Source organism: Oryzias latipes, chromosome 19 (genome assembly GCF_002234675.1).
Source record: "Oryzias latipes chromosome 19, ASM223467v1".
NCBI classification, from domain to species: Eukaryota; Metazoa; Chordata; class Actinopteri; order Beloniformes; family Adrianichthyidae; genus Oryzias; species Oryzias latipes.
The window spans coordinates 9560111-10443894 of record NC_019877.2 but is presented as its reverse complement, the minus strand read 5'-3'; the positions used below and the strand labels follow the sequence as shown (position 1 = coordinate 10443894).

Below are 883784 nucleotides of genomic sequence, written 5' to 3'. Positions count from 1 at the left end.
GGAGCGTTTGAGATTTTTAACCACTGCTGCCGTTAAATTTCTGACATTCTTTACGAGCTGGGCTTCTTTTATTCAGCTAGCATCACAAACCGGGAATCCGTTTGATTCAAATTGGTCTCACACTCTTTATTTCCTGTTTACTGCAGGGGATGCTTCAGCCATTTATAAACCAAATCTCCCACACAGACTCTGGCATTATGGCTTTGCCATATGCTGACCATATGTTGGAAGACGCGCCTCTGCTGCTGCTGTTTGACACAGAACACATCATAACACTCCAGAAAATAAAGAGCTGTTTGAGAGTATGAATTCCATTTTAATGTAATTGGCTTTAGAATTATTTATGACATTAATTGCCACATTATCGACTGCCTGTCAGCTCCTCGAGCTTGCGGTCCATTCTTTTTTTTTTCTTCCCACAAAGAGCACCAGCTCAGCCTAAAGTAGACTGACAAGCTAATTATACCATCCTCCCTCTCAATGATAAATGCCACTAATGTGAATGTGGCCTGGAAATAATACTCCCTTAAACAGTCTTCCACTCTAGCCAAGACCTTCAAATTGTGGGGAAACTTCATTTCCTCCTAAATCTAGTTCTTCTAATAAATTTAAGCCACAAACGTGTCGTTTTTAGATAAAAAAGAAAAGCCAAAACATCTGGTGGCTACATGTTGAATCTTTTCCCTCAGTCTTTCAGCATCACTGGAGCATTTTTGATCTCTGCAGGGGTCAAAAGAAGCAGACCAAGTAAAACTTTCCACATGACTCTGCTTGCAAATTTATAAGGCCGCTGCAATTCTTGTTGATGCATTTTGCGTTTGTACGATGCTAACATCAAAAAACATCCTCCTGCCACTCAACCCACAACATCTCATGCGACTCCCCTTTTTAATGGCACTGTTAATGTATTCCAGCTTCACGTTTGAATGTATCCTGACAACAATGAGAACTGACACATACCAAACTTGGTATGTCCCAGAGCCATCTTCAGTGGCTGGGATGCTGTCAGCTCCTCCTACATCAGTGGTGGTGTCTCAGTGGTAGTGCGACACATGTCAGAAACTTTTACATGTCTGCTCTTTTCTGCACGATGCCTCTGCACCCCAGAGAAGGCGTTTTAGTTGTAGTTATGTTTGTACGGTGAAAGAATAAGTTGGAAAAAGCTTTGAGTGCTCAGTCAGAATATTCTCAATAAACCTCCCTTTTTTCAAAACACATTTGGTCAATTTAAAGTATTAAACGATTTAAATAACCGCCCATTCAATTAGGTTCAACAGTTATCAGTGAAAGGTAATCAGCCTATTGGTTAGATTTATGTTTCAGCAGCAAAAGCCATCTCTGGTGATTGCACACATCCAGTGGAGCCAGACACACATCTGAACTTTCACCTTCTTTGATCAGCAGTTTTGGCAAGGCAATCCATCATGGTGCTCTTACTGTCAGAAGAGGTGCCTGGCTGCAGCTGTGTGTCACTGGCTAAGAGGGGCTGCTTAAAGGCAATCATGTCAACCTCCACGCGACTGCTCAGACTCCCAGATTGAAGGACGACTTGACAGGGCCAGAAGAGTCAGCTGAAGACACTGCAGGGCTCTGTCTGACTGCTCTGGAGCCGTGCAGTGATGGGTGATCTTATCCTCTGTGAACAACTGATGGAAGAAACTCAGTAATAAGGTATTGAAAGTAGTGATGTAAGAGACTTTTTTCCCCTCTTTTTGTTTTAAGGACAATAACTTCCTGATTACTAGTAAAATGTTTTAAGCTTTAGGGCTAGAAACTCCAAGATTACTTTTAAAAGTGTATTTTTAGTATTTTAACATGTTCTTGAAGCATTTTTCTCATAATGGAGGACAAATATCAAGAAAATTAAGATAAAAACTGCATTTCTGAGTTCTTCATTTAAATTGGAGTGAATCAGGAGCAGATGAATAAAAATACATTTTTAAAAAGCTTTTAGTTGTTTTATACAGTCTACAATCGACAGGGCCATAACTCCCTGCTCCACTCCATAGATCCTTGTATACCTTTGTTTTTCTCGTCTGAGCTGGCATCTGGCTCATAGCTGGACGGCTGGATAGCCCCAATATCACTCACTAGTTTTGTTGCACCGCTAATGTTAGCTTGGGGTTGTGAAGGGTCGTAAGATAGCGGGAGAGAGTGCAAAAAAGGGATGAGGAGAAATGAAGGCAGGCTTGCTCTGTGGCAACAGTCCTGCATACAACTCAGAGGCGAATTTCTGATGAACTCCTGCCGGACGGCAGAAACTATGTACTAGAAAAAAACACAGTTTTTATTTTTTTTTATTTTTTTTTAATTTTCGCTAAAAATGGCATAACACTTCTAAAATGCATCAAAAGATGATTGGAGTGGGACTTTAAAAGAAAAAGGGGGGGGGGGGGGGGGGGATTCAAAATTTGAGTCCAAAAAATTATTGCTAGAAGAGGCATAACATCTTTTCTGGAATAGAGACTATTTATACTGAAAGATAGTTTAAAAGGACATTTTGGTGAAAAAAGTGTGAGTGAAGCAAAGCAGAATATTCACGATCTGCTAGTTATTTAAAATCAAGATGGCACTCAGAGTATTAGCAGCAAAAAAAAAAAAAAAAAGGAAAAAGAAAAAAAGGGCCAGACTTTTAAACAAAGACGCTGAGTGACGGCTTGCTGACTGCAGCTCCGGGTGTGCAATAACGTGATGTGAAAGGACATTGTCAGGAGCTGAGGAGACGCGCAGAGATTGCACATAGTGACAGAAAACAGAGATGAGGACAGAGATACTGGTGCCATATTAGTGGCCAGCATATTCAAACACCACCCTTGAGTCTGAGCGAACTTGACATCACCTCCAATGGCTTCAAAGTGCCCCCCTCCCATCTCTTCTAAGTACAGCTAGCCTTCCTCTCTGATGTGCCTCCGCTCTGTGCTCTCTCTTCTGCAGAGAGTAACCAGCAGGCCCTCTCTGACAGGACGAGAGGATAGGGCCGCTGCGGCCTGCGGATACCCTCAGTCAATCTACATTTGGTCACAGTGGTGGGAAGTGTGCTCATTTTTTTCGATATATATATGAGCTACTTGAGGTGATCTGAACACTGAAGTGTGAGGAGCTGTCACCTCGCATAAAAGTCTGCACCAGCAGCTCCTGATATGCTTTGAGGGAGGGAGGTGATGGAGATCTCGCCGCCCTGATAGGATGCAGCGACCCTGGAGATTGTGTGACAGAAAGATGGGGAAGAATTCCACTGTTTTCTTAAGCACGAGAGATCTGTGGGGAGAAACTCATCACCAGGCACCCCGCTTTGTCCAAGTGATTTATTTCACTCAACATGCCAATGAGGGGCTATCAGAGAGATGCTAACAGCCTGGAAATTGTTGAAAAATGAAAGCAGTTCATATCAAACTGTCTTAATGTAGACATTTATTTAAGTTGGATGGTGTTTCTAGGTGTTTCGTCGTAGCATAATGTGCTGAGCACCGGTGTTTGAACTCCACAAGCCATTAACAGTTCACCCTGGCTTCTCCAGCGGGGCAGCAGCTGGAGGGAGAGAGAGGCATGCAGAGGTGGTGCAGGACACACACACAAACACAAAAAGTGTTGCCCAAGGCATGCAAGGCTGAAATACGCTCAGAGTAAAGTTGGCAGCTGTGCAGCTGTGTGTATTAAAGTGTAGCTCAGCGTAAACACATTCTGGGGCTCCCTGCACAGCTGGTGACCATAGGTTGCATTTCTGAAAGATGGAGCACTGGGAAGATGGATGAAAGAATGGCAGATCACACATTAATACACAGTGCACATTAACGGGCACTGATGAATAAAAATGAATAAAAAAAATAAAACATTGTAGATTGTGCTGGAGATACATAAGTGGAACTTTACATGAATTCTAAGGGACACAACAATTATCATTCAGACCCATTCAGATGCAATGTTTTTCTACTAAAAAAAGAAATACTCTTTATCTTTTGATAGCTGAGGAAAACATTTTGCGGTTTCGGTCATTTCACTTTCTATAAGTAAATTCAGTAAGTAAAGCTACACGAGTTTTACATTTGTCAACGTCGAAAGGTCGACTGTGGTGTTTAACAGCTTATGGAATTTTTTGACCTTACAAGCCTTTATGATGCTTAACTACACCTTGACACCAATTCTGGGCTTAATACTAATTCACCTAAATGACTTTAACAACTAAAGACATTTTCTTTTACTGTAATTGATATACGTCGAAGGCACATGCAATTATAACATGCATTAGTGTTAAATTAATAAAAGGTTAAAACATCACTTCTTTGGTATATTTTCTATTTATAATTTTTAATTTTCCAAATAAAATTGTTTATCATGCATAACAACTTTCATAGAAAAATACAAATAAGGAAAACAAAAAGTAACATGCAGGATAAGGCAGACTGAGATCTGAAGCAAACTCCTGACAGGTACAGGTTGGTCAGGTGCTTAAATTGGCCGCTGATTGATTAAATATGAGGGTAGCAGCATTCAAAGCAAGCCAACAATAACAAAAGAATATTTTTTTTAAATCTAGTACTAGGGTTGAGGATTGGCAGCGATGTTATTTAAACAATTAAATAAATAAAAAATCCTGTTTATTTTGTTACGGCTGTGGCCGTATTTGGTTTTGGTTTGTTCTGTTTGTTCTGTGTTTTGTGTATTATTTCTTTATTAGAGTGGGACTTCTGTGTTTTGTGTGGATCTTTGGGTTTGTATGTCTTTGTTTGTGATTATTTTCAGGTGTGGTGGAAAGGGCGTGGCCTCCCAATCGGACCAGCTGGTGGAGGCAGCCTTTAAAGCCACCATCTGGACATCCAGTCCGTGGGAAGGGAGCCTTGCTGCAACAGTCTCCACTGCAGCTTGGCCCTCTTCTCCATTTTGGTTTTGATTTCACCTCTTTTTTAGTTGTGTGTTGCACTTTAGTATTTTGTATTCATAGTTCTTCGTAGTTTGTATTTTTGTGCCCACTCGGATTAGTCTTCTGGTTTATAGTTATTTAAGTGAAGCTGTAGGGGTGAACCGCCATTTTGTTTAGTACATGTTTTCTCCTGTTTTTGTTAGGTTAGGGAAGTTAGAGTTTTGTCATTTATTTCCCTTTCCTTTCATTTACAGGTAAGATTACATGTTTCAGTTAGTTGGGGTTTTGTTTGTTATTTTGGCCTTGGTTCACCCTGAAGCCTTTTAGCTTGACTTTTAGTTATTGTTGGATTGTTTGTTTATTTGTAAATAAATTTGGTTATTTTATGGAGACATTTGTTTGGTGCTTTTTTGTTGCAGTTCATTTATTAGCCAAAACTTTACTTTTTTATGTTATGCCCCCCCTAGCACCCCTAGACACAAAGGGGGCATGACAATTTCATCAACACATTTTTCATTAAAATATTTCAAAGGCAAATAGAAGGACTTTCCAAAAATCCTGTAATCAATGCTGTAAAAATCTAAACCAAATTGAAGAGACATAGTCAGGATTAAACATTATGTGGTGTATTTAATGGTTCATTATACAAATTGAAAAACTAAACTATGGGTTTGTAACCCTTGTGCTATCCTAGGCACTATAACGTTGGGAATTGGGTCATCTAGACCCACTAGACAGTGCGCTGAACCTTTTTTCTTCAATGATTTGTGATCTTCACTGGTGTCCATTGATTACATGAAATCTTTCCACCTTTTCATGGTAGGGAGAACACGTCAATGCAAGGGTGGGGTCATCTAAGATAGCACAAGGGTTAAGGTGGCTATAGATATGTTAAAATGCATATTTTAACAATTCGTTTATGTTATTAACCACTATCCAGTTCTGTGTCACTCTTACATGTTTGACTTGAAACCACATCGTTAACCCCTTGACACCTGGATTTATTACCATTTAAAAAAAAAAAACTTTACTCGTGCTTTTGCTTTCATGTAGATTCTAAATTGAGGTAAGCAGAAGTGGTCGGATGCATATTTTTATCAACAGAGGTCAAGGGGTTTTGGTCATGAACACCTAAAGAATGTAACTGACTCTGTCTTGCATTTTACACACAGACCACATCTTTTGACTTTTATTTTGAAATGCCTATATTTTCCTTTTAGTTGAGACAACAAATCACTTCCACCATTTTTACAGTCTTCAGATCCGTGTGGAGACATGAATCTGCATATGTTTATGTTGCAGGTAATTTACCCTGACTGTGTCACAATGATTTATAGGAAGCTGCACTCTGCATTCTGTTCATTGTGACTAAACAAGTACACCGTCTGCCTGCTTTCAACTTCAAAATAATTTAATGAAGGATTTTAGAAATTATGCAAATTACCCAGGGGCTAAACAGAGATGGATTGACTTTTATTTTTAGATTATTAACAATGTAGACTTAGGAAGTAGAAGGATTTTTACACCAAAACCAGAAGATTTCTGGAGTAAAATTGTCACTATACAGTCATGTTAAAAAATGAGGGCACCCAAAACGAAAGCCTGTATATTTCCCCACAAGTTTGGATACATACACATGTAGTAAGTTTTTGAAGTTATATCAAAGGGATACAACTTTTCATTACATTTCTATGAAATGTAACGTCAAAAGAATATAATTTCTGGTTATGGTTAAGTTTAAAGACTTCACACTTAAGACACATTTCAGGGACTGGATGCCACAAAAAAGTGTCTAAATGATGGGATTTCAGCCATAGGAGCAAAAATAGCTAAAAGCTAATGACTTCAACCCCAGTTAAAATATGGTTTTTTGTTTAGATCTTTTTTTTATGAATAGAAAAATAGTAATTTTTTTGTTTGATTTTTAGTAAATCACTTTCTTTTATATACATTTTTCAAATTTATATTTTTTAAGACAGAGTTTTATTTCTAATGAGAGTGTCCAAATTTTTTCACGTGACTTGTTAAGTGAGAAATTTAACATAAAAAGTTTGAAGCGCACATTTAATTGGCTTACCAATGTCAAATAGGTTTGTTAAACTGATTTAAAACAGCATTATCAAAGGAAACACATTTTACGTTTATTAACCACATGCAGCAAGAAAACATCCAATGTTTTCTGTAAAGCATGAGACAAGAATGTTAGCAGCTATATAATCAAAAATTTTACAGTCTCATTTTAGTGTAAGCAAAAAGTGGTCTTGTGGTGTCTGCCCTGTAACTGGAAGGTCGTGGTCTCAACCCCAGGCTGAGTCATACCAAAGACCTTAAAAATGGGACCCAATGCCTCCTGCTTGACATTCAGCATTACGGGGTTGGATTGGGGGGTTAAGCTATCAAATGGTTCCTGTGTCTGCAGCTCATCGCTACCCCAGGGGATGGGTCAAATGCGGAGAACAAATTTTGCACACCTAGGTGTGTGACAGATAGTGGGACTTTAACTTTAATAAATCTACAGTAAAACATGAACCCAGAAACAGCATTGACAGAAAATGTATCATAAATGAAGGCAAACACTCTCGCACTCTCTGGCATTGAAGACATCTGGAAACTATTTGTTAACCATAGCGTTGCTGTCATTTTTTTCTGTGTGTACTTTTCTAACTATAGTGTGTTTGTTTCATCTCATTTTGCTACACCAGCAGATAAATTATTTTATATTTTAGTTGACAATCATTTAAAAAACAATTCTAAAAGTGTTTAAAGAAGTTCCACAAGGTATAAAACGGTTAATTAATAAGAAGCAGAAAACAAAATTATGCTTTTTGATTGGCTGTGTATAAGATATTATATTGTGTGTGTGTGTGTGCGCGTGTGTGTATACATATATATATATATATATATATATATATATATATATATATATATATATATATATATATATATATATATATATTAGTGAAAAGCCTGCAACAATGACATAATATATTGATTGATTTAAGGTCAGTCAGTAAAGCAGAAGATCAGATGTAAGAGGCATAGTGGTACAAACAATACTTCACTCTGAGTGATGCTCAGTATACAGTGCTAAGGTGTGCTTTGAGTGATTGCAGACGAGAGTCAGGTGTGTGGCATCCAGGAACTATGCGATGGGGTTGCTGGGAGATGTAGTGTGTTTAGATGGTTCCCACCGATAACCAGAGAGGGAAACAGAGCCCTGACTTCTGACGCTGAATTTGGCCCTTTTTTTCTTTTTAGTTGCACTGTATCATTTTTCTCTTATAATTTCATTTCTTTATCTAAAACAAATTTCTATTGTGGTTTAACAGAAACATTACGAAAAAACCTTCAACTTAAAGTATGATTTGAATCGTTTGGACTTTACACAGAAATGAAGTGATGCTCTTTGTAGATGCTTAAGTTTTTCTAATAAAAATGGTAAAAAGTGCGTTTCTATGATGACAATTTAAAGATCTTGCCATGAAACACTAAGACATACATACTTCACATACAGTTGAAGTGAGAACTAACAGGAAACATGACTGCAAACAAGAAAAACCATCTTACAATCTCTCAATCCTCTCAAGAAAGATGGTTTACAAAATATTCTGCCTGACTTCATCAGCTTCGGCTATGCCATGTCTCAAATGACTCTCATCTCATAGTGAAAGAGCTACATCAAGTTATGGACAGACTTCGTCAAGATAGAATGGGTGTCACTGAAATTAATATAATCTTTCCTAAATTATCTTCAGACTATGATCTCTCCAAACCAAAATTGATATCCCGGAGAATTCAATTTCCTCCACAATGTGATATGCTTTTATCAGTTAGGGACTATTCACAGGCGGATAGTAATGAGAGCTCTCGCGGAAAGAGTAAAGCCTGATCCACTTTGATGAGGACTGTTGTCCACGTCAACTAGAGATTATGCAGAAAAGATCATGGAAAGTTCCTCTACTTAACCTTCAGAACCAGTGCTGATCAGCAATGGATCACTAGAATCCAAGACAAATTTTGATTCAAGTGTAAATCCAATTGGTGATGACTTTGACATGGTTAGAAGAGGGTTGCAATGGTATAAAACAATTTCAATGATGGTTAAGTTAATTAACGGATGAGGCAGATTAAGTTTTTGTGGTTAAATATAATCAAAATTGCTCGGCAGATAAAATACATGTTTATTAATGTCTATCACTTTTATTAAGGTGCATTTTTTTACAAAGTAGAAAGACTTAAATAATAAAAGCAAGGAATCATTGCTCCCTGCCTGAAAAAGGTTATCATGATTATTGTTTTTTTCTTTTCTTTTCTTTAGTTGCAATCTTAGTTGGATTTTAACGACCAAAAAGGGAATATTGTTGATGAAACACTTTTAGAAAGCTAAAACAAGAGTGCAGGAGTAAACTGTAATAGCACTTTCAGTGTCAATGGATCAAAATATAACAACACAGTGAAAAGGAGACTGGCCTAAATAAATTTAAATGGGTTTTACTATGGCAGAGACATTCATTTTAAGGACATGAAAGCCTAGACAATACTGGCAAATATAGATATTATCCATTCAGCAAGGTTTCTGCAATTCTGAAAGAAAAGAGCTGTAACACTCTGCTAGTTAATTTAAATGTCTATTTTAGTTGTGAGGTGACAAGTCTGTTTTCCTAAATTCAAGGTTATGTGTGACACAGAGACAAGAGCCAAGATCCCATAGTTTATTTTTCCACTACATAATATAGAATGGCTGAAACTTTTTTTGTTTGTTGTTTGTTTTTGTTTTTTTCATTTTTGTTTTTTGGGGTAATGGTGTGAAGTTTGGAGAAAATGTATGACATTAGCACATTAGATCAGAATTCTTCATCAGTATAAACTGTGGCAGAATGCAGTTACTGTTGGTATAAAAAGTTAGTATTGTCTTTTATTTTTCGCAACTACACAAGGTAGGAAAAACTGCTGTGTCCCCAGGTCTTTGGGCTACAAAGCAAACTTGTAGCAAAAATGCTACATTCTTTTTTTTTATTCAATAATGGACAAAATACTATATCCATCCATGAAACATCACTACCATCATCACTAGTTATTTTTAAAATAACTATTGCCAACTACACTACTACACTAATTCATTTTGTATTCACAAGTTCACAAGTTAAGACAATGTGTCAAATTTCTAGTACGAAATCAATGTAATAAAAAGCTGTGTAACCCTTGTGCTATCCAAGGCACTATGACGTTGGGAGTTGGGTCATCTAGACCTAATTGACAGTGCGCTGAACCTTTTTTCTTCAATGATTTGTGATCTTCACTGGTGTCCATTGATTACATGAAATCTTTCCACCTTTATCCACCTTTTCATGGTAGGGAGAACACGTCAATGCAAGGGTGGGGTCATCTAAGATAGCACAAGGGTTAATACTTCTTTCCCTGCCTTCTCTAGCCTTCTCTAGAGGAAGGCTTGCTTCCTCCAACTAACCCTTTCTTCTGCATCCATAAACCTCCAATTTAGTCTTCTTTTTGACCTCTTGCCTGGCAGATCTAGACTCAGCATCCTTCAACCAATATGTTCCAAAAGCCGTTTACACTAATATGAAAAAATATAAAATAGTAATCTCAAAAGAATAAAATTAAAAATTACATTAATTAGCAAAATATTTGACTTTTTGTGAAAAAACAATATTTTCCAAAAAATAGTTTTATTCTTAGTTTAATGAAAAAGTAAATTTTTTTATTTGGTCTTGGTATCTTTTTTTCTAAATTCAGTTTCAATTCCAAAAGGCATTTAACTTATTGTAAATCTGTCAGACGATGTCCTTTTTGGCCCATTTTAGGTGAAATGAAGGTTGCAGACTCCTAAACAAAAGGCTGTTGGACACTATGTTTTCAAATGGTTAACAATTGAGGTTTTATCAAAAGATAACTTGCATGTTGTCACCTGTTCTCAATCAGACTTTGATGATATCTAGATAAATTAAAAATGAATCTTTAACGCTGACTTCTCTTTTATTCCCCTGCTGTATGATTGTGAAACCTCTTCTAAACTGTGTCAAGAGTTTCAAGATAAAATGACACTTCCTGCCTCAGATGTTAGCTGCCCACCCGGCTCTCGTGTCCCCATTATTACTTTCATCTCGTCTCAGTCCCGATGCTTAATAAACTACTACCTGAGGCTCCTGTCTTGTTTCCAAACTCTCACTTGATGTGGCAAGAAGGCAGAAAACAAGCAAGAGGGCGTACAGAAATAAAAGAACAAGGGATCAAAAATAAGTGCGCCTGCCTGGCGAAGTGGAGTGGGGCCTATCAACACCGATAACCGTTAGCTGTGAACACGTGTGTCACAGCAAGACAAGTGTCATATCACTCAGCCCACTGTTTCATTTGACTGGAGCACATCAATCACTCAGTGAAATGTGCACTGACGTGCTGAGATGGGCTTCACCTCTGGCTCCCTCATTACACTGCGTCAGTGTTAGTGAAACCCCGGCCTGTCAGGAATTCAGCGTCATCTTCCTTAAAAGAAGCAGCCTCTCATGTTCAGTTGTTTCCATCATCCAGAGGGTGAAAGCAGTGAGATGTATAGGAATATATAGGAATCCTACAACTATTTGTTGATACGTTTGTGTTTCAGGTGCTGTTCCTGACGAAAAACAGCAGCGTGGATCTCATCTTGTACCGCTCCATACAGAAATAACCCAAAAGTTGTAAATAAATCAAGTTTTATTTACATATTTGTATTATTTTAATCAGTGTTTATCATAATGAGAAGTTTTTAATGCTATTAATTTCCTCAAACACGTCTAAACCAGGAGTCGTATTTTAATTTAGCTTCTAGGGGATCAGCTTTTTTTCCACAATTACAGGTTGACACCGTAACCTACAATGACAATAGTGTCATGCTTTGGGTTAAAAACTGTAATTATGAAATCTTTACAGCTGATATTTAGAAGTGAAATTATTATTATTTTTTAAATCCTGCAGTTTTTTCAAATGTGATGGATACAATTCATGATGGGCAACTTGAACATTTGAACTACAAACTAAATGCATGGTTTGAAATAATTACAGTTTTTCAAATATGAACAGGACAAATAATATAAAATAGATTTTTTTAAAGTCTTTAGAACAAGTATTTTATTTACTTGGCTCACACAAAGACTACTAGTCTAGAAATGTATGAATCACAAGTTTTGCTTGTTCTCACTGACTTTGAATTGATATTTTATAGTAAATGATGCAAAAAATCTGCCCAAATGTTTTTGTACAACTTTGGTAAACGACAAAGCAACATTGCTTGATGGATTGTTGAAGCCATATGGCTACTCTAATCTGGAGCCTTGTGGATTTGTATGTTTTGTGCTTCAACACAATGACCTGAAAAAGCAAGAGTATTGTTTTGTAATTAATGTGTTACACCTGACAAATACTGAGACTCGTTGTGAATAAAGTTAACTTGGCTGTTGTTTCACTCTCTTATACTACTTATTGCAGATATACAGGCAAACACCAAAGGCTAGAAAATCTACAGAACTTCCAATTAAACTCCTCTTACCAAGCTCTTGCTACCTTTTTACCCCTCTAGGCATTCTGGGTAGTGTAGTCATAACAGACTGTAATTGTTTTGTTTCGCTAGGTTTGGCTTATGGCCCCAAAAATATGGTATATTGATAGACTATACCAATGCAAACCTAAACTAACAAGCGAAACTTTAAATCAGTTACTGTCACATTGGCAATGTCACTTTAAACACTGCTTCATAAGTTATTTTACTGGGAAGTGGGGATTGTTATAATTAGTTAGGATTTTCGTGTTGCACATCTACGGTGGCCCAGAAGGGTCACAACACAACACATTAACTTTATACACAACACACTAACTTTACACACAACACATTAACTTTACACACAACACATTAACTTTATACACAACACACTAACTTTACACACAACACACTAACTTTACACACAACACATTAACTTTACACACAACACATTAACTTAACACACAACACATTAACTCACAACACAACACAATAGCTCACAACACAACACATTAACTCACAACACAACACATTAACTCACAACACAACACATTAACTCACAACACAACACAATAACTCACAACACAACACAACACATTAACTCATGGCCCAGAAGGGTCACAACACAACACATTAACTTACCTCACAACACATTAACTCACAACGGAAGTAAAGCAGCAATTGAAGTGCTTTTATTCTGAAATTTCTACTGGGCTGAGCAGCTAACTACCTAACAGAAAGTAATGTCACAGTGAGCTGTGGAGGGAGCATGTTATTGCTACAAGAGAAGCTAGCAGCAGTGTTACCAGAAACTTTGTCTTTACTACGGTTCTCCTTCCTCTAAACACACACAATATGAACACACACTCCTCCCTCTGCTCTGACACCCCCCTCTGGCGCTGCACGCGCGCTCCTCTCCTCCCCTTTTTTCCGCTCCGTCCTGTGTGTGCGTGTGTGTTGGGGACTGCACGTGCCTGTGTGAGAGGACAGAACGGAAAAAAGGAGAGGAGAGGAGCGCCCGTGCAGCTCCCTCCACAGCTCACTGTGACATTACTTTCTGTTAGGTAGTTAGCTGCTCAGCCCAGTAGAAATTTCAGAATAAAAGCACTTCAATTGCTGCTTTACTTCCGTTATGAGTTAATGTGTTGTGTTGTGAGTTAATGTGTTGTGTTGTGAGTTATTGTGTTGTGTTGTGAGTTAATGTGTTGTGTTGTGAGTTATTGTGTTGTGTTGTGAGTTATTGTGTTCTGTTGTGAGTTAATGTGTTGTGTGTTAAGTTAATGTGTTGTGTGTAAAGTTAATGTGTTGTGTGTAAAGTTAGTGTGTTGTGTATAAAGTTAATGTGTTGTGTTGTGACCCTTCTGGGCCACCGCACACATCACTGTTTTCACTTTCAACATAAGTCTGAATTTTTGTTTTGATATAAGCAGATTAGGCCAACTTCTGCTCCAGTTTGCTTGACCTACTGTTGCTGCAGCACATTTTGTATTTTGTAAGATGAGACACATTCAGAGACTTTTCCAACACTTTCACCGTGACTAAAGTGAAAAGCTGCATTGTGAAAAAACAAATGCAAGTTTAATCAATTCACTAATATTTTCCAAATTCACCTGAAACAATTAAAGTAAACTGTTTATCGCATATGTTTATCACATATTGTTTTGTAAGCTTCAACAGAAAAAAACCCAAAACATTTCAGTCAACATAAAATCCTAAGTTACTTTAGTAATGTGTCGACATTTGAAGCAATTGAAAAAAAGTAAACGTATTTTTTTCCCATCTAGGAAGTAGAAACTTGTAATTTTTCTATATTTATCTATAAACAAAATTTTAGCATTTTTTTACTCTCACTAAAATTTATTGGACTAATAAAATATTGTTATAAAATGTTAAAATCCATATTTCAGTGTTCAGAAACATGTTAAGTAGTGGGTTCTGATGAAGGCATCTCAAAAACTAGCTTTCTCCATGGCCTCCATGCTGCACTCAGTTGTGCAAACATCGACAGGTACAATAATAAAGGTTTACGCATCAGTGTACCTGAGAACCCAATCATCCAAGGCTTCCCAAGCCACTCTATTACATTATTGACACACAATCTTCAAAAGGGGGAAAAATATCGCACGTGTAAGGTCACTTGGTTATGAAGACATATTATCATATTATCTGCATGAGGGTTGTAGGGCTCAGGCCTGACAAAGCTAATTATAATTGGACATGATACAGAGCTCAGAGCATATTACGTGCTTGGCTGCATGACAAAGTCACAGCTGAGAAATGGGAGAGAAATGGGGAGAGGGAAGCGGAACACGAGCTGCAACTCAATGAGAGGCCGTACAATAACAGCAGTGGCGCTCTCCCTGATGATAATTTATGGATACATCCAATAAAAACCGCCAGCCAGACCAGTTTCAGCCTGTTCAGGAGAGCAAGGTTGCAAGAGTCAGTTGTTCAGATCCAATTTTTCCATGTATGCTGACTTTAAACAGATCAAATACGCTATTGTCAGGTTTTGTTAGTTACTGAAATAAGCCTCTTATCCTCACTCCAAGGTTATTTTAGTACCACCAAAGAACCGCTTCTGTACTAAATACGTGTACAGCCTACCTCTGAGCAGGCATTTACCTGCATACAGTGAGAGTTTATTGCTAAAGGCTGTTTACTCAAACCCGGACTAGTAATTGAAAAATTCAATTAACCTATTAGGAAAAGAAACAGTCAAGGAAATCTGGATTTTTTTTCTCCTGCCGTGATGCAGCTTTTATGCCACAATCTTTAGGTGGATTTTCAGTTTGCAGGCCTAGAGGTCAGCCGATAGAGTTTAACAGTGTCATGCACAAAGACAATTTCCCCTTCTTGTTCAGCCTAATTCATTGCTTCGGGACAATTACTATTATATGCATTTACTTATTCCCATGCAAATTATATTTTTTCTCTGAAACTTCTCTTCTGTTTCTGATATTATTAAACTTTGAATATTAAAATTGTGACCTCTCCTATTAAAAAAATTGATACAGTATTTCAAAAATTATGACTTATAAAAATGAAGATCTCTGGGAATCATTTGGTTATCAAAAAGTCCAACTTTTACTAAAGGTTATTTAAGCTTTAAAACAAAACAACTCTCTCTCTCTATACACAGACATATTTCCTAAGATGACTTTCTAAAGTTTGCTTTTTATAATATATTTGTTACAAAGTAAATAAAGTAATAAATGTACTTTTTGGGAAGGGACAAAACAGATAAGAGGGCTTATTTGCACTCCTATCACACAACATCCTTTTGGTTGGGAGAAGTACATTTCAATGGACAGGTGTGGCAGCAATCCACCAACGTGATATATTCATACATTGAGTTTTAGTATACTGAGCTTTAAAACACATCATTGTTTGATTTATTAAAATTTTGGGAATGAAAGTGTTCTACGCTTTCATATTGAATGGATGGAATGACATTGTTCATAAAGGTGGTACATCAAGCGTACATTGAGCCTATATGGACAGATCCTAGCCTGTGTTGATTATTGTACATTTCTGTATCATTTCTTTTAAACGCTAATGTGTTCTTTTTTTGTTTGGACTGATTTTATGTTAATCAACACATTTTTGATCAATAAAGTTTATCTTGTCTTATAATAAGTGCTTTAGTCACCTAGACTTTAGCAACCTTTATTATAATGTAGCCCTTAAGCAACATTCACACTGCCCTCGGCAACAATTTTCCAATAAAATGATTTATGTAAATGTGCGTTTCAGTCTTTCATGTTCAAAACTATTGTGTTGTAACTACACAAGTGTCTACGACCGTATTCAGGCTCAGTGTACAAAATGCTCAACTATTTAAAGCTTAAAGTGTGTTTGAAGTTAAACCAAGTCAAACTTTGACCAGTCAGGGACTTGGATTTGGCAGTGACATATGGATGGCGTCCCTTTTTATTCGCAGAAGTCCCAACTATTTGAAAATTTATCATTAAGGAGAAATTCAGAATTGGGATTTATACCTGGACAGAATTCTATGACACCAAGTCTTTTATAAATTGGAATACAGCTGTGAAAGAAAAATTCTGGAGCAAAATTTTAAAGATTTGCACCACTTGGATATTTTTCCCCAAGGCCCTTCAAATTGTAGGTGGTGGAGATGCCCTTGTAAACAGTAGAAAAAGACAAAGAAGAAGCCCCTCCCTTCTTGTCCAGTGTTAACACTGTGGGCTAAAAGCATGTTCAAGAACCTGTGTTTAGCCCATTCTTGAATGCATGTCACATGTCTGGTGTTTCCGAAGCTTTGGTGTTTGTTTATGTGACATGCATCAGTGAGTTGTGCATTACCAAAACTGAAATCTCTATGAAGTAACATAGACAGGGACTAAACTAGTAAAGAGTTACCCAAAAGACCAACTACTGTTAGGGTCCACATCCGTATGTGTTCTTGCTTGTAGGCTAAAAGCCAATATCTAACCTAAATGATCAATTTAATCTCTGACATAGATTAACTTTTTTTTTAGATTGCCTGGATGAAGTGACCACCGTGTTGTATGCAGTCAAGGTCCAACCAGAAGGTTTTTGATCTTTATTTTGACTTTAAAGGAGTTCTTCTGAAAACTTGGGAAATAGTTACAGGATTTAGTTAGGACAAAAACACAATATTAACAATAGGACATTTAAATCAAATCAACTATTTGACCTTAAGAAAATATTTATGGCTCTTTTGTGGTATTACTTTTCAAACACCCACTTTTGAGGGAAAAGATGCTCTAAACCATCTGGAATTCATAAAGCTTATAAATTTTACTGATATACGATGGTGCGCCAGAAATCAGTGAAAAGTATGAAGTTGAGCAATATGTTGGCAAGACTAAAAATATACTTGAAACAGAACTCAAAAAGAGACCACAAATCACAAAAGTTCAGCGTATTAGGAATTCATTTTAAAGCACAATGAGCCATGCTCACACTCTAACAATATCTGTAACTGTATATCTTTACAGACAGTGAAGAATGATCCAGAAAGTGTGTGCAATGTTGCAACACACCATTTTCCTTTCTTCTGTTATTTTGTCATTAACTGGCAGAGACTCTATACATTGATTTTTCCCTCATCAAGTGCACAAACAGAGAAAGAAATTAAGCTGTAGATCATGTTCCTGTCTGCAGATTAGTCAATATGTCTGCAGTTAAGCAAGAACAAACAGTTCACAGCCATCTGCCTTTCACTGGCCAAACGTTCTAGCCAGGCTATTTAAGCATTCGGATTTGACTTTGAACAATTACTTTTAATTAACAACAATTAAGCCCAGTGTTTATGCCTCCCTCAGCCATCCAGCCATGTCATCTACTTTCAGAAACTGTCCATGACAGGCCATTTTTCATCATTTCTCCTTCATTGGAAAAACACCAGTACTTTAATTAAGAGGCCCGGACGTCCAGATGCTTACCTATTTTTTTAATGATTACTGATGAGAAAACCACAAGCAAAGCAGCCAGACATCAATGAAGGCAAGCTGCTAACGAAGTGAGAATTCTCTTGTGGGCAGTGAAAATGGACATTTAGGCCGTTTGAAGCTGTGGCCACGCTGTCCGCAGCATTGTTTATGCCGTTTTATCTTTCCCAGCTCACAACACGAAGAAAAGTCAGATACCTGATAAAGATTGAATGCTTTCTTGTTTTCAGGAATAAGAGAACTTCTGCCTAACACAAACACAGGCCTTAGCAAATCCGGTTCTCACCGAACACTGACAAAAATGGTCAATGGTTGGAGTTTGTAGTGCTGTGCATAAAAAATCCAACAGGTGGTGTGATAATCTTGCCGTACTACCTCAGCTACTATTTTTCTTAATTGCCCATACATCAAACATGACCTTAAATTGATTTAAATAGCATTGATGTCAGATGAAAAAGTACTGTATCATCTTCAAGCCTCATTAACACGTTCGTGTCTTCCTCTCTGTTTTTCGTTGCTTTGCTTATCCACCCTAAAGTTTAACTGCAATAGCCTCTCAAGAATGTCAACAATTTTCTGGCTGCTTATTTCAATATCCTCTTTGCACGGACCTTTCATTTCCTTAGGTACGCAGTTAAAAGGCAGGCCCAGACTGCCCTGACTAATTTCCTCTCAGCCTCACAGATCACAGGCCTTTCCCACCCAGTGCTCCCTTTGCTCCCACAAAGACCCTCGTAATCCTGCTGCTTGTCCACAATTAATCTTCCCAGTTGCCACATTATTAACACAACCACCCACGGGCAACGGATGCAAATGCAGAACCAGGAACAGGCTTCTCTGCATGTACACTCTCCCCTGCTTGGCCCACAGTGGAACAGCAAAAGTGTCAATCACTCTGGGGGGTTGAAACCTCTGCCCACAGTCAGTAACGAGAGGTTTTCAAGCTCCTCTTATCCCTCTGATCAAACAACACAAACCCTCCCATCAAAGCCCTGCTTCACCCTTTCTTTCCCCATCTGGCTTCCTCTGCTTGATGCCCCGTTTTTGTTTTTCCTGAAACGTTTCATTAACATTTGGGCTTGAAAAAGAATACTTTTGATTTGCAAAGGACTCCAACCCCTTTGGACTGAAAAGTGCATAAATGTATGGAACCACAGTAGAGTCATAATTTGAATAACTTTTTTTTTTTTTCACTAAGATATTAAGAAAAAGTTTGGTGATTTTAAAATGTTAATATTTATAGTGTTGACACAAATTAATCATTTTGAACATAACTTTAAAACATACAAAGTAACTTTTTACTACTATCCTTTTTTTTACTTTCATTTAAAATATTTTGTGCGATTTTATTTCTTTGCCAAATATTCTTTTAAAATACTTTGTACAACATTTCAATGAGAATAAAAATAATTTTGTTTCCTTTGTTCTTGAGTAACAAAAATCTGAAACATTACACCTGAGAGAGATTGTACCAGCACGAAATTAACCTTTGAGTGGTAATATAGAGATGAAAGTCATGGCATCGCATCAAAGTGAAAACCAGTGCGTCAACAAAAACACATCTCCATAAAAACTGCTGTTAAATTGGGCTCTGAATGTAGCTTTTAGCCCTGCAGTGATGTTTACAGGAAAGCACAAAACAGTGACGACTAAAAATTGTTGCTTCACAGATTTCCACAGCTCCACCAGTCAAGTCTTCGCCATTAGGCTACACTCTACAAAACACAGAGATGATCAAAGCTGCTGCTGTGTGAAAAGCCTGGCATCACTTTAAAAGAATATGAAATAATGTCCCAATCCTGCAATTCAAAGAGACCAGAGGAGAGAAAACAGAGAGCGCTGAATGTGTGGAGGCTTTTTTTTTTTTTTTTTTGCGGAGTTGGTCACTATTGCCGTCAGTGTCACTTGACATGAAAGTAATGCAACTTCTATGGAGATCCAAGCTGCTCCCTTGTGGTTGAAATGCTATTGTGTGTCAGACAAAGGGCATGGTTTTGTGGCACCCCCTTGTTTGCACGCATGACCAGCACTTTCAAATAAAGCCTTCAGATCCAAATCTCAGATTCCACTCCACACAGAAGACAGCAGGCGGCTTTGTTAGCGGTGAAAAATCGCTGGGGATGTCCAAACCAGAACCTAGGCATTCACATCCTCAAACAAGAGCTTTGATGAGCTCAACGTCGTAGCCTCACAGCCAATGCTTGGAGTGCTGAGGTTTTTGTTTACAAAAGCACTGAAAGATGGAGGTTAAGCATGAAATAAACAAACATGTCTCAAACAGAGCTAAAACTTAGTGGGTGGGGTAAAAACTTTATAAAAATAAATATCTTTGTATTAACAATCTCAATCTACCAATTTATTCTAGACACAAACGTCTTTGAATCTTTGAAAAAAAAATTGTTTTCTGTCTTAAAAAAATCCATACAAAACCTTCAAGGACACAAGAAAATACAATTTCCCTTCAGCTTTGAGACTTAAAAAAACACCTCCAACATAAAGCATTATTTCGATCTATTCCCACAGCTTCTTCTTTATCTCACTTTTTGTTTTTTTTATAACACAAACACTTTTTATGCACACAGATTTTACACAGAAAATCAAGAAGCCAGGCGGAATTCAATGCGAGCGATCTAAGTTATTATCAGATGGAATAAAAAATAATTTTTTTTCAGCAGAGATACAAATTCTCAGTTATATACGACCGCTCTGGATTTCTGGAAGGAAAGCCTGTCAGTAAAGTATGTGACAGAGCTTTAAATTTGAAGGACCTCCAGGGAGCGCAGGAAGACAATGTGTATGACAAATGTACATAATTATTTGCAACCGTGATGACCTCAACCAAAAACTGCACCTCTGAGATAAAAGCAATAAAAGGCCCAGTCAAGATTTACAATTGTTTTGTGTAGACATGAGCAGAGGCAAATATTTTGCCAGTTCTCTGTGTGCTGCAGATGCTTTAAGCTTACTGACAAAAAAAAGTTGGCCTTTTTTTCCTCCAAACATGCTTAAAACATTAAACGTGGACTGGAATTGGAGAAGAATTACTTGTCAAAACCAATAAAGTTCTTTATTTCTTTTGAGTCTACACTGCAGTAGATTTTTTTTTAACAAAAATGACTTAATGTTGCACAACCCGGACATGCGTCAGTTTGAAGCAAATTTACCTGTAGTGTTTTGTGGCGTAATGAGACAGCCAGCTGCAGTGTCTGTTGAAACACAATAGATTTTCTTTGTTATCGGTGATTAGTGCTGACAGAACTTCCCTCACCGGATATTACTTAACTTCCCACTGTGAAAAATGAATCAGCTTTATCCAAACTGAAATCTTTTCAGTCTTGCATGTACAGGAATTCTGCGGTTTCTGAGAAAAGTTTTCAAAAACAATAAAGAAACTGGGGAAGAAAGTCTGAATTATGGCTATTTTGGGCCAAAAAGCAGCCGATACCTCAATCACTTGGTGTCATAGAATTCTGTCCGGGTACACATCACAATTATGAATTTCTCCTTTATGATCAATTTTCAAATAGTTGGGACTTCTGCGAATGAAAAGGGACGCTAACTGCCAAATCCAAGTCCCTGACTGGTCAACGTTTGACCTGGTTTAACTTCAAACACACTTTAAGCTTTAAATGGTTGTGCATTTTGTACAGTTCCCAGAAGTATGAAATAATTCTGGGAACATTATAGGTTTTAAATAAACATGCAAGAGCAAAAGCCACATTTAGGATGAAAGGTGTCACATTATCGCGTTAATTGCAATAAATGATTGGAAACATGTTAGCATGCTATTTCAAAATAATGAAGTTAATCTCATTAATGTAAGTGATAATGCCCCACAAGGCGTCCGTCATCAGAAATTAATGGATGAGGCAAAGGGCCTGTTTGTGTTGGACAAAAAACGTCAATAAATTTTGACAATTCACACCATGACGTGCATTATCCTACTTTTACCATGGTTACCCTTTAAAGGAAGAAATATTAATTTATGGATACAAAACACTAATATTAGTGTGGTGAGAACGCTGGTGACAAGAGGGGGAGACAGGGTTCCGACTCCTGACACCATGCAACACGTTGTGATGTTAACGGCTACAAGCCTACCCCAACCTCGCTCTGCAGCAGCAGAGGAAAGTGGTTTATATGCTATGATAAGTTAAAAAAAGCGTCAATTCAGAGGGATAGTTCACCTCTTTCTGCTTCTTTTTTTCTTCAAAATGATGAAGCGGTTTCAAATAAATAAAGTCCAAGGTTTAATAATTGTTCAATTCTTCCTTCGTCACCTTCTCATGTCTCAGCTCCTCCTTTTTATTTTCTATTCTCTCTTTCTCATTTGCTGCATCCTAGTCATGAAAATGATCAAATTCACTAAACACCTTAAAAGAAACTGTAAAACCACTCATGGCTTGTGATAAAGTGTGGAATAAGTTATCTCAGCATGTATGTTATTGCATTAGGAAAATGTTCCTACTTGATTTGATGTTTCAATTTAAATTCACACACTAAATTCACACTTAGGACCTAACGTTTTTTTTTCTTAACCCTTGTGCTATCTTGGATGACCCCACCCTTACATTGACGTGTTCTCCCTACCATGACAAAGGTGGATAAAGGTGGAAAGATTTCATGTAATCCATGGACACCAGTGAAGATGACAAATCATTGAAGAAAAAAGGTTCAGAGCACTGTTTAGTGGGTCTAGATGACCCAACTCCCAACGTAAAAGTTCTGTATCTAGTTCTGCCTAGGATAGCGCAAGGGTTATTTGTTTGAGATAAAAAAAAGACCTTGGGGGTGTAAAAGTAAAGGTTGGAAGTCTTGTAATAAAAAACAAACTTGATAAAACTTTTTAAATTCAATTTTCATCTTTTGCTGTGCCACAATGTCACAAATCTAAGTGAAAATACCTCAAAATGAGGCTTTTCAAAGCACTTATTAGGCTAGATTTAAAATAGATTAATTAGGAAGGTCATAATTAACTGAAAAAAAAAACTGTAAAAAAATTCTCACATGACAGCCCTAAGAAAAGTATCAACTTTTGGTGTGGGGGGAGTTTTGACATGCATGAAGCCAAAGCTAAAAAGTGTGTAATCAATAAAAGCCTGGATGTTTGAAACTTTCTGGTTCTTTGGGGACAGAAAAATAAAAAAATCCCGATGTACTTCTGAGTACGTCTCCTCCACAGATGTCAAAACCTAACAGATGGGGCTGTCAGACAAACAAAAAGATGACTGATTTTCCAGCCATGTGATAAAAACAAACAAAGAGCTTTTCAGGTTGTGGTGGACGGGCAAACATGAAGGGTTCGTTGCAGAGCTATAGTGGAGTACCTGTACATACAAATGTCAGACAGCAATAGTAAAAGACAAGCAAAGGATTAGTATGGATGAAAAACATAGAGTACACAAGAAATAATGTGCAAAGCCATTATTCACTTCGTAACCTGAATGTTGGGATTGATTCAGATGGGGAAAAAAATCATTTTTCTGTGCAACCAGCAAGACAATTTTCTTGTTGTAGATAAAAGAGCTGACATTTTTCTCTTCCCCTCTCAACAACAGCAGCAAAAAACACTCAACACCTTCTCTGTTTTTGAAGCTTCTATGAACAACAGACCTAAGAATCGCTTCATCACTTTCACATCAGCTGGTGAAATCACGTATCTCTGACCATCCTCCCCACATGATTCAACAAAATGGATGTCAAATTTTTTTGGGAAGTCACCAAAATTCATTTAGAACAACAAAAAAGCCATCATTCATCCCTTAATATATAAAAAAAGGAAAGGCATTGTGTTAAAGGAAATAAATGCACCTTGATGGCCACATCAAAGGGTGCACTGAGGGGCTTACAGCTGCTTAAGGCACAGGAATGTTGTTGCTAAGCATCAGTGGAAAACCCTTTCAGCTCCTTAAGGATCTCACTGTTGCTAAGAGGGGGCTGAGCTGGTTCCTCAAGGCTAGAAAAGTCACTCTCAACTTGACCTGAAAACTCTGATTGTTCAACAATGTCCGGTCAGACAGTCCTTTTGGCCGACTTTCTCTGCCATTTTTAAAGTGGGCATCACTGTGTTTGAATTCATGCAACCCATGAAAAATATGACAGGGGGCAAACTGCCACCTCTATGTGAATAAATTCATTTTCCTTATCTTGTAGTGATGTGGAGCTAAATCACAGGCTGCTTTTGGGAGCAGTGGGATGTCACTAGACGGCCGGGTAGCCAGGCTCTTATAATTCTGTCCATCAACCTAATTCGTTATTTCAGCAGCTGCTGATTTCTGTTATGAATTAGAGAAACTGACAGGTTTGAGCTGAGTTCAAAGGAGAAGGCTTTCAAGTCAGACTTTGGAGTAGCATGTCTACGGCACACTGTCATTCACCACCTCGACAAGCCATGCGTTTTCTTGTTGAGGCAAGAAAATGAAGTGAAGCACAACTGAAGTCTCACTTCTAAATGTGAAAGCAATAGGTGACCTCTCTGTAACTTGTAATCCACACAGTATTAGTCATAACAACACCGGATAAAGCTTTTGACAGAGCTGAGCTGCCTAAGCGCGGCATGGCGCTGGCTGACCAACAAATCGGCTGTTTGTGTCGTTGTTAAGATGAAAGAGAACCGCTGCCACGGATTACAGAGAACAATCACGTATTATTAGCAGTTAAGAATGGAAAAAAATAGAAGAAAGGTATTGGCTTTGTCAGTTGCCAGGATTTATTATACAAAAATTACCTGTTAGTTCTGACAGTTTAAAAAAAACATATTTTCAACATCGTCAGAAGCAAAACATTTGCCAAAATATTTGTCTTTAAAGTGGAATTCCTATTATTATTGATTATAAGTCTAAAGTGACTGAGACTTCCACCTACCAGATCAAACCAAGTGCACATAGACTAAACTGGCATTTTCACATCAACCAAGGTTGCAGATTTACAGTGTTAGTTCTGTTTTTCTCCCTTGATTTTAGCCCCCACTTTACCCCAAGTAATTTCATACATAATAAGCAAAAATTATTTATGATTTGTCAATGTCCTGACAAAAACACAAACCTGATACAGAAGTCCTCGTTTACCAGGGCAGACTGGTGAAATTCTTTTAGAGGTATAGCAAAAGAAAAGACAAGCACTGTGAAAAATGTAGCTGAGATGGCAGAACATACCTGCTCTAAACGAGACTGTCGTTCAGGCACAACTGTACTGCTGGCTTGCTGAATGTGGGCACACACTGATGTGGGACTCTTTTTTTGTGACAGGTAGCTTTTGCTGTGAAGTATTGGATTTAAGTTCTGTTTCATTTAAAGTCCATTTTATTTTATCAGGTTTTTGTGGCGTATTTCAGATTTCCATTCCTGTTTCTTTGGCACACCTGGTTGTCAATGATCACAGATGCTTCTGTTTCAGTTAATTAGCCACCTTCAGAGTATTAGGTCTAGGATTTAATTTGCCTTGTTGTCAGATACTGTGTCCTATCATGTTTACTTCCTCCTCAGTTCCTGAACATTTATCAACTCATCAATAGTGACCGTTTCTGTCAAAATGCTGCAGTCCTCTGGATTTGGGACCTCTGCCAGTTCATTTTTATGCTGTCCTTCAAGCTGTCTATACTACATAATGAATAGCTCGTTGCTGAAAAGCTTTGTAAAATAGGGAAGATTAAATGAAAAAATAATAAAACAATAAAACTTTTGTAACTACATACTAACTAAAATGTAATATTTGGAATAATACATTTTTCATAAAAGAGCCTTGTACACTAGGATGCTGGCTAGGAGATAGATCAAAAGTTAGCTGGGAAAGAGCAGCCATCAATTTTCAAAATATTTTTAAATATTTTTTAACACATTTACATTTGTCTTGGCGACAACTTTCGAAAGATTTAAGATACGAGGTCCATGAATTGACTTCCAGAATAAAGCTCAATTAAAAACAAAAGTAGCTCACAGAGTAACCACTGGGGACAAGTTCTGGCGGCAAAAAAATTCCCATCTACGCCCATGAAAAATGGTGCAATTGTGGGTTTATTTTAAGATCAAGGTGACGTGAAGATAAAAACCAGGGTGTTTGAATTTGTTAAACATATTGCTTGCATGCTATTTTCATTGGTGAGGAATTTTTCTTTGGCGTATAAGACCCTTTTTGAAAAAACTGGTGATGGTTTGAATTTAATAGATGCTTTTCTTAATGATTGCGTTTGAAACATCACAAAACAAAGTGACATTTTAATGTGGAATGCCTCTTACCGCAAAGAAGAAAAAACAGTCAAGACCCAATGAGAATCACATGCAAATATCGTTTACACATGTTTGTCTTTAAAAACATTTACTTTGTTTGATTTGATTGATTGTTATTTGATTGCGGTGTTTTTTTGTTGGATAGGGTTAAAGGGAAAAATGCAAAAGCAGTAAATTTGATAGCTGAAAAGGTTGTGATAACCACTAGAATGATGCATTATTAAACAAATGCAAAAACATTTGTAATCAACAAATATTTTTGCTTTTGAGTCTGTGGTTTGCCTATATTTACCACCTCCACCAACCCTTTTGTGGCATGCACTGGGTGGAACCCCTCCTCCCGGTAAAATAATCAGCTTTCATTTCAGCCCTTTTGATCCTTCATTTTCCTTTATGTGACACACCTCATCACCTTTATTTTCTTCCATAATTGCATGGGAAAGATCTCTCCTTTTATACTGTCTGCATGCCAAATCACGATCAGGGAAAAAGTGTCGAAAAGTGCCATGTGCACTGTCTGCTGGGAGAAAAAAAAAGAGTGCATACACCTGTGGAAGACAAACAGGGTTTTCACAGATATGACATGTCTATCATCTTGGCACAGGATATGAACAGTTCTGTCATCTGAATGGTGAAGGAGGCTTTGCATAGTGGAACAGTAAGTGCTGAGAGACATGTGTTGCACTGTCTGGCAGCTGGTATTCCCAGGTCTGGAATGCCCCCCAACCTTCCTAAAGCCCTAATAACCTGCCCCCACCCTGTTTTATCTGTTGGCTCAGATCTACAGACACAGCCCTGTCCTGTAGGCTCATCATTGGGCTGTTGAGAGGAGCTGAGCCGGATCCTCTGACCTCCTTCTCATCCTCTTTGCTATCACTGCAATGTCAACACCCAAAGTCAAGTATGGAGGTTCAGTATTTTCTGTCTATAAAAAAAAAAATAGAGAAATTAATAGGACTTAAATGAAAATTAAATTCTTTCTAATGACTGGTGTGTTTATATACATACACGCCGGGAATGTGTGTTGCAGTCAAGAACGAGCTGAATGTGGGTTCTTGAACAAGCTTTTAGTATATAGTGTTCACACTGGACTGTTGCTAACTGATACTGGTGCACATGCTCAAAGTAGGAAGAGGCTTAGCGGGAAATGTCGAAGCGATAAAAATCTTGTGAATCTTGCTTCAGGCTTTTTTCTTTCACAGCTCTATTCTGATATATGAAGACTTGGCATCATATAATTCCATCCTGGACCAAAATAGTTTTGTGAACTGAAAACAACACTCCCCAAGACTATCAAATCCGAGTGCATGATTAGTCAAAGTTCAACTGGTTTAACTTTAAGCATGTGTTCATTAGCTTTGCGTTTTGTACACAGAGCCCAAAAACAGACTTAAGGACTTGGGTAGCAAGACGTGTAGCCCAAAATGCACATTTATGCGCGTTTACACAGATTTTTCATTGGAAGTGGTATCTTGAACATGCATTTCCGAGTCCAGTGGGATTGTAGCAAATCAGTGCCATACAAGTTTCAAGTTCAAGTCCTACTGTTTAGGGACATTTTTTTCAAACATACACTTTGAATTAGGTTGCAAGAGCGGCCTGCATGCCATCTAGTCACAAAGAGAGTCAGCCGCTGCCTGACATCACAGGAGTAAGATAAGCATGGTGGATTTTACTGAGAGAATCTGTTATCAAGGATAGTGCTATGCTCTGACATTAGGGATAATAATATCTATCAGCACAGTGCCAAACATCCCCAAGTGAGCTTGGCGAAGAACAAAGGCTGCTTCGTCTCTGGAAGCTAAGGTTACAGGCAGATGGTGTACTTGTCATTGCGGCGCAAATGATCCACTGCCCAGTCAGCCCAGAGTGAGCAAACAGGATCCATGCAAAGATACAGATGTAATCTGAACAGTTTAAGATATCTGCCCATTTCTCAGCCTGAATGTTACAGATGACCTGCTTTTCTACAGATTCGAACCAGGCAACCGGAAAACAAGTACCTTCACCAGATAAAATCCAATCACGACATGTAGAAATGAAATATGAACATTTTATTATAGCTTAAGCAGACATGAGTGATCAGGTTAAAGCTTTTGAACTACTGTTCATGTTCTTTTTACAGGAAAAATTAAGTATCCCCTAGGCTCTGTTGCTGTTCACATTTAGATGAAAACAAGGGAAGCAAGCATAGTTTGTTGGGCAATTAAAGTATGTCCTCAAATGTAGAACATTGAGGTATTTTTACTTTACCGGGCTTTATAGTGCTGACCACAGTTTGTTTGTGTGTACAGGTTTTTTTTTTTTGGCTCTTCTAGAATTTTGATCTTCTTCTTTCTCTTTCGGCTTTTCCCATCAGGGGTCGCCACAGCGAATCATCGTCCTCCACCTCACTCTATCATGGACATCTTCTACCCTAACATTAGCCAACTTCATGTCCTCTGTTAAGACATCCATATATCTCCTCTTTGGCCGTCCTCTTGCCCTCCGGCCAGGCAGCTCCATCTCCAACATCCTTCTACCAATATATCCACTATCCCTCCTCTGAACATGTCCAAACCATCTCAGTCTGGCTTCTCTGACTTTGTCGCTAACACAGGCAACATGAGCCGTCCCTCTGATGTACTCGTTCCTTATCCTGTCTAACCTGGTCACTCCTAAGGAGAACCTCAACATCTTCATCTCCGCTACCTCCATCTCAGCCTCTTGTCTGTGTCTCACTGCTACCGTCTCTAACCCATAGAGCAGAGCTGGTCTCACCACTGTCTTGTACACCTTTCCTTTGAGTCTTGCTGGCACTCTTCTGTCACACAACACTCCTGACACTTTCCTCCACCCGCTCCAACCTGCCTGCACTCGCCTCTTCACCTCTTTTCCACAATCCCCATCACACTGAACTGTTGACCCCAAGTACTTAAACTCCTGCACCTTCTTCACCTCAGCCCCCTGTAACCTAACGCTTCTACCTTGATCCCTCTCGTTCAGACACATGTATTCTGTCTTACTACGACTGACCTTCATGCCTCTTCTTTCCAGAGCAAACCTCCACCTCTCTAGCTGTTCCTCCACCTGCTCTCTACTCTCACTGCAAATTACAATGTCATCCGCAAACATCATTGTCCAGGGAGATTCCTGTCTTACCTCGTCTGTCAGCCTGTCCATCAGCATAGCAAACAAAAAAGGACTCAAAGCTGATCCTTGGTGTAGTCCCACCTCCACCTTGAACTCCTCTGTCTGACCTACAGCACATCTCACTACCGTCATACTTCTCTCATACATGTCCTGAACTACTCTGACATACTTCTCTGCCACTCCAGACGACCTCATACAGTACCACAGCTCCTCCCTCGGCACCCTGTCATACGCCTTCTCTAAATCTACGAACACACAATGCAGCTCCTTCTGACCTTCTCTGTACTTTTCCATCAACATTCTCAAAGCAAAAATGGCATCAGTGGTGCTCTTACGGGGCATGAAACCATACTGCTGCTCACAAATCTCCACCTTCTTCCTAAGCCTGGCTTCCACTACTCTTTCCCACAGCTTCATTGTGTGGCTCATCAACTTTATTCCTCTATAGTTGCTGCAGTTCTGCATGTCACCCTTGTTCTTAAAGATCGGGACCAGAACGCTTCTCCTCCATTCCTCAGGCATATTCTCACTCTCTAAAATCCTATTGAACAACCTCGTTAGAAATTCCACTGCTGTCTCTCCTAGGCACTTCCATACCTCCACAGGTACGTCATCAGGACCAACGGCCTTTCCGCTCTTCATCCTTTTCAGAGCCTTCCTAACCTCATCCTTTCCAATCTCTGCTACTTCCTGCTCCACAACAACCACATCTTCCTCCCTTCTTTCCCTGTCATTTTCCTCGTTCATCAGCTCCTCAAAATACTCCTTCCATCTTTTCTGTACACTCTCTTGGGTTGTTAGCACCTTTCCATCTCTGTCCTTAATCACCCTTATCTGTTGCACGTCCTTCCCATCTCTGTCTCTCTGTCTGGCTAGCCTGTACAAGTCCTTCTCTCCTTCCTTTGTGTCTAACCTGTCATATAGCTCATCGTAAGCTTTCTGTTTGGCCTTTGCCACCTCTCTTTTCACTCTACGCTGCGCTTCCTTGTACTCCTGTCTACCTTCCTCAGTCCTTTCTACATCCCACTTCCTTTTAGCCAACCTCTTCCTCTGGACGCATTCCTGTACTTCCTCATTCCACCACCAAGTCTCTTTACCGTCTTTCCTCTTTCCAGATGACACACCTAGCACCTTCCTACCTGTTTCCCTGATAATCTCTGCTGTAGTTTCCCAGTCCTCTGGAAGCTCATCCTGACCACCCAGGACCTGTCTCAACTTCTGCCTAAATTCCTCACAAGATTCTTCATTCTGTAGCTTCCACCACTTGGTCTTCTTTTCTGTTTTCCCTCTCTTCTTCTTCCTGACCTCCAGAGTCATCTTACACACCACCATGCGGTGCTGTCTGGCTACACTCTCTCCTACCACCACTTTGCAGTCATTAACCTCTCTCAAATGACCTCGTCTACATAGGATGTAGTCCACCTGAGTACTCCTACCTCCACTTCTGTATGTCACTCTATGTTCCTCTCTCTTCTGGAAGTAAGTGTTGACTACAGCCATTTCCATCATCTTCGCAAAGTCCACCACCATCTGTCCCTCCAGATTCCTTTCCTTCACACCAAACCTGCCCATCACCTCCTCATCACCTCTGTTGCCCTCACCAACATGCCCATTAAAGTCTGCTCCAATAACAACTCTCTCTCCTCTGGGGATACTCTCTATGACCTCATCCAACTCACTCCAGAATCTCTCCTTCACTTCTAACTCACAGCCAACCTGTGGCGCATACCCACTGACTACATTCACCATCACCCCTTCAATTTCTAACTTTAGGCTCTTCTAGAATTTTGATCTGGTCTGAAAAAGCCAACTTTGGTTCAGGTCAGTTTGGTGCAGTTTACAGCAGTATGACAACAAATGAAGTTTCTAACAGTCCAAAGATCAGTAAACAACAGAGTAACAGACATTACATGGAAACTGTTCATCTTGTCTGAGTTTTTGCAAAACAAAAAAACTGCTTGTTCCTGTTGGTAGATACTAATACTATAAACACAGATACTTGTTCTAGTTACCTTAGTTGGATAAATAGGCCATCCATTATTTTTTGACCAGAACTACTCGATTCAAAACAAAGGGAACAGACATACAACAAGGACACAACAAAACATGTTAAGCAATCACATTCGACTTGCAACATGCGACTATGGGGGTGGATTGGCTGGTATGAGTAATTCCAAAGTGACAGAAGTCCTGTGCTTTTCTATTATGAAAAACAGCCAACATGTGAAGAAGTGCAATTGTAAATAAATAATACACTGTTGTGTTGGTATATATGAGTAGGTATGGAAATTAAAGCTCCTTTAAAAATTATATTCGGTGGATTTGCCACTGTTCTAACCACATGGCCTGTAAGGACAGTTCATTTAATGTAAAAACAAAACAAACGACATGAAAGGTTAACATTTCCCTGACTTCTACACCTCTTTAGACCAAGTATGTTACATTATGGAGTCCTGTCAAGGGCCACACACACTGTCTGTGTGTGATGTATGTAAAAACACTTGCAAACATGATTTCTTTTGACAACACACTGGCCTCACTGCCCTTACTACCAACTGTTGATGTTGCACTGTCTTAATTTCCCACAATTTTGTTTTTTACGTAAACATTTTGTCAACTGTATCATTATTTTTCACACTGCATACTGTATGTGTAATAGTTTTGTCACCTGATCAACTTGGTGAACTCAATATTTAAATAGTTGCTAGACACATTTAGCATTACTAGTTACCCTTTTCCTAAAATGAAAACTAGTGGTACTCAGAGACTCTGTCCCTCCCACAGACCGTTTTTTAAGGCTTTCTTTAAAGGTATACTCACATGCAGCTGTATGGTGATTGACCTCTACAGTTGCTGCAGGTTTTTGGGTTGTCTGGGCCCGTGGATGGTTGTGGAGAAGAGGGACCAATTCAAGGCTCATCTTAAGGGGAGCAAAGGTGTGTCTTGCAATTCCCTTGTGACTCGTTGTAAATGGAATGTACAATTGTTGAGCTTGTGGTAATTGTATTGTGAAGTATTTGTAAGGCTGATGTAAGTTGCACGCAACTATGACGAGTAGGCAACAGTGTCTTTACGCTAAAGTCTAGTCGTGAACGGCACTTAGTGGCCCCATGCGTAGTCTGGATTTGGATCTGGAGAGAGGGGCAAAAAAGCAAAAAATGTATACGACACACACCTCACCTACTTCACCCTGAATTTACTTTTATGTATTGTATTAATTTTTGCTACGACCTGTCACTTGAAGCATGCTCGCAGAAAAAAAAACCCATGCATGAATATTTCAACTCTACAGGCTCACCGAGCAGTCTGTGAACTTGCTTTCTTCTTGCAGGCTGCCTGTGTGCCCCATACAGGTTTGCCTTCTTTTCACCCTCTGACAGCCCGTTTCTACCCGAAAGGGCAATTGCAAAAAAGTTATAAACTTGATATTTATAACCCTTTTCCTATTTCTTTAAAAGAACAATTAGTGGCAGCTAGAGACCCCTCCCACAGCACAACTTCTGGCATTCTGTCTCTTGGTGGACTTTCCTTAGAAGTGCTGTAAAAGCAATAAGCATTATGGACTATTTTTTTAGACATATAAAAGTAAAACAGTGGATTGGGTGGACTCTGTGGGACATGAAAATCCGAGCCAAAACAAAGTTGGGTGAGGCCAGTTTTGGCAGCTGCATTAGCTGTCACATGCAGGAGCGAGTCCCAAGTTTTGTTCAAAGCTGTGAGAAAAGCAAAACAAAGTGAATTGGCAGAACAATTTGAATCTGACAAAGTGGTGGAGGATGAGTCAGTGAATGGATCACTCACTCGCAGTATCACAGACCAAAGCAGAGCGTTTGAAAAGGATTCCAGCCCTCGCAGGGAAGTCTCCAGTGTCAGTGTTAAACTATCCATCTTTACAGCGTCCACATGGTTCACATCAACATCTCATTCATTATCATGTGCTGAATTCCACCACAGGTACCACTGATTGCACATACACAGCTATTTTCTTGAGCCAAATCACAAAAAGGGGCCCAAAGCAAAGTAAATCTGTTCTGTGTACTTATTCTAGGTTAGGGTTTTATGTTTTGCTTGAGAGGTAAACAGCTGTTCTTTTTAAGCAAACTTCTGTTTCATGTTGTTGTCACCTGCCAGTTGAAGATGGACGTCAGACTACAGCAACCTGACATGACCCCTGAGGTCACAGCCATTGTACACACACACAAGGTGTGAGTACACAAAGCTGGAGCGAAGTACTCGAAGCCAAACAAGGCAGCTCGTCTTGCTCGCACGGAGTAACAGCTATCGGTTTGATCAGGCCACTTCACTCCACATGCTAGAGTCTAAACAAGTCTCTGTTTTCATTTCCATACAGCCACGTTCTGTCTTTTGTTCTGACGCAGATAAGATGTATAAATTATGAGCAGCTGACAAAGTATACCAGGGCGCCTCGGGCAGCTCATCAGTCATGCTCGGCCTGTCAGCAGGTAACTGATGGGGGCCCTACAGGCACAAAGCCCCCTTTTAAGCAAAAGGAGAGGGAGGCAGAGGAATTAGAGCTGTTGTTAGAGGTTCGAGCACAACAGCTGACTCATATTTAACAGTCTCTTTAAGGGAATGAAGCAGATGCCCAAAGCTGCAGGCTTCAGAGTGTTTTGCGGCTTTCTCCTCAGAAGCTAGGTCTGGTTGCTGTGCTTTGTCTGCATTACACAATGACAGTCAAGCTAGATGTTGATACAGCAGTCATACGAGGGACCACCCAAGAAGATGGGGAGAGGGGTCTCCTGTAAGGACATTGTAGATCTGTGAAATTGTAAGCTCAATCAAAACGAGGAATTGGAAATAATCCAGTCTATTTGGAGGGAAATCCCTAAACTCCTTGACTTTGTAGCTCATTTTCATGATGGATCCCTGTTTCATCACAGTAGCAAGCGTGCTAAGGAAAGGGTCTGATTTACTGTGGATTTTAATGTACTCTGTGTGTTTGAGAGATAATCATAATGAGACAATGTAGTGCAGCACGTATGATCGGTGAGAACTGATGTCTCCGCCTGCAGCCATGTGGGTGGGAATGACTGGGCTGTGTTTCTGTCGGCACCACGGTGCTCATCTTAATCTGTCAATGTCGCTTTTTGTCTTATGGGCTCTAAGATAGCGATGTGCCAAAGTGAAATTGGTGTTCAGCACAGTGCCAGTTCTGACCACAAAAATGAGGTGTGTGTCTGGTAAAGACTAGTGGCTGTTGAAGCTGTAGCTTTCTGAAATGCCTTCTGCAATATGTGCTGATAAACACAGTATACATAAAAGCTTTGCAGCACCAGATATGAAATAACACGTTTGAAAGCTTGATTTCCCACACTGCCATATTTTCAGGATTCACTACTGCACTATATGTCTTTAAACATGACCCTGGATGACCTTGCTGAGCAGAATTAAGTTTCTAGGCCAATGAGTTCTGGTTTGTGCCTTTATTTCTGGCCTCTCAAGTGAAATTACACGGACAAAGGAAAAGACTTGATGGACATGAACATAATGATAAAGGTGGACACACTACTTAGTCTAACTTCACCCGTCCATCCGTGACAAAATACATTTCTCAGGCACATGAGGGCACAAACACGGTTATCCAATAACTGCAAGTTCTTCATTTCACAATGTCTTTCATTCTTTGTAGACCATGACATGAGGCACACAACAGTGCAACTGTTTTATGACCAGCAGTGAGTGGTGCCATAGACCCCTCCCATATCACAATCTAGCCACACCTCATCCATCTTGTGTGAAGTCACAAACTCCAATCCTGTTCTAGATCAAAGCAACATTTATGGAACACAAACTTTGCTTAAATTCAGACAATAAGAAAAGAGATTTCATAAAGCAGAAAGCTGATAATAAAAGTAGCACAAAACACGCCAATATTTCTGCCTCTTTGTTTACAAAAGACAGGTTTATCTTGAAATCTGTCAATCATACTATCATATCTCCAACTAAAAGCCTAACATCACTTCAAGTAGATGATTTTGGTCTATAATATATGGGAAGTCTCACAGGTGGACCAGTCCTCCCTGCTTCAGGCAAAGTAGAAAATCTTTGGCCCTCCAATTTACTAGTCCTAACAACTTATTTGAACTCATAGCATTACACACCATTATAGTTACAATTGCAGTGTTTTTTTTAAAGTAACCAATTTTTGCAGACTGGCTTTGCAGCATATGTGTTGTGAGCCTCACATGATGCACCGTAGAGCTTCTGTTATGTGTGTTTGCTATCATCTTTCACTATAAATGCAACTATATGGAAGACAAAGCTATTTCTTCAAGACAAGGGTGGAGTGTTCAACTGCTTTACGACCCCTCATATTTTGGGAAAGCAAACTCCACAGCTGCTTCACATCTGGAAGGATATAAAGTACAGACAGGTTCATCGCAGCATCAAATGATTGAGTGCCTGAAATTCTCTGAACAGCACATCAAAACCAGCAAATAAAAAATCCCACGGCCACACAGGATGCATGAAATAATGCAGATCAGATATGAGGAGAGGGTGAAAAGAACAAGAAATGTAACTGTTTCAACAAGGCTTTCTTACTGCAGAAGATACCACCAGGAATCCCTACAATGGTGGGATATTCATTTTATTCATGGATATCCTCAGTGTTGAGTAAATTACTTCTAAAAAGTAAGTGATTACTTTACTTAGTTACTGGATCAAAATTCTAATTAAATTACTTTACTCATTACCTATTTAAAAAGTAATTTTACTACTCATTACTTTACTTTTTTAGCTCTAATATACAGATTCTGAAAGGGAAAAGAGCACAATTAAGCCACTATTTAATCCATCATGTTCATTCTTGCTGACTTTAGGTGTGCCATTACAATGAGTTGCACCTTTCGTTCTCCTTACGTCTGTTGTTTATGCAAAATTCTGCACTGCTGCTAGTCTATTGCATTACCCCCCCTCTGCGGAGCGCGTTGATTGCAAACTCATATCAACCAGAGACGCAGTCACGTGCACCAGAGAAAAATAGAGTAAGAAAGGGTGAAGTATAATAGAAAAAAGGACTCCCAGTAAGGAGTCTTTCACACGAAAGAGCCGGGTTTGCAGTTATCTCATTCGCCTCCGACACATCAGTACATTGGGCGGGACTCTGCTCTGCTGCTCACCTGCTGTTCCTCAGAGATGAGAAGACTCTTGCAGCATGTGTTTTCTGCTTATGTTTGAGCCAGTTTGGAAAGCAAAGTGACTGCAGCAAGGAGGGCATGTCTGTACTTTGACCAATCCCTAAATCTCTGCGCATCTGTGTGCGCACATGCGCCACTAACTCCGTTTGATTTTAAAATTATCCTCCATTTCATTTCGTTTCACTGAGAGAAAATGTCCAAGCCTACAAAATGAAGGAATTAAGGAATGAAGTAACAAGGTTGTCTATAGTCAAGTAATTGAAATTAATTACCAAAATTTGAACTGTAATTTGTTACGTTCCTCCATTACTGACATAAGTATTTAAATTCCAGTAATTTATTACTTTGTAATACATTACTCCAAAAACTGTATATAATTTTACCAGATTGTTTAAGCAAATCATTGTTTCAAAACAGCAACTCATTTATTTATGAATTACTATTCTATAGCAAGAAGTGAGAGTGCACTTTACACTAAAAAGAAACCTTTCTGTGGCTAAAAACCTTCCTAATAGGAACACAGGTAGGATAATGTGACATCTTAATTCTTATTGAACATGCAAAAAAAATAATAATTACGCAACACGAGCAACCTTCAGTGTTTTCAAAGTTTTGCAGAAAAGAGCCCTGCGTGTATTTAACAATGAAAAGCCTAACTCCAACCCTGATATCAATACTAAGAACAAGAAGCCCACCTCAAATCTGACTTCCAAGCAAAGGTACGCATAACTCTTGCTTTCTTTAGACCAAGGACAATTAAGTTTGAAGGTTTGGATTTTAGCTAGTTATTGTTTTATGCTAAATTCAATTTTCCACCTAAAAGTTAACCAATGCTGCACTGCAAAAACAGACTCACTAAAAATAAGTCAAAAAGACTTGAGAAAGACTGCATTTAAAGAATACAGGTCAGTTTATGATGGAAGTTTTTTTTGGAATTACTTTCTTTAATTAAGTGATAGTTACATAGTATTATCTAATTATTGTTTGGATTGTTTGCTAAAATTGATGTTTAGTAAAAGAACAGCTGTCAACTTCAAACAGAAATGTTTTTTTGTCCACTAACTTAAAACAGATATATCATTGCATATATTTAATTTAATCAAAACCATTGTGGATGAGGGTTTTAATAGTGCTTTTTTCAAAGGTGGACAATCCAAGCAGATGAGCTGTTGTGTTTATTTATCTGTCATTTAAGCCAAGCAAACGTGATTTTCGATGTGATGTGGTCTAAAATATTAAAGAGGAGAGTGTGGTGGGTCATCCTGGTACAACATGTGCGGCCGGCTTTCCTGCGAGTTTTAAGCCAACAACTTCTTCATCGCCCGTGGTGATGTCCTTTTGATTCATTTGTTCATCCCGCTGTAATTATCCAGCCTTGCTTCAAAAGATCCTCTTTAAAGCGCATGAAATATTAAACCCTGAAAGAAATTTCCCATGAGGTTGTGTCCTTCTCTCTTTCTACCACAAAGTCACCGTCTCGTGTGGGTCTGTCAAAGAACTCGCTAACCATTCTGAATTTCACACTGTCATGAAGTATAATATCATTTCCACACAAAATCCCACAATTTTAAGCTCATTGCCCACCCATTGTGTGCACATGTGTGGAGTGTTTGTGTAAAGAAGGAGGGAGTGAACAAAGGACCGAGTGGAACTGCTCTGGGAACAAAAAAGGGAAAGCAAACAACCTTGTGTGAATCGTAGCAGAGCACCCACCCCTCACAGATCCACCCGAATAAAGTTGTCTCGGTAACAGCAATAGTGGGTAACATGATCTTTCATTATGCATTGTGTAAACAGTGTAACCCATCAGAGCTGCCAATCACAATGATTGATTGTGCCCTGTCACACAAGGAGAGTGACGTGTCGGGGAAAAAAGAAAAGTTTTTCCGAACAAAGCGCTGCACATTCACGCTGCCACAAAAAGTGGTGATTAATGTGTTCTTGCTGGGTAATCCCACACCCCTGGCTAATGAAGGAGGAATCTATCATCTGTGCTACAAATGTCATGAGGACAGCACGGCAAGTGCATGGGAACTATTTTCTCTCAGTTCTGTAATTGTTGATGAAATGTGAGACAAGTTTGGAAGAAAAACACTGAAGTCTGCAGTATCTAGTGGCAGAAACAAGAAATCTGTGCTTCAGTATCCATTCATACCCATTAAAATACAACTCTGTATACAAAGGAAAACAATGACACAAACAAAACAGGTGATTTTTTTTTTTTTGCCATGGATAAAAGGCTGCTTCAATCAACTTGATTCATAAACCTGTCTCCAAAGTTGTGAAGAAGTGCAAAAAGGTCATAAACAAGTCATCAAGACAGCAAACCTTACAAATTAGGTAACAATTAGAGAAAAAAGGATGGAAGTCAAGGGATTACCATTCAAATCCCTGAAGAAAATCTCTTCAAAAGCAGTCAGCCCAAAGAAAACAACCTTGAATTTCATGTTGTTTTTCTATTGGACATTTTGCCTTCATAATTTCAAACTATTTGTCTTTTTATTGGAATCATTAAAAATAATGCTAAGGAAAAAGGATCGTAAGAACATCTTTTCTGTTGGGGAGCACAACTGCTAATTAACACGAAAGAAAAGCAGCAAATTCCAAATGTGCCGCAGCTGTCTGTCCTCACATCATTTAATATAATCTGGTTTCATGCCTGTTCACATTACAGGCTTGATAAAACAGCAACACTCTCAAACATCTGCTTGCTCTGAGAGCCTGTTGATTATTCATTTAGCTGGAGGTCAGATGGCACTCGGCTCGCACAGCTTCAAAACTGAGCTAATAAATCAATTTTTGGAGCAATTATGAGTCATCACGTGTTCTTTATAGTTTTTACAGTCCGCTTTATGAGGTGCAGCTTTGCATGAATTATGCAGACAAGTTGAGTCATTGGACTAATGGTGCTTGGTTTTGTGAACAGTGACCCAGCTGTGACCTCTTCACATACAGTGCTTCTCTTGCCGTGTCACTTTAGATTACGCACAGGGGTGCTGTGGTACTCAAGGGTGCTGTGAAAATCTGAAATTTCACATGCCCACCAAAGTGGAATCACTTAATCAGGTGTATTTCATTGCAAATGTATCATATAATATCATTACATAATCCTAACAGGTGGACATTATATTGTTATACAGATTAAAACTGTTTATAGGACATTCTAATGATCGTTTTCCATAAAAATTATAATTTTTAAGAGCTTAGGAACAATAAACTCGACTCAATTTTGATATAGAATTAGAAAGAGTTCATCAATAAGATATATTTTAGGCTTAAAGATAAATGTTGTCAAATTACAAGAGAAAAAGAGAGCCTTAACATACTCAAATCACAGCACAGTTAATCACAGGCATGTTAAAAGCATGCTGACTGAAATCAAACACTTCCTTGATCTCAACAAAACTCTGTCAGGTAAGCACTTATCACTGCGAAACCCCAAAACTCTGACATGGGTCTTGGATTCTTTTGCAAAGTAAGAACAGCAGGAGGTCAAAAACCTGCTTCACACAGCCAAAACATAAACGCCCGGAGGGTTGTAGATGAGAATTGGAAATTCAAGACTCCAAGCTGCAAACATGCAGAAAAAACTGTGTTGTCAATTTTTTGGATCTGGGAAAGTACATCATCCTTTTTCATGAGCATTACCCACTAAAGGAGGTTTTTAGGCTATAAAAAGTGGACTGAAATGCAGCATACACTTACCAAATATATTATTTTTACTTTACTATGGTCAAAATGCAAAAGCGCGTATCATCTGGATTTCGCGTACCTGCAAATCATCGGTTTTGTTCATGATCTGTCAATCACAGCCATCCAGAAACAACTTTTTGTCATACATCAGTGTTGTTTAATTTCTTTGTCTCTTAAACATTACAAAACCAAGACTAGCTGAAGATCCTAAAGCGTAACTTTGCTTCGTCTGGTGTCTCAAATCACTTCACAAGGGGGCCTTCTGTGAGTCTAAGGTTATGATGGAACTTAAACTGCGACAAAATAGGCTTTATAAGGCTCACAACCTCGCTAATCGTTGACTGTCTTCTAAAAGTTTTTGTTGAATAAAGTCTTAAAAATTATCCTAAATTTCCATGAAAATAATCCCATCATGCCCTGAAAATTCTGCAAAGTAAACCCCTTACAGAGTCTTATTTATTATGAAAATTAAAGTTTAAATTAAATAATCCGATCCCTGTAATTTTTACAAGTACAGGGATCTTAATTAATGAAGCATTGTCTTTAACATGGGAAATATGCTCCAATTTATGGCAACGTTGATGATAAAGTACAGCTTACTAAATCAGTGAAGTAAATGTTTTTCAGTAAGAATGTTGTCTGATTTACACTTTCTTTAAGGAAATGTTAAAAGAAATTATGCTGAGTGTAAAGCCTGATTCTAATTAAGCAATCAAAAGCTCCATGTGCTTTGTTGCTCCATTGCAAAGATGTCAGGTAGAAAATTGCTGGACAAACATTGTCGGCTTTGATGCAGGCTTATGTACTGCACATGAAATTATGTCAGATATTGGTCATTAAAAAGAACTTCTTTTTAGTGGAGATCGCGCCACGAAAGGCAATTTCTTCAAAGGGATTTGATTTAGGAGATTTGTAGGGGATTATGACAGGAAGGCATGTATAAACAAAGCAATGTGAGAAGAAACGGAAAATGGGTCAGATAATGCCCTCTGTCACAGTTATTACACTTCTCAATTACTCAGTGCAAGAAAAAAGCTAGAAGTTGCAAGGATCATTTGCCAGAGCAAGAACACAGAGCCGGTTGTACAGCCGGTCTGCACTCCCATGTCATTTTGTATTTGTTCACATGCATTTGTACTTTGTTCTCTTTTTCACTTTTCCTGGAGTCTCTTTATTTTTAAGATACATGACAACTGTCTTCAGTTTGGTGAAGAAGACATTTCACTTTGTGTATTATTACATCTTAACTCAAATCCTAATTTTCTTTTATATTTTAGGCCACCTGAGCATGAGCCCAGGATTTGCTTCTCCCAACTTTTTCAGAGTTGCGTTATTCAGCATAGTTTATCTGCGACTTATAGTGAGGTGCGACTTATGTGTTTTTAAACAATGAATAGGTTCATGGGTTTGTCAGTGTCCCTTCTAACAACAACTAGAGGGCGCTGTAGGTGTGTATATTAGTAGCAACTTAGAAGAAGAAAATTTAGAAAATTTAGTTTACCTGTTAGTATGTTCTTTATGCTATAGTTATCTGAATAATTGTTCAATTGTTACGCTAATAAACTAGATACTTGTTCAATTTCTCGTCAATCTCACAAAGCTAAATACGGTTACGGTAGTGAAACGTGCATATATTCAGTCAATTATTGTTGATTTACCTTTCAAGATGAAATGGCAGTTCTTGTTCCCATATTTTAATGAATTCATTTTTCCCAAAAGTGTGTCTTGCACTCCAGTGCAACTTATAGGATTGAAAGATAGGAGTCTTGCAGATGAACACTGACTACTCTAGGTGATAGCATGGCATAAATTATTGTTAGATAGGCTCTAAATTTTTGTTGTTTTAAGTATTCTTAAAAAAAGTCAATGGATAAGAAATAATGCCTCAGGGAAAATGTTTGAAAACAGTATAATTATTAAAAAGCATAAGCAGAAGCATTTTAGAGCACCATTCACACCAGACGTGTTTCGCGCACCTAATTCGTATCTGACGCATCTCTTTTGACGCTGATCAAATGTGCTACTCGACCGCTGGCTAGCAGCACGTTTAGAAAATGAATAAAAGTTCAACACAAAAGCGCACACTTGAATTTTTTTTTCTCCCCACTGATCGAGTCACTGAAATCATCTTGTGCCCAAAGCTTAGTAATCAGGGAACCAGCTTTGTTTGGCCGAATGCCGGTGCCCAAATTGCACCGCAGCACCTCAGCAACTCAGATCGCATCTGTACATTGATTGAAACTTGACGCCCCTGACTCTGGTGTGAATGTAGCTTTAACTTGACTCCGCACCAGCATTACCAGCTTCTGAGCACAGAACAACAGCCCATTTTTGGATAAATGTGACAGTTGAAAAATATGGCAGCAGAGAACACATGATGCTGTCATTCAGACAATACATTTCAAACACACTGAAATGATTCCTTTAAGGTAAACCTGTATGGTAATTGATTCATGGTGCCTGCATTGTTGAAAACAGCACTTTTTTTGGGGGGGGGGGGGGGGGGGGGGTCTGTTTAAAGTACATATTAGTCATGGTGCAAAAGCTTGCAGCTTTATATGAGTCTGTCTTAAAGCAAAGCGATGCCCAGACTTGTTAATGGATACAAAGAACTCAGGAGTGTTTCACTTTGAATAGATTTGTCCTGGCAACCTTCAGACACTTTGAAAGCTCGATGAAAGGAGCAATGTTAGTCATGCCATAGGATATTTCATTTCTTGTACTAACAAATTACAGCCTTATTTTTTATTGATGTGCATGAGGGAGAGGACATATACAATAAGTCATTTAAAAGGTATAGATATTTAGTGCTTATTATCTTAAGAAGCAAAAGGTTGGGTTTTTTGTTACTTCAACATTATTTTGAACAGTAAATCTATACATCTGCAAACGGAAAGAGGAAGTACATGTTTGAAGAATGACTTCATCTGGACAGTTTCATGAAGTTGATTGCTTTTGTTAGTGTTGTTGAAAATGAAGCTGTTTGCAATTACATCAGCCTTAGCCGTAATGCAATTTGTTGTCCTAGAGGAGTTGGAGTGTTGGTGTAAAGTTGAACAATTGGCACATACTGTACAACTAATTCTTTGTCACTCAGTTCTCTCCGCTTCTGCAGTAGTCGAGGCGGAGGCAAATACAAAGCACAGAGAACTGTTTTGTATGTGATACCTTCCTCCCCAAGCTGAGGTTCTGTAAGTCTGAAACATTAGTGTGTTGACAAAGTGATGGATGGACCACGGTGAAGTGGTTAGCAATTTTAAAGGCTCCGAAAATGTCTTCTAAAGCACAAACAAATGACTGCTTCACATTGTATCCATCACTTAGACGTTTCTCATTGGACAATGTGAGCGGTGCCGTATGGGCAGACCCAAAGATGCAACTAAAAAGAATGAAACGTTATTAAAACAACAAAATTTATAATAAGTCTCTCCTATGGAGTCCAAAGAGACTATTACTACAATATTAAATGTAAAATACCTGGTAAGTAACATATCAAATAAACTTCTCTAACATGGCAGTTATTTGTAAAGAGTGTGCAGTCGGCTTGACCCACTTTCCAAATTCAGGCCAATGATGGCTCATTTTATCTTTACTTTCTCAAGTCACATAAAATCTGACTTAAAGTTCCACGCCAGTCATCTTATAATCTATTTTAAAGTGTTCCCAAATGTGATTATGCTGTTTTTAGCCAAAATCAAAAAACCTGTGTTGTTTCCTAGGACATAGTTTCTGCAGAGTGGCAGTATTTCATTAGAAACTCAACTCTGAGTTGTGGGCAGGGCCATTGGTGCGGTGTAAGCCCCCCACACTCCCCATCATCCCTTTGTTTCTCCCACTAGCTTACAGCGCCTAGCTAACCTAATACTACAAGTGCAACAAAAATAGGGAGCAATGTTGAAGCTATCCAGCCATACATTTTTGAGCCACATGCCAGTTCAGATGAGGAAAACAAAGACCTTAACCCTTGTGCTCTCCTATGACCCCATCCTTACATTGACGTGTTATCCCTACCATGACAAAGCTTCAGCGCACAGCGTCTTGTGGGGTCTAGATGACCCAACTCCCAATGTTAAAGTGCCTAGGATAGCACAAGGGTTAAAGTTCTTTCTAGGTTTAGGTACATTTTTCACCACGATTCTTCCTCAGAGGTATCATTTTATCTATGCAAGTTTAAAACAATGAACAAAATCTCAATATGTAGCTACTTTTATGAGGCCTTAATGCTAAATCAATTTAGCTCTTTTGGGGGGGGGAAAGGATGAACAATATAACAGGATTTGAGTTTTAGCATTGTTCACTGAATTAGTTTTTACTTCCCAGTTGAGAGTCTCTTAACTGCAGCTTAATTATATTCATGCTGTGCCTTTTCTGCAGTCAGGCAGTCTACTGTCCAGAACTGGTCCAAAACTTCAGTGGGCTCATCCAGTTTCCACTAGAGGTCAGTGTGGCTCACCCCTTATCGCTATATCATATCTCCATAAAGTTAAATGTACACACAAGCTCCTATTTCCTCGACCATACACAAAAAAGATGAAGTGCATTTGCAAACACATATCCTTTACAATGACAGCTGATACCATAAAGTGCACTTCAAATTGAACCAGACAAGACAAAACAAACTGATTGCATAAATAGGCTATTTTTCTTTTGCTCACTGTAACTTTGAGAACTTCAATTAACCCAGTGACCCAGAATCTAACACTTCCTGAAAACCCCAAACAAACACAGACGAATGAACAGCCAGGTTCAATCGTGGTAGGATGTCTGCAGCGTGGTGCAACATTCTTCACTCTCTGGCAGCATGAGCGATGTGGGTCACTTAGCGAGTGGCCAGGATTCAAAACAAAGAAAAGGTCCAAGCAATGGGGTCCACTGGATAAATTTGTCAATGTCTTGTGCCTTAAGGCACCCAGCCTTGCCTGACCCCAACCTCCATAGTCAAGATAAATACCTCTGTCACCATTCACCTTCAGTCCCTGGACACAAATTTAACTTGTCATCCATCATCCTTGTGCTGAGGTATAATTGTCCGCTTCTGCAGTAATGAGTTTAAAACCTCTGAACAGGCTAGGCATGGAAGCTCACCACTGAGCATGACAAGGCTTTGGGGGCGTTTTTATGCCTTTTTTAAAAATATTTTATTTATATAAAATCACTGTCTCCACTGGAAAGCCTTACGAAGCACACAAATGATTGACTGTGGCATTTGTGGGTCCATGCAAAGTTCAAGCCACGGAAGGTGTAATGCACCGCATATTTGTTTCTCTCAAATGGCCCCTGCCGACAACCTTGTATGATAATGTCCCTGCTGTACATCAACTTAATTGACACTTAAATCTGTCAGTCGCCTTACAAACGCCGACCTTCTTTGAGGAACAAATCCTTTTTAATGTGCAGCCATTGTGAGTGACCCAGCATGGTGGGGGTTTGAAATGGAGAAAAAAATAAATAAAAGAAAAGGTAATATTTCCAACTAAACAATAGCACCCTTGTGGATAAAGCAAACAACCTCTTTAATAACTGTTAAGTACATATTAAGTTAATTTTTTGTGATTTTTAAAATAAAAGGCTTCCCTGAGTTAAAAATCAAATTGCCTCCAAATCCCCTTTCACCTGTCTGATTAGGATATTGTTTATTCTCCGTAATGTTATTAGCAAGCCTGGTTAAAATGGAGCCGCTGTGCGCCGGGGGTTGGCTTATTAATTGTTGTTTTCGTGTCACTGCTGCTGTGTGCACCCTGTGATTTAATCAACTAAATTCACTGCCATGGGAATCTGTGTCTGGAGCCAGGTTCAGCGTTATAGGTGTAATAACAATGTATTGCCAATGAATCTGTCATTACATCTCATTTCTGAGGATAATTTACACACATGTGTGCTGAATATCACTAATTGATTAAATGGGATGGAGTCTCCTCAATGCTGCCATTTCATTAAATCCATCCTTCACTTTCTCCTCATAGCCCTTGATTATCTGCTCATCATGAGAGATCACTCTGACTGGTTGACAGGTCATGGTAAAACAGAAACCTTGTTATCACTCGGACATTGATGAGCGCTGAGTCGTGCGTGTTTTCTACTCCCTATAAGGCCGTAATGACCTGGGGCCAGTGGCATCCATCTCCCTCACAGGTACCATCTTGTTTTCTTCAATCCCCCTCAGACCTTTGTGTCCTCGGAGACCTGATTGTGCTTCTTTATCCTCACCTCTGTCACCTACCTGGCTCTTCCTCTAATCATGAGCCATCTCACTGCTGTAGAGCTGCACGTTATCAGAGGGGACATGGCCTTTGGTACCGGCTCCAATTAACCCGGGGCCTTGTTAACCGCGCACTCAGTACAGCAAGTCAGTCTCCACGGGCAAATACTGCACACAAGGCCTTGCTACTTTGCATTCATTAATGATGGTAAACGGGGATAACAACGTGTGAAGATTACACACCTCAGCAAAGCTGTGAAGGGTTGAAGTAAGAGGCTAAAACCCTGTGTGAATGAAGAAATTAGGATGTTTTTTTGCAAGTTTTTTGTTTTTGTTTTTTTTGCTGTGATCCCACAAAGTTGCACTAAATTCTTTTCAGTGACTTGGAGAGACTTCAAATTCCGCCTGCTGTAGCTATCTCTCTTCACAGCCAGCCCTCAGAATGACAGCCGACAGCCACAGTGATGCAGAGAGGGGAGGACAGAGATGGATGGATCGATAGATGACTGCATATGTGGACGTGCCTATTGATAAACTCCTGCTGACAACGGACGAACACTTTGGGCTCATCGGTGGAAATGTCAGTCAGACTGGCCATTAGTTTGCATGCATTTCAGGTTGAATGTCCTCAACCCATGACCATGGGGTACTAAGGCCAGCCCACAAGGCCCGCAACATGCCAAAACACTTTTTTATCACTTGTCAAGTTGCGTTCCACTTGGTGTCAGTCCAAGCTTCTCTACTACTGTTTGTGACAAGGACTGAAGCAGCTTTGATATATGACAGTGACGAAAAGACAGCGCTTTGTGATGAACCGAATGTGTCTGATGTCGTCTCTGCATGGCGTCAGTGTGGGACAAAATATGGTTTATATACTGACCCTTTCCCAAAAACTTAGAAAATCATAGAAAAATGTAATAACTTCCATAATTTAAAAAAATAAATAAAAATAAACTTGACAGAATATAGAGTCAGAACCAACTATATAATTGATTTGAAGTATTTATTTATTTTTTACATAAATTGAGGTCCAGCTCATAAAACCCACTATAACAGAATTTCCAAAAATTTGAAAATATGGAAAAGTGCTCCACTTTTGAACTTTTAAAGTCATTCGATCTTGAAAACATCTGATTCCAAGCAAATATTGATTTCTTTTTTTTTACTTAACTATGTTGCTGTGACGACCCCTGAAGGGAAAAGCCAAAAGGAAAAGAGGAAGAAGGAGAAGAATAAGTATTTCTAAGCAGAATTTTTGTTTGTGAATGGTCTAAAGAAACAGACTTGCTTATTTTAGGGAACCTTAACCATTTTATTGACTCCTAGCACAGTACAAATGTATTTAACAACCACAGGAAATAAGTTTATAAGTTAACATACTATTTTTAAAAAAATGCATCTTTATGTGTTTTTCTAGTCTTACTTTTAAGATGATTGTGGTTTAGAAACAAGGTAAGTTTGACTGTAGTCATAAAAAAATATATACTTGGGGCGTAAAGTGTACTTTAAAGATACAAAACTATTTTGGAGCAAAACACGCAGGAATAAAACAAACAGATAAAGACTTTAAATCAATTAAACAGTGTCTTCTGAATCTAATATCTATTTTAAAAAGTGTAATTATTTGAATGGAATCATGGAAATAATCACACTTTTCATTGATAATTTTTTGGAAAGGGTCTGTATTCTATCTGACTTTTATGTTTTTGAGTTTGCCTGTCTCCTTTGCTGTGGGTCACCTTGTTTGATTGAAGACTCTTGGTAGAATGCGGTTGTGAGGAAAAAATAAACAGACCAAAATGTTCAAGTTTTAATAACCCGAGGGGAAAAGTGTTCTGAATTTCAACACTCATTTTAATCCAGTTTCTGGATTAACTGTATCCTACTGACAGATTGAGCCTATCTTAACTGTCATCTGCTGAAAGCCAAGGAAAACAATGAGCCATTACCTAGATTTTAAGTAGAAGTTTGCCGCAACTCTTGCCAACTTTTATTTCTTTTATGATATACAGCTTTACAGATACATATCACTCACACTAACTAAAATAAACAGTAGAATTCATGGATGATAGTATGATTGTAAATATTGTTAGTAAAATTGAACAGTTCTGTGATAAAACCTGAGGTGTCCTAATCTACTATATTTTATCCCATTTTTAAATGTGTGGGTGGAATGCTAAGTTCACAGTACCATGCTGTGTTGGGTAACAGTATAAAAAAAAGGATATACGGTAACAATATTCTGAGAGAGAATAATTTACCATTACAATTTTTTTTCCAAGTCAAATCTTTTTCTTAGGTCAAGACTTTTATGAGTACGTTTTTCTATCATAATGGAGAAAAATAAATTAAAAAGATCTTCTGGCAAGTTTGACAACACTTTTTTTGGAAAATGTCCTTCAGAATTTTTTGCTATTTATATCATTTACCTAAAAAAAGACATAAATACGGCTGTGTATTTTAGTGCAAAATAACAGTAGAATTTGGGGAGGACATTCTGCACTAATGTCAACACATGCCAACTCCTGAAAAGGAGAAATCTACTACCAGAACACTTGGACTGCAAGGCCAAGTTATTAATACAGATTCATTTTTTTACCAATTCAAGATAAACTAGACGCTCATGGGTCAGGCCAAAAAATTTGGAGAACACTGCGCTGACTTTGCTGCAGCAATACTGTCAGTTTGTTAGAGTTTATTTTTGGTTCAGCCTAAAATATAATGACTGTACTTCTAGTCAGCTTTTTTGTACCACTTGACAGCTTTATCTTTTTGTTAATAATGGTGACTGTAAAAGTTCCTGGCAAGGTGCTCACCAATGAAGCCATGTCTGTATTCTAACAAGGCCATTCCTTACATAAAATGGCAGTAAACTTCTGCTAATGGAGAGCAGGAGATGGGCTGGATGAATTCATTGACACTATAGGTGGAGGTATTGAAGCTTGGTATGTATAATGGACTGGATGCATCTTCAGAGAAGCTACCTGTTGAGATAGGAAAAAAAAATAATTTATTGCTTTCAAGAACATAGTGTCAAATCAGTACTTCCTCTGTAATTGTATATGTTTAATTTTTGTTTTTGTAATACAAATGCAACAGAATTAAAATACTAAATTTGAATTTTGAATTAATCCAAATTATGATAATCTAATTCAGTGTTGGTCCAAATAGAATTGTGGTTACATTTTAAAAATGGCCTAAGGGAAAGTAACAGACTAAGAAGACGAAGGCTTTAGTCACATGCGCCCGTACAGGAGTTGACCCATGGGATTTTGGGCTCTCTATGCCCATGTAGGGTCATAGAGAGAAGTGGCTTCATCTCAAGGGAAACACAGGTGTGCCTTGTAGTTCCCCTTGATGCTTGTACAGCTACCTCAAAGGACGTCATGAAAACAGAACGTACCATTGTTGTGCGTGTGGTAAGTGTATCGTGAAGGATAATGTAAGCTAGATACACTTTTCACATATAGTACCCTAATGTGACACTTTTGTGGTTAACAAAGTGAGCATACTGGTCACTAACTGACCTCAAGCAAATGCTCCACACATGGGTTGTGCCTGTGATTATTGGCTATAGCAGCCCAGTTACCTCTAAAAGGATACAGCAGGGACTGAAGATGGATGGATGGATGGATGGATGGATGAGAGTTCAATCAACAAGTTTACAACTGATATTTAAATGCCTATAGGACGCTTGTAGGATGCCTACATACACTACACTGATTGTCTAACATTTTTGCTCTTCGGGCTCTCTGAGCAATCTGCAACATTTTTTGAGATTCACCTGTGTTCCTTGTACAGGTTTGTCAATTTCTCGCCCGCAGACAGCTTGAATCTACCCAAAAAGCAAAAAGGCAGTTGCTACTAAAGCATAAAGTCTGGGCGACCGTATACCAGGACTGTTTGAGATACCAGAGGAAGCTTTGAAGTGACAAGCTGGACAATACGGGTTTTGATCTTCTCATCATTTGCTTGGGATTGTAAATGCACGTTACACTCAAAATCTGCTTAAATACTCACAATGGCATTGATTATGTCCACTCACCTAAATATATTACCAAATGTCCTATCTCACATATTTGTCTTGTGGTTTAAAAAACATTTGTTCTGCACTACTTTGTACATTACCTGTCTCTTTCTGAACAGCCCATGATGATGTACTTTAAAACCATACAAACCAAAATACTTGGATAAATATGGAAGCAAACTACTTCAAAGCAGATGTGGATGCAGTTTGATGGAAAAAAAAGAGTTTGAGTAAAACCCTGGATGAATAATAGACTGCTTCCCAAGCAGAAGCACTCTTGGTGGTAGCAGGTTAATATTCTCACATGTCATTAGGTCCACTGGCTCGACTGATGGCTCATTGAATCAGGCAGCAAATGATTTCCTCATGCTGCAGAGGACAGAGCACTTCAAAGGGAAAGGGCTGAGGTCAGGACAGCACTCCGCTTTGATTAATGACCGGGGCTCAGCAGAGGTTGCCTGTAGGTAAGAATGTGACGGTGAATTGGATGTGAAGGGGACTGACTTTTGAGCTAGATTTGACCCAACCTCAGGAAAAAAAAAAAAAATGCAGATACCATCTCGCAGGTTGGCTTTTTAACTGAAAGGCTTACTGACCCTCTGGCGCATGCAGTCATAAAAACAAAACCTATTTGACAGCGCAGTTGTGTTAAATCGTCTTCGTAATGATCACAAATTCAATTTTCAACTCATTCAGTGGACGGACTTTGAAATAAGGCTATTCTAAATTTGATCCTTCAAGTTATACATTACCTCATGTTTTAGTAGATTCAGAATCACCACCCGCACCCCGATGGGCTGTCATTCTTCTGGTGCCATTTTCACCTTCCTTATTCGTTTTTGACTCAGCAGAACAAAACGTGACCGCCTCAATCTTTGATCTCTCACACGCTGACACAAATCCTTTCAAGCCTCCTGACGTTCCTCTGCTAAGGTAATTAGCACTAATTAAAAGGTTTCCAGCTGCCTTGTGTGCATTTTTTTGTTCCTTCACAGCACATTGTCCTCACAGGTGCATTTACTCTGTTTGCTGCGAGCGTATCAATCACATTCCTCCCTGCTTGTTCACAGTGCATGATCAAGGAGATGAAAACTATTGTTTGCAGAAAATAAATGTGTCAAAAAGAAAACTTAATGCTGAAAATGGAAAAAATAAAACAAAATCAAACGAGAGTCATGGTGACTCAGTAAAACAAATACTTTTAGGAATATCATCCAATTGTGTTTGCGAATGTTAAATAAAGTGTTCCTGAATGTAGAAAGACTTCCAGTTCCCTGGAGGGGGGTGGAAAAGAGGGACAATACATGAATTGCACTGCACCAAACAGAGTCATGGAGAACTTAATCATAAATAAATCATCAAGAATAGATTATTTATTTTTTCTGACCCAATACTTTTGGGTTAAGGTGAGTTGTATAGTTTCCACTTTCACTCAAATGTAGGGCCATTATAGAAATACTGAATGCAGTTCCTTGACAGACCTGTGGACTGATATCCCACCTTTTTAAAATTGGGCAGTGTAAACTCAAAATTTACAGGGGAAGTTTCAGTTTCTATAATTTTAGCAGCACTTTCAATCAGGTTTTGACTTTCAGGGGGAAAAAAAGCAAATGATAAATCTTTTTTAGAAAATATCTGCTACATTATTTCTCGTTATCTCTTCACAGAAAGCCACCTAGCCAACATGACTGCCACACTTTTAAAGTCACTTGCCAGCGCAGGAGCTCATAAACATCATTAACCATCATTTCCCAGCTCACTTTAGTTACATGTGAAGTGTTCTTTATTGTGTAATGAGCCAAGAATCTGAAAAGATTGCCACTTCAAAGCTACTCTTGAAAGCCGTCGCCAATGCAGCCTGCTGACATGTCAAGCTGGGATTAAACGTCCCCCCCACAATCATTTCTTTGTGTTCAAATAAGCCCATTGTTTATCTGCACCTTGGGTGACAGCCATCAAGGACGTGCAGCACCACAGTTGCTCTAAAAGTGGCAAATGTATACATTGTGTGACTGGAGAAGATTATCCAATGATCAAGTTCTTTTTCTAATTTATGTCTTGCTAACCTGACCTAGATTGAGTTGATGTGAAGGCATCTTGCCACACTATAAGATTTGCAAGGATTTAGCAGAATGACATAGTGATATTTGCATAGTTTTGGTCAGACAGGACTTTTGTAATTAATTAGCACAATCCCAGTTTATGATGATGAGTAGCCGTCGAGTGGATGACACTTCGTCCACTTGGTTTCAGGAAGACAGGTCTTTGTCCGAGAGCAGCGGTGCGTCATCAGCCCTCGGCCTCCTGAGAGCTGAAAACATCGAGTCCTGGTGAGAGCAGTGGGAGGACACTTCTCAGGGCGCCTAGGATTACAGTAAATCTTCTAACAATTTATCCAAACAAAGGCTCCGGTGTAGAGATGGGAAAAAAAGACACAGGAAACAGTTGAATAAGCAACATCAATTACCAGGCCCTGACCTTGCGAGCCGTGCACTTATCTCACACCATATGACTGCAGATTGGCCCTGGCAGGCCCAGAGTAGCAGGGAAGGGAGGGTACTCACAAGGTTGCCCACCATGCATTTCTTGCAAGCTAAGGATGGTCAGGACTGAATGGATCAGGTTTCAGAGAAGGTTAGAGGTAAAAAGTTTACACGAAACATCACAGTAGTTTTATTTTGTTATTTTTTAAGCAACTGTTAAATGTCAACCAGTGAGACAGCTGAGTGGGAGAGACCTGCAGAGAAAATACTGACCTCAAAATTTGGTAAAATGTCCTTGTTTATACTTATTTGGATTAGCAACATCAATACAATTCTAAGCAAAGACGTAAATGTATAACAAAGAAGGTTACAAATCTGAAAGAATACCAATAGGAGGCCAACACCTTTTGGTCATAATTAGAGGCAGAGTTGCATTGTCAGCATTTTCAAGGTCATCACCTGATGCTGTTTGTATGAAAAATATGTCGGTCTCCTACCTTTGCCAATCTAATCAATTTTAAGTTGCTGATGAAGCTTGGGTGCTTTGCAAACTACAAATGGAGTTGGATCAAAAAGAGGGGCACTTTCCCACAGTTTTACATGGTCAGTAGCCGCGGTTACTTGGGCAAAATATCTTGATCGGATCAATGGTCGGGTTAAAATTCAACCGTGCACATGGGCACAGAAAACCTTTTTCCGATTAGAACAAACGTTTACATGGTCACACTTTCAGTCGGAATAAATCATTCGCACATTTGATGTCTGTCCTTCATTTTATTTATTTTTATGTTGAAATACTTCCAAGTTAAAGGTGACAAGTCTGACTTTTTCCAGGAGAACTAGATAACAAGAACCAACAGATTAGCAGTTTTTACTGTGATGTGCATTTTTGATTTATTGATTGCTCTTAAGCAATAATACAATTCAGTAAATTGTATATAAAATGCAATAATCCTACAGCAAAATCTAAAACAATTAAGGTTATTGCTCCCTGAGAGTATATCTGAGGCCCTGATTGAATTACTCTGCCTTTTAATTACTAAGCAGTCATCATTACTGACTTTGGATTTCACAGTTTTTTTCATCTGGGATGCCAACATTCATGGCAAGGCACAGAATTAATAACCCACCTGTGTCTGCACTGGTTGTAACAACAGTAACAAACACCGCAGACTTTCTGCTGCCGAAGGGAACCAAATTGCAAGGCATTACTCACAATAATGCACATGCAATAATCACAAAGAACTTACTTAAAATTCAATCCACTTTGGCATCATTATCATGTATCAACATAATGAATGACTCCTTCAGAGTATGGTAATTATAATTTGATAAATCATCAGCAGAAAATTAACTAGATGTCAAAACATTCATTGGGAGGGGTGATGAATCGAGGATGATTGTGGTGATGAATGGTGTTAATCTGCGCAGTATGTATCCAGTGAAATGGCTAAACAGCCAAAGATGGATGAAGCACAAAAGCTGCAAGGTCAGACCATGGAGCTGGAGGAAGAGGGAATTAAATGAGCACACTGTGCCTAAAATCTCTTGGAGGAGCGGGGTAAAATTGATGGAAAAATGACAATGACTTGTCGATCAATGGAAGAAACATCAATCTATATTGTATAACAATAATTTGTTAACCAAAGTTTTGATCTGTCCACCTTAATTTTCCTGTCAAACCTAGTTTTGTTCCTTTGCATTTGCATTACACCACAATACATATTTCCTAAACTTGACATTATTTCATGAAATGGCCAACCTCACCAATCTCTGCCCGAGTTTTTTGATCTTTCATGAGATCAGTAGTTTTATGAGACCATTAAAAGGTAAATCTGAACACTAATGAAAACACTTCATTGTATAAAACAGAGACACACAAAGCTCGCTATTTGTTCTCCTGCCTGTGTGTCTTCAGGTTATCTGCATGTCAACTTCGTCCACTGTGGTGGTCGGAAATATGCATCGATTGACTTGTTTTGTTATGAGAGTGTCCTAATTGTTTGGGACAGAGTCAAGCACTCCTGCAAACTTAAAAAAATCAGAATTGGAAACTTCATGCCTCAGCCTCAAAAACATGGTCCTATTGTGTTAAATTGATTCAGGTTGAACCTAGCAATGCACCTGTCCAAAACTATACTGTAGCCATTACAAATAAAACTGATGAAAGCTGATAACATTTTCATAAAATTGGGCTTTTGCTAAAATCTTAGTTATTTAAATGTTAAGAACTTCATCCAAAGCCCTTTTTGAACTATCAATACTGTTGTTCAATATTGTACTTCTGTTTGTGATGCTTATTTCGTCTTTCTAATATGAAAAAAAAAAAAAAAAAAAAAAAACATTGTTGTCTCGTAGACCTTAACTAATGGCTATCTTTTTGCTGTTTTCCATTATTTCCTGTGCTCTCTAAATGTTAACCTTAATAGGTAATTTACTATATATAGCCAGTAATAAATGGAAAACTTTCAAAAATGTACAAAAAGTCTGTTTTTCTTTTACAAATATAGAATCAAGGGCAAGAACGTACATACAGTTTACTTTTGAGGAACAGGGATTACAGCCAAAGGATTCTAATTTGAATGGCTCCCTGACATGAATACAGCATACAGTATAAGATACCAAGTAACAGATCCAACTAATAAATGTGAGTTCTCAAGGCCAATCTAAGTAATTCAGTCAATTTTAACCACTTTGTCACTGTTGATGGTCAGTGTCTTTTCTTGAACTTTTCTCTACAGAATGAAAAAACACTGGCCGGTCCAGCCCCCCACCCCAACCACAATCCCTCTTGGATATCCCTGATGTGAAAGATGTTGCCTCTAAGTGGGAGAGGTCAAACATGAACACAGATATTTATTACATGTGCTGAAACCAGATGGAGGCAAAGCATTTGTCACAGAGCATGTCACCGAAGTAACACCCGCTCCACATGAAAAGCCGGCCTCTCCTCCCAGCGTGAGCCCTGGCCTCTGCCGGTGTTTACAGCAGCCGGGTCTGCCTGCGTTAAAGCAGCCCGCCGCCTTAATGATCCCCACCTCGCCCCGCCTGGCTGTCACCGATCAGGGTTATTTCTCGAAACTTTTGCTTTTATCAATATTTCTGCTCGGTGGTTGTGGTGATATTAAAGTCGCAGCAGGGCGAAGAAGGGCGTTTCTGACACTTGCTCCCTCATTTATCAGTCTCTTTCATAGGCCCTGTCAGTGACAATGAAAAGATTTCACAACACTGCGGGCAGAAACTCATTCCTCCAGTCATCCATCACGTTCAGCACTGCAGCCTGACCTAATCGGTAATGCGTGGCTGCATGCAGGAGACTTCTCGAAGCACCCCTTCATTACCCTAGTTAGGAGGAGGTGAGTTATTGGGCTGAGGCCTGCTCCTGGGTGGCACCAACACGCTCTGCAGTCTCCTCCTATTTTAAAGTCCCACTCCGATCATCTTTTGATCAATTTTAAAAGCGTTCGCAGTGGTCTTTTAATTATGATTGTGCCTTTTTTAGCCAAAATCAAAAAAATTGTTTCTGCTCAGCGGTAGAAGTTGATTCGAAATTTGCCTCAGAGTTGTGGGTGGGACATCCCTTTATCCATCTGTCTTCACGCTTTCCCTCTAGCTTACAGCCACTCACATCTCCAACCTAACATTAGCGGTGAAACAGTAATGGTTAGCAATATTGGAGCTTTCCAGCCGTACAGTTTTGAGCCAGATGCCAGTTCAGACAAGGAAAACATTGACGTACATGGATCTATTTGTCAACAAGTGGATACAGACTGTGTCATCTACGCCACAGCTACAAGCTTCTTCCAACAGCATTTTTTTCTTCTGCTCCTGATTCATAACAATTTGAATAAAGAAATATTCAGAAATGCAATTTTAAGCCTGATTTTCTTTATTTATTTCCTCCATCATCAGAAAAATGCCACAAGAACATGCTAAAAACACAATTTTCATTAGAGTGGGTCTGTAAAGGCTTAGGCCATAGCTTTGTTTCTAAATCCCAACAGATGCTGAAGAATCTCTATAAAAGCAAAACAAATTTTCGTTCATCAAAAAATACACATTCAAACTGTTAAATATCCAAACAAAAGCACATAAACACCACCAGTTGAAATGTCATCAAAAAATATTCCGAACAAACTTAAAAGACGTGATTTATGCTTCCTTTCCTAGACAGATTTTTAGCTCTGCTGATCTGAGAACCTCCTCAGGAGGTCCCACCCAACCCCAACTGTTGGGGAGGTTGGAGAGCTGGGAAATTCGGTTCCATCTTTGTGGCTTTGAAAGCTTGGAGTTCAGGCAGCCCTCTGACGAGTGTTAGTTAACAGACAGAGGTAAAACAGAGGGTGTGGGGACGGGGGTGTCAGGATAGCTCTCTGAACTATTGCTGGCCTTTATAGAACAAGATCATTCCCTAAACCCTACAGCTGACATTTCTGGCACATCTCTCTTATCTGCACAGTTCCTTTTGCTGCTCCATCGATTACAGCTGCCTAATGTGACCTGCCTCTTTTTTAAGTCACTCAAGGATAATTGGGTTTTCATTTTGCCAACATTTGGCTCTTATTAAGCTTGAACAAAGATCTTTATCATCCTATAGTAGAAGAAGCTGTATAACATAAAACACCCATCCTCCCAATGTGGCTCCTGAACTAGCAGCTGCATGCAGAGCTGCTGTTGGATGTTGCTTGACAAAGATTGGATCCATTGGTGATACCCAACTACCTTCATTGTGAGAGATGTGAGGAGACACAGTCCCAACAAATTTATCTAAATAGCTATGCATTTTGTTGGCAATAACAAAAAACTGTAAATTCGATATGATATTTAACAATTCTAAATCTGTCCAATTTTATACTTACATCTTGATAAGAAGTATTTAATCCTTAAAGTGAGAATTTATCCACTGCAGTGAGTGAGGGATATTCTTTAAACCTTGTGGGGCTAGTAATGCACATAGCCTATTATTCTGCTAACTATCAGCAATTATCTCCCTGTCAAAGCTCCAGGTGACAAATTCTCCCCATATCCCGCCTGGCAGTATCATCAACCGGACATGAGCTTTATGAGATGGAAACTAAATCACTGGCTCTGCTCGCAGCTCTGACAGACAAATGGTGTGCCTAGGAAAACCCAGGCCCATCACTCTGAGCTGCAGGAGGAAGAAAAAAAAGTCTCTCCCTCCCATTTGACCTTTTTTTTATTTGCTGAGAGAGAAGATTAAATACCGCAGGTTCTGTCTGTACGATCTGTTTCCAAAATATGAGAATTATTAATGGCTTTTTCTGAGAGCTCTTTAATCTTCTGCCAAGTTGTAGTCATCATTTTTACCTTGGGCTGATTTCTCTTACAGATGTTCCCAGAAAAACAGGAAGTGTACTTTATATTTTCTGCTAAGGCAAAGGAAGTGTGTGGGCAGCGTCTGCACGGTAACACTGTGACAGAACAATCATCCCTCCCCAAGGCAACGTAGCACTTTGACGCTAACAGAAATTGAAAGAAAAAATTGACCTATGCGCGCAAACATCATATGAACCTGACAAGGATGACGACCGCTATTCAACAAATGAGCAGCAGAGGATGCTTAATTACTTCACACCTTTGCCAAGGTTTCTTCTCTTTGCTTCAGAAAGATTTTCACCGGTAAAAGATTCATTTTCCGTGTTATCAGGAGGGTGTTAGTTTGGACCAGAGATGCGAGAAAGCGCACCTCCCCTGAAGTGTGCATACCTGCAGCCACATGCCACTTTTCACAAAGAGGCCACAAATCAAGTCCCGAAACCAGAATGACGACTCAGTCACATAAGGACGACACAACTAGTAGATTTCTGTGTGGCTTTTTGACCCCATGGCCCATTGAACCTTAGATAACCCCCCAGATTAATCAGAGAAGGCAAAGGGTGCATTTGCAGCTCAATTACTTTGTTAGCATCACACTCAGCCATGTCAGCAACTTCTTACATTTTATTCTGTTATAGTGGGGCATGATGTCATTGCAGGCAATGCTCAGACTTAATGGACAGCAGCATCTAAATGTATCCAGGCCGGATCATTTAGTGTTGTTTTCCTAAAAAAATGTAAATCTGAAGTTACAAAGAGTAAAAAATCGCAGAGAAACAACCAAATTCAATATGTTTTCTTCTTTCATGAAGATTCATTTTCCCTTTCAGGGCAGATGTTTGCGTTTTCCTTTGTGAGGGTTTATAGATTTATATAGGGCTTAGTTGGTGTCACACAACTTGTAAAAGGACTTAAGCGGTGTGTGTTAAAGCAGCGTTCCTATTTTAGTGAAGTTAGTTCAGCTGCTAGACACAAGGGTGTTCTTCATCGATCCATTTAGAATTTCTAATTGTCATCTACAAATTATACAGATATTTTGAGAGGGGACAGTACTGAAGAAACAAAAGCAAATTACTAGGTAAAATTAGCTTGTATTGAGCGAAATTATGGTTTATTTGTCTGATTTATTTATATATATTTTTTCTTTAGGTGAATGCCTGCCACATTTGTGTCCTGTGCTACTGGGTATGCTTATTTTTTGGTGTTGGGGTTGGATGTTGATAATCATCAATACAGCATTTTGGTTTCAAATCCACATCATGACTAATAATGTAGCCACACATTTGATCCACACATTTGGATATTTGATATGATCTCACATGCCAATTAAAATAAAATGCTATACACATTTTCCCTTTACCCATAGGCTAACTGTTAAAGGAGAGGCTAAAAGAAAAACAGACGCCAACTTCAGCCTTGTGCGAATTTTAGGGTATATTTAGACTGGACACTCTTGGTCCACTTAAAGTGAACCAGAGTTTGTTTTCTGGAACAACTTTTCAGTCTAATTACCCAACCGGATCCTGGTTCAGGACCAGGAACCGCTCTCTGACCCGTCTTTCGAGGAGGTCTTGGTTAATTTCCAACCAGACTGAGCTTCGTTTCGTTTGAATACAATACGTCCTCGGAGCAGAGCAACTGAACCAAAACGGCCATCGTAGCTGAGATAAATAGAGTAGGAATGTAGTAAAAGATGTGCCGCGGACAAATATAAAGCAACAATTGTTGTGTTATTAAACAGAAAAAAAGGATCCAACTGTTTATTTGTTAGATATTTTATTTTAACACTGCTGAAAATGCTTCTTACATGCTTCTCTGTGTCTTATTACGCTGCACACACTGCTGTGATGTCATCCTTAAAGCCACCTTCTAGTTCATTAAGAAGTCTTTTAAAATAATGCCGTAATGTGATTAGATGAATTCTGACTGATCGAAACAATTTCTAAAGTGATTAACGTGACAAACATAGCTTCTCAATGTTTTCCCGACAAACTGTATGTTATTAACATTTATTTGTGTACCTTCTTAGTTGTCTTCTTGCCAGTAACCCCCCTGCAGCATGACCCCACTGGACTATAAAAGAAAGTAATATAAAACTTTGAATGAACTTTGATGAACTTTCATAATTTCTGCCTCTAGTTGTTTTTCCCCACCCTCATAATTCCTGACCAATGACTGGAGATATCTTTAGCCACATGGTTTTGTTTACAAGCTTTAGTCTGGAACAGGAAAGTCCCCTTAACAGCAGTTGGAATACAGCCCAAACGCAAGGTTCAGGACTGGATCAGGACCACATTAAGCGGACTGGGACTGGAGAAACAAACAGATTTTTGTCTGAATATACACTTATGGTGCAACAAATACATACAAAATAAAGTCACTAAAACAGGTGTTTCTGATATCAGATAATAAAAGCGAATCCAACATTTGAGCAACTTTTCTGCTCAATGAAAATGTCAAAATACGTTTATTTTTTGATACTTTGATAGCTTGGGGTTTTGAATTTAGTGGTCGGCACAGCCCCTATAAGAAAGTAGCGGATATATTTTTGAAACGTGACCGAGCGACTTAGATGATGGTTAGATGTGGTGTGGAGAATCCATTGACTGGAGTCGCTCTGGTTTAATCGTATCCATGGCAAAAACTGTCGCCATTGCCATAAGTATGATGAGAATCCAGTAGTTTTCCAAAACGAAGTTTCCCTCAAAATAAGATTATAAATAAAACCAAAAAATGTAGTTGTGTTTTTTTTCTCTGCGGACCAATACCAACCGTTCTACAGACCACTACCGGTCCATGGCCCGGGGATTGGGGACAACTGCACTACACAAGACGTTGTACACTGTAAATAAAACGCTATTCAGGGACCAGATACTGCACCTCGTCACACATCAGTCTGATGTCTCAAGAATCAAACACATCCTTCCAGCATGTGCTTATTTGACGCTGAACCATGAAAAGGATGCTACAAGTACCTGTCACTTCTTTAGACTTCCTTAGAAAAGTAAATGTGTTATAGATACATTAAATCCACCAGCTCCCTTGTGAAGGATCAAAGCCACCAGATGTTGTCTGTTACATAATGTTCTCTGTGCCCTTGGCATTCAGTGGACTCTTGAAAGAATTCCTACTGAGGGACATTCATGTCTCAGCGGGACCCGAAACTTAATTAGTAACCTCTACATTTCTTGAAAGACTGCTTCTCCCATCCTTGCCAATAAATCACCAGGCAGTGTCCACTCTCCCAGACAACTTCAGTAGCCTTTTCTCTCTGACCTTGGCATTTCTTCCCAGGCGCTGATTATTGATAATTTTCTGGCTGTGGTGCCTCTCCTCATTTGTCATGATTATTGCAGAATTTTTAAGCTGTCATCTGTAGGCACGGATCAATGGTTGTCGACTTCCCCTTTGTCATATTGGCAGCACGGGCAGCCTTTCCTCTCTAAATGAGGCTCTTCTTGCTTTTTTATCTATTAGCTGTCTGTCTTACTGTCTACCTGGTTACTTGATCTTTTGTTAGGTCAGTCTATATCATTATTTAAATTAAAGCTTGAGAGCTCCCACATGGTGAAGGATCAGAATTTTATAAGATACATGTACTATGTATAGCATAAAGCCTGAAATTATTCATACCCCTCCCACATTTCAACTTATCCTCCTGAGACCTGGGTTTTCCTTTGGAATCCGTTTTATATACGCTAGTTGTCCCCATATGTGCACACAAGGTCTCAGGAGGTTAAAGATATTTTATTTAATTAACAAAGTATTATGACCAAAAATAATGTAAAACAGGAATTGGTGTTAAATTTGCATCCATACTTTTTGTGAGCTGTAGTGGGAAAATCCAAAGCTGTATATCATTCCCAATAGTCCAAATGGTCCTCCGAATCCTCTAATTACTCCTGGTTAGACAGGTGTTCCAAAGACAGCTTGGCCTTTACAGATACTTATCTGGAAAAAGAAGTAGACTTCTGGTCTACTTTATGGTCTGATGAAATAAATGTTGTTTTTGGCAAAAAAGATGTCTCTTTTTGAACCAAAAGAGAATTCTTCAACCCTAAATGTCCTGAAAACAGCCTCCCCACATGGTTAAAACAGTTCCAAAAGTAATAGCTGTTAAAATTGTTCTAGCTGTAAAGGGTAGGGGAAAAAAATCACTGTGCAACATTATGAGCTATGATGTTAAAGTGCCGCTAGTCGTCACAAATTTGCTCTCTGCATTTGACCCATCCACTAGGGGAGTGGTGAGCTGCAGACACAGCCATGTTCAGAAATCCTTTAGTAATTTAACCTCACCATCTCTTAGTGCTGAGACTGAGGGTCAAGGAGTGAGTCTTTAGAACAATTTTACCGCAGAGTTAAACTCACAACCTTCCAGTCTCAGGGCACACATTCTACCACAAGGCCACAAAGCCAGAAAAGGTTCTTCAAAACTTGATCTTTTGAGGTTTTCTGGCAATGGATATTAGTTGACCTGAACAAATACATTTTTTTGATAATGTAGTATATATTAATATTTATTTTTGGGTGAATTAATCTTAATCCCTAAAAGGAAATGTGCAGATATGTGCAGGGAGTTCGATAATTACTCATGAATAAACTGCATTTTGATTCTTCCTGTTTGGGTGATTTATAGACAATGTGATGTTTTCAAAGGAGTTATAAACATGTTTGACTTCAGTGCTAAGGAGTGAGCTAGACTGTGATATTACTGCCAAACCACCTCCTTTCCCTGAAATCCTGGATTTCTGATAGATATTATAACTGGGGGGAGTTGCTTCATTTAGACTAACATAGTAAACCTGTTGGAGCCAAGTTTCTGTTAAGGCTAGTAGACTAAGTTTGTCATCATTAATTAACTTATTGACTGAGGGGACCTTGGAGGAAATTGATTTAATGTTTAATAAACCACATTTAATTAAATCATAATTCTGCTTGTTGTAATTGAGAGTACTATTATCTATTACTTTTAGGTTTCTGTGACTCACTCCTTTCACTTGCCTTTAGGCACATAAGCTAAAGCTAGAAACTGCTTGACTTTTCCTGCATGGGGTTTGCACCAGTGCTAGAAGAGGCTCAGAGGAGAGTAGTAAACTACTGCTTTGTGCCCGGGTCTCATCTCTGGGTTGTCAGGTTGCACGACCAAGGCTAGCAGAATGTTCCCAGAAAGAAGAGCGACTCTGTCCAAAACGGGATGGATGGCATCTCTCCGCATGAGACTGGGCATTCCCCAAAAAGCGCTCCAATTGTAAACAAAGCCAACGCCGTTTTCTGGGCACCATCTAGCTAACCCGCGGTTGAAGGATGAAAAGTGGCTTCATCACTGACTTGGTTCGACAGGGGACCGCTGAAAGTTGCTGTGTCTGATATCGACTTAGCAAGTTTACTAAACTGTATTTCTAAGAAGACGTGACCCAATATAATTGGAATTTTATAGATGTACACATTTATGTATAAATGTTTGTCAAGGTCAGTTCAGCAAAATGAACCTTTGGAGTTACCGGCAGCCACTGAAAACTGTTGATCCACCTTACCAGACTTCAGGGTTTATACCTGTAGCTGGCTTAGCAAGCGTAGCTTACCTTCGCCCATCTCGACCATGTCTACACCTATTCCGCCATAGTCCCTCTTCCTCCCTTGACTGACTGAACAGGTCTGACAGCCGGATTCCTTTTCTTTTCAATGTATTAAAGGCACTTTCCTGCTCTGACAGCCTGCTCTGTTCTGCCACCTCCTAGCTGGGGCTTCACACTATTCTGAGCAGCCACTGTGTCTTGACAGACCACTGTCACTTCCCATCATTCTCTTTGTAGATCCTCCTCTCCCCCCTTCGCACATGCAGACCCACTTTCCAACCAGTGCAATTATTTTTTTTGACAAGCCATCCATCAGCTTTAACTTTAAAGCACTTTCCACTGATACCCATTGTTACAGTTCTGTGCCTTTTTACACAGGCAGCAGGGGAGAATATGATACCAGATATTAGGACTACCCAACCATGCTTTGTTCCCTTTCTCATTTCTAATTTTCTGTTTTTTTTGGCCAAAATGATGCATATTTGTTGTGCATAATATGCCCTTGTCAAATCCAATTAACATGTTCTTGCAACACAGTGAGAGAGGGTTATAATTGTTTATTACAAGAGAGGCAGGAGCGTTAGTCAGACCTAACAACACCACTAAAATCCTGCTATAAGTCAGGGAACAGGCTTTAAACAGAAGCTTTGGACCAAAACTGTGACCAAGCTGTGTTGTTATTCATGTAGGCCTCTTATGTGCTCTAACCAGGCACTCACAAGATAATGTAACATGACAGATGAGTCAAATTTTAATCGCAATCTCAACATGCTTAGTTGCAACATAAAATACAAAACATTACACTTATTTTTTTAGTTCATTATGTTGAGGCAGAGTACATATCACTCAACAATGCTCATGACTACAGTAGCCATAATGCTCCAACAATCCATCAAGTGGTATAGCTTTTTTGTTTACCATACTAAAACATAACTAAAACATTTTGACAGATTTTTGAGTGCCGTGTACAGCAGAAAATTCATACAACCAGAATTCATACAAAAGACACATTGTCAATTTATGAGAAAATTAAAAGATTTTAGAATCAGTCCCTGAGTTTAAGTTTGTTAGAGCATTGTGCCTTCATTAAATCCCCTTTTTATCTCAGAAGAACACGTATTTTCCGTGATTGCTTGTGTCAATGAAGTGGAAGAAGAAACTGGATCTTACTACCACCACTGTAATGAATCTCCCCATCATCCCATTCAAAGTGGCAGGTTTTTATCCACAAATATAAGGAGTTTTGCATAGGAAATCCAAGCAAGGCCCAATTGCAGTTCCTTTGATGAAAAAAAAATAACATTTTCAATGTTACCTTTTGTGGTTGCATCTGCAGCAACCTTTTGCAACCAACTATCTGCTTGTTATGTTGATATTTCCGGTATGAACTTCTTTATGCACCCATATTCACGTGGCCACTGAACTAACAGCAACATTCTCCGGATCCTCCTCAACAGCAACAAAGCATGAACATATGGCTTTGAATGACCCAGATGGTTGTAGCACCCTAAAGACAACTAACTTTTCCCCTCAATCATGACGTCTGTAAGATGTTGCACAATTAGGCAGATGTTGATGAGACATAATGAGAAAATCCACATTCAGCCTCAACTCTACAGTTTGCTGTTTTATTGGCTATTATGAGCATTAATCTTACTCTACAGACGCTTCGGCATTCACTCTGTGTCTCTGCATAATCACCTGAGGAGTTAGTAATGCACAGGTTGTCACAGCTGTTGGAGACAGAGAGACAAGCTGCCCTTGGTGACAATATGTCAGTGATTGTCTAGCTAGCAGATGAAACGGTGGGTATTAATAAATCAAACTGACCCCTACCTTAAGGCAAGCAGATGCAACACCTGGACATTTAAATTCTTGCATAATGAATGCCATAAATTTCAATTTAGAAGATCCCAGATTCAATAACAATGCAGATTACTGAAAGTAAGATTGTAATCTGGTTTAAACTAAAACAGTTTGCAACACAAAATATATTTATAGAGTAGGGTGCTAAAATACAACTCTAACATTTGTCTTTGTTTATTTAGTGATCGCAAATGGTTCAAATAAACATACATACATTTGCAGTTAGACACCTGAGGTGAGTAGTGTGTTTGTGAGGAGTCGCTGGATAGCATCATGGGTTAACCTCCTGGCTGCTGTCAGTGTATTAATCACCACTGATGTGTGTTGTGAAAAGGATTGCTGCAGGAAATAAAGACACCAAGGTGTCCGCTGCAGTGCCCTGATGTGACTCCATCAGACAAGAAGATGCTTATTGACAGGGTGAGAAGGGAGAGCAGACAGAGGTAGCGATCACTCCTCAGTCACCTTGGCGCAGACACAATGTCAGCAGAGTCCACACCATTCTTCTTCAACCCCACAGGAAGATTATTTCACCTCAAACCTGTGGCTGAATGTCAGCAAAAACCTGTCACCACAAAACCACTAATACTTTGGCGCGTATTATTATAAATTTGTGCAAAAATGCAAACAAGAGGCTTTTTAAAAAATCGTGATTATTTAAATGGCTTGCGGATATTAAAGTAGATACCAAGACAAATTTGACTTGCGTTTTCAAATACCTTTTTCTGTGATGGGCTATTGTAAGGGTTCTAAAATTCAAGAAAACAAGCAAAAAACAGAAAAATAAGACAAGGTCAACAGAGAAACAACAAAAACCTAAGTCACATGCACCTGTGTGTGTGTGGGGGGGGTTTCACCCATATGAGTGCTATCGGTTTTAGGGTTGACCCGTGGAGGGTCATAGAGAAGAGCGGCTGCATCCTAAAGGGAGCGGAGGTGTGTCTTGCAGTTCCCTTGAGGCAAGCACAACCACCTTAAGGGGTGTCATAAAAATAGAACGTACCATTGTTGTGCATGTTGTAAATGTATTGTTCAGTATTTGTAAGGCTAATGTAAGTTGCACGTACTTATGATGCACAAGTGATGCTGTCATACGGTGTCCTAATGCCCCACCCAATGCGCGTACTGGCCCCTTACTGACTGCACAGGAATGCTGGATGCACAGGATGTTCAATGGATTTCCTATGCAAGAAGGGGTATGCTTAACACATGAATAGCACAGTAGACATTTAGGGCCCCTTGGTGGGGAGGGTGATTGGACATCACTGTGAGTAATCAGGAGATGTCCTCTCAATACCCTACCCGCCAATTTTAACTGCATCCCCTTCGTACACACACCCTTTACCCCTCAAAATATACACTCCAATACAAACACACATACATGCACACACACACACATGCATTTTGCAAGGAAGGTGGGACCTCAGACCATCTGTCCCCATACCATCCTTGGTAGGGGGTACTGGGCCCTTGGCAACGGCGGCTGTTTTCCCTGGGTGCTGGCTTCCTGGGCCCGGCAGGCTTCTCTCCATGCAGGGAGAGGGATCCCTTAGCGTTCTGGCAAGGCCAAGAGCCAGGGATCACAACACATCTGAGCCGGGGGGTGTCCAAGTCCCTGTGGTGTGGGTTCTGGTCCTTGCCCCTGAGCGCTGGGCCTCGCCAAATTTCCAACTATGAGCGAGCCTGGTCACGCCATGTTTACAACACCTCTTGTGGCCCCATTTTCCCCTGGGCGTCCTCCTCCTGGGCAGGGACGGCTGACCCCTGCCTTGCTCCTTCCTGGACCAACCGTGGGCCGGGTGGGTGGCTGCCTGGAGCTCGGGGCAGTTCTCCCTTTGGGGGTCCTGGCCAGTACCTGGCAGTGACGTGCAGTCAGGAGAGGCAGGTGAGGCTGCCTCATACCTACTTCACCCTTACTCTCGCAGGTTGTATAAGTGTCCTCTATGACATGTTGCTCAAAGCATGCACATAGAAAAAAAAATAGCATTTTCCTTCTACTGGCTCACCGAGCAGTCTATGAGTTTGATATTCCATGCGGGCCACCTGCATGCCTCCTACAGGTTTGCCCATTTTTCCCCCTCAGACAGTCCGTAACCACACATAAAGGCAGCATATTCTAAGGCTTTAGATTGTGGTAGGACTTCATGGATGAGAAATAACCTCCTTTGTCTCTCATGGCATCTCTGACGCGCCCATTTCTATGGGTTAAAAAAAGAAATTAGGCAAGACAAAGTAAAAAGTGCATTTTATTGAATTAACCCACCTGCAAATATAGCATACACATCCAAATGATGCAAAATTTGAAGAATATTAAAATCAATACAGTGAAAATTGTTTTCTTTTTAAAGCCACCCTCTATTGGTAATTTGAGTAACCACAGCATTTTGTATTCAATTCAATTCAGTTTTATTTATGCAGCCCAATATAACAACAATCTCAATAGGCTTCATACCGGAAAAGTTTTAATAAATACAGAAATCATGAGGATCATGAAGTCATAGAATTCAATAGGTAAACTCTAAACTGAACAAACTAAACAGACTAAACTAAACTGGGCATCCCTGCCCTTTGTTTGGTACTCAGCATCAAATTTAGGAAGGGACTAGAGGAAAGATGTTATTGGCACATTTCTTTGGCATCTTTTTTACAAACCACCGCATGTTTGCAAAAATAACCTACAAAAGGAGCTTTATTTATCATAGAAAATGATGACTGTGGAACAAGCCAATGAAACCGAGAAACTAAAATAGATATCTGGATGTTCAAGGTGGCACCCAAAAGCATGGTAAAGCAATAAAGAACACATTCCACCCCAAAAAGGCAATATCTGTTCTGTTTTTTTCTTTTATCTTTTTCCTGATTTTTTTCAGCTGAAAGTAAAGGGGCAGCAAAAAAGGAAAACAAGCTACAAGTACAACAATTAAAAATTTGGTAATACTCATTACAAATGACATAATAAAAAAAAAAAAAGAACAAAGACTGATCCATAGTACATCAACCGTGCAGCGTCCACATGTGAATGTTGAAATGCTCCGGTACTTTCATCATTAAGAACTACGCCCCTGGGTGGCACTACTATGTACATTATCCTCATGATCTCGGAGTCTGAATATTTTATAGTAAATCTGAAAAGAAAAATCAATAATGACAACATTCAATATCAGCCATGCTACATACACTCCTCCACTTCTGAACTGCCAGTACATCAAAGCACTGACAACAGGCATGGAGCTCTACACTGACATTGCATGACCGCTAGCATTTTCAGGTTGCACACACAATTTAACTTAACTGCTTATTCCTTCTAAGTACCCTGGAAACTCTATATTTCATGCTACACAATATCCCCCTGCTCAGCAAGTACAAATAAACCTCCTGGGCCAAATGCAGGGAGAGTTTTATAGCTGTGCTTTAATGAGCAATAGCTCATGACTACCTCAGTTTTCCCATTAATTACAGGCTCCTCAGAGGTCTGATCATTATTACATGCCCCAAAAGTTTGTGTGATTTAATTTGATCCGTTTGGTTTCATTTGAATATTTATTACACAGGAATTATGCAGAGAAATTGTGCGAGGGTGAGTCATATAAAAGCAGAATTGGCATATGCTTAAAAAGAACATGAGAACAACGAAAGAGGGAATTAAAAAACAAGAAAAGAGGAATTTCATTGAAATGTTTGCCTAGTAAACTGTCAAAAGTTCTGAGCTTAAATCAACAGATGCCTGGGATGAGGGGGGAACATTTAAACGTCCCTTTCTCACACATGCAGAATTATAATACTGTTCTTTATCTAAAGGTTTTCCATCACAAATGTCACAAAATCAAATGAGTAAGTCAGCGTTGAGAAACAGGGGTGCTGACTTACTTGACCCTTCTTGGTAGAGTGGCTTTCCCCCCTGTCTCAAAAAAAGGTGGGTTATTTAAGAAACAATTAGGAGCATACACAAAGCAATTTGCAGGCAGTGGAACTCCTCAGGCTCAGCCAGTGAAGGGCCTTTCACCGCTGATTTATCACGCTGTCGCCTTCACAAGGCAACATAATTAATAGGAGCGTGGACTTCTAATTCCACCCGCTTCCATGGCCACTAGATTCCACTTGATTTATGATGGCTGAGGACTTTGCATTTTATCAGTTCATTCGCTCGTTATTTATGCTGATGACCAATTTCGGTGGGCCGCCATCATCCAACTCACTACTAATCAAAGAGAATTAGGGTTCACTGCATTATTTAGAAACAGCTAATTTATCCTGGGAACAAGTAGGAGAATTGGTGACTCTGTTTTTAAAATAATAAAAATCGTGTGTGTTTGCATAGATTTAATGGCTAATTTAAAATAAACATGGGATAAAAAGGTATTTAAGAAACTGTTGGTGTTTTAAGTCTGGATTCATAGGCAGAAGAAGACTCCTAAAATATCAAAAACGACAATAAAAACCAAAGAATTCATAATCTCAAGAGGCAATTTCACTCTCCATAACATATAACGGCTCATAAAGGCTATAGAGCCTAACTCACATGGATTACATACAATCTTTTCCCCCTGCATGCTGGAGTACTAAAGCAAAACTGCACTGAAAACATTTCTCTCAACAGCATGACTAAACAATGAGTATGAATTATTGCCCTGCTGAAATAATGGGTCATGAAAGGCCCGCAGATTAATACACTACAAGAAACACAGATAAATAAGGTGACATTGCAGCTGTGTTTGTTAGAAAAATTACACCTGCTCCAAGTGTTATGAACCTGCAAATGCTATTCTGAAGGTTAAATTGCGTATTACTATAAAACAAATTGAGACGGAGAAAGCGCTTGGCAGCGGGACATTATTTAATGTCCTTGCAGCCACTGCAACAAAAGAGTGGGATTAAGATGCAATAAACCTTGCAGAGTCAAAGAAAAATAGCCCTTGTAAACAATGCAGTATAGAAACGAGTTGCTTCACAGCACAATGTATAAGCTTAAGGTCTCACATAAGTCATTTTAATACCACAGCAAACTTTCCAGACAGGAATATTAGATTAAAAAAAAAGCCAGTTTTAGATTAAGACTTGACCTTCCGAGGTGCATTGCAGCGCTGGATAACTCCCTCTGTAGTTATTCTGATTTCACTGCATGGATGTTCTTTCAGACAACTGTTCTCATCCTGTCAGCCTTATTAGGTTTAATTATTCACCGCAGTGGCTGATAAGGTGTTTTCTGACAAAACGGATCAAACTGTGACACCAGCCACAATTGGAGATGTTTAGAGGCTGCCATTCGCTAAGCTCCAGCCTCCATGTTCACAAGGTGTATCATTTACCCAGCAGGGTAATAAGATGCAGAATTTACACAGGCCTGTCAATAGGCATGCCGATAGAAAGACACTTAGCATCTATCATCCGGAGAATCGATGCCATTTTTCAGCCATGAATCCCAGGAAATGATAGCTTTCAAATAAATGGTGCAAAGAGAAACACGACGCTCCTTGGGGAGAGATAGATGCAGTGTGGCTCAATTTTCTTGCTCTTGCTCTCCCTCACAGTTTCTGCCCAGCTATCTGGTGTAATGCAAAAGGTCAGAGACATTAAAAGGAGTTGCTCCTAAAACAGGACAAAGGATCTCCGGAGGATGCGGGAAACAAGAGCAGGGCACAAGCAGGGACTGGCAATCACATCAATTGCTCAGTCAAATTTAATTAAAGACCAAGAGATTTTGTACAAATAGGTACATTAAAATCTCTCAAATCTCATCCTTTACTCCCGTTTTGAGAGTCATACTTTGTTAAATAAATACTTTTTAATACAACATAATTGCCATAAAAATGATATTGCAAGATAATTTTTCAATTTTTAAATCCTGTTAAAGCTGTTTGGCCTGACTTAGATTATTTTTGGTTCCTTGTTTACTTTATTAAAAGTGCCTTGAAACAAGCACAGATTTAGCCAGCCCCACTATTTACTATATACAGGTAGAATATCTGTAGTGTGCTAATATTGGGGTGTCTTATCCACCAGAGCCACTAAAATGCATAGAAAACTATGCTATCCTCGTATTGGTTCATCTATACATATATTTATCTTCTCCTTTGATCTGTTTGATTTGCCTTATTGGTTTTACATTAAATACACTGTGGACACTACACTGCCCGTTTACCGGGCTTGGGACCAGTACAAGCTGGGTGGGCTTGGGACCACTGGGTCGTGCCCTGTTGAGGAAGCATTTGTCTTTTTTTTTAAGGTCTGACTGTATATTTGCCCATTTTCTGTCACTCCACCCTTAGAATTTGTTTGTTTTTTTATTTACATTTTTTTTCTTTTTTTTTAGGTAATTGTGGATTTTTGTGGGCAATAACATTTGGGGGGCCTGCATTTAGGGGGCATTGCCCCCCTTACGTATGTCTACATATGGCCTTGCCTTGAAATAAAATAGGTTGAGCTAAACTGAGTTTAAATCAAACCCTTTTGCGATCTTATCATTCTGTTTACTCCCCTTGTCCTACGGGTCAATATTTTTATGGTAGTAGGACATTATTTTTTACCCACAAGATATCACAAGGGTTGAGATTATCACCTGCAATCCAAATTATTTTAATGAAAATACTCAAGAAGAACTTTAGGGAATTACCTAACAAAAAGGCTAATCTAATCCAAAAACACCAATGTTAATGTGAAATACCAGATGCTTTCTCCTCAGACTGTACTGCACCAAAAAAGTCAATTTTACTAATACAGGCATTACATTAGCAGGAAGCCCCGGGAGGCTCAGAGGGTGATTGTCATCCCGCTAAATCAACATCAGAACTACATGACACCAATGACATGATGACACAACAAATTTTACCCTTTGGATCATCAGTCTAGACATGGTTTGAACTCGTGCTCCTCTCAGTGACAGTTGGGAACATTGTGGCAGCTCATTAATCACAAAGAAAGCCTGGAGGAGCTCTGCTTAATCCCATGATGAAATCCTCAGCGACCTGCACCAGTGGTGATGCTCATAAAAGATTTGGCGGGAGCAAAAAAGAAAATGATTTACACCGATCAATCATTCAGTGCTAGCGCTCATTGGCTGGAACACTGGCAGCCTGTCGGTACAGCTCCATTGTAAAGGCCACCTGCTGACAACCACGCTTGATTAAAGGCTATGGCTCCCCTACCCTTTCTTGGTAAAAAAAAAAACATCATCACAGAGAGTTGCTAACTCCCCCCCCCCCCCCCCCCCCTCTCCAGATCAGTTCAAGGCAAGAGTATTGGCATTTAAATTTGTAGCTGCTACTGTGAGCAGATGTCACCTCTGGCGTGTCAGGGTAATGGCACCAGCAGGCCCACTCCGACTCCTGGGGCTGAACAACAAACTACCACATGGCGTCAGCGGAGCGGGAGGGAAAGCTTCAACAAGTGAAAACTCTGCAAATCTGCTCTCCACACTCCTCTTCCCTTCTCTGCAATTATCGTCAAAGAACATCTGTTTGCTGTTCCTCTTGCTCAAACGAGTGTCCTAGCCTCACCTTGACCCATACTTTCAATCGGAGTGGATGTTATGACTAAAAATAAACAGTGTGAAGGAGTGAGGCTACCCCTTTGTCTGAGCAGGGCGTTCTCACTCGCTGCTGCAGTGAAGAAGGAAATCCCCCGACGAAGGCAGCCACTTCCTCCTTTGGCTAACAGCTCTCGATAGGTACGACCAGAACATCTGCCTGGATCGGATGCAGCGTGTACACTAAATTTGTTTCCAGGTTCTCAAGTCAAGCCCAGTGTCATTATGCTTCTGTCACAGTCTGACTGAAATGTCAAAAAAATTCTTAGCAAGTTACCTAATCCACACAAAGACTGCCATTCATCCTGTTTGCTCTTTAGCTCCAATCTATAACAGAATACCACTTATGTCAAAGCCATTTGTAAAGCCCAATTAATTCAACGTCTGAATATGTCAATTTTTGTTCCAAAATATAAACATTTTACTCTAATAAATCATTTTACATAAATGTCTATGGTTTTTTTCATTGTCAATGATGCTAAGTTATAATTAGGATTTGAAAAATCACCGTGTTTTTTGGACTATAAGTCGCAGCAGCCAAAACGAAGCATGATAAAGAAGACAAAAAATAATATGGTAGTTGTTACGGAACAATTAACATCCAGGTTAATACACAATTGTCGGAACATTGTTCTTATTAACTGACATGCAAATCATTTGATGCTTTTGACATCAATATTTAAAAAACACAGTAACTAAACTATCTATTATGTATTGTTTCCGTCTCCTAGATAAAAAGCCAACTGATTTGTGCATTGTGCTGTCTTAATAGCATTAACTGGTAATTCACAGCAAGAAAGACTTGTATTATGGCTTGTAAGTCCTTATTCTCATCAAAAATGGCATATTTTCATTCCTAATGCTGAGGCTTAGGAGCCCAACACAATATTTGCATGCATTACCCCGCTGCAACACCCAAAGGGGGTTTAATCATTTCAAAATACTCTTTGTAATGAGAGAAGATAACAGAAGAGTGTCCTGAGGGAAACCACCAGCTGTGATTCTCACAAATCATCGACAACCTGCATGGCAGATGTGACGACTCTGCTCTTGCAGTTAAGCTGGGAAATCACCAAATGATAACATGTACCTCTGTGATTATCTTTCGACCGTTCAAATCCCTGTCAAACAGTTTGCACCCCATCACCTGTGGTGCATATGCTTATGCATTACTGTCACTGACGTCAATACTCCTGAGACAATTGTGGCGCTCATGTTGGCGCACGGACTGAACTCTAAAGGTACTGTTGTTTGCTCGAGCGGTCGACAGTTAAATCCTAAGTTGTGCTGGTTGCTGCTCTGTGTTAAAAATTAACCAGCTGTTATTATTCTAGCCACATGGCATGAGATTGATGCATGTGTCAGGCAGCCTAAATGCAGAGTTAGTCATGCACTTCCATCAGTGTCACTCACTAAGCTCCTGTGGGCGGAGTCACCAGCATTTGTCAAAAAAAGTTGGGGATATTCTTTAAAACAAAAAAGGACAATGCAAGAGTCTGAATGTTTCACATGTGAAAAAAAAAATCAAGATGAAGGAATGATGTGGGAGTGATAGCTCACAATATAAGATGGTCAGCCTGTTCGTATGTGGTCCGTGATGTCCCATAAATCTTCCTCTATCACCTCAGCACTGATGGCAGAAAAGGATGAGGCGCTCACCAGCCCCCTCCATCTCATTCACGTGTCTATCTGCCTGTTATCCATGCCCTTGAGCAAAGATTACTGATGCTCTGCCTTTGATATATGACACATCATGTGCCACAACATTTCATCCAGTGAATTAACCTGCAGAGGACAAAAAAAACCTGGCTGCCATCAGTGCCCCGAATCACTCACAAGTCCTTCCTTTGTGTGGTGGTGCTTGATGATATTGTGACCATGAACACGCCCAGTTCACCTGCAGAGTGTTATCTGACCTTTGCAGGACTTCACATTTCTTTACCTGGAAGTCAACTCACATGTCAAAACACAGTAAAGCGTGCAGATGTAGCCCTCTAATGTATAATGTACTTTTTACTTTCAAAGTCCTTAACACTCACAATATATTATTTTTGTCAAGTTAATGAAACTCAGTTTATCTGGTTTTAGACAGCTTTCTCTCAATTTTATAGCTGAAATAGGTCAATGGACTTCTTAAAAGACGTAATCATGCTTTTCTCTGTCCTACTCAGGATAGTTATTGTTTAAAGTCTGCCTTTCCATCCCACAAATAAAAACCTTTAGGATTTGTTTTATTTTTAGGCAAAACAATACATTGTAAAGCTTTCTAAAGATTGAATTAAAATTCTTAAGATTCCTTTAAAACCAGGCACTTTGCAGTAGTAAAGTGCTAATGCATTTAATGTAAATCAACTGTTTGGCATGGAGAAAAGCAGCTTTGCCACTTGTGTTAGAAAAAAGTTGCACATCGATGCAAATCGGAAATGTAAAACAGCTTTTCTTTTTGGCAAAATCAGCTGATTAACGTTGATTGCATAACTGGTCAAAGTGTTTTAGTATGTCAAAGAGCGTGTGCTATTTAGGTGTTAAAGGGTTAAGTTTAGTTGAAAAAGGAAATCATGAGTTCCATTGTTTTTACAAATTTTACAGCAGCATTATTTGTTGCTGTTCAAATTTATGTATTTTTGGTATAACAATTTAAATCATCAGCATTTGTAATTCTATTACAATAACTATATTATACAAACACTATATGTGTGCTTAAAATAAGTCAATCCTAAAATACCTTGGTAAGTTTTTCTAATCATTTACCAATTGCCTGAAATGATATCAAGTCGGCTTTTCTAAAAAACAATGCAAATATATACATTTATGTAGGTGTTTTATTTTAACTAATAAATGATTCAAAACTAATACTCTGACACAAATATTTAAAAAAATATTAAAAATAAAAACTGTGTTATTCAAGTGATACTGCAATGGGGTTTGTTGCTCTAATTGCTGCTCTAAATAGAAAAAAGTAGCAAATCTGGGGGATCAATATGAAAAACTTGGAATTTTGTGGTGCAAAATAAATCTGTTAAATAAAACAAACTGCTTTGCATACTTTGCATTCATTCTATATTTTACATAATAGGAGACAGCTCAAAATTTTCCAAAATGACAATCAGGACATTACTATTAGAAACAAAGCCTGAATTAGAGAAAAGTAGCAGATTAAAAATTGGAAAGTGGTTTCCATTGTGTGGCTTCGTTGCCTTCTTTCTAGATTCCACAGCAGGTTGGCAGCTGCTCCTCTTGTTGACCCATTCAGGCAGTAATTGAAGCCACCCTCATGGCGCGAATGTACTTTGCAGAACATCGAGTAGAGGAAGAGTGGCATTATTCTGAAAAGAAAAAAGAAAAAAAATCACTTAAACAGAACACTTTCAGAACTCCCTGCAATATTTCTTTCTGGACTGACTCACAGAAACATGTTTTTTTTGTCTGCAAGAATCTTTTTGCAAATATCAATAAAACATGCGTAGTTTGCTGGTTCAATAAAGGTGTCAAAAATGAACAGCTTAAAAAAAAGGAGAGAATATTAGTATGTTGGTATGAAAGTGACAATATGTAAATGGACAACAGAAAGAGTTGAACAGCAGTAAAATACTGAAAGAGTTTAAGTAAGAGGTTCGTAAAAGGGCATATTGTCTGGAAGAATGTAATATAAACAACATATAGAAGATTTGCTACAACTTTTTTTTTTAAATTGGAAAAAAAATCCTGTTTTCTTTTGTATTTTTGCTGTTTTGCATTTGTTGAAAAACTCTTTAAAGTAGAAGAAAAAGTAGAAAACTGCTAATCGTTGCCAAATTAAAGTAGTTTAAGTATTTCAAGTTTTACAGTATTTGAACTTAAACAGATAAAAATAAAAAATATGATAGTAAACTATAGACACATTCTCTTTACACAGTCAAAAGTGTGCGTAAAAACACAACTCCTGTCACAGAGGGGAATAAAGCATCCCATGTGGTGCACAGAGCTTCATCATAAATCGTGACAAAGTGCCAATGCAGGAAAAATATGGTGAACCCCGACGCATGTGGAGTGTGGCAGTAAAGTGCTTCTCACCACCACAAATCTTGTAAAAGTCTCTAAAAACAGTTTGTATCCCTCAGAGTTATTCTTACACTGGAGTCACCTGCCTGATACCCTTCAGCCATTTTCCTCCAAAGCTGTCACACTCGCCAGCTATAATGTATTGCTTCACCAATGAGAACAGCTGTAGCCAATCTCCATGCTCTCTCTCCTGCAGCCTCCTACCTGTCCAGCATAAAATAATAAATCAGGATTAATTGATTTCCTGTCGGTCTCATGGAAAGGAAAATAAATTTTCATGTAGCGTGCTTCCCGCAGCATTATAATTTGGTACATGGCACCTAATTTAGGTCTTTTAATTATGCATGAGAGTGAAAAAGTGTGACAAAGTGTGCTGTCACCTGGCCCAAGGCCACAACTCTGGCCTCCATATGAGCTCAGACAACAATAGTATTAAGTTGAACACACATAAAAATCCATATATTCGGAGGCGACGCCTCTCGTAAAGAGTCCTAAGGTCAAGGGCTGAACCTATGTCTAAGGTAATGAGTGATCAGTCAAGCTTTCTCTCTGATGCCAAAATAAAAAAAAAGTCCAGATCACGCTGACTCCCTGCCTGTGACAGGAAAACAGATAAGGTGTTAGCAAAGCTGTAAAACTCAATAATCTGTTCTGTTGGAGTACAGCAGCCAGAGACTCAGAAAATATTTCCAAATGTTTTTTGTGTGTGTGTATGTGATAAAAGCTCCAGCCTCATAAAGCTGCAGGATAAAAAAAAAAAAAAAAAAGTGAAAGCGCAACATTAAAGATTTACACAGAACAGCGTTTGCACTCAGCTACTGTCATTGTTCACTGGATTAATAAACAGTGGAGAGAATAAAAGAGCGTTTCCCTCAGTTCAGTTAAACTAAAGCTAAAGATGGGAAGAAAGCAGGGTCATCACTGGGACAGGGCCTTAAATCAACCCAAAGGGCCTGCCCTTCTTAAAGCCCACAACCATAGTGGAGGGGGTCTCCCCCCACTATAGTTTTCTTTAGGAGTTTTTTGTTAATAAATAACCAGTATGCAGCTGGACAGAAAGCAGCTGTTTAAAAATAGCCTATGGGTTATAATTGTTATTACATTTTAAGTAAACAGTTTTTTAAGCAAAAGCAGCAATTTACCCGATGGCTCTTGTTTTCTTACCTTATCAGCTGCTTCACATCAACAAAAGAGACTCTTGGCTGAATATTATATGATTTATGTCATCACGAAAGACATTAATGCATAGATTTTTCAGCATAAACAATTACAGCCTGTTGACCCTTTTCATGTTACATCTGAAAGCATTTTAACCAAATCCAACAAGCATAAAAATACAAGAATAATAAGTCCATCAATCTTCAGAACCCACTGAAACCATTCCGGGGTCATAGGGCTGCTGGAGCTAATCCAGCTACAGATGGGTGAAGGCAAAATACATCCTGAACAGGTTGCCAGTCCGTTACACGGCCACACACTTTCACCTTAAAGCAGTTTAGAAATGCCAGATAAACCATGAAACATGTTTTGGACTATGGGAGGATGTCTGCGTACCCAGAGAAAACATGAAAACTCCTCACAGAAAGGGCTCAGTCGGGATTCGAACCAGGGGCTTCTCACTGTGAGGCGAAAGCGCCAACACCAATATGCAGCCCAGGTCAAAAGTCAAATTATTTTTTCAGGTGTTAGGCATCACCCCCAACTGGATTAAGCTCTTTATCACCATTCTAGGCAGTCCAATTTGAGTAAGTCCCCATCCTGCCTTTAGGGATTCATTCACAGGAAGCCTCTGTATAGCATCGTTCTGCATCAGCAGAGCATCGACTCACTATATGAACTCATATGAGTGAATAGCTTCCATTTTGGCTTCTGTTGACACGTGTGTGTGAATGGGTGCAATCACTTTTAATTGTTTCTCTAAGCTCACTCAGATCTGCCTTCCAGGAACATGAGGCCGAAATAACTGAAGTTCAAAGTGAGATTGCTTGAACAAGCTGTTCTACAGGACAAATCTTTCAGGAACAAAGGGATCCAGCTTCTACCAGAATGAAAAATGGGACGTGGGACGTTGTAAGAAACAAAACTTCTTCACTAAATATCCAATCTCTCTGGATTTTAGCTCACATCTTTGTTTTAACTTGTGTGTCCAGTAGCTGAGCAATCACATAGGAGCTGAAGGCCTCTTGTGTTGGACATATTTTACTGTTACAACAGGAGGTCATGAATCTTCTGACACACAAGGTGTATATAGCCCTTTTGTAATTTTGGCTAAATTTGTTTTATTTTTATATTGGTAATCGATTTTTGCTGGACCGGACGGAAGAGAAAAGGAAGGAATAATCATAAAGCAACAAGCAATGAGTTGCTGGAAGTGTATCATCATTATTGTCAGTTGTAAATGTTAGCCTATAAGGGGCGGGGCCTGTCCACACGCGCTCATTTAATGCTTGTTTAAATTCTTGACTTTATTCTCATCTCAATTTAATTATTGCTGAAATTTGATCTTTTTTTTTTTTTTTACTTGTCCTGTCCAACAGCTAGGCAAACAGATGAGAGCTGAGGGCCTCTTGTGTTGGACATATTTTATTTTAACAAGAGGGGTTATTCATCTTCAGACAAACCAAAGGTATGTCTGAATAAACCCCTTTTGTAATTGAGGCCAAACTTTATTAATTTCAATCATGTTTGAAAATCTTTGGTGTTGGACCGGACGGAAAAGGAAAGAGGGGAAGAAGAGAGAGGGACGTTAGAGAGAGGGGGGGGTAGGAGGGTGATAATAGGAGGGGAAGGGGGGTAAGACCATGAAGCAGCAGAGAGCAGACAGGTTTACTGGTTGTTTATCGTTACGGTACGGTTCAAATGTAGTACAAAAAGGGCGGGGCCTGTTCACACACACTCAAATATTATCAACACACCTGCTAGCCGCAAAAATGTCCACATGTCAACATGCACACAAAACAGATAGTGTTCACGAACGCATACCTATGCCTTTAAACCAACTAGTGTGAAATCTTTCATTCATTCAATCATGCAAACTATTAGTGCAAAGGTGAGCTAACACCTGTGCTCAGGTGAGTGTATATGTTCTTCTAAAATGGATGGTGGAATGTGAAAAGAAGGAGGAGGAGCGCCCAGCCACCCCCACACCCATACCCCCGCCGCAGCAGCAGCGGCAGCCGGAATTCCCCCAACGCCACACGGGAACAGGCAGGGAACAACCGCCCCCCGGGCGACCAAGACCGCCACCCAGGCCAGGGCCAGCAGGACCGCCGCGAGGCCCCCAGAGCCAGAGAGCAGGGAGGCGCAGAGGGAAAGAGAGCGCCGCCCCAGCCCAGCCAGGAAAGCAGCCCCCCGCCGCGCCGGAAGAGCCCAACGCAGGGCCCCACCGGAGAGGGACGCCCACAGCCCCAGACGAGCACCCCACCACCACCCAGGAGTTCCGGGCATCCCCCCGCCCCGACCCCAGGTACGAGCCAGGACCCCCCAAGGGAGACCCGCTCCGCACTCCAGGCAGCCACCCACCCGGCCCACGGTTGGTCCAGGTAGGAGCAAGGCAGGGGCCCGCCGCCCCCGCCCAGGAGGGGGAACCCCGGGGAAAAAAGGGCGGCCCACAAGGGATGTTATAAATATGGCCCGACCAGGCTCGGCCATGTTGGAAGTTTGGCGGGGCCCAGCGCCCAGGGGCAAGGACCAGGACCCACCCCCCAGGGACACGAACACCCCCGGCTCAGGTGTAATATGAACCCCCCCACCATGCGGAGAGAGCACCGCCGGGCCCAGGGAGCCGGCACCCAAGGGACACGGCCGCCATCGCCAAGGGGCCCGCACCCCCCACCAGGGAAGGGGTAGGGGACAGATGGACCCAGGTCCCACCTTCCTTGTAAAATGTGTGTGCGTGTATGGGTGTTTGAGAGGGTGTTTGTGTGCATGTGTGTGTGTTTATGTTTGAATGTATATATTGAAGGGGGAGGGGTGTGTGTACTAAGGGGGGTGCAGTTAAAATTGGCGAGTAGGGCACTAAGGGGACATCTCCTGATTACTCACAGTGATGTCCCCTCACCCTCCACACCAAGGGGCCCTAAATGTCTAAGGTGCGGTTAAAATTGGCAGGTAGGGTGCCAGGAGGACATCTGCTGCTTGCTTGCAGTGATGTCCAAGCACCCCCCCTACCAAGGACCCTACATGTCTAAGGTGCAAATAAAACCGAAAGAGGGGGGGCCCACTCCATACGGCAACCATAGGAGGGGGGCCACTCCCAAGTAGCCCCCCCCCCCAAGAGCATCGCAGGCTAGACCCCCCACCCCCTCACCCTAATATGAGGTTATATAAGGAAGGGGGTAAGTTGGGGACAGCTGGTAGACTGTCCCCCGGTGGTCAAACAGCCGTCCCCCAGCCCACCCCCAGCAAAGGGGCCAGGGCCACCCAGCCCAGGGGCCCACCCCCGGAGGCGCCGACACCCCAGGCCCGGCACCACCCACCCCACACAGAGAGAGAGGAGCCAGAAAGCGTCGCCCCCCCCGGAGCAAGCCCAGGCCCCCACCCCCAGACGCCGGCCCTAGAAGAGCTCTGGTCAGGCTTCGACGGGACCGAGGAGGCCAACCGGCCGAGTCAACCACTGATTGCCTCAGCGGAGACCCCGACCCGCTAGCCCCCCCGACCCGTACTAATAATGGGCCCCCCCTCCCCCCCAGAACGCCCCCCCACAGGACAGGGCCGACAAGCCCCCCACCCCACCCCACCCCAGACCCCGCAGCCGAAGCGGGTGACACCCAGAGCGACCGGGGGCCCCGAGAGGGTTGTCCCGTCCCGTCCCAGAGCCAGGGAAGGGCCGATCCCAGCCCCAGGTGCAGATGGGCAGCCCATCCGGCGCCGCTGGGCCCCCCCCACCCGAGCAGGGCCCCCCGCCAACCCCCCCAGCACAGGCAAAGGGACCACCCCCCCAAGCCAAGCCAGACCACCACCCCACCCCCCCACCACGCACCCCCGCACCCAAGCCCAGAGGACCACGCAGCGCCCCAGCCCGCCCCACCCAGGCACCGGACCCGAAATTTGAAATTTGATCTTTATTCCAATCATTTTGACCTTAGATGCTAGATTTCAAACTAGTCAGTTTGATCTATGTGTATGACTTAATTTGACATATATTTATTTTATTTTTTTATTTTCCTATATAATTTTGACTTGAAAAAAAAAAGTAAATTTTATTGTTTTAAATATTGCAATTTATTGCAAAACACTGTTTTTTTAAAATGTACTTTATTGACAGACTTTTTTCAAAGTTTTGATTATTGCCCCCCACTGCCCTTTATTTAACAAAACTAACAAAACTACTTTATGATATCTTGCACCAAGAAATTATATTGTTTCTACAAATCATTTTTAATATAAAAATATGTGTCTTTACAAATGTGTTTTTGCAGAAAGATTTTTAATGTTTTAAAGTCCCACTCTGATCATCTTTTGATCTATTTTAAAAGAGTTCAGTTATCTTTTATTTATGCAGATGCCACTTTTTATCTAAAAAAAAACTGTGTTGTTTTCCAGAACATAGTTTCTGCAGAGCGGCAGTAGTTCACCAGAAATTCACCTCTCAGTTGTAGTCAGGACTGTCAGCTGAGAGTAAGCCTACCCTCATTTCCCATCTCCTTTGTTTTTCAGTCTTTCAGGCTAGCTTACAGCCCCTCCCAACCCCGAGCTCACATTAGCGGTACAACAAAAATGGCAAACAATATTGGAGCTATCCAGCCGTACAGTTTGGAGTCAGATGCTAGCTCAGACGAGGAAAACAAAAACGTACATGAATCTAGTCGTCTACAAGTGGCTACAAGCATTTTTTTGTCTGCTCCTGATTCACCACCATTTGAATAAGGAAATACTCAGAAGTGCAACGTTAAGCTAAATTTTCTATATAAAAGTCCTCCATCATGAGATAAATGCCACAAAAACATGTTAAAAACACTATTTTCATCAGAGTGGGTCTTAAACAGTTTAATTCTAAACAAAAACATTTTCTGTGAACACAGAAAAAAAAAGCATTTTGTTTACAAATTAAGTGCAATTACATGACATAAAAACCAAGGATCCAAATGAGAGTGACGAGATGTTGGTGTTGTATTTGCACATTTCCTCTCCCTTCATTGGACATCAGTTTATATAAAGGCACGAATAATCTGATTTACCAGACGTACAGTTCAAGTGAGAATGATGTAAACGCTGCTGGATGGTTTATTAGTGTACACTCTGCTCCAGTTTCTTGCAAAATTTGAAAAACAATCTGTGTGCAGTGCAGCACAATGCTGAGACATTAATCACTAAAGGCATCAATTTATTCCACACAGCCATGAGCCTGTGGCAACAGCTGCTAAGCATTCAGGTAAAGCAAATGATTCATGGCCGTGTAACAATAATGACGAAAAAGAGTCATTACCATATCGACAGCCTCACAGATGGATTATCTTCATTGATTACTTCATGGCTTGTTGATAAGTATTTGTGTGAGAGGCAAATGGGGGAAGAAAAATGTGCTCGCGTGGAAGAAACGCGCCACCGAAAATGTCTCTGAGCAAACTATTGTGGTCATTTTCAGGCGTTTATACTCAGACACGAAGGCAGCCAAATCAAAGGAGGTGAGAAATGAATAGTCTTGATGATATGCAACGGCAAAAGGAGAATTCATGTGCAAGATTTCACAGCTAATCACAGGCCACTGTGATTCATTGCACATCTCATTCGGCTAGCCCGTTTATCACATGATGCATGCTTTCCCTCCTTTCCGCTGCCTGGGCTTCCCACTCTGCAACCTTGCCAAGGTCAGCCAGAGGAAATGATACCACTACACCACAAGATTTATACGAGATTCACTCCCGTTTGCCTCCCTGTGTACAAAACACATAGACTCCCAGCAAGGTGCTGTTTCCTTCCCTAAAGGTTTACAAAGCAGAAGTCCACCTATTGGGTGCCACGGAGAGCGTGAGGCTGGCAGCTTGTCTTGCGTGACAGGTGCTAATTGAGAAGCGAACGGAGGGTGTATCCACTTTAAACTTTAAAGCTCACCTTGGCCCTTGCAGCAAACCCAAATGAATGACCTTGGGTTTGATGCAATACAAAGAATTTTCAGTTGTAGGCTGTGAAAATAAGACGAATACAAGAGGATTTTCTGACAACCTTCCCAAAACAAGACATTAATATCTTTCAGGCAATATGTATGTTGTTGTTTCTCTTTCGGCTTTTCCCATCAGGGGTCGCCACAGCGAACCAGTAGCATTGGTAAAGTTGGCAATGTTTTACGCCGGATGCCCTTCCTGACGCAACCCTCTCAAAGCAACCAGGCTTGGGACCGGCACAGAAGTAGAGAAGGGAACAGGGAGCAGCCCGGATTTGGACCTGGGTTTCACGGATGGAAGGTGCCGCAAACCAGCACGAGCTAAACCGGCTCCCTCAGGCAATATGTATGTAATCTTTCATTATTTGTTGGATCACAGCAATAATATAATAAATTAACATACAAATATTAACAAATTGAACCATCAAGTTTGTGTGTATTTTTCTAATCACATCGTTATGAAGCTACTAAAAATCAATATACAACAGGGCACATTTTTGATATATGATTATTAAGGGTTAATTTCCTCAGTGTTATGGAATCCTCCATTATTTTGTTATTAATATTAGCTTTTAGAGGTTTACATGGTCCATCGATTCATGTCATATCAAGTCTCAAAGCTGTTTATGAGAATTCAGCAATGATGCACTTACATCAACATAAAGATTAAATATTTTTAAAAGTCTTAATCTTCAAGTCTTAATCTCAAGGGACTCATAATTCAAACTTTGCATCCTCCATGTCATACCTTTGTCCAAAAATGTCCAAGCAAAAACTGTAAGTGGCAGTATTTGTCACCAAATTACACTATAAGAAGAAAGGTAAACAATCACACAACAAAACAACAACAAACAATTTAAAAAACTGTTTTTTGCACATCTCTTTTGAGTCCAAGTGACAAAAGTGCTTTGATATAGAACATTTGCAAATGTCTTCTATGCTAGCTAAAGAGAATATAGGAATATTATCTATTGTTAAATATTTCAGAATTATAAAAAAATGTGAAAGACTTTTATGAGAAAAATTGACACAATGTAATAGTTTTTTGCACTGAAGTAGCAGATGAGGACTCTAGAAACGTCTTGTGATCCAATTACCGGTTCAACTACTTATCTGACCTTGTAACCCTTGTGATGGTTGCAGGAAGAAAAAAGAAAAAAAAATACACAATATTAAAGTACATTTTCAGTTTTAATGCATCAGTCAAAATGCTTAAGTTTGGGAGTGGAGGGGTCTTTCAGTAGACTTTGGTCAATGGACAAAGCAATGGAATTTGGGTTGCTGATCCAAAGCATTTACTGTGATCATTTGAAAAAGTTTTGTAATTTGTATCATAGTTGTATTTCTAACCTGTGCCAAAGTAAACCAACTGTATACCATTTATCCACGAAAAGGTAGGAAACATTAAAAAAAGAAATTATCTTTGAGCGATTATGACAATACTAATCTAATCTCACACACTTTGGAAAGAATTTTGGGATCGATAAATTCTTTCCGGTGTTTCCAACTGGAGCCTTCATGCATCTGGAAACAAGATCTGCATTTGTTGGCTCCATTTGAAATGATGTTCTAATTAGAACAGGACGAAATATGAAGCAATTATTTTCAAAATACCGACTCTGAAAGCCCCTAAATTTAAATAAATCTTAGGTCCCAATGTAGTTTCAAAAAGTGTATATATGGATGAGCTTTTACTACCCAAATCTGAAGATCTGCTGTTAGGTTAAAGAAGATAATCAGTGATTAGTCTAATTAGGAGTGAGGATATAGGGGTGATCAGCCTTCACGTGCCCTTGGTATCATAATAAAGGGATGGTAAATGGGTGCGAGTGCATCGTCCCTTGTCAGTGTCAGGGGGCTGCCCTGCCCCATGCTCGGAGAGGACCAGGGCTCTAAATTGCTTCCACCTCTGTGACTCTGATTAATGAGAATAGTTCTAATCGGAGTTCCTGAGGCCAGAAGCATTAGTCTTAATCTTAGGAGCCCCATCCAGCAGCAACACTGACATTTAATGTAGTGCTAGTGCAATGGTAATGAGAATTCATTCCCTAACATGGAAGCAAACTATCCTACCCCCACACACACAGGTCTTGGACTTAAGAAAGTTATTGGCCATGAGTTTCGGGGTTTATTAGTTTTCTTCAAGCCATAAGTAACCCAAACTATCTTGTTTCAGTCGGGAAAAATTAGAATGCGTTTGAGTACACAGATTAGCCCGTATGTTCTGCTCAGATATGTCTTGACTTTTGACTAAATGAACATACCAACAACTGTTTTTTTAGTTTATTTATTTAGTTAAAATGTTAAATAATTGATTTATCTACCTCAAAGAAACATTTTAGCTTCTACAAATAGATAAGGCTTGGTTGTTCTTTTTCTCCAGTGATGCAGTTACTTACAGATTTATAATTTTACTTTTGTCGCAAAAAGACCAAAAACATAATTGCTAAATTGACAAGGGTCAGATTTAAGGTCAAGCATCTCCTGAGAATGATTTAATCTGTATTCAGCTGGATGATGACACGACAGCTTATTTCTAATGTGCATAAATTTGCTTGAAATGTGAAAGCAAGCAATCATAAAACAATAGTGTAAAAACATGCGTTCTTGTTATTGACTCCACTTGAACCAATGCAAACGGTCCTCCTGTGCACACTTAGCAGTAGGTAAATTGCTGTGGGATTTGTATTGCCAGAATGTTTTAGTAGGTAATTCCTCTGTCTTTCAATTTGTTTGTCTGCGTTAAGTTGCCACTCCGGCCCCATCCATTCTCACATCCAGTTCCCGGCTTTGTCCATCCATCAATGGGGCGCACTTTGTCAGTCCTGACTTCATCTTGGCTGCTGCAATCACATCCGAGCAGGGCTCGACTGCCACTGGGGAGCTTTTTCACCTCCCATCTGCATCTACCCGATCTGCTGACGGGGCCCCTGACGTGCAGTGTTTTCTATTGCACAGGCAAGCAAAAAACACACTAATGCTACACCTCATTTCTCTGGACCACTCTTGGCCTAACATAGCAGGATGAGGGGAAAAAAAAAACGGCTTGGGAAGGGGTGATGTGTGGGAGGGGGGTGGTTGACGTTAGATTGAGAGAGACGGGAGGCAAAGAGGGGGAACCAGTTTCACAAGGGATTGGCTCTCTGGTCAGCAACAGCTCAATTTGTCTTTTCTTCTCAGATATATCGATAGACATCAAGGTTAGAAAATGTATCACTAAGTAAGACTTGATAAGCTGCAAGTCAACTGTTTTTCAAAAGGGGGCAAAGAAGACACAGGGAGGAAGGAAGACCAAAATTATTCTGTAAACTCCTTTGTGCAGCTACAGTATGTGTGATGTATGGTTGTGGGAGAACTGACAGGTAATTGAAATCCAAATGACAACAATTTTGATGAAATTTTGTCACAAAAATGCAGTTTTTTTCGAAAAAATGTGTAGAGATTACTCTATTTAACTTTCAAGTCTTACTGTTTTTGTTGTTGGCAAACCTACACCTTGCCCAGGTACTATGGTGGAAAATGAGTTTTGCAGCTAACACGGGCAAATTTACAGACATGATCATTAATTTGCACTGTCCCAGTTTAAATAAATATTGAATCAAATACAAACATTCTAACATAGAGTCAATGACAACTGGTTCCTTTCTCAAACCTGCCACCACTGGTCATTCAAGAAACTGCAAAATGTAGTACTTCCAGTTTGGCCTCAAATTTGGGAACATGTTGAAGGTTCTTGAGAGTCACAAACTGGTTTGCATAGAACTAATTTGAAGCCACTTTTCTACTTCTGGCATTTTTCCATCTTGGTTGGCTGAGTTACCAATCTATTGATAAAATGGTCAAAAAGCAATGACACAAAGACGACTAGAACCAGTGAGGTAGTTTTACATCTAAGGGTTTGATTGTTACCTGTTAGTAAAAGGATCATCTTGAAGTCTATAAAGATGCCAGTAGTATAACTGTAATGTACATAAAGCTTTAGAAGTTTTAGATCCAGACTATGTCTTTTGGTTGATGTTAGAATAGGAATGGCTCACTTCCTTTGAGGTAGTATTGTTTAGCATTGTTGGCCCCACAGCTCTAGTTAAAACAAATTCATTCTCAGAAATGCTAACAGAAAAAGCTTAGTCATGGCAAATCATTTCTTTTTGAGGCTTCAGCTTGTGCTTCTTGAAAACCAGAACAAAATAAAGTTAATTTGACGTGCACCAGAAAATCAAAAATTACCATTTCTATCAGCAGGAAACACGATTACTACTGTGCAGTTTGTCAAAAAACTACTTGGCAGAGTAAAACCTTTATTAATGAAAAATAAATCTACAAAAACTAAAAATGTCTATGGCAACAAAGGCTTTAAATGATATATCATTGGATTTATGCACTGCTCTTTAATTGATTATTTGTGGCTTGATGCACAGGGAACCACCATTTACACTGCATTTGTTGTTGTGGTAAACTTGATTAACCTAAAAGCATCATAACAGAAGAAGATACTTTCATACATAGGGCAAAAAAAGTACTTGATCGGAAGGAGAGAGCATATTGAAAAATATAATTACATATTACATGTGTTTTGTGTGGCTTAAACCACCTTAGCATAAATACTGATTTAGTAAGAGTTTTTTTTCCTTAAGCAAAAAAATCTTGAATTAAATTGGTAAACAAGGAGATTTGAGAAGCTAAATAAAATTGCAGAAAAGCACTGTAAACTGTAGCTTTAAAAAATGAAATGTGTCACGGTTCCGCCGTCAGCTGCCTCCCTCCTCCCTGCTCCTCATTGGAACCAGCTGCACCTCATCACCTCATCACCAGCAGACCTTCTTAAGGAGATCCATCCCAGCATACTACGCCAGTCCGTTACACTCTCTCCGGTGCCTACGCCTGGTCTCTAGTTAAGTCCAGTTTTGCCAAGTTAAGCCACGTACTTACCTTGCCTTATTCTACGCCTTCAGGTCCGCTCCTCCACGGGTGCCGCTGGTTCTTCCTCGTCACCGGCTGTCTACGCCGTCCTCGGCGCCTCCACTCGCTCCAAGCTGTGCTCGCCGTCCTCGGCGCTCCACCTCGTCACAGGCTGTCTACGTTGTCCCTGACATTCCTCCTCGTCCACGACTCGCATCACCCTCAGATTAAATCTTCTGACTCTGCCTCGTCTCCTGAGTTTCTTCCGGGTTCCAGCAACTGGGTCTCCATAGTGTTTGACCATGACAGAAATGTTTGATATTTTTTAACAAATTAAAAGTTGAGTATTTGACATTTGTTGGACTAAAGGTTTTAAGATGACACAAACTAGAAGAAAAAAAAATGTTATTTTTAGATACTAAATAAATATTTTTACATTTTTAAATAACACTTTCTCCTACTTCATCACTTATAGTCAGATGTTTAGCTCGATAAATAAATAATAAACTTGAAAAGCAATAAAAATCTTTAGTTAAGCAAATTAAAAATGCAACACAGTGATCTTTAGGGCAGAAATTCATAAGCGTTCTGCTTCACACTCATTTACATTAGTGAACACATTGCAGTGCAATGTTATTAATACTCTGGACCTTCCAAAAGGATCTTGTTATAAATGGACCCTGTCTATACTTTCCTCAACCTCTAAATGAGTATTCTCACTTCATTGCCCGCATCCAGAGCATCAGCACAATGAGAGAATAACAAATGATTGCTATTAACTGTATTGTCTGTAGTGATGCCCGCGAACAAACATAAGTCCATAAATAACAATTTGCGGGGATAAAATAAGCTTTAAATGAGACAGATACGAAGGTGAGTTGTTGCAAATGACATTTGAGGGCCTGGAGAAAATGAAAAGGCTGCTGTTAGTGAGAGGAAGAAAAAGGAGCAGTGTCAGATAAAGCCTGACACTGAAAGAAAATTCGACCTCCATGACCTGCCCAGGGTTTTATGTCCCAAACTGTAATGTTATTGGTGGATTATAGCTTTCTCCACACTTGGAAAAACAACATCCCAGCAAACACTCAACTGAATGGGCTTAAACAACAAAGCAGCTCCTGCTCAAGTCGTTTATCTGGACACAAAGGCAATTCCTCATATTAATTAAGCCCTGTCATTGCCGTGCTCTCTCCCCCTCGCCAAGCTCATGTCCACAGCCCTGATATGTGGGCTAAGTGTTTTCCCTGACGCCTGCTTTCCACATAAAACCTCTGGTGGGAGCTGCTGTTTACTGAATCAGTTCCAGTTACCAAAATCCCCCTGCCATGTAAACAATGTCTGCAGCAACTAAACACAGCGCTGTGCTGGGTGTCTGCAACATGAAAAGTGTTTATCCAATTAAGTGGCGTTTCAATAACATAATCCCAAAACCATGAAGGCTTTTAATAAGATTACATGACCAGCAGAGACATTGGCGTCACTCGTTCTGTGACGTGTGGCTCAATAACATTAAAAGTAGCAGAACATGATCACATTCATTGGAGTGTCTTGTCCTTTTTTTATTTTTGCCTCATACCACTGCTGCATCGAAGCCAGGGCAGACTCAAAAATGACATCTGGATTGTCTGGCATGTCCAGATGTTTTCCTTTTTCCTTTTGGACAGGTTGGTCAGGTTGAGTTACCTGGTTTGCTCCTGCAAAGCCATCATTCCAAAGGATTTCCTTGTGGCGTGAACAGTGCAACGATGCACGATAAGAAAAGCAGCTTTTCTCTACGTCAGAATCAGCTGATTTACGTTGATTGTTTAAGCGTTTGAGGAGTTATAGTATGTCAAAAAGCGTGTTTTTTTTTTGGTGTCGGCAGTGACAGCTCCAGTGTTAAAGGGTTAAAGGTTTATACTCTTATATTCTGGGTAAAATTCCTTCCATGCATCTTCTTCTGCGTATCCGGGACTGGGTGGCGGGGGTAGAAGTCTAAGCAAAGATGCCCAGACTTCCCTTGCCCTGTCCACTTCCTCCAGCTCCTCTAGGGAGACACCCCGCCACCCCCCCACCCCGAGACGTTCCTGGGGGTCCCCCTGGGTAAAACTGTGAAAAGAAAAATCTAGAAATATCTTAAGAAATGAAAAGTTTTATTTTTATTTTCAAAAAAACAAACAAAAGAGTGAAGATTGTCACACCATGGTTTTCCCAACAGCATTAATGTTGTCTGTCAATATTCGCATCTTCTCATGAATCTTCTCATCACTGCAAAGGCTAGATTTTTTTAAAATAAAAAACCTACATTCACTTTTTAGAACCAAAAAGTACATATCAAATTGGAATACAGTATTTTCTACACAGTGTGCCTTATAATCCAGAGCGCCTTATATGTGATTCATTCTGGTTGTGCTTAGTGATGTCAAAGCAATTTTGAGAAGAACAGGGCTGTCGATCAAAATGTCAAACTGTATTTTTTCAGAGAGAGTGATTAGTCTGATACAGTGTGTGTAGTGAGCATAGTCACAGTAATTTTTGTTTTAGCGGTATCTGTTTTTTATGCGTTGAAAACAAGGTTGAGTATAGGGGCGGAGCTACAGGGGAGAAAGGGAGGGGCAGTAGCCCGCCCAGCAAAAAGCTTGGCCCCCCACTTCCCCCCAATTTTTGAATCATAATTTGTAACATTATTGACAAAGATTTAAATAAAAACCATCAATACAATCTTCTTTAAAATAAGAAAGATGGGTTGCTCTAAATTAAGGAGATGGGACAGATTTTAATCTCTCTATGACGGTTCATCTTTAACAGTAACCCACACTGAATACAGCTTTGGCCAAGGTGTCAAAATAATAGCATTCATTAAAACTACAGCCGGGTGTTTCACAGAAAACAAATATGGAGAAGGAATATAACAAAAGATTGTTTATATGTTGTGGCATAAAATAGGAGGGTGCATGAGCGAGGCAGCGGCGGGAAGAGGTGATGTTGACGGATGGACAGAAGTGACAGTGCTGTATTCATCCTGCACGCTAGAGCGCACGTCCTGCTAGTGGCGGTCGACAGAGCAATAAATCACAGGCCCTCCATCCTGTATCTACAGCTTATTACATCCACCATGACAAATAAATAATAATCCCTGTCAGCACAGCCCTTTGCTCAAGGATTGAGTCTGAAAGCGTTTGCTCATCACTCCTACTCCTGAGTGGAAACACCAAGACAGAAGAATTGAATGGAATGCTTTACCAGTACTCTGAAAGGCGCCTGAAAACATTAACAACGGCAACAAAAATAGGAAGGTCAAAAAAATAACATCAGTCTAATTCATTCATTTTTTTTTTCTATTATTTTTTATTTATTTATTTTGCAGTGGGCTCTTCAGTTCAGAGTAAAAACACACACTGCCCCATAAATGTTAAGATTTGTATGGGACAGCAGCGGTAGCTTAATGTATGCTTTTATTTTGATGTCTAAGGTTCTTTGTGATGCTACACCTCCCAACTGAAAGGAATTCAACATGTGACAAAATTCAGATAATCTCTTATTGCCAAGCAGGTCTTTTTATTAAAAAACAAAAAAACAAACTTAGAAGTCTTTGGGATTAAACTGAACAACGTCAAATTCAGTTACATGACTTGAATTTATATGATTTAAGATGTGTTAAATTGAGACCAAATCAAATAAATTGATTTACTGAGAAGAATTTGATTTAACTGAACTCAACTAAACTTTTTTAACTAAATGACACTGAACCGAAGCGAAATGGACAGAGCCAGGGTAGCTTGAATTGACATAAATTCACCTAAATTTTATTCAATGAGCTACACTAAACAAGTATAAAATGACTTTATGATGTTTGCATATGTAGAAAATTACTGAAGACTGACTTCAATTGTCTTTTAATTTATTTTAAAACCATTCCCAGTAGTCTTTTATGTATGATTATGCATATTTTTTACCCAAATAAAAAAAACCTGTGTTGGTTTCTAGGACATAGTTTCTGCAGGGCAGCTATAGTTCATTAGAAATTCGCCTCAGAGCTGTTGGTGGGACTGTGGGCACAGAACAACCCCGGCCCCTCTCCCCCTCCCCGTTGCAGAGCGGAGCAGGACACTCGTTGCCGCTCAGCTTCTATGTGTAAGATCTTTTTCAAACTGCAATTTTTCATCTGCTCCTGATTCACAATAATCTGAAAAAATTAATTCACAGAAATGCAATTTTAAGCAAAATTGTCTTTATGTATGTCCTCCATTATGAGAAAAATGCCAAAAGATAATGTTAAAAAAAAACAATTATTTAGCTGAGTGGGTCTTCATGGTTTCGGTATTGTGTTGCATCTTAAGCACAAATAGTCCAGTTATTTAACCCTTTAACAGTGGCGCTTCAGATTCAGTGTTGTCATTCCTTCGACTACTGTACCACTTCAACTGTTGATGCAATTGTTGTAATTCCAGTGGATTCTGGAACAGAGAAAAGCAGCCTTGCTCTGACATGCAACACTTCACTGTAGCAAAGTGTTTACGCAGTCAATGTAAATAAGCTGATTCTGTCATGGAGAAAAGCTGCTTTGTGCCATTATGTAACACTTAACAATTATTGGTATCAAGCTGATACTAAAAGATGCTTTTTACAACGTCCGAATCAGCGCATTCCCTTTGATCGCATAAACGATCAAAGAGTTATAGTCTGTCAAAGAGCGTGTGTTATTTAGATGTTGCCAGCGACATATCTGGTGTTTAAAGGTTACGGCAAAAATGGTTTTACAGCAGATACACCACAAGTGAAAAGGTTTCAACATTTCAGCTGGTTCTTTCTCCAATCCTAAGAAGTCTTGCATCTTAGCACAGTCACCAAACAAAGTAGATCCAAAAAGATTCACGTTCTTCTTAGGACGCAACCGTTAAGAGACTTAATTTCTCAAAACACCAAAATCTACACTTTGATTTCTAAGTTTTGGATTGCTAAAAAGCTGTTCTTAGCTTTTAATAACATTAACACAACAATAAACAAAAACACTTAAGCTTTTTCATCTGTTTGACAAAACCATCTTGCTAACTCTATGAATGGAAAATACCTTTTTAAATCAGTCTAATTTCCAAGGACACTAATGTATGAACATATATAACTGTCAGGTTTTAGCTTCATCAAATATAATTTCCTATTTAGATAGATTCAGCAGTTATCTAATTGCTTAATCAATGAATGAGCAGAGCTGCTGGCTGTATTGTTTGGATCAATACAAATTCATTTACATGTGTCTGCAGAGAAACACATCCTCCTGCTCCTCTCGCTCTTGCATTATTTAGAGGACATGTGCTGTAAAGCTCATTTAAAGCCTTTGTCCCTCATGCCCCTATGTTACTGTAAATTATACAAGAGCATTTAATCATCCTTAGATGAGGAACCATTTACTTTGCAATCCCTCAATAAAAATTAAAAGCCCTCATAAAAACTGGAATGAGAGTGAGACGCCCTCGTCTAAATCAAAGTGAGAAGTCCTTTCAGACTACAAGCCCGAACACTGCTCTGCCCGCTTTTATTTTGACATTTGTGGATGACTTCAGGTGTTAAAACAAAATAAAATGCAGATGAGAGCAGGCTGTCATAAAGGTTAGCGAACTGTAAATGGTGCTCTCCATCTTCCCTGGGTAATTGGTGCAAAACTGTAAACATGCTGAGAGATGTGAGTGTGTCCTGCCGCTCCCTTAGTTACAGCATAAACATTAATCATGGCATCACTGGCCCATGATTAATCATGAGTAATTGATCACACCGATCTGTGGGAGAAAATAAAGAGCTTGTTATTGCTGTCTCATAGCAGTGACTGTTGCTGTAAAATGCAGCTGTGTGCTTAGAATTGCAAAGACAGTGACTTGCCACCCGATCATTCCTGACCGCAACTATGTTTCTTTTAGGAAAGGTGAAAGATGGGACAAAAGTTTAATGTGTTTATGATTAAGTAAACTCAAAATGTGCAGCGCCAACTTTTACTGCCTTCCATTATCTAAATTAGTGCTGAAACAACTTCCCCATTAGTGGACTGACAAAAAATAAATGATGTCATTTGCAAGCAAAATCCGGTTTGCTTTAACACAGCCGAGGTTTGAGCTAAATGCCAATGTCAAAAATTAGCATGCATAGTTATAGGTAACTATGCAGATGCAGTGGTTACCCCAGCACCCATCTTCCTTTTTAACAATATTTTATATATACAGTACAGACCAAAGGTTTGGACAAATCTTCTCATTCAAAGCGTTTTCTTTATTTTCATGACTATGAAAATTGTAGATTCACACTGAAGGCATCAAAACTATGAATTAACACGTGTGGAATTATTTACATAACAAAAAAGTGTGAAACAACTGAAAACATGTCATATTGTAGGTTCTTCATAGTAGCCACCTTTTTATTTGATTACTGCTTTGCACACTCTTGGCATTCTCTTGATGAGCTTCAAGAGGTAGTCACCTGAAATGTTTTTCACTTCACAGGTGTGCGCTGTCAGGTTTAATAAGTGTGTTTTCTTGCCTTATAAATGAGGTTGGGACCATCAGTTGTGTTGTGCAGATGTCAGGTGGATACACAGCTGATAGTCCTACTGAGAAAACTGTTAGAATTTGTATTATGGCAAGAAAAAAGCAGCTAAGTACAGAAAAACGAGTGGCCATCATTACTTTAAAACACATGTGTCAAACTCAAGGCCTGGGGCCAAATGTGGCCCACCATGTTCTTTTATGTGGCCCGCGTGAACATAAACGTTTTAATTTCTTAAAATAAAATGTTTCTTTAGTTGATTACATATTATTTATGTGTAGCTGCTGTTTTCATTATTCAATGTTTGCAGGTCTTATGTGTGTATGCAGACAAATTGTTGTCATCAAACCACCAGTTGGATGCAAAGCTGTGTGCAGCCTTTTTTTTGTAAAATGTAACACGTGTAATACATGCTCTTACTAGCTCAGTTTTATGCTATTTTTCTTTATTCATTTGGACAGTATGAACCTTCATTGATGGAGTTATGTGGGTTTTAATAAATGGACAAAATTTAAAAGGATTTATGCTAGAGTAACAAGCAAACATCTGTTTCTCTATGCAACTGTAATTGTTACTTTAAAAAGTTATAATGAATAAATAATGAGTTTTTTAAAATTAAGGAGTACTTAGATTTATTTTTCATCACATTTAGTTACATGTATACGTTTTATCTGGCCCTTTGAGGACAGCCACTATGCTGATGTGGCCCTCGGTGAAAATGAGTTCGACACCCCTGCTTTAAGAAATGAAGATAAGTCAGTCCGATATATGTGTACGTATGTATGAGAGACAATGAAACACATCATGCCCGGCCATCGTCGCCCGGCCAAACAAGGTCTGCATCAGGTGCTGGGGGACTAGCGCAACCTAAAGGAAAGTGGGCTACTGGAACAAGACGGAAATGGACTTGATGGGAGAACAAGGTTCTGTTAGAATGCTTCTGTGCAAGCAATCCCACCCAGAGGGGTTACATTCAGAGAATGTGGAATGAATGGATGCTTCGAAACCCACAATCAACGCTGAACAACAGGTCAGAAAGGAGGCTATACCATACTCCCACTCTGAGCTTGGTTACACAGCCCCAACAACCACAGATACACTAAGCGAAGCAGCAACTGACCTGAAAGACAAGATCAAGTCTAGAATGAACACTAGGCAACCCCGACACCAGCTACAATGGTTAAGTGATGTACCTGTGATGCCCTGACATGATACATGCCTACTGGCTAAAGAAGCTCAATGCACGAGCGCCTGGCAGCACAAATGAACCAGCTGCTAAGAGATGGGACTCACCCCGAATGGCTAACAAAAGGGTGAACGATCCTGATCCAAAAGGATCCCTCAAAGGGTGCAGTCCTATCCCACTACCTGCCAATAACCTGTCTCTCCACAACATGGAAGCTCATGTCCGGCATCATTGCAACCAAGATAAATAGGCACATGGATCAATACATGAGCAACACACAGAAAGGCATTGGTAGAGACTCCAGAGGAGCCAAACACCAACTCCTGGTCAACAGAACAGTCGCCCAAGACTGCAAGTCTCGACACACCAACCTGTGCACAGCCTTTATTGACTACAAGAAAGCCTATGACTCAATGCCACATGTGGATCACTGAATGATTGGAGCTGTACAACATCAACAGGACTCTAAAAGCCTTCATAGGAAATTCGATGAAGCTGTGGAAAACCACCCTTGAAGCCAATGGGAAGCCACTTGCACAAGTCTCTATCAAATGTGGGATATACCAAGGTGACGCTCTCTCCCCACTGCTGTTCTGCATAGGTCTGAATCCCTTCAGCCAAATAATCAACAAGACTGGCTATGGATACCGACTCAGAAATGGGGCATACATCAGTCATCTCCTTTACATGGATGACATCAAGCTATATGCTAAGAGCGAGTGTGACATTGACTCCCTGATCCACACCACCAGGATCTGCAGTACTGACATTGGGATGTCATTCAGGCTTGAGAAATGTAGCCGGATGGTGACAAAGAGAGGCAAGGTAGTCCAAACAGGAGGGGTCTCACTCCCAGAAGGAACAATGATAGACATTAAGGACAGTTACAAGTACCTTGGAATTCCACAAGCAAATGGCAACCTGGAACAGACAACAAGGAAAGCTGCAACAATGGGTAAGGCAAGTCCTGATAAGCCAGCACAATGGCAAGAATAAGACCCGGGCAATAAACAGCTATGCACTGCCAGTAATCAGATACCCTGCAGGAATAATAAGATGGCCAAAGGAAGAGAAACAGACCACGGATGTTAAGACATAAAAGCTCCTCACCGTGCATGGAGGGTTCCATCTCAAATCCAGCACCCTAAGACTGTATGCTAGCTGCAAGGAAGGAGACCAAGGACTAGTGAGCGTGGAAGCCACTATCCAGGATGAAACATCCAAGATGCATGAATATATCAAGCTCAAGGCCCCAAATGACAGTGTGCTCAGTGAATGTCTCAGGCAATGGAGAGCAGAGGATGCAGTGCTGAAGGACAGATCCTCATGGGAGGACAAACCCCAGCATGGGATGTACCACCGGACTGTAACTGAAGTGGCTGATATCGAGAAGTCCTACCAATGGCTAGAAAGGGCTGGTCTACAGGATGGCACTGAAGCACTCATCCTGGCAGCTCAGAAACAAGCCCTGAGCACCATAGCGATAGTGGCTCAGATCTACCACACCAGACAAGACCCAAGGTGTAGGCTGTGCAAAGAGGCGCCTGAAACAATCCAGTACATAACAGCAGGGTGTAAGATGCTGGCAGGGAAAGCATACATGGAGCGCCACAATCAAGTGGCTGGAATAATATACAGGAACATGTGTGCAGAATATGGCAGTGGTGCCTGTGGTAATTGGAGCACTCGGGGCAGTAACCCCCAAGCTGGAGGAGTGGCTACAACAGGTCCCTGGAAAGACCTCAGACCTCTCAGTCCAGAAAAGCACAGTGCTAGGAACTTAGTTACTTTTTTTTAACAAAATACGGGGACATGAACAGACATTTTATCTTGAAAGGCAAATCATAATAAGGAAATAGATAACAATAATAGACTGAAAATCTATTGATTGAACTATTTTGCTTCAAAAAACGTTGGAGGAATCTAGTTTACAGCATAGCGCAACTTATGAACAATTATTCAGGTAACAACAAAAGAATGTTGAGAGGTCAACTAAACTCTTTATATCCGTTTAAATCACTAAAACCATTGAATCATTCATCGTCTGTGTTGCTTTTGAACAATTCTGCCAAGCCGGGCATAAGACTGAGCGGCACTTCTTCTTGTACGTTGTTGTCAGGTGCAAAAACTTATACACACAGGTACAGTGCCCTCTAGTAGTGATTAGTTGGAAAATAACGGACACATTAGCCTATTTAATGCATTAAAAAAAAATCACATATAAGTCACACCTGAGTATTAGTCGTACTCCCAGCCAAACTATGCAAAAAGCTGCAACTTATACTACGAAAAAGCTTTTGGCACTGAGTTAATAAAACTAAATGCTTTCTCCAGGAAAAGCACAAAAATTCTGCCAGCTTGAAAGACCTGGATAAGAATGGTTAAATACAGCACCAGGACTTAGGACAATAAAATTTTAATTAATTTGAGCGGAAAAAGAGCTCACAAATGAACTCATATTTTTGACAAATATGTTGGATATTATATTTTGATCAGTGACCCAACTATCTTGCCAGAATTAAAATAGTGAGAGATCTGGCTGCTAAGATGGAAAGCTAATTCATTTGATAATTATAAACAGTTGACAGCAGGAGAGATATACCATTTACCAACAGACATACATCTTGGATACGTGATGCATGGTTTTTGTACTTCCTCTGACCCGCCTGGATTCAAATCTACGAATTTGTAACAACTAGCTCCACCCGTCAGCTTTAGTTTATTGTTAAAATAAGGCAAAACTTGTATCAAGTGTGTGTTAAAGACCTGCTGACCTGTGACAATATGAGTTAAACAGCATATTGCCCAGAAAGAGGCAAAAACCAATTAACATTATTTTGGGAAACAGTAAATCTTGCCATGGCAAACTCTGTACCTGAACTCACGGGAATGGCCCAAATTCCACACCATTAGAGAGAGTAGACGTCGACCCGTGAACCACGTGTCGGGTCAAAAAACCTGACAGACACGAGTCAGCTGCTGTCAATCTGGGTTTCGCTAATTACATTCGTCATGGGTTTATGATTCACCGTAATCAGATTTTGCAGGTAATTTACCATATTAGCAAGAATTTCAATTATTTCTGCATCATGTGGCGGCCAAACAGAGGCCTGCTGAGAGTTTTCCACCTCTCCTTATGTTACATTAAACAGGTCAGAAGTTCACGCCCTTATTTTCAACTCCTCAGGCTGAGCTTTGAACTCCTGACCTTTTGGAAGGGGGTTGTGTGGGACGTTTCATGCACAGTAGCTCCTTTTACAAATGTATGCTGACGCCATGCTATTAAAGCAAACTCTAGAACATACAGATACATCTAGCCTTAGAAGGAGCTCTGCCCGCTCTTTGTATTTATGGACGAGTCTCATAGTTAACCTCCAACCATAAATCATGTTAATTGGTTTACTGATAAAAATGTCTTTCAAGTTCTGTTCACATGGTGCTGTGGCACCCCCCGGTTACTGTTTAATCTTTCTCCTGCAATGGTTCATCTGTTTAACTGACTTGAGGTTAGGAGGAGTGGAAAAGGGAGTTCTTCATATCACGGCACAGTGTGATGCTAATTTAAAGCCTCTCAATTGAAATAATTGACAATGCCAGTTAATATGTTAGCAAATTAACTGTTCAGGTCAACAGTTTAGATTTCTATTTTCATTCACTTTTTGAAAACCTAATAACTACTCTTATTTATTACGCTTGGTGCGGTGACTGAGGGTGGATTTCAAGGTGGCAATATCTTATTTGTCCAACTGGTGTGGATAAATGAAATGTCTGGTGCGAGTCTTCCCAGAAAATTGTATCGACTTTCTGGCAAGGACACTGAAGCCCATAGGACTAAATTGTCCCTCATCAAGCAAAGACCACACACAGACGTTCATTTACCTGTCAGATTAACATTAGTGGAGAATCAGCTCTAGGCTACATGGTTTAAAGACCCACTCCAATGACAATAGTTTTTTTGGTGTTTTTAACATTTTTCTGATGATGGAGGACATATATATTTAAAAAGGTTAAGCAGATAAATTGCCATTCTGCATGTATTTTTCTTCAAATCATAGTGATTTAGGAACAGATGTGCAATTTGAATAAGCTTGTAGCTGTTTTGTAGAAACTGCTATCAGTGGGCCACAAGCTCCCTGTTCGACTCCTGATGCATCCACAACTAGATCAACATGTCGTTTTCTTCCTTTGAGTTTTTTGCGTAAACCAAGGGATCGTGGAAAATTAAGGCAGGAGGAAAAACAAGACCAGAACATGACAAGAAAATGTGCAGCTGAAAATGGCAGCAGTCTTTAAAACTTTTAAAGTGGCGCTTGCTTACTTTTAGTGCAAATCGGAGGAAAAGAAAAAACAGCTTTGCCAATGTTTTTTTTATGCAATTAAAAGCCCCCCCAAGTTAACTGAGCATCTTTGTTTGAGACCAAAGTACTGCAATGCTATCTACCCTCATGCAGCTCTTGTTGATCTTTTTATGATTAATGGCTCAAAAGGATCTCGAAAAAAGGTCAAGCACAGAGTTAGGGATGGAGCAGCTATGCGGGGTAATTAAGACAAACATGATTAATAACCCCAAGCTGCCACTGTGTTCTGTAAACAAGATTCTGCCAGATGGGATGCATTTTTGAATATCATGCATTAGTCTCACAAAGCATAAGGGCACACAGATAATAAACACGTTCTTAAAAAAGCTTGCTGTTAATGTTGTTAAACACCCTGTATTGGTTTCTGATGTATGATGAGTGCATGAATGCACAAATGTTGCAGATTTCATAACCTCATTGAGGTTGTGCCTTCCATCTACACAGTAAACAAAAACATATATCAGTAACTATGGTAATAGAAAATTGATTGCTCTTAATTGCTCCACTTTTTCCCCTGATAATAAGAGCTTTTAATGAGTAAAGTGAAGTAAAGTCTAATAGTTCTATCATGGTGACTTTAATAAAGTATGATTACAGGCATGGATGAAAGGAGAAATCACTCAATCTTGCTTACTCTGTCCAAGAGTATGACCTGGCATTAAAAGTGCTGGTCCAAAAAAAGTGGGAATATCAGGATTCACCTGTGGCAAACTCTCATTTCATCTACTCTGCTGCTCTTTTTCCAAATCAAAAACTCTTAGTGTACTTTGAAGATAAATTAATAAAATAAAATAAGGTTAATCCTTTATTGATGATGATTAAATTGATTGATTTTTAATTATTACTTCACTTGCTCAAAAATGGATTCATGATTTTTCCTAATATAACAGAATTTGCACATATTAAAATATTTGTAGCAAAAATTGATCAAGTAACAAAGGTCTTGCTATGAAGATTTATGAAACAGTGTTATGTCTATTTTACTGATATAGAATGATTTTTTAATCATAAGCATGATTTTTATAAATAACATAATCTGCATATATCTTAGATAACTGATCTGCATTTGCCATGTTGATTTCTAAAATAGCTGTTTTTTACATAATATTTTAAGTAATTCATCTTTGTCATGTGCTTTATTGATACCTAAGGATTCTTAATTCTGTCTGATAAAGTTATGAACCGGATAATGATAAATCATGTAATAAAATGGTTACAGTAGAACAGGGGGGGATTATATAAATTCGCCTCCTTCCACTCCCTTTCAAGCAATAATTGATTTTATGTCTAATTGTCCCAAGTTTTATACGTCATTGCATGAATGTATAACTGATGATTGTAATGTTTTTGTGTACTATTCTTATTTGATTCCTTGAAATAAACCATTTAAAAAAAAAAGAACACCACTATAAGGGAGCTGTCTCATAGTTACAACAATCCGATAACTCTGAGAAATCCGATGTCTGTTTCTGGTAATGCGACAACAAGAAAATCCTTGGCATTAGTGCTATATCTGATTTATTCTGGAAAATGCACATATTAATAGAAGTGCCAAACTTCCTGTTATTTTTAAAACTTCTGGTCTTTACTTGGTAAACGTGGAACCAAGGTGTAAAAGACCCATTTTAATTGTTTTCTTATTATTGTTTAACATTTCCTTTTATTGAAGATGCCTTTAATTTCAAAAGAAATATGTTGAAGATGTAAAAGCAAATGATAAAAAACAGTGTAAATGTTTGTGAAGTGTATTTTGTTTGGAAGACTTTTATTGTGAAGGTTCCACTTCCGCTTTTTCTGTGAAGCGTGTCAGTTCAACAGAAACAAAAAAACGGTTAACAGCTGATGCTACGGCAACAAAGGAAACAGACAAAAAAGACGGACAGATAACTGTGTAAAGCTGTAATTTGTTTTTGGCATCTAGCTGGAAGGCGAACAGGTACGATTTTTGGTTATGTTTACTGTATACATTTTGTGATTATTTTCAATTTGTTTCATGTAAAATAACAAAATATGTTTCTGTTTGAAGTTATTCAACAATCTAACGCTACTAGCTGAGGTAAAGAATGAATGTATATCAAAAAGGAATTATTGTAAGTTTGTCTTTATGCTTTTCTTCAGCTCTTACGGTGTGACTATGACTGTGGAGTAAATAAATGGGTTGGAATACCCCATCATAGTCCATCAGTTACTATCATTGAGTCCATCGTCTGAATCAAGTCCGGCTGGAATGCTACAGTAAGAGCTGACACCTACATCATCCCACGGTCACGCTGCACCACGGAGTCATGAGGACAAGCAAGGGGCTGTGCTGCTAATCGTTTGGCGTTGAAGATCACACTTCATCAGGCAACTCAGCACCATTCTACGGGTCCACAAGACAATCATCTCGCAGCTGACTTAACAGTTGATGTGACGGTCAGACAAGGTATGGAACATTTTATTGAACTTGAGAAAGAAAAGGCCAAGCTTCATCAGGAAAAGTGACTGCTCCAATCAGAACTGGTTAAAGAAGGAAACAACATCAACTTTAAAGAACATTTGTCTCACTAAATGAACAACAAAGATTACATTTGAGCAACGGACTGTTATTTAATTTATTTAAAAAAAAAAAAAAATTGTTGTTGTTCAGTTTGATGTGTGAACAGTTTATATCGTATATTGATTTTGTTTAAAAAAAAAAAAAAAAACGACTTATGTTCAAAGTCTGTGATTTAAAAAGGCAGTTCATGTTGACTGAATTATATATTTTACTGTGAGCTACATTCAAGTTATTTGTGTTATCTATGCATATATTCTAAACAATAACTTATTTCCATTTGGGTAGTCTAAGAGCAATACTGAAACAACTTTTATTTAGTATAGTTTAATATGGAGGACACAGAAAATCACAATTTACAAATAGAGTTACAGAAACAAATAGATAACCTACACTGCAAAATTGAAAGGCTGAAATTTGCTCTTGAAGACACCTCAGAGACAACTGAGAGAGAACATTTAGAAAAGGAAATTCAAAGCAAGGAAGAAATAGTAAATAGCGTACAAAGCTAACTTAAAGAAAGTGTCCGACGCTCAACCCGACAAAAGACCCTAACTCCAAAAATGCTTGAACTGCAAAAGGAGGAGGCAAGAAAGAAGGAAAGAAAACTGATTTCATCATACGAAAAATGGAAGGCTCAAGCCCGCAGGTCAAGAGAGCAGCTGAAGCTGAACATCAGTGAAAGTGAGCTGGCGGATCTGATGGATTCTTTGGAAAGGGAAAAAGAAGACGTATTAAACGCTTACATCGAACTACGGAAATCCATCACACCAGCACCAGAACTAAGACGCCACGTTGATAGTTGTGAAGCAGTTACAGCAGATATTTTGAAAGTCAGCTACGAGAGAATGACAGGCATCTACGGAGATTATGATGCACAGCAAGTGCAACAACGTCTTAAGGAACTACTGAAAAGCAGATATGCACGTTCCATATATGGATCCACTGTCTCCAGAGTGACAAGGTCAGTTCACAGTCAAGAAGGGACCACCTTAATGGTTAAACAGGTGGACGCTGCTGCAGAGCTCGCAGCAAGGGAAGCTGAGTTTGAAGTGCTCATGGAGGAAGAGAAACAAAGAGAAATAATAGAAGAGCAACACAGACAAATACAAGTAGAAAAGCGCAGACTAGAACGTATCCAAGCAGAAAAGGATCTGAAGGCTGCTCGAGCTAGGCTGCATGTCTACAACCAAAGTGTTTCGCAGGAAGGTAGCATACATTCATATAACAATTCTGAACGAAATAAACACAGCCTCCCTGTCACTGGCAATCAGAATCCTGTTGTAAATATACCATCACCTGATATGAATGTATTATCCCTCGCACAAGCCTTACAGGACAGCATGGCACTAAATAGACTTCCAGTCCCAGAGCCATCTGTTTTTAATGGTGACCCTATCAGGTTCATTGAGTGGAAAACTTCATTTATGTCCCTCATTGATTCAAAGCCCATCTCTTCAGCGGACAAGCTGTTTTATCTAAGAAAGTATGTTGGTGGCCCGGCCCGTAAAACACTAGAAGGAACTTTCTATAGAAATGACAACGAGGCTTACAGGGATGCATGGAACAAGCTGAATGACAGATATGGACAACCCTTCACCACACAGAGAGCCTTCAGAGACAAGCTAGCAGATTGGCCCAAAATCCTACCACGAGATGCATTAGCCCTAAGAGAATTTTCAGATTTCTTAAACGCCTGTCAAGATGCAATGTCGCATGTAAAGAGCCTCGAAATTTTGAACGATTGTGAAGAGAATAGAAGGCTAATTCAGAAACTACCAGAATGGACAGCAACTCAGTGGAACAGGAAAGCCACAGAACACATGAAAAGGACCAAAGAGTTTCCCAGCTTCAAAGATTTTGCCGCATTTGTTGCAATGGAGGCAGAAATTGCTTGCAATCCGATCACCTCAGCATTTGCCCTCCACAGCACAGAATCTAATGCTGCAAAACAAAACAAAAGAGAAACTAAAACAAACAGGGCAAATGTTATGAGTATTCAATCTGAGGCTGACATTGAAAGGCAGAGGACAGCTAAAGGAAAGGAAAAGGTTCCTTGTAGTTTCTGTCAAGATCTACAGCACAGACTACATGGATGTCCCAAATTCATTGAAAAAACCCTGGATGAGCGAAGAGGATTCATTAAAGAACATAAACTCTGCTATGGCTGTACCAAACCTGGTCATAATGCAAAAGACTGTCGACACAGACATTCATGTGACATTTGTAAGGGTAAACATCCTACGTGTTTGCATGATGAAAACTATGTGAGGAAGGAGAGGGTAGCAACTCCAGAAGATGCTACCCCAACAACTACTGTTCAAACAGAAACTGCTGCAACTTCAATGTCAGTAGCAACAGGACAGTCCAGCAATACATCAATGATTGTGCCTGTATGGGTGTCAACGATTGATGGAGAAACTGAGAAACTGGTTTATGCTCTACTGGACACACAAAGCGACACAACATTTGTCGACCAGGATGTAAGCAACGCTTTAAAGGCAAAGTCCTGTCCAGTAAAGCTGAGATTAACAACTATGGTTGGACGCGACATGACGGTGAAAAGTCAAAGGGTCTCAGGACTTCGTGTGCGAGGCTACTTCTCCTCTTCCTATATCAACCTCCCTCATGTGTATACCAAAGATTGTATACCAGTGAATCGTGCCCATATTCCAACAAATGAAACAGCCAGCAAATGGAATCATCTTTCTAAAATTGTGGATGAAATTCCGCCACTGCAGGATTGTGAAGTTGGTCTTCTAATAGGATACAACTGCGCAAGAGCAATGGCACCAAGAGATGTTATACCAGGAGGAAATGAAGAGCCATATGCGGTTCAAACTGACCTAGGATGGAGCATAGTGGGATGCTCTTCACCCTGCCTCGACACTCCAAATACAGGAAGACATTGTTTTAAAATTATTGTCAAGGAGCTCCCACCAGTCACTCCTGCAGATGCTATTCGAATTCTGGAATCTGACTTCAGAGATGGCAAGGAAGATGAAAAAACAGTGTCCCAGGAAGATATTCTGTTTCTGGATAAACTCAAGAACTCCATTTATAAAAACAACCAAGGTCATTACGAGATGTCGCTTCCCTTTAAGGAGAGACCAATCTTACCAGATAATAAACAGCTTGCTGTCATACGTCTCAGCCATCTCAAGAGGAAGCTGTCAAGAGACGAAAGGTACAAGGAACAGTATGTCAATTTTATGGAAGAGGTCATCAGAAAGGGTGATGCAGTGGAAGTCCCAGATGAAGGAGAGAAGGGAGAAAAATGGTACATCCCTCATCATGGAGTGTATCATGCCAAGAAACCGGACAAACTGCGTGTAGTGTTTGACTGCTCAGCCAAGTACAAGGGAACTTGTTTAAATGATCATCTGCTCACTGGACCTGACTTGATGAACAATCTAAATGGCATCCTTCTTCGTTTCAGGCTACACTCTACCGCACTGATGTGCGACGTAGAAAAGATGTTTCACCAATTTCATGTGACAGAGTCAGACCAAGACTACCTGCGCTTTCTTTGGTGGAGAAAAGGAGATCTTAGCACTCAACCCCAAGAGTATCGTATGAGGGTGCATATATTCGGTGCAAGCTCATCCCCTGGTTGCGCAAACTACGGCTTGAAACATCTGGCCATGCAGAACAAAAATTTATACCCTTTAGGTTCACAATTTGTAATGAGAGATTTTTATGTTGATGATGGAGTAGCAAGTGTAGAAACTACAAAAGAGGCCATTCAGCTCGCTCGAGAAGCCACAGAACTTTGTGCCCTAGGTGGTCTCAGGCTTCATAAATTCGTGTCTAACAATAGAGCTGTTTTAGAAAGCATACCACCCCTCGAACGTGCGTCAGACACTGAAAATATCAACCTAGCATCAGATGACTTACCATCAGGAAGAGCACTGGGTATCCAATGGCATGTCAACACAGACTGCCTGAAGTTCAGTGTCAATCTCCAGGACCAACCAGCAACACGCCGAGGTGTACTTTCTGTGGTCGCCTCCTTGTATGACCCCTTAGGTTTTGTTGCCCCATTCTTGCTTGTGGGAAAGAGGGTGCTGCAAGAGATGTGCCGACATGGAACAGGTTGGGATGATGCCTTGACTGACGAACTTCGTCCACGGTGGGAGAGATGGAAAAGGGATCTCATCAATATGGAGAAGCTAAGCATACCCCGGAGTTATGCCACGGCAGACTTTGGTAAGGTCACAAAACAAGAGTTGCACCACTTCTCTGATGCAAGCACAACTGGCTACGGACAGTGTTCTTATTTGAGGATGATAAATGAAGAACAAGAAATCCACTGTGCCCTAGTCATGGCCAAATCACGTGTTGCTCCAACAAAAGTCACTACCATTCCAAGGTTGGAGTTAACGGCTGCCGTAATTTCAGTCAAGACCAGCAATGTTCTGAGGGAGGAGCTTGGATACACTGACATTGAGGAGTATTTCTGGACAGACTCCAAGGTTGTTTTAGGATACCTTAACAACGAGGCAAGGCGATTCCACACATTTGTGGCTAATCGTATTCAGAAAATTCATCTTCACACAAATAAAGAACAATGGAGATATGTTCCTACTGACCAAAATCCGGCAGATTATGCCTCTAGAGGCTTGTCCATCAATGAGCTGATGTCATCAGACTGGTTTACCGGCCCCAGCTTTTTATGGAGGAAGAAAATCAGAATCTTTGAAGAGGTGATCTCTGATTTACCACTTGGAGACCCAGAAGTGAAAGTAGCTCAGGCTTTAAGCACAGAAACCACAGAGCCTGATTGTCTCATAGATCGGCTTTCAAGGATCTCATGTTGGTCTCGCGCCGTGTGCGCAGTGGCACGTATCCTTCGACGGATAAATAAAGACAAGTCCATTGGTCTCTCAACTGTGAAAGAAAGAGAACATGCAGAGCGTCTCATAATCAAAGACCTACAGAGACAAACATATTCTGAGGAACTGAAGCTACTGAAGAAAGGCTCTCAGCTACCACTTCATAACAAACTACACCGTCTCAATGCCTTCTTGGACAGTGATGGTGTAATTAAGGTGGGAGGACGACTCAGAGAAGCTAATCTTCCTCATGAGGTCAAACACCCTGCAATCATTCCTAAAGGACATCATATCACTAGGATGATTATCTCACAAGCACATGAAAGGGTCAAACATCAAGGTAAAGGCATGACCATTAATGCAATTAGGACAAAGGGTTACTGGATATCAGGAATTGGTCGGGTTGTGGCTTCATATCTTCGTCAATGTGTGACATGTCGCAAACTCCGTGGAAGCACAGAAGAACAAAGGATGGCTGATCTTCCTTTGGAGCGGGTTTCTGTATCTCCACCCTTCACATACTGTGGAATGGACTGCTTCGGACCCTTCTACACAAAACAAGGACGGAACACAAGGAAAAGATATGGCCTTCTCTTCACTTGCTTCTCCTCAAGAGCCATTCACATTGAAATGCTGGAGGATCTGTCAACAGATTGCTTCATAAATGGACTGCGTTGCTTTATTGCCATACGTGGGATGGTGCGTCAAATCACATCTGATCAAGGCAGTAACTTCTTGGGAGCCAGAAATGAGTTGAAGGAAGCTCTCAAAGAAATTGATGGAGACAAACTAACAACCTTTCTAGCTGAAAATCAGTGTGACTTTCTTATGAATGCTCCAGGTTCAAGCCATGCCGGCGGAGTATGGGAACGTCAGATTAGAACGGTTAGGAGTATCCTCAACTCGACTCTCTCTCTCTCTCCTGGAAATCTCAATGACGCTTCACTTCGAACATTCCTTTATGAGGCAATGTCAATAGTTAACAGTCGTCCTCTCACTGTTGAGAACCTCAATGATCCAAACAGTCTGGAGCCACTCACCCCTAACCACATACTTACCTTGAAGTCTACTCCAGCTCTTCCTCCCCCCGGCAAGTTTGTCAAAGAAGACATTTACGCTAGAAAGAGATGGCGTCATGTACAGTACCTAGCAGAACAGTTCTGGAGTCGTTGGCGCAAGGAATATTTGTCCAATATCGCCATCAGACAATGCTGGCACACTCCAAAAAGAAATCTGCAGATCAGAGATATAGTGATGATAAAAGATGATGACCTGCCTAGAACTGAGTGGAGGTTGGGTAGAGTTTTAGAAACCACAACAGATAAAGATCGGTGTGTTAGAAGAGTAAAGATATGTTTGGGTGACAGAAAACTTAGCAAGAAGGGTGAACGTATTAACAAGCAGTTAGTGCTTGAACGCCCTGTTCAGAAACTGGTTTTATTGCTTGAAAGTGACTAAATTGCTACAAGGTACACTTTCTTTACAGTTCTTAAGCGTACTTTAAGTAACATGTTTCTGGTCATTGGTCATTTTGTTTGGAAATCATTTGTGTTTGTTCCCTCTATGGTTATCAACCTGTTATTAAAAAAAAAGGGAAAAAACAACACCAAATGATTTGGTGGGAGTGTAAAAGACCCATTTTAATTGTTTTCTTATTATTGTTTAACATTTCCTTTTATTGAAGATGCCTTTAATTTCAAAAGAAATATGTTGAAGATGTAAAAGCAAATGATAAAAAACAGTGTAAATGTTTGTGAAGTGTATTTTGTTTGGAAGACTTTTATTGTGAAGGTTCCACTTCCGCTTTTTCTGTGAAGCGTGTCAGTTCAACAGAAACAAAAAAACGGTTAACAGCTGATGCTACGGCAACAAAGGAAACAGACAAAAAAGACGGACAGATAACTGTGTAAAGCTGTAATTTGTTTTTGGCATCTAGCTGGAAGGCGAACAGGTACGATTTTTGGTTATGTTTACTGTATACATTTTGTGATTATTTTCAATTTGTTTCATGTAAAATAACAAAATATGTTTCTGTTTGAAGTTATTCAACAATCTAACGCTACTAGCTGAGGTAAAGAATGAATGTATATCAAAAAGGAATTATTGTAAGTTTGTCTTTATGCTTTTCTTCAGCTCTTACGGTGTGACTATGACTGTGGAGTAAATAAATGGGTTGGAATACCCCATCATAGTCCATCAGTTACTATCATTGAGTCCATCGTCTGAATCAAGTCCGGCTGGAATGCTACACAAGGGTTGTATGAGCTTTTCTACTGTCACACACTGTGTTTGAACTTAATGAGGGGTATTTGACAGTTATCTTAAGTACACAACTATGTAACTTCCTGTGCATTTAAAAGACATATCTAAAGACGTAAAATAAACTGGATAAGCTTGGAAACATGTTAATCTTTATCTGCCTTTCTGATGAAAACCCAAATATGTGAATCAATATCTAATGGTACCCTGCAACATACTGGCGACCTGTCCAGGGTGCCCCCTGCCTTTGCCCACAAGTGGTCGGGATAGGCACTGGCAGCCCCCTGATGACTTATCAGATTTGTTTTAGTGCCAAAATGAAACACAAAAAAGATCAAAAAGAAGATAGTAAAGTACGAGTATGCGTTATTTTCCATTAAGATGGGTATTCATTTGCAACAAGTCCAGTTAAAAAAATATCAGTGATGATTTGATATGTTTTTAATTTTATTTATTTTCCTTACAGGTACTTTTTTTTCTTGCAAGTGGTATCTTTATTTGTTTATGCACCTTCTTTCAAGTCTTACAAGACACTGGAAGTGTCATGGTCAGCTGACCTGGCTTCATTCATCTTTGTTTACAAACCAGTTGCCCTTTGGGTAAAACCAATTGATTTTGAAGAGCCATTTTATTGAAAACATTCATGATGTTTTCTTTTGCTTGGATTTAAATATAAAAAGACAAATATAAATTTGATTGTAAATGTGACAAGACGATACTCATGGGCGCTTGTGAACAAACTACATTTTTTGCAAAATCTTTCCATCTCCCATTTTGGCAGATAGGTAACTAGTCACTGGCGATAAGTGTCTTGTGTTAAGTTTTTTATGAGGAAAAATGTCTTCCTTTTTGCCATTAATATTGCTATTTTGATGCCACAGACACCAGTGCAACCTAAAATTAAGCCTTTCGTTTTGGTAAATTCATCCACAATCAAAGCCTTAGGGAACAGAGTCAATGCAAGCACCTTCATGAATAACAAAATAGGGTTAATTAAACTATTAATACCGGAAGGATTGCTTTTTTACTTCAAAAGGAAATTGCCCTGAGTAGCAGGAGAAAGATATGTATGCCTCAAAGAAAGTGGGATGGACAAAGCACACACTAATGGATTGAAATAATAGCTGACAAAGATTCTCAGCATTTGTACAGTAATGCTCAGTGGCACCAAAAGCGGCGCCATTACCAGAGACTCCAGTTTAATTTGTGCTGATAGGCCAGGGACTCTTTGCCGGCCAAGGAGACCCACTGATGCGGGCGGCAGTCAGCCCTAATGCCCCAGTTTGATGGGAGATGACTGGGAGGGGGTTGAGAGGGATCACAACCAATGGGCGCTCGCTCAAGTGGGACCACAGTGACAGTAAGCAGCTGTGGGAACTTTCATTCTCACTCAGCAGGAGTCAGCACAGAGCAAGAGCGTTTGAGAGCTTTGGCAGGAGGGTGCTGCAGTGCTGTGATTACACGGCACCCATGTGCCAACGGCTTCAAACAGCTAAAGGTGGACAAAAGGGTCAGAGCTGGCACCAGTAAGAGTGATGTCGCTTATGGGCTACTTTGATCAACAACAACCACTCAGGTTTGGATCCAGCAAATAAAATGTTTGTTTGTGTGATTGGAGAAGATGACTTGTACAAAAAAAAACATACGTTTAAAGCTTTAAACTATGGATTCATTAGCTTGTATATAACTGACTGAGTGTATTTAGTCAATTGCTTAAATTAATTTACTTCCACCCCCCTTTTTGTTCATAGGATTGACAGTTTAGCTTGTGTGGGACAGATGTTGGGAAGGTGGGAAAGTAGAGACTGATGGACAGAAAGCGTGGTCATGTGACCCATTGGATTGTATTGGGTCAGATTTAGAACCAGCTTTAAGAACGCAGGGTCATCATCATCCTGGTGGAACATGAAATCAACAAACCCCACCTGCCTTTCTGTAAGTGGGAATTGACCAGCGATGTTGCTCTAGAGCTGAAAATTTAACAGACCGCCAAATATCATCTACCCATCTGTGCACAATTTAACTGACAATTTAGTGCAATTTTATACTAGGGATGCACCGAATGTATTCGGCCGAATATTGCTAAAAACATTGTTTATAGGGAATGAGGCTGAATAGTGGCGCGTAAAGCAAACAATGTATATCAGCGATCTAGCACCTACTTTAAAATGTCGGCTGTGTGGAAATATTTCAAAGTGCTTGACAGCGATAAAATTGTCACGAGGGGGTTCATCGGCCAAAACCTTCACCACATCTGCGTTGGTCAGGCATTTAAAAGATAAACACCCAGAACAGCATGAGGAATATTAGAAAGAGACGGCTGCGGGGGCTAAAAGTAAGCCTAGCGAACCACCTTCCATGTTCAACGTGTTTGAAAAAATGAAAAAATCCACAGGGGATAGCGCCAAAGCGAACGCAACATGGCTTAAGACAACCGACTTGGCTTTCAGAGGCTTTTGGAGTACATCGAACATTGTTACATATTACCAAGCAAGCGGTATTTCTCTGATGTGATTTTGCAAGAAATGTATGCAAGTGTCGTTCTCGCATCCACGAGCTGTTAGTCAATAACAGTGATTCAGTATTTGGTTAAGTATTTATTGCGATTATTATTTGGCTTTGGCCAAAAATATTCAATATGGTGCATCCTTAATTTATACATGATAAATATTTAAAATCTCACCCGGATGATCTTCTGATCTGTTTTAAAAGTATTTCCAGAGGTCTTTGGATAATTATTATTATTGCAGTTTTTAGCCAAAATCACAAGAGCCTGTGCTCTTTTGTAGGACAGTTTCCTGTCGTTCATCAGAAATTTGCCTTTTATGGGCAGGACCTTTTGCATGGAGTAAGCCTGCACTCATTTCTCACCAGCCCCTTTGTTTATACTTTCTCCCACTAGCTTACAGCCCCTCACAAACCCAAGGAAAAATCATGGTGCAACAAAAATGGCGAGCATTATTGAAGTTATCCAGCCGTACAGTTTTTAGCTGGATGCCAGCTCGGACAAGGAAAAGAAAGATGTTAATGGGTCTATCTGTCTAAAAGTGGATGCATTGGAGTGGAGCGGAGCAGAGACAGTAGCTTCTACGTTACTCCTACAAGCTTTTTTAAATGACATTTTATCAGTCGCTCCTAATTCACTGGGATTTGACTAAAGAAATACCCAGAAATGTAGTTTTAATAATAATTTTCTTTACACGTGTTATCCATCATGAAAAAAATACCACGAGAATGTGTTAAAAACACCAAAAACACAATTTTCAACAGAGTGGGTCTTTAACTGTTCTTGAAATTCCAATGAAATTCTTTGCGGTTGTAAAAACGATTTTATTGTTTGAAGGTGAAATGTTACAGTACATTCGGTACCTCTCCAAGTCAAGAAGAGAAATATTATCAAAGTTTATTTATCACAACTTACATGGCATCACACATTCATAGAAAGCAGTCCAGCTCATCCAGTGAAAAAAATGACAAAAAGATCCACAATTCCCTGAGTGTAGTGGCCTCACTTTCAGGGTCAGTAGACTTTCCAAAGTAACAAGGCGAGCATATGCCACAGTGGTTCCCCCTATGTCCCAAGAAAGATCCAATTAATTCATCAATCTGCACACCTCTGTCACTACCTTGTGCATTTTAGCCCCTTGCCAGCAGAGCTCCATCCATTACCGCCCAGGTTGTTCAGCCCTCCTCTCAGCCAGCCTGCCAAACAGTGAATCAGGGGTTCTGCTGGTTATTTGCAAACTGCCTCTACAGCGCATATGATCATTTTCCTAACAGTATATTACTTCATTAGGGTTCTTCAATGTGCCGTATTTTTTAAAATGAAATTTTTTCACCAACTCAGTCCATATCCGACTCGTCCGAATATCATAACAGTCATTAATAACTGTCAGTCGGCGGCATCAGTTCAGCACATGGGCTGCCTCATTAGCATAGCCCAGCATTTGTTCTGTGGTAAGACTGATTATTTTCTACAACAGGCCAGGCCAATTACCTTGGTGAAGTGGTATCACATAAATCAAAACTTAACAAGGTGGCAAATTTGAAGTTATCAGATTCAAAGAGACACTGTAACTAATATGTCATTGTCACAAGAGCTCTCTCTCCAGGTATGCCTTTGCCATATCAAATATGTTATCCTGCAGGATCTCTGAGGAAATTACCATATTCGCGAAAGTCGGAGCACAAGTGGTATGAAAATATAAAGGGAAGAGTTCAAGCAGGCTGGCTTGGACGGCGGCAAGTATGAAATAGATCAAAAATGATTGATCCCACTGTAATGTCTTTTCATTCTGGACGATATAACATGTAGGCTTTCTCTTGGAGCTCAGACGTCTCCTTTTACTGTTCGCATGATGATATTCATCCATCACATCATGACAGCTACATCAAACCAACAGCAAACATGCAAACCCAGCAGTCTGAAAATATGCTGACACAATGTGCAGACACATAAATACAGGAACACTTCAGCTTTACTTGGCTGTGGCTCCTTTTTTGCCTGTTCAAAGTAGATTTTCAATCAACTGGAAAATCCCCACAAAGCAGGGTGTGTGATAAAGTGCACCTCTGTCTGTTAGCCACTGAAATGACAATGATCACAGACGCTTTGGAGATGGTTTTCTGTTTGTGTGCCCGTGCTTCTACTCCATCCACTCACAAAGGTATGTGCCGCACGGTGGCTCACTGCTAGCTAAAGAGCTATCACTTCTACCTCATTTGGAAGATGTTCCTTCTATTTTTCCCCCCTCCATGTCTGCAGCCATTTTTCTGCTCGTTTAATATTTTTCATGAATTGAGTACGAATGGATGCAAATTCAAAGTTTCTGATCTTTAGGAGAAGTTATGGAGGGTTATCTTTGGCTGTATATCTCTGCTCTGCCAGCGCTCCCTTGGTGATGAAGGATTAACCACAGCAGCTGTCTCTTCCCCAGGATGATGCAGTGCCCTGCTCCCCGACACGACAGCATCACTTAATCTTAATGTCCGCCTCTACAGAGTGGCCGCACAGGACAAAGCCAATCAGCATCACATGCCATGGGGATGGACCTACAGCTTGGCCCTGGAGTTTCTCACCCTTGCAGGCCTATTCATCAACTTCAGCCACACCAATCCCAGAGTTCTACCCTTGCAAACCACAGCTGAGCCGGCCAATGATCTATGGGACAATGAAGAAGGTTGGGGGGTGGGGGGTGTTCTGGCGTGTGCGAGAGAACACTTATCAGATTGCACATTATGCACTGCTTTGTGTTCAGTAGAAGAAAAAAAACTATGGTGGGGAAGTAATGAATGTACTCAGCCCTACTTGAGTTCAGACCACCTATTTGCCGCGTTTAAAGAGATATCTGCTCAATACTTCTACAGCACCCAGAATACGATAGATCTGGAATAATGATCACTGCTCATTTAGATAAATTGCACTCAGGGAATCCATTTGTAAAGATCTGAATTCAGCTGGAAGCAAAGACAATGGAGATGCTTCTTCATCCAGCTACCTCCCCATCGGTTGTGGGAGTTTGGCTCTTCAGGGAATGGGGTAATCCCAAACTCCAGAGACGTGTTAGAAGACACTTAAAAGCAAGTATCAAGATTTTTAATATGTGACTTCAGCAGGAAAACTGAGACACAGAATGCACCATCCAGCTCGTCCTTCAAAGTCCTTGAGTTTGATACAGACACAATAAAACACCTCTTTTCTGTGACCCAGATGTAAAATGATGTTTAACAATCTCACCATTTGCTCTCCTAAAGCATTGCCAGCACTTTGCCAACACCAGCCATCGGCCCCCATTGAGAACCTGATAATAAAGAGATGACACTTTTATGATACCATAATTAACAGTGCTCCAGGATGAAATTAAATCAATATGCTCATCTAATATAATTTTCCCTAGTTATGCAAATCAAACATTCAAAGCCCTTGGAAAGTGATATGAATTGCTTTCACATTTCAGTTCACACATATTATCATATCAGACCTCTTGGGTTTGATGACATGGAGGTTGGGAGGTGGATGGTGGCGGGGGGGCTTAATGATGTGAAGACCGTAGTGGAGAAAAGGAAGACGTTCTGACTGCTGATTAGCTTCCAGTGACAACATGACGATAATGTGGGCACTGATATTAAAACCATTCCTCTCCATTTCAAGATAAAACAGCAAATCTCTCCGTATGGGAACGGGGAGATCTGTAGAGACCTCCAAACTGAACCCTTGCTGTAGCAAAACATTGGTCACGCCATAATGAAATAAATTACAACATTTAATACCTCAGGATACATCCAAGCACCCTTTTTAGCAACCCTATATCTCTGCAGCGGGATGCAAGGTGAAAATATAAAGCCTTTGCCTTTATGGGTATGAGACAAAAGGGAGGCTGTGATGGCTTGGTGCAGACAACGCACGCAACGGAGGGGGAGCCTAATGGCCGTGATTAATGACAATGGGCCAGAGGAGAGCTGGGACACAGGCGCTACATATATCATCCCTTCTCATCAGTCTGTGCACCTCTGTGGCCTCCTCTCTGCAAACCAGCAAAAAAACCTCCTCCTCTTCTGCCTCCATTCAGCATACCACCAAGACGCTTTTCTGCGGTTCTTTATGGCCAACGCAGACGATAGCTAAGCAGGGAAATGACATGTAGAATAAGACATAATGAGTAAAGCACTGCGTGTGCCATCACTCATGTTTTCCATGAACTGAATTCTTCCTGTGCTCAAGTCATATTTCCAAGGTCTAATCTTCCATATGGAGAGAGATGAGTTATTGGCTATTTATGAATAGAGGTGATGATGAATAGTGCTGCATTTATCTGCATAAGTAACTCCAAGGGCTGGCACAGAGGTTCAGGCAGCTATAATAAACATAGTTTGCACTCAGGGGCAGCTCTTTATTTATGAGGCTGCGGTAATAGATATTATGTGGTCATCGTCAGTTCCTTCCCCCTAAAGAGAGGAAAGGAAATGGCTCCAATACATGCAATGGTTTTTGCACTCCTCTGATCAGGCTCACTGCCATCGCTGTAATCAGCTCCACTCAGAGTTTAGTTATGACCAATTAATGAACTACATTCTTTTGGGAATTATAACACACTCAGGGACCCGCGGTTTTAATTAGGAGGCACCTTGTTGGATCCAAGTTAATGCCTTCGACGTACTGAAAACATGGCAAATTAATCCCCAATTAATACTACAGGCAGATTTAGTCATTATAAAACTGCTTTCCACATAAATGGATGAAAATATCCCATATGTTCTCGGTCTAATCTTGTTTTTGTGATGAGGAAAACCTCTACAGCTTTTGCTCATTTTGCTAAAGGAAAAAGCAGAAACAATAGAAGAGGCATTATTACCGATAATCTGTTGTTCATGTTCTTACAAATCTGCACACAAAGAAACTATTTCATGGTGATGGAAAGTAGCAAAAGATACAGTAGCTTTTGTGCAAGTAAAACCATTTCTCTAAAGGTTCCGGATCTTAAACCAAACTTCTCCACAGCCAAACCAAATGTTTAACATTTATACAGGCCCACCGTGCAAAACGATACCAGTAGTTCCCAATTTGTTTTATTTTGTGGGGCAGAAATGATTGGCGTGCAACCAGAGAAATGAAAATCTTTAGCGTTTCTAAACTACATTTAAACAATGTGGGATTGCTTTGTTTTAAAATACATTTTTTAATCTGAATAACATCAATTCAATTTATTAAAGAAGTTAAACTAACACCTAAAAGTCGAGGAAATTTGGAAAGAAATTCCTTTTTTTCTGCAATAACAGCAGAAAACCCCAGTTCCTTGGCTGATAGCTCTGAATCTAACCAGACTTTTAGCCTGGGCTTTACGGACTGCATTGACCTTGAAAAAAAGGTATTAAAGTATAAAAATCTTACAATAAGATATACTTTAATGTTAAAATGTTATTCCTTACAGTCTATTTGATGTTTTTTTTTTTGCAGTTTGTTCACTTTCTAATGTTTCAGTATGCAACAATTATTCTAAAATACCTAAAGTCTGATTTAAAAGGTTATATTCCACTTAGATTTCCAGCCAAAATTGACTAAATTTATTAAAATAATCAGTTTTTTAGGACATTCTCAACATACAAGTGAAAATTTATTGTGTTTAGAATAAGTAATAATACAAAAGATCTGTGTGTTTTGTTTGTACATTTAAAAAAATCCCGGCTTTTCAAAAAAAGGTTAAGATTACAACTTTGCCAACTGAGAAAAAAAGGCAAAACAGGATTCTATGAAAAGCATTAGCAAACACCTGAGAGTACAGGTGTACAGGAAATAACAAAAAAGATTATAAATAACATAAAATACAAATAATATGTTGAAATGCTGCCTTTTATCAAACAACCGCAGTAGTTCAAGCATTTGTAAATTCATTTTTGCTTTAAGGTCACAGACTTCATGTTTGTAGCCTTCTAAAGGTATTAGAGCTTCTTTTTTTATAATCTTATGTTTCTTTTGTTTGTTTTTTTGCTAGAAAAAGATACTATTTTGTGATTGTTTCTTGTCACATTTTTACGGAAACCAAAACCTGGTGGTTCCAAACCCCAGAATTGCATCAAAGGCACACTGACTTTAAAAGGCACACACTTTGAGTGTCTTTTAATGTTGTAAATTAACATCTTACAAAACTTTAGTGTTCTGTGGATGAACAAATGAGCTGCTGTAGATGTTTATAAAAAAAAACACTTGCAGCAATATTTTACTAACTTAACTGAAGTTTTCCAGTTTTTATATTTTAAGCCTTATGCAATTATAAAAAATATATTTCCTGTCATCTAAAACAGTGAATTTGTTGGCATAAAGCAGCAGTTTGTGCTTTTTCAAGTAGTTTAGCTTCTGTTTAGTTTCTCTTCATTTGTAGTACAACTATGTTGTGTTGCTGGAAAGGTTAAACTGCAGAATTTCAGACCAAAATATTCTGTTTACTTTTGAATTTCTTCTCTTTCCTTCCCCCGATGCATAATAGTTGTCAAGGAAAATATTGCATGAGAAAATGGGAAAGGGGAATAGCTGTTACAATCTTAAAAAAGAAATCCACTTTATAAAAAATCCAGTCAGATCTTTTGCCTTGTTTTCATTTTTTCCCCTCATTTTGGGATTTGTTTTGTCAAGTTTAAAGTCTGTAATGTTCATTATTTTATGTTAAATTTTAGTTAATCTAAGCTGTTGTTAAAGTGTCTTGTCAGGAAAGTATCCAGACACATATTATACACAGTTATACTAACATGTTTAAAAGAAACCTATTTAGATTTTGTTTAATTAATTAAATATATCAACTCAAGTATTTCATCTTAACAGCAATTAAACCTGTAAAACATAATTCAGAAATTCTCAAAAAAAGAAGAAGCAAAATATGTTGGTGATAACTGTCAAACATCAGTTTCTACTTCAAAAGAAATGAAGCAATTTTAATTTCACCCTAAATATTACTTTAGAAAGTGCTGACTGAACTATTTTAATAAATAATTCTAACAAATAAATGCTTGTTTAGTTCTGTTTGTTGTTGAACTCCTTACAAGTGACAAGAGAAAGAATCTGCAGCTTTTCTAATTTTCTTTCTGCTGCTTTTGGTTATTGAATCTATAAACAAAGTATTTGGGGATATAATAATGCATCTTTTGTCTTCATAACTGTTTGCACTCATTTTCCTGGGTGTTGTGTATAATTAATATCTCTACGGTGCCAGAGGTTGTCATTTTTCAAATGGCTTCTCTGGAAATGTTTTACACCTCTTAATGGCTCTGCTAATGCCGTAGCTGTCATGTCTTGGACAGCTGCACTTTTACAAGACCAACTCGGCTGCGCCACAGGCTTCTCCGCGGACTCACTGGCTGGATTTGGGGCGGAACAGCCAGCTGGTGGGGTGTCTACACATATTACGAGCAATCTTTATAAACATGAGCGGGAAGTCACCTACCAACAATGTTCCATTTGAACTTGTATTCTTATTTATTTTATTTTGGACAAGAAAAACTAAAACCCGATGGATTCTTTTCGGCTTGTTGAGGCAAAGAACGGAGATTTTGAGAAATTGTATTCCTGTTAGTTAAAAGGGCCTTTGGAAATGTTTTTTTCACAACAGCGTGTCCCAAACTCCACACCCTGCAAGCAATCACAGGATTAATGGAGATGTCACAAGATAATCAGGATAGGGGGTGAAAAGGACTGCTTTTTTTAAATACTGTGTAAACTTTTTAAAAGCAAGGAAGGATGACAGGAAAAAGATCAGTACCTTTTGGGAAATTATTTTTATACTATAACATCTAAAAAAAATGTGCCTGAATATTGTAGTTTTATTAATAGAACCTGTTGCATGACACGAATAAACGAATAAAGAAGGTGGAAAACATGTTTTGAATAAAATTGGCTCCATAATTTAAAAAAAAATCATTGTATCAATGGCTGTAAAATATCATCAGCCATAGATCTCATAAAAATCAGCGTGCATTCAAGATATATGTACAAGGATACTGTTGTTCTCTCTTCCCATTTGTCTCCTCTTTACCATGTTTGGCCTTTTCACCCTAAAATGCCTGAAACCTCAACAGCCCTCCATTGCAATGCGGGAAAAACAAAAGGTCTTCAGAAGTCAAGCTGGATAAGCAAAATCACCATCATGTTTGATATAAGTGGGGAAGTAAAAGTGCTGCTGTTCTCATCCTTTTTCAAACACTATCTGTCTATTCTCCTGAAAGCAGATATTGTCGGCTGTGAGATTGTTATCACCGTTCATGCAGTGCAGCGCGAGTTCAGGGCGCACACTTTGTGTAAGTGCTGCTTCCTAATAAAATGACACGTGACATTAAAAGCGTCGATGAGGACCTCATGAGGACAGCGGGTGTATGATCAGAGGATGGATCAAAGTGAAGAGTTCTTTGTAATACTCGAGTCTTACTGCACATTAAAGATGGACATATTATTCAATGTGGTCATAAAATATAAAATTCCAAAAGACAAAGTTTGGGAGTGGGGCACAGACTAAAATAAAATGTTGAGGTTGGAAGCCACAGTCCAGAGTTGGTTTACATCTCCATCTTGAAAACGCCGCATGACGATGGCCCCTCAACCCCCATTTTCCACAAGCTTAGACCTGGTTGTTTGATGAGGGCTTATCCCTCAGCTGACATATTATCATTGGACAGGCCTCTGGCTGTGAAAAAAAAACGAGCTACGCAGAGGATTAGCCTCCACACTCGTGCTAATGCAGTCAAACTGTCAGAGAGATCAAAGCAACTCACCCCAGATTAGGACCAATTAAAGCAGGTGGCCCTGTACAAATTAATAGCTGGAGCACTCACCCATTTGAAAGACGGAAAACAGTGAGGAGTTTGGTGAAGTGCCGTGCTTTGCTACTGTCAGTCAGTTAAGGGGTTATGGCAGGCTGTCAGCAAACAAAATCAGTTGTTTCAGGAAGGTTTTTTTAACCTTCAGTTCCGCCCACAAGAAGTCAAATCAGCAGACATGTGCATCTATGTGCTGATGCAAGCATGACAGTTGTGACAGCTGTGTTTAATGGAGCAATTTAAAATAAGTGGCACTTCATTTGAAGGTCGCCTCATTACTAGACTCTGATCTAGTTTCTGCTGGATGAAAAGCCGCAACATTTGTGCATTTTGACTTAGCCATGATGAGAACTTTATTAGGAGTTAAAAGAGGGTTACATACAAAAAAGATTAAGTGGAGCTATGTTTCCCCTGCCCTCGACAACACACATTCAAGCAACCATTTCCAACGAACACATTTTTAAGACCATTTTCAGGCTCTTCATACAAAACGTGTAGCACCGCATGTTGAAATGCAAAACTTTGACGAGTCAGGGACTCCGATTTGGTAGCGACGTATAGATGGTGTTTCCTTTTCACTCACAGAAGTGCCAACTGTTCAAAAATTCTCCAAATTTGGATGTTACAAAACCGCTTAATGACATCATCAATAGTCACTGGTGAGCTATGTTAGCGCGTAGCTACCAGGGCTCGGAAAATACACAACAACACTGGTTTTATAACTTTATAAAGTCATGCAAAAACAAAAACCCAACACTTACATTTAAGTATTACCTTCTGTGCAACAGAGCACACCAACGTGAAAGAATACATTTTTCCTCCGCCCACAGGCATGACGGGGGTCACCCTACTGTCGGAGGGAAAGCCAGCCCCAAGTGGCTGCGGCTCCTCCTTACTTTTGGACACTAAAGCTTCAAATGCCCTTTTAATTGGGGGAATAGTGAGGAGACAGAGGGGTAGTGAAGCAATTGGGATATGAACCAAGTCTTTAACATAAAAAGCCTGGAGCAAGAGTCATGAGATTTGTAATACTTCAACATTTCTCACCAAGTCTCTTCCCACTGAAGGTGGCGGATAGGTCAGTAGCAAAAGAACAAGAAGAAGCCCCTCCCTGCTTGTCCAGTGTGAACACTGTGGCATGTGCGGTTAGCACGTTCAAGAACGCGCGTGACATGCCTGGTGGGAATATAGCATGAGTGGCGCCGAGAACTAAAATGAAGCTTTCCAAATATTCGTTTTCTCTTCAAAAAACTGTGCATGTCAAACACAGAACACCTGTCAAAAATATTTATAAAAAACGAATTGATTAATGTTTATTCCAAGTCCTAAAAGCTTGCCCTGCCAGTGGGAAATGATTATAAAATTATGTAAGGAGTTAATAGAGATTTTTTTGGAGCAGACGTGAACATCTGAGACACCTGAACCACAGCTGGTCAGATAGGCTCCAGGTCATTCGAGGGCCAGCGGAGGCCGAGCTGATCAAGGCCTCCGCTCTCGACAGGGGGATGAATGATGACCGCAGAGTAAATGCCAAAACTATAAATTTCATTTCACACCGAGCCAAAGCTCCTCCAGAGTTTATTTACATTTTGACATAGCATCTCCTCTCGAATGTCAATGTCAAAATATCTCAGGGCAGGATAATTTATATATTCCAGTGCACACCGTGAAGAAAGTTTCCTCCACTCTGACGTGTCCGTTGTGCGCCACTGCAGAGCAGACTGAAAGGATCTTTCATTAACTTGTCCCTTCTCGTTACTCCTCCTGCATTTTGTTTTTCGGTTGATCCAGCAGAACTGAGTGGGACCGTAAGGACTGTCAGAACAGCTTTATACATGGAGCTTTGCCCTTTCGATTATGAGCGCAAATGAGAAGATTTGACAGTTAAGCAAACTTAAAAAAAAAAAAAAGTAATAATAAAAAAAAAAAGCTGAGGTCAGACACATTTTAAAGCAGTAAAATAAATAAATATACCCAGCACTCTGATGGTAAACTTTCAATGGGCTGCATGGAGAGCCCTGTTTGATGTGGACGCCTGGAGTCAACTGTGTTTGGAAAGTCATGAGGTGGAGCTGCCAGGCTTTTAACTGCTCCAGAGAACACATCCCACCACAGAGCAGCACACAGGAGTCCCTCTGTCCTGAGGCTGGACACAAACGATCAACTGAGAGAATGAGAGTGCAAACCACAGTGGGATTTACTCCTGCACCCGTCTGCAGGCTTCTAAAACACCTTGAAGACATTTACAGACCTGTTCTGTGAGAGGGTCTCATGAAATCAAACCACAAAGATTAAAAAGAAGAAAAAATAATAAATCAATATTCCATCTTTTATTTAAAATATTTGATTTCCTAACATTTGTCAAAAGCCAGAAATAAGATCTGGCCAATAATAACAGAGTTTGAAAACATAATGAAACTCACATCTGCCACAGCAGGGAAAGATATATCCTAAATATATATTCATAGGAGATGGAAAAAAGTAATTGTTCCTGTTATGTGGCGTGGGACACATAGGATATTTAATTTAGGAGAACAAATGTGCTTAAGTTGTTACTGCAGGAAGGCTTTCTATCTCAGGAAGGTCGTTTTGGCATGTTGCATACCACTGCTGAGATCACAGAGGCTGACTCTGCTTGCAATTACCACCGAAGGACCTTGGATTCGGGCAGGCGGCCGTTATTCCAGCTTCTGGCCCTGAACACTGTGACATGTCAAAATTCCCACCGTCCTCAGTGCCACAGCCCCGGGCAAAACATGCATCAATGCAGCCAAACCACACTTGTGGAGAAATGGACACCATCATCAATATAATGAGCTGCCTTCCAGTCAGCAGTATGAGTTACTTTGTTCTGTACTGTATGGATTTTTAAAAAGAAAGGTGATGAAAGTATTTAATAGGAAGTTGGTTAAGTTTAACACAAAAATGCAGAAAAGTTGGGTGAACATCAACAGTTTCTTGAATGATCACAGCATCAAACCAAAAGTAATAGATTACTGAGCAAAAAGTCAAATTTCTGTTCTGGGAAACAAAACTCTTAAAAAGATTGATTTCGATCTGCTGTCCACCTAAATTACAATTTACTTTTAGGCTGTCTGCTGTTCACATTGTTTGTCATGGATTACCTCACAAGAGATTGTTATCTCTTAATGTTAAAGTGCAAATATCTTAATTTCTATTTACTTAAAGATAATAACATTTTATCAAATTTACTGGTCAAAATGTGTTAGGAAAGCTTGGATAAAGCAGTTTTGTGGCCTAGCTCAACTTACTTTTTTTTTTTTCTTCACTTTTTGTTTAAAGTTTTTTTACAGACTACACAATCCCAAAACTTTTTGGGGTAATAAAAGATAGATTTCATATGGATTTTATAGCATTATTTTAAAAAGGTAAATAAATTTGTATTACTTGAACAAGTAAAAGTTAAGGAACTATCCTTTTAAGGATTTTGCTCTTGTTTTGTTTTTACTGAAATGGCAGAAGCAAACAAAAAAAAATGACTTTTCAATCTATGTATTGATTTTTTGTGAATAATTTTCCTGCAAAAGCTTTAGCATCTCTGTAAAGCAGTTAGAACTGTCAAGGTGCTACACAAACAAACAAATCAAATTTAAACTGTCTGTTTTTGCTAAAAGGAAAATGATGTATGGGTTTTACTTATGGACTACTCCTATGATTACAGAGTTAAAAAATAAACATGCATTTAATGAATGTGAAGAAAAAAAGACACACAACGTAACTCATGGAAATAACACAATCCAAAGTTTAAAAATATGCTTCCTGTAGTAATTACACATTTTTTAGCAGAAACTGCTTCTTTGTTCAACCCAATGACATGATAAAACTGTCTTGTTTGCAACATAAATGATGCATAAAGTTGCTACAAATCCCCTAAAAGGAAACAGGAATCCAATGACGAGATTCCGCACCGTCTCCAACCACACCCACCCATCCTCCACCGCCACATTGCTGTGATCAGGTCATGTGGAGAGACGCTTCATCCCCATCTTAAGAATCCTAAAGCAGAGCATGATGCGTGGAGTAATTTGAGTGTAAGACGACACTTGAATTTCCTTAACCCTCTGATAGGATTAAAGAAAAAAGAGGAATAACGGTCTCCATCAGAGAAAGATGCTGGCAGCACCTTAAGCAGTGAATGAATTAAAGCCAAACAATTTAAACAAGTTAGATGATCTGAAGGGGATGAATAAATTTGGACTAAAGCAAAAAATAAGTTCAAACTAAAATAAAATAAAATGTCAATTGAAAAGAAAAGTTACATCTAACTGTGGGGAAAAAAAGAAAATTCTGACATGTCAGAATCTGACTGACATTCCATGAAGTGTGGCATTCACCAGTTTGTCACGCCTCCAAATATCTGCAAAGCATGTCATGGTTGGCCCGAGCATCTGTGCACAATCTGAAAAAGTAGCATGACTCCTGTGCAGATGGTCACAGGATGTGACCACCTCATGTTGCCTGTTCCCATCCATCCACAACTAAATAGCTCCTTTGACACCCTGCATTTGCAGTTCGTCTGAGATGCTCACATGATCACCTCAATGTTTTTTTTCTTTGAATGTAAAAAGATCAGAACATGTGCACAACACATCTCCGAGCAGGCTCAGTCATGAGTTATCCCTCTTCATATCATTCTTTGAAATCTGAATGTCCATCTGCCCTTTTTCATAACCCCCCCTCCACTCAACAGCAAAATCTAATTTATAACTACTGTCAAAGGCAGGTTTGACAGATAGATTAATCTTCCACTCAAGTTTACATCTTGGGCATCTGGACTGCTGATCTTGCTCTAACAAGCACAGAGGTCTCGGCCGGCTGTCTTATAACGGTGATGTGTTCATGGCTTCAGATGAACAGCTCTGTGACTGAAATCTATTTATGCGACAGCAGCAGCATCGGATCCAGAACGCTTTCCTGAGACCAGCACCAGTGTTACAGGAAGTAGGCTAGTGAACGGGTTCTTTACCTTGTCAAGCTTTGAATACAAAGAGTTTTTGATAGTAATGCTTCATTATCAGGGGAAAAAAAATAAAACAAGTTAAATCCTTTAAAGTCCCACTCTGATCCCCTTTTAATCTATTTTAGAAGCGTTCTCAGTGGTCTTTAAATAAAGATCATCCCGGTTTTAGCCAAAATTTAAAAAGTCATTTTCTAGGACATCATTTCTGAAGGTGTTTATTAGAAATTCACCTCTGAGTTGTGGGTGGGACTGTTGGCACGGGGCAAGCCCGCCCCACTTCCCGACAACCATCCATTTACACTCTCTCCTGCTTGCTTACAGCCCCTCAGACCCCCATCCTAACATTATAGGTCCAACAAAAATGCGACCAATATTGGAGCTATGCAGTTGAACAGTTTTGATCCAGATGCCAGCTCGGACTAGGAAAACAAAGATGAACATAAATCTGTTTGTCTGCAAGTGGATGCATCCGAATGGAGCAGGGAACTTGTGGACTGCCGACTGTGAGGCACTTACGTCACTGCTACAAGCTTCTTCAAACTGCATTTTTTGTCTCCTCCTGATTCACCACCATTTGAATAAAAAGATACTCAGAAACACAATTCTAAGCTTAAATTTTAATATTTATGTGTCCTCAATCATGGGAAAAATGCTACAAGAACATGTCGAAACACAGTTTTCACCAGAGTGAGTCTTTAAGGATTTCTTTCCAAGGAAAAACATGTTTTCACAAAGTACCCCTCTGTCATTGAGAAATGTTTTTTTTTTTTTTTTTTTTTGCAATAATTTAACCCTAAAAAATGTCAAAAATGTTTATTTGAGTGATTATGATTATTTTTTCATTTGCTAAAGTACAAAAATGACAGAGTATTAGACAAAAAAGTTAATTCTAATTCAGCAATGAAGGCAGGTGAGGGTCCAGTCATTTCAATGTATATTTCTCTTGGATAAAATGTGTTTTTTTTACCTATAAAATATGCCATTGTCTGATCATAGAGGCTTATTTTTACCATCAACATTGCATTACTAATGGACAGCACAAACATCTCATACATTATAACATATTTTCTCTTTATTCATTTTAAATTAGAAATGCAGGTTTTGGATGTTCTAGTATCACAAGTACTTCATAATCCCCCAAATTTTAAAAATATGTCTTTTATAGATGTGGTGTAGTAAAGAGATTTCTCCATTTATAATTTTGTCAATCCTTTCTACATTTTTGATCACACCGGTCACTATGAGCAGTTTTCATACCCACAGTACACGATCTTTTCAGATGACTTGTCTCTTTAGGAAAGCTGAAGGAAAGCTGATTTCTTTCAGCTTTCCTTAGATATTCAAACTGAGTCTGTGGGACTTTTCCAGAACGAACCCATAGAAAGATGTTTGTCCAATGCAGTCCTTCTCGTGCATCATTTGCAACGCTCTGTAGTCCCATAAGTCTCTGAGTGACCCTGTGATGGGCTGATAACCTGTCAAGAGTAGCTTGACCTGCCTACCATCAGAAGACAACCTCAGTCTTCATGACCCTGAACAGGGTGGCTTGTTTAGAGAAAATGTAACTGATGTACAGAAAGTTCCTTCTATCCTGTTGAAGTGTCTTACCTTCAGTAATCAGCATCTTTTGTTCGTTCAGTTATTTAGACAAGGTAATTTAATTTGCATGGCATCTAGGGGGTTCAGAGTGCCGTCCAGAAATGCAAACAGCATAAAACAGGGGGACTGCAATAAAAAATAAATAAATAAATAAAGATAAAATGCATTTAAATCCTGTATACCAGCAACAGATCTGACGGGCATTTGAAATTCATCCATCCACCCCATCACAGAGCAACACAGAGATAAAGTCATGGCCATACTTTTTAAGAATTACATAAACATTGGAAGTTGAAAAAGCTACTTAAGTTTTTATAATAGCAATTTGCATATACTCCAGAATGTTATGAAGAGTGATCAGATCCATTGCATAGTCCTTCTTTGCCATGAAAATTAACTTTATCCAGAAAAAAACTTTCCACTGCATTTCATTGCTGTCACTAAAGGACCTGCTGAGATCATTTCAGTAATCGTCTTGTTAACTAAGGTGAGAATGTTGACGAGCACAAGGCTGGAGATCATCATGTCAGGCTGACTGGGTTAGAATGGCAGACTTGACATGTTAAAAGGATGCTTGAAAACCTTGTTCTTCCATTGTTAACCATGATGACCTGCAAAGAAACGCACGCAGCCAGCATTGCGTTGCATGAAAATTGTTTCACAGGTAAGGATATTGTGACTACTAAAATTACACCTAAATCAACAATTTATAGGATCATCAAAAACTTCAAGGAAAGAGGTTCAATTCTTGTTAAGAAGGCTTCAAGACATCCAAGAAATTCTAGCAAGCACCAGGATCGTCTCCTAAAGAGGATTCAGCTCGAGGATCAGAGTGCCACCAGTGCACGCACAGTGAGGCGAAGACTTTTGGAAGATGGCCTGGTGTCAAGAATGGCAGCAAAGAAGCCACTTCTCTCCAAAAATAACATCAGGGACAGATTGATCTTCTGCAAAAAGTATGTTGAAAGGACTGCTGAGGACTGGGGCAAAGTCATATTCTCCTATGGAGCATCTTTCCAATTGTTTGGGGCATCTGGAAAAGGCTAGTCGGCAGAAGAAAAGGTGAGCGAATGTGATTCTTGATTTGTGAGGGGCGCGTTATAGTAATTGTCTGATAACATGTCACTGAAAATGTAGCTGTAACACATGTTCAGGTTCTCCTAACCTTCTACAAAGGACCACAGAAGAGAGTTTCTTATCATTATAATTTGTCTTTTCCTTCAACTCTTTGTTCTGATGCGAATACTCATGGCTGCTCCTGGCAGTTCAGAGTTTGTAGCACTAGGCTAGGCTAGCAAATAACGGATGTACTATTTGAGCTACAGATACAAATTGCAAAAAGCTTCATCGCACATTTTTAGCAGTGTGGAAAAAGGGCAGTAGAAAGACACAACCAGCAGGATAACAACTCTGGAAAAATGTCATTGATAGCCCTCAAGCTCTTACCTCACCTTTTTTTTCACCTTTTACCAAATCACACAAATCCCGATCTCCACCCTCCACTGCCTCTTCAACAAAAGATGCTTTGAGGTCCTCTTTGTGCCCGGTGCAGATCAGGAGCGGAGCCACCTGAGACGAAGACGGCTTTAAATCCAGCTCACAATGGAAGCACGTCCATCCTAAAAAGAAACACAAACCGTGAATGACTGACAAAGTTTTACTATTTGTGGTTATTGTTTTACTTAATTTTCATTTTTTTTTTTATTTCACCCTCCTCATCAATTTTTGGCTGATGGTAATGCGCCCTGAGCTTTAAGCTTCACCTTTTTATATTCATCGCCCCGAGAGCCCTCCGTGGGGGCTTAAAACTTCAAACAGTTCCTCATGAAAAAGTCAGAAGGTGTGAGACATGTGTTCCCCCTCTTTGCCCCCTACCCTGCTGTCTTGCCAACACCAAAGGCCTGCATTGATTTTCTGTGAAGCAGGGCCGACTCCACCCCCATCAGGGATCACCTGGCTTACCAAAGCCTGCGTCTCTTACACAGCGCTGCAATTAAGGAAAAAGAGAACATATTGAGATGACCCTACAAGTTTTATTTTGTGATAAAATCTTCAAATAATCTTTAAATTCAAAGTCTGTTTTGTATAATGCACTTAAAAAAAAAAAGTTGAACTGTCAAGGTTGATTTCTTTACTCTGAGTCCATGTGGATAGTTCCTGCATATGAGTTAATAAAGTGCGGTTTATGGATGATCCTGGACAGACTGCACAATGTTAAAGAAATGTCCTGCAACTCAGAAAGATTTAAAACTGTCCCAGCTGTAAATTTAAAAAAAATGCAGCAGGAAAGGTTATACAAGAGCCAGCAGAGATAAAAGTCTGAGGTGGCTTTCCTGGACAATGATCCATTGACGATCCTCTTTAAATTAAACATTCCCTTCTGTTTGTCTACGCTAACTCCCTCCGGCAGGCAGAGTCAGGGGGATTTCTGCACAAACTTTTCTTAAAAGTCATGGTTCCTGTCCTTTAGCTCCTAAACCTTAACAATGCAAATCTAGCCAAATATTAAAAAAATTGTAATTATTTGATCAGTCAATCCTTTGACATTTAAATTTTTTATTAATTAGATTTATGTAGAGAACTGCAACATTTAACCTGAGCAGAAAACTGACAAGTGCTACTTTCTTTCTATGTATGCTCATAAATATTGAAACGGGTAAATCAGAGTCTCTGTTAACACAGAAATTCTTCCAACACAATCAACGTGTCTGCATTTTTTGTATTAACTGATTTGTAAACTTAGAATAGAATGTTATAATAGGATAGCAAAATAGCAAAAACACCTACATTTGGTTTATGGTAGTCTGCTTTCACACTGGACTTTTTGGACAGCAAAACATCATTATCTTCATTCAGTTATTAAAGCTTCTTGTTTGGAGGCATTAAAGCACAACAAAAAATGGAATTCCAAAAAAAGACTGAAAAAGGATGGAAAAAATAAAAGCCAATACCTATTTGTATGATCATCACAAGCACAGTCACCTCCCAATTACTCCTATATCACCATAAGACATTTCTAACTTTGAGATTCACTCCCCTTTTTGTTATCTTATCTAAAACATCAGATAGGTCGATTTTTCTTTGTGGTTTACGTCCTTTCTTTGGATTTGGAGGTCCATCTGCAGTACCAGAAGTGCTACCTGTGATACTTTGTATCCAGAGTTCATGTCATCAAAACATGTTGGGAATTAGAGCAAATGAACTGGTCTGGACCAAACATACTTGATGTGAATGCACCCAAAGAAGCCATATTATCCTTTACCTCAAAGTTGTTGGGTCAAATATGAGATTCAAGTGGAAAAGGTAATAAACTAATAAAGCTATGGATATTGTCAACAGGAAAGCAAGTAACCAATAATAGTTCTATAATATCTAGTCAGCACTTTCACCAATGGGATGCACACTCTTGGTTAGTTTTACGCACATGCTTTCACTGTCGTTCAACCTTCAGAACCTGCAGGAGCTGTATTGTATGCTCAAATCACATCAACTGATCAACTGAATGCAGACATGTAGATGTAACTGAACTCCATCCTACAATATTTGTCTGACAAATGACGCTTTTCTGATGTGTAAACGTAGTAAGTTTAAAGATCCTTTCTGATCTCAATGATTCAATGATTGTCCTCTCCTCTCTGCCTCCTATAGATAATCTGTACCATTTCATTCATCACCTGTGTGCATTTCCTGATAAGCGGAGAGCAGTCCTTTAGAACAGATAAAAACTGATTATTGAATAAATTTAACAGCTGGTTTTCCTTCTGTTTTACTAGCAATAAACATGTCCAATATTTGTTTTGCTTTTTGAGCACATTAAATAAAAGGAAAAATACAGACTTATGGTGTTAAATAGAAGGTAGCAAACAATAAAGAGTTTTTACAGAAAGCCCCAAATAAATTGATTAACCTGTATTTTATATTTAAAAGGATTTATCCCAATAACATCACTAATGCAGAGAACAGTAATGCATTTGTGAGAAACTCACAACGTTGTGCTAAAAGGACGCCACCCACCTCATAAACACGTTGACAAGAAAAAAAAAAAAAATCAGTTAAATATTAAATCCTAATGGAAACATTAACAGCGTGTTGAAGTGCTAAAGCAGCCGTTTATGGACAAAAATTACTCACTAATAAAGGTGCTTAATGCAGGTGATTTCACACGTTAAATGTTATGAATGTATGATGGTAATGGATTTGACAGACTTTTACTTCCCTGCCATCGACAGCAGACGTCTTTTTATTTTATTTTTTAAATGACATAATAAAAAGCACCAATTAAGGAGAATCGAAGCAAACCAACGTTGGCCGGGAAATGAGCAGCAAAGAATGTGCTTTGGAAACGACTTAAAAGAGCTTGGCGTCGACATGTGAGACACAACTTCCTTGGCTACTTCAAGCCCTGGTCTGATGTCAGCCTCTCTTTCTAATGGACAGCCACAAAGCTGACAGGCCGTAAATCAGAGGAAGTATAGAAAGCCATTAGTCCAGGGATACACAATAAAAAGCGGTAATGGTCTCATAAAGCCTGCAACACCACAGCAGACATTCTGATTCTGTCTATTAAGGGCTGCACAGAGCCTCGGATGAGTGAAAATATAGGAACCATTTTTCTTTTGTGCATTGTTGCCTGGGGTCCTGTGCTGATGATCAATGTACAATAAGATGCACTGCCCTGAGAGGTATTTATTTACGCCGCACTCCACCTGACTGAATATTAGAGAAGAACGTTGTGATTATGAAGTGCTCCTATTGAGCTTCATGTTACAGAAGCTTTATTGATTTACTGGGAGCTGGTTGTAGATGCTTTGTGAGCCATGGGTGCTGGTTATTGTAAGAACAATAGATTGCACAACTTTTTATGATGGATACAAACAAATATTTTTTTCTTTGGTGGTTAGCTGCTCTCATGGATTGTTTTTCGTTCTTTTTGTTCACATGTGAAGTTTTTCTGAATAGTTTTGTCTTTTTTTTATTACAACAAGAAAGTATTTGTCAATGTGTACATGACTCAGCTTTGTGACAGTCTGATATGAATTAAAGGCTGTCCATGATTCTGTGTGTACATTTAAAATGTGGGAAATGGATGAACATGAACACAGGGGAAGAAAATTCTAAAATAATAGGAAATAATTGCTTGTTGGAAGGTTTTTGGTACTCTGTCTTCTAAATAAAATCTGTTAGAAATTTTTTTGTTGAACCATTATTAGTAGCAAGAAAAAAACATGAACTTAAAAGTATACTCCGACATTAAATCTCTCACCTAAAAGCATTTTATTTCACCAACAATGCTCAATTCAAAGCCACCTCATGTTAATGCAGTTAAAACACACATCCGCACTCTCACTGAACTGCTGCACTTGAACTTTTTCTCTTCCTGACATTGTTCTATCAGTAACGAGTATAAGTCATTTTACCTGCAGAAGACTTCAACCCACTTTCAGTTGCTATATAGACGATGCCATACTTGACTCTAGACTTCTTTGGTGCAATAATTGCATTGAGGTTCTGTTTACGTGCAAAAAGGAAAGCAAAAACGCCTAATGCATCATACTTCCACCACCATGCTTCCAGAACATTCTAAATATAAGCGAAGGTATAATATTAAAGAATATTAAGGACGCATCTGCGCCATTCCTTCTGTTAGCTTCATACATTTCTGCACCAGCCAGTTATTTAAACTGAAACTAAGAAAATAATACGGTTTAGGATGACACTTGGGACAATATAAATAGCTCCATTTTTACGAAAGAATTTTTGATAACATTTTTAGCCAAACAAGAGTGAAGCATTGCCAGGTTCAAATTTAGAACCTTTGATTTGTTTGAGCTTTTTTGTCAATTCAGGCTTTGACCTGGCACAAGCAGGACACTGGTTTGCATTTTTCTTTTTTTCTCTTTATATCTGTCTGTCTATATGTTTGTCCTCCCTTATATTTTTTTGTTTCATTTTACTACATTTTTGTGTATTTTTTTTTCATTGGGATTTTAGTTTTTTGTTTGTTTGTTGTTGTTTTTTTGTTTGTTTGTTTTTTGTTACATGTAATTTTTAATTACTTTACTTTTTCAATGCTTCAAAACTTCTAGGGCATAATGCTTCAGGTCACATAGACCCTGACCAAAGGTTGCAATTCTGTCCATACTCTGTTTTTATGTTTTTCTCAAAAAAACAAAAATATTAATAAATTGTATCCATATAGACTGTAGAACTTGGAAGGGACTGGTTTGTTGTGATAGATGAAGATTATCATGACACAAGGGAAGGTTAGGGTTAGTATATATTGCTAAACCGTTTGTTAGGGTGACAGTTTTGTGAAATGATTTTGAAATTGATCAAATGTAAGCTATAAACTTGTAATTAAATATTGTAAAGAAAAGACGGACTCATACTTCTATGTAGAATTTTTATTCAAATATTTAATCAAAACTATACAGTTGCCCCAACTTTAGAGCAGAGACCAACTTTGTGCTGTACGTTTTATGGTGAAGGCCATAGGTTGGGTCATGATTTTTTTTGTCTTTTTTTCAGTTTTCGACATAACAAATTTAATTTACCAAAATGATTCATCTTGAAATGATGCCAGTGACTCGACAACCAGATGCCAAATTTCCAAATAATTTCCTCAAATCAACCCAAATCTCGTTCCACTCTAGAAAATAAGAAGCTCCACAGAGTGACACACCAACAGGCCGTTCCAAAACTTCCAGCTAGACTGAACCCGCCTGTAGACGATGACAAGCCCCTCTCTGTCTGATGTCACTTCCCATTTGCAGGCCGACTGCTATCTGCTACCGGCTTCTGCCAATAATAGCTCATCAAAACAACACAACCCTTCTTGGCACCAAAATAAAGGCTGCGGTCCATGTCTGTGCCACTCAGTTGTCAATTAAGACTCCTCTCCACACTGACACTTGTGACTTAAAAGAAACAGTGGAGAATGTGATGAATCTGAGCCGACAGTTGAGAAGGCAGTACGCTGTGTTGCAGTACCATAATGTGCTCAAGATATGGATAACAACTGACACCTCTGGCAGGTCTTATGAAGTTTGATTTCATTTGTCAGGCCTCTTCTATTTTGTCTTTTCAGCTCACTTGCTCTCCCGCTTTTCAATCATCATGGTAATAGCTCATTGTGATAGCCTGAAGACACTCGCACTCTCTTTCATTTAAAATGCAAGGACATAAATAAAGCAGGTGCTGTTGTGGGCAACATATCAAGATGGCATTTGCCATATCCCAGGGTGTTCTGATATAAAATTCATAGCATTTTTAAAAAAAATAGAAAAACACACAATATTTTGCTATAGACAGACCACAGACATCTCAGAAATAATCACTGGCTTCAGTATTTGATCTCAGTCAAATGGAGCAGTAAGTGTCCAAGCTTGTCTCTGCGAATGCCTTTCATGCTTGTCTCCAGCCAGCCGCGTGACGCTAATTCCTGACTGAAGCGCTCCTCCCGCGCATCCTTAATCCTCCCTTTGAAATGTGACAAGATCATTCTTTAGGCCCACTTTAATCTGAATAATCTGCCCATCACAGACGTTCATCCCGACCCGCACTGCGCCTCCAGCATCATAACACGCTACCTGTACATTTCCCCCACCGACTTAGGCTCCAGAAATTAAATCTAGGCAACTAAGTAAGACGGATCAACATCTTCTGCTAAAGGTTTGCCAAATAACAATGTTAGGTCATGAGAACGTATAAAAACTATCTGATTTAAAGAGTTATACATTTATGAAGTGTTAATTGAGAGGCAAACTTTGTCCAACATGTGACGTGTTTCACTTTTTAAACTTTTCGTCAGTTAACATAAAAAAAAACAAAAAACAAGTTTTTGATGTTTAATGAGTCAAATCAACTGAAGAGTCAAACTTTGATGCCGAAAACATGAAAATGCTAGTTGCCAAGCTAATGAAGAGTCCATTGGGTCTAACATGAGCTTCTTGAAGTTTCCACAAAGTTCCAAACCAGTAATGCGGCAGCTGTCAGATCAAATTCAGCAACTGGTTCCAACGCTAACAGGGAGGCAACATGAAGTTAACTCCTCTCTACAGCATGACTACAACTTGCCAGGATCTTCACCCACCTGATGGCAAGTAGAGGACAGCACATCATCTCCACAGGCTTTACTTTCTACTCCTGACCAGCTTTAACTAATTGAGGAGACAAAGTGAATAAGACCCTTCAACGCTGCGATCTTGGCTGCACCTCAACTTTTCTAACTCTCGCCGTCATGCTGAGCTCCTGCCGTCTGACTTCCGGCAAGATAATGTAACTTCTCCACGTCAGCTTGATCTCCTGCAAAAGAAGTCAGGTCTATTTGACACAGATGGGGAAGGCGGGGGGGGAGAAAAAATACCTTGGGTACAGTGAATGAGAGTAAGTATGACTTCTTAGTATCTGAAATGTCCTGTCATGAACAAGTAATATCTGTAATACTTCTTGACACATTCGCCTATAACCTCTTATTCTTTGCCAGCTTCTGTGGGGCCGCTCTCCTCTCTCCAGGCAAAGAAGAAAAGCAGTCTATTTTCTTGTCATATTTGGTTGAAAGGGGACTATCAAGTCGGAGTCTAATTTCCTCCACTTTAAAGACAGTCCACATGCAAGGTGCATTACCATGCTATCAAGGTGATGGGAGCAATTTCAAGCTGTCAGTCAGTCATGGAAATATCAGAAGGACTTAATGTCTAGTCCGGCTGTCAAAGGCACCGGTGAAGTCGCGGTGAGCTTAATCTGACTTCAATTCTCCAACTTACTTTCCAGAGTTTGCTCTGTTTTACTGTACATTGATACATGCACCTCCGCAGATATATAAATGACAATGTTTAGCTGGAGAAGACAGATTATATAGAAGTCAAGAAAATGAGACTTTAAAGAAATTCATTAAACGCTCTAGCTACATTCACACCAAGCTCGGCAACGCGCTATCAATTTCCAATAAAGTTGTGTAAATACGTAATTCAGACTACTTCATTCAAAACTCTTGGCAGACGTGCGATAGTAAACAGTTGAAAAAGAAGAAGCCCCTCCCTGCTTGTCCAGTGTGAACACCATGGGCCTAATGCGTTTTCAAGAACGTGCGTTTAGTGCGTTCTTGAAAACGCGTCACATGCCCAGTGTGTCTGTAGCTTTAGACTTTTAGCTTATGTGTACAACTGCATCCTATCCTGCATTTTGACGCAGCATCTAGTTAAAGCTGTTCATTTCCAGATAGACACACCAACTGTGGGTGACACACCAGGCCTGTACTAAACCATTATTAATGTGACAGAACTCGGTGCAAAGCAAATCAATTAAACAAGAGCAATATCCATAGTCTGGATAACAACCTTTTAAGACTGCTTTCATGTGACAAAGAGATCATGAACCAGACTTTTACACCAGGACCTGACAGGTCAAGAAAGCCGCATGAAACAATAGCACTTTCTAACCATAATCTCGCCTTTTTACCTGTCAGATCCAGTCTGCCTGTCGGGCTCCTGACATGGCCGTGCCTTGCATCAGCTGCCACGGGGTACATTTTAATGTCACATTGCGAGAATTTCTTATTGCATTTGAGTGACATTTTAATGCTGCATTTACAGGCTGTTTCATTTCAGGGGTGAGCTTCGTGAACAGTTTTTACAATAGTTTTTCTACTGTCCTGATAGTTTCAGTTATAGGTCATTTTAGGATTATTTGTTTTTCCATGAATCAGGAAACCAGAATATGCAGACTAGAACCAGTACCTGGTATAAACAAATCCCACTAATCCACACAGATATACTTCTGCAACAACAAAAAGAAACTTTCGCTTGTTATGTTTTTTTAACATAATTATTTTTTGTTTTGTTTTACACCACGGGCAAAAAGTGGCATTCAAAACAGATCTTTAGATTTCATTTGAAAATGTCAGAAAACAGAAATACTAATTTTATAGAAACATATAAATGTGAATAAATTGTTATTTTACCTCTTTAAAACTTGATATGTGTTGTATACTTCTATAATATAAATAATTTGACACCCAGTCCTAGTAAAATGTTTTATGTGCACCAACTGGATGATTTCTGTTAAAATTGATATTTCCTTGGTAAAACTAATGAATTTCTGCATAGTAAGTTAAAAAATGTCAGTCGTTTAGAGATAAAGCTGGGAGTTTGGTGTCTGCTGCAGCGCTCCATCCATCACGTCCACAATAAAGGAGTTTCTGCCTGACGGTCGAAATTTATGGTCGCCCTTCTCTGCCCTCATAACTCACAGAGCTGTGACAGAGGCTGACAGCTGCCGCCGAAAACGACACCTTTGTTATCAATCACAAACAAACAAAAAACACTTGCATATGCTTAACTTTTGCCAGATCAGCAAACCGTTCATGAGTTACTGAGTAATAGGACTGGAGGGGGTCTTTTGATGGGATGAACAGCTTGATTAATGATGCCCACAAAAGGGTTTACACACTGAGATGGAGGGCAATTTTTTATTGCTTTTATTAAAAATGTTTCGTAAATGTATACTGAAAACAACGGAATGTCTTAATCTGGGAAGTTGATTTAAAAAACAGACCAGTTTGTGATGGATGCGTGAGGGAAGGGAAACAGCAGTTCTTCTCTTGTGTGTTGAAGGAACCTCAATCTGAATCTGACTGAAAAAGAATCCAGAGACAGCTGACAGACAGCTAGTCAGCTGTCAGTTCCAGGTCTGCACGCCAACTCGGATTCAGAAGACAAACTAGGAGCTCCGCGCTGGATATACACGGGGCACGTTTTGTATTTCTAATTGCAGATTAAAATATCTCCTCAACAGTGACTGACAATGTGAAGACTGCTCCTGTATTCTTGTACCAAAAACTTAGACAAATTGCGCACTGATGAAAACGTGGAGAGGAAACGTTGTTCACAAAGTTATCCGATCTGGTGCAAATGTGTCTATGAAATTGTGTTTGTTTGGGTTTGGGTGATGTGTAACCGTCCCTGAGCTTCAGTCTCCCTGATCCACACACGCTGGACAGTGGAGCAGCGCATGCGTTCCTGTGCCAATTACGCAAAGACGCAGAAACATCTTAAAATTAAGGGCGCTCATCGTGGGTGAAAAATGAAACAGACACCAGCGTGGAGAGACAACTTTTTTTTTTTAGCGTGGAGAGACAACGTTACTTTACTTTGACTCTTCATTACGTCAGGATCTCCTCTTTGATTGGGAGGCTGCAGAGGCAGCAACCTGCAGTGTGATTCCGATTCCGCTGGAGAGAAGGAGGCGGGGTGATCTCTCCTGCCCGAGAGACCCACGTAAACCGAGCTCTCTTTCGGACCAGCAGCCCCACTGTTAGAGCGACGGCACGGACGGAGCAGCGCAGACGCAGAGTCAGAGTGCACGGATTCGGCTCACTCTCTCCGCGTCTGGTTTGAGGATACTACTGCGTCTTTTTGTTTGTTTTTCCTGGAAAAGCTTTTAGTCAGACGCTCCTACTGTTGGCTTCGAGCATCTTCCTCATGTATTTTTCAACCATTTGCACGAGACTTGGGTCATGATCACATCGCCCACGGTCTCTTTTCTGAGAAATAGCACAAATCCAGCGTGGGAGAGCGGCTCCACGGGGGAGAAGGGAGAAGGAAAGATCCGCCAAGTATTTTGTTTCAACTCGGTCTCTCCTGCAGACCCTTCTCGCCAAGCCAGTCGTCTCCCCATAAAGGTTTTGAAAATGCTGACAGCGCGGTCAGGACACATTTTACACCCGGAGTACCTTCAGCCTTTACCGTCCACTCCCATCAGTCCCATCGAGGTAAGAACGTGGTTTGGGTGAAACGTTTGCGCACAACTGTGGGACTTACGTCCTGAAATCCACGGACTCTTGCTTGCTTGGAAGCTTGCGGGGGGCGGGGGGGGGGGGTGAGGAGTTGAAAAGTGAAGTCATTGTAATTGTAAATGTAAATTTGTTCTTGTGGAAAATCGTTTTCCATTTCATCTTCACACAAGTTTGTGCGCAGTGCGTAAAATACGCGCAACACACGCCTGGAAACATATATTGGAAAACTTAAAAAAACGTGGATGTCTTTATTCATTTGTTTGTTTGCTATTTACTTTATTTATTGTCTGTTTTTTTACTCCCAGCTGGATGCCAAGAAAAGCCCGCTGGCCCTGTTGGCCCAAACATGCTCGCAGATCGGCAAACCGGACCCGCCGTCGTCCTCCAAGCTGTCCTCTGTCACCTCGAATGGATCTAGTGAGAAGGAGAGCAAATCTGGGCCGCTGAAAATGAGTGACATCGGAGCCGACGACAAATCTAGCTTCAAACCTTATTCCAAATCATCAGAGAAGAAAGACTCGAGCAGCGGTGGCAGCCTCAGTGGGGATAAAACTAGTTTCCGAGTGCCTAGCGCCACCTGCCAGCCGTTCACCCCCAGGACAGGCAGCCCCAGCTCCTGCACCTCCGTTTCTCCCCTGCCGTCTGATGGCAAAGCGGGGGATAAGGACGAAAAGAAGGAGTCTGACAGCAATAAAAGCAGCACAACAGAAAATAGTGGTAGCCAAAGGATAAACGGAATTACCTCTGAAGGCAGCCAACACCAAGAAAACACATCTGGATCCAAAAGCGGTACATCAGACTCTACATCCGTGACCTCCTCCTCCTCTGTTCTCGGCTCTGGACTGGTGGCCCCCGTTTCCCCCTACAAGCCCGGTCATACCGTTTTCCCCTTGCAGTCTGCTGGTATTTCATATCCAGGAAGTCTAGCAGGTGCTTACGCGGGTTACCCGCAGCACTTTCTCCCTCCCGGAATGACCCTTGACCCCACCAAATCCAGCAGCCAGCTTTTGAGCGCACAGTTTGCTGCTGCCAGTTCACTCGGATGCAGTAAAGCAGGAAGCAGCCCTCTTGCTGGAGCCTCCCCGCCGTCTCTGATGTCAGCGAGTCTCTGTCGAGACCCCTACTGCCTCAGCTACCATTGCACAAGCCATTTGTCCGGCGCGTCCAGCGGCAACTGCGCGCATGACTCGGCGGCTGCAGCTGCGGCAGCCAGCGCGCTCAAGTCCGGATATCCGCTCATGTACCCCACGCACCCGCTGCACAGCATGCACTCTTCCACTCCGTCTTTTACCGGACATCCTTTATATCCCTATGGCTTTATGTTGCCCAACGACCCCCACCCGCACGTGTGCAACTGGGTGTCTGCAAACGGACCTTGCGACAAGCGCTTTTCCTCCTCGGAGGAGCTCCTCAGCCACCTGCGGACTCACACGGCCTTCGCCGGCACAGACAAGCTGATATCGGGTTATCCGGGCTCAGCATCTCTCGCTAACGCAGCTGCTGCCATGGCTTGTCACATGCACATCCCGCCTAACGGCAGCCCCGGGAGCGCGCTGGCCCTCCGGGGCCCCCATCACCCCCTCGGACTCAGCGGCCGCTATCACCCCTACTCAAAGAGCCCTCTACCCACTCCGGGGGCTCCAGTGCCGGTGCCAGCCGCCACCGGGCCATATTATTCCCCATACGCTTTTTATGGACAGAGACTCACAACTGCTTCGGCCTTAGGATACCAATAGAGACAGAATAACAGGTTTATACGGAGATTGAGGCCCAGTGAGTTTTCTATTGTAATTCATGCAGGGACTGGATCCACATGAGGATCTCTGTATTTATTTGCGATAGCTTCAAGCGTGACTAAAATAATAAAACAAGAAAAGTCTAATACATACATTTCAAAAGCCTCGTTATTTTTGAAGGGATTTTTACAGTGTTCAAATTTGGAAATATTCAATCTTAAATCATGTTTAGTTTGTGCAAAACTTTTTAATCATGTATCATTTAAATTTTTGAGGAAATCAGAATACTGAATTAATTTAAACTTATTGATCAAAACTAAAACCATTAACTGTTTTCATTATTGATTGATGGTTGAAAATGCATTATTATAATTATTTTTTTAAAATATTGCTTTCATAAGTATTCTCATTTAAATTAATTTATTTGTGCTGAAGTTTTTGTTAAAGCTAAAATACAGACATAAAAGCTTTTGCATCTCTACAAGACCAAATATATAAATTTTGTGTGACTAAAATGATGATTGGAACTTGAAACTGCTCAGAAGCACCTAATGCAGCACTCAAAGTCTTTTTCCCAGGCCAAAACAGGCTTTAGAGCTTTAAAATGCAAGGATAGGATCAATCCATATATGATCTTTGCTCCATGATTTTATAAATATATCTTTGTGAGTGTTCAAATGAAACACAGTGCCAATTTAAAATGCTTACTAGTTTAATCAATCCATGTAAACAAGTAAGATAACTCCCACCGACAGCTTTCTCACCCATCCTGAGTAAATCATAGGGTTTCTTAGCAATTAAACAACCACAACAGTCAAACATCATAATCATTAAGTTTGCCCATTTTTCATGTAGATGAGGCCCAAACTCATGTGATGAAGGGAAATTAAGCAACAATTCAGCAGTGCAGTCAGTCAGCCATGGAGCCAGCATGCGTCTATGTGAGGCATTCATTCTTTTTTATGAACAGCACATAATTAACAGGCTGTGAACAAACAAGACTGAGATCTTTTTGGATGTGGAGCCGACGTGTGGTTCACCCTTTGCACATAAGAAGTCAGTAAATCATTCTTACAAAGCCAATTAGAATGGACCTGCAGGTGAATGATACAATTTTAATTCTGCAGCAATGAAAAAGTATTTATTTGGATTAAATTTGGGATGGTTAATTTTTTAAAATGAGATTATAAAGCAAGAGGTTATATGTTTGAGCTTAACAGAAAGTGCCAGGAGCTGTTCTTTAACAGAAACTTAAAAATTACTATATGCAAAATTTAAGATAAAGCTTAAAAACTACATTTTTCTTTCATCTTTTGAGGTCAACATAAAAAATATTTAACGAACAAACTCAACTATTCCAACTAATGATCTTAAATCCAGTTCTCATATAGGAACTTATCTTGTGTTCTTGATAAACACAGAACAAGCTTTTAAGTTTAAATGTGGTATTTTAACAAAAAATAACAAAGTTGCAAATAATTTTTTCCTCTTTTAATCTTTATTAGCAGCTAAATTACAACTTCATGAGCAAAATAGCAAAGTTGAATCTGAAGTCATGTGTTCTGTTAAAGTTGAGTTCGATGATGTTGCTTCATTGGTTTGTAAGGCTTTGTTTGCTCTTTTGTGATAGAGTTAAAGAGTTTGAACATAAACTAAAAAATAGCAGAGATTTTATTAGTAATTTATTTTTGGGTACTTTTTAGAGCTCAAAACGTTTAAGGAAAGTTTTCTTTCCAATAAAAAGGAGAATTGAGAAATTTGTTTGCAAGTATGTTCATCTTCACCTGAAATTATGGTCTCCTTCATTAGGTGTAATCTGCATTTGATACATCATCTTGATCAAATGCTTCTCTGATATGTTCAGGGTCATCCATCTTTTTCTTACGTGACGGAGGGTCTTTTCCCTGTTTGAATGTCTTTTCCTTAGACTGTCCAGCTGTGTGTCTCCATGTTGAATCCCAGAGACGGCCCCACCTGCTCTGCTTTGAACTCCGACGTGAGCTGGGCTCATGGCCTCACACATGAGCAGAAACAGATCAGCCTGCTGTAGACACTTGTTTGTGTTAAAAAGAAAAAAAGAAAAAGCGTCCACTTCTACACAGCTGCACGCCATGTGCCGCGGCGTTGTCCGGGGCCCGTTCTGGTTGAAGGCCGCGGACATCAGCGCTGCTACGCTGGATTCACGTTCATTCGTGAAGCGCCCACAGCCATGTGTGAAAGCACAGCTTTCCATATGCAAGGAACACATCCATCAAGCAACTTTCAAACACTTGTCAAAAATGTTACAGTCACATAATGGATTTAACACCCTTTTGTCAGCTATATTAATGATCCAATCAAGGGATTTCCCATAGTTACACAAACATTAAACGCTTTGAATAAACCATCGACCGTGATTACGCTCTTTAGAAAACCAAGCAGATTTCTGCTTAAGGACACAAAGGAAAAACTGATGACATTTTGCATGTTCAGTCAGCTGAAAAGCGTGTCTTCCATCATCCACAGAAACATGGAGGTTTATTTTTGCTGGAGAAAGGCTTTGGCTTCTCCAAACACATCCCATATTCATCATCGCTCCATCATTTCCTCCCTCGGACACGGAAAGTAAGAATACAGTTAAAGCTGGCTTTTACTCAGCCGCTGACCTTTGGAGCTTGTCTTCTTGTGTTAGTGCAGCATCAGAAAAATGGAGGAACTGTTGTCAGGACGCTGACAATTACCTTAATGCAGAGAAGCCGAGGTGTCCCTATTTTGTGTTTTCACAGCGGTGCATCTTTTATAAGCTTCTAGCCAGCCGATGCCATGCAGAGGAAAGGGGAATTTTCTTTTGAAGACAGTCTGTCAACACACAAAGCGAAAGAAGGAGCAGCAGTGAGTTAAACAGTGGGCCCTTGTCTTTCAGCACTCAACATGCCCTATAATTTACAAACTACTGACAGGGGGCATTTTGAAGTCTGTCAAAGGCGGCAAACTTTTTGTCTCCAAATGTCTTGCTCACAGTGGGCCGACTTCTGCCTCAGCTTGGGTGATTAATGACTTATGGCCTTATTGTGTGGAGGTGGCTAATTAACTACAGACTGACTGAGGAAATGCACTGTAAAAACTTGCCTCCAATAACCCCAATTTTTCCCTCTCCTCATCTTGGCATGTGGAAGCGCTTACTGACAAATTTACAAAAAAGCAGAGCAGCTTTGAGCAAGATGAATAGCCTCTGTAAGCAGTAAACAGCCTTTAATTTAACCGTGTTTAAATGGATGACACACTGGCATCGTGCTTCCGCGCCGTTCGTGCTCTCTGGTTGTGAATCGCAGCCAAAGCTCCCCCTCGCCGTTGGGTTAAAATTAGGCTTGGCATATTCATGGGGAGGGTTTCTCTGTGGTTAGGCTGGCAAACATGTGCTTGTTGCCTCTGAGTTTCCAGTGGTTCGTTTAGACTGACTTGCTAAGACAAAGACAATCAGTTTCTTTTGCAAAACACACAGAAGAAGAAGCCACAAAGGAACAGACCAGATGTTTTTTTTATGGAGCAAGCAGGAGGACAAAGGAGGACTGTAGGTGCCACTCCTGTCACCTTCTGTTATTAGGTTTGTTGCTGTTTTTGCAGTGATGTCGACAAGAAAACTCAATCAACTTACAATCAAACTTGCGTGCTTTGGTCACATTTTTTGCCCTGGCCTGTTGGATGAATTGAAACATTTTGGCAAAAAAAAAAAAAAAAAAAGTCAAAAGGGGCGAAGACAAACAGTGATGGAGTACGCAAAATGTTACTTCAATAATGTTGCATATGAGAAATGCCAAGTGGACCCCAAGTGGTGCACGATGCATCATGCCAGCTGGTCGACCATTTCAGGTGATGGACTTTACACTTACCTAAGTCAACTATAACAGAACGCTGGTCATTAATTCACAGAAGGACCTGCGGAATCGAGCCATCTGGCTAAATCGACAAAGTAATCTACAGCTCGTAATTATAGCTGAGGAGCAGAATTTCTCTTTAATCTTTCCCAGCTTTCAGGACGGAAGAAAAGAGAAGAAAAAAACTCCATCTGCGCCATGTAGCACATAATTTTTCTTTAAGACAAATGGTTTGTTTTCGTATGATCCAAAATTAGATCAGCACAAAACAATCAATCTCATACAGAGCCTGGGAAAAGAATCAGGATTCTGGATTTTGTTTTTCCTCCTTTTCTTCAGCTCCTCACCTTTCATTTTTCTTTAATGGATGGTTTTACAGCGGTCAGCATTCCTTCCGTGATGCTTTTTTAGTTATCACACGACATATACTAGACTCCAGAAAAATTATAAATATGAAAAAGCAACTTAATATAGTGATTCCTCTTTTTTTTTTACTCAGACCTGCAAGAGTGGAACCAAAATCAGTGTTAATGTAGAACTAAAGCGAGCAAAACACTTCATGTTATCCTGTCTCCAAATTAGGAAGACGATACAACTGTCAGGTGCCCCCCCCCCCCATTACAGGAGCAATGATGCTTTCACTGCACGACAAAAGGGAAATGGGTGCATGTTTTTTTATAAGAGACCTGTCTGTCAGCAGGCTCTCAAGTCATAACAAATCACCAGCACTCAGCTGAGGCTGAACATTCAGGGCGTCAGGAGGAAGACGGATGACCTGCAGGCTTTTGAAGTGCTCTGGCAGTTCAGATGGCTGAGCGGCGCTGACAGAGAAATATACACAACAGAGCAACCAATAATGAGAACATTAAACATTCCAGCCACCTGACAGGCTGACAAAAACAGCCTGACCGGACATCAATCATCCTGAGTCATAACCTTGACAATCAGTCCCTTCTGAAACCGTCCCTTTACCTCAAGGCCTGCCCTGCAGAGCGTCGCCACCTAAAAAGGTAAAAAAAATAAAAATAAAATAAATATCTGAAGTCTAATTCTTTAATTCTGATAGATAAAGACAGGCAGTCCCAGAAACCACAATGCATTGCTTCAGCAAATGATGGATTCAGAGAGAACTGGCAACATCTTTGTAAAATAAAACTCTCCAAAGATCGATTGGAGAAAAAATGTTGTCAAACTATTTTCCTGAAAGGATGTCTTGGTTAGGAACACAAAAATGCATCCAGCATATGTTTATGGACTTGGCTGCATAAATCTGTGTATTAATGACACCCTACAGGCATTTGGAAGCTATATAAATACTTGCAACGGAGCCAGCGTGTTTCGATAGAACTGCAGGCGTTAATCAGCAGCGTAGAGGCTCTTGAATGTGCTCTTAACAAGGTCATGCTTGAAGCCAGAGAGAAATGTACTAAATGTCAAGTATTAAAACTCTTATTTTTGCAAATGAAGGCCCTTGATCCATTTATTATGGGAATATGGGAAAGCTAGTTAGTCACTAGCCCAAGTCAGTAAAAATAGAAAAAGAAAAAGTGTGTTGATATCACTCGTTTAAAATTTGATGAAAGAACCTTTCAAAATAATACTTCCTGTTTTTCCATTTCACCTATAGAAAAACAAGCAGTAAACTACGTCAAAGCAGAACTGAAAGGAGAGCTTTAAAACCAACGTCGCCTTTTCGTTAAGCGAAAAACAAGAAGCAGGGCGGATGACCATTTCCAAACAGTACCTGAGAGGGAGCTGCACAATTCTAGGCCCTGAGGATGATAAATGACTTTGCTAACTCTGCGGGACTGCAGACTCAAATGAGGATGGAGCTAATTGCCGTGCGAAACTCTTTGGCATGAATGGAAAGAAAATGCAGGCACGCCATAGTTAGAAAAAAAAAAGTAGGCCCAGTTGCAGCTCTGAACTCCTTGCGGGCTTTTGCTTACAGGAGTTCACTTGGTGTCCATAAATCATTGACTGTTTACAGCTGAAACCACCCTTAGTCATCAACATGCAATACACTGAGTGACAGATTCCATCCTGACTACATTAGCCTGAAGTTCAAACAAGGTTCTTTTTTTTAAATCTCCAACCATTATGAACTCACAGGAAATGAAAGCCAGCTGGGTGAGGATTGCAGCATAAAACATAAAAATGAATTTTCATGAAGGAAAAAGACACTCTAAACATCAGAAGAAAAGCATTTACATTGATAAAGGAAATAACAGGTCAGTTTAAGGTATATTGAGACTTTAATTTCCTGTAAGCACTTTGTAACATCCATAGGCTTTCATTAGCGTAACATAGTGAGTTTTTGGGTTAAAATATTGTTGTCCTTATAAACTCCGACTTTGATCTGCACAGTGGCCAAAAATGAAAATAAAATACACTCGTTAAGCATAAATAATAGTTTTGTACTGCATCAGTACATGACCATAATCATAAAATAGGATGACAATTAGTTGCATGTGCCTTTTTTTCTTTTATCCATGCAAATACAGAAAAAAAGAGATTATAGCAAAGTTTAGTGAAGAAAAAAAAAAGTTAGGATGTTATGTTGAAGCTCTGCTGATTTACAAAGGGAACAAATGATGTGACCCAAATAAATGACCTTAACTAAAACAAAAGAATGTGGACCTCATTTTGAGTTAGCATGCCTCACATATATGTTTCTGTAACACAATCAATGCAGAAAGTCACACAAAAAACAAGATTTTCTTTTCCTGTGGTCAAGTTTTATGGCTGAAGTTTACATGTATACATCGTTTCCGCAATTATCGTGGGAAATACCTTCCATAAATAACACACAATAGGAAAACTCTGCAAAGGAGGATTGCAGTTGTTTTCAGCATACTACATATGCCGCAGAAAGGCATAAAGATTTTCACTTTTTTTGTTTAAACTCTCAAAGTTCAAACCTTCTTAGAAAAATAAGTTCAGTATTATCGAATGAAAAAGATCTATTCAGAATCTAAATCAAATGTGAACCGGGATATTGCAAGGGAAAACTGTAATCAAATTATGACATATATACCAAAGGCTTCCAGATTCTAAATTTCTCAAAGAAGTGAGGGAAAACAATAGAGAATTAAACCAAAAAGGGTTGAAAATAGCTTGAACAGAGAAACATGCTTTAGCAGCAGCTGCCATCTTGACTTTAGGATTTTACACTTGGACAAGAGACAATAGGTTCATGGATGTTTGCCTGTGTAATTTCAGTGCGGCTTCACTCAAGATTGTTCCAAGTATTTGACTCAAATTGACTGCAATGGCTGACGTTTTTACAACCTCATTTGGTTCGTTTTGCTTTAACATTCGAGAAGATCAAACTGTCCCCAACAGGTCATACAATGGTAGAAGCTCTTTATTTGAGGCCAGTTTTACAAACGGCATCCAAAATGAAAAGAAAAAAGGGAGACTAAATGGCTTTCTTTTTTGTTGTTTTTGCTCATGAGAACTGGAGAGCAAATTATTTTACCCATAGAAAATCATTTACTTCCAGTTCCAACAGAATGAAGTCAATGCAGTTCATGTTATGGAAGTTATGTTGGAACCAGATGATGTAGGTAAGCAGTGATTGGTCCGAGTCGGTCTGAGTCATCATTGCTATGGCAACCACTCTCACCGATCAGGAGTGAGCTTGTTGGAAGTCCACATCCTTTCCACTTGAAAGCGGCTCCGCAAATCTGTCAAACGTTTCAATATTTCGACATAAGACCACTTATCTTTATTAAGGCATCCAATTGGTCAGTGTATGACTTGAATAACTTGCACTACAGAAAAAAGTGAATGGAACAAAAAAATGGGATGAACAAGAACATGTTAAAAAAAAGGTAGCAGAGCAAGAATGGTTATTCTGACAAAAAGGATTACTGAGTAATAGCTTTTGATTTCTCAATAGAAGTTTATGGCATTTCACCTTTTTAGAATCAGTGGGAACTTCCTGTTTGTGGGGTGAAGGGGTCAGTCGCTCTAATTCTCATATACAGTCTATGGTTTGAACACATACTTTGACATTTTGGTCTGCAGGGTGTTCTTTCTGCATTCCCACTGTAGGTGAACCACATCAGGGTTCACTTGCAAGAGGACAAAGACCTCTGCATTTAGGTGGATCAGAGTTCAGATAAGCTTTCATAGTATCCAAGGAAATTACTTCTAGTAAAAACAAGCCATTGGCTTGTGGAATGCAACAGACCTACCCTAAAAGTACGAATTGTTCTAAAGTTCTAAAAAGTGTAAAAATCCTAAACAGATGCAAGTCTGTGATTTCAACCCCAACATTTATTCAGAAATAATTATTTTTCAATAATTGATGCTTTAAATAATAATGTCTGACCTGGAGGACATTACTACTCTGAAGCTTTGTTTTGTGGAAATCAGGACTCCACCCTGACACAATTCAGACGAACCAGGTCAGTCCCTCCATGATGATGGGGCCTCCAGCCTGAACATATTACAAAAGAGCATTTAAAGCGAGCCATCATTTCAGTTTTATGCCAAATTTCCATCAGTACTAAAACAATAAAAGCAGCTAAACAAATGAATATAACTATTATTATACTAATCTTATAGAATTAGTTTGAGTATTTTACAGACAGACTATATAATGATCAAATTATTTTCTCAAAGAGGGAAATTATGTGACCTCCAGTTCAGGGCCAAATAGAGCATAACCCATCTAACAGTACTTATTTATTCTGTGTGCTGCAGTTTCTTTGATCAAACTCAGACCCCCCTGAGGATTCTGTCAAGAATTGTGTAATTGCAGTCCTTTTAAAAGAGTACAGATTTTAGCTCTAAACACTAGTTTAATGTTTGCTCATGATTAGCCTTTAAGAGTGTTCCATTTGTAATCCATGATAGAGGACTTTATGCTCCTGTGGTTAAGCAAACATCAAAAAGACACTACAAAGAACCTCACATGGAAATGAAAGGCTTCTCTACTGAAACAAATGGTTTCAATATCCCCTTTTTTCATAACAGTGATTTATATACAGAATATTTATCGCAGGAATCTTTATTTCACAATAAATTCCTAATGCAGCCTGCAGTAATATTTTGTTTTCCTGCTGACATCAAAGGACACCAGTGAAATATTCCCACCTGCTCTTTTACAATTTGTGTTTTCATTATATGAGAAAAGCAGGTTGTGAGCCATGTGATTCGAGCTGGAATCTAGCTTTTCTGACTTCTCCAGCTGACACACCTGTCCTGTTTTTACAATAAATATTTGAGTGAAGGTTAAGGCCTGAGTAGGTGTTGTGGGTCAGCAGGAGGTTTGAGGCTGACAAACGCGTTGGACTGAATCCAAAGGTGATATCACAATTTGTCCCCCTTTTTATGCAAGAAGAGGCCAGATCATGCTGAAGATCTGTAACATGTGTTACAGATCAAGGAAAAAGTTGTTTGGTTTTATTTTTGTTAACCTTTTACAGTTTACAGAGAGAAAACTTAAAGCACTGGAATCATGTTCACGTTTGCTTTACAATCAGTTCAGATCAAAGCTCACGCTTGGAGCCTCCATGTAAGCGCAACATCTCCTCCCTTCTCTTCACAGCTTCCATGCATTCAGTCATCCCACAACAAGGAAAGAAGTCCTAAATTACCATCCATCACGCTAACCCTTTTATGGTTCATCAAAGGACAACGAGCTGCCAGAGTGAAAGAAGCGTGAAGCGACAGCAAACACCGCAGACACAAGTTAAACAGTGAATGCAAAAAAATGCAGGTAGCTTGTTTAATTTGTGATGGTTTTATGAAGCTGAAATATAAAAATAGGTTTTTGACACTTTATAGATATCACTTTACCTTGATTCTAAAGAGTAGCCACTTTCTTACATATGGAGAATGCTTGTACGACACTCTTTCAAACAGAAGACTTCCAGCACACGCTGCCAAACAGCTCATTGTGTCTTTTCTCTGTGGAATATTGCTCTCTAACAATCAGCCATTGTGACTATGGCAGTATGAGCTGTTGTGCTGCAGAAGTGTTCAGCAGAGACCCAGAGAAATGAGACACCAGCATGATTATACTGTATCCTGTCTGCAACTGATTTATTGTGACAGCACTAACTCCCTGCAGAACCATGTTGTCAGGTGCTAGGACTGCTGTTGTGCAAGATACTTGATATGCTTCAGTCTTTTAGTAAAGACCTTGTGAGAAAGTCTCAAGGCGCTGCTGAGAACCCTCAAATCTTCATTACTAAATATACAATCCCTTGTCCGCTTACACTGAACAGAACCCAGCCGCTCGTGTTTGTCTTGTGAAGTAACAGCTGCTGCTTTGTTTTAATTGAACCCAAAGTGCTTGAATGAGGTCTCATCCTTGTGGCTGTATTGTTGTCACACAGTAAGTTTAAAAATAATCGAAAAGCTGAAATCTGCTATATTTTAAAAAACAATAGAATGTGTCCATTTCATAAATGTCATGGTCTAAAATCCAGATGTGATCATATTTCAACCTAAATGCAGAATTGTTGGGTTCCTAAACAATAAAATACTGAAAAAAAATTGTAATCACACAATATTCAATGATGTATATAATGTATTCTTTTCCATATGTCTGCAAAACTAAAAAAAAAAAAGCTTCTGAATATCAATAAGAGATGCAAAATTGGAATAAATTTGGGGAAAATTTAAAACAATGAAGAAGTGTAACAGAGTTTAAATATAAAAACAAAGCGGTCCTAAAATTGAGATAAAGGTATAAAAAGTTTGGAAAAGTGCATATTTTACTGAGATTTGGGGGATTGGATGTATGATTTAAAAAAATCAGAATTGGCTCTGCAGAATGTCAGAGTATTCTGTGTCAGGTTAACTGCAACATCAACTGAGGAAGAAGATAAAGGAATACTTCTTCCTCCTATTAAATATTTAAATTGTTTCAGATGTTTTTTGTTTGTTTTTCTTGGGTTATATGGCTAAATTGTGCTGCTATGTTCTCATATTGTTACCAGTTTCTTTGTTAACCTTGCACTACCTTATTTTACTGGAATTGTTGCCATGCTTAAAAAAAATTGTCAATCAAACCAGCTTATACACATTATAATAATAATTAAATTACTTCAATAATTTAGCAAAGCTATTTACTACTTTCATATCAGTCTTCTGGTTGCTCCAAGTAAAAAAAATAAAAATAAAAAAGGATGCATCTCATGCAGGATGCTGCTGCCATTTTCAACCAGAACTAAAAAATGACCACATCGTTCCTGTCCCCAAGTCCTTACACTTATCAGGGAGACTGAGATGGAGGGAACATGGTGTGTAATCTGGAAGACGAAAGCAGATAAAAGAGTATGTGGTAAAATAAGAAGTTCAGGAGTGTTTTAGGAGGAAAAAAAATGTTAAAAAATGTGGAACAGAGAGAACTGGAGACAGCAGACAGGGAGATACAGCATGCAGCATACAGCAATGTAAATGGGGGTGGGGCGGAGTTACAAAGACCAAACAAAGGTTGTATGAGAACTTTTATGACAGGTTAGATACAAAGGAGGTAGAAGATGATCTTTACAGTCTGGCAAAGCAGATGGGAGGATGTGCAGCAGGTTAGAGTGATCAAGAACAGAGATGAAAAAGTGTGGACAAGTTTCACAAGTGTGATGGACAGATGGAAGCAGAATTTGAAGAGCAGATAAAGGACATAAAATGTTAGAGAGCACAGAGGACAAGAGGTGGCTGTTGTACAGCGGGAAGTAACAATGATCACTGAAGATGAAGTGAGGAAGACAGAAGAAAATGAAGAGTGGAAAGGGAATTTGTCCTGATAACACACTGTGGAGGGATGGAAGTGTTTAGGAGAGGTAGCAGTAGAGGTTTGGACTCAGAGGATTGAGTGTCTGTCTGAGGATGACAGAGAAATGAGGGAGAAGCATTCTGGTTCTCATTTTTTGGAAAAAAGATGTGAAGAGTTATGTAAACTACAGATGAATAAGCTGATTAATAACTCAATGAAGTTTTGGGGAAAAGTACTGGAAGCCAGGTTGAAGACAGAAGTGAACATTTGTGAGCAGCAGTAGGGTTGAACCACAGATCCAAAATTTGCTTTGATGATGCTGGAAAGGACAGAAAACCCCAGAAAGAGCTGCATTGTGTCTTTATAGAACCAGAGAATGTAAGACAGGATACAGAGAGGAGAGCTGTGGTTTGGATGAGCAAGTCTGGAGTAGCAGAGAAGTAGATTAGAGTTGTTGAGGACATGTATGGGAGCTGGAAGATAGTGGTGAGATGTTATGTAGGTGTGACTGAGGATTTTAAGGTGGAGATGGGACTGCACCAAAGATCGACTTTGAGCTTCTTTTTGCTGTGGTAATAGACAGACTGACAGATGAGTTTAGATAAAAATATGAGAACAATGATGTATGCAAATGATATTGTGATCTGCAATGACAGCGGTAAGCAGGGGAAGGAACATATCGAGGGGTGGAGGGTTGATCTGGAAAGGAGAGGAATAAAGGCCAGCTGCAGCAAGACAGAGCCTGTTTAAATGAGAGGAATTCAAAGGGAGTGGTGAGGTTACAGGAAGCAGAGGTGAAGAAGGTGGAGGACTTTAAGTACTTCCCATCAACAGTCCAGAGTAATGGAAAATGTGGGAAAGAGATTTAACATGTACATGCAGGTTGTGTGACAAGAGTGTCCTCAAAAAAAAAAATGAAATAACTATTGAGAAAAGCCATGTTGTTGGTTTAGAAGTTCTGAGAAAAAGACAGGAGGCAGAGCTGGAGGTAGCAGAGATAAATATGCTGAAGTTCTCTTTAGGAGTTCTGAGGACGGATAGAATCAGGGATGAATCTATTAGAGGAATAGCTCATGTTGGATGTTTTGGTGAATTATGCAAGAAAGCAGATCGAGATGATTTGGACTCGTCTAGTGGAGGGACAGTAAAGATGTTGGCAAAAGGATGCTGAGGTCGGAGGGACCAACAAAGATGCCTAAAGGAAGATCAAAGTTAACATTAAACACTAATCCAGAAAAAAAGAGAAATCAAGACAGCATCCATATGTTAACTATACAGAAACTGAATTTGTGGCTAAATGTAAAGTCCAATTTTTTTAATGGAAAGTATAGAGGAGGAAGATGTCTTTAGAACTCAGAGGCATTATGTAGCCACTGATCAACAAGAGTGAAGAAAACACAAAACATTAAAAATGACTGATTTCAATTGGTGTAAGGTTAATCCAGGCATGTCCCAAGTCCGGCACATGACCAAATTTCCACAAGCCTGCAAGACTCCTTTCATAAAATCAACTTGTGGGCCCCCTTTTTTCCCCGGGGTTCCCCCTCCTGGGCGGGGGCTGCGGGCCCCTGCCTTGCTCCTCCCTGGACCAACCGTGGGCCGGGCGGATGGCTGCCTGGAGTGCGGAGCGGGTCTCCCTTGCGGGGTCCTGGCTCGTACCTGGGGTGGGGGCAGGGGGATGCCCGGAACTCCTGGGTGGTGGTGGGGTGCTCGTCTGGGGCTGTGGGCGTCCTTCTCCGGTGGGGCCCTGCGTTGGGCGCTCCCAGCGCGGCGGGGGGGCTGCTCTCCTGGTTGGGCTGGGGCGGCGCTCTCTTTCCCTCCGTGCCTCCCTGCTCTCTGGCTCTGGGGGCCTTGCGGCGGTCCTGCTGGCCCTGGCCTGGGTGGCGGGCTTGGTCGCCCGGGCGGCGGTTGTTCCCTGCCGGTTCCCGTGTGGCGTTGGGGGGATTTCGGCTGCCGCTGCTGCTGCGGTGGGGGTCTTGGGTGGGGATGGCTGGGCACTCTCCCTCCTTCTTGTCACGTTCCACCATCCATTTTAGAAGAACATAAACACTCACCTGAGCACAGGTGTTAGCTCACCTTTGCACTAACAGTTTGCATGATTGAATGACTGAAATATTTCACACTAGTTGGTTTTAAGGCATAAGTATGCGTGTGAACACTATCTGTTTTGTGTACATGTCGACAGGTGGACATTTTTGCAGCTAGCAGGTGTGTTTATAACATTTGAGTGTGTGTGTGGATAGGCCCCGCCCTTTTTGTACTACATTTGAACCTTACCATAATGATTAACAACCAGTAAACTTGTTGCTTTATGCTGCTTCATGGTCTTACCCCCCTTCCCCTCCTATTATCACCCTCCTACCCCCCCCCTCTCTCTAACGTCCCTCTCTCTTCTTCCCCTCTTTCCTTTTCCGTCCGGTCCAACACCAAAGATTTTCAAACATGATTGAAATTTATAAAGTTTGGCCTCAATTACAAAAGGGGTTTATTCAGACATACCTTTGGTTTGTCTGAAGATTAATAACTAATAACCCCTCTTGTTAAAGTAAAATATGTCCAACACAAGAGGCCCTCAGCTCTCATCTGTCTGCCTAGCTGTTGGACAGGACAAGTTAAGAAGAAAAAAATAAATAAATAAAAAAATAAAATAAAATCAATAGGGGGCCCCCACAACATTTTCTAAATTTTGTGTGCATGATTTCTTGATTGTGGTTTGCTAAATTACATTTAAATCCATTGTGAACTTTTAGCAACACTATTGTACGACCCTTCTATAACGCCTTCTAGCTCATTTAAAAAAAATTCAAGTGTATATAAAAAAGGAAAGTTGACAGTATTAAATTCAATTCAATTTTATTTATATAGCCCAATACTTACAACAATAGTCATCTCAATGGGATTCATGCCGACAGTAATGGCCATCTCCTTTTTTCACTGGGGAAAAAAAGCCAAACAACTGTCTGCCTAAAATGCAGTGGAGTTCAATATTAAGAGGTACTACCAGACGAGACATGCCAACAACCACAAGGTAACTGGGAAATTAACTGTGGGAAAAATTGACAAATTTAACAATTTTTTGGTAAAAACTTATTTATATGCATTTGTTTTCTAAGTGATGAAATTGAAAGTTAAAAGTTTTATTTGCATTTAATAATATTAAGAATTTCAGGCCCAATGATTGGCCCTCAAACATGTTCACCTCACAGAATCTTTCCCTCTACAAAAGGTTTGGACACCCTTGGGATAACGATCCATCACTAAAGATAAACTGTAAAATGTTGTAGAAAGTGTTTTATTTTTTCTCGTTGCTTTTAATCTTAACACAATGTTTAGCTTTTAATATTATTGCTGCAAAAGAAAAGGTAGAAATCTAAACGAACATTATCTGGAAGTAGCAATAACGCCGTTTCCCACCAACAACTCTTTCTGCCAAATGAAAAACACTTGCTTGACCCCACTTTTCACCTCAAATATCCAGATAAAGCTTTTCTCCTTACAAAATGTGAGACAAGTTAGTGATGTCGGCTAAAAGGGCTATTGTGGAAACAGGGTTGAGACCGGGCGAGTGGAAGTCCTGGAAAACAGAAGCGAACTGGAATACAATGGACTAATTGGAACACTTCACTCCAAAGGAGTGTGACACATGCAGTTTCATTGTTTGCTCCATATCATCGCTATCTTAACCTTTATTTAACCCAGAAAAACAATATCCTATTGAGATCAAAAGGCTCTTCTGTGGAAACATCCTGGCTGAGCAGTTGGAGCATGAGTCACACATTATGGCAAAGCTAAACCCTGCCTTTCACCTTTTCCAAGTCAGTACTTTAGTCTCCGTTTTAAAATATGTCATATATAAGATCCAATTATGTGTGTAAAATCTGAAAAAGAAAAATAGCTGCAAAAATTGCCTTCCTGATTATATCTTAAAAGTCTTGTCAGTGCAAAAAAGAAAAAAAAAATAGATGAACTATTGACCGACCCACTTCAGGAGTCTGAACTGAAGGATTATGTTCCACCACGACTGCCTGCAGCTCTGCTTTGGGTTACTCTGGAACATCTTAATCACTCTGTTGTCACATCACATGAAGTTACCCATAACCATGTTATCCCTTTCAGGGACACAATGAGCAGATGTTTTTCAAAAGAAGTTCACTCATTCAGGGCAGTAACAAAAAAAGGAAATAAATTATTGCTAATTATATGTTCAAATAATTCAAATTAACATTTCTTTTAAAAGGTTGAATAAAGTGCTGTTGTTCCTCGTTGTAGCCTGTCTGCACACTTTGTGCTTTGTCTTGAGGGCAGAGGCTGGGCCCATAAATATATGCAGTTCACGCAGCATCACCTGAACGCAGCACTTTCAGCATGAAGGGTGGCATTATTCAGAATAAATGGATTATCAGGGAAACCAGCACAAATGACTCAATAAAACTGTAAAGCAGCCAGGCAGTAGTGGCCAAAATGATTAATGGCTGGCATTCAGGGGACTGGATTTATTTTGTATTCTATTTTTCCTTTAATGACTGCCTGTGAATGCCTCTTGCCCGTGCTTCTAGATTACCGGTGACTAATGAGGATTCCAAACTGGCTGTTATCCACTTGAATGTCTTTTTATTTAAAAAGTCAATACTGCCCATGTGTGCGTTGAGGGCATGTTTGTGAGAGTGGCTCGGGGTGATAAGTTATAAGCTTCCCAATTAAAAAGGATTTAGGAAAGCATTAAAGTACACTGGCATTCATAGCAGCACTTATCTTGATATATTTATTTAAATAATCTTGACTCTCCATTTACAAGTAAATTTACTCGTCCTCCACTTGCATCTGAATTATTCAGAGGCTTAGTCGTCACCCTTCGTCTTAGCAGAGGATCAATGTTTTGCATCTGTGGGATAAATTGCAAAATACTTTACATGTTGTTTTTAAAGCCTCCTGAAGAAAATGGAGGATCTAGAGGCACTAGTAGTGAGCTGAGGGACTTCACATAAATGAAAGAGTGCAGCTGTATAATTAGCAGTTTGGTTTATTTATGACAGAAATCAAACTGACGTATGTACCTACATGGTCAGAAAGACTATTAAATTTAAGAGTTTGATGCAAGTAGGATATATTTAAGATACAAGTGATGCAAATCAAGCAGAAAACTTTTTGACTTCCAAATTGAAGGTCAATGGAAAATACCTTTAAGGTGTTTAGTTTACCAGGTAACCAACCACTAAGACTTGCTGCACAAACACGTCCATCCCTATTTACTGCAACGATCCAGTTTTAACTCTGAGTTGGAGATCAGTGACATTTTATGTTCAAGATGATTGTTCAAGATAAAGATTTGTTTTATGTTTAGGAATAAACTCCTTTTTTTTTAACTGACAGGAGTCTTCTAAATCCTTACTGGTCCCAGCTGTGAAGTACATTTAAATTGATGACAACTTTGAAGCTTAAAAACAAACTTTAAATAAACAAAATAAAACTGTGGTCCCTTGTTTATCGCAGGAATTATGTTCTATAAAGAAATTGCAAAGTAGTCAGTTTTATTTTTTACAATCATAAATGTTTTAAAGTCCCACTCCGATCATCTTTTCCTCTATTTTAAAAGCCTTCTTGGTGTTTTTCTTAAATTATAATTGTGTTGTTTTTAGACCCAAAAAAAAAAACAACGTTTCTTTTAGGTCATTGTTTCTGCAGAGTGGCAGAAGTTCATTAGAAATTCACCTTTGAGTTGTGGGCAGGACTGTTAGGACCCCTACTTCCCATCACCCATCTGTGTACACTTTCCCACTAGCTCACAGTCCCTTACACCCCCAACTTAACTTAAGCAGTGCAACAAAAATGGCGAGGAATATTGGAGCTATCCAGCTTTAAACTCTCAAAGTTTAAACCTTTTTAATAAGGATTTACCTGCGCTTTTCCAGATGCTCAAAGCACGTTGTAGAAAAAAAGTCCAGCAGATCCAGCGAGCCTTCAGACTATGAAGCATTGTTCAATAAACATGGCAGTGTGAATGAACCTTTAATTTTATAATTAAAGGTTGATATAAAATTTAGAAATGGGAGATTTTAATTCAGGAAAGTAGGAAATTGCAAATTATCTAAGTTTGTGAAATTACATTAGGCATTAGACATTTTAGCCCAATAGTGTGAAAAATATGTTAGCTATCTAGATAAAACGAGACTTCAACCCATAACAACTCATGCTGACGTCAGTCTAACAGAATAATATCAGAAATGGATTCTGTGATCCACTTGCTTTGTCTTAAAATACAAATTTTATTTTTAAGAAAAAATGGGTTCTTATGGGTCAAGAATATGATTTAAAAACAGTTCATTACTATTATTATTATTCATGCATTTTACTTATAACACCACAGTCTTAAAAAACAAACTATTGGGTTTGTAGTAAGTTTATACATAAACCCAGAAAACCATATCAGACTTCCTTCACCACGTTCAACTTTTCTAAGTACATTGAAGTAAATGGCAGAGAACAACACAAGGAAACCAATTTTTCTTGATGAAAGAGGAGGGAGACATTGCTAATATTATTAAATAATGCTTTTATAGGCTCCTCTACATGTCTGCAGTTTATTCCTGAGAGGAAAAAAATGCTCTGAGGGGAAATGATTAAGAATAAAACAGAAAGCACTGCTGGCCTACATGTGTACACAGATAAGCTCTGTAAGACAGCATTTAAGGTTGCATTTCAGCGTTTCCAGTCAATAAGATTATAGCTTGGCGGTTGGTATGTCTCGTTAGCGAGACATTGTTGCGCTTGACATTTATCATAGCTCTAGGGTCATGAACTTAAAGCTAAACGGCAACCAAATCATTAAATTTGAACGGCTGCAGCTTTGCCATCTTGAAGGCACTTACTCGAAGTGTTTTCATGCCCAAAATTAGAGAGTAAATTCCGCTAAGCTAAGCATGTCTTTGTTCAAACTGGGACATTATGCGCTTAAAGGGACATAAACTCTGGTTTTGATGACACAATGGATGCTTTAACACGGAAATCATTTGGTGTATTTGATGTTAATTCAATTGGCTTCCATGGATTTATGCCTTCTTGTTTATCCAGTCATGTGGTCTGTTATTAGAGGCAATAAGGATCTCTAATAAAAATAACACAAGTAGCTGAAGCAAAGAATTAAAGAAACAAGACATAACTGTTATAATCTGTTGTAAGAAACTGTTCAATTTGACTTATGAAGTTTCGCTCACATAGGGCTCGGGAAGGTGTCTTCAAGCCACCACTTCCAATTAAAGTATGTAAATGTGCGTGTATGCAGGTTTCAGACTTCTGCGTTCAAATTCTCGCATTCACCGGTCGCACATTGAAAGTTAAACCAGAATGATTTGGTAGTTTTTCTGTAGGGGTCCCTGTTCATTCACAAAAGTGCATTAGTTTGAAATTTGATCATTGAGGAGAAATTAATCATTTACATTTGTGCCCGGCCTGAATGATATGACACCAAGTCTGTCATACATCGGAATAGAGCTGTGAAAGAAAAATATTTGCAAGATTTGTACAGCTTTGACATTTTGCACCAAGCCTCATCCAACTGTAGGTGGCAGACATACACTAGTATGGGGTAGCCACAGTCCAGAGTGAACACCATGCCCTAAATGTCCATTCAAGAATATATGTTAAGCGTGTTCTTAAACATGTGTCACGTGTCCTGTGTGAATGTAGCATAAGAGCATTTAAACATTAAATAGGTCATTAAAACAACAAAAATCACCAAGTTTAACATTTTGAAAAAAACGTTTGCTTCATTTGTCATTTTTGCAAGTCCTCCTTTTGTTCTTTTATCCATATTATTTATCAGACAAGGATATTGTTAAAGAATTGTAAATCTTTATCTTGTGCCTTCCTGGATGGTTTAGGCGGTTTCATTCAGCACAAAGCACACACACATACCCACACACTTTCTGTCACAGACACACAAGTTGTAGCTTTATTAGTCCTAGTCTAAAAGAACATTGAAACATAATTGAAAGGAGGAGATAGCAGCAAGTGGGAGGGCATTCAGGAAGTGAGCATCATTACAGCTATATCACCACGACAGCTTTATTGCCGTTTTTAGAGGATTTTTTTTCTTCAACAGAACAGAGGAGATTCAATTTTCTGATTCATCTGCAAACAGCGCAGACTTGAGTTTAGCATTCTGGATTTAAAGCTGGCCATCATGAGCTTAGAGGTCACCAGGAGGGCTCACAGAGTTGATGTCATGAGTTTGCGCCCACACTGTCACAGGCCTACTCATATTATTGCCCTCAGTGACAACGAGGGTATTGTTCCGCCTGATAAGGCTTCAGTGTGCGCTGTAATAAGAATTAGGGAGGGCATAAGTCACAGAGAAATTGGGTGACAGCAGATCAATAGATAATGGTGAAGCCTGGGGGACCATTAGTGAAGAGGAACCCTTTGTTTGTGCAGAGTTAAGAGATGGTTTATAGATCTTTGGTTCTGAATTAACAGTTTAGAGTAAAAATACAGTGACCTTCCACAGAGGGGTAAAAAGTGGATGTGGAATTTACAAGCTTTTCATTATTCCTGCATGTAGAGATGCAGCTTAAAAGTAAAGCTTTCACCTGAAATTAGCACAAAATGTAAACATATAATGTAACAAAAACTCATGAATAAATTACTTCTTACAAATTACATTCAAACTTGATTCATTTCACCCACTTGTTGACTTCTTTGACCCCTATTTGTCTGAGTAGACCCACCTCTGCAGCTTCCAGCTCCTCACCCTCATTCCTGCCTGTGGAACTGGGTCTCTGACCTGTGTTGTGTCCTCCAATCCCGCACGTGTTGCTCATCAAACAATCAGTAAATCAATGAGTAGTTCAAAGGCGCTCCGATTTTCAAGCGTCGGATGCAACTCAATACAAAGTTAATGCATGACTGTGACGTGTTTTGCTGTTTTATAAATAGTGTAAAGTGTCCAAACTTTTTGCAATAAGGGCCAGATTTTGTGAGATAAAAAACTCTTATAACAACATTAAATGTGAATGAAATTATTTTTGCAATGTCACTGTTCATTTCTTCCAATTAAACAGAAATATGTCTAAATACATTTTACCACAATTAGTGTAATTTTGAAGACTAGAAATGAACTAATGAAAAAGTCTGTCTGGGAAAAAACTTTTGTCAGCATTAAAAATAGGTTTATGTGAAATGTTACAAACTATTTACGAATAAATGCTCACTGTAGACTTCTAAATGTAAATCATGTAAACAGGAAAATAATAAAAACGTATTTTTCAGAAACAAACTACCGTGGTTTTGATCACAGTAACAAACACGTCTTCTTCTTTTTTTGTCCTAAAGGCTTTGAAGATCAAGTAGCCACAGGTTTACAACAGCTAATACTGGAATTTAGCCAATCACAATCAATAAATTATTGAATTAGCTCTTAGAGGTTGCTGGGGGGGGGGCATATTGTTAATTTTCTGACAGAAACCTGCAGGCCGGTGGAAATTTTAACATTGGCTACTTGTGGCCCCTGGGCCGGACTTTGGACATGTGGGGCATCTCTAATAAAATGTTGTCATATCGTACTGAGTATATGTTCAGTAACTCAATTATTTTAGAGTAACTGCCAAAATATGGCATTGTTTATGAGACGTAAAAAAGTAGGGAAAATAATCTTTTATTCATGTTTTTATTTGTCAGGTTGTTGTTTTTTTGTAGACTTCCTGAAGAACACAGCCTTAGGTTCTTTGTTTTGTCTGTTTATTATTAGATTTGATGTCCTTTTTTTATTATCATGGACCAAAGCGAATTAAGCTGAGAGTTTGTGTTTCTTTTCCTTAAAAAACAATGGATTATTCTAATTGTTACAACATATGTCCTTTTAACTAAATATGAAATACTTTGAAGTTTCTTATTACTTTAGACCTTTACACTCCATTTCTGCAATAGCAAAAAAAGTAACTTAAAAGTATAGGAATCAAATAACTGAGACAGTAATATTGTATGTATGTATTTCATTGCCAGTTGTAATTGATGCTGCTGTTTAAAAAAAATCTTAATTTTCAATTTTAAAATTTTCTTTATATCTCTTTTTAATTCTAAAGAATTCAAGTTTAATTCATTCAATCATTCAGACAGCAATAGGTCATCTGTAGGTTAGTGCACTTTGAATCAATGAAGCAATTGCCACTGGTGTAAAAAATGACCAATGGTGGGTCATTTAATGCTAAATATTTATATTAATATTACTTTACTTGCAAAAGGTTGAAGTAAGGCTGCAAAAAAAATATATCAATTAATTTAAATGCCTGAACTGGCGACTTTGTTACATAGAGCGGCAGGTTCTGCAGGCACAGCTGAAACAAAACTAGGTCATAAGGTTTGCATAGAATCCTTAAAAACGATATATTTATTTCTGATTAACAACAGCAAATACTTAACATGCAGAGTCTTTTTCATTGTTCTCTTGTCCACATGGGTTGTGGCATAGAGTCTTATTAACAGCGTGCAGCAAAACCCTGCAGCCCTTTAGAGGAGCTGGGGGATGAAAATGGGTAACCGTGTTCTGAATGATTCGGCAGAACATGTGACAACTCCGATGAAGATGATTCCATTATTGAGTTCTCAAGGCAAATGCATATTGTGGCCATCACTGCAGGACATTCCCAATTAACTGCACAGATTATTTCTTGTTGCAACGTTTTATCCGTACCCCATAACCAGACTCCAACCAAGTGAGCAATGAAAGCTGAAGATACCAATTATTATATTACAACTATGGCACATGCACTTTCACCACTAATAAATTCCAAGTCATTGGGTTGAGATTTAATTATAAATTATGTAAATGGTTGCCATGAATCATTTAGATTTGTGCTTTTTATTAGCTAAGTGGGAGCAGAATTCAATGATGGGTATTTACCCTGTTAAGTGATGACAGCGCAAGTGCAAGAGATTCAGTGAACAGATCACAACTTCGTACAGTTTAGGCTCCTGCAAATAGAGCAAAATCGACGTTAAGACACTGAATAATTGATTAATAGTCGTTAAAAAAATCTTGGTGGGTCTAAAGTGGTAAAGAATTGGTGTGTTAATTAAATATCATTCATATTAATAATCTAATTCTGTTATTTATAATACTTATTATGAGAAACACAAAGATGTTTCAATAAAGTTGTGTGCAGAACAACATTTTAATTTTTTGCTAATGTTCTGGTTTGCATGTTTTCCCTTCAAACCAGTTGGACTACAGAGTACAAATGGTTTTATTACTATTGTTTTTTCATCTTTTAAGCTTGCATTGATGATTTCCAAATCTTTGTCGATAAAGACATTAATATTGTCGGAAAATGGGGGGGCAAAGTTTTTGCTGCCCCCCCTCCCCGCATAGCTCTGCCCCTGAAATTGTATAAAAAAATATTGTACACCTTTGTGGAAAAATTTACTTGAGGATCTGACAGTTTTGGCATCTGTGGAGATTTTTCAAATGTAAATTAAATACACATCTTTTTAACTTAGCTTCTTTTATTAAACTCATTTGATCAAGTTATTTGTTTCTTTGGCTTTTAAATAATTTATTGATTTAATGGTTTATCCGGTAAATATTTTTATCTGTTCTGTCTTTTAATCTATGCAGTGCCTCCTCAAAGTTTTTGCTACAAGTTTTTTTTTCCATTTTATGTTCATCTGTTGTTGTTGTTGTTTTCATTTTATTCTGTTTCATGACTTTTTATTGTTTTAATATGTTTTTATATATTTTATGTCAAACACCTTATGTCCTACATCATGATGATGAAATGTGCTCATAAATGACTTGACTGACTGACTGACTGACTGACTGACTGACTGACTGACTGACTGACTGACTGACTGACTGACTGACTGACTGACTGACTGACTGACTGACTGACTGACTGACTGACTGACTGACTGACTGACTGGGTTGGTTGGTTGGTTGGTTGGTTGGTTGGTTGGTTGGTTGGTTGGTTGGTTGGTTGGTTTGGTGGATGGATGGATGGATGGATGGATGGATTGATTGATTGAAAGTTTCAAAATGTTGGTTTAGATAAACTTGCAATGTATAAATTTACATTATCACAAATTTTAACTGTTAAAGGATTAAAGCCTTTGACTAACTGCATCCCTCTTTTTTTCTTATTTTGAAATCTAATCCGACTTATAGATAGTGAATCCATATTTTTGCTGCCATTTCCCCTCATGTCAGGTTGATGCAGAGCCAGAAACAAGGAGTATATTTGGTCTGAAGAGGCCTGTCAAATCAAACTGTCAAGCTTCAATTTTTGAAGGAGTTGTATCGCTTGCTCATCTGTCAGTCAAAGAGAAGGACTGCTGGCAAAGTCAAACTTGAAAGTTGGGTGAAGTGGACTCTCATGACATTTCATTGTCTGGCGAAGAGAAAAATCTGAGTTTGTGAGGCATGTTTGCCAAGAAATAAAGTGTAGCAGCCAGTAACAAGGAGGACAGTTAATGCAGCATGTCACTGGAATGTGCTCTGAAGTGCAATGTAGAGAAAAATCATCAACTCAACATTTCCCCACGAAGTGGTGATAAAACCACAATGTAATTGGATTACATTGACGTGGAAGGGCTACATTCCAGGGCATGTCGTTCATCATAAATCTTTTTACACACTACGAAGCAAGACCAGCTCATAGGAAGAAAAATCCAATGGCAAAATCTATATTGAAAGACATCGTTCCAGCAGATGAGAGTTAGCATCAATTGTGATGCTTTTTAAACGGTGTCCCTGCCTCCATAATTCTTCTCTGTGAGGATCAGAAAAGGATGGCGAGGGCCAGAAACCCCAGTCAGAGACACTCATATAGCAGGTAATCCATCAGGCAACACAAGGTCATGCATATTTGATTTAGAACAACACAATAGATCTGTATCCACATCCAGATTTCTGAGAAACAGAAGTCAGAAGAACATTCTTTGTTATTATACTCCCTAAAAATAGAGTATTTAAAGGGTGACAAGTTTAGATAGCTGGAACTTGTCAAAAATTACTAAAATACTAATGTGGGATAATAAGAAAACTCAAAGTGTTTAGACATAGCAACTTTCAGCCCAAATCTAATATTTGAACTAAACCTTGATCAAATAATCTTAAATAGTAGAAGATTATTAAATTTTATTACAAATAATGTGGAAAATCCACCAGATAAGTTGCACTGAATTCACGTTGTGTATTCTAGTTCCAGGAGATTTTTCTAGAACTGGGGCGTCCAACCTAAAGGTCAACAAGGGGCCAACTGTGACCCCAGATTTAATGGCTCCTCAGCAAATCCAAATTGAAAGCGGCACACAAGATTTCGTTTGACCTCGGTGTAGTTTTTAGTTGTGACAGTAGGTGGAGCTGAGGCACTGTTCTCTCTCAAACACTGGTAATCCAAAAAAGGAAATAACAGATCTTTGTCAGAGATGACATGAAACTACTCTGACATAGAGAAAGATTAGATTCTAAATGAGACCAAATAAGCATCCGCAATCAAAATAGTTCTGTTATTCGCACAATTTTGCACTTTGATTTTGACCAACATTTGCAACTTTTCTACTAACTTGACCAAAAATCGATCAAAACTTTGTTGCAGTCAAGCAAAAAAAGGAGGGCCAAAGAAGAACCAAAAAATGTAGCAGATAAGATTCTGATCCAAACCATGTTGAATTAAACTGAGTTGAGTTCTGGAGGCATAAAAGGGTTTCAAAAAGTGGAACCAAAGGTTGGACAAATACCAGAGTGAAACAGTGTTTTGTTCTTAGCCACTAGATCAAAATAAAAGTTGCATATTTTTGAAAAGATGATGACTTATTGGGAATGTTACCAGTGTCATAGGATAGGAAAGATGAATGAAAGAGTGTACTGTACACAAATCAGCTTCATAGGCAGAACAATGCTGCCCTTCTGTGTGCAAACATCTGCATTACATCTTCACATCTGATCTTCCTGCACTAAATGTTACTGAATCACAGGTGGACACATAAGTAAACAGATTTAAAGATAAAATATTTGCATTTTTGAAATTGTCTTTCGAAGGTTGATTTTAACATTGCTTGGAATACTTTGAAAGGTTCCACCACTCATCCAAATGGCTTCGTCAGTCCTCTGCCAGTCCCTCTGCAGTTGTACATATCTCTGTAAAACAGCTACTATGAGAGAAGGCTAAAATAAAAGGTCATTGGGTTCCAGAGCAGCATGGCAGAAGAATGTGTGTGTAGCTGAACATGAATTTTAAACAGAACATCTGTTTTATGTCTAATGGTGAATTTGAGGAAACTCGTTTGCTCACATGACACAAATATTTTTTAACACAGTATTGGGAAGTTGCCCTTTAAATTTTTGTTATTATGTTGTTCTTTATTGCAGTTAACAACTGTTTTATTATTGAAAGCAACTTATCTTCATTTTGATGTCTTTGAACCATTTTTCAGCTCATTAAAAAATAATGGTATAAATCAGATGAAGCACCCCCAGATTGCATATCTTAGCTGCCACTTTGAAAACTGTTTCTGTTCATTTGCATTGTTTTCATTCCTTTATGTCATCCAAAAAGCACCATAGAAAACTGTTGCCACCCCCCCCCCCCCCCCCCTTTATTTTAAAGCCCATCTAAACTTATTGCACTGGGATAAATGACACAAAAAATGTCTTTTTTTGTTTGTTTTTTGTCGGGCTCAACTTCTGCATTCCACACAAAAAATACATGATTATTTGAGAAATAGAAGCCAACTATTTTTTTCAAACCTCAGACTTGTCTTAAATAAATTAATCAAATCCCAAATTTGCTTAAGAAATTTGTATAAACCTTGCAAGAATGATAAAAAAAAACGTACTTAAGTTCACTGTGGCATGTTTTATTTTACTCTGCATGAACCTCTAGTTGCAACTGTGAAGCAAGGCCATAAAATACATATAATAGAAAGAAAACGTCCCGTATAAGCCAAAGGTTTTTTTTGTTTTTTTTTGTTTTTAAACTAGTGATCATTTTAATCGAGTTGTTTTAGTTTGGCTACTAATTCTATGATTTTTTTTAAAACTCCATCAGGGTATAACCATAAAGATAAAAAGTTGAATTATTGTTTTATTTATGCAGTTTAGTGATTTTTTCTGAATTCATTAGTCTTGTGTTCCACAGTGTCAGTTCAGGGGGTGGCCAGCAGAGCGCACACAGAGTTAGATACAAAGTTTACCCGTTTGCACCCCGTTTTTGTTGAAAAATGAGGGGAGAAAATTTATAATTTACTGCCTGTTATATTAAATTTAGATTTGAAATAATGGTAAAATAACGATCACAACCCGTATCATTTACAAAACAAAAGTAAGCACACATTTCTCCACAGAAAAGTCTATTTGCCTCAAAACTATTGATCAAATGGGTTTAAAGGTCCAAAGATTTGTAGTAGAGCCCTGCGCGGGACTATTTTCTTCATCCCGCTTCCGCCCGCGCCCGCTGAATTTCTGACCAATCCCGCCCGCTCCCGCAAGGTATGCGTTACACTCCCGCCCGCTCCCGCAATATGTATGTCCAATCCCGCCCGCACCCGCAAAACTCAGAGAATTTAGTCCCGCACAGTAATAGAGATGCATTGATTTTGTATCGTCTCCCGTCCCGCAGGAAAAAACACGTATTTTGTATTGATGATATTAAAGAGATTCGTGTCCCTCCTCCAGCCTCATATTTTCATGCATTCCTCTTTTTTGAAATTTGCAACTTAATTATTGAATATATTTTTACAAATCCTGTTCGGTTAAAAGTGTGCGTGTGTGCGCGCGCAGACAGACGGCCTGAAGCGCGCTGAACCAGCCGGTAAAGATGCAGGTCAAAGTCATTTGAATTTATGGAGGAAAAAAACATTAATGGTTCAACAGAGCTGAAAATCTATGAATTACTTTTTTCCTGACAGAAAAATACTTTTAGCTTCAGCCTTTTCCAGTTTTGCTGATTCGCAGATCTGAGAACCATGCCTGACTCACGATGAACCTCGATTGTGGTTCTTTTCTGCTTCATCCATTGACATCATGTCACTGCCAGGTAACCTGCTCCATCCTTATCCGCGCAGTGTTGCCGGATAGATTGACAGCTCTTTCATCCGTGTGCTGCGCTAGAGCGCCCTGACTATCGTGTTAACCTATGATGACTGTATTTTGCGCTCTCTGTGTAGAACAGACTGGGAGCGCGGGGAAAAACAACTGTCAGCTACAGAGTATATGAACAGGTGAACAGGTAGAGAGGAAAAGCAGGTATAGAGGCAGGGGAGGGGCTTTGGCTTCAAACTCTGTCAGAGAGATGGAAACACGGGCGTCAGATTAAGATGCAGCTTTTACTGCGGGAGTTGAAGCAGACTTTCGCTGGGATGATTTTATAAACCCAAACATGGAAACATGATTTCCAAGTAGAACACTTCAAAATTATAAACCTGATCTCTCCACATTCTTCGTGTCTATCATGCATTTATGCACACATCGCTCCATTTAGCGATCCACCATAACCTCTAGCTGGTAGCTCCGCCTACACGTGACCGCGGTATCAGGCTTTAAGGAACACACTAAGAGGCGGGGCGGGGCGTTGCACACCCCCAACAACAGGTTAGATGACAGAGGCCATTGGGCGTCTCTGCCTGGTGCCTTCACGGAGCTTCAGTACATAAGAATCCAACAGCCGCACAGCCTAACGTAGTCCGCTAATATATATTCATGACATATTCATGGCAGCACTGATCCCGCAGGTTTTTTTTTTCGCCGCCCGCTCCCGCCCGCAGCACAATTGAAACCGCCCAATCCCGCGAGATTTGGGTTGGGTCCCGCGGGACCCGGCGGGACCCAATCCCAATGCAGCCCTCTAATTTGTAGCCTATTGTTTCTGACAGTTACAGGGTTAAAAGGGGGCGTTTGTCGCTAAATCGCAGTGGGTCACATGACCTTCATGACGCATCTCTTATTTCTTCTCTGATACGACTTCATACAGACGCTCTCCGGAGCCAAACATCTGTTCTACAACGCAGCAGAGGTGAGTTCTCGTCCTCGGTGCGTTTCCATCAGCCAGCATTCATGAAAGCTGTCTTTAAAGTATGACGTAGAATTCTGCGTTCCGTGGGAACCTGAAAGCATCAGAGCCGCTCCTTGAAGGCTCGTTGCAGGCGCGCGCTTACTCTATACGTTACGTCAGCAGCTCTTTCACGCGGAAGGCGGAAGAAGTGAGCCTTAATCTGTCCGCTGCCATGCCTGATCTGAACCTATATAAAAAGGTTCTGTTCGGTTCTGTCACAGTCGGAGTGGTTTTTGTCACAGGTTATCTATTTGGTAAGAACCCTGGCGTTAAAAAACTCCAATGTTCTTTAATGTAAAGGTTAGTTTATTAAAGGTCAGTGCAGGAGCTCACATACTATAGCTGTAGGACACGGGGCCTATCACTGGACTGGACAATACTGTTTATCTATTTTCTTTTTTTTTCTAACCGGAAATTAGAGTTATCACTAATATGTCGTTTTGCCAAAACTTTCAAAGTTGTGCAGACGTTTTTAATGCATTCTGTTTAAACCCAATAGAGGGTTAGTTTTACATTAATTTATACTTACGGTATAATAAAAAGATCAAAGGTATTACTCAATTCAGAGCTTAAATTGACTGGTCGAGATTACGTAATTATATTTGCTTTAACTATGCTAAATTTACAGAGCGGCTTTGAGTAAACATTTCATAAGATCTGCACTTTATCCCATTTTTCCTTCTGCAATTTCCTGTTCTTATTTATTTATTTATCAGGACCTCATCCACAGGATGAGGTCATTCTGTTTCATTTGTTTAAATCATTCAAACGAGATCTAATCTGAATTCAATTTAATCTGCAAGTCACTTGGATGGCCCTCGCCACTCGCTGCCTTCTGGCCCTGATCTGCACATACATGCAGTAAACGTCAGTCCTTTGTGCTCCACATATCTGTCCCTCTTCCTTAATGTTCCCACTTGCTATTTATTTATTCTAGATTGAACTTCATCCCTGCAGCTCTATAGACTGTTTGAACTCAAACTATCAAGGAGCACCACCACAGTAGCTCCGCCCACGCATCCATTCTTCACACGAGGCCATTAGGCAATAAGAGAGTTACTACAGAAATCCTCTGTAGTATAGAATAATCCTTGATCTGTCCAATGAACACAATGGTGGGCACATTAAAGGTGACAGCCCATGGCAACAATGATATGTTTTGGTTGCCTGAGGCTAAGGAGCATGTGTGTCAAACTTCATACTGATGTGCAAAACTAAATTTTAAATTTCCTTAGCAACCAGGCCTTTTAGAAGCCCAGTTTGCATCATTGAGAAAGTCGGAGGACATGAGATTTCCCTCCGCTCAAGTCACAGCTTGTGGGAGATTTAGTCTAAACGTACCCTTGGTGAAGCTGCCATGACCACGCCCCCACTCGCTTATTGGAAACAAACAAGGATAACCTTTAAAGTCAACTGAACAACAATGAAACTTGGAAAGGGCCAAACGCCTCCTTGACAATGGTTAGTAATGTAAATCCTAAATTTTTTAATGAGTGCAACTTATTCAAGTTAGACAATCAGGTGCCGTAATAAATGTATGTGGTTCCCACTTGCCCCCACACCGAACCTTCAAAACCTTTGACAGATTTTGTGGAGTGGAAGGGGTGTGGATTTCCAACAAGCTCACTCCTGATTGGTGAGAGTGGTTGACATAGACTAAGACTGACTCGTACCAATCACTGCTTACCAACACCGTCTAACTCCAACATGGCAGAGTTCATGTCGTGCAAACAATGGCGACTGAACTGAAAACCTGTGATGTCACACATTGTTGCTAAATAGCTCCGCCCTTGTAGGTCATAGGTCAACTCCACAGGAATAGTTAGTTATTCCTCGTTACGATATGCCTGACATGAAATATAATCAAACAGGATGGTTTGAGTCACTTTGGTGAAATTTCAGTGACAAAAACAGTGTAAATATGAATATTTTATGTTGATCATAGTTTAGTTCTTAATCCTTGATGTGTGCCCAGCCCTTAATAATAACTGGGATTCATGATACCATCTATCTGTATGATCTAATGACATCCCTGTGTTTTTCAGATCCGTATAATGACTTCATTTTTGTCCTTAGGAAAAAAGAAACTACCCAGAATGAGCATCTCCAAAAGTCACACGGCGGGGAGAAACGACCCACTGATGCAGTATGTGCTCAATCACTCCTTAAGGGAGCATCCAGTTCTCAAGAAGCTCCGACTGGTGAGTAAGTGCCGTCTCTGCGTTCCGTCACAGAGATGGAAAATCAGATTTCAGAACAACATTTGACAAATGTATGGAGCCCACTTCCGCTTATGGGTTTCAGAGAACGATGGAAGACCCTCGAAACATCATGATGGTTGCCTGTGAGCAGTCGCAGTTCATGGCCAATCTGGCAAAACTCATTCAGGCCAAGAAGGCAATAGAGATTGGTAAGTGAGGAAGATGAGACCTCACTTTTAAGTGTGGTTTTCTGTCCAAATTAAACATTTTATTTGAGGATTTCTTTTTAAATAAAATGTATTTGTTGCAAAGATTTATAATTGCGTTTGTTTAAGGAGTTTTTAAGTATATTCCTCAATTTATTATGTCTGTTTTTTGTTGATAAAATATTTTTGAAATTACTATGGAGAGACACTTTACAATCTAGTTACTTTGTAAACTAAAACAAAACATAATTTCCCTGCCCCTAAACTACAATTCTACCCCAGCCTTTCTGCCGGCAAAAAGCTGATTTAAAAACTGAATCTGCTGCCAGAAAAATCAACTTTCTGCAGCAAAATGAGGTCATAGGTTGCTGTATGAGTAAATAATGTCATTATAGCTATAGGTCTTAGTTAGCATTCACTGTAAACCCAGAATGACATTAGTTCTGGTTTCTGCTGTCATCACACACGGTTGTTCTTCTGCAGGGGTCTACACGGGCTACAACACACTGAGCGTGGCGCTGGCCCTGCCCGAGGACGGCGTCGTGGTAGCATGTGACATCAGTGAGGAATTCACAAACATCGCCAAACCCTTCTGGAAAGAGGTGCAGCACGCAGGAAATCCAGTTTTTAAAAATGTGAAATACTAAAATATAGATGGGCGGTCAAAGAGTGGGAACACGGTGTCATTTCCATCCCAGTGAAAGAAAAGGAATTGTGTTGCAGCAGAGATGCAATCACACACTGATCACAGCTAAAAACAAAAACCAATTATTTGCTCGGCAAGAGCTGAGACTGGTTTTAAACATTCCAGAAAAAAAGACATTGTAGTTTCAGAAAATGAATATTTTTGCATGTAAAATAAATGCACATTTTTTTCTTTTGAAAGTTTTCTATCTGCTTAAAGTGGCATTTACAATATACAATCCATTTCCTTTTTTTATTTTAAAGTTTTGTTTTTGTCCTATTGTCAGGCTGGTGTTGAAAAAAAAATTGATTTACGCATTCAGCCAGCAGTGAAAACCCTCGGTATGTAACATGATTTTTTATGTTTTAAGTAAACCTTACGGGCATTATGTATTTTTTCTAATTTGAACCACTTTAAGATTTCTTTCAGGGATTTTTATATGCTTTCATAATGGGCCTTAATGCATTCCAGATTGTGATTTGTGGTATTTATCAGCCAATATCTGCTCTAAATAACAGAAGGAATTGTTCAGCTGATTAAATCACTTTTTAATACTTAAGCATGTTTTGTTTTTAAATTTGCATTAGAACCTAGAAGGAACTGAATTTATATGGACAATTGTTTTACATAATCTGTTTTTTGTGCAAATTCTTGATTGTTTAGACAAATGTTTACAAGTTCATACCAAGTTCACGAACGTAGGTTTAAAGAATGGGGCAAATTTAGTTTATTTTTTTTGGTCACTAAAATACATTTTTATCTTCTCGTTTAGATGATCTCCTGTCTTCTGGTCAGGCGGAAACGTTTGACTTTGTGTTCATCGACGCCGACAAAACCAACTACGACAACTATTACGAAAAATCCCTTCAGCTGCTAAGAAAAGGAGGCATCATCGCAATCGATAACGTAAGAACAACCATACCAAACGCCACGAGCATTACAGACGGCGGCGTTTCTCTACAGACTCGTTTGTGCTGCTGCAGGTGCTGTGGGGCGGACAGGTGCTCAATCCGTCTCCTGGAGACGCAGACACCGTGGCGATCGACAAGCTGAACAAGAAGCTGCACAGAGACTTCCGGGTCACACTGAGCATGCTCACAGTGGGAGACGGGCTCACTCTGGCCGTCAAACTGTGAAGTCAGGAATGTGCGGCAACGTAGTCCATCTGTAGGAAGCTGGGAACGTTGTCTCCTTAGTGGAGAAACTGGAACAACTGATGTTTACTAACCAAAACAAGGAATCTATGTAGGAATCTAACAACAGCCTTTACTTTTTAGGCTTCTCGTTAGGTCCTGTGATTATTGTCAATTATTTTGTATGAACCTTTTCAATGTTGTCTCCTAATCAAATAAAAATGCACTTTTTAATTTAGTTACAGAATTGTTGTTTTTTTTCCCAAACAATAAATGTTGCTTTATTTAGAATAATAAAGTCTAAAGATTTATGAGGGTCACATTAAAGAAAATGGCGACTGTAGACATTTATTGTTCATGAGAGGCAAATATGATATGGACCAAGTAGTTTATAAAGGCTAAAAAGAAGCGCTACAAAACTTCAAACAATATAAGTGTTTCTTCGTGTCTGTCTTTGGCAATATTTTAAAACATAAAATGTGTTACATTTTAAAATATATTTTAAAACAAATAATAATGGCAGTTGCAGAAAAAAATGGTCCATGTAGGACATAAATTCCAATTTTGTTTAACTTTAAGATGTGAAAAAACTGCATGAAAGTTTAGCTTCTAATCTCACACTTTTTTTTTTTTTTTCTGTCTCCATCAGACTTAATGTTTCTCTCCCCAAAGGTCAACCAAAGTGACAAATGTGTTCAACAATTACTACAAAGGTGTCTTTTACTTTGAAGGAGGAACTCATAATTCATTCTGCAGACACTTCATCAGGTGACCACATGCTGGAGTGGAGTAAATGTGAGATTGCAGATAAGGAGATTGCATTGAAACAGTTCTGCGTTTTGGACCATTAAACACAGAAGCAACAGGAAATTGTTAGTGCATAGCAAGTCTTTCAAAACTTTCTATGGATCACATTTACTTCTTTCTGCAATGTAGACAATAAAACAAAAAAAAAGGAAACGGCTAGAAGAAATCTGAAAGTGATCCCCGCAAATGAAAGGATCTGCACAATGAGGGAAGAGCAGCTTTATTCTTTAAAAGCATAGACATTGTTGGAGAAACCTGGTAGGCAACACAACACTACCAACATACCAATAGGTTGTCCACATATTAGTGTATAGTAAAGGTAAGTTATTGTGCAAATAAACATCTTGGGACACATTTCTAGATCTTCACACTTCAACAGAACAAGGTTTTGGTTTTGTTACGTTTAGATTGTCATTCGAGGAACTTTCATCATATAGTGTGAGTTTTGTTTTCTTTCATAATTACAGAGGATTAAACAGAAAACTAGTGGATTCTTACATAATAAAAGCATGAAGCGGATACATGGTTACATGGAGTTAGCACAATGACAGAGGGTTGGTAAAAATATTTCTATATCTTTAGCTTTTTACAGAAAAAGAAATTGTGGATTTAAACTTTTTGGCCATATTGATAAAACATCTATCATTGACCACTCACGACCTATGAGAGCCAACGTTCTTCCTCTTCTTTTCAAATGTTAAAGAACATCCTCATGCCTCCAGCTCCAGGCCTAGACCTAGCTTGTGACCACCAGCATTTATATTTTTTCCATCCACCATTGCAGAGAGGGTGAGTTTCATTCCTGTAACGTTTTTATTAGATTAGAAAAGGAGAAAACATTTTGAGTCGGTTTATAAAACAAGTTCTAGAAATGGGTCTCACCAGGCCGCAGAGTCTGAGTGTATCCAATTCCAACCAAGCTGGCGTTATTCACCTTTGCCTGTATTAAATGTAAATTGTTTGAGTCAGAAATAAGTTTTGTTTGTTTTTTAGCAAACCTCCTGTTTTCAATCTGACACTTACAGATATGGAAGCACTGGGGTCCAGCTGGTATTTTGCAGCGATGCCAAACAGAGTACCATTGCTCCCAACCGTCCAGGCAAGATTTACAGCTGTCTCCAGTTTGTCATTCACTTTCTGATAAATGGATCCGCCAAACTCTGCACCATCGTTTCTGTAGGAAACAAGAAAGTAAACCTGCTTCTTAAAATAGTCTACAATGGAAAAAAAGGTTATATTTGATGACTAAAGGCCAATTGTGTTGTAACTGCTTTTAGGACTTACACATTGGTGTGGAGCTGAAAGTCGCCGGTCGTGTAACCGACAGCAAAGTTGCTGCGGGTCATCCTAGACTTGGCAGAGTCAAAGGTCATCTGGTAACCTGCCAGCCACCCCTCATAACCACCTACTGCTGCTGCGTGGATAGTAGGACCAGCAAAATCTAAATCTACGTCAACGCCGGCATTGACGTGTTCCTTTTTATAGGCTGCCTTGATTTTGCCACTCTTCTTGCTGTAAAATTAAATAAACAGATTAAATTGACCGTATAATGAAACCTGAATTTATGATTAAAGTTCCAACTTACCCAGTGTTGGGTGAAAACGTAGTATCAAAGTTAAGTTTCAGCCCTTTGGTGATCTAAATCAAAAAAAGAAAAAAGGAATTTATGTTGTTTTTTTTTAAATGGATATTAAAGACTTCTTTCTTTTTTTTGTTACCTGGTCCTCAACACAAACTTCCGTCCCCAGTGTGTTTTCTGTACTCCATTTCTCTGTAAAGGTCAACCCATACTCAGGCAATTTGTACTTGGTTTCCAAAGTACCAGTGACCTTGCTGGTGTCCGTGTTTGAGGAGCCAGACGTTTTAAACTCCTGAAGGGAAAAATTTAAAAAAGGGGAAATGGGGTCAGAGAAAATATTTTTTAAACTGCTTTCTTTTAAAACATCTGCAATTTTCATAACGATCAAATGTATAGCAGCTGCCAGTATTTGTTTTTTTTCATAGACAGAATATGGGGGGGTAAAAAACTAACACCGGTAAATATTTTTCTAAAATTAGCAAGGAAATATCAAATCACATATGCAACAATTAAAGAGAGTACTGTTAAAATGATTTTAGCAGCCATGCACGTGTATCTAAGGTGACTATTGCATGACCAAAGTATTCATGTTGACAAAAGAAAAACAAAGGGCTGATCGTGTTTTACAGGAGCTATTGAACTCACCACTCCACTTGAAGATTTGGTCTTCACATCAAGCTTGACCAGACCGAACCCTGAAATAACAGAAACATCATTTGGTTTCTAACCTGTGCTCTGCAGATCACAATATAGATAAGTATAGCTGCTATTTACCATATCCTTTGCTGAAAATGTCTTTTGCTGATTTTCCCAAGTCTGCATAGGCTGGAGGAACTGTCATTATGACTGTAAACAGTGATTTAAAATATCAATGGAAAAGGTGACTTTAAAAAAAATATAGAGGGACCATCCTTTAATAAAGAGCAAAAGGAATAAAAAGCCTTTTTTATGTATTTCCACTAAAGATGCTTGAACATTTATTTACACACAAACTACTAAAAAGGTAAAAACCACGAGAACAAATCTAATGCAACACTGTTATGCCTGAAAACAGCAGTAATTTAAGCAGATGGATTTGTTGATGGATGTGTGAATCGTTTCCATTGATTCACGGTGAGCCAGTCAAGGTTAAACTTGAGAAATGAACATCTATCATGCTGTCACTAATATTATGAAGAAAGAATATTTATGTTAACTCGGTTTGATTCTCCTGAATTAGCTGCTACTCAACTTCTTCTTGCACCCCCCCCCCCCTTTTTTTTAAACAAATTTTGACATTGAGAATTATCCAACTAACATGTAGTAGTTGTAATATATAAAATACTGGAAATCATAATTAACTTCAAAGAGCACTAAAGCAAACATTTTGAAATTCGCAGAAATGACGTCCTCGCTGTTCTTCAGAAGAGTTGGAACTCATCATCGAGGGGCGTTTTCGAGCGAGCAAATAGGAAGTCTTATAACCACTTTTGTAAAATATACGGAAAAAAAATAAAATACATGCGATTAACAAACGTATAAACTTCGAAACCTACCAAAAATTACAGTTGTTCAGAGTGTCCTGGTTAACTTTGGCGGTAGAAAAGGGCCAGAAATGTGCTCAAACCGGTGTAGGACGATATGGAGGAGACACCGCATTAAAACCCCTGTTGACCTCCTGGTCGTAGGACCACATACTAGGGCTCGGCGTTTTTTGCCTGAATAAAATGGCAGCAGATTTGCAATGTTCTTAAAATGTTTTTATACATAATGAATTATACTATTAGTTGTTAACAGCAGGAAAAATAGTTTTTACATTTTGAAATAAAAGAAGATTTTATGATAAATGTGTTTGTTTCAAAAGCACAGGCAAGTCAAGGACGTCTAAATCTCCATAGTAACCGCTACTCTCAATATAATGCATATATTAGCTCGTCTAAATTTGTTCAGGGGTGAAAAAGACAAATTAAATGTTCGATTAAAGCAAAGATATTTATTTTTCATATTATTACCGCATAGGGGCCACAACCCAGTTGGGGTCCCTATGCAGTAATTTGATAAGGGGGAAATAATAAAATAATTATGAAATAAAAACATTGAATTACTCAAAAAAGGAACTATTAAATTAGCATGAACGCATTTGTAAAACCCAAGTATTTGATTGAAAAGTATGTTGATGTAAAATTGTATAGATCTAATTAAAAAACCTCATAATTCAAAATGTTTAATCTCCACTGTTTGGATGACAGCAGAATAGACTAGAAATGATCGCACATACTATTTATCTTCTTATGTACTGCTGTGGATAAAAGGGCAACTTAAAATGGCTACAGTTCTAACATTTTACTAATACTATACTAGCAATTTATAATAATTTTAAAAAATTATATATACACACACACACGTTTCTTCTTTAACCCTTGTGCTATCTTAGATGACCCCCACCCTTACATTAACGTGTTATTCCTACCATGACAAAGGTGGATAAAGGTGGAAAGATTTCATGTAATCCATGGACACCAGTGAAGATCACAAATCATTGAAGAAAAAAGGTTTAGCGCACTGTCTAGTGGGTCTAGATGACCCAACTCCCAATGTTAAAGTGCCTAGGATAGCACAAGGGTTAACAAATAAAAAAAAATTCACTAAAATTGTGAAAGTGACCTCTTGCTCAGTCTCACTTTCCTTACTGGTTATTTCAAAAGATGAGCAAAAAAGTCAGAAAAAGAGATCCGTCTGGGAAGAGTTAAAATGTCTGATTTTAAGGGATTCCAACAATTGTATTTGCTCCACAAACCTGAGCTGGTGGAAAACCTTTCCAGAAGGGCTGCTATGAGATAAGAACGTTCCTAATGTTTAGTTTTTTAACAGTATTGATATACACCCTCATTGTAGTCAAAGTGAAAAACTTAACCTAACCTCTCACCTTTTCCCAACACTTTTGTACCAGGATTGTGCAGACATTGGGGGGGAAACATGAGCTTTTTCAGCTTTTTAATGATGAAAATGTTGGACAAGAAACAAGAACGTGTGGCATAAAACACCTCCTGTGTTAAAAGAAAAACAGCAGCCTGTCAATTTCATTTGGAAATGAAGAGCCCTCCCAAATGCCACAACGGCCAAACTGACGCTTCATTTCACAATGTCACCCACTGAAATAAACATCAAAATAGCACATCACAGTATTTTGCAAATACATAGTTTAGAGCAACTGTAAACATTTTTTTTCTCCATGTGCATGTTGCCATAACTCTGTATAGGGGAATACAAAAATAACTGTTGATATATATAAAAGAAAATAAATACAAACAAAGTACATTTAGAGATCAGCTTAGTGCAGATTTATGTCACAAAATTAGAATAAGGGAAAGCTCCTTTTTGTTCTATTTCTGATCATTCACAAAGGAGGAAATCATCTCTTTTACTTAAAAATAAAAATACACACATCCAACATGGGAAAAAAAACTGAAGAGTCGATCATCCGAAGACTGAGTTATTGGCAAATGGAATTTAAGACAGATGGAAAAGTATTTTGGCTAAAACTGAACTCATCCTGAAAGCATTTTTCTAGACCATAATCATAACGATCTGCACACGACCCCGACGGTTTGCTCTTCCTCCAACTAAACATTAAAAAAATCCTTTGCGCTATGTCATTTTAAACGCAGAAAACCATTTATTAAATGGCTTGATGCACATTTATAGTTGAAAATGTGGCTTTTTTTTAAAGGAAATTATTTTAGAGCAAAAGGAGGAAAGACAACTTTACTGTCCATCCAAATGATGAACTAAAAGCTGAAAACTTTAGGCAACGATGAAGAGCAGGTCAGAAGGTACTACAACAACGCTATCTGTGCTAAAATAAACAATATCCCTTTGAAGTAACAAAAAACTGATCGGAACATGATGACTTTTGTAGAAGAGTTTTGCAGATAAAATTTAAAAAAAGGTGACAGATGTCTGCTGTCTGTGTCGATAAAGATTCTAGTTGTCAACTTGAAAAAAGCTGAAAAAAAACTGTCCGCTACCCTATGAGCCTCCTCATCATAGCAGGTCTGGAGAAGGGCCAGCAGTACTCGTTAGGCACGGGTCCGTTAACGTTGCACTCAAAGAAGGAGAACATGGGGAACCAGATGCGGGCTCGCCGACTCTGCTGGTAGGCGCGGGTGTTGGCCAGAGTGTGGTAGTATAGAAAGAGTCTGGTAGTGATGTAGAAGGCTATGAACACGTCAATGGAGTAGTGTTCGTGTGCGGCCAAGATGAAGAAAATACCAAAGAGGTTGAGGACCCAGGACAGGGTGTGAATGAAGTTCCAGCTCCGGGGAGTGTCTGCAGAGGAAACCAAAACTCTGAAACCACAGCCAGGAGACAAGAGAAGCAGAACTTTGTCCTGTCCGGTCACTTTTACACACAGAGGCTGATCCTGAACATTTACACTAGCCCATAATACGTCAACAATATTTGAATACAGACAAAACACAGAAACCAAACACCTTTAGAGCTCACGCCTTTGATTGTTTTGCCTTTTTGTTATAATCCGGCTTAAGGAGATCAAACAAAAAAAATGAACACTATAATTTACTTTAGTCAGTTATTTGGAGTGAAGGATCATGATCTTAAACACTCGCTCTACTTCTTGTTTCCACATTTGAATAAATGCGATACAGAGATGGGCCAATAAAAAAATAATCTACAAAAGGATCTAGAACTGCTAGCTTGTTTGCATAGTTTAATTTTTACTTTTTTGTTCCGATTCCTATCCCAAAATCATATTTTTTACTTCTTCATTCCTGACTTTATTTCCAATTATGTGAAATAAATATTCTTCGATGTTTCTTTGGTTAAAGATGATGCTAAATTCAGTGCAGTCTTGGATTTAATGGTTAATGGTATCTTGCGAATTAGCGACCTATAGCATAACGGGGTTTAAACTAATAATATATATCTTTAAATGTTTTACTTTGATTTTTTCTGAATTTATTTCCAGCTATGAAAAAAAAAATAATGACACTCTTGTTTTTGCCTTCAAGTAGATGCTAAATGAAGGTCATTTCAGAGCTACATCAATAGGCGTCAAGGGGTTTAAGGATTTCATTTCCCTTCTTTATGTTTTTATGTCTGGCAACTTACATTCTGTCACAAAAAAGTTAAGCATGGTGAGAACGACAGTGTGGCCGCTGAACATGTAGTCGCCACACGTGTGCACTCCGGTCAGAGTCATCCCAAAGCCACTCCAGATGGCCACAGCCCGCTGCAGTTTGGCCCACAGGTCCCCATACATCTAAAGGAAAAAAGAACGTTTATTAATATGTCTTTAATTGTAGTTTAAGATATCCATGCATCATTTTACCTTCCCAGAACACTGCAGGTGCTGTCCCGGCACTGACAGCGAGGTGACAAACATGGTGATGCAACGCAGCATAAACACGGTGCCCATCAGGCTGCACAAGCGCCGCAAAAGGATGGACCTGCGTGGCGGGAACACAGACGGAACGCAGGTTCAGATTTAGAGGGAACACTCGACGCCCAAAGAACACAACTGAGGGAAGGGACGACAACAAACTGCTGAAAGCCTGTCAGAACTCCCACCTGTGTTTATGCAGCAGCAGAACCAGCAGCCAGATGTTACAGAGGATCACCCCACACGCCTCAGCCATGGCAAAAGCCCAGGGGATTCGGGGAACGCTGATCAATCAAAGACAAAAGGATAAGTCAAAACTGTAACAGAAGTTTACAACAAAATATCATCATTTCAATATTTTAGTCAAATTAATGATCAAACTGTGAAAAAATAAGCTATGTTCAAATAAATCTTGAAACATATGAATTTATTTTGTCTTAAAAAGGAATCAAATGATTAATTATTGTTTTTACAAGTTCTAAATATTTTTTTTTCTTAAAATATATGGAAAATCTAACAAGCTTTGATTCTTTTTTAAGGTCTAAATGCACAGAGGCGCAGATTCCCTGAACTCCGCTCTCGTTGATCTGAGACTTTCCTTTAAAGGCTCTGAGCTGCTCACAAACAATGTGCCACACTTAGAAGTAGGTCACTTCAAAAAACTCAGTAATCTCTTTGACCCCTTCAGGAGAACATGGGGACAATAATAGAACCTGTGCATTGAGGAAATAGGCCGTGAAGTTTGACATTAATTAGTCTGTGCCATTTCCGTCTTTTCTTGCCTTACTTGCTTGACCCCCTGAGAAATATTGGAAAATAAGTTGCAACTCCTAACTTACCTGTCGAGAAAAATATCTGGCAGTGGAGGGTATGTGCGCATGTCAGGCACGCGTTCGTGCACTATGACCATGACGAAGGATGTGAACCCGAACACAAACACCACGTACACCGAGCTGAGCACCGTTTTCCAGTACTCAGGATCCAGGCGCCTCATCTGCTGCTTGTATTTGCCGTTGGTGTACTGCTGGTACTCCTCTCCCACCGGAGCCGTGTCGGTGCCGTCAGAGTCCCTGCTTGAGTCTCCGTTGCACAACCAGTCCAAGGTGCCCCCAGAACCTGACGGAGAAAGCCCCTCGAAGGGAACGCCGAGCTCATCCAGCAGGTCCAGGTTCTGTTTCTGCAACTTGCGGATGGACACCATCAGCCTTTTGATGTCTCCCAGCACCTTGAGCTCCAGCGGCGGCGAGCGGAGGTCGTACTCGCTGAGGGCCAGCAGGCTGGATCCGTCCAAGCGGTGCTTGTAGCACAGTAGATCCACATAGTCGCAGAACCCTTCGTCTCTCAACCACTTAGCAACGTGCTTTGGCGTCCAGCGGCGGACACTCAGCTGGGTCATTTCCCCTCTCCTCACTTAGAGGGTGGAGAAGACGAGCTAAATTAGCTTCAAAAACTTCACTCCATCTTGGGTTAGTTTTTAAACATTAATAATGGATTGGATTTATCTGTGCTTTTCCAGACGCTCAAAGCGCTTACAGTGTGTCCATTATTCATTCACTTCTTATTCATTATCAAAATTTTGGCACAAAATGCAAAGATTGAACTCATGTATTTATATTAAAATTACAATAATTTTTGATGATTGCAAGTGAGCTCATTCACAAAAAATAAAAATCATATCACTGATGCAATTATAATATAATGTACACATTTCCTATCCAAAGGTGCAGGATTGATACTGTTTTATTTAATTTCACTATACTAGTAGTTGAAGCCTTCCATTCATCTCTATCTAAAACTCATTTAAAACAAATACGATATAGTCACTTCAAAATAATTGTCATTTTAACACAAGCTAAAACACAGACCATGAAAAACTAGAAAACCTTGCCTGACTCAAGTTAAGCTAGTCAACAACATTCATTTACAATCGCTGTAAAAACACCATATTTTGTAATTGTATTTGAAAAGTATTTTACATATTGAAATTAGCACCCATGAACATAAAATAAAGATTAACCTGAGGCACAGCATCTCCCAGCATCAGTATTCCAGAGTGACTCAGTCTGGTTTACATGAGCTAGTTAGCTTCTGCTAGCTTAATCAAAACGTGACGCCTTACTCACCCGGCTTAGATCAAACAGACGACTTGGTCTTTTAGTTATTCAGTTTATTAACGTAAAGCCATCTCGGCAGGGTTACACGGAATTGTGTCTACGGTGTGTGCTGCAAAAACTCCACCGTGAGGAAAAGCATTTCGCCTGAGGTTCGTGGTGCCTAGCATTCATGTTATCAATCTAAAGCGGTAATGTCGACTGTAGCGGCGCAGGAAAAAAATAAAAGAAAACGCCGCGTGCTTTAGTAAGGATGGTCAATGCTGACATCTAGTGGTGAGAAATAGATACTACATATTAAACGTTCAAAAATTCTAACAACAACAACAATAATAAAAATAATAATAATAATAACATAGAAAAATGTTTTTACTAGTGCTGGTAGTCGAGAAACATATTTTATTTTTTTTTTCTGAGTTATAGGATCAATTGGATAAGGAAAAGCGCAGTTTCAGGACTTCTAGACAACAATGAGAAATTTTGACTCCATGAGAGATGTGTTTTTGAACAAAAAAGCTTTACCACTGAGAGAAAAATATGCATTGAGATAAAAATTCCACATAAAAAGAAGACAGCTAGGATTCTAATCTGGGCCTTCAGTGCTGTTAGGTACCAGTGATGACCACCAAACAAAATAATTCATTCATTCATCTTCTTCTTCCCCACCACTTATGGGCAATGGCAGGGGACACCCTGGAGAGGTTGCCAGTCTGTCATGGGGCCAAACATGTCACACACCCAGCAATACTCACATTCACACCTATGGACAATTTGGAGTGACCAATTAACCTATGAAGCATGTTTTTGGACGGTGGGATGAAGCTGTCATCCCTGGAGAGAACCCATGCATGCAGAGAACATGCAAACTCCACACAGAAAGGTCCCTGATTGTTGTTCTGTCTCAGGTCCCCAAGCTGGGACTTGAACCAGGGGCATTCTTGCTGTGAGGCAAGAGCGCTAACCACTGCGCCACCATGCAGACCCCAAACTAAATCAAACAACTGTTATTGGATCGACTGATGGGCACACATTGTGCATTTTAGGATGATATAAATTAATCCAATTTGAGCAACATAAAGATTTTTTGTAATTATAAATTAAAAAGAACCAGGTGAAAGCATAATGGCTAAATTAACATCACATCAGTCAACACTTCTTCATAAGTCTACATCCGTTTTTGATTTAAATTTAAAACAACACAAATTCAGTTGGTTATTTGTTTTTATTATTAAAATGTCTTTATAATTAACATATTTTGAAAGTATTCTAACCATACTTGTTTGGTGTACTTTTTACATTCTAAAGTACTGTCTTCTCCTAATTTTAGGTATTCACAGACAGCTAGAGAGATGGATAGAAGTGCTCTTGAAAATCCTCAAAAAATGATCATGTGTGCATATAAGTGGAAAAAAATGTCTTAAAGATTTAGAGGTGTAAAGTTGGCCAGCATTGTGAATTTAGGTCACTGTTTTATTTTTAGAGCGGAGGCACCTGTCCTTGTCAGTGGCAGCTCGGCTGCTATCTTCTTTCTCTTTCGGCTTTTCCCATCAGGGGTCGCCACAGCGAATCATCCTTTTCCACCTCACTCTATCATGGACATCTTCTACCCTAACATTAGCCAACTTCATGTCCTCTGTTAAGACATCCATGTATCTCCTCTTTGGCCGTCCTCTTGCCCTCCTGCCAGGCAGCTCCATCTCCAACATCCTTCTACCAATATATCCACTATCCCTCCTCTGAACATGTCCAAACCATCTCAGTCTGGCTTCTCTGACTTTGTCGCTGACACAGGCAACATGAGCCGTCCCTCTGATGTACTCGTTCCTTATCCTGTCTAACCTGGTCACTCCTAAGGAGAACCTCAACATCTTCATCTCCGCTACCTCCATCTCAGCCTCTTGTCTCTGTCTCACTGCTACCGTCTCTAACCCATAGAGCAGAGCTGGTCTCACCACTGTCTTGTACACCTTTCCTTTGAGTCTTGCTGGCACTCTTCTGTCACACAACACTCCTGACAGAAGAGTGCAGCTCGGCTGCTATGATGCCTCCATTTAGTATCCAAATAAATGCTTGTGGAATAAATCCTCCAAATGTAGGAGTTTGTGTGCAGTTAAACATTAACAACATGCAAGTAAACAGTGCCGTTCGGCCTTTTACTCAGTCTGTGAAAGAGCTGGAGAAGATTTTATATGGAGGGAGAAGATCTGGAAACCATCTGGATGAAGTTTGGCCAAACGTCTTTATTGGGGATATGTGAGTCCGTTGAAATAAAATCTAGATTTATCTATGAAGTAGACCTTTTGTGTGATTTCTTTTTTTGTCTCAGGTCGGTAGCTAATGATCGCTACAGCCTGTGGAAGCTTAGAATCACTCATGTTGTGAATGCAGCTCATGGGAAGATGCACTCTCAGGGGAGTCATGACTTCTATGGACCCACAGTGAATTATTATGGGATCCCAGCAGACGATTCTCCATCATTTAACCTGTCTTGCTATTTCTTTCCTTCGGCTGAGTACATTCAGAAAGCTCTTAACACAAATGACGGTAATGTTGCTTCTCTCTCAATGTTCAAAAAATAAAAACATTATCTCCTAATTAATCACAAATTCTTCCTGTTTTTCCAGCTAGAGTTTTAGTCCACTGTGCGGTTGGAGTGAGCCGGTCAGCCTCCATTGTTCTGGCCTTCCTGATGATCCAGCATCATTACAGCGTGGTGGAGGCCATCAGTAAGGTCAAAGAGCACAGATGGATTTTCCCGAACAGAGGCTTCCTCAGACAACTTTGTGCTTTGGATAAACAACTTAAAAAATGACTTCTACTCAACAAAACCTTCTGTTGTATGTCAGAAAATGACCTTACTGTTGAGACGTTTCAGGAATGCATAATACTGTTTACAAGATGATATAAATGGATGAAAGAAAAGAAAAGAGACAAATTACTTTAATCACTTTTGTTGCTCAAGTATACTTCTTTAACTTCGTTTTTTTTTTGTATTTTTTGTTAGTTGAATGGGTCTTATAGGCTTTAATAAGCTGCAGCGTCTGCCTACGTCCTTTCTCATGTTATTTCTCTTAAGTTCTATCAAATTGAGACTTTTTTCCCCTTAAATAAAAAGGATTGAATGAGTGAATGAATGATTATTGTTATCACTTTTTATGTGTTTAAAATAACTAAACTAAACTAAAAATGATTAGATTTAATTAAAAAAACACATGTTTGAAGCACACTTAAGAAACATTGGCACATCAAAAACAATTCATGATCAATATTCCCCTTTATAAGGAAAAGCTAACCTGTTTGGTATTAGCTTAGCAAGCCTTTTTACTTTATATAGAAAACAACAGTTTTTTTTTCTAATTGATTACTTACTTGGTTTTGACAAGACAGCAAATGAAGTAGAAAAGATAATATATCTTAAGACTTAAACTTAAAGAATAATGAATTACTGTAAAAGGAAACCTGCAGAGTAACATAATCCCTTAATGCCTGAATTTATTTATTTCCAGCTTTGAAAAAACATTTCACTCATGGTTTTTCTTTCCTGTCTTCCCTTAATGAAGGTCGAATTTGGTTTAACTGCAGAGAGTGATCATATTTGGGCGTCAAGCAACTAAATTAAAAGATCAAATGTATCCATCCATCCATCCATCCTCTGAACCCAGTGAATCCCATTTGAGGCTATGGGGTTGCAGGAGTCTATTAACATAAAAAAATGTTATGAGTAAAATGTTTACAAGTCAATTATAAAAATAATTATATGTTTTGTAAAGGTGCTTTTTTTACTGTTGTTTTGATTACTGAATGAGTATGAGGATGCTTTTAATGCTAGGGACACTTCTTATAAATTTTACTTCTTTGTTTTTTTGTTCTTATGTTTTATCATAATTTGATGTATTTGCATTCTCTTGAACAAATAAAATACATTTGAAAAAAAAAAGAGCCAAACTTCATAGTTTTCAGTTCACATGTATCCAATAGGTTAACAAAAAATACTCTGCCTTTTATGGGACAATTTCACCTCAAATTTTTCACATATTTCTGAAAATGTTTTTTAAATAAACTATTTCTTTTCTAGATTAAACCGTTTCTGAATTTTAGAATTTAATTAATCACTAAGCCCACTACAGCCAGTAATTTCATCCAAATGGTTCTTAGATTGCTCCCTATAATTATTGTTATATTAAGGACATTTCCACAAATGTCACTTTAAGTATGCTATCAGCATGATTTCATGACTTCCTGAATGTCCTGTAATTTGTGGTTTTATGTTTCGATGAGTCTCCATGCGGCGCCATTATCAGGTCAAGTTTCCTTCTAACTTCCCCTATATTTAATATGATTTATGTTTTGTGGCTTTACTGTAATGAAAACTTCCAAATGATTCCTTGAGAGACGTTAATTTATTTATTTATCACATAGTTGCAGGTATCCCATTTTGAACCTCAACAGTTTTGACACATTTTTGCCTGATAAATTCTGTGAAAGTCATTAATATTTATCTGTTTCAAGGAAAAGCTGTGCTAAAAAAAGTCATTTGGTTTTCACAGAAATAAGAGCACATTTTTATATCACGCGTTCAGGCTGCTGACAGTTCTTTAACCTGCAGTTCTGCAGATTTCTTACTTTTATTGTATATGGGGTTTGTTTGTAAATGGAAGCTATAGGTCAATAGGTTAGAAATGACCTGCAGGCATTTATTGACATGTTTTATAATGCAGTATCAGATCTCAGATTGTGCACATTTAAATGACTGAATAAAAAAATCAGTTTTGCCTGATGATGCAAAAATAAGATACTTTTTTAGTCTTTCTAGAGGCTAAAATGTGTGAAATTGACCTGCAACATGTGAGTTTTCAAAAACAATTTCTGTATCTTTTTAATGGCATTTAACCAACAGCAAAGATGAATTTTCTTCATTTTTCAGGTAATTTGCCTTCGCTTGAGTGTTCATTTAAAGCTCCAAACAAGCTGCATTCATCTGTTTGAGCATTTCTGTTTAAAAAAAAACTGAATTATGTTTACGATAAGCTGCATGGATAACACTTTCCCCCCCCACAAAAATGACAGCAATTATCAGAGTGTAATGGAAATAGTCTTCTCACTTTAAAGTGAAGTAAAGCGGCGTCTCACAGCAGTGTGGAGAGCAGAGCCCTTCGCTGCACCATTTGTTGTTCTGCCCTCTGCTTGAGTAAGACTACACGCTAGGTTAAGCACTAAATTGGGTAACTGTTCAGTGACAGCACCTGCCGGCACTGATCATCTGGAGCTGGAGGAAGACTGGAACAACTTTTTTTTACAACAAACTTTTTTTTTAAATATATAAATAAATCCAAGTATTTGGAATTAAAACCATGAAGGACAAGAAGAAAGAATATCTGACTGTGAAGGACCTGCAGAGAGTTCTGGACTCATGCAAGCTACAGCTGAATCAAATTGATGAAGTGTGGCCGAATATATACATAGGAAATGTGTAAGTATTTCATAGTTCTGAGTTTTCCTTGCAACTATAGGGGACATCAAATAACGTCTGACTTTTTTTTTAACAATTTCTTACAAGTCTGGTGTCTCTTTTTCCTTGCTAGGGCAGTTGCCCACAACAAGGCGGCCTTGCTGAGGTTAGGTATAACTCATGTTTTAAACGCGGCTCACTCCAAGAGGGGGAGCATAGGGAATCAACGATTTTATGGCAACGACTTTGTGTATTTTGGCATTCCAGCAGACGACTCAACGCACTTTGATCTGGATGTTTATTTCCAGCCGGCAGCTGATTTCATTCACAATGCCTTGAAGTCACCGGGTGGTAAGATTCCCCACCAATTATTCTACAAAACACCAATTACACATTTGCAAGTTTTGCATGCCACTCTGAAAACCCCCTAATAGAGTAAAATCACCCACCATCATGCTGCCATTTCAATGTCACCGGTTATTAAAGTGCAGCACTCCTATGTAAACACATTTTCAGGCAGCAGTAATAGCCGCCTGACCTTGCCGAATTTAAATTTATAATATTACTGTGGCTCCTTTCAAAGAAGCTATCAAGCAGAAGACAAGTTGGGATTAAAGAATAAGTCGACCCCGTCGTCGAAGAGACCTTAAATGAACAAAGACATTGAATTGTGGTTTTTATTTTTAGCTCACAGCAGAGAAAAAGAAAAAGGCAGTTTGAGGCAGTCATGTATGATATTAATAAGACTGAGACTCTTCGCTAATCCTTTCTTTGCACCGGTCCCCTGCTCCCTGTCCCCTCATCCTTTTCTTTAGGGAAGGTCCTGGTGCACTGCATCATGGGAATGAGTCGCTCGTCAACCCTGGTGCTGGCGTACCTGATGATCTACCATCACCTCTCCCTCAGAAAGGCTTTGGAAAAAGTGGTGAAAAAAAGAGCCATCTACCCAAACAGGAACTTTCTGGCGCTGTTGCTGGATCTTGACCTTCAGCTTACAAAAAAGAAGAAAACATGTCAAATTCTGTAGTTGGATGGCATTTATACTTTTTACACTTTGGCTGATAATGCATCTTGTCCAGAAAAAAAAAAAAAAGATTTGTTACATCAATAGATTTGGGTCAACAAGTATCTTGATCTCTGTGAGGTTAACATTTGATTTGTATTTTTCTGAGCTGCAACAGCTTGTAGTATTTTTGTAAAGAAGACTGCAAAATGTCTCAAGATTTATGATTTGGCAACAATTATGCAACTTTTGTACAAACACCAAGTGTTACAGCCTTAAATTCTACAGAATTCATGAAACACAACTCATCCATCCTTTGGACCCTTTTCTTTAAGGATAAGTTTGCGAGCACACACTTAAGGGGGTTTTATGACATTAAAGACCCACTCCTATCATCTTTAAAGCTATTTTCAAAGTGTTCCCAGTGGTAAGCCCGCCCCTGCTTCCCGACATCCTTCTGTTTACACGGTCTCCTGCTAGCTTGCAGCGTTGAATCTAACATTCGCGATGCATCAAAAATGGCGAGCTGTATTGGAGCCATCCAGCCATACAGTTCTGAACAAGAGACCAGCTCAAACGAGGAAAATAAAGACCAACATGGATCTTCTAGTTGTCTGCAAGTGGATGCATCAAAATACAGCGGAGCAGGGCGTTGCGGCCCAGCAAATGTAGTGCACATGCTCTTTTTCCAACAGCACTTTTTTTCATCTACTACTGATTCCCAAGGATTTGAAAAAAAGAAACACTCAGAAATGCAATTTGAAGCTTAATTTTCTTTATATTTGGCCTTTATCATAAGAAAAATGCAACAATAACAAGCTAAAACACCAAAAACACTATTTTCATTGGAGTGGGTCTTTAATGCGCATTCAGTGACCAATTACTATACAGTATTGTCTTCTGTTTAGTTTAGTTTGTCATTGTAAATGTGATGGGAAAAATTTTTACACAAAAATAAATCTTCAAAGTAAGTATTTAGGCTCCTAATTTGTTTCATCCATTTTATTTTAGCCGTTTCGACCAATTTTCTTTGTCAGCTCTGTTAGGGTTTCCTGAAAACATAAAGTGTTTTATCCTTCCTTGTTAAAAAAAAAAGCTATGAAATGTAAATAAACCTGTTTTATTTATTTGTTGTATGAGGAAAGAGATTGTGATTTTAAGATATTTCTTTTGTGAAATAAATTTTCTTTACTTTGTGGTCGACCAAATGTATGATGAAATGCTTTTTTTTCAATTTCGACTGCAAGAATTCTGAGCTTAATCAAAATGGTTTTTTTTTCAACTAACTGTGAAATCAACAAATCTACATAACATTTTCATGACAATAAATTGTAACGGCAACGATTTTTACAAGTTATTGAAATTTTTATTCTGAAAGCTTGGTATATATATCAGATTCAAAAGATTATCATTTTAATTCATTTGTATTCTTGGATGTTTTAATTTAATTACAATTCAGTGGTTGATTTAAAAATCTTTTTTTAAAGAACAGAAGGTTTGGGGAAAAAAACTTGCAGCACTGTCCTACTTGTAATTTGACCTTAAAATCGTTATATTACCAATATTTTTCTTATGCTTTCCAATGAATCACAACTATAATTATTAGATATTTCACATGATGTAGAAATGACTTGCTCCAACAGATAAAAGAACGACAAGAAAGGAATGCTTCATTTTGATCTTATTCGGGAAAAATTAAAAAGCAGTGTCCTCTGCACCCTCTTGTGCTTGCAGCTCAGGCAGCCTGTAAGGAATGCAGAAGATGATGCCAGAATTATTTTGGGCATTGATTCAGATGTTAAAATAGCAAAAAGGGTTGCAGGGCAGATTACCAAAGAGAACACACACAGTTGTGCTGTCAACCTACATGGAGATCTTCACAGAGACCATTGAAAGCGAATCCAGTCAAGGCAAGTGTTTTTTCTAACAATTACTTTTTAACCCCTGTGCTATCCTAGGTCATCTAGACCCACTAGACAGTGCGCTGAAACTTTTTTCTTCTATGATTTGTGATCTTCACTGGTGTCCATGGATTACATGAAATCTTTCCACCTTTATTCACCTTTGTCACTGTAGGGAGAACACGTCAATGTAAGGGTGGGGTCATCTAAGATAGCACAAGGGTTAAAAGAAACATGCAAAAATATATACTTTATTGTATTAAAAAGTAATGCAGCTATGCAGGTTAAAAAAAATATGAATATTTACCTTGCCTGATGACTTATTATTTTAGTTTTTTGTTGTTGTTGTTGTTAGTTTGCCTAAAATTCAGTTGAACCAAACCTGACAAGTGGGAGAAAGAGGAAAAGGTCAAAGAACAGAGAATTGAACCAGTGAAGGTAAAAAAAACAAAATCACTCATTTTTCTTCCATTTTAACCGCAGGCATTTTCCCATACATAGCATCTTTAATTACACAAAAGTGGAGCAGGAAGGACAGGTTAGCCTAAGGGTGGAAGCTGTGCAAGCAGTGCTGCAGATCAACATGTGCACCAGGGAAATCTCTTTTCTTGCCCTCACTGTGGGAGGGAGGAAAGGGTTGTACTTATAGATCAATGAGGAGAAAGAGGAGCCTCCAGTTATTCCAGTTGTGCAAAGATACACCTCGACTTTGACTAGGTCATGTTCTTTTCTTGCAAGGAATTGGAAAACACAGCACTTGCATGCAGGGAAATATAGAGTCATCACAATGTTTGAATGCACTTCCATATGCCGCGACAGCTTAACAAAAGGTCACAGAAACAGATTTGGCCTCAATGGCTTAAATCCCCGTGGAGAAAAACTCTCCCAGGATAAATGCAAATAGGAAGCCGAGCTGCCCACAGTTTCTTCACCGGCAGGAACATCACTTGTACATCCTCATCCTGAAGCACAGTCCTTCACCTGACAAATTGATGCTAATGTATACAGTGTGAGTCTCTCCAAAGCCTGGTGTATAAATTGTAAATGTGAAAGTTAAAGTTGCCGACAGGAGAGGAAAATATATTTATTGGGCCAAAAAGCCAATTTTCTGTATAAATAAACTGCTGAACTGTATGTGAAAAACTGAGAGCATTGTGAGGTCAGCCTATAATTATGTAGACTTGTGGTCCTGTGCTTGTGTGGAGTGCATTTATTAACATAATTGCAATCTATATTTAAAGGGTACACTCCCTTGACATTGGATGTTTGAGTATTACATTTTCTTACAATAAAACCCACATTAAGTTTTCTGTTAGAGTTAAAAATGTCTTTTGATAAGGGATATGGTAATCCCATTATTTTGTTTGCATTCTTAGGTAAAAGGCGTGCCGTCTATTGCACAAGCTAAGGTGTCAGATCAATTGTGCACATTTCTTTTGTTTCCAAAATACATGTATTACGCATCAGTAAAGACCAAATTAAAAGCAAACTTATAGAGAAAATTCAGAGAAATGATTAAAAATTCTCTATATTATTCCCCCGTAGAGGTTTCAGTAGACCTAATGTCCCATTCATCCTTTTTGACTCTCTATTTACAAGTGTTCTATCTATATAAGTGTTACCAGTGCTCTATTAATTAATTGGAAATAATTACTACTACTGTTAATTACTGTGTTGTACTTTTGAACATAAACAAAAGGTCAACATAGTGTCTTGATGCCATCACCATCTGTTCAATTCGACGTTAAGTTGATTTTTGGCAGGAAATCTCTGTTTTTTTCTTTCTAAGTGATCTTTAATAATTTATGGTTTATATTCATCCATGATAGGGTCAAATAAAAAATAAAAAAATTTCTGAAACAAAACCAGATTCTTTTCTAGTTCTTTTCATTGTGGAAGATGTCCAAAAAGTTATCCAGCCTTAATGCTGCCAATATGTTTATATCAACCAACTGGAACATTGAACAAACACAAATGTCAAATATCTAAGATAACTAAGTTTCAGTGGGAAAAATCATTGAGGAAATGATAAATATTTGTCACACTGCTTCCTTTCTGCTAAATCTCTTGCTCCTAACCCACAGGGTTGTGATCGACACATCGGATATTATCCAGTATGATGCACGGTCAGTTATAAAATCTCGTCTTAATGTGAGAACTTCATTCTTGGATATAACTTTTTTTTCTTTCAAGCTGATCGAGCATGAATTATGTAAAGCTCAAAATCACAACCTTCTCAAAGTTCTGAAGCCTGGCACTTGTATCCTCTCACTTCCTCCTCCATCTCTTTTATTTCTATTTCAACCGCCCCACCCTTTTTTCTCCTTTTCACACTTTTCCCCTTCTCTCTTCCCTCTGTAAAAAATGCATAAATAATGTATATATATATATATATATATATATATATATATATATATATATATATAATATATATATAATCTTCTGCAATCTTCTGATGCACAAAGGGTATAATGGTGTAAAACCCTTTTCGTTTTTCATTTTATATATATATATATATATTATATATATATATATATATATATAATATATATATATATATATATATATATATATATATATATATATATATATATATATATATATATATATATATATATATAATATATATATATATATATATATATATATATATATATATATATATATATATATATATATATATAATATATATATATATATAAAATGAAAAACGAAAAGGGTTTTACACCATTATACCCTTTGTGCATCAGAAGATTCGCAATCTCTATTGTAACAGTAATTTCTGTCCAACACAAGAGGCTTTCAGCTCTTATCTGTTTGCTCAGCTGCTGGACAGGACAAGTTGAAGAATGAAAGAAGAAAAAAAGAAAATATGGGAAGAAAAAGAAAAAAAGAAAATAAAAGAAAAATGAAACGATAACCATTTATGATGGGGATGAGCTTACCCGTCCACTTGCATCTAATTGGTAGCAGTTGGTTGAAAAGGAGATTTTTTTCTTTCAGTTCAGCTCCAGACTGATCTGAATCCACCTGTCACATCTCAGTCTTTTACCCTGACATCTAAATGAAACCCCCTAAAAACATAAACTCTCCAGTCCAACAATGGCAGAATGTTTAAAGTCATTTCCAGAGATCAGGCCTTTGCTGACTTCCTGACCCCCACCCCCCAGGCCTGTGTGCTTCAGGCATTATCAACAGTTTCTGTCTGTGCTTCCCAGCAGGCACAGTTGTCCAAACTTCATAAAAGTAAAAAGAGCAGCTCTTCGTTGTGAAAGCAGAAGTGGAGCATCCAGACATGCCTAAAGGCTTTACCTGCCTGGCGAGCCCTGAGGGGGGAGACGACAGGTATGAGACCCCTCCAGCATCTGAGCTTCACAGGCTAATGTGGACAAAGAAAGGGACCAGCAACCATCTGGATGAGGTTTTCCCAAGAATATACATCGGAGACATGTGAGCATCAATGTTAGAAAGTCATTTTAAATATGATGGTGTATGGTGGCGTCAGATTTTTTTTGTTTCATTTAGGCACGCGGCCAAAGACAAGAGGAGCCTCCAGGCTCACCTAGTCACCCATGTGCTCAACGCCGCTGATGGGAAGTTCAACGTAAACACGGGACCCAGCTTCTACCGGGACACCAAAATCACTTATTATGGTGTGGAAGCTTTCGACATGCCATCCTTTAACTTGAGCCCCTTCTTTCACCCTGCAGCAAATTTCATAAGAACTGCTTTGAGCTCGCCAACAGGTGAGGGGCTCCCAAAGACCTCAAGATCTCTTCTGCCTTTCACACATTAGCTTAGGAAGGACAAGGCCGGGTGCAGACACGGTTGTCCATCACAACAACCCCCCTAGATGTATTGTTCATTAACATGCAAATCAAATACTAAACACAATATCAAGCTAATATCTTTCCCCACACAGTAATCTTCTCGTGGGCTCAAACCTTTGTCAGGAAAATTAGTTTTAAATGGATTGCTCTGGTAATTTGTAAGTAACACTTTTATTGGACATGGAAATTACACAATTATGTTTGTGCTCCGTGCCTGCATGCCCTGTTATGCAAAGTGAAGCCAGTATCTGACATGACAGTAATAAGATGAGGCCTCCTCCTTCACATGTTGGCTGATCGAGGGCTCCAGTGTGTGGCGGGGGCCACAGTAATCCCCGGCTGCAATACATCGAGGCCAAGACAGTTCAATTACGCGCTCCTCTGCGCTCTAATCCCCAGTTCTGATAAGGAACCAGGGATTACTATGCTAGAAACATTTGTTGCAGCAATGTTAAAACTTTTAGTCTAGAGTTGGAAATACTCCACAACATGCATGGATTTTACTCCAACGGACAAAATTGAATGTCCAAAAATCAGTAAATAGTTACTTGATTGTTTAGAAATTGAGCCTTTTGTGGGTGAAATTCTACCAAGAAAAAAATCTGAAAGGACTGTTTCTGTTTCTGATGACTGGCAGGGAAGGTGTTCGTCCATTGCGCTATGGGGCTCAGCCGCTCATCCACCTTGGTTCTGGCCTACCTGATGATTCATGAACGCATGACACTAGTGGATGCCATCAAAGCCGTCAGCACCAACAGGAACATTTCACCCAATGAGGGTTTCTTGGAGCAGCTCAGAGAGCTGGACAAAAAGCTCCACTGCCATGGAATGTCAAGAAGCTGAAGCACAGTGACTGGATTCCTCCTGGTGTATAGAGAGAACCCAAACAGATGCAGTTGTTCTCACGATGCTCTGCCATGGACAGTTATAAATATTATATATTTAGCTTCTGACTTCCAGATTGAATCACATCTTAAAATGAATGCTATGACTGCTAACTGAGTCTATTATGAAATAATTGCTTGTGAATAATTGCTTGTTAATATTGGAATCTACCATTGACTGTGTATGAGAACGGGACTGAGTGACCCCTACCCCCCTGGGCGTTCCAAACAGGAAGTACCTGCTCGCCCCAAGACTTCTATAGAGAAATAAAAAGCTATTATTCGGTTAATATATTAGTCAGAATAATCATTCTTGTTCTGATACCCTTTTTTTTTAAAGATGTTCTTGCTAATCCTCATTTTTTTTAACACCTTACTTTTTTCATTGCAAGTTTCTCAAGTTATAAACTGGCCATTCAGACCCCTTAGTAAAAGTTTGGGGTCTCACGTAAAACATTCAAGACATTTAACTGACAGATTCTCCAGAACAAGCTTTAAGTAGTAGGGATGTGGACAATCAACAAGCTCAATCCTGATTGGCGAGAGTGGTTGCTATAGAGACTTAACAGAAACATAGACCGACCCCTACCAACCAACGCTTACAAAATGGCGTCAGTATCACAAAAAAATGGCAACTAAATTGACTTAATTCCGTTGGAGCAAGAGGTAAACCATTTTCTGTGGGTGACATCACAGTTTATCTGTCCAGTTGTCTCATGCAGTCAGTGGTGTCTACTTCAATATTCAAAACTTCTAAATTTTTGGGTTCTATTTTTATTCATTTTGAAAAGAAAGTAGAGGTGTTGATTTCATATGCTAATGGCTATCAACTCCTAAGCAACACAGCCTTACCAAGTGTGTTGCAAATACAAACACAACTTCTCATTTGGTCTGTTCGCATATTTAAAAAAATGTACTGGTGTGTCATCCAGCCAATGTGTCAACCATACATTTCTGTTCAGATCAACTTTGACAAAAGCTTTAAAAAAAAACTAAATAAATTAAGTGCAAAGTCTAGAGTCCAACCAAGACTTTAGATTTTGTGATAGGAAGCTAAAATTTAATTCAAACATTTGCCTATTTTGTGGATGTGGGTGAAGGTTGTCATTCAAGGTGGCGTTGTCTTGAAGTTGAGTCATAGCAACTGGACTTAAAACCTTCGTCCTTGAAACAGTTCTCAGCTCTTTATCAGTCTAAGTGGTGCATGATTACGTCCATATTTGGATCCTCCAGGTGGATTTCCCCCTCATTTCTGCAAATAGAAGCAGTGTAGTTTATACAGTCCGGTGCAGGGAAAATTGCTCATTGGAGAAACAAAAAATCAGCTTAAGACCAGTTTCTGTCATTTTCATCTAAGAGACAAAATTATAATAACCATTGGATTTATCTGCACTTTTCCAGATGCTCAAAGCGCTTCCATTGTGTGCATTATTCATTCACTCCTCATTCATACTTGGTGATGGTAAGCTACTGGGGCAGACTGACGGAGGCGTGGCTGCCAGTTCGCGCCTACAGCTGGGATCATTCATGTTAACGCAGTAGTGTTAAGGGCCTTGCCCAATTATGGGGCCTCATTGAGTGATGTTAACTGCTCGCTGATATGGTAATTGCCCCATTACCATTGTTCACCTTACCAACCGAGCTACCAAGCCGCCACAAAAGACACTCATTTGATGATCAAAAGGTACAGATTCTTGACAGAGAAGACAAATTGAAAGAGGAGTCAGAGAAGCAACGTACATGTTAATAACCCTTCCCCCTATTGACCATACTGCCCTTTCATTAGTTCCAAAGAACACTAAGATTGTGTTGGAATTCTTTCGCTACTCACTACTTAGTGCAATGTATAGTGTGTTTCCCAGAAGTCTCTGTGAAAAACCAGCGATGCATTGACAATGCATTGACTTGAAATGATTAATAATATGGGAAATCAAGTATTTTAATCTATTTTTATAAACCATCCAGATTTTCATCTTTAGAACACAGTTTTTCTTTAAATAGTTTTTTCTAAAATGTTCATATTTATTTGGTTTTTACTTAGGGAAATTGGTGATGTCATGATGACGTCAAGACTACTTTTTGGATGTTTTAAAGCCTTTTTTAAAATTAATTAATTAATTAATTCAGAGAAGATGGGGATAAAATATATGATTTTTTTCCCCAACCTCTTAGTTCTCCCTATAATGTGCGTGTAAACACATTGTCTGAGTCAAAATTGCACAATAAGAAACATATGGCTAAAATATCTCATGGAATACCCAGCACCAAGTAAAATTATACTGTAAAACTGTATTTTTTCGTACTTCATGAATTATTGTATAAAGCTGTGAATCCATTGTGTTTAAAAGTCTGTTTAGATGACTTGTTCATGCAACAAAGAGTTAGTTTAGATGTAGATCTAAGTGTTGATATTGTGCTTTTTACAAAATGCAGCATTACAATTTGAATTTAAGCTGTGTGATGCAGTTTGTCACAACACAAGTGTTCTGGTCTGTCACAGTGATCTAAAGAATAAATAGTTCTCAGGGCGTTTGCCCAGCACTCTGGTATGTTCAGCTGTCTCATTCCAGTGGGGTGACACTGATATGCGGCTCACATGGTAAACAGCTACAGTGAGGGCCTAATGCAGCAGGATAGAAACAGCAAAATCCCAGGTTAGCAAAGTTTTCTGAGTGTCGAGTTGAATCTAATTTGTGATGATTATACAAGGACACTGACTAGAGAGGTGTAGATATGAGCTCAGAGGAGGAGTCAAAGTATCAGACACCACCCACCTGCGATCTGCTCAGCCTTCTGCTGAAGAACAGACGTCCCACTGGAGCTGTCAATGAAGTTTGGCCCAACCTCTTCATCGGGGATGCGTAAGTGACATTCTCACTTCGGGGCCCCGCTGCAATGTGGTGATCCGATTGTGAAAGTGTTGCTGCAAACAAGTCGTGCATTCAGCCAACTGCTGGGATGAGTAGGAAATCTGTACATTTGAGTCACCAGTGATGCATTTTGTCAGCATATGTTACATAGATGGTCACAGGCAACAGGAAAAAACTGAAGAACCCAACACTCTTAGGCTCTTTTTGTCATGTCTGTCTTTTCCAGGGCATCAGCTCAGGATAAAACCCTGTTATCCAGTCTTGAAATAACACATGTGGTGAATGCTGCAGATGGCCGAGGGCACATTGACACCGGGCCATGCTTCTACAAAGACACCAACATAATGTATCATGGAATAGAAGCACCCGATTGCAGAGCTTTTGACTTGAGCCCATTCTTCACAGAGACAGCTGACTTCATTCACACAGCTCTGAGTGGGAAAGGTGAGCGTTCAAAACAGAACTGTATGGTGAAAATGTATTATGGAGCAGGAAAGGCGGATTATATCAAACATATGCAAAGGTCGGACTGAAAAAATTGAAATTTCTCTCTTTTTTTTGTTGCCAACATCTGAACAGTTTTAACTGTGAAATGGTTCTGTCAAAGCCTTTTCCCTATGTATAAATTTGTGATTTAGTCTTTTTGTGGCATAAAATGAGCTTACGGCAGCCTAACAGCTAAATACTGAGCTATGTTGTGCTTTTTTCCTGTTATGCAAATAAAAACCTTGACGGAAACTTGATTATCCTTAAAGTCCCACTCCAATCACCTTCTGATTAACTCTAAAAGTGCTCCCAGTGGTCTTTTAATCATGATCATGCCATTTTTAGCTAAATTAGTTTTTAAACTGTTGTTTTCTAAGATGTAGTTTCTGCAGAGCAGCAGGAGTTCATTTGAAATTCCCCTCTGAGTTGTGTGTGGGACTGTTGGCGCCTACTTCCCGATATCCATCTGTTTAGGGACTCACTCGCTAGCTTACAGCCCCTCACAACCCCAACCTAGCACTACCACCACAACAAGCAATGTTGGAACTATCCTATTGTGAGCCAGATGCCAGCTCTGACAAGGAAAAGAAAAATGTCTGCTCCTCTACAGGTGGATGCATCAGAATGGAGCAGAGCAGGGAGCTTGTGGCTTGGTATTGTCTACGTCACATCTACAAACTTATTCCAACAGCATTTTTGCTCCTAAATCACAACGATTTGATTAAAAAAAATACTCAGATATGTAAACTTACGCTTAATATTCTTTATACATGTCCTGCGTCGTGAGAAAAATGCCACTAGAAAATCTTTTTTTTAAAACAAAACATGATTTTTATCGGAGTGGGTCTTTACAAAATACTTTTTACACAAGAGGCAATTGCTCATCATAGAAATTAACCCAAAAACTAACATGTTGCTTCTGCTTAATCACAAATAATCTATTTGAGTATTTGTGTGTGTGTGTGCAGGAAAGGTGCTAGTCCATTGTGCACGAGGAATCAGCCGCTCAGCCACTTTTGTTCTGGCCTTCCTCATGATCAAAGAAAGGCTCACCATCGTGGAGGCGGTGAAGGCGGTTTGCAAAAGCAGAAACATCCTTCCCAATGTTGGCTTTCTTCACCAGCTTTGTTACCTGGACTTAACTTTGTCCCTGCAGAGGAGGAAGCCCTAATATGTGGAGGTGGAGAGGTGCTGCAGGAATGTTGGAGAGTTAAATTGGCTTTCAGCGCGCTGTGCGCTTCAGGCTGTGTGGGGTTGTGTTGCAGCCATTTAAAAATCAGCTTTAAAAATAGCAGTAAAAATAATCTAGTCACTTATTATGCTGTCACTGTGCAGTTTCATGACAGCAACAGAGCTGCAGCCGTAATGCTTTGACAGAATAAAGGAGGAAAATGTGGCCACCTAAGGATTTGTCACGACTTAACACTTGACAGTTCCTGAAATTTCCTCCCCAAACGGGACCTTTTTAGAGCTCTGGAATATGCTCTGAAATAAACCAGTTTTGTGTAAAATCAGCACATTTCAAAATAAAAGATTTTACTCTGTTATACGTCAAATAAAAAAATTAACCAAATATCAGTGTAAAAAGGTTTGTTTGGGAACAAATTTTGGGGATCTTTGTCTTAACATCAAATTGTTACTTTCATAGTTTCTGTCTAATTTTTTTTATTCTATATTCAGTATGTTAAATTTCTGTCAAGATATATTTTTTTTTAACTTGTCCTGTCCAGCAGCTGGGCAAACAGATGAGAGCTGAAGGCCTCTTGTGTTGGACATATTTTACTTTAACAACAGGGGTTATGAATCTTCTGACAAACCAGAGGTGTGTCTGAATAAACCCCTTTTGTAATCGAGGCCAAACTTTGTTCATTTTAATCATATTTGAAAACCTTTTTGTGTTTTACCGGACGGAAAAGGAAAGGAGGGAATAAGAGAGAGGGATGTTAGAACGGGGGAGATAGGAGGGTGATAATAGAAGGGGGTAAAACCATGAAGCAGCATAAAGCAACAAGTTTCTGGATGGTTAAACTCCTTAGAGTGAGTTTCAGATTTAATACAAGTCTATAAGGGCGGGGCCTGTCCACACACATACTCAGATATTATGAACAAACCTGCTGGCTCCAAAAATGTTCACATGTCAACATGTACACAATACAAATATTGTTTTACACATGCATACCTATGCCTTCAAACCAACAAGTGTGAAATATTTCATTCAAACACACAAAATTTTAGTGCAGGTGAGCTAACACCTGTGCTAGAGTGAGTGTTCATGTTCCTCTAAAATGGATGATGGAATGTAAAAAGAAGGAGGGAGAGTGCCCAGTCATCCCCACACCAAGACTCCCGCCGCAGCAGCAGCGGCAGCTAGAACCCCCCAATGCCCGCACGATAGCAGATAGAGAACAACCGCCCCCTGGGCGATCACATCCACCAGCCAGGCCAGGGCCAGCAGGACCGCCACGGGGGCCCCCAGAGCCAGAGAGCAGGGAGGCATGGGGGGACAGAGGGTGCAGCCCCGGCCCAACCAAAAGAGTTGCCCCCCCGCCGCGCCAGGAGGGCCCAACGCAGGGCTCTGCCCCAGAAGAGCGCCCACAGCCCCAGACGAGCACCCAGGAGTTCTGGGCATCCCCCCAGGTACGAGCCAGGACCCCACCAAGGGAGACCCACCCCGCGCTCCAGGGAGCCACGCACCCAGCCTCCTGGGCAGGGGCCAGCCGTCCCTGCCCAGGAGGACACCCAGATAGATTTGCTGTTCAGCAGAACATCTAATGTTCTCTATCTTTTTTTCTCGTTCCTTGTGCCCCTCAGAGTATAAAGTTTTTGGCCAGCAAAACCGAAGCAGATGTCACTTTCTGATTCTGGGAGCAAAGTTTTACTTTGCCATGCAATCGACTGGCCATCTGTCCAGGGGGTACCCTGTCCTTACTCAGAAATAGCTGGGATAGGCTCCAGCAACCCTGTAACCCTGAAAGGGATTAAGAAAATTGATGTAAATTTTTATTTAAATTTGTATTTTTACCACCAGATTTGAGGATTCCTTTGATGAAAACAGCAGCAAAGCAGTATCACAGCATTAAGTTCACAATTTTCTATTGCATGTAATCACACAGCAGCTGAAAAAAAACAAAAAAAACTCCAGATGATCAAATTTACAGAAGTTCCTCCACAGTAGGAAAGCAAATTTGGTTCAAGGTTTTGAGGAACAAAATGTGTAACATCTCTCATGCCTGTCCCTAATCAACTCATTCCATTCGAATGCCATGTTTGATCCAGTTTTAAATTTATTCTACACAATGAAATATTTAGAAAATCAGAATTTCAACCACTTTAATTACAACTTTAGTATTTTTTCTCACATTTAGTTTTATTAGAAAAAGTTCTATTAAAAAAAGTTCTATTAAAAAGTTTTATTAGAAAAAGTTCTTTTTTGCTCAATAAATACGGACATTGCTTAAAACTCTGTGCTATATTCAATAACACTGTTAAGAAAATAAACCCCTCCCCTTTGACAACAGCATTTTGATTTTCAACGTCCTCAAACAAATGTGTTTGTTATTAAGGTTTAAAAAAGAAAATTGTTTTGGTGGCAGCAAATAACAGCAGCCCAAAAAAAAAAATAACAACAATAACAAAAATACAAGAAATGTAAAAGCAAAAACAAACAAACAAAAAACAGAGGCCAAATTTGGCCCCGTGGGTTCTGCATTTTCATTTTTTATGCCCACATTCATGAATAAAATGTGTTATTTGTTCTATTCCTTTATTGCAAAGTTATTTAATGTGCTTGTAAAAAATAAATTTAAATTCTACTATTATTTTGAAAATCCACAAAACTAAAATGTTGTTTTTCAAGCACTGAATGGGCTCCCTGTGATCCTTTCTTCCTTTCTGGAGTACAAATGTATTGTTTTTACCAGATATTTTTACTGCTCAATGAAACATCTGGAAAGCATCTGTGAATCTTCAAATATTGCTGCAGGAGATAAAAGACAAAATGTATGAAAATAGCAAGAACATGCAGTTTTGATTGGAAAATAGTCAACCAAACAATACAATTTTTACCCAAATGTTGGTTTCTATAGAGGTCTTTCAAGTCTGACAAATATTGAAATATCACTACTTGCTGCTCAGACCCCTGATGCACCTCAACAAGACAAACAACACAAAGACATGTCTATAAATAAGCAATGCTCCACTTATTTATTCAGATTCCTCAAAACGCTGCGTCTTAACTGCTGCAATCTGGTGACGCACAGTTAAAACTGCGATGTGTCTAAAAAAGCTCGATACAAAATGACAAAAATATGCCAACATGGTCGTGAGCGTGTTTACAGATTCAGGTCAGACTTTGAAAGGAGATGAAACACTGAAGCCATCTTAATAAGAAATGCTCTCCAGAGTTCGCTGGGAGAAAGATGCCGTCAAAATAAAGGGAATTGGATATCACAGGTTTAATGATTTCACTGTCAGAATGAATGATGGCAGAGGATGAAGATAAGACGGAAAAATAAAGGAGTCTGATGGTGTGAAAACTCAGCCTGACATGTTAGCGGTTTCTGCAATACAGCCATCATCCTGCTCTCACGTTTTGGAGCTCGCATTTAGATCTCTGAATGGACCGTGTTTGCCATATAATGGGGAATCAAAGACATGTGCCATCCTGTAAAAAAAGAAAAAAAAAAACTCATCTGCCTGACAGTCTGACACATTTCACTTCTGCTCGGGCCCCTGAGGGCTTAAGAAGAAGCATCCCTAACAGGAGTTGTGAAGCTGCGCTTACATGCTTTCTCCCAGCCTCTGAAGATATGCAGAAAGGCTAAGAGAGGCTGACACAATTTCAAGAAGTCGCAGCTGAGCAAAAGCTCACTGCTCACCCCAGTGAATATGGGCATCCGTTGGCAAGCGCAAAGTTTGGATAACCACAGCTTGCAGCCGGCAGCAGAGATTAAAGCTGTGTGTTTAGATGTGGATGGCAGGGACTGGCCGGGTTGAAGTTTTCCCTACAGGCACAGAACGTGGCAGCTAAGGTCAGGGGCCTGCCACATCACAGCACTAAAAATATCCTCTGCATTTGAAGCTTGTCACAGAGGCGGTTATACAATCTGTGTCCTGACTCAAGGCTGCCAGTACTAGGAAACTTACCATGTTCTGCTTCACAACAAGCTGCCAGAATGCAGAAAAATCAAACTCTTGAGTAAAAAAAAAGAAATAGCCACGCTGAAATGGTGAGTTTTAACAAAGCGTGTGACGAACAGATGTCTTAGTTTGTGACTGTCGAAGGGCATTTCCGTTTCCTCTTCAAACTGAAGCTAAAGAGAGTCAAAGAATGGCTTCCCAAGAGAGGGAGAAAAACGATACGAAAGCAGGAGAGGAATCCATTCCAACTGATGACTATATCACACCTGGGGGCTACGAGCTGGAGAAAATCCTGAACCGTGGGAGTGTGGCTTACACTCATGTCAATGAAGTCTGGCCTAGTGTCTATATTGGGGATGAGTAAGTGCAACAAATGACTGTTCGGCAAAAAATAGCAAGGAATTTGGATGTTTTTACCAAAATGTTGCTTCCTACAGGGAGACAGCAAAAGACAAGGTCAAGCTGAGGAGTTTGGGGGTCACGCACGTCCTGAATGCAGCAGAGGGGACGTGGAACAGCGTGGACACCGGGCCTGCTTACTACACTGACATGAACATTGTTTACTATGGAGTGGTAGCAGAGGACGTGCAGACGTTCGATCTCAGCCAGTATTTCTTCTCAGCGGCTCAGTTTATCCACGAGACACTGAGCGACGCTCAGAGTAAGACATCTGCAGTGAAGTTCCAAACTTCCGATCTCAATGTCTGGAAAACTAAAATCTGATTTCTACTCTCAGATAAACTGCTGGTGCACTGTGTGATGGGAAGGAGTCGCTCCGCCACGCTTTTTCTTGCCTATCTCATGATCTACGAGAACATGACGGTGGTGGACGCCATCGAGCACGTAAAGAAACGCAGACGGATCATCCCCAACTGGGGCTTTCTGAAGCAGCTGAGAGAGTTGGACCAGCAGCTCCAGCAGGAAAGAAGCAGCTCTTGATAGCAGAACATTTTCAGACATTAAGAATCTGAATTTACACTCAGCTAAGAGCTGTGAGACATTTGAGAGATCCATTCTGAAAGTTAATCAAAATAAGGACTAACTTTGAAGACCTATTGATGCAGATCTTGTGGGTATGTAAAATCAGGTATAAACTGGGGACATTTGTTAGTTACACTTTAAGTTGATAAAGAATATGGTTGTAATGATTCATTTTAACAATTTGATTCATATATTTTTGCTGCGCAATACAAGTCATTGGTTCATTTTGAACGATCTGATTCACTGACCTAGAATTGATCCAGGACATCTGTAGCCAAAAATTCAACCATTGTGATTCAGAGATAAATACCTGGGTGTTGAACAGCACAGCTGAAGTTTTCCAGATTCTTTGCATTTCTTGCAAGATAATCAAGCGTAAATTAAATATGTGTACAGACAAGTAAACAAAAATGAATGACTAATTCATTTATACTACAGTTTACTAAAGTTCAGTCCACTGTTGTTTTTCCTCATCAAAATAATCGTCGTTATATATATATATATATATATATATATATATATATATATATATATATATATATATATATATTAATATTAATATATAGCCGTTTTTGTCTTATAAATAAACCTACCATGTCTCAATCCAAATGGTATTTTCCAATATCGATATAATCGATATGATAATAGTAAAGGTCGCTTTGATTTATAACTTGACTCAGACGGATTGATCTACTTGGACTGTAGAATCAATTCATCGATTACCGTACTTACCCCCCCCAATAAAGACCTTTTCATTGAAATTAAGATGCATAGATTAGAAACTACATTTTAGTCACATTAATCCAAATGCAGAGTGACAGATATTCATTTATATGAACTGGAAGCTGCTGCTACTCAGCTATTTTAACTTTGCTGAGATTTTGATGTATTTAAAGGTAGGAATCATTGACCGCCCAAATGAAAAATCACCAAGAACCCAAATCAGATGTTTTGAAGATTAAATATTAAATGTAGACAACATTGACCGGAGTGAGTGTCACATCATCCATAGAAAAGAGTTTCCCTCTGGCCCCAAGTGAGTAAAGTCAATTCAGTTGCCTTTCTTTTTTTTTAAGATAAGGATGCTGCCATGTTGGAGCCAGACGCCGTCAGTAAGTAGCGATTGGTTTCTACGGCAACCACACACTCACCAATCAGGAGTGAACTTGTTGGAAGTCCATCCTCTGCCAATTGAAAGTCTGCTTGGAAGAATCTAAAATGTTCTGAATGTGAGACCACCTATTTTTGAGGGATCTGAAAGGTCAGTTTATAACTAAACTAAAGAAATAACAATGGGATAAAAGGATTCGCAAGAACATGTTTTAAAAAAGGTAGAGAAGCGAGAATGGTTATGCTGACAGAATAATAGCTTCTTTCTTTCTCTAGAGATCTATGGGATTTTGGCTTCTTGGAGCCAGCAGGTACAAATGTATGAGGAGAAAAATGGTTTAGATGGTCAATCATAATTTATTTTTATGCTAAAATGTACAGCATTTTAAATGACTGACAAAAGGAGAAAAGTCATAAATACAAGAATGTCGTTCTCTCTGATTTGTGTGCACATCCCCAGGTATTTTCCTCCTGTTCAATCCAGCGACTCTGTACAGGTACAAAGGCTACAAAAGAGCAATATTAACAAAAACACAAATACAAGTTGCGTTTTACATGCAATCCATTAGCTTAGTTTGGTCTATTCACAGGCTCTATTCTTCTACACTTCGGTAAAATATAAATTCGACATTTTATAAAGATAGAAAACAAATCTACAGATGGAATGAAAACGTAGCTTTAAAGGCATTATGTAAAATATTGACTTTGGACTAAATTTATATCTTCTTTATTGTTATTCCTTTTTATAATCATTTAGTTTCTTTAAATTCTGCCACATTTCTTGACATCCTGAAATGTTTTAGAATCAACAGGGTACAAACACTGAGATATGCTTTGTTATTATGACAGAAATCAGTCTGCTTTATTAAACAGAAAGCTGCCTCGAGGAGATCTGTTACAAAAAGACTTCAGAATTATACATACATCGCAATAAAACCTCTCAAACCAAACAGAAAACAGGACTAAGTTTACATATTTTTTTTTTTACATTATTAGATTTAACAAAATATAGTTTCATCTTTCTCCCCGTGGAGGGAAAACCTAATAAAAGGCAAGATATTTTTAAAATGGCTTGCCATTAAGCACAACACTTGTACAGTACTACTCAATGCACTGTCACTAACAGAGACTGAAGCATGCTTGGTGTCACTTTACAAAATAAGTACAATAATTTAAATATGCAAAGGCAAAGAGTATAGTACAAACTAATTGTCAGCACTGTTAGACAGGTACACTGAACAGGTTCAAACAGCCACTATGTCCACTTGTAGCAGGCACATTAAATGGCTTCATCTGAGGCTGCTACACGACTGCAAGAGCACTGATAAAATCTATGTCTGAGCTCAGAACCCGACACGTCGGACACTAACACTACTTAAATATATTTTCATCGTAACGATGTAAGGCTTCCCATCTGAACGAACAAAAATACTCTTTAAAGTTTACTCGCGGAAACTTTTTGCATTCTTTCCAAGTGCTGCTGCTGGTTTTTAAGTAATAAAACGGAAAAGGAAAGACACGCACGCACACGCGCACACACACGCACAAAAAGAAAAGGCCAGATCAGTGCATCTTTAAAAAAAAAAAAAACACAGCTAAATGCACGCGAGAAGAACGAGCGTAGTCCTGCGGGGTGGGGGGTTACTGCCTGACGTAAGGCCCTTTCAGGGACTGCTTGGACATGCCCGTGTTCATGTAACCATGGTGACCAGCAGGAGGATACACCATGTTGCCATGTGGTGGAGCCTGCATGGGCTGCTGGGGGTATGGCTGTGTTCCCATCAAGCCCATCTGCATAGAGTACTGTGTTGACTGGTTCATGTAGGCATGGTTGCCATGGTAGCCGCTGTTCATCATGGGCTGGCTCATGCTGTAGCCATTCATGGCGTTCAGAGAGGGCATGTTCATGGAGTTGACATTGTAGCCCGGCGCCGGCATGATGTTCACGCTCATGTTCATGCGCGGCATGGCGGCCAGCGTCCTGGACGGGGCCTGCATGGCCACGGTCTGCGGCGGTCGGGCGTACATCTGCTGCTGGTGGTGGTGCGACAGCGGAGTGGACTTGGAGCGTGCCGACATGTGACTCTTCGATGTCATTTGGGGCTGGATCCGCTGTGAGGGCGGGATGCCCATGTTGCGCTGCAGCATCATGTGGGGGGGTGAGCTCAGATTGGGGGGGGGGGTCATGGTGGCCTGCACCTGGGGGTTAGGGACTCGATGCGGGGTCTGGGACAAAGACACAATACTGGAGTGCTGTGACGGGGTGTTTGCATAAGATGTGATGGGGTGTGAGGCGGAGTGGTTGAAAGGCAGAGAGTGAGGATGGTCGATGAAGGTGTTGGTGAACTGCTGCAGTTTGGCCAGACTCAAACCGGACGACTGAGGATAGTGGCCGCCGCCGTACTCCCCCTGGTGGTTAATCCTCTCATACAGGCTGAAGTTGGGGTTCCCAGACTCGGGGATATCTGCCAGCTGCATGGTGGTGGTGAAGTTGGTGGGTATGGCGCACTGCTGCTGGCCGTGCTGACTGTGTTGATTGTGAAGGCTATGCTGAACATGCTGATTGTGCTGGCTGAGCTGATTGTGCTGCAGGTGATGATTGTGGTGGTGGCTATGCTGGTTGTGGGGGTTTTGTTGGGCGTGCGGCGCTAGCTGATTGTGTGGACCGTGCTGATTGTGTTGGCTAAGTTGATTGTGAGGGCCATGCCTGCTTTGGGTGCTGTGTTGACTGTGCTGGCTGTTGCTGGGGGGCCTCTCCACCACCACGCAGCCCTGGGGCGACTTGACGCTGCAGTGTGGGGGCGAGCTCAGACTGTTCTGCTGAATCATCCCACAGCTGCCGGGATTAACGGCGGCCATTTGTTGGCTGACGGCGCAGCTGCTTTGGGGCAGGCCACTGGTGGGGATGCTGCCATACGAGCAGCTGTTCTGGGAAGGGCCGGCCCCGCAGATGCTACCCCCGATGGCGGAGTCGTAGCTACTGGGGTTCTCGTAGTTCTCCGCGTTACTTTCAATGCTGCCCAGATCACTGAAGCCGCTGTCCACCACCTGCTGGGAGTGATCCGACACTGACGGCACGTCCATCATGGGACTGGTCTCCATGTTGTGGAGGGACGGCACAGAGATGGCGCTGTGGTCGGGACTGATCTGAGTGTAGCCGCTCTCTAGGATGGAGACGGCAGGACTGTTAACGGAGCGCACCGACTGGCTCGGGTGGGACTGTGCAGAAGACAGAGGGCTGCTGTGGTCCGAATGGGGGCAATCGTCCAGTGAGGTGAGCTGGGGGCTTTGAGCCACGTGAGCATAGGTCTGCAGGCGCCTGCAGGGCTCCTGGCTCTCCACGCAGTCCTGGAAAATATTCTCCGCCTCGGTTTCTTGTGTCAGAGACTGAACAGCTTGGACGGTCTCTGAGTCAATCTCTGTGCAAACTGGGGGATCCTCTCTCAGGACAGGGCTGAGCGTCGACCTCACTGCAGACGGCAGAGGCGGCCGGTCTGGAGCGGAACTCGGCGTGCATTCCTCCTCTGACTCAGAGTCTGCAGGATTATCAGAGTCCACAGCTGCTATCGTAGCGACTGCCACAGCCTCAGGTGTCTGCTTTGCAGCTGTCGTTTCAGCCACTGCCTCCTGCAGGTGTTCTGCAGAAGAAGCTGGTTCCTCTGCGCTCACAACTTTAGATACATCCGGACTCGACTCAGAGCCATTGTTATCTTTTGGATTTAAAAAGGGCTGGGCACATTTTGGGGTCTCCTTTGGAAGATTTTCAAAGTCTTCCGCGCAGCTGTTGGGTCCTGCTGCCTTGCTGTGGCTTTCATCATCTGCATCCTGAAGCTCCACCTCCTCAACACTGTTGGTCTTCAGGGAGACGGCCCCCTCAGGGCTCTGATCCAAATCTTTGGCTGATGAGTCTTGCTCACGTCCACTTCCCTGTTGGTCCTCCTCAGCTGGCTCCGTGGAGTCCCCTCTTTCCACGGCTGCAGGAGAAACCGCATCGACAGAGCCAGCAGGAGAACACACCGGAGACGTCTCCAGGGACCTTTCAGGGGAGCTTAGATGTTGGGATAGATGTTGAGGAGGACTCGAGGGTGGACAGTGGACCTCCTCTTGCATCATGACTGGACTAGAAAAACCTCTCCCTTCTTTGCTGCCTTCATCTGCACTTCCAAAGTCCTGGTCTGGATCCTGTTTTGCCTCCTCGTGCTGCTGCTCTGCCTCCATTGGTGTCTCAGGAGGAGTGTAGAGGTTCAGCTTGAAGCCCATCTTTCGTTCATTCTTTAACCTCCATTTAGGAGGGCCACGCTTCACTCCTTTGGGCCAGCCCTTCTTCCGCTTCACTGGACGAGGTTTGCTTGTTCTCTTAGACAGAAGGCAATCTACGGATCAAAGGCAGAACAACAGATCTTCAGAGTCTTACCACGGAGAAACATCCTGTAAAATAAAAACGCGCTCAAATACCTTCACTCCAGAACTCGCGATTGCTCGTCAGCTTGTTTTTCTCCAGCCTTGGGCGACCTCTCCGCCGCTTCATAGGCACAGTTACAGTCTTCAGCTTTCGGGTCTCCTCCTCCTCATCGTCGTCATCTTCCATCTCGTCCCCTCTTGAGCTGCGCTTTAGCCGGGGCATGGGGTGTTCGTCGTCGGAGTTATCGAACGGCTCATTCAAGACCTCCGTGGTCTCAGAGATGGTTTCTGTCGTCACGCTGCTGTTTATCTGCTTCCTTTTACGGCCTCTCTTCTTGAGAATGGCGGTTCTCTGAAACACAGAGCAAAGAGGGGTTTATAAACGCCTCCTGCACAGCAGAGCCGCTCTTTTGGTTAGGCCACTAGGTGTAGAAACAAGCGAGAATAGAAGATATTCAGTCTGTGCAAAATGTTTAAACCACACAGAAAGACTAAATGTTTAAGCAATGGAGCTCGCTGTGCAAAACCACAAATGAGAAAGGCAGAGTAAGCAGAGACCACGGTCTAGCTTTTTTATTCTCCGCTTGTTTCCTTCCAGCTGCCTGCAACTCAGCCACTTTCTGCTGTAAAGTCCTTCACAAGGAAAATGTGAAATCAATACTGTAATGCACTAAATAAGCTCCAAAAGCCGGTGTCATTCTTTTCGGGCTTCTATGCCTCTCTTGTTGAAAAGGTCTCCTGACATGGCGCAGCCGGCAGTGTTATTATCTCCAGCACAAGGGGGCAGTGCCTTATAGACAGAACAGATGTGAGGCGCAGGGAAGAGGGCGGTAAATTAACCATGACCACTGACAATGGTACAAGGTTTAGCCTGCACAGGCTCAACACCGGCAGTGAAAACACAATCTATTATCTGCTGCTGCAGGCACACGGGGAGGCTGCAGATGACAGGAGGAAGCCACTGAACCCTAAACTAAATTTATGAATATTTATCAAACCTTTCCATCTCACTCAAGTAACCACTGTGCTCCTTAATGAAAGATAATATCCAAATGTCATGCAATTCCACTTTATCACAGACTACAACTGCAGACCAGTGATGCCCTGCATCTGTCACACAAACACCAAAAGGCACCTTTCTCTTGGCGGCCAGTATCGCGTGAGCTTTTTTCAGGACGGGCGGCGAGGCATCGGAGTCCTCATCGGTTTCGTCGTCGCTTACTGCCTCCGGCTGCTGGATTCGCCTGGTCCAGGTGGGAGTGGGCCGCCGCTGATAGGTCCGGAAGGGGATCTTGCAGTGGACCTTGGTGAGAGGCTGCCTGTGTCCGTGAGTCACGGTGTAGCCCTCCCTCTCCTCCTTCTCCCAGCAACTGGCCCGCTCCTTCAGCCGCTCAGCCTGGTAATTAAACAGACAAGACGCATTATCTCTGGGAAAGGAGCACGCAGGGATGGAATATCTGAGCAACGAGGCTAATGGGAAAACAAGTGATTCGAATTAACATCATGACAAATGAATCAATACACGTTTTTCCACTTAATATGAGCAGCTCCTTGATTGGATGTCTGCAGGTCGTGATGGAAACATTTCTGTTAAGCAACCATTAAAAGATTGCTTTTCATGGAATATTCAGTACTATCAATTATGTGGTGACACAGAGATTGCCTTTCCATTACTGGCCTTATTTTACCCCCTTAAAGACCCACTCCGATGAAAATGGAACTTTTCTCATAATGGAGGACTTGTATAAAGGAAAATTAAGATAAAAATTGCATTTCTGATGATTTCTTTATCCAAATTCTTCTCAATTTGGATAAAGCAGAGGGAAAAAAATCCAGTCTGAAAAAGATCGTAACTGTGTCGCAGAATATCCACTGGGCAAGCCCCAAGCTCCTCGCTTCACTTCATTCTGATGCATCCACTTGTAGACAAACAGATCCATGTACGTCTTTGTTTTCCTCATCCGAGCTGGTATCCGGTTCAAAACTGTACAGCTGGAACGTTCCGATATTGCTAGCTACTTTTTATTTCTGCACCGGTAATGTTAGGTTGGGGGCTGTAAGCTAGAGGGAGAGCGTGTAAAACGAGGGATGATGGGAAATGAAGGCATAGACTCCTTGTCAAAACTCAGGGGTAAAATTCTAATTAACTACTGCCACTTTGCAGAAACTATCTCCTAGAAAACGACACAGGTTTTTTAAATTTTGGCTAAAAACAACAAACTCCGAATTAAAAGAACACTGGGAACGCTTTTAGAATAGAAAAGATGATCAGAGTGGGACTTTGACCAAAATGAAACCGTTTTAGTTTCGCTTTTTTGTTCCTTCTGAGGGAAACGAAGCGCGTTCAAACACTCTGTTGTGCTTTCCTGTGACTGAACCAGTACTGTCCGTTTAACACATTCATTTCAACATGGATCTGCAGCAGCAACATAAATGGATAAACACACACAGCGGCTACGAGTTAATGGGACAATTAACCAGCTGTTTGGATGATTCAAGCAGATAACAAAGCGCTCCTCAATCTCCCTCTCTGTTGTTTTATTACAATACTTGACTGCACAACCAAGGCCTTTTCTTTCATTTGTGTTGGGATAGATGTGTAAATGATTTCCAATCTTTTTTGGGGGTGATATATAAAAGACATATTTCAACTGCTTCCATCCACCTTTGTTTTGTATTCCATCCCCTCCTTTTTGAGAGAATATTGGTGAGAAAACTGCGATAGCGCTTTCACAGTCGATGAGAGTGATCAAATGTATCAGATGCCTGAAAATGGCTAAATAAACATCATTTTAGGAGAGCATGAACAGAAAAAAAACCCAAACGTGGTTCTGGAACAAAAAAACCTACATCCATCTCCACCTCCCTCTCCTCCTCAGACAGGACGGGGTTGAGAGTGGAGGAAGGAGTCCACCGTAAGGCCTTTGGATCCACTTCTCTCTGGCGTGGGCAGGCTCTCAGCCTCTCCATGTGCTCCTGGATCAGTCGCTCTCTTCTGACTAACACAGTCCTATGACACACAGATTCAAACATTTTAAAAAAGCATGAATTAACGGCACAGAGGTAAAGTGCCGCGTGGTTAAATACAGACACGACGACGAGCTCTTTGGGACCGCAGGTGCCAAGTATCCTTTGGGGTTCTTAACCTGACTTACTTCTGTCAATATTCAGCTGCAATAATGGATATGCTGTTAAAAATACTTGCTGACCTGGTTAAGTCAGACGGCGTGCAGCAGCAGAAGCGCGGGCTAAAGGAGACTGAGGCTCGGAAACTGACCTGCCATCTCGTCTGTCAATCATGCCGAGCTGCTGGAGAGTGGCGGCGATGTCGTGCGGACACATCCCAGTGGCTCTGCTTATTCCTTTAATACTGATGTGTTTATCTGGGGGCATATAAAGGTGCTCCAGTATGACACTTCTCCAATATGCCAGGTAGGATAAGCGACCCAGATCTGACAGCGGCTTCTCCGGGGAGCCAACTTGTCCTTCTTGCCTGGTGAGGAGGTAACCTAAAAAGACACGGTTCAAACACAAACAAAAAAGACTTTTTACAGGCTGCTTCTGCATCATATTTAGCTTTGAAGCTAAAATTAGAGATTTTTATGGCACAATGAAACACATGGATAGCTGAGAAAACTGTAAACCAAGGGTAGCAAAGGTTGTCGGAGTAGAAGGAAGCATCTGGACGGCAGTGCTGCACTTAAATAGAGATATAAAAAACGAGGGGAAATTAACCTAAGTACAAATATATGAATGAGAGCCTAATTAATTTGATGAGCGTCCTGTCATGGGTCATCCTTTACCAGCAGAAAAACCAATGAATCCCATTGAATGTGCACCCAACACTCAACCAAACATCTAATGGGATGATTTTAAGAAATGAAGCTTCGCTAACAAACAATAACAAAGTGAAAGCACATTTTTGATAGATTGAAACAAAAGCATGAATGTCATACGTGTAATTATGACTTCAAAGAAGCGTTTTCCCACCTGCGTTCTCTGAGAAAACAGCTGTGAAGCTCAAACAAGCACAGCAGAAACTCTTTAATCTAAATAACTTCCAGCTCCAGAGCTACATTTTCCAATAAAGCCTTCAAAGGGCTCCAAACTCAGCCGTGCTTGTTCCCCCTTTATCCCTGCCTTTGTTATCAGCGCACTCTCAATATCACAGATGCTCTTGCATCTCTGTGTCTCAATGGCTCCCAAAGTGAACAGGAAATCAAATGCTCCATTACTGCCTCCCCGCGCTCCCGCGTCTCAGAGACAACTTTAGAAAATAATAAAAGTGTCTATAATGACTAAAAACCGCCTGCCTAAACACAGAAATCCACTCAAGGCAGCAACTGTTTTCTCAAGTGGACCGCAAACCATAAATACTGCATGTGCTGCATTTACTGCACGTAGGAGCAGCGTATACTCCTCATTAGAGGTCAGGGGGAGAAAATGGGGGGATTTTGAGCTCTTAGGGCGACCCTGAAAGCCATCAAATAATTCTAAGCTGCCAGAGCGCCGTTTCTCACCTTTAATCACCTGTGATTGCTTAAGAACTGTACATGAATGCTCCTGATTGGGCCCTTTCAAAGCCTTAACGAAATAACAGCACCTTGCCACGAGCTACAAATCCACCGTTTAATTTGAAATTGTTTGTGAAGACCGATGGAGGAAGAAGAAAAAGAAAAGATTTTAGAGCTATAAAAGGCAATAAAGAACTTACTGAAATCAATAAGGAACCTTCCAAATCCTTGCCTTTGGTACTGAGGCATGATCATTATGCAGGAGACATTGTACTTCTGCTGGCAAAGCTTTTCCTGAGGGAAGGAGAAACAGATCAAGTATGTCAGAGCTCTGCTGAAACTGGCAATTTACTGCACCTGCCATTGTCCTTGTTTTAAGCTGTGCATAAACACACTAAGGACTTTCCCTTTAGAAGTATTTATGTAAAATCACATGATAAACTATCTGCTTTGTGGACAATTTGAATATTTTGACATTTGCATCCAAAGGAAAAAAAACTTCTCAAATTAAAAGATTTTGTGATGTTTCTTGAGTTTTTTTATGAACAAAAACAAATACAAATGTTGCAAATACATCTTCTGTATTAGTATAATTGCTCAAAATAACGAGTGGTGTTTATCATTTCCCATCAAATCCGTACCTTAGAGAAGTAGCCCACAAGATGACAGCCTTTCTCATCGTTCTTTGTAAGTATGTAGAAGAGGAAAGGCTCCACATCATAATACAAGGTTTTGTGATCCAGGAAAAGCTTGGCTAACAGGCAGAGGTTTTGGCAGAATAGTTTGCTGACATTTCCATCAACCTAGACACGGAATAAAAAGAGCAAGGGGACACTGTTCAAACAGTTCCCATTTTCCCCTCCTTCTCCTTCTCCTCCTCCTCCTCCCACAGCCCCATTCAGTGGTGAAAGCTCATGCAGCATACAGTTATTGCTTTATTGCTGTAAAGGAAAGCTGACCTCAAATACGGAAAGGTTGTCCTTTCTGTAGATTTCATTGGCTGGTGGATGGAACCAGCCGCACTTCTTTGTGTGCCTCTGGAGAATGTTTTTGCTTCTCATGTACTTCAGGCAGAACTCGCACAGATAAAGCTTTTGTAATCTGGAGGAGACAAAACACCGGGTTATGGCTTCTTTATCCCTTCAATGTGAGGCCTTATCATAGTAACTAGAGATCAATGCAGCTGCAGGAAGAAGAGAAGAGACATGTTTGTTGGACAGGAACCCTACTTTGAATATTCAGGGGGGTACGGTGAGGAGTACCACGTCTGGATCTCATAACTCCCGAACTCAATGACAGACGGGCATCGACTCGAATCCGTGCACGTCAGTGATCCCGTTTTCTGTGGAAAGACGTTGAAAATGAAGTTTACGCAGAGATGTGATTTAGCACAAATGCACTTTGTGGGTCCCAAGTATCCTGGGAAAATACACTAAATCTACCTTTAATCCTTTTTAAAATAATAGTCTGTGAGAGGAATGCTGAAAAGTTTTTCATTTCATCTACTAAATTATTTCCAACATCTCTGTAATGGTTTGAACCAAAATGAAAAAATGTCTGGATTTTGTTGCTGTTTAAAAAAATAGCAGGTTGGATCTGTCTAGATCTGTCTAGAAGGCCAAACAAGAAACCAAACAAACAGATGTTGACTCAAATAATTTGTCTGCATGTGTTACCATAAGAGATGTTAAACGACAAACACTGCAGGAAGGGAATTGATGAGGTAAAATACACAATTTGAAGCTGCATGAGCAAACCGTTCTTTAAACATTGGTTTGAACGTCAACCTATCAGTGACTTCGTTTTGGTTTGAGACGTGTTGACGTGATCAGCGAGTGGAGTCCAAATCCATCATGCAGAGAATCCGATCGCTCTCCTCCTGAATTTAGATATTTTTCTTATTTACATTGAGAGAATAATAAAAAGGTCCTCTAATTTTAAATCCCATTTTTATGTTTCCCTCCTCGAACTAAATGTGGGACAGCAAGTTGTCAAACTGGGTCAGTAGCGCTGAAAGCAGCCGTCATTCAGACGCAGCTCCTGCAGTAGATGGTGAACCTCACCGTATTGGGAGAATCTCTCTCATGACCCCAGACATGTGAACCTATGCTTTTGTAAAACTCTTCTAAATACATAAACCTGTACTCTCAGCATCCTCTGTGTTCTCCATATCTTTGATCACAGTCAGATTTTTGTTTTGATTCTATAATACTGGAATTATTTTTCAACTTTGAGAGTTTTAACATAAGAGAAAAGTGTGAGAATGTTAATGTCTATCTGAGAAAAGCATGTGTGTAGTGAAGGGTTTACAACCTAGAAACATTGCTAAATTTCACCTACAGTGGGTTACTTTTAGAACGTAAAGCCCACAATAAACGAGGGAACACAGTACAGGAATCCAGTCAGTGCCTCCATGTAGCCATGAGGCTGAAAACCTTTCTCACACGTGCCAGAAAGTTTATGAAGACATTTTGGGACAAGTATCCAAAATCTGGGAGTTTGACATACATTTAAAGAGAGTCGGTGGATTTGACGCTTGAATCATGTTTGGTGTGAACGCAACATTAAAAAATACCAACTGAAATCAGATAAATCTTAAAGGCGAACAATACATCCGATTTTTGCTTTTATAATCAAGAAAAAAGTTAAACTGAAACAAAAACGAATGCTTTGTGCACTCAATGACTTGAGCATGAACAAATGTCTTGAGAATCCCAGATTGTATCTGTTTCTTCGTGACTCCTGACCTGAGCTGCGAGTTCCTGCACTCGTGCGAAGGTTTCCGCATCCTCTTCAGTGACGTGGTCACCGGACATGGCCACATAGTGGGCTTGGACTCTCTGCTTGGCGTGCAGCACAGCACTGTGATCCGCTACAGGCACAGGAACACACTGTTGTCAATCCATCAGGCGACATATCAACAGCAGGCTGTTGGAAACAGCTGAATAACCTCATAAATGAATTCTATGCAAATGTGCTTATACTGTGAGAACTGCTCCTGAGTCTGGGTCTCTGAGGAATTTCATAATGTATCATCTTTGCATGTTTATATGAAAATCCCTAATGTAATGAAGTGAAACTAAATCACTATAATTGCGTAACCGCTTTCATGTGCTTAGTCATCCACCAAGAGAGTTTCCCATAAATTAAGCAGCAGATGCAGTGAAGGGAACAAGTAAAAAGGAAACTGATGTTGGAATGCATTCAGGAATTTCATGATAGACATCAATATCCAGAGCTCAAAAAAAGAAAAAAGTGAAAGTGATATGTTATTGGTGCATTACAGATACGTGGTGTGCGACCTTGTTTAAAGCTGCTGGAAAGATGAAAGCCGTCTAAAGTGCAGCGGTGAAATGTGAGGGTTAGTGCACTTATGGGTGTAATCAGCATGTCAGCTCTGAGTCAACTTGTGTGGGTGAATCACTGCGTCTAATGAACTCTGGAAGTGGGGTTGACAGGAGACAGTGATTTCAGGGGTGAGGGGTGGGATGAAGAAGAGCACGGCGTGGCTACGGTTTCTAGGATGCGTAAATCACGATGCGCAGACTTGGGCAGAGGGTCAAGGACAGAGCAAGGAGCAACATGAGGAAGTTAGTGGGCCATGCACAATGACAAAAAGCCAACGGGCGAGAGGATGGAAGCCACGGAAACTTCGCAGCCAAGTCAAAACGCAACGAAATTGTTAATAAAGTAAAAAATAAAAATAAAAAAAGGAAGAGGATTAGTAATCTGTTAGAATGTTGAGAGTAATGCTCTCACAAAAGAATATATATAGAGATTAGCTGTTGGGGGGGGGGAAGCGAGATTCAAGCTAAGAAAAAAGCAGCTTAAAGGTGAGGAGACGCAGTTCTTGACTGAAATTTTTAACCTTGCTTACCATGAATATTCTCAGGCTTAATTCTTCCGTCTGAGTCTCCCTTTCCTGGCGAGGGGGCTCCCTTCTGAGGGCTCACTTTATACCTGAGCCTGCCTAGCGTCCTGTGCTTTTTAAGGAAAGGGTTACGTTTGAAATGACCGAGCATCTTAAAAGCGTGTCCTCTGGGTCGGCCGGGCCCGGCAGACGTAGAGTGTAACCTACTTTTGCTAAACTCGCCTTTTCCAAGGCACTGGGACCCTGTTTTGGAGAAATCCTGCTTAAGGGGCATGCGCTTAGGCGGCGCGTAGCAAGGTGGTCTCTTTTTCCGCGACTGTCCCTGAGTGGTATAAATGTGAGAAAGTCCATCAAAAAGTCCCTTCAGTTGGCTGCTACTGCAGAGACTGCTCAGGGAGGGAACACTAGACTGGCTGGAAGAGCTCTGAGGCGAGTTAGCAGAGGTGGAGCTGCTGGACACCTGTAAGGGGGGGCTAGGTCCTGGTAAAGTGGAAGCGGGAGGAAGTGCAGAGGATGAAGGGGTTATTTTTTGAGCGGCATCAGCAGCGAAGGCAAACGGCTCTGGAGGCTTGGCCGGCTCGGGCGGACCCTCGTCCCTACAGTACAACAGGCTGGGCGACTCTACGGCTAAAGCTCGCGAGCGACGGCCCACTGGGGAAGGAGTGAAGAATTTGGAAAGCCCGTCAATAAGCCCTTTGGTTTTCTTGTTAATAGTGAGTGTGGCTGGAGTGGAGGTGGGCGTGTGGGAGGTGGGGGTGGTGGTGGGAGGGGAGGTGGAGGTGGTGAATTGGGAGGCGTTGACCACACAACAAGGCTCTGCAACAGCCAATCTGTCTCTGGCGTCCTTCACAGATGCAGCATGACCAGATGAAGGTGAGGAACAGACGGTAATCTTTTGACCCCTACCAGGTGACCCCCTTCCTCCAAGTGCTACCATGGAGCCATCAACACTGGTTACACACCTGTGGGAGGAGGAAAAAAATGTATTTTTAGGTAAACAGTGTCAAGGTTTGTACGTTTTGAAGCCTTTTGCATCCACCGGTACTGAGACAGATCACATGAGGTTTGATTTATCGTAACTAAAGCTACGTAAACACCATGAAAAGAATTTCATTGGGAGTGGTCACTTGAACGCGGCGGCATTGTCGAGGGTGGTGTGAATGTGGCTCGACAGTGCAGAAAAATAAAAAAATGCTGCAAAATAAATCTTAAAATTCAAATTTAAATTTATTTATGGAGCGCTTTTCATGCTACAGAGCATGTCAAAGTGCTTCCCAGAAATAAGAATAAGATAACAAATATAGTAGTTAAAATAATAAACATAGTAAAAATAATACGAATAATAATACAAATAAATTAATTAAAAAATACACATAACCCAACACATACACATCCCACCATTACAATCAAAACAGATCTAATTGGTTGTTAAAATTTTATCAAATCAAAAACTATGTAAAAGCTTTACTAAAAAGAAGTTTTATGTTTTTTCTTAAAAACCTCCACAGTGGCTGAAGCCCTCACGTCCTCAGGCAGGCGAGGCCCACACTGCTGAAATGAGGCCTCGCCGTGGGTCTTAGTTCTGACCTTTGGGACCACCAGCAGACCTGCACCTGTGGACCTGAGGGCTCTAGGAGGGTCATAAACTAAAAGTAAATCTGATAAAAATGAGGGTCAAGTTTCATTTAGACTTTTATAAACGAATAAAAGAACCTTAACATCGATCCTTAAGCTGACTGGAAGCCAGTGCAAAGATTCAAAATTGGTCATTCTTTCTGGTTCTAGTTAAAAGGATTTAAGAAATGTAGGTAGATGGAAGCAGGTGAGTTCTCCACTCACATTCTTTGTTTGAGCTTATTTCTGGGCCTTCCCATTGGCTTTGCATATCGACGTTTGATCTGATCGGCCTTCTTGTGCAGTAGTTTCTTCTCGTTCTCCTTGGGCCTGCAGACTTGGCAGATCCAGGTTCCTGGAGAGTGTCCAAGGGGGGAGGGGATGAAAAAAAAAGCGTTTGGGAGGGTTCATCAATTCGGAAGATGGAGAATTCATTTATTCAAAACATTTTCTTTGACTTAAAGTGCTGGTAGGAATCCCGCCAGCTCACAATGACAATCAATTACTCAGCACAAAGCTAAAATCCATAAGGAAAACACAGGGTCACTTCACTACCCAAAGAAATAGACTTCATGTCAGCTTATTGAGCTAACTATGTGACTGGTATGAATTGCCTGCCAAGTATCTTATGTGCGCCACCATTAAAACCTCAATGTGGGGTCAGGACTGTACAGATAGCAAATGTCCCTGAGGATGGCGGTATAATGTGATGTGCATGCAAAGCTCTAACAAGTCCCTGCTTCTCTGTGTGCCGAGTGACAGCCTCCAACAGCCTGTGAAGAAAAGGCTTTGAATTGACAGCAGAAAGGGGGAAACAGAGAAGGCAGACAGTGTAAACACCTTACCTTTTGGCATTCTTGAAAGCGGTGGATCGCAGCACTCCATGTGAAAGCCCCGATCACATGAATCGCAGAACAGCATCTCCTCCTGGAAAGGGAGCAGTGGGCATGTTTGCCAGATGTCCCAGTTGCATTGCATGTAACACCCGCTTGTCATTTAAAGTCTTTTTGCAGGAATAATCTCGATTGTGCTCGAGAGGCTTTACAAATCTCCGCAAATCCTCAGGGGGGGTGGGCGGGATGAGATCTACCTTCCGAGCCAAAACGACACTATGGGATGTACTCACTGCGTTTTTGCCCTGGATCCGGCAGGAGCTGCAAGTTTTGCATTCGATGCACTGCCATCGTAGTTTTTTCACGTTTGAGGTCAAGTCAGGGGAAAACTTCAGACATGATGGATGCCCTTCAGAAGCAATAAAAGATACAAACACACACAGGCCTTGCTTATACTGAGTCGACTGAGTAAACAAGCTCTAGATAATGCTTCCCATCTATTTGCACGGCAAAGTTAAATATTAACGTGTTACAGCATGAAAAACAAAGGCGGGCCTGTGTGTCCACAACCTCCCCCCTCCCGTTCCACAACTTGTGTCTAAAAACAGTATGATCAAACATCTGAGCCGCTAATTACAGATAATTTGATCTTAATGAGGCAGAAACAGTAGCAGCACTCTTTCTAATGGAAGCCGATCCATGAAAATCATGTAAAAGCTTGCCTTCCCCCTCACCCGGCTCCCTCTCATGGTTGTAAAACAGCTGTTTTACAGTGAGAGCACAATTTGTGTACACTACAAGTGGTTAATGAAAACCACCTCTGCACTACTTAGTCAAATTTGAGCTATAAAAATGTCACCGGGAGAACAATTCCTTATGGCATTTAAAATAATTGTTCAAATATAAATGGCTCCTCGGTAGAGGTGTGTTGTTTTATATAAATATATATATATATATTTTATGGGCAGGTCTGCCCAGAACAAAAAGAACACAGAGGCAAATGCCAACAATCTAAAGAGAGGAAAAGCTTGATCTTTGCACGCCTGGAACTTCTCTCTTCCAGAATATGAAATAAGTGAAAATGACTTCCAGATTCTAACAGCTCCTTAGTGCATTTGTCCCTCTAAAGGTTGCAGCCACACAGTCAGATTGCTCCTATGATCCTTTCTTTACATAAGTTTAAGAAACTGAGGATTATCCACAGCATCAGTAACAAGTTTGAATAGAGTCTGTGTTTTGGCTTTAACAAATATGCAAGTAATTATGTTTTTTAGTCATGTGACAGTTATCGTTTATAGAAAAAGCAATAAATAATTCAGAACAGTAGAATTAAAGTCCATGTGCAGACAATAATTAGGTCATGTCTGTACACAAAGGTTGGCGATGCGGCAGCCATCATCTGACTCGATCCATTACAGCCTAAAGAGCACACTAAACATGAGAACAAACAGCCTGTCAACAGCCTCAAAACGGTTTACTCAGGTAGGAGGGCTGTGTGCCCAGTACTGACAAAAGAGGCTCTCTTTGCTTCCCAGAGCCTAAGTGTTTGTCTATTAGGACACATTTCATTACATTATAAATACCTTTAAGGATTATAATAAAGAATTTCAACTGGAGTCATAATAAATTGACTATAATAGAAGATCTAGTGGAAAAGTCTGTGCAGAAATAACAGTTACATTTTAATAAAGTTAAGGGGGGAAAAAGGTTTTTTTTTCTCTTTTGTAAAGAATAAAATCCTCCTTTTTGACATGATCAGTTTTTATGGTAGGTTTTGCATGAGGAGAGCCTCCATCCAGAGTGATGCTACTTACCACTGCTTCCACAGTCTGCACAGGACAGCAGTTCCTCTGCTCGCTTGTCTCGATTGGACTCCTTTGTTCCGAGACAGAAACTGCATATTGGGATGGGGTCGACCCGGAGCTGAGTGGGAAGGCAGACATTAAAGAGCATTAATGTAAAGCCGTTTCTTAGACGTCTCACTTTTCCTGGCACTTCTAAAGTCACTGGAGTATAGTGTCCCTGGTTTGGGGCACAAAAAGATAAAACTAGTTTGAGGATTTAATGAAGAGGCTGCAAATATATCAACTGGAAGTAGAAGCTCGGAGAATAAAAAGAAAAGGAAAAAAAGAGCTGAGTCTTCACAGACTAGAAATGAATAATAAATTAATCTCATCCTCAGAGATATGCTGCGTTTGAGATCCACCTCCTTTATCCGCTCCATCTGAATGTGTAAGTGATCTTGGGTAATCGTAGTTTAAGGGCTTAATCCAATTCTTAAAGCTTGCACTCCAGCATGAAAGGATTAACTAGCATGTAATCAAATTACCTCAATAATATAACATACACTCATTGTTGCTGCCATGATCCACTGTAAATGTTGTGGACAAACACTCATTTAAGGGCTTATGGACCAGTTCAGAGGTTTAGGAGGACTCCCACATAGACCAGGGGGTGGAGGGGGCAGAGCCAAGCCATAGCTTTATACAGTTACCAGTAAAGACTGATCTCAGGGGGACGCTTTTACTTCCTATTGTTGACTTTACATGCGGTATCCCTTTCAAAAGCCCCAGGGAGTGCAAGAAGAGCAGGCTGGTGAAAGTTCTGAACAGAAAAACAACACTTGACTGGGTGTGACCATAAATAACCCACCTCCTCATTAGTTTACACACTCGGGCCCTCCCAGTTGACTGCAGCCTTAAACTGTACTCCAGGGATGGGCATAATTAGTTCCTGTTTTCTGTGACGCAGGTCACCAACCAAATTTGCATCTTCCAAATCACCATTGGTGTTGACCTGCAGATGGCCTTTTGCTGAAATCAGGAGAGATCTTTCATTCTCCCCTTTTTTTTTCCTCCTCTCATTTGTCGACAAACACAAGGCACGAGTGCACTTTCAATCTGTCCCAACATCCAAATGAACCCCAAGGGGGGGTGCTGAAGTGATGCAGCAGCAATTTGGTCATTGTTCCTGGTTGTTTTAATTAGTCGTGCGGGTGAGAGGAGGTGGTTTGCTGCCACATCCAGGATTACTTCATTTCCCAATCTGCCAGGTCAATATTTGAATGTGTCTTTGAGTTGGAGTCATTACAAAGCTAAAGTCCCAAATGTGGCCGGAAAGAAATCCGAACCAGCCTAATGTTGTGGATTATATTAATAAAAATAAAAAATATATACATTCACATCGCCCGTTCAAGCAATCACTTTCAATAAAAGTCTATGTAAGCTCAAGTAAATGCGCATTTCGGACTTCTACCAACTCTCGTGTTCATGTGTACCTACTAGGCCTGCACAATGTACCGCAAATTTATTGTTATCGCGAAATCCAGCTCTGCAATATGCATATCGCAAAAGACGGCAAATATCGCAATAAATCGTAAGCCTTAAATGTGCTAAAAGAATCTTATGTCAGCTTGAACCATTTAACGAATCAAATAAATCCCTTTATGCATTTGACCAATCGGATGGAGGCCTATTATGTTAGATGTTTGTCACCTATGTCGACGAGTGACATTTGGAGTATAATTTTTAAACTGTTGCAATGTAATGGGAATGGTTATTTGGTTATTTTGCTATTTGTTTACATATCGCAAATTATATCATGATCGCAATTTTAATCTCTAATATCGCATATCGCGAGTTTTCCTCATATCGTGCAGCCCTAGTACCTACGCACATTTTTTAGCCCATTTTCGCGCTCTACATACAGCGTGGCCACTGAACGGACACTGAAAGTTAAACCAGGTCCAATTTTAACCAATCAGGAACTTGGATTTGGTAGTGAAGAATGGATGGCGTCCCTTTTGATAAACAGAAGTGCCAACCGTATGAAGATTGATCATGGAAGAGACGTTTATAATAATGGTTTGTGCCCAGATGGAACATTACGACTCCAAGTCTTTCATTTATTGGAACAGAGCTCAGAAAGGAAGAGCCTGAAGAAAGGGTCACGAAATTTACACCGCTTTGACATTTTGCACCAAGCCTCTTCCAACAGTAGGTGGCGGACATGAGCTAGTAAACAGGAGAAAAACAGAAAGATAAGGAAGCCCCTCCCTGCTAGTCCAGTGTGAGTACCACGCGCTAAATGCGTGTTCAAAAATGTGCCATTAGTGAATTTTTGAACGAGCTTCATATTTTTGGTGTGTTCGTAGCTCAAAAGCTGACTGAAGACATTCGGGCTGCACGCGCCTAGAATCAAATTTTTGTCATTCTCTATACAGTTTTGTGATTTTTTTTTTTACCCTAAATATAAGGTTTTAACATTTTATGGTGGTCTATCTGCAAAGAAAGTATAAATGTCTGTTAGTTGAGGGATCGTTAAAGGTCAAACGGCGCAAGCCTGATTCCTTGACAGCAGATTTCTGTTATCACACTTTAGTGCGTTTGAGCTGATAGCCTCTGCTATTACTGGAAAGCTTTCACTTCCAGTCAAGATGCTAAACAAACAGACGCGCATCAACAAGTCTGGAAATATTTACCTTTTGATCATATATGCTGGTGATGAATGGAGAACTTTTGAAAGCTCTCAGTAGAAGTTATCTACAACTTCCCCCAGTGATGGAAGTGTTTTTTTTTCTTCTAAAGAACGCATCTTAATGCGGTTTCCCAACACACTGTCTGCAGTCAGAGCAATGAAGTCTGTTCCTGGAAGTGGATTAATTTCCATTAGGAATATTTTTAGGTCTGGTGATAAAAATCAATACCAATTTAGAATCGGTGCGAGGCCAAAAAAGAAACGAGAAAAACAGCGAGACAAACGGCGGCTGAAGAGATGCTGATGATTTACTTGGGGATTCTAAATTAAGTACATTACAGGAAATTATGCTGCTTCAAAAGAGCAGGCTGTCCTGAGTGAGGGGGTGGGGTCCTATTAGAACATTGCTGGTAGAAAGAGAGCAAGCTGAAGTGGTTGCATAACACAGCAGGGGGGGAAAAAAAAAAAAAAAAAACCTCCCATTCCTCGCTTTTGTTCCTGCCAGAGTCTTTTCAAAATCTAATAAACTCTAAACCAAGACTGCTCTTCTTTGCCTTTAAACCTCAAAGTATCTCTTATTCTCAGCACACACACTATTTTGGTGCCTTCACAACTAAACGTCCTTTGAAGTCAATGTTAAACCTGAAGTGTTTGGAGGGGGTGATGTCATCAGGCTGGGAGCAATAGGTTGAAATGTTCCAAATGGAAAACAGCGCGCCTTTCCTCAACTATGAGAGTCAGTGGAGGACGCTATGTCTCTAAACAGTTCTCGGTTTCACTTTTGGCCTGACCACAGATGCAGTCACAGTTGTGGGTGCTGTATCAAGGTGTCGCTTCCTGATTATTCACTGTGAAACTGCTGAAGAGCAGGGCCACATTGATGCAGCTGCAGAACTGATGCATAACACCTTAAAAAAAATTACTCAAAGTTGTTTTTTTTTAAGTTTTTAAAGCAGTTTGCACCAACATTTTTTTTTTTTTTAAATCAAACACCATTTGGTGCTAAGCATGATGGAAAAGTATGAGTCAGCGGTGCAGAGACAGAGAAACAATTGAACCTGTGAGTTTGTTTACATGGTTCCATTTCCTCTCCGGGGCGGCTCGACTTGCACAAGGGTCAGGACCTGAACTCCAGTCTGAGAATAATCTGCCTTCCCTTTTCACAATTGCACAAGTTTCCAATAAAATATTCAGATTCTCCTCGCAGATGCTATAGAACTGGCAAGACAAGTGGCCACATCCTCTAAGGTCATTAGGCTAGAGTTACATAACCTGTGGGAAGCCTACAGCAGACTGCCTACCACACACTGTCAGCATTACTTTCAGAATATCTAAGCCCTCTTATTTTGGAGACCAATTTTGGGGAGACAGCTCCACTAGGTGATTTTTTTTAAAAACTTTATTTTGAAAGTTTAACAATCCATGTGCCCAACTAATTCGATTGAGATGTCAAGTTTCGTTCTTGTGACATGGCGTGCTTTTGTTAAACACGTCTGCTTCAAATATAGCATGAATGGGGTGAGTTTACCTGGTCTCGTTCGTGTGGGAGGAGCGTCACCAATGACAGGAGCAAGGGGGAAGCACTTGGACACCTGGAGCTCCTTCCCTCCACGCCACCATGGCTGAACTTATACCTCGGACCGTTCTTCAACAATCTGCCGTTATTGACGGACCGCTTTGCTGCCAGTCGCAACCTCTGCCGGAAAGCAGGGTTATCAACAACGTTTGACAGGTCGTCCTGATTCCTCAGATAGCGCTCGATGTTCTTTAGAGAGGAGCCGTGGGTATCATCCAGACCATCGATGGCCCTCCTAAGTATTTTATTCCAATCGATGTGGCGCAGATCGCTCGATTCCCATATAGAATCCTTTGATGGCACAGATGTGTTCGCAGGCAAAACCGATCCGAGTCTTCCCAGGTTCCCGGGGTCCTTGTAGGAGGTGCTCCCCTTATTTGTAACCTTGAGGATAGAGCCATCAAGAACGCTTAATTCCAACTGTTCAAGGATGGTCTTCTTGTCCAGTCCATGCAACGTGGCCACCGCATGGCAAATTCTTTCCTCCGAGGGCCTTTGCTTCTGCCTTTTGATTTTCTGTATTGCTTCAAGAATCCACTCCGTGTACAGAGGATTTGCAAGTTTTACCATGATTGAGCAATTCACTTCAAAAATGTGCGATCCATAAAGGTTCCCCCTTTCTGCAGGTGAAAACTGGGTACATCCACATCCTCAAGGAGGTCAAGAGGTTATGCTCCATGGAAGCATCCACACACTTGTTGTCCCGTCTCAATCCCAAGTTAACTTGAGCAAAAAGTTGTAAAAAAAAAAAAAAAAAAAAAAAAGTAAAATCCACACTGGTAGGAATCAGCTGATCAGGAACTTTATTTATTAATAAAATCCCAGATTAAATCTGAAAAAGAAGGGGGGAGGAAAGCATTTTAATCACATTAACATATGTAGCTTTTTTTTTATATATATATATTGGGTGAAAAGGCTAAGCCATAGGAATGCAGGACTTCTTAAGATGTGCCAAAACATGAGAAACAGATGGATAAAAACAGATGCAGGCGCTGTCATGGCCGCTAAAGAAACCGGAGTGACTTAATCCATAGTCTGACACCCTAATCCACACAGTAAAACAGATGTCCGATTTCAAAGAGACTATTTTTTTTTCCAAGAACGGCGAGTTTTTAAACGCCATGACAGGCAACTAGAAACTTCCACGGACTTCAAGAAAAAGTAGTGTGTTCCCGTCGACAGATACGCATTTTTTTTGTTTGTTTGTTTGCTCCGTTTAAGGTTTGTCAAACCTAGCAAGTTTAAAATTACATTCCCGAAACATTAACGTAAAAAATATTCCCTAAAAAAAGGATAAGAATTTCCAATAAAAGCCGTGAGTTTAACCGTAGTTCTTGTCCGAACGCCACTTTTGACAGCTCGACGTCCGACAAACTGCTTTTTAATGACACAAGAATAATCAACGCTCACTCCTTGACAGCTGCTGCCGGACGCCGGAGGCACGTCTGCAAAGCCCACGCAGCCGTTCAGCGACGAAAGGAACCGGCGAGAACTACGTAACAAGCCCCGGAGTTGGTGTTCCGCGGAGTTGAACCTCTAAATCACAGTGTTGCCAGCATAACTGATGTCACCTAAACAGTCGCCATTTTGTTACAATGTTGTAGTTTACATGAATCCGACATGACGCTGATTACAATCCAATGGAGTCTCATTAAACCTTACCTACACTAATGTGCCCTCCCTAGCAACTTCAATATTGGCTGTAAAGACAAGATCTGATTTCTGGTTTGATAAAGGACATGTCAATCTTTATGTATGAGCTCGGTCTAGGCGGCACGCCACTGGCTGTATGATCTGTCACTTCACTCAATTGACCCGCCTCTTAAGGTGCCCCCAAGTGATGAATCGATACCGCTCTGCCCCAAACACGGGTAAAACAGGATCCTACGGACCAAACCGAGCCAGTGGGTCGTTATTACGTGAAAAATACACGAACAGACGCAAAACACGCCAAGTGGCAACAACAGTAGATGAATAACAACGCGGAGTTTTACGCCATCAAACACCAGCCCACCTTTACTCACATTCCTCCTTGAAACAGTTGGTTACACTTGAGAGTGATTTGAATCATTTTGGACTTTAATTGGCTGTTTGTTAAATCTATCATTTGTTTCCACAAACCGATTAAAGTCGCATTTTAATTTAAAGGGGAAAGTTACAAAAAATAAAATAAACACAAGTGTTCAGTACTAAATATATTTTAAAAAATGTTCCGAAGCTTCCTCTGTTTTTCATTATTCCCCCTAAGTGGAGCTCTAATTCTCCTGGTATAACATTTAAACTGAAATTTATGAGACATTAAATGCACATTTTTCAGCCCAGGAAAAGAAGAAGAATGCGTGCGGAATTATTAACGTCCCGTGCAAATGTTGGTATGACCTCTTTATCACCATCAACTATCAAATATCAGGACAAATAGTGTGCCCTGGAGGAAAAAGAGATATCCAGCGGGGAATACAAGTTACCACCGCGGCTCTTTCATCACAGCTTCTCAATTATGTATCGCTAGTTATGACCGAGCTTCCATTTCTCAGCTTCATCTTCTTCCTCTCATTTTCCAGATTATCCGCGGAAATGCTACGCAGCCTCCATTGGAGCATTTTCTCGCGTGCGCCGAGCGCGCGCGTCAAAAAACAATAAATTAACGCCAAGTTTCGTTGCAGCGACGACATCAAAACTGAAGAAACCCGCAAAAAAATATATCCGCTGGTAGTTTTTTTTTTTTTTTTTTTACCTCTTCAAGTTTTTCCCCCCTTCGGATACTCCTCCTTATTATCACGTCGAAGAATAAACGTGAGGCGACATATCCGAGCGAATTTGCGGGATTTGGTGTCTTAGAGCGATGGCTGGAAAGCTTGCGACGAGACATGGAGAGGACCTGATAACAACTAATTGAAAGGTTAATCTACATAGCAGCCTGTGACAAAGTGGGACCCTCCCCCTTCTTCTTCTTCCACTGTAGACATCCCTACTTCAGTGTAGTGGAGCGGACCGTCGCCCCTTTAGTGCGCTCCTGCAAAGATGTTGTCAATTTCCCCCCCTAAAGCCAATCCTCACGTCCACTGATGAGCCATGAGGGACGCGTTCACACTTTAGGTTTGTAGAGGATCAGCTTCTGCAGGCTGCAGAACATTTTTACATAACATGACACAAACAGCCAATGGGCATTTTAAACTTCCTCTCATTTAAAAACCAACTCTGAAGCAAATTTTGTTTTTATATGTTCTGGTGCCATTTTTCTAATGATGCAGGACACATATGAAGAAAATTAAACTCAAAATTGCATTTCTGGTTATTTCTTTATTCAAATCTTTGTGAATCGGGAAAGATGAAAAATAGAAAAATCTTGTAGTTGTGATGTAGAAGCTACAATGGGCGGGCCACAAGCTCCCTGCTTAAGGGGCCACCTTGCCCTGACATCATCGGCCATAAGCGAATATTACACAATTTACCCTTACCCTAAACATAAATGTGGGAAAGAAAAACTTTTTTAGCGTTTGTTTTGGTTCATTAGTCTCTACGAGTCTTTTGAGAGTGATATGGGGGGCCTTCCGGTTCTGATTGCAGACAGATGATTCTGGAAATTGATGGCTGCAGCCAGGTCCTTTTGCCCTGCTCCACTCCATTCTGTTGAATCCACTTCATTAGCATTTTTGCCATTTTCGTTGCACTGGTAACGTTTGGTTCTATGGGGCTGTCAGCTAGTGGGAGAGTGCGTAAACAGATGGGTGGGTGATGGGGAGAGGGGGTGGGCCAACTGTCCCATTTTTACTGTGTTTTATTGTGTTTAACTATGAACCACTTTGTGATTTTTATCTTGAAAGGTGCTACACAAATAAAGTTTATTATTATTATAATGCACAACTCATAGCCAAATTTCTAATGAGCTACCGCTTCTCTGCAGAAACTATGTCATAGAAAACACGTTTTGTGATAATTAAAAGACGGCTGGAAACGCTTTTAAAATGGCTCAACAGATGATGGGAGTGGGACTTGTATGTGACTGACAAACACAAAAAACACACTTTTATTATTATTATTATAACTTACAAGGAATTTTTCATTTTAGGTTTTGTTGTTTGGACTTTCTCCCCCATCAAATTGACCTTTTTTTATTATGACTTAAAATGAAAAGTCACACCCCTATAATATTTAAAGATTTCCTGTTATGCATGCCTTGACCTTTTGTTTATTTACTTAAATTCATTAATTGAAATAACCCTGAAGATTAAGTAGAAAAACCACATATATTGGAGTTCCTATTTAAAACAGGTTAAATAAAAGGCACCCAGACTTGATGCCTTTAGGACCAGTGTTAATGGAGGCCCTGACCAGAAACCTGCCTGTGTCTGGATATAATGAATGCCACCCTGGGCCCCAGCAGGTCCTCCATTGCTGCATGGGTCCAGGGATAATTTGAATTGGAGCATGTGCCATAGCAATCTGCCCATCCCCCAAATTCAATCCCTGCCAACTGCCACACTGGTGTTCACAAACACTGCTGCCCATCTGCGGGGCAAAACACTGGCCAAAGCCCCAGTTTACTAGTTTTTTTGTCTATATGATAAATAAAAATAGTCATAAATTCACCTAAAAAATCCTATTCTCAGTTGATGAGTTCTTAAAAGTTTCTTTTAGCAATATGATGAAATTTCAATCATAGGTAAGTTAAGTTAATATCCATATTAGTCAAAAACACAAATGAACAGATAACAACACACATTATTGTTGATATCATGTTTGTTTTTCTTTTGTTTTTTTTGTTTTTGTTGTTTTTTGCATTAACTGGGCAAATAATAAATAAAAGTTTATTGGGGAATGTGAGAGGAAGAAGTTTCCCTATTATGGCATTCATTCTCATTACTTAATCATGGCTCTCCTTTTTTGTGTTTTGCCATCTGTCATCTTGAGAAGCAAATGAACCAGCTGCCATGGAGTGTGATCCTGCCCAATCAGAAATGTGGTCCTTTTCAAAGCGCATCTGTGTGAACCTCTTTGCAAAAAAAAAAGAAAAATAAAACGCAACCAAAAAAAAAAGCATCTTAAAAGTCGGGAATAACATTTTTGGATGGTCAATGTTTTTACTTAAACGGTCCTTCTTAGCATATATGCATAAACTTTGCCTTTTTCAGAGTAAAATAGATTTGGAGGAGTGTTATTCCTTTTTACAATAAAAATAAAAAGAAAAAAGATAAAACTTTTTTTTTTTTACATCACAGTTCTTCGTAAAACAGACGAGAGCTGATTTACTTCTAACATAACCCTTGAGACACTGGACAACGCGAGTGGAACTGGAGGAGGGAAAGGGGCCTCCCTCTGATGCCTCGTCTCCAACCCCCAGCGACAGCACAGCTGGGTTGCAAAGGATCAGCCTAATTTTCGGGTCCCTTTAATGGTTGTGACGAAGACCAATCACTAATCCTTTAAACTGGGGAAAAATGATCCCGCAGCCCTGCAGCGCCGCCACAACTCCACGAGTCCAATAAGAACATGGAAGGGGGGAGGGACTTGGACAGAAGCAGGACACTTTGTCCATGATAGACAACCTTCAAATTTCAAAAAGAGATAAACCGGAGATTAGATGTTTAATGAAATTAGGATAAAAATGTGTTTTCTTTTTACTCAAGACGAGTCATACAAACATTTGTATTAGGTGGTGGGTAATGAGACAAAATTATTTCTAATCTAAAAAATATAAAAAAAAGAACCTATTTTGAGTTCTGAAAAATACAACTCAAATTATACCAAATTATTGATGTTTTAAAGCCAAAAATCTAACAAAACTTGAGTATCTTGAAGCCAATACACTGGATTATTAATCTCTTAACATGGTGAAACGTTTTTAATTTATTTTCCAAATAAAGCACAAGACATACAACCCTTAAAACCTTTCAGAGTGAAAAAAAAAACATCATCAGTTTCAACCTGCGAGTAACTATTTTCCATCACCTCATCAGGGTGGCAGGTGGTCTAATTTAGATTCTAAAAGAATTCAGAAATGTGTTGCAATAGGTTGCTCTTTGCTCAGTGACTCTAAATTCAAAAATGTACATAAAATTCAGAATAATATATATGTACAAAAAACATCTTGGGTAAAGGACAGGAGATTTGATACATTAGTGAAAGTTTGGCTTTTCTGGGAAGGTGCATCCAACCCTCTTGATTATGACGTTTGCCGCGTAGTGACCCGCCCTGATGCACTCCTCTAGCGGCTGCTCTTGGACCAGTGCAGACAGGAATCCTGGGTAGACAGAAGAAAATGGGAAGTCTGGAACAAACACCTTAAACTTATACAGTCATTAAAAGTTATCTTATTCAACCTAGAAGCATTGTCACAATATATATTGGGCTGGTTTGTACAGATCAAGTGGGAAAGTACACAGAAACATGTGGTGAGACATCCCTCCGTACCTCCAACAAAGGCGTCTCCAGCTCCATTAGTGTCCACAATGTCATTCTGGTCAATGTCCACAACAGGAAACATGGTCACTTGGTCATCTGTGGACAATAGAAAGACTGTTATTTTCTTGATTTTATCATTTTTCACAGTGTTTGGAAAGATATTTGTGTGATTTTTACATTATATATATTCATATAAATAAATATAAATATAAAATTCATATTCAACATTTAAACATTGTGTCTTTGACATTAATACGCCATTCAAACAAAAAAGGTTTGTTATTGTGTTTTTTGGAGGGAAATCATATATTTTCTTAAAATAACAGGCAGGGAAGCAAAATTCTTTTCATATATTGTTGCACATGATTAAAGAAACGTCTTTTCAACCCTAAAACAAGCAGGTCACTTATGCCTGCTGCCTATATTGCAATAGTTTTGCCCAATTCAATCGGTTTGTTCAAAAGAGGCCCAAGTCCACAATGTTTCAAAATAGAGACTTTATATGCTCTATGGTCTTCAAGGGAAGAGTTTCTAATTGTGTGCAAAAAAAGTCTGTTGTAATGTATTGACTATGCCAGACATTTAAAATGCATTAAGTGCAAAAATCCTGCACTTGGGCCTCTTTTGCATGGGTTTTGCTTTATTCCATAGATGGCAGTACTAGTTATCCAATATGGCAGCGCCCCTGTTTAATTCAAGAAGGGCCCAAGTCCAGAGACTTTAGTTTGCTAGTTCTCTGAAATTATAAAAGTGAGGTGCTTCATATAATAGCAATTGTAAGCTATGAACTGGTGCTAAATCAGGGTAAAGTATTAATCATTTGGTGTAGCCTCCCTTTAAGCTTTGCAATTACGGTAAAATAATTTCCTGGAAAAACAAAAACTCTTGGACTTGGGCCCTTTTTGAACCAACCGATTCAATTGTTTACGGTCTTTAGGATTTAAAACTAGTCAAATTCTGTCAATTTAGTTTTTTGATTTTCTGATGTTTCATGTGAAAAATGTCTTGTAGTTTTTGGATTTATTTTTCTAAATTTCAGTTATGGTATTTTCAGTTTGAGTCCTTTCAAAGTTAAAAGCCAGATACTGAAAACATTTGGAAGAAAAACCAGATGTGTCTCATGAAGGCTATTTATTATTTTTATTGTATTGTATTTAACCAAATTTTTTTTTCTACACAAAAAATGGCAGAAAGCGATCATTGTATTGATTGTATAAGCAATGGACTTTTTTTTTGTTTCATTTAGGGTCTATTCAGACTGTGAAAATCCTTTGTTACGGGTCAAGTCTGCTCAATTTGTTCTGAATCAAGTCCCGAATCTTGTGTTTGGTCTGTATTCAGCGGACTGTTCTGTTACGGACAAAAGGTTATAAACAAAACCACATGACTAAAGATCTCTTTAGTCATTGGTAAGGACAAGGAGGGCTGGTCAAAACGACAAAATAAAGACAGGCGTGCTGCGCTTTACAGTCCTTAATGGGACAGTTAACTTATTAAAACTATATTTTGATTACCAGTCTTGAACGTCGGGAACAACCCTTTTTACTTGTTACTTTGGTACTGCTTAGGCGTGCTGCAAAGCGGTTGCTGGCAAGGAGACGTACTGTGTGTGCTTTAACTCAGAGGATGCTAGCATCTGCAGTGATGAGGAGACGTATGAAGGTACGCTGATAGGTGTTTATGACATATAGATTGTCGGGAAAACAGGAAAAAGCAATAAAAGTTGTTTAATTAAGGCTGTATTCATCTGACCATATTTTTATGTGTTGCTGTGTCTCATTGTTGTGTTGTCATGGCATTGTTTTTAAAAGAATTCTGTTAAGGAAACTACCATGTAGCTTTTAGGGTGACATCATAGCAGCGCCGTGGGTGTCCCGCATAACGCTACAGAAAAGCATGTAATAAGCGTTTTCAGCAGTGTTAAAAAAAAGTTATAATGAATAAAAAGTTGAACTCTTTTTTTCCTTTTGATAACAAGAGAAACGTTGCTTGACATTTGTCCTTGATCTGTTGCTGAAGCAACAGATGAGTTCCTACTCTGTTTATGTCGGCTACGATGGTGGTTTTGGTTCAGTTGTTCCACTCAGAGGACGGATTGTAGTCAGACTAAGGAATCTCAGAGCGAACCGAAGCTCGGTAGGATTGGAAATGAACTGAGACCACTTCGAAAGATGGGTCCAAGAGTAGTTTCTGGTCCTGGACTTAGAAAATGTGTTTCAGATCATTGGGATAAACAAACTCTGGTTCACTTAAAGCAAACCAAATGTGTCCACTCTAAATCCACCCTGAAATTCATCTATTGAGTAGCATTTAAACTTTTTAAGAAAAGTGGAAGTTGTTCCATTCCTGGCTATCGCAAGCACTGGATCCACGACAGCCTCGGTGAGCAGATCAGCCAGTTCTATGTGCACCTTTGTACGCAGAGAGGTACGTGCAACATTGACAAGTATCTCTCTGTCCATTCTTTGCCTATAATTAAATTATTGTATAATAAAGCCAGGTTATTACTACAGCTGCTCTCATTTTTGTGTACGATCAGAACAAGTTTAAAATAGCTTTTTAAAGATATTAAGACAACTTTCCTTTCTGAAACTGCTGTCATTTTATCCAAACTGATTGCTTTTATAAGAATAAAGAATGGGGTTCCACAACCACATCTCAATAGTGAAGGCATCCACATTCCAAACGGTCAATGGTATTACTTCTTACCCAGGATTTAAGATTAATTTCTTTGTTGTAAGTGTGTAGGAGGTTTTTGCTCTCAGAAGTCTATTAAGTAAGGTTCAAATGAGGATTTTGGCCAGGTTGTGCCTCTGTGGATGGGCTTTTTTGATCAGTGTTACAAGTGACGGAATGTTACAACCTTTGTCTCAAACTGTAAAAACAAAACAAAAAAACAAGCCTCTAAGCTTGCCACAAGTGTCAGCGGGTGGCAAGGGTGGGTAGGCAAATAAATAAAGAAATGCCAAGCTGGCAGCACAATGAGTGCCAGTCTTCTGTTTTAGCACCATGACCTCATCTCTAGTAAATCTGATTATTTGCTTCATGAGAAACCATGTCTTGTGTAAGAAAAGAAGAAAAAGAACGATCCGAGACTTGTGATTAGTGTATGATAGTTGAGAACCCTGAGATCACCGTTTCATTGACTTTTTACATTGGATGATACAAAAAAATGGAAAGTTAAAAGAAAAGAAATCCACCCAATAAATCTGTTTCCCTCTTGATTTTTTGTGTTTTGCTTGGATTTAGCTGAACATTTAGTGTTTGGGAAACTAGATGGTTACAAATATAACCAAAATCCCCAGAAATCTAAAACTGTGACATTAACTAAGCAATCAGGGAGGGCAGCTTTACAGAGCTGGTTAGTTACATCTATAGAATGGGATGTTTCCTTTTCAGACATTTTAGTTCAATGGTTTGGATTCAGTGTATTGTGAATATTGCTCCCGTGTTGGTACACACTGGCATGCATTTATGCCACCTTTAATCTTTGATACACAGCAGCATTAAATTGACTACTTTCACTGACCATTGTTAAATTTTCCTGTGAATTATTTTGTGAAGTCTTTGTTATCTTTAGATATTGACACAGCAAGCCACCAAAGTTCAGTGACCAAAGTTAACTGTCATTTAATGTGAATTGCGTTTTTGCAGAGTAATAATAAATCAGTCAATTAAACTTTGTCTGTATGGAACATAGCCGAGTCTTCATGAAGTACATTTTGTTGTATAAAATTTAAATTATAGGAGAAAAAAAAGAAGAAAACTATTGGACTCCTTGACAGTATTAAGATCCAAGGAACATCGTTAAATGATCGTTTTTTACAAAACACAACAAAATTCTAATGAAAGCATTATACTTGTGTGGGTCCTCTTTATTGTTTGTACTATAATAAAAAAGACAGTTTATGTATTAAAAAGAAAAAAAAATATGACTAAATGAAGAATTTTATTGGTAAACTTATCTGTACAATAAATTTATTTAAAAAACAATTAAGAAAAAATAATAATGGGAGTGTTAATAGGCTTCTACACACCCAAACATTTTTGTTAGGTAATGTTCTTTGTAATGCAATTGTAAGAGCATACAGGAAAAAAAAGTCTTCGGTCTATTGTGTCTGGGATGTGGGAGGGGCAGAGTCACTGGCTGCAGCACCATTTGGGTAAACAATATACATGCTACCCAATAAAGTTTTCCCAAATCTCCAATTACAATGATATAAATAAGTTGGAGAAAAATGCAATGAAACGAGAACTTTTTGTTAAAATATCATATAATGTCCAGAAAGTTGATACTTTGAGAAGTGTCTTATTAAATAGTACAAACCTGATATAAAGGAACCTTTTGGCAATGTAAAAAAGAGACTTTCCACTTTGTTAACAAAATAATTGACTTTTAAGTGTAATGATCAAGACCGTAAACACAGCTTGTGTGAGTAGTTTCAGTTTCTAACGGAAGACACCAAATGGGAACCATCAAATCATTGTTGATGGATGATCCTGGATGAATTATGGCAGCATGTGATCTCCAAAGACTTTCCCAGTTTAAAAGGAGGAACAGACAGCTTATCAGATGACAGAGTCTTACGGTTTAGAGCGACACTGAATCAGCAAAGAGTGTCAGAACAATGTAAACCCCACACACACACACGTGTTCAAACACTCTAAGAACTCTGACGACGCAAGCCTTCAAAAACCTGCAATAGACAAGAGACGGATGTTGATAAAAGATGAATGCCTCTTAGTGAGGAAAGACGCTGAGAGTTTAAGCAGAACTTGGGAAAAAGTATTTGTTTAATGAGACCCCCTGCCCCAGTAGGTGCTCACTGATATGAAGATATAAGAAATTCCACCGTAGCATTTTTGATTTCATTTATTTATAAAATAGATGAAGGACAGAGTATGAGCTGAACCCCTCACATCATAATCATAATCCACCAACTGCTTTCTGCCTTTTGTGGTATCAAACAAAAATTTAAAGAATGAATGTGCAGTAGGTCGAGTGGATCGATGGATCAGATTAAAATATGTATTGTGTTTTTACAACAGCACTAATTCCTTTAAAGAGAAACAGCTACATAACAATAAATCAAAAAAAGAATACAAAAATTCCTTTCAGGATCAGCTAATTAGCAGCATAACGACTCCGCTTAATTAATGCCACAGATGAGGCTTGAAAACCCTCTTCCCTCTTGAAATGATTAACTGCACATAAAAAGTGTGCTAATAATAAATTACATTTTGTCAGTTGCTCTGCATTTAGGAAACTCGAGTCGTTAGATGTGGTCGCGCTAATGCATTGCATTTTGCGGCTATAAAACCGGATGCTTCAAAGGCCGCTGCACTTGTTCGTCTGCAGAGTCTGGCGTTCATTAGATCTCGGAAACCAAACAGAGATAAGTGTGAGTAAATATGTCTGCTGTGGCTAAAGCAAATGATCAGGGCAGTGCACAAGGAGTCAGATCTTATTAGAAAAGGACGCCAAGTAACCTTTAACACAAACTCGTTCTAATCTTCTCTGACTTAAGCTTCGGGACTCGTGAACAGTGTTCATTTGTTTGCTCTCATTTTCACCGCATCACTGTCAGATCAAACAAAAAAAAAGTCTCTGATGTTTTTGCTGTTCTATTTGTAGAAATTTAGTGACATCAACCGCCAATCAAGCGTCTGCACTTGTTTTAAAGTTGCATTAGAGAAAGGTGAGAAAATTTAAGCAATAATTGTTGTTTTAAGACCTATAAAATGAACTGAGTTTGCAGCTAAAGACTTGAGACCTGACTTGCAAACAGAAACTTGGTTTACCATGAAATCACTTAAATTTTCAAAAGTATTGTTCCATAAAAAGCTCAATTTGTACTGTTATTACTGAACAGGAAAACCTTTTTATACTTAAGAAACTTTTTTCTCATAGATAGAGAGGATTCAAGGATCTTAAAATGAGGTGCATTTTATCAATTTATCTGCAGTCTGTAACAATATAAGTGTTCAAAGATATAAAATAAAAATGTTTTTCTGATGTTCAGATGCATGGAGACGATCAATGTTGTCACGACATCTTTACATTTTTGATAAAGTACACAATTTCATATATTATATTTTAAAAATCATTTTATGGATAATTATAGCAGGAAAAAATGAGAAGTGAGTGAAACTGAATAGAGTAGCTATCTGAAATCTTTCTCTCTGATATTACTCCTGCTCCATGCTGTGGTGTGAATCATGACTCATGAGGAATCCAAATACCTCTCTGCACCCATGACCAATCTCTATATCCTGCTCTTGGGAGGGAAAGCTCAGACAACCTCACTGGTGCAAATAATTCAAACAGACTGACATGTTAACCCAAGCTCCAGCCCAGTTTTCCACTCTAACTAAGTTGTTATTGGCAAAAAAAAACTCTCACGGAGATGGCAAGAACCTGGAGTGGTCAAAACTGCCAGACTGTTGTTCCTGGCCTGCACAGTGTATCTGAAAAGATCCCTTTCCTGAATTCCACCTAATGAGACCAGCAACATTATTTTCAATCAATAACACTCTGCTACATGTTTTACTGATTCAATTTCTTTCCAGGGTGAAATAGCAGGCTGGATGGAGCCGGGGATGTGGGAGTGCTCTAAAGCTCTTCTTCAACAGGTAATATGCACAAATGAGGGGAAAAAAAACATTTTTTTAAAGGAATTTGAGTAATTCCGTCTAGTGTGGTGCTGTGCAATTGTGGGCTTTTGTTGATACGCTCTACAGAATTCCCTCGTTAAAGCTCATGAATAGTCGACATTAAAAGAAGTTCTTTCTAACAGGCGTCTCTTTGAAATGAGTATCAAGACCTTTATTACTGGCTATTCTTTTTGACTATAAAACGCAAAGCCCAACAGTGTCTGGAAAAAAAAACCTCTTCCATAAAAAAAGAAAAAGTTGTTGCTGAACTAAGACAACTTAAGCTTCAGTGAAAGCTGATCATAAGAAGCCATGTTTTTTTTTTTTTAATTACTACAAGCTTTGCTGTGGATTTTCCAGCGCTCCGTGTTTTTCCTTTGACAAGCAGGCTGGAAAGCTAGCCGATCATTAAAATTAACTTTGGTCCCGCTGCCCTTTATCATCTACACAAGTGAAACAATTAAAACATTGCTTTAAATTCAAGTACTGCAGGCACAGCTGAGTATCGACCTAAAATTCATGAGCTTGAGTTAAAGTCAAACATCTTCATGTGAAAAACGCTCCGTCCTCTCAGCCAGAATCCGAGCCTCAGAGAGGAAGGCTGCATTACCGCTTTCTTGGCAAACATGACAGGCTTGAAGTGAGCTGACATTCAATCCCTTTCCTAACCATAACCAGCATCGCAACTCTGAAAAAAAGGACGAGCGGATGTATGTAAATAATAAAGCTGGATGAAAAAGACCTGCAGGGCAGATCATTAGTTGAGTATATACTTGAAATAACCGTTTTTTATGTTTAATTATCATATCAACGTAAGGTGAAAACCTCCCTGCTTAAACAAAATAAAAGCCTTAAGTAAACACCCTTTTGCTTCAAATCCACTATTAACATCTTTGTCTCATGTGATTAACACATATAGATGAGCATCAAAGTTGAGATCAGTCTGCTTAGCCCCTTTGAGAGCACTAAAACTCTCAGAGGAGCTGAGTCAAGCTTTATCAAGCCCCTTATCAGCAATTAAGCGGCAACCTCTGGTGAATGTTCGTTTATTAGATCTCCTCAGTTAGGGTTCGGGGCACAGTGATCTTAATTACTGCTGTAATGGGCGTATAAGCAAAAGTTCCAGGATCAGCGGTGTCAGAGGTGGCTAAATAAAAGGCTGCTCCTCACTTTTTAAAAGGCATCTTTGAAGTGACAGTGTGACTAAAGTCCCCAAATGAGCCGCAGCGAAAAGAACAATAAGAAAGTGACATCTCTTTTTGGAGAATGATACTACTGGGGAAGGCGTTCTTCCATCCTTAATCACTATAAAATGGTTTAACATGACACACAGAGGCTGGCAAATGATCAAATCCTGACAGGAGGACAAATTGCAAACAAAATGAGAGATCAAGTTTATTAGAGTGGCGCCTCTGGGAAATGAAAATCTTTAATTCTCTTTTTACATTGACATTTATTTGGCTGGCATAAATAGCGATGTTCACAGGCAAACACGCACCACTTCACAACTACTGTAACCGCTCCACTGAAATGATGGCACACTTAATGACATTTATCATGTTTGCCTTTGTAGATTACATCTGAAACACATTGTCTTTCATCCAGCCAACATTCATTATGTATTTCATATAAAGTTCACAGTGGCGCACGGCTGTGCCTTCATGCAGGGGCAATGAGAGGAGCTGGCGGGAATTATCCATCACCTCCAGCACAATGGATGGATTCTCCGGCTTTTTAACAGCCAGACATTTCTTTAAAGATTTCTTTTCAAACTCTCATGAGAGAAAATTCACCTCTATGAGTTCTACTTTGATCACAGATATTGGAAATGGACTTGCTCAATTATGGTACATGGTTTTTTATTGGTCAAAATCTCTGTGTCGTCCTTTATCGACTTAAAGGGGAAGCAGAGCGGCAAAACCCTGTTACATCTCAAAGAGCTGTGATTAAAGCAATCCAGTGATGCCTCTGAAGTCTTCAAACTAAGCTTTAAAAAATGAAGGAGATAATAAAACCTGTTTGCAGAAATATCAATTGTATTGTATCGCACGGATAAATCTTTCAGATGTTTCGCATGTTTACCTTTGTGGGTTTGATCCATTCAATAAACAAGTTGGTAATAAATAAGTTAGAAATCTGTAAAAGAAAAAAAAAGGTGGTAGTTTATATCAAATATGACTTCCTTTTATAATAAAAATGATCAATATTCCTGCTTCCATAAGATGGTAAAAGTGCACAGGAATGCTTAGGTAGGTATTTATCAGGAAGCTCCACCTTTGAAATAATGTGTAAAACATAATTTTCTTTAATTAATAATTAGCACTAATTTGTTAACTTGTTTTTGGTTACAGTAACTCATTAAAGGAAATGACAAATGCATAATGCCAGCAAAGTAACAGCTAGAAAACTTATAATAACACTTTCACTAAGAAATTATGCCACAAAGGTAGATGTGAGCAATGTAAAAACAGACACTATTATCAAATATATTGTATCTGACAAATGTTTGAAAGTTTGTTTTAGTCCACGTGGCTGGTGTAAAAGCTCACCCGAACCCTGATATGAACAAAATCAGATAACTCGTCACTTGGACCTAATCCCTGCTGTGTTTCACTACAATGTGAATGCAGATGGACCATCCAGTAAAGCGGCTCGTTTCCAGGATGTTTGGTCAAAACCAAAATATCTCAAAGTGTGGTGTGTAAAAGCAAACCAAATCCAGGTTTGAGGAAACAAATCCACTGGGACTATTACTGGGCAAATGTGAAAGCTCTTTTTGCTTTTGGGACCTTTTTATTCCTATGATAATTAATCTTAAATAAAAGTTATGCAGCAAATTTATAGTAGGAAAGTTAGATTCCTCCTGTGATGGTTTGGAAGTTAAAGCATAACAAAACCAGATGGACAAAAGTTTAAAACTCGTAAAAGGAAACTGAAAGCAAACAACTCCTAAAACTAAGTAAACACTGGAGATTTGACACAAGTTCAAAACCCACGTTTATAGTAAGTTCAAAAATGCGCGTTTAGCCCATGATGCTCACACTGGACAAGCAGGGAGGGGCTTCTTCTTTCTACTGTTTAACTAGTACATGTCCGCCATGGGATTTTAAATGTATGAATCTATTTATGAATGTGTTCTAATGATGAAAACTTAGACAGTTTAGATAAAATAACATTTTTCACATAAATAAAATCATTCAAATACAATGAATTGTGGTCTATATTCACATATCTAGTGAACACTGATCTATTTTCAAACAGTTGGCACTTCCGTGAATTAAAAGAGGACGCCATCCATACGCCACTACCCCACTTCAGTCCCTGATTGGTTCAAAATTAGATCAGGTCAACTTGCAACGACCATTCAATGGTCATGGGCGTTGTAAAAACGTGTGACTCTACGTGTCAATGTGTGAGCCCGTAGCCCGAAACGTCTGTTTACATAGACTTTTCATTGGAAGATGTTGCTTGAACGACCGTTGATGCGGGCGGTGTGAACGGTTAATAATCAAGCAAAGTGATGATAGGTCAACTGTTGTAAAAATGAATACTATCGTTGAACTTTTTGCTAATAAAAGGATAACAAAAGAATATATTTTTTAGGTGTTTTAAAGTACACACTGTGCTAAATATCAGTGGAAGGTGTCAGCAGTATGAAACTGATGACAGTGGCACTAAAAGTCTTGTTGTACAGCCTCCCCGCAGCTCCCACTGATGAGTGATATGTTGGAGCCTTCACCTGAGGCCATCTCTTCCTGTGCTCCACTCGTCTGAGCTGAACTGCAAAGTCAATGAGGAGAGACACCCCGTGGGCCCAAACAAAGGCAAAGGCTCCCAGCAGTAATCTGAGACGTATTGTCTCCCCTCACACTGCTTAAACCTTCAACCCCTCCTCAGCTGTGATGACACTGCCTTTTAATGTCCCACTCGCAAAAACGCCCCGATCAAAGAAAATGGGGATGATTTGAGAGGGCCTGCTCTGTCAACTTCTCCCCAAGGTCACTCTGCCAGCGTTTTGCAAAGAAAAAAAAAACAAGGAAGGCAGGATGTCAGGATGTTGGGACTTAAGTATTAAATATTGCTGAGGACCGGTCTGGAGTCTGTCCAAGTCAAACTCAGAAGTACTTCACAAATCAATGGCTGCTCTCTGCATCCCCCGCACTTCTTTTATGCTCTAAAATAACAGAATGTAGTGCAAGCATTTTTTTTTTAACATCTGGTGTCAATATCGCAGCTTAACTTCAAAGAAATTACTGATAGCATTCTGCTCTTCTCGGTCTAGTGATCTATTCAAGACTGCATTCTGCAGTTACCAGATATGAGGTTTAAGTGAAGGTTGGAGATGTCTAAAGGGGGCCAGAAGCAGGGGTGGCTTCCAGGGGTTGGGGAGATAATCAGAATGAAACCAAAATGAGAAAAGCCATACCAACAGTTGCAACAGTGTCGTCCTTGCCCTGGGTGAAAACCACCACCCGCTGCCTCCTTGTGTTCTCCTTGGGGAGGTTTTGCGTCTTCCTTGCGATCTCTGCAATGTCATCCGTCTGCAAAAAAAAAAAACACAGTTGGTGTTGGTGTGAAGACACAATGAAAACATCACAAAAAGCGGTTGGGAGGTTCGATTTTTCCCCCCAGTTGGAACTAGACAGGGAATCTGGAACGGGCCAAAATGGATCAACAGGAGTGCGGAAGGGCTGGCAAAATATTAGAATTTCAATTCTCTTTCTTCGATGAAAAATGAAGTGTGTAAAGATATGCTGTTGTTAGATAAAGCTACTTGTGATAAAGCTGAAGAGATAGGTGGTGCTTGTGCTGTATCATTCTCCTTACTGGAACAGGCCATCTCTCCTCAGCATCTGCACAGAATGGATATTCTCGCCTGGAGACGACAGAGCTCTCCTGAGTGCTTGCCTTTGATCATAAGAGGGATAAAAAAAACCTCACCTGTCAGAGCTACTTTATTATTAACTCATCATGATGTTCTATGAACAGGTAAAATGTCTTTATTGTCATCTTGCAGTGGAGTGCACTGCTTTTCCTGTAAAACAGCACTATGAGGAGTTTGCATTAGGGATCGTGGATGCCTCCAGCATCTGTATCAAAGCTAACACTTGAGCACCTTCATGGTGAGCAAATACTGTGATTATGGGAGTAATCAGAGAGATAGGCTCTGGCCCAATACTCCCAACCACTCTGGCTCACTCAAACCAATGAGCTTTTACACCTCTAAATGCCTCCCAAACGTCCTTTAATCAGCCCTGAGAGGTCCGGAGAGACCCAGGGCTGAGGAAAAATGGGTGTAACACTCTAAGTAAGTGCTAATGGTGAGGTTAATACAGAGGCTGTTAGCAGGTGATGGTGAAAAAAGAGCAATTTGTCACTGCGACTGGATGTAACCACAAGCACTCCTTCAGATACTGAATGCACAACCACACAAGGCTTCGGCACATTGTCACCCTCAGGTTTTATGTTCGCCGACATAAAAAAGCCGCTCTACTCAGGTTTAGAAAGCTGAAAGGTTTCGAGGGCCAGAGGTGGCAGATTGAGCATCATGGCGGTTGAGCACCGCGAGACACCATCTTAGCCTGTCAGAAACACTTACCTGCAAACTTCCTGTGGGGTAAAACGGCGCAGGGAAACTGGATTTGAAGCAAGCCCAAAACAATTGGATTGACAAATGATATGGTCAATTTGGTTTACAACAGCCAAATGGCAATATTTACGACCGTGAGGCAACTGATCAGACATAAATCAACAAGGCGTGAAATATGAAAGCTTTACAAGGGTGTTAAATTGTGTTTCTGTGTTGAAGCCAGTGAGAAACTGATAATCTCCGCTGCAGGCTGCTTGAAAAACACTGCAAGGGAGAGATTCAATTAGAGCTGTGATGCAGAGAGTTCTTTGAGCCTTTAAAGGAAACAGATCACAATCAGGCAACTGTGTTCAGATCTGCTGATTGCTGTGTTGGAGAGGCCAAGCTCTTTATCTTGTATTTATACGGGAGAACTGCTGTCATTTTTTGTTAGTCAACCATAATGTGACGATTATAGCGCTTTGGGAAATATTAAAAGCACATTATGTTGTGGTTTCAGATTGGCTACCGTCAATATATCATCATGGTTGCTTTAGAAATCTGATGCTGGACTCAAGATAACCTCTTTTAGTTGACTACAGCTGATAAAGGACTTCCAGTACTGGAAGAGATGAATGAATATCTTTGACAGTCCATATCTAAAGAGCTAATGGTCCCAATTGTAAATCTGTTTTTTTTGGGGGGGGGGGGGTTTGTCTAGTTGCAGAAGATCGAAAAATGTGGAATATTGTTACAGTTGATGAAGTATTTCTCACTATTTATACATGGCCTTGACGGTAAAGTGTACCTGGCTGTCATAGTCAGCTTGGTTAGTTGTCTAATTACTTTCTGTTGGGGAGTTGTTATGAAGGAAATGGGGCGTTCCCTTCTGGCCTCCCAGTATTCTAGGGTCCAGCCCCCAATTAAAAAAAAAAAAATCCTCTTCTATCACTAGATGCATTTTTGTGACTGTGGTGTCACTATGGGCCGACCTCTGATCAGAAGATTGTGGGTTTGGTTCCTGCCGTGCCTGCCCTTGGGTCAAAGCATCCTTTGGCTAGACAGTGAACTTCACTTTGCTCCTGGTTGTTACAGGTTGGTGCCAGTCTTAGGCAGCAAAGCTGCAATCAGTGTGTGAATATGTGTGTCTGGATGGGTGAATGGGAGCGTGACTGAAAACGTACGTTTAAGCCACCACTTTCAATTAAAAGTCTATGGTAATGCTCATATATGCTTATTTTAGGCTTTCGCATTCAATACTATCGTGTTCACGCGTTACTACCCAAGTTTCTACAACTAACTAGGTTGAACTTTAACCAATCAGGGGACTGAATTTGGTAGTGATGTATACATGGTATCCTTTCTAATTCACAGAAGTGCCAACCATTTGTAAATTCATCATGGAGAAGAAATAAACATGACTCTAAAGGCCTGTTCACACCGGGACGAATTTCGCCGGCGATTTTCGCCGACGTTTAACGCCTCGTGACTAAAACAAAGGGCACCAATGAGAGTGTGCACACGCGAAAAAACGCCACGCGACAAAGCGTCAAAAAAAAAAAACGCCTCGGGTTCGTTTTTTTTTTTCGACGCATCGCGTCGAAATCTATTCGACCAATGAGAATGGCGCTTTTGCACACGTGTCTGGAGTTTCTGAAGTTACAGTAAAACACAACTTGGGGGCGCTCAAACACAAAACTGCCTTGCTGAGCACACATACCAGCGAAGAAGATAGACGCCAAGTAGCGTCAACACTGCCGCAAAGAAATAATGACGGACATTCTTAAATATCCCCTTACCAAGTACCAGTTGGAGCTACTGATGCTTGAAATATTCATGTTTTCTTTGTATTATTCTGACAAGCGCGTAAATACTTGCTATCTTCTTCTGAGTGAAAAGCGACTTTAAGAAGCGTAAAGTTGCGCAGCGCCACCTTGTGTACAGGAGTATTTCTGTTTACATTAAGCGCCATCTAAGGTCAGGGAATGAAATTGCATGTTCGCTCGGCTCACCGTCAGCGAAAATCGCCTGGGTGTGAACACAAAAAACGTGGCGAAAAACGCTGGCGAATAACGCCTGGCGAATATTCGTCCCGGTGTGTACGGGCCTTAAGTCTTTTTTATTTGAGAACTGAGTTGAGAAGGAAAAAGCCGGGAGCAAGACTCACAAGATTTGCATCACTTCAATTTTTCACACCAACCCTCTTCCAATTGTAGGAGGTTGACACGCAATAGTATCAGGTAGCTACAGTTCAGTGGGAACACTATATGCTAAACGCACGTTATTGAACACATATCACAGCAGGTCCAGTGTGAACGTAGCATCAAGTTCTTTGGGTCTTCCAGGAAAGTCGAAAAGCATTATATAAGGAAATGCCATTTCCCATTTATGCTATGGTATTTATCTGGAAAATCTAAAAGACTAAAAGTTTTAACAGATTCAAATAATCAAGTCAATAAAAAAAAAAAACTTTCAATGTATTACAGCAACTGTAAAAAAAAGTTTTGGCTTAAAAGACTTAATATAATATAAAAATGTATTCTTATAATTTCAAAATAAAAAAGTTGAATAATCTTTTTTTAATGTTAGCCATTTTTAGAATAACATATTTTTGTCAATTTTATGACATATGTACAACATATATTTGCATATATGTTTATGTTGTTTTTGTATTTTTTTTGCTTTGATTGCTTGAAATAAACAATTTCCAATTCCAAATCTAAAGTCAAGATAATTTTATGGAAATCTTTGTTACAGTAATTTAGGTTTTAGACACTGACATAGTTTGCCCTAAAACTGGAAAAATACTTACATTTATATTTAATAATCTGATTAGGAGTTTTTCTGCTTAAATTATGTCTTTGAAAGCTAAAACTTGGCAGTCAAGGGGTCAGATCACGAAAAGAAAGCAAAAAATCAGAAAGTGACGAGAAGAACTGTGAAGAAAACATCTCAGAATTATGACCACCTAGAAGAGAAGCAAGTACAGTACACACCACTGGTGTTATCTGAGAAATCACATTCATCCAACGCAATTTCGCAGAGTGTTCTGCCAAATCAGGTTGACACAGAAAATGTCAAAGAATTGTAACTACAAGCAGAGGCTTCACTTTGCCCTTTGTGCTTTTTTTTCTCTTTATGTGAGGCCCCCTCTATTACCACAAGCAACACCCCCCCCCCCCCCCTGTCTTCCCCCCACCCCTCCTCCTGTCTTCAGCCCTTCTCTCTTAAACCTGTCACTGCCATCAGGATTGCATTTCTATTCTAGTCACGTTGATCACACCGTTAGTGATTCTGGATGACAATTATTCACACAGAGCGGAGCCATATTTAAGGGACTGCTGCTCCTGAAACAGAGATGCTACTTAAAATACCTGAGCTTCAAAAAATAAAGGTGGCTATTTGTGTTTTATTAAACAGAGATGCAGAAAATATGCAAAAGAAGAAAACAGAGCAGAGGGGAAATGAATTGCACATTTAAGAGGGAGTCTGCCTTTAAAACACACATTATAAGCGATACCAGGGAATGCAATCTTCATTTCCATAATGTAAAACCACAGGTGCCTTTCATTTGGTTATTAAAACACTACAGAGGGGTTCCAGTGTGGTGTAATGTTGTAGCAGCGAAGAGAAGGCATACAGTAACATCCCCGAACGCAAAGAAGATAATGAGGAGGCTTTTTAACCAGGCAACCTGATGAGCCGCACGCCTGCAGAGAAAAGCTTGAAACCATGCCCAACTTCTCAGCTTCCCAAGAGGCTTTTCAAAATTCAATAAATAACATCTGTAGGCGATGTTGGGTGCAGACCTAGCAGAGTGCGTCATAACAGAGAGCTGGCTGAACAAAGAAACCATGACGACTGCCAGGTTTCCATAGCAACTGCTGCAAGGCCTGGAGAGTATAATAGCACATCAATCACTGTCCAAAAGAACTTCATTATCAGCAAAAATAAACCTTTAGGATCTTTTCACTGTGCAATATCTGGTCAACTCACCTCAAAGCCCTGCTCTTTGGCAAATGTGGCCGCCTCCTGGAAAAGAGAAAAACATGCACACTCACAATTAAGGAGTTAATTACAGAGACAAACACGAAACAATGTCAAACTACAGGCATTAAGTAAAGACATTTCACTTGCCTCTGTCTCTCATGTCACAGTAAAATTGCTCATTTAAGCTAATATTAGGACTGCAACCCGACTGTTTAAACTATTACCAGACATGATGTTATCAGAGATAGCAGTGCATCAGTCGTAGCAATGAATATGTGCAGGTATGTGAGGATTCCCTGATGCTGAGGTTCTTAAGTGCTGATTAGACTGTAGATTTTTAACCTCCTGATAGGAGCACTTTACCTAACCATGCATTTGCTTTGAGTTAAATGTCACAGCTAATAACTCCGAATGGATGCAGAACCTTGCATTTTCCGACTTCTTTACGTTCAGTTGGTCAGTGGTGGTCCTCCCACAGAAAAAGGGAAGTTATATGTCTGGCAAAGGGGTTTATGTTTTTTATCCAATTGCTAACAAGACCAGCAGGCAACTATGCACCATTTATTCAGGGTATTATTGCTAACCATTTAGAAAACAGAAAAGATCAGTTAAAGTACATTTGAATCTGCAATCTTCTTCAAACTTTTTTAAACTGTGGGATTTGTGGAATTCTTCTCATGATGGAAATAAAGCATTTCAGTCAGACAACTCATACAGTAAAGATGATTTATTCCACATTTCTTTTAGTTTAGCAGAAGATTTACTCCATATTTCTTTTAGTTTGCCATGAGGCTCCGTTCAGATACATAAAACAAAGATCCTCATAGAAAACTTTGGGTATTAAACTACCCCTAACGGAGCTCACAGGTGGAAGCAGAGCTTGCGGAAATGGAAGAAGAGGATTGGACTGGACTTAAGTAGGATGCTGAACAGGTGAGTTGATTTGACTGAACCGCCCGCAGGGAGAAGTAACCAGGTAAACGCACTGCTCGAGTTGTCTGCCCGAAATACTCCCAGGGTTGTTCACTTTTGGATATCTGTTTATTCAAATCGTCATGAATCAGGAGCAGATGCAAAAGCGCAGTCTGAATAAGCTTGTAGGTGTGACGTATAATCTACTACAGCAAGCCACATGCTCCCTGCTCCACTTCATTCTGATGCATCGACTTGTAAACGACTAGATCCATTTACTTCTTTGTTTTACTGGTCTGGCTCGAAACTGTACAGCTGGAGGGCTCCAATATTGCTCGCCATTTTAGTTGCACCGGTAATGTTTGGTTGGGGTTGTGGGGGGTTGTAAGCTAGCAGGAGAGAGTGTAAACAGATGGATGTCGGGAAGTAGGGTGGGCTTAATGAGCAGGAGTGGTCTCGCCCATTTCTCAGAGGCAAATTTCTTTATTTTCTCCACACGTGCTTTTTATCCAATATCCCAGTTATCATAATTATTTTGTTAGAAACGAAACCTCACAAAATCTACAGAAAAAATCTGATCACAGAAATATTTGTGACATGTACAGTCCAGTCAAAGATAAATGACATTAGTTAAAAGAAAGTTTGTGTTGTGAAAACGTTTCTCTGTTTCATTTAGCAAAAAAACACAGCTAAAATATATATTAAAACCATATCCTCCTCGTTAATCAATTACTTAAGAAAATGTCTAAATGGTTTTGCCTCCATATGATATGTTTTGAGCAAATTGTGACGATTGGTTTAGTTTTTGTCAGTAATGTTATGGTTTTGGTCATGTTCTATTTTAAATTTCAGTTCATTCCCCTCATTGTATTTAAGTGTCGGCTTTTCAGAACTTCCTGCTCAGGTTTTTGTTCCAGTTTTTGTTCCAGTTCCTGACTGAAATAGTGTTACATTGCTGATGGATTAAATACAACACTGTGCTGCACATTAACATAACTTGTCACATGCTACATGTGAATGTATTTACATGCAATAAAAAAGTCTAAAACAAACTTTTACCACATAATTTGAAAAACATTACAGACATTTAAAAGTAGCTGGTTAAGTAAGGAAAACCAAATATAATAAAAATGTAAAAGTGTTTAGTCAGAAGAAATTATGATTTAATTACAAAAGACACTCAGTCTACTGGGTCAATTGAACTTTTTTAAATTAAAAATTATTTACAGCAACAACATAAAAAAACAAGGTTTATCTTCAAAAATATCAGCAGTGATCTTTTATTTAGCCCATGACAGAAGCTGTTGTTCGTCAGCTCAAAAAGATGCCGCAAATCAGGACAGACAACCTTGTGAACCAAATTCACTTCTGACCCGGGACAGGGCAATAAGTTGAAGCTATGATTCTAAATGATCCAATTATCTGCAAAAGGGGGGGCGAGTGTTTGTGTGACCTTGGGGAGAAGTTGACAACCTGGTCCTCAAACAGAATGGGAGGAGATGACATGGAACAATGAGGTTACTGGTCCCTGGAGGGGAGCCTCATGGCTCTCTGCTTTGGATCAACTTCCCGGCACCGGGAATATGTCAATTTATCACCCTACACACACACACACACACACCCACCCACACACACCCACACACACACACACACACATACACTAGACATTTAGTTGCTGCAGTCAAAAAGTGGTTTGATAATCATTAAAGGTAGAGCCGTCTTCTCCTTTTACCTCCCTTTGCCTTTTCAATCTATTGAGGGCTCAGGTCTCATATTTGTTTTCCTTTATTTATGACCACATATTGACTTTTCTCCTCAGGAACGTTCAATCATCGACAAGCAAGAGGCATCTCGCAGAGACAAGAGCGGCTTGAAAAGGGCCTTGTCAAAACAGTGATATTTCATATCAAAGCATTTAAAAGAGACGTATAAATATGAGCAAAGACAGCGGCGGCGCTGATTAGCGGCACACAGCTCCACTTCATCCCCGGTCTCCCTCTAGTTAGCAGCTATAATATTTGTGAAAAAGAAGCCTTTCGGAGGAGTGTGGGTGTAAGAAGAAAAGATAATTGAAGCAGTGTCTATGAGACACATGTGAACACTTTAATCCTTTCAGGGATTTTATTAATTTCTTTGAGTTGGCATGAATCAATAATATTTGTAATATAAGCCAAGCTAAACCCAGTACATTGGCATGATAAATATTCTATGGCATAAATATGCAATTACCTACATAGGCAATAAAATGACAGAGACAAGCAATTAAAGCCGCCATTTCTTAAAGAGCTTATGGCATTACTAATAAAAAATGTTGGGTTTTAGGCTGTGAATGCCTCACATTTGACATGTGCTGTTTTGGTATGTTGTGGAAGACGGTTTCCAAATGAAGTCCCATGTGCCTCTACAGCTGCCGCAACAATGACAAGTGCTTGGAGTGACATCTGGACAAATCCTCTCGCGCTCAAAAAGGCATCTTGTTTATTCAGAGATCGCATGCTTGCTTCTGAGGATCTGCTGCCGAGTCTCATTTCAAAAGGGAGAGGACGGTTGCAGAATCCGCCTTTTCTCCTCTTTGGGCAAACAAGGTAAGAGATAACAAGGGAGGCTGAGCGCGTGAGCCCTCTGCAGCCATGGTTAATATAAAGTTATCTGAATGTGTGAGATGTTGTTGCTGTCAGAGGCTTAAACAGTCAAAGGGATATTTTTAGAGAGCTTAAGCTAATAATCCAGAGCCCAGTCAGGGGGGTGGGAGTCTATGTTTTCATTTTGCCAACTAGCCAAAATGAAAACAGAAATAGACGCCTCAACCAAAGAGCCATTTGTAAATCTACACACTTTGGTTGCCTTGACAATTTAAATGAGGATTGCTAGGTTTAGAAAAAAATATGAAAACATGTTTTTATGTAGCTGCTAAATATTAACCACTACTTTTAAACAAAAATGGTTAAGAAAAAAGACAAAAATCCTTATAGGAGAGTGCTTATATAGAACTAAATCTACAAATAATTATACATTTGAGAATAAAAGTCTTAAGCTATGGACATATCAAGCATGTGACATGTGATGTACAGTACAAGTGCTCACACTGGACAAGCAGGGAGGGGCTTCTTATTTATTTTGTTACTGTGTACTAGCATATGTCTGTCACCTGAAGTTCGAAGAGGCTTGGTGTGAAATGTTGAAGCGGTACAAATCTCACAAATCTTGCTCCCGGCTTTTTATTTTATAGCTCTATTAAATAGATTAAAGTCTTGCTGTCATATAATTCCAGCAGGTCACCAATCGGAATTATTCATTTGTCCTTGACTCATTTCTCCATAATCGATTTTCTAAACGGTTGACACTTTGGTCAATTAAGGCCATGCATTTGTCACTACCAAATCCAAGTACCTGATTAGTTTGACCTAGTTTACCTTGCAACACATATTTATTGGCCAAGGGTTTGACACGTACAACCCTGCAAACAGCCCAAAAAATGTGTGTAGCTACACATGAACGGGAAAGTTTTCAATGCGGAAACATGAAATGTTCACTGAAGTGCGTTTACATTGACTTTCATTGAAACAGGCCACTTGGACGCGGGTTGCTGTAACATTATAAGGTGCACACCCTCATGGCGTACAGTGATGCCATCGTACGGAGCCTTTACAACACATTTCAGTTAACCTTACAGACCTTGAACAAATGCTGCATGCACAGGACGTGCAGGTGATATGCAAGTGTCCCTAGGATGCCTATAGGATGCTCAAATAATCTGTGCACTGATTGTATAATTTAATAATTTTTAACAGTTATGCTGTGCACAAGGGGTGCGCACTTATCACTTGAATAGCCCCAACGTGCCACTTGCGCAGTAGCATGATTTGGGAGCTAGAGTAATCTGTAGGACACGCCAGCATCTCACCTCCTTCACCCTTACTTCTCCTTAAGTGTTGTACAAAGTGGTCACTACGATCTGTTGCTCACAGCATTAAAAAAACATCAACATTTCCGTCTAGCAGGATCACTGAGGTCAACCACTTTGATATTTTGAGCAAGCGACCTGTGTGCCCTGTACAGGTTTGCCCATTTTTTGCCCATAGACAACCTGTAAAGGCAGTTGTAACATAAGTTAAGTATTTAGATTCATAATAATTGGGGTTGTTCAACAGATGCATCTGGTCCACAACCTTACAAAGCATAGCAATAAAGGAAAATATAATTCCAAAAGGACTTTAAACCAAAAAAAGGCCAAAAGAAAGCAACTTTTTTACTGAATGTCAATGAGAGTTAGTCCCTAAGGGGACACAACAATCAGCAAAACTACACAAACCTTTGGCTTTCAAGATAATATATTCCAAGTAACAAGCATTTAAGCATTTCCCCCCTCTGTGTAACAAGTTGTTCAGCATATGTCACAGCTGTACTGATTCAGGGGGGAAAAAAAATCCAATTTCAGCGTTTCCCAAAGAATCTGAATCAAAGAGCAAGCCTGAGTGCTAAGGTTAATAAATGTTGATAAGCTGAAAAGCGGAACTCCCCCAGGCCATTCAGAAAATAAGCATTTGTTTGACAGTGTTAGCCCAAGCTGAGGCAGAGGCAGAAATTGAATTGTATTTGACATGATGTGCGTATGATGGTGGTGGTGGTTGATGGGGGCGGGCGGACAACAGTGAGGAGGGTAAAACCCTGACAAGCTATTTACAACAAACCTTTTTCTTCTTCCTGTCTGTGCCTTTCAAAGACTTCAAAGTGTTAAAGAACTATATTTTGTTGCTACTAAAAGCGAGTCGTTTCAGCCAAAAATTCAAAAAGTTAGAAAATGAGATAAACAAAGTAGAGTCAAATAATCACGCCACATATATATATATATATATATATATATATATATATATATATATATATATATATATATATATATATATATATATATATATATATAAATCTACCACACCAGACAAGACCCAAGGAAGGTGTAGGCTGTGCAAAGAGGCACCTGAAACAATCCAGCACATAACTGCAGGATGTAAGATACTGGCAGGGAAAGCATACATGGAGCGCCACAATCAAGTTGCTGGAATAATATACAGGAACAAGTGTGCAGAATATGGACTGGAAACCCCAAGGTCAAAATGGGAAACACCTCCGAAGGTGGTTGAGAATGAGAGGGCAAAGATCCTGTGGGACTTCCAGATCCAGACTGATAGGATGGTAATGGCGAAACAACCAGACATTGTAGTGGTGGACAAAGAACAGAGGAAAGCCGTTGTGGTGGATGTGGCAGTGCAAAGCGATGGGAACATCAGGAAGAAGGAACATGAGAAACTGGAGAAATACCAGGGACTCAGAGAAGAACTGGAGAAAGCATGGAAAGTGAAGGTGACAGTGGTGCCTGTGGTAATTGGAGCACTCGGGGCAGTAACCCCCAATCTGGAGGAGTGACAACAGATACCTGGAAAGACCTCAGACCTCTCAGTCCAGAAAAGCGCAGTGCTAGGAACAGCTAAGATACTGCGCAGGACCCTCAAGCTCCCAGGCCTCTGGTAGAGGACCCGAGCTTGGAGGAGAAACCACCCGCGGAGGGTGGTTTGGGGCGTTTTTTTTATTTTTATATATATATATATTTAAGAACAGCATATTTTTCTAATTTACTGCTTGTAAGCCATCAGCGAGGTGAGTCAGACGGCTTTCAAATGCCCAGTAAACTGACATCTGGCTTTTAAATCAAGTGTTTCCAACCAGAATACTTACAGCAAACATTAAAAGCTGGGGGAGGAGATTAGGTAACTTATCAAGATAATGGAACCATGGAGGATTTTGGCCTCTAACACATGTCCTTCTGAACGTTGGGGCATCTCCGTCCAGGTGCTTGCTAACAGAAACCTGCCACCCCACAGATATGTGAGCTGATAAAGAAATGCAGGTAATTATTAATAAATTCACACAGGCTGATAGGGATGCACAGGGCGGAAAGAAGGCGGCTTGCTTGCGACTCTGCAGGAGAGATAAGGGGGAATAAATCACCTGTGCCGAGCCCTCCCAAAGCTCCCAGGAGAATGCAGCGATCCCGCTCAAGCATGACACACGACAAACACCGGGGTAAACACACGCAGGAACAACACACTCCAGAGGCAGCAGTCGCTTTTTACTGCCTTTGGGAATTTACTCGGCAACAGCTGATGGGATTTCAATCAGCTTTTACCGAGCCACTAAGTAGCAAATTCCTTCTTACGATTCCTCATTTAGACGCGACTACGTATTGTTTGCAGTTGTTGGCTTTTATTTGTAGATTTGAATCTGTTACTTTCATCAAGGCATGCATATTTTTACACTAAATGTGAGATAATCTTTCATTTTTCATGATATCCAGAGGCAACACGAGAAACATAAATAAGAAAAAAACAAACCCATGTTTTTTAAATGTCAATTTGTCCTTTTCAAAACATAACTAACAATTGATTTCCTGTCTAATGCTACACTCACGCCTACTGTGTGTTATTTTTAGCATATGATGTTCACAATGGACAAGGAGGGAGGGGCTTCTTTTTCTTGTTCTTTTTCTCTGTTATTTGTTTATGTCCGCCACCTACAGTTGGAAGAGGCTTGGTGCAAAATGTCAAAGCGGTGAAAATCTTGCGAATCTTCCTCCACACTTTTTTTTTTCAACAGCTGGATTCTGATAAACAAAAGACTTGATGTCATAATTCCCGCCAGGCACAAACGGCGATTAGTCATGTCTCTACCATGATCAATTTTCAAATGGAAGGCATTTATGTGAATTAAAAGAGACATCCAAATGTCACTACCAAATCCAAGTCCCGATTGGTTAAAGTTCAACCTGGTTTAATCTTTAGCATGGATTCAGTGACCATGCGTGCTGAGGGCGGTGTGAACGTAGCTTCACTTTTACATTAGTCTCTAAAGGGGATTAAAGTATTAACCTTTTACTTGTATCAAAAGTTTTTGGCAGCCTTTAAGCTAGAATAAATATGTGTTGCATGATTATCTAATGTAAGCTGTCAGCACTTTGATTATAAATAAGTATTTTACAGAAAAAAGATTACTGCAATATCAATTTACAATAAAAATGAGTATTTTCTTAATACTATAACTGGGTAGTAAACCTGCATTTAAACTAAATATATTAACAGATGAATAGCTCTGTGTTATAAAAGCTTGAGAAAAACTAAAGGATTTCAAGGTGACAATATCAAAACATCTAAAGCGAGTTATTAAAGCTCATGTTTTTGAATATAGTGTTTAAATGTGTACTTTCACTCTTGTGGTTTTTTTTTTTTTTAATAATCCAGAATGTTTTTTTTTTCTTCTTTTATGTTCAATGTCAAATGGTTTTACTTGTTCTCTCTGCAGAAGACAGCATAATTAGTCCCATTCTCCCTGGCTGGCTTGCAACATAAACAATCAGGATTTGCACACGGCTTAGCAAAACTCCGTCCATGAGGAAGTTCATAAAGCCTATGACAACTTCTGAAAGTGACAAAGCTCAGGGCTGCAAAAACGAACCACAAAACAAAATCTGTCTTAAATACCTAAACCCCATGAATGACAGATTATACTTAGAGTAGAATGGATAATCTGACATTCTAACCATGTTCATAAGGACATGCAAATGTATTTTCTTTTTCACTAAACAAAACTGATCTAGTGAGTTATTTAGTATTTTCTGGTGATTCTGTTAAAGCTTCTAACATTTAAACGATAAACTCTAATTTCTTGTTGGATGCAATTTAGGATATTTATATAATTTTGGGAAAAAGAAAATCCCACTAAAAATAGGCGTTAATGAGCAAGCACAGATAGCTGCTTTCAAATGCCCAGAGACATGGCACAAACTCTGCAGAGCACTGGCTTACAGGCAGCAATAACTTAGTATCAAAAAAAAGGAAAGAAACTTTCCAGGAAAAATAATATTTTCATAGTTACTGGGAGTAAAGATGACACACCTGTTACTGACCGTCCCCTTTTGACCACAGAGTGCTCCGTGTTGCTTTGACAATAAAAAAAGGATGCAAATAGTGGAGTTTATTATTGCCTAATGTTAGCTTAGGGTGTTTGTTTAATCAAATACTGGACCATCCATCCACTGTTTCTCTGTTCATCTCTTTTAAATCAACCCAAACTAGTCGAAACAGATGAGTTTTTTTTCAGTATTTCCTTCAGTTAAACAGTCTTTCCTCAACACTTCCGCTGCCTACATGCTGAATATGAAAATTGTGTTAAATGTTTCTTCGTGTAACCTATACCACCACTGTATCAGACAAAATTTTAAAAATCAGAGCTAAGTAGGGTGTTTTAGTGTAAAAATGAAGTTAGTTGTGGATTGAAGCTGCATAAATAAAATGCACTGTTAAGAGGGGTTGACCCGTACGGGTGCTGGCGGTTCTTGGGTTGTCTGGGTCCTTGGAGGGTCATTGAGGGTTGCGTCTTAAGGTCAGCATAGCTGTGTCTTGTAGTTCCCTTGAGGCTTGTGCGACCACCTTAGAAAACGCCATGAAAATGGAACGTACAATGTTGTGCATGTGGTAAGTGTATTTTAAATAATTTGTAAGGATAGTGCAAGTTAAATACACTGATGGCGTAGGGGTGATGTTGTGGTACTTTAGTCATTAGTAAGGTGTGCACATCGGCTCCTTACTGATTGGGTGCAAATGCTTCACACACTGGGTGTGCAGGTGATACATAGGCGACTACAGGATGTCCACGCTACATTCTCCACAAACTACACTCTCTCTAATTCCCTAATTTGTAACCGGCAGGCTGTATGCAAGGGGCGTATCTTTCACTCTAACACCACTAACAAGCCCCTTGCACAGAGCGCAGGATTTGGGGAGGTTGAAAAAATTAGCAATCTATACAGCGTGCCGTCGTCTCACCTACTTCCCCTTACTTCCCCTTAAGTGTTGTTTATATGTTTTCGCTACGACCTGTCGCTAGCAGCATGCCTGTAGAAAAAAATGTGCAAGAACATTTTTGCTTTACGGGCTTACTGAGTGGCTTATGATCTAAAGGTTTTGTGAAAGCCACCTCTAAGCCTCATATAGGTTTGCCTATTTTTTGTCTGCAGACAGCCTGTATCCACCTGTAAAGACAGTGACTAAGGCATTAAACAGGATAAATAGATGATACATTTTATACCTTCCAAGTAAAAAAAAACTAACTCTGAAATTGTAAAATAATAAACTTGAATGATGATTAAAGATAAAGTTAGATGCAAAAGTTTGTGGGTTTTATATTCCCAGCTTTTAACAATGCTCTTTCCGCCCAGTCCATTATACACTTAAATGAATAGCCTTTGCTCCTTTCTGTCACAGTGGGTCTACAAGGGCAGGAGAAAGTCTCCATGGTAATCCCACGGGGAGAACAGCAGCACCCCCAGCACAGGTCCAAAGGTTAAACAATCGGAAACATGTGCAGTACATAAATATCTCCACCGATAGCATCTCAGGGTAGGGAGGCAGGGTTTGCATATCTGCTTCAGAACAGTGGATGTAACCCCAGATAGAGCCAGAATCAGCAAATCTTTGGGGGGGCAAACAGAAGCTGTGGAAGTACTGGATGGTTGGGGGAACTAGTTATGAACCATAGGCTCTTATCGGCACTAAAGGCTTTTATCACATATCTCACCTCTGGGTTCTAACAAGGGGTCAACACACAATGCCTCCCGACTACAAACCGGTGATCTCTATTGGACGTGGTTAAGAGATTAACAGTGGGAACAGAGTTCAGAGCAGAAGCTTTTTGAGTGGCTGCTTTACTTTCCATTTCTTTTTACCATTAAAGTCCTACTCCAATCATTGTTTGGTCTATTTCAAAAGTGTTCCCAGTCATCTTTTAATCATGATTATGGTGTTTTTAACCATCAATCAAAAAATCTGTGTCTTTTTGTAGGACATTTCCGCAGAGCAACAGTAGTTCATTAGAAATTCAACTCTGAAGTTGAATTTACACCAACCGGTGTGCCATGAGATGTGGTCAGGTGTGCCGTGGGAAATTACCCATTTTCACTGATCTAAAAACATTTACCTTCTCCAGGATATCAGCTGTGGGTTCATCAAAACAGGCCCTGATAAAACACTGAGTAGTCAGGAATATGAAAGATCATAAAATTCTTTTTTATTTCTGTTTATTTGATTCTATTAAAGACACTTTGATGAGAATGACAGCACCGCGATTTAGCCGGAGCTTCAGCTCTGTTTTCGGAAAAGTGCCACCCCTTCAGCTGTCTCCACCAATCATTCTTGGACCCCTAATCATACGTCATCAGTCTGACCAATCAGTAGTGGTAAAAGTCTTCACTTCCTTGTTCCGATTTAGCTCCTAAAGTCTCTCAGTTCCAGCAAAAATAACAGCTAAAGCTCTTCTTTAGCGGTGTAGCTTTCCACGGGATCCAGTATCAGACCGTGGAACAAGTGATCAAAATAATAAAGCTCAGAGACGCATATTGCACTACATCTCCCAGGATGACTTGTGTTAAAGTGACAGCATCTCTGCGCTATAATGAGTCTTCCCTGATAAACGTCTTGAAACCACAACGAATACACATAAAACAGTTTTTAAATCTTCTTTATGAAATCAGAAATCAGTTTAGTTCTCCTTCAAGGTTTGTGTTTATTAACAGCCAAATATCCCAGAGTTTGGTCCAAGTCATCTTTTTAACTGAAAAACTTTTCTAAAAATGTCTGGATTGAAGGACAAATTCGCTGTCAGACTTTACTCACTTTTGAAAAATGAAAAGTTAAGCTTAAACAGAAGTAATAACAACATTCAAGAAACAGGATTAAGGTGAAGTTACCAACAGACACAATTAAACTAAATTGAAACAATTTAATAATCTATAAAGAAATAAAACTTTTAGTTAAAGTTTTCAAAGACTTGATTTTTGATTAAGACAAAAAAACCAATAAAACTTCAACATGTTCACTTTTTGTCTAGCTACAGAAAACATAAATATAATGTTAGTTTTTTTGTATAACATTTATCAAACATATTGTTATCATATTGTTCAAAAATTACAGTTGCCTTTGCACCAACATTTAAAAAAATATTTAAAAAACTAAATCACTATTTAGAAAGAATATATTTGTTTTTTTGTGAGGTTACATCAAATTGCATGTTAATAAACTGGAGGAAAAAACAACTACCAGGGTAAAATTTCAAATAATCTAGTTGAAAATTATTACTGAAAACTAACTTAACTTTTATTACAACTTTAAGAAAAAACAGCTGCAACTTCCAGCTTTTTCTGACCAAAGTTATCACAAAAATGCATGTGAGATTGTGGAGGGACTGTACATCAATACAGACTTTGAGTTTCTCCTTTTTTAATTTTTGGATGCTGATGTGGATTTTTGTCAAGGATAAAGTGTGCCGAGGCTCAAAAAGGTTAAAAAACACTGGTTTGTGTTAGCTCCTGTTACACCTGTTAGCTAACAGCCCCTCACAAGCCCAACCTAACATCAATGGTCTAATAAATATGCATGCACTATTGAAGCTGTTCAGCCGTACAGTTTAAAGCTAGATGCCAACACAGATGATTGAAACAAAGACAAACATGGATCTATTTGTCTGCAAGTGGATGCATCCGAATAGAGCGGAGCAGTGAGTTTGTGGACCGCCGACTGTAACACCTACGTCTGCTACGAGCTTTTTCCAACAGCGTTTTTTCCTCTGCTCCTGGTTCACAATATTTTTTTTTTTGCCACATTCTTTTTATTACATTTTCAATGCAAGAAAAAAAACAAAAACAGATTTTACATTCCACTAGATTCAGCCATTATAAAAATGGCAACTTTCTTCAACAGTATTTAGGTAATTCTTTCTCTTACTCACAGTCTTATTTTAACACACCACACCCCACCCCAAGAACAATGGTGCCTCTCCTTAGACTTTGACAAAATGATGAATATAAACTGAACAAACTTCAAAGTAAAAAAGTAAAAACCAGAGGTCTGTTGTACCATCCGAAAAATGATGAACATTGGGTTATGCTTGGACTGTAAGTGTTTTTAGAGCGTTTGGCAACACACATTTTTGCGTGATTCAAGCTGAGATTTCCAAACTCCCTCTCACCTTTGTTGTAGTTATGTATTTTTGGAAATTTACCTAATAAAAAGTGGGATCTGCTTTAAAGTCATTTTCTCTATTGTGACTTTCCCGTCTTCCCAAAATGTTTGTAAACCTTTGCATTCCCAAGTACAGTGGAAGTATGTTCCTTTAGTTTCTGGTTCACAACAATTTGAATAAAGAAATACTCAGAAATGCTATTTTAAGCATAATTGTCTTTATAAATGTCCTCCATAATGAGAATAGTGCCACAAGAACATATTCAAATCACCAAAAGCAGGCTTTTCATTGGAGTGGATCTTTAAATAACTTTGTGCTAAGCTATCAGACCCTCACAGATCCCACTCTCTGACGGTCGGCCCCTCGTTCCAGATGTTTTGGATCTCAATTTTCCATCATTTCAAACACCTTGTTTTGCTTTGCGTTGTTCTCTTTGGTGTGTTCATCTCTAGTCCGTGTTTGTTTCCTTCTTAGCGATTTAGTACACAGTGTGTGAATGTTGTGACTGCCTCACATCTGGTTAAGTTCCAGTAAACAATATTTCAAACCATAATACAGCAAACAACTGCGCCATGTGAAGGCTCAGCGATGCATTTGTGGTCCCAGCGGTGCTGGGCCTCTTTTCTCTCTGCTTGTCTTGTGTTTGAAAGATCTTAAATCATTACCGTCTCTACACAGAACAGCGTGTGCATCCATCACGCATGCACAATATGCAACTTTTTCTCACATTATTGAAACATTTCTAAACTCATCAAACACAAATTTTAGACCGTTTCTTCAATATGTTTGTAAAAAGTTAAATTGCCCTGTAATGTGAGCAGACTTTCATGAAAAAACAAGTATTTCGCTCAGTTTTTGGGTGTTTGTACCACTAAACTGTTAAATGAAAACAAATAAAAGGAGCAACACAACTGTTTTGGTAATGGATGAGGAATTCTCCTAGGGTCAAAGTTATGAAACTGAATCATATTGATGAAAAAAAAGGTATATTATGCATGCAGCAGAGACCGCACAGCTCTGTGCAGTTGTGTTACTGGAGTCAGTTGACTGACAGGTGCATCATTTAGATGAAGGCTGTATTTGGGGGGTGTTAAAGAATAACAGAAGTGGGGTGAAAAATATAACATCACTGCACAATATAGCAATTTCCACAACAGAGCACAAAAAAACCCAAACAAAGTGGGGGGTTACGGAAACACAGAAAACCAAGTCAAGTGACTGAGGCGTCGGTTCAAGCTCTCCGCTGTGTTGGAACACCCAGCAGTTTCTCTAAGGCCGCAGAGGACATGTTTAATAAAGGTTTTTATCACTACAGGTCTCAAAAGCTGAGTTTTTTTCCCTTTCAAGCCTCAAAACAACACTGGTAAATATATAAATACAACATCTATGTTTTTTTTTACCCAAATTATCCACAAAAGAAATGCTTTATTTTTGTGTAGATACTTTTAATTTTAGTTAAAACCAATTATATCTTAATTAGTAATGGCTGAATTGCTCAGCTGAGGATGAAAAAAAGATACTTGAACAATTCATTTTGAGTTTTCTCAAATATTTATTAATTATTAAGAATATTTGATCAAGGTCATTTAAAGAGAATGGAAAGTTTTCCAGGAAATAATTACTCTTTCTTACTCATTCATATGCAAACAAAAGACTTCAATCATTGAGGCACTCTTTCAGGGTTGGTGCAGCAATTTACATTTCAATTTCACTGACAAAATACACGTTTTATGTCAGCAGGTCCAGAATTCATTCAGTTTATGATGCTTAGATGCCTACTCTATTACAGAAGCATAACAAGACAAATTTTAGAAGATTACTGGTTTTGTGGTAAAGCCTAAAGTCTATTTTTAAAAAGGATTTTATGATGTTTTTTTGTTCTATTATACAGAAATCCAAACAGAACAATCAAAAGAAGCTGTTGCATGTCTGTTTATTTTATATAAATAAACTTTGTATGATTTTAGACATTTTTCTGGTAAGATTTGCAGCTTTTGTTGAGACCAAAACCATTAAATTCTCCTTTCTTTAATTGTTTTTATTCTTAACAGTTTATTTCAGACACATTTATCATCCTCGTGTGGTTTACTGCTGTTTTATTTTGTCAGTTTCACAGGCTTTGTATTTCTCCCTAAACTTCAGTCGTTGGATGATGATCACATTTTCATTTTTCACCCTGACAATCATCGGTTTTGTCGAATCCTTTGTTTTCGCCAAACGCTTTGATAAGTTTGAACCCAACTGTTTCCTTCAGCCCACAAAAAGCTCAAGGCAACCGACGCTTGATTGAAGATGCAGACAGAGGTCAAGAAAGCAAACAGCTTTTTTTTTCTGCTGAGAACTGTTGAGAACAGTGACCATACCCTCCTGCGTGTCATAAACATGCGAGCGTTTGGCCTGCTCTATTTACTTCCTAATGAGAAACAAAGATCTGCTCTGGAGAGAGTTGCATGCCTTAGATTATGAAAAACCAAGGCTGGAAAAAAGAAAAAAAAGTAAAAAGCCTTCAGAATAATTCAAACCATTTGTGTGCTCAAGGGGCCTGAAAGCTCTGAGTGGGTAAATCGACCGTACAAAAAAAAAAACAAGATATGACACTCTGTGTTATCAGTTTATGTGGCATTAGATGTCCATTTGCCAGACAAAAAAACAAAATCTGCATGGAGGGTAGATTTAGTATAAAAGCATGTTTTCTTTATGTTTACACACATAAAAAAGGAAAAAATAGCAATGAGCTAAATAGCACAAAAGCGCATACTGAAGCTCAATAAATTAGCAAAAAGCATAGCATCATTTAGCTGAAATATGAGCAGACCAAGAAGCTTATTCAATGAATGAGGCTCAAAAAAAATCTATTTGCTATTATGGGATGACACACAATGTTTGCAGATTGTGTTTTTATTCAGAATAAATGTTCCCTTCTCCAGAATTTTCTAACCATGAGGAGAAAAGAAGAGTCCTCTGAATGACAGTGGGAAACATGTCTGTGTAGAATGGACTGTGGGAATACAATTGTGCGTAGACAAAGGCCAGTCCTCCTGCCAACTCTGTGGATAAGAGGATTGGAGATGGGAGAAAAGGACCCAGCCAAACACCAAGCAACAGCGATTTGGGAGCGGGACGGGCCTCAAGACTGTAAGGGTATCTGGGAAACCCGCCAGTGTTTAAAACTTCTGCAAGTCTCACCAGCAACAAGCTGATATCCTTCATTCTGTCCCACGGTGACAGAAATATACTGATCTAAACGCAAGCAGAACGTAGGAACTATTGATCTGCTCCCACTGCAATATCTCCTCTTACATCCATAATTATTCTCCTTCAGCGGGCTTTACCACATGCTCCCGCTGCCCGACTGGCTGGCTTTCTGTGTGCCTGCTTGTTAAAGATGCTCTATGGTCTCACATTTCATGCTGCACTGCCAACGACCCCCTTCTCTTAACCCTGGCATTTTCACATATTTCATGGTTCAGTCCTGGGCTGGGGAAGGCACGGCGCAATTACAGCGGTTAGCCGGACTCCTCTGGCAGAACCATGCTGGCTCCCAAAGTACCATGACTCGCAAACAGACAGCCAGGAAAAACAAAAGGGTGTCAGAGAGACCGTTTTTTTTTTTTTTTTCCACCGCGCTGAATCAACTCTCTGTCTATAGGCACAGAGCAAGATTGACGGGTTAATTGTAGCAACACTTCACACATTGAGGAAAGGAGCTTTCTGTCTTTTTTTTCTCAGCCGCCAACACCTTTAGACAGAAGAAAAACAGGATCTTTCTGTCACATTTGAAAAGTAAATCCAACCACATTTGGCCGAATTTAAGATGGTTTTGGCTTAAAACTGCAACTTAAAGTACTTCTAAGTAGACACGTTATGACTTTACATCCTTTTTCATTAGAAACTATTACGACACAAGAAACAAGCTTATCTGTTAAGCTGTTTTTTATATCCTGATGGGATAATTTGGTGTCTGCTAATTTCTAATTAAAGAGGAGCTGATTAAAAGTCATCTGCTGTTCTGATTCCATAACACATTTCTAATAATAATAATCATCATAATTTTAGACAATTTAAATATTTTCAGGTGTGAAATACTTAAAGACCCACTGTGAGGAAAATAGCGTTTTTAACATGTTCCTGTGACATTTTTCTGATGATTAAGGACATATATGAAGAAAATTAAGCTTTTTGAGCTTTTTTTTTATTCAATCCTTGTAGATCAGGAGCAGATGTTTGAAAAAGAGCTTCTTTGTGACGTAGAACATCACACGCTCTCTTCTCTGCTCCATTCCGATGCATCAACTTGTTGATGACTGGATTTTATGTACTTCTCTTTTTTCCTTATCTGAGCTGGTATCTGGCTCAAAACTGTACGCCTGGATTGCTCTGATATTGCTCGTTATTTTTGTTGCATTGATAACGTTAAAAGTAGAAGAGTGTGTAAACAGAGAGGGGGTCCGGTTGCTCCACGTCAGCGGTCCCACCCACAACTCTGAGTGAACTCCTGCCAATCTGCAGAAACTATTTTCCAGAAAACAACACAGATGCTTTTGTCTTGGCTAAAAATAACATAATTATAATTAAAAGATCACTGGGAACACTTTGACAATACATCAAAAGATGATCGAAGTGGGACTTTAAGATCCCTGCTGGAGCCATGCTTGTATTCAAAATAACTATTAAATTAAAATCACAAGGTTGATTCTTTTAATTTGCTGATGAGCAAAAGGATGAAAGTTTAGGCACTGAGACCAAACCAATGGGAAAACACTAACTAAGGCAAAGCATCACCACTGATGCACAGATTGTTCGCCCTGTGATCTCCATTAGTCAGTTTTTTGCTTGATCATCTTGGCAGATCACGTTCTAAGAAATCCGACTTCTGAGCCGCTGATCCGAATCAAGTCGAGGCGTTGTGCCCACAGTGGCTCCACCACACAGACTGGCAGTGACATATCATGTCTTTGGCATGAGAGTTTCCACTCAGCTTGAGAAATCAAAAGCTACGAGTTTGTGCTATCAGCAATATCACATTCAAAGTGTGGGTTGCTCAACGGTGTAGTGGTTAGCACTCTTGTCTCCCAGAAAGAAGGTTCAAAACCCAGCTGAGTTCTTTCTGTGAGGAGTTTGCATGTTCTCCTTGTGCATGCAGGGGCGTCCTCTGAGCACTCCGGGCACTCTCCCTCAGTCTAAAAGAATGCTTTATAGGTTAATTGGTGTCTCTACATAGCCCCTAGGTGTGCATGTGAGTGTGTGGCCCTGCAACAGTATCTGTGTTGGGTCCAGCAGCCCTGTGACCCCTAAACGAGTTCAGAGACATTATAACTGCAACTAAAGAAGCTACAAAAGCAAAATGCCCTAGGATCTAACCATCTGACTAACTTTGGGTTGCACGGTGGCGCAGTGGTTAGCGCTCCTGCATCACAGCAAGAAGGCCCCAATTCAAGTCCCGGCTGGGGGACCTGAAACAGAATCACCAACGGTTTTCTCAGGGGACGCCAACTTCCGTCTACCGTCCAAAAATGTATTGGTTACTCTTTAAATGTGATGTGTCCCTGTGTCAGACTGCGACCTGTCCAGGGTGTACCCTGCCTTCACCAAAAAGCGGCAGGGATAGGCTCCAGCAGCCCTGTGACCCCAAAAGGGACAAAAACGGGTTTAGAAAATGAATGAATGAAATAACTTTGCTATCTTTAGATTATTCACTTGGGAGCCAAAAATAGCAGTTGGATAGCTCAGTTGGTTAAGTGCAGGATGGGGATATCAGGGTTTGATTCCCAGGGGCGCAAAACAAAAACACCTGTGCGAATCAGTCTCCCTGATGTTCCCTACATGAACAAAAGTGCTGTAAAATGATTATAAATTCCCTTTCTCTTTCCGCTTCAAACAAGCCAGTCCTTTAAATTTATTTTAATCTTAAGTAAATATAACTAAAACTAATGTCCACTTTTTTAATGTAATTATTTTAAGATCAGCATGTTTAAAATAACACCAAAGTTACATAAATACTTAAAGAAATGTTTAAGGCTTTCTGCACTTCATTGAAGTCCCACTCAGATCATCTTTTGATCTATTGTGAAAGCTTTCCCAGTGGTATTTTATATGTGATTTTGCCATTTTTTTAGACAAATAAAAAAAAATTGTGTTGTTTTCTAAGACATAGTTTCTGTAGAGCAGCAGTAGTTCATAAAAAATTTGCCTCTGACTATTAGCGCAGAGTAACCCGCCCCAATCTCATCATCCATCTGTTTATGTGTTCTCCTGCTAGCTGACAGCCATGCACAACTTCAGGCTAACATTAGTAGTGTAACAGAAATGGTTAGCAATATTGGAGCTATCCAGCCGGACAGTTTTGAAGCAGACACGGGCTCGGACAAGAAAAACAGAGACGTGCACGGATCTGTTTGTCGATGGATGCAGTGGATGCATCGGAATGGAGCGGCTGTAGCTTGCAATAAGTAACTTGGACATCACACTTACAATCTTTTCCTGACCCTATTTTTTGTCTGCTTCTGACTCACAATAATTTGAATAAAGAAATACTCTGAAATGCAATTCTGAGATTCATTTTCTTCAAATATATCGTTAGAAAAATGCCACAAGAACATGTTAAAAACACTAAAAACGCAAATTTTAAGTATTTCATGCTTAGATCCCAAAAGGTAGGAACATGAGTTTAGATTTTTTTTTATTTTATTTGCGTGTTTAAAACCAAAAGCTAAATCTTTGAGCCAAAACATGTCACCATATCATAAAAGGGTGCAGAAATACAATTTAAAAATGACTATTAATATTTTTCCTCCATTTGAAACGAGGGGAATCTTTGAAAGCTGTTCACCCTAAGACCTCAACATTAATATTTATAAATAAAACTTACATTTGAATAACTTAACTGGTCCTGAAAAAGAACAAAAAACTTTGGAGATCTTAAGTTCACATGAAGTGAAGTTCAGACGACAGCCAGCAGGAAACTGGCAGGTTGGGTTGTTGGGTCAACAAAAGGCAGACAAAGATAAGTTGTGGGTCATTGTAAGATCCAAAAATCTCACCCACCCTCTGTCCATCATGAGAGGACTGGAGAAGAGGTCCCGGGGACTAAAACAGTAAACACCATCATAAATGAAGCTCTTGGAGAGTGACAATTAAATAGGAAAACAGCTGGGACACGAGCCAGCATGCTAGGGGTTATTTTTACTCTTGGCAATATATTTATAGCACTTGCACATCCTTGCACACTGACTCCTGCATCCCTTCCCCCAGCAACCAGCGTCAGGCTGTAGAGACCAGAAGCTGGCACATGCCCCAAGAGTGTCTGACAGCATCGTTACTTATGTCCACTTAAGTCATAGCGTTAGCTTAGTTTAGAACAGATTGTGACAAACGACATCTTAAATTCCAGGAATATTTCGTCTGAGTCTTTGTCCCAAAAAAAATCTGAGTAAATAAAGGAACTGGTCATAGGTAATGCGGGCTGTGACTCATTACACAAGTCACAGAGTGTAATGCCGCGCTGAAGGTCAGTGTACCCCTCCGGCTCTGTACGGGAGGCATGTGACTTATCCCAGGAATAGCTAATTCAATTGAAATTCGGCACAAAATACACAGAAGGAGAACAACATCTAATATTTCATGTCTTTTCTTCCAATGACACTCTGATTGTTCTGCTTCACTAGCTTCAGAGATGTTTCCTCGCTCCCAGTTGGTCGATGCATTCTCGTGAATAACCACGCAGAGGTTAATGTCTCGTGTCCTCCCTGTTCTCTGCAGGCTGCTCCATCAGGATGAGAGGAAAGAAGATCCTAAACTATTTAGGTAACTTGCTAATCTTGTTGTCATATCTCTTTGTCTTAGGCGAGGGAGATGGGATATTTTCCTTGAGCTACCGTTAAGGACTTCGTCTTGAGACCACTGTGGGTGAGCTGTTGGGAGGGGAAATTCTTCCACAGATTGTTTTTCTTTTTCGAGAGCACCCCTTATGCCCTGAGGGGTCTTTAGTGAACTTGCCATCACCCACACATACTGACAAGCAAAGAGCACGCACTTCCACCGCCCTGCACACGTCACTGAGGCAATAAACAGCCACAGGCCTCGGCACGGAGATAAGGCTTCCAAGCAGTCGATCAAACAAACACAGCCAGATGACGAATCCGGAAAGATGTGAAGAAATGATGCCGTACTGCCCGCATATCTTTTCTTCCTGCAGCTTTTTTAACCTAACTACATAAACACACTCGTGCTGTACAGTATATACACTTGTACACCCACTTCAGCCTGTCTGGAAAAACCATTAGAGCACCCGCTTCACACATATAAATACACACACACATTGCATGCAGATGGAGAAAACTGGAGCTCAGAGCCAGGAGGCCTGAGGGGCTTTTCATGACAATAACCTTCTGTAGAACTGCTAGGATCCATCCACCTAGACTGTGGGGAGGTGCTGAGGGATGGGTGGAAAAATAAGCAGCACAGCCATAAAAAATATTAGACAAGGAAAGGTTCATACAAAGTAGAGACGAGGAAGAAATCCATGTCATTTTGCTCTCATGGCCTGGAGAGATGCAAGGCTAAATGCTTTTTTAAAAACAGCTTGAGCACTGAAATGATGATGACTCTTTTTGCCACAGTAAAGCACATTAATACGTCGCTGAATGCCATTCCCTCTTTTGCTAAATGGCTCACCTATTGAGTATTCAATTAAAATGACTGCCTCTCGTTTGGAAGACGGGGCTGGGACCCATATAAATACCCACCCTCTGAGTGTGAAGCTGCAGAATGCTTTGGACAGCAATGGAAGGCATGTGGAGCTCCTGGTATGGGGATGACGTTCGGCGTTAATGGAGGAGGAATGAGGAAATTGTTGGCTAATGGCTCGGAGGCAAAAGTTGCTCCTGAGCACCACTTTTTCAAACCATTAGCACATTTTATGCTTTAAAGGATTAAAATAAGTGTCACGGAAAAGAAAAAAACCCTAACGAAACCTTCAAATTGAAACGTCAAATGATTTGTCTCAAATTTTAGACGTAGATCTATCAACAATTATACAGTTATTCTCCTGCCTCCGTTTAATGGTTTATTTCAAACGTTTAAACAGCAAATTTGTGGCTAATTTCATGTAAGGATCCACCGGCGTGTGGTTTTTCCGGCAGTAATGATTCCCTCATCCGGCCTTAATTAACTGCGGCCTTTAAACTGAGGGAAATGTAATGCCCTGGGTTCCATGTCAGGTAGTCAGAGGAGGACGGCACAGGAGGACTCAATTAGGCCACTGCTGTTCCCAGGTTATCACACGACATGTTTGCCAATTAAGCAAAATGATGTCTCTGATGTCTGTATGCCTCTGTCGGCACAATCTCAGAGGCCCTTACGATGGAGAAACGGTTTCTCCACCTCCACCCCCCCAACAGGGAAGGAACAGACACCACACTATGCCCCAAAAAGGCAGTAATTACAGGACGGATGAGAGACTGTTATATAAGCAAAAAGGCTGCTGATAGGCCAGGCAGACCAAGCCCTATGCCAGGTTTTAAACAAGTGCCAGCAGGATGGAGTTATAGTAGAATTTACCAGGGTACACTCAGTGAGAAACACAGACACATTTCCACTTCAGAAGCGGTAAAGGCTATTGACATTTTTCCAAGTCTGCAGTCTGTGGTGCTGCATGACTCTTGGAGTTTGAAAGGATCAAAAGCAGAAAAGAAAAAAGGATAACCTGGAATGAAACCCACTTCTTGACAAATGATGCAGCACTCGTCTTAACAAACTCTTTTGTTCAAATGAAACAGTCGCTCTGAAAAGCTGCAGCTCTATCATTGCCTTACCCCCCCCCCCCCCCCCCCCCCAGCGAGGGTAGCTCTGTGTCGTGACTCACAGAATGTGGGAGAAGAAGGCAGAGACAGACAGACACATTAGCCTTCCCTTATGGCACATTCTGCAAGGCAAGAGGAGTCAGACTGCATGATGCTGACTGTCACCCACTTGTTATGAAAGCATTACGGGGCTGTGGCTTATCCACCGCATTGGGGGGTGGAAGTTAGGGTTAAGGGAAGGCCTGGCAGGCTGCAGGGGGGTGCGGGTAGGCGAGGCAGCCCTCTTGCCTGTCACTCATCATGCACCACTGCATGACCAGCAACCCTGTCTGGCTTCAGCACAATGGGAGGTCTGGGTTTAACTATATGAGCAGTCATTCTCCTACTCCCTACTCCCAGCAGCCCATGTGGGGGTGGGGGGAGAAGGAGTGTGAGGGGCCAAAAGGAGTCAAAACACACCGGACAAGCATTAGTCTTACACTGAGACTTGCAGAGCTCACTGCTTGAGGCAGCCTGGCTTTGAATATCAACTCTGTTCCTGCTGAAACTCCGGATTTTAGCATTCTTACCTCAAAGCAAGCCCTGGCAGAACCTCCAGAAGATAATCTCCTTTAGCAAACATACATTACAATTATCCAGAATCATTAAATGGTAATGACTGGAGGTGTGAGCAAACTTTTTAAGCAGTTACAGTACCACCCACGAGAAAATGCATAATGTTTACAAAATGCACGGCATGGTTTAGGAAACAGAACGGTTCCTCGTTGCAATTAGAGTAAAGGAAGAGACGGATGTGCATAAGAGCGGCTGGGGGGAAAAAAAAGCAGAAAAAGAGTGAAAAAAAAGCTGAAGTCAGCAGCAGCAATAAATCCTGAAAAGCTGAGCAGTTTCTTCCAGCTCTGTCCTGGTCCAAGACTCCGTCTGTAACCTAAAAACGGAGCTCTGATTAGTAGCTTTAGCAGACCAGTGAGCACCCACTCCCTTTCCCTCGCCCCCCCCAAAGGTGCAGTTTGCACAGGTGGTGCTTCAGTCAAGTTCATCCGGCTCATTGGAGAGCACTTCCCAGCAGCGCCACAGTCGGTGACCACTGCCCGACCTCGGAGCCAGCTCGCTTCCATAAAAGCAGAGAAAAATCAATAGATCAACCTGCATGAAACGGCGGCGAGATTGAGATGAATGATGGCTGAGCTAATTCTATTAATCTCTTTATGAGGTGGTAATAAACGCGCAACGTAATGAAGGCTGAGCGGAACAATTAGTGGAATCAAACAGTGGGTAGAGAACTTTGATTTAGCTTTAAATGATAGGAGCGGACATAGTGTTAACTGAATGTGTAAAGCATTGAGAGAACCTTCTGAAAAACTCTTCAGAACTCATGCTCGGTGCAGCGAACTTGAAAAAGCTTCAATCAAAGAGACTCTCGTGGCTTTATTAGCATGCTGTGCAGAGGCTGTACAAAGCCTTTAAGTCACTTTCTGCATACACTGCTTCATGGTGGACCAGTCACCTCAGTTTTCTTTTCTAGTTCTGCACATATGGAAGATCTTGCAGGCAAAGTGAAAGTAAATATCTTCAAAAATTTGATCTGTTTTGTTCTTTTAGTCCATCAGCTAAAGACGATTTCTGCAGATGACATATTTTAAGCAATTTCTAAAATAAAACATAGATCTAGGAAAATAGGAAAATGCTTGCAGCATTATCACCTGCTCAGACACCAACTCTTTTATCCAAACTAAATGTGATAGGTCATTAATAGTTGATGAGGTCGCGCAGGCTTCCACCTGTGTTTTTTTTTCTTAAGCTTTTCATAATTGCATGAATCTCTCCCAATCTCTCCAGAAGTTTCATAATGTTATATGTGTGGAAACCTGCTCTTAAAAGCTCAATGGATGTGGGATAAAGTCAGGATGAAACTGAAATGTTCTCCCGACTCATTGTAATTTATATGAAAGATGTAGTAGAACTCTGTAGAACTCTTCAAAAGCCGCCCAAGGAATCAGAACCGCTGAGTCACTGTTCAGTAGTTCCACCTTCAAGTGAAACCTATTCACTTTGTCAACAGTGATTTGATTGGAAGTCAATCAAAATGCTTTTCTCTTTCCGATTCGTTCCAACAAACAGGTTATATTTGATTATTGATTGGATTTTTCCCATTCGGTATCACTCAAAGAATTCTTTAACTTAAGATCAATCGGACCCCTTTCCAGAAGACTTTAGCTGGGGCTTTGCGTAGCTTATTTTGGGAGGGGGTTATTACATATTTTCTTATTTATTTTTTGTATATATATATATATATATATATATATATATATATATATATATATATATATATATATATATATATATATATATATATATATATATATATATATATATATATATATATTTATATATTTATTATATTTTTGAACGCTTTTATTTAGACTCTCACAATAGAAACTCAACACCTGCCCAGGCCATAAATATAACCAAAACATCAAAATTTGAATTAACCATGCATCACTGATATTAAATCAAATTGTGAAAACATTATGGGAAACAGCATCACTTTTTACTGAATATTCTGATCAGGAACTGTTTTGGTGCCATGAATTGGAGAAACTGTGTTTATTTCCACGGAAATATTGCGCCGGATAATCTCAAAGGGTTCATAAGGTCAGCAGTAAACACCCCAAAACATCAGAGTAGAGAGGCGGAGCTGATGTGCTCGTCGCCGCGGCACTTGGCTGCACTTTCCATGCTGATCCTAAAGTAGTTTCATTACTGCTCGAGTAATATGTGCTGTCTTTTTTTTAGCCAAGTTCTAATGTCTATTTGTAGTAATTTTAGAGTACAACAAAACAGAGTGTGAAACTGTAACAATTCAGCAGCGCAGTGCCTTTCTTATGAAGCAGGCAAAGCCATGTCTTCTTGGAGGTTAAAATAACAGTGTCTCTCAATTTAAATGTGAAAAACAATATGGTAATCACACAGAGAGATACACAATCTGTCACCGAGCATTTGCTTTTAAGATACATTCTTCTATATCCACATGGCGTCAGTCTGCTTTTACCAACTCCCAGCATACAGGGATTTCTTTTTTAATTGAGTTTTTGGAAAGACGTGTTCAACAGGTTGAGCTGACAGATTTGATGAGTGTTTCTAGGATATGCTCTAGCAAGAGAAGTCTAATGATTCAAAGGATAGCATCACTAAATTAACGATTTATGGATTTTTACAGTGAGGGTTAGTCATGTGAACAGTAGCACTTAGTTGAGACCAAGTGCAGTGGTGTGAACAGCCAAATTGTGGTGCTTTTTCTGACAAATTATTGTTATTTTCATTGTGCAAAAGGTCATACTGACACAGAAAAATAAGAAAAGAGGGGGATTTCAATTTACAACTCGTTTATTTTAGGGTTTATTGGAAGTAAAAGCTAAATGTTGAAATAAGATATTATTAGAAAGCATCAGTCTTGAAAAGCTCATGTTTGGAGTCACTCACCGTCTCATTGCCAAACAGGATGTCAACATATGGCATAACTTTCATCAGGGGCTCTTTAAAGAACTGGCTGATGAAAGGTGCAGAGAGGTTCATGCAGAAGATCTTGTTGTTTTCTGAAGCGTGCTTCGCCACTTTAAGGATGGACTCTGGTGACACGGTCAGGAAAAAGCCCTGAAAATGAACAAAAGCCAACATTTTATGATGTTGTTTGCAGCTTTAGAATAGAATGCCTTTATTGTCGCTGTCCACTTGGACAATGAAATTGGAGTAGTCTCCATTTCAGTGCAAAAGGAACTCTAACAAAGTATAATATAAAACATGTCAATATGTACAAAGGAATTAGCAAATATAAAAAATGTCCGTAGTAATGTGCAGAGTGTGATGTAGTAATATGTGACACAAATTAAATCAGTACGTTAGCAAGAGGCAGACCATCCGTCTCTGTGTTTTTGAAAGGGAGAAACAGACGTGTGACTGATGAAGTGAAACCCCCTAAACTGATCATTTGTGGCTTTTTAAGTCTTATTTGGATGATATAATGTCATCTTTCTGACATAACACAGAAATGCAGTGTAGAAACACTTATCTGAAATGTGTTTTAGAACATGCACAAAGAAAGAAAAAAGAGCAGGAAAAAAATTTATCCTGGACAAAGCTCATGGCTGGACTCCAAGGTTTGTACTGGAGGAAGCAACATGCACGTATTCGATGATAGAGCGAACAAAAGTCTTGTCTGGACTCTCCTTACTTGGAAACAAGAGAGGCTGGCCCACTCATTGTGTGAATGAATACAAATCAGGTAAGAAAACACCTTTGTGTTTCAGGTGGAAACCTGAAGCGAGAGTCTCTTGCAAGCCGCACAAAAACACTCCTCCTTTGATACCGATCTTCTAAACTTTGTTTTTCAGCAACAAGCTGCACGGTAAAACCACCGTGTCACAATAAGGGCAAAGGGGAAGAGGAGAGGAAAGGAAAGTTTCAGGCTCGGTGATACATTTAATCCAGCTGATTGTGAAGGACATGGCAGCTCTCATGAAAACACTATGACCTTTGCAGCCACACAGGAGCAACCGGAGTGACGGATTGTTACAGCGAAGGAATACAGAGGGTAACTGTGCAGTCAATCAAAAGTAGGAGGCATTACAATACAGCCGTGAAAGCAGGCCAATGCTTTGTTGCACCTTTGACATCCTCCTTCCTCCCAAAACCTTGCATGTTTCCTCTTTGTCTTAAAGGCCCAGGTCAAGCCTGCGGTTGCTGTGTCATAGTACCATCTGTTGGGGGCTAAAACGGTGTTTTTAAAAGGTCTGGCAGCACAAAGGACCTCATTCTGGGCCAGTGGCCCATCTCTGATCATGACATTTTTCTTTTGCTGTGTGCCAATGTGTCGGAAGAAGGGGAAATTTAACAACACGTTTGCAGCACAGTTGGACAAAACTTTCAGTAAAATATTTTTAGAGTAAAAAAAATAATGTCTTTTATCTAACAAAATAAGAACTTTTGTTCTTTTTCTGTTTAGCATCAAATGCTTCTTTATTTGAAACTATGATGAAGCATTAAACTGCATAATGAGGTGTTCTTAGAAAACTTAATTAGTTTACTAAATTTTCCGACATGTTTGCAGGTAAATAGAAAAAAAGGAAAACAAACTCCAAACTCTTCTTTATAAAAAATAAAGCCCCTAAAAAAAAAAAAAAAAAATCAAAAATCCAAATAAGAAATCAAATCAAATCACATCCTATGTGAGCACTCTAGCTTAATTAGAAATAAGCTGATAAGTGGATGAACTTAAGCTGACAACAACATAAAATAAAATACATATTTTGGCACTGCAATGTGTATTTTTGTCAACATTTCCTGGTGTGAGAAATCTTTAAACTGATTAAAATCTTTGTAAAACCTTTTTTATGAATGATTTGTAGTAAAAATAGAAAGCCAAGCTGCAAGTGAAGTTAATCTTCCATTTTTATTGAGCAAATTATTTGTAATATCTTTAGTTACATACTGTAAATACCACTCTCTCATTGGCTCTTGTTTTCCTGTGTTTAAAGACAAAGCCACACTCAAAGAATCAAGCTCATAAACATATTTACATACTTTTTCCACTATAAACTGTGACTCAGTTGTGAGAAAATAAAATCCCCAGTCTGAACCACGTGAAATTCCATTAGCCACCCGTACTCTCTGCTGTCTACGAAACAAGAGAAGTTAAGTCTTTAGTGCTGCGGTGCGGATCGTGTAGCCAGCACACAAGATCCAGTTTCTCAGATGTCACACAGTCCTGTGAAGAGGAGCGACTATCACATTTCCAGGTCAAGATGATCAAAGTGCTGGGGATACTTTGTACTATTTCTTCCCAGCCAAAGCATTCAATAAAGTATTTAGAAAAAAAGGATTTTTCCAAGCAGTCATTGATGCAGAAGGATGTCTGGCCATGTCAAGTAGTAATTTGAGGGGAGACTTGGAAAGCAGAATAGCCATTTTCAATGTTTACTCTAAAAAGAGGTGGAAACTCCACTTCACTCAAACAAAGAGAATGTCTAAATGGTACTCTGAGATGAAATTAGAGGTAATCTAACCATGAATAACCTAACAGCTCAGCGACACCATGTTATCACACCTCCCTCTGGACTTTACCAGTATTCTGCCTGGAGCTGCACAGATCTGAAAAGCCGGGTGTGATGGATGACATGGTGTCACCAGGCCTAAAATAAAAGTGGACATCTGAAGGGTGAAAATGATCTATTTTGGGAAGGGCATTTTCATTTGCTGCTGCAGCAGCAGAGGTGGTCATGAAAAAGGAAAAGCTTAAATTTTTTTTTTTCTGGTTCATTGTAACCCAGGAGGGGATCAGAGGAAGTAGAATTTCGTGGAGGTGTGTATCACTCAAGAATGACAGAGAATTTAAACCAACATGTCCACTGAAACCCCTCCAAATGAAACAAAAACCTTCAAATTTGATATATTTGTGCAACTAAAATCAACAAATTTGAATGGTTTAACCTTGTTTCATGTCAACTATACTGATTGCTCCAAAATCTACAAAAATAAAATACAATTTCTAGTTTTTAGGGAAAGATGCAAGTTTTAAGAACCTTACATCTGTGACTTTGACCGCTTTTCATTTAACCTGATTAAGTTGATAAATTGTTGGAGTGAATGCACTCGGATGCAACAGGAACCAGCAAACAAGAAATAACATTTAAGCCCAGGCAAGTCCTGAGTCTTACTAAGCTACGTTTTTTTCAGGCTTTCATTCGTTTTTCCATGACGCAACACCATTAGACTAAAGCCTTCGTCACATGCACCCGTACAGGGGTTATCCAGGACTGATGCTGCGGGTAATTGCGTTGTACGGCCTGCGGAGGATTGTAGAGAAGCGGCTGCACCTTAAAAAGGAGCGCAGGTGTGTCTTGCAGTTTCCTTGAGGCACGTACAGCCACCCTAAGGGACGTCATGAAAATGGAACGTATTATTGTTGTGCGTGTGATCGTCTTATTTCCTCATTGTGCAGGTTTTGGGGGGTTGAAAAATGAAAAATCCATAAGACACATCTGCATCTTACCCAGTCACCCTTACCCTTGTGGATTGTGTAAGTGTGTGCGACAACCTGTCACCCACAGCATGCCCGTAGAAAAATAATGTGCACAAACATTTTCTCTCTACGGGCTCAGCGAGCGGTCAATGACATCACTATTTTGTGCTGCAGCCTGTGTACAGGTTTGCCCATTTTTCACCCGCAGACAGTCTGTATCCACACGTAAGGGCAGTTGTTGCTTGAGGCGGCAGGCCCTTTTATCTCTGCATTGGGCCTGTTTGGCTTTGAAGAGCAACGCAAAAGATTTAAATAAATAATAGTGTTTGTCGGCTAAAAATTTTTATCATATGACATGACACCAAATAAAGGGGCATTTAGAGCTTTACCTTTCCTTCAAAATGTACACATGCCAAATAGTTCACAAAAATGTAGGTAAAAGGTTTGATCTATTGTTAGAGTGGCATATTATAAGTTTAAACTCATATTCTTATCTTATGTCTAGTTGCCAAAGTTCTTAACCTATGATTTAAAGTAAATCTGCGGCAGCAGGATCTTATTTGACACGAGATTATTTTATTTTGAAAGGAACTTTTATGTGCTGCAATCAAAAGTTTAAAAAAAAAAGAAATATAACACTGTTGTAATTCAATTATTGTGAATATTCAAATGCTACATTTTATTAATTAATTGGTTAATGGCCACAAAAACATAAATATTGTTTTTTTCTAAACAGTGACTTTGCTGCTCTTGCTAGGTTTTGGTCTGTAAGAAACTGGTCCAAATCCCTTTTTTCACCATTAAAAGATGCAGACCCCTGAAATGAGGCATAAAACCTGTCTTTTTTAGCTTTGAGTGCTAACAGTAAAAACTTGCAGCTGACAATTTATCATCAAAAAAACGGTGTCAATGATTAACACAAGAGAAATCCCTTAAAATAATACCCCTAAAAAAGATAGTTTGTGGTTTGGAACACAATTGGAGGTTAACTAGCAACATTTTAAAGCTTTGTCATTACTATATACGCCCCCCATCATGTTGTGTGGTGCAGCAGGTTCATTACACAGAATTAGATGTCACACAGATCAGAGCGAGCGTGATGCCACACACTGCTCCCCTCCTCAGTTATCTCTGTGAAGCACTGTTGTGAGCTGGATCGATAGCTGAGGTTTGGAGCTTCATTAGCTCAGTATGACTCCATCTCCATCAAGACACCTCTGGCATGCTACACCGGTGTTGCGAGAGATATTTTACTCCCCGATCCTGAAGGTCCCGCTGTTTCACACACAAACAGGCGGCCATTCGCACATGTCGGGTGGGCGGTGGGGTTCTGTGTTAGTTTGTGGTTCGATAAACAGGAAAGAGAAAGAGGACAAACAGAAAGATGTAAGTGATTAATGGTGTCACAAAGCGCTTTGAGTGGAGGAAAAATTACGAGGATGAAAAGAGCTCATTTAAGGCTTTTCATTTCAGAGGAAAATGAGTTGCGGGACAGAAAAAGAAAGCTATAGAGCAAGTGGGATTTTTCACAAAACTAATGATGTTTTGTTTGCATTGAAATAGGCAGTTGGTTTCATTTGGGAACAAGTTCAGTTAGACCCACAAAGAAGATAAATGTGCAACAACCTAGCAACATGATTCAGCATTCGCTGCTCTTTCACTGTGTTTGATCTGGCTCTGAGGCAATTCCAGCAAGCCGATAGCATCTGCTGCTTCTTCTTCTTCTCTCTTCCATTAGGAATCATGTTCTGGTGAAGCTTATCAGACATCTAGGAATTCATCCTCTTCTTCTGAGGGGGCTGGAAACCAGCCAGATGTACTGGAGGGATTTTAGAAAAAGCTGAAGAAAAAGAGCTGTTACGTCGGGGAGGATTTTAACAACCGTGCTGTTTTGTGTGTCTGTGTGTGTGTGTGTTTTCTTAAGACATTATTTTCAAAGCGGTTCAACATAACCTGGTTCCAAGTTGAGGCAACAATAGTCTCTTGTGCAGCACGTGAGAAACTCAGTTGCAACTTGAAGGTCATGTTCAAAAGCAAACACACCTGGAGAAAGTCATCCCACCCAGCAGACATAAAACAAGACCCGAGAGCCAAGCACAGCAGCACAGGAGGGGAAGGTGTGTCACATTACCAGTCCACAATGTGCACAGCCATCAAGGATCGTAATTACATTAACCTCTGAAGCCTCCCCTCTGAAAAAGCAATGAAGGTAACTACTTGATGTGGGGGGAAACGAGGTTTCAACCCCAACGTGAGGTTAAGGTATCACTGGCACCACAACATCGGGAGAAGCCGCCTTTCATTTAAGTGCTATCTCATTAAAAGTTACTCAAAAACAGAGTCTCTTCAAATGGCTGCCTTTCGCGCTCCTGTTAAGCTGAAACAAAAATGTGTTGGCCGGGGGAAGAGGCCGGCCTGAGCAGGGGAGCGGGATGCCAAGGAATGTACTTAAGATCTAAAACAGACAAGATTTAAAGCCAAGAGCATTTAAATGCCAATACTAATCCACAAAATAATTCACTGCTCTGAACAAACTGTTTCTCCCTTACAGATACCATATGTTACCTCTGCGAAGAGATGAAATGAATTAAAGCAAACCAGAGGAGGTGCTTTGTTCTCTTCGAAAATATCAAATCTAAGTCCAGAAAAACAAAAGCTCCCCTTAAACTCTGCAGAAAGTACATTTGTAGCCTGTTTATTTTCCAAAGATCCTGCTTCCATCATTTGGAGATTAGCCCAGAACTATTTGGTTTTATGTGGAGTTAAAAACTTGCACACACTCTTGAGTGTCCTTGTCTGCCACACAGCGTTTCATTTGCATTTTAGTGCGAGCAGTTCTCTACTTCTGAGGAGGAAACATCCCTCTGGCTTACCAAAACACCAGTACTTTCAGCTGATATCCTGCAGTTTTGTACACAATCTCAGGGCAGGATAGAGAAAGAAAAAAGGGAGAGCGGTGGGTGGAAAAAGGAAAAAAAAGGATTGAAGCCCAGCATGTGAAAACAGATGTCAAGGCTTCAGATTAGTCTTTTCTGCACTGGCTTGAAAGGACAAATTAATTTATGGGTCAGATGTAGAAAGCAGAGGTCCAGCGTCGGGGTGTACAGACCGCAGAGCCGTGTCGAGTTTCAGCAGCTTGGAGGTTGTGCGCAGAGCAAACTAAATCTCCACAGACATTCCTGCTGCTGGGAAGAGAACATTTCCAAATGTGCCGATCTGTAAATGTAAATGAATTAGCGCACTTAGCTCGAAAACTGAAATGAGGAACTGCGGAGACAATCTCGCACTGTTCCAGAGTTGCTCCAGTGAAAGTCTGTGCACCAGGTTGGAAAATTACAGGTAATTGCTGAGGCCGTTGAATCCAGTTTGGTTTTGGTTGGAAGACTAAAATAACAAAGCTCTGATTGCTGCAAAGACAAGGCCAGTGAGCTCGGAGGCCCTGTTGCAAAGAGTTAATTTGATACATATTTCTTCCCCTTGAAATGTCTGAGGTACTGGCAAGAGACGATTAAGAAAATAAAGGAGAAAAAAAATAGGAGGGAGGGTGAGACCCCTGCTCCCCTTGCAAATACTATCCATCTGCCGCATTAAATTTAAGCAGCATGAGAAGCTAAAGGAGTACCCTTGCACAATATTGTGTGAAGGCTGTCAAACTCAATGCAGCACCCACTGCTTGGAGACGCCGGCTCCTAGCCACTAAAACTCTCTGTAATACCTTCTGACTGTGGAATTTACATCAGCCAAACACAAGAACACGCAACAAGAAAAGAAAACATTCAAATATTTATACTCAAAAAAGGCATAAATGAACCCCAGTCTAGGATGATAAAAAACATTTGTACTTAAAATGTTCAATACTTGAATATTAGATCTAGTTATGTTGGAACTTCATGCACAGGGTTTGTTTTGAATTTGATAAAAGTGATTAAAATAAAAGTGAATATTACATTTGGAATAAAGTAGTTCCTTTCAGGTTTCTGCTGCCTCTTTTTTTCAAGTCAATTATGCCATAACAAGTGGAGACTTTTAAATAAAATTCATCAGTGCACCAATTTTCTACAGAACTGCTTTGAATCTGTCAACAAACTACTTAGTTAATTCTCACATTCTCTTGCAACCACTGACTGTAGATGAGAACTGAAGTGACCCCTCCCACCTGACGTTCTAACAGGAAGTACCTGCTGGCTCCAAGAAGCCAAAATCCTCTAGACTTCTATAGAGAAACAAGGAGCTATTTCTCAATCATTCTATTTGCCAGAAAAGCCTTCTTCCTCTGTTAGCTTTTTAACATATTCCTACTCATCCAAGTTTTTTTCATGATATTTTTTTTTGCAAGAAATTCAAGTTATAAACTGACCAATCAGAAGCCTCAATAAAAGTGGTCTCACATCAAATGAAGAAAACGTCTGACATATTCTTTGCGCTTCCAAGTGGTGGGAGTGTGGACTTCCAACAAGTTCACACCTGATTGACAAGAGTGGTTGCCATAGAAACGATGACACAAACCAATCACTGCTTACTGACGCTTTGTGGTTCTAACACGGGATTCTAACACGGAAACACGGGAAAAACTGGCAACAGAATTGACTTAATTTGGTTTGAACCAGAAGTAAGTCCTTTTTTTGGGGAGACGTCACACTGAGAGTTTTAATCTTCAGAAAATCCTGATTCACACGTGGAGGTTTTCATTCGATTTATCTTAGACAACAAATGTAGGTTTCAAACTTCCTGTAACTTGCAGAGCGAATTCTTGGGTTACACGTGCTGATTGTGTGACTTTTATGTGTTGCATTTAGTTTTACGCACCAAAAAACCAAAATCGTTTCAATATTGTGAATGCTGGGATAGATCAGCTTTTAAGGGAGAAATCAACACGTGGTAATTCGGATAACTGCTGTATGGGATCAAGCACGCTGGAAACTCTTGTTTAAATGGTCACTTGAAAAATCGAATAAGTAAAACAAGATATAATCAGATATTCAGTGAGCTTGTAAACAGGGTCATTGTCTGTGACCTCCTGAGACGATGCTACAAGAAAGTGACAGAGTCAAACAATCCTTCAAACAAAACTCTCGATCCTGGATGGACCAACATTTCTGAATCAGTGCTCGTCTTTGATTCAGTATCACAACTTTGGACTGAATATAAATCCAACTTTTTGAATTCATGTCATCAGTTCGTTTTTTTGCCCAAAAAACACTGCATTTACATTAAAATAATGACATTATTTCATTAAGTAGCAACAAAAAAAAGAAAAAAGAAACGTAATATAAAATGCCTCCGTCTTTCAACACCTCAAAGTGTTAAATGGGCTTTTATGTTCATTAAGTTTATAGGTTTCATTTATTAATGTCAAAACCTTTAGCTCTTGAGTGTAAACAGGTCAATTACTTTTCATTAGCTTTATACTAATAAAGCAATTTTCTGCTTTCACTAGTATGTTGTTTATTTTAAACCAAAATACCTAAAAGTGTATTCGTGGCAAACTATCTTCCGTGTGCTAAATAGCAAAGCTGGGGTGAAATGAATGCATTTCATACTGGCTTACTGATCTCTTACTAAATCATTTTCAGCTTGTAGCAGTTCTTGAGCATCTTTAGGCTCGTGTGACACAATGTGGTGTCAGTGCTCGCTGTCGGTGTTGCAACAGCTTGAAAATCAAGCTCAGGAGAAATCAATAGCCCCCAGGCGAGAAAATGTGAACTTTCTCACCCTAAGCTCAATTTCCTTGAAAGTTAAAGTTCTAAATCAAATCAAGCCGTGTCAATGGACCGTGGAATTATGCTAAAATTGACGACACAAAAATGACAACCAGCGAGAAATGCTGCCAAGGCTAGGAAACTTCAGAGCGTGTTTATTTTCTCCGCCTTCCTGATGCAGGGATGATGCCTGCAGTCAGTTTGGAGCATTGTTTTGATTAAGACCACATGTGACAAATGTTAACGTGCAAAGATAAGAGCAGAAACTCAAGCATTAAAAATGACGTCTGTAACTCCAGCAAACGCAGAAAAAAGTTATATAAAAGGCTTTTAGTGGCCCATCTTTTGGATTAGAAGGTGTTAATTCTCTTCAGAAAGTTGAAAACTACACATAGCATTGCTAAAAAACTGCTCTAAAAGGACTGAAACAGATAAAATCAAGTGTTTAATGATGCAATTAGAAGCAGGCCACTCTAAGTTTTTGTGAAATGATCTGCTTTTACAGTATATGACCTTGCATTGAAATATTAGACGTCTTGAGGACTAAGCGCCTGTCACACTTCAGAAATGTATTCCAGGTTAGGATGGTTATCCCAAAAGCCAGAAAATTAGTCCTTAAGCTTAAAACAACAACAAAGAAACTTCAGTTTAGTGCTACTGCCGGCTGCTTTGCAGAGAAAATGAAGTGACATAAAATGAAAGTAGTTCATGGGCACTCACATACCGCTTGCCTTTGAATATTCTGCCCATTCTTCTGCATGTCCTTTGCAAAATAAGATAATTAGAAAATCTGGAAGACTTGCTTTATGAGGACATAACATACAAGGTTAAACTAGTAATTCAAAGTTAGGTTTATCTGACTGTAAAAAAAACTTGATGAGGTTCAGTCTTTCAAAAAAATAGGTTTTACTGATCCCAATTTATTTTATTTATTTATTTGTTTGCAATTTTAGGCTTTAGAGTTCATGAAAGGAATTAGAAAATACCAATCTGTGAAAACGCAGCTTTGCTTCACTTCAACTTCTACATGAATGCTGGAGAAAGCCGATTTAAATCATGTAAAATGTTATTAAAGTTCAAATGTTACAGTGAAAAACGAATAAAAATAAAAGCACTAATGTCAGAAAAATAAAGTTTAGAAAACTGAAACTAGAAAAGCGGATTTTCCCGCAATAGTAATATGCTAACTTTAGCAAATAAATTACAGATAACAGTTGCAGGAATTCATTCTTTGGATATTAAACACAAAAATCAGTAAGATTGAAAAACATGAACAAAACAAGTGAGTGGATGGAAAAGTAGATTTACCTCTGCTGATCTGAGCTACAGATCTAATGTTTTCTCCTGCCACAATTTACCATCTCTCCAGCAGAGCGGACGTTCGATGGATGTTTAAGTCCTTATGGATGTCATGATTTATTCCCAGAGTCAGAATCTGTTGTGTGCTCTTGTCTTCGGCTTTCATTAATGCAGTAACCTTTCCACCAAAGTGGAAAACTTCTCTGTGGTAGTTTTTTTTTTTTTTTTTTTTAAATCCACTGCAATCATGAATGAAAATAAAGATACAACACCTTTTGAAACTTATAGCATTATCATTCAAAACATTTTCCTGTATAATATTGAGGTTCATTATCATGACCTGAAATCAACAATGGCAAAGAATAAAAAATAACTATTTTTTTTTATACAATTTAGTTAAAATTGTAAAGGTAATTCCTGGTTGGAATGTGTTTGTTCTGAAAGGTTTAATTTGCCAAAAATGTTAGTGAAATGCTAAAGGTTGAATGTTTTGAAATGCAAAATTTTTTGTCGCTGATACAAAAAACATCAGTAGTTCTCCTGGTTGGTTTATAAAGAACCTCTCTGATGGACAGAATTGTCAGACGCCGCTTCTGCAGCCAAGATTTTTAAGGATTTCTAAACATCTCAAATGAAATATTTTCCAAAGATACGTGTGAATCCTTTTTCTGGAGAATCTTTCTTTTCTCAATTTTAAAGACAAAATAAATTTGGTATCTTACACATTTGGTGGAACAGTATCCATTACCTGATATACACCCACTCTTTTTAGAGCTTATCTCCAACATGAAAAATTACCACTTAAAGGAAAAACAAACGTATAAAGCTAGTCTGAGGAGCGGGAGGTGGAAGGTTGCCTTCTAATTGCTTGAGGGGAGAGAAACTATGGTAAAGTAAACAAAGTCTGATCGATGGTGGGGATTATATCAGAAAGAGCCTTTGGCCTTTGGCCAAGATGAGCAAACACACCAGTCTCTGTCTCAGCTACAGATGAGGAGAAAAAAAACAGCCAGTTTGTGAGTTAAAAGCATTATATGTTATAGAAGTTGGGGTGGGGGGCAGGCAGAAAGTAGTACTATGCCAGAAATGACATGTAGCCAGCTATATAATGCCTCAGCCATTTGTTCCAGGCAAAAATACCAGAAGATAAGAGAGCGGTGCTGTTCGTTTGAAAGGAAGGCTGTTGCAGCTGGAGGGTTAGCTTTAGGGTGAGCTTGCACTATAAGACCTACTCCAATGAAAATAGTGTTTTTATCGTGTGTTTGTGGCATTTTTCTGATAATGGGGAAAATATATTAAGAAAATTAGGCTCAAAATTCTGTTTATGAGCATTTTGTTATGAATGGGGAGCAGATGAAAAAATTCACTTTGAAAAAGAGCGTAGTTGTTACATTAAAACCCAATGGGCAGGCCACAAAATCCCTGCTCCGCTCCATTCTGATGCATCCACTTACAAACTACTACATCCATAGGCTGTAAGCTAGTGGGAGAGTTTGTAAGCAGGCAGCTCTGAGCAAGGGGGAAAGGGTGGCGGGGTTGCTCTAGGCAAATTTCAAATGAACTTCTGTCGTTCTGCAGAAACTATGTCAGAAAAAGACAAGTTTTTTTTAAATCTTGGCATAATCATAATTAAAAGACCACATAGAATGCTTTTACGATGGATCAAAAGGGGCGTGTGTGCAAACCTCTCCCTTTGCACATACATGCTCACTTCCTTTGAGTCACTTAGGAAAATGTGAAAAAGGGGAGAAATAAAGAAAAAAAGGACAAAATGAAGCGGAAATGCGGAGGCTCATCCCACCTTCCCTTTAAGCTAAGCAGAAGAGCGTTTAAAATACGTGTAAAGACTGCAAATAAGCTAATTCTTTACCTCTGAAACATGACGGTTGAGGGTGTAATAGGAGTCGAAGGGTTTTGCCGTAGATTAAAACCAAAAGAAAGTTTTTATGTGTCAAATGTAAGCTGCTTTGTCTCAGATGCCATTCAGTGCAAAATAGAAAACTAATGGCTTTTGAATCCATTCAACAACGCACTTCAATTTGTGATGTATATTAATGGCCCGTGTACTGCCTTCCCCGCGTTCAACAGGGCTGTGTTCTACTAAATTTCCCCATAAAATTCATGTTGATAAACAGGTGACGACTTGGAGAAAGGACTGATTATATTTGCTATTCCCCAAAGAAATTAGGGGAGATTGATGAATGCGCGCATACACTCCACACAAAGCCTTGGGAGTCTCTAAAAGCTGTTACCATGGTGGTATCCCATTAGAATAACAAACATTTCCCCTGGATGTTTAACATCGCTTCCCAGTGAGCACAGCCCTCCCCGAGCCTCGCCTCCCACTCCCCTCCTTCCTCTCAAGCACCTGCCTTAACATTTTCCACTTCTAAAATTCCACCATCCGTCTGAATAATGAAAAAAAAAGAGGAGGCAGAAGATGGCTGAAATATGAAATGCATTTATGAGAAAACTTGAGTGCCAAAAAGGACTTTTCTTCAAACCTGTAATAACTTGCCTTGATTTTCTTCTGCTACCACTTTTTTTTTTTTTTTTTGAGGAGGTAGTGAATTTCCTGGAGTGATAAGGGCTTAGCCAATGTAATCCTCCGAGGACCCTTCTCTGGCATGCCAGGAATCACGAAACCTTTCCTTAAAGAAAAAAAAAAAAAGGCAGAGTGGGAGGCAACAGTAGGTTTGGGAACAAGGGAGAAAAGCAGTCAGCAACTCTCATACATGCTGGCCAATGCAAATTAGCCTGTGAGCAGCCGGACTCGCCTTAGCTGGAGACCAACAGAGGAATATTGATATGACAATGCGAGGGGCTTCCCTGAATCAGACAGCAGGGGCCGCAGAAGATGCTCTAATTGGCCCCATGCAAAGGGAAGGGTAAAGTGGTTGTGGTGGGGGGCATAAATGTTTCATGAAGATTGATTCATTATCAGTTAGCTCGACAAGCCGGGTGGGCCCTCGTAAAGATGCGCAGCCCATCGAGGGGCGTGCGAGTCAAAGGGAATGCGGGACGGAAAACATCCGCTCAACCTTTCACCTCAGATATTGAAATGAGAGCAGGAGAACGTGACTTTCTGCCGAGCAGGAACTGTGATTGTTGAGTTTTAAAATGCAGGAGGGGTGGGATAACGCATTGATCTGTGACAGAGCAAGAAAAGCATTAATAATTCACAAATCTCCTCTGTGAGGAGGCAGGCTGCAATTTTTTACGACAACATATGTCAAAACAAACTGAAGTGTGTGAGGTTTGAATATTAATTAAACACCCACTTCCAATGAAAATAGTGTTTTTGGTGTTTTTAACATGCTCTTATTGACGTTTTCAAATGATGGAGAACATATATAAAGAAGCTAGAAGTATTGCTTTATTCAAATTGTTGTGAATTAGGAGCAGATGAAAAAATGTCATTTGAAAAAGATCGTATAACTGGAATGGCCACAAGCTCCCTGCTCCGCTCCATTCTGATGCATCCACTTGCAGACAAATACGTCTCCATTTTCCTTGTGGGAGCTGGCATCTGGATCAAAACTTTACGGCTGGATAGCTCTGATGTAGCTCGCCATTTCTGTTGCTAAGTTTAGGCTTTGGGTGTGGGACTGGAAGCTAGAGGGACAGAATGTAAACAAAGGGATGATGGGAAACGAGGGCAGGTTTTCTCTGCGCCAACAGTTCCAACAACTCAGAGGCAAATTTCTAATGAAACTATGTCCTAGGAAACGACAAAGTTTTGTATTTTGGCTATAAACGGCATAATTAGGCTGCAAGTAGGCACAGTGGTAGGCGCTCTTGCCTCACAGCAAGAAGGACCCCAGTTCAAGTCCCGGCTGGGGGACCTGAAACAAAACACCAATGGGGGACCTCTCATGGTGGGGTTTGCATTATCTTCCCGTGCATATGTGGGTTTTCTCAGGGACTCCGGCTTCCTCCCACCATCCAAAAACATGCTTCACATGTTATTTGGTCACTCCAAATTGTCCCTAGGTGTGAATGTGAGAGTGCATGGGTGTGTGATATGTGGCCCTGAGACAGACTGGCGACCTGTCCAGGGTGTCTTAGTCCCACGAGAGGCCGGGGTAGGCTCCGTTAGCCCCGTGACCCCGAAAGGGATAAAACTTGTTTAGTAGATGAATAAATGAATAAATGAACAAATGAACTGTGCGATTATCATTAAAAAGACCTCTAGGAACAATTTTACAACAGATGATTAGAGTGCAATTAATAAAAAAACACTAATAAAAGTTGATTGATAATACAAACCGAGTTATTATAAAAACATACACGTGTTCGAATTGTTTGCTACACGAGAGCTCATAAACTTTTACTGCCAAACCGCTTGCTGTCTCTTTGTGTGGTTAAACGAGACGTTTCTCCTCCATGATAAATGTGCACAAATTATTCAATATCCCACAAGAACTAATCTGTCCCTTAAAAAGTAACTGCAGGCTTCAGAGGCAAAGAGAGCCGGTGAACATCACTGGCAGCCGTTTAGGAGCCATGAGAAAGGCAGCTAAGCGTCTCAGCTCCTCGCCGTGCGGTTTGTTACATGTGGGTGACACATTTGCATCTTCAAAGATGCGTACAGACAAGCTCAATATGTGTGAGATCGGCTGGGTGGCGTGTGGAAAACCCCCTGCACTTCCTATGAAGAGGTTTCCTCCCGTCTTGCTAACAACAATGAGCCGCTTCGAGGTCCTTCATCCTTCAAGCAGCTGCCTCAGCAGTTTGCTGTAAACAAGTTGCTTGAACTGGATGCACAGACAGCAGTTGCTGTGTAGAGTGCAACCCTGTCTGCTCTGCACCAGGCGCTGCAGGAAAAATGCGAATCAGGAAGCATTACGCTGCAACAAATATGACAGGAGCAGTGCTGCACATTGTTGGAGCTACAACAATAGTTCACTCAGTGTCTCTTCCAATGAACAATGCAAGCTGGGTGTGCATTGTGCGGCGGCGCAGGAGACGCTTCCTTTGAATCGGAGGGGTAAATTACAAAAGAGGCTCGTGCAAATTAGACGTGATGGCTTCATAATACGTCTGAAGTGTCAGCTTCTAGGGAAACCTATCCCCAGGCTACACTCACAGATCGACGCTTTCAACTTCCAATTATTCCTGCCAAACCGCAGCAATCACCATGCTGTAAAACACTCAGCTAACATGACAAAACACACACAAGCAACGCCGATCCAGCTGCTGGCATGCGCCAAATACCCAATAAGTGAGTAAAGCCACATAAAAATGCGGCGAGAACTTGATTTGTTTTTTTCCTGTTCTGTGAAAGCTGTTGACGTCCAAGAAAAGAAAACCCAACAAATCTCTTCAGTATTTGTTGTTGTTTTAAACCTGAGAGACCATTCGTTGCAGGAAAGAGAGCTGCATTTCAAGAGGAACCATCTCTTCACTTACATTCATTTTGCTGAAGCAACATATTCAAGTGCTCTCACCATTTTGTGAGATAACTGTAGGGAGAGGACTCATAATGATACAAAACCCCAGCAGGATCCGGCATGTGTGCAACCGCTGAGCGATTTCATATCCAACGCAACTTCTAGTATGAATCTGCTTGCAGAAAAGAAAAAAAACTACTTTTGCGATTTGTGAAACCTCCAAAGGTGCCGGTGCGTGTCATTCATCTGTAACATGTTGAAGGATTCTGCAAAACTGGAAGAAAAGGTAAACCTCTGGGGTCGAATACCTCAGATGAACCACAAAGTCTAAATTGAATAAAAGACTAAAAATAAAAGAAACCCATGGGAGAGTCAGAAATCCCAGACTTATTTACCCACAAGCGTAAACACTACAGCATTTTCTCATCCCTGATTAAGCCTGTTTATCTATCCCATTGATGGGTAACATGCAATAGCTGCGATGCATCAATACAGTCTCCTCAACTACGTCTGCTACATAATTAATACACACTGACATGACATGGATATGATATGACAAGAGTATCAGAGGCAAAGAGTTAGAAAAAGAGCTGAGCCGATGCATTTTTCATGAGCTGCAGTGTACCGCAGCCAAAGTTCTAAACATGATGTTTCAGTTTCAGGAAAACTCACATCAAGGCCAACAGGGCTGCATATGTTGCACGACAACAAACCGTCTCCGGAGCTGCACAAACGCTGATGCATCAACTATTTAGATTGCAGAACCAAAGGTTTGGCTCTTCTTGTATCTATTTTTCTGCAATCTGAGTGTAAAAAACTGATATCTTAAAGACCCACTCTGATGAAATATGTGTTTTTGCTGTTTTTGGGTTGTGATGGGCTGTAAGCTAGCGGAACAGCATATGGATGGTGGAAAGTATGGGCAGGCCTACTCTGCCCACAAAACTGCATATACATTATTCCAACACTACATAATCATAATAAAAAATCCACTGGAAACACTTTTACAATAGCGCAAAAGATGATCAGAGTGGGACTTTTAACAGCTCATGGGAGGTGGCGTAGCTGTAGATGCTGAAATGTTTTCCTTCTAGATCTTGTCAAAAAACACTAAAAACCCAACACAAGTGTGGAAAGAATTTCATTTTGGACAGGGCTGATAATGTTCAGGTTCTGGGAGGAGGCGGAGTGAGTCCAATAGGGGCCATTCCTCCTCATTCAGAGCCATTACCACCCCACTGTCACCGCCAGTCTGTCCCCTCACCCATCACCCGAGCCCGGAGTGGGCTCCACCTCAAAACTAAATCACATTCTACGCACAAACGGATGGGGCCGTGTAGCCTCTACTGTATCTAATCTAATGTGTCCATCTCCTCTGTCTCCACGCACACTCACTCACAAGATTCTGGAAAGCCAGGCCCACTTCTCAGCACCTCAATCATGTACATTTCCACCGTGTGTGGTGAAACAAGAGTGGGTAATGCAAATCAGAGAGTAGAATTTGCCTCGATAATTGGGGCTTTATCAGCTCATTAAGAGGCATGGAGGCATGGTTGAAATGAGCGTGCAGTGTTCCTATTTAAAGCACCAGTGGAGAGCACATTTAAACATATCAAGTCCTTGAAAGGAGGAGAAAGCAGCTTTGATTGATGAGGTAAGTATCTTGTCAGGTTAAAATGGATCTATAACACAAAGAGGAGGCAGCAATTTAACTTAAAAACAAAAATAAAGTGTGTGTGTTCTCAGGTGGCCCTGATGGCCACTCTCCCGCCCCTCAGAGTTATAACGGCTGGGACAAAATGGCACATTGTAATAAAAATGTGACAGATTTATTATTACAGGTGTTTAACCTCTTCATAATCAAATCATGTTAGGGGTTCAAGGAGACTCTCTCCCGCTGAATCACATTCATTTTAAATTCACACGTGGCGGCTGAATGGTGTTGCAGTGCCTTCATCCAGCCTCACTCTCTGTTTACATTCTGCAAAAGAACAGGGGGGGTTCAAAAATAATATGAATCAGACTTTTTTTTTAACTTTGAGTTCTTTGTTAAAAGAAAAAAAAAAAGAAAATGAAAAAGCACAATTGAAAACTGCTTTTCACAGCTATTATATTGTGCCTAAAGGAAATGATAGGGTACAAAGTTGGCATTCCACCCTCCCCTGGTCCACAGGAACAGCCTTTGTGGTACAAACTGTACTTCTGAAACTCGCGTCTGAATGGCAGGATATGAATTTGTCCCTATTAAAGTGAGTGGGCACAGCTATATCAAGCCCACAGCCCTGGTTTGAAAGACAGGAAGGGTGACATGTCGCCATATTGTGTTTCATGTACAGTAATTGCTGCAGCTCAGAGGTGAAAATCACTGTGGAGTACAGCAAAGTACGAAGATGAAGGAAGCATGCCATTGGGCCCACGGGGAGAGCACTGTCATTATCCACAGGACACTGATGATTGAGTAACACCCTCTTACTGCAGCAGAGGAAAAACAACTGAAAGCCTTCGGCGCAATCAATACAGTTTGAGCCGTCGGAATGCAAATTGCGACTGTTCTGGCGGCATGACATGGGATGATGCACCATTACTTATTCTGGCTCCATTCAATGTCATCATTAGCCTCTGCAGTTTCAGATCCGCTCAATAAAGGGCATTATTTCCAAAAGGATAAGAGCTGCATTAATCCTTTTATGCTGCTTTCAGCAGGATAGACTCTCCCATATCTAATATTAATGTGCCAGGTGTCAAGAGTGAGATTGCTAATCCTGATAACTGGGTATGTTTGGGCAACTTTGCAGATGGCTATCTGCCCTCCACCAGCTCTCCTAATAGGGCAGAGGGAACAGGATGTGCTTTTAATGCCGCACTTCCTCAGTGTTTTCCTCAAAAAATTGATGATTTTCAACAGAGCTTTCTGAACTATTAAGATAAGCCAGAGAACGGGGGAGGACAAAATAAAAATGATGCTTGCCTCAGAGAGGGAAAAAATAGCTTCCTGATATAGTCCTAGCTCGCTCTTTAAAGCTGACACCTAGAACATACAGTGTATCAATTATACATGAAGCCAGAATCCATCTTGCTGTTGGCAGCTTGTTTGGATCTGGCCCGAGCCCTCTGAGTGCTGAGATGTGTCTAGGAGCCCCCCCATCCCTCCTGTCGTCTTTTTTCCACTCGCAGACTGTCCTTAAATCAATCCCTTTTTAGGCCTGAATTTATTTCTCCTGTAACAAATCTGTCTTGGCAAATGATGTCACATAAGCGGGGAGAATGACAGCCTGATGTCTGTGTGAGGAACATCAACCTTGCCACGGCAGCCTCCTCCCAAGGTGAGTAATCATGCTGGGGAGCGATGCAGTGGATGCCAGCCAGAGTCCAAACAAACCCAGAGTCTGTTGCTGAAGATAAACAAACCAATTAGGGGAAAGGCATGTTATTCCTCCGTTGGTGGGATATTTGCTAGATGGAAAATAATCAATGCATTCTTATTTCCACAGAGCGAAGCTGAAAAATCCTGAGCGGAATAAAATCTAAGGAGGGAAGGAGAATGAAATTACTTTGGAAAATAAATAAATAACGGGACTAAACTAGCTACTAGTCATGTAATTAATCCATACAGGCTCGGTGGAGAGAGGCGAGCACAGAGGGGAGGATTCATCATAGCTTTTTGCCCCCTCGCTCCCAGGGATACATGCCCTTCTTGTGCAGATGAGTCAGCTTACATCTTTTGACAACTGCAAGCCAAGGGCTTTGTCTAAAGGAACCTCAGTTATTGTTTTGATTGGTCCCCCCCTTCGTCGCCGCCGCCTCCTTCTTATGTTTGGGGCGCAAAATGCCTTCAAATATGATTGCGCCACAACAGAAAATGAAGCACGCACATCGAGAGGATCAGAGAGGAAGATGTCTGTTTTTTATTTGCTCAGGACAATCATTTAGCACTTTGGCTGCTCTCTCTCTGGCCTCTTCTTGAAGCTGGAGCGAGCTGCCCTGTTAGTGATTGCAGGGAGGGGCCCTATTGGCCAGCAGAAGCATTAGACAACGAGGCTCACTGAGCATGATGTTCAAGCTGGCCAATTACAACAGACATCCTAATCAAGGGGTCTCTGGCATCCCTATGACAGAGCGTCTGGGGGGCTCTTTGCATCTGGGGTGATGTTCAGCTGCTATGACCGCATTTCCACTCTGCTCCAGCAGGAGTTGGCCAAACCAAAGGCACAAAAAAACAGACAAAAAAATAAGAATATCTATAAGGAAGCAAAAGAGCTCATGAAACATGTCTTTTTTAAACATAAGGAAGGAAAAAAACAGGAAACAAAAAGAGATTTACAGGGAAAAAGGGGGAAAGAACTGAGATTTAATGTGCAGCTGAAATTCTGACACTTGCCAGAGGTCCAAATGTTCCACCAGAGCAACGGCAACGCTGTCGGCTAAGTCTCTATAAAGCCTCCAAAAGCTGCTTACAACACACTCTTGAGAAACAATAGATAAGGTCAGAGTAGTACCCCATGTCTGAGTGGCACCATGTATGAAACATAAAGGCTTTCCCGCTGCTTGCTTTCACCCCAGGCATGGCAAATGAAACCCAGACACAATTCAAAGTGAGCCGGTGCCACAAACGCCATTAATTGATTGTTTACAAAAAGAAAGCAATCTCTCTTGCTGATTTGAGCCTTTTGAAACTCGAGAGCTTGATTTTAGGGGATTTTGTTTTCTGAAAACAAAACTGCTTGTTTGTATTACCCTAAAATACAAGACATACTGTCATGGTGCCTCTTTCAGCTCTCCTCCCCCTCCATACCCTCATCAAAGACTTCTACCGTGCCCATCCGGACCGCAAGGTGGCAGTCGTTGAGGGGGGGGTACTGTCGTAGTGCCTCTGTCAGCTCTCCTCCCCCTCGCCTCTCTGCTCTGTTCCTGACGCGACCAGCTGGTTCCACTCACCTCATCAGCTTGCAGCCTTTTAAGGAGATCCAGTTCCAGCATTCAACGCCAGTTCGTTGTTCCTCTACGGTGCATAGTCTGGTTGCCTTATGTTGTCGTTCATGCCTGCTTACCTCTCGCTAAATCTTATTCTTACGACTCATCTACAGGAAAGATCACCACGAGTGCTCCTCTGGTCGCTGTCGTCTGTCCATGCTCCTCGTCCAAACCTTGCATCCTGTTCAACCCAAGTCATCCGGTTACTGCCGCCGAACCCTCCAGCACACCTCGCCTCCGAGTCAAGATTCCAGTTCCTCATAATTCTCTTGGCCATCATAATCACTGACTGTGAATTAAATCATTTCTATTTACCTGACGCCTCTCTGACTTTTCTTCCGGGTTCCAACATTTGGGTCTGCCAAGTCTTGTGAGATCATGACACATACATATAAATGCCACTTACCTTTTATTTTAAAATGCTTTTTCTATAATTCGGTTCATTTTCTATGAACTGAGCAACTGTTAGGACAGGAACAACCAAAAAAATAGTTCCTTGAAAGACTGGTGCAAACTACATCTGTTATTAATAGGACTCTATGAAATAAGCCCAAAATTCATACCCCATTGCCAGATTTTCTTAAAATAAGTAAATAATCTTTTAAGGAAAACATTCTAGCCACTATAGGACATTTTTTCTCAATCTAAAATACTATTGCTATAGAAAAACTTTCTTGATCAGATGATTTTTCTTGAAAGACAGAAAAAAAGAGGATCTTTCTTGGGAAAAAAAGGGTCTTTTTAGTTTTATAAGATTTGGTTTTTGCAGTGAAACCCTGACAGATTCTAGGCAAATCTTGAGTTTGGATTACAGAAAATTTCAATTTTTACTTTAGTCGGGCTGTTAAATTTAAATCTACGCTAAAATTATTCTGGTTTTTTAATGTCATTTAAGTTTTCTTTGCCAAGTATGTAGTTAGTTTTTATGATATCCATTACTTTGGGTCTCAAACTCCAATTTCTCCAATACAAAGTTGTGTTAATTGGTAGTAGCATTAGTAGATACTAGTAGATCTGGATTTACACCCAGAGGAGTGTCCCATGGAATCTGAATTTGTGCGGGCAATGCAGCAATGCGCATCTTGGCTGCACATATTACGTGTGGCCAACATTTATTTCACTTTTTGTGCAGGTTACATATAAATACAGTTGAATAACGTCAAAAAATTATCATGTAAAAGTTTTTCTAATAGCAATCTTAGTTTCGGAAAACATGGTGAGACAATTTTCTTACTCCATTGGCAGATTTTTTTTTTGCTTACTTAAAGAAAAGTTTTCAAATTTTAAGAATTTTTCACTTATATTTCTAGTGGGACTGTTTTTGAAGTGACACCTTCTGTTTTTTCCGGGTGAGAAATGCTAAACACAGTAAACTAGGTTTTTAATTAAAAGGGCAAATCATCGAGTGTAAGATTCAACTGAGGCAGTAAATTCAATTAAAGCATCTTACAAGACTGTATCTCCACAGAGATTTTGTCTGACAATAGACCAACATGATTCATAAGTGTTGGGAATTTGGAGCAGAGTGAAAAAGAAACTAAAAGGTTCAAAAATCTGAATTCCATCCATTCAGTTCTTTGACCCGCTGTATACTTATACGGGGCTGCCAGAGCCTAACCTGGCTGTTGGGCGAAGGCAGGGTACACCATGGAGAGGTTTTAATTCAAATATTAAATAAAAACATTATTTTTATTTATATACATAAAATTAAAAATGTTTAAAAGTGGAACAGGAATAATGTTCACTTTCAGAAGAAAACTTTTGAGTTTGTCATATGTGATCGTTCCAAGGATTTTTCCATAAAGAATAATTTAATCAATCTTGAATTTTTGAGTAGAGAATTGAACACATTGACAAAAGTGTTTTTGAAAAAGTGGCTAAACACAAAGGGGGATAAAAGCCAAATTAGCATTAAATAAAATAATTAAACACTTCTAATAGACCTTTAGTAATAACAAAGAAATAAAACATTAAAAAATATGGTAAATTGACCACTGCTACACCGGGGTCTCTGTATGGTCCTTAGGGACAATATTCAAGTAGATTTTATTAAGTGAGGCCTTTATGTACCAGTGAGATAATGTAACACTGTCTGACACTTAACTTTAGTCACCATCTTTGCCCAGGAGAGAAGCAATCATAAAGCATGTGCAGTTCCATCATGTGAATCTTAATCAGACACTTAGCCAGTAGAGCAGGTTTTTACTGTCCCTGGTGAGAGTATCAACACATGGCTATCAGGCACAATTCTTAGTCGCAAAGTGGCTATTTATTTTCTGCTCAGCATTACTTGACAAATAATTACTCAGGCTATTCAATTAAGCTGTGAAACTCACATAATTAGCTTCCACATCCCAGCCGAGCACTGAAACATGGATCAGTGTTTTACAACTTGGTCTCATGAATAAAAAGGAACACATTTGCCAGCGGCTTTGAAGCAGGGGGAGTGCAGGGACAAGGTGACGGCGAGCAGAAATATCATTAAGTTCAAACTATTTCATCCAGCAGAAAACAGAGTTGTTGCTGGTGGAGCAGATGCACACAGTAATCTGGGGTGAAAGGACACGGTGTTTTCCCTGCTGCATAAGAAAGGCTGCTTTTACAAGGTAATGTGGGTGTAGAAGAAGAGACTCTAAAGCAACACAGGCTACAGGCTGGAAGTCTGCCAGGGTTCCAAAAATGTTCCAATTATTAATTGGAAAAAAACTAAAATAAACCTGGCTCCGTTTTGCCAATCTTGAGCATTTCTGCACAGAACTTTAATAAAAATAAGTAAATTACAGCGAAAAGCGGAAAAAAAGCTAAACCGGGATAGTTGCCATTCAGTTTAATGAGGAACCACTTTATGAAAAAAGGAAGAAAAGACAAATAATGGAGAAATAATGGAGCAATCAGCTCTGTGCTGCCTTTAAATTATATATTTAAAAAACAAACAATGTATGTATTATTTACTCTGACCTTCCATATAATACATTATTATTCCATTGTCCAACTTAATGATGTATTTTTCTTTAAAAAACATTTTAAAAATTTAGGATGGATGGATTCAAGTATAATTTCCATGAAAAAAACAATTCTCCATTATTCAAAATCACGGCTTATAAATTAAACCGTCACTTTTTGATTTAATTTAAATAAAGCAATTCTTCAAATGTACCATTGGATTGTTGTTACAAATAAAGCAGCTCTTAAACTTCCGGATTGAAACCTAATAGAAATTAAATAACAGAAGAAATGCAAGTTTAGCATTAAATACAAAAGGGATTTAGTCCCTCGCTCTATTGTGGTTTTTGCTATCTTTTCAGTGCAATTTTGCATGTTTGCTTTTTTTTTCTACAGCACAATGTGTTCTGCGTCCTGATTGGCTGTAGACCTTGTCAATCAATCTCCTCAGCCATGCCTCCTGTACAGAATATGTGCAGCTCTCCAAATTTACATAAATCTTTGATCGAAATCAGATCTTTGCTTTCATTCTATTATGCAGGATTTGTTTTTCTATGAAGGTTTGAACTTTGAGAGAAACGTGAAAATGTTCATGTCTGTCTGAGAAAAGTCAATAAAGTGTGTAGTGAGGAATTTTACAGCCGTAAAACACCTAAAATCCTGCTTTGCGGATTTTAAGATATCGTGGGTTATTCTTAGAACGACGCCCTTTTACGATAAACAAGGGAACGCTGTATATAAATACACACCACATGTATCTGAAGCTATCTGACCAACAGATGGAACAGTTACATCAGTCAAAAACAAAAAAAAACAGGTCTTACCTGTTTTTTCTGCTGCTGGAGAGGACAAATACAAATATTAAAAAATAAAATAAAAATAACGTGAACAGGGTGCAGTTCCTCTATTAACCACTAGGGATGTGCCACCCATAGTTGACAGTCCCCATCAGTTCTGATTAAAAATGCAACTTTCTTAGTTTTACAGGAAATCTTGTGTTTACAGACAGATATTTTAAAATTGCCTATTCAGCCATTTTTACAAAGATTAATGTGTGGTAAATTTATATCCAGCCAAGATAGCAATAAGCACAAAACAAAACAAAAAAACACACACTAATAAGCCATTCGTTTAGAACAATGACTATTAACGATTTATTCTTTGAGTCAACCAAAAACAGACAATACTGTGCTTTTATTTCTTATTTTTATTTAACACAACAAGTTAAAAGTTACGACATTTGGAGATTTCAAATAAACTCAGGGCTTGCATGGTTAAGTGTGTCCATTTTAACCCCCATATCTGCTTGGATGATCTCTAAGGTGGGTTTTTGGACAGATCTTTTCTAGCAAACCTCTTTTTTCTTTGAAGTTTCTTTTTCGTAAACCTCAAGGTCTTCCATTTCTTCACGGGCTTAGATCTAGACGGACTCTGAAAGTGTTGATATTTTTCAGTGATTACTATTTCCGGCCTAATCTCGTTGACCGTTCCTGATCGCCGTCGTGTTAGAGGGTTCGCTGAGGCTTTCTTCTGCAGTTCCCAGAGACCTTCCCCTGAAGTGTTGATGTAGCTCTATCATGACATTCTTTGTGATCTCATACACCAGCAAAAATGAAAAGAAAGCATTATTATATCTATCTATCTATCTATCTATCTATCTATCTATCTATCTATCTATCTATCTATCTATATATATATATAGAGAGAGAGAGAGAGAGATATCCATATATATATACATACAGTATATTCCCTTGTCTATTTAATTCTTTAATCCATTTCTACAATAGAAAAGCAAAATCTTTTGTTTTCAATCTTTTGAGACTTTGCTCTTTCATGAACTCCAAACCATCATTATAAAAAACTGAAAAATAATTATTCTGCAGAACTAAATAACAATTAAAAAAGACTTCTACAAGGAAAATTGTGTTTTTAACATGTTCTTGTGTCATTTTTCTGATGATGGAGGACCTGATGATAATTAAGAACTTGGAGGAGAAATCTAATTATTGATTTCAAATTTTTGTCAAAAACCTTTTTTTTTTTTTTAAGGAAATGTTATTGCCTTAATAAATACTGCAGCTGAGTGAAAGCCACAGCATGTGTCTGCAGCGAGCATCGTTGGCCTTTCCACCCTAATTTACCACACTCCACCCGCTCAAGCCTGTAGGGTGTGGAGGTGGCTGATGCTCCAGCAGGGCTGGGCCAACCCATACATCCCACCAGCAAAGGACACCCTGCCAAGAGCCAATCACCACACACACTCTCTCCTGACAGTTTATTACCACTCAATTAGGCAGGTGCACTTCCACACATAGGCTTCTGACAAAATGCAGCTCCCGGATGCATGTTTAACATCCAAGAGGATTATATAGTGAGAGCAAACACTAACTGCTTCACCCTTATCACTTGATTGCCTCAAGATTAAAATCCTATAATTGGTCCAAGCCAGCAGGAGAAAAATATGAAACAGCCAGAGAATATGATGAGATGTGGTCGACTTGTAATTAATCAATTATGAATTCAAAATCATGAGACATTTGCAGGCAGTTATGAAACGTTTGATTAGGCGCACTTTAAGTTGTACTCTGCTAAAGACACTGGGACGCATCAGAGCAGTTGTCCGTCCTGTGACATGACCTCCAGAGATGAGAGGCATGCTGACACGCTGGCTTGGCCGGTGAGAGACGGGACTTGGCACCCATTGCTCTTTGTCCCCCCACCCCCGAAAGTAAAAAAAGAAAAAGGGGGGGGGGGGGGGCTGGCTTTCAAATCTTAACACCAGTGGGCCCAGATTGTACACATACCAAAAACACACAGAGTCGAGAGAAAAAAAGGCAATCCCTTGAGATGGGATTCTAATAAAAATGAAATGATTTACAAATCTATTTGATAAGGCTTGCCAGAAGTCAAACTTGGCATGTAAATGTGGTGGGGATTAAATTTCATCGGCAACCAAGACTGTAACTGATCGCCTGCAGACAAAAGGGGAGCCTGCCAGTACCCCCCCCACCACCACCCCCCCACCTCTCCATCCTCCCTCCTGTTTTCTCTCCCATGCCTGCATTTCACTGCATGATCCCTTCACGACTGTTCGGAAGGACAGGGGCAGAGCAAAAGTGGTGCAGTGTTTTGGAAAAGGTGGAAAACAGAGAAGGGCTGGGGCAGAAAAGGCAGGGGGAAGACGGGATGAATGTTGGAGATAAAGAGCAGTGGGGAGACAGAGAGCAGAAGGACAGCGGGAAGAGTCTCAAGGTCAGCATCAGGACAAAGTCCCGAGTTGGACAGTCGCTGCTGCAGTTCACCTCTGTGCTAATCAGGCCTTCAGCTGGCTGATGAGGTGTCAGTAAGATGTGTTGAAATGATTTTTCCTTTGCTTTTTTGGCTGTGGGGTGGAGTAACAATGTGTGTGTCACTCTTGGGAGTAAGCAGGCTGACGTTCTCCTTGCAGTGCCAGTACTGCATTTTTTTTTCTCTTCCTGCCTTTTCTTTTTTTTTTTTTCCACTTGCATATTATGCCACAGTGGCTGAAGTTGAACTTAGTTTTCCCCTGCAGTGACGGGAAGAATGGAACTGCCAATTAATGTTATATAAAGTCCGCCAGTGTTAACAGTGAGTGTTCAACTGGCTGTGCTGCTTCAGGTCCCACTCCATTTATCTTTTGATCTACTTTAAAAGCATTACCATTGGTCTTTTATTTAGTATTATACCGTTTTTAGTGTCACAGAACCCCCAGAGTTGTGGATGGGACCGTTGGCATGAAGTGAGCCTACTCTTATTTCCCATCATCTCTTTGTTTACACTCTCTCCCGCTAGCTTACAGTCCCTCACACCTCCAACTTAACATCAGCGGTGCAACAAAACTGGACAGCATCATCAGAACTATCCAGCCATAACGTTTTGATCTAGATGTCAGCTTGGAGGACAAAAACGAAGGCGTACATGGAACTATTTGTCTGCAAAATGAAGCATCGGAAAGGAGCGGAGCAGGGAGCTTGTGGCCTGCCAATTATGGCCCCTGCGTCACTGCTACAGTTTTATCCAACTGCATTTTTCTGCAGTTGGATAAAGCTCCTGAATCAGTTGCTCCTGATTCACGATTTGAATAAGGAAATACTCGGTACTTCTTTAAATATGTTCTCCATCATTATAAAAATGCAACAAGAACATGTTCAAAACACCAAAAACATGATTTTCATCTGAGTGGGTTTTTAACAAAAAGGTGCACTAGCTAGTTTCCCCTTCAGGCACACCCAACCTCTTCCAGCCTATCGTAGGGTTGCAAGCTAACAGCTGTGATCCGATTTGTGACCTAACGGTTTTGCAGCTTGTGTCGCATTGGGCGAGTTCTGTGTAGCAGGCGGGCTGGCAGGGGCGAGCGTCTCCTCCGTCTATCCTTGGGTTATTTCTGACCATCTGTGCCCAGTCATTAACAGGACTTTTCACAGTCAATTGTCTTGTTCCTCTCCCCTCGACTCCATGCCTCTTAGTTACACTGACCATGAGATGTGCTTTTTCTTTCTCCTTGAATGTAAATGGCTTATTTGAGTAGAGGTCATTTTATTAGCAGGGGCCAAGTAGAGATATAGGTTAATTCAAAGTGGCATCATGGAAGATGCATCAAGCAGTGCAGATCAAATTACAGGGCAAAGCGCTCAGTGGTATAAAAAAACCCAACAACAAGCCAGTGGTATGCTGCAGAATGTGTATGTGCACGCTGTGTGTGTTAAACAGCAACGTATGTGTGTCTGAGAGCAGGAGAGAAGCAAAGAAGACAGCAAACGGAGAGGAGAAGCGGGAGGAAGAGGAGGAGGGAGGGGTGTCCATAGAAGGCCAAGGGGGGATGGGATGGAAGGAAAGTGGAAGCAAAAGAAAGGAGGTGCAGGGGAGGAGGAGGAGAAAGAGGCTAACTGGGCCAGCGTGCACACATCACCCCCACCAATTAGAGTCACTCATCTTCCCTCCTCACAACACATCACCCTCCGTTTCTGATGTTTACAATTTCCAGGGTAAGAACTAACTGTACACACGGCGGCGGCGATGGCATTCAGCAGGAAAAAGAGACGTGCCTGAAATGGATTTAGCCATTCCTTCTTTCCCCCCCCTCGCCTTTTGTTGTTGATCTTTGTGCGATGATTTGCCTAAGGACTCAGATTTCCTAGCAACAGCCTGCCACCAAACATTTGGCAGGAGTTCAAAACCCTCTCTCTTTGTGAAAAAACGGCAGTGCTGCCTCCCCGCTCTGCGTCTGCCACCAGCCCTGCTGCTGCCACCGCTGCCGGATGAGCCAGGCGGGCTGCAAGAGCTCTCCAATAATGCCGTTTTCATCCAATCCTGCCGCATCGCAGCGGCCACCTTGAGAGCCTCTGCCAGGGATCATCAATCAGCCCCTTGAACTCACATGCTCTGACAAACATCAACACATGTATGGGGAAAATAACATGCTAACACACACATGTGGACTTTGCGGTGACTTAATTTGCAGAACATGACCACAAAAACCACCTGGTATTAGTGGGATGGAGATCAACAAAGCATGTAAATATACAGAACTGCTCAGTGCGGTGAAAGGGGAGAAATCTACAATATGAATTTAAAGCAGTTAAATACTTCTAACTGCTCTTGACGAGGTTAATGGAAAGAGGAGGCTCCAGTCTAGACTCGTCATGCAGTACAACATGGGAATTGCCGTGGCGCTGTATCTAGACGAGTACCTTAGAAGTCTAATAAAGCGAGTGATCCCTCTGTTTTGACAAAGAGGCCCTGGAGGAACACAGAACGCCGTGTTTTTTAGATTCCAGGCACTGACAAACACCCATTTGTGGCCCTTCTATCCCCCCTCAAATCCCACGGAAGCTTTTCCCTGTGCACAAGACGGTCGGATGTGGGCAAAACCCAACTGCCAATTTGCAGAGGATGTGCCGTGTTTGCTAATGCGAAGCAGAGGCTAAAAATGAGACCACACATACGCCGACAAATCTGCTCTGTAGCGCAAGCACCGACAGCAACTCTTTGTATTTTTGTTGTTGTTTTTCCTTACTTAATTTTCGTGTTGGTCTTTATTTCTCCAACTGGGTGGCTAATTATGGAAACGCCATCATTATTGCACTACATCATCATCTTTAACTCCTGTTTAGAGGGCTTGTGGGTAACGTGGGGGAGAGCACACGGGGAATTTCACTTGGGACAATGTGCCAGGGAGTGTGTTGATGGCTGGGCTGTAATGCTGATTTATGTTGATAATGAACTGTTTAAAGATTTGGAATGTAGTGTGATTTCAGGGCTATCATTTGTGCCTGAGATGAGAGGGAAAATGGTAATCTGCTGGAATTAAATATAATCCCAAACAGTGAAACACGACCGAGGCGGGCCATCCTACTCTAGAAGCTGCATGTGAAGACATTACCTCAGCAGGGCCGCTTGTGTGTATGTGTGTGAACGTCTATAAACTACATTTGTCCTGCTCAATCTGTGCGCTGTGTTTTGTCTGTAAGGGGAAGACTGTGTAGGAGGGTTAAAGCCGAATGAACTTGCATAATCAATTTTCACACTTTGGCAGCACCTGTTGGTTTGTCCCCATGTTAAAAGAAATGAATGAATGCATTACATGTAGAGCAATTTCACACTGTGCTGCAGCTTCGTGCACAAAGACAAGAAGAAAATGGGGGAAAATGGAGCTGTATTGTGTCAATAGGTAACATAGCTCATTTCACTCAACAAAGGATGAATGGTTATATTGACAATGCAGAAGGCGTGCTGAGGCATTTCCTGAATAAAGCCTCTTAACATTTTGTCCTCTGTTGGCAATAGTTGGGGAACAATCATTTTGAATGTAGAAGGTCTCACTTACTGCAATATAATAGACTTTGGCTTTCTCCACCAGCTCCCAGTTGCTGTCCAAGTCCAGGTGTTTTTCCTTTTTGTAGCAGTTTGCCGCTGCCAGGTTAGCAACAAGGGACCTGTGGAGACAGACCCCATAAATCTTCTGCCTCGCTTGTCATCCATCTTAATTTTGTCCTTAAAAAAGAAAAAAAAACGCCCAGAAGCCCCAGAATTTTCTTTGTTCCTTGAAGATATAAAAGGATGATAACAGTTTCCTCTTCAGTGTCTGAACTCAGGTGAAATCTAGATTTATTTCCTTTAGAAAAGTAACTCTCAAAATACTACAAATAGATGTTAAAAAAGGAAACATCTAGAAGTTAGCTTATTACTTGGAGAAGTTGTAAAAAGTAGTGTATTTGCGACATAGAAAATATGCTGGGCGGGCCACAAGCTTCCCATTCTGGGCTTTAAGTAACGAAGGGGAAGAGGAAGAGGGGCCGGGGTTGCCAATGGTCCTGCCCACAACTCATAGGCAAATTTTTAATGTACTACTGCTGCTCGGCAAATGCTATATCCTAGAATTTTTTTTTGGTTTATTTAGGCTATAAACTGAATTATTATATTTAAAAGAGCACTGGGAATGCTTTTAAAATAGATCAAAGATGTTCGGAGGGGGTCTTGAACATCAAAATGACTGCAACCATCACAGCTACTTAAAGAGAGGGAGGTGAGGGGGATTCGGCCACATGACAGGAGGGAGTAGGAAGAAGTCTGTCCTTACATGGCAAAAAAAAAAAAAAATGCTGTTGGTGTCAGAGAGAAGAGTAACAGTGTGCTAAGTTGATCAGAGTGAGATGATGAAGGCTGCTATGTGACAGGAGGATTGGGACGGCGCTTGACCTGAGCTGCAGTAATCGACTCAAAGGTCGGAACAAACATGACAGGCAAAATGAGTGTCATCACTGAGGGAGTCCCGCAGACAGGAGCACCTAGAACACGATCAGGGGAGCAAACAGATCTGAGGGTAGGACACAGTTGTAGAGGTTCCCCTTCTAAATGTCTTCCAACAGCTGACAAACTTTCAAATCTACTAGATAAAAGTCCAGTTTGGTAATGGAACTAGTTTTAAAAATGTTAGTAGTAGTCGTAGTAGTCTTTTTTATTTTGGACTAGTGAAACAAATGTAAAATAACAGAATAAGACAAGAACGAGACAAAACTTACAAAAACAAGAAAAAGACAAGTAAATTATACAAAACAAAACAAAACAAAATGATATAAACACCAGTCCAAAAGGGAGTGAGAAGAAGAAAAATCTTATAAACTCTCACCCCCCTTTACCCTAAGCCCTTACTTTCCCACCATCAGAGTCCAGTGCCCTACCCAAGTGTATATGTACATATATACATGTAATTTTCATTTCCAAACAACATACAAATGAATAACAAAACGTATTGTCAAAGTATGCAGATTTATAAATGCTGACATTCTGTATTTTTTTGTATTTGCACATATTTATCCATGATCATTTTCCTGTATCTATATTTAAATTCTTTTATGTTTGGACATTGTTTCAAGCATTTACTGGTTCTGTTCCACAACTTCACTCCACAAATTGAAACACAGAATCTCTTTTTATTTGTACGTGCTTTATGTATGACAAATGTATCTTTTTCCCTAAAATTGTATTTTTCCTCTTTTGTAATAAATAACCTTTGGATATTTGTGGGTAATAAGTTGTTTTTGGCCTTGAATATTATTTGAGCGGTACAATACTCTACTAGATCGTAAAATTTGAGTAAATTTGATTCTATGAATAATTTATTTGTGTGCTCAAGGTAACTGACTTTGTGTATGATTCGTATTGCTCTCTTCTGAAGTATTGAAAGTGAATGTAACGTTGTTTTATAGTTGTTCCCCCAAACCTCTACACAATAAAAAAAATATGGTAAAACTAATGTACAGTATAACATGTGGAGTGATTTGTGGTCCAGAACCAGTTTAGCTTTATTTAAGACAGAAATACTTCTGGATAGTTTAGCATACTTCTGGATAGTTTAGCATTCATTGTATTAGTTAAAAATGTATTACCGGTAGTTCATTTCATGTTATTATTAAATGTAAAAACGCAGACATTTCTCTCCCTTTTGTTTTTGTTTTTCCACTTAACTGAATTTATACATTTAATCTGTAAACGTATGATTACTAAATGGGAGTGGTACTTATAGCAGCTAAAAAACACAATATTGGAATTTTTGAAAGCCTTTTTTGTTATTTTTTGAATAAATTGTAATGCTTTAAGAACATTTTTTGACAGACCATCTTCTTATCTCTAAAAGTGACAAATAAAAATAAAACATGAATACCTTTAAGTAAAATTTTAAGTTTTTTTTGTCAGAGATTACTTTGCAACTTTCAAAATACAAATGATCCAAATTATATGGATTTGTGTTTAAAATATGCTAAAAATATATTGGCAGAGCTTCAATTTATGATCACCTGTGCTAGTATCAGTCAAATATGACATAAAAACACATATTATTGAGCTTTTGTTCTAAAGGAGATGAAAATTATTAAGCTCCAATCACACCAACCCGACTATTCTGCAGGGATTCAATGATTCAGCTCCTAATTGCACATTTGAAAACTAGAATGTGATTACTCAACATATATTGTCCTCACAGACTGAAACTCAAGTTGTTAGATGTGAGAAAGAGGGGGAAGCCGATTTTTCTTTTCCCTTTGAAGACCTGCACTAATCAAAGCCTGAGGGCTGTGACATGTTGGTTCCCAGTCCTTCAAAGCCACTGTTGGCCCCGACGACGACCTTTCCTCTGGCCTCTTGAGCTGTCTGTTAAACACCTGTAAGAAATATTACAGAACTCGTCTCCCTGAGCACGGCACCTGACCTTTTAAGGTGTCAGAGCCCACATCAAACAAGTCCACAAAGAGCATTCAGCAGGGCTAACTCCCAGGGCAGCCGGGGCCCGCCATGACTGACTGACAACTACAGGGGCAGCAGATAAAGAGCTGCAAAGGGGGACGGGGGGGTGCTATTTAGAGAAGGTTATTGATTGACAGCTGGCCAATCACGAACTGCAGCCCCTTAGTGTTTGCGTGTGACCTCTGCTGCTTTAGCTGTGATGGTAATGATGCTAGCACGAGATCCGCCAGAGACGTGAAAGCCCCATTTACAACCAAGAAGGCTGACAAGTGAGAAGTGGGACAGCACAGACATCCCTTACACATTGCAACTGTCAGAGCATAGATGGATGAGAACCCATTGGGGTGGCAGAGACTAAGTACTGAAAAAATAAGCTCAAGTCGTTTTTCTTTTCCTCCTTTGATGTGTGAGCTTGACTGTGATTCCCAGTTATGATATCCTGCCCAGAGGATATTTGTCAAACCTGAGGTGAATGATGCTTTTACTGGTCAAGGGTGTCTAAAAAGTTGCCAACCTATTGTTTCCAGTGATACAAGCCGCACAGGTACCAGTGGGCTCCTCGTTTTGCTCATAGTAGCGGGCGTCCACGTGGGCCTCTTCGGCTTTCTTCTTCAGGATCTCGCCAAAGCGATCCGTTCCAATGCATCCGAAAAAAGTTGCCACCTTATGTGGTTTCTGGATCATCCACTAGGAAAAGGGAAAATAAAAAAATAAAAAACTGTTATAGAGAACTCAGTTTACAAATATAAGTCTGTTTGAAGGGTCAAGTTCGGCTAAGGCAGATGGCATACAAACTGTAGCTTCACAGCAAACATACTGCATGTGATATATGAGGGCTGCAGGCTGTCATAAACAACCAATTCCACTGTACACAGAGGGACTATTCTCATCCAAGCACTCCTCCTTTTTCCCTGTGTGCTAAAACAGTCTCATCTCCTTATTTACACAAACCCCATAATTCAAGGCTTCATCCTTCTTATGCAAACACGGTCTCTGTGCGGGTATGTGCCAGCGACCACAGGACACTCCCCAAATTGCTCGTTGGTCGTTTTATAGTCTGTGCAAACTTGATGTACCCAGTGACTTTTACCTGAAGAAGGGGTGCTGGTGCTGGGGGGGGGGGGTTGGCTGCACGAATTCTACAGCGGTGAGGCTTAACCTCCAAAGATTTATTGACGTTCAGTACGTGCTGGTGTTTGCTGGTTTTATTGCAGCCTCCAGTTTTGTTGCTGACAGGGGGCCCCCTGTGAATGAGATGTTGCTGCTTTTTGGGATGACCTGTATACGTGTGAAATTAATCATTTCACACAAGCAAATAGCATCTAGTGGAGTAAAAAACTGCATTTTCATCACTCGTGCTGAGATGCTGCCTCCTGTTATTTTTCACCACCCCACAATCCACCTTCAAGTCTAGTCTCCTGGTAACTAGCTCAAACAGAAAAAAAGTTGATCTATTGTAGAAGAGACTAACTGTTTAAACTGTTTAAACAGTAAGTAATCACTAGGGTGAATTTTAATGTAAATAAATGTAAAAACTTAGCTAAACAAAGAAAAAAACGGCCAGAAATTAGCATGTTTGCAAGTAGATTATGATTTTTTAGTTTTGGAATATAGATCTGTACAGAAAATTCAATTAAAACTAAAACATCATGATACTATTACTATCCCTTTTGTCCCCTAAAAACATGTTCCATTACCAAATTTACACACCTTGCATCAAATTAGATACACACCACTCTGAGACGCCAATCTCAATACGTAATCAAAACTTTTCTAGAAAAAACCCATTGTATATAACTTGGTCCATGTTTTCTGCACGATAGTGCATCATCATTACACTAGGGGCAGTAGAAGGGCTTTTACTGCTCATTTCAAAATGGTTGCTTCCATTAAATCTGAAAGATACTGATGGCGGCAAAAGGTTTTGCTAATTTTGAAAACTTTATGGTGAAAATAACTCATCTAACGTTATTCATTTTCTTAATTGACTGCAGTACTTCCTGTATTGAAACAAATGTGTGGATCAAATTTGAGACAGCACGTAGAAAAGGTGCTTTTTTTTCCTGAACACTCATATCATTATATTTTTTGGCATCTTGTGAGCAAAAACGTCTCGCAGATTTCATCAAGAATTTGAATTTTTTTTATGTAGTAGGCTTTACGGGGTTAAAGAGAGATGAGAATTTTTTATGGTCTTGTTCAGTGACAGAACTACATCCAATGCATCATTTTAAACTGTAGATATGATTTCATTAAAGTGACTCAATGATGTATCTACTATTTGCACAGGGACTATTATTGTGTCTGTCGTATCCATGACAAAAGTAATATAAAGCGTAATGGAACATAACAGCACTCTAGTGTAAAACGACTACAGTTGTATAACAATAAATGGGGAGTATAACAGCTTCAACTATCAATAATCAAAGAAAATGAAATAAAGTAAGCTCTAATATGATTGTGACAGCAAGATTAGATTTATGCAAATGATGAGAGCATTCACCTGTATGTGATTTTCTTTACTTGTGTTCTGTAAAACTGGTGCAAAAGTCCTGCTTTCTCTGTATTCTTTACTTTTATCATTATTATTCTTTATATTCTGCAAACATTTAAAGTCTTTTATATGTTGCCAAGTTTTTACATGAGCCATCATATATTAAATAAATGCCACAAACAAAAATCTTTTCAAATAAAATACTGTCAATGAACCTAGACTGAAAAAGAAAAAAATAATAATTCAAAACAGAGGTCGTTTTAGTTTACCGCCATGCTTTTAGAACATGTACAAAAAGTGGCTTGGGCATTATTACCTCACTAAAAGAAACAAGGTCTTTCAAGAAAATAACTGTGTTCTCTTAATGGCAGCATATGTTACTCCAAAACCTGTATATGTCACCCAGTATTAATGACGCATTCACAGATGTGCAGGAGAACTCTGCTACTTTCACTAAACCACCTCGAGCCATCAAGGACCCTGGCTTATGAGATGTACATTGGGAGAAAACAAAACAAAAAAACAGCCATTTTTTCAAAAAGGAAATGCGTATTTTGTGTATACACACAATCTCTCACTGGCCACTTTATTAGGCACACTTGTTCAACTGCTTGTTAATGCAAATTTCTAATCAGCCAATCACGTGGCAGCAACTCAATGTATTAAGGCATGTAGACATGGTGAAGACGACCGATCTGCTGCAGTTCAAATCATTTGGGATTTTCACACACAACTATCAAGGTTTGCAGAGAATGGTCCAAAAAAAAAAAAATCCAGTGACGGACAGTTCTGTTGGCAGAGACGCCTTGTTGATGTTTGAGGTCAGAGAAGAATGGCCATGCTAGTTCCAGCTGATACTACTGGTTACAACCAAGGTCTGCAGAAGAACATCTCTAAACACACAACACGTCCAACCTTGAGGGAGAAGAAGTAGAAGGCCACACCGGTCACTCCTCTCAGCTAAGAACATGAAACTGACGCTACAATTCACACAATATGGTGTCAAAATAGAGCCTAAAGTATTGCGCATCAAAACAGTAAAACCGCGCATCAAAACCCCAAATCTGCGAATCAAAATGCATAAATTGAGAACCAAAACCCACAATTTGCAACCAAAGGCCTTTCCCCAAAGCACAATCCTATTTCTCAGCTGCCGATTTGTTTTCTCGCCATTCTGAAATCCTGTTTTTGAGTTGCAGTTTTATTTTGAAACTGTCTTTTTGAGTTGCGCTTTTATTTTTTGAGTTGCGCTTTTATTTTTTGCGGTTTTGATTCTAAAACCTGTCGACACGTAAAAACAGCGACATGTCAGTCAAGGGGAGGGGAGGCGGGACATCCCTGATATCCAGAAGCTCATTGGCTACCGAATAAGACCGAGTCTTACGTCAACAGACCAGTTTAGAATGTGCCGGTAAGTTTCTCATGTTTTTCATATCTTTTACTATATTAAAAGATCAAAATTGTACTTTATTTAACCAGAGGGCGCCAGCACATTCAGATGAGGAGCTCCACCAGTAGCTGCTAGTGAAAAAAGATGTTAGAAAGTTAGATGTTGCATGAAAAACTACCACCATTGTTCTCCTGTGTTAGCATGCTAGCTAGCTCAATGCTAGCGGGGTATCCAGCTCTTCTCATGACTTTTGTGGATTAAACAAAGTACATTTTTTACCACAGTGTCAGGATCGGTCATGTCAACCTGGGAATAATTGCCCGTGGATTGTCACTATGGTTAATCAAATAGTTTTTTAAGAAGTACATTCATGTATATATAAGGTTTTTCAATATTTCCTTAGGGATTACACAGATGGATTGAACAACAAAGCAACATATTGCTGCAAGAAAGTGACACCTTTCCTAGTTTGGGATCAAGTTAATCCCTATTTAAAATAAATAAATAAAAGAAACACAATTTTTATTTGAAGTACCAGAGCAAATTTCCCACAGGTGGGATCAATAAAGTTTTTCTGATTCTGAACTGTATTCCAAAATAATCTTCTCAACCTTAAAGATTGCAGGTTAACACAGGAAGTTACCTTTCACAATATGCAGCTACTGAGTAGCAATTAAGGTGTGTGTGTGTGTGTGTGTATATATATATAAATATATACACACACACACTCATTTTAACTGTCTTAAATACATTTTTCTTTGTGTGCAGGATGCTGTGGACATTGGACGACAGACTAACTTAAACCAGGCAGAGCAGGAAACTGTTGGAGTTGTTGTTCCCTCTGTGGCTTGTCCTCTCTCCTCTCAGACCTGTTCAACCCTTGTGGGACATCAGAAAACCATGGCCAAGACATTAACATTTATGTACTGATCTATGCATGTCATCACAGCAGGATGTAACAAAAACTAACAATGTGAACAGATCTCATCTGCCTTACAAAATACTGCCCCCCTTAAGAAAATAAATGGCTAATAATCACCACTGGTATTTTGTAAAGCTTCATTTTTTAATGTTTGACCATTGAATGTGTTTTGTACAAAAGACTGATGGTTTTGCAAAGATCTTTGAAACACAGAGTCAAGTGCATTAGATTCTGTGAAATTCTGAACCACAATTCAGAGAAATTAAAATAACTGTTTTTAAAACTCCTTAAAAGACTTGAGGTGGAAAAGTCACTGTTTTCGTACAGGCACTAAGAAATGGGAAGCAGACAGTGTGGTCGAAATGGACAACTATTTTAAAGGCTTCTCTTTCAGTTGACAGGAGATGTCTGTGAGCCTGCTGGACAGCCTTTGCATCACACTGGGACGTCTTTGGGGCCTGCATCTGGAAAGAAACAAAAACAGCAAAGTTAATTAACCAAAAAAAGAAGAGAAAAATTAAGATTACATTTTTTTTCATTACCTTAAAGAAGATGTAGACATCCACGTCGTAGCTGCCTCAGTATTCCTGCCTTTTTTGTTATGGTATGCATAACAACGGCCCTTATAGAAAACAACAAACATTCAGCAATAGTCAATTTTAAAACCACCACCCAATTAAATATACTAATAATTCTATTGATGTCTAATACTGGAATAATTTTAAGTGGAATAAAACACGTTTTTGCTGGTCTGCTACAATTTACTCTGCTCTGGTTCACTCGAATACCGGACTTCTGCCAGTCTGCATAGTGCAGACGCATACATTTTGAATAATATGGCACAGCAATATTGTTTCTCTGTTCAATAATTCCCTCTGTCTGTAAACCCTGAAAAATATTGAGAAACCTTATAGGTTATAACATATTTGATTAACCCTAGTGACAATTCACGGACAATTATTCCCAGGTTTACATGACCGATCCTGACACTGTGGTAAAAAATGTTCTTTGTTTAATCCACAAAAGTCATGAGAAGAGCTGGATACCCCGCTAGCATTGAGCTAGCTAGCATGCTAACACAGGAGAACAATGGTGGTAGTTTTTCATGCAACATCTAACTTTCTAACATCTTTTTTCACTAGCAGCTACTGGTGGAGCTCCTCATCTGAATGTGCTGGCGCCCTCTGGTTAAATAAAGTACAATTTTGATCTTTTAATATAGTAAAAGATATGAAAAACATGAGAAACTTACCGGCACATTCTAAACTGGTCTGTTGACGTAAGACTCGGTCTTATTCGGTAGCCAATGAGCTTCTGGATATCAGGGATGTCCCGCCTCCCCTCCCCTTGACTGACATGTCGCTGTTTTTACGTGTCGACAGGTTTTAGAATCAAAACCGCAAAAAATAAAAGCGCAACTCAAAAAATAAAAGCGCAACTCAAAAAGACAGTTTCAAAATAAAACTGCAACTCAAAAACAGGATTTCAGAATGGCGAGAAAACAAATCGGCAGCTGAGAATTAGGATTGTGCTTTGGGGAAAGGCTTTTGGTTGCAAATTGTGGGTTTTGGTTCTCAATTTATGCATTTTGATTCGCAGATTTGGGGTTTTGATGCGCGGTTTTACTGTTTTGATGCGCAATACTTTAGGCTCTATTTTGACACCATACGCTACAATTCACACAACCTCACCAAAACAAAACAAAGAATTTGGTGTCAATAACGTAAAAACATGGATCCATCCTGCCTCGTATCAATGCTTCAGGCTGGTGCCCACTCCTGATTGGCAAGAGGAGTTGAGATAGCAACGATGACTCAGACCTATTCGGACCAATCACAGCTCACTGACATGAAGCCTAAGGTAAGCCGTTTGCTATGGATGACATCACACGCACCTGGTCCAGTTCTCATCAAGTCTACAGTCAAAGGAGCTGTGTAAGCAATTTTAACTGTGGAATTTACATTTCATTTTGTAAATATTACTATCTGACTGAATACATATTAATATGAATTCATCAATCATTTGGTTTAACCTCTTAAAGTCTTTTCCAGTTGCTCCCAGTTGCTTTTCCAGTTGCTCTATCTTCATTACTTTGCCAGTTTTCTTGAATTTTTTAATAAGAGTGGTTGAAAAAAGTTGTGATTGTAATTACTGAGTTGTGATGTTTTTTTCCATTATTCACAATGCCTGTGAAAAGAGCGCATATGCCCGTGCCATAGCTTGGTCGGTGAACAGCCTGTCCACGTGTCATCTTGAGTCATGATTCAGTCACTGAAGCGTGCCTCCAACCCCTCACCTGGTCGAAAGTACACAAAACACGTGAACACACACATATGCGCAAATCCCAGCTCGTCTTCCCTAACCTCTTGCTGCAGGCACCTCACACTTATCAAGGTCGCTTGCTTGGGTACACGTCAAGTCCAATCTGATTTTGCCTTTGCAGCAATGAGCTCTGAATCCAAGGTTAGGAGCTGTGGGCTGTAAATAATGACAGTGCAGCCCTTCCATTTGCAGGCCTCTCAGGTGGGAATAGAGAGGGCCACTCAGGGGCCTCAGTCCCTCTCTGATGACAGCATGGTGAATCACAGCAAGCACCAACCTCACAGACACCCCCCTGCTAGCCAGCATTTCCATCTGAACTCTCCTATATCCTCCTCTCTTTTCTTTCTCTCTAAGAAGTAGCTGTGCTCTCGCTGCCAGCTCAGCTTGTCATTTTACAGGGTCATTAACAGACCCACATACACACTAACACAATGCACCCACGCAGGAAAAAACGGCCGACTCGCACACATACAGAGAAATATTCTATAGCATCGACAATCGTAAATAAAAACAACCAAAAAATGAAATAAAAAACCTTCTCTGCTTTCTCCAGAAGCTGCTCTTACGGTTCAATAAACACAAAGCAGCAATAAATAAGAAAAATGTCTTTATTAGGGGCATGAAAAAGAAAGAATCTCACACTTCTTCTCCCTCCTCTGTGACACACCAGAGAGGGGAGTTGCATCAATTCATTTATACCCACAGCACCCTGCAGACAATCCCTCTCTATTCCCAGATTATGTGAGATAATACCTCCATTATGACAAAAGCGCTGTTCGCAGGGTCGCTGAGAGGTCAACCAACCTTGTGCCGGGTATTCATGCTTAGTCACATCCCAATTATATCGCAGTGGCAGAGGCAGAAATTGGCAAATGTACATCAAGGCGCTTCATTACTGAAGGCTGCTCTAGTGAAATTAAGAAGCAGATGAGACAGAGTGAGATTTGCCCCCAGGCGGCGTGTTAAAGAGAAGGAGAGGAGGATGGGAATAAAGAGGGAAGCTGGAGGGACAGATTTTTACTGAAGGTGCTCTCAGCTTGTTTCTTGCACGGCAGCTCGTGTATATTTAGCTTAACAAGGGGGAAGGCAGGTCCAGAATGATTAATAATTTCCCCTGGTGCATCACAGCAACATATCTCCAGGTGCTTGTTACCCAAGGAAAAGCTGACACAAATTAGTCAAATGAATCCTTAAAAAAAAATCTGTTAAAGATGTTGAGGAGTTAAAGATTTATGGTGTTGCTTCCAGTTCATCCAAATGCTTCTAACTCTCTATGTGCCAACCCAAAAGTGGCCCCCAGGCCCCCAGATAGCTATTAATTATGACATCTCATTGTTACAAGGAGCCCACTTGGGGCCTGACCCAAGCCTGCTACTCAACATCCAACAGCTGCCACTCTTCACTAGCAAGGCAGCCGCTTCGCGTGGCGGCTTCCAGGAGGGCAATTACATAGCCAGATGAAATGAGGCAGCTGAATGTTTGGGACCAGAGTGCTCAGACTGCCATAAGTACTAAAAACCATTACATTTACATTCCTGCTTATCCCCTCTTCCCATCTGCCTCCTTAACTGGCTGCTGTATATTGATAAAGTGGTAATGGGACCTCCAGTTCGATATTCCCCCTGTAAAAACATTGTCTTGCTCCTGGTCTCCCTCAGGGGTCAATGCATTCTCCTGCAGTTGCCGGGAATCATTTCTACCGTATTAATGATGCAATTCCAATGCAATCCAGATCTACTGAAGATGCAGCACACCAGGCTTTTTTTTTTTTTCCTGTGAACTTGATTGAGGACCCTGTGCGTTATACCACAGCTTGAAAACAAAGTGCCGCCTTCTTCGCATCACAGGGAATCTGGTTGGCACCCGCTCCTTTCCAGCCTCTGGCTCGGCTCACATCGCCCTTAAAGTCTCCATTCCTCCAGCTTGACTTCACCAGCTGGCTCCTCTTACGAGGACCACGGCCGTGCCTAATGATGGTCACATTAATTATAGGCTTATCAACCTAAGCTAAAATTCAATAGGGCTATTTTCGGAGGTCGAAAATTAAAAAAAAGGGTGTCGGGCCGGTCTGCTGGCCAACTTTCAGGCTCAAACCGGTGTTTCCTTTGACTGAGCGGTTAAAACAACCAGCAAACATCTGTCCATCAGGGCCTGTCATCGCAAGTGCTTTTATATAAAGCATTGGTGGAGTAGAGGGCCCTCTGCACGAACACTGACATTGATGAGGTCTGGCAGCTTCCATTAAATCACTCTTTCCCGTAAAGTGTCTAGCATCAAAGCAACCGACGGAGGATTTTTCACTCAATCAGGTGAGGAACTCCCTCGCTCCCTGCCTGTACTCTCGGGGGTTCCAACCTTCTGGTCAATAACTCCAATCAGCTCAATTTCATGCACAGTTAGTCATGTTGGGGTGCTCGGGCAGCGCTTGCATCAGAGTTGCATATGTTGTTGTCGCTGTTGGTGCTTGTATTCATGTTTCCCCCTCTTGCTCTGAGAGGTGATAAACGGCTTGGGGACCTTTGCCGTCTAAAAGCTGCATTTCTGGTCCAACACTGCAAGCTCTTTGGCAAGGCATTGAAAACATCAGCGCTGCGCTTTGGTGATGCAGCTAAACGCACGGAGGGTGGCAGAGCAGCAAATGATCAACACAATCATGAGATGAATTATTGGGTCAAAGCGCTCTCTCCGTTCAGATCAGTCACCCAGATTCTTGTCTCTGAAAGCAACACTCAGAAAGGCATCGCAGCTTGCAGCACCATGGGAAACGGGCCCAATCGCAGCTTCAAATATGCAGGTCCTCTCGTCCTCTGTTTAGTGCCTGCAAAGTCCCTTGCTGACACACCAGCATGGTGGGAAGGCTCGTGTATCAGTACTCAAGTCTGCTTTTGTAATTGATGTTTCACAGTTGTCATGTGGCTCCAGGCTCTGGCTGGAAGACAACATGCAGCTGACTGATGGTCTTCTGATGCAATCTGTGCAAGCATTTGGACACTGGCTCCTTTCATATTGTCTGAATTTAACACTGAAACATCAGATGTGAAAGAGCTTTGAAATACACCATTTTATCAGGATTTTCATGCTAAATAACACCTCAAAACAAACAATTTAAGCAATAAATATCCCTGACGGTCCAGTTTTAAACAATAAGCTTCTGTAGAGAAGGCCCTCATTGTCAAGTTTTTGAAGGTGCTCCTATTAAAGATCATTTTAATCTGCATTAAAAATGTTAAGCTTCAGTAAGGAATTTCATAGTAATGCATTAATATTGTGTTATATGCTGACATTGTGTTTTTTATGGCTCATTTCTCTCCACTCAAACAGAATTCCTTCAAACTTGTAAATGGGGTCAAATCAGGATCAGCATAATTTTTCCTTTTTTTAGTTAAGATTTAGAGTCCTTTCTAATTCAAGTTTCAATTTTACTTTTTTCAAAATTTTTAATATTTTGTTCAACTATACAATGTGTACCTTTGAGTTTGAAACTTTTTTTAAAATGTTCTGTTTTTTTAACTTGTTTTTTTATGTGGTCATCAGTAATGAAAACGCCCTTTCACAGTTTGGTGCATCAGGGGAGGGATGTTGTTTTGAAGCAAAACTGATGTCATCATAACCTGCCACCCGATGTCAATCATCTCCCAGTAGCCAATGGGCTCAAAGCCCCACGACCATGTAAAGTTATTGCAAAAAAAGCAACAGACTGAATTGAAACTGTAAATTGAGGACTAATAGAGAGGAAGGACAGAAACAAAAAAAAAAGTTGAAAATACAAAACAAAACATTCATTTGGTAATGGATAGGTTTATATTTTTCTTTTCAAATTCTTTCTTATTTACAATCTTATTTTTCTTTTTTTTTTCTTTTTTATTCAAGTTTACAATGTGTACAATCTGGTTTTTCATTTACTTAAGCCGATCCTGATTGGACGCCATTGGTGTAAATTGAAAACGTTTGCCAACATCAGCGTGCACGACCTGTGACGTGTTCCTACAACTTTACAACAACATGGATAAATATGTTTTTGGAGGACGTAAAAGTTTCAGCTTTGTGATGTCATCGGAGGGCTGTTGAGGTCTCCCAGCTTTTGGGGTAGAACATTACCAATCGTTAGAGAGCAAAATGTAAAGTCTTGGAACCTCAGGTAAAGCTGCTACCTTCAGAATGATATCTGAATGGAAAATGAAAACAGGCACTAAGTCTGATTTTGGTTCCGTATTTGTTTCCTCCATGTAATAAACTACAACAGCCTACTTCTATTTGAATTAAAAAAATCAAAGCCAGGACACTTTTCTTACTGCTGTAATATTTCCCTTGTCAAAACTGTGCTTCAGGAGGAGCTTCCTGATTAGATATTCTCCATTTTAACAATGTATAAGTGCTAATCAATTTACATTAGCTCTGCAAAGCAAATGCACCAGAGGCTAAAACATTACATAACTGATAAAAAGGGAATAAAAAAGCTGATTTTCATGTTTGACTGCATCTGTGTCATCTTAAAGCTTATAATAAAAGGATGAATGAAATGAATCACAATATTTTAAGAGGATTTCTTATCAGGAGGTGACAGCTAGATGAGTACTGTTTTGCTTGAGGTTTAAGACCCACTCCGGTCATTTTTTGCTTTTTTTTATAAAAGCCTTCCTTTTAATGATGATAATGCAGATTTGAGCTAAAATGTAATAAAAAAAAAACATAGTTTCTGCAGAGACGCAGGAGTCTATTAGAAATCCATCTGTGAGTTGTGGGTGGGACCATAAGCTTGGAGCAACCCCACCCCCCTTCCCCTCACCGATGCTGACAGCTCGTAGCAGGGAGCTTGAAGTCCACCCAGCTTATTTTCTACACTACAAAAAGGATCTCTTTGACACTAAATGACACTTTTTGTCTACACCCGATTCCCAATGACTTGAATAAAGACAGAAAAATCCGAAACATAATTTTTTTAGCTTAATTTTCCGTATATATCTACTCTATCATCAGGAAAAGGTCACAAAAACATATTAGAAATACAAAAAAAAACAATTTTCATCAAAGAGGGTCTTTAAATGAGTTGTGACAGGTGATAAAGACCAAAAAATGATTTAAAATATATAATGTTTCAGCTTCTCATTTGCAACTTTCGACTTAAAGCCCATTTTATCTCCTTTCCAGGGATTTCTTTTGAGGAATGTTTTGATACTTTTCCTCTTCTTTGCACCTACAGAAGGTACCTCTGTGCTACAGGTGTAGGAAAAACTAAGAGCATCTCACATGGGAGAGAAACGTTAGGCAACCAGACAAGAGCAACCAAGGCAGCTCATGTGTCCACTGTGTGTCTCAAAAAATAAAATAAAATAAAAAAGCATGGAAAGGGTAGCTAATCCCACAAGGATAAACATCAAACTAATGCCACGGCCACACACACCGTAGGTTATGATGTTTCATACGATAGGAATATCCACATCAGTATCTGGACCTTCTTCAAAAGGCTATCAAAGGGCGAGTTCAGTGTGCTCACAAAAAAAAAAAATACCTTTGCGCACCCCTCCCCACAGCACATAACACATCTCACTGCAGCATCTTCGCGCTGCATAGGAATCAAGATGTGTCGCCGTCTCCAGGTGCTAGGTTTTTATCTCAAAAGGAAACACCTGATTTTATTTTTCTTGGGTTCCTCTGCTACTTTGTTAAGCACACAACCTTGATTTTTTTGTGAGTGTGTTCCAAGCAAGGAGTGAATTATTTACAGAATAAACAAGGAGGTGTTGTTTCAGTCAGTCAAAACCAAACTCCCCTATCGCAGCAACAGAGAAGCAGACAGGTTTACCTGGCAGGCATGAGAAGCTGATGCAGAAGCCAGGGAGCATCTTCACCAAAGAACGCTGTACAATGATATTTATTTGCGGGTTTTAAAAAGTGTGTTATAGAAGCTTTAAAAAAGAGAACAGATTCATGGGTTGGGAGTCCCAGAATACTGGCTTTTCCATTTCATCTCCAGAGGCAGTTGTGGCTATAAAAGTACAATGTGGCTGAGGAATGGAAAAAAAAAGAAAGAAGAAAAACAGGAGTAAAGATGCTAATTGACCTTAATAAAATGGCATTTGAGTTTGCAGGGGTTAAAAGCAGTGGAAGGTTCAGGCAAAGAGAAGATGAAGGACCTTTGCAGCTAAAGCCTCTAATCCTGTCTGTGGTCAACAGACTCCAGCTGGTAGGGATGCAGCTGTGCTTGGCCCCTGCACAGGTGAGTCGGTTCTGGCCCCCTGCCTTCACAGCTCCTCCTGTACACATCACGGTGGATTTCCACGCTGCTTTGATCTCACTGGGTTGTCAGCCACTGCAACTGATCCCTGTTACCGAGGAGACTTTTTTTTTTTTCCTTTTTAAAAACATGCACTAAATGACAGCCACTGCTAAAGTCTTAATGCAGCTCCGACTTTGTTAAATTGCATTTGGCAATCCAGAAAATTCCCGTCACAACTCAACCGCAGGGAGAAAAAGCAAATGTGATGAGCATCAGCTGCGTACTTTGCCTCCTTTCATCAAGCTGATGAGTGAAAAGAATCGACAAAAGCGTTGTTATGTTGACATAACATTTATCTACACGTTGAAGTTCTATTGAAGGCATTTCAGACTGGAAGACTTCTTTGGCATCAGAAAAAAAAGTGCTTTCTTCAGACCAAGTAGACCAAACAGCCTGGAAAAGTCCCTCAATGATGAAATCAGTTTGTTTTAGGTCTGTGTACTTCTTGGTATTTCAAGTTTCATTTTAGCAACAGAAACAGACAAAATAAAATAGAAAGAAAGTTTGATTTAAATTGAATTTACAAAACAATCGTTGCAAAAATCAAACATTTCTTTATTTGTTTGTTATTTCAATCTAATTTAAAATATAGGAAACTTGGGTTTTTAAATATTTTTTGTCTTTGGGATAGAAAGAAAATTAAAAAAACCTTTAAAGAAATAAAGTTTCTTTAAATTGCAATATCGATCAAACAGTAATGAGCAAGTACGTAATTTTATCACCTGTACATTAATGACTGAATGTTGTTCCTTAGCCATGATTATGACAAAAACAAAGTACTAGGAGCCGCTGGGGTTCAGGTTGGTCACCATGGTTACAGGTAAAAATTTTAGATTCGGGCTAATTAAGTCAATTGCTTTTTTGTGTTTTGATTGCTTTCAATCTTTTTTTCCTGACATATATAATGATATAGAGAATATAAGCTGTTTTTATTTCTCTAAAATTTCTATTGTGAAATTGAAAAACAAAAAAAAGTAAATTTTTCTTTTCTTTTTTGAAAGGACACTTAAAACAACAAAACATAGACAGTTACACTCTGATAAGTAACTACACCTTCTCATCACCACGTTTTCTATTTGGTTTAATATGAGATGTTTGGTTGCTGCTTTTTACCCATGATGCACCTGGATGGTCCATTTGCATTTAAACTGTTGCTACAACACATCAGGGTTCACTTACAGACAAACTAAGAATCTTGTAAAAAGGCAGGTGAGGATGCGTTTGTGCGGTCTGCACCCCAGTTTAGGTGAGCTTTTATACCTGTCAAATTAAACAGATTACCCAAGGAAACATAATCAGATCCAACAGCTCAGTGTGAAAGCGCCATAAGTAGAAGGGGCGGAGCTACACAATCCTTTAAACATAGGGCAAAGCTGGACCCAACACTAAAGAAAGTGATTAGACAAATTTTCCATGTTCACAGAAATTCAGAAACTAGTCACATTCATTGTTTTACAAAAAGGTACGGAGGACGTTTTCTAGTTCTTGAAAACATTTCTTAAAATGTAAAAAATTGGTAAATGTTAGTGTTGCATCAAGGCTTTTTAGCATTGCAGTTGGATACGTTTACACCTCAAGCTGAGTCGTTAAGGCTCAATTTATCAAGTGAAAGACTTAACTGTAGATTAAACACATATGTGTCTGGAAATGAGGGCTTTTAAATGTCATGTTTCATTACACTACTGGCATACCTCATTATGAAAAATAAAAGAACAGTGGGGAAAATCCAAATGACAATTGGCCTGAAAAATAAAAGAATAGGAAAGACGTCAACGGTCTGGACTGGTTTCTCAGTTTTGACATTTACAACCCTAAGCCCTTCATTAAAAGACCCACTCCAATGAAAATCGTGTTTTTGGTGTTTTTAAACATGTTCTTGTGGCATTTTTAAAATGACAGAGGACGAACAGTAATAAAATTAAGTTCAAAATTGCATTTCTGAATATTTCTTTATTCGTTGTGAATTGGGAGCAGAGGAAAAAAACTACTTTTGTAAAAAAGGGTGTATCTGTCACAGAAAATATGCTGGGTGGGTCACAAGCTCACTTTTCCGAGATCACATCAAATAGGGACGAAAAGATGGGGCAGGTATGCTCTGTGCAAACAGTCCCACCCACAATTTAGAGAATTTCTGATGAACAACTGCTGCTCTGCAGAAACTATGTCCTAAAAAACAACACAGGTTTTGAGATTTTGGCTAAAAAAAATTGCATAATCATAGTTAAAAGGTCTCTAGGAGAGCTTTTATAATAGATCAAAAGATGATCGGGTCTTTAAGGACTAAATGGAAGGAAGAATTAAAAAGGTTTAACAAAGAGCTAAACCAAAGTTTTGCTTTAGAATAAAAAAAATAGTTTGCTGGATTTAAGTGGGACATCATTGGATCTAACAAAAACAGATATGCAAAAAGTAAAAAATTAGCATTTATAGAAGTGTTTTAGGAAGTGATTTTCACTCAGATTATGGAGCTTAATATCTGTTTTTATTGAGGACAATTTAAAAAAGTGCTGACGCTTTACTACTTCTAGAAATAACTGGACCTACCAATGTGCTCCAAGCTTGACCGCTGACCTAGTATGAACATATGAGGCCAACATGTTTACATAAAAATACAGTGGATCTACTTTGACAAGGACACACTGGGAGGCTGTGATTTGGCCACTGGCACAATTACGGCAAAATTCCTCATGTTTTCACGCACTGCAGCTAGATCCCACTTATCATATTACTCATGCCTTTGTGTCCTTTTCTGCAGGCGTAGAGGTTTCTCTTCATGTTACCAGCTGGAAATATCAGTGATGAGCTTCTCTGCTTACTAAGCTCACTGGTGCAAAGGCAGTTTGTGTGCAGCTTCTGTGGCCGGCTCGCTGCACAGGTAAGCAGAAAATAGCTCTTAGCTCCAGACTGACCTTGACAAGGATGCCATTCAATCAGTGAGCTCACCGCAGTAAAGGCCCTATCATTGCACTAATAGACTGGATCTTCCTCTCTGATCACCGACAGCGCATGGATGACTTCCTCCCGCCTGACAAGTTAAAGGAAAAATTTATTCAATAAATTAAATGAGGAAAGTAGGCCATGTCGAAAGAAATACTGCTGCTCGGAAGGTATAGATTGGACCTGTGTAACACTCTGCACACCTAATTTAATTTTCCATTTATAGACCTACAGAATCGGATGATGGCAATCGACGAAACAGTTAAAAATGCAAGGCTGAGCATCAGAGTGCGGTGAGTTTTTTTTACCCATCCTATGTCATTTACACAGTCTAGGATGAGCCTTTAATGACGGTGAACTTTGAGACCGTCATATTCCCTTCACATAAATCCAAAGCTTAAACAAGTAAGCGTTATTTTCATGAAGATTTAAAAAGACCAGCAGAAGAAAAAAAACAAGCTGAAGCCGTCATAACTGTTGGCTGCTGCAGAGCATCCTGACAAACAACTGAGGAAAAAGTTGGGATTTATTGCTCTGATAACCTTCCAGATTCCTTCGGCTGGTGCTGCAAACCAGACTACTCCAACAGAGTTATGCATCATTAATCCCTGTGAACACTGCCAGTGATAAATAATGCTCTGCATCCCTATGAAAAATAAGGCAGTTATTACTAAACCATGAAGACGGTATTTGTGTCATCACTTCCAGCGGATAATAACGTGAAGATACGATGTTTCAGGAACTCGACAGTGCACTAACAGTGACAGAAAGCAGTACATTTCTGCTCTCGTCAATATGCTGTTGGAGAGAAAGACTCAATAAACACTTGAGCCGAGCAATTCAAGGATCTTTATGTTTGTTTCACACTGCTTGCAAGGCCTAGAAGACACTTGAGCTATCAAATTGCATTAAGTAAATAATCCACCAATGTCAATAACAGAAATAACAAAAAACTACGTGGACTGTCAATTTGAGCTCTGTCTCCAGATTACTTTCTTAAAATGTGAATAAAAGCTCAGTTCAGCAAACCTCGAAAGCCTTTCTAAATGTATTAAGATACAGTGGTGGACAAAATTGTTGGTACCCCTCAGTTAAAGAAAGAAAGTCCACAATGTTCACTGAAATGACTTGAAATGTTCAAAAATAAATTAAAATGTACTGAAAATTAAATAATCAAAAGCAGCCATTACTTTTGAGTTTTGATTAACAGAATTAGTTTAAAAAACAAACTAATGTAATGGGCTGGACAAAAATGATGGTACCCATGACTTAATATTTTGTTGCACAACCTTTTGAGGCAATCACTGCAATAACGGTTTCTGTTTTTGTCAACGAGCCTTCTGCACCTGTCCACAGGTATTCTGGTCCACTCCTCATCAGCAAACTGCTCCAGTTGTCTCGGGTTTGACGGCTGTCTTCTCCAAATGACATGTTTCAGCTCCTTCCACAGATGTTCAATGGGATTCAGATCTGGGCTCATAGAAGGCCACTTCAGAATATTCCAACGCTTTTCTCTTAGCCATTCTTGGGGGTTTCTGGCTGTGTGTTTTAGATCGTTGTCCTGTTGGAAGACCCATGACCTGCGACTGAGACCAAGCTTTCTGACACTAGGCAGCACATTTCTATCCAGAATGCCTTGATAATCTTGAGATTTCATTTTATCTTGCACAACTTCAAGACAGCCTGTGCCAGATGCAGCAAAGCAGCCCCAAAACAGAACTGAGCCTCCTCCATGTTTCACAGTAGGGACAGTGTTCTTTTCGTTGTTATCATTGTTATTAATTCATTTTTGAGTCTACAAACATAGAGCTGATGTGCCTTACCAAAAAGATCCAGTTTTGTCTCATCTGTCCAAAGGACATTTTCCCAGAAGCTTTGTGGCTTGTCAACATGCATTTTTACAAATTCCAGTCTGGCTTTTTTATGATTTCCTTTCAACAGTGGTGTCCTCCTTGGTCATCTCCCATAAAGTCCACTCTGGCTCAAACAACGACGAATGGTGCGATCTGACACTGATGTACCTTGATCTAAGAGTTCACCTTTAATGTCTTTGGAGGTTGTTCTGGGCTCTTTGGATACAGTTTCAACTATCCGTCTCCTTAATTTGTCATCAATTTTCATCTTCCGGCCACGTCCAGGGAGGTTGGCTACTGTCCTGTGGGTCTTAATCTTCTGAATAATATGTGCCACTGCCATCACAGGAACTTCAAGCTGCTAAGAGATGGCGTTATAGCCTTTACTTGTCCTGGGCCAATTGTCTCCTTTGCTTTATGTTCAGTGTGGTCCACACCTTTTCACCAAACAGCAAAGTGACTATTTGTCTCCCTTTAAATAGGCAGACTGACTGATTATGAGTTTGAAAACAGCTGTGATGTCAATGAAAAGACATACCTGAGTTCATCATGACCCCCTGGACAATTAGTTCTCAGTCTTTTTTGGAGGTGCCATCATTTTCACCCAGCCCCATTTCATTAGTTTTTTTTTTTTTTAAATAATTCTGTTAATCAACAACTCAAAAGTAATGGCTGATTTTGATTATTTAATTTTTAATAAATTTTTATTTATTGTTACTTTTGAACGTTTCAAGTCATTTCAGTGAGCATTGTGGACTTTCTTTAACTGAGGGGTACCAACAATGTTGTCTACCACTGTATTATATTAACATGTTAACATTAAGTTCTTTATTCTATTATGCTTTCTTACTCCAGTGAGAATCGTGCCTTTGGTGTTTTTAGCATGTTCTTGTGCCATTTTTCTCATAATGGAGGACATAAATAAAGGACATTTAGCTTTACATTGTATTTGTGATTGTTGTTTTTTTTATTCAAATTGTTGTGAATCAGGAGCAGACAAAAAATTGCCAATTGGAAAAAGCTTATAGGTGTAACGTAGAACCTACTGATGTTCCGTTCCATTCTGATACAACCACTGGCAGACCTATAGATCCACGTACGTCTTTGTTTTCCTGGTTGGCTGGAGAGCTCCAATATTGTTCGCCAATTTTGTTGCACGGGTAATGTTAGGTTGGGGGTGTGAGGGGCTGCAAGCTAGCAGGAGAGAGTGTAAACAGATGGATGATGGGGATGCAGAAAGGCTTACTGCATTCCAACAGTCCCACCCACAACTAAAAGACGAATTTCTACTGAACTCCTGCCGCTCTGCAGAAATATTCTCCTAGAAATTGACATAGGTTTTTGATTTTGGCTTAAAATCGCATAACCACAATTAAAAGATCACTGGAAACGCTTTGAATATAGATCTAAAGATGATCAGAGTGGGTCTTTAGAGCCAATAAAAGGTGTCACAAAAAGTCATCTACCGGAGTGTTGCAGTATTAAACTAACATATTAAGTGTTTAAATAAATCGCTTTCTGCAGTTCTCAGAGTTAATTATTGTGGGATTCATGTTTTTGCCATAATGTTTTAGCCTTATTGCAGCTCTATTTATCTTGTCTATTTTCCCTGATACAGAAAAACCAAAAAAGGGAAAGATCTTCCACTTTTCTTACATGGTTTCAGTTGTACTCAGCTGATGAAAACAGAGACTGTGGTTTTCAGATGTTTTCCTGACACCATGCAATGATCTCTATTAACCAGACTGCACTTAATGCAAAGCCGTCGGAAAATCATGCCCACTCACTTATTAGACTGAGCGCCGCCTCCTGCATGTTGTCAGGTTTCTGTACATCCTTTGATTATGCAACACTGATCATTTTCTTCTTACAGGAAAAGGAAATTTCGCTAAAAATAGATTCAGTTAAGGCAAAAAAAAAAAAAAGAGAAAGGCCACATGAACTATTTTGAAACAAAGGTTCATTAAATTATTATGGGCCAAATATGCATAAAATGTACTTTGAAAGCCTGTATTCCTTTTTTTTAATATACTGTACTGCCAATATTATTTTTATTTTTTTCCTAACTTTTATGAAGAGTGCTGCTGGCATGAAATTAAAAGACATTTTTTTTAGTTTTGACATTTGGTCTTTGTACAAATATGTTCACCCAATTGTGATGTTTGTACATCATCTGCTTGAAACAGATGAGAGTCATTTATTGTAATCAACTGTCTATTTTATACGCTGTTAAAAGGTTTTTTTGGAAGCAGGATTGTTGACACACTTCATATTTAAATGACTTTTCCCAGAAAGGGCAGCCTATTTTAACCGCCTGATAATTTCTCATGGCTTAGACTTGAAGCCAATCCAATAAACATAGTAACACTATATCCCCTACAGGTGTAAATTCCTAGTGGCTGAGCAGAGCAAAAGGAGAAACTAGAAGGAACCCTATTTGATACAGAGATGTTTCCAGCACCAGATGCTGTGGGGCCCCCTCTTGTGAGAAGCAAGGCAAAGATCACTTACTTTCCTACTGAGAGTTGGAGCATACATTCAAACCCTGCTATAAATCAAATATAAATTTTCAGTTTCCTCTCACTTTCCTGGGAACGGCTGCAATAACAATGTCATTCAACTCTGCCTGGTTACCATAAATGCCCTGGATTCTGTCCATGCTAATGATTTGGTCCTGTATTTTACAAACTCTACAGTAAAAAAAAAAGATAGGAAATATTGCTGACCTATTTGATGTATTGCTGACTGTGTGTAGAACCCTAAACTTGTAGCAAATGTTCTTTACATATACAGTTTTTCACGAACCCTCAGATCAGATTTACTTTACCCTCTGCACGAAAACTCTCCCCTCCCCAGTACGCTTCCCTTCAGCCAAATAAAAGAGAAATTAGGTTGCCATGGGTAATTTCTCTTCAAAATAACAGATGAGTAAGAGTCCAAATCAAGTATGAGCCAATCCCACTCCCATCCCACTCACTCATAACCTGGAATGGACACAAATCACAGATTAGGTGGTTTAAAAGTAGAAATATATACAAGCTACAACCACAATCTCATTCATATATTTGCTTCACACTGTGTAAGCTGATCTTATATTTTTAAAGCTCTGTTGGAGCAAAGTTATCTGGTTAAAAATATTGTTTAAAAAAAACAAAAATCTATTTTGGAAAAAGAAACAGCTATTTGAAAATTTTTGCAAACCTGAAACAGTTTGGAAAAAAATTAAAACCAATTCCAGCATAAATGCTTAACTTTCTATAAAATAAATACAGTTATAATATTGTTTAAAAAATGACATAAATTGAAAAGAAATTGTGGACAGTTTGACATTGCAAGGGAGCCCGATCGTCTTGTTCAAGTGTCTACCTGACTAGTTTGTGTGGTCATCCTACAGGCATTTACATATCACCTGCACACCCCATGTGTTCAGCATTTGTGACTCGTCAGTAAGGAGCCAGTACTCACACTTCACTAACAACTAGAGTGCTGCGTTAGGGCACCGCACAACAGAATCATCATAAATGTGTGTATCTTAAATTAGCCTTACAAATAGTTCACAACACACTTACCACCTGCACGACAATCGTAGCCCAGATTATTATCACTCCACTGCCGTGTTGCATTTTTTGTACTTCATTTTTCTCATGGCATGTCAACATTTTTAATAATTTGTGTATGTTTTTGTTCGTGTCTTATGCATCAAACTTCAGCAGCAAACAGTTCATTGCATTTTCTTTACTACTGTGTCTTAAAAATTCCAAACACTTCGGTTAGTCTGGATCATGTATAAAGACAAGTTCCTATTTCACAGGAAAAGTCATTTCTAATGGCTGCTAATGATGGGAAAACCCCAGCAGGCTGCTTTTTAAGGTTGTCAGAGCAATGGCTAACAGCTGGCAACCACAGGAATCAAGAAATGCCAAACCAGCACTTTGTGAATGGCATAAGGAAGTTACACCCACTTTGCAATAATATGTTCCTCTCTGGTGAAGTGCCAGATGGGTTTCTGCCAATACAGACATGACATACTGATCAGATCATTCTGCACAAAAACACCAGACCAAAGAAAACTGTAGTTATTAGACGGAGATAGAGGCTGGCTCATTTTATAGCTCATAAATAGAAATGAAATGTAACTTGAAGATCAGAAATGGTTCACTTAAAATGTAATTTCCACAATAAGCTTTAATCACAGCGATAAACCCTACAACTTTTGCTATTTGCAGATCGCATTCAGACCCTGTGACAAGGTAATTATGCTTTTCACTTGACTGAGTTAAAATTCATTGCACAGTTAAAATGAACTGCATTGTATAATCTAATGAAGATCGACACAACTCTTGTTTCTATGTTAAAGAAACGAATTGGTGTTTTTTTTTAAACGTGTTTGGCGCATTCACAGCAGTCGTGCATCATCATTAACCGTATCACACCTGCTCAAATTCTCTTATGTCGTGTGGTGTCTTTTGTCGTACAGGTGTACATCGTGAATTTCCTCCTCTTTGTCATCATCCAGTGTCAATAAAGTCCCAGCTCTGATGATTTATTTGCCTTCTACAAATTAATTACTAAAACTCAGTAGGTAGCCTGAGGCAATCAGAGTAATCTATAAAGCCAGAGGTGAGGCAGATGCTTACTAGTCATGCTTGTCCTATTCATCTGACAGGGTACATGGCAGAATAATGGAACCAAAATAACTGAATTAAAATATATTATATTTAAAACAATATTCCTAAAAAAACTAAATTTGGTAAATTAATATCCATGCTGGACCATGAGTCTCACCCCTGTCTGCCCTGGAAAGCAGCTTCAGTCACAGACAGATCCATCCTCGCTGTGTGCAGGAGAGGTTTTGCAGGACTTTCTTTCCTGTTGCTCTCTTGTCTGTTTCACCCAAACATTCTCCAGAGTTCTTACCCTCCATCCATCCATCTCCAGAACCCACTGAATCCCTTTTAGGGGTCACAGGGCTGGAGGAGCCAACCCAGCTAACCCAAGTCGCCAGTCTGATGCAGGGCCACACACTCATCCACAAATGCACATTTAGAGGCAATTGAGAGATACCAATTAACTTTCGAAGCATGTTTTTGGACTGTGGCTGGACACCGGAGTGCCCAAAGAAAACGTACGCATGCATGAGTTGAACCTACAAACTCCACACAAAAATTTCCCAGCCGATATTTGAACCTTCTCGCTGTAAGCGTTAACTACTACCATGCAGCCAGAGCTCTTACTCTGATCTGTTTAAATTGTATCTACCTACATTTTTAATATTGTTTAGTCGTATAGGTTTGTATATATTTTAGCACTTACTTTATCTAAATTTTGACTTTGTATATTTCTTGTAGCTGTTTCTACAAGGCAATAAAGTTTTTCTTATCCTAATTTAAAAACTAAATGCAGCTCCAGATCGATTAGAGGTTTACTTTTAGATTCCCCTATTTCACCAAAAAGCGCATGGTAAACAAAAATAATTCAAAGCAGCTATTTTAGGCTATAGTTTACAATTAAATTATCCCTAATCATTGAGTTTCGTTTGTAATGTTAAAATGACATTTTCCTTTTAGAGAGATACGAAGAATGAAAAAAGAAAACAAAAACTGCTAAACTACATCCTCCTCACTACAAAGGAATTTTTCATACACAATCTTCTGTACTACAACAGCACCTCCTAGAAGCAGGAATCCTAATTCTCAAACGTCCACCTTTTTCTCTCCCCATCTACCCTCTCCCTGCAGCATTTTCCCTTTTCTCTTCTTTCCCAGGAGACGATGCACAACAGACAGCTCTAATAAACAGTGGCGAGAAGCCTCGCAGTGGCGGCGTATGCTGAGGTGGCCGATGTGATCAATTATCGAGTGGCCGATTCTCTTTAATTAGAGGGTTTAAGTATTGAGCCGAGCCCGGGTGGGAAGCTGAGAAGCAGCATGTAAACCAACCTCATTACACTGCAGTGATTCACCTCCCAGGAGTTGAGATTCACGCAGTGTTTACACCATACATTTGTTTCTGTGGTAACATATCGAGTGGAGGAATGGCTTGGTGACAGACCCCCCTCCCACCCCCCCAACACCCAACGTCCTCAGCTCCACTCTCTCGGTTTTCTTTATTTCACTCTCCCTCCCACTCACTGTTGAAGAGGCTGTCACACTGGTTTGCCTTTTGTTGTGCGGAGTCTGGAGAGGTAGCACAATGTGTCCTAGTTAAAGCAGTGCCCCATCTGCCCGGCGTAATTAGACAATTATGCTGGAAGGATCCGTCATTAATTCCTTTGTGGTGGCCAATTTTGCTGTACAAAGAGGTCTCAGGTTTAGTTTTTCCTTGCACATCTCTGTTCATTTACCCTGGGTCTGGTTATCGTGCTCAAGTATTGATAGTGTGGCAGCTTGGGACAGGAAAATATTCTCCTGCCAATATTGACTGGTTTGTGCTGCTGTTGTGAAAAAGGCCAAGGGGACTATTGGCTGCTGTCTCCTGCTGAATAAAAATAAACAGCTAGGAAACACCTGAATGAATACACAGGCAGTTACACAACAAACAACCATAATTAATGTACTTTGGTTAGGTACACTGATTAAAAATAAGCGCCCAGTGGAATAATTCTTGAGTTGCTTCATTGGATTTGCAGAGTGGGGAAAACCTTCATCAATTTTAAAAAAGGGCAGTTGCACCGACTAAAGACCCACCAATTCAATTTCACATTGATTCATTGCATCCAAGTCATGGAGGTAATGAAACACAAAGCAAATACTTATCCGCCACTTGCCTAAGATGTGCATCTGATTTGTAGCGGATTAAATCTCTCCCTTCTCAGCCAGCTAGCTTGGTCTTTTTAGTAATCTGACAAAAATCTAGACATGTCATCTCAATAATAAACCCAAGTTGATAATATAGGCTTTCTGTTTTTGGCAAAACAGTGCTGAGACACAAAGACAGGATCCGTGGAAGTTGTAGAGTCCCAACCATTAGCTGTAAGAAGCGGCCTGATGCTTGAACCAGTTTTCTGTCACTTGGATTAGTAAATGGCATATGCGTATTTTAAATATTTTACTGAGAATTAACAAGAGATTTATTTGATTAAAAAGCTAAAAAGAAGTGAAACGGTGTGATTTCCTGATCAACTTAAACCTGATGTCAGGAACTGGTGAGGTAGGACCCAATGAAGGAGACCAAGCTTGATGCCAGAAACTTCAACATGTAATAAACAAACATGAACATGACAAAATCCATGGAGAAACAAAAAGGTGACAAAGCAGAGAAGATGACCTCACAATAAAGAACTAAAAAAACTAAACACTCAAATACACTGAAGCTAAATGGAGAAAGCTGTGGATAAACAACCTGAACCTGGTGTGAATGACAGGAGGACTAACTCTAAACAGAACATGACAAGAACTAAGTCAATGTCTCTAAAAATGCAAACCACACATCATCCACATCATGCCATGCCACGTCAGATGGGTTGTCCTGCATCCATTTTCAAGTCAAGCCATCTGCATAGTTCTGTCTATTCCAGAGGGGGAATGCTGGGGCCACATCGCCCCTAAGGAGGGTCACCGGGAACATTTTTCTTCATGTGTTCTGTCCTAAGGAGAGTCACTCAGGCTGTTGTTCTCTTGTGTCCAGTTCCTGTCTTGTTTCTGAGGATGGTCACTGAGGTCGCTCTTCATCGTTTGTCCTGGTTCTGAGGAGGGTCGCTGGGGCCGCTCTTCTTCTTGTCCTTTTCCCATGGATGGTCGTTGGTCCTTCCCCTTTGTCGTGTTTCCCTGTCCTGAGGAGGGTTGCTGGGACTCCTCCCCTTCATGTTTCTGGTCCCAGGGGAGAGTCATCCGGACTGTTTCTCCTTCTACGTGTTCCCGAGGAAGGATTTACCATGCTAACTCCTCACCTTCATTTGGCTGCAGGAACCTAAACATTTTTCTGGTTTTACTTTTGTTCTGTTGCCTGAGTTAGGTCCCCTCCTTCCATGTGAGGTATCTTTTTAGGGCATCTGGAATCTGCCCTTTAGGGAAAGGGTACTGTGAGGATTGTGCACCTTGGTTTAGATTTTTGATTATATTTACTTCGTTCTTGTCATGTTCGGTTTTGAGATGTCCTTTGAGTTGTCATTCATAGCTTTCTTCATTTAGTTAATTATCATCAAGGTACGTGAGTGTTTAGTTTTCATTTTTTCATTTTAAGGCCATCTCCTTGGTCACCTTTTTGCATTTTCTATGAGTTTAGTTTATTTATTAAATGTTAAAGTTTCTGCCACCAGGCTCTTTCATTTTGATGTCTGCACATCCATCCTGAACCTGATTTTAGAGGCTAGCTGTGAAACACAAGAAATGTGTACATCATAAACAGAAGTATGTGATAGATGGAATTATTTTACAAAGAAATAAAAATAAAAAAATGAAATGTAGTTTTAACTGTAACAACAAGATTCAAAGTGACTGGCATGTTTCTATCTATTGCAAAAAATTCATTAAAAGAGTAGATTTTTGTTTTAAAAAGTTTAAACACGTGGCTGCTTTTTCCAGAATATATATATATATATATATATATATATATATATATATATATATATATATATATATATATATATATATATATATATATATATATATATATTTTTTATTTTTATTTTTATTTTTTATTTTTTTTTAAGTAGGATGATGCAGTCGATTGCAAAGGAGTCACACATCGGTGGACATAACAGTCCTGTTTCCTTGGTAGACACAGAAACAACATGCAACACTTTGACCAGTTGAGAACCTTTATAGTGGAACAGTGTGGCTGGAAATCTAAGCCCCTACTTGATGTGCAAGGTTTGAAATTATACTTTGGGATGCTTTTTATTGTGGTTTATAGTAAGCGAAGCATGTTTTTTCATGAAAACAAGGTTGAATCACGTCTTCGTTTTCTTGTTATGAAGCATCCTGATTGGAAATAAAAATGAATCTAAAAACTGCTTTTGAGTTACACAAAAGGAACTTGACACACATATGCGGGAAGGCATCGTACAATGTAACTCAAATCTGATTAAAGCAGTGATCTAATCAGGCAAGAATTCATCTGTAAAGACAAGCAGGCAAAGAGAAAATCACTGCAGAGAATTCTCTATAATTAACAAAAATCTCACAGCAGTGCATTAAAATTCAAATTACGACATATTATCTTAATTGCTTCGGAGATGCAAATCAAAACAAGGTTAACGCTGCTCCCTCAACGTGGAGGAGAGCGTGTGGTGGGAACTTTTCAATATTCACAGAATCAGCTTGACTTGTTCGACATGAGAGGCTGTCATTTTGTAATGCTTCCCCCTCATAGGGGTGATAATTCTCGCTGAGAGCACAAGCAGGCGCCGCCGCAACAATGACAGAACAAACAACTAATTGAGGTGCATTCATTTCCTTTTATTGTATCAAACAAAAGGCGGTGACTGCTCTTCACGAAGCAACTTGTGTCCAAAAATGATGATGAAGAATATCCAAATTTCTAAAGTAAATTGAAAAAGTAAAACATGACATTTCCATATAGCTTAAAAATGGCACATGTGTGTGTTCGATACAGGAAACGAGGGAGGAAAAAGAAGTTTTCAAGAAGCTGCAACTCCCAGGGTACACAACAAATTGCATGCCATAAATTGCATCTGACAGGTGCACACTGTAACTCTGCAGACATAAGACAGCCAGATGACAGCAGGCACAAGGGGTAACAGTGACAGGAGAGGAACATGCCATCCTTCGTGGATTTATGAGATGCCCCGACTTAGGCGATCCATCAGTAACGTAGCATCGCATCAAGAATTAGGATGAGCCTTCAGATGGGTTTTATGTTGGCAACACTGTTGCTTCCAACAAAAGGGACTTTAACTCCAGTGCAGTCTTTCAATAGGAGTACTTAAGCTCTGATAGAAAGACGCCATTTCTCTAGAGGTTATCACTTTAAGGTAATTAAAGCATGAAGCCGTTTTAACTACAATCATTTCTGAAACATCAGATTCTGACAAGTGCACCGTGTTATCGCTGAGAGCTACTTGAGTTTCTTTACCGATTGGCCTTGGGATAGTGGTTACCCACATGCTGTAAATTGAGTTTCTCTTTCTCACTTTCTTCTCACCCACGGCACAAACACTTTCACAGACACGCAGTGCTTCACTGGCTGGACAGAAATAAATGGAGACCCAAGGAGTTCCCTTTGGCCCCGGCCCTTGCAGTCTATAACAGAAACGACAGCTCTGATCGCTCCTGAGAAAGCAAAAGCTGCTCAGGGATCGCTTTACAATTCTCAGGGGCTCGAATAACCTGATCTTGAACTGATCCTGTGCACTGATCCTTTGGTATTGGGTTAGGAACGTGTGAAGGGGCCTGTTGAATGAACTCGCTGGATATCAACATCCTCAGTCTATGTTGGTCCAGCCTGGCAGATTGTTTGACTTGATTAGTCTCTGCCCAAGTGTTAGACTACCCAACGCCAAGCCCTCCAGACACCCGTATCAGCATGTCAGAGGGAAAAGTGTTCCCCCCAAGTCTTAAGGTGGAGCCCATTACTCTGAGTGAGAGCACTGTAAGTTAATAGGATTTGCTCACGTTCAAAAGGACTGAGCTATTTCCTGAGGCTGTTACAGGCCGAAGCACAAAAATAAATGTTCCTTTATTCAACACTATTAAGTGCCTCCACCTCCAAAAAAAAACCAACCAACCACCACCAACTCTGACCCCAACCGTATTTTTTCTCTCCGTGTTGGGATATCTGTTTTTACATCAGAAGGTTGTGCCCTCCCTCTATTTTTCTCCTTCATATTCCCGCCCCAAGCAGCCTGTAAAAGTAAAAGGTTGGCACTTTTTGTCTAAAGAAGTCATTTGTTCAGGTGAAAATGAAACTTGCATGGTAAGCAGAAGCAGGCCTGCAGTCAGACAGGGGCAGAGGGGATTCCAGATTAATCATAGGACTATACACCACACGGATATTCATTGAGAGGTAATTGCCAAGGGGCTTTATGTAATGTATTCTCCCCATGAGGTAAAACCTTGTAGCAGGGAGGAAGGATAATAGAGTAAGAGGATCATCTAAAAATGTTTGCTGCTTCAACCTTTCACTCTGAGCTTAACCCCGACCCAAGATAGTAATTGCCGAGTTAATTGCTAACTGATATGAGGTGGAAGCTTCATCCAGGTAGATCTTGAATGGGCTTACAAGGAACCTCAGCCTGATATGACTCCTTCTGACTCATAGGTTAACATTTACATATGTGATCTCTTTAAAAGAACTTGTACGTGCTTTGCCACTGTTTGGATTGTGTACCATAATTTTTGCACCATAAGGCGCACCGTCAATGTATTATCTATTTTCAAACTTAAGTCATATAAGGCAGCAGTCCCCAACCCCCGGGCTGCGGACCGGTACCAGTCCGTGGGTCATTTGGTACCGGGCCAAACAGAAAGAATAATTAACTTACATTACTTCCGTTTTATTTATTTTGGAATCTGAAAAATGTTTTATTTTGAAAAATTGCCCGATTCTCTGTTACATCCGTCTATGTCACTCTTGACGCAGAACAAGGCGCTCTTCTCGATCAAGTGATAGGTTACCGCTAAAATAAAACCCAGGAGCTTGCAAAATGAGCAAAAAACCAACGTCTTTGGAAAGTTTCTTTGACAAGGGGAAAACGCTCAGCCAGGAGACAGAAGAGGAGCCTTTGACTTCCAAAAAAAAGAAAGCTACATTTAAAAGACAGTACTTCGTTTTTGCACCATGAGTGTGGGAAGGGGAGAGGGTGATAACACCTGTGGGATGTACAAGGATATGCTTGTCAAAATAAAAGATCAGAGTTCGTTTTGTCATGTTTCTGTTCCTCCATCGTCGCAGCATTGCTACAATAATCATTTGCCCCATTTAAAAGACCGGACCGTGAAAGCTTTGTATGACGTCATACATGGTCCGCGTCGTTAAAAAGGTTGGGGACCACTGATATAACACACACCAAGTAATGAAGCTATAGTAAACATCGGCCTCGCCAACGCATGTTTAAGCGGCCACTTCCAAGATGTGAGAAGAAATAAAAAATTGCGGTTAATAATCCAGCTGAAATTCTATGACAGCAAGTCTTCGACATTTCACACCAAGCGTTTTCCAACTCTAAGTGGCAGACATGCGCTAGGATTGGGTAGCAACAGTCCAATCTGAACACCGTATACTAAACAGGCATTTAAGAATGTGCATTTAACGTGTTCCAGAAAGCATGTTGCATGTCCGGTGTGTTCACAGTAACTCTAGAACAGGCTTGTAACACGCTGCACGTTAGCCTGGCTGGAAGCGTTAGCCACGTTAGAGTATTCACAATACCTGCGACTCCCAACCTTGTTTGCACACGTAAAAAAACAGACTGCTACCACTAAAACAAACGCTACGATGACTATGCTAACTCCCAACCTAACCCAACACTTTAAACAAATGAAAACACTGCTACACTTTAGTCACATTACAATAACACCCAACCTTGTTTGCGACTCAATAGAGCTTTGGGTACCTTTCAAAAACAAAAAAAACATCGACATCGGTAAGCAACCAGAGCTAATCCATATAAAGGTATTCTGAATTCTAAGGCACACATTTGTTTTGTTTTTTAGTTTTTTAATTGAGGCTTTTAAGCGTACCTCTTAGGTGGATAAAATACAGTTTAAAGTTTATTCATTCAATTTCTTTTCAACTTTTTTTTGTTTGACTATGGCTCACTGGTGGTATAGGACTGCTTTCCTCAACAAATGGTGCAATCTCCATACAGATAACCTGTACTAAACATAAAGAAGGGATCCATTGGAGTAATTTTGCAAAAAAGAAAAAAAAAAGTTTAAAAGTAAAAGTGTCAGATTTACCGCACGCTTTCTATCGATTGACAATTGTGCTGTTTTCCAAATTTGCTGGAGTGACAGTCGCCCACGGAAAAACCGCAGCTAGATTTATAGGTTTAAGGGCTGCAGGACTACTAAAAGATTAAGATTAAGATTAAGTAGGCTGAGGCTAGAGGGACTGGCTTTGTGAAGGGTTTCTATGACAGGGAGGTTAAGGATCTTGTCAACACTTGCCTCATTTTTCACAGCAAAGTAACACAAACGTCAAGAAGAGACAGCAGGGATGCAGCAACAGTTTATAGTGGTTTAAATTGTATTCTATTTATATAGTAACTGTGTCAACAATATAACTGCACCAGGACAGTGCAAGTGAGACAGTTTAACAGCAACATTAACTTGGATTGTTAACCTTAGTTCCCAAAGTTTGGGTATGGTGGATAAAACACAAATCTGACCTTTTGCTTTTTTGACTGGACCAAAAGTTTTAAACTGATGCTTCAGGCCTTTTTTATGTTACTATCAGATCTTGAAGAAGTAACAAAACTGCCATTAAAACACACTATGAGCTGCCAACCATTAACATTTAAAATGATAGTAATGTTAATAGAAGTACAAGCTTAGAACATGTAGGAATAAACTATGAAGAGTCATAGCTGAAGGTTTTTCCAAACTTTACAAATCGTAGAACAGTTGCAACATAAAATTCAAATAACTTAAGACTTCAAGCGCAAACCTTTATTTACTGATCAGGCGGTGTTGCATCAAGAACTTCTAAAGATTATATACACTGTAAAATGTGTAATGTCAGTAACCGTTGCTACAGCAAGAGCAGTGAAGCGCTTCTTGCACAAACTGTATGAGCATCGTCACACAGGTGACTGTACAGCTGTCAGACTGGTTGGTAAAGTGTTGCAAAAGTAGGAGATTGAGCAGAGATTTGTGAAAACCTGATGGCAAGTAATGCTTTCTTTTTTGTTGATGCAACAGCATTAAGTCATAGACTAAGAATTCACATGCGATGATGCTAACCAACTCCTAAATTCATTACTACATCCAAAAATAGGGATTTTCTATTTAGACACTTCAGATCTACTTGATCCTATTTGACAAATTTACAAGTTTGAGGTGCAGCACTACTGCAAAATGAACTCAACATCTACAATTAGTGGATAAGAAAACCCTGCTGCTTCTTAAAGCAGACCGGCAATTGTAATTTCTATGTAATAAATTAGATCTTTAATAATGGCATTTTTTGTCAGCTCCTGATTCACAACAATTCAAATAAAGAAATACTCAGAAATGCCATTTTAAGTTAAATATTTTTATATATGTCCTCTATCACGAGAAAAGTGCCACAAGAACATTTTAAAAACACCAAAAACATGATTTACATTGGAGTGTGGAAAAAACTGTGTTTTCTTGGCTACTATCCCTTTATTCTCCGATCAATTGGATTATAGAGAACCCACTCAGTGACGTCTAACCTTCCCTCATTGATCTGTCGTCTGACACCTTATATTTTGGGTCCATGATGCAACTTTTCATTCCAGTGATGGTATCTGTCCACACAGAGAGGGCTGCTTCTTTGGATCCAATAACACACATGAACAAACATCCTTTGGTGAAGAATTATAAATCTAGGTATAGATAGTTTTTCCCTGACAATTAGCTGTCAACAGACCTTCCTAAAAGACTCTGGCTGGAGAGTGCTTGCAAAAAGTAAGATTTCACTTATCCAGCAATAAAACCACAAAAATAGAAAGACTTTTGTCCAATAACCAGAGCAGCAGTTAGAGACAAGTTAATTTATGGTCTGTGCTTCTAACACTACAATAATGTGCACATTTTTTCAGCAGTTGCTTGTGTGTTCATTAAATAATGACACAATAACACAGTTTTTACAGTGCCTGCTGCACATTTTATTGCCTAATTGTTAACAGTTCCTATTAAGTGCAGCAGTTTGTCCAAGGCATGCAATTTACAGCTTTTTATGAAGAGAGATCAAATTCATGTTTAGCTGAACTGAGTTCAGCCTTAGAGTGTGGTCTTTCGCTGAAGATTTGCACAGTCTTATCTTGATTTTAGGGGGTCTAAAAAATGTTTTTAAATAGGCGAGTTAAAGTTCTGTCTCTAATCAAACAAAATATGTTAGAAATGACCTAAAGGAGATGCTTACATAAAGAAACAATACAGAAATAAAATGTTTACTGCAAGTATTGATGCACAGCAGGGTCCTGTCACTTCCTAAATATGTAATCTTAGCTCAGTCTTCATCCTGCAGGATGAATAAATAAACAAGTGAAGTATTTGATAAAAATATGATGTCTGCAGTTAAGCAGACTTGTCTGTTTTCTGAGCTTTAGTCGATAGGCTATGAGCTGTGGTTTAGCAATCAAAAGAAAAGCTGTGAATGCAGATAAATGAATTGAGCTTCCCTGTCAGGTTGAGGAAGCCCCGTCATCTGACAGGAGTTTGAAGAAGAGCCATTCCTTTATGTCAAGAGGAGCCAGATTAGGTGTTTAAGACATCTGGTTAGTATGGTGTCACGGGAACGTCCTAGTGGCAGTCACCCTTGAGCAATCCCTGGAATCACTGAAAAGATTATAACTTCTGGCCCTGAATGTACTGCATGTACATTCTCCAAGAAGAGCTGGAGGTAATGGCCAGAAAGGAGGCCTGAACACCCCCCACGCTCTCCCAAGCCAAAACTGCACTAATGAAGGTAAGAGATGGATGAACCCAATCCGCTTCCATACTTACTTTTTCATTTCAGTGACATTTCAGGTCATATGCTTATAAAAATTAAAACAATTTGACAAATAAACTAATGATGACCTGGTTCCCAATGACATAATCTATGTAATGTACTAGATGTATGTAACTAGCTGATGTGTTACCTCCGTGCTGGGACTTTGTTGTGCTGGAAATGTTTTGTTTTTATTTTATTTTATTTTATTTATTTTCTTCTACTGTTGCTGTTTGCTTTTCTCAAAATAACAATACAAAAGTGTTAAAACTAAAAAAATCATAAGTTGTTGCACTATATGAAAGATAATTCTTTACTGTCTTTAATTATTTCTAAAATATTAAATAACTTTTTAAAACAAGATTTAAAATTTCTAAATCAATTTACCAAAACACTCCTTATATTTCCTCTTAAAAATGATTTTTAAAGACCCACTCTGATAAAAATGCTGGTTTTGGTGTTTTTAACATGTCCTTGTAGGATTGTTCTTGTTGATGGAAGACATCAAAATTGCGTTTCTGTGTCTTTCTTTTTTCAAATCATTGTGAATCAGGAGCAGACACAAAAATGCATTTTGACGAAGATTGTAGTCGTAACGTAAAATCTACAATCAGCCACAAGCTCCCAGTTCCGCTCTATTTTGATCCATCTACTTGCAGACAAATAGATCCCTCTTCGTCTTTGTTTTCCTCGTCCGAGCTGACAGCTGGTTCAAAACTGTACGGCTGGATAGCTAAAATATTGATCACCATTTTTGTTGCACCGGTAATGTTAGGTTTGAGATGTGAGGGGCTGTAAGCTAGCGGGAAAGAGAGTAAACAAATGGATGATGGGAAATGAAGGAAGACTCACTTCATGCCAATGGTCCTGCCCACAACCTAAAGTCAATTTCTAATGAATTACTGCTGCTCTGCAGAAACTATGTCCAGCATAATCATTGTTAAAAGAAAACTTCAGAAAGCTTCATCCAAATGGAGTTGGGGGGACGGCCGGGGGCGCGAGACGAGCCAGAGACAGGATCCAGGTCAAGACAAGCATGACCTGTGCGAAATGTGCAAAATTAATTTGCACAAAGCACAATGTGATGACTGATCAATCTTGTGCTGTGTAAATGTACAGACACACACACAACTTCATATTGCAATTGCTTGTTTGTTGTATTGTGATTTTGTTTTTTTCTGGTTCACAGTGCATGTATGGAAAACACAATTTCAAGGTTATGTTTCAATGTTATGTAAAACTATTGTATATTATATGGTGGTCTTTCAAAAGTAATACAGTGGTGAAAAATTTGAAAAAAGTTTGAACATGTATATTTTTAAGAAAAACAAGTGAATTATCTAATAATTCAATCATTAGCTGTTAGAGGTAAGGAACACCATTTCACTAGGTTTTTGAAAGAATAATTAGTAATGGAGTTAGTGATGATATATTCACACTGCTTGTTAGGATTTTTTGGGTTTCAGACCTCTTTTAATTAATAAAACTTTCACCGGGTCAAATTGACCCAGGAACATCATCTCTGTTCTTCACAAACGAACATAACAGGAGGGTTAAATATTTTTTGTCTTTTCCTGCATTTACAATTATCCGAAAAATAAAAGAGACTTCTTTGAATCATCCAACATGGACACCTTTTTAACAGTGAGTCAAACGGTGACAGAAACCTGCATCCTTTGATGTGCAGGACGAGTCACGTCTCAACCCCTGCCGGCTCAAATCAGAAAATAGAGCACATTAAACTGTGGAGTGAGTGATGGAGAAAAAAGGGACACTTTTCTTTTTGGATTTGTTTTAAGAGCTTAAAAGAGAAAAAGAAGTGGAATATTTCACAGCAGATCTAAGCACAGCTCTCTCAGGAAACCTGAATGTCTTCAGCGAGTCAAATAGTTAAGTTGAGCCGGTGCTGCCATGAACCCGGTGGGAGAGCCTGGAATAATCTAGGCGATGTTAATGATGCAATTTATATGTGAGGGGACCGGTGTTTGGCAGGCTCTTTCCGTCTGAGCAGGCTGCACAACCCAGCGAGCTCCCAACACCCCCTGCTAGATGGAGGGGGTGGAGTAGGAGGAGGATGTCAGAGCCCATGTGAAAAGAGGGAGCGAGCGAAGCACTGATAAGAGCCATTACTATTAGTGTCTGTCTGTCACCTGCTGTGCGTCATCCAGCCTTCTCTCTCCACATGCGCCCCCATCCCCGTTGCTCCATCCCGATACGTTTTCCTGAGGCGTATCACTTTAAATTTGCACTCACCTACACATTTTTCCATCATGTCAAAAAATATACTCAGCTGGCTTGAAAACTGAGCCAAGCTGCACTTTGAAAAACTACTGCAAGCTTTGTTTCAAAACAGTTGTGAATTAGGGGATCTGCAGACAGCTGCCAGAATTTTTTCGATAAACAAAACCGAAAGAGATGAATAACCAAATTGGCAGAAGGATATTCCAGCGTTTTTCATGTTTTTCCAGGCCAACACCGAGCCTAATTTGGCATTTCATTTATTACTTGGCGCAGATCTGCGGCTCCTTAAACTTATGAACTCAGGAGAAATGAACAGTAATTGCAGGCTGTTCTTTATTTTCTTAAAACCTTTTTAACCAAAATATTTAAAGCTGTTTTTCCTCAGTTGCTATGCAACACTTCAACCGCAAGAGTGGGAGCATGCTGAGAATGTGCCAAATAAATACTTGTGCCACAGGCATTCTGAGGGGAAATTGGAGAGAGGGGCATCATTTAATAGTCAGATGAAAATGTGGAGCAGTTCTGTAAAAAAGAAAAAAGAAAAGAAAAAGTAGACACCAAAAACCCTCGCCCTTTTATTCACTAGTTACATGACCTGTGCAAACAATTGTTCCAATAACAGTTGATTTAATAAGCTACTGTTAGACCCAATCAGAGCTGATCACATTTGTGTCTTCATATTTTGTGCATTTTAAGTGCATGCAGTGCCAAGTGACTTGTGTGCAGCACATCCTCCTGTAATTTGACGTGAGAGTGCTGCCAGTTATATAGACTACTGTCTACTTCACAAGTCTTTTCAGATTTCACTCAGACTTTGCCTGGAGCTTGGGCAGCTGTACAGCAGCCAAGGCAGAAAAAACACTAGCAAACCAATGGTGCAGGCTTTCTTCCTGAGCCTGAAACCAAGGACTTAAATCAAGGACACGTTATGCAAGATATCACATTCAATCCCAGTGCCAGTCTCTGAGGCTACATGATCCACACTGAGTCTCTGTCTCTTGAGCCCTCAATGTTAATCAACAGTCTTTTCAATGCATACTTATGAGTTACAATCTACTCTACTTGCTTTCCCCTTTAGCGACTTAATATAGCTCACCTCTGATGGTAAATTACCTCTAACGGTGATGTGTATGTTGATGTGTCACCTATATGATAAACTGTGTCAGTTCTTGTTAAAGCAACAAAGTCCCCAGTAGAGCAAGAGCAAGGGAACGGATTTGTCACTTAATGGCTATGAGGGGACTATTACCAAACTACTCAATCCAATCAACTTGATTACATTTCTATGTATTTGTCAAATTTTAATACAAATTTTGTTTGGTTACAAAAACCGTTTAGCATTATGTGGGATTTAAACTCACATCGCCTGTTATATGAATGTAAGAAAGACACAGAGCCCCTCCCACCATTACTATAGTTTTCATTTAAAATGTAATGTGAAGTCGTTAGCTTTTAACTTTTTGGCTTAAAACAATAAATCCTTGGAACTTTGTATATAGTTTGGTGGAGCTGTGTCTGTTTTTTTTTTACATTTTTCACATTGCTTTGACCCTATTGTTGTTTTGTATTTGTATTTATACCTTTTTATTTTGTCTTTACACATTTGATACTTTGTTATACATCATAAAAACAGTTTGATCTTAATTTTTGTAATGGTTGGAATTTAGGTATTTGAATAGTTCAAGGTTCATTGTACATCTATTGTGTAATATAGATAAAAAATGTGCGTAAAAACTGAAAGGAGCTAGGGTTGTACCAAAAAGACAAATGTCAAACATTGCCACAAAAAACTTAATTAACAGAGCACATTTCAATTTTTAATTTAGGTCTATTCTATAAGCGTTCTGAGTGGTCTGTTAATTAAGAGTAATTTAGACTAAATCAAAAAACTTGTGTCGTTTTCTGGGACGTAGTTTCTGCAGGAAGTTCAATAGACATTTCCCTCTGAGATGTGGGCTACACTGTTGATGCTGGGCAACCCCGCCCCCCATTCCCTTTTTCTGTTGCTTAGAGCTTGGGGTAGGGAGCTTGTGGGCCGCCCAACATATTATCTGTTTCATAAATAAGCTTTTTTTCAAACACTTTTTTTCCATCTTTTCCTGATTAATAATTTGAATAAAGAAACACTCAGAAATGCAATTTTGAGATGAATTTTCTTTAGATATGTCTGCCGTAATCTAAAAAATGTCATAACAACATGGTAAAAACTCCAAAAACACAATTTCCGTTAAAACATAAAGAAAAGCAGTTTTTGTGTCTGAAATTGCTTTGAAAGAAAACTGATTCATGGATTTGATAACCTCTGATCATATTTTAACTTGAAGAAGGCCTCCTTGCATAATGTCAGTCTAAATGAGAGTGATCACACAGCTTGAGGTTCGATAACTGCTGTGGCGCAGTGTCACAATGCTGCCGAGGCGTCAATAACACAAGCACAGACGCGTGTGCACAAGTGAGCAAGGAGGAGGTTGAATGTGGAACCAACAGATCTCCTCACTTCATCATTGAGTAAATGGCACCAAAGAGATGAACTGCAACTTCCCAGCTGCCTCATGGCGGGTGACATTGAAGAGCACGCTCGAACACATCGCTCATCAAAGCGAATGAGGCGTCCTTTTGCTTCCATTGCTTGTGACCATGAAAACAATGGTAGCCACCCTCAAGTGCACGCTCGCACACCTGGAATGTCTGGAGTGAGTGGAAATAGGAACGAGGGGGGGGGGGGGGGGGGGGGGGGGGGGGGTTCATTTGGCTTCATGCATGTCTCGCGATAAGCTTAACAGACTGTGACCTTTCACTGCTTCGTAATGGGAAGGAAACGACAAGACCCTGGTGCTATAAAAAAGCCCAGAGTGGGTGCCAGCAGTGGTTCTGCAATTAACCTGTCTTAAAACAAACAAGAGGGTTCTGCTTTAACAACAGGCACGTACTTTAGAGGCTTGATTTCTGTGGCACGAAGCTCAAAAGGCCCACCAGGGTTCGGGTTTAAATCGGTCATTAGCGTGCTCATTTCAGCACAGCTGGGCTGCGATCTATGCAAGACCAAGCTCACTTAATCTGATTAAAAACCGCAGAAACTCAAGAATAAAGCAGCATCATATGTCTCCTAACCTCCCCAGGTCTCTTTGGAGACAAAGATGATTTCTTTTAATGCTGATCGTTAAATGTTTGAAGCAGGAAGTAAAAATATGAAGTGAGACAGAAATTATAGATGCCCCTTTTTTTTTTACTTTTGGAGTTTAAAAGCACATCCTCCTAAAAATCTCACATAGTTTGAACACAAAAGCTCCACTCTTTCTGCTTAACTGTCCTCTTTTCTCTAAGTGGTACCAGACGTAGGCATTTCTTCATTTAGTCTGTTCAAATGGAGGCAAGTTCTTTATTTATTTAACAAAGCGAGCAGTAAAAGCCAAACATTAGGTCATGGAACATTTTCACCCAGAGAAATAAGTCATTGCCTTTACGGAGACATCAAAACCGTTTTAGATATTCTCCTCCAAAATATAAGCTGGGGGGGTGGGGAGGGGGGTGGAGGAACTTTCTCCAAGTCAAGTGCTGCTGTGGGATTTTTCCTGTTATTCATATATGACTTTCAACAGAGCGCTGGACATACGTTTCCAATTAGGAGCTCGGGGCCGACAGCCGAAGCGGGGCCCCACTCAGCCGTTCGGCGACTGACCGAGGAAATGTTAAACATGCATCACAACCGCCACCGAGACAGCATATTTTTCAAAACCTTTAGCTCTCTAAACAATTAAAACAGAAAAAAAATGAAGGAAGGAAGGAAGGAAAACACAATGAATTATAACTTTTTACGACACATTTACAGTTAAAACACTCAAACAAAACAGTTTGTCTGCTTGGTGAACATTTACAAAGCCTGTTTGTGGTGAAAACTAACACAAAACGTCAATGGTGTTGATTTGTGGGGGACCTAATGAGGGTGTATGGTTTACATGAAGCACTCAGGGTAGGTTCTACTTCCCTCACAGCAGCAATAACTCCCAATGAGTCTGTCTCTGCTCAGACTTCAATCTCAGGGCCCTTAGGAGCTGTTGGAGGACTTTGATGTTCTGTCTAAATGAATTGACTGTGCTTGTTGATACGGCCCTCCAGTCAACCGACTCCCCCCTCGCCTCCACCTATTCTGTCACCTGTGATAAACACTTCAAGTGCTCGGCAGTGCCAAATTTTGAATCAAATCCTCAGAAAAGCCACACACTTTCTTCAGCAACTTTGCAAATAACAAAAAAAAAGGATACATGATTGTTATTTCCTGCCATGAAGCATCTAAGCAGGAGCCTTTTGATGTGTGAGGCTGGTTTTTGTTACCTTACAGCCCTGCAACATCAAGTAAGTAAGCCTTTATGTTGGACGCTCCTTCAGGGCATGGTGTTTGTTAGAGCCAAGGCAGAGGCAACAACTTTCTTATATTATTGCGCTTTTTTTTTTTTTTTTTTCAAAAGAATCTGAGCTGGGGAGCTCTGCATACTTGCTCGCAAGTTCACCGACTTGATCCAAACAAAGATCTGAGGCTTATTCTGAAGCACCTCTGCACAGCTAGGTGAGCCAGAACGTGTTGATATATTTACTTTGAGACCTCTACCTAGTGATTTGAATATTGATAAGTGTGGAAAAAAGAAAAAAAGAAAAAGCACAGATAAGACATCACTGTGACCCACAGATGCATATCAAACACGGCTACGATCAAAGAGTGGTTGGGGGAAACTGTACTTATCCATCTAAGCTTCTTCTTGGTCAACTAAATAAACCCAATTAGGATAGATCTTAACCCTCTGATGTTCAGGTTCACCTTGATAATGTAGGATTCTTAACTTGAGCTGCTGTTTTTAACCTTTTAAATCCTTTTGTTTGTGTTTGTGAGGGGGCAGTGGTTGGGAGCTCTCCTGGCAGGAACACCAATCCTCCCACACCCTGGGTTCTTCCCAGCGCGCGTAGCGGTTCCTGTGCAAAAGCCTCTGTAATTTCTCTGCCTCCTCCAGCAGCGATGGTGCTCCTGAGTAAACCTGCCCTGGATCGAGCATCTCATTTAGTCACTGGGCCCCTTTGATGTGGATTCAGTGCTGCGGCGCATATCATTCGCGTTTGAAGGTTTAGCTTCCACAATACAGCAGAGTTTGAAGTTTCACATATTGCAGGTGCTACAATGTGATAATCTGGGAGCCGGTTATGCATTATACATTTTTCATAAAAGAATAGCATCAAGTGAAAGTGAAAATGTGGAAAAGTCAGTGCTTCAAGGCAGATATTGACAGAAACTGGTTCTGAGACTTCAGGGTGTGGGACGAAAACACTCTTGTTATCTTGAGCGCTTCAGAATCAGCTCTACATCTTTGCTCAGAAGGGGGTAAATATCCAAATAAACTGTAGAATAACATTTGACTAGGGCCTGCTTTGCCATTATGAGCCAATATTGTTGACTTTAATGTTTCTCGGAGGGCACAGAAGCCATGACGACTCTTTCTTCCAAAAAAAGGCCAGCAATGAAAACAGAGACTCCATCTGATTTCACAAGGGAGATGGTTCGCAGCTTGGGGCAGTGTCCTCTTTAATAAAACATGACAGGTTATTGTCAATGTCTTTGTTTCAGCTAGGGAGAACCAAACTGAACATGTGTCTTTACTTTAGCTAGTTAGGACATAAAATCTGTTTTTAAAAAAATGAAGCAATTGCGCTTTTTTTGATGACAGTCAAGGAGAAAGGAGAGCTCACAGCATCACCAAAAAAAAAAAAAAAAGAGAGCTGTTTCCTAAAGAATAAAATCAAACTGACAGTAAATGTCTTTGAGTGACTGTTTTATGCAAACACTTCTGATCTCGATAATTAAACAGTGTTTGCATGGAGGTGCGTAGCTCCGTGTCTCTTTTTAGAGGATGTTTACTGTCTCTGAAGCTGGGAGATGGTGGCAGCCTGAGGGCCTGTCTGCTTTCCTTTCCCTCACTTTGCATCCATCTTCTGCTAAATACACACAACACGAGTATACATACAAACCCTCTACGCTGGTACATAAAAACATAAACACAAACACCGCAGAAAACGTAGACATCAGCCTCTCAATTAGCTCCAGCACTCATTTCCCACTCCCCTAGAAGGGAATTATTTTTCAGCTGGATGCCTCGTCTTTGTTTGTCATGAGCAGACCGAAGTCTTATCATCAGCTAATTACTGCACGTCAAATGCATAAACTTATAGCACATTAAAAAAAATAAAAAAAATCATTGACTAATCATCTAAAGTTCAGATTGTCATTTTAGATTTGGGCAATCACTTATTTCTGTTATAAGCTCACATCTGTCTAACAACCGGGGAGAATTTCAGCGTTTGTTTGATGTAATTTGTTGTGACATGTTAATTGCATCTACTTGTAATTCTCTCTAATTATTGCTTGATATGTCTCAGAAAATTAGGCCAACTCGATAACAGTGAAAACAAAAAAAAAACCTCCCCATCTTTTTTTTTTTTTTTTTTTACAACAGGTTTAATTAAAAAAAGTTGGCTGAATAGCAGCTTCAATAAAAGGCTTATTATGCATTTGGTAAGGCAAAAATACACAAATGCTTTTGTGGATGCAAGTACTACAAAAAGAAGATTTAAAAAAAAAAAAAAAGAATCTAACCTGAGCAATTTTCACTGAGTTCTGGGTAGAGCCGCCAGCGTGGTACTCAACTTTATTTCTCTTGACGATTTCAGCAAACCTGAAAAAGACAGAAAAAGATTGACGTGAATGTGTGCAGATCTACAACTATGATGCTAAGTTCATACCGCCCTCTGCAACACGCATTCAAGTGACCACTTCCAATGAAAAGTCTATGTAAACCCGTGTAAACGCACATTTCGGGCTTCTGCATTCAAAACTTGTGTTCACGTGTTGCTACGAAAGTTTCTACGCAAGTTTCTACAACCATTTTCAGGCTCTACGTACAAACGTGCAGCCGTTTTGAAAGTTAAACCAGATTAACTTTGACCAATCAGGGACTCTGATTTGGTAGTGACATATGGATGCCGTCCCTTTTTTGTAGACTGAAGACCCGACTGGTTAAAAAATGGATAAGAGAGGCGATATTATTAATTACGGTTTGTGCCAGGCCAGACTTATATGTCACCAAGTCTTTCATTTATCGGAATAGAGCTGTGAAAGAGAGAGTCTGGTGCAAAATTAATGAGTTTTGGATCCTTTCTACATTTCTCACCGCGCCTCTTCTAACAAAGAGTCTCAGGTAGCAGCAGTCCTGTGTGAACATTGCATACTGCGTTCAAGAACTGGGCTTTCTATCATTTTTTAACGCGCATCAATGAAAAGTCTCTGCAAATGCACGTAAATGCGGGTTACGAGCTTCCACGATCAAAACTCTTCCGTTCACGTGCAGATTTGCACATTTTTAAGATCGTTTTTTGGGCCCGTGTGAATGTAGCATAAAGGCGGTTCATCCAGAAGTAAAGACATCAGAAATTTGTATAAGGACACCAGCAGTCTATACAATTTCCAATGCAGTTTGCGTAGATGCTGTAAAAGGCAAAAAAACAATGTTCATAAGGTAAAGAGATGAATAATGGCTAGAAAAAAAATCTGATATGGCTGAAGCTGGTCATTGACAGACACAATAAAAACATTACACCCCAGTTAATGTTTTAACAATGTACTTTTTTTCCTGTATTCTTTCATAACTAAGCCATCTGTTTCCATTTCTTTGACCTTTTCTTAGTTAGATCTCCTTTGACTGAGAAGTGGACAATTGTGTCACATAAAATGTAAGATATGTGAAATATGAAGGTGGTGTGTAAATACACGACCAAGCGATAAAAAGGAGTCAAAAGAATTTGAAATTGTTGAGAACAAAAACAAGAGTTCACAGAAAGTCTAAAGACACTGGTATGAAGAAAGAAATGCTATCAGCACTACAGAAAACTACAGCTATAGTGACATTTTTGGTCTTTTATTGCATCACGTACACCAGGTTTGTGATTTGTTTTCTCCACTTCATGAATTTGTGCAAAAAATAATAATTAAATCTTGGCCAACAAAGCATGCATAGGTGCATCAGTCAGCGCTACAAACAACCTCGTGACCTGTTTTGCACATGCCTATAGGACAATATTTAGAGCCTCTACATTCTAAAATGAGCGTGCTCAACATATGTTGGACTTTACATGGGGTCACTTAACACTGCAGAGCATTATTTTGAGACCAACACATTAACTCTTAGGTTTCAAGAAAAAACATTTCAGAAAAATATTTAGGAATATGAAACATTTGTAAGTCTTCTGCTGGTCTTTTAGTTATGATTATGCCGTTTTATAGCCAAAATGAATAAGCCCTGTCATTTACTAGGACGTAGTTTCTGCGGAGCAGCAAAAGTTCGTCAGAAATTTGCCTCTGAGTTGTTGCTTACACAGTTAGTGCTGAGTGGGCCTGCCTTCGTTTCCCATCATCTCTTTTTTTTACACTCTCTCCCACCAGCTTTACAGCCCCTCACAACCCCAAGCTCACATTACTGAGGCAACAAAAACGGCGAGCAATATTGTACATGTATGAGCCAGATGCCAGATCGGAAAAGGAAAATCAAGAAGTACATTGATCTAGTCGTCTACAACTGGATGCATCACAATGGAGCTTGTGGCCCACTGACCGTAGCACCCACGTCACTGCTACCAGTTTTGTTTTTTGTTTTTTAATTAGGACAGTGCATATTAAACAATGTTTCAGCAGCTGCTTCAACATAAATATGCCAGGGTTAGCACAGGAACTAACTTTCATCCGTTGTCCTAAGGCAGGATAAAATGTTCAACAATTACATTTACAGCACAATACAATAGCACAATATCAGTGATAAAGATATTTACAATAAATCAGGAGTCTAAAAAAATCCAAGAAAAGCTATAATATCATAAACGTCTGCAGGACCGGTTTGTTTTCAGCCATTGTTTAAGTTTTAAACTGCACTTTTTCTAAGAAATACTCAGAAACGCAGTTTCCATTTAAATTTTCTTTATATATGTCCTCCATCATGACAGAAATGTTACCAGAACATGTTAAAAACACCCAAAACATGAGTGAACAATCTCCCTGTTTAGATATTCCCTAAAATGCAGTTCAGAAGTTAAAACAAAAAGAGATTTCTGCAATGTTTGCTTGACATTTGAGCATCAACACTGCCGTGCCAGCGTTACAACCCAGCATTAAATACACAATGCAAAATAAAAGGACTTCACCTCAGAAAAGGAAATAAAATTGCCAACTTTAAAGGAATTATTTTGTTAATTGGACATCGTTTTTCTGTCATTATTTCACCAAATGTTTTTTACTAAAAAAGATGTGAGTTGTTGGCCCACAACATTAGCTACATTAGCTAAAACTTACACGAATTTAAGAACCAAGTCTTTTTATGTTGAGAAAATGTTGAAATTTTATCAAATACCTGGAACAAGTGAAATAAAATGGGAATTGGAAACAGGGCTTCCATTGGGAAACGGGAGATAAACAATTGCAGCGTTTACACATAAACCACAGAAGCACACTTGACAAATACTGAAAGCAGTTCTTTCCGTTTTTGCATTTTCCCATCATATTGTCATTTTGAACATCAATACCTTTGGCGCTTAGGCGCAACATGATGCAAAGCTGGGCTCCGCAGCAGAGGCTTTTTCCTTGGAGCCAGGAACATGAATAATGTGTATTCTCCACATTCTTCACATAAACAGTCTCCTAGTGGGCCAAGTATATAAACGTGTCCACCCTGCTAGGGTAATTGACCCAACTGCAGTGAAGATGACATGCTATATTAGGAGTTGCTTGGCTTTTTTCCCATAACTCTACATCGCAGGCTGTTCCTTTGAAGCATATTTACAACAGAGGTGCAGGGGGGGACATCACATGACATGCTAAATAGGTCAAGGTGGACCATATCATTCCCTCTGGTGCCGTGTGTAATTTCATCTTATATTTACAGAGTGGAGGTAATTGTTGTGGAAAAAGCTTGATGCTGGCTTATGTTATGTTCAAATGCATTTGGGGATTTAAAATGTATTTTATGGCTTCACTTTTAGGAGGAAAAACATATGAATTTTAATCTTTAACAGGACGTGTACAGTTTTTATAAAATCCCAGTGCCACAGACTGGATAAATCCATATGCAGAGTGCATTATGACAAACCAACATGAGTGGAAACAGGTTCAATACCTGGCATAACCTTGCTTTAACGAGGCATGGTCGAATTTTGAGTTAGTGTGAAAGTACCCACAAATTCTTCAAAGAAAGTCTACATATCGTTTCTCAAGGCAAAGGGTCTGCCCGGGGCACAATGTTCCTAATAAAGAAAAAAATACTTTCCATGCAAGTGGAAAATATGCTAAGCAAAAGAGAAAAAAAATCTTTCCTCAGACACCTGTTATGAGTCCTCGACAAAAAGGAAAAAATTTGAGCTCTGTGGATGTTTATAGCAATGAATGTAGCCGAGGGACTCTACACCCATTTCAAATGGAGGCGCAGTTTCTGAGCATTTGAACTTTTTTTTCCTCACTAGAAGTATTTGCTCCACCTTTCAGTGCAGACAGCATGGGGCCCTGCTCTTGGACGCCTTGAAAAAAAGAAAAAAAAAATCCAATCCGAAAAAGGAGCAGCTGCCCGGAGACCTTTACACCCTCAAAAATCATGTGATCCCTCAGCAGCGACACCGTAAAAGGCCCCCATGGCCATTTATGGATAGAAAATCCCTTTCCATCTACTGCAGTCGGGGCTCACCCTTTGATAGGAGTGAGCATGAGGACAGAAATTGTTTTTTGAAAAAAAAATGTCTAAAGCTACTCACCTCACCCTTTAAAACCTGTTGGTGTTGCTCAAAGGAAAAGCAATTTCAACTGTGGCGCACATTTCACCAACATATAGAGTACATGTGCTTTACAAGAGGCTGCTATTGACACCGACTGGATATCACTCTTGAAATAGTGTTTTAAATACAAACACACCAAACAACAAGTCTGCCCCAATGGTAGGGGCAGCTCACATAACTCAGAGACATTTTGGTGTTTACATTCCTGGGGATTGAACCCCCCACCGTTGTTTCCCATCAAGGGAAATATGAGAGCCTCTAAGTACTTCTCTATCCAAGAGACTCACAAGTCCCCCCTCCTCACAAATGCTTTACAAAAAAAAGGCAAGTAGACTATTTACATGAGGCAATAATTCAAGATTTGCTCTTCTAAATCTCTTACATGGAGGGCAAGGCGAGCCCATTTAACCAATCCCTCTTCATTCGCCTTTGATGTTAGCCTATCTCTATAAGACTGGATGAGTGCTCTAAAATCCCAGTCGAGTGATTTCACAGGAAGAACAAGTCTCTGTTAATCAATGGCTAGATTGGATCTGGATCCTCCAGAGTGGTCTGCCTGAAAGTCCTCCCCAAGTGTTTGAGTGCACACCGGGGTAATTCATTGTTAATGATCACCGTAGCACCCATTCTCCTACGCGCCGTTCGTTCTCATTTAATTGCCTCGTTCACATTTAAACAGCTTACAAATCACAGGGACAGGCATGAAAAACATGATCAAGCTGTCCCGATCCCTAATCAGGAGAGGATCGACGTGTCTTCGCTGTCCTCCTTTGTAGAAGGTGCGTCGGAAAAAAGCTACAGGTATATTTAAACGGATGTTTTCTGCAGAGAAATGCGGCTAAAAGGCTTCGGAAATCACAGTTTCAACATGGCCATCTGGAGTGGAGACAAGTTCCTTCATTGATTAGATTCCCCAATCAGTAAGTGCATCCAATACCAGCCTTTCGTTGGTAGTCCAGAGGCACTAGAAGGACGGATGCACAGGTAATTGTTTCCATAGGTCAGGGGGAGGAAAAACCACTCAGGGATGTGACGAAAGGGAGATGGAAAGGGTGAGGAATATTGTTGTTTTTTTCTCTCCAATTAAATTGTTTGTCAAACCCTTCACAAAGGGTTACACAGTTTATCTGTTTAGGATCAATACGCTACGTCTGGGAGTGAAAGCTTGTCCCGACACAAGACAGGCCCATTAATTATTCTGTTCTGTGTGCTATCGCTGGGCTGCTCAAGGTTGAGCCTTATCTTTTCTTATTTCAAATCAATAATTATCTTCCATGCCTGTGCAACCCACTCAGAAATAGATGTACTTTTCATTCAATACCTGTAGAGTCTGCCTCTCTCGCGCAGCAGATGAAGAATGCAGAATGAATAGGAAATTCTTATCGCTGGAACATTAAGGCGGGGTGAGAATAGATGGCAAAGAACGAGGCACATAAAAGCACTGAGCACAAATGAGTCATGATTCAAAGAGCGACTGAGGCCTTGTTCCCTGTCCTCTGACACCCTCTAATAGACTGCACTGATGGGTAAATGTTGATTTGCACAAACGCATTACAATATCGTCATTATTCAGGTACCCCCGGTTCATTTGTGTAAAAAAGAAAACACACACAACTGCGTTGCACACTGGATGCACAATTAATGACTGCACAATTACATGGTCATAATGGGTGAGTAATTGCATTAGAATGCAGAACCAACAAATGTGCATCCCTTTAATAATCGGCCGATCCAGCAGCAGCAACAGCCATTTGTTGGCATTAGCTGAAGACTACTGTTTGTACGTAATTAGGCTGCACTCAAGGATTAGGCGGTGGGGATGAAACCGGTCGAGAAGGATGAGTTCATCTTATTTCCTCAGAAATGTCACAGGTTTTTTGGCTTCGCGCTGCAGAGGGTGGCGTTTGTCACATTGTGCTGTGTGTTTGTGGGAGTGTGTGAGGATACGAGGGAGAGGGGAAGAGGAGTGGGAAAAAGGCACGCAAGGATGGGGGCTTCTGGCGTTCTCTCGAGGATTGAGATTTGAAGCTCGAGCACAAAGCCTTTGAGACGTTCCCCTTATCTTGGAGGTGGATACCGGGATCTGGGCGATTCAGAGCGCTCCATGTGAATAATTCCACCAGCGTCTTTTGCTGTGGCGACCATATGGCCCAGTTTGAACTTTAAACATGCTGGAAGTGCTGTGGCTCGCCGCTCAGCCTTCCTATCTTTACACCTGCAAAGGCTCGGCGCACAGGAACGATCATGTACATCTGCAAAAGGCTGACATCAATGGATTCCTTCCTCTGTGGCTGCTGCGAGATCAAAGATGGCTAAAAATAGCGTCTCTGAACTGAACATTGTGTATGTACCGACTGAGACGCCCACATTTTAATTATAAAAAGCTTCTCTAAAAGGGGGAGTGGGAAGGAAAGGAATCATCTTCACACAGTCACAGAAATGTAGATTGTTTGTTACACCTCCTTTCACTGGGGGATGTTTCCTTCTGGCACCACCTGCTGGCAGCTGGCGTCAACAAAAGAGAGGAGGCATCTGCAGCTCCAGTGAGGACAAGCTGTAATTATGATTGCATCAGCCACCTCTGGTGATGCAGCGAGCGCGCCCTAAATGCAGAGAAATCACCCGCACCGCTAAACGTTCACCTGTTTCGTTAATTAAACATTTCTTTTTTTTTCTTGCACGATTTATGGGACGTGGAACCTCACTACAAGTCAGATTTATGTTAGCACTGCAAGAAGTCGAATTCGTGCTTATCAATAAAACATTCAAAGAAGTGTAGCTGGCAGCTGAGCGTGTTTCTGTTGTCTCTATTAACAGCTGAGTGTCATTATTCTCCGCGCTCTCTTTTGCTTGATGAAAGTAGGGCCATGACCTTTGTCCTGAGCACCAGGGGGAAGCCCGACATGCTGACCCCACCCCCCACCCCCCAGTGGCTGACCGAGGTGAGTTTAAGTACCGTACTCGAGCACTCTGTCTTAGCGGCGGATCAGGATGGGGAAGAGGCAGGTTGTAATGTGTCTACACACTCAGTCAAGCATAAGTGCCCCCAGTGAAGTGGCACCATGCAGCCCCGGCATGCACTCCTGCATGTTAGTACACACAAACACACACGAGGGAGTGTTTCTGCACGTCACACTCCGGGATAGCTCCACTGGGGGGGGGGGGGGGGGGGGGGTTCTAGTGCTCTCGATTTGCCTCGTTATTTATTAAAAACATAAAATATGAAGAAAGAGGGGCAGAGTCAAGTGTGTTTACAGAGCAGAATCTATCACACACAAACCCAGGAGCTGGAGTGTTTAGCATGTACTCAGCGAGAGGGGCCTTTGTTGTTTTCTTCCCAGTAAGCAGATTGAGCAGCACAGCAGCAGCAGGAGTGTGTAAGATGTACACAGACAGCAGGGTGTGCGAGTGGAGAGGCACCTCCACTGATCTCCTGTGTCGTGTGATGATGTGTGTGTGTGATGTGTGTCTCAATCCAGCGCTGATCCCCCTGAGTCAGCCTCGTCAGTGATATGAGCCTCCCACCCTCCCTCGTTTCTCCCTTTCCTTCACCATCCGGAATGCTAATAACAGCAAGCCACTAATGTTGCATCCCTGAATTATTCATGCAGCAGAGGGTCACACGGCATAATGAGGAGTTTACTCTCATTCTGGATGTGATTGTGACGCTGCTAATCTGCATTTAGCACAGAGAAAAAGGGTGGCAGGGGAGGAAGGGGGAGAGTGCTGAGCGAGAGGAAAAGAGAGGATGAACACTGATGAACTTAATTGCTGTGAGCTAACAACCTCTGAAAGGAGCCACGCCATCATACAGAGATGAGAAAGTAAACAAATAATTATCACTGGACAGAAAGGGAGACGGGGAAACAAATGTTTGAACAGCGCTAATATTCAGAAGCCAGACAATTCCATCCCCTGCGAGGTGGAGACACGCTCTCTGTTACAATGACTCACTAATTTGACACACTAATAATCATTAGCTCTAATATGACATGGGGAAGAGTCCCAGGAGGGTTTGGTGCATGGCGTACTGTAAAATGCATGTAACAAGTTGTAATGCCTAGTTATCCTGAAATAAAATGTCTATTTGCTCCCATTATAATGTCAGACTGGATGGGGTTTGCCTTCATCCAGCTCAGAGGACTCTTGGGTCAAACAGCAGGCTGCTGTCGCCACCTGCTGGACGGATTAGGTACAAACCAAGAAAATGAAAAACAAATCATTGAATAAAAAAAGTTCAAAGAAGCAAGATTTTTTTTAAATGTTAGGGTTAACGTTTAAATTATTTAATACCCATTTAAATAAAAAAGGACCTGTTGAACGAATGAGAAAACAGAGAAAGTCAAAACTGTCTGGTTAGTCGTTTCCTTCCATACATCGCTTTGATGTGTCCCCTTTAAAACCAGCATCAACCCTGTGACTGCAGCTCTCAAACCACAGGAAATGTCGTCTAAATGAAAGCTAAGTCATGCAGTGGCTGCAACATGACTCATTAACCACCAGAATGTAAATCATAGACCAAGCAGCGGCTTCCATATGTTGGGGGGAACAGAGCAGAGCTGAAGCTACGTCTGAGATTCAGTTCAGCAATTGTTTGTGATTTTATTTGCAATCAGCAAATAAAATCCAGACACAAAAACTTAACAGACGTAGTTTATTATGAACAGAACAAAAGAAATAACAAGATGTTAAAAAAAAAAGAATAGATCTATTCCCCAGCCAGTACTATGGGGAAAGTGGATGGTTTGTGTTGTACAGCAGGCAATTTCTCAGCAACAACAGGATTATATGGCCTCTGCTGTGACTAGATAATTGAATTCAGGAGCGGCCACAGTGCACTGCCTCCAATGATCTTCCTCCCACCAGGGTGATGAAACGAAAAAAATGAATCGTGTTAAACTAGATTCGGTTGCAAAACAATGTTAGTTGACTGAGCTAGTAAGTCTATAGAGACCTCAGTTTGTAATAAAGATGTTTTTCACCTATACGATGCAGCTGTGAACGCATTGGATGTTGTTTTTCTTTTTATTCTGCATTGTGGAGGCTTTTTTTTGCCCAATGTCAGAGTGGGACCTCGCTGTTTTTTGTGAGTCTTTGTGCTTTTTTTTGTGTTGATTTTCAGGTGTAGTGCTGAACAGGTAATTGGACCAGAACTTTAAATCTCCATTTGGACATTAAGTCTTTGGAAAGGGGGCTATGCTGTAAACTTGTGGCACCTTCAAACAGTGTTGTGTTGTGCAGATCATTGTCAAGTAAGTCAGTGTATTTGTGGATTTGGACGTATGCCTTTTGTTCTACCTCTGCCGGTTCCAAGCCCGGTTTGAGAAGGTTGTGTCAGGAAGGGCATCCGGCGTAAAACATTGCCAAATTTACCATGCGACTCGTTCGCTGTGGCGACCCCTGATGGGAGAAGCCGAAAGTGGAAGGAAGGACGTATGCCTTTTGTTATTTCGGCCATAGTTTCACCTTTTCGATTCACCTCTAAGTTATTGTTGATTGTTTTATCATTATCGTAATAACATTTGCTGTTTTGTGATAAAGGACATTTTCCTGTTTTGGTTGTAGGTCTGGTAAAGACTACTCAATGTTATGCTCAAGCATAAAAATTTTGGGGGCTAGTCCGGGATATTTAACGATTCTAAATTTTATAAACCCCTTCATGTAGGTGTTTTGGATCCCACTGGGGTTTTTTTATCATATTTTTTGTGCTGTAAGAAAAACTTAAAAGCCTAATTTCTATTTTGTGTGCATTAAAATCTTTGAGTGTCCTATTGTGCTTACTGATTTCAAATCAATTTTAAGAGATACATGGCACTTCGGCAAAAAAAAAATTGTTTTATTTTTTTAGAGGTTGCAAACAAGGTTGGGTGTTATTGTAAATATGCCAACATGTAGCAGTGCTGAACTTTGCTTTTTTTTTTACGTGTTACTAAGAGGAGTAGGAGTTAGCGTAGTCACAGGAACATTTGTTTTAGACATGGTTTCAGTTTCCAAAAACAGGACATTCGGGAAGGAACTGTGTTTTTTTATTTTTTTATTTTTCATCATAAATGTTTAAAGGATATGATGGTGAGTTTACCGCAGTGGACAGGACATGCATTAAAATGCATTGTGCTGGGCATTAACCAACAAAACGGGATGTTAATCCTGCCCTGACCTTGCACTGAATGCGGAGAGAACCGTGTCTGTGGGACTAAAGATAACAACACAGCCTTTGTACTAAAGGAGAACGATACTGCTGATGTCGCTGCTTTGTGTTGACAACGATACAGCCCCCCAAGGTCACATGTGTCCTCTTGCAGAGTGACACCACCTGACGAGTTAGCCTTTTGTACCGCTCAGATCAGGAACTGATTTAAGTGTTTTATTATTATTGCCCTGTAGTTTTAAAAGTGAGTTACAGATCTAGGGTTTGACATAAAACCCATAAAGGTGCTCTTTTTCTAAACTAAGCATTCAAAAATATTTTTTTACTTATTTAATATGACAATAGGAACTTTTTAAGACTTTAACGTTGACTGAAAAACAAAATACTCCCTCCTTTTGTAGCTTGAGTACAGGATTAGATTAATTATATCACAATTAAACAAACAAATTTCAATAAAAAATAATTACTTTAATAATTACTTCAAAGCACACATATGCAGGCTAAGTGTGCTTATCCTAAAAGCTGTAAGGAAAATCTTAAAGTTCCCCATGACAATTTTTTTAAATAAAACATTTCTAGTGGTGTTTAAGTATGATTATGAAGTTTTTAACCCAAATCCCACACCCTAAATGTCTTAAAAGGCAATTTTTAATGTTTATCTGAAGCCTCTGTTGCCAAAATCAAAGTCAACAAGGGGGGGGGGCATAAACGACACCAACTGATAGTCTCTATTCTCAAAACTTTATCTCTAGCGATAAATAAACAGTGAAAAGTGACATATTTTTGGTTCCAAAGAGACACTTTTTGTATAATATGCAGAATGACAAAGCAAACATGTGTACCAGACCCTGCTGCTTAGTAAAAATGACACACCAAAAAGATCTTTAATAAGCACATGACAAATGATTTGAAATACATTATAATTTAGGCTACATTGCACCAGTAAGGAGCACTGGCTGTGGCTCATAACTGATGTGATGCTAGCTCGTGGAGATTGTTGAATGACCTTGCACAGCAAATGCAGAGAACACATTTGGGACTTTAAGCTTAAGATAAATGTTAAATATGGGCGGCCAACATCAAAATCCAGCCTTGGACGCACTTATATTATGTGCGAACAATGCAGCAATGTGCCATCTTCTCTTCTCTCGCACCTGAGCTTGTGCCCGCTGGATGGGGCAGATCAAGGAGCTGGTGCAACGCACATGCGTTACTGGGCCGTTGTGACATCACAATAGTTTATTCATTTAATCCAATCTTATTTGCAACAGTTTGATTGACACTGATTTAGAAGGAAAAATACTCGTGGAAGCAAAAATGACATTACTTTTTATTACATTTGTTTTCTTTCATAAGAAAATGTCATAAGCACATGTTAGAAACTTAACAAACATGATTTTCATTGGAGGAGGACTTTAAATAGGATGTTTGAGTTCAGTACAGTAATACTGATCAATAGATGCCGACACAACATCTGTAAAAAACGCTCAGCAGCTGCCAGATAAGACTAGAGTTATCAAGTTATCACCTCCGGCAGATACCAGTGGACAGCTGAGGGGCGTGAGCTCATTCAATAACAGCCTGCAATTGAGTAATGCGTTTCACTCTGGACAGAGTGGATAAAGAGGAGACATGCATTTCAGCAGCAGGTTGTGCTTCAAAATTACATCATCGTCTGATATTAAGAGAACAAATCAGAGTTAATATTGGAAACAATTATTACCGCAGGAGCAGACTAATGTATTTTCTGCACTATAAAACACACTTAAAAGCCCTCATCTTTTTTCTAAAATCAGCAGTGCGCATTATATATGGATTGATTCTGCTTGTGCTTACTGATGTCGAAGGGATTTAGAGAGGTACACACAGTGCTCTGTCAGCATGGACTGACATTCTTTCAGCTTGTTTGATTGAGTGTTATTGTGAATAGCTAAAATGAAGTGGTTAGCCTGTTTTTTTGTTGTTGTTGTTTTTATGTGCTACTAACAAGATTGGAGTTAGCGTAGTCACGAAAACGTTTGTTTTCGCAGTGTCCATCTGTTTTTTTACGTGTTGCAAACAAGGTTGGGAGTTACAGGTATTGTATAGACGCTAACGCTTCTAATGTGGCTCATGTGTAGCGTGTCACAAAACAATGCAAGAGTTACTGTGAACACGTTTAATAAACTCCGATTGACTGGACTTATCCTTGACTCTTTGTCTCACTTAATGCCCCAAATGCCCCAAACTTTCACACTGGCCATGTGTTGTGCGTTCAAAAATACGTTAAAGCTAAAAGCACATTCTTTAATCTACTTTTTGCATATGGTGTTCACACTGGACTGTCGCTACGATGCCTTTCATACATCATGACCAAATCAGAGTCCCTGATTGGTTAAAGTTCAACCAGTTTAACTTTCAACGTCCATTCAATTGACGCAAGTTTTGTACAGAGAGCATGACAACGATCTTAAAAATTTGCATAGCTACATGTGGCTGAGGCCCGGAAGTATGGCAAGCAAAAAGTTTCATAAATCACAAGCAAAAAACACCATAAACAATTGGTTTTCAGCCATCAAAAACACTGTTGTTCATGCCTGTTTTAAAAGTAACACGTAATTTAAGCTGTTGTAGTGGGACAGGCTTAGAGAGTGGTGTTTTATTGTTTTTCCTGGTGGTTTATGATATCTTTTACTTGCCATATAAGATGCATTGCACAAGTTTACACGGAAGTCGTCACCTGAACTCACGTTGCCAAAGGCTGTGTGAACATGGTAATATAGTTCTGTGGAGTAAAACTAACATTCATCCTTTTTTTAATTAAATCAACCACTAGCTAGTCAAATAACTGCCTTTTAGAAACGTATGAAGTATTGTGTAATTATCCAAACACTAGAGTATTTTATCACCTTCCTCCATCAATTTCCCTCACAGACGATGCACGTTACAGACAGCCGCTAACTATCTACACAAATCCCTACAAAGCACCCATCTGCACTAGATTAGGCAGAGGAAGTGAGTAGTGTTAGGTCAACTCAATGCTTAACTACACTTGATTTTAGGTATATTTCTTTTGTTTTTTGAGACAACTATAGTTGTGGTTAAAATGAAGGCAAAATCCAAAGCAATCAACAAATCAGAGGCTTGTAATTTCCTGCAAATTCAGTATTTAAAATTGTACTTAGAGGTCTTCGGCTCCAGTGATTTATGACTTTAGCTATTTTGAGCACTCCTAATAGAGCCAACATGGTAGTAACATGGGATGAATGGTTGGTGTTCCCCTTCCCTTTTTTTGGGATAATTTTATCCTCACACATTACACAACTGCCTGTACTGTACAGTCTCAACACGTGTGACTCACAGGGCTTTGTGCTTGTCTTCAGCAAGGATCTGGTCATTTGGCTTCAGTCCAAACCTTGTAAGGAAAGTCAGAGAAAAAAAACACAAGATCTTTAGCTAAGTTTATATCAGACGACACACACACACACACACACAAAGACAACCTAGAGCATCTGAGCATTTCAGACTTACTTGTCAAGGAAATCTTTGTCCACAACAGCAGAGATGTCAAGCAAGGGATTACCCATTCCAAAAAGTATGTTTTCACTGTGTGGAAAGAAAAACATATTGTATTATGCAGGGCTCGCACCAAACCCCTCTGCACAAACAATCCACTGAGTTACAGGAAGTCATCTGTTTGTGATTTGTTTAAGGTTAGGTACAATGCTTTTTTAATTGCTGTTATTGTTTATACAACAGTTGCTTTATCAAAGGTAAAAAAAAAAAAAAAATCATAGTTGTGTTATAAATAATCAGATACTGTTGCATCATCTCACATTCTCACACTTTTTACAAAATAATAGATGTTTGCACCAACATGAGAAATACAAAATATCCTTAAGGAAATAAATAGCATTTCCTGGAATGCTCCAACCCTCTAAAGTGATTTTTATACAAATAAAAAATAATTGTTTTTTTCTCTTTGTAAAGTTTTTATTTAAGACCTACATTTAAAGATGCACTATTTAAATGAGTTAGATCATCTCTAATGTAACAAAATTATAAACAGAATAATAAAAATTGGTCATTTTTTTACAAAACCGCCACAGAGTTGTCAGGGTTTCATTTTTCCAGGAAAATTCAACAACGTGCAGATTTTCAAGTATTTCTGTCGCACACGTCAATCACAGCAGAGCATACACCTTTCCGGATCTCACCTTGGGCTTGGCATGATGTCAGAATATTCAGTAGATGATTAAATGATCAACAGCTTCCCCTCTTGTCAAAGCAACGTGCTTTCCACTCCAGAAACTGTAGCAGCACTTCAGCCAACCCTGACACATTAGTAGAGGAAGTGGGCGGGGCTACACACGGTCCAACTTTTGTGTTGCATTCATGATCCACGGGGAAAAAGGGACCAAAAAAGGCGAATATTTCCGCTCCCTAACACCATAAGGATGTACACATTCCATTAAGTGTGTATGCGTTTGTGTTATGCAAGAATGAATAGTTTTTTCAGTTTCTTGACAATACGTTTATAAATATGCAAACATAATGCGAAGACGTTTGTCATTACGGAGTTTAATGTAAGGTAAATTAAATAAGTACGTTTGTATATTTGAGGATACGCTTGCCAAATTCTGTATTAAATTGAAATCCAGACCTTTTTATGTATTTATTTTATGCTTTTTAAAAATGGTCAAATCCCTTTTTCCATAACTGTCGTACCTAAAAGGGCGTTTTAGAGAGCTATTGTGTCTTTTTGTAGTAGTGCCACGTTTTTTTTGTGTGTGTTTTTTTTGTATGCTAATATTCTTTGATTTTTTTAGATTTCCGAGATAAATGAACGCCGCACAGCTGACTTTATGCAGCTGTTTTTTTATGTCAACAAAACATTTGGTGCCTCACGGAACAACGCTGTGCTATTTAGGTTAAACATCGTAAACTCAAAGTAACGGAATTGTTTTTTTTAAGTAATTGTTTTTCACAGATAATTTTTTTGATGCAAACAAGTTACACAACGTTAAAGACGTGAAACACAAACGAGAAAACAAATTATATAATATTAAAATAAACAAAAACATAAATTCAATAGATATATAACTAAGTTTCTGTTTTAAGGTTAATCGTTCAGTATGACATACTTTTTTAAACGTCAGTTTTTATTCCTAGCATTTTTGACGTCTGAATTAAAAAGTGGGTAAAATTTAAATTAGTAATAAAAATGTCCCGATAAAGTTGAAGTGTTACAGTCCACCACAATTTTTTTCTGCCAAACAAAAAATGAATTCAAATGTAAAACAAATACTATTTATCTTTTTTTAACTAAAAAACAACAACGCATTATTTGCATCAGCATGGTTTCATCTCCCTTTTTTTAATGATTTTTTTTTTTGTTCTAGTCACGTGACGAACAAATCGTGTCCTGGAAGCTTTGTCTGTAAACTTATGGTTTAATAAAATGTTAATGAATGTCAGCATCAATTAGTTTTGACCGTTTTCAGATTATGCAACGTTCAAATGTCTATGTGTCAAATCGCCAAACCGCCAGCTGACATTTAACACAACACCGCAGCTTCATGTCGGGGCTAGCCACCGCTGCTAGTGTTCCACTCAACAACAAACCCCCCACAAAAAATAACAAAATGTGTTACCTTATCATCATTTTCCTCCCCGTCGACGTGATTGTCTCTTTGTTGCACATGTTTTCTCCAAAATACGAGTCTGTTAATTCCGTGAAGCCTTTAAAAATCACCGTTTTGTGCCGATGATGCTAGCAGAAGGGCCGTAGCTTCCTGCCTTCCTTCCCTTTCCAATGGTAACACAGAAATCAGTCAACTGTATTAAACGTCAAGGAAAATCGGTCACTATATTCAAGCTGGTACTGCTATTAGCTTCTTTTTCTGTTCATACGAGGAGAAAAATGTGACGCCGGCAGGGTTTTTACTTTAACTGGTACATCAGGTTTCTCTTGGATTTTTTCAGCTACAGGAGACTTTAATGTGTGGAGTTCCTTGGGATGGAAGAAAAACAACCTTTTAGCATCACAGGGTTATGAATGAAAAACAAAGTTTTAGTGCCAAGTTGATTATTTTTTCTGATTATTTGTTAAATTCTGGTCAGTTCTGCACTATTCCAAACTACAAAGCATTGCATTTAAAATGGTTTCCCTTTAAAATTTCAAAGATTTGGTTTTTGTTATGGAAACTTCACATGAAGACAGACAAAACTAAAATATATATGAAGAATTTGATATTAATACAAATAAAACACAAGATTTTTTTGTTTGTTTTAACAAATCTGTACAAAAAAGACAAAAATATATTTGTTAAATTGATTTTTTTTTATATACCTTTGTGGTTATTTGACTCAATCATTTTGCTGAGTTTGTTTAGATATTTAACTACCAGCAAGAAGTTTACTTAAAATAGGATCTTTCTATAGTAGACTTAAAATGTTCCAATTTGGTCTGAAGAAGTATACTTCCTACACTACACATACATGGTCTAGTATACTTGCTATACTTATATTTGTGCTCAAGTGTACTTAATAAACCTCAAGTGTAAAATACTGTTTAATACACAAAGTCAACAAGCATAGGAGAATTTCTTGCATTTCAAAAATTTTACACCCCAAATTAAAGTATTTTTATGCATGTTTGCAAACCAAACAAATAATCAAGACACAATTTTAAGTGCTGTAAAATGCTTTAATACAAAATAGTGAATAATCTTTTAACAAACTGATGTTTAAACTCACTTTAACCCACCAAGGTTATACCATTTTAAGAAAAAAAAAAGGTTTGCATTCCTCCTAACCTCACCATAAAAGTCCTGATTTGGATTGAACTTTCAATAAGTATCCTATGCAAAAATGTATCGTAAAAAAATTCATTGCAACACAAATACAAAAACAACTTAAAGGGCAAACCGTATGAATTGCAAAAACAGTTTATTTTAAAAGGCACATCAGTTGTTAGAAGATTCTAAGGACACTTTTACAACAAAAGGTCTTCACGTTTTAGAGTATCTATTACAGTCGTCACAAAACATGGACGTTTCTGTTTAGTGTATCAAGACATGTCCAAACAAAAGAAAGAAAATCAAAAGTTCATTGCTTTGCATTATCTTATTCCGCTCTCTATTGACTACTGAGAATTGTGCAATTTACGTAACAAAAACGGACCGTGCCTTATATAAATATAAATGCTTTAAAAAAAAGTAGGTGATATCGTTTTAGCTGAATTAGCAACAGACGTGGAAGTAGTACACAGTGTGAAACAGACCTGCTACTATAGTTCATGTACAACAAATACTTTTATCAATCCATTTTTTCATTGTTTTCAATAGCCCCTAAGTTATGTTCGATTAAGAAAAGTATAAATTCAAAATATATTGCTAAAAAATCTTTGGCAGAAGGAAGAAAAAGGCCGCTACAACTGGATTAAGTGAAACTGAAAAACAGTGCTTCTATTTCCCTTGTATTGACAATACTACAGTAGATGTATTCAGTATTCTGTACTTATAGCTTCTCTTTGTACTTAACGTTTCAGGTTTGTTTGCATAAGTGAGTAAATCAGAAAATCACCAGTACAAAGACAAAAAAAATGGTCAAGAAAATATGGTTAATTAAATTTAACTTAATGTGACCTGGATCTAGAAAAGACCCTGAAATATTACCCTTACATTAAATGAAATCTAATCTCTGACCAAAATATTTATATCCCTGGGATTCATCCAAATAAGCTTAACATGTAGTTGTCTACCAAATCCCATCATTTACATTCTATCAGAACAGCAACCGTTCCAGATTAAGGAAAACGGCTTCACCCACAGCTGTGGCGTAGCACATGTCTGTCAAAAGCCTTCTGTGGACCGCTGGACACAATGAAGGAGGAGTCCAAAGGCCCTTCTCTTACTGGTACCAGGGGGTCTTCCTCACCCAGTGGAGGGTGAAGCCCGCGTCTGTCCGGATCTTAATGGAAGCGGCTTCTGCCTCCCTTACCGTCTCCTTCACAGATTGCATGAGGTTCTGAGCATTGTGGACCAACATCTCAGTCGCCTAAAGACGCACAACATAACCCTTTAAGTGTTTGAAACTCTTCGCTTTAATATTTGTCTGAAAGACTGCTCACCTGTTCCGACTCCTCCTCGCTGATGTTGGTACGACCCAACATGGTGGCTTTGACAGTAGACAGGATTTTGAGTTGGGTGCTGATGGTGGGAATGCGCTCACACACCTGGAACAAAAGGCATACGCTCAAACGCCCGTCAAAGTCCACGTCCAAACTCTCAGGTGAGGAGGGCTGCACAGACCTGGAGCAGGTTGGTCCGGATCCGTTTGTCAGTGCACTGCTTAGCGACCTCCTTGGCCATCTTGGTGACCTCATCGGAAGCCTTGGCGATGTCCTTGGCGCACTGGATGAGAGCACGCTTGTTTCCGCTACCTCCACGCACCAGGCGGGACATCTCTGCCATGAGCAGGGCCATTCGCTTGGCAGCACCAATGATGTCATTTCCCTAAAACAAATAATCGATTCAGTAAGAAGGTAAGGCTTTACATCACAACATTTTTGAAAATATTTAAAGACAATAAAGTCAAAGATTAAACCAATTTCATACATTTATCATAAAAAAAGCAGAGATCATTGTCAGAAGAAGTCATTTCTGTTAAACTGAAAACTTGAGAACTGTAAAACTATCACGTGATGTTTGGTGTCGCGACTTTGATGTGCGTTAAGTGTGACGGACGTAACAGAGAGAATCCGGTCATTTTTCAAATAAAACGTTTTTTTCGAAAAAAACAATAAAATGGAAATTATTTTTTCTTTCTGTGCGTCCCGGTGCCAAGTGTCCCGCGGCCCGGTGGTTGGGGACCACTGCTCTAAAGTACTCTAGAGTCAAACATATGTGCATCTGTTTGTCTGATGCTAAAGATTGACTACACTTGGTTTAATAATCCCAAAGACATCGCGCAAATGTGAGACAAAGCATAGATTTGAGATTTGCAAAGGGATCTCCCACAATGACTGGTATGAGGAAAAGAGGATCACCAGACTTATTATTCTGCTAAAGTTGATTTGTTACAAAATCAAAATATGACCCTGCTGTTGGTTTAACAGAATACCAAAGCAGCTGCTCATCTGAAAGACCTGATCAGATATCAATCGAACCTCTCCGCAGCTTTTAGCATCAACCTTTCTGTATGTTAGAACCAGGAGTAGAGAGCTTCCTGGGGTCCACTTACTTTGCTTGACCACTTGCGAGCTTCATCGTGAAGCTGCTTGGCGGCCACCATCATCGGCTCGTTCACCACGTCACCAGCTTTCTGTTCGGGGAACTCCTCGTCCTTTTCCTCTGGGGGAGGAGGTCGGGGGGGTGGGACTTCACCCTCTGGAAGAGGAGGCTTGGGAGGCGCTGCTTCATCGTTGAGCTAGAAGGTCGGAGACATAAAAGTTCATGTAGGCCTGCTGAACAAATGTAAAGTCTTTTAACTATGGAATAACTTACATTAAGCTGATCCAGCTCAGGAGGAGGGGGTGGGAAGTCTGGCTCTGGGGGCTGGAAGGCCTCCCTGACCTTTGCCACAGCACCGAGGATCTTAAAACCAGAGTCCAGAAAGCCTTTCTGAAGACCTGGTTTTCAAAAAACAAACGTATCTGGATGCTCCGCACAAACAAACCCTCGTCTATCTTCAGTTAGAAACAGCAACCTACTCGGATCTTGGATTTTTGCAGCCACTGCCTTGGCACTCATCACCATAGGAGAAATTGTCTGGCTCAGTTCATCGGATGCAGCCTTCACCACCTCCCTGAATTTTGGATCCTCAGAGTTCTCCACCTCTCGTTTGGCCACCAGCAGGATGCGGTTGGCTCTGCGGGCGATGCTGGTCGCACCAGCCACTAACATCTGAGGCTGGTGGTTGGTCATGGCCACGCGGCACTTATCCAAGTCGTTCTTTATGGCTTCCTCTGAGGCGTCCAGCAGAGACTTTGTGTCGATGGCTTCATCCACCAGACCTACAGATCCACAGAGGACCATAAGAATTTACACTTTGGTCTAAAAGGAGGTTTATCTATTCACGCATTGCAACATTACCTGTCATTTTCTCGACATTGTCGATCCACTGATTCTTCATGGTCTCAAAATGTTCATAAGCAGCTTGGTTGCCGGGGTTTCTCAGCAAAATCCGAGCAGCAGATACAACCTAAAATAAACAATAGCAATAAATCAAAAAGTCACCAATAATATGGGTTGGGTTAAAGCTGACCGAATCCACAAACAGAAACATACTTGTGGTGTCAAGTCTCTGGTTGACTTGACGGCAGCCTGTATTCCCTCCACTGTGCTTTTGTTAGCCGTGCCAACAGCAGCCGCCTTCTCCGCCGTGGCTCCCAGCTTATTGGCATGGTTCTCAAAGTTGGCAGCTCTTTCGTCAAAGACCTACAAAGTCAAAAAATCAGTGGAAACTATTTTTTTTTTTTGCAATTAGAGCATCATTGCTCATAAAAACTGAAGGTTACAGAGGGGAGGGCACTGACCTCATTTCTGTTAGGAGCATCCAGAGGGGCAGTAGCAGCTACTGCCAACAACTTAATGGGGGTGGTTGTGTCACTGAAAATGTCGGACACCTCCTGAGTCATTGCCTCCTGCATCTGTCCTTTGAGGTCCTGAAATCAGAAGGAAAAGGCTTTTATGACAGGTTATAACAGTACAGGTAAGACCTGCAGGGAAGAGCATTCAACAACATGATCAAGTCATCAATAAAAAACAGTTTCAAGGACCACTGTTGACAGCTTTTTTTGGTTGAATGATCAATTTATTTAAAGACAAAATAGGAATTATTTGTAGAAGCTAAACAGAAATGATCATACATTTATGAATCAAATACCTAATACTTCATTGTGATTTTTATTCTTAAGAAATACCACTTTTTTGTTTTTTTGTTTTTTGGGGGGTGGGGGGTGGGTAACATATTTTTGGTTTACAGTAAAAAGTTAATAGAAACACCACCTTCTCCAAATCAAGCCTCTGAAAAGACAACAATTTTGAATGTATTTTTAAAAAAAATCAGATTATGAGAAGTTGGGTAATAACCCACTTTCACTTTTTTGTTTCTCTAGCATCTATAAACAAATTCACCATCTAAAATGACTTTGTTGGTCTGTATTTTTAAACACACACAAATACGGCTCTAATGCTTATTTAAATGTTAATAAAATAATAAACTTAAACTGTGATTCCACTTTTCTTGTAATTTAATGCAGATTAGTTTATTTATTTTTATAAAAAGGGTCTATAAAGCCACCACTTTTACATGCTAAATCTATTTTATTTCTTAGTTTTAGCAGTTTATATGTGTGAGTTTCCATCCATGGAAGCAATAAGAGAGCAGCTGTGAATGTATTTCTCCTACTGTCCAGCAGAGGGAGCTGTGTCTCTGTCTTTATGTGTCAACTGGGACTAAAGAAAGGGGATGGTTGTGGGAGCAGTCTTACTTTTAAAGCCTCTTGGAGTTGTTGAGCCACAGCACGTGCCTGAGGGGAGTCCCCTTCCCCTCGGGCTGCCAGGTCGGCCAGCTGGGCCATGAGCTGCTCCACCCGCTCGCACTTACCCATTAGCTCCTGGCGGTATGGGCCAGGAAGAGCGTTGGCCAGCCTGCGGCCCTCTGCTGCAAGGCCACGGATAGCTGTCTGGCCTGGAAAAAAACGCACAACCATTTAAAGCCCTTTATTGGGTTAAACCTTTGCTTTAATTTTCAAACGTAACAAAACAAAAAATACAAATGTGCTTTTATACTGCTACTATACAGTTTATAGAGTAAAACCACAGATGGAGCAGTGAAAGGAATGTGAAGCTGTGTGATAAAGACAGAGAGATAGGACAGTTTGGAGGCCAGACTCACCCACGCCATTGTCATCCACGGTGGGATTGTCGATCCAGCGCTGTGCTTGCTCGATCTTTCCCTCCAAGTGCACAGCTGCCTTTGCAGGCCGGCTGTTTGTCACGATTTTGTTGGTTTTGGACTGCAGATTCTGCAGAGCTGTAGCGATCTGTTTGGCCAAAGCTCTGGCCTCAGGTGTGTCACCTTTACCCCTTTAAGGAAACGCATTTTAGGTAAAATAACAATCATATGTGACTGAAATAAAACCTGTGAGACCAAAAGTCCATGCACTACCCTATTGGCAATTTTTAGAAAGTTCATCAACACTTTTTAACAGAACTACACGTCTCCTGCTTAATTTTTAACTTGTAAGAAAACTCAACAACCAAATCAAAAGATTCAATACCCATGTGATAACATCTTGACTGTGCTGCCAAACGGAAGACCTAAAAACCACATTCCTTTGCAAGACTATATATTTTGCACACTTGGGTGATCTTAAAGTAAACCCTATTTCCTGGATGTGCATAGAGTCAAAATAAAGGTATAGAAATGGTGTAAAAAAAAAACAGCAAACAAGAAAACAAAAACTAAAAAATCCTGTTCCCCTGGTTTTATTAACTTTTACCTTCAGAGCACTAATGAACTTACATTTTTCTGAGGTCAGACAGTCTGGCGGTCAGAGTAGCGAGCTCTTTAATAGAGCGCAACGCATCTTCTCTTTCCTTGGGGTCATCACACATGTCAGCAATCTTCTTAGCTTCTGTGAGCAAAGCCTTGATGTTCTCTTCTCCCTCAGGGCCACCTTTGGGATCTGCAAGCCAGCTCTGCGGAAGAACACAACGCACATTCAAAAACAATCCAAATGCTGCATCCTCTGAGCTCTCAGCTGAGTTACAATGACCCACTTGTGCAGCATCAATCTTCTTAGCGATGGCCTGCTTAGAGTTCGTCATGGCCTCCAGTTTGCGAGCCGCATTCTCAACCTTGTTTGTCAGCACGTCGAGCCCGTGGGAAACCTGCTGGGCCTTCTGCACGGCCACTGGGGATGCTCCTTGACCTCTGTAGGGAACAAAGAAAGCACATGGATGTCATTAGATGGTTTGATAAATGGAGTTTTAGGGTTTTTTTCCCTACTAAAGGCTGGGATCCCAAATTTTTGAGTCTGCAGAACGAGAACTCCAGCTGCTCTCAATTGTTTCGACCCAAGTCCCTTCATACATTTCTTTAATCTAGAACTTTGGAAAAGAACATCTCCAAAATGAGAATTTTAACATAAATGTGTATGCACGCTACAGGGAGTGCTTAAAATACAAAAACACATACAGTACAAGAAACATTTTCCACTTTAAAAAACCATTTTCAAATATTTAGCTCACACAACCTAAACCAATGACAGACTGTGTGATTTTACATGTATAATAACATCAACAGTGGTGAATATTTCTGCATAAAAATAATGACATGACAATGAAACAAAACAAAAATGTTAATATTTATAAAACTTTAAAACTGAAAAGTCAAAAATGCTGAATTTATTTGGTTTATTTACATTAAATTTAAGGGTTTATGGTTGTTTTTTTTAATATAAATTGTTATTTGCTTCTACTTTCAATGAGAAGCATCCGTAGATATTCTGTGTTTATGACAGATTTAACACGAAACAGCTGCTTATTTGCTGTGGCTCTGTGTTTGTGATAACAGGTTTGATTTCCCTTTAACACAGGAAAGAGGCTTTTCCCTTTATAATGACTACATTTTACTCAGCAAACTAAAATCCAGTGTAAGAAAAGATTAAAATACTCAATGAAATATTTCAAGACATATACATAAGCCTGTATATTCCTCTTTTTTTGTCAGTAGAAACAGACTTTACCTGGCTCTCATTTCAGACACCTGATCTGTAATCTGGCCCAGGGTTTTTGCAGTGCCCACAATATCCCTGCGCTCCTTTCCCGTACACAATTCCCCGACTTTTCCCGCTTCGTCCAGAATCTGACGGATGGCCTGTTCCCCTGCATCTCCTGGAAATACAGCAAATGCAAACTCAGACGTACATGTTGATGCTAAAGTACCTCAATATTCATGAAAAAGTAAAGGATGTGGATATTGGTAGGATGATCATTATGTCCTGACATACCTGGTGGAGCATTTGGGTCCCTTAGCCAGTTTTTGGCATGTGCCATCTTTGAGTCAATAAGCCCCAGAGCCCTCTTCATGGATTCTGTGTCCTTTGGGTTACAAAGCAGAATAAATCAACATCTTTTATAGAATCAATGCAACCACACAACATGAACAGATCTTCCGTTCATGAAGCATTAAACCGCTTTAAGCAATATTCCACCCTGACGTTGAGTCAGCATTCCTGTAAAGTTCCTGTCCATATATGATGCACATAAATACGTTTAATGTTAAAAAAAAGGATCATTTTTCTTTACTGAATCCCATTCTCCAGGTTAGCTGAGACTCTGAGCTGCTGATTTTCATGATCGCACGAAAACCTGAACATTTATGTGCAGCATTTGCCAACATCTGTGTGGAACAGCAGTGCAAAGCACGGCATTCACTACCTTTGCTTTTGGTAAATACTGTGGGCATCATGGTGAAGCAGTCAATGATTTTATGTTGTATTTCATTCAAATTAGATGGAAATACAACAAACTGATCAGCCATGATGGGCCCAGATGAGCGAATGAAGTCCTGCAGGCAAATGGGGCGGGGCCAGACCCAGCAGAGGAGAGCTTAAATCTTCATTGATTCATAAAGTGTCAATATATGATAAAAAAAAATACTCCTTTTTGTTAAGAAATCTGATCAAAAACTGAGAGTCAGACTTTACAATAGTGTCTGTGTTAAAACAAAAGAGGGCATATTTGTGAGAACAGCTAAGTGTGTTGTAACAAAGCCAAAATAAACAGGGAAGAAGAAAAAGAGGAAGTACAAAGGTGTGACATTACATCATAGTTATGTGGGCGGGTTAGTTTATTGCTCAGACATGCTCAGTATGCAGCTGCTGTTCAGCAACCAATTTAAGGAAAAAGCCAGTTAAGGAAAATGAATGCACTTCTACCAAAAGAGGGCTGTTAAGCTTAGCGTTCTTCAAAACCTCTTTTAAAGAATAAACCACATTTAAAGGGTTAAAACAGCAAATGAGCCAGTTAGGAAAACTTTGTGTTAGCCGGACACTCATGACATGGGCTTTCAATTCTCCAAGGACAACTAACTAAAGGGGGGGTGCAAAGATGTCGATACGATGCAATGTTATGATTCAAAAGAAATAAAAATAAATAAATGAATGGCAGTAACATTGCAAAGATCCACATGTCAGCAAAACATCCTCAACGTCAAACCATTCCAACAGTAGAGCAATAACTCAACTCCTAATGGACTCTACGGATGGTCATTTCCATCTCCAAACAGAGAAGCATACGATGACACCACAAAAGCACAAACTATTTTCTTTCTTTCTTTCTTTTCCAGACATGCTGCTGCGCAAACAAGCTGCGACAGAGGAGAGGCTTACCTTCTACACGGGAGAAAAGAGGAACAAAAACAGTCAAAAGAAAAGAGAAAAACCACATAATTACAGAGATTAACTAGACAGCCTGAGGAGCAGGAAAAAGAGAAACGTGACAAAAGTAAAAGTGGAACAATACAGAAGAGGATTTTGCAGAACCAAATACACAGAGACAGCAGTACACAGTACACATAGCCTCACAGAAGCTTTAACAGAATAAAAAATATATTACTATATGGAACCAAAGGGTTCTTCATCAACAGGAACATTTTTAGTGTGAGGATGCAGAGCAGCAACTAAGGAAAAACTTTGTAGGAATACATAAAAAAAACTTGCTGGAATCTCTTCGACAGTTATGTGGGTCTATAAAACACATCTAGTGTTTTGAGATGAGTTTTGATTGAGGTTGTATTCAATCTGTAACCAGATCCAGTCTGCTTCATTTGGTCCGGATCGAGTCCTGAGCCTTGCGTTTGGGCTGTATTCAGCCATCAAGGGGACTTGACTTGACGCCCTGTTCCAGATTAAAGCTTGTAAACAAACCCATGTGACTAAAGATCTCTCCACTCACTGGTCAGGAATTACAAGGGCGGGGCAAAGCAACTACAGGCAGAAATGATGGAAGTCCTGTGCTTTAAGTACATTCAAACTTTATATTTTGCTCACAAGTTTCGAACGTCTGTATCAACGTCGGGCTCAACTCTTTACTCTTTCCTCGCTTTTTTTGGAGTCATGCTGCAGGGCGGTTACTGGCAAGAAGACAGCTAAGAAAGTATGCTGATAAAGAGTTATGACATACAGGTTGTCGGGAAAACAGTGAGAAGCTATGTGTGTCACATTAAAAACGGTTTTGATGAGTCAGAATTCATCTGATCACATTTTAGTAAGTTGCATTTCAGTTGTTGTAGTGTAGAAATTTCTAATTGCTTCTTTATTTTGCAGTGAACTATTTTTTTCAACAGTTGTATTTTTTAAATATAAGAGAATAAACTACAAGGTAGCTTTTAGGGTGACGTCACAGCACAGCGTACTGTGTAACAAGACAGAAAAGCGGTGTTGAAATCAATGTTCTAACTAATAAACAGCTGGGCCCTTTTTTCTGTTTGATAACAAGACAGTCGTTGCTTTATATTTATCCGCGGCTCATCTGTTGCTACATTCCTACTCTGTTTTTGTCGGCTACAGTGGCTGTTTTGGTTCAGTTGCTCCGCTCCGATTTTATTCAGACTGAGGAATCTCAGAGCGAACCGAAGCTCAGTCGGAAGGGAAAAGAAGTGCGAAAGCCTTAAAAGATGGGCCCCGAGAGTCAGCTGTTTAGCGATGGGTGCATTCAGAATGAAAATCTGTTCTGAAGAATCAGGGGAAACAAACTCAATGGATCAAATGTGTCCAGTCTGAACACACCCTGATAATCCTTATGTCTACAAACGGATTTCAAAGACTTCTTTAGTCAAATTAGCGGTTTTTTTTATTTTTTAAGTAATTTTAACTATTTTGGTAAATATTTATCAATAATCTGTAACTGAGCATGTGCTAACTGGATCAGAATACTTTCATCTGGTAAAAATAGAGAACATTTTAATTAGCAGGACATAATACAGCCTATGTGGGCATGGTGTAAAGATGAACAAAAAGCAAAGGTTGGTGTTTTGCAAGCACCTTGTTGGCCCAGGCGTCCTCGTCCCAGGACGTAAGCTGCAGCACCCGAATGATCTCATTGATCTCAGCGCTCATCTTCTCAAAGGTGAAGTTGCGGTTCTTCAAAGCCTCTTCCACACCTTGTCCACCTGACGTCTTGGTTGTTACAAAGATTTTGATACCTAAGAGGAAAAAAACTCAAACAATTAAAACAAAAATTGGGTTTACAAGTGACTAAAGCTGGTATCTACCTATAAGAGGGTACCCCTGGATAAAGTCTAGATATTTTGTCCTCATTTGAAAAGCTTCTGCTATACTAAAGGATCAGGAAAATCCATTTCTTTGAAAGGATAATACATTAGCTGTGGCTAAATATTGCCAACCATCATCTGTTGATGAACTGACCAAAAACAGGTGAGCAGATGATGAGAGAAACAAGAGGGGGGGGGGGGGGGGAGAACTACAGCTCAGACCTATCCTATTGAACTCATAAATGTTTATTTTCATTTCAGGATACTTCGACAAGACTGAAGATGTGTGGTATTTTCTGACAGTTGCTGTGAGAAAGCATTCCGGTGTCTAAAAAAACATGAAAGTATGACAGAAAACCTTACATCAGCAAAGCTACTGTCAAAACAATAAAGTTTCCAATCCAAACACTGGAGATCGAATTTGTTGCCTAAAAGTCTTCAAAAGTAGGCTTTGTTGTAAGAATTGTAATAGTTGTGGCTTCATTTATGTTTCTTAGATGATGGAAAGGGAAAACGTTTCTCTTACGGGACCACCATTAGAAGTTCTTTTTTGTTTTTACACATAGAAACTATAAAAACAACCAAAATCAAGTCAGCTTTATTATGGTTGTCCATAGACACACATTTGCCAAACTGACTCATCAGAACAGAAGGGCTATTGTTAACCAGGCCCAGATTTGGTTCCTCATTCTCCTCTCACAGGACACACAGAGAGAAAACAAAAAAAACAAAAAACATTTTTGAATTTTTACCGACATGTGGTCTAAACATGTCAGACGGAAGAAGCTAATAAGATGAGCAACAAAATGTCTTCTGGATCAAAGTTACAACAGAATTCCAGGAGAATGTGACCTGAACAAACTGGCGTCTGATTAGGGATGGCTACCCAAACTAATTTACGTGCAACTTCTGTAAGCTATAAGCTCCCTGCTCCGCTCCATTTTAATGCATCCGCTTATTGACAAAGAGATCCATTGACATCCTGAGTTTTCTCGTCTGAGCTGACATCTGGCTCAAAACTATACAGCTGGATGACTCCAATATTTCTCAGAATTTTTGCTGCACTGGTAATGTTAGCTTGCGGTTGAGAAGGGCTGTAAACTAGAGGGAGAGCAGTAGGACATCTGAATGATGGAAAGGGGACAGCGTTACTCTGTGCCAACAGTCCTGCCCACAACTCGGAGGTGAATTTCTAATGAACCCCTGTCGCTTTGCAGAAACTTTGTCCTAGAAAACAACACCGGTTTTTTGACTTTGCCTATAAACGGCAAAATCATAATTAAAAGACCACTGAGAAAAGACGATTGGACGGAGACTTCAAATATTTTTGGAAAAAAATGCGCTTGCTTTTTCATTTTTTAGCACCGGATGAAGCCCAAACGGTACCCATCCCTCGGTCTGATGTTCCTATGAAAGCCGTGTAGACACCTGAGATGAGGATGGGCAGCAGCTCCTTGACTGTGTTCATGGAGTTGACCAGCATCACCCGATGCTCCTGATGCGTGAGCTCCTGCTGCCGCTCATCTATCATCTTCGCCATCTTTGTCATACCTGGGCACAAAAAAACAAATAAACAGGTCAATAGTGTTGACGTTTTAAAACAACATGTTTCAGACTGTAAAGAAAATGCTTCATTTGTATATATATCCTCTTTTGACCTACATAACGCTGTTCTAAAGTATCATGCACTTATGAGCCTATACCTGGACCGAGGTTCTTTGTGTACGTGATCAAGTCCTCCATTGATTCTACCACCTCTGCCACAGTCAGATACTCCAGGATCCCTTTGCACACCCGGATGATTTTACGGACCTGAGATGAAAAAAAATTTATAAAAAAGGAAAAAACATTTCATTGCAACAGAAAAGGCTCATACCAACACATTTGGCCTGTTAATATCAACATGCCCTCTATTGACACAAGGACAGGACAACGCTGTCGCCTGCTTCTGTTCAGCTTTATTGAGGACTGCAGGAGTCACCACTTTTCTACAGTGATCCCTGAGCTGCAAAACACGATGGCACTGCTGACTGATCACTCCTGCAGACGTGTTGAGATGCCTGATATGTGCTCCAAAGTGCTGATCTGCAGCTTCTCGCTTTCCCTTAGTGTCCCAGAGCGGAAAAGATGGATGCGCTTGATGAAACCCGCGTCTGGGTAAAGATTTAGAAAGTGTGCCTAAGTGATTTATAAAGTGTTACCCCGACCTGAGCCGAATATTTATTAACTTCCTGGTCGTCTTTATCCTTCACAGGCACCAAAAACTCTTGCATTCTAACTGACATTTAATTATATTACTCTATCTAAATCTTGTTCTGACAGCAGATTTCTTCTGGGTGGGAAAAGAAAAACTATAAATACCTCAGCTTCATCAAAGGTCAGAAGCAGATCAGATGTTCCAGACAGGATGCCCCGGGAACCATCGATCAGAAAATCCCGAGCAGGAACGGCGTATGGGTCCGATTTGAGCATGGAAGCAGCCTGCACCAGCTTTGCGCATGCATTCTCCACTCTACGGAGCGAAAAAAGTGGAAAGGGAGAAGACCAAACATGTCACTCAACACTAGAGACCAAACATGGATTCTCTTTTGTTAGTTTGTCTTTTCAAACATCACCCTTACACCCACAAAAGTAATAATTGAGCAGTGTAAATATTTATTGGATAAAAAACAAATATGAAATAAAATATTCAGACTTAAATGATTTTACACCCAGAACACGAATCCTTAACTAGGTTTGACTGCCTAGAGTTTTAAAGGACTGCAAAAACTAATCGTTTCATGGAAGAAAAAGTTTTTTTTTTATGTCCTACACAAATTTTAGACCACGTGTCAATAAAACTTCAGAAATCTGGTTTGAATGAAAGGGTTGTCTTCTCTCTAACAGAACGGGAAATCAAATCTGGGCCTGGTTAACAATAGCACTGGCTGTTGTTCTGATGAATCAGTGTTGCAAATGGAAAACAAAAATAAAGCTGACTTGATTTGGAGCTTTTCTAACGTGAATATTTCTACTATTTTAGAGAAGATAACAGACTTTTTGAAGTTTTAGTTGGACTTGATTGATGTCAGCTCCCAGAACATTCAGTGATTTGCAAATTTACATAAGTCAGTTCACCCTCTTATGTGTAAAAACAAAATAATCAGATAACAGTGGTTCAATAACAGGAAGTTTTTACTCTGTCACCATCATTTAAACAAAACCAAAGTCAAAATGATCATAATTGTACGACAAGGCTTCATTTCTTTAGACGTTTGGGCATTTTCTTGTCCACAGACTTCCAGTGTTTGGATTGTAGCCTGAACTTTGACTTTAAAACATCTTTATCATTTTGACACTAGCTTTGCTGATGATACTTTTTGTACTTGTACTTTGCGTGGTTCTGCTCTTTGCATGACCCAGTTTCCCCTCTGGGTTTTGTCTTTTCTCAGAGAGTGACACATGTCTTTAAATAACTCTGATTTAAGATGAATTCATCTTGGTCTCCACAGCTCTGCTGCTGTGCCTCACACTTGGTCATGTCCGCTTCTAACCAAGCATTAAGCCAGAGTCCATAGATTATTGTTCAGTCTTCTTTAAAGCCATAATTTCCACACATTTATGTGTAGAATGTCTTTTAGTCTTTTAGTATCTATGTTTAATCATCTGCACAGCCTGTGATAATCTGTTATTTAGCTTCAACTTCAACTTTTATATCCTGATCCTAAACCTTTGGCTGCTGTTGCATTGTGGGTAAAATGTACTCTTTGACCTGCACAGCAGGAGTCCTACATTCTACCTGCACAATATTAACAGCCATTAAGCATGTGGAAACAGGCAACAAGCCAAAAACCACCACATGTTTTATTTCCCACGGTTTGCAGGCTTCCTACTTTTGCCTGCAGGGCAATTGTTGAGGTCAGAGTTTTTTAGTGGAAGATTTTCACAAAAGAACCAACCAGTAAAGAACCTTTTCAAAGTGTTTAGAAGTCCAAACTCATTTTAAGAACAAAAAGTCATATAAATGTACACATTATGCATTTTATGAGTTTTTTTCTGCAATTTGAGCGAGTAATGTCCTTCAGCCAGCACTGCAGAGAAACAGCTGTGCAACCCCCAGAACCCAGCAGACACTATATTTAGTGAAGGAGATGCATTCCAGCACATGTGCTGATGGATGACGACAGGGTGACGATTTGACTTTGAGGCGCCAAATGTGTCGGGCTCGACAACGTGTGCCTGCCGATGTGATTCATATCTGACCTTGGAGGCTGTCACGATCTGCTGCTTCTCCATTGCTCAAACAGGAAGAAGCACTTAGTGACTCATAAGACAGAAGCTTTTGGGGGGGGGGAATGATTTGGGCATTTAGTTCTCATTTTTAAGTCAGTTATTCTTTTTTTTCTTCTTTTATTGGATATCTGTTGATGCTTTTTGGTCTCACTCCTAGAAAGCAAAAGGAAGTCCCGCCAGACTAAATCATTTCATGTAAATTGCTAAAAGACTCCGAAGCATGCCATGTCTGACCTTTCCCTGAGCCCAACCGGCCATTACCTGAACAGATAAGGACAAACTGAGCCAAAGAGCGAATAGTGAGTTCCAGAATGCAGAAAAGGAGTCATTTGTTTCTAAAAAAAAATGTGTCGCTTTCTTCATTCGAATGAGTGTGGAGATCTTACTTGATAAAAGCAGGTTGCATATCCCTTTTCATAATCTGGTCTTCTGTAGTTTGAACGGTCTCCTTCCCAACCTGGAAAACATTTGCACTCATTTAGAAGACATTCCCAGCTTAAAAAAAACTAGATTTTTACACCATGAAATGACTCTTCCTTCAGAGTCATGAAGGAGAAAGGCCCTTCATGACCTAACCAAAGGTCTGCACAGCAACCATTCTGCAGGTCAGTGGTACCGAATGGCAACAGAAATGTTACGCTGCTTCAAATGAGCCCCACCCAAGTACTGAAATTAGATGTAAAGAGGCCAACAAATGGGACATATATGCCAACTTAAACACATGCTGTGTTTAAATTAATTCAAAATTGGTTGTCTTCACAATATGCAATATTTTGACATGAAAGATATAGATAGAATGATATGGAATCTTTGGTGAGTTTTTTTTAAATACATTTTGTCTTTCTATTGGAATTTAATGCAAGAATTCATCACTTTGTCAGGAAAAGTTTAAAGGGCCTATACCATGTAAAATCAATATTTTGAGCTTATATGATTATTATAATGTTAATTCCTCATGGAAAAAAACCCAGAAGTGGTATTCTGATCTGTTCATGCATTTCTGAGTATTCCTCTAAAAACCTGCGCTCTGAAGACCAGCCCCTTCCAATCCACAAAGCGAGCAGGTTTTAGCAATCTGACTTAGACCAGTGAGAACAGCCCCTTCCAGGAAGAGCCAGCTCCGCCCCCAGGCTGACACAAACGCTCTCACACCTTTTACGCTAAGCTAAACGCTTTTATTTTATGTGCACAATATGCACATCCATCTTTACAAAAGTTTGGATGGCGTTAGTTTTCGTCTGCAAAACGCAGACACGCTGCCGAGGCCGGCTCTAGGTTGACGTCACCAAATCCAGTCATCTTAATAATGAATATTTAACAGAAAATGTGTCTTTTGTGTGTCAGAAATTGAAACAAATCCATAAAATGAAATCATATTGGATGAGATAAACTTGTGAACATAAACTAAATCAATTCAGGAGTCTGGTGTTGATACTAAGTGTGTGTTTCAGTCTGCAGCAAACACCAGATGATGATGATGACGAGTTGACCATAATTTTGGCCACATGTCAGTTGCAGCTAAAAGTCCGTCTTACTGTAGGTCATTGCGTTCATTTTTTTCTTTTTAAAAGGAGTTCTTTATTTTTTTCTGTGTCCAACTCCTAGACATATGATTTGGGTAATGCAGCTTTTGGGGGGACCCGAGGACTCAGCACAATATAATGAGTAAAGAAGCCAAATGACTCATGTCCTCCAACATGACTTCAGCTCTGTGGGGAAAAACATGAACCATGTTGAGTGACAAACCATGTGCGTTTGTGATGGGGCATTTATAAACACAAAAAAAGTAATATGCGTTTTCTTTCACCTTTTATGCTAAACATGTTTAAAAAGTACAATATTCTGTATCAATGCAACACATTTGCAGCCTACTAAACTTAGTATTTTACCGTTTTGTGCCCTGAAAATAGTTTTGTGTAGTTTGTACTCGTTTTAAGCAACATCCGTCATAACAATTAATGTGGATGTTACATACCCGCTTTTTAGGCCCGGGGATCCTGTCAATAAGGTCTGAACCGCAATCCTGAACTTATCAAGAGAAGAGGAGGAAGAAACAACAGTTGCCTGTTTCTGTTTTCTTTTCCAGTTTGGATAAAACTGGAAAATTCCCAAGGCTCTTCTTGTTAACATTTCAGGAGAGTAGCAGATCCATTCCAGTCGGTTGACATGGAGGCAGCAGTGGAGCTGAGCACACATGCATTTAACACCCCGTTTTCACTGGGCCTCAAGGGACTGTGAGGAACTGCAGGGTTATAAATTAGGGTTAAAGGTTGTGTCAAACTAGAGCTTGGGCATCACTGGGGTCCTGTCTCCAGCAGAGAAATGTCAAAAGATGAACAAATGGCAATGAAAAACGAAAGTTGTCCCATCTCATTTCATTTTTCGTTTTGAGATTTTAAAATAGTTTCCCTGTTTGTACTATTTTTAAGGTTTCTCTGTTTTCAAACCTGCTTATAGGGTAGACTTGGTTGCAGTTTTTTTAAAGACTATTCGGTTATTAGATCACAAAGAAAAAAAAGCCTTTTGCCAGCATTTTCTTGGTTCTGTGCTTTTACTGAAAAAGAGAGTTGCCTTTGTTTGAGTAACCTCGGCATTGCTGAGACTTCCCTAACGTATGAAATATTTGTGTCTTCTTGAAAAAGAAAGGGTTGCAACAGTTTTTTTTGTTTGTTTTTTTGGTTTTTTCATTTTGACGTTCAACCAAGACGTTTATTTGTCTTTCCAGCTTGCGAAGACAGACAGAAATTTACACAAGATCAAGTCAAGTTTTGACATGACCTCACTGGAGCAAAAAAGGCAGGGAATCGTGCCGAGGCTAGAGGCCAAATGTGGCTGTTCAGCAAATGCTGAGTCATACTTTACCCAAAGAACCAGGCAGAAACTTTTGAAATGGAGTTCATTAAAGACTAAAGGACGTACTCATCCGCTTCTTACAGTCATCTTTTTACTGCTTTCTTACTTGGCCTAATCCTGTTGTCTGGTATTCCGCTGCAGTGCTCCAAGTAATGTTCTTTAAAAATAGACCAGTGGCCCAAGTTTAAATATATTGTTGTCGAGCAGTTTGTGATGGCTGGTCTTTTCCACTCTGAGCATGCGTCTTGAATTGGAAGTGTTGCAGCTGATATCAGCAGGTTTTTCTTAATCCAGCTGCTCACCTCCACTAACTTTTTAAAGACCCACTCCAATGAAAATGGTGTTGTTGGGGTTTTTAACATGCTCCTTTGGCATGTTTCTGATTATGGAGGACGTGTATATAAGGGGAGTATTTCTTTATTCAAACTGTTGTGAATCAGGTGCAGGTTAAAAACTACTGTTTGTTACGTAGAAAATGAGATGGGCGGGCCACAAGTTCCCCACTCTGCTCCATTCTGATGCATTCACTTGTAGACGACTAGATCCATGTATGTCTCTGTTTTTCAAAACTGTACGGCTGGATAGCTCCAATGTTGCACCGCTAATGTTAGGTTGAGGGTGTGAGGGGCTGTAATCTAGCACGACAGAGTGTAAACAAACAGCTCTCAGCAGTAGTGAGGGGAGGAGGGGTTGAGTTGCTCCATGCCAACAGGCCCCGCCCACAGTTCAGAGTCTAATTTCCAATGAACTACTGCCGCTCTGCAGGAACGACAGGTTTTTGGATTTTGGCTAAAAATGGGATAATCACCATTAAAAGAGACCACTGACAACCCTTTTAAAATAGATCAAAAGATGATCACAATCGGTCTTGCAGATTCAGAGCCTGTCAAAATACCATCCAATACTAACGACGGGAAGTTTCTGGAGTGGAAACACTGACAAGCCCGTTACCACCCGGAAACCCTTGTTTCTTGATGGAGTGTCTGATGGTTGAGAACAAGCTGGGCTTTGTTTAAAGCAAACCATCTCTCTGCCACTGGATGAAAAGCCACTCTGAAAGCAGCAGGGCTGCTGAGACAGAGCCTTCCTTTCACATACTGCTCAGAGTTGAAGCAATGCTGCAGTCGTTATAGTGACCACGATTATCTGCAATGGGACATTTTCAACAACAATGATTTCCTCACAGCAGCACATTACTGGATATATTTTGACTGCTGCAGTCAAAAACATGACTGTTCTATCTGAAGCAGAAACTTCTGCCGTCCATTTTATCAAATATCCGCTGTCTAATTATGAATCAAAGGGGAAGCAGAGGTTGCGTTGAAGGCCAGCGCCTTTATTTTGCATCTGCCAAGAGGCGTCAAACATTATTTATTCATTTGGCTCAGGATGCAGTCGCACGCGGTGAGTCCAAGGTGATGAGAGGCACACAAATCAAACGGCCTGCTTGGCCAGGGCAAAATGAAGTTTGGCAGTCAAAAGTTTTTACTCGTCAGATCTTTCTCCTGTTGCTGGAGTCTAACAGTCCATGAGGTGGGAGTGAGAAGCAGGTGGAATTATTAGCAAAGCTCTTCAAAATAGAAGCCAATAAATACAAGGTTTTTTTGGAAATGAGACTTCCCATCACCCATCTGTTAACACGCCGTCTCGCTTGGAGCAGGGAGCCTACGTCAAAAATGCAATCTTTTTCAAACGCCATCTCTTTGTCTGCTTTTGATTTACAACGATTGAATGAAGAAATACTGAGAAATGCAATTTTGAGCTTAATTATCTTTTTGTCCTCCATAATCAGAAAACGCCATGTTAAAAATACCAAAAAAATGATTTTATTTTGCATCAGAGTTGGATTCTAAACAGGCTTGGAAGCAACAAAAAAAACATTTATCTGTCAATTTCTACCATCCGAAATAGTTTTTTACTTATTGTGGTTTTAGACTGTATTTAAAAACGGATTATATTTATTGTTGTTTTTTTGACTCAGCATGATGATCTATATGTTTTACTTCAAGTTAAACTCACTAGTAAGTTATGAACTTCAGATGGATTTGAATAGCTTCCTCTTATGTTTCACCATGGCAACCACTATTACCAGAGTTTGCTCAGTGGTTCAAAATACAGTTTCTTTTTTCTTTAATGTTAATCCCTAAAAAGTTAGTACCAGTACTGCTAATATGAAAAGTACATGTTTTACATTCATAATAGTCGGCTTTCTCCTTCAAAGATTAGCTAAAAAGAGAGTTCTGATGTGGACCTTAGTCATGGTCAGCAGCCATAGACCCATAAACAGCTGGGTTTCCCAAAGCTGGCTCACATTCCTGTTTGGAGCGGGGTTGACAGCTGCCAGGTCTTCCTAGCTCCACTTCCTGTGTTTTCTTTTCAACACCCCCCTCCCCTCCTCTGCTACTCCATAAATCTAACCTGCAAACATTGTAGAAGTAAAAACTGGACTAGTACACAACATGATCTTTTCTTGTTAAAACGGGGTAACTGTTTTGGACTTGAACTGTTTCTGAGTTACCTCTGTGACTTGCTGTAGTACCCTGAAAGATTTCCCAAGGCAAATGACAGGATGCCCGAGTCTCAGATAACAGGAACCGTTTTCTTTTGTATGCCTTTAAAGCACTTGTGTTAATGGTTTCACTGGTTTCCTAACTTCAAAGCCCTTCCAGAAAAAGTATGAGTAAATCGATGTACCAATTCTTGATCTGAGTAAACACCTACAATTCAATAAAAATTCCAGCCTGCTTCCTCATTTTTCCACTTCTGTTAAACTACGGATATCCAAGAACGTAATTCTGTTTATTTTTAGCCAAAAAGATTTTCAAAGGGAAGTTAGTCCTTCCGCTTTTTAACTGAAAATGCTTTTTTTTTGGTACCAGACTTGCTTTTTAGCTGCTATGTATGCAACTCAATTCAAAGGATCAGAGGCCCCGCCTCCTGGATGACATTCTGACATGTCTGGAATTCTCTGCATTCCTTAAATTCCATGTTTAAATGAAGTTTCCTAAATTGCTTAAATTCCATATTAGCTGTAAAATTCACTATAAAAATGTACTTATGTAAATATAGTACACTTAAACATGTACTTATAGTCATTTTTCTTTTTAAATATCCACTTTATGACAGATGGACTTCGGGAGCATTGAAAAAAAATTATATTTAGTGAAAAATTAATTATTCTTTTAATATGCATTCAATAAGATATTCTAATGTGTTATTTGTGAATTATTTGGAAAAGAGTCAAATTCTGCTGCACTCCTGATCTTCCATTTGATTTATAAAGTAAATAGTGTTCAACAGAAATCCTATTAGGCAGTTTCCTCCCCTTTATTCTGACGTTCTCCATGGAGGACCATCTCCCCCATGATTTCTCGACAACAGCCTTGTTTTAATTGTCTTGCAACATTAAACTTGCAAAGGCAGAACCGTTGGTTAACAGTCTCAGCTTAGAGGAAGAAGACAGAAACCACCAATCCTTTAACAGAGCAGTTGGACTTCACACGTCTTGCAGAGCTACAAGAAGCCAAATGAAATCAGCTGCGGCACATCGTCACAGGCACAGGGTTTCCGGCTCGCGCAGGAAGACAGATCCAATTTCACCCTCACCTCAGTTCAGCACAGAGGTCTAACAGAGGTGGGAGTGTTTATCTTGAGTCATCATTGTGCAATTCATACGCCATAAACCCAAAATAAAGGAGTCAAAGCACACAATGATTAGCCTTAAGTATCCTTTATATGTAAGCCCAGCAATATGTTACTCACAAATGTGAAGCCAGACATCTTCAATGACCTCATAACGGGTTGCAATGTTGCTACGGCAACTGGAAATAATCACAGACGTGTGTGGTCATTTAGGCCATTGTTGGAGACATCTGGTAATTATTCTGAATGTCCGGAGAAGCCTGCATGAGTTCATCTCTGAATGAAGACGCACAGTCATGTGTTTGTGGTCAATCAGTCAGCCAGAATGTCCTATTTCCATATTTAAAGTTGGCCCTAAATATGGAAATATATAGTAAGCCAAGTTGCTCACATTTAGAAAAAACAATAAAACTATCAACACAAACGCAAAAAATAAAAACCCACAATGACTCGTTCCTTTTTTTAATAGCAGAGGCACTAAAAATAAATGAATATAAAGCCGCACATCAACATTTGTTCAATTCTGCATGAAGACACTTTCTGTCCAAAACAGTAAAGGAAGTGCCTTTGTCTCCCACACCCACCACAAGCCCCCTAACAGCACACCATACAGCATCTTTATCAGTGGAAAAACTATCAAATAGCTCCAAAGCCAGAATTCTTGCCTATAAGACAACACATAATCATTTAAGTTTGAAATTATACAATTTACATCATCTTCTTTTTTTTACGTTTTTTGGAAAATGTTCCTCATAACACTACAAATTCCTTAGTTTTCTCTGATTCCAAGGAAAGGAAGGAAGTCTGGGGGGAGTAGAAATAAATAATCTGATAAAAAGAGAGGAAAACCTGTTTCACAGAGGCTCCAGAGAACACACAGAAACAAGTTAAAATGCCTCAACCTAAGGGTTTAAATAGATGTAGACCATCCCTCCATCTATTACATGATTCGACTGTCACCAGAGTAACTCTCCAAATGTATTACCCAGCAACTGCCAGGCTATCTGGGAGTGCCCAGACTGACAGATTAACAGACAGTTAGTTACAGTTATGTCTGCCTTAATTTAGCCTAAATCTTTCTTTTGTGGGCTAATAACAATGTCTGCTTTAAGCCCTTCCCAGTGCTTGGTTTCTCTTCCAAAACTGCCATGTATGGGTTAAGGTTTCAGGATAAAAATGGAGGAAACGTCTTTATCATTTCCTGCCATGCAGTTGTTCTGAAGAACGGCTTTGTGGCTGGGAGAGTTTTTCCATCTAATTATACCCCAAAACTGCAGATGGTGAGGTCAAATGGACTATTGCTTAATTTAGGAGAGTTTTGCAAATTGATAATTAATGGACCAAAAGAATTTAAATTGCAGTGTTGGTAAGGAGGAAGAAAAACTTTTCAAATTAAAAGTAGTTAGATATTCAGAACTTTAAGAGGCAGTTACATTCAACAATTGGGGCAGTGTTGCTTTTTATTTCAATTTAGGTTTTTCAAACTTTAACAAGAAAAAAATGATCAATTTGGTTCAGATTAGAATTCAAGAAACATCTTTTTAAAGAATGGTTTTCTCTCTTTGACTGGGGGTCTGCTAGCTGAGGCTTTGGGGCCACAATTGGCTCTTTTACCCCTATAGTGGCCCCTCTGGCTGAAGAGAAAAGTAATTTTTAGAAGTAAGGGTTACTTAATTAGAATTGATTTAATGTAGATCAGTTTTGTTTATAAAATTTATAGCTGACGTGCTACTACAAGATAAACTATGTAAGTGAATTTACATCCTGCTGACATAATACTTTCAAAAACTTTAATAAATTGTCTGATCTTTTCTGATTGGTCAGTTTATTGTGTGCATATCCTCCTATGCTGCACAACAATGGTTGGTGGGATGTATAACAAGAGAAAATCAATTTTTTTGTCGTGTTGTTTTAAGTCCGACTCCAATCATCTTTTAAATCGTTGTAAAAGCTTTCCCTGTGGTCTTTTATTTAGTTTCTGCCGAGCAGCAGTAGCTCATCAGAAATTTGCCTCTGAGTTGTGGGCGGGACCTATTGGCAGGGAGCCTAGGCTCATTTCCCATAATCCCTTTGTTTACACTCTCTCCCACAGGCCCCCCAACCTAACATTAGCAGTGCAACAAAAGCGGCGAGCAATATCAAAGCTATTAGGCCATACAGTTACGAAGAAGATGCCATCTCGGTCGAGGAAAACAAAGACGTACATAGATCTATTTGTCTGAATCGGAATGGAACGGAGCTTATAGCCTGCCGATTGTATTATCTATGCAACAATTACAAGCTTTTTCAAATGGCATGAATGTGTCTGCTCCTGAGTCACAACAACTTGAATTGGCGTATACTTATATTGCACTTTTCTACCTACAAGGCCCAAAGCGCTTCACAGTCACACTCATTTCACACACTGATGGTGGCTCCACTGCCGAACACTGGCGCCAACCTACCACCAGAGGCAAGGTGGGGTTCAGTGTCTTGCCCAAGGACACTTCAACACATGGGTGTGCAAGGCGGGGAATCGAACCTGCAATCCTTATATTCCATTTTTAATCTTTATTCTCTTTGAATGTTTCCTCCATCAAGAGAAAAAATGACACAAGAACATGTTTAAAACACCAAAAATAAAATATTCATAGGAGCGGGTATTTTGTAGGAGTACCTGGTCCAGATAGAGGGCCTCTTATTTTGAAAAGAATATGGGCTTTTGTCAAAAGTAAAAGAGAAAAAAAAATCAAATCTTCGGAAAATCCTAGTTTCTATTTATATTTCTGTTTTATTCATGCCATACAAAAAGTAATGTAAAGAATTCAAAAGTAGTATCTGATTTGCCTATAAGGGTAAAAATATAAGCATTTGGTGCTTGATGAGTGAAAAAAGCCAAATATGGCTTAACCGGTATGATGCTGACCCCCATCTTTGATCACTAAAAAAACAATGCATTTGTAATATGTAGCAAGAAAATGTAAACTTTTTCTCTAAATTCTAGTCCTAGTTTAGTCAGCGATGGCACCCACTCAGCTACAGGAGGCAGGGCGCAGTCTCAAGGGGGGAAAAGGGCGTCACTGCACTTTATTAAGACTACTTCAAAAGAGTTTGGAATTATGTATGAAACTATGTAACTAATGGCAGAATAACATAATGCAGATACGTCTTTTTTAACAGTATAATATCGTTTCAATGCAGGAATGAGGGTGAACCCCGAGGGACAAAGCGACAGGTAGGTTCCAAGTTGAAGTACCACCAGACCAGCCACAACTATTCACGAAGAACCGACAGATGGTTTCCCATCATGGGAGGAAAAGAAGTTTACCCACCCGGACGAGGTTGCTAACGGCCGCCTGCACCGTAGCCACCGGCGCCGATAGATCTGGTATCGCCTTTCCGTCAACTTCACCTTCCTCGTGCATTATCACCAGATGGGATATTTGCTGAGCCACCGGCTCCAGGATACTTTCTATAGTCTTCGTGTGAAAAACGGGCATTTTGGCTGCTTTTTTAACGCTGTCCAAAGAAAATACCACACCACCAAGGGCAGTTTCTCTACGACTCCAACACGGATAAAACCTCAAAGCAACTTAAATAAGCCTTTCTTCTTCCCGGGACAGCGTGCAGACTTCAACTACACCGAGGAGCCATGAACTGGTGGTGGAAACTCGGACAGCGCGAGCGAGCTGTGCGTCAACGAACGTCGTAAGTCACAGCGGCCAATCAGAATGCGGCTAGGCAAGATTTGTAAAAAATGATTGGCTATTTTGAGTGCCACTCAACATTAGCACTGCCCTCTTTCCCAATGGAGCGTTTGCTCTGGATCCGAGTGCTTCCTAAATTACGTAATACACTCCTATGTCCTAAAAAGGGAAATATGCCTCCTGTTAGCGAAGCATGGGATTCCTGGGCTGTAATTTAGCTCATTACATTTGAAAGGCAATAAATGACTCTTGAGAAATTTGACTTGAAGAAGAGAAATAGTGCATTTAATAAAAAAAAAAGATTTTTTTTAAAGACAGCACTATGGCAAAACTGCCTAATTTGCTAGTTTTGTGGTTTTCATAATGTCATGCATTCAGTTTGCTAAGGAAAATGTACAACTATTGTGTGTAAATAGAAACCAGAAGGAGTTGTTTACTTTTCCTAATCCATCCCGCACCCATTATTACAAAATCCCACAGGGATAAGTGTGGTGCATTTTTTAAATTCCTTATCTGTCCAACCTCCTGAAAAAAAACTAAAAAAAACTTCTGAGGATCCAGAAACTGCCAAGCAAACTAGCAAAAGAATTTCCACAGAGTCCCAAGGCGGCCTGCACAGCACCAGTTTGTTGCCTAAAAAGGAAGAGTGCAAAAAGAAGGAATCAAGTGGGTCACATACATAAACAGAGGGTTGATATGCCATCTAGGGGAGTTTTTGTACTAAAAATGTCCAAACACATTCAGCAACAGCAACCCCACGCCAGCCACATCCAGGTATTCCCTTCACATGTTCAAATTGTCACATATTTTATGTCCCCCTAACGCTAAATATATTGACCTCCACATGTCCTCAAAGTGGGCTAAATGCAGTGTCCTGCAGACTTCAGACGAGTGAATATAGACATCAAAGATGGCCTGCTGCTTCCTCAGCTCTCCAGTTACTCCAGGCTGTCCCATGTGATCCAGTCTGGAATGTGCAGGTCTGGTCCAGATGGGTGGTCTGCACTCTCCCCTACTGTCCTACTCCCTGTTGATAAGACAACAAGGCAGTGTCCTGCTGCGGCAGGGCAGACAGGGAGCCGTCTCAAAGGTGTGCACAGTTACAAACACTTAAAAATCTGAAAATAGAGATCTCTGAATGTGGAGACATTACAGTTCAAAAGTTATGTATTTACCTTATTAGAGTATCATTGAGGATTATTATTGGTCAAACAGATATAAATATACAGTAAAAGTTTGTAGCATGGGCCAGTTGTTGGTAGTACTACAGGTTTTTTGAATCAGGTTTCCTTCTATTCTTGTGTCCACAAATATTTAGTGCCATCTTGTGGTTGAGAATAGTAACTACAACCCCTGCCACAAAATCACTGATTTTAAATCCTTTATTACTTTTGAATGTTTGGATCTAACAGTAATGTAACTTGTTTTAAATTTAAGTTTCCCTTTGAATAAAGTAGAATACAGTAGAAAAAAATGAAGTTAGTGTTATTGGTTGAAGGATGGACATGTAATTTGTTTAAACTTTTTAAAGCACGTCATTATGAGTATAACTCCATGTGAATGTAGAACTGAAAAGAAAACAAGGGTGAAAAACAAAGAAATAGGTTAGTGCCCTGATATGATAAGATATTTATTTTATAAAGTTGGTTTCATTTAGTTTTAAAGATGAGATGTTGAAAAAAAGAGTTCCCTGTGTACAAATGGAAACATGTTAACTATTGCAAAACCTGCTGATATATCTCAACTAAGCAATTGCTCACTGTCTGCTCATTTTAGTACATACCCAGATGGTGCTACCTTACCAGCTCTTGTGCATTTAGTCTAGGATCTCCTAGGGTGGCCTTGCAATGGGTTGGTCACCTGCCCAAGGTGTACCTCACCTTTGCTTAGTAGCTGGGATAGGCTCCAGCAACCCCATTACTCCAAAATGGATTTACAAGGTTTGGAAGACGGATTGATGTTGTTGAGTGCATAAAAAGTCTCTTTAAGAATCAATGTAATCTATTGCTTTTCCTGTTGACGATAATAGTATTGACACTTGCAGTCTGCATGGTTTTGTGAGCATATAAATCCAAATAGATAAAAAATAAAGTTGAAACTGTGCATCTTTAAGAAAAAAATCACAAAAAGAGTTGCATTAATAGAGCTATGATATGGCTCCCTGTGATAAACCACATGAGGGCACTAAAGTCTGCCATGGGAGGAAATTGTCGTTTCAATCTTAAAAATGTCTATAATAAGGTTTTAATTCAATGGAACAACTTTGATCATAGTGATAATCTGGCCCTTCACAATTGAAAAAAATGGATTTGATTTGTTTTTATATTAACAATTTAGCATATTAAAGAAGAAAATAACCAAGTTAATTCAAGCTTAATTTAATCTAAGAAATTGTATTTCTTAAATTAAAGCCACAAAGGTCTAGGATTTGAGGCCAGAACAGTCTCATAGAAAGACCAAGTTTTTAGTAGCTATCCTTTCTATGCAAATGAGCTTCTAGGCATCAGAATAAAGCACAGAAAATACATATACGTAACGTATCAGGCTTCCATCACTCAAATTCCTTTATTTTCTAATCTGTTGTTTAACTATATTTTTTGCTTATTACTGTTTTACATTTATGCTATGGATCTTTCCCCTATTCAATTCATTTTCTCATTACTTTGTATTTGCAATCTCAATGTCATCTCTCATTATTGATGAAGTGAAATGTACTTTAGTAAAACAGAGGATGTTACAGACTTCTCTGGTCTGGTCATCTATCTCATGCAGCACACATCCATTTGGCTCAGCATCTTGATTCTGGAACATGAGGGTCCCAGCAACAAAACCCTGCCCGTGGGATCTGACTCAGTACAATTGTCATGTCCTATAACTACAGCAGCATCAAAAATATAAGGAGGACTCACAAAGCCTCTGTCAGTTTGTACAAAAATCTTGACTCACTTTTTGATTCTAACATTTGCAGTCATGTAACCATGTGCATGCAGCTGGTGAACTGAATTGTGGGTCGTCTGTTTGTTTTGTTGTTCTCTGTGTGATTGCTGAGGATATTGTTCCTCATAACACAAGCATTAAATACCTAAAGAAGATAATGTTATGTGTATCGCATTGCAGGAAAGTAAACCCTGTTTTTGGTTGACCATCACATTATATTTATAGCATTCTGTTGAGGTGTTCCAGGTCCAGGACCTTTCCTTGTAAGTTCCGGCTCATTATCGTGGCTTGCTGGAACTCGGAGCTGCACTAAATATAATTTTATCCACAGCAACGTGTCGAGTGCCCGATGGCAAGCAAACAGAGCAGAGTTAAACCAGGGAGGTGCTGGAGGATTTAACGGCGAAAGAGACAGCATTTCCCTCAAGAGTTGGCTGATTGAAGTGGGTTAAAAGAAAAGAAAATATTGGATATGTTGCGTGTGGGTGGCAAACAACTCCAAATGAATGCTAAAACAGCTCCATGAGAACTGGACAGACACTTAAAGGTCTACCGTGCACATGACTGTAGTGATGCAAATGTGGATCCAGAAATACCTTGGATGCAGGTTTTCATTTTTAAAGAAAAAGCACTTACATTAAATATTTTTCCAAAGGTTTTTTCTTGATTAAAGACTAAACAGCAATACATTTTTTTAAAAATGTATTTATAAAACATGATATTTATTTGATGATCAGTCTGATGGGGTTTTATGATTGGTTAGCGAGTATAAGGGGAGGAAAATCAAAATGTTCAGTTAAATACATGTTGGATTTAGAATTTTCTGAGTCTTTAAATCAATTAAAAAAGCTCCAAAGCAGTTTTTAAAGAGAATAATAAGGTAAGATAAAGAAGCAAAGTTACTTATATCTTAGTATTTTTGACAATGAGCACCGGTGGCCATAGTGATAATGGCCACAATTGATGCAGAAATGATTTTAAATTACATCCATACTCTAATTTGTGTTGTTGCATTTCATTAATTTAATGACATTTTTATTCTTATTGATTATCCCGCAGTCACAGCTAACTATTCGTGTTTATTTTCGGTTTTCTCTATCATTTCGAGAAGAAACAGGATTTCTGTTCAACTTAGATCATTTTAAAAAAGGGGAAAACCAGGATGTTTATGAAAAATGCCAAACGAAAGTAAGCTTAATCTTTTCCGTATGGGAACAAATAAAAAACTTTTGAGACAACTATCTCCTCTGTGTCCAAGTCTGCCTCAGGTGGACAATACTGTGTTGGACGATGGGTTAGGTTATTTCTTTATTTGTACAGCACAAAAGTGTTTCACAAAATAAGACAGAGTAAAAGCACACAGAAAGAAAAGACATACTTGAGATTGTAATAAAATCGTAAAACAATAATTATGACAGTAAAATCATTACTCATAACTGAAAATCAGCTTAAAACAAGATTAAAATAGAAAAATGCACTGAGCTAAACAAATAGATTTTAGTCTGGATTTGTGGATAGTCAGAGTGAACAATTGTCTGACATTTTGGTACTCAACTAGGTTTGATATATATATATATATATATATATATATATATATATATATATATATATATATATATATATATATATATGTATGTGTACAGTTTTATTTATTTATTTATAAACATATAAATATCAACCGTATGTGTTTGATACATACATGAGACCTAGCTCAAGAATATAATCATGTTATATTTGTGTCATGGGATGTTTCTTTGTTTTGCTATGCAAATTTAAAATACACTGTCATTGACAAAAATAATGTTAATACGAGAACATTTAACAATATATTTGATTTTTTTAAAATGTTTTAACAACTTTCAATGTTTGTTCCCAGTTTCTGTTCCAAGTCGTGTTTTAATTATGATTCTACTGTTTTTGGCCTAAATAAAAAAACCTTTCTTGGACAGTTTCTGCAGAGGGGCAGGAGTTCAGCAGAAATTTAGCTCTGAGTTGTGGGTGAGACTATTGGTGGAGTGAGCCTGCCCTTATTTCCCATCATCCCTATGTTTAGACTTTCTCCCTCTAGCTTAAAATCCCTCACAGCCCCAACCTAAAGTTCCCGGTGCAACAAAAATGGGGAACAATATTGGAGCCATGCAGATGTGCAGTTTTGAGCCAGATTCCAGCTCAGATGAGGAAAACAAAGACACACATGGATCTATTTGTCTACAAGGAGATGCATCGGAATGGAGCTGGGAGCTTGTGGCCTGCCATCTGTAATTTCTACATACTTTTCCAGATGACATTTGTTTTTGTCTGTTCGTGTGAATAAAGAAATACTCAGAAATGCTATTTTAATCTTATTTTCCTTGAACATGTCTCCCATCATGAGAAGAATGCTACAACATGTTATCCAAACACCCAAAAACACAATTTTCAGAGTGGATCTTGAGGGAAAATAAAGATTGTGTACAAGTCATAATGCTGCCGACAGGCAGAGAGGTGAATTTCTCATGCCTATTCTGGTTGTCTTCATTAGCTCTTGTCACTTCCCCCCCACACACACTTTTTTTTTACATGTATGCACTTTGAAACATGATGCAACTTCATTTGTAAAGCTTTGATCTGAATAAATACTTATTTATCTTTTTCCAATAACATGACATGATTCGGTTGTTCTTCTCTGCTTTGTTTATTCCTTTTTCTTTCATGTTGTTTCTGGGTTGACACATCTGCCAGCAGGAAATTGCCCTCCTCAGCCCTGACTCAGACGGTTTGTTAGTGTTGCTCACTCTCTCCTCCCCTAGCTTTGCTTCTTTCCTCCCTCTCATGCCTTCTTACTCCCTCCCTCACACAACATCTTTACTTAGTCTCCTCATTCTCAGTTTCCCTCCTTCTGATCACTTTAGTCTGTTCTCCCTCACTCCTCCTTGGCTCTGTCACTCACATCAGTTCTCCCTGGACATCATCTCTTCCATCAGAGATCGTTGGATCTGCGTTTTGCCAAGTGGACGCACTCCCCCGCAGTCACCATTTCCACCCCGGAGAGTTCCACGCTGGCAGCGCAGCCTCTTCCCAGGCTGAGCATCGGGCGGAAGACCCTGGTGGCAGCTGCTGTTGGGGTCATGCTGGTCCTGGTTCTGGTGGTCATCATCCCTGTGCTAGTCAGCTCAGTTGGCACAGGCAGCACGGAAGACAGTGCCAGCCACTACGAAATGCTGGGCACCTGCCGTATGGTGTGCGACCCTTTCCCGAGCACCGGCACTGCAGGCTCAGGCGTGCACACCGGCACGGACACAGCAACCACCGGCTTTCTAGTGGACAATGGGGAAGACCTGAGTGATCACAGCATCGGCCCACCATTACCTACATACAGCGCTCACGGTGCACAAGGCAAAGTGGGACGTCCCGGAAAGCCTGGACCCCCGGGACCCCCTGGAGAACCAGGTCCACCTGGGCCAAGGGGACCACCAGGCGACAATACGGACATTGTTCGAACAGGAGTTCTTGGAGCAGTCAGCACAACCACCTACAACACCACTCCGCGGGTGGCATTCTATGCAGGACTACGAAACCCTCAAGAAGGTTATGATATACTGCATTTTGACGATGTGGTGACGAACATAGGTGGTAACTATGAGGGTACAACAGGCAAGTTTACCTGTAAGATTCCCGGCACCTACTTTTTTATCTATAATGTGCTGATGAGAGGAGGAGATGGCACCAGTATGTGGGCGGACCTGAACAAAAACGGTCAGGTGAGTGGCACTTTTAACATGCATTTATCTCAGCGTGGAATCAAAGAAGAATCCATTTTTTAACTTTAAGTGAAAGCATATGAAAATGAATTGAAATCCCTCAGTGGACCGTTATCACATCATACTGCCTGGAGGACAGTGCATACATCCTTGCAAGCTGTCCAAAGGCATTATTTATGTATGTGTGGGGATTTTAGCTGGGATTTTGTCTGTTGTCCCAGTGCAGCGTAATGACAATTCACTGTGGCACACTGCCACACTGTATATCTGTGTGTATTAGACATCCAATGATGTACACATTGACGCATATGGAAGCAGCACAGCACTATCTCTGCTCTGCACACACCAAAATACAGCCCGGGGTATTGGCTAGTTCAAAGCTGTTGCCCTTTGAAATACAACAAACTTCATAAAAATCATGATGTGCCAGCGTGCATATCAGGCTGCCCATCAGGAGAAGGCATTTCAATATTGATCCATGATGTTTTCTGTATTCACGGATCATTTTGGAATGGCCTGAAGGCTCCCGGAGGATGGAAGTGATAAAACACCTCACGTGCTGAAGCTTTTAACACTTTACTTCAAATATCCATCAACAGGCTTTACACAGAGCGGACTTAATAATACAAATCACAGTGTAAAAAACCCACCCTGTTCAAGAATGTACACTTGAATATAACAGATGGGGGAGATGTAGCACACTCAAAGATTTTGCTGTCATGTTTGATTGCATCACGTTGCAAGGTGCATCCTCAAGGAGCAAAGTACCCTTTAGAGCTGTGAAGAAACAATGGACATGCAAACCAAAATTATCCACAATTATCCGCATTTGCGTAGATCAGGATTATCCAAGGGCATGTGCTTATGTTTAAAGGGGAGAAAAAGAGAGACAAACAAGAAACATATATAGTGTAAATTAAGGGTAAGAGTACACATTTTGATTCAAGAAAAAAACACTGATTTCACAAAAATGCTGCCAAACCACTCACCCATACACAACCTGTAGGCAACTTTACTCAGATCTGTAGAGGTTTATTAGCCTCCTTCATCAGGTTTATGATGATAAATGATGACAAACACAACATTTATTGCAAATCTTTCTTTGTGTTGAGATTTAGCAATAGCATGATTGGCAGGTAATTTTGAAAGGAGCTGCATTTGATTTTTGGAGCATGGATGAACTCTAGTGTAGTTACAGTGAGGCAAAATCAGGCCATCTTCACTTAAGTTCACTAAGCTTTGTATCAGACCTCAATATATTGCCAAGAGCTGCAAAAACGTCCATATTTATCTAATAGAAACATCACTGCAGACAAAAAAACATGTGCTTTTAGCTTAAAAAAGACTCCCTTACAACTATTCTGTAGTCTTTCTCTGCAATTCCTTCATTAATGCCTATTTTGCCTTCTTATTAAGTCTCCTAAATCTGGGTAGAAGTGCAGATAAATCCAAATGTTTGGTGTGGTGAAGCTGTAACAGCTGACCTGGCAGCCAAATACACTGAATGTTAGCTTAAGCTTAAGGAGGATCTGTCCTCCAGTGGATAACTCCACATGCAGAGGGATTTGTGTGTGATTTCTCATAATAAAACACCCTCTGTAATTATCCCGCGTTGACAAAATGACACATTTTACTGAGGATAACATGACATTTTCGGGGCTTCACCCAGGAAAAGGTGGACGCTGGGGTTGAATGTGAAGGAAAGGGATAGGATGTAGTGCTGCACTTCCTCAGAGGCAGACTGAGTCAAGCTTGAGTCCTTCAGTTGAGTCATGAGGTAAAAAAACGAAATATTCACCATAGGGGACACATTCTCAAAGTCAAACTCTCTGTTCAGCCCACATCTTGCAAGATTTACCCTTTCCATCCACAGAGAAATTGATGGTCTTTTAGTAGTATGGGAAATTGGATTTATAGCATCTTAATTAGAATTTATTTATAACACTGGTTTTTCAAATGATAAGACTTTTAATGTTGTTTTTTTAACCTGTCCTCTTGCTGCACCATGTGAAATATTTCAGGTTAGGGCCAGCGCCATTGCCCAAGACCAGGACCAGAGCTATGACTACGCCAGCAACAGTGTCATTCTGCATTTAGATGCAGGCGATGAAGTTTTCATAAAGCTGGACGGGGGAAAAGCTCACGGTGGCAACAGCAACAAATACAGCACCTTCTCTGGGTTCCTCCTGTATGCTGACTGAATCCCCGAGAGGAAACAGCGGCTCGCAGGTGACAGATCTCCACCGATAGATTCTGATTTTCACTTCTTGAACTAAGGCTCATGTTGCCCACAGCCCCAGATCCACAGTTAGATTGGCTCATTGGAGATGCTTATTGCTGTGGATCTGCAGGTTTCGGTTACTTCCGCCTCCTCGTCCATTCATTACACTGTAAACTGTGTGCCTAACAGACACGCCTTGGATTGACATGAACACTCAGTTCAGTCACGCTGGGGTGCAGTGATAAATCTGACGGTGGACTCAGCCTCATCCCACTTGTGAAATGTGATCTTCAGGTTTCTGTTGACTTGTTTCATGTATGTAAGATGTTGCACAAAAATGAAAGAGGAATTTATCCAGAGAACTTGATGTATGTTGGATGAGATTGTGATGTCTGAGTGGCAAACAAGTGTGATGAAAGTGTGTCTTTTCAGCTCATCATATCTGGAAAATTGTGTGAGTATAGAATTGTATATTTGATATTCAATCTTTGTGCATAATACAGTCGAAGTAACGTCAACTTACTGTATTTTCTCTGTAACCACCAACGCTGTTGATAGGTATGGTCTTATCATGTAACGTGCTCATTGAAAAATTTGCTTATGCATGCATGCCACACTTGTTCACGTGTTCCATGTCTTCACAAATGATAAATGTTGATTCAGAAATTTGGGTTAAAAAGATCATTGTGGACTTTGGGGAGAGTTACTGTTGTTCATTTAACTTATTATTTTTAATTAAAAAATAGCTCCCAAAGCTGAACATCATTGGTTTCCTTCATCGGCTGTTCTGATCTTTCATTATCCTGTGAAACCAGCTTTTAGCCCTCCAAATGTTACAACTAAAAGAAGCCCGCCAACGCCGCGAGAGGCAATCAATGTTGGGGATATCACAGCTGTGTTAAATGCCAAATGAAGCAGGGGAAGATTGGGAGGCACAATCAAAGGAGGGACGTGTTTTTTTCCCCTTAACAGCCATGGATACGGTGGGGGGACGGGTGTTAGACCATATCATGACAAAGCTTAGATCCACCCTGCAAAGTAAACCAGGGCAAATTATGCTCTGCTGTGACTGCGACACGAGTGTTAGCGACAAGAAAAACAGCTCGCGGGCACAAACTGTTAAAACTGTCCGGTTTTCTTAAAAGCTGCTTTGACATTATGATATTCTTTCGACGCGATTCACCTCTGACACTGGTTCCCAAACTGTCTCTCACATGTAGTTGGAAGCGCAAAGTCAAAAGTTCAAAAATTTGGAGGATATCAAAATGTGAGATTCTTTACATCAGTCCGCTGAGATAAACAATACAAGTGACAGGATTAGACTAAATGGACACAATGAGCTGTGTTACAATATCCCGATGTCACTTTAACTTCTTCTTGCAGTCGAAGCCACAAAACATTCTGCTCTGAACTTACGCTTGAATTGAAATTCCTCCAGACACAATTAAGAGTGAGGTTCTGCACATAGGCAGAGGTCATCCGAGCCATGGGGCCATCGAGTACTGGAGCAGGCGCTTTTCTCCTTGCAGCATGCATGAGCAGATCGTCACATTAGAGACTTCATGTCACAATGTCAAAGACAAACGCCGGCGGTGTGGTCGCAAAGAAACGACTCTCTCTGCTGAGACCATTGCGTGTGGACATTGCCCGAGAGAATGCAGCATCTGTACTTTGTATGATATTGTCAGGGAGAAGCAGAAACTCAAATCAAAAGCTTAAAAACTAACGCTAAATGGCATTTATTCTTCGAAACACATGGCCTAAGAGGGCGTAACAGAACTATACATATTAGGCTTCTTAAGGTTGTGTATTCGTAAAAATTGGTTGTTTCATTAACTTTTGCCAATGGGTGCTTCTAACTATTATTGTGCAAAAGGAATTACCTTTGACTCACTTTTCATTAGCACAATTATTAATTTGAACTTTTCCTTTTATAAGTGAAAATAATTCTCAGTGTTACAAATAATTTAGGTGATTTTATACATTTTCAACCTGAGCTAAAAATAAGGTTGATTCAGGTCCTCCCACCCACTCCCTGTCAGGAAATTGAGATGGCTTCAGTCTGACATTTGCATGGGGCAAGTCGTTGAGGCGTTAGGCTTATCAGACCACTGCAGAGCGAGCGTGCACGCATGTGGGGCCGTGTGTGCGAGCGTTTGGGTCAGCGTGTCTGCATGTTCCTTCTGCGAGAAAGGAGAATGTCTTCACTGAAATGTCTAAAGTGACGCTAATGAGCCCCTTGCTGTTGTTATCTTGAGCATCCCCACTTAGCGCACTGGGGGACATCCAAAATCACAGATAGATGCTCTGTCAGGCTAAATTGCTCTTCATCCTCCGACACAGTCCCTCCCCATCGGAGATGCAGCCACCTGCCCCCTCCAAAAAATAAAAAAACCCATGGAGTATTGCAGGTTTTACGTCAACAACTAAATGTTTCTGTTTTAATTATTAAACGTGACGGAGTGTTAACTATTATCTGAGTTCTCATCATAAACAAAAAAGGTCAAATAGTCATGCCACATACTGACAGTTAATGTGGATTTATCCAACAAGCTGAAGCAAATGACATGAATCAAGATGAGTGTTGATCCCTCTGGCAGACAGTGACATGTTTCACGAGATAAGTGAAAAGGCCTGATCTAAGTGTGCCACAGCGTAGCTATGTTCATTTCAAACGTGCTCTCCACACTGTTATCTAAGAGGGTCGGACGCCTGCTTAACATAATGCAATAGCAGTTCACATCTTTTTCACTTGTACCCCTAACAACGACAAAATGATGATCTGTCCCTGGAGCGTCCAGTTCTGAATCAGGAAAAATGTCTAATGAATGAAGGAAGTGGGCAAATTTGTCACTGATTTGAACAACTTTGTTATCGTTTTGTCGTGTTGTGTGGATTTTATGTCGGTTTCAGGAATAGTTAATAATAGTTCTGTTTGTGCATTTATTTTTATGTATGGTAAACAAGTCCCTACCCCACCCTTCTTTGTTTAAATCCTCCACTGAGATGCTCCTCCTTGTCTTTGCTGATACAATCTAAGGTTGTGTCTGAATTCCTTCACTACTCACTACTTACTGCACTACACAGTGCATTCGCCATTTTGTCTGGGTGTCTGAATTTACAATTTACAATTTCAGTCACCTGGAAATTTCCCACAAGTCCCTGAGAAAACTTAGCGTGCATTGATGCTCACTAAATTGGCGATATAAACAGCATTGCATTGCGTTTAAACAAATTTTGATATGGAAAAAAATGCATTCAATTAGTTTTTTATAAATCTTCCAAGTTTTCATCATTAGAACATTCATAAATAGTCTTTGTTAAAATGTCATGTTTATGGGTTTTTAATTTGGCAAAAGGTTGACGTCATATTTGGCTTTAAAAAAAATGGTATTGAGAAAGTGTCTGAATTGAAGTCCAGGGATAGTCTAGCACTATATCGTCATTTTGGGGTTTTTTAGTGAGGGAAATCGGACGTAGCCTAAAGTTACGAACACACCGGACATGTGTCACATGTTCGCATGTATAGCCCATGGTTTCAAGCTGGATGAGCACGGAGGGGCTTCTAATTTTTCTGTTCACTAGTTTATGTCCACCACCTACAGTTGGAAGAGGCTTAGTGAGAAATGTCAAAGCGGAGCAAATCTCGTGAATCTTGCTCCAGCCTTTTTCTTTCACGCCTCTATGTTGACACATGAAAGACATGTCATATACTTTTGGCCAGCACAAACCGTAATTATTCATTTTTCCTCCATGATCAGTTTTCAAACAGTTGGCACCTCTGCGGATTAAAAGAGACGCCATGTCACTAGAGTCCCTGATTAGTCAAAGTTAAATTGGTTTAACTTTCAACGTGAGTTCAACAGCGTTTTGTACGTAGAGCCTGAAAAACGCGAGACTTTGAACGCGGAAGCACAAAGACTTTTCATTGGAAGTGGCCGCTTGAACGTGCGTAGCTGGGGGGATTGTGAACACAGCTGTAGTGCGACAAATGCAGAGAGCCTGAACACAAGCAACCAAAACAGAAAAACAGAGAAATACCAGACAAAAATGTGAAAAACTTGTAGACGAATTAAAAACAGGATTTGTACAAAACAAATCTGAGAAGAGCAAAAGTGTGACAAACAAATCTGGCAAAGAAAGCCTGAACTTTAACACACTGAGGGAGCAATTAGCAGAAGCAGAGACAGCTGCGGCCATTAACAATTTAAAGCAGGTGTGAACAAAACAAGGAAAAAACACAAAAATGAAACTGAATCACGCGACACTGTACTGAACTGAAAAGGATAGATCCTCACAGATACACCAAACTTTTACTAAAAGCCAATAAACCTGTTCTATTTTCATTTTAGCACTTGATTTAGAAAGAAATTATTCAAATTAGTAGTAGGACATTTCAATTATATATACTTGTTGGAAGGATTCTGGAGCTCAAATGGAAAAAATTGCTTTGCCCAAAATTTTGACTAACACTGTATTAGTGGCTCATTGCATCCTTAATGGAATCTGACATACAACCGTAATGGTTGACGAATGTAGTGACTGTAAACTTGTTATCATACGCAGTTTGATGCCATCTGTTTGAATAAAGGACAATAAACCAAGCTGCTCATTTCTACTAACAGTGCTGTGAACATTCCTTCTCTTTGCTTCCATCCTAACTGGTTATGACTGTCAGACAACCTGGCCAATCTAGAGTGGGTGCAGGTTAAGACTTATGTAACGCTGTATGTTGGATGAACTCATTCCTGGGGACATGCCATGATCGGAACGACAGATGGGGTTTTTTTGCACCTCGGAAGTAAAACCAAAAAAAAAGGAAGGATCACAAGCATGACAGGAAAACAATAATGTAATTGTTTGCATCATAAATAATAAAAATGAAAGCAGATGGAATCCCTGTTCTAAAATGCTCTGTGTTAACACAACAAGGACCTGTTTTTCCTACTGCACATTGTGTTCTTAAAATCCGAAATGAAATCGCAAAGGAAGTCTAAACAACATTCAAATAAAACATAGAAGCTAATATTATGTAGGGGTTTAAAAATTGGATTTTACTGAACTGAATAGTAAAGCAAAGAAGTGGTGGTATGATAATATGGGACTTAATTAGCAAACAAAACTCTGGTCATCATCTCTGATTTTAAAACTTTCAGAGAGTCCTTTAGAAATTCAATCCGTCTCATTAGCAGCTGGTATTTTTCTACCACCCCTCCACTCAGAGCAGTCATATTCACAGGATCCTGATGAGGCTCGGCAGCATGTTTGCAGCTGACAAGAAAGCCCTGCAGTTAGTCATAGAAACTGGCCAGAAAAATGGAAAACACACACACACACCTCTCTGTCCTGAAAGTTATTTACATCTCATGCTGCATCTTTAGGTCTTCATCTCACCTTGGCCACAAACGGTTTGAACATCTCCCTCAGGCTAAAGACACAGGCCCATCAAAGCGCACATCAAAAGCCTGGCAAACAGTTTTTCCACTCAAAGCCATCACTTTGCACTAAACACCTCACAGGCAGCATAACAAAAACCCATTTATGTATTTATTTATGTTTTGGCTTCACGGCAGCTTTTAATTTTGTCCATTAATTTATAACAACCCCGAAGAATTTTAGTGCTGCATGCAAAACTTGCTCTTTCCAGAAACAATAACATCATTTCTAATTCCTCATATAGGGCATAAAAAGATGAACATGTTTGTACCATCTTAGATCTTTAGAGAAAGAAATCAACATAAACACCTCTCATGCTAATAATTTCCTGAACATGTTGTTAGTTCAGCTAGATAAAAACCTTTTATGACCTGCAGCCACTGCTCTGTTCCCAAAAAACGTTCTCATTAAACATATTATCTCTTTAATTTTTTTAAAAATAAATAGATTACATTTTATAATCCCCAATACAGCGGAGAAGAAAATTAAATATTTTATTTTGGGTAAAATAAAAAGGATTTAAATTAAACTTCAACGTTTGGATAAAAAAATATTGAATGAAAATTGCTGAGCTAAAACATTCTTTACTCAAATGAAGGAAAGTACTTGTCATAAACAGGAAGCAGTTGTGTAAATTATTAATGGAAAGCAGGATGGACGTGTAGAAGCAAAACAAAAAATAAGCATCTAAACCAGAGAACTTGAACATTAAAAAGATAAATATGAATTAAATGTTTGGGGGGAGACATATTTTCCAAATATAGCAGAAAAAATACAAAAACTACTGTATATTTTGAAAAACATCAATGCAGGAACATTTTTACAAATTCCAATTTTTTTTTTTCATTTAAAGCTTCCCCTATAAGAAGTTTAAACAATAAAATGTAAAATCACGACTGAATGTATGAAAGAATTTCCAGCAGGACATACATCCGAATCTATAGATCCAGAAAAAGGAAGAACTGTGCTTGTCAAAAACACTGGCCAGCAAGATAACTTGTGGCATCTAGAATATTGTTCTGGCCGACTGACTTTGGGGTCACAAATGAACCATGGAAATCACAGCTTTGGACAGTGGTAGAAATGAAGCTGCACATGGTGAAACCGCACAGGGCAAAGAGGAGATGAAAAACTGAAATACGCAGAATCATCATCGTGCATTAGAGCAGACGTGCAGCACATATCCACACATGACCCCCGTGTCCTTGCACTCCTTGAGAGAAAATGACAACAAACAAGGCTCTCCCCTTCCTACTAGTTTCTATCATCATGCCTGTCCAGTATGTCAGTGACTCAATACCAACGGCCTCCTTCCCTCATGGCCGTGACTGAGCCGGGCTAACGCACAAGGACAGGTTGAGTCATGTGGCTGGAGACGCTCCGCTGGCGTCTTGCTTGTCTCTTCACCTCACCGCGTTCTCATGGATGCAGCCTGACATAAGGCTATGGAAGCGCTGCGAGTGCTCCTTCCCTCGGTGTGACACTGGACGCCAGAGTTCAAGAACACCACAGTTGTTGTAGGTTGCCAGGCCAGTTTTTTTTTTTTTTAACCCCCATACGTTGGTGTCGGCCTGCATTTGTGGCCTGTTGTTAGGGAGACTGGGATGAACCACTGACTCCTCACTTTAGATTTGTTTTCTGGTTTGGGTTTTATCTCCAACTCGTACATTTTTTCAACGGATTAACAGCGAATCCCCATTTGCAGAAATAAAATAGAAAAAAAACTCTTTAAATCAACAAATACAACTCAAAACATGCACTTAAATATTCTGAAATGTGCTATAAAGTATGTTTTTTGTATGGAAAGTTGTGGTTGGGTTGTGTCCAAGCTTTGCCTAAACTGTTTCCCTCCTTCTGCTTGCAGAGCTACTTAAAAATGTTATTTAAAAATGTCAAAATGCCAAAGGCTAATGCTGTTTAAACACGATGGCGAGACGATAGCCGCCCTCGCTCCCCGCTGTTTGAAAAGGATTTGCTCTGTTCTTGGAATAAGACCCGATGCACACAATAAAGCAGCGGGTGCACTTTTACAAAGCAAATCAAAGGGAATTTAAGACTGAAACCCACTTTATATTCAGACGAAGACTCCTCTGCCGCCCTTCGCCTGCAGCGTTCACACATGCTGGTACAGATATAGTCTTCTGTTCACGCTCCATCTTTGGCCTTTTGTCTGGGAGAGATACCACGCCAAGGTGCAATTGTCAGACAACTGGCCAGACATGTCTGATTGCAGATCTACTTCTTCGCAGCTCCAGAAACATTTGTGCATCCGCTGGTAGGTCAATTTTAATAAAGAAGGCCTTTAAGTTGGATTTTCCTTGTGTTCAAGTGTACGGCCATGCAGCCTCGACTGCCCCCGCATGCCTCAGTCCAAGTCACTTTGGATTAATGCGGCAACGCTTGATAAAAACTAAGAGCACACCAATAGATGGGTTCAGAAGATGGCAAGTCAGCTGGTGGATCTTCACTGCCAGAATGATGTAACCACACCTGCCTCAAGGCCTACATTTCCATGCTTGTGCTCCAGTGCAAAGAGGGAGGGTGATGGCATCCTTCACTAGTCTCCACTAAACGGATGGTTCCTTTTCCTGAGAACTCATCACTAACACGGTTTCCAACCACCAACCAGGAAAGGTCCTTTTCTTAAAGACAGCTGAACGGCTGACTTTCTGAGATCTGAGAGAAAACAAAAAAATATTTTGCAATGTGAGACTGCATTAATATGAATATATTAAAATTTCCTTTATATGGAAATCCTCAGATGGTTTTATGTGCAAAAATTCTCCAGATGCAATGCATTGTGGTTTATATTTGCCAATCTGGCGAGCATCGATGCACACTGGTTTTTCACAGAAACGTCTGAGAAATGTCTAGGATCTTTTTGGAATTGTAGATTGGGATAGCACTACAAAATGGAGAACGCACTAAATAGTGCACTATGTAGGGGCACGCAGCCCATGACTGAGTTGCTTGTTGTAATGTGATTGGATGATTCGAAATTTGCGTTAACGAGCAGTTAGACAGGTGTGCCTATAAAATGGCCAGTGAGTGTTTATTCTGTCTGAAGTTTTGATGATTGATAAAAAAAAAAACAAGCAAAAGTTATGGAGAAGTTAATTATTTTTAATTTCTCATAGATTTAAATGTTGGACTGCAATAGTTTGCAAACATTTGGAAAAATTAACATTTAGACACAAATTGCTTAATAAATGTGCACTTTTCTGGTACGCTCCTGCAAAATTTTCCTTTTTGTTTGTTAAATATGCACCAGACTCTTGAAGTTTACTTTCTAAATGATGAAAACTATTAAAAATGATTACAAACACCAACAGTAACTCCTTGTAGAACTCAAAGCAAACCTTTTTTGTGCCTTTGAAACACACATTTTGAGATTCTATTTTATTATTTATCTTAATCCTTTTTTAATTTCCTTTTTCTTGATTTATCTATAATTTGCCATAATAATAGACTATTAAAAGAAACACCTATTGGAGCATCAACATCTGTCCTTCTGGGATGAAGTCAGTTTGATCTCTTCTGACATGCAGACCGTTAATATCAGACTGGTTTTAGGTGAACCTCAGTCACAATTTTTACCTAAAATGTTGCAGTCAAATGTGAAATAGATTTTTTGTGACTTTTATGCATTTTAAATTTGCATCTTTAAAAACTTTCAAGCCACTACATACAAATTCAACCATTAAAAAAACTGAAAAAAAAATTTTTTTAATCAAGCTTAAAATTTTTACCTTAAATATAGAAAAAAACATTATCTGCTAACGTTTTTAATGTTAAGATTCTTTGAACAAATCTGTTTAGAACTGCAAACAACAAACCAATTTTGAAAGGTTGTAACTTTATTTAATGTATTCAAAGTCAGAAAAACAGCAACATTTTTAAGTTGATGCTTTTACCTTTTCAGTGAATAAAAATGGTTTATTCCACTTGGTTGAAATATATATATATATAAAAAAAAAAACTGTTCAGGGAAGCAAAGGATAAATCCAATATTTGAATTTCTTAGCTCCACAAAGACAAACTCAGCTACATATTTCTGGTTTTTGATTTGGTGCTAGAAAAATGTCACCAGAAAATCATGCTAAATGTTTTTATTGTTGTTCATAGGTAGATTTAAACTGTGAAACATTCATTTTTTTCAGCCTCCAAATGTGGAAAAAAAGTGCAAAATTCTTGTGTGGAACACAGACAGTGTCATCATTCCCTTCAAAAATGCGTCATTCTGTCATTTACAAATGACTGTGCAAAGAAAACAACCAAACAGGTGTTTTAAAGGCAGCTAAAGTGTGAGAAAATACAGTGAAAAAGAGGAATTGTTTGCTACTTCCTACTGTCAAAACAGACTGGTTGAATATTTTATTTTTTACATTTTTATCAAACGTTCTGAGAACATCAGTCCAGTCAAGCGCCGACATTCTGCAAATAAAAACAACTCAAAAACTGGATTTTGATTGACACCCATCCATCATAACTATCCCAATTTGACAGTTTGATTAAAATAAGTTATTCCTATAATGGTAAATGATAAAAAATAAATAAGTATTCACAGTCCAAACACCGTCTGAAGCATCAGCTACGAGTTTTTCCAGTGTTTGAACCGCTTTAGATTGTTGCAATTGTCTAAAAACAGTGATTGCACATAAAAACCTTCAGGTTAAACTGCAGCTTTAGTAAGTAATGCAGGTCGGTGTTCACTGTCACAGGAGGCCACACTGCTGGCAGTGTAGTGTTACGTGCTGTCAGGCTAATTTCACAGTTAAATTCATCTTTACTGTCATTAAGCCTGTCATTGCTCAATTCTACTGACAGCTCGCGTTTGAAAACCTTTCAGACTAAAACCCAAGTTTCCTTCATCCTGCCCCCTCTGTTAAGACATAAGTATCCTGGCTGCGTAAAGCAGTATCCCGCTCAGACCCGCCGTGGCGGCGATGGCGATTGCCCTCACTAACAGGAAGTCCATGGAGTCTTCCAGCTTTGTGTGGAGCCGCAGGACCTGCCGGTGGGTGTCTTCCCGGCTGCCCGAGTTCTCGATAACGTGGTTGGCCAAGCCGCGCTTCTCGTTGAGCGGCATCTGTGCAGCCACGCGCTGCTCCGCTTGCTCCTGGGTCAGGCCGTCCCTCTGCATGAGGCGCTGCAGCTGAGTGGCAGGATCGCTGCAGAGCAGCACACCGAAGAGGGTGATTTCCCGGCCAACATCCTTTCTCAAGTGTGAAAACCGGAACTTACCAGTAAACCACGACAGTGTGGTTCAGAAACTTAGTGAGGCGCCTGGTTTCAAAGAGGAGGGGAACATCCAGGACCACATAGCGATACCCTTTAATGAAACAACACAATCCCTTTAAAAAGTACATTCTAAAGCCCTTTTTCATTGATTCCCCAGATTAGTTTAAGTGTCCTCCCTCAATTTTAGCCTTAAAAGCGGCCAAACTGCTCCCCTACCTCTGAGGAAGTATAGCAGGATCTCTTTCAGCATTTCCTTATGAATCTCTGGGTGGGTGATGGAGTTCAGAAGCCTCCTTTTCTCCTCACTGGCAAAGATGATCTGGCCCAGTTTCTGCCTGTCGATTTCCCCGTTCTCCAGAACAATCTCTGGTCCAAAGTGGTAGACGATGCGAGAATAAGCTCGAGTGTGCGGCTCAACCACTGGAAGGCGGGAAAAGGTCATCAGATTTGGCGTTATCCATTAGGTCCTTTTTAATTAACCAACTAAATCAGGCCTTTTTAAGTTTTCTTTTAAGTACTGCAGGCCTAAAAGGTGATAAACAAAACCAATTATTGTTTTTAATTTGGGGTTGGTGAATGAAAAGGAGGAAAAAGAAGACATTTTTACAACAAAAACCATTAGCGTAATTAAATCATTTCATGCTACGTTCAGCAACCAGCTGACTCCATGGTGACCTTTTACGTTACTCGTCTTTACATTAGCATACAACTTAAACATCATCCCTGCAGTGAATAGAGACGTCTTCCGTGATTCAGCCTCTCCAAGCATTTCCTTTAACGAACCTCATTTAGCGTGGAGAGACTGCCTGAAGACAAATTCAAATACATGACAGTTTAGCAACCCAACCTTTTCTGGCCACAACATCTGCATCGATGATGGGACAGCCGAGCTCTCGCAGCATCGAAGACACGGAGCTTTTGCCCGAGGCGATGCCTCCCGTAAGGCCCACCAGGAACATTCTGCGGCACAGAAACACGCCGTCAGCAAGAGTCACAGCGAAAATGTAATTGAAAGTTTAAAGCAAAGATAGATAATTGAGTGACTGAATAACCTAAGGACCTGTGAGCAAACAGAAGGAAAGGCTGATCGAAGGTTTTTGGTGTAATTTGATAAACCTCTTTAATAAGCACATATAGTAAAAAAGGGGTTACTATTTAAGTAACAACAAATATCTGTCTGTGTGCACTTGTTGAATTTAGATGTTTTGTGTAATTAAAAAAAAAATTTTTTATGGTTGTGCTGAAAAATGCTAATATTTTTTGACTGATGTTATTAAGTGTGTCCGTTTCTTTATGTTAACCCTCGGCTATGTTTCTATTACTATATGAATTAAAAATAGGACAAATGAACCTTTTATTCTTTTATGTTTAATATATTAAATAGGCGGAGAACTTTCAAACTGATAAAATACTTTTTGTTATTTTTTTCTTTTTAGGTTTTTAATTTTAAACACAAGTCAATTCAACCCAGAACATAACAGGTGGGTTATATAACTATTTTTATTAATTTTATTTTTTTTAGTGAGTGGATGTGTCTTCACCCGTTTGGCCACCCATAAACAAATATATTTGATGGTAAGAAAGAGCAAATTTAAACAAATTAAGAATTAAAGGGAAATAGTATTTGTTAATGAATGTTTGATAAAACGTATCAATAACAAAACCAGGCGTGTTGTTGCTAATCAAAACATGTTACACGGTTTTCCCCTTTAATTTAATTTTAATGTATTTTATCATAATTTTTGGAATAAAACTAGTTCATTTAAGGACAAAAACATTTTTTTTTCAACCTTTAAGAGGAAATAATCATTATGTCACGCCCAAAACGCCATCTGCCGTGGATATTGTAAAATGTATATTTAGTTTTAAATCTGCTTATGAAAGCTAAAGTGTTCATCAGACAGCATGTTTATGGTTAAGCAAGTTAAAAATAGTTTCGAAGCTTAGGTCAGTCGGACCTATATTAACTTAAGGTCACTTTTTTTTGCACTGAAGGAATTTCTGAGACCGTGAATATGTATTTAATCTGCAAAAGTTTTCTTTACCTTTGCAGGTTTTAGATTCCTGAGGTCGATGGACGAGGCCCCCCCGCCGGAGGGAGGCTGACGGAGTAAACAGCAAGGACTGCTAGCAGTAGCTAACGAGCTAGCCTTAGCACAAGTGTCATTCGGGTTAAAACAGCCAGAAAAAATGTCGCAGCCATCATCTTCGTAGAAAAGTTGCGTTTAGAAAACTCGTAAAAAAGATTTTAAAATCTCTAAAACTGACACACGCGTGGAAATCTCTGACTTCCAATGACGGCTAGTTTACTGGCTTGTCAGCTTTTCGTGGGTTACTTAAACCTTCCCCTCATCTGTTTCTCTCAACATTAGTTCCGTCCATAAAACCCAAAAGTTACCTAAAATAAACCAGATTTAGCCATTTCAAATTATTTTTTTTTATTGATAAACAGAGTAATCAACTTTAAGCGTGAACACAAAAAGTTTGTTTAATTATTTTTCTATCCAAAATCATATTTTTTTCAAAAACTGAAAAACAAAAAAAAAAGGTCGACTCAAAACTTCAAAGCATTAATCTTCTGCTTTCTGATCCTCAGCTTGTTTAGTGATCTCTGCATGGGTAGAAGAATTGTGACAATGTTTGGGTCTTTTTCCTCTTTTTAACGTTCCCTCTCCGTTCTCCCCCTCCTCTCGCTCCAGTCTTCCTCTTTTAACAAAGTGGTTAATCCTGGACTCCAGGCTCTCGCAGCACGGACGCTCCAGCAGCGGCCGGTACTTTTTCTGCCTGCTGCCTTCAACCAGCCAGCAATGATTGGAGGACACCCCACCTGTAGATGGAGAGTGGCGACATATTTCTACAGTTCTGTTTGACCCAACTCTTTCAGTTACTTGTAGAGGAATAATTGGAAATTGCATAAAATCTTCCATTTTGTCTTCACATTTTCCTTTTTAAACCGTACATATCTGAGCAAATCTTTAAATTCTGCTGTCTTAGAAAAATATTTATTGATCTGAGATGCTCCTTCCAAACTTAGACTTATCCTTTTGAACATTGTGTGCATGTTAAATAAAACAATTTATATTTAACACTACCACAGAGCGTTAGAGGCAGTTTTTAGATGCTAACATGGTGCAATACCTGCAAGAAATCGCTCATTTAAGCCCAAAAATTCAAGGCTTGAATCGTTTTCAATATTGTAAATGTTATATTTTATGTTCAATTCTCTACAGGGAAACTCCAGTCGCGGCTGACCTCTCACCTCTGTCTTTCAGGTCTCGTATCATCTCTTGCAGAACCTGAGCTTTGACTGCACTTTGGATCCAGTGCTGCTGCAGAGAGGACATGACGTAGTTCAGCTCTTCGGTGTCCTGCTGCCAGCTCAGCCCTTCAAAGTGACAGTGATGCAACACCAGAGGGTAGTCCACCGCCATGCTGAAAAGAAAATTCACCAAAGATTAGGATTTCTATTACTCCGAGTGTTTGTAAATATTGAGTCGTCTCTTTCAAATTCGTGCTACAGCTGTAACCTGTATTGAGGCTTTCTGGGATTATTTTCAACATCAAGGAGTTGGCTAATAATCTGAGGATCTTCAAGCTTCTGCCCAATCAAAAGAAGCACTGCCATCATGCAACGCACCTGAAAAACAAAACAAACACAGGAATTTTGTTGTAGAAAATCAGCCTCAAAAAGCTACTACTATGTATTTATTTTTTACTATGTGAAAGACAGTATAAAGACAGTATGTCAAATATTTCGAAAAACGTGCCATTTTTTTTCTCACTCCAATCATCTTTAGATCTAATGTAAAATTGGTCTTTTTTTTGCTGTTTTTAGCCAAAATCCAAAACTCTTGCCTTTTTTTTAAAATAAGGATTATTAGAACTTCAGCTCAGAGTTGTGGGCGAGACCATTGTGTTGTAGAAAATAATTTTTCTTGTCCGCTCCTGACTCACAACACTTTGAATACTAAAATACTTATATAGATATATATATATATATATATATATATATATATATATATATATATATATATATATATATATATATTTCCTCCATCTTCAGAGAAATTCCACAAGAAAAACACCAAATATGAATTTCTTGAAAGGAAATAGATTGCAATCAGTAGTTTCTTAGTACCTGATGATAAAGGAAAGCCAGACCTTTGACCTCAAACACAAACAGGCTGTACTGATCCATGCTGGAGGCCTGCTGAGACCACATTGGTCTAATGGTCGCTGACAGGATGGTCCTCTCAAACTGCAGGACTCCGTTGCCCACATCCATTTTACACAAGTTGCGGAAGTCATGGGTCCCCTCATATCTGTTGGGCGAATTATCATTGTATTATTAAGCAAAGCGAGGACATCAGTGTTTCTGATCTGATGTCGTCCTCCTCACCTTTTTGCTGCATCTTCCATCAAAGCCACATCCAAAGAGCCGCGGGGGAAGTAGTAGCGGTAGGTGCGGGACTGGCAGTCGAAGCGGGCGCTGAAACCTTCCGCCACGGGGGCACAGTCCAAGATCCGAATGTCCTGTGGCAGAACTCTGTTCAGCATCTTCACATAAGGAAGCTCGGAGGAGGCGGCTTTGGATTTGATGGAAGGATCAACTTTTTCAGGGACTGTGACCCCGAGTCCACCACAAAACTGTGTGGAACGCAAATCAATAGTTATGACCTGCAACAAAAAGAGAGAAAAACACAAGAAAAGAAAACAAAGAATGAATATAGAACAAGTTCAAAGCAAACACAAAAAGTCGTCCATATTTAATGCTCTTTATTCTAAGTATTAAAAAATTAAATTCTAATATTTCAACATTTCACACAACCACAGCAATGTGGGTTTAAATTCAGACCCTTTTGACCACTGGGGGGTTGATAGAGAAAATACCTTTTCATAAGCTTTGGCCCTGAGTGAATCAATTGAAGCTTCAAGTGCGCCATGAGGCTTCATCTTTCCATCCCTGCACTGAACTTACTTGGGAAAAGGCGCTGACTCCTTTATCAGTGCGTCCACAGCGGTGGTAGTTGGAGCTCTGGCGGTCCTGGATCAGGCGGGTCTTGAGCAGAGCTTCAAAGAGTCTGGCCTCCACTGTGTTGTCAGTGTTCTCCTGGACCGCAAAGCCCTGATAAGCCCAGCCCAGGTAGGCCAGCCGCAGAGCCACATGGCGTCGAGGATGTGCAGCAAAGTCAAAGGGTCGCTCTTTCCCAGATTTCTTCCTCTCCTTCCTGGTGCAGTTCCCTTCAGAGCCTCTGTCTGTGACGTCATCAGCAGACGAGCTGGACATCATTTCTACATCACCTCCAGCCTCTCTGCTCTCCTTCAGCTGAGACTTCAGCTTCTCCAGCTCTGCCTCCAACTCTTTTATACGCCCGATAAGAGAGTCTGACATGCTGCTTAAAAGGACAAAACCAAGTTTCTGCACAGGGGAAACATTTCAAGCTCGTTTTTCTCCATACATTTGGATCACTATAATTTATTTTTTAAAAGTACTAAACAGTACTAGTAAAGTAATAAAGACAAATATATTGTTGTGTTTTGTTTAGTTTTCGAAAGCAAATAAGAAAGCTGATACATACTGCAAAGATGAAATGTGGTGGCTGAGTGAGTCGTGTTGTGTTGAAATATTAAAACAGTGATTGCTTCCTGCTCAAACGCGGACATTTTTAAAAAATAACATTAAGCCATTACCTTTAAGTTGGTTCCCTTGATAATCATTCACGTGAAAATTAGAATTTTAAAGATAAAATAATGTTTTGGCTATGTTTTAGCTGGATGTGTTAACGCATGCATCTACTTCTTCGACACGGAACCGGAAAGATTTAGCGAGCGGACCAATTTCCGCCAAACTGGGAATTGTAGTTCGCTTAGGAAGAAAGACGGGTGTGGTTAAACCCATTGACTGTGGACGGTTTTACAGTCTACGATTAGAACCAAAACATGCCGAAGGTTGAAATCTTACTTTACCGTAATAAAAAAAGCTACAGCTTTTTTAGGTTTTTGAAAAATAAAAGTGTAACATTATGCAAGCTTATGGGTTAAGTATCACATGTTTTCTATAGCTGGGCAACTAACTAACTAACCAACTAACTAGAGGCGCTCAAAAACAACATAACTACATTTTCTATTATATATTGGCCAATATATATTTTTTAAAAACTTGTGAAAATAAACTTTGTTTTGATTAGTATATCTGCATTAATCTTTGTGACTGTGGATCAGTGTTGTGCTGAGCTATGTTTATATGGTTGTTGAAAATGTGTTAAAAAGACATTTAAAAAACATTTATAGGATAAAAGAAATGAAACAAAATTAAAATAAAAAATACAGAAAGATCACGTGTCAAATAAGATTGACAGAAATGTCTTCGCTTGATGGCAAGAAAATCTGAATATTCTCCAAATTGTGAGACTAAAATAAATCCACAATCCAGTGGTTTTGTGCGGTGTGTAAATGCAGAGAACTGTGTCAGAAAGGGCATCAAACATAAAACCAGTCATGCACGTTATGAATGAAGCTTTTATACCTTAGATTGTGTGAGTAATCCTGATCCTGTCTGGTTAGGAAGCTTTCTAAAATTTGATGCAAAACTCCTTATAAAAAAAACTTGACCAGACAGCTTTATTATAATATCAATATATTGAGCAAAAGCTTTCAGAGAAAGAGTAAAATTTAGACAGCAGGTCTTTTTCAGAAGTTTCCAGTGTTATTAACCATTGGTACTTTGCAGACAAGCAGTAAAAAAGAAGCAAGGCAACCATTATGATAGGAAGCAAACAGAGGAAATAAACTAATCCTAATCTGACAACGTGTTTAAAAAGATCAGCAATTTGTGACGATGGTTGACGTAATGGGTCAGTCCAAGTTTTGATAGTTCTTTCTTTTAATGTTCAGACACAAGCAAATGCCCACCAGCACTCCAAAGACCTGCAAAAGGCAAAACAGGCAGGGTCAGAGACAGAAATTAAAAATGTCTTTTAAGCATTTTTGCAGAAAAAGCCCCTCTGTTACCGCAGTGATTCCAAGTCCAATGCAGACCGCCCCAACCCACACTATGTTCTTCAACAGAAAGAGCTTGATAGCCATGCTGCATCCCTGGAGAGAGAGCAAGAGGGGGAAGTTATTTACATAAACAAACAAAAACTGCAAAGAAATAACCATTACTGACCTTTTTGTTTATTTCCTCCTTCTGCTGTCCACAGCCAGGCTTTTTCACCACACAGCAGGAATCTGGCACGGCGTCTTGTTTGGCCCAGCCTCCACTTCTGTACCAGTCAGTGTAGGTGTCTGCGCCGCAGCAGCTGAGCTTTAAGGGGGAGTTCCCACACATCAGTAAGGCCCAAATCCTGGCATTAGTTATTGATCACCAAAAACTGTATTGTGAGAAAGTTTTAAATGACTTTTCAAACGTGGAAATATCATCTTGTAAAGGTAAAGTGGGATAATCTTCCTGTGAAAAATATTTAACCTTGAGATGTCAAAGTGCAACAAAGGATGGTTGTTTTTCAGAGTTATCATATTTATACGATCTTTCAACTTCACCAACAAATGAAACGACAAAAACTTTTTTGGGATGCACGTCTGCAAGGAAATATCAAGGATGATCCCCCCTCAATTATTGGGAAATATTGTATTGGTTTAAAAATGCACATTCATATGAGAATGCACATTGTGGAAGCTTCCTATCTGGGAATGCTTTTCTGTTAGCGGCTCTAGATATTCAAATGACTGCAAGTTACAGTGACTCTAATACCATAATCAGATGGTTCAGCAGAACTAAATTGGCAAAAAAAAGGAAGCAATTATCTGCTCAAAATGAACATTTTTACACCTTTTCTTGAATCCTGTTGACAGGATCTCTGTTCTCTGGATCGTATTTATAGATCGCCTCCCGCGTTTTTGTGTTGATATCGCTGTTCATCTTCAGAAGGGCCGTCTGCAGAAACATCAAGAAGAAAGTTTAATTGGATGTAACCTTGATTATCTCTTCAGGAGGTTCGACAACACCTTAAAAGAATCTCACCCTGCTGTGGAGGATGTAAAAGGCCCCTCCAGTGAGTAATTCCAAAAGGAGGATGACTATCAGGATGCAGATGAACTAGTTCACAGAGAAACAGAGTCTACACAGTTGTCTTCCTTATTATACTTTAGTCAAATGTGAAGAACATCATCTACAACCTAAGTTAATGCATGTGATACTCACACTGCCCAGCATAGAGGTGTTCTCCATAAACGCCCCAATGTGACCTAAGAGGGACACCAGGACGATGCTGACACCTACCACGATGAGAACTATGGAGATTTTAGACAAGCTGCTTCCTGTAAAGTTTCCAAATTGGGAGTAAGTTGAGTGTTGCAGCACTCCGATCACCATCAGAGCGATCCCTGATATCTGTAAACCAAATCAAGAATGAAGAAAAGTCAGAAACTCAAGTTATGCCATGTTAGATTGAGAGGAAATCCCAAAAGCGAGACCAATGAATAAAGTGATGAAATGAGGAACTTTACTCACCAAGAAGAGTGTATTGAAGAAAACGAACAAACATTTGAAGCTGCAGAATTTACACATTCTGATCAAAGTTGAAGCCGAACCAGAAAAGAGTTGCAGACCTGTGTGGAGCTTGATGACAGGTGAATGGCCAAACTGTGAGGGTTAATAATCCAGCATCACCTGACCATAAGTAAATGAAGCCTTGTAAGAAACTGATGTGTCAGATAATGTTTTTGCATGAAAGCATCATGTGTCAGATCGAAACAGAAAGTCTCTTCTGGGTTGTATGTCTATAAATGGAAGGATAACGACATCTGAGAATTCCAGGTGAGTTTTACAGAAAATTGTATTTTTATGCTAACCTGAATGCATTTTAATTGGCTGTTTTCATTCTGATGAGCAGAGTGAGAAGAAAAAGGACACCCAGGGATCTGACTTCAGATCCACCTCTGCTGTTGGTCCAGCAGAGGTTCTCTGTAAGCTCCAAGTGTTTAAACCTGGGGGAATCAGTCACGTCAGAAAACGGATTTGCATTTTTGTTCATTGTAACTTTTCTTGATGTGGTTTTAATCTGATTTGGTTGGGCTGGTTTGGGGGGAATCATCATCAGATGTCTGGGCAACTGTAGGAAAAATAAAGTGGATTTTGATCCATCATTTGCTCCCTTTATCTTCTGAAGCGGTTCAAGAAGTATTAATTAATCCGTTCAACTGGACAAGGTACCAACAAAAGCCAATAAAATGTGCAAAAAGAATTCAAATGACAGCAAAACAAAAATGTCAGAATAAAAAGAAAGAGAAAAAATGGATGGATTTGTTGGTAAATCATGAAGAACTGTGAATTAATTTCCAGATTTGAATTTCTTTTTGGTGGTTTTTGTTATTTTGCTTTTATTAAGTCATAAAATTCAGTATATAATGAATTACAAAGTGAACCATGATTCAATCAGAGAGCAAACAGAAAAGCAACAAGAACATTCTTAAAGAACTTTTGAAAGTTATTTCATTTTTTTTTTTCTTGTTGCAGTTGACAGTCTTAGCTCCTTTGCCAACATGTGGATCTGCAGCAGCTGCAGGAAATGGGCTGAAAGAGGACCAACGCCTGAGGTTGGAGCACAGAAGTCTCCACTGGAGGGAGCTGCAGGGATGCCAACATCTCCCCTCTTCTCCCCTCCTGCCATCTCTGAAGTTTTCAAAGTCACATACTTATTTATCTTTCCAAAAATGAAACCAAAGCGCATTAGAGTGGGAGGAACATTGCAGCCTATTTGATGCAAGAAAATAATTTTTTCTTGTGTCTTCATTGTCTGTAATATGGACATGACATCCAAAAAAATTAGAAAAGTTGTTCCCCCATATTAATTGTGGTGGCTAATTATAATTTTGTGGGCACGATTTAACACTGTTTGCGTACAACTGAGTATTTTTGAATCATTTTTTCTACTATTAACTTCTACAGTTCTAATAATTTAAATAGTAATTTAGGCTACCAAAATACTATGTGCACATAAGATAATATTTAGTGTTTCAAATGCTAATTTGTGCCCTAAAATGCTAATTTGTGTACATAAAATACTAAATTACGATTCAAATCCTAATTTATGCCCACAAAATACTAATTTGTGCACACAAAAAAAACTGATTTGTGCACACAAAATGCTAATTTGTGCACGAAATATGCTAAAAAAAAACTCATTTGTGCCCACAAAATGTTTATTTGTGCACATAAAATACTAACTTGTGTTTCAAATCCTAATTTGTGCCCGCAAAATGCTAATTTGTGTCTTTTAAATGCTAATTCGTGCCCAAAAAATACTAATTTGTTCCCACAAAATACTAATTTGTGCACACAAAATGCTAATTTGTGTTTCAAATGCGATTTGTGTCCACAAAATAGTTATTTGTTCACACAAAAAGCCTTTAGTGCCACAGAAAATGCTAATTTGTTACAATAGTTTCATTACTACAAGTTCTCTGGTTGTTAATGAAGTAAATTTGCGGACAAACTTATCTTTAGCTTCAGTTTTATTTAGTTTTATCAGAAATTGTAATTATGCAGAAGAAACAGGGGCATTTGTGAATTTGGAGGTTGCCTTTTAGTAAAAGTCATTTTCTCTCTTTCCCCATCAACTTTGTTCATCAGCCTTTACTGTCTGTCAAGAGTTTATTAAAAAAAAATTACATGTTGCCTTTCAAAAAGGACTGAATTTTGATCCATTTTGCATAGTGAAGCTTCCACCACTGGGGGGCGCAGCTCTTCTCTTTTTCAAACAGGTTGAAGCCATTAACATGCTGGCACAGGCTTGCTGCAGAAAAACCAGCCCTGCCTTTTGTCCCAGTGTGACTGAGTGATGGAGGCTGAGAGGCTTCAGGGGAGTCTGGGAACAGAATGCACACTGATTTAAGTGGCATGTCTTTGAAGGGCTCCATGAGAACAGGAAGAGAAATCATTACCATAGCTGGGGAATTCAGACACACATAGAAGACGCTGCCCTTCCCACTCTGCTATTCCTGTTTTGAATTCCACAAGACTTTGTCAAAACTTCCAACACATCTGCCTGATGACAATAATTATCTATGCGAGAGCTGGTGTTGTGAACGAGCTGTAGTAAAAACACGGACGATTGCAATCTATTACAATGTATTATAATGATGGATGTGAACGAATCCAAACAGGATTCAACCCTGAATGGGATAAATGATTCCCAGAAAAAAGGTAGTGAAGATTAAGCACCTCTGAAAAAGGAGCACAGAAGATACAAAGAGTGGATTTATTTTTCCTAATAGTCTCTGATAGCATGACGAAAACAGAGACATTAGCTTCCCCAGTTTCGGTAGCTAAATGTCGGTTCCGCTCCACCGGAGTGTGAATGTGCTGAGGTCAAAGAGCAGAAGTAAACAAAGAAAGCAGCATTTTGCCAGGTTTTTCCTCTTCCAGATCACTTCCTGTTTTAAGTAATAACGTCTCCAAAATAGCTGCTGCTGAAACTGACATTTCACACACTTTGGTGAAGAAAAACGGGGTAAATCATATTTTAACCCATAAATGAATTTTCTTTAAATATTTATTAAATATAATTATATTTACTGGATTCAAAACTTGTATTTTTCTTTTCTTTTTACAGGGTGAAAAAGAGTATTTTTCTCTTTTCAGCTTGTATTTTGTTAAAAAAAAAGATTTATTCAGCACTTTGAATTCAATTAAATTCAATTCAATTTTATTTGTATAGCCCAAATTCACAACAGTCGTCTCGATGGGCTTCGTATCGGTAATTGAAAAGTTTAAACATAAAATCAAAAGGATCGTGAATACATGGAATTCAATAGGAAAATACTAAATTGAACTAACAAACTAACTGAGATAAACTGGACATCCCTGCCCTTAGACCCTCTTTCACAGTAAGGAAAAACGCAGAAACCTCAGGGGTGTCCACGTGAAGGAGGGATCCTCCCCCAGGACGGACAGGCGATTTACCAGAACTCATAGAGAAGAATGAACTTATCTAACTCTACAACTACATATTTAAAGTCCAGCAGACAAGCTTCATCCAGACGGAGTTGGGGGGACAGTCGGGGGCGCAAGTCGGGCCGGAGACAGGATCCAAGGCCAAGTGTAGGAGCAGTAGTGGAGGTGAGCCAGAAACGAGGTACATGGTCAGGAACAGGAGCACGGATGAGCCAACTGGAATCTGGAAGCACTCCCACTCCCCAGGAGGGGAGAGGGACAGAGGGACAGTACTTGAATAGCACTGCACCAAACAGCGGGAACTAAATGATGAATAATGATCAAGAATAGATAAGAGAGGAAGGGTAGAAGTAGATGAGAAAAGAGGACAGAACCCCAGTGCACCATAGCTACCCCAGCTTCAACTTCTAGCAGCCTACTAAAAACAAATTGTTATTGTTATTAATTTTAATTTAAACACATTAACATTAAGTTAAATAATCTCTGAATACTAACTAGTCTGATAATAAGCCTGTCCAAAGAGGAATGTTTTCAGTCTAACTTTGAATATAGAAACTGAGTCGGCCTCTCTTACATAAGCTGGGAGTTTATTCCATAAAACAGGGGCTTGGTGGCTAAACACTCTATCTTCAACCTTACTTTTACCAATTCTAGGAACCACAATGAGTCCTGCATTTTGTGAGTGAAGTGTTCTGTTTGGGTGGTAAGGGACTATGAGGTCCTTAATATAGGACGGGGCCATTCCATGTAAGGCCTTCTAGGTAAGCAGGAGGATTTTGAACTTGATTCTTTGGTCTGTTTCAAGTGTACTAAAATTAAAATTGGATTAGATTGGAACTTAATCTTGAACCAATGATCTTTTAGGTAAATCTTGGGTGAGGAGGTGCAAAAAAGGGAGGTACTTGCATTGTTCCTATCTGTTCATTACAGAGGATTTTTCTGTTTCTGTTTAGAACTGTGCAGGAGAATTTGACCATTTGCCAACTCCATTAGTTGTTCTATTTAGATAAAAATAAAAAACAGTTGCTACAGGAAAGCAAAATCCTCATAAATAAAAAGTGCAGCCATGGTCATCTAAAGCGTACACACCACGGTTACAATGATATTTGCTGAAGAAGTGCAAGATTTTAACGAGGAAAATCCTAATTATTGATTCTGAAATGCGATGCAATCACAAATATCGACAGTATTTGTCCTCAGCAATGGATGCCATCTTCATGCTGTTGCATGTTGTGTTGTGTGCCAATCTTTTTCTCAAATAAAATATTTGCTCTTATTAACAGTCAGTAATATTTTGGTATTTAAGGAGATCAACTCAGTGAAACCATTAACCTTCAACCACCATGCTCAAGAGGCTGGGTTTACATCATTTCCAAAGAGCTTAAATTCAATCTGACATGTTCAAAGAAGTTTTGTGTCTTTTGTTAGATTATATTTGATTGGCTGCCATCCAAAGCACTTTTTATTTTGATTCAGTTTAGACAAATGAAGCTTTAATAAGTCAATTGTCATTAATATTCCTTTCTGAAATTTGTATAATAGCCAGAAAGATCAGTGACAGAAAGCAGTTTCAGCCATGTGTGTTTGTGTATTGTTAACTTTTAAATGCGTAATCAACAGATGTTGAACACTGGGCAATGTTTGTGAAATAAACTGTGTGCCTCCTCCACATGGCAGTACTTATACATAAAAGGCCATGAAACTTGTCCCTCATATTTTTGTCAGATTACTTTAATTTAAAACTTTTGTGTTTTGTGTTAACTTTTGTTTTGCTTATTTGAAAAGAAAAACGAAAAAAAAGGATTAACTCCTAAGAAGTAAAACATAAATCCCCTAAAAAAAAGGATTTTAAGAACACTTTTTTAACTTTATTTGTGTATAATTTATTTATCCAGGTAAATTGCAAAGTGTAACAGAAATACACATACATTACACAATTTTGAATGAGTCTGGGAGCCATAAAATCTTGCATGTTTTTCTTCAAACACACCCACACAGACAAAAAAAAGGAAAAACACCACAGCATTCCTGTGGAGTTGTTTACAGCCTTGTAATATTCCCACACAAAGAACCTGGTGTGTTTTTTCTTTGGCAAAGGAACCCAAATTGAAACTGATTCAGAAAAATTCCAGCGTATGTAATGCAATAATCCAGATTACCAATATTGACACATTATTAACTGTTAAATGAATAATCGTTTGCATAAGTTTGCCTTTCGTTGGTGCGGCATATTTCATGATGTCAACCTTGGCAGCGTGTTTGCATTTCGCCCACAAAAACAAACAAAATCTGAACTTTTGCAAAAATAGATATGCATATTGTGCATATTAAATAAAGCGAGAGCAGGTTTTTAAGGTTCAAAATACTGCTTTGGCGTTGTTCACAGTGAGGTATCAACACTATATTACACCTCAAAAAAGTTGATTTAGCATGATATAGGCCTTTTAAATTAAATTGACTGCCCCTTAAATATCATATTTTACTGTACATAGTATTTACGTATTACTTCAAAAAGATGGAAATCCTATACTTTAATCTGTATGGAAAAAAATAAAAATAACGGTGGAAATTATGAACCTCAGCCTCAGAGGCAGAGCTACAATGACTGAAGAGGGGCAGCAAAAAGCTTTGCCCTCCCACTTGCCCCTTCATTTTTGAGTCAATATTAGTATATTTATGGGCAAAGGTTAAGAAATAATAAAAAAAAATTCTTTAAACATTGCAAAAATAAAAAAGACAACATTTTAAAATGCAATCTTGAACTCTCATGTATTTTTGGAAATTCTCCACCTCAATTTATTTATAAAATGTATGGAAAATATGGAAAAACAGATTAATACAACAACAATGGAAATTATGAACCTCAGCCTGTTTTTAAAATAAATACAGGTACTAAAAATAAAAAAAAGATTGAAATCCTGCACCTGTCTTTTTATAAAATCTTCATATAAGAAAGGAAAACCAGGGAAATATTAATAAAAAAGTGTAAAAACTCTCGCACCAGTTATAAAATGGCATGAAAATTATGTATAAACCATGTAGGTATGTATAACAACATACCTGAAAATGTCAATAAAAAAGGAAGTTTTTCCACTGCATTAACCAACATGTTGGCTTGAGTAAAGCACTTTTGAGAACAGGAAACATTTTTTAGTGGTTAGCGTTTTATTATATGCACTTTCAGACCCTGCAGGCAAAAAAATAAACCTTATGTGATTTCAAAAGACGGCCACCCCTTTTTCCATCAATTGTTCTCAGCAAACATGAAGCAGAATCTTTAGTAAACAGTCGAACAGCTGGTATAATATTAGCAGCATTAAAGCCAGATGATTGAACTCAAATGTGGTTAGCTCTCACTGAAGCGGCCTCTACTGTAACTTTTTGAAGAAGCACCTGAAAGGTTGTGTTTCAGGTCAGCCAAAGTGAATGCGCATTAAAAAGCTGCTCTACTGGCTCTTCTTGATTCATGCAGTGAGTCAGGCAGTGCAACTCGCACGACGGTTTGACAGTGTTTTGCAGGAGAAATCTGTTAACAGGGGAGACTGCTGAAGCAAAAGGAGGTTTGAATTCATGGCCTATAAGGAGACAGAGTGTTCATGGAGGTAAATACGCTTCTTGTTTTTTTTTAAAGTTGACTTTTCTTTCTGCAGCTTCACCACACATTTCCTAATCTTTGCTTCTGTCCCTGTCTGTTCTCAGTTCAGAGGGCCAGTGGGGGCTGAACATGTGTGTTTTTGATTAGCCCTCTGATAAAACTGTCTGTTTCCTGTGTACTGTGGGACAGAGAGAGCGCAGTGATTTCAGCGAAAGCAGAGGCTCCTCCTGTCAGCGTTTCAGGGAATGTGTGAACAGGGCAGGACAAGCATGAAGCACACAGCGTTTACTCTGGAAATGCAACGAAATCAGTGAAAATCTGAAGCGGAAGTAGAAGCCACACAGATTTTACCTCCCCTGAAACCTATCTGCTGACAGATTCTTTCCACTCAAGGATGGACAAGGATGAGGGGAAGCCAAAGACGTATTTGTCCACCTTTCACTTTGTTCTCAAGCCCCGGGGTCAGCGCTGTGGGGGCAATCAGAGAGAAAATGGCCGGGTTACTGCCAACAAGTCATTGACAGGAAGCAGCAAAGTGGGAGTTTCATCTGCAGCAGGTAAATTCCAGATTCTCAAACTTCTGTATTCTGCAAGAAAACAGAATAATATTTATGCATATTTAACTTAATTTCTCCTATTTAACCAAATAGTTGCAAAAATAATGTCATTAAGAATATGTAGCAACAAATTAAAAGCTGGAGAATCACAGAAATGCTAAATAAATGCTTAAATAAATGAATGAAATGCAAGATAGAAGAGCAGTTTTGGACTATTACCTTTGAACCTTAAGATGAACATGGATTTAAAAAGACACAATTCTGCAAAAGAAATCAATAATGTCAGAAAAACTAGCATTATAGCATTACATTATGGTTTAAATTCTTATTTAGTTGCATCAGCCCCAGCGGGGGCCGTCACCCACCCTGCTGGCCATTCCACTAAATAAACAGTAGAGCACAAACACACAGATAATGTGGCAATCCGGCTCTTTTTTTATTATTTTAAACAGTTTACATTTGAATTGCTACATGACACGAGGAAGTGATTATCTGTCATTCTGTGGTAATATTCCCCAGTCTAATGATGGTGTCAAACTAAAAGCCTGTTTTCTCCCTAAAGACGCCAAACAGGTGGCGGATCAGAGAGTTGAGGTGCCATGCTTCACGGAAAGAGTCCGAAACTGTGCAGTCAGTGATGGAGGAAGTGTTACATTTCAGGCTATAATCGCAGGTAAACCTCTGGAGGTTTCCTGGCTACACAATGGTAAGAGGATTTCCTACCGTACTTTTGAAAATTGTATTTTCAGAAGGGGAGAAGGAAGAAGGAAATTGGCTGTAAAACAAATAACAAACTTATCAGACAGAAAAAGGTCTGACTTTTAAAAAGTTTATTTGGGTGTTTATATTCTTTCCTGAACACTTTTTGTTTTGAAGATTTTGTCAAAAAACAAGTGAGTTTTGGGATCATTTTCAGTGTCATTTGTGTATTTGTAAAAGGAATGCAACTGTTTACTTGAACATTTAGCAACAGTTAACTCTTTCATGTGTAGTAGTTACTGCACAACTACCTTTTCTAAACTTTTCTTTAACTAAATAACTTCTAGCTTCATATTGTTTTTTTTTTTGGATGCAAATAGTGTCTGTACTATCCAGACCTCTAGAGATGCACGACTACATTTTGATTTAAGATTAAAACCATTGTTTCCGCCATAAGAAAAATGCAGTTAGTCAGGAAATGATACATTAGAAACTTGTTTAACGCCAGAAAAAGGAATCTTCTGGCATAATGGGGAAATAAAACACTTAAGAAGGTTTTAATTGTTTTTAAAGAACAAGAACAGTATCTTAATGTCTTTTGTCAGGCACAGAAGTGTGAGAAAAACATGAAAATGAGTTTAGCTTTTAAGTTAAGTGTCATTTCAAAAAAGAATTCTGCTCTAACAAGAGTCCAACTCATACATTTGGGAAAATGCAACCAAAAAACGGACAATATTTTGGCAGAAAATTCAGTTATTTGTGTGTGAAGTTGATTTATATTTTGACATTTAGGTGAGGTGGTGAATTCAGCAGAGTCTTCCTTCAAAAATGGCGTCGCCAGTCTGACTTTAACATGCTGTACGCATCAAAACGCTGGCGTGTACACCTGCGTGGCGGAGAATTCTGCAGGAAGGAGGACAAGCAGTGCCGTGTTGCGAATCACAGGTGAAGACTGACATCCCTTCCAGCAAAACCTGCAGTTTTCTGAATGCTGAACTCGAAACTTTTTGCTTACAATAAAGCAGCGACAAAGGAAGTCTCCAGAACAAACAACCATGACCTGCAGAAGGAGGTTACACTCAAGCATGTGTCATGTGAAAACACTCAATTGTCTTTACCTTCCAAAGAGGAAAAGCAGCAAAAAGAAGAAGACAAAGGTAGATTAATGACTTTTCTTAAGCTTTCTTTGACCCCAAAGCTTCTAAAATCTGCACTTGGGCATAGAATTAATAAAAATATTGAGTTTTTATTTCAAAAAAGTGTTTTTTGTTCTCATTTTAGTGTCAACTGCACCAGTGGGTTCCTTCAGAGTAAAACGCAAACTTAGAGAAATGCAGTGTTCATGTGGTGTTGTGGAAAAATGACTGTCCCACTTTGAAAACACGCATAAACGTCAGAAAAACAACAAATCTTCCAAAAGCACATGATTGTAGAATAACTTTCTGCACCTAGACAAAGGTCAATTTGTTTGTATGGTAAGACGCCAGAATTATGGGGAAAATAAAATATTATTGAGGATTGTCAATATCATTTAATCCAGTTTGGAGGGCCAGATTAAATAGTTTAAGAGGCCTCCCCTGCTCTAGCAGCTACCCGTCTAGTTAGAAATAGTCATTTCATGGCTGTATATTAACTCCTGCATTTGCTCTTGCAACCACACTTGACTGCTCCCCTGTGATTGGCCAGTTGCTGATTGCATCCCCCTATCAAGGTGTGTACCTGCACGATCTCCTTTCTCTACACTTATAGGAGGAGCAAACTCTCAAATAAAAGTTTCCACTAAAAAAGGTGAGTGTTGAAGATTGTGTCAAAGTGAAATCCAAGAGCACTAAGTGCCTATTTTGGGGCTTTAAAGAAACTTTCTCCTCCTCAGAGCCTGCTGTGGAGTTTGTTGACACACCTGACAAGGTGGAGGTTTGTGTGGGGGAGAAAGCTCAGCTCAGCTGTAAGTTTAGGAGCAGCTCCCTGCCTGTGGTCTGCTGCTGGATTTTCAACAGAGTTAAGGTAAAACCGCTTTTTGTGCTTCCAGTCTCCCAAAATTCTGTTGTTTTTTTTTTATATTGTTTGTCCTCTGCTCCTCCAGGAGGTGACGGGAGGACCTCGGACATCAGTCAGGAGCACAGAGAAGCAAAGCTGTGTGGAGATCACTCAAAGTGTTCAAGAGGACGCAGGATTGTACACCCTCATAGTTCGAAACCGAGCCGGTTCTGCTCAGCACACAGTATCCTTAAGTATCATAGGTAACTTCAGCTCACTTAAACAACATTTTGTATTATTAAGTCACCAACAAGCTTGTAAGAATGTACTTTTTCTATAATATTTAAGTGAAGTTTTGCCTCTGTCTTTCTCAGACCGACCGTCTCCCCCGGCCTCCCAACCTTTTGTTTCTCGGAAGACCCCTCACTCCCTGGTTCTGTCCTGGAGCGGTCCCAGCTACGATGGGGGCACTGCTGTGTTGGGCTACATTGTAGAGATCAGTCGAGGGGATTCTGACAAAGCCTGGACAGAAATAAGCCGGTGTAAGAACACGTCCCACCACATCCGCTCAGGCCTGGAGCCTCAGGGCCGGTACCGCTTCAGGGTCAGAGCTTACAATTCAGCAGGGGTCAGTGAGCCGGGCAAAGAGTCTGAGTATGTGAAGATGGCAAACTCAAGTGAGTCTTTGATTTTAATTAGCGCTTTTTGAAAGAAACCAGTACTTTGAACATTTTCTTTTATTTTTTATATTTGTGGTTGAAGCTGAAAAGAAAGAAGAGCCAGCATCGTACGCCACCGTGACTATTGACACCCAACACGATTTTAAAGACCATTATGATGTACACGAGAAACTAGGGGTGTAAGTATACTCCCACCGCCACCAGCATGTCTTTGGACAACTTTTGGTCCAGACCAGCTGTAAATGTTCTCCTATCCTCCAGTGGGAAGTTTGGCGACGTGTTCCGGGTGACCCACAAAGAGACGGGCCAGGTGTGTGCTGGCAAATTCTACAGAGCTCGGACATTCAAGGACAAGGTGGCAGCACGCAAAGAGATCAGGATAATGAACAAGCTGCATCACCCAAAGCTTGTCCAGTGTCTGGCGGCATACGAGGCCCGCTCTGGGATTGTCATGGTCATGGAGTAGTGAGTTTTCCTGATTTTTATCCTCTTACTCTTTACAGGAAAATAATTTTGACCAGGATTTACCCATTTTAGGACAGAAGATGGCAAAGCTTAATCCTTTTTTTTTGTCCAGTATTGAAGGCGGGGAGCTCTTTGAGAGAATCGTGGATGACAACTTTGAGCACACTGAGCTGACCAGCGCTCGCTACATGCGGCAGATACTGGAGGGCATGCAGTACATGCACAAGCAGAAGATTATCCATCTGGACCTCAAACCAGAGAACATCGTCTGCGTGGACACGAACGGCACACAAATCAAGATCATCGACTTTGGCTTGGCTGCCGAACTGGGTGAGGTGCACAGCATGGATCAGCTGAAATATCAAAGAGAAGGTCTAAACTTCTCTAAAATAACTCTTTTGAACTATTTTAGACCATTTTTAGCCAGAAACCTGTGTTTCTATGACATAGTTTCTACAGAGCGGCAGTAGTTAACAGAAAATCCCCTTTAAGCTGTTGGCTTGACTGTTAGTGCGGAGCAACCCCGCCCCCTTTTTCCTTCCCCGTTGCTGACAGCTCGGAGGAGGGAGCTTTTGGTCGGCCCAACATATTTTCTACATCAAACATGCGTTCTTTTTTAAAACAGTATTTTTTAGTCTGCTCCTAATTCAAAATATTTGACTAAAGAAATACCTAAAAATGCTATTTTAAGCTTAATTTTCTTTATATATGTCCTCCATCATGAGAAGAATGCCACAAAAACATGTTAAAAACAGGATTTTCATTAACATGATTGCAGTTATTATTCCAGCTGTTTTGTGGAGGAGAAACCATCACGGTTGTGGTCTTAAGCAGTTATTTACATTGATCAACTTTGCCTAAATCTTTTTGTTTAGGGAGTGTCGAGGTCAAAAATGACCTTCCGTGCCTGAGCCCATTAAAAGCAAATGACATGTTTGTCTCTCTCATGCTGAAAAACTAACAGTGGGTGGTCTATTTAGAGATTACAGGTTAATACAAACAAGGCGCACATGTTCAGAGACACGGTTTGTAAATGCTGCTTTTGTTGCTGCTCCTCCTCAGATGAGGGCAAACCTCTGATGGTGCTGCATGGCACTCCTGAGTTTGTGGCCCCCGAGGTGATCAGCTATGAGCCGGTGGGGGTGGAGACCGACATGTGGAGCATCGGAGTCATCTGTTACATTTTGTAAGTGAAAGGCTTATGTTTGATATAAGACTGTTTTGAATGTGGGGAAACTTGACTGCATCACTGTCGGCTGCAGTAATGTCAATTGTCTCCCTGTGAGATTAATAAAGGTTAATCAAATCTAAAAAGAGTACACGGGAAATCTTCATGTTTACAAGTCAAAAGAACAGTTTTTGGTTCTTGTTACTTAAAGAGGAAGCTGTTTCTCATTTGAATTTTTTTTGAGTTAATGGAGAAACAGCACCCCCTGCTGGTGCTGATTTGCCATGACCCAAAACTTCTTCAATATGAGGTTCAAATTAAAAGAAAACAAAAAGTGTTCAGACTTATGAAGCCATTTGCATGAGAGGATAAAAATTTCAACAAAGAAGCTTTTAAGTCCAGTTGCCATGACGAGACAAATGAGAAAAATGAGTAAAAATAAGACCTTGAACTACACTAGGTCATATCCAAGTCTTATAGTGACTAGATCAGGGGCGGGCACAAAGGGCCACATTCCTGCTAGTTTTCCCAACGTGAGCTACCCTACTCTGCAGTGTTGTAAACACACCTGATCCAGGTAATCAACCACTCCTGGACAAGATCCTCAACCCCGAAGGACTCGAGACTTGACTTAAGCATAAAACTACTAGAGAAGGTCTTTTCACGTATTTTCTTCCTGTTTTTTCACTTGTGGTGCAGAAACAAAAAGATTTATTTTGTCCCCACTGGCTGTGAAATATCACAATTATGTGACAACAGAGAAACAACTTGTGTCATGATTTAAGAGTTCTTCCTCCTGTATTCTTTTAACCAGGCTGAGTGGAGAGTCCCCCTTTCAGGGGAACAGCGATGCCGAGACTTTGGCTCTGGTGACGGCTGCTCACTACGAGTTTGACCCGGAGAGTTTTGAAGACATTTCCGACGAGGCAAAAGACTTCATCAGCTCTCTGCTGAAGAAGGATAGAAGGTCGCTGTGCTTTTCTAATTTCTATGTTCACATTTTTAACTTGAACGTTTTACATTGACGGCAAACCCATCCGTACAGCGTTTAAGCAAGTTGTTCCTTTTCTGTGCAGGGCCAGGCTGTCATGTACCGAGGCCCTGTCCCACATCTGGATGGCTTCTTTCACGCCTCTGAACCGCAGAGCCACCAAGTCCCTAAATAAGGAAAAAATTAAGCGCTTCCTAGCTAAACAGAAGTGGAAGGTAGCTCAGCTGACTGATCAAAAATGTTGTCTTTAATTAGGAATAAAAAAATATTATTTTAATGAAAATAATGTGTGGTGCTACATTTTTTTTTCTTTTTTAAGAAAACTGGTCAAGCAGTTTTGGCCCTGAAGCGGATGGCTCACTTCTCCAACAGGCCAGACTCTGATGGCAGCACCTCAGACGGTAACATAACACACACTCCATCATCTTCTTTGTCCCAGATCCGAATTCTCACTAAAACAAAACCTTTGAAGTTTTCTCTTCTGTAAACCAGTGAAAAAGCACTTTTCTTGTATTTTTTCCCTCTTTTTCATGGTTCACTAAAGAGCCGATATGGAGCCAGGAAGCAGAGGAGGCCATCCAGGCGCTGGACAAGCAGCTGCAGATTGAGCCTCGCTTTCAGCAGACCCTGAGGGACACCACTGCTGCCAGTGGAGCCACGGCTGAGTTAACATGCTATGCTGAGGGTACAGAGGCACTCGCAAAAGCAGCAGACTCCTCCTGCTGCACCACATTCTTGTATTTGGTTTATTTCAAGCAATCAAAACCAAAAAAATACTAAAGCAGAAGAAAATGAATATATATCTATCCATAGATGTATCTCATTTTGTATAATTAGTCATGACTTGATTGGAAAAAAAGAAAAGCAATAAAGGATACACTTCCATATAAACATGCACATGTAAATTATGCCTTGATAATTGCACTTAATCACAAATAAACATTTATTTTTACATTTAGTACAGGACATATTGAATCAATAAAGTTTTGAAGTTTATCCAAAAAATTTGCTTGGAAAGATTTCTTAAAATAATTCTTCCATTTTTTTGTCTAAATTGATTTTTTTTTTTAAAATTTTTTATTCCTATAATTACAACTAAATTTCACTGTGGGAGTGTTGCATGTTCCCACTTTGCATACAATCTGTGTAATTAGCTTTAATTTCCTCCCTTTAAGAATAGAAAACCCTTTTTTCAACTTGAAATATTTTTTAAACATCTACAAGCATATTTGATCAAAGAATAGAAATCAACATAGAATAAAACTTCATTGATCTTGCAAAGGGGATATGACCTTGTTACCGTAATAACACCAGATTGATAATTAATAACACTAAAAATGTTTAAAAAAATCAATAATTTTTCCGATAGGACAGCAGTTTTCCAGTGTGCTTAGACAATATCAAGCAGGTCCTGCTGCAATACATTTTTTTTGGTATTCTTGAAGAAGTTCGTTTTTTTTAATTATTATTTTCAATATTTAACTGAAATTCTGCTTTTAAACCAGGTTACCCAAAGCCAGAGGTGAGGTGGTTTCATAATGAGGAGGCGGTGTGTGACTCGTCCAGAGCGAGCGCACAGCAGCATGAAGACGGACTCTGTCGTCTGCTTCTGGCCGACCTCCAACTCTCCGATTCTGGGGTTTATAAGTGCAAAGCGGTGAACAAGCTGGGAGAAGCAACGTGCTCTGCCAAACTGACTGTAGACCCATGAAAGAATGGGACTGGATGGACTGTTTTATCGGGTCAGCATATGAGCACACCTTCCACTTGGGACACAAATGTTTTAAAAGGAACACAACTGTGCACACTTTTTTTTTTGTATTTGTAACTGGCAAATGTTTCACAAATGTAAATTAAAGGTTGACTTTCACAAAGCATTACCTTGGTGAGGATAACTTTTGATCAAAAATGTGCCTAAGCAAATCTGCCTTAAAAATGATGGCTGAAAACGAGAAAACAAGCCGTTGGTAAAGAAATATTTATTGTTCTGACAATAAAGCAGTGAATGAGATGAAACTGGCTTGAAGGAAAATGTGTAAACATGGAATTTAACTTTCAGTGTTGACATTTAAATGTCACAATAGTTTTTTCTAGATTATTGCACTTAAATGATTTCAATAGACTTTTTACTAACATTTTAAAGATTGATCGTTATTCACCAGTACCCAAAATCTATTCTTTGAACTAAGCTGCTGTACTTACGTCATTTTTCTTTGTAATGAACTTTAAATTCTTTTTTTTTTAAGCCTAACACCTTCTTTTTAGTATCCACAGTCCGTGTTTTGCCTTCTATAGACTTTCTGCTCCAGAAGAATTGTGCAATATAAATAATTAAAATTCAAAGGTGGATGATTTCTGAATAACCAGAAAACAAACTGATCTTTTGAAATGACTGTTTTGGAATTAGGAAAGACTTAAAAACACTTAGACTCATTCATATTTTATACATTTCAATTATGACTTCCAAATTGAAGATTGAAAATATTTGGTTAGTCAGTTTTAAACTAGGCTAAAATCCCATTTTAAAAACAGGCACCTGGCACAGGCACTGACTGTTGAAGTGAGACAGCTGGATGGCTGTGCAGCATTGGAATACTGGCTACCCTGACCCATCAAAGGCAGCACAACTTTATGTGGCTCCGTCCTTTTTGCACACGTCCCTGGGCCTGGAAACAAGTCAGACCTGATGTGAGCCTCCAGCATCACCTTCCAGTCCTCCCAGCTTCAGCTGGATTCTCTGCTGAAGAAGGTTCCAGGCTTTCAGGACCTTTACGGAGAGAATTGAACAGCTGTCACGTTTCGCACAACAGTTGCTTTGTAGAATATATAAATGTGAGGCTCCCACGACGATAGGACGACGTGTCTGACCTGTTTGCGAGTGATCTCCTGCTCCCACAGAGAACTAAGAACAACATTGGCGTGCTCGACTTGCTTGCTGTTGGACCATTGACTCTGCAGCCTGTGCTGGGCGTCCTCCACAGTCACCCCATCCCGCTCGGTTATCCTCAACACTGCCTGAGTGGAGAGATCAAACAATGGAAGAGTCAAGTTAGGTTTTCATATTTAGTGACATGGCGACCCCTGGTGGTAGTCTCCACACAAAGCAATCAATTTTGAAAAGTGAAACCAATATTCAGATGATGCACACTCTATATTGAAGGTATATTTAGTGACTACAATTGATTAATATTTGGTTAAAAGTCTTAATACACTGAAAAAAATAAAAATCAAACTATTTGACTTTTTTGATAATCATATTTTAATTTTCTAATGTGACCTGTGTGTACTGTATGCATTACTGCAAATATGCTTATTTATGATGAGTAATTACAATGTCAAGATGGATTTCATTTGTTTGTTTTGCTTTATTTTCTTATCAATGTATTACTTAATATTGGATTTAACTGTTTTGTATTTTATTGTATTATTTCATTATTTTTAATGCTTAGAAAAATAAAATAAAACAAAATAAAATAGAATTGAGTATAATCAAATCCAAATCTCTGTCTTGTCAAAGATCTGTGTATTTGTCTGGTTTTAGCTCTGTGGGTTCATGAGCATCACCTCCTCCTCTGGGATGATGGTGAGCCAGACCTCATGCATCCAATCTGTCCAGCCAGCCTCAAGGAGAACAGCTGCGTCCACCACACAAACACGTTTACCTGAGAGAAAAAGAAAGCAATCTATTAAATTTTAGGGATAACATGAAACTTCAACTAGAAACAAATCTCCGCATTGTGTCAATTAAATTGGTTTTATTGTTTTTTATAACTTTATTTATTGAACTTTTTTTTATTAAACAGACAGAGTGTATAATGAAATGTCAAAAAAGGCAACGTGTAAAAATAAACACGAACATCTTTAGTGAGCGCACGTTTTTCTTTATATGATATTTTTGGTATTTTCATTTCAATGCAGATGTACAGATAGTAAAGAATATTATTCTAAAGTTAAACTAGTTATTAAAAGTCCATCCAATGTTTGAACAAACCTTTGATAAATAGAAAAGAGAGATGGAATAAGCATTTTATTTTAGTTGAAATTATTTAGCCTTGTTAGCCTTTCTTCTTTTATTCCAGACAACAAAAGATAAAGGAATACCTTCTTCTCGGGCTTGGTGGATTCGGCTTTGTGCTAGCTCAGCGATTTCAGGCCACACAATATCTGTCAATGCTTTTAACTGCTCCTGTTATAAACAAACAAAAACAACTGGTTTAATTTCAGTTTTTTTGCCATTATCTACAATAATGTAACTGCAAATGTATAGGAAAAGTCACTCTACCTTGTTTCCAAAGACTTTCCTCCCCAGAGCTCGCCTGTTGATACTCTGATCCTCGTTCAAAATTTCTTAAAAAGGAAAAAAAACCATAATATTTTAGTGTTTTTATGGAGACCTAAGCAGAAATGAGTTGACCAATCAGGCTTCGTATTACTAAGTGTGTACATTTTAGGGCCTAGCCAAATATTTCTGGACTGTGACATCATGTTTATTAATAAATATTTGCGCGTCTTTCCTTGTTCTCTCGATTATGTTTTGGATTTGTGTTTAGAACTAAATCAGTCTCTTCCACATAACTCATACCAAACCAAAATCTGGCCTAAAACCGAACTGTTTCCCACCTGACCCAAAGACTTCCAGTACTTTGTGATAGGCCGCGGTTCCCTTCTGGTACACTTCGTGACCTAGTTTGTCGCAGTCGATGCGAACTGCACCCAGAGCTTCCAGCTGCTTGGCAATGGAGGTCTTTCCGCTGCCGCTGCCTCCCGTCAGTCCAATCACATATGGCAGGGTGGGGAGATGGGAGGCGTCCTAGTGCAGAGAGCAAAAGAGAAGAGATTCAGGATATGCAGCAAACACAGCAGTGCTGAAACGTGAGAGAAAGAAAAGAAAGAGATCTGTGTATTGTCCTAGAACAAGACAAGCCTGTTAACAGTGAGAATATAGATCCTTTTTTAAATGGAGTTTGTGTGGAATGACATCTCATTTTCAAATATCCTCAGTGACTTTCATTCCGACTAAAGAAGACACACATCTTTAAAAATCCACTGGTGTGATTCAAATTAAATACCTTTGTTAATAACGGGTCAAATCTTGACATTATCAGACTCATCTATGGTTTAAATTTGATGCAAGCATGTCTTCTGAAATTATGTTTCCATGTTTTATTAGACCAAAAAAAGATGTGCTAAAAATACAGAAACCAACACAAATTGTTTTATTCACTTGCAAAGAACACTTTTGAGCAGAAGCTCTGGGTTTTACCTTTGGAGGAGCGAGGAGAGTACCCAACAGACGGAAGCGGAGGCTGGAGGAGCTGATCTTCTCCTCCTCTATGTCAGTGTGGTGGACATCTTTGAGTAACTGGATCTCATGAAGGACAAGTGGCTGAAGACCCTGGATTAAGACAAAAATCAAAAATCTAATTGTAGATCCTAGACAAGGTGGGTGTTTGATTTTAACATTTGACAATGTCTTGGATAGCAATTATTATTCACAATGTACTATTCTTAATGTAGATTCAAGTTTCTAAAGCTACAACTTACTCGAGACATTTTCTAACTTACGTTCTCAATTCGTTTCTGGTTAACCGCTTCGCCTCCCTTTTTAGTCTCTTCACTGACCACAATGCACTTTAGCAAGGGGTCTACTATAGACACACCGAAGGGATCGTCCAGAGGCACAATCTCCACCTGGAGTGAGGGTTTGGTGTCTTGTAGAAACTCTTTCAGTTTCTGGACCCGCAAAGAGTAAGGTTCAACCAGCTCCTTTAACACTTTTTCTAAAAGCAGGGCATAAACAAATTGCATCAGGGCAAGCACTTCATTGGTCTTGGATTGGATTTCTTCCAAAAAAGCTACTCACTTTTCAGCATCGCCTGGTTGCACACACCGATGACAAACCGTTTACTTGCCAACACGCATGAAACATTAAGTAGTGACTTGTGGGCCCCATGAAGGCGGTCAAACGTTCCCCCTACCACTACGTCGCTGTAGGTCTCCAAACACTCTAATTTTTCTCCCTGGTTTCTCAGCCTGTCTTCATTCTCCTGCAGCTGCGGGTGAAGAAGCACCGACGAAAGGCCGGGCCGACAGACGTAGCAGCAGCCGGCGTACTTTTCCAGACACTGTGTGACCTGATTGGTCTGGTGTGGGTCCTGCACCGCAAAGTCCGTGAGCACAACCTCTGGGGAGTGAGACAGCGGTTGCGGGGTGGGGAAGGGCGAGCTCGGAGTCTGGCTACCGCTGCAAGCGGTCGGATGAGCGCGGATATTGGTCAGCAAAAAACGAACGTCCAGGTGGCCGCAGACGTCGGCCGCATTGCTGTACAAGCGAGTAATGAACGTGGACAGATCCACCACAGGCGGGAGGTAAACTGGCCGAGGCGGGCTCCCACTTCCCAGGTTCAACCCAGGGTGGAGGTGGATGTACAGGGTGCGGTCCACGAGCTGGGCAGCAGAGCTGAGTACTGGAGCGATGCGTAGAGGGAGGACGTGCAGCGGAGACGTCAGCACGAGGATGCCTGTGCTGAACATAGTCGTTACTCTCTGGTGGTGCAGGGACTCAAAGTGAAGTCACTTTAAGAGGTAGACACACTGAAAAAGATGTAAAGAGAGGAGAGGACATGACAGTTAAGGCTTTATTTGGAAAAATCTATAGGAAAAAAAATCTCCTTCAATATTCTAAAGTAAAAGTTAAAGTCCCACTCTGATCATCTTTTAAGCTCTGTTAAAAGTGTTCCCAGGGGTGTGTGTGTGTGTGTGTGTGTGTGTGTGTGTACAGTCAGGACCATAAATATTTGGACAGAGACACATTCTTTCTAATTTAGTTTCTGTACATTACCACAGTGAATTTTAAATAAAACAACTCAGATGCCATTGAAGTGCAGACTTTCAGCTTTTATTCCATGGGCTGAACAAAAAGATTGCATAAAAATGTGAAAAACTAAAGCATTTTTTAAACACAATCCCTTCATTTCATGGGGTCGTAAGTAATTGGACAATTGACTTTCATGCTATTGCATGGGCAGGTGTGGGCAATTCCCTTGTTATGTCATTATGAGTGAAGCAGATAAAAGGCCTGGAGTTGATTAGAGTTGTCGTGATGATGGCTTCTAAGAATGGACAGCCCGGTTTAAATCACACCACAGATTTTCAATAATATTCAGGTCTGGGGACTGAGATGGCCATTCCAGAACATTGTACTTGTTCGTCTGCATGAATGCCTTTGTAGTAGGGATGGGAATTGAAGCCCCATGAAGCTTCTCTTGGGGTTCATGTAATTGTGCCGGAAAAATGAACCACCCATTCAGTGCTTTGAAACCACACAGAACAGCGGCATCTGGTGGCGGACTGCACGTATATCATATGCTTCAACTAAGCTCCTTGTAACACTTCAATGTGGAAATGATGAAAAAACGTAAAACAAAACAATGTTGTTAATTATTATTAAAAAGAACAACGTAAAACAACACGTGACGTTTTCTGTGAGAAGTGCATCCTCTGGATGTTACTCCCATTGACCATTCCACTGAGCTATCGCTACTGATGTCAATTTGCCTTGCCATTATAAATTTATTGAAGTATTTTTTTTTTTTATACACAACGTTCATAGTGCATCGTTTTATTAGGAGAAATCGAGTAGAAACGATCTTGAGCCACAGTATTTTTTTTACTAGGAGTCATGGTAAAGTGCAATGAACTGACGCTGATTCTGATACAGGGGAAACAATAGAACTGGTCGGGATACGTTCGGGATTCATTTAGTATTTCTAGAGAATAGCGCGCCCAACTGTTCGAAACGCAAGAGACAACTGAACCGTGGTTCGACCAAACGATGCATTTGGTGCGTCATACGTCATCAACCACGTGATCTGCGCTAGTTGAAACACGCCTCGAAACATTGTGCAGAAAAACACTCTGTTTCATGAAAGTGAAACGCGCACCGAAGCGCCGTGTCAAACGGGCCATCCCTACTTTGTAGAATTAGAGCAGTGTTTAGGGTTATTGTCTTGTTGGAGTATCCAACTTCAACTTTGTCACTGATTCTTGAACATTGTAAGAATCTGCTGATACTGGCTGGAATCCATGTGACCTTCAGCTTTGACAAGATTTCCAGTCTTGGAATGCTGTGTTCTTTGTTCGCCAAGCATACCGCCCCTTGTTATGTCCAGATAACTCCCTTTTAGTTTCATCAGTCCACAGCACTTTATTCCAAAATGAAGCTGGCTTATCCAAATGTGCTTCAGCATACTTCAAGCGACTCCGTTTGTGGCATTTGCGCAGAAAAGGCTTCTTTCGCATTACTCTTCCATACAGCATCTCCTCGTGCAAAGTGCGCTGAATGGTTGAACGATGCACAGTGACACCATCTGCAGCCAGATAACGTTGTAGGTCTTTGGAGCTGGTCTGTGGGATGAGTTTGATTGTTCTCACCATCCTTTGCCTCTGCCTATCAAGATTTTTCTGGGCCGGGCCTTTGCTTGAACTATACCTGTGGTCTTCCATTTTCTCACTATTTTCCTCACAGTGGAAATTGACAGCTGAAATCTCTTAGCAAGCTTTTTGTATCCTTCATCTAAACGATGATGTTGAACAATCTTTGTTTTAAGGTCATCTGACAGCTGTTTTGAGGTTCCCATGTTGACGTTCTTCAGAGAAGATGCAAAGAGGAGAAAACCATGCTCCTAGCCACCTTAAATACCTCTTCTCATGATTGGTTTCACATGTGTATGTAGGTCAAGGGTCAATGATCTTGTAAAACACATTTTGTGTTCCAATAATTATTGCTAAAGGTAGTCAAATCAATAAAACAACAGGGGTGCCTATTTTTGTTTAAGTAATTATTGCACAGTTTCTGCAAATCCAATAAACTTCATTTCACTTGTCAAATATCACTGTGTTCATCTGCAATATGAAATATTTTACTGAAATTGATTATCTGAACAACCAATAATTTATGAAGAAAAATCCTGAAAATTATCAGGGATGCCCAAACTTTCTCATACCACTGTGTGTGTGTGTATATATATATATATATATATATATATATATAAATTGTGATTTTTTTTTTAACAGAAGCTGCACACAAGGACGCATCATACTAACGACCTTGACATTACCTTTGGTGTCACATATAGAGCAAAAATTTTTAGACAGAAAAAAAGCTCTGCCCTTAAAAATATTAATACTATTCAAGGAAAGATTAAACGTAAAGCTAAATAACTGTTTGCTTTAATTTAAGAATCTGGAATAAACACGATGCAGGGTTAGATTGTTGCTACACATCTGTCTTGCAGGACAGCTTGTTTGCAGAGCACACACACACAGATAAACTGCTGCAGCTCATCATGCGGTGTGTTTACTGCCTCAGTCTACCTTAACTGAGAGAGAAAAAACCTTAAAAGAGTTTAATCCTTTTCCACATTTGCTTTAAAAAATGTTGTATCCCAGAAACCTCTGAGAATCTCCACCTGTCATGATTGGCTACCTGACCAAAACACAAACAAAACTTATAAGAAAAACACATGACATTTAGGGGTATTTTGAGGGAGTAAACCTGTTACTTCTAATTCAAAAATACCTTTTTGTGAAACAGAACTGAGTTATTTATTACATAACGTATAATGAAGAAGACGAGGACTGTTATGTAAAGGCAAAACAAAGTCTTTCCGATACTAAAAAATGAGCAAGTACGGACATCATAGATAGTGCACCCAAAGTAAGAATAAATTCAACTGAATGATAAAAGTAAATAAAAAAATAAAATTATAGACGCTATTTACAGCATACATAAAATGCTAAATTATTCCAATGAGGCCTGAGAACAGCAACTGAACTTTAACCACCAGGTACTTAGCATACTTGCAAGGAAACAGTAGCTTACCTCCGTCGAACGAATCTACAGAGAGGCTAAGAACAGATTCATGGTGCGGAGTTTATGCAAGGTTGTTCCTAAATTCACTAGACAGGTCGTTCATCTCAAGCTCTGCAACTTGTGTTTTGCTTTTCAAGTTTACTCGTTTCCAAAGAGCAAAGAGGAAGTCACCCTGGGTCCGTTCTTCACTGCGCCTGCGCATTGCGGGTGGGCGGAGTCTGAATGCGACCGACCAGCGAATCGGTGGGCAGGAGTAAAGAAAAAAATATATATAAATGGAAGCGATTCAGTTGCATAATGAAAAATAAAAGTCAAAACCAGAAATGCTTTTTCATTTTCAAAATTAAGCTGCATTTTTTGACTCAATAATAAAGCGATAGGAACATACATTTATTTCTTTCGTGAAATATTTTTAAGTGTCAAAGAATTTAAGTCCATTAAATCTTTTTTTTACTATTTAAGTCCATTAATTCTTTTTTTTTTAATTATTTAGGTTGGTTGGATACTTGTTTTACATTAATAAATTTGTTTCGCTGTACAAAATGACCATCAAATGAATTATAGATGGAAAAAACTTCCATATTAAACAATTTTAAAAACCTATATCAAAAAACTATTTAAAATACTGAAACTGTAATCTCAGAAGTTGTAGATAAGATAAATATATACTGATTCTGACCTTCACTAGATGACCAAAGATCATCAATCCTTTTTTTTACTTGAAAAGAATCTATCGGATGAGACCGGTTTACAAAATGAATGAACTTAGTAGTAGCTTTTTAAACTATGCATTCCAACATTTCTGTAATGATTTTGATAAATATGTGTAAATTCTTTATAGCTTTGACTATAATGCTTGAAATAAATCAATAAATTAAATCAATCAATCAATCAATATGAAAAATAAGGCCACAAAAGGAAATAAATGTGCAATGGGCATCTTGAATTTTCAGAGCAGAGGTATTATTTTCATACATGCATATGTGTGTGTATTTCTATATCTTCTTTTACTTTTTAACTTTAGTATTTTCCAAGCAATTTACTGCAAATTATTTCAAGTTTTATTTATTAATGCATAGATCTTTTTTTTTTTTTTTTTTTAGTTTTTTACATTGATTGACAGAAATAAACCAATTTCAATTAGGAAAACCAAAAGATACTCAACTGAAAAGATTATGAACAATGCTGCATTCATGCTGCAGCGTTGAGAGGATAATCTGTTCAAGCAGGTTAATTCAATTTGAAAACTGTTTAATTTGCATGGTAAGAATAATTGCTAGTGTGTGACACCAGCTTTTTATTGTGTAGCCTGGAGCTTTAGCAACAAGCACTCAAGACAATTTACGACACTTACAAAAGTCCAGACAAACAGCCACTCTTGCTGTAGATCTTTTTTTTAATTTTCAATTTATAAGTTGAGGCCAACAGCTTGTGCCTACAAAAATAATATAAACAAAGAGTGTTATCTCCATACGGTACAGAGAGTTGCATGATGAAGCCCTGGGGTTAGCCGAGCAGCGGCATTACATGAGTAAAAAAGAAAAAACACAGAGCAACAAAAGTAGAACAGATTGGAGTAAAAAGTCACAGATAATTATGAAGGTACATTGAAGCTTGTTGGCTATTGTTGATAATTAAGGCATTTTATCCTGCAAGATGAACCCAACTAGAACCCTCAGTCCCTTTAAGATATTTGACAGATAAATACTAAATAAGCCTTTCACCCAGTCTAAAAAATTAAGTTAGAACTATAATGCATGGGATTATTTAATCAAATTATGACATTACAGATTATAAGACTGCAGCATCCGGCACATCGTCACTAAAACTTAAATTTATGAACATAGACAGACATCTTGTGTTTAATTAAACCTCCTATCAGTCAAAGGAAAAGCTATCCACATGCACTAATTTACTTTCTTATCGCTGGTGCTTTCATTGGCAGCTGTGTCGTAGTGGCACTTCTCCACGCATCGCCTTGGAAACCAACCTCGGACGCGTACTCCAGCTAAACAAAGAGGAAAAACAAAGAAACTGAGAAGGTGGACAGTGAAGGATTTAAAATGGTGTTTTTGAAAACCGCCGCGTCTCAGCTAGCCAATGGCCATTTGGAGCAAAGTTAACTCAAAAAAAATTCAGGATGTGGAAATAAGTATAGCAAAAATGATTTTACCTCTCATTTCTTCCTCACTAACAATTTTATCTCCATACATCCACCACCTGAAATGATAAAATATAAACAATGATTGAGAAATTTTATTCTGGTCAACCTTTATTTGGATTAGGCGTACTTGGTTCCACGAGTTGCTAGGATGGTTTCTCCCTTGCTGAGGGGAATTCTGGGCTCCTCTGTGCAGGGAGTTCTAAAAAAGGTTCGAAAACCCTTATTCAGGGGGCAGCAAGCTCCATTGTAGTCTTCCACTGCCTGGTATTGGACCTGCTGGTCAAGCAAAACAAAAACATTGAGTTATTTTTAAGGTATTATTTCAGTTCAGGCAGCTGCAACAATGCTTTTGAAATTATTGACATTGTGAGGAGGTCAGCTATAGTAAATAGTAAATAAAAGTTTAATAACTAATGCACTGCTTTGCACATAAAAAGGAACTTTTTAGGTGGTGAAAACTGACAATAGCGGATAGTGGATATATAAATTAAAAATAACACAAAAAAACTCTTGACAGAGGCTGGAGAAGTAAAAAAAAAAGCAAGAAACTGAGTTTTATTTATGACACAAAATGTTTTTGTCTTTTTAGGTACTTACGCTTCTCACTCGTTTATCAGCTTTTTGTTTCAGCTGCTCTATCTATTTTTAAAAGAGCAAAAAAAATGTGTTTAAGTCAAACTTTACACCAAAAGTTTAACATGAAATGTTACAGCATTAAGAGAGGCTCAAATTAACAAAAAGTCATGTTAGCAAACTAGTACAAGGAAAACTAAAATGCTTGATAATGAAAAACCTACAGTTAAGGTATATTGGTGACACTTGGAATGAACAGGCCATTCAAGACCATTCCCTCTGGGTGTCCCTGACAATGTAAAAACATGCTTGAAATTCAGCCAGCGGCTTCCGAGGTCATAAGGGAAGACAAACTCCTCCCCTGTTTGGTAGTGCTGTATTCGGTCTTTGGCCTGATGGAAAGACAAAGCACAAAGTAGCACAGAGAAAATAGGGGAGCTATTATAGCACGATCCGGTTGCAGGATATAGAATTACAATAATGTGGAACTAGCTAAGGCGCTCACTGTTCCTTTAACGAAATCTATGCATCAGTGCAAAAAAAAAAAAGTTTTTTAACATGGTTACATTTGTAAAGTCACACCATTTTAGTCAGACTTACCTTAACATTTAGGAAGAGCATTTACAAAGAACAACATGCAAGTGCCTATGCTTTATGTCATGCTTGGATAACATATTTTATTATTATTATTATTTATTGAAATAATAAAAATACGAAAGGGGTTTATACAAATGTACACCTCCTGTGACAGAAGATTCATAAGCCTCTATTGTAACAGTAAAATCTGTCCCAAACAGGAGGCCTTCAGCTCTGATCTGTTTGCTCAGCTGCTGGATAGGACAAGTTGGAGGAAAAAAACATTTTATAATTTAAAAACCCTTATCCAAACATTAATGTCCGCCAAACAACATTTTCCTTTATACACTTTTAAAGATCTCTTCATAACTAGGTGTCTTTTAATTATATTTAGGCAATTTTGCTTTAAAACAGATGTAACTTAACCAGTAATTTAGATGCACAAATCGATTTTTTTTTCAATAAAATTAACACGATCACGTGTTTGTTTCCATCAGACATTATTTTTTTTATATTTCTTTTACACTCTAACTTTTACATCTTAACTCATGTTTAAGAATGTACCACAGTACGATACATGGAATTGGTTTAAGTATGTACACAAACACACAGTTTCTAAACAAATTCAGCCAAGTACAAATTAGTGCTTTAATTCAGATTTAAACAATGTGTTTCAGAAATTAGGTTATTTTAGTTATGAGCTATAGTGGTTAATTTATTGAAAATAAGTTTTATTTTGTAACCTTTGTCTTCTTACAGCCATATAAACATGGAGTAAACCCTGTATGCTAAAACAAAGAAATAAAAAAAAAGACATTTAAGAATATTTTTTTTTTTACTTTAACATCAAGAATGGTCTTATTCATTTTGTAATCAATTTATGAACCGGTATTTTTAATAGATATGTATTTTTCTTTTCCTTCTCTTGTGTTTTATAGCTGAAAACTAATAAAAAACTATGGATTACTAAAATGATCAAAATGTTGGATAAAAAAAGAACAAAAACATAAAAATGGCAATAAAAGTGTTTAATTTTCTAGATTATTTTGGGGGGAAATACCAGTTTAATTAAATTTAGTTATATACATATATATATATTCAAAGACCTTCTGACCTTTTCCTCAATCCAGGACTCGATTGAGGTCTTATTTCTCAATATGACTTTCATCTGGAAGAAGAACAAATTCAACTTAAAACTTACACTTTTATACATTTCTAGAAAAAACTGTATTCTGCTGTCACACTTATTTCAGAAAATGGTTTAAACAGCTTGAATGAACAGCGAGCTGTGAATATTATTAACAAACTTACCTGTATGAAAAAAAGCATTCCAACTGCAATAGTAGTACCCAATGCCAAACCTAAGGCAAAGAGTGTGGCAGCAAAGGCGGGAACACTGAAGGGCATGAGGGGCTGAAACTGGCGAACAGCGCTCATGTCAATCTTTACAGTACTCCACCCAAATGAAATCTGCAAAGAAGTAAGATGGAAAGGAAAAAAAAACAACCCTCAAAGAGCTTTCTAGCAAGTTAAGAGACTGGATAGTGTGGATGCTCACCCTCTCATAGAGCTGCGTGTACATGGTCATAACAAAGATGAAGGCAGCGTGGGAGCATCCCAACGGCGCCAGCAGCAGGAAGCTGGTGAAATAGGCATGGTTCAAATGGCCACAGCAGTTGTTGATCCATGGGCAGTGATGGTCCATTTTCATAACACACCTGAGGGAGGAAAGCCATATGAGGAAAGCATTTTGTTTTTATAAGACATTTAAAGAGTGACACAAAAAGCTTGAAATTTAAGGTAAATATTGCATTTTTTTAATTCATTTTTTGTGATTTTTCTCTTTTTTTTTTTTTAACAAACAATAGTTTCCATAGTTTATTTGCAGTTTACATGTTACCTGTTACACTTGCGACAGTGGTGGGATCTGGGTGCCTTGTATCCTTGGCAAATCCTGCAGTATTGTAGGAATTGGGTATCTTTTGGGTTTTCCTGTTCAGGAATGCAAATAATAGGTAAGGTGCCTGATGTACCTTTAGTGGATTCGAATGGTTTCATTGTTTTTAGTATCAATATACTGTGAACTCAAACAGTCATCAGTGAAAAGAAGCAAAACTCTTACTGGTTTCCAGCCAAGAGGAATATATCCAGGCCCAACAAACATGGCGTTGAAGTAGTTGTAAAGGATAAGAACAGTCCAGTTTAAGAGCATGAGGAAGTTAATGCTGCCTGCAGTGGTGTCTAGAGGCCAGTACCAGATGACTGAGTCTATGATTGCCATGGTTGAACATATAGCAATGACAGAGAGGGCTATGATTGGGCCCCAGTGGCACAATCTTCGAACCTCATGGAGGTTCTCGAATCGAACTAACGCTGAAAGGAAATTCATATTCGTCCCACTGGAAGCTTAAGAAAATGTTCTTTTTTTTTTTTTTTTGTTGGGGACCTGAAATGTTTGGACTCTGCCTGAGTGTGCTACTTGTTTCTTATATCTTGCAAAGTCAGCAGTGCACACATTTTTATTTTCATCTTTCAAGAATCCAACTACATCCCTGGTCTGTGGTCACCCGGCCTTTCCGTGTCCCGGTGTGTCTTGCCCTTGAAGAGCGCAGCATGCTCCCCTCTCAAATCCTGAAGCACAGGAACCTTGTGAGAGTCCGTTTACCCATCTGATGGAGAGAAAGAGAGAAAAAAAGGGGACAAGCATTTATCATAGAGTGCTAAAAGAAAAGGCTATATTTCCTCTTTATATATGCAAAATAGGTGCTATTTATCTGGAAAACAGGTAGTTGTGGGTCACATATTGACTCCTATCTTTATATAGAAATCTATATATTCTAAAGAACGACATAACTATAATGAAAACACTTTTAATGGTCAAATTAATTACGTTTTATTGTTTTTTAAAAACAGAGATATTGGAAGGGTGAAGCTTTGAATGAAAGAAGAAGAAACTCCATGCACAACTAATTAGCTTGTCAAGTCAAGCTTAGCTAGCAAATTCAAAACAACATTTTAAGCTAATTCCAACAAGTTTCTCTATGTATCAGGAATTCATACATTCATACTAACATCTTGCAAAATTGTAATTAGCTTGGCTGTTTAGATAAACATGTTTCGGCTTAAGAGTAGATGCATGCAGCAGGTAGCGAAGAAGTGAGGTTGGTTAGTTAGCTAGCTCGTTCACCATCTTCCACTACCAGCACTGACAGGAAAACCATTTCAAACTCGAAAAAAGAAAGATGAATCAAACATGACACACGAACGTAAAGCTACGTAGAAATAAACACATTGAATAGTGTTTCAGTAAATAAGCTGTCACTTTAAATTAGTTTAACCTTACCACTTGCACTTCGGATTTTTGTTTTCCTCCCCTATGTGCCCTGAGAACCTTCCTAGTTGCGTCTCGGATTGAAAATCCGTCAACTACAAACAGTCAGATCAAATTTAAAACAAAATGAAAAAATATATGTTTTGTTAAATAACACAACAAAGAGATAGGCGTGATAGTTTTCCGAAACCCTCTCTCAGTAGTAGCGCCAACAGAACACCCAGTTCCTAGCCGGACACCTTTTAGTGTGACTCAAGGAAGAAGCTTGTTATTATTTTGAGCTAACTGTCAGCCCTAGAGCTACTTTGCTACCTAAACGTACTGGTCAAAATGTCTTCAGACTTTGAATCCTACGAGCAGGACTTTGGAACGACTACAGCCGAGTTAACAAATAAAATCGGCAGAATTCCCAAACTAAGTGGAGGTAAGACTTTTACCATTTTAGCGTCAATTAATGATGAGCTGGCAGGCTAGCTAGTAGTAGCAAGAAAGCCTCAGTTCTAGTAGAAGGTGTAGCTTTAATTGTTAACTCTAACTTGTTTGAAATCGTTATAAATATATTATGTTGATACATTTACACGTTTATATTCGCCGTGTGACTCAGTTACTGTGCTCTTTCTGTAGGAACAAAAACAAGTGACCGACTACCTGTGGTTATAATAAATTAATGGTAGAGGCCAGTGTCAAATAGAAACATTATGTCAAATTTATATTATAGATTTTAAGATTATAATTTAAAACCAAAGTTGTTCTTTAGCTTTAAGCAACTGGTTTTAAAGTATTAAAATATTTAAGAAAAATACTTCTAGATTCTACAGATGGCAAGAAACTCCTAACCCATCATAGCTGCTGCCTGTTTTCTGTCAACTTACATAATAGTATTAGAACTGTGATAATCTCTATTCTCTTTTACTATTCTAACATCTTAAACACTTTTAAAATTTAACATCATCAATAATTGTGTACTTAAGCTTCATTTAATTGACTAGAAACATATGTACTTTCCTATTTAAAGTACTCAGTTTAATTTATATCCCAGGGTATTTACTCCACTAATTTGAGAATGGGTTTCAACACTACTAAAAATGTCACTAACATAACAAGAGAGCATATGTGTTCAAATGAAAACAAAAGATCCAAAGTGGAACGTGCATTTTAATAATATTTAGTGGTCTACTACCATCAAATAGTCACCATTTTAGACTTTTACATCCAATGTTTGAAAGCACTTCTATCAATTCTTCTTAAGCCTCTATTTCTTATTTATGCATTTAGTTTTTCTTTCCCAACTATTGCTTAACTTCTGTTAACTTACTGTAGTAAATGAAAACCTTTTCACGATAATTTTGAGGATTTAACTGCAAACCAATACCCTTAGCAAATCAAGTTGTTGTGATATGTCATAAGGTTTTTAATCCCAGTGGGATATGATGCAAAAAGACAATGATTATATTGTACACATGCCTCAGTTAGTTCACATAAAACAATCAAACCATATAGTGTTGGAAGTCTGAACCTAATCATATTATTTACTTAAAAAATATGAACTGCACTGTCATGGTAAGCAATAAAAGAGACACTGTACATATTTATCTCACTTTAAACACTTCTTTGTCACATATGTCCCTGCATATCCATGAAGATGAAGACATTTCTACAGCATATTTTAAATTAGTTGCACATCTTTATTATGTCAAAGCACGAGGAGGACATGTGTTGGTCACAATTTGTGTTTCACAGTAAGACCATATTGTATTTGTCACTTTATTTATGGCACTTTGCTTTGTTTGTATAAGAAAGCATTACTACGGCAGTTATATGGATCACCTCACTGAAACACTTATATTGCAGCCTATACGGAATAATATGCAGTTCATATTGTAACTGTCACAAAATAGTGTGAGCAGATTTCAGATAAGTAGCATATAGTATATTATAAGAATGATTAAGTATGAATGAAGAGTGAATGAATAATGGACAAATTGTTAGCGCTTTGAGCACCAAGAAAAAGCACAGATAAATCTAATGAATTATTATTATTATTATAAAAGACATGAATGAATACAAATTTAAGTCTTTAATTGTAAAAAATCTAACAGAACTAAAAAAAAAACTTAAAAAAATTCACCTGAACATGTGAAACAATGTACTGCTGGTTAAATGCGTAATAGCAATAGACCGGTCAGTTTATTTATATGGCGTCTTACTATGACCGTATAAAACAAGGAGCTATTCATTGAAACTCAACACATTAAAACAACAGTTTAAATGATAACACAATTTAAAAGTTAAATAGTAAAATATTTATAATATTGGAAAATAAAAACACAGTCAAAATAAAACACACCAACAGAGCAGCGTCTAATGGGCAAAAGCCTGGCAATAAAAGTTTTCAGAAGCTTTTTATAAATAGACTGTGAGGACGCTTAGCGAGGCATTCCTCACCTTTGGTGCACAGACTGAAAAAGCCCATTCCTCCTTTAACTTTCTCTTGAACTTTTGTACTCTAATCAGAACCCAGTCAGCTGCCATGAGGCACTGACTGGCATGAAGGGAGAGACAGGCTCAAAGAGGCACGGTTAATTAAAAAAAATTAAATGAAACGGAAGAATCTTAAAGTTAACGTCCAAAATGCACTGGCAGCCAGTGAAGGAAAGCTCCAATTGGGGCGACGTGGTCCCTCTTTAGTGTTCTGGACCACTTAAAGAAGCGGAAGGGACAAGAGGCTGACTCTGAAAGTTACAGTAATCCATTTTAGTTTCTGATGAAAGCATGGATTACTGTCTGAAAGTGTAGTCTTGATAAACAGCGTCACCTTCACCAGCTACCTTAAAGAAAAGAAGCTATACAAAGCGAATTTAGCTATCACGTTTAAAATCACTGTCCGTTTCTGACCTAGATTTGTCCCAGACTTTTAAATGTGAATCAGGAGAATCAGATCTACTGTGGAGGGGTCACACGACTCACTTTAAACTGTCTAAAACAAACTAGGACATAGTTAATTATTTGTTTTTCTAGAAAATCCTATAATTGATAATGACACAGATGTTCTGGTTTGGATGTGATATCTTTGAAGAGTCATGCGTATTTTGAAGAGTATTTGTATGCCTGCCGGGAACTCACTACTGGAGGTTTGGCATTGCCAGAAGCAACCTTTTGCCGGTCACCCACCACAAAAACATATGCTGCCTTTCTACAGACATGTTGGCTTCATGATGTTTAACGTGTCAAATCCAGCAGAGATTTGAAACAAACTTTTTGTATGAAGTTTGGGTTTTCTGGCAGTTTGTGCGGCCGTGGTGCAGCATGAGCAGTTTAGAACGGTCCAGTTTAGAATGGTCCAGGCAATTTAGGTGAGCTTTCCCACTCAAAGTTGGACCTGTCACAGCCTTTGCAGGGTGAGGCTAACAACATTCAGGAGCTCATTTTTCCCCCCCGGCTGGCTTTTTGTACTTTGTGGATACAAAGTATTTAATGTTGTTTGAGAGAAGATTGCGGATGGCGAAAAGGAAAACAGCTGCTTTCTTGGCTCCATCTTTTGTTAGCTCCGCCCTAACTGGTCAGTATCATTCCCATTTTACAACCGATGACGGCCTAAAAATGGTACGGTCCAGAATGCCGGAATGGACCAAACCAGAAAGTACCGTACCGTTCAGTGGAAACGAGGCTAAAGTCTCATTAAAGCATTGAACTATGAATTTTTGGTTAAAGCAATCATCTGTTATGGTCAGAATTTAATTTCACCCAGATTATTAAAAAATATGTTGATTTTACTGTTGATATCGTTTAGTCTTCCTGCTACAAAGTATTTCTTCCATAATAATAATAAAAAAAATCTTAAATTAACTGCTTTTGTTAACAATTTTTACCAAAACATGTTTTTTTGGTTTTTATGAAATGCAGGGTGTGTAGTTACAAACTAGTCTTGGTAAACAATCAGACCAGAACGTTTTGGTTGTTGTGTATTTTATAACTAACGCATGTCCAGGAAGGAGTTTCTGCAGTCTACTTAAGTTTATAAACCTCTTTACAACTTGTAGATTTAATGAGTTTCTTTGGGTAATCTGGAGAAGCACCCATGGGTTGAGTTGTGAGAACCCAATATTAGTCATTCTGAGAGGGACTCACTTCTGAAAAGTGAGTAAAGCTGACGTCCCCCCCCTTCCGCCCCCTCTATGAGGTGTCTCACAGCTCCTCAACAAAGGCGTCATAGACGCATATAACTAAAAGACATCAAATGTTGACTCATCGTGTGGAGAGAATGTGTAAATATATCTTCAAATGTGTCCGCGTGTGTGTTTGTTTTCTCCCAGTCCCCCCCCCCCCCCCATATTTTTCCCCTTTGCAGTGGGGGGAGGGGGGTGTTGGTTGGGCTCTTGTCAAGATGTGCTGTTTCTCCGTCGGCTGATCAATATGTTCCTGTTTTTTTCTCTTCCAGAGGAGAAGACGCAGCTGATTCTAAATGTCGACAAACAGCTTGAAGAAGTCAGAGAGTTGGTACGTCTTTGATCAGTAATTTTCTCCCTTTCCCATTTCCTAAATTATGAATTTGGGGGGTAGAGGGAGGGGACCATTTTCACCGGCACAAGACAACGCCACCTGTGTTATCATGGCGGCGACATGACACGCAGACACACAGGCACCCTCTCACGGCGGGGAGGAGGCTTCCTCCTCACACAATTGCTTCCCAGTAATTTGCTTTTAAGTGACACCCCTATGACACATTTCAAGCCATTATCTTGAGGAGGGAGTCTTCATCTTGCTGTTGAGAGAAAAAAATAAAAAGAGCAGTCACCTAACTGAGACAAATTGTTATTGCACTTGTCTTGCTACGGCGTAGTGATTAGTTTCCTCCAAATCTGCCAAGGTGATCTGCCAAGCGCTGCATCAAATGTGCCTATGCCTCATTCACGGTGACACTGTTGGGCTGCTTCGTGTCATTTCTGCAAAGGGGCCTTCAGATTTGGGCTGTATTTATTTACAGAACAACCTCACTCTGCTGCTACTTTCATCACAGCTGAGAGGCATGAGCAGGAGACGCTTTTATTTTCAAAGTCAAGACAAGAGCATGCTAAACTAAAAGCTGCTAAAAGTTACCTTACGCCAAGAGTTTCAAGTTGAATATTTTAGAAGGACGTACTGGTTTTTTTCTCCACCAGTGGTTGTTTTCTGGTTGATTTTAAGATTTAGGAAATCGATAAAAAATGAAAGTAAAAACCCTTACATTTGAAAATATCATTTATTTTAAAGTACATTGGAACCTTAAAGAGCCAATCTGTTGAAAATAATATTTTTGGGTGTTTTGAACATGTTCTTGTGTCATTCTTTTGATCATGGAAGACATGTATAAAGAAACTAAAATTGCATTTCTAAATATTTGTTTAGTCAAATTGTTGTGAATCAGGGGCAGACAAAAAAATGCAGTGTAAAAAACATAGGGTTACTCCTCGCCAGTGGTCCCGCCCACAACTCAGAGGCAAAATGCGAACAAAGTACTGTCGCTCTGCAAAAGCAGTGTCCCAGAAATCAACTCGGGTGTTTTGACTTTGTCTCGAAATCATAATTAAAATACCACTGGGAGCGCCTTTTTGAAAAAGATAGATCAAAATGATTGAAATGGGTCGTTTAAGTCCCACTAGGACATTTATTGCAGATTAGAGGTTTGCCTCTGACTGTTGGCACGGAGCAAGCCCGCCCTCACTTCCTTTCATCCATCTGTTTACACGTTCTCCCGCTAACTTACAGCCCCTCAAACCCTAATCTAATGTTACTAGTGCAACAAAAATGGCGAGCAGTTTTGAGCCAGATGCCAGCTCACACGAGGAAAACCAAAATGAACGCGGATCGATTTGTCTGCAAGTGGTTGCGTCAGATTGGCGCAGAGCAGGGAGGTTATGGCCAGCCAATTGGAGTTTCTGTGTCTCACCTACAATCTTTTTCAAACAGCCTTTTTCCTCTGCTCCTAGTTGACAACGATTCGAATAAAGAGATAACCAGAAATGCAGTTTTAGTCTTAATTTTCTTAATATATGTCCTCCATCACCAGAAAAAGAACATGTTAAAAACACCAAAAACTCTGTTTTCCTTGGAGTGGTTCTTTATTGGGTCAAACTTGAGAAAACGGTGTATGTCTTTGAAAAATTCCTTTGGATCTTGAAAGACTTATTTTGCCCTGAAATGAACCGGTCCGACCTTGGGTTGTAGATGGAGCAGATGGATCTGGAGGTGCGAGAGATCCCCATTCAGAGCAGAGCCATGTACAACGGCAGACTGAAGAGCTACAAGCAGGAGCTGGAGAAGCTTGAGAAAGATTTTGTAAGTACATCCCAAATGAAGTTGCTTTTACTTATTATTAAAACATTACAGTCAAGCACTGGAATATGTCTATAAATGCCATTATCGACCCATAACTCTTCTTATAACAGACAATTGGTATTTTAAAGCGAACAGTACAGACCATGTGTATGCAGCATAAATTGGTTTCCAAACGAGTGTTTGACACTAACAGACATCCAACACTCCAACTGTGGAACTCAGCGGTGCATCCACTGAGGTTAATTCACTGTTTATGTTTGAACTTGCTAGCTACGCCCATCGTGTTGTTGCTGCACACTCTGGCCTTGTTTACTAATTTATCAATGCATGTCTGGGCTTTATTGCAAGCTTCTGTTGAAGCTCAATGAACACCTCACACTACTGGGGGCTCACACTTCAAGTCCGTATTGTTGTTTACCTCTTCATTTAATCCCTGCGGTGTTGCAGATATTGATTTTAATGTTAATAAATGATCTCTGGGAGGAATTTTTAATGCCAGTTTGCATTTTAATCCTTGCATTGGAGGCGTAAATGTTTTAAGTGGTGAGTTTCTTTGCTGTTTTCCTCAGTATCTTGTGCATATTTGCTGACATCAAAACAGTGTAAATGCAGTCGATTTTTGAGCTCAAGACTGCAGCTGATCTGCTCCTATATACATTTAGAATGCGATTTGCATCCACAATATCACCACAGATACATCAAATTCATAATTTGCCAAAAGAAAACATTTATTTTGTTTACATTTACCAAACTGCTTGTCCTTCTATTAAGGATTTCATGGTGAGTTAAAACCCCAACCTTCCATTGCAACAAAATAGGATGGTAGTAGACATTATTTTGAACCCAGTAAATTTTTAAGTTTTTTAAGAAATTACAATACATTTAGTGAAATATTCTTTTGGTGTAAGTTATACTGAAGGCTGCAAACTCATAGATACAAAAAACAACCAAATAGCTCATCTTTTTCTGTTTTTGTCTACTTGGATTTAGTCTTTACCACAAACTAGATCCCCTGCTGTGGTACTTTTATTTGTATTATTTGCACTTTTGTTTCTAAATGCTGCACTCTTCTTCCTCCTATTCCTGTGTTGTCACACAAAAAAGGACAACTCTTCGTCCTTGTTGCATGTCATTTAAAATGCAAAAATGCAAATCTGATCATTTTTAAGAAGTCCGGATTTCATGACTCAAATTCGAGACATTTGAAAACGAACAAAAAAGGCCGTTTCTGAGTTCTCTCACTACTGTCTAACCCCTGGATTTGCAACGCAATTCATACACATGCTCACAACTTTTTCATTTTTTACATTTTTTTATTAAATGGCAAATATGACTTCCCTATTTGTTGACCGAATCAAAAACCTAGGTTGTGTCAGAATTACTTCACTACTTAGTGCACTATAAAGTGTGTTCACTACTTTGTAGAGCTACAATTCCAAAATCTGTCACCATGCAAAAAACCAGTGTGCATTGATACTCTCTCTAAATTGGCAAATATAGACCACAATGACTTGCATCTGAATTATCTTTTTATATGAAAAAAACGTGTCTTCATTTATTTTTTATAAGCCATCCAGGTTTTTATCATCAGAACACAGTGGATTCATGAATAGTCTTGATAATAATTCATCTTTATTAGGTTTTTACCTCGGGAAATCAGTGATTTACCATGAAAAAAAAAGGAAAGAAGAAGTAGTGGTCATGGTGTCTGAATTGCTTTTAACATCCAGTGGACTAAGTAGTCCCACACTATATCGTTTTTTCTAGAGGACGGGAATTAGGGAGGGGATTTGGACGTAGCCCTAATAAATATGAGCATTTTACAGATTATTTATGAATCCACTGCATTCTGATGATGAAAATGTGGATGACTTTTAAGTAATTCATTTACAAGTGACAAATCATTGGAATGCAGTGCATTGTGGTCCATATTCACCAATCTAGTGAGCATCAATGCACGCTAGTTTTTTGCAGAGGAAATTTTCTGAGGATTTTGTGTATTTTTGTAGTTTTAGGCACCCCGAAAAAATGGTAAACGAGATAGTAGTGAGGGATTTCAGACACAACCCTACAGTTTCTGTGGTTTCCTAGTTTTATTTGTACATTTGTTTTTGTGGGGGGTAAGGTCAGCATAACTCTGAACCATAACCATCAAACCAACACTGAAGCATCTAATCCATCTTTGTCTTTGTAATGCAAGTGTTTAGAAGAACCTGAGGCCTCTCACATTTCAAATGTCCATCTTAGCCTCTCACTTTCTGCAGACCAAGCAAGGATATGGCACCCGGCTCAAAAGAGTTCTGGTGGATTGAAAAAAGGCCCTCTCCTTTCTTTTTACTGTAAAAAGTTCCACCTTTGTTCTGCTTTTTGTGTATCAAGGCCTTTTTTTTTTTCTTTACTCTCTTACCGCCTGATCTCCGCAAACTTTCCACCTCCTGCTGCCCTCCCCTGGGCTTCCCTCTCTCTCCTCCCCCTGCTTTTTCATCCTCTTCCTCACCTGTGCTAACATTGCTGGTTTTTAAAGGTGCTGGGTTAGACAAACACCTGTTAAGAGGAGCTGGAGAGGATGTCAGCCTGAAAAGAGGGAAAAGGGGAAACAACAAAGAAATAAAAGGGGGGAAAATAAGCCAAAAAACAATCCTATTGATGAGGTCAGTTTTTTTCAAGCTAGGTGGACAAAGCTGGGGCTTTTAGTTTTGATCAAAATTGGAAATCCTAAACTAAAATTTATGAAATAAAACTGGTTGGATCAACAGAACTTTTCAAAGTACATAGTGTGGCACAGTGTGGCTAACGCCAGTACCATCTATTAACAACAGCTTGACTGCATTTTCATTTTTTCACTACTTTCATTTTGAATTATAAATGTGAGATGCCTTTTTAGATGACAACGGAATTCAAACCTTTTTCCTTTGTAAAATGGGTTCCTAGACATATCTTGAGTGTCTGTCCTTTCTTTTTCATATTTATTAAACAATTTAAATCTGTTGTCACTTAAAAAATGCAGTACAGCTTCTTAAATCTTCCGTCAAACACCTACTTTTGTTTTTTTGGGCCTCTTTCTGTTATATTTTTCGGTAAGAATTCAGAGTTTTGCTCATAACCGTTTCACCTTTGTACAGTAAATTAGTTTCTCCTACCTAATTTAACATAAAATATTAGCTCATCAACTTTTACATAAGACAAATATAATAACACAGTAACTGTACTTAAATGAAAATAACTTTTTAGGGGCTTCATCAATGAAGATGATTGTGATTTTTAAGGATTTTGAACAAGCCAGAATAACTTTTGTTTTTACTTATGCTTAATTGAAAAATATACATTTCTGTTCTTGCATGTCAGAGTTATTGCACCTTTTGTACAGCAGATGGCGGTCTTGCACTACTAATTTTCCCAACCCCCCCCCAGACTGTGGTTTTATTGCATATGTCTCCAATGTTTTTCTGATGGATGAATGCAACTGCTAAAACAAAAAGTTCAGCATTTACTGTTTTTCACTCCTCCATTATTTGCTGTTGGACCGATTTGAAAATGTTCGTATGGTTTTATATGTACGCACACGGCTTTAGGCCAAAATATAATACAAATGGGAAGGACAGTGATAAAAGTGCAATTTTATCCCTTAAAGGCCCAGGAACAGATGTCAGTCACCATCAGAGACGCTCCGTATCATCATTACCTTGAATATAAAGTCAGAAAAATCGAATAAAATGTCCAAATATGAAACAATCACATTCAGGTTTTTTTTCCAAGACCAGATTTTTTTAAATATTTCAATTAGATAGATTTGTATTTTTTGACTGAAATGTGTTATCCTGTTTCCTCCTTGGCTTATTAATTCTATTATGGGCTTTTAAGCTGAAATCACAAGACTCGGTGTCATGAGCATACAACTGTCCCTTCCCAATTTCCAGTTATCTATTGGCGATTGTTTGGAGTTTCAGTCATGGTCAAGGAGAATGTTTGGACTGCCCTTTCCTTTTAATAAAGCCCTTTAGATGGAATGCTTCTTAGTGTCTGCCCTATCCGCCCTGATTATTGCTTTTCCAAAGAGTCCGCCAGCCTTGAAATATTGAACAGTTTATTTTCTGAACGCGCTCAGGTGAATGGAATAAAAAGCTGTTTGTTCTGAATACTTTAGGTCTGTAGATCTATTTCACAAGTTACTAGGATTTAAATGGGGGGGGGGGGTGCATTAGTTGGATAATAAAACCTTTTTTATTTCTTACACTGGGCCTTCTGAGTTTGTAAAAACTGTTTAAACTGGAAATGTAATGGTATTTGTGGAGGAATAACACATTTTAACACAGCTCACTTAGTTTCTTGTTTGTATTGACATCATTCTTTCTTTAGCTGATTTTCATAAATTGCAATTTAATAAATAGCATTCTAGGTTTTTTAGAAGAATCTTTTCTTAATTTTAAATGTTTTTTTTTTATTTTACTGTTTTCTTTTTCTTGCCTGTGGCATAGATTTAACATTTAATTGAACGTTTTTCCCCTAAATGTAAATGAAGCATGATTTAAATGGACTAACTTTTCATTTTCTGATGTTATTACTAAACTTTTTTGTTTTTCAATTAGTTGTCTTTGTTATTTGAAGGTCACAAAGATGAACTCTTCTTAAGAACGGTTAAAAAACACAAACTAAGGAGAGAAAAGAAAGTTTATAAAGTCCATGAAGAAGTTGTAAATTTAATAATAATAAGGCTCCATCATGTGAAGAGTGTTTTTTTTAAATTGTGCTAATAATTCTGATGAGATTTATTGTTTAATGAGGGACAGTGTGTGTTGGAGTGGCTTTATTGTTGTAAACCGTCTTGAAAAGTTGCCGTTTCCTTGCTCCTTGTCCTCATTAGGAGGACTTTTGAAAGCAGAAACATGACAGGCCTACTTTAGTGGGGTGTTGAACACTTGAAATCGTCTTACACCGACTTGGCTTACTTACTCTTATTAGACGTAAAAGTTGACTCTTTTTATGGTTTGTTGCTCAACAACCGATCAACAAAACGTAAGTCTAATCGCTCAGAAACGGAAAATTACAAGGACGCCGCTACAATCCCACTGAATGCTGACTTAAGATGTGAGCCAATACATCTTTGGTTATGGATAGCAACTTACATTTATTGAAAGTCTTTCAGTTTTCGTCTGAAAGCCCTTTGTAGGGTTCTGACATGGGAAGCTTATTCATGTCCTGTATTTATTTTTTCTATTTTGGGTGGGGGGGTGGGGGGGGGGGGGGGGGTTGGATTTGTTTATGGATGTACTCTTTTCACTGGTGTGATGAAAAACCCTGCATCTCCTTGCTTGCTAATTGGAGTGCCACATCAGATTTAGGTTGAAGGACACCGCTACAAAAAAAAGAGAAAAAGCTGTTCATTCGTGTCATTTCTGGAAGAATGGGTGAAACTATACTGTTGGGGTTCAATTATTACAAATGTGTACAAACGATGACCTTTTTTAAGCATTAAAAAATAACTCCGGCACTCTGGTCATCTTTTTCTTCTTAAGAGATGCTGCAATTTATTGTGAATTGAGTAATATTAATAGTTTTTTTTAGCTCTTTTGAATAACTTGAGGAGAATAGCAGTGCTGTTGAATTGAAAATGCCCCTTTTATTAGGTAAAATAGACTTCGATGTTGCACAAAGATGGTTCTGAAGTGACTCCAGAGCTATTGTAAACAAGCAAGTCTGCACAGAATCTGATAAACATGAAGCATCCCTAAGATGAACACTGTCGAAGGACAATTAGATGTCTTTTTAAGTCCATGACTGAATGAGTCCCCGTCAGGAATCCACTTGCTGCAATCGCATCGCCTCACATTTGAACGCCGGAGCACATTTCCTCGTCGCCTGCGCAGAGGGCAGATCTGCATTATGCCCGAAGCGCCAGATTTGTTTGTCAGTGTGCAAATTTTGGCTGTTATCCTTCCGTGCGATCGTTTCCTTCCTCGCTTATCTCTCCTGGCCCCTCCAAAGTCACCCTACATCCACACACACTGACAGTGATCAGTATAGCTTTCAGACGCTTGTCTGGCTCAGTCTACCAAGAAGCAAAGGCCCTCCCAGGTCCCCCATACTGTCCTCAGGGCTTGTGTGATTGAGTGACTGGAGAGAGTGGGGGCCAAAGATAATAAGGGGTGGGTATGGGGGGGGGGGGGGGGTATAAAGACATGGGGTGATGATATGATAACACCCCCTTATCCCCCTTTCCTTCCCACCTCCCTTTCACGTTTCCTTCTGTTCTTCTTTCTGTCCTACCCTGATTTTCCTGTGCAGAGTCTGTCCCATGCACTGGTGTAAACCAGAAGTGACATGTGACACCCACTCCCCAGTGATGTGCTGACAAGCTGGTACTAGAATAGGTGACAATGTTTTCTTTTTTGCCTGACTGGCTTAAGTATGGTGAAGGGGGTTCATGAAGTATTTATGAAATATATTATGAATCGTTGGGTCTGTGTTTTCCCTCTGTGTTTCAGGCTGTGGTATTTGATTTTTAATAAGTACTGTGAGCCTCAGAGAAGGCAGGTCGGAGGAAAAAGGGGTAAACAGAAGAGGAACTCTTTACATTTCAAAATCTTTAGTGCTTCGGAGTCGATGGAGTGGTATAGATACACCTATATTTATCCCTTCTCGCAGCCCTTTACACAAACACATTTGAGTCGGTTATCCTTTTTTTATTGGACGATGAAGATGAGTAAAAAGAAGAAAAATGTGGTCTTGTCTTCGGCGCTTTGAAATTCTAAAGTAAAGCCAAGATCAGAATTATACCCATAAAGATCAATTCTGATTTTTAATCCTGGGAGTTTCCTACTGTGAGACTAAACTTTTTATTTCTAATCCAATCACCCTCAATCTGTTTTCCGCCGTCAAACTCTTTTTCTTTTTCAAAGGGTCAATATTTGCTTTACAATCATTGTTTTTATTTCTATTGATTCTACACTTTCATATCTTGAAAAGGGTTGTTCTAAATTGTTTGCATCAAATGTAAACAACTTAAGTGTGTTCTCCTAACGTCTAGCGTATTCCTCTGCAGAAGCCGCAGACGGCCCGGGAACTCCGAGTGTGTTGGGAAGTTCAATGGGGTTTATATTGGAAGGGCTTTGGAATGGGGCCTTACTGGTCTCATCTGCATTTGAATGAGTTCCGGCTACAAAAATAGCAAAGAATATATAAATGTATGGAGATAATGATCTGGGTAAAAGTCTTTGTGCGCTGCATTATTCTTATGCTAATAAACTAGCTATTCAGCAGCAACAATGGTCACATTCCAATAAAAGGGAAAAGCACTGAAGGAGACTGTCTTCTGCGTGTTTGTCCACTGTTGGACGCGCACGTGTGCATGCTCAGTAGGCCTGACTCCTCTCCCTTTGTGTCTACTTTTTTTTTTCTTCTTCTTTTTTTTTATCGCATTTTTCAATTTGAAGATAACACTCTAAGAATAGACATCACACAAATATGAATCATAAATCGAGGTCAGGACTGAGCCACTTTCCAAAGCAGGGAAAGGGTTAAAAGTGAAGGGAAAAAAAAAATAAAACCCAAGGAAGACCGAAAGAAGAGGAGCTCTTCCCAGCAGAAGGTTCAGTGAACCACATGTAGGTGCCCACAGGCTAATGGGCCGGTTGGTCCCTGGCTTGCCAGGTATCCAGCATGCACGTCTTACACTCCCCAGATGCACGCACACACACACCCAACCACACATTTGCCCGCTTGTCGTCCTCCAACACCCACCCCTCCCACCTTGACTCTGTGAAAATACCTCCTCCACTTTCCTCTAATCTCACCTTTTTCTCTGGTGCTGACCCGGGGAGGCCCACTTTATTCCCCACTGCACGCCAGAAGCCAGCGCTGTGATCGGAGCCTGGGCCCCTGCGCCGGTTCCCCTCTCTTCTCCTGTCTCCCTGCCCTGCCTGCTTGCCTTCCCGACGGCTCAGCTCTATTGATTTACTCCTCAAACCTATGCTGTCTGTCTCAGTTTCGCACCACTAAGCACCTAGACCCCCTCATCTGTATAACCCACCTTCTCTTTTCATTTTCTCTCACTCTCTTCTTTCTGTCTTTTCATACTTTTTATCTGTCTCCCTGTTCCATGCTACACAACTTTACACTTTGGAGGGTGAAAAAAAAGGACAAATGAAAATGAGGGCAGTGTAGGAACGGAAACACAACTTTTTTTTTGTCTCCTTAAAGCCCCTTAATTTTTAACATTTGAGTTTAATTGTTCCTTAAAGAAACACCCAGCGTCTAAATTGCTTTTTCAATCAAAGGGCCTCCTTGAATCTGATCTTTTGTTGGGAGTTCATTGGCGGTCCTTCTCTCTCCTCCCTCAGTCTCTCACTGTATGGTTACAGTCGTTAGGTTTCCTGACTGATCTCGGCGGTTGCATTAAAAACGACTGTGACAGGGAAACACGCCGCTGGTATCACAGAGGCTCAAGCATAAAAGGCCCTTTTCTGAATTGTGTAGTCTTTAACCGGCTGATGCTGAGGCATTTCCCCGGGAGATAAATCCTGTTTACATCTAGAAAGCAAAAAAAAAAAAAAAAAAAACATATTCTGTGTCACTTTAAAAATATGCACTGATGTTTGAATGTAGCATCACTATACAGTAATAAATACTATTACATAAAAGATTTCCCTTTTTACCTGCTTTTTCAATGACTCGGGCTAATTTATTGCTTTCCTGGGGTTGATCTTTCACCTTTTGTGTTTTTGACAATTGCCTCTTTAGGACTCCTTGAGGTGTTTTATTTTGGTGGGTGAACACAACCACGCGTTGCAGATTCTACCAAAGCGCCTACCTGTGAGCTAATGAGTGGCCCCATGCTGCTATCTGAGGCTGCGGTTCCTCCACCACCGCTTCTTTTCTGCTGGGGGAGAGGACACACACTGCGCCGGCGTTCTCATGTGTTGCACTCGTTCTTCCTCTAAACGGGGGATTTCTCATAATGCAAAAAAAAAAGAAAAGATCCAAAGTTGCTTGAAGCGTACAGGCGGCTGCTCTGGTACATATGTGTGTGTGTGTGTGTGTGCACGCACTCAAACCAGACATAAGTGATGGACTTTTGGGAGCTTACACCAGAAAGAAAAAAAGGGGGGGGGGGGTCACATGACCTCTTCTTTTGTGACACAAAAGCTTCCCTTTGTCACATAATTCATCAAATATTTCTCTAAAACAGCTCCTGGTTCGGCGTTCTCTAATAGTTTGCTTGCATTGAAGGAAATCAGAAGATGCAAGGCGACATCTAATGTGGACGCCTTGCTTTGTGGCGCTGTGAGAGTGCACGTGTGTGTTCAACCCCCGCCAAGCGCAGATGCATTATTTAAGATGCTGTTGTGATACTTGTGCCTGCTTAAAGGTCTCGGCTTCCTTTAAACACCACGCCACATCAGTCCACCTATGCCCCCACTTGCAGAGGAACCAGAGTGCAACCTGCTGGCGGTGGTCCACATATCAGCAGAGAAGCAAACCCCGCTGGGGAGAAAGAGAAATTGATATCCATTGATAGAGATAACCTTTGAGTTATGCATGCATTTTTCAGAGAGGAAAGATTTTCATTTTTTATTTTTCCTAGCTTATTTCTTGTTAAATCGTCTTTGTTTTTGAGTTTTCTGCTCGCCTAACGATTTAGGTAATTGCTTAGTTCCGTTCGATTCGCTCATTCTTCGAGAAACTAATGATAGAAAAATTAAAAAAAAAACAGAAAATCCAGCTTCACATTGAGATGGACATCAGACGTATTAACCATAACGCAGCCGGTTACTCCCCTACTGGTGAAGAAGCACGCGATGGAGCCCAGCATTTTAATTTTAATGCAGTTAATTATTCCTCATGCTATGCCACCAGCCATGTGTGCACAGTGAAAAAGGGAAAAGCTTTGGAAAGTAAAGGGAATAAGCGTCTGCAGAGGAACTTCAGGGCCCCTCATTACACTCTGCCCCTGGGTATTTTTTAAGCCTTTTATTTCCCATCTAATGAACTGTTTACATTTTATCTGCTTTCTAGCGCCAGATTTATTCCACTGGTCTTTGTGACATTTGTTGTACGACGCAGGAAGCAAAGAGGAGAGTTGGAGGGCATTTAAAATACAACGTATTTCCACGTTTTTATGAAAAATATCATTTTACTTTATACTAGTAAATATATTCTATGTAAATAGCCCCTTCACAATTATTCTTTAAAGTCTGGGGTTTAGTAGGAGACAAAATAAAGTAGCTATTTTTCTTTCTAAACATGCCCACAACCAAAAGTTATAATTAGATGAATGCGATTTTTTTTTTTTTTTGCAGTTTATGCTAAAGTTATTAGCATATCTGATGTGATTTTTTTTTTTTTTCCGTCATGCATATGTAATAATACCTTGACAGGCACAGATGAGTATTTTTTTTTTTTATCTGCGATCATGTCAGCAGAGGTAAAAACGTGTGTTTTTGACAGGACACCAGCACCTCCATCGCCACATTTGACAGGATGTGTAGGGTTTTAAAGGTAGGCCACTTTGCATAAAGTTAAGATGTACCTTTGTACTTCCCCTGCAGGCTTCCGGGAATAGTAGCAAGTTTTCACCCAAGATTAAAACAACAGACAAAAGACAGGCCTTTGAAAAGGATTTAAAAAGCACCTCTTTTTTTTATTGTTCATTTTCTGCGCAAGAATCTTTTTTTTTTTTTTTTTAAAGCTTTCATTCTTTTAAATTACCCAGCTTGATTAGATGTCCTCAGTTGCAGAGCTTTGTTTCCTCGTTCTGTAAATAGAAACATCCCTTTCGCAGGTTTTACTTTTTTTTCTTTCTTTTTTGGTTTAAAAAGCTTCATTTGTTAAGAAAAAACCGTCTGCTCTCCTGACCTAAAATCGAGCTTTTTGTCATTTACCTTGACATCCAAACTTGTAATCAAAATTTGCAACCACATGGAGCAGTCAGCATCACACCTGCTTACATTTGTACATCAAAAAGAAAATCTTTAATCGCTCTGGAATCTGTTGTTTTCCAGAGGGGGACTCCAAAATCTGAGTGAATACTGTAGGTACAGGGGAAGTTGCAGAGGCGCTTTTATTTCTGACATTTTCCATTCTTTGTACTCTTTATCTTCTCTCTTCTCATTGCAGAAAGCCCTCATATGTTCATCTGTAACAAACAGCTATTTAGAAACACCCTAGTAAAAAAAAAACCCGGCAACAACAAAGAACTTCCTGCACATTGTGTGAAAGCGTCGTAAACCTCGACATTCAAATCAATGCTTCTCCCAGGATTCCTTGTCTCAATTACTGGTGAAATCGTCTCCCCCTTAAGTTGCCCTGCATCTTTTAAAGATAAAACTTGACTTAAATGGAAGGAGTGGGTGTTTTTTTTCCTGGTAAAACGTGTGTTCGTCTGATGTAAATCCCTTAATCTAGTATTTAAAAAAAATTGCTGTTTAAAAAAAAAAGAAAAAGCAACCTAAAAAAGTGCAGAGACATATAAACTCCCCTTGAACAGAAGGTAGAGCTGAAAAGGTCAATATTAAAAAATAAAAGTGAAAGTTAATTAGACATCAATTGATTAAATTTATTTTATTGTACATTTAGTATTTCAGCAGTTTCAAACATAATAAAATAGCAGTCCTTTTTTGTTTTGTGGATTTTTTTGAATACCAAAATATGTTGAAGAGGATGATCTTTCAGATTTATTTTTATGTATGTTAAATTAATTAATTAAGACCTTTTTATGCCTTATTTATACATTTAAAAATCCATTTACCATTCAGCTTTTAAGTTATTTAATGTTAAAATTTAAAAAAAGAAAGAACAAATGCTTTTGCAAACTTCTGAGAAGTAAAACTCCAGATTTCAGCTTCATTTTTGTTGCGGGTTTATGAAGCTCATCTTCTCCTCTTCCTGTCAGTCGACGCTCGCCGTTTGGCTGGGGTCCCTGTGGAGAAGTGTTGTTGGGTGCGCTCTTTATCTAATGGATTTTTGTGGTCTGGGTCAATCAGGCCCTCTGCCTAGCCGGTAATTACTCCAGAGGACGGTGGTCCTCACTATCACGATAATAACATCCAAATCACATCAACCCTGACTTTCCACTCGGTGCTCCAGATTATGAGGAGAAGCAAAAAAAAAAGGCTGATGCCTGATGTGATTGGTTCAATCATAAAACTTGAAATCAAGACTTCGGAGGTTATACTATTCTTTTTTTCCCCTCTTTGAATATGTATATATACATAAAACAACTTTTTACATCTTTGACTGCTACTAGAAGGATGGTAAAAAAGAACAGCGCCTTTGTGGAAAAGCATGTTTCCACTCGGTAATTGTGCACCGATTCCCCGTGTTTGTTTTTATTTCTTCCGTTTCAATGTGTTATAAAAATAAAACGTCTGGACTTATTTTTTTTTTCCTTTCTTCTTCTTTTTCTCTCCAAGTCAATTTAAAAAAAAAAAGGCAATAAAACTAAAACCAAATTGTGTTGGGGAGAGCCGATATTTTCATTTCTCTGCTGGTGCTCGCGTTTGATTTTGCCCACCTCCTGCAGCCCTCCTAGAAACCCTGTCAAGACACTGAGAGAAAGCGAAGGAGGCTTGGTAAACACTTTCTGTGTCTGCTGCTGGTGTTTATTTAGTTTAGAGGGCATGCTAAGAGGCTGTTTTTCCATGGGTCGGGTGTCTGTAAACAAGAGGTACAACGGCAGCCCATTCTTCTAGCAACGGAGGTGGCACACTTTTGAAGTGTCTATGAAATGTGTGTCTGAGGGTTTGTCTTTTTGGGTGTTTTTTTTTCCTTTTTCTTTGTGGGACATGGTTTGATTTCATTGTAGCCTATGTGGAGGGAGTGTGTGATAGTGTTTGTGTGTGCGAGGCAGAGAAAGGGAACCCTAAATCCGATGGGCCGCCTATGGGTGATGAATTATTCCCTGTCTGAGTCACCGCATTGGTGCTATCACAGAGGCTGCCAGTGCACTGGGATGACAGCGGTGACAGACCCCCAGAAAAGATTTAGCTCTGACAAGTGATTCTTCCTCATATTACATCTCCCTGGTTCTTTTCCTCTGTCCCCTTCTCCACTGCCTCACCACGCGCACAAGATGGTGTCCCTCAACTTGTATTTGTTTAAGTGGGCAAGGTGATGGGGGCCGTCTTTTCGCCGCGTTTGAGCTGCACGGTAGACCCTGGAAGGATTCCTGGTCACAGACCTAGACATCTGCTTGTTGTCAGTACATTTCTTGTAAGAGTGCACAAACAGTAACTCGCTCACATGCGCACGCAACCTCCAAGGGTGTCACTCCGTTTGTCACCTAGTTCCATTAGGGGGCTCTCGTGCTTAAAGAATGCCTGTTGTGACTTTATTTTTCAACAGTACTAAACCATATTTTTTCTGTCTGTTTTTTTTCTCCTCTTTTTTTTTTTGTCCTTCTCCCTCATCTCCCCTTTTTGCAGAAAAGGTCACGTATTGCCTACAGTGATGAGGTGCGCCACGAGCTCCTTGGGGATGATGGCGGCTCCTCAGAGGGCCAGGTGAGGCGCTAATCAGGGGCCCAAACAACACCAGTGTGGGTGGCTGACTGGCCCCCAGGGTGAAGAAGTGGGGGCCCTCACAGGGGCCATCTTGAGCTAAAACCACACTATTGTCACCAAGTCATGTGGAAGAAACACTGTTTAATGCAAAGCTGGCTTGCCAGTGAGTGGGTTCAGGGCATATAGGACCAGTATCTGGCCAAAGCCAGATTATGGCCAACACACACACACATTTCCACACAAACATTCACATGTAAACACAATTCTATACAAATTTCAATGCGCGACCCCAGTCCCCACACTCCAACCTTCCCACAGCTGTTCTCCAGCCGAGTGTCGGATAAGACGCACAATGGGCCATCATGATCAAGGTACACATACTCAAAAATAAACACAAAAAATCCAACCGCTACATTTTTTTTCTCTGGTTGATGCCTAAAATGAAGTTTTTTATTATAAACTACTGTCTCACATTTGCTCTTTGAATACTTTGTTTTTTTACTTTTAAATTCACATATCATTTATTCTAATCCACATGTTCCTGCATTTACCATATTCTTAACATTATTTTTCTAAAAATAGGACTAGAAATACTCAAGAGCAATCAATTTATACAGAGATATCACAAAATAATTTTTTTGTCACAGATTTGAAATAGAATTGAAATAATAAAACTGTATTGATCCCACAAAGGGGAAATCACCTATATTTATTTAAAATTAAAAATATTTTTCTACTTGAAAAATATTTTAGGTGTGGTTTTTTGATAATGATTTGAATAAATGCTGAGCTGTAATAAATATTTACTCTTCACTTCTGAGTGCTCTTGTGCAAAGTTGCTGCTTGTACACCAGCAGTCCTATAATAAGGTCGTGTGACTCCAAATATATTTCCTTTAGACTTAGCTGTCAGTGTGCATGGGCTACTTTGTGTGGAAATCAGTTGAACTCCCTCACATAAAACTAAATGCTGCGAGCGCACGCCCCCCTCACACACACACACGCACACACACAAAGGACAAAAAGAAATCTTGTGTTTTTCTGGATCTCACAGTTCTTCGTGTGAGTATATTGCGATGATTCACAGCCCTACAAAGACAAATGAAACTGCTCTTTCTCCGCTTTTTTTGTCGAATATCTCTTCTATTATCATTTCAAAAGTGACCCGTCATCTGCTCATCTTAGGGACGTGTGTGTCTTCCCAGCCAAGATGGAAAAATTGCAGGATGCAGGCGGGGTAGACCCTGGACAGATCTGATATGCACATTTCAGACCAATTATGTCAGCAATAAAGTAAAATTGCATATAGATGCTAAGATTTGCTTTTAGTATGCCACATTTAATATCACGTGGATTTTCTTTTTAAAACCTCTTTTCCTGGTAAAAAATTAAAATTAAATTAAAATAGATATCCCTATTTTATTTATTCCCAAAATAATATTTAAATATGTTTGCAAATAGTATTTGCATTCATCTAAAATAAAGCAATATTTTGGGGTTTACTCAAACCTATAACATCAGAATAAAGAATTACTATCTAAAAATTTTAAGAACATTTTTAAAATTGTGCATTATTTAAAAAGGGAAAAAAAAACTATAATGTAATTATAAGAACTATTAAATAAATAACTTTGATTTAGTAGGATGTGAAAATAACACAATGTCGGATATATAAAAAATTGCTCAATTTATAATTTAGCTTTTTTTCCTCCTTTTGTAAAGTAGGATAGAATAACTAAATTATTGGAAAATGGTTATAACAGGCAATAACAATATTAATAATAATAATCATAAAATGTGATAATTAAAATTCCAGAATTCTCTCAAATATTTACTCACATATATAAACAGAAGGATTTCATGTCATGTCCACATAGAAGGTAAGTAGATGAAATATATATTTTTCAGTTTTTTTCTCAAGGTGTCAAATGTGCCTGGTTGTAATTTTTAAACTTATGGAGATAAACTTGTCTCGGTCTTGCTGTGAGTGGAGTACTCTGAACTTCAGGGTTTTGCTTTTTTTTCTGTCTCCCTTTTTTTTATTTTTTTATCTAAGACGGGAGCGATAGGAAAGGGGAAATGGTGGGGGCCGGGGCAAGTCGGTCAATTTAATTCCTGACGATCTGAAAGAGGTTAGGATCATTTCATATAGCCTTGGCTGAGCAGATCATTACCAGTCACAAATCTGTTGGTTACATGGCAAGGATTTATTGCTAAGAAAATAGGGACCCGTCATAAGTTCTAAAAATGGCGTCTTGGCCCTGCGATAATGGCTAAAGGACAATTTAATAGAGTTCGGCATTTTTTCGTTATCTGTATGCGGGCAGAGACTGAATTGGCACTATCACTCTTCTTTTTTTTTTTTTTTTTTAATAATGTGCAAGGCTACCGTTGCACATTTCTGTTTCCTCTGCATGCAGTTCACGCTCAAATGTTTCTATGCACACAAGACGCCAAGCACAAAGCAACAAATGCACACACGTTTTTAACACACGAACACTATGGAATAGTTTCGATTTCAGTCACAGCAGAAGGCTTGGCCACAAGAGATTGTGCTGGTTTGAGCCGGCACCGACCAGATTTTTCAGGCTACAAAGGAAGAAGATTACCACTTGTATCAAATTCAGAGTTGAATGAAAAAAAAAAAATCTTTTGTTTGAAAAAAAAAAAAAAAAGAATGCTGATTATCATAACAGAAAAATTGCAGCAGTGCAATTTTGAACGCTGGCTGGCGTCACAAAAACACAAGGATAGGCGCTCATGCAAGAGTAATTAGACCATTTACAATGTTCTGTATTTTCTGCAGTATATCTCTTGAGCAACATGAGCGTTGTTCGCCATATTGAAGAATACATGCCAAAGGAAAAGGAGGCAAAGCAACGAGAAGAGACGCAATAAAAGCAGCTCATATAGTTTGAACACATCCTCCACGAGGACTTACAATCAGTCAGGCAGCACAAATAAGCTAGAACAAGTTTTGTGTGGTATCCATTGACTGATGCCAGCGCTGGGGTGAGGGATCGCAGGATCTGGTGTGTTTGTTCAAGACCCGAATACCCACATCCACTGTGTCGTTTTAAACTTTGGCCTCTTCCATAATACATTCTTAGCAGGGACTTGATGCTTAACTTGGAGAGAAAAAACTGTTTCCACTCCAAAGTGCAACATCGTATTGTTGAGGAATATTTCCAGTTCTAAAGTAGTTTTTATATTTTATGTGGTTAACAAAAGGATGCTGCTATTTTTTTTTTTGTTATTGGGAATTAAGAGGAAACATAAAAAAAAAGAAAATTGAAATACTTTATATAAGGGCATTATACATTAATGATACATTATTTAAGTTTACCATTAGAAGTTCTAAAATTAGAGATCAAGATTAGAAATATAGAATAGGATGCCAAAATATTAGATATATATTAATTCAATTTTAAATCTATGACTTTGAGGATGAGAAAAATAAAAAGTTATCATTGAATAGGAACCTTTTTTTTTTACTTTTAAGCAAGGATTAGAATTTGAATTTAGCAATAAAAAAAATCTAATCAATAATAAGGTATTGCTTGTAATTTTTGCACAATCCCAAAAATTTAAAAAACAAACAAGTTTGTACTTTTTGTAATATTTTTATGTTTGGTCCGGAAACATTTAACTAAACATAAATAAATGAAAAACCAAATAATGTTGCATTCTTACCAAAGAACAATATTTCCTTTTTTTCAGTCCTAACAGTTAGACGTGCCAGTGAAGTAACCTTTTTAATTGTGATAGGCATAATTAATTTCAAATGGGATTAAAGGCCTCCCTCAAATGTCTGTTTTATTATCAGAGATGCACGCCTTTCCAGGATGGGGAATAGGAATTGCATTTTTTATTTACTTCACTTTACATTTGCAATTCTCTATCATCAAAAATGTATTACCATGCTAAGATTCATTTTTCATCATTTGTGGTTGTCCCAATACTAAGCAGCACTGTCTACAAGCGTAGCTTTACATGACTTTCTGTGTGTAACCTGAACAGCACTCCCACTCAGATTGAGAAGTTGAATGAAATATTGATATCATATCATCAGCAAATAGAGGTAAAACTATTGCAATTTAATTTGAAAGAGTAAACATCTCTTGAAATTATTTTTCATCTTCTGCATTGCTGTCTGATCTTCTGAGGTTTGACTTCCTTAACACTTTATTTTGAAATGCCTGCTGAGTGATCTGGTCTCTTGTTTAATGTGACAGCAACAGGACTTGATCTTTGTTCGAAATAGTCTATTAAAATGGCATGTTTAGTTGTGTTTAACATTTGGAAAAAGCCTCGACAAACACATTAAACATGCAAACACAAAAAATTGTCTAGGGTTAAGTCTGCTTTTATTCTGATCTACTTGCCTTTTTTTTCCTGCTTTTATCTGTCCTTCACTCTTTCTATATTTTCTCTCTTCTTTTGGCTTTCATGATGCAGTTGATAAAGTTGCGTGAAGAGGTAAGTGCTTCCCTCCTTTAACAATTTAAATTCTGCTTTCCCACTGAAATTTCCATTTGCCCTCTCCAGTCTGGTAGAAAATTTAAATCAGTTAATTTGGACACTTTGCATGTCTGATTGAACAGCTTCAAGGCCAAACCACAGATAATGAGTTCATTAAGGGCCAGTTTCCCAGCTCCATCTCCCTTACATATTACAGAGTGAAGATGAGATTTTCTTATTGATGCACCCATTTGAAGACAAATACTAGGAAACTCAGTGCGGCTTAATGTAACTTTAATTTCAGAGCCCAGCAATGATCAGAAGTCAAACTACTTCTTATTTTCAAGTGGGACTGTCAATTTTTAAAAACGTTTTTCATTTTTTTCTGAATGGGGTAGATTAATTTGTATCCTTCACTTTGTCCAAAAGAGCAATAGAGGGTTTTTTGGCTTACTATCGTGTATTAAAAAGCTATACATGATAGTGTAAGGGTGTATTTTTTTATGCAATATACCGAATTATGACATAGGATTTTGCATTGAAAATATACAGCTTCTATTTCAAATAGTAAAACCTAATTATTTTATAAAAGTGGCTTTGTGAAGATGTTGGTGTCTTACCTGACAAGATAACAGTCAGTTGGGTCCTAATTTATTGGATAAATGTAAGAAGTATTATAGCAAAAACCAAGCTAATTTCTATATTTGGAATTAAATGATCTAAAACCTAAATATTTCACATTGGTTTTGTGCTATTGCATATGTTTTTCCCTGTACTTTCTATAAAAGGTATAGATATATTTTTTACTTTTCTCTGTCCCGCTATTTCTTTATCGGACAAACAGCTGCAAAACTTAGGTTTTGCTTCAATCTCTTTAAAAACAGTTGCTTAGTAACTTTTGTTTAAAAGAAAACTAATTTGCTTTGTGATATAGCTAAATGACTCTTACAATCAATCGCTTACATTACAGCTCAAGTAACCCTTGTGCTGTCCTAGGCACTTTAACATTGGGAGTTGGGTCATCTAGACCCACCAGACAGTGCGCTGAACCTTTTTTCTTCAATGATCTGTGAACCTCACTGGTGTCCATGATTACATGAAATCTTTCCACCTTTATCCACCTTTGTCATGGTAAGGGTGGGGTCATCTAACATAGCACAAGGGTTAACTGTAATATTTGCAAAGTATTGCCTACATATTTACTATAACATTCTGGTAAATAGTTTACTTCTAAATAAGTTATAGATTGAGTGAACACAACCAATTCTATATTTTGCCATTCAATTGAAATCGACAATGGAAAAGTTACTCTTTAGTAAAAAAAAAACAGCTTTTAGCTGCAACTGATTCATTTTAATCATACGATTGTTTAAAAAAAAAAAAAAAGCTTTTTGTACTTTCCTAAAATATGGATTTACTTCAAATTTGTATTTCTCTAGAATAAGGAACATTTTTTAACTTTTACTTTTTAATCTTTTATATTTTTATCCACTTCCTGCCACCCTGGGGTTCAGAAAGGATCTCTAGTGATCTCATTGTGTGTTTTTTTCCCCTTTTTTTTGGGATTGTCCACTCCTCTCACACTGACTTGATCTAACGCCTTCATCTTTATTGCTGTTTTCCACCCTCCTGCTCCTGCATTTGAAGGAAAGGCTGGCACAGCTTATACTCACTTATGTCTTGCTTTTAAAAAACTACATTTTTTTTCCTCCTGCAGCTGAGAAACATGTTTAAATATTTAGCACCTATATTCACAGCTGTTTGACACTTGTAATTCCTCGTCTTACAAGTCCCAAACAAACGGCACAGAAGATCACACAGTCAGTCTGAATCACAGCTGTCATCATTATTCACTTTGACTCTCCCCCACCCTTATTGGAATAATAAGAAAATCATCTGAACTTTGGAAAATTGTGATAGTAACTGCCTGTGTTTGATATTGAAAAAAGGCAGGAGAATGCAAAAAGAGGAGAGAGATTTCTTTTGAGCTACAGCAGCATTGTTCTGGGGCTCCCTGTTAATAACTTACAACTGAGGAGGGTTTCTTGATGCAAAAAGCACAACAGAAAAAAAAACAACATCTTTTTGTTCCTAAGAAGATCTTTGTTCAAAATGTAGGTGTCAGATAAAAAGGCTTCCATAGGTAGAAATGGCAGTAGTGGGGTGTTCCAGTGCACTCACAGATTCACTATATTCATCACCTGAATTTAAATCCTTTTATTTTGAAACTTCACAGTCCAATCAAGTATATAATTTGATAAAATCTTTTCGTTTTTAAAGTCAAGGGCATGTTTGAAACTCAAAAATCTATTAGTTTTAAAAACACCACAGTGATTATTATAGGTGTTAATACAATTTTTACAGATTAAATGAATATTTTATGGTTTTTAACACCTCCGTGTTTAACAGAAATCTTTTCCAAAGAAAGAAAGTTTACCTTATTTCAAACGGGTTCAAGATCAGAAGCACGCAAGCCACAAAAAAGGATAAATTCCAAGAATCTAAAAGAAAAATGATGAACCATCAGTTTTGCAAAGCATTTAAATCCTTCCCAGATAAAAGAAGAATATTAACAGCATAACATTTCGTGAACATTGGAGCATTTTCCATCACTCATGAATCAAAAATAACTGGTGTATAAAATAGTAATGTTTGCAAGGGGAATAATTTATTGCCCATAGTTTTATTGACTCGACTTCACTTAAAAAGTTCATGTGTTAATGTGTGAGTTTAGTTTTACCTCATCATATGTTAGAAGAAACACTAGTTATGAGATGCTACCGATATGTCAATAACCTGTGGTGGCAGTGTTATGATATGGGGTTGGTAAAGTCGGCCAAGAAAACGTTGGACATCAGTGATGTACCAAAATAACTGACGTTCCATTTCTTTGTCTTAAAAGACCATGATTCTGGATGACTAGTGCATTCTTGATTACCAGTGACTAGTGCACTTGAGTCTGTTGGAGTCTTAATTGACAAGCATTTTGGAAATCATGAAAATAATTTTCCACTATGAAATGGCTGAAACATAGTAAAGATTTTAACCCTGCTTAGAACCTTTGGGATTTGGAGGAAAAGGGTTCTCAACCCCCTACTCTAATAACAATTATGTTTTTGGTGTTTTTAACATGTTCTTGTGGTATTTGTCTCACAATGGGGACATATATGAAGAAAATTAAGCTAAAAATTGAATTGCTGAGTATATCTTTATTCAAATCGTTGTGAATCAGGAATAGATGAAAAAATGCTGATGAAAAAAGCTTGTAGATGTGACGTAGGTGGTCCAGTTGGCAGGCCAAAAGCTCCCTGATCTACTACATTCAGATGCATCCACTTACAGACAAATAGATACATGAACGTCTTTGTTTACCTCATCCGAGCTGGCATCTAGCTCAGAACTGTACGGGTATATAGCTCCGTAGGTTGGGGTTGCGAAGGGCTGTAAGCTAGCCGGAGAGTGTTAACAAAGGGATGATGGAAAATGAGGGCAGGCATACGCCAACAACTACAAAGGGAATTTTCAATGAATTTTTGCCGTGCTGCAGAAACTGTTTTAGAAAACGAAATAGGTTTTTTTTTGTTTTGTTTTGACTAAAATGGCATAATCGTAACTAAAAGACCATTGGGGACGGCTTTTAAAATAGATCAAAGGATGATCTGAGTGGGACTTTAACTCTTGAACACGAGCTCAACTACAGTGTACAATTTGTAAATCTTAACAGTTTTTCTTGAGTCAGTTTACCAGTCTACCCTGTGGTGAAAGATGCTTAGTTTTAATTCTGGAAGCTATTTTTCATTACTTTTCATTGTGTCATCTCCTGTACACGGTCAGATTGTTCCATTATTAAGGCCATCATTGTGCCATTATCAGATTATTAGTAGCTGAACTCTCACCCTTACCTTCAGGTTCTTTCACTGCCAAACTCGTTTTACATTATTCTAATGATCCTACAGACATATACTCTGCTGCCACTATGAGCCCCCCATCTTCCCCCCAGACCCTCTCCCACCTTCCGCACACTCCCATCCTCACCCTCCCTTCCCCCTGGCCCTAAAAGAAGTCGGAACGAGAGAGAGAAGAGAGAGGGAGAAATTCAGGAGGAGAAAGCTTTGAAGTGGCTTTCCATCGTAGCAAGTCTACCGGCCGTCTCCCCGAGACGTGTCACCTTTGCCGAGAGGGAATAGGAAAATCACGTTTCGAATGGTAATGATAACATACTAATCACTTGAGCTCTTTGAAGAACCCAGGGAGTATGCTACTCTGTCAGTATCCCTGGCTGCCTGATGCTCCCAAGCACACACAAGCAGTGCAGCCATGGTCTAGGTGTATTACTTCAAGCAATGCATGTCAATACGTCTGCTCTGTCTTTACTGATCCATAGGGGCTCATTATAGGCCAAATTTGGTAACCATTTTCCCACCTACCAGCACACTGCCACTGTCTGTGTTGGGGCTGCTACATCTTCCAACCCATGTAACCCACCCTGTACAAACCTAACCAACCATTGTGCCAAAAACCCAGGATCCTTTTGCGTCCATTCCTAATCGCCATGTTCTTATCTGTTTTTGCACATTTTATCAATCTCTTTACTCACCCTCCAACCACTCAGTCCTTCCACTGCCCCATCTTTAACTATTAAGAGTGTCTGCAATTTTAAGTGACATCTGTCAGCAGCATGAAGAAAAGGAAATGAAGGATGGAAAGAAGTTCAGAGGGAGTTTTCTCCTCCCTGCTCTTTTCCCGTCCCTCTTGTTGTCAGACTTTGAAAAGTGTGTCGCTGGCTTTTTTTTCTTTCTTTCTTTTTTTTTTCTTACTTTAACATTTTTCATTTCCTCTGAGTGATTAACTGCTACATATTTTGACAGCCCAACCAAGACCTGAGATTTCAGTTCCTCCCCTGTCCTCTTCACTCATGTGATATGCTTACAACCCTGTCAGTCAGTTGGTTGGTTGTCATTCATTGGGCTGCTTTTGAGTATCAGAGTTATTACATCTAATCAGTTTTTTTAACAGGCCACTTTAGTTAGACCATCAAAACCAACAACATTTGAGTAAACATTTAACTCTTCTGTGATCTAGCTGTAGGGCGCACTCTTCTTTGGGTTCAGCATTTTGAACATTCCTACAAAGTTTGTTGAGATAGCTATGTATGCTGTGTATGTATTAGACTGTAAATGTATTTCAAATTCTTTTAAATGAATGCTATTTTGACACTAAGGGAAAACATATGTTAAAAAAATGTCCAACTTAAAAACCCAGAAACATCTTGGCCAGTTATTAAAATAAAATTAAAGAGAATAAACTTAAAAAATGTGTCAAAACCACTATGAGTCTGTGTTGCATGTTAAACAAAGTAAATACTGTATTTTATTTTATTTGTTGAAAAAAAATGTATCATGTGAACGTTATCTAAAAAACTATTTATTGTAAAACCCCAAAACTGTGGCAAAAGCAAAATCTTTTTAAATGTATACGGTATGTTTAAGGATCAGGGTGAACAGGTTATAGCTTTTTTTAAGTTTTTTTAAGGACACAGATATCTGACATTTATAGAAGAAAACAAAATACACTTTTAGTCAACAGGTTGTTTCTTTTCAGGTTTTTGTTTGCTATATTTGAGTTAATCATCTGCAAAAACAACGGCCCTATACATGGTTCCTAGGGGATTCCTAACAAACCGGGTGAAATGATGCTCTCAACATAAAATAATGACAATTTGGTACATTACTAAACTATGATTTAACTTTCAAAAGAAAAAAACGACCATCTAACTGTTATTTTAACATTTTTTACCATTCAGGTATTTTCTTAGTTTACCCAATGAAATCCATTATTAAAAAAGAAAAAAAAACTTTTTTTCTCTCTCTCACCTGGATCCATTTTTTATTATTTTGTAGCAATAGTAGCATTTTATTTTTTGATTTTTATTTGCACTGATAATACAGTTATGTTTGATAAAATAGGCAAACGTTTAAGGAAATGTACAAAATTTGAATCTTTTTTGGTCATTTAGATTCCACAGGATTTTCTTTGGATTTTTAAAATCAAAAGAAAAAGTTGCTATCATGTAATAATACTTTGTGTAACTGAGGACTTGCCTGTCAAACAGTGCAGTGAGGCAACAAGACTTCCAAGCAGTTGCTCTTTTTATGTCCAAGATGAGGCAGCAGCCTCCATTACATCGTCTGTCTGTGTGTGAATTTTCATCAGCATACAACATACCATCACCCCTTGAAGGTTATTTCCACCCTGGTTGTATTTCTGTGGCACTGGTCTCTGTTTAGGTGACAGCGTTGATGTGTTCCTTTGAAATCGGTCCCAGCCCACTCAATCAATTTTTATTTTCTGATTTTTGTTTTCTTTTGCTGCTATTTATTTACCCCCTCCATTTGTTGCAGAGAGCGCATCTGTTGGACAACACAGAGAGGCTGGAAAGGTCATCGCGGAGACTGGAGGCTGGCTACCAGATAGCAGTGGAAACTGGTGCGTATTCTGTTATGGATTGGAATAGATTGGGGTGTTGGTGGGTGGGAGTTGAGGATGTTGGCGAGGATGAGTGAGCGACAGCAAATTGTCTTGCTCATATGCGTAGTGGGAGGATTTGTGTGTGTTTATATGAGTGTGTGTTGGAGGAGGGTGTGAAGGTAAAAAAAAAAAGAAAAAAAATTTTCTTTTTCCTTGACGACTGATGACATTTTGGGGGGAACATCAAAGACGAGCCAGGGAGGTAGAGGGAGAAGTGTACAGGCGACAGATCGGGTGCTGCATCTCCTTGCTCTGCTCCTGAAAATTCAAGCATCACTATGGCGGCGTGCGATTGTTTGTGTTGTGTATGCAAGCAAATCAGGCCTTTATTTTCTTTTTTGCACAAATAAATAGAAAGTATATGAAAATAAATATTATGAGCATTTCTGCCAAAGTTCTTAATTCAGTTGTGCATAAGAAAGAGAAGAAAAGCATATCACTTTCCAAATAAACTATCTGTCTAACCTTCTTTTTTCCTCATTATCAAGGGTGGTTTAATCTTAATAGAGAAGAAAATATCATTGGGATTTTAAATAGATTGAGCCAGTTTGCATATGTTTTTTCTTTCTGTCTTCTTCCATCCCGACAGTCACCACATTATTGAGGCACAGTCTATTCCTCAGAGATATATCAAAGCTTATTCTTGAAGAACCAACCAGCTTTTCGTGGCTTCCGCTGTAGTTTTGAAAAAGGTTTGTCAATTTACACTATAATCGAGTGGTGGCTGGTACAAGCGACATTGGCAGATTTAATAATTCAAGTCAAGGAAGGTTCGCATGCGGACTTTCAGCTTTTGATGTCCTTTGTGACATGCATTTACAAATTCATAAACATGATCTGCATTCTCTGCTTAAAAACCTTAATTCTGAGGATTCTGCGACATCCAGTAGAATTTTTTTTTTTCCCCACCTCTCCTCAACCGTGTCTTTCATTGTTACTTTCTTTTCCATCATGTGCCTCACAGCTTGGTGTTTTGCTGAGAATTTTGGTCCCGGCTCAACACTGCTCAGTACATCATGGGTCCAGCAGTTTGTCCTGCTGTTGTCAGCCACATGCCCCTTGACCTCGTGACATTGCCGGCTGTCTGGTCCGCTGTGCGTGAGGCTAGCTAAGAACAATGCGCATTTATCCTGCCCCAGTCCCACACACTTGGCTTTCCTCACACCAGCTGTGGGGTGCGTTTGTGGTTTGGCGGGGAAGCTTCGTCCCGTCTTTAATCCGTGACCCCTTCTTTACTCTGCTGTCGATATCGGCCCTTCGCTTAGATGCACAACCTGAAATGCTGATGTCTTCAGGTCAAAGAAGGAATACATCTGCTTTTGGAATGCAGATACATGGGGATACGCCGCTCTATAACAGACAAACAGCAGACATTTGTAATATCCAATGGGGTCCTACACTTAGACAGTTATTTATTTGGCATCTTTTACCTAAATATAACCAACTTTATATTTCTTTTAGGAGTTTTTTAAACATTTTTTAGTAACTGTTGTGCCTTTAACTTGAAAGTTTCCTATACTTTAAGCACTGATATTTCCTGGCGGATACTTTTTAAATGATTTTATACCAGAACAAAAGCCAGTTTTATTGTGATTCTGTCTGCAATATAAACAAGAAATTGCAAATAATACGCAAAGATATATAAAAAAAAAGTTTATTTAAGTACAATATTAAAATGACATTGGAGGTAGGTAAGAGGTAAAGCGCATGCTTTCCATCTTGAGACTAATTAAAGGATTTAGTGTTTCTCCAATCAGAAATCATCTAGTTATTCTGCGGATACTTTTGTTGCAAAACTCTCCTTTTTTTATGACATCTAAGCTTTTTCCTTTGTGTAGGGAACATTTTAGTGCCATTATTTTGCAGTAATTCAAAGTTGCATTCTCCATTAGCAGTGACACAGTGACCCTTAACAAAAAGCAGTTGACCAGCTGGAAGAAGAATTTAATGGCACTTTATTTCAAAGGGACAAATTCTGAACAAAGCAATTCTGTTGAAACTCAGCCTTTTCACGTATAGATCTCTCCGTCGCCTACAATATCTTTTTTAATGAAAAGGGATTTAAAAAGCCAGGATGCTTCTGGGTCACGTTTAAGGAAGAAAAAAAAGATAAATCTTGTTTCTTAGAAGAAGAAAAGAAGAATGTTGACACAAAACCATTTTATCATAGATATTCATAGATATTTCAACATTTTTTTTCTCTCTTCTCAATGTCACCCATGTATTTGCTGAAAACAAAGACTTGCCAAAAGCAGTGAGAGCCATCTGGGGGATCTAGAGAAGACTCTTTGGACATGCAGAGCTATTTTCCCCACATTCACCCTGAAGAAGCAGAGTTCCTTGTTTGTCTCATAAATAAAGTATAGAAGTTCATTAGTGAGGAGCCCTGACTTAAAAGCCTTTGCACAGCATCCAGCAAACACGAGAGATAGCTTAGTTAAAGAGAGCAGTAAATAAAGGGGTAGGGCATGCAGTTAGCCAATTTAAAGATATTTGAGTCAAGAGCATTTGAAATGCCCAAATCTGGAGGCTTGTCAAACCTGGAGAGTGATGTTAAATCAAAGGATTGTCAAAATCTGGTCCTGCTCTTCATATTTTTAAGGAATTTGAATTATTTATGATATGTTTTAAAATGGCATATCAAACTAGAAATCACACTTGCAACAAATAGCTATTCCACCTCTTAAATCCTATTTTTATGGTTGCATGTTAACTGACGGACTGATGGTTCCTTCAAGGTCTGACTGAGTGGAAAAACCAAAGAAAACGGATTTTAATCAACTTTAAAGCAATAGCTGCAAAGTTGAAATACCCTTTTTTTATTTTCCATCGTTCATAGTATATTAATTAATCAATCCCATTATTGATACAGTACCTTAACACGATCCCATATAAACAAGGTACTGTGTATTAAAAATCTAAATATTAAAACGGCAATAAAACAGTAAAAATTTAGAACTCAATAAAATAACACATAAAAAACTAAGGTTGGAATAACATCTTATTTTTTTAACATGTATAATAACAAAGAAGTTGTTAGGTAATAATTTCAATTGCAAAAACATATCTAAGACTATATTGAATGTAGATGTAGATTTTGAGTTTTCTATAAAAAATGCAACTCTGTTACAAAATAGCATGGCAATTTAATCAAAATAAGCTTCAATGAAATTTAAACCATCTTTACACGTCATAAATATAAAAAATCAAAACTTGGAAACTCTGAGGGCTGTATGTAGTCAACCCTACAAAATAAAACAGCTTATTAGGGATTGATTTCAGCCCCATTTAGATAAGCGGAGAGGGTCAGGTTGTGGCCCCGAGGGCCCCCAGCCCAGTCCAAAGTTCACAACATGGCAGGTAGAGAGCAACACCACAGGCCATCAGCTTTATTAGGATGGAGATAATCTGATTAAAAATGGTCAATCAAAGGTACTAGGGACTCAGTCAAGGTCCTGGGGATTTGATTCTTTCTCTCCCTCCTTCTTTTTTTCCTTTTTCCACTCTCACAATCGCTCCCTCTTTTTTCTGATAAATCATTGAAGCGACCAACAAAGTGGCAACCGTCGCTGTTGAGCTAAGCAGCCCTACAGTTGTCACCAAGGCAGTCGTGCGAGGACCCTGTGATGATGTGATGACTATATTAAAGAGTACATCAATTTGTTTTAGAGCAGTTTGATTTTCAAGTGCAGTGGTATTAAAAGACAGGGGGGAGGGCAAGCATGGCAAACGGAATTCCAGCGGCAGAGCAAGGGGTACGGGGACATCAAGAAATAAATACACAAATAACAGTTACCAAAAGGGAGCAAAAAGTGTTTTTGTTAAAATAAAAAAAGCAAAAAAAAAAAAAAAAGACAAGTCTTCACGGCTTTCTTTTGAAGCCGAGTGCAGCTTTGAGTCTTGCTGAGAGTCCATGGGTGCTGGAGTGGCCCAGTAACACAGTACACGTTTGTCCCGACTCTCTATCTCTCCCCCTCCATCTTCGTTTCTTTCTCTTCTTTACTCCCGCTTGCTTTCTTTCTCCCCGCTTCCTCTAAAGATCAGACTCGAGGATTCTTTTGGTGCTGGGCCACCAAAGTGGCGCCTGCTTCTCAAATCCGTGAGAAAACACTTAACAAATGACATAATCAGCTTTATTTACAAACCTGCAGTTACACCTTTACTTGACTGTTTCATTAGCTCTCCTAGCAAAAATTTAGTTCTGTAGTATTTAATTATAAGACGGAAGTATTGGACCTTTTTAAACATAATAATTCTAATCTGTTTACATTTTAAAATGGGGAAAAATTCATGTGAATTTTTGAGATTTTTCTTTTTTTCTTAATCTGAAAGGATAATTCTAGATTGAAATGTATATTTTAAAGGTTCATTATACAATTCATTCCAGCACATAACAATACTTGTAACTTTGTTCTACAGTCACTACATAGGTAAAAATATATACAGAATATATGCAATCATTTCTATTAATATCTAGCCCAGTCTTTTGTGTGCTTTATTTTAAAGTGCAGTCTCTTTCTTGTACAAGCTTCAATATTTAAAGCATCTTTCTTTTTTTTTTTCTTAAAGGACGTTTGGTAAAGCCGATTCCTTGAGGTACAGAATAATAGATCTTTTTTTGTAGGCTGATACAATGGGTGCACTGCGTTGTGTTCAAAAAGAATATAAAGTTATTTGATAATTGTTTGATTAGCTAAGGCAAGAGCGGAGACTTAAATATTTCACAGCTTGAGTTTTCTGCTAATGAGAAAGGAGGCGCTCTAAAAATATTTTAAATGTTGGAAAAAAGGTTTTCCTGCTGCGTTTTAAAATGAAAATAAGGTTGGTAAACATTTCGAAAATTTCACGTTAAACTACATTTTCTATATATATGCTTCAACGCACAACATCTTGTTCTGAGAAAATCTAGCCGTGGGTGAGCTGTTTATCGGTAAACCCCCGATGGATGAAAGGCGCAGCAATAATGATTTTTTTTTTCTCCTAATCGGACCTTGTCAGCAAGGCGTCTTATCGTGGAGAGGAAAATGACACCGATCCTATCGAAGAGCCTGGAGTCCGAGTTGGCGGCGTGTGTCTCCCCCCCAATCATCGCCGGCCATGGCCCAGCCATATCTAGCGCCGCCACAAACGGCGAGCGTCGCTTTTTTCATGTGGACTTCAAAAACGTCGCGAGTCATTAAAATTGCACCCACGTTCGGCAGCAGGGATCAGCCGCTCTGGAGCGAAAATGGGATGTGGAAAGAGGAGACTCACTAAATGTGTTAATTCCATCCTCACATGTTTACAGCTTAATTTTAATCTGTTTGAGGGACAAGGAGGGGTGGAGGGACGATTGGAAAGGGGGGCAGGGGAGGCGGTGAGAAAGCTTCGCGCTGCAATAAATCGCCATTATCTTTGACACCCTAGGACTCAGCTGTTCCAGGGATTTAGGGGTCCACTGGCAACAGTGTATATCGTAGGGCATGAAAACACTGTTTACGCTTGAACTGCGGTAGCTAAGGTGCAATCACCAGTTTTCGGCTACTCAGACAAAAGGGCTTGCCCGCACAATGGCCAGCTAGCACACGGACCCTCAATGGAAGAGCTGAACCAACAAGACTCAAGTATGTGTTGGTGAGCGAGCTCCTGCTCCCTGGATCCGCTTGGACAAATCTAGACTTCTCCCCGTTTAGACAGAGTTCTATCGCAAGTTTCCAGTCGCTAGCTAAGACAAGACATGACTTTTTAATTTAAAACCTAGAAACACATCTGTGTACATTTAAAGAAACATTTGACTGAATATAAACTCCTGGCAAGATTTCCTACATAAAAAACAAGTTTCAATCCCCATTTCATACAAAAATACACCTTTAATCGTCTCTGTTGGGTCTCAATAGACGTCTTTTAATAAAATAATTGAAAATTCATACATTTTTATCATTTATTAGTCAAAGCCAACAGTCTGTAACTTTTTAGGGTAATGATCTGACTAGAAAGCTTAGTAGAGCTTTACAGTTAGTCCCGACAACATTCCCGTCATAAATCTTAATTTGTCCATTTTGACCCATTATACAAATGGTATTAGATAACATTAAGTTTAAATTTTAAGAAAACTGGTAAAATAAAAGAGAAGTAAAGTTTTTATTTGGGAAAATATTTTTTTTTAACTGAAAAACCTCTGCACCACCAGAGCTAACACATTTTAGGGTAAACTGTAAACCACAACAACTATGTTTCAAACAAACAATTCATATATATATATATATTTACCAATCTAAATTTCAATAATACACTGTGTCCTTGCAATTCTGAAAGGTCATTTTGTAAATTGGTCTATATTCTCGAATCAGACTCCATTCAAAGTGTTTATTGATATAATCTAATCCTTATCCTGAGATACAAAACACCCTCCAATTGTCAGATAGTGGGTATGCCACTATATCTTTAAGGACACCCTTATCCTAACCTTAAATAAGATTTTTCTTTCTCCCCCTCTTCTATTTTGAGGTTGCAGTAACTAAAAAGATGCCCCCTGCCTTGGTGCACGGAGGAGAAAAAAGTGTGGCATTGACCTCTGGCTGACAGAGAAAACTAAGTAAGAGGGGGAGATAGAGGGGAAAAAAGAGCGACGGAGGGGAGAGAGCTAAGACAACAACTGTGAAGAACCGCACAGGGTTAAAGAAAAACTGTTTCAGAAGGAAATGGGAGACAAAAGCAAGGACTCGAAGCCCCCGTGGGCACTTTAAAGAGCCAGTACATCTAAAAAGCTGAAATATTAAAAAAACGGAAAGGGAGTACCAAAAGGAGAGAAAAAATCAGAAAAAGAGAAATTTAGTAAAAGAGCGGAGGAGAGGGAGATATGTGCCACCATGTCACCTGAGGACGTCTATCCGAATATTTCATTCAGTAATGAGAATGATGTTTTGAATGACAAAAACGGATGACATTCAAAACCCTGAAAAGTAAAAAAATATATATATATAAATTGTTAAGATTAAGCTCTGCTGAAGAACAAAAGCCGTTTAAAAATGTAATTACTAGTTTTTACAGAGTCTACATTTACTAAAAATATTCAAACATGAATATACACACGCCAAAAAGCATTTGTTCAAACTGTTGTAAAGACATGCTGCAACAAAGCTGTACATCTGCAGTGAACTTAGCTGAAATGCATTGGTGGCGCTTTTTGATGCAGATTCATCTGCTATTTTGGGTAGAAAATGACCAGAATTTGTCTACATTTATATTTTTACTTTTATTTATTTATTTATGTTTATTATGTGTGTTTATTGAATTTCACAATGGCAAGATTTTTTGTGGTGCATGAACTTTTAATTTTTAATTGAGTTAGATTTTTTGTGTTTTCTTTAAAGAGATCCAAAACAGTAAAACATTTATGACTTTATAACTTTTACACTTTTTAAAAATTTTTTTTTTTTTGAGGGAAAATGTCTAAACTAAAAGCGCACTTTCTAAAATTGGAAAATTATTTTTAACTTTTATTTTTTTTTAAATAAATGAGAGTATAGTCCTATCTTAAAGCAAATTAAAAGAAATAATTCATCAAATTTGCATTACTTAGATATATATATATATATGTCTATATATGTTTGTAAAGTATACTTCAAAAAAACGTAAAAAAAACTTTGTTTCAATGTGCGACAAATTCACATTTTACGTCTACTTTTTTTTAAGTTTCAGTGATTTGACGTTTAAATGGAAGACTTGTGTAATTCAGGACTAACAGTATGTTTTAACAAGTAAATAAGCCTAACAAGTATTTTATAGCTGGCTACGGTAAATATTTTATTTAAAGAACTTTTTCACCTTTTGGGGTGTATAGCTGGTTATTTGCTACTTCAGCCTTTCACTTTTTTTTCTTTGATTTATACATTCTGAACATTTTACAGTACACTTTGATTATATAATGCAGGATTTGTTGATAAACTAAATACATAAATTTGCAGCATGAATTAATAAGAGTCTAACTGAACAGAAATATTCAATACTATGATATAATTTTAAGACAATAGTTTTATAAGCTCATTATCATTTTGTTTTCACTGTTGAACAAAATTGCTGAGCCAACCCGTCATCTCCACCCTAAAATCTGACTTTGGCTGTTTGAAACACAATGAAGCCCATTAGTCACCTCCGTTTGTCCTCGCAACTCCTCCGCTCAGTGGCAATCACACCTCCCCTCCACTGTCAAAGGAGCCTTCTCTCAGGCCGCTCCATACCCATCAGAAGGGATTGTCCGCCCGTTTAAGACACCCGGGGTACATGAAACGGAGCTGAGCCCAGATGTCAGCTGGTTGCCCCATCTGCCAGTCAGTAGGATGGTAAAGCTTTTGTCCTAGGGGGTAACCTTAGGAGTGCTGTGAGTGTGTTCCAAGTGTGTGTGCTTGTTATGAGTCAGGAAATCATATCACGGAGCAAAACTGCCAACTTGACCAAAAATAGACAAAGTTAAAAATTAAAATCTGCTTGGTTAGATCAGGTTAAAACAACTACTGTTTGGTACAATTTATTTATTTTTGAACTGGCAGTCATTTCAAGGCAAATATAAGAAGGTCCCAAGAAATTGTCCTTGACTCGATGGAAGTTAATTGGTCTCATTTCAGATCTGCTCACTCTACATAGAGCTCAGTTGGTGAGGCATTTTAGAATTTTAAATTGCCTGAAGCTTATTTTTACTCGTTTTTTTCAGTTAAATATCATAACCTTGATGGTACAAACAGTTTGACTTTCATGTAAATGAACCAAAGTGGTGACTCCGAGTGCTGGCAGAAGTACATTTTTACTGCATGCATTCTGCCTTTTGGTAGATAGGCTGCGCCCTTGAGCTTCTTTGGGAGTGGAGCTGTGGCGGCTCTTCGGTGCTGAAAGGGGGACTCTGTGCATGCTGGAGTGCTCCTGTATAATCCAGTGGACCGGTCTGTGTGAACCCAAGTGTTCCTAAAAAGAAAACATACACTCTGACAGCGCCAGCCTTTCATTCGCTGCCGACTTATCAAAGTTACGCCTGTAACAGTGGTGCGAGTACGTTAATAGGTGCCTTTGATTGATGCAACATGCATTGTTTTTTGCACCTAATTAGTTTCACAATGAGTTAAAATCAACACAAAAAAAATAAATTCAAATGTGCTTTTATTTTATTTTTTTTTTACAGATTGGGTGTCTTTGATTTGTCTTAAAAAGTCAACACAACACCCATGCTCATATCAGTCAGTCCAGCTGTAAGATGTTGGAGTCCTAAAGGGCTGATGTATGCACAGCTCTGCAAGTCCTCCCCGAGAACATCTATGATCTTGGGTTGCCCAATCATCAATCACGGCGAGCTGTACTGTCGCCCATCTTTTAAAGCACAGTTGTGAAGGACTGACTAAGGTGGCCTCAGGGACACCTTACTTGGTCTGGTCTAGTTTAGGTTTGATGTGAGAAGGTGCCTAGTTAGGACTACACACAGAACAAAGTCGACACATTGATGTAGGCTTTTTTTAAAAACTGTTTGCTGAAGTGTACATATTAGTATTTTTAAACGGCATTTTACATCGTTTTTTCTAGTTTATGTCATTAATTTATTCAGAATTTTTTATTTATTGTGCTCTTTTTAATAACCTATTAATGTTATCAAGGTGCAAAGTAACATTTGAAATTTTGGAAATGTTTATTTAAATGTTGATTTTATGTTTAATAGTTATGAAGTTTCAAATATTTGAATAAATGTTTTTAGTATTATTTAATATTTATTTAACAAAAAGTTTCTTTTCATCAGTACAGCAAAAAAAAAAAAAAAAATCATAACGATTATTTATTATTTTAAACTAAATTCGGGCTTACCTGAAGAATCTGAGAAAATGTATCATATTGTCCAAAAATTGATCTCAACACTACTAAATTATAAAGTTGGCTGCCAATTTTCTTGAGTGCTTTAAGATGAGATCAAAATACTTTATTGATCCCAACCTGGAAAATTTGACCATTGCAGCAGCAGCAGTGTGAACAGTAGGAATGCACTAAATCTACAGTAAAACAACAAATTTATCTTTAGTGGTGTTAGTTTAAGTTATTTTAATGAGGTGGGTAGTTGCAGCTTAATGAAGGTTTTTTGTTTGTTTGAATAAGCATAGACATATAGAATCAATGTAAATCTTCTACAAAAGGAATAATCTATGTCTGAGCGTAAAGTCGAGTATTGGTTTTAATTGAATTCCAGACCTTTTATTTTTATGCAAACTATAGACACGGTTAAGGAGGACTAAGCCGACAGAGTTGATGATAATTAAGATCTTAAACTCAGAAACTCTGTTGTTTCTTTAAATGTGCACATCTGTGCAGCTGAGGGATTGTTTCTTATTAATGAGTTTATTTTATTTTTTTACATTTCTGTCACTTCATTCATCTGTGACAGGTTTACCCATCTCTCCTGGGGAGGCTTTCAAACTCAATTTCTATGCAACCACTGTCGGGTGACAGCAGAAGCTCGAGCAAAGCACCTTTGGAATGGGACTGCAGTTAACTTAACAAGTCTCGATATGTGAGCTCAATCTTTGATGTAACCCGTTTAAACGATTTAAGTCTCTTTGTCGTGGAGAAGTTTATGGGAGATCTGTCAAGATGGTCCTTGGAGGGATACAGGTCATATCTGTAACATTTAAAAAAATATATATATTTTTTTTCATTAAAATTGATTTTTATTTCTTACTTTATTAAAGTCGGGAGCTCAATCATATCGTCTTGAGAATGAAAACGTATAGACTCGTCGGGTCTCAGTAGGAGATGATGTAATCCACTTCTTCCTCGTCACGCTTGTCGTGGAGTGATCATAAAGCAGAGCACAGTTTCAAGTGAAGAAGGTGCTTCTTTTACAAACAATTCATGGATTTCAGTGGGGTTGTCAGTATGCTGCACCTTTTGTGGGTTGTGATTTACTATACAAATGAGCACATTTGTTGTTGTGAGTGTGTACAGTAAATCATTTGTATTTTCTGTTCCTTTGATACTTTAACAGACTTTGTAACACCTTCGTCTGACTCAGATGTTGCGCTTACTTTGAAAATAAGTGGAAAAATGACTGCACCGATAAGAAAGAAAATCCCATCAGTTTAATATACAAAACTACACAAAGTAAGCTTGTAATCATTTTCAGAGCAGAAATCTTGCACGTTGTTGTTCACCTTAAATGACTTGATCATATGACTTACAAGGTAAGATTAAATAATTTATGGTCATCTAAACCTTAAACCATGACTTTTCACTACATCAGCGGTAGTTAGGTTAGGTTAAAGATGTGTTGAGTGACACGGGCACACGTCTTGAGCCACCTGGATTTATTTGGGCCAAACAAGAGGGCCCATGTCTGTCTGGGCCCCCTCTTCTGTCCGCTGTGGGGGCTTGGAGGCTCGAACAGAAGGTGCCTCCTCACAACTTGCACCTGAGCTCCTCCCAGCCTGGGACCAAAACTCTCTTTCTATCTCTTCCTACACCATGCCCCCTTTTTTCTCTCTTTCTATCCCCATCCTCAGCATCCTCTTTACTTCTCTCCCAGGCCACGGCCTGGCCTACTTTCTACCTCTCTCACTCTGGACCCTTTGATGTCAACTACATTGGCCTTTTCCACAGATCATGTGTATGATTGAAAATATCACATTTGCTAAATCCACAGTTTGTTTACAAATATATATTTCAAAAACAGGCTATGAAGTTATTGGTCTACGAAGACGAGAGTGCTTTCCCATGCATTAGCTCTGCCTATCACAGTATATGATGCTAAAGGTCCTCCCCCTCACATTTGATGCTCTTCTATCCTGTTGAGGTTTATTTTTTATTTTTTGTAGGATAAATAATATTTTTTATACAAATCTGTCAACACTTTTTAGAGGTTTTCCTTTTTTTGCTTTGTTACACCTAAATGCAAAAAAAAAGAATATTATAGAAAAATAATCCAAATTTTAATTTTAAAATGGCATGGTACATTATATTCATTAAAATAAAACAATGATGCCCCTATTTTAATCAGTCATCTATGAATAACCACACAGATATAATTACAAGCAGATTTATGACAAGAAGTGATTACACATTTCAAAGACATCTCAAAATGTGATACATCATGCCATATACAGATATTTAAGCACAATGAGTTACGAAGGCTTTAAAACTGTTGATTACTCTTTCTGTCAAAAATGTTACCCATGTAAGACGAAAGACCCTTTTCGGTCTTTCGTTTTACATGCGTCATAAACACATTTCACAAGTGTTTCTTGCGTTTTTCATTCATCGATGTGCACGGATGTCCGTCGAGGGTTTCTGCCTACTGGTCTTGACGTGAATTCAGTTTTGAGCTGTTCAAATGTTTTGGTTGGTAGAGAAACACGCAGTTTACGCGTATTTTATGTAGTTTATACGCAATTATTACGTAAATCTTACGCAATTGTGCGTGATTTATGTGGGATGCTTACTCAAATTTGTACATATGTCTGTAACTGACTGACTTCTCACCCATGTACCACTGATGTATATATTTATGGCGTATACGGTGCACATATCACGTTAAAATTAAGTAATTGAAACACAAATTACTAATGAGCAAAATAATCAGTCATGGTTCATGTTCTAAGTTGATTTTCATCTTCTTTGAGCAGTTTATTTGTACTTCTTCCATGGTTTTAACGTGGTTCATTTGTAATACATCTGTTAGAATTGTCCGTAAAGACCACAACTTTCCTCACTTTATCCACGTATAGTCATGTATGACCAATTTTTATCCATGCAGAATGCGCAAAATGTAAGTGTGACACGGCCTTAATGGCACACTAGGTTAGGAATTATTTTGTAGTTCTTAATATTTCATGTTGTGCAAAAAAGTTGATGTCTAAGATGCTGTAACTAAATTCAGTGTAGGCATTCTTTCCTTATGAAATATGGTAATTATAGTTTCTCCAAAAAACTAAATAATATTCCATTATTAACATGTTTTCACTACAGCTGCATACAAATTCTGTTTATTCTAATGATATATCTAAAGAGAAAAAAAGTTAAGGACTATTTCATTCTTGTGAGGGTGAAACGATAAAGTTAGAAACTATAGAGTTTAGTTAATATCTATTTCTGTTAACAGAAATGTTGGACAATTCATACATCCTGTTTTTTTCTTATACTTTTTCTGTTAACTGTTAAAGAGTGAAAAGCCATCCCTGCCCTGATTTATTTAGGAAATTTAATTGGCTTGGAGTTTTGTCAGTCGTTTGTACTTAATAATCAAAGCAACATGAGACCAAGTGGTGTTTCCAGCATCACGTGAAACCCTGCAGCTAATGAACCATGGCTGGATATCTCAGATTTAGTGGGGTTAAGTGAAAGTTTCTGCCTCACACTTAAACACCAGCATCATTTAGCCACTGCTAAGCTGTAATCATATAGGCTAAAAGAAGGATTTGAAGGATGAAACGTATATTTTCCTCTTGAGAGGATAGACTTTAAGAAATCAAGCCCTTTATTTAAACGTATGTACTGTACAGACCAAAAGTTTGGACCCCTTCTCATTCAAATTAATTTTAGATTTTAACATCTGTTTTTATTACCTCTAAATTGATAACTTCATATTTCCAAAAGCATATGAAAAAATCGCCCTAAGCTTAACAGATTTGATTTAGCTCAATGGCTTTGCTGATTTACAATATTATTTTATTCCAAACCCTTTTTTTCCCAGAAAAATCAATGACAAGACATTTAGGAAGTGTTTCCATTTTAAGTACTTAGGGTTTCAACAAGTCACTGCTAAGGTGACAAATCATATTTAATACTTGGCTCAAGTCTCTCAAAAACTAAACATTTATTTTACTCAAAGTGCATCTTTAGTGTTAAGATGAGTAATCAATGAGTTTGTCTTCTGCATTGCAGAGATTGAAGAGACTATTCAATCTCAAGTGTACTTTGGTATCTCTTGTTGCTCTGTTTGATACCCTCCATTCCTGCTTGTTGTTTCACTTTCTCAGGTTTACTAAAGTGTCACACAATTCTAGCTTTTCATTTGTTTTATCAAGTTTAATGCGATTGGTGATCACATCCCTATATTTTTAGTCTGTAAAGATATTTTAGCCCAGACAGATATAGTTTAGGTTTTCTGTTTGTGAGTAAGAGAATGGCTTTTCTCTGTCAGACAGAGATTATTCTGAAAGATTGTTCTTGAAGATGTCTGAGACAGTAATTAGAAAATTGCTTTGAGTCATACTAAGCCAGATGAGTGAGAAGGTCTTTGGGGGAGTGAAAGGAACAGTAGCATGACCCAACCTAGAGACGAAGGGAGCTGCCCATTTTGTAGTCTTGATGGAGGTTATATTTTCTGTGACAACTGGACCAGACTAATCAAAATGTGTTAATAATCCCTTCAAAGGCCCTGGCGGCACATCAGTGAAGAGCCTCATTGAATAACAATCCCCCACCAGACCTTGATTCTGGTTATCCTTATTGCACTAACCCTGCGGCTACTTTTTCTTCTGCTTTAAAGTAATAACCATTTATTAGTAGTTCTATGTTTCAGGTTCAACCATTATGTGAGTCTTAACAAATTTGTAGTGATTTTTAATCAAAAATCATGTATTCATTTACAAAACCATCTCTTGATAAGGTTGTAAACCCCTATGAGGCTCTTGAATTGAGTTTTAGTGCCTGTTTTGGCCCCCGCTGCTTGTTTCTGCCCCTTATAGTATGAAATCCAGGTCAGATGTGTGGCTTCCAATAAGTTTTATCTTTTGTTTGAGGATTAGCTCAAAGGTCAAAGTTCACAAAGCCGGCCAGATGAGGTCTCTCGTGCCAAATATCCATATCTTCCGCTCCTAAAAGAGTGTTGAGCATCAAGATCAATGGCTTCAATCGATGAGCACAGGGATGGAAGTAAAGCTTGCAAAAAGTTTGATTGCATGCATATTGATCAGAGTAAGGCTAAGAAGCTGTTAGGCAATTTACTTGATATTTGTTTTTTTGTTTTTTTTTGTCTCCTTTGTTTGAGCTCATTTCAATAATACCTACTTCAACTCGACAAAGATAGGAGCTGGCGGTTAATGGTTAAATGAAAGAAAACAAAAATGTTTAAAAAGATCTACTGAACTGCAATTATTTGATTATAAACCCAATAACTGGGTATCAAGAGAGCATATTTTATAAAAGCCTAAAATAAAATAAACATTCAAAGTGTGATATTACCTTATAATTGTATAAATTGTTTTTTTAATTTTAATGTTAAAAAATCCTTGTTGGCATTCTTTGGAAACCCCGTTTAAATTAAGTTCATTTAGCAGTCTAGTCTGAAGTTGTGAGTCAAGACAGGTTTGAGGCGTTAAAAAATGCATGCGGTCCAGGTGAGAGGTCCGAGCCCCAGTTTGCCATGGGATCAGTTTGTGTGGTGTCTCAGGAGAGCCTGTGTCCAGTCTAAGGCAGGAATGACGGCAGTGCTTAATAATAAAAACGTCGGATCAAAGGCCAAAGAGTGGTGGTGACTGAGTTGGCATACATCATGAAGAGTTCTGTGTGTCAAGTTTTTTTTTTTTTTTTTAGTATTTTTTTGTTCAAGCTTACGTGCAGGTGATTTATGTTACCATTTCTCATGTTGAGAATCTTTTTCCTTTTGCTTATAGTCATGTGTGCAGTTTGAGGCATGAATATACAGCGTATAATAAATGTAGTTTGTGCTTGCATGCTCATGGTTGCTCACCATAGGGCCTTCACTAGGTGGTGTTGCTCCCTGGGAAGGCCAGCGTAGCTGCAAGCGCTAGAGGACTCATTGACTTTATAATGATTAGTGGTCAGGCCCCCAGCCCATGCTAGTACCAGGGGTTTGGCCGAGCTACTGCTGCTAGCCCCTTGGCTACAGCCATGCACCACTATCGACTCACCCCTAGCCCCCTCTTTCTTTGGCCTGCTGGCGATATGTCAAAACCCATTAGCCCAGAATTCCACAACTATAGAGAAAAGATCATTTTAGGTTTTTATATTTTTTTTGTTTTCCTCTTACTTCTTCTGAGCCATCCCCTCTCTTTTTCCTTCTCATTTGTTCTTTTGCTGTCTCCTCATACTCCTCCGCCCTTCTAAAGTAAAGAGAGAGAAAAAAGTAGTAACCTTTGACAAGAGTAGTTCCAGTTGTGGTATGTATGGCAGTGTATTGATCTGCATTGGCTTTAGGAACTATAGAGAAGAGAGTTAGCAAGCTACTGTTGCTTTCAAGTCCCACACATTTTTTTCTGGGGAAAGACAAGGAAGTTTCAGATGCACGTTGACCTTCTCAGGTCTCATAAGCTATGGAGATTTGTTTAGAGAGTGGAGTGGGGTGTTGGAACATGTATACATGTGAAAAATAAGTTCAGGAGTGTGTGACCTAGTGTGTAATCTTCTATCATTGTAATTTTTATTGTTTGTCTGCTTTTTACATATGTGTCTGTTTTGGCCAAGAAAAGGTTCTTTTTTTTTTCTCTTTTCACTCGGTTTAAAACTGTTTTGTTGCTCTTCTTGTTTAGTTTGACCTCTTGACACGTTTGGTTGATCCTTTTAAGTTATTGACTGGTGCTGCCAATTTGCCCATGCAACTGTTTTAGAAAGTAAAACTTCTTTATTTGTGAAAAAAAAAGATGAGTTATGATTTAAATTTTCTTATGTCCACACACACACACACACACACACACCTCTTGAACACACACTCTCTTACACCCACGCACATGCGCTCTCACATGCATGCAACTCAGCGAGACATTTTTCCTGACACCCAGCACTTATTTTTCTGATAAGCTCAATCTCCCAGGAGAAAAGTGCCTGTCAAAGACTTTGTCCAAACAACAACAAACCTGTACAAAGAGAGAAGAAATACAAAAAAAATAAATGTAAAACAAAAAAAAAAACACATACTACTTTATCATTGTTCATCAATCCATCTACTTGTGACTTCATTATTTATTTAAGGATCTTTGGGGCGCGTTATTTGAATAATGCGGGGTATGACGAAGAGGGAGCTGTGTGAAAACAACAAGATGACAGCCAAAACCACTCGAGGGCACATGCCAGCACAGCACATCAGTGTCATCCTTTCCTGCTATACCCCTGTGGGCTTGCTACTCTGCAGGTAGCCTCGCAAACACACACACACACTTATATAAGCACAGTGAGGCTTACTGTATATTCCAAAACAAACATAAATATATAATCTCCTTTTCTTGCACAAGCACACTGGAAGCAATCAGTAGCTTCCTAAAAAGAAAATGGCATTGACTCCACAACTTCCTGTTTCAGACCCACAGATACACACACTTACATACATATGCACCATGCCCGTAGGCTCTGGAGATGGCAGTAGTGGCATCAGCAGTCTGATAGATGGATCCTGTCCCAATGTGATCTTCTATTGTCAGACAAGCGTCTCACAAAGCTTAAATACAAATCAAAACACGGAGTTTAAAGCACACCTGAGTTTGATAGGACCTTGTGGTTGCCTCCCTATCCATCAGCAGCTAAGATGTTTATCCATCAACTTCTAAAGAGGCTTTTAATGTCCGCCTGTCAGAGTGTTTGGGCTGCTGATGGGTTTGTTCATAGACAAATGGGCTGAAAATGTGTTTGGTTCATGCTGTGATCTTAGCTTTTGTTCTCATTGACAAACTGTCCTGGAGAGCTTTTTTAGGTTTTTGGTGGCTGAATATACAAACATACATACAACATTATGTTTCTTTTGCTTTGAGATAGATGGTACATAATTGTGATTCCTAAATTAAGAGTTTTAGTAGATCCATCCATTAACAAACATGTAAGGTTAAGTAGCTACAATGGCCACATTCAACTACAGTTGTGACACCTTTCGTTCCAGTTATGGAGCTGGTCCCGCCCTGAACAAGCACTGTTCCCAAACCTTCATAGTGTCACAGGTATACCTCACAAAAGCCCATCAGCATAGCACAGCCCACCTAAATGCCACAAAAGGAAAAAACCCAAGCTGGACCACAGCAGAATCCAGGCAGAGCTCACCTTTTGTTTACTATTCTCAAAGGTGGATCACGGACCAGGCCGGGTAAAGGATTGTGACAGAGGTGATGTCTAAATTAATCATTCATGCTCTTTTCACATGGGCTACAGTAACAGTACTAAAATATTAATGTCAGCTGCAGAATAAATTTTATTTTCTTTTTCCTCTGATTATAATCCACAGGCGTGCTCACTCACACATGTTTATTTATGCCCTGGAGATGAGGTATGGGGTCACTATCAGAAGTTTGTCTGCAGACGTAGACAAACACAATCTCCCCTTCTTTCTCCTTCTTGCTACTTGATCTGGCGTACAACCTCATTGTTTTGGAATATGAGCATATGTTTGTCTCATGTGGTGGAAGAGTGAGCTATACATTATACATTACATGCTCGTACCATCCAGGTGTGATATTCTGTATGAATACTGCACAGTTGGCATCCACATTCTTTTATTTGTTATTTTAATTAGCCAAGCCCACCACCCCAACCCATGTTTTTTTTGGGAGATAACAACCTGTGTGGAGATAACAGAGGGCAGCTTGTGTTCTAGTGTTCACGCCATCCTGGTGGAATCTGACTTGCAAACTGAGAAACGCCTCAACTCTGGTCATGCCACTCATGGATCTAGTGACGCACTTTTTTATTTACGATATTTCCAGCTTCATAGTAATAAAACAAGCTTTTGAAAATGCTTTTAATAATTGAAAGCAAAGGAGAATCCATAAAATGACTGGATGTACTTTTTGTACATCAAATGGCTCTCTCTGTGGCTGTTGCCTTGTGACATTTTTCTAGCCATACTGATGGCTGACTGTCATGGACTGCATATTATTTTTTATTATTTTTCTATATTTTTGTAGCCCACACAGTATTTCTGTGTGAGCTTAACTTACGACAGCGTAAACTGAGCTTGCTGCCGAGTTGACTTTCAGCTGTTTGTCCCAACCTGTCACTCAAGATCATCTTTTTCTGTCAGTTCCTTGTGTCCCACCTTCCCCCTGTTTGCGCCTCATTGTCTTGTGTAATGTGGGATACAGAGCAAGCGAACAGGCTATTTCTCATAGAAGCTAATACACAAACCCAAGTTTCAAAAACTTTTGTTGGCAGACTGCTTCCACAAGAGATTTCATTAAATATATATTCAGTCAAATCTTTTTCTATTGGTTTATCGTTACTGTTTAAACTCAGGGTGTCTTAATGCCTTAAAAAGGGTTTAAGGGGGGGGTGTCTAAGGAATTAACTTGCAGTGAGCCTAGAAATAGCTCAAATGAGGAAAACAAAGACAAACATGGATCTAGTTGGCTGCAAGTGAATGCATCAGAATAGAGCGGAGCAGGGAGCTTCTGGCCCGCCCATCTTATTTTTTGCATAACAGATATGATCTTTTTCTAACAGCCTTTTTTGTTTTTGTTCATTTAAATTCACAACAATTTCACAAATATTACTCATAGATGAAATTTTAATCTTAAATGTCTGAAGACGTGTCTTCCTTCATCAGAAAAAAGCCATAAGAACATACCATAACACCAAAAAGGAAATTTCCACTTCAATGTGGGTCTTTAAAGAAGAGTGGAAGAACCGTATGTGTTCCTACCAATATATCCAAGTACCGTTTTTTTATTTTATTTTACAATTTCAGGAAGTTATACTCCTAAATAAATAATTAAATAGTAATAAATGTATTTTCATAATAGATGTTTTTAATGTCTTTGTTGCACTACCTGTAGGCTATGACTCCAACATCTTCACTAATTTTCACATATTTGCATTATAAATTTTCTGTTAATTTACAGACCTATAAAATGCTTTAATTTATTGTAAAACACTTATCTGAAAAAAATATTTTTATCTAGTTTGAAAACTAATGCACGGTCCTTAAAAATAACATTAAGGCTGTGTGTAATCAAGCTGTTGTGTGTTGTGCAGTTTACTTTTTCCTCCCTCCTATATCTGGTTTGGTCGTTTTTAGCCCTGACACTCTCTGGCACATTGCGCCTGCCACTACGACATCACAGCGGCCACAACGTCATGCTCTGTTTGAGGTTTGAAAATATCTGTCAAGAGGCTCTTTTTTTCCGTGCAAACAGGCATGCACCGATTTTCTCATGTCTGATGGAATGTATTTGAGCTTTCTGTATATGAATATTTGTGCTGTGGCGTGTGTACTCATGTTTGTGTGTGTGATACTAATGATGCCTTCCTGCTGTAGTCTTTGGCTGTCAACACCGTGCTGGTGACTGTCAAACACAGTACAACGCCCTCCTTCCAAATCTTGCTGAGATGGGTCATTTTTCGTTGTCAGGACAGACGGTTTTTGGCACTGGATATATCCGACACACATTGCACTCATTACTCTGTTTGCATACGTCTTCTTCATACAGATATAAAAGTTGACATGTGCTGAAGGAATAAGCAGAAAGCCTTTGTTTCGAACAGGCTAATGCAGCTGCATTTCTGTGCACCACAAGTACAAGACAAATCCGAATGACCTGTTACCTCTATTTGGCCTGGTCTTTTGTGGAAGAGAGAATGCATTAAATACCTTTTAAAACACATTTTATCATTGATTGATTTATCTCCTTTTTGTTCTTATTCTTTTTAATAAGTTTTATTTAGTATGCTTGTGAGTTTATAACAACAATTTATATATTTTTAAACTATTTACTGTTTTTCTTTTCAGCGATTGCATCCCCTCTCTTTGGGAGTCAATCCTAAAGGCCAAATTAGTGCAAAGTTTAGAGGGCATGAGAGGCAGAGAAAGTAACTAAAGAATGGACTATAACATTCTCTATTCTAGTCTTCTCTCTTACATCTATTGTTTTTCTCCAGGATTTTAAAAGGACGTTTTATTTTGTTGTTTTCTCCTCCATCTTTTCTTTATGTTGACTAGGATTTAGACGCTACTTGCCGGCAGACTTGCCTCCTCTGTACCACCCGTCTTCTCCCTGTTTTCTGTCCATCGACCGGTCCTCCTTGTTCTCATGCTTTGTAAAGCCTTGTGTCCCATGACAATAGGCAAAGTTTTTAAACTGTTGTTTTCTTTTCAGAACTATTTTACCAATACATGCTGGATAACACTCATTATCCAGCATGTATAATGAACACTTTAATATTTTAGATGAAGCATTACAAAGCAACACATTTTGCTTACTTTACAATAATTGGGAATATTGTGATAGCTAACCAGTGTATTTTTTTTAAGATTTTCATGCCAAAACATGACCTTTTATTTGGGTGCATTTTTTTAATGCAGAAACTTTTAGTCATCATATGCGCTAAAAGACCTTAGCTGACTCCTAATAAACTCATAGAGAAAAGGACAAACAGAAGAAAAGGTTCTGTTTATAACATTTCAGGCCCTGTACATCTTTATGTCTGTGTATCTCCTCCTCTGGCATGGAACAAGTATGGCTGAGCTTTGCCCAGGTGCCGTCTGTGCCATTGGCGCCAGAGTGAGGAGAAGCTGGCACACTTTGGGCACGGCTGTGGCCTCTTCTTCCTCAAAGGCTTGCTCCATCTCCCTTCTTTCTCCTCACGGTCCCTGCTGCTCCGTAGCCCAGGGAGCTCATTAGGCCAGACTTCCTTTTTATTTAATCCATTTTTTATAGCTTAAAAAAATAGTGATCTGATCTTAAAAATCCTGGCTAATTTAAGCCTGGATGTTAGGGAAAAGAACTTGAAAAATCTAATGGAGGAAAAAAAAACTGTTCTGTGCAGATCTTTCATACTTGTGATGTCAAAACTAAATGTTTTTTATGGAGTAGTAGGATGGCCAGAGTAGGAAAACCACAACCAGCACTAATATGAACATTTCATGAAGAGTTCTGGACCCCAATAGACTGTTTCCTATACCGTTCTCTTTCTTCTAGTGTGTAGGTCTTTGGGGAGATCAGTGTGTTAACTTGGCCTAATGATAACATTGGTAATAACATGGTGCCTGTCCATGTTCTTTTAATTATGTATCTCTAACTGGATACCAGAAAGCCCCTGTTGGGTTTCTATCCCACTTGTTGTGGAAGTGAAGTTTCATTTGTAACTCCGCTCCTAGTGGGAACAATCTGCAAATACACACATTTTTCTGTTCTTCCTCTCATGCCTCCTTCTCCTTAAAGGTCCCTGACTTTCTCCTTCCCCCTACTGTTTTAAATAAGAAAAGAGACAATTTATATAAATGTTTTCGTCTTTGAGAAATACCCTCAAAGTCTTCTTGTTGATATTGATATATGCTGTTGTTATTTACTAGAAAACTATTTTAAGGAGCACGATCTTAATAAAAATGCAGCACAGCCTGCTATTTCATCTGCTTTTGCAGCTTAGATGTCAAAACTACTGACTCAAGGAAACTAAACAAACTGATAAAAAAAGGATTACTCTGCTGGGATTGGTGAGCGATAAACATAATATAGACATTTTGCGCTCTCTGAAGAATGTTCTAACTCAGCAATAGAGTTTCTACCACCCAAATCCTCTTAAGTTTGTGGGTAAAATATGGCTTGGATGAAATCACTGTATGGTCCTATTGTATCACTTGTTTTTGATTATTTAATTATTATTTTTTTGGTGTAGTCAAAGATTGAGTTCCTCTTAATCTTTACGTCACTTAAAAACGGTAAACTTTCTTGGAGTTTGGCTTCCATCACTTCTGTTGATGAGTGATTGGGCCCTTATGTGACACATATTTCACCAAGGTTTTCAGAACAAGGGGACAAGAAAAAGGATGAAAAAAAGCTTCTTGCTTACCTAGGCAACGACTATGGTAGAATTACTAAGCAGTCTCGGTTGCCCTCTCGTTACTCTCCGAGATGCCTGGTGACAGAGGTGACGCAACGAAAGTGGCTGTGGGTTGAGAGTGGAAGGGTCAGTGCCCAAAGGGTACAGTGCCATGGCCGTGCCAGGCCAGGACCCTGTGCCATTGTCTCCTGTGCCCCCACTGTCAGCTCGTCCTGTGCTCCGGGCCACTGACGAGAGGGCACGGGGGGACTGTCACGCGTCGGCCCTAATTACAATCAGGGGAAGGAGCTACGATGATTGTCCACTGTCACATGTCCCGCTGAACACCCATAATGGCTGCACGGTATCTTATTTCACATGCAGATGATGCTTGCATCAGATGTATGCATTTTTAATGTCTCCTTCTTTGGTCTCTTACAAACCCTCATAATGAAATTCTATAAGTTAGGTAAAAATCTACAAGTGTTTAAAACCAGCTTTAAATACTAAAACTGTATTTTAACATTATTCAATTGTTTTATTGAATATATTTATAAAATGTAAAAATGCAGAATTCATACACATTTAAATAAGATAGCTTACCATTGTCTTAAGTCCCTGTTTGATTTGTGATTTATTGTCAAATCAATAAATCCCTCATTCTTTAACCAATTCCCAAAGAATGTGAACAACTCATTTTAGGTCCTTTAATAGACAATCATAGGTTTGTGTCAGCTGACTTAACTATGTGTAACCTCCTACTGGTAGAAAATGTCCAGTTGTTTATCTCAAAGTTGGTACATATCTGTGAAGACTGTCATTCATCCAGGATGGTTCCAAAAGAATAAGACGTCAAATCTCAACTCAAAAAATCAAATCCAGATGACCCTTTTTTTAACTTTCAGCTCAAATTTGTTAATTATCTCTTTCTGGCTGGCACCAGGCTTAAGACTGAGTTCTCATATAGAAATATGAATGTTACTCATCAATAAAGACTTCCTGCAAAAAAAAGATTTGGGTGTTGGGTTGGCTTAGGCTTTCCTATTTCAACCCTAACTACCAGAAACCGATAGTTCTCAAAACTTTTGTCACTTGTAGCTTAGAATAGTTTGCAGCTTGTCAACGTCTTTAAGAAAATGAGCAAATATAGCCACCCACAGTATCAATGTTTTTAATGGATAACAGAATGTGCTTCTTATAAGTCAACATAGCTGTTTTTTGGCCTTCTTTGTGTTGTCTAGCAGTGTAAAATATACATTGACACAGGGTCATGAACCTTCTGATGACCACAAAGGGAAAATCATACAAATAGAGTTTAAACGAAAAACCTGGTTATGTAAAAAAAAAAAATAGACAAATCTAAAGATGTGTTTGTTGATGAGCCCCCCCCCCCCCCCCCCCCCCCCATCAGCATGCAACTACACCCACTTGGAGCCACTCTAGTCAAAGAAAGTCTCCTCTATCCTTTTGGAACATTCATCAGAAGACCTTAAAAGGCAGCAAAGAAGCCAATTATCTCCTCTATTAGTAAAAAGGACAGTACACTTAACTTTGCTGTTGAAACAAAGAAACAAACAAAGAGTGATGGGCAGGAGAGGTTGGAGGAAAAAAGGACAGTTAAAGTTGACAATAGAGTTATAATATCATGTCCTTTATGAATAGTTAATTTGATGGTGCCAAGGTTCTTTGGGAGATTGATTAAATTCGTTCTGGCATGTCTTAAAACTTAGATACGCTTCATTACTGTAGAAATTGGTGGCAGGCGTGCTGTGTTTTCACTTAAGCTTTTTATTTAATGATGAGGGGCAGGAAAAACTTGTCTGCCTGACAGTAATGCACACTGTTAAATTCAATTTATTTTGCTTATAATACAGTTTGTTAATTAATTGACAAATTCTGAAGCTCAACATGTTATTTCTTCCCTTTGCTTGACAGGTGGTCCTACTTCTCTATTCACTGATATAATATCTGCCAGTGCATGCATTGAAGGTTTTCTTAAGCTTTGTAGTAAAACTGATCATTATAAAAGCCTTGTGTGAGGTTTGAATAATTTTTCTTTGATTGCTGATTGAAAGAACGGTGTTTAAAACACAACTGGGCTATACGTTTAAAGTCCAAACCTTTTTTCAAAACCAGGCACGCTTTTGTAGAGCCGCCAGATCAAAATTCCTGAGACAAACTCACTTCCTTAGGAAAGCAGAACACACAAACCCAAAGCTAAGCATGATAGAGGTTTCAAAACTGTCGAAGCCACAACTAACTTAGCTGTTTGACTAAATTCCTCTGAAAATCAACTCTGTAGTTGAGGAATGATGTCCTTGGTGTGTATATTGATGCCTGGTATTCTTTGTCAGATATAAAACCTCCAGAAGCTGTAAAACGAGAATTCTTCAAATTCTACAGTTATACAGTTAAAAAAAAATCATTTAGACTGTTGGAGATTTTAAAATGTGACCTTTGATATCACACCGTCACTACTGACTGAGCAAGAACGAGCGGAAAAATGTATTGTAACCTATGATTCAGTAGTTATTAGACTAGGCTAAAGAAGTTTTGAAATCTTGATTCAGGAAAAGAGCTGGACAGTAATAAAAAGTAGTTTTTTTTTTTTTTTTTTTACCTTTTGTTTTTTTCAGTTCAGCATCATTGTCTAAATTAGTTTCCCATTTTCAGAGAGGCTTTGCTGTCTGACAGACGGCCACACCTTTAACTCCAGAAACCTGTCGCTTTCAGATGCAGCTCTACAGACCTAAGCCCTGTAGCCATGTCATTTCAGATAATTTAAATTTAGGTTCCAGGCTTATCCCCAGCACATAATCATTTCTTCACCAGCTTTTTTTATTTACTTATTTATTTTTGAGTTGCTGGCTGCTGATGCTGCTGTCCCAGCACATAATTGGGCTGCAGATCTGCCCTTCATGGTAACATATCTAGGATGACACCATCAGTTGATACCAAGCACATCAGAGTGTCTTTCTTTCGTTTTCCCTCTGTCTCCATGCTTGTTTGTTTGCTCATATATTTAGAAAACTGTATATTTGGACCCTGGAGACGGGTGATGCTCATGCAACCATGTCCTTTTCATACAATGCTGCATTTTTGTCTCTTTGCATTTCTTTAATTTAGACTCATTTGTGAGAAATATGTTGAATGAATATAGAGTAAAATTGAGGTAATTTCAACATTGTTATAGGCCGACTCTGTTTCGAGTTTAACAAATGTCTTTTTTAAGGGCTAACTTAAAACGTGTTTTTAAGTAACAAGTTATTTTTATATTTATCCAGTGTTTTACTTCTCAAGTACTTGCTTGTCTTGTTACATACAAGTAAAATATTCTTCCTGTTTTATATTGTTGGATAAATAAAAAAAAAACCTTTAAACTATTGAAGGAAATAGTGTGTTCCTTTCATAAAGGTCTTGGTAATCTCCTCTACCTTTTTACTTCAGTGTAGCTTTAGTCAACACATTCACTTGTCTACTAGTTCAAACTGTTTTCAATGAGATTGATTAAATCGCCACCATGCAGAGTCAGCACAAATGAACAATGTACGCTGGGTTTTTTACATCCCATCACATGTTGAGCGGTTTCACGTAAATTCACAGTGGCAGCTGGCTATAATCTGCCTTCAACTCTGTGGCCTCAATCATTGTGAAATGAGGCGCGTGATGTCTCTCTGTGGTTAGTCCTGTCTGTTTCTCGTGCCCTCGATAATAGCTGTATTGTTATATTATTATTATATGCCAGAGAGAGGAAGTGCAATGGTGTGATCCCAACAAAAACAATAACTTGGTTGTGTTCTGTCTTTTGACAACAGTTTACATCACCTGAGATCTAAAGGATATATTTCTGTCCATGCCCGTACATTTAGCTTTTCGGGTTGTCTGGGTGGGTCGCAGAGAAAGGTGGTCAGTTCAAGAAGCATCTCAGGGGGGGACAGTTGGTGTGTCTTGCTGTTCTCCCGAGGCTCATTGAAAATGGGATATACCATTGTCGTGTGTGTGTGGCAAGTGCATCGTGAAGTATTCATGAGGCTAATGTAAGTTTAAGTATTTATCACTGTCGTACTGTGCCCTTACACCAAACTATGGTTGGTAGTAAACTGACTCCAACACACAGGCTGAACTGGGCATTTTGACTAAACAAGTTTAAACCATCCACCCCAATCCACCTTTGGTTTTTTTCTTACATAGGCTTCCCCAACTCATTAGTAGTATTTTTTTTTTTTTTGATTTAGCAAAACATTATTAATTTGTTTCCTGCTGACAGATTCTGTCACTGTAACTGTTTAATCTAACTAATGCCTGCAACTTTCCTTCAGGCTAATTTTTGATGCCTCATCTTCACGTCTTTCTTTCTCTCCAACATTAAATCGTTGTGTATAGTGTTGTGACAAAGTTTGTCGATTGTTGTTTTTAAGTATGCTTGTCTTACAGGATTTATTAGATGAGAAGAGGGCAAAGGGTGGTTGCTCTCATCTGATCAAAAGACAATTTGAACATGGATCAGGTAGAAAACTGATGTTTTGCTCATAAAACAAGCCAAATCTTGAAACATTATCCAAAGAAAACTTTGGATAATGTTTGTGTGCCCACAGAAGGTACCACACCTCTATCAGTTTTTACATTAAGAATTATTGAAAAAGAAAAAAGATTAAATCTGTTTTGCGTCACTTGCTCAGGCAGCTGGGTGAGCAAATTCAGCAAAGCACATTTAGCAATCTGGTTTATTTTTTTATTAAATAAAGGCAATTACTATAACGGTGTTGACAGGTTAAAAATAAAAGCATACATTGCCTTTGTGTGGGGAAAGCATTTAACAACCTTTGTCAAAACATGTAAATTAGACTTATGGCAAGCCTAGTTTTTGGAAGATAATTAAGACATTACGATTCAGGACAAGTTAATAGGGATGATTACAGGCGTCCTTTAGGTCTTCACTAATCATAAAGACTTTAAGCCTTTGCATGTTGGCTTGTCTACCCCCCCATCTTTCGTTTTATTGGTTAATGAACTGTGGTAAATGTTAGATCTTCATTCCCAGTCTTTCACAGAGTTTGAGGAGATAGGCAGGGAAGGGCTGCCTGAGGTGTGGTGTTGTACAGATAATTAGACGGCAAAAAAATGTGTGTTTCCCTCTTTGATCTGCCCGTCAACTTTCTGATTAAAGGCGTAAAAGCTTTTAATCAACAGTAATGCGATGATTAGCGTTCTAAACTCTTGAAATTGAACTAGGGGAACATCAAGTTTTCTCTTTCTTCTTCTTCTTCTCTTTCCTCATATTTATAAATACATCTCCGTCTCTCTGCATTTCTAAGAACACGTTTCACGTGTTCAATTCAATATCGCTTTTGGTTTGATTATTTCTCTTGTTGTGGTGCGACATGAACGGCGGAAGTTCACATCAATTTGGACGATGTTTTGGTTGACATTTTTTGTTTTATAGTCTGAAGAGTCCTCATTTAGCTACCAGGTCCAGTGAAAATAAATTCAAATCCTTAACATTGTCCCTGGATTGATTATTTGGACTGACTGGCCTGTATAAATGTTCATTTATAAGTATTTGTTATACACTCATGTTAATTTTTTTCCATCTTTTAGTTCGAACCAATGCTTGCACAATTGCATGACACAAATGTCAGACTTATGAATAATGCAAAAACAAATTAGCTCATCTGGATTTGAGTTTTTAATTCTATACTTCATACATTTTATATAGTTTAGAACAAATTTAATCAACAAATACAAAACACATTTGCCTGGGCTGGAAATGGAATTTATATGTCAACTTTGTTTGAGTTTAACAATTGACCTGTTGGGATGTGAACACTGCCAAAGCAAGTGTAAATGCTGACCAGTCGCCTGTAGAAATTCCTTGTTTTTTTTTTTTTTTTAATTGAGGACCTTAGAAAGTATTGCTCCTGTTCACACATTGTTGCATGTGGAGCAATCACTGCAAGCATCCAAGTCTATTAGTTTTCATTTGGATGGTTCAGTGAGACTGGTTGATTAAGTCCAGGCAATTTGCTAGAAGGAACACTCATTCTGCTCTCACTCCTCCTGCCTCGCAGCCCTTTGCCACCAGTCGCGTTGTTGTTCAGGTTAATTTAATCTGGTTTGTTAGATTTTTCAACACAAAAGTCTTGTGGCTGTCTCTGGGCTTAAGTAGAACGTTGTTTTCCTGTAATTTCCTGCAGAACGTTGTGTCCTGTAAATGCCCAGTTAATTACACTGAAGGTAAATATTGTAATGCAATAGTTCCACCCCACAGAAAGCATTGATACATGTGAGTGGTTTTGTCAATATTTGTGTGGCTTGTCCAAAGGGATTTGTTTGTATGGGTGATTTCATAAATGTAAAAACAAGCTTTTCCCTTCCAGGGCTCATCAATTCTCATTGAATGGAGTGGGAGAGGGACTTTTCCTGTTAAAAAAATGTAAATCTGGTAATCTGAGAATTTGACTTTGAGGTTGAGGTTAAGGGAAAATAGGAGGGGGAGCTCAAGTAGAAAGAAAATGTAGCCTTCAGTTACCTCCACCCCAATACAGCTATAAACAAATTGTTCTATTACCAGCTGCTCTCATACCGGCCCAGTCATTTATACCCATTAAATCAGTGTCTTATCACCCATAAGACAGCCTTACGTCTCTCAATCCACCAATTGTCCATAATCAACCATTTAAAGCAGCAGCGGAAATTTCTTTTGTACTTTGCTTCGGTCTGACAGACAGCCAAACGAGCTGGGAGGAGGAGGGATGAGGGAGTAGAGAGGGATATTTTCTGTGGAATGATGAATAAGCCAGGTTGAGTGGCTGACTAACGGAGATCTGTCTTAATCAGAAGTGATTTGTCAGAACAGGAGCTCTGCGGGGTCAGGGCACAGGCGATGAATAAAACACAGTCTGGCAAAGTGAAGAAAGGGCCCAGAAATCCAACCTGACTGCCCACCACCACTCAAATGCATGCAGGGAAAGGGCCACTGGATGGCTTATAACGGGATAGACTGAAACTACTACAAATCCTATTGACTATAGCCTATAAATCTTGACTTTTTAAATCTTTTATTCCTGTATTTTATGGACCACAAGGCACACTTAAAATGCCTTTAATTTTCTCAAAAATTGACATTGTGCCTTTTAAGAAGGAGCCTCTTATGTCATAATTCTGGTTGTGTTAACTGACCTGGAACCGATTATCTGTAGTTCAAGGAGCTCAAAAATCTGTCTAAATGTTTTTGAAAGACTTTGGTAAACTATGGAATGTCGAAACATTGCGGCTACCAAGTGATACGTACTGTTCTTCAACATAAAAAAAATGAAAAATTGTTGTTTTGTTATGTGTTACCACTGAACAATGTTGAGTTATTGTGAATAAAGTTCGACTTTTTTGTTCTGTTGCACTCTCTGCAAGGGCTGAAGGGCAGAAGAGGCAAATATAAGCAAAAGTGTTTGCTAGAAAAACTTCCCATCAAACCTTCTGACCAATCGACTGCCTCTTGGTTCCTAGGCATTCTGGGTAGTGAGTCATACAATATTATATGACTGTTTTGTCTTGCTTAATGAGCCTTAAGATCCTGTCTGCCTTATGGTCCAATACAAAACCTTGATGTTGTGTATACTCTGTCATTTGTGTATACTCTGCCCACCTCCCAATATACATCATGTATGATTGTGACTTTATTTATTCATGGATTTTGTTATGGACTCAACATTTCTATTCTTAATTTTTTGTCCAGCAGCATAAAAGCTAAGGGCCTCTTGTGTTTGACAGATGTTATTGTTACAATAGGGGGTTATGTAGCTTTGAATACCCAAGGGGGTATATTTGTATAAACCCCTCTTGTATTTCAAACTAACTTTTTTTTAACTATATTTACATTATATTTACTATATTTGAGTGCATTTCATTTTGGACTGAACTTGGAACTCCTGATGTAGTTAGGCATATGATATAAGCTCTAGACTTCCTTAAAACATGCAAATGTATTCATTTATTAGTGAGTTTGAAATGGCAAAACTATTTGAGTCTTGGTTTCTCTTTACTTAACCTTTACCTTCCCACACGTTGAGTTGTCTTGTATGTGAGGCTTGTGTTAGACCAGCAAAAAAGTGCTCTTTACTACTAAATGAGAAGGAGCTGTGGTGATCCTTTAGGTACACCCCTGTCAGGTTATGTTCTCTTTAGGCTCCAGGGACTGAGGGAGCAGGTTAAAAAAAAAAGAGAGCCTGCCACACAGTTAACAATACAAGGCTCTCAGACGCAGTGTAACTGCAATGGAAAAGTTTGTTTAAAATAGATTGTACCACCAATTAAAATTGAAGGGTGTAGACATGTTGGTGCTCCTCAGTTGCTTTCTAAGCGCCATAATTCTGAGGAATGGAGCAGAGCTCTAATTTAATGCACAACCACTAAAATATGAAGCCTACGCTTTGTTTTGGAATAAATAAAAATAGTTAAAAATAGGTTAATGATTCTGCTCTTAAAAAAGTAAGGTAGCTAAAGTTTTTGTCACTAAAAAGCATACTACAAAAATAAAGACAGCCAATTCTTCTGGATTCCACATATTTGATTGGGAGTCTGTCCCACTATCCATCCATCTTCCTACGCTTATCTGGGACCCACTACATACTTTCCCACAACATATTGTGAACATTTTCTAAATTATGATCACAATCATTCAACTAATTGATACAGTTTCACTTGAGGATCATATATTTGCACACCAACTCACAAATCTTGAGTTTTAACTTTAGTCTAAGATTTTGATTAATTTGTGTTTAGAGATTATAATCCCTAATGAGTTTCTATTTGGTGGATATCATGAAACATAGATCTAAAGTATGACTTGGAATAAATCCACATCCAGTACAAGTAAGTAGATGTGTCCTATTTGTTAACAGAAAAGATATTTGTCCAGACACGCATTTTTCTCCTTCAGATTTCTGCATTCACTGTTTTTGTACACGTTCTTTGTATTACATTAAAAGGCCACATCAAATTAAGACCCAGTGGTGCTGATGTAAATGTAATGTAATGGAATAATGGGCTTGTTAAATAGGCGTTTGGGGATGGGAGTCTTTAACAAGAGCACGGCCTCCAGGCCAGGGTTATTTAAATTGTTAATAGCCGTTAAACAGGCGGGGAATATTTTAAACGCTAACGAGCAACAAGTCAGAAGCATTAGCAGTGAATTCTGTCTCTTTTTTCCATTTCTTTTCAGCAATTGGACAGTTTTAATTGAGTTTTTTTTTTTGCATATATTTTGAGCATAGTTTGTATGGGGATTGTACGGGCGTCCTATGGGCACTTGCATTATCACCTGCGAGCGGCATTTGAGTGCAGTCAGTTATGGGCCAGCACTTGCACCTTATTAATGACAAGAAGGTTGAGGTGGATTAACGGCATTTTATGACAGCGTAACTTACATTAGCCTTACAAATACATAACAATTCACCCATCACACACCCTATAATGGTACGTTCCTTTTTCATGGCATCCTTTGAGGTGGCCATACAAGCCTCAAGGGAACTGCATGCAAGACACACCTGCACTCCCCACACGGATATTTAAGAAAAGTGTTTATAACTAGAAGTAGACAATCATAAACCTTTAGTTTAACATGACTTCCTAATGACTTTCACTTGGGTTTTGTTTAATAGTACTTAATGTTGTACTTATACAACATATCCTGCAGTTTAACCGCAGTTTCATGTTATATACAATATATATATTTGCAGTGGCTCAGGCGATAGAACAGGTCATCCAATTGACCGAAGGGTTGGCGATTCGATCCCCGCTCCCCCCAGCCTGCTGTCGTGGTTTCCTTGGGCAAGACTTCACCCTTCCTGCCTCCAGGGCAGCTGTGGCTACGTCAGTAGCTTACCATCACCAAGAATGAATGAGGAGTGAATGAATAATGGACACATTGTAAGCGCTTTGAGCACCAAGAAATAGTGCAGATAAATCTAATCCATTATTATTATTATACTACATTTATCACAGCCACTGACAAAATGTTATTGTGGCTTCAGCCTTCAGTTAACTGAAATCCTCTTTATTGCTCAGACTACTTATGAATTCTTCACCTTTGTTGTCACCTAAACATTCATAAAATAATAATTACTAAACATAACTGCCTTTCTCCCATTACCTCATCCATCTTGTTACGCACTGCAAACCTTTCCAATAAGCCACTTGACATAAAAAACCTCTCCTCCTGCAATACTTGTCACACTCATTTATTGAACAAAAACCAACAGCCTTGACAGAGATGGATAGATGTGCTTATTTGTCTCTTTAACAGAAGATTTCCGCTTCAACTCCCTGCGTGTTTATTTCTTGTTCTCTTCCAGTCGGGATGGGGGAGGGCTTTTTTTATGGTTATTAATACCTGCACTCAGTCTTTTAATCTGCCCTATTTGTCAGATGTGACTGTCTGACTGCACTGTTTAATCTGGGTATCCTTCAATCTGTCTTTTCCCAGATTAGAAATTAATGAAGGCAGGAAGAGACACATTTGACTCACTTACAGTGTTGGAGGGATGAATGGGAAATAAATAGTGTTCTTTTTTTTTTGCTGCTTCACCCTGATCCTCTTTCTCTGTAACTTGTTCTTCATCCTTCTCTCTCTTCTCTTGTTTAGCTGCCAGATGTAGCCCATTTTTACACCCCCCCCCCCCCCCCCCCCCCACACACACACACACACACACAAAACAGGCGCTCAGCACGTGGGCCCTTTGGTGTGCGGCACCTGTGTAGCGTATTACAGTCAGCAATTGTGTTGTTTATTCTGGATTTGTTTGGTGTGCTTGAAAGCCCGCCTTTGATCGATATGAAGATTTTTCACTTATTTTCATGATTCCTTCTCCTCCCCCTCTCTCAATTTAAAACTCTTATTTTCAATTTAGACTCTTATTTACAATTTGAATAATAAAATATTCAGAAACACAATGTTAAGTTTTAAGAAGAGCATGTTAAAAAAAAAATCAAAGCCCCCTTTTTCGTTGTGAGTCTTTATATTAGTTTATTTAATTTTAAGACATAAAATTGATGTATTTATGTTGAAATTAACTCAAACGCATTTTTTTTGGATGAAGTTGCTTTGGGTAAAGAGACGACCCAAACTGTTATATTGTCACCTATATAACATTGTGGCATGACTACGAGAATTGTTAATGCTTGCCTCTCATGCTACATGTCCTTTTGCAGAACAAGTCGGACAGGAGATTCTCTCCAACCTGCACGGCGACCGTGAGAAGATACAAAAAGCCAGAGAGAGGGTGAGAACACACAGCATGTGCACACACTCAGACATCTGATCTAACAAAGATTTGCGAAACCAAGACGGCTGAAAGCCGGTTAGCAGAAATGCCATGAATTACCACTTTGGAGAATGCCAGGTAGCACACAAATGAAAATCAACACATTCAAATATGAAGAGAAGCTTTCATGGAAACCTCAAGGTAGCAGAAAAATCTAATCTGGGGCTTGTGTCCTGCTGGTTTTCCAGATCCTATCCTTACTTTTGACTACCTGAACCTTCTGTCAATAAAAAGTTCAGTTTAAAAGAAGCAGCACTGCATAACATATCAGATCTAACACCTGTTCATGTTTGCCAATCATTTAACATTATGATTGAATCAATATTTTATTTATTATATTGTGTAATTTGGCTTTAAGGGCCTTTTTTCCACTTCCGTGTTTCCTAATAGCGTAACCTCTCCTTCTAGCCTCCTTCCTCTGCCCTTCCTTTGCATTTCAGCAGCCTCTGTAGTTCAACTCCCTCCTTCAGACTGTACCTCAGAGGCTCTTAATCCTTAATGTTGCCCCTCCTAACATGCAGGCTGCCAAACAGACAGGTAGGCAGACAGAGCAAAGACCAAACATAGGAAGGGGGCCCAGCCCTGTTGGCCCACTCAGCGCTGAATGCTTAAAGATCACAACATGGCAGAGGGCCTCGTACAGACGATTTCAAAGAAAATCAAACATCTCCTTTCAAAACTGTCTATAGTGACTACTGAGAGTACCTGTGCTCCTATTTTTTTTTTTTTTTTTTTTTTTTTTTTTTTTTTTACTTTCCCTACCTCTCTCTTTCTCCACCCTCTTCCCATGGGTCTTCTTTGCTTAACCTCTCCAACAAATGCATACACACACAAACACACACAGCAGATGCTTTAGAAGAGTTTTGTCCGGAGATAGTAAAAAGTGAAAAACCAATAAAATATAAAAAATGGAAGATGAAAGTGCTAAGTAACTCCCTATATATTGATTTATACGATTATTTTTTAACTGTATGATTTCATGAAGAGCGAAAGAGACCCAAATAATAATTGAGATTTATTGAGATTGTACATGTAGGCAGTTAGTCCTTCGTCCAGAGAGAGGATGAGTTTGTTTTTGTTTGCAATATTGTCAAGTAGCTTCTTTCTGATACCCTTATTTCCAAAAATAAAAGCTGATATTTACATTTTATTTCCAGTTTTACTTTTTCAACCTCCATCTCTAATAAGCTACAGGTAAGAATTGATAAATGGAGTATACTCATATATTGCTTTACTACCTTGTAAAAGTCCCAAAGCAGTTTACGCACACTAATGGCGGCTTCGCTATCTTACACTGGCGCCGACCTATAACCACCAGAAGCTATGTGGGGTTCAGTGCCTTGCTCAAGGACACTTTGACGCATGGGATGGGCAGGAACCGAACCTGCTATCTTCCTATCAGAGGTCAACCGCTCTACCACTGCACCAATACTGCCCATGTATATCAGATTTTTTTTTATTGGGTTTGATTTGTGATCACCTAAAAATTTTAATTTTCATGGGGTTTTTTTGTATAAAAAAAATCTTAAGATGATCTATGATGCTTTTCCATTTTGTAGAAAAACTCAAAAAGTAAGTTTGAACAAACACCTTCATGCGGTTAATTTTAGACACTGAACTGCAAAAAAAAATAGTTCACTTGGTTTCCATTTCAGGTTAAGGAAGAAAGTGAAAAAATTGGCACAGCGGGTGTGAACAGGGGGAGGGACGAAAGGATGATTCAAAAGGAGAAATGTATTTTGGGAGGAAGTGTGAGGTGTCTAGGGGACAGATCTATGGGCATAGGCAGACATCAGGCAACCGCTGGACTTGTTGTCTTTGCCAGAGGGCCTAAACCCCAGGTCCCTCACCCCCTACCCTGTACCACATGGATCCTTGGCTCTGATAATCTGCATTGCACCAGCTCAGGCTGCCAGAGGGCTGGAAAGAAAGATGGAAGAAAATGAAGAACGTAGCAGGATAGGGTAGAGAAGATGGGAAGAAAAGCAGGCTAAGAAAGATGACATCAAAATAAGCAAGGACTTGCAGGAAAAGATTGGTGCTGCAATGAATGGTGGGAAAATGGGTTTACAGAGAGAACATGGGAACCCAAATAAAACGGCAAATAAAACAGCAATGACAAAAAAAAGTTAGCTAAACTTCCCACATAATAAAAATCTGCCTATTAATTGAGAAATAAATGTTGTGACTCTAAAAAATAAAAGTAATTTCATAACATAAAAAAAGAGCAGAATGAAGAGAAGCTTTCTCTGCAAAAAGATCAGCTGAAGGCCATTTAAGTGACTTGTGGTTTGCCTCGCAATTAAAAAGTTGTTTTTAGTTGGTTTCTAGTAATGTTTTATAGTGCATGAAAAACAGACTGTTTAAAAGTATATTCTGTTTTTTTCACTGGTAAATTCCATGAAGTAAATCTAAAAGAATTTTTTTTACTTTTGATATACGATTGTCTCCTGATAGCTAGATAACTACTTTAAAAGTAGATCAATAAACTCTGATTCTAATGTACAATTCATAAATCTCTTTTATAAAGAAATGCTTTTGGTGAAAAGAGGAACACCCAGTTCCATTAACCCAAAAAATGTGTTTTCTTCCGATGGGGGGGGAGATGACTGTAGTACACCCATCTGAGGATGGATTCCCAAACCTCCTTTTCCCCAGCCACCCCTGTGTTTTGTTTTGTTTTTTTAGAATACCTGCTTCAACTAAGCAGTTTAAATCTGTTTTTTTTTTTTATTCCATAGTAAAAATAGTCTGTCAGTCTTCTTCATTGTCTTCCCTTTTCTTGTGAACCTTAGATTATAGATGTAAACCCTTGGTAGCTCATAAAGCATCATTTTATCTCCAAAGTTGAATATGTGCGAAAGTTAAAGCTGTCATCATGTGTGTCGACCAAGCTAAAAACATCCACTCCTCTGGGTGTAACGGAAAATCTGTCTTTCCGAGTTATGAAAAAGAAAATCTATGACCAATGGATGACCTCCACCTGTTGGGTTTGATGCACTTCAGCAAAGAAATCACCTTAAAACAAACAAAAACAACGCCATTCCCATTTTTGACACAAAAACTGCATTTTTATTCAACCTCCACTTGTTATGTTTTAAGCAAGTCTCTGAGTGACTGCAGAGTCAGGACACCAGGAGTTCTCATGTCCGCCCATCCATCAACCCATGTATCCATCCAATCATCCATTTTTCAAACCCGCTGACATTCTTTTGGGACCAGAGGGCTGCTGGAGCCTATCCCAGCTACAGTTGAGGGGGACTAGCAATCTGCCGAGAGCATGGCCTGGAAGTAGCAACTGGCAATCAGAGTCGACTAAATTGCTAGTCTGTCGCAAGGCAAAGTTCCTATGTCCATCTCTTTTAACCCTTTAACACCGGAGATGTCGCTGGTTACTCCTAAAATAACGCTCTCTGACATACCGTATCTCTTTGACCGTTTACGCGATCAACATTTTTTAGCTGATTCTGACTTGGAGAAAAGCAGCTCTTTATAATATAATGGCTTTGCACCGATATGCACACATGACCAACGTTAAGTGTTGCATAACAGCGAAATGCCGCTTTGGTTTGTGATGGAATCAGCTGATTTATGCTGACTGCATGAGCCCTTTACTACTGTACAGTGTTGCTGCTTATCTCCGCTTCAGAAACTGCTGGAGTTACGTTAAATGCATAAACTGTTAGGGGTTACGGTAGTCAAAAGAAGGGTTAATTCAAGTTTAGCTGCCGGAGAAGTATTTATGTACAACTTGATGTGAAACATAAATTCCTTTAAAGTAATTTATTGAAAAACTTTGAAGAGGTTCAATTTTTTTGAAACACCAAATTTAGTCAATCACATTTGATACTGATCGTCCCCAATTTCTCTGCAACTATGAGGTCTATATTGTGAAATGATCTGAAACTTTCCAACAGTTTGGAAGACTATCAAACTCTGTTTATATTTGTTTTGTGTGTGCATTGCTGTGTTTCCTCGTAAACGGCGTGCCTTGGAATTGAAAATGAAAGCTGTCTTTTACTGTTCTGCCTTTGCAGCTGAGAGAAACGGACGCCAACTTGGGCAAGAGTTCCCGCATCCTCACTGGCATGCTGAGAAGGTAAGAGGCAGGTAGGGACTTCGTTTTTGTTGTATTTTTGCTACAACAGTGTTATGAATAGCATGATACGGTCTTTTTTTTTAAAACTTTTTCAAGAAAGAATTGTTTTAGATAAGTGTCGACAATCCCTCCATTTTTGTATTGATTTGTTTGGCTCAGTGACTGTCATACTGAGTTGGTCTTTCTTTTATTGACACTTATTTTTCTTTAAATCATCTGAGCTCCCCAGCTCTATCATCATAAACTGAGTACACTGAAGCTATAAGTAATTGGTTGAATTCGACAGTATTTGTACTCTGGTTGTAAAGAAATGAGCAGTGAAGCACTGAACAGAAAAAGGCTGGAGAAGACAAGTACGCTCTGCACATGTCTCCATTCTTTTCTTCACTTTTATTTTTTCACAAAGGAAAGTTGCAGGCCATATCTCATTCGCAGCCTTTGGTTTTTTTTTTGCCCACTAGTTCACAAACAAAGATTCACTCGACATAAACACAGCTCTTGAACACAAATATATCAATGGGCTTTGCATTACACCAGCCCCTAACCCACACTCAAACGGGGTGATGTATAGTCACATCTCCATTTCATGAAACGCCTGTGTGGTCACCCCTGAACCGTAACTGCACGCTTTTGTTTCTTTCTCTCTCTTGTTCCTCCCTTCCTGTGGATTTTGATTAAATGTAATATGTAAATGACACAGACTGAATGTGAAATCCTTGCGCAGGAAGGAAGTGCCAATTGAAATGGATGCTTCAGTGCCTGTAGACAATTTGCAGGGCAGCTCGCGGGGCGACCAGTAGATAGTAAGGAGGGAAGGCCTGAGAAGGGCTGTGACGCCAACTGTAACCAATATTTCTGCATATGTCTCTATTTTGTCAAGTCTGATTATGGGGGAAAGAAGGATTGAGAGGACGGGGGTCACCTCACGTGGTATGTCACCCAAAGCTGTCCAGAAATCATTCATCATTCCCTCCCCCTCCCTCCCCCCACTCCCTCTGGTGCAGAAGTAAATAACACACACTTATTTCAATATTATCATATTAGTGTTAAAGTTCAGCTGTCACCTAATGGGAAGACTTAATCAGACATAGCATTTTAAGTGGCATGCCCCCCCCCCCCCCCCCCCCTCATGTGCTCTCCAACGCACCCCCCACCCCCACTTGATGTGCTTTGGCTCCTCTGGTTAGAGCCCCTCTCAAATCAGGATTTATGAGGGCTTTCTAAAGTGTTGCCCGGCTGCAAGCCTCTTCCTATACTGCTTGCCATTCCGCTTGATGGGAGCAGAAGAACCAAACAACACCCCCCCCCCCCCCCCCCCCCCCCACACACACACACACACACCTTTGTTCCATTCTTCCTTGTTGCTAAAATACAAGAAAGTATTTTGTTTGTTCTTTTTTTTTTCTAACTTTGCACATTTGAAAAATTTGAATAAACATGAAAAACTTACAGCAAAAATGAACATAATTTTACCCTCCCTAGCTTCTTACTGATTTTTTTTTCTAATTTACACTGTTTTTAAAATCCAATTTTGTATTTTTTTCCACACTTCTCTCGTTTATCAAAGGGGAAAGGTTATAAAAATAACTGTGTGAAATCTGTGAAATCCCCTCACTACACTTTTTATACCCCTTTCTTAGAGAGACGACCATTTTCACTCTTTTCTCTCTTGTTTCAACTTCCAACTTTCAAATCTTCATAGAAAATTAAGTCCAGGATTATAGAATGAAAACAAAGATCTGCTCGTGAACTAAATGCATTCTATACAGGTGACACAGCAGGGAAAGGATTGATTGACAAGGTCAACGCCCAATCAGGATGCAGAACACAGTGTGCTGTGTTAAAATAAAAAGGCATGCAACATTGCACTGAAATAAAACAACAAGTCAGAAAGACTGCATAAGGTGAACTGCGATATGGTGAAGGAACCCTGTAAATGCAAAAGGAAGTGCATTTACAAAAGATCATCTTCCTTAGAAGTAGCCCAAAAATGGATAGAAATAATAGTAGATAGAGTAGTAATACTCTTTTCCCCTCAATTCAGTAATTTTGGAGAAATGTTTTTCATGATTAGCACAAATTTTTACATTTCTAAGCTAAATGGATAAAAAGATGAATATAGCAGCTTTCCTTTGACAAGTTATAACTGCTCTCTCTTTAATTTCAGACAAGTAGACGAAACAGGCTTGTTGCGGTTTCCTGAATCCTGTTGATGTTGTACGATTGAACCAACACCTTACACATTTCTTAGTGCTCTTAAGGCTGCCACCCCTGCTGAGAAACAATTAGACACTCATTAGGCTATCTGCTGCAGTTCAAGAAAGCTAATTAACTTTAAGAATCTGTGAATATCACTTATTGCAAGCAACCCGGGGAAACATGCACATCCCAAATAGCTGTCGCTTTGTTTTTTAAACGAAACTGTTGTTGCATTCAGACAGAAACTCATAACTTCAACGAAGGGTAATTAGTGAAAGAGATTGTTACAGTAGCTGTTAATTGGTTCTTTCATGGGCTTGCTGCTCATCTCACAAACCGATATCTTTGATGCCTTAATTCCAAATTATTTGACATTTTGATCATGTCTGATACAAATGGTAAGTTTGGCACAGGCTGTGGTGGGAGGGGTCACAGTAGTCCATGATGTGGATTATTGTCGCTGATTAAAAGGCTGTGGGATCTTTGATAAGACCCTTGTAGTGTCTGTGGAGCTTTGACTCTGTTTGACAAGTGCTATACTGAGCATCTTAAGCCTCTCGTATACATCCATGATCGGATCAGTTGGGAATGGAATGCAGCTCCAGACCCAGTTAGAACTACTGGGGCTCTTGGCAGCTTCATGGAAGGAGGGGGTACAGTGAAGAGCAATGGAGCATCGAAGGGAGGATGAAGGGGGAAGGATGTGTATTTTGAAGCAGAGGGGTTGTCTGCTCACGCTGGCAGCTGATCCCACATGCAGGTGGTCGACTCAGTCGCCAGGCAGATCAAAAAGTCAAGGCCCCGAGTGGACCTCCCTTTGAAATGGGAATGGGGTCTAGATATCAGACAGAAAACATAAGCAAGCTCTAAGCCACAGAACAGCTCCATATTCATGGCTGGGCATGGAAGTAGCAACGGGCATTCAGGATGGACAGAGCCCCGGCCTTCAGAAAAAGACTCATGCGATCTCAACACCGATTAAGAGATCAGCCTAAAAGTTGGAGCGAGGTGATGCAGAAACCTGCAGGCTGTTGCTGTTGCTGTTGCACCATTACCAGAACATTAACCTTCTGTCATGCTCCAATTCTTAAAGTGTCCCCAAGATTACTTTTGTTTTCGAGTGCGACAACCCTGTGCTGCAGCAAGCTCACAACAAGCCTCTGAGAAGTTTTTCTTTTGAAACCCTTTGGAAAAATATATTTACTTTTTAATCTTTTTTATACATAAAAGGCTTTTTGTGTTTGTTGTTTAGAGGTTTATTCTGTGTTTTTAAAAATAAAGTTCAAGCAGTAGTTGGGGTAAAAGAGGTAAGCGCAGTTGTGCACCCAGTTTTGCCTGGGGTTCCTCTGGGGAGAGTCCTACGGGTTCCACTTGCAATGTGTTTGATAGAAAGTAGGTTCAACAGAATAAGGTTTGTGGAAAAAAGGTCAGATGTTCAATACATAAAATTAAAAGTTTTTTTTCCAATTTGGCATGAGCATTTAGAAGACAGACTGAGTCTGCTCAACAGGCTTCACAACTTTACATGTAAAGTCACAAACATTAAATGTTACTTTCTGTGTACTTATTCTCTTCTCAATAACAGTTAATACCTTAAAAACACGATATAGTACCACATAAGTACTATGTAAATACCTATCCTCTTACACATGGTGAGTACCATGAAATGCACATATACTTATTAAGCACATAGAAAGTACATTTTGGGAACTTCTTTACTGTATTTCAAAGGTACTTTCTTTTTACCCACCATCTTATTTCACAAGATAAATACCATGAAACATACATTAAGTTGACAAGTAAATTCAAGGTACTTTACTTGTACTTACACTGTCATTACATGTAGTAACTACCACAAGAGACCCAATAACTCAACACGTAAGTAAATGGTAAATGGCGTATACTTGTATAGTGCTTTTCTACCTTCCTCGAAGGCCCAAAGCGCTTTATAGTAACAAACCCATTCACACACACATTCATACACTGATACTCCGCTGCCGAACACTGGCGCCTTGGTGTCTTGCTCAAGGACACTTCGGCACATGGGCAGGCAATCACGCGGGAATCGCACTGGCAATCTTCCAATCAGAGGTTGACCACCCTACCACTGCACCATGGGCGCCCTAGTGTGTACCACATGAGTATGAACCAATAAGTACCACATAGATACACAGCAAGTACCACGTAAGTACCCAGTTGGTACAACAAAATTGTCATGTAATTATTACTTAAATCCCGCATAAGTACCAAATCTGCTTAAATATCAAGGGTATTTAAGTGGTAATTACCATTTAGTGATCGCCTCAATACCCTGTATCACATAAGTATCCATTTAGTATAACAAAAGTACAATCTAATTAAATACACTGTACAAGTACCTTAGTGTAAAAGAAAGCATTACCAGTGTGGTTTTGATAGACTTTCTTTTATGTTTAGAGAGAGTTCTTTTAAATTTAAATTGAACAAAATAGAGGTCAAAAACCAAATAAGATTACTGGTATTTGGGGTACTTTTTAAAGAATTATTGCTTTGTTTTATCCACACATGCAAACGAACGTGTTTATTTTATGTACTTTTCCGTGCATTCCTTCAACACTGCAGTGCAGTTTGTTGCAATACAACTCAAGTCAACACACAACTCCTGATTTGTTTTTCTTTTTTGCCCCAAGTGGGACAGATTTCTCCCGGCGGATTATACTCTCTCTGATCTTCTCTCTGTTTTGCTGCCACAATAATTCCGTGTACTGCCCTTAAACTCATCCCCTTTGCTTTGTAATTTGTTCATCCTGGCATCATCAACACACCTCAATCTACCCTTCGCTCCCCGCCATAAAACGGCGCTACATCCCTCTGGATCAGTCACGCCCCTCCTTTTCTGTTCTCTCCGGGGAACGTTCTGTCCTGGCTGCTTTCATTTTGGAATAAGAACAAAGTGAAGTATAAATTTTCTGTGCTCTTTTGGCACGGCCTTTATAAACTTTAAAGTAAGGTGAACGCAGCTGTTGTTCGATATGTTCACAGATTTGGGGAAAGTGTATGAGTCTACACAGCAGTGAGTTTTGGAGGATTTTGTTGCTTTTACTTGGTCAAGTAAGCCCAACATTTTTTCGGTGCAAATTTTTGGCAATTTTTGCCAAACTTTAACAAACTGATATTGTATTTTAAGAAAATCCAGATATCAAGGGATAATTGGTTGAATAGAAACGAATTACGACTGTCAAAAAAAACCCTTTTTTAAGATTAAAGGGGCAAAAAAATAAAATAAGATTTTAAGGTTTCACTTCCCTCTCTTTATTCCTTCTTCTGTTAGGGTGTTATGAATGTCAGATGATTGTCTTATTTTGACATAGCTGATGCTTTTTGTTATTCCTCTGTGCCTGTCTTTGGCTACAGGCTGCTGCTGGGACAATGACAGGGAGCGCCTCGGCCTCATTACTCGCTGCTCCCGAGCCAAACAAGCGCCGCTGCCTTCACTCTGTCTTCCTGACTCTCCCTCCTCCTTTATCTCATCCTTTTTCTTTCCTCTCTTCCTACACTTTGCCTATTAGAGAGTACTGATGGGACAATTTTTGCGGGGGGAAAAAAAGTAGACACACACGAGCCCGGGTTGTAGAGGAATGGCTTGTAGACAAGGGCAAAGACCTGTTGTTGTTTTATATAAGGGATGCATTTGTGTGCTTAGGATTGACTCACTTAGCTGGCTGCCAAAGCTTCCTTTTTCTGCCTGCATACCTCCTGTTTTCTATTATTCAGCCCATAGTAGGATTCTGTTATTTGATGAGGCTGAGCTTCCCTGAAATCTGCTGGCACTGGCCTTATGAAGGAATGTTCCTTTAAATAAAAATGTGTAAAAATGCACACAAAAAAAGGAATATGTAACATTTATTAAGTACAAGATGGATTTTAAGTAAATCAAACATTAAAATATTTTGTGTAAACTCAATGATAATACAAATGGTTCACGGTCATCTTGACACAAACATCGAGGTGCTCAAGCCATCCCAACTGAAGGAACTGTTTTTTTCTCCCCATCCTGTAACTCTGACTGACTTTCATTCTGACGAGATCACCAGAGATCAGTGGTGTCCTTATCCCTTGAAGTGGCTCCAGGTGTCACTCCAAGGGTACATGCCCCGTTTGATCTGTCGTGGAGCGCCAGTCGGGCCATGGCACCCTCTGATTTCCCGTCAGGAAAGAACGAGCCTCTCAGTCCAAAAGTTCCACTTCTACTTTTGAGTGATGGGAGGTGTGAGAAACTGGCAAGTGTGACACCTCGTCCCCACAAAGAAATGAGCATGAAATGTTTTGGAAATTAACCGTTTCCACATATCTGTCTGAAGATCCTTCATGGGAATATTGTATACAGGTGATCTTGAAACAAACAAAAGAAAAATCAAATAAACCCAAAACGTCCTCAGTGATCATGCTGTGAACCTTGCCTTAAGAACAAAAAACATCCTCTAAGATGCTGTCCAAAGTAGGTCCCTCTGTTTATTGAAGAGCTGCTGAAACAAAAGGGATAGATGAAACAAAATGAAGGAACCGAGAGCGATCTATCTTTGGAGCAAATATAGATGGCAGCATCCTTCCTGTCTTTTATTCTATTATATCTCTTGTGTTTTTCCCCCACCTACTGTGCACTTCTTCAAAAATTACAGGTGAGATCTCAGTCTGTGGCAGGCCCTGCTTTTCGTCTATAGTGAACAAGGGGAAGGGTGGTGGGTGTAAAAAAATACACAAAAATAAGAAAAGACTGTAGAGGAGAGGAGAGGAAAAAGGGATTCATGCTATGCAGTATTGCTGTGTTTGTGGAACGCACTCTTCCCTTTGTGTGTCTGGAGATAACTTATTCAGCACAGGCCCGTTCATCCAGGGGTTGAGCTCAGGCGTCCGTCAAGATGGAAAATAATGAGGCGACAGCCGCGCAGAGGATAGCTCTCACCCTTTGTCTAGGTCTCCTAGCCGTTCCTCCCACCCTTCTCCATCTCCACATCCTACCCTCACATTATCAACCGATTTAAATAGATAATAGGGGGTCTTCTTTAGGACGTTTTGAAGCAATTAGAAACTGTCACATTGTTTTTGCCTTGGCACCCTTTTCCCTCAGAATAAGCTATTCTAAATACCTCTGGACATGCTTTGGAAAAATAACCTGGAATTTTGTTACGTTCTATGAAAAGAAGCCTGAAAAAAGCAGACGGCATGAAACTCTCATATCAGTCATTATGCATGATAGGAAGACCTATCAGGATGTGCACTCCTCATAAGGAGCAACAAACTCACATTCATACTGAATGAACTCAGCCAGGTGTGTTCTTTTAAATGTTTGCTATTTTTCCTTAAAGCTGCTTTTTTGGTCATGAAACCACACTTTTAATGTGTGTAGTTGCATAGTTACATCATAATACTTTAAGCTACAATTGTTTTCACTTATCATAGGTTCTGTTTTAAGTATATATATTTAAATATATATAAAGACTCAGATGAAAATGGTGTTTTTAACTCGTTCTTGTTGCATTTTTCTCATGATAGAGGACATATTCGAACAAATGCGTTTTCTGATTTTTTTTTTTTTTTTTTTCAAATCACAGTGAATTTGAAGATGAAAAAATGCAGCTTAAAAAAGCTTGTCATTTCTACGAACAAACTGCAATCGGTAGGCCACAAGCTCCATACCTTGCTCTATTCCGATACATACACTTGCAGTTAAATAGATCCGTGTACGTTTTTGTTTTCCTAGTTCGAGCTGGCATCTGGCTTAAAACTGAACAGCTGGATAGCTTTGAAATTGTAGTTGCACTGCTAATGTCATGTTGCGGGTGTGAGGGTCTGTTAGCTAGCAGGAGAGCATGTAAACAAGAGGTAATACCAACAGACCCACAACTCAGAAAACAACACAGGTGTTTTGAATCTGGCTAGAAACGGCATGATCACAATTTAAAAGCCACTGGAAATGCTTGTAAACTGATCAAAAGATGATTGGAGTGGGACTTTGTTGGTTTTTATGGTGCACAAGTAAAATTTATTTTTAAAAAATGCTCAATTTAAAGGATCTTTATAGAAATATCTGTGGGCATCAATCATTTGCTGTTTTTTTATATGAATGGCTCTGTTAACATGTTGATGACATGAGGGATATATTTTATATGATTGGATAAAAGACGATAAACAGAAAAGCGGCTTTGATTGAGTAAAACAATAAAAAACTTCAGTATTTTCTTCAGAATTACAAGCTTATAATATTGCTTTTATACCAAACAAAAAAGAAATCTATGTATATTGTATTTTATGGTTTTAAAGTCAAAAGGCTGTAGAGTGAAAAGTTAGATCCTCCACTCTCTTTTAGTTGTCCACTCTGAAGGACAAGCCACGATGTGTAAAACAGGTATTGACAAACACAAAACTTTCAAAGTATGTGATTTACCAAATCCAATTTCTAATTGTTTACAACTCTTGCAATAACATTTAATATTTTTGAATTCTTTCTATTGTCATATAAAAATTGGTGTTAGTCGCAAACTCTAGAATTTAGTCAGATAAAGGAAAAATACAACAAAAGAAATACTGAGAAAGGAAATTGAATTTTTTTTCTTTTCCCTTATTGTTTACCTAATCCTCCTCTTGTTAAACGGTTTCAACATAGCAGTGTTTTTCTACCTTATTTTTAACCCAAGGTGCTTTTTTTTTCCTTGATAAAAATCCCAAGGCACACGACCAACTGAAGAGTTGTATTAGTCTGTATTCACAATATACAGTGATTTTAGCAAAGTGTCTTAAATAAGAAAACAAATAAACAGACAGAAAAAAGTATTTTATGATCTTTCAGATTCCTGTGTATTCCTCAGTGTGAAATTTGGGCCTCTTTGGATGAACACAGAGCTGATATCCTGGCAATGGTACATGTTTTTTAGACAAATTATTCCTAATTGAATAATTACCCACGGCACACCTGACCATCTCTCATGGCACACTAGTGTACTGCAGGACGCTGGTTGTAAAACACTCACCTAGAGAGTAAATCTGTGTTTTGACATTTCTCTTATCATTAGAAATGGGGCCCTCTTGCAGAAATAGTAACTCTTAACGTTGTTGTTTCGTTGGCAGGAATAACATTTTGTCACTTAGGTTTTTGTTTTTTTTCTTAAATTCTAATATTTTTGGCACAGAAACACCTCACTGGAATTTATTTTCAAAAGGAGTTACTATATCGCAAAAGTTTTAAGTAAGTTACAAAAGTAGGAGACAGATTACCTAGATAGTAAAACTACTAAACTTAAAAATGGATGTACTTTTCTCTTATTTTTAGAAAACAAGGTATATTGCTAAATAGCTATGTTCTTTAGAAAAACTGTTTAGATTTTGCCCATCTACATTAAAGATTTAAATTTTATCAATAACTAAGTATAAACATTTATTTGTACCTGTGTATTTGTCTTGCCCACCTCTGGGTCAGACTTTATTGGAAATGGCAGGAATACAATTTTTAGGATTTAGTTATAAAATTTCACATTGATTTACTTAAAAATAAATAAATAAATAATCGACTCATTAAATGAATGAATCTTTTTTATGGGCTTTTTTTTTTTACAAGTAGCTTTTTGAATTTTCTCAGCTAAAAACAGCCTTTTTGTTTGTTTGTACTGTAAAAATTCTTAATTTTACCCTGTTTTGTTGTGTCATCACTAAACCAGATTTATTTTAGATGGACATTTTAACTGTTTTTCAATACATAATTGAAACCCAAATTGAATTCACGTTGAATCAGTTCAGTCTTGTGGCTATCATACCCAGACCTATCAAGTGCAGGACTTGCATCAGCCGTTGCCCTGGCTTTGGTTTAGCCAAACGAACCAACCATACTCCTCTGGTAATGGCAGGTTGTTGTCTGCTGTTTGTGGTCCAGTGCTCTGTTTGTTTAGACAGCGCTGCTTAGCCATTAAAGGCTACATCAGCTGTAGCGGTTGCCCCTTTGCCCCCATGGCTTTCTCTTGTTTGGGTAGGCATACTGGCATCCAAGAAGCTTTAAAAAGAGAAGTTTGAGAAGGAGAAGCGTGTGATGGAGGAGAGGAGCTGTTGGCAGAGCATGGTAGTGCTAGGCCAGGCTTGGTGCCAGCTGCAGAAAAGACTTCCATGAACACCCCACAGTCTTTTGCGTCTATGTGGCAATGGGGATGCTAGTTAGCACCTCACAGGTCAAAATTATACCAATGGGATCGGTATGAACAGCTGTACTCACAGCATTGCACTGAAAATTTTGCAGATTCTTTTTTTTTTTGTCAATACCCACTTTAGAAGCTAACACAGAGATCCTGAATACACTAAAAGACACTTTGTTCTTAATCAACACAAATTAATAGCAAGTATAGACACATTTTTATAGGTTTTAGAAAGTGATTTCAGCCCCTTTACTTTTACTTTTAGGATAATGTCCATAGCTTCAGGCAGATGTGGAAAAATTGTAACAATTGTATTTTGGGTTAACTAATGTAAAAGGTCAAAAAATGTGTGTTGCTGTTGAGTTCATCTAGAGTTTATATGGGAGTGTGCCATGTCCTGTGTGTTTGTTTTTCAAATCAAATAAGACATTTTGCTCCTTAAAATATTAACTTTAAGCTTAAGAAATTCTGATTTTGATTCCTAAATATCCTCAATACCAGTTTTTCCTGCTTATCCTTTCAATGATTTTGTTGCCATTAAATCTTTTCAAACATTTCCTTGATACTCGGACGATACCTCGTCCATCACTGAAACACTTTTTACTGTATACATGCAAGATTCCACACGGCTGTGGGCTGACTTTTGGGCCAAACTTTTTCATTGTACTTACAAGAATATTATTAGAAATGTAAAACTTTTAAGAAAAAGGCTGTTTACACATAGAGGTTGTTTGTTTCCTGTCAAACGTAAATTTTAGAATCTATTTTTTCCTCAAACACATCAGAACTACAATACGAAACGTTTTTGGCAGAAGACGGTTCTTGTGTAATTCTTCCTAAAATGTTCATCTAAGTACTGAAAGCGGCTGTATTTCAAGAACTTTAAGCCACTTTGTTTATTTTTCAAAGAGTTTACTGGGTCAGATGTGTACATCCTGTCATCCATCGTGTAAACTTGAACCCCCCCACCCGACATTCTGATGGCGCCACGGCTAACATTGCTTCACTGTTGAAGGGAAGTTATGAGGACATTGATGCCTTGGCCTTGCATCCTGGTGTCATTTTCCCAGCCTGTTTGTGGAGCCCGCCAATCCCCTCATTCTCCTCAGCTGACCTGAATGCATCACGGAGTATCACACACATGCGAGGAGCCAATCCAGCCAGCAGCAAATGTTTCCCTAACATTATTATTGTACACTGCTATGATCCTCTGTTTTGGATCATATTTAGGCTCTCTTGGGTGGATGGATGTTTTTTTCTTGGGTTTTCAGCCCAAGATTTTATTTAACAAGACGCTAATGCACACCCATCTTTTCTAAAGGTTCCCTTGTGGTATGGCATTCGAGAACAGTCTGAACATAAACCATCTCTAAACACTGGTTTCCCTCACCAATCTTTAATTACATTGTACAAAATCACAGCAAAGCGCCATGCTAGCAAACTGTGTCATAGTGAGGCTTACCACAGCCAGAGGACATTGGGTTGAGAAAAAGGGAGAAATACCATCTACAAATAAATACTGAATGAAAGATTAGGGTGGTGAGAGGGATAGAGACTTCTAAGAATGAACATTAATTGCTTCTGACCTAAAAGGGAACAGGGAGGACTTTCAGCATTTGAATATGATACGTTTTTAGGGGAAACCTCCCATCTGTGATGGCAGTGGTGCTCATTGGCTGAGAGTTTTAGTTAAAAAAAAAAATCACCGCCAGGCCTGTGTCAATTTATTGCACAAAAAGGAGGGGGGAAAAACTAAAACCAAGCTGCAATTATTTACATTTTTTTAAATCTACATAATTCAAGGCTAACAATTCTGCACACCATTATCAACAAGTCTTTGCTGTAGTGGAGTGGTGGCTTTTATTAGTGACAAACATCCCATCAGAGGGGCGTTCAGTAGTACTCCATACTGAGCAAACAAGACATTAATGACCAACGTAAAGCCTTGCAAATTATTAGAAAATAACATTTAATTTAGTAATTTCTATGACTTTTTAACATGATATAGACTTCATTCCCGGTTTAGGTGTTAATGGTTTATTTCAAGACTTATGCAGCTGTATTACAGCCCTGTTTTTATTGTAAAAGGTCACACTGCCTAACAAAGCATTAAAGAGGAAGACACAGTCAATTATCTCTAGGTATACAAACTGCCCGATTGCATTCCAATTGCATAGCGTTCAGTGCATTATGATGCTATGAAGAGGTGCATTGTTGCTCAGAAAGATGTGCAAGCCTTCCTCCAGCTCAGTGACAAAGAAAGCTGTGAGGTCATGACTGAGACCAGGACTATCAGAACTATCAGTCTAGCCAAGAGAATGACAACAATAAGCCCTGTCAAATAATGGTGTCAACTATGGGATTGTGCGAGGAGACTCTCTAGCTTTATGGTGATCACTGCCTATTGACTGAGTAGATCCCATTTTACAATTCTTTCTCTTGTTTTTCCTTATAAATAGAAAATTCTTATGCTTAAGTTAATTTTTTTCCTTTCTGTAAACTTTCAAGGAACATCCAAGGAATTGAAAAGACGATTTACTATAGAGAGTCCCGACAAAATAAAGGCTGCTGTTTTTCCCACATATTTACGTGCAGCCAAGATGCAGTTTGCGGCATTTCCTGCATGGATTTTGTGTTTTTTAAACAAGGCTAATGTTGTTAGCGTGTTAGCCCACTCCTAACCCTGGCTTCTTCTGGCTCCGTTCCACCACAAAAAAAGTACTAACCACACGGATTAAAAATAAAATGATGAGTGAACTGGTGCTTCATAATAACCATAACAATAATAAAAGATGATGATCTTGTATATTACCGAGCTGTCAGTTATCTACTGTGTGGCAGTTTGTTTACACCGGGACTCATTTACGCTTCCGGTATTTTCAAAACTACTGCGCATGCCCAAATGATTTATTCCGACCGAAAATGTGATCATGTGTATGTTTGTTCTAATCGGAAAAAAAATTTCTGGGCCCATGTACACGGTTGAATTTTAATCCGACCATTGATCCGATCAAGATATTTTGCACATGTAACCGCGGCTAGTGTTATTACTTTGAACAGCCAGTTTGTATCAGGAAACAAATAAGAGGTTTTAGTGATTTGCTTAACTCTGCTGTTGTCTTTCATGGACTTTATATATTCTTTTTGAACCGTCTCTCATTTGTTAATTATTGACCACTGTTCCCCCCACACCCCGCGATCTTGGTTTTACCTTCTTCCTTTACCTGACTTGTCGGATAAAATGATTTCTTTTAGCTTCTCTTTTCTTTTCTAGTCAGAATATTGCTTTCCTTCTCAGCCACACCACATCTTCCCCCTGTTCTCCTAACAGTAAACGTTAAGATCCAGGAGTGGATCAATGGCTGTTATCCTTTGATGTGTTGGGACACATTAGAAGAGGTGAGTTCTAATTGGGGCAGAGAGCTGAGGATCAATGTTGGCTGTAATTGCCTAACACAGAGATGGGTGTGAGACTTTATTATCATTAATATTTAGACATGATGTAGGAGGATCCAGCCAAGCTAAATGTACTACAGCTGTGCAGGCCTTTGATCTTGGGAGATAAGCAGATCGATTGGGGTTTGGTTAGGAATGGCTCAAGGAAGAGAGGTTGCAGAAACATGGCAGTGTGAATGTGAAGTGAGGATAGATATTTGTTAGATTTCTTTTGGATATTTTCTTTTAGATAATATATTCTCTCCCCATTAGTTAAAAACTTTTTTGTTATACATTTTTCCAGCAGCTGTAAAACGTCATTAAGTACCATGAGAGGGTTTGAGAAGTACACAAATAAGAACAACAGGTGTAGTTTTTCCCACAATCAGTGCAGGAAAGTTCATGAAGGTGATGGAGACGCGTCACCTTGCCCTGTACCTTTCTTTTTAGACTAGTTCTGGTTTTCTCAAGTGTATATATAGCTTTAAATTCAAAGAAATCGACCCGGTGAGGCTAAGGATATCTGATTCTGACAGGTACATTGTTTAAGGGATGTAACGGAATATGATCGAGGAGGACTCTGTGGAGCTCATTTCTGCCATCTTGGTGTCAGCAAACACAAGATGATGTTACTTAATCTTATGGGTAAAAAAAAGGGACTAGATTGGCTGATCTCCCTCTCTCACGGAATATCCAGGGGCAGCAGAGACTATTGATTCATGGAAGAGAGTTGGAGTACACGGAAACTGAGAGATTATAATGTGAACTCCCACTGCTGTCTCCTCTTTTTATGCTCACCTGACTCCCCAAGGAGTGATACCATTATCAACTGCACTTAGCAAAACAAAGATGGGTAACAAGTTGCACAATAACAAGTGTGTTAGTTTTCACATACCTGACTGGGTATCTGTTTTTGAGCTGGTGAGTGAGAAAGACTTTATGTTTCCGGGTTAATGAGGACACCGAGGCTAGGAGATTTCTTCAAAAGAAATTACCAGGACGTTTTTTTGTAAATTTAAATAACGAAAACATTTCTGGCAGCATTTTTCAACCCTTTTAAAACTATAGCGGTTACTGTTTTTCCATTTAGTTTCTTCACTTTTTATTCATATGACTATCTGTCTTTTAATGCTCTTTACTGTATTTCATTCAGAGCCGATTGAATTTTTTCAGTTGCAAATTGGCCAGATGCGGCTCCCTCCTCCTCTGCCGCAAATACAAGAAAACAATTGTTTAAGTGTTTGCTCTTTGTGTCTTTCACTCATAGCTTTCTATTCTTGTGTACACCCCTGACACATCATTGTACAGTGACTGGGATCATTGTGGAAAACACTGACTTTGCAGCAAATACCACTCTATGTAACTTTCTTACACACCATCATTGTCATAAGAAGAAGTCTATATGACTTAATAAACTCGAATTTAACTCTGCCTTGTAAAGTAAGTAGTTGTTGTAGTTAGGTTTCCAACTACAGCACATAGAGTTGATTTTGTTTGTTCTATGAAAAAAAAAAAAAGAGTGTTACGAAATTACCATTGGACCACAAACCCATTGCAAAACTTGGGATTGAAGGTTACAAATGTACAAGTCTTTACATCAGCTGACAAACTACTACCCTTAAAGTTAACTTTGTTTTATTTAAATTCATAATATTGATGTCTTCTTGACTGAATTCCTGTCGGGCTTTGACGCTGCCAGCGAGCATTTGATCAGCCGACACAGTAAAGCCCACTGGCCTGAGTTTGTGGCTGTAAAACAAGCTTGAACCAGCTCTGCCCACTGTCTAAAGGCTTCTGAATGAACGGCTTGCGCTGCTACCTTTTGGTATTAAACAACCAAGGTATGACCAAACATCTCCACGTTTCTCCCTCAGGTTATATGGTTTGTTTAAATGCAAACCTGCAAATCAAAAAAGTGCTTTCACATTTGTTTGGTGGATAGTAATCACTTTCATACCACCTGTAAGTGTTGTGTTATCTCATTTGCTAGGACTTCTGTACGTCACATTAGGAAACGACCAAATTAGGAGGTGGTCACATTTACTGATGATACAATTAGTTTATTGCATTTCAGTAAGCAACACCCAATTCTTTTCCTCAAATTTATACAGATACAAATATGAGGTCAAACATATATTAATTTTTTTTTCCGTCTCGACATTTCTTATTTTAAAAAGACAGGGAAGAGTTTAAAAACCTGCATTTTTTTAACAGATTAATGTCATGCACACAGCTTTTTAACGATACTTAACCTCAAAGTCCTCAGATATGTACATTGCTCAATACATGTATTCAGTGTGTCTACATCTTCTAACGTTTCATTAGAGCTATACCTTCAGTGGTTTACATTAAAATAAGCTCTTTCTATGCTTGTTTTCTGGTCTTGTGTTTATATATATATATATATATATATATATATATATATATATATATATATATATGAAAGAGAAGCCAGTGTTTTTGGCTTTTTTGGCTTTGTATTTGTGTATCTAAGCACACACCTGACTGTCTGTGGTTGAGGGAGATGATATAGGAAGAAGATGAAGAGCATCTTTTACTCTTAGAGGCGTCCCCATCTGTTCGTCGAAGCCTAATTGTTTCTAGGTGCGAGGACATGGAAAAAAAAAGCAGAAAAAGCAACTGTACTCATCCCTTGTCCCAGAATAATTTCCGTAACATTAAAAGACCGCCACCAGCATGCTCAAGATTATTGCCGTATAAATAATGGCACTTGGCTCGATTCCCCACTAATGAATGTCATTTACACTTTTAAACGAGGATTAATTATCGACAGAGGACCCTTCTCTCCTCCCCCTAGGAACATGTCGCAATTAGCTGCCAAAGGATGGCTGCTTACATTTCTGTTTTTAAATGCATCTATATGTGGGCACGTGTTTGTCGGTTCTTGTGACGGATATGCTCTCAATTAACTGCATTTCTTAATCCGACTTGAAACTGAGAGTCGAGAAAGGAAAGATGTATTCCAGCTTAATATTCTTGCCTGTGCATACAGGACTCTTTATTATTTTTATTTCGTTATTTATATGAAAATGATGGCGCTGGACATTGTTGTGAAACTATAGGAAAAGGACGAGTTGTGCTGCTTTGGAGTCTGCCTCCTAGTTTCAAAATAAAGCAGGAAAAACAAACACAGGCCTGAAATTAGATTTCCCAAAACATACCTCTCCCTCTCATTTTACACACCACTGCGGCCTGCAGACGAGAATAGAATAAGCCATGAAACCCGCCTCAGATGCAGAATGGCACAGTCACTGGAGCATTTGTCAACCTAGGGCATTGGAAATCTCTGAGCTGTGGGAGAAAAAAAGATCAAGATGTATATTTTTTAAGCTTTTTGGGATCATAAGTTTTAATCTTTATTTTCAATCTTTGTGCCTTTTTTGAGCTCTCCTCTTTTGTCTTTGTTTCTGCTCTCCTCAAGTGTGCTGCTTGAGTCGGTTATTTGGGTTCTGTATCCTTTCTTTGGATTTTGAGACTTCGAAATGTTGCAGATCCAAAGGGGTTAAATGGACTGTGAACAACAACCAGACTGAGCAAGTGTCTCACTTCCAGCTCCAACAAAGTTAAACCAATTTAGTCGCCATTTTTTCACAATACATACGTTGCCACGCTGGAGCCAGTTGTTGTCAGTAAGCAGCCATTGATCCGAATTGGTCTGAGTCATTGTTTCTATGGCAACCCTACCACTTGAAAAGCGAACTCAAGAGAATCTGTCAAAGGATTTGAACGTTTGACGTGAGACCACATACTTCTATTGAGGCATGTGATTGGCCAGTTTATAATTTGAATAGCTTGCAGTAAAGGAATAGCAAGAGCGTTTTAAAAAGAGCAAGAGCAAGAATAGCTATTTTGTCAAATAGAATGACTGAGTTACAGCTGTTTATTTCTCTATAGAAGTTTCTGGGATTTTGGCTTCTTGAACGCAGTAGGTACTTCCTACTTGGTACTTCCTACTTGGAACATACTTTGACTACAGTCGATGCTTGACACACGATGTCTTATTTTGAAATTTAGCTTGGTCAATTTTTGGTAAGAAGATGCTGTAAATCTACGGCAGAGTAAAGTCCTGTTGGCTTTCCCCTCCTGCCTGGTTGGATGGGTGGAATCTTTACAAATGAAAGTTATGGTTTCTATTTAACCCCCCCTCCCCACACACACACACAAACACGTACACACAGCACAGCCACACATCCACATAAGCACCACTAAGAAATCTGTTTCTGTTTGGGTGTAAGTATCAGATTTATCATCTGCTGACTGTGTCATTGGACATGTGTTCCTACACAAAGTTTTAGTGATTAGGCAAATGTTTATGTGTATAAATAACATTGGTATATAAACCTCTAAAGAGAGATAGACCTCTGGTTTGAGCATATTTACTGTAATGTTGACTCAACACTTACAATGGTGGGTAAACAGCAGAAAGGTCTGATGGATTTGGAGCTTAAAGAAAGAAGTGCAGGATTCCTGCATCACCACTTTTGCACCTTCTTTCCACTAGTTTGATTTTTCTTTCCTCACTTTCTTTCCATCTATCTACCAAGAGCAGGGGCATGCTCCAGGCTGTTGCAGGCTTAGCACATTCTGAGGAGAATAATTTGGAATCGGCTCCGTTTCATCATCTCCTGCTGTCAGAAGTTTGTTTCTGAAGCAGGAGCCTGAACATTTGCTTCCTCGGATGATGTGTCACAAGTGCCACTTTGTTGTGCAGTTGTATTTGTTTTTGTCGGGTTAACATAGAGAAAACGAATAGGAATAAACAGTCATACAGTGAGCAAAGTCTTTTTGTATTCAGAGCTTTTTTGTGCTAGGGTTTCGTTTCAGTGTTTGATTGAATATTCTTTATTTCCTTCTATATTTTTATTTGAAATTTACTGTTTTTCCTTCTTCATTTCACAGTGCTTCCCATTCATTTTTTTTTTACCTTTTTCTTAAGATTATTTGTTCTTTTTACTTTGTTATCATGGATTTGAAAGCTTGATTATTAGAGCTTTATTTTGAAAGAAATCGCATGTTCCAAACACTGCAAGTGAAAACATTTGATCCAGCTTTTTCCTCACATACCTGCGTAGCTCAAAGGAGAAGGTGTGAACGTAGATGTTAAAGCTGGAAAATGTTTCTGTGCACCCACGTGCACAAGGTGCAAGTGAACGACCGGAAAGCAGCAGCCTCTGCAGAAGGAGGGCCCTCTGGCTGTGGGCCAGACAGGTAATACCTGCAGCATAGTTTTAGTAGGGCCACAGCAAGCCAAGCCCGCCTCAGCAGTCAGACTGTCTGCACATTTCTGCCACTGATGGCATACCAGGGGCGCCATTTTCCTCCTTGAGACAGACAAGCCAGAGGATCTGATTGGCCTTGCGCCAATGCGCGCTCACAAAGACTCTTTTGACAGCAGGTCAGTCGGTTAACCAAGCAGAAGGCGGAGGGAGATGAGAATAAGCCTGAAAGAAAAAGAAAAAAACCCTTGTCTTCACCCCTAAGCTGCATGATTAAAAGGTTCCACAGACTAAAAAAAGTTCATCCTACTCGTGTCAGAAATGTAGCAGACATGTTTGGATACGCTATCAGCTCTGCAGGCCCTTAGCTTGCATTTTGAGAAGTTTGTGCTGGCCTCACAGACACGGGGATCTGCGTGTGCGTTTGCTTTCCATAAGCAAATATGACCCATGCTTGTGTGTTCTGGGTGTCAGCTCACATCTTTGGGGTCTTGTGGAGACTTTCAGACTGGCAAAAGTGTGCCAGTATGTTAAAAAGGGACTGACAATAATGTGTCATTTTTTTCCCCTGCTTGATATGGTTACCTTCTAGCAGCAGCTTTACCAAAACCTTTTCAGTGTACATTGTAAAGGAAGAATATTTGTATTCTGTGGCAGCATACTTTCAAAATTACAGAAAATTTTTCATTTGCTTCTGTCAGAAGTTGCCTGGATGGAGATTCTGATTAACAGATAGATTTTATTTTGTCTGACCCCCTATCTAATGCATTCACTTAGAAATGAATGCATTCTCGATGATTGGCTCATCTTTGTTTTGATGTTGATGCAGCCGCACATCCTATATTTTTATCATAAAGCTGTGTAGGTGCCGACAGGCTAGCGTTAAATAGCTGTTGATGTTCTCATGTGGGCTCCTGGGCTCATTATCTCTCCAGTCCAGGCCTTGCTTCCCCGCTTTCTCCTGCCTCCCGTTTCCTCCCCTGTGTATCAGCCACTTTGCATATGACTGATGTTTAAATGCTGCATTGTTAACTGACGTGGGGTAGCCCTTTGCTGACCCGGGAGGTATTTGCCCGTTTGATCACGCCGCAGCAGATTTAATGTATTGGAGCAGCGCAGCTCCGTAAAGCCCCTGGTATAGGTAGAGACAGGCCCATAAGCAAGACGCGGGGGGCTATTGGTTGCTGGCCTGACTGTAAAGATAGAATAGTGATTACTAGAATATCTATTGGTCAGCGAGGCCGGAAGGGATGCTGCTGATCCTGCATTTCCACCTGTGCAGTGATGATGATGTTTTAGTAGGAGCAGCAGGGGGTGTGGCAGGGATGGAGAGAAGGGTCTACTTGACCGTAATTCCATTCTACTGCTTTTATTTAAACAAATCTTTGAGTTTGGATTATAGTTTGAACATTTCCAAACAGTTTTTCACAAAAACTGGAGGAAAGTTGAAAAAACATCAAGTTTCAGTGAAGACCACCCTCTGGATGGAAGAATCTCATTTCAGCAGCCGACACCACAACAGAGGAAAAATGTTGAAAAGGAAAACAGTGACACAAACACTGTACGGGTTTGTCTCTGCACCTTGGGACCTGGGTATCAAGAACCTGTTTGCACTGAAGGTAACCAGGTGCTGACCCTTTAAACAAAAATATTGAACATTTTCTTCCTTTTTTTTCCCCTTTTTCCTTCCTTTTTCTGTTTCTTTTTTGTGTCTGGTTTCTTTGAGTGACATTGACCATCAGTACAAGAGGGAGAAAGAAAAAGAAAAAACAAAAGAAAAGAAAGCCTGCTTGCTGAACTACATTATTAATATTTGATGGATAGATCCCCCATGAATTTCCCATAGCATTCCATAGTGACCAGAATAAAAGGCTGCAGAGAGAGGATATTTGACTTGAAGCACAGCTCACAGTCGGCGTCTTTGACCAGTTGGACCACAAATAAAAATAGGAAAAAGTGATGTTTACAAAATACAGTTTTATGTCTTCCATCTGCAGTTAAAACAATTAAATCAAAGATACCTTTAAATTTTAGTGAAAATTACAATGTTGACATTCGTTTAATGAACTCCCAACCTTTTGGATCTAAGTCCAGCTCTGTGCCTCCTCACGATCCCTCACAACTGGATTCTGTAAATATGAATTTCCTCATATTATTTCCAGCAGTCCCAGAGCAACCCGAGTGCCCTTTGACTTTTGAACCGCGGTTCACAGGAACGCAGAGGTGAAGCAGCATCTGCATCTCTCATCCCGCTTCACGCCCACACTGTAGCTGAGATGGAAAGCGTGAGAGTGCCACAAGAGTTTACTTCTGCACGAGGAGGAAGGAATTCTAAGTCGCTCAGCTCCTGCTGTCAACATCAGCTCTTTCCCAGCGCTTTACATTTTCTCTTTTTATTATTTTTGCTCCTGCTTTTTCTGATTTTTACTGAATTGACTCCACGCTTGAATTAAAGCTGGGATTAGCAGGACTTTAGAGTTGAGTCTATTGATAGTCCCTTCAGAGCAAATGAAGCTGGAGATAATAATGCTGCTACTGCAACAATTCCAGTCACATTGGATGGGTTCCTTAAGGGCCCACTCTGATAAAAATTTTGTTTTTTGGTCATTTTTAACATTGTTCTTGTAGCATTTTTCTTATGATGGAGGATTTATACTGTATAAAGAAAATTAAGTTTAAAATTGCATTTCTGAGTATTTCTTTATTCAAATCGTTGTGAATCAGGAGGAAAAAAACAATATTGTTTGAAAAACATTGTATTTGTGATGTAGAAAATACAATGGATGGGCCACAGGCTCCATGCCCCGCTCCGTTCCGATGCTTCCATTTATAGACCAGATCTGTGAATGTCTTCATTTTCCTCTTCGTAATGTTAGATTGGGGATGTGAGGGGCTATAAGCTAATGGGAGTTCATGTAAACAGAGAGCTCTCAGGAACAGGAAGGGGAAAGGGGGTGGGGTTGCCCCTGGCCTAAAATTCGCCAGAAATTGAGTTTCTAATGAACTACTCCGGCTCCACCGAAATTAGGTCCTAGCAAAGTTTTCTGGTTTTGACCAAAACAGACAAAATCATAATAAAACAAAAAACTGGGAAACCTTGAAATACATCAAAAGATGACTGGAGTGGGTCTTTAAACTGAACCTGTTTTTCCCAAACAGTTAAAAAAAAAAAAAGGTGATGAATGTACACTTTCTATCCACATTCTTATTTTTCAATTCTAAAATATGCTTGTTGTCCTTTCAGGACACTTAAAAATAACATCTAGTTGAACAAACTGGGATTTTTTAAAAACAAGTTCTGCTTAGGTTTTGGTCTAATTTATTACTCATCCTTCCTCTCTTATCTCACATCCCATTGAATCTGTCTCTCTGAGCTGAGACTCGGAGAGTAGGGAAGCTAGTCTGCAAATTTAATGGTACAGCATGGATTATTTAGACTGACTAAAGTCTCCCTTGTAGTGTCAAATGAGGGCTTGTGGGATGACATTATACCCCAAGTTCTCCCCTTCTTCTACTCCCCTGCTTCTCTGCTCCAACTTGCTGGAGCAGAAGTGATCTGGGTTCGCAGGTTTCCACACGATAAGCTTGGTGGTTTCAATAATCTCTGACTGATCTGATTTCATGCAAGATTATGGGAAACACTCCCCAGAGCAGCTTTGCAATCTTTTAGATAAATGCATTTTCGTTTGGCACTGGTCCTCCACTAGCCTAGCAGGACAAAGCAATGAGGCCACATAAACATGGGACAAAGGCTGAACTTTTTTAGCAACTGCCCATAACAACGTGGTGTAAAATAGGACATTTTAAGAGCCACTATACAATAGTTGAATGTTTACATAGTTGTGACTTAACCATTGCAGGGTTTTGTACATTTGTGGGAGAAAGGTCCGGCCTGTGGGTTTGTGTGTGCGTGCTGGTGAACAATCTGTGGACACACAGGATGCAAAACCACACGGGACTTGATGCAAATATTTAGAGAGTTGATTTGAAATGGCAAACAAACAGTTTGGGTGGATTTTCCTTAACATTAGAAAAAGACTCAGACATAAACACCAATATCCTTGAGTTTGGCGTGAAATCCTAGATGGATCATATTTTTTTTTTCCTACTCTCTCTTCCTCAAAGAATTTGAAACGAAATTTAAAGCGGAAAATAGCTGTCAAACAAGTGGCATGAGTAAAAAATAACACGTTAAAAATGAGTTCTGATCTAATGAAACACACTTAGTCCTCAGATAACATCCATAAACATTCCTGACTAACACATTTTTTCATGTTTCAAATCTAAGCCTAAAAATATTAAGAAAAATGTTAACTTTATAATATTAACGTTATAATGTTACATTTATGGTGTATTTTCTTATTTTAGTGACAATAAAAGAAGTATATCTTGTCAGACAGTCATGTTAGGTGTTGAGCAGTAATGATTTGTGTACTTAAATGGGATTTTAGTCCTGAGGGAAACAAAATATTTTATAGGATTCATATATTTTCTTTACAGCTCCTACTTTTTTCCCCTTTTATTCTGAAGAGTGTAATCAGATCTGCAGCTGAAACTCCGCCCTCACAGAATGTAACCTAGAACAGCTTTCATTTTCTGAAATCTTTGCAAGAAGAGAAAAGGATTGCTAATTTTTTAATGTTAAGTTTAGCAAGTAATGTTATTGTTAAAGTGGTTGATTTAATTGTGTTTTAGTGCATAAACTCAAATAGTCTAACATTGTAACTACATGTTAATAAAAACAACTGCAGAAGAGCTTTTTAGAAAAGAAAACACATTTTGTGCAAAAAATATTTTTACTTAGCGTTTCTGTTATTATTATTTTTTAATAACAAGGATATTCAATTGAGATTTTGTTCACTTGTCTGCGTGCACGCCAGCATGATCAAACCCATTTAAAGCACAAAAGTGTTGACGTTTTCCTGTAGTGCAGCAGATAAACAGGAAGTGAGTCTGATTCAGTTTTAGAGTTTTCTCCAGGTTCCTCACTCAGATCCGGTCACCTGCAGTTTTGATAATCTATAGCCCTTCTTGAAATAATAATCATCATCATCTTGGGCAGACAAGGAAGTGCAACGCTACATCAGATTGACTTTACTATGTAATGTTACATCTATACAACGGTAACTTTCCTTTTTTTTTTTGCTAACAGACTGTTTTTTTATTGAGATTTAGGAAATTTGTAACAAAAATACATAATTTTATATAGTAAATACTTAAGTTGCAGTCGAAATGTAGTATTATGAAACACTACAAAACAATGTGCATCAGCTATTGACATTATACGATTAATCGCAATCAAAATTTTCAATTGATTGACACTTCTTGTTTTTAGGTATCACTGTTTATTTAATATTGCCTTTTGCCCACTTTGTACTACCAGAGTGGAGATGTTGCTGGAGCCTGTCCAAAATGAAACCACAGACAGTCTTCAGTCCGACAGTCATGCAGATGCCAGTAAGATGAGCACAACTAGACTTTAGTCTTTTAAAAATATGGAAAAGGAAAATTCAACTAATTACTTTTGTGCTTGTTTAATCAGAAGGCTAAAATACCAAATAATGCTCAAAAATATACTTGATAAAAAAGGGGGAATAATAAATGCCTTTACTTAGAAATGCCCCATTTAGTATTCAAAGCAGACACCTTTTTCTTGTCCGCCAACAGGCGATAACCATCATCTGAATGTGCAGTCGCAGTGATGGGTGTCCCTGCATTATAGAATGCACTGAGGGTTCAATCCATTTAAGATCGCTGATTTCAAACAAAGTGGAACAAAATAATCTAAATCAGAAATAACTTGTCCAGTCCTGTTTATTTTAAAAGCCACCAGTTATATGTGAAATGATTTTTCAAGATATTTAGTAAACAAATTGTTCTTTAACTGATTCATGACCAGAGTTTGAAAGAGAACCTGACAAAAATCCCAATTTTGCATTTTATCATTGAGGTGGATTGCTTTAACTTTGGCTTGAGCTTACCTAAAGTGCATTTTCATTCAAAATAGTGCAAATGATTTTCAAAGGGGGCAATAAATAACGTAAAAAAAATCATTGATTGTCTATATTCCTTTGGACTTTAGAGCACCACCTATGTGCACCGTAATAATCAAGCGATTTAGCAGCTACTGCCTGAAACTGCAGTCAGCAGGAAAAAGTTCTTTAAAGTTGTTCAAACTTTTTCTTTCATACACTTTGCATTTCCCTCTCCATCATCTCCTCTCTCCACACTTCTTATCCCATCCCTTAAAGATGTGCACACATATTCTTATCTTCCTAGTCTATATTTACTCATCTTTACCTCCCTCTATCCTCCACTTTCCCTCAATCTAACTCTGCCCTCATTCTTTGCACGCTTTTTCCGGCAGAATACTGGGCCACGGTCTAGTCTGCTACCGGCCACGGTTGTTAGCTGCCAAATAAAAAATGGATGAACCAGTCGGGCCCTGGTGCTGTTCTCCTGCATCTATTTGGTGGGAAAGGAGAGGAAAGTGAGACAATCAGGCCATGTTTTCCTGGCAACAAGACTTCCCAACGCTTTTAGGTTTTTATCAAATTTGAAGGAATTTAAAATTGCGTCAGAACAAGTCAAGAAAAAATGTCCTTAATTTTAGAGAAAAGAATATCTATCTGGTTTAAAAAAAAGTGTACTTTTCCATAAATCCACTCTACATACATCCCAATAAAAGATGGCCAGTCGAGGGCGGGAGTTTTCCCAGTTGCCACTGGGCACGATTCAGAGTAAACATCAGAATGCTTCTCTGACAGAATTTCAAACTAAATGTCTTTCAGCTAAGATTTGGATGGAACCAAAACTGGCAACACATTTGGGACAGCAGGGAATCAAAAATTGATTAGTGAAAAAAGTGGTTAGAAGACATTTTTGGAACGAAAACAAGGCTTACCTTCAAGAAATGGAAATAAACGCAGCAAAACTTACTGTGATCTGTCTTTCTGTCATAAATTTGCAAGTGTGGTGTAGTTTAGTGCCGTAGGATGAGTTCATGTCAGGATTTTTTTAATTTAAAATTACTTAATTTTAGGGGAAAGGATTAAACTAATGATTTGACCTGTAATGAACTACGATTTAACATTATATGTTTCTTGCTAGTTCTAAGTTTTTATTTACCTGTTTGTAGTTTATTTGATTACAGCAAAAAAAATTGTGTAATAAGTGGAAATGACTGATTTTAGAACAAAATGTGAACAAAAAGAGAATCTTAGTAAAAAAAAATGTAAAAGCATGTTATTTGAAAGCTTTCAAGTCTTCGTCCTAATATTTAAATGTTGCATTTTATGCTTTATTTACTTGGATAAAAGTCTAAACTCCTGCTGCATGTAATAACAATCTAATGCAATCCTGCATGGCTGAACCCCCAAACATGTGGGTTTGCTCTTAAACGCTGTTTTATTTCTAGGAATGACACGATGTTTGGGTCGTCTTTAAATAATTACAGTAAACATCTTCCAATTAAAGAGCCACTCTGAGTGTGTGTGGGCTGTGCACGTCAGGTTGGTGTGTGCACGTGCATCTCAAAAACCGTTGTTTAGCTTTAACGTCCCCTCGGGGGGGCAGTAGACTGAGGCATGCTCGGTGGTATCAGTATCCTCCAGAAAACAGGTGAAATGATGATCTTTGGATCCACTTGCCTCAGCCTCACTCTGTGAAAGTTTTTCACCGTCTGCTCAGTCGAACGGGTCCGACTTAAAGCGCTTCTCGCTTCTGCGTGTCTGCCCCCGACAACAACAGATTTGATTGTGTGCATACAAGGGAGAGCGTGCGCTGCTTAGATGAAAAATGTGTTTGAATTAGTCTGGGGTAAGAAGTTGGGGCATTACTTAGTCTTTCTCCCACCGGCGCCCCCACCTCCATGTCCATCAGTCAAACCATTTGTGAACACATTGATCCTTCCCTCCCTCCCTGTTTCTCCCCTCCTTCTCTTCCATGCTGGATATTCCCAGGGTTTGGAAGGAGGAGAGCCAGAATGGCTCAGACAGCCATTGATTTTTATTTTATTGGTCTACTTGTGGAAAAAAGAAGGATAAGGGAGGGCCTGAGAGATGTATCTCCAAAGCTAAGTTTGCTGGTAGTATTGTGTGTTGTGTGTGTGTGTGTGTGTGTGTGTGTGTGTGTGTGTGTGTGTGTGTGTGTGTGTGTGTGGGTGTGTGTGTGTGTGTGTGTGTGTGTGTGTGTGTGTGTTTGTGTGCACGTTTGAAGGTGGCTTGGGCCTGTCTGAGGTTGTTTTTGTTTTGGGGAAGGGGTGTTATCTGTCTGTCTAAAGGTGTGCATATGTGTCTGCATGTCCAGCCACCTCTGAGAGCCATCAAAGCAGCGCGAACAAGCGTCTCTGTGTGCCCAGCCGTGTGTCTTTGTGTGTAAGTGTGCTTACATGTGTGTCACTGAAGGAGCTGGGGAATCTGGGTTACTGATGGAGCTGGCACCAGGGACTTGGACCCCAACATACACACACACACACACATCTCCACACAGCTGAGGTGCATCCCGGTGCTCATTAGAGCTGGTAATAAGGCTGAAAGAGGAGGGAGAACCAGGCAAAGGAAGTGAGGGAGGGAGTAAGAGGTTGGGAAGGGAGAAAAGGGAGGGGGTGAAAAAAAAGAGAGATTTTAAATTTTAATAACACTGGTACGATTTTGTAAATCTTTCCTGACAGAAAAGTCCTCATTATTTTCATCTGTCTCTGAGGAGCCTCTCCTCCAGCTTTGCCTCCTTGGGTAAACGGACTTTTCTCTCTCCTCCTCCACCTCTCATTCCCTCTTTCTGTCCACTCAATCCATCTCTCAATTCTATTTTTTACAGTTTCTTGCTTTCCTTGTTTATGTTCAATTGGTTGTTTTATTATTTGCTCATTTCACTGCTTTTTTTTCCCCGTGTGAGTTATTCTGCCTGAACGGCTGTCCGGTGGGGTGTTAACCCACTGCCAAACTTCTCTGACGGATCCTCAGGAGCCAATAGAAAAGCCGGCGCACTTTCCTCCCGTTGGTTGACATTTTAGGTACAATGAGGAGATCCAGTGAACGCCTATGGAGCATTCAGCAGCACTACTGAAACCGAGAGTTCAAAGCAAAACAAAATTCTTAATAAGAGTTATAAAATAAAAACCCTTTACAGTTTGAAAGGTATAATTTTGTTCTTTGATTACTATTAAATATGTTTATTGGGAAAGTACTGACTTAAGGCTCATTTAAACCAAGTGTGTTTACATGAGCACTTTATTGTGAAATCTACTATTTATGTTCTACTTGTCTGTGAAAGAATAATTTAGGTGAAACCTCTCAAGACTATATTTTTCCCGTACAAATCTGCAGCTGAATTAGCATTACACCCCAACCTCATTGAAGGGACTGGAGTGAAGGTAGCAGTTGGTGTGGACGTGTCAGCACACACACATCACTTCCTGCTTTTATGTGAAGTGTCAAATCTGGAGGGTGGATCCAGTTTGACGAGTTCTGTTCAGTTTGAGTGTCGTCAGGACAGAATCAGCCGCTCTGCAAAAAATTTAAAAAAGATGATGTCCTCTAAATTTTGAGGTTTTCCTTTTCTTTTCTGACTTTAAAGACCAACTCCAACGAAAACTATTATTTTGGTGTTTTTAACATGGTCTAATGGCAGTTTTCTAATAATGGAGAACATATATAAAGAAATTTAAGTTCAAAATTTCATTTCTGAGTATTTCTTTATTCAATTCGTAAATCGGGAGCAGACGAAAAAATGCAAATTGAGAAGAATGATCCGTTCTGGTGCATTCACTTGTAGATGACCAGATCCGTGTACGTCTTTGTTTTCCCCGTCCGAGCTGGTATCTGGATCAAAACTGAACGGCCGGAGAGCTCCAATCTTGCTCAACTTTACCTTAAATGATTAAAACAAGTTATATAAGCCGTTTTACATGCTCTCTCAGATTGTTTAACGGTGAATCAGTTTACGACAAAAGAACGTTTGATGTTTTTTTTTAAAATTTGTCCTTAGAGATAAATATCTTAAAATACAGCACCATCATATTCTGTAAAGCTTTGAAGCTTTGAGTGTTTGAAGTTATTCTGTGTTTGCTGGCGAATCACACTCTTTTAATAAATGCTGTTTTATTTGCGCCCATGCTTGCAGCCAAAAAACTAAACTTTCTTTACATTTTTCCTCAGCAGTCCTCTAGTCATCTCCTCCCTTTTTTTTTCCCTCCTAGCAGAAAAATTAACAAACAACACAAAGTGAGCTGGTTAACACACACACACACACAGGAAAACACTCCTCTGGGTATTTGGATGGAATAAATAATCATCGTGAATAATGAATGTCAGTTAATTTGGAGAGATGTGGTCTTGCTAAGTACGCTCTGATTAGAGTTTCACTGGGATCTCCTCCCCAGTTTGCAGCAGCCAGACTGACTCATCTAAGCAGGATGGTGAGGATGGTCTATCCCTGCACAACTTCTACGGAGGGCTTTTCTTTCTGTGTAATCTGAAAGATAAATATCTACTGGATTATGATGCATGGATTTATTCAAGGAGAAACATCTTCTTTTAAAGCAAATCTAGTTGCAATGAGCACTTGTATTATAGAGTTTTACCGCTCAAAGTTATCCTAAAACGGCTGAAAGTTATCTGTCCTGGTTTTGGGTGGGCACAGTGGCGATGTTCCTATGACCAAACTGGCTCCTGGTATGAATGGATTTCCAAATACTTTTTCCTCACAGCAGAGCCAAGCCTTAAAATTCTTTTAGAGGTTACTTTTATATGTATTGTGTGTGTGGGGTCATGTGTCATGTGTGTTAACGGAGAAGAGTGGAAAAGGTGGGTTGGGTTTTTATTGTAATGTTAAAGCACTTCAAGTTGTGCAAGGTCTGAGAACGCTTTTTATAAATAAAGTTTGATTTCATTTAAAAATAGAAAAAGAACAGTATTTCAATGCCTTAGTCACAACTGCCTTTACAGATGGATGTGCGCTGTCTACATATGAAAAATGGGGAAACCCCGCAGGTGGTCCGCATCAAAATCTTTTTCAGTTTTCTAGCACCCTAAGTCCCTTTATGAGGTGACCTCTCCTGTCTATGACTCTCCACGTGGCTGGAAAACCCACAAAACTGCATCATATGTGTGCATGAGACTAAGGCATTGGCAAGGAAATCTCTAGAAAGTAGTCCAGTTATCTATCCATGCAGCAAGTCATTTTAAATTAACAAGAAATCCTATAAGATACAAATTTAGAAAGGAGTTCCAAGCAAGCATTCCCGTTAGAGAGAATTGCTTAAAATGGAATGCTATGCAGTCCAGTAACAGGTATGCTTCTCCATGTTAGGAATTCTGTTTAATAAAATTCATTTAGATTTTGAACATCTCTTCAATCTTTCTAAAATTGAGGTTTTTAGAGTTGTAAATCAAGTTTTTTCTTTTTTCTAGAGTAAGGAGGAAAAAGGATTTTGACTCATTTCAATCATTCCCAATTTGTTTTTAGATCCGAGCTCCTATTGAGACAAAAAAAACTCTCAACTGTGCTGATTTTGTGAAAAGCTCGAGTACAACAAAGATATGTTATGACTTGGTCAAATCTCTTGAATGTCTAAGAACAAGGTTTTAAATCCACGGTTTGCAGTGCTTTAGTTCTTCAGGATCTCTTCTGCATCTTTAGCTCTGAGGTGTTTGCCATGACAGTGAAAGAATCCTTGAAGAGGAGGAGTTTTGAAAAGTACACTCTTCCCTGACAGAAAGTCTATACGAAGAAAGCAAGATGTAATCATTAATGCTTATCACCGGGACACAACAGTGCAGAGTCGTGTTTTTCTCATCTCCTCCTCCTGCTGTGGCTTTAAACTAAGTGGCTGGTTGAGGCGGCGGCGAATCCGAGCTGTTGGACAGCACGAGGCTGTGAGCTCCACTGCTGTGTCGGCGCAGACTCCGACTTTAGAGGGTAGCGGGGTGACTGAACAACGAGCCAACCACACACACACACACACACACACTTCCACCACCTTCCACCAGTGATAAATGGCCATGGCACGGGCTATTCATCTCCTGCTTAGAGAAGTGGACAGTGCCCCCCTACCGGCCTCTCCTCCACCCCTCCACATGTCAGCAAATGTGATAATTCTCTCATTTGTCAGAAGCAGCGGAGGGTTAGGAATGTGTGTGTGTGTGTTTATCTATGAGTAGTGTTACACACACTGGGGAACTTGGGGCACAGAGGATAAGTGTCCACATAAGCACTTACTGGAACTGTCCAGCATTGTTTCCTTTCACTTTAAAAGCCCCCTTTTGTCAAGTTTACTTCGGTCAACGTTGGAAAAAGTAAATGTGCAAAAGGAAGCTTTTTTTATTTTATTTTTTACATTTTATTAAAAGATTCCACCATTAATGGAAGGATTTTATTGCCTACAGGAAACTACTGAGCCACTTTTTCCACTTTAAAGAGCAAATAAAGTTCTGTGTTTGTGCTTGTTTGGTTTGGGGGGAAAAAACTCATGCAAACAGTAAAAAAAAAAAAAAACCCTTAAAGCAAATTGTGCAATGTTGATGGTTTTTCAGATTGAATGCATGTGATAGATGCATAATTTAGGCCTAATGACAACTAATAAATGTCTCCAGCTTATAGGTGCCTTTCTAGTTTACTCATAAACAAACGATTCTTTTCCGTCCACTCATAAAAAACTATGATTTGGCTGAATCTGACCTGCTGTCTGTCTTTTCTTTTGCTTCTTCTCCTCAGGATCATCCAAAACCGCGTCCTGGTCTTCATACTGGGAGCCATCATTCTTCTCACCATCATCCTGGCCATCTATTTCAATCTGCGAGGCCACTGATCTCAGCTGTACACACATACGTACAAGCTCCCCCCTCCATCCCAAAACAAATACAAATACACACTCACCCTTGATTAATAGCGACAAACGCGTTGTTCTGCTGTAATTAGGACAAATGGTCCCAATGAATCACTGTTTCCAAAGCCTGACAGGGAGCTTTTTTTTCCTCCCCATCTCTCTGTTTCTTCCTTTTCTTTTCTGCCTTTTTTTCCTCCCTTTGTGCTTCCTTTCTCCTTCTTTCTCTCAGTTGTTTATTTCCTCTCTGTGTCAGGCTTTTTCTTACATCTCTAGGGGGATAAAAAAAAAAAAAAAAACTTGGTGAGAATTTTTTCCACCAGTTAAATCTTTCTGTGGCATCATATATAGTTTGGTGAACACAGTCCGAATCAAAGCCGATTCCCAAGTTCCCTTTCCTTTTTTTCCACAACAGAGGTGTGGCAAGCCACTTTCCAGATCTGTATGAAAAGAAAAGTCTTAAAACGATGAAAATGTAATGTTAGCTTCTGCAGCTTCATGATTCAGTAAATCTTTATAGACCCTTGCATACAAAGATACCTAAAAATACATTCACAGCACATCAAGTTGGTCGTTTACTCTGAGTTGTTATTATAGTTTGCATTTAGTAAACAAACATGGGAATATTTTAGGAGCCCAGCAACTGAGACTAATAAATATATATATATCGCTTTGCTACACTTTTAAGGGAACACTGACCGGGCCTTGTCAGGTTCAACCCATAAAACAATCCAGAGAAAAGCTTTTCCTGACTGTAAAGTATGAGCGTCAGCTTCCAGGCTCTCCCAAAGCACACATTACAACTCATTTTTATGGACTTGCGGAAATTACAAGTTTCACACTGTTGTGTACTAACATTTAAATGTCTATCTTGTGTAGTTTTTTTTTCTTCGATATGAGCAATTTTGTTTGTATTTATTTATGATTTCAAGATTCCAATTAAAATGTATGTAGTGGAACTGTACAAGAGAGAATTTTTGTTGTTGTTTCTAACATTGTTTGTGTTATTAGTAGATGAAGAACAGAAGGCAGGACAAGGTGAAGTTTGTCATCATATTCTTTCATGAATGTAGTTTGTTATATGTCTGAATTCCGTCCCTACCTTCTAACTTTAAAATAACTATATAATGCGATACTATCTAGTGCCCTGGATTTTAAAAACAATTCGGCGACCATGCTCAGTACTGTTACTTTTTTTTAATTATTAAACTGCAAATATGATGTCACAGCTTTCCCGAAATAAAAACCAACTAGATACATTTTACAAATACTATTTATGGGTTCTTAAAAAGGAAAACTTGGATAGTTTAGTTTTTTCCCCGCATTAAAAAAAAATCATTCAAAAGCAATGCATTGTGGTCTATATTCTAGTGAGCATCAACACTCACTGGTTTTTCGCAGAGACTTCTGGGAAATTTCTAAGGCTCTTGATATATATATTTTTTATATATATTCCAGAAAAATCTTGAACTTTGTGGCACGAAAACCTAATTAGGGATGGACATAGCTTAGGATCCCAGCAAAAAAATCCAAAGATGGCAGCCATACACTTGATGCAGTCTTTCAATTTTAGGGGTATTTGTAGAATACTATATGTGTTTTATGTATACTTAAAGATTACATTTTGGGATTTCTCATGGCTAACAAGTTATATACATTATATATATGTTTTTATTTATTTATTTTTTTCTAACACGCCATGTAGTGCTCTAAGTAGTGAGTAGTGAAGGAATTCAGACTACAGTGTTTGTTCTGAGTATGGAGTGACGTATTTTCACATTTTTGCTATTTAATTCTTCATAAAATCTGGGAAAATCCTCATTTAAAACCCGTTTTTATGATTTTTCTACATGTGACTTGGAGGATGGATAAGAGTGCTGTTCTAACCAGAAGTACATATGAGGGTAAAAGTGTCTCTCGTGGTCGCTGTTCCCACTGAGGACATTTGCTATTCTGTTTCAGAGCCATAGTCTTCTATTTGGTCCATGAGGGGGAGGAGGGGTTCGTCCCCCTCCACCCCATAAACACACACCAGAGTACCTCCCCAGTCACCCATCGTTTCACAGGCCCTCACCAGCCGCTGCTCCGTCGTCGGCTTCAAAGCCTCAAATTAATGGCCAACAAAATAGCATGCCTCCAAATGTCCAAATGTCCCATGCGGGGCCACCCCACCAAGAGTTATCATTAAAGTCGGGGACTAACGAAAACCGAATCAAGGAAAAAAGAAGTGAAAAAGGAAGGAAGGACATTGGCGGGGGGCGCCAAGGAGGGGGTGCGTTCCCCGGTAGTTGGGCAAACCCCGTCTGTTAATGACCCTCATAGATGGTGCCTTCACCCAGAGAAAGTGCACGGTGTGTGTCTGCCTGCATGTGCAGCCTGCCTACAGTCTGTGCTCTCTTCTCTGTCTTACCCCCCCCCCCCCTCCTTCCCCCTTTCCCTGTACCTCTCCTGCCACCTCCTCTCCTCCTCCCTGTCCTCCCCTCTCTCCCTGCCTCCCTCCATCCCAGCCTGTCAGATGAGCAGAGCGGTAGCTAGTGAGTGAGCGGTGGAAGGCAGCGTGGCGGCGGCTTCTATTTGAAGTTGTAATGGTGTCAAAAAGTCAGGGCTGACTGACAGACGTCAGTCCCACAGGGCCTCATTAAAAACAGACCCACTTGACAAGGAAATAATTGAACGCCGGCGACAACTCCAGGGCCCCTTCGTGTTTTTAGATGTTTTTATTTTCTTTTCATTATTAGCGCCGAGCTATTATGTTCATTAAGAAATGGCATTAAGACAAGTTTTAAAAGCGGGCAATGGCGGGGAGGGGCGGAGGGAAGGCGAGGATGCACTGAGGTGGGGAGACAGCGATTTGTGTAGAAACCCCTGTTTTGTTTTATTATTGAAAACGCCGTCATGTGATCGCTCGGCTCTCCCCTGTTTCCATTCTTCTTTTCATCCCCCCTTTTTTCCTCATTTATCCCCGGGCTTTCATCTTTTCCCCGCGTCTCTCTCTCTTTTTCTCCCTACCTTGCCCGTCTTTTTCGTCTTTCCGTCGCACTCTTTTTCTCGGCGAAGTGGGCGTCTCGGAATAAGACCTGGATTATTCATTAACCTCCCCTCCCCACCACCGCATCACCCCCACTCCCTCCATTTGCTGATTTAGTTTTCGACAAGCGTCTCGCAGCAGAAGAGAATGAGAACTTGTCAAAAATGGGTTATATCTTATTCCAAAGGGCAACAAAAGCAGCAGCAACAGACATCTTTTAATATTTAATCTAGATGGGTGTTAACCCTTCTTAAGTCTAAAAAGAAGAAGGGTGGGAGGTAAATAAACATGAAGAATTAATTATTGTATGTCTGTAAGGTGAGTTTGTCTCCAATAATGTGACAGCTCCATTTAAAAGCCCATTATTTTCTCATCAGTTTGCTCCTTTTGGCTGTTTTTTTCTTTTTTTTTTAGTTACACAGACAGTAGGATTAGACTTTTATTTAGTCATTTTCTAATCTATTGCTGAACTTCCACGCCTCCCATCTTCCAGCCAATCCCCTCCTCCTGCTCCCCAGCAGTTTCGCAGCATCTGTGATAAACACACAGATGTTCGTCAGAATGACTACTACCCTCGTTTTTGGCAATCTGTTCCTCTGTGTTTGTGTGGCACCTGTGGAGGGTGGGCGCCTCTTCATCTTAAAGGGTGTCCACAGCGCTGTCACACATGCACAAACATGCATGTATTTTTAAAGAGGGCCCACAACACACCCTGGAAGAGAAAAAGCAAACCACACACACACACACAATGGCTCTGTTTGAGAACTAGAATGAGCCTCCTTCTATTTGATTCATAGGACACAGCGCTGCACGTATGGTAGATGCACCCCATTAAGAGCACACACACGATCTAGTGTACGGGTCTCCGAAACGGAGCCATGTTCTCCATTTGTACACGCCACCAGCTCTAGCAGAATGGCTCCCTTTCTCTCATCTGCCCTTTATCTGCCTTTTCCTTCACCCCACGAGCGCCGTCGACCGTTTTATTGGTGTTTGTGCTCACAGTGAAATGACAATGACCCCCATTATTTCAGGAAGCCACAGGGTCTGCAGCCATACATACATTGATGTCTGTATGCTTGCACGCACATGATGCCTCCCCCTGTCGCTCAGAGAAAGAGGAGATGCCGGATTGTCTGTTATTTCCGCGTGACTCATTCTTTCCTCCGTCCAGATGGACCAATCAGAACTGGATTTGTGTGATCTTCTGTCTGTGCCTGTACTGTTTAAAGCATTTCTGATAATAAAAAAAAAAAATCAACATATTGTGCTGCGACTCTTGACTGAGTCAGACCAAATCACTCAACAGAGAAGAAAGTAACAGATTACTTTTTTAACGTTGCTGTTTTACATTTCCTGTTTTCAAAACCTAAAAGTTCAAAGGTTAACTTATATACTTAATGTATTGATTGTTTATATGCATGAATTCTCGTTCAGCAGTTATTTTTTCATCTGAGGAAGCCACAGAGTTCACCTGCATGAGGACAAAGTCTGGACCTTGATGTTTCTCCACATTTGATTGGCCGGTTCAGTCACGGTGGATCCAGTTCTAGAAGATCTCTGCCAATCAGAGCAGATCCTGTAGAGGTTTGACACGGGAGCCCTTTGTGAGCTTTCTTTACATTTACAAATATCTCCACTTTTTGTCAGCATAATTGTGAGATGCATTGTGTTCTTTGTTGACAGATGAGTGGGAACTACTTGTAGTGTTGAAGGTTAGCTTTTGAGGGAGGCAGCTGATCGTTCCGGTGAGCAGATGAGAGCAGAAAGAGACGGTTCTGTTTTTCTTACACCTCCACTGGAGTTTGTTTCCTCTGTTCGTCCACGCCTTTTGTCAGCTATGAAAGCTCATGCAAACGGAAACAAACAAGCAAATGGTGCTCTGCTGGATGATGAAGCTTCACTTGCAAGAGAACCCGAGTGCGCTGCAGCAACTAGAGATGCTGCGATTCACTTTTGCCTAAATTAAATTAAGCTTTGCGAGTATTTCTTTATTATTATTTGTTGTGAAACAGGAGCAGACCAAAAATACAGTTAGAAAAAGAGCTTTTGAGTAATGTAGGAAATGAGCAGGGCAGGCCACAAGCTCCCTGCACCATTCCGATGCATCCACTTCTAAAAGATTAAATTGTACGGCTGGATAGCTTTAATATTACTCACCATTTTTGTCTCTTTAGTAATGACAGGTTGGGGTTGTGAGGGGCTGTAAGCTAGCGGGAGAGTGTAAACAGGAAAACCTCTAAGTCCCCTTTCACCTGGATGGTGAAAGGGGACTTAGGGTTGCTACTCGTCAACGGTTTTCCCCCCATTACTCGGAGGCAAATTTATGATGTACTGCCACTCTGCAGAAACTATGTCCTAGAAAATGACACATTTTTGGATTTTAGCTAAAAACTGCATAATCATTATTAACAGACCACTGGGAAGGCTTTAAAAACAGTTCAAAAGATGATAAATGCTTGTATTTCATCCAGGGGATTAAAACAGTCCACTAAACCAATCAGAAGGCGCAAGATTTCTTATTTAGTTTGTAATGTTGATGAATCAAATCAAACCAAATTTTCTATAGCACTTTTCCAACTAATGCTACCGAAAGTGTTTAACATAAAAAAACATAATCGAATTTTAAAAACAAACAAGTCAATGCCATCACCCCCCCCCCCCACACACACACACACACACACACACACACAGACACACACCATGATAAAAAAAAATGATGACATGATGCAATGTAGACATCTGGCTTTGTACTGAGGTGGGGACATTATATTTTGGGGACATGTCCACATCAGTGACCTCCCACTTAGGTTCACAGAATACGCTACCACGGGACACACCCCCTCCTCCCCCCCAGATCTAAGTTTAAGAGCCAGAGATCCCATTGCAGTGACCCCGTTCACTGAGAAGGGTCAGTCACTGACGTGGAGGATCCCTCTGAGCAAAACACTGGAGTTACAAATACGATTTAAAAAGGACGAAAATTTGTATAAATTCAAACAGATAAATAACCAGATACGTACATAAATAAACCTTAATAGACAGATATAAAACAGCAAATGTGAATAAAATAAGAATGAATATATATATTCATTTTTATTTTAAATATAAACAGTCTCTGCATATTAACTGCGTGAAGCCTCATCGTACGTTTTAGTTCTTACTTTTGGGATAACCAAAAGACCTGTATCCGAGGACCTACGGGTTCGCTAGGGCTCATACTTTAAAATCAAATCTGATCAATATGAATGCCCTAGACCATAAAACCATTTATAAAACAATCAAAGAACTTTAAAATCAATTCTTTGCACAGGAAGCCAATGCTGCAAAAGGGTTTGAACCAAAATATTTCAAATATAGTAAATTAAAGTCCCACCCCAACTATATACTTATCTATTTTAAATAAGTTCCCAGTTGTCTTTTAAGTATGTTTATGCCGTTTTCAGCATACATTAAAAAAACGTGTCATTTTTCAAGACATTTTTTGCAGAGCAGCAGGAGTTCATTAGAAATTTGCCTCTGAATTGTGGGAGAGACTTTTGACAAAGAAGTAAGCCTCTGTTGATATCCCATCATCCCTTTGTTTACACTCTCTCCCACTAGCTTACAGTCCCTCGTAACCCCAACCTAATATTACCGGAGCAACAAAAACAGCGAGCAATATTGGCGCTTTCCATGCCAGCTCAGACGGGGAAAACAAATTTGAATGAACACATGTTCAGAAACACATTTTTCATCTTAAATTCTTTTAAATATGCCATCCATCATGAGAAAAATGCTAGAAGAACATGTTAAAAACACTAAAACCAGGATTTTCACTGGAGTGGTTCTTAAAAAAAACAGGTATTTTTTGTGGTTACTTTAGAAATGAGCTGTTATCTTTCCAGTAGCTTTACAGTCATTTTCCCTAATATTATGCTCAATGATTTTCATTTTTGGTTCCTTTTTTTTTTTCATTTTAAACACTTTCTTTAACATCGTAAATATTTAAGAAACACCATGTTGGATCAGACTTCTCAGTTTAACACCTCTAACTGTGGTACTTTACCTGTAATTGAGTATTTTAGCAGCACTGCAGAGCTTCTTCCACAGCTGTCACTCAGCAGCATATGCCCCCCCCCCATATCTCATCTCCATCGTACCTTTCCTTTCCCTCCCTGTAGTATTCTGACACACCCTTTGAACTGAAATTAACACTTTACCATTACAAAGACAAAGACTTGTAACCAGTAAATCCATTTGCATGATAATGCAGGGAGGAAGAAAATGCTGCTGTTAATGGCAGGCAACCCCCCCCCCCCCCCCCCCATCTTTCTCTTTTTGGCTCAACTCTTTATGTTACTTTATGTTCTAATATATGAGTTTTCTAAAAAGGAGACAGCTACATTTAGTTTTTTTCCGCTTTGGTTGGATGTTTTTTCTATAAAAGACAAATGGTGGATGAGAGAAGTGAAGGGGAGAAGAGTGGCCGGTATGTTTTAGAGTGGAGGCTTTAGCCGGGCTCGCCTTTGTACAGTAATTTACTTTGCATACGGTGTCTTAGCAGACACGATTCTAAATTTCCAACTGGGAGGCATCAGTGGAGGAATCACCGTCTTCAAAAGACGGCCTGCCAGTCACGCTCCTCCCGCAGCCGGAGATCTGAGCGCGCAGTGATAACCCACGACAACTTTCTAGAAAAACGGGGAGTCGATCAGCTTTGATGGAGCACATCCTCCATGACAGGCTACTGAGGAGCTCGCTAATGAACTGGGAAGGAGGGGGGTGGGCATCACTTAGGTTAAGAGGATGAGTGCGGGATAGATGGATAGATAGATAGAGGGAGGGATTTTATCCTCAGCTATTATATATGTTTAAGTTTCTCTCTCTTTAAGAAAAAGATTTGCCTGTTTTCTGTCAAACCAACCTGCAGATTGGTTGCTGTCAATCAAAAACTCATTGTGTCACTGTTTGTTTCCATGTTGGTCAAGATGCATATTTGGATACTCATAAGGAAAGTCAGGTCACAAGGCCGGTAGCCGCTATGTATTTTGCTCCTAGACTTTCAGAGGATTCATTCTTCATCCCATCTATAGATATAAACCTTACAGTATCATAAAAATTACACTAAGTAAGAATCCATAGAGCAGTGTTTTTCAACCAGTGTGCCGTGGAAGATGGTCAGGTGTGCCGTAGGAAATTGCCCTCATTAACTGATCTAAAAACATTTCCCATCTCCAGGATATCAGCTCTTTGTTCATCCAAACAGGCCCTGATAAAACAGCGAGTAGTTAGGAATATGAAAGAGCGTAAAATACTTTTTTCTTTGTGTTTATTTGATTTTATTAAAGACATTTTGATAAGAATGACGGTACCGCGATTTAGCCGTAGCGTCAGCTGTTTTCTGAAAAGTCCCGCCCCTTTAACTGTTTCCACCAATCAATCTTGGAGGCTTAATCATACGTCATCAGTCTGACCAATAAGAAGTGGTTCAAGTCTTCACTTCCTTGTTCGGATTCTGCTCATAAAGTCTCAGTTCCAACAAAAATACCAGCCGAAGCTCGTCTTTAGCGGTGTAGCTTTCCACAGAATCTGGTATCAGACCGTGGAACAAGTGACCAAAACGATGAAGCTCAGAGACACTAGTCTTTCAGCGTTCGGCAGCTGTTTGCACTACATCTCCCATGATGCATTGGGTTAAAGTGACAGCGTCTCAGCGCACAATGAGCCTTTCTTTGTTAAACGAGCCTTTCTTTGCCTCACTGGCATCTGTGTTCAAAACACTCACATTCGCACATCGCTACGCAAGTTTAAAGTCAGTTTTCATGTACAAAACCGTTGAATGTGCGTTGAAAGTTCAACCAGCTGTATTTGGACCAACAAGGGAGTTCGGATTTGGTAGCGACGTATGGATTGATCATGAAGGGAAAATAATTCATTGTATTTTGTGCCGAGCTAGAGTTCTATGACCAAGTCTTTCATATATCGGAATAGAGCTGTGAAATAAAAAGCCTGGAGCAAGATTTGCACCGCTGCTACATTTCCAGCTGCAGGTGGTGGATATGCTCTAATAGACCAAAAAAAATGAAGAAGCCCCTCCCTGCTTGTCAAATGTGAACATTATAGGCTAGACTCCCCTTTTAAGAACTCATATCACATGTCCGGTGTGTCTGCATCTTCACACCCAAAGTTTTTACTTGTGGTGCAGGAACTATATTTAACTAACAACACTAAACAACAAATTTAACTTCTGACAACAACTAAAACCCTGACAAACACAAAAAAGCCACAAAACAATGGAAATCCTAATCTCCCATAATGCACATCCCCTTGCAGTTACAATAATAAAAAGGATCTCCTTCACAACACCTTCTTTTGGAAGTACAAATTAAATAGCTGTGTTTTGTTCACTCTAGAGGCTAAAGCTCATATCCATCTTGTTTGGTTTTTTAGTATGAGTTCTGTAAATAACGGTGACCCTACAGTTTTGTAGAACTTTGAAGGCCTCAGGCAGATTTCTTGGCACCTGAATATACAAGGAAGCTGAAAGATGTTTGGATGAAAACTCTACCATAATGTGCAATACAGTCAGCAGCTGAATAAGAAGGAAAATAGTTTCAAAATTATATAAAGTCATTTTTAATGACATCTTTATAACAGTAAAATAATTAAACCTACTTTTCTAAATGTGTTCAGGGCAGCAGAGAAGGCCTTGAAGGCCTTTAATAGCAAACAGGTCTTCACAGCCTGATTTACGTCTTGTAAAAAAATATATTTTTTTGTTGATGCTTTTACTTATTAAAAACTGGACTTTTAAATCAGGTCAAAGCTTTAGAGAGCTCTGTTATTTAAAAAGATCTCATGATATTCAATCGCCCAAACGTGATTGCATCTTTCCTGAAGAAAATTCTTCAGCACATCCGAGAAATAATGAAAGCAGCCTTGCAGACAAAAATCCTAGTTTGCTCGCACTCCCTCAACAACACACACAAATACACCTTTACTGAGACGTATAGATTTAGCCACAAAATGCACAACTTTTTGTTCATCTCAAGGACTTGTTAAGGCCCAAGTGAACCGAGAGGCATTATTGATTTTCCCTCTTTTCATTCTGCGACTCTGGGATTACCCATTTTCTCATTCATTTTTAAACACAACTCGTGAGATTCTTTCTTTCCTCTTTCTCTCTGTTTATTCCTTTTTCCACCCCCACCCTCAACACCCACCCACCCCACCACCACCACCACCGCTTCCTTCACCATCAGCGCACAGTTGCAGCCACTCCTTTTCCACTATACCAAGTCCCTCCTTGACCCTGAAAATTGTAATTCAGCCGTAGATCACAGCTGCTGAATATTAGGGCTTACAAAAGCAGTTAAATAAAATATGTTGAAATCATATATTCCCAGAGGCCACAGCCGGAATTCAAATCAGGTGAAAGAAAAGGGAAGGAGTCAGGAGGCGGGGGGGTTATGGGTAAAGAGAATCATCTGGATTTGCACCACAAAAGTATGAGGCTGAGCAAAAATTCTGTGCAGTTAAATCAGAGCTGCGGATGGTTTTGGAAACATGAAGACACAAGAAAACACGTGCAGGATTTTTCTATATCTTTTAGACTATTTCAAAGCTTTTCAACCTTATAATTTCATACCTTTCCTTGTTTACAGTTGGTGCCAAAAGCAGGATTGCCCCCAGCTGAAAGTCTCTGAAGTGAGCAGCCTCCCATAACATGCAGTGTCAACCTGTAAAATAATTGAGTCTCCGGGTATTAATGCACTCATTTTATGCTAAATAAGCCAGCAACACTTTTAGCCCATAGGCCTTCCTTTGACCAGATGTAGGAGGGTGTCAAAACATATTAATTATTCTCCTGTTATGCTTTTTATGGTGAACCACAAAGGTTGACCCAACTGAGAGCAGTGCATTATCCAGCGCTATTTAAGATGATAAGACTTCTTTTATTTTTTTCTCTAAATCGCTCTAACATGAACTGCTGATGTGAGTCCAACAAAGGACTCCAAACACGATAAATGTACTTTCATGTCATGCTATGCTGGTGCGATGAGAAAACCATAAACCAAGCTCAGACCTTGTCAGGAGCGCCGTGAAAACTTCTCGCACTCAGGTTCAGCCACACGTTAAAGGTTGGACAGTCCGCAGAGAGGTGATTGATCGTGCTTCAACGCCTCAGCGGTTCTCCAAACACGGAGACGTTCACTTCAGGATCAAGATGCTGAATTCCCAAAACCCAGCGCCTGCATGGGCAGTGTGGCTTCTGCTCGCTTTTAGAACAGAAAACTTGATCAGAATCTTCCAGAGCCGCAAAGAAAATATGAAAAAGCTCTCACTTTCTTAAATGTTCTTTTTGTTTTTAGAAATAATTTCCAAACACTTCCTAATTTGTTTGAAAGTTTCTTGTCTCCTTCAAAAATGATGCAACAGAATAAAAAGCAACTCAAAAACTCGCAACATTAAGTAAAAAACAGATTAGTTGAGCGCCTTCAGCTCTTTTTCTTCCAGGTTGTGGTCAATCAGACGAGTTTAGACTTTAATAGTCAAATCAATACGACATTCAGGATTCCTGAATAATGCAGCTTTAGAGATGGTGAGTCTTGCTTACATGAATTACTTAAACTCTGTGTACAAAATAATGCTAAAAAGTACATTACTATTCTTTTGAGTTAGTTTTTCTAAGCTTTATTTAGTGAGAGCTGCTCTTTTATATGAATCCAACAGCAGCAAAGCATTCAACACAAGAGCACTTCAGTGTTTATTTTTTGAGATTTACAGTTTAAATAGATGTTGCCACTCAGAAGAAGGAAAAAAAAAACCTCTTTTGTTGCTTCGATGGGGCGAACATGTTTTTCATGCAAGCTCCTGTTTACTCCCATTGAAATCAAATGTAGTTTATTACAGCTTATGACGGCGGTTGAAGGTCAGCCGTTTGAAAAGAGAAAGATCTTATTGTTGCACATATCTTGGGCTTTTCAAAGCGCACTCACAACTGTAGTGTTCTTTCGGGGAAAATGCTTCTTTGAGTGGAGGTGCTTCACTGAAAACAAGACAACCTGAATGAAAGGTAAAGAAAACTTAAAGTGGTGTAACTCAGAGCTCTTCAATTTCCATGGATTCATGTAGGTTGAGGGAAGGTCAGCAGCAGGAGAAGCTCGTCTCTGCAGACCTGCTGCTCTGTGCGATTGTGTGGTGGCCTTCAGATTGTCCTGGGGCAGTTTCAAAGTCCTTTGCTGATTAAGTTGCACTTACAACCCTTTTGAATGCAACATTCTTGTTTTTTTTTATTTTATCTGTTACAATGCATCTCTTAGAAATCATAAAAATACTTAATGTATTCCAGCATTTTGTAACTTGGAGAATAAAAAGAAACATGTTTATCTGATAAGTAAACTTCCACAACTTCTTAAAGTTACTTATGTAGGTATTCAATGACCAGACACATGTTAATTTGCAGGGTGTGGAATTAATGTGGAATTATTCAAAAAAGGTTACATTCTTTCAAATATTTGAAAATGTTTTCAATATTTGAGGACTAGTTGGGGTCTTAATTACTGAGCTGTCATGAAATGTACCACTGCACAGTGACCGCATTGCACAAAGAGAAATAACCTGACATTGGAAAACATTGCTATGTATACAGTGGTGGACAAAATTGTTGGTAGCCCTCAGTTAAAGAAAGAAAGTCCACAATGTTCACTGAAATGACTTGAAATGTTCAAAAGTAACAATAAATTAAAATGTACTGAAAATTAAATCATCAAAATCAGCCATTACTTTTGAGTTTTGATTAACAGAATTAGTTTAAAAAACAAACTAATGTAATGGGCTGGACAAAAATGATGGTACCCATGACTTAATATTTTGTTGCACAACCTTTTGAGGCAATCACTGCAATAACGGTTTCTGTTTTTGTCAACGAGCCTTCTGCACCTGTCCACAGGTATTTTGGCCCACTCCTCATCAGCAAACTGCTCCAATTGTCTTAGGTTTGACGGCTGTCTTCTCCAAATGGCATGTTTCAGCTCCTTCCACAGATCTTCAATGGGATTCAGATCTGGGCTCATAGAAGGCCACTTCAGAATATTCCAACGCTTTCTGGGGGTTTCTGGCTGTGTGTTTTGGATCGTTGTCCTGTTGGAAGACCCATGACCTGCGACTGAGACCAAGCTTTCTGACACTAGGCAGCACATTTCTATCCAGAATGCCTTGATAATCTTTAGATTTCATTTGACCTTGCACAACTTCAAGACAGCCTGTCCCAGATGCAGCAAAGCAGCCCGAAAACAGAACTGAGCCTCCTCCATGTTTCACAGTAGGGACAGTGTTCTTTTCGTTGTATGCTTCATTTTTGAGTCTACGAACATAGAGCTGATGTGCCTTACCAAAAAGCTCCAGTGTTGTCTCATCTGCCAATAGGACCGTTTCCCAGAAGTTTTGTGGCTTGTCAACATGCATTTTTGCAAATTCCAGTCTGTATGCAAAGTAATGCATACAGACAACTCAAACAAAACAAAAGTAATGGCTGATTTTGATGATTTAATTTTCAATGAATTTTAATTTATTGTTACTTTTAAACGTTTCAAGTCATTTTAGTGAACATTGTGGACTTTCTTTCTTTAACTGAGGGGTACCAATAATTTTGTCCACCACTCTATATAACATTCATCCATCTGTCTTCCAAACCTTCGTAATCCCTTTTAGGGAGACAGGGTTGCTGGAGCCTATCCCAGCTACTGTTTGGTGAAGGCGGGGTACACCCTGGACAGATTGCCAGTGTGTTGCAGGGCCACGCTCACACCTAGTCTCCAATTACCTTTGACACATGTTTTTGGACTGTGAGTGGAAGATGGAGGGATTGGAACCAGACCCTTGTCGCTGTGAGGCAACACCACTAACCAATACACCACAGTGCAGCCCAATTTGTAAAATGTGCTTTACATTTTTAAAGAATGGACTGAATATGGATGAAGTTAAGGAAATATGTAGAAAGAACTTTGACACTAAGTCCTGAATCTAATTGACACCATTTGGAAAGTCTAAAAAATTAGATTAAATCCAATGTGATAGCTCTTGAATTACTATGTTATGAACTTGTTTGTTTTTTTCTGCACATAACTTTTTTTGTAATTGAATTAGGTTGGAAAAAAGTTCCTTTTCTCCTTACAGAGGAACAGACTTTAGGCATTTTTATGGTTGTAGAATAAACATTTTCTTTTTCTTCCCATGGTCCTAAAATGTCTCTCATTTGACCCTTCATGATTTTAAACTTCTCGGTGTATCAGGAAAAATAATTGAACAAGTTCAAGGCACCACTTGAGAAAAATGTCTTAAAGAGGCCCCTTTTAAAAGTAATACAGGTCTACTTTTAGTGTTTAAATCAAGCTAGAGGCACAGTTTATGGCGTATAATTTGACTTTTTCTACCTTCTTCAAAGGCCCAAAGCGCTTTACAGTCACATTTTAGGTGCAGTTCAATTCCACACCCTGTGTTAAATTAGATTTTTAACTTTTGGTGAGGCATCTTTACATTTGTGTTACACATGAACTCTGAAAGAAAAATTAAAGCTTGGGCTCAGAGCAATCAGATGTATGATACGTATTTAGTCGTCACGTCAACTTTTATTCTTTATTTTGACATAAAACAATTGGAAAATACTCCTAAGCTCTGGAGGATTGAGAAGTTTAAGTAAACATGTATTTACAGAAAAACGTGAAAATGTTATGTAAAAAAAAGCTTAAGAGGCTCTCTTTCTTTCATTAAAGGCTTTCTGGCAGTAAAGCACAGTTGTGCGAGTAAGCAGAGACAAAAGAACGCAGGTTTGTTTCAGCTGTCAGGATGCCTCAGTAGATGTCTGTCAGAGTTTGAACTCCACGGGTTAAACGTACAGACTGATGGATGATGGGTATCCACCAGAGAAGACCCCATCCAAGAAAGGCCAGATATGTGGAAAAAGACAGGCTGAAAATGAACTTAGAGTTCACGGCCTGGAAGGTTTTCTTCAAAGAACCACATATCAGATCTGACCTTGACGGAAAAAACAAAATAAATCCTGAGTGTGGAGTATGGCTTAAAAATTCAGATTGAAATGCAAGCGCTGTGCAATTACTTATGTAATGCATTGTAGTTGAAAGCTGCTGTATAGCATCAGTGCCATCAATGACTGTAATCGCTGGTTTGAAACCTAAATACACAATGAGATCATAAATGTACATTGGTATGCATTTCCTTTGGATTGGAGACCATGTGAAACATGCTGGACAGGTTTGTTTCAGCACCATGGACAGCTACTTAAAGCCTGACTTGGCCAATAGGACTGGCTGAAAAACAAAGGTTCATTAAGTCAAAGAAGTCTTTATCTAGAAAAGACTATATTACATAATCAAACCTGTGATTGATTTTTGAAGCAAATCCATGTCTTTTGTGTTAGTTTTGAAAGTAAGAATTCATAATTTTAGTAATAAAAATCCCATGTTTTTCGGTTTATATAGTTAGCAGTGGGAAAGCAAGTTTTCTAAACCAACCAGAATTTATATCAGAAAGAAAATGGAAAAAAAGTTATTTGACATTTTTTATTTTTGTTGTGATCTTTAGAAACAAAATTGATTTGAATTTAGTCAATATATGATTCATCTGTTAAAATTGAATATATCTAAAAACACTCTAACGTGTAGCAGATTTATTCTTCACCTGCAAGTGTCCTAAAGCCTTACGAAATGGTTCTTCTGGATTTTTGTCCCAGCTCTACCCTGTATCTATAATTTTTGTTTTTCTATTTTGTTTTCAAAAACTAGCTAGAGAAATGTGCTAGCTTTCATCAGCCTCCGTATGAGTTGTTGTTCACCTTTTGTTCTGATTTGCACAGGTGGTTTAGCAGAGATTGGAATGCCCTTCTTGACTCAATCCTGTATCTCATCCGGGCTGGGGACCGGCACAGGGAGGCACAGACTTGTGGTAACGTAATTAGGCAGTAACATGAAGAGTCTTGCCCAAGGATCCACACTGGATGAAGCTCATTGCACCCCCAGTCTCCACATTACATAAACTCATATAGAAATGTTACAATTTTATGAAGAACTGTTAGCTGAAGGTGATAAACTAGAGCCAGAGTGGAAAAAAACTTGCTTAGAGCAGTGTTTTTCAACCAGTGTGCCGCGGCACACTAGTGTGCCGTGGGAGATGGTCAAGTGTGCTGTGGAAAATTGCCCTCATTAATCATTAACTGATCTAAAAACATTAACCATCTCCAGGAAATCAGCTCTTTGTTCATCCAAACAGGTCCTGATAAAACACTGAGTAGTTAGAATATGAAAGATCATAAAATACTTATTTCTTTGTGTTTAACTGATTCTATTAAAGACATTTTGATAAGAATGACGGCACCGCGATTTACCTGCAGCTATAACTGTTTTCTGAAAAGTCCCGCAGCTTTTACTGTCTCCACGACTCCACCAATCATTCTTGAAGGCTTAATCACATGTCATCAGTCTGACCAATCAGAAGTGTTTAAAGTCTAAACTTCCTTGTTCCAATTTAGCTCATAACTCAGTCAGTTCCGACAAAACACCAGCTAAAGCTCGTCTTTAGCGGTGTAGCTTTCCACAGAATCCGGTATCAGACCGTGGAACAAGTGAACAAAACCATGAAACTCAGAGACGCAAGTGTTTCTGCCGTTTTCTCGCCGTATTCACACTACATCTCCCATGATGCATTGGCTTAAAGGGACAGCGCCTTAGCGTACAACGAGTCGTCCTTGTTACACGGATTGAAACCACAACGAACATACAGTTTGCATGTAACTTAACTTTTATTACATCTTTTAGAAAAAACATCTGCAACTTACTGCTTTTTCTGCCACAATTATCACAAAAATGCACGTCAGATTGCCGGGGGGGGGGGGGCTGTAGATCAAAACAGACTATGAGTTTCTGCTCATGGGGGTGCTGGTGTGCCGCGGGATTTTTGTCAAGGTTAAAGTGTGCCGTGGCTCAAAAAAGGTGGAAAAACACTTGCTTAGAGGTTACAAGCGAGAACTTAAAGTCAGTGTTTGTGGTTAGATGTCTTGATTTGTCCCACAAACTGTAGACAGCGGAGATTTTAATCCTTTTTTAAACAGGACAGTTTAAGGTTTCAGGTGGTGATTGAATGATCAAATTTTCATGAACTCTGAGGACACATGCCTCAAATGAGCCGTGAAAACTGTTTATTATCACGGAGAAAGCGATACAACCCCTTCTGGCCAAAGAGGTGTTTGTTGTGTTACATGTGACTCATGGTGAAGTGGCGGCCCTCCCGGATATACACCGTTTCTCTCTAAAAAACACACACACACACAAAAAAAAAAAACAATCTCCTGGTGGAGCTCTGGCTTCAAGCTGATGTGCTATAGGGAGGCGAGGTCATCGGTTCATCCGTCAGACAGACTCCTCGCTGATGGATGGCACTCAGAGCAACGCGTGCCCAATCCGTTGTAGCCCTAACCGCTGAGAAAAGGCCTTTGCAGGCAGAGAAATAAATAAATAAACAGCAACATCAAAGGGATGTTCAAAAGAAAAACAAAGCCTGCGCACATTCGTTTTGCGAACACACGCACGCCTCAGCCCTCTCGCACACATCCGGCTAGCAAAGAGGAAAAAGGGGGAGGTGGAGGGGAGTAAATACAAAGGACTGAAAACATACACGTAGTTTACTCTCCAATGACACCGAGCTTGAAGAAAACAGACAAAACAAGGCAGAGTGGCAAAAATTGAAGCGTTTGATGGTTCAATATTCACTCTGAGCAAACTCCAAGGATCAAGACAAAATGGAACCCAGTTGCCGTTTTTCCTATCTGTGATGATTGCGTTTCTCATTATTTCACCGTCTGGTTGGGAGGGGAGGATCATTTCCATTTTATTTCCTTGATGCATTTGGAGTGAGGGGCTGGTGTTGCCTTTAAAATCCGGTTTTCCTCTGACTTCCTGCACAGATTTCTATGTTCAGGAGGTTCTAAGGACAGAAGAAGTCTGGTGTTCATCCTGTCACGCATCAGCATCTAAACAACAACAACAAAAAATCTTTATCACGGTAAAACAAACAACAACTTCAGAGGTGGGTGGGAGCTGTAGGATCTCTCAAAAACTTGTCCGAATAAGTTTGAGCTCCAGAACTTTGCCCTTTTAAGCCCAAAGGAGGCAGAGGATCCTTGAAATGACTATTGGGTGCACCCCTCCATGTTTGGCTCCCCTTATTGCCCCTGCAGACATGTTGCCCCCTCTTATTTTATTATACTTTTCCATAAAGCTGAGCAGGAAGCGGCGTGCTGATCTTGGTCTGGTTTAAGTGATTCCTAAGAAAGGGCGGCTAAATGTTTTTGTTTCCGAGATGGTGGATATTGGCAGCTCGGAATGGTGAGCGCTTTGGTTGCTCGCATGGCCTTGAGTTAGTCAGCACGGACTCCATTCATGAAATATTGAGGAAGGCGGGAAAGCTCAGCCGGGGCCTCGTGTACGATGTGTGCTTTTTGAGGGGAATGCTTGATTCTCCAAACAGTGGGTGTTGTGTCAGCTCCCCCTAACCAAAACAAACTCCTATAGCCCTCTTAGTCTACTCCTAAGATCTGAAAAGTGAATTACAATATAGCACACCTTCCACTGAAAAGGCTCCCTCTCTTGTTTCTGCCCGCCAATCCTTTCTATTTCACACACATCAGCCCTCCTAGATTTAATCTCATCCGCATTCCCTTAATCTTTTGATTTCTTTACATCTCCATTTCCACATGCAAATCAATTCCTCTCATCTTTTTGATTATTCCCCTTCTCTTTCTGCCTCTTTCGGTGTTTTTTCCAATCAGCCGCGGCTGTATATGTGTGCAGAAATGCGTGTGCCAAGTCAGTCGGTGAGCTGAGCTACAGTACAGACAGTTTAGTACAGTTGAAAGAGCACATCAGACTTGTGCTCTGCTCTCTCTGAGGGCTGATAATATGGGCCCCTCTTACCTGTTAGGAGCTAGTGAGCCGCTGCTCCTCCCTTTAAATGAACTTCAGAGGGCGGATCAGATTGACAGGAACACAGAGAGGGCTGCCTCGTTTGACTGGCGGTCCTGTCAAGGTGAGCCCAAGGTGCTCTCTCAGGCCTGCGCTGCTTTCCACAACGCTGCCCTGCTGCACTGATTGGCTCTTAATGGTGCAGTAATGACCAAAATAAAGCCTTTTGCGTGCGCGCTCACCCGGCCGCAGAGCCACACGCCGTCTCAACAGATTGTAGGAAGCTGAAGCGGGCCAATTTAGCGTCGCTTGAGCTTAATCTTTGTTCCAAAGTATGTGAGGGAAATACAAAGTTGGGCGCAGAAGCAGTTTGAGGAAGCATTAGGGTTGCCAGGTCTCACCCCCCCTCCCCCCGACATATTCTGCATGGTAATAAAGCAGAGGGGGAGCCTCTTTTTAAGCCTCAGCACCTTAATAGCCCGTATGATGACACTTTATCTATAGTTTGTGCATATAATCACCAAACTAAAGGGGGCGACCTGAGGGTGTAGGTTCATCCGCTGACACTTGACATCTTTATAATTAACTGGGAAGGTCTAATCTCTGGCTTCAAATGACGCAAGGCCACATTCCATTTAATATGCTTATAAGCAGCATGTTTTATTCAAATATGCTGATGAGAGTCTGTGAGAAAACAGACTTTGTGACACAGGTTTTTCCACTCCTGTCGTGGTGCGGTGCGGGTGGGGGGTGCTAATGGACCTTCAGGGATCGGAGAGCACCAGCCCTTCCGAATTCTTCATTCCCTGTGGAAAATCGGAAGTTTACTTCCAATTTTTAGTCATATGTATTTAACCTGTATTTAATATCAAAATAAAGATATTGGTTGTGTCCGAATTCCTTCGCGACTTAGTGCACCATACAGTGTGTTGACCACTTTGTGGGGGGGGTCCGAATCTACAATTCCAAAATCGAGTGCCAAAGAAATTTCCCAGAGGTCTCTGCAAAAACTTGTGTGCAATGGTCACTAGATTGGCAAATATGGACCACAATGCATTTAGTTTGAACCATTTTTCAAGTGGAATTTTTTTTTTACTTTAAATTCTTTAAATCATCCAAGTTTTCATTATCAGACCTCGTGGATTCATAGTCTTCATTAAATGTCCATATTTATTTGTTTTCTTCCGTTAGATCTGGGACTTCTTCTTTTTTTATGGGGGGGGGGGGGGGGGTGTTTAAAAGAAAAAGAAGTACTGAGTATGATGCTTTTAAAATTCAGAGTGCTGTATAGTCCTGCATTATAAAGTATTCTGAATATTTAGGGAGGGAATTTGGACATAGCCTAAGTTTGTCGTCCATTTTTGGGGGGAATCTTCCTGAAGAGTTTTGGCAGCCATATTTAAACTGAGTGAAGCAGTGGGGGAAGAATGAGACTCTTATGTTCCCTTTTGCCTTGTGTTACTTTTGAGAGGCTGGTGGTCGGCGGGTCAGAGGCTTCAGTGAGCTGGTAACAACTACACGAAGCCCTCAGTCCTCACCGGGGCTTTTCAAGTGCAGCAGTGCTTCTCCTCCATGCTTTCAGCTGAAGCAGGGAGTCGAGTCAGACTTCTACACAGTGTGCCTTCGGTCCAGAACGCGATTCATGCTTTCGCCCTCTCCTTTTTTTTTTAATCCATATTCATGAATCACTCGCACAAAATTGCTAAATCAATAAAACACCGCAATTACAAGGAGTTGAGGTCATGCGGTCCTGTTATTTGGAAATCTAACATGCACATACCATCGAAATAAAAAATAAAAGCACCATAAAAATATTGTAATTAATTCATCAAACACCTAAATAATCACAGACAAGAATATTAATTTTTTTGCCAGATTTTTTAAAGCATTTGTCGTGTGATGTGAAACAGTTTTAGCTGTATGGTGATCAATGTACAAAAAATACCTTTTCACCTTTTCACCTAAAGTCGTTTCAAAAACTTGTTATGGATTTCCTCCTCTGTGTTTTTCATAGGTTTAACTGTTGAATAAGGAAAAACAATAATATGTACATTATTTATCATCAAGGACCACAAACGTGTGCCATACAAGCGCTCCGATTCAAGTTTTTCTGTCAATTTGCTTTTAGGATGCACCACGGCGGGGATCGAACATCAAAAATCCCCTTTTTGTCTTCCTAAAAGGATGTAAACATTTGTAAATGAGTACTTGCATGTGTTGCAGGCATATTAGGTATTCTCCCTGTCGTCCGTGGGGGTTTATTGAGTGTGCTGTTGTTGATCCTGACCACGAATCCTTCCGTGCTCTCTCCTCTGCCTGCAGCCTGCCCCCAGCCCCTCTGCAGCCTCCCACTGAGTTCCCTCCGTTTCTGGCTTCATCCGCGGCTCTCTGTCTGTCCGGCTAACCGCCGCAGCTCCTGCCTCCTACATCCTCTTCTTTTTGACTGAACTGTGGGCCTTTTTTCTTCTTGATCAGCTCAAGTCTTTGCATTTCAGTTAAGTCGTACTTCTGGTTTTGTTGATGTTTTGGTTTCATCTCGGCTCTCATATGGTGAGGTCAGAACTCCTTCATTGAACCCAAAAAATTATAGTAGGTATACATTTTGTTATACAAATTAACACTTAAAAAAAACATAAAGGCAAAGAAAAAGTGTCATTATGACATTGATTCTATGAACCTTGGGTTTTTTATTAATTCATAAAAAACAATTCTCCACAAAAAGAGCACTTTTTTGTTTTTGTCCGCTCTGGTCATTGAAAGCCTTTACACGCCAAATTATCTTATAGACCCAATCCAAGGAAAATTGTGTTTTTGGTGTTTTCAACATGTTCTTTGTGACTTTTGTTTTTGTTGACGGAGGACATACATTAAGAAAATTAACATCAAAATTGCATTTCTGCCTAAATCTTCATTCAAATTGTTGTGAATCAGGAGCAGCTGAACAAAGGCCATTGGAAAAAGATCGTATTTGTTACATAGTCGATACAATGGGCGGGCCACAAGCTCCCTGTTCTGCTCCATTCTGATGCATCCACTTGCAGACAAACAGATCCATGACTTCCTTGTCTGAGCTGAAATCTGGATGTAAACTATACGACTAATAGCTCCTTTTTGCTGCACCAGTAATGTTAGGTTTTGAGGGGCATTAAGGTAGCGGGACAGCGTGTAAACCAATGGATGATGGGAAGGCTTACTCTGCTGCAACAGTCCCCGCCCACAACTTAGAGGTGAATTTCTGATGAAAACTATGTGCTAGAGAACAACAGTTCTTAAAATATATATATATATATATATATATATATATATATATATTTGGCTGAAAACGGCATAACCACAATTAACAGACCACTAAGAACACTTTTAAAATATATCAAAAGATGGTCAAAATGGGACTTTAATCACTTTTGTGTCTCGTGCAATTGGCAAAAACCCCTATCCCCAAAGATTCTAGTCTAAAATAAAAGTTTAGAGCGTGTTTGCAGTTGGACTTTGAAACAGAAAACACTAAAAAGTCTGCAGCAACTCTGTCACTTTCATTTGCTGAGACCACGGGATGCTGTTTTCCCCTATCCCTCTAAAAACAACAAAACGAAGCAATATCTGGGTAAGCCTTTGCAGGACAAGAGTTACACTCTGCATCTGCTTTTGTGACGTTAGAGTAACAGAAATCGGAAGTCCCTGAAAAGTGCCAGACAAAAGTAATGTGCACAGATGTGTGTAGGACGCACCGTACATCTCTGTTTTAGAGTGCATGCCCATTAACAAGTCCCAGCAGATCCATCAAAAGTGAAATAATCTAACCAAAAAATAAAAATAAAAAGGGGGGGGTAGGCGGCCTTTCGGCTGCCATAGCAGCAGACAGATTTATGACTTTTCTCACATCCACCTGTTGTTTTTCATGGGGCTCAATTAGAAGCCTGCTGTGTGTGTGTCATAATGTCGCCTCGCTCATTTCGGCCTCCTGAGAATGTACGGCATAAAAACTTTGTTTAGGGAGAGCAATGTCGCAGCCTCGTGTCACTTCACAACGGCGGGATTTTAACAAGCCAAGCGGTGGTGCCCTTTGCTCCGCCTGCCTCTCACCAACCCCACAGCATCCCTCCAAGCACCAATCCTTCCTCTCCCTCTCCAGGCTGAGCAGATTGTCACTGTTATTTACCAAATATAGTCTGACAAAGAAGGAGTGGGATTTTTTTACTGATTGAAGATCAAAGTGGCAAAGTCTCCTCCTCAAAGCCCGCCCCTTCTATTAGCCGCCCTTAAGAACAGAGGAAAACATCAATTTCTCGCACATCAATGGCGGCTTCATAATCAATTGAAAAAGACACTTGTATGGGGATGCAAATCTTATCTTTGTCTTATTAGAGCTTTTAGAAGATGCATGTCGGGATTTAATGTTATGAAATAAAAGGGGGTCGCTTTTTTAATCTAAAGATGCAGAGGCGTTAGTAATGGTCGAAATCAAAGCCTGGAGACTGTGGTAATTACTGGAGGAGTTTGCCTATCCTTATTAATATTGATCAAATATTACTGTTATCTGATCTCTGGGCTTGTGATGAATTTTGAAGGTGGTTAATGAGCACAAACGGGAATGTGGCGCTCGTTTTTCCCCACGCAGACGCTCCTAGCGGATGCCAGTTTTCCTCTTCCTTTTGACCATGAATGACAGAGAAAAAGAATAATAATACAACGGGTTGGCAGTGTTGGAGGTAAATCTGCCCTTCTCCTCTTTTTGCCTCGAGTCTTACCCCGATGATGAGTCGGACGATTGGAATCAGACAGATGTGTCACAGGGAATACAAGGTTGCAGCTTTATTGACCTAATGATGATGTGCAAAGGTATCTAATGGCCCTAAATAACCCGGTGAGCTGTGGGCAAAAGGGAAGTGCGAAAAACCCTCTGATTCATCTGCCAACAATGCTGCAGATGATCACAGAATGTTAAGAGATCTTCGTTTTGAAGTGTAAATAAGGCCTGTTCAGAAGTGTTGCCGATAAGGACACAATTTCTACACAGCATGCATGCCCGTTTAGAGAGGCTTAATTTATACCTAAGTGGTGATCTGGAATATACGCCGTTTATCACATGGGATAGCAAAAAAGATGCCAAACTCGTTAATGTTTATTTCATTTGAAATTCATATATCGAAAACCTGCAGCTATGAGCACGTAAACAAAAGAGTGAGGCAGCTTTGGAGCCACCCATGTGGAAAGCATTGATTGATGCTCGCTTGAAGCCTTCAGGAGTCTATTGGACATAAAACTTTAGGCCAATTGATTTTTCTGCATTAATTTCTCAATTAGGACTTTCGAAGAGGACCACAAGGGCTGCAACCCAAACAAGGTAAAAGCAGGAGGCTTTGGGGCCTTTTTTTTTTAGGAGGGGGGGGGGATTTGTGTGTTTTGTGTGTGTTCATTTACTGTATATGTGTCCACATCTGATCTACCTAACAGAAGACTATCTCTGTGATTATGAAGGGTTTTGAAATCAATTCTCAGGAAAAGTGAACACTGGAGAGGTAATCAATATTTGAACCAAAAAATGCCCCTAAACTTCCTCCACCCGAATCCCTCCATGAGAGTCGAACACCAGAACAAAAGACCGACAGACCTTTAAGAGCAGCTGTGAGCCAAGAGTGTGTGTCATCCTGACAACAAAGAGCAGCTCAACAAAGAAATACTACACAGATGAGTACATACTCCGTTTTATTTTGTTTTCCCTCCCCTTTTTTGTGTCTAAGCGAAAAAATCAAGTTTAAAGCACTTCTGAATGTTACCATTTTGAGTCATCTTACCTGCAGAAATGACTACTTACTGATGTACACCTTAACCCTTTAATGCTACGTACTGTACATGTGATGCACAATCAAAAGGGGGGGTTAACAGAGATTTTTGAACACACTTTTAGCCTATGGTGTTAACACAGTACTACCTGAGACTAGCGCACGTGCTAGCCGTGCAAATCTCTTGCTCCAGACTTTTTCTTTCCCAGCTCTATTCTGATACATAAAAATCTTGGTGTCATAGAATTCCCTCTGGGCACAAATCGCAATTATTAATTTTTTCCTCCTTGATCAATTTTCAAATGGTTGATACTTTTGGGATTTACAAAAGATGCTACCGATAAGTCACTACCAAATCAGAGTCCCTGATTGGTCAAAGTTTAATTGGTTTAACATTAAACGCACATTCAATGGTTTTGTACACAGAGCCTGAAAACGGACGTAAAAACTTGTGCAGCGTTGCGTGAACACATATGTGCATTTATATAGACTTTTCATTGGAAGTGGTTGCTTGAACGAACGTTGCCAAGCAGATTCTGACACATTACTAACGTAAAGTATTGCATAATCACACAATCTCCAGAAAAGTATCAGCTGATTAATTGCGTTCACTATTGTAAAGTGTTCCTTATGAGCGCAAGGCTGCTTTTCTTTGCTTCAGAATATGTTAATTGCATAAACGGTTGAAGAGTTACAGTAGTTGAAATAATGTAAATGCCAATAGCAAGTTTTATTATGCCATTGTTTTATTTTTTTAATTCCCTTTTCTCTGTGGACATTTTTTTTTACTTGATAACTGAAAATTGGTTCCCGCCCATCATCTAGCTGGTGCTGCCTGAAGAAAAACAGTTCCTAAGGGAAAACGTTTGCAATCGTAACCCAAAGCAGGTCTCTGTGAAGCCATTTCGTAATGCAAAGAAGTGATGGCGTTCAAGGTGGAGACAAGTTCAAACCACAAGTTTAAAACATTTTTAGGGCGGTACCTCGCCTAACAAACCCCTAACATATCGAACGATGGGTATAGCAAACTCCACTGCTAATATGGCTCTCAGAATATACTTGCATTGTAAAGAACCGCATGTTTCCCTTGATACATCCTTTAAAAAAAAAGCATTATTCTATGGGATGATGATTGTTTTAGTTTGTACTTGCCATATTTTCTTGCATCAACAGGAAAAGATTTCCATGATTTACCATAATAAATCCCCTGCTGGGAAAAATTGCGTTATTTGAGGTACCTCTGTAAAGTATAGCTTTAAAAGAGGCCAATATGTAATTTGGATATAAAATTATCTTTAGATTAAGTTAACTATAGATGTATTATACAAAATCAACAGTGAATTCTGGCCTAATGGGGCCCCCGGTGAGTTTTTGGCCCTGGACCCATAGATACTCTAGCAGCGCCCCTGCCTCCACAACGACAGCAAACCTGAATCAATAAATGATTTGACTTTTTGTTTTCACAGAATACATTTATATCATTTAGATTTTACTTCGCTTTTTTTTTTTTTTTTTAAAAAACAACCTTGCAATGGTGTGACTTTTTAACAGAATAACTCACCTAAACTGCATCTAAAGTAGTAGGTTTCATAAAGTTCACACACTGCAGATCTTTCTAAACATCTCCAGGGAAACAAAAATGTCAAACTCCTGCCACCTTCTGCTTATTATTTACAGTTGTAGCCTCATTCTTCTGATCAGATCGGTCCATTAATTGATAAACCTGTCTCTGTGTTTACCGCTGTTTTCCTGTTTTCTTTGTAAAATAGAAATAATGACGGCAGCGTCAGACCTTCGAGATGCCAGCCTTTGCACCAGCTCTAACCTGCTTTCAATTTACCCTTGGATGATGTTTAACTTTCATTTGACTCTTATTGTACAAAGAATGTGGACTGATATCTCATTAATGGCCTCGTCTTCCGTTCTGTTAATGAAAACCCTGCCAGATGAACGCGACGTTGCACTGATTTACTCGCAGAGTCGACTCATTTGACGGAAGGTCGTGCCTGGTCGCTCGTTAATAAGCGTGCATGTTAAAAATGCTTTCCTGCTCTAAAGCTTCTATTTTTTTCAGGAACTTGTGGCACTAAAAGAAAAACTAAGTGAGAAAATGAGCAGTGAGGTGGGTTCATGTGAGCGTACTTTTGTTATTCCCCACTAAGGTTTGATTTTGGCTCAGAAAACTTTTGCCAAAAACCCACAAAGAGAGAAGCAAATCCAGCCCGCCACGATGCACACAATGACTCTTCATTCTGACCCCCGGAAAGGTCAACGTGTGCTCCGCTGTGACTTTAATTGAAGTCCCATTGTCAGGAACAAGAGGACGACACAGTTGCTTCTTTTCTTCCCTCACAATAGGGGCTCCTGCTTTCCTGGTGGAGGAAGCCCCTTCTTCCAGACGCTCCTGCTCTCTCAAGAAGAAATCGGAAAGAGTTTCTGAATGTTTGGCCCCTTTTCTGTTCTGTTTGTAACCTGAGATTCTACAAATGAAAAGGAGCTTTCAATTCCAAAAGAACGTACTGATGTAATCTTCACCGTTAAACTATGAAGTCTGTCAGGGATTTCTGGGACATCAACCTCATAATAACCTGAGTACACATAAAAAATATCTTCTCTAGCCATCAAGACATGAATCAGCGTAGAAAATTCCCTGTGGCTGCCTGACGCCTGATGCGTTTACTGTAAAGCTGTGTGAAAGCATTTCTCCAACCAGCAGCCACTGACCTTTAAGTAACATTTGGCAGCCAGCAGCAGCTTTGGCTCGTCCCTCCCTGCGAGATGCTGCGGTGACGGACAGGTGAGCGGTGTGTGCACCGGCCTGCAGATCTGCAGCAGCACGTCCGTTACCCCCGTCTCTCAGGTGGATTCCATGTTTGGAGAGTTCAGGACCTGCCTGGGCTCTTGATTAATGGCCATCGCGGCTATTTCTGAAAAACGCTTGGCTGTTTGTTTTGGAGGTGATGGGAGAAGCCTCACGGTGCCGGGCTGACACCGTTCCCACGATACCGAGCAGACGAGTTCTGGAGACGCTCTGCTTCTGGTTGCAGTGATATGAAAAGAGGTTGGGCCTCCATTAATCATGCAGAGAAAAACCCCTGACCCAGCTGCTGGGCCTTCTCACTGGAAAAACAAAACACACTTTTCATTCTGGGATTTGATCAGTTTGGTTTATTGACTCACAAACTTTTAACCAGATGAAATCCTTCTTGAGCTCTTTGCTGGAGTCTCATGAGAAATAATATTGATTTAAGATGAGTCGCAGGCTGGGGTGAATTGTTCCTCATTACACTATTATTTTCTGGGTTTGATTGTTGTTGTTGAATTGTTGATGAGGGCCGCCAACAGACAGGAAATAAATAAATACAAGGGAACCTGTTTTTACAGATTTTCTTGCTTTAAAGCCCCACTCCGATCATTCCCAGTGGTTTTTTAATTATTATAACGCTGTTTTTAGCCAAAATTTAAAAAAAAAAAAAAATCGGTGTCATTTTCCAGGACATAGCAGCAGTATTTCATTCAAAATTAGCCTCAGAGTAGTGGGTGGGACCGGCGCGACCCCGCCCCCCCTTCCCCTCCCCGTTGCTGAGAGCTCAAGCAGGGAGTTTGTGGCCCACCCAGCGTATTTTCTATGTCACAAATACAATCTTTTTCAAACAGCATCTTTTAATCTTAACGATTTGAATAAAGAAATATTCAGAAATGATACTTTGAAGATGAATTTTCTTCATTTCATCAAAAAAGGCCACAATGACTTGTAAAAAAACATGCCTCTTTAATAAAACAACCCCTTACAAAGCCCCCCAGATGAAAATCCTGGATTTAAGTTAGTCCGGAAGAATAACAACTAAATAAGTAACGCAACTATTTTCTCATCATCCCTGATGTATGGAATATAACTAAATCTTTTAAAAGATCCTTAATACGCTTTAGTGAGATGTTGGATTTAAGGACAACAGTAGGTCCACCATTTAAACCTCTAAATGCAAGAGTGCATATTTGTTATTTTATTTGCTTTCATTCTGACAAATGACATGCAGCATGAAACATGCTTTTCATAATCACTTCATTCTGTCTCTCCATTCTGCTTCCCAAAAATAATGACAAGGACCATTAGTCAATATATAATTGCAGCTAACACTATTATCTCGCTGATAGACTTTATGTGAGCAATAAATACCACGCATGTTAAACATCATGACTTTCTGCAATGTGGGGGGAGAGAAAAAAAAACAAACATTTGCACTCAACTAAACTGCAACTGAAGTGAAATGTTAAGTTTCACTTAGGGAACGTATATCTCAGCGGGGGGAACAAATGAGCGGCTGTAAAAACGAGTGCGGTTTTTGTGTGGAAAAAGGAACGAAATGTCCAGCAGTAATATGTTAATCAGGCATTGAGGGACCTTTTAGAAGCTGTGGTTGGCATCGTGGATTCACGATGGTTAATTAACTGTTTAGGAGGCTGGATAATGTGTGCTAAAGCTCCACATTCGGAAACTTCACTGATCCCACAAGCACGCTCGCACAAAATACAATTTTTTTATTTTAAAAAAAATAATATTTCATCTTACATCCATTTCTGTCCGTTTGTACAGGTTAACTATATGTTGCGTAGCAATTAAGCCTTTAGATTTTTTGGTTGCATTTCCTAGATTATGACACTAATACTGATTTTCAACAGTCTTCATGAAAGTTTTTTTTTATTTGTATTTTCTTTTTGCATTTCTGAGCAGTGTTTTGACTGCGGCTTGACTGTTTAATTATTCAGGATTTGTAAAAACCGCCAGCCCTGAGTAATCGGATACCAAAACACAAAGATAAAACTTCAGCAGAAGAAAAACGAGGCATTTAAAGTGTTTTGTAGATGCGTGCTTCAAAACAGATGTGTAGCCCCTATTTTCTGCCTCATTTAAAGCAGATATTTGGGGAAATAAACAAAAAAAACAACAATAATATAGTATTTATAAGCATATTGAGTAAAAGTGTTGTATATCAGGAAGGTTTGTGAGTTTTCCTTTGATTTGTTGGGATTTGTCACTAACAGGAAGTAGTGGTGGCTGGATGGAGGATTGTGTGATCAATCACTGCTGATGTCTCCAAGTTCCTCCAACTTTTGGCTGCAGGAGGATGGTGCAATTCCCCCCACCCCCATTTTTTTGTGTCTGTGTGTGTGTGTTGGTTTTCTTAAACAGACCTGTGGTAGAGATGAGTAACTGTAGCCAATATGGGACGTACTCCATCATCAGGAGCAGTGAAGACAGCACAGCCTATCATCATGTTATTAAAGGGTTCTGCAGATTACAATCACCAGAGGCTGGTGTCCCTGAGGCATGCACCACAGCACGCTGCTCCCCAATCCAACTCTCAGGTACCTGCTGAGGCAGTCCGGCCGTAGGAGCCCTCCTCTGCCTTTGGTCTGGTTGCCTCGTCCTCCACTGGCTGGCGAGGCACAGACGCAGCGGATGGGAACCAGAGGCGGCCGCCCCCTTCTCCCCCTCCTGCACGCTTCCCTGACAGTGCAGCCTCCAAGCCCAAACACTGCCTTCCCTTCATTCACATAAAGAGCATCAGTGATCGCAGCTGAGCGCAGTCGTCTGCTTTCATGATGGTGTCTGGTCTGCGTGTTGGTAGCACAAGCATTCACAAGAAAACATCCATTTTCATCAAAACGATCATTTTTAATCTGCTTTTTTCGGTCAAATTAGTATTCATTTATGCTTTTTTTTTCTTCCTTAGATTCATTTTTAAAGTATCTAGGAACGTTTGTCTTATATTTAAATACATGTATAGTCTTTATTATTTATAAATTCTTTAAAAGTGAATGTGTCACGCTTATTTTTAGGTTTACCTGCACTCAAATAAATTTGATGCAATTTTTTTTTTTTTGCAGTCCAGCTTGGCTGACGAAGAGAAAGAAAAACTAGAAATCTATCTATATAATAGGAGCTCAGCCTGTGCTGCCAATGAGGAATTCTGGGCGAGTCCCAGAGGACATCACACCTGTCAAGAAAACAGAATGCAACACGGCCTCCATCCCAAAAAATAGATCTAAGGAAACATTAACCAAAAATAATGAAAAATAGATCTGAGGAGCCGACAAAGCACAGAAAATAGGAAAAAACTAGATCAGAGTCATTCCACTTTGATAGGCCTGGAGTATTTAGTAAGGAGAAGAAAAAAAAAGACAAAAGTAGGTTATGGGAGGATAAATATATATATATATATATATATATATATATATTTGATTTTTTTTAAGCATTTATGTTAACTGTGGCTCAAGTGTGACAGACTGGTGGGGAATAGAGGAGTCAAACAGCCTGAGGAAGTGCCCTCTTTTCCTTTTTTTCCCATTGGGAGACCGCCCATGTGCGTTTAATCCACATTTGCAAACACTTCCCCATCTTCCTGCTATTTTACCATCACTGTCCTGCTCCCAAACTGCCTTTCCCCCCCCCTCACATGCTTTTTCACTGCAGTCGTCCGCAGACTTCCTCCAGCACTCCCTCTTTTCTTCTTCTTCTTCTTCCCCCCTCTTCCTCCTCCTCCTCCTCCTCCCTCTCTGTCCTTTTTTTTTTCCTCCTATTTATGAAAACGTCACTTCAAGTCCCTCCCTGTTTGAATCTCATTAGTTTCTTGTGTGTTTCTCCCTGTCAATAATCCCGAATCCAGACTCTCTCTATTTCCATCCCTCTCTATCTGTCAATCAGCGCCGCCTTTGAACTGAAAACCACTCCGACCAACTTCAACTCACTCAATCCGAGCGGCTCGGCTCCTTCTCCGGCTTCCCTTTTCTGCCAAGATTCCCCCTTCTTTTTTAGTTTTGTTTGGAAAACGCCGATACACAGCAGCAGCAGCAGCAGCAGCAGAAACTTCCAGCGCGGACTTGCGAGATCAACCGACATTAAAAAACTTTGGGCTTTGCCCCCCTTTTCAACCAGTTTCCCTTTTTTTTTTTTCTTCCTTTTTCTTTTTTGGTTTCCTCGGGAAAAAATGCCGCAGCTCAACGGCGGTGGAGGGGACGACCTGGGCGCAAACGATGAAATGATTTCCTTCAAAGACGAAGGGGAGCAGGAAGAGAAAATTTCGGAGAACTCCTCGGCAGAAAGGGATTTAGCAGATGTCAAATCTTCACTCGTGAACGAGTCGGAAACGAATCAAAACAGCTCGTCGGATTCGGAGGTAAGTTCAGATGAAAAGGCGGCGGAGCGGCCGCTAAGTTAGGGCCTACTTTTCTTCATGTAACGCCGACAGAGTACTGACACACAAAAAGAAGAAAGTTAACTCTCGTTTGTTAACTTTAACGCAATCCCTGTGTTTCATTGCATTTCAAGGCGGAAAGACGGCCTCCGCCTAGATCTGAAACTTTCAGAGACAAAACAAGAGAAAGTTTAGAGGAGGGTGAGTTTCTGCTTTATTGTTTTTATCCACCATGACATTCTGTGTAACCCGCGGAGGGTTACCTCCTCCGCGTTACTCCACAAGTGCGATTTATTATTATTTTCAAATGTGGGAAAACTCAACTTCACAAGGCCACCTTTATTTAAAAAAGTTTTCCTCTCTTTTCCCCCCAACCCCGCCATGTTAGCTGCGAAAAGGCAAGATGGAGGGCTGTTCAAGAGCCCACCGTACCCGGGCTATCCGTTTATAATGATCCCCGATCTCACAAGCCCCTACCTTCCCAATGGATCACTTTCTCCGACAGCACGCACAGTAAGTTCATTTATTTTACAGCTGCTTATGTGCTCACGTGCGTGCCGCTCACGGCTTCCGAGTGGGCTGCGGGAGTGTTGCCCGCAAAGTGGAAAAGGGGGGGACGAAAAAAGGGGAGAGCTAAATTTTTCCAACTCCCCCTGAAGTGTACAGTACGGCGGCATGCGTGCACTCCCGCGCGCCCTCCTCATGGACGGAGGCTAGCATGCTAAATGCTAATCAAAGGGGACTTTGCAGTTAAAAGGCAGGACTTGTTACCAAATGTCAACAAAACAACAACAACAAAAATAAAATATGATTGTGCTTATAAGGGTCTGCAGCAACACAAATAATTTAAATATCATCTGTATTTTTTTTTTTACATTTAAAGATGTTGACAGTCTCATTAATAATGCTCTTTAATTTAATTTGACACCTTTTTTTTTTTTTTTTTTTTTTTTACATAGATTCATGTAGGAGAGCTGCAGAAGCCCGCGCATGAAATCAATATGCAAATCAGCTTCTAAAAGTGATTTGCATGTGTCAAAAAAAGGATGCATTTAGGAACGCTTATTTTCCCTGTAAAACATAAAACGTTTCTCCCTCCTTGTAATATTTCTGTTTATTTAGAGACACATTTATTTATTGATGAAAGCAATTAGGAGGTGTGATTTTTTTTTTTTCCACCCTTTTTTTTTTTTAAACGAAGAGAAATTCGTAAAGTTGTATTGATATCATTTATTTACGTAGACACATTGAGCCAGCCTGTAATTATGCACACTTGCTCGCACCTCCATAATCTCACAGGGGAAGCGGCAGTTTTGGAAAAGCATCATTTTCTTAACAATGGGTGTTACTTTCTTGTATTTTTCTGTATTCTAAACGGCTGCAATAACAAGTCTGTGCTGAAGGACCTGTCATTTAGTTTTCCAAGGTGAAGGCAAAGACCAGGTATTAGGAAATTTGACCCCCACCCACTCACACACACCTCCCAATTAGTCTGCTTTGCCAATTACATTTGCCAGCATTTTTATTTTTTATTTTAAAACCAAACACACTCCTGATGTTCTCTTTTGTTTGTGACATCACTTCTTTTCTGTGAAACAATAAAGCCAAGTTGCCAGTGCGGTCACGTGTAAATCCTTTTCGGTGCGCGGCTCTCTCCGTGTGTGCCTGTTTGTTTTCGGCGCAGCACAACATTTGCCATTCTTTCTCCACTCTCAGCGAGCCAGCCTTGTTAAAGCTGCTGGCTGGTATGTGGAATTAGTCACTCGTTATTCTCATCGGCGCTGACACAAATGCACATTCACAAACAACCCACATGATTGGAGGTGAAGGACTTCCTTCTTCCAGCGGTGGAATTTTGTCGTTTTTTTTTTTTTTTTTTTTGGCGTAACAAATGCAGCGCTGCATCCTTCTGTCCGGTCGTTCTTTCACGCGGAAAGGTAACGGTTTCTGCAACACCTTTGCCCTGATATTACCCGTTACGTCCTCCTCATCAGCCACTTGTGTGACATATTTTTGTCCAAAAGTCTGTGGCGCACCTGAGCAGCAGCTCTGACAGAAGGAGCTCTTTCGGCTTCCTCATGCACTGCCTGGGCCCCCCGTGTCTGAAGCGCCCTGTGTGTCCAGCCATTAGAGCTTTGAAGTCAGCGGTGGCTGTAATATAAATCTATTAGACCCAAAACTGGCATAAATAATTCACCTGGACATTGATTAGCTGTCTTGCTCCCTAACATGTCATGTTGGGCTCTGAATATGACTGCTCGTATTATTAGAATGAGACTTTCTGTGTCTTGTCATGAAATCCTTTGATTCTCGCTGCTTTTTCTTCATCAGATTTATTCATCTCCTCTACTACGGTTTCAACGATGCTTTGATTTTTCTTCTTGAAATATTCTTTCTTTTTAATATATTCCTAAAATATATATTTTTAGCCAAACAAATAAAAAAAAATCTTTAATTTCTGCCTAATACATCTGCATATCTTGAGTTGTTTTGCTTTTTTTCTGAGGCTGCATGACCTGAAAGGTTAAAAAAATGAAAAAATATCCTGCATGTGGCCGTTAACTATAGTTTGCCTGACCCTCTGGGAGTCATAACAACTGAGGATTTGTTTTTCCTACCACCTAAGGAGGTTCACAATTTAGAATCATTTAGCAATTTGACGTGACGCTGTGGCCGGGCTTTAAAAGCCCTGCTGCTCCTGCCTCCTGCCTCCCGCCCGCCGCCTGCCTCCCTCCTCCCTGAAGCTGACACAAAGGCCCTGCTGCATCCCTGGGTGCACTTTGAATCGAGGAAGTGGCTTGGCTACTTTCCCCCTCGCTCCCCCATATTGCATCCTCTTTGGGTCGACTTTTTTTCGTTGCTTTTACCAAGCAAATTTGGGGGGGAAAAAAACCCAAAAAGTCAGCAGGTTAACTCGTGTGCTGTGGGCCAACATCACACCTCAACAGGTCCGGAGAGGCGGAGGGAGGGAGAGCGGCGGGATCTGGGCGCTCAGCCCTCTTGCATGGAGGCTGCAGGGCCGTAAATCCACCGGCTTTATTTACTGCCTCTCGGACTTATGAATGTTAAGATATTTGACGCCACCTCTGGCCCCATTATTCTCGGGGCCCGAAGACGTCGTTTGGCGGCGGTTTTAAGTTTCAGCGTTTATTTACAGGAATTTTTCTTTTTTCAAGTAGACGGTAAAGATGGTATGAAGGTGGTTTAAAGATGCAGCACTGAGCTTTGCTACCGTATTTAGAGTTGTGGGTGGTGGCGGCGCACGCAGAAGCTGCAATGATTCTACTATAAGATTATAAAAGGCTTTGTGTGGTTGAAACCTCTTTGTTTTCAGACGTCTTGTTGTTTTAGGAGCCACTTTGTTTTACTGCTATTTTCTTTTTTTTAAAGGAAAAAGAAATCCCCTTTTCACGCAGTCTCACTTCACCCCCTTTGACACAATTTTAAGAAATAATAAAAATGTATCTTTTTTTTAGTTTTTCTTGTCAAATTATTGTGTTGAAGATGCATGAGCGATGGTAGGTCGCTTCAGCTTTGTGCTCACTCAAACGACACAGACAGTATCTTCCTCCAACATGCCAGCAGCATGTGCATAACAATGGGAAATCATATGGATTATGGGTGATCAGCAGCTGTAAATGGTTTTTTTTTTTAGCTGTGACACAAGAGGAAAGATGGTTTAAATGCGGATTTAAGGGGATCGGGGTCCGCACCTTATCAAATTGGCTTTACATGTTAATCGGGCCTAATTGGTGTCCGCAGGGGGGGGGGGCGGTGTGTTCCGTGGCACGACGCGGCCCGCATCTTCTCCCTCCAGCGCCAAAACTGCACCCTAAATCTACTGGAGGGGGGCGCCCCTTTTGTCTTGCAAATCACTTTTGTTTACAAAGTCTGGCGGAAACGGCTCCCGCTCTCCATCTCCCTTCCCCGTTTCTTCCTACCCCCCACCCCCTGTGCTGCTCCTCTCATCCCATGTGAGGGGAGAGAGAAAAAGGTCCTCCGAACCCCCCCCGACCCAATAAACGGCCGTAAAAAGAAAAAAAAAAAGTACAATCTGCTTTGGATTTGAGGAGTTACATTTGAGAAGGTGAAGAATGGGTGGGGGGTGGGAAACAAAGTTTGGCACCATTAAACTGAAATTGGGGTCTGCTAGACATTAGTGGTGTGCAGCACATTCTCAGAGCTTAATTAGTCCGAACTGTAATTGTTCATGGTCTGCCAATAGGAGTAATGCTCAGGAAAAGTGAAGTCGCACTAAATCGGCCGGGGGTTTTTAAAACAATAAATCACTCGCATATTTGTGCCGTGATTCAGATGGAGGCTCGACCTCTCCCATCTCGACATGTGGTAAATTGTAAAGTCAATGAATCGCAGATGTAGAGGGTGGTGGTGGGGGGCGCGGCGGCAGTGGTGGTGGGGACTCGGGGAAGAGAGACGGAGGGAGTACAGTAAGGTTTTGTTAGCGCCTGCTGAATGAATGGAAAAGATTTGTGCAGTAAATATTTATCGAGGAGATGCATATAATTGTATTTTTTTGTGTTCTCTCTTCCTCGCAGGGTTTAATTGTCTAATGCTGGTGATGGCCGGCTGAGCCGTGTGAGAGCTTAGGTGCCTGTCGATCTGTCACTCTGCTTGAAACACCACAGAGGAGGGGAGAAATCCGTTTGTGTGGTGGTGTGTTTTTAATCAGATTTGAAACTAGTGCAAAGGGAGTAGCGGCTCCCAGGTGGCAGGCAGAGCTGGGTTTGGGTGTAGCAGCTGCAGTCAAGTCTGGTTTGGAGCTGAACCTTTTTATGAGAAGAAAATTGTGGACTTTAGGAGTTTTTTTTTTTTTTAAAGTAATGGCGGCTAATATGAGGTCAAATTATGACATCAGGATTGAGGACGACAGATTATGGCGTTCGCCATTCATTTAATCTACGATCGATATAGTTTTATAAGAAAATGCCCTTTTTATGATTTTTTTCTTTCTTTTTTTCACCCAAAATGTGAAGAATTGCAGTAATTAATCTGGTGTTTGTCACTCAATTCATGTAGACTATAATAGAGAAGATCATTAACAAAATCAGTTTACATTTTTCTTTAATTTCCTTTTTTCCTACCCCAGACAATTTGTCAGTTTCATGCCAAACATTCTCTCATTAAATGATTTTAACCATGTTTTTCAATTTGAAGTTAAATTTTAAACAGTCTTTTAATGCTTGACTGCAAAAACTGAATGCTAATCTGATTTGCTGCAAATGCAGTATATTGCCAGGTGGGGGCGATGTGGAGAACAGACGCGTGAGTTTATGAACAGCAGAAAATGCAGCGTTGCTAACAACAAACAGAATTTGAGACTGCAAAATAAGCACAACTAGAAAAGAAATTTCGATATAAGAAAAAGCTAAACGTTCTACCTTATTTAAAAACCGCGGTTTCCTCGCTTATCACGAGGATACGTTCATAAAATAACTTGCGATAGGCGAAATCTGCAAAGTAAAATTGCAAAAGTTTAAGACTTTTCTAAGACAGCCAACTCTTGTCTAAACTCAAAGTTCGAAACTTCGTAGAAAAAGAAGTCTGGTGTTATGAAATGAAAACAAAGATATGATCGCGATCAAAAATGTATATAAATTTGGAGAGCTAAGCGCTTAAAAAAAAAAAAGTTTGCATGGAAATTAACAAAACATCAAGACTTAAATATGAGCCGCGTTATAGCTACAGCCACTGTAGTTGTTATTCGGTAACAATAACTATCATCAAGTATTGTATTTGAAATAATAAAAAACAAACGTTCAAACTGACAAGTTAAAGAGCTAAAAAAAAACCTCTTATTTTACGTTTGGATACTTAGATGAGATTAGTTTTTTTTTTTTTTTTTTTTTTTTTTTTTTACAAATAAGAGATAATCAGCTAGCAGATAAGAATCGGTGTATTGCATTAATTAAAACTTTTTACATTCCATTTAGACATTAAGTCATTAGATTGATTGACAAGGTTTTCTACCAATCAGGGCAAAGAACACAGAGCGCTGTTAGTAAAAAAAAAAAAATCAAAATTGCGCTGACAAATAAAACAAAACATCAAGACCGCAGTAGATAAACCAGATTGTATCGAGGGACCACTGTAGTTCATATTTGTTCACAATAGCTACTATCAACTATCGTATTTGAAATAACAAATAAAAAACACATTGGAACTGACCACTTAAAGAACGCAAAGGAAATGTTTGTTTTGCGTTGGATTAAAAACAAAAAACAAATTAGAGATAATTGGCTTTGTCCGCTAGTGATGCTAGCAGATAAGAATCGATATTAAGCTAAAGCTTAATTATACGCTTTAGAAAGAAGTTAATCCTTTTAGAAATTAAGTCATTCCGTACACAGAAAACTTACTTAAACTTTTCTTTTTTTATTTTTTCCCCCAACGATTGGCATCAAATTAGTCTTTGTTTAAAAAAAAAAAAATATATATATATATATATATATATATTAATATCTCATATGTGATTGGCAGTTACAAATCTGTATCAAAGACAAGGATAATGTATATGAGTATTGATCACATGATTGATAGATTAAGTGTGTGGTTTGAGTCTGAAGTTCTTTACACTTTTAATCAATGTCAGCATGTACACGCTTTTCCTAAAATGTCAAACAACAAATCTTTATGTCTAAACAAGTCACACATGCAAAAGTAAATGTCTATGTGGCTGCATTTTGGTTCAGCTAGAGCCAGTGAGGGTAAAAATTCAGACGGAGAAACCTTCCTGGTGTGTGCGTTCCTTTGCTCGCCTCAAAAGGTTTCTGGAAGTTCACTCATAATGGGTCCAGAGTGCTCCAACAGCCAAATGAGTTCAGCAGCAGGAGCAGAGTGGGAGGGGGCAAGGAGAGAAGCGGGAAATATGCGCTGGGTGTGTGAGTGAAGGGGTGACGGTGGGAGGGGGGCCCGCAGGTCGGAGGCACAAAAGCCGTCTGAATAGAGCGCATAATTGCTGTTAATGCCAGGGCAATGAGAGCAGCGACAGTTCCTGGTTAGATGTCCAAACAATGGTGCCCCTGGGCTTCACATTTATCTTCAGCGTAAGAAAGAAGAAATGCGGGCTGTGGAGAGCGTGGAGCCAGAGAGTTTCGGTTTGCCGCCATGCTTGATGACCAAGCATGTGCTCACGTGTTTCGTTTTTTTTTTTGCCTCTAAAACAAGACCCCTGAGGGTCCTCCACCCCTCTTTTCTTCCCTCATCGTCATCTCAAAATTAGCCCAAAAACTCTCCGGCTGAGAGGGTCGCTGTGACGCTGGAGGAATTCCGGCAGTGTTTGGATAGCATAGGATGTTTAGGAAGGGTCAAAGTGCAGCCACTAACATGTTTCAGTTAGGACCCCCCCCCTTACCTCTGTTTTCCTGTATAAGTGAATCTGTGCGTGCGTGTGCATGCTTGTATACACCGTCAGTAGGCACCACACTGTCATCACAGCTCTTAATGATCACGTTGGACTCGATAATGACTGGCTGTGCCAGTGTGCAGTGAACACCTGTGGTACACCAGACTTTTATGAATGTGGTAAAAAGCTTTGCAGCTTCAGACGAATCGCCTCCGTGTCTATATATTCTTTAAATACCTTTTTTTTCTCCCCTGCTTCCCCATCAGGCAAAGAGTTACAGAAGATCTGGATTTCTCTCAAAAATGCTTTGACATCCTAGTGTGCGTATGCTAAAAGTAGAATGTTTTTTTTTGTTAGTCTAACGTCATATCGCGCAGTATTTTTTTTTTCAACTATAGCGCGATGCTAAATCCATCTCTGCATTTGTTTAGTTGCAATCTGAATGCAATGTAAAATACATCTGGTGTCTTCCAATCCTAAAGCAGTCGAGGGAATTTCAGCATGCAGATAATCTGTTCCGAATGCTTTGGATGGGAAAGGGGGGGGGGGGGGGGGGGCTTGCGTTTGCTAAATACATAATGGGGGGAGTTTAAGGTGATAAAACTGCATTCAATGTATTTTTAATCTGCTAATTAAACTTTTAATTGTAGCAGGATAAGCTCCAAGGAGTACATTATGTGTGGGGTTCTGGAAGAGCGGAGGGAGTCCGCTAATGAGGTGATCGTCCGCTTGTTTGTCGTTTTTAAAGGTTGTGGGCACGTAGCCGCCTGCGAAAGGTGAGGGAGGTTTTGGAGTGCCAGCAGAAATAAATTAATCTACTAATCTGCGGATTATAGATGGATTTAAGCAAAAAAAGAAACAAAAAAACAAAAAGTTAGCAACTTAGAAATGTGCAAGGCTAATAAAATACAACCCCTTTACCCAGCAGGGCTACATTCTTTTTTTCTTTTTTTCTTCTCTCGTCTAGTTGATGAACCAATTCCTGTGGAAAACAGATTAAGAGAAAATTCCCATGTGAGCTCTTTAACCAGCTGTTAGAAACCTATTTACACACAATAATAACACGCCTCTTACAAAGCGACAGCTGTCAACTTGTGCACAGCACTAGATAACATTTCATGTGAACAGCTTGTCACATCCGCACGGTCTGTACCTAAATCACACAAGCACTGAATTGCATAACGATTGTGCCAGCCATGATGGATTGAGTTTTCATTGTGCTTTAAAATCCAGCATCAAGCGCTATAATTGTTCATAGAAACGGAGAAAGGATTCGATATTTGTTCGTGTCTGACAAAAATTCAGTTGTCACCCCCCAGATGCTCTTATCATGCATTCATTCCTCTGCAGTGAGAAGACTATATATGTGTGTGTGAGACAGCTGAGCTCAGGGTCAATTCTAAAAGTGAACAAATTGACTTTTGGAAGTGAATTGTCAATTGTCTCTCCCGCAACGGGTCGCACTGAATGAAGTGTCTTGTTTGGACAACTGTCGGGAGGTGAGGCGGGTGGCCCTCCCCCGCGCGGCCCCCAGGGACAGGCCCATGTCGAGAGTCAAACAAACGGAGAGCCACCAAATGAACTGGCAGACAAACGGATAGCCCAGAGAGAACGCGTCCCGAAACAATGCAATCTAGTTACCCTGAATTTGCTGTTTGATTGCAGTAATGACCTGCAGTTCCTCACTGCTGGCAGCTCGGATTGTGTCCAGCGCTGAAGCGCAGACAGAGAGGAAGCAGTGATTGTGGACTTCCTACGATAAAACCAAGCCTGAACAACAGCTGATTTATGGGACCTCTGAGTTAAATATTAAATGCAAATTAGAGCAGCACATGTTCTCCTACTTCAGCTGGAGCACTTTGGCACTGGGTGGCTCAAGGAGGGTTTTCCTATGTGCCGCTTTCATAAGTATGAGTTCTGGCTCCAAGCGGGTTGGAATTCCTAATCCAGCAGTTTTCCCAGTGGCAGTCCTGGAATTCGTAGTTTGGAAACGATCTAACGCCCTTCAAAGTCCCAAATAGTTGTTTTTATACTGGACTTTGAAAGCTGGCATGTATTCTCTGGTGTAACGTAAAACCAAAGGTGAAGTTCAAGCATTAGCTGTCATCCTGAAAGCTGCAGTGCAGTCATAATGAAAGAAGAGATTAGAGGCCATGATGGCTAAACGAGGCCTGGCTCTCGTGTCTTGTGAAGGACGTCACTGTGCACTTTAGAATCAGGAGCCTTTTTATCTCCACTTTACTGCCTCCTTTATCTTTACGGCCTGCCACGCTTTGCATATTTCAAATATCAATAAAGATAAATTTTCAGCTTGGTCATTACAGGTAGAATTCAAGTGGGGAGGGTTTCAGTAACAGCCCTTTAGGGATGGGAGGATTTCCTGTAAATCCTGCTTCTGTTGGGAGCTCATCCTTGGAATATGTCACTGGGAAAAGTAGGAAGTTGCCAGCGCGACGCTCTGGAGGAAATCCAGTCGACAAATCCAGTTTTGCAGGTGCATAAGCAGATGACCCTTGCTTGTGAGGCCGGTACCAGTCTCTGCGCCGGCATGCTGGCCTGCAGTGAGGATGCAGCGGCAGGCGTAGGAATGCTGTGTGTTCTGTTTAAACAGTGGCTTGTCTCAGTGCGGACTTGAAGGACTGGAGGGAAGGAAGTTGCTGCATGTTTACATTGTTGAATTGTCTGTGGGATGTGCACCCCTCCCTCCAAGAAACTAATGTACTTCTGTTCAAACATCCACAAGTGTGGCCATGACCCCCACTGATGCTGGCGTTCGCATCTCAGCCTCCACCCGGCCTCTCTCTGTCTGAATGTGTCTGCGAACAATGGAGACGCCGACTCTGCTTTCCTCCCTGCTGCGGGTGTTTGCTGCTTTAACCTGGAGGCTTGGATGGTAGATAAAAAGTATTACAAGACTCTGTTCATCAAGCCAAGACACGAGAGACGGGGAAGACCTGCAAACCAACAGGCCTCGCTTTTGCCGAGGAGCCAGACGTCGACGCATGGCAGAGTTGTCAGGCTAATTGTAGTTTGAATTAGTCGTTGTGATCCAATGACAAATCTCTCACACTCTTGCCATCGGAGCGGAAAATGTATCCGGGGGATTGGCATGATCTTCATGAGTGTGTAAACCTGGCTTCAACAAGATGGATAAATGCAATTATTGGACAGACCTGGAGAGGAGAAAATCTATTTAAAGCCTGCAAAGCTAAGCAGGGGCCGTGGTTAATTCATTTGGCCAATTTACGGGTGATGTACGAGTGTCAGGGTACATTAGTCAGGCAGGGGAAAGGGGTAAGTGTGTGTTGCCTCACGAGATTGGGAGGATGTGTGTTTTTGTTTTTTAAGATAAAATGTAGGGGGGCTCTAAGTGAAGACGATCTTTGCTTGCAGAGAAGTCTCCTTGAGACCCGGTTTCTGCGCTTGGTGCCCCACTCCACGCCACTTGGTGTCTCGGCAGACAAAAACCAATGGAGCCTGCTGGGCGAAATGACAAAAAGATGCACTGCATGCGTTTAGTGGGATTGCTTTGCAAATGAGGTGCGGAAAATGTGGCTTTGCTCCGCTGGGCAGTAGAGTGAGGACCACAATGCTTCGCCATACCAAGAGCTCAATCAAGTTCTGTCAGCACACCCCCCCCCCCCCCCCCCATCCCACCACTCTCCTCCAAGTTAAATGATTGTGTTTTCCTTATGCAGCAGGTGTAGCCACACTGTGGCTACCCAAAGTCTGGTTGTTCTCAAAGCTTGTAGTAGTTTTTTTTAGCCAGAAGCTTAATTGAACAATCCTCAGAGGTGTACAACATTTCTAGATTCTCTAGGTGAGAATTGTTACATTGCAATCGAAATACCAACTGGGACTGCCATATGAGCTCCTTTTATTACATATTTGTTGGCACTCTTCAGTTTCACAACACTCAAGTTTTGTTTGCTGGTGTTCCTTGATTCTGTTGATCACCTCTTTTGTTAGCATTAGATGGCTTTACCCTGCCTTATCTGTTAAACAGTCTTTTTTTTTCTCGGTGGAGCAAAACCACTCAACGGTTACACAAGCTGAGTGGTATGCAAAAACAGTGGTTAGAGCAAAGCAGGCCGAGTGAGAGGCGTTGAGGGAAGTTTTGGTTTACAGCTTCAAGCCGCAGCCTGAATCCGGGCATGGTTTGCTGTCAGACATGGAGACGTCAGAGGTAAAGACCTCGCACAGTACCATGCAGATGTTTTAAAGTGGGCTTCTTAAGTAGCGATGATCACGCTCTAGTGGCTCTTAATTTAATAGGTTTGGATCACAATCGTCGGCGGGGAAAGCACGTGTCACCTAGTCGTTAGGCAGCCGGCCTCGAGGATCTCAGGGTCAAATTTGAATGGCTAAGATTATGGAAAACAGGTGCCAATGCTGCCCTCCATGCCTTCCACGCAGCAGCTGAAAAACGACTCTAAGACCCAAGATCAAGTTTGGGCCATTCATAAACAGGATTCATCAAGAATTATTTGTCAAACTGATTAAAAGTAAAGGTTTTCATACATTTCTGGGCCCTACTATAGCCATTTTTGGGAAACAGTGCATTTCATATACATATGTTGTTTACGTATGTTTTGGTAGGGTTGCACGATATGAGGAAAACTTGCGAAATGCGATATTGGTTATTAATATTGCGATGATGATATAACTTGCGGTAAATGAACATATAGCAAAACAATCAAAAACATAATTTCCGTTTCACTGCAACAGTTTAAAAATGACATTCCAAACGACCCACATCTACATAGGAAATGAACATCTAACTCAAAAGGGCTCCATCCGATTGGTCTATGATATAAAAGAGTCCATTCGATTGGTCAAATACATAAAGGGATTTCTTTGTTTCGTTAAATACTTTAAGCTGCCATAAGATTGTTTTAGCACATTTCAGGTAGCCATTTATCGCGATTTTCGCCGTCTTGCATATTGCACAGCTTGATATTGCGATAACAATAAATTTGTGGTATATTGTGCAGGCCTAGTTTTTGGCTTCAGAAAAGAACACTGACTGAGATTACTTGATAGATTTACATTAATGAATAGATCAAATTTAAGGATGAATGGGTTTAAAATCCATATTGCATTTAAAAATCAAGCATTACAAAGCATACAGCTGGTAGTTGGTATCAGATCTAACTTCATACTGCCACAGTAGCAATAACATGACATGTGGTCTACAAGATGCATGTCATAAGTTCTATTTAGAAATGTGAAATTCTTTCCAATTCAAAAAATCTGTATAGATTTTATTGGGTATCTGTCAGTTCTATGAAATTGGTTTTGCAGGTTCAAGAATGACGCGTACATCAGGAGAAAAACAAAACCCTTTCTCTTAGCCCCTCCCCTTCAGGGCAACATTGTTGTAGATGTGCCTGGGAGCCATTACTCAACTCAACTCAACTTTATTTATAAAGCACTTTAAACAGAACAAGGTTCACCAAAGTGCTGAACAATACAAAAATTAATAAAAGCACATGAAAATATAAAGCATAAAACACATAAAATAGGTCCGGATTCCAACTCAGTTAAAAGCCAAAGTGAAAAAATATGTTTTAAGAGCAGATTTAAAAATACTGAGTGAGTTTATCTGTCTGAGGTACAGGGGCAATTCGTTCTAGATTTTTGGTCCGAAGACTGAGAAGGCTCGGTCACCTCTCAGTTTTCTCCTGGTCTTCGAGACGACCAGCTGTGTCTGATTTGTTGACCTAAGGGAGCGGGGGGGAGTGTACACCTGAATCAGGTCAGACAGATATTTTGGGGCGAGTCCATGGAGACATTTAAAAACAAATAGGAGAATTTTAAAATCAATGCGTAAGCGAACTGGGAGCCAGTGAAGAGATGCTAAAATGGGAGTGATATGTTCTTGTTTCCGTGTACCAGTTAGAAGACGGTTGCATTAGTGCAACTTTTCTGTCTTCTAGGGTGATGCTTTCTTCTAACCCTTTTCTTTGGGATCATGTGAGTCCAGAAAACACACAGTCCTGTACTCCAAATATGCAGATATGTGAATCGTTTCTCCCAGTGTGCTTCTTCCAACTGCACCCCCCCCCCCCCCCCCCCCCCCCCATGGGAGAACAACTGCTGTCCACCATGTATAGGCCAAAGGAATGCCTTACCCTGACTCAGAATGGGGGGGGGGGGGGGGGGGATGTGAGTTTTCTTCACGCTCTCGTAGATCATTTTACTCGAGTCAACGTACCTCCCAACTTTTTCAGTTGGTGGAAAGCCCCAAATCCTCATTCCCCAATTACTCAAAAATGAAACCAACAAGATCATGCTATTGAATCATGAGTTTTAAACAAATGGCATTGTATTGTTTTAGATGTTTGCTGTTATGATGTATGCAAGTGCAAACTAGTCACATGCATTTATTTTTTAAAAGTTTTCAATTTAAGCAATGAGCTTTCAGATGTGATACACTTTCACTTTAAAGAATTTGTTCCAGAAAAATCCTTCTTTGTTTGATCTGGATAAGTCCAGTTAGAGGTCTTTAGTTGTATGTATTTAGTGCTCTGGTTATGTTAAATCATAAACAGATTGACTCAGACAAAAATACCCAGAGTCTGAGCAGAACTCCAACCTGAACATCACGGGAATCTTGTATTTTGACACCAGTTCAGTTACTGGAGTCTAATGGTTAAAGATCGAGAAGCTGTAGAAAGTTGACCTCTAATTGTTAGCAGTCATAAGGCAGGAGAACCTATGAGACATTGACAGGGAATTGGTGTGAATGTTGGGATAGGAAAAATGGGAGTTTCTCAGGAAAATTATTTATTGTAATGGGATTCTCCCCAATGTCAAACTGGAAAATGAAAGCTTTAGAAAGAGGTCATATTACATAAAAGGTCTTGCCCTGTAGTTACTTCAACTGGGGTTGGTTACTCCGTTTCCCCATGCAGAGATACGCTCTGTTTTTGTGATTTTAAGAGAGAAAAAAGTTGTTTTTATAGCATGGATCATCATTGTATTAAGGAACCAATCTTTCCAAATTGCTGACACAGTTGCAGTTTTATTCTTGATGCTTTTTTTAACCCAAGATGCCGGGCAGGTGGTGCATCTGCCCCTCTGTCCCTGCACTTCCTCAACCATCTCCCTCCTGCTTGTACCACACATCCACGTTCTCTTTTTCAGTGTGCCATTTTTTTCGCAAATAACATTAGTAATCATTCAATTGGGCATAAAGTAATTGAGAGACGGCCTGCTTGCCATCTGTCTGGTGAGATTACTTCTTTCTGTTTAATTAAACGTGTGACCTTGCGGCCATGGAGGGAGGTGCCGGTGGGAAGCTACTGCCGAAAGAGCTTATTTGAAGTTGGGGGAGGCTGCCTCCGAGTTAGTGGTGGTGGTAGTGGGGGTGTTGCACGGCTTTAAAAGTTTAGCCCAGCTGCTAAAGATAGTGCAAGCTGATGTGAGTTAAGCTTAAGTGGCGGTCTTTACATGGACGTGTCCTGTGTGTGCACTCAAACATATAGCAATGAGCCCAAGTCAAAGCCCACGCAGCCAAGCCGCGCACAATTTGGCCGTTCCAGAGGAGGCCTGTCGAAGTCGGCATGATCCCTGTGTGCACACTGTGTAGCCAAGTGCAGACTGAGTGGCAGAGGTCAAAGAGTGTGTGTTTGTTTGTGCTGGTGGGGTCATGATAGGCTGAATGGAGGCTGCTGTTTTAACTCTGATTTTATGTGTGGTTTTGTTTGGACTCTTGACGTTTGGTTTCCCCTGGACACTCTCCAGAGACTACAGGGCCTGCTTCTGCTCAGCTCTCTTGTAAGGCTGACGTGAAGGGCCCTGCAAAGCGCTCTGATTGGATTTCAGTCCTGATCTGGTGGTTTTGTGTTGTTAACAGGACATTAAAGACAGGGGTAATGGGGAGATAACAAGTCCTTCTGCCAGTGCCTTCACTGGGATCTGTGGTTTGCGTTTTTAAGTTTTATCTTCATCAGCATCCACTGAATTCGAAAGAGGAACTAACCCCCCCCCCCCCCCATGGTACGCTGATGACATACAGTTTACTCGCAACTGAAAGAAAGACATCAGTATGGATTAATCAGCGCCGCTTGGACACCATGTTGCAATACTTCCTTCCAGAGCTCTAAAAGAAACCTCAAACTTGTTTCCCAATACAAAAATAACAATTGTAATTACAATGGTTATGCGATGGTGAGGCCACAGCGTGGCACATGGGTCCTGGGTGAGGTGGCACCGGTCACATGGGATGGGGACGAGCTCTGGGCCAGCCTTTGGGGAAATTACAGGGTTGTATGAAGAGATGGGGATAGAATTCGTACTCTAACACCTCCCCTCATCCCGGTGACAGTGGGATGATGGGAAGCCATCCAGCTTGTTCTGTCATCCTTAAACACCGGGGAGTTAAAGTGAAGAGATGCTTTTATTTCTCCACAAATTTAAGCTTTAATGTTTTAAAATTGTGTGTATTCATATAATCTTTATTTATGCCTCTGTTATTCTCCAAGATATGCAGCCATCTCATGTCTTTCCTGCTTTTATTTCTGCCTCTCTTGACCCAGCAATCCTCCCCTTCTCTCTTCACCCTCTCAGTATGTGCTCTGATTACCTCTCCAAACTGGCAATAAGTTGATTGCTTTACAGAGATGATGTAAGCCCCTGCCCTAGGGTACATCAGGTTGGATTTCTCCTGCTTTATCTTGTAAAGCCTAAATTAACAGCTGGTTTGGTTGGAGTTCTCCTGGATCTGACTAAAGGATTAGGCTTGGTTCTCATGCGAGTCAATCCGGTTTGATTTATTGCAGGTCTATCAAAAAAGATCAATGGTAGTCCTTTTGAAAGTAAATCCTTAATCGCTCTTTGCACTTACGTGTCATCATTGCGAATTTTTTTCCTGCCTTCCATCTCTCCCTCGCTCCTAACATTTCTCACTGCCTAATTTCTATTCTGTCCTCACACCGCTGTCTTGTCTGTTTTTATTTTATTTTTTTTCCAGCTCCTTAGCTCCACCAAACTCTGGTAGAAATCTGCTCTTGTTAGTTATTTTTTCACTACAATTTTTATGTTCTCATTAGATTCTCACCGGCTCGAGTCGGCTATGAGCCCAACTAACATCCAAAACAATAGAAGTAAGATCCTTTAGTCTTTGGTCTAACAACAAATCTTCATTGTCTTTTACCTACACTGACTGACTATAGAACATCATGGCAGGTACAGTGTTGTCCATGCCTGCATCGACTTGCTTGGGACTTCCATGTAGTGTTTTTCTTGGCCTATGCATTGGGTTTTCTTAAAGTCACTAAAACATGGAAGCTGCTTCAGCTTTCACCTGTAGATGACATTTGCTAGTTTGAGTTTCACTTCCCTTCTCTTTGGTTCAGTTACAGCTACAGTTACAGGGGTCATTTCCTATTTGGTTTCTTATTGTCTTACTGCGTTAGTTGAACATAAACCTATTTATCTCTGTAGTTCAAGAACACTCTGACCGAAAAAATGTCACCAGTTTGACCTAAAGTAAATAAACAGGAGCCTGTTGTTGCAAAAGTGTAACAGCGATTGATGTGTAACTGGAACTGTAGCAGAGAGAAGCCTGTCATTTTTAAGCACCTGATGAGAGATGCTCCTTGTGGTGTGGTAGAGATGCCGCCGTTTCAAAGATGCTTGAGGTGACCTGTCCTTGTGTCTCCTCGTCACATTTTTTTTCTTGTCATTTGCTTCTATTTGCTATCCCTCAATCCCATGATTCAATGGGAGTTTGTATCTTGAAGCACGCAACAAACATCAGAAAAGGAGACGAGGGGAATTGACAAACATCTTTGGCGGTGTCACCGATCTGAATGCTTCTCCATCTTGACACAAACGTTCATCATAAACGTTTTGCATGTCAACTAGTGCTGAGCAATTGGTGACAGATTTAGGCGTGTCCTCCTGGCGTGCTAGGTGAACTGTTGAGTTGGGATACCAGGGGGATGGAGGTATGGGAAGGGGGGGCGGTCTGGGTGTGTGTATGTCTGTGAGAGAGGGTGAGATCGACGGGATACGTGGGAAGGAAGGGCTTGCTGTCAGCCAGCTGGACCTCTTAATCCCACTGCCTTGGGGAAAGGGTGTGCGAGTGTGTGTGGATTGTGTTTATCTCATAGAGGTTTGTCAATTTTAGCACACCTCTACTCTGCTCTTTGGCCCAGCTGAGCCCACGGTGTTTGTGTGTCTCCAGTCTAGAGAGAGACGCAACCGGAGTTACATGTGTGCTAGCTTTATTCTAGACTTCATTTTAACAGCATTCCATATTTATGTGAAGACGGCACGGTCCCTCGCCGTCTTGATGTTGAGGAGCTGGGGTTGGTACAAGAAGAGGGGGGTAGGAATTTGTGTTTGAAGGGAATCTGCAAGGGCAACAAACACTGGCACAATCCCCTGCTCCTCGTCCCATTCCCCGCCTTCACGCCCAGCCCTCCAGGAAGTGTCAAGTGTGTGTTTATCCAAAACTTGTGTGCTCACCTTCCTCACCTCTCTGCATCACTCTGCAAACAGGCCAGCTGACTGCATCAGCCTCTTGTCAGTCATTAGACCCAAAACATGCCATTTAGCTGCATTCCATGCTACTTCCCTCCTGCATCTCTCTCTCTTTTTTTTTGTCTGTATCTCTGCCTGACTCCCTCTCTTTTGGCGTAGACTTTTGCATATATAACAGGCTGGCAGGGTAAGAGCTTGGGACTTCCCCACGCCACACTCCAAGCCTTTGATCCTTTGCTTTGGAGGTAACATCAAAAGGAGAGGCATAGAAAGGCAGCTACTACTGTGAAGTTCAATGTTCAACTTGATGGCTTGGCTGAGGGCTTTTTTTTTTTCCTCTCTTCTCCTCCCCCATCCCTCACCTCCCTCTCGTTGCTCCCTCAATCCCTTCGCTGCATCCCTCAGCTGACAAATGCACACAGTTTGTAGCCAAGGGTCCCCCCCCCCCCCCTCTTTTTCTGACCTCACCTCCTGACATAAAACAAGATCTCATCCCCATAAAAATCCTAGGTGTACCGAAACCACGCACAAATTCAGACATGTCTTTTTGTTTGACGGTGAGGGAAAGTGTGCAAATCCAAGTGCCAAACCTTCCTATTTCTGTGTGGATAACAGGCAACAGACTGTGTTGCAGCTTGTTGCATCAATGCAGCTCCAAACTAGGCAGCTTGCAACAGAGGTACGTAGATAGATAAGTTAGAACAGGCAAAAGGGTGCTGTGTTTTATCATTTTTCCCCCCTCCCAGTTTGAGTAAATCCATCCTAAACAGAGAGATCACTGCCTTTTGTCCAAGTAGGATTAGGAAAAGGGATGTAGTTAACCTGATGCCCGGTTTATACTTCATAGTGATTTGTAATTGCTTAGGTCGCATTGGGCGCAAGGCCATTGAAAGAGAATCACCTCAATCGCTGTGAAACGTGACAGAAGCTGATGACATCATCCGCAATTGAAATTTTATACCTGTAGCACAATGGCGTGGATATTGGGCCATTTAACTTATACTTATTCCGAGTGATTAGAATAGGTAATGGTGGAGCAGAATCAATCAGAAAATTGCCATTTCCACGTACCGGGATTTCTAAAACAAGGCCGCTATTACTGCATTCTAAATACAAGAGGGGTTAGACATTACTTCATTCCGACTCTGTTCCAAAAAAAATTACATTAAAAAACACATTAACTCTGCATATTAACTTTCTAATGTAACTATAACTTCAGCTATGCTACATTCAATTAAGATATAGAGCAGGTGGCAAATCATTACAAATGTAAAAAATATTTAAAGTAAAGTTATTTGGTATGTTGCAGCTTTTATAATAACAAAAAAAAAACCCTGATGTACCACCTACCTTATCTAATCTGCTCCATTATTAACCCTAAACCTATTTGTATAGATGTAAGCATCTTCAGAAAAACTCAGAGGTTCGTCTCAGTTATCGTGGACAGTGGCAAGCGAAACAAGCCAACCTTGGTCTGAATTTGACCGCATGATTGCGGTAGGTTCGCAACACGATTGATGGGATGGTTATTAGCTATGAAGTAAAAACCGGGCATTTGATATAGAACAGCCTTCTGTTTGGGAGACCTAAAGAAACTTGTAGGAAAGTGAAAAATGAATGGCTAGATTATTTCAACATCCATCTCTGTATTAAGTAGCTGCAAACTCTTTTGGGTTGAATAGTATCTTACCCTTTACCACTAAAAAAGTTAAAGTTTTTAATTTTAAAAGAAATCCCCTACACTGTGGCCCTGTGGGAATAGCACAGTTGCTATTTGGTCCTGGGCACAGTCAATCATGTTGCTTTAGGAAGGGCATCCAGTAAAAAATCTTAATGTTTAACTATCCTGCAATTCAGTTTACTGTGGCAAGCCCTCAAAACGATCACCAAACAACTAATAAACGGAGAAACTCTGCTTACATTCAGATAAAGAGATTCACTTCTATTGCGATTTCTAGCTCCTTTTGTTGGCGTTTTCTATAAGTTTGCACTGGCGTGACAGTTGTTTTTAATGAACGCCTCTGTTGAGTTCTTCAAAAAAGACCTTAAGTTAAGGAAGTGTCAGATGAAGCCACGTGTTCCACGTCAAAACTGCACTTTTCTGAGGGTTATAAACTGTACCTAATGACAAAGACGATGATGTGATCTAGAAATCTTAGGTTCTCCTCTAAATGTTTTTTTTATCCTTTATGAGCTTCCCTTTCTGACTGTGCCAATTAGCAAAGGCGTGTGGCCTGTTTTTTCTTCTGCTCCTCTCTTTTTGTCCTTCCACAACTGTCTTTCTAGACAGATGCTCTCTCTATCATGCCCCCGCAGACACACACGGGTGTGCATGGCAGCAAGCACACATTTCGAGTATCATTAGCTTAGTGTGCTGGGAGGCGTGCGAGCCGGGGCTCTCTCCTGCCTTATCTCCATGTCAATCACAGCGTGTGTGTGAACATCAGTTGTAATGATCTCCATCCAGCCTGTCGGTGCGTGTTAGCGCCCGGCTTCCCTCGCCCCCGGAGCAAGCCGTTCCCTAGCTAATAGATGCAAAATTAAGCTGATCAATAGATGGCCTTGGCTCATTATTGACACGTTATCGCGGCGTGGGATTTTTGTCCTGGCATTTTCGTACAGACCTAGCCAGAGATGCAAGCAAGGGGAGGGAAAAAAGTTAGCATCTTCCCCAAATGGTATGGGCCGTTTCATTTCAGTTCTGCGATAATATTGCATTAAACTAATTTATTCCCACTCAATTTATTTCTTGTTATGTGAGTTGCTAAAGCCTCTCCTGGAACTGTAAGCATCGACTTGGTGGTAGGAAATGAAATGGAGACTTTGCAAAACGGTATATTAAAGATTTATCAATAATTGGCATGTGTGCTGATGTTTGTGTTGCAATGGAAGAGGGTGGAGGGGCTCTTATGACCAGATCACCACGTGATTGAGCTAAGTGGTAATTAACCATGAGAGATACGTGTGTGTGTGTCTGTGTGTGTGTCCTTTTTAAGCCCATGGCTGTAGCTTGGTCATGAAAATGTGTGTGTGCGCGTTTGAAGGAGGGTGGAGTTGCTAAGGATAGGGATGCAAATGCAGTCAGAGATGATTTGCCAAATTGAGAATGGATCACGCAGTCGGGTTATCTACAAAAACTGTGGAAGGGGCAAGTAGCAGAACAGTCGTACCTGACCTTCACCAGCTCTTATCACCCATCATCATCACCTATCAGCATCACCAATTTTAATGAGCTCCAATAACCAAACCCCAATTACAAATTCAACCATTAAACTCCAGAGGTATCTTGATACATAGTTTCTCTATACCTCACATACAACCTGATTAAAAATTACATTAATTGCGTTAAATTATGGTAAAGCTTGTCAAAACAATATAAATCTGTCGAGGCTGTTGAACGACTCTAGTTGGGTTGGGTTACAAACTCATTACCTGTAACTTTATTTATTCTCAAGACCTTATAACACTAGAACTCATGAATTTTAAGGTCATATTTATGTGTGTTGCATATGTGACTTGGACACAAAACAAAGTGTTGGTTTCAGGTGATTAGTTGCTTGTTAGTGTGTTTTGTTGTGCATTTCCGCGCAGTGCTTTTAGACTGATACATTTGCGTGGGTGGAATAGTGTGATCGTTTGTTGTGTTTTTTTGGAGAATATCCCAAGTCTTTTTGAAGCCTGAGAGTGCACACATTCTTTTTTTTTTCCTCCTCTAAGGCATGTTTCATCGCTTCCTCATATCCAGTCCACCATTTAACTAATTCATAGTGAACTCTTGCAGAACAAAACCAGACACCCAACATCAAGGGCAGCGCTCGGCTCTCTTCTAGCACAATACCAAATACAGCACTCTACCAGCCTAACGTGGGTGCAGCAACTGGATTGTGTTCTCCCCTTAGTGGAGCTCAGCTGCAGGTCATTGCTTTAACTTTTCATTCCATGCCATAAGATGCCTCCTGCAAACAAAGGTAAGGTTGGACTGAGTATATGGGTTGCCCAATCGCTTCTCCTTCTACTCTTTCGTGGCCTGACCTTGCGTTAAGTATTCAGACACACCTTAACCTGTACACAAACCAATTTCATAATTATGCTAGTCCACAAGTATACGGTTGCTTTCTAATTTTAGCCAGCAAGCTATGTTTTTTAACTGGTTTCCCCTGTTAGAGCTGTCTTTAAATGATTTATTTCATTGATTAGTACGTTATAATAAATTACAATTATTGGGAACTTTTAAACTGTATAGATGTAATACTTATGGAATAAAGCTAAACAAAAATAATTCTTTAAAGATAAGTTTACACTTCAGCAGAGAGTTGTACAAGCCTTTTAAGAACCAGTAACGCCAGCTTTCTTTGGCTAGTTGTTCCTAAAGATCGTATTACATACACAAGTGACAGTGCATATATCTTTTGGTAAGCTGGTGTAAAAGAACACTAAAAACAAACTTGCAAATGGAGTTCGACCTTTGGGGTTGCCAAAAGTTGCTTTAGCTTTCCTGCCCTCACTTTAAAAAGTAATCAATAACTTTTATTAAGTCAGAATCTGAAGTATAATAAAATGTAGGTGTCTTCTTTTTTAGACATTGCTGCTTCTGGCAATTCTGTGCTTTTTAGTTGCTTAGACTTTTCTTCCCCAACCCTTAAACACTCTAGATGTCCTCCATTAAACACACACTCTTTGACATACCATAACTCTTTAACCGATTGCACGATCAACATAAATTAGTTTATTCTGAAGCGGAGAGAATTAGCCGATTCCCGCTGATTATGTAAGCACTTCACTATTGTAAAGTGTTGCGTATCAGAGAAAAGTTGCTTTTCTCCATTTAAGAATCGCTGGAATTGAATTTTTTGTGTAAAGGGTCGAAGAGTTATGGTTGTCGAAAGAATGTCAACGCTGGAGCTAAAGCTCTAATGTTAAAGGGTTAATGACATTTTAGTTGGCAAGTACATAAAGTTCTACTACTTGGAACCAAAGAATACAAAGATAAACATTAGAATGTAAAAAGGTGATGAAAGACTCTTTAATTCACAATAGTGAAATGTACCCAAAGAAAATGTGCCTTGTATTGAAAAGAGCAAAAAAAGAAAAAATGCAGACATTTCAGTGAGTGGCGCTTTGTGGAACTGCAGAAACCCCCTTGGAGAAGTGGCATTCTGCTGCAGCTCTTGACGCTAAAGATGCCAGGCTTTCTGATCATTAGCAAGGCTGACAGAAGACCAGTCATCTCCTGCTGGCCCTCACCGGCTCTATTTATAGAACAGCCAGGAGAAACTTGTATTGACACGGGACAGTGGCAAAGGGAGAGTGGGTGCTAAAGTCAGATATGGAACACTGTTTACTTTCTAAGGCTAGTTTTGGAATGTGGTCATGTCAACATCACACTTTCTTTGAGAGGTTCATGTAGGTGTGCGAGTTCCTGCTAGTATCTGATAGTATCTGAAACATTATTATACAAGATTGATGAAACCTCACATCATAATGTCTTTAATTGGTCAATTTACTATTTTAATTCTTGGTTTAATGATTATAGGAGCTATCATAACCTTGTGTTTTGTCATCCTCACAATGGAACTTGTGGCTTAAAGGACTGAGTGTGCGGTCACTGGAAGCTGAGAAAACAGCTGGGTTGTTTCAAGACCACAAACTGAAATGCATTTATATCAACGCCATTAGTGAGTGTTTAACAATAAATGGAGAACATCAGTGTGGAGAACACCATTCCTGTTAAATCGGTCAGCTTGTTTCCCAGTGAAAAAAAGAAGAAAAATTTAGAAAGTGCATGCTAAGCAAGTGTGGGAACAAAGCCAGAACTGTGTCAATGCTTCAATGCTGTGGGATATATTGGTATTATTAACAGACCACAGCCTAGATTTATAGGGTTGTGTGCAGGAGCACCACAAGGTTTTGATCTCTCACCACTCTTCTTTGGTCCCTCCTACTTTTATCTTTCAAAGAGTAATGAGGGGGGGACTAAAAAGTAGTTTACCTGGGCACCAGATTGTCTTTAAACACATCAACAAAGCCATGAAAAGAGGGGAACAGGCTGTACTCCTTGATGAGGCTTGGGATCTCTATGTTTTGCGGCATGATGTCGCATATTTCTGTGGCGGAGAGCACTGTGTTCTTTGTGGTCACATTCAAGGGTAACGGCAGCATCAGAGCTATTGACTCAAAAAAACGTAACAAACTTATCAAGGGGGTTGAAAGGACGCATATGATGTGAATGGCACTACATGCAAAAGAGGAAAAGACATTATGGACAAAGTATTGAACATTTATTATGTGATAAATGTTGTTTTTCTTGTAGTTAGTTTTCTTCTTTTCTTCTGGAATGGGTGTTAAAAGAAGTCTTGACTGCGCCTTCAGAATTTCTTTGGTTAAAAACTTTGTTTAGTCTCTTTATCTTTAATTCAGTTTATTAAAAAAAATGTCAGTTTTCAATCTAGTTTGTCTCAAGGCGAGGTGGTCTTATGTCTCTTCTCCTTGTACCATGGCGATCTACTTTTTCGTTTAAAATTATTAAAAGAATAAAAGGTTCCATCTCTATAGAAATCAATTAAAAAAACATCAGTCTGTATTTATATTTTCTTAGCCTTTGCTTTAGCCAAGTTGTTGCCTGTGTATTGTGCAATCTTTCTAAACGTTTTGGTCTATCATCTGGTGTTTGAACGGCATATTTACCCACACCTACTAACTAAATAATGTCAGAGTGGAGTTTTACTTATCATATATAGGTGTGTTTCAAGAGAGCACCTTTAAGCTCAGTGTTTTTTCGAATTAACTCCTTGCAAAAGGAATAAAAAAAAAAAAGGTCACAAAAGATTGAAGCAAAAATACTTTGTTTTTCTCTACTATATTGGTTTGAAGTATCATGCTACCTTGAGTTTTTTTTACTGTTTTGTATGGTATGGTGACATGTGCCTTCACCTGCAAACTTGTTTTAAAAAGGTGATCAAAGTCTGAGTTTGTTGAAGAGGAAGGAGAGGTCATGTGCACCATCACCCAGTGGAAGGAAAAGCCTTATTTGAAAACTTTAGGTTGAGTTTTCAGGAAAAAAAAAAATCAACAGAGAAAAGGAGTTTGGGGTTGAAATGGAAATTGTTGAGAGAGGTTGGTGGTAGGTGAGGAGGGGGAAGGTTTATGATCCGGTCGGGTGCCCCCAGTGCTGTCAGGACTGGTAGATCCCCCAAGCGGTTCTGGCTTTGGAGTAAATATGGGCTCAGTGGACCCTTTCCCGCCCCAGGGCACGCAAACCCCAGGCCTTCCCACATTTCACTTTTATTTTCCTGGTTGCAAAATGCCTCTGGCTATCAGCGCAGGTGGGGTGCTTTTTTTCTTTAATATTTACTCATAAAATGTGCATTAGTAGAACCAAAGCAGCCATGATGGGCCCTCTAGTGTTGGCAAACTTTTTCTTGATATTTTTTTTTTGTTGTTGTTTTTTTATCAAGAAACTCCTGCACTGTTTCCCCCTCTCCTACAAAGATGTACAATTTGAGTTTTAAAAGCAAACTGACATTTTTGGAATTTGTTTTGAGCTTTTTCAATGATCAGTGTCTAAATTGGAGTCGATAATTTGTTAGCATACGCTTTTGCTTCTTCTCCTTCACCTGCAACCAAAAAAAAATCTGTAACGGATCAAGACAAGATGGTCCGATCTCATTTTGAAAAAGGATAAAATTGTGGTTAAACTGGATGGACTAATCCCTTAAGCTCTGTGCAGTTTACATGCCAATCTTTGAATAGAGTCCTCTTACTAGCCTTGATCATTTCCAGATTCAAATAAAGCTCTTTATAGTTGGAGTTTGATTGGGAGTAATCTGCAAGCTGTCAATCTTGTCTCTGAGCATGCTCTCCTAGGAGAGCCGATCGCCCCTAAGGAATACTGGAACATGGGTGTGCATTGCTGCTCAGGTGTGAATCAGACTGAAAGCATGTACAAGTATGTTAGAGGAGTGATGAAAGGGGTCACCGTGAATGCACTTTCATTGTCTGCATTCATGCCTGTGCAGCGCCATGCCATGTGTAGGATAGGAGGCAGACGCAGATGGCCAGAAGATCCGGCGTGTCTCTTTAGAGCAGCACCCAGCATCCATATGCTGACTGTAACCCAAAGCTGCTATCTGTCTGTCTCTCCGTGTCAGCCGGCCCCCTGTGCTCACATTGCTCACATGTCTGAAATCCTCCGCGGAGCCTCGGCGGTCCCCGCCGTTTGTCTCGCGGTTGCCCGCTGGAAGGGAGACCAGTGAATGTGAGCCATATTGGCACATAAGGAGCTCAGTTTGTTTGATTGGTCTCAAGCCCTATGCTCTTAATCCAAAACAAAACGAACAAGCCGTGCTGTGGCTGCCGCTCTGGCTGCCAGGTGGCTTGTGATAAAGACATCAGATGGGGAGAGGGGGCTTGATAGAAAAGTAACCGGTTGTTGAGTGAAATGGACAAAACAATCCAGGACTGTTCTGTCATTTACTTAAAAACACATTTGCAGGATTTGCACTTCTTTTTTTTGTCCTAGGGGCTCTACCGTGATTTTTACTGGGACCATATCTGTGGATCTAGACTTGAATTCTTCCTTTCAAATTGCCAGACTAAGCTGCGTCAGCTCTAATGATGAACAACTTAGATGAGTGTAAGCTAGGGATGCCAGAAATCTAAGTTTAAAACCAAACAATGTTTTACACCATTGAACTGAATGGTAGGGGAAGTGAATTGTTGCATCGCTATAAGCATGTTCCAACACGTGTCGTGCCAAATTTTTGAGGAATATGATTTATTGTTTAATTACATTACACCAGACTCAGCCATTGAATATATATGAAAACTGGACGTACAAAAGTATGTGATCTCACATTCTCTAAATTGATCTAAATTGATTGACAGATTCTCCTTTGACTACTTTTGGGTTATGGACTTCTGACAGGCTCACTCCTGATTGGTGAGAGTGGTTGCCTTAGAAAAATTGACTCGTACCAATCAGTGCTCACTGACGAACGATGTCTGGTTCCAACATGGCGGTGTCAGCAAAAAAAAAGACAACTGAATTGACTTCATTTTGTTGGAGCTGGGAAGTAAGCCATTTTCTATGGATGACGTCCCACGCATTCAGTCCAGTTCTCATATACAGTCAATGCTAGAAGGCATTGAAAGTTTTTGATTGTTGTTACTTGCTTATTAGCAAATGAAAAAGTATTTTTCTGAATTTTTAGTTCTTGGTTGTTGTTTTGTGATACACAAATAAAATATCAGACGAATATATACATCACAAACATGAGGTTTGAGATGAATCGTGGGGACAATGAATTGCTGCTTCGTGTAAACTTTTGTCAAAACGACGCTTTTCTGACAGAACTCAAAGACTTAACTGAAATGACTGCAGATGAAATAATCAATGTAGAAGTTCATTATAGCTTCTAAACCTTCCCTCCCCCAGTACCCACCCCCCACCCCCCTGCACTTGGGAAAGCAGTCGATGACAGGGAAATCGGGACGGGGAGGCTGAGTTCATCCCCTCTGTAAGGATTTATGGGACTCCCTTGTCTTTCACTTCATTAGAGACAATTGAGTCATTCAGCTCCCATTGTGGGGCTGCCCATGCGAGGAGGGGCGCGGGGCAGGGGAACAGAACAACTTTGGGTGGGAGGGCTGGAAGGGGGAAAAGGAGAAGCTTCGCAGCCACTGGGTGGCTCTTTTTGGGTGGGGGGCTGTGATGGGGGGCTCGGGTGATGGTGGTGGGGTGCTGGTTAGTGTTTATCTGTGGAAAAGGGGATGGGGGGGGGGGGGGGGGGGCGAGACAGAGGAGAAGAGAGAGTTATCCTGGAACTCCGGAGCAATTTGTCACTTTGGAATGGCTCTTGAGTTACATGGGGGGCCCCCTCATAGCAGGAGAGTTTTCAGGTTGCAGAGTAGGGAACGAGGAGGGGCTTGGAGCCGCGCCGAGGGGTCGGAGGTCATGGCCTTTTCGAGCCCAGGCGGTGTGTCCGTTAGCGGTGCAGACGGGCGGGTGGAGGGAAAGAGGAGGAGGAGGCCAAGAGGAGGTGGGGGGTTGGAAAGCCTGTTGCTTGCCAATGTGCCGTCTTCCTCTGCATGCCTGTAAAACCTGCGGGGGAGATTAGTGTGTGAGAACATTTGCAGAAGTGGAGCCACTTGTCAGGGCGGGCACTAAAAGGCTCCCTCTGTCCAAAGGTGTTCGGTGTCCCACTCCTCCGTTGGTACAATTGGGATGTCCCCCCCCCAACACACACACACTCATAATGTCCTCTTGTTGAAGTCCTATACTGGCTACAGCTGTGTTTGAATGCATGCATGTGTGAGCATGCGTACGCATGTCATGGCAGAGCTTTCCCATGTCTCCATTCACAATCCATCTTTCTCCTGCAATGCCCTGCCTCCCAGCCTCTCCGGCTCCGGTGGCTGTTGTCTTAAATTACCCTATAGATGACAGCAGTCCTGTCACTCTCCTCCTCTTTTACTTGTTGCAGCTCCGCCCTCCTTTCCTGCGCGTGGTAGTTAATATCTACTGTGGGTAAAGGGGTTCATAAAAACCACCAGGACCTCAACTCTTGAGCTTTTACGGCCTGTTTTTCTTTTTCCGTTCTGAAGACGTACAAACGAGCATAAACAAACTCGGCTGTAAAAGTCGTCTTTGAGTCATTAAATGAGCATTTGGGGTAAAGAAGGACCAGGCAGGAGGTTGTTTTTTTTTTTTTTTTTTTTTTAATGCAGTGAACGGGCTGTAACTGAGGACACGGAGTCAATAACTCCCTCCAGCGTCAACCACAGGCAGGCACCCCACAGTGAACTCTTCGCTAATTACGCCTGATTTAGACACCGTCTCAGGAAGGGTCGAGACACACTCACTTCTTCGACCAGCTCTGACACACACGCATACGTGTGCAGAGACCGTCAGGCATGCATGAATGCAAGGCAGGGCAGCGGTCACCTACGCCAGAAAAGGAATCCTCTGCTCTTGTCACCACGCAAGCAGCTGATAATTAAGCCTTGTTTCTGACGGACTCAACTTTGAGGGAGCTGGTAATTATTTATTAAACCGCAAACTTTTGTAAGTGCAACCATGTGATCCAGAGTTCAATAGTTATGTTGGGGTGATAACTGAAATTGCAGTCGAAACTCCTGGGGTCATTATTGCAAAGAAAAATTACACTCGGTCCTGAAACGCCTTTAAGATGATGGGAAGAGAAGAAAGACCCCTCTACTTTTTTTTTTTTTTTGATCATGTCGAAGGTTTGTATCCAAATGGCATTAGAGATGCAGCTCCAAGTTCAGGTGCACTCATCGGAGCTCTCCAGGTCTAATAAAGCCGATCGCAATATCTTGACAATTTTTAATGAGCGTCTGTGACACCAAGGTTACAACACGAGCCCGTTTTCCTTCGTTGCATTAAATATCCAAAAACCCTGTGATTGCTCCTTCATCTCGTCTCTCGAGGCAGATCTGGAAAGACTATCGACTTCCTTGTTTATTCTTTCACACATATTAAACTTCTCTTTGCATTTTGCGCATGACAGGTTTGTTTTCAGAACCCCACACATGCTTTTTACATGTTGTGAACAGTTACTGTGACCTCCTTACCCCAAACCATGTGACTGTGACACTGATAAGCAGTGTCCCCTCGACACCAGGAAGTCAGTTGAAAATAATCATTTGAATTAGTCAGTCTTAAAATATTAATTCGCTTTAATGTGTATCATATTAAGATATAAATATTAGCCAAAGGAGTTTGTTTTCTTTTTATGACGTACTGGCTTTTTTCCCCCCCAGCGTTTGTCATCAAATAACTTTACCCGGTTTATTACCCAGGCAGATGTTTTTCGTGACCCTTGTTTCTGCTTATCTGTTTCTTTTCTGTGCTTGTGTGGGTGTGTGAGTGAGAAAAGGAGGGCAGCGACAGACTGACTGACTGACTGACTTCTGATAGAGACAAAAGTCAATCATTTATGGATGCAGGCAGAGGGTTTTAACTGAGCAGGAGCGTGGTGAGGCGCCACGCTCGCCCACCTTTTCTGTTTTTATGGGGTCCAATAAAAATGTCACATTGACGACATTAAGTCACTGTAAAGCCATGAAGCACATGCCTCCCAAGAAGTGACCAAGGAATGTTTAGAAAAAAATAAGACAATTTTTCTGCTTTAAAATTAAAGAAAATAAGTTGTTTTTTCCCTTCTTTGATTTTTTGGTTTTTCAAAATAAAATGACAATTTTTTTAAAATAAAAATAAAAAGTTGTGTTCATTCTGGACTTTTGGTTGCATGTTGGAGGCTTTTCCATCCTTCCATCTGCCTCAAAAGTTCTTATTTTCGTCTCCATGTTTTAAGTTTCCACTCCTGTGCTTGTGCCAAGAAGTGTCGTCTCTCTCTCCCTCTTTGTTTTTTATTTATTTTCTGTCCTACTTTTGATTTGTTCTTTTGGTTTTTGCTTTCTGCATTGTTAACATGTTTTTTTTCTTTCCTTCCATTCTGTTTCCTTTTCCTTCATTCAGTATCTACAGATGAAATGGCCCCTGCTAGATGTTCAACCAGGAGGTCTTCAAAGTAGACAAGCACTTAAAGATGCCAGGTCCCCGTCACCGGCACACATTGTTGTAAGTAGCACTCCACTTGGTACTTTTCCTCTTTTTCCACTAGCTCTTCCTCTCCTTTTTTCCCCCTATGAAAGACCAGAACAGAACTGCTTCCTTTCTCTTGTCCGTTTTGTCGTTTGGACGCTTGATCACTAACACACAATCTTTTTTTTTTTTTTTTTTATAAATCTGCTCTCTCATATTTGCATATTGCGACCTTTGGTAGACGTGGGTTAGGTGATCAGAAGGGAAGCATTCGAAGGGTGGCAGCTGCAAAAAATAAAAAATAAAAAAATAAGATTGTTCTTTGAACAGGCTTGTCACCTGTATTCTCAGAGAAAATGATAACTCCCAGGCTAGGCTTGCACAGAGTTAGATGATTACGGAGAACTGACCTCATGCTGACAACTTTTCCATGAAAATAAACGAACGCAGGGCAGCGGAGGCAGGAAAACAGGAAGTGTAGGCGTCTTTTTGACTAAGATTACACTGGCTGTGGAGCTGTGCTTCAGTAAAAGATCTTACTGGGCAGCCATAGGGGGGATTACACACCAATAACAGAGCATCCACCTCAGGCATATCGATATGTGAGAAGTTCTTAATGTAAAGTTGCTGAAAGATGCAAGTTTACAGGAAGTCAGTGAAAAGGTTGAGAGGAAAACAAATCAGTATTAAGTTGGGAACCCATAGGGACCGGGGCCACGCAGTTCTTTCTTAAGTTTTTTGGACTTTTAAAATGCACGTTAGCTTGAGGCCTTTTTTTTTATTTTATTTTACGATTGTACATCCAGCGCATGCTCTGCTGTGATAACGCTTTGTCTGCTGCAGCAACCCAACCAAATGCCGTTAAGGCTCCGCAGCTAAAGGTAACGACCATTTGTTTATCGCCCAGATTATTCTGACAAGACGCCGTGTCCCTCTGAGTCACATCAGTTCATTGGCTTTTATGGTCTGCAGTAAACTTCCTCGCAAATCAAAAGCTCGCAAAACCTCAGCCACCTTTGAGTCGTCCCGTTCAAGTCGAGCACGTCTGAAAATAGCGGGAAGGGCTTATTTCAAACAGAAACCTTGTCAAAAGTTTAGAACAAAAGTGGCGTCTGTGTTGGTCTGAACAACACAAGCCCCCACCCCCCCCAAACCGTCAGTCCTTTATCTCCCCCAAATGATGTTTGTGTTATTTTTATACCTGAGAGTTCAGCGCACGTTCCTACTCTTATTATTTTAGGAGACGCTGAGAGAGCCTTCCAGCTCCTATGAAATCATTAAACTGCTCGTAGGCAGCAAATGCTGCAGGTAAATATTTAAGGTTTCGTCCTGATGTGAGTCATATGGCAGTAAACGCAATCTCCTGCCGTGCGCCTGAATTTAAATCACTCCGAGGAGAAGGATGTGAAGAAGGAACTTCAGCTGTAATTTTTTTTTCTGTTACGAATTTTAAGGGGCAATTTGGTTGTTCAAGTCATTTCTGTTCAATTAAATAAAAGCGCATTATAAAACTGGGTCAGGGCAATGATGAAGCTGATGTGATTCAGATGAGTTGTACAAAAAAATAAAACGGTAATTGATACGTAAAAAACACAGAAACCTGAAAGACCAAGACCAGAATACACATTTTGCTCAATAAATGTAAAACCACAACATTGGGTTTAATGGAAAGTGGTTTTCTGTGGGAGGCTTAAACTTTTCCGTCAGGTTTTTTTTTCTTCTTAAAATGAGGTGAACCGCTTTGCTTGTTGTCCGATGAAAGAAGATTTTTTTTTTTTTTGCAGACTTGGCTGTTGGATTTGTTGATTGATCACTCCGGATCTAAAATTTACACGCTTTTCTTTGGTTTATTTATTTTGCTCTCCAGGCTCTAATTTTCAGAAAGCAAATAAAAAGCAAATCAAAAGCTCACTTCAGTTATCCGAGGGTTGTTAAACCTATAATGTGCGCAACATAAATACATGTGACAAAAAAAAAGAAACCCAAAGCAAAAAAAAAGTCTATTGTAATAACTGTGGTCATGTTACTGAGTGTGATCTGTTTGAAATGGAGGCTGGTAAGATCAGAAGCGTGGCGGCGTTTCTCTCTGTTAGTGCGAGTGATGTAATTGAACGTGAAGTTCAGGTGCGTCTGCTTTTTCTGCTCCAGCATGCACCTCTGACTGGGATGGAGGTGCTCTCCGATGAGATGGACATATTTGATTTTTGGGGGAGGCTTTCGTTTCCTGCGTGGTCCTTCTTCTCCAGGAGTTTGGTTCTAAACAGTAGCGTCTTCTTGTCTACGAATGCAGAGAAACGTTTGAGCGCCTGGAGCGCCTGGAGCGCGTGCAGGCTGGTAGCGATAAGGAGCCGTTGAACGACCTGCTAGGTGACAAACATCTGAAGTGACCCAAACAGCTGAAACAATAAGAGACCACTATAGAGAGAAGGAAATGAGGGAGAAGCTGGAGGGAGAAGGGACCAACATCCAGACATGCGGTTAGCTCGGTAGATGGAGGAGGAAGTGGCTTCTCTTCAGGCTGGACTTTCTGAGGGTGAGCCGGGTGCCCTGTTGACCATGCCACCAAAGGAGGCCACGCCAGCCCTCTTTGAAGTGCCTAACCTCCCCACAGGCAGCCTGAAAACCTGCCGCTGCTGAACTTTTCTGCCACTGGCTGAAAGTTATTCAATATTTATCCAGCTATTGATGTGCACTTTTTGAGGGTGAGACTCTGAGAAACATTTAAGCTTCAAGCTGCACCTGTGAGAAAATGTAACGTTTTTTTTTTAATGTTCTAAAAACCTAAAATGGATGTAAAAATCAAAGGTTTTCATTAGGCGTGGTAAATAAAAAATACATCTCTTTATAAAGTATTCCTAGTGGTCTTTTAATTATGATTACGCCATTTTTTTAGCTAAAATAAAGAAAAAACATTCTAGGACATAGTTTCTGCAGAGCGGCAGGAGTTCATTACACCCGTTGTGGATAGGACTGTTGCCGTATGTGGAGCACGCCCGCCCCCATTTCCCGTCGCCCGTGCGTTTACACGCTCTCCCGCTAGCTTACAGCTCCTCACACCCCCAACTCAACATTACCAGTGCCACAAAAAAGCTTGTGTCCCGCCCTACAATCTTTTTCTAACCGTTTTTTTCCGTCTGCTCCAGATTCACAGTGATTTAAATAAAGAAATACTCAGAAATGCAATTTTGAGCGTAATTTTCTTTATGGTTGTCCTCCATCAAGAACATGTAACAATTTTTAATGGCGTATCAACAGTTAACAAGAGAATACGTGCAGACTAAAGGATCATTAGCCTGAGAGAAATCAAACTTTTTCTCACGATTATGTTATCCAACTTTTTACGCTTTTGGGTTTGAACCCATGATAAACTCAAGTCATTCGTACCAAATCCCATGTATTAATTTGCTCTCCTCTGTATTGGCCGGGGGGAAGGGAGCATGCCCACCCTACACACACACCGTTCTATGACGACCATGTGCGCACACACAAACACACACAGCCTCAGATTCTAGAGTTAAGCTCGGGTCAAACAATGTCTCTGTTGTTTAGTGGGCTTTCTCTGGCAGCAGGGGATGACTGGAGTGTTAACCATTTCCCAACTGCACCTCACTGTGTGTTATTGTGTGTATCAGAGGTAGTGAAGCGTGGATTGGAAGAAAGGCAGGAGGGGGTTTGTCTAACATGAATGATAATTAGCGAGGAGGAAGTGATGGAATTTGGCCATATTTACAGCCTGCAGGACCTCCCACTTGAGCCTTTACCAATACAGTAACCTGTTACGTCACGCTTAGAGCCTTCTTATGTTCGCTATTTACCATATAAAATACCAGAATTGTTTTGAAGAAGTTACTGTAGAGAACATAACACCCATCCACTTTCCCGGACCCTTTGCTTCGTCTGCCCTTAAGGAGAATGGAGAAGAGGGGGCTTCCTGAGGTCTGAATAGGCTTTGCACCTGGACTACCCAGACAATTGTGCAGGACGAAGAGAGGCCCGGCGTTCCCCGTTGTTAATGAACGACCCCGTGGTCAACAAGCGCCACCCACGCACTGTCCGCAGACTTCACCTTGGAGGCTTTCTATGTCCTGAATGCTGACCCAAAGCTGCTGCATTTTAAGCTTTTGTCCAAATAACCCCTTTTGTCTTCTTTCAGTGCATGCATCTCTGCATCCAACCTTTGCTGCAGGACAAATCTCCAGAACAGGATCGGTTCTTACACTTTCTCTTATTCTAAAGAACATTCTCAGTATGCAGGTTCAGAATAGTTGAAGCGTTTCATCCTGATAGAAGTGGGATTTGGTCATTCTGGTGTGGATTCAGCTCCTAAGATGCAGCCTGTTGCTCCTGTCTGCTTACTGTCCCTGTTTATATCAGAGGAGGGGTTTGTTCCCAGGGTCACGCTTGCATCACTGGACAGGGCCAAAAAATCTGAAGCAGTCGAGACGTAGCGTCAGGCCTGGGAACTCCTGACAATGAGAATGAAAGCACCTCAGTCATTGTATCGCTCCAGGATTCTGGATGGCAGCTCATTCGCACAGACAATCCACTCAGTGTTGTCTTAACTCGCAGCAAGACTACGAGCAAACATAATTGCACAATTTGATTTGACAAAGAACCTTTCATTGATAGTAGCTTTTAATTCCCCTGTTTTTGGTTTTGACTGTGAACTAAAGAAACCCTGAGGAGTCTGTCACTAAAATTTAAATAAATAAAAGACGGGCACATGTACTACAGTAATGGACATTTGTAGCTGTGTGTGTGAGCATTTCACCAACAACCAAACTGTCCCTGTCAAGCTTTTTATAAGCAGCTATCTTGTTGGCCTTAGGGTCAAGCATGAGAACAAATAAACCCCAGTAATCCGAGTGCTCAGTAGCTTTTAGGTACTGGGGCCCTTCAGTAATAAAAGACCCTGTTGCTTCTTTCCCGCTTTTTTTGTTCTTTTTGACTTCTTCACGTCTTTCCCTTCCTCCTAGCAAAATCAAAATGTCATTTCCTCTCACTTCCTGTCCTGTCATTCCATGATATCTGTTTAAGGTGCGACTCCTTGCTTTTAGGGACAGTGTGATTGCATTACCTTATTCTTAAAGAAACTTCGAAAGATGATGCAGATTAATCATTTCTGTGTGATGAACTGATAATTGAGAAAAAGTCTCACTAAAAGCATAAATTATGCGTTTAGAGTTGTATCCCTGCGGCATTTGAACCCAAACGTGGCAGAAGACGTCAAATGCTACATTCTGTGCTACGCTGAACTGGGTTCTTGAATGAACTACCGAATTCTAGTGCATGTACCTACAGTTAGAAGAGGCTTGGTGCGAAATGTAGACGCGGTGCAAATCTAGCAAATCTTAGTCCGGGCTTTTTCTTTCACAGCAATACTCGGTGTCATGTTATTCTGGCGAGTCGTATACCCATTCACCACTACCAAATTCAAGTCCCTGATTGGTCAAAGTTCAACTTGTTTGACTTTCAATGCACGTTCACTGGCTGCACATTTCGGACGTAGAGCCCGAAAACTGACTTAAGAGCTTAAAAAAACACATATGTATGCAAATTTTAACCGTTTTTTGTTTTTTTAAAGACATTTAAGATCTACACGTCTTTCAGCCATTCTTCATCATCTATGATGGTTTGAACAAATGTTCTGTTAAAGCGAAACATTGTTATACCAACCTGCCATGAAACACTATTTCTGTTACGAAACGAAGTTCAAGTTTCCCTCGATTTATTTTTTTGTTTTGTTTTGCGCTCTATAAAATGAACAGAAATGGGGCCAAACAGGCACCCAGGAGGAAGCGGAGCTCGCAGAGAACGAGCTAGTACTTTAAAATAAAAAAATAAAATAAATAAACGATGCCAGGGGATGCATTATTTTTAAGGAGAACACGGAGCTTTTACGTAAAACCTGGTGGGCTGGGGTTGTGTGTAGATCTATGCGTGCATATGTGTGTGTGTGTGTGTGTGTGTGTGTGTGTGTAAGAGAATAAAGAAGAGATGGAGAGCTGATATAATTGTGTGACTTGGGAACGTCCATCTTTGCCTTTCAGGGGCCCTTCTGCTGGGAATTCCCCGGACAGTCAGATCTGAGCCTTCACCAATTTCATTTGGTGAGAGACCTTTGAATTCCACAAACATCTTCTTGGAAATTTCTATTTCTTACTCATCATTTTGGCTGATTCCACACACACAAAATGAACTGATGCTTGATTATAAATCAAAGCAAAGAAAGCCTTAAATCATGGTGATGCTTGAAATGCTGCTGTTGTGCTTTGTGCTTATTCAGTGCTGCTTTTGCTGCAAGTAAAGTGATGATGATACATTGATATTTATTTATTTTCCAGAAACTCCTCTGCTTCTTGACATCTTTATTTGGCTTTGAACTCACATGTAGCTCTCTTTAGCCTCTTTTTTTGTTGTATTATTTGTTTAATGTCTCTCAGTTTGTGGATCCGCTGTGGTGAACATCTTTCTTTTGTCAGGAAAACGTGTATGTTTAGAGTTTGAACTGGCCTACGATCCTGCAGCAGGAGGAGAAAGGGGGGCTTTCTGTTTTGTTTTGCTCCTTCTCGCGCAGCTGCTTTGAATCGAGCTCTTTCCTAACCCAATCTGGGGAACAGAGCTCCACAAGCAGAGATGAAGTAATATTACAGTTTCGCTGCCTGAAGATGTGGAGGAAAGGTTACCATATTTAAGGGACGTGACACCGACCGGCCTTCTGTTATTTAATTGTCTTGCAAAAAGTTTGTCTACAAAAATAAGGAAGTGGAGCTTAAAGGTGACGTTACTGCTGGTGAGACAACAGAACTGGCATAGAAAGAGGATATCGGTCAGACTTGTTTGGATTAGCTTCACTGATGCATTTTGCAGCTAGAAATGAGATTGCATTGTAAAGCGTGAAGCAAAAGTCTTGATTTCTTCCAAAATTGTTTGATTAATCAATTTCTTCATGCTCATACACACTTTGGAGAAGTTTTGTTGCTTTTGATCCAAAGTATTAAAAAAAAACAGGTTAAGAATGATGAAAAAACGTCTTGTGTGGAACTTCATGTCAACCCGATGCCTCCGTTCCCTCCCTGTCTTATTCAAGTGTCTGTGCTAGAACTTGTTTGGCAGGGTCTGGCAGGATCACTGCTGGGTGTGACCTTCTGTTGTTCTGTGTGCGTCTTACAAAAACACCTTTGTCTACTTAGTTTTAGCGTCCTAGCATTGGGGGCGTGTCTAGAGGTGGGCACCAAGTCAGCGTGGGTTCGAACAATTTTAGCTTTTTATTTGTAAACCCCCAAAACCCCTCCTTCTGGTCTCGACAGTATAATTATATATATAAATATATATTCCTGACTGAGATCTATATATATTTCGACAAAGAGCCGTGGTTAAAAGGTTTGTACGCATTGTTCTGTAGTCTTGATTTATTTTGCACCACTTCTCGCGGAGTGACAGTTTGTGTGCTCATCTTTGACAAAGTCCTCCAGATGGGACGATCTGGATTCGGCGGCCTGCCCCGGTGAGCGGCGGCAGCTCCGCACGCCACTGTAATCCCACTGGAGGCTGTTTCACAGGGAAACTTGTTTTGACAGAGCTCCAGGTGTCTCATTGTTGGGGATGGCACGGTTCAACAGATTAACCAATTAGCACCAGGCCGGGGGCACAGGAAGGGGTGGGAGCGAAAAAGAAGGAGGAGGGAAGAAGGGAAGGGGGGGGGGGGGGGGGTTAGCCACAGTGATGGAATGAGGTTTTTAAGTGAGACTGGCTGACAGGGAAAGGCGTGGAAGTTAGGGGAGGGTAAGGGGGAGGAGTTGTAACCATAAGGAGGCAGCGTGGAGTAAGGCGATCCTTGACCTCATTTTTTTCTCTCTTTTCCCAGCAGAAGCATGGAAGGAGCTGAGCCACACAGAGAGGATTGGGGGGGGGGGGGGGATTAAACGTGGAGGGGGGGGTGACACAAAGTTACCTTTTTACTTGGTTACTCAGCAAATCCTAAATGTTGATGTTTCAGCTGCCTCTAACCTAATCTTTTCCATGAAACTGAACTTAAGTCGTTTCTTTAAGTTGCCATTAACTGGCACTATAAATTCTCCAGATAATCGATTCCTTTTAAAGAATTATTTTCTGCTCAACATTCTTTCCATCTTTCAAAAGAAACTCTCTTTTTATGTGCCGACTAATTACAAAGCAAAAAAGGAGAACGTTGTTAGTTTATGAGATTAGTCGGGTTAAAACAGTGGAAAGTGTTTATTTTGCTCCTTCTGTTAGCATCCAGTGTACTGTTGTTGGAGTCGTCAGTTCCTAACAAAATCTCTAAGGGAAACTCAAATGTAGTCAGGGCTTTTATTTTATGGAGTTTAAAAATAAAATGAAAGGAACCTTTTGTTTTTTCACCCCACAAAGTTAGAAACCTCGCATACATGCATGTGACAACGAAGTCACAACTAAGGTATAACGTCTATTTAGAATTTGAAAAGTTTTTAAAAAATATTGCATAATAGACTAAAATGTTCATGCCAACATTTTTTAAATCAAACACATTTTTTTGATTTGTTGGGGTCCATGATACATTCTCACTTATGGAATTTGCATCAACTTAAAGAGAATATTTTCTATTTCAGTCATAACTAGATGCCACCTGTGCTTGAGATAAAAACCAAACGCATCAGTTCCAAGACAAATGAGAGAAAAAAAATTAGACGCAGGAGGAGATTCAAAAGTTATTGATGTGTTCTTCTTAATAAGCTCCAGATCACTGTGGGGCCTCAGGAATACGTCTGGTTTTATAAGGATTTAGGATGGAGAAATACCACAATTGCTTTGGCAAGTGTCTGTTTTTTTTTTAACTTATGAACAAGCAGCATGAGAGTGAAAGTAATGGAGACAGCTTTTTGGAAAGGGAGTTAGACTGGGACTAAACTGGGGGAAGGATGGGAGGGAGAACATGAAGCCCCACCAAATTCCCAGAAGAACAATTTGCTGTTATGGATGAATACCCTGTCGCAGTCAAATTTCAGCTCGGTGGATGTGTGTGCTGAAGACGCTGGAATGCTGAGTGATTCCAGAGAGCACTTAAGCTGCCTCGAATTTGGGTTTCTGTCCCCACCCGCGTGTCAACAGCAGAGGGGCTTTTCTTTGGAGTTTGCAGGGGTAAACACTGGGTATCTGCTTTCTGAGCCATTAAGCGTCGCCCTTCGTCACCTTCCTCTATATTCAAAAAAAGAAGCGCGTTCTGCCAGAACACTTCTAACTCGCCAATTTATTAGATTTCTCTTCCACCCTGCAGCTTGAATGAGGACTTATCTAACCTTTTTTGGGGGGTTGTTTGGTTGTGGTTTTGATGTGCATGTTGTTATTTATTCATTTTTTCGTTTTTCAGTCTGGTACAGTTGAGAGTGCCAGGCCCTCCTTTTGTCTCAGCCTGGGGGAGAAATTGTCATCTGACTCTCATTTTTGCTACCAATCGAGTTTCCTTCAGTACTTTCCCCCCCCTGTTTCTGTCGGGATTCCTGTTTTCGTCTCGACAATTTGAGACGAGCGATGCGTTTCGAGGCGTGCACCTGCATTAGTATTTGTTTACCTGCCTTTAAGAAGAACTTGTCCTGTTGCTGGAGCGTCAGAGAAGTCAGTCATGCAACAGCAGGAGGTGAAAAGGAATCTGGCTTTCTGTAAAATCATCCCTTTTTTTGGGTGCTTTATCAGACACGCTGACGAGTCGTCAAAATGAGTTGGACTCCTAGACTGTTTATGAGAGCTGGAGTGAGTGACCCCCCCCCCCCCCCCCCCCCCCCCCCCCCTCATGCTCCAAACAGGAAATACTCGATGGGTTTCAAGAAACTTAAGTCCCATAGACTTTTGTTGAAAGTTTTGCCTAATCCTTTTTTTTGTTGATAAAATGTTGACTTTACTGCAAGCTATTCAAGTTATAAACTGACCAATTGCCTCCATAAAAGTACGGTGTGCCCGCTGGCCCCCACCTTGAATGTTCGAAACATTTGATTGACAGGTTCTCCCAACCCCGCTTTTAAGTGGTAGGGGTATGGACTTCCAACAAGCTCACTCCTGATTGGAGCGGTTGCAATATGAACTTTGACTCAGACTGACGCAGATGCTTACTGATGTCGTCTGGCTCCACCATGGCGTAAAAATGGCGACTGAAGTGACTTTGCTTTGTTGGAGCCGGATGTAAGCTCCTTTCCAGTTCTCTTATACAGTCAATGATTGGACTTCATCCCTGTTAGTCACCATCTATTGATGCAGCAAAGTGCATGCTGGGAAAATGAGATGAAGTTAGGAAAAATCCTGATTTTTATCTTTCCTTTACACAAATAATTTGTATATTTATTCATCCGTTTGTCTTGTTAACATCCTCCTGGAGTAAGGTAAACAGCGTGGCCGGACTTGGATTGGTGACAGTTGCGTGAGATTTGAATAAAAAAGCTCTGGCGGCAAATTCTGTGGACCAGACTTCCTCTCCAGGCTCATTAAGGGACAGTAAGGCGATGATGTGGAATCGGCGCACACTTTCCTGGCCTGCCTTTCCCTTTGAACACATCGGCCTCTTATCTGCAACATGCTCTGTTCCTCCATAACAAGACGTTCCTTCTCCCATAGGCGCACATGCTTCGTCTGTCTGTCTTCACTCAAATATTCTGCCTACATACACACTCTTTTTCTTTTTTTTCTACCCATTTGTTTGCTTAAAGAGAAAATTATTAAGGATGGGCCTTGTCTGTGAAATCTTGGCAGCTTTTCATGGCCTTTTCTTCTCCTGAAAAGTCGTGGAACGTATATATAACACACACATATATATATATATCTTTTTGTTTTTCTGCACAAACATCACCATGTCGGCCGTTTTAATTGGAACTTTTTGCCACTGTCTCCATCTTGCGTTGGGACGGAAGACGTGGCTGGCGAGGTTTGACACTGGGCTGATTGGTGTGTAGCGAGGCATGCCTAAATCAACTGACGGCATGAATGGCTCGCCTGATTCTCACTGGCATTCAGTTGAATCATAAAAAAAAAAAAAAGACAAACCCAGATAACCGGCGCAGGAGTGACTGCCTCTTACTTCCTTGAAGCATGACTTCCCTTTAGTTGCATTCGTGCAATTTACTTGCCTTCATGCCGTCGCAGTTCTTGTTTTTTTTTTGTCAAAATAAAAGGGCTCACCCTTGTTGTTGCTGTGCCCCAGCCACATATGAATTCAGTTTAAAACACACGACGTGGGCGGGAGCTGATTGTGTCTGTAAAACGGCAGCATTAGAACTCGAGGCGGTGATGTGTGAAGGGGACAAATCTAGAAATCTGGTCTGTGGAGATATTCCAAACATCTCTTTTTCTTCTTTTTTTTTTTGAAGTGATGTAAAGTACTCTGGCTGTGTCAAATCATGACTCTTTTGATGGAATGTTGTATTTGGATGTCTCAAGCTGTTTACTAGGGCTTTCTTATAAAGCGAGGCCATTTGGAGAAACCTTCAGGTTCAAGAAAGACGATTAAAAGAAGGAAATAAAATGTAAATCTGGCTCCACTGAACCTCTTTTACTGTGCCAGACACCCACAACTCAAAGGAATTAACACAGTTTACTCATAATTCCAAATTTTACACGAGGTTAAAGAAGCAGATGGCGCTGCAAGTGACTTATTCATTCATAGTGTCCATTTCCTGCATTTCGGATTATGAAAGGGAATAAATCACCGACTCCAAATGGCATGTTGAGTCCGAATCCTGCTCCAGGGAAGACTCCACTGCAGCCACTAATGCAAACCACATGTTGGAGCCGTGCATCTGCATAAGCGGACAGTCTTCCACCTCTAATGGTAAATCCAGACACTTGTGCTAGAGGTGGAGTGACTGCAGGGACAGGTCAATCTGAAAGGCTTTGTAATCCTCTGTTGCATCATGTAATCTATGGACTTGGCTGGGTGCATACGTGACGTGAGGCTGCATACTCAAATAAAAAACCTGTGTCGTTTTCCAGGACATAGTTTCTGCAGAGTGACAGTAGTGGTTGAGAACTCTGTGTTCACATGCTCTCCTCTAGCTTATAGCCCCAACCTAACAAAACCAGTGCAACAAAAACGGTGAGCAACATTGGAGCGTATATTTATATATGTCCTCTATAATCAATAAAATGCCACAAGAACGTGTTGAAAACACCAAAAACACAATTTTCTGCAGAGTGGATATTTAAGGAGTTGTTAGTCAAACAATTAGTGATTGGAGTAAATACAGAGGCTAATAAGGTGAATGAATTATTTTATAATAAGTGAGCCACAAAAGAGATGTATAGCATTGGCATAAAAATGCATCTTAGGTTAAATGCTCCAACCCTTTCTACTCCTTACTACTTGAGTAAAAAACCCCCTGACCTGCAAAAGGCCAGTGTTCTGGCTGCAGAAGCACGCTCATGCCCCCGTGAGCACACACTGCCATGTCAGCCCGCCTCTCCCGCCATTTTAATTGTTATATATCCTCAGCCTTGATATGAGCAAAAAGGGAGGCCTCTGCAAAACTTGGCACTTCAAAGGCTACCTCCCCTAGTCTTACAAGTTGCCTGTCTCTTCGGAGGAGCCCAGGCTTTGGAGATTCAGAAAAGGGGATTGGAGAGGTGATGTGGAGTCCCGACTGGAATGAGTTTGATGGGCTAATTGTAGCCCCCAGTGGACACAGACGCACATCACAGAGGGCTGGCGGGGGTGGGGGTGGGTTGGTGCAGAAGCTGCGGTCGAGGAGCCGCGGAGGTTGGCTGCTAACGCTCGCCTCCTCCTCCGTCTCTGCGCTCATGACTCCCTGCTTCCTTTGATTTCAGCATCCTGTCATGAGTGAATGGATGCCATGAATATTCCCACCGCATTTGGGTCCTTTTGTTTTTCCAGTGTGTGCGGGTTCTCCTCCCTGACGCTGCAAACCAGCTGCAGACTTTCCCTTACCCAATTAGCACGCTTTTGCAGGTAAAGCGGCGCTCTGACTAGAAAAGCTGGGTGGTCCGGCTGCAGAATCAGAGGCGAAAATGCGCATTGTCTTTATTTATTTATTTGCCAACAGCATTACCAACTGGCTCAACTCTAGTGTTGATCAAAACGGCCTTTTGCAGCTTTGAACAGTTTTCCTTTTTTCCCCCCGATCTGCATCAAAAGGAAATCAATAGCCAAAAACTTTTGAGCGCACGTATCAGCCTTTCCCCTCCTCTTGGCTGGTTCGGCAGTTGTACATTATACCACAAGAGTAAAACACAGTTAAAAGGAGGAAGGCACAAGGAGATGACACCAGCGAGGAAGCAGCTCATGTAGGGAAGGGCCTTGGCTGGGAGAAAATCAATGGGAGGGAGCACTTCCATACACGGAAATGGCACAATGGGAGGGAGAGAAGGGAGTAAAGATTTTTCTTTTCTCTCCCTCCCTTTAACTGAAAAATGATGCATTTGTTTTACCCAGGGAGAGAAAAAAGCAAAGATGAGGAGATATATAAAAAAATAAAAGCGAGCGCTCTTCTGAACATCTTTTGAAAAAAAGACTGGCTCTTTGGTGAGGTTGAGTTGTGTGGTTAAGGTTTGTTTTATCCAACTGTGCAGAAGCGTGTGTAGCTGTCTTTCAGGTCTCTTTTTAGTTGAGGCGCAGAAAGATTTTTCATGGCATGTTCAAGGGCACTCGGTGGACACGGATGCCCTGCAGGAGGCGGAATTATGAATACAACATGAGTAAACAGACTCCTACATATACGGTTAAAATAGGAAGCCTAGTACTTGGCAAGGCACCATCTTAGTAGTAATTTGAGCTGGTCCTTAGCCTCACTTCTGTGAGGGTCATTGAGAACGTCTTGTAAAAAATAAGCTCTAATTTGCCCGATGGTGGAATGATTTGCTCATTGGCAGTAATGTGTTCCTCTGTGCATTCCTGCAGTACAACCGTTTTGAGGATTCAATTCAGTGATGAAGGATTTTCTATTTTCTTTTTTACACACAACAGCTGTGAACAAAGGATACATCAGTGCAGAAACTTGAAACACAATTCCGAGCCTGAGCTTTGAATGCTATTCAGACTTCACTGTGACTGAGCGAGCCCATTCACTGGAAGCGCGCGGCGGTTGAAGAGATGGTATCGAGTTGCCTGCAGATGGAGGTCAGTATGACTGGCACAGTTGGCACCTTGGCACGGCATCAGCTTGCCGCAGCACTCGGCTGCGCGAGAGGATGCGACAACCAAAAGCGGGTGGTGACGATGCTGATGGGAGACCCGGTGGAGCAATGTCTTCCTCTCACTTCTTCTTCTTCTTTTTCTGTAATTTTATTGTCTGGGCTTCCTGTCTTGAAAGCCATTAAGGAGCAAATTTCCTCACAGCGAGAGGGGAGATGAAAAGGCCCCGTCTTTTGAAACATGTCCAAGCGCAAATGTGAAAAAGAGGGGGGAATGATAGCTATCTGTAAACATCTTTGTGGAGGGGTCGACGGAAAAGGAATTGTGAGGGGAAAAGGGAGGGGGGGGGCGCAATGATACATTCATTTGCGTTCATTTTTTTTTTTTTTGATTAGCTGATGAAAGACATGCTCCACTTTTTTGTTCGGAGCCAGCTGTATTGCTCTTTTCAGCCCCACTCTAATGTATCAGGGCAGAATCACATAACTACACATCCACCCCCCCCCAACCCCTTTCCGAAAAGGCTTTGTGACACCTGCATCCACACATGTCGCCATTCACTGGAGCCAGTCAGTATTTATAGATGAGTTGAATTTGTCTTCCATTGATCCTAACAGGTTCTCTGATCATTAAATTCAACTTTTATGTGCCAATCTCCTGGTAATCTCTGCACATTGGAACAGAGGGCATCAATGAGGATCTGCTTAACTTGATGTGAAGTCTTGATGAAGCACTTTCCTCCAGTTTGTTGGGTTACCACCCAACCCTGGTTAGTAGCAACTGTCATCTCTGTTTAGGTGGTTTTATAGTTTAATTGCAGCACTTTGCTCTCCGCCTTCATTGCCTAGCTTCTCAAGCTGTAGATTGGTTCTGCACTCCCCCCCCCCCCCCCCCCTCTCATGGTTACTCCTCCCTCTTCTACCCCTCACTGCCCCCGAGCCTGGCCAGTCTGCGCCTCTTAATAAAACTGACAGGCTCTAATTGGGCTTAATTGCCCCCTTTGGGCGTCGTCAAAAAGAGTGTTGCTAAACAAACTGCAGGGTCTGCAAGCAGGCCAGGCAGTCTTCTGCAGCGCGTTGGCCGCCGAGCTCATGCCTCCACGCGTGTGCACGGATCGTGAAAGCTTCTGCAAAGGAGCGTCACATAAGTGTGTGTGTGTGTGATGCCGCATTAGGAATGTGCATGAGTAAGCATCAGATTTAATTGTGTGGGTGTGCATGCACTGCTTTTGGAAGAGTGCATCAAACCATTCATGGCTCTCAGTGAGCCAAGTAAACAAGAGCTCACTAGTCTGAGAATCTTGTGCATTCATGGAGGCAGCATCTCCTCTCCTCCATGTGAAGCTCTCACAGCGGTTCTCCACCACCGAATCGACACCCACAATGAAACGGGTCGACAACTAAACAAACTTTTTTTTTTTTTTTTTAAAACAAAACAAAATCCAGACTGCTGTAAAAAATAAGCACCAAACACATCCTGGCCAGAAACAGATGAAGCAGTGCTCTGCATCTCTGCAGCACCACCTTCTGGCTAACAGACTGTGACGGTCGCACCCTTCTCGCGTGAGCTCTAATTTAGAGGTGGAGCACACAGGCCTTTGACAGGTCACTGACCACAGTTGATGGAAACGCGATTGAGTCATCGAAAACCGTGAACCGTGCATGTTCGACCCCAAAGCTGCAACACACCAGTGTTTGTTTGTATAGTTTCTCATTACTATTGTTAAAGAATGTCTTTACATTTAGAGGCCAACGCTTGATGCGGGAAAAATCCACAACGTAAAGAAGGAGCGTCAAAGCTTCAAAGTCAAGTATGGATGCAGTGAGGATCCATATAGGCTGCACAGGCCTCGTTTCAGGAAGCTGCTCGCAAACTCCACAAGTAGTTCTTTTAGGAAATGAGGCAGAGTGCATAATTAAGATGTACAGCCCAGGCTGGACAGAATATATAGACTGAAAATACAGAGGAGCAGGCCAGCCAGCCTCAATCACAGCCTGTGGTTTTGTGTTTTTGCTGCAGACGCTGCCCAGACTTGTGTGTGTGTGTCTGTCAGCAGTGTGAGCAGCACGCTATAAAAGGCTGGTGAGTTGAGCCACGGCCTCTCTGTGTGTCGGGGTCACACTGAGCCAAACTGTTTGTGTGTGCAAGTGTGCACGTACACACACAGGTATCCTCTCAGTGCATTTCGTCCACGTCTGCGTGTGTGTGGGTTATTTTTGCGTTAAGGATGCCGACCTGCTCCCTGACCCGAACCTCTTCTTTATGTCCCTTTTGCCTGCAACCAATGCGGCTGCAGCGTGTGTCTGCTCCTCGACTTTACATCCCAAATGCACACTTTAGTGCTCACGCCTCGCTTGTTTAAAGGCTTTGTCACTCCCTAATGATAACTATCCATCAATGGTAGGGACGGTGCTCTTGAAAATGAAGATGGATTGAATTAGTCTTGAGTGTGGTGGCCGCCGTGTCGTGGCGGCAACCCATAATTACACTGTCAGGGCCATTGAACCACCTCCCCCTTCGTTCAGGACACTAAACTTAACGCATTTACACTAGTGTTTATTACAAGCTCTTTTAGTCTGACCAGATTTACATCATCCAGTTCCTAATAGTAAATGAAAGGCCTAAAGATTCAAGGAAGATTTGTGCTCTAGTGTGGCGTTTCTGCAGCCGTTCACTAAAAGGAGATCAAGAAGAGACTGCAACAAATGTACATTTGCAAAAAAATAAATAAAATAGAATGTAACAATCCTTGTGGTTGCATCTGAAATTAGAAAAAATCAGCAGGATAGTGATGGGGAAGTAGGAAATCAATTCAAACTTTTGTGGATGATCACTGCTGCATGTCTAGAGACTGGTGTTTATTTTTTGTTCTTTCTTTGAAAGCAAAGAAATCCAAGCCTTTTATTTTTGCATCTATTGTACTTTAGCTATGCATCTGAAAACGATCCAAAAAGGATATTTCGGTCCACTAACATGTTTTTTTTTTTTGTTTTTTTTTCACATTCTTGTCATTTTTGGCATTCCCTCTGAATTCTCCCCCTGAAGCTAAAAATTAACTTTGTCTGCAAAATATACAAAAGATGTACAAAAATACAGCGTTTTAAAAAAAGGAAACTTTTTCACTGGTTGCAAGCTTTCAAGGAGCTAATTTTAGAGTAAAATTATAAAAAACAGCAGTGCGTTCAAGGAACACAAACAACAACCAATCCCTGGATGTATTCATTAAAAAAAATCCAAATTTGGCTTAAGTGCTTTGTTATTAAATACATCCAGGGAAACTCTAAAGAAATGGACTTCATTTCATATAGAGACACATGACTCAGAGCATGTTAGTGATCCAATTAACCTCACCTCAGCTCATTAAAAACTCTCCTTTCATGGCCAGAAGCAGCAACTCATCTACTAACACGCGACATGAAAGCACAAATTTGTCCATCCAAAACTCTCCAAAGTAATTGGAAAGGTAGATATGAAGGGCCAGCAATCTGGTGACACAAACTAAACGGAGTGACGTGAAAATATAGAAGATTTACAACATTGCCACAAGTGGAAAAACCGTGCAGGCTATATTGTGAAAAGTCAGACTGCGTTATCGGCTCGAGAGGAATGCAGATAATCTCAAAAGCCAACCACCGGTATTCAGAAAGTTTGTTTTAGTAGGGTCACCGCGGGATTGAGGGCCGTCCTGGGTTCACGCAGAGCATTGTCCCTTTTAGGATGACGGATAAACAGCTTGTAGTGTGCCTTCATTAGTACGATGAGTTATTTTTGCAAATACTTTCAAGACAAAGTAGTTGATCAGGGTAACTAGTATTGGTTTTTATATCCTGATTGCGGCTATGTTTTAGTTTTAACCCTAACAACAACAAAAAAAATGTCCCTTTGCTTCATCACACGCCTTTGTTGCTTGTTGCTGGTGGCTTGTACTTTCAATCTCATTGAAAATCCATTTCTGTCCCCCCAAAACATGATTATTAATATTAGTCGTAACACAGAAGTCATTTTACATGCGGCGTCTTTTTTTTGGCACGTAAAACATTATTTGTAAGCCTTTGTTGACTTTATCTAATGGATTAATGGCATTGAGGGAATCCGTTCAGCCCTGTGCTGGTATCAGAGTTGTGTACGTGTCTTGGGCTCACACTGTGCGCACTCATCTAGCCACATGCAAACAACCAATCTCTGTCATCTGCATCACAATAATTACAGAGATAAACACACAATTTGACCATTTTCACAGTGATCTAATCTGAAGCCGGGCTGTGAAGGCGCACGGGGGAGATGATCAAATCCCCGCTTAATGGAACTGATCACTGCTGTGTGTTCAGCGTTCAGCCGACAGCCGTATTACACATGCATCATCTCGTCTTTCATGCCCGCTTTTTCTCTTCAGCAGCGTTTTTCAGAGAAGGGATATTAGACAAAAAAGAAGAATTGCATTTGGTTTATTTTGCATTTCGACTCCGTTTTCCCTTTTGTATCACAAAATTTGAGTTCTGGGAAAAGCCGAGTGCTGGCCTTTTGTTCTGGGGTCAGGCTTGGCGATGAACTGGAATTGTATTGGTTTCAGCCTTACTACTCCACACATTTCTATCTCTTTTTTAGCTTGAAGGCAAATCCGAAATCTGATTAGCCCCCATTAGAAAGGAGTGATATTTTCATCCCGCCGATTCTCGGCACTGCGTCGGAGCATTCGGTCGCTTTTATGCCGGGAAAAGCCTGCTCTTTTGACAGATAGTAGATATCCCCAACATCTCTTGTTTGGACGTTTCTGTCTTTTGTGACATGGAATAAAAGACATGCAAGAAAATAAAAAGCAACTAAATAATGTCAAAAGATCAGAAATCAATGGGGTTGGAGGAACGTGATCCGCACGGGGCCGTACGCGTCCGGCCCGCTCTACCACTCCCATGCATTACGAGAGTCTTTCTACAGCCACTGAAGTTGCTTTTGTTCAACCCCCCTCAGAGATGTAACTCAAGCACGAGGAAGCCGTCTGACAACGTTTGGAGATCGGCGAAAAATAGCCCGTTACTTAAAGGTTACTTGCAGAGGTTTATTGAGTTACTGCAGTGATGGGAGGCAGAGGAGTTGAGCCAGGAGAAGGAGACGTTAATGTGTAGGTTTGTATTTCACTTTTTGATGTCAGCATGACGGGGAGTAGCAGGAAGTGATCAATGAGAATCCAAAGGGAAAAAAAAGTTTAAACCAAAGGAAAAAATGTCATCTTTGTTGGAGATTGAAAGTAAGCATTTTTTGACACTCTGTGTGGCTCATATAAAATATATAAAGTTTTATATGCTTGTATTAAAATATATAGAAATGTTTTTGGCATTTTTTTCAATTGAGCTTTTCGTTCTATTTTAGAGTTAGTTTTTTTTTTTGTGACATCGTTTTTTTTTGTTTTTAACTTAAAACCAATGTAAAATTTTATTAATGTATAAAATTTTGATATATATCTTAAAATTATATATATTTCTTCTCCACATGTAGGGTAAAAATAGGATTAATCTTTGTTTGTTTTTTTTTTTGTCAAAACCGAAGGTCACAGGAAAAGCTACTTTATCTGCTTTCTTCCCAAAGACATGCTGGACTCCTTTAAAGTAATTTTTCTGGGTTACACTGGAGGTTACAGTATAGGGTGTCAACTTCTGTGGCAGTTGTGATCTGTTCTAATGAGAAAAAGAAAATGCAGCACCACAATGCTTTGTGTCACCCACTGAGGCTGAGAGATAGACACAGGATTAAAAAAGAAAGAAAAAAAGAGAAGGAAAGAAGGGGGGGGGAAACAATTTCTGGGCATTTCTAGGAGATAAATTTAATTTCTTTGCTATTTGGAGGTCTTCTTTGAAAAAGCAATTGTAATGAACACATTCAAAACTGGAGAATAGATTTACCCTCGGCTTCAAATAAGTCTGCGTTATCGGAGTCTGTCATTCGCTCCTTCCCATTTTCGAGCTGCTAATTGATGTTTTTGATGTCGGCGAGAAAATTGAAGAAAATGTCATGTGTGAACCGGCGCGGAAGTTAATAAGATTGACTTCGTTGGTTGAATTCACAATGAGCGAAAAGAAAGGCGTGTAATAAGGACTGCTGCGAATTCGCACGTCCATCTGCCGAAGGATGAAATCGACTCCGATACGAACGGGCCTGTAAAGGTCGAAACGCAGGGAAGGAGAGTTTGGGGCAACCCATCTTAAGAAAGTTTTTTTTTTTCCCGTCGCTCCTTAGTGCCTGCGTGTTTCATTTTGTTTTCCCACTGATTGAAGTGCATAAGCAGCTGTTTTTCCAGAGTGCTCCTGCCTGGTCCGGGTCCAGCTTTTCAGTTAAGTCGTCTCCCTGGGCAGCCTCTTCCACGGCTCCCAACAATACTCGTTTTTAATGCTGTTTTGAGTCTGAAAAGCCGCAGAGCTTTATAAAGGTTAGAGTTAGATGAAGCTAAAAGATGCTTCGATATCAGTTAGGGTCATTGCATATGCTTGGCCGATGTGAAGCCGAGCCTAAACTTAAATCCCCCCCAAATAAAAGGATAGAAGCACCACTGGGGTCGCGCCATCTTGAGCCATTTATCGAGCGGCGGCTTAAAACCAGACGTAGATAGTTTCGTTTTTGGCCCTTTTCTCCTAAAGTCAAACTCATTTAATAATTAGGTTATTTACTTAAAAAGAGCATTGTTTAATTCGTTTATACGTCAGACAAATATGTTTACATTTACGCCATCTACTATTGGGTTTTAACGTTTTCGCTGATTTCTTTTTAATTAGGGTGCGGATTAGCGCAGTTCGGTTCAGCGCTTCTGATTATTTTTCCCCGGCATAAAGGAGACCGAGCTAAACCCCTAACATGTCCAGTACCCCAAAGCGCTAGCCTTTTGAAGATGCCGAACAAAAAAAAAAAAAAAGCCCTCTGCTAGCGTTTGGCCCTCCGAGGTTCGTGGTTAAGGGACATTATTCACAGAATAGGCAATTAATTCTGCTGGCAACGATCGGTTCGAGTTTCTTCCCCACCGCCCATCCAGATGCCCTCCACCCTCCACTCGCCATTTGAAATGCTAACACAATGAAATATTTTCTATTGGTCCGTGTCCCTCGGCTAAGCCACCGCCGCGGGCAAAGAATTTCATCGACTGATGAGACCACAGGCATGCCCGATAAAAAGGTTAACTGTACGTGACATGCACTCCAAGTAGCCGAAGCTACCTTGAACTCTCAAGTTCTGTAACTTTTATTTGACTTTTTATTGTTAGCGAGTCTGGCTAGTTTGGCTGCCGCGGCAGTTTTTTTTCTTCTTTTTTTTTTTTTCTTCTCCGTCGCTCTTCTTTTGTGGTCGCCATGTAAGAGAAAATTGAAGATTACGGCAAGCTTTTTAATAACGCCTCTAGTTTTTGATTATGCTATTACTACACCGCCATTTTTCTATCTATGTTTACCACTTTTTTTTTTTTTTCGCAAAAAAGGATCTAGCATGTAGCATACGATTCAAATTTTGTTTGCCTAAAAATGAATACATGAAAAGAAAAATAGATGTAAAAGAAAACGATAAAAATCAACATTTAGTGATAGCTATCAAAACAACAACAACAAATAAATACAGAACTATGACAATTTTTTATATTATAATTATCGTTATTATTTCTATATATTGTCAAGGATTTTTTTCCCCAGACTTTTGTTTGAAGTTTTTGCTTGGCTTTGCTGAGAAAATAAAGAACAATCCAAGCTTCCACCCTCATGAAAAGGCGAGGTAGACTGCCACGAGAATAGGAAGAGGATTCCAGGCTGTTTTCAAATAGTTAGTAAAAGATATATGGGCACAGAACAGGTACTGCTGCTGCAATACCCCCAACCCCATCTTTCATGCACATAAACACGCACGCACACTCACGTGCACGTGGGCACACACACACACACACACACACACAGGGAACGCTCTGCGAGGACTGAGGCAGGTGGCTCCCCATGGCTGCAGCTTCATGACAACATGCCATTAGAAATAGCAGGCCTGTTGATCAATCCTGCCGACATGACAGCTTCGCCGCGAGGCCTGGCTCTTTGAGTGCCGACGCCGCGGCAGCTCCCTCTCCCGTTTCTCCCCACTAATTGGTGAAGGTTTCTCTTATATATGCTTTTGGCACAGGGCTTTTTTCCTTCTTCTTCTACCTCCTCCAAAAAATTGAGTTTTTTCCCCCTCTCCTTCTTGTTTTCTCTTTTGTGTTTATTTTATACATGTGTGCATATATATATGTATATATATATATATATATATATATATATTTATATATATGCAATGTGACACAGACGCATTAAATGTGGGTGAGATGTTGCAGGTGAGTTTAGCAAAGGGACTTTCTGCGCCGCAGGCTCTATTCATTCTGTATCTTTTGCGGGACTTCTAGCGCTGGGATTTGACATTGACTCAAGGCACTGAGCATCACTATGAGATTCACAGTGGGAGTCAACCAGATAAAAACTTTGTCAGGTGGAGTATGGGAGAACACAGGCCTTTGATGCCACTGCATATATAGTTGTAAGGCTTAAAACATTTGCAATGTTGCAAAATAGTAAACCGTGTTTGTAATTAAGCTGTAGAGCATCATTTAGACATTTAGAAAAAAAAATTCTAGCATATTACATATTTATTTAATTCATCGCCTAATTTTCTTTTGCTCTCATCGAACAGAATTAAGTTGCAGGAAGTCAAAACAATTGTCGGCGAAAAATGGTCGTGTTGCTTGGCGGCACGCGAGGCTGTGTTTCAACTCCAGCGGCGTTTTGTTGCTGCTCGACGCCATCCACTCTGAATTTCTCTTAACTAAATAAATGAAGGGGGAGGTGGGGGTGGGATAAGCACACATTAAATGTTTAACTGTCTTGCATTTGTCATCTGTTTTACCCCCTCTTAATTAAACAGGCTCGGCTTAGCCCGGCGCTCCAAGTGCAGACGTGCTCGTGCACAAACACGCACACACACACACGTCCTGCTTCTTTGAGCCTCAGCGCAAACACCGTGCTGCCGCTGATTAATGTAGCCGTTAATATTTATTTTGCACTGCGCTGCTATGTTAGCAGCTCAGCGGAGGGCAAACCCGCGTTTGTGTTTGGCAGCTCAGGGTTGGCTGCTTTGTTGAGAATGCAGATATTTCTGCTAGTGTCTCTCTTCTTGAACATTTCCCTCATCATCATTTTAGCTGGTGAGCAAGAGTTTTCAGGGGCCGGTTATGGTTTTGTGTGTCTCCATGTATTGTAGTGATACGGCGCCTGTTGGAAACATTAACTACTACCTCCACCCAGTGGCACAAAATAAAAAAATAAATAAAAAAGGCAGGTGTGATTGGCAGCACACATTTAATGTAGTAGGAAGACTTGCCTTAAGCGAAGAGGGGGATGTATTCATCACACAATAGTGCTGCTATCTTCCACTCTCCATTGTCTCTCTCATCGCAGACCTTATTACATGCCGTATTTGGCGTCAAGAAACCACTCCTTATCAGCTCTGAATTTTAATGCCAATATGCTTCGATGGCCGACATACTCCTCTGCTTGTTTTTGACATCATATTGTATTTTCTGTGTGTGCGTGTTGCTTTTGTAATTTTTTTTTTGGGGGGGGGTACAAATATAAAAATCTGCCTGCGCCGCTCGCCGACCGTTCTCCCAACACAGTGCGATCCGTGGGCTGCTCCGGCAGGCTGCGGCAAAAAGGGGAGAGGAGCGAGCCGCAGCCTGGGCCCGGGGTGAGTGGGAGAGAAGCACAGAGCAGAATTGGGGGGTTCCTGTGACGCTCCCTCTCCAGATCCGAGGAGCGGAGCGGGGATCAAAGTGGCTTGTTTTATGTGGCTGGCGCAAGACTTTGAAGTCCCAGAGTCACCTACAGCACTCACTTCATCAAGTTCACTAGTGTCTTAATAGCAGATCAATAAATTTCAAAGTCGTGGAGTTAATTTGATACTCGCACTGATGTGATCACGCCGGGCTGCCTGCTCTGCACAGCCTCTTTCCTTCTCTCCTCCTCATCTAGATTGCCGTCATTTTAGCTCAACGTGATTGGAGTGGCGGCGTTTGGAGCGTGCTTTTATGAGCAGAATTTAGTCATACAGAGTTGTCACTAAACTATGTATTAATTACATCTTATTTGCCCTAATTATTCCTCATTTAAAATAAAAAATATAGATTTTATTTAATAAAATGTCCAATTTTTTGTTGCAGGATGAACAATCAAACCTTTAAAAAAATGTACAAGGGAAAAATACAAGTCTTATTCAATGTTTAACTGCATTTGATTTCTTTTGGGTTTTATTATGAATGTTAAAATACATTTCATATATATTTACTAAGGGAAACAATATTTCCCATAAATAGAAAAAGAAAACAAAAGTTTGTTGCTACGAAAAAGCAGAAAAAGAAAAGCCGCCGGCTTTGGAAAGCGGCGTTGGAGGAGAAAGACGCGCTTTCATTTGAAGAAAAAGTCAGACCATCTGTATTTGGTGCTGTTCACAACAGCCGTGTGGTGTGGCCAGATCGGCACCATGAGAACAAAAGGCCAATTTAGTATGTTCATCTAAGGGTTGCTAATGGTATTAGGGGAGCCGGCAGGGTGGTCGGCAGGGGCCTGGCGCTCCAAGGTGAGCCCCGCAGCTTGACCCCCACGCTCACACCAATTCACAGAGCTGCTGGCATTATTGCCCCACATCTGCCGTTTCTCTATAGAACCTCACCACTGCTCATTTTTAGTATTTGTTTGTTTTTTTTTCTTTGCGTGTCGGTTTTCAGATGAAAAGGTTGCAAACTGAAATGTGAAAAACCAAGCAGGTATTTTAGACGGGAAATGCTGCCTCTTTTCTTGCAGGAATCTACAAAATCTTGTTAAAATGAATGGCAGAATATTATGAACTTTAATACTTTAAATTTTTTTAGAGCATGCACAGGTTAAGAAGCTTTCTGCGTTTTTTCTTATTATTGGTTTGGAAAGTGTTTATAGAGGGGGGAAATAGTCACTTGTGCCCGCTGACATGAAGCTTTTGAGCAACCGGGTCCGGGAGCAGAACTCCTGGAAGGAGCTGAAGCTCTGCAGCGGGTGGTGCTGACGCAGCCTGCCTGTGTGGTCCTCCGCGGTCAGCGCTCCGCCGCTCTCCGCCGAGCGCATCACAGGTCTGGGATTTTAATGAATGTTTCATGTTAAATTTAACGCCGGCTATGTTCGCGGTGCAGAGCTCGCAGGGCTTCGTCTTTTATTCATCTCTGTGCTTCGACAAAAGGTGAAAAAGCAAATGTAGACCTCTCAGAAAAAGAAAAAAGAAAATCACGAGATGAGTGGAGTTTCGTCAAAAAAAAATTTATTCCCTTGCCATCAACATTTGGTATTTATAATTTGATCTTTAAAAAAAAAAAAAAGTCAGAATATATCTTTTCCTCTTTTTCCTGAATTCCTGCTGCTCATGCACCACAAAATGTTGCTTCATTAAAAGTGTATTAATCCTGGCTCGTCGTATGGGAGGCACCTTAAGATGATGTTGCTTCTTTTTCTTTAAATTGTTGGAGGGGGAAAAAAAAAAAAAATTCCAGATTTGGTCCCTGTCAGTCAGAAATAATTGTGTGCTTAATCTTGTCCCTGATGGATGACTTGGAGTTCAGCAATGGGCCAGCTCCAATGACAAATACAATATTAATATTCATTAACTGCTTTGACAATGCTAATTTTGATGCAGTAGTAAAGGGCCTTCCAAAGTTAGCGGCCAAAGCATCAGAGCTGAGCAAGGTGGCAGGATAATTTGTGCTGCTTTGCTGAGCCGAAGGCTTTTAAAGTCTTAAGCAGGAGGGGGAAAAAAAGACTAGGTACCACAAACAAAATAAAAGAGAAAGGGAAAAAGTTCAGACGCATTGGAAACCAGGACTGTGGAAGTAATACGATCAAGTGACGGCTGCAAAAAATTTGACACCTCCAATGCTGCATCTTTGAGCGTTTTTTTTTTTTCTTCCTTCCTCCTTTCTAATTAATATTATTTAAACCAAAACTTCCCAAGGAAAAAAAAAAGGAGCACAACATGGTAAGTCAGCACATTCTCTTCTTTTTTTCCTTCTTTTGTTTAATCGTTTTGATCTTTTCAATTATCGCCATTTGAAGATCAATAGTAATTTTTTTCTGCTGTGGTTAAAAGGCTCACAGCGGTGGTTTGGTGGATGGTCGGATCACGGCTTTAAGAGTGGGTTTCCTCTCTGTTCCAGCCATCAGTTGGTCGGATTCAATTTTCTAATGCCAGCTCTTCGGAAGTCGTCCACGGCTCGTATCCATTTCTTTGTGCTTTTGGGTGTTTTCTGCTGCTGCTTGTTGCCTTGTCGCCTGGCAGGTTCATCTAGAGACTTGGCGCTCCTTTTCCCCCCTCAGTCGTCTGAGGGTTCAGCCAGGAAAGCTGGAGGTGCAGAAGCTGTGCAGCAGTGACGGGCTACTTTTTTATTAATGTGTTTTTTTATTTTTTATATTTAAAATAAGGAGGGAAAAAACTTTGGCGACCGGCGGGCAGGACTTTTTGGGGGGCTTCAACTCTGCACAGCTTTTGCCCCGGATCGGAAGGCTTCTTTTCTTTCCTGACACTTCTCCTGGTCAGTGTTTGTGTTTCTGATTTTGCATTTAATTTACTGTGACTGGCGGTGAATGGAGCGTGGCTAGTTTTGGGGATTAATGGCATGACGAGAGACACCCCGCTGCTTGAGTTTAGCCAAGTTAGGGCAAACTCGTATAGACGGCACTCCACCACCTTTATGTCTGCCAAGCCGCTGAATGAAAGCCTTTCTTTCTCTCCCTCTTTTTGTTGTTCTTTCAACTTATCAAAGAAAGAGAGATGGACACAAAAGAGCATATTAGGGGGGATATGAAGATGAACGGGGGAGAAAGAGGGAGTCTGGGGCAGACGCGGAGAGGAGCAGCGCAGCCTGAATGGCTGAGAGGGAGCGCTGAGCTCCGGCCGCTCTTCTTCACTTTTCGGAACTTGACGAGCGGCCGTCCCCCCCTAAGTGGCTCCAGCACACCTTTCGGCCGGTCCTCCGGTCGCGGTCTTATCGGCTTTACCCATCGGGTTTTAGCGAGGGGGCTGCCCGTAAATGAGGTGCTGCCCCCCAGTGGATTAGTGGCTGACATGGTGGTGGGAGTCTGCTTGGAGTCTGTGCACTGCCATGAGTGCCAGCATGCTTGTTTTAACCAGGAACCGAGTAGCATCCCAAATACAGCTCTTTTAAATGGTAAGACTTTTCTACATTTCTATTGTAATTTTTCCCCAATTTTTTGGTACTAGTTTGATTAGAAATGGTGTGTTTGGATTGAAGGCATCGATTGATATTTTATCTGCTCTCTCTTTGGCAATTTATAACACTTATGTTGCTAAGTGACAGATTGACAATTTGGGTAATGAAAGGCACTGTTTGATTGCTTTGTCTTGACAGCCTGACAGATTTGTATTACTCTAAGACATAAAGCTAAATAGGACTTTTTGTATTGCATCAAAAAGACATAATGATGTTAAATGTATTTCATTAGACACATTCTCTTACTGAGTACATTTTAGATTGATATTTTATTAACATTGAAGTAGACTTAATTTGGCTTGTGTTCACATCTCCTTTTCCTGTGCGTTTATTTATCAGTGATGATCATAATAATACGTTTTTAATATTTTGTAAATTTAGTTTAAAATCTAAAAAAATAGGATTATTTTTCCTTTTTATTTATTGCATTTATTATTATTATCATTATTATTATTTTTACCAAAGTAGAGAAGGAGCTTTAAAATGTAATCAATAGAGAAATAGAATAATTGTATTTTTATGGTGTAATTGCTTTGATTAATTATAGAAAAGGTAGTATTAATGAAGGCCATAGGTGTTAGTTTTTGTCCATCCTTCTTCTTTGGTTCCTGCACGCTTGCCGATCTTATGCGCACGTCTTGGACAGAAGTGGAATTGTTTTTTTTTCCGTCTTTAATATCCCTTTTGCTTGTGTTGTTGCATTGATGCCATTGTGGCTGAGTGATTGGGAGCTGTCCATCACTCACGGAGAACTGGCAGTTTACTTTAGAAAGTGCACGTGGGACAATGGGAGATGGCAGGAGCGTGGCAGGGCGCTTGAATGGAGGGAGGGCAGGCAATTAGCCGCCGCCTTGTCGGAGCTCTTTTACTTGTCAAGCTGGAACCCCAGTGCTATTGTCCAACTTGTGTAAAGAACATTCCCGGCGCTTTGTTTTGGCTCTCCGGGCCTCGGGACTGCCTGCTGCAGGCCAAGAGAAGAGCAGTGTCCTAACAGCGATGGAGAGGCTGAGCGAGAACACCACAACAGCGAAAAAAAAAAAAAAAGGAAAAAGGAAGCCGCGCATCATGAGAAAAGTTTTTTTTCTCCTTGAATTATTATTTATTTTGCTAAATCCACCTCACAATTTCGATTTTTATTATCCAGCGTTTCTTAACTTCCCTAAAATTTCAGTTATTATATGTAAATTATTTACATTTTTCCTGTTGTGAGACGCCAAAAAAACCTACAATTAATATTTAATTTGCTATAAATTGAATTGATTCGATTAGAGGCTATAATTGGAGCATTATGAGACTCATTTAATGCAATTTCTTTGACATGTCAATTGATTAAACGCTTACAAATGTTTTAATTAGGCGATAGGTTTTTTAATGTTTACATTTTATTTAAAATCTCTTGCAAACATGCAGATGATACTTATGCCAAAATGCGAAAGGTTTGTATGCAAATCATTTCAATTAAAAGAAAAAGAAAAATGTGCTTTATATATTTACACACAAATTGGGAAAATTTGTAAATTTTCCAGGAAAAATTGAAAGTGTTTTAGGAATTTCTTTCCGCGTTTTTGAGAAAAAGGGAAGAAAAAAAAAGCCCGTCTTCACCACACAGAGCTCGTCATTGGGTTTTATTATTCAGGGGAATAATGGCTGTGAAGGTGAAATAGTTGCGGAGAAAGGCGAGGAGGGGGCCCCGGGGCCTTGTTCACGTGAACCTTGAATGGCGTTGAGCGAGGGTGAGTCGGGTGTGTGTGTGTGCATGGAGGGGGGGGGGGGGGGGGTTTGAAGAATTATTCTCCACTCTGAGGTATTGTTTGGAAGAGGAAGAGCGGGAAGAAAGAAATTGGGAATAACAAAAAAAAAGAAAAGAAAAAAGTGCCATGTCCGTGTCAGAGTGAAGGCTTTTTGCGCTCGGGTTCTCACCCCCCCCCCCCCCCTCCTCCTCCTCCTCCCACCCTTCTGGAAAAGCGGACATGAAGAGGCGACTGTCAGCATCACACAGATGCAGTGACTGTTGGCCACACTTTTCTGAGCCTGCCCTCCTTTTGTGGATGTTGTCTTGTCTTTTCTTCTTTCTACCTCTCTCCCTCTCCGGCATTCTCCTCTTTGTCTCCGTCTCTCGTTTTGCTCACTTTACCTTGTAGCCAAAGCTTTTCAAGCTGCCAGTTCGTCTGTGGGCATCCTGGAGGCACCGCGGGGCCCACACACATACACAGACGTGTTCCTGAGAAATGCATACACAGACCAAGCGCGTACAGCAGAGATTTCGCTAATAACAGATTTTCTTTTATTTATTTTTTTCTGCATGTGGAAAGACTTATTGCGGTGCTGAAAAGCTGCTCTCAGTATTTCTTCCTGCTCTTGAACTTCCTGTCACCGGCGTGAAAATGTTCATTGGGAGAGAAGAGGAGATCCCTGTCTGCTAAGCTAAGCGCTTTTCTGCTTTCAGGAGAACATTTGGGGGGGATTTTCCTAAAAAGAAAAAAAAAAAAAGGTTGGATGTGGGTGAGTGGGGAGGCCCCGAACCCTGAGCCTGCTCTGGTGTTGCTGAGGATTGCCCTCACTTGAATGTCCAAACCTGCTGTGAGAAAGGTCAGCTGGCTGCAGCACCAAAGAATCCAGGTTCACGCACACAAAGAAGAGGAAAGAAGCGGCCAGGAGGAGAAGAGGAAGGAAGAAAAGAGGGCTTCTTCTTGGCGTGGACAGGAATAGAGGGTGGAAGGAGGAAGATAGGGGCAGGAGGGGTGGGACAGAGGGGGGAGAGGGGGTCATGCACCCTCAGGATGGAGCTGCAGCCAGGCCAGAGAACACGGGAGCCAAGGCGGCAGACCTAGGCCCCGGGCTCTCGCTCCTCCAGCAGGTGGGCTGCTGGCACCTCAGTCTAGGCAGCTGGGTGAGTAATGCAGCCCCGCCCCCTTCCCCCTTTTATTTAGTTATATATATACTTTACCACTGAAGGCTTTTGGCAGCGTTTTTTAGGGGTAAAGTGGACTCATCTCACTTTTGAAGTACGGTCAAACTCGAGGCGGAAAAGTCCTGTTGTGATCGCGTGAGGACAAACCCCCCCACCCCCCCAAAAAAATCAACATCCCACGCAGAGTCATTAAAAAACAGTGAACTTGCCGAGATGTGACCTTCTCCAGTGGAATATTATTTACTCCACAAAACCTGATGTGATCGAGCTCATGTCTTAACCATGAAACGAGAAGGGAAAAAAATTTCAATAACCTGGCAGATTAACATATTCCTTTGTTAATTGCGCCACCCAATTCAAATTCTTAATTGCTTGGCTTTCAAGTGAATTTCTGAGCGGCTGATTGCATTTCAAAAGGCAGAATTCAGTCTGGCTCTTAGCAGCGTGATGCAATATCACCTCTCAGAAAAGCCCCTTCAACTCAGGTATGGGAGTTCAAGAGCCTGTTTACTCTAAGGGGGGGGGGCTTTAACACACATGCGTGTCTAAGAGGCGATTTGTCTTCACAGAATACAACAGTTCTGCCGAAAGCCACTTCATATTTAAGCTATTTGTGCGCAGCTTTATTTATCTATGACATATCAGAACATGTCCTTTCTGCGATTCTATTTGATGTGCCGACTATCAAAGATGGGGAAGTGAAAATAAATGGTGACGAACGCCTCGAGTGCCGGCAAAGGGAGCAAAGGCGCTGGCCCACATAATATTTTTGTTCAGCGCTCTGATCAAGCAGTCGGCAAGTCACCGCAGCAAAGTGAATAGATTAACTTTTAAATATAGCCGCCGTCTCGGGAGCCTCCTGTCCTCGGAGACGCGTCTCAGAACGGAACCTGATCAACACCTCATATCCACTTTTTAAACTCGCCCCTAGATTCCCCCCTTTTTTTCCCCTTTTCTTTGAGATTATTATGTTGTTGGGAAGATTATGAAATTTAATGGTGTTTCATTCAGTGGGGCTTGATAAAAATAAAAAATAGAGTATATTTTCCCTCCTAATTGATTAATCTGAGGATTTGCTTTGGTGCTTTTTAAAACTTGTCTCAGATATTTATTCTAGTATTTGGCCTGGAGGGGGCTCTCTTACCTCTCTGAGTATAAAAGTAACTGGCATTGAATGATAGCAGATGAAGCACATTCTGCTGCTAAAAATTGTTTTTGGCATGCGCACACATTTTAAGATCTGGAATGGCCTCCTCAACCTTTTCCTTTTTCGCCCTCATGTGTGTTTTATTTGTGAAGTCGCTTGGATCCAGACCCATTTCGGATGAGGCAGAGCTCTGACAGCTTTTTCTGCTTGCTTTGGAATTTTAGGGGACCCCCCCCCCCCCCCCCCCACAACACCCCCACCCCTCCAATCCATCAAGGCACTGTCATTCCCACATCTTCCTCCCGGCCTCGCCCTCCGTGCCTCGGCCTCTCTACAGCTCATTAGCACCCTGCAAGCTGTTGTGACATCTCATCATATCATGACATAAAGCAGGGAGACAGAAGCTTTGGGGGCCCACCCCCTCCTCCTCCTTTGCCCAACTACCCAGTGGCCCCAGAAGGTCGCCACCTTCCCTTTTGGGCTCAAATTGGCCCTGCAAGGTGCCACCATGCAGAAATGTAGGGCCAACAGCTTTTTCCTGTCTGACCTCCACCTCTGTGCCTCCCTCCCTTTGTCTTAGTCTGTCCTGCTGTCAGGCTATTTTTTACCTTGCCGTCCGCCTCCTTATTTGCCTGACTTGAAGCAGCTCCCTCATTTCTCCCCTTCTGAAAGGTGCAAAAAACAATTAGCAACCTGCTAGTGTGGCTAATGTCTGTGGTCAGCTGTTAGAGAAGCCCTACTGTGAATCCAGTGCAATCCCAGCGACTGCATGATGACTTAAAGCAAAAGGGCTGGTTTTTCTCTGAGCGTTTTTGGAGAAGGAGGAACAGCACAAGAAACGAAGGCATCAATAACATGACCAGAGGCAACAGCTGCTGCAGCAAAAGTGTGAAGCCTGAATTTCACAGAGCTGGCCTTTCTCTGCAACAAGCGCTGTAGGAGTCCAGGATGTGGAAAGAGTAAACGTGTTCATTGATGTTCACACAAAAGGGTACTCTTCAATATTCTTTGGGGCTTTCAAACAACTTTTTTAAATGTTTTTCAGGGAGTTGAAACTCCAGTCATGGTGGGTTCAGAACAGTGTCTGTCTTCCTCTGTATTTGTTTTATTTAAGGACGGCGGTGGTGGGAAGGATGCGGGTCAGCAGGGGTGTAAGGGGCTTGAGTCTCCTTTCTTTTCCCCTGCCTTAGTTTGCGGAGCAGGAGTGGTAAATCCTCCCATGTCGCCTGCTTTTGTTTTTCTGCGCGGCTGAAGCACCCTGAGGCCTTCCGAAATAGAGAGTCCCGGGTTTTTCTCTGTCCCACGGTGGTCATTCATGCAGTTGCTCTGCCTTTGACATCAGCAGGAACCAGGGTGGATGTTGCTCTGTACATGAAACGGTTGCTCAAACGTACAGAATGTGTGAGTTGATGGATGACTAACCAGTACTGTGGATGTGACCTCGACTGAATGAATATTTTTTTGCCTTTGTAGAAAAGTTCAACACTTTTGATTATACATTTTTGACTTTGTGGGACAGTTTTGTCTTCACCTCCAACTAGGGTGTGTAACAGCCTCTAGGAGCATCTGTGCTGCCCTTTGCACACATTTTGGTGACACTTTTATCCCACAAAGGAGTATAATGCAAATGGCCTGGCCTTTCTCAGTCTCTCAGACCTTCCTCCCTTATTTATTTATTTTTTTCTCTCCAAATTGTTTCCTCAATGGCGGGGATCCTTGGACAAAGAAAGAAGTTCTTTAAACGGCCACATTTAAAGGAGACTTTCCTTAAATACGGCCATGTTTTCAATCCATTCCTCCCCATTGAAAAGCTTTTTCAGTGAAGAATTGGTTGCATTCTTTTGAGGCATTACCCAAAGAAGGAGCAGGGAGTGGTGAAGGAGGAAGGTTGGGAGGTGGCATTTGAATGGAGAGGGGGATTAATGAGAAAAAGAAATGTCCTCTAACTTCAGCCCCTTCTTGCTACGACCTCAGTCCTGACCATTTTTCCTGTCCGTCTTTATCCTTTTGCGTGGTTTATGAAGATCAGATTCCAAATATATGTCTTTTCATAACGTAACCCATTCCACGTGATTCCCCCACGACACACAAACAGCCCCTTCAATTCCAAAAGCTCTCCCTCCTCCCTAGCCTTTTCAGCTTGGGGCTGTGAATGAGTCCCAGGAGTCCCTCTGCCTCCCTGGAGTTCTGCTGGGGTTCATTAATCTTTCATTGGGACCATGGCAATAGGCAATGCCCCCCACTTTCGCACACACACTCTGAACCCCTTTCACAATTGCCGGTATAGAAGAGGTGTAGACGGCCGTGCTTATCCGCCAAACTGATAGACAGCTATAACAACCCAGAGAAAGTTTGGCACCAACTCATCGGACTTGTGGTGCATCGTGGGCCTGGTGTTAACTTTAGCCTTTAACAGCCTGGGCAGATGATTAGTTTGCAGCACTGAGCTCGGCACACATTTGTCTTGCCCAAGGCCCACAGCTTTGCATTTGTATTGTCAATGAGCGTCGGGCAACTGTGCATCTTATGCATGTAGCCCCCCTGCCAACATCTAGCCCCATTAATGTTTTTCAAAGTCTTCTGGAAATGTGCCACAGTGGAGCGCTCTGTTTTTTTTTTCTTTTCTTGCATGGCTTAAAGTCACTAATGAGGGTGTGTGGCCTATGAGGAGGCTGAACACATACACAATAAGCTTGGTGTCTCACTCTTCTCCCCCTGAATTTATCATCCATGTTATGATAAGCCTGATTAGTGCTGCTTCTTTGACGTCTAAGGGCAGGAAAAGGATGTGTGGGTAAAGAGACGAGAGCAGCCTCTGCTACTAGTCTAATCTACAGCAGAGCGTTAATCTGGTTATCCTGCGTTCAGGGACTGTGTGTATTACCCTCTGTCCCAGCCTGGGCTGTAGAGAGGGGCTGGGATGTGGTTAACACGGGGGGCCTACGGCAGCACACCCCTAAAGCTCCACTGTAATCTTTGGGTAATTGAAAAAAGAGAGTCTGCACCACTTAAGAGCACAAAAAGAAGATTACATAGCTAAAGCTAATTTGGCACAAAAAAAAAAACCCAGCAGAAATGGATTTTCAGCCCCACCTCTTCTCTCCAAACCCCTTTCAGTCTTACACTATTACCCTTCATGAACTGGGCTCTGTGTGGAAAGATGAGGCAAAGGGGAGGCTGAACAGAGCTGAGTGCAGCTGCTAATGGCTGTGGATTTACACCCGCTGTCTTGATTTTTGTGGTTCACGGATGATCGATTACTCTGCTGCAACTGTGGTTAAACAGTGTCTCATCACATATCAAATCCAAATGGGAATTGGCAAGCTCAGCTATTCTCTTAGATTGTGTTGTTGAATTCCAGAGTGACGCTTTAAAAGTCCTTTTAATTACAAACCACTGCTTTCCCACTTTGGTTTGATGGTTTGGTGCCGCAAGTGTACCCGGAATTTGATAGCTCATCTCTCATCAGAAGGAGCTCTAAACTCTTTAGCCTGTGATTGAACATCCAAATATTAACAATACTCTTTTTGTTCTCTCCCACCCCCATTTCTTCTTGTCTTTCTATCATTCCTTTCTCTCTCAGTCTAATAAGGTTCCAGTGGTACAGCACCCCCACCATGTGCACCCTCTCACGCCTCTGATCACCTACAGCAATGAGCACTTCACACCGGGGAACCCCCCACCTCACCTACAGACAGACGTGGATCCCAAAACAGGTAAAGCTTCGTACTCCTGCACCCAAATATCTGTTTGATCTGAACAAGTAGAACCTCAGGTAATAACTGATCAGGCATTGTGATTTATTATTAAGTAGTCCACTAGACCAGTAGACTACTTAATTATCAATGAGACTCACTGAAAGGGTTCATATCTTATTGTGCAGTTGGGATTTTATAGTAGATTTTGAATATTCGTCTAAAAAGACCAAATTAGTATGTGGGGTTCCTCAGGGTTTTGTTCTGGGTCCCACACTTTTTAGTATTTAAGCTGCCACTTGGTGATACATTTTTGCAATTCTAAAAGTTTAAGGAGCAGCATTCTGCATCAAAAATTGCTCTGTAAGTAAACGTTGATTTGGTTAATGTTAATCCATTTAACTACATAGAAACATTTTGATTTATTAGACTGAAAGATGAAGCTGTTTTGTTAAAGTTGACACAAATGTGGGGTGATCACTTCTGTGCCTGTTGAAGCTGAATTTTGGGGGTAGTCCTACCAATATCTGCTGCACACTTCAATGTAATTAAATTCATTTCTGCGAGCGTCTTTAACTAGCTCTTCATTTTTCTCCATTCAGCCCAATCATTCAGGTTAATGCATTTGCAGTGTGGTGAATAATTTGGTGCTTTTCCATGTTCTCTGGTGGGTTCAGCCTGTGTTTTTAGGTAATAACGTTCCCTTATTCAGATGGCTCCTACAAAAGGGGAAATAATGTGCCAGCTGCTGTTTAATGTACTGCTTAATGGAGCATCTTAATTGGGCACAGTGCTTAATTAATTAATGAGTCATATTAGGTCTTGAGCGCCACACAGCAATGGGATAATGTTCTGGTGACTTTCCTTTTCATTAGAGCACGCCTTTGTTGTAGGGATATTTTAGATAATCTTTACATTCCCACCTACACAGCACATTCAGACAGATCCAGGATCAGACAAGAATTGGCATTGGTTAACGCTCTGGTGCTTATGCTGGACAAAACACCTGAAAAGTGGAAGCAAAAAGAAATACGAGTGAAATGAGTTGCTTCCCGGTCCACCAAGGCAGCTTTGTTGAAGTTTTTTCTGTAGCAGTTTTGGACTTGCTGTTGTTTAGATAGAATATTTTCATGGAGGTCACTGGTTTGATACAGTAAACCCAATTTGCCTCCATATTTTGTTTGATGTCTGGTCTAGCAGAATAAAAATACACCCAAGGATGCAGTATGTAAAGTAAAAGTATTGATCTTAACTCTTTTATCAGCTTAGTCACACATCTCCAATGCCAGCAGACAGAATCACCACTGTTTCAATATTGGCAGCTCTCTGATGAGAGAGACAGCTTTTAATTATATTGCTGTATTTCATTACCTTTTTCAAACCTCAGTCATTTCCTATAATTAATCTCCGGATTTGCCAGACGAATGTGACAAGAGTTGCGTTGATGTATTTTTCTTCCTCACCTCTCTCCCCCCTCTGCCTCTTCCAACACATTGTGCTGCTGCGTCGCCTCAAAGGCCTTTGATCAGGAAGTGTGATTTAATGCTGTGTACATGAGAGCAACAACCAGCACCCCCCTCCAGCTGCACTCCTCTGATGTCTGCCCCATTCAGATGTGTAACTCAACAAAGAATTAATGCAGCCCTGACAAAGATTTTGTTCCTTTTCTCTCTGTCATCACGTTTTCTGTCCCCCCCCCCCCCCCCCCCTGCTCCCATCATCCTCTTCCTTCCTTCCACAGGAATTCCGAGGCCTCCACATCCTCCTGATATATCTCCCTATTACCCTCTTTCACCTGGCACTGTTGGCCAGATCCCCCATCCGCTAGGATGGTTAGTACCACAGTAAGCAACTCTTTTTTTTATTACCTACCTTTCTGCTTTCTTTTTGATAAAATTCTTCATAATGCATTAATGAATAATACAAAAATGTAAAAAAGAAGCTAAATAGTGAAGGAGAACATTTTTTGCCAGTAGCTGATGTGTTTTGGTTTGCTAGAAGGTATTGGAATTGTTAAATTGCTGGTTTCGTTGACCGTAAATGAGAACTCCACTGAGTGACTGTGACGACATTGTTTCTATGGCAACCACTCTCACCAATCAACAGTGAGTTTGTCGGAAGTCCACACCCCTACCACTTGAAAACGGGCTAGACGAAATTCGTCAATCACATTTTTATGCGAGACCACATACTTTTATGGACCAAAATAACACACACTCTATGAACTACTGGAAAGTGTTGCATATCGGTGCAAAGCTGATTTTTTTTTTCCCCGCTTCAGAATCCGTTGGGATTACGTTGATTGCATAAATGTTTCAAAAGTTACCGCAATTTAAAGAACATCTTAAGCTTCTGTATTAACAGGTTAGGACAGCTTAATGGCTTCACTTATTCATTTATTTTAAAGTTATTTTATCTTAAACCACAGGTCCACTGTTTTTTTTTTGTGTATTGATTAGTTGGACAGACAGAACAACTTTAGCTTTCTGTGGCGCATGTGAACAGTACAGTTTGTCCTGCATTACTTGCAATTACTTGTTCACTTCATAAAAGCTAGGCTCCAACCTTTAACTTGAGCATGTAAGTACGTCTTAAAACAAAAGTAACTGGAACCAGGTCAGTTCCCAAAGTAACCATTCGGGGCCTGTTCTGCAATCAAGGTGGCCCAGATTCCCTCGCTTGCCTTTGAGTTTGCATCCTGTTTGGAGTTTTGGCTTTTAATTGATAGTTAAACCATCAGCTGTCAAATATCATTACCGGGTATGCTCCAACAACCGTCTGAATGATTTACTCTGCCTACTTTTCCATTTTCATGAACAATTTTGTAATGTAGGTTGAGCAAAAAAGAACAGGTTTTAAATCAGCCTCACAGAATTGGATAGATTACACGTCCAACGTTGTTCCCAGCTCTTGAGCAAGGCTCATTAGACGCCTGCCACACATGGTGACGTACGCTAAACCTACAAGATGGCTGAAATCACACAGCGTGTTGGCGCCTGTAGGCTCCCACCACCTCTACTTGCTACTTCGTGGCAAATACAATTTTGCATGTCTGTGTTTAGTTCAATTAGAGTAATGAACTGTGATTGCCTGTATTTTACGCACAATTCCTCATAGGGACTCTCCCCTGGTAACTCTTGTCAACACTTGTTAATATGACAAAAGGCTACAAATTAAGCTCTGTTAATTTAATGTTTTCTCACCGCGATCTAAATACCGAGAGAGGCCCTGAGCGCAGTCATGGCGCCCTTTGATTTGCTGCACTTTATTTTGGTATAAATTTACATTCATTATTGTTTGTCTTTGGATGTGCAGACCTCAATTAGTGTGATGGCTCCATTAAAGGAGACCGCGCTTCGTCTTTAATTATCACAACAAAACACCTAGTTCCAGCTTGGGGAGGAACAGGGCCCCACTCTGTCGACACAGAGCGAAGGGTTATGAAATTTAATTAGCCATCGCTATCAAGATTTGCGGCATTTAAATTGTTCAGAGTTTTCCTAACCCTTTTATCAGCACTCTGCAATCCCCCAGATTTTTGTCCTTATCAAATGAGGGGTAGGGGGGAGGGGGGGCTTGGTATAGTGAGAGACGAAGGGCTTTGGAGTCCCTTCTTCTATCAGCCCTGTTCCTTTACCTTTTCTTTTTCCCTTTCTTCTTATCTTCCTAGGCAAGGTCAACCTGTTTATCCAATCACAACAGGGGGTTTCAGACACCCATACCCAACTGCGCTCACTGTCAACGCATCCATGTCAAGGTGAGTTAAGCCACTAAGAGTCGAGCACATCCTCCTCCTCCTCCACGCTTTCTCCGGTGTGCACTACCTGCATGAGCAGCACACACACACATGCGCACACGGAGTGTAAGGAGAAGCGTCTCCCTAAAGGAGAGCTGCCGTCTCTGTGTTCAAAAGGCCAGTTCTCCACCGCGGTGCTCCAGCTAGCACTATCAAATATTAATTATATTTATCATTTTCTAATGAGGCCCCTGAAGAACGTTTACCCCCACTGTATGTCAGGCAGATGTGAAATGAGCTGGGGCATGTCCTTGCTGTGAGTCTGAGCAGCCAGACAGATAAACAAACAGCAACTCTTTGAAGGCTACTTGATGATATAAGCTGGGGCCCGACACTTGGCTGGTGCTTTGGTCCAGCCTATTAGACTCCAGCTCAAGTGCTGCTCTGGACATTAGTGCACCAATTGGGTTTGTGAGAAGGGGCGGAGGAGGGGAGTGCATCTGTTGCCATGTTATAATGTGTGCATGTTTGTCAATCTGTGTTTCCCTCAATGAGCACATACCCACTATATTCTATGGGATATTACATTTTGGATGACTAAAAGCCTGTGATTTTTGGGTCTCTGTGAGCTGAAAAAAGCAACATCAAGACACAAAAAGCCTCTCTTCTTCTCTTCACTTCTTCTCTCCCCTTCCTCTCCTTAGTACTTAAGACAGAGCGGGTTTAGTGTGTAGGGATAAATCCCAGCTTTAGTTTAATTGCTGCCTGATTGGAACAGCGGCTTCTGAAGGCAGATTGTTTAGACCTCTGTGCCCATGATGGATCATGAAGATGCAGAGAGGGAGCAGTTAGTTTTGGATAGAGCTCAAGCTGCGTTTCCACCGATTTAGGCAACCTGCGTTTAAGCGGTCACTTCCAATCAAAAGTCGTATATATGCAATTTGGACATCTGCATTCAAAACTCTCGCATTCCCGCGTAGCAACACACATTTCTACGACCATTTTCTGCTCCACTTACAAAACACGCAGCCATTGATCGCACGTTGAAACCAGGTTGAGTTTGAAAATGTATCATATAAATTATAAATGATAATGGTGGTTTGTGCAGTCCAGTGTGAACACCATGGGCTAAACGTCACACGTCCAGTGTGAACCTAGTATCAGAATGAAGCTGAGATGACTCCACTTTGTCGTTCTTTAGCACTTTCTTTTCTTTGGGGGGGGGGACTCACCTCAACTTTCTTTTTAGTCATAGCTGCCCCTCCCCATTCACTGACTTTCCCCAACATGTGTCAGGTGCAGGGGGGTGACATGTAAGGTCTGTCCAGACATTGGCATCTGGCAGTAGGACATAGCCAACTGGGGCTTTAAGTGGCTGCTAATTTGGTCCCTTAATGACAGCCTCTGCAATGCGATCATCTTATTTCCAGTGCAGCTAATTGAATATACTGGCTGGGGTGTGGGGGGGCTGGCCATGGGGAAGAGTTAATGCCCTGTGATGAGGGCCCTAATTGAATTAGTATAACTGAATAGATGGAGAGCTCTGGGAGTTCTCTGCAGAGCGGGAGGTTTTCCCTCATTGCCCCACCCTCCCACAGTTCCCCACCATAGAAAAGAGGAAAGATTTTGAACGACGCAACGAATCCAGCAACAATTTGTCTAATTGTGTCTGCACAACAGCCGCCTCCGTTCATACGTAGCCTCCAGCGAGCTGGCTTCATTCAGAGAGCAGGTCAGACTGTTTTGATGGCTTAAAGAGCTTCCAGTGACGGGAGGAAATTACAGTGAACGACACCTCGGCCTTGTGCTCCTGTCAGGATTTCGGTCCTTCCAGGAGAGCCTTGTTTCATCTCGGCCTCCTGTGTCCAAACCGAATTACGATGCAGGGCTTGAATCTTGCCTCGTGGTCCCATGTTGAGGACCCTGCCGTCTAGGTCTTGTTAAAAATAAAGGAGAAAAATGACGAGACGTTATTTTGGTAATGGGGCTGGAACCAGGAGAAGTCCCTCATATTCTGCGCGGTTTTGGGGCCAGGTGGGTAGATGCGGCGGCCCTTTTGGCCCTCACGCTTAGGCCTGGCCTTTGATATCCGTCCCGCTTCTTCTCTTTTCTCGGGGAACAGGAAAGGCGCGACGTCCAGATCATTATACATTAAACAGGCACAGGGGCCGCCGCTTCACACCGGCAATTAAACGGCGCTGGCTGACATCGGGCTCTCTGCGGCATTGCCCCCCCCCCAACCAACACAGTCCCACACTCTCCACCCCGCTAGCCATTTTTTACCTTTCAGAATTGAGATGTAGAAGCCCCAAGGTGGGGAGGTGGGTGGGGGTCTAAACTGCTTCTCCCACTCCACGCTGCTTAAATTAGCCGGAGCCGGCGCAGGCTGCTGATGAGGCCGGTGATGATGGCGACGATGCCCCCGCGCTTCAAAGGGTTGCTCATCATGTTTAAAGCATAACCTGGGCGACGCAGCGGCAAGCGGGACAAGGGGAGGGATGAGGAGCAGGAAGCAAAGGAGCATGGAGGTGGTGAGGGGGACAAGGAGGAGTAGAGAAGAAAAAGGAAAGGGGGGGGGGGTTAAATCTTGGAACAGAGGAAATTTTAACAAGTGCACAGAGAGAAAAGGCGGGCGGTGAACGGGGAGAGAGGAAAAGGGAGCGAGTGAAGAAAATGCAGCCTTAATGATGGGCGATATGCAGCCACTGCTGCAGAGATCCCCATCAACACATGACATGGCACAAACACCAGTGTGCCGGTGATGAAGGAAGAAGAGGGGGAACGGAGGGAAAGAGTTTGGGGGGCTGGCACTCCCCTGAGATGGCCTCCAACAGAAACTAGTTGTTCCTGGCGAGTTTATCCTCATCATTATATTCTGGCTCGGAGCCATGCAGCCAGACACAGCCGGATAATGAGCAGCTTTAAACAAAATTCTCTCTCTTTTTTTTTTTCCTCTCTCGTTCATCCTCCCCTCTTCTGTTAAATGTGTGTGTGGTCACGTGAAGCTTTAAACACGCAGATAAACATGTTTTGGTAATTAGAGTGATGCACACATTCACATACTCTGCTCTGTGAGACCCGTTTTAAATAAGGTGGTCCGGTTTTAACATTGTAAATGGTGAAAAGTGAGCAAAAAAATCCACAGACTGCTGAATTTGCAGAAAAGTGGAAAAGAAAGACTCCTAACTAGGAGAGGAGGGTCTAAAGGGATGCCCAGTTTAGTTGAATTGAATTCTGTGACTTAATGTTTCTTTATAATTCATGTTTGTTACACAAACTACTGGTTTGAATCCCATTGAGATGACTGTTGTCATTAAACTACAAGTGAAGATGAGAAAGTAGCAAAAATTTTTGCTAGAAGAGAATAGTTTCTGTCTTTTTCTATCCAAACCTCTCATGTCTTCATGGTTCAATAACAACCTGAAGTCCTACAGTTCGGGTCTCTTTATTATTCTGGTTTTATCTTAAAGACCCACTCCCATGACAATTGATTGTTTTAGGTGTTTTTAACGTCATCTTCTGGCTTTTTTTCTGCATTTCTGAGTATTTCTTTACTCAAAACGTTGTGAATCAGGAGAAGGCGGCAAAATTTCGTTGGAAAAAGCTTGCAAGTGTGGCATTCAAGTTGCCATGGCAGGCCACAAGCTCCCTGCTCCGCTCCATTCTGATGCATCCACTGGCAGACAAATAGATCTGTGTAGGTCTTTGTTTTCCTCGTCTGAGCTGGAATCTGGATCTAAACTGTCCGGCTGGATAGCTCCACTGTTTCTTACCATTTTTGTTGCAACAGTAGCGTTCGGGTCATGTTAGGTGGGTTGTAAGCTAGTGGGAGAGCATGTAAACTGATGGATGATGGGAAGGGGGCGCCAACTGTCCCACCCCTACTTCAGAGGTGAATTTCTAGTTTCTCTGCAGAAACTACGTCCTAGAAAATGGTAGTTTTTCTTTTTTTTATTTTGCGATAACAGCATAATCCTAATTAAAAGACCACTGGGGAAACCTTTACAAGAGATCAAAAGCTGATTGGAGTGGGATTTTAATTTAAACCAGAAAGCAGAAGAGACATTCAGCTGAATTCAAATCTTGTCATAATGTGTTGCATGTTTAGTGTTTAATGTGTTCATGTCTTTGTGCATTTGCTTGATTTATATCTTGTGGCCAAAAGTCCATTTCTTTTTTGTTTATTTATTTTTGAAAAACCCGTAACTTTGAAGCACATTTTGGACTTTTGGGCTACAGTGTTCTGTGTGTTCCATCTTTCCATTTCACTCGTGTCCATTCTGACGATTTACACAGTCTTCTGTCCTCCAGGTTCCCCCCACACATGGTGCCCCCTCACCACAGTTTGCACACCACAGGCATCCCTCACCCAGCCATCGTCACACCCAACGTCAAGCAGGAATCCTCCCATAGTGACATTAGCTCCCTTAACAGCTCGTAAGTGAACCGTCTCCACCTTTTTGTAGTCCCGTGACCCCCGCGGGTTTTCCCTCCGCTCATTTTGCCGCTCTCCGCTCCACCAGGAAACAGTCGGATGCGAAGAAGGAGGAGGAGAAGAAGAAGCAGGTCCACATAAAGAAGCCTCTGAACGCCTTCATGCTTTACATGAAGGAGATGCGGGCAAAGGTCGTGGCGGAGTGCACGCTGAAAGAAAGTGCTGCCATCAACCAGATTCTGGGGAGAAGGGTGAGTCCAGACCCAAGGCGGAGGCTTAGAAGAACTGTTTGGAAACCCGAGTCGTGGTACATGTTCTCCTGGGTGACTTTGGTGCACCTCCTCCTTACTTTTCAGTGGCACGCCCTATCGCGGGAGGAGCAGGCCAAGTACTACGAGCTGGCCAGGAAAGAACGACAGCTCCACATGCAGCTGTACCCGGGCTGGTCAGCACGAGACAACTATGTAAGTTTTTAAGTTTACAAGTCGTAACGGCCTGCTCTTCTCCCCAGCCGACAGCTTGAAATGTGCAGGCTGACCCTGAGGGATTTGCTTTTCTGAACCCAAACAACACTATTCTTTCAGGGGTTTTTTATGGAAATGTTTGTCAAATGCACACAAAGTTTTTATGAGAGATTTTATTAGAGAAATTTCTAGTCATCTTTTTTTCTTTTCTTAACTGAATCCATATGAATCTTGATGGATGACACTTTTGCATAGAGGTGACTGGACACTCAGGGGCTGGGTCCACAAACAGAAACCCAAATGTTTCACAACAGGCCTCCGTCTGTCATGATTTGGAGAAAGGTCCCACAGGCTTTATTCACTCGTGTGTTTACTAGTGGCTGGAAATGGGTTGTTCCTCTGGCGCCCTAGGGTCAAAAAGTTGTCCAAATTTTCATTAAATCATTAATGTGCCGCTGTAATTGGTGAAAATGCAAGCTGATGTACGCATTCACCACATACTATTGCCATTTTTAATAACTTTTTTTAAAATTTCTCAAAAAAACAATTTTTTTATCACATATAGCTACACAAAAATCAGTTCTGATCCCCATGTTTATCTATTCTTGTTCATTCATCTAAATGAAATCTCAGATTTGGTTGATTATGTTGCACCCTTGACCTCTTGGGACCCACATATGCCGTATGCAGAGGCTTCCACAAGCAAGAGAAGGAACATTTCTTCCAAAGCTGAAGTGTGTCCAATTGTCTGGATGTTAGCAGAACACGGGAAAATAACAACAAAAGATTTCAGGGGGGGAAAAAAAGAAGAAAAGAGCAGCAGCAGCAGCAGGAGGAGGAGGAGGGAGAATCTTAGTCTGGCCTGCAGTGGCTGTAACAAACCGCAGGGCAATGACAGCAGAAAAAGAAAAGGCAAAGAGAGAGGGAATGAATAAATAAGTAAACAGAAAGATCAGTCCTATTCTCCGTTTCATGTTTTGAACATTCTGCAATATAATAACTAAGGTTCCTGTCTGTGTCTGTTTTTTTTTTCTTTCTATTTTTTTGGCGGCTAACCAACAGGGGAAAAGGAAGAAGAGAAAAAGGGAAAAGCAGCAAGCAGAGAGCAATGGTAAGTGAGCTGCAATTATCTCTCATATTAGAAGAGCCCCATCATGTGTCAGGCAGATGTGACATCTTGCAAGATAAAAGTCAAGCTGTTTTTTTTCTCCTTTTCTTTTTTTTTAATTCCTTATGTTTTTTCGTGTCTTATTGTGCCTGCCCCCCTCCCCCCCCCTTTTTTTTTTGCAGTAGTTATACTATCCAGTGAAATATTTAAATGATATAGCTGCCTGTAAACCCCCCCCCCCCCCCCCCCCCTTTTACCCTGCTTCTCCCTAGCTAATAACAACTGAATATGCATGACTCCCCACTCCACCCCATCCCCTATGGCTTGGCCTTTTGGTATTTTGATATGTTTTTTTATTTTTTTATTTTGAAAGTTGACTTGTACGAGCCATTAACTTTGCAAGTGTTTGTATGCGTGCTCTTGTTTAAAACTGCCTGTACCCCTGCAGACCGTATTACTATGTAATGTGTGTGTGCATGAGAGCGTGCATGTGTGTGCTTGTTGGGCTACCCCCCTCCCCCCCTCCTTTGCTCGCATGCTCCTATAAGAGAAACCACTCACTTTAAAATTAAGGAGGTTTGCTAATTCCATGATTCATCCATTCTTCTTTATTTTTTCTTTGTTTATATTTATTTATTTTTTGTAATTTCTTTTAATCTTCTGATTCATCCGTAGTCTTCTGATCATTTAGTGAGGAGCCACTTGTTGTTGTGCATTTTTGCGCTGGTTTTTGGTGACGGATTTCTTCTTGAAGGCCTCTCTATCTGTTTCTTTTTTTTCAGAACACAGAGAATATTTTCCAAACCCTTGCCTTTCACTTCCTCCGATTACAGGTGCTAATGTCATTTTGAGTATTAAATCACTGTTTGTTGTTGATTCTTCTTTAAAGTTCTGGCTATATATATATATATATCAAAGTAGCCCTGAATGTGTAGTCTGAGGCGAGTTCTGTACTCTGAAAAACCTGCTCTCCTTGTTTGCTGCTTTCTTCTTTTGAATTGATGCTATTAAACTTGAAGCTAAACTACTTTAGACTTTATTTACTGCAAATGACGATGCAGTGAAGCTAGATGGTTATGTTTGACCTAAAGGCCGTTCCTTCAGGGTAAACCTCCTTAATCTGAAAGCTTCAGTAGCAGCACTTGTGGCTTCCCTGGGCCGGCATGAGTTTGGCCTCCTAAAAGTGTTTCTGCTCGGATGAAGCTGGCCTCAAACTGGGCTGTCACTTTGCTCCACTTCTGATTGTGACACCATTACTGCTTAGAGTGTGACTGGCAGCCGCTCAGCTGCAGACGGCCAATGCTGATGGAAACCAATCCAGGGTTTGATGCCAGCTCTGAAGAGCAGATTCCCCTCTTCGGGGTCCAGACTCCTTTCTTTTTTTCCTTTGTTTTTTTTTTAATCCTTCCCTCTTGGCTCGGGCTAAATCCTGCCGTTTTAAGCAATCCGCTACCGCCTAGATCTTCCACCTTGACCCCGCCTCTTTGAAATCCTAGTGCACTGATAGCATCTAACAGCAAATTAATCCAATTCGCATTTGCTCCATTTCTACCCTCCCGGCCAAAGAAGCTTGTCTTTAACTTGGTTCAGTTTAGCTTATCTGATGGAGTCTCTGAATATCGCAGTCTGATAATAATGCATGCATTTTGATTCCACTAATGTGTTTTGAATGCATTCCTGTCTTGATACATAATGGCTTTTGTGGGTTTGAAGGTATTTCTTGCTCAGTGAGCTAAGCTTCACAGATTCACCTTTACCTGTGTTTTTTTTTTCCTTTTTTCTCCTCATTTCTCTCCCTTTTTTTATTTTTTTGTTTCGTTTGGATTTCCCTTATTATATTCCTTTCTCCTCCTCCTCCTCCTCTCTGCTGGCTTCCCCTTCCTTGTTGCGGCATCAGACCTGAGCGCTCCTAAGAAGTGTCGAGCGCGCTTTGGGCTCGATCAACAGAATAACTGGTGTGGCCCGTGCAGGTGTGTATGGTGTGTGCTTGCACTTGCCAAGGCCAGGTGAAGGCTGAGTAACTGTATGCTGGGACTTCCTCCGCTGCTCTGTGCTACACTCCTTCCCTCTTTGCCCCCCCCCCTCCCCCTGCCTGTCCCACCAGGCTATCGGGACCTCACAGCTTCCTCCAGCCACGCCCTGTTGGTCTATCTCTGCGCCATTTGATTTTTAGCTTCCTGTTTTGGGGGGTAAATCAAAAAAAAGGGGGGTGTTTTACTCATTAAACCAGGATTGTTTGACTGAATGGTTTGCGTGTGAGTGTGTATGTTAAAAACTCGTGTGTTCAGAAGTCTTAAACTGGCAGGTTGGGGCTTGGAGGATCTGGAGGCTGATGGCTTGGTCCATTTGGAAGATGTCCTAGTGTTGCCAGCCTACACCTAAGCCCTGGCCTCCTTTTTTTTTTTGTCTGTGCAATGACATGTCCGTTTGTTTTTGTTTTTTCTTTTTCCCTTTTTTTTTTTTGTGTCTGTGTTTGTGTCTACCTCTTTGGCTAACAGATGCAAATACCCCAAAGAAGTGTCGTGCCTTGTTCGGGCTTGACCAGCTGAGTTTATGGTGCAAACCGTGCAGGTATAACTGCTGTAGTGCCATTGGGGATGAAGACATCCCACATCCAATGAGCATCTTCCTCCAATTTCATTGGCTCAGATGTTCTTTCCTAAAACAGATCAGTGAAGTGTCCTTTCACCTCACTGACGCATTTCCTGCTTATTCTTCGCTGAACTCAGTTCAAGCCCCGGAAAAGAAAATGGATTTTCCAGAAAAACTGAAAAAACAAACCGACAACAAATCTTTTAAGTGAAATTTTTGCACAAAAAAAAAAGATTCGGATTTAGTTGAAAATCCATTTTCTTTCCAAGCGAAACACCTTCCCAACTCTACTGTTATGTTTGTCCTAATTGGCAGCTTTTTTTTTGAGTAACCGCGTTGTCCGTACAAATTTAGCCCTGCTTTCTCTGAGGGCCTGTTCAGTGACACTCTTTTCTGTGCCCTCTTCCTTCTCCTCCTCCTCCTCCTCCTCCTCTTCCTCCAAACTCCTCTTCAATAACCCTTACTTAGTCCCTACCTGTTGTCTTTCTGTTCCGACACAAGCAGTCTTTGAATTTGGAATATTTTCATGGTAGGTATTTGTTTCTGCTACGTTAACACCCTCCGTTGTGTCATTCCCATCTTCATCGGTCACCGCTACGCTTTAGTTACACCTTTCATCCGTGCGATTTTGAAACCACCGAGAGGCTCGTAGTCCCACCTTTTCCTTTCTGCGGTTCCTTCATCCACAAGTAAGAAAACCGCAGATAAGCCACAAATTTTCCATATTTTATCGTCACAAAACGGCTATTTCCACTGAGTCTCCTTTATTTACTTCTCTGGAGGACGTTTCCTAAAAAACAAAAATGTAAAAATGGCACTTGGACTTAAAAAAGAATCCCCCCCAAAGTGCTGTAATTCACTCAGAGAGGTTAAAAGTTCTCTCTGGGCTCCATTTCCTAAAAGATGCATCTGCTGTAATTTCCCAGGAGACAGAGAATCAATAACACACACAGGCACATACTATAAATCAATATGTCTGTTAAAAAATGGATATTAGCTCATTTGTAGCAGTTTGACAGACAGTTACAGGGACCGTGATGTATGTAGAAGCAAAACGATACCTTTTTAAGGCCCGGTCGATGCTCCGCACCGGTGCCGGCGCTCCCAGAAGCCTCGTCCTCACTACTTTTTTTTTTTTTCTCCAGCGTTCTGTGCCGTCTGTTCTCGTGTGCTCATCACAAATGCATGCCCGTCTTTCATCCAGCATGTCCTCCAGGTTTCATGGGCCTGTATGTCTTCTGTTGAACTCCATCTTTTCTCGGTAATCTGCTCTCTGGATTTCAATTGTGGAGCGGGGATGTGAAACAAAAACCAAATCGTGTACATCTTTAAAGCTTGAGGTTGTAAATATCCCAGCTTTGTCCTGGAAAGACTGGAATATACCCCACTGCTGCAGGCAGGACCCAACTGAAAGCTGTAGGAGGGGGGGAGGGGGGGGGGTCACTGTAGGGGTCAGTGCAAAAGATTGAAGTGGGCAGAGATTCCCCCCTTTAACCAATTCTGAGCTTCGCAGCAGAGTCACCTGACATTCATGCAGTAAAGGCCCCCCTCCTCAGTTCAGCAGGCAGGGGGAGGGCCCCAACCTCAGGCAGGAATGTAAACATGATGCCTTGACCCCCTCAACGCACGCTCACACTGGTGTCTGTGGGGCAGATGCAAAGGTAGTGTGGATCTTGTTGACTTTTTTTGCCCAGTCGGTACCCTCAGGAGAAGAAAGGGTCGACTGTTGGAGGGGATGGAGCAGTGAGCCCCCCCCCCCCCCCCCCCCTCCCATCCTCGATTTGCTCTCTGCTGCCGCACAGTTTAAATTCCGAGAGCAAACGTTACCACTCGCTCCATCATTTTCTTTCTTTCACCAACTTGTGGGTTTTTTCCTCAACGTCTGTCCTGTCTGGTGGTTAGTGTTTCTGTACCCCCCCCCCCCCCCCCTCCTCCCTAGCACCAGCTTTATTTAAATGCCCCTAAAAATCAAATCCACTGTTTTTTGAGGAGGGTTTGGGTGCATTTAGGTAATCTAAGGTGCTCTGGAGGCGGTGGGTTTAAGGGTTTGATGCTTAAAGAAGTTTTTTTTTTCTTCCTTCTCATCTTCCCCCTCAGGAGAAAAAAAAAGTGCATTCGCTACATCCAAGGTGAAGGCAGCTGTGCCAGTCCTCCCTCTACGGACGGAAGCTTACTAGACTCCCCCCCATCCTCTCCTTCCTCCGTGGTTCCCTCCCCCTCCTCAAAAGAGTCCAAACCTCAGACTGAACAAATGCAACCTCTCTCACTGACTATGAAACCGGCCCACCAGCCACTCCACCACCCGCACCTCCTGGCTGGGCCGTCTCTGGGTCAACTGGAAAACTCTGCGGCAGCCGGCAAAACGCCCGCCGCCTCCTCCCACAACGGAGCTCTGGAGCGCGCCGACGTCTCGTCCTCGCGGCAGCCGGGCTCCTCTGTGGCATCCTCGATGGCCCGGCCCTCGGCAGCGCTGTGTCATTCCCGCTCGCTCCACCCCTCCGCAGCCCCCCAGCCTCTATCGCTAGTGACCAAGTCTATAGAATAGTCTGCGCTACTCTTTGTTTTTATTTTTTTCCTCTTTTAGCTCTGCACTCGCCCTTCTCTGCTCAGCCGTTTTTTTACGTTTCTGTGCCGCGAGGCTCCGAAATTTTTCGTTCTTTTCTTGAAGTTCATTGGTCAATATTTGACCCCATCAATATCGACAAAGTCTAATTATTATAAAGAAATGATACAACGAGCTGTAGTATAGCTTTATGAATCTGCCCAAATTTTGATGGAATTTTATTTTTGTTTGTTTGTGTCCTTCTTTTTTTTTTGGCAGTGTTCAGCAGCACCAACACCCCAAAACACACAATCTAGTTCAACATCGCACTTTCAACGATGTGTAGTCTTTTTTTTTTTTTTTTTTTTTTGAAGCGGTAGATTATTCAGTGAGCCCTGTTCTGGAAAGAGTTGGTTCTTCTTCTTATTTGTATTAAATACGAGCTCTCGAACCAATCATTCGACACCTCTTCGAACTCTTGGAGGGCAGGAGGCTGGCTGTGACCCCCTCCCTGAGGAACAACTTTAATTGTGATGTTACTTGTTTAAATGTACAGAATTGGAAAAACAGGGGAGGGGGGGCGTTACTGTGTTAAATATGCATTCTTCCACTGTCTCTTTTTTTCTTTGTTGTTTACCTTTGGGGTGAAGTCAGGAAAGTTGAGAGCGGGGGGGGGGGGGGTTAAAGGGCGGGTGGGGAGGTGGGAGGGCTAAGGGATATTAAATTCAAAATTGTCACAACGCTAGGACCAGTAGTATTTATTGCTTTAGAAATTGCTTGTTGTATCTTGTACGTGTCTCTTTTTTATTATTATTATTTTATTTTATTTTGTTGAATACAATGTACAAATATTTTTTCTTAAAATTAAGGATGGATCCGTTTTTACAAGGAGGTTAAACCTGTCTGTCGCCCGATTCGTCCTCACCAAAATCCCAGGATTCCGCTCACGCGAAACCTCACCAACAAGAAGTATGCACAGCTTCATTTCAAGAAACGCGCCTGTAAAAGCCATTTTACAAAAAAAATCATTAAAAAAAAACACGAAAAAGACAATAAAACAGCGGCAAGAAAACTTGAAAGCAGACAGTGGGGTACCGTTTGTTCCGTGTCTACAGCCCTTGTTTTTTATTGCACAGTCCCACCTCAGACTGTAGATCCGTGTACAGATTTTCCGTGCCAAATTTTTTGTGATTTTTTTTTTTTTTCTCTGCCCCAACCCAATGCCCCACATTAAAAAAAAAAATCTGTAGGGATCTATTTTTTGCCTTTTTCTTTCATTTGTTTTGATGTCTTTATTTTATTTTGATACCATTCTTTGCTGTGACGTTACATAGATTGCTATGTATGTAGTATAAATGTTGCTATAACAAATGTGTTTGGTAGCAAAATTGTCAAATAAAATTTAAACTTAATAAAAAGACGGACATCATACTGTATAAACCCACCAGGGCCAAATTATGTATATTAGGAGGTTCATAAAAAACTATTAAATGCAAAAAAAAAAATACACAAACTGCCACTTTTAAGTACACTACTGCATATAGGTAGATAGAAAAAAATAGGCATGTTGATGTTGCAAGAGGCTGTAAAAAAAAGCTACAAAAGAATCATCCACTCGGTGCCATTGTAGTTGACATGACACGACTGTAATCTGTCGATTTCTTCTCTGGTTTACTAAGATGCTAATGATAAATAGTTTGAATGTTTCCTTAACGGCTGTGATGTTGCTGTTCTATTTTATGCTCTTATCTTTTTTTTCTTTTTTTTTTTTCGTTTATTTGTTTTTTCCTGTTATTTTAAATGGTTCCAAAACCATGTTTTTTGTAATGAATAAATGTTTATGCTGTACAGTCTCTGTAGCATGCAGTTCTGTATTAATAAAAGCAACTTAGTATGTGCATTTTTGTGTTTTATTCTTTTATTTTGAAAGTCACCATCCCCTGCAGGTAACTCCTTATTGTGTAAACCAATGACCGGGACATTAAATAAATTCATGATGACGTTTTCTTTGCTGCAACTATTCATAAATGGTATTAATTGAAATATCGCCTGTCTTCTTTGCTTGTTTCCATCAAGTATTTTAACTCCTTACTACAAAACTGTTTAATGATGTTCAATTCAAATTAAATGCAAACTACAGCAAAGTAAAGGCTTATCTACGTTAAGTTAGAAAAAAACAAATAAAAAATACTCTAGATGAGGGGTGGGCAAACTATGTCCCGGGGGGCAGGCGGGCCGCTAAATTGGAAATAAAGTTGGGGAAGCGGCTGGGGGCGCGAGACCAGCCAGAGGCGAGGTCCACGGCCCGGGACAGGAGCTGAGACGAGCCAACTGGAATCTTGGGAAAGACATGAATGGCACTGCACCAAACAGAGACACAGAGAACTAAACGATCAAGAATAAAGGAGAGGAGAAGTAGATGAGAATAGAGGACAGAAGCCCACTGCACCATACTTTCCCCAGCTTCTAACTTCTAGCAGCCAATTGTTATTAAATATATTCAAACATGTTAATAGTAAATTGCATGCACTATGGCACATATAGCAGATGATAATAATGACAATAACAGATAATCTATATTTTTGGCAAATCAATATTAATACAAAATGTTTTTTTTTCAATCAAAATTCCTGTTATTGACCAGATTCCACAGTATTTCTTTCTCTTATGAGGTGGATTACCAAAACACGCCACACATCTGCCCCTAGCCCTTCTGTCAAATTTTAATAACCCTTTGTCATCCACAAGTTGAAAAGTTGGCCCACCCCTGCTTTAGATAGTTAAGCAAAATCAATCATGTACAAAATGACTCACTAAATAGAGCTTTAACAGTGATTTAGATCTGACAGGTCTGGGACAGATTGAACACTCAAGGGCATCACAGCCACTGTCAGAACTAATATATGTAAAACGTCTTAAATACCTTTTTATCCTTGGTATCTTAATTTTATGATGTTTAGTAAAGATTCCTTAAATGAAGATGTGTGAAACATCAAATCCATAAATAAAGGATTGTCTTTGTAACCCTGGGCTCATAAGAAATTCTCTTCTCACCCCCACAGGTGGTTTCTCCTCCAAGCTCGGGTCCTCTACCAGAGGCCTGGGAGCTTGAGGGTCCTGCGCAGTATCTTAGCTGTTCCTAGCTCTGCGCTTTTCTGGACTGAGAGGTCTGAGGTTTTCCAGGTATCTGTTGTAGCCACTCCTCCAGCTTGGAGGTTACTGCCCCGAGTGCCCCGATCATCACGGGCATCTTCAGGCTTTCTTCCATCACTTGGTTTTGCTACATCCACCACAACGGGTTTCCTCTGTTTTATATCCACCACTACAATGTCAGGTTAGTTTGGCGTTACCATCCTTTTAGCCTGTATCTATGGCTGTGTATTTATAGATGGATGGATGTGAAACAGATACATTACAGAGCAGCACTGAGAGGAACCAGAAACAGCCAGAAGTAGATCAATCAAAAGGGAAAACCTCTTTCTTTTTTTATCCAAAAAAAATTGAAATCTAAAGATAAAATTTAAAAATATGACATCATTTGACTATTTTTTCTAACGCCATTTTTTCATCTCCTGATTCACAAGGATTTGAATAAAGAAATACTCAGAAATGTAATCGGAAGCTTCATTTTCTTTAAATAGGTCCTCCATCATGAGAAAACGGCTACAATAACATGTGTTGGTTTTGATTAATTTGTCTAATGTCAACTTATGTCAACAAAGATGCCAAAAACTACTAAAGTGGGGCTTTTTTATAGCATCAATTTTCCGCCATAAAACCTTGAATACAGAGAAGAAAAAATCCAAGAAATCTGTTGTGATAAAGTAAACACAGGACTGTTTCTGGAAATATGTTTAGTCTGAACACCCAGGTAATTGCGTTCAAGATTCAATTTTATTTGTATAGCCCAATTTTACGACAATAGTCATCTCAATGGGCTTCAAGATGTTTTTGAACTTTCAACTCACTCTTAACTTGTACAGTTGAAGTGTCAGAGATGTTTCACATATAAGGATGGAGGAAGCAGTTCTGTATACTTGAGAAGAGAATGTTTTGATGCTTGAAGGAACAATATAGAAGGCCAAACAGAAAATTCAAAGAAAACCTTTCAAAACTCCTAATATGTCTTCGTGCTTGAGGACCACAGTGCACTAAAGGTCTGTTTTTGGATATTATTTTCATAAAGTCTAAGTGTGTTTGACCCAGATCACATTGGAGGAGCAAAATAGACAGGATGGGGGAGTGGCTGAAAAAAAAAAAAGATTAAATTTATTGCTAAACGTTTGTCAAAACAGAACTTTCTCATTTCAAGATGTTGCTTATGACATGAAAAAAAAACTTATATAGTAAGTACTTTAGTGTTGTTAAAGCACTGAACTACTTTTAAAAGAACAATCTCAGTATTCTTCTATAACCTTGAATAACAAGAAAAACAAAGCGCACAAAAAGTGGATCGATTTATTTTTTACAAAAACGACAACTACTTTGCTTTTTCCTAGAACTAAGCAGACAACCACTCAAGAAAAGCATCTGAAACAATAGTATGTCTAAAGGACAGTTCCAGCAAGGCCATGTCGGGTCAGGTTGAAACCACATCCATTTATAGAAGGTTCTGGGAAGAGGGACTATGAAGGGAACAATTGAGAGAAGGAATATGAAGAATAAAGAAAAATCGCAACACCTTCAGTTCTTTGTCTTTTACTCACAACCTTCTTCCATAAAACAACTGGCCTCTTAAAAACTAAAGAGGAAGCAGAGGAAAACAGCAGAAAACATCAACAGATCAAACATGTCTGCTTTTAGAGACACTCTAAGGATTTAATGTCACAGCTTCTGCTAGAAAGGCAGCGTTCAACAAAGTGGACTCATTACACAATCAGACAGATCAAATAGATGTGTGTCCTTTTATTCCATAACATGGTGGTAAAAAACAGACATTTTATTCACAATTTGTGGAAAAATTGTGTTATTCAACATCCACTTTAATGAAAATCTGTTTTGTTTGGGTGCTTTTAAAATAGCATTTCTCAGTATAACTTTTTTTTAAATCAGTGAAACAGGAGCAGACGAAAAACTGCAGTTTGAAAAAGGGAATATTTGTTACATTGAAAATACATTTGTTTATTCAAATGTATCCCTTTGTAGACAAATAGATCCGTGTTCGTCTTCGTTTTCCTCGTTCGAGCTGGTATCTGTCTCGAAGCTGTACGGCTGCATAGCTCCAATGCTGCTCGCCATTTTTGTTGCACCGGTAATGTTAGGCTGGTGTTGTGAGGGGCTGTAAGGCTGTGTCCGAATTCCCACCCTACTCCCTAACTTCCAAAAAACTATATAGTGCTGGACCATCTAGTGCCCTGGATTTTAAAAACAATTTGGACACCATGCTAACTACTTTTTTTCTTTTAACGGCAAATATGACGTCACGATTTCATGAAATGAATCGATATGAGACGACTATTTATGAATACGCTGTGTTCTGATGATGAAAACAAATGTTTTTGTTGTTGTTTTTTAAAAACACATTGAAATACATTTTTGTTTTGCAAAAAGTCTTCTAACGGAATCCATGGTGGTCTATATTTGCTAATCTAGTGAGCATCGATACACACTGACTTAGCCTAAGCTAGCAGGAGAGCACGTCAATAGATGGATGATGGGAAATGCGGGCGGGCTTATTCTGCACTGACAGTCCAAAACTCATTGGCAAAATTTTGATAAACTGCTACTCTTCCAAAATTATGTCCTAGAAAATTATGTCCTAGAAAATTACGCCGGTTTTTGATTCTGTCTAAAAACAGCATAAGCATAAGACGTGCATTCATTAGGCTGCATGGTGTAGTGGTTAACCCTCTCACCTCACTAGGTGGAGACCCTGGTTCAGATTTCAGCTGGCTCCTTTCTGTGTTTGCATGTTCTCCTTGTGCATGTGTGGGTTTTCTCCAGGCACTGCGGTTTCCTCGCACAGCCCAAACACATGCTGCAAAGGTTAAATTGCTAAATCTAAATTGTCCTCCTGAATGTGTGTGTGTGGTCCTGCAAAAAAACTTGTGATTGACTAAAGGTTTACCCCACCTTTGCCCAACAGTAGCTGGGATGAACTCAAGAGACCACATGGATGGATGGATGGATGGATGGATGGATGGATGGAAATCCCTGAGTTAGTTCATCTTTGGTTGACGAGACCCTTGGAAGAGAAACTTCATAAAAGAACAACCTGTTTGTCCGAATTCAACCTCTGAAGAGGTTCCACTAACAGTAAACAAAAAAACTGCTGTAAAGATGGAATCTGATGAAACAAAGTTTTAAAGCTAAGATTTTGATTAATTTAAATATTTCCTTCTGTAATAACCAAAGGGCTTTGTTCTTAGTAAGATATTGTTTTGTCTTTCTAGAAAAAAATGTAAATTCTTGCACACAAAAAAAGAGGGGGCCGGTGTGGCGACTCCAGTTTCAGCGACTGTACGACAGAAATACCTTGAGACCAAGACAGACAAAACTGCAGAAGAACTGTAGCATATTTACAGGTGTTATGTGTGCAACTGTTTGAATGAAGGCTTGCGTTTCACCTTCCCAGCACAAGTGCCCTAGTCCCTAATGATGGCGGTGTGCAGTAAGCTAACTACCCTCACAGTGGAGCGAGCCCCCAGGCTAGTGCCACATCTCTCCATCAAGGCCTGCCTTCATCCTGCTTTACACTGGGCCCTTTCCAAAGACACACACACATACACACACACAGCCAATGACAAATAATTCATATTATGGCCTGCCTGAAAGTTTGCCACACTACCTCATTAAGCAGCCTATTGTAACCGGCTGACATTCCCTCAGCATAATAACATTCCTTGGTCGGCTTGTTTTTGAAGTGACATCTCACTAGAGGGGAAAAAAGAAATAAATAAAGTAATAAAACAAAAACACCCAGTTACTCTGTGGTGTTTTTCACCTTCGGAACTCTCAAGGTGATGCAACTTTAGCTGCCAGATATCAATAATGGATTCCTGTTGTTTCTTGATAAAGTACAAGGTCCAGCAATGACATATCAAATGAAGACAGAAAAACATGGTTACTTGTGCTGTCCATTTAAAAAGTGACTTCCTTCTTCTGTTTCTTTCTACAGAAAAAGTACAAAGTCACATTGAGTTTCCTCTTTTTTTACATGTTCATACTTTTATTTTTGATCAGCAGACATGACTCTAATGACCCCGGTTTGTTGCTAAAACTTGCATCATGTGCAGCATATTTGTTGCTGGAAAGTGGAAGACATGACACGCTGAACCCACAAAGGCGTCGCCTTTATGGGAGCTGTGACCAAAGCTGCTGCTTCCAGTCACACGTGAAAACTGGAGCCTAAATGTCGAGCTTCGATTGGAAGCGGCATTCGTTTTCTCTGAGCTGTGCTGCATCTGAAATCTGGAAATTTTGCATTGGACCAAAAAAAAAAAAAAAGGAGTGAGGCTGAGGAGCTGGGAGTGATGTGATCTGGGATGTATGACTTGATGAGGGCGAGGAGTAGTGAATATGCTTCTTTGATGGGCTCCATGTTTGCACGTGTGGTGGCAAATGGCAGAACAGCAACAGTGTGGGAGTTTTTTTTATTTTATTTATTTTTTCCTCTACTGAGTGGCAATCAGTCAGTTCAGAGGCGCTGAGCTCCTGGCGAGCCTACAAGGCATGTGGCTAGGTGCTCTCTGTCCTGCGGGCAAGACAGGGAGAATTCTGACTTTTCCGGGGCAACAAGGAGGCATGGGAGAGGAACAAGAAACTTTCTTAGAAAAGTGGAAAGCGGAAACGGGGGGAATCATCCGGGGAAGTCAGGCTTGAAGAGTAGAGCACTTCAGTTTCCCCCCCAGTCTTGATGAGTGAACAGAACATGTATTTCGCATAAAAACAAAGCACGTCTCAGGCAGCGATACAGAGGAATAACAAGAAGTAAAAAGGATAGCAGTATTGGAAGAGTCTTTAACAGGAAAACATGTGAAAGAACTCTTCCTAAAGTTGAATTCTTGAGCTTTCTTTCCATCATCAGAAGCACTTTCCAGCCTCGTTTAATGCAGGTCAGATGTATTCAAGCAGCTCTCCTCCTTATCATCACAAACATTGACCTTGGGATAGACGTCTCAGCTGTGGGTCTTTTCTCATCCCCCCCAGAATACAGTCCTCAAGATCAGCAATGAGGGATTAAAAAGGAAAAATTCCACATAAATTAATTCCATGCGACTGCATCTCTCTGCTTTATAACCATGAAACAAAAGAGTCAATCCTCGCTGAACCGACCCTGACCTGTTGTGAGGAAGAAAAAGAGAGGCCACTGTCATGGAGGACAGTCTGCTCTTTTTTTGTGTTCTGGGTTGTTTTACAGGAACAATGAACAACACTGCTGGACAGGAAAGAGGGAAGAGAAAAGAAGTGCACATGAAAAAAACCCAAAAAAGTCACACAATTTATATTCTGTTTATGATCAGCTTTTCCTGAAAGATGGTATGATTTGTATTCAAAATCATAATTTAACTCTGACAAATCCAGATTGATCAAACTCTAGAAAAATTAAAAATGTAACGACTAAGCAGCTTTTCACGTTACTCATCAGCTACATAAAGACTCACTCCAATAAAAATTATGTTTTTAACATATTTATTTTCCATCTTTGCACAATTTTTTAATCATTTACAGCTAAGATGCAACATCCAGCAAAATGTGGCAAAATCTTATCAGGTGTATAAACAGAAAAAGACAATCCATCTTCACACTTAAACTGATTAGAAATATAAAGTTTAAGTGTGAAGTGCTTATTTCATCATTTCATACTAAAAAAGTTAGTAAACACATGATTAGTATACAAATATATGTTTACTTGTTTTCCACCTAACTACAGAGAAGTGAAAGCCTGCTCCGTTTTTAAAATTGGAAAAATCAATGGTTAGTGGATGTTAGCTACCATTGGGAAAACAAGCATGCCAGATTAAAAATGACCTTGTTGCTCACATTACTTTACATCACAGCAAGTTAGAAAAACAAATACAAATGTACAGGAAGACAACAAGTTAAGAATAAACCCAGAATCCTGCTCCAGTTTTCCTGCAAGGTACAAAATAAAAGCCCTGGAGAGAAAAAAAAAAGTCCATTAGGATTCTTTAACCCCCAGAGAAATTTGACGATTTCAATCACAGTGCCTAATGATACACTTAACAAGACGGTTTCATCACACGGCTGACAGCAGGAACAGATTTTGTTTTTGTACAGAGAGTTACTTCTTATTACCACTTTTAGTTCTGGGAGATTAGAAAGCACAAGACACGCCGAAGTGGCTGAAAATAGCAGGTAAAAACATTTCAACTACAATGTATCGCAACTTCAGTGGCGCACGCTCAACCTCATAAAACAAAAGTGGCATAAAGTGGGATGCCGAGTCTCATGGAGTAGGCACAATTACAGTGTTGAGGCGATGCTGTGAGCATCCGATGTAAGACAAGAGAGCCATTTTAAAGGAGATTAGTGCTGACACCTCCCTGTGTCTCAGCATGCAGTGATCACACTGCGCAGCTACTGTGTGTGGGAGGCCTTTTGTCACTTGTACCATTCAAAGTGGGAGAGGGAAAACAAGCGTTGGGATGGCACTCAGCCGCCTCCGATAGATCAAAACCAAACTAATAAGCTAGGATGCTCAAATTAACAATGAGGCCTCTTGTTTAACTCAGCAGCTTGACTTCCTCAGCCGTCAGCGGCACGATTTAAACCCATATCAGGATGTGACTTTGGAAATAATGACTGCGCTCAGCTCTACAGGTGAAAGAATATGGCTGCAAAGAAGATTTTCCACTGTTTCTTTCTGTTCGTGGGCAGAATGAAGGCAGGAAGTGTATCATCAGCAACACGGCAGAAGCAGCGGATTCAGAAGCACATTAGCAGGTCAGTCATCCCTCTTTTTTGTAATAGTAATCCATTTCTATTGTTCCCCTGAAGAGGCTTGTTGAAAATTAATTTGGGCTGGTCAACAGTCAATAACGCCCCTCCCTGGAGACCCACAGTTTAACCCCAACAGCGCTCAATGTAACAGCGTGTACACAAACACTCCAACCCACATTCCACTCTGCTGCCTCTCAATAGCGAGAGGAAAGGATTATTGACCAATTTCTGAGTTTAATGTACCTACATCTCCCCCTCCAGGCATGTTACTTCACCTCCTCCACCCACTTTTATTGTAGCATCAAGCCGTCATGTGATCTTTTATTTAGCGCACAATATTAGGGGAGGAGGGAGCCGAGTCAAGCAGAGTAGCCTAAATGTGTTTGAATATCGCACCTCAAAAGATCCCCACACTTCATCTGCATAAAGCTTTTCTTTTGACTAAAAAAATGTTGTTTACAAACAGATTAAAAAAAAAAAATTAAAAATATATTTTTTAGTTTTACTTTCACAGATGAGATGCTGGTGAATTATTTAAAGCAGTTCTTAATAAATTAATGATAAAATGCTCTACAAAGGCACGACACTTTTAAAGTTTTATACATTTTTCAAACACTCTTGCAACCGGGAAAAAAAGTTTTACAACTTACAAACAGAATTTGTTTATATTTGTATGCTGACCTGCCTTCTGTTTTCTATGTTTCACCCTCAGTGAGTACGGTAATATAGCCATTTCTAATGTTGGTGAACAGAAAAACCTGCAGAGGTTTATAAATGCAAAGTGTTTTAGATTTGTCTGACGTGACCAATTTTGTTAAAACTTTTTATCAAAAAGGGATTTTGTACATTTGTTGGCGCTAAAAATTGCAAGCAGAAATTAAACAATCTGTTAGTGTGTGCTGACTCTTCCTTTGTGATGGACAGTGCTGCTGTCAGCTCCTCGTCTGGCCCTTTGCTGCAGACCTCCATTTGAAAGTGAAGATTTCCTGTTTTTGCTGAAAAGTGAAAAAAAAAAAACTATTTCAGAGTAGTCAGCGGTTTAAGTTCTCAATCCTCAAGTTTAGCGTTTGCTCACAGAGAATTCTGTTTAGAGGAAAAACTGTCACTGTTCATGCTCAGTCTGTGGATTTTAACATTGTGGCAATCAGTTCTCAATTTCTTTTTATAAATGAAGACATTTTTCATGTATTAAGCTCAGAAAGAACAGTCCTTTTAATGTTAGAAAAGAGATCAATAAAAGTTTTTCTTTCTCATTTTTCAAACGATTTTTAAAAGTTGTTCCCAGTGGTCGTATGCAAGTGGATGCATCGGAATGGAGCGGAGCAGGGAGATTGTGGCCTGCAGAAGTAACTTCTACATCATCAATTTCAATAAAAAAATACTCAAAAATGATAAAAACACCAAAACACGATTTTAACCAAAGTGGGTCTGTAACTCAATTTTATATTTTCTTTCTTTATAACATTGCTTCGAAATGTTCTGGACCAAGCTGCTCTCTAGCAAACATCTTCCCATAGAGGAGAAGCATAAACGTTCGGCGGAAAGCGTGTTCTGAGGGGCACGCATGAGCCATTTTGTCCGAGCAAGTGGCGAGGGTTTGGTGGTGAGTGAAGACACCAGAGGAGAAGTGCCTGCATTAAGGTTGCAAAACAGTGAGAGAATACAGAGAGAAAGGGGGCTCCCCCCCACATCAAAGCTGTTCCCTCCAGCTGTGTCTTTTGATATTTATTTATTGAGATGATTTTGCCAGAAACCTAGTGGCCTGGCTCTGTGCCCCCCCCCCCCCCCCCCCCCCCCCATTCTTTGATATGTTGCATAGTTCTTAGCTGACTGTCCTGGGGGAAAAAGAGGTCAGGGGTCAGCCAAAGAGACCCCGAGAGGAAAATTCATGGCTTACAGAGAACACTTAGAAACACCTTACACCATATAGTTGCAGACGTACACACAAACAGGGGGGTGGTGGTGGTGGATGAGAGGGAATCTAGCATTGATTATCATTAAAGGGCCAATGATTTGTTTCCCCCACCATTTGGAGGAACATGTCTCACATCTAAATGAATATCAGATTAATACCTTGGAGTTATTACAGCGTGTGTTGTCATATTGAGTCCATTCAACACAAGCTTAAGGAAGAGAAGCGCACAAACACAGGCAGATGTGTAGCGTGAGACGGGGGCGCACGGGATCAACAGGGTAGTTTACTTTTCTCTTCCAAACTTCCACATTTGAGATTGTCTGACACCTCGTACCAAGATAACCCTACTAAAAAAGAGAACCACTCCAATGACAGTCATGTTTGTGGTGTTTTTTACATGTTCTTGTTACGTTTTTCTGATGAGATTGAGAAAATTAAGTGTGAAACTGCATTTCTGAGTATTTCTTAATTCAAATCATTGTAAATCAGGAGCAGGGAGATAGAGGGCGGGCTAACTCCACAGTGGTGAATTTTTAATGATTTCCTGCCGCTCTGCAGAAACTATGTCATAGAAAATAACAGGTTTTCTGATTTCTGCTAATAATGACATAATCATGATCAAAAGATTCACTGGAAACTTTTAAAGCTTTTAAACTAGATCACCTTTTGATCGGAGTGGGACTTTAACCCTTGTACTATCCTAGGCACTTTAACATTGGTAGTTGGGCCATCTAGACCCACAAGACAGCGCGCAGAACCTTTTTTCTTCAATGATTTGTGATCTTCACTGGTGTCCATGGATTACATGAAATCTTTACACTTTTATCCACCTTTGTCATGGTAGGAATAACACGTCAATGTAAGGGTGGGGTCATAGGATAGCACAAGGGATAAAGGCAAAAAGAAAGATGGTCACTGGCTGCTAAAATTCGCTTCTGTCTTGACCCCGTCTGTGCAGATGGAGACAGTTTGTTAGCGCCTTGTCATTTGCAACTGCTAAATAGACAGTAAGACAGACCTGGAGGTTACACCTTTTGTCGTTTTCACTCAGCGTGGACTATCAAGGTCAGAAAGGATCTTTACGGCGCAAATAAAGGATGACATTAACAGAGCATGACCCTGAAACCCAACCTGACAGTAGAATTCATGCATACTGATGCTCCTTAGTATTTATTTTGGCACTTTCTAACTTTGAATAGGTAGGTATGGAGGCTCCTGGTCAGTGCCCCCCCCCCCCCCCCTCCCCTTGAGGCTGACTCGTCCACAGAGAATTGACAAAGTGGCAGCTCACTGCACCGCAGGCTGTAATTTTAGCCGCAGGGGAGGACATGCTCATCTTTTTGTGTGACATATCTCCAGCATAATGCATTGTCAAATAATTCTTAATATGTCCGGTGTGACATGATGTCCGTGTTCTCAATATTCAGATTTGCTCTGGCTCATAAACCCAGGCGGCGCGGCGTGCCATTGGCCCATCAATCAAGACATCTCCACCCACAGTCCTCCTTCCCCTCCCTCTGTTTTTTTTTTTTTTCACCTGTCAGCCCATTTGAATATGAGGTGGCGCTTGGATGGCTTCCATGAAATCAGCTTCTGGGAGAACAGGGCCTGTAAAGCTGTTTACACATGTAGGAATTTTGATTGAGGAATCCATGCAGCTCTGCTGTGCCAACACATTTGACAGCCCCCCCCCCCTTCAGTCACAGGTCTTCTGCTGACTAATTTGCATATTACAAGATCCATTTTATCATCGCGTGGTAAAAGTCAGGGCTTTAGAAATTAATTTTAGAACCTGCCTGTTCTGTTGCCACGCTTTGTTTGAACAGTTTTGCAAAATTCCTCTGTCAGGGCTGCAAGTCCTATGCACTGCTCGCTCGGGTTTGATGATAAAAAAACAAACATTGACAGAAGATATCAAGAGCTGACAATCACTGCCCATCTCCCCCCGCCTTCACTCTAAAAGCCCCCATCTAGACACCCCGTGTAATTGAACACGTGCAAACAATAATCCATCTGAAAGCAGACGGGCCATTTAACAAAGAGTGATTGTTTGCATATGAGGGTAAACAAACAGAGCACCGCTGGATCTGTCAGTGCTTGAACCCTCTCCAGATAAAGATGGATGGGGAGTGCAAAGGAGGGAGGGCGATAAGGGACGGCGATGGGCAGTAAAGAGCCACGTCAACTGCTTTCCTTCCTCATGCATTAAATTCAAAGCGGGCTGCTGTTCAAAACTCCCACTGATCAATTGTGAGCCAAGGGGAACGGAGGGAAAGAGTGGATGGGGGGGTTGTAAGCCTCAGTTTTGGCATACGTGATCAGCACATTGGGCCAAATGATGTCATCCATCAGGATGGACACTGCAATTTGCCATCTATTTCCTCATCAATCAAACTTGAGAATTCGTATAAGCAGGTGAAATATGCGTGTGTGAAAGTGTGTGTGTCTTCCTGAGACACAGGAAATGTCCAAACCAAAGAGGAAGTAGAGAGAGTGAAAATGTTGAAGAATCTAGACTTGCAGGAGGGGCAAATCACACCAACAATTCATTCAATGCAAAAACATTTGAAAAATGACAAAATAGCGAAACAAAAAAAAAGAAAACAAAACAGAATTCCAACAAAATGAAGTGTTATAATTTTCCATTTCAATAAGTAATAATTTCAATAAATCTGAAGGAAACGTAAAAAATTGAAACAAAAGAAACTGGGGAAGGTAGGTAGGTACCATGGGACATCGCTGATTGGATGACATTTGAACAGACAGGCATCGCTGTGCTCCGTACTAATCACAAAACGGTTTAAGTATGCAGGCATTGAAGATGTATTTGAAAAAATGTCAAAAAATAAAACCTCTTTAACAAAACAGGCAGACGGCTGGATCCAACTGCAGCAGGTTTATTAGCTCAGCTAAAAGGCCACAAAGCTAAATCAGGGTCAGGCAGGCACAGGTCAATAATGAGGACAGGAGCATCAGGGAGGAAACTAGAGATGTTGGGATCCAGCCGAGATTCGGGGCAGGCGGCAGGCAAACTGAGTCAAAGACAAACCAGGTTCAGTAAAGCAGAAGCTCATATCTAGATATTACGCTCAGTAACACAGGCAGAGTGGCACAAACTATACTTAACACTGAGTGAGGCTCAGGACAGTGCTTAAGTATACTACAGGTGATTGCACATGAGAGTCAGGCGTGTGGCATCCAAACTGTGCGCTGGGGTTGCTGGGAGATGTAGTGTGTTTAGAACTCTTCCTGCCGATGACCAGAAGGGAGACAGAATTCTGACTTCTGACAACATCATCATCCAATCAGCGATGTCCCATAATACCCACTTTCTCTGGTTTCTTCTTGTGTTTCAATATTAGTACATTTACATGTGATTTATATATATATTACTGCTGTTTTCTGAAATGTTTTTTTTTATTTCAATTTGTTGGAATTTTGTTTTGGTTTCTGGAATTTTGTGTTGATTTCTAAAATGTAATGATGCTTTTTTTACTACTGGTTTTGCTTTTTAAATTATTGTTGTGATCCTTAATTTGCTTTTCTATTAAGTGATTTGTTAGTGTGATTTGCACCTCAGGGCCACCTAACGTTTATCTTAATTTTGTCAACTTTTTCTAGGAATTTTATAATTCTAAATCTACTTTCATTTTTAAATCATTTAAATGAAACTTTTATTGCCCAATTGGCTAGAAAAGCTTATTTATGCCCTCAAGGTAATGCTCTCTTTCTCCCCTCTTGGCCCCTTATCAGTAGATTAACATCTGTTGAGTTGCTTTGGACTCATACACCCTTAGCTCTTGAATATCTCAAGTAAAATCTTTCAACTGACCACTAGATGTTATCCTTGCCTAATTTGGTTATAGATTCTAATAAATCGCTTTTTAGTTGCTGGCTCACACCTTTAGACAGGCAGCTTGTGCGCCCAATGAGAAACACACAGATCAAGATGCTTTTTGCAACCTACAGAAGTCTGAATCCCAAAGCTTCTCAAGTTCTCACGAAAATGGCACTTCCACTGGAAATCTAACCTCAATAGATTTCTGTTTTCCCCCCTGAGCCGGTTATGTTAATCTTTATCCGTCACTTCTCATGCAAGTTTAAAGCAAATGGTGTAATTGACCAGATCAACAATCAAAACAATGATAAAAAATGTTAAATTTCTAATGTAAATATGTAAAATGACATTTTTTAAATTTCCTTAAGAGTTTTTATTTAGCTGCTTCATAACTAAATCTTGAAAAAATAAGCATTCCATCATAAAAAAAGACAAATGAGTGAAAAGAATATTTAAATATTCATCGTGTTTTTTTTATATTTTTATACATTGAGGTTTGGCTATAAGGATAATTCACAAAATTCCCCCAATGGGAACATAATCAATTTGTATGTTTAGTAAAATCAGCTTTTTTTTATACAATCAAAAAAGAAAAAAAGAAAAAAGAAAAATAAAGCCACATCAAAGCACAGGTGAAGAATGACAGCTTTATATATAGACATGCAGTGCAACCTCAGTGTGAGCTCATTCCGGCCTTTTGGAAGTCTAGACTTTCAGGTCAAGAGTGTTAAAAGTCTTTTTGGTTGGGGCTATTAAGCTTTGGAATAAAGTGCCTGGAGGGATCAGTGTCTGCTTTCCCCAAAAAGCTTTCCCTCGACTCACCTTTGGCCGCTGGCTTAAAACTGAACCGCGCTGATCACGGCAGAAAGATGCCTCTAGAAATCTCAGCAGACAACACAAACCCAGCTTGAAACAAAAAAAAAAAAAACCTCGTCACAAAAACACCATTCAGACTAAACTGTTCTTATTTTTATGGTGCATTACAGAAAAAAATATCAATTCTTTAACGACTCGCTTAGGCGTTGAACCTGAACCTTTTCTTGCTTGATGTTGAGAAGATGAGGTTCACCCCATTATTAACCCTTTGACCTTTTATAGCTTTTAGCCACCAGGCCGTAACATGTGCATCTCATTTTAGGACGACTCCTCTGAGGAGATCCACTGCTGATTTATGGGAATAACAGATTGGTCCCAAGTGACTCTAAACTCTTTGCAAAATATAACGCTTGACTGCAGGGGGCTGGCACCAGCGTGTGCTGCATGAATGCTTTAAAGGCTGCGTCAGAGCTATTTGAATGTCAAAGTTAAACTAAGTTTTGGTGACTCTACAGTTGAAGTTTTATTTCAACAATAAATCTAAAAAAAAACTTTTTTTTTTCTTTCTGCACTCAAATATAAACCTTTTTGATAATTTTTAGAGCAAAAAAAAATATTTTCATTTGAAAAAACATTATATGTTATATAAATCTAATTGTAAATTTCTTACAGCAATAAACCAATGTTGTTTCCACTCAAATGTTTATTTTCTACTTTTCTTTTAAGGAAAACATTTGATCACATTGTAATTGCCGTTTGAATTATCTTTAAATCAGCATAACATTTGTTAGAAAAATCCAACTGTTCATGTTTTTTCATAGAGTGAAAAGTGTGTTTTTTTTCTCCGTTATTGACTGTCACCTGCATAAATATAAGAATTTCTCTGTTCTGTGATGTAATTTTTTCAAAACAAATAATGGAAAAATTCAAAGAAAACAACATATATGCAAGAATTCCTTCCAATCTGATGTGCTTTACATGGTGGAACTACTGATGAGGGCAACAGGAGGATGCTGGACTGACAGTCTGGTAAAAGAATAAATATGCGAGGAGAACAAAAAGTAAAAGCACCACACAAAACACACACAGGCACACACACAAAGGAGAATCTCTATTTTTCACTTGCTCTCTTTCGCTCTCTTTGTCATCCAGTCTCAGTGCTAGCGAGGGTGCTGGCATTCACTCGGGCTGGGAGATGTTCTAAGACCTTTTCTTACTTTGTGCCAGCTCTGCTATACCCTAGTGGGTGTGCGTTTAAGTTTCCCCATCTGCTTCTGTTCACATTATCTGGCTCCAGGGCAGGCACCATGCCTAAAATACACACTTGCAATCGTGCACACTGACGCGCACACCAAGAGTTTTATCTTTGTGCTGATGACGCAGTTTTTAGAGTTGTGTGAAGCCCACACACACAGCATAGCAGGGGAGGCTTTTTTTTCTTTCTTTTTTTTTTTTATCTTTACCTTCCTCTTCTTTTCTCGACAGAACAGACAAAAATCAAGAGGAAGCGATGGCCTCCGGAGAGTGGAGGCCGCTAACTTCCTCTGAGCGTTGTGATCACCTGCTTCTCATCCCGGGAGGTTAAATCAGCGGTGAGGCTCAGAGGACGTCGGGGAGCGAACATCACTGAGCTGTGAAAGAGGGGCCGAATTTGCATCAGACTTCCTGTTTTAAAAACCTTCACATTTTGGGTTTAACTTTCGAGGTACAAGCAAAAATAAATAAATAAAAGAAACACCCATAGAGGCTGCAGATTATTACAGATCATTGATGGTGAGTAATGCATGAGTGTAAGTGCCCAAAGTGATTTGCGATGTGATGCTGCTAATTTAAAGTCTAACATCGAGGCTGCATAACTGAGGAGAGGTTAGAATGGGAAAGGAAACTCTAGAGATGCTGCCAAGTTTCCTTTTCTTCTTATTTTTACGCCGAGTGATGTTCTCTTTATAGTCTCGGCTACGACTGACGCAGTAAGAGGTTGAATGAGCTCTCTGCTGGAAAGGTCAGAGGTCAAACCCATCCTGTCAGAGGAAGGCTGTTGATGAGCCACAGGGAACGGTTAAAGGGCTTTGACCCCTCCATCGTCCCGCGTATATATCGTAGCTCGGGAGGGAGGCCGCCGTGTGTGGCGCTCACAAACTATGAAGGAAATCAGTGGCGACAGGAGGTGACTCTGGGTGGCTGGACGAGTCTGTCAGCAGCTATTTTTGAAATCCTGGAGAGGAAAAAAATAATAATAAAAAGAGTGCTGGGGAGGAGAAAAAGAGAGCAGGAAGGAGTCCAGCAGGGGGCTGTTGTCTTTTTTCTTTTGTTTTTCCTAAAAAAACCCTTTAGTTCAAAGATGCAGGCAGACATCAGTCAAAGCGTTTTGAAAGTGCATCAGTGGAAGTTAAAAATAAGAGCAGCACGACGTACCTGGCACAATCAAATAGATATTATGTAACAAAGTAAAAATTCGTGTAATGCTTCAATCCATTTTGAAGCAACATTTGAAAAAATAAAAAAAAAGAAGCAGGCGTCCTATTTACGCCTCCACTTCCAAAAAGTCAAGGCCAGAGGACAAGGAGCCTCAGTGCACCACAGATAAAAGTGAACAAGACCTTCTAAACTGTGAATGTGCGAGGAAGAGACTCTTCCAGGCGTGCAGCGCCCATCAAAGGAACAATTTATTTTGAATTTAAAAAGAAGAACTTCCCGTGGTTAGTTTTTGTGCATCCTTGGGGTCCTTGTTTGGACCCCATGTTTCGTTTCGTATGTTGTGTTTGTCTTCCATCTTTCTTCTTTTGCATCTTTTTATCTGTTGTTCCTTCATTTCTTTTTTTTTTTTTTTTTTTAATATCTGCGATTTGGGAACCCCTTTCCCGCCTCTTGATATTTGTCAATACAAGCTTGACCTCGGTGGGCAAAGTCTCCCCTCTGAAGTGAGAGCCGGTGATAGCCTTGAAAACAGACCTTTAAATTAAACGGGGGAGAACACAGATTGTTGTATAATTCATCCAGACCCCCCGTTGAGGATCCTCTGTGCAAGCATGTTACAGTCAAGATTAGAATTTCCTTTTGTTGCCGCCTGTTTGTGTTACACACAATGTGGATCCTGCCAGGGCCCAGTAAATTACCTCTTTAAACATTCATTTGCCTTAACCAAGACGAAGGGAGGAGTGGGAGCGCACAGAGAGACGGAGAAGTCTCTTGATTTCACACACAATGAATAAGTTAATAAAAAGATTTTCCTCCTTTTCCTTGTTGCATACACTTTTTTTGCACCCCTCCCTTGAAATCAACCCTTCCCAAAAAGTAAGAGAAACAGCGGAAGAAGAGAGGAAGACAGAAAAGCTGGAGTGAGACACAGAATGTGTGCGTTTGCAAAAGTACAACACAAAAAGAGGAGGAGAGCCGGTTGGAGAGGAGAGGGGAAGCAAGGCAAAAGGGAGAGAGCCAGATGAGCTCCTGGAATGATTGTGCCTCATCGTCCCCGCTTGCGTATCCCAAAATACCTGATGCTGGAAATGTGAAAGCCAGGCGCACGACGGACGCCATTCCCCAGAGAGGCTCCGCTGGTATCATTAGTGAGGGAAGCGGCGGGCTCAAGTGGCGTACAAACTTCAGCAAAACGTCAAGCGAGAGAAATGTGCACGCACTGCGCTTCTTTTCTTCCCCTCCCCTCTTTCCCCACTTTTTCCCACTCTCCCCCCTTTTCTTTCTTCTTTCTTTGTGTTGTGTTTCAGATGCGACACCACTCTTCTGCCAAATTAATATTTCTCAAAATAAAAGCCAGGACAACTTTAAACTAGCGAGTGAAGAAAGGGGAAGGAAGAAAAGAAGAGAGAAGGGGAAGACACAGAGGGAGAATTTGGTTCCGTTTGCACGCTCCGTGTGATGTTGAGTCTCCGTCTTCCTGCTCCTCTCATTTTGAGGTCTGCGGTTTTGTCTCCGCCGTCTTGGAGTCAGCTCCATCTAACTGATGAGGTCGTCACAACTGCTTATGAATGGCAAATGAAGGGGGAATCTTTTTGAGAAGAAAAGGACATTTCCATATTGTTTGTATGATAAGCAGAAATCCTCCATGAACAATAGTGACGATTGATCAATTAATCAATTCAATTCCTACGATTCAACCAGATCAATATGTCTGAGGCAAGCTGTTACGCAATCGGCTTACACCATTATAAAGTCCTTTCTAAATTAAATGAATTGATATTGGCCAGATCCCATTTGGATTGAGACATGGTAGGTTTATTTTACTATAACGTAAAAACAACATAGTGTCATCACAGCGGACAACACAGACGTGATGGCAGCAAAAAATGATCAAGCCATCAATACAGTCCAATGTGTGTACATTTGCAAAGACATTTGTGTGGTAGAATGTTTGAATACTGTGAAATATGTGGAAAATCAACAGGGCTGAACTTTATAAAACTAAAATGTGAATGGATTTGCCGTTCATTCTTGTTTACTTGTTTGTTGCACAAATTGAATTTACACTCGATTATCTTGCAATAAATCTAAGGAATCTGGAAAAACTCACCTGCACAGGTGTGTATCTGACGATCACACTGGTTGACTTTTTGGCTAAAGATGTCCTGGATTGATTTTAGGTCAGTGAATCGGATCGTTTAAAATGAACCAATATTGTATTGTATCAGCAACCACAAATTATGATATGAATTGAATTGTTATAATGAATCGTATGAACATAGTCATTGCCAGACCACTAAAGCACAATAAATACCAATATTCTACTTGATTTTATTTACTTTGAAGGATTGTTTTTCCATTTTTTCTGAATCAACTTTGAAACATTTTAGTGAAAAATCAAAGTTTTTGCACTGACTTTAAAACATTCAGAACATTTCATTCAGTGGCAAACTCTCCTTCTGCATAGCACAACAATGCACAACAGTAATCAGAAGGGACGGCAGGGACCGTTTGGCAACTGGCTGGCAAGTAAAGCCGAAAAAGTCTGTCCTATGTGGCGCAGTCTGACGCAGACATAATTACAAGTTACAGCTAAAAGAGACAAAGAAACAAACAGGCTTGACTGGCCCTTCAGGAGCTGCTGCCAGGGACGCACGCTCACGTCTGCTGCAGCACATACAGATGTGCTCCACACTGAGTGCAAGCAACACGCAGCACAACAGCCAACCCTGTTATCATGCAGGTCGTCACACGCACTCCATACTTCCTAATGACAGCTCCAGTACCGGCATAAACATACAGAACACATACATGCAGACACACCATGTGTAATTTCAGCCGCCCTATGGAGCTGAAGGATGGGACTTTTCTCTGATGACACAAGGCACAAATTCAGTGTAATTGTTGAGCAAACCAACAATTTGCCTTAACTTTAAATGGTGGTTTTCAATGTGAATCAAAGATCCAAGGAGGTTGACCTCGCAGTGGTGCTAAACTTGGAGTGGCGGGTTCTTTTCCACTTCTTTTATTATTTTAGAAAAATAGAAAACGGAGAGGCAGTGAAACATGTACGTGCAATGCTGGGGCATTAGAAATCAGACAACCTATGAAATATAAATAATAGCTCACCTAACATTTATCATATTTAATCACACTATCACTGACAGTAAATATGCGTCAAACCATTCAGAATTTACTTAAAACGTCCCTGACAAACACTGAAAAACCATGAAGGTTTTTTTTATTAATTGCAATGACTTTTTTTTCATCAGACGAAATAAAAGAGAGGTTTCCTTTCTTTTATTAAGCAGATTTGGATGAGGTTTTTTTGAGTTTTATGTGTAGATGGGCTCAAAAAACTTAATAAGAAACTTCAGAAATGATTAACTCTTATTCAGAATCAAAAGAACAGATTTCTTTATGAACAACCACAAAATAAAAAAATTTAAAACACAACTACCGAAAAATAATTATCACAAGGATCATGCGTGGTTTTGCAACATTGACCCACTTTTTGTGGCAAAATAATCAAGACGATAAGACCATGTTATAAAAACAACACAATACCCCCATTGTTTTTAATATTTTTAATCTATTTACAAAAATAAAAGTTCTTGCAAGGTCAGACATCCCCTGAACAATGGCACTTGTCAGGATGCTTCATCAAAATAGTTTTTTTGTTAAAAAAAAAAGTAAATAAAAATACTATTCCATCTCATAATTCACATCCATCAGTGATAACTTGCAGCGTTTCTTCTCCACATGACCTCATGTCACCTCCACAGCTCAGCTGAAGAACTGTGGACTGCCCTGTCTTGTTTGTTTACATTTCTCAAACAGATTTAAGGCTTCTGCAACAGGTAGTCTTCCAGCCGCCATGCTTCTAGTTTAGTTTTTACTTTTTCTGTTTCCTTTTGCATCCCACCTTTTCTGACTTTAGCATTAACTTTGGGTGGATTAGTCTTGCATAAATATTTGTTTGGCGTAAGTGAGTAAAAATGTGGGTTGTGTGGCCCCAAACTCAACAAATCAACCCAGAGCTTGACAATAGAGCCGCATGTTTGGTTACACCAGACGTGTTGTTGTGCTTTGTGACCAACATCTTTGCTTTGGTCCTGTCTGTCCCCCCAAAAAAGAGCTTTAATCCAAACATTTATGGTTTTAATCAAACGCAGATTTGCAAACGTAAGCTTTGTAATTGTGTTTTTATCATGGTCTAAGTCAAGGAAACCCTTCCAAATGAGTCACACTTTTTTCAGTCAGTTTGAAAGTCTTAGCCTCTAGAAATATTTCTTTTTTTCCTCTGAAATATACAGTCTGACTTTTGCTTACAGAAGATTTTGAGATTCCAGATGGATGAGCATCTTCTTTTACTTTTCAAATATCACTGCTGCAGCTGTGAACAGCATAAACCTGTGAACGTTTACTCTAAAAAAACATCAGATTTCTAAAAAGTGAGCACTAATGTTGATGAATAATTAAAAGCATTAATCTGACACTGGTTCAGATTTTTCGTCAAATAAAAAAGAAAAGAAAAATTACAGTTTGATTAGTCCTGTTGTACTATTTATTCACAGGTGTCTAAATTCAATGTGCCAATTTTGCCTTCATTGTTTCAAGATAAAGTCATTATTTAAGAGTCATATAATATATTTCTAATAGAAAAGATCAGTTCTTGTATTTCATGTGTTGTAAAATCTAAAACAGTCTAAATCATTTTCTTTTACTCTATAGGTAACTGAAACTTTTAAATTAACTTTAAAATGTACTAAAATTCAATTTTATTGACCTGGTCTCTATTTGAATTCTCTCGGCCCATTTTGATACAATAAGTACAACAAAAATCCACAACCGGACCACAAATTATGGTCCGGTTGCATTTCCAAAGCTTTAATGTGATACTTATCTTGACTCTAACAAAACTTTACTTTTTCACAATTACTGATGTACCCTGTTTTTATATATTTATATTTATATTTTTGTGATCGCAAGTTGTGAAGTTTAAGACCTTTGTCTTGGCAATACAATCTTTTTTTTTAAATCACTGAATTTGTAAGGCAGGAGGAATGTTGCTAATTAGAGATGATGGGGAAGTTGAGCTGAATTGAAAGCAGCTACCATTCTTTAAATCTTTACTCCAGATCATTGCAGTGGCCAGAAACAGCCTTTTGGAATGAAACAGTACAAACAGGAATTTTAAAAGACCCACTTGGAGGGAAAATCGCGTTTTTGGTGTTAGTAACCCTTGTGCTATCCTAGGCACTTTAACGTTGGGAGTTGGGTCATCTAGACCCACTAGACAGTGCGCTGAACCTTTTTTCTTCAATGATTTGTGATCCTCACTGGTGTCCATAGATTTCATGAAATCTTTCCACCTTTATCCACCTTTGTCATGGTAGGGAGAACACGTCAATGTAAGGGTGGGGTCATATAAGATAGCACAAGGGCTAACTTGTTCTTGTGGCATTTTTCTGACGATGGAGGATATTTAAGAAAATGTAGCTGGATTTCTGTGTATTTCTTTATTCAAAATGTAAAATAGCAGACGTAAAAATTCAATTGGAAAAAGGTTGTGGGTGTGACCTAGAAGCTAGTCACAAGCTCCCTCCCCACTCTGATCAAGACAAATCGATCCATGTACGTCTTCATTTTCCTCCTCTGAATTGGCATCTGGCTCAGAACTGTGCAGCTGGATGTAGTTCCAATATTTATACGTACAAAATTTTACATTTTTGTGGCACCGGTAATGTCAGGTTGGGATTGTGAGAGGCTGTAAACTAGTGCGAGAGCGTGTAAACAGATAGATGATGGGAACTACTGCCACTCTGCAGGAACTATGTCCAAGAAAACCACACAGGTTTTTGGATTTTGACATAATCATAATTAAAAGACCACTGGGAAGGCTTTTGAAATAAATTAAAAGATGATTGGAGTCGGAAAGTAAGTTGTTTAATAAAAGCCAATCTGAAAATCTGTATCTGATTGGATTTTTTCCCCTCATCATGCTCTTCAAGTCTTTTAAAAAATGAAACAACATAACTTGCAGTGGAGAACATCTTCATTCATCTGTGGAACAACAGCTATAATCTGACACTTTGTGCTTGTCTGAAACAATCATGAGACACTCTGATGTATTTTATTGAATCTATTATAAGCAATAAAAACCTGTTTGCATTTCCTCTGAATGCAAAGCGAGTAATGAATCAACATATGTATGAGTTGTACAGTTTGACAAGTTAAAGGTCACCGCTTTTCATCCATCTGAGTTTTCCCCCGTACACATTTTAGCCACCAATGGAGCTTTCTAAAGCAGCAAATGTTCTGATAATGCGTTACGTTTGAAGGTCTCATTGCTTTGAAACACTGGTGGGATGAGGTGTGGGAATCCAATCCATTAGATAAAGCCAACAGTAATAGGTATCCCATATCAAAGGGACATAATTTAGACTGCAGGGGCTTTGGATGCGCCTACTGCATTCTATTGTTTCAAGTAGAGCTTTATACACAGGAGGTGATATCAACACACTAACAAAACTCTTTCAACACCAGTGGGCTTATAGTGACATCAAATGTGGCTATTAACCAACCTCTTAACAAGCCAAGGTGATTCATCTCCACTGTGCCGCCTGCCTGTCTGTGTGTGAGAGTTGATGTTCTCAGTCCAGGCTGTGATTTGAACAATGTCCTAATAAGAAATGGACTAGCAACTACCCTAACTGCTTTTTAGCTTTTTGAGTTGTTTCCAAAAGTCATAAAAAGAGAAGAGCTTGAAAAGATTCAATCTAATTTGCTTCCCTTAAAGCTGCTTCTGGGCCCCGTGACTGTCTTTGTGTGTGGCTTAAATAGAAGATAAACGGTTAACCGTCACACCCTGACAGCTCACCAGCTTCCTGACGCCTGGCGGCGCAACTCTGTGCCACTGTGAAAAACAAGAGGCCCTAAAATCAAAGCCCCCTTCAGCCCAATCACTCCGTCTGCCTCGTGCAAACGCTAATAATCACTTTCCTCCTTCCTTTTTTCTCCCTTGTGTGAAACATCGTATCGCCTTTGATTGGGCTGTTTAAATGATTAGCACGCCACCTCGGCAGAGACGGCTGGCAGTGGCACCGGGAAGGAGGCGAGCCGAGGCCTCCTGCTGAGTGTGGCGAGATGAACGCTGGAAGAGATGAGGCATGGACCCCCTTGTCACATCAATAGGAAGAAGCCGTCCAATAAACACCCAGAACGGTCCCAACTTCTCTGCACAGCAACTTACATGATTTCATTTAGTGTCTGTTCCCAGAGGGGCGTTTGTTGTGTGATACAGGTGGGGTGTCTTATTTAGGAGTACCATCGAACAGTGTTTTAGTGCATGTCCTGAGAAAAGATGGACACAAGTTTTCCTGGGCTACCCACAATCCCCTGCATCATCACAAGTAAATATTTCTTTAAGTTAATGACATTTTGGAATTCAGTTTGAAAGAAACAAAGAAAAATGTGAAGTTTCCTCAAACACCCTTCTTCCACTGTGATGACAAATGTTCGGTCTCTGCGGCCAAAGTCCTGGGTGAACAGCATGGGGGGAGCGCTTTGATGTGACAATCATTCAAAGTTAATTTGTCTTCAGTCGCGATGCTCAGGGGGACGAGTGTGCAATCAGCATAGAGACACAGAACGGCTGCAGTCCAGAACGTTTTCTGAACAAGGCTCTTACTTTGATTCCTGCTTGATCGGAACTTACCTTTAGGCTGAACTAGAAATGTTAAAAAAACATACGGACAATGAATCAGCTGTGCACTTATCTGTTGACACACATACTGCACAGATAAATTACTGTTTAAGTTTAATCTTCCATATTTAACAGAACAGATTTTTTTAAAAATCAAAGTGTCTCCACTCATTAAACTTTTCCATTTCTGACCTCAAGAGTTCATTTTGACATGTGTTTGTGCGATTAACATGTTAAAAAGATTTAATTTAGGTTCAACCTGGTAGACTTTGCTTTGAAAAAATGAAAATATGAGGAATAAATCAGCCAAGTAACTTTTTCGTTTGTATAAATACATATTTTCTAATGTGTATTTTACAATATAAATATGGTACATTTAAAAACCACAACACTTTGACTTAGAGAATTTTTGTCGATGCATTTTTTGTCATTAATGGTAAAGAAAAGCTTCGCTATCTACACTATCTTCCTCTGATTGAGTATTGTAAACTGTTTCTTTTAGATCCAATTTCAGTGCATTCCTCAAGCCACATTGTCAGGATTTTAGCTCATTATTGCAATTTTTCCAACTATGGTTGTTTCCCACAAAAGACCATTTCCAAAATGAACAAAGGGCTTGTTTAATAACATCCTTGAATATGCACAGTTGGAACCACGAGTGTGAACCGCTCCTCCACTCACAATAATTTCCAGTTATGTTGGTGTCGTTTTTGTTGTTGGTGTCGTTGTTTTGCAAGTTGGTTTGCACACATGAAAAATAAATAGATAAGAAAAAGCCCGTCTTGGCCCTCTCTGGTGACTAAGCTGCTTCAAAGCACCTCTGCGTTCCTTGTGCTCTTCTGCCACCTGGTGGCCACTGGGGAGAACGTAAAGAAATCTCCAAAGAGCCAGCCTGAAGAGGTTGATCAGCCCTCATCCTGCATCAAAACATCATGATTGCATCTTAGAAAAATTGTTAGCCATCAGCCTGGAAGGCAAAAATAAACCTCCTTCAACTCTCTTTCCGTCACATCTCTCTGTCTTTTCTCCTCTCTTTTGTCGGCGGCGTGACAGCTGATACGTCTTTAATGGCAAAGACAATTAACTTTCTTGCAGGTGCAAAAGAAGTGTGCAGCGGGGGTGGGGTGGAGGGACTCAAAAAGAAAAGAAAAGAAAAGAAAAGCTGTGTCTGTTTACCAACGTCATCATTAAAGTGACGACCAACACCAGCCCGCTGGGCTCATCTGCATAATTGAGCAGAGTAAAGAAATGCAGCAAAGCCCATAATTTCAGTCTGGGTGTGGACTCTGGAGACTCAGCTTCTTCCTCTGGACACAAAACGTCATCATTAGACCTCCTTAGCCCAGCACATAACAAAGACTAGGCTCATTACTGACAAAAGCATTGCTGCTAATGTCTTCCCCGCTTTGCCCCGTTCTCCTCTAATCTGTCCTGGCATGGATGACTTCTATTTCACAATGTTAACATAGGAAGAAAAGGAATGAGCACAGAGGAAAGAAAGAAACCATTTGGGTGACATGGCCACACTGTGTACAGAGATAGGCATGCCAAAATACTGAGAGAAGGAAAAAAAAAAGGAATGAAAGAGCTATCTTCCTGGCAACATTCTTGCCAACATCTGTCACAGGCAGGCTTGCTGTGTGAAGGTGTGTCTATACAGTATGTGCCACTGGTGTGCATTCGCCTCCTAATGTGAAAGAATACATATTCATGTTGTGCGAGGCCGTGTTTCTGCAGCAAATATGTGTTCCAGTTTGAATTTCTGGGTGAGTGTGCATTCACACACACGAGTGCTTGTGCTTTTATGTGTACATCCAAAGCTTCCTCTTCTCATTTCCTGCAGATTTTGTGTGTCTGTGCAATGAATGTGAGCGTGCGCCGGGGCCAACCCATACATCCAAAGCTTCCTCATTTACCCTGCATTTTGTAGGTGCGCGTACATGCTGTGCATGCGTGCGTCTGCATTCCAGCGCCCCGTCACAAGGAGCGGTGACAGCTGTAGCCTCTTCACCCCGCAGCCCTCCTCTCGCCTTCCAGAAATGTGCCTCCTTCTTGTCGTGGAGGATCGTGGCCACTTGCTGCTACCAAACACCAAGCTGCAGGATGGCAAGTGCTCAGCAGCATTTTACACAAGCAGCTTCAATTTTCAAAGTTGATTTGAGTGAAAACTAAATGGAAATTAAGGTGACGTTTTGGATAAAACATAAAATTACAAGTTAGTTTGTTCTACTGGTTTTGATAGTTTTAAAGAACTAGAGTTTTTGCATCGGAAGATTTCACTTTTTTCACCAAGACAGAAATGAACATTTTGAAAAGGGATCTGCTAAATTTACCTTGCAGAGTGATGAGTTTGTTTTATTTTTTTCCCCCAGAAGTGGGTAATTAATTGCACATCCAGGTGAACTGAAACTCAGAGGATCAATATTATCTGCTCCTGATCTGGAATTATTATTGACTGTGAAATCAATGTCCATTAATCATCAATTTACACAAGAAAAGTCATGAAAATATGTTTTGGTCCTGATCAGTGCTGATCAGAAAGCATGTTAGAAACCAAACTGAACTTTGTTTTTACTGTAAGTTGAGGCTCTGGTGACCTGACCCACATCAGCATCACCAACCCAGAACTCTTTAGCTCCAACTGGGGTCTCTCTCCTCCGAGCCATCTTTAGTAGGCGGATAAGATCCAGCTCCTCCTCTACAAGTCCATGTGAAAAAGAGGAGCAGGCAAGGCAGTGGTCGGGTCTCCTCTCTCCACACATCTTTCCCTGTGTGAGAAAACCTCTGTGCTTCTGCTGGGCTGATTGGCCGACTCAGAGCAGGGAGCAGATAGGATCACTCTATTTGCCCTGCAGCAGGGCTGCCTCTCAATCAGCACTACCTCTGGAGGGGGTTTATCTGGCCTACTGATAACAATGTTTTCCCCCCCGTACATCCCCTCCCTGACGAGTTGTTACACTAGTAAATGGGAGTCGAGGCTGAAGCTGAGCTGCTGGAACAGCAGCAGTCTGCAGTTCTCCGCTACGCCTTGTAAACAAGACTGGCTCAGTTTCCTTTTCCAGCTGACTGGTGTGCATGCGAGAGTAGAAAAGAGAGAAAAATAGATAATACACAATCAACACTTCTTCTCCAGTAACTCAGATGAATAGAGATTTTATGAATATTCCTGGAAAGTATTAGACAATGTTTGTGCTCTCTTGATCAGTATAGCATGAGCTCCTTCTTTCTGTGCCAGTACATCTGTCGCTGGAGAGAAGCCAAAGAACTTAGCCCACAACTATGGAAGCAGGACCATCTGTGTCAGATGAAGTCCAGGTGGAGCTGCGGTTTGATCTGCTTTAAGTTACAGATCACTGTGAAAGCTCGGTGTGGTTAAACCTTCAACACCTTTTCAGTGGAGAAAGGAAAACCCTTGCTTTCCCCGTTTAAACATCTGTAACAGAGGCTGCAAAAACAACCTGAGGAGTAAAACACTCTCAGAGGGAAGACTCTGTGAATAAACTTGCAATTTTTTTTTTTTTTTGTAATGCTCTTATCCTGGTGTGGATCTGTAGCGGATGTCATCTGCTTCTCCTGACCACAACATTTGATTTGGATCCGGTTGTTTTGCTTCAAATTGTCTTGTTTTCGTCCACTTTTCATGAGAACAAACCTTGCAAATGAAAAAATTAGTGGAATAAGTGACACATATATAAAAACAAAAATAACATTTTGGAAAGATACATTAATAAAAAAATCAAACTTAAAAAAATTAAACCCTAATCCCTTGACGCCTATTGATACAAATATGCATCAAACCACTCTGGCTCCAAAATGATCTAAATTTAACATCTAAATGAAAGTATAGCTGGTGATAAATTTAGAGGTTCAAATTCATGTGATTTAAATTTTCTAACGTTTGGGTTTTTGTTAAAATCTGTTGTAAACACGATTCCTCCTTTTTTACAGTCTTTCTTTTAAAATCAAAGCTGAATTTTCAAACTCTTTGTATTTTCAGTTTTTTATTAAGCTAAATAAAAATGTTGTTTTATTTTTTCTTAATATGATTGGCCAAACTAAATATTGCTGTTTAATTTTCTCCCTTTTTCATTTCATTATAAAACCAGCAAGTAAATGATGATTTCACCTTCATACATAAATGCATTTTTCTTTTTTTGTCTTTTCTTGTCTGCAGACAGGCCTTTCTGAAAACATGTATTTGTGAACTTAGACGTCTGGATATTTTGAAAAAAGAAAAACACAAAGCACAAAAACTACTGTAGCCCATTTCAAATATGTGGCCCACTGAACACCAAATCTTCACACACAGTGAGAATGAAATCCAGCTAATGGCCTGAGATCTCCATCTCCCTCACAGCACAGCTAAATCTCTGCTTTTATGTGCCTGCACTGAGTGCGTGCATTCCTCTTTGGGATGACTGTCCTAGATTTAAAAGGCGTGTCAGAAACCACCAGGCCTTCATTTCTCCCTGAACTTATTTTTTTCTTTTTCATTTAATCTTTTGCATTGTTCACTGGGGAATTCTTGCAGCAGGGATGGTGTTGCAATGAATTAGACAAAAAAAAAAGTCCACTACTGGGAGCTGAAAGATAAGATTCCTTCATCCCTCTTTGTCAGAGTCTTTTGTTTGCAGCTGTGACATGCAAAGTATTGAAATGCATGTAGAGCTGCAGGTTTATTTTTAATAAAATGATGAAATTGAAGTCAAAACCACTGCAGCAAACGGAAGGCGTTATCTAGCAGAGAGGTCACAGTTTGAAAATGCAAACAGAGATGCTCAGTGTTGACAAGTGTTCTGCGATTGTCGGCTGCTGAGATACATAATTCAGGGCTTTTAAGATGGACTGAAGTGAGATGTTCCTTCAGAACATCTGTCTCGTCACTCCTAGAGTCTGACATCTCTCTCAGCGTAGTGCCACGGTGGAGGAAAGAGCACTTCCATGGCGCAGGTAGAGCCGCCAGGAGATGGAAGGGCCCCTCATGAATAAATGATGGTGACACGCAGCAGTAATTTGCATTCGTGTAAAAGTGACGCATCAGCGCTTTTGTCTGCCAAGAAGTCTAGAGGTGCGTTTTTATTTTATTATTTAATAGCAAATGGCTTTCATTAACGGTGGCAAACCTAAAGGTGTTGACAGCCGTGCACTGTCTTGTCAAGCCGATCACAGCCTGTTTTCCAAGCTGATCACAGCCTCTGCCTCTTTTTCTCTAATTAGGCATATGCTGGAGGCAACATAGCAAACGCTGAAGCAGGTTTGTCCTTCCCTAATCCAGGGAACTAATTTTTAAGGTTATTATGCAAATCAATACTGTTTACAAACATGAAAGCCAGACTCCTATTTTGATGTGCCACATCGGTTTTCAATAGCTTGAAGCCAGCCTCGGCAGGTGTCATGTCAATAACAACCAGCAATCGATCAGTGCCAGTCTGAAGGGAATTGGGACAGCAGGGCCTTGAGGTGCATTGTGGGTGGGGGGTGGGGGGGGGGTTCATCAGTAGAGCACTCAGACAGACACGACAGACCCTTAAATCCTCTCCGCATGGACACACAGATCATAATCTGCTTATTGTAGTGCTGGAACACAGCAGCATGACTGCACTTTTTTAATTTGATTGAGAGCTGACCATTGAGGTCAAATTTTTCTAAAAGATCACCCACAGCTTCACCCACAGCTTGACCATAAAAAAGATTGAGTTCAGGATCTAAAGAGAAGCCTTTTTTTTGTTACAATGTTACAATAGAGAACTTTATTGTTCTAGCAAGGACAACAAATAGGAACACACCATTGTTTCTTCCAAAGACTATGTGTCTGAATTCCCACCCTGATCCCTAACTACTAAAAAACTATAAAGTGCGGCACTATGTGGTGCCCTGGATCATAAAAGCAATTTGGATTCTCACTACTTTTTTCCTTTTTTAAACAGCGTATATGACGTCATCAATTTCACGAAGTATAAATCTAATTGATAAAAGGGTTTTGCAACGATCATTTATAAATCCACTGTGTTCTGTTGATAAAAACGTTGATATTTGATTGAAAAAATACATTTTCTTTGCTAAACTTTTTCAGACTCAATGCATTGTGGTCTATATTCACCAATCCAGTGAGCATCTATCCATTTTTTGCAGAGAATTCAGGGAAATTTCTAGGGCACTAGACTTTGGATTGTAGATTTGTAGAGCACTACAAAATACAGTGCACTATGTAGTGAGTAGTGAAGGAATTCGGATACAACCCATAACATTTTTAAGTCAGAGTGGCTACACTCGATAGTCAGAAAGCCCCTTTCTTTTGTATAAATGATGAATTAATTGATAAAAAATAGGCGACAGTAGGAAAGGTGCTTTCTTACTGTCGCCTATTTTTTATTAATTAATTCATTATTTAACATTTTTTTACCTATTGATTTTGCAAACTGTGCTTGTTGTTACTGTCATGTTTTCTTTTATTCTTAATTTTGGTTTATGCTTCTTTAACTGAATTGCCCGTAACCCTTGTGCTATCTTAGATGACCCCACCCTTACATTGACGTGTTCTCCCTACCATGACAAAGGTGGATAAAGGTGGAAAGATTTCATGTAATCCATGGACACCAGTGAAGATCACAAATCATTGAAGAAAAAAGGTTCAGAGCACTGTCTAGTGGGTCTAGATGACCCCACTCCCAATGTTAAAGTGCCTAGGATAGCACAAGGGTTAAGGGATTAGCAAAGTTATTCTATCTTAACAAAAACAGCTCAAACTTTTTGTTTTTTTAAATTTTATCAAAAGAATGTATGAAATATACAAGTTTATTTGGGCTGATTTTGAGTCCAAATCAAGAGAATCTGTCAATTTGCATAAAATGCTTTTGTAAAGTTCCAGTCTTAGTCTTGACTCATAATTAACCTGACTCTAATTTCATCCAAATAGGGGTCTTTACCCTGTGTTTACCCCTAAACACAGGAACAAAATGGGTTTCAAACTTTGCTTTTATGAAATTCTTGGACTTGATGCCACGTCAACTGTTACTTCTTTCATGACTGTTCCAGCCCTTTGAGGAATTCCACAAGAGCAAACTTCTTTTGATGTTGTGCTTCTGCCCGCCCGTCACATGAATGGATCAACAACATACATCCATGATCAACACGAGCAGCAAGCTGTGACGGCCAAAGCTCAGCTCCCTTCTCTGTATCACATGCAGCAGCCTCTGTCCTGCAGAACTTCAAAGCTCGGGAAGCTAAGGAGAATTGTGTCTATTTCCTCTCCTCTGTATCTCTTTTTTTCTGTTGGCTCCTATCTGCAGAATACAACCTGTCAATACGGCTTGACATTATTGAGTTTTTGAAATCATCTCAATTGAGAGTAAATCTGCCGAAGCTGCCTTTACTTTGGGGCTCAGTATCAATGTTACGACTTAAGAAAAAACTAAAATAAAAAGTTTAGATTTTAGGTTTTAAAGCCCAGATTGTTTCACGTTCTTCCTTCTCGTTTCTCAACAACTTAGCTAAGTTCAAATCTGAGTTTCTCCTGCAATTTTACTCCAGCCAGTCATACAAGGAGTAATTTATTCATAAATTTGTTTCAAGCATCGCTCAATAATATCTGACCTGGGTGACCCACCATCCGACTTCCCCTTCTGAGACAGAGCACCACTTGTCCCCGGAGAGTGAAGGAATGCAGGTCGGAGGCAGAGTTTACTTGGGAAGGGGGTGGGCAATTTTCACAATGCAGTGGTGTTAAGCGGGTAATCATAATGTGATAGTGCTCCAGCTTCTGGGGTCATGTACGCTTATGAATGTTAAAGAGAATCGTTTTAGAGGCCTTCAAAATTACCCCCCGATATCAAACGCTGACCTTTCGGAGAGACTGCAACATGCTGTGATGATCAGAATTACAATGTGAGCTGCTCTCGCAACGTTTTCTGGCTTTAGGATGAAACAAAGGAGGTGAAAACTCTTGCTGGATTCATGGAAATATCTGCTTTAAAACATGTAAAATCAAAAACGGTGTTTTAAGTCATAATTGTCCTACAATATGATTCTGACTGAGTCAAGTCAGATTCCAAATTAGTCACATACTGTACATCATGATGGGGGTTAAGTAACAAATCAAATCAAGAAGAAATGTGAACAAAAATGCTGAAGAAATAGGAAAAACTAAAATAATTCATTTAAAAAAGGAAAATATTGTTAGAGAACAAAAAACACATTTAAAATATTACTTGATTAAGCCAGTATTTATAAAAGAAAGGACCAAACAGATATTTGGGATGAAAAGTGAAGAGAGAGTTTTGCTAAATCAACCTCCTGTCAGTCCTGTCAAATTAACAGTTAATATAAATATGATTGTTGATTAAGGTCAAAAATACCCACTTTAAATATGAATGCAACTTTAGGTTTCAAGAACCTGGTGACATAGTTGTTCAAACGCTCTTTAAATCACCACAGGTGGCCTAAAAACATTTAAAACTTTGTATATAATACAGGACCATTTATGAGACCAAAATTTAACTACAGTAGTTTTAGACAGCGGAGCTTACATGCATGAGCACTTTTCACAATTTCCCCCAGGAATTATATTGAACTTTGTACTCTGTAAACAAAAATATAAACAGTAAAAACAACTTCTTTGACATTGTCACTGAACAGTGGGAAGAGCTTGCAAAGCTTCCTGTAGGATCCTTTTAGAAGAGACAGGTAGATTACTCGTGGCTTTAAGGAATGATGGGTCATTGCTTAGTCTCAATCCTTTCATTTTTAAAAAGCTTTTTATAGATTTTAGAAGTTTTTTTACCCTTGTGCTATCCTGGGCACTTTCACATTGGGAGTTGGGTCATCTAGACCCACTAGACAGTGCACTGAACCTTTTTTCTTCAATGATTTGTGATCTTCACTGGTGTCCATGGATTACATGAAATCTTTCCTCCTTTATCCACCTTTGTCATGGTAGGAATAACATGTCAATGTAAGGGTGGGGTCATCTAAGATAGCACAAGGGCTAAATAGGTTGGTTATCTCTTGGAAGCTATATTAATATATTTTAATGGCTATTAGGGCTTTTTTAATCTTAGAACACTTTCACCATTAAAAGTTACACCATCACTTTTGCCGGGTAATTTTTACTCGATATAATGTACCCAACAAAAGATATTATATCGGGTAAAAATTGAAAAGGAAATGAAAAGGAAAACCATAGGAAGTTCCTAAAAAACAAATAAGGGAATATGAGAACAACAAAATCCTATAAAATTACAAACTGATGCTAGAAACTTGGTCTTTGGTCCACACATTCCAGTCCCCTTAACTTATTGAAATTCATGTAAAAAGTTATAGCAATAATGTTTTAGTGTTTAATTCGGAAACTACTTCTTGGTTTTTAGAAGTGCAGCTGGCCAGTGGGTGCCGTTTAGAAGAAACAGGCACTTGACTAGCGGTATTGAGGAATTATGGGTAATTAGGGTTGGTCTCATTTGTTTTGACGCTTTACAGTTGCCCAAATAAGACCTTGTAAGGCCCTGGTAACTGGCCCAAAAACTCTGACAGAATATAAAACAGGCCATGAACAGCTGAAAACATGAGAAAACGTTTTGAGAACAATTCCAAGGTCTAATATAAATTGAAATGATGATGCTCCTGCTTAATCTCAGCAGTTGTCCACAATCTTTAGCCACATAGGCGAAAAAAATCTGACTTTGGAAGCAGATGATACATTTGGATATTTCTGGTTTGCTATTATGCACTACTTGTACAACAAACCCTCTTGTGGATACTTCTTTTTTATTATTTTATAAAACCAGACATCATGGGGAGATGTGAAGAACGCATGGTGAGCTATAAGTCAGAAATTGTAACCCCAGAGATTGTGAGGGGATGTAATGGTGGAGCTGAACCAAAAGGAAAACGAATTAATGAGAACACAAGTTTTATTCAGATTTCTTAAATTATTGATGTGTTTTAAAGAAAACCTAAACCACTATTTCTAAGTTGGGGTTATTTAAGTTTCTGGATTTTCAACCATTTGCAGCTGTTATGCGGACACCTGGTTAACCATTTTTGCAGCATTAAGACAAAAAACAGGGCTTGATATCTTATCTTATAAAGCTAAAAATAACTGACCCCAGGCTGTACAGTAAATGGAAAATTGTACATTTTCCAGTAATTTAATGTTTAACCGGGAAATATTGTAGAAAACTCAGTGAAAAAGTGCAATACAAAGTTTTTCAAACAATAGGATTTAGTTAACTGGTTCAAGTGCAAATACTTTTAACGTGTCAACATGGGTGCTAATAAAAAGACACTTTATCATGTGACAGGGAGAGGATATGGGTTTCCAATTAAGAGCTGTGTTTCTTTCAACTCTGCTCCACAATTGGAAATCTTCTGTTCCCGTGCAGCACTTTAAATTAAAACTCAAAGATTTGTGGATCTATTTATATTGTTTAGCATCAGCTCAGTGTGTTTCTTTCCTACGCAGTAATCCATCCTTCAAATGCTGTGAAACTGGAGCTTGGAAGTTAGAATACACAAGACTTTGTCTCAATGAAAACTTTCAGTTCACTCAGCGGTGCACCTACCCAAGGAGTTCATCTCATATCAGAGAGCAGATAATTGTTGAAACAGGTGTAAGTGTCGACGCGCCTCTCTGGTCCCCCAACCAGCCTCCGCATGTGTGACTCCACCTCATAAGTCTTTCAGACAACCTTGGTGTGATTTCTTGACAAAAGCGCCGTCGCTCTCAAGGTGCACTCGAGAGCAAACTAGAAAGGGACAAAGACAGAGCCTGAGAGAAGACAGGGGAAGAAATGGATTTCTTCTCTAATTATGCAAGAAACAGAGACTTTGTGAAGATAAAGTTGGGTGACACAAGGGCACACTGAGGGACACGCTCACTTTAGGAAGATTTTTCAAAGTGGGAGGCACAAATGAATGTTTGTGCTATGAGCTATTGCTGCTAATTGGTACAAACTTAATGAATGCAGGGTGCTGCGCAGAGACAGATGCTTTGTGCAAAGTGGCAGATTTCAGTGGCTGCCTGTTTCTCTCCCTCGTTGGAACATCAAGAAGTGGAGAACATTTGGCAGGTCACAAAATGATGCGAGGAAAAAAGGGGGAAACCCAAGAAGCAGAGAAAAAAAAACAGTAAACAGTTGTTGATTTTATTTTCTGTTAATTTGTGTGTTTGTTATGGAGTGTGAGAGTTTGCATTTTTCAAGCAAGAGAGATTGTTTTGGCTTCTTTTTCCCCACCAGCTCTGTGGCTCTCAATTACCGTGCAAGCCTGAGGGACCTAATTAACCGCTTCAATTAAAAAAAAAAAAAAAAACTTTATTAAGAATCTCGTGCAAGTCATTCTGACATTTGTCAGCCATTCAGGAGCTATTTTGTGTTTCTAGGAGTGTGTGTGTGTAAAAATGTAAAGACTGATTAGCCTGTTTGCAAGCCCCACTTATTCCCTGGGTGGCCGGGACAGTGCTGTTTGTGTGTGTGTGTGTGTGTGTGTTTGCAAGTGTGTGCAGCTGGACGGGAAGCAGCTTCCTCACAGCGCTGGACCCCACACATGACCTTTTATCGAGTGTCCAATCAATACTGTGCAAGCGTCCTTCCCTTTGAGTTGCAGCCTGAGCTTGGGCTTCTGAAGGCCTGTGGCCAGCCGCAAAGCAGGAAGGAAAGGGGCTTCACAGTGGGGCGAAGGAGTCCTTGGGGGGGGGACAAGAATGGAACAAAACCAACTGGCTCTTGTCATCTCTTCGTAATGACGTCTTCCTCCCCCTCCACTTTGGAATCAGGCTTCTTTGTCGGGAAAAGCAGTAGACTCGACCGTTTATCCGCATTTAGCATTTCTCATCATTGCTACCTATACGTGATCACATGTTTATATGGAGTAATATCTCATCTTTTGGGAACTGTAACGTATATTCCCCGGTGGGTACATTGGAACAGATGTGCTTGTTTAATTTGTTGCAATATCTCCTAGCGTTGACTTTACAGGATGTGGTTGGCACCACCAAAGCAGCAGCTCTGAAGGATCTGACTGTGTGCTGGTGTTCATTAAACACACTCTAAACAGTCTTCAAAACGACTCCATTAGCAGCTGCCTCCAGAACAAGACACGTCTGAATGCAATTTTTGACCATGAAATGCTCTTTAGGCAGATGAATGAGACTTGAAAGATGAGCGGGGACTTGATGTTTCTTCCTTTTTTTTTATTTTATTTTATATTTTTTCTGAAGAATGCCAGTGAGGAGTCAATCACCGGATTTCAAAGCAGCAGGGACACATGGGAAAATCCAGAAATCATACATAGCTGCACAGCTGCAGAAGAATGGAAAGCTGGGTTGCAAGGAGCAAAAATCGACCCTAATAACAGCAGCTTGCTGTTTATCTGTCTGAAAGTGACAGTTCGCTGTGAACTGACAACTTGTTTACCATGAAACTGATCCGAATGGGAACTATTTCTAGATACTTGGTTGATCCCGCTGCAGGGGACAAGATGATTTGTCTGGCTTGCTGGAGCAGGAAATGGCCTACTCTGGTAAATGACAAAAAAAACTGAAAACAAATGTTAAATGTACCAGCAGATGAACACTCACTTGCCACTTTATTAGGTACACCTTGCTAGCACAGGGTTAGACCCTCTTTTGCTCTCAGAAGTGCCTTAATCCTGCGGCATAAATTCAATAAGGAACTGGAAAAATTCCTGAGAGTTTGGTCCATATATACATGACAGCATCGGTTGCTGCAGATTTGTCAGCTGCACATCCAAGGTTGCTAATCCCCCGTTCCACCACATACCAAAGGTGTTCTATTTGGTTGAAATCTGGTGACTGTGGAGCCGTTATGAGTCCAGTGAACACATCGTCAAGAAACTGGTCTGAGAAGATTCCAGCTTCATGACATGGTATGTTATCCTGCCAGAAGTAGCCATCAGAAGATGGTACACTGTGGTCATAAAGGAATGGACATGGTCAGCAACAATACTCAGGTAGGCTGGGGATTTGGAACCAGGCTCTATTCGTACTGAGTGTGCCAAGAAAATATCTTCCACACCATTAGATCACCACCACCACCAGCCTGAACCATAGATACAAGGCAGGAGGGATCCATGCTTTCATGTTTGCACAAAATTCTTACCCTACTATCTAAATGTTGCAGCAGAAATGGAGACTCATCAGACCAGGAAGGTTTTTCCAATCTTGTAGTGTCCAATTTTGGTAAGTCTGTGTGAACTGTAGCCTCAGTCTCATGCCCTCAGCTGACAGGAGTTGCACCCGGTGTGGTCTTCTGCTGCTGTGGACCATCTGCCTCAAGGTTGGACGTGTTGTGTATTCAGAGATGCTCTTCTGCAGACCTTAGTTGTAACCAGTGGTTCTTTGAGTTCATGCTGTCTTTCTATCAGCTGAAACCAGTCTGGCCATTCTACACTGACCTCTGACCTCTGGCATCAACAGGGCATTTCCACCCACAGAACTGCCACTGGATATTTTCTTTTTTTTCAACCATTCTCTGTAAATCCTAGAGATGGTTGTGAGTGAGAATCCCAGTGGATCAGCAGTTTCTGTAATACTCCGACTAGCCTGTCTGGTATCAACAACCAACAAAGTCACGTAACCCTTGTGCTATCCTGGGCACTTTAACATTGGGAGTTGGGTCATCTAGACCCACTAGACAGTGCTCCGAACCTTTTTTCTTTAATGATTTGTGATCTTCACTGGTGTCCATGGATTACATGAAATCTTTCCACCTTTATCCACCTTTGTCATGGTAGGGGGAACACGTCAATGTAAGGGCGGGGTCATCTAAGATAGCACAAGGGTTAAATCACCTTTCTTCCCCATTCTGATGCTCGGTTTGAACTGCAGCAGATTGTCTTGACCTGTCTACATGCCTTAATGCAGTTAGTAGCTGCCATGTGATTGGTTGATTAGAAATTTGTGTTAACGAGCAGTTGGACAGGTGTGCCTATTAAAGTGGCCAGTGAGAGTTTAACTTATAAAGACGTGTATTTATGAAGGCTTATAATAGACATCAGCTGTGGAACTCAGTCCTCATCACAGCTGAGCCTGAGAGATTTCAGCCCATCGATTGGTAAAACTAAAGTGAGTGAAAGTGAGTGCGAGTCAAAAGGGGATCTGAAGGTGGGCTTACAGATGCGAGACACAAGCAGGACCCAAAGATGGAAAGATCATTTTTGTTCTCTGTCTGGTTTGACCGAGGCCTTCTCCGCTCAGAGGTGACTGTTGCACTCTCCGGTGCTCTCTTACACGCCGCTGAGATCCCCTCCGCTCCACTCCACTGCCTCCACTTTGATGCAACAAGGGGGTTATTGTGTAAATATTTTGTTTGAGCATTTGAGCATCTTAATCTTCCACAAGGTGATCTTTGGAGTGGAGCAGCATGAGGTGCTGATGTTCAGAGGAGCTCCCAGTTGTAGAAAAGAAACAGGGAGCAACAGAGACAGAGAAGGGAGGGAGAGGAAAGAGAAGAAGGTCTGTGTACTTGCTAGAGTGCTGGGAGCTAGAGTTCACTACGGGGGCGTAAGTGTGTCAAGAAGAGCGCTTTTCCCCCATCCGCAAGCCTGGGGCCCTCTCCACAACATTAAAAAGCATAAACAGTCAATACTGAATGTAACTCACAGAAAGAGCAAGAGAGGGAGCGTGGAAAAAAAAAAGAAAAGAAACAAGTGCGAGAACGCAAGGGTGTTTCAAGCGTTACACAACATAGTGAGATCAGAGACGTAGAGGCTGGGCTATGGTGTAGAGTTGCAAAGCTTTCTGATGGAGGAAGGGAGCCTCTCCAAGTGAATCATTCATTGCAGGCGGCAGGGGTGTAAATATGGAGGGGAGGGTTGAAGGAGAGCGGGATCAAGGAAATGCACACCTGGTGCAAGACAGGGGTCAGATTGGCCCCACAAAAAAAGGAATGGAAGGAGAAAAAGGGAGCGGGTTGTTAGCATGCCTCCGTATAGACAGCAGCACTGCCTCTTTTGGTGCAAAGCAGGGCCTGATGCAGAACCAGGGTGCACATACAATGAGAGGGAGGTTGTCTTGTTTCAGTAATAACAAAAAAAAAGAAAGAAAAGACTTTCAAACATTTTAGACTTCTCCTTTTGAGATGTGAGGGCTTGTTTATCTGTGGCACATTGTTCCTGCTCGTAGTCGCTCAAGAGTCTCAATCAGTTACTCGCTCTCACCGTCTCTCTTAAGTTTCTTTCAAAAGACATCTCAGAAACACTCGACACCTGGCTGACTGACTTCAGAGCACCAAATCAGCGGAGAAGTCTGCGTGTCTCTGGCTTTTTTAATCATCCATTCAGTCACTCCTCAAACGTTCAAACCCAAGAATTCAGGGAGATCTTTCCTCTTCAGACGGATCATGAAATGACAGAGCTTACTGGAGAACAGGTGTTTGTAGGCTGCTGCGGCGAGGCATGCAGCACACGTGCATTGTTTACGTTGAGCAGATCACAGATGGGTTTGAACCTCGATGCGTTCAATTATAATTTTAGTAAACACGACACTTCCTTTTATTATTTTCACGGGTTTGTCGGAATGTTTGCAGGGAAACATCTGCAAACATATGGTGTTAATTTCAGAAGAACCCTCCCAGCTAATAAACATTCAATCCAAACCAAAGGAGTTTCTTGCAGTTCATACCCAAAAAGTTACTTCAGTGCTGTTTGAGCCACTTTCCTAGCAGAGCTCCACATTTTAAACATTTAGAGGAGGGAACAATATCTGTGAAAAGTGAAAAAATTGTGATTTCTACCCCACTGAATAGGCCGTTTCCTTGTGTTGTCAAACAGAATGACTAAACATGCTCATTCACATGCTCCCATGGTAGAGTGTTATTAATTTATCACCATGCTTTTACATGCACACACACACACAGCCGTTTGCTTCTCTGTGACTGACAATGTGATAAATTTTATTTGAATATGGCGTACATGAATTATGTAACCATAGAGACTGCAGGCTTTGTTGCCTCCCTCCAGCTCATCGCTTTTCCTCCAAGAGAACATATAGTTGATAATTTACAGTAGAACCCATTCGGAAAATATAAAGGAGGAAATAAAAACAATGCCCCACAAAGAAGAGCAAAGAAGAAAAAGCTGTAGTTTCTGTAGCTAAGGACTGCAGAGGAAAGGTCTGTGCTGAAACTGCACTAAGGTGAGACGGCTGACACTTCTGACACTGAAAAGTGGTTCTTCTCAAGTTCAGATCTGACGGTAGCCACAATGTCTCAGCGGACTGGCCAGGTAAAGTAAAAATAAATAAATCAACACAAATAAAAGGGGAAGAAAAATGAGCACTTCTCCCCCTGGCATCTGATGTTGATAACTGTGGCGAAAGACTGCCTTTGAAAGGCTTGAGAAAAGTGACAAAATCCAGTGTTTTTTCCGTTTTTCTTTTCTTTTTCTTTCATGCCTTGTTGTTACTTTTCCAGACGGCTAACATGAAAAATGAAAAAAACACATCTGATTGGTCTGAAAAGACTGTCAAATGTCAAGCAGGTATCAAACGGGAGACTTGTTTTCCTTTAAGAAGAGACGGGCAGATGGAAAAAGCCTAACCTTTCAGCGAGCGCGTGGAAGTCAGTCATCCCATCATGTGAGGTACTCCACATAAGCACATCCTCTGCTCTTTACACAGCTTGCACTTTCCCCTCTGATTCCCATCTTGTTGACACAATATGTTGACAGCTGAAATAAATAGAACTTCATATATATAAAAGAAAATCTAAGGGATTATTTCCTTGGTAGATAGAAAATGTGACTTTTTCCTTGCAGAAACTTCAAAATAAAGCGTTCCAGTCATTCTTCACGGTTAAAACTAACCCTGATCACCTTTAGATCTAAAATGTTTCCTCTGAATGCCCTAAACGCAGAGATGTATCTTTCTTCTTTCCTTTCCTGACTGGCTGATGTTCAGATCGCGCCACTCTTGGATTTTCAAAATAATGCCTTGTACCCTGAAATCATCAATTATTGTTCACTGTGAAGACAAACGTCTGCACGACCTTCTGTCTCCCTGACTTTTTATTTTATTCAGGGAGCCTGACTGCTCTGCACGGGAAGGTCAAAGATCAGGATGGAGCTGGCAGAAATTCACTGTCTTGCTCAAAGGCACTTTTGCAGACCTGACGGATGCTTCATCCAGTAAGTTGCATATATTTTGCCCTAAAAACCCAAACAATTGATGTGATTCTGAAACACTGATTTTTTTTTTTAATAAAATGAACAATCCTTCTTAAATTGATGTATTTGAAGAGGAGTTTTAATTTTTTTTTCAAATCAAACACAGAAAACCTAAATTTGTGAAGTACCTAATAAAAGTTTCTTATCTGGAATTGTGCTTTTTCCACAGAAAAACTTGGGATGGAAGTCAAAGAGGAGAAGGGCGGAGGCCTGAGCTGTCATTTTCTCCTTTGCTTATCTCACTCTGGTGCTGAGGGATTTGAACTCACCTCTGCCCGTCACATAAAGCTGCCATAAGATTGCGCTAGGGCATTTGTAGAACTAATTTCAAAGCCGAACTTTTAGATGTTTTGAGTAGATTTCTGCAATCCTTTTTTCTGATCCGAGTCGAGCAGCTGCTGCTGAAAACGTTCAATCTCTTCTGTCAAACAAAGGTGAGTAGAGGAGGAACTCTGCCATTTGGAGTTCCTCTACACTGAAGGGAGGTTAGAATGAACATTAATAGGTACAGCTGGCTCTTTATATAACTCTTGCTGCACTGCCTTTTTTTGCTGTCCTGTTGAGAGGGTGTCTGAGCAGCGCACTATCAATAACAAGGAACAAAGCCTGAGAAAATATCAAGTCTTTTTCCTTAACTGCCTGCCTGCCTTTCACTGCCTTAAGATTAATCTAATTTAGTCTTTATTGAGAAATGGGTAAGAGCAGTTTTGTTTTATTTATGTATGTTTTTCTTTTTCTTTTTTTTTTTTCTCCTTTTCTGCTCTTTCCCTTTGTTGCTTCTCCACGGCTGCTTCTGACAAAAGACAGCCAGCCTGCCAAGCCTGGTGTTGCTCTGGGACGGACCTGTCAATCACTCCTGACGGCACCCTGACAACATGTACGTTAAAATTTCAAACAGGATTCAAAGCCGGCGCATGACAGCCGAGCCTTTGAAAGTGGCTGTAGCGCTCGGCGACAGCCAGAGGAGTAAGGATGGAAAACAAACTAGAAAACAACAGTGCAGAGGGAGAGGGAAAAAGGGAAAAAAACAGCAAAGTTAAAAGCAAAACAGTGAAGAATGTGGGTCTTGATGATAGAAACTGGCATTAGTTTCTCCCTTAGTGTATCACTGTTCTTTTTTAATTTGGTTGAAACTCCCCCGAATGGAGATTTGGGCCTTTAAGGGGCCGTGTTTTCTACAGTCCAGGGACAGCTGAGCCTCTCTGCTGCTCCTCTTGGGCTTCACTTAGATCTAGTAAGCATCTCCACTTCTTCAAAACTACAGCGCACAAATCTTATTAACACACTTGATATCATCTAACATATTTCTTAATGGTTGTTCAATTAACTCCCAGCAGAAATGGGATGCAGCAATAAAGTCTGTAGTTCCACACATCTTGATGAGGAACGGACACCTCATTTTAGCATCTAACTGTGCTTCTCTGAAAGGACAAAATCCTACAAGCAGCCATATGGAGCCCAATGTGTGAACATAAGCTTCAGGATGAATTTTGAAACAAACTCCAGTCGTAACAAGCCGGCACAGAACACCAGCACCTCTTCAGCGAGGCTAAATGAACCGCAGAATACAAAGACCCGGCTGTGCCAGACCCTATGGGAGAACTGCCATCTCTGCAGCCCTGCAGTTTGTGCACTGATCCTTCAGTCAGCATCCACATCTGCAGTTCAAAAACACACACTGGCTTGAAACTGCTACAAAGCTAACTGTTCATTGTCTGTCTGAGACTTTGTTTTGACCATGCTGTGTGCGTTGGTGTGTGTTTGGTTAAAGTTTGTTTGAAACTAGCGTTGAAAAAGCGGATCCGGGTGGGAAAAATGTGTGTCAGTTCTACAAAGAAGTGGACAAGCAGCATGTGCACTGGGACACGGGTCATGTCATCCTGTCGGAGGTGTATTTTTAGATGCTTCTATGCTTTGTTGCAACGTTGATAGGCATCGGTACAGACAAGAGACGTGGCACTGACATACTAAAAGCTGTGCCACATGAATGCATGCCATCATCTAACTCATGCCCACATATGTGAGTGTCCAGACTTCCTTTCAAAGGTATACCAACAAAAAAGCTGCTCAAAGACATGGCTGTCAGTAAAGAAGTGAAAAAATCCTGCAGATCTACAATGCTTTGGTTTCTAGTGCCCTCTAGCGGCTGGAAAAGGCCACCAAACCAACAAGCCATGAGCTGTCATGAATAAATGCAGCGGATAAATTTTTTTTTGAAATTTTATGATAATTACTTCAATAAATGTCTTTCAGTTTATAGATTTTCTCTGATGAATTACGTATTTTTCAAAGAACTAAAAAAACATCTAATAAATTAGGATTACAATGACTATGTGCTTTTACGAGAACTCAGTAAATCTGTGGAAGAAATAATTCTGAAAAACATTACAAAACATTAATGTCCAATCAACACAGCCATATTAATGCGTCATTAATATTATTAAATATTTTTGTTTTGATAAATAGATTCATAAAAGACATTTTAACAAAATCTTGATCTTCAGTATTTGTTTAAAAGAATGATTTTGTCTTTAGTCAAGAAGAATATAATTTACTGAAACCGATAAATACATTTTTATGTATGATTTTTCATATGATAACATTAACAGGAAAACATTTCAATTGCTGCAACATTTCTTCACTTTCAATCGAATTAAATAATTTTGTAAGCAAAAAAAATGTCTCTGGTTTTGGCATCCTTTGGAGCTTATAAATAATTTTCAAAAAATTGAATTTCTAATTTTTTAATCCTGTATGTTAGGCATTTAAATCTATATTTTAAATGTTATTTTGAGAAAAAAATGAATGAAACGTATACATTTCTGTGCTTTGAGTTCCTTTTTAACAACAAATCCCCAAAGTATAGTTGTGAAAGAGGGAGTTCAGACAACAAAACAGCTTTGATTTAAAAAAAAGCTTTTGTTTTGGAATTAGTTTTTCTTTTCTTTTGCCATTTTAAAAACAGAAATTTTTGTGAGTTGTTTCTTTATTTTCAGACAGCAACAATTTCAACTGGCAGTTGATAAAAGCATGAATTGAAATGTTTTGATGTTATTAAAAAGAAGTCAGAGGAATGTATGACTATTAAGACAAACTGTCCAAAAAATATAGTCGGGTAAAATTGACACATCAACCCAAAGCTAAAAAATACATCAGAATCATCCATGTGTAGATTTTTGACAGTTTAAATTTACAATAATTAAACAAGGGAGTCATATTTTTATCAATAATATGCATGCACTTTTTGTGCATTCATGATGGAGCCAGCAGAGGTGGGATTTGAGAGGCACCTCAAAGTACTGATTATCCTGAGTGTCTCTGCCCAATAACGTTACCTGCTGGGACAGCAGCACTGCTCCTCTAAATAAATTGCAAGTGGCCTTGGGCAATAAGAGGAACCTTGCTTTGATCTGTCTGACTGCCAACCAGGAAAATGTGCAGGCAGTCAATCAAACTCTTAAGGCTTTGCAACAATGGAGTCGACCCCAGTTTATTATTTATTTTTTAAACTGATGTGTTTCATTATCACAAGGTGTCTACTTGGTGGGGTGCAGTAGGGGGGCATGGGGAGGCGGACGGGGAGCTACATGATCAATAATTGATATGCGACGTGAAAAAGCTGATCTGCCGCCTCTCCGCTGGTGCACTTGTCACTAGCTGTTGTCAGAACACATTTGCTTTGATGACAAATTTGAAGAAGTGAACAACAGCATCACATCTTATTAGGAATTTTGTGAGCGGTGAAAGGCAGGGGCCCCTTCTCACCGGGGCTCTGTTTGTTCAGGGCGCTCTGGAGGAACGAGTACCAGGCGCTGGGGTGAGTTACAGCCTTGTAAGCAGAGAGATGAGAGGGGGGTTGAACTTTTTTGTCATGTGTCAGTAAACAGTGTGACTTGTTTGAAAGGTACCTGGATTACAGGGTGAAGAGTTGCTCTCTAAACCTTTAAAGCTTTGGGGTATGGGAGGCACGCCACGTCAAAACAGAATGTGGAGATGAGGAGTGAGAGCAGCTAAAAGCCTTCGCTCCCCCAGGTGTGCGTCTGCTGAGAGACGGAAGAGCTGTCCTGCTTTTTACAGAGTTTGGGTCATGTAGCATGGTGCAGCATCTGAAATAGATCCAGCTAAATAAAGACTTTATGGTGCTCAAATGTGAAGAAAATCCATGCTAATAACTTCAACCACAGTGAAAAAAACAACAACTTTCATTTAGATGTTTGGTATTTGGAAAAATGTATTCTGTAGAGGGCACCGTGAGTACAAAACAGGATAAAAACTGATGCAAACAAGTCTGCCGTTTTCTTGGTGCAAATAAAAAATAAAAAAGATTAGATGTACTTTAGTTAGAAATTTGATTCAAAGCACATTTTATTTAATTTCTACAAATTATACAATACAAGCGCAAATACTTTGACACCTATAAGTAAATAAATTCTCCTTTTACCGTAATTTTGTCAATTTTAACCTCTGACTTCTAATTTTTACATTTCAAAATTGTATTTTCATATTTGTATTCAGTATGTGCTACATAGAAAGATAATGTCATTAGCTATTTTCCCTAAAGTTTGGAAGTTTGCTTGCTTATTTATTTTAAATGTGGTGATTTAATTGGAAAAGTCTGGCTCCTGGTCAACTCTTCACAAAAAAAAAAGTATAGCACGCAGATTTAGCCAAAACTTTAAAACTTAAGATGGGAAAGGAAGAGTACAAGACAGAATCTTGGAGAAATAAAGAACAATTTAACATAATTGACAGCTGCATCCATATTCTCACCCCCACCCCTCATTTCCCTCTTTTCCATTTTTCTTCCAATACCATTTCCTCTTTAATTATCCCTAAAAAAAAAAAAAAGATGGAGCACATCAGACGCGTTGCGGTAAATCCTGGCCCTGGCACAGGCTCACAGTGGCTCCTGCATCTGGCGGTCCCGATAGAGCCGGGCGCGCTGGCATTGACAAGAGAGGAAGGATGCCTCGAGTTTTTCTGACAGAAAGAATGGAGAGGGTGATCTCTCAGCAAAGGAGAGGTCCCCATTCTACTCGTGGGAGTCGTTTTGGCAAGCACGTTCCCATCATGCCACATTTTTAGCACCAGATTAGCTGATTCTCAAGAGCAGAACTCACACAGACCCCTTGTTTACACCTCACCATAGCACAATGTCTTTGTCATGTCTGTTCAGTGAACATTGGAGGCGCCACAAGCTCAGTTCCTATCACTCCATAAAACATTTTAGGGGTGAGACAACAGCAGAATCAGAGCAAGCGTGGTCTGGATTTTTGAAAATGTGATTAATTCAGTTTTGAAAGAAGCATCTGTTGGACAGAAATGGGTTTTCTGAGAAAACTGCACATTTATTTTGCCATCAGGACTTTTCTTTTGTTTGCAGGATAGATGAGAAAGGTCGGGAGTTCACAGATGCCTGGCAAAGCTTCTCCTCTGTCTCTGGGGTGTGCATCAATCACTCAGTTCCCCCGAATGACAGTCATTCTGAGTGCTGAGTGTCGTCATCTCCCACGTGGTTACACACTTGGCACAATGAGATCCTCGGACACACAGGAGCAGAAAAGTCTCGCTCCTTTCCTTCTCTTCCGTCATTCTGAGATGAAGAGTGGAATGCTGTGTCGGGTCGCTTTCTTTCTTCTTGTCTGGGGGGAACTGAGGAAGCAGGCGAGGACCTCTGTGATGTCAGATTCTCTTCAGGGTGGGAAGGAGACTTTTGCAAAGCTAAACTGAGACACACAGAACCAGGACCTCGACTGCCAAAAGATTACAGTGATGGTGAATCATAACACCCAATCTGGATTAGAGATTAAAGTTCCACTCCAATCAACTTTTGATTGATTGTAAAAGTGTTCCTGGTGGTCTTTTAATTATGATTATGCCGTTTTAGCCAAAATCCAAAAAATCTGTGTCATTTTCTTTGGACGTAGTTTTTTCAGAGCAACAGGCGTTCATTAGAAATTCACCTCTGGGTGGCACTGTTGGCACAGAGCAAGCCTGCCCTTATTTCCCATCATCCCTTTGTTTACAGTCTCTCCCACTAGTTTACAGCCCATCACAACCCCAACCTAGCATCAGTGAAGCAACAAAAATGGTGAGCCATTTTGGAGCTATCCAGCCATACAGTTATGAGACAGATGATGGCTCAAACGTGGAAAATGAAGACGTACGTGGATCTATTTGTCTGCAAGTGGATGCATCAGAATGGAGCGGAGCACTGACTATATAGCACCTAGGTCACTGCTACAGGCTTTTTCTAAAGGCATTTTTTTTTTCACAGTAATTAGTATAAAGAAATACTTACTAGTGCAGTTTTAATCTTTTTTTTTTCTTTTTGCTAAAATGTCCTTAAGATATGAGGAAATGCTACAAAAACATGTTTAAAACACCAAAAACACAATTTTTATACAAGTGGGTCTTTAAACAGCAGTAGCATTCAAGCTGAAAAGCGGAGCTTAACGACAAAAAAGCCGCCTTGCCGTTGTACCCAAGTCTCCTTCCTGAAACAAGTGTTTGACAGAGTAGAAATCCCTGTCATTCTGCTGCCTCTTTTCCACTTTCAAAGACTTCGCATTCAATAAAAATGATGAAAGAATCGTTTATCTCTGGGCGTGAGGGAGATGTAAACAGTTGTTTCTTATATATTCTGATTAAACCTTTCCTCCAAAAAGTAAATATTTGCTCCAGAAACTCACAAAACAAAACAACATCCCATCTGATGGTCGACTGCAATTAGGCTGCATGGTGTGATGAAAGGATATCAATGGTCTATTTATGTCATAGAAAAAGAGCAGAGCTTCAAACATGAAACCTACTGGAGCCTGTGAGAGTTTCAAGTCGATCGATGATCAAAGCAGCCAAAAGCCTATCAACACAGTTTCTTAACACCCAATGTGACGTATAGACTTGGATATCCACCATTGGAGCTGTGTTTTTACTCAGGAACACAATGGCTATTGTGTTTTTTTGAAAACCGTTCTTTTACATAGATGAAGCTGCAAAAAGCAGACAAAGTGGAGAGAGGGCAAAGGCTCTTTATCCTGATGAAAGGCTAAAGGATAGGACTGACCTTTCTGGCATCAGCTGGGCTTTGGGAGCACAATACGTGGCTACAACTCATTCTGGCCTTTTTCTTTTCTGCTCTGGGCTACGCTCACAAGCCAAAGACTCAATTTCAAACATCTCTTCCTTTTATACAATGATGATGCCCCAAACCTCTGCTTTTATGTCATTCAGGCCTGAGCGCACACACCTCACAGTTCTGTCTGTACATCTGCAAACAGACCAGTCCCGTCTGGCAGCGCAGTACAACTGCGGGCGATGGAAGCAGAAACAGACACAAATCAGGGCAGATCACATCAACACAAAAACCCCGCTCGGTCCACAGTTCAAGCTCCTCAGACAGGAAATGAACAGCAGTTCAGCTGCGGTCTGTTCCACATCAATACCCTGCCACTCAAAACCCATTCAAACAGCTCGACAACTGTGTTACTTTTTGCTTTTTCAATGGTGACCTGGTTAAGTACTAGTTCAGAACAAGGCCTCCCAAAACTGACACACTTCATATGCATTGTTGCTGGGGGGGCCACATACCTAAAAGGGCCTTTTGTTTAACATTTCAAAAGCTGCATCACAAGGTCAAAGCACAACAAGGGTCAGAATGGCACTTTGGTGCTGTAATTTTTAGGGGGGGGTTGCTGATTCTATAGGTAAACTCTAGCAGAAAGGAGATAAGTTGCCCCTGAGCTGGCAGACAAAGAGAACAGTAGTAGGCTTCTGAAAAGGTAAAGAGTAGTAGTTCCTGACGTGTCAGAGGCCTCACCGGCAGCAGATGAGTATAAAAGGACGTGTAGGTGTATGTGGGGCTATGATGCGGGAAAGTTCACAGGCCTGCAGCCATGGGAAAGGTACGAGCTCACACGCACTGAGGATTTAGCTTTAGCCAGGGGGGTAGAATAGGAAAAGGCTGTAGTTTGAGAGATGCATCATGTATCAGAGCAAAGGGGGAAACACAGGGGGCCAGAGGGGGGAAAAAAAACGTTATTTTAAAAGAATTTAGAGACCAACTTTTAGCTTTTACCAGTATCTCAATAACCCAAAGAGGGTTTTTTTAAACTCAAGGATGACTGAGTTTGTTCAAGGGGGAGCAGTGTCCCCTACAGTCTGTTTATAAATATGACAATCTGTTCAAATTGATCCTCATTTCTCTGCTTTTCTTTTTGTCACTTTGAAGATTGTCTTCTACGAGGGCCGCAACTTCCAGGGCCGCCACTGGGAGTGCAGCAGTGACTGCATGGACACTTTCAGGCACTTCAACTACTGCAACTCCATCCGGGTCAGTGGCGGTCACTGGGTGGCCTACCAGAGGCCCAACTACATGGGGTATCAGTACATTCTGGGGCCCGGCGAGTACCCCGACTACCACAGCTGGATGGGTTTCAACAACTGCATCCGCTCCTGCCAGATGTTCCCTCCTGTAAGTCAATCAAACGGAGATGGGATGGGCCGTGGCGTCTCACACCTCCAATCACCTTGAACATCAAAAGCCCCTTTAAAAATGGGTGTCAATCACAAGGTTTTTGATGTCCTTTACAGATCTCATACAGGTCAGAACATAAAAGTCTCTGCTGCTAAGTCCACAAGGAAACCCAGTCAAAATTTTTAAAAGCATGTAATGCCTCCCAGAAGACCTGCTGCCCACTCTAATTCTGTTGAGCGCTCTGAGTGTTTCTGGCAGCATAGAAGGGGGAAAAAAATCCACCATTCTCCTTAGACTTCCTACGTATTCACACTTACAGCCACCAGGCTCTGTGCTTGCATGAATTAAAACCCGTTATAGAAAAATGATCTGTTACCTCCTGCAGAAGAGTAATTATAAGGATTTTATTTTCCTTTTCCAGTATAGAGGATCCTACAAGATGAGGATTTTCAACAGGCCCGACATGATGGGGCAAATGATGGAGTTCTCAGACGACTGCCCCAACGTGTACGAGCGCTTCCGCTACCGTGACATCTACTCCTGCAACGTCATGGAGGGCTTCTGGATCTTCTACGAGCACCCCAACTACAGGGGCCGCCAGTACTTCATGAGGCCCGGAGAGTACAGGAGCTGTGGTGACTGGGGCTGCCACAACCCCATGGTGGGCTCCTTCAGAAGGATGAGGACTCACATGTAAAATCATCTGAACTTAACTGTGCATTAAACATGTTTTGAAAAAATATTTATTGCCTCGGTGAGCTTTTTTCGAGTAAATTTGCGGTGGTAGAATTCTGAGGTGCAGGATCTTTCTCAGCAGAGAAAACTTTAGTTCAAACCATGATGCCCTGCTGCTACCTAATAACCTATGTCACCATTAAACCACTACTGAAAAAGTCTCTTTCTTTACTGTTTTTCTTCACACAGCTTGTCTGTGTTGCTGGCATTCGGGCCAATAAAGGCAGATGTTGCAACTCTTGTTGGAGGCCTCAGAAAAAAATGCAGTTGTACAGTATTTTCTATAGATAGACAGAGCTTTGACAAAGACAAAGCGACTGCTGGAGATCACCAGTCCAGCAGCGTGCTGCAGTTTACAATGTCCACTGTGCTGACATGACAAAGCTTTGTTCCTGGCTCACAAAAGCCTGATCCTAGCAAGGTCTATAAAGAGGTCCAGCACAAACCCAGCCCCTGGTCCGCTCTGAACTTAACACAATCACAATGGGCAAGGTAAGAACTGGATTTAAAAAGCATTTCAGATTTTGTGTGTAAAATTAAAGTGGCAGATTTTATTGGCAGAAATGGACAAACTTTTCCACATGACATGCAAAAAGATTAAGTGGGAGAGTTTGCTAAAGATTAACAAAGTTAAAAGGCATAAATCAAGTTATTGATAGGTTTAACATTTCAGTTGGTGAAATCTATTAAATTTTTACTCAAAAAAATACAAGACCAATTAAACCAGTTGAATTGCTTTTCTGTTTGGTTTTAATTAAAGAATTCCCAATTATGCAAATTAAAGCTCCTTTATTGGATTATTTCATGTGTTTCAATAACACACAAAACTAGATTTAAGAATTGAAATTTATAAACAAAATAACATATCACTCAATAATATCTAAGTGTAAATACATGAAATTGCATCACGAACTTGTGAATGAAATTTGAACCAATTTCGATAAGGGTGTAATGATTAATCAAGTTAATTGATTTATATTCCTACTGTCCAACCAAATTGATCTTTCTGAGCCTAGTGGTTAATCAAATTAACCTTTACCAAATCGTTTCAAAATAGAATAAATTGATTATGTTGAGACTGGAATATACCATTTTCATTAAGGTATGGCAGGTTTATTTTACCATAACATAAAAACAACCAAGTGTCAGCACAGCAGACAACATACATGGGATGCAACAAAAAATGATCAAGCCATCATGACAGTCCAATATGTGGACACACTTTGAATTTAGCAAAGACATGTGACCATACAGTGTGGGAGAATGTACTAATGATTGTATTACTTTGGTTTGAAAAACAACAGTTGGCTTTAAGAAACCAAAGTGTGAATGCATTTGCCATAATTTCTTGCTCACTTGTTTGTTTGTACGCATTTAACTTGATTATCTTGCAAGATAATCTTGTTCAGTACCCAGATATTTATCTCTGAGTCACACTGGTTGAAGTTTTGACCAAAGATGTCCAGGATCCATTTTAGGTCAGTAAATAAGATTGTTCGAGATGAATCAATATGAATTGGTTCGTCAACCACAAGTTATGATATGAATCAAATTGTTGTTTAAATGAATCGTTACACTCCTAAATTCTGATCTAATGCTTAATTTTGTTGTGTTCGGGTTAATACATACTGCAATGGCGTGACTAATCTTTTTTACACTTTTTTCTTTGTGTAAAGTTTAGTTTTGTGGTAAGGCAATAATATTTAACTGTCTGTTATGTGCAGATTGTCTTTTATGAAGACAGGAACTTCCAGGGTCGCCACTATGAGTGCAGCAGCGACTCCCCTGAGATGCAGAATTTCTTTGGCCGCTGTAACTCCATAAGAGTTGAGAGTGGTTGCTGGGTGGCCTACGAGAAGCCGAACTATTCTGGATATCAGTACATGCTGCACAAGGGGGATTATCCAGGCTTCCAGCACTGGGCAGGCTTTAATGACTGCATCCGCTCCTGCCGTATGATCCCACCTGTGAGCTGCAAATCCCACTTTCTCCATAATTGTTTGACATGTTCAAGGGTACTTTTCTGTTAATCCAAATGTTTCTCCCTCAGTACACTGGGAACTACAGGATGAAGATTTTTGAGCGGTCCGACTTTGGAGGCCAAAACCTGGAGCTGGTGGAGGACTGCCCAAATCTGCACGAGCGTTTCCACACCCGTGACATCTCCTCTGCCAATGTCATGGAGGGCTACTGGATGCTGCACGAACACCCCAACTACAGGGGGCGGCAGTACTTCTTGCGCCCAGGAGAGTATAGGAGGCACAGCGAGTGGGGGAGCACCAGCCCCACCTTCGGCTCCCTGAGACGTGTCACTGAGAGCAAGTGATCAACAGCTGCTTTCTAGCCTTTCTGAGCACCTCTGTTTGGATCTCCACCCTTCTGTTTCTTTTAGAGCTCCAGTGTGGTCTCAGAAGTTTTGTTTGTGATGATTGTTCCACATTCAGGGCTTGCTGCTTTGCATTGATGGTTCCACTTCGGTGCTCAGGCAATGCTCCGAATGAATAGTGATGGTCTTTTTGCTTTGCCTTCTCCAAAGCAGGTCCCCAACCTTCTGTGCCACTTGAATCACAATAAAGGAAAAGTGGATAAAAGTCAACGATGGTGAGGCTTTGTTAATTTCCTCCTGACTACTACAGCTGTCACTATCAAAAGATCAGGGCTTGTCATGAAGCTCTTCTCTCTTTTATGATTAATGAACTTTAGTTTCATTGTAGTTATATTGTAATCACTGAGGTCCTAGGAAGACAAAAAATAAGCACTTTGCTGCTTTTTCCCCTCCATATAGTCATACACAAAGAAAATTATCAAGGCTACAGAAGCTTTTTCTTTGAAGCTCACTATTAAAGACAGAAAAAAAGAATTTGTGAGGATGGGCATGTTGGAGTCTTTATGAGATCACATGGTAGAGAGTGAGCGCTTTGGGTCCATGAAAGATGCCCATATTAGATCCACATCATAAGGCCAGTGCCAGCTCAAAGAGCTGGAGTCAAAGTGGCCTGGTATTAGCCCCGAGCATCAAGCTCTCTCAGAACAAAAAAACAAAACCCAGTCCACGTCCCTGCTCATGCATTTTTCATCGGCCCAAGATACTCAGCTCTTTCAGAAATAAATATCAATTATTGAAATTGTTAATTAGACACGGAGTAATTGGTGAAGATACATATGAATAAATAACATGGACAATAAATTATTGATTTAAAAAAATTTGAAGCCCAGCGGGGATCTTATTTGAGCGTCTTAAGATCAAGCAAAACAAGAAATATGAGTTTTGGCCTTGAGTAATGTCCAATTAGAGGATTGTCGGCTTTGCTGTAAGAGTCCAGTGATTTGCCCTCATCATCTTTTTATTATATCTGTAGACAACAATGCCCAGTGGACAGTACAACATGAACAGTGTGCCGCATGGGACTGGAAGAGCTAGAATCTGGAGGCACTGAAAGAGAAAGGATGAAAGAGTGGTTTGAGAAATAACTGAAAGTTACTTTAAAGTTACTTTAGCAGATGCAGTACTGAACTCAGGAAGGAAGAACTACTGACACTAGCAGGACAAAAAGCAAAACCTAGGTTCACAAGCTACATGTGAGTAGAATTACTCCACTAACTGCCTTGTTTTGTTGTTTAAACCACAATTTCTCGACAAGTTTACTACCTGAAATATTGCTAAAATACACCCATAGAGGGCCCATCCAGCAGGGATGATGCAATATTAAGAAATATTGTATATAGTGCAACATTTGCCTTAACCTAACTTAGTGATATTAGTTTCTGTTTGTGAGATCAATTTTGATGCAAAATTTACATTTATAAGGATGGATTTCATTCAGTAGATGTTTCCCCTCACAACAAAAGCTCTACTCAGAGTCCTGTGAAGCTAAAAACTTCTATCAGTGTACACACACACACACACACACATCAAATGCAGCTGTAATCACAGTGATGCTCAAGATTAGTGGAAAATATATCTCTATAAAGCGCTAGAGGAAGCACTCAGTGTCCCCGGATTTGTGTTTCTCTACCTCGTGTCATTCTATTTTCAATCATTTCGTACATTCAAAGCACAAAAGAGTGGGATCCCGGCTTTTTTCTCTCCCTCCTTCTTCATCTCTGAACCCTTTGGACTTATGATGGGAGGCTGATTGAAGGGTAAGTAGTGCATTTTGGAGAATGAATTCTTCAGATGATCGAAAAGAAAGAAAAAAGGGGGTAAAAAAAAAACAGAAACGCAGAACAGAAGTCTGTGATTTCATTACCAGTCTCAGTCTTTCCCTTCGCTCTTTTTATTTCTGATGGCTGGATAATTAAACCTCTATAGTATTGTCTTCCATCTTCCTCGCCCCACTTCCAGCAATGCAAATGTCCCTGTGGGCAAATTTTAAGAAGCCTGCTTTTAGACATCTGTTTTTCAAATCAGTAAGGCTTCTTTTCTCCCCTCCCTCACTTTAATTTGTGTTCTTTGTGGAAGTAGAAAGACTCGTGCGAGGACAAGAACGAAAAAAGAAAAGCCTCAAATATTTCAGCAGCTGGAAGTAAAATAAATCAAAGACAGAAGGAGGATATCCAAGTATTCTTTTTAAACTTGGTTTAATTTCAAACCAATACACCTTTTAATGAACCTAAACCAGCGCTAAGGTGCACACTGGGAGTCTTCACAAAGCAGCTCAGAGGCTGGAATGTTGCAGAGCTTCATTTAAAAGAAGTCTCATTCCCTCCTCAAGCTTAAAGGAGGAAACTTGTCAATTACTATTCCTGTTCTGACAGAGGCTTTGTGCGCCACAAGGAACAAGCAGAAAAGTAACAAAGCACTGTCAAATGAGCGCAACGCGCAACGCGCAACAATAATCAACCGAATTACGGTTTCAGCACAAAAAACAGTAGGTGTGTGGGAGTGGTACTAACTCAGATTTCTTTATCCTAATTCAACTCTTTAAGTAGGAAATATGTGCACAGGAGTTAAAATTTGCTTCTAAAATTAAATGAAAACGTAAAAACATTTTGATTTTGCACTCTTTTCTGCATAATGAACGATAAATAAATAAAAAAACAAAGAACAACGCGATGTACCACGTCAATAAGTCAGTTTTTAAAATATGTTGCACATTTCTAGTACTTCACATTTGCTTTTTCAGCAATTTATTTTATTCACTTTAAATGCATTTAACTTCTGCATCTTTTAAACTCCTCCCACACGAGATAAATACTCATTTACAATACAAATGGGATCAAGTACAATTCAAACCATCTGTAAACCTTTAATCCTTGACTAACGGATAAAAAAAAGAAGTGCTAAAACTCTAGGAACTCTTCCACGAGAAAACATTTGCTCTGAAATGTTTTCTACAAACAGTAACGGAAAGTTGATATCCCCTTTATGCCGAATGTCACTAAAAAACAATTTAACCCATTGATGCCCACAGTTGCAAATATTCATCAACCCTGTCAGCTCCAGAATTGCCTTAATTTAACATCTACTTGAAAGATAAAGTCAAAGTCCCTTTAGTTGTCATCCACTTGGATGTGTGAAATTTGACCCATCACCTGGGGGAGCATTGAATTGCAATCTGACCTCTTAATGCTGAGTCTCAAGCACGGAGGCATTGGGTTCCATTCTTAAAGTCTTTTGGTATGACTCGACAGTAGGTATTAACTAATAACCTTCCGGTCTCAGGGTGGACACTGTACACAAGGCCACTAAGCAAAAACACAAGGGATTTTTTTTCATGGCTGTAAATAAATACAGGTGTCAAGTGGTTTATCCAGGACTGCAGCAGAAAAATAGCATCACCTTGAAGGGAAAAAAAAGAAAAATATTCTTTTTTAGTTAATTGGAAATGCATTCAGGCATGAAGGGGATGTCATCAAAGCATCTTGTTTAGCTGCTGTCCCTCTGCAAGATCTCTTTCTGTTCCAAAGGTAGGTTTTCATGGAGGTATGTTTGGGTGCCTTGTTCAGAGAAGTCAGCGACCGTGTGGCCATCCCCTCTAAGAACCCACTTTGTTGTGAGGAGCCCCTCAATGCCCACAGGACCCCTGGCGTGGATGCGAGCTGTGCTAATGCCCACCTCTGCCCCTGAAGTGACAAAGACAGATGGCCGGTAAATACACTACAATGCAATGGATAGACCGTACACTTTCAAAGGGAAAAATGAATGGAGAACACCAACCAAGACCAAACCGGTAGCCATCGGCAAAACGTGAACTGGCATTCCAGAAAACGCAGGCACTGTCCAGCTGCTGCAAGAACTGCTCAGCCGTCTTTGCTGCAAGACCAGAACTATTGTCAACCGGGACAGCATAACATCAACCAAATAATTATAAAAGGCACAGCTCAAGTTTACAAGAATTCACATCAGCTGTGACACACAAACGCCTGTGCTGTTGTGTGTTTTTGTACATATTTTGAGCTCTTAAATAAAAAAAAATTGCATAATAAAAGTGACATAACAGGTATTATCGAAAGAAAATAACAAATTTTAATTTAAAAAACAAATAAATACACATCTCTTGCTGGCCATCAGTCTATATGCCAGTACATATCCTAGTTTTACAGCACAATTTTACAGAATTTCTCATTAAATCACAAACATTTAGCATATTTTATCTGTGCATCCTTGTCCTTTATTTACCAGCAGTGAGGTGCTTTAACTAACTGAGATAAAGCTTCTTCCCACTAGATGGCAGTAACTCAGCCCCATTAATGGAAAGGTGATTTATTGATGCAACTTTAACTTCTGTTAGAAAACTGACTTGTTATATATGCATAGCAAAAATCAAAGTACACAAATTTTAAAATATTTATGCCTTGTCTCCTCATAGTGTTTTTGCGTCCATATAATGTTTTTTAAAACAAAATTATTCATCAAGACAGACAACTAATTTAATTTTTCTTAAATATTTGATCCATTTTATGCCCAAACTGACCAATTCAGTCTTTAAATGACATTTTTCACTTGCACAAGCACATTTTTGTAAGCCCAGGTGCACTTCAGGGACGCACAGATCCGTTTTCTAACTCACAATGAGTTGCCAAGATGCAGAGTGATGGCTCACTTCAAACACAGAAGTATGTTTGAGCAGGAGTCAAAGTTTTGACAGGCACAAGTCTCTTGAACTGATAATCTTCTGCTTTGCATTTTAAATGGCCTTTTTCCACTACAGTGGATAAGCATGCAGGACTTCTGACAACAAAGTGTTGCAGCTTGTAACTCGCTGCTGCAGAAGGTGAGGCGGGGAGGGGCACACCGTTTTATCAGAGTTTGATGGACAACCTAATCGACGATGACTGAGGAAATGCAGCTTTACTGAAACTAAGTTAAAAATGGGCAGAGGTGTAAGCTACCTACCGTTTTCTGTGATGATAACGTCTGTGTGGGAGCTGCCATATTTGTGAATATGTTCTACAGCCTCCTGCATGCTGTCAACCACCTCCACGCAGCACTCCAGGTCGTTGTATTCGGTCCGCAGAGATTTGGCCTCTGATGGACTGAACGTCAGGTATGAAGCGAATCGTGGGCCTGCATGAATCCTCACCTTGGAGCCCCACAGAAAAAGATAATCCATTTACTTTCCAAGAAAAACCATAAAAATAAAGTACAACTACAATCCATTAGCTGGACTTGAAAAAAAAGCTTTGGGTGCATTTACATCTGCAGCTTATGAAAAGCTGCTGCACAAATCATAACCCCTCTTTAAAGCGATAATGACACCATTTTGAAATGTTTTAAGCTTTACCCGTTCAGTACGAAGCATATCGATGATCTGGTCAAACAGTGGGGTCCTGAGGATGTCTCTGTGGATCAGCAGAGTTTCCATTGCGTTGCACGCAGCTGGATATTCACACTTCGAGTCTCTCACTGAAAAAGTCACATGCAGATCACATGCAGGTACATTCACAGATACCCCAGTAAACTGTTACTGACCGATTCCTATAACTTTATCGGCACTGGCATCAGCATCAACGTAGACGTGGCAGACACCCTCGCTGTGACCGAGCACCGGGATGCCCTTGGCCGCCTTCTTGATGTCCTGCACCAGCTGGAACGACCCTCTGGGGATAATCAGGTCAATCATTTTGTCCAGCCGGCACAGCCCCTCCACCTCCTCACGAGTGCTCACCTTGAAGGGAAACATCAAAGTAACAGTTCAGTTTTTTCAACACCAAAAAAAATGTAGAACAGATTGAATGAAAGGGGCATTTTTTTCCTGTGAGACCTCCTGCTTTTACCATCTGCACAGCCTCTCTTAGTCCATGCATAGAGAGAGCTTCCTGAGTGAGCTGGAGCAACACATGGTTGGTGTTAGCTGCCTCTTTGCCACCTTTCAGTAGTAGAGCATTGCCACTGGCTATTGCCAGGGCTGACACCTAGATAAAGATAAAAACAAGGAGGTTAAGTAAGTTAAGAACTGGCAGGATGTACAGAGATAAGAAAATCTGAGAAATCTGCTTTTTCTATATAATTAACATGTTATGTTTTCCAAGCATAATAAATGTGATTGCTGCAGAAACAAGTGCATGGGATTTTTACATTTATTGTTTTGAGTTCTGTCGACTAGATTCCATGTCTTCTTCTAAAATATATGGTAAATATCCCATTATTTTACATTTAATTACAACGTATCTTTTGTGTTTTTTTAATTAATGAGAGTTTGCCTTTTTGTAAACTTCGTACCTGTGGTAAGCAGTCAGGCCGGGCTTCAAAAATGACCAGAACAACTCCGATAGGTACAGTGATCTGCTCCAGCTCCAGGTTATGAGCCACCCTTGTCCGGCGCAGCACACGACCCGCACTGTTCTGGGCTGACGTGGCTATTTGGCGAAGGCCTATGGATAAACTGTTGATTTTGGCCACTGACAGACTCAGTCGCTTTAGCATGGCAGAAGGCAAACGACCTAAAAAGCAAACAAACAATGGGTAATGTAAAAACTGAACTTTGATGAAAGCATTTACTTTTTTAAGAAAGTGAAGGTCGCCATCTGTCGGTGAGATTTAGAATACACTCAAAAGGTGAGATTTTGACATGAGCTAATAAGCACGACAAAACATTTATTTAAAAAAAGTTTAATAAATAAAACAATAAATTAACATATTATTTTTTAATTATATAAATACATTCACACAACAAGTGACTATATGTATATTTATATAATATCTATACATAATCATAAAATGTGCACCATTTCACCTGAACTGCTTGCAACCTCCAAATCCAGTTTGTTAGCTGCCAGTATTTCCTCTGTCTTTTCAGTCAACAGGTCTGCTAGACGACAGATGATCTCACTTCTCTGGGAACACAGAGCCAACACCAGACAAGCTCAGCACACATTTGTCAACAGAAGATTACTGTTTCTGCATAACAGTCAAAGAAAACTTCACAGAAAATATTTCAAATCCTGAATGCTTTCATTTTAAATGCTTAAACTACACCCATAAAAAAACAATAAGAAAAATACTTGAATCTACTGACCTTCTCTGCCTGCAGAGATGCCAGTATTCTCCCAGAGCTTCGCGCCATTTCTGTCTGCTCCTCTACTGAAGGCCCTGTGCTTAAAAAAAAAAGTTTACATTTCTCAAAAGACATAACAGCTTCAACATCTTTTCAGCTCAATGTATGAAGAAAAGAGCAAAACTTGCCAGCAGGTTTAGTTTCAGAGAAGAAGGTTCCCACTTTCTTGCCCTCCACGATGTCGGTGATGACGTGACCTGTTACTTTTGGGTTAGTACCGTTGGCTATGACCACTGAGGTGCCACCCTGTAAGGCCCAGAGAGCAGCCTTGACCTGCAGACAAGAAGGTTTGAAACTCACACCAGTCAGATTTGAACACTTAGCGGTTATCTTTGCAACATAAAGACTGAAATCCAAAAGTCAAATCAATGCAAACACATAAAAAAACATTAAAGTTTGCACATCTTTATTAACATTCAGCTCATTTCCTGTCTCACCTCTTTATTATCATTAATGCAATTTATTCTGAACTGAAGTTATTTATAACTTTAAATTTTATCAACAAATCTCCACATCAGAACTTTGGAATGTGAAAATTACAGATTTTGGTTGCTCAAGATTGGTCTTTAAAGGCCCGTACACACCGGGACGAATATTCGCCAGGCGTTATTCGCCAGCGTTTTTCGTCACGTTTTTTGTGTTCACACCCAGGCGATTTTCGCTGACGATGAGTGGAGTGAACATGCAATTTCATTCCCTGACATTAGATGGCGCTTAATGTAAAACAGAAATACTCCTGTACACAAGGTGGCGCTGCGCAACTTTACGCTTCTTAAAGTCGCTTTTCACTCAGAAGAAGAGAGCAAGTATTTACGCGCTTGTCAGAATCAAACAAAGAAAACATGAATATTTCAAGCACCAGTTGCTCCAACTGGTGCTTGATTCGGGGATATTTTAGAATGTCCGTCATTATTGCTTCGCGGCAGTGTAGACGCTACTTGGCGTATATCTTCTTCGCTGGTATGTGTGCTCAGCAAGGCAGTTTTGTGTTTGAGCGCCCCCAAGTTGTGTTTTACTGTAACTTCAGAAGCTCCAGACACGTGAGCAAAAGCGCCGTTCTCATTGGTCGAGTAGATTTCGACGCGACGCGTCGAAAAAAAAAAACGAACCCGAGGCGTTTTTTTTTTTCGACGCTTTAACGCCTGGCGTTTTTTCGCGTCGGTGTGCACACTCTCGTTGGTGCCCTTTGTTTAGTCACGAGGCGTTAAACGTCGGCGAAAATCGCCGGCGAAATTCGTCCCGGTGTGAACAGGCCTTAAGTATTTAAAATGAAGAAAAAAACATAATTCAATGTTTTCTTAAAAATCCACTCTGATGAAAATTGTGTTTTTGGTGTTTTTAACATGTTCTTGTGCCATTCTCTGATAATGGTGGACTAGAAAAATTAATCTTAAAATTGCCTTTTCTAAGTATTTCTATATTTCTGTCTTGCTCTTTGAAAACTGCATAATCAGAAATAAATAAAAAACACTGGGGGTGCTTTTACTATAGATCAAAAGATGATCTTCTGCACCAAATCCATAGTAAGTATTTGTATTTATGGATGGCAGACAGTTTAAAGCAAACCTTGGCCTCCATGCCTCCAAGCCCAACTCTGGACTTTGTGCCAAAAGTGATGGAGTGCTGGTCTCCAGGGTAGAAGATGTCTATGAGTTTGGCATCATCAGTTCCAGGTGGGCTGTTGTACAAGCCTAAAACAGGGTTAGGGTTAGGGTTAAACTCATTCTTTAAATAATCTTTGGTTGAAAAATGCACAGAGCAAGAAAAAAAAGGGATTTTCTGGTTTTCTGGTTAAAAAACAATTAATTATTTAACAGTGCTTCCATCAGCATGAATTAAAAAGAAGAAATGAGGTTCTGTGTTTTTCTTTGCTGCACAAATATCAGATGAACTTTTGAGTGTGATGATTTTACCCAGAGAGAGGCACAGACAGATGGTGTTGTTAGCTAATGGCTAGCCCAGGCTGTCACTGTGTTCACACTTTTACCTTCCACATCAGAGAGCGCGATGAGCAGGTCAGCCTTCATCTCCACAGCCAGACGTGCAGCCAGGCTATCGTTGTCCTTAATGCTTATCACCTGCAGAACCAGGAAATTGTTGATGTTGTGAAATAAAAGAAATGAACATCTGCCATCTATTTTTCTAAACTCCTGGAATCAAGGTCAGGAAGACAAATACATTTTTTATTTGTACCTGCTACTAAACTACACAAAATGTAAAAAATCAGTTGAGTAATTCCATGTTTTTATGCACATACCACTGATGGGAGGACTAAAAGGGTGCAGCAGAATGGCAGACGTGATTCAGAATATATGTGAGTAAAACAAACACATGACATTTACGCTGTGTTGCCCCGATTCTGTCTGTTCCCACATTTACCCCGTGCAGGTCGCTATTGGGTTCTGGCGGGGGCACCACAGCATCATTGGTATTGATGATGGGCACTATGTTCATGCGCAGTAGCTCCTGGAGCGTGCTGTGGAGGTTCTGCCGCTTTTCGTCATCGTGGAAATCCAGATTTGTCACCAGAACCTGGCAGCAAAGAGGAAAGCGAAGAACGCCACGAGAGCTGTGAGAGGAAAAAGCAGACGTACGTGATCTTGTGAAGCATACCTGTGCTGTGCATGTGCTGTACTGAGAGAACATGGCCTCGTAGAGGGCCATTAGACCGCTCTGTCCGGCTGCGGCACAGGCTCGGGCCTCCAGCGCCGGCAGAGACTGCAACATTCAGATTGATCAGATCCCACCAGTCACTATTTGATCAAACTATTCTACCAGCAACAGTGTACACAAACAGAAAACAAAATAATATGGAAACCATGTTTGTTAAACTGCAATACATCCCTAAAAAAACTGGTTATTTTGCTTGACATACAGCTGTTATTACTGAATGTATCTTAAAAGCCATATTGAAAATACGATAGTCTTTTTAGGAAATGAACAGAAATAATACATGCAAATAATATTTATCTAAAAAAAAGGGCATTTTTTTTAATAAAGTATTTTCTGCTTTGATTAATATTATGTGTAGTTTTTAATGGATTTATTTTATTTCTCAGACCATATCTTTGGGCTGATTGTGTCCAGATTGCAGCGCCTGTCGAACACTTTGGGACAGCAGGATCTCATGTCTCAATCGTTGCTTTCCAAAGGCCACGGCTCCACTGGTGACAATCATCATCTCCCTGCCATGATTCTGCAGCATAGCCACCTAGACAAGAACACGGGAACATTGAATTGGTGCAAACGTCGGGTTCACATGTCAGTACTGATCTTGCTGAACTGTATTAGTTTTTTCATTTCGGATTTAGGACATATTCCTAAAATCTCACCTGCTCCACGATAGAAGCTAGCCTTCCCAGAGCCAAACCACACTCATCTCCGCGGGTCACCACTGCACTGCCGAGCTTAACTACAATCCTTTTGGCTTGGCGAAGTGCACAGCGATGTCCAAAGGAGCTGGCATGAACCCTGCTCTGAGGAGCTGTATGGACAAGGAGAAATCTACATTTAATTTTTAAGATAGAATGATAAAGTTTGAGACTAATACTTTAAAACAGTAGTATTCTTCAGCATTTAACCCAATGAACTAGGCTTTACTTATTAAAACTCTATAGTTTGGTTTTGGGTGAAAATAATTAAACATCAGCTCGTGATCTTTCTTTTTTCATTCTAAAAAACACAAAACAAGTTTTAAGTTCTTCTATGTTTCAAGTCCCCAATTTTTTTAACAAAAAAGTTATTTAAAGCAGTTTTGAATAAAAGATTTTGCTCATTTGGAGTCTGTTTTTATTCAATTTTTCTTTCTGTTTTATTGACTTGACCTATAAAAAAAAACTTATTCTGACAACGGTCACAGTCAATATGATTTTTATGTGGACTAAAAAACAGAAGTAATTGATGATTTAATAAATGATTTAATAAAACATTTTAGATTTAAACCATCATTTAAGAAAATACTTTAGATTTAATAAATGATTTAAGAAAATATTTTAGAGACCAGAGACACAGAAAAATGAAGGTTTTATAAGGTCTTCAGACTTAAAAAAACAAAACAAAAACAGGAGAATTGTAGCAGCACAAAATTAGCCACAAAGAAACTGTTGTGCTTTTGTACAACAAAGTATATGCAGTTTAACTAGTTAACTGCCCCAATATAATGAGGAAAGTAATGGCTTTATCCATCTGTAACCGGGGAAACGGATAACATAGCCTTCAGACTGCCACATCAGCAAGCTAGCTGAAAAGCCTTTGCTGACACTACACATCTCTTTGAGGCAATGAGGCACAAGAGGGACAAACACAGAAGGAAAATACATTTCTTTGATCATCCGTGGTTTAGTTTACCATGTGTATAAGGGATTGTAACAGAAATTCATCTGTTTGTTTTTTAAACTCTCACACAAGAATAAAGCAGTCCTTCCTCACTTGTAGGCTACAGTCGGCACATGTAATTGTACAATTTTACAGATTTCACATTCTACTTTAAAGTGAAAAAACAGAGGTTGGAACTTAATTAACTAGCTCAATTATAACTTTTTAAATTCACCTTTGTGGAACAAGCAGACAAACCTTTTCTCTTAAAACAAAACTCACAACTTTCTGGAGCCTGCAGTGATGTGAAGTCACTTAAACCAAGACTAAGATGGTGCAGATAATCTTCAATTATCCAAATGACAAAAACACTAACGGACCCCTTTCCCCCTTACGATAATGTTTATAGAATGTTCTTGTAGTTACTTACAGTTTAAATGTAGAGATAATATTGTAACTAAAGATGTGCTGATGATTTGTTTTATAATTCTGCAATCCAGACTGTTATTTGACTGCATAATGGACACAAAATTAAGGACAATGTTGCTTGCCTTCTGTTAAGACTCTGTTCAGGAACTGGAACATGCATCTCTGTGAAACCAGTGGCAATTTTGAGCGCAGCATGGTCACTTCTGAGCCTTTATTGCACAGGGAAAAATACATTTAGGGAAAATGAAAAAGATGTAAAAAACAAGTTTATAAAAGCAAAGCCAGCTATTAATACAAACAATAGAAATAAACAATAAACAATAATAATACATTTTATTTAAACCAAGAAGGAACATGCAAAACAATTATCTTAAAGGAATCCACATGGATGGACAAAACTACAAAGATCCAAAGCTCCAAAAAAACAATAAGAGGGTCATTCTTACTGAATTTGTCGGGCTTCCTCTATGAAAACCAGTTCTTATAAATATCTTCTTTAGCCTTTAACATGTATGAGCATTCACTCCACTTTTTTTGATCACACATGCTGTGTGAGGAGGGGCGGGTCCAGCGCGGGAGCGACTCCTCCCACAACCGCGTGCAAGCTGCTGATCAGAGACTTTTTTCTCAAAAGTTCTAAATGAGACCTCCAGCGGCCACGAAGTCCATCTACAAAAGATGAAAATAGATGAACGTTGGTTAAGAGCCAAAAATCGCTGAAATACGTATGGGGCGTAGATCCCCCCTCCCCCCAGCTTTATTGAACATAACATTAAAGTACAAAACACAACATCAAGGAATCAAATAGATCATCAGCCGCAACAATCAATGCCATCATTCCAAACTTATTCAACCACATCAAATAATAAACGTAGCAGAAAATAGAACTTGCTGATAAGAAAATAAAGTATCTTAAAAAATATAGATGAGAATAGAAAAAATGTTTACAATACAAAGTTTTCTTAGAGGAGGGGGTTACATATCAGACAAAAAAAGCACAAATTGTTCCAGTGTTACTTGCTTTGGGTGTGTTCATTTTTTAATGTATTCATAAAACTGAAGCATCTACATCTTAAATACAGTAAAATTAGTGTTGTTGTTTTTCTTAATATCCTGCACTTATGTATGTAAAATTTAGATTGGGGTATGGGGCTTAGAAGTCAGTGAATAAAGTTGCAGGATTTGACTTTACGCCGGCCAAAAAAAAGCAGCAAAGGTTTCATACAGAGGAATGTATTTCAAAATAAAGGGACATTCAAAGATGACAAAGAAAAGTAAGAACTGCTTTGTGTTTCCTCATTTACAATTATTTTCCACTTTTCTGGTCTCAGAACAGACCTACAAAGAACATCGATAACAATAATGATCACAAATACAATGACAATTGTAAGTTTCCTTTTGATGGTAGTTAATATTATTGTTGGTAATACTGTATTATGGAAAATCCTTTAGCAACAGCAGTCTTTTTAAGTGTAACACAATTATACTTATTCTATATTGAAAGTGAGGGAGTATACTTGTAGTATACTTTTTATATAGCTACTATCTAAGTAGTGTAAACTATTTAAAATGTCCCAACTTAGTCTGAAGAAGTATTCGGTTAGTAAACTTCCAAACTTTACAAATACTTTCTTTTTTAACAGAAGTTAAAAGCTGATCATTTTTCTGTCAGGTGAAAATTGATTCGTTTTTGAGTCACTAGGTTTTTTTTCCACATGAAAAGGACATGAGCCAACTTAAGTCAAGTAATGTACCATAACATAAATTTAGCTAAAGCAGTTAATTTAATTTTAAATGAGAACTGTAAAAATAGCCATGTTTATTTTGGTATATTATTTTTTTTTAAACAAATTTCTTTCTCTCCGTTGCCTTTATTTTAGTTTTGATATTTTTATCAACTAATTTTGTCAAATTTAAAAAAAATATAAAAATGTATGAAAGGGTACTTATTTGTCACATTTTTAGTTGACAATCAGCTCATCTTTCAGTTTTCTGTGTGAAAAAAGTGACACAAGTTTTCGTATACCTACATCATCCAGCTGTGACTACATGAAAAGTACCCGAAAGCCCTGCTGATTGACATGTGCTCAACCCCCACTGCCCCAGGACCAAAGATAATTACATTGGCCCCTGTTGCTCTGGTTAAATGTGTGTTATCCCATTATATCAGTTATGTGTTCTTCTCTGCTGCCTGCTTTTGCCCTTTATCTGTTCTTCTGTGTGCCTTCTCCTCCTCCTCTTTGTTCTTTTATCTGTTCATCTGTCTCAGGGGAGGAAGCTGACCCTTACCTCGTCCAGGCTTTACAGATCGACTCTGTTCACTTTGTGTTACCATGTTTACATGCTCGAATATACAGTATGTATTTCTGTTTTGTTTATCTTCTCATTTTTGGTTTGATTTCTTAAAATAAACCAATTTTTTTTCATTTCCCTCCATTCTTTGGTCTTCAAATGCTGCCCTTTTTTAGTTACTTAAAAACTCTTAGTTCTTATTGATGATCTTTGCCAGAGTGTAGTATTAAATGATAAAACGACTATGAAAATGCAATTAATTGGTCTGTTGGGTGTCACCACATATAACTTTTTCTAATTTTAAAATGAATTTTAGTTTATTAAAAAAAGCCTAAAAGATCATTTCAAGATGTTTTCAGACATTGGAGCTTGGATTTTTTTTTAGATAAAATTGACAATCACACTTATTTGTAACCTGTGTAATTTTAAGCAAAATAGCTTGTCCTGTGGATTTTATTTTGAAAATCCTACTTTTGAAAGTGTATCTAAAAGAAAATAAAAGTCTGAATTGTTGCCTTTCTTTTTTAAGTCATCTTTTTTAAAAAACAATCTGAAGATTTTTTGTAAATTTTTTAAAGCAGACATTGACAAAAAATAGCAAAGTTATTCTGTAATGAAAACACGTCAAACTTTTATTTTCATACCTGAGAACAGCTCTCCATCGCCAATGACCACATCTACATAAAGATTCACCATGAAGAGAGTTCATCAAGAAAGATAAATTTGTCTACATAAAATATAGACTTATTTGTGCTTTTCAAAGCCTTTGGGATTGCAAAAGGCCCTGTGTGTAATGATAGTGCAGATATGGGCGACTTTTAAAAGGTGCGTGAAAGACCTGAAAGCTATAAGACAAGTCCATTAGTGGGTCCAGTGTTGAAGGAAGACCTCTGATCTGATGGTATCAGTGCTGCAGGGCAGAGAAAGTGAACACAACAAATCCTATCAGGCAGCACGGACAGAAAAACAGGATGACTATCTGCACAAAGTGCTCCAAAGCACGTCCTCTTGTGTAATGGCACACCGACACATCCAGGTATAAAAAGGGAAGAGTACCTTTGGATTTATCACTGACAAACGTGGAGACCTGGACCTTCAACACACAGGGGATGATGGAACAGAAGAGGAAAGACAATGGAGTGGCTGCTATGGCAGTCTGTTATGAGAAATTTGATCCTGCAGCATATCTGCAGTACAACTACACTCCACCGCGAGCTGATTTTGAGAGAAAAGACAGCATTGTACCATGGAAGCTGGCATGTCTGCACAGAGCTTTCACTGAAGGTGGGAAATAGTCAAGGCACTCCATTTTTGATTAAATTTACCAGTAGATGTTTCCACCAAAGAATAGCGGCGTGTCACAACTATTTTTTTCTTTCTTCTTTCATTTAGATCAGTCAACTTTGCAAGCCTTTTCAGTTTTGTTGTTTTCAGAAACAAGTTTATATTTACTGACAGATAGAGAAAACTGTGAATTTTGTTTTTTTTTCTTCCACCCTTTCTTCCACCTCATCTAGGTGATGTGAGTGGTGAGCTCCTGGTTGACATCGGTTCAGGTCCTACTTTGTACCAGGTGCTGAGTGGCTGCGAGGTTTTCAACAAGGTTCTGCTGACGGACTTCCTGGATGTGAACAGGCAGGAACTGAAGCGCTGGCTCAGGGACGAGGGAGGATGTAATCTGGACTGGACCCCGTACTTACAGCACGTCTGCAAACTGGAGGGACGGCAGTAAGTAACAGAGATCTACTGTTCAAACGATGTGTCATGTTTTTGTACACTTAGTTTTGGATTGCAATTGTGTTATCATGTGCATATTTGTAAAGTGAAAGACCTCAAGTTATCGAAGGAAACAACTATAACAAATAATACAAAGGCTTCTTTTCATTGTCAAACATCCACATGCTGTATTTCCAAATGCTTTTCTTTGTAACGTTTCATTTAATGCTGTTTGTTAGACCCTCAGAGTGGACAGAAAAAGCTGCCAAGCTGCGTCAAGTCATCACAGACGTCGTCCCCATCGATGTTCACTGCTCTCAGCCTCTGGCCCCTGATGTCCTTCCTCCATCAGGGGCCGACTGCCTGGTTTCCTGTTTCTGCCTGGAAAGCGTCAGCCCTGACTTACCTTCCTTCACCAGAGCCCTGGGACACACCCGGAAGCTCCTTCGGCCTGGTGGCCACCTCCTGCTCATCGGAGCCCTTGGAGAGAGTTATTATTTCGCAGGGCCTGGTGTGAGGATCCCTGTGGTCCCACTGGATGAAGCCCAGGTGTGTGCCAGTTTAAAGGAGAGCGGCTACACTCTGATTCGTCTGGAGGTGTACACGCTTCCTCCAGACATGAGGGTGGGGGTGGATGATGTAACAGGTGTCTTTTTTCTAAAGGCAGTCAATCAATGATCCACAAGTCGGTGAAATTGAAAAAGCTGCTTCTGTGTAAAAGGTCACATATATTTGTGGTTTGCACAATTGTCTGTGTTGCGATCATCCAAAAGTATTTTAAAGAAATCACACGAGTTGAATATTAATCTTTATTATTTTGTATTCTTCAGGGACAGTAAGCGTGTTTCTCTAAAACTGAGCAAACACATGAAACTCATTTGTATTGCCAAAGCACTTTAGCTGCGCTAGAAACGTTTCAAGGACTTTCTCCAGTAATCACAAAAACACCTAGTACAGCAACGAAGCTCTAAATATTGATAAAGGAGGATATCATGCAAACAATAACATTCTTAGCTCTGCTAAAGCCCTGCACTCGGATAAATGTGTTTTTCCCCTCAATAACCATTATGTGCCCTCTGACGCTGACTTTTCTTTAAATAAAACATTTATTGCACATGTTTCAAGTTTTTGTTTACTTTAACAACTAATGTAGAACGTTTTATTGTTGGTAAATGGGTCAACGCTTTTATTTAAATATTGTATGAACTAGAAGTATTATTTACTGGATGTCAACGGTGCGCAGAATAGAGGACATAAGTTACATGACAGTTTTAAAAATTTTAATTGTGGTAAATTAAACAAAAAGAAACAAAAAAAAATCCTAAGATTTTCTAATGCTTTTGATCATAAACCTCAAAATCAACCTCATAGCAAATTTGACACGAAATGGTCTGACAATATTTGAATTTTGGGTCTAAGCTTGGGAGCCTAAAGGATACACAACTCGCTTAAATTCAATTATCTGATTTGTTTGGGGTTTTTTTCACTAAAAGAAATATTTTTAGACATAACTCCACAAACTACAACACAACCTGCGATGTTGTAAAAGGAAAACCAGTTTTATGAGCAGATTTATGATTTTTATCATCACCTGGACCTAAAAACTTCTGATATCTCTCAGCCCCAACAGTTATGTGTCAACAAGCTTGTTTGACTTAAAAAAAAAAAAAGAAGGTATAAATTATGGCATTAAACTTGATCTATGATGACTACGACAGCACCATCTGTCATTTATCTTTTTTTTCCCATTGACCTTGCAAACGTGTACAGTTCCTGAGAGAACTCCCATGAGAATATCTATCAAAGGTCATTCATGCACCGCGTTCACTCCACAACCTCATTCCCACTTTCTGGCTGAGAACTGTACAAAAAATAAAAACTCCCTTTCTGTTAGACTAATTTCAGTAAAACATTGTTGCTCTAGTAACACAACTTAAATACTTCACACTTAAGTTACTATAACTACATCATTTTTTTTAATTATATTTAATTCCTTTAGGCAAATCAATGTGGTTCTTGGTCAGCATTTGAATATATAAACAAAAAACACGTTTGGAAATTAGTTATTCTATTGCAGTGTTTCTGAAATTTAAATAAAATATTAATTTACTTCTGATCTAATCTGTTCAAAGGAGTTCCAACTTTTAAATAACAGAAATGTTTGCCCGAATTAATCGTTTTTGTGGCATGCATACACAAAATCTTACAATTACAAACACTCTTCCCGACTTGATTTCTCTCAGACCTCTTTTCTTTTGTCATTAACTCTTTCCTCCCTCGTTCTGGGTGTTGTTTCTTTTCATTTGTCAAGGCTGAGCTCAGCCTTCGCTGTTGGATTTTCCTGCTTTGCTTTCTTCATACGGATCTGGCACTGAAGGAATTTAAAAAGTACAAGTGAGAATCCATTGTAAAGCAACGACTCCAACGTGAGTAAAAAAATCTGAATATTGCCCCCCCACCTGTGGCGGCGCCCATCTGCTGCCTCTTCACATCACGCTGCACCTCTTCATCCGCTGGAGAAGTCTCTTTGTCCATGTCTAAGGAGGAGAAGTGTGCCTGGGCCATCCTCTGGACAGCTGCAAATCAACATTATGAATTTATTCTTTTTTTTTTGTATCTGTTTGCATCCATAAACAATATTTTCACTATTTTCTTAAAAAAAGCAATTCTAAATTGGTAAATACGTGTTGCAAGATGAAGGAGTTATATGTCAGAGTAATAGTTCAAGAGAGTGAAACAAGCAATTCATTGAAAAAATTGGGGAAAGTCAACATTGAGGCAAGAGTGTGTGTGTGTTGTTGTGTGTGTGTTGTTGTTGTTGTTGTTTGTGTGTGTGAGAGAGAGAGATTCCAGCTGTATTTCACAATCCAGGATGATCTAGAACAGACCCACAGCTGTCTCTCCTCCTAATCTCACATAACACATGCATTCCTGCAGCGATACCCAAAGCAGACACACATTTCAGTGTTCTTTTTATAAATACACTCCTAATCCTGACAGATGACAAACCGCACGTTATTTGACCTTGATTCTACTGTTGTTATTTTGTAAAATTAATGACAAAGAGAGTTTCACAAAAAAATGAATTTACCTTTTAGAGAGGGTGGCTGGTAAGTTGACATATGAACAAGTTTAGGTTTTAAAACGCCTTTTTCACCCAGGGACCGCTGCAGAGAAAAGGAAAACACGTCATTAATGGAAAGCTCTTATAGGTTACTTTTTTTTCATATTTAGTATTCATTTTTTAAACCTTTTTATGCTTTTTTCATGTTTTTGCAGTTGTGGAAGAAGCACCTCTAAATTTGACCTTTGAAGAGGACAAGAGTTTTGCCTGACACACCTAAATAAATGTATTGATTGAATAAATCTCTTGCTATTTAGCTGTCTTCAATAAACAAATGTGACTCTTTTAATGTGTTTGGTAAAAATGCAAAACAAAATCCACCTATTTTGGACTTAGCATACGTTTTAATAAGTGTTATTGGGTCTCCTTTTAAATTTGCTAATGTTTATGTTAATTTTTAATTTAAACTACTGAATAACACAATCAACTGGGCAACCTGACGCTGGCCACTGTCTTCCTCAGGAGACGCTGCATCTGTCAGTCTGAAAAGCGTGGCAGGTGTCGGCCTCCGACGTCGAATCTTAGCAGAGACAAGAAGAGAAAAATGATTTCCTTCCTCTGATCAGAACGAAATCAAGGGTTCAAGCCGGGGATGATTTTTTTAAATTCTTTCTCCTCACCATCTGATAATTAATCATCATACCTTTTATTAATTTTTTTAACTCCCTTTACAACTTTCAACTCTTTATTTTCAGGAAGATATTAGCGTTAAACTAATGTACTGAGCATTGCTAAAATTATGAGCATTTAAATATTACACTTTAGTGAGTTTGTATTTAGTATCATTTTGAATCTTGAAGATTCATTGGTTCATTAAAAAAGCTAAAGTGACAATTTTATTTCATAATGTCCTAAAAGTGTGCCCATTTCTCAATTTTAAAGCCGTTTATAGCCGGAGAGCATTATTAGATAAGAGTGGCTGAGAAGCCAATCACAGCTCTGAGTGTGGGCATGAGATGTGTGGGCAGTTTTCACTCTGGAACAACCCTTACTGCCTTTTGTTTGTTGGATTCATCCATATTCATCATTTACTCTCTCCAACCAAACACAGTCGTCTGGTTTGGGGAACAAATGCAAATATGAGCGACAGTGGATAATTAGAGAGCAAATAGAAAATGTGTTAACACTTTTTTTTTAATGGGATAATGTCACAAATGGATGGTTTCACAGATTTGCTTGTAAAAAGTTCTTAGAACTGAAGGGCCACTCCACAATTAAGAACTCGTCCATTAACCTTCTATCATTATTGATGATTTGTAAAACAATGTGACAAGAAGGTCATGTACATTTAGAGAATGTGCTGCTTTCAACTGCTTTCCTCCCACACCAGGAAGTCACGATGGAAAGGACCAAATTAAAAATAACAAAATAACCAGAGGAATAAACATGTCATATTTAGACGATTTTGCTGCAGTTCATCTCTAAAAAAACAAACAAAAGAGACCCACACCGAGGCACAGCATTTATGCAAGTGTTGCTGTTTGTGAAGATGCAGCTAAAGCACAATTTTTTGCTCAGTCCCATTTCACAAACGCTTGGCAGCAAGTTAGCAGACTTAGCAATCTTAGCCATGACCTCCTCAGGACTTTCAACTGCATCTTTGAGGCTCCTTGAACAAAGAATCAGTGCGGAGTGAACAGAAATCCTCTTTTTCCTTTTGAACACATGTCAAAAAAAGGGATCTAACTAACATTTAGTTGCTTTTTGACCTTTTGCTGTGGCTGGATTAATTACGTCTCGTATGTGCGTCACATGTCTTTCACCTGACCCATTCGTCAGGAAAAAATTGCCAAAAAATTTTGATTGAAGTTCACCCGTGTTTTAAATCCTCCAATCAAATTAAATCTAATCACTGCCACCAAGCTCTATGTTGAAACACTGACGACCGGCAAACAATGGAGATTAAAAGTCTTTTTTTTTAAATCATTTTATGCCATCAAAGCAGCATGATTCACAGGATGTTAAACAGAGCAAACATTAGAGTCTGACTGGTTACTGTTTCTTTAAGCAACAGGTGGGACATAATTTAGGAATGCATTTACCGACTAACCCCAGAAGATTAGATTTGGACCAATCAGAAGAAGATAACAAATGAACTTTATAAGCAGCAGACTTGTGAAACATCTGGGCATCTAAAAGACAAATATTTTTTTCTAGCATAAAACTACAGTTCCAGATGCTTTGTTAACATTTTAACCCTTCAATTGGAGATGTCTGACATGCCACCGTTACACCAACACAGATTTTCCTCCTAAACCAGAATTAAAAGCACATTTACCTCCAAATGTGTCATTTTTGCCTCAGTGAGCTCAAATGCTCCACACTGCTGCACAAATGCAGCTTTTACCTGTCTGATATGGCTTTTGAATAAATCAGCCTTTTCATTTTACATAACATATTCTCCACCTCCTTCCATTACATGAGCAATTATGTGACCTTTTGTTTCATTTTTGTGTTGCTGAGCACCTCTCATTTTCACAATTACACATGCTGCTGCAACCCTCACTTTCCCCTCTGCTTCCATCTCTCTGAGGGGGAGGAAATGTTTCAAAAACCTCAGAAAAACCGGCTGCACCGTTTAGATTAATCCCTGCTGCTGCCCACCATGCATCAAAATACAGTGGCAGGAGTTATGTAACTGTCTTTTCACCTCAGTGAAAGACTGAACACACAAAAGGAGGAAGGAAAGCTTTACTTTAAGTCTTGAAAGTTTCTCATACTTGTCAATACCTCTGTCTGTGCACAAAATCAACCGATCAAACTGAAGATATTGATTAAAAACTAAAACAACAGAAAGAGTAATTATGTTTCCTAACAAAGACAGGTCTGACCTGCTTATTAAACACTATTATTATCTGTGTGGGCACGCTTCCTGGAGCTCACCATCTCCACCTGGCGCGGGTCCAGTTGGACTGGCACGGATGAAGGCACAGAAAACTGGATCTTCCTCTTTTCGTCCTTGTCTTCCTCCATCATCTTTGCGTCTGCGGGCAGCCTGGCCCCTCCACAGCCACGCGCACAAATGTCCAACTTAAAGTCCAACTCCGACTTATCCCCCTGTGCAGCCTGCATCCCTCCCTGATTTAAAATCTCACTTTTTTTTAAAAATTAGATGAGCGCTGATGAATAAGCAGCTCTGTCTCACAGCGGATTTTGGAGTTTGACAGCTTTGTCTGCTTCCTCCCCGGTCTGCCTGTTCTCCTCTTCCTCCCTCCCTCCCTTGCTGCTCGCATGCGTCTTTCACTGCGACATTGATTTATTCTACCCGTTGGGGAAAGGAGAGGTGTGAAGACGGCAAATGTGTGCTGAAGCTTTATTATAGTGCATGGTCCCTTCAGGTCCCGTGGGAAACTTCCCTTAAAAAGTGGCTCACAATGAAAGTGTGTGAAAAAAAGTTGACTCGTCTAAAGTGAGTGCAGTTCACAGACACACAGTTCTAGACCAGTCTCCACTTTTAATGTTGGATATGGGCATGAAAATTTACTTTTAAATGACATTTTGTCACCCTTTTATACTGGGGTGGGGCTGGGGGGGAGTCACTTATTCTACATTAGTAAAAGCCTTTTTTCAGCTGGAACTTTAAACTTTAATCCCCCTTTTTAAAACCATTTTTTAGAGAGATATCTTAGTCCCATAATAATCTGTCAAAAACCTGATGACATGGCACTTTTGAAAAACAAAAATAAACAGTTTCCTTTCAAATATGCTTCGGATTTCCAAAATGCAGGGTTTTTTTCATTATAAACATCCCTTATGGCACAATTTAAACAAAAGATATTGTCTTAAAATAAACAAATGAAGTGTTAAATCGTAACCCACCGCTGACATTTATTTTGTGTGTCTGTTTGCAGAGAGGTATTGTTATGAATGCATTGTATACCGGTTCACCATAAATTACACATAAAAGATCACTCTGAGAAAAAAACATGAATAATTCCTGGAAATCTTTATGACATAGAGAATGCAACAATATTTTAGCTTAAAATTGCGTGTAATATGTAGAGGGACTGATTCCAGTTGCGTAAAGATGCCAAAAGTCTAGATTAATGTAGATTTTAAGGTGAGATCCATTTTTATCTTAAAATTGTTTGTGATTTAAAAATTTCAACCATGTCTTCATATTCCTCATGGCAAAGGGAAAAGCTGAGCTCTTCCTTTCTGCTGTCCAGCAAACCAAATCAGTCTGATAAATACTCGAGAAGTCAGTGAAGAAATGTATTGCCTAGCAACCGCTTTTTTTTTTTCTTCTTCTTTTGCAGTGCAGTGTTAGCATGTGTGAGAGTCCTCCAGTATCAGTTACAAGATCTGGGGTCAGTGAGAGATGAATGCCTGTGCAGGTGCTGGATGAAAAGCTAGAAAAGAGACGGCTTATTCTGGTTTTGTGTAGGTGGATTTACTGCATGCACTATGGCAACAATGTGTTGGCTAGCAGTCAAACTCTAACTATTTTCTTAAGACTGTGCAATGGACAAGATGTTCCTGTTGATTCATATGTGGGGCTCCATATGCAATAACTGTTAATTAGAGATAGAGGCAGAGAATTCCCACATGATGGATTCATGCTGAACTGCAGCTATAACTTGAAAATGCTCAAAACAAGCAGAGATGACACATGACTGCAAACTTTGAGAGTAAGCCTTTCAGATAGAGACTTCAGGTCACATCCATGTAGATAAGATGTCATGAGCGTTCTGGTCTGATAGATCATATTGCCTTAAAAAGAGGGGAATTAAAGATCAAAATGACATAAATTACTGAAATTTTATATATGTTTGTAATAATTATAATTATAATTTTATGACAGAAACAGAAAAAAAAATGGAAAAACAGGACTGTTGCACTGCTAAAATGCTCATCCTTAAATGCATTATATAAATCTACCACAAGATGGCGCCAACACACTGGACTTTGCATCAGTGCCGTTTATGTCTGAATTTTACTCTTTAAATCAAATAAATATGTTAAAAACTTGAAATTTATGGGATATATTAAGATACAAATATTTTGCAATCAAAACTTTTGACTGGAAAACCAAAATTGTAATTTTTAGAACCCACATGAGATCCTATGTCTATATAGGCCAAGCTGGGGCAGACAGGTGCTGGACAAACTGTGGTGACAATACATACATGATCACACACAACCAGGTTACTGTCCACCTTGAGACTGGAAGGTTGTGAGTTCAAATCCCTGCCGTGTCCTACCAAAGACTCTAAAAATGGAACTTAGTGCCTTCTGCCTTTTACTCAGAGTTAAGGGGTTGGATTGGGGAGTTAGACCACCAAATGATTCCAGATTGCAGCTTTAATGCAACTCCCTGAGGGGATGGGTCCAATGGGACTTTACCTTTAGCATGATTTTTGGCATTGCCCAAAAATAAGATCTTCCATTTGCTGGACCCGTTTTATCCCTTATGGGGTCACGGGGCTGACGGAGCCTACCCGGCTACTGTAAGGCGAAGGCGGGGTACACCCCGGACAAGTCGCCGGGCTGTCACAGGGCCACAATCGCGCACTCACACATTTTACAACTGAATTTATGTTTTGGGCAATTACTGGTGTGAAGTCAGTTTAGACAACTGTGTTGTGATATTGGGCTATACAAATAAAATTGTTCTGAATTGAACTACAGCTGAAATTGGAACAAAACGGATTCTGACTCTGATCTCAAACTTCTGATTCTGGACAAGTTAGTAGAAAAAAAGAAAAAGAAAAAAAGAACTTCTGATTCTAATCACAGAATTGGGACTTTCCTTAGAATTATGAAGTTTTCCTCAAAATTCTGACTTTCATGTAAGGAATTCTGACTTTTTTTCATGACTTCTAGAAGTTCTAGCTGACATTTAAGTAAGAAGTCTGAGATTAAAGTAAAAATTCTGAGATAAAAATCAGAATTCTTTTTGGCCCTTTATTTTTTCTCCATGGCTCTAATCCTCTTCCGTATTATATAGCTCCTTTTTTCTTTTACTTTCTTTCTTTTGTTGTGATGTTGTTAGGATGAACTCCATCTTAGGACATGTTACTGTTTGTTATTGTTACGTTAATTCCCTAAAATATTGCATATTAAGGCAATAAAGTTCTAAAAAAATGTAAAAAATCCTAATGTGAGGAGTCTGAAATGATGAATTTTAAGGGGTATATTTCCACAAACAAAATACTTTTTAAGACAAATTAAAAATATGGAAAGAAAAGCAAAATATAATGGTATATAGGTGGTTAAAGTATAATTTTCAACGTATTTGACAAAGTCCACTGCACCAATTTTTTAAATCCAGCAGATGTCACTAGAATATAACTATAAATGGTAATTTTGCAGAAAATTGCGGGTCCTTTGGTAATTAAAACATACAGTCTGTGTAAGGTCTCTCATAAAATCCATGACCTAGCACTGAGGACATAATCCAAGCCAGACACATCAGCTACAAGAACAAGTGGAATAAATGTGTGTTATTAAGCCCCATTTGCATTTACTGACCCTGTCTTTTGTTGTTTGTTCTTGTTATTAATTTATAGATGATTTTTGCTCATAGTAATCTAATCTGGTCTGTTTGTTTTTAGAATAGCTCTATTTTAAAGCTCTTATCAAATCTTTTAGTTACCATGTATCATTTATGTCACTTTGGATCACAATACATGGACAAATAAAATTAAAGAAATTTAACTTCTTTATTTTATTCTAAAGATATATATATTTAAAACGTTCACTCTCCTTACATTTGGATTTCAACCATATTTTCTGGCCATGAACTATATATTCATCAATTATGAGGGTGGGAAAGGTCAGGTGCAGAAACATTTCAGATGTTTCAGCAAAGATGTGATCATCAGCAACACTCAGAAGATGATGCGCCTCTGGATTTCTTTATTATTCTCTCCCCCTCTTGTTCCTGATCTTGCCCCATCTCTTCGCCCCTCTTTCCAATCTGTACCTCTGCCACCTTTGGCACCGGTCCGCCCACCAGCACCTGTGCCAAGCCTGGCAGCACAAACCAAGATGCTCTGCTTAGCTGAGTTCAATTGAGTCATTTAGACAATTGCTCTCTCTGATCTTCATGGCCTGGGAATCATCCCAGGCCGCTGAAGGAATTAGGTTTCTGACATTTGATGATGGTGAAAATAATACTGTTTTAGTTATTTCACTGAAATTGTATTCCCACAGTTCTTATGGGGATTATTTATTGGCATCCGATTTTGTGAGCCGATCAGCTTATCATTATAGGGTTTCTATAACTACATCTTTTAAGGTGGTTGTTTCTCTAAATTCTCTATGTGAGATTAACCCTGTTTTTTTTCCTAACGATATAGAGGCTAACGGAGGATTTTTCCCCCACTACCATCCTCTCATTCCATTTTCTCTTTCAGCTCAGTGACAGATGGCGAGTCCTTCTCCCCGAGGGGAAGCCAGTCTCTCTGAATGCGGCCGCATGTCAATCACCCGCTCTCATGTGATGGCTCTTGCCAATGACGTGCCAGCCATATGGGCCTGGCATCAGAGCTCGTATGTAACCCACCCAGTCCTGCCTCTGAGGTACCACACGGCTCCCTCCGCGCGTCTGGGCAGAGGATAGACGCGGCTGCAGCAGACAGAGCAGGGAGGCAGGGCAAGAGAGAAGGTGTGAGGACAGACACGCAGCGTCTCGCCTGCAAGAGCAGCCGCGCAAAGGCGTGTGGATGCGGTGCCCACCTGGAGAGACATGGTATAAACAAACCGGCTCTGTCCTGTCTCTGAGCTCCACTACGGAGGTACGTTTACGCATCCGCAGGTTCACATGAAGCTCCACGTTTGTTTTAGTCTTTGTGTTGCAGCTGAGGGGGCAGGAGGGATGCTGCTACTGCTGGTGAGGAGAAGATTAGTAAATGTTCATGCATTGAGCGTCATCGATCATAAGGAACAACACGTTTTTTCCCTTTTCTTTTCTTTTTTTGTGTGATTTGATCTTTTTGATTCCAACCTGTCCTCCAAGGAGCTGATCACAAGAGATCGACTCTAATCTATTTAACTTAAATTCTATTTTATTAAACGGACACATTTCAATCGTGTGGCAAAAGTGGCATTTTTCCCTCAGAAATCGAGCAATAAAAGTCAAATTTGTGTGGTGCGTAAGCGAGTGTGCGCATGTAAGGGGGTGGGGGTGGGGGGTACATGTGTGTGTTCCTGCAGGATGAGCACCGTGGGGGTAGAAATCTCCACAGAGAGACACAGGCTAATTGACAAGGTATTGGTTGGCATTAATTACATTGTGCTTACAAGATTAAAAAAAAAAGGAAAGAAAAAACTTCACATCTGAGCTCCTGGATGCTAATGCGCCACAATAGGACTCAGCAAGCAAATACAAGGTACATTTTCTTTAAATCATGAGTCAAAACAGAATGTATTGATGTGAGAAAATCCTAAGGAGGAAAAATCTTGGTTAGAATGAAATAAAGAAATGTTCCTAATTAAACCGGTTTGAAATTATTTTCCTGACTTATTCTCAGAAGACTAAAATTGTACTTTTTATATCTGATTTGTCTTTTCAGGTTTTAAAAGGAATAGAGAATGTTTATAAATTTCAAAATGTTTCCCTCTTAGATACTGACTCCCAATACGGATAAAATATTCTTTTTCGATCCCGTGCGTTCATCAGTGTTTTGGAATGCCTTTGGGATGGTGTTTTTCGTGCGTGGACGCAGGAGGGACGCGCATTCACGGTGCGTCCCGTGGGAAATCAGAGGAAGCTTGTTGACGTGGCTCCCTGAGCCGCACAGAAGAGAAAGAGGCCGAAGAATGCCCCGCGCTGCTGATTTGCGCATGATGAACACATTTTTGTCTTATTGGAGAGATACATTGAAAAAAAAAAACGAAAATTAACAAGGAGAGGTGGAAAACTTTGAACATCAATCTGGTTTAGAACCTGCAAGGACGTGTAGTTTTAAAATTTGCTTTCATATTTTTATTTTTGACTTATATTTAAGACAAGTATAAAAATAAAGCTGTAAAAGAAGTAATACGTGCTGCACAAATGAGCCACCAAACAAGGGAAATGTTTCAAATTTTATTTTTAAAAATATAACTTTGTCCTCAAAAAGGGGAATTTCTTTAGTAACTTTTCTTGTTTTGTTTGTGTGCGTAAAACGAATCCATGAGAAATCAGTCACATAAACAGTCAAACTGCAGTGGTGATGTGCTCCTCCACAGGTTGCCCGCCACAATGTTGAGCCGTCTGTTCAGTGAGGTGCTGCCTGACGTCCAGAGGCTCGCAGCGGACTGGGTGGGGGACAATGAGATCGAGGACTGCAAGACCAAGGACGGCCACGACCGATGCGCCCTCGATGAGGACGAACTGGACGAGCCGCAGGAGGGCAGCAGCCGAGCAGAGTCTGAGATGGCCGGCGATGACGATGAGGATGATGAAGCTGAGGAGGAGGAGTGCGGGGATGAGAACAGCGGGGACAAACCCAAGAAGCGCGGGCCAAAGAAACGAAAGATGACACCCGCACGCGTTGAGCGCTCCAAGGTGCGTCGACTTAAGGCCAACGCACGGGAGCGCACGCGCATGCACGATCTGAACTCTGCGTTGGACAACTTGCGCAAAGTTGTGCCATGCTACTCCAAAACCCAAAAACTCTCAAAGATTGAAACTTTGCGGCTGGCCAAGAATTACATTTTGGCGCTTGGGGAGATTTTACGCAACGGAAAGCGTCCAGATGTTGTGAGCTACGTGCAGATGTTGTGCAAAGGCCTGTCTCAGCCCACCACCAACCTGGTGGCGGGTTGTCTGCAGCTCAACACCAGAAACTTTCTGACCGAACAGTGCACGGATGGGGCCCGCTTCCACATGCCCAGTTCTCCTTTCTCCGTCCATCCTTACTCCTACCGGTGCTCTCGACTCTCTAGTCCTCACTACCAGCCCGGCACGGGTGCGCTCAACATCAGAGGCCATTCCTACGGCTCTGGATATGAGGGTGTGTTCCCGACGGGCGGGACTTCTCCAGACTACAGCAGCCCAGACTACGAAGGCCAGCACAGCCCGCCCGTGTGCCTGAACGGCGGGCTTTCCGGGAGGCAGCAGGAGCCCCCTGAGACAGACAGGAACTATCATTACTCTATGCATTACTCCGGACTGAGCACATCCAGGCCCAGCCACAGCTTACCGTTTGGGCCCTCGGGAGCGCGCAGTGGCGTTGCGCACTCAGAAAACATTCCACCTTTCCATGACGGGCACCTGCACCATGACAGGGCGCCACCATATGAGGACCTCAATGCATTTTTCCACAACTGACAAGATTAATGATCCAAGCAGGCTTATGAACTTTACAATGACAATCTTATATTGTTCTGGAAATACAGGAGATCCCTAAAATATTTGAGACATGGAAGTGACAGAAAGCATCCTCTGATAATCTTCTGTATTCTGATGTCATCCCTGTACTGTTGTACACCCTTTCAAAGTGTGTCCACTATAATCCTGTATGCAGAATCAGTGCAATTGACATTATCAATGTACTATAAGCCAACAAGAGACGTGTTATGAAAAAAGAAAGGAAATAAAGTGTTTTATAATTGTCTGAAAATGTGAGTTATAAAAATAACCAAAAATGACTGACAAATTGTGAACTTTAATTCAAAAGACGTAATCAGGGGAAAAAAACTTCTTTTTTGTGACTACTTCTCTCCACTTTTTTCTTAAAGTATTTTCATAATCAGATTATTGTTTAATAGATACAGAGCCTTTGATTTAAAACGACCCAGTAGATTTTGGGATACTACCATAAAGCATGTAAATTATTTGAAGAACTGCTTGTTATAATGACTCTACTTGACGCAGAATAAAATAAAATAGAAATCATTAAATAATTACCTGAAATCAAAATTTGTATTTAAAAAAATATTACTTTTAAAAACAATATGGCCATGTAAAGTAAAACATTAGTGGTCAGGTCGGGATGCAAAAAAAGACCAAACAATGCATGGGGAATTGTTTATTTCATTCTGTGTTGGAAACTGATGCATTTATGAGCAACAGCTTTCCCCTTCAAAATATGTACATTTTTTCTAAGAAAACGTTAAATATTTCTATGCAAAGATACAAGGAGGTCGATTTACGAGTCCCATTAAATGGCATCACTTGCGCAACACTTTTGAAAAATTTAGATTAAGGGGAAATAAGACGCAACAAACCGCCAGGTTTTCTCATTTAGTTCTGAGCAGAGTGTTTGCCTTCAGTCAGTGGAGCCACACGCAGCTCTGTCGAGCGTGGATCAGGCCTCACACCTGAAATAATACTACGGTTTGACGCACCGGCCTGCGCTTAGTGCACGTCAACACGGGTCCCAACTAAATTTGGGTCACGCCGTTGCAGAAACATTGAAAAGAAAATGTTTTAATTTAAATTATTATTATTTTTTAAAATAATAATAAAACATTGGGAAGTTTGTACAAAAAAGAGCCTTAACAGTCAAAATAATTGAAAAGCCTGCTTGTCCATTCACAGTGAAGTAAAAGTTATTAATAAAAGTTTTGTATTTCAACAAAAAATATATCTTTTTTGTCAGACTCCTATAGCACCTTGTATATGCTAGTATTTTCTGGGCCAGTTCACATTATTGGTGATTTCTCAAGTCAATAGCGGGAGCAAGCCCATCTTTTGGAAAAGTGCCCTGGGTCCCATATGGTGGTGCCGACATCCAGGGGAAATCAGTACCGGGCACTGAAGTGTGGAAATTGTCCTGTTCGACTCTGAGAGGATAAAGGTATGGTAAATGGAAATTTGGGGTAATAAATTAAAATTAAAAAAGAATAAAGTCGTCAGATCATATGAAGGCCTTTAAGCGTATTTTTTCTCCAAATATTGATGAGTTTGTTGTGTGGTCAAAAATAACCGCCTGACTCAACAATTGGCTTGAAACATTAAGCGGGTGAAAAATATCTTGTGGCCTGTGGTTTGCTGGCACGCGCGTGCATCCACGTGAGAGCGCAAACTTACACAACTCACAGCAGGGGAAAAAAATCCAGATTATCATCAAAATGTAAATATAGATTATTGTAACATTTGTATTAATCTCAAAAGAGCAGAATTTAATAATAAAAATGTGAAACCTCGTGATATTTAAACAGCTACGGGGCAAATACAACATTAAACTTTTCATTACACGCATTTTAAAAGAAACAAAATAAGAACACAAAAAAGTATTCTGGATAAAAGCTATTTTAATTTTAGGGAAACATGTTTTAAGTTCAATCAGACAATTCGTTTTGCTCTTTCCGAATTCAATAATATATGACAATAAAGTTGTTTAAAAAAAGATTGGATGACTTGTTTGAAAGTTATAAAGTAATGTCATAATTGAAACTGAAACTGGACTTAAACTTTTTAAAATTTATTTAGTTATTTATAGATAAGCTGTGCGTCAAACTGCGCAAACGTTGATCAATTATAACTTTTCAAGTGTCCATTTCTTGCGCGCGCGGGTGCACGTGGAGGTCTGGCTAACTTCTAACCTCTCACTTAGCCTTTGTTTTTTCTTTGTTTTTTTTCTTTTCGTGAAGACAGCTCGTGGTTGGCAGAAGACCTAATAGAAGAGCCGGTGCCAAGTCGCTAAATGTCTGAGTACCAGTAAAGCCGGGGACCAGTGAAGCCCACCGCCACCGACCCGGTGCCAGCTGCGCCACGCGGCAGCCAGGCGGTCCCTGCCAAAGTGGCCCTTGTGGGAGGGACCCTGTATTTCTTTCCTAATTCACTCAGCATCTGTTCGTTATTCTCCAAAGTTAAAGCAAGCTTAGTTTCCATGCGTGGCGGAAAAGGGGGTATTCCGGTCAGGCAGGGAGGTGTTAGTTATACAACCAAACAGAATTATTAATACAGAAATATTCAATTAATCTTAATAAAAACGTTTAAAAAATGAATGTGACCTTTTGTATCTCATCAGTCCACATAATTCATTTAAATAAATAAATCAAAATATTAAATTGTAATTATTATCATTATTATCATTGATGTTGTTAATATTAAGACCTATGGAAGCTTGGGATAAACGATTTAACCTTTAACATTTATTTCAATGATAGGCCTTTTTCATTGACCTCATAAAAGCAGATGGCTTTTGAATTCTGATTAGTTTTTGATCAACAAACAGGCCAAAGTAATGCATTAAAAACCAGTTTATGTGACAAATAATGCCACGCAATTATCACAATTGAATAATCTGTCTCATGGTTCAATTTGAACACTCTGAATAGGATCAACTGGTATAAGATACCCGGACAACTCTGCAAACACAGCGCTACAGGGGCAGGCCTGTTCCACTTTAAATGCCCATCTGGACGGTTTAACTCCCATTTATTGAATTAGATAAACATTTATCGGATTATATTTAGGGATTTAACTGGAAAAAATATTTAATGGGAGTAATCAGTGTTACATGATAGGATATGGAAAGGCAGAAGTAAAGCAGTCCTCTTGATTATTCACTTCAATATGAAGGGAAAACAGGCAAATTGTGTAAAATAATATTATAAATCTCAGTGTTTGTGAGACTGGGGTGTGTAATTGTTTCCAGCTTTTCATTTTTAACTTTCGTTTTGTTTGGTGCACATAGGAATCACCTCCACTGCAGTGGGCATCAGGTACACCAGCCAGCGACCCCCCATCTATGCCACGCCCAGCTGTGTCAAACACTGAGGAAGCTGGCATGAAGCAGAATTCCACTACAACAAAGCAGCTTTTGCAATGCAAAGGCATTTTCTGAATGTGTGCGAGTCACGTCGGTCAGCATGACGAAATGTGAGCAGACATACGACACGCAATCCAATCAATAACATCGTCAAAATAAAAAGATGGGGCCTCTCCATGATGCTTTAAAAGGCTACAAAAGTATAATGTTTGATGGTGTGTTTGCCTAAGAGCAGTGCTTGAAGTGGAGCCTTTGTTGTGCATGGTAGGGTATAGAGGTTGTTGTCACTGCACAGATGGTGGAGTACATATTTTTTATTTATTTATTTTTAGGGGGGAGTGTGAAGAAATGAAGAGGGGGCGCAGAGGAAAAAAAAAAGGGAAAGGAAAGGCAAGGAGGAGGCTTGCATCTCTGATGCTGCCACGCCACGGTCACACGGGCAGCATTAATTGGCCTCCATATTGAGGGGTTTTGCGGTGCTGTGGGGTGGGCAAACTCCCAGCTGGACCTGTCAGATGCTATTCAGTCCAGCTCATTGCTCTCGCTCCTTTCTCCCCTCTGTCTCTCCTTCACCGGTTTGTTCATTTCTTCTCCTTTTTTGCTGGCCTTTTGCCAATGTCTTCCATCTCTTGTTCATCCCACACAAAAACTTACACTCACAGTTCCTCTTTTTTCATCATCACTTACTTCTTTCACAACACTTTCCCCTCCCGGCCTATCACTGCTGTCCTCACTTTTGCTTTTCTTTTTCTTCCTTGAAATTTTTTAGCATTTATGGCACATGCTCACTTCTATCTAACACGTTCAGTATCTTTAAGTACATCACACCTTTGTCGAGCTCCTATCACTGGTCACCCACGTGTAAAATCACACACAATCCCGCAGAGTTTTTCATCACCTCAGAAGACGTCATAGCAGGTGTAACTTCGGAAACACTCCAACCCGGACCATACTTTCCAAATAGCACAAAGGATGGGAAGAAATATGGAACAGCAAAACTCTCAAATGGTGTGTTTTTATGTTAAATATCACTGTATTTTTTTTCTTTTTCCATCTGTTTCTTCTAAGAAACAGAGAAAGAGAGAAGTTGTGAGGAGGAAAAAAAGGACTTTGTTACTCCACAAACAAAAAATCCTGCACGTTTCAGAGCACTTCATCAATTTTTTTGCTCAAACAGGATTTTGGAAGCTTCAGTGTTTCATCCCTTGAGGGAATATGGAGTACAAATCTGGAAAAAAGCATGATGTTCCATGACAGAAGGAAGCTTATAAAAGCAACAAGTCACCTGTGAGCTATCAGTCATCCAATCAAGCTTTGTAGCCACCCCCAACTGTATTCTTTTTTCATTGAGCTACAACTTGTAAAAATATTTTGAACTAAAGGAAAAATCAAATGTATGTTAAATAAAATCAAAATTAAGATACCTCTGTCCTCTAACATTTATCCATTCCCTTGATTTATTTCTTTTTTCCTCTTAACCAATTCTTGCTGTATCTTCCATTTTTGCAACTTTAGCTTGAATGGAAAACTCACTAACACAAATATTTTTTAATATAATGGGAAATTAATTCGGGGTTGAAGGGGGTAATATGATCTAAATCCCCAGTTGGATATATTAAACAATTTGTAACAACATGTACTGATGTACAGTGCCTTCACCCAACAGTAGCTGGGATAGGCTCCAGCAACCCAAGGACTAAGCAGATTTAAAAGATGGATGGATTAAGCAGTATATCATGATGATTTTGAATTGTGTTTTCGTTTACAAGAGACGTATAGCAAATCTGACAATAAAACTATTAAAATAAATACAACATGATTTATAAACCCAAAACAGACTTGCATTGCCCATCTGATTTCACGTTGTTTTTTTTCACACATATAAAAACCCTTCAAGGGTGAAAGTCAAAGCTGAATGTTTGCCTTCATTGACTTTGATTTTCTTTTTAACAACACATGTTTACTTATTCTCTACAAGCTTAATATTATATCCATTATTTTATGTTTTAACTGTTTAGTGAAGTGATACCTTTAGTTGCTTTGTGTGACTTTGTGATGGGCATAAAAAGATGTTGACTTTTATCTGAAAAAGAACATTTTATATTTAAAAAACGTAAAAATATTCACATTTATGAAAAAAGTTAATGTCACATGACACTGTATCTTGAACAATCTTCTTTTTTTTTGGGTGAGATGGACTTTGAAAATGTCTTGTCAAAGCCAACACTCTCAACAATGTTTTATTTTGTTTGCTTTTCAAAGCAGTAAAATGAATGACAAAGATTTTCCTCACTTTAAAATGATCTCCTCTGTTGTGGTATAAGAACTCTTGAATGATAACTATTATGAAATATTACATTTATATGAGTAAAAAAGTTGTATTATGTTGGAATCAACAGAGCTATTAATATCTTTGTTGACTAGTTTTTGTCGTTAGTCTGGAGAAAAAAATGTTTACTGATTAAAAAATACACCAGTCTTGGATTTATTAGAGCAATTGGTGACATTTCTGAATTTGGATGCAATTACACTGAGTCTTACATGCCAGTATATTAACAACATAACGTAAAATAATAATAGTATAATATTTTCAAGTTTGACTTTTCTAAATTGCAATAGCCAATTAAAAAAATGGACGTTTTAATTTTTAACCCAAAACTCTGCAATCTTTAGTGTAAAATCTAAACTGCAATGAAATGAACGAGAAGACTTGAATGAAATGTGTTTGTCCTGTGGAGTGTCTTTGTGCTGCTGCGTGCTGCTTTGAGGAATCAGCAAGGTGGGGCTGTAATGGACTAATGAACAGCTGTCGCTGGATTTAAATGCTCTTTCACACATACATAGACTGCCACAGCATCCCACATACGCATGGTTACACCATGTGCAAAGCTGCACACACACGAGCGCTTACAAATCTTCCACCTCTTTAGCTTGTCTTTACTTCCACAGGTTTTTAACTTTGTGTGGGTCTAAACATTTAAGTTATTGTTTGCCCTTTTCATGCAATATTTGATTTTAACAGAAAGCAAAACTTTTTTTGGAACATTTTCAGATACAGTGTAATCCAACCAGATATTTTTACTGGGACTGGGTGTCACCGGCAAACTAAATCAATATGGTTTTGGTTCACAAAGTAACATTGCAGTTAGATTTACATTACAATATGATTGAATTAAATATCTGTTTGTTTGATGAATTTTTCATTCTTAAATAAACTATGTCTGATAATACATTCTGTCATTAAAAGAAAAACAAGTGATTTAAACTTAAAGTGGGAATTTCTGTAAACATACATTCCTATATTAAAAACTTACAGAAAAGTATTTTTTTGCTTAAATAATACAAGATATTTCTGTGTACAAAAGGGATGAACAGAGTTGATGAATGAAAATAGCTTTTTCTAAGTGAAGACCAATTAGATTTAGTAAATCAAACTTTCCAGTCAGCCATACTTTAACTGTCCAACTCTTAGCAGTTTTCGTAGCTTTTGTTTTTATCAAACTGTGAGAAACAGAATTAAACAACAATGAATAGAAGTGGTTAAAGCAGGTTACCAAAATTGCTTTGTGTATCAATCATCTTTTTTTCCATAAATTTAAATCCCCTGATGAAATTCAATAACCGCCACTAACTTTGAGTCTTTTTTAGCTGCTGAATTTGTCAGATACCAGGAAAAGGATCTCTACAAATAATTTTATCTGAGAAATTTTCTGGTAAGTTGTCTTTGTTTTGTGTTTCTATTTTAGTTGCAATGTTGGACGGAACTATGTGTGATATCAAAAAGTGGGTGTAATGGAGAAAATAGCTCTCATAACATCCACAACTTGCTGCAAACGTGTGGAAAAAAGCTGTTATACAGTATGTCTGTTTAATATTGTTAGTCTTATATAACACGGTATCAGCTTTTACAAGATGTTGATCAGTGGTATAAATCCTACAATAATAGCCTTTTTTGTATTGAGTGTAATAAACAAAGAAAATATGTAGGGAGGCTTCTAACTAAAGTGCAGCTTTTATTGTTTTTTTAAGAATAATCCTTTTTGTACGAACAAAAATATAGAGGTATTTATCTTTTAAACTCTGAAAAGTAGAAGAACATTAACAAAACACAGATGTGGCTCAGATCTAAAACTTGTAAGATGTCCCAATATTAAGAATGCTGTACACATTACTTTAAAGTGTACCCTGTTTGTCCCCTTTGATCCAAAAAAGGAAGTAAAGTTTGTCCCAAAAGACAAAAATGATGAAGAGCCCTTTCTAAAAAATGCAACAAATGGATATTATGGCTAAAAGATGAATAGAATGAGAAACAGGGCATATTAGCAGCTAGCCTGGTTTTAAGCAAACTTTTGCACACATGGATGGAGAAAACCAACTCCAGCAAAGGCTTTGGGGCTTTCATTGTTAAACTTCTGTGTAAGACTCATTCTCAGCGCATAAAAAAATAAAATAAAATAACAGCAAAAAAAAAAATCCCCTTTTTGTAAGCAATTAAACAGACCATGCCATGCCACAGCATTTGAGAAATATACTGTCAGAGTTTGACAAAAAATGACTTTTACAAAAGCATTTTAAATTAATTATGTTTTTCTTATAGTGACATTTAAAATATACCTCATTTGTTTTATTTGGAGAATCTGATAAATGTATTAGTACTACAAAAGAACCCCAATGATGAGGCTTTTATGCTGTTCATTTTCAAACATCTAATGTTTTTTGGGGGGCAGAATAATAGTGCAGCATAGCCTCTGATCCAAGACATATGGTCTGCGTTTTAAGAAGCAAAAGCTTTTGCAGCACCTGAAGCATGTAAGCGGTCATGTGAATTGATGGAAAATTACTAATAAAGCAGGATTGGAACTCTGGAATATTGTTTGTGTCCAAGGAACCCCAAATTCTTGTTCTTTTCTAGATTTTTTTGGATCTATTTTCCTTCAGACTATGTTTATTATGCTATAGTGTCTGTTTTTTATAATCTGTGCAATGTGTACAACTATGTATTATAACCTCTATGCCTTTCACTCCTGCTTTTATTTTTACATTGTGAGCCAAATTCGACAAATTTGAAAAATTAAAACCAGTCACAAAATTGCCAGCCATCAAAACTACACATCAGAGCTAACGTGCACGAGTGCGAGTATCCACCAGGATGAATAAATCAACACCATCCCCTAAATTAATCTCTCTCAAGTCAAAATTTTATTACAGATGAGTTTGGACATCTCCATGGCAACAGAAATTCCACCGCCATTCCCAAGTGAATTCGCAACCAGCATGCGCGTACTGACAGCGTTGCGTGCCATGTACACTGTGTTCACTGTACACCTGAGCACAGAAACATTCACACGGCACACATGGACATGCATGCAAACAATCCCATCCCACACCAAAACAAACGGGACATTTGAGTCATCGCTCATGCCGAATATTTAAATGTCACATTCTTCACTCCACTAACTGACAGCTCAAGTTTGTCCATCTGCAAGCAAGCAAACACACACTCTAACCCACATACACACAGAGAATCAGCACACTTTGAGTCTGCTGTATTCTTGGTCTTTCCAGTTGGCGGCGGCCAGACGCGGCGGGGCTGGCACAGCCAGAGTCAGAGTGCCAAGGGGAATGGAGCGCCACATGGCACGTTCATGGCGGGGCCAGCTGGGGGGGGGAGGGGGGGGGGTGAGGGTGGGTGTGTGTGTACACATTTCTGTGTGTCAGACAGGGGGTTGGTGGAGGGGTGGTTTTGCATCCTAAATTCCACAACATCTGTTCAATAGGCAGCACCATATATACCACTAAAGCTGGTGTGTTTACAGGCAGCCATCTCAACAGCGGGACAGTGTTTAATGGGCATGTGCGGGAGCATGTGGATGCAAAGGTGTTATGGAAGTGGGGGAACAGGATAATGACGCTGGATGTTGAGGGCAAATTTCAGTTTTTCTGTTGTTGGCTGTCGCTTTGGAACTCCACGATTGGTTCAAAAAGCTCAAAAATTAAACAAGAGCGATTCAATTTGCCTCCCATATGGCAGTTTTGCTCGAGGCTGATTTATGGTGTCTGACTGAAGATCATAATTTGTAGTTGATCACAACAACTGGGCTACGAGTAATTGCAACATCATCTTCCTGCAGTTCCTAAGCCAGTGAACTTGCTGTGTACTGGTGCAAGGGGAGTTGTCTCCCTCCTGAGCTGAGAGTTCACAGAGAAACTGTGCGTGAAAGCTTCAGGACTTTTCAGCTGCTTGCCCCAAAAGAGAAACCTTAGTCAAAATAGAGCCATTCCAACAGAACATGCATGCAAATGCTTACAGCAAAACATACTGTATGCATGCATATTCGCTGACTCTCTCCCCACCCATCCCCTCGTCATCCCTGCTGGCACTTTGGGGAAAAGCGCCTCCTCCCACTCCCGTTTATCCCTCCCCCCGTCCCCCACCCATGGCAGCCAACGTCCCTTGCAGCGTGGCGTACCATCTGTTGCCCCCCCATCCTTGCCACCCCCCCACCACCGAACACCATGCCACCCTTTACCCCATCTACCATTCCACCCATACAGCAGCTCTGCAACCCGTCTTTGGAATCACCAAACAGGAAGATTTAAAGAAATCCATCAGAGCTTCAACTAAATTCCCCTCAGTTAAAAAAAAAAAAATTCTACTTGCAGGAATCTGACATTATAAACTGATGGTCTGGCAACACGTATACATCATTTAGCATGAAGCTGTAGAAAGATGATGCACAAACTGCACGTGAAGTTGTACAGCAGGAGAGAACACATAGGGTTTGCTGATTACTCCCATGAATGTTTAATCTGAGAGACTTTAATAGGGATGAGGTCTGTAAAACCTCCTCCAACACCTCAGGCTAAAAGTGAAATCATGCCAAAAGCCTAATTAAATGTTTTTAAACCTTTCCCCTTGGAGAGGGCAGAGAGTTGTTTCACCCCAGAGAGTGTTTGTGTGTTTCTCTACAAAGAAGTTGCTTAGTATGGACTCTATGTGCCTCGGAGAGCATCACAAGGGTAGGTTGTGGTGTTATCTTGCACCTTGGCGTATAAACTAAATGCTATCTGATAGCTTTGGCATCATGAAGAAACACGTTTCCTATTATCATTTTTTTACTTAGAATTACCATCCCTGTTGTGATCATACACTACACGATTAGCATGATCCTTCTTTCTGTCAGTCTTTGAATTTTTTTTTATCTTAAATTGTTTTAAACATATGACTTCACATTGAAGAGTGTCATTAAAAGTGAAGTATCTTTACTTTTACTTTACATAACAGACAAGAGAAACTTTATTATGATTCATCAGAGGTTACATACCTTAACCTTTACCTCCCAAACAAGCAGGTTCTCTGTTGACACTGCAGCAGCCTGACATTTGACAGTGTGGTCACCTCTGAAAAGGAGGCAGGGAGTCAGGATGCTTACTCATATGTTTAATGAGCAACTGCAATGCCGGCTTCAAGAAAGCAAGAAAATTAGGGATGAAAAGCTCAACTAGTTAGACCAGAGGTGTGCAAACTACGGCCCCGAGGTCATATGCGCCCAATTAAACTATTTAATTTACTGTAACTATTTATTTCTGATCTGCCAAACTGGAATAAATTCTATAGATAATCCTAAATAATGTCTTATTTTCCCAGTAATTTTGTTGTCTCCCCATAGATTGTGCACTACAAATAAATTGACCTTTGCCAAGATGCAGAAAGTTATTCTACATTCATGAGGATGAAAGATTTGTTGTTTTTCTGATGTTCATGTGTGTTTTCTGAGTCGGACAGTCATTTTTCCGATCATTTATACTCCACATGAACGCACCATTTTTCTAATTTTGTGTTTTTTTCTGAGGGACATCAACCCATTGATGCAATTGGCGCAAAAATGAGAACAATATCCACAGTTTTGAAATAAAAGATCTGTTATAAAATATATTTTAAACAAAAATAAAGTAGATTTTGTCCAGATTTCATCTAATTTCTTACTCTAATGAGGTAGTTTACCAAAACACTCCTTGCATCTGGTTCTGGTCTGTTCCTTCTGTAAAATTTTAGAACCCGTTTTGGCCCATGAGTCAAAAACTTTGCCCACCCCTGAGTTGGACAATCCCTGCTACTTGGTGACAACATTATCTATGGGCTTGTCAATCTATTACTGACTCAAAAGGCTTTTGGGCAAAACACAAGATTGGAGGAAAGTAAAAAACTGGGAAACTGGAAATATTAGAGATTAACTTCATAGCAGAAAATTATTATTGACTTTAGACAGAGGACTGTAGTTTCTTTCAACTAAATCTGATTAAACAAATGTTTCATTTTAAATTTACTTTGTACATTTAAACAATTAAAGATTTTCCTGCCTCCTTTTCCAAAGCGATACATTCTTTTCAATTTCCAACCATCTTCTCTGAAATTAATATGAATTCAAATCACATCATTCTGATTATACGCAGTTCTTTTAACCCTTGTGCTATCCTAGGCACTTTAACATTGGGAGTTGGGTCATCTAGACCCACTAGACAGTGCGCTGAACCTTTTTTCTTCAATGATTTGTGATCTTCACAGGTGTCCATGGATTACATGAAATCTTTCCACCTTTATCCAACTTTGTCGTGGTAGGGAAAACAGGTTAATGCAAGGGTGGGGTCATCTAAGATACCAAAAAGGTTAAACCTGGAATTGTTCTGCCTATAAATTCAAGTCAGACTGAAGCCAATGTTAGGAACAAACCTGCATCTTCAATGTTTCAATTTGATGCAATCCTAAAAGTCTAAATTGCTGCAATTCCTCATAAGACATTTGGAGGCATGTTTCAGAGAGGGGCATTGACTCCCTTGCCAAAAAAAATAAAAAAAAATATCAGTTTTTAAACTGAAAAAAAACACCCTGGTTTTTGGGATCTTCTTGATGAACATAATTTTTTTCTTCTAATTTATTAACACAATGATAACTTAATTAATAACATAAATAAATGACATTTTGATTTTATTATTATTTGTTAATATTAGTGTATTCTTCTTATTACAAATGTTAATATTTTTAGTTTGGCAGGTTGGTTGACCAAAGAATGCTTTCTCTTTATTTGGTTTCATCCAATCTGTCATTTACAGCATTATGTTGAGGTGTTATTTCCCAGTTTTGAGTCCTTTCACAGACCATGTCCAGTGAATAAGTTTGGAACGGAAGGGTTCAGTGAGAAATAATTTATGTCTGGATATATTTATCTCCCTATACAAATGCAAGACACCAACTTGCATTTACAATTAGATTTTTTGGGATGTATAATATTAAATTCTTGGACAAGTTTCTAAAATTGTAGTTAAATATTTGTTCTCTTTTTCAATTTCCCTTTTGTTTTGATATTTTTCATTTCATTAAACTTGTTGCACCTTTTCAAAAGATGCCAAAACTTCTTCCTCTGCAAGGTGATATTTTTGTTTATTTCATTTCCAGAGTTGGACTGCTAAAATGTACTATATTTGCTAACCCATATGGTGCAAAATGTATTTAATTTAATAAAAAATATTCTGAGCAGAGGAAATTGTATATTTGCAATTAGTTGTGGCTTTTCTCTATATACCAATTTGTAAAATCCACCATTTGACTTTAACAAATGTGAACTGAATGACATCTAATCACTTTGACATGAAAATGACAAGAAACACACATAAACTGTATTGAACCAGTATTAAATAAGTTAGATATAAAATACATGAATGAGTTGGATTTTAAAAATCCTGTAGTTGGACAAAATTTAATTTTGACTGCACTTCTCTGCTTCCTTCATTTGCATTATTACTGTATTACTTACAATGACCCCCCTTACAGTGAAATGATGCAGTGGACATCATTTGAATAATATATGTGCATGATAACCATGAAGTTAATCTGAAATATTTCTGATGTATGCCAAAAACAAACTATTGAATAATTTTTCCACAATGCTTAGGTTGAATTATTTTACATCCCATTTCATTCCATGGAGTGAAGCATTTTGTATCAACACATGTGTTGTGATGATGCACTGACATTTGCCATTGTTTTGCTTGCATAAAGGCACAACCCCATGAGTCTCCCTGGAATGACTCTGGCAGTAAGGTTCAGGGTCATTCCAGCTGATTCCCCTGATTAAAGCAACAAATTAAAATTTATATGCTGCATTTGCCAAATTAAAACAATAATAACAAAGGATGAATGCTTGACCTCAGTAGACAACCTTTGTCACATGAGCAAGAGTTTGTCTGGAAGACAGTCACATGCTTTGGGCATGAAATTTAATTTGGCATTCTTGCCTGGCATGGAGCCGATAGTGGCTTTTTTGGTGGTTCACAGCTTCATCAATAAACATTGGAAGGAAAATTGTTTTCATAGGCATTATTTATTATTTTTTATGGTATATTTTATGTATGCACTATCCAATTTCAGAAAATTATGTCCACAAAGTTCACCTGCAAAAGTGAAGCCAAGGCTTGCCACTGTGGTCATAAAAAGTAATCCCCCTTGCCTGGGTGACAACAGAGTCCACGTACACAAGAAAAGACGGATAGATGAAGAAGGAGCCACTGCTGTTGGACCATTCATCTCAGGTGAATGAGAAAGGGCTCAACAATAACAGCTCATCTATCAACCAGGGACACTCCTAAGCCTCCTGGAAAAGAACCAAAGTCCATCTCTAGCCATTTTCTCCTCTCATTTGTCACACAATTCTGTCCAAAAGTTTGATTTAGACTGGTTATGCCTATTTTTGTGCTTCAAAGTGTCACATCCCTCTGTGCAGATGTGTTCAAAGCTGAAGGAATTAAACAAAAAGAAGAAGAACATGTGTTCACGTATATGAGGAAGAGAGAGTGGGGGTAAGGTAAGCAGCTAAACAGCAGCTGTCGACCTAATTCCTTCTTAACGCAGTGCTTGTGCTCTGATTAAGAAAACGATCTGGCCTTTAATTTTCTCCTGACACGGGCTAATGCTCTGTGTCTCAATCGCCTATTCCAGTTCTGTAATACAACAACCTGGAAAGCTAATCCAGGAAATCTTTGAACGTGAAGGAGTGAACAACTCATGAAAGAAGAGGAAGGAATAACGATTTTTTTAAACAGAACTTATATTATGAAACAAAAAGCAATAACATAATGTTGATTTTGCTGTAATACTCCCTTCCTTACGTTTGCAAAGAAAAAAGGAAAACATAATAATTTCTTTAAATTACATTGTGCTGTCTGTTCTTTTTTAAGTAGGTTGCAACTTCAGAGTGAAAATGTCTATTTTCTCATTTAAAAATAATTAAAAGGATACATAAATAATATACTTTAATTTACTTCACATATGTAGAACCAGCAGTTGTAGTAAGAGTTTAATAGTTTTATTGACAAACCAATATCTATACCCTACAAGTCACTTTCTCATCTCCAAGCACACTTGATTTAAAAAAAAAGTTAATGAAAACAAATAAAATCATATAGAAAAATATTTTTTCTTTTGCCAATTCTTTACATTTTAAGGATTTTATTTAAGTAACAGTGCTTTTCTTCAATATGGTTCACAGAGTTGCATCTGTTGTGCTGATTAGAAGAACAGGAAGTGCTGCCATTAAACCTTTTGGTAAACACAAAAAACAAGTTCTTGTCTTTATTGGGTAGACATGAATTGATTGTTATCCCTGCAGTAAAAAGAAATTATGCAAATATGGTATGAATCTAGGAATGTTTAAAAAAACGCCTTCTACAGTATGTTTCTTCAACATTTTGCGTTGAATTTAAAGATAATATCAGATTATGACTTCATCAGTTTGATGAGAAATGTCCTGACGAACACTGATTTCCCTTTTTAAAGCAAATTCCCATCCTTTTGCTCAATTTATTATAACAATAGGAATAACTCTTAGATGAACAAGTATGGGGTTGTTAGGTCCCTGCCATGGAGATTTGATGTTACGGCACTGGTGTAAGAACCTGTTTTCCTGCGACCAAAAAAGGTAACCTACATCTATGAGCAACCCCATAGTCAATGTAATGAGTTTTACAGAAAATAAAAGACTAATCATTTACACAAACGATTTAGGATCATATTATGAGAAAACGTTATTTATGATTTATGGTAATGTTCAACCCAAACTGATATTGCTGTGAATCCACTCCAGTACTTTACAGTTATACATCTGTAACACTGCAGGATGTAAAACTGATTTTATTGGGATTTAATTATGAGAATGAAAATGGGAAACTACAGAATTGTTCTGAGTCTCTCAGCTAGACCAGACAGTCAATCAGTAGTGGTGGCAGAACACAGGTTTGTTGAATTTGGCATTTTCGTGTGCCTTTCTTCTGAAGTGGTAAACTCAAGATCCAGCTCTTGTTTTGTAGACTGAGGATTTGTGAGAGGACTCAAACAAATACAAGAATGGCGCTAAACCTTGGGCAAATTACGAGGTGCGCCAGTGTTTTTGCAGCAAACACACTCCATTCCAATGGCCATGTGGAGTGTGTGCAAGGGAGGTGGCGTTGCTAGGAGCACCAGGTTGTGTGCAGACAGCGGTAACAGAGTAGAGACGGCAGTGGCAGCCTGGCAGTGGAGAAGAAAGGAGTGGAGCAATGCCAAGAAGATTCCCCCTGAGAGATTGTAGAAAGAGACTGACAGAGAGGGAAAGAAACAGGAAGAGAGCACACTGATAGGATCACTGAAAGGATACAAAAACAAATACCACGACAAACAAAGAATCCTAATATCACCACATCTAAATGTGATATAAGGCTAAGAGGGTAGTTAAGAATTAGAAGGACAGCTTTGAGGTCTATAAGCTATAATAGCACGGATGTAAAGAAATAATGGAACAGCGGGAGGGAGAGGATGGTTTACAAGGTTGACTGGAGGGATGAGCAAAAGAAAGAAGTAGAGTGAGACGATCTGCTGGGGCTCAAATTTGCCATCAGCTCCTCATGTCACCCATCCGTCAGATAAACTCTTTCCCAACCAAATCACATCACATCTTCGCCCCACACTTACCCTGCTGAGCCTCTCCCTTGTTTTCTATTTGTTGTCTCCTTTTCCAATTTCCCTCTTCCTTCTTCCTTCCCCCTTTTTTTTGGTCTTTACATAGAGCCGTGTGAACAGGCTATGCAAATGAGATGGTTATTACCCCACTGCTCATCAAGGCGCGCAGAGGAGACATTAATAGGCTGATGAATATGCATGTGAATTTGTTAATTAAGTTAATTATTCTGCTGAAAATGCATTCGTCTTCCAAGGACATCTTCCCCAGGATTTCAACCTGCTCCACTCATTAGTCATGCGATATTTCATACATAGAGCGAGGAGGAGGGAGGCAGACAGTGGGAGGGAGAATGATGGGAAGAGGTGTTGGGTGAAAATAATGCATTTTAGACTGATCAGAGCTCACAATGGGATGTGTACTAACTACTCATAATAGGGAACCAAAACAAAGTTTCCATTATTTAAAAAAAAGAAACAGAAAAGAAATGTTAACTGGAGTAAATGATCTCCATTTTCAGCCTTTTTTGTGTGGTGCCTTCTATCTCACTAGTTACTTTTCCCTAATTGCTTATTAAAACCCTCTTAAATGAACTTTTTGTGCCAACTTTCCAACACATTAATTAATTGTTGTAGCCAATTAAGTGCGGTTGTGCAAATGAGCCTCATCACAAATGGTCCTATAGGGCCTAACCCCTCCTTTCTCTATCCCTCTTCCTCATCTCTTGCTGTTCCCTCACTTCACCACCCTCCCCCTAGTCCTCCCAGCTGCCCATGCACTTCAAGGCACTCAGTGCCAGGGAAGCAGAAACTGTCCTGATAATGCTTCACAGTTTTCTGGACTATTTCCAGACTTCAGGCTCACTGATCTCAAACTTGTATAAAGCAAAAGACACGGATGATTCTTTTTTTTTTCTGCATCTATCTGTTAAAGATTGTCCTTGTCAATTTACCACAGTAGACAAACAGAATATATGCAAATGTCATTGAGCTTAATGTGTGGCAATAGAATCAAAAACGTATCTGAGGTAAACAGAAAACATAAGAAAAAAAGGAAAGTTAGCTGTTTTCACATCTTCATCTCCTGTCAACATGAAAAGATGTTTACCGTATTTATATATCTCTATGTTTTGGTTTTAATCGACTTTTATGTCTCAAAACCAGTTTTTATTAACAATATCACATATTGTTTTATTAATGAGAAATGTACAATCTCTTACTATTGTTTGTATTTCATGCAGAAATGCATCTAAATGCTTCATTCTCATGTATCTCCTGGGAAATCTTTGGCAAATTTGTTTGCTTTTCATATGATGCTTCATAGATGGAGCGAAAGTAAGTTAGAGCTTCACAAGGGTCAGACCATCTGTTGTAAGACCCCCCGCTGCTTCTTGTCAATAACATTTTCTTGTAACTGCTTCCACGGCCGGGTGGCAGTCACGCCGCCAAAGCATTTTAGAGTGATCAAAAAAGGTTTGGAAATGAGAAATCCATGTTTTTTGAGGAACAACTCAGACACGTTTGTACAAAATTTTTTTGCCCTTTGAAAATAAATTTGAATGTTAGCCTTTTGTATTCCAAAACCTTTTTAATATATGTTCAGGTTCCTTACAAATGGGAAAAATGTGGAATGGAACTATTTAAATTTTAAAAGACTTACATAAAAATTACATTTCCATAAATATGCTGGTGAAATATAGGATTTATTCTTGCCACTTACACTTTGGTGAACTGCAGCCATGTTGAAAATCATATTCTTTAAAGTTTTAACTTTTGTTTTTGGATGCAGCCATACCTGCACAAACATCATCATCTGATTGTACCATTGATTCTCTTATTCCTACAATGTCATGTTCTTTATGATAAAATGTGTACAGTAGTGTTAATATTCATGGATTCATTGTGTAGTTTTTCAAAGACTGGTCAAATCCTACACGTTTCTTTCTAAAATGCTCAAGTTTTTGGTAGTTTTACATCCAATAATGCGAGTGATCTGCTGCCAATATACAAGTGATTAACCCACTTAGCTGTGAAATTTATCCGGTATTTTAGTGCCAAACTTTTCCTGCCTTGCTTTGCTTTGTCTTTTTTTAGATCAATACTTAGCATTCTTACTTTCTTTTTTTTTTACATTTAGAACCGCAACACAAGTAGAGCAGGAATTTGTACATTGTGTTTCATGTGTGCTGTTCTCTAAGAAAAAATTACCATTAAAAACATGTGTTTTACAACAAATGGTAATTTTTGAAAAGTAAATCATTTAAAAAAATTGAAATTCTTCATTTATTCCCAATTGTTATGCATGTTACCATAAATATCTGATTGTTCTACGAAATGCACCCAAACAATTTCTGGTCACTCTAAAAATTGAAGTCAGTGTGTCATTTGTTGAGTAGGGGGAAATAAAACGCTTTTGGGCTGGGCTGACCATCTTATCTGAAACAGTTCAGAATTGTTCTTTGGTGTCTTCGGCCTGCCTTTGCTGACTCTGCTGCTATCCGGACGTGGCACTGACACAAGCACTACCAGATTAGAGAAGGTTTAGCTACTGTTCCAGCCTCACTCCCTAAGCTATGCCCACCCTCAGCACAGAGGGGGTCCCACTTGGCATGGCAAGGTGAACTAGCCCCTGATTGATGGGCATGGTTTCAGCTTGCTACCGTGCTCCCTAGGCTCGTGCCTCCTTTTCCTTTCCCCCACCGCCGTCTTGGCAGCAGTATCTAAATCCTCATCCATGCCAGGCAGCCAGCTAAAGCTCCTGGTGGGCACATCAATTACATAGCAGCACCTCCCCTCTTTTTCTCCTGTCTGTCTGCGGTTCTGTCTTCTGTCTCAGGCGATGCCAATCTGGTCTCTCTCCATCTCAAATGCTGTCTAAAGCTGTCTGTTGTGTGTGTGTTGTGTTGTACACATGTTCCTAAATACATTTTTGTGTATGCACAAATATATTCATGAACACACTCCTTGCTCTCTCTAATGGGCAAGTCCTAATGGTTGGTGGGAAATCCTCCCTTGAGAGCACTCATTGCCACAGGCTCAGTTATACAATAGACTCAGGTGTATGTATGCTGTGTTTGTGTGTGCAGGGCATGACTGCCTCTGCTCTTCATGTATTTATATTTTACTCCACTGCTTAATTCCACAACCTGTTAGTTGTTTTACTATGTTGTAAACATGGATATTTATATATATGGAAAAAAGGAATACAAATATGACAAAAAAGAAGGGACTATTCACTGATTGACGTTGGGACGTTTATTAAGAGATTTCTGCTTAGTTGCTTCGCTTTCATAGACAGAAATCATATTCTTGTGGTAGTGCGCCACCTGGCGTTTGTACCAATGCACTATTTGACAGCCAGAACCTTCAAGCTTTACCTTTATTTTCAAATGAATCAGCGCTGCTACACTGGATGAATGTGAATAAAATAAAATAAAATAAAATAAAATAAAATAAAATAAAATAAAATAAAATAAAATAAAATAAAATAAAAAGGTGTTCCGGAAATTTGCGCGAAGGAGGAGCGGACAGGGGACAATGGCGACCGGGCCTGTTGTGTCTGTGCAGAGCGGTAGCCCCGCTGGAGAACTCCCTATATCGGTACAGCAGGGAGGAAATCCAACTATTATAGATCGGGTAAAAGCGGACGATGTAACAGGTGCGATTTATTCATTTATTTTTATTCTTTTGCCTCATTTTGTTTCTTGTTGTGTCATTCATAGAGACAGGAAGCTGCTGCATTATGCTACAGGCTAAGCTAAACTAGCTGAACATAAACCAAGCGAGCACTTTCTTATCAACAAATTGGATAATTTTCTGATTTCTAAGTCACATAAAACAATCTTTTATGAACGAAATTTCTTGTGGCGCTTGACGTTTTTTTTTTGGTACGGTTGAATCAGCGAAAGCTAAAAGCTAAAGTAAACAAATACGTGCTAATATAACTTTATTCGAATTAGCAAAAACGGAATTGTGATCTTTAATAAATATTAGCATCTTGCTTTATTCACATTGATTTTAATGTGAAGGAAATTTCACCAACTGGTTATAAGTAACAAGTTATTACGTTTTACCAACTCATAATAACACATTGATTGTTTTGGTGTTAGCTTCATTTGACAGCAGAGTTTTGCGATTGTTTTGTTGTTTGTAGGTTTACATTTTTTATCATATCCGTTAAATTAAGCACACAAAATAGTTTTGCTGTTAGAAACCACTGCAAAGTTCATAGAATTATTCTTTAGTTTAATATTGTTTCAAACCTAGAATGATTTCAACCTTCACACCCTGAGGGCTTTTATTTATCTACGGTTATAATAAAGTGCTTATTTTGATCAACTAGATTTGTGCATTTCACATTTATGACGTTGCTATTATCAGGTATAAAGGCATTTATTAGAATGTGGAGATTGTAAAATTATACAAAAATACTACAAGCTATTACAAAAAGTGGTTTATACGGTGGCCGACAGAGCTCACACTACATACAAAAAAGACAACGCAACGACATTACCCGAAGCACAACGGCGTTCCCCGAAGCATAACGTACGGTGGCCGACAGAGCTCACACTACATACAAAAAAGACAACGCAACGACATTACCCGAAGCACAACGGCGTTCCCCGAAGCACAACGGCATTACCCGAAGCACAACGGCATTCCCCGAAGCACAACGGCATTACCCGAAGCACAACGGCATTCCCCGAAGCACAACGGCATTACCCGAAGCACAACGGCATTACCCGAAGCACAACGGCATTAACCACAGCGCGACGGCATTAGCCGCAGCATATCAATATTAACCTCCTCAGCACAACGGAAATGACGACTAGGCCGACAGAGCTCACACTACATACAAAAAAGACAACGCAACGACATTACCCGAAGCACAACGGCGTTCCCCGAAGCATAACGGCATTACCCGAAGCACAACGGCATTCCCCGAAGCACAACGGCATTACCCGAAGCACAACGGCATTCCCCGAAGCACAACGGCATTACCCGAAGCACAACGGCATTACCCGAAGCACAACGGCATTAACCACAGCGCGACGGCATTAGCCGCAGCATATCAATATTAACCTCCTCAGCACAACGGAAATGACGACTATTTTTCTTCCTACTGGCGGGAAAACATAAAGTCAGTTTCAACCTATTCGGGGCTCCTGAGAGAGGTACGTGATTTTTTCTACTACTATGAGGATCATAATGGTATTTTCGTTTTCTTACTAGATAACCTAATTTCTTACAAATATACGTTTGTTTGAAATATAAATTTACCCAGCTCTCCACATAGTGACCTCTGCATCTAACTTTTTGTCTAACACCGGGTTAGGTAAAGTTACGTTTGGTAGGTTAGATAGCTAGCTCATTAGCCGATTAGCTCGCCCCGCTCAGTCAGCTTGGTGAGGACACTTTAGCCTCTTCTAATCAAGAGTTGCAGTTGACAAGTGGTATGTCTTGCTTATCTTTTAAGTAAGCAAAGAGAGGCGCTGTAGCTGTGTTATTCAGACTTTTTTTTATTTAACAGTCTTCCAAGTATTACACCCTGACCGTGGCCGTGAATTGCAATCTCTTTTTTTTTATAACTTTATTGAGCAAATGCAAGTATACAACATGAAGAACAATCAATGCAGTATACAACATACAATCAATATACAACACAAACGATGTTAAACAGCCAGGGGAGTCGATTCATTAAATATTTGCAGAGAGTTACAAATTTCAATAGTTCTGAGAGCCTTTTTGTTGGAGGAAAAGGATATTGATTTTATGTAAAAAGTTACATCTTTAATGAATTGTGGGAAGTATGGTGTTTTATTAGTAAATTTACACTTATGTATGTAGAATTTTGCCAGAAGAATTAATAAATTAATTATAAAAAATACCTTTTGTTTTTTGGGGGTCCTGAAAAAACAAAGTAATACATTTTCCCATTTCAAGGAGAAATCTTTGAAGACATGAATAATGATGAATCTACTGAACTCCTTCCAAAATCTCTGTGTGGACAAACAGTGCCAGAAAAGATGAGTTACTGTTTCTGGGTGATCTCCACAGAAACTACAATCAGTATTAATATCTTTTTTAAATTTTATCATATAATGTTTGGCAGGGTAAATTTTATGGAGAATTTTAAAGGATACTTCTTTTACCTTATTTATTATTAAAAACTTATGAGGGATCGTCCAGACTGCTTTCCAGTTGATATCTGGAACAAATTGATTCCAATAATTTAAAATATACGGGGGAGAGGTATAAATCTTGATGAATTGCAATCTCTCATCAGCTTCCTAGCTCTGCGCAGTGCACCAACACGTGACTACTCGCCTAGCATGCTGGGTACTCATGCATGCTGGGTAATGCAGTTCTATATAACTAACATCGATACGCTACAAGTGATATTCATGTACTGTGCCAGTCGTGTTCAGTGATTTTGTGTGTTTGCCAGTCTGATAATTTATTGTCTTATTATAGGTGACAATGTACTGCCCATTTTGCGCATCTGCAGTGGTGTCCCAAGGAAGGACATTCTGTAGTTCATGTGGGAAAAATATCAGCTTCCTATACAGTGTTGATACAACTCAACAAGCCACAACAAGTGAAGGTAATGCTCTAAACTTTGGTCCTCTTTTTTTTAGCCTTAGGCTTTCCTTTCAAAGTTTTTTTAAATATTTATTTTTAGATGTGTGAGCATGTATTTATCTGAACTCTCCTTATAGCCGAAAGCAGTGGGACAGATGCTCTAGCAACGTTCCAGAATTTCCGATCCATCAAGGACATGGAAAGGCGATCTTGTTTCAAAAAGAAAAAAAACTTAAAAGAAAAATATGTTAAGGTAATTTCTCTGTTCCAATGTAGGCTAGTTATTAATTATACATGTATTTGTGTCAATTTTAATTTTTATATACCTACTTTATGTTTTCCTGTAGATGTTAATTGGATTAATGACAAGGAAGGACAGCATTCTGAAACCAGTCCGAGGATCATGTCTACCCCTGGTAGTAGAGCCAGAATCCAATGCTACACAACTCCAGAAAGCGGCAGAACAAAAAATGAGAAACTTTAACCAAAATTTAAATTGTGGTCCTTACACTCTGCTGTACCCCGATGGTACAGAGGTAAAAAATATACCTGGGACCCAAACATCCTTCTCGCTACAACTGTATAAGGAGGCAATAGGGAAGGCTTATCAAAGGATTACACTTTATCTTTGTACAGTTGAAGACTTTGTCGCTCAAAGTAAGTAATTTTGATATTATTCAAAAGCAAGTAGAGCTATCTTAAAGTAATGTGAATTTCCTGACATGAGCATGCATGTTTTTACAGTAGAGGAACATGTCACTTCTGACTCGAGTGACTCAGAGGTGATCGCTATCAGTGGAGTTACAGCACAGTCAAATGCAACGTACATATTACCAAGTGTAATGGATACCATTTCCTTCTTTCCTTTTTGTCTGTCTGTTTTATCATGTGCATATGAATGTATATGCATACAAGCTTCCACTCACAGTCCAGTTTTTTATATAGGTGGCTTTTGACACAGAAGTTCCAGGAACATCGAGAGATGCAATGACAGCCACATGCTACAGGTGCTTTGTTCATACAATTTCAGATTATTTCATTTTAATACTTCATTGTAAAGATATGGTAATTTATGTTCATTTTCAGCACATACACAGAACTCTATGCACCAGTTGTAATAGAGGATGAGGAGTCAGGCAGTGATGCAGAAAGCCTTAGCATTTCAAAAGATACAGAGTAAGAAAGCTATTCTGTTTTCTTTTCTTTTTTTATAATTGGTTGAATGCTTGAACTTTTCATATTCCAGGATTTTTTCCTCCATTGAAAAACATGGGGAATCTTTGGTGCAGAAACTTGTTGGTTTGATACCCTGCGCTCGCATTCTTTAAAAAAATCTTTTTATTGTGCTGTTTTCACTTCAATTATGGTCAACTTTCATATTTTCTTCATTTTATTATTTTTGGCTAATTATACTCTTTAAGTTTCTTTTTAATTCAGTAATGTGGCATTCAAACCTTAAGCTTCTTTTTATTTATTAATGTGTCTTGTTGCTTGCCGCATTGCATAAATTGTCTGTGTCTTGTAGAATGGAACAACCATCAGCAGCCAACATAATTGCAAATCTGGCATCCCAGATTGATCACTGTGCCATCAGCAGATTCAACATCTGTCGTTCGGACATTTGGGATGGAGCTGTCAGAGGGTTTAAGCGTGGAACCTTTTCTGAAAAGAAGGATCTTTATGTAAAGTTCTCTGATGATGAAGGGAGGTTGGAAGAAGGTATCGATATGGGTGGCCCAAAAAGAGAATTTCTCTCCCTACTCATGAGAAGGCTAAACCAGAGACCCATTTTTGATGGACCTCCAGAAAGCAGATATCTTGTCTACAATTCAACAGGTACTGTTAAGATAATCCATATTTTAAAAAAAAATTAAAGATTTTTTTTAAGAACTTTGCCAAACAACACTGCAATGTGTATGTATTTATTGAAGATTAATGAACAATTCTGAATTTCTATGAGCAGCTTCAAGAGACAATGAGTACAGGTTGGCAGGGCAGATGATTGCTGTGTCTATCGTGCATGGTGGACCTGGACCAAATTTCCTCTCAAAGGATCTGGTCAGCTACATGTCAGGGCAGTCCAGCTTCAACTCATCTGTAGAAGACATCAAAGATGAAGTTATAGGGACAGTGCTGCAAGAGGTACAAGGGTCACTGATGTTGGTAAAGGCAGATCTGAGGAAGCCCTTAAAGGTCGATATGTAAGGGTTAATGGCAGACGAAGTGCGCATGATCAGAAATTAACGCACGACGAGGAAGCCTGACGTTCGTGTCAGATGGTTGCTTCCGCGAAGTGTGTTAATTTCTGATCATGCACACTTCGTCTGAAATTAACTTGCATAACATTTTAAACAGTTGAAATGAGAGTTGTCATTTTTCAGATACTGAATGCATCCTCGCTGGAAAGCCTGCAAGACCTAATGCTTAGGCACAGCACAATGCTGCAGACGGCAGGGTGCTTTAAAAGCGTAGCATCACTACAGGAAAAGCACTCAGTTGTGAGGGAGTACCTCAGGTGGTACATAATTGAACGGAACCACAGTGCAATTGAAAGGTAGCTTGGTTTTTTACTTTCCTATTTGTAAGGGCACATCTATCAAAAAGTGTTAGTTTCTATCCATATGTGAAGTCATTCTATTCAGTTTTATGTGTGTTTATAACTGGGAAAGGCAAATGACAATTATTATTTGTTACACATTAGACAGAAAAAATTTGAATGCTCACTCATTACCTTATCAGATAATCCTACATTTAACCTTTTCATGTGACCTGTTTTTTGTATTCCAGATTCAAAGATGGTCTTAATTGCTTGGACTTTTTAACAGCACTGCAGCAGTACCCTGCGGTTATGGCCCCTCTTCTCTGCCATGTGGATAAACGGCTATCTGCTTTGGATATTGAAAACCTGTTCAAACCAGACCTCAGTGAAGCTGGAAGCAACAAGAGGAACCAGGAGGAAAGAACAATCAGCTTCTGGGCAGACTACCTTCTGGATTGTGAAGGTTAGTTTTCTCTCGAAATGTAAAAATCTTATTTGTACAAATTTGGAAGCAAAATTTATGTCATGAATTCTTTTTACTTTTAGAAACAGTGTTATAACGCTGGAAGACATCTTCATGTTTGCTACAGGAGTGTCTGGCATCCCTCCTGCTGGCCTGGAACCTCTGCCAAAACTTCAATTCCTTGAAAGCTCAAAGTTTCCCATGGCAAACACATGTGCCAACATTTTAAAGCTCCCTCTCCTGGAAAACTACAACACGTTTAAAGAAAATATGACATTTGGCATCAGGAACTCTCCCGGATTTGGATGTATTTAATCATAAACCATCAACCATTTCAAAAGATTTAAAAATTCAAAATATTGTTTTATATATTGTTATACGTACCTTAGTTAGGCAATGTTACAAATTAGCCATGTTCTTAAGTCTTAAGTAGTTCTCAATGGCAGCTTCCCAGTTGAGAGGAGTTGGCAATCCACTTTGTCTCTGCAGCTGACATAGGCGAGCTTCCAGATCCTCATCAGCATCCAGACTAGTTGCAGGTGGCATCTGGCTGCTGAACCGTCTCACAGCCTCTGCGGATGTTGGAAAGCCACAGTTCCTTCCGTTGAACCTTAGAGGAAAATTTCAAGTACAGACAACCTTTTGCTGTAATCACACCATATATTTTTTGTTCAAATAAATAATTACTTCAAATAAATCAGTTGACTTTGTCATAGTGATATTCAACACTTACCTGTGAGGCACATGGTACATTGCCTCTGGTTTGCCAGATGGGCACTGGGACTGACGAACAGGGCGAATGGTATGGGTGTTCCAGAACTGCTTATATTCGTCCAGTTCTTTCTGCAGGACATCCAGGAAGCAGAATCTGACTAAACAGGTGTGCAGATTGCTGCCATTGAAGAGATGTCGCTCCCTCAAGTCACCAAAGAGATCCATCCAGAACTGACTCCTAGTTAAGAGTACACATCTTTTTAACATCACAATAGCCTTTTAAAACGGTGTCCCATTTAAAGAGGTGCTGCAGAAAGTGTTTAAATCTTGTGCCCTACTTAAAAAAAATCTAATGGTTGTGTAATGGGACAATTGTGTTTACATCCAGTCTTCCACAGAGGCACAGTGTATTTAATTTAACATATCATTAAGCAAAAATGCATCATATTCAAAAAAGAATTTTTAAGAATCCTAAATTTCCTTGATTCAGGTCCAACTGTCTATAAAATTATGTTCCAACAATGAAGGAGAAGTGGCATTAAGAGAAAAAGATGGTCAATATGTTTTTAAACCTCAAAAAAGTTAAAAAAGAAAATAGTAAAGTAAAGACAACATAAGTAATTGAGGATAGGGAAGTAGAACCTTTGCTTTCGGAAATAGGACCACCAGCTTTCAATGCGTTGGTTGGATGTAGACGTTCCATACATGTGGCTTTTGGCTCCTGCAAATTCATCTCCATGCTCAGATCTCAGGCAACAGTGAAGGGCAGCCATCAGACCATTTTCCGTGCCACAGTCAGTGCGGAGGCGCTTAGGAATAACACCAAACTCAGCTGCACACTGTATGTACATTTGAACAATGACTGTGGGATCATTGTTGGACTTTCCACATTTGAGCCACATAATTTTTCTGGAGTAGCCATCAATACACCCAGTTATTGCTATTCCAAAAGGTTTAAGTTTATCGTAGCCATCAACGTGCCAGACTTCATTAGGTCCCATTGATCGATAAACTCTTCGAACAAATCTGCGCTTAGATCGGTTTTCCACTCTGATCGGATCAATTTCTGCCATTAGGCGCATGACATCATCTCTTCTGACTACAAAACCGTATTTCTGCTTAAGAGTCTGCCACATTGCTCTGTAGCCAAAAAGCTGGCCTGATCCCTTCAGTTCATCTGTAATTGCTGCCTGTACAATTGAAAGTGGAGTGTAGTTAATCTTCCTGGTCAGGCCAGCATCTTGTAATCTTCTCTTTAGGCTGCTAAGACTCAATGAAATGCTGTGCTTGGTGGCTAGAAAGTCCACTATTACTTCATAACTGTGGCCCTCAGTGAAATACTTGGCAATAAGTTCTTCCACCATTGTAGTGTCAGGGCCTGAGGAGAAGAATTGAGAACACTGAGAGAACAACATCTACTGGATTTATGTTAGTGTTTTTAAATTACCACCTAAGGTGAATAAAAAGTGTACAAAATAGTTTATAATCTATGTGGAAGTTCTTACTTGACCGTGTTATTAGACATAAACAAATAAAGTTAATAAGTTAACTCTAGCACCATGCAAGAACTATTGACTCTGTCATTTGGTGATATAATAACTCAATTAAATTTCCATTCTACCTATGTAGTGAATACATATATGGTAAGCTTAGTAAGTAAATCTTTTTTTAAAAAAAGGACCAAAGTTTAGAGCATTACCTTCACTTGTTGTTGTGGCTTGTTGAGTTGTATCAACACTGTATAGGAAGCTGATATTTTTCCCACATGAACTACAGAATGTCCTTCCTTGGGACACCACTGCAGATGCGCAAAATGGGCAGTACATTGTCACCTATAATAAGACAATAAATTATCAGACTGGCAAACACACAAAATCACTGAACACGACTGGCACAGTACATGAATATCACTTGTAGCGTATCGATGTTAGTTATATAGAACTGCATTACCCAGCATGCATGAGTACCCAGCATGCTAGGCGAGTAGTCACGGGTAAATTTATATTTTAAACAAACGTATATTTGTAAGAATATTCATCCACAACACTTTAGACATACCGGATCGGTCGAGGCCCGGGTTAACAACGACCGCCACCGATGCTGTTAACCTACAGGGTGTCGGTGGAAATTTGACTACTGTTGGTGGAAGAAAGAGGGGAGGCAGAAGGGTCCGTGGCCAGAGAGAGAAGGGAAAAGGCAGGAACATAGGTTTGAGAATAGGGACTCTTAACGTTGGCACAATGACAGGGAAAGGCAGAGAGCTGGCAGACATGATGGAGAGAAGGAAGGTAGATGTACTGTGTGTGCAGGAGACAAGGTGGAAGGGCAGCAAGGCACGTAGTATTGGAGGAGGATACAAACTGTTCTATCATGGTGTTGATAGGAAGAGAAACGGGGTAGGAGTGATTCTGAAGGGGGAGCTTGTAAACAGTGTTCTAGAGGTGAAAAGAGTCTCAGACAGGATGATGAGCCTAAAGTTAGAAATTGAAGGGGTGATGGTGAATGTAGTCAGTGGGTATGCGCCACAGGTTGGCTGTGAGTTAGAAGTGAAGGAGAGATTCTGGAGTGAGTTGGATGAGGTCATAGAGAGTTTTCCCAGAGGAGAGAGAGTTGTTATTGGAGCAGACTTTAATGGGCATGTTGGTGAGGGCAACAGAGGTGATGAGGAGGTGATGGGCAGGTTTGGTGTGAAGGAAAGGAATCTGGAGGGACAGATGGTGGTGGACTTTGCGAAGAGGATGGAAATGGCTGTAGTCAACACTTACTTCCAGAAGAGAGAGGAACATAGAGTGACATACAGAAGTGGAGGTAGGAGTACTCAGGTGGACTACATCCTATGTAGACGAGGTCATTTGAGAGAGGTTAATGACTGCAAAGTGGTGGTAGGAGAGAGTGTAGCCAAACAGCACCGCATGGTGGTGTGTAAGATGACTCTGGAGGTCAGGAAGAAGAAGAGAGGGAAAACAGAAAAGAAGACCAAGTGGTGGAAGCTACAGAATGAAGAAACTTGTGAGGAATTTAGGCAGAAGTTGAGGCAGGTCCTGGGTGGTCAGGATGAGCTTCCAGAGGACTGGGAAACTACAGCAGAGATTATCAGGGAAACAGGTAGGAAGGTGCTAGGTGTGTCATCTGGAAAGAGGAAAGACGGTAAAGAGACTTGGTGGTGGAATGAGGAAGTACAGGAATGCGTCCAGAGGAAGAGGTTGGCTAAAAGGAAGTGGGATGTAGAAAGGACTGAGGAAGGTAGACAGGAGTACAAGGAAGCGCAGCGTAAAGTGAAGAGAGAGGTGGCAAAGGCCAAACAGAAAGCTTACGATGAGCTATATGACAGGTTAGACACAAAGGAAGGAGAGAAGGACTTGTACAGGCTGGCCAGACAGAGAGACAGAGATGGGAAGGACGTGCAACAGATAAGGGTGATTAAGGACAGAGATGGAAAGGTGCTAACAACCCAAGAGAGTGTACAGAAAAGATGGAAGGAGTATTTTGAGGAGCTGATGAACGAGGAAAATGACAGGGAAAGAAGGGAGGAAGATGTGGTTGTTGTGGAGCAGGAAGTAGCAGAGATTGGAAAGGATGAGGTTAGGAAGGCTCTGAAAAGGATGAAGAGCGGAAAGGCCGTTGGTCCTGATGACGTACCTGTGGAGGTATGGAAGTGCCTAGGAGAGACAGCAGTGGAATTTCTAACAAGGTTGTTCAATAGGATTTTAGAGAGTGAGAAGATGCCTGAGGAATGGAGGAGAAGCGTTCTGGTCCCAATCTTTAAGAACAAGGGTGACACGCAGAACTGCAGCAACTATAGAGGAATAAAGTTGATGAGCCACACAATGAAGCTGTGGGAAAGAGTAGTGGAAGCCAGGCTTAGGAAGAAGGTGGAGATTTGTGAGCAGCAGTATGGTTTCATGCCCCGTAAGAGCACCACTGATGCCATTTTTGCTTTGAGAATGTTGATGGAAAAGTACAGAGAAGGTCAGAAGGAGCTGCATTGTGTGTTCGTAGATTTAGAGAAGGCGTATGACAGGGTGCCGAGGGAGGAGCTGTGGTACTGTATGAGGTCGTCTGGAGTGGCAGAGAAATATGTTAGAGTAGTTCAGGACATGTATGAGAGAAGTATGACGGTGGTGAGATGTGCTGTAGGTCAGACAGAGGAGTTCAAGGTGGAGGTGGGACTACACCAAGGATCAGCTTTGAGTCCTTTTTTGTTTGCTATGCTGATGGACAGGCTGACAGACGAGGTAAGACAGGAATCTCCCTGGACAATGATGTTTGCGGATGACATTGTAATTTGCAGTGAGAGTAGAGAGCAGGTGGAGGAACAGCTAGAGAGGTGGAGGTTTGCTCTGGAAAGAAGAGGTATGAAGGTCAGTCGTAGTAAGACAGAATACATGTGTCTGAACGAGAGGGATCAAGGTAGAAGTGTTAGGTTACAGGGGGCTGAGGTGAAGAAGGTGCAGGAGTTTAAGTACTTGGGGTCAACAGTTCAGTGTGATGGGGATTGTGGAAAAGAGGTGAAGAGGCGAGTGCAGGCAGGTTGGAGCGGTTGGAGGAAAGTGTCAGGAGTGTTGTGTGACAGAAGAGTGCCAGCAAGACTCAAAGGAAAGGTGTACAAGACAGTGGTGAGACCAGCTCTGCTCTATGGGTTAGAGACGGTAGCAGTGAGACAGAGACAAGAGGCTGAGATGGAGGTAGCGGAGATGAAGATGTTGAGGTTCTCCTTAGGAGTGACCAGGTTAGACAGGATAAGGAACGAGTACATCAGAGGGACGGCTCATGTTGCCTGTGTTAGCGACAAAGTCAGAGAAGCCAGACTGAGATGGTTTGGACATGTTCAGAGGAGGGATAGTGGATATATTGGTAGAAGGATGTTGGAGATGGAGCTGCCTGGCAGGAGGGCAAGAGGACGGCCAAAGAGGAGATACATGGATGTCTTAACAGAGGACATGAAGTTGGCTAATGTTAGGGTAGAAGATGTCCATGATAGAGTGAGGTGGAAAAGGATGATTCGCTGTGGCGACCCCTGATGGGAAAAGCCGAAAGAGAAAGAAGAAGAAGAGTATATTTGTAAGAAATTAGGTTATCTAGTAAGAAAACGAAAACACCATTATGATCCTCATAGTTAGTAGTAGAAAAAATCACGTACCTCTCTCAGGAGCGCCGAATATGTTGAAACTGACTTTATGTCCAGTAGGAAGAAAAATAGTCGTCATTTCCGTTGTGCTGAGGAGGTTAATATTGATATGCTGCGGCTAATGCCGTCGCGCTGTGGTTAATGCCGTTGTGCTTCGGGTAATGCCGTTGTGCTTCGGGGAATGCCGTTGTGCTTCGGGTAATGCCGTTGTGCTTCGGGTAATGCCGTTGTGCTTCGGGGAATGCCGTTGTGCTTCGGGTAATGCCGTTGTGCTTCGGGTAATGCCGTTGTGCTTCGGGTAATGCCGTTGTGCTTCGGGGAACGCCGTTGTGCTTCGGGTAATGTCGTTGCGTTGTCTTTTTTGTATGTAGTGTGAGCTCTGTCGGCCACCGTAGGTTTATATTATTAAAGCTTTTCACAAATGCTCATAGTTTCTTTGGTTACATAAAGAACAGACGCTTTAAATATTTCTCCCTTAGAAAGCAACGTGTCATTTTAAAATGTCATTACTTTTAGCTGAGCCTAAACAAAACAAACTGCTGACCTAAGATTTCAGTAGATGCTCTTCTTTGTATGTAAATATACTGACATTTTTTAGAGGTGATAAATTGGGAAATTACTTTTGACTATTTTTTAGTTGCATTCTACAGCAATAAAATATTTGTTATAACTAAGGGTTTAAGCCTTTGTTTAAAGAAGGTATATAGTGATACTACCTGACTATTAACTGCCTAAAAAAATACAACTCAACCTTTTTATGAAAGTAATCAGGTTATGTTGTCCTTTATAAGATATATAATCAAAGTTTTGTATTTTTTAATCTGTTTTTTTTTTTAGGAAAAAAATAAATCCAATGTGTAAAGGAAAAACAGGTCAGTCATTATAGGCTTAACTGTATTCTGTTTCTGTCTTTTAGAGGCAGAAAAGCAGAGTCGAACGGTTGCTCTGTTAGAGAGACTTCATGCTAAACACAATGCTTCCCGACCATGGCAGGAAACATGCAAAGTTGTGCGTCAGGCTATGGTAAGACAGATATTCTATTATTTTCCAATTTTCCCACAATATTATACATACTATAAAAATATTTCTAGATTACTGCACATGCTCAGAGTGCAGTAAAAGTTCATTTACAGCCTGTTAGTGTTCTTAGTTAAGTATGTAATAACAAGCACAAAACAGCTTAAAGAAGTTATTTCTTTACTGACCTCCCTTGGTGACATTTAAATGTCAGACCAAGAGTGCTGGCTACGCAAATTAAAAGCAAGCCCGATTTGGTTGTATAAAGCATAATCATTAATTTCAACATTTTATTCTTTTTTTTCCTCTCCTTACTCGTGTTGTGCCTCAGGAGAAACGCGGTGTGATGAATGCGGCAGGTCACCAGCTCCTGCTTAACTGTTTGGAGACCCTGCAGAGAGCACTAAAAGGTGAGGGTCCCGTCCCACAGTGCAAAAAGAAAAAGAATGAATAGCTAACGTCGCAATTCTTTCATAATGATTGTTTTGTCTCTTAATCGGTAAAGCCGTGAAGGCTTCAGACAATTACTTTTTCACTTCAGCTTTATATTTTCCTCCAATTATTTAACTTACGGGTGAAAGTAAATACAAAACATACGCAAACTGTTGTGTGTGCAAAACATGTCAATATTGTAAAAATTACTTGTTATTAGATTACGTAGAAGAAACACATGATATATATATATTTTTTTTTTCAGTGTCATCTCTGTCTTCAATGACGGATCGCCTGGAATCTATTGCACGACAAAACATGTAACTTCATAAATTTCTTTTGGCCACTTAATATATTATTGTGTATATATATACAGTATATCAGATGACTTATACATTCATAAGGCACTTTTAGAAACCTGACACAATCTATACATAAAACTTCTTTCTTTTCCCCCTGTTTTCCTCTTTGCACAGGTTGGGCTCTCATCTGAGTCCTACAGGGACAGAGTGCTACATCACTTCTGATATGTTTTATGTGGAGGTGCAGCTGGACTCAAACGGTCAGTTGGTGGACGTCAAGGTGGCTCATCAAGGAGAGAACCCTACAGTCAGTGTTTGTTTTATTATTCAAACTCCCAACTAGCACTTTTTAATTGGAAACTACAATACGATATATACAAATAACTAAAAAAGTTCTTCTTAAAAGTAGCTTTTTGGTCTCTTTTTACCATTCTTTTACTTGTGTAATTCAATCGGACACATGAAAAGGGTTTACTAGACCTGTCTTATCTTGTTCATTACAGAGTTGTCCAGAGTTAATTCAGCATTTAAGGTCAGTGAAAAACTCAGAAATAAAGCTGCCAAACATCAAGATTCAAAAACTTCAATGTAAGATGTGTCAGATTCTAATTTCTCTGTTTTTCCAACAGGGAAAAAAAGTTTGAAGAGTTTTCAAAACATCTCAAAGGACTTGTTGATTTGTACAAACTTCCAGGAGATAAGTAAGCAAATTTACGTGCAAAGACATGTAATAAAAAACTGGCGGTCATAAGATGATGTAAAGTGTTGTTTGACAGAAATTTAACTTATTGATAGAAAAATATAAATTCACACATTTGTTTTGTGTTTGAAAAAAATCGGACTAATTGCACTTCAAAAAATGTTTATACAGTCAGGACCATACATATTTGGACAGAGACACATTCTTTCTAATTTAGTTTCTGTACATTAACACAGTGAATTTTTAAATAAAACAACTCAGATGCCACTGAAGTGCAGACTTTCAGCTTTTGTTCCATGGGTTGAACAAAAACATTGCATAAAAATGTGAAAAACTAAAGCTTTTTTTAAACACAATCCCTCCCTTTTATGGGCTCGTAAATAATTGGACAAATGAAAGAACTGAAAACAAAATGGTCATTACTAAAATTTGGTTGAAAACTCTTTGTTTTACAATGACAGCCTGAAGTCTTGAACTCATAGACATCACCAGATGCTGGGTTTTCTCCTTCTGAATTCTCTGCCAGGCAGCGGCTTTCAGTTGCTGTTTGTTTGTGGGCCTTTCTGTCTGAAGTTTAGTCTTCAACAAGTGAAATGCATGCAACTCAATTGGGTTAAGATCAGGTGACTGACTTGGCCATTAAAGAATATTCCACTTCTTTGCTGTAATAAACTCCTGAGTTGCTTTGGCTGTATGTTTTGGGTCCTTGTCCATCTGTATTATGAAACGCCGTCCAATCAGATTGGCTGCATTCACCTGGATCTGCGCAGACAGTATGTCTCTGAAAACCTCAGAATTCATTGGGCTGCTTCTGTCCTGTGTCACGTCATCAATAAACACTAGTGTTTATTACGGTTTTTCCCGATGATGTAGTGTGCTTTGGATCATGAGCTTGTCCACGCCTTCTCCATACTTTTCTCTTGCCATCATTCTGGTAGAGGTTGATTTTGGTTTCATCTGTCCAAAGAATGTTTTTCCAGAACTGTGCTGGCTTTTTTAGATGCTTTCAGCAAAGTCCAATCTAGCCTTCCTATTCTTGAGGCTTATGAGTGGCTCGCATCTTACAGTGTACCCTCTGTATCTACTTTCATGCAGTCTTCTTTTTATGCCAGACTTGGATTTTGATACGCCTACCTCCTGGAGAGTGTTGTTCACTTGGTTGACTGTTCTGAACGGGTTCCTCTTCACCATGGAAATGATTCTGCGATCATCCACCATTGTTGTCTTCCGTGGACGTCCAGGTCTTTTTACGTTGCTGAGTTCACCAGTGCTTTCTTTCTTTCTCAGGATGTACCACAGTGTTGATTTTGCCACTCCTAACACTGTAGCAATTTCTTGCATGTTTTTTCTGTTTTCTCAGCTTAATTATGGCTCCTTTCACCTGCATGGAGAGCTCCTCAGACCGCACGTTGTCTGTTCACAGCAAAATCTTCAAAATGCAAGCACGAGTCCTCTAATCAACTCCAGGCCTTTTATCTGCTTCACTCATAATGACATAACAAGGGAATTTCCCACACCTGCCCATGCAATAGCATGGAAGTCAATTGTCAAATTACTTACGAGCTCATGAAATGAAGGGATTGTGTTTAAAAAATGCTTTAGTTTTTCACATTTTTATGCAATCTTTTTGTTCAACCCATGGAATAAAAGCTGAAAGTTTGCACTTCAATGCCATTTGAGTTGTTTTATTTAAAAATTCACTGAGGTAATGGCCAGAAACTAAATCAGAAAGAATGTGTCTCTGTCCAAATATTTATGGTCCTGTAAATGCACTCCGAGTAAATTACAAGATATTTTTTTGATAAGGCAAACTGTATTCCATCATATACTTTTTTTTTGCATTTCAGTAAACTGAAGACAAAGATGTATATAGCCCTGCAATCGTTGGAGCTTGATCTGGCCAAGATGATGCACATGTTTAGGTAAATTAAAAAACTGTTTCTGTTAAGATAGAATAATTTCATGCTTTGCTTCCATCAAATCTTGCTTTAATCTTGTTTTGTGTAAAATGGGAACAAGTTTGCAGGGTGTCAAACTGGAGAAACTGCATAAAACTTTCAGTACCGGTACCTGGTAACCATAAGCATAAAAGGGCTTTGTGTTCAATTGTATTGATTTAGGAGATAGAAAGATTTTATGTTTTGGAATTTCTCTTGGGATTGAAAAATATTTAGGTTGTCTTTGTTCAGCTGTTTTTATAAATTCTGCAAAATCTTTATTTTATCTTAAAGGTTAGCAACCAACGCTAATACAGTCGAGACCATTCTTCACGGGAGTGTGGGTTTATTGACGCCCAGGAGCGGCGGCAATCTGGTTACACTTCAGTGCTACGTTTCGCCTTACGACATCTTCCAGGAGGGAAGTGGCACACAGCTCAATCTAACCGACAGCAATGGCAAGTAACCCATTCAATTTAGATTCACAACTTCACGACTCCATTTAAGTAAATCTCAATTCAATTTTTCTCATTTACTCAAACTTTGCTTATGAAAGAGGTGTTTTATATAAGTGAACAAATCTTTGATTAAAAAAATCTCTGATAAAAACACAAGTTATTTCTACACTAAAAATGAACAAAAAGGTTTTTTCTTTAACAAAAAACCAAAAAACATATTCTTGAATATTTTTCATTTTTTAACCCAGCCCTCAAATGCATATAGTGGAAAACAACATTTCTTTGCTGAAGATGTTGTGTTTTCTATGGAAGTTTGTCATTTTCTGTGACTTGTTGCTCTATATTCCCACCTGTTGCAGTGCCACGCTCCCTGGGAGTCAGTGTATCTGTTACAATCGAGGGAACCTCTGCTGTGTATAAGCTTCCAATCGCACCTCTCATCACCGGTTCACACCCAGTTGACAACAAGGGGTATGAGAACATGTTAATGTTTTTTAACTTGCCTGAAAGAATAAAAAAGATTATCTGTCAAGAGAACATATAAACGTTCCTAATGTGATGTTTTGTGGTCTTTTAGCACTCCTGCCTTTTCCACTGTGACCAACTCCAACTGTGTGGACCTACCAGCCTGTTTCTTTCTGAAGATGAACCGCCCAATGCCTTTCTCCACTGCCTTCATTAAGAGGATGAGCAATGCTACTTGTAAGTTTACCAAGATATTCTTTTGCTCAGAGGTCATAACTAAATAATCAGCGGATATTTTTTTTAAATCCATCTGTTCAAATGTTTACCTCTCTTTGTTCACAGTGATTCCTGTGTTTGAGACTGCCCCCAGCCTGTCACCTCTTTACCAGTTAATTGTCCAGAGCCAGTTGCAGCTCCTGGAGGAGGGCAGCTCTTTGCCAGCACCCTCACACAACATGCATTTTTATTCTGTAAACAAATTCTTTCATGCAAATCAATTATTTGATTTTTAATCACAAAAACTCACAAATAAATGTTGTTGTGTTGTACAGCAATTCAAGGTTTCATTGTATAAAAACAAAAGTTTTAGACCATGTATCCATTTAAAGCAATTGAAAACCTTTTCTTTTTTTTTTACAGATTTTGCCAGATCAGCAGCACTGTTACTTTCTCAACGGTAATGCTCCAATTCAAGACAGCCATTCACTCCAAGGAGCAATGGTGTCCAAAATTCCCTTTCGCCACCCAGCCCACGTGCCACTTCTGCTGGATATCATTCGGCACCAGGCAGCTTACAACACCCTGATCGGCAGCTGTGTCCGACAAAAATCCATCAAAGAAGGTGAGTGTGTCTGATCTGGTTATGTGCGAATTCATTTCAAGAACATTTTTTTAAGCATAGTACGCCTGTTTTTGTTCTGTCAGACAGCGCAGCTCTTCTGCAGTTTGAAGTTTGCCCTCTCACTGACTCCAGTTTTGGCGTCTCCTTTCAGCATCCGGTCAATGAATCATTAGTTTGTGGTGAGCATTTACTTTAATGCCCTTTTATTTATTATCTGTATTTTTAAAGACAGTCATTTAAAAAAGACTGCTTTTAAATTGCTGGGTGACAACAGACATGGGACAACATTAGGATTAGCAGAGAACTGCATTCAAACATTTTTGTAATCTTTGTTTATTTTTATATATATATATATATATATTTGCACAACAGTCATGCATCAGTCAGATGAACCAGACATAGACCTAATTTTAACATGAAAAAATACTGTCATTTTCTGTATGTACTACCTTTGCTGAATTAATAAAAAACATTTTTTTTAAATAAAAGAAACTGTACTTTTGCTTAGGGTTTACAGAATTATATTATTATATTTTTTGGACTATAAGTTGCTCCAGACTACACGTTGAAGCAGGGGAAAAATGCACAATAAAGAAGAAAAGATCTTTTATAAGTCGCACTTTTGGGAGAAATGTATTTATAAGTATAATATAGTTATAATTTTTTTAACAAAATACGGGAGTTTCATCTTGAAAGGCAAATCATAATAATGGAATAAATAACAACAATAGACTGAATATGTGCATGAGTCACTACCGTAGCACATTGATGTTTATTTACCATGAAACAGGAAGAATCTAGTATGTTAGCGCAACATATGACCAATTTTTCAAATAACAACAGCATCAAGAACATGGTAACTAGTCAACTAAACTCTTTATTTGAAGAAACAATTAAAAGCTTCACCTTAAGAATCAAAGCAAAACCTGCTACTGTGACAATTTACAAAAACAAGGGTTGCCCTCACTGGTAAGTTTGATACAAAGAAATGCGACTTATACTCCGAAAAATTCAGCATTCTGAGTTTCTTTGACAAAATTCCTTGTCGTTTTTTAGTTTACAAAATAGAAACTTTAAAAAATCTGTTCTTAGTTAAAACCTCATTTTGTTTCTCCTTTGTCCCCCTTTAGTGGTAATGGAGGTGATTGACTCCAGACAAGTGTCCTGCAAGCTGTATAAAGGGCAATCAGATGCTTTGATCTGCACTGATGACTTCATTACCAAAGTGGTCCAGAGGTGAGAAAAGTTTGGTCTCAAACTTATTTGATTTAAACAGTGTAACTTTGAAGGTAATTACGTATTATTTGTTGTAGATGCATGTCTATCCCTGTTACCATGCGGGCCATTCGGAGGAAAGCTGAGACCATCCAAGCAGACACTCCAGCTCTTATGCTAATTGCACAGACAGTGGAGACTATGGTGAAGAATAACCTTCAATCCTCTGGCAGTCCCACCTACAATATGGCAGCTGGAGATGGATCAAATCCTGGGTTACATGGACTCACGGGAAGCAACACGCCAACTGGTGGTGGATTGCCTGGGGACCCAAATTTTCCCTTGTTTGGTATTTCTCGTCCAGACAGGCAAACCCAAGGAGGAGAGTGTCCAACCTCAGGAGCTGCGTCCCAGCAGCAGTTACTGCAGCAGCAAGGTCAAGGTCACACAGATAACTACAACAAAGTTACCCAAAATCCCATACTGACCGGTTTATTGCAGATAACTGGCAATGTTGGTTCCAGTCCCAGCTCCCAAAATGCACCACCACCTCACCAAACTCCACCCCCAACATCCTCCCCTGCCAGCAACACAAAAAACCATCCCATGTTGATGAACTTGTTGAAAGACAATCCCACGCAGGATTTTGCTGCGTTGTACGGATCAGGTACAATAGAGAGACAGAACTCTTCCTCTTGTTCTCCTAGAACGGATAGCATGGCTGGAGCCTGCCCTGGGGGCAACCCAAAGGGAAAAAAGAAAAGACCCAGAGGGACAGAAAAAGGTGGAGGGATACCTGGAGCAGGGAGTTGTGGTGGAAGTGGTGGTTTGAGCATGAAATCGCAACAATCATCCATGCCACAACAGCAGCAGCACCATCCAGTGTCACATGAAGATGATTTTCATCGGGAGCTCTTCTCTATGGATGTGGATGCTTCTCAGAATTCTATTTTTGATGTCAACCTGGCAGGTGATGGTCTCGACACACCTCATAGCATCACTCCAGCACCAAGCCAGTGTGGGACACCACCTCCTGGCTCTAATATGCCTTATTCACAGTCTCACATCCAGCCTCAGCAACCACCAGGAACTGTTCCACCCCGCATGGTTCGACTCTCCAGCTCTGATAGCATTGGACCTGATATCACTGAAATCCTGCAGGATTTACCAGAGCAACCAGGCAAAGGCAGCAGTGAGAGCCATGGGCAGCACCCCATGGGTAGTGGTGGCGATGATGTAGGACCCTTAGGTACTCCCATCCGGGACTCGTCCAGCTCCGGTCAAGGTAGCGCAGTGTTTGATTCGGGAGATATTTTTAATACCAATAGCAATGAAAACCCCTTTACGGACACTGATCTGATTCCAACTCCACCTGATCCCATTCAGGATAGCGATTGTTCGTCCTCTTCCTTCTTTCATGACCCACCCGACTTTTCCCCAGAGCATAGTTTCACTCAGAACTTCTTTGAAAACTGCTCCGAAAGTCCTGATGGAGTCATGGACATGGTCAAGGGGTTCGGAAGTCAACAAAATACTCCATCTGGAACTCCTCAGAATCCTACTCCACATGGACAGAACACACCAGAACCCTCGTTAAAGGATCCTTTTGATATGGGGATAGTGTTTGGAGGCAACAGTGGTAGTGGAAAACCACTTCTGGGGCATGCTCCTGATCTTGGAGACACTCACGGAGGAGGATCCCAGAGTCCCCTTATGATGGGGCTTGGAGCTGCCTGTTCTGATTTTAAAAGTGCTGAACCCAAAGTTAAACAACAACAGGGCCTTGTTCGGGCAAAGGAGGATAATGGGGCCAGTGGAGGGAGCAATTCTGGAATGGGAATGGGGACCAGCTCAACTGAAGGGAAACAGGTCAAACGAAGCAGAACCCCATCCAGTGAAGGAAAGTCAAAAGAAAAGCCTCCCAAACGCAAAAAGGTGGATCCAGATGGAAAATCCCCCTCTCACAGTTCTGGTGGGCGACCGTATACGCCCCCTAGTGGTGGTTTGAGTTCAGGAGTTAGCTTAAGTGCTGGAGGCTCCAAGTCTCCTGGTAGTTCAGGACGCTCCCAGACTCCTCCTGGAGTGGCCACACCCCCAATTCCCAAAATCACCATTCAGATCCCAAAGGGGACTATAACCGGAGGTAAAACCTCTTCCCATAGCGGATACACCTCCAGCAGCTCAGCCACCAGCAGCTCAGGAGGTACAGGAAGTACGAGCAGCAAAAGCCACCACTCTCACTCATCTTCCTCTGGAAAGATCAAGTCCAAAGAAAGCTCCTTATCACAGGGAAACAACTCCAAACCCGGGGGGGCAGTAGGTGGAAGTGGACAGTCCCAGTCAAAAGGCTCCTCTCAAGGTGTTGGCAAACCGGGATCATCACCAATAACAAAACATGGATTTTCAGGGCCTGGTGGTGCTGGAAGTGGAAATAAAATTAAACCACAAGGGGGAAAACCTCCTGGGTCTCTTATTAACCCCAACGTAAAGCCAAATATTTCCCCTTCCCATTCCCGCTCCAGTGGCTCTGGGGACAAACTGTCCTCTCCGATGAAGATGCAGCAATCACAGGTTCCAGGAACTCCTCCATCCTCAAAGGCTAAATCTCCTATGGGGTCCGGAGGAAGCAGCTCGGGAGGGTCCAAGTCTTCCTCTGGTGGAGGCCAAAGCTCACAGAAACCAATTGGTGGCAGCTCCTCTTCTACCGCATCTTCATCATCATCCAGTTCCTCCTCATCCTCTGGTTCCATGAGTTTCTCAGGAGGTTCCCAATCTCAATATGTTGGTGGAGGAGGTGGAAGCGGAGGTGCAGGAGGGAGTGGTGGAGGGACTGGTCAGAACAACTCAAACAACCCCAATGCAAAAGGAAAATCTCCCAGCCGAAACAAAAAGCCCTCCCTAACAGCAGTCATTGATAAGCTGAAGAGTGTTGGTGGAGGAGGAGTTGGAGAAGATGGCTGCGATGTAGGGCCACCAGTTGGAGGAGCTGGTTCAGGAGCTCCTCCTGGTGGTTCTGGAAATGTTTCTAGTGGACCTTCTAATGTGGGCTCCACCAAGCACACCTCCTCATCCCAGAATGTGGAGTACAAACGGGAAAAATCGGATAAGGAGGCAAAGGCTAAAGTCTCCGTATCTGGGGGGAACAGTGGGGAGAAGAAGACAATGGACTCGAAAGCAGGTGGTGTGGGCGGAACTACCCTTGCCAAAATTATCATTAGCAAACCAGATGGTGGCTCACCAAGCATTAAGGCTAAAGTGACCCTCCAGAAGGCGGGGGAAGGGTCTAGTGACTCTATACGTCCACAAATTTCTAGTCTTAAAGCTTCGCCTCTTTTCAGTGGATCTACGCCCAAACATGACCGCTCGTCGCCCAGCCATAGCCGGTCCCCTGCATATACCCCACTCAACCCCGACAGCGAAAGTGAATCGGGCAGCAGTTCAGTCGCTGAGAAGTCGCATCAGAACAGCCCCAGCTCTGACGATGACCAGACGATGCGTCCTCTTCCTCCACAAGATTACATGAGCTCCATCCCACTGGGTTCAGGGGAGAAGCACAAGAAGCACAAGAAGGAAAAGAAGAAGCAGAAAGAGAAGGAACGGGAGAGGGACAGAGACAGAGAACGGGACAGGGAGAAGGAGAAGAAGAAGTCTTCCCTGTCCATGGGCTTGTCCTCCCACCCAATGAAAGCAGACAGTTGGTCTCGGTCTCCCATCTCTGCCTCAGATTCCTCTCTGTCCATGCTCAGTTCAGATCGGCCATCAAGGTCCAGCCCGATGTACATGAGAAACGAAGAAGATGAACTCATGGACTCAGCCCTCACTGGCAAGTTTGATCCAAACTAGACATTTTATATATTATTGGGGGCTTTTAGTGAATACAATTAGACATGTAAATTAATTTACTCAAGTCTAAAATTGAAATCTGAGGATAACAATGCTTCTAAGCGGTTTTTGACATGTTTAAACTATATTTTGGAGTTATTTTACTGTATATTGCTGTTAAATTGAGATCTTAGATTTGTCAGAATTAACATTTCACAACCAAAGCCACTTCAGAGTGTTGCTCTTTAATGGCTTGTGGCTATTATTACTTGCTTGTTTCATTACAGCTTAAAATGTGTCTTAATTTGATACAATATGTCCAAAATGTGTCAAAAAAGTCAAAATTATTACTGTTAATTTTTTTAGCATTTCGAGTGAACAGAGCTGCGTGAGAGAATATTCATTAGCTTTTTTCATGTAAAGGGAGTTAGAGTGTTTATACATTTGAACTATTATTGTGTATTATTGTGTAGTCAACAATATATGGGTATTGCCGAAAACTATGTAGCTGTTTTCCTCTTTTTTACCTGAATATCTAGAGGATTGTAATAAATATAACGCATCTGGAGAGGTCTTTATTTAACTCACTAAATCACATTTACATTTATACTCATTACGGTTTAGTCTCTGCTTTTATGGGGTATTGCTGTAGCTCCACTAGATGGCAGCAAAGAGTCACAGAATAAACTTCCTGAATTATACCTTTACTTTTTTATTTTTTTTACTAAAACTTGAGTTGAGTGGATTTTCTCAGTTTGATCACTAATGAAGATATTTGGATTCAATTCTAGGAAAATGGCTGAAAATGCACAAAAGCCAAACAAAATATGCTTTGTCCTAGGCATTTATTTTAGCATCGAAAAGATACGCCACTGACTTTAAATTCTGCAAAAGGGATTTAAAAAATGCAAATTACCTAAAACACAAAAACACTGATTTATATTAAGTTTTTTTAAATTATTTTTCTTGGGATAAGTAGTGGAGTGTTAAAGCCAAATGTTTAGTGTACAGTACTACAAATTATAATAATTCTTTAGTTTAGTGCGAAAAAAAAGTACCTCTGGACCTATTGTCTGTTACTGGTATGACTTTATAAGTTATTTTATTTTATAAGTTATTTTATGAATAATATTTAAAAGAGTATATTTTTTAAATAAATGAATGTGAAAAATTGTACATGTATTGGATGTACTTGTTGCTTCCTTCAAATACACAAACTCTGAAAAGAGCAGAAAAGAGGTTTATGGTGGTCAGTGTACGCATGCAGAGGGTTTCCGGTCAGACTATCATCTGATCTGTTGCTTTCTCCATCCAAAGTTGAGTTCTTCATTAAATTAAATAGCACTATCTGACACACACTTAGGTTTGTTTGTTCTCTGTATTTGACCCATCCCCTGAGGGAGCGGTGAGCTGCAGACACAGCTGCGCTCAGGAACCATTTGGTGGATTTAACCCCCCAATCCAACCCCTTAATGCTAAGTGTTTAGGAGGGAGGCATTGGGTGCCATTTTTAAATCCAAGCGTTTTTAAAGTCTTTGGTATGACCTTCCGGTCTCAGGACGGACACTCTTCCACAAGGCCACTGAGCTGGCAAATTGTGTGTCACAAACATGGGTTTTCAGGTGTCTTCTTGTGGGGTCATTGTTAGAAGACCCAGTTCATGCAGTAATGAAGCTGTTGGACAAAATACTCACATGCATTAATGCATAATTTTACACATTCTAAGATCAAACACGATGTTTTTTGTCAAGTGTTTCTAAATACATAAGGTTTTTCAGATGCAAAATTTAAATTAAGACATGAAAATCTCTAGGAAAATCTTGTTTCTCAACACTGCAGTTGATGCTTGAAGCAGTCAATAATCCAGTGAGATTTAAGTGATTCCAGCAAACACTTAACAGCATCCAAACAGGCACTTTCTTAGTCACAGTTCCTTTGTGTTTGACACTTAAAAGGCCATCAGATAAAAGTTGTATTAATAATTGTATTCTTTGTGTCCAGCTGGATTTTTGCGTAATGTCAATGCAATATTTGAACAAAAAACAGAAATGATTTAGCACATATATATTTGATTTATTTGTTTATTTCAAGCATTAATTTTAGTCAATACAATAAAAAATTCACACAGAATATCAAACTCATTACAGAAATGATGAGATTACAAAGGCAGACAGACAAAAGCAAGACACACTGAAAATATAGTGATCATTAACTGAAGTCAAGTAGAGCTTGATCTATTGCTTAAAAAGGAGCAGGAAGAAGTGTCCTTATATAATCCCACCCCTACTGAGTTAATTCATTTTATTATAGTTTTAAATAGTTTTGGTAATCCGGTTCTGATCAGATATTCTTTTCAAGTAACAAAATCAAGTGCTTGTTGATGATTGATCATCTTCAGAAAGCATTCATTCAGTAACGGAATATGTGATAATCATTGATTATCATTGGAACACATTACCCCACAAAACCAGTAATTATTGCTACCCCATCAGATCAAGTTATCAAGTAACAAAATCATGTGCTTATATATATATTATATATTATATTATATATTTTTTTATTTTTATATAATGCACACCTCACTGACATTATCTCTTATGTAAGAACTGTAAGTGCTCAAAAAAATAATATAATTATATAATAGCCCTTTAAAATACATCAAGACATTTATATACACTCTGCTAATTTCTTTAGTGCAATCAACTTTAAGACTAATAAAAGAATTTTTACACTGAAGGGTTAATATTATGTCACTGCAGTCTCTGTTCCCATCAACCTCTGATTTTCTGTTGACCCTGGCTCTGAACTGTTCAAATAAAGTCTCACTGTCTTGCTTATTTTTCACACATTAGTGCTTTCATACATATTTCTTTTAGCACAAGCCTGCTGACAACTGTACATCTGTGATGTTTCTGTGTAGAGTTGACTGCTGAGCAGAAATGTTTCTTGGCAAAAAGAGAGAGCAGGATATTTAAAAAAAAAAGACGATCTCTATAAAACTTGAATTATTCTATTGTGCTTGAGGCAAAGTATATTCAAAACAGTCTGTATGCTCTGTTTTATTATAAGAACTGTCAATGAAAAAAAAGCTCTTAAGGATTTTAACACCTAAAATTTACTCCACCTTTTGAAAAAATATTTTTTTATCAGTAATCCCACCCTAGTTATGGATGAAGGAGAAATAAGAAAATAAAGTAGTAAGGGATGCACATCAAAGCCCTCCATTCAAGCTCCAATGTGTGTTTCCAGCAACCTAGTAAGGTCAAATATTACTCACCTTCTAAATTTAAACATTTTAAATGTGTATATAATTAAAAACTAAACTAATTAACAAAGTCTACTTAAAGCCAATAATAATTTAATAAGAATTGCTGCAAACTGCTTTGTATAGATGTGCATGTTTAAAGGCTCCCAGAGCCAACAATGCTACACAAAACAGGAAACCATAATATTTTGGATTTTTCCATCAATTTTCTTAACCCCTTTCATCCCTTTCGAGGTCACAGGACTGCCAGAGCTCAACCTGGCTACTGTTGGGTGGAGGCGGCGCACACCCTGGACAGGTCGCCAGCCTGTCGCAGGGCACTTTTGCATTCAATTTATTTAACCCTTGTGCTATCTTAGATGACCCCACCCTTACATTGACGTGTTCTCCCTACCATGACAAAGGTAGATAAAGGTGGAAAGATTTCATGTAATCCATGGACACCAGTTGTTGTTTCTCTTTCGGCTTTTCCCATCAGGGGTCGCCACAGCGAACTAGTCGCATGGGAAACTTGGCAATGTTTTACGCCGGATGCCCTTCCTGACGCAACCCTCTCAAAGCAACCGGGCTTGGGACTGGCATAGAAGTAGAGAAGGGAACAGGGAGCAGCCCGGAGTTGAACCTGGGTTTCACGGATGGAAGGCACCGCAAACCAGCACGAGCTAAACCGGCTCCACCATCCATGGACACCAGTGAAGATCACAAATCATGAAGAAAAAAGGTTCGGAGCACTGTCTAGTGGGTCTAGATGACCCAACTCCCAACGTTAAAGTGCCTAGGATAGCACAAGGGTTACATGAAAAAAACATCTGAGAAGGCCAAAGTAAATTGAGTGGTGATTTGGAGGATTTTTTTATTTTACAGTGAAAGAAAGTAAAAGAATAAGGATGCTAATGTCAAAAACTGAAAATATTACTTACAGAAACTAGTAAATCAGTTTAAAGGCTAGGGCCTTCTCCGCAGAAACACCCTGCAGTTTGACTGCATTGGAACATTTTCTGAAGGGTCTGAGGAAAAACAAAGTTTCAAATATAAATCCTTGGAACATTTTAATTTTTCATACTGATCCCTCAATGAGACCTTTTGTTTGAAACTCTGAGTATTGTATTTCACTTTTTAAGTTTTTATAAATGTATCTGACTTTTAAAATTCAATCACAATGATACAGAAAACAATAACCTCGCTCAAAAAGGCAAAAAGTCCCATGCTAACCTCCTATTCTTCGGCTTTGTGTTCGTGCAGAGCTTTGAAAAATGTTGTGTAACAAGAAAAGTTTCCCTTTCCTGTATGAAGTCTTAAAGTTATTCTGAGGCAGACTAAAAAAAGGAGGCAGTAAAAATTGTGATGCTTGTAAAACCTCAGCAAAACTGAGGGAGAGAAAGGTACACCTTAGTTCACAGACACGTTCTGGTAGCAACATAAATCTGAGGGGCTTACCAGGAAAAACAGCTCTTTAAATGCAAAAAATGCATTTGGAATGAATGAAAGCCCAGACCTCTTAACAATGTGACAACATTTTATAAAATGTTACATAATATTAAAAACTTTTGTTGTTTTCAGAACCTCGGAGAGTTCCACATCACAAATCACGTTTCTGTAATATTCCAAAAAGCGTATTTCAAATAAATGTTACCAACCTGTAAAAAACAATTTCAGTACATTCCTGTGAAATTAATTTCTATCAGAATTATTGTTATTTACTTGCTCAATCCATCGAGTTATTTATTTCCCTATTTTCAATAGTTTTTTTATTCTGTGTCGTGCCAGTGTTCTCCATCTATCCTCAGGACTCAAATAGGAGTAGACTGGAGCTCATTGTAAAATCAGGCAGTTACTTAAGGTCAACCTGAAAATCTTCAGAATCAGGGCTCTTGGGGGAGCAAAACCAATCCTTCTGAACCTACTCTTTCATGCACAATACAACAAACCTCAGACGGAGCATCTCAAGCAGATGCACAGCTTCATTAGTTCCTGCAGAGTCCTTGTCCTTGACAACACTTTGTGTCTTTATAATTGTTAATGCAGATCTGGTATTGTTGTTAACACTTCCATAAAAACATGCTACTTTCAATGTTTTTATGGAGGCAACTGAAATACAAATTACTCATGTGGAACTTTAGATTAAATCAACCTTCACCATGATGTGCTTTATTTATTCAACAAGAGCTGAAGGTAAAAAGAGACGGGTGTGTTTTCTACCAAATTATCTTGCAATGCCAGATCTTTAGCACATTACTCAGGACGTTTTCTTCATGTGCACAACCAACAGCTGCAAACGTTTTTTTTCAGATGCCTCATCAAAGTCACTTTCAAGTGCAAAATTAGAATTATTTTGAGGTCAGTCCTCAAGGATTTGTAGTTTAGTGGTAATAATATCAGGACACGGAACTAAGGAACTACTCAAATCTACTTGTTGTTTCACGCAGTAATGTTAAACACACCAACCATTTACAAAGGTAGATAAAAATGTTTACTTCATCTGATCTTAAGATAAAACATTTGAACATTTTTAAAAGTGAATTGTGTTTAAATTTTGTTTTTTTAAGTCTGCTTTTTCATCCAAAGATATTTAAAAACAATAGGCATAAAGGGTTGAAGAAAGAAACAGTGTAAAGAATTCCAGTTTTGTAACAAAATTTTGAATATATTTATCCCTTTTCAGAGTCAAACCTTTATTCATGAGCCTCTCACTATTAAATCCTGTGCTGTGAAAAGGTTCTTGGAAACAACTGTAACATAGTTTTTACAATTAATTTGTAGTTAATTATTTTTGGCAAACTTTGACATTTGAATACAAATATTAAAATAAAATATAAAGGAATATTAAGCAAAGAAAAATAAACATAATATGGGAAGCTTTTTGGCAAGATGTTTGAAGGGATTCAGTATTCTTTACTGTCAATTCACTATAGGGATAAAACAAAATTCATGTCTCTGGTCCTGGGCCAGCCGTTTAGCATAATTAATTTGGGAAAAACATTTGAAAGTGCTTCATATTTTATATAAACATACTGCAGATGCACATTTCACATACGCTGACAAATATTCAGAATTTGTTCGAGATTCATAGAGCATCAACATTTGCATAACTTAGATAGATTTTCAAACAAAATTAATCATTCATTCATTCACCCAGGACAGGTCGCCAGTCTGCATCAGAACCAGAATCTCACACACTCACACTCAAACCTAGGGACAATTTAGAGTAACCAATTAATCTAGGAAACATGTTTTTAGACGGTGGGAGGAAGTTGGAGTCCCCAGAGAAAACCCACACATGCCCAGGGATAACATGCAAACGCCACACAGAAAGGTCCCCCATTGATGATTTGTTTCAGGTCCCCCAGCCAGGACTTGAACCAGGGGCCTTTTTGCTGTCAGGCAAGAATGCTAACCAGTGCTCCACCATGCAGCCCATCCCCCAAATTCCAAATTAATCATTTTTTAATTAGATTGATTAACTTATTTTTTGTTTAATTAATCAACTAATTAATTTATTAACTTTTGTTTTTAGATAATTTTCATATTGTAACTGCCGTTGCAATTACATTTGGATATCTTGGGGAGCAGGAACCGTCTTTACGCGTGCTTCATAAAAAAAGGGTTGTTCTTCTTCCTTTTATGTAATTGATTTTCTTGCACCTTCTTGAACAGTAAAAATATAAAGTGCAAACCATAAAAATACTCTTCAAGGGCATGAATACGTCCTAACTATAACAATAACATGTTCTAAACACAGTCTAAGCACAGCCTAAGATTAATGTGCTGCCGTGCTTCCAAGTTCAAAATCCAAAAAGCAAATGCCAAAAAAAGACACAGCAGCTCCCAAAATGCACCTAACCAATCCAATAGGAAGTCAGAACAGCTGCATGGCCAAAGAATGACATGCGTATACTTGCATAAAATCTAATAAATAACCTAGGTTCAGCCAAATGGCTCCAACACATAAGATGCCCCTGTACATGCAAAGATATTATTTTTTCTTCACCTAAAACAGCCTAAAGTCGAGGGTTAATTCTAACATATTCTGTCTTCATCTTTGTAATTTTTCTGTTAGATAATCACTTTTCTGCCAACAGTTCATGTCACAGTGAGAGGCTGCCCAGAATATGCATTTATTTCTTCTAGTTATATGATAACCATTTTCTCAAAACCAGACTCAGGACAGGCAATTTAATTTACTGCTATTTGTGAGCTCTAATAATCAAATTTTCTCATAATTTGTTTAAAATCTTTTCCAGTTTCGCTTCACTTGTCACTTGTTCTATTTGCTGTGACATTAAAACACAGACACAAAGCAAACTCTTTAATTTGTGTCACTGTCTAATAGTGAATTGCATTGTTGTAAAAATTATGCTGGTCTATAATTATTGTATGACTATCTGAGTCTAATAAAATATAAATGTCATGTTCTCGCTTCAGAAACAACACTTTAGAGACAAAAAACAACTAAAGTATCAAATCTAATAATTGTTTTGCTTAATTAATTGAGCAGACTATTTCCAGCGATTGTCTTTTTAATTTTTCAAATGTTTTTATTGACTTTTCTTTGTTTTTCTTCTCACATTTTACGGCAAACTTTTGGAACTGGCTAAAAATAAACACTTTTACATTGTCATTTTACACTGAGACTGCTGGTTACATAATGAGCGAAAGTTGGTCCCAATCAGGACTAGCTGTGTTAGTGTTTGACCCAGATTCAGTCAGTGAAGATTCATCACATCAAAGTCTTTAAATTTAGCCTTCTCATTTAAATAGAAGAGAGTCTCTAAAATAACACTCCTCTTCACATGGTGGGTTTGTAAATTAACTTCAAGGAAAGATGAAGGTTTTTCTTTTGTCCATCCTCATGAGACAGCAGAAGCAAACAGATTGTTTTCTCTTTTGTCAGCCAGGAGCTACTCAGATTCTTTCATACCTTTACAAGCGTGATGACAGCTTGTAGAGCAGCACTGACCAATGTGTTTTTTCGATGAAAAAATCTATTTTCTTCCCCGAAATTGCCCTGTGTTTTTTAAACCGCTCCTTTGGCAGGTGAGAAAATTTACTGTCTGTGCTTTATGTCACAGGAGAACATGTGATAACCCGCCTGTACTCCATGACCTGGCCCATTGCATAAAGAGAAGTTTCTCTCTTAAATCTGTCCACCAAACAAACTGATTTTTGTCCATAATATATCACAAATCGTGTTTGCAGATCTTCAAAAAAGAAAAACAAAGAATCGGAAACTTTAGTTAGTGTGATGTAAATACATTCACCGACTTTTTAACAAAAATATTTTTTTTCTTTGTTGCTCCACTTAGGAATAAAAAAAGAAATTTTGTCTAAAGCCACCCCTACAGATTCCCAAAGAAACAAAAAGGCACTGTAACTGCCAGTTCTCAACTGCCTTCACTGGGACATATGTTTGAACAGGAGGGAGTCAGATGCCCTTTGCCAGAACAAATGAAACATGAACTTTTATATTCGCTTGGTTTACTCATCCACCCTCACTCCCGTTGGCTGACCCGACTCCATTTGAGGTAGTTAATTTGTGCTGCATACCTGCTGTCTCAAAAGGTTTTGTGTTTTGAGGTTGCTTTCCTAATATTTGCTCAGAAGTTGCACTCTGACGCTGGCAATCATCCTTCCAAAGGGTCAGCTTGATTATTATTTCTGGTACCATATTTTCTTTGGGACAATACTGACCCTTATGTCCCCCTTTGGTGTTAAAATAAAGGAAATCCAATTGATTCATGCGATTGCCCTATATGGAATATAGGATACCTGTTCAGTTTTGGTTCTGAGACACAGAAATTAAAAAACACTCTTAATCTTATGTCCAGTTTATTTGATTTTTTTTATTTAAGTTATTCATTAAGTGTTAAAGATCATTCTTCTTAACAAGGTCAGCCCATGAATTAATGGATTTATAACAACCTTTCCAAATGGATTCGGTTGTCTTTTGCTCAATGAAATTCTGTGGATGCCAGGCAAATAAAAATAATTTGCCTCAGTCTAATATGCAGATAATGCACATTCCATCACGTACTTTTGAAGTTTGGTTTAGATGAACGTTTATGTCAGCAAGGCCATTTTGCTGCACGGAGTTTGAAAATGTCATGTGATGAATATGAAATCAGATTTTTCGTTTGGGATGCTATTAATGGAAAATCTCCTTTTCTAACATCTTTTGGGAGAGTCTGGGTATTTGAGAAAACAAGAAGTTTGATAGAAGAATATTTTACCTCTGCTTTTAGAATAAATTATTTTTTTAAAACAATATAGAACAATGGGTGATAAAATCTGATGAAGGAATTAATTTTTTTACTGAATTGTGTCCAAGTAGCCACATGAGGTACACTTTAGCTTAAAAACAAAACTCTTGGGCTAACCTTCAAGGGAGATTGTATGAGTCCCAATAGAAGTAGTTACTAAAGTTATCTAATATTAGGAAAGCTAAACTAAAACTGAAGACATATAAAAATCAAGGAAAGTTAAAACTAAGGTAGATAAAAACACATCACTAAGAGTGTGGATCCTAATTTCCCTTTGTTCCTCATTGCAGTTCTACTTTAAAGTATGGTTGAAGTCTTAAAAGTACAAATTCATATTTTAAAGTCCTACTCCACTCATCTTCTGAACTATTTTTAAATAGTTCCCAGTGGTTTTTCCTTGTCATTTTCTAGGACATAGTTTCTGCAGAGCAGCAGATGTTCATTAAACATTTGCCTCTGAAATGCAGCCCCTCACAACCCCATAATAACTTGCAGATTGTTGCACTTACATCCCTGTTACTTTTTTCAACTGCATTTTGTCATCTGTTCCTGATTCACCACAATTTAAATGAAGAAATATAAAAAAAATGCAATCAAAGCTTACTTTTCTTAATATATACCCTACATCGTGTGAAAAATACTACAAGAACATGTTTAAAAACACCAAAAAAACACAATCTTCATTGAAATGGGTCATTAAAGTGATAATACAATGTTATGTGTTTCCAGTTGCAAGATTGCTGTTGTAAAATAATGTATAAAAAGAAATCCACACATGCAAAAAAACATGACTCTATTCTTAAAGGGAACTGAATCAGATGTTGTGTGTGTTATTTAGTGATTGAAGAGGAGCCAGTTGATGGAGGCCAGTAAGTAGAGCAAAAAAGTCTCCTTCCTGAGCACTTAATAAAAGATGATGCTGCAAAATGGATACTGGGAAGAGCTCTGCCATTTAGTGAGAGTGTCTGTATTTCGTGACTCAACATTGAGCATAATTATAAGTGTATCTCACAGTACTGCTCGATCCACAGATGTGGATACATAATGCGACTTACAAAAAAAAAATGTGATTTTTTACAGCCTTCAAAGTGTCTTTTTGTTCTAGTTTTTCCTTGTCATTTTTCTGAGAGGCAGGGCTGTGAAGTTTGCATGCATTATACATAATCATGTGGGCATCCAGCTGCCATAGAAACCCAGCTAAACATTAAAAAATTGTGAGATTTGTGGCTCACTGATGACATTTGCAACCAGTGGGAAATTCATAATTTGATTAGAGTTATGTAACAAAAGACTTTGATCATTTTGGAGCCCTGGAAAGACTGATGTTTAACTGTCTGCAGGATTACATGTACTCTGTAGAGCAAACAATCTAACCAAGAGAAGACTAAGGTAGAATTTGTTTATAGCAGATGAATTTGCACATCATCCCTTTTTTCCGTATGTACAAGAGGCAGACATCATTCCTGTCACACTGGTACCTCTGCTTTGTTCTGAACTGTTTCTATATTTAACTCAGTATCATGGAGTACATAACACGATGACTGCAAGCCCTTATTTCAGAAAACTCAACCAAGTTTGCTTGATAATGGGTATTTAGTTCTAAAAAGAAGTACATCCCAGCTAGTGTGAAACCAGGCAGTTTTACATTTAAGCTTGATAATTAGTGAGACTCAGAGGCAGGCAGGCGGGAGGAGCTGTCCTTGGTGCTGAATCAGCCACCCATCCTTGGCTGCTGGGCTCTCTGTGGGTAGTCAGTTCACCAGAGGATCCTTGTAGTGTTTGAACCATACATTATTTTCTCCCACATTAATTTCAACACAAACACAAAGGGGAAGAGAATGAGTGTGATCTAATTATACATTGTTGCATTTTTAATGCACACATATAATCTTTTTAATCAAAATTCACAGAATCATGATTTTTAACTGAAACAAATTACAGTTATGATACAAAATTACAAAGTAATTCCATTCAAAATATAAATACTGCATTTTTTGTTAAAATATACATAAAAAGATGGATTACACTTTATACTTTCATCATCTCCAAACGTCAAAGAGCGTACGTCTATCTATGTAGGTAAAGCCCACTGCTCGTTTGGGTGTCTTTGGCTGGAGATTGACCAATCAGAGCGCTCCTTAGTGTTCGTCACGGGGAAATAAAAGTTGTAAAAGCGCGTGTGTGCGCGCGAGGGCAGAAGCGCGAGACGGTGCAGGGAAAACGTCAGGACTCTACCGGATATTTCATTCAGACAAAAAAAAACCTCTTTGCTTTTATTCCCATGCGGTTAAACCTTGAAAGAAATTAGCTTTTATTTTGGTTTGTTATGGAATTTCTGAAAACGCAAATTATCAAATGAACGCTGCTCATAAGAGAATGAGTTTACAGTCATTTTTCTTTGAACGCCACATCGCAGCTGCGTTTACATTCCTTTACTGTAATTTTTTCAACCTTTTTGGACTGAAGTGTTGTTATTGAGGGATTGTTATTATTATTTTTTTAGTTCGGCATGACGGAAATCAGCGAAAAAGAGAATGAGCCTCAGCACCGCGACTTTAACCAAAACCAGCAGACCACCAGCCAACAAGAATCAAAGGTATTGAATTTTTTACACAAATAACCGAGGTCGTCTGAAAACGTATGTTGTTATGGTATGTATATGGTCACTCGTAGTTATTGTTTAAAATAGAATGTCTGAGCATGCACGTTGACAGTCTTAGGAAGCTAATTCTGTAGCTGCAGGTCTTGCATAACAAGTCTAAGCCGATTGGATTTTGGTACCTGAGTTGACCTCAGAGTTAAAGAGCATATTTTCCTTCATATGTGGCGAGAGATTAGAATAATATGGAAAGATTTGAATTGATCAGATTATCAGTGAGGAAGAGCAGATGTTTATCTATGTTAAAGAAGGGGGAAACTTGCAGAAGAGTAGTTCTCTGACCTGCAGCCTCACTGGGACAATCTTGAAGTGTACTAGAGAGGTCAGAAGTTTATCCCTAATTTATTTAATTCCTTTATAAACACGTTAAAAAAGTTGCAGAATAAATGTATTCTCCGGTTAATGTTTGAATCTCTCATTTTTCCCAGTAATATTTGCAGGTAAATCAACATTTTTGAATGGATACACTAATTTTTGTTTTACAAGTCATTCTAATTAACCAAAGTTTTCCTAAAAAAACATGATTAATAGTCATCCTTTATTCATTTTTAGCCTAGTTTTTATAATAATGGCTTTACTTGAACTTTTTTGCTCTAACAGGTCTGTTCTTGTTGTTCATTCACTGAGGAAACGACTTGGCTGCAGTTTAGCTTTTACAGAGGCATAGTTAGCCCAAAGCTATACATCTTTTTTCTTCAAATGGTAGAAAAAGAAAGAACATATTCTTTTTTGGTTCAGATTCATATTCTTAACTCATTTAGACCAAAGTTTTCTGTGAAACGGATATTTCAATTAACCCTTGTTTCTCTGAAGCAGAGTGGTTTAAACTAAAACCGAAAGATGACATTAGTTCAGCCAACCAATTTGTATTTCTTCAAGACAGAATTTTTGGAGAAAGGTATAAAAAATCATGGGGGATTTCTAAACACAAGCTGTTATTTAACATTTACTTTCAAGCAAATAGAAACAGTATTCCTAAAGTTTGTGAGGACCTTTCCTTTGACCTTTTTTCCACTCTGAGGAAAATGGTGTTTAAAAGATGTTCTTGTGGCATTTTTACCATTATGTAGGACATATAAAAAGAAAATAAAGCTCAAAATTGTATTTTTAGTATTTTTTTAATCTAAAATGTAGTGAATTAGGAGCAGACGGAAAAGGCTGTTGAAAAAGAGTATATTTGCTACGTAGAAAATGCACAGGGAGGGCCACCAGCTCCCTGCTCTGCTCCATTCCGATCCACTCGCAGACAAATAGATTCATTTACATCTTAATTTTCCTCATCCGAGCTGGCATCCGGGTCAAAATGAATCTAAACATACATTTTTGTTGTGCAGTTGTGTTAGGTTGTGGGAGACCACATTAACAAAAGGATGTCAGGAAGCAGGGGCAGGCTCACTAAGCGGCAACAGTCCTCAGAAGTGACGATAAGGATTTTTGGCTAAAAAACGGCATAATTATAGTTAGAAAAAAAATACACCAGGAACTTTTTTAAAATAGATAAAAAAATGATTTGAGTGGGACAATGAGTTTCTATCCAGTGAACTCATCCATTTCTCTGGAACTAAAAGCTTCATCGCCTCCAGTATTTATGTTTCTAGGCCAGCTATTTTGGCCTTAACAGCAACTTTAACCACAGCCAAAGCATCTGCAACAAATTCAATTATGGCTGCCTTTAGTAAATAAACAGAAGTCAGGAGAAGCCTGACAAACAGTCCTGATATTTCTATTTGTCAACAGATAGCACAATAGATTGCAGGCAGTGAGTTGCTTTGGGAATTTATGAGCCAATCAGCTAGCAGATGTTAGCTATGTCTTGCTCGGGGCTCTGCCATAATTCACATAAGTGATGGTCCGCACAAAATAGAGCCGGGTGGAGGCGATCTTCAGAGCTGCCATGTAAGCAGTAGTTTGCCAGGCTTCTGCTGACAACATTGGCTTACTGACAAATAAATAAAAAAAAAGTGTGATTTTTTTTTTTTTTTTTAAACGCATTTGAGCTTGGTTTGATTTTTCTTCTTCTTCACTTTCAATCCTTCCTTTAATGAATTCAAAGCCATCCTCCCCAGTCCTCTGTATCTGCCTTTATGGCTGCCTCTCCATGCATCTCTTCACGGTTTTCATAATCTCTTCTGCAGCCCTTACTAACGTCTCAAACCCTCCCGCTCTCTGCTGTCCCTCATCTCTCAGAGTATGATGCTAAGTGGGCCCACCGGCTTTCTAGAGTGCTTCAAATAGACACTGTGACAGAGAATGAATAGTTATTCCACCTCCACCACCTACAGTCAAGGTGATAGCTCCAAAACTATTATTATTCCTCTATAATCACACGGAGCAAATGCCAATCAAGTATTGTTCATTCACAAGTGGGTTGCTGATTTGTTTAGATTTGAAAAGAAATGTATTTATTTTGTACTTTACCGGCCAGCTTGTGTTTTGTTTAGCAGAAAAGTATTTTCTAAAATGTCAAACTGAATTTGTTCAGTGCTGGATTAAATAGGAGAGTATGCTACATTAAATTTAATAAAAGTCAGTGAAGTGGGTGTAAATGGTGATAATGCCAGGTGGCTGCGTGCCCTCAGACGGGCCACTCAATATTCAGCTGACATTTTTTATAGGAGTGAATTTGCGGCAGTGTTTTTTTAGTCGGATTTAGTTCCCATCCATCATTTTCAGACTCTTACTCATCAGATTTTCTCTTTTTGAACGCTCTCTTCCAACTTCATTTTCTGTTCCTCCATTCCTTGGCTATGTCTGATGACCTTTCCTTCATCCCTCCCTCTGCCAGCTCTTTACATTTGCGTTTCTCTCTTCCTGAATGGTCTCCTCCTTCCATATCTGTGAGACACAGTTTGAAAAATGAAGGGTTGGAGGATCAAAATGAAAGCAAACAAAAGAGAGAGAAAAAAAACAGGAATCAGTGGTTTCTTAATGAAGTAGCATTTTATCTGCAGCTTATTAAAACTGGGATTTGTACACTATTGTGCATAATGGCTTTTGCCAAAGAATGCAGTTTGTGTTCATTTGCATTTTAAAGATTGTTGATAATTGCAAAATTTAACATTTCTTTTATTAATGAGCAGATTCAGCCACAAGTTTAGGTCTGGATGTAATAAATCAGAGTAGGTGACATTCTTTAAGAAAGCATATTCAGCCTCGTGTTTGTTTTATCTGTCTCGTTGTTTGAAGGAGGATATATGAGTCTCTCAGTCTCTTTGCACCCACACGTTTGTTTGTTGTTTTTTTTATCCCTGCCAAAGACATTGAATTATCTTGCGGATCTTTGAAAAAGCTTGGAAAAAATGCACACATCCGTTTGGCTCATCAAAAATGGCGAGGGTCCAGTTTCTTTCATATCTTCACAGTGTCATTGCTGTTGAGCAGCAGCTCTGATGAGATACTGAGCTTCAAATATGTGGCTGATCCAGCAGAGTTCAAGCTCTGTGTCAGGGTTAGAAATGAGTCAGTGGGGAATAAGGATAGATTTTTCTCTCTGACATTGTCAGTGGCTTACTCCCCCGAAGATTGACTCGAATATAAGTGCAAGATCCGCTTATCACTGTAAGGTTTAAATGGGAGTATTTATTTAACTCTCTACCCAAAAGTGACTCATTTAAGATAGTAATTGCATGTCTCAGTTATCTTTTTAAGGTGTAGAGAGTCAAGAAGTAGTAAATTACAATAAATGAGGAGACAACTTAGAAGAACACTTAGAAGAACTTGAAGATGAAACAAACTAGAAGGCAAATAATTTATTTTAGGCTTTCATTGGCCAAATTTAGATCACATTTGTTTAAGTTTCACGTTAAGTCTGACATTAGAAATAAACATAAAAAGTTGTATATTTCATAACTTTACTACATAATTCAGCAACAACTCTTTTTTTGTTGTTGCAAAAAACAAGATGTGTAAAAAACTAAAAATAAAAGCCTCCTTCCCCCAAGCAAGCATCCACAATATACATTTTAATGCTTCCCCACATGGTCTCTCTTTTTATTGAGACCCCAAAGCCCCCAAGCACTGGCAGCATTGATGCTCATTGAGCCAGAACAGCTTTCTGTTTGTACAAAAGGTCATTTTAGTTCACTTTTCTGTAAAAACATCCAAATGGAGCTGTGCCTAACAGGGTCACCTTTAATTCCGGGCTTAGGTCAACGTGAGAAGAATGATGCATAGACTGAGCTGTGCTTAACAAGGTCTGATAAAATGTTTCAAGTGAAACCACTAGACACATTAAGTTGAGAAATCTTAAAATTAGTAGGTGTTGAAGAGGTTTAGAGCTTTTGTTTTTTTCGTCAGAAACATGGCGAATACATGAATGCTGTGGTAGAACTGTAAATAAAATGTTCCTATTCAAAATCAAATGATTTTACATTGCCAGTCTAAAGATAACTTAAGCCATCTATTTCCAAATGAAGAAGAAAAACTCAAACAAGCGACTCACCTTGAGCGGATTTGACAACATTAAATTCTCAGAAAAACATTTTTACAGAAGTTGATGACTTGATAGAGATTTTCAGTCAATAGCGTTTGGTTTCATTTGAGCTCTTCAATTTTCCTATTAATTAAAGTTTAAATTGTACACTTCTAGTTTTCAAATCTTTCACAATTTTCCTCACAAGACTTTGGCAAAAAGTCTCTGTAGAAAAAAGCAAACACAGTTTTTTCTGCATAAACCTCTGACAAATAACTGCACAGGGACTTAGTTTCCATGGTGCCTTCCAGCTCAGGGAATGGGAACATTTCAGATGTAAGCTAGAATTTAGGAAAGCGTAACAACACCAGAATGAGTTTAAAAGATTGGTTTTTTTTTTAACCGAAATTGGAAGAAGATAAAGAAAGACATCCAGCAAAGAGAGTTGAGCCAAACATTGCCCATCTGTACCCTCATGAACCGCCTGCTCCACCTTTTAAGCTTTGATGCCCATATTAATGCTCATAGTAGAGCATCCAAAACACAGACATCCTGTGGTAGTTGGATCCGATCTTCACTTATCTTTTGCTGCAACGGAAAACTGATATAAAACTTTGTGGATTTGATTCTGTAAATCAAAGTTCTGTTTAACACAGAGATAAAAAATAACTCCAGTAATTTTGTTTAGCATGACAAACCCAATGGAACAGCTTTAATTTTATTGCCTCTCCTCTTTAAGAAATTTATTGCATTAAAATGACTTTGAGAATAAGAATATTTATAATATACATGTATAATCATATCGTATATTATTATAATATGATCATAATTATGTAGCTATAAAGGCTCAATTTAATATTTATCCTAGTATGTTTTTCTTTTCTTTTAATCTTGCTGATTGTCTTCAAAATGTTAAAATTGCTTAATTGCTTCATAATATTTGGCTTTATTGTATTTCTTTATTTTCTAATTCTAGTTATAATTCAGATCTCAGCCACTTTTTTTTCTCATGTTAACATTTTTTTTAGCTTCCTGCAGAACTGCACCCCTTCATGCATGCAGAAGTCCATGTTTACAAATGTAACGGCACAAAACCTTTATTTCCAGCCGTCTTGGAAAAGTTTCATATTAATAATGCATAAAATGACTGCTATACCTTTTCTTTAAAGAGCTGTTTCCAGAGTTTCCTTACAATGTTGCTTTTTAAGTTGGGAAAAAAATGAAGAAAACATGAGCCTTGGAGCATCATTTAAGGAACAGCCAGAAAACTTTTTTGTCTGAACACCCACAGAACTCCTCTGAATTATTAATACACCCAAGCATTTCACCCAGCAGCCTATTTTTAGAAGCCTTTGCCAAACAAATCCCAACAAGACTGAGATGGTTGGATGTTTGTGTTATAGTATTGAACCCTTCAAATTTGTAATACTTTAGGTAGACCTCCCACTTAAATTTCTTTATTTTATTGTATTTAAATACCATAGAAAACATCGCGCTTTAAAAACAAAAGATGTTGATTCCCGCCGGTGGCTGACAGTCTGAGGGTTTCCAGTTCCACGATCCATGAAACGACCTTTTTAAGACCAAGACTTGAGCGACATGAAGAAACGTGGAGATTTGCATTCATTAGACATTCGCATTCCTGCTCTTTTAACATGAGAGGTCATCACAAGAAAAAAAACAAGAGACTCCTAATCAATAACCCCATAGCTGCTCTGACGGTGTCTTCTACAATATTGCGCATGTCTAGCAAGCGCAGCCATGAAGCCTTGGAGATAATGAAGATGGCGGTGCATTTGCAGTGTGATCCACGCACACAATGATGATTATTTTTGGACTCATTAGTGCCTGAACTGTAAACTGGCGATAAGACCTTCAACAAAGTGTTTCCTCTCAAATTCAGTCAAAGTGAATCCCTGGAACGCCTGTTTGCTTGCTGTGTGGACCGCTTTAGGGACAAAAACTACCCTGTAGTCACTATCATTAGGGTACAATTACTGTTATACTGCTCAAAGCTAATGTACAAAGCTGTGGAAATGACCTGAAGCTATTCAAGTGCTGTGGATTTTTTTACTTAATATAGAATTATTTAGTGTTTTTTGTTTTCAAAATGTTTTTTTTCCCATGCATTTGTGTGCATCAGTTTATGTGTAATCAGCTGCAAGTCTTCCGTTGTCATTTTGATTTCAACTACCACTATAATTATAACTGTGCTGTTTGGTATCAGGGTGTATGCCACACTCAGCATGGAGCACATGGAGCTTTCTCAGGACAATAGGAAAAAAATAATCAACAAGCACGGTAAATGTTCCTCTAACCACAGCTGCATCCATTTCTGAGAAGAGACAACCTCTCTGGATGTGGATGCAGAGAGGAAAACTGACAACAAATGAAAAAGACGAGTGGTGAAGGGCCAGAACGACTTCCTTAGACATAAATTTAAACTTCCGTGTCAAATTTATCCATTTGCTGCTGCTGACTTCATGGGAGATTCTGACCTAGGAGGAGAAAAGTAAAAATTAACAATATTAGTGAGACTGCATTGCACAAATCGTCTGGGAGAATGTCCTTTGGACAGGTGAGGTTTCTGATGTAAAATAACGCATAGCAAGAATAGAAGACTGTCCACTGTGGAACATGGAGGAACAATGGTTATGTGCCAGGGCTATCAAGGCGTTCTGGAGCTAAATATGGTGACTAATGTCAGAAAACTGAGTCAAGGGTCTTAGAATATGACAAAAAACACAAACAGACAAAAAAAACCACCCTCATTTAGCTATGGACAAAACATTGGACTATTCTGAAGTTACCTTATAAGAGCATCCAATAGAAAATCAAGGAGGAGCTGAAACGTGGCGTTCTGCAAAACTCAAAAGTTGAGACAATTGGAGGAGTTTGCTGAGGAGCAGTGGGACAGGATACCTGTGACAGGTGCAGAAACCCCATAGTTGGTAACAGAAGTCCTTTTGTTGCAATGTTTGCCTCAAAGGTGCAACAAAATATTTAATTAGAGGTACGGCAATTCTTGTGCAAGTTGGTTCATTAAAGTGTCAAAATCCAGATCTATAAAGCATTCTTTTTATTATTACTGTTGTCAGTTTCAGTGGGTTGTCTTCCATTGGCAGAGATGTTCTGACAGCGTTGTCTGTATCTGTGTAAATGATTTATAAATAAACCTCAACATGATGCAGAAACAGAAATAAGAGTTTTGCTTTTATAATTAAGAAGTACAATTACTGTTGAATATTTTAAGCAGTCTATTGATTATCTCTTAAACTGGGCCACTGGTTACAAAAGACTATAATGTTGTTGCTTTAGTTGCATATATGGTAATTATGTTTGCAACTTACTGGGGACTAATTCTTATCACTATTCAACCGTGTAATGCCACTTATAAAATTTCTGGCATTAGCATTTTTGCATTTCTCTTTTTTAAATATATTTAATCATTTTAAAAGTGTATTAATACTTTAATGAGTGAATTTGTTTTCTAGTTTTGATTGAAAAACTTCCTTTTTTTTCTGGAGTTAAAGCAGTCCTTCACTACAGAGACGATTAACACAGTCAGACAAGATAAAGCTTCAACAGAGAGAGACATTCATTACTGAACAGGCTAGCAGTCAGCCAAGGAAAGCCTATTAAAAAAAAAAGCGTGAAGTCAGCTACCCAGAGAAGACATTTACGACAGGAACCCATTATTGAGTGAACGGAGACTTCTTTTTTCATCACTCAACCTAATTGGCATCTGCAAATTTGGAGCTTAAAGAAGAAGAGCATGCTCAATGTTATTGATTATTCTCCGTTGGGCAAACAAAACTTTTTAATGCGGATCAAAAATGCAAAAATACAGGAAGATGGATCTTTTATTTTTTTTTACATCACTGTTTTAAGATTTTTTTAGTTTTTTTTGCCAAAACAAGATCACTGAGTAATCTTCTCCAGAACATCCCATAGATCTTCAATTACTTTCTGAAGTTAAGTAATGGTTAAAACAAGTCTGAAAACTGTATTTTGAGATCTTTGAAACAAAATTCAGATTTATCACATTTGAAAAAAGGTATTCAGATATCATAATCTCATCTAGCATTTCTTAGTTGTAAAGAAAGGAAAAACTAGATATGAAACTGAATGCGCGCATGTCTAGTAAAAAAATTAAAGCTCCAGAAATTTGAGGTTCAAAATGCTGGCCTCATTCAGGTCACAAACACATGCAGCTAATGAGCCGCTCCTCACCATCAGTGATCTGTGACTTTATTGCCTCATTTATAAAAGCACTTTTCTTGTTGTTGTACAAGTGCGCTGGAATTAATGTAGCTATTTTGGTTGTCATTACTCCTTTCCTAGAAAACTATCTTTATTAAGCTGCTCTTTGTTATATTTTTGTGGCATACATTTTTTAAATGGGGGGAAAGTACAAATAAGATTTATAATGTAAACTTCTGACAATTTACAAGAACCTGAGAAAGGTTTAATTCAAGAAAAATATACAAACTCAGAGTTTGAGATCAGAGTATTTTCTTTTTTAACTACTTAAAAGAAGAATAGAAAGATGTATTTCAAGTGTGTATTATAAAAAAAGGAAAAAAATACATTTTTGTGAATATAAGGTAAATCATCCTGACAATTGTTAAGAAAGTAATGGTCTCTATTTGTGCTGTGCTCTCATGTCTTTCAGGGCATTCTGAAAGAAAATGTCAGGTTCTGGGAGCATTTAGGAACATTTTGAAGCACACACTAACTCTTTTCTTTAGTTTACAGCAAATAGTAGCAAGACAATTGATTACCAGTTTACACTAATTTCAGAATTGGGAAATTTTTTATACTTTATCTGTTAAATCGTCTAATTATAAAATAAAAAGTACATACTTTGGCAAAAAAGTAGTGCAATTGTTATCATTTTCATCATAAACCTTTTCATTTCCTTTTCCAGCTGCAGCGCCTGAAGCGCTCTCTGTCCCTCAAATCTGTCATGCGCAGCAAGAGTGTGGACAACTTTTTCCAGCGTAGCAATGGCGAGTCAAGGCCATCCTCAGCCTTCATCACTGCACCCCCACCGCCGTCTCCTCCTCCCCTATCGGAGTCACCTTTAGGCTACGAGCGCTCGCCTTCCTTATCTCCCAATGTCAGTCCGAACCCTTCATTGTCATCACACTCCCCTTCCATCAGTCCTTCTCTGTCCGCAAACTTCAAGATCCAGCTGAAGTCTCAGACCAAGCCATTACAGCCAGGCAAGACCCACTGTTTCCAGGAGCATGTCTTCCGTAAGCCTACCAGCTGCCAGCGATGCAAACATATGATCCAAGGTTTGTCAGAATCACAAATTGAAATTTGAATGCAACTCAGAAATGTATAATTGTAGCATTTGCAATGCTTCTATCCTATTTTACTGCCATTATATTAAACTGTTGCCATCCACAGTAGCATCAACTTCTGGCCAATTGATGCTACCTACACTTTTTAAGTCTTTCTGATGAAGTGCATTGTTTGGTTTCAAAACAGGAAACTCCAAGCAAGGTTTGCGCTGTAAAGCCTGTAAGTTGGCAGCCCACCTTTGGTGCTCCTCTGAGCTCTCCCAGCAGGCCTGTAACGGCAAGGTAAGACTTCTTAAGCAGGGCTTTTTTACACCATCAATGGCTTACTTTTTTTTGCATTTTGAAAAAATCTAAAGGGCATTTTAAATATTGTAATACTTATAGCTAAGAGGTTTTGTATTTATTAAAAAAAAAATCTCTTCTTTCCCCAATTTTTCTCCAATTATCAACCTTCAACCTAACATTACTAACGCAACCAGCCAAACTGTTTTGCATCAAATCCTTTTTTGTAGCAAGAACTTTTGCTTTTAGCTTTCAATTTGACACATTGGTTAATTCAGTCTTTTATGGGAGGGCACAATTCGACCCATGAGGAGACAGGTTATTAGGACAACATGCTTTATCAGGTCTGGTTGGTTTCACACTGTTATTAAAAATTAAAAGAAGTTGCTGGCATCTCCCAACAGCCTTGCTTACCGCAGAAAAAAAAAACCCATAATTAATTACTTTTATACACTTAGTGCAATTGTTTCCCAAATGTACAGAGAGTTAATGTATTCCCTACAGTAAAAAAAAAATAACAAATGCACTGTCAGCAGAATAACCCATGATCTGAATGCTGGAATCGTCCCTCTCAGTAATTTAGAGTGGCCCTTTAGTGCGGAAAAATGCTTAGCATTAAAGCAATTAAACCCAATTTCAACCCAGAAGAAATTAAAAAGGAAGACTTTGAATGGACAAAAATAACTTTTTGCAAAGTGAAACTTCCCTACTCTAAGAAATGTCAGGGTTGCAGTGACATGAAATGATCCCGTTTCTATGAATGTATCAACAAGAAGAAAAACCAGAGCTCAAAGAAGCTAAACTCCACATCAACATATGCCAGCGGTGTCTCACAGCTTTTTTCCTCCTTCCTGCTGCACATGGTGATCTTCTCACTCAATGTCTTCGTCCTCTTCTTCCTCGTCTTCTTCCTTGTCTGAGTCCTGAATTTCCTTCCTCCCCTGTCAATTCAGCGTGATATTCTGTGTGTTTGAGGTGGGGACAATCCCTCATGGATGTCATAGGGTTGACTCCCTCAATATGCCTTGGGGCAGTGGCCTTTGCCACCACTTACTATTAGCAGTTTGGTGTAGTTTCAAGCAGCATAGGTGTACCAAATTTTTAACAACTAAAAAAATAAAAGACCACAGTTGTTTAGCTTGCAAAAAAAGCACAGCCGTACATTCAAACCTGGCTTGCTTCTTGACAGTTTGCTCTGATATCTAACCAATTACTTTACAAGCTTCAATTGAATTAAGCAGCTTTAAATCCCTTTTGCATGATAGCTGTTTGCTCATATTGCTGATTAATCGCACCATAAGGATCACAAAGTCATAGAATTCAAAAGGTAAATTCTAGAGTATAGTAACTAAACGAACTAAACTTAACTTGACATCCTTAATGTATTTTATCATTTGGAAAAATATATATTTTTTAGAAGATATAACTAAAAAATCTGAATACAATGCATTTACAAACATCATTTTATCAGTAATGTTGAACCAATAGAAAGAAAAAAAAGAATATAATGCCAAATTAATTTCCCATGATCCTACACATTGAGGCAAAACATCCGTTTTTACAGGTTAAATATTATTAAATATAAAAGAGCTGGAAATTTTCCAGGTATACTAAATTTTCTGATTAAATGATGTTTAAAAAAAAACCTCATCAGCACTATTCATACAAAAATCAATACACCAACCAAAGGACATGGTGTGCTTTCAAAAAAATTATTTTCGGCTGCCATAAAATCTTACATTTCTTGTCCTAAAATTTGTCAGACTATAAGACACTGTTTAAGATAAACTAATACAAATTATATTTGATTAGAGTTTAGTGTATAACTGTGTATAACACAGAAAAGCTGCTTATAATAAAAGACATTACACATAGAGTATATGTCAAAAACTAAAAATGGTTAATTTTTATTTTCAAAACAGCACATATTCTTTAAAATCCAGATTAAAATGAACTAACTTGCTGTGTCACTAACAGGGAGAAAAACACAGAGGAAGAGAAACACTGTAAAGTACTAGACATTCAAATAAGAGGCTCGTCAAAATTTACTCTTTTGTTCTTTCCGGCATGAATTACAGACAAAACAGTTTATCACCTAAGCTGGAGCCAATTTCTATCTGCAGAACAGATATCCTCCATCAAAGCCTCTTTGTCACAATTGAGTCTAATTTTATCTCAAAGTCATGTTATGGAGCCAAGCATATTTCTCATGCTATTTGGTATCGGATCTGCTTTGTTTGTTTAATTTGACAGATTGTTGGTAGAGCCTCCATCACATGGATGAAAACAGAAATGGCATGCTGAAGTTTCTACAGATCAGTGTTAGAACCTGCGTGGACTGAATGATCATTACCACCAAGTCAATGCAGTAATTTAGCAATAGATCATTTAACCTTCATGTGTCAAAACGGTAACAAAGCTCATTTAGAGAGACGCTGGATATGGATCTGTTGTGTAATTTGTTTGTGTTTTTGAGGTGATCAGACGGTGAGTCATTACTGTCTTGTTGATGTTTGCCATCAAATGGTTATAAAGTGACTTTAGCAGTTTGTCATTATAACTTTTTTCCCTCCTTAATAGAAAGCAAAAATGACAAATAGTTCAGTTATTAAAAAAATGAGTATAAGGACACATGGATTTGAGTTCTGACCAGCCTGTAACATGTTTACAGAAATCTTTTCTAGCAATGTCAAGCTCAGATCAATTCATCATTTGTTTGGCTCGTTTCAAAAAGGTCATGTTCTGTTTGAATCACATACCTTGTTTTAGAATTTTTATGAAGCGCACTGATCTTTGTCTACAGTTTCAGCCTTTCCTCACTGACTTAAAGTCCCGCTTCAATCATCTTTTGATCTATTTTTAAAGCGTTTGATCATGCTTATGCCATTTTTAGACAAAACGTTTTTTAGGACAGTTTCTGCAGAGTGGCAGGATTTGTTAGAAATTCACCTCTGAATTTTGGGCACAGAGTAATAAGCCTTTTGTCAGGAGCTGGTGGCGGAGGACTCAAAATGCAGGAGAGCAGGCTTGGTGACATAAAATAAAACATTTAATAAACAAACTGAAACATGACAAAACCATGGGGAGAAACAAAAAGGTGGCAAAGTAGTAAAAGAGCCGTTGACCTGACGAGAGTGAACAGAAACTCAGACACTTAAATAGGCAGAGGTCAATTAACTGAACTGAAGCTGTGGATCATGAAACTGAAACTGGTGTGACTGACATAAAGAAAACCAAACACATGACCAAGAACAACAAAACCAAACAAAACCACAGAATCCTTACACCTTCTTTCATTTCCCATCATCCCTCTGTTTACACTCTCTTCTGCTAGCTTACAGCACCTCACAACCCCAACCTAAAACAAAATGGCGAGCAATATTGGAGCTATCCAGCTGTACAGTTTTCAGCCAGATGCTGCTCAGACAATGAAAACAAAGACATGCGTGGATATTTGTCCGCAAGTGGATGCATCAGAATGGTGCGGAGGAGGGAGCTTGTGGCTCACCGACGGTAGCACCTATGTCATTACTAAATGCTCTTTTCAAAAGCATTTTTTTGTCTGCTCTTGATTCACAATGATTTGAATAAAAAAAAATACATTTTCAAACTTCATTTTCTTTATATACAAAACGATTGGACACACCTCATTTGTTTAAATGTTTTTGTCCAAACCTTTGGTCTGTACTGTATGCCCTCCATCATCCAAAAAATGCTACAAGGACATGTGAAAAACACAAAAAAAAAAACAAGTAAGCTGAAAGGGTCTTTAATATTTCCTAATGAACATAATGTAGCTGTACACCTGCTAAATTCTTCTCTTCCCCTCGCTGCGTCTCCTCTTACCTATCAGGCGGGAGCTTTTAAGAGAAACTTCAGCTCTCCTCTGCTGTCCATTGATCCACTGGGTGTGGTCAGAGAGGCTCCTGCTGCCCAAGGTGAGTGCAGAAACCACAAAGTGATTCATCCCTGCAGCCTGACTCTCGGTGTGGATGAATTCGCTTCAAAAATACCGATTGCTGATGGTTGCTCATTTTCACTTTGTGTGTCTTGTAGAGGCAGATCATGTAATTGTTGATCCAGTGTATGAGGCTCTGCGCTATGGCACATCGCTGGCTCAAATGAGTCGCTCCAGCTTTGGAAGTGTCTCCGAGTCTCCCTGCCATGAGGTACAAAATGCTCAGCCACTCCTGTAAATGATGTGAACATCAAAAAGGAATATCAGGTGATATTTTCTTTCTTATAGACAGAAAGACTTCAGGAAAAACTAGAAAACCAGCCTATAGCTGAGGAGGAGCAAATTCCAGGAAGTGAGTAATATTATTATGGATAACACAATTTTGAATAAGAAAAAATACAAATGCATTTTTATTTATTTTAATTTCGGATTTTTTTTATTAAAAGAAAAACATTTCTGAATAGTAGCAGTTGCTTTTATCATGCAATATTAAGAAATATATATATTTTTAAGCTTAAATTTCTTTATGTATGTCCTCCATCATGAGAAAAATGCCACAATGAAGAAAAAATAAATAATTCGGCAAAAACACCATTTTCATCTAAGTGGATCTTTAAATTTTGTCTTTTGCTTTGGAGAATCATTTCTTTTCCTAACACTAAATAAGCATGTGTGTGTTTTGTCATAACCACTGCTTTAGTTTCCCAATAAATGTTTAGTGTGTGTTTTTATAGCTCAGCAAAAGTGTTTTAATATTCTCTTAGCTGTTTTTCTACAGGGTCTTTTTCTCTTTTTTGTCTTTTTGCTAAGATAATGAACCAATAAAATGTTATTGTTTCACCCTTTTTACATTAACATAAAGACTTTCTAGTGATAATAAGAGACGGAGCAACTAGGTTTACTTTTCAGTGCAACTTTTTTTAAAGAATAGAAATCTTACGATGCCGTGACCTGGAGACAAATGAGTCTTCCCAGAGGTTAACTTCTTTAATAAAAGCTTTAAACATTTAACCAGCTCTCTAAATACTGAAGTGTTTGGGCCGTGCTATGAAGTATGAAGGTCATCGCTGCCTTTGTGTGCTTGGTACTTTTGCTTTTTGCCTTCAGTCCCAGGAGAAAGGATCGTCTTTCTGTGCTTTGCTTTGCACTTTACTGTAAATGACCTCCACATGCTCCATGTCTCTGCTGGTCATTTGTAAACTCTCCTTTTTTAATCTTTCTTCATTTTTTTTGTCTTATCCTTTTCTCACTTTTTTATGACCTTTTTGCGCGTGTGTCATTTTTGTCTTATCCACTCAATACTTTCCCCAGTGCTCACCCCTCCTGAAAGCGAGAAAGCCGATTCAGAAGACCGGGTCAGCCTGAAGGTGTGTAGTCAGCATTCCTGCACCAAAACAGCCAGTCATACCCATTCTAAATCAGTACTAATCTTTTATTGTTGTTGTTTTTCTACAGACGCCCAAGCGAGTGCCAGTTCATTCCCTCCACACATATGTGGCGCTCTACAAGTTTTTGCCTCAGGAGAAGAACGACTTGGAACTACAGTTAGTTTGGTTTTGTCGTGCTCTGTTGGTGTGCATCTGTGTGGATCAGGGTAGCCTGGTGAGAAAGGACATTTGCACACCATCTGCTTCCTCAGCAGGATGGTAGTAGGGGTTTGGTGGGGAGCTTCAGACGGGGTGGGAAGAATGAGCTGGGAGGCCAGGAAGGACAAACAGCTGCGCTGACAGAAAGAAAAAAGTCTTTGTATGTTAGTAGGTGCAGTAAACTGCTGAGTGTGACAGCCCGCCTGCAGCTAATGTGGAGGGTACAGTAAATCTGGGAAAGATGTATGGCATGAAGCTCCTCTTCACACTCAGAGTCTCTGGAGACGTGTGAAAAATCTCCTGCTCGTCTGCTGCATCATCACAATCTCCTCCTGCATAAAAAATGGCACTTAAATGTTAACCAATCACACTCGCTGGTTGGTCTGAGTTAAAAAGGCTTCTATATTTGGGATTTTATTTGTTTTTCTAGCATCACAACTTCAGATTCATGTCAAATACCCAAAAACAAACCTATATGGTGTGATCACAATGTCAATTTTAAACAAATTTTGTCCAACTTTAATCATATTAAGGCAAATATTTAGTATTTTTAGAAGTCTTGAGCTAGATGCCTACAATATTGATCAGAACTACTCTTTTTAGCATAAGAGCTGTGATAAATTTCAGAACTAAGTATTTATTATTTGTAATATTTTCAGTTCAGTTACAAAGCTTTCTTAAACTTCAACACCACACACAGCCTTGTAAATAAAAGTGTGCTGAAGCTTAGTGGAGGATTTTTCAAAACTCCATTTGTGATTTGCAGACCTGGAGACAGAGTTCAAGTAACAGATGACTCAAATGAAGACTGGTGGAAGGTGAGCAGCTGAAGTACACTGTCATTTTTTAAAAACGTCACAATTTTTAAAGGCATTTTGTTCCTCTACTCAGAGCACATGCTTAATTAAAACATAGCCTGTTAATAGCTATACAACACCTTTCAAAATAGCAGATATATGTGAAATTGTTGTTATTTTTCAACCTTAAAATTTATGTTTTCACCTTATCTACTTAAGTAAACAGCACTTCTAGTTTCATAAAGGTTGTAGATGCTGAAACTTTTAGTTTCATCTTGAAAAAGTGAACATTTCTCCCTAATGGTTGGCATGAAGTATAGTCATTTCAAACAACATCACTGGGTTTGTAACATTACCAATAAAAATAAAGCCGTCTGGTATGCATTTGTTAACTAAGCAGATAGATTTTATCAATTAGACACCCAGTGCTTTTATTTTTTTTTACAAAGTCATACATTTTTTCATTTGGATTTTTACTTATTATAGGTTTAGAAATGCAGAAATTGTTGGATTTTTGTTTTCGCTCTGTACACAAAACAGCCCTTCAGATTAGCTGACCTCATGTTTTTGTCCCTCTGTGTTTACCAGGGGAAAAGCGGACACAAGGTGGGATTTTTCCCTGCTAACTTTGTGCAGCGGGTACGCCCCGGGGAGCGGGTGTATAAGGTCACTACTGCTTTCCATGGCAACCGAGACAAAGGCCAGATGACTGTAAAAGAAGCCCAGGTGATCATCTTTTTATGCATACTGCTTTTTCTAAGCGAATGCTAATTTATGCAGAAACTGCAGAGATTAGAGGACAGGGTGTTATGCCTTTCAGTTGAAAACTGCCACATTAGTTATTGCCATTTAAATCTTTTTCTGCTTTCCTTTTCTGTCTTTTTTTTCCTCCTGTCTCAGATCTGTGTTGGTAAAAACGAGGAGATTGACGGCTTCCTCCGGCTAAGCAGCGGGAAGAAGCGAGGCCTGGTCCCTGTGAACTACATGATAGAAATATGACCGAGACAAACCTCTCCTTGACCTTTTATCCGATAAAGGAGTTTGCATTGATGGAGGATCGCTCAGCAGTGTTTAGCCAACACTTCACTGACGACCGCCCACCTCCAGCTCTCCAAAAACGGCAGTAAATTAGCAGCTTGAGTGGACGAGAGCACGCGGCTTCGCTTTCCTCTGCAGCAGTCTAAAGAGAGCTTAAGACGTGATGGAGCATCTTCACAGCTACAGTCCTGTAGCATAACATCACTTTTGTATGTAAGAGAAATGTAGCATCGTATTGAGAGGTGTACAAGAAGGCCGGTTACCTCACTTGCCATCTCCTCTGGCCAGCTCCTTTAGGAAAAAGGAGACAATTTTGTGAGAGCGTCAGAGCATGTTAAACATTTAAGTCAGAAGTGAGCAGCCTGTGTTCATCTCAAGACAAGATGATTATTATTCTTGCTTTTGCAAACACCTCTAAACTAACCAGATGCTTTATTTGTGTCTAAAACATGTTTTTTCATGCATTCTCTGTTGATCAACTTGTGCACGTTTAATGCTGTAAAACATATGCATACATGTCACTTCTGTTTAGATTAGAAGAAAAATCAGGTATTTCGCTGCATAAAAACAAATATCTCCTCAGTTCTGGTCTAAATAAAGTCAAACTCAAGCATATACCTAATCAGATGAAAGCAAACAATGGATTTCCAGATGCTTGATTTGTATTGTTTACAGGTCTGAAGTGCATTCTGGGAGTTTTTATTGTGTAAGATGGGAAAAGAAGAAAAAAAACACAGTATTTATATTTTCCACTTCACTGTGACATTTGAAACCTGCCCCCTGGCATGACACTCCGACTGCCCTTCATCTGAAACGTGTAGTGTTACATTGTGTGTATTTTTAACAACTTCAATGATGTGGTACCAGCAAGAAAAACCAGAGCAGGAGAAAAATGCCCAAAGACAATTCAGTGGGATTTCTTTGAGTTATAAAAAGAGGATTTTTTTTCAACTTTTAATCCTATAAAAGTAATTTACAAAGCAGAAATATTTCTAAAATGAATTACTAAATACATTAAGTGCTGGGTGTAAAGATGATGGAAAGCTCAATGGGTCTTCTGCTGTATATCTTGATCAAACACACGGAAGCAACAAAACTGTTGATACAACAGCAATAACTGTATACACATATATGACTAACTGTAAATAACCTTGTTAAATTACTGTACATATGTGTTTGCTCTAAATAATACTCTGACTAATATGTCTCAGGAGCGGACTGAGGGCATTATTTGATTTGTTAACCGTTCCATTTGTCTAATTTGACTCATGCGTTTATTTCCTTGACTAACTTATTTTTTGTCAGCACAACTCTTTAAAGATACTATGCACTGCAGCTTTTGCCTCACAATTTATTTATTATTTGTCAAGTCACAGCCAGATTTAAAGTTGTGCTTCTGTTGGTTTTGCATTGTCCTCCTGAATCAGTCTACATCTGCTACTCCAGGACATTACACTCAGAGTAGGACTGGCTCAGGATGAGTATGATAATTTCACCTACCTGCACACTGCCTGGCTAGTTCTCTGCATGGGTAGCTGCCTGGTAATCTTGACCTGAATCAATAAAATCAGTTAATCTCTCAAGCTGTGTGTTTCTTCACATGAGCGTCAGTGATTGTGCTGCCACATGCTTTTATTCTGAAAGGCTCTGCAAGAGGGAAGCCATGGATTCATTCTCATTATTATAAGGTACGAACATTAGGAGCAAACATGATAAGGATTTAGTTTTATTTATCTTCTTAGCCACACAAAAATGAGTAGTTTTTTTTAATCTGAAAATGAAAAGCTTTTAAAAGCTATTGTAACTGGATTTGAGCTATTTGTAACTTTTTTTTGCTTCAGTACGACTATAATCTCTAAAAGACCAGGTCTAAACATCATGTTTTGATTAAGATTAAGCTGTAAGCACTAAGATTGGGGAGTTGTCCTTAAGGAGTGATCAATGAAGAGATGGAGGGTTTATAAAGCAAACAAGGAATTTCCTTTCCAGCAGAAAAAATGTGACGGCTGAAATGTTGCAAAATGTTGCTCTGTAGGCTATGGATCTTTTGCAGATTCTATCTGCCTCCATCTAATCATTTCATCTGCATCCCCCTCGCTCATGCCAGTCCCTCTCTTGTCTTCCTTGACTACCTCCTTTTTAGGCTTCCTCTACTTTTCCGGGTAACTGACGGAGAGGTCAGGGGTAAAACCCAGGTCCAATGGTCTATGTCATGAATAGAAAATGTACTTTTTGTTGACTAAACAGGACATTGCAAACAAATTTTCATGTATCAATCATTAAATGGTGGGGCTTTGCTTGCTTGACAATCAATTTTCATGCTCTTTGTTCCCTCAGTTTTGTGCCAAATATTTTCAATTGTGCTCAGAAAAATAAAAAAATAAAGCAAACGCCATTTAAAAATACTTTAATGACACAAATACATGTCATTTTGTATGCGGAAAAGCTTTTATATCAAAAGTCTGTTTTCTTTATGTCAAATTCTGCTTTCATTTTTCACAGTAATTAGTAAAAGAGATTATTTTTGTAGTTTTTTCCACTTGTGTTAGTACATACGGATAGAACTATTTTCTTTTAAATGATCACAAAATAATCAGCTCTAAATATAATCAATTTGCAATGTGGAGACTGGGGGGCCGTGCACTGAGCTGGCACAGAGTCTGTGTTTTTGTGGTCCCTGTTGTGGTGCAAGGATGGCTTCTCAAATGGTGACCCAGTTCTGCTATCAGACTGGATCAAACATGTTTTTTTTGTCTCTGTGGAGAAGCAGACGCAGTTGTTTGCAGCTGGCAGTACACACAGCAGCAAAATGCAGAAAATCCAGCTACTGTGTCCATTCCAAAAATGCATTTCTAACATCTGTCAGTTTCACAGAAAAACAATAAGGTTTAGACTCTTACGAATATTTCCCAGCACCTGGAAACAGCCAAACCTGGAGACACATTTGCATGTTTGCATCTTTAAAAAGCTAGTCAGCAGCTGGTAGACATCTTCTCAGCAGTAACAGTAATCTCAGCTGAAGAACGTGAACAGGCAGCAGAAATATAGCAACAATGCACATTCTGAAGGTTAATCCTTGCTGAAAATAGCATGTGATTACACAGTCAGGCAGTAGGAAAGGAAAGCGCTGTCAGAGAAAAATAAAGCTTACTGGTTCTTACTGACAAACCTGGCAGACTCCCCACTGCATGAAACCCCCCCAAAAAATCATCTTTAACTTGCCATGAGTCGGGGTGAAAACCATCAACGTGTGTGAAGCTATCTGCGCAGCTTTTGGATGCAGACACCCCACATGCTTCAGATTTTTAATGAACAGAGTAGATATCTGCTGTCTCAGCTTTGCTCTCATGGTTTTCTGCAGGTATGCAAACTGCTTAGGTGGCATGAGACCGCAGGGACGAGGGACTGGGGACGGGGGGGGGGGGGGGGGGGGGGTTGTAAATTCTGCTCTGGCTGGATGAGAAGCCTGTGGCAAGATTCCTGTGCTGAAGATCAAATTTGAGAAATGCTGCATGAGTTAAAGCAGCATCGTTTAGGAAAGGAATGGTTCACATGCTAACCAGGATTGCGGATGGTGCACAGAGTACACAGAGTGCTGTAAAAAGTAGGGAAAAGGAAGTATGCTGTAGCATAAAGGACACATACACAAGCCCTTTCCTAAAGATTAGAACATCATGGAAAAATGTCTATTCACTTATAATTCCATCCATCCATTTTCTTAACCCACTCTACTCTAGGGCGAAGACGGGGTACACCCTGGACAGGTCTTCCATAATTCCATTCAAATAATTAAAACTTTCATTGAATATGGATTCAGTTTGGCGTAACCACTTTAACATTTTATGTCCATTTTTATCAGTTTTCATGTAAACAATTAGTTCATTAACTCAAATTATTTGACTCCATCCAGTGTGGCAGACTAGCCCTGGTTTAGGGTGTACCCCGCCTTAGCCCACCACCGGGATAGGCTCCAGCAGCCCCCATGACCCTAATAGGGACTAAACTGGTTTAGAAGATGGATGGATGTTATCAATTATTTTTGATGCTGCACATTTTAAGGAAGGGAAACGTATGTTTTTCATGTAATTTAGGGTAAATATGCTGATTAAAAATTTACACAACCTCATGCTGAATGTGATTGTAAACTATATTGGGTGTTCAATGTTTGCTCTGTGTTTTATATGTCTATGAAGACTCTCATTCATCCAGGTTGGTTCCATTGTAGTAGTTTTAGGGGATGTCATCTGGACTTGGTTTTAAAGTTGGAAAACGTTTCACCTCTTATCCAAGAGGCTTTGTCAATTCTGAAATAGCTGGTCTAAGAGCTGGTATATATGCGCTCATGGGGGAGGAGTCAGACCTGAAACTGGAGGTGTTGTCCACTTAGCCTACGTGGTTTCGGGTCGTTAATAGTCCTTTGTCCTCAGCTGGGGGTTGGGGCATCAGTGACTCCCTCTCCAAATGGTCGTCTCTTTCAGCGGTTAACGACTCAGGTGGAACTGGTTTGGTTTGTTTAGGTTTCAAGACACTGCCGTAGATGGATGGAAGAATAAACCTGAGACCACCATTCTTATTAAGAGAAGGTTTATCCTTCTTGACAAAGATGGCTTCTTTCACTCCTCGCTCAAACCATCCTTTCTCTCTGGCTAGAATTCGGACTTCACTGTCCTCGAAAGAGTGGTTTGTGGCCTTCAGGTGGAGATGTACTGCAGACTCAGGTCCACTTGGGTTGGCTCTGCGATGTTGGCTCTGTGTTTTATAGTTACAGGAGTGTTTACATTCTTGCAGACTCTTCGCTACTGGACCTAAAATGAATTGGACAAACAGAGATGTTTTATGCATGATCTTATATCCTGCTGTTGATGCTACACCTGTTTTTTTAAGGTTCTTAAAGCACTCCTTGAATAGTAGTCAGAAGCATCATGGGGATCTGCTGCTTAAAAAACAGAAAAATACGTTTAAGGGTTTTAAAAGTCAGACCCGTGAATCCTCTGAGATCTTAGACATCCAGCAGGACATGAGGAAGGTATTGAGGTTGGCACAGCAGAGCTACAGAGAGGTGGATTTTAAATCAATTTTAAATGAATGCTTTTATATTTTTGTACCCAAATAAATTTAATCTAAAAGCACACTCAGAAAAGGTCTTGTAAGTTCTATTAGATGTAAACATAAGGTGAGCAAAATTATCTCCAGCATGAAAAACACTTCAAAGTCTGTCATTGGATTATTTACTAAATAGGGGCAAAAAGAAAGTTTGCTTGTCTGAGTTATTCTTAAAAAGTCCCTACAAATATTGATGTTTTTTTAAGTCTTAGATATACTCTATAAAAGTATTGACGTAGTAACGGTATTCCCTAATTTACACATGCGGTGAGCTCTACAGAGGGGAAACAGATAAAACACAGCTGCAGCGCTATCAGAAAGCATTAATTGTAAATTTTGAACCAAAATATTACCTATATAGCTAGGTAATGGATAAAAGCAAAAATTAGATAACTTATAGAAATTTTTCCAACAAAATAGTTTTGTTTGGAAAGCTGTGAAAACTTCCCAGAAGAAAAAAACAGAGAAAATAATTCAAAATGCACGAAAAATTGTTTAAAAAGTATAAATATATTTGTGTTAGAAATTAAGCTGTTTGATTGAATGAAGTAGAACAAAGGAAAAAATAAGTAAAGAAAACATTCAGGTAGAAAATGACGATGACGGAAGAAATTGGTGATTGAAGTTGTGTTTGCAATGTTAAGTGTTGCAAAAGGGTTTTTCTGGTTACTGATAAACATATCAGTTGAACTTACTCATAAAAAACATGTAAGCTTTGAGATCTTTACTTGAAAAATCTCTGCATTTGCATAATATTCAAATTATTCTTAGATATTATGAGGAATAATTAAGTATATATTATTGGAACAAAAAGTGTGTTGTTTCAGTGTATTTGTGTGGGGATGCTAATTTATTAATGTATGTTCAAGAACAATTAAGTTACACGTATGCAAGGTTTCATTATAATATATAAGATCTCGCCTGTGTGAATGCGTGCTTCTTCAGAAAAGCATCTCGGGTGAATCTCTACTGTAGGTTAATAGCAAAATGAAATGTTGTGTGTGGTTTTTTGTGTGTTTTAATTTTTCAAAAGCATGGACGACTGTCTTGAAAATAGTGCGTCCAGATGGCTGTTTCTTCTCTGAATTAATCCCAGAATTTTTTAAAAGCACAAAACAGCCTTCTGCCCCTTCAGATCCACCCCATCTGCTTTGAGTGTTGTCATTCCATAGCCGCGCATTAACCTGCACATCTCTTCACCTAAAGAGGAAACTCTTTAATCAGGGGTGAAGACCCCTTTTTTCCCTCCTCTCTCTTTCTGCTTCATCCTCATCCTCTGGGCGGTAATGCAGCTTTGATGTGATTGTTGGCCTCTTGACTTTCTGGCAAAGAGAAAAATCTCTTAAGGCTGGAGCTTCAATTAGCGAGCCAGAACCTGGAGTCTGAAAGAAGTAAGGGTTTGATGCAACTCGTTTGGATTTGATCAGATTCCTTTGATCAAGGAGTAGAAAGCTAGTTTGTAGCAGTGTTAGACCTTAATGAGAAATGGTCTTCTGAAGATTTACAGGTTTTCTCTCTTCAGTTGATTAAAAGTCTGCATCCGTAGAGCCGTCAAAACTTTGTTTCTTTTCTTATTTATTAGTAAAACAAAGCTGGTTTTATGCCTCTAAGATGCCCTCCTGTTTACTGTTTGCATGACATTTTTGGGGTTGCATGTTGCAAATGTTTTAAAGTTTCTTTCTTTAATTTTTTTGCCCACACCGCTGTCAGGAACTGTAAAAGAAATACCGGTAATCAAAATTGGCACATACCTAATACCTGGTATGGCATGGAGAAATACAGACTCCCTTCCCAGAAAAAAAACAGGGCCTAAATCTCAAAGAAAGTTAGTTGAAAATGCACATTTTCGCACAATATGGGGAAAAAAAATTCCAAGCGACAACCAACATTTCGTTGACCTTTGACCTCAGGAAGGACCTCTTAAATTTTTCACAAAAAAAAGAAAGTCTCCTTCAGTACCACTTACAATTTAAACTACTTCAGGGGTTTGGGGTTTTCCATCTGTCATCTCCTAAATCCTCGAGTATCACTGGGAAGCTACTTAGGATAAAATATTGGATTTAGAAGTTGTAAATTTTGAACCAAGTTAGTGTGGTGAGCTTGTGAAAATGGCGTTCGGTTGTTGCTCAAACATTTTTTAACGGAATATTATGAACATTTCATACATGAATCCTTGGCTCAAGCTAAAAAAATGGTATGACACATGAACATATAAGAAATGTGGTCAACCTTGGTTGCCAAGGAAATCCAAAAATGTACTGTTAACGTTTCCAATTCTTCTAAAAATTACATAAAACTGTTGAGTCTGCAGATCAGGTGACGAAAAAATAAAAGGGGTTGATATAGAGGTAAAACCTGCCATTTTGAAAAGGGGTTCTCTTTTTTTATTGAATTTGTCACATGCAGCTCTGACCAGGGTGGCAGGGGCAGAGGGGGAGAATGAGGGGTGTGCAGCAGTTGCCCACCCAGTGAGGGGGAGAAAGAAAGGGGGCTGCAAGGGCGGATAGCGCCTGTGGTCCATCCACTTTTGCTTTAATTTTATGTTCTGTTTTCTCTGAATCTAAGCTTTGCAAAGGACACCAAAAAATCTTTATCTGTTGTCCTCTGCAGAAATGCTCCATCAGCTGGAATGTTATTTATTTTCTGAGGATGTGATTGTGTTACTACAGGCTATCTTTCTGCCTCAGCTCTCCCAAACTCAGCCCTCCGTGCCCTTAAATGGTTTCCAAATCCAACATGCTCTTAAATCTTAAAAGCACACCTTAAAATCCATTAAGTCGCCAAGAAAAGAATGTAAAATCCTGCTCTTTCTTTCAGCTCTGCCAGTATGCAAAGAGCATACATATCTCAGCATATTTGTGGAGTTGAAGACATAAATTTTTAATATGCACTAGATCACTTCTTTTCTATTCTGTGCATGCAGAGGCGTTTGTATGCAGAAACATCACAAAGTCTGTTGTTTTTCTGACGATGGATTCAGTTCAGCTGAGTCTTTACTTTAGAGCTTTACCCACAAAAGACCCCATAAAACGTTGTGTCTTGATGAAATTCCCAACTATTATTCAGAATGATGTGTAACAGCCTTAAAGAGGCAAAGGGATTAGGGAATAATTGCAGAAGCTGTTTTCCTGCTTTGCGTCTGTGCTAACTGAAGCTCCTTTTTTCCTCCCAACACCCAGGATGACATCATTTTATGACAAGAAGAGAAAGAGAAGATGATGAACTTCTCACTGTCAAGGAAGGATTTTGGGATGATCGATGTCTTTTGTACACAAAACATTCATGAGTGGGCTAAGGGGAAAAGAGAAAGTAAATGACTCAGTTTAAATATTGAAAGTCACAAAACTCAACATTTGTCATTTTCTTAATTGTGCAAAAATATTTATTATAAATGCCTCCTTAAAGTCCCACTCCAATCATCTTTGATCTAATTTAAAAGGGGTCTTTTAATTATGATTATGCCGTTTTTAGCCTGAGTATAAATAAAAAAATCTGTCATTTTCTAGGACATAGTTTCTGCAGAGCGGCAGTAGTTTATTCGAAATTCGCCTTTGAGCTGTGGGCGGAACTGTTAGTGCAGATTAAGCCTGCCCCCACTTCCGATCATCCAAGAAATGCATCAAAACTTCTATTTGGATGACGCCTGACCTGTTTTGGATACGTCATAAATTCTGGCAAATTTCAAATTTCCAAACTGGAAAATACCGTTTTTCTCAGAGCAGCAGGAGATGTTTGTTGTTTTTTTTTCTCTTAAACTGGATGATCTCCATTTAGGAGTCCAGTCTGCCATGTGTGGTACACAAACACCTCTTCGTTTGAGTAATCAGCCACTGAGTGCCATTGCAGAGCGCGCCTGCTTTTGCTAGTCTGCAGATCAGATAATAAAAATCCTCCCTCGGGCCGTAACATCTGCAGCAGCTGAAACATTCACACTGAGTCACTGTGGTGTTGGCGTTTGATGAAAAAGATATTCTGAAAAATACAAAATTCATGCTTAGGTCCTCAGTACTTTCTAATTTCAAACTCAAATTAATTAATCAAGATAATCAGATGAGATGAAATTCCCTTTAGACATGCATCAGATTAGATCGTTAGTATTTGCTGAAGTTTTGATTCTGATAATTTCACAGTGGGAACTCCTAATTCAGAGCAGAGCAGCTAACTTAATGGTTTCACATTTCGAGTAGAACAAGAGAGGAGTAAAAAAGCGTTGACAGACGCCTGAGGTTGAAAAAAATGTGAGCAGAAAGCTGCCACTTTGAATTGCTTCTGCAGCTTGAAAAATTCCATGGAGAAGAGCGCGTTCCACCTGGCCTCCACAAGAAAGAGCCAACGTCTAGACGCTTAAATAGCCTTATATGTAGCATACATAATATGTGTGGAGAACTTGAAGACGTTGTTCTTCAGGATTTTTTGAAATAACCATAATTTCCAGATATTTGGTCGCGCAAAGCATGATTTTAACCCATGGAGATGGAGCTGAGGAATTTATCTCTATGAGAACCGACAGTGCTGTGTCACACTGATGTGGAGTCTTGATCAAAGAACAAAAAGTGAGGTTTTCTGTAGACACAGACATTTTCTGCTCATCTGGTATATATAGACCCCCAATAGATCTTTTAGCCACTTTTTATAAAGCAAAATCCACTTTGCAATGAAAGGGAACACCAACAGTCAAAACCATGTATTAAAGAGGATCAGCAGACCAACAAGAGGATAGTGTTAAATGTAGTTGTAAGATAATAGTTTTTCTATTTAAAAATGATCTCCCTTTAATTACTTTTTCAGTTTGCTTTTGAGGACATCCTGAATTCTTGAGCATGCCTCATTTGTCTTCCCTTGGTTGAAGGCCAAATGTAATAAAGAGTGCTGTTTCGTTTCAGCTCATATTCCTCTCCTTATCTAATCCCATTAAGACTCACGCTTCAGGAAATAAGAGCCTCCTGATAATGAAGAGCCGCATAAAGGGAGCAACAAAATAGCCTTACCGCACAAAGGCGGTTTTCTCCTTCAGTAATCCTTGTGACATTTTCCAGCGGAGCTCCAATGGTTTATTCTTTGACAATTAATTTGGCATGAATTCATTTTGCATACTCTTAAATTGAATGTTTGAAGAGGAAGTAGCTGAGTGTCAAATTGAAACCTCGGTTTATGCTGGGTGAGACGTTTACAGCTGCTCCATACATTTAGAAGCCATGAAAATCTTTTCACAGTAAATCTAAAGGAGAAAGTTCAAATGCTTGTAAGGTTTTCCTTGTTGTGGAAAAGAAATATATTTAAAAAGAAAAAAAAGAGAATGTAGATTTTCTTTTATAATTTGGAAAATCTCATACTTACAATCTAACAAAGGTGAACTTGAATCAGTCTACCAGCTCTCAAATGATGCAGCTACAGACAGAACAGACATTGACAATGGGAGTGTTTTGACAGTTCTCCAATCAGAGATCACTCATATGAAATGACAAATATCAAAGTCCCCTGCTCTTTCCCATTAAACTAGAACATAAATATCTTGTCCTTGTTAAATTGTGTTTCATGCTAGTTCAGTCTGTCAGTCTTTGGTCTCAAGGTAACCACTTTTTGGTTCAGAATAGTCCCCTAATCTCAGGGGGATCATTGTTTTTTTATTACCAATTTGACGCTTTTACAACCTCCGACTTAATGTGAAAATCACAATGCAAATAACACTCATTTCAGATCACTTATGTGGTTTTATGAGAGATAAAAAAAACAGTTTAAGCAGCTGAGATATTCTCACATTTTTTTTGGTACATAAAAAATTATTTAATGTTTCCATCTGTGTCTGAAACAAAACAATTTTATTTTAAAGGGACAATTGAGGTACAAATACTAGATGTCATGGTATATTATTGAAAAAAACTACTTTAAGATTGTTAACATGCAGAGAAAACAAACTTAAAATGTGTAAAATGTACACAAATTTACAAATTTCTTTAACGTTGCTTTTTTAAATTTTAATAAAGTTTGACTTTTACCTGCACAAGAGCAGTTGTCAAAAAAAAAATCAACTTGAATGTTCTTAAAAAACAGGAGTAAACCTTTGTTGCCATTGGCTTGTTAATTTTTGGAGATGTTACTTTTTTTCTGGAGCTTTATTAAATGTTCATAAAGAGATTTCAACTAAAAAATGTCAGCTCATCTTAGTAAATAATCTTACTCTTCTGAAGAACATGCCTACAATTCTGTCAGCAAAATAAGTCATTAGACCCATTTTGTTTGTAATAAGAGGTTTTGATAATAAGCACAGATGATAGTGTAATCATCTGTTATGCTCTAAAGTCTAGTCAGTATTTAGAAGAAATATCTGGTTTCATATTGTGGATCTTTTTATAGAACACTGACTTCCTCACAGGAGCCCTTTTTGGACTGTTTGGTTCTCTGCTGCCACCTGCTGGTCCTCAAATATTTCAATGGTTAGAATTTCTTTTAAGTTCAAACTCCCAACCTAATTTAAGGCAGCATATTTGTAATGTATTTTTCTCAGAAAAAAACATTTTTTTTAAGACAAACAGCAGCTTTTATCATATGAATTCCTTATTAACAAATTTCAGGCCAAAACAAAGACTTCACTCACGTATTTCTGTTATAATTTTTTATTAACAACAAAATGCCAAACTTGAGAATTTTAACTTCAGATTTATTTCTTTGTAGTCTCCTCTTCCTTTGACAAGTTCTTGATGATTTCTTCTTTCTTGGCCAAAAGACGCTCTTCTCTACGCTTACGAGCCTCCTTTGTCTTTGTACGACGAGCCTCAGCTTGGTCACTGAGAGAGAAGATAAAAAGTTTAAAAACATAAAGTACATAAACGTCACTTCATACCTTTATAAATAAAAACGTACGCCAGAAGCTTCTTGCGAGCCTTATCAGCCTTGAGTTTATGAATGTGCTCCATCAGGATGCGCTTGTTCTTGAACACGTTACCCTTTGCCTTCAGGTAGAGACTGTGGTACCTGGACAACAAACAAGAACACTTCAGGATATGCAAGAGCTTCATCGAGGTACATGTACAGAAGGGGCACAACAGTGAGATCTCACACCAACACTTACATGTGCCTGTCGATTTTCTTGGACTCCCTGTAGCGACGGAGAAGACGACGCAGGATTCTCATGCGGCGCATCCATGACAGCTTCTCTGGCATACGAGCATTAGCTGTACCCTTTCTCTTACCTGAGAAAGTAGGTCAAAGTTTTACATCAAGCTGAACAAAGTACATATTGACCAGCAGTTACAGTTAAATTGCAAAAAACTCAACTCTGACATAAAAACATGTTGGTTTTCATGATCTTGAATTACAAAAGACAATTGCTTTATCGGTTATGGCTCTCACCATAGCCCATGTGACGTCCCTTGCGACGCGCCAGAGTATTCTTGCGGCAACGAGCGCGAGAGTGAACCGTCACAGGTTTCCTGATGATTAATCCATCCTTCACCAGTTTTCGGATCTGCTGGCCTGGACACAGTTGTTAGAGCTGGCTTTAGCAGGAAACATTCAACAGAACACTTGGTAAGCTGTTCAAAATAAACTTACGAGAGTTGGCATTGGCGATCTCATTGGTCTCATTAGGGTCCAACCAGACCTTCTTCTTGCCACAGCGCAAGACGCTGGAGGCCAAGCGCTTCTGGAGCCTGAGCATGCTTAGAAACAAAAACTTCTCATTACCACAGCTTGTGATTTAAATGTACTTTGTCTAGTGATGTCAACGATTTATAATGGCTGTAAAAACAGAAAATTTGACATCTTCAAAAGGTTAGGGGCTTTCTTTAAAAGGGATCTACAATAAAATGTTAAAATTATAATTTTGAAACTCATTTTGTGACGGAATTTGTGTGACTGTCTTGCAGCAAATAACTATTTTGCCACTGAAACCCAAATTTAGTGATTCCAAAGTACACAACAGTTATTTGAAATTTTAAATTAAGAGTCCTGTCATTTTAAATTATGTTTATTCGTACCAATGCTTATGTCTTTGTCTGAATTCTGATGGTTAACTATATCCACCATTTTTTATTGTTTTTAAGTGGGAAGCGTTAGATTAAACAAATAGAAGACAGACAGTTGACAAGCTAGGCAGCTGGACAGACAGAGCCCCCATAGATATGCTAAGATGCGGCTCAAAAATAAGGGGACTGTAAGCCTTGAACATTGCTTTGACATGTTAAACGCTGAAATAGTTCGTTTAATAAAAAAAATGTTTGGCCAAACAACAAAAAAGTATTAATCTGGGGCGCTTGTCTCCTCACAGAAAAGCAGCGGCAGCGTTTCGGTAACATGTTGAGACATATCTTTGGTTAGCATGGTTAGCTTACCATAAAGGCCGCAAAGGGCTTTTTAAAAGAAAGATACCCTTAAAGTGGCCAAATCTAAGTTTTGGTCCTCCTAGCGATAGTAAATGTTAAAGGGGAAAAGAAAGGCTTTAAGTTTTGTTACAGGTAAAAACGCAAAACCGAGACATTCATGAGTGGCTCACCTCATGGCTGCCGATTGCTTGATAGACACGGAGGAAATAGAACGACTGAGATCATACCATTATTTTAAATGACCTCCGGTGACTTCGAATTGGCAGCATTAAATAAAAGTAACTGTTACTGAGAATATACAAGTTACTGAAATATCGACACATTTATTTTAAAAATAATTTTCAAAAGTTTTAAAAACATTTAGATCGGTGTGACATGTTTATCTTTTTAATTTGTAATTCAATGCATTAACTTTGGCATAATGGTACGCTCCAAACAAATGGATGTACTGTGGATGTATGAGCACTAGAGGACGCTACAAGATTGTAAAATTCCTTCAATAAAAAGTAACAACTCCAGTCACAATAATATAAGTTTCTTCTGTTATTTAGGATATATTTTAGACATATTTCTTATAAAAATGTTTTATTTAAAGGTTAAATAGTGTAACCTCGAAATACAAAACTGTTGTTAATGCTATGTTTAATCCCTAATGCAGAGTTTGTGATACTGTAATCTTGCATTGTCATTGTAAAGTTTTAACATATGTAAGTTAAATAATGACCTAACATTAAAGCTATTTTTAGGCATCAATCGCTCTATTTATTATTTCTTTCTGTTATCTCAAAGCAAACCTATCATGATGACAAATTAATTTATTACACTTTTCCTCCAACCAAAATGCAATCTTAGGGCACGGTGACCGTCAAAAACCCTGTAATGCCCAAATCAGTGAGCTTTCAATGGTTTTCAGTACTTTCAATTTTAATTTCCTTTTTTGTTGTCAGAGGAAATACCTGTTTCCTCAAAACTGACCATACACTCATTCATAAACTAGAGTCAAATTAAGACAGTGCAGTGCGACCTTGTTAAGGAAAAATTGGGATTATTGGATTTGTGGAATTATTGGGACTTTTTTTTTTTTTACAATATTCTTAAAGTATGTTTTTTTAAATATGGAAATAGACTGTAGTTGTGCCACCCTACTTAATAATCTTCCCCATGATTTTGTAATTTAGTAATACTAAATACTAAGTAATACTAAGTATACCTGTAGTTTGCTTCAAGCAACGATTTCTTATACATTTTTTTCAATTTCTTACAATCATTTTAAAGGGAAATTTGATGTGAGTTCATTGAGATCCTTAAAGCATTAACAGCATAAATATAACCTTTTTTTTATTTTAATGTAATGAATTACCTTTCTGATTTAAATTGATAAAGTCACTAATAAACTATCTAGTACCTTTAGATTGTTCACAACTGCAGTGATGCTTTTATCTTTTCACAGAATAACATATGTTCTTCCTGCTTATCGTGTTGGTTTTCTGTCATATTTTAGACAGAGGGCCGCAATCACACATCCACACACACTCGCATCAATTACTAAACCTAACCAATTGATCCATGAAACTGTGGGAGGCAACCGGAGTCCCCGGAAAAAATAAAGGAAATTGTGTCATGATGATAAAGGGAATTTCCTAAGGTTTGCTGCTGTATATAAGTCATTTAGGATATGGATCATGATTAGTGCTAACTTGAGGTCTTTTCTGAACCAATGCATCTCCTGATAGGTGAGTAGATGTGACTTTTTTGGAATGGTTACTTGAGAAGTTGCGAAGTTTTATTTGTGTGAAAGAAACAAGAAGTCGTGGTGATTTGCATGCGTAATGCTTGAATACATGTGCTCAAATGTTCAGACGGCGTTAACAACACTCCGACTTGGCTCGCGCTTCACAAGTATTCTTAATGACAGCAGCGTCGGTTTTTACGCAAGGAGGGGGAACACCCCCGACCCCGCAGTGCGCAAGAGAAGCGCAGGCTTCGTTCTGCTTCCAGGCTGTCGTCAGGTTCTGACAGTTTCTGATCTTCCTGTTGCAGTTTTCGCCTTCTCCATGGCCACCACCACCCGCGGCGCACCTATACCGGAAAAAAGCGCACTTGTTGGGAACCCGCAGTTTCAGGAAATCCTAAAAGACAGCAGCAGCCTCACGCACAAAATCTTACAGTCGATTCCAGGCGCGCACCGATCGTGCGTCAACGTTGAGGTAAGAGGCAGCACACTAAGTGGAGATCTGATTCTACTGCGTCATAACCAAATCTGGAGGATCAGCAGTAGACATTTTTTAAACGAGTACTATTATTGCCTGTGGTTTCAAACCATATTAGGTGTTTTATAGTTTTGTCTTTGGTACCAGTACGTCATGTACCTGACCTTCAAACTAGTCTCCATATTTAATTCTTAAAGAGACTTCTTCAAAGAGGTTTCCCCTACATCTACTGACAAAAAAAATTATGTGATATCGATATGGCATTACTTATTAATGCCCTACATGTTGAATTAAGCAATGTATTCTGCACCAAGAAGGTTAATTATGCAGCAGTATGTATTCTTTCTGGGCTTAAAATCCAAACCATCCAAACCAACCCAACCCTCTCTTATCTGCAGACATTAAGGCTCAATTCCTCTGAAAATTACAAGCTTGTCACACTGGCGTCCACTATCGGGATACCTTCAGCTCCTGCCCTGAGTGCCCTTTCAGATAACTTCACTCTGGTAAGCATCTGCCTCTGAATAAATAGACTAAAAGATGATCTATTTAAGATCATACTAATTTTCTCTTTCTTTTTTTCTTTTCAGAATACCATGTTAAGGCACATGCTTGAGGGCCTGCAGCTGCACAAAGACTTGCTGAATCATGTCTTACCTCGCCTGGAAGTCAAAGATATGGTGATAGATCTGACACATGATCTCAACGACCTGTCAGTTCAGGTTTTAAAGGTGGGGTACTTTTTCTCAATTTTTTGGGGGGGAAAATGCAGTTTGGCTGTGGAACTTTGGTGAAACCCATTTGTGTGTTTTGCAGATGCTAAAATTGGCCCAAAGGGAAGGCGTGTCAAAGCCCAATCCGACTCTTGGACTGGCCTTGGACCTGCGAGGCAGTTATGAAGTCCAGGTGGCAATACACCTGATCCTGGTGCAGCTGCAGGGCTTTGAGCAAGACATGGACCGCTGCCTTAGAAGCCTGGAGCAGAATCCTCTGGAGGAGGAGGCTGAATATTGACCATTCACACTCCACTGTTCGGTCACGTGAAAATCTTGAACTTTAAAAAATATTCAAGTACAAATCTGTTAGGAATATTTATTAATAATTTATTTTTGTATTTATGAGTTTATTTATATAAAGTATTTATTTCTTTAACTTATTTTTGATAACTCCAAGAACTGTACAGATGAGACAAATAAAGGAAAAACAGAAGGCCAAAGTCAGCAGAGATCGTAGTTATGCCACTCTTGTTAAGAACTGTCCCCATGATTTTGTTGTTTTAGAATAGAATAGAACTTTATTGATTCCACAAAAGGGGGAAAAAAACCACCAGATAATAAATAAACTTAGTTAAAAATTAACAACTTTTTTTAAGTCAATGATAAAAATGTCAGAGTAATACTAAGTATACCTGTAGTTTGCTTCAACTGTAGCAGCCATATGATGTATTTACATCATTTTCAATTTCTTACAATATTTTTAAAGGGAAATTTGATGTGAGTTTATTGATATACTTAAAGCATTAACAGCATAAACATAACCTATTGTTTTATAACTTTAATGTAATTAATAAACTTTCTGGTTTAAATTGTTAAAGTAACTAACAAACTATCTAGTAGCTGATTGTGTGAGAGTTTGCATCATCCAAACCTCCCTCAGATGACCCAGGAACCTTGGAGTGTTTGATAAATTAACATCTTTGGACGAAGACTCAAAGCAGATGTTGGTAACTGTTTCTTTCAGCTGCAGAATGTGGCGCAACCAAAGAGCATGGTACAGAGATTTACACACTTGTTTCAAAACCTTTAGATTATTGTATTTGGAGTTTTAAACATTTAAAATAAAGCTTTTTGAATCACCTTCACGGCTGTAGTGATGCTTTTATCTTTAACGGAATAACACGTGTTCTTCCTGCTTATCTTGTTGGCTTTCTGTCATATTTTAGAGATCATTCATCGTCTAAACCTGTGTCCCTTTTGGGGTCACACGGCTGCCGGAGAAGGCAGGGGACATCCTGAACAGGTCGCCAGTCTGACCCAGGGCCACAATCACACATCCATACACACTCACATTAATTAGTAAACCTGACCAATTAGTCTTTGAAAAGGTGGGAGGAAGCCGGAGTCCCCGAAAAAAAAGAAAGGAAATTGTGTCATGATGATAAAGGGAATTTCCTAAGGTTTGCTGCTGTATATAAGACATTTAGAATATGCATCATGATTAGTGCTAACTTGAGGTCTTTTCTGAACCAATGAATCTCCTGGTAGGTTAGTAGATGCGACTTTTTTGGAATGGTTACTTGAGAAGTTTTATTTGTGTGAAAGAAACAAGATGTAGTGCGCAAGAGAAGCGCTGGCTTTGTTCTGCTTCATCTTATCAAAAGAAGTATTCCTGCTTTTTGACACTGAACAAGAAATGGCTCCTGCTTACAAATAGTGACTCTTCAAATAAGCAGCGTCAAAAATTCCTTTGGGGTTTGTGCAGTAATGAAGAAGTGAAGCTAAAAGTGAAACAGACTCTCATTTTGCAATGTCAGATGGCAACCCTCAAGTAAATGTCGCAAGCGCCTGATGACCACCGGCGTCAACTCAGAGGACGCTTCTCCTTTATACGGTCATGTGATGCGGCTTGTGATTGTTCACAAGTGTTGATCACAGCAGACGTCAGGTGTTACATCGTTTGTATAAACACACAAACTGAAGGCCAGTCGGTTTTTCTTTTTATACTAAATTTATACACATTTTTAAGTATAAAACAGATACAAAAGTCAAAACAGGATTAAGGAAAGATCTTTCCTCCATCAATATTCTTTTTTGTTACATTTCATTGTTTGGAGGGAGCTAAACTTAAGTGTTCACAAAGCGGAGATGGCTTTGGCTGCCACTCTCCTTCCCAGAGGCAGAGTCAGGTCAGTGATGGCCAGGACCACTTTAGGATTGGCCAGAGCAGGCAGCTTCACCAGCTCAGAAACCTGAGTAAAGAAAGAAAGAAAAACATGTTTTTGTATATTTGGATTCTAACAGCGTTGTGTTCTTAATCCATTATTAAAACACAGTTGACTTTTGCTCTAAAAAGTCCTGTTTGAGTGAACAAAAGGAAAAAATGAGTCCGTGGCACATTCATGAATTACCTAAAAACTCAGGGATTTCAATAATGTTGTAATCTTAAGGTATTATATTACAAAAAGTCTGTGAGCAGAACAGTTAGATAAGAAGGAAAATGTGGTGCATACATTTTTCCAGCATGCTACTTACACTCCCACCCAGCCCTTTCACCTCCCTGATTCACCTCCCAGACAGACAGTCTTTCTCATCTATGACTCCCAGCTCATTACTAACCATTGTGAAAGGCATGAACTGAAGGATGCTCCCACGGCTTCCCTGCTCCAGGCACTCCACACACTCCTCTATGAAGCTCTGCACAAACTGAGTGTGAGGACCCGCCATCTTCGAGCCCACGATGGATGAGATAAGAAGGAAAAGGTTGGCTGGAGAGAAAACAATAGTTAAAATGAAAATGTGTCATTAACAGCAGATGACTTTTTTATTATGATCCTGCTGTTTTTAGCCCAAATGAATAGAACTGTGTTGTTTTCTAGGACCGGCAGCAGTTAATTAGAAAATCGTTTCTCTGTTGTCGACGGGACTGTTGCAATAGAGTAAGCACGCCCGCACTTCCCATCATCCATTTGTTTACATGCTCTCCCCCCCGCTAGCCTACACCCCCCCAACCTAACATTATCAGTCCAACAAAAATGACTAGTAATATTGAAGCCATCCAGCTGTACTGTTTTGTGCCAGATGTCAGCTCAGACGGGGAAAACAAAGACGTACATGGATCTAATAATCCAATTGTAGCTTCTATGTCACACCTAAAAGCTTTTTTCCAACTGCATTTTCTTTGTCTGCTCTTGATTCACAATGATTTGAATTAATATAGAGAAACACAGTTCTAAGCTTAATTTTCTTTATACATGTCCTCCATCATCACAAAAATGCCAAAAGAACACAATGAAAACACCCAAAACAATTTTCCATGAAGTGGTTCAATTAAGCAATCACTTCTGCAAGAGTATTTTGGCTCATTTGTCACAGCCAATAAAAGACTCATCTTCATGCGGTCATAATTGCTTTTCTTTATGCAGTTTTAGGTTTTTACTCAATTTGACATTGTAGTTGAATATATATATATATATATATATATATATATATATATATATATATATATATATATATATATATATATATATATATATATATATATATATATATATATATATATATATATATATATATATAGAGTACAGTATTTTAATTGACATTTTTGGAATTTTAAACAAGTACTGCTTAAATCCCAACCATTTTTCCAAATTAAATCCAAAATGAAGGCATATTTTGAAAAACACACTGCTGCTTAAAAGTGTATGTTATGTGGATTATGCTCCATTAAGTATATTCAGGAAGGGACATGTCCGACTGATTTGAAATAGAGGCGTAGATCTCATTCTAAATAACAAGCATGACTGATAAGTCATAGATAAAATGACTGTTGTTTCAGCACCAGGGGAAGCTATTGGAGGGCTTTATTTGCTCATCCATGAGTCAGTTTTTGCTTTAACTTAGGCTAATTTTAGCCTTATGTTTTTTTTTTTTTTTTTAATTACAAATCCGCAAAGAGGAGAAGGAAGAGGATTCTTTTGACTTTTACCCCAGACTGTGTTATTATGACAGTGTCCTTTTAAAAAATGATGCTCATGATGCAATAGCTTGCCAGAAATGACAAAAAAGGACTTCAGAGTGTCTCCGGATGCGACTGTCACGCAGGCACAACCAACAAGTTCAAACAAGGAACAAAAGTTTAAACACAAACTTTTTCCCTTACTGAGTAATGGATGATGAGAAAACTTGCAGACAATGAAAGCCCCCCGCTCTGAAGATCTAAGCCTTTATTTTTTGTCAACTATGGATAATTTGTATTTAATAACTAATATTAAAAACATCCCCATCTTAGAATCAAGGCTGATTTCCCTTTTCTAATATTTTTTTTCTAACATCGTCCCAGTGCATGATATACATCAGTGATGTGAATATTTCCCCTAAAATAATGCAATAAAAGACATTATGAGGGAGACAAAAAAAAAAAAAAACACATTGATTTAACAAGGCTTCTGTAATTCAAACAAACTAAAGGAACATACCCAAACAATATTGTGAGCCAGTTTTTAGAGATTTTCATAAAAAAAAAAGACTGGGAATAAAATCTGCTAGAAATACATTTTCAACTGAGAAATAAAGACCATATTTTGCATAATTCTTGATAGTAAAATATTAAAAGATTAAAATAAAAAAGACAAAATTCACTAAAGAAGAACCAAAAAATGACATAAAAATAACAAAAGTAAAAATAATTTAAAAAAAAACCCCGGATGACACTTGAAATAGGGAAAAATTAGAAGTAGTAAGAACGGAAAATTTTGTAGTAATTTCATGAATTTGTTTTGGTCGTATTGGGTCGATTGAGCAAACAACAGTTGTTTATTTTTTGGCAGACTTGTTTCATATTTTCGTCAGTGTCGGTGGAGTTTAAGTCACATAGAGGTAAAGGCATTTCTCATGTTGTAGATGTTTTTATAGTAACAAAATCCCTTTTACTTGAATGAAAAACTTCAAAGGCAATCCTAAGTATTTGTAAATAATATTTTACTGATTACACTTCAGTAAACCTTGCATCAGAGCAGATTAACCACCCTAAAGTGTAATTATTCAAAGTATTAAGAACAAGAGGAGGCGTTAAGATTAAAAGAAATGTCACAACCTCATTTTTTCTTTAGCTTATGATCGAGGGGAAAAAAATACAAATAAACATTAAACACAAAATAAACATTAAATATGTAAGATTTTCTTTCACTTGAATTACTGACCTAAAATTCTCCTTAGAGGTCATGAACCAATACACTTTAATTTCATTTCTGTGTTTCTAATAAGTTTGTCTATTCCTGTTTTATCTTAATATCGGTCAGTTCCCATGTTGTACTGAATGGAAATGATGCAAAATTTATTATGCAATATGGTAAAAAACAATGTCATTATTACAGTTCTGCAGAGCAGGAACTAGTGATCAGTTTCATTTTGTTTCATAGTAAATGAAACAGTGAAGATCACATGTACAGTGAGGCAAAAAAGTATTTAGTCAGCCACAAATATTTAAGTTCTCCCACTTAAAAAGATGAGAGGCCTGTAATTTTCATCATAGGTAGACCTAAACTATAACAGACAAAATGAGAAAAAAAAAAATCCAGAAAATCACATCGTCTGTTTTAAATAATGTATTTGTAAATTGTGGTGGAAAATAAGTATTTGGTCACCAACAAACAAGCAAGATTTCTGACTCTCACAGACCTGTAACTTCTTCCGTAAGAGGATCCTCTGTCCTCTACTGGTTACCTGTATTAATGGCACCCGTTGGAACTGTTATCTATATCGGTGTTTTTCAACCAGTGTGCCGCGGCACACTAGTGTGCCGTGGGAGATGGTCAAGTGTGCCGTGGAAAATTGCCCTCATTCACTGATCTAAAAACATTTCCTGTCTCCAGGAAATCAACTCTTTGTTCATCCAAACAGGTCCTGATAAAACACTGAGTAGTTAGGAATATGAAAGATCATAAAATATTTTTTTCTTTGTGTTTATTTGATTCTATTAAAGACATTTTTATAAGAATGACGGTAACGCGATTTAGCTGCAGCTATAACTGTTTTCTGAAAAGTCCCGCAGCTTTTACTGTCTCCACGACTCCACCAATCATTCTTGAGGCTTAATCACATGTCATCAGTCTGACCAATCAGAGGTGTTTAAAGTATTCACTTCCTTGTTCCAATTTAGCTCAAACTCACTCAGTTCCAACAAAAACACCAGCTAAAGCTCGTCTTTAGCGGTGTAGCTTTCCACAGAATCAGGTATCAGACTGGAACAAGTGAACAAAACCATGAAGCTCAGAGACGCGAGTCTTTCTGCCGTTTTGTGGCAGTTTTTACACTACATCTCCCATGATGCATTAGCTTAAAGGGACAGCGCCTCAGCGTACAATAAGTCGTCCTTACACGTCTTGAAACCACAACGAACATACAGTTTGTATGTAACTTAACTTTTATTACATCTTTTAGAAAAAACATCTGCAACTTCCTGCTTTTTCTGCCACAATTATCACAAAAATGCACGTCAGATTGCCGGGGGGGGGGGGCTGTAGATCAAAACAGACTGAGTTTCTGCTTCTTTTTTTTTTTGGGATGCTGGTGTGCCGCGGGGTTTTTTTCAAGGTCAAAGTGTGCCGTGGCTCAAAAAAGGTTGAAAAACACTGATCTATATAAAAGACACCTGTCTACAACCTCAAAGAGTCACACTTCAAACCCCACTATGGCCAAGACCAAAGAGCTGTCTAAGGACACCAGAAACCAAATTGTTGACCTGCACCAGACTGGGATGACTGAATCTGCAATAGGTAAGCAGCTTGGTGTGAAGAAATCAAACATTAGGAAATGGAAGACATAAAAGACCACTGATAATCTCCCTCCATCTGGGGCTCCCTGCAAAGTCTCACCCCGTGGGGTCAAAATGATCACAAGAACGGTGAGCAAAAATCCCAGAACCACATTGGGGGAACTAGTGAATGACCGGCAGAGAGCTGGTACCAAAGTAACAAAGACTACCACCAGTAACACACTACACAGCCAGGGACTCAAATCCTGCAAAGCCAAACGTTTCCCCCTGTTAAAGCCAGTCCATGTGCAGTCCCGTCTAAAGTTTGCTAGAGAACATTTGGATGATCCAGAAGAAGATTGAAAGACTTTCCTATGGTCAGATGAAACCAAAATAGAATTTTTTGGTAAGAAAAGAAAAAATGTTGAGTTGCATCCAAAGAACACCAAAAATACTGTAAAACATGGGGGTGGAAACATCATGCCTTGGGTCTGTATTTCAGCAAAGGGACCAGGAAGTCTGATCCGTGTAAAGGAAAGAATGAATGGGGCCATGTATCGTCGGATCTTGAGTGAAAACCTTCCATCAGCAATGGCATTGAATATGAAGCGTAGCTGGGTCTTTCAGCATGACAACGATCCCAAACACACAAAGGAGTGGCTTCATAAGAAGCATTTTTAAGGTGCTGAGGTGGCCTAGCCAGTCTCTAGAAGTCAACCCCATAGAAAATCTTTGTTCAGAGTTGAAAGTCTGTGTTGCTCAGCGACAGCCTCAAACATCACTGCTTTAGAGGAGATCAACAACAGTTTGTAAAAACCTTGTAAAGACTTACAGACTTACACTTTTGCCCCACTGTATGAACAATGTAAATACTTCAAGATACCTCAAGTATAATCACTATTTTGACTAGCTCTAATTAGAATTTCTCTTTATTTATAACTTTTTTAAGAGCGATTAGAAGTACATCTTTATTGGAGCAGTGGTTGATAAACAGCAGAGAAGAGCCTCACCCAGGACTCGGTTGAGTGGGTCCCTCATGTTCACAGTGTGGAGCTGAGATGCCGACAGAGAACTGCTCATAGATCGGTCTCCTGCAGGGCGACAAAACACATGAGAGCTGTCAAAATTAAGTTTCACTTTTCATACCACAGTCAATGAAAAAACTACAATCCAGTGTTGGTCTTACACAAGCATCAACACAAAGAATTTTGCTGCAGTTTAGGTTATGTTGGGACTTTCTGAAATGGCCACAATTTCAAAATCACAAAAGCAGAAATGCAATTGTTTGGTTAACCCGAGTTCTATTTTAAAATGTCTTAGATTGTCATGATCAGTAACGCAACTGGGAATTACATTGATGTGTGGCAGCAATCACTGCATACCACTGAGTAGTAAAGTGGGAAACTCCAATGAGTTCAATCCTGAAAAGAGTCAGGAAAATCTCTGAGTACTTTCTAGTTCTGGGGTCTTAAAGAACCATTCGGGTGGATTTCTTACTGACCACAACCCAGTAGGAGCAACAAAGTCTAACTTCACCCTTTAGAACACGTGTTAAACTCAAGGCCCGCGGGTCAAATGTGGCCCGGAAGAGAATAAAAGTTTTTAATTTCTTAAAATAAAAGCTGGTGTGTATTTATTCATATCTAGGGGGAATTAGACTTAAAATATCAAATTGGGCAACTATGCATTAGGACTTAAACACTGTCCATATAACCTAACATGACAGAATCAATTTAAAAGGATTAATGCTAGAGTAAACAAGCAAACATATATTTTCTATGCAACTGTAATTGTCACTTCAAAAAGTTATATTAAATAAATAAATGAGTTATTTAACATACATGAATAAGTTACGTCTGGGTCTTTGAGGACAACCACTACGCTGATGTGGCCCTCAGTGAAAAGAGTTTGACAGCCCTGCTTTAGAATAATAAGACACCAATTTCTATTTCTTTTGTTATAATAATACATATTTTTGATGTGTTTTTGGCACAAATAAAACCTGAACGCAAGAAGAAAATATATATTTTTTCCTTCAATATGAAACAGTATAACTTTTGACAGAGGTTTGTATGACTTCCTTTCAAAATAAAAGACACCCTGTGCCACATAGGATCATCTCAATGCAGCAAATGTAGTTTTATGGTGGTTTCAACAGTGACAAAAAAATAGAAACAAAAAAAGTTTGTTTTACAGTTTGTGGTGCATTTCAGCCAAAAATGTGTAAATCTAACTAACCAAAATTAAATCAGTGCTAAGTAAGTGACCCTTAAACATGTTTTTTGAACCATGAGGCGCATTTAAAATCCTCAGATTTGTTCAAATATAGAAAATCTGGCTTATAATGCACCTCAAGTATGACTCCTGGTTGTGCTCAGTGACCTCAAATTGATTTTCTATGGTACACTGCGCTAGAAAATCTGTCAAAATTTTGAATTCAACTTGTGATATCTGCAGTCTTTCAACTGTTTGGAAATGAGTTTCAGTTACCGATAGTTTACTTTTTCAAATTAAAAACCTTTCATTTTTCTCTAATCAAAGAGCCATGGAGGGCCCCGGAGCCACAGGTTGCAGACCCCTGTTCAAGGCACTCAAGGTTCAAAAATCCTCTTTTCCACAAAGTGAGGAAATCCACAACTAATGGTTTCATTTCTGGAGTAAAGACACTTCCATTTAAAATAAGGTTCCCACCTCCTAATAAACTGGAAAGCTGGATTCTTATTTTTAAGCAACTTTTTCTGAGACTTGGGTGATTGAGCATCCATCAGCTGTTTTCTTAGCAACTGCAAACCTATAAAAAAATAAAAAAAACCTAAACAAAAAAGAGTTTTCTTATAAAAGAAAAAAGAAGCGGAAATAAAACCAAACAGAATAAAAAAAAAACTTTTTAGTAAATTTATTCTACTAAGGAAAAAAAGCGACTTCTGGATAAGAGAAGTCCTAAAATACCGGTACTCAATATCACTAGTAACTAGAAATGCTGGACACAGTCTGTTTTGAAGCTTTCTGTTTTTATTTCTTAGTTTGCTTGAAAGAAATAGAAATATGCTGTAGGAGTTCACAAAGATAAAGAGGCTCCTAATCATCTTGGGAGTGTTTTATCACGTTCAAGTTAGTAATGCATTTCCCATGCAGTGGTTTTCAGATTGTGGTTGACTGCTGCTTTTTTAAAAGTTTCTAAATAAGCTGCCCGTAAGTAAGAAAGAAAAAAAACCTTTACAGTCTGCAGCAAAAAAACAAAGCTCAGGCAGTTTCCCCTTCAGTTAATTAACCTCCGATTTAGCTCTGCACCAGAAGCAAATCCGTTAGGGTGAAAATTCCAAAAGCTGATAATCAGAGGGCCCATTAAGTCGATCATGTGAATGGAATGACTCAAAATACAAATAGGAACCACTGCTTTCTGTATCAGACCCACTCCACACTCCGAATATTGAACTCTTTACGACACGCTGTGGTGAGGCTGCAGTGCTCAGATAAAATCACAGAAAGAACATTTAAGAGTATTTGTTAGGAGTGTAACAATTCCTTTTAACGATTTAATTTAATCGTATAATATATCATTTGTGGATTCTTAATTGATTTTGGTTCCTTTTGAACGATCCGGTTCACTGACCTAAAATGGATCCAGGACATCTTTAGCCAAAAATTCAACCAGTGTGATTCAGAGATAAATTCCTGGATGCAACAGTGCAGTTAAAGTTTTACATATTTCTTGTATTTCTTGTAAGATAATCAAGTGTAAATTAAATATGCGTACAAGCAAACAAGAATTAATGGCGAATTCCTTCACATTTTAGTTTCCCCTCCAATGAAAATCATGTTTTTAGAGTTTCTGACATGTACTTCTGGCATTTTTCTTATGAAAGAGAACATTTCATTTTTTATTTCTGAGTATTTAATCTTTGAAGTCTCTTTTAATCAAACCGTCAATCGGTTTGAATTTATGAGCTGTTGTGATTTTGCAACGGCCCAGTAGGGCATCCGCACAAGCTCAGGTGTGAGAGAGGAGAAGACGGCACATTGCTGCATTCCCCACATGTATTTTAAGTGAGTCTAAGGCTGGATTTTGTTGTATGCTGCACATATTTAGAATTAAACTTAAAGTTAAAGTCCCAAATGTGTTCTCTGCATTTGTTTTCTCACTCTGACCAGGTTTGAAGGCTTGCTGTCACACATTAACCAGAGAGGGTAAAAATAATAACAGGAATTAAATCAGAGGACCTTTTTTATTATTGCCTCTAAGAAAATAAGAAAAATATCATGTATAGCTCCAGCTCCATCTGCCCTGTGACAATGTTCAGGGTGTACCCGCTATTAATCATAATTAAAACATCCCTGGGCACGTTTTGATGAAAAAGAAAAAAAAGAAAAGTTGTCATAGGGGGACTTTTAAAAACTTGTCTCAGACAGATCGATCTGGTCAGATAGGAATAGAAATCGATTTGATTAATTGTTACATCCTTAGTATTTGAGCATAAAACTGATGTTTTGCAAATATGCATTTTTTTGAATATTGCTTATTTTCAAAAATGCCATGTGATTGGTCTTTTTTCATCAAAAAACAGGAAAAAAAAAAAAAAAAAAAAACAGGAAGTCAACACATCCGAACATATGGTTCACACGTGAAAGGCCAAAAAGAAAAAAACCCTAAACATTTTCCCACATGTATTACACCTAAAAATATACTCTCCATATCAATAATTATCGTAAAATGATGCATTTCAGAACCTCTGGGATTGGGAGGAGCACAAAAATCCACTTGGGAGAATTTTTTTAAACAATGAAGGCTTTAACCAAACAAAAGACCTGAAACCCTCATCTACCTCAAAGTGCTGAGGATGTAGGCTAGTGCTATGACGAAGAAAAAGCAGACTGTTTTCCTTTTTTACTAATTTGAATTCATTTCACTTTTACTCATCATAAAATGAAAGCACATTCTATGAACATAGTGACTGTTGGATCTCAGCACAGCATTTTTCAGGATTTAGACACAAATGAACTTTTGTGGTGGAGCTTTCAATCAAAATTTCTAACAGTTTTGGTGTTTTGAGGAGCATTTAGCATTAAATAACTTCTTTACATTTAAATGTATATTCTAAGAAAATTCCTTAAACTTAATTAATTTAATTTCCATTTCACTGCAACATTTTAATTTAAGTAAGAGTCAAAGTAACTTAAATTATACTCCAAATGACCCTAGTCTACATAGGGTCATCTAACATAAAAAGGGCTTCATCCGATTGGTCAATGATGTAAAGGAGTCCATCCAATTGGTCAAAAGCATAAAGGAACTTATTTGATTTGTTAAATAATTAAAGCTGCCATAAGATTATTTTAGCACATTTAAGGTAACCATTTATCCCAATTTTCACGATATGTGTATCACACAGCTTGACAATAATATATTTAAACATTCAAAGACTAGAAAAGCAGGTATGAATATACTGACCTGGACTGGAAAGAGTTACAGGCTCGTCCTCATTGGAACTTAGCAGCCGCATAAGTTTGGATGGTTGAGTGTCCTCCAGTGGAAAGAGGCTGTTGTAGTCCTGCACGCGTAATCAATGTTTCTTAGTCAAGAAGTGCTCGTTAGTTTTGGAAAATAAAGGCTAATTTATAAAAATGTACACATTTCCTGCATCTCAGCATACGTGCGTTATGCAAGTGTTTTGAAATGCTGCACCTCAATATCTTCTTTCTGTCGTTTTCGCTGTCGGGCAGAAAGTGGACCTTTGTGGTGAGAGGAGTAAGAGCTGAGCGCACACCACACAGACAACCTGCAACATGATGGGGAGAATTAAGGGCTGCGAGTCACTCATCGCTGCCATCAGCATCAAAGCGCTAAGCTCTTACTTGGCCAGAGCCTTTCCAGGCGGGTCTGACAAACTGTGCCAGTGGGCGGAGTCAGTCAGCAGGTTGGGTAATATGGTACCTAGCAGTGTCAGGGTGATCTGCTGAGTATCCAAGCAGAAGATGCTGTAAAGCAGCTCAACTGCCCGGTTGGCCCACTCCCGTCGTGTTTCCTTAAGAAGTTCCTGAAATAAAAGTGCTTCAGCTGCATCACAAACTGACGTTTTTAAAGACCCACCCCAATAAAAATCCTATTTTGGGGATTTTTACCATGTTCTTGTGGCAGTTTTTAAACTCAAAATCGAATTTCTGGTTGTCGTTTTTTATTTCAATTGGCAGCAGACGAAAAAATGCAGTTTGAAAAGCTTATAGGTGTGACGTAAAAGCTACAATCAGCTCCCTGCTCCACTCCATTCTGATGCATCTACTTCTAGGCAAATGTTTTCCTTGTGTGAGCTGGCATGTGGCTCAAAACTGAACGACTGGATAGCTCCAATATTGCTCGCCTTTTTTGTGACACCGCTAATATTAGGTTGGGGTTGTAAGCTAGCTAGAGCATGTAAACTAAAGGATGATGGGAAGGCTTACTTCACAACAACGGTCCTGTCCCAAACACAATAGTGAATTACCGATGAACTACTGCCACTCTGAAAAAACTATGTCCTAAAAAATGGTACAAGTTTTTTAATTTTGGCTACAAATGGCAAGATCATAATTAAAATGACTGGGACTTAAAGCATTTCTTTCTTGTTTCACCTTAATCAAATTATTGGTGAACCAGAAGACCCCTCCCATGTTGAGAAGACCCTCAAACAGATGCAGAGCTTGGCTGTCCACCCAGCCTTTGCGCAGAACAGTCTGGAACTGGCTGCTGAGGGCCTTCCGGATGGGTTCTTTGGCGGGAAGCAAGTTGCGATAAGGAATCTGCTCCTGACTTTCCACTGGGGGGCGCAGAGCGGCGCCCATTTGCTGGAAGACGTCGGCACACATATGCTCCATGATGGAACTCATAATGGTGACCCTGGTGAGATTTTGGAAGATGATGTTAGTGTTGGAACAGATTCATATCACATCAATGGTTTTGGACTGTGCTTGTACCGTTCACTGTAAAACTGCAGGGTGTTTTCAGCGTAAAGCGGGGTGATAAGCTGTCGGATCATAGTCTGAGGTTTCTCCCTCTCATCTCTTCCCAGCATCCTGACGTGGGCCACCAACCAAGCCACGGCACAGATGGCCATGCTGCAGACCTTCCCTTTGATGTTGTCAGTAATTTTCTGCACTCGGTGTAGGCCATTAACCAGAAATGAGGAAGGAAAGAGATTACAAGACGGATGCGGAGTGTTACTTAATTTATGAGATCTAAAAAAAACATTCTTCCACTTTGCATGGAAAGAAAAAAAGCAATGACAAACCGGATTACAACAGTTTACCATCAGTTTCCCTAAGCCAACTCATGGCTCCTGTCTTTAATGGATGTAAGAGTCAGACTTCCAGAGAACAGACTTGTGATGCATTACCGCATCCACGTGATGCAAGCTTGTTAAAGGTGGGCGAATATTACTTTTCAATAAAAAAATAACCAAAAAACAACAACAAACCCAAATACTGACCTGCACGGCTTCCACTGACAACAGACCATTCTCCCAGGCGTTAAGAATTTCCAGTATGGCCGCAGGAATGCTGATGCAGATTTCATGCCACTTCACTTGACTGTTAACAAACAAAGTTAGAGGAGACCCAAATTTAGAGATGTGGATCGACTGATATGTTCATATATGTTCTGATATGTGACACAGATAAACTGCAATGTTCTTTCTTTTAGGGATGATTAAGACGAAGGTCTTATAGAAGTGCAGGGATTAACAGCATCTTTTTTTAAAGTTAAATATTAATATAATGTATTGTAATGTATATAAATAAATAGCTCTATATTTAAATGAAACAAAGTTAAAAACAATTTGAGAAAATTGTGACTGTTAATAAAGCAGTAGTTCCAGTTAATCGTTTAATTACTCAACCAAGAAAAATAAATAAAAAAATAAAAGTTATTTTCTACTGGCTATTGCCTTAAAAAGGCTGATCTCAGAATAAATCAATATCATAAATATTGGCGCGATTATCGTCGATCCTCAGCAGCTGGTCGTACTGAAAAAAAAATCTGAGAAAAAAAACGATTGGATAGAGGTAACAAAAATAAAATGTCTTCTGAAATCCGTTTCAAAAGCTGCAGCAAAAAGCCATGTTTATGCCAACACAAGCGACCTACACAAGTTTCATTTCTGAGGAGTTGTTCAACAGAGTCACCAGACTCTCCACTTTTCCAGGTTCAGGTCTGAAGCAAGGGTGGTCTGGGTTCAGAGTTTTGCCCTCCTCCGGCATACACGTCTGCAGCCAGGTTTCAAAAAAGGGCGTCTCCCCCAAAGGGCTCGGCTCTGACAAGACCACCTAAAGTGAAAAACCAAATAAAGATTTACAGAAATCCAGTTCAAACAGACACGGTTAGGGCTTTCACAGTCTTCTTTTGACCTCTAGTGGCCTTAATGTGAAACTTCTGGTTACTGAAGAGTCCAAAACTGAGTGCGGGATTATTACTTCAGTAATAAACATGAACTTGCCTCAGAACCGTACGTCTGCACAACATGGCAGAGCATGAGGAAGGAAATGTCAAAGAGCAGGGCCCGTACAGATGCAGATTTGGCTATTGGGAAAGAGGGGGACACATCCCAAACGTTAATGATAAAAATCCCAAAACAAGTCCACAGAAAATCCCACACTGGAAAATGTCACTCCTGCATTTACACTCACATCCTTCACCGCTAATGTGCTTGGGAAACTCGTTAAGCCTGGAGGGAAGAAAAAAAGGAAAAACAAGACAGAGCTCAAGTTAACTATTGGGAGTGACCACTTATCCTCCTTCAGGAATCAAAGAGTACGGTACTTACTTAATGAATTTTCTGGCAAAGGATTTGAGTTTTCCCGTAGCTGCTGCTGCTGCAAGCAGCAGATCCAGGCTTTTTCCTGAGAGCATGTGTCCAAGAACACCAAGTAGGCCCTCAGGGGACTTGGAGTGGTCTGCATCTACTGTCTGGTTAAAGAAAAGTGCCTTTTTACAGTATTGACAGAGTAGTTTTGGTTTTGTGAAAACTTTACCAGGATGGCTGGTAATACATCAATCACATGCCGTATCAAAGGGGTCTACCTTGAGAATGTTGGTGACAGTGGGCTCAGCTCTCAGGATGAGGACAGGGTTCGGCTGTTTGTTAGCATTATCTCCAGTTTTGAGCTTTGGGGCGGACTCCCTGTCCTCCGTCCTAAATCAAATGTGCATGGAGGGGGGTGGGGCGGGGAAGGGAAAAGGGCAGGGGCAGAAGAAGGTCGGGATGGGGCACAGATGGGTTGTACTTTGTCAACATGGTGGCTCTGATGTCAGTTTATCACAAAGATGTAGCAGAATTCCCTAATAAAAACATTAGTGTCAGAAGAACGCCGAACCGTTTGGCTGTGAGGCTGGCCGTGTTCGAATCCGACAGCAGTCCCAGCTTGTTACACTCTTGTAGGAGCATGCTCAGACAGTCACAGCTAGAAACAAAACCAGGAAAGGGAGATGAGGGATCTGCAGAGTTCAATTTCTCTAAATATCATTCCTAAAAAAAAGATCAGCAGGGATTGTATAAAAACCCTTACGTGCATCTCTGGTCTGCTTTGTCAAGGAGAGGAGTGAGTTTGAGCAAGTACTGAAACGCCACATTCACATCATCCATGAAGTCCTGGAAAACCCAAAGAATTAAATGAAAATAAAAAATCTTTGCTTACATTTTCCTGAATTTTCAGACATAAAAATGGCATAAAAATTACCAGTATTAAACAAGATCATCAATAAATAACTAATAGATGTAAATCAAACAAATAAAAAGTGACTTCAAAACTAACTGGTCTTTTTTTTTTTTTTTTACCACTTCACAAAGATCACATGTTCAGTTAACAACAGGAAACCGGTCCGGATCAACTCTTTACCTGTCCTTGATCACCCTGAGGATATTTTTTCAGTCGAAGGAGAACTTGTGGGATCTAAAGTAAACAAACAAACAAAAACTTAAAAAAAGACTTAAGTTTAACCCAAATTAGTACAAAAGTCAAACAAACTGTTTATCTCTTTAGCCTCTATGACATTTACCACACACTGCAGTATAGCAGAAACTAAAACAGCACAAAACATAGAATTTAGAACAATTAACTAAATTTGACTTTTAACACTAAACTCACACAACGTAACAAGAGCAAAATAAGAGAACTTATAAGATGTTTATTTCACAAACTAACCAACATCAAACCCTGAAGGGAAAAACCAGAAAGACAAAATACGGAGCGACTCAAACATGTCTTACTTTCAGGAACGTAAAGGCGGTCCATTTGAGCTCCTCTGTGCCTTCTGGTGACTCGATGAGGCCGGTGAAACAAGCTTTCCATATCTCCAAAACAAACGGTGGGGTGGGAATTTTCTGGGGAAAGAAATAAAATGTTAAGTTTAGTCTTAGTAAAACAGTTAAAAGAAAATAGATACAAAATACGAAAGAGAAAAATGTAGGTTTGGCAGCAAGATATCACTTTTAAATCATATCAGTTGTACCTTGTTGTCCACACATGTAAATAAGTTTTGCATCTGCAAACATCAGTGCATCTTGCAAAAATTTACATAAATTAATTTTTGACACAACAACTTTTTGGATTTTTGACATACTGCTTTTATTTGATATCAGTTCTTTTTGCAAAATGATCAAATGTCCTCATTTGATGAAAAGTTATTCTCTTATTTGGTTAGTTATATTAATTTACTCCTCATGTGGACAAACGCAACAAAATGTGCAGTTTACAGGAACCTCATCTACAGAATCATCTGTTCTATCCATCCTGCCACTACAGCACATTGATCAGATTTAATAGGTAAACTACGAATGACTTCTTTCCATAAGCCGCATCCTTATCAGAGACCATTTAGTGTGATAATCCTTCATAGCCACACCATAGCTCTATAATTAAGACAAATGTGTTTAAATTGGAGGTTTCTTTAGCCCCACGGTGGCCGTGTGAGATGCAATGATGCAGTCAATTCAAAAGAAATGACTGTAAAAAGATCCAGCTGTTGGTTCTTTCATCTGGAGAAAAGTTGTCAGAAATTTCAGATCCATAGTTTATATTATGTTTTTCCACCCCGCTTTTGACTTTTTTGTTTTTATTATGTCATTAATGTAAAGTTTATTGCAAATCTTTCATGGATATGTGTTGTTGCAAATAAATATTTTTTAACATTTTGTACACAAGTTCCATTACTGTGAAACAACGGTTAAATTAAATTTTCATGTAATCAAATTATTTTAATTTGCAAAGAGAAATTTTCTCAATATGCTACTGTGAGGTAAAATTAGAAGAAAAATGGCTTAAAATACTTTTACCCCAAATATGTTTGTTACATAATTGTTTTGCTCAGCGTACATGATTTAACCATGAACCTTCTTTCTGTTATGTCATAGATAGAGAGATAAAGAGATAGATAGATAGATAGATAGATAGATAGATAGATAGATAGATAGATAGATAGATAGATAGATAGATAGTTAGATAGATAGAGAGATGACACTTTCATTTGCAGGTAAATTATTCATTACAAATAAAAAACTTCAGTATAAAGCAAAGCTAAAAAAGCTAAATATGAATGTAATTTAATGTAATTGCACAGTAAATTAAGAAAAAATGGTTCTCTTCAGGCTCAGAGGGTCTGATTATGTCAACATGAAGGAGCAAAAATGTGTAAATTCTTAATACAGTTTTACAAATTAACATATTTTACATAGTCATAATTGCAATGTTCAAACTACCGGTAATTCACCTGCAAAATATTTGCAAAAAGAATATGACTATTTCTGACTTAGGGCTGAAGATCACAGAAATTATAGAAATATTTTGTCATGAATTTCAAGCTCACCTGCATTCTCTTGATCATCATTAACTGCTCCACCAAAGGCTGGATCTCTCCGATTAAATTCATGGTTGCCTCCAGCATGATGAAGGCATGAACTGATGGGAAGGAGGCACGCACTGGAAGCTCACACTGCACAGAGAGCATGCTGGGAATACTGGGGAGAGTCAAGAGTCATCCCAAGAAAAATTAACTTTTTTTAATGTTTTAAAACACTTTTGAGTAAGAGCTTAGTGGCTGAGGAACCTTCACCTTTTTACTAAAAACAAACTTTCTTCCAGTGAAGTCCTTAATGTTTGGTTTGGTACATTTCCAAGACCTTCCGTAACTTTAATCACTGCTTGCTCCACATTGTTCCAGGACCCTTTGGAAGAGGAATTTCACATCAAACCTTACAAATGGTGAACATGCAAACAAAGACCATAACCTTTGTGTGCACAAATGCCTACATTCTCTTCCATAACATTCATATTTCAATATTGTCTTTCAATATTTTATTCCCAAACCTTGATCTTCTAATCGGGCGATATGAACCAGAGCTCTGTTCTTGGTGCTTTTCATCAGGGTATGAAGCCTCTCCTGACATGTTCTGAGAATAGCCTCTATGCTGGGTACCGGTCCGAGCTCTCTCAGGTTCTCGCAGTACCACGCACAGGCCTGCAGCAGCCAGACCACCACCCCAAGCAAAGCCCGACACAACCCAATGCATTCCTCTGCTTTGCCATGGCAGCTGAGTGAGAAGACAACAATGTACAGTATTAACAATTAAAGCTATAGTACAAATATAAGATAAAATACAATATGCAAGTGAAGTATTGGGGAAATAACAATAAGACAAGGCTTGGCACACAAGTAAATCAGTTAAGATTTAATTAAAAAAAAAACATATCAATAAAAATTGTTGAAAATTCCAAGTTAAAGTGAGGCAGATTGAAGATTTAAAACCCTGACAAATTTGCTGTCCAAAAAATAAATAAATAAAATAACAAAAATGTACAAGAGAAAGTCACAAGGAGAGAATAGTGGTGTTTACTCAGAAGTATTCAGACCTTAGGCGACAGCAGAACATGTCTATTATGTCCAGCAATGACTTCACACAGAGGTCCCGCGAGAAATCGTCAAACTATAAACAAAACACATTGGTTACAAATGCAGCAGAGATCCATTTAAATGCGAATCTTCTGTCCTTTTTATGATCAAACACACCTTGCTGATGGCTGTGAGCACACTAGCATAGGACACCATCTAGAAAAGTGAAACATTAACAGTCATTATTTAAAAATATATATATATACACACATTTATGTATATACACATTTATGTGTATATATATGTGTGTGTTCAGTTTTCAAAATAAAAGTTCCTTTCCAACCTGTGAACTTATAGCATATTTAAGGTAGGATAAGATGAGTGGGTTAGGGGATGGACCAATCATTGCCTGCTCCATCAAAGCTTCTGGAAAACACAAAGAAAATAATGAAAATTAAATGCATACATGTTATAGGATGAAACGCCGACGTTGTTTATCACAATCAACAACCTGCGAGGTTAAGGTAGTCCCATGTTGCTCCCTTTGGAAAGTTTTTCTTGATGTTGACAGCCCATTGGTAGTCTGTCCACCTTTCTTTCCACGCCTGCAGGATAGCCTGCTTCAAATTAACCACCTTCATGCTGGAAAGGAGCGAACACACGTATCTGTTAGAGAATAGCTAACTCACTTATGTCAAAAAAATAGCAAAATTGCCACACGTTTTAACATATAAACACTGGGTCAAGTCAATGCAGCTGTTAGATTCGCTGTTAGCATACCTTCTCAATATTAGCTAACAGAAAAAAACTAAACGTCTCTTGTTTCGCGAACAAACTCAGAATCGTCCCCGGAAAAGGCCAGAACATACCTCTCAAAGTTTCATTATTGACTTAATTCATATCTACCTGCTCTCGTTTTGTTAAAGCGCAAGATGTGGTTGTTTTTTAGTTTCACAGCTCCACAATGCAGGATACCCCCATTGCTGTTGTGAAAAACACCGCCGCTCATTGGCTACTCCCGACACTCCACCAGTATTCTTTTCGATGATTGGATAATGATGTTTTTCGCTTTTAAGCCTCAACCTTCGACTGCAGAATCTGTCTACTACCACAAGATGTCGCTGTTAACCACAGAACTTATGAAGTAGATCCGAAATTGAATGGGACTCTAAAATGTAGTTTGCAGTAAAAAAAAAAAAGCTTATTTCAGCTTTTTTCTTTCTTTTTTAAAAAGTTGGAAAATCACTACCCAATAGCAAGAATAATGAAAAATATATTTTCAAAATGAACACAATGATTAAATTAGAATAATAAGGAATCAGGAATCTTTATTGTCATTTTAAATTAGCGTCTCTGGTCCCGGGCCAGTCGTTTACAGTGAGAAGACAGGAATAAGTAAATAACAATATGATGTAGTAATAATTTACATTTATGGAACCCACAGTGCACTTTTAATTTAAAAATCTAAAATAAAAAAAAGCTTCTGAGCTTTTGTTCTTTGTTCGATTTTTGTTTTTTTTTGTGTGCACAAAAATTTGTTTTGCAAAAATAAAATGAACCCTTTCTCTGCATCAATCTCCATCAGACCAATCTTGTATTAGTCAGGGCCAACAAAGAGCTTCTTTCTGCTTGTTACTGGAGATGATGTACTGACTAGAGTGAGGTCTGTGTCCTGGGACAAGAGTTATGTAAGACCGAAAGAGATGATCAGTGCATATTAGGTGGACAAGTGTTAGAGGACTGATGAAGTTGCGTGTTTGTGTGGAGGTGTGTCTGGAGAGAATGATCTTTTCTCCTTTACCTTACACTGAGGGCTCTGTTGAGGAGGCGTGGTGACAGCTCTCCATCTGCCACAGGGGTGATCAGAGGGACTGTGGCTGCAGCTCTGTGTCTTTTCTCACGGCTTCATTTCAGAGATTAGGACATGTGCTGATTCTGGCTTTTCTCACTTCCAACCTTTATTATGTTACTTGTTATTGTTATTCAAAAGTGATCCCCCATCTTACAATATTATTGTATCATCATTGTGGTTCATTACATAACGTCTGTTTCACTTTCAAGTTACTTTCTCAGTTAAAGCTGCAGAACTACAACATAATAAACATTTATAATACAAAGTATTTCACATTTACTATAAATAATGTTATTAATATTAACAGTATTGTTTATTTTTGAACAAGTGAAAGCACACAAAAGACGACTATATTAAAATTCTTAGCTTTAGTCAATTTATTCCAACAAACTTCAAATAGAAGTAAAAAAGAAAAAGTAGAAAACAGAGACCAAATTTGGTTGGTGTTCCTCTAAAAGACTAAAAAGTGAGTTCTAGTTAGGCTTTTCTGTTTTTCTTATTCTTTTTTCTCTCAAATTCACCGACAGCCTTTAGGCACACAAAGATGATTACCAAGAGTTGAGATCCAGGAAATGAGAAAGATCTCATCCTGTCCCCCAAGGATGCCCATTTAGATAAGACTCAGAGTAGATCAGTATCAGTCATTGACATGAATCACAGCAAATTAAAAATATAAAAAAGCTCTTTTAATACACACCAAACTCATTTTTAAATTAGTAAAAACAAATTGGTCGTTGGCATTGTCTGCCACGTGACTCATTCATTTTTAAAGATCTTGCCAAAGTACCTCTCAAATGAAAGCAGCCAGAGAGAAACTGAGAACAATAGAGGTAATCAACATCTTCTTTTTTGACTCACTTCCCACCTAAAAACAGAGACTTTGTATTTTTCGAAAAGTAGAATTCTTGGAGGAATTTATTGCATTGCTGCTCATTCAACATATTTTGTATTGAATTAAAAAATAAGTAAATAAAAAACGTTGCCAGCATCCACGTATGGAGAACCTTTTACAAGTTGCATGTGTTGACCTCCCTGTTTTTATTCAGCACCGGTCCATGAGTTTGGTTGTTAGAATCTGTGGACATTAAAAGATACTCTAATGTCTGTTATCCACCTGACATGCTACTCAAAGTTAGAATTTTTAATAAATGCTGCATTATAAGGTAAAAGAATAATAAGAAAATAAACATTACCTGTAATTATCATTTACAACACTTTTCCTTAATTAATATGTAAATGAAAATATAACTTAAAAAAACACAAAAAGTTTGGTCGATATGTCTCCTCTCTATTATGCTTCCTGTTTTCTTGTTGTCTTGTTCTTGTTGTCTTGTTGTGTTCTTGGGTTTAGGGAGACAAGTCCTCTTCTTTGTTGACTGCTTCATGTAACACATTCACTTTAAAGGATTTTCAAAACCTTGAAAATTAGTTTTTTTTTATTGCATATCATTTATGTTCAAGAATAAATACAATAACTTTTTTGGATTAGGAGTATTTTGTTTACTTTGTAAACAGGAGTGACATAAAATAAAAGGAATGCACCTGCCTCAGCGTCTCCGGAATCTGGTAAACCATTAAAGTTAAGAAAATATATTTTACAAATTTTCTTTTTATTTATACAAGGTCTTTAAGTTTATTATTCATTATCATCAGACCAAATCATAGTTTGCAGGCATGCCGACTGTATATGATGTTTTCATTTTTCTTGTACTAGTTGTATTTAATCCTCTAGTTCCTAGAATTGTTAGACACTATATTATTTTATTAAATGACACCTGCATGCAAAGACATTTGTCTGTGCTTCAAAACAACCCCAGCTCTGACTTTACCTCCCAGGGTACACAAGGCTGCAAACATGCAGCTGTGAGGAGAGGCTGAACTCTTGTATGTGTGTGTCCAAAACGTTGCAACTGATTGTGATTTTCCAATGCACCTTCAGTATGTTCAAATTAAATGTAACCATTGTCTGTCTGCTCCTTGCTTGAAAGTAAAACTTGAACGGATATATTTTGGGTCTTATTGAATCTTTTTGTATGTCTGAAAAACGGGGTATGAACTAACAGTATTTGTTTCCCCTGTGGATTTGAATTACAGCTTTTAAAATTAAACATACTTGTGCCTGCATGTTAAAGAGATTTGATCAAATCAGGTTTTTTTTTCAAACACATTTCTTTGGAGAAACATTTAAAAATTAAAGTCCAATTAGCTGGCACACTTCGGTGAGTAAAATTTGTTATCTGCACTTGACCCAACCCGTTGGGGATTGGTGAGCGGCAGACACAGCCACACCACTGAACAATTCAGTGGTTTAACCCCCAATGCGACCCCTTAATGCTGAGTGTCAACAGTGAGATATTTGGTCCCAATTTTAGGGTCCTTGTTATGACTTGACCTGGATTTTAACTCACTATTTCTAGTCTCAGGGCGGACACTCTTCCACAAGGCCACTTAGTTTTCTCCAGAATGTTCATAAAGATTATTTAATGTTTTCTTACTGCCATTACTGCCATTCAGCCATCGTTTAAGTTTTTGCAAGTGTGGGATATTTTTGTGCTTTTTTAAATCGTCTAGGTGTGAAAAAAAAAAGATTTGTGGCTGTAAAAAGTCAAATATTTAAAACAGTAGAAAAGCTATGCACACAAATTATTGATAAAAGATCCTTTTTTGTTTTTCTTAATTTATGTCACTGAAACCTGGAATTATTATCTACTGTCTGTCTATTATGAACCATTGAAAGGAGTCTGTCAAACCATCTACCATTTAAGATCCATCACTATAAAACTATTGAGCAATAGGTAAAGTGCGACAGAACTTTTTTTTTTTTTTGACATAATGCTTTTATTTTCTATTATAAAATATGATCAAAATGACTAACATGACAGAATGTCTTCACTTGAGGATGAATTATTCTGTTATTGGTTGTTTTTTCTGTTTTGTTCCTCAAATGAATGGTATTTCTGTTCTGAATTGCTCATCCAATATGTGAGAGACTTTTTTTTCATATAAACTGAATTCAGTTTCATTCAAGACTGCCCAGGAGAAACAGTAAAGCAGGGCTTTAGTCAGGCAGATGTTACTTTCCTGTACTGATCTTTCTCATGCCTATGTTTGCTTATGTCATATTATCACAGGAACTAACTGAGAGTACGCTGCTTGATGAAAGAAAGCCACATGTGGTTTGACATCAGAGCAACACATTTTTTCCCTCATTTTACAGGCATAAACAGTTCAGGCCAGACAGTCTGATTGAAAATTAATTAGAGCAAATGTGCAGGCATGAGATCCCAGCATTTTGTCTGATGCTTTTATGTCTTCTAAACACTTTAGATATATTTTCGTTGTGAAGTGGCTTTCATTTTTGTGTCATGTGAGAAAATGCGTGAGTCCAGACCCCAGCTGGCTCGATCGACTGCTCCCTGGGAATCACAGAGGAGACGTTCCCAGAGGATTCAGCTTTTCAACTTTGCGGTTGCGTAATTTAGACCCAGCATGAAAAATCACATCTATCTATTATGCAGTCGGGCCCATGGCAAGAAAAGTTAGCCAATTGCCAAATCATTTTTTACAGGACTGCCAAAAATAGTGCTAATTGTTCTTAAAGTCAACATAATTAGCAGTAATGAGGGCATTAATTGGTTGGACTATTGTAAAAAGAAAGTCTTATTCTTAAAATTGGTTATATTTAGAAAACAAACTACTTTTTGGCTTTATGATTTAAATTAATATATTGTATGAGTGATTGTGTAAAGTAAAAAAATAAAAATAAAGACCTCAAAGTTTCAGTTGGTGGCAGCTAAAATGCAAGGTCCAACACCAATTTGAAATCCTTCATCCTCTTTGAGTGAATGAGATGAGGCTAAGTATAGAATGACAATTTTGGGGAATTGATTTTCTTTTCTTGTTTGGCAAACACAAAACTCAAAGCAGTACTGAATTCACAAAATGGCAGATGGCAGAATCAAGTTAGGATTAACAATAAATTAAGGAGTCGGTAGTTGCTGGAGATTATTTGAAGCATCTAAAATCACACAATAGTTTAACTTCACTGTAAAAGTTGAATTTTAGGTTAAAAAAAACCTTGTTTCAAGAAGAAAAGTTTTATCAATAATTTTTTTTTCAATTGCAAAATACTTTTAGTTTAAGAAAACACGTCTTAGAATCATAATGTCTTAGACCAGAATTTGACTCCTAAAATAAGATGAGTCATTTGGCTTTTTTCCCCCTTTTTTAAAGAAAAGTTTTCAAATTTAAAAATTTTTGATTTATTTCAAGGTTTTTTTTTTTCCAGTGTATTTTCATTTTTGAGCTGTTCTAAATTTTAAAAATAAAAAACCAATGTGTTTAAAGACTCGTTAAAGATGTCCATTCTAATCCAAAAAATCTCCACTTTTGCTCTATGTGTGTGATACTAAGCCATACAAAACCCTGAACACTCCTCGTTCTTGTTACGTAATCATTCTGGACAAAAGCTTTCAGCATAGCCTATGTCATCGCAGTGCCAGTTAGAGCCGAAGCCCATCGCTCCAGATCAGCACAACCTGCAGCCAGCAAATTATTCCTGCAGTGCGTCAGCTTCTTACAGCAGAAACCAACACAGTGCTTTAAAGGAATGTTCATCACTGCTGCTCAAAGATTTAGGATTTTTGCAGGCAGTCAATGCACCACCAAGCTCGTCTCTCACTCTCCTCTTTATTTGGAATTACCACAGCATACACTTGATCATTTATTTTTCACTTGTGTTGCATCAAATGTTCTCAAAGTGGTGTGTTTGAACCATGTCAGTTTGATATGTTTGTCTAGATTCTGCCCAAAAAGTAGTTTTCCTAAAAGATTTTAGTTGTAGTTTCAACTCTTCTATGTTTACGTTCCAGTAATAATAGAAAACATTTTCTCACTCTGTTCTCTCCATTCATGAACATGTAACTGGGGCTGCTCCTTAAATATCTTTCTTTTTTCATGACAGTAGAAATTGTGTATTTCCTGTTACAAATTGCCTTTCTCTATATTGTCAATAAAAACCTGCTTTGTTAGTATTATTCTAAAATCTGTCGGATGCAACTGGTTGAATACTTCCTTAGCCTTGTTTAAACCCAAATAAAAAAGAAAAAACAAAGTAACCAGAGTTGACTTAAACTTTATTCAAACATAGCTGATTTTAAAGTCTGAATTTCTGTCTTTGCTGATCCTTCAAATTATAGCCGTCTTTTTCCGAAGCAGGACTTTTAGTTTGTTTAAACGTTTTTTTGTAGGAACTTGACCAGTGAGAACATGTGTATTGGGAGTGAAGCTATAGTACAATTTTAATAAAGAAGAACCCTGTTACTTCTTGGTGTGCCGGGTTGTCATGCCATGATTAATTAGGCCTTAAGTCTGAACCAATAGCTGAATCGCTCACCTTTTCTTCACAGCCAATCACAATGATATTTTTGTATTTTAATTCATGAAGGGTTGTCTCTCTGAATCAGTTTGCAGGTCCTCTATCTGGAACAGTGCTCTGGCACGGAGTTTAGGCTCATTCATCTATGGTTCGAGCTCATCCCAACCACATTTTGGCCCAAAGCCTAACAACCAAAGACCTTAGACTTATTTCTTGCTTATCTTTCACTGTCAGAAACAAATCTTTACATGCATTTCTAAATTCTCTCTTTGGGTTGGTATTTTTGTGATACAAGTAGGTCCTGGGTTGGCTCCCTGAAAAGGATACAGCGGGTCCTAAAGGAGGATGAAGAAATGGATGGATGGATGGATGGATGGATGGATGGATGGATGGATGGATGGATGGATCTCCATGAAACAGTTGAAGTTTCAAACAGAAACTTCAACTGTTCACTAAATCCTTTAAAGATGTTTGTCTGCTGAGATCAGACATGCTCAGTCTTTACTCATACTTACATGTTTATCCTTTTTAAATTTTTCTGTTGATATTTGGGCCCTGGTCATGTTTTGTGCTGTGAGCTTGATACCTAATGTGCAACACTGCAAAAAGAGATAGCCTAAAAACAGGAAAAGAACACTAATCTTAAGAAGAAAATCACTAAAAGTAGTAAAATTCTCTATCAATGCAGCAATAAACTTTTACTTACCAATAAATCTTATATCAAAATGTAGAGACAAGGAGTTCCACACAAGCATTAAAAAATGGAAAAAATAAACTAAAAAAAGCTAGTTCTTACATATAATGACTTCAGATTGAATGTTTTATAGCACAATAATTAGTGTTTTTGTCGTAGTTCTGCACTGCACTGAGCCACAATCAGTGTGAAGTATTGTTTTTGCCACTCTGTTATATTTGCTACAAGCTTTATATCTGGACCTGATCTTCTGTCTCCTGACCCTGTTATCGCCTGGATCCCGACTACGGTGTCTCTGCTCTGATGATCTTATGCCTGTTATTGACTCCTGCCTGCCTGACCCTGATTTAGCATTGTGGACTTTTAGCTGAGCTAATAAACCTTCTCCATTTGGAACCAGCCATCTGCCTGTTCTTGAGATAATAGTCAAGAGTATGGAATAAAATGATTTGGATTCTCAACTGTGTTGATTTTTAGAAACGCTTGAAAAGATGTTTAGCAAAGATACGCTAAAACAACTTAAAACCTGGTCGAATATCTCGAATGTCTAAAAACAAAGTTTGAAATCATTGCAAGTATCAAATTGCACTATCGCACCCGATTGTCTACCAATGGCTGGGCCAATAGTACCCTACGTAACACTCATTTCTTTTCCCCACATTTAGGCTTTTTCATTGTGTCATTTCATATTTTCCATGATAGATCCACAATTTTCACTTTGTATTTTGCTATTTTCCTTGCCTGAGCTCTTGCTTTTTTGTTTTCAAGAACCAATAACACCTCAAAGTGTGGATACTGGGGCTGGTAACTTCCAGGTTTCAGTTTAAGGTTTTACCTTACCTCGAGGTGATACTGTAGATCTCACATGTTGTAATTAATCTGACAAAACAGACTGCGTGCTTCTTAACCAGCTCCACAAGGACCAAATAAAGGCCTCCAAACATTTAGGTTCGTCTGCCGTCACACTGATTTATTTATTCTTGAATAAATGGGCCAAGACCAGAAAGTCATGTGAGTTTTTCTGTAGCTACTCCTTTCTCCATGTTAGGTCACGCTAATCCATGAGAGTATAGTGCAAGACAAATGTCGATGGGAAAACACAAACAGTAGCCTTTCTCTTTTGCTGTATTGTTTTGTTTTAATTTTATTCATTTAAATAAATGCAAATCAAACACCCAGTAGACACTTCACTGGGCATAGGAAGACTTCTACAGAGGTCACAGGTTATTTTCTAGATAATCCCTTTAAGAGAAATATGTATTCAATCATGTGCAGACAGGAAAGAGCAGAAACAAAACGATCTAAAACAACTGATAAGATAAACGTTCTTGTCTTTTTAGATGTCTGGATTTCATCTTCTATCTGCGGTAAAAACAGATGCTGCATTCTATCAAAAAAGAACCTTGTATAAAAATAAGCAAGTTTTGTTCAGCCTGGCAGATTCCTGTAATCCTTTTATTTTTTATATCATCACAATTTGCTTTACATAACAAACCTAGATCTTTTGCTGAAAATGTCTGTGTGTGCTGCGTGTTTAAAGGCTCAAGTAAGTGGGCAACATGAAACCTCAAACAGCGTCTGAGAAAAATACTCTGTAGAAAGGATTGAACTATGCATTTCAGTGATGCAGCTGTTGAGTTTTGTGCAGAGATTTCACACTTTAGACAACCTTCCCAGAAGGTAAAAAGCATTTCCAGTGTTTAGGATCGGACAAAGGATGCTTCATTTATCAGCCAAAATAAAGTTTTGCGTGTATTATATATATATATATATATATATATATATATATATATATATATATATATATATATATATATATATATATATATATATATATATATCAGAGCGACATACATATAGAATTAAATAGATCAATAGAATAAAATGACAGTCAGGAAAATAGGAGTCATTTTGACCAACATAACCATTTTATGGTTTGCTTTTAATGCATTTATGTGTTACTTTTTCCCACTAACATGACATCCTAGTGAAGTGTTAGATAAACTTGAAATGATGAAACACATAATTTGAACATGTTGAGGTCTGAGCATTTTAATCTTTTTGTTGTTTGTGCCATAGGAAATTAAAAAAAGGAAGAGAATATTCATACGTCTTTGTTTTCAGAATAATTGCTAATAGTTTTTAAAAGGTTAAATAAAACCTTATTCATCTTTATCTCTCAGTTCAGCAGCGGTTTGCCGCTATTGAGGATCAATAATCTAAACTCACTCTAAACTGGTTTAGGAAGATTATAGTGGGAATGATCAGCTTAATCTGAGCTGAACTCCATTACTTTGGTATAAAAGATGAAAAAATAAATGCACAATGGAAGCTTTAAACATCAAGAACAGAACAACAAAGAATGTAGCTATTCTACCGTTATTTTACAGAAATCTCTTTGGGTTTCTAAATTTGTATGGTTTGTAAAATATTTTCATAAAAATACTTTTATCAAAGTACGGTTTGTGTTTATTGCTTTTGTTCTGACCTAAATCCACTGATTCCTCTATTAGCATGTTGTTAAAGAAGATTGTATTTGGTGATTTTTTTTCCTTCTTTTTTAGTTAAACAGTTTTAAAAAGTACATTTTTGCTTGTTTTTGAAAGGTTTACATGCACAACGCTTTTGGTCTCTACAAAGCACAATTTATGTACTTTTCTATAACTTAACTACAGGCAAGTATCAAACTAAGCTGCCCCACCTTAAGAGAAATTTGCAATAATTTGTATAATAACTTGATTTGAAAAAAAAAGTTAAACAAATATATAAAATGTAAACTAAAGTTCTTTTGGAATTTAAATACTTGTCTTTTTTTATCTATTATCAGTCATTTTTTATTGTTGAGAAAAATCATTCATTTCCTGTTCCTCCTTAGTCCTTCATGCTCAAGGTATCAGAAACGCTGGAGTAGTTAAAAGTACAAAAGAAAACTGAAAATGTATAATTTAGTTTATTTAGTAACCAAACAAGTCATCAATTGCGGTACCAAATGTAGAAATATTCACACATTTTGGTTAAAATAAATCCTATTTTTGAATAGCCCATAATTAAATTGTGGGCAATCCTTTGTGTACCCGTTAAGAAAGTGTCACTGTTTGGTTAAAAATTCTTGCAAAATATCATGTCAGGAAGTTTGAGAGGTTTCCCATAAAGCTTAGCGACATAAAATCCTCTGTAACAGTAGAAAAAAACGTTTTAACTGCTAATGTAAGTTAAATCGGATTTTAAGAATCAATGTCAAAGATGAGATCTGTGTGGCTAACTGCTTATTTTTTTATATTTCATAGGGCTTCTTTAGTTAGAGTTTGTGTTTTTTAATAGATAGAAATGGTCATCATCATTAAGATACTTTAAAAATGTGCAATCCTAAAGTTGTACTTTTGAAATTAAGAATTTGTTTGTTTTTAGGCTCCAAATTGTGATTGTATATGACTGCATTACATCATCACTAAAAACCTCCTGTTATTGTTACAATGCATAGATTTCTTTTCCTAATAAAATACACTATTTTCATTTTTTTGTAATTTTGTCTTGCTTTTGTATAAAAAGAGCTCAAGGCTGCCAGAATACATATCTTATAACTAGTTTGATAGTTGCCTTTTTAAGGCATATTTCTATTTGTAAGGTGCCTTTTATTGTAAGAACAAAATTGCAACTAATGAATCAACTTTGTTGGAATAAATGTGAACATTTATCTGAATCATTGTAATTATTGTCCATCAATTGTGCTTTTTTTTTTTAAATCCTTGCATGAAATATCTGTCAGCAGCTTAGCCATGTGATTAATGGCTTTTAAGAGGCATTAAGTGGTCATAAATAGAGCTTTCACACACTCTCATTGCATCTGTTCGTTACATTCCTTTTCACTTTTGAGGCAATTTTTTTCTGCTTTCTCACTGTTTATTTTAGTATTTAGGATCCTGTCGTGCTCAAAAAAGTCTGTTGTTGAGTTGCGATTTTTCCTCGGTGGTCAAACGTTTTGTCCCGTCTCATTGTCCTTGACTGCTGCAGTGCATGGATTCTCAAAGTGCTGCTGAGTGCTGGTCCAGAAATTTACAGCAAATCAAGGTAAGAACAGCTTCTTTTTTTTAAAACTGATACAGCACACAAACATAGCTTTTCTAAGAAATGTATTTACACCTAAAGTTTAAACAAAACGTCGTTAAAGAGGTTGATGAATTAGCTTGAACACTCCTAACTCAAAATGACCATGTGAAAAAAATTCAAGTTTCTATAGAGGAAGAAGGTCTTTATCTGGCCTTTTCCTTGATTCTAGACATTCCTAAATGTTTTTCAAAGCTGTGCACGCCATTTATTCCACATGTCTGTTTTTTGTTGTTCTGTATTTACCTCCTCTCTTTTTCAGTGGTCATCCTATGGCACTTTGCATTGTTCTGCATTTTTACCTCCCAGATAAAGTTATTACATCTAAATCAATTTTTTAGGGGTCATATTTCTGACTCTCTGCGATATGACCTTTGATCCAGTGCCCTGGTTGCCTGTAGGCGTTCCAGCTCATGTCGGCTGCTCCGGTCTGGACTGGGATTTGCCAGTGGCCTGCTCACGCCACCCATGTCCTCTTCTTCCTCGTCATCATCACGATTCAAGAAAGCCAGCTCATTTTCATAGCAGAATGTATTTGAGTTGGGTACTAGGAACTTGTTCTCCACCATGTCCTTGGCACTACAGCGTGGAGTGGACGGCACCTCGTAGGTTTTATGAAAGTGGGAATAATCCACCTTGTACACGTTTTTCTCTTCAAACAAGACCGGCTCAAACCTGTGACCCCAGAAGATCTCAGAAGCCAGGTATGAGCTTCGAGCCTGCGTTGTCATAGCCGTTGCTTCTACCATGCCTTCCAGGATGACAACAATCTCAAAGTCTGCCGTCTCCAAGTCCTGCTTGCTGATCCCAAAAAGAGGGCTCTCCTCGTCAATCTCATGGAGAATTGTGATGGGTGAAACCAGGAAGATTCTGTCCAGTCCTTTGTCAAATCCTACATTAATGTCTATCTGATCCAGAGGAATGTATTCCCCCTCATCGGTTATTCGAGGTTTGATGAGTTGTGCTCTGACGTGAGCTTCCACAATGTGGCTCTTGCGAAGATTTCCAACTCTCCACATGAGACACAGTTTCCCGTCCCGCATGGCAATGACGGCATTGTGGCTAAACAAAAGCGTTTGAGCTCGCTTCTTAGGCCTCGCCATTTTAGCCATGATCGCACCTATCATGAAACAGTCAATGATGCAACCTACTATGGACTGAAAGACCACCATAAAGACAGCCACAGGGCACTCCTCCGTCACACAACGATAGCCATAACCGATGGTAGACTGTGTTTCAATGGAGAAGAGAAAGGCAGCCACAAATCCATTGACCTGTAGTACACAGGGAGTGAAGTTATCATCTCCAGCAGGGTTGTCCAGATCTCCGTGAAGCAGCGCAATCACCCAAAAGGCTAGGCCAAAGACCAGCCATGAGATGACGAACACAAGGGTGAATACCACCAGCATCCATCGCCAGCGAATATCGACACATGTGGTGAAGATGTCAGCCATGTAGCGCTGTGACTTTTCATCCATGTTAGAAAACTGCACATTGCACTGGCCATTCTTTTTCACAAAACGGTTGCGGCACTTGCGGCGTGTGTGGATCTTGCCATTGCCAAAGCCGTTCATGCCATGCATGGTAGTGAGGCGGAGGCCCTCTTCTTCAGATGATACAATGCTGTAGCGATTGATCCTTCCCACGCTCATGCTCTTGAGTTGGCCTCCAGCTGCAGAGTCTGAGCAGATGGGCAGGCCCAGAGTCCTGGTGTGTGATCAAGGCCCCCTCACAGCTTGATCACCAGATAGGCAGCTTTTTAGTGAGTCATTTAGGGAGTCGAGTGGGAGCTCTGTGCATGAATCCAGTCCCTGTGGAGTGTCAGGAGAGATCATGTGTCAGTGACAGGATGGTCAAATTGTGCAGCACACAGAACATTACCACAAAAGCTTCTTATACATAAAGGTGTTGTTCACCTGTTTTACATACAGTATGTCCCCCATTTTTCAAAAGTAAAATATTTTAGAAATGGACATACAGTGTTTTTTGTTGTATACCCTGCACTCATAATTTGTCTAAACCACAAAAAAATTCCACACTTTGAAAAAAACAAAATAAAATATGTAAATTAGATATGTTAAAGTCCCACTCCAATCATCTTTTGATGGTCATTTAATTATGATGATGCCATTTTTAGCCAAAATCAAAAACCTGTGTGGTTTTCTAGGACCTAGTTTCTGCAGAGTGGCAGGAGTTCATAAGAAATTTGTCTCTGAGTTGTGGCTGAGACTGTTGGAGATGGTGTGGAGTAAGCCTGACTTCATTTCCCATAATTCCTTTGTTCACATGCTTTACCGCTAATTTACAGCCCTTGACAAATGCAACCTGACATTACCTCTGCAACATTACCTGAGCTTGTGACTTGGCTATTGTAGCTATTGTAGCTATTGTAGCCCTTCTTTGGTTTTTGTTTTATTTTAAATGGTAACACAATTGGTAGTGAAAGCCAAATCTTTTTCTGCCAGGTTTATTTTTGTGCTTTTTTTATTTCAAATGTGTGGAAAAAGTGACTACTTTTCTTGGTTATATTTACAGTTTGATCACAGCACACTGCCCAGTCATGACACGTTTATGGGATTAGCTTTGTCGCAATATTAGTTGGCTTCACTTTGCTTGAGTTTTTTATTGCAACATATTATCAAAAGTAGTGGGGATTGTGTATGTCGTTGTGTATTTAAACTCCTTTGGGACTCTTGTGTTAGTACCACAGATTCATTGAACATGCAATTCCAGATGCTTCATGCAGAGATGGAGAGAGGGCTTTATTTATTTGACCTCATTCTGTACAGTTTGCAGTGTTATTAATCATGCTAAGAAGACGCAGTAAAAGTATGTACATGCCTCTCTCTCTTGTGCCACATACAGATACAATGTGGATTTCTTTCTGCTTTAGCACCTTGATTATTCTTTAATTTCTGAATTTTAGGTCACAAAAAACAAACTAACAGGACATGCAACGTAGTTTTGGTTTTCTGTCAGAAAATGTTTAAATTATGTCTTAATTAAAGCAGAAAAGTATAACGTAACCAGTGGGCTGCATGCTCAGTCCTGGGGGTCAAAGAGTTGTCCTCATGGGAGGTGGACCGAGGTCCCTTTGGGTGCAGATAACTCTTATCGCCTGGTCGAATCCACGATGTGTTTGCCTGTCTGATCTAGACCCTAAAGACCAAAAAATATATAAAAGGTTCACTCATGTGCGCTCTCAAATCCCAAGCGCCCTGCCGTCTGCCACACACTACACTCCCTCTACTCACACTTTCAGGTAGAAGTTCTCCTGATCTGGGATTGGAAACTTGTTTCCCCTCAGGGTCAAACACGTATCCATGACAAGAAAACATACTGTATTGAAACTGGCTATTTTTATCCTTGCAAGCGCTTTCCATGCCAAATGACAATAAAGGACGTCATATCCCAGCGGAGCACAGCTGTTGTTAGTGCTAAAAATATCACCTCTTCCCCAGTTTTCAAAAGTATGATGAGAAACAAACTTGTAGTGTGTGTAGTTTAACACAGATCTTGACTTTAACACAATTAAGACATAGATGAAGATGGCAGCTGGAATTGACGAAGTTACATAATTGAAATTATTATGCCTTTTCTGGTCAAGTTATACTTTGTCTATGGGCTCCACCGAAAGAGTTCTGCTGCAATGTCTTCACATCAGACTGTGGTCATGCAGTGTCAGATGTCTGCTCAAATGAAAGTAAAAACGCTCCCAACATTGTGGTCATTAGATAATTGCTTTAGGCTTTACAGAAAGATTTTTCGGTTACTTGAGAGTTATGTAATTCAGACTGTGCATTAGAGAGGTCACACATGTGAAGAATAAAGTGTGTTTAGTTTTTTGACAGTTTTTCATAAGATAGACTTGGGTTGATTTCATTCCCCCCAAAAAATACGTACGGGTTTAATAAATCTAAAAAAAAAAAATTCCAGCATTTCTTAAGTTTAACTAAAAATGTAAAATAAAAAGCTGAAAAATAAAAACATGTAAGCTTGATGCAGATTTTACTATGACATAGTTCTGTTGTGGTTGTATCACAGGCTTCTTTTCATGTATTTATTGCTTCTAAAGGGAGGCTGTTTTTGGTGTTTCTGTGTGCCAGTCCCAGGTTTGACTTAGTGCAGATGGTTGAACCAGGAAGGGGTTCCACCATTAAACCTGAAGCCAAATCACATGTACAAATCATAGGGGTTAGTCTGTGGCGACCTCTAGGAGAGACAAGTAAAAGAAAAACAAACATTGCTTCCAGAGAATCTGGCTTGGATTACGGAGGTGATGGAGATCCGAAAGGGAGCCCACACTTTCATGAACCGCAATGAAGGAGGGTGCCTTCCTGCTCTCTCATACCTGGAGCAACATCCTCCAGCAGCAAAGGAAGGGGCGGAGTCGCCTGTCAAAGTTTGAAAGGTGACTCCGCCTCAGTCACAATCATCTGTTTTTACGTACGTCACATGCAACAATCTGATGACGACTTTGATGAAGACGGAAGACGTTAGTCGAAACATGTCAGGTACGTTAAAACACAACCTGCATCTGATAACAAAAGAACCAAGAAGTCAGTTGATTGTAATCTGGAATGATTAAGAGCAGCAATTGCTGAAAGACACACTTTGATGAAAATTGTGTTTTTAACATTTTTGTTCTTGAGGCATTTTTCCTTATGTTGGAGGACATGGAAAGAAAATTAAGATTAAATTTGCATTTTTGAGGATATTTTACTTAAATCATAGTGAATACAGGAGCAGACAAAAACTTTATTTTGGAAAAAGCCTAAAGCTGTGACATAGAAGCTACAATAGACAGGCCATTAGCTCCCTGCTCTGCTTCATTCTGATGCTCTGCAGAAACTGTGTTCTAGAAAACAACAGATTTTGACTAAAAACAGCATAATGATAATTAAAAGACCACAGACAACGCTTTTACAATAGATCAAAAGATGATCAGAGTGGGATTTTAAGTTTTGTTGCATCAAAACAGTAATGACAGATAAGAAACGCCAGATAACTAGATGCAAGCTAAGGACCATAAGTATAATTTACTGTAAATGTGATGTTGGAAAACTAGATATAAGCATTCTGCAGCAAGCTTGTTTTTCTTTCACAAATACTGGAAACTGCAAGAAACAAAAAAGGTAACAGAATAATTGTGGCTGAGTTAAAATGGAGAAGACTTTTTGTAGTTAATGAAGATCTGAATTTTGACTCTATAGGGACTTGCCTAGGAGGATGTAGGGTCAGATACAGGGGCTTAGAAATAAGCGTAGTAAGGAACAAAAACTTGGCACTGTGGACAACTTGGGCATAGAGTAAGACTTGACTAAGCAGGTAAACTAGTATGATCTGGCAGTGAAGTTAAGAGACCAAACCAGTTTATATAAACAGGAACAGTTGAGGAAAATAAGTTTGATTTCATAGCAAAAGAAGACAGAGAAACAGGAAAGACAAAAAGTGTGAACGAAGACTAGATCCTGGACAAGCCTGACATTTTTCTTGTCTTTCCAAAAACAAATCCATGAAGAATTTCAAGCATAACAACTGCAAAATGGATGAAAAGGTAATAAATTTAAGGAGGGAAGTGACTATTTGCCCGTAATTAGGCCTTACAGTTAGGGTTGGGGTTAAAATAGTTACGGTAGGAAAGTGCATTTTGACTGCATGGACGATGTGTGGCCACTTAAAAAAAATTAAATCAAACTGATCTAACCCTCATTTAAAAAATATTTTGTTTGCTTAAACAAATAGGTTGAAATATTGTTATCTTCTATATAATCCAGAAAATGTGTACATTAAATAAGATTACACATATGCTTGAAAATTCTCTTAACAGGTTTTGCACTGTCTTAAAATCTTTGCCTGGCCTTGTGCAACATGCTGTGTTTTTTTAAGAGTTGTGAGGGGCTGCTGAAGGCAAGACAGTGAGTTCAGCTCTGATTAAACGAAGAGAACAAGTAATTGGGTGTGCACAGTTAAGGAAAGGATCGTAAGGAACAGTGAGGTCTTGAGGGAGATGGTACTTCACTTCAAGACAATCTTGTTAGACACAGAGCTACCGAGGAATTATGTTCGCAGCCCACCTCCCGAGGTCACTGTGAAGAAATAACTGAGGCTCAGGTGTCACTGTATTTTCCTGTAGCTCACCACATGGATCTCACCTGGTCTCAAGTGACCTACATGTATATTTCTACAGAGAGTAGTACCACTTAGGACTAAAGGCATGTCGTCCTATTTTGCAAAACACTTAGCACTTGCGTTACGTGTAATGCAGTAATTGGTGCTTGACATTTCACAGACTTAAGTGCCACACAAAAAGTCTACTTTGAATCCAGACAATGTCCAACCGTGGAGGTTGTTCTGATCCATATGTAGGCCATCCTCAGTGGGTAAAAGCTATTTCAGGCTGCTCCTGTAACACTTGTTAATCCAGACTGATAAAACTTTAAATAACAGACATTTTTGCTTATTGCTGCTCATTCAAAAGCAAAACAAAATGTATATTTAAGTGTTCAAATTTGTGATATGTTTTAATCCTTATTTATAATTGTTTAAATCTTGTATTAGTAACACTATGTGATTTGAGTTTAATTAAAACTGGAGAAACTAGAGAAAGCACATAATGTAAAACATAACGTGATTTGGTTTTTTTGCCAAGATGCAGCCTCTTTGCACGTTTCTTTTGGATAGTAGGTGTTTCAAAGTAAAACAACATCAAATAACAAGAATTTTGAGTATATTCATCAATCACTACAACATTGTCTTCTGCTTGTTTTTTTTTTTTAGTTTATACATGTTTTTCATACAGGGAACAGGAACTACACAAACTACACTGATCATTTTGCACCTGCACAGCCTTTTGCATCAGCTTTTATTAGTTATTTGTCGACACTTAATTACAATCACGTAAGGCAAATATTTGCTTGCACTGACTTGATTAATGAATCTGCTGATTACACTGTGGTCTATGTCAAACCCAGTTACTGATTCTTGTTGAGACAAGGATATTTTTTTTTATTTTAACTCTGATGCAGACATTTTGCTAAAAGAATGATTAGAAATATTTTTGTAATATTTTTTAAATGAAGTTTTTTAATGATTTTATCTTACATTTTACAGATTTCTATTATTACTTAAGCATTATCAGTTTGAGATTTAAAAACTTTATAGAATTGTGCATTAAAAAAGACAGAACAGTGGTGAATGATGCAGTGCCCTTCAAATAAAAGTTAAAGTATGACTGCATATTAGATAAAATAGTCCCCGTTTCAATTATATTTTTTCTACATTTAACTTGTGCCTCAGCATCGGCAGTACATTTTTTACCAAGCCTTCACAGTTCCTGATTTCTGTGTTCAAATGATTTATGAATGTCTAATATTAGATGAGTGCACTATTTCACCATAATGAGAGTGACTATGCTCTTCAGAGACCACTTGACAGTCCACATAATCCTCAGATGGCCATTTCCTAAAAGTACAGAATGTCATTGACTATCTGCCTGCTGAGCTACAGGTTTAAAATAAAGTTTTTTGTCCTCCGCTTACCTCCACCGGTCGTGATCCAGCCTGGATAGCTATACGGTGGTGTTTTCTGTGTCCTTTTGTTAACCAAACTGAGACATTTTTTGCCTTGGTCACTGCAGCTACTCCTTTGTGTGTTACTCGAGTCCAGAAGTAACCCTCTCCATCTTCTTCAGATCAAGGCGCAGTCCTCTGAATTTCTTCATCCTTGCTAGATCTCCCTTTTTCCTCTGGAGTTTTTGTTTTCAGCATAGATGAAATGCGGTTCAGATCCAGACAAATCCCATCAGAACCGAAAGGCCGTGCTGCCGCTACTCTGTTGGTGTCAAGCTTGCAAACAGGTGTAGAGCTTTTATAATTAGAGCATTCCCAGCAAAGATTTAGGCTGAAGTATCTCCATCTTTTCTGGCTTTTTCCTCCGTTGTTCTTCTCACGTTCAAGCTTTTATTTTCCAACAACTTTGTCCTTTGCAATTAAAAAAAAACTGTCTTGTGTCTCTGAACAGCTCTCTCTATCAATCTTTTGCAATCTGATCTAGTAGGACTGCTGTTCTCCCTCTCCTCTCCTCCCTCTCCCTCTCTCCCTGCTTCATGTGGTGTCACAGAAGCTGCCATTTGCAGCCTCCCTCCCCATCTCTTTCTCCTCCTCTCCTTTATTTCTCTCCATATCTTGCTGTCTCGCTCTCCCTCCCACATCACGGCACTACCAGTTGACAACAACTTGATGAAGAGACACATCATTCAGGAAACACTAGCAGGCCATTAGAGCGCCATCATTTTCAATCAGGTGTTGATGGAGGCGGCATTATGAGGAGAAGAGGCTTTAGAAACAATCGCATGGATTTTGCGTCACGAATCCAACCTCATGTGATAAAAAGGTTTCCTCTTTTTCCACATGAGCTACACATTCCCAGTAGTTGAAATTGGATTTACAAACATAATTTTACTTTAGTGGCTACTTAGCACCACATCATTCATTTCCACAAAGAAAAACAACTTTTTTTGTTGGGCAACTTTTTCTATAAGAGAAGCAAAAGTTAATGGTTGTTGGAAATACTTTTGCAAAGATGAAATAATAAAGTTTCGCCGGACCAACTTTTTCAGTTTGTATCACAAAAATCGTTCCGATTTTCTGCATAAAAGCTTCCCATGCATCTTGGTTTACACCGTAAATTGCAGTTTGCCAAACCAGCACCTGTTTGTTGTTCATAACACTGTTTTGAAAAGCAAGTCAGCAGTGAGACAGAAGTAAACAACAGTCTGATGGGTGATAATTATTAGGTTTACTTTCCTAATTGACAATTTGACTCTGGGACAAAGAAAAATTCAGATGCAACTACTAACATTACTACTAACAATTCAGCCTGTATTTCACCCTGTAATTACAGTACGGGTATGGTAATATGCTATAAAAAATATGAAATACTTATGTGAACAAATATCGTAGGAATTCTGAACCAAAATCTGAAAAACTTAAAGAATAATGGGATATGCACAGAAATTTCACTTCATAGTTATTTTGTAACTAGTAGCTAAGTAAACTAAAAGATATGGGGTTCATCCAGATCCAGTAATACTGACAGGTTATTTAACTCATTGTTACAAAAAAAAAAATATATATAAAGTTAGATGATAACAGATTTCTTGAAGTTGGTACACTTCAAGAAAAATGGAGAGGGATTGCATCTTATTTGTAATTAAATAAGAAGAAGCCAGTGGTGTAAAGAAAGCTAAACAGATTTTCTTTGTTGCAGCATGATTTTACAATCTGTACACTTTAATTATGAAATAATTACTTATTTGTTAGTAAAAAAACAACATTTTCTTAATCTAGTTCACGACCCCTTAATATCTCTTTGTTTACAGTTTCAACATTTTTTGTACATAAGAGTACATTATATTTACTTATTTAAAAAAAAAGTACTACTATACCTACGCAATACTTACAAGGCATAATGCGGAGATGTATTCTAATGTGTTAACAGGTCTACACAGCTTCATTACATTAATTTAATAAGCAAAATAACGTGTTGCTTACTTACAGCATATATAGTAGGTGATACACCTACTCCTATTGCCAACAGGCACTTGCACATTTTTATGTGTTAAAGTAAATGTCAATAGTTCAAACCTATTATCTGCTGAAAGTAATACAACAATGTTACAAAGTTAGATTTTATCATTTACAACTATTTTCTTTAATTATGTAATTTTCAAAGTAAAGGAACAACTGAATCATGATGCATTTTAGTAGGAACCAGGGCAGTCCTTGGTAATGCACAATAGGTAATTATTTTTGCTTTTTTATCTTGTGTTACTAATATATTTTAGTTGAACTAATTTTCAACTAACCTGAATTTTCCCATCAGATGAGGGTCATTTGACACATTATTTTGTTGTGTTGGGAAAGCTTAGGATCTGTTTTCCACTTAATCATTTGAGTTTATGCTCAAAATAAGTCACCAAACCCATATTTACCCTTGCTTTAAAATTCTGTTATTTGTTTATTTCATGGATTAGCATTGGCCGAGTAGTTTTCCTGGTTTTACATGAAAAAACAAACAAACAATTGGAACAACAGTGATTTATGGTTACTGTTCCTGTGAAATTTGAATATTCCAGCAACACACTTTGAGCTGTTGCCCTGAGTTATTTGTGGGACCGGACT

At 39.6% G+C, this 883784-nt stretch overlaps 37 protein-coding genes and 6 long non-coding RNA genes across 91 annotated transcripts; 25 read left to right on the top strand and 18 right to left on the bottom strand.

Moving 5' to 3' along the window:
• Positions 1 to 89007: 89007 nt before the first annotated feature.
• On the top strand, positions 89008 to 89331 carry LOC105356561. Its single transcript, XR_910674.2, has 2 exons — positions 89008 to 89058; positions 89140 to 89331. It is a non-coding gene; the product is annotated as an uncharacterized LOC105356561 (long non-coding RNA).
• Positions 89332 to 102753: 13422 nt separating this feature from the next.
• Positions 102754 to 105912, top strand: LOC105358734. The gene is made up of 3 exons (XM_023949791.1): positions 102754 to 103076; positions 103259 to 105845; positions 105908 to 105912. The coding sequence occupies exons 2-3, from the start codon at positions 104240 to 104242 to the stop codon at positions 105910 to 105912; spliced, it is 1611 nt and encodes a 536-aa protein (XP_023805559.1). The 5' UTR covers positions 102754 to 103076; positions 103259 to 104239.
• On the top strand, positions 105788 to 110710 carry LOC105356562. Its single transcript, XM_020711934.2, has 3 exons — positions 105788 to 107961; positions 109517 to 110462; positions 110645 to 110710. Exons 1-2 carry the CDS (start codon positions 106022 to 106024, stop codon positions 109572 to 109574), a joined length of 1998 nt encoding a protein of 665 aa, XP_020567593.2. The 5' UTR covers positions 105788 to 106021; the 3' UTR covers positions 109575 to 110462; positions 110645 to 110710.
• A 911-nt stretch (positions 110711 to 111621) lies between these two features.
• Positions 111622 to 116475, top strand: LOC110017167. The gene is made up of 2 exons (XR_002292464.2): positions 111622 to 112346; positions 115708 to 116475. It is a non-coding gene; the product is annotated as an uncharacterized LOC110017167 (long non-coding RNA).
• Positions 116476 to 139836: 23361 nt separating this feature from the next.
• znf503 (zinc finger protein 503) lies at positions 139837 to 142332 on the top strand. Its single transcript, XM_004080400.4, has 2 exons — positions 139837 to 140418; positions 140748 to 142332. The coding sequence occupies exons 1-2, from the start codon at positions 140164 to 140166 to the stop codon at positions 142176 to 142178; spliced, it is 1686 nt and encodes a 561-aa protein (XP_004080448.1). The 5' UTR covers positions 139837 to 140163; the 3' UTR covers positions 142179 to 142332.
• Positions 142333 to 143354: 1022 nt separating this feature from the next.
• On the bottom strand, positions 143355 to 162579 carry LOC110017168. Its single transcript, XR_002872163.1, has 2 exons — positions 162491 to 162579; positions 143355 to 145016 (listed from the first exon to the last, which is right to left on the bottom strand). It is a non-coding gene; the product is annotated as an uncharacterized LOC110017168 (long non-coding RNA).
• Positions 162580 to 170929: 8350 nt separating this feature from the next.
• On the top strand, positions 170930 to 175269 carry comtd1 (catechol-O-methyltransferase domain containing 1). Its single transcript, XM_023949420.1, has 7 exons — positions 170930 to 171060; positions 172883 to 173007; positions 173111 to 173216; positions 173697 to 173815; positions 174185 to 174239; positions 174671 to 174804; positions 174882 to 175269. Exons 1-7 carry the CDS (start codon positions 170979 to 170981, stop codon positions 175032 to 175034), a joined length of 774 nt encoding a protein of 257 aa, XP_023805188.1. The 5' UTR covers positions 170930 to 170978; the 3' UTR covers positions 175035 to 175269.
• A 773-nt stretch (positions 175270 to 176042) lies between these two features.
• LOC101154906 (voltage-dependent anion-selective channel protein 2) lies at positions 176043 to 179084 on the bottom strand. The gene is made up of 9 exons (XM_004080399.3): positions 178953 to 179084; positions 178192 to 178263; positions 178063 to 178112; positions 177557 to 177709; positions 177424 to 177476; positions 177123 to 177350; positions 176862 to 177012; positions 176721 to 176778; positions 176043 to 176640 (listed from the first exon to the last, which is right to left on the bottom strand). Exons 2-9 carry the CDS (start codon positions 178256 to 178258, stop codon positions 176549 to 176551), a joined length of 852 nt encoding a protein of 283 aa, XP_004080447.1. The 5' UTR covers positions 178259 to 178263; positions 178953 to 179084; the 3' UTR covers positions 176043 to 176548.
• Positions 179085 to 180375: 1291 nt separating this feature from the next.
• samd8 (sterile alpha motif domain containing 8) lies at positions 180376 to 185114 on the bottom strand. Of its 2 annotated transcripts, none has more exons than XM_004080398.4 (6): positions 184921 to 185114; positions 183637 to 184207; positions 182986 to 183081; positions 182747 to 182864; positions 182527 to 182677; positions 180376 to 181725 (listed from the first exon to the last, which is right to left on the bottom strand). In XM_004080398.4, the coding sequence occupies exons 2-6, from the start codon at positions 184191 to 184193 to the stop codon at positions 181421 to 181423; spliced, it is 1227 nt and encodes a 408-aa protein (XP_004080446.1). In that variant the 5' UTR covers positions 184194 to 184207; positions 184921 to 185114; the 3' UTR covers positions 180376 to 181420. The 2 variants fall into 2 exon arrangements, with proteins under 2 accessions (XP_004080446.1, XP_011486522.1); XM_011488220.2 differs by having other exon boundaries at positions 184815 to 184922.
• Positions 185115 to 186958: 1844 nt separating this feature from the next.
• On the top strand, positions 186959 to 188044 carry dusp13 (dual specificity phosphatase 13). The gene is made up of 3 exons (XM_011488331.3): positions 186959 to 187161; positions 187235 to 187452; positions 187533 to 188044. The coding sequence occupies exons 1-3, from the start codon at positions 187034 to 187036 to the stop codon at positions 187718 to 187720; spliced, it is 534 nt and encodes a 177-aa protein (XP_011486633.1). The 5' UTR covers positions 186959 to 187033; the 3' UTR covers positions 187721 to 188044.
• A 1849-nt stretch (positions 188045 to 189893) lies between these two features.
• LOC105356560 (dual specificity protein phosphatase 13) lies at positions 189894 to 192704 on the top strand. Its single transcript, XM_011488219.3, has 3 exons — positions 189894 to 190378; positions 190491 to 190708; positions 191173 to 192704. The coding sequence occupies exons 1-3, from the start codon at positions 190260 to 190262 to the stop codon at positions 191382 to 191384; spliced, it is 549 nt and encodes a 182-aa protein (XP_011486521.1). The 5' UTR covers positions 189894 to 190259; the 3' UTR covers positions 191385 to 192704.
• Positions 192705 to 193614: 910 nt separating this feature from the next.
• Positions 193615 to 200524, top strand: LOC101175354 (dual specificity phosphatase DUPD1). Of its 3 annotated transcripts, XM_004080397.4 has the most exons (5): positions 193628 to 193699; positions 195346 to 195387; positions 196483 to 196711; positions 196787 to 197007; positions 197729 to 200524. In XM_004080397.4, the coding sequence occupies exons 3-5, from the start codon at positions 196557 to 196559 to the stop codon at positions 197932 to 197934; spliced, it is 582 nt and encodes a 193-aa protein (XP_004080445.1). In that variant the 5' UTR covers positions 193628 to 193699; positions 195346 to 195387; positions 196483 to 196556; the 3' UTR covers positions 197935 to 200524. The 3 variants fall into 3 exon arrangements, with proteins under 3 accessions (XP_023804960.1, XP_023804959.1, XP_004080445.1); XM_023949192.1 differs by lacking the exon at positions 195346 to 195387 and having other exon boundaries at positions 193615 to 193699; positions 196480 to 196711; positions 196787 to 196914; XM_023949191.1 differs by lacking the exon at positions 195346 to 195387 and having other exon boundaries at positions 193615 to 193699; positions 196480 to 196711.
• A 26-nt stretch (positions 200525 to 200550) lies between these two features.
• LOC101175113 (dual specificity phosphatase DUPD1) lies at positions 200551 to 202906 on the top strand. The gene is made up of 3 exons (XM_004080396.3): positions 200551 to 200836; positions 201072 to 201289; positions 202300 to 202906. The coding sequence occupies exons 1-3, from the start codon at positions 200709 to 200711 to the stop codon at positions 202500 to 202502; spliced, it is 549 nt and encodes a 182-aa protein (XP_004080444.1). The 5' UTR covers positions 200551 to 200708; the 3' UTR covers positions 202503 to 202906.
• Positions 202907 to 206421: 3515 nt separating this feature from the next.
• Positions 206422 to 207682, top strand: dupd1 (dual specificity phosphatase and pro isomerase domain containing 1). 2 transcript variants are annotated; one of them, XM_023949190.1, is made up of 4 exons: positions 206422 to 206559; positions 206644 to 206830; positions 206908 to 207131; positions 207207 to 207682. In XM_023949190.1, exons 2-4 carry the CDS (start codon positions 206661 to 206663, stop codon positions 207407 to 207409), a joined length of 597 nt encoding a protein of 198 aa, XP_023804958.1. In that variant the 5' UTR covers positions 206422 to 206559; positions 206644 to 206660; the 3' UTR covers positions 207410 to 207682. The 2 variants fall into 2 exon arrangements, with proteins under 2 accessions (XP_023804958.1, XP_023804957.1); XM_023949189.1 differs by having other exon boundaries at positions 206422 to 206830.
• Positions 207683 to 208898: 1216 nt separating this feature from the next.
• On the bottom strand, positions 208899 to 233015 carry kat6b (lysine acetyltransferase 6B). 3 transcript variants are annotated; one of them, XM_023949186.1, is made up of 17 exons: positions 232581 to 233015; positions 229799 to 230678; positions 225609 to 225717; positions 224088 to 224203; positions 223807 to 223888; positions 223187 to 223316; positions 221354 to 222309; positions 220224 to 220348; positions 218706 to 218818; positions 218436 to 218577; positions 218118 to 218279; positions 217677 to 217770; positions 216240 to 216471; positions 215813 to 215972; positions 214098 to 214358; positions 213017 to 213314; positions 208899 to 212934 (listed from the first exon to the last, which is right to left on the bottom strand). In XM_023949186.1, exons 2-17 carry the CDS (start codon positions 230414 to 230416, stop codon positions 210203 to 210205), a joined length of 6330 nt encoding a protein of 2109 aa, XP_023804954.1. In that variant the 5' UTR covers positions 230417 to 230678; positions 232581 to 233015; the 3' UTR covers positions 208899 to 210202. The 3 variants fall into 3 exon arrangements, with proteins under 3 accessions (XP_023804954.1, XP_023804953.1, XP_023804955.1); XM_023949185.1 differs by lacking the exon at positions 232581 to 233015 and adding an exon at positions 231257 to 232559; XM_023949187.1 differs by lacking the exon at positions 232581 to 233015 and adding an exon at positions 231257 to 232557 and having other exon boundaries at positions 222254 to 222309.
• Positions 233016 to 235412: 2397 nt separating this feature from the next.
• On the bottom strand, positions 235413 to 371336 carry adk (adenosine kinase). Of its 4 annotated transcripts, none has more exons than XM_011488215.3 (11): positions 370969 to 371335; positions 368846 to 368920; positions 368676 to 368729; positions 354977 to 355055; positions 312836 to 313008; positions 309407 to 309515; positions 278720 to 278890; positions 252468 to 252503; positions 247329 to 247443; positions 236258 to 236344; positions 235413 to 236087 (listed from the first exon to the last, which is right to left on the bottom strand). In XM_011488215.3, the coding sequence occupies exons 1-11, from the start codon at positions 371016 to 371018 to the stop codon at positions 235963 to 235965; spliced, it is 1074 nt and encodes a 357-aa protein (XP_011486517.1). In that variant the 5' UTR covers positions 371019 to 371335; the 3' UTR covers positions 235413 to 235962. The 4 variants fall into 4 exon arrangements, with proteins under 4 accessions (XP_011486517.1, XP_004080442.1, XP_020567531.1 ...); XM_004080394.4 differs by lacking the exon at positions 370969 to 371335 and adding an exon at positions 369532 to 369656; XM_020711872.1 differs by lacking the exon at positions 278720 to 278890 and having other exon boundaries at positions 370969 to 371336.
• Positions 316173 to 317250, top strand: LOC111946377. Its single transcript, XR_002872059.1, has 2 exons — positions 316173 to 316226; positions 316974 to 317250. It is a non-coding gene; the product is annotated as an uncharacterized LOC111946377 (long non-coding RNA).
• LOC111946376 lies at positions 317253 to 318432 on the bottom strand. The gene is made up of 3 exons (XR_002872058.1): positions 318380 to 318432; positions 317670 to 317749; positions 317253 to 317591 (listed from the first exon to the last, which is right to left on the bottom strand). It is a non-coding gene; the product is annotated as an uncharacterized LOC111946376 (long non-coding RNA).
• Positions 371337 to 372002: 666 nt separating the features above from the next.
• On the bottom strand, positions 372003 to 397028 carry vcl (vinculin). Of its 2 annotated transcripts, none has more exons than XM_011488213.3 (21): positions 396682 to 397028; positions 387262 to 387332; positions 384965 to 385115; positions 384307 to 384415; positions 384032 to 384154; positions 382374 to 382534; positions 379338 to 379431; positions 379074 to 379221; positions 378106 to 378259; positions 377849 to 378024; positions 377219 to 377409; positions 376812 to 377011; positions 375855 to 375983; positions 375607 to 375756; positions 375412 to 375520; positions 375030 to 375332; positions 374824 to 374948; positions 374561 to 374746; positions 373630 to 373833; positions 373449 to 373553; positions 372003 to 373375 (listed from the first exon to the last, which is right to left on the bottom strand). In XM_011488213.3, the coding sequence occupies exons 1-21, from the start codon at positions 396847 to 396849 to the stop codon at positions 373229 to 373231; spliced, it is 3204 nt and encodes a 1067-aa protein (XP_011486515.1). In that variant the 5' UTR covers positions 396850 to 397028; the 3' UTR covers positions 372003 to 373228. The 2 variants fall into 2 exon arrangements, with proteins under 2 accessions (XP_011486515.1, XP_011486516.1); XM_011488214.3 differs by having other exon boundaries at positions 379338 to 379428.
• Positions 397029 to 402804: 5776 nt separating this feature from the next.
• LOC101174466 (C1q-related factor) lies at positions 402805 to 408340 on the top strand. Its single transcript, XM_004080393.4, has 2 exons — positions 402805 to 403733; positions 405755 to 408340. The coding sequence occupies exons 1-2, from the start codon at positions 403101 to 403103 to the stop codon at positions 405932 to 405934; spliced, it is 813 nt and encodes a 270-aa protein (XP_004080441.1). The 5' UTR covers positions 402805 to 403100; the 3' UTR covers positions 405935 to 408340.
• Positions 408341 to 415233: 6893 nt separating this feature from the next.
• On the bottom strand, positions 415234 to 418961 carry dcakd (dephospho-CoA kinase domain containing). The gene is made up of 5 exons (XM_004080392.4): positions 418677 to 418961; positions 417479 to 417591; positions 416848 to 417051; positions 416635 to 416722; positions 415234 to 416561 (listed from the first exon to the last, which is right to left on the bottom strand). The coding sequence occupies exons 2-5, from the start codon at positions 417588 to 417590 to the stop codon at positions 416276 to 416278; spliced, it is 690 nt and encodes a 229-aa protein (XP_004080440.1). The 5' UTR covers position 417591; positions 418677 to 418961; the 3' UTR covers positions 415234 to 416275.
• A 91-nt stretch (positions 418962 to 419052) lies between these two features.
• pus3 (pseudouridylate synthase 3) lies at positions 419053 to 422473 on the bottom strand. Of its 3 annotated transcripts, none has more exons than XM_020712015.2 (7): positions 422323 to 422473; positions 421610 to 422050; positions 421031 to 421308; positions 420770 to 420953; positions 420159 to 420268; positions 419891 to 420063; positions 419053 to 419458 (listed from the first exon to the last, which is right to left on the bottom strand). In XM_020712015.2, exons 1-7 carry the CDS (start codon positions 422347 to 422349, stop codon positions 419202 to 419204), a joined length of 1470 nt encoding a protein of 489 aa, XP_020567674.1. In that variant the 5' UTR covers positions 422350 to 422473; the 3' UTR covers positions 419053 to 419201. The 3 variants fall into 3 exon arrangements, with proteins under 3 accessions (XP_020567674.1, XP_011486512.1, XP_011486513.1); XM_011488210.3 differs by having other exon boundaries at positions 421610 to 422024; XM_011488211.3 differs by having other exon boundaries at positions 421610 to 422027; positions 422323 to 422470.
• A 780-nt stretch (positions 422474 to 423253) lies between these two features.
• On the bottom strand, positions 423254 to 425157 carry LOC101169982 (CD63 antigen-like). Its single transcript, XM_020712354.2, has 6 exons — positions 424835 to 425157; positions 424655 to 424729; positions 424463 to 424567; positions 423800 to 423937; positions 423643 to 423726; positions 423254 to 423558 (listed from the first exon to the last, which is right to left on the bottom strand). The coding sequence occupies exons 1-6, from the start codon at positions 425003 to 425005 to the stop codon at positions 423487 to 423489; spliced, it is 645 nt and encodes a 214-aa protein (XP_020568013.1). The 5' UTR covers positions 425006 to 425157; the 3' UTR covers positions 423254 to 423486.
• A 7147-nt stretch (positions 425158 to 432304) lies between these two features.
• LOC101169741 (myosin light chain kinase, smooth muscle) lies at positions 432305 to 440735 on the top strand. Its single transcript, XM_004080544.4, has 17 exons — positions 432305 to 432739; positions 433302 to 433445; positions 434231 to 434383; positions 434461 to 434595; positions 435125 to 435226; positions 435312 to 435442; positions 435522 to 435678; positions 435790 to 436092; positions 436178 to 436274; positions 436357 to 436560; positions 436673 to 436890; positions 437623 to 437746; positions 438543 to 438695; positions 438805 to 438934; positions 439039 to 439120; positions 439264 to 439404; positions 440225 to 440735. The coding sequence occupies exons 1-17, from the start codon at positions 432577 to 432579 to the stop codon at positions 440428 to 440430; spliced, it is 2643 nt and encodes an 880-aa protein (XP_004080592.1). The 5' UTR covers positions 432305 to 432576; the 3' UTR covers positions 440431 to 440735.
• Positions 440684 to 448800, bottom strand: coasy (Coenzyme A synthase). The gene is made up of 10 exons (XM_004080390.4): positions 448602 to 448800; positions 444583 to 445312; positions 444285 to 444499; positions 443983 to 444114; positions 443340 to 443529; positions 443002 to 443066; positions 442821 to 442905; positions 442284 to 442381; positions 441588 to 441734; positions 440684 to 441486 (listed from the first exon to the last, which is right to left on the bottom strand). The coding sequence occupies exons 2-10, from the start codon at positions 445250 to 445252 to the stop codon at positions 441397 to 441399; spliced, it is 1692 nt and encodes a 563-aa protein (XP_004080438.1). The 5' UTR covers positions 445253 to 445312; positions 448602 to 448800; the 3' UTR covers positions 440684 to 441396.
• Positions 448801 to 449968: 1168 nt separating this feature from the next.
• zdhhc6 (zinc finger DHHC-type containing 6) lies at positions 449969 to 455435 on the bottom strand. 3 transcript variants are annotated; one of them, XM_023949833.1, is made up of 11 exons: positions 455249 to 455435; positions 454028 to 454574; positions 453806 to 453897; positions 453464 to 453623; positions 453217 to 453375; positions 453020 to 453073; positions 451554 to 451721; positions 451354 to 451395; positions 450884 to 451032; positions 450766 to 450812; positions 449969 to 450600 (listed from the first exon to the last, which is right to left on the bottom strand). In XM_023949833.1, the coding sequence occupies exons 2-11, from the start codon at positions 454292 to 454294 to the stop codon at positions 450500 to 450502; spliced, it is 1239 nt and encodes a 412-aa protein (XP_023805601.1). In that variant the 5' UTR covers positions 454295 to 454574; positions 455249 to 455435; the 3' UTR covers positions 449969 to 450499. The 3 variants fall into 3 exon arrangements, with proteins under 3 accessions (XP_023805601.1, XP_023805603.1, XP_023805602.1); XM_023949835.1 differs by having other exon boundaries at positions 450884 to 451029; XM_023949834.1 differs by lacking the exon at positions 455249 to 455435 and adding an exon at positions 454978 to 454997.
• A 27-nt stretch (positions 455436 to 455462) lies between these two features.
• On the top strand, positions 455463 to 560293 carry vti1a (vesicle transport through interaction with t-SNAREs 1A). 4 transcript variants are annotated; one of them, XM_004080388.4, is made up of 9 exons: positions 455463 to 455660; positions 459675 to 459733; positions 461441 to 461551; positions 474970 to 475047; positions 479505 to 479525; positions 485909 to 485993; positions 519939 to 520009; positions 524089 to 524150; positions 555892 to 560293. In XM_004080388.4, exons 1-9 carry the CDS (start codon positions 455567 to 455569, stop codon positions 555983 to 555985), a joined length of 675 nt encoding a protein of 224 aa, XP_004080436.1. In that variant the 5' UTR covers positions 455463 to 455566; the 3' UTR covers positions 555986 to 560293. The 4 variants fall into 4 exon arrangements, with proteins under 4 accessions (XP_004080436.1, XP_011486510.1, XP_004080435.1 ...); XM_011488208.3 differs by having other exon boundaries at positions 524089 to 524161; XM_004080387.4 differs by lacking the exon at positions 479505 to 479525.
• A 27063-nt stretch (positions 560294 to 587356) lies between these two features.
• Positions 587357 to 670337, top strand: tcf7l2 (transcription factor 7 like 2). 23 transcript variants are annotated; one of them, XM_023949769.1, is made up of 16 exons: positions 587357 to 587945; positions 588098 to 588164; positions 588352 to 588476; positions 618320 to 618421; positions 624436 to 624495; positions 653449 to 653581; positions 655302 to 655404; positions 657231 to 657317; positions 661593 to 661733; positions 661820 to 661982; positions 662088 to 662195; positions 663243 to 663306; positions 664086 to 664136; positions 665201 to 665273; positions 665802 to 665874; positions 667993 to 668103. In XM_023949769.1, exons 1-15 carry the CDS (start codon positions 587757 to 587759, stop codon positions 665842 to 665844), a joined length of 1509 nt encoding a protein of 502 aa, XP_023805537.1. In that variant the 5' UTR covers positions 587357 to 587756; the 3' UTR covers positions 665845 to 665874; positions 667993 to 668103. The 23 variants fall into 23 exon arrangements, with proteins under 23 accessions (XP_023805537.1, XP_023805538.1, XP_023805536.1 ...); XM_023949770.1 differs by lacking the exon at positions 667993 to 668103 and having other exon boundaries at positions 665802 to 665875; XM_023949768.1 differs by lacking the exons at positions 665802 to 665874; positions 667993 to 668103 and adding an exon at positions 666364 to 666425 and having other exon boundaries at positions 587358 to 587945.
• Positions 670338 to 720006: 49669 nt separating this feature from the next.
• On the top strand, positions 720007 to 721431 carry LOC101172536 (gamma-crystallin M2). Its single transcript, XM_004080385.3, has 3 exons — positions 720007 to 720117; positions 720444 to 720686; positions 721111 to 721431. Exons 1-3 carry the CDS (start codon positions 720109 to 720111, stop codon positions 721384 to 721386), a joined length of 528 nt encoding a protein of 175 aa, XP_004080433.1. The 5' UTR covers positions 720007 to 720108; the 3' UTR covers positions 721387 to 721431.
• Positions 721432 to 721820: 389 nt separating this feature from the next.
• Positions 721821 to 724020, top strand: LOC101172286 (gamma-crystallin M2-like). The gene is made up of 3 exons (XM_004080384.3): positions 721821 to 721916; positions 723149 to 723391; positions 723475 to 724020. The coding sequence occupies exons 1-3, from the start codon at positions 721908 to 721910 to the stop codon at positions 723748 to 723750; spliced, it is 528 nt and encodes a 175-aa protein (XP_004080432.1). The 5' UTR covers positions 721821 to 721907; the 3' UTR covers positions 723751 to 724020.
• A 1968-nt stretch (positions 724021 to 725988) lies between these two features.
• On the bottom strand, positions 725989 to 734146 carry LOC101169240 (delta-1-pyrroline-5-carboxylate synthase). Its single transcript, XM_023949809.1, has 15 exons — positions 733986 to 734146; positions 733538 to 733642; positions 733304 to 733456; positions 732912 to 733002; positions 732491 to 732615; positions 731053 to 731197; positions 730886 to 730959; positions 730604 to 730703; positions 730090 to 730310; positions 729645 to 729782; positions 729340 to 729535; positions 729152 to 729273; positions 728764 to 728950; positions 727585 to 727680; positions 725989 to 727490 (listed from the first exon to the last, which is right to left on the bottom strand). The coding sequence occupies exons 1-15, from the start codon at positions 734127 to 734129 to the stop codon at positions 727294 to 727296; spliced, it is 2094 nt and encodes a 697-aa protein (XP_023805577.1). The 5' UTR covers positions 734130 to 734146; the 3' UTR covers positions 725989 to 727293.
• On the top strand, positions 733086 to 734099 carry LOC110017220. Its single transcript, XR_002292544.2, has 3 exons — positions 733086 to 733238; positions 733385 to 733514; positions 734012 to 734099. It is a non-coding gene; the product is annotated as an uncharacterized LOC110017220 (long non-coding RNA).
• A 4870-nt stretch (positions 734147 to 739016) lies between the features above and the next one.
• Positions 739017 to 740799, top strand: pnmt (phenylethanolamine N-methyltransferase). The gene is made up of 3 exons (XM_004080383.4): positions 739017 to 739243; positions 739477 to 739687; positions 739915 to 740799. The coding sequence occupies exons 1-3, from the start codon at positions 739069 to 739071 to the stop codon at positions 740351 to 740353; spliced, it is 825 nt and encodes a 274-aa protein (XP_004080431.1). The 5' UTR covers positions 739017 to 739068; the 3' UTR covers positions 740354 to 740799.
• Positions 740800 to 741411: 612 nt separating this feature from the next.
• LOC101171783 (protein phosphatase 1 regulatory subunit 1B) lies at positions 741412 to 746062 on the bottom strand. 3 transcript variants are annotated; one of them, XM_011488194.3, is made up of 5 exons: positions 745683 to 746062; positions 743236 to 743319; positions 742767 to 742842; positions 742135 to 742251; positions 741412 to 742046 (listed from the first exon to the last, which is right to left on the bottom strand). In XM_011488194.3, exons 1-5 carry the CDS (start codon positions 745869 to 745871, stop codon positions 741994 to 741996), a joined length of 519 nt encoding a protein of 172 aa, XP_011486496.1. In that variant the 5' UTR covers positions 745872 to 746062; the 3' UTR covers positions 741412 to 741993. The 3 variants fall into 3 exon arrangements, with proteins under 3 accessions (XP_011486496.1, XP_023805417.1, XP_004080430.1); XM_023949649.1 differs by lacking the exon at positions 745683 to 746062 and adding an exon at positions 745078 to 745107; XM_004080382.4 differs by lacking the exon at positions 743236 to 743319 and having other exon boundaries at positions 745683 to 746051.
• Positions 746063 to 750156: 4094 nt separating this feature from the next.
• Positions 750157 to 753378, top strand: LOC101171533 (neurogenic differentiation factor 2). Of its 2 annotated transcripts, none has more exons than XM_004080381.4 (2): positions 750157 to 750541; positions 751977 to 753378. In XM_004080381.4, exon 2 carries the CDS (start codon positions 751990 to 751992, stop codon positions 753058 to 753060), a length of 1071 nt encoding a protein of 356 aa, XP_004080429.1. In that variant the 5' UTR covers positions 750157 to 750541; positions 751977 to 751989; the 3' UTR covers positions 753061 to 753378. The 2 variants fall into 2 exon arrangements, with proteins under 2 accessions (XP_004080429.1, XP_020567829.1); XM_020712170.2 differs by lacking the exon at positions 750157 to 750541 and adding an exon at positions 750549 to 750636.
• Positions 753379 to 772959: 19581 nt separating this feature from the next.
• Positions 772960 to 796619, top strand: med1 (mediator complex subunit 1). Its single transcript, XM_023949332.1, has 16 exons — positions 772960 to 773094; positions 785779 to 785885; positions 786211 to 786289; positions 786577 to 786631; positions 786788 to 786920; positions 787117 to 787145; positions 787243 to 787314; positions 789161 to 789235; positions 789545 to 789708; positions 790068 to 790179; positions 790286 to 790410; positions 790516 to 790643; positions 790813 to 791014; positions 791098 to 791193; positions 792145 to 792250; positions 792328 to 796619. Exons 1-16 carry the CDS (start codon positions 772974 to 772976, stop codon positions 796070 to 796072), a joined length of 5349 nt encoding a protein of 1782 aa, XP_023805100.1. The 5' UTR covers positions 772960 to 772973; the 3' UTR covers positions 796073 to 796619.
• On the top strand, positions 774396 to 779717 carry LOC101162181 (G2/M phase-specific E3 ubiquitin-protein ligase-like). 2 transcript variants are annotated; one of them, XM_023949333.1, is made up of 12 exons: positions 774397 to 774610; positions 775911 to 776040; positions 776156 to 776271; positions 776366 to 776675; positions 776763 to 776857; positions 776964 to 777025; positions 777105 to 777194; positions 777544 to 777854; positions 777982 to 778160; positions 778400 to 778572; positions 778806 to 779020; positions 779104 to 779717. In XM_023949333.1, exons 2-12 carry the CDS (start codon positions 775917 to 775919, stop codon positions 779115 to 779117), a joined length of 1689 nt encoding a protein of 562 aa, XP_023805101.1. In that variant the 5' UTR covers positions 774397 to 774610; positions 775911 to 775916; the 3' UTR covers positions 779118 to 779717. The 2 variants fall into 2 exon arrangements, with proteins under 2 accessions (XP_023805102.1, XP_023805101.1); XM_023949334.1 differs by lacking the exon at positions 779104 to 779717 and having other exon boundaries at positions 774396 to 774610; positions 778844 to 779014.
• Positions 778007 to 785043, bottom strand: LOC110014588. 3 transcript variants are annotated; one of them, XM_023949337.1, is made up of 5 exons: positions 781434 to 781742; positions 780377 to 781112; positions 779754 to 779972; positions 779405 to 779630; positions 778007 to 778113 (listed from the first exon to the last, which is right to left on the bottom strand). In XM_023949337.1, exons 1-4 carry the CDS (start codon positions 781558 to 781560, stop codon positions 779420 to 779422), a joined length of 1293 nt encoding a protein of 430 aa, XP_023805105.1. In that variant the 5' UTR covers positions 781561 to 781742; the 3' UTR covers positions 778007 to 778113; positions 779405 to 779419. The 3 variants fall into 3 exon arrangements, with proteins under 3 accessions (XP_023805105.1, XP_023805104.1, XP_023805103.1); XM_023949336.1 differs by lacking the exon at positions 778007 to 778113 and adding an exon at positions 784875 to 785043 and having other exon boundaries at positions 779390 to 779630; positions 781434 to 781566; XM_023949335.1 differs by lacking the exon at positions 778007 to 778113 and having other exon boundaries at positions 779390 to 779630; positions 781434 to 781738.
• Positions 796620 to 807756: 11137 nt separating the features above from the next.
• On the top strand, positions 807757 to 827199 carry LOC101171286 (SH3 and cysteine-rich domain-containing protein 2). The gene is made up of 11 exons (XM_004080380.4): positions 807757 to 808169; positions 817574 to 817946; positions 818143 to 818237; positions 822091 to 822175; positions 822294 to 822406; positions 822484 to 822547; positions 823507 to 823562; positions 823651 to 823739; positions 824548 to 824599; positions 825167 to 825304; positions 825479 to 827199. Exons 1-11 carry the CDS (start codon positions 808083 to 808085, stop codon positions 825575 to 825577), a joined length of 1251 nt encoding a protein of 416 aa, XP_004080428.1. The 5' UTR covers positions 807757 to 808082; the 3' UTR covers positions 825578 to 827199.
• A 10118-nt stretch (positions 827200 to 837317) lies between these two features.
• On the bottom strand, positions 837318 to 839316 carry LOC101170879 (60S ribosomal protein L19). Its single transcript, XM_020712102.2, has 6 exons — positions 839211 to 839316; positions 838271 to 838377; positions 838070 to 838192; positions 837789 to 837909; positions 837581 to 837691; positions 837318 to 837504 (listed from the first exon to the last, which is right to left on the bottom strand). Exons 1-6 carry the CDS (start codon positions 839213 to 839215, stop codon positions 837378 to 837380), a joined length of 594 nt encoding a protein of 197 aa, XP_020567761.2. The 5' UTR covers positions 839216 to 839316; the 3' UTR covers positions 837318 to 837377.
• Positions 839317 to 840657: 1341 nt separating this feature from the next.
• On the top strand, positions 840658 to 843111 carry LOC101170625. Of its 2 annotated transcripts, XM_004080377.3 has the most exons (5): positions 840658 to 840773; positions 841081 to 841247; positions 841649 to 841756; positions 841841 to 841981; positions 842067 to 843111. In XM_004080377.3, exons 1-5 carry the CDS (start codon positions 840758 to 840760, stop codon positions 842262 to 842264), a joined length of 630 nt encoding a protein of 209 aa, XP_004080425.2. In that variant the 5' UTR covers positions 840658 to 840757; the 3' UTR covers positions 842265 to 843111. The 2 variants fall into 2 exon arrangements, with proteins under 2 accessions (XP_004080425.2, XP_020567897.1); XM_020712238.1 differs by lacking the exon at positions 840658 to 840773 and having other exon boundaries at positions 840836 to 841247.
• Positions 843112 to 843958: 847 nt separating this feature from the next.
• Positions 843959 to 862599, bottom strand: med24 (mediator complex subunit 24). Of its 3 annotated transcripts, none has more exons than XM_004080375.4 (26): positions 862480 to 862599; positions 862085 to 862215; positions 861917 to 861999; positions 861751 to 861789; positions 861594 to 861667; positions 861051 to 861274; positions 860797 to 860908; positions 860551 to 860701; positions 858956 to 859069; positions 858585 to 858638; positions 858255 to 858337; positions 858063 to 858149; positions 857770 to 857881; positions 857513 to 857655; positions 857376 to 857413; positions 857186 to 857268; positions 856837 to 857015; positions 856181 to 856280; positions 855669 to 855844; positions 855327 to 855591; positions 854574 to 854755; positions 854404 to 854497; positions 854170 to 854269; positions 849731 to 849811; positions 844586 to 844734; positions 843959 to 844218 (listed from the first exon to the last, which is right to left on the bottom strand). In XM_004080375.4, the coding sequence occupies exons 2-26, from the start codon at positions 862212 to 862214 to the stop codon at positions 844102 to 844104; spliced, it is 2970 nt and encodes a 989-aa protein (XP_004080423.1). In that variant the 5' UTR covers position 862215; positions 862480 to 862599; the 3' UTR covers positions 843959 to 844101. The 3 variants fall into 3 exon arrangements, with proteins under 3 accessions (XP_004080423.1, XP_011486493.1, XP_011486492.1); XM_011488191.3 differs by having other exon boundaries at positions 857770 to 857869; XM_011488190.1 differs by lacking the exon at positions 862480 to 862599 and adding an exon at positions 862354 to 862473.
• Positions 862600 to 871347: 8748 nt separating this feature from the next.
• On the bottom strand, positions 871348 to 881658 carry LOC101169981 (ATP-sensitive inward rectifier potassium channel 12). Its single transcript, XM_004080374.4, has 2 exons — positions 881142 to 881658; positions 871348 to 875411 (listed from the first exon to the last, which is right to left on the bottom strand). Exon 2 carries the CDS (start codon positions 875250 to 875252, stop codon positions 873945 to 873947), a length of 1308 nt encoding a protein of 435 aa, XP_004080422.1. The 5' UTR covers positions 875253 to 875411; positions 881142 to 881658; the 3' UTR covers positions 871348 to 873944.
• Positions 881659 to 883784: the final 2126 nt, after the last annotated feature.

Bases quoted from the DNA above. Each gene is read 5' to 3' on its own strand.
- LOC101154906 (XM_004080399.3), bottom strand. From the start codon at position 178,258: ATGACAGTTCCTCCAGCCTATGCAGACTTGGGAAAATCAGCAAAAGAC. The intron at 177,013-177,122 runs GTAAGTCCTAAA...TGTTTCCTACAG, and splicing joins TTTCAGCTCCACACCAATGT to AAACGATGGTGCAGAGTTTG. The intron at 176,779-176,861 runs GTAAGTGTCAGA...CATTTAATACAG, and splicing joins ACCCCAGTGCTTCCATATCT to GCAAAGGTGAATAACGCCAG.
- med1 (XM_023949332.1), top strand. From the start codon at position 772,974: ATGGCGACCGGGCCTGTTGTGTCTGTGCAGAGCGGTAGCCCCGCTGGA. The intron at 785,886-786,210 runs GTAAGACAGATA...GTTGTGCCTCAG, and splicing joins AAGTTGTGCGTCAGGCTATG to GAGAAACGCGGTGTGATGAA. The intron at 790,180-790,285 runs GTATGAGAACAT...GTGGTCTTTTAG, and splicing joins CACCCAGTTGACAACAAGGG to CACTCCTGCCTTTTCCACTG.
- tcf7l2 (XM_023949751.1), top strand. From the start codon at position 587,757: ATGCCGCAGCTCAACGGCGGTGGAGGGGACGACCTGGGCGCAAACGAT. The intron at 588,477-618,319 runs GTAAGTTCATTT...TCCTTCATTCAG, and splicing joins TTTCTCCGACAGCACGCACA to TATCTACAGATGAAATGGCC. The intron at 618,422-624,435 runs GTAAGTAGCACT...TTTGCCTTTCAG, and splicing joins CGTCACCGGCACACATTGTT to GGGCCCTTCTGCTGGGAATT.
- coasy (XM_004080390.4), bottom strand. From the start codon at position 445,252: ATGTTCAGCACAGGCATCCTCGTGCTGACGTCTCCGCTGCACGTCCTC. The intron at 441,735-442,283 runs GTGATGCTCATG...CTCTCCACTCAG, and splicing joins CCATCATCCCAGAGGAGGAG to GCAGTGTTGAGGATAACCGA. The intron at 441,487-441,587 runs GTCAGACACGTC...CTCTCCGTAAAG, and splicing joins AGGAGATCACTCGCAAACAG to GTCCTGAAAGCCTGGAACCT.
- LOC101169741 (XM_004080544.4), top strand. From the start codon at position 432,577: ATGGACAAGGATGAGGGGAAGCCAAAGACGTATTTGTCCACCTTTCAC. The intron at 434,384-434,460 runs GTGAAGACTGAC...CTTACAATAAAG, and splicing joins TGCCGTGTTGCGAATCACAG to CAGCGACAAAGGAAGTCTCC. The intron at 438,935-439,038 runs GTAGCTCAGCTG...TTCTTTTTTAAG, and splicing joins TAGCTAAACAGAAGTGGAAG to AAAACTGGTCAAGCAGTTTT.
- comtd1 (XM_023949420.1), top strand. From the start codon at position 170,979: ATGCCTGATCTGAACCTATATAAAAAGGTTCTGTTCGGTTCTGTCACA. The intron at 173,008-173,110 runs GTGAGTAAGTGC...TATGGGTTTCAG, and splicing joins TTCTCAAGAAGCTCCGACTG to AGAACGATGGAAGACCCTCG. The intron at 173,816-174,184 runs GTGCAGCACGCA...TCCTATTGTCAG, and splicing joins CCAAACCCTTCTGGAAAGAG to GCTGGTGTTGAAAAAAAAAT.
- kat6b (XM_023949186.1), bottom strand. From the start codon at position 230,416: ATGGTAAAACTTGCAAATCCTCTGTACACGGAGTGGATTCTTGAAGCA. The intron at 225,718-229,798 runs GTAAACTCACCC...CTTCCCACTCAG, and splicing joins TCCCACACGAACGAGACCAG to CTCCGGGTCGACCCCATCCC. The intron at 215,973-216,239 runs GTCAGTTTCCGA...TGTGTGTCATAG, and splicing joins ATTGACAGACGAGATGGCAG to GACTGTGTTAGTCAGAAGAG.
- med24 (XM_004080375.4), bottom strand. From the start codon at position 862,214: ATGAAGGTGGTTAATTTGAAGCAGGCTATCCTGCAGGCGTGGAAAGAA. The intron at 860,702-860,796 runs GTGAAGGTTCCT...GACTCTCCCCAG, and splicing joins AGTTTGTTTTTAGTAAAAAG to TATTCCCAGCATGCTCTCTG. The intron at 844,735-849,730 runs GTGAGGCTCTTC...TTTTCTCTCCAG, and splicing joins CCCACTCAACCGAGTCCTGG to CCAACCTTTTCCTTCTTATC.
- LOC101172286 (XM_004080384.3), top strand. The intron at 723,392-723,474 runs GTGAGCTGCAAA...TTTCTCCCTCAG, and splicing joins CCTGCCGTATGATCCCACCT to TACACTGGGAACTACAGGAT.
- LOC101162181 (XM_023949333.1), top strand. From the start codon at position 775,917: ATGTACTGCCCATTTTGCGCATCTGCAGTGGTGTCCCAAGGAAGGACA. The intron at 776,858-776,963 runs GTAATGGATACC...TTTTTTATATAG, and splicing joins CAACGTACATATTACCAAGT to GTGGCTTTTGACACAGAAGT. The intron at 777,855-777,981 runs GTACTGTTAAGA...TTCTATGAGCAG, and splicing joins TCTTGTCTACAATTCAACAG to CTTCAAGAGACAATGAGTAC.
- pnmt (XM_004080383.4), top strand. From the start codon at position 739,069: ATGATGGAACAGAAGAGGAAAGACAATGGAGTGGCTGCTATGGCAGTC. The intron at 739,244-739,476 runs GTGGGAAATAGT...CACCTCATCTAG, and splicing joins GCACAGAGCTTTCACTGAAG to GTGATGTGAGTGGTGAGCTC. The intron at 739,688-739,914 runs GTAAGTAACAGA...GCTGTTTGTTAG, and splicing joins TGCAAACTGGAGGGACGGCA to ACCCTCAGAGTGGACAGAAA.
- LOC105356562 (XM_020711934.2), top strand. From the start codon at position 106,022: ATGTCAGTAGCAACAGGACAGTCCAGCAATACATCAATGATTGTGCCT. The intron at 107,962-109,516 runs GATGATAAATGA...CTCACTGTTGAG, and splicing joins GGACAGTGTTCTTATTTGAG to AACCTCAATGATCCAAACAG.
- pus3 (XM_020712015.2), bottom strand. From the start codon at position 422,349: ATGATTATCAAGGGAACCAACTTAAAG. The intron at 421,309-421,609 runs GTAAGTTCAGTG...TTTTTGTTGCAG, and splicing joins GAGTCAGCGCCTTTTCCCAA to GTCATAACTATTGATTTGCG. The intron at 420,954-421,030 runs GTGAGGAGGACG...TTCGCCCAACAG, and splicing joins ATGGAAGATGCAGCAAAAAG to ATATGAGGGGACCCATGACT.
- LOC101171533 (XM_004080381.4), top strand. From the start codon at position 751,990: ATGTTGAGCCGTCTGTTCAGTGAGGTGCTGCCTGACGTCCAGAGGCTC.
- dupd1 (XM_023949190.1), top strand. From the start codon at position 206,661: ATGGCTTCCCAAGAGAGGGAGAAAAACGATACGAAAGCAGGAGAGGAA. The intron at 206,831-206,907 runs GTAAGTGCAACA...TGCTTCCTACAG, and splicing joins AGTGTCTATATTGGGGATGA to GGAGACAGCAAAAGACAAGG. The intron at 207,132-207,206 runs GTAAGACATCTG...TTCTACTCTCAG, and splicing joins GACACTGAGCGACGCTCAGA to ATAAACTGCTGGTGCACTGT.
- LOC105358734 (XM_023949791.1), top strand. From the start codon at position 104,240: ATGCTTGAACTGCAAAAGGAGGAGGCAAGAAAGAAGGAAAGAAAACTG.
- LOC101169240 (XM_023949809.1), bottom strand. From the start codon at position 734,129: ATGCTGCAGAATCATGGCAGGGAGATGATGATTGTCACCAGTGGAGCC. The intron at 729,536-729,644 runs GTAAAAGCAGGA...TTTCCCTTCAAG, and splicing joins TAAGAGAGGCTGTGCAGATG to GTGAGCACTCGTGAGGAGGT. The intron at 727,681-728,763 runs GTAGGTAGCTTA...CTGGTCTTGCAG, and splicing joins CGTTATCATCACAGAAAACG to CAAAGACGGCTGAGCAGTTC.
- LOC101170879 (XM_020712102.2), bottom strand. The intron at 837,692-837,788 runs GTAAGTGTTGGT...TTTGTTGTCCAG, and splicing joins AAGAAAATCGACAGGCACAT to GTACCACAGTCTCTACCTGA. The intron at 837,505-837,580 runs GTACGTTTTTAT...CTTCTCTCTCAG, and splicing joins GCTCGCAAGAAGCTTCTGGC to TGACCAAGCTGAGGCTCGTC.
- LOC101175354 (XM_023949191.1), top strand. From the start codon at position 196,557: ATGCCTAAAGGCTTTACCTGCCTGGCGAGCCCTGAGGGGGGAGACGAC. The intron at 196,712-196,786 runs GTGAGCATCAAT...TGTTTCATTTAG, and splicing joins AGAATATACATCGGAGACAT to GCACGCGGCCAAAGACAAGA. The intron at 197,008-197,728 runs GTGAGGGGCTCC...GATGACTGGCAG, and splicing joins TGCTTTGAGCTCGCCAACAG to GGAAGGTGTTCGTCCATTGC.
- LOC105356560 (XM_011488219.3), top strand. From the start codon at position 190,260: ATGAAGGACAAGAAGAAAGAATATCTGACTGTGAAGGACCTGCAGAGA. The intron at 190,379-190,490 runs GTAAGTATTTCA...TTTCCTTGCTAG, and splicing joins AATATATACATAGGAAATGT to GGCAGTTGCCCACAACAAGG. The intron at 190,709-191,172 runs GTAAGATTCCCC...CCTTTTCTTTAG, and splicing joins TGCCTTGAAGTCACCGGGTG to GGAAGGTCCTGGTGCACTGC.
- vcl (XM_011488213.3), bottom strand. From the start codon at position 396,849: ATGCCCGTTTTTCACACGAAGACTATAGAAAGTATCCTGGAGCCGGTG. The intron at 377,410-377,848 runs GTAAGTTCATTA...GTTTCCTTAAAG, and splicing joins CTGTCTGACCTCAGAAAAAT to GGGTAAAGGTGACACACCTG. The intron at 375,333-375,411 runs GTAATGTTGCAA...GTGGATCTGTAG, and splicing joins CAATGTCGAGAAAATGACAG to GTCTGGTGGATGAAGCCATC.
- LOC101175113 (XM_004080396.3), top strand. From the start codon at position 200,709: ATGAGCTCAGAGGAGGAGTCAAAGTATCAGACACCACCCACCTGCGAT. The intron at 200,837-201,071 runs GTAAGTGACATT...TGTCTTTTCCAG, and splicing joins AACCTCTTCATCGGGGATGC to GGCATCAGCTCAGGATAAAA. The intron at 201,290-202,299 runs GTGAGCGTTCAA...GTGTGTGTGCAG, and splicing joins CACAGCTCTGAGTGGGAAAG to GAAAGGTGCTAGTCCATTGT.
- LOC101169982 (XM_020712354.2), bottom strand. From the start codon at position 425,005: ATGGTGATCGGAGTGCTGCAACACTCAACTTACTCCCAATTTGGAAAC. The intron at 424,568-424,654 runs GTGAGATTCTTT...ATGTTTCTGCAG, and splicing joins TTTACATCCTCCACAGCAGG to ACGGCCCTTCTGAAGATGAA. The intron at 423,559-423,642 runs GTAACAGAGGGG...TGCCTTTTGCAG, and splicing joins TTGGACTTGGAATCACTGCG to GTCTTTGGAGTGCTGGTGGG.
- znf503 (XM_004080400.4), top strand. From the start codon at position 140,164: ATGATCACATCGCCCACGGTCTCTTTTCTGAGAAATAGCACAAATCCA. The intron at 140,419-140,747 runs GTAAGAACGTGG...TTTTACTCCCAG, and splicing joins CTCCCATCAGTCCCATCGAG to CTGGATGCCAAGAAAAGCCC.
- vti1a (XM_004080388.4), top strand. From the start codon at position 455,567: ATGTCTTCAGACTTTGAATCCTACGAGCAGGACTTTGGAACGACTACA. The intron at 475,048-479,504 runs GTGAGGCGCTAA...TTCATGATGCAG, and splicing joins GCGGCTCCTCAGAGGGCCAG to TTGATAAAGTTGCGTGAAGA. The intron at 485,994-519,938 runs GTGCGTATTCTG...GTCCTTTTGCAG, and splicing joins CCAGATAGCAGTGGAAACTG to AACAAGTCGGACAGGAGATT.
- LOC101169981 (XM_004080374.4), bottom strand. From the start codon at position 875,252: ATGAGCGTGGGAAGGATCAATCGCTACAGCATTGTATCATCTGAAGAA.
- LOC101171286 (XM_004080380.4), top strand. From the start codon at position 808,083: ATGACGGAAATCAGCGAAAAAGAGAATGAGCCTCAGCACCGCGACTTT. The intron at 808,170-817,573 runs GTATTGAATTTT...TTCCTTTTCCAG, and splicing joins CCAGCCAACAAGAATCAAAG to CTGCAGCGCCTGAAGCGCTC. The intron at 825,305-825,478 runs GTGATCATCTTT...CTCCTGTCTCAG, and splicing joins TGACTGTAAAAGAAGCCCAG to ATCTGTGTTGGTAAAAACGA.
- zdhhc6 (XM_023949833.1), bottom strand. From the start codon at position 454,294: ATGAATTTCCTTTCAGCGTTAGTTCGATTCGAGAACCTCCATGAGGTT. The intron at 453,898-454,027 runs GTAAGAGTTTTG...ATTCCTGAACAG, and splicing joins TTCCTCTTGGCTGGAAACCA to GAAAACCCAAAAGATACCCA. The intron at 450,813-450,883 runs GTACGCCTAATC...TTATCATTTCAG, and splicing joins CTAGCAACTCGTGGAACCAA to GTGGTGGATGTATGGAGATA.
- LOC101172536 (XM_004080385.3), top strand. The intron at 720,687-721,110 runs GTAAGTCAATCA...TTCCTTTTCCAG, and splicing joins CCTGCCAGATGTTCCCTCCT to TATAGAGGATCCTACAAGAT.
- LOC110014588 (XM_023949336.1), bottom strand. From the start codon at position 781,560: ATGTACTGCCCATTTTGCGCATCTGCAGTGGTGTCCCAAGGAAGGACA. The intron at 781,113-781,433 runs GTAATGCTCTAA...TCTTCTCCTCAG, and splicing joins AGCCACAACAACAAGTGAAG to GCCCTGACACTACAATGGTG. The intron at 779,973-780,376 runs GTTCTACTTCCC...ACTCTTAACTAG, and splicing joins TCCTATTTCCGAAAGCAAAG to GAGTCAGTTCTGGATGGATC.
- LOC101171783 (XM_011488194.3), bottom strand. From the start codon at position 745,871: ATGCAGGCTGCACAGGGGGATAAGTCGGAGTTGGACTTTAAGTTGGAC. The intron at 743,320-745,682 runs GTGAGCTCCAGG...GTCTCTGCTAAG, and splicing joins ACCCGCGCCAGGTGGAGATG to ATTCGACGTCGGAGGCCGAC. The intron at 742,047-742,134 runs GTGGGGGGGCAA...AAATTCCTTCAG, and splicing joins GCAGATGGGCGCCGCCACAG to TGCCAGATCCGTATGAAGAA.
- LOC101170625 (XM_020712238.1), top strand. From the start codon at position 840,870: ATGCTTGAATACATGTGCTCAAATGTTCAGACGGCGTTAACAACACTC. The intron at 841,248-841,648 runs GTAAGAGGCAGC...TCTTATCTGCAG, and splicing joins GATCGTGCGTCAACGTTGAG to ACATTAAGGCTCAATTCCTC. The intron at 841,982-842,066 runs GTGGGGTACTTT...TGTGTTTTGCAG, and splicing joins TGTCAGTTCAGGTTTTAAAG to ATGCTAAAATTGGCCCAAAG.
- dcakd (XM_004080392.4), bottom strand. From the start codon at position 417,590: ATGTTCCTGGTGGGCCTTACGGGAGGCATCGCCTCGGGCAAAAGCTCC. The intron at 417,052-417,478 runs GTTGGGTTGCTA...CCCGCCTTCCAG, and splicing joins AGATGTTGTGGCCAGAAAAG to TGGTTGAGCCGCACACTCGA. The intron at 416,723-416,847 runs GTAGGGGAGCAG...GTTTCATTAAAG, and splicing joins CCTGCTATACTTCCTCAGAG to GGTATCGCTATGTGGTCCTG.
- dusp13 (XM_011488331.3), top strand. From the start codon at position 187,034: ATGCAAGTAAACAGTGCCGTTCGGCCTTTTACTCAGTCTGTGAAAGAG. The intron at 187,162-187,234 runs GTGAGTCCGTTG...TTTTTGTCTCAG, and splicing joins AACGTCTTTATTGGGGATAT to GTCGGTAGCTAATGATCGCT. The intron at 187,453-187,532 runs GTAATGTTGCTT...CTGTTTTTCCAG, and splicing joins AGCTCTTAACACAAATGACG to CTAGAGTTTTAGTCCACTGT.
- LOC101174466 (XM_004080393.4), top strand. From the start codon at position 403,101: ATGCTGGTCCTGGTTCTGGTGGTCATCATCCCTGTGCTAGTCAGCTCA. The intron at 403,734-405,754 runs GTGAGTGGCACT...GAAATATTTCAG, and splicing joins ACCTGAACAAAAACGGTCAG to GTTAGGGCCAGCGCCATTGC.
- samd8 (XM_004080398.4), bottom strand. From the start codon at position 184,193: ATGACCCAGCTGAGTGTCCGCCGCTGGACGCCAAAGCACGTTGCTAAG. The intron at 183,082-183,636 runs GTAAGTTAGGAG...TTGATTGATCAG, and splicing joins CCAGATATTTTTCTCGACAG to CGTTCCCCGAATCCCCTGGG. The intron at 182,865-182,985 runs GTGGGAGTTCTG...CCCGCCACGCAG, and splicing joins CTGCTGCTGCATAAACACAG to GTCCATCCTTTTGCGGCGCT.
- adk (XM_011488215.3), bottom strand. From the start codon at position 371,018: ATGTGCAACAAAGAGACAATCACGTCGACGGGGAGGAAAATGATGATA. The intron at 355,056-368,675 runs GTGAGTCACACG...TGTCTTTTTCAG, and splicing joins GAAGACAAGCACAAAGCCCT to GTTTGCTGAAATCGTCAAGA. The intron at 236,345-247,328 runs GTATGGCTTTTC...TATTGTCCACAG, and splicing joins CGACACTGTTGCAACTGTTG to ATGACCAAGTGACCATGTTT.